The sequence below is a fragment of the Triturus cristatus genome, chromosome 5_1 (assembly GCF_964204655.1).
Source record: "Triturus cristatus chromosome 5_1, aTriCri1.1, whole genome shotgun sequence".
Taxonomy (NCBI): Eukaryota; Metazoa; Chordata; class Amphibia; order Caudata; family Salamandridae; genus Triturus; species Triturus cristatus.
In genome coordinates, this window is record NC_140587.1 from 237,199,849 (window position 1) to 238,353,281 (window position 1,153,433).

A 1,153,433-nucleotide genomic window follows, 5' to 3' on the forward strand; every position below is an offset into this window, starting at 1 on the left:
GAATGTTTTAACGATCTCCGATAGTGAGCAGGTAAGATCTGGGAGTTAATTAAACACATTTTGGAACAGGGGGCAAATGACGGGAGACTTGAGCAACAAAGGCTGATGTGTGAGGAGGACAGCGAGAGATCTCTTGTGTGGGTGTGAAAGGAAAGGCAAAATATGGAGACGCGCCTGAGGCAGCAGGGTGTCCCTCAGAGCATGAGGTGAGTCCAGTGATAAATGTGGGGGGCAGGAATAAGAGGGAGTGCCGGATATTTGAGGTGCATGTCCAGCAGTGAGGAATACGTCCACAACTCGGGACCCCATGTTCACAATAGGGGATCATGACAAGAATGAGGGAACATGACCACTGACATGTACAGAACTGGAGAACATGCCCAGAAGCATATAGCTAGTCCAATTACCCACGAAAGGGAACATTGAACAATGCAGAATCAGAAAAGCAAGTCTGGAACTGGGGACTGTGTCCACAAACCCCCGGCTGGCAGAGAACATGTCCAGAGCTGGAGAGAATGCAAAGAAAAATCTGGTGAGGGTTTCCACTGTGTCTGGTTGGAAACTGAGGTACAGCGCCAAATCAGAAGTGCAAGACCGGATGTGGAGTCTTTAGCTGTTCTGGTGGAGGGCCACTTTTGTATTGGACAGCTCAGAAAGCACAACCCTTGTGCTTCTTATTGGGCTTCCCCGCCCGGTAGTGAGGTTGTAAAACTCTGCTTCTCGAGGCCTTGGTAAGTGCAATGACAATATACTTCTTTCTTCCTTGTTCTGTCAGCCCACACTTCTGTCAGTATCAGTACGTAATCACCTTTTACAGTCTTGCTCCATATAATGCACAACTTTATCTTGTGGGGCAGCCTGGTACCTTTATGTATGGCTTGACCCTTAGGTTGCCGACCATCAACGTGTAAATTCTATGCAATGTTTCCATTGTCTTTATGTGCTTCACAGTGGCTAGAGTTGCACTTTGACTTCACATGCATAAAGTTTCAACTATGTTCTTTGACAGCGACAGATGTGGCATGCAGGAGCAGTTTGCTTGGACCACGGCAAACTCTCTGGGAGAGCATGGTCATTCTTCAGGTTACTTATCCCTATCTCTTTGCCATTTGTAGCGTCTTTCCCTTTGGGTTGCACTCTAATAAACACACCACACACAGAGCTTATTATTACACTTCTTTATTCTGCTGCATGTAACTGCAAACTCAATATTCCAAAACAAGCTTTCATGGTATTGCACTCTGAAACCTACATCACTGTTCTATGAAGTTTTTTAGCAGCCTATAGAGTTCCATGCTAAAATTTCATAAGACAATACAGGATGTGCAAAATTCATGTAACTCGCTCTAACATAATTACATGGAATTTCAGTAAAATGTTGTGGAATGCAAATCTGTAATTTAAAGATATATTTCAGTGCAGAATTCAACCTCGTGTCATTTTTAGGCTAAAGAAACAGTTAAAAAAACAATACCACCATGAAAAACAGGCGCTCACTTTCTATAGTTCCTTTGCATTTGCTGTAAATTTGAATCTCGAATGGAGCATTTGTGGTACATTTTTACAGAGAATGGCGTATAAATACAAGAAGTGTGTTGTGTAACATGCGTAGCATGAAATTTCTGTTTTAATGTGAATAATGCCATCATAATTTAAAATTCGGCCTGGCCTAGTTGTGACTTACGTCATTGTAGTGCTAAATGCATTGTTGTAGATGCGTTGTAGTGCTCCCTCGTTTTAGTGGACACATTGTAATAATATATTACCATACCAAATTCCCAAGCACTTATTGGTGTATGTAAGAAATTGAGTTACTGATTGAAGGGGTTGAAAGCCTATTCCAGCAGGTCCTTATCAAGGTAAAGTCCCAAACAAACCCCAACTTAGTGTGTGCTCAATTCTCTGGTTTAACTTAGAGGCAATGTGAAAAATTTCTAAGCGACATCAAAACCATTAAAAAGTGGAAACACAACATAGGAAAATTCCACACCAGATTAGAAAAAAAGAGTAAGTTTCAATAAAAAAATCAAGATCAAAGATGCGGTGTGCAATCTAGGTGATGCAAGATTTATCGCACGGCGTCAGACCCAAGAAACTGCGAAGCAAGGTTCTGCATTGTCATTGAGGAGGCTGTTGACAAGAGGGATTGCGATGCGGATCCTGCGTTGAGGTTGAGTCGCTCACTGCCTGACTCCAAAGAATCTGTGGCGCTTGCGACGCCAAGTCCTGCATCGTTGGTGAGGCTTTCATCGACGAGGGGCTTTTGATGCGAGGGCTGTGTCCAGGATGTGTCGCAAAGTGGTTGTTCTGATGAGGCTGCAGACTGTGAGGGCGATACAAAGTCCTTGCTACAGGAAAGTCCTTGCAGCAGAGGGGATGTGTCGGTTCTGCTTGGGATGCGCCACGCAGCAGAAGAGATGCACCAGTTCTGCTGAATCCACAGATGTGCTGGTAGAGCAGCACTTCCAAGGGTCCAGGACTGGGGTTGCACCACTTGGCAGGGTAGAACTCACTGTTGCAGAGTCCCATGCTGGTTACAAGAGACCAGTCCTTGGAGTCACTCTGATCATCCTGGGTACAGGTTGCAGGTCCAGTCCTTCCTACCCTGGCAAGAGGGCAGAAAGCCAACACAGATGTGCAGCAGTTCTTCAGATCAGCCGTCCAGCAGAGTGGCAGCCCTTTCAGCAGCATAGCAGTCATTCTTCCTGGCAAAGGCTTCCACATGTCCAGAATTGTACTGAAAAATTGGTGTCTGAGGTCCAATATTTATCATCCTCAACACCTTTATTGCGGTCGATAGACCATAAAAGTGTGAAGTAAGCAACAATATAATAAAAACATTCTCAGATACATGGACTTAAGACAACAAAGTCCATGATTACAGCTGCAAATTATCACTATTACCCGCTCCCTGAGAAATGGACAAAATTCATAGCAGCATATACAAAGGGACCATATCGTAAAAAGCATATACAACAATTAGGGTGAAAAAGGTGCTGATGGATTTCATAAACTATAGTGTTAAAAAAAAAGACTCAATAAAACCACATATATAAGGTTTTTTCAGCTATACCCTATACAGATATATTTTTAAATGCAACCTGCGCACACACCACATAGATAGTAAAAAACGTGACACCGCAAATACAAAAGGGGATAAAGTGTTATACTTCAGTAGCTTAATTACCTTTACACAGCGTCCGGTTCCCAAATTTCTACAGAACTGCGTTAACCAGCAGGGCCTAGATTTTCTATAACCAGGGAAAAAGAAGAAAACATATATTTATAGCTGGTGCATTCTTTGGCATGGGAGAAACTTCTAGAAGTGCTCAGGTTTCATGCCTCCACTGCCCTGGCTCCAGACACTATAAGGGGTATGCAGTTGTTTGTGTGTAGGGATGGCCCATCTAGACACACCTAAGCTCTCTATTGTGTGTGACTTTTTAGGAGGAATACACAAAGACAAACTACACCTTGTCATGTGACCCAGAGGAAGGGTGCAGGTACATAACGGCTAGGCAGACAAATTACAACTTTCTAAAAGTGACATTTTCAAAATTGTAATTCAAAATCCGACTATGCCATAAAAGAGGATTTTTCTGCTCCCATTTGGAAGATAACCTTTTTAAATGTTATCAGGTAACTCCAATGTCATCCTACTGGAAAGGTAGGCCTTGCAATAGGGACAAGCAAATTGAGGTTTTTTACTATTAGGGTATATAAAACTTAAAAGTACACGTCCTACCTGCCCTGTGGGCTGTTTGGGACCTACCCTAGCTGGGACTTTTTTGCATTAAAATGTAAGATTTGGTCCAGGCAAAAGATGTACTTTGCCAGGTAGAAATGGCCATTTAAAACTGCATATACATGCTGAAATGACAGGCCTGAGACATGTTTAAAGGGCTACTTAAGTGTGTGGCACAATAAGTGATGTGTGGTGGTGAAGTGCTCAGAGTCCTAAGGCCAACAAAAACCAGATAAGAAAGATTTGGAGGAGTAAGGCGAAAGGTTCAGGTGAAGACCACCCTAAAGCTGGCAGGTTAGTGGTTATTGCATAGTGTGGTGAACTGACATTATGTAATCCATATATTTAGGAGGATGAAGCCATATTGTAATTAGGTATGTCGCTCTTTCAAACTGTTTACATTTTAAATAAACCATTGTCCTTCATATTGATAATAGTTGAGGAAATGTATCTCGCTCTTGATACACCAAGGCCCTGTTATTTATCTTGTGAAATAAACAGCACTTATGCAAATATTTAAGGCAATTGCATGCAGATTGCAGTGCTAAAAGTACCAAAAACCTAATGGGAAGGTAAACACTGTAAACTTTTCCTCTCTTAAATTTTGACAGGCTTGACCTGATGAAATTTGACAAAGGGTGAGGTATTTAGCACACCCAGCAACTTCCGGATGTGTTGAATAAAACCCAGACTCTGATTTCAGAAACCTGCACAGACAGAGCCTAACATTGCCAAGGCTTATACCGGTTACAGTGGCATTACTTTATTCAAGTAGGTAACTATGATCTTTACTTTTAGGTTTTATCAATCATTTCGCTATCTTCTTTATAAAAACAAATTAAGAAATATGTGAATGTAAAATGTATTGCATCATCGCGGCTGGTTGTGTTTTATGTACAGTGAGAACACGTGGTTCACAGGTGGGACTCAGAGTTGGCATCCAAATGCTTATTCATGGTCTAGATCATCCTTGAATTTTAAATGAGATAAGCTTTAACAGGTGAATGCCTTTATATTTTGCAAAACAGGGGGGCTGGGGATACTGTGCCTTGTGAAGGGAAGGTGGCTATGGTCAGTGCCTGGAGCCGTATCTCTGAGACTAGGTCTTAGGTATCCGTGCAAGCTTCTTGGACCTCTCACTGAGGCATCTTTGAGCTAGTCAACCAGTAGAGCACAAGACTTCTCTCTAGTCTGGCACCACCCTTACCTTCAAAAGGAAAGGTGCCTCAGCCAGAAGTCTGGAGCCTTGGCCTAGGAGAAAGTGCCCCACACATCTATGTGTAGGATAGGATAGGATATGTGTTTATAAAGCGTTCGAATGCCGAGGCGTCTTGGCGCTAATGTAAGTGGAAGTGGTGCAGCCTACGTTACAAAGACTATGTTGAGGCAAACAGGCAGGTCTTTAGTTCTTTCCTAAAGGATTGTCTGTTAGACTGGAATCGCATGGCTGTTGGCATTTTATTCCACAGCTTTGCTGCACAATTAGAAAAGGTTCTTCCACCCCATCTCACTCTCCTAATCCTATCAATGTGGAGAAGACCCAAAGTGCTGGATCTTAGGGAACGGGCTGGGGTATAGAGCCTGAACATTATTTTGATATCTTTAGCTCCCCCACCATGAAATGCTTTGTGGACCAGGAATTGCACCTTGAATTCCACCCATTGCTGAATGGGAAGCCAGTGGAGTGCTCTGATTCCAGCAGAGGTTGGTTGGCCTCTAGGTATATTTAGTAGCAACCTCGCGGTGGCATTCTGCAATGACTGCAGCCTACTCATCTGGGTTTTGTTAATCCCCAGCAGCAGACCATTACAGTAATCAAGCTTAGATAGTAGGAGAGCCACCACTACTGTCTTTTGTAATTCCTGCCCAATGAAACGAAAGATCTTTTTCGGGATTTTTATTAAGAAGAAGTAGGAGGAGGTAAGACTATTTACCTGAGCTGAGAAATTTAACTGGCAATCAAAAATAACTCCAAGGTTTCTAACCTTAGGGACAAGGCTAGGGTATTCTCCTGCTCTCACTGGCCACCAGGAGTCGTTCCACAGGGGTCGCCCCTGACCAAACTCAATGACCTCCGTCTTGTCAGTATTGATTTTTAGGAAGCTATGGTTCATCCAGGTCATAATCTCAACAAGGCACACATGAAACCTGATAACTGTATTTTCAGGCTGTTTGGCTATCGGGATTATAAACAGGGAATCATCTGCGTATGACACCAGGGCAAAACGATGCTTCCTGATAAGTCTGGCCAGGGGCATAACATTGATGTTAAACATTGTTGGTGACAACGCTGATCCTTGTGGAACCCCACAGGGCAGATGGAAACTATCTGACTGCATGCCCTCCCAATGCAGGCTCTGCTCCCTCCCCTCCAAAAATGATGATAGGAGGGACAAAGCTGAGCCCTCGATCCCTACCTCCTGCAGCCGCAGCACTAACACCGTGTGGTTCACGGTGTCGAAAGCCGCTGACAGGTCTAATAGTACTTTGCCCCCTCCATCCACTATTCCTCGAATCTCCTCAGCTGATACAATCAAGGCAGATTCTGTAGAATGGTATGATCGAAAACCATGCTGAGTCGAGTACAACAGATTGTTGGTGTCCAGGTACTCAGTTAGTACCTTATTCATCGACTTCTCCAAGATTTTAGCTGCTATAGGCAGACCAGCTATCGGGCGGTAGTTCTTGGGCTCCGTGGGATCTAAGGTGGTCTTTTTCAAGATAGGCTTAATCGTGACATTCTTCCAGCAAACTGGGTAGCTACCTGACTCCAGCACTTGATTTATTAGCGGAGTCAGTTCATCTCCGATTCTACTAGTGGCCAGATGCATATTCGTGGCAGGGCAAGGATCTTTGGGTGAGCCCAATTTTATGGAAAGGAGGAGTTTGCAAACCTCCTCTTTCGTGATTACTGGGACACTTGCTAGCCTAGCATCTATTATATCTATATATTATGTGTGCTTCAAAGAGCCTCTCACTGGGGTTTCTTTAAGGTGGTAGGCATGGAGAAGTAAAAGATTCCTCCCTGGTGTAGTGCTGTTATTCCTTCTGTAGGGAAAGATTGATCTGGCCGCAGCTTTGAGATCTGGCCATGAAGAACAAGGCCCAGTAATCTGTATGGGCTTCACAGACCTCTCACATGGGCTTTTTAAGCTAGCTCACTCAGAGACACATGAAACTCCTCCCCAATTTGGGACCACTCTGCCCCTGTTTGGAAAGGTGACTGGCTAGGGTATGGAGCTGTTAGTCCAGGGGACCAGACCTCAGGTGTCTGCAAATGCTTCATGGACCAATTAGCATTCTCCTCCTCAGTCATGCACCACCTTGCTTTGTGTAGTGAAGATCACTTTGGGTAGTACTTTGCACCCTCGACATGAACATCAGCGCCCCAGTTGTCCATGCATTATTTATTGACCTCTCATTGAGGCTTCTTTGAGCTTGCTAGCCTGCAGCAGCATAAGACTCTATCCTGGTCTGGCACTAATATGCTATGGCCAAGGGGGACAATCCCAATACATTTTATGCCTGGTCGAGACCAATGCTCCTTGGTTAAAGTTCCTCGGGTTTCAGGCACCGTCTTGTTATTATTCAGGAAGAATGTACCAACACTTTCTTGTAGTCTAATTATATTTTTTGACAGAGAGAGACATTCAAGCAAAAATATTCAAGACTGATTTGCATATGGCTGAGTCCAAACTGAGGTGGCATGGTGTGCAAAATAACGATGGACTAGTATGACTGAGATTAATACAAGCATTCCTTCCATCACTTATTTCTATACTTTAATGGTAGCTTTGGACACTAACTATTAATGCCTGACTTCTAGTCCCAGGGCCTATGCTTCATGTGTAATGCAGCTTTGACTGGGTACCTGGTCAGAGCCTCCCACCCTGCACACTGCAGCCTTCATCGGGTCTGCAAAACCCTATCCTGGTCACTTTTGACTGGAAGGGCTGCAAATTGAGCCCAGGCCCAGTGGCCCATACCTCAGGCCTGACAGACTTCACACTGTCAGTGCTATCAAACCCTCCTTCAGCACCGTTCGCAATGTTAAAATGCCACGATGTGCATTTCCATGCACATGTTGGCAGGTACCCTAGCTCTTTGCACCCGCCATGCCTGTGAAACGGTTCCCCCTGCCATCCTAATGTGGTGGGGGGAAATGGGAGCCAGATGGCAGAGGGACCGCCAGCCCGGCGGTGACGGTCCCTCCGCCATCGTAATGGGCCCCTAAGTTCCTGTCTTATGGTTGAAATCCAAAAGAGATTGCTAAGTCTCAAATAAAAGTAATGTAAAATAACTGGGACTCAGATTTATTCAAATTTAGATATGCAGAGGTTTTATAAAGAGCATTGTCAAAAAATATACCACCTATTCCAATTAAGAGAAGCAGTGTATCTGCTATACAGACACATTCTGACAAGTAGCCCAAATCTGAACAACAATCCTCTCTTTTTCCACCTAACGAGGCATTCTCCGAGGAGAATTTCTGATTCGAAGTGACACATTTTCCAGATATAGGTAGTGATATTTTTGCTGCTTCAGAAAGCGATTTAAATGACTTAGCTGCATTATAGACAATGTTGTGTGAAATAGCTAAACGTTTTATAAACATAACGTTATAATCCAATAAATCATAAGAGAATGCTTAAATGTGACACTCAGAATGCAGTTGACATTATTACGAGCCTCACTAACTTTCTGTAAGTTGACAATATTATTAGAAACACAAACTAACTAAACATTGGGAAAAATAAATGCAAGGAGATAGCTTTTTTGGGAAGATGACCATCTAGTATTTTATCTTCCAGCGGGGATGACTCGGGAAGGATGGTCCCTTTCGGCAGAAGGGATCTTAATGCATGACAAGCTTGTGTATAACAAAAGTGCTCTGTGTCTGCTTAGTCAAATTGCTATTGCAATGTGGTAAAGGATTTCACCTCGCTCTTATCCCAGAGATCTTTGATGTGCGAGATCCCGATAAGTTCCCATTTGTCGAACCCCTTCAATTTCCATAGGTTACCCAGCTTCTCAGAGTCCCACTGTGCAGTCTCTAGCGTCAGCCGACTTTCCCAGCCGAGGAGTTTAGTTGCGGCATGCCATATGAGGACTGAGTGTTTGATGGGGCCAGTCAATATATAACGCTCAGGTTTGGAATAAAGAGCTCTCTGATAGTTCCCCCCGGGAAGAAGCTACCTAGCCATGGCATAGCCAGGATCGTCAGGCCGACCGTAGGTGCTGTGATTGATGGCTACTAAATGTGCCGCCCAATAATATTTTTTCATATCCGGGAGGCTGATGCCCCCGTCGTACCAGTTTAATGTAAGCTTGTTTAGGGCGATACGTGGTTTTCCGTCCCACAGCAAGTCCCTCTGGAGGCCCTCGATTTCTTTAAAGTAAGCCATCGGGACAGAGTCTAAGGATTTCTGTAGGAAAGGGGCAAGGACATCATTTTGAAAAGGGCCGCCTTGCCCAGTAATGAGAGAGGAAGAGACTTCCAGCTGTTTATATCTCGTCTGAGTTTGATCAGTGGTGGGAGAAGATTGCGGGTATATCGGAGTGATGAGTCTAAGGAAAGAAAAATGCCTAAGTACTTGAAGCCCACTGTGCTGAATTGTATAGGGCAGCCCAGCGGCGGGATAGGTGGGTCTCCCTGCGAGGACGTACAACAGGGACTTGACCCAATTAACGGAGAAGCCGGAATATTTACCAAAACTTGCTAAAATATCTAAGACCACCAGCAAGGACTTCCTGGGGGAGGCAAGATAAAGTAGGCTGTCATCTGCATAAAGTGAGATGCGGTACTCCCACTCCGGGGACCAGCGTAATTGCTGTCTAACTGGGTCTCTACGCACCCATGCTGCCAGTGGCTCCAAAGCTAGGGCAAACAGGAGAGGCAAAAGCGGACACCCCTGACGGGTCCCGCTGGTGAGTGTGAATGTGACCGATGTTTTGGTATTCACCACCATCTGCACCACGGGTTCGATGTACATGAGCTGTAGTTCGGGCCAAATCCCATCTTTGCCAACACTGCCCAGAGATAAGGCCATAGGATAGTATCGAATACCATGGCTGCGTCCAGGTATACTAACATGGCTGGCTCTTGGATCATGTTTGCCCTACTAAACACCCCATGGACTCTGTGCAAATTTAAAGCTGTATTATGGTGTGGCATAAAGTCAGGTTGATCAGAGTGGACCAGGCATCCTATTATCTTGATCAGTCGATTGGCCAAGAGCTTGGCCAGAATCTTGGGTTCTGCGTTCAAGAGATATATCGGTCTGTACAAAGCACAATCAATTTTGGGTTTCCCATCCTTGTGAATGGTAACTATAGTAGCGATCCTCTGATCTCTAAGCAGTGTTCCCCTTTCCCTAGATTCCTCAAACATGGATTTCAAATATTGTGCTAATTTATCAGGTCTAAGTTTATATAATTCAATGGGAATACCATTGGGACCAGTGGCTTTTCCTGAGTTTAAAGTTCGGATTGCCAGCGCTAGTTCATCAGTCGATAAGGCGCTCATCAGAAAAGTAAGGTTGTCTGCTGAGAGCTTGGGGAGTCTAATATCTTTTAGTAGTTCATGGGAGTCATCTACTGTGTAAGGTGCTACAGCAGTGTAAACGGCACTGAAATGGTTGGCGAACTTGTACGCGATATCTTGTGGGTCCGTGAGAGAAGTATCTCCCTCATCCCTAAGTTCAGGGACCAGTCTGCTCACCCATTCTTTCTTATCTAGCCATGCTATTAATTTCCCAGCTTTATCACCTAGGTCGTATATCCTACCCAGTTTGTCTCTTCGCAGGGTCTTAGCCTTATCAGTCACTAATGCCCTATATTCGTGTTGCCGTAGACTCAGGAAGTGGTCTCAGTCTCAATGTCCAAGATCTCTTTTTGCTTTTCTTTCTTTGTTACGGAAATTAAGGACAAAGCTTGACTGCGGATCACTGTCTAAAAAGCTTCCCATAATGTCTGGGAAGAAGTCACAGTCCCTTCATTGTCTATAAAGTAGTTGTCTCTGGCTTTGATGAGCTCTTTACAAATCTTAGTATCCTGAAGGTACCATGGATTAATAGGGGCAAGTCTCCCCACCCTCGTTTGGTTGAGGAATAAGAGAATCCATACCGGAGGATGGTCAGAAATACCTCTAGCTAAGTGTTTGATTTCATGAATATGAGGAGCTTGGGATGCTGGAACCAGGAAGTAGTCGATACGGGAGACAAGGTGTAATGTATCTTATCCAGGTGATAAGTCCTCCACCCATCCACCAATCCCATGGTCTCAAGACAATCTGGTAACCAGCGAGGAGATGACCCCCACCTCCCGAGCGAGATGTTGGTCCAGCATGCCTGAGACTACTGAATTAAAGTCACCCCCAAGGACCAACAGCCCGTCTGGTATAGAAAGTAGAATAGTACCAAGATCTTTAAATGTGGTGTTTTGCAGGCCTGGTGGTATGTAGACTGACATAAGTGTGATGGACCGCCCCTCCCATGTGCCCATTACTCCTATATATCTACCCCGATCATCCACCCATGTGGCGCTCACAGCAAGGGGGAAAGAAGTTTTCATCATGATACCAACTGCCCTTGAGGTGGATGTGAACCCTGCATGCGCTATCATGGTATACCCATATCTGTGCATTGCCTTACATGTATTGCCGACCAGATGGGTTTCTTGAAGCATGACAATATCTGGGGCCTGCCTCTTAATAAACTGGAGGACCATGCTGCATTTGATCTTATCCCCAAACTCATTTACATTCCAGGTCAATATTTTAACACGTTTGTCCCACTGTGTAGCCATGGAGCACTAAATAGGCCATTGCGTCCTCTGCGAGTGATAACAGACGTATTGCAGATGTTAAAAACTACAACAATAAACAAACAAAAAAAAACAGCCCAACAACCCCCCACCCTGCTGCCCTGCACTCTGGGCGTAGAACTGCCCATTTTAAATTTTGCAGAGTGCCTGTCGCCCTAGTGAAAAACTAAAAGTAGAAAAAAGGTAGGGGTGCAGGACACTGTTCTTCTGCCCCCTCTCCAGGCTGAAACTTCGCATCCCAAAGGAAAGTCACACCCCAAAGTCTTGGGAATCAACTAGGGGTGGGCGGAATTTGCGCAATCGCGTTACGCAAATCTCCGCGAAACGGTAAAAAATCTCCGCGAACACGCAGAAATTCCGCGAACACGCGGAATTGCTTGTTCGCGATACTTTTTTCCTGTTCGCGATCGCTGTTTGCGTGCTCGGGGTGAAATATCTCGCGAACACGCATATTGAGAACGCGAACAAGCAAAAAATTTCGCGGAGTCGCGGAACGCAGATTTTTGGGCCATTTCGCGTTCTCCGCGGAACGCGAAATTACCCAAATTCCGCAAATTCCGCGAACGGAACGGAATTTACCGCTCAGGCCTAGAATCAACAGACAGGGAGAAAACTCCCCCCGGCCCTCGGCCACACGGCAGCCCATTACCTGTCTCACTGCAACTTTGGGCCCAGTGTACACAAATTGGTCTCAATCTTAGTCCCAACTACCTCATCCAGAAGGCTGGGATGTCGCTTCATCCCCGCGACTGCGATCCTGTGGGCCCGAACCACCCGGCTCTCAATCCAGTCAGCAGCCACCTCCGGGTGTGCAAAGAACCAGGTTCTCCCCTCCGCTTCAACCCGAAGACGTGCCGGAAACAGCAAGGCATACTTCAGGCCTCTCTCCCTGAGTTTCCTCTTCACCACTAGGAATGTTCTTCTCTGTTTTTGCACCCTCTGTGTGAAGTCTGGGAAGAAGGTGATGTCCGCGTTCTCATAACGGAGAGGAGCCCCTGTCCTGGCGTTTTGGAGAATCACATCTATGTCCCGGAAGTTCAGCACCCTCGCCAGCATCGGGCGCGGGGGGCCCCCGGATTTGGACGCCCCCCCGGGACCCTGTGAGCCCTTTTGATGACAAAGAATTTGCTGAGGCCTTTGGGTTGTAGGTGCTTTAGGATAAGGTCTTCAACAAAGAGGTCAGGGATCTGTCCCTGAGCTTGCTCCGGCAAGCCCAAATTGCGTATACTGTTGCGCCTAAGGCCCCCTTAAGCTTTAGCTCGGTGAATTTACGGAAGGCTTGTATGTCCTGGATCTCCCCTTGGAGCTGTACGATGTCTCCTACAAGGCTGGTCATGGTGATTTCCACCTGCTTGACTTTTTCATTAAGTTTGGTAAGGTCCGCTCAAATCAGATTCACATTGATCGCGATAGTGTCCATTTTGTGTTCCAGGGAGGTCTTAACACTGGTGATAGCGTCCATGACATCTTTTAACGACAACTCCTGGTCTTCTCTTCCCTGGTCACCCAGGGAAGTACCTCTGGATTGGCGACCCTGCAGCATGTCCTTGGGTAGAGCGTAGCGATCCAGTTTGTTGGACTGCACTGATTTGGACCCTTTTGACCCTGTGGATTTGTTTCTGTCCATTATAACCTCGCCCTATCCTGTGGGTCCTCTCAATGCGACACAATCCCTCTTTGGTCTCTACGGGGCAGCTTTGGAAGGGAAGGAGCGTTCCCTCCTCCGGTCGTCAGGAGGCAGATGGATAATAGGGCACGTGACTAGAAGAAAACACGGGGGTAGGTGCGACTGTATGTCCCACCAGCATCCAACCTCTTATGTTGTGGACAATGCTGGGGTCGTGCTCGATCACTTACTGCACTATTACAAAGTGCGCACTCCACTGCTTGGGCAGTGTTCATGGCTTTCAGCCCCAGGGATAACGTAGGCAGGCCGATTTGCAAATCCCAACCTGCAGAAAGATGAACGCGCCGTCTTAAGGACGTGTGGGCCCCAGTGCTTACTGCCCAGCCATCGTAACCCGGATTGGTGGGGGAGGGGCAGCCTTTATTTCTCTCGCCCTTGTGCTCTAAACGGAGTGAGTATGTCCCAGTAGGAGGGAGGGCCCCCAGCGCAGCTCTACTTCCAACAGCTGGGCCCCCCGCACCTTACCGCAATCTCGGGTATGTGTCGCAAGCCGGCGCTTCGCCGCCACCGATCAAAGGCATCTGATCCCTTCGCCTTGTTCGCGGCCACCGTCGGATCTCCGGGTGTCAGCAAGTGCTCTTCCTCTGTTCCGGCTGTAGTGCGGTGATCTCGCTCGGTTCGCCTTCCCCGGGATGGGTGTTCCCAGCGCCACAATCAATGCCCAGAACTCCTGCGTGGAGTGGGTGGCGTCACGCTGTCTCGGCCGCGGCTAAGGTGACACTACAGTCCCCGGCTTGAGCGCTGCAACAGGCCTCCGCCGCACGGACCCTGTAACTTTGGGCACAAGCGGCCATCGGGTGCAGGAGTTGCTGGATTCACTTCCATTGGATCTTTGGTGTGTGTCTCCACTCCGGGGAGGCGGATTAGAGTAGCGGATAGACGTGGGGGATACAGGGTTTACGGAGCTGCTGTGTTAGGCGGCCATCTCGATCCATTGCTGGGCCACGCCATCACTTTTTTGATGTTTCAGAGGCTCACAGTGCAAACCTATATCTGGGAGGCCATGCAAATTCACATTGACGTAGAGTAATGCAAGGTAGTGCGTTGCACTGATTTGCCTTAATCCATACCTATGAGGCTATTCATAGCCATGCAGGATGGCTTTGCGTCACTTCATAGATATGACTTAGAGGCCTGCACCACCTGACTGTCATTAAAAGTGAGGGTCCAGCAGCACAGGCCTCTTGTAACTGCAGCCCCATTTTCTTTGCTTGGTATTGCGGGACTTGTAGTTCTGGTGACTAATGTTGTACATTCGACTACAAATGCCAGTTTACAGAGGTGATCATAAACTGGTGCTACACTTTACACATGGAAAAGAGAAACATGATAGAGCTGGAAAGTGTGACTTACATTTATGTGTTGCTTAATTGTACATGACCCACATACCTGCCCTTTGCCCTACACACGGGGCAGTGGAGTGCAAGTACTTAGCTAGCTGCACTGTACAATATGACCTTTTTGCCCACATTGTTGCTTGTAGCAACTTACCCTGTAGGTCTTGTGGTTTCTCATGGGCTGCACTGTCTTGTCCTGGAATTCCTGCCATCACCTCCTGTGTGATGACAGCTGCCACCAGCTCCGCCAAGGCATCCAGCTCCTCCTGTTGCCCCAGGCTTCCTCCTACGGTCTGGATTGCTGCCTTCAGGTTCTTGGCCAGTTTCTCCTTCATCCTATGCTTTATGTCGTACCAGATATTTTTCAAGTCAGTCCCTGTCCTCTTTACATGTCCCACGCTGTTGACCTTGACCAATATGAACTGCGAAATGTCCTCTTTCTTTCCAGATGGTAATTTAAGGTGACAAATAGCTGATGTTAGTGGTATGTCACCTCAGTGATCAGGATCTCGTTCTTTTCCATGAAGTTGCACTTTCTCTTCCTCTTCCCCTGTTAGTTTGTCTGGACATCATAGCTGGTTCTGGGGTTGTTGGGGTTGTTGTCCTGACTGCTGCTCTCTTCTCCCCGCTCCATGGCTGCCTTCTGTTAAGTATGCCATTAAAAAAAAATGTGCATACATTTTCAAACTATTTTCAAGTTTTACTCACTGAAATGTGACGCTAAGGTGGTTTGGGTCTCGTTTTGTGACGTACATATGCCTTACAACACTTTTCTGGCCAAAACACCAGTTTTCACTGCACCATCATGCCCGCATCAACATCTTTTTTTCACGTAGCCTGGCCCTTACGCCATGTGCGCCATACAGTAAATATTGCGCATAGATGGTGTTTTAAAATGATGTAGCGATTGGTAACTCATTTTGATGCATCGCTGATGCAAAGCAATGATGCGTCACTTCTTCTTCAAAATTTCCAAGAAATTATGCAGGTTAGGGTGAGGTCTGCCAATTGATTTGTTGAAGGAATTGTGTTGCTCTTCCATGGCATCAATCAATTATTCAAGGAATTTGTAAAGCGCAGAAAATCATCCGTGAAGTTCTCAAGGCACTGGAGTTGCTGCTTACTTCATGATGAACTGTTCATTCAAACAACCAGGTCTTGAGTCCTTTCCTGAATTGCTGTAGAAATGGGGTGGTCCTGAGGTGCGAGGGGAGGTTGCTCCAAGCATTGACTTCTAGGTTTGAGAAGCAGCATCCTCCGCTGTTTCTTTGACAGATCTGAGTGTCTAAGCTGGCATTGTTTTTTGGCTTTGCACCTCTCTCTAAGAAGATTGAGTAAAAGTTCCTCCAGTCAGTGGGAAGCCTCGTCTTCCTCCTGTGACCCGACCTGCTTAGATGACCAATCCATGTGTCCTCAGTGTAATTTAGCAGTTGTGCCAATTCATCCTAGTTTTGGATAAACTAGTCTGATTCTGTAATTAATCTTAAGAATTAATCCACACAATCAGGAGGAACAAAGCACAAAGCTATTAGCTTTTTTTAACTCATATCACAGTTTACTGTTTGACATGTGATCCTCAACTAAGGATGTTTTTTGAATTTGTCACCAATATGCCTGGGAAAAGTGAAAAAACATCCTTGAGTTTGGATGCCAGGGAAAATGTTGATAATAGTATTAATCATTGTTAATTCAAAGACAACTATAATTTTCCTAGGAATTTTATTTATAGTTTGTAATTTTATCACTGTTAAAACTTCATTGTATGTTGAGAATTGCTTGTCAGAGAGTAAGCTGTAAACTAATGGGATAGTTGTGTCATTTATGTTAACACTAATAGTGTAATCTGAGTGAATGGAGTTGACTTAAAACTCCTATCAATCATCCAAATGTCACTATTCTCAAGGGTTACTAGGTTATAGGTTCTGCTAAATATTAGTAGTTTTTTTAGGGGGACTTCATTGTCATGCAAAAGAAACAGTTCATGAGTGCAAGAAACTATTATTTTGGGGGGGGGGGGGGGGGTGTTAATCTGAGAATAGGTATAGGGAAATACTCGTACTTGCCTGTTTTTGCCTCTATGCTATTCTCCTCAAATTGGGTATTGTAGGCATACTACTAGCTACATGCGTGGGAATGCTTTGCAATACCTTCCTCAAAACTGAGCCACACAGCTCATTGGAGGTGGATGCAATCATTTTAATGTTTTGAACATTCTCCATTACAGAGGCAGAGTGGTTATGCTCTGTGGTCCTTTCCACAGTATCGCCCAGAGTAACTGTTCTGCCTTTGCAATGGTATGAAAAATGCTTCACACACCTCTAATGACTCCTGGGAACCATTAATCTCTCTTTACAATAAAGGTAGCCACCATACTTGAGCAGCCTATTGAATGTTCCCGCTGTACATAGTTTCTTGCGGCCATTTATAGGGTGATCTGCATAAAACCAAGAGAAAATATATATTTTTTCAAATGTTATGATGAAAACATGTGTTTAACTTTGTTAGGTTAAAATGCAGCTACAAAGGGAAATATGTTTTACATGATTAGTTAAGACACTGTTATTTTGGAAAATAAAACCTTTTTATTTCTACTAAAATTGTGAGAAAATTAAATTTTGTACTTTGTTGCCTGTGAAAACAAAGTTTAGAGATTCCGATATGCAATGCTTTTTAATGTTTTTTTACCTGAAAATGATTTTATTCTATCGTAATCTTATTTCTGCCAGTCAGATTAATTCTCCTTTGGGTTTTTCTGAAGATAGATTGTTGGTTTAGTAGTTTTGTTGTGTGGTCTGTAAAATATTTTGAAAGAAAAGAACTCTTGTGATTGGAATAGTTTGAAACTGTGGTGTATTTTACTGTGAGTAATATACCTGCTAAGGCCAAATGGTTTTGTATTGCTATTTAAAACAGTGTATTGTCTGTAAAACACATTTTAATTGTCACTGAAAAAACATATTTTAGTTTTATTCTGTGCTGCAAGAAGAAAGGAAATTGTTAGATTTGGTTATGCTTAATTGCTTTAAAGAATATTAACCTGAAAAAATGTTTGTCTTTGTATGCACTGGGTGTGTTGCTTGGTTAATTTTCAGATCAAATCATAGATTTTCCGTTGTTTTAGAGAAATTATAAGGTCTGTAAAATAGATAAAAATAAAAGTAATTTGTCCTATATCTTGACTAATTTCTTCACAGAGTCTCTCTCCAGTACCTGCCTTGAGATAAGTACCCGGCAGAGTTAGATTAATAATTTTGCCCCTTGTCACTGTCCAGTACCTTCCTTGATATAAGTACTTGGCAGAGTTAGAATAGTAATTTCGCCCTCTGTCCAGCACCTTCCCTGAGGTAAGTACCTTGCAGAGTTAGACTAGGAATATTGCCTCCCAGCCACTGTTTAGCACCTTTCCTGGGTGAGGACTCAGCGGAGTTGGAATAGCAATTTTGCCCCAGTCACTGTCCAGCAACTTCCCTGAGGTAAGTACCCTGTGGAGACAGAATAGCAATTTTGCCTTCTGTCACTGTACAGCACCTTCCATGAGGTACGTAAGTACCCGGTGGAGTTAGAATAGTAACTCTGTCCCTTATCAATGTCCGGCACCTTTCCTGAGGTAAGTACTCAGCAGACTTAGAATAATAATTTTACCCCCCAGTTACAAACCAGCACCTCTGCGATTTAAATTATGTGACATAATCCGTGATAAACAATGTTAACTTTAAACAAACAAAACATATAAAACATTTTATTTAAACAAAAGAACAAAATAAAAGTAGGTACAGGTATGGCGTGTCATCCCTCGACAATTTGGGAATCACAGCCTGCAAGACAAAAAGAAAGATAAGATGGTGTGTCATGCGTCCAGCAAAGGAGAGAGAGAGAGAGAGAGAAAGAGAGAAAGAGTGAGAGAGAGGAAGAGAGAGAGAAAGAAATAAAGAGTGAGAGAGAGAGGAAGACAGAGAAAGAGAGAAAGAGTGAGAGAGGGAATGAGAGAACGAGTGAGATACAAGGAAGAGAGAAAGAGAGAAACAGTGTTAGAGAGAGAGAAAGAGTGAGAGAGAGGAAGAGAGAGAAAGAAAGAATGGGAGAGAGAGGAAGAGACAGTGAAAGAGAGAAAGAGTGTGAGTGACAGAAAGAAAGAGATGGAGAGGGAGAGTGAGTGCTGACACCGTGGAGAAAATCTCCCCTGCGCACTCGGGCGTCTGTCTGGCCTGCACACTCGGGCTGTTGCACACCATCGACTCCTGCTGCCCAGAGGTGTCTGCCTGCGTCTGCGCACCCAGGCTGCTGTACCCCATCCACTCCCACTGCCCAGAGGTGTCTGCCCGCTGCTGTGCACCCAGGCTGCTGCACCCCATCCAATCTCAGTGCCTGGAGGTGGCTGCCCGTTCCTGCGCATCCAGGCTGCTGCACCCCATCCACTCCCAGTGCCCGGAGGTGTCTGTCTGCTCTTGTGCACCCAGGCTGCTGCACACTATCCACACCCACCGCCCAGAGGTGACTGCCCACTGCTGTGGAAACAAGCCTCTCTGCTCACCTTCCGTCACCGGCGTGTGTGTAAGAGGGTGCACCATGTGCCGAAGCAACCTTCTCAGGTGCTGCGTACACACGGTAAACAGAGCTAACAATTCAGAATGTGTGTTGATTGTCAGGATGGCCACGCATCATCGCAGGCTGCACACGCATTTAGCTCTGGTGGCACTGAGTGGCGGGAGTTCCTTGTTGGGGGGACGTCAATCCGTGAATCACAGCCTCTTAGACAAAAAGCAAGATAAGATTGTGCGGCATGCGTCCATCAACGGAGAGAGAGAGAGAGAGAGACACAAAGAGTGAGAAAGAGGAAGAGAGAGAAAAACGGCATGGAGTCATCTAGACTGTGAATTGTATATTTATTTCACGAAGCACGCTATGGTCCTGTATATATTCGTGTATCAACGGAGGGCCTATGCTATTGGCCCGGTATGAACTAATCCTCTTTCTCCTGTCATGTATGGCAACCAATGACATTCAAGGTGGCAAAATAAAAACACCCACACATGAGTGCTGTTTAATCATGAGCAAGCAGGAAGAAGGCCGATTGCCGAAACGCGTCCTTGCGACTTGATATTAAATGTACATTTTACAGACCCCGTGAGTGCAGTGTTTCTTCAGAAATATATATAAGTATATATATATATATATATATATATATATATATATATTATCTACTGGCGGTCGCCAGTAGATAGTTATAGTTAGGACCCTGTTTCCATAGGAAATCCGCAACATTCTATTTGGAATAACTTTGGCGCCGGTCGACGAATCCTCGCGAAATTTTCAAAACTAATTGGGCGCTACGCTCCGCTCCTACCCTGAAAGTCTCGGGGCGATTCGTCAAGCAGGGGCTGAGAAAAAAGGGGGGTCCCAAAACGCGTTTTCCCCATGCATTTTTCCATAGGACCTTTAGACACAGCTACAGCCCGAACGGCTGAACAGAGTTACTTGAAATTTGGCAGAGAGGTAGTCGACAGGTCAAGGAAGTGCCTTTTGTAGGTCTGGTGTAAATCTGTTCAGTAGTTCCTGAGAAAATAGCATTTAAATCAATATATATATCTGTGGCAGCTTACGGTGCGCTTACCGTGCGCTTACGGTAAGCTTACCGTACGCGTACGGTGCCGTGCGCGAGCGCGATTCTGATTGGCTGTTAGATCTTAGTAAACATTCGAATCGGTCGAAACCAGGAAATGGCGGCCGCCATTTTCTCTCTCGCACTCTGAGGGGGGGAGGAAAAACAAAGTTGGATATCATGAAAAGGGGCAGGCTAGACAGCTCCTAACCACCTCGCCTTGGTTAGGGTGTACCAAAAGAGCCCCCAATGGCAAAAATTCTTTTTTTTTTTTTAAAAACGCCGATTGTGCTTACCGTAAAAAAAATGTAAAAAAAAAAAATATCCACAATTTCCCCCCCCCCCGTGTGCAAAAGGTGCCCGTAGTGCACCTATTGTGCATGGCATATTTTGGATAATGAACATTTAATAGATAACCTTTCACAACGAAGCGCATAATATGTCCTCCGTGTGCGGACGGTGCGCGATGCGCATCGTGCGTACATGGCCCATCCAGTGTAACGTGGGCACGCGGTGCGCTACGCGCACCGCGTGCCCACCGTGCGTGCACGGCACTAACTGCGTAAAGTGGGCGCGTGGTGCGCAAAGCGCACCGCGTGCTCACTGTGCGCGCACGGTGCGTGAAGCGCACCGTGCGCGCACGGAACGAACTGCGTGAAGTGGGCGCGCACGCCACGAACGGCGTAAAGTAACTTAGCATTTAAAAAAACGTACAAATTCACTGAAAAAACCATAGGTTTCACACACGTTAGAGTTAGCGGACATTTCACTCATCAAAAACCAATGAAATTCCCCCGTTATAGTTAGTGCAGGCAACTATAACTCACGCGACCGCAATCCTCTGCTGATGCTAATACTGTATTTAGACACTTATTTGCCCATGTCTTCTTCCATTAAATTTTAGCTATACATATATTGCAAATATTTTTTTTTCATAAAGACACATATGTCATCAGCAGAGGATTGCGGTCGCGTGAGTTATAGTTGCCTGCACTAACTATAACGGGGGAATTTCATTGGTTTTTTATGAGTGAAATGTCCGCTAACTATAACGTGTGTGAAACCTATGGTTTTTTCAGTGAATATATATATATATATATATATAGATATAGATATATATATATATATATATAAAAAATGCACGCGTGCACTCCTTCCAAATAAACAGGGATTTTCAGATTGATCGATTTAAATTTCTTTAGAGTGCATTATAGCCCCAAAATTGTAACCCTACGTGTTTCGGCGAAAAATCGCCTTGCTCACGGGTAACTTTACAGAGAATGAAACAACGTATAAAACACAAACATCGAGATTACAGACAACGTCATGGGACTAAACATAAAGAGTGGACAAATGTCTTAAAGAAACGTCGGCCATCTTAGAGTGGTTTAAACAGTATAGCTCATGTGGATGCGCTTAGAGCTGTAGAGTATTTCCTGGGTGAAAGAAACATTGAATTATACAATCACAATGTTATGCTTTTGAACATGATCCGTAAATGTTTATGCAATAACATGTTTCAATTCAACAATGAGGTTTTTCAGCAGCTAAGGGGTGTGGCCAGGGGGGCATGCTTTTCGCCCAGCTGGTGGGAGAAGCATGTCCTCATGGCCCGCCATGCTGAACAATGGTCAACCAATATTATATCATGGTGGCATTACATTGGCGATGTTTTTGTAATTTGGAGAGGCACTGAAAAAGAGGCGTTAAGTTTTGTTAATAGCATTAACGAAAATGATCTTAATTTAGAGTTCACTGCAGAAGTCAGTGCTACTAGTGTAAACTTCTTGGATATAACTGTGAAATTGGAACAAGGGATTTTGGAGACATGTTTGTTTCGTAAAACCACCTCTGGTAATACGGGGTTGCATGCAGAGAGTTTCCACCTGCAACACACTATTAACAGTATACCATATGGGGAGTTCCTTCGTATCCACAGAGCCTGCAGCACTAAAGCTGCACGTGATAAATACCAGATAGAAGCTAAGACTAGATTATTGGCGCGAGAATACGAGGAAGGGAAATTAAATACAGCAATGAGAAAGGCTAATCTTAAAGACAGAAATGATTTACTTGTACCCAATAAGAACAATCAAGAAACCCTAGTTCCTAACATCATTCAAGGAAATGAGAAAACAGAGAATGAAATAAGATTGATCACAACCTATAGCAGACAGGCCAAAAAGATCAAAAATATTATCCCTAAGGAGTGGCCTATTATACTAACTGATCCCACTCTCAAAGCAGTGCTGCCTACCAACCCTACCATTACATACAGAAGAGCATTCTCAATGAGGGATGAATTGGTTACAAGCAGTCCTGAAATTTCACCTAGTGGCAATTGGCTCAACCCTTCAAAAGGTTTCTTTAAATGCTCTTCATGTAGAGCGTGCAAGTTTGGAGTTAATACTAATCAATATACCACACCTTTCAGTGATGTACCTAGATCTCTGAAAGGACACTATACCTGTCGAACTGACCATGTGGTATACGTACTACAATGTACATGCAATTTAAAGTATGTAGGGAGCACCAAGCTGCAAGCGTTTACTCGTATTTTACAACATTTAAGAGCAATAGTAAACTCTGATCCAACTTACCCGGTGGCAAGACATTTTAAAGCCTTTCACAACAATAATCTTAATTGCTTGAAATATTTTATCATTGACTCAGTACCCAAAATAAAAAGAGGGGGTAACCGGGAAAAACTTTGGAGACAGTTGGAATCAGAGGGCCCGATTCACAGAACAAACTTAAGACTAAATCCTAAACTTAGTACCATTCTGGTATTCACAGAATGCACCTAGTACTTCTGGTATTCACAGAATGAACTTACTACTTTTGCTATTCACAGAATGAACTTAGTACTTTTGCTATTCACAGAATGGATTTACGACTCCTAAACTTACGTCCGCACTCGGGCCGGAAATTCCGGGCCGGAGGCGGAGCTTCCGGGCCGGAGGCGGGGCTTCCGGGCCGGAGGCGGGGCTTCCGGGCCGGAGGCGGGGCTTCCGGGCCGGAGGCGGAGCTTCCGGGCCGGAGGCGGAGCTTTCGGCCCGGAGGTGGAGATTTCAGCCATAGCTAAATCGGCCGGAATCCCCACCTCCTGGCCGGAAGCTCCGCCTCTGGCCCGGAAGCCCCGCCTCCGGCCCGGAAGCCCCGCCTCCGGCCCGGAAGCTCCGCCTCCGGGTCGGAAGCTCCGCCTCCGGGCCGGAATTTCCGGCCCGAGTGCGGACGTAAGTTTAGGAGTCGTAAATCCATTCTGTGAATAGCAAAAGTACTAAGTTCATTCTGTGAATAGCAAAAGTAGTAAGTTCATTCTGTGAATACCAGAAGTACTAAGTGCATTCTGTGAATACCAGAATGGTACTAAGTTTAGGATTTAGTCTTAAGTTTGTTCTGTGAATCGGGCCCCAAATACATAGGGCCCGATTCACAGAACAAACTTAAGACAAAATCCTAAACTTAGTACCATTTAGGTATTCACAGAATGCACTTACTACTTCTGGTATTCACAGAATGAACTTACTACTTTTGCGATTCACAGAATAAACTTACTACTTTTGCTATTCACAGAATGGATTTAAGACTACTAACTTTACGTCCGCACTCGGGCTGGAAATTCCGGCCCGGAGGCGGAGCTTCCGGCCCGGAGGCGGGGCTTCCGGGCCAGAGGCGGGGCTTCCGGGCCGGAGGTGGAGATTTTAAATCTCCGCCACTGGCCGGAATCCCCACCTCCGGGCCGGAAGCTTCGCCTCCGGCCCGGAAGCCCCACCTCCGGGCCGGAAGCTCCGCCTCCGGGCCGGAAGCTCCGCCTCCGGGCCGGAATTTCCGGCCCGAGTGCGGACGTAAAGTTAGTAGTCTTAAATCCATTCTGTGAATAGCAAAAGTAGTAAATTTATTCTGTGAATCGCAAAAGTAGTAAGTTCATTCTGTGAATACCAGAAGTAGTAAGTGCATTCTGTGAATGGATTTTGTCTTAAGTTTGTTCTGTGAATCGGGCCCCTAGTTGAGCTAGATACACGCATCCCAGGAGGTTTGAACAATGGAGAGGACTTACACCATTTCTTATGACCATGCTTATATTGAATATATATAAGTTATGTAATACAGGTCAGAGTTCCATTAGTAGTTGTCGGCTTATCAACATGGTTTTAGCAATTTTAAAATGTCTTCACATTTTATTTATATTTGCTTACATGTTGTGATAATATCTGGCAACTGCATTTTTTCTTATTGAGACTCTTTAATATAAATTTGTATTACGAGTCTCCAATGTACAGTTTACCACATATATACCCACGAAGAGGCAACAATACATTTTAGACCAGCCGTACTCTAGCTGTCCATAGTTGGATTCTGCAGTTGAGAATCAAATATATCTTCGATAATTTTATGTCTTAATATATTTTATCCAGTGTAATTCCTAATAGAGACACAGCGTTGCACTGTTTATTCATGTTGTTATTTAGGTTCTTTTAAAATTATGATTTTTATATGATGTTTTAAGTGCAATAATCAGCCTATTTGCATATTTGCACATTGTAATGCGTGATTTGCACACTTTGCTGTATTTGTACAGGTATCAGTTTCTTGCGTTGTTTGCACGATATATGCATCATTTGCACTAACCCAAAAGGGAATGTTCCCAAACGATGGGCAATTAGTGACACAATATGCACGTGAATGTTTATAGCGTAGGCATGGTATATCAATTGATCAAGGGCATCTATAAGCATTATATGCGCAATAATTATGATTTCAGTATTTGTACAACAGATAACAAGTTGCCTAATGCTTAAACTATCAAAATTAACTTCTTTTTTGTATGTACCTAGATAATCTGTATGTATCTCAGATCACATTCAGACTGTATAAAGTTTAACAGTTTTTGAATGGATAGCTTGAACGAGTATGTCTTCTATGTCTATAGGAATTTTGTTACGCAATTTGGGAGCCTGCACCTTTGAATTCTCACGTTTGGTAAAGTGTAGTCATGTGATCAAGACCGCCTGGACGGTCGAAACGCGTCTGGACTAACCGAATAATGTTTGTATAAATAAATTGAGCACCATTTCCACCAGCAAAACGTGTCCGTGTCTTTGGTGGTACCGGCTGGTACTGCAGAAGTTGGATTGGAAATATATATATATATATACAAAATTGCACGTGTGCACTCCTTCCAAATAAACAGGGATTTTCAGATTGATCGATTTAAATTTATTTAGAGTGCATTATAGCCAAAAAATAGTAACCCTACGCGTTTCGGCGAAAAATCGCCTTGCTCACGGGTAGCTTTACAGAGAATGAAACAACGTATAAAACACAAACATCGAGATTACATACAACGTCATGGGACTAAACATAAAGAGTAGACAAATGTCTTAAAGAAACTTCGGCCATCTTAGAGTTCTCGGTACTCCCGCTGAGGGCTGCTTGGCGCCCAGAGACCGAGGCCAACAGCTTGGAGGGCCGCGGGGGGACTGACGGTTGCCGTGCTGCCCGCCATTTTGCCTGTCACCCGATCGCCTGTTGCCGCCGCAAAACGGGAGACCTCGCGGCAGTGAGGGTGGAGCTGGAGTCGCCTGGTGTGCCGGGAAGGCCGGGAAGGACCGGACCTGCAGCGGACCTTGGGCTGCGGGGGCCGTGGACCCCGGGGACGTCGGAGCCGGGGCGGCGGCCGCCATTTTCCCGCTGGCAGAGGCCCTGGAGAGCGGAGGAGAATGGGAGCCGGAGCCAGCTGTCTGAGGCGCTACGCACTGGTAGAGGACGGCGACAGTGGTGACTGTGTGGCGGTGGTGGAGGTGCCGAGGGGAGATCCGGGCGGCGGCTCCCATGCAGCGCTCCTCGGCTGGATCTTGAGTACCTGGTGCCGGGGGCGGAGAGGCTGGCCGCCATCTTGAGGGCTGGAAGCGCCTTGTGGAGAGGACAGCGCTGGGGGAGACCTCAGGCGAGTGCCGGCGGATGTGGTGAGGGGCCCCAAGACTGGTTGGTGGTGGCCTCTGGGCCGTGCCCTTGGGCCCTGGATTGGCGGGGTGTCTGGCCCGGAGGATCCCTGCGGGTGCCCTTTACCGCGGAGACTGGCCTGTCCCTCTGTGCCCTACTGCTACCCTCGCTTGTGGAGACTGTTGAGGGCTCTGGGCCCCGGAACGCGCTCGCGTGCTTCTGCCCCACCTGTCCAGCCCCTGGAGATTGATCAGCACTGGGCGAGAGCCCTTGGAGAGCCGGGGGAAGCACCAGACGACGACGTTGCCCACTGCGGAGGGAGTTCCTCTGGAGGTATTTGCAGACTCCCTGAATGCTGACGGGGCCGGACCTGACCCGACCCGGGGGCCCTACGGGTGGACGCGGGACTCGGGGGGCTCCTCTGCCGGGCCTGCGGCCTGTGGCGCCTGCGTGGACCTTGGGGTGCTGGGCGCGCCCTGCTGCAGCCACTTGGAGGTGGGTCTGCCCTCTGGGGGGGCCTGATCCCGCACAGGGGGAACAACCCAGCAGCGTTCCCGACATGACCCGCACGAAAGCAGCGAAGGGGCCCCCGGCAGACTCTAAAGATACCTCAGTTATGGACCTGTGGGGCAAGTCGGGCGCCATGCCGTCGGAAGCGGGCGCATCCGCTGAACGGGTCACCCAGTCCTTTATGGCACTGTTTATGCAGGAGCTCAAGACGGAGATTGGGTCGCTTCGTACTGAGGTGCAGGCCTGCGTTAAGGACCTTTGGAGAGATGTGGGGGAATTGGGCGGTAGAGTGGACGACATGGAGAAGACCCTGGATGCTCGCACAGAGGATCAGGAACACCTGTGGCAGCGGTTGGCGACCCTGGAGGAACAACACGTCGAGCTCCAGATCAAGCAGGAGGACTTGGAAAATAGGGGGCGCTGGAACAACATCCGCATTAGGGGTGTTCCATCTGGGGCGGAAGGCACAGATATCATGACATTTGTGGCGGAGTTGCTCCATGACATCCGCGGAGACGACGATGCCTCGCCGCCGGCTCTAGATCGAGCGCAGAGGGTCTCGGGACCAGCGGGACGGCCTGGTCTTCTCCCCGACATCCTGACGCGGGTCCACTTCTTTGTTGAGAAGGAAGCGATTCTCAAAGCTGCCAGAGATAAACCCACAATTCAATACAAAGGCATGTCCATTCAGCTGTTTCAGGACCTGGCTTCTACGACTCTCAGACGCCGCAGAGACTTCAGGCCCATCACCGACAAGTTGCGGAAGCTTAATATTCGCTACCAGTGGGGGCATCCCTTCGCCATCATGTTCCAATGGGAATCCAAGTGCCGGGTGCTGCGCTCCTATCGGGAGGCGGCCCAATTGCTCCAAATTCCGGACTCTCTGCCGGTTAGCCCCGTGCGGCGACCTGCTGCTCACAGAACTCCGCTGAAGCCACAGTGGTCCACCGTGCGACGATCTCGCCGCCCTTCTTCCCCGGATGGCAGCAGGGCGTCCCGGGACAAGCAGGATATCATCCAGCACATCAAGTCCCTGGAGGGGGGCCCGTCGCTGTCAAGCTCACAAGCATCTCCCCTCAAGTGAGGCCCCATAGGGGGGCCACCCCTTGTTGGAGTCGGTCTTCGGTGTTGAGCAGACCTTCTGTCGGATCGGACTATGGCCCATCAGGAGGACTCTGCTTGCCTGCTCCTGGCGACGTGGCTGGCTGCGAGCCTTTGCCTGTTGCTGGAACTTCATCTTTCCCGAGGAGGCGGCGGCCCGGAGCGGGCCTTTGTGATTTGGTCTCCTGGTCTGGCGATGACGAACCCCCACGCCTATCCATGGGAGAGTGACATCTCCGGGACTGCTTGTTCCGTAGTGCCTGGCTACTCCCTGGACTGGAATAGGACAAGTTGGCCATGTTGGCCGTCTCTGTGTTTACATGGTTTGTTTAGTTTCCTTTGGCCCTTTTCCTCCCCCCTCCTTCCCTTCCCCTTGGTGTCCCTTTGGCGGGGGGGTCAGGCTAGCGCCTGGATGATAGGAGACCGTGCTGCTTCCCCTGTGGCTTTGGAGCTATGACGTCGGATCCTTGCTGGAAAATTCTCTCCCATAACGTGAAGGCGCTTAACTCTCCCAACAAGCGCCGCCAAATATGGCGGTACCTACTGCTCCAGAACCCTGACATAATTCTTCTCCAGGAGACCCACCTCCTTAGGGCAGATGTCACCCGCATGGCTCACCCCCGCTTCCCTCGGCAGTTCTGGGCCTCGGCTACCACCAAGACGGCGGGGGTAGCTATCCTCTGCAGGGCGGGGATAACCCCGGGTGCTGCCAAAGTGGTTAGGGATGGCGAGGGACGTTTCTTGCAGGTTGAGGTCAGGAGGGGACATCGCGCACTTACCTTATGCAACCTCTATGCTCCCAATCAGGGTCAAGATGCTTTTTTGCGCAGGCTGATCAGGGAACACCTTGAGCCGGTGAACACGGACCTCGTAGTGGGCGGTGATTTTAACTTGGTGTGGGACGCGGAGCTCGATCGCTGTGGGGGGGCTTTTCACGGGGTGGGGGCCATGTCTGCGGCGGTCAAAGACGCCCTTGGGGCTTTAAACCTGGTTGATGTCTGGCGATACCACTCACTGGGCCGGCGTGATTACACGTACTATTCACATGCACATCGCTCCTACTCTCGTATAGATATGTTGCTGGTCTCTCATGCCCTGCTTGGGGATGTGGCTGCGGCGGCGCACTCTACCATCTCCATATCCGATCATGCCCATGTGGAACTGTGTCTACGTGAGCGCCGCACTGGTCCTCCGCGCTCCTGTAGGTGGCGGTTTCCGGACCACGTCCTTCGGGACCCGGTTAACAAGGAGGAAATACAGGCGGCCGTTCTGGCATATTTCGAGGCGAACGATCTCCCGGGGACCCCCCTTCCCCTCCTGTGGGACGCGTTCAAGGCTACCATAAGGGGTACTCTCACTGCCATCGCTGCTGCAAGGGCGCAGGAGGCGCTGCTCTATGAGACCAAGCTTATGCGGGAGGTCCAGACGCTGGAAAAAATGGACCAAGAGCGGCCGCTGGCGGCGCATAAAAGATGCCTGGTGATTCTCCGCGGCCAGCTCCGGGCACATCGGACGAACAAGGCGGAGCGGGCCCTGCTGGCACTTAAGCAGCGATACTACGCCGGGGGAGATAAGGTGGGCACGGTTTTGGCACGCCGCCTGCGTACGCGGGCAGCGAAGGCCCATGTTGCGAAGCTGCAGAGGGCGGACAGGTCGTGGGCTGTCACGGAATTGGATAAGTTGCAGGAGTTTCAGGACTTCTACGCGACCTTGTATACCGCTGACCCACCGAGGGTGGATTTGATCTCATCTACCATGGGCGCCTGTGTTTGGGATCCGTTGAGCGCGAGTCAGTCTGAGCTTCTGGAAGCCCCCATCACCTCGGCGGAAATGCCTGCCGCTTTGAGTGATCTTCCGCTGGGAAAGGCACCGGGCCCGGCTGGGCTGCCGGTGTCCTTTTATCGCGCCTTTTGGCCGCAACTACAGCCGTATCTTCTCCGGCTCTTTAATTCATTTGACGAGCGGACGGGGCCCTCGCTGGATATGGCGATGGCCGAAATAGCCCTCATACCAAAGCCCGGGAAGAACCATACCCTTTGCTCCTCCTATCGGCCCATTGCCCTGCTAAATACGGATCTTAAACTGTACACTAAGCTTTTGGCCAAGAGGATTAGTGCTCACATGCCCAACCTCATTGAACCAGACCAGGTGGGGTTTATCCAGCACCGTCAAGGGGCAGATAATGTGCGTCGAGTGGCGCACATAGTAGGGAAAGCTAAACATTGGGGGATACCTGCCTGATTACTCTCGCTCGACGCCGAAAAAGCGTTCGACCGAGTGGACTGGTCGTTCCTGCGGGCGGTCTTACAGAAGGTGGACCTGGGCCCGAGGATGGTGGCGCGCATCATGGCCCCCTATATTTTGCCGGTGGCTAGAGTGCGCGTGAATGGCCAGCTCACGCAGGCCTTCCCCATTTGCAGGGGCACACGGCAGGGCTGCCCCCTGTCGCCCCTGCTGTTCGCGCTGATAGTAGAACCTCTTGCAACCATGGTACGACGGTCTCCCGACGTCCGGGGTATATCGCTTCGGGGGGTGGAACATAAGATCGCTCTCTTCGCAGATGACCTTCTCCTTACTTTATCTGACCCGTCGCGCTCGCTACCAGCATTACATCGGCTACTCCAAGACTTTGAGCGCACTTCCGGGCTTAAAATCAATCATACGAAATCTTGGGCCCTCAATATCTCGATCCCGGCCGAGGAGCTTCGATCGCTCCAAGCGACTGTCCCGTACCAATGGGCGACTGAGTCCGTGCGCTATCTGGGCCTCAATTTGACCCCAGATTTGGCCACTTGGACGCAGGCTAATTGGCAGGACTATAAGCTTTCGGTCCAGCAGGACCTGCGCGGGTGGAAGGCCCTACCGCTTTCCTGGCTCGGGCGACTTAATACGGTAAAAATGTCGATTTTGCTGAAGATCCTCTACCTCTTCCAGACGTTGCCGACACCGATTCCCGGAGCATCAGATACAGGGACTGCAACGCGACTTGGTGGCCTTTATATGGGGCGGAAAGAAGCCGCACCTCTCTAATAAGCTCTTGATGCTCCCCCGTGATAGGGGTGGCCTTGCCTGCCCAAACCTCCTCGAGTATTACTGGGCGTCGCACCTCCGATATGTCCTGGAATGGGGGGCATGGGAGAGCGAAAAGGTGTGGTTCCACATGGATCGGGCAGTCACTTGCCATCCATTGTGGGACCATGCCTGGCTACCCCGGGAGGCGCGCCATCGTAGCGCTTATATGGCCGTACCCACCAAGACGGTCCTGGAGATCTGGGATAGGGTGTCGGTTCGCCGGGGGCTTACCACCTTCCCGTCCCCCCACACCCCGATTGCACGTAACCCGCAGTTCCCCCCGGCGTGCCGTCCGCCCTACTTTGCGAATTGGACGGAAACCGGATGTCGAACGATTGGCAATCTCTTCGCGGGCGGTGGTCTTAAATCCTTTGCCCAATGCCAGCTAGAATTTGGGCTGAAGGACAGCGACAAGTTCCAGTATATCCAGCTTCGGCACTGGATTCAGGGCTTCTCCTTGACTCGGGCGGCCACGCGACCCTTCACCCCGTTCGAACAGCTAGCCCGTATGTTTGGGGCGTATAAGAGACTGATTTCCCGCATCTACGGGGTGTTACAGCAGTCGCAGTGCCCGGACCCTCACCCATACCAACTGCGTTGGCAGACTGTTCCCGGCTCAGGTGTTACCCCCCCTCAGTGGGCCAGGCTCTGGAGGGATATTCCGAAAATCTTACGTAGCATTCCCCAGCAGGAGTCGGCCTACAAGGTGATGACTCAATGGTATTACACCGCTGCCCGGCTTCAGAAAATGTTCCCCACGACATCCCCCCTATGTTGGCGCTGCACGCAGGCACTGGGTGACTTTATCCATATTTGGTGGACATGCCCCCTCCTGGCTATCTTTTGGAAGGAGGTTCTAAGCCATATCAAACGGGTTCTGGCATACCCCTTGCCTGCGGACCCGTTGGTGGTGGTACTGGGCCTCAGACCAGCGAACACGCGAGCCATGACGGGTCGTGATCGGCACCTGAGCCTCCACATGCTAAGTGCTGCCAAACAGACGGTGGCACTCTATTGGAAAAAGGCGGAGACGCCCTCCATAAACGTATGGTTCACTCGCCTGTGGCATGTGGTGGCGATGGAGCTGCTCACGGCACGTCTTCAGTTCCACGACACTCACTTCGAGAAACTCTGGAAGCCTTTGGTGGACCACCTAGGGCGCTTGGAACATGCTCGATTGCAACCACCACGACTTCGGGCCCTGCGGCTCTTCGATGATGCACTGTGTCCTGCGGATCCAGGGGGCTTTTGGGGGTCGCTGAATGATAGGTGATTTGGGTTAGCCTCTGCCACCCTTTGGGCGGGGGGAGACTCCTGCCTCTGAAATACTGGGCCCTCCCGGCCTCCATGGGCTGGTGATAGTGTCGATGACATTCCTTCCCCCTCGTCGACCCCCCTCGCTCTACCCCAGTCCCTTTCTCTCCGTTCCCTTTCCCACCCCCCTCCCCCCCTTTTTTCTTTTCTCTTTTACGTTATTTATTTCCTTTTCTATCATTATTGTTATTATTATTCCAGTTGGTCTCCTATTTAGGGACTGTTCTGGAGGGTTCGCACGCGGCGATATAGAGGTATGTCTGGGGCGCCTTGCTGCGCGTCCTTCCTTTGCCATGATCAGTCTAGCGATGATGGGGCTAGTCTTTACTTTAGATGTTCTTGCTGGGTGATTGGGGAGGCATGAGTTGCGGGGTGGGGTGTCTCCCCGGGGGCGGTCCACGGGGGTGGGGGCCTCCCGGGGGGGGTGTGCTGCCTGGCCCGGTTGTGCGCTGCTGGGCCTAGGAGGACAGGGCACTAGGCGTAGTTACAGTGGCAGTACACCAAAGTCGGGACATTCAGCTGCCCTCCCAGAACTTTACATCCTACTAGAAAGGGGGCCTGCATGGGGCGTGGCTGGGGCCTTTTGCATCTGCTGCTGCTCCCTGACGCACCGGCAAGTGCTAGTGCTTGTTCTTCTGCTGTAAAGGTATTGGTAGACATAGAGCTACCTGGGCTTGGGAGAGTGTCCGTGGTTGAGATTGCATGTACCTCTACACTTGGGATATGGCATGCCCCTCTGATTTCCTTGGCCCTCGCCCTATGGTGTTCGTGTCTAATGGCTGCCGGCCTATATGGTTGTAGGCAAAACAGCTGTGTACTGTGCCAAGTGCGACCCTTCTAAAATTTAATAAAAAGTTGTTTATAAAAAAAAACAATTGACTCACATTATATGTACATATTGAAAGACATATAAAACAAAATAACACCAGAATCACATCGGAGACTACATTGAAGCAAATTGATCATTGCATAAGTTATCAAAATTCTATTATATACATTGAAATAGGAAATAACAAGACAATCTAATAAAAAGGCATGGAGAGTAAGTATAAAGAAACAGAAACTGTCAGGTATATAAAGATCAATAAAATGCAGGGGAATTGAGTTTATTCTCCCAAAAGCCAGGACAGTTCTTCTTCAGAGTTTAAGCCCCCAGGAATCTTTGTGTCAAGTTCCAGGATATACCTGGATCTAGCTGGTGTAGTTTGCGAATTCTGTCACTCCCCCTGGTAGAAGGCAAGACCCTATCAATCACAAAGAATCACAACAAATTTCGATTACTTTTATGAAGTTCCTCAAAATGTCTTTCCACGGGAGATAATTTGTCTTTATTCTGGATAGCTCTCATGTGTTTCAAAATATGTTTTTTAGCCTCAAACATGGTACTGCCCACGTATTTTTTAGGACATGGGCACATCAGAACATAAACACAGTAATGAGAATGGCATGTAAGATGTTTCTCGATAGACCGATCTGTATCCATGACTGGATAATACACACTTTTGACATTGGAACTGGTATAACAAGCTATGCATGACATGCAGGTGAAGAAGCCTTGAATGCCCATATTAAAGCTCTTCATGTATGGCACCTCATTGCTACATAGTCTATCCCTTAATGAATTCGCCTTTCTGTAGGTGATGTTCGGAAAGTTGCCCACTACATCATCCAAAGTAGATTCTGTTCTAAGGACTTTCCAGTGTCTATTGAGACATTTCTTAACCTCCCAAGAGCTGGAATTAAAGGTGGTAATGAATCTAATGACCTGGTCGACTTTCTCCACTGTCTTCTCTTTAGGTCCTAGCAACTCATTTTGTGTGAAATTCACTGCTTTAGAATGTGCTTCTTTGATCGCATTTAGTTTATAACCTCTCTCCAAAAACCTTTTGGTCATACACTCACATTCTAGATTGAAATCTGAATCCGTACTACAAATTCTCCGCACCCAGAGAAATTCCCCAAAAGGTATACTGCGAATCAGTGTTTTAGGATGGCTGCTTTCTGCATGTAGCTGAGTATTGCCAGCCGTTGTTTTGCGATAAAGTTTAGAAACTAGTTTGTTCTCCACTACTTCTATTTCTAGATCTAAAAACTGAATCCTTTGATCACTTATAGTTCCCTCAAATTTCAAATTCTTGTCATTCATATTCAAAATAGAGATGAAAGTATTGGCCTGTTCATAAGGCCTGTCCCAAATGATAAACAGGTCATCAATATACCTCAGCCAGAGTTTCACATGGCTGCGGTATTGGTCTTGCAACCTGGACACCTGCTGCTCCCAGCAACCCATAAAAAGGTTAGCATAACTAGGAGCAAAACAGGTGCCCATAGCTGTGCCTTGTTTCTGTCTATAAAAGATCTCGTTGAAGATAAAAAAAATATTCTCAAGACGGAACATAATCATCTGTAGGACCATTTTGTTAAGCTGAAAAATCTAAATAGAACAGGAACTAAGATAATGTACTCAAAATGAAGTCTAAAGCTAATCTGGATATTATCTGTGATTATTTTTTTTAAATGTCATTAATATATGTTTTAGGAATTCAGCTGTTTATAGCTAAGTCTGTTTAATCTAACCGCTGTACCTTATTGTGAGGGTAAATGACAGTGTGTAAAGAGCAATGTCTCTTTGGTCTCCTCCTTTCACTCATCCGAGTGGTCACAGGCAAACTCAGTTTACCACTGAGCACAAAATGATGGATGGCTGAATTCATATGTTTTTTTGGTGCTATTCGATAATTCAAAATAAAATATGATTCTGAATGTGTTTTTAAATGTGGATTACAATCTAACTGAATCTATATTTATTTGTTTGCTGAAAATCATGTTTATTTCATCTTCCTCACATTTAGTGGCAGCCGTCTTGCAAGGGATGAAGATACACAGAGTTAAAATAAAGGAAGGACTACTGTGCACATGTTAAACACATGAAGGTGTTTAATAAGGTATTAGTTGTATTTTTATGGGATTTTTTAAATAATTATTCTATGTAGGATCTGTGTTAAAAAATGTTGCCTTGTTTTTCATACTGTACTGAAATTTAATTGAAATATTTTTGTATTAATGCAAAACTATTTTTTTTTAAATATTTCAATAACGCGCTATGAAGGTATGGTGGTATTGACATGCGTGGTTTATGGAATGTATGGAAGCAGAATGGGTGGTTGGTGATAAATGGAACAAACTATTAAAAAAGCAAACAAGCATATTAGGAATTTAATGCAATGGGACTCATGATTGGCCAGGAAGCACATCACTGCTGGTTCACTATTAAAGTCACAGTTATCAAAAGAGAGTGGTGAGCTTCCCATTAAGAACCGGTCAAGATTGGGCACATATCATCCACATAGTTACAGAGAAGTGTTTCACTATGTGAACATTAGGTTGTATTTCTTTCTCAATACAGTAAGGAATGATGCTTGGATGTACTTCTCACTTAAGCCATATTTTACTGTAATATCTTTCTGTTGTTTTACAACCCATTCATATATCACTTCATGAGGTACAAATTGTCATGCACAGATCTTCACGGTAAGTGTTGAAGAACTTTATATGTCCACAGATTAGTCTTTTTATCTCCAGAAGCAACACCAGACTCCATCTTTTCACTGCACAGTCTCACATTATTCCAGAAACAATCTGCAGTGGGGGAGACAAACTAGAGGCCAAAAAAACCTTACTACCATCCACTTCAGTCACGAAAGTTGGTAGCAGATAATGAGAGTTAGCAGGAACATGAGGAAATTGAAGAGTTCCAGATAAGTCAAGCAAGCAAGCAACTAGGCAGAAAACACAACTGTGACACAAGCTGGGCCAAGCCTGGGTTCAGGAGTCGTATGTTCACACTCTATCAGATACAATTGTATGATTCTAAATGGTTGATTGTTAACACGCAGGGGCTGAGAACTACATTTCCCGAAATACAATGTGGCAACCATGACGCTAATGTTACACACCCAGAAATGCAGCTTTGTTTTGTTTGGCAGCATCTGGAGAGCACGTGCATGAGTATATGTACAGCTGGAGGGTGAACACCTTTGACGAAGTAAGTTAGGAGTCTCCATGGGGACATTAAATGAAAGTGAATATGAACCGCTATCATAACCAGACTTTTTTATTTAATATATTGTGATAATGAGGCTTTCTACTATGAGCTCATCCAAGGGGCCCGTCTAAGTGTAGAGCAGGGTTAAAAGGTGTGAATAAATGCAGTATGTATTTAACACATTTTTTGTTTATTGAATTCTTTTTATTAACTATTTATCAGTTGCAGACTAAAGTATCACAACAGCAGGCGTTGTAGTAGTAATCATAGTGCATTGCAATTCAGTGCTTTCATTTAACTTAACCAACATCAGACAGAAGGAATATCGTACATGTTGATAGTAACTTTCATATATTACTATATGACCACAGGACAGGTGTTCCCCCAGCTCACTCCCATCCCTTTCCTGGCCCCTGGAACCTTCAGAGACCCGATATTCAACCCGGCAATCCCACACCTTTGCCCAATTCCAAGGGCAGCCTATACCCTCATAGATCACTTTCTCTGCAGCTCCGCCCCAATCCAAGTCAAATTTCCATTGCCCCACCCTTGGAGGGAGGCTCGTCCCCCCAAGCCCTTGTTATATTCCTCCCAGCTACCATAGTCACAACCATCAGCCACAACTTTTGGTATCTCAGCCATTGCTCCTCACCCGTTACACATAGTATATGCCACCTGGCCTCCAATGGTATTGCCTTGCCCATCACTTCAGACATCATTTGTGTCACTCTCTCCCAATATTTCTGTATGTCAGAACATCCCCAGAGGATATGGAAGAAAGTACCTATTTCCTGACAGCCCCTGGAGCAATGACTCGAAGGACAGTGTCCCAGCCTGTGCATGAGTGCTCTGGAAGAGTAGGACCTAGGAAGGATACAGAGTTGCACCAGATGGAATCGAGCCTGAATCACCATCTCCCTTGGACTTTGAATCACCTTCGCCCAATCATCATTCTCTATATTAGGGATGTGGCCTTGTCTGTCATTAACAGTAGGTTTTCCAGGGGAGGATAGTCTGGCAGCTGCTCCCCTTCTTGGATATGCATGTGCAGCCCATGACCCAGCTGTATGTTTTGGTAACGTTCTTAGTCGACCGACTGATACTCATTCTGCAGGTCTTCAAATGAAATTATTGCCAGTCCTCTCCATACATCTCCCAAGTGTCTTTGCCCAATATCCCCTACTTGCCAAACCACTGAAGGCTCCCCACTTCATGTAGCAAATCGCTATCCCACAATGGGGTCCATTCTGTAAGCCTATTCTCCCACCCAATGTATTTAGTAGCCCCTTGTCACGCTCATACTACCACTCGGGTACGCGGAGGCAGCCTCTTCTCTGTTCCTTTCTGATATAATGCTGCAGGGTATCCCCTCCTCCCCATCACTAGGTGGTCTACTCTGTACGCTGGTTCATCTCTGTTTGCAAACACATATTCATTGATCGCTACCATCTGGGAGGCCCAATAATACTTTCTAATGTCCGGTACTACCAGACCCCCTCATAGATACTCCTCTGGAGCTTGCCCAGGCTATTTTGGAGCCACCCCCATCCCACAGAAGCCCGCATAGTTCACTATCCACATCCGGAAGAACCCGTCGTGTATCTTGTAGGGGGTATTCTGTAGGACATACAGCATACGTGGTAACATCATCATTTTGAAGGGTACCGCTCTTCCCATTAAAGAGATCAGCAACCTTCTCCAATTCATCACATCTCTTTTCAGACGTTCCAATTGAGGCATCAAGTTATCCACTAGGGATTTTGATGCTGTTCATGAAATAGTGATACCCAAGTATCTAAACTTGTCTCTCATTTTAAGTGGGATACCTCTAGTTGGCTGGAACAGGGCTTCGCCAGTAAGACCAAAAAGGAGAAACTTGTTCCAATTTATTTGATACCCAGAGTAGCTGCCAAATATTTGGAATATGTAGAGCAGCCTGCCTATTGTGAAGTGGGGCCGTTGGCATATACAAGACATTGTCTGCATATAAGGATATGATTTCCTTCCAGCTGCCATCTCCCACTATTCCAGTCACCAAAGGATCTCCTCTATTCCAGACAGCTAAGGGTCTGAGAGATAACGTGAACAGCATAGGAGAAAATGGGTCTAGCCAGGGGATCCATGCAGGAGAGCTTCACCCAAGCACCATATCGCGGGCCAAATTCAAACCTATCCAACACAGCAAATAAATAATACCATTCGATACTATTGAACGCCATTCTTGCATTCAACAATAGTAGCACTGCCTTCTCCTCCCCTCTAGACCTGGTCAGGTTCATTACTCCATAGAGACACCCTAGATTCAGTCTAGTACTCCTTTGGGGCATAAATCCTGATTGGTCTGGGTGTACCAGAGATGTAATAACACAGCGGAGCCTGTTTGCAAGGGCTTTATCCAGCACTTTGGCCTCTTTGTTTAACAAGGAAATAGGGTGGTAAGAACTGCACTCTTTGGGTGTTTACCCACCTTGAGAACCACTACTTTGGTGGCTAGACTTTGATCTTCCAGAAGGCGGCCCACCTTTCTCGCCTCTCTGAACATATGGAGCATGTGCTGTACAACTACATCACTCATGCCTTTATAGAGCCCAGCTGGTAGGCCGTTGGGACCTTCTGCCTTACCAGCCTGCAAGTCCCTTTTTGCCCCCATAATCTCTGCTACCAAAAAAGTCCTGTTCCAAATCCTCTATGTCCTTGCTTGTCAATATAGGGGGTCGAACATCTTTAAGTAGGTCCCGGCAATCTCCCTCTACTCTACTAGGACTGGAGATATAGAGCACCTCATAGTAGTCGGAAAAATCCATCGCCATCTCCTCCCCCATTGTGTGTACACATCCCTCGGAGTCCCATTTGTCAACCACCCAGCTCCGGTCCCTATCTCTCCTCTCCAGGCAGGCTATCAATGTATTGGCTTTATTTCCCAGATCATAGAGCCACCTCTGTGACGCTAATGCCTGAGTCCTGGCTGTATTTTCCACCAGTTTCCTGCTGCTTGAGACTGACGTTGAGTTGAATCAGAGGATCAGATTCCTACTCCGCCAATACCTATGCTTCGAGACTAGCCACCTCTCCCTCCAGGGCTTAGTATTTACGACACTGTTCCTTCCTGTGAACACCCAAGTACTGCATGAACATGACCTAGTATCACTGTTTTAAATGCTTCCCACAGGACAATGCCGAGTCAACTAACCCCTTGTTATCTTGGAAGTACTGCTCTGTCATTTCTCTAATCTGGTCCACAAACCTTCTGTCTTTAAATACCCAAGGATTTATCTGGGTGGCATTGTGCTGTTCTTCAGTGGGCCCTGAAGCAGCACTTCCACTGGTGAATGATCCAAGATACCTTGTGCTTTATGAGTCATGTTCTGAAACAGCTGCATGCTCTCAGTATGTGTATTGCCACGCTGTACAATTTTGTAGGTGACACAGGTCTGTCAACCCCATTGCCACCACAAAGGCCTTTAATCGCCCCCCCGTACCCTATCCAAATCTGACTCCCTGTTCCTTTCTGGTTCCATGTTCGCATTCATGTCTCCCTCCAGTCAGTAGGAGGATAACTAGGGGCAGTTCCACCAGTAGGGTGCCCAATGCTGGCAACATGTCTGTATGTAGTGTTGGCGGCACATATGTTGAGCACATATTTAGGACCACACCCTCTCACTTCCCCGACAGTGCCACATACCTTCCAATAGGATCATGACAGATCCTATACATAACCAGTGGGAGAGAAGTACTGACCAGTATCCCCACTACCCTTGAACCCGCTGTGAATCCTACATGCTCAATGAGCGTATATCTGTACCCATCTAGCGCTTTGTACCTATTGCCCTTTAGGTGCGTTTCCTTGAGCAATACTATATCAGGGGCATGCCTGCGAAGGTACGGCAAAACCATTGTCCTCTTAATCCCCTGGGACCCTACGTGGTGCAGTTTATGCATGTTAGTGGAATCTGTTTGGGATGCCATATCAATCTAGTTAGCCCCCGGACTGGGTTGAGCACTGATACTTGTTGGACATAGTGAAACGCCACCACCCCAGCTCTTCCCACCACCCACTTTGGTCTCTTCAAATGATCTGCAACTAAAACGGTTCCACAAACATGGGAGCAACAATAAAGTGTAGTCAAGATCGTTATCTACATATGTACAATGCTAAGTTAGCACAACCGCGTTAGATGTTATAAAGCCATCTTGCCGCTTTTGCTGCTTTTGCACACGACACTGTAGTCACATGTTATTAAATTGAGAAAGGCTTACTCGACTTTGCTTCACATGAGAACTGTCTGTTGTTAACATCCCAAACAGTGAGCAGCGGCCTTGGTCTGTACACAGTGTAAAGAAACAGTCTGGGTCGCTAGACGGTGCATGTTGTTGAGTTCAGGTTGATCGGCCCACTAGTTTAGCCATAACACGCACGCAGCTGCAAATACCTGATAGTCGAGTGCTTTTAATATTGCAGTGTTACATGTTTTCATTACATTCGGAAGAAGAGCGTTCCTAAGAGCAGAGCATAGCTGATCCTGTGATGTGAACTTTCTGAGCTGATCTTTACGGTATGGGGTTCCCCATTCGAGCCTAGAGACCTTTTATTAGTCTAATAATACTATTAGTGTGTTAGAGAAAGCAAGGTGGCTTAGATCCACTGTCATTTTAGTATGATTGCTCCTTTCATTTTGTATGGTATTGTAACTATGCTGATGGTTTTGATTTTAATCGTTTGCCTGCTTATGTTAGCCAAACTGCTGCATCTTAGGACACGAGGTTTATAAAATAAACTCTTTAAACTTTTACCGTGTCTCTGTTTATTCTGTTGTGGACTGGTGCGAGAATAATTACGAAAAGGTATTTCTGATTCCCACCATTCCTGAGAAATATAGTAAGTCGCTTGTTCTGGGTTGTCTATACATTGGGACCGCCGAGCTAAACCTCGGATAACGAATGGGACACTGATGCTGGCCGGATAAGGGGTTCTGGGTTCTGAGGTGAGTTTTTGGTACACCACAATTCACTGAGGGCCTGGGTTCCTGCGAATAGTTCTGCGCATAAGCAGAATCCCTGCAACATGGCGCACCTAACGTTTGGTCTATTGATTTGAGACGCCTTAGTAGTGCTTGTATTAGTCCACAATACCCTCACTCTGGTTTCCGGATAACGGGAGTGACGGTTTAACCTACCTGTGTTTTGACTATATAGGTTCTTTCAAGCTTGATCATTAAAAAGGTTATTTAATCTGAACCCTTATGCTACTAATAGACTGTAGATTTACTGTTTGTGTCCTAATGGCGGTCGATATTCCGGCTCATAGCTGTGCACCCCTGAAACGTCATTTGCACAGTATGGGGTGCCGGACGATGGTATGGCTGTAATTTTTGTGGTAAGTGCCGATGCATTGATTCCATTTGAGTTGTTCTACTCTTGGGTTACTTTGCCGGCGGTGAGTGAAGACGATGATACCTTCCACACCTATACTGCCACGCAGCTACCAGCCAACTATACGCCATATAGGACACAGGAAATTCCTATTTCTGCCTGGCCACATAGCATTTGGTTTAATAGCGCCCTTCCCCATGCGGTTATACCGGCGAGAATGGGCCCTTTGTCGATTGCAGGGGCCACATGGCCGGTACTGGCCGGATATACACCTCATTCCCGCTATCTACAGGTGACGGTGGCTGAGCTGCGTGTACTGCACACTGCCCTTATTACAGTACATAGGGCTTTGTTGCAGTACGTGTCACGCAACGTGCAGGTAGGGGCCATTGCTGTTGCGGGACAACTGACGGACCACCACGCGGTGGTTATTAGTCCTGTTATGGTTAATTCGGTTGTGGGCAAGCACCCCCAAAATAGGGATGATTTCCCTTATTGGCTTGCTGAGAAATTTGACCAATTGGAAGCGGTTTATCCGCATACGACTCCTGTGGAGAAACACAGGATCCTTACCATTACTTTGCCAAAAGACTTGGTCTCAGATATGGCCGATTGTGAAAACTGGGGCAAGGTCTTTGCTGCGACATACTCGAAGTGCTTTGGCACTCCGTCTTTGTCGGTACTACCCTCCGTTATTAAACGTGTTCAGGAGAATCACGGTGCGGAGGCTGCCGTGGAATTGGGAGTGCGGCTTGTCGGTGTGTTCGATGTGGTTGCTACCATGATACTGGGCAACCTCAAAGGAGATGCTATGCAATTCCAAGTGCTTAATAAATTAGACGCGGTGAACGAAGACGACAAGCCGAGGGAATTCGCGAAAATTATCGCGAACGCCTATAAACAAGTTGGTCGTAGCGCTTTAGGTGTTAAACCAACTGTGAAGAATCCTGATTTAATACAGCAGACAAAGGCAAACTCGTCTGGTAAGAACGAACGCCCTAATTTTCCAAAACAAAGTTGGTGGGCAAAAATACAGGAGAAACAGCAAGAGAAACAGGGGTCTCGTCCTGCCTCTCCAGTACAGTCAGGTAGTGAACGCATTTATGATCTGCGTGATCGCGCTACTATTAAGTCACCTGATCGATTTCAGGTTTCTGAACAACGTTCTCCTCGTTCTTCACAGGAAACATCGGCTTCACAGTCCGGTGGCGGAGGCGCTGGAAAAAGTCGGGGTGCCCCGCAAGCACGTGAGCAGTCCCGACAGACTGACGGAAAAGGCAAGCAAGAGGACTCTGCACGTCAACGACCCCCGTTTCAGAAGAAGAAAGTTGCTGCACTGACAGCGAGGTATGCCTCAGATGGTACGGACGCAGCTTCAGAACCTGACATGGGCGCTAACGCTGCTAGACAGCGCGGCGGAAGTTACAGTAGTGCGACAAGCACTGCGTCCATATCTGGTGGCGACAGTAACTGATATATTTGTGAATATTGAAACTGCTGACACTCGGGTGTCTCCCCCTGATAGACTGTATAATATAGTCATTCAAATTGAAGGTGACATACAACGTACAATTCAAGGGGTTTTTTGGGATGATCTGACCACTACATATGATATTCTGTTGGCAGAGGCAGATTGGCCCCCGGCTTTCGTTTTAGATGCTCCTAGAGGGGAGGAGATAATCCTCCCGTCCTTTGCGCACACAGTGATTAAGGTCCTAGCTAAAAAGTATGCAGAGGAATGGGCTCAGGTGCAAGCGCCTGCGTTATATCGAAATCAGGTTGGCTGGGATAAAATGTCTCCCGGCCATGAGATTCCGTTATGGACTACCCCCCAACCTCAACCCCAATACCCCATGCGTCGCGAAGCTAGACCTCACGTCGCGTCAATCCTTGAACAACTGGAATATCAAGGAGTAATCGAAACATGTGTGTCACCTATGAATAATCCCTTGTTCACTGTGACGAAGCCTGACGGGTCGTACCGCTTAGTTTTGGATTACCGGCACCTAAACTCTCATTGCCGGACCTGTGCAGTGCAGAACACCCACAGTTCGACTCTCGTCGATAGTCTCGTGAGAAAAAGGTTTAAAACCACATTTGACATTTCCAATGGCTTTTATAGCCATAACCTGTCCTCTCTTAGTAGTGAGTGGACGGCGTTCACCTCTGGTGGCAAACAAAAACAATTCAAAAGATTGCCAATGGGCTATAAGAACAGCCCGGGAGTCTTTGCTGCTCGCGTGGTCTCCCTCTTGGAGGGTATACTATAGACCCGGATGCGTACTCGTATGTGGATGACATTTATCTCACAGATGACGAGTTGGACCCGCATCTCCGTCGCGTTGATCGCATTATTGTTTTGTTTGCAGACTTCGGTTACAAATTCAACTTTGCGAAGTCACACATTGCGGAATATACAGTGTTGGTCTTGGGGTACAAACTCAACAATGAAGGTCGAGGATTGGCTCCGCACTTTCTAGAGAAGTGCGCATGCCTCCGTGCTCCTACTTCACTGAAGAAATTTACAATCTCTGCTGGGTTTTTTGAATTTCGGTCGAACTTACATCCCGGATTATGCCCAGCGTATCAAGCCGCTTTACGCCTTGGTACAACCTACTTTTTCCAAATCTTGTTGGCTGCCAGAGCATTCAGCTATATTGCAGTTATTGCAAGCTGATCTTCTTGCTTCTAAATACTTACTGACGCGTGATAACCACACTAACCTGGTCATAAGAATAGTGCCCGGCGCAGTTGGTTTCACATACTTAACGTTCAATGAGGGCGACACCGTCCCCATTGCTTACAAATCTCACTTGTACACTTCGGCTGAACTGCGTTTTTCCGCTGTCGAGAAAGTTCTGACGGCGGTGCAGATGGCGATTCTGAAAGAACGAGCGCTGTCGCATGGAAAACGCATGTTGGTGGTAACACCCTATCCTGCCCTTGAGAAGGTGACAAAAGCAAGTGTACCCAAATCTAAAGCTTTGCATCCAAGGTGGATATAATGGGCCACTTCCTTGACTTCGCCGTACGTCACTTTTATCTTTGACGTGGCACTTCAGACTCAGGAGTTTTTGTAGTATGAATTCGTTCATCCGGCTCCTCTGTCCTTGCGCCCGCTCAAGGATTACCATTGTGTCATATGCACTGACGGTTCTGCGCAACCCGCAACTGGATCAAAGCACGCCTATTCAGCGGCTTTCGCAATTGTAGTCGGTACTTTCGTAAATGGTGACTTCCAGTCCGATGTCGTGCATACGCAGTCATTGGGTGATTGTACCGCACAGTTGGCGGAGCTTCGTGCTCTGGTGCTTGCACTGGAGTTTGCTGATCCCCGAGTCACTACCCTTATAGTGAGTGACTCCTTTTATTGTGTTCAATCTTACAACGACAATCTACATTTTTGGTCTCAGAATGATTACCATGATTCCAAAGGTAGCACGATTAAGCATAAACTGCTTTGGGTTCGAGTGGCAGATCTTAAAGAACGTCCGCCTCTCGTGAATGTAATTCACACTCTTGGTCACCAACGAGTTGGTGTCCATGCTGTCGGCAACAGCCTAGCTGACGAGGCAGCAAAAACAGCAGTGGCGACATACTTAGTAGCAGCAGTTACAAGATCCAAAAGTAAGATCGATGTTGACATCTTGACAGCTATTGCTGCTACAGAGCAGGGATTGAAGCCACCGAGAGTTTTCCCTGCTCGTTACCATTATCGCTTAAGTCCTGATAAAGTCCCATTAGTGAGGATTAATGACGTTGGTGACAGATTGATTCCCAACGCGGACTGCAGACCTTCTTTGATATTAGCGGCTCACGAGGGCATGGCGTCCGCGCATGCCGGCGTTGCAGCTACTGTATCTCTGTTACAACAACGTTACTGGTGGTGCGGTTTGTATACACAAGCCAGAGCTTATGTTCTTAATTGTGACATTTGCCAGCAGATTAAACCTTCGACTGCGGCACGCCCACCACAAACTCAGTTGTACATATCTAATAAACCATTGGGTTGTGTTTATTTAGATCACTGCGGTCCTTTTACCTCTGATACTGCGTACAAATACATCTTAGTTGCAGTTGATTCGTGCACACGTTTTCTGTGGGTGTGGCCACAAAGGAGTGCTGATTCTCGCACTGTCATAAAAGATTTGCGTGTCTTTGTTGGGAGTGTTGCATGTGGAACCTTTCATTCTGATCAGGGCCCGGCCTTTGCCTCTAAGGCGTACAAAGAGGCCATGAGAAATTTGGGGGTCCAAGTCAAATTTTCGTCTCCATACCGGCCTGAGGGTAATAGTGTAGTGGAGCGAATGAACCGTGACTTAAAGCAATCTTTGACAGCCAGAGTTTTGGGAACTGGCCGGAACTGGCTAGCCCACTTGTATGACGTACAACGTGCACTTAATAATCTCCCTAGAAGGTCTCTGGGTGGTCGGACCCCATACATGATGCTCTTTGGTATACGAATGTTTGTTCCAGACCTTGATGGTCTAGACATGGCGGCATCAGCCGCACCCTTTGACGTAGATGAACACTGTGCTGTATTGCAGAATCTTCAAGAAGCCAGAAACAGTCTAGCGAAGGAACACGTACCCTCCTCATCTGATGCTGAACTTCAGATTACGGTAGTCGGCTGGCTACCTCGAGTTGGTGATCTGGTCCGTGAGAAGGTGGAGAACAAGAAGGAGTTCGGCCACTCTTATCGTGCACCGGTTCCAGTGCTTGGAGTACAGGGTACTAGAACAGTCATTTTACCTCCACTTCCTGGTCGAAAGGATAACAGGTACATATCGATTGACAATGTCAAACTACAGCGAGTGGCCGATTCTTCTTAGTATGACTCCGGCGGTTTCCTGCCCTTCGATGCTGAGAAATTCTATTGTGGCCCGAGCTTCTGACATAGTGCCTGATGTTGCCATCGAGATGCATGCCGTTACTGGTCCCTTGTTGCCACAAACACCTAGTAGTGTGCTTAAAGAAGTTGAGTATGCTTATCCTGCGGATGTTACCTTGCCTGTTTTACAATCCACCACAGTTGCCCTCTCACAAGACTCTTTTGATTCTCGTTCAATGACTTCCATGGCCCTGTCCAAGGTTTCAATTTTTGTGGCTTGGTTCAAAAGACATTTTTTAATACTCCCTTGGACTTACATTTGGCTGGTGCTCATATGTGTTTTTTTGTTTATGTCCATTGGCTTTGTGGTAGTGTTTTTTAGACTTATCAATGGACACTACCTGTAAGAAAGATCAACGATTCGGATAATTAATGGAACTTTGGCCCCTCACTCCTCATCACACATTATGAAGAGGGGCCAGACTTTTGTGAACATTACTGCCTGGCCTGTACGTGATGGGATCGCTTGGGATGCCGTAGAATTTCAAATTCATGGTCCCACTGAAGTAATTGATGTGCCAAATGTATTTAATGTTTTTATGGGTGATGTCGTTAAGCAGAACATTCACTCAGATGATTGGGATGTTCAAGCCATAGAAGCACTGTTTTCTGATTTTAAATATTATGCTGCATTTGATGCTGAGGATTTGTATTTCGATATGTTCTAATTATGATGAGCAATTTTGTTATCAACATTATGGCACGCATTTCCTACACAAAGCAAATACGTTTAGAAATTTTGTAAATTATACACAATGGGAACACTGCCCCGCACCTAGGATGGGCAGCTCTGCCACGTTAGTGGAAAAGTTCACTTATTTTTCTGATTTTAGTGTGTCTAACCCGGCCTTCTTTTATTTTAAGGTTGCGCCTGAGTCTGCTTCTAAAGTTAGACTGACACACACCAAATTGTTGTATTCCAAGTCCTTTATAGACGAGTTGACAATTGGCGGGTATGATCTGTGGAAAGCTACAGTCGATCTTAAATCGGTTTGGGGCTCCAAACGATGGCAAGTACAGGGTACAGAAGCTTTGCATCGTGCCTGTCTTATCCCGAATCACATGTTATTTTTAAATTCATCCATTTTTCAGACAACCTGTTTTGGATTGGCTACTTCTAAAAAATTTAATTCTCCCTGCGTTCCGGGTCTGGGTGCTTATCCCAATTGGGGTAATCATACGGATCTATCACTTGCTATGTTGCAGACACAGGTTTCCAACACGTCCTTCAATATTTCTGAATTGAATCCGGAAGGGTGGTTGGTGTGGCAAACGAGTTCAGACTGCTGTCAACATCGGTTTCTGGATCTCAAGCAGGGGTATACACAGGTTCGTGTAGACCCCCGTTTTGAATCTTCTCACACTGTAACTACCTACTCAGTAGGGAAGTTATGCCAGTCTTGGCTGCAGCATTCCACTTTAGCGTCTGTTAAACTTCATTTAGCACGCTTAAATGACAAAATAGATTTGAATGATTTTGTTAAGGGTCCTGCTGTTGGCAGGCCCAAACGATGGGTGTATGCTGTTTATAACGAAGTTTGGAAGTTATCACAAACTGAGGCTGCATCAAGATTACGTGCTATTGATCAAGCCAATATGGAAAAGGTGTTGGCTGTAATATATAATACTATTAACAGCCTCTCTTCTAAAATTTATACCTTAGATAATATTGTATCGTCTGTGGTAGACATTGTGCAGGATGATTTGTCTGTATTGTATCATGGTCAAAATCAGTTGCATTCTATTATGCAGTTTGCATGGACGTTGCAAACTTTGAAGGCAGGGAAAGTCCCTTGGGATTACATGAATACTTTATCTTTGTTCCTTCCTTTTAATTTAACTGCAAAACAGCAATTCATGTCCATGAAAGATGCTACATATTCATTACTACACATTGAAAAGTTAGAACCTTTGCCTTTCTCTGTTGCTGAATTGAAGTCTGCTGTGTGGCTTGTACATGGGTTGATCACGTTACCGTTTTCCCTGTTTAAGTTTAGGTCGTGCATGAAACATTATGCTCTAGGCAGATATGAACAACTCGGTACTGCCTTCCTGCATGAAGTTTGGTCACTCCCATTCACATATAGATGTGTGAGAGACGGCAAGGAGGTTTACTTGAAAGGTGAAGAGTGCACTTCCACTCCGGATCATTCTGTTGTGTGTAGGCACATTCAATTGCATGGTGCATGTAATGTGCACGCCCCTAATTTAGCTTGCGTCCTGAAAGGGATTCCTGTGCCAGTTATAACTCCATCTTTTACGCTGCTTGCTAATGGTAGTTATTTGCTGTTAAATAATGAAGCTTGCTGTGGGATGTTAGTGGGAATTCCCTACATAGTGACCGTATCACAGCGAGTAGTTTGCTGTAATAACGTCCTTTTCCCACCCCTCATGGCCGGCTCGATATATCCATCTGGCCTTCCATTCCAACCTTGAAAGCAGAGTTCAACAAGATGAGCAGAATAAGGGCTCTATTGTCTCAAAAAGAAGTCGCGTTGACTTCGTCCCGGGAAACATTTGTCCTTCACGTAGCAAACACCCGCACTGAGGTGCAAGCGTTTTTGAATACTGATCTCCCACTTCATTTTGGGACCCTGATTCAGACTATCTTTATTTCCTCGTCAACAAGTGGCATGGCTCATTTTTTTAAACTTGTGGGCTCCGGTCTCGTGACCTCCTTTCAAACTATTTTTGTTGTGATCCCGGCCTTTTTTCATTCTATTTTTTCCTGCGTTTTCGGAGGTCTCCCTTTACTTCTCGCCCTCATAGCTGGAATACTGTTGTTGATCTGCGCCCTGCGCTATGGATGCACAACTTGCGTCGCACGACAACTTGTCCCGGCTGCTCCATCTTCATAACCGGATGCTTGAATACTATGGCACTTTACCACTGGCAACTTTAAGCATAGCCTATGGGTTGTCCTTCCGGTTTCCCTATTTTACTTGTGTACAGCCCGTCTTTCATTGCCTAGATTGTCCGTTCCAATGGGCTCTGGATTTGTGTCTGTCAAACTCGGTGTCTCCTGCCCCGGATTATGATCGGCTAATGAGCCCCTTAGTGGCTCATGAGTTGGACTGTTCTGGAGTCGGGATTATGGCCTGTGGAGCAGCACATGGAGTCCTTGGGAATTGGGACATCGGAACGGCTGCGATTGACTTCTTAGCAAGAAGTTATCTTGAAGAACACGCCAGTTGTCCTCGTCTGGTGCTGGAGGCTCCGGTGGTTGAGGAGCATGTATGTTCCTTCCCCGTCCTGAACTGGATGGCAGATAATTTTGCGCAAGGTTCCAGTGATTTCCTCTTGGAAGCTGTTGCAACTTATTGTGCCTATACATTGATGGATTGACTTTTGTACTTTCTTTTCGTCCTACGTCCGTCAATGATGTTTTTTTTATCCTCTACATGTTTTTTTTACTCCGTTTTAACTTTTTTCTTTGTTTTTTTCTTCGAACTTTTTCACTTCCCTTATATGGACTTATAGTTCATGCCCTTGGTTCCGTTCTATCAGACTTGAACTCTGCGTTCTTGCAAGTGCGCCCCTACAGGTTAGTGGTCCGATCAAGGGGGGGTGTAGTGAAGATCGTTATCTACATATGTACAATGCTAAGTTAGCACAACCGCGTTAGATGTTAGGAAGCCATCTTGCCGCTTTTGCTGCTTTTGCACACGACACTGTAGTCACATGTTATTAAATTGAGAAATGCTTACTCGACTTTGCTTCACATGAGAACTGTCTGTTGTTAACATCCCAAACAGTGAGCAGCGACCTTGGTCTGCACACAGTGTAAAGAAACAGTCTGGGTCGCTAGACGGTGCATGTTGTTGAGTTCAGGTTGATCGGCCCACTAGTTTAGCCATAAGACGCACACAGCTGCAAATACCTGAAAGTCGAGTGCTTTTAATATTGCAGTGTTACATGTTTTCATTACATTCAGAAGAAGAGCGTTCCTAGGAGCAGAGCATAGCTGATCCTGTGATGTGAACTCTCTGAGCTGATCTTTATGGTATGGGGTTCCCCATTCAAGCCTAGAGACCTTTTATTAGTCTAATAATATTATTAGTGTGTTAGAGAAAGGAAGGTGGCTTAGATCCACTGTCATTTTAGTATGATTGCTCCTTTCATTTTGTATGGTATTGTAACTATGCTGATGGTTTTGATTTTAATCGTTTGCCTGCTTATGTTAGCCAAACTGCTGCATCTTAGGACACGAGGTTTATAAAATAAACTCTTTAAACTTTTACCGTGTCTCTGTTTATTCTGTTGTGGACTGATACGAGAATAATTACGAAAAGGTATTTCTGATTCCCACCATTCCTGAGAAATATACTAAGCCGCTTGTTCTGGGTTGTCTATACATTGGGACCGCCGAGCTAAACCTCGGATAACGAATGGGACACTGATGCTGGCCGGATAAGGGGTTCTGGGTTCTGAGGTGAGTTTTTGGTACACCACAATTCACTGAGGGCCTGGGTTCCTGCGCATAGTTCTGCGCATAAGCAGAATCCCTGCAACAAAAGCCTCCAAATGTGTAACTTCCCCCAGCCTGCTACCTTGCTAAGTGGGTTCAAAATCACCCACCTCCCCAACTTGCAGAGCGTCTGTCGCCCCTTGAAAATTAGTAACTGGAATGGGGTAGGCAAGTGCCAATTAGAGTGTTAATACATCACCGCTTACCTCCCTGCCCCCCAACATTCTGGTTATAGTACAATTCCTGCTAGAAACAGATTGCATCTAGACCAGATGACCCCCACACAAACCGGACTCCCACCCGCACACTCCCAACATTAGCTCAAAAAGGATATAGCCAGAGTATTGGCAGTCCATTTGCATGAGAGCAAGCAACCATGCTCTCCACCAGTGTTAGATGAATAGGGGGGACACAACAGCAGCACTCAGCCTACCCCTTCTGCCCTCCGCATTCCATGTTTCGGCAGCCCCTTCTCCCATCTCCTCTTGCCGATCATTCAGATGTCCCTGTCTCCGTTCTTGCTGGAACATGCGGCTCACTGTGCACCAGCCCTCAAGCCACTCACAGGCCTCTTCTGGATCGTTGAAGTGCCAGGTTTTCCCCTCAGCCATAACTTAAAGCTGTGCCAGAAAAAGCATCATGTATATAATTTCCTTGCTACGGAGCTCATGCTCTACTGCTTTGAAGGTCAGTCGCTGACGTTTGACCTGCAGTGTAAAGTCGGGAACATATCGCTGTATTTTCATAGTGGAAATCTCCATGGGATTGTGCTGCCTGTAATATGGCATCCCTACCTCGATAGTTTAAAATCCTCGCTATGATTGTTCTGTATTGCGCCCCCGGTTTTGGCTTGGTGAGTGGAGCTCTCTGTGTGCGCTTTGGCCGGAGATGGTTAAGTATTAAATCTTCCAGAAAGTGGGCCATATTTGGACCCTCAGCCCCCTCAGGGACCCTCACCACTCTAATATTATTCCTACGCGCTCGTCCCTCCTAGTGCTCCAACCTGACTGCCATGGCCTCCTCCTGCTTCATGAGGCACTGCACATGGTCCTCAAGGTGCTTTGAGGAGGACTGCCATTGAGCGACGTTGGCCTCGGCTGCAGAGATTTTGTCTAATATTTTATGGAACTTTTCCTGAAGCAGATTCACGTCCAGTGTCACAGCATCTAATTTGGGCTCAATGGTCCCTTTCAGGTCTGTGATTCCCACCATTATAGCACTGAATTATGGCTCAGCTGCTTCTTCTCGCTCCACCTGCTGTCCCGAGACCCACACACTCTGCCTTGGAATGGAGTATTTGTCCACCGTATTGGTCTGTGCCCCTGTCTGCCCCTTAGGTCTTATCCGACTGCCTTGGTAGCCCAGAGGGAAATTCTGCAGTGGGTATGCACTGTGCCACAATGATCTCTCTCCCTGTGCACTGAAGCTCCCTCCACTACAGATACTAGTGCCTTTCCACAGTCTCGCACGCCACTCCACCCACAGAGCAGGCCTCACAATAGGGGGGGGGACAATTCAAAGTCAACGGAAGAGGCTGCTGCCCCTGTACTAGTCCTACCTCTGGAATCCCGTTGTTGGTCAAGGCAAAGTGATCTCAGCATAGTGTAGCCAGCTCTCCACTGGGAACGAGCAGGGCATTCAATTCTACACAGCTCCAGACTTTGACCATGTATCCTGGCAGAGCACTGCCCCGAAGATAGGTGTGAGGGGGTAAGGACCAGCCCCACACCTCCACCCCCAAGGCTGCACCAGGTATGCAGGCCCTCCAGCCAGGCCTTTCCTCTGTACCGTCTCTACGCAGGGAGGTTCCTGGTTCCTCGCCTAGTGTTTCTCTGTGCCTCCCTGAGTGCAGGTCTCAGACAATCAGCTGCCTCTCTAGGCACCGATGTCCGCATCCAATCTAAGAGGCAGGTCAAGGCCCGACCTCCTGGAGCGTCCTTGCAGCTCTTTGGCCTCTGTGGTCAGATACTCCTGCCACCATGCAGGGCCACATCCTCTCCACCACACGCACCCAGGGGCCGGACACCCAGATGCTGGACATTCTGCTCTGTCTTCCTGTCGGAGCTCCTATATCAGGCCCGGTCAGCCCCAGGCCAAAATCTCCTGTACCTGTTCTCGGGGACATCTCACCCCGTTCATAGACATGCCTGCTGCAGGAAGCTGTCCAGGATCCCGGGGGGGTCCTAGCCACTGCCAATCACCCAGAGAGCCCAGCACCAAGTGACCTCTTTTTCCTCAGGTTCCAGGTGAGGAGGGGAGGGAGACGCTCACCTCCTGTCTGTTGACACAACCTTACCGACCCTCCGACCTGGCCTCTATATCAGGGGGAAGCCCGTGGCCTCAGGTCCAACCTCCAGCCCAGCTCACAAACACAGGTGTGCACAACAGCAAAGTCATATCAGCTATTCTGGGCACCATCACTGCTTGCTGTTGCCACTCCTGTGCTACCCTCATCGATTCGTACCAGCAGGATCGGATAGTTATTCTGATTGGTGGGGTTATTTAACGTGCACGTTTGCTAATGTATCTGCCATGTTGTCGGCTCCTAAGCCACACCCCCTATTTAACACATTTTTTAATCACATCCACACTTGTTTGTAGTGGTTTGTGTGTTTTCTTCATGTGTGATGAGTGCAGTAGCACATCTAAAACAGGTCACATGTAACAAAAGGAACTTCCTTTTTGTGATTTGTATGTTTCGTCATGTCTCACCTGATGTCTGTACTTTAATTTTGAGCAGTGTCTGTTTGTATGCTACAGAACCTTCAAACAATTACAAGAGCAGGGGAACAATTTCCATCTGACTTTCCAAATTGGGTTATATGGAGTACTGCTGACTCTGAGAGAATGTGTTAAGCCAATGAAGTAGGATTCCTGTGATCTCTATCCTGATGAAAGCAAGGAAGCTATGTAGGGTCCTACGCAAGGCTGAAACATTTTGACGAAGCAGATGCAGGGGTAATTGACTTACCTATGCATCACAAGGTATCTGATTGTAGACCCTCCCAACAGTAAAGGCGATACCTTCAGAAGAGTCTAAGATTTGTAACTCTTGTATAGGATCTAAAACTCTAATACCCATAACCACTTCTCCCTGGCAGGACAGGGAGCAACTCACCACTAGATATTACTGTGGCGAGTTTTGCCAGCCAATGATGAAGCCTGACACCCAGCGTGGTGACTAACTTCCACCCTTACAATGTTGTAATAATCCTTGGTCCTTATTTATAGGGCGCCAGAGAAGACATTGTGTTCCCCTACATCTGAATGAGGTTTCCTTAGGTGGATACCCTCTGTAGTCTTAATGCACTAGTCCCGCCTGTTTTTTTGTAGATCTAGATAGTTGTTTGGAAGAACGCAGGTGAGAACCACCTATATTTCCTCTCTTTCCCTGGATACCAGAAACTGGGATCTCATGTTTTGGAAATTTTCACATTGATCACTGTTTGAAGTTGAGTTTCAGGAACCTTTTCTGTAATTGTCTGTGCACAGAATCTGCATCAAGTGATGTTCCAAGTTGATGTACAATTGGAACTGCGCCATGCCTGAATTGTCCCATGAGGACTTTTTCACTAGAATTAGCACATATTTCTTCTTACATATTGATCCCTAGAAACATCTGCATCTGTTGCCGTAGCATTGAGATTCTGCTGATCGGTATCTGAAATTCGGGCATCAGTGTCTCCCATGGAGCTGGATGTTAGGCCACGTATTTTGCCCCATTTGCCTCTGGAGCACTCTCCTGTGACTTCTTATTCTATCTGCTTCTTTATTAAGCACAGTTGCTGCAGTTTCTCTTGATCCTGGTATCTTTCCCATGGTATTGTCTGCCTTTTTCTGCACTATAACCTTACTTTTCAGTACCTTCTTTGCTATGTCTTCTTTCTTTGTTGAAACATACCACATTGAGAACTTAATGTCTCACTTGTGTTAATTTCATGGGGCGGTTTACAGGTATCACATAATACTTGTTTTGGCAGTGTGGAGGCAGTACTTAACTATGCAATCAATAATATGGCTATGTGAAGGTGCACACATGGATTACATGTTAGAACTATATTTCTTGAGCGCACGGCTACCCAGAACGGGTGTCCCGGCGCTTTGGCAGAGAGTCCTGAACACAACCAAGAAAAACCCAGCGGCAGAAACACTGTAGGCCCACTGGTTAGGCGGAGAAGAGGAGCGTCTTGAGCTCCTTTCTAAAGGCCAGAAGATTGTTAGCCTTGCGGAGTGACAGAGGGAGCTCATTCCACAAACTGGCCGCCATAAACTGGAAAGACCGGCCTCCCATCCGCACGCGTTTGATCACTGGTACCTCCACTTTAGCCAGGTCAGCAGATCTCAAACTCCTCCGGGGAACGTAGAGAGCAATCCGCTTCCTGAGGTAAGCTGGGCCAATGCAGTGGAGGGCTTTAAACGCCAACGTGAGGACCTTGAAACTAATTCTGCTAGGGATAGACAACCAATGCAGCCTACCGCGCAGTAGAGAGGCACTGGCTCTCCGTGGAAGGCCAAAGATGGCTCTGGCCGCCGAGTTTTGGACAACTTGCAATCTGGATACCAGATATTTAGGCAGACCAGAGAAAAGTGCGTTAGCGTAGTCTAAACGCGAGCCCACAAGTGCTTGCACGATGTTCTTGCGATATTGAAGGGAAAGCAGTGGGAGAAATTTCCTCACCATCTTCAAGATACCGAAACATTTCCCCGCCAGGCCCGTGATGTGGGGACGAAAAGAAAGACTGTCGTCAAATACCACACCCAGATTTTTTACTTGGGCAGATGGTTTCTCAGGGGGGAACATGTCGGAAGGCCACCACGATTTCCAGCCAGGGTCCTCAGCGCAGCCAAAAAAGAGCAACTCGGACTTATCCGAGTTACATTTCAGGTTCTGGTGCTGAAACCATGCAAAAACAGCACTCAGGCAGTCTCTGATTCTGTCGCCATTAAAAACCTCTCCCTTCCTGCAGGTAAACAGGAGCTGGGTGTCATCAGCGTATGAGATGACCCGGGCTCCAAATGCCTCAGCGACCTTCGCCAAAGGGGCCACATAAATGTTAAATATGGTGGGGCTCAGGATGGATCCTTGAGGCACCCCCACCTCTAGCGAAGGCATTTCCGCGGAGAACGGAGGAGCCCAGATCACCTGCCGACGGTCGGTTAAGAAGGATTGAAACCAGTCCAACACCGTCCCCCGCAGACCTACCTCCCTGAGTCTTAGGAGGAGGCTGGCGTGAGGGACGGTGTCGAATGCCGCCGACAGGTCCAGCAAGACCAACATAGCCTTTCCCCCAAGATCAAGCGTTTCCCTGATGGCGTCGGTCACCTCCACAAGAGCTGTCTCCGTACTGTAATTGGCACGGAAACCAGATTGGGAGTCATGCAGCAGTTTGTTATTCTCTATAAAGGTGGTAAGAGTATGCTGAACATGTTTCTCCGCCACCTTCGCCAGAGCAGGGAGGAGGGAGATTGGTCTATAGTTGGCCCACTGTAAAGGGTCGAGCAGAGGTTTCTTAATGAGCGGGAGAATAAGAGCATGCTTCCATTCTTTAGGGACCACTCCAGAACTCAGAGACATGTTGAGCAAGGGGTTCAGCAAGTTGTTCATGCCTTCTGGGCAGCATGTGTTTGTCTTGTTTCTGTGCCATTACAGTCTAACTGCTTAGAGTATAAGGGAGAGTGGGGTGGCTGTCTAATAGCGTGGAGTGTCTTCTAAATATTGGATTTGATCTCTCCTTCAAAGTGAATGGTTGTTCTGGCATCTTTAGGAGGTGTTGCTTCCAGCATTGGTATCTATAGTAAGTGTCTTATGTGCATTCTGCAGGGGGATACTCATTCAGGCTATAGTCTATCTTATTGGACATACAGCCTTCTTGATCCTAACTAAGCCTGGGCAAAGCACTATGCTACGCTCGCGTAGTTTGCGAAGTTTGCGCTACTTCGCACTAATCGAAATGCACGTAGCACAGTGCAAACATGCATAGCATAGCGTAGTGCAGCGGTCATTCTTTGCTTGCTCGCAGTCCTCAACGTCAAGTTGGTGACCACGAGCAAGCAAAATGACATCCCGGCAAGACTTTTTCCTCGTTCGCGATCAGCAACATCAAGTTGCCGATTGCGAGCGTGGAAAATAAACCTCCCGGCAAGCTTCTCAACACGGGGAGGTCAGGTTTCTCATTGCGAGTGGTCGCGTATGCTCGTGACCGTTTGCGATGAGAAACTACCTGTCCGCGTTGAGAAAGCTGCCGCTCGATTAGAAATCTACTCGAGCGGCAGAAAACGCCCAGGGTTCCTAACCCATAGTGCCCTGTTGTTCTGCAGTTGAACGCTTGTGATGATTATTTAGACTAATATCTTTGTATCCTGTTTTCTTCTAGGGTATTGGAAGTATTTCCAATGGTATTCTGTCAGAATATTGAAGAAACAATGTGACATAATAATATCCTGATGTCAAAAGTATCACTGAATTGAATATCACAGGATTAGTCATCATCCTCGAGGTGTTCTTTGACCGTGAGTCTGCCCCAATTGGCCCCCATCCACCCCAGATTAAAGAGGATCAGAACGGAAGGCTGACACTCATTATTCTGAAGGCGTTCTCAGACTGAGAGTCTGCCCTACATGGCTCCCATCAACCCCAGATTAATGGCAGGGAACACTACGGAAGGCTGACACTCATGTCCCCTGTTAGTACTGGGGGTCCCTAGTTGGCTGAGGCAGGTGCCTTAGTCCAAATAGGGACCCTTGTTTCTAGTCAGGGAAAGGAGGAACACCCTCTTTGATGACCCCTGCTCACCCCCTGATAGCTTGGCACGAGCAGCCAGGCTTATCTTCAAGGCAATGTGTAAAGCATTTGCAACCACGATCCCAGTGACACAGTGATAACACCTCAAATGGGCACCACACTGATGTATGAAAATAGCGGTATTTTTATCATGAAGAAAAATACGGTAAGACCACACGATAAAAATCCAACATATGCGTATTCGTAAGGTTTCACTTTGCCGGTTATTAGGCCAACAAACACTTGTAGGTTCTTGCCGTATTAATGAGCAGTCCTAATGCAATGTTGTGCAGTTCGTATTGTCAGACTAATACAGATCGTGATATAAGAATAATTCAATCCTCAATGCATGTAATCAGTCAGTTTGAAATGCAAGAATAATGCAATCCTCAGTGCACTTAATCAGGCACTTCGTAATGCAAGAATAATGCAATCCTCAATGCACGTAATCAGGCAGTTCGTCATGCAAGTATAAAGCACTCCTTAATGCAAGTATTAAGGCAGTTCATAATGCAAGAATAATGCAATCCTCAATGCACGTAATCAGGCAGTTTGTAATGCAGGAATAATACAATCCTTAATGCAAGTAATAAGGCAGTTCGTAATGCAGGAATAATACTAGGCCAATCAACGTGATTGCGCAGGCACCACTAGGCCCCAACCACAGACATCTGTCCTGAACTTCCGAGGGCTGCCCCGGTACTGCCGGGCAGGTCCGAGCCGCTCGAGGACTCAGCGCATCTAACGCGATGCAGCAGGCGAGAAACGGGAGCACTCCTGTACTCCTCCTGCACACCTCCTCAGACCACACATGCTTGCGGCTCCTGACCGGAGTCCAAGCCTTACCTGGGGGATGCGCTGCCTCGCTCTCTCTCTCTCCCTGCCTGTCGGACGTTCTGCTGGGTGCTTCCGTTGATGACTCAGCTCCGATGCAATGCGATGCTGCAGCCCGACAGGTTACGGCACTGCCTTCTCCATTGCTGATTATCTTGGGCAGATTCCTCTCACGAACAACGATCACGATTACCTCACAACTTGCTTATATTTACGAAATCCTTCAGCACACTGCGGCAAGGGCCAGTGGCGGCGATCTTGATCTGCAGCCTCCGTTACGATGACGGTTCAGGCCACAAACAGCTACACAGCAGTGTGGACGATGATTAACGCTGGGTGGGGCACTGCAGTCATGGGGCGATTTCCAACCAGCACCACGGACCCCACGGCAGATGAAGGCTGCACACTCGCACACACAAAGCGTCGCTGGGACTGAGATGGGTTTTAGGTCACACAGTCCTGGGCAAGGCTTATGAAGGTCTCTGGCTGCAAAAAGCACATGCACACAGCGCCGCTGAGACACACTTGGAAACTTTGATGTTCCTAAGTTTCCACAACAGTGAGCCAGCTCTCCTCGGGCCCTTGGGGACAAGTTACTTTGGGACACAGCACACAGCAAAGTCCTTCAAGCAGGGGGGCACAGCACACAGCAAAGTCCCTTAGCCTCTCCTTAGTTAAATCAGCAGACTGCAGGCCAGCCCCAGAACACACAGCAAGGGTCAGTCCTTCTCTTCAGTCTCTTCATCTATTCTTCCTTGGCAGAGGTTCCTCTTGACCACGAAGTTGTTTCAATCCTTTTCATTCTTGATCAGTCCAACGTTCAGGGGTTTCAGCTCTTATAGTTATACCCCTCAATGTCTTTGAAGTCTTTGTGTTCAGGGGGCACTGACCCCTGTCTAAATCAGTTCTGGTAGTCTCACTGCCAGTGGCACCTTTTTCCTTTCATAGTGGGGGTCTGGTTCCTCATTCCCTCAGCAGGAGGTGGAATCGATATTTTATGGCAGCAGCCCAGGCCTTTTCACCTCCACGGGCTACTCCTCCCCCCTACACTCCAGATGCAGGTCAGCCTGTTGCTTTCTCACCTACCCTCCCCTGGGTCAAGACATTTCCCAGATCCTACCACATTCAAATCTAGACAGTCAATCCACACCCATGCAGAGACACAGAAAATTGTTAGAACAAAAAAAAACAGCCACTTCTAAAAGCGTGGTTTCTAAAGACACAATTCAAAAAACACCTTCAGAAAAAGATGTGTTATAAAATGTGAGTTCAAGCATACTAAACTTCACCTCTCCATCTTTAGCCTATGGGAAGATAGGCTGAAAACATATTACACGGCCTTCCCCATTCTGTCCTATGGGCAAGATGGCCTTGCAACAGTGAAAAATGAAATGGAGAGTATTTTACTGTCAGGACATGGTACACACCTCAGAACATGTCCTACCTTTCACATACACGGCACCCTGCCCAGGGTGGTACCTTGGGCCCACTATAGGGGTGTCTGATGTGCATAAAATGGGAAGGTAAGGCTTGGCAAATGGGTGCACTTACCCGGATAACATGGCAGTTAGCAACTGCATGCAGGCATTGCAGTGGGAGGCCTAGATTCTCTTTTGAGGGCTACTTCAGTGGGTGGCACAATTAGTGCTGCAGGCCCACGAGTAGCATTTGTATTACTAGCCCTGGCACACAAAGTGCACTTTACTAGGGACTTTACTAGTAAAACAAATATACCCATCATGGAATCACTAATCCATACTACTTTATACAGGGAGCACTTGCACTTTGACACTGATCAGCAGTGGCAAAGTGCCCAAAGCATCTACGTTGGCAACACCATTTCAGTAAAAAGGTCTAGGGGGAAGGCAAAAGGTTTAGGGAACTTTAGCCAAAAAGGGCCAAGGCCAACATCCCCACTCTACTTCCAGCATTGGTCTGCCAAAATATCAAAATTATTCAGGGGCACATATACATCAAAAAAGCTCCTGCTTAAATGAAGACGGGACAACATCATTGCCTCGCCCAGCTATAATCACGCACTAGTTTGAGGTTTCCCCCTTGTGTTTCAGCTGAAGATGAGAACCCAGTATCTGGTAAGGGTCGAAACGCCATTGACACAAACAAAGACCAACTTTATTTCTGTATGATTTAACACTGGGATTTTACCTACTGTGTTTAATATAGATGTAATGCATTTGACTGTCTTATAAAGCAATAACCAGTACACCATTTATGTTTACTCATATTGTAACTTTTTTTCTTGATGGTTTTGGTTCTTTTCACTTGGGGTTCTTGCAAAACATACCTTCACCACTCACTTAACTGTTTAATTTTGGATGCATGATTTATTACTTATTAATTAACTAATTCTTTTTCTGGAAAAATTATACTGTTCTTGATGAGATTGAACCTTTTGAGGATTTCCTGTATTATAAAATTGCATTTTAGAAAATGAAATCCATGTGAACATTTGTCTCAAGTTATACACTTGATGCCTTTGGGTTTTGCTCTTGTTAATTGGATTATTTTCACCCCAGCTATTTGGTTCCTGGGTCACATGACGGTGTAGTTGGCAGTTGGACCTTGTTTATGGCTCCCAGACAGCCACACAATAGAGGGATTAGGTGTAGGTGCAAGGGGCAGTATCCTTGACCTGAGGCCTCCAAAGACAGTGCTGGAAGAGGTAAGAGGTCAAAGAATTCAAATGCTGTAAGGAAATTCATTGAAGAGTTCCAGCATGCGGGGTACTTCATTGAATTGACTCTGCAAACATAATTCAAAGATACTCCACATGCAGCAATCTGAGAAGATTAATTTAGCATCTGGCTTGAAGATTGTCCCAGCTGAAGACACAGGTGAAGAGCAGAGCACAAGCAGAGAAATACAGATGAAGAGCAGAGCCCAAGAAGAGGGCATCTCTCATCAACAGGGAGGGAAGCTAAAGACCTGGCCATACCCTGCGTGTGGCTTTTGTGGACTGCAAGATCTTCAAATCCTGCAGCAGGAATTTTAGGATGCTGATATCCTGTGGTAGATCCTGATAACCCACTGCAGTCTTCAACTCAGATGGAGCATACTATTTTCTTTTTGGGTACCCACTACCCACCTCGGGACAGTATTGGCTGGGTAACATACATGTGTGAGCCACAATACAGGGTGGCATGACTCCTGCCGCTTCAGGGCAGAAAACATCCAGACAAAATATTGAAAACAAATAATCGTCATCACAAAATATCCTATCTAAAATATTGTGATATAGAAATATCGTCTGCAAGAATATCATTGTCAATAATATTGATTTTAAGGTAAGGAAAATTGATTTTGCAAGTCTCAAAATCATTAAATTGTTTGCAAAAATATAGTTGTTTATAATATAATTTTTTTATTATTATAAACAAAGGATTTAGGCCCAGATCTCTGTACTGGGGTGAATGTATGACATTGTTCTGCATTTTGTCCATCAACAGTTCTTTTTGCACTTGTCACCCCGAGTGGGACGGGTATGCTCAGACGTGAGTCCCGTGCTCTCCAAGCCGCTGGATTCAAGCTACCCTGGCTGAGGAGGGGTGAAACCCGAAACCGGCCCTAGGATGCTTGTTTCCAGTCCAGGGAGGACCTGCCCTGGCAGTTCGGGCTTGACTGTTCCCATAGTGCATAGGGTCAAGACTGATTTGCATATGGCTGAGTCCAAACTGGAAAGGCATGCTGAGCAAAAAAACTATGGATTTAGGCCCAGATCTCTGTACAGGGGTGAATGTATGACATTGCTCTACATTCTGTCCATCAACAGTTCTTTTTGCATTTGTCACCCCGAGTGCGACGGGAATGCTCAGACCTGAGTCTCCTGCTCTCCATGCCACTGGAATCAAGCTATCCTGGCTGAAGAGGGGTGAAACCCCGAAACCGGTCCTAGGATACTTGTTTCCAGTCCAGGGAGGACCTGGCCTGGCAGTTCGGGCTGGACTGTTCCCATAGTGCATAGGGTCAAGACTGATTTGCATATGGCAGAGTCCAAACTGGAATGGCATGGTGAGCAAATAAACGATGGATTTAGGCCCAGATTTCTGTACTGGGGTGAATGTATGACATTGTTCTGCATTCTGTCCATCAACAGTTAATTTTGCATTTGTCACCCCGAGTTGGGCGGGTATGCTCAGACGTGAGTCCCGTGCTCTCCATGCCACTGGAATCAAGCTATCCTGGCTGAAGAGGGGTGAAACCCCAAAACCGGTCCTAGGATGCCTGTTTCCAGTCCAGGGAGGATCTGGCCTGGCAGTTCGGGCTGGACTGTTCCCATAGGGCACAGGGTCAAGACTGATTTGGATATGGCTGAGTCCAAACTGGAATGGTATGGTGAGCAAAAAAGGGATTGATTTAGGCCCAGATCTCTGTACTGGGGTGAATGTATGACATTGTTCTGCATTCTGTCCCTCAACAGTTCTTTTTGCATCCTGCCGCTTCAGGGCAGAAAACATCCAGACAAAATATTTAAAATAAAAATATTGTGATATATAAATATCGTCTTCAAGAATATCATTTTCAATAATATTGATTTTTTGGTAAATAATATTGATTTTGCAAGTCTCAAAATCATTAATATTGTTTGCAAAAATATAGTTGTTTATAATCTCATTTTTTTATTATTATAAACAATGGATTTAGGCCCAGATCTCTGTACTGGGGTGAATGTATGACATTGTTCTGCATTTTGTCCATCAACAGTTCTTTTTGCATTTGTCACCCCGAGAGGGACGGGTATGCTCAGAAGTGAGTCCCGTGCTCTCCAAGCCGCTGGATTCAAGCTACCCTGGCTGAGGAGGGGTGAAACCCGAAACCGGCCCTAGGATGCTTGTTTCCAGTCCAGGGAGGACCTGCCCTGGCAGTTCGGGCTTGACTGTTCCCATAGTGCATAGGGTCAAGACTGATTTGCATACGGCTGAGTCCAAACTGGAAAGGCATGGTGAGCAAAAAAACTATGGATTTAGGCCCAGATCTCTGTACAGGGGTGAATGTATGACATTGCTCTACATTCTGTCCATCAACAGTTCTTTTTCCATTTGTCACCCCGAGTGCGACGGGAATGCTCAGACCTGAGTCTCCTGCTCTCCATGCCACTGGAATCAAGCTATCCTGGCTGAAGAGGGGTGAAACCCCGAAACCGGTCCTAGGATACTTGTTTCCAGTCCAGGGAGGACCTGGCCTGGCAGTTCGGGCTGGACTGTTCCCATAGTGCATAGGGTCAAGACTGATTTGCATATGGCAGAGTCCAAACTGGAATGGCATGGTGAGCAAATAAACGATGGATTTAGGCCCAGATTTCTGTACTGGGGTGAATGTATGACATTGTTCTGCATTCTGTCCATCAACAGTTCATTTTGCATTTGTCACCCCGAGTTGGACGGGTATGCTCAGACGTGAGTCCCGTGCTCTCCATGCCACTGGAATCAAGCTATCCTGGCTGAAGAGGGGTGAAACCCCAAAACCGGTCCTAGGATGCCTGTTTCCAGTCCAGGGAGGATCTGGCCTGGCAGTTCGGGCTGGACTGTTCCCATAGGGCACAGGGTCAAGACTGATTTGGATATGGCTGAGTCCAAACTGGAATGGTATGGTGAGCAAAAAAGGGATTGATTTAGGCCCAGATCTCTGTACTGGGGTGAATGTATGACATTGTTCTGCATTCTGTCCCTCAACAGTTCTTTTTGCATCCTGCCGCTTCAGGGCAGAAAACATCCAGACAAAATATTTAAAATAAAAATATTGTGATATATAAATATCGTCTTCAAGAATATCATTTTCAATAATATTGATTTTTTGGTAAATAAAATTGATTTTGCAAGTCTCAAAATCATTAATATTGTTTGCAAAAATATAGTTGTTTATAATCTCATTTTTTTATTATTATAAACAATGGATTTAGGCCCAGATCTCTGTACTGGGGTGAATGTATGACATTGTTCTGCATTTTGTCCATCAACAGTTCTTTTTGCATTTGTCACCCCGAGAGGGACGGGTATGCTCAGACGTGAGTCCCGTGCTCTCCAAGCCACTGGATTCAAGCTACCCTGGCTGAGGAGGGGTGAAACCCGAAACCGGCCCTAGGATGCTTGTTTCCAGTCCAGGGAGGACCTGCCCTGGCAGTTCGGGCTTGACTGTTCCCATAGTGCATAGGGTCAAGACTGATTTGCATATGGCTGAGTCCACACTGGAATGGCATGGCGAGCAAAAAACCGATGGATTTAGACCCAGATCTCTGTACTGGGGTGAATGTATGACATTGTTCTGCATTCTGCCCATCAACAGTTCTTTTTGCATTTGTCACCCCGAGTGGGCCGGGTATGCTCAGACGTGAGTCCCGTGCTCTCCAAGCCACTGGAATCAAGCTACCCTGGCTGAGGAGGGGTGAAACCCCGAAACCGGTCCTAGGATGCTTGTTTCCAGTCCAGGGAGGACCTGGCTTGACTGTTCCCATAGTGCATAGGGTCAAGACTGATTTGCATATGGCTGAGTCCAAACTGGAATGGCATGGTGAGCAAAAAAACTATGGATTTAGGCCCAGATCTCTGTACAGGGGTGAATGTATGACATTGCTCTGCATTCTGTCCATCAACAGTTCTTTTTGCATTTGTCACCCCGAGTGCGACGGGAATGCTCAGACCTGAGTCTCCTGCTCTCCATGCCACTGGAATCAAGCTATCCTGGCTGAAGAGGGGTGAAACCCCAAAACCGGTCCTAGGATGCCTGTTTCCAGTCCAGGGAGGATCTGGCCTGGCAGTTCGGGCTGGACTGTTCCCATAGGGCACAGGGTCAAGGCTGATTTGGATATGGCTGAGTCCAAACTGGAATGGTATGGTGAGCAAAAAAGCGATTGATTTAGGCCCAGATCTCTGTACTGGGGTGAATGTATGACATTGTTCTGCATTCTGTCCATCAACAGTTCTTTTTGCATCCAGCCGCTTCAGGGCAGAAAACATCCAGACAAAATATTGAAAATAATAATATTGTGATATATAAATATCGTCTTCAAGAATATCATTTTCAATAATATTGATTTTTTGGTAAATAAAATTGATTTTGCAAGTCTCAAAATCATTTTTTTTTTTTTTTTTTGTCCTCATCTGCCACTCAAGTTCCAATATGCACACTTGCAGGTTTAGACGCATTGTGCTGCCTCAGTTACTAAAAACTGGTTGGGGCAGTAAGGTAATGGAGAAACTAACCCCACAGCACCAACGTTGCACCCAGCGATGATCGCTAAATAGTTGCCGGACAGGCAGTGGCTAAAATCCAGCCAAGGTACTAAACTTAGCACCACCAAACAGGTAACCCCGAAAATGGGGTTAATAGCTTAATCATTGGACCTGGGGGAAAAAAAAAAAAAAAAAAAAACCCAGATACTCAATGAACCCAATTCAGGAGATACCAGAAAGATCTTGTATCTAGATTACCAGATCTAGCCAGGTCCAACTTAGAGATCAGCAGGATGGAAGCATACCAGTCATTAATAGAGGGAGATAAGGAATCCTTCCACTTCCTACATATCTCCCTCCTTGCTAACAGGACAGCATAAAAAATAAGCTTTTTAGCCGAGTAGGGGAACCCTTGATAACAACCAAAAATTACTGATGTTAAATCCAGGGTAATGTTAATTCCAACCGAAAGAGAAAGAGTTTTACTAATGTCTTCCCAGAATAGGGACAAATGCGGGCACTCAAAAAACATGTGGATGTCAGAAGCAGCCACCAAACCACATTTTGCACAAGCCACACTACTCCCCTCAGAAAATTTAGAGAGACGAAGGGGTGAGTAGTAAGCACGATGAATAGTAAAAAGATGGTTCCTGCGTAACCATGCAGGTTTGACAATATCCCACATCATCATACAAGAGGAATTCCAAAGATGTTGTAAATCGGAATTGGTGACATGGAGAGACCAAAGTTCCTCTGGTAATGAAAATGTTCCATCAGATTCCTCCAAAATTAAATTGTACCACAGTGAAATTTCCTTCTTGGCAGGCGGCTTATCTACCAAAAGCGTTATGAGGTGACTATATGCACCCAAGGGAAATTTAACACCGCGTGGAGCTTGAACAGAGTATGCACAAGACCAGCTTGATATTTGGAAATACTTAAGCCTGGAGAAGTTTGGACCAATTTTAACACTAAGATATTCCCAGGGTAACAACTCCCCGTCAACGAATAGGTTGCCCCAATCCTTCAAGCCAGCCTCTCTCATAGGTTTCGCTAATGCATCCCCTAACCAAGCTGGGCTATCAGGAAGTTCCCACAACGGTGACCTGCTTCCATAGTACCCAACTTTAATAGATTTAGACATCTGTGCCCATATTTTAGCCATACCCGTTAAGATTTTCAATTTAATTTTTTGGGAAAAACTTAGGGTTACCAAATTTAAAAAGAAACCCTGACTGGCTTACCCCTTCTACATCCAATAGCATTGAATAAAGGGACCCTACTCCATACCCTACTGGGCTTTTTAAGAAGATCCTAGCATGTGATAGCTGGAAAGCCCAGGCGTACGCCTGGAGATCTGGAGCAGCAAGCCCTCCTTTTTCCCTACGCCTCCTGATGTTTTTTTCCAGGAAATTCTTGGAAGATGTTTATTCCAGATAAAGGTACTAATTTCAGACTACAATTTTCTAATGGAAGCGGGATCAAAATATAAAGGTATCGTATTAAACAAAAAAGAAACTTTCGGTAAGATGGAAATTTTAACAAGGCTGACCCTACCCAGTAGGGAGAGTGGGAGGGGTGCCCAGGTCTGAAGCAACTTACAGCATTCCTTTGCAACTTTTGCAAAATTAACAATAGTAATCTGGTCAAGGTCAGTTACTATATCCAAACCTAAATATCTCATCCGACTTTCCGGTCTAATTTCGGAGTTAAGGATATGGCTGAGTCCAAACTGGAATGGCATGTTGAGCAAAAAAACGATGGATTTAGGCCCAGATTTCTGTACTGGGGTGAATGTATGACATTGTTCTGCATTCTGTCCATCAACAGTTCATTTTGCATTTGTCACCCCGAGTTGGACGGGTATGCTCAGACGTGAGTCCCGTGCTCTCCATGCCACTGGAATCAAGCTATCCTGGCTGAAGAGGGGTGAAACCCCAAAACCGGTCCTAGGATGCCTGTTTCCAGTCCAGGGAGGATCTGGCCTGGCAGTTCGGGCTGGACTGTTCCCATAGGGCACAGGGTCAAGACTGATTTGGATATGGCTGAGTCCAAACTGGAACGGTATGGTGAGCAAAAAAGCGATTGATTTAGGCCCAGATCTCTGTACTGGGGTGAATGTATGACATTGTTCTGCATTCTGTCCATCAACAGTTCTTTTTGCATCCCGCCGCTTCAGGGCAGAAAACATCCAGACAAAATATTGAAAATAAAAATATTGTGGTATATAAATATCGTCTTCTAGAATATCATTTTCAATAATATTGATTTTTTGGTAAATAAAATTGATTTTGCAAGTCTCAAAATCATTAATATTGTTTGCAAAAATAAAGTTGTTTATAATCTCATTTTTCAAATTATATATTTTAGTTTGTATTTTAAATGTATAGGTTATAAATGCTTTGTATCGTTATTGTTTATGTTTTTTATTTTAGTTAAATGTTTTGTAGTTATTACATTTATTTTAATGTATTTTTGTGATTTTAAGTACCAGATTTATAGGGGTACAAGGTGGGAAGAAAATTAATTATAATAATTATTATTAATTATTAATTATTTTTTAATTCATATTAAGTATTTAATTGATAACTAATAATGTTGATTGTATAATTCTTATTTTAATGTTAACTTTTAGGTGCAGGTTGTGGGTTTTGTAGAGGTATATGGTATAAACTAAATTAAAAAATAAATTAACTATAATTAATTATTAATTCATTTGTAATTAATATTAATGTAATTGATAATTAAATATGCTGATTGTGTAATTCATGTTTTTAAATGTTCCGATTTTGGTGTGATTTGTGGGTTTTGTGGGGGTATAGGATGGAAAGTAACTTAATTTGAATGAATTATTTATTTTTTTAATTAATATTAATAATTAAATATGCTGGTTGTTTAATTAACATTTTAAATGTTAGATTTTAGGTGTGGGTTGTAAATTTTGAAAGGGTATTGGGATTGCACTGACTGGAGTGGGAATAGTAAATTTTACCCCTCCGCTATCCAAATCTTTCCCAAATGTTGCATAGACTGGAGTGGGAATGTTTTATTTTACCCCTCCACAATCCAACACTTTCCCTTATGTTGCATGCACTGGAGTGGGAATAATACTTTTTACCTCCACAATCCAACACTTTCACTACTGTTGCACTCAGTGTACTGGGAATAGCAAATTTTACTCTTCCGCAATCCAAGATTTTCCCTACTGTTGCATAGACTGGAGTGGGAATTATAAATGCTACCCCTTCACAATCCATCACTTTCCCTACTGTTACACTGACTTGAGTGGGAAAGTAACATTTTACCCCTCCGCAATCCAACACTTCCTCTACTGATGCATACACTGGAGTGGGAATAATACATTCTACGTCTCCGCAATCCAACACTTTCACACTGTTGCACTTATTGCAGTGGAAATAGTAAATTTTACCCCTCCAGATTCCAACACTTTCCCTACTGTTACATGGATTGGAGTGAGAATAATATATTTTGCCCCTCGCAATTCAACTCTTTCCCTTTTGTTGCACTGCATGCAGTGGAAATAGTTAAATTTACCCCTCATGAGTCCAACAATTTCTCTACTCTTTCACTGACTGAAGTGGAGATAGAAAATGTTATTCCTCCGCAATCAAACATTTACCATACAGTTGCACTGCGTGGAGTGGGAGTAGTAAATTCTACCCCTCCTAAAGTCCAAACTTTTTCCTACCTATAAATTGGAGTGGGAATAGTATATGTATTATTTCTAGAATTTTATAGTTTTGTTTACCTTATTTAAAATTAAATTATGTTTTTGTGTATGTAAAAATATACTATTTATAATTACAATTATTTTTAATATTTAATATGTTAAGTAAATTGATTTTTTATGTTGTTTACTTTTTTATTTTATTACGTTATTGTTTATATAGATATATATGTTTATTTAGTAAATGATTACTTTTAAAACTATTTTTAAATTAAAATATGATTTAAAATATTATTTTTCTAATATTTAAATGATATATATATATATATTTATATATATATATATATTAGTACATATGTGTTTTTTTGAATAAGTAAAATAGCTATATTTATTTCTAAATTAATGAAATATATTTAATTTGTATATTATTAGACTTACTTTTTACAAATATTAATGACAACGATATTTTTAATTCGATATGTTTGTCATTTAAATTACAAAGATAGAATGGCGATATTTTGGAAATGAAGTGGCAATGTCCTGAGCATGGGATGGAAAGGCTTTGGCCAGGACTATAGGTGGATCGGAAAGGTAGGTCCACTTGACACATACTCATGACAGCACTGAGGCACATTTGATGTTTTAAAGTTGTGATTAGTCTTCCGCAATAAACAATATTGAAGGCATCACACAATTTGAATGGAACTAGTATGTGATGCGCTTCGTCAATTACCTTTTAATTTTACTATTTAGGTACTCAAGTCTGACTTTAATCCAATTGATAATTGTTTGGCAGATCGTCTTTAGCAATATTTGTGTTTAGTTGCTTTGCTACTATTCATGAAATGGCTTTCTCCAGTCAAGGGAGATTTAACACTGGCTGGTAGTTGATTGATTTAAAAGCTCAAGGCTTTGTTTTTGAGTAAGGCGTGATCTGACAGGTTTTTAGTGCATTTGAATAAATATTGAGGGAGGCATTGATGAGACTACGACATACCTTCTAGGAAAATATGTTGGTTATCTTTCTTGTGATGAGACTAGTAAATAATTTGTGGGGATCAGTTTTTTCATCATTTGTTCAAATACGCTTGTAAATATGGGTGAGAATGAGTCTCAGGTATCAAAGTGTGTTGAGAGAGTATTGTAAAATCTAAAATATTTTATTGTTTCGTGAATTTTCTCAATTTAGTCTATGAGAAAGTTCTCATATATGTCTGTGGATTGAGAGAGCTGACATTTGCTAAGAGACATGGACAGAGTTTTATTATTCCTGAGGAGAGCATGAATAGCATTCCCAGAAGTGTAAGAATGTTTTGTAATCTTTTCAGAATTTTTTCAGCTTGGATAGTGTGTTGGTGGTATATTGTTATCCTTTATTTATTTAATGGTCTTTCTAAGTGAAGGTCTGTCTTCTATAGGAGAGATGGAGACCCAAGGTTGGTTGGGCTTCAAACAGGTTTTCCTGAGTTGACTTTAGGCTGTTTGGTAGACAGACTTAGTTATATTTTTATTTTAGTCTTGTACTACATTTGTAACATCTATGGTGCGAATATTCTGTTTGAACAGTTTGGCAATTGGATTTAGGATTAAAGTTGGCATTTTTTAAGTGCTCTTGCTTGTTGTGCTGTGAGGTATAAGGAAGTGAGGCTATTAGAGCAGGTATATTTGTAAAGGACTCAAAGAGTGACTGGCCGAGTCATCTCTCATGGGCATCAAGCAAGAAACCTTTATAAGTTAGCAAAGATTGGATCCAGACTTTTGCTTTAGTGTGTGCTTGAAGAGATGATGTCCTCTATGCTTTATTACTCCCTCTTGATATAATTCTTCCTCATTTCCCCTACCCTTCTAACTTTCTTAAATGGTTAAATGCATTCATCTGCTATTTTTTCTGTTCCGTCACACTGTTTCCCCCTTATGCATCCTGTCTTTCGCGCTCCATATTATAATTGTTTGAATTTTTCGTAATTTATGTCTTCTACTGTGGTGCCGATTCCGATCCGGGTCGGAAAGCACTCCGACCGAGCCGGATCCGGAGTGTTTTCCGACCGAGCCGGAGCCCTGCAGTCCAACCGAGCGAGTACGATGCAGCCGTATGCTGCCGGACTCGGTTCGATCGGACTCCCATAGAATTCAATGGGAGCCGGTCGTACGACGCGTACATGGGCACCCATTGACTGAATGGGTACATCTCGCACAAGGGCACCACCTACAGTGGGTACGCGTCGGTGCCATTTGCACTGTACATGCCTGTGTTGGGGGGACCCTTGGGTCTCTCCCTGTGTCCGAGTCGTAGGGCTGCGGGTGACAGGGGGTCCGACACGGACCCCCAAAGGCAACCACCCGGACGTTTTGCGAGCCGGACACTCCGGCTTGCACCGGCTGTCCGACGCGTGCATCGTACTGGCTCGGTCGTGAATCGCATCCATTGCATGCCACGGTTAGCTTACGACCGAGACGTATGGAGCGGTTCGGACCTGGAAACGACTCGGTCGGTGAATTACACGTAGCTCGCATCGTGCTTGCTCGCTCGTACAGCTGTACGAGTCGGGCGGAAAACACGTGTACGGCTCACAGTTTTTCCAGCTGGATCGCGGTCGGTGCCCTTCCGACCTGGATAGGAATCGGCCCCTGTGGTTCTCTTATTTCGAAACAACATTTTGCTTTAAACACATTCCTTCACTAAATTGTTACCCTCATATTTTTGTGTAACGCATGCTGACATACATTTTTTGGGCCTGGTTCACACTTAATAAAAACTGAAATTAATATATACATACTGTATTATATCGTAAAGTGATATTTGTAAAGCCTTTAAAAACAGATGTGTCTCTGAAGTGTGTCCCAAATGCTTGCTGTTTATGGTCGGGAGACTGTGTTTTTAGTGTGAGCCTAGTGGTAAGCAATGGATGTTATGTTTGAAATCTGTTTTGAAAGAAACTCCACAGTCTTCAGATTGGATGAAAGAAGGATTTTTTGCAGGTGCAAATTGAACATGGTCATCCCAAGTCAGACATAATTCAACGTACTGGACCTGGAATATCCCCACTCAGATGGAGTACACAATGTAAATAAACATTTCAACTCCCTCTAAACAGGACAGGTAGAACAAGGGCCAGCCTGGTAGTGTATTCATATTGCTGAGGACATAGTTCAACTCTAAGACATATCAAGGGTATTGACATCATGGATACCTTTGTATTGACTCTTTGTAAGATTAGTCATTTAGGAGTGGATCTAACATTTGGACCCCTGATACAGATACATAAGAAAGATGTAGAAAGACTTGAATTCTGAAAGGAAAAAACATCCATGGCACAACATTCAGAAGGGATTCAGTATCGTGTAATGGCTTTGGACACATAAAGGTAGGCATCTATATCATTGTATGCTAATTGTTTGCGAATTAAACCTATCCCTTCATTCTGGATTTTTTTGTTTTACTCTGCACATATAAACAAGCATTGGCAAAGCCAATTGGCCTGGTGCTAGCATATAGCCTTTTAACAATTCTTGTTTTGTTTTGACATGATTTTTGTAAAACTATATTGTTAAAGAAGCTGCCTCATCAGTCTAAAAAAAATACATTGTCTAAAGGCAAAAATGTTTTTGGGTCTAAAAAAAGCAGACATTTTCAGGGAATGTTTTGACACTTAAGGGAGCTACTTTCTGTGTAGATGTGTCTCCTAGTGACAAGGCAGCATACCATACGTTATAGTGTAGTCCGCCAGTGGCTGAAGTGGGCTGACACATTACCCTTTGATGCATGCTGGAGTGGGTGGAAGAAAACAGTGGATGACACAACCAGAGACTAATAGATGACTTCTGGCTGAAAACAAAAATGAGTAAATATGTTATATACATAATCTTAGTAAATTCGAAAGACATTGGGTAACACAGACCTATAAAAAGGCAGTTGGTCTGGCACTGTTTGCTAACCTCTTGCCCTTGAGAAAGAAGGGAAGCAAGAAAGAAAACAAGATATCAAGAGAGAAAAAAAGAAGGTAAAAGAGAAAGAAGGTAAGAATGAATGAAAGAATGAAGGAAAGAAAGAGATAAGGAATAACACAGAAGAATGAAAAAAGAAGGAAAGAGAGAAGGCAGAAGAGAAATAGAAAGAAAGTAGGAACTGAGGAGAGAAAGAAGGAAAGAAGGAAGGGAAAAAGGAAGGAAGGAAATAAAAGAAAGGAAATACACGGTAGCCAACATTGATAGAGATGTGATCTGATGTGAAATAGCAGTAGCTGGGTAAATAAGGCCACTTGAAATGGAATTTAAAACAGCACTATCAGGAGATGGGATCTGATAAAGCTGGAATGTGCCCTTTGCTCATTTTAAAGGCATCCTGTGATGGCTGTAGGCTTCAAACACAAAGACAACACTAAAGTAACGATAAAGTAAAAACAAAACCTCTGGCTCTGTAAGGAACTACCTTGTGTGTGGGTGTAATCATTGTGAAAGAGAAAAATGCAGCTAATCAAAGTGAAGTTAACCAGTGGTATAAATAGACCGACCCACTGCCTCATGCTGTATGCTGTAAAGAGAGGAAGCAAAATGAGAAGGACACAACAACAGACCAATGGCTGAAGCGAGGTGGCTGAAAGCCCTTTTAAGTATATTATCTGTATCATTATTAACCCTGGGCGTGACACTACGCTTCGCCCACGTAGTGTACGTAGCGCTGCCTGCTTCGCAGTTTTCGAAGTAGGCGAAGCAGGCAGCACTACGCACACGCCAGGGCGAAGCGTAGCTGCCTGCCACCCACCACCCACCTCCCGCCCGCCCTCCTTTTAAAACATACCCTAATTGTAAATTAAATAAAAGTAAAGACACTTACCTGAAGCGCGGCATCTCCGGGGCTCCCTCTTCCTGGTTTCCAACTTCTTCTGACAAATGCGCATGCGCAGACGCCCGTGCATGCGCATTTCTCGCAAGAAATGCGCATGCGCAGGCGTCCGCGCATGCGCATTTCTCGCAAGAAGTTGGAAACCAGGAAGAGGGAGCCCCGGAGACGCCGCGCTTCAGGTAAGTGTCTTTACTTTTATTTAGTATAAATTCAGGGTATGTTTTAAAAGGAGGGGAGGCGGGAGGCGGGTAGCGCGTAGTGGGGCTACGCGGAGCATGTAGTGTGCGTAGATTTGGGCACACTACGCGCTGCTTCACGTAGCCCCACTACGCCCACTACGCCCACCCTTAATAATTATAATAATATCAAAAGGTCTTATCTAGCACTAGACGTAAAAATGGCTTAAAACTTTACCTTTTATTTATCAACTAATTTCATAACTGGGTAAAATTATTCACTCAGCATATATTGCAAGCAACACATGGTAAATACACTAAGCTAGATCCCGTAGAACGTGCCAGAATTAGGTAAAATCCTATTGCAGTAGGTAATTATTGCAAAATGAGCAAAATGCATTTCATGAGAAAAATGTGTGATTTTTCCGTTAATCAGTACCTTCCAACTTGTAATCAGGATTATAATGCACATGGTGGGGTCTGATTGTCCCATCCACATTCCCAACAGAATTAGGCAAGATATTATTTTAAGCCATTTGTTCTTCACTTTCTCAATCCACGATGTTCCTAAACGTTTTTCTGCAAAAGTTAGGTGCCATCCCTATCCAAATGTACTACGCAAATGGTCGGGTAATATTTAATCAGACAAGGACAAAATGTTATCTTGAATTTTGAAAAGTACCACACTTAGAGGTATGTACAAAGAAACATTACTAAGCTGAAAGTTATGAGCTTGCAGACAAATTAGCATATTTATGACACCGTGATCTGCAATAAAACAAGTTTTGAGTTTGTGAAATGCAATCATTTGTTGTAAAGTTTAATCATAAACTAATGTGGAGTTCCCAACTGGGTTAAAAAAGGATTGGTTTACGATTAATGGAAACGGTTTATTGCATTTTTTAATAGCACTGGTAGAAAAAATGTAATCACACACAAATTGTCTATGAAGATAGCATTAAAGCATGGTGTGCTATGTCATATTTATTTGTAATGCACAATTACACTGAAGCTTCTTAGTGCTCAACTGAGCCATGCAGCATAGTATAAGACAGTCCAGATGTCCAGACCAGACACATAATAAAATTACTGAGTTAACACAAACAATCTCGATGACTTACAAATGCTCAATAAGAAAGATTCACACAGACAGTGAGCATGAGTCAGTTCCAGTCCCTTGCTGCTACAACTGAGACAGACCGAGCAAGTGATGTGTTTTTTTGGGGGGAATGAAAGGATGATGTAGTGTCCCTATTGAAGGTGCCAGTCGGAAGAATGGCGCTCAATATTAGAATCAAAGAAGTCTGAAGCAGGCTGATAATTAGTTCTTTGTGTAATGATTATGGCCTTGAAGACCTTTTTATGGTGCACATGGAACCAATGTAGTGACTTCAAAGGATAGGACTAATATGGATGCATCATGACATCCCGGTCAATAACCAGGTTGCTAATTCTGGACAGTTTGATAAGCAATTTAACTGGCACCCTTAGTTAGACCGAGTTAACATTGTACAACCTTGCCTCAACCAAAACATTCACTGCTAGTGTAGGTAGGTTAGGGTTTTATAAAAAGGAATGAAAAGCCTCTGGATTAAAAATGGGGCCAATGTGGAGGTGGATCAAGATCATTTGCGTAGGAAATGTGCAAAGTTAGACAGTCTATCTCAATACCATTCCTGTGGCTTTAAACAATAAGCATAGCTGTTTTAAAGCTTGTGCAACAATTGTGCAATTATGATACTGGTTATGGAATGATACAACACTTACTCTGTCATATGTCTTTTTTTGTAAATATAATGGGGGGGAAACCTAAAAAAATGTATTACCTGAGTAATGAAAGATGATATAAAAAAGTCATTGGAGCCTCATTTCACACATGTATTTCATATATATAATCGGCCTACATTTCGGATGGCATTGCAGAAAATAATATAATAAAGTGCGGAAATACATTTTTTCGTGTTCAAATATCTGATTACAATCAGCAATACATTAATACCAAAAATTGATGCATACAAGTAAAAAACTTAAAAGGAGTAACATGGCAAAAAGTACCTGAATTAGGATGATGATGAAAGAAATGTATCATACAACAATGACCATGTACATATCATGACAGAGAGCAGGTGTTTCAAAATCATCAAACAGTAAATATCATCCCGAGGAAGAGGGTCAGATGAAAGCAGATATAGCGCAGTAAAATCGTGTATGGTAAAATGTGTATCACATGATAAATGGAGTATATCAGCAAGGGGGATGACTTGAGAAGGGAAAGAGAAAGAGGAGGAAATGATATTAGTGGGGAGGAGTGTGCAATGGGACATCTGCCACACATATGATGATAAAATCAAGAGAGGGACCCAAAAGGATGTTGAGCTATAAAAACCCTGAGCAGACACATCCATATAATTATCCAAAGAATGCCATACATTGCTAGTGATTGGAGGCGTATATTGTTTTCCTTCAATAAGAGTATGGGCTCCTCGAAGATATGTCACCCAAGCTCACCAAGGGGCATATTTACAACGAGGCGATAAAAAATTATCGCCGCTTTAGCGGCCGTTTTCGGCCGAGAAGCGGCTATAATTTTATCGCTATATTAGCAAGGTCACGCTAACGCGTGAAACCTTGCTTTAGCGGGGATATTTCTAACGCCCAGCTTTGCATCTCTAATGAGATGCAAAGTGGGCGTTCCTGACCTGACATGATAGGAGAAATGTCACTAAGCGACATTTCTCCTATCATCAAGCCCCACGCTATGAAGCATAGCGTCAGGAAAAGTAGCGATAACACCTGTTATCGCTACTTTCCTAACACCTGCTTCAGGACTGACGTAGCCATGATATCCTATGGAAGGAGTATATCATGGCTACGTTTGTGAGTCCCTATCAACAAGCTAACGTGAGATTATCGCTGGGTTTCCAGCGATAATCTCACGTTAGCCAGTTAGCGTGAGGATTTTTATCGCTATTGAGATAAGCGTTGCTAATAGCACGCTATCTCAGCGATAAAAATCCACGCTAGCCGGCGATAATTATCCTAGCGCTAAGTGTGCTTTGCGATAATTATCGCTGGTTGTTGTTGATATGCCCCCAAGTATGGTATGATAGGAGATGAAAGGATTTCCATTTTGTGAGTATAATCTTCACTGCGATGGATAAGAGCAAATGTAATAGCTCCACCTCTATATTATCAAGAGGTAAAGGGGCCGCTGCAGCCCATGGACCCAGCATAATCATAGAAAAGTAGAGAGTGATAGGTGTACTAAAGATTATAGACACACGTTTCTGTACAGGGCCCCAAAAGGAGTCTAATAATGTGCATTTAAAGAACATATGTTGATGGGTGCCCGGTTCTGAATTGCAATTCCAACATAGATCAGTATCTCGTAATTTCAGTTTGTGTAAACAAGCAGTAGTTCAATGTTTTGTTACGCAGGGATTGTTTCCCAAACAACGGCAAGGTATCATGGGAAATGGGCTTAAAAATATCCTCTTCAAAATGTTGAGACCATTTAACACAAGTAATTGTGGATTGTGAAGACTGTGGAGCATATAAAAAATGCATACATTTTTAAATCGATATGGCCCGAACGTGGCCACATAGCAAGACGTGAGACAATAACCAAATCTGTAGAAAGGGCTACCTGAGAAAGCTTGACTTTTATTTTTAAAAAGTATAAAAATCCATGTTAATAAGATTATGTTTTTCAGCTAGAAAAGAAAAGGGAATATAGTCATGATTAGTATCACAAAGGTCCCTCACTAATCTGATTCCCTTAGCGGCCCACTGAGAAGCCGTATGATGTTCAATATCAGTAGCAAGTTTAGGATTAAGTCATAAAGATGTCCATCTTGGTTTATGAATGGGTCTTGATGGTCTTCTATCGAGGTATTTTAAAGCACTTACCTTATCTGACATAATACGTTTAGTGTGTGCTATTGTACATATCAAGCTTGTGAGAAGGGAGAGAGTGCTAAAAGGAGAGCACAAGTCTCTTTCTGTATGTAGCCATGGAGGTATATAATGAGATTCTGGTAAGAACCGAATTGCACATTTGGCCACTAGGAAGGATATTTGGTATACATTCCAATTCGGAAGGTTACAACCACCAAGTGTAGAACGTTTCCTATGATATTTATAGGAAATTCTAGCTCTCTTATCGCTCCATAAAAACCTTGATTGAGTATATCAGTTTCATGAAAGAAAGATGATGAGTTTTAAAGGAACCATAGAAGACAGGAAAATAATAATTGGAGTTATCATCATTTTAGGAGTTTGTAACCTACCCTACCAAGAAATATAGTGAGGTGACCAAGAAGACAAGAGATCTCCAACTTTATTTATTGCATGGGATTCGTTATAGAGCACAGTAAATGTAAGGTCCCTACAAAACCAGATCCCCAAATATTTAATGCATGTGGATTGCCATTTAAAGCATGAATCTCCTAAGTGTGAGGGAAGAGACAATGGATTCAGGGGGAACACTTCTGTTTTCTCTTTATTAAGTGTATAGCCATAGACAACAGAAAAGTCACGAATAATGTTAAAATTAAAGGAATCGCTGATTCAATGTCTTCTGAAAAAAGAAGGACATCGTCTGCGTAAGGTGCCATTTTAAGGGTTTTACAAACTGGTCTGGAACCCTTTGAACTCAGGATTCAGATAAAGCAAGCAGAGAAGTGGATCAATGGATAGAAGAAAGAGTGGAGGTGAAAGTTGGTATCCTTGTCGTGTTCCTTGTTAAAGGTCAAAATAAGAGGATGCTGTACCATTAATTCTGATATTAGCCTTAGGTTGCTCATGAAGGCCCATGACCGTATTGATAAAAGTATTGACAAGGTTGTGTGACTCTAAAACCAAATGTAAAAAAGGCCAAGATACCTTATTGAATGCCTTTTCGGCATCAAGGGCGATTGGCGCATATAGTATTGAAGAAAGTTTTGCTTTCTCTAGAATGTGACAGAACATATGGATACTGTCCCTAGCAAGCCTACCCTTAACAAAACATGTTTGTGAGCCATGAACAAGGTTGGGAAAGTGACTTTCTAGTCTATGTGCTAAAATCTTCACAAACATTTTTGCTTCCATATTCAATAAAGAGATGGGACATATGTTTTTGGGATCAGAATGGGCTTTACCTTCCTTTGGTATAACTACTATAGTTGCCGGACAAAACCTAATGATCAAAAATCTTCATAAAATACTTAATGGTCGTGGAAGTAAATGTTTTATAAAAAAGCAATGGAATAACCTTATGGACCAGGAGCTTTACCAGAACCAGTAGCCTTAATAGCCTGAATAATCTCTTCAACTTCAATTGGTTTGTCTAAGGTGGCTTTGTCGTCTTCCGATATATTAGAAATAGAAAGAGAATTAAGCAATTGTTGGAAAATTTGCTTAGAACAATATGTTTGTGGGGTATATATTTTCCATAAAATCTCTAAAGACGTCAAGAATTTCTTGAGTATAAAACTTTTTTAAACCATTTTTATCAGTAATGTAGGTAAATTGTGCAGTACTAGCATTACGGTATTTGAGAGTAAACGCTAGCAGTTTACCGGCCCTATTTCAATTGTTTAATATCCTGCAGAAGAGATTTGTTGCTAGTATGTCTGTAGAGTTCCTCCTTTTATTTAATTTAATCACCTAAAGATTGGAGTGTTCTTCTGATATCGCCATTTGTTTTGGCCATTTTTTAATAATGTGACCTCTTATATTTCATTTAAATGAATCCCATAGTATTATCGGGGAATCCAAAGATAATTTGTTTTCTTTTAAGAAACAAGTGATCTCATTATTAATTTCCTTAACCTCAGCATCGTCCTCTAAAACATTCTGTGTTCAGACTCTAATTAAGGGGCCCTTTTGTATCTGTAAGGCTAAGAATAGATAACTAAACTGCTGCATGATCAGATACAACTATTGGGTGAATTGTGACATTCGTTATATTTTTTGAACGGAAGCATCAACAAGAAGGTATTTGATACGAGGAGCAGAGGAAATGAAGCAGATGTGCTATTAATAAAGTGCTGAGGGAGGAGAGGAATAAAAAATAGGGAAAAATCAAGAGGGTTCAAACGCTCTCCAGATATATCCAGAGTAACATCCAAGCCGTTTCCCACCAGGGGATGTCTGTAAAAGACATATTGCATGGGGAAAAAGCGTGGATGAGCAACAGCACCGGCTGCCATCATTGGAACAGACTACTCAGTCAGTGAGGATCAGTAGAAATGGCAGAGCAAAAATTGCCATCGTAAATGTATATCCCACGGTTTATGAGATCACCACATTCAAATATCAAGAGTGTAACATCAAGCAATCGTTAAATGGTTAAATATGATGTAAGTAACACTTCCACAAGTAAACTAGGCATAACATTTATAACATATACATCTCAGCTAATATGTATCCCTGTACATCTGCATACAATCATATAAATTTCAGTGCTATACTTATAGCATCTTTGTAAATGGCAATATAGTATACGTAATATATGACTGTGTGTATCAAATTCAGAAAATACATCTCACAATGACATAGCATTTAATTAGAGCAATAGAAAGAAGGATTTATGTTAGATACTTTTTGAAAAAGAGCCGATACTGACCGCAGCACTGGAAGCAGAGAATAGAAGAGATATATAGCAGTAAGGGGTCTCTGAATAAGTGACAGAGCTATTCATTGTTAATCATTAGATAATTAATATTTATATAAAGACTAACTTCCATTAAAAAATATATGAGAAGAGATCAAGGGTAGAATACTTACTTATAAAGGCACATGAATAGGAAATATTGAATGAAGTACCTTCACAAGTTAAACAATTAGGGTAATAATTTCTACAATGTGCCAACAGTAGTCATATTGAGATAATAACATAATGGCCAACTCAAGCCAACTGAATATAAGTACCTTAAGAAAGATCAAACCAGATGAACCCCCATCTCCTGCCATCATACATTACACTCTTAAAGAAGTATGTCCTTAAAATAACCTAAACATCATATGTGTATTACATAACACTGTATAAGATGTCAAAAACTGGCCTGTGCAGAATACAAAATAGATCAGAGTATTAATGGCAAGCAAACTCATAATAGAAGTTGTATAAAATACAGTAAGAACAACCTAGAGTAAGTAGAACACGTTAAATGAAATCTTGTCATTAGTAGTATATACAAAAATATAACAAAATGCTATTGAGCGACAACAGCATATGTGTATCATGGAAGCATAAGGAACAGGCCAGGTCCATATAAATGATTAGGAGCTTGAAGTAGCAGGTAAAGAATCCGAGTGCATCTGAGATTCAGAGTTATTATCCAACAAAGTTGAGAGGTCTGCAGGCTCATAAAAGATCTGTGGGTGAACTTTGAAGGTTATCCAAAATCTTGAGGGGCCAGAGAAAGAATATGGGATGTCCATATTAGTAAGCATTTTATGTAGAATAAGGAAGCCTTTTCGATGCATTACAGTATCTCCCATTGAATCGTCTTAATCTTCCTCATTTGTGCTAGGATTTTATCTATTTGTTGGTGTAGCAATGGTTTGAAAGTCAACGATCTTGGCAAGGACATATTTTTGATTTAAAACTTAAAAGTTGGAACACTGTGAGCTCGTTCTATTTCAAAGTCTTTTTTGAAGGAAAGCTGCAGAACATTTGGAATCCAAGTAATCAATAAGTGAATCATTGAAGGAGCAGCGTTCTCAACCCCCTCCGGTAATCCAACAGCATGTAGATTACTTCTTAGATTATGATCTTCCTGTTCTGTCAAATCTCACCTTAAAGATGAGATGAAGCATTCCAGATTTTGGATGTTTTGCTTGCTTATTCGTATAATCTTCAACATTGCTTATTCTTGTCTCAGCATTAGATACAAATTGTGAAAGTTCAATAAAGTCATTATGAATCCCTGCCACCTTCACCTGAAGCAAATCTGTATTAGTTTTGGTGCTTGAGCTATGTGATGTACATTATTGAGCTTAAGTAATATACCCTCTAGAGCTGGAGCATAGACAGGGCTGCCATTAACCAGTGATTCCAGTATAGGTGGAGAGTGTTTGGAGCATTTCAGATTCTCTTTGGAATCTCTGTCTTTAATGTCACCACACGTACCTTCCGCCATTTGGTACTCTCGCGTGGGCGAAAGTAATGTATGTTGTTGTGAGAAACAAAGATATTCTCTCTGTTGATTCAAATATATCAAAGAATGATATTTAGGAATAGAATTTTCCAAATTACTCACACACTGTAATGACAACAGTCAGGCAACCTTAATATTTTACAGAACAGCAGGCAAGGCAATATGAATACGCCACTGAACCACTAAAATCAGAATAAGCATTCTGGCTTCTATATAGAGAGATTCTCTTTCAATACACTGCAAGTCACTAGCTGAGGTATTAGGCACAAATTAGCAGGATGAGTAAACAAAGTTTATTAAGTAGTGTTTGACCACCAGATTATAGAAAGCAATACAATGCAGGAATGAATCATGAGGAGAGATGTACCAGTGCCGCCATTTTAAATGAAAAACCAACTGAATCCTCACTGTTTATTAGAAGAGGTTTATCGCCAAACTTCAGAATAAACAGTAACTGCTGGATAATATGATGTACATGTTAAGCTCTGAAATTGTATCCCACTTACAATCTAGAGCCTGTCAGCAGGAACTGCATATTACAATGAGGTTCCTCTCAGCGGCCACCATTTGCAAACCTCTATTGATGAAAAACTCAAGCACTCCTTGCACTTGTACCTTCCAAGACCTGGGGTCTTATAAAAAATTGCTTTGCACAGTACCTCTAACCCTGTAGGAAATCCAATCCGCAGGCCTACACACTACACTTGATCTTCTGTGGAGATCTTAGTAACCGGCACAGGCTTCTCTTGCTGTGACGTAGCTGCAACGGCGGCTGACATTTCACGGCACTGCTGTGGTAAAATCGTAGTGTATATATTGGATTTCCATAGAACATTCGTTCGTACTTCGCCATCCAAAGGCGATAAAAAATCACCTGACAAACATTCCAACGTGAGTTTATGCACCGGAGATGCCGCAGAGCTCAAGAAAAGGCAGCCATCTTCGCTGTGCATCAAGCCACACCCCGTGGAAATGAATTTTTTAAACTGTAAGAAAGGACATCATTTTTGTGGATGCCCCCCCCCCCCCATTACTTTCTGGATTTGCTGACTTTGTGCTCTGTGCAACTGCCACACAGTGCTATGGTATTGTGCTTCCCCTTAAAACGCGTCTTGTCACTCTAGCTGCCTTCTTTATCTTTGTGTGGAAATTAAATGTTAGATGTGGGCTGTAGTGTGTACTTACACACTGACATAAGAGACAATAATATATAGCTTTAGTGAGCACCATTATGGCTGCAGTTTTAAAGCAGTGCAGTGAAAAATGGCAGGGACACGTGCAAGTGTTTTACATATTAGTTAGATCCCCAATAAGGTTTTGCCTAGTAAGCCCACAATGCTATGTATTTAATATAATAATATTGAGCATACTATTATTCGTATAATCTTCAACATTGCTTATTCTTGTCTCAGCATTAGATACAAATTGTGAAAGTTCAATAAAGTCATTATGAATCCCTGCCACCTTCACCTGAAGCAAATCTGTATTAGTTTTGGTGCTTGAGCTATGTGATGTACATTATTGAGCTTAAGTAATATACCCTCTAGAGCTGGAGCATAGACAGGGCTGCCATTAACCAGTGATTCCAGTATAGGTGGAGAGTGTTTGGAGCATTTCAGATTCTCTTTGGAATCTCTGTCTTTAATGTCACCACACGTACCTTCCGCCATTTGGTACTCTCGCGTGGGCAAAAGTAATGTATGTTGTTGTGAGAAACAAAGATATTCTCTCTGTTGATTCAAATATATCAAAGAATGATATTTAGGAATAGAAATTTCCAAATTACTCACACACTGTAATGATCACAGTCAGGCAACCTTAATATATTACAGAACAGCAGGCAAGGCAATATGAATACGCCACTGAACCACTAAAATCAGAATAAGCATTCTGGCTTCTATATAGAGAGATTCTCTTTCAATACACTGCAAGTCACTAGCTGAGGTATTAGGCACATATTAGCAGGATGAGTAAACAAAGTTTATTAAGTAGTGTTTGACCACCAGATTATATTATTATTATTATAGCGATTTATAAAGCGCCTGGTGACCCAAGGGCATCCCCGCGCTATAAAAGTTATAATCCAGTTGAGGGGGAGGAAGGAGGAGGGAGGATTAATTAGGGAATAGGTGTGTTTTCAATTTTTTACGAAATGCCAAATAGTGCGGTTCGAGTCTGAGGGAGCGTGGTAGGGCGTTCCATCCAATGGCTGCTTGGACAGAGAAGCGTCGTCCTCCTGTACGTGCCTTTTTGAATCTGGGAACGCTGGCCAAGTGCTCATTCTCAGATCGTAAGGATCTGGGTGCTTTGTAGGGCGTGGTCATGCTGCTGAGGATCGCGGGACCAGATCCGTTGATCAGCTTATGTGACTTGCACATGGCTTTGAACTGCACCCTTTGGCGCACAGGGAGCCAGTGCAGGGCCTTGAGTGCAGGTCTGGCAGACGCTCTAGAGGGAAGGTTGGTTATCAGACGTGCTGCAGCGTTCCGTGTCCGCTGCAGTTTCGTCAGGGTGGCTTCAGGGGCTCCCAGGTAGACTATATTGCTGTAGTCCAAGCGGGACAATACTAGTCCCTGGATGAGTAGTTTCCTGGAAGCAGAAGGCAGTAGGGGGAGAATCTTGCGGGTCGTGCGCATGAGCCCGAAACAGGTACCTGAGGTTTTGGTTGCTTGCGTCTTCAAGGTGAGTTCTGGTTCGAGCCATACGCCGAGGGTCTTGACTTCACGCTTCGGGAGGGGGGTTTCTCCAAACACGTCGGGCCAGATTGCTGGGGGGATGGTCGTCCATTGTTTCCCCAGGAGCATCACTTCCGTCTTTGACCCATTTAATTTTAATGATGAGTCACTCATCCAGCTGTAGATTTCTGTAAGACAGTTGGTCAGATTCTCTGGGTGGTCGATAAGTTGTGATAAGGAGACAACCAGTTGAGTGTCATCAGCGTAATTTATTATTTTGATGTTAAATGGTGTTACCACGTCCTCAAGGGGGGCCATATATGCATTAAAAAGCGTCGGGCTCAGGGAGGAGCCCTGAGGGACCCCGCTTGTGAGGGGGAGGGTGGACGAATGGTGATTGTCGTCCCAAACCTGGAACGTGCGTCCAGTGAGGAAGGATTCAATCCAGCCAAGGGCCGTCCCGGAGAGCCCTGCTGTCGCGAGTCGATGAAGAAGGACACGGTGGTTAACCGTGTCGAAGGCTGCGCTGAGATCCAGGAGGATCACTGCCACTGACCCTCCTGAATCCAGGATGCGCCTTGCTTCCTCGATAACGGCAAGAAGGGCGGTGTCTGTGCCATGGCCCGGGCGGAATCCAGTCTGGGAATGTCGTAATGCGTTATTGGTCTCAAGGAACTGAGATAGTTGTTCGTTGACCAATTTCTCGGCTACCTTACTGATTCCGGGAAGTAGTGATATTGGCCGATAGTTTGACATATCCGCTGGGTCGAGCTGGGTTTTTTTTAAAAGTGCCTTCACCACCGCACTTTTCCAGCTGTCGGGAACAGATCCCTGAGCCAGCGAGCTGTTAATGAGCTCTGTGACCGTGGGAACGATGACAGGGGCCACGGTTTTCAGGAATCTGATGGGTGCCGGGTCCAGAGGGGATCCGCTTTTCATTTTAGTCAAGGTTCGTTCAACCTCTGTGCAGGTTACTGGCCGGAATGTGGTAAGTGTGGGGTGGTGAGGGTTGCTTTTGCTCGGGCCGGGGGATGCGCGGCTGGCCAGGTGGCTGGGAGGGCCGGGCGGGGGAAGGGAAACCAGGATGCGGGAGATTTTGTCATTGAAGTATGAGGCAAGTTCATTACTTCGGTCGACCCGGGGGGTGGTGGAGAGGGGGGTGTTGGGTACTTTCAGCAGCTCCTTTACTATTAAGAAGGATTCCCTAGCGGAGTTGGAGGATTCTTTAATCCGTGCGTCATAGTGGGAAGCTTTAGCGAGCTTAATGGCCTTTTTATAAAGTCTGATGGTGTTATGGTATGCATCCTTGCTGGCGTGCTGCCAGTCTTTCCTCCAAAGCCGTTCGGCTTTTTTGCAATTTTTGCGAAGTAGCTGGAGGTCCGAGGTGTACCATGGGGCAGAACCGGGTTGACCGTTTTTATCCTCCCTAGTTCTCAGTGGGAGTACTGTGTTCAGGGTGGTGGTGATCCACTCTCTAAATTTTATGTCGGAGATAGTCGGGTCTTCTGCGCATGCAGGGATAGTTGTTTTAAGGATCCTTGCCCATTCTTCTGTGGGGAGTCTGGACCAGGTCCTGTCCCTGATGTAGGTAGGTGGTTTTCGTGGTTTCCTGAGTAATCCTGGAAGTTGGAAGGGGACCAGGAAGTGATCTGTCCAAGGGAGGGGGAGGGCCACCTTCACTTGTACCAAAGGGGAGCTGGTAAACACTGGGTCCAGGAGGTGACCCTTAATGTGGGTCGCTCCGGAGTTAAGGAGGCGAATGTCGAGTGCCGCCAGATCGGAAATCAGGTCAGTGGCTACCAGATCTGCAGGGTCATCGAGATGGATGTTTAGGTCACCTACTATCATGAAGTTTGATAGGGAGTGGGCCTGATTTGTTACAGTGTCCAGGAGGGAGCTAGCGAAAGGGCCCGGTGGGCCGGGGGGGCGGTACACAAGGACTCCTGTAAGTGAGTTGGTCGGGTCGAGTTTGATGGTAAACTGAAAGCTTTCAGAGTCGGGGATCTGCGCGTCGCTGGTTATACAGTAGAGATAGTCCCGATGAATAATGGCGACCCCACCGCCTCTACCTAGGGGTCGGGGTAGGGACTGGATGAGGAAGCCTGGTGGGGTGGCTAGTGCCATATCTGATTGCGAATGTATGGAAAGCCAAGTTTCCGTGAGGAAGAGGATGTCTATCTCTAAGTCCTCTATCAGATGGTTGATTTGCGTTGCATGTTTGGGGAGCGAGCGACAGTTTAGTAAGGCGAGTTTGAGGGAGGCAGGTATGCGGGGTTTTATGGGAAGTTTGAGGTGGACTGGTTTGCATATGGGGCAGCGAATGAATGGTCCATCTAAATCGTGGGTAAATTCACAGGAGGGGGCTGGGGGTCTAAGGCTAAGTAGCTCTCGCCGTGAGTAGCTTACCTTAGGGTCGGTAGTTTTCTGCAGGGGTTCTGGCCCTATGCCTGGTCGTGCGCGGACGGGCGCAGACGGGCTTGCCTTAGGCGCGCCTTCGGCGCGCAAACGGCGCTCCCGCTGCGCTCGTCCGCTGCGCTGGTGTGGCCGGCACATTTGTACTGGTTGTGAGTGGGCGTGGCCTCACGGTGGGCGTGGTTACCGCCTTGGGCGTTTCCCTGTCTCAGCGCTGGTCGCTGTATCAGGGAGGGTCGAGGAGGGCTGTGTCAGCGCGTGAAGTGAGCGCTTCTAACAGGTGAGCTCCCAGGTATTAAAATCACACACAGGTGCACAGATTTACAGTTTTTAAAATCACACACAGGTGCACAGATTTGCAGTTTTTAAAAGCAGAATGATGGTCCCAGTCCTCCGGCTTCCGCCTCAGAGGATACAAACAAAGTACTAAGCAGCTTGAACTCAGCGCTTATATACTGGTTGTGAGTGGGCGTGGCCTCGCGGTGGGCGTGGTTACCGCCTTGGGCGTTTCCCTGTCTCAGCGCTGGTCGCTGTATCAGGGAGGGTCGAGGAGGGCTGTGTCAGCGCGTGAAGTGAGCGCTTCTAACAGGTGAGCTCCCAGGTATTAAAATCACACACAGGTGCACAGATTTACAGTTTTTAAAATCACACACAGGTGCACAGATTTGCAGTTTTTAAAAGCAGAATGATGGTCCCAGTCCTCCGGCTTCCGCCTCAGAGGATACAAACAGAGGATATAGAAAGCAATACAATGCAGGAATGAATCATGAGGAGAGATGTACCAGTGCCGCCATTTTAAATGAAAAACCAACTGAATCCTCACTGTTTATTAGAAGAGGTTTATCGCCAAACTTCAGAATAAACAGTAACTGCTGGATAATATGATGTACATGTTAAGCTCTGAAATTGTATCCCACTTACAATCTAGAGCCTGTCAGCAGGAACTGCATATTACAATGAGGTTCCTCTCAGCGGCCACCATTTGCAAACCTTCATTGATGAAAAACTCAAGCACTCCTTGCACTTGTACCTTCCAAGACCTGGGGTCTTATAAAAAATTGCTTTGCACAGTACCTCTAACCCTGTAGGAAATCCAATCCGCAGGCCTACACACTACACTTGATCTTCTGTGGAGATCTTAGTAACCGGCACAGGCTTCTCTTGCTGTGACGTAGCTGCAACGGCGGCTGACATTTCACGGCACTGCTGTGGTAAAATCGTAGTGTATATATTGGACTTCCATAGAACATTCGTTCGTACTTCGCCATCCAAAGGCGATAAAAAATCACCTGACAAACATTCCAACGTGAGTTTATGCACCGGAGATGCCGCAGAGCTCAAGAAAAGGCAGCCATCTTCGCTGTGCATCAAGCCACACCCCGTGGAAATGAATTTTTTAAACTGTAAGAAAGGACATCATTTTTGTGGATGCCCCCCCCCCCCCATTACTTTCTGGATTTGCTGACTTTGTGCTCTGTGCAACTGCCACACAGTGCTATGGTATTGTGCTTCCCCTTAAAACGAGTCTTGTCACTCTAGCTGCCTTCTTTATCTTTGTGTGGAAATTAAATGTTAGATGTGGGCTGTAGTGTGTACTTACACACTGACATAAGAGACAATAATATATAGCTTTAGTGAGCACCATTATGGCTGCAGTTTTAAAGCAGTGCAGTGAAAAATGGCAGGGACACGTGCAAGTGTTTTACATATTAGTTAGATCCCCAATAAGGTTTTGCCTAGTAAGCCCACAATGCTATGTATTTAATATAATAATATTGAGCATACTATTATTCGTATAATCTTCAACATTGCTTATTCTTGTCTCAGCATTAGATACAAATTGTGAAAGTTCAATAAAGTCATTATGAATCCCTGCCACCTTCACCTGAAGCAAATCTGTATTAGTTTTGGTGCTTGAGCTATGTGATGTACATTATTGAGCTTAAGTAATATACCCTCTAGAGCTGGAGCATAGACAGGGCTGCCATTAACCAGTGATTCCAGTATGGGTGGAGAGTGTTTGGAGCATTTCAGATTCTCTTTGGAATCTCTGTCTTTAATGTCACCACACGTACCTTCCGCCATTTGGTACTCTCGCGTGGGCGAAAGTAATGTATGTTGTTGTGAGAAACAAAGATATTCTCTCTGTTGATTCAAATATATCAAAGAATGATATTTAGGAATAGAATTTTCCAAATTACTCACACACTGTAATGACCACAGTCAGGCAACCTTAATATATTACAGAACAGCAGGCAAGGCAATATGAATACGCCACTGAACCACTAAAATCAGAATAAGCATTCTGGCTTCTATATAGAGAGATTCTCTTTCAATACACTGCAAGTCACTAGCTGAGGTATTAGGCACATATTAGCAGGATGAGTAAACAAAGTTTATTAAGTAGTGTTTGACCACCAGATTATAGAAAGCAATACAATGCAGGAATGAATCATGAGGAGAGATGTACCAGTGCCGCCATTTTAAATGAAAAACCAACTGAATCCTCACTGTTTATTAGAAGAGGTTTATCGCCAAACTTCAGAATAAACAGTAACTGCTGGATAATATGATGTACATGTTAAGCTCTGAAATTGTATCCCACTTACAATCTAGAGCCTGTCAGCAGGAACTGCATATTACAATGAGGTTCCTCTCAGCGGCCACCATTTGCAAACCTCCATTGATGAAAAACTCAAGCACTCCTTGCACTTGTACCTTTCAAGACCTGGGGTCTTATAAAAAATTGCTTTGCACAGTACCTCTAACCCTGTAGGAAATCCAATCCGCAGGCCTACACACTACACTTGATCTTCTGTGGAGATCTTAGTAACCGGCACAGGCTTCTCTTGCTGTGACGTAGCTGCAACGGCGGCTGCCATTTCACGGCACTGCTGTGGCAAAATCGTAGTGTATATATTGGACATCCATAGAACATTCGTTCGTACTTCGCCGTCCAAAGGCGATAAAAAATCACCTGACAAACATTCCAACTTGAGTTTATGCACCGGAGATGCCGCAGAGCTCAAGAAAAGGCAGCCATCTTCGCTGTGCATCAAGCCACACCCCGTGGAAATGAATTTTTTAAACTGTAAGAAATGACATCATTTTTGTGGATGCCCCCCCCCAGCCCCCCCCCATTACTTTCTGGATTTGCTGACTTTGTGCTCTGTGCAACTGCCACACAGTGCTATAGTATTGTGTTTGCTCTTAAAACGCGTCTTGTCACTGTAGCTGCCTTCTTCATCTTTGTGTGGAAATCAAATGTTAGATGTGGGCTGTAGTGTGTACTTACACACTGACATAAGAGACAAAAATATATAGCTTTAGTGAGCACCATTATGGCTGCAGTTTTAAAGCAGTGCAGTGAAAAATGGCAGGGACACATGCAAGTGTTTTACATATTAGTTAGATCACCAATAAGGTTTTGCCTAGTAAGCCCACAATGCTATGTACTTAATATATTAATATTGAGCATGCTACACATTAAGAATATAATACCCTTATGGTGAACAATTGACCAAAAGCTTTCTTTACTGTGTTGGAAAAGCCGCATTTTCCATGGAACAGGCATTGCAATGAAAAGAATCCTTATTAATATCTGAACCTTAGAAAATGATGTAGAAATGATTAAAAAAAAAGTGAAAGTAAATTTTTAGTTATCATTAGTGGAAAAAGGTACCTTAAGAAAATGAACTTTGTGTGCCTGAGAGAAAACTGGAATAGAACAGTTTGCCACTCAATTCCACTACAGAGAACTATTGTATGTGTTAATAATCTTGCTCCTTGAAAACAATACATTCGCCTCTGGGTCCAGGAAGGTAGGATGTTGTTAACCATTATTTACTTACCATTAAATAGCCATCTTGAAGGGAGTTAGAAGTAGTTGGTAGAGCAGAGATCAGCCTTAAAATATCTTCTTTTGATTTGGAAAACGTCCACTGTTTATTCTCAGAGCCATGCCGGACATTCTTGTTCCAACATGAGCAAATGGAAAAACACTCCTGACCTTGATAGAGGGCAAGGCACATCATCTTAATAGGGGACTGGCTAAGGTAATAACCAAAGCTCCTCTCGAAATATTCTTTTTTATAGGGTTCATGGGTATATTTACACTAAACAAAGACAGGAATTGCTGCCAAGGGAGGTGTGACATTTGTGAGAAAATAGCTAACACTGGGTGGAGAAATTCTCCGGTCAGAGGCTAGTGTACAGGATAAGATTGGCACCTTTCCATCATCACCTTCTTAGAACTCTCCTGGTCTTTGGAAGAAAACATCTTGAAAAATGAAGATTCTGTCTGACTTCAAAAAAAAAGAAGAACCAAGGATCACATGGTTGGCTTTTTACTTGCCTGCTCCATGGACATAAACAGCGGAATCACTACTGACTACAGAAGAAGCAGCTTGATAACTGAGGACTTTCCCCAGTAGGGGCCCTAGCTGAAGAAGGACCTGGTGCTCAGATCCTATCCTGAGGACCTGGGGGCTCCAGGAGTGACCAGGAGGAACTTACCCACTAGTAGGTGAAAACTGGCATTTGGTAATTGTTCCACCTCCCCAGGGCGGTACAAGGTGCTCAAGCTTCTCCAGGGAAAGAGCATCTCAGCAGGAAAGTATACAAGGTCAAGCTCAAGTTTATTGCCGGGCTGAAACTGATGTAGCTGGGAAAGGTATCCTGGTGTGTGGAACCCTTGCCCAGCTACAGATTCCAGTCTTGCCTGAGTGGTGAATTATGAGAACCTAAAAACTGATGGTCCAAAAGTAGAGCCTTGACCCCATAAAAAGTGGCAAATCTATCCCAGTATTAAAGCAACTTGGTGGCTATAAACTACTGCTTTGTCCTGCTTTGAACGCTTGGTACCAAAACCAACAGCTTCAGTGTAATGTCAATGATGACATATCTAACTTCAAGGGACCTCCACTAGCTTCAAGATTGAACCTTACCCTGTTGAAAGACTCTGAGCTCCAAAAAGTAGACTACGTCCCAAGGTAGAGTCTTTAACCAGAGCAACCCGTTTGGAACAGCCGACCTCCATTCCATCATAGTAGGACTGAAATCTTGCCTAGGTCGTGTTCAACAAAGAAATGACACTTTACATTGGTGCTTTACTTTTTACTAGGTATTTTTGCCTCAAAGTATAAAAATCATATCGCTGGTTCCCCATATCTATTTTTGATCATTCTGATCATGTTTTGCTCATTAAATTGGTTTGTTAATTTTATTGTGTTGTTTTCTTGACTTAACAGTTGTCGGACTGCTCAATTTTATCAAGCATTTCTCTGGAAATGTGTCTGTTCTTGTGCCATACCTACCAGAGGTGGTGCATAGACTTTCTATGAACTTTGGTTTAGTCTGAGCAGATAGAATACATTAAAGAGATAGTGGTCGCAACCTCCTAAATTAAAATCTCTATTCAGAGTTAAGTAATTAGATTTGTCATTGTTTTACATAGGGGTTTTATATGCTACATTCCTTCGAAGTGGCATTGATGTTAATATACCATATGAAAATAAAGCTTTTCATGTATGAGTTCAAGATTTGAATCATACTATGTCTTAGCTAAACAAATACTGAGGGTAGATGTCTTATAGTAAGATAATGTTTCAAGTCCTTTGAAGATAAGAAATGGGAAGTTGGACTTCATGTATATGCTCCTGATATCACGTCAATTTGATACACATTGTTCAGATATTTTAAGCACTGCTCATAGTATGTGGAAAATGTAACAGTCAGTTGTTGGTATTACATGTAAATGGGCACATTTTTTAAAAACCTGATGGTAATAAGAGTGGGTGAATTCCTTTTTTTCATCCATGGTAATCGGAAGCGAAACTGCAGGCACTTCCACTGTTTATGATGGTTTAGAATATGACTGCCACAGAATAATAAAAGGTGACATGCAGACAGAATGCCATGCATTACAAACATTCTTTGTTTTGCACAGGGAGGAATGCATACAAGGGCAACTCGTGTGCTGGCCAGTACTGTCAGGAGCCTGGTAATTGCATTAAGTTAATAATATGGGCCAGCCCCTAACCGTGCTCTTCAAAGCAACTTTCCCAGCAGGAGAACTCTTATGTGGCACCCACCTGCTAGGACCCTACATTCAGGTGCTGCACACACGCGTTCCTGCTGGGAAGCTACTTTGAAGAGGAAAATCAATTGCCCAGCCTCTTGCAGTGCTCTAAAAGTAACTATGTATTTGCTTTGGCCTTTTTTCCTACACAATGAGCAGAGGATTAGTCCCAATTCGGATCTGTCGTTGTAAGAAAAAAGGGGGGGGAGTTTTGAGTATTTCAAAATTATTTTTTAAAAATCGTCTGCCCCTGGATGCTAACTCTATAGTCTTGCTAAAATTTCGATTACTGTTTGATAAATTAAGGTCTGAACTATAAATATCATAGGCACTAGGAAACAGTTTTACGCCGAATAATATAGTATTATAGTAGTAAACACGCCATGGCAGGATAATATACTTATTGGTAATATCAGGTTTGCTTTGTTGTTCTGTGTCAGTGACTAAAATCAATTTGTAGAAGGTGTTTCTTATTCTATTTTATTAGCACATGAGTTTTAAAACTTGCTATCGAATGTAAAATATGTTTATGAGTTGTAAATGTTAACTTTTTATGCCTCTCCTGATTGGAATGGCATCACTTAAATTGAACCGAGAGAAGAGTATATAACTTTCCTATTGTTTTCAAAATTATATGCTTTGGACTCAAAGTGTGACTAATATAATTGGATAATATATTTTTTCCTCCGCATTGATATTTATTTTACAGACAACTTTCACCCTCTAAATTATGGCTTTAACTAGACCCCAATTGTTTAGAAAAAAAGTCAGTTATCTGCCAACTCTCTAAACTGCACTTTCTCTTTCCTGCAAGACCAGAATATGACTTTCCAAATGAATGTACCCGCAAAATGTAAATAGTATTTTTTTTTAATACTGGGTCCAAGTCCTTTGAGCTAAACGTTTTTGCATCGCAGCCTTTTTTTTCATTTCCTTTTTACCGTGCCACCTTTGGCGGATAGGCCACGTTTTATTTTATATCTTTTTGGATGTGCAGTTTTGGAAGAATCTTTTGGTGATGGTGAGATACAGGAAATTCGAGTTTGGGTAAAGATGTGGCATTTCAACAAGTCTTACATCTGTGTGATTCCCTTTGAAAACCCTCTAAAACTAAAACAAGGACGAAGGTATCCTTAGTGATGTAGGGCTTGATTTTGAGTTTGGCGGTGCCGGGTCCACCCCGCCGCCGCACCCCCAAACCTGTGGTCAGGACACCCGCCAGATTAGGAGTGTTTCTTGTGTGTGGCGGAATTCTTTTTTTTTACGGTCCCACGTCGGTGCCCTGAAAATGGGCACCACAGTGGTAACACCAAAGACAATTGCTGCACGGCATTGACTGAAAAGTCCATGCCATGCAGAAACTGGTATGCATACACCTAGAGGGCACCCCATGGCACAGATGCGCAAGGACGCGCTTTAGGGTCCCCTTTGTTTCCTCTCTGCCATGGTTTTCATGGAGGAGGAAGCACCATGAAAGCTGTGATGGAGAGCAAATTTGCAATATGCTTGGCAGTACCACGGCGGTCCCTCAAAGCACATTGCTGCCTCTACACCACCGCTCCACCACCAGGGAATGGCGGTTCCTTGGTAGCTGCGGCTGGAAAATGTGTAGCTTCAATTCACAAAATCTAAAGTATAGTTTGCAAAATAATACACTCAGTGACACAAATTACTTGACGTGACCAAGTCGGGCGCAAATAGAAAATTCTAAAACAATCACTGGTAGAGTTCACAATTCAATCATTCAGATAGCAAACAGTAAAACTATTTCTGTTGCTAAATTGAAATCAACTGGCCATACTCACATAAATTCATTGATAGATTGGGGATAATTTTGTTAAATCCTATTGGTGATTGTCATTACAAAGTGGATTTCTCTTCCAGATATTTATTAGATCAAATTATTTGATTTGATTTTATTTGGAAGGGTGTGGTTTGGTGAGTAAGGTCCGATGTGTACCTGCTGAAAAGGTCTTTCTCTTGTGCGATATAGAGTTGTATTGTTTATTGATAAGGGCAGATGAACGTACATTTCAGTAAACTATTTCCAAATAACGACTGCATCTGAATCACTATTTGGAAATTGCTATTTGAAATGTAACAAAGGTTATATTTTCCTTTTTGAGAATCTGTATCATTCGCTATATAGGGATTTCGTATTAGAGAATCGCAATAATGAGAATCGGTATTATTAAATTGCAAATAGGAAAAGTTTAGTTTTGGTTGCAGAATGATGACCTCACAATATGAAGGTCTATAAATGCATCCCCTTCCCAGTGCTATGTAATACAGAGGAAGGAAGTGATTAACAGGAGAGAGTTTGTGGAGGCAGAAAATAAATTTGGACTGCAAATAAGGAGCACCATGGCATGGAAGATGATGTTCTCTTAAGGGAGATGGAGTTCCTTTATTTAGACTTGTATGTTGCATAATGAGAAACTGTATAGGAAGAGGTCCTTCAATTTGTCCGATTACCAGAAAGGGAAAATATGGAATGACATCCAGGACAAGGTCAATTCCATTGGTGTGGCGCAGCATACCATCCCAAAAATACAGAAAATATGGTACAGCATTAGAACATAAACCAAAGCAAAGGTCACCACTCGCTTGACAGAGGCACGATGGAGGACCATTTCAGCAGCTACCGCCAATGCTCATGGAAACTCTCATTGAGGAAACAATTCAGCCAGGTAGTGTTGTGGGTGTTTCCATCGTTGAGATTTCAAATCCACCATCTACAGGTAAATATGACCTCATAAATTGAGTATGTCATTTCCGTAGATTTGCATGCATATTTATTTACTGATTTAATCTTACTGCTAAATAGGAAATCGAGTTTTGGATTTTTTTCTAAATTCACTAATGCATATGGGAGTTGTAGTTCAAAGGAAAAATCAATCTTATTATGAGTAGAAACATGTACATTGTTTTGGCTTTAGAACATGTCAAAATCAAATTAGGAAGAAAAGAGAGAAGTAAAAGTAACAGACCTTTATTATTAATATACTAAAAAAGTATATTAATGTACATCTACATATTTTCAAAGATATTTCACAAATGAGAGAGCATGGTAGTGAGCAAGATGTCACAATATAAGCTCCTTGTGGTATTGAGGAATCCACAGAATTATCTACCACATAGACACACAAAGTACTTTCGAGAAGAAGAGCTACAGTTTTACCTCCCCCAGATTGTGAAGTGGTTACAGCTGAACGCTCCACAGACAGGGAACTAAGCCCAACATCTTTTAGAGGCAGACAGATGTTTCACAGAGTGTTGCAGTGTCACCGTAATGCCAGTGCTTCTGTACTATTGGTGTACTTCATATGGATGTGACTTCTCAGTAGTTTGGGAGGTTAGAGGCCTCTATGCTTTATGTGCAGCACCTACAAGCAAGAAATAGAAAAAGAGTAAAGAAACAAGTGATGGGTTAGAACTATACATTTTCTGCAATTTGTTGATTCCCAAGAAAGGTTTAGGAAAATATTTGAGGATGGGCAAATTATGATGAATCACAGCTTTGCTAAGCTTAGACTCAGTGCAGTGGACAAACTCATTACAACAATGCAACAACACCATGGAACTATAAAGACTTAGGCATCATAAACGTATGTTGTACTATGATGTATTGAGCAGCCACTACCTCGCTATGCAGGCCCACTTTAAATATAAAAACCCATGTGGGTCATTGCTGTACAGATGTGGAACATAGATTAGTGCAGATAACTCCAGTGTTTAAAAATATGCAAACTGGTAATATATCTGTTCTGACATATTTAGGGGTAGGTGAAAGTGAATAGACATTAAGCCTAGGTAGTCTACCAGTACCTGATGTGGCCAATCCTAGGCAACATGCCGGCATACATCTAGTACAGATTTTTTTTTCCACAGATTTTTTATTGGTTTTCAACACAAAGATCAAGACATCGCACCGATGGGGGTTACAGACCTCCTCTTTATCCTGCATCCACACATCAGATCCCACTGCCAACAAACCAACACATAATTAATCCCAACATTCCCCCCTAAAGCCGTTGCGCCGGCACCATCGGTACCATCGGATTGTGTTTTGTGATTTGAAGTTCTGATGTGAACTGACTATACCAATCAACCAAGTTCTCCCATGCTCGTACCACATTAAGGTAACCGCAACCATGTTTTGCTTTGCGGAACAACACACCACTCTCAAAGCCCTGCCATTTGGCAAACTCTCTATGCCAGTTATTGACCCTGAGTCCTCTTGCAACCTTCTAGGCCTGTGTGATTTCTAGTTTTGCAAGGACCAGGGCCAAGTCAATGAATCTGTTTGTAAGTTTAAACTTGACCGGGTGAGGGTACCAACCGAGTAACCATGGGCCCAAAAAACATGGAAGGTTACGCTGGGTAACATCTTTAACACAGATGAAGACCACCTCCCAGAATACCGCTAGGGAAGGATAGGCCCAAATCATATGATACATTTCAGCTTTCACTTCTCTACACTAGGGCATGTGGCCCCAGCGGTTCGGTAGAACCTGTTCATCATGCCAGGTGCTAGATATGCTCTATGAAGGAAGTAGAAGTTATTCACCTTAAAGCGGGCATCCCTAGACACCTTTGGGACACTTTTTCCAGAATGTTCGCCCAGCCTGCTTTAGGAACCGTGGCCCCCAAATTCTCTTCCCATTTCTCGCTGAGTCTGGTCAGAGGTGCAATCAATCTACCTGGAGAGCCCAATAAACACATGGGAGCACTTTATGGTGCCTGAGGATGTGCAAGTCAGATGACAGCCTTGATGTGTGAAGGGTTCTTCCTTACCAGCCCGTTAGTGATTCTTAATCACTGCCACCACAGCTGTGTGGAGCAAGAAGTGATCCCCTGGGAGTTCAAATTCCAGCTGTAGGTTCTCAAATGGGATCAACACCGCCTCTCAAAACAAATCACCCACCCAGGCAACTTCAGAGGCCGTCCACACAATTAACCCTCGCCAGTTACCCCTGTGGGGCAGCATTCCCTTCTACTGTAACATTATATCAGGAGAATATGTGAGCCGCGTGCAAGTTTTCTGGAAGCCACACAGCTAGCACTGCCTCATAACTCAGAGCTCATCAGGACCCTCCAGGGGCTGCCGATATAGGTTCAAAAACACTGAGGGAGCATTAGAACAAATATTCCTACCTCCCTATCTGGCATCCAGAGACTATCTACCCAGAGGGTGAATGACTGCATCTGCCCCGCTAAATAGTAAGCTTCAAAATCCAGAGTTGTGAGACCATCTTCCACAACTGAATGCTGTAGTTTAGTCATTGCCACTCTACAAAGGCCCAATCCCTATATGAAAGCAATCATGAGCATCTCAAGCTCCCAAAAGATACTACAATGCACCAGTAGTGGCAACACTGTGAAAAAATAGAGCAGTACGGGAAGTTCCACCATTTTGGCAATGATGATACCGCCAGCTACTGAAATCGACGTTGACTTCCAAAAGTCCACATTAAACTCAAGGGCCGTGACAGTCACATCTGCATTACCATCCAGATGCTCAAGTGTTTCATAGTATATTTTAACCCCCACATATCTCAAGCAGGTGCATTTCCAAAGCAAGCCTCTTAGGGCCGGGGTCAGTGTCTGTCCGGACTTCTGGAATCAATACCAAAGTTTTGATCACTACTGTGCAAAGCAACTACATCCCAGCGGGGTACCCTACCCCACCTCATACTCCTATAATATCACACTTCCAGTTTTAATTTGGGCAGTGGGGCTGGAGTACAGAAGCCTCATCCAGTTTAAAAATCTGCTGCCCAACCCCATCTTCTCTAGCACTCAATGCTTAATTTGTAAAAAAAAAAAAAAAAAAAGAAGTGTCAGGGCTTTCATTCGGAGGCCACTGCAGCTTGCCCTACAAATTGCCCCTGCTATCCTGCCAATGATAGTAACAAAACAACTACTACCCATCACACTCCTGCAAGTATGTTAATTTGGGCTCTTCCAGGCTCCCAAAGCAAAAAGAATGGCTTGGATGGCAGGTAATAGTAATTTTTATCATATTTTAAATAAATAATGACTGCTGTTGGGGTCATCTCTAAATTAGCCAGACAGTGCTACCTTATGGCAGACTGTCACAAGTCCCGGTTTTGACAATTAACTGCCAGTGTCAAGCACCAAAAACCACCATCTCAAATTAAGCACTGCTAACACTGTATAAAGAATCCTCTACTCCAGACTATCAAAGGCCTTCTAAATGTCAACCGCCATAACCATCGCCTTCCACTTTTCATATGTATCAAAACATCATCAATGCCAAAAGCCTGTGGATACTGATCGCCGTATTTGGGTCCGGTATGAATCCAGCCTGATCTGTGTGTACTAGCTGAGTCATGCATGGCAATAATGGGGAAACAAGAAATAACTCTGAATCTTATATTTAACGTGAAGCATTGATGAAGGCTTATAAACTCTCATATCTTGGGGAGGTCAGCCAGGTTTCAATAATGAAATCACAAGGGCCTCACTTGTAGAGGTTGGTAGGTGACAAAGGTTGAATGCTGCTCTATGAACCTCCAAAAGGTTTGGCCACAAGGACATCGACATACGTGGCATAAAATTCAATTGGGGGCCCATCAGTTCCTAGCACCTTCACCCGGAGCCATATTCCTCACCTCAGCCTTGATCTCTATCAACATAATGGGTAAGTCTCAGCAGGGTGAGTGGTTCCATAAAAGTGTCAATCTCGTGCCCCGACTGACCCGGTCGCTCGTATAGAGAGATGTGTAGTAATCCCCAAAACTTGGCTTATGTCATCCTGCCAGTAGAGCCTCTCCCGCTGGGCTGTCTCAAGCTCCACAATCAAGAAGCCTCTCATGGTAGCATTAGCCAGCCACGCTAGCAGGCGTCCTGACTTGTCCCACTCAGCATATGTCCAAACCATTTCCTTCCGGTACATAAAACAGCTGAGCTTCTCTTCATGACCTACCAGAGTTTCCCTGGCATCTAGTAGAACTTGCGGCAAAGCTGGGTTCCCTGACCTGCTTCTCTCCACATCTTGCACTACCTCTTCCTGTGCCTCAGCATCCCGTAAAAACGTTTGCCGCACTCCCATAGCCTCACCCCTTGTTTACTACCTTCAAAGCATCTGACTCAAACTACGACATGGACACCGTGGCCTCATTAGCCTCAAAGTACTGCCTCTCCAATCGAAATCAAGAACACTGGGTCATCCAGTGCCTCAACCTCAAATGCAATGCAGGATGCCAGAGCGTGCCATCTCCCAGTTCAAACTCAGCAAAACTGGATTGTGATCTAAAAGTGTTCTGGCCAAGTATTCAATATCCTGCACTGTTGCATGCACCCCAAGAGAACAAAAAAATGTTTTGGGGCGGACATGCAACTTATGTATATTTGAAAAGAATGAGTAGTCCCTAGTTAACGGGTATGTGTACCACTATAAATAAATCAACCCCACTCGATCTGCCAGCCTGCAAACATTCGAGGTAGACGAGTAACTGGGGAGTCCGACATGGGTGGTTTCGACATATCTAGCATGGTGTCCACCACACTAATAATGTTGCTCTCAAGAATGAAAGAGTGCCCTAGGTAGGGTGCTAGAACCCGGAGCAGCTCAGCCAGGAAACTCACCTGGTCCACACTCAGGGCAAATGCACTGATCACATCAGGTCCCACCCAGCCAATCTCCTCATAACTACTACATACCTCCCTACCAGATCCACTAGTTTCCCCAGTCTTCTGAAAGGGAACACCAGGGAGTATTAGCTATGGCGAAGATGCAGTCACTGACATTTTAAGAACACCGTCACTCTTAGGAGTAGACGGGAACACAGCAACCGTGTCACAGTCGGAAGATTGGACGAATTTGGTCTCCTTAAAGAAAGAATGGCTTAGAATAACTATGCATGGAGCATTAATAACTGAGTACCTCAGGGCCAACATCGCCCCTAATGGTCTCATCGTCAACATAGTCCCCAGATTATTTTTGGAGGATCCCCCTTTTAAGAAGGATTGGTCCTCAGTGTCGTGGAAGTGTACCCGAGACCTCTTAGTGTTGATAATCAGTAGCGCTAAGAGACTTGCTGATGCTCTGCTAATACGGATCCAAGCTGCTGAGGCAACCATGAAATCCGCAGTACATAGTAACATCTTCAAACCAAAGTTGGCAGAGATTAATGCAGAAATAGCAGAGAATAGAGAGTACCTTCTAAAACAAAAGATTGCTAAATTACAAAAAGATATCTCGAGGTTCGACAAGGAAAAGATTTTCCCCTACCTAAAACCCGATTTCACACCATCTAGAAATAGTTACTCAAGTGATGAGGAGTCAAGTAACAATAGTAGGAGAGGATCCAATAATAGCGACTCGAGTTCTGGGAGTTGGGACACCCCAAACCAGAGAAGAAAGAATAACCGGACATTTCAAAATCGAGGGGGAGCAATGTTCCCCGGACCGCCACAACCTCAGTTTTGGCAATATCCAATGTTCCCACCATGCCCCCCTCAATTCTACCCAGGGGTTAATCCCCAACCTTTTTTAGGCAGAGGCTGGGGCAGAGGAAGAGGGCGAAAGCGAGGAGTGCAGCATGTACAGTGGCAGGACCAACCTCAACCCCCGATGGAGACCCGGAGCCAACGCAGGGGCAAAAGGACTTAGTTATTAATCTATCAGACAGACCACTGAATAGTGTCGAGCTACGAGTGATTCGCAAGGGACTGGGCTTCGTACCCACCCCCAGGGTTGACGAATTCAAAGAAGCATGCAAACTTCACAGTTTCTTTAGAAAGATTCGCCTGAAGGCCTTCTTTCAAAACGAATCCCCTATAGACTCAGGTGACACTGGCCTACATAGACCATCCACTTTCACCCCCAGTGCGGGCATGGTCCCCCCGGAAGTATTGACTTTCGAAAAAGCCATTCTCAAAGACCTAGCAGTGGGGCGCAGAAAGTCGACCTTTCATAACCTCTCTAAACTGGAAATGGATGCAGCCAGGGCTCTGGCTGACGACCAATCGATCACGATTAAACAGGCAGACAAGGGGGGTGCCACTGTAATTCAGTCTACCTCTGACTATGAAACAGAATGTCGACGTCAACTATGTGATCGCAAGTACTATACGCCGATCACATTAGACCCGACGACAAGATTGAAGAATGCCATCACCAGTCTGACCCTTGAAGCCGAGACTAATGGATGGATCACTAAAAAAGAGGCAGACTACCTCAATGTTTGTGATCCTGTGACACCATACTTTTATACGTTGCCTAAGGTTCATAAAGGAACCTCACCGATCCCGGGCAGACCTATTGTGTCCGGGATAGGTTCTATTCTGGAACCTTTGTCCAGATTCGTAGACCATTTCCTACAACCACTGGTCCAAAAAATACCGTCATACATCAAGGACACCAGTGATATCCTCAGGATTATTGAAGGGTTTGAAACCAACGGGGAGATTAGCCTCCTGGTTACTTTAGATGTGGAGGCCTTATACACAAACATCCCACAACAGGCAACCCTCACAGTGATTGAAGCGGCCCTCCGGAAGGAGGTATGGTCATCACCCACTCCTGTATCATTCATCATGGACCTTGCCTCCCTGGCATTGACTGAGAACTTCTTTGAATTCCAGAACAAGCTATTCCACCAATGCCAGGGAACTTCAATGGGGAGTACCTTTGCCCCTAGTTTGGCCTGCTTATACATGGCCGCTTTCGAAGAGGAGGTCATCTGGAGCTCCACCAATCCCTTTGGTAATAACCTGAGTATGTGGAGACGCTTTATAGATGATGTCCTCATCTTTTGGAATGGGTCACGCATACAATGTGATGAATTCTGCCAGTGGATCAATTTACAGAACCCCTATTTAAAATTCACGAACCACATTTCTATGACTAACATAGCTTTTCTGGATCTTGACATCAGATTGGCGTCTGGGGGTTTAACTACCAGCCTTTACAAGAAACCTACTGATAGGAATAGCCTCTTACTATACAGTAGCCACCATCCCAAGGCATTGAGGGACAACTTACCGTTTGGTCAGTTTCTCCGTCTGAGGAGAAACTGTAGCTCAGTAGTGGATTACAAAAAAGAGGCTGATATCCTAGCGACGAATCTAACTGACAGAGGGTATCCGACCAACACAGTTCAGAGAGCAATGAAACGAGCTAGGAACAACCCCAGAGAGGTACTTCTAGAGACCAGGACTAGGGAACGAACTGATATCCTGACCTGTGTTACCGCGTTTACTCCAGCATCCAATGAAATGAAAAAAGTGATAAAAAAACACTGGGGTATCTTGTCTTCTGGGGAACTATCCTTACCCCAACCCAGATTTGCATTTAAGAGGACCCAGAATCTCAAAGACATTTTGATCCATACAAGGCCTGCCAGAAAAGAAACACAGAACCCCCAGGGCACACTATGGGGGCTTCCACCAGTTGTTGGACATTTCCCTTGCGGCAATTGTACGTCCTGCAAACAGACAATTGCCACTAAGGAGGTTACCTTGTCTGATACTTTCACTTGGACACTTACACGCCACACAAATTGCAACTCGACTAACTGCATTTACCTATTGAAATGTCCCTGTGCACTGATCTACATAGGGATGACAACACGAACTATTAAGACACGCATCACCGAGCATAAGAGCAATATCAGATGCATGAAGGAGACTACAAAACTGTACACCCACTTTAAGAATTTACACCACACACCAGACTCGCTTAGATGGGTTGTTTTGGAGTCACACCCAAGAATTACATCACAGGCACTGTTCAAACTTGAACAAAGATGGGTACATCGACTCACAGCTGATAAGAGAGGATTGAATGACGATATACCATGGGGTGCACTGATGCACTGATAAATCTACACTGCATCCACAGTAGTATAACTGAGCCTACATTTCTTGGGTCTCTACGCATGTGTAATGATGTGATCCAGTTATGTATTGATAGCTATCTCCGAATATTAATAACTGGACTTCCCTGGTGCGTGAATATTGTGCCAGTGATTCCAGAGATACGCTGTTTTCCAGCTCTCACGTCACATTCCTTTATGCGATGCGTACAACCGATATTGCTCGCTCTGTTGTTTGTACCTACACACTAGGCACTAACTAACACAGGGCCTTACACATGCTCATGATAATGACTAGACTCCAACTGGGTAGTTCTGAAGACTAAAAGTTACCGTTACTACCTTTACCCCACCTGATGCTGATTCAGTACCCCGTTACAAGATGGCGCCTATAGTCACATAGAACAGGTTGTGTTAACCCACACACTAGGAACCAACCAATACAGGGTTGTACACTTTCTCCTTTTTAAAAGAGTGACTAGACTCCAACTGGGTCTCTTTAATTACTTATAAGATACCGATACTATCTTTACTCTAACTGGTACGGATTCAGTACCCCGTTCTAAGATGGCGCCCATAGCCACATAGAACTTGGGCGTTCCTGCACACACGAATCACATGACACTGAACGCCCATCAATTAACACGCCCTCACCTGTCTCAACCGGTTCATAAATGGAGCGCTGGATAGTGAACATCATTTTCCGGTTTCGGCGGAGCGGGGTAGGTTCTACGACCACCTTGGGCATCAAAAACGTGAGTAAACTGCTCGGACCACGTAGCAACTGTTGGACGGACTGTGGTCCCTGGACGCGGGGGTGGACAGGTGATCGCTGCTTTTGGGTTGAGCTGACTCTGACGCCGTTATGGGTTGCCTACTCTCGTGGGCGGCGCATTGGGCTTTAGGGGTGGGTTTCTCCCCGAACGGTGTTCCCTGTTGCCTGAGGTCTCTAGCACCATAGTCTACATGTCCTTTAACGCACCTAGCGCACAGCAGGTGTACTTTGTCAATATACTCTTCGAGTTGAGTTGTGTTCCAATGTATATTACAGGAGGCTACCACGCCATCCCAAGAGGCTCGCCACGCACCGACTGGAGCGGTACTAGTTTAATTTTTAGGTGAGCGCATTGACATCATCACTGCTATTCAGGTTCCCCTGAATTAAGTTCTTTCACAAAGGTTCTTTTAAGACTACCTTGACACGGTGTCATACACTGCATCCACCAATGCATGATCACTATATTCGAGCGTATCTGCTTCCTGTTTAGTGCATGCACACGAGGAGTTTTCAGCTCCATGTTATCATGTACATAGATGATAAAGTGATTTTAATGTTTTGTGTTGGCCTTTTATGCTTGTTTTTCCCTCTCTTTTAGGCCACTCCTTTGCGAAAATGTTAGATTCTTCCACACTTTCATAGGGCAGATTTGACTAGGTACATACACATAAATGTGAGACCCTGTCATCCACCCTCACAATTGTAGATAGTTTGCACCACACTGGTCCTGATGAATTGCCGCTGGATCCTCCTGACCATTAGGCGAGAAACATGTTGACCATCTGAGTTGAGCGATGTGAGTCCTTGACCCAATGTGTCCAGACTACCGCCACTCACACTGTTTTTAAATAGGGTGGTTTACTGACCCAATAAACTCGTTTTTCAGACTAATCAACCCTTTTTTATATACACTCACCAACATCTACACCTTCCTGGCCCTCACTTGCACTCATCTTTCGGCAAGGAACAAAAGATCTCCGACAAAGAGCCCCTTCTAAGGGTGCCCATTGGGGATTGCAGCGCCGACCCGACGAGGAGCAAAACCCAGATGATGAAGCATGACACCTAGCTTGCTGGGTGTGTGAGGGTTTTAGTTCCACCCTTGTGGTTTTTTTTTTTTTTTTTTTCTCCTTACCACATGTACTTCTCATGTTAGATTTCACTTTATCTCCTTCCTGGGGTAGAGTGTGTACCTCACAGAATCACCCCTGACCAGGAGGAACAGCATACTCTGTCTTTTTTAAGTCAACACCAGGGAGTACCCATATGAGAACCCTGTGCAAATGCCAAGAATGTGATATAGTAAGAGTGGTCACTCCAGCTACCATGGAGTGCTATCCCTTTGGCATCAGTTAGATGGGTTTCCCACAGGAGGGCAATATAAACCCCTCATCCCTTAACATAGGAAAACATCTTGTAATGTTTAGCCATATTGTTAGGCCCCCAGACATTCCAGGACATAAACTTATACTTCAGTGTGACAGCCATAGAAACTCAAACAGTAGAGCATACAATATCCAGAGAGTGGGATCTGCCTCACCCCAAACCACACCCACCCAGGACCACGACAATGGTGAAGCAAAGCAAAGGGCTTGGCTCAAATTGTAATACAACCCTGTTGAGACACAAGTCTGATGTAGGTTAAATAACATTTATTTGATAAGTTAGAAGCATTAAGGCCCACACGCAGGTGGGAAGCCAGTAACTGGTAAGATATGTCTCTCAGAGTGGAATGTCTGAACATTCCATTATATCATATTTATAGAGGGGTGAGAGAGAGGATACGTCATAGAAGGGAAGAAGAGTGATAGGTTAGAGGAGAGTGAGATAGGGAAAAAGGGGACGAGTGAGAAAGGTAGGTAGACACATCTAGCACAACATCTCCCTTATCCTCAACAGAAAACAATGAATTTAATATAACACAAAATCATCAAAGTGTTTGGGTTGATTGACTATTCTTCTACTAAGGGAATTAAGGTCACAATGAGAAGTACAATGCAAAACATCCTCACTTAGGGAAATGGTATCAGGTTCATTACTAGATATAGAACTTCCAGAGTGTCTCAGATTTCTGGTTTGAACATCATGTTCACTAGTGTCATTATCATTCACTAAACTTTCTGGAACAGAAAAAGAAAGTGAAGCAGATGAAACTATTTTCCTAATATTGTCAAAGTAATCCTTAGCAGAACTGTGTGATGCATCAAAATCAACACTGTTCCAGGATTCAAAATCATTAACGAAATCAGATCCTCTTTCTTAAGTAGAATCTCTTCTTGTCCTGGCTTCAGACCTACAACATCACCCTTTTCACCAAGGAAAACTGAACCTTTGGACACATTTTCAGTTCTGTACGGTTTGGTGAAAGTAGATTCACCTTTCTGTACTTTTATAGGTTTTTTAATTATCACAAAATCTCCCTTCTTGAAATTGTTATACTTAGTTTTGTTGGTCACATCATGATATGCTTGACCATTTGAAGATGGACTGTACAACTGAGTTTTTTCCTGTTTAATTCCTAACAATTTTAAATAGTTACACATTTTTAATGATACCAATTGTGTTCCATTATCAGACACTAAAATTTTGGGTTGGCCCTCAATTGCAAACATTTTGTTTAGGCATTCAATTACAATGTCAGTTGTTATCGTAGGAACAAATTCATAGTGAATCCACTTGGAGTAATAATCAGATAACACTACAAGAAACTTACAGTTTTCTTCCAAACATTTAAATGGTCCTGAAAAATCAAAAGCAACTTTTGACCATGGCCCTGTGGGTATCTCAACAAATTGCATTTCATTTTTACCCACTTTCCAATGCTTATCTGCTCTTAAACACTCTTCAAAAAAATCTACATGGTTGTTAACATCAGAATTAATTCCAGGCCACCAATAGTATTCTTTGAGAATGCTCTTAGTAGCTGTTGATCCTGGATGACCCTTGTGAGCGATGCAAATAAGTATTTTCCTAAGTTTTTGTGGTGGAATAAATAAATCATGTCTCATAAGTAAACCATTTTCAATAGTTATTTCATCAGAGACTTGCTGATAATTTTTCAAATCACCATCAAGATTACGTAAAGGAGGCCATTTGGTAGTAACAAATTCCATCACTTTTTGTAATTTACAGTCATTTTTAAGATTTTCAACTCATTCAGTTTCAGTGATGGCACCTGAACTTATAATTGTAGCATCAATGGGAGCAACTACGCACTCAACCTCCTCTGTAATTTCCTCTTCATTGTTGGCGATAGGCATTCTAGATAGAAAGTCTGCTCTGGAATTTAATTTCCCAGGGATGTATTTTACCTTGAAATTATATTTCTGTAGTTTAGCAATCAATCTGACAAGTCTCGAAGATGCTTTCTTATTGCCTCTCCCATAGCCATCCATCATAAATGTCAGCGGCTTATGGTCAGTTCTGATCTCAAATTCCTTACTCCACAAATAAGTTTTGAGTTTTTCCACGGCCCACACGCATGCTAGGGTCTTCCTTTCAATAGTGCTATATGCTAGTTCAGCTTGTTTGAGGCGTCTAGAAATGAAGCCAATGGTATATTCCTCATTCCTGTCTTTTTGACTGAATACTGCTCCAATGCCTACAGCACTTGCATTAACTGTAATGATGTTTTTCTTGTCAGGGTTGTAAGGAAATAAGGTTGGAGCACTTAATATACACTCTTTTATCAGTTCAAAAGCACAACTCTGATCCTTTTCCCATACACATTTTTCTCCTTTACGCAAAAGTTTTCTTAAAGGTTCAACATTTTCAGCATACCTCTCAATGAATCTCGAATAATATTCACAAAGAAGCATAAAAGATTTTAAGCTCTCTTTATCAACTGGGCATGGTGCTTCTCTAATAGCTTGAACCAAATCATTTTTGGGTCTAATTCCTTCCGCCGTTAGTTGGTGACCTAGATAATCAATTTTATCCTGTGCAAATTTACATTTAGTTTTTGTAACTGTCATCCCTTTCTCTTTTAGTATATTAAGCACATTACACAAAATGTTGTTATGTTCATACACAGTGAGAGCATGCACCAAAATGTCATCCTGGAACTTTTCAACACCTTTTATATCTTTAAAAATGATGTCAATCATTTTCTGAAAGACACTTGCGGCTGAGGTGAGTCCGAAAGGTAATCTCACAAATCTGTATGCTCAAAATGGAGTCACAAACGTTGTGAGGTCCTTTGACTCTTCTGCTAGCTTGATTAGATGGTATGCCGACCTAAGGTCAATCGAAGAGAATATTTTAGAACCGGTTGTGGATGCCAAAATCTCTTGAATTGTAGGTAAGGGATAGCAATCCACAACGATATTCTTATTGAGAGACCTCAAGTCGGCACACAATCTGATCTCACCATTTTGTTTTTAGTAACGACTATAGCCGAAACCAACTCAGATGAATTTGTTTCTTCTATTACTCCATCTTTGCACAGTTTGTTAAGTAGTACCTTGAGTTCTTTTCTAACGGACAAAGGAACTGGTCTAACTTTGTGCAAAATGGGAACAGAACCTACTTTTAATTTGATTTTGTGCTCAAATCCATTGACACAACCAATGTGGTCTTCAAAAACTTCTTTGTTCATTTCTAGTACAGCTTCTAGTGTAAGTGGATTTTCTTTAATACTTATACTGTTAGAATAATTGTCATCTAAGACAATAGGTTCATCAGCACCTGGTTTGAGTATTACACCAAGTTTGGCTAAGTCCTTCCAGCCTACTATATTTCGTCATTTCTTTGCTACATACATTTTTGTATGTACCTCTCTACCTTTGAAAGTGAATCTTAAAAAAACCCAACCATTTCAATTTCAAATTCGCCAAAGGCTTTGGGATAGACATCGGTCTCTTTTAAATCACAATTTTCCCAAAGATTATCAAAAGTTTTATCTGAAATTATTGTGATTGGTGACCAGGAGTCAGCCATTATTTGTAACTCTATATCACCCATCAGCACACTACCTAAAGGCGCTCTAATTCTATCCTCAGGTGCGTCAATAGATAGAACAATGTTGGAACACATTTCCTCATTAAATTCTTCAAGTGCATTAACTTTTACATTGCTTTTGGAGTTACTTTTAAGATTTTTACATGAGGAGGTAAAATGTTCAACTTTTTTACACTTTGCACATCTTTTCCCAAGACCTGGACATCCTTGGTAATCGGCTAAATGGTCTTTTGATCCACATCTACAACAACTGTAAATTTTACCTTCCTTGTTTCTGCTTCCTGTGTTCTTGAACTCATATTTTTGATCATATCTTTTCTTTTCCTGCAAAGCAAAAACAGTAGTGCAATTTGTATTTTCTCTTGACAGCTCAATGCTTGAAATCAAAGAACATTCGATTTCTTTGGCAATGTCAATAACCTCCTGCAAGGTTGGATTCCTGCAAGCTAGTAATCGTTCCTGGATTTTTTTAGTGTAGCAATGGAAAACGAACTGGTCTCTAATATATGTGTCCACCATTTCATTGAACTCACATTTAGTAACAAGAACTCTCAACGCTGCTATATACTCTTCCACAGTCTCTCCTTCCAATTGTTTACGCATGGCAAATTTATGTCTTCCCACCATAATATTTGGTTCTTCAGAAAATTGTTTCTCCATGCGTTTAACAGCTTCTTGGTATTCATTCATAGGAATGAATTAGCCTAGAGGATGCTCAAATTCTGGTAGACTGTCAAATATTTCTTGGCCAGCATTGCCTAATAACCCAAACATTAAAGCTTTCTTCCTTTCTGCGCTATAGTCTTTCCCATCAATGGCTATTAAATAATTTTCAAAAGCTCTGTGCCAATTTCCCTAGCGCATGGGTGGTTTTCCTGCTTCATTTAAAAAGAATGCCAGTACACAAATGGTATTACTTTGTGCCATTATAGATTTGCTTTCCCCTCCTTCACCTTTTATTTTAATGTCACTCATTAATATTTCAGTAGAAACGCTAAGAAATATTTATTTTAAAAGTTACTTTTCATTTGATAAACTTAACCTTTCCTTACCGATGGTAAAGCGCTCCGTATATGACGATCTTTTCTTCACAGAATATCCATCAAAGATGGCTGCACATAGAGCGTGAAGCGTGCTGCGTGAGCACGGTGCCTGGCAAGTTGCAATATATCACAACCGTCAACGCGCGTAGCGTTATGTCACCTTCACAGCTGAGCGCGTGTGTAGAAAACAGATGCTCACGCGCTCGACAGTTAAACAGAATTCCAACGGCGATTACTAAACTGCAACTGACACGTCGTAATTCAAGGTAAAAACATTGCGCTGAATGTAAAACACTTACGTGCAGCAGTTATTTACCTTTTGAAGAAGTTGTCAGAGTTTCAGTTAATACCGTTGATAACTTGCTTTCCGTCGTAACTTGCCTTTAAGTAGTATGTAAGGAGGATTTTCTTATCAATAGCATTGGGCCTCAAGTTTCCCTCGTTGCAAATTTGTTGAGACACAAGTCTGATGTAGTTTAAATAATACATTTATTTTATAAGTTATAAGCATTAAGGCCCACACGCAGGTGGGAAGCAAGTAACTGGTAAGATGCATCTCTCAGAGTGGAATGTCTGAACATTCCATTACATCATATTTATAGAGGGGTGAGAGAGAGGATACGTCATAGAAGGGAAGAAGAGTGATAGGTTAGAGGAGAGTGAGATAGGGAAAAAGGGGTAGAGTGAGAAAGAGAAAGGTAGGTTGACACATCTAGCACAACAAACCCTCACTCCCCAACCCCAGGACAAGAAGGCAACATCCCCCTATTCAAAATAGCAGTGACACACCAACCAAACATGTAAGCAAAACACATGAAACACCTTTGAGGTCATACATCATCAAAGTTATCTCCTGGTTTCGCACCACACTATCCAGTCAAACCTAGATAAACCACTCGTAGGGCCGAAGGGGTCTGACTCATACTCAAGATGTTAAACCTCATCTCACATAACATACCCCTATTCAGCATCATTCATGTGTTCATGATGTACTTGAGATTTTGAGGGCAAATCCTTGCTACCACTCCATCCTCCCTGTTTTGATGGTTTCTGGGACGCCCCACACCTGATGGCATGTGGGGATTTTCAGAGAGCGGATAGTGATCAATCTATTCCCACACCTGTTGCAGCAAGGTACACAACTGCACACTGCTCTCAGTCACCCACTCGCAGTCTGGCAGGAAAAAAACAGTGCAACCTAAACTCTCATCTAACGGAGATGCTTCTTAACTCCGAGAACGTGAGTGGGTGCATGAGTGTCTGAGTGGATATGTGAGTAAATATTTGAGTCTGTGACTGTGATCACCTAGGATGTGTATATTGATATAGATATTTTTGGTTTTATGTTTTCACCAATATTCGCAATGTCATCACGATAGTCACAACTACTCTGCGATGGTACACTGGGGGAGCACACTGGCAGTCAAGTTGTTGTCGCAGATATCGTTCATGATTAAAAAAACATACATTTTGGACTCATAATTTGTGTAACCCGCGCTCCCATTTCTCAAACATGGGGTCAAAATACCTCCACCTGACCCCTTATGTTACCTTTCAGAGACATTTTCAGCCCCGGGAACTGTTCCCCATCGATAAAATGGTGGCCACAACTTTGTGTTCAGGTTGCGTCCAATCATAGCATTCCTGTTGGCGTATGCATTTGTGCTTCATTGCGAAATCGTCACAAAATATCAGTGACGAGAGATATCACTATAATTTTCATTTGAATTTTCTCAAGAACTATTGTATGCATTTGCACCAAATAACAAAATGCACAATCAGCATAACAATATCTACCTTTTTTTCAAATTTGGTGTCATTTTGTCCAGCGGTTTGGGCTGTAGGTTTGATAGCACGTTCCTATGGGAATTAAAATTGGAAAAATCAGTTTTTTGAACCCTGTTTTTCTCTGCCCCTAATTAACAGATCACCCTAACCTTCCCATGCACAACAGAACTTATTTTGACACTGTTGTTGGAACGCCACGAAAGAGGTAGGCAAGTCAAAAAACGATTTTCCTATGGAAACTAGGGGGCACCTTCCTGCACAAAAACAACCAATTGAGGTGATTTCCTCTTCCAAAGCATGCTGTCGAATGCAGCACGCAGTGAAAGAGGAAAAAAAGGGGAGAAGTGAAAACATTTCTCCTTGTTGCACCTCGCTGCGCCACCCCTAGGGTGGTGTATCATTTTGATGCATTTCCAGATTTACGATTTCTCCTAAATCTGTAAATGCATCAGTGGACATGGGTGTTGCGTGGGAACACCCACAGCAACACCCATTTCATGCCCCTAAGACACAAAGTGTTGCGTGAAAAGGGGCAATATTTACAAGCACAGGTACAGCCACACAGGGTGGCTTTATGTGTGCTTGTAAATATCACGCAGCAGGTGGCGACGACGCACCGGCAGTGCAAGTCCTAACTCAAACTACCTACTGGCAACCGCCAGTAGGTTAATATATAAATATATATTTTTAATACAAGGAGCTGCGACATACCTACATTTTCGTTGTTAAGGCATGTGCGGTAAAGGTATATTCTCTGTAAAAGTCTGCGTTGTTTAGGCATACATGGTAAAGACGCATGCATTGTAGAACCTGCATGGTAAAGACATGGGTGGTTCAGGTCGCGTTGTAAAGGCTGTGTAGGTTTAAAACTTGGCCCCTGAAGCCCAACAGTTGATCATGGATTCAACAAATGCTCTTAGGGCAAAATAAAGTTGATGCAGAAAGATGGTTCTTTATGCAGAAATTTCGAATATCGCCCAGCCTGCTTGTTTACCTCTCATTATATCTGTAATTGTCTTCTAGCATATTACTCTATATGTTTGGGAAGTGGCTCCCCTGAGGTGTATGCACTGCAAAAATTGCTAACGCCACACATAGCCCAATACAGTACACTATAAACCAGAGATTATCAAAAGTTCCAGCCACTGACAAGCAGCGCTCACAATGCAACAGGATGCCCAAAATAGCAATGTCCAGCAGCGAACTGAAATACAGTGTATCGGTGCCTGCAGCATTAAAAGCAATAAGAGGTTTATGTGGAGCTTTCTTTCTGAACGCTTTGCACTTTAGAAGCATTGTACGGGGCATGTATTTTTATTCTGAACATTCTCGGATGTTTAATGAACAGCTATTAGGATTTAGAGGAAACACTTTGAAGTGCCACAGTGTTTCCATGAAGGAGTCATGAAATGTCTAAGCGTCGACTTTAAAAGTATTATTTTTCTCTTTGACGCATGCCTTTACAGCTTCTATTCTCTTGCATTTCGAGAAGATGTTTGGAGGTCAAAAAAACAACACTTCAAAACAAAATAAAAAACATTTAAAACTTCGTTGCCCTCTTCTTCAGTCCAACAGTTCCACCATGTGCAGAGTCTTATCTGCAGATGGTTCTGATGGATAGAGACCAAGTTAGAAAGTCAACTTCAAAATCAGCAACGTGAAAAAAGAAGGTCCTAGTAAAATAGCAGGCTCCATCTTCTTCAGCCTGGATGTTTATAGTGTAGTTCTGTACATCTCTTGCTGTACAGTCAAAGCAAGGATAACTTGAATTACCTGTCAGGGTGTGGACTCTGGGTGCCAGAAATGGTTATTTGATTATTCTTGTGCGAAGCCTCACAAGTCTTCAACTATTCGTAAAGCTCACCGGCTGTATCCGTGTGAGATGAACATTGGTTGAGGTACAGCCTTTTCGGATTCAATTCTGACTTGAAAACGGGAAATAGAGGCCTAAATGACAAAACATACCTCCCGTTGTTGTTCTATTTTTGAAAAATAGAACAGTGTTTATTTGGGCCAAGGTTTGCCACTATGGACCCAAGGCTCTGCACAGTTATCTTTTAGCTAGTGCTGCTGCATTTTCTAGATATATAAACATATCTGGCCCGGATATTTAGCTAGGAAAAATCCCATTATCAATGGGGTTCACTGCAGCCTCAATCTGTTCCCGGCCCCGTGCGACTCTCAGCCAAGGCACGGGGTCTACAGAACGCTTCCCCTGCAAGGCAACATTCCCCCTAATCCCGCCAACCCTCCCTAAACCTCTGCTCACAAGCCTTCGCACACATTTACCACCTCATTCTGAGGTGATCATTTTGTAACAGCAATAATGCTTTGTAGGAATTCTGCCCATTAACCGAAATTACAGCTTCTGAAATCTCTGCACACAATAATGTATTACTCCTAATCTAGGTATATATCGTGAACGCAGATTTCGGGTGGAGATATAGGCAGGGCTTTAAGTGGGATTAAAAAACTGAGGGGTCTCTCAAAGGGGCGTGACCAGTATAATTAAGGGTGTGCCTTCAAAGCACCCAAGTTAAAAATCGTTGCCTAGCTTAGTGTGCCTCACGACTAGTATTTTGCTACTTCTTTAATTAAATCCAGATATATATATATACATATATATATATATATATATATATATGTATATATATATATATACATATATATATATATATATATATATATATATATATATATATATATATATATATATATAAAATACAACAAGTAACATTACACTTATAACAAGCCAGTACTATTGGCTTTGACAATGGGTGTTAGTTGCATAGGATAGATAAGCAGCAACCATGGATTCATAATAAAGCATTTTGAAAAGGCTTCAGTTCTGAAATGGTGGGACTGTGAAAGAACTACAAGTCTCTTTGAAGTTACATCTAAGGCAGTGAAGGGTGGTAAGATTTATTTTCCACTGAGGGTGAGGGCAAAAATGGAGAGTCCGATAGGGATCCGTCTCAGCTCCTGCTTTTCAGAACTGCTGGTGCTGGCAAGACCCAGCCCACTTACCTGTTTATAGGAACACCACCATACATACATGCATACATACATATATACATACATACAGCTAGAATTTGACAAAGATGTTTCTGCAGATTTATGCAACTGGAGTGCAGATGAGGTACAGAGACCACAGGATCACAACTGTATATTTAAATATATTATAACACAACAGCAAAACACAACATTGCAACAACATGACACAAAAACAAAGCAATGCATCTACAAACCCATAATACAACATCAAGTGCACAACCCAGCAATGCAATACACTGCACCCACACCACATCAAAAATAAAATAACATCATAATATCCCATAACAAAACAACACAATAGCACAATAGTCTATTTCTGTGATAGGTTATGATAGGTGTTTGTTTTTTGTTTTTTATTGTTATGCTGTTGTTTGTATTGTAATTGTGTTGTGTTGTGGTTGTGCCTTTGTGGGGACATGTTATTTAGTGTATTGTTGTGTTCATAGCCTTTAAAGGGTTGCTGTAAATGCATGATTTTTTTTTTCGTGATGAATTGTATTTGTTGTGTTTCTCTGCTCTGCTGTGTAGATATTCTTTAGTTATTGGGTTGTAGTGTGTGTTGTTCCATTGTACTGCTTTTGTGCTGCATTGTTGTGCTGGGTGTTTGCTTTGAGTCCTTGTGATATTTTTAATATGTTGCTATTTGTTTGCTGTTGTGTTGATTTAGTTCACTCTTTTATTTGATTGCATTGTGTTGTGATGATGGTGTGATGTTTATTGTGTTGCAGCATTGATTTTGTGTTACATTCATACACTGCAGTTGGTTGTGTTGTTTTTGCATTGTGCTGTGGTTATTCTGTTGTTCGTCTGTGTTGTGGTTAGTTTGTTGTATGATGTTGTGCCCTCTGATTTTGCATTATTATTTTGGTTTATTGTGGTATTTAGTTGTGCTATATGATGTAGTCCCCATACTGATTTTAACAAATTGTGATGGTTTACTAGCAACATTCAAAAACAACCATTTACCATTGTTAAAGGTGGAAAATCATACCACTGCTCCAGCTCTTCCTCTAATTAAAACACCAATTAGCCACAAATCATTGCACTGACCATTCCCTAAGAGTTGCTACACTCACTTTATGTAATCTGGCCAGTTATGTTCAGAGCTCAGTAGACATGTTCAACATAAGTTAAGAAGTTAGTTGAAACTGTTCACCTTGTCATGCTGTGCAGCGCAGCGAGTCACCTTGCTGCACTACACAGCGTGACAGGGAAAGGGCACAAATGTGCTTAATTTAAGTCAATATGGCACATTCCTGCCTTTTCCCCCTCTGCATGCACCCTTTTGGCAACATAGAACTAATGCAGGCACCCTTGCACCATGGTGGAGGAAAAAGTATCAACCTCACCCACTTGTCAGGTCTAATTGCAGTTCCTCAAATATCTTTAATTAGCCACTTTCAGATTAAATTGTATTCTCATTACCTGAGCTGGTCTAACCTTAAGTATATTACATTTAATACGATGATACTTAAAACATAGAGATCCACAGTGAATGTACAAGAAACACTCAATGTTAGCATCAGGCTAGTCAGAACGTGTAGACCACGGATATCACTCTTTAAGGAGTCTTCACCTCTAATCTCGAGAGACTGAGATTCTATATCTACTCTAATACTTTAATTCGGTCCTAAATGTGTTATAAATGCTAACAACACACTTTTCTGTGACGAACTGCCGAATTGTATGGGGCAATATACATGTGTGGATCAGATGTTTACAGCATCATCAAAGCCTTGTTTACATATTCTGTTAAGCAGCTGCGAATGGAGACCTATAGCATGTAAAACAAATCCTAGTACCCACATGATAACCAATTTATCATGTGTTGTTCTGCACTAGAAGTTTGTCCTAACTGTGAAAACAAATCATCAATCAAGTAGTTTCCATACTCACTGAGATCATTAATGACTCCTTCCTAGAAGCACTTTGTAGGAGAGTAGGGTCTGCTATCCTATGGTCACCCCAAATTTTTGCTTTTTGCTTCACTGTTTTTTGACATATTGAGGCTGTGGGCCTGCTAATCAGACCCCAAGCCTGCTGTTCTCTCTAACTAAATTGATACTATGCACTATAGGTGCATAACCAATTGGAATTGGATCACCCTGTGAGCCCCTGTACCAGTGTACACTAGGTACCCAGGGCATTGGTGTATCTAAGGCCTACCAGGGGCTGAAGCATGTATTGTGCCACCCCTGGCCTGGCCTAACAATTTGACACAACTGGCTGATCACTCACCTGGGGTAAGTTGGTGTAATCACCTCTTACTTAGGTGTAGTATACCTATACCTAACCTTAAATGGGACACATATTAACCTATAAGTCACTCCTATGGCAGGCCTTAATAATCCTGAAGGCAGAGTGCTTGGTTTCATGTGAGATGGTGCTCTGGCATGAGCTGAGCCTGTCTGCAGTGATCGGAACCACTTCCTTTTACTGTATCTAGATATCGCCATACCATATACTCTTAAGTGCATTATGAACCTCGCGGTTAATTGCTATCTTTGGTTTGGCTTTATCAAAACATGTCGAGTAAGGTGTCATACGACTTGGAATACTAACCCCTCACCAATTCTGGTGACGGGGTTAGCATTCCACCCTTCTAGAGGGACACGACATTTACAGTACCTAAAATCAGACATAGCCTCAGCTCCACAAAATGGATGCTGCCACCACAGACACAAGTCTGCCCTCCTGCTGCTGGGAGTCCTTCCAGCTTGGGAGACGTGGACAAAGGGTTTCCTGCCAGGGGAGGTGCGTGCACCACCCCAGACAGGATTTTGTGTATTGGTCAGGTAGGGCTTGAATAGAATCAGACATGCCTGAGGCTCACAAGGAGCCTCGGTGCATATGCCAGTTCAAACCGGTCCTGGGGCACACCAGCCCCGGACCTGGGGCGAGCTGGACAAAGGATTGGGGGTGTAACCACCCCCCTTCCTGGTCCCACCCATAGGGAGGGACCTAGGAGGTAGTCCGGCCCCTAGAATCCGCTGAAAGGTAGGAGCTGTGTCCTAAGACTTCAGACATCCTGAAATCAACTTAACTACAAGAAGAAGACGAGAACTTCGATGCTCTGCTGCACAGAGGACAGAAGGAAATCTCCCCTATGGTCAGGGAGTGACCATCTTGCTAACGCAAGCACCAACCAGCTATTCGACGTCTGCTTTGCCGCCGCCTCCCGCCGGAGCCCGAGCCCAGAGCCCAACAAGACCTGGACCTCCAGACCACTCACAGCCCGATCCACAGTCCCTGCAAAGAAGGAACCCGTGGAGGCACCGAGGCACGTGGAGCCAGCCATCTTGAAAGACCGACGACAAGCTGCAAGCGCAACAACAGAGGCTCCCTCCAAGTTGTGCTTTGGGTCCTGAGAAGCCCAATATACGAGCAGCATCTGCACCAAAGGGGAGCCCTCCAGCATCTCCACGATCTGCGTGGGGCCCCTCTGCATTTTGCATCTCGACGCGCCTGTCCGGTCCCTGGCCCGTTGGCTAGTGGCCATTTTGGCGACCTAACTTGAAATCAAATGATGCTGGTCTGGTTGCCCCAGACTGGCCCCAGCTGCTCTCCAAAGGAGCAGCCCCTCTGACCTTGCTGGTCAGAACAATCAGCTTTCCTCTCTTTCCACGACTCCTGCCTTTGCCAAGGCTTGTTTGCTTCTTTCGAGTTGCCAACACCGCCGACAGCGAGAGCCTGCGTGGAGCAGCTCGTTACTTGACTCCTGAACGTTGTCGACCTTCAGGGACCACATGGCTGCGGAGACAAGCTACCCCTCATCACCTGTTTGCACCCGACATCGCCTGGTACCTACCTGGTGCCACGCCGGTCACTGGCTAGTGACTGTGAACACTGTCCCCTCTGCTTTAAGGTCTTCTACAACTCCGATCCACCCTTGGATCCAACGCAGCTCTTCTGGACCGACCGCCTGCAGCATCTTTGTCATCAGGCTCCATTGAATCGATAGAAGAAACCCGACACACTTCGAGACCTATGCACCCGCTTCCTGTGGGTGAGGAAACGCTGGCACCCCGGTGCCCAAGTGTAGAGAAACATCTCTAGTGTCTGTGTTTTGAATCTTAAGTTCGTAGTCCATCCAGAAGACCCTTTCTGCAGTAACTTTTAAACTTTTACGCACCCATTGAAAACCTATGGGAGCCCGCGTGTAACTTTACTCACTGCACACGCGACCCGTGGACCTCCTGGTCACTAACTAAAGTTAGCTCATTGTAGGCCCAGCGATTTTAGAGGCCCTAGGCCTTTTCCCTTTCCTGTTCGTGGTACTTATACCACTATTTTAGTATATGGTTTGAGTGGCCACCAGGGCCCATCCATATAAAGTGCAACTTCTGTATATTATAACGTTGTCTTGTTTAACGATTTGTGCTCCTGTGCTCATAAAGAGTCTAGGGGTTACTTTGAGAAATAAATACATATATATTTTGAATATATATCTGTGTGGTGTCCTTTCATTGGTATAACGGGGGGTTACATATGGTAAAACAGCCTGCTTAACACGCTTTAACGAGTTTAGCCTCAAAGACTGCTTAGCCTACGCTACCACTAGGGCAGCTAGTCCGAAAAGGTTGACTTACAACCACACCATAAGGGTTGCTTGGCATGGTACAAGGTGGTCACTTTAACTAGTGAACATCATATACCAGGCCAACTTCTCACATTGGTGAGCAGCGGTTGGATTTGAGCTTGCTGTGTTTTACCATTGTAATCTCTTGGTTACCAATTGAAAGATCACATAGGTACCTTTAAGTACATATAAAACAAGATAGATATACTTAAGTTCTACTGAACTTAGTTGTTGTAGAGCAAAGGGAGTAGCACACCCTGACTACAACTACTAGATAGGTTTAGTAGGAAAACCCAAGTGTAGGTAGATTGCAACACATCCACCCACACTTAAGAGCAATGGCTGGGGCAGAGGGGTCCAATGTACCCATCTCTGTCGAGAGTGACCCCCAGAGAGCACCAACCATCTTTGCTACCCTAAATCAAAATGAGCTCAGGCAGTTGGCAAATATCAGGGGCCTTAAACAGCCCAGGAACCCTACCTCTGCTGAACTCAGAGAACTCTTACAAGCTGATGAGGATCAGAGAGCTCTCAACAAAGCCTCCCAGTTAGGCCCCTTAGGGACTGGAACAGGAGGCCCCCCTTCTGAAAATGCTACTGAGGTACCCCTTTCCAAAAGTCACCCCTTAGATGAGAACCATACTACAGAGGATGAAAGTGATAAGGGTACTGATACAGATGGCAGTGAGGATGAAGGGAGAATTAGCCCAGTGCCAAGTGTTATACGTGGCCCAGCTAACCTAAGGCTACTGGGGACTGACAATGGGGTCACCCCATTGGATCTCCCTAGTGGACTTAACCAGGGGCTTGGGAGGCAGAGGAATCACTCAGGTGTCTCTAATGCTTCTCATGCCTCTAGAGGCTCTCAAGGTCACTCCAGAAGGAGGATGACCACCCCTCAGAGGAGGGAACATGAGGCCAGAATGAAGGAAGCTCAGCTGAGGATCAGGAGACAGGAGCTAGAAGTAGCCCTGATGGAAGAGAAACTGAACAAGGCTAGGCAACCTAAAGAGAGTGGGTCTATACCCACTGGTGGCAGCATTGTCCCCAAGGACAAAGATAGGGTCTTTGACAATAGGAACCTGTCCAAGGTTGTGCCCCCCTACAAAAGTGGGGATGACATCCACAAATGGATGACTGCTCTTGAGAGAGCCTGCAGGTTCCTGAAGACCAGTGGGCAGCAATCTTATGGCTCTCCTTTGAAGGAAGAGGCAGAGATAGACTCCTCACTGTTAGAGAGGAGGATGTCAGAAACTACAGAGCCCTGAAGAGTGTCCTAGTTGATGGGTTAGGCTTAACCACTGAACAGTACAGGTTAATGTTCAGAGACACCCAGAAGACACAGACTCAGGACTGGTCTGAATACATTGAATGTGCCACTAAGGCTTTGGAGGGTTGGTTGCTGGGAAGTAAGGTATCTGATTATACAGGATTGTACAATTTGATGATGAGAGAACAGATTTTAAATAACTGTCAAAACCAGCAACTGCATCAACACTTGGTTGACTCAGATCTGACCTCTCCCCAAGAATTGGGAAAGAAGGCAGACAAATGGGTCAGAACCAGGGTTAAGCAAAAGAACCAGAACCAGGGACAAGGGGGTGATCAGAAGAAAACAGTCCAAAAGGGTGGAGATCAGAAATCTAAAGACCAGAAGTCTTCAACAGGGCGCCAAACTAGTACTAACGAGGGTGGGTCCCAGCCTAAAGGGAAGAAGAAAGAAGGTCCAAAGAAACCCTGGTGCAAATCTTGCAAGAATACAACTCACTGGACTAGTGATTGTAAGAAGGGTGGAGCCCCCAACACTGTTGCCCCTAAGGCACCTGCTCCCAGTACTACTGTTAGCAGTGTTGGTCCCCAACAAAGGGTGTAGTGGGAATCACTATGGGAACTGAAGGAGATTCTGACTTAGACAGAACCCTGACACAGGCAGTCTTGATCTGTGATGGGGACATGGATTTGTCCCTGACTGTGAGCCCCAGTAACCTGGGCAAGTACAGACAGACTCCTTTAATAAATGAAAAAGTGGCTCAAGCCTACAGGGACACATGTGCCAGTGTCCCTATGGTGACACCAGGCTTTGTAGACCCTGGACAGTACATACCAGGTGAGAATTACCTGGTGACCAATGCCAGCAATGCCACTACTTCACATAGTGTGGCAGTTGTTAACTTCTCATGGGGAGGAGTAACTGGCCTCAAAAGGGTTGTGGTTAGTGCAGACCTCCCAGTAGAATGTTTGTTGGGCAATGACCTAGAGAGTTCTCTATGGTCAGAAGTGGAGTACAGGACACATGCAGAGATGTTAGGTATATCACCACATGTCCTTGCTGTGACCAGGTCACAGGCCAAAAAGTGCCTTACTGAACCACAGGTCTTGGATCCTGGAACAATGGACCAAGCACCTACCAAGAAGAAGAACAGGAGGGGTAAGGCTGTGCCTTCCCCCCTGCCTCCAAGTGATGATCAGCCTTCCCAGGAAGATGATCTAGAGGACCCTGAAGGAACTGTTCCTGAAGAGCTTGAACCTGATCAGGTTGAGTTTCTGGGGACAGGGGGACCTTCCAGGGCTGACTTGGGGCAGGCTCAGTTATCCTGTCCATCTCTTGAACCCCTCAGACAGCTGGCTGCTGCTGAGGCTGCTGGGAATGCTCAAGGTACCCATAAAGTGTATTGGGATGAAGGGCTCCTTTATTCAGAGGCTAGAGACCCAAAACCTGGTGCAACCAGGAGGTTGGTTATACCTCTGCAATTTAGGGGCTTCCTTCTTACCTTGGCCCATGATATTCCTCTAGCAGGACACTTAGGCCAGAACAAGAGTTGGGACAGGCTTGTCCCTCACTTTCACTGGCCTCACATGAATGAAGATACCAAGGAGTTTTGTCGCTCCTGTGTAACCTGCCAAGCCAGTGGCAAATCAGGTGGCACAACAAAGGCCCCCCTAATACCACTACCTGTGGTGGGGGTCCCCTTTGAAAGAGTGGGAATATATATAGTGGGTCCCATGGATCCTCCCACTGCATCTGGGCACAGATTTATACTGGTGGTAGTGGATCATGCCACCAGGTATCCAGAGGCAATTCCCCTTAGGACCACTACAGCTCCTGTTGTGGCCAGGGCCCTGCTGGGAGTATTCTCCAGAGTGGGGTTTCCTAAGGAGGTGGTTTCTGACAGAGGTACCAACTTCATGTTAGGATACCTGACAGCTATGTGGAAGGAATGTGGTGTCAACTACAAGTTCACCACCCCTTATCACCCACAATGCAATGGGCTTGTTGAGAGATTCAACAAGACCCTATAGGGTATGATCAAAGGATTACCTGAAAAGCTCAGGCGAAGATGGGACATCCTTCTACCCTGCCTTCTGTTTGCTTACAGAGAGGTCCCACAAAAAGGAGTTGGCTACAGCCCCTTTAAATTGTTGTTTGGGCACCCTGTAAGAGGCCCACTGTGTTTGGTGAAGGAAGGATGGGAGTTACCTCTCAAAAAGCCTAAACAAGACATAGTGGACTATGTACTTGGTCTCCACTCCAGGATGGCTGAGTATATGGAGAAGGCATCCAAAAACCTTGAGGCAAGCCAGGCCTTACAGAAAGCTTGGCATGACCAAAAGGCTGTCTTGGTTGAGTTTCAGCCAGGACAGAAGGTATGGGTGTTGGAGCCAGTGGCCCCAGCAGCACTCCAAGACAAATGGTCTGGACCCCATAGAATCCTGGAAAAGAGGGGAGAGGTTACCTACTTGGTGGACCTAGGAACTCCCAGGAGTCCCCACAGGGTACTCCATGTTAACAGGTTAAAAGCATATGTTGACAGGGCAGACATGGGCTTGCTCATGGCTACAGATGAGGGACAGGAGGAAGAGAGTGACCCTCACCCAGACCTGTTGTCTCAGAACCCTGAGGATGGTTCAGTTGAAGGAGTGACCCTTGGAGGCAACCTCACTGAGCATCAGCAGATTGAATGTAGACAGGTTCTACAATCATTTCAACATATGTTCTCCTTGATACCTAGTCAAACTGACTGGTGCACCCATGTGGTGGACACTGGTGACAGTCTGCCTGTGAAGAACAAACTTTACAGACAACCTGACCACGTCAGGGACTGTATAAAGGCTGAGGTACACAAAATGCTGGAACTGGGTGTCATTGAACCCTCAGAGAGCCCCTGGGCTAGCCCAGTGGTTCTGGTCCCCAAACATCACACCAAAGATGGCAAGAGAGAGATGAGGTTCTGTGTGGATTACAGAGGACTCAATGCTGTCACTAGGACAGATGCAAATCCTATTCCAAGGGCAGATGAGCTCATAGATAAACTGGCTTCTGCTAAGTTTTTGAGCACATTTGATTTGACAGCTGGCTATTGGCAAATCAGGTTAGCTGAGGAGTCCAAGGCCAAAACAGCATTCTCAACCCCAGGTGATCATTATCAATTTTTGGTGATGCCCTTTGGTCTGAAGAATGCACCTGTCACCTTCCAAAGGTTGGTGAATCAAGTCCTTACTGGGTTGGATGACTTTTGTGCAGCATATCTTGATGACATTGCTGTCTTTAGCTCCACCTGGGAGGATCACCTGATCCACCTGAAGAAGGTACTTGAGGCTCTGCAAAAGGCAGGCCTCACTATCAAGGCTACTAAGTGCCAGATAGGGCAGAGTAAGGTTGTGTATTTGGGCCACCGTGTAGGTGGAGGCCAAGTTCAACCACTGGAGAGTAAGATACAATCCATCAAGGACTGGTCCCCTCCAACCACCCATACTCAAGTTCGAGCTTTCTTGGGCTTGACTGGGTACTACAGGAAGTTTGTTAAGAACTATGGGTCCATTGTGACTCCTATTAATGATCTGACATCCAAGAAGATGCCCAAAAAGGTTCAGGGGACAGTAAGCTGTCAAAAGGCATTTGATGACCTGAAGAAGGCCATGTGTTCTTCACCTATCCTGAAAAGTCCTGACTACTCCAAAGAGTTTATTGTCCAAACAGATGCTTCTGAGTTGGGTGTGGGAGCTGTGCTGTCACAACTTAATATAGATGGTCAAGACCAACCCATTGCTTTTATTAGCAGAAGGTTGACCCCCAGAGAAAAGAATTGGTCAGCTATTGAGAGGGAGGCCTTTGCTGTGGAGTGGGCCCAGAAGAAGCTGAGGCCATACTTGTTTGGCACTCACTTCAAGATTCAGACCGACCATAAGCCCCTCTTGTGGCTAAATCAGATGAAGGGTGAAAACCCCAAATTGCTTAGGTGGTCCATTTCCCTACAGGGGATGGACTTTACAGTGGAGCACCGGCCAGGTACAGACCATGGGAATGCAGATGGTCTCTCCAGGTACTTCCACTTAGGACATGAAGACGAGACTGGTCAAGGCTAGTTTAATGTCCCTGCGTTTGGGGGGGTTGTGTAGGAGAGTAGGGTCTGCTATCCTATGGTCACCCCAAATTTTTGCTTTTTGCTTCACTGGTTTTTGACATATTGAGGCTGTGGGCCTGCTAATCAGACCCCCAGCCTGCTCTTCTCTCTAACTAAATTGACACTATGCACTATAGGTGCATAACCAATTGGAATTGGATCACCCTGTGAGCCCCTGTACCAGTGTACACTAGGTACCCAGGGCATTGGTGTATCTAAGGCCTACCAGGGGCTGAAGCATGTATTGTGCCACCCCTGGCCTGGCCTAACAATTTGACACAACTGGCTGATCACTCAGCTGGGGTAAGTTGGTGTAATCACCTTTTACTTAGGTGTAGTATACCTATACCTAACCTTGAATGGGACATATATTAACCTATAAGTCACTCCTATGGCAGACCTTAACAATCCTGAAGGCAGAGTGCTTGGTTTCATGTGAGATGGTGCTCTGGCATGAGCTGAGCCTGTCTGCAGTGATCGGAACCACTTCCTTTTACTGTTTACAGATATCGCCATACCATGTACTCTTAAGTGCATTATGAACCTCGCGGTTAAATGCTATCTTTGGTTTGGCTTTATCAAAACATGTCGAGTAAGGTGTCATACGAATTGGAATACTAACCCCTCGCCAATTCTGGCGACGGGGTTAGCATTCCACCCTTCTAGAGGTACACGACATGTACAGTACCTAAAATCAGACATAGCCTCAGCTCCACAAAATGGATGCTGCCACCACAGACACAAGTCTGCCCTCCTGCTGGTGGGAGTCCTTCCAGCTTGGGAGACGTGTACAAAGGGTTTCCTGCCAGGGGAGGTGCGTGCACCACCCCAGACAGGATTTTGTGTATTGGTCAGGTAGGGCTTGAATAGAATCAGACATGCCTGAGGCTCACAAGGAGCCTCGGTGCATAGGCCAGTTCAAACCGGTCCTGGGGCACACCAGCCCCGGACCTGGGGCGAGCTGGACAAAGGATTGGGGGTGTAACCACCCCCCTTCCTGGTCCCACCCATAGGGAGGGACCTAGCAGGTAGTCCGGCCCCTAGAATCCGCTTAAAGGTAGGAACTGTGTCCTAAGACTTCAGACATCCTGAAATCAACTTAACTACAAGAAGAAGACGGGAACTTCGACGCTCTGCTGCACAGAGGAGAGAAGGAAATCTCCCCTATGGTCAGGGAGTGACCATCTTGCTAACGCAAGCACCAACCAGCTATTCGACATCTGCTTTGCTGCCGCCTCCCGCCAGAGCCCGAGCCCAGAGCCCAACAAGACCTGGACCTCCAGACCTCTCACAGCCCGATCCACAGTCCCTGCAAAGAAGGAACCCGTGGAGGCACCGAGACACGTGGAGCAAGCCATCTTGAAAGACCGATGACAAGCTGCAAGCGCGACAACAGAGGCTCCCTCCAAGTTGTGCTTTGGGTCCTGAGAAGCCCAACATACGAGCAGTATCTGCACCAAAGGTGAGCCCTCCAGCATCTCCACGATCTGAGTGGAGCCCCTCTGCATTTTGCATCTTGACGCGCCTGTCCGGTACCTGGCCCATTGGCTAGTGGCCATTTTAGCGACCTAACTTGAAATCAACGATGCTGGTCTGGTTGCCCCAGACTCGCCCCAGGCGCTCTCCAAAGAAGCGGCCCCTCTGACCTTGCTGGTCAGAACAATCAGCTTGCCTCTCTTTCCACGACTCCTGCCTTTGCCAAGGCTTGTTTGCTTCTTTCGAGTCGCCGACACGGCCGACAGTGAGAACCTGCGTGGGACAGCTTGTGACTTGACTCCTGGACATCGTCGACCTTCAGGGACCACGTGGCTGCGGAGACAAGCTACCCCTCACCACCTGTTTGCACCCGACATCGCCTGGTACCTACCTGGTGCCACGCCGGTCACTGGCTAGTGACTATGAACACTGTCCCCTCTGCTTTCAGGTCTTCTACAACTCCGATCCACCCTTGGATCCAACACAGCTCTTCTGGACCGACCGCCTGCAGCATCTTTGTCATCAGGCTCCATTGAATCGATAGAAGAAACCCGACGCACTTCGAGACCTATGCACCCGCTTCCTGTGGGTGAGGTAACGCTGGCACCCCGGTGCCCAAGTGTAGAGAAACATCTCTAGTGTCTGTGTTTTGAATCTTAAGTTCGTAGTGATGAATACAGGCCCCAGCTAGGACCGCAAAATACAAGGGTTCGCCCTCCTGTAACGAAAGCTAGAAGGAAGTTGGCACGGAAACTGCAAATACAAAGACAGAGTTTATTAACCCTTAAGGGTGGTCCTACAACCTACACAACACTCTTCAGTATTGCATAGAGTAGCACAAAGAACTTGCGTACGTGGTCCCCTTTTATACACAACAGAGGGGCTCATAAGTGGGTGGATACAAAGTAGAGCAAAATTAATTACCATTTATGGACATTTTCGTTACAGGATCAATATATGGGCGGAGTTAACAATTTCCTGAGCCCGCGAAAACATGGTCAAACAAGGACTAACTGATAACAGATGTGGTCAAGTCTGGGCATGCGCCAGACGGACAGAGGAGCTATTTATAGACTGTTACTAGGCAGATTTACAAGAGCAACTAGCGAAAAGGTAGGACTCTTCTCGTGCAAAGCACGTGGAGACATGACAATACAAAATGGAGTCCGGACATTAGTCAACATAAGACAAGAAACACGTTTTGACGAAAGAGAATTCATGTCTTCAGTGAATGCTTAATCATATCGCTGTTTTAGTTTCAACAGACGACCCTTTCAGCATTTACTGAAGACATTCGGCTTATTAGGATAATCATCATATATGTCAATTGTCATCATCTCTTCCACCTCCTTGTTTAAGTGTTTCTGATAGGTAACATTGGCAATAGCTTTCTTATCAGGAATACAAAATGACAAACACAAAGAACAGAGTAAAGGACCACACTGAACACAGATGCAGCAGGAAAACAAAACTGCTACAATAATACAGAGACCAGTTAAAACTTTCCATCCCCATGTAGTGATCAATGCCCAAAACCATCCAGAAAAGGTCCAAGTGCCATTTTCTGTATGAATCTCAGCTGCGATTTTATGCAATTTATTAATAGCGTTATAGACTGATGGCGTGTGGTCAGGAATAAAACACAACGACTACTTCCGATAATCCTACATGCTCCATCTCTGTCTGCTAACATAACATCTAATACCATACGATTCTGTAACGCAACAATTCTAGTGATTTGTAATTCTTCCGTAAGATTCCCAAGAGCAGCAGCAGCTTGATTTGTTACAGCCTCTACAACTCTTGTTAATCGTCGAACCTTCCTACTATTTAGAGCAGCTCCAACAAAGAAAAACAATCCTAAATTAAAATCAACATACTGCTGTAAGCTAGTGTCAGTTTGGTCAACATCCTCAGTAGATAGAGTACGTTTATACCTATTTACAGTTACATTGTTCAATAACTTCAAATCTTTATGATAGGATGCAGGCGCTAGGAATACAGGGGGTAATAAGAACGCTACATAACATACTCCGGACCAGCCGGCTGGTAAGCGATAATAACCTTTATTCCCACATACGAAGTACGTATTATGGGAAGCTGAGAAAGTACTATTATGTAATCCATCTATATTCAAAACAATAATACAGTCACTAACACAAACAGGAATATAACCCACACTCTGGACACACAGGTCCGCTTGAGCTTGTGCCACTTGAATTACAAATTTTTCATTTCCGATAATGTCTCTAGTGTTTGTGAAGATGTAGGGGATTGATTCATTATCTGGTCGATATTCTTCCCACTCCCATATTGTCCCATTCGCTTGTGGATAGCCTTCTTTATCTTGATGACATTCCCTATTAAGTCTAAAAAGTAGTCGTCCCACTGTAGGTGTCCGTGTGGCAAAAAGCAAAGTGTACCATGCTCTACAAGAGCCATTATGAGAGAAACGAAGAGGTATAAACGGCGTTCCTCCTTTCTTCTGATGAGCTGGCATCATACCACATATCCAACAGTTCGTAGCAATTGTAGCAACATGGGTATGATGCAACATCTGGATAAAAGTATTATTCAAATAAGACTGACGATGCTTCAATTCTTGATACGGAAGGGTGTAAAAGTAGTGCTCCTCAGGCACTGGAGTAGTCAAAACAAGCAACTCACGGGCAGGAGTCACATCCTCGACAAACCACGTGGTTATACCAACAATAGCTACAATGATAATAAAACTTGTCACACAAAGAATCTTCTTCTTCTCCATTTTGTAGTAAAAGTCAATATCTTCCTGAAACTAAAAGGTTGTCAGAACTCTTCCCCTTAGGCAGCCGTTGATTTCTTCACCAGCGGGCCAAGACGGGTGTCACTACACTAATGCAGGGCTGATCCCCCCCCCTTGCCTCATTGGCTCTCCGTTTCACTAACCTAAGGGCCGTTCTGACAATGTGTCCTGATACAGAAAGAAATCACTTCCTCGGTCTGAGATGATATCTTCTTCCTCCAGGAATCGCTTGGTCCGGAAAGAGCTCCTCAGTGTCGTTCGGTTCCACAGCACGGCCTTTCTCTGCAGTCAGAATTTCTCGATGGTCGGTCAATACAGCAGGCTCCACTAATACAGGTGGCACTTTACGACAGTGCAAGGAGTGGATCCAGTTCTTCTGATTGGAGACTCGCACAGCTGTCCTCGTTGCGAGCAAGACTTGCTCAGGACCAACCCATCTCGGCTCCAGACTGTTCGTCCTTTCAAACACCTTGATCATAAAATGTTCTCCAGGCCGGAGATTATGTCCTTCGCCTGTGGACCGATCAGGGAGCGCTTCTCGAACCTGTTGATGAATAGAAACCAAATTATCCGTTAACTGTGCCAGATAATCATTCATCATTACACAAGGTACATCATACACTGACTTCGGTTTCGGTGGACCCCAAATATTCATTGGGCGTCCGAACACGATCTCATATGGCGTGAGACCGGTCCGAGAATGCGGTATCGATCTAATTGACAATAATGCCAGCGGTAAAGCGTCTGGCCAAGTCAAAGAAGTCGAAGCTTGGATCTTAGCGATCTTAAGCTTCAAAGTACCGTTATATTTCTCAACCAATCCCGCAGACTGAGGGTGAAACACTGCATGAAATTTCTGAGTAATTCCCAGTCCTTTCAGGACATACTTGATAACGTCTGCTATAAAATGGGGTCCGTTATCACTCCACAACAATCTACAAACACCATATCGAGGGAAGAACTCCTTCAATAGCATCTTGGCTGTAGTCATTGCAGTATTGTCTTTCGTAGGGTAAGCCACAACCCATTTACTGAAGGCACAAACCACTACTAGAACATACTTCAGATTGTTACAGCGCTCAAGCTGAATGTAATCCATCTGCAAAACCTCAAAGGGTGCAGTAGGTGTTGCAAATCCTCCTGCTGGAGTTTGTGTACCCTTTCCTGGGTTATACTTCAGGCAAATCATGCAAGTCTGCACTACCCTCTTTGCCGTACTAGCGATCTCCGGATGCTCCCAAACTCGTGTGAGTAATTTTACAATTGCGGAAGCTCCGACATGCGCTAGTCCATGTGCCATCTGAACCATAGGTTGTACGAAAGCTGTGGGTAACTTCCATTTATCCATCTGCTTATTTCTCCAACACCCTTCATCATCTAATTCTCCATCATTGGACCATTGCTCCCGTTCCTTATCGGAAGCGGTCCTCTGTAACTCCAGCACTTCTCTCCTAGCATCGTGCCATCTTTCTGCCTGTGACTTCACAACATACATTGCAGTAGAGTCAGGCTGCATCGCAGTCTCTCGTGCCACCCGGTCTGCCAAAGCATTCCCTTCTCCAATTTTATCAACCACCTTTTTATGGGCACTACATTTAACTATAGCAATCTTCTTTGGATATGTTAATACAGTCAAAAGGTTGTGAACTAACTCTCCATACATTATCTGTGCTCCATGTGACGTTAGAAACCCTCTCTCCTTCCAGAGTAGGCCAAAGTCGTGCGCTACTCCGAAGGCATAGCGGCTATCTGTATAGACATTCACACACAATCCTGCACTGAACTCACATGCTCGTGTTAATGCTATCAGTTCCGCTGCTTGAGCTGATTTCTGCGGTATGCGTGCTGTCTCCACTATTGTTTGTAATGTGGTAATTGCATACGCTGCTGAAGTCGTACCATCTGGTAGCTTCAGGCATGATCCGTCCACCCATAGTTCTCCATCTACATCTGTAAAGGGCGTATCCTGGAGATCAATACGACCCTTTGTCTGTTCCTCAGTCACAAGAATACAGTCATGTGCTTTTCGTGCTTCAGACTGAGTTTCCGGGAACGGCAACAATGTGGCTGGATTTAACGTTGCACACCTCTTTAACGTAATATGAGGAGCCAAAAGCGTCAATTCATATCCCGTTAAACGAGCACTGGTCAAATGCTGCGTCTTTGTCTGATTAAGCAAGGCATCAACAGCATGGGGAACTAATACCAACAGCTTATGAGATAACACAATTCCCTCACTTTGGCGTATTGACACAGCTGTCGCCGCAACCAAGCGAAAACAACCCGGCAAGGCTCGGGCAACAGGATCAAGTACGGCCGAAAAATATGCACAAGGGCGCTGCTTGTCGCCGTGCATCTGCACTAAAACTGATAATGCACATCCATCTCTCTCATGTACATACAATGTAAAAGGCTTCGTATAATCAGGGGTACCTAACACTGGTGCTGAACAAAGGGCTTGCCGCAATTGCTGAAAGGCAATTTCACAACTATTTGAGCAGGGAAGAGGAACTGGGGTATCTTTTGTCAAGGAAGGTACTGGCGTGTCCAAAATTGCCTGAATACGATCTGGTGTGAGTGCACGCCCCTCCTTAGACAAAAGGTGACTCAAGTAAGTCACCTTTGGTCTACAAAATTGCAATTTCTTCTTCGACACTTTGTGATTGTGAGATGCCAAAAAGGAAAGCAAGGATAACGTGCACTTCTCACACAGCTCAGGAGTGTCGGCTGCCAACAAGATGTCGTCGACATATTGTATAAGGGCTACACCATCAGGCAGAGCAAAGGAATCCAATTGTCTTTTCAATGCTTGACTGTAAATACTAGAACTCTCTGTATAACCCTGAGGGACTCTACAAAATCTGTAGGACCGATTATTCAAAGTGAAGCCGAAAAGGTACCGGCTATCAAGATGAATAGGAATTGAAAAGAAAGCATTTTTCAAATCGATAACCGAAAATGTGGTCGCCGTTGGTGGGACCAGAGTAAGCAACGTCGTGATATCAGAAACCACTGGATTCTGAGGTATCACTATCTTATTCACCTCCCTTAAGTCAATAATAAAACGATAAACCCTAGTATCGGTATCTTTCTTCAAAATGGGTAAAATAGGACTGTTGCAGACATTGTAGGGAACTTCCTCCACTACTCCCACCTTGATCAAATCCTGCACAATCTGTATGAGTGCCTCCTCCCCCTCCTGGGAAATACGATATTGAGGGAGGCGTGGTAACACAGCACCCTCCTGGACACTAATGTGGACAGGCGGAATCACCATCTGTCCCACATCAGTATCCGAAGTGGCCCACAAAGTACGAGGGAGAGAAGCTAATACAGTATCCTCTGCAACCACACACATCCGTTCTGTCACAGGGTGGTTATCGTTTAAGATCACACGTACTCCAGTAGGGGAGCAGCGGATCGTAGCTCTAAAGTGCTTAAGCATATCAAGACCCATAATGTTGTCAGGCGTGTTCGGGGCAAGCAAAAACGGACAGGGTGCAGAAAGGTGGTCAACAAGAAATGCAAGGGGCTGGGATAGAGGGCTTCGAGAGTGTGTACCATCAAACCCTACCGATGTAACCATTAAGCCAGATGGGGGAGCCCTCGGAACCAATTGTTTAGACAGCGCACTGCGAGTAGCTCCTGTATCAACTAGGAACCAATCAGTAGAACCCAGAACATTTGCTGTAACATAAGGACCCCTCTGATCAACTGGCACTTCAACTGATTCCAACCCCCACCCAACGCAATCCTATGCATGCTGCGAATCGTGGTACCCAGGGCGATCATTCCCAGACATTTGATACTGATGTTGCCGATCACACACATTAGGTCTATCTTGTTGCTGCACGTTAGGCTCAAATCGAGCACGATCATTGGAATTCCCTCTGAAATTCGAAAAGCCCCCTCTACCTCTCGGCGGTCCCTGACCACGTCCCTGACGAGGTGCATATAATACCGGACAATCCCTGGCCCAATGACCCAACTGTTTGCAATACGCACATTGATTTCTATTAACATCCGTCCGACCCGAAGGGGGACCATAAAATCCTCCTCTACCTCTCTCAACACCCCGACGAGGCGGACCATACACTTGTGCTAACATCACCTTAGTTTTCAAATCTTTCGATTTCTTCTCCTCATGCCCCTTCGCTTCTTGTTCCTGACGCTTATAATACTGATGTAATCAGGAAGGGGGGACACGAGAGCTGGTTGTTTAAAGAGGTCCTGTTCTAATGCTCCCAGGGGTCTACGTAGGAAAAGACAGGTGAGAGCAGTTCCTCTAAATGGCCAATTTGGAAAAGATAGTAATGATTAATCTGATCTGAGAAGGGAAAGTTCAATTTCAGATCTTGTTGCCCTCACACACCTGTTAGGGTGTCATGCTTCATCATTGGGCGTGCTCCTCGTCGGACCGGCGCTGCAATGTCCGACGGGCCTGGTGGCATCTTTATCGGAGATCTTTTGATCTGAGAACGCCGTTTTGTGTGAAGACCATGTAAATGATTGTGGAGGGTAATAGCTCCTAAGAATGTGGGGATTCGAAAGGATTAAAATAGGCCCTGGCCCCTCAGTAGTTTTAATAAGGTTAGGTAGGGCTGGGACTAGGTAAAACCAGGGAGGCTACTCAGGTGATTCTAGGTATCAGGGTAGCCTATAGTTGACAGGGGTCAACATGTTTCGTGTCACAGATGCTCAAGTTCGAGCGACACTTCTTCAGGACCGTGGGACCAATAATAAGTACATATACCTCAGTTTCTTATAACGGGGTATTGGAGGTCAACCACATGTAAAGCTGAACCTAAGTATGGTACAGAATAAATGGCTCCGCCTAAACAGAGGGAGACAAAAAATATAGAGGACAAGCATAAGCCACCTATTCGTAGCTTAGTCAAAAGTTAAGGGTCCAAACGTCATATTGAGGTGTCAATTATCTCCTTCAAAGGACCATGATTTCTACTCTAAATAACGAACTCGTTAGAGAGAGGACAATAAAAGAAATTATAACTAGTACATATAAAACACAACTAAATAATCTCAAACAGTGATAAACGACTCAATTCTCCTTAAAATTATCAATAGATTTTCACAAGCAAATTTCAGAATATCGGTCTTACCTCAGAGTGAGGGGTTCAGAGCTTCATAGGTAAAGGAGTAGCAACCAGACCACTGGAACGGTCCCACTGTGGCAAAGATATAAGCATCGCAAAATAACATGCTGTACAACATGTGAATGAAATACTCTATCTCTTTTAAGAGCGTGAGATGTGTTGCTCAGGGTGGTCAATATGCTACTTGGTGCCGATCGGCTCTCTCCTCACAATGGGAATAATGTGAAGTGCTGTGGGCTAAGTAGTCTAGTACACTGTGGTAATGGTTGGTGTCCAGAAATGATGGTGATAAGCATGGAAATCCATGGCTGTGGAATAACACAATATGACAAGGTCCGCCGCGGTGGGATGTAATGGCACACACTCGTACAAGTTAAAAAATATATAATCTAGATCGTGACAAAATCCGATCTCTATCAATTTACCCTGACACGATACGCGAGGTTGATAGGAGGTGTGTTTTATATTGTGGTGAGCCTCCGTCTATTAGTGCATAATAATTTACTAATTCGTGAATACCAGTGGTTGCCCAGCTCCTTAAGGGTAGCGTGTTACGGCCAAACAAGTGTGGGCAGAACAGACCCATAAGTCGAGTGCGTGGTGCTCGTATCCACCCATGGCTAGAGTTCCGGTAGGGACTCAGTGGCGAACATATTGCATACAGTGAGCGTAGTCGAACACTTACCCAAACGCTGGCGGGGGGCAGGCCAAAACAGGACGTGTCTGCTCCTCACCTGAATATTACCGGTGTCGGATTCACTTCCTGTATTTAACCTAAGGTCGATTGCGTGGTCTCGCGAGACTACGGAGGGCGCCATTTTGTCCCAGGAGAGATGCCTGACCTTGGATATCGAACCCTATTACGAGCTGGTTGGTGTGGTACAAGGAAGATACATACGTTGGAAAACAACGTTATATCTTGGTAGACTGTTATGTCAGGAAAGAAACTATCGATTTACACGGATCTGGATATTGAAACTGGCATATTGTAAACCTAATAAGGATAAAGGTTACTGGACGTTATTAGTAACTATATAGTCATCAGTAAACCTGCGTAGAACCCAGATGGTGCTATCCCTTACAGAGGTTGCAGGGTGTATAATCAGGAAATGTTACATAACTGTCCAGGGCGGAAATGTAAATTAGTGTAAAACATAATTTATGTGTAACCAACACAAGGTATGGTTTGGTGATGACAACCAAGGGGTATGAACATGTTTATATATATGTTAGTTCTATGTACATATAGAGACAGGGGTAGTTTGATACCATTAGAGGCCTTGTACCACCGTCTTGTTAGTGGAGGTGTGGTACTGACAGAGCCCTGTATAGTAGGTGTATTATCACATTAGTTCTGTCCATGGAATTTCGTCGTTAAGACCCCTTTCTTGTGTGGATAAGCGAAAAATCCATCTCTGTTCAGTTTCAAAAAGTTTTTCCTGAGACCATGAGGGGTTACTTTCAATCACGGTCCAGTGTAAACCATTGTGTCCATGCGGGTGAGTGAGGTAGTGTGTACTCAGTTTAGTCGTGGATCTTCCACACCGTATGTTGCTGCGGTGTTCCATAATTCTTGTCTTTACTGGCCATGTTGTCATGCCGACGTATCTTAATTTGCAGGGGCAAGTAATTAAATAGACGCAATTATTGGTGTTGCAGTTAGTATGATTTTTCTGAGTCCAGACTTTGCCTGCTTCAAGAGTAAGTTCTTTTGTTGTCTTGGTAAGATCACACACTCCGCATTGTCCGCAGGGATAATGTCCACGTACGGGATCCATATCCCACAGGGTCCTTTGTTTAGTTTGTTTTCCAATCTTAGGACGAGTATGTACTATGATGTCACGTAGGTTGCTAGTGCGTTTGTTCGCAAATCTTGGAGGGGTTAAAGCCACTTTTCCCGTAGTCAGGATCTTCCAGTTCTTTTTTATGATCTTCTGGATCGTATTAGATTCTGGTGTGAACGTTGTCACGCATATCAGTGACTCATCGGTGAGTTTAATTTTAGGTTCCAGCAGAGATTCTCGGTTGTTGTTGAGTGCTCGTTTGTTTGATCTTTTTACAATAGATGTGGGGTAGTCGCGAGTCTTTAGTTGGTGACTGAGAATAGCTGCTTCCTTTTTGTAATCGCTGGTTTTTTCGCAGTTTCTGCGGAGACGAAGGAACTGTCCAAAGGGAAGGTTATCCCTTAAGGCTTTTGGATGATAGCTTCCATATAATAATAAGCTATTCCGATCTGTTGGTTTTTTAAAAGTCTTGGTTGATAACCCACCATCTTGTAAGGTTATGGTCAGGTCTAGGAAGTGGATCTCTGTGGATGAAACAGAACGAGTGAACTTTAAGTATGGGTCCAGAGAGTTGACCCATGTAAAGAATCTGTCACACGTCTCACTATCACCTTTCCATAGGATCAGGATGTCGTCTATGTAGCGTCTCCACAATACAATGTTGTCACAAAAGATGTTATCTGTCATGTGAAGATGTTCGAAATTAGCTACATAGAGACAGGCCAGGCTTGGAGCAAAGGTGCTGCCCATACAAGTACCTTGGGTTTGGTGGAAGAACTGGTCTTTGAATTGGAAGTAGTTCTCACACATAGCTATTGTTGCGCACTCCATAATGAACGACACTGGTGTAGTAGAGGTCCAATCTTCTTTAAGAAGAAGGTCTTCAATCACTCTAAGGGTTTCAGTTTGAGGGATATTAGTATAGAGTGCCTCCACGTCCAATGTCATTAGGAGATCCACTTGATTGTTAGTATTGAACTCGGAAATGAGATTCAAAACATCCCTGGTGTCCTGTAGGTACGATGGTATACGTTTCACCAGTGGACGAAGAAAATGATCACAAAATTTGCTGAGGGGTTCTAATACTGAGCCGATCCCTGATACTATAGGGCGTCCAGGGGGTGGGTTCTGACCTTTGTGAATCTTGGGAAGCGTGTAGAACGCTGGTATGCGTGGTTGTGAGTTCACAAGGAAGGCGGCCTCGTTTTTAGAAATCCAGCCCTGAGTTTCTGCAGATTCCACGATAGATTTTATCCTCGTCATCAGCTTCCCTGTTGGGTCCGCCGTTATTCTCTTGTAGTATTTCTCTTGTGAGAGTTGGCGTAGGCACTCATTGTCGTAATCTGTAGTGTTCATTAAGACAATGGCACCACCCTTGTCTGCTGGTTTTATTGTAATGGTGGGGTCTTCATTGAGGGTCTTCATGGCCTCTCTCTCGGCTTTAGGAAAGTTGTCGTAGTGTGACCTTGTGGGAATGTTATTCATTTCTTTCAAAACTGCTTGTTCAAAGGTTAACACTTCAGGAGGGACCATCCCATCATGTGGTGTAAATGTTGATGGTGGACGCAGGCCTGAATCCATGGATTCCTGGGGGTTCTTGTCTTGAAAGAAGGCCCTTAGGCGTATCTTTCTAAAGAAGTTGTGGAGTTCTTTGTGTTGGAGAAAGTGGTCCACACGTGGAGTGGGTACAAATCCTAGCCCCCTATTTAGAACTTTTATTTCAGTGGGTGTTAGGTTTTTGTCTGATAAGTTGACCACTAGGTTTTGTTGTTCTTCCTGCTCCTCAACTCCATTCGTTCTTGTTGTTGGGGAATGGGTTGGTCCTGCCATTGGACTTGTTTCGATTGACCGTCTCGTCTTCTGCCTCTTCCCCTGCCCCGGCCTCTTCCTAAAAAAGGCTGTTGGTTCTGGTTGAAGTGGTACATGGGTGCAGGCATGTGGTACATAGGATTCCATGGTGGTTGTTGACCATAGAAGGGATTCATTGGGTATCCATACATGGGTGGTGGTGGTTGTCCCCAATTCTTCTTCTTCCAACCAACAGCCTTTTTTAGGAAGAGGCCGGGGCAGGGGAAGAGGCAGAAGACGAGACGGTCAATCGAAACAAGTCCAATGGCAGGACCAACCCATTCCCCAACAACAAGAACGAATGGAGTTGAGGAGCAGGAAGAACAACAAAACCTAGTGGTCAACTTATCAGACAAAAACCTAACACCCACTGAAATAAAAGTTCTAAATAGGGGGCTAGGATTTGTACCCACTCCACGTGTGGACCACTTTCTCCAACACAAAGAACTCCACAACTTCTTTAGAAAGATACGCCTAAGGGCCTTCTTTCAAGACAAGAACCCCCAGGAATCCATGGATTCAGGCCTGCGTCCACCATCAACATTTACACCACATGATGGGATGGTCCCTCCTGAGGTGTTAACCTTTGAACAAGCAGTTTTGAAAGAAATGAATAACATTCCCACAAGGTCACACTACGACAACTTTCCTAAAGCCGAGAGAGAGGCCATGAAGACCCTCAATGAAGACCCCACCATTACAAAAAAACCAGCAGACAAGGGTGGTGCCATTGTCTTAATGAACACTACAGATTACGACCATGAGTGCCTACGCCAACTCTCACAAGAGAAATACTACAAGAGAATAACGGCGGACCCAACAGGGAAGCTGATGACGAGGATAAAATCTATCGTGGAATCTGCAGAAACTCAGGGCTGGATTTCTAAAAACGAGGCCGCCTTCCTTGTGAACTCACAACCACGCATATCAGCGTTCTACACGCTTCCCAAGATTCACAAAGGTCAGAACCCACCCCCTGGACGCCCTATAGTATCAGGGATCGGCTCAGTATTAGAACCCCTCAGCAAATTTTGTGATCATTTTCTTCGTCCACTGGTGAAACGTATACCATCGTACCTACAGGACACCAGGGATGTTTTGAATCTCATATCCGAGTTCAATACTAACAATCAAGTGGATCTCCTAATGACATTGGACGTGGAGGCACTCTATACTAATATCCCTCAAACTGAAACCCTTAGAGTGATTGAAGACCTTCTTCTTAAAGAAGATTGGACCTCTACTACACCAGTGTCGTTCATTATGGAGTGCGCAACAATAGCTATGTGTGAGAACTACTTCCAATTCAAAGACCAGTTCTTCCACCAAACCCAAGGTACTTGTATGGGCAGCACCTTTGCTCCAAGCCTGGCCTGTCTCTATGTAGCTAATTTCGAACATCTTCACATGACAGATAACATCTTTTGTGACAACATTGTATTGTGGAGACGCTACATAGACGACATCCTGATCCTATGGAAAGGTGATAGTGAGACGTGTGACAGATTCTTTACATGGGTCAACTCTCTGGACCCATACTTAAAGTTCACTCGTTCTGTTTCATCCACAGAGATCCACTTCCTAGACCTGACCATAACCTTACAAGATGGTGGGTTATCAACCAAGACTTTTAAAAAACCAACAGATCGGAATAGCTTATTATTATATGGAAGCTATCATCCAAAAGCCTTAAGGGATAACCTTCCCTTTGGACAGTTCCTTCGTCTCCGCAGAAACTGCGAAAAAACCAGCGATTACAAAAAGGAAGCAGCTATTCTCAGTCACCAACTAAAGACTCGCGACTACCCCACATCTATTGTAAAAAGATCAAACAAACGAGCACTCAACAACAACCGAGAATCTCTGCTGGAACCTAAAATTAAACTCACCGATGAGTCACTGATATGCGTGACAACGTTCACACCAGAATCTAATACGATCCAGAAGATCATAAAAAAGAACTGGAAGATCCTGACTACGGGAAAAGTGGCTTTAACCCCTCCAAGATTTGCGAACAAACGCACTAGCAACCTACGTGACATCATAGTACATACTCGTCCTAAGATTGGAAAACAAACTAAACAAAGGACCCTGTGGGATATGGATCCCGTACGTGGACATTATCCCTGCGGACAATGCGGAGTGTGTGATCTTACCAAGACAACAAAAGAACTTACTCTTGAAGCAGGCAAAGTCTGGACTCAGAAAAATCATACTAACTGCAACACCAATAATTGCGTCTATTTAATTACTTGCCCCTGCAAATTAAGATACGTCGGCATGACAACACGCCCAGTAAAGACAAGAATTATGGAACACCGCAGCAACATACGGTGTGGAAGATCCACGACTAAACTGAGTACACACTACCTCACTCACCCGCATGGACACAATGATTTACACTGGACCGTGATTGAAAGTAACCCCTCATGGTCTCAGGAAAAACTTTTTGAAACTGAACAGAGATGGATTTTTCGCTTATCCACACAAGAAAGGGGTCTTAACGACGAAATTCCATGGACAGAACTAATGTGATAATACACCTACTATACAGGGCTCTGTCAGTACCACACCTCCACTAACAAGACGGTGGTACAAGGCCTCTAATGGTATCAAACTACCCCTGTCTCTATATGTACATAGAACTAACATATATATAAACATGTTCATACCCCTTGGTTGTCATCACCAAACCATACCTTGTGTTGGTTACACATAAATTATGTTTTACACTAATTTACATTTCCGCCCTGGACAGTTATGTAACATTTCCTGATTATACACCCTGCAACCTCTGTAAGGGATAGCACCATCTGGGTTCTACGCAGGTTTACTGATGACTATATAGTTACTAATAACGTCCAGTAACCTTTATCCTTATTAGGTTTACAATATGCCAGTTTCAATATCCAGATCCGTGTAAATCGATAGTTTCTTTCCTGACATAACAGTCTACCAAGATATAACGTTGTTTTCCAACGTATGTATCTTCCTTGTACCACACCAACCAGCTCGTAATAGGGTTCGATAGCCAAGGTCAGGCATCTCTCCTGGGACAAAATGGCGCCCTCCGTAGTCTCGCGAGACCACGCAATCGACCTTAGGTTAAATACAGGAAGTGAATCCGACACCGGTAATATTCAGGTGAGGAGCAGACACGTCCTGTTTTGGCCTGCCCCCCGCCAGCGTTTGGGTAAGTGTTCGACTACGCTCACTGTATGCAATATGTTCGCCACTGAGTCCCTACCGGAACTCTAGCCATGGGTGGATACGAGCACCACGCACTCGACTTATGGGTCTGTTCTGCCCACACTTGTTTGGCCGTAACACGCTACCCTTAAGGAGCTGGGCAACCACTGGTATTCACGAATTAGTAAATTATTATGCACTAATAGACGGAGGCTCACCACAATATAAAACACACCTCCTATCAACCTCGCGTATCGTGTCAGAGTAAATTGATAGAGATCGGATTTTGTCACGATCTAGATTATATATTTTTTAACTTGTACGAGTGTGTGCCATTACATCCCACCGCGGCGGACCTTGTCATATTGTGTTATTCCACAGCCATGGATTTCCATGCTTATCACCATCATTTCTGGACACCAACCATTACCACAGTGTACTAGACTACTTAGCCCACAGCACTTCACATTATTCCCATTGTGAGGAGAGAGCCGATCGGCACCAAGTAGCATATTGACCACCCTGAGCAACACATCTCACGCTCTTAAAAGAGATAGAGTATTTCATTCACATGTTGTACAGCATGTTATTTTGCGATGCTTATATCTTTGCCACAGTGGGACCGTTCCAGTGGTCCGGTTGCTACTCCTTTACCTATGAAGCTCTGAACCCCTCACTCTGAGGTAAGACCGATATTCTGAAATTTGCTTGTGAAAATCTATTGATAATTTTAAGGAGAATTGAGTCGTTTATCACTGTTTGAGATTATTTAGTTGTGTTTTATATGTACTAGTTATAATTTCTTTTATTGTCCTCTCTCTAACGAGTTCGTTATTTAGAGTAGAAATCATGGTCCTTTGAAGGAGATAATTGACACCTCAATATGACGTTTGGACCCTTAACTTTTGACTAAGCTACGAATAGGTGGCTTATGCTTACCCTCTATATTTTTTGTCTCCCTCTGTTTAGGCGGAGCCATTTATTCTGTACCATACTTAGGTTCAGCTTTACATGTGGTTGACCTCCAATACCCCGTTATAAGAAACTGAGGTATATGTACTTATTATTGGTCCCACGGTCCTGAAGAAGTGTCGCTCGAACTTGAGCATCTGTGACACGAAACATGTTGACCCCTGTCAACTATAGGCTACCCTGATACCTAGAATCACCTGAGTAGCCTCCCTGGTTTTACCTAGTCCCAGCCCTACCTAACCTTATTAAAACTACTGAGGGGCCAGGGCCTATTTTAATCCTTTCGAATCCCCACATTCTTAGGAGCTATTACCCTCCACAATCATTTACATGGTCTTCACACAAAACGGCGTTCTCAGATCAAAAGATCTCCGATAAAGATGCCACCAGGCCCGTCGGACATTGCAGCGCCGGTCCGACGAGGAGCACGCCCAATGATGAAGCATGACACCCTAACAGGTGTGTGAGGGCAACAAGATCTGAAATTGAACTTTCCCTTCTCAGATCAGATTAATCATTACTATCTTTTCCAAATTGGCCATTTAGAGGAACTGCTCTTACCTGTCTTTTCCCTCGCTCATAATACTGAGCCATAGTCAGGAGGGATGCCGGAGACGAGGTGGACCAAGAACTTTCACTCGCTTTTAAACGAGCTGCTATTCCCGGTAATAAATTCGCCACATATTTATCAACAAAAAGATGTCGACCCGTATCATCCGTAAGTGACTGACCACTGAAATCATGAAATGTTTCCTCAAAACGCGTAAAGAAGTCTGAAACTGATTCATCAGCCTTCTGTTTACACGAGGCTAACATATTCCAGTCAATCTTTTTAGGGGGAATAATCATTTTCAACTTAGTCAAGATAGCAGCAGGAAGATCTAAAATAAGCTGGGGTGGTTTTTGCTCGGGCTTTCTCTCCCTATCCTCATCCTCAATCTCAGACCATTTGGCATTAAAAACGGCTTGATCATCCACCTTCCGCACAGATCGCCACATATCTGGTGGTAAAATGAGCCCAAAGAACAAATCTATATCTGCTAAAGTCATAGTACAAGAATTCAAGGCCCCTTCGACCTCTTCATAAAAGGCCGCTGGATTCTTGCGGGGGTCAGGCAATGCATTCTTCAATGCCATAACATCAGTCCTATGCCAGGGAGTATAAACCCAATTATACACAAAATATCTCGTAGCATCGGGGGAAGACATGTCTGAACTAGTACCCGCTCCTTTAGGAGGAACATACAAAGGTGCCGCCTCTCGCATCGGTTTAGCATGCACTAGTTCACTCTTATCTGAATGGGAGGTAAACGACTGTTTCCCGCCGACATGTGGATTCAATTGCTCCTCCTCCCCTGTCTTTTGGCGCGCTCTCTCTTTAAGTTCAAACATCGCGTCCCGCAATGCAAACAGCCGTCGGACCGCATCGGGTACCTTAGAGGGAGAAAAGACACCGTTACGTAATGCTTTAGAATCTAATACTATATCATCAGGCTCAAAAACATCAGAATATTTCCGAAAGGCAGTAACCACCTCATCAGAAAAAGTTTCAACAAAATCTAACTTTTCCCTATTCTGCCAACTGTCCAAAGATGCCAATAATTCAGTAAGAGATAGCTTGCCCTTAAGCGCACGAAAAGAAATTTTCCGAAGCTCACCCATTCGATCAGTTGATAACATGGACCGCGTGTCTACCTTATCCGAAACCGATCCAGAATCCTGTGACCCCGGGGCAGACGCGCCAACATAAGGGGGCGGAGAGCGATCTAATAAATGAAAATCATCTTCAAGATTAGTAAGGACAGGATAAAGTGGCTGACGGACAGCATATTGACCCGATACTTGCAACCTACGCTCTTTCTCTTGTCTCTCCGCCAGTTCTCTTTCCTCCCGACGCTTCGCTTCCTGCGCTCTCACATGATCATTTTTCCGTTGCTCTTTATCAATCAGCGCTTTCTCACGTTTCTCCCGCTCACGCACTTCCTTCACCCATAACCGTACACATTCAAACATGTCTTGCCGAGCACGCCGTTTACACATACACTGTTCCACATACTCAATCTTACGCATATCAAACGATCCATACAAAGGCCATCGTAACTCAGGATCCTTTTTGGTGTATTTCCTCCACACTGTGCTGTACATTATAGAGGAAAGACCATGTTTCACATACATATCCCTATTAGGAGTCCCTTCTGGGGGGGCTGGAGCAGATTCCTCAAGATTTATCCGGTTTCCAAAGCAGCAGCACCACTTACGGAGTGCGCTAAAAGCAGGCATGCTCAAAAATAATGCAAAATATTCAGTATTATCAAAAATGGCACTTAAAGTTCAAACAACTCCGGAGAAATATCTCCACATTACCTGCCTATATGTGTTGCAATGCATATATTCCCACAGTAATCAATACAAAATATGACCGGTCATCACAAATCAAACTCAAATAGCCAACCCAGGCTTCAAAAACTCGGAGCAAGTACCGTACAACGGTTCTCACCAATCAAGAGCGTCCAGATTCCAACTGCCAAGTTCCAAAATTCGCCCAAACGGCTATCACACGGCAAACCGACAGAAGAGGTCTCAGTCGAGGACCGGCGCCACCCAGATGGTCAGCTCGGAAGGGAAGGAAGAAACCTTGGGATGCCAGGACTAAAAGACGCCGCTGGCAGTGATCACATCCCCGGCCAAATTCCTCACCTTCGTCACGACCAGTCCTTCGAGCATCCGAGTCGCCGATGAGCCCCACGTGACGGGCGCCAATTGATGAATACAGGCCCCAGCTAGGACTGCAAAATACAAGGGTTCGCCCTCCTGTAACGAAAGCTAGAAGGAAGTTGGCACGGAAACTGCAAATACAAAGACAGAGTTTATTAACCCTTAAGGGTGGTCCTACAACCTACACAACACTCTTCAGTATTGCATACAGTAGCACAAAGAACTTGCGTACGTGGTCCCCTTTTATACACAACAGAGGGGCTCATAAGTGGGTGGATACAAGATAGAGCAAAATTCATTACCATTTATGGACATTTTCGATACAGGATCAATATATGGGCGGAGTTAACCATTTCCTGAGCCCGCGAAAACATGGTCAAACAAGGACTAACTGATAACAGATGTGGTCAAGTCTGGGCATGCGCCAGACGGACAGAGGAGCTATTTATAGACTGTTACTAGGCAGATTTACAAGAGCAACTAGCGAAATGGTAGGACTCTTCTCGTGCAAAGCACGTGGAGACATGACAATACAAAATGGAGTCCGGACATTTGTCAACATAAGACAAGAAACACGTTTTGACTAAAGAGAAGTCATGTCTTCAGTGAATGCTTAATCATATCGCTGTTTTAGTTTCAACAGTAGTCCATCCAGAAGACCCTTTCTGCAGTAACTTTTAAACTTTTACGCACCCATTGAAAACCTATGGGAGCCCGCGTGTAACTTTACTCACTGCACACGCGACCCGTGGACCTCCTGGTCACTAATTAAAGTTAGCTCCTTGTAGGCCCAGCGATTCTAGAGGCCCTAGGCCTTTTCCCTTTCCTGTTCGTGGTACTTATACCACTATTTTAGTATATGGTTTGAGTGGCCAACAGGGCCCATCCATATAAAGTGCAACTTCTGTATATTATAACGTTGTCTTGTTTAACGATTTGTGCTCCTGTGCTCATAAAGAGTCTAGGGGATACTTTGAGAAATAAATACATATATATTTTGAATATATATCTGTGTGGTGTCCTTTCATTAGTATAAAGGAGGGTTACATATGGTAAAACAGCCTACTTAACACGCTTTAACGAGTTTAGCCTCAAAGACTGCTTAGCCTACGCTACCACTAGGGCAGCTAGTCCGAAAAGGTTGACTTATAACCACACCATAAGGGTTGCTTGGCATGGTACAAGGTGGTCACTTTAACTAGTGAACATCAAATACCAGGCCAACTTCTCACACACTTCCTACAGGCAGCCCTACTCACACCCTAATATCACCTTTATCAAACAGGCACTTACTTTCACTCTACAATCATGGCCAGAGTCACACCATTCACTGCAAAATGTACGGAGACATTAGTCACGAAGCGTTTAGAAACTAATCCCGAAACAATATAATTTCAATGTTTTTACAGGCAAGAATTAATCAGGTTCATGGAAAGCAGATAGCCTTGATAGAAAGAGTAAAAAACTACTGGTTGTGGTGGATGAAGTTCAAGCTATATTTTTTATTTTGAACACTCTAACACAGTAAATCACTACAGCCCATATCACAGGAATTGCACTAGTGCCAATTGTGCAATACTGCCAGACGATTTTACTGTAAAACCTTGCACTTGGTTTAAATTAGGATTTGCCCTGGATGGCTGCTACAAGTGTTCTTTTTCCATATGGTTGTTGGTGAAAATGTAGGAGCAGGTCTACTAACGCTTCATATAATGCAGCGCAGCAACTAGAGTTGCTGGGCTGCGTTGCATGAAAGGGAGCGATCAGAACATTGCAATATTTTCATTAATGATCTGATGCACTTTAAGCTGCCTTGCACCATTGATAAGCAAAGGGTTTATTTGTTACCTCAAGCAAAGGTTTGTACTGGAAGGGGATCTTTGCAGTACAAAAACTATGCTTAACTTCTTTCCCCACGTTGTATCTGTGCTGCCTAGAGCAGCAGCGTACATGAAAAGATGGAAAGGTTTTGAGAAAAGAAAACTTTACTATAGGAGGCTTTATCTTTTGTGAAAATTCCTGAATACCTTCTTTAGTAGATTGGGCCTTGCATCAAAACCAATGGCTGGTTTCCCCTTGATGCAAAGCAGCTCCAATTAGAACATAGCGCTTCTGGGTGGTACTTTAAGAAACTTTCCAACCCAAGTCAGCATTTGTATTGAAAAGTAAATCCCAACGCACCATTTTTGCAATGCAAACCTGCCAAATGTGTTGACAGAATTTACCCCATAGTTTCTGCCTGAGCCATTGGGGCAATTGGATGTGTAAAATTCCAATGATTTATACAAAATTGCCAAAGACTGGGGCAAAATGTCTTTAATTAACGACATTTACCCCTGATACTACTCGTGTTACCCAGGGATAGGTGTCATCCCATGGTATGGAATGGTTCTTGACAAAAAATGTGATCTCGTAATTGATTATGGTCTTTTTATTGATTGTCAATCTTTGCTGTCTTGTGGCATTCAACATGATTAGAGTCTTTTATGATTATGTTTCATACAACCTCAGATCATGGGAATTTAAGGTCATGGCATGACATGTGGTTTAAATAGAATGAACCTAGTTGCAATGTAATTGAGTGTTACACACAGTTTACTGTACATGGTGCAGAAGGTAATGGGAAGAGAAGCATGCATACAGCATTAATGGGGGAAGGGGCATTACAATGGACCATGGAAGAGTGTTGTAATGAAGCTCACAGGAAGGGCTGGGAATCAAAGGGAATGACAGTGCTGTCAGTGGAGTAAGGGTATAATGTGAATGGCATTGAGTCAGAACCCTTCAGGGATTGCTCAAAATGCAGGAGGTTAGAAGAGGATTAAAGACATGGGATTTCCTTCACATGGCACAAGGCTTCCTACAATTCCCAATGTAGTCCACACAGTTGCCGGAGGTCCCTCAGCCTTTTGGCCTCATGAAAGACACCTGTATGTATTGCAGCAGTCTGGGCACCTTCAGTTAGAACTGACCCAGAGAAGTTCCAAGAGAAGCCTTTCCTCCTTAGTCCCTTACAAGCCCATCTTCTATGGTCCCCATTTTGAATGTGGAGACCAGTACCACAGGCATTGCAAATCTCAGATAGAGTCACATCCAAGTGGGGTCCATCAGCCCTGGTCTTCTACAAGTTTCAGTGCTTCGTTCTGTTCTTTACTTGTTTAGGGGTTTAAAAGTAGGCATTTCGGTTCAGTACAAGGATGAAACATCAACAGTCAATCCTAGGCTCATCCCTCTTCACAGTATTTTGGAACTTTTCGAGATGACAGAATCAACTCTTGGTGAGCCAGAGCTCCACTAGAGAATGTAGCTCTGCAACAGCAACTTAGCCATTATGCTCCAAACTCCAAATGTGGGCCCCTCCTGAGGGTGGTCCGAGAGGTCTAACTTCCTCCCTCTTGTTCTCTGGAGAAGGGTCGAGGTTTGGCAGTCAGTGTGAATCAATTAATCAATGTAGGTTTCTCTTTCTCTCTCTCTCTTAATCTCTGAGGAGAAAGTTTTAATCTCTACCAGATAGGCCTCTTGTCTGGGGGGCTTTGAGCCACTTGCTGAAGGAGAACAAATACAACCAATCATCATACCTCCACTTGGGACAATTTTAAACTATAGACACGTTGCTCTATTGGCTATGTTGAGGTTCAGAGAGGACCTATTCTGGCTTTTCTGGCTGGGGAGCAGGGTCAAGACTGATGTGCATGTGGCTGGGTCCAACCGGGAATGGTATGTCAAGGAAAAAAGCAATTGATTCAACCCTGATCTGTGAATGGGGGTGAATGTTTGATTTGTTCAGCATTCCGTCCACCATCTGTTCTTTTTGGGCCGGCTCACTAGTAGCATTTAGATTACAGCCCCTGAGTATATAGTATACCACTTTACAAGGTGCTTACAAGTAAAATGAATATGTCAGTTGTGTATACACCAATGTTACCATGTTAAGGGGAGAAGCACATGCACTTTAGCTCTGGTCAGCAGTGGTAAAGTGCTCGGAGTCCTAAGGCCAACAAAAAGATACAGCAAAAAGTGGAGGTAAGCAGGCAAAACATTTGGGGGAAGCCACCCTAAGAATGACAGGTTTAACAACGTATTTGCCCAGGGATTTAAATTACGAGTTGCGTGATCATTATCACACCTTCTGAGTTTCCCCTCATAAATTATGGCAGGTCAAACCTGTCACAATTTATCAGGGAAAAAGATCTGTATAAAAGTAAAGCATACCAATGATTCGTGTGATTACTAAATTTAAAGTGCACAAGTTGTAATAAGCAATAATTAAACCACCTTTTAAATTATGATCCCATAAAATGTGCATTAATAATCTCCTTCACAGCAGGACCCTCATAATGAGTGCCTAGGAGGCCCATGATGAAGAAAATAGGAGACTGATGCATTTGTATGAAATGCATACAAGAGATATCGCTCATTAACTACAGATAAACCATTATTTCACATGTCTGAAAGATCAGACCTGGCTCTCTGTAAAAAAAATACCTAACAGCACTTTATTATGCTTGAGGCTATTTAAAGGGGTGCACTATGAGCTTTTGAAAACAACAATTTGCAACGATAATAGGTCTTAGCCCAAAATGCCTGAGGTCTTGGCTTTGGTATAAGAACCTCTGTGAGGTTCCATGTGTTTGTTTAATAGGGAGTGTTCTGTGTTGGTCAGTTGTTCCTGGCCAACAAGGGAGGGACCACTCATGACTGGAGCTATAATAATGGTTATATTGAAGACAACAGATGCATGTCCCCAGAACTTATTTAACAAATTTTGGCAACAAGCTGGCTAGCGAAAGAGCTAGAGTGTTAGGCAGTGGTCGAGAGAAGAGTCTAGGTGTGCCCTTGAAGCTGAGCCATCGGAGAGTTTGGCACAGCTTGGAGGCGTTGTGCAGAGAAACATCCTTGAATGAAACACTGCAAGTATGGTATGGAAGTGTTTTGGGGAGCAAAACGATATTTGGTAGATCGAGCGCAAGAGTGTGTGTGAGTGAATGAAGCAGACGGCCCCAACGTTTGAAGAGGCTCTAACGGTGTTACCAAGGGACGTTTGTGTGTAGGCATATTTAAGTTCACACAGTGACCATCTTGAGTTGGGCTAAATCGTTTAGGCAGCAGCGTACATTGGGCCGCACACTTGCCAGATACATATTGAGATGGAGTACTGTGATGCGCACACCATTATAAGACATCAGCAATCAGCTTTGAAACATAAATATCTCAACTAGTGTTTGTGAGCCTAACATTTGATTTGAACACTAAGAAAAAGTTTTCAGTGATTCGCACACCTCATAAAACACAGCATATCGTGATGCACATACAAAACAGAGCGGGGGCAGCCATACTAGGTTTCATGGTGATACACATATGTACATTCATTGAGAGATAAAGGCCCAGCATAATTTGTATGCACATGAGTTGAGAGACTTTTTCAGGCTCATCCAGGAGTGGTGATGGGCACACCACCTACTATATAGTGTATTGTGCAGTGTATCGAGTATTATGAAAAATACTTAAGGCTTTATTAACCTTCGTTACAGGCAGCATTTTATAGAGTGTATTATATCAGTGTTTTTGCGTGTGCAAAGTTGTTTTTTGCTTTGATAACCTTTGTCTTTAGAAAGCCTGCTGCAGAATGAATATTGCACTTATGGATACAACTTATCTATCAGTCATCACTCCACCTTCCTTTTAATTACAAACTAGTGCACCACCTATTATGTGCGAAGACTGGATTTTAATGTTTGAAAATTATTTTGAAGCCTTGTATGGGTAAGATTTAGAATTTTGCATGGAAGAAACCATTATATTGAGTGTTTTTGGTAAAGAAGGACAAAGGATGTTTAGGTATTTGCCACAAGCAGTAGAGTCAAATGGTCAGCCTTTTCAAGATATGTTCAAAGAGGCTAGATGTTGGTTAGAAATAAGAATTGCTAGATATGAGAATCTAGCAATGGTGAGATACACATTTTAAACTTAACACCAAAGTACAGAAGAGACAATTGATGAATTTGTAGCCAGGTTAAGCGCATTGTCAACTAAGTGCCAATTTGGAGGTATGACAGAGGAACTCATCCGAGATCACTTAATTGTGCATTGCAAAAGAAAGACAATTCAAGAAAGATTATTAGCAGCTAAAAGCCCAAACTGAAGGGTGCAATTGACAATGCAAAAGTTGTTGAAAAATCAGACATATGTATGAAAGAAATGGAAAAAAGATCAGGGACATAAGGTCCCTGATGTGGGTGTTGTCACTAAAACTGAAGTAGAAGGGGAAATATTCCCACTGACAATTTAAAATCATTATAGTTTTTAAATCTAGTAGGTGCAACACATGTGGAAGTATGGGCCATATGTCGGACTTGAAATCTTGCTTTGCTGTTAACACAGAATGTAGGAAGTGTGGTCTTGTAGGTCGATTCACTAGGCTGTGTAAATATGGGCCGCAAAACAAAGTGGCTGTAATATCGAAAGAGTCATCTTCAGCCACAGAAGTGGGAGATAGAATTTTAAGTGTGGGCTGTGAACAAAAAGTGACTGACGAAAACAAAAGGAGAAATAGACCCTTGACCATTTTCAAAGTAAATGGACTTCAGATACAACTTATGGTAGGTACTGGATCTGTGTACATTATAATCCCTAAAGAAATGTTTGAATAGGAGTGGGGAGGAACTAATTCAAAATCCAAAGAAACATCTCCAGGAGGGTATCAAGGGGAGACTATTTACATATCGGGTAATATGGAGGCTCACATTTCATTTGAGAAAAGAAAAGAAACATACAGGAACATGTATATGTAGCAAAACATAGAACCTCAATTTTGGGGAGGATACAGTATGATCTACATATCATCATTAACCCCAGGACCCCATCTCATATAATGGTTGTGGAAGATAAATATATTCAGGAAATATTGGATGAAGTGAAGGACAACTTAGAACAACTTAAAGCATATGTGCATAAATCATATTCAGGAAAAGTGCAGTGCCAGTTCAAGACAAGGGTCTGGAGGGTACCTATAAGTGTTCGAGAGGAGGTTAAAAAACATTTACAGAATATATTAAATGAAGAGGAATTAGGGCAGTAGAAGTGTCAAGCTGGAGATCCCTTCTTGTTATAACATAGAAAGCTGATGGAAAGTTAAGATTATGTGCCGGTATCAGGTCATTGAATCAAAACATTGTTGCAGATCCAATTCCAATGCCCACCATTGGTGAACTAGTGCTGTTGCTTAAAAGTGGGAAGGATTTTTCCAAGTTAGATTTCGAAAGTGCTTACTACCAAATTAAACTCCATGATAGTCCAAATCACTAACAACTTTCATCACCTCAAAGAGAATATTCCAGTTTATTGCATGCTGTTTCCACTGTCTTCAGTGGTGTGCATTTTTTAGAGGATGATAAGCAAATGTTTAAAGGCTTACAAAATATACCATACTTTCAAGACAACATTCTAATCTTTGGGGAAACGATTGAACAATACAATGTTACACTGCAGGAAGCCCTACATAGAATTGCTAAAGTGAATATTTGAGAAATACTATCCCAGGGGAAGGAGTGAAACCAAAGAGGGACTTGTTAAAAGTAATAGATAAATAACTTTTAAGATTGTTTATGCGATTAATGGAATATGTTTCCAAATTCATGAAAACTTTGTAGGGTCAAACTTTGTGTGGAGTTTGGAACAGGAAAAATCTTTTTGTGCAATAAAAAAAGAAATCTGTTATGCAGGAATTTTACCACCTTTTCATATTTATCTTAAGTCTATTGTTACTGTTGATGCAAGTGCCACTGGATTGGGGGCTATTCTGTCTCAAAAACATGAGTATATAGAATGGCATTTGCATCAAGACAAAACAACTATTCAGTTATCTAAAGGCAAGCGTTAACTGCAGCTTGAGGTGTGGAATATTATCGAACTTACTTATGGGGAACTCAATTCACCTTGCAGATAGACCATAAGCCATTTGTGAAAGTATTACTACCGGGTGGTGCAGGCAAAGAGTCAGCGAGGTTGGCTAGAGTAGTAGCCAGCCAGACTTCAGGAGTATCGTTACCAGATGGAGTACATCCAAGTTTGGAGAAACACACAGGCATATTGTCTATCCAGATTGGCGGGAAATAGATGGTCCAGCTGTATCAGCCAGTAAGAGTGAAGGTGCTGTGACTTTTGTCAATGATGCGGTTGAGGGAGGTGAAGGTGTGTTTATGGTGGGGTGGAGTGCGGTGAAATGGATGCTGATAGTACCCTAAAATATGTTATAAAATGGTAGTTGCTGGCAACTGAAGAGAAATATGTGTGTCTGTATCTGTGCTGCCATACGTTAATGTATTAGATGAGCTGAACATATGTGGTGATAAGTTGTTTATGAGGGGTGACAGATGTGTGCTGCTCGTAGGTTTGAGAATGAAACTCATGGCATTAGCCCACAAGGGGCATTTAGAACAGAGTTTGACTCAACTTAAATTCAAGGTTCAGTTCTGGTGGCTGGGGTTAGATGAGCAAGTAGTCTCATGAATTGAGAAGTGTGCAAGGAAGAGGAAAAAAGACTGCATCATCGCCTTTTTTTCGTTTATACGGTTGCCATTTGGATCATTTAATTAAAGTTTGATAAAGACAGGTTTTTTTTACCACGGAAAATGTTTATCGAAGAAAAATAATCAAATATTTTTCTGGCAGATGTTTGCTAAAATAGAAAGAAATCGAAAAGAACGCGGCATGACAAGAATTGAATACAGACCATGGAAAAAATGGAAAACGGGCAAGAAGGCATGGCTATGATATGTTTGAGAAAAAATCATTGCAGCAACTACATTGCTTATTGATGGCATGCCATTTTATACCCCAGGAACCAATCAACGCATCACAGAATGCGGGGGAGCCCAGAAGGGAGCAGGCAGACAAGCACAGGGGCAGTCAATGACTGGGTGCTAATGACTCTGGACCATCGCCATAATCACAAGGCATCTTAAAAAGGCATCACTAACTAATCAAAGGCAAATAAGTCCGCAACCAATACAAAGTCACCACACTCTCTCAAAACTAACAGACTATGGGCCTGACTTAGATATCGGCAGATGGGTTACTCCGTCACAACTGTGACAGATATCCTGTCCGCCCAAATATAGATCCCATTGTATCCTATGAGATTTTTATTTGGGCAGACGAGATATCCGTCACCATTGTGATGGAGTAGGCCGTCCGCCAAGATCTAAATCAGGCCATATATTTCCACTTACGTCATTGGTTGCTAACACCTGATTGGTTTAGTCAGCCTTGGCAATAATGAGATGAAAGACACTCATTAAAGGGCCCATTTTCTACATAATGCTTGATTCATTATTTCCCAACAGTTTTACAAAATTATCAATTATCAAATTCTGAAAGAAAGAGCAAAATAAATAAACTAACATGCAGAGCAAACTAATAGGTATCATTAAAATGACTGCTGTATAAGCACATGGGAAACACTTTGTTTGCAAGTATGTTCCACTTTCCTACATGTAAAAGGCTTCTAGAGCAGTCAATGTGGAAAGGTACAATATCAATATAGCTATTCAATTGAGAGAAGAGAGCCGTACAATTATAGGGGAGGAACATCATTCTGCACATCAGTGCACCCTGTTGGCACCCATTGGCATCATACAATCATTCAGAGTAGATGGCAAATTGGATTCTTTTTCTCCTGATTACTATTATTACTATCATCATCAGTTTTAATGTTGTTGTTGCTGTCTCCCTTGTTACGATACTGAGGTATAAATTACATTGTATTTCATGTTACATGAACAAGGATGGAGCAGAACACTTTTCAAAATACAAGCAATTCCAAACATATGAGGACGCTTCAGAACCAAAGGCTGTTTTATCTCAGTATTTTAGGGTTAAATTTACCTGGAGGGATTTCGGCATTTCACAAGAGTTCTGGATTTTTCTTTTTCTGCACACGGTTTGATAACACCGCAGCCTTTTAAAGTGGGACGTATTTCATATGTTCTGAAAACACTTCATGAAAGACTATGCTCCAGGGCATACGAGGGTTAGGATCCTGCAGCCTTGACATTTTCTCTGGTATTGCTACATCAATGCCTTAAATGTTGACACCATGTCATATGAATTGCATTTGTAGCGTGTTGTAGCTTTTCTAGTTGGCAAGATTTCTTTTTAACTCTAAGGCGCCAGTCTTTCTCTTTTCTTGTTAAACTAAATGATTATGAGGAAAGTTGGACTGAGGAGGAAAGATATTATATAAGAATATAGGGGCATATTTACAAGCAGGTGATAAAAAATTATCGACGCTTTTGCGGCCGTTTTCGGCCGAAAAGCGACAATCATTTTATCGCCTAATTAGCAGGGCCACGCTAACGCGTGAAACCTTGCTTTAGCGTCAGGATTTCTAACGCCCAGCTTTGCATCTCTAATGAGATGCAAAGTAGGCGTTCCTGACCTAACATGACAGTAGAAATGTGGCTGAGCGACATTTCTCCTATCATCAAGCCCCACGCTATGAAGCATAGTGTCAGGAAAAGTAACGATAACCCCTGTTATCGCTACTTTCCTTATGCCTGACTTAGCCATGATATCCTATGGAAGGTGGAAATCATGGCTAAGTTTGTGGGGCCCTATCAACAAGCTTACGCCACATTGCGTGTGATTATCGCTGGGTTTCCAGCGATAATCTCACGTTAGGCAGTTAGCGGGAGGATTTTTATCGCTTTTGAGATAAGCGTTGCTAATAGCACGCTATCTCAGCGATAAAAATCCACGTTACCCGGCGATAATTATCCTCACACTAAGAGCGCTGAGCGATAATTATCGCCGGGTGTTGCCGATATGCACCTAAATCTAATCAGATTAAATAAACTGGTGTGCGGAGCTAATTTACTACCAAGTGCAAATTAGAACCATTTGACATATAACAATGCTATGCTGTTTGACTTCATTTATCTATGTGATGGACAGTGACTTTTTATGACTTCAAACATCTCTGCAACTATGTCGTCAATGTAGAGAACATTTAGACTGTGATGTGTTTTTATTGCTAAAGAATACTGAACCTCTGTGAAAAGAAATATAGCAAAGTGGCAAAATGGCATATTTTTACAGTACACAGGATGGGGCAAAATAGCATCTCATGGGTAGTTTTGCAATCCATCCCAGGTCTCAACAACGTCCCTAACATGTGCCGCTGATATATTTGGTATGATTGAAAACCCAAAGAGTACCATTAGAACATTGACATTAATGCATTTCTTTAATAATGTAACCTAAAAGCATCAGAACTTTTTTTAAAGGACATCCGTCCTTATCCGAAAGGCAGGCTACTGTGTTAAAAGCTTTGTTTTAAAAGGTGTGTCTTTGAGTTCTTGAAGAATGACATGAGGAATGGGGCAATTGTTTGCTCTTCAGGTAAACTGCTCTACTGTATCTGGGCATATCTAGAGAATTCTTTGTTGGAAGCTTTTCTGTTTTATGTGGTGATTTCCAGGATTATGCTGGTTTTGCTTGTTGTTGTGTGAAAGGGTGTTTCCTAGGCAAGTAGACTGGTTGCTGTGGGTGCACAGCATATTAGGAGATACAGAGTATCTTGAAACGTAGGGGCTTTTTTACAAATCCCTTGCGGAGCCAGGGCAGCACTTTTTTGATGTTCTGGCGCCGCAGAGCCATATCTACGAAGCCACTCTGCATGGCTTTTCATGGCCTCGTGGAAATGGTGTAAAGCAACGCAGAGTAAGTCGCTGCTTTGCCTCACACTGGATCTGGGAGATGTTCCATAGGCATTGTGGTGGTTGTTTCCACTCAACGTCCATGGTATTTGACACATTCCCAGATTCACCACATAGCGTAAACCTTGATTACGTCAAAACTGTGCGCCTCCCTAGGGGTGGGGAAACGAGGAGAACTGACTTTATTTCTCCTCTTTTACTCTTTCTATATGTGTGAATGCACCCAAACTCATAGATACAGCACATTCCTGCCCATTTCTTATGACGCAGCAAAGTGACGTGCAATACTGCCCTGCATCAAATTGTTGTAAATTAGGCCCCTAGTCTGGCTTCCAGCTGTAGCTACTTTAAATTCCACAAAAATGGATGATGTGCTTACATTTCTTAGCTCCAACCACTAGCTTAGTAGCATGAAGGACTGTGAATATCCATAAGGACCATTATTGTAGTTATATTTCTTGGCTCCTATTACATGCTTAGCGGCTTGAAGGACTGTGCATGCCCACAAGCATGAGTAAAATGAGGCTACATTTCTTAGTTCCTACTATTTGCTTAGACACATGAAGGACTGTGTAAGGCTGCATGGGTGAGATGTGTTTACTTTTCTTGCCTCCTGATACTTGCTTAGTGGCATAAAGTAATGTGCGATTTCAAGCAACACACACAGAGGCATTCTGAGTTCACAGAAAGGACCACACACTGAGCATTGCAAACACACACATCGCAGAATTACACAGGAAAAATAATTTTGCATTCAGTGCTATTTCATATTTGTAATAATGCTCCCTTGCTTCCCAAATGGACACAAGGATACATTTTCAGCCTAAGGTAGGGAAATGTATTGATATTTTGCTATATGTTATTTTAACTTTTTACGGACTACTGTGCTAGTACCTATAAAGTACAGTGGTAGTAAATGAGAAACAAATATATATTAAAAAATGAAAATACAGTGTAGTACAATATATTTGTAAAATAATGTAGTAGAATGTATTTTAAATTTTTTAACAAATGTTTTTGTTTTTTCAAGTAGCATGGTACTTTTTATGTATTACTGGGAAACTCTGTACACTTTCCTGTAGAGAATCAAACAAGCTAAAAAATGATGATACACTGCAGTAAACTATCTTTGTGAAATATAATGCAGTACAGTGCATTTTTTCATATTTTGTTATGCACCACAGTACTTCTTAGGTAATACAGCAGTACTCTGTAACTTTTCTCAAAAATATATAGAAAAATATAATTATGTTTCCCTACATAATACCATTTTAATAAAGTGGTATTAAGTAGGGAAAAATACAAAGCTTACTACATTCCTAGATATAAGTTCTTAACCCAGAAAACAGTCAAAGTGTGCTTAAAATATTTATATTCTGTAAAGTCCAACATTAGCCTATGAAATAATGCCTTGTCATTGCCATGTACTGCAGTAGTTTGTGGAATTTTGTGAAACTACAGCGGTATACTGCAGCCGGAGATATCACTATGTTTTATTGCCTAGTAAGTCCGAAACGGTTGAACGTATTTTCAGAAATCCCCCAAAAAGAATCCTTTCCACACCATAATCTATTTTTCTGCCAAATTTCATGAAAATACATTCAGCCATTTTGGCATAAAGTCTGTATAAAATGGTAAAAAAAAAAGGACATTGAGAATGCATTGGGGGAAATCGTGCTTTGGGACTCCCCTTTCTTCCATGCACCCCCCTGAAAATATCACCACAAACCTGTCCTCAATGTAGAAAAAGCAATAGGTCTGCAAAGGGTTTTGTAGAGTTATCTAGCAGGTACAAGGATATTAGCAAGCAAAACTCCTAGGAATTGTTATCTCTGTAAATCTAAACATCTGATAGATACATCTAGCCGCAGATTCCTTACCTTTGAACTTCTAGGTGTCAGGCTGGATTCTTAGCAGTACCCCCGCGCCCCGGTAAGTGGCATCTGTTAACTTCACGTGACGTTTTCAGCGCCGTGTTCGCCGGCATTGCAACATCTGCGTCGTCAATATAACCAATGTGGGGTGCTAACGTCAGTTATTTTCTTTTCGTGCCAGCTAGTGCAGATCTGTTGAAGAGAGCTTACCTCTTGTCATTATTTGACAGACTTTTAAAAAACTTTTTGTTGACTCCTTTTGGTGTGCTAGGGATGTCTCGTAAGAAGACCTTGGGGTTCAAGCTGTGCGTCGACTGTCACCGCACCATATCGGTTATGGAACTCCACTTAGGGTGCCCCAGGTGTCTGAAGTGTGACCACGACACAAAGTCGTGCTCCGATTGCCAGGCCATGGCGCCAAAGGCTTTTGAGGGAGTGGTCCCTAAGGCTGATCATGGTGTCTGGCAGAACGGAGGTCACCTTGCCAATTCAAGTCCAGGTCTCAGTTGAGAGTACCGCTCTGGTGAATTGAAGTACTCACCGTGAAAGTTAGGTAAGAGGCACCGCAAACAATTGTGCTTCGACTTTGCCCCGCCGATCATGTGACAAGGTGCCGCTCTGCTTAGTGGGTACCTGGGTTGGCTCCCTCTCTTTCCTGGGCTGGGGACGACCCCCACCCAACTTAAAGAGTTTTATGACGCCATGTGCGCATACTTGGGCTGCCTGACCCTGCCGGTGCACCTTCGGGCCCTGCAGACTCAGATGATGGAGGAGTCTGTGTGGGTTCCAGCCCCTTTGGCTCCGGCACCACGGCCTCTGACTGAACCCATTCCCAGGTTTGGACCTGTGCCGGTCGCCCTTCCACAGCGACCTTCCCCGGTGCTGCGTCCACCACCGCTGTTCTGGGTATCGCCGTCACCATCCGGTGGCACCTCCCCAATCCTCATTCCACATGACATGGACAAGTCGGGCGTCCTTCGACATGGAGACCAGTGCCAACAGAGACGTACATCTCCATGCGATTCACCCTGCCTTATTCTGAAGGTTTAGGAATGAATGAGGAGGATTGAGGGGGGAGCAGGATCATTTAGAAATCCTGCAACCACAAGACATGGACTAGTATGAGGAACTGGGTGATGCCAGTGGTCTGGACACCTCCCCAGATTCTGGCATGCTATCTGCACCTAACTATGGAGGAGGGGGCTTCATTTGCCATGGTGCTGCATAGTTCTTGGACCTGCATCTCCCTGTGGTGGCAGTCAAGACTAGCATCTTGACAGAGGTTCTGCAGTCTGGTGTCTACAGCTTGGAACTCTTGCTGACTTTCAATAAGGCCTTCATGGACATTTTTCTGCACACCTGGTCCAAGCCCAGCACAGGGGCTCCTGTAAATAGAATGATTGCACACCCTGCACCGGACCACACGGCGTTCCTCACTGCCCTCCCCACCCCACAAATCTTGGTGGTTCAAGCTTCCACTTCGTGTGGCATGTTCCCTTCCGCAGCTCTGGACAGGGAATCTAAGAGAATGGAAATCTTTGTAAAGAAAAACATTTCTTTCACCGGTCCAGCTTTGCGGACGGTGAGCAATGCATGCCTTTTGCGCTGTTACTCCCATTCAATATGGGACACAGTTGCACCTGTGCTTTCCAGGGTCTTGGAGGAGGACCGGTTCCTACTCTCTCAAACTATGTCAGATGGGAGAGGTGCAGCAAAGTTCACCATTCGATGTGGCATGGGCAAAGTGATTTCCACGACGGTGGCCGTACTTCGCTACACCTGGCTGATAACCCCTGATTTCTCAAGGGATGCCCAAGCTAACCTAATGGACATGCCCTTTGATGCCCTCCGTCACATCAGCGACAAAGCAGATGATGCTCTTGAGCATTTCAAGGACTCGCAGGCTATGGCCAAGTCCTTGGGCCTCGGTGCAACATCACGGCCAGTACATTCTTTTCTCTCCTTTAGTGGCTATGGAAGGGGCTACCAACAGCACCAACCGTATTCCGGCCAGTGGAACCCACAAGTTCAGCAACTTTTGAGGGGCTGTGGATGCAGTTCACCTCGACCCAGGAGGCCAGAAGTCAAGCCAAATCATGATGATCTCCTTCATTGCAAAACCTTCCTAGTCCGATCCCCCAGGATCATTCATGACCATGACCAGTTGGTGGTAGAATATGCCATCATCTCCACCACTGGCAAAACATCACCTTGGGCAGATCGGGGTAATCTCACTGACCTGGTTCAGGTATCACTGTGCACTGAGAAAGACCAGCAGTGGTGGCTGACAAACCGCTATTGGGTCAGAGGCAGACGCCTCTCCTTTCTCCACCCTGATTTCACAGTAGTAACAGATACATCTCTTCTGGGAAGAAGCGGCCAAATGGGGGAGGTGGAGATCAAATGACTCTAGTCTCTGGCGGAATCCAAGTTCCACATCAACCTCTTGGAGCTTCATGTGATCCAATTGACACTGAAGGCCTTTTTACTATCCATCAGCTGAAGGGTGGTTCAGGTGTTCATGGACAACACAACCGCCTTGTGGTACTGCAACAACCAGAGTGGAGTGGGGTCGTGGACCCTCTGTCAAGAGGCCCTGTTCCTCTGGACTTGCCTGGAACAACAGGGTATTTCCCTGGAGGTTCTACATCTGTCCGGTTCTCTGAAGGCTTTAGCAGAAGAACTCAGACGAAGGTGCCTTGCGAATCACGGGTGGTGTCTCCATCCGGAGGTGGCGCAAGGTCTCTTTTAGCAGCGGGGAGAGCCTTCGTTAGATTTGTTCGCCTCCAACAAGAATACGCGATGTCAGTAGTTTGGTACATTGGAGTTTTCAAGGTGGCTCTCGCATAGCGACGCTTTCCATCACGAGTGGAGCATAGGCCTCCTGTAGCCTTTCTGCCCATACCAAGCCCACCCAGAGTACTCAAGAAGATCAGGAGCGACCGGGCTCAAGTCATTCTTGTGGCTCTTGATAGGGCATGGAGAGTTTGGTATTCCGAGCTTCTTCCTTTGAACATTGATGCTCTGGTCAGGCTGCCCCTGCGGGAGAATCTCCTGTCGCAGCAGCAGAGTCCTTCACCTGAACCTGTCCACTCTTCGCTTCCTTGCGTGAAGATTGAGCGGTGGCAGTTGACATATTTTGACCTTTTTCCCAAAGTCTGCAAAGTTATTCTGGCAGCCAGGCATCACTTCAGGAATTTGGTCTACACATGCTGATGGAAGAAATTTTGTAAATATTGTACAGAACTGTCCATTGGTCCCTTATCTGCTTCTATAGCAGATTTTCTCCTTTTTATCCTTTCCTTGGCCAGCACTTTGAAGGGCTACAATTGCGCCGTCTTGGCTTTTCTACAGTTGCCAGACCCACCTTCACTTTTTAAGCGTCTCTTGTGCAGAGGTTTTTAAAGGGGTTAACCCACTTGTCTCCCCCTTCTACCTTCCTTATGCCACAATGGGACCTTAACATGGTCCTTACTTTCTTGATGTATGCACCGTTTGAGCTACTGCATAACTGTCCTCTATAGATGCTCAATATCAAAACAGACTTTTTGGTCACAATTTCCTCTGCTAGAAGGGTGGGCGAACTATAGGCACTGTCATCACAGCCTCCTTACCTGACAGTTTTCCTGGATGACGTGGCACTGAGAACTAGAGCATTTTTTTTGCCCAAGGTGGTAACTCCCTTCCATCTGGGGTAGTCCGTTACTCTGCCCATATTCGATGCACCTCCTCACCCTTCCACAGAAGGGGAACATCTCTATCATCTGGATCCAAAATGAAATTTGTTGTTCTATCTTGATTGCATAACTTGGATGACCAACTCTTTATAGGGTACGTGGGAGCAAAGAAGGGGCGTACTATCCAAAAGAGGTCCATTTGACTATGGGTTATCCTCTGCATCAAAATAAGCTATGTGGAACTCTGCAAAGTGCAAAAAAACTCTGCGCGCTACATGGAGCTCCTCAAGTGTTTGTCCGCACTTTGCAATCATTGCGAACTGCACAATGCACAGTGCAAGCAGGCGCTTCTTCCTTTCTGCTGCTAGTGTAGATTTGTTACTCGAGCTGCAGCTTTCTCAACACGAACAAACGGTTTCTCAGTGCAAGCGGTCCCCAGCATAAGCGACCACTTGTGATGAGAAATCTGATCTACCGCTTTGAGAAATCTCGCCGGGAGTTTGATTTTCCATGCTCACGCTCGTCAACTTGATGTTGATGATAGTGAACGAGGAAAAATCTCGCTGGGAGGTGGATTTTCCACGCTGTGCTTGCCAACTTGATGTTGACAAGTGCGAACGAGGAACAATACTCGGAGTGCGGAAAACCGTTCAAACTCATGAGCAGAGAGGAGTTCACCGCCCATACTTAATCAAAATATGTTATACCTTGGCAAAGAAGCAGCCTCCCAGAGGACTTTGAACCCACTCCACAAAGGCAAAAGAGCTACCACTGCTCTTGAGTGTGATATACCTGCTTCTAATATCTGGCAAGCGGCCACGTGGGTGTCTCTGAACACGTTCGCCAGACACTGTTGCCTGGGGTTCACAGGGAGGGCCTATTTGGCTGCTCTGTTTTACAGGACTTGCTGGTTAAAGCTTTTCCACAGTCCCACCTCTGGGGTAGGTATTGTTTGGGTATCTGTTCAAAGGTAAGTAATCTGCAGCTTGATGTCTCCATCAGATGGACAAGTTACTTACCTTCGGTAACGCTTATCTGCTAGACACATGATCTAGCCATAGATTTCTTACTGACCTACCCATCCTGCCTGCACTGCGGACTAGCTTTTTAGTGTCAGGTCTGCTTTACTCAAGCCCCTACTACATTTTTTTCACACCATTATTAGTCATTTCATGGCTCCGTGCTTCTGGATTGTAAAGTTGTGAAAAGTACTGACGTCAGTGTGCCGGAGTAACAGTTATATTAACGATGCAGACGTCATGAGTGATGTAATATGTGGGGTAATTAGCACTGCAGGGAGTGTGTGAATTATAGTTAACTTAGAGACTGAGTTACAGGCAATCAAGATAATTATAACTGGTGAATTTCAGTGTTTTTTTTGTTGTTTTTACAGTTACCTAGTCACTGAAATTCTCACCTAACTACAACATCAACTTAACCTTTGGTTTTTTCAGTGAATTTCTAGGTTTTTTTTTTACATAAAGTAATATTTTATTCCCATTATTAAAGCCTAGCCCCTTCTGTGCATGGCCCTTGGCCATAGGCAGCAGCATGTAGGTTACAGGACTTGGCCTGAGGCCAGCCCCTGCACCCAACCTTACCACAGGCAGCCAATCCCCCACCCTACTCAGCCTTCTGCACCAGAAAAATGTACAAATTTAGCTTAATGACTTAATCAAGGAGAGAGCATCTTTATATATATATAGCAGATCTCTCTCCAAAAATCACCAACATTTGTAATCAAATATATATTTCAAATATTTTCACAATGTTATGTTTGGCCCAGAAAACGCTATCACAAAAACAACCACAAGTGGGCCTTGTGCTCCAGTATAGAGCTCCAGCTAGCAGTGTTTTAAAAAACATATGGGAAGTTCTCCTGGGGACCTGACCCAGGAGACTTGCAGTAGGGGTCACAGATCTATCAGTGGTTGATTGTTAATTTGAACCTAACTACCCATGAAATGTATAATATAGGGTCAATGAGGCACATAACACGCCTTGTTTAACCAAAGGGAACTGTCTGTGTGATGGAAATATTCATGAGTTTGTTCAAGCGCGACTACTCACCCGTAAGGGTCTCAAGGCGCTAGGGGTCATGGGGAGCAGGTTCCATTCCATCAAGGAGGGGGTCTGTCGAAGAGCCAGGTTTTGAGGTTTTTTGTGAAGAAGGGGAGAGATGTCTGTCTGAGGTGGAGCGGAAGGGCGTTCCAGGCTGTGGCTGCGAGGAAGGAGAATGAGCAGCCTTCCGATCTGGTCTTTCTGGTGCTAGGGACCACGGCGTAGGAGAGCTAGGCTGATCATAGGGGCCTTTGGGGTGCGTGAAATTTGAGTCGGCTGTTCAGGTATGCTTCATGTTGTTCTGAGATATTTTGAAATTACTTTCAGGCCTCTAATGTCATACTCATTTATGTAATGTGTACAAAAGAAGCTTGGTTGAAGTCATCATATGTGAGGTCATACGCTATCCATGGTGAGGTTGAAAGTTATAGTTAGCTCTGCTACATATAAGTGGTGAATTTCTGTGTTTTTTTTAGTTCAAAACATTATGGTCCCATATACGATGTTGGATGGAAAGCCTCCGACCAGCTGATGGAGGCTTACCACCCAATCATAGATTTCAGTCCAACCGCCGTATTAGGATGACAGTGGTCAGACTGAAACCTGCAGGGAGACTCTGATGTGCATCCAACGGGATCAAGGAGCCCGTCTGAGGGTCGGAAGCCACCATAATCCCAAATAATGGTGGAGCCAGGCTCAGCTCTGCATCGGGATTATGATGGCACTTTCCGACAACCTTTTCATGTTGGCCTTACCGACATGGAATGGCTGTCGAAAAGTATCTTTGGAGGCCCTTAGCAGAGCCCCATCCCCCCTGACCCTCTGCTATTGGGACTGAAGGCCACCTATGGTGCCCCCCTAATCATCCGTGTACTGTGTGACAGCCACCACTTGGTGCAGGGTTGTTTGAAAACATCCATTTCCCAATAGCAGCTTGTGCTGTGGGCCTTTTCTGCCCTCCACATCAGCTGCCATTGGCAACGGTGTCCGCCTGACATCGTAATTAGGCCCTATGTTGGCACTAACATTTTATCTAACTATAATGTCACTTTAACCTTTGGTTTCAGTGATGCATTTCTACATTTTTAGAAAAACCAAAATAAATCAAATCTTGCTATCGCTCCTAACATTATTGTCACTTTAACCTTTGGATTTTCATATAATATAATGGAAATTAAGATCTGATCACTATTCCCAACTATAAAATCACTTTAAACATTGTTTTCTTTCAGTGAATTTCTCGGTTTTCCTAAACATAAAATCATAGGGGTTGCTGCAGCCAACACCTCGCAAGAAAGCAAGCCCATGCTACACAGAGCTTTTAGGCGTGTGCAGCATGCGATTGACTACAGGGCCTGTCATGCGCTCAGGTCCTAGAAACGACCCTCCTTTGGCAGCCGACACAAGCCATGTACAGCCTCCGGCTGTGAGGCGTGGATTTTGGCCACAGGGCCTGGACACAGTCTAACCCCCGCAGTCAAGTGGGCCCGCTCCCCAAGCCTAAATGGGCCCCAAGGACCCCATTTCCTGGTGCAAATTTTAAGGGAAGGGGGCATGTGGACCCCCATCCTGAGCATTAATAGGCTGGAAACCTCATCCCCCAGAGCCGAAAGCAATAGGAAATTAGAGGGGGCCATGACACTCCCCACCCCGAATATTATTAGGTCACACTGACCCTAACCCACATGTCTGAGTTGCTTAATTAAGGGGATGTGGTGTTCAGCCCCCCTCCTAAGCCTTCTTGTTTTCCTGCCTCCACTGCTGTGGGCAGTGATGCTACTCTGGCCTAGGGATTGGCTCTCTGGGACACAGTACTTAAGCCGGCTCTGGGGGATAGGGTCCCCAGGGCTTTTTAAGGCTCAGGGAGTGGATCACAATGCCCCCTCCCTTTAAAGCTACATTATGGCCTCCATAGATGGGGTACCCTGGCCCTTTTAAGGCTCGGGAAGGGGTCAGAGTACCCCCCCCCATTTTATGATTTCGACCTTGGGAAAATGGGTCCCTGGAGGGGGGCTCTACTCCATTATCTTATTATTTGCTGTGATCCACCGGGAGTCTTGCGGGATTGTGGTTAAAAACTGCCATTTAGAAAGACAATTGTGGCCCTGGAGGGTCCTTCTAGGTCCCGCCACTGGACCTAGGGCGGCAGGCTATCTCTACCCTGCCCCCTTTTATTATATTTGTTTTGAAACTTCAGGACACTTAGTCCCCGGGTCCTGTAAGGGTTGCAAGCAACATTTTTCTCATGTTGCTGGCAGCCAATCAGAGCCTTTCTCCCACAGGAGATAATTGGTCCAAGGGGAAAACAAATCTCCCTGGACCAATTAGAAGGATCTATTTTCTAAAACTGGGTTCAAAGGAGTCTCGCAAGAGCCCTTTGAACGCAACCATCCAGATATACAAATAGCATCCTGCCAAATTTGGTGTAATTCCTTTCTGTAGTCTATTGTAATTGAATGGGGATTTTTTTTTAGGCCCCTGCTTGACGGGTCACCCCAAAACCTTTCATGCTCAAACTAAGCAAAAGAGAGAACGTTTTAGGAAACTGCCATGGAGATTCATCAAGCAGTGCCAAAGTTTTCAGCAAAACATAAAAAGACATTTCCTATGGGCATGCTGACCTAACTATAACTACCCAGCGACCGCCACTGGGTAATAAACTCCATAGTGTTTATAGAGCGCATTCTACCCATAAATATATTTGTATACAGCTGGACTCACCAAAGAACAAAAATTCCACTACAGCGTTTCAGCTTCCGCCTTCCTTAGGTGAAATGATCGTTGTTTGCTCAGTGGTTAGACAGCTTTGTGTCACAACTAACACTGGTGCCCCTGCCATGTACAGTCTTGTTGTCAATTATGTCACTTCAGATGTGTCTGTGATATTATTAAAGATGTCACAGAACCTGTCATGAGTGATGTAATATATGAAGTAATTAGCAGTGCATGGTGAGGATGCAAGGTATAGCTACTTTAGGGCACAGGTTTTAGTTTCTTCATATAACTATAAATGGTGAATGTCAGTTTAAAGTTGTATGATTTAACTGACATTTTGAACTAATTATAATGTAACTTTAACCTTTGTATTTTCAGTGAATGTTATTAATGTAAAGTAAGATAATATTGCAATTCTAACTATAATGTGAATCTATCCCCTGAGTTTTTTTGAGGAATTTCAATGGGTTTTAAAATAAATGTAAAATAAGATGTCTATCACCATTCAGAGCAAGGCTTTGGGTACCTTAAACCTGCTGCACATTGCCTTCGGCCATGCAAGGTGAAGGGTTGGACACAAGGCCTGGATCTGGTTCTTGCCCGAGACCCTATCTCACTGTGCACTGCAGTTTCCTGCCCGCAAGAGCTTAGAAAGGGAGAACCTCAACTCCCTGCCCATGCTCTTGTTGGCTGGGAACACCAGTTTGATCCCACCCAACAGAAGCATAGAACAGCTGGTCCTGGTAGATGGGAGTAAACAAATATCGCCGGCTCCCGCTGCAACAGGGCTTCATGCAGACAGGATAGATTGCAGGGGCAGCGGCAACTCACAGACTCATCCCACGGCTCTGAGGCCTCACTGTGGGTGTTCTGGGTGGGGCCAGGTAACCCACCCTGGGAGATGTGGTTATGGCTCAGGGAAGGGGGCTGCATGATAAGTAATAAGTACTAATAAGTAATGATAAGAAATAGGACCCAGGGGATGGGGTCATCAGGGCGTCAATATGGCACTGGGAGAGGAGCTCCTTGGTCCCCTCCATTTAATGTCATGTGGCCCATGGGGATGGGGTCTCTGGGGCCTCCTTGTGGCCTGGGCACATGACTCCTGGCCCTGAACAATAATAAAAAGAACACCTCCCAGGCGTGGCCCTCCCATGGGGGGGGGTTGTTGGAATAAAGGTGAAAATGGCTTACCCATTTTTATCATGGGTCCGTGGATCTGCAGTTCCTTCAAAAGGCGCAATGTGGGCAGGGTATCCCTACCCTGCCCAACTTAATGTTTTTTCAAAAATTCTTTATAGGATAGGGCACTGAGACCCTGGGTCCTTTAATGGCTGTCGCCACATCTTTGTTGATGTGGTGGCAGGCATTCAGACAATCTTCTGATCTGTTCGCTCCACAGACATTCCACTGCCCTATTTAAATAGAACCTTAATTTTTCAAAAACGACTTAACGGATTTACACCAAATCACAAAAAAAGCACACTTTCAGGATCAAGTTTTAGCTTTCTGACAACATTTTGGTAATTTTGTTTACCCTTATTTGCGGTATCACTCTTCAATTTTCCTAATGAAACTTGCATGGGGAAAACGTGTTTTGAGAGCCTCTCTCCCTTTCCTTTGTCATGGCCCCCAGTTGGTGGATAAGACCAAAATGCCCCAGGACGAAGATGATGCAGATAAAGTTTCATAAGGATTTGTAAAACTATAATTACCCAGAACACAGCATGGCAAACAGGGTCAGTTCACTTCAGCCACTGACTTACTTAACTTTGAGTGATGGCATTATGTTTGTGTACCATGTATACATTTTAAGAAATTGGGTTGTTGGTTGACTGGTGTGGAAGATCTGGTCAAGCAGCAACCGCAGTCCTCATCAGGGTAAAGCACAAGCAACCCCAAACTAACCTGTGCTCACCCCCTCGTTAACTTGGCACAGCGCAGTCGTTTAAGTCAGAGGCAATGTGTAAAGTATTTGTGCAACACTTCAAACAAAAAAAACTGTAAAAAACACCAAAAAAGGAGCCCACAACAGCTGTAGAAAAATTTGGTAAATATTTAGTAAATAAAACAAGACCAAAATGACCAAGATCCAAGTCGTTTTTAGTGGAAATAGTGGCAAAAAGCAAAAAATGCCAGTTGGGGACATCTGGTCACACTGCACTGGGAGAAAGTCACAGGTTCGGGCCAACCATGTTGGATTGTGGGCTGGCTACAGGGACCCACTCAGTCCCGCTGAGCAGAGTGCCTTAAATCCTGGTTGCAGGGCGTTGTGTAGATCAGCTTAGAAGATGCACTTTGCAGCCGTAGTGAGGCATTGGTTCCGAGATGCGTCGAGGCTGTGGTGCATGGTCCTGTTGTCTTGTCGTCGAGGATCCCTTCAACAGGGTTCGTGATGCAAAGTCCAGTGTTGGGGACGTATCATGAAGCTGGTGATGCATTGGTTTCAAAGAAGTTGCAAGTCTGCAATGCCTAGTGCAGCGTCATTGTCAAGGCTGCTGTGGATGAGAGATGCGAGGACCTGGAATGTATATGTGTGATGCTGTTGGGCCAATGCGTCGATTAAGAGGATTGTGAGGGCAACGTGGACCTTTGCAATTTGTCCAATCCATAGAGCAGCAGTGATGCATCAGTTGTCCTTGGGGATACGCTGTTCATATGAGAAGATGCAGTGGGTCTGCTCGGGGAGGAACAGCTCAGCAGAGAGGAAACAGAAGAACACTGCAAACACACCTCAAAAGGAGCCCAAAAGAGATTTAAAAAGGGTCATTTGTAATACATAAAACAAGACCAAAATTACCAAGATCCAAATAGTAAAACAGGTATATTGATTTTTTAAAGATTTTAATGAAAATAGCTTGAAAAAGAAAAAAATATCTATTGGGGATATCTGGTCGCTCTGGACCAGGACAAAGTCACAATGAGTTTAGGTCGACCCCAATGGAGAGCGGGCCGACTACAGGAACCAACTTAGATATGGTGAACAGAGTACATTAAATCCTGGTTGTGAAGCATTGCATTGATCTGCAAAGAAAATGCGCTACAAAGCTGGAGCGATGCATTGTTTCCAACAAACAGCGAGTCTGTGGGGTGGGGTCCTGTTGCATTGTCATCTAGAATCCTGTTGGTGTGGCTTGCGATGTGAAGTCCAATTTTGGGGATGGAACTTGCAGCTGGCTATGCATCAGTTTCAAGAAGCTGCGAGGTTACGATGCGGAACCCGGCATCCTCTTCAAGGCTGCCATATATAAGAGATGTGAGGACCTGGGCTGTAGAGGTGCCGTGCCATTGGGTTGATGCGTTGGGTCCGAGTACTGCTGGGGTGACACGGGCCTTTGTGATGGGTCTAATCCATGCAGCAGCTGCGATGCGTCGGTTCTGCTTAAGTATGCACCACTCATCTAATGAGATGCGTCAGTTCTGCTTGGGGATGCACTGCTCAGCAGAGAAGATGCGTTGGTTCCACTGGCAAGCATCCTAGGACCACTACCAAGGGTCCAGGACTAGGATGGCACAACTTGGCAGGGTAGACTCACAGATGGCAGAGTCAAGGTTCAGGTGCAAGGTTGTTGGAAGCTTGTTATGTCCCTGAGGCTTCATAGCAGGAGGCCAGCCCTTGGAGTAACTCTGAGTTCTGGGTTCGAGAGATTAAGATCCAGTCCTTGTCAACCAGGCAAGAGGGCAGCAGGCAGTAGGTCAGCACAGAAAATCAGAAGTTCAGCAGAGTGCATTACAGCAGAGTGCCAGTCCTTCAGCAGCACAGCAGTCCTTCTTCCTGGCAGAGTAAACACAGGTCCAAAAGTGTGCTGAAGTGGTGGTGTCTAAGGTCTTTATTTTATACACAGTTGTGCCTTTGAAGTGGGGCAAAGCTTCTAGAGGTATGCCTTTGAAGTAGGGTTGGGAGGTGAACTCCACTCCATTGGTGGAACTTTTGCCACTTAGCGCTCCACTTTGAGCGCAGAGTTCAGGCAAAGGGGGTTCTCTGCCTCCAACGTAATGTAGCGGAGTTTACCATCGCCAGTCCACCGCTATTTTCTGTTTTGAAACTTCTGCTTACAGTTACAACATGTTGCCATAAGTGCTACCTATCTTATCAGAGTGAGGCTCGGGAGCTGCAAATCTGTTGTTAGAAACCTGGGGTGGGGGAACCCTTTGTGATGCATTGCCAACAGGTTATTCCTTCAAATCCGACCCCAGTTGAAACAGATAAAGGAAGATGTTGGGTGTGACCTTTCTTTTGGAGCAACAGGGTGGTGCAGGCCTGAAGCAGGGAGCTGGAGAAGAAGAGGGTAGCGGTGCTCTAGAGAGAGAGAGAGAGAGAGAGAGGGCTAGGCCGGGCAGAGAAAAAGCAGGGCAGAGAGCGAGGGCTTGACCATGGTGGGTGTAGCCACCAGTATCGAGGCGGTAAAGCTCAATATCCAAGTGCTGCAGCAGCAAGCCAATGAGATAGTGGAGCAGGCCGAACAACTTTAGCCTGAGACAGAGGAGGATTGACGGGCCCATGAGCAAGTGAGAAGTGAACCAGGGTATTGAACATGGTACTGTGAAGGAAGCGGGCAAGTTGCAGGGCAGTTGTCAACGTGCTACCAGGTAAAAGTCGGTGGTTATGGGAAGTGCAACATGAGAGAGAACAAGGAGTGTGAACTGATTGGGAGCGACAACCTAGGTGGCAGCGTATGCTTCATCTACAGTCAATGTTATCCAATGTATTTTCCCCCATTAACCAATCACTAGAGTGAAAACTCACCCACTTGTGCACAACTGAATTCAGTGGTCCAATCTTTGTAGAAGGTGGTGAGAGGTATGCTGACCTGTCCTTGACACTTTAGTCTCCTGATCAGAGGGCCTCTTGCATGTGTTGGCAAGGTGGGGCGTTCCTACTTCTATTAACATGTGTGGATGCCTTTCACTGGGGTGTGAAAGCCCCATAAAACTGCAGCAGTAACAAAGGTGTTCGAAATCGCCCCAGAAAAGATGTGTTTTTCATCTAAATCTATTTGAAGCTAAGAAAGGAGGGTGGAGCGGAACTCCATGGAATTCCGCTGAGTTTTTATGCAACTCTGTGGAATTCTGCATAGTTCAACTCCGTGATTACGGCCCTCCCCTACTTTGAAGAGCAAAGATGTCCTGCCTTTCTACTGACTAACTACAGGGGGTATGCATCCCTTTGTGTGGAGATAGGACACAGCCTATTTAAGTGTAAGTGAGGCTGTGTCCATCTTCTCCCTCACCATCGTTCCAATGTCGGCCCATTTAGTTTCACCTAAGCTCCAATTGTGTGTGGCTGTTTAGGAACAAAGAAAGCCCAACTGTCAACTACACCCAGCCAGGAGAATAGAGGTGGGTTGCAGGCACCAAATTTCTAAGGCAAGAAATGCCTGCTTTCTAAAAGAGGCATTTTCAGAATTTTAATTTAAAATCCGACTTCGCCATGTTAAATTAGGGTTCCATTAGACACCAAACATGAAATAGTCATCTATTTATAAAAATGTAATAAGGCAACTCCAATGTTATCCTATGAGAGAGATAGGCCTTGCAGAAGGGAAAAAATAATTTTAGAGTGTTTCATCACCAGGACATGCAAACCTTAAAAGTACATGTCCAACATGTTAAGTACACTGCCCCCTGCCCTTGGGGCTCTTCAGGGCCTACTGTAGGGGTGATGTATTGGTATGAAAATGGAAGGTTTGGGCCTGGCAAAAGATTTATTTAGCCAGGTCGAAATGGCAATTTAAACTGCACACACAGGCCCTGCAATGGCAGACCTGAGAGATTTTTAAAGGGCTGCTTAAGTGGGCGGCACAAGCATTGGCCCTAAGTGAGATGGGTATGCCCAGACGTGGGTCTCTGGCTCGCTGTGCCACTGGATACAAGGTAGCCAGACTGATGAGGGGCGTTACGCTGAAACCGGTCCCAGGATGCTTGTTCCGGTCCAGGGAGGACCCAGCTTGGCATTTCGGGCTGAACTGTTCCCATGAGGAACAGGGTCAAGACTGATTTGGATATGATTGGGTCCAAAGTGGGGGGGCATTGTGAGCAAAAGAATTATGAATTTACCCCAGATCTCTTGACTGGGTGTGAATATTTGGTTCATTCACTATTCTGCCCATCACTTGTTGCTGCAGCACTTTTCATCCTAAGTGGGATGGGTATGCCCAGACGTGGGTCCCTTGCTCGCTGTGCCACTGGATTCAAGGTAGCCAGACTGATGAGGGGCGTTACGCTGAAACCGGTCCCAGGATGCTTGTTCCGGTCCAGGGAGGATCCAGCTTGGCATTTCGGGCTGAACTGTTCCCATGAGGAACAGGGTCATGACTGATTTGGATATGATTGGGTCCAAAGTGGGGGGGCATTGTGAGCAAAAGAATTATGAATTTACTAACCCTGGGCGTAGTTCGCGTAGTCATTGCACTACGCGACCTTCGCGAAGCTTCGCGAGCTTGCGTAGTTGCTTGTGGCAGCCTGTTCGCGATGGCTTTTTCTTGTTCGCGAGCGCGGTAAGCATGTTCGGGGAACTGTTTGCATGCTCGGGGGATATATCTCGCGATCTTACCCATGCGGTCGCCAATGGGCGTGGCCATCTTGTTTTTCTATAGTCCCGCCCGCTCGCGATGCCTTATTTCCTGTTCCGGGTCGCGGATAGCGTGTTCGCGATGTGCATTGACGTGTTCGGGAGCGCATTTTACTTGTTCGCGAGAAATATCGCGCGAACTTACCCACGCGGTCGCGAATGGGCGCGGCCATCTTGTTTTTCACTCTATGCCATGTTTCTGGGCCTACTTTTGTATCCTCCCTTTATCACAGCAATCCTTTGTCTTTAAAGCCTTTTTCCTGACTTTTTTTAGTTATTATCTATCTCTCTGTTTGCCTCAGTTTATATTTTGCATTTTATTTCTACTTTTACTGTGTTTTTGTTACTTTTATAAAGTTCTTTCTATCTTCTTCCCCCTAACTTTTTTTCCCCTTCGGACTTTTCTTTTCCGCCTCCCACCCACCCCAGAACCATGGCCAAGGGCACACCAAGTCCCAAGGGCAAGGGACCTGCAGGCGCAGAGAAGCGCCGCCTGCCTTGCGGCAGAATGCGTCCTGCAGGGGTGCAGGCCCGGCAACTGTTTGGGGAGGAGGAGGTGGCGGCTCTTGTTTTTTTCATCCAGCGCCTCCTCCCCTTGACCTTGGCAGCAGGCGGCAGGCCCGGCTCCGGGTACCCAGGAGCGGCACCGTCGGTGGGCGAAGGTGCGCCGGGCCGTGTTCCGGTGCACTGGGATCCGGCGCACCCACAACCAGCTAGCTCACCGGTGGTCCGACATCCTGGACCGGGAGCAGGACCTGTTGGACCTGATAGGTGTCGAGGTCTTCGGGCTTGGTGAGTAACTGATTGTGTATATTAAATTAGATGAACAACAAGATTACTGCTGCGTGCCAAGCGTTGCTGGTATTACGTTCCAAAAAGCAAAATGTTCTTTGATTTAAGGACCCAGGTGCACGGTGGTACTCTTACTTGTTTGCAACGTAGTTTGCGCTAGCTTGTGCTGATGCTGATTATGTAAGAGTTTACTTTACAGAACTGAAGTTAGGTAATGCGATTTGCTAGAGAGACTCTAGTCCTTCCATTGTCCTACTGTGAAATAGTGGTGGATGGATATTGGATACTAGGTTTAGTTTGTTAGTAGTAGTTACTAATTGTTTTATGCGGTCTGCGTGACGCATCCTCTGTCACTGAGTGCTGCTTACCCCAGTCCTCCGTCGAACCTTTTGTACTTTGTTTAGTGAGTGGTAGGCTTAGCATGGTCAGTCAGTAGCAGAACTAGATCAGCATTATGCAACCAACCCACAATTTGTTGTATGTATGCACTAATGTATGCAACTATGCATGTGTCCTCCATCTCATCATCTATGCATTTGATGGCTGAAAAAAATTGAAGTGCAGACTTAGTGAACAATTGGCCCGTCTGGAATAGGTGGTGTAGGTCAGGTGGTACTTACTAGGCTTTGTTAGTATTTGGAATCAGAATGATCAAGGAACACTGGAGTGTTCATAAATAAGTAGACGATCCGTAAATGCACTAGGAAGCAGCCAGTAGTCGATCCATCTGATTAGATAGGTCAATTTTATTGCACTTGTTGTTTCCTAAAATGTTCTTTGACTTATTGTTTTTCCAAATGATTTATTATTTTTCTCACAGCACTCCTTAATGTTGGTCTCTTTCTTTATTATATTTTACATGATCATCAGCACCACCCAGGGGCAAGAAGACGGGGTCGGAGTCGGCGGGGGAACCCCAGGACCTCTCCTCTACTGAGGCTCCTGCAGCTGGCCCCAGTAAGTCCTCCATTGGTTAGATTGACATTTATATTTCCCTAAATGTTATGTTACTGCATCTTTTTTTTCCCAAACTCTAAATTATGGTTCCACTTTCTGAATCTTACTTCTTTGACCTTGACTATCTGTTTACTAATTCTGTTTATCCCTGCCTCGAAGTTGCTTCTAACTCCCTCTGCTATGACTCTCTGTGCTACTAATACTACTACTACTATTACTATTATTACTCTGTGTGTAGCGAAGCTTGCACAGTTGCCCACTCTTTAATAGAATGTTTTCTTTGCAACAATAAAACTCTGATTGACCAATAGCTCTAGCCACTGGGTCCTGTCCTTTGGGTTGTCCTCTTCAAGTCTTCTCAATGTTGAGGCTTTGACAATTACCACAAACAAAATGCCCAACCAGATATTTGACTAGTATTTTTGATCGGATAGTACATGATACTACTATTGTCTAGGATTCTGCAGAGCCACATACAGAACTATGCACAACAAAATAGGATGGTGCTGATGGGAGGTTGGATCTTACTGATCACACCTCAGTCCGAAGAACCCAGGATCCCCTAACAGACTAGCTATAGTATCTCACATTAGGGTCCCACTCCCGACCCCCCCACGAAGACGATACACAATGTTGATGATGACGGAGACAGAGACAATCCAGAACATAATAACAAACACCATTTTTCTCACACACTTGTGTAAGTCCACTCCACCACACCAAATACCACAGAGTCTATGTGTAAGTTCAAAAGGTTTATTTGAAACAAGTATCAAACTCTGTACATCGTTAATATGAAATTTAATTTACGACAGCCATAGTCAATAAGCCAGCAAAAAGCCTAACATTAAAACAGTAAACATTTACAAGTGCATGATTGACAACAAGAACAAGAGCCAAGATCTTTATAATTCTGGAAGATCCCTCACCGTAGAACATAGAAATACTGGTTACATCATCTTGCATCCACTATGCTCTGTAAATCTCTGGTTTGTAGAAGGGAATCTTCCGCCTATGATATATGAGAAAAACGCTGCGAGTTAGCCGTTAGATAGTATACTGGTGAATGATGCTAGCATGTTGCAGTCATGCCAAAAAGTGTAACATGTATGTGTGATGGCTAAGCAATATAAACTAAACAAAGTCAATATGTTGTTTTTTTTTCGACCTCTTCACTTGTACGCAACAGTCAAGCGGCCTTAAAGGCATCTACTGCACATGTCAATACGCTGGCAGGTATAATATGCACCAAAAGAGTAGTAGTCGACATGATGAATCTAAAAGGGTTACTCATGGCTCAGGCTAACTTTCAAAAGAGTAGAGTAGGACTAGATGACCCTAGGAAGTGGAACCATATCCTACTAGTGTCTGTCTACTGACTGTACTTACTGTCTAGTGCTGATGTATGTTGCATCGCATTAACTTTTTGTTCAATGTTCCAAGTGAACACTTAAAATAGGGGGAGGTTTACAGGCATCTAAAAAAATGTTGATGCTTTTTTCTAGGCACACTACCATCCACCAGTGCCGTCGGGGCCAGCGATGCGGCCATTCCGGAGGGGGCAGGCGAACTGGCGGCACCTGCAGGAGACACAGGGCCCAGGGGGGATCCAGCAGCAGTGGCCGGCGGCGGTAAGTTATATTCATTACTTCTTGACATTACAGCTAGATGGAACTGTGTTCACTATTTCACTGTACTGTGCGACATTATACAACGGTTGAAGAAGACACCCTTTACGTAGCATTACCAGCGTGAGTAGAGTAACCAATGGCCTCTTCTATTTGACTCCAAAATCAGCTGTGAATGTTTTATGGAGAAGACAAACTCAGATCAGATGACCTTCATGGATGTGTTGAACATAGAGGGAAAGCACTAAGGGTGGAAGGACGGGCGAGATAAACAATATGACTGACCGGCAGAGAAGGATATGTTGTTGGAAGCATGTATAGGAGTCTGATAGTAATAAGATCAGATGCATGGGTTGTTGAAGGATGGGTGGAAGGTGAAAGAATGCCTGCCTGGGTGGGCGACACAGTATGGGTGGATAGTACTAGATAGCAAGAGTCAGCGGTGTTTTTGGTTCAAACTCAAAGCCAAGGCAAGGAAGGAAGGAGCAGAAGCATGGGTGTTTGTTGGTGAAACCAACTAAGGTTTGTTAAGAGATATATACAAAAGGATAGACGTTTACTTTAATGGATGTATGCCTGGATGTACTATCACCAAGAGACAGTATAGGTGGAAAGTGTCACTGGAGGTTCTTACTTTGAAGAAAATGTAACAGAAACTGCGCGACAGTAGCAAAGCCTAGAGGAATCAAGGTAGTATTATGAGCATACAGTACACTTGCAGTAGTTTGCAAGCACGTCATATATTATCAAGCGGAAACCCCTTCCTCCCACTCTGGGGACCACTCCCTACCTTTTATTATTAATGTATTTTCGATTGGGGCAGCCAGCCTGCAAAGGGTGGCCTATCTGTTGTTTAATGTTTATGTATATTGGTTACACAAGCAATGAAAGCAAAGTACCCTCTGCAGTAGCGGTTGGTGGTGGGATTGTTGGCGGGCGGCGACATGGGGAGGGGACGGGTGGGTGGCACTGGCGAGTAAACTGTGTATTACTGTTACGGCCAAATACAGGTAATCAACATAAAAATAAATAAAACTATTTTCAAGGTGCGCACTGCACCGCCGAATGCGATGCAGTGTGTGCTACTGTGTGCAGCAATGTTTTTTTTTTTATGTATTCTTTAATTACCTGTGAATGTCCTTAATCCATCGTTTACTATCCCCACCCTGCACCTTCCCACGTCACCGACCGGCAGCACTCCCACCACCGACCGCTACCGACCTGATGTCGTATATCGTATTAGCACTAGCAGCATCTATAATATGAATATAAGCAATGATCGTTGGATCCGATAAATAAATAATCAGCCTTTTTGTAGTACCCATGGCAGGGTGTAAGTGAAATTGTGCATGCCATTTGCCCTCATGTAACAGAGTATGACCAGTGCCAACGGCCGTAAGGCGTAAGACAAAAAGATGAGCTTCCCCACCTGCAGACAGTAGTAGTAAATAAAAGTAACGTGAGTCTGCATCATCATGTGGCTCATATCTGTTTCTCTTGGGTGCAAGCTTAGCTGATGGACCTGGCATGCCGCCTACAACAAGGTTATGTAATTGGGCTAAACTACAGATAAGAACAGCACGACTGGTGTACCGCAGTACATACATAGTACGATTATATTTATAAGTAATGTCTGAAACGGTCACAAATGTTAGAGTCCAAGGAAGTAGGATTAGAGATACTTACCCCAGCACCAAATCCCAAATGTTATGAACTGTGCTTGCTAGTGATACTGTGACACTATGTGTTGAATGATTTTAGTGTTCCTGTTTTGCTAAGAGTATTGGCTCCAACATGTTCTTTTTCTTTTGATATAGATGATACTCCTTCCAATAAACCATCAAGGAAGGAGTTGGCCGCTAGGGCCCGGCGCCGGAAACTGGAGGCCATCTGCGAGCATTATCGCCGGCTGGTGGCTCAGGAGGAGGAGGAGGAGGAGGAGGCGGCTGAAGCTGCAGCCTCCTCCAATGCCCCGGGCCCCAGTCAGGCCCGGCCTCCACTTTCACGGCGCCGTGGTCCGGCATTCGCCCGCCGCCGCGCCTCGATTTCCAGCACTGCTGCCCCCCACCCTGAAAGCAACTTTAGGGCATTTCGCCGCCAGCTGCTCCGCCGGATGGCCCGCTGGGAGGAGAACATGGAGGAGCGGGTCAAGATCCTGGTGGACAAACACCTTAAGGCCCGCCGACAATAGAGGACCTCGTCGTTTGCCCCTTTTTTAATTCCTTTTGTTGGTGGGTGGGTTTGTGGGCGTTGGGGATTTCAACGGACATTGGGACTTTAGACTTTCGTTTCGTTGGGGTTAGGGAGGGGGGTGGGTTAGGTCAGAGCGGGATAGTTTATTTTTGTTAGGGGATATTAAAAATATACTTACTATTTATTTATATGATGTTAATGTTTTTTGTGGTGGGTTACAGTTTTCCGAATTCAATGTAAGTTACATGGTTGTTTACTTTGTTTCCGTGCTGCTGCATGCCCACAGCCAGTGTTTGATTTAAAAGATCTGCCGATTTTGTAACACACAAACCGATAGATGCAGTACCCCTCACTGAGTTATTTTTAATTGTCATAGTACTGTCAGTCTCTCCTCCTAGTCCATACCTCCCACCAAACTTATCTTACCTGTGATTGATGATGAAGTTCGGCACACTGATGGCTGCATGGTTGGTTTCCCAAATTGACGAAGTAGATGCCATTATAGTGGTGGTAGTAGTAGACACTGGCAATAGTGTTTGAAAAAAGAAAGAGAAAGTCACTTGACTGAGACTCAGGGAGGAGGAGTGGAACAGAACACAAAGTAAACTACAGCATGGGTGGTCAAGCAGAAGAAGATCCTTGCCCTGCCTTAGTTGAAATTCAATTAGTGTTGCTTTCACCACATCTGCCCCAGCAAGCGTGTGATCAATTGGTGTACATAGTCATCACATCACACCTCAATATAAATCACACAGCCCGGGGGAAGAGGGTTAGGGATTGATGATTGGATGGGAAGTGGGGTTTTGGGAAAGGTTTGAGAAAGAAAAACAGACAATATGCATGGACACAACAAAAGTAAAACACAATCTTGTAAGACGACCATGATCCATTATCAAAGAAATCAAAGTATGAAGTGAGAGAAAGCAAATGCATGCATGCTGAGGAGGATAACTTGATGGTTAATGAGATAATGAGTTGTACTATAACTACTATGACCCAATGAGACAGTACAGTCAGGGACGAAATTGAAATTTGCCTTGCCTGTCTGACGCCCTCAGAGCTCAGACCGAACCCAATTACATGCTCTACCGGGCTTACTTTCATTTTTCAAGCTAGCTAAGGAAACTAAAAAAAATTTGGATCAATTAACAAACAAACCACAACACACAGTCGTAATGATTAAAGAGAAAAAAGCAAGCAAATAAATGTAAAGACGAATGATGATACTAAAGTTACTGTATTATCCTGGTCCAAATGAGGAGTTGCATCATTCTCGTCATTCTTCTTGGTCCTCCCTTCCATGGACACTCCGCACATCAATCTTGGGTATCACTGCCTGCCTGATGCGTATTGGTAAGGTACGTGTGAGTCGTTTCTCCCACTGTAGCACACGGTAAAGGGCCGGCCGGCCTGTAAGTGTAGATGGAAAAACAAACGGGGTATTGAAAAATTACAGCCTTTACAACAATAAACTCAATTACAGTGGAGTGCAAGACAACACTCTGGAGAGAACACTTTCAGACTGAGGCAGCTTGGATAGGCTACATAGTGTGTCTACTCTACAGCAAGCATTAAGGTACAACAACAACGGGACAGGATTCAGGAGCCAGCACAGCCACAGAACAGGAGAACCGCGGCACAGGCCAGGCACCCTACCCCTTACTTACATTTTGACCGAGCCAGAGAAATGTCAAATGCACTGCAGCAACCTAGAATTTTCCCAATGAAGTGACTAAATCAATGCGCCACTGTCCGTCATACCACTACACTCTACTCCAGTCCACACCACTACACGGACATCTAGCCTAGGTCTGCTGTGGTTCTTGTTCAAACTTTTTACCTTTTATGTCAGCCCATGAAACGCCGTTATTCCATAAATTTTCTCCAATCCAACTGACTGTGTGCAAAGATAGTATGCTCAGCATCCTCAATGATGGTGACCGTGTGGTACGTATTCTCCAACACCAACTCAGTCTGTAGTGACTGATTAAGTTTATAATATATTCCATATTACCTTATTGCAACGGATATTGGCCGGCACCTGCAGTGGTAGGAGTACAATGTGGTCATTATTAAACAACAAGGAAACATTAACTGTCACCACACCTGAGTCACTTGTACTTTGTCGATAAACTAGTATAGTTCTACTTCATGGCATGCACAATTCTTCGTAGTCAGCCAGCATCCAATGCAATGCATGCCACCATCATTCACAATAATCACTCATTACCTGTCTTGGTGTTCTCTTTGGCTGTCTGATCTGATGCCTGCCTAGCCTTCTGCCAGCCAGTGATGAGTTTCTTTCGGATTGGAAACAAAATGGAATATAGGTGGAGTCACGTTTCACTTCTTACGGAGGGACTGTTAGAGGCAACATGTATTGTACTATTCTCCATCTCCATCCAATGTCTGACTTGCTTGAAATGTACTTAGGGAGAGTAAGGAACATGGAGCAGGACCCTGAGGAGTGGAGTGGACAGTTATGCACAGACGTGCAACTCCAATAGGGAAATAAAAAAAGGAGACTGTTGATGGCTTTGTTGTGAATGTAGATTTTGAACCAGAAAAACAGATACACACAGTCACACACAAATAAAGGAAGGGAGAACAATTTGAAAGCCTAGTTGTCAGGGAAGAGGAGCTCGTCCTCAAACTCTGGTGGTTCGGACAGCAGTACGTCTAACAATCCACTACTTATGTCATCAAAGTCACTCTCCTCTTCCTCCTGTGATTCACGTATTTTGTACTCCGGTGGTATAAAGTGTTGATTCACATTTTGATCATGGTTAACCTCTCAACACTTTTGGGCGAGAGACTGGTCCTTTTGACAGTAACAATGGCACCAGCAGCACTGAAAACACGCTCTGAAGAGACACTTGCAACAGGGCAAGCCACATACTTTATCGCCAGCCTGCTGAGCACTGGCCGTTGGCTTCTTTTCCCATACCAATACACCAATGGGCTTTGCTCCATGTAGACCTCTGTTGTGTCATCTAGATAGGCCTGAACCATCCGCTCAATGTTCAGGGGTGCTCCAATTTCCTGGGCCTCTTTTGCCTTTGCATCAGTCATTGATGTGCAATACCCTTTCCGTAGAAACCAATCACCTGCCGTTTTTGTAAATGTGCCTGATGATCCTGTTGGTGCTGTTGATGTTATTGCTGCTGGCAGTGTTGACTGCTGGGAGGCAAACGCACTGCTCTTGGCTTCTGAATTAGAACTTCGTTCTGGGTGCCCTGCAGTACTTTTTCTGCCCTGGAGGGGCGGGCCTTTAATGAAGATCCTTTCGTTTTCAAACTCAGTGGCTTCCTCAGCTATCAAAGTTTTGTACTGGGCAACATTCACTTCTGAAAAAGGAATGACTTCATTACTGCGCAGCAATCATTTGTAACGTGGATCCAAAATTGAGGCTGTAATGTAATGTGGATCTGACAGAATGTTATTTTGAATCCTTGTATTGTGAGATAAGCGATCGGATAAGGTGTCTGCCAAAGAATGTGCTTCTACTTTGTCATCCACATCTGCGTACATTTCTGCCACCTCCTTCAGCTGTTGCTCTAGCATGTACAACAATGGGATAGCTTGGCCCATAGTACAGTCCTCCCGGCTCACTTCACGGGTGAAGACCTCAAAAGGAAGTAGCATCTCTGTCAGGCTTTTGACAAGGTCCCATTGGGTCATCTCAACTCTCATGCCTTTCACTGTAGGATCCCCTGACCTTTTCATGACATAAGCATTAAGTGGTATGTACTGCTCAAACAGACGCTCAAGCATGTAATACGTTGAGTTCCAACGTGTTGGCACCTCTTGGATGAGTGCTTTGACTGGCATTTTATGCTCACGTTGAATCACCCTCAGCTCCTTCCGGGCTTTAAAAGAATGGTTGAAATGTGTGCATATTCTTCTGCAGGTGGTCAGTAAGCTGCTGACTTTGCTTTCATTTTTCAGAAAGTCTTGCACAACAATGTTAATGCAGTGTGCCAAACATGGCACCCTGAAATACCCACCATCTTTCATGGCCCGAACTACATTACTGCCATTGTCCGTGGCAACAAAACCAATGGTAAGACCTCTTGGTCGCAGCCACTCAAACACCTTGCTGTTAAACTCATCCAAAATGTTAGCAGCAGTATGAGATTTCTCCATTGCAAACATGGCTACAGTTGCATGTTTGCGAGTGTCTTTAAAAATCTCAGTGGTGTCAACAACGCCGTCAGATATCTTATCTTTAACACCCGAAAAAGAGACCCAGTGTGCAGTGATGCACATGTAATCAGTGGCTTGGCAACTGGTCCACATGTCTGTTGTCAGGTGTATACTCTGAACAGCACTCTGTTTTAAGGCTTTTCCAAGCAATTCCAGCACGTCGTGATGTAGTGCTGGAACAGCAACTCTTGCAAAATAGTAGCGGCTGGGAACTTTCCATTTTGGGCAGATGGTGGTCACAAACTCAAGAAAACCCACCCCTTCAACAAAAGAAAAAGGGAGAAGGTCCAGTGCTAACATTTTTGCCAGCTTAGCATTGTACAAACGTGCTATTGGGTGATTGCGTTCGTACTGCCCCTCCGGCCTACTAAACATGCTAAGAATGGTAGGCTGCATGGTATTCCTTCCTGTGGTCGACGTCGCACTTTTTGGCCCAGCAGTACTCCTTGGTGTCTCAGGCTGGCTCTTACTCTTGTGCCAATGAGATGTGGCTGAGGATGTGGGCGTTACCACTGCAGTGCTGGGGACAGGGCTACTTTGTGTACCACTAGCACAGAGAATGTCTCCCTCTTCTTCCTGTTCCACCGTGAGCGGACTTTCTACTCGTTTATGCCCAACAGCAATGGTTCCAGTTTTGATGAGCCTAAGGTGCTCCTCCCACTGGATTGCGTGGTGTTTTTTCAGATGGGTCATTTGGCCTCCGGTACCATAGTTTGTACCAAGCTTTCCACGGCTAACAGAGGAATGACAAACGGAGCATACAGCAATGTTCTCCTCCTTTGGGCTAACCGTAAAGTAGTCCCACACTGGGGAGCTTAACTTTTGTCTCCTGCTGGAGGTGCCACTCCCACTTCCAATGCCGGATGAACTGGAGGGTGTGTGTTGAATTTGACACTGTGCAGGACCACTACCTACTTCTGCTGAGGTGGTGCTTGTTGTGCTGGATGTAGGACGCTGCCGGCCCTTTGCTAATGTAAATATGGAAGCTGGAGGTCGTGTTGGTGTTACCTGTGTTGGAGGTATGCGTGCTACATCCCTCGCATCCATTTTGGATAATGTAAAAATGTTGCTCTCCATCTCCTCAGGCCCGGGAGTGATGTTTGTGATGACTGGCTCATCATCATCATCATCATCAACCTGCTCTTCTACATCAACATCCATAAGTGTAAGGCTTTCTGGAACATTCCTTTTGCCATGCCTGCTCTTGTGATGTGTTTCCCTCTCAGACTCAGTTTGTGGCTTCCAAGTGACATCTAGATCATCAGAAGGGGGGCTTGGTGAAGAACTTGATGTACTAACCCTCCTTTTCCTTGCTGGGGATTTAAAAGCCAATGCAACTTCTAAAGGAGTGGCTTCCTCTTCTTCCTCTGCATGAGGCTCAATTTCCTGAACTGCCCCTACTTCAGGAGGAACAGCTACTATTGCGGGCGGTAGCTGCGGCTGTTGACCACTTATCTGCTGTGTTGATGATGTTACCTCCTGCGTTGATTGTGTACTACTTTGAGATAGCGATAAGTTTAGTTCAGGCTCAGCATCACTGCTTTCTACCATAAGGCTGGCTACCTCTTCCACACTCATCTGCTTGGGCATGGGTTGGTGGGTTGGGCCCACTGATGTGGAGGTGCTGCCCCCAGCTTGCCCCCCCGACACCGCTGCTGCAGGCCTCATTTTTGGTGAACCAAAAAAGGTTTTGGGAGGCACACCAGACTTAAGTGACACTTCCTTCTTCTTCTGTTCCTTCTTCTCCATGGCAACTTTCTTGGTACCGGAGGACCTGCTACCTGCTTTCTTTGGGGGCATCTTCAACAGATGTCAAAACAGCACTCAGTTGCACAAGTTGCAGAGATGCCTGGTCAGGTCACTGACACGTCACGTTGTGTACACTACAGCAGCAGGACGTCGGTCTGGCACCACAACAGTGGATGATGATGACACACCTCTGTCTTTTGTGCACCTAAAAGCAAAAAAGCCAGAAGAACATCAGTCAAAAGATCCATAATATAATATATAACTTATTAGTGTCTCGTGGGTGGTCATCACAATTATTAAATTTCATGAAGTCAGTGAACAACATCAACAGTATAGCCAGCCATTAAGAGACTGACAAGGCCAGGGATCCTGTTGTATTTGTACTGTGTAGTGTACACTTAGGAAGAAGAATAGCAAGGAAAAAAAAAACGCCGTGATGATTGCTGAGTTGTACCCCTGGGCCTACTGTACGACTAGGCCACAAGTTTGGACGCCTATGGCAAAGGCCCAATGCATGCCTTCCTAAAATAGCCGCCACACACATGCCCAGCCCACCCACCACAATAACACACAAAAAGTGATTGGAAAGGACAGGAAGAGGAAGTTGTAGTGTCTGTGGAACTTAATCCCTCTCATAAAAATGTTTTCCAGACAAATAACAGCTTCTCCCTGCTCCAAACCTACAGCTCAATGACAGCCTGAGGAGTTTTTTGTGCAGAAATGCACAAAAAAGCGTTTTCGAGAAGGGTCTATGTTCCTCGCGAGATATTGTTTGCTAGATTGCAAAAGCTGCGTGTTCGGGATCGCGAACTGTACAAAAAGGCTTTCTCGCGTGCGCGAACACGCATATTGCGAGCGCAAAAATGACGAAAACTGTAAGTCCGCGTTGTCGCGCTGTGCAGAGTTACCGAAAGTTCGCGAGCTGAATCCCTTGCCTTACATGCAGGCCAAAATAGCCCAATTTGTTTAGAACACACCCAAAAAATGCTATTGCACCCCAAACACACCTTTTGCAATAAAATCCAAAGCCATCCATGGAGTAAAGGAAAATCACCAGACAACACCAACTGTACATGTAAAATCACGCACCACAGCTTGGAGGCTGACTACCTCTGGGCCTAGTGGAAGACTACTAGGCCACAAGCTTGGAACCGGATGGCAAAAGCAAGCACACTGCTTGGATGGCTTCACAAAATGGCCGCCACACACCCACAACAACCACAAGAAATGGGAGACAGTCAATGGACGCCTATGGCAAAGGCACAATGCATGCCTTCCTAAAATGGCCGTTCGCGAGCTGAATCCCTTGCCTTACATGCAGGCCAAAATAGCCCAATTTGTTTAGCACACACCCAAAAAATGCTATTGCACCCCAAACACACCTTTTGCAATAAAATCCAAAGCCATCCATGGAGTAAAGGAAAATCACCAGACAACACCAACTGTACATGTAAAATCACGCACCACAGGTTGGAGGCTGACTACCTCTGGGCCTAGTGGAAGACTACTAGGCCACAAGCTTGGAACCGGATGGCAAAAGCAAGCACACTGCTTGGATGGCTCCACAAAATGGCCGCCACACACCCACAAAAACCACAAGAAATGGGAGACAGTCAATGGACGCCTATGGCAAAGGCACAATGCATGCCTTCCTAAAATGGCCGCCACACACATGCTCAGCCCCCCCACCACAATAACACACAAAAAGTGATTGGAAAGGACACGAAGAGGAAGTTGTAGTGTCTGTGGAACTTAATCCCTCTCATAAAAATGTTTTCCAGACAAATAACAGCTTCTCCCTGCTCCAAACCTACAGCTCAATGACAGCCTGAGGAGTTTTTTGTGCAGAAATGCACAAAAAAGCGTTTTCGAGAAGGGTCTATGTTGCTCGCGAGATATTGTTTGCCAGATTGCAAAAGCTGCGTGTTCGGGATCGCGAACTGTACAAAAAGGCTTTCTCGCGTGCGCGAACACGCATATTGCGAGCGCAAAAATGACGAAAACTGTAAGTCCGCGTTGTCGCGCTGTGCAGAGTTACCAAAAGTTCGCGAGCTGAATCCCTTGCCTTACATGCAGGCCAAAATAGCCCAATTTGTTTAGCACACACCCAAAAAATGCTATTGCACCCCAAACACACCTTTTGCAATAAAATCCAAAGCCATCCATGGAGTAAAGGAAAATCACCAGACAACACCAACTGTGTTAAATGGTAGCGGCAGTTTCAGTCGATAATCTTTCAAGTATTTGCCCGGCGGTAATCGCCTCTCATACCACTCGATAATTTACCAATGAAAGAGGCAGGCGCCGGAGACTGGAAGGCAGGAAACAAAGTTTTATTCCGTCGGAGCAGAACACATCAGATCAGACAGCAAGGTATCGTCACGAGGTGCTCTAACCGCATCTCTGAGACCTGGTCTCTTATACACCGGTTTATTGCTATATTACACATAGTACATTCTTGAGATTCTCTTGATGCATGAAAGAACATCCCCTGAAGCCCCGGCTCAGATCCGATCCCACACATAGTTACAGTAGAGGTTCCCACCCTACCCGCAGTGGGAGATGGCTATCGCGCAGCAGGGAATTCCGCTAATTCCCGGGGGTGTGTGCAACCAGCCGGGTCTCAGGGGGTAGGGGCTTTGATCTACTGTAATCCCTTTGATGCGGGGTGTTTCCCTTACAGTAGGGGCAATAAACTGCATCCGCAGGGCTAGGTGATGGCCTGGGACCAGTTCGGACAATGGGGCGCAGAGGAAGGGGGTTATCAAAGGAGAGGCATGACCATGTATGGGATGTCGGTCGGATGTGGTTCCGTAGCAGGGTCGCGCAGAAGGAGAGGGTTTATGGCCCGTGTATGAGAGAGCGGGGGTGGCCGGCACGCGGGGGGATGTTCGCAGCGCCAGGGGGAAGCACTGGTGATCGAGAATGAGCGGGGAGAGAGTGGGGTGCCTAAAATGGCAGCCGTGCATTCGCTGTGCGTGGCGCTGGGGAGAGGCAAGATGGCGCAGATAATGTTCAGTTTGCACGCTAAATTTCCACAGTCCTCCCTTTTAACATATCTCGCCAGCTTGCCTGGCCGTCATTTATCTTCGTTAACCTTCAGCTATAATATCGTTAATGTCTTTCGTACATTCCTTAAAGATACAGAGTTTTTAGGGCATGCAAGAGTAATCTGACACATTTGCTTATAGTTACTTACAGATGATAAAGTAGGCGAGGAGGTAGTACATACAGAGTTACAGTATAGTCGTGTACATGGCTGGTGTTGTATGGATGTTACTATACAAAGTTACATTTTCTTAACTTCTCAGTTTACAGTCGGAAGTGATTGATGCAACACCATGAAAACTTGATAAGAAGATAGTTAGTATAAAAAGGTGGTTGGGAGAGGATTTTCGACTTTGACATGGGTTCTTCTTTCCAGTGTCCTTTTTATAAAGAGCTATCACTGGTAAGCTCTCATTGTTGTTCTTCTTTCGTTGGCACTGTTGAGCACCGGCGGTGGAGCTAAGGTCCAGCTCAAATCCAATTTCTCACATTGCAGGGTGTGATCATTCATTGTTCTCCGATCACAGCCCTGTTCCTTAACACAGTTCACCATAGGTACTTTGAGACAGGGTACCTGCCTTTTGTTCTTCTGTGGGTAGGTCAGATTCATAATCCATATAAAAGATGGTGAGAGAGAGAAGGGTGTGACGTGCTTCGGGACGCCGAGGGAAGAGGGGGTGGAGTGGGATCAGATCAAAAATGTGGACCAAGGGGAGCAGAATCTTCCAGCACTGGGTCCATCAATCGGGCCCGACGGGTTGAGACTTCAGGCACGCTGGTCGGTGAGCAGGGGGCCTCGATGTAGCCCCTCGCGCTTATCATCCTGAAAATGGTGTCTCGTCCCATGCCCTTTTTGCTTCGTAGCCTCCCCCTTGGTCGATGTCATAGATGTTCCAAGGTCTGCAGCCAGGCTGTGCGCCACGTCCGACCCCTCCCTTCCGATGGCAGCACGTTATCTTTAAATGGGTACAAGAAACAAAAGTCTTAGAGAGTTGGCAGGGAAGACATTTACATACTTCATCCTCTCTCCCAACCACCGAGTAGTTGCGGACATGTTTTTATCGGCTGCTGCATGATTGGTGTCTTTTAACTCTGATGTTAGTGTGTGCGTTACTAATCTATTAATTATTGTTGTGGTGCAAGTTTCTGTGGGTGTCCCTGTCCATCGTCTGGTCCCCTAGGTGCCGATTCCTGTGCCCGATACTGGTTGCAGGAAGCCTGACATCTGCCAACCTTCTAGTCTATAAAAAAGAAATTCGAACCGGCTTCTCCGGCAGAGGCTCGTTCGTCCCAACACAAGTTTTGTTACTACATATTTCTTTCCGAGGACTGCTAAGTTTATAAAAAGAAAGTGCGAGGTGCTACTATCACGGGTTCACGAGTATCCATTTCGGGGAGGAACATAAGCTAAGCATTATTTTTGCTGGCGACAATAGATAACCCTTTATCAGTTTAGGCGATGTTTTATTAGTGAATAAGGTCATCAGCTGTGTCGTTCGAAATACTCTGAGGCGGCTAGTATAGGGCTGGGGTTATCTTGGGAGAACGGGGTGCTTTTAGACATTCTATTTCGGGGTAAATGGGCGGGGGTAATTCTGGGCGGTGGAGATGATGTTGTTAAAGCTCTGAAAAAACGGAAACCACTGACATATAGTCCCCGTGATGAGGGCCAAATTGGGAGACATCAGTCGTCTTACCTGTCCCTTCTTTTCTCAGCCAATTGAGCTCAATATTTGTAGAAAGGAGAGGTAGTAACGTGGCAAAGTACGGTCGTTTTGTTTCAGTCAATTTGTTCGAACACCAACGTGCTCCAGGCCAATTATACACTTACCGAGGAGGTATGTGTCGTTAATTTATTCAAACAGAAAAGAGGGTAAGAAGGCTTTTTAGTGAGGGAGGGAGTGAGAGGGAGAGAGAGAGAGAGAGAGAGAGAGAGAGAGAGAGAGAGAGAGAGAGAGAGAGAGAGAGAGAGAGAGAGAGAGAGAGAGAGAGAGAGAGAGAGAGAGAGAGAGAGAGAGAGAGAGAGATAGGTGTGCGTCAAGTAGGCTATTTGGCATACATACGATACAAAACGAGAGAGACATGGGTAAGATAATAGGCCACTTGGTGCACACACAACGTGGAGTAGCATGGATCTGTTCCATGTAAGAAAACACGAGCGGGGAAAAGACATAAATTCAGTGATCACGTACACACAAATGCCGGATAGGGTGTGACAGTACATGCATGCAAGACGGAGACTCAGGGCTACGTTGAGTATGGGGACCTCTCCTTTCCTGTCCTCTTTTTCTATGCTGCGTACTTTCAGTATTTTGTAGTTCATTTTAGGGGGTGTCGGACCCTGTATTCTCCTCCCTTTGATCGATGGTGAGCATTTCAATCATACAGTGACGCTCTCTCTCCAAGTGACCTAAGCATGAGATGCACACACATTCATACCGTGTAATTATAGCACACACGCACAATCATGCCATACAGTTTCTTATGTTCTCAATGGTGGTCTGCACTTCACGCACTATCTCACAATGTTTGTCTAAATTTTCCCTGATATTGAACTCGGTACGGTCCATGTCCACTTCATTCTTCAGTCGGAGCTTCGTTGTGACCTATAGAGGGGAAAAAAGAGGGGAGGGGATGTGCAGTATTCAAAGTACCCCAGCGCGCGCAGACACGAAAAAGTTCTACTTACCACGTACCAAGCTAGTCGCAGGAATGGGTGATACCACAGGCCTATTATTCTCTTTGTCCGAGACAAAGATGCTCTAATTTATTTCATTTCCTAAATTCGGGTTCCCTTGTCATATATGCATTTCTCAATCGGTCGTGTATTAGGGTGCAAGATACCATACCTTGCGTTCGGCATATACCCTGAGCTATGGTTGACCATTGTTTAACAACTCTTGGAAAAAGATAGGTGTGATGGGTACAAATTCTGTTAATCAAAAAGATTCAGGCAAATGGGGACTGCATTATCTGTTTTCTATTGCTTGGGGGTAACAATCATTTATTCAAATGAAGAAATCTCTATCAACCTATGTGATTAGTCATGGCACTGATTCCGTAATTTTTTCAAGAGACCCTTTATTTAAAACAATGTCAGCATACAAGATACGGGCCTACAACCGTTCAGGCCGGCCACGTGGTGGGGAGGCGTCGAGTGTCATGAGCAACGCTACTACGGCATAAAATCGGTTCCCTTCCCGCCCCTCCCCGACCATCATGTGTGGAAGCATCGCATATATATATATATATCTTTTTAACACAAATGTCACTTGACTGGGACGCCACAAGGGTGTGTAGGCCTCTCCTACATCGGCGCCATCTTGGGGCGAGGTCGGGCCAGAGTACAGTCTAAGTCTTTCCATGAATTAGCTGTTGGACCAGAATCCCTTTCAGTAGTTCGAGAACTTTCGTTAGCGTCAATTTTGCGTCAGCATGGCGTCACTGCGACCCCGTAGAAATGCCATGGTTCGTTCTTGGGGCGGGGCAGGAGGCGGGTTCTTCCGCCGACGCTTCGAACCAGTCTTTCTCACTGCACCAAGCGGAGGCAAGGTGGCTGCCGTCCGGGGCAAAGAGCAATGGCGGCGGTTTGTCTTTACCGGAAGTCCGCGGGAGTCGAGTGTCAAATGACTCCAGCCGATTCTGCAAGGCTGAGGGGAGCATCTTGTCAAGGGTGGGGCCCATGCCCAAGCAGACAAGCTTTCGAGTCCAGAATTGTGTCACGGTGGGCTTTAGGCCTGGATCCGGAGGAGTCGACCGCCGGAGTTCAAGGGCAGCAGTAGCAGCAGCTCTTCGGTACAGTCACCGGAGAGGAGCCAGCAGCAGTAACAGCGGCAGTTCGGATGGTACTGGCACCGGGGTGATTCCAGTAGCAGTGACGCCAGCAGTTTGGATGGTATCACCACCGGGGTGGGTCCCCGATTACTTGGCTGCGGGGGCCCACTCCTCGCGTCGGGTGCTAGCGGCAGTCCTGGTGAACCCGGTGCTTGGGTGGTTGCCTGGCGGCCGCGTGCAGGGGCGCCGGCTCAGCCGAACGGCGAATGAAGTGGCAGGGCGCAACTCAGCTGGCTGACGTGTGAAAGATGCGGTTGGGGTGCCCTCATCTGCTGGCGAGCCTCCACCTGGGGAGGCGGGGGAGGCCCGTCCGCGTCGCTTCCCCCCGCCAGGGCATCAGCCCTTATTGAAGAAAGAAGAGAGAAAGCGGGAAGATCCGCACAGCGTGCCAGGGTGAAATTCAGTAGGCCGATGAAAAAGATGGCTGGGGCGTCCTCATCTGCTGGTGAACCTCCACCTGGGGAGGTGGGGGAGGCCCGTCTGCGTCGCCTCCCCCCGCCAGGGCATCAGCCCTTATTGAAGAAAGAAGAGAGAAAGCGGGAAGGCCCGCACAGCGTGGCGGGCTCCGCCTTGGGGTTGCCAGAACTTCGGCGCTTCGTATAGCCTCCGGCCTATTCGCACAGTCGTCCGCCACTGATGTCAATGGATTTTTGCATGGCTTTTATAGCCCAAAGCCGACTAAAAGAACCACCCAAAACAGGCCAATGTTGCAATTTCGAGGAAGGAGAGGCGAGGACGGTGTCACGTGGACGTTAAGGCTTTGGGATGGAGGTTGCAGCAGACTGTCATGTAAATAGTTGTTTTAAAACGTGTTTTAACCTGGTTACCCTGTTGGTGTGTTCGTTATATCTTATAAGTTATTAAAATGTTATAACTATACTACTTCGTTGGAGTGTTTGTACCTATTTGCAATTTGATGACGGGCACAAGGAGGTTACTGTGCAATCGGAAAAATAACATAGACCAATTTCGCGCGATCTAGCCCTAGTTTGGTGACGTCGGTGGTGGGTGTCAGCAGGCTTCCGTTTGTGCGGGATTTTGTCATGCTTATTGGGCGGGGTGGGCAGTAGGGCAGACATGTTTAGGTAGCGAGAGTAATGGAGTCGGGCTACCTCGTGGCCGTCTCGACCGTGAGCTTGACTCCTTCCCTTGGTTTCATATGTCCCACAAAGGGCTAACTCCTAGCGTTACTTTAGTTTTTATAAGGTCAAAAAGGATCCTACCAGTGCCTTTACTATCTTGTCGATTCCTGTTCGTTCATCCTTCGCTAGCCGATTCATTCTGGTGGACTCTTTCTTTCTCATCTCTGGGTTGTCTAACGTTATAGCCGACGTTGTGTTCAGCACAGGAGGCTCGGCCGGCGCGGAGGCCGTGAGGACCGAGGCCCCTGTACTGCTTTCGCTCGTGTTCGGGGGTTGTGGGTGTTGCACTACTGACTGGGAGGGTGCATATGGAGGGGGCATGTAAATGATCGGGGGACCTAACAGTAATTCATCATTCGTTCGCTGCTTGGAGGACAACTCAGGGTAGAGCAAAGAAGGGGTCCTAACAGCGTACTGGCCTGAGGTTTCGGGCTCCTGTCTTAGTTTAGTTTCCCTTCTCTCCTTTATGTCTTCTTCTAACCTTCTAGCGGCAAGGTGAGCTGCCTTTCGTAATTCATTTCTGCTTTTACTTCTTCCCTCTTTTTCCGTTGCGTTGCTTCTTTGCGCCACATGCCGATACTGTCAAGCATAGTAGGCGTCGTCTTATTGCTACGCAGAGCTACTTCTAGCGCTTCTATCTTATGGTCGTCGAAGGATCCCATCAGTGGCCACTGACTCTCGGGGTCCTTCTTTGTATATTTATGCCATAGCTTGGTATAAGCTACGGCGACTAGTCCATATTTAGTGAACATGTCCTTATTAGGGGTGCCCTCCAGTGGAGCCGGATGGTTCACCTCTAATAAGCGGTCCGGGCAGAACCAACTACCAATCAGTGGGGGGAAGATAGGCATGACGGGTTTCAACGGGGACAAAAGTCAGCACTACCTATCTTTTCACTGCTTGCAAAGACTAGACAGAATATCTCTATTCTTCGTTATTTGTAAGCAGAGAATACCTCCAAAGAACCAATATCGAACAACTAGTGTTCGGACAATCAATCAATCAATCAATCAATGGGAGATAAAGATAGGCATGACGGGTTTCAACGGGGACAAAAGTCAGCATTACCTACCCTTCACTATTTGCAAAGACTAGACAGAATATTTCTATTCTACGTTATTTGCAAACAGAGAATATCTCAAAGAGCACTATTCTTCAAAACAATCAATGTTCGGACAATCAATCAGTGGGGAGATAAAGATAGGCACGACGGGTTTCAACGGGGACAAAAGTCTGCGTTACCTACCCTTCACTATCTGCAAAGGGAGAGAGAGAGAGTATTTCTACTCCTCCCCGTTTGTAGACAGCGAATATCTCAAAGAGAACAATCAATGAGCACAATCAATGGGCAATACTAGTATTCAAAAAGTTTCGGAGAATCAATCAATTATTTCGCAATTTGTCGTGTGTCACGACCTTACCCGGACCGCGTGGACAGTTTCTCGTCTTCCGCCTCCAGCGCCCGATCGTCCTCTACTCTCCGTATTTGCCGCGGCACTCCTGATGGTTCCCAGTCAGGACCGTAGATCACTCGAGAGAGGTCTGCTCGGAACCAGTGAAGTTCGGATGATCGGCTGCCAGACGAGGGTCTATTGGGCAGGAGCTCTCCCGATCGTTGCAGTCGTTCACTCTGTCGTCGGGACCTCTCCCACTGGATCCACGTGTCACTGATGGGCCCCACGTTTGGGACGCCAATTGTTAAATGGTAGCGGCAGTTTCAGTCGATAATCTTTCAAGTATTTGCCCGGCGGTAATCGCCTCTCATACCACTCGATAATTTACCAATGAAAGAGGCAGGCGCCGGAGACTGGAAGGCAGGAAACAAAGTTTTATTCCGTCGGAGCAGAACACATCAGATCAGACAGCAAGGTATGGTCACGAGGTGCTCTAACCGCATCTCTGAGACCTGGTCTCTTATACACCGGTTTATTGCTTTATTACACATAGTACATTCTTGAGATTCTCTTGATGCATGAAAGAACATCCCCTGAAGCCCCGGCTCAGATCCGATCCCACACATAGTTACAGTAGAGGTTCCCACCCTACCCGCAGTGGGAGATGGCTATCGCGCAGCAGGGAATTCCGCTAATTCCCGGGGGTGTGTGCAACCGGCCGGGTCTCAGGGGGTAGGGGCTTTGATCTACTGTAATCCCTTTGATGCGGGGTGTTTCCCTTACAGTAGGGGCAATAAACTGCATCCGCAGGGCTAGGTGATGGCCTGGGACCAGTTCGGACAATGGGGCGCAGAGGAAGGGGGTTATCAAAGGAGAGGCATGACCATGTATGGGATGTCGGTCGGATGTGGTTCCGTAGCAGGGTCGCGCAGAAGGAGAGGGTTTATGGCCCGTGTATGAGAGAGCGGGGGTGGCCGGCGTGCGGGGGGATGTTCGCAGCGCCAGGGGGAAGCGCTGGTGATCGAGAATGAGCGGGGAGAGAGTGGGGTGCCTAAAATGGCGGCCGTGCATTCGCTGTGCGTGGCGCTGGGGAGAGGCAAGATGGCGCAGATAATGTTCAGTTTGCACGCTAAATTTCCACAACTGTACATGTAAAATCACGCACCACAGCTTGGAGGCTGACTACCTCTGGGCCTAGTGGAAGACTACTAGGCCACAAGCTTGGAACCGGATGGCAAAAGCAAGCACACTGCTTGGATGGCTTCACAAAATGGCCGCCACACACCCACAACAACCACGAAATGGGAGACAGTCAATGGACGCCTATGGCAAAGGCACAATGCATGCCTTCCTAAAATGGCCGTTCGCGAGCTGAATCCCTTGCCTTACATGCAGGCCAAAATAGCCCAATTTGTTTAGCACACACCCAAAAAATGCTATTGCACCCCAAACACACCTTTTGCAACAAAATCCAAAGCCAACCATGGAGTAAAGGAAAATCACCAGACAACACCACTGTACATTTAAATCACGCACCACAGGTTGGAGGCTGACTACCTCTGGGCCTAGTGGAAGACTACTAGGCCACAAGCTTGGAACCGGATGGCAAAAGCAAGAACACTGCTTGGATGGCTTCACAAAATGGCCGCCACACACCCACAACAACCCCAAGAAATGGGAGACAGTCAATGGACGCCTATGGCAAAGGCACAATGCATGCCTTCCTAAAATGGCCGCCACACACATGCTCAGCCCCCCCACCACAATAACACACAAAAAGTGATTGGAAAGGACAGGAAGAGGAAGTTGTAGTGTCTGTGGAACTTAATCCCTCTCATAAAAATGTTTTCCAGACAAATAACAGCTTCTCCCTGCTCCAAACCTACAGCTCAATGACAGCCTGGGGAGTTTTTTGTGCAGAAATGCACAAAAAAGCGTTTTCGAGAAGGGTCTATGTTGCTCGCGAGATATTGTTTGCCAGATTGCAAAAGCTGCGTGTTCGGGATCGCGAACTGTACAAAAAGGCTTTCTCGCGTGCGCGAACACGCATATTGCGAGCGCAAAAATGACGAAAACTGTAAGTCCGCGTTGTCGCGCTGTGCAGAGTTACCGAAAGTTCGCGAGCTGAATCCCTTGCCTTACATGCAGGCCAAAATAGCCCAATTTGTTTAGAACACACCCAAAAAATGCTATTGCACCCCAAACACACCTTTTGCAATAAAATCCAAAGCCATCCATGGAGTAAAGGAAAATCACCAGACAACACCAACTGTACATTTAAAATCACGCACCACAGCTTGGAGGCTGACTACCTCTGGGCCTAGTGGAAGACTACTAGGCCACAAGCACACACATCCAACAAAGGTAAATCACACACACACACCAACAGTGAAATACACCACAGCCACGTTTAGCATTTCAATCCTATGCCATCCATGCCCTACATGATGTAGAAATTCTACAGACACCACAAAACATGGACCCATGGGTACCCTACTGGCTGAAATTGCAGAGAAAAACAACTAGGCCCATATTGAAAGTAGTACAGGCCACCCACCACAACAATAATTTTTAAAAACAATAAAAATCCCAGAAAAATGTAGGTACAAACAAGCCCCAATGAAACAAACACACCAATTCTCCAACTTACTTGTCATAAATTAAATCTCAAATCAAAAATTCCTCAAATAAATCCAAAAAAATGGTATGATGCAGCAGACAGACACAAAAAGTGATCCTTCCAGCTCCAAATCCAAATGAAAGTGAACAACACATGCACAAAGCACGTGGGAGGAGCCTGCTGGACAGGAACAGGAAGTTGTAGTGTCAGGGGCACTTCCTTCCTCTTGAAAAAAAAGTGTTAAAAAAATTAAAGGACTCTTTCTTACACAAAGACTACAGCAAGATCACAATCTGAGGAGTTTTCTGAGCAAAATGATCATTTTAGAGAAGGTTTTATGAAGCTCGCGAGATATTCTTTGCCAGATTGCAGTTTTTCCATGTTCGGGATCGCGATCTTACCAAAACAGCCGCCGGAAGTCAGCTCGCGCGCACCAATGACGTGTTCGGGGTTGCACACTCTCGCGGGCTTGGGCAGCCATAGTACAAATCTCGTGGCGCTCGCAAACAGACAGAAAAGCAAGTTGGCGATCGCAGAATCAAGGTAAGACGTTACCGCGCGCGCGAGAATGAATATTGAGCCCGCGAGGAAGCAAATTTACTACGCTACGCGCTAGATTGCGTAGCAATCTGCAACTTCGCGCTCTACGCGAAGCGCGAAGTTACCAAAACTTCGCAAGCTCCGCGAACGGAGCGTAGTTTAACGCCCAGGCTTAGAATTTACCCCAGATCTCTTAACTGGGTGTGAATATTTGGTTCATTCACTATTCTGCCCATCACTTGTTGCTGCAGCACTTTTCATCCTAAGTGGGATGGGTATGCCCAGACGTGGGTCCCTTGCTCACTGTACCAGTGGATTCAAGCTAGCCTAGCTGATGAGGGGTGTTACCCCGAAATCGGTCCCAGGATGCTTGTTTCCTGTCCAGGGAGGACCTGGCCTGGCAGTTTGGGCTGGACTGTTGCCATGAAGAACAGGGTCAAGACTGATTTGCATATGGCTGGGTCCAAACTTGGGTGGGAGGAGAGAGCAAAAGAATTATGGATTTAACCAAGATTATTTGACTTGGAGATGAATGTTTGATTCATTTAGCATTCCGTCCATAATTTGTTGCTGCAACACTTTTCACCCAGTAAAAGCATTTCATTTTCAGCCCTAGAGCACATGTAGTGCATGTGTTCACATGTATGGGCACACATGGGAAACTATCTCTTCATGTTTTTTTGTGATAACGTTTTACAAAAACCATTTACAATTGTTTATAAATTATAGTAAGCAATAGCAAAGCCAAACTTCAATGCCGAAGATGAAATATACTTTTTTTTCTCGAAATGTTTAGACTGCACATAAGTCATAGAAGTATTATACATCACAAGCAAGAATTAAAAGTTCAAACTATTGCACACCTACTCATTTGCTAATTTCAACTGCAAATTGCAGGATTTTTGTGTTCCAGATAGCAACAGAGCTGAATTAACTTCTCCCTGCGGTGTTTCTCAACATCATCCAGTCATGATTAACACCTTTAGTAATTTATCAAGCATTTCCCATTGAGGCAGGTATATTTAGAACTCACATGAAAGAGTATTAGAAGGATTTCTTCACTGACACCTTCCTCTTTAAAGTTAGTGTATACCAAATCTTCAATTATAAAAAGAAAACAGCAGTCTCTATTTACCATGACAGGTGTCCTGAAATATCTTTTAGATGCGTGGGTCAGTAAATGCTGGAAGATACCTGTATTTTCCATGTAAGAAAAGACAAGATGCTGTGAGGGTGAGGAATTATATCCCAGTCGAAACTCACGGAGCACGGTCTCTTCCCCCTAAAAAAAGATTTTATAGCTATCTTCTTCTTATGACACCTCAGTGCATCAGACATATGTGGTAATCTCAGGGCTCCTGTATATATCAGATGAGTATTCCCCCATAAATCCACTGCTGCAGCCTTACCTTCTCGGCTCCACTTCCCCCATCATTAGTGCCTAATTTGAGCCAGCGCTTATAGCACCAATTAAGGACACACTCATTTAGAAGGAAAATGGTTTCCCGCCCACAAATCACAGGATGTCGAGCCACGCCGAGACTCGAACCCAGTTGTCACAACAGAGATTAGACACTAACCTCAAAGCCGGGTAAAGCATGAGCGATGATGGGCATAAGTAACCCTTTCCCCTTTGTGTGGCACACCTGTGAGTAACAATATAATTTACCTCTACAGATAATACCACAGAGGGGGTGTGGTAAATTTAAATTACCTAGACTTAATTTATGCGGTAAAATTCAATAAGAATAACTCAGTAAAAATAAGAGGCAGAATCCGTGGTATTTGAGGTTATAAAAGGGAATTTATTCCTTACAAAGGAATTATGGTTCGAACCAGGCAATCGGGTTCCATCACCACGAAGGTTCAGGAAGGGATCGGCAATACATTATTGACAGGTTATTATATATATAGTAAATGCATTACAGTAAAGACAGATGCAGGAGGCGTAACAGCTGATAGGAAAGATAAGAATACACATACGTAATAAAAAAGGCGTTACAATAGGCGTGCATAAAGGCGTATACTAGAAACGTCATTATGATGATGACACAAGTGGGTGGATCCATAAGAGAATCCTGCAATGTCAGCGAAAATACATGGCAGAGATGCGCGCGCAGCCGCATGACGTGTGATTGACGTGTAACTAGAGGGTGAAGGGGACTTGACATTTAGCCCTACATGAGGAGACAGAAGTCTGGGATGTCAGAACAACCTAATCCCAAATCGTATCTAATATCTTGTGTTTAAGGAACTGTATTATCTGGAAGGAAAGGTCTCTCGGACAGAGTCTATTCTATACTGACTGCTAGTGCGTGTACAAGCGTCTAAATGTCTACATGAGATGCGAGGGGGCATGGGCCTACCATGGTAACGAAAGCTATGAATTACTTGCTCGGAGACAGTAAGGCCAGGCCCTTTACTCTGTAGCTGGAAGGATGTTTACCTAAACTACTAGACAGGAATGCATTTCTCGAGGAGCGGAGCAGATAACTTGAAGGCTGAATACAGTCTTGGCAGGCAACAGGCCGGGCCAGGCACCGTTAGCCGCGCAGGAAGTAAGACAAAGGTCATGGATACAGATGCAGGTCCAGGCTGGAGCATTCAGAGGCAGAAGCAGGAAAGGCTCGATGGCAGAATTCAGGGCCTACCTTGCCAGAGCTGGAAAACGTGAAAAGTATACCATATAAAGACGGTGGCAAGGCATATTTAGGAACGGAATATTCGACCCATTCATGGCGGATCTGAAAGAGGTCATGTTAACGTTGGACACAATTGTATTTGCGTCTTCATAGCTTGAAGTGGAGGGAACATACATGTACTTGTAGCACGTACATGGAGCCGTTGGGGTCTAAGATAGGGGACACAATCGACCATAAAAATTCATATTTCCTCATTCCCTCCTTGTCCCCTACTGACCCTTCATAAAATATCGATCCTCAGGAATCCATCAATCTGTTCATGTAACATCATTTGCTCTTCTTTCTTCTTCCGGGATTTTGAATGAGAACTTGAACGTGGAATACATGATGTGGCACACAGGCCGCAAATCGCTGGTCCACATTGTAGACACAGGCAACAACTGAATACTATGAGAAGGCCAATACCTAGGAAGGATAGGACTTTCCATCCCCAGGCTGACAACACGCTCCAGAACCAACCGGACCATGTCCAGGTGCCTGGATTCTGGTGTATCTGGCTTACAATCTTATGAAGACGAGTTATGGCTTTATATACTGATGGCGCGTTTTCTGGAATGAAAACACAGCAACTCGATCCGATGACCCTACAGGCTCCGCCCCTATCGGCTAGGATGACGTCAAGGACAAGACGATTTTGAAGAACAACAATCCGCATCGCAGACTGCTCCTCTGTTAAGTTGCCTAGGGCGGAAGTAGTTTCATTCACTACTGCTTCAAGGGTTCTGGTTAATCTACGTATCAGTTTACTATTAGTGACAACACCTATGTAGGGAAAGAAACCTTTATTGAAGTCTGTATATTGTTCCCATGCTGTTTCAGTGTAGTCAACAATCGGGATATCTCTCTGGGGTATATTGTGTACTAAATGGGTATTTCTATGATAATCAGGAGGGGCTAGGAAAACAGGTGGCAGAAGGAATGCAATGTAACAGGTACCATCCCAATCTAGAGGTAAACGTATATATGCGGTATGACCACATATGAAGTAGGAATGACGGGAAGCTCTAAATGTAGACTTGCCTTGATCACTGAATTCGATCACAGTAATACATTTACTATGACCCAGGTGTACTGAACCATTCTTTCTTACACATAATTCACCTTTAACTGGAAATACTGACATAGCGGGCAAGACTGGTGCAGCTTCGGATTCAACATTCAGAATCATGAGGTTAAGTGTAAAATTACCTAATCCATATACTTCATTTTCTAGGTCAGTTCCTGTTCTTTTGGGAAGTCCCTCCTTGTTAGGGTAACAGGCTTTAAGCAAAACTAAGTTCAGGTTTCCCCATACCCAGTTGCTGTGGTAAACTACAGTGTTTGAATCTAAAGAATTAATCAAACTAAACCATGCTCCACAGGAACCATTATGTGTGAATGGATACGGAAAGAGAGGCAGAACTCCCTTGTATTTCTGATAGGGAGGGAGTCGGCCACATATCCAACAATTTGTAGCATTGCTGGTCTGATGGGAGTGATGTAACATACTAATGAATGTGTTGTTGCGCAGCGCAAATCTGTAGGACAACTCATGTGGAGGTAATTCACTAAAAGAATGTTCGGCAGTAACATTGTAAGCAGAATAAGCACGCTTGAAAATAGGATAGTACATGTGCAACAGTATACTTGCAGCAATAATCAAAAGACTTAGAAAAAACATAATCAACAGTGTCACTATACAGTGACTATGAAGTGATTTACAATATGCACGTTTCTTGAGCTGTTTCTGTCTATTTCTCTCTCTAATTCGGTCTAGAGGATACATGTCAGAGACTAATTCAACCGATTCACCTTGGAGAGGACTTAAACAATCGAATTGTCTGACTTGCTAGACCTTAGTTTCAGTTTATAGTTTTGTGATTCGGTTTTCTCAACCAGGGGGAGTTTTGAGTCAGTCTGTGGGGGAAGGCAGGGCTGAGAGTTCAAATCAGAAGGTAGTCCATGAAATTTCTTGATATGGCTCGAGTGTAGCCAACCCTTGCGACCCTCAATCTTCACTGCTGTCCTCGTGGTCAGAAGTACCAGTTTCGGTGTTTGCCAGCGAGGCTCCAGCGGGCTCCTCCTGTCGAAATTTCTTATGAAGACAAAGTCTCCAGGAACCACTTCATGGGGCTTCAACTCGGTGTTGTCGGGAAAGGCTGCAGCTACCTGTGAACGGCAAGATTGTAGTGCAGACATCAAGGAAGCAAGGAAATCTGTCAGCATATTACAATCAACATCAGTGATTTTATGAGGTATAGGCGTCCCCCACATATTTGGTGGCCTACCGAAGACCACCTCATACGGGGATAGCCCTGTGCGAGAATGTGCTACCATTCTCATGTAAAAGAGTGCAACTGGTAAGGCTACTATCCAGTCGACGCCTTTCTCTCTACAGATTTTTGAAAGTCGAATTTTCAGAGTTTGGTTATGACGCTCCACGAGACCTGCTGCCTCGGGATGTCGGACACAGTGGAATTTCCATTGATAGCCTAACAAGAGTGAAATGTGTTTCATTAGCTCGGATGAGAACGGCTGGCCGTTATCTGAGTACACGATACGGGGCAAACCATACCGTGGGAAGAATTCACAAACTAACTGTTTGGCAGTAGTCGGGGCAGTGTAATCTGAGACGGGATATGCCTCTGTCCAACGGGAAAGAGCACATACAACTACGAGGACATATTTGAATCCTCGACAACGTTCCATCTGGATATAATCCATCTGGAGGACTTCAAAAGGGTGATCGGGAGGTTGAAATCCACCTTGCTCTACAGGTACACCTTTACCTGGGTTGAACTGACAACAAATCATACAAGTACGGACTTTCTGTTTGGCTGCAGCTCGTAAGTGTTTGTTGAACCAAATGTTTTGAATACTATCTAGCATAGCTTTTTCTCCCAGGTGCGCTGGACTATGTATTGTGTTAATGATAACTTGAACCATGGAGTCGGGGAGAAACCATATAGATTTTCCCTTCGTCATCCATCCCTGATCTGTTTGGATCCCTCCTAATTCAGTCCATTTCTTTATTTCCTCTGGTGTAGCATGTGTCTGTATGTCAATTACATCAAGGGCGGGATCCTTAACTGTCATGCAGTGTGTCGATGTCGGAACTATTGTCTTTGTCACGTCCGTTGCGTGATTCCGATTCTGAGCTGTCTGTTTAGCTGTTCGGTCTGCTAGATCCTTACCCTGGGAAATAATTAGGCCTGGGCAAAAATTTCGTTCCGTTCGCGGAAATTGCGATAATTTGACATTTTTGCGTTCCGCGGAGAGCGCGAAAATGTCAAAAATTCCGGTTTCCGCAGCTTGGCGATAATTTGTTTCTTGCTCGCGCTGTAAAATGATACATTCTCGCGCGCGCGCGATCGCCTTACCTGAATCCCTGCGTTCGCCGACAAGTTTTCTTGATCCGGTCGCGTTCTCCATGAGATGTTGTATTGTTTTTAGCCATTTGCGCTGTCTCGCGACAGTTCGCGCCCGCAGTGACGTCATGCGTCGCGCGATCACGTCTTTCTTCTCGCGATCATGCACCGCGAGAACAACTCAAAACAAGATGGCCGCGCCCGCAAGCAACCACATGGGTAAGTTGGCGACCCGCAACCATGCAGAAAATCTCGCGAACATGCCGGAAAAAAACTTCCGCATCTTTGCGATATTTCTGCTTGTTTGTGATAATTTTAAACATTCTCGCGATAATTTGCGAAGGTTAATTCCGCAAATTCCGCCCACCCCTAGAAATAATATCGGTGACTTTTGTATGGGCTTTACACTTCATGATAGATATCGCAGTAGGTAGATGTATTGCATCTAACAGAGCTTGAATGAGGGGACCGTGTTGGATGTTGGCACCATGAGAAGTTAAATAACCTCTCTCTCGCCAAAGGACTCCGAAGTCATGGACAACTCCGAATGCATAACGTGAATCTGTGTATATGTTGACTCTTTTATTTCTGGCTTGAATACAGGCTTGTGTCAGAGCAATGAGCTCTGCTGCTTGAGCTGACAAAGTGTTAATACAATTCGTTTCAATGACTTCAGTGTCTGTTGTGACTGCATAAGCGGCCACTAACTCTCCTGTACTTGTTCTCATACATGAACCATCTACATAAAATGTCAGGTCTGGATCTGATAATGGAATGTCTGTCAAGTCTTGTCTGGGTTTCGTCGTAATAGTAATGACTTCAATACAATCATGTGCCAATGGGTCTGTTCCACTTAATGGCAAAAGTGTGGCAGGATTTAATGTACTACAACGTCTGATTTCTATGTGTGGCTGGAACAATGTTAGTTCATAACCCGTCAGTCGTGCTATAGTCAAGTGTTGTGTTTGTGTCCGGTTCAAGAGAACCTCTACTGCGTGTGGTACTTGTACTGTCAATTGATGTCCTAATACTATGGAATCGCTTTGTCTGATCGCTAAAGCTGTCGCTGCGACTGATTTCAGGCACGCAGGAAGAGCCTGAGCTACGGGATCTAATGTGCTAGAAAAGTAAGCACATGGTTTGTGTGATCCTGCTTGTTCCTGAGTGAGTACTGACAAGGCAGTACCTTCACGTTCTGTAACAAAAAGTGTAAAAGGCTTACTGTAACATGGTGTCGCTAAAACAGGTGCTTGGCATAAGGCTTTCTTTAAGTCTTCAAAAGCTGGTGTATGTTCTGGAGTCCAAGGGAGGACAGTCGATGTCGCTGCCTCCTGGGTTGTCAACTGAATGAGTGGTTTTGCTAGAAATGCATATTGGGGAATCCACTGCCTACAGTACGAAGTGAGGCCTATGAAGGCCCGTACCTCCTTTTGTGTCCTGGGTGGTGGCATGTTTACAATTAACTGGATGCGGTCAGGTGTGAGCTGTCTCCCCCCCTTGGACAGCAAGTGCCCAAGGTACACAACTTGCTGAACACAGAATTGCAGCTTCGAAGGGGACACTTTGTGCCCCTTGTCGGCCAGAAAATGTAAAACCGTCAGTGATGCTTTTTCACATTCGGGTTCGCTTCGGGCGGTGATCAGCAGATCATCGACATACTGAAGCAGAGCAGTGTTAACAGGCATGTGGATACTGTCAAGTTGTCTTTTCAGTGCTTGGCTGTAGATGCTGGGGCTTTCTGTGAATCCTTGAGGTGCGCGTGCAAATTTGAAGCTTCGTCCATTTAAACAAAATCCGAACAAATATTGGCTTTCCGAATCTATTGGGACGCTAAAGAAGGCGTTCTTGAGGTCAATTACAGTAAAGAACGTTGCTTCTGAATCAATAGCTGTCAATAGTGAAGAGATATCCGGAACCACGGGATATTGTGGTACAATGCATTTATTCAATTCGCGCAGATCAATAATTAATCGATAAACTGGGGGTGCATTTGGATCAGTTCGTTTAAGAATTGGAATAATAGGAGAATTACATACATTGGAGTCAGTTTCCACAACCACTCCTTGTGCAATGAGTTCGTCAATGATTTGTAGTAAAGCCACTACAGCATCTGGAGGTAACTTGTATTGTCGCATTCGTGGTAATACCACTCCTGCTTTGAGTGTGACTCGATATGGTGTAATGTGCATACAACCTACATCAGTGGGGCCTTGTGCCCATAAATGTGCAGGTAGATTCTGTAACCGGTGATCCATGTCTCTTGACACGTAGTGACCTTTAAAGTCACGTAAAAATAGTCGTACTCCGTCCGGAGAACAACATATTATAGCTCCTAGAGCTTTCAATGTCTTTATACCTAACAAGTTTTCTGGACATGATTTAGTAAGCAATAAATCTGTAGTCCGTGTCAATGGACCAACTGTAAGAGGCAGAGGTTGCGATACTTCATTAACAATAGGTTGTCCTGAAAATCCAAGGGAAACATTTTGTGAGCCTGAGAGGGGTGCCCCTGGAACCTCGTCGTGACTTATAGTTGTTCTGCTTGCCCCTGTATCGAGTAAAAACTTTCTGGGCCTCATTTATGAAAAGTGACGCATCACTGCGTGAAAACAGTGATGCGCCACTTTTCACTGCGCCCTCCCTGCGACTCCAGTGATGCGTCATATTTACAATATGACGCATCATGTCGCAAGGAGTCACAGATACGTCAGTATTTCTGACGTATCTGTAGGCGCAAAAGTGACGCATCCCTGGAGTGTGTCACAAAAGTGACGCAACTCCAGCAATGTGTCCTTTCACATGGGGCAAGCCCCATGTGAAAGGGCCTGCGTCAGTCTTACGCCTGCTGTGAGGCAGGCGCAAGAAATTGACGCATTTGCACACTAGAAGTGGCGCAGTGAAATCTCGTAGATTTCACTGCGTCACTTCTACGACCCTTTTTTGCGTCAAAACGCCCCCCTTGCATATATTATACCTGGCGCAGGTATAATGTGGCGCAGGGGTTTACAAAGTGACGCATCTCCCTAGATGCGTCACTTTGTAAATATGGCGCAACATGGCGCATGTTTTATGGCACTGGTGCGTCACAAAAAGTGACGCACCGGCGGCGCAAAAGTGACGCAGGGGCTCATAAATGAGCCCCTCTGTCTTTCCCTAATACTTGACTCTGTACATAAGGACCCTCTTGATCTACGGGAACCTCAATAAGGGGTAAGCCAACTTCCTTCTCTAGGCTATTTCATGTGTATCGCTGATAATCTGGATAGTCATTTTGTGCATACTGGTACAGCTGTTGTGTCGAGTTTTGTGTTGCGGCAATAGGCTGTGACTGTGGTACCGCTACGGTCTGTTGTGCAGCTTGCATAGGCTGTACATTCTGAGGTGCTTGTTGTTGGATCTGATCCTGTCTAGGCGGACGGGGTCTCTCCTTGGTTTTACCCGTAGAGATATTATGTTTCAGAACTGCACAATCGTTTATATAATGACCTGGCTGTTTACAATAGTTGCATGTCCCTTTTACATGAACTGCTGAATTACTGGACTGTGTCGCACCCTTTTTATGACCGTCAGCTGGAACTGACTGGGCGACGAGCATTTTCATTTTCGTGTCTTTCATACGTCTTTGTTCGTGTTCTTGTTCTTCTCTAATTCTATTCTGGTGATACTGTAACATTTGTAACATTTGTGACGGAGTGTTAGCTTGCCAAGTGCTCTCAACTTTCAATACTCTGTTTTTAACCTGGGGCAGGGAATTCTCGACTAGTTTTGTTACAAAAAGATGTGGATATGACTCGCTATTTGCTTTCAGGCAGCTATTAATACCAAAACATTTTTCAAATCGGGAATAGAAATCACTAGTGTCTTCATCGGGTTTCTGTTTACAGGCTGAGATTGCACCCCAGTCTTCCTTTTTCGTAGTTAATAAACGTGGCAATACTTGTACTAATAATCCTGGTAATGCTTTAATTTTGTCCCCAAGCCCTCGGCCTGCTGTTCGGGCTTTTTCTTCGTTTTCTAATGCGGTCCAATCAATCTTTTGGTCTCCCACCTCCCATTCCTTTTCTTTGAGTTTCTCGTAAATACCGGCAGGCAATAATACTTTTAATATTTTCATAATGTCAGGATAGGTATAATCACCCATGAGTAACATGTCCTTTAGTTCACGGTGAAAACCTGCTGGATCTTTGTCATGGCTGGGCACTAATTTTTTCATTTCCAATAGTTCTATTTTAGTTATGGGCGTGTACACAAACACGCGCGAAAAAGAATCATCCACATTTTTAACTGGGTGCACTTCGCGTAAGGGATTCTGTCTGTCTATATAATACATTTTTCTTTCCGTGGAGGGAGCTGAATCATGCTCTGGACATAGGAAGGCACTGTATCGATGCCGATGTTCTAGAATTTCTTTAATTAGATCGGTACCCATACCTCTCCATTTATTCGTGAGTAATTCTATCAGTATATCAGGTAGGGGACCTGGATCGGAGTGTTCGTTTTTATACAATATAAGGAGGTGTTGTATCATGTTTATACCAGCTAAACGCTGTTCGTCTGGTGTGAGATTCAGAAACGTGTGTGCTAGCGCATCATCACTGTATTTTTCAGAACTGTCAGCCCATTGTACTGCTGACCTGGCTAATTCTTGTTCATCCATAGAATTGAGCACATGGTACCCCCTTCGTTCTCGAAGTAATTTATCAGTAGCCTGGAATAAGTGTTCAGGGGTCCTTGGATTTGACATAGCTGTTTGAAAAATTCTGTTACATTCTGGACGTATCGGACGCATTGTATTATTAAAGGATCTTCCTTTTCCTACATAAGCTATCGTTTCTCTAGCTGGTAATTCTAATTGTCCTGTGGTCATTTCTGACTGTTCCTCCTCCTCTCCCTCTGATTCAGTTTTATCTGCCTCTAATCTTCTTTCATGTATTCGTTCTACTTCTTTTCTGATCTTTCGGTGCATAACTTCTATACTCTTCTGTTTATCATGTTTTCCGTCTGCTATATTCTGACCCCATCTGGTAAGTACTTGCATTTCCTCCGGATCTACCTCAGGCCTATCTCTGTTTCTGATCAAGCAGTTTATGAAGAAGCGTAACAATAATTTTTGCATGTCCACTTTCTGGTATTCCATGGCCTCGCCAATACTTTCAGGACCTTCCCCTGTTTGGATAAAGTGATATATTTTGTCTAGATGACCAATCATTCCTGGTAGCGTCATTAGATAGGTCGAAACTCGTCGTAAACGTACTGATGATAGCAACATTCTGTCGTGTTTACCGGGCACTGGATCATATCTACAATCTGTAAGAGGCTCATTAAATATATTGTGATTAGCTGTTTGGGGTGTACGTTGGTGTGCTAAATCCCTATAAGTCAACCTAAGTGCTGGCGGTGGCGTGGAAAAACCTCCTGTCGCACCTCCTGTCGCACCTCCTGAGGTGCCAAGTCCAAAAGGATTTGTTGGATGTAGGGTAGAGAGTGTAGATGTAGGAAGGACTGTGGAAACAGGTGGAACGTTTAGAACGTGAGGAGGAGTTTGTTGCTGCGGAGGTGGGGGCAGATGATCTTGGGGTTGAGCGTCGTCAACAGGTGGTGCGCGTGGCTGTGCACCATTAGCATATTCGGGGGCGGCATCATCTAAATAGGAAGAAAGGAAAATGTCCTTTGCGGTCTTGGGATGTACTTTAATCGGGAGTAATGGAGGTGGCAGATCTTTTGGTACCTCCCGGGTGGCCTTAGGCAAACCCTCGGCCAGAAGAGGATACATACCATTCATAAGAGTGTTTCGTTGTCTGTCTACTTGTTCTGTTTTTACTCGGATTCCTTCGTCAATTAATATGTTTTCTCGGGCTTTTTCTGAATCCTCCCTACTTTTCTCTTCTTTTCTGAGCGCTTTCTCTGCGCGTCTATGCGATTCTTTACGCCATAATTCAATGGCATCTTTCTGTGACTGTCTGGCTTTCTTTTTCCATAATACTTCTTCTACTCTCATGATGCAATCTGCATCCCATGTCCCAGCAGCGGGCCATCTCTGACTCTCTGCTAAATCCTTGGTGTAGTCCACCCATAAATCTAAATATAATACGGCATCTAGGCCATGTTTATGGTACATAAAGTACCCTGGAGTGTCCCTAGGTGGAATGGGAACAGCTTCTTCGAGTATCCCTTTTCTAGTTTTTATCTGTCTTAATTTCGAGAATAACGGCATCTTTGAGCCTTGCTACTTAATTCTTACTTGAATTTTTAACACTTGGACTTGAACACAATTAATACAATAAACACAGTAATGAAAATCGAACAATCACTCATACCACGACATTTAAAACATATCAAAACATTTTAGAACGAACAATAATAATTAGAATAAAACTAGTTACTGACATAATACTAGATATACTGGATGTACTGCTAAACAGTACAGATACACTGCTGAAACAGTGCAGACCGGATCTGTGTACCCAAACCCGTCTTGACCGGCACAAACTAATGTGCACGTCTAAATGCGTCCCCAGCAACGGTACTCACCGGGAAGCACGGAACGGAAGGCCTCGGAAACTGGACTGAACTGGATCGGACTCGACTCGACTCGACTCGTGACATAGATACTTCGGAACTTCGGAATCTGGTGGGCCTCTGTATACCTCGGATCTTGCTCTCTCAGCTAGGCTCTGGTCGGGATTCTCCGCACTCCTCACCGCCTCGTCTGGGTGTTGATCGCAGCCTCAGTCGCCCCCGTTGGCCTGAGGGAGATACAGGAAATCCTGCGGGTACGCGTAGTTGTCCGTCCGGCTGTGGCAGGAGACCGGGTCTGCAACGCACCTCCGGCGCGTGGGGTGTGAGAGGTGTCCCTGTTCGGGCGCCAATTATGTGGTAAATTTAAATTACCTAGACTTAATTTATGCGGTAAAATTCAATAAGAATAACTCAGTAAAAATAAGAGGCAGAATCCGTGGTATTTGAGGTTATAAAAGGGAATTTATTCCTTACAAAGGAATTATGGTTCGAACCAGGCAATCGGGTTCCGTCACCACGAAGGTTCAGGAAGGGATCGGCAATACATTATTGACAGGTTATTATATATATAGTAAATGCATTACAGTAAAGACAGATGCAGGAGGCGTAACAGCTGATAGGAAAGATAAGAATACACATACGTAATAAAAAAGGCGTTACAATAGGCGTGCATAAAGGCGTATACTAGAAACGTCATTATGATGATGACACAAGTGGGTGGATCCATAAGAGAATCCTGCAATGTCAGCGAAAATACATGGCAGAGATGCACGCGCAGCCGCATGACGTGTGATTGACGTGTAACTAGAGGGTGAAGGGGACTTGACATTTAGCCCTACATGAGGAGACAGAAGTCTGGGATGTCAGAACAACCTAATCCCAAATCGTATCTAATATCTTGTGTTTAAGGAACTGTATTATCTGGAAGGAAAGGTCTCTCGGACAGAGTCTATTCTATACTGACTGCTAGTGCGTGTACAAGCGTCTAAATGTCTACATGAGATGGGAGGGGGCATGGGCCTACCATGGTAACGAAAGCTATGAATTACTTGCTCGGAGACAGTAAGGCCAGGCCCTTTACTCTGTAGCTGGAAGGATGTTTACCTAAACTACTAGACAGGAATGCATTTCTCGAGGAGCGGAGCAGATAACTTGAAGGCTGAATACAGTCTTGGCAGGCAACAGGCCGGGCCAGGCACCGTTAGCCGCGCAGGAAGTAAGACAAAGGTCATGGATACAGATGCAGGTCCAGGCTGGAGCATTCAGAGGCAGAAGCAGGAAAGGCTCGATGGCAGAATTCAGGGCCTACCTTGCCAGAGCTGGAAAACGTGAAAAGTATACCATATAAAGACGGTGGCAAGGCATATTTAGGAACGGAATATTCGACCCATTCATGGCGGATCTGAAAGAGGTCATGTTAACGTTGGACACAATTGTATTTGCGTCTTCATAGCTTGAAGTGGAGGGAACATACATGTACTTGTAGCACGTACATGGAGCCGTTGGGGTCTAAGATAGGGGACACAATCGACCATAAAATTTCATATTTCCTCAGGGGGAAAGGGAAAAAAGGGATAAACAAAACAAAAAGGTGAGGCAGAAGACACCCGGGAGTTGGAACATTCACTCCCCCAATCGTCCTTCGTTCCTGCAGAAAAGACACACACAATTTGCTATTAGTGCGGACCCTTTCCCTCTCTTAACAGCATAATACAATGAATTACGAAGGAGTACACTTACTCTGTATATCTGCCACAAGCATTCGTGATTCATCAGGCATTGAAAAGAACAGTAAATAAATAAGGAACACTGCTAGTGGGTAAGGTACTTATCTCCACCTCAGGAATGTTCGTGGCCCTGGAAGTAGTAGTTCTTCTCGAGAGGAGTAACCATGAATGCGTGTTTGTCAGTACGTATATATGGCACGTGCTCCTGCACGTGGGCGCCAAGAAACCAGAATCCAAAAGGCGTGAGTCAAGGTTCTAAGATCCGAGCCTTTCAGCAGCTCCTAAGGGAGTAAGGGCAAACAATAATAGCGCTCCTGCGCGTATGTGTAGCCAACCGCCAAAATAGCAGTGTCCTTCAATGTTTGAGCCTCTCACCGGCTCTCCGATGTGGGGAAAAGAAGTAAGTAGCGCTCCTATGCGCCGGTATGGCCCAAGTAGCGGCCCAGATGGCCGTTGAAGTAAGAGCCTCACAAAGGCTCTTCCGCGGAAACAGGCAATGTAGTTGCGCTGCATGCGCGCCGCTTTACGGCGCCGTGAGAACGGGCGGGTGCCCGGGGCCCTCTCTCCGCCGACACGCCCCCTATGCAATTGTGGCGTATGGCGGGCTAGGGATTTCAGCGCGAGCTGCTGAACCGTCTGAAGTCTGGATCGCGGGCGCGTTGCAATGCGTCTCTTACCGCGAGTATCGGGCTCTTCTTTCCCGGGACAACCACGGATTACAAGCTCTCAGGACAGCGGAGGGTTTGCAGCGTATCGTCTTGCTGGTTCACTGGTCGGAGTCATCAGGTGACGAGCCCCGTATTCTGGGAGGGAGGTGATTAGATAGGGAGGCATAGAAAGCGAGGTAGGACAAACACAGGCTACGTGGCAGGCATTCATCCCTCATGCACTCTGCATTACAGCCTCGCCGTGACACCAGTTCCCCAGCTCTGAAATCGGCAGCTCTAGCCATTAGGCCAAGTCCTCTCCTGAATAATAATTGCTCTAGTCAGGAGGCAGTTTGCACCTGAGCATTTCTCCTGTTAACGCTGCCTCCTAAGGAATGCCCTGGCACTTTTTATTTTACAAATTAAACATTGCCCATCCTGCGGCTTACCCCTCCAATCCGTGCAAATTCTGCACAACCAAATGCATGCCTACCCCATATACCTCAACCTTCCTAACTGCTGTGGCCCTCCCTTCCACCTTTAACCTCTCCTGCAAAATTGAATGCAATGAACTCCAGCTTTAGAGTTCTGCATTCTGCAGCTTTGCAGCTAGGTTTGGAAGTTCACATAGTTATAATGATATACCGTTGTATACTTTAAAATAGGTTTCAATTTCAGGTTGACATTTTAATCCTGAGGACAAATCACTTTTAGCTAAAGGTTTATCTAAAATGTTAAGCCAATCCTCCTCACTTTGCAGCACTCCTTGATCATGGCACCATATGTATCTTCATCAGACAACCAAAGCCGATGGGTTAAAATGCTTCAATCAATTTAAACTGTTAGTTTTTACTCTGGATCCATTCTATTCCAACATTTTCTGACTCTCTTCATTTGTAAAATACATCAGCCATATGTAAATCAGACTTTGTTCCATCCCAAAAGAGACTATCCATCCTGAACTGCAGGCCAAATGACCCCTGTACAGGAATAAAATACACTCCAGTGTGAAATCAGAATGGGGATTTACCCCAAACTACCTGCCCTTAGAGGAGCAACAAGCATATTAGACATCAAGGAAAGGATTTCAAGAAATGACTGGGGTGTACTGTGACATGGAATCAGGCTAGCTCTCCGCTCTGTTGTCTAAAGTAGTATGTCTACCCTGTGGAGTCCACAGCCCAAACACTGCAACCATCTCCATGGCAAGTGAGAGGAAATATGTATTCCTTAGGGCAAAGTTTCGACATATGGACTGGAAGATATGGGGTTGAGCCCCTTTCTGCCTCATCCAGAGGAGGGAAGCAACAGAAAGACTATCTGGTGCCAAGGGTAGTACCCAACGCCAAACCTCACCAGCGTCTCACAACATTCTTTAAAAAAGAAAGTAATCTCTAGTTTCTAGTGGGCTTTCTGTTAGCTGGGGCAGAAAGATTGGGGAGAGGATGTAGCCTAATGGTTAGGACGGTCGATCTCAAATCAAGGGAACCAAGTTCGAGTCTGGGCAATGACTCTCAACTCCTTTAATCTAATGTGCTTAACAAAAATGAATGTGTCCTTGTGTAAGCAACTGGTGCTCATGTAAAGAGCTCTGATACCCAATACCATTGGGTCAAGTTTCTTGCTATATAAGACTCTGGAAAAAGATTAGAGTTGAGCTCTCTAGTTTGTATCCCTTGCTGGTGTCTGAGGGTAGAGGCTGTACCTTTTTTTGTTTTTGACTTATTTGCCTGTTGTTCTAGTGTGAGAAAGAGGATTATTATTTGAAGTGGATGATAGTCCTTTTCAAGTAATAATGTCACCATTCCTCACTTGGTCCAGTTAGGACTCAATAATTTAAACCTGAGTTCAACCCTTGGTAGCTCTAGCACAGAGCAGGCAGGTTTATTTTAAGAGAAATCTGTAAAGCATTTATCAGTACCTAAACAGTTAAAAAGTAGAGAACACATGACTATAAAAACCCCACTCCAATAGAGAAAATGTTAATGAACCAATAGACACCAAAGTGGCAAAATATCTGATGTAGGGAGCTACAGATATGATTTTTCAAAGTTTTAGGTGTTTCGAGCTCCAAAAAGCACAAAGCAGCAACCACAGGCATCTGGTTATGCTAGACTTGGTCAAAGTCAAAAGTTAAAGTTTACAGCAATGGAGTGCAGGGCAGATGTAGGGACCAGGATTAACGCGGGGAAAAATGTACCATTAGACTTAGTGAAGAGTTTTGAGTTCAGCAGATGGGTAATATCCCCTTTGCTGTAATAAAAGTACATTATTTCCATTGGCACCTGTGATGCTGGGGATGGGACATCTGTTGCATTTGTGTAAAAAATGTGCCACACACTGCGTCATATTTGAAAAGTGATGCATCTAGGCAGATGCATCACTTTGTAAACCGTGCACTACATTAAAGCTACGGCGAAGTGCCGACAGAGAGAGTGGGCCCCCTTCCCTGACCTGTTACCAGGTAGAGGTGTGGCCACTTATCCAATATCCTTGGATAGCTCCAGTAATACCCATCAACAAAACATAGGATTACTGGTTGTGTATCTTTTTTATCTTTACTTTTCACTTTGTACTAGAAGCAGCTTTAATCTCTTTCTGGTCCTGAAGAAACCCTAGATACTCATTTAGATCACTCAGGCTGAAACATGTCGACCGTTCCTGTTATGTAGCAGTTTAAATCCATACTGCTTATTGCACTGCTTTTTAATCCTATCAGTATGAGCAAGTGAATAAAGAGTTTAGTTTTTTGCCCTCACTAGGTAGTTTTAATCTCACTACATCAACTCACTTATCTATTTCTGTTGCACTGCGCACTCACCACACCTGAGACTCACATATGGGATTTTAGCATCCTCAATTGGGCTTTACTGTCCATAAAAACATCCCAGAGCCTCTGCCTCACAGTGAGAGAGCCGTAGCCCTCAGTTGGACTAGGTTTTCCAACTGGGAGGAGAAATCCATATGACGAAGCATGCCACCTATGGTGGGTGAGGGTATTTGTCCTAAAAGGGATCTTCCCCTTTTGGGAATTCTGTGAGACACTAATCCTTCATTTTCTTAGACTGATTACATGCTAATATAGACCGAGGAGTTCTTGTGTTATAATTGTATTGTATAAGGGGATATTCTCCTCGCAGGTCTTTGAAATATCTCCCTTGGACCCTCTCCTCCCGTTCCTTGTGATATTAAGTTCATCCACTTGCCAGGCCCAAATGTTCCCATTTCTTACATGTAAGGCACCCCTCAGGTAGGCCCAAGGTACCCCCATTGGCAGGGCATGTGGAAGGTAGGACATGTGCTGGTGTATTTTACATGTCCTGACACTGTACATTTCGTTTTTTTCACTGTTGAAAGGTTGTCTGTTCCATAGGTTAACATGGAGGCTGCCTTGTAACATCTTACAAGTGTAACTTTCCATTGGGACAAGATTGAGAAATGGAGTTTAGGCTCTCTGAACTTAGAATTTAATAACACACTTTTTAGTGAAGATAGTTTTTAAATTGTGTGTGTTGGAGGCAGGCCCACCGGGTAGTCGGGGAGACTATTCCGGCACCTTCCTACCGCAAAGTTATAGCCGAGCGCCGCTGAGAAGCCTCCTCGGGGAGGTCTTTCTCCTATGATAGTACTAGGCCCAGTAACACCACCACACAGGACTCAATAGTAGTTGCGAGATTAGATTCTTTATCGGCAGTAATACGTGCAATATTTACAGAGGGATCGAGGGATCCTGTCAGAGTCTCAGTGTTCGTTCAAGAGGATAGGGTAGCGGGACAGTCTTAGTGCCAGCCAGGCACGGGAGGGCTCTGCGCCAGACCTTGGATGCTGGCCTCAGAGCGGCTCGGACGTGGAGAGCCGCGACGTCGTCTGCAGGGCTCGGGTGGTAGTTCCGCTTAGGTCGAGCCGCGACACGGTCAGCAGGGCTCTGGTGGTAGGTCCGCTTCGGTTGAGCCGTGACAAGGTCAGCTGGGCTCAGGTGGTAAGGTTCAACAAGGTCGGGCCACGACAGCGTCAGCAGGGCCCCAAAGGTTCGTGAAGGTCTTTAAGCACGGTGGAGCCGCGACGTCGTCGGCAGGGCTCAAGTGGTGGTTCCGGGTGAGTCTTCTTCCGTAGGGTCAGCCGCGATCCGATCAGCAGGACTCTCGACTCCAGGATACAACTACTGCCCTGTTGTCGGGTCGCCCCAGATATAGGACGAGAGCCCTTTGATGTTCGGACCCGTGCGCCCGGAGGGGGCAGAGAGGACGGGTAGGGGGCGGCCAGATGCCCAGCAGGAGAGGCGCCAGGCCCCAGAGAGCTGTGGGGTGATCACACCCAGGTGTGGAGAGACGGTAGGGGGTCCCATCGATACTGCCCTCCGCCGAGAGTGGGAAGGGCTCACGTGGTATCCCCCGAGCCAGGGGTTGGCGTCTCGATGTCGGGCCTCGCTGGGACCAAGGCCGGGTAGAGCTGGGTCATACAGGTGGTCACGTGGAGTGACGTGCAATCCAAGATGGAGGAGCCCCGATGTGCATGGGACCTCGTGCGGCTTAGCGTGGGGAAACAGGACCAAGCAACGAGGCCGGCTCCCACAGTGTGTTTGAAAATGCCACTTTTGGAAAGTTGGTATTTTCTTGCTTTAACAATTGATGTGCCTCTTCCTGTCTGTGTATTCACCGTCTAGTTTCGTAATGACAGGAGCTGGGGATGTGCATTTACTGTATAGAGTCCAAGGGAGGTTGAGGTGTGTCCAGCCTTTTCTGGGTGACTCATAGCCAGACTGAAAAGACCTTTCTGCATTTAGAGTGGTTGGAGGAGTTTTTGCTAGCACCTGAATATGCTGTGTCTCATCTGCACTATGCTATCTCCACCCCCTGTTGTCAATCTTGACCAAGAAGGACAGAATTTTTTTTTGCTCATGCCCTGGGACAAATGGAGGAAACTTTTTAACTCATACTTAATTGCCCTAGGGGGGTGAAAGATTCCCAGAAGCTGAATGAATGAAGCAACTCTAATGAGGGTTAAACTGCAGCTTTATTTTTATAGCAGGAACCAGCGCTCCATGTCACCGTCCATCTGCTCCAGGCTGCAGTATAACTATAAGTCTGGAACTGCACAGAATCACAGAATGTTGACAACAGATTACACAATTAAATTCCAAATTCCTTAGACATAAACAACAGACACTAGCCTACAACACACCTCCCTTTCTTTACCAGCAAACAAACAAGACCCACAACTACAATACAAAGGAGCAGGACAACTACGAAAATAGGGAAAAAACACTATACAACAGGAGCGACACACACACACACTAAAAACATACAGAAACCCTACCCTCAAGCATAGCTGAGGCAAGAGTGCAATCATTCACATATATCGGTAAACCCACTTTTCTACCACGCCAACAGTTTCTCTCCACAATACAATTGGGGGCATATTTACAAGGGCATAGCACCACTAGAGCATCACTTTTACTGATGCTCCAGTGGCGATATCCCATATTTACAAACCTAAGGTAGATTATGAATGCACAAAGTTTTTATTTACCACTTGACATTCTCAACATCGACTCACAAACAACTCAACATTAATATCCATCGCTGGCTACCAATAAGAGAGCCTCAATCTTTTCTTTGAAACTGTGACCCCCATGTAGTTTGCAGTACGCACTGAGCTTGTCAAACTGCACAAAACCTTTCAGCCGCCTCTTTGCTGCAGCGCACACTACACTCGCTGATCACTAGATGAAAACACTGAGCTTGTGCTTTAATGTTTTATAATGCACACAGCTCTTTACCCCCACCATGCGCTGACAACAGATTACACAAATATATTCCAAAGCCCTTAGACATAAAAACAGACATTCGCCTACAAAAACAATCTTAGCATCGAGGGTAGGAATATATACAAGAGTTTTAATGAGATCACGTTGGGGCATGAGGAAGCTGGAGATGTCTTTAAGATGTCACTTTGGATGTTGGAACAATATTTTGGCCTGCGTATTATGTCGTCATTGAAATGCATACGTTTTTTTTTCTGAAAAAAACGGAGAAGATAGGCTACTACATGGCCTCATTGAAGAGTTAGGTACGCACTTGCGATTTTTGTGAGTTATCAGATTCACTCATAACGTTCAACTGGTGCACTGTACCAATAATTTACAGTACAAGAAAAACTTTTGGCTAAAAATCCCACCTTGACGGAGGCAATGGAGATTGGGGGGGGGATGGAGAATGGAGAATACCTCGGGCTGGGTAAAAGAGATGCAGAGCAGACTGTCCACCATGGTGGAAAGAGTAACAAGCAATAGTGCTGAGAAAAAGTTATATGAGGACAGTAAACAACTCGCTCAGAAACCTTTGTGGGTCAACGGGTCGGTCCAGGAAAAAGATGCAAACTTTTAGTGCTTAAAGTGTGGTAGCTATAACCATCTCTCTAACAGCCCTAATTTTTTTGTGTGCAATACAGTCTGTTGAAACTGCAGATAAAGGGGGCATTATGCCCCTTATGCAAAAAAACAAGGTACAGTGGGTGTTTGAAGCACAAGAAACTGATCAAAAAGTAATTTTCCAACTGTCTGTTCCCACACAAAGCATTAATGTTGTGGATGAGACCACTGCACATACGTTCAGCCGTGGGACCCGGGATATAACATGGATAGGTGGCTCCTCCCGGCGGGGACCTTTAGTAGGGCCCTTTATTCTAGGCCCTGGCGCTATCCTCTCACAGGCCCCACTAATCATTCAGTACACGTTTTGCATGCTGCCACCAATCGCTTAGGCTGGAGACGGAAGATGACGTTCGCACCACCGCTATGGGATTCCGAGCAACTGGGTGACCTATGGAAGAGTAAGGGATTTGACAAATGGGATCTCATAGGTAGTGCATGCATAGGGGATCTGTGGGATAAATCTGACATTAAGTCTTTTGCATTGTTACAGCAGCAATATAGCCTGGCCGAATCTGAGCGCTTCCGATACACACAGGTTCGACACGCGCTTCGCACACATTTACTGCTCGGGACCACACTGTCGGAATCCTCCCCACTGGAAGATAGGGTACTGGATGGCCATCTCCCTGACAGCACCATCTCTCTGATATATAAAAAACTGGTAAATAACGTCCCAGATGCCCCTCCTGGCTCTTCGAGAGAAGTGGACCAGGGATGGCATAGAAATGAATGATGAGGAATGGCAGGAGGCAGTCTCCTCTCCCAGGGTTGTAGCAATATCAGCTTGTCTCCATCTCGTCCAATTAAAACTCCTTCACCGTGTCTATGTAGCAGGGCCCCAACTGGTACGAATGGGAAGGGTGGAAGAGGGAGCCTGTAGGCGCGGCTGTGGCCAGCTGGGGACCTTTTTTCACATACTTTGGGAATGTACGCAGATCCAACCCTACTGGCGTGATATTCATGACATTATCAATACTGTTCTGTCAGCGCAGCTCCGAGTGGAGGCCCGTATGTGTCTCCTGAACATTTGGGATCCAAATGACTTGAATGTCTGCTTGACGCAGTGGGTGACTTTGGGGCTAATGTTTGCCAAGAGGAATATTGCCCAGCGGTGGGGGGCATCGGCTCCGCCCACGGCACAGGAATGGGAGAAAGACATGGATTGGGCAATGTTTAGAGAAAAGACTGTATATGTGGCACGTGGATGTCCCCAAAAATGGTCTTGTGTGTGTGTGAGGCTTGTGGAACTCCTATCGAGCAGTTATTTGTCAGCCCCCTTTGACCCCTGCATGTGAAGATCCCCCAACGCCCTAGACCTTCCACCATGCATGATTGTATTTTGTGTATTGCCTTCTGCATCGCTGATGCCCATTGATCTGCTCCTCCTGTATCGTCATGCAACTGCTGATGTTTGTTTTTGTTTATAAAAATAAAAAATATATTTAAAAAAAAAAAATGTTGTGGATGGGGATGTTGTTGGAGGGCAGATTAGGATGCCAGAAGTGTCTGTTACTGCACGAAGTATTAATATTGTAGATGGAGAAGTCGATGGGGAGAAGTTAGAATGCCGAAAAGTGAGATGACCATTGGTGGGAAGGAGTTGATTGTACTTGCAGTTTCAGGGTTTCCATTTACCCATATTGGTGATAGGAATTGGGAAAGAGTCTACAGGAAAGAATATATGAAATTGTTCCTGTGGATATTAACCCAGAAGGTTATGGGTGGGGGGAATCATCGGATGTGACTTAATCGGATATGCGGTCTGGAACATCAACTTTAAGGGGAGAGAGACACTTGGCAAAGGTTACGCGGCGAAGCGTGGAGTCAACCTATTAGGATGGCGATATCAAAGAGACCTTGGTTTCATTCTCAATCCTAACTCAAAAGAACAGGTCATTTTGTTTGCCATCGAGGGTGAGTGTTCAAATGTCATTTGAGGCTTTCATGATGTTTTCAGAGATGAATTAGAACTGCTGAAGGACTTTCAACACAAAATTATCTTTAAACAAAATGCGAAACCTGTTGTCCATAAAATGAGGAGGGTACCTAACCTAAACCTAATCCTGAAACCTGAAAGAGAACGATAAACTATTGTGTCTGGGGGTGATTGAGGAGATTGAATCCTCAGAGTAGTTGACTCTGATTTTTCTGACCCCTAAGGACAATGGTAGCAAGATCAGAATATGTGTGGATTTGAGGGACCTTAATCAAAACATTTGGGTGGATCGCCAGCCTCTGCCTAATATAGCTGAAGCCTTAGCTCTATTCAATGGTGTGTGTGTGTGTTTAGCATGATGGATTTGGCTGCCACGTACCATCAAGTGCAGTTGAATGAGGACTCTAGAGCCTTGACATCCTTTGTGACAGCCACTAGTAGAATTTACATTTCGGACACTACCTTTTGGGCAACTCCCAGCCGCAGTATGTTATCTGCTACTTATGGAAATGGAAATAAGGAGATTGATGTTCTTCCAGGATTACATCTTGGTATATGGGAAGGGCACACACAGTCATGACCAAGGTTTAAGGCAGGTGTTAGTCTCACCCTCAAGAGGGAGGATTGTACGTTTGGGTTTGCTTCTGTATCTTACTCAGGGCATACGAGTTCTGAGAATGTGATAAGCCCCAAGTTAGAACTGGTCAAATCAATTCTGGAGTCACCCAACCCTGCCAATAAGGACCAAGTTAAATCGTTCATGGGCCTCGCAGCATATTGTGCAAATTTTATTCCCAATTTTGCCAGTGTGATCAGATTGCTGTGCAGGATGGAGTTCATCAGTAGATTATGTGGGTCAAGTAGACAGCCACAAATAATGTCTGAATGGGGATGGAGGCTGAGAGTGATGAACTGAGAAACAGGTTATGCATTTTGTGGTGGCAGGTTAGTCTGAATTAAGGGGGATCCATAAAGAAGTCAAACGTTTCTGTGGAGTCAAAGACGAGTTATGCATCCAGGATGGAGTAATATATAGTGCAGAATGTATGGTCCCACCTGAGACTGATCGAGGCTGGGCTGGGCCACCCCCCTTTTATCTCCCTCTTGTGAACCTAATGTATGTATATTAGTCCCCCAGAGCATTGTTGAACTTGTTAAACTTGGGATAGACTTGGGTTTTATTTTTTTAGAGTATAACCCCAGATACAAAACTTTTTATAGATTTGTGGGGAGACTGTTTGCCCTATTTTATTGATTAACATCAGCTGGTCCCGTCGGGGTTTGAGGAGGCCTTAATATCTAATAATTATGGGAAAAAGTTCCCCCCACACACAAGGCCGACTACTAGGCAGAAAGCCCCAATTCGAACCCCTATTGCTCAACCCATTGTCCAACCAACTGCCATCGACAGAATGCTGCAGCAGGCTATTGGAGCAGTCTCCAGTGAAATAGAACACCTCTCTATAACACCAATGATCCCAAGTATGTCACAATCTACGGATCCAGAGGCTTTCCATTCACCCCAACCAATAGTTGTTCCTACCATTCTAGACTTGTCGTCTACACAAGAAACCATAGCTGCAGGTAACACTAGTAAGACTGGTACGGGTGGGGGGTGCAAAAAGAAAAGGAGGGAAATATGTGAAACACATTACTGGGGTGGCGACAAACCAACAGCTGTAGAGAAAGGGGTGAGACAGGGATGTGTCTTAGCCCCGACCCTGTTCTCCCTCTTTTTAAATGGTCTAATTGAAACCTTATTGGCAGTGAAAGATATAGACTCACCGAGGTTAGCGAACCGCAAAATACCAGCTTTAATGTTTGCAGACGATATGCTGCTACTGTCTAAGACTCCTATGGGTCTGCAGGGGGTACTGGAGGAGTTCTGCACATTTTGCAGGAATAGGAAACTGGAGATAAATCTCCAGAAAACAAAGTATATGGTTTTCCACGCTAACACTAGCAATTGCCCACACCCTCAAATGGATGGCAGGCCCCTTGAAAGGGTGTCGTTTTTTGACTACTTGGGGCTCACTCTTAATGATATAATGGATTGGGGAATCCGAGTAAAAAAAAGCTAATTTAAAACTGACACAGTCTATAGGGGGCATTTTAAAAGTGTATAAAAATAGCACTCAAAAAGTGGTAGGCCTACCGTAGAAATATATAAAATTCAGGCAAGGGGAGCGTCATTATATGGAGCAGAGCTTTGGGGCCACTGCCCATCTAACACCTTATCTATTATAGAGAACACTTTCCTTAGGCAGCTCTTGGGTCTTCCCAAAAGCTCACCTCTTACACCACTAAGGATGGACCTTGGCGTTGGCCCAATTGCTGATATAATTGCCTCCCGACCACTTTTGTTCTGGCGCCGTCTATGGAGTACGCCTGAGCTAGCAAATTATAGGGAGGAACTGAAGGATGTTATGACCATTTTGGGAGCAGGGAATATACCATGGCTGTCCCATATTAGGAATACTTGCCAAGCATTGGGGAGGGCAAACATATGGTTAACACCCAAAGAGACTTGCCCCTCTATTCCTAAAAAGTTCTTGTTCCTCGCCTATAAAGAACATAAATTTGCCCAATTATCGTAGAGCATCAACTCATCAAGTCTGACTTCCAGGTTTCTGGAAGTCAAACGGCAATACAAATTAGAGTTGGCTCTGGATAATATTCAACCCTTTCTCGCAAAGAAATTATTTATACAATTTAGACACGGGGTGCTTCCACTCCGTGCACTTACTAACAAATGGAAAGGAGCTACAAAATTAGACTGTCCTGGGTGTACTGAGACCGAAGAAACAGAATTCCATGTTCTTCTCTGCTGTCCTGCCTACAGAAGGTCAAGGTCTAAGTGGGTGCTCCAGCTCTGCAGAAATGTGGGGATCAGAGACCACACTGAGGCCTTTAGGTTACTAAAATACGAGATACACCCTTTATTTGTCTTTGCTACCTCCAGATTTCTATTTGCGATGTGGAATATATGTAGAGGCATTATAAAGAAAAAAGAGCTCGGAAATTACCCAACTGTGCCCATTTGCTAATTACCTTGCTAATTTAAATTTGCACATCTCCCTGCCATCAAAACTGTCTTGAAATCTCCCCCTCAGCTACTTTATTATTTTTATTTTCTTTTTAATCCTATTTGTACTAGTTGTTTTTAAATGTTTTTTAATCTTTTAAATTGTGTTAATAGATCTCCTGATCACGATTGATACCGAAGGCTGTAATTTACAGGGTGACAAGTAGTAGTGGCGCCCGTAAACATTTTATGAAATTGTGGTACATCATTTCTTGCCGGTTTTGAATGATATTCTGTATTATTATTAATTTCATAAATTGCTGTGTTTTATAATTTTTGTAATCTATGAACGATTGTTATATTTAATTGTGCTTTTATGGCTGTACAGCCGAAATAAAGTTTTTTTTACTTGACTTGGTATAACCTATCAGATTTCTTCTCACGAAGGGGGCTAGTTTTGCCTGGACAGAAGATTGGGACAAGGCGTTTTGTATAGTCAAGGGAAGTATAGACAAAATGCCTGCCTTGGGACATTCTGACACCTCCAAGGGGACTTATCTCTCAACTGATGCAAGAATGAGGGGTTTGGGTGCTGTGTTGTTTGTGGTGAAGAAGAGGTTTTAGCCTTTGCCTCACGCTCACTAGGGGGTGCTGAGGAAAGGTATTCAGTCATAGAAAGGGAGGCTTTGGCCTGTGTGTGGGTGATGCAATGTTGAAAATCTTTCCTTTGGGGCTTGTCCTAAGAAATGACCACAAACCCTTGACTCAATTGTTGGGATGCAGAAATATTGATAACACCTCACAGGGATCAAGAGGTGGCTGGTGAGTCTAATTCAGTACAATTACCGGGTGGAGAATTTGTCGGGAGCTCAGATTGTACCGGAATTGTTTGTCCAGGTCACAGATGGAAAGAGCTGCTGTGCAGGATAGAGTTCATCAGTAGATAATGTGGGTCAAGGAGACAGCCACAAATAATGTCTGAATGGGGATGGAGGCTGAGAGTGATGAACTGAGAAACAGGTTATGCATTTTGTGGTGGCAGGTTAGCCTGAATTAAGGGGGAGCCATAAAGAAGTCAAACGTTTCTGTGGAGTCAAAGACGAGTTATGCATCCAGGATGGAGTAATATATAGTGCCGAATGTATGGTCCCACTGGTGGGTTTGAGGAGTAAAATTGTCAATCTGGCACCTGAGGGACATCTTGGCAGGACCCTGACCAAGTCCAGAGTCAGAGGGCGTTACTAGTGGCCTGATGTGGGCAGGCATGTTGAAGGGGTGGCTACAGATTGCGTACAGTGTGGGGAGAGAGATAAAGCTAGATCTGCCAGGATGGTTCCCCTGTCTCCAGTTGAGGTTCTGTCTGAGTCCTGAAATAAGTTAGGGTTGGACATTGTATGGCTGTTTGTACCACTACCCGCATCAGAGAGGTTTGTTTTGGTTCTAGTGGAGTATACCTTGAATTGGGTGGACCCATGCCCCTTTTAAGGAACCTCCCCTCTTCTCATACAAAAGGGGCAACAACCTTTCTGATAGGTTAGTCCACGCCATAACGTGGCCAGACAAAGAAAAGAAAAAACAATCTGTTACCTCCTTGTGGGGCTTACCCCCCATTATTGGCCATTACAAATGTCAGTCCTGTTCAGTATGTGACCTTACCCTTAACACGAAGGAATTTGTCACACATCATCATACATACCAACTCAAACAATTCTCTAACTGCCGTACATTTAACGTGATTTACGCTATTCGTTGCCCCTGCAACTTACTGGATATTGCCTAAACGACCCAACTGATTAAACACTGCATTTCCCAAAATAAAAGTTGCATACGATGGAATATCGAGACAGCACCACTAGTCTCACATTACAAAGAAAAAAAACATTCAGAAACCGACTTAGTATGGCAAGTCATTGACCGCCCGGTACTCCCCAACCCGGGGGGAAATTTGCAACTACTTCTGAATAAATGTGAGTGCCGTTGGATTGCAAGTTGCGATTCTGTTACCAATGGGCTTAACTCGCTTGATGAATGGAACACGACTATTGTTGCTCCTTAAATTGCCTTGAACCCTTTTCTTATTGCGTTGCTTTCACTGATATTGTTTCATATTGTTCCTTTTTTGATATGTGAATCTCTATGCTGCTAGCAATTATGTATTTATAATGAGTCTTACCCATCCCACCTCCCTCCTACTTTTCCCTTCCCCTTGCTTCTTTTCCTTCCCCCTCTTCCCTTTTCCCACCCCCTACAACCTCCCCCAAATCCCGCCCGTTTGGCTTACACCTTTTTTGATCAAGCAGAGTACTTGTGCAATGTTTACACCTGTTTATCAAACCATGTTATAATTTATTCATGTGACCCTCTTCCATACTCAATAATGATAATTGTGCATATAATTTTGCTAATTTATTCCACCCATAGGTGTACGATGGTTTGATTCCTTGCAATTTGTTTGTTTTATCTTATATGTATATATATATATATATGTACATCAACTTGTAACTTCAATCACTTATTATAATCGGGCTGCAGCTTGTTTCCGATTTTTGAGATTCAATGTCACTCCTCGTTTCGGTGTTCTTTCTCCTTTGCAGACATTTTACTTGTTGCACTTTTTCTCCTCTCCATCCCCCTGGGGCACTGAACGTGGTCACCTTCGGCCTATTCTAGGCCTTCGCGTACAAGTGACCCCCCGCCCTGCTTTACTTCTTCCTGATTCCCACTGCCGGCTCACAGCACTCGTGGCTGACAGAGAGGGTGCTTCACTCGCCCGACTTTAACTACATGATAACAGTTTCCATGCCGCTTGCCGATTGATTCACCGATTCCCAAGATACAATCGCTAAGCATATCCAGGTATGATTTCACCCACCCCCCTTGCCGATATCTGTTATCCATGATCACTCACCCCAGCACTTCCCTGACCTCTCTGCCCCTCCTCGTTTCTTTCAGGTGCCTCTCACGGACGGGGTACTCCATTTCCTACTCCCCAAAACACGATCTTTCCTCAACAGAACTGCACAATTAAGGTATTTCTATTCTCTCCACCTTTTCCCCTTAAGTGCACGTCCTGGCGAGCCCCGACTGGCTTATCCCGGCCCTCTAATGGGCCATGCATTGATTTTTCTTTCTCCTTCCTGTACAGCATTATAGCATAATCAGTAACCATTGTCCGGATGATGACCTAGAATTGAACAGGTCGAAACGACGTCGATTACCCAGCGCAAACCGTGGCGTTGACTTGGTCAACCAACTCAGTCCTAATCAAAATACCTACCCTGTATATATTTTTCTGTACTGTTGACCACTTGATTATTTCTGCACTTTGTTATTCGCTGTTCACGCTGTTATTTCACCCCTGTGTCACTGCGTCATTCACCGTCACTAGCACGTTCACTGTGTTATGGTTACATTCTGTTAAATCGTACTGTAGTGCTGATACAACTACTTACAAATAATAATCTATATTCTACCGTACTTTCTTGTGGTCTTCCTTCTCTTCCCCCATGGAGTGATTTATACTCACTTTGTAATTGTCCCCCTAATGATCACCGGTTGAGACATTGTTCTCACACAACAAATAAGGCAGAGGCATCTTCAAGGAATCCACCAGTCTCACCATCACCAATGACGACCCAATGCTCTCATAGAGCACCTCACCTTCCTACTACAACCGGACGCAAAGACCATGATAAGAAGCACTCTTGCCTACAGACCCCTCAATGATCCCAAAGACGCCAGCTCCATCACCCTCCTGGAGAATCTGAACAACATTGGCCTCACCCAACTGATCACTGAACCCATGCACAAAGCCGGACACACACTTGACCCCATTTTCACCTTCAGCTGCAGCATCAGATTCAGCAACACCACAGAACTCACCTGGACTGACCACACCATCGTACACTTCACCATCACCACAAACAAGTATGTTTGCACCCCAGAACACAACACTCTAGACCCTCTCAGGGATCTTGATGGCAGGTCTTCAACTATTATTCTCTCACTCATCCATGTCACAAAAAATAGTACAAGAGACACGAAAAAGCTTACAATATTTTTTAAAACTATGGTGCTTCAGCATGGAGCAACTGCACCACAACTAGAAAGCATATGCAGGTCAACAATGTACACCATACACATTAAAAAGCTCTGTCATTTTGAATGACAGATCTGCCTAAGCCTACCCTCACTACAGGAGCACAGTGATATATTAGTGATCTCTGGGTTTAGTGGGGAATCCCATACCTGGCATGCAGAGGTAGCTTTTCTACATCACAGCTGATGCAGCTCTATCCACATGTGATCAGAATGTCCCCTCTCTTTACTCGAAACGACATGTCCCAGTTAATATGATAAGAATTGTCTGTTCAAAAACAGCAGCTGGATTTCACTATTATGTCTAGTTGTTAGTGTCCAACCACAGAGAATAACAGGGCACAATGTTCATTGACCTTGTATGAAATGTTCCAATTGAATCAAAAAAGAAGAGCTAAATAACAATACACGCGCAGCCTATTTGTAGTGTAGCCTATTTTGTGGCACAAAAACACGTGTGATCTTTTGTAACTTGTGCACAGTGAAAGTGGCCTACAACAGTGGGACCTGTAGGAAACTTATCACACACTAAGATTGCTTTAACACTGGGATGACTTTGCCACCTTTTCCTACTTTAAGGAGTGTGTTTCTTTTGTACTTAAAAGAAATTATGGAACTTGAAATTGTCCGGCCGGATGAGGTGGAGAGGTGTTGCTAGGCAGGGAACACAAGGCTAACGTCCTTCACTGTGCTGTGTTTTCTTGAGGCAAAAATCTCTGAGGGGACAAAACAATAAATTTTGACTGCCATGGTTGCATCCTATTCATGTAGCTGAAACAGCTGATCCCAGTCCACCAGAGGTTGTTAATCTCACTGTCCACAGGGCAGTTAACACTGGACTTACTGGTTGGTCACAGGTCAGATGCTCTTCCTGCCGTTATGTCCATGCAACATCACAAAACAAGCTTGACGGACCCTTGAAAAGACCTTCTAGTTTTTTAGTGTAAGGGAGGGAGATGCAGCTCCTGTCCTCTTCCAGTTAACTAGTAGTATGAGGCAACCCAGTATTCCTGGGAACTTGGGTGTGTAATCAGAAACAATCAACAGTGGTTACCTTGGGAGAAGCGTTAAGCCTAAGTGTCCTAAGCAGAAAAAAGCATGTGCTTCCAAGTTTGAACAGTTTATCAATGTTGTCATAAAAATAGTATACAGACAGAATCCAAACAACAGATGCTCAAGAAAATGGTGCAGTTTAAGTGATGAGTGACAGCAGTGAATATAAAGTTTGCATAAGCTTTTCACAAAAGCAATACATAGACAACATTGTTGACTGGATAGAGTTTGAATATACAATAAATGACTCATGTTTAGAGTTCAGTCTGTTTACTATCGTACATAACAGTCACCACAATAGTATATCGACAATTCAACCCCTATCCTTACCTGAAAAATAGTCTTCTTCAGGACAATAGAGGAAGCAAATTACATGGACTGGACAAAAAGTGGAAGAAACCAAGGAGAGTATTTACCCAGGTGTAAGTGCATAAAAAACACGTTTAGTAAAAGAGACGTTATTTTTGGATGTGTCTCTCTCCACACTGCATGGGTTACAGTGGAAAACCTCTTTCTTTGTAGACAGCAAAAAACTCTGTAATGTACGGACATTAAATGGGTATACAGTTTGAAAGGGCAAGTGTGCATAAGTCATGCATGACTCAAAGTTATTGTGGGAACAATGCCCTAATTCTCAGTAAGAAAATATGAGAAGAAAGCGAGCATGACTTGTGCACACCTGGCCATTCAAACTGTAGGAAAATGTAATGAACATAGAGTAGAAACCAAAATCGAGTCATGGAAGTGGACAGCAGTGCACACTCCCTGCTGTCAGAGGAAAAAGGGCAACTCTGAGCAGTGAACGAGGCTCGATTGCTATTGCAGTAAAAGCCTCATGAGACTTTAGTGGCTGGATTTCCAGCCACTACAATCAGGTCCAATGGCAAAGTGGAGCAGTAACCTACCCAGGGACAGCACTCTGCCGCACTCATACACATGCTCTTAAATTACATATATGCTTTCAAAGACAGAATAGAGCACAAACAATATGCACAAATATTACATTTACTTAATAGGCTAGATGATTATCGATTAGTCTAATGCTAAAACATATCTGCATGGTAAGTGCTGGAAATGATCATCTTTGACATTTCTGCACTACAATTATACTGATATTTCCTGATGAGAAGGTCTTTTGGGCTTGTAGGTCGAAATATAATGTTTTATGAACCATGGCGATACATTTAAATTGCAGTATCTCCATGATTGCCAACATGTGTAAAAAAAGCTGGCGCTATCAGTTGGCAAGAATGCAAACACATAATTTAGCTACATTTCTGGAGTTTCATAGCGGACATACACAGGGGCGTAGCTTCCGAGGAGGGTTGAGGTGGGGGTTACACCCCCTATTAAATGTATTATGTATAATTGGGAACAGGTGCTTTCAGTCGGGTATGGTGAGGTGTCTGTGAGATTTCACCTAGGATTTAACTTACACACACAGACTAAAATACACACGCACTCTCTCCTCTCTGTTGTGAAGTTCTTATAAAATGTCAGTTATTTTACAAAATAGTTTGTTTTAAGTATCACTAACAATCTACACTGCTCTCCCTTTCCACTTCCCCATAAGCACCCCCTTATGTCCTGCTTCCCAGATAATGTACGTTAGCAATAAAGGCTTGTACACATTGAGGAATACCAAGGTATTTACCCTCTATCACTGAATATATGTGTGATTCCATCTCCAAATTGAAGTTAAGAAATGGAAAATTTCAGTACAAACTCACTACAAGGATTGTTGACAGTCTAACTGAAATCAGTTAGGGGGGCACATATTTTTCCGCATCAGATATGGGACATGAGGAGGAAGAGAAATATGCAAAAAATGTCACAAAGGGAGTAAAGCGGGCATCTGCAAGAGTGAGATGAAGGGGCAGAGAGTGTCTGGCAGTGAATTAGAGCGGTCTGAGCTAGATTCAGGACTATGCAGCTTTTGTAAGTGGCGCACTAACATTTAATAACTCTGGCCACGGGTATCTGAGTAGTGCTTTGAGTCCTGGCTGGAACTCATTATTTTACAAATTAAGCACTGTTTCTCGGGTAGCTTTTAGGTTATCTCCAACTGCATGGGACATTTTGATGCTAGTATTTCACAGCATTAGGGTCACCTTATGCTAAATTATCCTGGGCACTTTTGAGGACAGTAAAACGTTACCATATGCCTTGGAATTGTTTTATTATTTTTAACGGGGCCCTCCAGTGTAGAGAACAAAAACCCTTGCTTTACACAGCTCTGCATCTTTAACACTCACAAAACTAGACGTTCCATGATGTTCATTTCTGTGATCATTGCAAAAAGAACAATTGATGGATGTAATGCTGAGCAATGTCAAACACTTACCCCCAGTCAGAGATCTGGCACTAAATTCACCGTTTTGTGCTCATCACGCCATTCCAGTTTGAACCCAAATGTATGCAAATCAGTCTTGACCCTGCACTCCATGGGAACAGCCCAGCCCAAACTGCCAGAGTAGGTCCTTTGTGGACCAAAAACAAGCGTCCTAGGACCGGTTTCAGGGTATCACCCCCTCATAAGACAGAATAGCTTGAATCCAGTGGCATACTAGCAGAGGACCCAGGTCTGGGCATACCCGTCCCACTTGGGGTGACAAAAGCAAAACCAACAATTAATGGACGGAATGCTGAACAATGTCAAACTCTCACTCCCATTCAGAGATCCGGGTATAAATCAATTGTTTTTTTTGCTCACTAAGCCATTCGAGTTTGGACCCAGTCATTTGCAAATCAGTCTTGACCCCGCTCTCAATGGGAATTGTCCATCCCGAACTGCCAGGCTAAGTCCTTCAAGGACCGGAAACAAGCATCATAGGACCAGTTTTGATGTACCACTCCTTACGAGCCATGATAGCTTGAATCCAGTGGCATGGCAAGCAAGTGACCCATGTCTTGGCAAACCCATCCTGACAAATGCAAAATGTATAATTGATGGACGGAGAGCTGAACAATGTCAAACACTCACCACCCGGTCAACGATCTGGGCCTAAATCCATTATCTTTTGCTCACCACACCATTCAAATTTGGACCCAGCCATTTGCAAATCAGTCTTGACCCTGCTTTCCTTGGGAACATCCTGAACTGACAGGCCAGATCCTACCTGGACCAGAAACAGGCATCGTGGGACCAGTTTCGGGGTATCACCCCATGCAGCTAGGCTAGCTTGAATCCGGTCACATAGAGAGCACTGGATCCATGTCTGAACATACCCTTTCCACTTAGAGGAACAAATGTCAAAAGAACAGATGATGGACAGAATGCTGAATGAATCAAACATTCACCCCCAGGCACAGATCTGGGTAAAATCCATAGTTTTTTTTGCCAGCCATAGCATTTCAGTTTTGACCCAGTCATATGCAAATAGGTCTTGACCTCGCTCCCCATGGGAACAGTCCAACCCGAACTGCCAGACTAAGTCCTCCCTGGACCGGAAGCCAGCATCCTAAGACCTGTTTCGGGGTACCACCCCACATCATTTCTATGATCATACCTTCTTAGTTCTTAAGGGCTATTGTGACATGATTCACAGTATGACTCCTTTATTATCAAATGTAGTATTTGCTCTCTTCTAGACACATTTTTACAAATCATTGGCGTTTCCAACAAAAGCGATAGAACATCTGGTTAAGTCAGAATCAATAGTTAGTAATATGGGGCGCTCAATATGTCTTCACTGTTATGTATAGTCAATAGATTATGATTGTGATGGGTACACGTATCGAACGTGCAGTTTGTTTGTTATTTTCAGGTCATAGAAAAATACCAAAATGCATTTTCTCAAGCATAGGAAAGACCATTGCAATAAATCTACAACATATTTGTAGGAAAATTCTAATATTCGCCTTAGCAGCCTGAGATGAGAGAAACAAAAAAATCTCAGTTCTCGCATGGTAATGGCAAACATTAATGTGTCATTTCTCTGTAAAATAAAAAACAATTTATAGTCAACCATGAATATTTAACAATAAACCAAGTCATGTCGTTCATATTAATATAAGCAAAATAAATCTGCCCTCGTGCCTAGCGCATAGCATGACAAAATAATGATGAATGAAAATGGACTGTATTTTAAAAAAAAATATGGAAACCACTTTCTGTAAGGGTTAAACATCGCTTTGTTGAAACAGAAACGCAATAACAAACGGAGCATGAATGGCATAACGCAGTCATACATATTCAGTATTTACAATTGTCATTTATTTACATAAATGCAGCAACACAGTTATTGGAAAGATGCCGATGAATATGATTTCAGTCATAATTTCAAGCACGCACATGCCCACTGGCTCGGCATTTTAATATACTGTTGGGTGGTCCCCTGGGATTGCCCGCTCCTCAGTAAGTAGCCTATAGAAAAAAAGAAAATGACGACTTTAAAGATGGTCATATGAGCTCATTAAAAAAGAAGTGAAGCCTTCTTGATTATCTGTGTATAAAGCAAGACAAATAGCGGATATTTATTTATCCAGTACACATTCACTTTCCGCCCATGTCTGCATTAATTTAAATTTTGTGCAAAGTGTGAGTTTACGAATCTGAATCTGAAAAAATAAATGCAAAATCAGTTGAAGTTACTCTTAAAGGAACCGTTGTTATACTTTGTGGATCGTATTTACCACTGAAACCCTATTAGTCTTAGAGATGATAGGACACTTTTGGTTCCTGACGGACAACGTAGAACAGTGGCATGGGTGATGGAATTTATTATGAAGAATGTTCATTTAAGGGTAATAAACTGAGGAATAAAGACACATAACACCTGGCTCTGTCTGTGGTGTGATCATTTGTATGTACCTGGGCTGGGGTAGGACACAACAGCTGGTGGTGCGATAGGGATTACGTAAACCCTGCGACCCGCAGAACCGAGAGTGCTCTCCTGGAGAGTTTGCAGTAGTTCAGCAAACTGCTCGAGTGTGCCACGTGTACCTCAGTCGAAGTGAAAATCGATGGTTGCTGCATGGGGAGTCAATGCACCACTCAAGCCAGTGTAAGGCTTGAGAAGAAGGCCTTACAGAAAGTCTGTTTGTCGTCGGCTAAAAATTTGCTGATAAAGTCAAGACAGGAGGTACTGCACCACACCATGACACAGAGCCGTCATTTATAGAGTACGGCAACCCTAAAGGCAGTGACAAACGGGTACAGAGAAGCACTAGCGACCGTGCTAGCCTAGTGCAAGGAGGTGCTAAAAGCAGAGACATTTCTGACATCAAGAAATGCTAAAGGCAGTGACAACCAGATAAGGAAAGCACAATAAGTTGCGGCAGTCAGGTGCAAGAGAACGCTGTGAGTTCAAGCAGGTCAAAAAAGAAAACATCAGAAGTGGTGATAATCAGATATGAAGAACGCCATCACGTTTACTAGAACCTCAGGAAAGAGAGTCATCCAACCTCAGCACCAGACGCCGCCACCCATGCAGAAGCATGGGGGTTGTGCTTATGGGGCTGGTGAATCATGTTTGAGCGACTGAAAGTCATTGGACAGCAGTCAGAATAGTGAATTTTTTAAATGGTCGCTGAAAAGAGCATAAAGTATGGTGCCGCCACCTTCTTGAAACCATTGCCTCCCTTCTGCCAAAAAGCAAAATATTGGCGACAGATAGACTGCCTGGATGAAAACATTCAATGATGTCATTGATGCACTGGAAGAAACAAATGAGAAAAAGGTCATTAATATCTAAAGAACTTAGAAGGTGAAGGAGTAAAAGACGTAACAGAGAAAATACCACAAGGTGATGAAGGGTCATACCATCAAATAAAAGAGGGTCCAGACACCAAGTTCAAACCAATGCTGAATGTCGACTGTGAAAGGTACATTTTCAGTCAGGAACGGCAGAGAGCTGGTGAAATGATGGATGAGTTTGTAGAAAGACTTAATTCACTCATGAAGCATTGCAAGTTCAATGACTTCAACGATGAAGAGGCTATGCGTCTCAGAGAAATAGATGGTTGCCTCTCCGATTCCTTCGGATGACAAATGCTAAAGGAGACACTCAGATTGGAGCGAGTACTCATGGCTGCCGGAGCAAGGGAGAGGGTTGACAGACTGGCATCTAACTTAGAGGCAGGCAAGGCCCAAGCTGAATCAGCACTGAGTGTGAAAAGTAAGTGGAAACAAAAGGCAAAAGGTCATGAAGTAATGTCTGCAAAGAAAAATAAGTTGCGTTTTCACCTTGTGGAGGACCTGTTGTCAATTATTCATGACTGAGATTAGAATGTATTTTTGCAACATGGGGTATTCCTTCAGATTTGAAATATGGCATACCATTCAATAGTCAAGAATGTAAAGATTTTCTCACATAAATTCCATTACCCGAGATTCTTTGAATTTTAAGCACCTCCTATGACCTTCAATAACTCCAGATGTCAGCAGTGAGACTTGTCCACCTGAGAATCCAGAGAGCCCAGTGACTGTACAATTTCTTCGTCACCACCACAGTCATGGTCTCTTCTGTGGTATCTCAACAGTGTCACGTGACCAGATCTGGGCGATTGCTTCGAGCACCAAAATAATGAAGAGTTGTCATGTATATATGTATTATTGGTACTTTTTAATTAACAAAGGGGGTATGTACTCTCTTGTGAGTTAGAGATGACGAGACCCTTTTGGTTCGTGATGGACTCAATAGAACAGTGATGAGCATGGGTGATGGAGGACAAAAGACAAGTAATATCAAGCTCTATGTGTGGTGTGATCTTTTGCAAGTACCCAGGCTGGGGTAGGATGCTACAATGATATCCACAGAATTAGGGAAAAGTTTTAGAAAGCAAAAGCAGGAGAATATGCGACTCGAAAAAATTAAACACAAAGAATCTTATCAAACACTCAGGGCCACATTTATGACACAGTTTGCGTCACTCTTGCACCACGCAACATGGTGAAAGAGCGACACAAACCCAGATTTTTGGCGCCATTCAAAGCCACACAACGTGGCTTTGCATTGCTTAATAAATCTGACTGGGGTAACTCAGATTAAATCGCTACTAGGTGGGCATAGCTGGGGTGTTCCCACGCAACACCCATGGTTTTTGACGCATTCCTAGATTTAGAAGACATTGTTCTCTTTGTTACTTCCTCTTTCTATGTGTGCTGCATTCTGTAGCACACTTAGAAAGAGGAAAATGCATCTGAGGATTGTTTTATGCAGGATGGTGTCCCTTCCTGCACAAAAAACAATCCTGCATGCACGCAGGTTCCCTTGCCCCACAGTGCAAAGGTGCTAGCGTTAGCGTTAGGCAGCCCATTGTGCAAAAGCACAGCGGAAAAAGTCAGGAATGTGCGGTATACCTTAGATACAGCACATTCCTGCCCTTTCCCAGTGTAGCAGTGCGGCGCAGTGCAGTAAGATGCCTTGCTGCGCTGCACTGAACTACTAGTTCATAAATATGCCCCTTAATCATGAAAGACCTCCATTGTGTTCACATGCTTATACCAGTGCATAACCTCTCAGGGGAAAACCCCAGGACTGACAAATTTAAGGACTTCTAAATAGTGCCCCAAATCATAGCACCACAAAAACAGCCTGGATGCTGTGAATACAATGTCCCCTTTAACTAATCACAGAAGTAATGGGCCAATTTAGTTCCTGTAGGAAATTGGTTTAATTGTTGAGGGAGGTGAAACCCAACTGAAGCAGTAACCACAATTCTTGTCAGGGTAAAGCACAAGCAAACCCTAAATTAGCCTGTGCTCAACCCTCTGGTAGCTTTGCGCAAGGCAGTCAAGCTTAACTTTGAGGCAATGTGTAAAGTATTTATGCAGCACTTGAAACAGTAATAAAGTGAAAAAACTGTTTAAAAACACAGAGTAAAGTGTAATATATTATTTGAGACCAAAATGACAAAACTACAATCACTAAACCTGGAGATCTGCAATTTTAAAGATTTACTAATTTTCTAAAAGTGATATTTTCAGAACTGGGATTTAAAAATCCAACTTTACCATCAAGGAGGGTTTTGAATTACAATTCTTTAGAGACTAAACTCAACTTTTTTTACCCGCTCTCAATTGAAAATTATTACTTATTAAATATAATGAGGTAAACCAATTTTATCCTTAGGGAGAGGTAGGCTTAACAGAAGTGGAAAAATAATTTAGGAGTTGAAAAACTGCATGTCAAACGTTTGGAATACACTGCACCCTGTCCTAGGGTCTGTTTAGGGCCTACCCTCGAGGTGACTTATCTGTACTAAAAAGGGCGATTATTTTTTTTAAGATTTATTTTGCCAGGTCGAATTGGCAGTTCAAAGCTGCACACCAAGGCTGCAGTGACAGGTCTGAGACATGTTTTAAAGGGCTACTTAAGTGGCTGGCACAGTGAGTCCTACAGACCCACTAGTAGCATTATATTTACTGTTCTTGGTTACATTTAGTACTACCTTACTAGAGTCTTGCAAGTAAATTAAATGTGCCAATTGAGTGAAAGGCATTTCCACCATGTTCAGAGGAGATGGCATGAGCATGTTAATACCGATCAGCTGAGCTAAAGTGTGCAGAGCCCTAAGGCCAACAAAAAGGAATTCAGCAAAACAGGAGGAGTAAGGCAAAAGGATTGAGAGGAAGACCACCCTAAGGCTGACAGGTCTAACAGTTCTCATACTCACCTGCTTGAACTAGGTCAGTTTCATGTAATTACCCAACTGGCTGTGCTATTATCTGTGGACACTGAAGCTTCTGATGGGCCTGCTTCACAGAAACCGTGATCTCTAGCACTTACCGATTATACCAGGCAGCACAAAGACAACAAACACAGCAAGTGCGCATTTCAAAGGTTTTCATAATCAAAGGTCAAAGAGAACAGGCAATCCAACAAAGTGAGTTTCAATACTTTTGCATTCTTTCTTGAGTAGTTCTGATATATCCTAACTTTTTATGGTTCATATGCTTCTCCTTTTGCACTTTAAGCAAACATCCTTTTTGTGAAAATTGAGTTTTTTATTGAGGGGGATGAAACCCTACTCAAGCAAAAGCCACAGTCTTTGCCTGGGTGAATGGCAAAAAGTAACTCAATTAACCTGTTTCTTAACCCTATGGTAGCTTGGCACAAACACAGTCAGGATTAACTCTGAGGCAACGTGTAAAGTATTTATGCAGCACTCAAGCAGAAATAAAGTGAAAACAGAACAGATGAAAAATGCTACACCAATTTAGTATAATGGAGTATTATTTAATGAATTATTTGACACCAAAACAACAAAAATCCCATCTGTAGAACCAGAGTTACGAATTTTTAAAAGATCAAAGTGCCATTTACACACATGTAGCCACGCAAGACGGGGGCAAAGTAAAAAGTCCTGGCATGCCGCGGTCAAGTGTGGTCTGGATACAAGAAGTTGCTTGGGCACTCTCTCAGCTTCCCTTCGGAGATACAAGAGGTTTTGAAGAAATATCTGAGTAGGAAAAGTTCAGCAAGGCAAGGCTGCCTGGCAGTGTCTGAGGAAGATGCATCATCGATGGGAAGCTTCTGGGTGAATCTGCTGTGAAGATTCCTACATTTGGACTTAGGGGACTATTTATGAGCTGGTTTGTGTTACTTCTGCACTACGCAATGTGGTATAAGAATGATGCAAACCTTAACCTCATCTGTGGGAATGGCGGCCGTGAGCCATCACGTGTCACGGTGGGTATGAGCGCACGATGGCTCCCGGCCGTCCGAATCCCCGCCCACTAATACAAATGCCCGCACGGCGCGGGAATTCCCAGCGCATGGAAGAGGTTAAGTCAGATTTATCAAGCCACGTAAGGCCACTATGTGTGGCCCTGAGTGGCTCAATAAATCTGCAGCAACGCAATAGAAATTGCTGCATTGCCTTAATCTGCCCTGGGAAAGCATTCCATAGGAGTTGCATAGGTGTTATTATGCAACTCCCATGGTTTTTTATGCATTTCTAGATTTAGCAGAACTGTTAAACCTGGGAATGTGCCAAAAAGATACGCCTTCCCGGGAGAGGCCTAACGAGGAGAAATGTGTTTATTTCTCCATGTTACTTCCTCTTTCTATGTGTGCTGCTTTCTGCAGCACACATAGAAAGAGGAATATGCCTCTTAGGGTTGTTTTTGTGCAGGACGGTGTCTCTAACTGCACAAAAACGATCCTGAATGCAATGCATGCACCATTGTATCATGGTGCAAGGGTGCCTGCATTGGCGCTAGGTTGCAAATGGGCACCAGTGCAGAGGAAAAGGCAGGAATGCACCATATTTGCCTGAAATACGGCTCAAACTTGCACTTTTACTGTCACGCAGTGCAGCAAGGTGACTTGCTGGGCTGCGCTACACTACGCTGCATGATGTTTTCATAAAAAGGCCCCTTGGTCTCTTTTTTTGAAGTCAAAATGCTCCAGCAGGATGAAGCTGAAGGTTGTAATCAATGAGGGCTCCAGGAGGCCAGATAGTCTTCCAATGAAGAGCCGATGAACAGGATTTGCTGTTGCAGTGAAGTATGTAGCTGGAGCAGCTGTGAAGTCATGCATACTGGCAGATCAGTGAGAAGGTAGGCCTCACTCTTATCTTAGCTCTCAGAGCACTTCTTTGCAGACAATTTTTTAAGTCCTGAGTTTTGAATTTTGCCTGCATGGGCACACTTTGCACCTCTTGTAATGGTCCTAGACTGGGGGGACACCACTTGAAGGTTGAAAACTTGTTGGAGCTTTTTGTCTCCCTGTAGTGTTGAACAGGAGGCCAGTAAACTAATCCTTTGAGTCGTTCTGGTGATCCTGTGTTCATGAAGAAACGCAGGTATCAAGCAGCAGGGTAGTCTTCTGAGGGCACAGGGCACGTTTCAGGCAGCTGGGCAGTCCTCCGAAGTACACAGCAGGCCACAGTCAGCAGAGCAGTCTTCTGAGAGTCTATTACAGGTCCGAAAGTGAACTGAAGTGAGGATCTGAGGGTCCTATTTTTAAACCCGGTGCAAGCTTTGAAATGGGAGAAACTCCTAGAGTTTCCGCCCTCAGATAGCCGTAGCATTTTCCGCCTCACTTCCCATGCTCCAAGGGATCTGGGGTGACAATAGGCTGGTGTCAGGTTCTTTGTGAGTGTGCTGGAGGCAGCCCTTTTGAAATGTAGGTGGGGCAGGGACCAGCTCTGCCCCTCCTATCCTGACAGGATGGGCCATCCTACAAGCAAGATGATGGCGTACTAAAACAGCCGCATTTCACTATTTCATTTCTTATTTATCAGTGTTTCATACAAGTATGCACAACAATTCATACACCTGCTGTCATTTAGTGCAACTGCAACGTAGAACAGAAATCTTGAATTTTTGAGATGGCGCAGTACAGAGCTTCTGTTCAAGAGTCAATAAGCATGAGGGCAAATGTTCCTTTATGGTTTCTCCTTTATTTTGACCAATCAAAGTCTCTGCATCAACGTACAACATCCAGCCAACACATTTCGTTCAATTTCACTTGAACTTCATCAGGGCTCTTATAATAATAAATTAATCTAAAGTCCAGTTTGGATCCCAAGAGGTTGTACTATAGCACGTGTAGCTTCAGTTTATTCTCCATGTTTTAGTATGTCACAAGCAGTGCTGGTATACTTCGAAGAAAACCGACCCCACGTTAGGGCCCCGGGTGTGATAGCCCGTCACAAATACCAAAAAATTGCAGCAACACGTCAAGTCTCCAGCCGGGTAGATTTTCTTTTGTTGTGCTCCCTTTTTTCCTGTCTGGTTTTGCTGGTGTTAGGACTATTTGAACTATTGTACTTCAAAACGGTCACATAGTACCTGTACCTGTACTGTACTGTGCACTTAACTAGCATAATTGCCTTATTTAATTATCCAGTAAGGCCGCTGTAGAATGAACAAAAAATGCACCAGAAGTATGGAAGTTAAAAGCAATATGTGGTCTGCAGTGTGTATTTACAATACTCACATGCGCAATAAAAATGTATGGCTTGAAGAAGTACTATTGGGCTATGGAGGGCGTCAGTTTAAAAACACTGACTCACAGCTGATTGGGTTGATAGTGGAGCTATCCCAAATAAAGGGCCTAGCAAGTTTGGATCGAACTTAGGGGCATATTAGCAAGGGCATCATCGCCGCTTTAGCAGCACTTTTTGCCGCTAAAGCGGCAATTTTTTTATCACCCTATCAGTAAGCTGTCGCTAACTGCAGTTAGCGACAGCTTTCAGGCGACAGCGACCGATTTGGGGCCCGCTTTGCATGTCAGTGATATTTATCGCTAATTACATGCAAAGTGGGCGTACCCAAACTGTTAGCGACTGAAAGCAGTCGCTAATACAGCTATCGCCTATTACCAACGCAGCCGAAGAGATAAAAAAAATAGGGCTAAGCGCGATTATCGCTGGTATTTAACACCTGCTCCAAACCTGACTTACCTGTATTCCTCAATGGGAGGTGGATCTTCAGGCTAAGTTCACCATGGCGTTAATGCGTGAATATCGCTGGATTTCCAGTGATATACAGGCATTTTGCCGCTATCGCTGAATATTTTAGCACAGTGGAGATAAACGTTGCTAATAGCATGTTTTCTCTGCTAAAATATCCAGCGATAGGCAGCGATAAAAATAAATGCGCTATGCGCGTTTTGCGATAAATATCGCATGTTCTTGCTAATATGCCCCTTAATTAGTAGTGTATCACTGAAAGAGCCAAAGACCTCCTGCCAAAACAGCTGAAGAGCGAGACATGTGGAACAGATATGCGGCCAATCGCCCTTGTGGTGGTCACATCTAAAACATGCTGCGCAGATGCAAGGGAACATTTTTTGTAGCTTCTCAGGGTGAAGTAATATAACCTTTTTGAATAAAAAGCCATTCTTTTGAAGTTCACCCCTCAAATGGCTTCATGGGCCATCTGATTGCAGTGAAGCCACGTTTGTGAGGGCTTGTACATTGAGCAGAAAAGCAGGGAGCACTGTTTTGCTTAGCTCCAGTTATAATAAATTCTCTGTGCCAAGAAGGCCTTTGTGAGATTAGTTAGGATTGTGAAGAAGGAATGTTCCAATCACTCACTATTGGATGGGATAAGGCTGGGACCTCAAAACCACCTTCTCAGGACATTTCTGGTACTGGTAAGACAATATCTGGAGAGCACACAAAGAACAAGGACAACTCCTCTTGTGACTGTTTTTGTGAAGGAAGGTGCCCCTGCACAAATATAATCATGCCAACAATGCAGACACCCTTGCACTATGGTGCATGAGTGCCTGCATTGGCGCAAGGCTGCCAAAATGGCACCAGCGCATTGGGAAAGGACAGAAATGCACCATATGTCATTAATACGGTGCACTCCTGCCCTTTCCTTTTGACGCTGGACAGTGCAAGAAAGTGACTTGCTGTGCTTCCCGGTGCCCAAAACTCATAAATGAGGACCATGGTGTCCAGAAGTTTGCCTAGGGACCTAAGACCTGCAATATTGATCAGGAGGAACTTTCCCAGCAGTTGAAAAACGTAGGATCTTGTCATTATTTCCAACATTGAAGGCACGACAAGGCACTGAAGCTAACTCAGTGTGATTACACCCCCAGCGGGCAAGAGTACATGTCTAAAAATTCTCTGAAATTGGGTTCAGCAGGAACCTCACGGTAAAGGTATCTGACTGCATGGCAAATTACCCAGCTAACGCAATCAGCCTTGTACTACTGGGGAATTTTGAAAAGCAAAAACGTGACTAAGTCTGAAGGTAAAGCCATGGACGTGTGCAAGTTGGCTAATTTATCCCAGTGTAGACACGACCTTGGAAGCTTGGCAATCTAGCTTTGTCTCGCCCGGAGCTTTTGGTGCCAAAACTAACAGATTCTACAGGAGCTGGACATTGTCATGCCAGTTTCAGCCTTGGCAGTTGGAGGATTTCAAGAACCAAAATGCACTCTAAGGGTTTGATTTAAATCTAGGCAGATGGGTTACTATGTCACAACGGTGACAGATATCCTGTCCACAGAAATGTAATATATGTTATATCCTATGGGATTTATATTTCGGCAGAAGGATGTCCATCACCGTTGTGAGGGAGTAACCCTTCCACCAAGATCTAAATCAGGCCATAAGTCCTGAGGTAAAACTTTCACTGGTGTGACCCCAACTTCAACACAGTCTGCATGTAATCACACCTAGGTACTGGTCAATCTCGAAATTATATTTTTCACTGGCACTTTTCTAAGTATATTTTTCTATAAAAAATAATTTCTCTTGCTCCCCTTAACAGATTTAGATTGTTTTTGTGTCTTTTTGCTAATTAAATGGTTGTTTGTTTGTGTACTTTGTTATACCTATGTAGAGATTAGGTAGAGAGTAAGTGGAAAGCAATCACAAGATATGGACAGAAAGTGAATGCAGTACCACCTGTACATTATCACTAAACATACTCTGATTGCACATCTATTCCAATGGGTGCAGCTTTACTGGAATGCATGTTATATGTGTTTGTTAAACTCTGGGTGGTGTTAAGCACATCTGTCAATTTGCTTTTTGCCATGCCCAGTCCCTGCGGTGCTTTTGTATTATAGGATTGAAACCAAGTACTTTTGTATTAATGTACTAAATAATATACTGAGAAAAAACAACACACCAAGACAGAGGCAAGATGGCGGCGGCTTGTTAGACCGCTGTGAGGCAGCTCCCAAGCCAGAGCTCTGAAAAGCAGAGTAGAGACGAAGAAACAAAGATGTCTTGCTCAAATTAAGTAATAATGGAAGTAAAAGGACTTACCCCATTCCTCGCTGCTTTTTAAATCCCAGATGGCGACCCTGGCGTGATGTCTGGGAACAGAGCGGAAGATCGACTCTTGATGTCTGCACCGGACCCGAGTGCACTACAACTATGCTTCTCATTTTGTACTTCTCTGATCGGAGTACTTGTGCTGCGATTTATTGCCCGTGTACAGACCGGTGGGGCAGCTACGCGAGTGAAGCAAGACGGACCCCTAGAGCTAGATCATCCGGCTCGGCTCTCGGACACAGCTCCGCCTTTACGGAGTGTCTCCTGTGTCCCCTGTGGCATGGCGCCGAAAAACGCCGCTACGATAGCCGCTGCTGCAGCCAAGACTAGAGCAGCGAAGCAGGCTCTTCGTGACAAGGAGTTGGTTGCAAAGCGAGGCGGCACACGTTTGGAGGGCAGCGGCGATTTTACCGATCTCGACGCGGGAGTTGGAAAATCAGCAAAGGGCTCAAGACAACAGTCGAATACGCCCGTAGCTGGTCCATCTGTAATTGAACTGCTCCGAAAGACTCCCGCTCCAGTGTCTGCTCCGGTCCAGACCCCGGTCTCCCCATCACAGAAACCAGCAGCTCTTCCATCAACCGCGGATATCCTGAGAGCTATTCCAGGGTCTACAGTGACACCTAGTGGGCAAAGTCAGAATGGCATAACCGAGGATATGGAAATAATGAACACTAGTACAAATGCTTCTATAACTATAGGAGAGGACAGCTCTGTGATATGCAAGGAGCCTACAGTTGCATTGGCAGGAATACTAGACTCTAAGGCTGGGGCAGACCCTAATGCTGGAATACAAGGTATGGAGAATCTTTCCTTATGTGATGCTCCTGTTTTTTCTACTGTCTCGTTAGCCTCTTCAACATTATTGATACAGACCACTTCAGCAGGCTTACTAGCGCCAGCACCAGTAACAGTACTTGAAGCTATACCAACGGTCCGTAAAACCCCAATGACTGTGGCTGTGCAGGAAGGGCAAACACTGCAATACCAGCCCATATGCAATGCTCTAGAGAGTGATCTGGGGACATCAGATCTTAGAGCCACTTCAAAAAATCTCGGGGATTTGCTGGAGGTTCCTGATGGCAAGGAGAAAACCGATGGAGACGAGATAACCCCCGATCCTACCGACACCGACAGGGATCCCTCAGACTTCTACTCAATATCAGAAGGGATAGAAGATGCAAGATGGTCAGATGACTCTGAACTTGATATTGAAACTAACACTGGCTCCGAGACGGAGAGTGACCATGAGGTGAGAACGGCAGAATCCAGGGAAAATAAAAGAGCTACCATACGGAAGAAAAGGGCCCAGGGGTTGAATTGGGATTACTCCCCCTCTATTGCATTGGGGTCTCAAGAACATGCCACCGTCTCCCGACCGACACAACGGTGCTCTCCACATCAACAGGATGCTACGCTCTCCACGGTGATGGATACAGTCCTCCTGGCTATCGCCTCCCATCGAGAAGAAACATCAAGGGATGGACGCAAAGCACAATTAGCTCTACATAAGGTTCAGGGTGTAGTGCGTAAATTGTCAAGATCAGTTAACACCTTCAACACCAGAGTGACAGAAATGGAAGACCGTATAGTCATTAATGAGGCAGAGGCTACAGCCACACAGGAACAAGTTGAACTACATGAAGCAGAACTAAGTGACGTCAGATGGAAGCTCGAGGACATGGAAAATCGCCTACGACGTAACAACTTACGCGTCCTTGGAATACCTGAAAATATTGAAGGTACTGATATCCGAGCCTTCATCATCCAACTCTTTAAAGATACACTTCCTGAGCTCTCTTCATGGAACTGGGAGCTTGAGGTGCAACGGGTGCATAGAATTCCAATCACCTTGAAACCCACTAGGAAGCAAGGAAATTATCCACGAGCAGTCCTTGTATTTTTTGGAAACTTTCTTCTCCGACAAGCTATTTCAGATTCAGGCCAGAAGCTCGACGGACTAGGGATTCCATTTCCTATTTTGTGAGACCGGATTTTTGCCACACTACGGTGGAAAGGAGGTGGCACCTGCGACAACTTATCAAACCCTTTATGGAGAAGAAAGCACAAGTCTACCTTAACAACCCAGCCAAATTGAAAGTTCTATACAATGGCCAGACCAAATTTTTCACTTCTGAAATAAAAGCCAAAGAATTTTTAGACAGTCTCTCTTAATGGCTTACTAGCGATAAAGCCAGTATAGATGACTCTTTAAGTGGTCATCGGTTGAGAAATAGAGAAAACAAAGAACTCGGATGCTGGACTTGATGAATAGTGAGAGGAGAATAGAGAGCGTATTGGACATTACTGAGATTTTATATAGATACATAGATACATTAGATCAATTCGTCTCTATATGCCTCTCTATATTTTCTTTATTATCTTTCTTTTTCTTCCTTTTTTTTCTATGTTTTTTATGTTTATCTTCAGTCTAAGTCTGGTTTGGGAGCGTCTCTCCATCACTAAAGACTCTTATAGAGTCTAATTGCCTCACATTACGGGTGGGGGAGGGTGGGGGGTGGGTCGCAGGGGTCTGGAGGGAGCGGGAGGGGGAGGGGGAGGGGGGGAGGGAAAAACGGGGGAAAAAATTGCAAAAATGAGCTTGATCTGTAGTATAAGAAACTTTAAAGGCTTTTTGGTTACTCTAATTTCTTTAAGCGATTGGAGTCCTATATTATTTATTTTGATTAATCAGAACTGGGAGAGGAATATCAATGTAAATATCGAATTTAAAGTTGGCTGGTGGTGGTGCAAATTATGTTACATAGATGGTACCGGTTCAATGGGGAATAGTTTTGAATGGGGAGAGTAAAATTGCGATGTTGGAACGTAGCGGGTCTCAATGATGGGAGAAAAAGGGCCCAACTTTTTCAATTGTTACGTCAGGATCCTGTCGACATCCTCTGTATTCAGGAGACCCACATAGCTGGATGTGATAAAAATTTATTAAAAATTCCTGGATTTAATTTGATAGCAGCAACATCTCAAACGTCTAAAATACGGGGAGTCGCTATCTTGGCAAGACCCGGTTTGGGGAGTCCTAGACGCCGACTTGTCGACAAACATGGCAGGTGGGTTGTGGTTCAACTAGAATCGGATATAACCATCTGTTCACTCTATGGCTCTAATTTGGATGACCCACAACTCTTTATCGAACTTGAATTAGAACTGGCTTCCTGGGCCGGCCCACTTATCCTGTGTGGGGATTTTAATATAAATATTGAAAAACTAGTAAACAATAGACTCCCACAGAATTATAGTGGCCGTAAACCCAAAGTCTACAGGGCAGTATCCCATCTGATGGATAGTCACGATTTAATGGATACTTGGGACATCTTGAAGCAGAATGATAACGGCTTTACCTATTATTCCTATCCCCACAACAAGTATGCTCGATTAGACTACATTATGACATCATTACATAAGACAGCACTAATAGACATAATTAAATCCCCCAAAACCATCTCTGACCACAACGCACTTACGTTAATTTTTGAATTGGATAGTTTTAATAGACCTAATATCCAATGGTCATTTGACCGAAAGCTTCTTACTAACCCAGACTATATTAATCATATTACATTATATGCTCAATCTTTTTTTGATTGTAATCAATATAGCGCACCCAGATTCAGTGTATGGGACTGTTTTAAGGCAGCAATTAGAGGAGAGACCATAGCGTTTGTAGCTAACCGTAAGAAAACTCAAGATAGTATTAATAAACAACTTAACGCGGAACTCATTAACCTGGAAATAGTACATGCTAAACAAATTCAGCAAGGAATATCAACCTCTGATACACTGCAAAAATTATTGATTTTAAAAACAGAAATTAATAGCTCGCTAACTCAAAAAGCAGCGGAAATATATCAAGCCAATAGAGATAGAATTTATGAAGCAGGGGAAAAAGTAGGGAGGCAATTAGCTCTTAAAACTAGACAAAAACAAACATACAATAAAATAAAGAATATCGAATATGAGGGTCAACAGTACACCTCCCCTCAAGATATTGTAGATGTGTTTCGAAAATATTACCAAAAACTATACCAAAATGATAATGAACATCTATCTACAAGAGACACGAAAATCTTTCTCAGTGAGTGGTTACCGGAACCAGAGCTATCTAGAATACTCGATCGAGTAGATAGAGAAGAACTGGAGAAAGAAATTACAATGGTAGAATTAGAGACTGCATTGTCGGACCTAGCTAATGGGAAGGCGGCTGGTCCTGACAAGATCCCCCTAGAGTTATATAAGGTGTTGGGCAAACAGATACTACCCTATTTATTAGACCTGTTTCTAGGGGTACAACATCACTCAGCTACACCAGAGTCTTGGAAACACACTAATATAGCGATATTGCCAAAAAAGGGGAAACCCCCCCAGCTTCCATCTTCATATAGACCTATTTCACTCATAAACTCTGACTCAAAGCTATACTCCAAGATACTTGCAAACCGACTGAGGGGGGTCATCGAACATCTCGTATCCCCATGGCAACATGGCTTTATCCCTGGGAGAGTAACGACTGATCATACCCGTAGAGCCATTGCCTTATTTGACATCATGGGCGCCACGGGGGGAGAGATGTCGATGGTCCTACTCAATGCCGAAAAGGCATTTGATCGAGTGTCTTGGCGGTTCTTGTGGGAAATTATGGAATTCAACAACTTTGGCCCAGGCTTTATCAAAGCCCTAAAAGCCCTGTATATCAGCCCTAGGGCTAAACTATCCATTGAAGGCTTTGAGTCAGAGTTTGTAGAGGTACAAAGAGGCACTAGGCAGGGCTGTCCTTGTTCCCCGATATTATTTGCCCTAGTAATTAATCCTTTAATTTTAAAGCTTCTTAACTCCCCCCAAATACAACCAGTTAAGGTGGGTTCATATTCTACTAAAATATTGGCATACGCCGACGATATTGCCGTGCTCACAACCAAACCGGCCGATGCAGTAGCAGAAATAGAACAAATAACCCAGGTTTTTGGATTCTACTCTGGCTATTCACTTAATAGAGACAAAACCATGGTTTTATGTACAAATAATATCATATATGACAGTCCCTATAAAGTCAAAAATGCAACCTATCTCGGTGTAAATATTTCTCCTGAGGTAAAAGAGATTAACCGGCTTAACCCCTTCTGTGCCCATGACGAGCTGGACTCGTCATGGCCCGCGGTTGCGCTGTGCCCATGACGAGTCCAGCTCATCATGAACCCCGCCCGCTAATGCAACGCCCGGCACAGGGCGGGGAAAGGGCGTGGCACACAAGGGGTTAATTATGATCCTTTGATCAAGGCAGTAAAAACAGATCTTAAGAGGGTAGATAACTTACATCTTTCAATAATAGGGAGAGCGAATTATATTAAAATGAGCATATTTCCTAGAATACTCTATCTATTCCGGGCTATTCCATTGATGGCCGACAGTAGCATTGTTAAAATCTTTGATTCCACAATATCTAAATTTATATGGAACTATGGCAAAATAAGGAGAGCATTACCATCACTAACACTCCCCCTACATAGAGGCGGCCTTGGTATCCCGAACTTGACATACTATCTCTGGGCGACACTACTCCAACAAATGGGCCTGCTCTTTAAAGTCAAACCTTCCAATCTACCCAACACAGACTCCTATATCCCTTCTATTTTTGAACTCGGACTAGGGGATAAATGTCGAGGGCTATTTTTGAAACAACTTGCAGCGTCATATTACAAAAATACCAAGTTTAAGGTGATTGGAGACGCATGGAAAATCTGGAAACTTGCCTCCAAACAACTAGGCATACCTAAAATAACAAGATACACCTCTCTTTGGCACAGTAAGATCATATCATCATTTTTGATAGATAATGTCTCTAGGAGATGGGAGAATTTAGGCATATATACACCTGGTCATTTTTTTGGACAGAATGTTACTCCATCTTTCGAGGGACTACAACAGAGATTTGATATTCCATCCACAGATTATCTAAAATATTTCCAAGTCTTTACCAATATCCGTAACTCTAAACTTAATATTAATTTAGATAGTTTTTATTTTTTCTCTATTATTGAGAAGCGAGCTACTAGGATAGGTACTTTATATGATATATTTTCTCAATCCTCTAATGACGATCTAGATCGTGTTGAGAGATCCTGGGCACAAAAACTCGGAAACCCAGATGTACATATCGACTATTCCCTAACTCTTTACACAACATTATTTTTAGCACCTAACCTTAAAGCACAATATTTTAAAACTATTTACAACCTGTATTTTACTCCGCCTAAACTCTTCACCTGGGGATTACGAGTAGATGATTGCTGCCCCAGATGTAGACAGGGACAGGCAAATTTAATTCACATGTTTGCCGAATGTCCGAAATTAGATAATTTACAAACATTGATTGGAGGATTTTGGGCTCAAGTATTCGGGCGGAATTTGAGATCCTCTGCTACCCTATTTCTTCTAGGTCACGACGAATCCTTAGGTTACAGTCTGGAGTAACAGAGGATTGTCTTTCTGGGCACTGCCGTCTTTCGTATTATTCTGGCGGCCTGTTGGAAAGATCCCACTGTACCCACCTTTCAGATGTGGCTTAGTCGATTTCTTGCCACATATAAGCAGGAGATAGCTATATATAGCACAAGAGGTAGGAAAGCTAGAGCCCGGGGTACCCAGATCTGGGCCCCAATCTCAAACTGGTACTCCAATGTAAGATCTCCCCCCTGATAAGAGAAGGGCCGACATGATATGATGAGGTAAACTGTGTAAATTTACACTTTATATCTTTTATTCATATCAGTTGTGCATATGTATTGGATTGTAATGATTCTGTTCCTTTTTTTTTATTATTTTTTTTGATATATTTCTTATTGTTCTTTCTTTCTTATGTATTTTTTTTTCCCTATTAACTTTCCTGATGTACTACTGTTTCATCAAGAATTCATTCTTTTTTAAAGAAATTGTTTGAGTGAATACTACAGATCATGCTCAATAAAAAAAAAAAAGAAAAAAAAGAAAAAACAACACACCAGATTTGAATGTCATATATGTCCATGATAAATGTAGAAAAGAGTAAAAGCTACATTGTAGCATAGAGAAATGGCATGACGTCTATTAAACTAATTAAGGAAAAGGGGAATTCATTGTAAAGGATATGGAATAAAGAGTATGAGGAGGAGAAGTGGACATAGGTGAGGTATATCATATATATAAATAAGCAGCATTATGCAATATATATCACATGAACCAAATTCCAAATATCTACCCCAACCATTAATTATGCACTTACTCACTCATTATTAAGTAATTTGTCTCTAGGCAAACTATCCAAGAAACCTTTTCTCAAAATGGCAGGACCCTGGCACCTGTGATCAGCGCATCTAGTCACCCAGGTGCCACATTGCTGCACCATGGAAATCAGGACCCACCCCCACTGAGAGTACTGGAGCTGGTGCCTCTCTCCCCTCTCCCAAACTGGGAACTGAGACAAATGTCTATGGAGATCCCTATTCAAAATGCTTCAAATAAATGACTGCCACTCTGTTAAATCTCCTGTCTGGAGGGAAACTTATTGGAGCTTAATTAATTACTGATGAAACGTTCAGGCTGCACAAAGTATGGTTTTATACAGCTGACTTTGTAGTATAGTACAAACCCCCAAATTGACATTAAATAGAAACTATGAATGAAACATTCATGATTTTCCTGACTGGAATTGTGAAAATCAGCATTTAATCAATAGAAAAATGCCACTTCTATATGTACAATTGCCTACTCATTGAATTGACATACTTCTTTTAAAACTTAGCATGACTCTCTTTATCCAAGGCACACGGAAGGGTGAGTTAACTAATGTATAAAATAAGGTTTTCATACATACTAGAACACTCTTTCCACTGAGTTTCACTACAGGGTTTTAAACTTTTAAGCTGCTGTCAAGTAGCCACAAAAATGGAAGGTGTAAATGTGTGCTACAGCCTGCTTATGACATTTTATTCCAATGCCAGTGGTGCCTTTTCTGTGCCAATCTACTGTGGACTTATTTAAAAGTTAAATAAGCTGATTGGGTTAATGCCTTTAGCACTGGATGACAGTTTCTCAGTACCTAGAGTTAAAAGGCTGGGGAAAAAGTCCAAAAATTGAGAACAACTTAGTGAGACCAAACAAAAAGGCACATTTGCTACAGTTCATTTTTGCTAGGTTCTCAATGTGTCCATTAGAGATGTAACAAGCTTGTGATTCGATTATTTCGCCACCTCCAAATCAGAAATGCATTAATTTTAGGCTTCTTTGTATGGCACCTATAGATATGTGAAACATTTAGGGGATATAAAATATAGAAATATATGGAAATAAAAAAGTGGATTTCTATCCCTTTTTTCTTACCTACATATACTCTTGTTGAAATAATGCATTGTGGATAATGCTCAGGAGTAGAGAGTTTTCCAGGTAGAGAATCAAAACAACTATGAAATATGGTGGTGCCGCATACTCTTTCACACTCTCCAAATGCGGCCATATTTATCATGGGCATATAGTCTTTGCCTCACACAAGGTCACCCAAGGGCAATGCGACCTTTAAGTGATACTAAGCCATGCAGAGGCACATTGCGTGGCTGTGCGTGTCAAAGGAAATCTGGAGAAACGCAAGGCAGTGCAAATCTCATTTTTCTCAAATTTCTGTGTGGGAGAGCTATGGGATCACACAAATTTCCCTCATTGTAATCAATCAATCAATCAATCCATTTGTAGAGCGCACTACTTACCCGTGAGGGTCTCAAGGCGCTGGGAGTGGCGGGGGCACTGCTACTGCTTGAACAGCCAGGTCTTGAGGAGTCTCCTGAAGGCCAGCAGGTCCTGGGTCTGTCGTAGGCAGCTGGAGAGGGTGTTCCAGGTTTTTGCGGCAAGGGGAGAGAACGATCTGCCACCGGCGGACGTTTGTTGGATGCGGGGGACAGTGGCGAGGGCGAGGTCAGCGGATTGAAGCTGGCGGTTCGAGGTGTAGAAGGTGAGTCATTCACTGAGGTACGCCAGTCCGGTGTTGTGGAGAGCCTTGTGAGCATACGTGAGGAGCTTGAAGGTGATCCTCTTGTTGATGGGGAGCCTGTACAGGTCTCTCAGGTGGGCTGTGATGTGGCTGTGGCGGGGGATGTCGAGGATGAGGCGTTCAGAGGCGTTCTGAATGCGGTGTTGTCGTTTCTGGAGTTTGGCTGAGGTTCCTGCGTAGAGGGTGTTTCCGTAGTCCAGTCTGCTGCTGACGAGGGCCTGGGTGACCGTCCTTCTGGTACTGGTAGGGATCCAACAGTAGATCTTGCGGCGCATGCGGAGGGTGTTGAAGCAGGAGGAGGAGACGGCGTTCACTTGTTGGGTCATTGACAATGTGGAGTCCAGGATGACTCCCAGTTTGCGTGCGTGGTTGGTGGGCGTCAGTGCAGCTCCCAGTGCAGCTGGCCACCATGAGTTGTCCCAAGCCGAGGGGGTGGACCCGATGATGAGGACCTCCGTCTTGTTCGAGTTCAGTTTCAGGCGGCTGTTCATCATCCATTCGGCAATGGCCTTCATTCCTTCATGGAGGTTGGATTTGGCGGTGGTGGGGGACTTGGTGAGGGAGAGGATCAGCTGGGTGTCATCAGCGTATGAGACGATGTTGAGGTTGTGCGATCTGGCGATGTTGAAAAGTGTCAGGCTGAGGGACGATCCTTGGGGTACGCCGCAGATGATATTGGTGTCTTTAGAGCAGAATGGGGGGAAGCGGACGCTCTGGATTCTGCTGGTGAGGAAGGAGGTGGTCCAGTCCAGTGCTTTGTCATGGATCCCTGCATTGTGGAGGTGTGAGCAGAGAGTGTGGTGACAGAGGGGAACAACCTTTACAACGCAACTTTTACAACGCACTACCTTTACAACGCATTTTTTACAACGCATAATCCATTACAACGCATGACATTACAACGCATGACACTACAACGCATTTTTAAAAACTACCTTTACAACGCATTCCATTACAACGCATACTACCATTACAACGCATACCATTACAACGCATAATATTACACTACACTATCCAACACTTACCCTACTGTTGCACCCCCTGGAGTTAGAATAGTAATTTTTACCCCTATACTATCCAACACTTACCCTACTGATGCACCCCCTGGAGTTAGAATAGTAATTTTTACCCCTATACTATCCAACACTTACCCTACTGTTGCACCCCCTGGAGTTAGAATAGTAATTTTTACCCCTATACTATCCAACACTTACCCTACTGTTGCACCCCCTGGAGTTAGAATAGTAATTTTTACCCCTATACTATCCAACACTTACCCTACTGTTGCACCCCCTGGAGTTAGAATAGTAATTTTTACCCCTATACTATCCAACACTTACCCTACTGTTGCACCCCCTAGAGTTAGAATAGTAATTTTTACCCCTATACTATCCAACACTTACCCTACTGTTGCACCCCCTGGAGTTAAAATAGTAATTTTTACCCCTATACTATCCAACACTTACCCTACTGTTGCACCCCCTGGAGTTAGAATAGTAATTTTTACCCCTACACTATCCAACACTTACCCTACTGTTGCACCCCCTGGAGTTAGAATAGTAATTTTTACCCCTACACTATCCAACACTTACCCTACTGTTGCACCCCCTGGAGTTAGAATAGTAATTTTTACCCCTACACTATCCAACACTTACCCCACTGTTGCACCCCCTGGAGTTAGAATAGTAATTTTTACCCCTATACTATCCAACACTTACCCTACTGTTGCACCCCCTGGAGTTAGAAAAGTAACTTTTACCCCTATACTATCTAATACTTACCTTAAATGTAATTTAATATTATGCGTTGTAATGGTATGCGTTGTAAAGGTAGTATGCGTTGTAATGGAAATGCGTTGTAAAGGTATTTTTTAAAAATGCGTTGTAGTGTCATGCGTTGTAATGTCATGCGTTGTAATGGATTATGCGTTGTAAAAAATGCGTTGTAAGTGCATGCGTTGTAAAAGTGTGCGTTGTAACGTCATACATCCGGTGACAGACAGTGTCGAAGGCGGACGAGTGGTCCAGGAGGAGGAGGGCCGCTGTTTCTCCGTTGTCGATCATGGCGCTGATGTCGTCGGTGGTGGCAATGAGGGCTGTTTCGGTGCTGTGGTTGCTTCGGGATCCGGATTGGGACCGGTCCAGGATGTTGTTCTGTTCAAGAAAGGAGATCAGTTGCCTGTTGACAATCTTCTCAATGACTTTCGCCGGGAACGGGAGGAGGGAGATGGGCCGGAAGTTCTTGAGGTCCTTAGAGTCTGCCTGCTTGAGTAGGGCATTGATCTTGGCGTGCTTCCAGCTCTCCGGGATGGTGGAGGTCTCGAAGGAGCTGTTGATAATCTTGCGGAGATGGGGTGCGATGGTGGAGCTAGCTTTGTTGAAGATATTGTGCGGGCAGGGGTCAGATGGTGAGCCTGAGTGGATGGTGTTCATGATTTTGATGGTGTCTTCATCGTTGATGTGAGTTCAGGAAAGCAGGGGGTCGATGTGGCTGGGGGACGGTGAGTCTGAGGAGTCTGTGTCTGTCGGGGGGCCTGGTTGCTGAAGCTGTCATGGATGTCTGCGTTCTTGCGGTGGAAGAAGGTGACTAGGGAGTCGCAGAGGTCTTGTGATGGCGGGTTGTCGTTGGAGTTGGAGCTGGGTTAGGAGAGCTCCTTCACGGTGTTGACGAGCTCTTTGCTGTTGTGTGTGTTGTTGTCAATGCCCTCTTTGAAGGAGGTCCTTTTGGCGGTTCGGATGAGTTGGTGGTGTCTGCGGATGGCGCTCTTGTAGGCTGTGTTGCTGTCCGGTGTCTGATCGTGGTGCCACTTCTTCTCGAGTTTGCGGCAGGCCTGCTTGGATGCCTGGAGGTCGGCGGTGAACCAGATGGCTTTTCTGTTGGTGCTTTTGTTCAAGGGTTTCTTGATCTGGGCAAGGGTGTTGGCACAGTCGTTGATCCATTGCCTGAGGTTGAGGGCGGCGGAGTCGGTCGGGTAGTTTCCTTCGGTGGGTTGCGGGCGAGGGAGGTTACTAGCTGGTCTTCGGTGACTTTGCTCCAGCTGTGGTGGAGAGCCCGTTGTGTGCGGTGGTGCATGGTAGGCTTCTTGAAAGTGAAGTGGACGCAGCGGTGGTCGGTCCAGTGGAGTTCGGTGGTGTGGTTGAAGGTGATGTGGTTGCTGACTGAGAAGATAGGGTCGAGCGTGTGTCCGGCGGAGTGGGCTCGAGTCGTGATGAGCTGTTTGAGCTCGAGGTTGGTGAGGTTGTCGAGCAGGGTGGTGGAGTTGCTGTCGTTGGTGTTCTCGAGGTGGAAGTTCAGGTCTCCGAGGAGGAAGTAGTCCATGGACGCAAGGGCGTGTGTGCTGACGAAGTCGGCAATGGAGTCGCTGAACTGCGGAACGGGGCCGGGTGGTCTGTAGATGAGGGTTCATCTGACAGTGGTGTTGGGGTCGGTGTGGATCTGAAAGTGCAGGTGTTCGGTGGTGATGAGCATTTTGTTGGTGCTGGTTGTGACTCTGAGGGTGTTCCTGTGGACAATGGCGATTCCTCCTCCTGCTCCGTTGGTGCGGTCCCTACGGGTGATGTTGTAGCCATCAGGGATGGCTATGGCGATGTCGGGTGCCGAGGAAGGGTTCATCCAGGTCTCTGTCAGGAAGGTGGCGTCTGGGGAGGTGGAGTCGAGTGAGTCCCAGAGTTCGATCTCGTGTTGAGAAGAATGCATCTGAGGTGGTTGTGTCCTTTCTCGGTGGGCGGTTTGACGGCTCGGAGGCTGATGAAGCTGCAGCTCCGGCAGAAGAAGGGTACTTGGGTGCACTTTGGGGCAGCCAGGAAGCAGGTGTGTGATCGTCCGGTGTTGAGTGCGAGGAGGGTGCTGGCATCGTAGCGGTGTCGGGTGTCGTGGTGTTTGCAGGTGCAGGGGGTCTGGCGCTGGGTACGGTCCAGATGCTGACGGGCGCAGACGGACTTACCTTAGCCGCCTTAAGAAGGGGGGTGGGAGGGAGGAGCAGCTGGGAGGCGGGAGTGATTGGGCAAGTGAGGGGGGCGGGGCTGCAGGGGACGCAGCGGCGGGAGTGGAGAGGGGCTGAAGGGAGAACGGACAGAGAACAAAGGGCAGGGGCAGTGGGAACCAGACTACAGTGCAATTACAAGCAAATACAATTACCACAACAATACAGACACAGTTGAAAAATACAATGCAGAAGTAAGAAATACAGGAGATCCAGTACAATTACAGAGCGAGAAAACAGATACTTACGGTGCCACTAGGCCACCAGGGATGAGGCGCAGGCGGGGGCCTACGGGTGGAAGAGGGCCTTGATCTTGCAGCAGGAGCGAGAATCAGGAGCGGGGACATGGGCACAGATAGGTGGAGCTGTACGGCGTGGGGAGCGACCTGCCTGGAGCAGGGTCAAGGGGCGCTCTCTTCACCGCGCAGAGGCTGCCATAAGAAGCGGGGGTGGGAGGGAGGAGCAGCTGGGAGGCGGGAGTGATTGGGCGAGCGAGGGGGTGGGGCAGCAGGGGACGCAGCGGCGGGAGAGGAGAGGGGCTCAAGGGAGAATGGACAGACAACGAAGGGCAGGGGCAGTGGAAAACAGACTACAGCGCAATTACAATTACCACAATAATACAGATACAGTTGAAAAATACAATGTAGAAGTAAGAAATAAAGGAGATCCAGTACAATTACAGAGCGAGCAAACAGATACTTACTGTGCCACTAGGCCACCAGGGATGAGGCGCAGGTGGGGGCCTGCGGGTGGAGGAAGGCCTCGATCTCGCAGCAGCAGCGAGAGCCAGGTGCAGGGATACGGGCACAGATAGGTGGAGCTGTGCGGTGTGGGGAGCGACCTGCCTGACTTGCATTGTAATGGAAGGCGTGGTAACAACACGTCCATTGTATTGCCCTCATTGTGGAGGCATGTGTTGTAAAGACATGCATGAATACATCATACATCTGTCATCACAGTGCTCAGCTTGGAAGCGTCTGAGTTTCCATGGCAACAACAGTGACCTCAGCACATCCTGTTGCTGTGCGTTCCTCCATTTTGAGTGAGGATATCTGCCCCATTCACATCATCAGAGGCATTATAGTAACCTGGGCAAGGTGGTGACATCAGCGTGCTCTAGAGTTCTATGTGTCACCGTCTTAGTTGAGGATGTCTTCCCCACTTATATCCTGGAATTAACATGCTGCAGAGAGCTGGAGCAAGGGAGCCTTATTTCATACGAAAACACCACGGTGACAGGCATGTTTTATTCCAGCTAGAGCAGTCAAGAAATTGCTTTGCCTGTTTGTGGAGAAGACCATCAGTGACTGGCATGCTGGGCAAGTGCTGAGTTGCTGATACAAGCACACCACTAGGTAACTGTGGTATTTCATCAGTGCTGCACATGCTCTACTAGTGTCAGGTTGCTGCTGCGTCAGTTGAATTAGACTGATGGTAGAGAATTATCTAATTTGTTTTCCTTACATGTATTCCATTCCTCAGCTCTCTCAGAAGATATGTTATAAGTTGATGTGTTGGTGGTACATTGGTGGGACGAAAATAAGTCTGCGTAACAGGCATTGTTACTTTACATGTTTTCTCTGCTTGGTGATTTTTTTTCAATTTTATGTCCAATTGCATTGAAACTTTTATTTCAGATATTGATCTTTGTTACCATAATCACGTTACATAGTCTTCCTGTACTGTAATTCTTATGTGGTGTGCATACACACCTAATATGGCATCTCAATCTATTCCTCCCCCTACGTATTTCTTGCAAGATCCAGGTCCTCCTAGCATGGGGTGGGAAGATTGGAAGGAGACATTTTCAACATATTTAGAGTGCATAGGGAAAGGCAGGAAAGTGCTGAAAACTTTGCTGAAGTCTATGGGCAGGAATGTAGATGCTGGTTCGGACAACAAGGAAGAAGATGACTATGAAGGTGCACTCATGGCACTGGAAGAGAACTATGGAAATAAAGTTAGTATTGTCATCGAGAGACACATATTTTTGTTGCATGCACAAGAAGCTGGAGAATCCATTGGGCAATATGTGGCCACACTAAGGAGACTAGCGGTTACATGTAAATTCAGAGATCTTATGGAGAAAGTTATAAGAGACTATCAGGCACATGCATCAAAAAGAGAGTTTGCGAGTCCTTATTTGCGAATTTTAAGGAATCGCAAATAAAGACTCGCAAAACACGATGCAACAAAAACATTGCGAGAATATTGCGAATCGGTAAAAATCGCTAAATAAATTGCGATTTCGGCATTTGCGAACTCGCTATTAGCGATTTCGCAATTAGCGAAATCGCTAATACCGAAGTCGCTTTTTGATGCATCCTGATGACATCACAACCAGGAAGTGAGCAGCACCAGCCTCATTTCCAGTGCACAGTGTCAGGGAGAGGAGGGAGCTGGCTCTGGGAGCAGAACAGGAGTGTGACAGAGACAGAAGAGAAACTTGTGATATCAAATGGAAGCCTCACAAACAGCAGAGGAGAGCCAAACAGGCAGGAAACGCAAAATTAAATTTGCAGAAAAAGAAATTGACACCCTCATTGAGGGAGTAGTCCACAGCCATGACAAGCTGTTTGGAAAGGCATCATTGAAAGTGGCAGAGCAGGAGAAAAGGAAAATCTGGCTCCGGATCCAAAACAGGGTCAATGCCATTGGGGTGACACACCGCACCATTGAAGAACTCAAAAAACGATGGTACGACTTGCACAGTCGGGCTAAGGTGCGCATAGCTGACCGCCTGAAGGAGGCAAAGAAGACAGGAGGGGGAACACCAACAGACACTGGGAACACTCCCATGGAGGACTTGATTGAATCCACCATCCAGCCAGAAGCTGTTGTTGGTGTGACCCAGCTGGACACGTCCGGAGCAGCAAACACATCTGAAGGTAAGATGAATGTATGTTTTCTTAGTGTTACAAAATGTAAAGGTAGAACTCGACCACAGTACAGCCCAAGTGCAGACCCTGAACATCCAGTACACAATGCATTCAGTAGGTGAGGGGCATTATGGGAGATGTAGTCAGGTCAAGCAGTTAAAATGTCAAATCTCAGAGTAACAACCCAAAAAAGCTTAATAGAGTATAAAATCATTTACAAAGGCAGAAATTTATTACTGTGCAATTAATATCACAGACATGAAATAATACAGTGTTGCACTGTTTCACCTCACAGATGCGCAACGTGTAGAAGATGTGGATAGCGATTCCCCAGACATGCAGGACACCAGCGCAGGTGAACAGATGGACACACCTGTGGTGCAAATAAATCCCTCACGTCCAACAAAGTCACGCAGGGCTACTGTTCCATCCCTAGTCACCATGGAGTGTGAAGATGATGAGGCTGATGCAACACCAGGTGGCAGCCATGGCCAGACAACTTCCATCACACAAACACAATCACAGGTCCCCAGAACTAATCACAGAGCCCGGCGTAGGAGAGGAAGAGCACTCAGGACACAGCAGGAGGAGCAACCAAGTGATGTCTGGGGTGGTCTTGAGGGACAGATGCTCCGTATGCAGCGCCTGCAGACAAAAAACACACGATTAGTACAATTGCAAGTTGGCAAGATGGCTAGCAACATAGCAGTACTGTCAGAAAGTGTGCAGCAACTGAGCAAGGTGATGCATGAGGGAAATGTATCCCAGAAGAGACAGCATCGTCAACTAATGCTGCAATTGAAAATGTTTGCTAAATCAAACAATAGATTGGCCACGACAACTGCACTGCTGGCACGTAGGTCTGTGACCATGCAAACTGAAATGTGCCATTGGAGCGGCGATGTGGCTAAAGCACTGGACCAGGTCACCAATGCAGTTGATTTGCTAAATGCTTCCACAATTGCGGCCAACAATTCGACGCCCGAAGAGGGTAGTGAGGGTGGCTCAAGCCTAAGTAGTGTGGCAGTTCCAGTCCGCACTGCAGGAAGACGCAACACACGCAGCAGTACCCCCGCCGCTTCCAACATAACGGATGACAATGCTGGGTCTGACAGGCGTCTGGGTGTTCGTGGGAAAAAGCGCTAGACTGGCATGTACAAGTGCATTCCACTATGGTGACGTAACCATTTATTTGGATTTGACTTTTCACAGACTGACAAGTGAATTGACATTTGCAAACCACTTATGTCCATTGCACTGGTCAGATTACAAGTGTGCTTGAACACTCATGGCAATTTTATTTAATTAAAGAATACTTTGATAGCAATAGTCAGTTTCTGTGTCATCATTACTCACCTCAGAAATAATTTTGTGTGATGTCAAATCTTCTCCTACGCCCTTCTGCTGCGCCTGCCCCTTGTGCTGCATGGTGTTGTGGCACTTGCTGGTTCCCATCCTCCGAATCGCTGTCAGACACCTCGATGTCCATTCCTCCCCTTGTCGCTATGTTGTGCAGCATGGCACATGCCGCTACTATCTTGCAGCATTGTTCAGGGTTGTACTTCAGTGCTCCACCGGTCTTATGTAGACATCTGAATCGGCTCTTCAACAGCCCAAATGTGCGCTCTATGATGTTCCTTGTCGAAATATGTGCTGCATTGTACCTCTGTTGATTGGCAGTTGTGGGATTGAGGTAAGGCGTCATTAGGTAATTACGCAAGGCGTATGCGCTGTCACCTACATGTAATGGAGCAAAGAGTCAGTGGCAGCTTCACATTGACATACGTACAATGACAGTGATAAACTATAACACATATTTACCAAGCAGATGTCCCTCTCCAAATTCTCCCCTGACAAGACGGGTGTGTATGCCACTTTGCCTGAAGATATAAGAGTCATGTGCACTCCCTGGAAATTGCGCAACAATGTCAGTGATAATGTTTTTGGCATTGCAAACGACCTGAATATTGAGGGAATGGTAACATTTCCTATTTCTATATATATATTCCTGTGTTGCAGGGGGACATATTGCAACGTGGGTGCAATCAATACAACCCAAAACATGTGGGAAACGAGCTATCTGGTAGAACTCCTGTTTGGTTTTTGCAAGGTCAAGCGCGGTGGTAGGGAACTTGATATGAGACCCGATCACGGCCATCATGGCATCAAGGAATGCTTTCAATATTCTTGAAAGTGCGCTTTGTGACACACCTCCCGCAACAGCAATGACCCCCTGAAAACTGCCTGACGCCAGAAGGTGTAGGCAACATAGGACCTGCACATGCGTTGGGATGGCATTGGTCCTACGTGTCTGTCGTTGCATTATGGGGTCCAATTCATTGATTAGGTCATGGATCATTGCTGCATTGAGCCTATACTTGTCGTATATCTCATCCTCTTGCTGGCCTAGCAAAGTTATGCGGACTCTGAAGATGCGCTCATTCATTCGCCTCCGTCTCTGTGCGGCAGCCTGCAGCCTCATCCTCCTCGCCATCAGGTAAATCCCTGCCATTGTGAACAGTGCTGGCTCATTCTGGGTGTGTTTAAATGGGTTTCAGTTGGTTTTCACCTGTCTGTGATTTGCACTCATGATTACCACCTGGTTGTGATCCTTCTTATTTAGCGATCGCTAATTTGCGATTTTCATGGAAATCGCTATTTGCGATTTGTCATGCATACATTTAGCGAATCGTTGTTTGCGATTCGCTAATTGGGACACGCTAATACCGATTCGCTATTTGATTCGCAGAATGTTTTGCGATTCCTTATATTTGCGAAAAAATGGATTTTCGCAAATATACAGTTGATGCATTTCAACACTGACTTTTGCGATCGCAAACGGCCTATTTTTGCGATTCGCACCGTTTGCGATCGCAAAAAGGTTTGATGCATGTGCCTGTATATGATGAATAGATTAAACAATCTGAAGATTCAAAAGAAATTGTTGGATGTGAAAGATCTCAACTCAAGACAAGTGAGGTGGCCAAACGCTTGTAGACCACTTCTAGTTATGTAAAAAAGTTGGAGGTTCTGGATACAGGCGCAATTCTGATTCTGAGAAAGTATGTGAAGAAGCAACAGGGAAGAAATTGACAGAAAAAGTGAATGACAAGATAGACCTTGGTAGAAAACAGGAAGGGGATAAGAATAGAGTGTATTATAGACATGGCAATGTAAGGCATATCGCTGAAGCTCGCAACTGCTCTGCTCTAAAAAACAGGTGTTTTAAATGGAAGATGTTTGGGCATTTCTCAAGAGTGTACAGGATGATGCATTTGGTGGGTTTCTAAAAGTCTGTAAATATAGTGAATTTGTTCCTGAACAAAATTAATCAGAGTGAGGAAACTGGCAATAGTGATGGTAACGAGGTAGAAGTATTAATGGTGAGTAAGGTTGATGATCAACCCAGTGCTATGAATGGGGAAGTATATCTCCCAACAAAATTTACCGAGAGAGAGGTGCAGATTTGGGCAGATTCATGTTCACCTTTCACCATTGTTGATAAATCTGTCTGGCAGAGTTTGAATCCTGTTTAATTGTGCTCCAGGATTGTAGAACCGGAAAGATATTGTAGGAACAAGATGCCAGTTTTAGGCTATTTTGTTTCTAGCTTAGAATTTCAGGATGGATTTGCAAAGGGGCAGGTTTATGTTGTCGAAAAAGGAAGGTCACTATTAGGTTGGAGGGAACCATGGGCCCGATTCACAAAAGTAATCTGAGACAAAATCCGAACTTTTCTGATTTCGGTATTCACAAAAGGCATTTAGGAGTAGTAAAGTTTGGATTCCTAACTTTTCTACTCCTAACTGCCTTTTGTAAATACCGAAAGTTGTGAAGTTAGGATTTTATCTCAGTTTAGGAGTAGTAAAGTTAGGAATCCTAACTTTACTACTCCTAAATGCCTTTTGTGAATACCAAAAGTCATAAAGTTAGGATTTTGTCTCTGATGACCTTTGTGAATCGGGCCAAATGTGCATAAGAAATGGTTCTTAATCCTAACCTTCTGCAACAAGTCTTGTTGATCCAGAATGAAGAAGAATGAGTTGACAAGTTTCTTAAACTGATTGCTTGTGAATTAGGCTGTTTGAAGACATTTTAACACAAAATCATTTTAAAAACAAATGCTACTCCTAAGGTGCAGAAAGTCTGGAATGTGCCTTTGGCTTGAGGGGTGCCTTGTAAGAGAAGTTGCAAAAACAATGCAAAGATGGTGTCATTGAGCCCATTGAAGCTTCAGAGTGGTTAAGTCCCATCGTTATCGCTCAGAAACCCAATGGCAGTATCCTTGTGTGAGTGGACTTGAGAGATTTAAACAAGTGCATATGGGTGGACCACCACCCACTACCCACATTAATGAAATGCTGGCAGATGTGTTGGGTGGTAAGTATTTTCCCACCTTGGATTTATCGAATGCCTACTATCAGGTGCCGTTGAATGCAAAATCGAGGCATTTGACATCCTTTTTCATGCCCGAGGGTGCTTATCAGTTCGTTAGCATGCCCTTTGGTCTGGCATCTACATCTGAAGTGTTTAAAAAGGACATGCAGGACATTTTGGTAACATGGAAAAGGTTTTGGTTTTTCAAGACAATATGTTAGTGTGGGGAAAGGATAGAACCCAGCATGATGATGTCCTTAAGCAGGTATTGTGTAGGTTGGAGAAGGGGGGTGTCACCATTAGTTTGCGGAAATGTAAATTCTGTAGATCAGAAGTGGAATACCTGGGTCACACGCAATGAGGTTAAGCCTAAACACAAGTTAGTGGAAGCCATAGAAAGGGCTCCACCTCCATAAGATAAAAAACAGCAGCTCAGAATGTTTCTTGGCCTTGCGCAGTACTATGCCATGTTTGTGCATCATTTAGCTGATAGGGTGCATGTTTCGAGAAGTTGATGAAAAAAGGAGTGGCATACCAATGTACAAAAGAATGGCAACAAGCGTATGATTCTGGGAAGGAAAGGCTACTCCACGCATTGCAAAGTGGTTGCACCACTTGCAGTATCTTTTCTCATTGAAAAGTTGCCGGGTGTGAGGAACATCAATGCAGATTGTTTGTCCAGATTACCTCTGGACAATGTGGAAGAAGATGAGGAATTGACAGTGGTTGCAATATTTGATGTATGTCAGACCAGTAGCGAGACCGAATGGAAGGAGGTCATTAGAGCTGATTCCTTTCCTGGTGAAAGTGATGAAAATGTTACCCCGGGCCTAAGGGTGGAGGTTGGTCGATGACTTAGCGCCCTTTAAGAATGTATGGGATGAATTGTCTATGTTGCATGGGATTGTAAGAAGGGGGTACAAATTGTTGGTGCCAAAGGCTCTATGTGGCAGTTTTTGTGTTTGATGCATGAGGGGAATGGAGGATTGTTAGCGATGGAAAAGAAAGTTAGGATGGATTTTTGGTGGCCTGGTATGAACAGGCATATTGAGAGCTTTGTTCAAAATGTTGCCTCTTGCATCTGCAGTGATAAATCTCGTTATCCAGTCAGGCATGGGTAAAAGGGTCCCATGGACATTTGTGGTCCCCTTGACAGTTTAATTACTAATGAGAGATTTGCCATAGTACGTATGGACTATTATTCCAAGTTGCTGTAACTGGTGTTTGTGGGTGAGGTGAAATCTGGGAACGTCCTTGCCTTTATGGAGGACATTGTCCACAGAGAACAATGTCCTGGATAAATTCCCACTGTCAATGGTCCTCAGTTTGTATAAGAAGAGTTTGGTTGTTTCCTGAAGAAATGGGGTATTAAACAGAGCAGGATATCAGTATATCATCCCAGGGCTAAAAGTTTTATTGAGAGCTTTAACTGTGTTTTGGGTGAAAGTGTACAATTGAAGTTGTCTGGTAACATCTGTTGGAGGAAACAAGTTTAGAAAATGTTGTGGAATTACAGACCCACACCTCATAATGCAACACGGGAGACACCTTTTCAATTTGTTGAAAGGTAGGATTCCCTGAACATTGGCTGTCCCAGCATGGATGACAAGGTGTGGTTGGAAGGAGATCAAAAGGGAGAAATTGTGTGCTAAAGTGGGACAGTACCAGTCATGCTATGAACAGAGACACAATGAGAAGGTTACCAGAGTTGACAGGAAGTTCGAGAAAGGTATGTTGGTGAGGGTGTGCACATGAAATTTGGTGAAGAAGGGGTATTCCAAGCTGTCGGAACCTAAGTAAGTGGTGAAGGTGCATAACAAATCATTGCGTCTGTCAGATGGCAAATGGTCGAATACCTGGAGGATAACCGGGTGTCGTGAGTTGGAAGAGCATGAATGGATGAACAGAGTCAGATCTAATAGGGGGAAATCAGGGACTAAGGCTCATGCGAAAGGGAGCCTAGCACGTGGAGCAAGACTAACCTGTACAAAGATGATATATGTATTAGGAATTTATTCGTTATTAGTATTTTTATGTTTAGAAGTAATTTGCTAAGGAAAGAACATATGGTGTATTTTGTTAATGATAATGGTATTGTACGTGTCTCCTGGAAACAGTGTCACTGTTCCAATGCAATCTGTGTGCTTCCACTTCTGTAATCCAGCTTGAAGGTTCTTAGAGGCAAGAGGTGACTGTTTGCTGATGATCCAGAGGGCTGACCAGGGGCCGTACCTAGGAGCTGAATAAAGACGATACACAACCTATTCCTATGTACTGTCTTCCCAAAACAGAGGTGGGGAGAAAACACATGACAAGAGTTTGTAAAAAAAGCTTACATTAATGCAACTTTCATATATTTTGTTTTGGACTAAAATACGTAAGTCTCAGTTTCCTGGGGACAGCAACAAAATATACCTAAATTTATAAAATGCTCGAAGATGAACCCTGTGAAGCAATTTGAATAAGTTGTCAAAAATGTGGGGATAAGAGGCAAATTGTTTAATAAACTTCTCAAGTTTTGGAAAGTTTCGTTTTCAGTTGTCCTTGGCAACAAGTAATGATATCCAGGACATTGGTTTCTATAGCAGCAGGTGTACCATCTATTTTTGATATCCTTCTTTTTATGCTGGTTGAGTAAATTAACCAGCACCACACGTGCTCCTTGTTCCATTATTATAATATCATTACAGCAAGCTTCTGTATTTTGTATGACAAGAAATCCGCCCCTGCAAAAATAAAACCTTCAAACAATCTCCAAAAAGATGCACACAACTTCAAGCAGCAAAAGACATGGAGTGAGGTCTCTAGACTCCCTTGGGCCTAAACACTGGAATGTATTAAATGTCATCAGTACAGAGAGTAAGGAAGGTTCTCAGAGTTCTAATAAAACGGTATCTGCAAAAGCCTTCAAGATCTGAGTCCAGAGGTAGCAAGTGTGGTGCTTGGGAAACGAAAGGGCAAGTCGCATTTAATAGCTGTATTCCTTGGCTACCTGTAAATGATGTCCATGCATACAACTAATTTTTATTTGGTAAGTGCCTGGTCCATACCTTATTCCTCTCCAAGAAGAGCATTTGGTGATGACTTAGGCAATGGCAATAGAAATATATTTGGATTGTGTTTTTCTATTTCTATCAGTAATTACATTACCGCATCTAGCTAAAGGATCTGCTTTTGCCCTCACAGTCAGAGGTTCAGATCCTGGTGGGCCCAGTTATCCTTTTATCCTTCTTACGTTAGTGAATGGCTACAAATGAGTTGAGTACCAATACACACTCGTTATTCAGCATCAAGATGCCCTTAAAGGTGACCAAGCGCTTTACAGAGACTTATGCTATGTGGTTGTTTTTTTAGGAAAAGTCCTTTTTTGGCTCAATACAGTATGATACTGGAGCCGTTTGATTAATACATTCTGCAATGTATATAGCTCTCTTGCCAATCTCAGAATATGTCCTGTATTTGTTCTGCCTTGCTGTCTGATGAAAATGCAAGATTTTTTACTTTTCTGTTAATGTTTTTTTCTGAGCTCTTTGTGATAGGTGAGACGTCAACCTGCTATATTTGGGCAATCTAATGAAGAACTATGGGATTGACTATATATAGGATATTATATAATTGAGGATATCACCATTAATACCCCTGGTATTTCAGTGAATTGATATCCATGCCTGAATAATGCATGTATACAAAAGAGGATGATGGGCAGAATGCTTGCAAAAGTCTCAACTCTGGCAATAGCTCAGAACTACATACAGGCCACCCCCCTCCCCCCCCCGCCACTCCAGGCAGAGATTATTCTCAGGTAAATGAGTCTTGGCTCTGCTCCAATAAGACAGATCGAGCCTCAACTGCCAGGCCACTTCTTCTCTGAATGGGAACATCAGTAGGCGTGACCGAAAAATGTGTTTTTGTCTAATTATGCAAAACAGTTTGGAAAATTAAAGTACATTTTGTGTAATTATGGAAAATGTAAATCCATTATTTAGCTTTTTATTTTATTTTGAAACAAAGACACATTTCGCATAAAAAAAACATGTTTTGTGTTAAAAACACAATTGCGGTTTTAACAGTATGCATTGCTCCAACTCTCCCGTACTGCTGATGGAGTTAGTCTTTTGACATTGTTTTAGAATCTTGGTGCAACTTTTATATTTTCAGCAGTGGGAGGGATGTTCCATAATGGGTGTCTTTGTGTGTCTTTGCCTGTAGTGCATCGCCATCATCAAGATGGACAGGACTGGGGATTGAATGGTGGTTTTGAAGTACATCAAAGGTATATCCTGGCCAAGGACAACCCACCCAGATCTGCTGCCAGGCATACAAGAATTTTTAGACCTCATTTACAATATTTTTACGTACAGCCTTCCTGTTGCACTGCTGTGTGTAAAAAGAAAAGGGCAGGAATGCACACCATCTACAAGATACAGAGCATTCCTCTTCTTTTACCCTGCGCTGGCACCACTGTTCCCTGTAATGTGCGCGCCCACGTGCCCGCGCATCTATGTCTCCTAGAGCTCGCAGTGTAATCTGCGAAGCGTGCACCCACAGCTGAGGACAGTTCGCGTTGCCGCTTTTAAAATGCGTGAGGCGCGAAAGGCGGAGGGAGACCACCCGAAGTTCATGAGCAAGTGGCTCCTGCTGCATTTCTTTTGTGTAAAAGGGCTCAGCTGTGGGGCAGATTGTATGCTTTTTGAAAGTAATCATGTTATTCCCAGCGCCCGTGTGAGCTGCAATTAACATGAGTACTTTCACAAAGGGACACAATCTGCCCCGCAGCTGTGCCCTATTCACAAATGAAAGGCAGCAAGTCTACAAGCATGACGTGTGCTTTTAGGTGTTTCTAAAAGCACACGTCCTGCCTGTGGACTTGCTGCATTTGTTTTGATAATATGAGGCATCATCATCGTGGTGATTCGCGGGCCGTTGGCGCAACAACTGGGCGGCCGGGCCACGGAGACGAGTCAGTAGTCTGGGAGAAGACTGCAGTGTCACACACTCACTGACTGGCATGGTCGGTACTCGTGCGATCAGTAAATACAGCACTGATTAGTGGCGTCAGGTGGTCAGAGGGGGGAGAGGGAAGGCAGCGTTGGAGGTGCAGAATGCTGATTACCTGCATCAGGGACAGCCATGTGATTGCTCTCTACAGTCCTTGCAGGCCCGCACTGAACCTGGATTTCGCTGGCAGCATAAATTATAGTTTTAATATTCACATATTAGTGACACTCTCGAGTGAGGAGGGCAACACTGATGCCTGTGACTCTCTAAGTTTGACCGGGATACAAACTTGAACTGCCGCCTGCTGCTGCAGCCCTAGCCTCTTTCCTTGCCCATTCGGGCTGATGACCTTCAGCCCCAAGCAGTCTCACACCTCGTGATAAAGCAATCCAGCAAAGTGCTGAGCCTGGAAGACACACTCCCAGACTATTGTGGACAGACAGCAATCCGGTAAATCAAGTACTCAGAGTCTAATGACTGCACTGTCCTTGCATACATTTCATTGGAAATAATTTGCATATTTGATAGCTATCCCAAAGCCGTATTGTGCGTAACTAACTATTCGCTGGATCAAGAAAACCAGCCAGTGCTTAAGTTAATTTGTAAAAAAAAAAAAAATGCCAGGGCTTTCGTCAGGAGGCCACTGCAGCTTGCACCACACATTGCCCCTACCATGCTCCCAATTATAGTAACAACACAACTACTAACCATCACAGTCCTTCCACAAGTGTGACAATTCGAACTATTACAGGCCCCCAAAGCTTAAAGAATGGCTTGGGCGGCAGGAAATAATAGTTTACAATAGTTGTTGTGGTAATCTCTAAATTAGCCAGACACTGCCACCTTGTGGCATACTGTCACAAGCGATGGTGTTGACAAGTAAGTGATGGTGCCAACACTGGACACCACCAGCTCAAATTAAGCACTGAACCCAGCACTAATAAGATGGCAAGCCATCTTTTTCAAGACTCCCCGCTTGGACACGTGGACAAGTGCCACACTGTCAGGGATCCAATATGGCTGCCTGCTTTCGAGGAGACCGCAAGGAATTTAGTGTGCCCAACAAACCCCTAAGGAGAGCTTTGGCAAAACCCACAACAAAGAAGCACAGATTGTCCTATAATCTTTGAGAATGTTACTGTTTCACTTGGATCCCTCCTCCTTGCATCTGGATCTACACCTTTGTTTGAAATATCATTAAGCTTTCATATGTGTTGTATAATATGTCACAATTGCTTTACTTTTCAGTGGACCCTACTACGGAGGGCGGCTGATGTACAGAAAAATAGGTATTTAACGCACATAAGGGCTGCCTACTATAAATCTACAGACCTTGCTTTCTCGCCAGATCTGGAAATGTTTGGGTCTCGGCTACCACACAGCTCAGTCTGTCTGGTTGTGAAAAGACCTATGGTAAACTTGCAGTGGTCTTAGACGCTGCCCACTGCTTCCCGTTGGTTGGCATTATTTTCACTATCAGCTTGCTCATTATTAATTTCCTTGTGTGGGTTTACCTTCCTTTCCTGTTTTCCCTCCCCCTGGAACATAGCAGCTTTACTTCCTTCAACCACTTACTTTTCGGGAACTGAATTTTTCTTTTTGTTCCAGCACTCCATGAGAGTGCATGTGTTTTCCAGCTGTCTCCCTTGTGTACTTTTCTTCCATATTCTTCTATGCTTCATGCTTCATGTTGCCCCCTCTTGTCCATGTGTTTCCTCCCCCTCTATGTGTTTCACGCATCTTCATGTGTTACTCCACCACTTTGCTTCTACACTTCTGTTCTTCTGCCACAAGTGATATCTTTCTCAGCCTCTTCCCATTGCTTCCCTCCACACTCATGCTCCCCCAGGCTCTCTCCTCCTCCCATTCCAACTTAAAAGCACTTTTGTGCTACTTCTAGTCTATTTCTTTTAAATCTACTATTCCATCTGAGATCTGTAAACTTAAAACATTTTGTAGGCATGCATGCGCAATGCAGCATACTCGTGCCTACAAAATAGCATGACTGCATAATAGTACCTTCCATTTTTTAGCTTTCCATTCTGATGCACAGCATCTTGATAATGCTGAATAGCATAGCTAAAAGGTTTTGGCAAAGAGGCTGTAAAAATAAGACATATTTGGATTTGCTATTGCTTGTTATTATTTTGCTACTTTTCCTGCAATGACGTTCCAGGCATTTACTACACATTCTGAGCTACTCCTCAACAAATCCTGGTCTATAGAAATGCTTACCCTTGTATATGATGGTCTCTTCAACTGTATTTATACCGTTGGGTATTTTACTGTCTACCTCATCTTACTCCTCGCCTCCACAAAATATGTATCAATTTTATGTCTGAACGAGTCCTCCAAAAATTGAAGAAAACGTGAAAAGCATTGCAGTGTGTTACATAGTAATAGGAAAGTGAAACCATTTTAGTTCACGTGGAGACTAGGGAGCAAGTCAGATTGTACGATGGAAGGAGAGAGTTAAGTGGGACAGAGTTTCTTCATAGTTGAGCTCATAGACTGAGGAGCTAGGAGGTCCTTATCAATGGCAGTTGAGGTGATCACTGAAGAGAAAAGACTTTAGTTCCATTCTGAACTTCGAGAGTGATGTGGTGAGCCTGAAATCCAGAAGGGTTTTCTTGGAGGTCCTGGTGCGTACACTGTCTCCAGTTTTCATTCTTGCATTTCTCGATCTGAAGTCTTCCAATGTCATGATTTTCAAGCAGGTGAAACAGTGAACCTGTTGCTACTGATTTGTAGGTTTCAAGCCTTAAAGTCGATGCAGTCTTTGATGGACAGCATTTGCAGATTCATCACTCTCGCTGTGATGTGATATATATTGAGCCCCGTGATGAGATGGGCGGTGGATGCAATGTCATGGAACGAATGCAGAGTGATGGAAGCTGGTGAGAAGAACATTGCCACCACCCAGATGAGAGAGGATCTGGGTTTGTGCATTGCCTCTTACTCAGATAGAGCTGTGACTGTGTTCCTTAATGTCTCTCAGGAATTGAATAATTTATCCAAACAACCACTGTTTCCTGTAAGGTGACCTTACACTGCCGCACACAGAGTAAAAAAATTAGAGGGAACATTGGTCGCTGCTCCCACATGTGCGGTCTGGTTCCTGGCGCACAAAGCCTTAGCTGCAGCGCACAGAGACCTTACACTGCCGTACACAGAGGAAAGAAATGAGAGGGAACATTGGCTGGCACACAGTGGGCTGTCATGCCCCAATGCAGGCAGCCTTGCACTGCGGTGCAAGGGTGTCTGCATTGCAGGGGCACCTTCCTACACAAAAACGATCACAAGGGGTGTTTTCCGCTTTCTATGTGAGGAAAAATGAGGAGAAATAAAGGTATCTTTCTTCATTGCTCCTCCCTTACACCTCCCTTCCCTGGGGAGGCAAAGGAATTTGACGCTTTCCCAAAATCTTGTAAATCTGGGAATGATTCATGTTCCATGGACGTTGTATGGGAAAACCTACAGCAACACCCATTGAATGCCCATTTCACGCAAATGGATACGTGAAAAGGCTGCACCTTCTCTGCAAGGTGTTTTTGTTCTGAAGAAACAAACTCTGGTTGGCCCTGAAGTGCAGGGAACTTTCTCTTAGTGCATTGAATCAATTGTGCATTTCCCACACCTGGTTAGGGGAAATGAGTGATTTCCAATTGGCTGGGTCCAACCTGGGGTGGCGAAGTGAGTTATAGAATGATGATGGATTCAACCCAGATCTGTGACTGGGAGTGAGTGTCGGAAAAGTTTCAGCACTCCGCCCATCATCTCCTTGTGTTTGCTTTGTTTGCCCTAACTTGGCAGGGTATGCCCATATGTGGGTCCCTTGCTCACTTTGCCACTGGATTTAAGCTAGCCTGGCTGATAAGGGGTGTTACCCCATAACTGGTCCCAGGATGCTTGTTTCCGGTCCAGGGAGGACCTGGCCTGTCAGTTTGGCTTGGACTGTTCCCATGAGGCACAGGGTCAAGACTGATTTGCATATGGCTGGGTCCAAACTGGGGTGACAACGTGAGCTAAAGAATGATGATGGATTCAGCCCAGATCTGTGACTGGGGGTGAGTGTCTGAAAAGTTCAGCACTCCGTCCATCATATCCTTGTGTTTGCTTTGTTTGCCCTAAGTGAGAAGGGTATGCCCAGACGTGGGTCCCTTGCTCACTTTGCCACTGGATTCAAGCTAGCCTGGCTGATGAGGGGTGTTACCCTGAAACCGGTCCCAGGATGCTTGTTTCCGGTCCAGGGATGACCTGGCCTGATAGTTCGGGCTGGACCGTTCTTCATGAGGCACAGGGTCAAGACTGATTTGCATATGGATGGGTCCAAACTGGGGTGAAGAAGTGAGCTAAAGAACAATGATGGTCTGAGTCCTAGAAATGTTTATGACTAAAATGTGAAGTGCATATTTTTAGTTACCATCATGGCAGGAAATAAAACAGATTTTATGAAATGTCTATCTATGTTAAGTGCATACACTGGTTAAAATAGTATGTGATGGTAATTTGAATGTAGGTGCATGCATTCATCATGATAATGGACACTTGCACCAACAAATATATTAATTTGGTGTGTTAATTTCAACTTGAGAAGTGATAAGAATAAACACATACGTAATACACCTTTAAAAATGATGTGACAATTGAAATTTGGTAAAATACAGGAATTGCACTTGGCAAGGGAAATGTTACATGGATAAGTATGCTAAAGGATTCAAGTATGGGACTGACATTGATTTTACAGGTATTGTTGTTTAGTGTTGCTACATTATGTTACATTTCACTTATCTATATGATGTGTAATTCATATACTTTTCATTTTAAAATGTACGTAATTTACTTAAACACACCTGTATGGTTACTTTTGGATTTTGTGATTGATGTCCTCCTTTGATTAAGAGTCCAATTTTTAGAAATACAGTGTAATCATACAGGTGTGTTTCTTTACATTTCTTAAATGTCAACATTGGTATGCTAATGCTCATGAGAGAGATTTAAAAAATGCACAAGTCAAGACCAAGTTTAAACAAACAAATCAAAAGGTAAAAGGTAAAAAAGGAGCTTACCTTCTGTTCTGGCCACAAATGGGTTGAGTTTCTCCTTCATCAAGCAGCAGAGTCAGAACTTGGAAGATCAGATCCATATTGGAAAAGGAAGTGTGAAAGTGATAAAAGATGAGTTTCTGCCTGATATCCCTTCAAATCTGCCAACTCAGGTGTGGAGGTTTTGCCGCCATAGTTGCATCCGTGGGAAGGCATATTGTGATTTGCCCGGCAGACAAAGTAGCTGTCCTCCCTCTTGCAGCTGCTTTTCCCTACAGCACCGTCAACACGGATGAGAAATTCTGATGGCGATGGTGGCACTTCAACTGTCTTTCATCCATGAACCAACCAGCATCTAAATAGAGCGGGCGACTGTCTAGTAGGCGGACAGGGAATCTGATGGAAAAGCGACGGTGTGACCATTATCTAAAGCAGGCCCTCAGTCTTGTGATGCCACAGAATTGCATTAATATTGTGTTTTTTGACTATTCACTCAGCTCCCTCTCAGTGTTAGCGCTGTGAAGCAGCCCTGATCCCCATCTGCTAACCCTATCAAAGACTTCTGCAGAGCCATTGAAGTTATATTCTTTAATATTCAATTTCCTTGCAAACAACGTCTACTTGTTGTTTTAATAATTTTCTCTTTTTCGCATGTTTTCACAAATATTACAAAACATCAATTGCAGGAATGGTGAAAGTAACCGTCTCTCGGATTTCAAGAGTTATAAGGTGCCAAACAGGCGACTGCAGCATTAAAAACCATCCTAAATAAATGAGAGTCCTGCAAAATGTATCTGAAGAGCTGCTGAACTGAGCAAGTTCTAGGTATATGAAAGTAAATCCTGAGTCAGGTAACTAACAGTGACACAAGCAGCAAGAGACGAGATCATATGTGGGTTCATGCAATAGCAGGTGAAATTGTGACACACACAAATTAAATCTCATGGGTAGCCGGTGACTATGCCTTGCTCATGGTTTCTTCAAAGCAGCACACATACATACTTTCTTTACTTGGATTTGACTCAATGTCAATGTACTTTGGACGGACTTCACCAAGGCCATGCTCTGCAGTAGAACCAGCCTAACACTATGTTCCCTCAGGCTTCCCAAGGCTATAACCTACCATCATCAAGTGATAGTGATGGTTGCATATCAGACTGGCAGAGTAGTTAATTAGATGCCCTTCTTGAGAATATGGTGACTTTACTCTACTGAACAGCTGCCTTTTGTTTGCTCAGACAGACACAGCAGCCACCATTGAACTGGTCCAGAATATTGTGCAGGAGGGTTGGGATAGGGGTAGAGTGATGATGTCGCACCCTATGATTGGGCAGAGGTGCCTACATTCCAGAACATTCCATCTCTGTACAATGGAGAACACTAGAGAAGACACCGAAGACAGTTAACCTGGAAGTGATGCTGGTCAAAGAATACCCAGATGGAAAGAGAAGCCACATGATACCACTTGGATGATGGACTAATGCACTTTGGAACAGTTGGGGAAATTGTCCAGCTGGGAGTCCCTTGATGGTTCACCTGGGGACTTCTGGGGACTGGCCAATGACTCTTCTGACAGGTGATCTTCAAGTTGCCATTAGGCTATGAGGCCTGGGGAGTGTGGCAAGGTGGGCTTGGGAAGGTGCTGTGAAAAACATCCCCAAGCAAGAGAGAGCATCAGGAGCCCAGGCAGAGGACCGCTCTGGTGAAGGGAGCCCTAAACATAAGTTTCACCAAGGGAGAACAGTTTAGAGCCTAGGAGGTGTGTAAAGATACTCATGGGGCTAAAGCAGGTCCCCAGGAGCAAACAAGACAAAAGATCATGAAAATCAGCTTTAAGAGCCAGAAAAACAGGCAACTGAATCTTGGTCACCTCGGAGGACTAAGCGGGACTGTCAAGCTTCCGAGATCCAGCACAACCGGCTTCATTTAAAACTTTAATGGGAAGGGGGTGATAGAGATCAGGGTACCTAAAATAAACCCACTACCACGGATAGAGTAATTTCACAGTTACACGCACATACATTCATCATACGCTAGGGCCCATTTCACTAACATACGCTCAAATACTCTACCAGCATAAGACCTGTGGGAAGAAAACCCTGCATCTATATCTAGGACGATAGGACCTAATTATAGTGGTTATCCTTAATCATACTCTATACAATCTATACAACAATAATCAAAATGTACTCAATAATTGACAAGAAAGAATATTCAACACCATGTTTAAAAGTTATATTGCTTTATCTAAAATTAGTCAAAGTAAATCAGAATAAATCATTTCTCATAGTTACCTATTCTAACTAAGTGTCAGAACGGGTCAGGACCAGTCTCTCGGTAAAGTCTGTCAAGACAGAGTCCTCAGCATCAATCCTCAGCAACGCGTGAAGGTGGCCAAAAGAGTGGGGAGAGCCCTCCCTAAACTAACAGTTTTTATAGTGAAAAATACAATAGAAACACACATAAAGTTAGCTGAATAAACTGTATCACTGAGCAGAACGAGAAGGAAGAAATGTAACATTGCTACATCTGGAAATCTCCGCTCAGGAAAAGTCACAAGACGTGAACTACGGAACAGGAACCAAGAAAATAAAACATGTAACACATTTAATCCGGTTTCTCCTCGGCCATCGAGCCACAGTTCAGAGTTTCCCTCTAAGGCTCCTTTGTCTTTCGAGATTGCCAAGGACACTTTCACTTTTCTTGGAGTACACCCAAAGCTGCTGCCGTCCTCATGGAAAATTTCATAGAAGGACCATGGTCAGTTGTCTTCGACCTTTTTCCAGCAGGGGTCTCTCTCGTCACGTCTTTCACATATTCACTCGAGGCCAGGCTCTCAAAATTAGCCATCATGGATTAGGCCTCCATAGGCCACAATAGACCATCTCAATTAAAAGAAATAAAAACAACGTTACTACAGCATAATGATTAAACAGTGTAAACCCCACTAATACCCTTATGTGTATGCATTTATCTAGCTTTGCGACATAAAAAGCATTAATTCAGACAGCGTTTTGTGCTCAAACTAAATAGCACACAGCAACGTTTAAACATGAAAACTTGCACGTTATTGTAAATACAAAACAGCACAAATAAGCTAACCCTCATGTAACTTTCTCTTGTGTTAGGCCAAACGGGTTGATTAGTAAAACACACTTGCACAAGACAAATAATTAATTGTTAATTATTAATAAATTAATAAAACGCATAGACATGCCAGAGCTTCAAAAGCCCCAGAATTTTCTAAAAGAAAACTCTGCTCCAGCAATCCCCCCTTTGGTGATTTTATCACCAAATAAACCCAAAAAAAAAATTAGTGAAAATTTAGTCCCATTTTAGGAAATCAGAAATGTCTCTTCCCTTTAGACAACATTAAACACCAGTCACTCTTTCATCATCTCTCTTTGTCTCTAAATAAACACTCTCCCTCAATTCTTCTAGTTCAATCTCTTCTGGTTCTCTTTTTGAAATTTTCGAATTCTTGTTTTTCTTTTCATTTTTCAATTTCTCTTTCCCTCTCCTGTTTTTACAACACACACACACCAATCTTAGTATCAGTAAAGCAACAATTATACAAGACAAAGGAAACAATATTCTACCTATAATAGTACTACCTATCTTTGCAATAAAATCCTTAACAGCTATCATTTTATTAGCTAGTTTAGTCCATAAACTCCCAGTCTCAAGTGGTACTAATTCTTCATGTAAATCAGTAATATTTTTGATATAGACCTTCAGGTCTTTACTTTCGTCAGGAATGTAAGTGCAACAATGTTGAACTTTCAAAATTCCACAGACTCCACCCTCCTTGGCCAAAAGAATATCAAGGGCAAGTCGATTTTGCATTGACATGCTTTTGATTTCTTTGATTCTTTTTCTTCAGCTCTCGAAGTTTGGCTTGATACTTCATTCACTTGTTCAGCTTTTGATGAATTTGCTCTTATTACTCTGTATCTCACCCTTTTCACTCGGTTGTTAGGCCAACGATCTCCTTTCACAACCTTTTTCAGCCTCAATTCTTTAACACTCTTCTCTCCAATCGAAGTTCTCTTTCTCAGAACTCGACCTTCTGTTTGTTCATCTTCATCATCTGTTTCAAGTGCCTCTTGTTTCCGTTTCCCAGTAGCTTTTCTTTTCTCCACAGATTTTTTCACCACTGTTTGAGACTTCCCTATTTCTGTCCCTCCTCGGGTCTCCGACACGCAATCTTCTTGCTGTCTACTTGTCCCTTCACCTAGCTCCTCATCAATGTTCCCTACACCTCCTCGGGGGTCTTCCGCAATCTGTCCCTCTCTATCTTCTTCTGACCCTGTTTCTTCAAGAATAATCTCAAGTGGTTCTTCAATCTCCTCCTCTTCTGATTCAGGAGTAATCTCTGTGTGATTTCTCTTTTCTTTTCTTTTACTTCCACTGCTACTTGAAACTTCAGGCTCTGTAACAGAACTCGATTTTCCCTCTGATACTCGCAGTGAATCTCTTGAAGCTCTCTCTGCTTCTTTTCTCACTGATTCCGTATCTTCAGGATCTTCACCATCACTGGAATCTGACTCTTCATAAAACTCTTCACCAGTTCCCTCTCTCGGGCTTGGAACTCTCAGAGTATGACTTGCATGTACCCAGTGCTTCACTCCAGCACACTTTACTGCAGTCGTTGTAGTCAGAATGACTTGTCTCGGCCTTCCCCACCTTGGAATCAAGCAATTTCTTCTTCTGTGCACCTTAATCCTCACCCAGTCACCTGGACTCAGATCATGGGCTTGCTTCTTCTCAAGTGTGGTAGCTTCTTCTCCAATCTGGTGAAACACAGAATGAACTGCGTCAGCCAGGCCTTTACAGTAATCCAAAATCATGTCATCAGTTATTGCCACCAATTTATTTACAGGCACGAATGCATGGCGCATTGCACGTCCCATAATTATTTCATGCGGGCTCAAACCTGTAGTTCTATCTGGAGTAGATCTCATTGTCATCAGGACTAGAGGTAACACATCTGGCCATTTCATGCCAGTGGCTAAACACATCTTTCCAATTCTATTCTTGATTGTGCCATTGATCTGCTCAACCACACCAGAAGCCTCTGGTCGGTATGCACAATGTAACTTCTGCTGTATTTTCAATGCTTCGCAAATCAAACCAATGAGTTCATTTTGAAAGTGTCTACCTCTGTCAGACTCAACTGTAACTGGAAACCCGTACCTAGGAATCAATTCCCTCAACAGTAATTTTGCCACTGTTAATCCATCATTTCTTCTAGTCGGGTAAGCTTCCACCCACCTTGAAAATAAACAGACTACCACTAGAACATACCTCAGTCTGTTCACTTGGGGCATTTCAATGAAATCAATCTGCATTCTTGTAAAAGGACCTCCTTCTCTGCCAATTGTCCCTAGACTCACTACTGTCTTTTTCCCTGTGTTGAATTGCTGACAAATCAAACACCTTTGACAGATGCTCTCCGCAATTGTCCTAAACTTTGCATTGTACCAGGTTTGTTTAAAGGACCTTACCATCGCGTCCCTCCCCAGATGTCCCTGACCATGATACATCCTTGCCATTGACGACAAAATTGAGTTTGGCAGTACTGGTCTGCCATCTCTGTAGACCCAAACATGGTCTGTTTCTCTTGGAGCACATCCTGCCTTAACCCAATCTTGTTTCTCTTCCTCTCCTGCCTCATCTTGTAACTGCTTTACTTCATCCCACGTTTCTAGGACATTAGTAAACATCACAGAAAGAAAAGACATTTCTTCCATCCTATCCCTGTTAATCGATTGGTTTGTTTTGGCGCAATACTGCGCCACATCGTTGGCATACCTGTTACCAACAGTGATAAAATCGTCCCCTGAACCATGTGCAGCACATTTTACAACCGCTAACTCTTTAGGCAGCTGTATCGCCTCAAGCAATTTTCCAATCAACTCAGCATTCTTTATCGGAGTTCCACCCGATGTCAAGAAACCTCTTTGTAGCCACAGTTGGCCAAAGTCATGCACCACTCCAAATCCATATTGACTATCAGTCAACACAGTTGTTCTCAAGTCTTTCCCAATCTCACAAGCTTTTGTCAATGCCACTAGTTCAGCAACTTGCGCAGATTTCACTCCTTTCAATGGTGATGCTTCCATAACCTCTGAAACTTTGCACACTGCATATGCTGCACATAGCACTCCATTATCGTTTCTCAGGCATGATCCATCCACAAACAACACATGGTCATTCTCAGGTAAGGGAAGATCCCTTATGTCCGGTCTCGGTTTTGTACAGTACTCAAGCACATCCAAACAATCATGATCATCTTCCATCTTTATACCCACATTTTCAATATCCGGCAAGAGTGTCGCTGGATTCACATTCACACATCTCTCAAGAGTCACATTTGATGCTCCCAAAATCACTTTTTCATACTTAGTCAGCCGACTATGTGACATATGCTGAGTTCTGCTTCTTGTCAAAAGGATTGCCACATTGTGAGGTACGAATACCCTTACAGGATACCCCATTATGATCCCCTCACTCTGTTCCAGGCTTCTGCATGTCGCAGCTACAGCTTTCAGACAACCTGGTAACCCCACGGCTACAGTGTCAAGTGTCGATGAGAAGTATGCAATAGGCCTTCTCAATTGCCCATGTTTCTGGATTAACACTGAAAGTGCACATCCATTGCTCTCACTGCAGTACAATTCAAATTCTTTTTCATAGTCAGGCATACCCAAAGCTGGGGCCTCACACATTTTAGTTTTGAGCTCTTCAAATGCTGCCAATTGTTCTGCATCCAGATCCAACGGATCTGTCATTTCACTTTTTGTCAATTTAATCAATGGCTTTGCTATCAGGGAAAAATTAATTATCCACTGATGACAATATCCCACCATACCCAGGAACATTCTCACTTCTCTCTGGGTTTTTGGAGCTTTCATTTGCAATATATGGAATTACCAGTCCTTTCTCACCTGCTCTCCGTTTATCAAACACAGGCATAACTGGACCTATTGTTACAGGCACCGTAACAGCTTCCAGATTCTTCGTTAACTCCCTAATTTTCTCAGTCAGTTCTGTTGTCGTCTTTGCTAATTTTCTAGCATTTTCCTCACTACCTCGATTCTCTCTCTCCCTGAAAGAACTACTACTTCTTGATTCAGGTGTCATTTTTTCTTTTTCAACTGTATCTCTTATCGGAGAAACAACTGGTGTACTCTCATCTGGTTCTGTTCTATATGGAGGTGGTCTCTTGTAAATCATGTCATTTAAGACCTCATCCTCATACTCTCCATATCTTCTCATATCTGACTCAGGAACCCTTTCTGTTGAAGGAGCAGAAACTTCAACTGTTCTCATTGGATATAATCCCTCTGTCATACTAGCATCTCGCCATCTTTTCATTCGATCATGATGTGTTTCACGATCATGTCTCCTCCCAAACATGTACCTGTAATACCCTCCAGACCTTTGCTTTTCTCGGTCATGAACTTCCTCTTCCCATTCCACTAAAGCCTCGAACTGCGTAGGTCTCGGCTTCGGGTCTAAGCATAACATCTTTTCCCGTAAATTTCTCAACACGGCCAAATTAAATGAACCATGTTCTGGAAATGCTAGAACACCATCTTCTTTAGTATACCTAACCCAATTCTGCAACCATATACAGGTATGTAATCCATATTTCGCAGCCATGAAGGATGCAGGTGTTTTCGCTGGAGGTAACAACTCACCCTCTCTCTTTTTAACCTCTTTATCCTTGCTAAACCACTTTTTAACTTTTCCAAAGAACGTTTTTTTCTTTTTCTCTTCTTGGTAATACATTTTAGCGCTTACTAAAACTCTCTACTCTTTCCGTATTATAAATATACAATACGAATTTCTCAACTAATAGCAGCGCGACTCACACTAACGCACCAATCCTGGAGCGTCTACGTCACTAAACAGCTCTTCCAATCCCTGCGCGACTCACACTAACGCACCAATCCCAGCGCGAACCTTATTCTGATTCACTATCCAATCAGTGCGCGGACTTTCTGACGTCAACAGTCGCTGCAGTCTCTGTCTTCTGTCTCTGTCACTCGTCTACCCCTCCTTCACAAAACTCTCAGTAGACTTTGTGTGTCAAAACTTCTACAGAATCTATTAGTTACAACATAAAAACATCCCCATTGTCTGCTTCGCTAACCACAGAATAGTAAAAGAGAGTCTATTTCTCAAGAATCAACAACTTTCATACATCGCATAACTGTTTCCTCTAGGACTTATCCAAAGAGTCTTACAGTCAATAAATGTATATGCATTCACGCACATTCACACGAGAAAAATATAGTACATGCACACAGAATCCTGCTTCCCGAGAACAGCACAACCTGTCTCTGTACAGAATTATAACTCAACAACTAAGCAGCTTACCTCTGCCCAGTTCCTCAAACAAGCTCAGAGAATACCTATTACTCCTCCCGCGATAAGCTTTAACGGAAATCCTTAACAGATCCCTGGGACTTAAGACCAGAGTTTCACAGATAACCTTCACTACGATACACACTCCTTATATACCAGAAATATATTCTAATAGTAACATACGACGATGTCACTGATTCCGAACCCAGACAATGTGAACGCGCAACTTCAATTGTCACACGTAATTCCTTACAATCCCGTCTTTCCCGAGAGCAGCATATACACCTTCCTCTGCCCTACTACGGAACTGCTTCCAGCTTCCAAGTTCCAGAAGCACTACATATAACTCAACATTACAACTCCAACATATAGTATTAGTACATATACCAACAACATCAAAATAAATCAATATTCAATAAGCTAATTTACAAGCAATCTTATCTTATCAGATCAAGACAACCATCTACAACCATCCTCTGCTACCAGAGAAATTGATAGAGATCAGGGTACCTAAAATAAACCCACTACCACGGATAGAGTAATTTCACAGTTACACGCACATACATTCATCATACGCTAGGGCCCATTTCACTAACATACGCTCAAATACTCTACCAGCATAAGACCTGTGGGAAGAAAACCCTGCATCTATATCTAGGACGATAGGACCTAATTATAGTGGTTATCCTTAATCATACTCTATACAATCTATACAACAATAATCAAAATGTACTCAATAATTGACAAGAAAGAATATTCAACACCATGTTTAAAAGTTATATTGCTTTATCTAAAATTAGTCAAAGTAAATCAGAATAAATCATTTCTCATAGTTACCTATTCTAACTAAGTGTCAGAACGGGTCAGGACCAGTCTCTCGGTAAAGTCTGTCAAGACAGAGTCCTCAGCATCAATCCTCAGCAACGCGTGAAGGTGGCCAAAAGAGTGGGGAGAGCCCTCCCTAAACTAACAGTTTTTATAGTGAAAAATACAATAGAAACACATATAAAGTTAGCTGAATAAACTGTATCACTGAGCAGAACGAGAAGGAAGAAATGTAACATTGCTACATCTGGAAATCTCCGCTCAGGAAAAGTCACAAGACGTGAACTACGGAACAGGAACCAAGAAAATAAAACATGTAACACATTTAATCCGGTTTCTCCTCGGCCATCGAGCCACAGTTCAGAGTTTCCCTCTAAGGCTCCTTTGTCTTTCGAGATTGCTAAGGACACTTTCACTTTTCTTGGAGTACACCCAAAGCTGCTGCCGTCCTCATGGAAAATTTCATAGAAGGACCATGGTCAGTTGTCTTCGACCTTTTTCCAGCAGGGGTCTCTCTCGTCACGTCTTTCACATATTCACTCGAGGCCAGGCTCTCAAAATTAGCCATCATGGATTAGGCCTCCATAGGCCACAATAGACCATCTCAATTAAAAGAAATAAAAACAACGTTACTACAGCATAATGATTAAACAGTGTAAACCCCACTAATACCCTTATGTGTATGCATTTATCTAGCTTTGCGACATAAAAAGCATTAATTCAGACAGCGTTTTGTGCTCAAAATAAATAGCACACAGCAACGTTTAAACATGAAAACTTGCACGTTATTGTAAATACAAAACAGCACAAATAAGCTAACCCTCATGTAACTTTCTCTTGTGTTAGGCCAAACGGGTTGATTAGTAAAACACACTTGCACAAGACAAATAATTAATTGTTAATTATTAATAAATTAATAAAACGCATAGACATGCCAGAGCTTCAAAAGCCCCAGAATTTTCTAAAAGAAAACTCTGCTCCAGCAGGGGCATGTGGGGTCTCCATTCCCACAGGCCCTGTGTCTGGCGGGGCAGGGCACAACGGCAACTTGCTTTCTTTCCGCAGCAGGCAAGGGCAAGAGAGGACTGAGTCGCTCTAATCTCCGGGTGGGAGCCAAAGGCAGACGGGAGCAGAGAAGAGTGTTGCTGGCTCCTGTGCCAGGTCAGCAAAGGCAAACGGGGAGCCAGCAGAGTGTGCAGGGGGTGTCCCCTACAGCTCTAAGGGAGATGTGCTCCCAGGTGCCTGAGTGGGCGAAGGCACAGACACCTGCTAATGAAAGCGAAATGCAGTGTGAGGTCACAATAGTGAAAAGAAGTGCAGTGCAAAACCTCTCATTCCACTTCATATCTGCGGCAAAGGAGCACTACAGAAAATGTGCTCATCGTTCCTTGTAGTGCAGCAAGAGGGGCAAGGGTACCACCGACATTGCTGTACTCTGTTTATGGGACTGCCAGAAGAGCAGAAATATCTACAAGGACTCTCAGATCGGTCCTAAAGCTGCAGACACAGCACTGTACATTTTTAAAATAAGACTCTGGAACACGTTATTTACTGGGATGCTTTCTTGATAATGGTAGTGATTTGCAATTCAAGATTTTTATCCTACAAAAAATACTATTAAATGTTTGTCCTGTATCATGTGTCTGTTTTTACAAATGTGGTGACAGACTTCCAAAGCCAGTAGGCAACCCTTATATCTGAAATAGGTGGGGGGATAAGTTCAGGGTTACTGTGGGTGCGAACTGTTCTGTTAGTGTCAACAAAGGTTTCTTCATGTACCTCATTGTACATATCTATAATATAAATGATAGTATTTAATATTCTTTGCGTAATAAAGTGCTAGTCATTTATACAAAATAAAGCATAGGTTGTGCAATACTTTATTGAGTGTTGTTGAACATGAGTGAGCTGGTGTTACAACCTCCCCTGAACAGGCCTGGGTTTGCTGTACTTCGCTACCCTGAGAGATTCAAGTGCTACAATGGAGTACTTGTTTCCCAGTAAAGCCGCAGAGTTATTGCTTGTGACGGATTCACATTCTATGCAACTAATAAACTAATTTCTTATGCTCTCAATCCTTAGCATAGCCTACATTAATTGTTACATTTGTGGGAAGTTGAAAATGTTTAAGTTCATAATGTGTTGTCATCACAATACTAAAACGTAATTATTTTAAATATTTACATAGTATGTACTGCAAGTGTAATTACTGTGTTTCTCAATCATGGTATCTTCTCACTGTAAAGTAATAGGGCCAGATGTACGACCATGACAATATGCGACTCACAAATTGCGATCGATTGCGAGTCGCAATTTGCGAGTCTCAAAATGCCATGTACAACAGTGTCTGAGACCCTATTTTCGATTCCCAATGGGGTCGCAAATTGAATGCCTCAACAATATTCATGAGGCACTCGCAATTTGCGACCCCATTAAGAATGACTGGCCCTCCCAGGGATGTTGGCCTGCTGGGCTCAGCAGACCTCCATGTCTGGGACTGCTTTGAAATAAAGCAGTTTAAAAAAAAAATAATGCAGCCTTTTTTCCTTAAATCAAAATGGTATGCATTCAAAAAAGAGAAAATGAAACGTTTTTGTTTCAATTTTTAAGGGCAGGTAGTGGTCCCTGGGGCCACTGCCTGGCCCTAAAGATATTTTCCCCTGTATTTGCAAAGGGAAAGGGGTCCAATGGGGAGTGCATTACCAGCCTCTTTAAGAGGGCGGTAAATTGCGAGTATTTTGCGACTGCAATTACAGTTGCAAAACATTCATACATGGGGTAGAGAATTGCTATTAGGAAGGGACGCCCTTGAAACGCCCCTTCTAATAGTGAGTCACAATTCCTATTTAGCGAGTTGCAAAAAAATTGCGACTCACTAAATAGGAATTGTACATGGCACTATTCGTTTATGCATGCGTGGGGGTCCGCGGGAAAGCTTTGGACTGGTTTAAAAACTATCTGAAGGATCGCTCCACTACTGTACATATAGATAACTTGCCCTTATGCAGCACACCAGTAAGCATTGGAGTTCCACAGGGGTCAATCCTGAGCCCTATGCTTTTTAATGTTTATGTAACACCACTGGGCAGGATAATAAGGTCTTATGGGTTTGAGGTTGTGTCATATGCTAATGAAACCCAGCCGCTGATCACATTTGGTCCTGACCCTACAGATAATGATCCGGTTTAAAAACTGTCCCACATTAACAACTGGATGGGCAATAACAAATTACAGCTTAACTGCAGCAAAACTGAGATCATTCTGTTCGAAGGGCCGAAGAGTACTGGTCTAGCAGCTGGTGGCCTCAGGCATTGGGCCCATGCCAATCCGCTAAACAAGCAGTCTGCAATCTTGGAATACCGATTGACAACAAGTTATCCATGAAAAATCATGTAAATCTTGTGCTGGGTACTTGTTACGGGATTTTGCGGAAGCTACGCAAAATCTTTAAATGGCTACCTATCAAAGCCAGGAAGCCTCTGGTCCAGGGCTTAATTGTAAACCGCATGGATTATGGGAATGCCTTACTAGCCTCCCTAAATGAAGACCTCTTTTCTAAACTGCAACTTCTGCAGAACACTGCGGCCAGACTGATCTTAAATCTACCTCCTAGATCTCCTTCAGTCCCAAGTCTGAGCTTCCTCCACTGGCTTCCAGTTAGGAAAAGAGGCCACTTTAAAATCCTGTGCCTAACTCATAAAAGTATCTATGGCACCGGGCCTGGTTATTTAGCGAATAAACTTAAAAGATATCAGCCAGAAAGAACACAAAGATCCAGTTCAAAATCTCTTCTCACCCCATTGCGTGTCCACACCGTACGTAATGGGGGTCGATCCTTTTCTTTTCTCGCCCCCCATCTCTGGAACAAGCTACCGTTTCATCTTCTTTCAATTGTGTATAACCAGTGTTTCAGCAAAAAACTGAAAACGTGGCTGTTTGACCAGAAATAACGCAAACTGGGTATGATCGCCTGTCTTTGGAATCCCCGCAAGCGCCAAGAGACCTACCAGTGATATGCGCGCTATATAAGACTCTCTGACTGGACTTGACTTGACCCCAGCAGGCCACCATCTCTGTGATGGCTGTTATTCCTAATGGGTCACATATTGGGACCTACCTTATTAATATTGATGAGGTAGGTCAATTTGCGACCCATTAGGAATCACTATTGAAAACCTTTAAGTTTTCTTACATTGCGAATTCCGATTTCCTAATTGCGATTCGCTAACAACATGTGGCCCTGAATGTTCTATTCATTTTCTACAGGTCCATCGTCACTATGAAAATTAGGGTGCGCAGAAATTAGGGAAAACTGCATGAAATTTCACAAAATTAATTTGTACTATACTTTAGTGAAAATGATGTTTGGGCATTGCTCCCATTCAAAAATTACACAAAATACTGGCAGGAAAAATGTTTTCCTGGAGACCTTTTTAGGTCTCGCCTGGCGAAAGCAGCGCATGCGCTGTTTTCGCCAGAGAGGACCTTTTGGAATCAATTATCCCCGTAGGCTCATGCACGCGCCTGCATGGACAAAGATGGCTGCTCTCGCCATCTGTCCAAAGCAGACAGCATGCGCGTGTCCCTACGGACTGTGGACAGTCCGACGCCATCTTGCGATGCTTTCGTTGTCATAGCAACGAAAAAGCGATCGCTTTCACTGCCACATGTTACATGTAAGCTGCACTTGGGCGCTCTCACCCAGTGCACTTTGAACCCGCCTCACCTCGTAGATCGCGTTTGGCAGCATTGTAGATTAATTCGACGTGGCTTTTCTCTGTTGCCTGGATTAGTTTTGCTTTTTCTTGCTCTGCTGATTTCCAGAACACATCGCATTCCTCCCCTCCCGATTCTGCAGGCCCAGAACCCTGCGTGTGTCTGCGCACCTGGGCATGTGTGCTGCCAGCGGCGGGGGTGGTGACAGCAGTGCCTCCGGGCTTCGGTGCCCACACGCGCTGCAGCCTGGTGGTTTCCTAGCGTCTAAGCAAGTGTTGCCAAAGTGTCTATGGACCATCTTTTGTTAGGTAAAATTTGCCGCCTAAAGCAAAGCAGTCTGTGCTTTCAGACACATGCTGTCGCATTTACAACTACTTTGCGCTGCAGGAAATGTCCTTGTTATCGGCGTCACCATCTATTCAGTGCTTGCTTTACCATTCTCTTTGAAGCAGGACAAAAACATTCCACCGAAGCGCTACTTGTGCCCTTCCCAGACAACCCTTTCATTCTCTCTCGCAAGAGTGCGTTCACACTTACTTTGCAGACAGAAGAATATCAGCATTCTAACTCTTGCTCACTCGCATAGTCACTGGCGCCATGTACTATCCTTTTGTTATTTGAAGTAAGGTGCATTTTTTTTTTACTACCTACGTATGTATTTAAATTCAACCAGCCACCAGCTTTGGAAAATGGCTGCAACATATTCCTGAGTGGTCTTGAAATTGTAATGTGAAGAGGGGGTGAGCTGACTGGAAAAAGTGGATGATCCGTGTATTAAGACGGTCAGAGAAAGCGAAATGTCGTTTTCAGTGTTTTTAGAGCAGTTGGGTATGCAAATGATGTTTATTGGCATTCATGGTTTGTAAATGTATGTCGTGGTTAGCTTGAAAGGGGGGCATCTTTGCATCTCTCTTGAACCTTTGTTGTGCACCCCAGATTTAGCGGCTTGCCAGAAAAGACGAGTTATGTTACAAATGCTAATAATAACCGCCAGCTGTCGAAGTAGCTACTGTGAAATCCATATTTGTAAAGCGCAAACTACTCACCCTTACGGGTTTCAAGGCACTGGGGGCTGTTGTGGAAATGAAGTGAGCTATTGCCCAGAGTCACATGGTGCTGAGCTGAGCTGCCGCTGGAGCCAGGGATCGAACCGTGAACCCTGTGCTCTGAAGTCAGCTGCCCTGGCCGCTGCACCACACCTCTCTACTGTGATGTATTCTATTGTATTTGCATTGATATAGTGCTTACTACCCCTGACGAGGCGGTGAGGCGCTTTTTTCGGTGAGTGGCACGCTACTCCAGAACCCATAAGGGATTGTTGTTGGGTTGGTACTGTGAAATATTAAAGTGATTTGAGTGGTGATTATGTTGGTCAGTTGTTTGGATTGAGAGGGATGGTGGAGGGATAGAAGAGGGAAAGGGTTTGCGTTTGTGTGGCGCTTGCTACCCCTGATAATGTGTTGAAGCGCTTTTTCAGTGAGTGGCGCTCTACTCGGGCACCCATAAGTGATTGATGGTGAGTTGGTATGGTGAAATATGGAGGTGGTTTGCGCGGTCGATATGATGGTCAGTTGTTTGGATTGGGAAGGAGAGTGGAGGGAAAAGGTTTGCAATTATATAGTGCTTGCTACCCCTGGTGAGGTGTTGTCAATATTTCCATACAGTGGAAGCGTACAATTGGCCCTTACCGGTAACTCTTAATGGGGGGGGCGAGCCTTTCATCCTTCCAAAGCCGTGCAGTGTGTGTTTGGTAAGCCTTGCATCCTTCGAGGTCGATAAAATGTGCAACTGAGTGGCCAATACACTAGTAATTTGAAATGTTTTAATGCCGTTATTACCCCGCCGGTTATTTAATGGGATGCTGTGAAGTCTTACTGAAAGGAAGCATGCCCCTGTTATGATGGCGGCAGTGCAGCACCAGCGCAATAAATTAAAATCAACTCCTGTCTCTCGAAGCCAACAAAAATCACACTTGGGGTCCCATAAGGCTCGATCCTCTCCCGGTCCCTCTTCAATCTCTTCATGGAGCCCCCCACAATCATCTTGAAAAAAGTTGGAGTGAATTACCACCTTTACGCGGATGACACCGAAATCTATTTCAAAATCAAGTCTCCCAGCGACATACAACACCTCAATGCCACTCTAACCAAGATCCAAACTTGGTTCAACGTTAACCACGTAAAGCTCAACCCAGATAAAACTAAACTAATCCTATTCTCTCCAAAAAGCAACCATTGTCCAATCCAAGAGTGGCTCAAGAATCTGGTTGCCCTAAACTGCCCCCTCGTCCTATCTGACTCAGTTAAGTCTCTAGGCATCATCCTTGACAACAACTTATCAATGGAAGCCACATCAAAAACTCTGCAAAAAGTACTCTTTTCTCTCTAAAACACCTCAAGAAATTGAAACCTTTTCCTACCCATGATGACCTCAATACAGTAGTCCAATCCCTAGTTCTCTCTAAAATCGACTGCGGGAACGCCATCCTAACAGGGACCCCAAAAGCTCACTTAGCCCCTCTAAGGTAAGAGCAGGTCAATCCAGAACACTGAGAAGCTCCAACTCACTCCTTCTTATTCCTCCGAAACTGAAAAAGAAAACCACACAATACCGATCGTTCTCTGGCAACACTCCCAGGATGTGGAACGCTCTCCCTAGAGTCCTCAGATGCAACCCCTCCTTCTCCTGTTTCAAAAGGGACCTGAAACTCCATCTCCTTAGCAAATACTTTCCTGACCAACGTCAACTAACCTAGACTTTAATATCCGAGCTGACCCCTCTCTCTCTTGACATTCAAGGATAGTTGGTGACTTGACTATGTTATCATCTTTTTCTTTTTATTGTTCTCTCCCCCTCCGATGCACTGTTTATTTATTTTTCATGCTGTATATTTTTTATCTCTGGTTTGCTTCCTTACTGCCAGCCTACTATGTAATGTAATTTCCTTCTGTTTTTTTTACAGAGTGTATTTAAAGCGCTCTGATACCTACGGGTCAAGCTAGCGCTATATAAAACTTTAAAAATAAATAAAATAAAAAGTGCAGCGCGTGTAGTCCCTTCTAGAACAGACCAGTCCCCAAGACGCTTTCTGCGGCTGGTAGGACTGCTTTTTGGCGTGTTGCATTGAGGGAAATGCCCGAGGCCTCCTGTTCAGGTTTACTTGGAGTCAGACACGCCCTAAGCTTGAGCAAAGCAGAGGTCGCCCAATGATAAGGAATGGGAGATTTTTCGCCTTTAGCTCTCCCTCGGAATACTAAAAACATCGACACAAGGGAGTTTTTAAATAAACATCTGATAGCCACTGCTTGTGACCTGTTGTACTAATACAGCTCGCGCTAGAGCGGCTACACTGAGCCCTCTCACCTTTATGCGCACAGCACGGACACAAAGTCATATAGTTTGCCAAGTGCGACCAGATCTGGGGCACTGTCACAAATCAGCATACACTATGGTTACAACCGGATGAAAGTAGCACAAACTTAACAGAAAACACACTGTCATGCGAACCCAGTGCATCATAAGGCCCAAACCTCTCTACTACTCACTCTCTACTACTCTCTACTACTCATTCTCTACTACTCTCTACTACACTCTACTCACTCTCTACTACTCTCTACTACTCACTCTCTACTACTCTCTACTACTCACTTTCTACTACTCTCCACTACTCTATACTCACTACTCACTCTCTACTACTCACTCTCTACTTCTCACTTTCTACTACTCTATCCTACTCACTACCACTCTCTACTACTCACTCTCTACTACTCAATCTCTACTACTCTGCTACTCACTCTCTCCTACTCACTCTCTATTATTCTCTACTCACTCTCTACTAGTCTTTACTACTCACTCTCTACTACTCACTCTCTATAACTCACTAGTACTCACACTCTACTACTCACTCTCTACTACCTACTCTCTACTACTCACTCTCTACCTACTCTCCACTCTCTACTACTCACTCTCTATTACTCTCTACTACTCACTCTCTACTTCTGACTCTCTGCTATGCTCTACTACTCACTCTCTAGTACTCATTCTCTACTACTCTCTACTAATCTACTACTCTCTACTCACTCTACTACTCTCTACTCTCTACTACTCACTCTCTACTACTCTCTACTACTCACTCTCTACTACTCACTCTACTACTCTCTACTACTCACACTCTACTACTCACTACTACTCACTCTCTACTGCTCACTATATACTACTCACTCTCTACTCTACCTCTCTATCTACCTCTCTACTACTCTCTACTCTCTACCTCTCATAAATACAAATGTATGCATGCATACATATACATATATGCATACATATGCATGTTATGTACATGAAAGTTTGAAAAACACTAATAAAAGCGAAGCTAAAAAGCCGCCTAATTACAAACAGAATTGCTTTAACTTAAACGAGGGCGAGACCTATTGCATTTTCAATGCTTGTTTTTCATGACGCAGTGTCCCCCGGACAAATATTATGCACATTTTGTACCCACAACATTTACAAACTGTTTGCTTAGTTTCTGAATTACAGGCCTAAAATATACAAATAATTGCACGTTCTAGTTAAAACAATTTCAAGAGTTACATTTGTAACTGGTCATAGAGAATGGAACAACACATGGTTATTCTACAGCTAAACCATCGCTAATCGGCTACCGATTTGTGTTTTAAAGCAAAATGCATCAATCTAAATCAGGGGAAAAATTCTGTTTTTCAGCTTACCTATTAGTGTGGGAGAGGGACAGTGGGATGTGTAATTGTGTAGGTAACAAGCTGTTCATGTGCTTCTATCTTCACAATGCTGAAGTACATTCTGAAAAGACGACAATAGACTCCCATTAAAATCCTTGCTGAATCACTAAACAACATTCACCCTTATGCATCAAGCCAAAATCCAGTCGGTAAAATACCGATTCCTTATTAGCTCCCGGTATTAAGTAAAAAATACCCAATCCCAATGCATCAACCCAAAAGCAGAAATCGGTATTTAAGGAATCCTTAAATAGCGATTCTTTAAATAGGGATTCCTTAAATACCGATTCCTTAAATAGCAATTGCATTTAAGGAATCCCAAAGTGAGATTCCTTAAATGCAATGCATCAAAGTTAAAAAATTAGCGATTTCGCTAATAAGGGGAGCAAATTACCATGAAGATGAACTGCATGGTAATTTGCAAAAACTTTGAAAAATGCACTTTTGTGCATTTTTCAAAGTGTCATGTTGCGCACACACATGCCCTTAGAGCATGTGTGTGTGCAACATATGTGCACATATCATTTTCAGGGGTGCAACAGGGTGTCCTTTTGACACCCTGGCACCCTTGAAAGTGCTCCAGCTATTAGCGATTCGGTAATACCGAATCGCTAATACAGAATGGCTTTACATTCATTCCTATGGGCCTCCAAGCCCATAGGAATGAATGGGTAGGTATTCCTTATTACCGATTCGGTATTACCGATTCGGTAATCAGGAATGTTAAGGAATCGCTATTTGAATAGCGATTCCTACATGCATAGCCTTTTGCTATTCCTTATTAGCGATTCCTTATTTTTCGCTAATAAGGAATCGCAAATGCTAATGTTGATGCATATGCCCCATTGTGCTTATTTTGCCAATAGAAACCAATGCAAGAGTGGGATATTTATCATATTGCCATAGAGAAAAGCACTTCAATAGAACGAAATGGGAGGTGGTTCAATGAGGTGTGCCCCCAACTCTGTACCCATTAACTGGTCTAAGTTAAATGCTGCACTGCAGGCCACTTCGCAAAAAATGTAACACACGCATGTGACAGCTGTAAGTAATTCATGAGGATACAATCAATACACGTGAGACGTTTGTGCGCAATGTAGATACCATGGGGCAGATTTACAAGCCCCTTGCGCCACTTTTGCGTCACTTTTAACATGGGAAAAGTGACGCGAAAGTGGCGCAAGGGGCTTGTAAATCTGCCCCCATATGCCTACATTATACATTTGGAATTTCTCAATGAGGTTGCACATTTTGTGTGACCAAGCAGGTGGTATCAGAATAGTTGCAAACATATTGCAATTGATATTTCAAAGCACAGCCACAGAGTATGAATTATCTGGATATATTCACATGGATTAACTTGCTTCACTTTCCCAGAATTGCATCGAAATGTAGATGACATAAATTGTGCCAAAAGCAATGTTAGTGCAACAACCCATGCAACGACCTAAGCAGGAGGTAGTGAAAGACAACACGAACACCACCGTGCCTCATCAGAGCACACATTTTCCATGTGCACATAGAAAAGGTTTAGCAACAGAGTAACCCAACACCATATGCCCAAAGCAGGACGTAAGGGTTCAAATACATGATATATGACCAATACACACAGTAGATTAAATGACCCCATGGAATAGTGTGCAGAGGATGGTGTGCCATACATACCTTTCCAGAATCCAAAAATAAGCATATAGCAGTGAGAGTCAACACTGCAGTGAATACCTGAGAAGGAACCAGACAGACTTCCGAGTGGAGGGTATGTTGTTTATGCCCCCATTATACAGCAGACGAGCGAAACTTCTTTTTGTTAAAATTAAAGGCTAATGCTGTTATGTTATTTCCTTGGATGACTTGCATTAGAATGTGAGGAGTCTGATGAGAAAGAGGGACAAAGGGGCGGAGCAGTGCAATTTAGGCTACAACCTTATACATCACAGTTATGCAATGATATGCTCGTATTTTACATTATATTCACATGGGGGATATTCTCAAGACTGTGTGATAACTACCGCAAAAGTAGCTTAACGCAACTCTTCACATTGCAATCTATCGCTTGAAAATACCACCGTGTCAACGTGGTATTCTCAACAAGGCGGCACCATGCAATAGACCCACCACAACGCATCAAATGAACACGTTAAAATCAACGTGATGCCGCAAAAATGTGAAACACGAACACGAAAAAAGTGGCGATGACACAAATCGCGATACAAAATCAGCGAAAACCAGCCAGAGGCCTGCAATCCCCAGCCGAAATGTGGGAAAAAGCACTATAAAATTAGGGAAAATAACACATACAAAAGCCAAACAACAGCAAAGCACAATGGAGTCAGCCTGAGCAAGTGCAGAGGACAACCAGAACCCCACAAACCCCCCGGAGGACCAGCTTGGGACCTCTGGGTCAGGGAAGGGCAAGGACAAGAAGAGTAGGAAGAAGTGGTTCAGTCCGCAGGAAAACAGGATCCTGAAAACGGAGGTGAAAGAACACAATCAACCACTGTTCGTCACCTCCACTGTGTCACTGGGAACTAAAAATGGAATATGACAGACCATCGTGGACAAGGTGAATGCAGTCGGAGTGCTGAAGAGGAAAATGGAAGAGATCAAGAGGCGATGGAATGATGTCAAGCGCAAAACCAAGCAGAAACTCGCAAACAACCGGAAGGCAGCAATGCAGACTGCCCAGTGCCACAGGAGGAGCTGGACGAGATGGAGGAAATGGTGTCCACAGTCATCAGTGGGGAGACGGTGGCAGATGTCGGGGCCCCGGACACTGCTCAACAGGACCGGACACAACAGGAACAGGGTGAGTAATGACCAGGGACTGGGGGGGACGGGGGAGATGGTCACAGTGCCACACATACACAAGTAAGCATAGCACATCTGTAGACAAACCATGCCCCAGACCCCCGACTCCCACCAAGAGACCAACGCACCCAAGTATGTGACATCTCAGCACTGTATAAGCTCAGAAGTCAGATGCCCACGGAAAGTAAGGGATAAGGGGCAGCCAAATCAGAGCTGCAGGGGTGACTCCCCAAAATGTGGCACCCACACATCACATGCAGAGCACATCATCATTGACAACTATGTGGCACAATCCGCAAAACGTCCACAACAGAACAGAGGACACAGATAGTGCCACTTGTGTGCAGAAACTGGCCAATCACATATGGCACCGCAGGGAAATGTGAGTTGACAATGTACAAGTACAAACACACATCCGTGATGTTGTCGAAATGTCCACTGTCCGCATCATATAGGCAGCTCCCCACAAGCAGTCACAATGTATACTGTCATTCAGTCCGAATGTAAACATGTACAATGCGTCGACATACGTGTGAACACAATGTTAAACTGCATCTCCCCTTCACGTTGCAGAGAGAAATTCAACACCTCCTGCAGAGCAGTCCCAACCTGTCTTCTCTGATGACGAAGAAGACCACCACACCTTCGACTCTGATGCCCTCCAACAGCTCGTGGACAGCCTTTGCAGCCCACTTCCAGGAGCATGGCAGCCCAGCTGCTACGAGGAGAACCCACCCGCTGCACAGAACACACAGCAGGCAGCACCCACCACCACGGCTGCCTCCCAGGACCCCCACAACAAACACATGGCCTTCCAAGGCCATGTGTTGGGGTGCCAGGAGAAGCTGGCTGAACAGGTGCAGGTGGGGTTCGACCGCATGGCAGACAAACTAGACGCCATACGTGGGTGTCCAAGTCCCATCAGGGACCACTCACAGTCCCTAACGGACACCGACAGTCCCGTTCATGCCCTCCAATGAACCATGGCTGACATCGCCAGAGTCCTGACTCTGACAAGAACGACTGTCTAGTCAGAGTGGCTCCAGCGAGCTCGCCCACGAGTTGGGACTCATGGGGAGGCTCATGGAGAACATGGAGTGGATGTGTGAGGAAAGAGCGGCTGCCACGGCTGCACACCAGCAAGAGGTAGCTCGGTTCCTCAATGCCGTAAAGACCCTCCTCATGGCATTGCTGCCACAAGGCCTGGCGCCTATGCATGCTGCCGCTACCACTCCATCCACATTTCCGGCCCCTGATGTGTCATTGCCACACAGTGAGGCGGACATTCCACCTGCGGCCCCTGAAGTGTCACTGCCGCACAGTGCTGGAGACAGAACACCACCACCCACATGTGAGGCACATGAAACAGCAGAGGACGAAAATGCAGACAAATCTGCCCTTGTGGTCAGAAGGAAGCGGTAGCATTCATCTCCGCTAGGTGGCCTGTTTCTGCTTGGTTCTGCCCTCTGCATCATTCCACAGTCCCCCGATGCACTCTGCGACGCTCACCTTGGACCTCGACATAGACTGCCCTATTCTGTTTTGTCACCAATGACACAGCTATCAGACTGTGGACTGAACTCCTCATCTACTGATGTACTTGTCATTCCCTGAAGGACGCTGGCTGGCCCTCCATGGGCTAACTGTAGTGCTCCAGCTACAACACTCCACAGAATGTGCATTAAACATTAATTTTCACACCGATGTGTCATGTCCATGATCTTGCAAGTGTGGAGGTATGTATGCATGTAAGATCAATGATTTCACCTTACGTCCATGTTGCTCATGTTGTGGGACTTGGGTCACAGGGTGACCCATTGCCAATTGCGTGCCGTGTGGCGCCGACACTAGAACGAAGACACATGCACTAGTCACTTCCTTGTCCAGCCATGGACAGAACCACGCCCAGAGTCCCGGGGTCATTGTTCACACCCTTATGCTGGACTGGCATATGCCAGGCCAGCCCACTCCGCTTACTCTCACAGGGGGGACGACAACGCTACATGTTCCAGGTCCTCTTCCCTATCGGGATCTGCTGCTCACAGGTCTAGTTGTCAGCATGCCACAGTCACTCCCTCACGGCTGGTTTACACCCACACCACACCCATCCAGAACAGGCGCCACAGGACATGTGACCCTGCCGATAAAAAGGGACTGGCGCATGGGCTGGACGCCGTTTCCACTCTGTAACTGGGTGTCTCCGTGTGGTTATCATTTCTGCCTGAGGGCCTATGGCCCGGGCACAGCACATTGCCCAGTGCTGGGGGTGACATGATGGCGTCCGCACCACGGGACTCAATAATAAAGGGTCCATGGCTTGCGGCGCACAGACTTGGTGGCACCGGATACACTGCGGCAGGCACAGGCACTGAGGTAGGGGCACCTTAAGAGCTGAGCGGGTGTGCAGCCTGCGATGATGCGTCGTCCAGGCAGTCCAGAATGGTGACATTAGTGTGAGCCCTGCTGGACCGCAGTGTCTGCCTGAGCCAGCGGGCAGTGCAAGCCTACCGCTACGCGTCGTCGCCTTGCAGTTCACAGAGTTAGTGGCACCTATAGGGCTGAGCGGGTGTGCAGCCTGCGATGAGGCCGGGTGCACTGATATGTTCTCTGCCGTAGTGAAATCAAGACCCAGAATCAAGTGTGAGCCATGGTGGCCCGTGGTGCGGGGCTGCGTGATGTGGAGGGTGCCATTGTCATGGGCCCCGGGCTTGAGGCTTCCACCGGCATGTGGATGGCCCTCTTGAAGACACGCCGGTGAAGAAAGGTGAGCAGGGAGGCCTGGTTGCGCAGGGTCGGGCAATCTCATCTGGGCGGTGGGAGGGGCTGGGGTGCAGCAGCCTGTGTGCGCGGGGGCGAGCAAGCGCTGATGGAGTGTGCTACTGTATGGACTCTGCCATTCATGTCTCTGGCAACTGTTTCAGATGAGGGACCTGGGGGACTGCAGTGTGTACCTGCATGTGGTTAGAGACACACCGGTGGCTGCAGGTGAGCAGTGAGGCCCGGGTCTGCAGTGTCAGCACTCTCTCTCCCACTCTTTCTCTTTCCCTCTCTTTCTCTCTCTCTCCCTCTCTTTCTTTCTCTTTCTCTCTCTTTCTCTCTCTTTCTCTCCCTCTATCTCTCTCTCTCTCCCTCTCTTTCTCTCTCCCTCTCTTTCACTCTCCTTCTCTCTCTCTTTCTCTCTCTCTCTCCCTCTCTTTCTCTCTCCCTCTATCTCTCTCTTTCTCCCTCTCTTTCTCTCTCCCCCTCTCTCTCTCCCTCTCTCTTTTGCTCTCTCTCTCTCTGTACTTTGATGGGTGTATGACACACCTTCTTATCTGTATTTCTGTCTTGCAGGTTGTGACTTACAGAATGCCCAGAGAAGACCCGCCTTGCCTCCTCAAGCTTGTTGTCTTTTGTTTAATCTGTAATAAAGTTTTCATTTGGATTATATGATTTGAATGTATGATTTCCATTTTTCTGGCCGCACCTGTATGTTAGGTGTTGTGATTGTGCGACTTTAAGCAATTTGTTTGGTTCATGGTTTCATGGCGTTGATGTGCATTCTATTTGTCCAAAGGGGGAGTGAGGGGGGTCCTAGGGGTGGTGACGGTGGGTGTTGTTGCCCTATTAGGTCTCCGTGCTGCATGTTCAGTTGCTCGGGGGCATCTGTTGTTCTTCATGTTTGGCTATGGGCTGTGCTCCCTTGGCTGCTGCCAGTTATTGTCTGACTTTACACCAGGTCAGAGCAGGTGTAAGTTTCCTGCTGCTAACGCGCCTTATCGCCTGTTTTGGGATCTTATCGCCGATCTGGCTGGTCGTTGAGAATGTTGTGGAGTGGTGTTGTCGCGGCTTTTTGCTCGGTAATGCCTACTCTGCATCTCATTAGCGATAGTTGCCGGGGTCATCCGTGGCGATGGATTTTGAGGATGCTATCACCGGAAAACTGGTGATATCAGCTGTTTGCACCGGCTTGGGAATGGGGCGATAGATTTATCGCGACTTTGGCTACACTAAAGTGCCGATAACTCGGCAATAGTTCCTTGAGAATATGACCCTAAGTAGCTTAACTTCATTAACATGTAAGAGCACTAAGAATCTGGACTCCTTCTTCCTGGCACCTTGGAATGGAAGGTTCAAGGTGCCTGAGGAAAAAAAGGAGTTTGAATCAACTACAATTTACAGTTACAGTGTAAGCCATTTAGTCACACAGTTAAGCTCATAATCAATTGATGGGATTAAGTGTGAATTTATTAATAAATTCAAAGCCAAGCTGATATAAATCAATCTCAGAAACATAGTATAAAAATACAGAATCATTAGATGATAGTGGAAATGACATAAAATTGATACTCAATAACAGAAAGTAAATAAGGTATTCGGTAGCTGCTATACAAAGGATGAGGAACAAGGTCTGGTGAGTAAGTTGAAAGTTTCGATCCTGTTGTCTATAAATTAGGTTGTCTAAGAAGATCTACAAAGCCCTATTCTAACTCGAAATTGGGAACACCCTATTTATTCAGTGAAGCAGAGAAAAGTGTCAGCATAGTTGAACTTCTGAAGTAGTTCTCAAAATAAAAGATATTGTATTGCATAAAGACATGCAACAGAAATGTTCCAAAGATGTCGGTACCTCAAAAGAGTCTAAAGGAGAATCTGAACAGAGCTAAAGAGCAATACCCAATTATACCCACCAAAAGAACCTTTGAGAATTCTAGGTCACATGTCCAATTAATTCCCATCTTCCGACAACTAACTTGGCAACTACACTCAAGATTTCTTTTCTTTGGTCTACACATTAGAACATCCTTGGATTACTCCCACCTCCTTATTTGGTTTGGTTAGTAGTCCTCCCTTCCTTGGTTAAATATTCTTATCCTTGCCAAAAGGTGCTCCTTTCAAGCCTCACTATCTTTTTCATACAACTCGCCTTTCTTTAAGCATGAGCTAGGGCAACTGGACCTGCAAAGGAGAGAAAAATCTTGCATCCGAAGCAAGGATTCACATTAAAAATTAAACATTGCAAAATCCAAAAGCTTAAGGACTTTGGTCAATTTTAGTACAGCAAGTATTTCAGTACACTTTTTAAATGCATGATTACATATACATATGCAGTTACAATATTGATGTAGAGCACTATTCAAATAGATACATTTTCAGTTATAAAATAAATGGAGAGTATCACTTTAAAGAAATACGTCACCATATAAGAAATACGTTATTCAAACTGCAAAAAATTTAGCTATAAATAAAAACTGCAACTTGTTGTTACTGTAAAGAAAATGTTAATATGCACTCATATAAATGTCGAGATTACACAAGCGATGCCGTTTCTGTAACTGTTCAAGTGCACTACATTACATTAATATTGTTACATCACATGAGTACAGAAAGCCATTCGTACACATTTCTGTGGCCTAATTAAACATGTAAGGGTGGAACCAAACTTATGCTGCACCACTTGTGTGACAAATGCAAAAACAACAGTTGATGGACAGAATGCAGAACAATGTCATACATTCACCCCAGTCCATCAACCGTTGTTTTTGCATTTGTCACCCCTAGTGGGAAGGGCATGCCCAGACGTGGGTCCCGTGCTCTCCATGCCACTGGAGTCAAGCTATCCTGGCAGAAGAGGGGTGAAGCCCCGAAACCGGTCCTAGGATGCTTGTTTCCAGTCCAGGGAGGACCTGGCTTGGCAGTTCCGGCTGGACTTTTCCCATGAGGCACAGGGTCAAGACTGATTTGCATATGGCTAGGTTCAAACTGGAACGGCATGGTGAGCAAAAAAACTAAGGATTTAGGCCCAGATCTCTGTACTGGGGTGAATGTATGACATTGTTCTGCATTCTGTCCATCAACTGTTCTTTTTGCATTTGCACCACTTGTGTGAAGCATTTAAATATAATAATGTACTAAACCCATTGTAGGAATTAAAGATTTATACACAAGTACACCAATGTTCAGGTAAATCATGTAATCATGCACTCTTTTGCTCACATTTTACTTTTATTCTTGAAGTTACACCTTTGTAATCATGTAATCAAATTCATGTTAATTGCTAACTTAACTTAGCCTGACTACAAGCCTCAATTGAAATACATATTGCCCTGTCTGCATATTTTTTCTTTCCTTGCAGGTGTATTATCATGATTCCTGTTAGTTATAGAAAGGTTTATTGTTGTATTAGTCTACAGATAGTGAGTCCTGGAGGGAAATACTAGGCAGTGTACGTGGAGAATCAATGGTCAAAGGAGGTCTTCTACTCATCATGTACCTGGACGTAGAGATGTTCAAGGTTGAGAACTAGAGTCCAAGTACCGATGCAATGGGAATCTGATGTTGCTGATGAACTCGAGTAACAATTTGGTTGGTTTCTGATAGTGTGAAAGGAGACAAGGACGCTTCTGAATCTTCTGTTACTTTTAAATTGGTGTTCACACAGTTGGAAGGCATGAGGTTCCCTTTAGACGTTTAGAGGTACAGACCTCTCTGCTTGCTGAATATTTGAAAGTGTGAAGCTTTATGCTAAACACTTATTTCCTCTTTCCAAGACTTCTACTTTATTCTGATCATGCTTACACCTTCTAAGCTCCCTAAATAGAGACACTTGGTAGATGATCCTAAATTTGACTTATGTTAAGAAGAGAGAAGGGAAGCTTCTTTATGGAACACCTGTTTCAACTTACTGAGATATGTCAGCTTATCTACTGTATTGCTGTACCCGTTGGTTTGCTTGATTGGTAATCTACAATAAAACCCTTTAACCATATTTGGTGAATCCTGGTCCTTATTGTGGAGTCATATTGGCTTCAAAATTTTGAAATTTATTGCTGATGTCTTCTTCCTTTCAATGCTTCACATCAACCAACAAGGGTAACTATGACCAACAGGGAAAAATCTTTTATGACCCTACGAAGAAATTGTGGTGTATAGGCCAGAGCTATTTTGGGGTAATGAGATGTTAATGACATTTGTGGAAATAAATTGGTAATGAGTAAAAAAGGTACAGCTTCATTTTTTACTCCATCTACCCCAACATCAATCAGCAGCGGAGCAGGAAGATGAGATTGACAAGCACCCAACGACTCACCTATAGTGGAAAGATACCTCAGAAGGGAAGGGTCCACCTGCTCTATACACCACCACTGCACCTCCTGCACCTCGCTGACAATGGCCTGCAAGCAGCCAGGCATATAGAAGTCACCCAAGAGAGGGAACTGGTGCATCCAAACTCGACCCACCAAACAAAGTACTCCCCTCACAGCTCAGAAACTCACTTCATGCAAAAACAGGATACCAAAAAATAATTAGTCACAAGGCGAAGTTATGGAACAAGAACAAGAAACAACTACACTGCTCTTAAGCCCCTCCCAGGCCCCCCACAACTCCTTCAACCCACTATTTACATCGTCAGCCCAATGGGATCACACCAAGATCCGTAGAGGTGTCAGGGGCCCATGAGATCCAGGAGGATGAGCTGGAAATCCTTTCCTATCTATGCACTCATTAATGGGGCAACATGGTAGCATATTATTAACCTGGCTCTTCCCTGGCCTTCTGGGTTAACAATTTATTTCTATCTCTTTTGCTTATGTCTTGGGTTTGGGCTGCGCTGGGACGCCCCGTCGCTGGGGCAGCCATGCGCAATATAAATCTGACTAATAACTATAATAATTAACTGGACCCCCCCAAAAGGGCCCGCACACAGATATCTTCCAACCAGTTCTGGTAAATGCATTTCAGTCCACTTTTTAAATGCATGATTACATATACATATGCAGTTACAATATAGATGTAGAGCACTATTCAAATAGATACACCTCAACCTGAAGCTGTCCCTGCCCAAAACGCGAAACAAAGGTGACAACTCAGGAAAAAAGGCTGCAGCAAAAGACCAGAAACAACTCAATTAACAGTATACCCACTTTTCTGCTCAAAACAACGGAACAGGGTGGGATCCCACTCAAGTGCAACCTCTCAAACATCAAGCAACGTAGTAGCCTCCAGTTAGGGTTCCAATCCAATCCTCATAGATCAAAGGGATGCCACTGTGCAGGGCACCTCAAACTCAGAAGCCAAAAGCTCCACAGCAGGCATCTAAGGAGGAGATCCATACCCCCCCCAGCCCCACCTGGGGCACAAGCCACTCCACTTAGAACTCTCAGAACCACAACTAACAATCACTAAACATGCAGGCCCCTCTTACACAGGGAGACCCTAGCCGAGACTGAGCAGTCACCAGAAACTATACAACTGATAGTGAGAGGAAAAGCACAGCCCTAACAGCAGGACTGATAGCTATAGGAGCTGGGACAAAAGGCTTACAGACACCAATGAACCCAGTCTGGCCTCCGAATTCTGCCAAACAACACAAGGGGACTAGTGCCCAGAGCAGCCAGCACAGAAGGTCCATCTGGTCAGCGGTCAATATTTTATTTATTTATTGTTATTTGAAAGGTTTTATATAGCGCTAGCTCCACCCGAGGGTATTAGAGCTCTTTACATCAGCAATGGTAATAAACAAGAAAACAAAAATAGCAATAGTCGAAACAAATTATACAAATGGTCATACAAAAATAAGAGGAATAGTTAAGATTACATATTGAGCAGAGTGCATATAAGATAAACCCGAAAACCAATTGAAAGAACCAGAGTGTAGTTATAAATAGTAATTGTACAGTATGCCAAGGAGGACTTAGTGGACATAGTAGAGAGAGGGAGGGTATGGTGAGGGGAAGGGGAGATGTGCAGTGTGTCAGGAGGGGGGTGAAAGAGTGTGAGGGGTAGGCGGGGTTGCCTAAAGAAGGGGGGGAGTATTCAGAGAGGGGATCAGGGATTTCATTACCCCAAAATTTAGAGAGAAGGTGAATTTTAGGGTTTCTTTTGAAGCTGTCATAGGAGGGGTTGCATCGAAGGTCTTTGGGGAGGGCATTCCAGATGGTTGGGGCCTTGCCAGAGAAGGAGCGGGATTTCGAGGCGTTTTTTTTTTAGAAGGGGGGGTTTGAGAAGAAGAGTGTTGGTGCTTCTCAGCGTTCGGGCACAGCAAGCTTTTTTGAGTTTAGTTGTGAGGTAGGTTGGAGTGTTCTGATAGAGGGCTTTGTGAGTGATACATGCAATTTTATAGGAGGATCTGCCTTCGATTTGGAGCCATTTGAGGGTCTTGATGGCAGGGGAGATGCGGTCAAAACGTTTACAATTAGTTGTTAGTCTAGCTGCGAGGTTGAGGACGGATTTGATGGGGGCAAGGTGGATTTTGGGAGTACCAGAGAGAAGGGCATATCCGTAGTCGATTTTGGATAGGACCAGAGATTGAATAAGTAGTTTGAAGTCTTCTGCTGGAATAAAAGGTTTGATTTTTTTTAGATGTCGGAGTGTGAAAAGTGCACTTTTTGCTGAGTTCTTTACATGGGAGTTGAGTATGAGTTTATTGGTGATGGTGATGCCGAGTGATTTGACTGATTCGGCGAGGGAAAGAGAGCAGTTTAGGGCATTAAGGTCAGCGATCCATGTTTGAATGGGGAGAAGGTTGTTTTTGGAACTCGACCCATACATATCATCTATCACCTGACATTGATGGCAAACCTAACTATGGTGATTGGACACTGAGTCCGCAATCACCAAAGACAGTACCCATGGGGACAAGATCACACAAGGGACAGACCTACCAAATAGTAACCAGACCAATGCACCATGCTCCTGAAACCTGAATTCAAGTCAAAGGGGAACTGCAATGCCCTGAATAGAGTTAAAATTTTGCAGTTAATATCAACCATTCCAACTGTAAGGGACATAAAAACAACCAACCTGCTTTCACCAGAATTTATTAGGAGAGATGCACACCATGGCCACATGGAGATCATCGTTGTTGGCAAACAAAGTTCTAGACGAACATGAAACATTCAAGTCATGGTCTACCGCAGTGCAGGATACCCTTTTCTACTGCTCACCACCATAAAGTATAACATCAGCAGCAACAGGAAAACCACAGTCTCAGTACAAAGGGGAGCACAGGGCCAATCATCTACAAGGGAGCAGGTAAACAGCGGCCGCTACAGCCAACCCCAGCCCCATCACAGCAATTGCCCAGGTACTGTGACACTCAGCAGATCACTAGAACTATTAACTGGCTTGTGGGCACCCAATGACAAAATACATAAAAGGTAACATGGATGGCCCAACCACACCAACTGCAGGGCTTCATATGCTTCCACACACCAGCAACCAAGAAATAACAACACGGCTACTTATCAGGCGGGCTGCTAACCTAACCTGCGTGTCAATAACAAGTACAACCACTATCAACGAAATCCCCTCCTCCTCAATAACTGTCAACTCAATCAAGACCTCTCTCATTTCTATGGGGAAGAAGGAGGCGGTGTTAATCTTTAACACCTACATAAACCCAAAACAAAAGACCCAAAACTCAAGGCACCTTGTGGACTGTCTCTTGAGATCTATTAAGAAACACAACATCCCGAGTCTCATCCTCTCAGGGGACCTAAACCTTCATCTCCTGAGATCGTCAACATACGAGGAGATATGGGCCCAGTTCTTGGCTTTGAACATTCCTGAACAAAACAAAAATCCGCAATGCAGAGAGAAAAACAGCCAGGCGCCTATTGTAAGACCTGGAGCACATTAACTTTGGGGCGCTAAATGGCAGATTTCCTGAAGACTCTGAACCCGCAGCCTCATACTACTCTAAAAATGCATGCTCAACTTTAGACTACACACTGATCTCTCTTCCATTCTTTCACTGCGCAGCCACATTTCATCACCCAGGGGGATAGTGACCATCTGCTGCAGGAGGTACCCTTTCTGGCAACGGCACCAACTTTTGAATCTCTATCAGGGGATGCTCAATCCAGCCACAACCTCAACCTTGAAATAATCAAAATAGTCCCTAGCAAACACAGAGGAGGTGCTTTAATTTGCAAAGGACTTATTACAGAACCAAAATGACAGCACACTCAATCCCAGAAGCAAATGGGAAACTTTCACTGCCAATCTATCAAGCGCTTTTTCAACTACAATCAATTAAAGGCCGCCTCACGATCAAACAGGATGGCTTCCCAGCATTCAGCAGAATCAACTAAAAGCAATGAAAAAACAAATAAACGAAATGCTGCGACTCCTGATGCTCAAATCCAGAGATCTGAATATCAGATCATCACTGCAACAACAGAGAAGCATGCTCAAAAGATAAAATGCGAGATCAAAAGGTCCAAGGAAGAGGAGCTTTAGGCAAAACTCTTGTGCAACCTCAAAGCTAAAAACAGCACACATTTCAGGGCCACGGTGAGCAAGATACAGTGCCCATCCCATCCACACATCACCAAAGAGACATGGTCGGACTTCCTGTCAACCCAATTCAATCAACATACTGGGAGAGAGATGGCAACTGCACAAACCATCAGGAAGTGGACATACCATCTCACATTGCAACAATCAAAAATGTCGAATTGCCAATAGCAAGAGAGAAGGAGCTCCGGGACCAAACGGGATCCTGCCAACTCTCTTTACGCAGGACTCAGACTTCTGGGCAGAGTCCTTAGATTTACTCTTCCCAGAAATCTGACAACTGGGACTACTATCCACCTCTTTGAAGGGCTTCATCATTGCTCCTATCTGCAAGAGTGGAAACAAATCTGTACCAAATAATTATCACTTTGTTGCCTTACTAAATAATGAATCAAATTACTTTGCTGGCACTCTACTAGAAAAACGTTAGGCTTGGGCAGCAGAGCAAGAAACCATGCCATTCAATCAAGCTGGCTACTCTACAGATGCTGGGACAACAACCAACATCCTAACTATGGTTGCTGAATATGGACATGGCAAAGTCGTCAAAGCAGACACTCCACCTCTGCTTTATAGACTTTAAGGCTGCATTCAATAACATAGACTGAGCAAGACTCTGGCGAAAGCCCACAAGTGCTGCTTGACATGCTAATATGTCTCCAGACAGACACCTGGGTGCAGGTAAAACTGGGCGTTGGCACTCATCTATCAAGGCGCATCTCTGCCACCAAAGGGCTCAAACAAGGATGCCTGCTTGCCCCAACATTGTTCAGTCTCTACATGGCGAACCTGACACAGACCCTTAACTCATGCAATGCACACGCTCCAAGGATCGATGGCAAGACTGTATCTAGCATCTTATATACCGATGACGTAGTCTTAGTCAGCCAAATGCAAGTGGGTATGCAGCGCCTTCTAAATACTCTGCATGGATATGCAACAGACAATTTTCTTCAAGTAAACTTCGAGAAAACCAAACCAATATCCATAAAAGGAGAAGGGAAAAGCCCCATGTCTGGCACCTGGGTAACACCCAAATTCAGAATACAACCAGTTACAATTATATAGGGGAAACTATTGATAATGAAGGCCAATTTGCTAGACAGCTTGAGATGATCAGAAGGAAAGGGATTGGTCCTAGTTATAACTTTAAGGCACTTTGGGCCAGATGTATCTTGATACATCCCAAAAGGCTTTTTCCCGTTTGCAAACGGGCCGATTCTGCGAATCGGCCTGTTTGCGAATGAGAAAAACGCTTGAGACATCTGGCCCTTTAAATCCAAGCTGACAGGCCCCACGCTCTCCCCTCTCCTCCAGGTTGCACAATCCAAAATTCTGCCCACTATCAAATATGGTGGTGAAGACCTAAGAGGAAAAGACTCCACAACCTTGGATAGCACTTTAATCAGGGCCTATAGAATCATGTTAAAAATCCTGGCATATGCCTCCGCGGCACAGATTCGGCTGGAGTTTGGCCTCACTAAACAAAAACTAGCAAGACAGGGGGCCTACATAACCTGTTGGCACAACATCAGGAATGCCTCCCGAAACAGCTTAAACCACCTACTCTGGCAAGGGCTCCGCGACAGAATGATATCACCTGAAAGAACATTCCTAAAGGATTCCTTCACAAACACTGGACTCACCCAGCTCTGGGAAGTTCCAACTATGGGGCAGATTCCGATCTCGGTCGGAAGGGCACCGAATCAGGTTCGGCCGGAAAAACTACGAGCCGTACGCGTGTTTTCCGGCCAACACGTACTGCTGTACGAGCGAGCAAGTACGATGCGAGCTACATGAAATTCACCGACCGAGTCGTTTCCGGGTCCGAACCGCTCCGTACTTCCCGGTCGGAAGCTAACCATGGTGTGCAATGGCTGCCAATTACAACCGAGCCAATACGATGCACATGTCAAACAGCCTGTGCTCCCGTAGTCGGACTTTGGGGGTCTGCGTCGGACCCCCTGACACCCGCAGCCCTATGACTCGGACACAGGGGGAGACCTATGGGTCTCCCCAACACAGGCATGTACGATGCCGATGCGTACCCACTGTAGGGGGCGCACTTGTTCGAGACGAACCCATACAGTCAATGGGAGCCCATGTACGCTTCGAACGACCGGCTCCCATTGACTTCTATGGGAGTCCGACCGAACCAAGTCCGACAGCATACGTGCGCATCGTACTCGCTCAGTCGGAAAACACTCCGGATTTGACTCGGTTGGAGTGCTTTCCGACCAGGATCGGAATCGGCCCCTATGCATGAAATTTTCTAAAAGGTAGTGCGTAAGGCAATAAGAAGCCTCCCCCTAGTAGAAGACAAAGCCACCTTCTCAGCAAGAACCCATGCTTGGATGACAATCAATGGCAACACATTGCTTAGTCCACAGCCATATTTCAGCCTGGGATATTCTATGTACGTCAAGGAGAAATTCCTGAAACATTGGCTGGGAAAACTCCCAGCTATCCCTCATCTTCCACCATGGCTGAGGGGACAAATACCATCACACTGCCACTGGCAATGGAAAAGAGGACATGGGACACCTGATCTGCACGGGTGAACAGTCAAAATATCGATTTTTAAATATTGAAGTACATTTATATCGAGTTAAAAATATCGTAGGGACAGAATATCAAAATCAAGAATATCGAAAACCAAAATATCAAATTTACGGTAAGAAATATTGATATTGCAAATATCGATAGTAAAATTATCGATGTTAATAATATCAATATTTATGTTAGTGTTATGTATTTTAGTATGTATTTTATATTTATGTGTTCTATATTTTTTGTTAAGTATTGTACTGTTTTTTAAAATCTATGTATAATTTTTTTTTTTATTTGTATTTTTTTTAAAGTACATTATGCGTTTTAGTACCGTAGCGGGTTGTGGGTTTATAGGGGAGTAGGGTGGGAAGTAATTTAATTATAGAAAATTAAAGAATAATTTTTAGGAATTATTAATTATTGTTAATTAAATATTGTGTTTTAGTTCTGTAGCGGGTTGTGGGTTTATTGGGGAATAGGGTGAGAAGTTATTTAATTTTAATTAAGCAGTTATTCATTTTTAATTATTGGTATTAATAATTAATTTATTGTTAATTAATTATTAATTGGTAATTTTTATTATCAATTGATAATTATATTATTTGTATTAATTCATGATTGGAGTGGATTGTGGGTTTATAGAGGAATAGGGTGAGAAGTAATTTAATTTAGTAATTATTAATTTTTAGTTATCGGTATCAATAATTAGTTTATTGTTAATTAATTATTAATTGATAAATAATTATTATTAATTGATAATTATAATATTTGTATTAATGTACTATTGGAGTTGGTTGTGTGTTTATAGGGGAATATGGTGAAAAGTAATTTATTTGTAATTAAGTAATTCATCAAATAAAATTGAGTATTGATAATTAGTGTTTTTGTTAATTCATTATTAATTCGTTATTAATTATTAAAATTACGTTATTGTTAATTAATTATTAATTGCAAATTAATTTGTATTAATTGAGTAATTGAAAATTACATTAATTGTGTGAAATTTTATGTGGAGTGTGTTGTGTGTTTATGGGGGGATAGTTATTACTTTTTAATTATTGGTATTAATAATTAATGTATTGTCAATTAATTATTAATGGGTAATTATGTATTATTTATTGATAATTATATTATTTGTATTAATTTATTATTGGAGTGGGTTGTCGGTTTATAGTGGAATAGGGTGGGAAGACATTATTTGTAAAAAATATTGGGTATTGATAATTCCTTTTTTTGTTAATTAATTATTTATTGGTATTGATAATTAAGTTGTTAATTATTTATTAATTACAAATTAAATTTTATTAATTGATTAATTGAGAAATAAATTAATTGTGTGAAATTTTATGTGGAGTGTATTGTGTGTTTATTGGGGAATAGGGTGGGAAGTATTTATTATTATTAAAGTAATTATTAATTTTGATATATTTATAGTTTTTATTTTATTTATTGTTATTTTTTTTATAAATCATTATTTAATTACAATATTAATTTGATTTATAAGTATGCTATATTTAACACCTACGCTTTCCAACGCTTTCCCTACTGCTGCACTCTCTGGAGCGGGAATAGTAATTTTTACTCCTAAGCTATCCAACGCTTTCTCTACTGTTGCACTCACTGCAGTGGGAATAGTCATTTTTACCCCAACGCTTTCCGTACTGTTGCACTCACTGAAGTGGGAATAGTAATTTTAACCCTACGCTACCCAACGCTTTCCCTACTGTTGCACTCTCTGGAGTGGGAATAGTACGTTTTACTCCTACGCTATCCAGTGCTTTCCCTACTGTTGAACTCTCTGGAGTGGGAATAGTTATTTTTACCCCTACGCTATTCAACGCTTTCCCTACTGTTGCACTATGTGGAGTAAGTATATATATTAATTTATAGGTATATGTTTAATTTATTTTAACATTATGGGGCCGATTCCGATCCAGGTCGGAAAGCACTTCGACCGAGTCGGATCCGGAGTGTTTTCCGACCGAGCCGGACCCCTACAGTCCGACCGAGCGAGTACGATGTGCACGTATGCTGTCGGACTCGGTTTGGTCGGACTCCCATAGAAGTCAATGGGTGCCACCCGCACCGTACATGCCTGTGTTGGGGAGACCCATAGGTCTCCCCCTGTGTCCGAGTCCTAGGGCTGCGGGTGTCAGGGGGTCCGACTCCGGGAGCACAGGCTGTCTGACACGTGCATCGTACTGGCTCGGTTGTAATTTGCATCCATTGTACGCCACGGTTAGCTTCCGACCAGGACGTACGGAGCGGTCCGGACCCGGAAACGACTCGGTCGGTGAATTTCATGTAGCTCGCATCGTACTTGCTCGCTCGTACAGCTGTACGAGTCGGCCGGAAAACACCCGTACGGCTCGTAGTTTTTCCGGCCGAACCCGATTCGGTGCCCTTCCGACCGAGATTGGAATCGGCCCCTGTATGTATTAGTTATTATTTTTAAATATTTTTTATATTTTTAACTATATTTCTTTTAATTATATGTATGATTTACTTAATTTTACATTAAAAAAACCAATATTTTTAACATCGATATTTTTGACAACGATATTTTAAACATCGATATTTTTGTACTTACCATTATGTATATTGGACTTCGATATTTTTGACTTCGATAGTTTTGGTCGATATTTTTGTACTTCGATTTTCTGTCCGTCGATATTCTGTCAGACATTCATCTGCACCTGCATCAGCATGAAGGAGGAGTGGTCTTATCTGCTTAAACAATAGTTCAACCAGCGTTGGATACGCATGCGGAGACAGGCTGTGTTAGCCTGTTTGCAATTAGACAACCCGCAGATAAACTGCAAGTTAGTAAAAATGTTTAGCCCTGTTAGAACTGTCAAGTGCAGGAATGGCTTCTGGAGTGCCTTGGGCCGCCCACACCTAACTTATAAAACACAACTGCTCTTCTGGCATGGAACGTAGGTCTATGTGAACTAAAAATCTCAAACCAAGACCAATGCTGCTGAGGTCTCTGGCCTTCAACAGCTTGCCATTTTTTGCTATAGTTACGTCATTGGATAGAAATCACCCCACGGTTTCCTTGGGGGTGCCCTCCTTTTAAAACTGCGACTCACTTGACTTATTTGCATGGCAAAGCTCACTATGAAAATACACCAGAATGGGATCCGCAAGTGGAAGACAGGTTGCAATAACTTGACTCAAACCAGAGGACCCACAGTCAAACCACAAACTATTCAAATGTTAGCACAGGTAGAAAACAATCTGTCAAGTGCAAGCACTGACACAGCCTCTGGGATGTCCCGGGCCGGCTACACCTAAACTCGCAAAAACAATTACTCTCCCGCCTTAATGGACTGAGGTAATTAACACTCCAACCAAAGACCGCTGCTGCTGAGGACTACCTCTGCCAACACCTTACTAGTTTTTATTTCTCTTTTAACTAACCCTGGGCGTAGTTCGTGAAGTAGCACTTCGCGAAGCTACGCAAAGTGCAGTTCGCACTACGCGAGCTACGCGTAGCACTTCGCGAACTGCGTCGTACCTTGTTCGCACTGTGCCAGATGTCGTTTTCAATGATTGCACAGTGCGGACAAGCAACCGGCACTGTACAATCATTGAAAATGGCATCTTGCACAGTGCGAGCTGTAGTTTTCTGCTGCTCAAGTAGATTTTTACTCGAGCGGCAGCTTTCTCAATGCGAACTGGTCGTTTCTCATCGCGAGCGGTCGCGAGCATACGCGACCACTCGCAATGAGAAACCTGACCTCCTCGCGTTGGGAATCTCGCCGGGAGGTTTATTTTCCATGCTCGCGATCGCCAACTTGATGTTGCTGATCGCGAACAAGGAAAAAGTCTCGCCGGGATGTCATTTTGCTTGCCCGCGTCGCCAACTTGACGTTGAGGACCGCGAGCAAGCAAAAATGACCGCAGCACAACGCAACACTACGTTACGCGTGTTCGCACTGTGCTACGTGCAGTTCGCGTAGTGCGAAGTAGCGCGAACTTCGCAAACTACGCGAGCGTAGCGTAGTGCTTTGCCCAGGCTTACTTTTAACACCACTTGACAGAAACCAATCTCTTCTCTCAGCGGTGCCACCCCTTAATAAGCTGCTATCCTCTTTGCTTATGTGCACAGCAAATTTCATACATCTATGAACACACATTGCAATAAACCATCAACTGAACTCTGCTGCTCCTGGGAACAGCTAAAATATTCTGCCTCAGGAAAAGCCAAAGAGGACAATGGTTTTTGATTACTTTGGCAATTCAGACTTATTTATTCGATTTTACTTGCAACACTCTAGTCTCTCACCTATCTTCTAAAAATTGAGCCGTATTTAGGGTCCTGCATTTTTTGTAATGGTTTTAGTTAACTATATACAATAAAGATTACTTACACAATATTAATGTATTTTTATGCAACACAGCTTTTGTTACTAAATGGTGTAATAACAGCTGTTACTATTGCCCCATTATATTGGTACTCCATTTACTAATCTAGGGAGCCTGCAAGGTCGGGTTGTTCTTGTAAGGATTCACATGCGTGACGCACAGATCACAACAGACATCAGCAGTGAGCATTTAACTCGCTGTAGCATCTTGACTATGTAAGATACAACTACAGCATTGTCGAGTCACAAAAATAGACAAATACCCTTTTCCAGCTGAACTTTTTAAACAAGGTGCATACATAATGCACGAATTATGCTTAAATATGCATTCCTCGGATGTTATAATTTACACTACTAGGTAAGTCTAGTTTATTTATACTTTGTCATTTATTAGTTTTGTGCAGACCCATGTGAAGCATTTCCTTGTCTTTCATTCTACCTACACATGGCATTTTTTCTGCTGCCAAAATCAAAGTGCTCCAGCAATTCATTTCATTGTTCACTTATAGAGTGACCTATGGAGCAGAGTAGAACATCCGGATAGATACATATACCTCATGGCAGCCGTCCTCCAAAATACTGTCAGCTCCAGGCGCCAAGTGCACTTTTTAAATCAAATATGAGAGTGCACGCAGCCTTTCGAGCCCGCACGCCCTCAGGGAAACACAAGTGCCTGCCTCAAGATGTGAGCACTGCTTCTGTATTGACAGATGAACAAAAATCAATTGAACAATTAAGGCACACTGAAGGAAGCCGTGCCCTGAAGCCTGCATTTATAGTTGTCACAACACACTGGTCAGCCCTGCATCATCCGGGCCACAGGCTCGAAATGCATCGCCAGCCGAGGGAGCATGGGATGGCCGATGTGTTAGCACTTACTGAAGCTATTGTTCAGTCATTCAACATTGCTTCCACTAATGGTTGTCGCTTCCTGTAAGTTAGTGGTCATTCTGAAGCATTTACGGATTTTTTTCCAGAGACACTGTAAAGTGTGGTACGAATCTAGGTTAAGAGGAATTCAATTTGCTCCAGAGATTTTCCCGTCACAAACCTTCTTAAAACTTCATTTACAATAGTGGCAATATATTTGAATCCTACATTTTGTTTTAATCGAAACGGAGATGAAGGGCGTGTTAAATAAATTGCTTATGAAAGTAACTAAAGAGCACAGACCCTATTTAGATAGTAATGTGGAAATAGGCACGGGCTTACATTCACACAGCTTAGGGCTGCCCATGCACGGGACTCAGTGGTCTGCTTTGGCGGCCACGAAAGGCAAACGAAAAGCAATGTAATGAGGTGCAGTTATGTGCATACAATCTGGAGGTGACTGCCTATGTGTGTCAGGAAGAAAGTGAAATGTGGTTTATAGCCATTTTCTGAACTATTGAATAGAGTTTGAAATGTAACGTGCATGTCTAGATCATTCAACATTTTCGTGTGGAAAGTTGGGGTCAGACAAAGTTTTTTCTTCTTTATTTTTCTTTCTGGGCCATCCTTTCCAGATGTATGGCATTTGCCTAAAACCACAATGTGGCATTTGTTGTGGTGATGGTTTTGTAGATAGTGCTACAGTTTCTGAATTTAGTGTGGGATGGAGATATAGTATTATTATGGTCAGATGATGTGACAGTATTTACTTTGCTTGATGTTCTGATTATTTACCAGTAATCTTCATTGCTCCTGATCCAAGTTTTTCCTGTCACAGTCTTTAATAAACGAGGAAATCGATCCTCCTAAAGTCAGGCACTGCTCAGCTCTGTCACAGATCTGTGAGAGAGCTTTCACTTTTTACATTCTTGCACTTCATTTTTTCTAAGTCAGTATTGACCCCTCCCAGCCCTAATAATTTCATCAGAGCCAGCACAGGTCTGGAATAATAATCTTTAGTTACTACTTCAATAGAAATGGGTAGAAGGGAGATGGGCTACTTGGATCAGGAGTAATGAAGATTACTAGTAAGTAATCAAATTGTTAACATCCAATTTCGCTTTCTTCATCACAGTCCTTACTGTGGGGCCGATTACGATCCGGGTCGGAAAGCACTCTGACCGAGTCGGATCCGGAGCGTTTTCCGACCGAGCCGGACCCCTACAGTCCGACCGAGCGAGTACGATGCGCACGTATGCTGTCGGACTCGGTTCGGTCGGACTCCCTTAGAAGTCAATGGGAGCCGGTCGTACGACGCGTACATGGGCTCCCATTGACTGAATGGGTACGTCTCGAACAAGTGCGCCCCCTACAGTGGGTATGAGTCGGTGCCATCCGCACCGTACATGCCTGTGTTGGGGAGACCCATAGGTCTTCCCCTGTGTCCGAGTCGTAGGGCTGCGGGTGTTAGGGGGTCTGACGGTTGACGGTCGGACCCTCGAAGTCCGACTCCGGGAGCCTTTGTGAGCCAGACACTCCGGCTCGCACAGGCTGTCCGACGCGTGCATCGTACTGGCTCGGTTGTAAATCGCATCCATTGCACACCACGGTTAGCTTCCGACCGAGACGTACGGAGCGGTTCGGACCCGTAAACGACTCTGTCGGTGAATTTCATGTAGCTTGCATCGTACTTGCTCGCTCGTACAGATGTAAACACGCGTACGGCTCATAGTTTTTCCGGCCGGATCGCGTTCGGTGCCCTTCCGACCCGGATCGGAATCGGCCTCTAAATGGGGATATACCAAGCTGCATCCTAGTCAATATTAAACAAAGAAGTTTCTTACGTATGGTAGGAAATGACATGGAGTGGGTGCAACTCATGTAATTTGCAGTAGTGTAATTATATGGAATTACATAGGGAGCGAAGTTCAGCATTTAGTGCTATTTTCTTGCAACCAAAATGGACCGAGGCTGCATCTTGGGCTAAGAAAAGAGAGCTAAATGCAACAAAACACAGCACCAGCCAGCAGCCGTACATGCTCTCTAGGTTTGTTGCTCCTGTGCTCCTGCAGTAGGATTGTGTGCCAATTTACTCATAGTTACATGAACAAGTGTTATTGTGTAATTTTCAGTACTTTTATGTCAAAAGAGTAACACAAAATTACCCAAATTACTCCAATTACTCCATTGTAATTAAAATTTCACCCAGGCTTAGAAACTACCACTTCTGTTTGATTGTCCCCATGTTTTGCTCTATCTATTTTCCTAGATTTAGAAAGTTGTTCACTGTATCCCTTTTAATTTAAATAGGAGCTAAGTTCATATGCTCCCCCTTTAAACATGGTTGAATTGACTTACCCACAATTGGCATATTTAACTTTCCTGTAAGGTCAAAGTATATGGTGCATCAAAAAGACCAATGGCATGGAAATGTGTGTCACTTGTGAAAAGTAGTACTTATTGTGCCATCCACATTTGTCACTTGTGGGAAGATGCACTTGTTGTGCCATCCACTACAGAGACAGCAAAACATGGCTTCAGAACTACTCTGTGTAGTATAACTGCAGCACCATAATTCTGCTATATAAAACGGTCAAAATAAGCATTTTTAACAGGTGGGAAACCCTGCATTTAAATATTAATAAGTCATCCCTTAATACACCTTGTTTTCCACAAAGTAGTATGCCTGACATTTAAAAGTATGAAATTAAATTAGGCATATTCTACCAGTGATGGTCCACTGACACAATATTGTGGTAAAAAAATATAATTGAGAAACATATTGTGCAAAAAATGATCATTTACAACAGTAATTGTGGTCCTATAACTATTAAGGTACATACAAAAATATAGAAAACAATATTGCTGACACTAATATGGTCCAAATATAGACAAAAAGTAGTTATTTTAAAGATAAATAGAGTTTGAAGTAGTAAATGTTAATAATTTTAATATATACATTTAAAATAATGTAAATTAAATATATTCAACTCATATTTTATACTATGCAGAAATCTATACTTATATAAGCAAGGAGATGTATATATGTGTGTGTACTTATATAAATAAATATATATAAATAGTATAACATAGTTAATAAAAATATTTATTTTGCACTGTTATTTCTTATATTTTAAATGTATTACTATTAAAATATGAATAGATATATAAAAATAATGAAAATATCTATTTCATAATATATATTCTTAGCAATACATTTAAATTATTAATCCATTTAATGCAGTGTAAAAAAAAGATTTTTATTAATTATGTCACTATATTACCTACAGTTAGGACCAAAGTTTACATAGGAAAAACGTTTTTTGTTTTGCCAATAACTTTGTCGCTGCTTGACGAATCTTCACAAAATTTTCAAAGAACTTCCCCTTTTTGGTTCAGTTGCTGTGTTGAAAGTTTTTGGGGGTGATCCGTCAAGTGGGGGGCAAGAAAAATGGGGGGGTCCCAAAACACGTTTTCTCCATGTTATGTCTATGGGAATGTCTCATTTTTTGAAGACGACTGCAGCCTGAACCACTGAACGGAATTACGCCAAATTTTGCAGAAAGCTAGATGTTGTTCCAGAAAGCGTGCTTTTCCTGATTGTGTGTAAATCCATTCAGAAATCTCAGAGATATTTAAGTTTGAAAAATATAGATATCTGGGAGTCCAGAATCCCACTGAAATCCTACGAAAATTCGATTAGCTGCCAACACTTTAACTAGGAAGTGTTGGGAGCCATCTTGGGACATGGTTGAACAGAGTACCACAAAAAGTGTAAAACAAAAAGAAAAGGGGGCATGGTAGAAACACCCTGACCACCTAGGCCTCATGGGGGAGGGGTCCCACAGGAAGCCTGCAGGGCCAAAAAGCCTTTTTTTTATGTCGTCGGGAGTAATGCTGGATCCGCGACTCCCACCAAAAATGACAAAGAATAACAAAGCGTTCATTTCGAATAAGCTCCCTAGTTGGCAAGGTCCCATGGGCATGTCCAAATTATGTAGGAGGGGGCCACACTGGCCCTCCTACAATCCCTAAATACCTGGGGAAGGCCACCTCCCTAGGGTATTTTTCATAATTGATGCGGTGGACTGGAACCTCTCCAGGGCAAATGTTTTAAAAATTCTGGGGGTCCATGCGCCCCCCGAAGTCCTGGGACATGACATAAATGCAGAGTGGTTCTGGCACCCCCCGCAGCCCCGGGGACCACCACCTTCCTGGGGCTGTCTCCTGTAACGGAGGAGGGCCATGCACCCCCCTCCTGGGGCCCTCAATGGCTCCGCTTCTAGTAAGCATGAGCAGAAAAAATTATCATGCTTACTAAAAGCATAACAATGTTGCTTTTGGATAGAGGAAGCTGCATGTTCAGCAGCTCCCTCTGTCTAAAAGCAATGCCGACAGGATATGGGAGCCAGCAGGGACCGCGGGAGGCATTCAGGCTCCCCCTGCAATCCCCAACCAAGTGTCTGGGTGCCCCAGGGGGGACCAGGGCACCCAGACAAGAGGTTGGGCACGTGGGATGGGGTCTCCAGGGCCGAAATTGGCCTGAGAGGTGGGCCATGTGCACCCCACCCTTTATTTATTATAATATATTTTCTTAAAATGAAGAAAGGCTGGGGCATGGGGTCCCCTGGGCATAATCGGGAAGGGGGGCTACGCAGCCCCCTTCCCTAAAAAAATAAACGAAAAAAACGCCTGGCAGCTTACTGGAGGCTCCACCGCCTTTCTCCAACACTCTGCAAACGCACCCCAGGTTGATAGATGAAGTCCATCTTTGCTGCTGAGGGGTGCTTGGAGGCCAAAGAGATCTCCTGTTACCTCTAGTAAGTCCCACACAGTGGGATTGCAGTCTGTGAAACTGACACCATTTGGAGAACTTTCCATAAGGTTTGGCATACAAGGCTTTTGGAGTAAGACACCTACTCTCTTGAAGATAAGATGCTCCTATAGAGCTAATCTCTCAATTCCCAAGTCATTAGTCTTAAATAACCTCATGCTTGATGCAACAGCTCTGGATATATGAGAGCATTGAAGATTTTCTGAATATGCATTGGCTGGGTCAATCAAGGTAAATGTAGCAGAGACACTGCCTTCAGTTAATGGCCATCCATTATCCACAAATTTATTTATATCGGAGAATGTCTGTTATTTGAAATAGCTGATTCATATCTTGACTAGCTGGATTCCAATTCCATAACAGATGGTAAATTCGAGCTTAGTCCAGTCCAAAGCACAATGCTTGTCGTTGCTCAAATGAGACTCTATGTTTAAAATGTGTTCGGCGATACTGTAGTTTTATTTAATTGCCTGCCATTAAGAACAATTTCCAGAGCGGCAAAGAAGGACCACGAATCAGCCAGTCATCCTGGGATGAACATATGTGGATACCTTTAATTGTAAAAAGCAGCTACTGAAGCTAAAGTTTCATTAAGACTCTTGGAACCGCTGATAGGCCACATGGAAGAATTATGAATTGATAGTGGTTTTGCCCCAGACCACAGCAAAGGTACTTTTGTGATGCAGGATTCATAGTTCTATGAAAGTATGAAGGACTAGGGTTGTGAGTCAATCCCCTGGGGCTACTATATGGATAAGTACATGTAGATGCAAAATCTTGAAAGGTTTTGAAACCAGGTTAAGATTGACTCCTTTTAAGTCCAGCATTGCAATTCATTAGCCTAAAGATTTTCTCTTTAGCAATATTATCAATTACATACCTATATATTTCTCTTCCTGAGGTAGTCTGAAAATTGATGTTTTCTGCAGTAATAACTCTATTCCCATTATCATTACTTACTTTTTGTCTCGGTTCTTCTGCAATGAAATTTGACAACATTTTGCATTTGGAGTAGGAGATCAGAATTCCGATTGATAAAACTTAAAGACAATCTGTAGAACTCATTGATCTTAAATGCGGGCCTCTCAATAATTGGCAAATTGAAATAATCGGCTTATAATTAGATTAGAAGGTAACTTAACATAGACAGTCTTTTGGTGGTTGAAGAGATACAAATGAGGCAGCATGTCAGGCGTTTACTGCAAGGGTGACCCCTCGACTATGGGTCTACCCACAACCTTATTGTTGCTAGACCCTCAGAAATAGAAAAATATTGGCCTATGTTGTCCCTTTTCAAACGTTAATAACTTTTTCTTTTCTGTTGATTGCTTGTTAATTCAAGTAGTTGTGACCTGAAAAGTTTGGGGCCTAAAAATGCCAGATGAGAAAATAAGAATTTTTTGAGCAACGTTCAGCTTTTTCAGTTTCAATCATGTGCGTCTTCTTCTTGCTGTAATGATCCCAGAAGTAGCTACTTTGCATAACCCAAGAAATGGGTTGTCAAAGAAAAACTACACTATTACTTCCATTTAATCCAAAAAGTCAGCGCAATCATCTTCACTTTGGAATTTATCTTAATAAGATTACAAATCTTTTAATGTTGCTTGTTACATATATGCAGCATATGGATAACCTCCTTCCACAAGGAAAAACCAAAACCCACAGTCCTCCTGCCACGTGACATCAAAAACTTCAATAAGTGGATCTCCAACTGTGTCAACACTCTGGCACCCAATAAACAAACCCACACAGCAAAAACTAGAACACAAGCCAGTTGGTACACGGAAAACCTCAGAATGACAGTGAAACACTGTATGCAACTGGAGCGGGAACAAACATGGGCAACCAGCAAAGGCGAAGTGGAAAAAGACACTTTCAAAGTTTTCCAAAGAAGGTACCACCCGCTAGTGTGAGAAACTAAGAGGAAGGCCCTAGTTCAACAATTAAACGCCATCTCCAAAGTAGCAATGATATCTTCACCATCATCAAGGACTTCACAACACCCAATGCTGCCAATGGCAATATCAGCACATGTCAAGATCTGTGTAAACACCTCTCAAATATCTTTTGCAGCAAGATCACATCCATATATAGCAACATCAACTGACAACCAGACCCTCTGACCCTCTCCAGATGTCACCACATGGGACACCATTAGCACAGAAGAAATCATGAAGACCATGCAAGCTGGATCCCCAGTGGGCCCCTGCCCACATCATGCCTTTTACAAAGGAGTGATCCCTATCAGCGAGGCCCTCACCCCCATCCTCAACACCACCATCAGCACAGGCAATTTTCTCAGAACCATGGAAGCATGCAGGTCTGAGCGCCCTCTTTCTTTAGGACCTGACCAAACTCCCTAACTGCTGACCAATATCCCTCCTTCCCTACCCAGCGAAGATCTTGGAAGAACCCATTAACAAGTTTCTCTCTGACCATCTCGTCAAACACCAGCTTCTCAACGCCACACAATCAAGATTTAGGCTAACCGCCACAGCGAGAAAACTGCTCTTATAGCAGCAGCGTATGACATCTGGATGATCCTCGGCAGAGGGAAACTGCATCCATCATCCCTCTAGATCTATCAGCAGCCTTTAACACCGTCTCCCATCTCATTCTAATCCAACAACTCTATGAAGCAGGCTTGAATAGATCTGCTCCTTCCTGACCAGAAGAAACCAAAACGTCAATATGCCCTCCTACTCCTCTGAAGCACGAGAACTAATCTGTGGAGTCCTGCAGGACTCATCGCTCAGCCCAAAGTTCTTCAACATATACATGACTCCTCTGGCTGACATCATAAGGGATCACAACATAAACATCTTAACATAAGCCAATGACATGTAACTGATACTGTCCCTTTCAGACAAAACACTCATGACCAGGGTAAGTTCACCACATGTATGATCGAAGTGGCCACATGGGTGAAATACAACTGCCTCAAATTGAACTTCGACAAGACTGAGGTGATGGTCTTCAGAAAAGACTCCTCACCATGGGACTCAACCTGGTGGCCTACAGACCATGGACCCTCCCCCATGCCTTACTCACAAGCAAGACACCTCAGAATCATCGCAGACAACAAACTGGATATGACCCCCTAAGTCAACACGGTGGCTTCTTCCTGCTTCAAACCCCTAAGGATGCTGAAGAGAATCTTGAAGTTGCTACCAGACAACACCAGGAAAATGATCACCAAGCCCTCATCACCAACAGACTAGAGTATGGGAACACCCAGTATGCAGAGAGATCTATCCTGTTCACAAGAAGACTGCAGACTGACCAAAACGCAGCAGTAGACTAGTTCTCAACCTCCCACGCCAAGCTCACATCACACCTTAGGGAACTCAACTGGCTACTGATACACAACGAGCCTGGACAATTCAAACTCCTCTCCCACACCCACAAAACACTCTATAACACAGAACACAGGCCCTGTCTATCCAAACAGCCTCATTCATTTCCACCAACTGCCCAGAGACCTCCGCTCTACTGGTCTCTCACTAACACACACCCCACGCATACACAAAGACGGGGTGGGGGCTGCCCCTTCTCATACCTGACTTCTAAAACCTGGAACAACCTCCCGCAACATACCAGAGTCGCCTCCTTTCATCTTTATTTTTGCAAGAGCTGAAGACCTTACTCTTCAAGTAAGGCCCCCAGGATTGACCTCACACACCGACTTCAAACAGCCTCCATACCCCAAAGGGGATTAGAGCGATACTGTATGCACATTATTTTACTGCATGAGTTCTTTTTGACGAAACGTCCACCTTTGTTTCCACTGGGTTAGATGGCAAACAGGCTTCAGTGGCTATAAGAGACAACATGCCTGGTGGAAATGAATTGGCTTTTACAGACTAGGGGAAGTCTGTCTCAAAGTCCTTCAAAGAATAGTGTTTGCTTTGGAATCTGGGGAACACCGTTTCTAATCTCTTTTCAATCCCTTTAACAGGATTTGATAGTTATATAATGATTTAAAGTATCTGGTGAACTTGATAGATGTGATTCTAAAGAATGATCTGGCTCAGCCCATTATTAATTTAGAGGAAACATTTTTTTTCTCTGAAATGGCTTATGACTCATCTCATCTAAAGTCCCAACACCAATTTCTATCTTTGTAGTTCTAGGTCAGTTTCTTCATCATTACCAGATTTCATTATTGTAATTGTATCTGCATCTATATAGCATTTACAACCTGTGACAAGGCGTTTAAGCACGTTCCACCTGGCAGTACACTGTTTCGAACCCACGGTTACTGATTAGTCATATGTTATAGAGTAATGTTATTATTGGGATTAGTCGTGTGCGCTCAAGAAAACTTCTCAGTGCATTCATTACAGTTTCTTTGTGGTAGATTAAATTATTAGGACTTTAGTGTGATCATTAGTTTTGGGGGTGTATGTGAATTCATGCAGATAGTTGGTTCGGTATATTGGTATATGCCACGCCCTATAAGATCTGGAATAGAATAGCAGGGTGCAGTACAAAAAGCATATGCAATAATGCTGTCCATCACAGCTTTCTCATGTGTGGGTGCAATTACCAAGGCGAATGCAGCATAGAAGCCTTCTGTAGAATTGATCAACGAGTCATAGGTTCTTACACACCCTAACAGCAGAGAGCACTTTAATTGAAAAAATAGACGTACCATTCTGAGGATAGCTTGAAGTTTTTACTTGTGCATCAGTATCAAGTCCCAGATCTCCGGTCTCCATCCAGGTTATTATAGTTTTTTTCTCCAAAATTGCAAGGTAATTGCTACTGTTCTGTCCACCAATTCTTGTAAGTTACATGGACACAGGAAGACTGTCCGTCCTACTTGTTAGGCAAGATCTAAAGTGCTTTCTATGTTTTCTTTAATGCATTCATTGTTAGTCTGGGTCTAAAATGGACTTTGGTTCCTTCAAAATATCCCTGTGCCTGCCTCAATGCTACAGCTATGCTTCCGGTCGAACGTACCTCACCGAGGAAATGGCAAAACCGCTCAGCATAGACTCCTTCGGCCTGCTTCTCCCAGACATCATAGCCCCGCTTGAGGGCCAAGCAACCAACGCGGGGCCACTGAGGACATCAGCGTGGAGCTACAATGGACCCTTCACCTAACACAGTGAGCACCAAATATCATCTGCGTTTTGTGCTTCACACTTCAGCTGACACATGCGTTACAAGGAACACTGTTTATGTGGAGTTAGATCAAGAACCATACGTGTGGCTGTTCTGACTAGTGTAGTCATGATGGATTCAACAAACACCAACATAGAAGAAGGACTCTTAAAAGTTAGGTGCAAGAAGGTGAAAGCATAAGGGCTCCCATAGCATGTGGACAAAGGAGAGTGATGTGTTTCCTTGGAGGGAGGGTTGCCTCATTCATTAATGACTCTGACAAGGAAGATGGGATCAAGAGGTATTGATGAGATATCAGCAGCATGGAAGGCAGATTTCAGCTGGAGTTCTCGAGGTTTCTGTTAGGCTGCAGGGGGTGGGGGTTGCTTCCCATGAGGTGAAGGATAGTAGAGGAAGCCTGGAGAGGTAATATAAAATTGTTTGTCTGTAAAGACAAATTGTTTTTTTAAAGTGGGTCTCTTGTTCACGTGCAGTTTGGCATTTCTTTTCAACACGTCCCTTAAAGGAAAGTTTGTAGTATAAGTGGAAGCCAAATCCCCTGATGCAGAGCATATCCGACATACAATTTGATGTTTCTCTGCAGGTTTCATTCCCATTGTGCTTGTCTTACAGGTTAATGTAGATCCCCATGTAAAAAAGCTATATTGAAATTGTTCACTGCCAAATGTTAGACTATTATCGGTCTTAATGGAAAAGACCTGGCTATTCGAGCAGTAGGAGGACCCTCCCCCCCCCAGCGCATTGAGACCCTCACGGGTGAGTAGAGCACTCTACAAATTTCCTGATTGATTGATTGATTATTATGCCACGAATGTTTCTACATCAGCTTTGAGCTCCTGACCAGGAAAACCTTTCTTTTATATTGTGATTGGAATTATTCATTTATCATTATTGCTTGTGCCTTACTGGCATAGATGTCATCATCATGGAAAGTGCTCCACACTTTCTAGACAGCTATTATATTGGTATGCACTTCAACCCAGGGACATCCTTTGGATGTAGCCTGCAATAACGACTTATAAACCCTGCAGTCTGTTTGATCCATTTAATTAAACCAATGTGACCTATGAACTTTGTAAGCTTTTATTTGTTGCTTTTTAATCTGCTTATATAACAGAAGGAGGCTTCAGAGCTCCAGAGCCATCCAGTAATGATGGGAGGAAAGAGACAGCTAGGGCAGCGGCATAGCTAGGGGGAGGGAGGGGCGGTCCGCCCCAGGCGGCACTTTTTTGGGGGCGGCGGCACAGTTCACACGTTACATGCAGTTATGTTAGTGCACTGTGGAAGCGCACCTGCTTGCAAATGCTGCAGTGCACGCCACGCACGCACCACCTAGTATTGTGGTGGTGGTGCGTTATGCAGCGTACCCAGTTTGTGGGTCGCAGGGCCGTCAATCTTGTAGCACGTGAATGCGCTACCAATGACGGCCCTGGGCATCTTTTTGGGCCAGCCCCCGCGCTGTGCTCCTATGACGCTCGCCACCACCACGTGCTTTGACTGAGTGGAGACAGTCTCGGCAAGGTAGTGCTGGGCAATTTGCAGAACCCCTACAGTAGGGACCCAGCCACCACCACGGTGGAGTCTATATGAAAGGTAAGATGTCACTGTGACTGTGAGAAATATACACGTCACAGGGCTGCCGATCACATGTGAACCTCACGCTAATCCCTCAGACCTCCCTGTTCCATGCTGCCATGTTCTGATCACTCTTACATGATTGCTCATAACCATCTTTTGTGTCAGGAGTGGGCAAAGTTGTTCAGCATTTTCCATGTTTCACTTATCACAGTTTGGAACACTCGGGGCCCGATTCACAGAACTACCTTAAGACAAAATCCTAAACTTACTACCATTTTGGTATTCACAGAATGCACTTACTGCTTTTGGTATTCACAGAATGCACTTACTACTTTTGGTATTCACAGAATGGATTTACGACAACTAACTTTACGTTCGCACTCGGGCGGAGCTTCCGGCCCAGAGGTGGAGATTTTGCCCATGGCTAAATCTCTGCCTCCGGCCCGCAAGCCCCGCCTCCGGGCCGGAAGCTCCGCCTCCGGGCCGGAAATTCCGGCCCGAGTGCGGACGTAAAGTTAATAGTCGTAAATCCATTCTGTGAATACCAAAAGTAGTAAGTGCATTCTGTGAATACCAAAAGTAGTAAGTTTAGGATTTTGTCTTAAGTTAATTCTGTGAATCGGGCCCTCAATGTTTAAGGTTGCCTTTGCCTTCACAAAGCTTTTGTGTATTTCAAGATAATTGTCGTCACTTACCAAGATAGTTTTTCCTCTAATCAAGCCCAGCTGCAATGGGAATGCTTTTAGACTTGTTCTCTAAAAGTTTATCTTCTTCGATACGTCATCATCGCACTCACTGTTCGCTCACAATTGTGAGTAAGTGTAAACCCTCTCAACTTTGCGAAGTTGCAGCTTTTTTCTTACAACTTTGTGAAGGTTCCAAGAAAGAGCGCTGCAGTCTGGGACACCTCTGAGCCTGCTCATGAGAGGATGCAGTGAGTGACAGGAGATCAGACAGGGCATGTGGGGAATGCTGAACTGTGCTGGGCACGTGCCCCAGAAGACTCACTACGAGGTGGATCACTATAGGTGTGCAGAGAGTGCACACGAAGTTGTGCAAAAGTCGGTAAATGTCCCTTGTGTGGAGATGGGTGCAGTTTCCACAACTTTGTCCGAGTTCAATGTAACTTCTGCAGCTGGGATTAGCGGGATGGCAGGCTGCAGGTCCTTTCTGCCACCCCCAGGGAGGAGAACTAGCTGCCACCCAGGGCAGGGCAGAACTGGCTGCCAGTGCAATGTTCCCTGCATGCTCGGGCATGTAAGCATGAAAAATAAAGGGTACTGCAAGAGTGGTGTAGGGGAGAGGTGAGTGTGCATCGAGAGAGAAAATGAACATAGGAAAGGGACGGTACGCCTACGTGAAGGATGCAGGTAGAACTGAAGTCTAGATGTTGCAGTCTTTGTACTTTGCAGAAAACACTGTTGTTTATGTACTCCTGATATGTTAAAGAAAACCTGAAAATATGTATTGAATAGTGTCTGGTGGTAAGACTCTTGTATATATGAGACCTGGGACTCGTGAGCTGCAATGGTTTGATAAAATGTTAACCAGTATTAAAATTTGCTAACATTTAATCTGTGAACCACTGACTAACGGGCACTGTGCCCTGGACGTAAATTGAGTAGAATGGCTTATGTCCTACAAGAGGTATTCTCTTGGGCAGCAGGTGTAAGTCATTCCTTGATTGCACGCAGACTAGCACATGGGTGTAAGGGTCCAGGACCCACTGTTAGGGGGCCTTGGGACTCTGTGCATAGTGTTCAGTTAAGTACTCCTTCTATAAGTTTGCTTAAGTGTCCTCTTTGAAATAAGACACTAACCACCACCAACAATACCACCGCCACTACTGGTGGTGGTGATATTTGTGGTGGTGGTATTGATGGTGGTGGTATTGATGGCGGTATTATTGGTGGTGGTATTGGGTCCCCAGAGCACATCACGTTTGTGCACGTCCACACTGCTTTAATGGGTGGATTATGTTTGGTCACTTAGTGTCAGCTGTAGATCCCCGAATTGTGTCATGTATGTGCATGTCTGCATTGTGCTGAGGGGGAGACCAGGTAATCGTTCACGCTCTCTGGTGGTTGTCACATGCGGTTTTTCTGAGTCCCCATATAGATCATGCAATCTATATGTTCTCCCTTGTACTGCCGGTGTACTCAACTGTGTAGCCTTGGACCGTGTCATGTATGTGCATGTAACTTGCATGATCGAGGCCATGTGTCTCTCGGAGCTCTTTCAAGTGCTCGCCAACCTTTTCCCCCAGCACCCCTTCCCCCCCACTTCCTGCCATGGGCGGCAATCTCAGGGATAGCCCCGGGCGCCAGAAGCTTTAGCTATGCCACTGAGCTAGGGTGATGGGAAAGGATCAGGCATGTTAGAGATTTTTGTAGGTTTGTTTGAACAATAATGTGGGCCTCATATAGCATAAGCACCTGTTTCCAAGTTTGATAAATATCCTACAGGGAGAAAAAAAACACAGCAGCTTAAGCTTTTTCCACCATCTAATTAATGCTGTAGCCTTGTTAGCTGCCTTGTGGTTAATAAAGAGGAACCACTTGCTCCAAAATAGATAAACAGAATTTATATCACACGCGGGGGCCATGGAAATAACTAGGCCCCTGGGAATAATGCATCCTGCTAGATGAATGCCAAATCAGCGTAATCAAGCAAGCAGTCTACTTTTAAGAGAAGGTGTCTGAAGCCAGCCGACAAGCCTTTCAACAGCGGACAAGCCTTTCAACATGCTGTCTACATAGAGGGGCAAGGTAACCGACAACACATGGCAAGCATCAGTAGGACGTGCCCAGCTGTCAGATGTGATTGCTGCCTCCAGGGTGCAGCAGATAATCCTTCAACCGTGCTTGACAAACATTCATCCCAGGTGACCATCTTGACTGCGTTTGTACCATCTTTGAATAGGGGAACTCTAACTTAGCATGGCCTCCTGTTCACTGGGGAGAATACATGGAACCACTCTGGGGAAATGCTTCAGGCCTATCACGCTGCCATCTCTGATGGTAACACCAGTCACCAGGGCATCAAAAAGGCTGTCCCGGAATGACTTGGTTATGATGAGGAACTTGCCATTTTGCAGTTTTTGGCAGTAAAGTTGCTCCTGAATAAAACTCAAACAATTATATTACTGTAAAGATGCAGAAAAATCATTGCAGTCCGCCACTAGCGGAAAAGATGACTAGAATATATAATAATTATGGAACAGTACTTTAGCGACCAAGAAACTAATAGTACAACACACTAACCTGACTTTATTCCCCTTTCCAAACCCTGTGTGCATGTGCATGCGCTGGCATGGACAGACTCTGTAGGATAGGGATACCCCAGCATGGACCTTGCTTCAATGTCTTGTCTTTCAAATATTTGTTGCCCTCTAAACCAGGTGATAAGGGAACAAACAGGAGGTGGCATTGGGAGATGGTCAAGGGGTCAGGGTATAATACCCAGAGGTGGGCTCAGTGTTGTGATTACCTCGAAAGGAGGCCAGATTCTCAAGCATTTGACCAAGACAAAACCATGAACCATAGACACATGTAATGGAGAAACTATTTCCAACTCCCATCCATAGGCAAATGGGGCGCACATGAATCAGGTATCATCTCAAGGGGCGATTGATAGTGGGGGCCTCCAAACTGTCACAAGTTCTTCCCCAAGCATGTTTGGGAAAGAGGACCCAAGTGTGTCCCATCACTTGTTTTCATGGGGACACAAAGTCTATCACCAGGGCACTCTCAATGGCAAAAGGCCAGGCATATTTAATGCGTAAAGGGATCTGCCCACACCGACCCAGTTCTAGGAGCAGGCATTCCTTCCAGTAAATGTGTTATGTGAAAGAGAAATCAAAGGAATGGCTCAGGAGGCACCCATCACCTATGATACACACATGTAATGATGTCAGCTTAATAGAGAAGAAAACCTCTTGTCAGAGCAGGAAAGAACAAAGATAGGTTAGTCCTATTTTTGGATCAGACGGTTTTAAGCCCAATTCTTTGGAGACTTCATTACTTTCTATTCTATGCCCTTTTAAGAGCCAGAAGTGATGATTGCACCGACCCATCCCTGCTTCCAGATGTAAAAGGGACTAATTTAATGAGACGCGCCTTAGAACCGACATACCTAACTTCTAGTACCAAAAGACATAACAAAGCAGTACTTCACTGGCTAACTGTCACTGAACTGGAGGGCACCAAGATACTGAAAAATGCAGCAATGTTAATTGCCTGCAATGCATGCTGATGTGCTGGAGAAAGCACATATCCAAACTTTCCAAATCTTAAGGACTACATTTCAAATAAGTGTGGAGTCTTTATAGGACCTCAGGAACCATCAGGAAGGTGACATCAGCACATCCTGGTCATCGTAGAATACACCAGCGACAGATTGAGGTGCTGCACTTATGAGGAATAACAGCAGCTCATCATCTGGATGCTGTTCTCCCTTTCTTTGCATGTGTGAGGTGAGCAGCAGAACTTATAGTTGACGAACGAAAACAATGATTGCCTAGGTTTCTTAAGGAAATATGTCACCTGCTTCAGATAAAACACATCTGGACAGCTGTTCACTGTCTGCAGATGAATGGATAAATGAAGAGGATCAACGAACCAAAAATGTTCCTGAGGAATCTATAATGAATGTTGGCTTACTTATGGGTAACATATCCAGAATATCCAGGATCTTAGTCTTTTTAAAAAACAATTGAAAACCTTCCAATTTCCAGAGTCTTGCTAAAGCCATGTCACATTGGCTCACCTTCAATTCACGCGCCAGGACACTCTTGAGTATCGGTGCGCGGTATAAGTTTATTATAACATAACATAACATCTCATGTTTCTTTCTCTGCTAGATCAAAGGTGGATTCAGCGATCAGGCAGAGAGATGGAGAGGGCCAAAAACACGTTTTCTGTTTTTCCCCCAAGACCGTCAGTACTTCCACTTTTTCATTGTATCTTTGATTTTTTTTCACAGACTGTCTTGCCTGGGCTCAGTCAGTGTTGCTGAAAGTAACATTCATTAGAGTGATGCACATGATGGCTGATAACAAACTTGGATGCAGGTTATCAATGAGATTGAATCCACCCAGCTTTCTATAGGGTACCTTCTCTTTGTTTACCAGATGTTCTGTTCTCATTCTCCATGATTTCACCAGTATGGGATAATGTAAATACCATAATGTGTGCTCCTCACCCTTGAAGCCAACTGCCCTGTGGCCAAATGGAAATGCCTTTTTGAAATAAGAATTGAATACTTGTCTGCACATCTACATTTTGTGCTTAATCAATGTTTTACAGACTAAGACTTCAGTACTGTGAGAACTCTGCACATATTGAAAGTATGTGGGCAGTGCCAATGAGGTAGAGTTGTAGTAGTGTGCATACTATGCAATACTGTGACAGGCATTTTTCCTGTCCCACTATCTCTTTCCTTCCTTCTCTCTGCAAGGTAATTTATGGTTGTCAATGAGTTTTGGGTTTATCGTGGTGTTTCTGCCCTTATTTTAGTCTGGTGTAGAGTGGATCTTGGCATGATGATACATTGATATTTTTGGGATGGAGTATTCCTGTTTTGATGTTCACGATAAGTGACCTCTCGTCAAATTCACTGGTTCATTATTGTCTGAGTCTTGGCTTTGGATAACTTAATAGTTCATAACTAAGAGATTGATTCAAAGTTTGGCGGGCAGCACGCCATTTGTCAGGATGGAAGAGAACATAACATCTGCCTCCTTGACGGACAACCACCTGTCCATCACAGTAGTGATCTCTGTGTCTCATTATCTAAATGTGGATATGCTAAAAATCTGACATGTATCCGGCCCTCCAGGACCAACTTTGGAAAACCCTTTGGTAGAGGAACCATCTTTCCTAAGAAGGCATTGTAAGCTTTGTGTGCAGCCACTGTATTTCAGACACCCACGCTCCAAAAGTTTTTGTTTTTTCAAAAGTTTATTTTGTAGAGGCAATAAACTAATGATCTCACACCTTGTGAATTTTACCCTCGGTTGAGGGAGTTAATTATTATTATTTTTTTTTACCAGTGCTGGTGGGCGGATAGAAAAAAAAAAGCATTTGCAATGCAATCGGTCTCACCTTTGGGACCTTATATGCATTTAGCTATGCAGCACATTAGACTGGGTGTTGAAACATCTACTTTTCTTTTATGTGAAGGGACAGTAAGCACCAAACTGCGTGACAAGCCAGGTATGGGAATACATGGAGAGAAATATTGCCCTTCAGCGGGAAATGGAATAGTCCAAAGCTCTATTTTTAATATAAAATCAGGGCTCAGGTGGTCAAATCACTGAAAATACAAGATTTGAAAAAAATATTATCTATAGGTGCTCGTGGAAGACAATTTCTATGGACTGGAATCTAGAGAATGCTAAAGTGATTCTGGTATTTTACTGACTTCTGCTGGTAATTTTCTATCAAGAAAGTTAAATAAAAACAGTTGCCAGAACATTTTTAAAAACAAAGTCCCTCAGCAGAAAGCAATTCTGGTATTTTACTGACCTCTACTGGTCCTTTTCTATTAAGACAGTTAAACAGAGGCAATAGAACAGAAAAACAAGTCCAGAAGCGGAAGCAGACGAATCCTAGAGCTGGTCTCCAGAGCCCACAAAGTACATACACATATAAGTATATACTAAAGTATATACAAGAGGTCTCGAATGCTCGACCATTAAACTCTGAATAGGGTGGGTGGTTCAATGTCGTTACTCCAACAGGCCTTACTCTGTAGGCCCGTCGGAGAAGATTTTCTGATGGCAGAGCCTGTGGGGGTATCACTGTCAGAAAGATGAAAGGGTCACCAACTCTAAATAGAGCGGGGGACCGAGGATTTGGTGGACAGCAGACGTTTGTGAGGGAGTACCGTGTCTGGCAAATCGGTTCCTTAATTATTTTAACTCAATTGTAAAATGTTGTTGCTCAGTGTTAATTTGTTTGATTTTTCTAAGATGGAACAATATTCTTTTGCACCATCACCCAATATTTTTGTCCATCATAGAGCCCCAAGTGTACACCATTACAAAACAGCGGTCAGTAGTTTTGTTAAAACAAATTGCACTGTACAGTTAGGTTTTTGTCACTACCGTTCATTGCACATTTGAAACAGGTTAAATTGGCCCCATGTTCTTAATTTATGTTATAGAATCTTTGTAAAACGCTATGTTCTACATTACAGTCATGTCAAAGCGCTACATGCCCGTGTACGTTGATTAACATAGATTAGTAAGTATTGCATGCAGAGTTTTCCAAATTACAGGTCTATGGTTTGGCAGCACCACCTCGCTTAAAATTTGAGGGCGGAGTAAAAAATAAAATGACAGAGAAATAAGTCACGCTCCTAAAGATTGTATAGCTGAAACGTATGGTTCTTCAACATAGTAAAGCGCTCTTTCACCGAATATGTAACAGAATAAATTACTAAATACAAAGGGGCAGATTTACAATAACTGGCGCATCCCTGCATATCAGCCGGGATGCGCCAGTTATTGTGCGTCACGGCTCCGCCACCATGGATGCGCCGCATTTACAATGCGGTACACCATGGGGCAAAAAACGGACAGATGCGTGACGCATCTGTGCCGTAAAGGCAGCGCATTGCTGGAGTTGCAGCTCCAGCAAGGCTCTGAGGTGCCCTATCTTCACAATGCTGCGTCAATCCTTACGCCTGCCTCAAGCAGGCGCAGGGTTTTGACGCAGCATGGCCTTAAAAGTGACTGAGTGAAATCTTTTAGATTTCACTCAGTCACTTTTAGGAGGCGTTCCTGCGCCGGAACGCCCCCCCCCTGCTCCAGAACGCCTACATGTGGCGCAGGGCTTTACAACGTGCCGCATCTGCCAGATGCGTCACGTTGTAAATACCCTGCAGCATGGCGCAGGATTTGCGCCGCCGCTGCGTCACAAAAGTGACGCAACGGCAGCGTAAATGAGGCGCAAGGGGCTCATAAATCTGCCCCAAAGAGTCTTGCTGTGCAATTTAAGTTTTAATGCATGCTCAGAAATATATTCAGGATCCCAAAATAAGGATTATGAAGTTATCGGGTAAAGAAGGTCTTTCATCCTACACCACAGCTATAAAGGGAGAATATTATTCTTACTTTGATGAAGGGTAGACAGCCTCAGGCTTTTTGAGCTCAGACCTAATAACCTATGCGAGGCATACGCGGAGTTCAGATTCACTCTGATACCAAATAAATCTTTTCTTTTAAAGAGAATGAACTGCACTTTTTACCCAGTCTATTACTGGAGGGCTTTTGATATTTTTATTCAGTAGATTTGACCTTAAAACTCTTCTGCGTTACGACTGTTCACAGAATGGGATCTAGAAAACGGATAATTAAGGAGTGTTTAACGACATGTGTTCCATAAAGTAGAGCTGGTTAAATGTAGCATGTACATTTTTCCATCAAATCCAGCAATTCTGTTAATGTTCAGAGATGCTTAATAAGCAGAGCCGCGTTAGACCGCAGCTTCCTTCACACAGTAAGCCCTGAATTGTGTGCTCAGCAGCGCTCGCGCGCTAAGAGGATCGGATTGGGTTCATTTCTCTGAAATACCTAGAAAATGCATTTTATCCTGTCAGTGGTCGACAGGCTGAAAGTGTACATATTGCCCTACAGTTGCCACATCTGTAATTCGGTCCTATTAAAAAAGGACATTTTATTTATACGTTTCACAAGCTCGACACTGAAACCTGAATGCACATGAATTATGTTGCTGAGCATTAATTCGTAAATATCGGCAAAACAGAGAATCCAACCATTTCTGACTGAGGGAAAGATAATCAGAAATCTGAGCGCTGAGGCCATGCATGAGGTGTGTTGGAAATGGTCATCTTTTGTGAGGTGTTCCCCATGATTTCTGCCTTGACTGCTTTTGTTGGCATGTAGCATTCTGTGAACCAGCGGTAAAGTGCCTGTGCTCCCCAATAAATAGGATGGAATTGGCATACGCCTGACAGGCCTATTTACCGTACCAATGAGTCCCTACTATGTGGTGCAAATGTGTACCCATGTCACAAGTGGAATGAGGCATCCATTGTGCCATCCTCTACAGTGAGAGTGTACACAGTAGTGCACACAGGAAGTGCTGTAAGCGTGGGAAGGGTTGCTCCTGGAAACATTTACTTTATTTGTGAGGTGGGGACCAAGAGTCTTCCCCTCCCCCAGGGCTGGTGGCAGATGAAAATGTGGCACTCTCAGTACCCCCACCAGAACACTTTCTGGATCTGTGGAAGAACAGAAGAGGACTGGGCCTAATGTTTGAGACCTGAGAAGACACTACAAGACTGGACCTGCTCCCCCTCTTGCACTGAGGATACAAGTTGGATTCCAAGGGTCATAAGGTTGACCTCCTGTTCAAGCTACATGGCCACAACATGCTACAAGAGACCTTTCCTGCAACTTCCCAGCTGACCAGATCCAAGTGGACCTGCTCTGGACCCTGCTGCTGACCTCTGCTGGATTGAGCCTTGACCCCCCAAGTGCTGTTCCCAAAATCCTGGACCCTTGGCTTGTCTTCTATACTTTTCATGAAGCCTGGGACTTAGAAACTGTTTGGTTCCAATGACCTTTGGCGGACTGAGGCTACCCTGCCTGCCAAAGAGTCAGGCTGCTCCTGCTCGAAGCTTTGCTATAGCAGCAAATCTATTTCAACAGACCTCCTGACAATGGCATCCAGCCCTGTAGAGCTATCTTTGGTTGCAGCCTGTAGCCTTGCCCAGCTGCAGAGTATGAGCACCAAAAGAGAGACTAAGTCTGAAGGTAGAAATCTTTACTGGGCGAAGGCATTAGAAGAATCCAGCTGGGGAGGAACCTTCCTTGGGTGCTAAATTCAGATTTCTTGCACTATGAGCTTTCCCACTAAAAGGCAACAGCTTTACTGAAACTTTGCCCAGCATCTTTCAACAGTATGGAGCCATCTTTAGACACAGACTACTGCTTTGCCGTGCTGAGGATTGTTTACTTTTGATTTAAAAGACAAACACTGAAGATACAAATTCCAACCAGGGTGGACCTGGTCTCTGTATCTGGCCTGATTTACATCATAGCTGACCTTCACTTGTGTCTAGTTGCCAATCCAGCTCAACCAGATGACTGTGGTTGGCACTTTACACCTTTTGGCACTATTTTCACATTTAAACGTTAAAAATGTTGTTTTGCTGTCAATATATTTATTAAAATGGGATGTATGACGTTACAACGCACACTTTTACAACGCATGCACTTACAACGCATTTTTTACAACGCATAATCCATTACAACGCATGACATTACAACGCATGACACTACAACGCATTTTTAAAAAATACCTTTACAACGCATTGCCATTACAACGCATACTACCTTTACACCGCATACCATTACAACGCATTATATTAAATTACATTTAAGGTAAGTATTAGATAGTATAGGGGTAAAAATTACTATTCTAACTCCAGGGGGTGCAACAGTAGGGTAAGTGTTGGATAGTATAGGGGTAAAAATTACTATTCTAACTCCAGGGGGTGCATCAGTAGGGTAAGTGTTGGATAGTATAGGGGTAAAAATTACTAATCTAACTCCAGGGGGTGCAACAGTAGGGTAAGTGTTGGATAGTGTAGGGGTAAAAATTACTATTCTAACTCCAGGGGGTGCAACAGTAGGGTAAGTGTTGGATAGTATAGGGGTAAAAATTACTATTCTAACTCCAGGGGGTGCATCAGTAGGGTAAGTGTTGGATAGTATAGGGGTACAAATTACTATTCTAAATCCAGGGGATGCATCAGTAGGGTAAGTGTTGGATAGTATAGGGGTAAAAATTACTATTCTAACTCCAGGGGGTGCATCAGTAGGGTAAGTGTTGGATAGTATAGGGGTAAAAATTACTATTCTAACTCCAGGGGGTGCATCAGTAGGGTAAGTGTTGGATAGTATAGGGGTAAAAATTACTATTCTAACTCCAGGGGGTGCATCAGTAGGGTAAGTGTTGGATAGTATAGGGGTAAAAATTACTATTCTAACTCCAGGGGGTGCATCAGTAGGGTAAGTGTTGGATAGTATAGGGGTAAAAATTACTATTCTAACTCCAGGGGGTGCATCAGTAGGGTAAGTGTTGGATAGTATAGGGGTAAAAATTACTATTCTAACTCCAGGGGGTGCATCAGTAGGGTAAGTGTTGGATAGTATAGGGGTAAAAATTACTATTCTAACTCCAGGGGGTGCATCAGTAGGGTAAGTGTTGGATAGTATAGGGGTAAAAATTACTATTCTAACTCCAGGGGGTGCATCAGTAGGGTAAGTGTTGGATAGTATAGGGGTAAAAATTACTATTCTAACTCCAGGGGGTGCAACAGTAGGGTAAGTGTTGGATAGTGTAGTGTAATATTATGCGTTGTAATGGTATGCGTTGTAATGGTAGTATGCGTTGTAATGGAATGCGTTGTAAAGGTAGTTTTTAAAAATGCGTTGTAATGGTATGCGTTGTAATGTCATGCGTTGTAATGGATTATGCGTTGTAAAAAATGCGTTGTAAAGGTAGTGCGTTGTAAAAGTTGCGTTGTAAAGGTTGTTCCCCATTAAAATGTACTCCAGGTTTTATGGTATTAATTTTTTTGCCATTTCCATCTGTATGTATCCATATTTATTTTTTGCTCATTTTATCTGTATTTATACATATATATTTTGGGCTTTGTTGAAAAATTAAGCTGAAATTAGTATATTTGCACTTATACTTGAATGTCTGCCAGGTTTCAGTGCTGTGAACACCCGCAGAAGATAAATCAGTGCACTTATATGAAAATATGCAAATTTCAGTATCAACCTTGTGCATATCTACTGCTATTAAAGCTTCTTTACTAAACTTCCTTTCTTTTTTAACCCCACCATCTATTAATCCACACATCTATTGGCCTTGCAGTCACGGCAGACAATATTTAGAATTACTCAAAAAGCAACACAATTTCCATTTTTCCCACTCTTAAATATAAACACAGCCAAGGAAATGAATGTTTTTCTGTCTTACGTGTTCCGCTTTTAAATGCTACACGCCCACTTTGTAATTTTCAGAGCCTGCTTAGGGATAACTTACTTAATATTTAAAAGTAGGATTCCTTTCTCTCAGTAAGAGTTCTTTTGAAGGGTGTGCATGGAGGTTTAGAAGTTGCAGCAGTCAGACTACACAATTAAGCCTGTAAACATAATTTCCTTGTCAGCCTAATGGATGGCTCTAAAGGAGCTGTAGTCAACAGGTGACATTTACCTTTGTATGCCATTGGTATATTTTCCTTCACCACATACTATTTGCAAAAAGGGACATTATGGACAAGAGCGGTATCTTCAAATAAATCTTCTAAAAATTATAGATTTTAATGGTGAATTTTAGTAATATTCCAATGCTTTCAAGACATGCCAAGCATTCACTCCCACTTGAGCAAATTGGTGCCAAAATTGTGAATTATTTAGGCAGGTGGAGCGTTACAAGCATTCCTCATATACAGACACATGGCCACAGATAGGGGATGATTCACAAAAGAATGTATGAGTACAGGAAGTAGTACTATAAGAGAATTCTCTCACATACTCTTACATTCATTTTGGAATCTACGATAATCTGATCGAAACATTGAACACCCTATTAGTAAAAGTACAAAAACTGCACATGTGAATATTCACATTTTATTTCTAGTTTAGATGTTTTGGGGCTAATTAACCAAGACACGTAAAAGTACATAAGAAATACTGCTGGAGTACATACTAAAAATGCCTTTCTGAATAGACCCCTTTGAGCAGTGGTACACAAAAATTCAATTTTACATTTTAATGGTAAGGTTTGTCCATAGCAAAATTCGGTTTTAGTAATATATTGTAGCATATCACCTTGTCTTTTTTGCTCCTAATGCATTCTCTCTTTTTTGCTGTATACCAATGCTTCAGTTGAGGCCACCAATTGTCCATACTTTATTCTGTTTGCTTTACTGGTGATCCTCACACAATTGAATCTAAAGATACCAAATTTTTTCAAATTCCTTTAAATTTACTAAGTGATTTAATATTTCCAATTTTACCTTTTTTATGTAGATATACTTCATTGCTCTACTGATTTCAATTAATTTGTCTAAACAGTTGCAGGCCATCTAAGTAGGCGTTGAGAACCCCAAGGGTCCATGGACCCCAGAATAAATACCATTGCCTTCCAGCTATGTAGCAAACACTTTCTGAGTACAACATTATCTCAATTACTTTAGTCAAAGCAACAGACTTGCAGCTCTGATTGAAAGGCATAGATTGGGATAGCATCAATTAAACAAGTACAGTAGGTCTGAAAAACGGAATATATTTTGGTGAATGGAAGATAGTATGAGTCTGGAGGCGAATTTGTGTATTTTGTGCTCCGGGGAGGAGAGCACTGGTTTGCTCGAGATGGGGCCAGAAAATGGATCCTCAACATGCTTTTTCCTGAAGAATTTTGCTATTGAGAAAGCTTCCTTGTTCAACAAGTATTATGAAATTCTGGAGCCAAGTATCTTCAAGTACAAAACACAATGGTGGGCGATTCCATAAAAAGACCTCAAATTACCGGGGTAGCAAGAAAGTGGATTTCGCAATACTAACCATATTCTTAGGCAGAAGGCAATATTGTGTTACAAAGCCACCGGAAAGAGCTTGAATGTAAATAGCAAGCATTCAGGTACATTTCAAGCTAAAAGGGCTCCGGGGAATGGGTAGAGATGATGGTCATTGAACTTGAGAAAGCACATTAATGGATCTGAATAAATTGACCCAAACGTATGTCAGCAAAACAATGTTTGACCCAGAATAATTTCAGAGTGAGTTAATCAATGTTGAGAACTATTTCAATGATTGTGAAATGAAGTGTGAAAACTCATCCATTTTAAGTACTCAATTTTTGGTAAATAACACCTAAAATCCAATTTAATATCATAATCAAACCATGGGTTAAACAATGGAAATACCTATCGGAAAACATGTATAATGTGGATCTTTACAGCTATTTTGGAGCTCAGGTGGCATTTACAAACCACTTGGTCTTATGATTCTGGTTTATCACTAGAAGTCATCACTAGCAATACTGGACCATAATACATAGTTACCCATAATATATTCTTTATATATTACACAGTGAGATTCACAACTGTACAATTATGGTTCGGTCCCACCTTTCATTTAAATAACATTTTTAGCTTGCCTGTAGCTTTGGTTTACATGGGTCAATCAGAACCAAATTTGGCACTGATAATTCAGTTATTTCCTGGCAGCCAAATTTCATGAAGTTCAGTCCATGGAACAGAATCGTAAGTGGGAGGGGGTGGGGGCTAAAAAGTAAGTGTGTTCCTATTTTCCTTACATGAGAATCCACTACAGCAAAAGATGCTGAATGGATATATGTCAAACTTGGCATGTTTGTAGAACTTCACTCAGAACATTTTCTTTTTGTGGTTTCGTGTAAATACCTTAAGTAGTTTTGAAGTAAGCATTTAGCAAGGAGTTGGTAGGCTAAAATTGCTGAATACTATTGTATATTTTGGCCTTTGAAAAGTCTAGATGTAAAAAAATATGATTACGATTAACCACATTTACATTTTTCAAGGATAATGATTCACTGATAAAAAAGATCATCATTTATTTCTTCATCTTCAAAATCCAAATGTTGTTCAAAATTGCAATGTAAATATTGTGGAAAAAATCTACAGCTAAGTGGAGACACTATGGTGCTTATTATGAGTGCCTGACTGGTAAGGTGCTTATATTGCTTAAATTTTGATACCACGGAGATCAGAATTAAAAATGTGGGATAATTATTGCCTGTTACAAGGTCTGCTCATTAAATGGAGCATTACATGTGGATTTTAGTGCATTGTGCACCAAAATCTGCATGTAACAGTATTTACCAGGCAAATTAGGTGGTGAAAAGTGTGAGTCATGAAGAAATGATTGTAAGGAATGAATTTTAAGAACAAATTTTGACATGCAGACTGTATTAGAATTGCACTTTAGAATGGGGAATCTGAGATCTTGGAAGGCAGGAAGTGACCGGAGCAGGCAGGCTGCAGTCAGAGCCACAAAGGAGGGATACAGGCCGGTGACCCCTCTAACCGCGGCCGGGCCCCCTACAGCCCCCTCCCTCGGACCCGGACAGCGCTGCAGCCCAACCCAGCGGCAAGGACTCCACTTTAACGGAACAAACAGCGTACCAGCCTCCCAGCGTACCAGCCTCCCAGCCTCCCAGCCTCCCAGCCTCCCAGCCCACCTCTCGCCGCACCCGCTCCGCGGGTGCCGCTTCGTCGGTGGGTGTCGGTAGAGGCACCATCCAGAGGACCAGAGGCGAGGAATCCAGCACAAAGACAGCAAGGCGGTAAGGGGCGCGAGGGACCAGCGGGGCTGCGAGCGTGCGGGGACTTCATTTCCCAGAAGTCCCTGCAAGACCACGGAAGAGCTTCCGGTCCGCTCTCCCTGCTGGGCCCGCCTCCCGCCCTTTACGCCTCCCACATAACAACACCCCTCTCCCGCAGCGCGGGTCGCAGCTTGGGCGAAGACAGGGCAAAGACAGGGCAAAGACAGGGCCGTTAGAGGACGGCCACGGCCCTGTCACCCTGAGCCCTACGACGATCCCCCTAGCCCCTCTTGAAGCCAAACGCACATTTTTGGGACTTAAGATGCGTCCCAAAACAAGAAGCGCTACTAAGAAAGTGGCTCTGGTCACACAAGTAACCGGCCCAATAGATCTCTTTATATCCAGGGTCAATGATACCATTGACAAAAGCATCATCTTACTGGAGAAAAGAGTCTCCTTGGACCTCATGCAGGCAAAACGATCATCGCTCGGTTCACTTGCAACTGCAAATTCCCCCGTTCACCCGGTAGCCAACAATTGCTCATTGCCACTACCAACAAATACCGCTCCAACGCTGACTGTTCCAAATTCTGTCGATTTGTCCGTAACCCAATCGGACTCTGATTTATCATACGTCGATCTCGATGCAACCCCAGACCTAGAAGCCTGCCAATCATCGGTCGAGAAATTAGACCAGAGTGACGCTAATAATCCTATACCACCTGACCCAGAAACGATCCGAGATACAACAAAAATAAGGGAAATCGTCTCCACCAATCTCATGGCAATGCCAACCAGCAAGGAAAAACCAAAGACAAAAGGAAAGAACCATAATTTGACTACACCAACCCCTAATACCTCGGCAGGTATACCCTGCTGGGTGGAAAATATGGTTATGGACTTAAAATCCGACCTTGAGGCAAAAATTACAGCGCAGATTAAACCACTCATTTCAAAATTGGACAGACTCACGTCATTAATCAACACCAAATGTAGTTGTAAATCAAGCAGGAATGGTTTCGCCCCAACGCAGGGCATACAGGAAATACCCCAAAAAAAACCATCCAACACTAAACAAGTAACCAGCACAATAAACAAGACTAACTTATCACTAACCAAAAAAGCGGCAGTACCTCATCCACTAGACAAAAAAGCGACCAATCTGGATGTCCCCAAAAACACCCTGGGCGCGGTAGATCTTTCGACCACTACCCAAACAGGCCCAGAAGCTCAAGCAAAATCAAAAACAAATAACAGGCAAACGAAAGGAAATCTCACCATCACAGCAGAGACCCCCTCCCAAGAAAATCCACCAGATCTGAAGACCAAGCAACCTCGGCCCAAAATAATCAACTTACCCCCGGAAGCTTCTCCCTTCGTGGTGGTGTTAACAGCAGTTCCCCCACTGAAGGAGGGCGTAAAAGAAACCTTCGCAGAGCTGAGGAATAAATGTGCCCAATGGCTCCACATCCACAGACCACTACCCGCCCACATCAGGGGCGACATCTTCTCTGCACGTAGAGGAGATTGGGTTGGTAGAAGCACGAAGACAATCACGGGGGATGTCATCAGTATCAAATTCAGGGAGATAGGGGCAGCAAACTACATTTGTAACTCGTCCAATAGAGGACCTGCCACACAAATAAACCCCTTTCCTCTCTCTTACTTCCTACCTCCATCCACAAGGCAAAATTTCTCCTCGTTCGCACACCCAATAAACCCCAACCTTATAAACCCCTCTGACCACAATATCTACCACCCCCAACACCACTCAGAGAGGTTTAGACCCCTGCATAACTTACAGTATCCAGCCTTTCAGTGGCATCCACCTGCTGCATTTCCCCAAACCACTCCTTTTGTTACCCCACCCCCGGTAAACCCACCTCCATGGTCACATCATAATACCCAACAATGGTGGCAACCTCAGCAATCTACGCACTATAACAACCACTTATGGCAACAGCCGCGGCAAGGATGGCTTCCCCCATTCAAATCACTAGGTCCAAATCGCCAAGATAGAGACATGAATGAATGGAGTGGACAGGACCATCGGTTAAAGAACAACGACCCTACCCGCTGGGACAGTTGGAACGGCCTCCACTTAACAAACAGATATAGTCCCCTGGACGGCGTCGATTGACCACCACAATTACAGGCATATTCCCAAAACCATACAGACCGCACGGAAACCATTGATCTCCCATCAGTCTCTCCAGACCGAGAGATTCCACCTGCCCCCGTGAAACTAAAAAGAACACAAAGCTCAGATGACAGCTCAGCAAACCTGAGCCTGATTTCATGGAACATTGCTGGTTTAAGGACAAAAATAGAGGATGGGACAATCCTGCATCATACGCTCAATCACCAAGCATTATGTATACAGGAGACATGGTCACTACAAGAATATCACCTGCAGGGGTTCAAGACGTACTCATCCCTCGCGCAGTCGGGACACCTAGGTAGACCAAAGGGAGGTCTGTGTATTTACCTAGCTAACACTATTCAAAATGTTAGAATAAAGGTTATTGAATTGACACCAAACCTGCAGATCCTAGGTCTTTATTTTCAGAAAAGAGAGACGATGATCATTATTAACTTTTATAATAATCTGGGGGAACTGGACTTAGAGAGAGTTTTGGCCAATCTCCACGGAACATTAACCACCCTTATAATGCAGCAAGGAGTAGGAGGCCCGGCATCAATAGTATGGGCAGGCGATTTTAATCTTCACGCCTGTACCCAACCAAGAAGTAAATGCCCAGGCATGGTAACAGAAGATGGCCTCTTACTCACACATTTTTCGCACACCAAAATGGGAAGGCAAATGAATGATCTCCTATCCGATCTGGATCTCCAGATAGTAAACACCTCGGAACATGGGGAAAACTCACTTGCACCTACCTACATAGGACGAGGTCATCAAACCACGGTAGACTTTATAATCATATCAGCCTCTCTGCAAACAAGAGTAAAGAACTTCGAAGTGCTACCGAATTCGCAGAGTGACCACGCAATACTAACTCTGAAAGTCTTATTAATTCATCAGAAATGCTCCCCAGCAATAATAGCAAATGCCCTGACCCAGGAAAACATCAACGTGGACAAACTAAATGGGTATACTATAAAGTGGGTGAGGATCAACCCTGAAGAACTCACTAAAGAATTAATAAGGTCAGTTCACCCACAAATTGAAACCTGTTTGGACCCAGATACTAACGACATGGAGCTTTTAACTAACTTCGCCAAAATCATGGATAAAATAAAATTGTTACTTACAAGAAAACAAAAAACTGACTCATCGCGGACCACAGGATGGTTCAATCAAGAGTGCACCAAGGCACATACAAGACTAAAATTAGCCTTAAATAAAAATGATAGGGACTTCAGTGCAATAGCCATTCTCAGGAGCGAATACCTAAAAATAAGGAAAAAGAGGAAAGAGGAACTGAAGCAAGCGCTGTGGCACGAACTCCATACTAGTGCTCAAGAAAAAAATTCAACAGCCTTCTGGAGAATCATCAGAACCCCTTTCCTGGCGGCCGAATCGGGCCCAAAAATCGAAGTCGCCATAGATGCTGCAACCTGGGTATCACACTTCACTAGCATCTTCCAAAAACCAACTTACGATCTAGAGCTAGAAGTAGGAGAAAAAATACTCCCACCTTACCCAATAGATATTAAATTCGAAATTTCTGAAATTCTTGCGGCATTGAACTCCACCAAAAAAGGCAAGGCTCCAGGGCCGGACGGCGTCCCAGCAGACTTTTTTAAATACCAGATAGACCTCTGGGCACCAATTTTAACAAGGGTTTGTAGCGCCACGGCAAAAGTAGGAATTTTAGAGTCCTGGACCAAATCTATAATGGTCCCGATTTTTAAAAAAGGTAATCGTATGGACCCCGCCTGCTATCGCCCAATCTCCCTGTTGGACTCACTGGGGAAAATAGCAGGAAGAGTGATACTAGAAAGATTACAGGACTGGGCGGAAGAAAAAGGTATCCTATCCGATCTCCAATTCGGATTCAGAAAAGGATTAGGCACGGTCGAGCAAGCCTTAAATCTATCAATAATTGTCGGAAAATATGTGCACGCAAAGAAGGCAAAACTTTATATGACTTACGTAGATCTGTCCGCGGCCTTTGACTGCGTCTCCCACACAAAATTGTGGTCCCTTCTAGCTCAGATCGGGGTAGACCAACCACTTTTGAACTTTTTAAGGGAACTCTACTCCAATCCATCCGCAAGAGTTCGCTTCGGGACAAAGGGAGAACTGACGGAGACTTTCACAGTAGAGCGGGGGGTCAGACAGGGATGCGTCCTGGCACCCTTTCTTTTCTCCCTCTACACCAACAACTTGGAGGTTGAGTTACTAAAGGGTGCCTGTGACCTCCCAAGGGCCAATCATCGCCCGATCCCCGCCCTGCTGTATGCGGATGACGCCGTCCTCCTTGCACAAACTCCCCGTGAACTCCAAAGGTCCCTAAACAGATATTCCCGGTATATGAAAACTCTTGACCTCCACATAAATGTGAAAAAAACTTTCGTAATGAAGGCTGGGGTCGGGAAAAAACAGCAAACATCCATCTACCTCGACAGCCAAAAAATTGCCTCAACAAACGATTATTGTTATCTGGGGGTCACGATAGACAATAAACTTTCCTGGAAACCAGCAATAGAAGCTAGAAAGCATTGTTTTAAAAGAGCTCTAGCAGCTCTGATGTCGTTTTCTCAAAAATTAGGAAAACGTCCACCCAGAGAACTGCTAACCATATATAGAGCCAAGTGCCAATCTACAGCCCTATATGGAGCAGGACTATGGGGATACACGGACGTTACTTCTCTGCAAACTGCAGAAAATAAGTTCTTCAGATTTATCCTGTCTGCCCCCAAAACATCTTCCGTTTACGCCTGCCACTTAGAATTAGGGGCATCATATATTGAAGATCTTGCCAAAATCCAACCTCTTCTACTCTGGCGACGAATTTGGGTGGCAGACACAAACGACGTCACAAAAACAATACTGGCGGATGCAATGTCTCTGCACTATGCTTTTAAAATCAAATGGCTGGCCTATATCCGGACCTTTCTTGGCGATCTCGGACTGGAAAAATATTATTGTAATCCCGAAAAACTCGGGGAAATCACAAACGACAATTTAAAGAAGCGAGCGTTGGACCATCTGACAAATATGAGACTTCAGGCAGAAGCTGGAAAACAGTCGGTGCAGCATGCTACGCTGGTCCAAGCTACTCTTTCAATGCAGCCGTATTTAAAACTTGACATTGGCACCTTTGAACGTTTTCTCCTGATAAGATTTAGATTGAACATATTTCATAAACTGGTGGCCTTTCCAACGCCAAATGTGTGGGATTTAAATCCATCCCCATGCCCATGTGATGGGACATCAAGTCAATCTTCTATTCACACAGTCCTATTTTGTAAATTTTATCAGGAACACCGTAAACTCTGGCTACTGACCCTTTTAAAATCCTGGGGTCTCAGACAATGCAGAGCAGCCATGTTAAGTTTGCAGCTTTTGGACACCGAAGCCACATGTTATCATGTCCTTAATTTTCTGAAATGTATTTATAGACATCGGAAAAACCTTTAAACAGTACCGTAATTTATTTTCTGCTTTTTTAACTTTTAAAACTAGATCTCCTTGAAAGACTTTTTAAATTGTAATTGTAATGCTTTTATGGATCGTAAACAATCCGAATAAAGTTTATATTCATTCATTCATTCACTTTAGAATGTGTTTAAACCGCTGCAGAAATGTTTTCACATAGAAAATAACATGTAGGAGAAATATTATTGCTTTAAACGTGTAAAAAAATCACTTCAGAATGCATTTCAGTTTTCATAAATAAATGTTTTCACGTAGAAAATAACATGTGGGGAAAATGTGATTGCTTCAAAATATATGAAAATAACCTGAAGACAATGTTTTGTCCTAGGCTATCATTCTTAATTGTGCTCCTTTATTTAGGCCCAAGACTTTTCTTTCGACGCTTGCCCATGGCTAAGTAGGCATTTATTCAGGACATTTCGCCTAGCACCAGCATCTTGCTAAAGAATGTGTTGATCACTTCAAGCTTATGTTTCCTTAGCTTCATCATACCATTATAGATCATCCATATAACAATGAACGTTGCTGTAAAATCATAATGAATAGACTGTTAGAATGAACAATAATTTAGATATACTTTATGTATGCTTAACTAGAACATTACTGATATATTTCTTTCATCGCATCTGACTAACCTTTGTGTTCACAGTAGACACTGAACACAGCATTTAGCTTTGGTAAGAAGGTTCTCATGAGAACTTTCCTCCATGTTTTTGGTAGTGGCAACAGTGTTTTACTGTGTACCGGCATAAATGTTGACTGTGAGATTCGGGTGAGGAAGCAACAGATGTTGACTACACCATCAGATGAGCGGTTTCCATTAGATGAGAGAAATACAAATACTACATTTTTTTCGCATTATTTTGTGGAGAAAGAGAGATCCTGCTTTCTGATCTCTGAGACTAACTTGGAGGAGACCCTTTCACGACTCTGCTACGGAAGAGTCACTCCATTGCATACTTACCCTCGTTACCAACAGCTCTTCTTAGGTCATCAACAAACTGATGTCAGGCCCTGTAGGTGCCACCTAAATACTAGATTAAGGGGCATTACAGGGGATTGAAAGGTAGTTCCAATTGGCTCCTGATCCTGGGGTGTCTACACCCTCTATTATGCCACCCTGCTGTGGGAGGGAAGCATAGCCTTAACCCTGATTAGATAAGTCCCACCGTCTTCAAGATGGTGGTCACTGAAAACTGTGCTTCACTATGCCTCCAGCCCCTGAAGGGGGGCGAAGAGGGGCACACCTCTTTTACTCACTTAGTTTTCCTGCCAAAAATGGGGGTTTGAACTATAGACGGCCATCTGCATCTATCAGAAGAGGTTGGAGTCGCAATACAAAGACGGTAAGGCCTTTAAAGCTTCCCTCTCAAAAACTGTGCTCATCCTGGGGAGACGGGGTGACACCTCTGCCCAGGATGGGCTTTGTTTTTGGACTCAGAGAGTAGGGGCTCTCATCCCAGGGGTCCAGAAACATGTCCGGCGGTGGCAGGCAGCCTAAAGTCAATCAGAAACCACACCAGGGTTGGTAGGCTTTCAGGGGGCACCTCTGAGGCGCCTCTGGGTACATGTTGCAGAATCCCACATTGGTACTAAACATTCCTTGGTTTAGTAAGAACACCATGGTGCTGGGGAACTTGAGCTGTCAAATTTCTAGCCTAACTCGAGTTGTCGAGTTTCCTGCCCATGTGGGTCCCTTGCTCATTGTGTATTCAAGCTAGCCTGGCTGATGAGGGGTGATACCTGAAGCCGGTCGCAGGATGCTTGTCTTCAGTCCAGCGAGGATCTTGCTTGGCAGTTCGGGCTGGACTATACCCATGGGAAGCAGGGTCTAGACTAATTTGCATATGGCTAGGTCCAAACTGTGGTGGCATGGTGAGCAATAGAACAATGAGTTTAACCCAGGGCTCTTGACTGGGGGTGAATGTATGAAAAGTTTCAGTACTCCTTATATCATCTTGTTGTGTTTGCTGAAGTCTGTGCATACCCATGGTTTTTGTTTAATGTATAAGAGGGACAATGTCTCTAGTGGATCAGTTATGAGGTCTTGTCATATGCATAGCATCTTATCTCACTGGGTTTAATTTTATAGTCCTGATTGCTGTGTGCAATTGAAAGTCATAAACATATTTCATTCTTTCCTTGTGGTGGATACGCATTGAAGCCAAACAGCAGGACATGCTTTTGGGATCATGTTTTATTAGTAATGTTTGTATTGACAGTTGAAAGCAAAGCGCATGGTGGAGTCTTCACATACAGTAGGAAAGGCATGGCATATGGCTAAAGGCAACTTCTACCATTATTTCATGTGATCCTTGCTATCCATGGATGACAGTTGTACATATCCTTTATTATTATTTTGTGTTGGGTTGCTTATGGCCTCTGGACTCTGGCCAGGCGTCCAATAGCGTGGACTGTAAATTATTGATGCTTTAGAGGTTAGGTGCACTGTGCATGGCCTAGAATTTCCTTTACTCTTCTCTTTCAGCGAGGCTACTTTCAGTGGTCTTATAAGGTATGGTTTTGGGCTTATATAGAGTGGTTTCATAGCAATGTTTACTTGGCACAGCAGAAGGCTGTGCTGATGATTGCTAGTTTTCTTGTAGTGTGTGAGGAGTATCTTTGGCCACTTCTCAGGAATTTCCTTTCCATCCTTTAGACCTGATCGTCTAGATTTGCTATTGATTTGAGTTCTAGTAGACCACCTTCAAGGTAGTCACATTTTTCTTATGTTTGATTTAAGATGAGACTATAATCTTGTATGTATCCCGGAGGGAGACGAATGGAATAATGTCTGTACAACATGGAATTTTGAGTATCTGGTAATGCTATTCAGCTTTTCCAGTGCACTGGTAGCATTCTAGCATTCTACAACTGACATCTTCCAGGACTTGTTAGACTCCTTCATCATCATTTATCTGGATGATATATTCATCATTTCTACCTACCTAAAAAAACATCAACAACATGTGAACAGTTTTCTTGATTGAATACATACCAAGAATTTTCCACACAGTCAAATGTAATCTGTTTGTGGTTGAAATATATGGTCTGATCATAGGCTAGACCCTCAGGCTTAAGGACAGTTGTTTCAAGGTTGTTGTGTGTAAACGGTGTGTAAGGTATGATTCCAAGCACAGAGTTACATAGACTCTGTCCCCTTTGCTTGCAGGTTCCTCTCATCTAGAATCCACCTTTGGTTTCCACCAGACACTTTCTCCTTCTGAAACAGAGGCACTTTCCTGACGTCCTCCATTGGGTTCGATGGTGGTTTCCAACACCACTTAACACGTATGCATCCGGCTTCCGTGGTGCAGGTAACGTGGGTACTAGGGTATCCACGGGTGCAATGGCTCTCCAGCCTTCTGTCTTCCATGGGGTTAATTCAACGTCCACTGGAAAGGTTTGTTAATCTTTAAAAATTAAACCGCAACTTGCACATAGAGTTGTAGGGAGCACGCAGTTGTGTTTCCACACTGCATACGCTCTCCATGAGGTCCCTATTTACTCACCTTGGGTGGTTCCTTGGATCTCCAGCACTTATACGTCTTCTCAACTCTGTCTTGACCAGAGCCATGGTTCTTATACCACTTTCTTAGTACATGGTTTGGTTCCCCCTGGGGTCCCCTGTGTATTTCCTGCTACTTACTGTGTTTCTTTGCTAAAGTATTGTGTGCATTGTGTTTATCTCTGTGTAGGAGATATTTGAATGTATTAGACTGCGTTATATAATAAATACACATATTTTCTTATAAATACTTGGTGTGGTTCTTTTCCCTTAATCTATACTATGAGATTGCATTCTGGTAAAACAAACTGCTTTACACTCTTTCTGGACTAAGCCTGAAGGCTGCTCTCCACAGCTACCAGTTAGAGAGCATTCTCAGGTTGTCTAAGACCTCTTAAATCACAATAAGGGTTGTATGGACTGGGGCAAGGTACCCACTTACATAAGTGGACATCATATACCAGGCCAGCTTCTTGCATTGGTGTGCAGCGGATGGGATTCAAGCTTGCATTGTTTTACCAAATAAATCTTTGTGTTGATTGATTGAAAAACCATCACAAATACTAGGCACACATAATTTAAGCTTAGGATAGTTAGTTCTACTGAACGTAGGGTTGGGAAAGTCAAAAGCCTAACTATCAGAACCCACCAAACAGACTCTAAAAAGAGGTTGTCAGAAAATGTGATCACACATCAGGCATTATGCAGGGTGAGGAATGGAGTAGCTAGAGTTAGATGCAACTCTTGGAGGAACCCTAAGATGGCTGCCAGAAGGACAGGAAAGGTCACAGGTTAGTGCTCTAGTATTTGGGAGGGCTTTGAAGTCTGAGTTAGAACTTTGACCGCTGAGGCATTAGAATCCTCGCACTTCACCTGAGGAACTTGAAGGTAACAGCTGTTTCTTCTTGATTTTCGATGCGCTAGCTAGATAAGGTAGCTATTGTCGAGTTTTTGGGTCGTCGCTTTTTTTAGAGTTGCGGCGTGATCCTGACTAGTACAGAGTGTGAGAAAGTGCCATCTTTCTTGCATGGTATGCACCCACTTTTTGCTCAATTGCTGATGTACTTTGACTGAGTGTGCCCTGGGCGCCTTCCAATCAGGCCTGTGTTCCTTCCCTAAAACTGCATGAAGCCTAAACCCAATTGGCATCTCTGGCCACATGTCAGTCCCTGGTAAATGGTACCCTAGGTACCGAGGGCCCTGTGACCAGAGAAGGCCCCTAAGGACTGCAGCACTTATTGTGCCACCCTTAGAGGCCCTGTACCCTGACACACATACACTGCCCTTGCAGGCTGAGTGTCTTGGTGCAGAACAAAACAGAGAGTCGACATGGCACACATCCCTGTGTGCCCTGTCCACAAACACACTGCCCTGGCATACCTCAGTCACCCCTCTAGCTGGGTGCACTATGCCAGTGGTGTGGGTACAGGGGCATGAGCCCTGTACCCCTACAGGATCCAGGTCCATTCCTGGGCATTGTAAGTGCAGTGCTGCCATTAAGAGTATATGGTGCTGGGAGGTCGTCATCACGAACTCCACAGCACCATGATGGCTACACTGAAGACTGAGAAGTTTGGTATCAAACTTCTCAGCACATTAAACCCACACTGAAGCCAGTGTGGGATTTAATGTAAGATGCACGACAGAGGGCAACTTAGAGTTGCCCCCTGAACCTAACCCACAATCCACGTCCTGTCTGAGAGGTTGCCTAGGCTGCCACCCAGCAGAAATGTTGCTGGACCCCTGGGTAGAGAGCCATCCGCTCTCCTGGGCCTGCAACAATGCATATCCTGGGCAAGGTGCTAGGTCTCCTCCCCCAGGATGGGCAGGGGAAGCTTCAAAGGCATGCCGCCTTTGTGAGCTTCTCCAGGCCACTTGCTGTACTCAGCAACTGCCCCCCCCCTGGTTCTAACCCCCACTCTAGTGGGTACACTGGTGGGAAAGCCCAAGTGAGGAAAGGGGATGTGCCAGCCTCTGCCAACCCCACCCCTCAGGTGGGGGAGGCGAGGTGAAGCACAAGCCCGGGCTCTCAGCATCTTGAGGATGGGGAGCCCTGCCAAATCAGGATTAGGCTCCTGCCCCCTCCCACTGGAGAGTGGCAGGATAGTGGGTGTACCCACCCCAGGGAAGGGACCCATTGGTCCCTGACCTCTACCTACCTGTAACGCCCCTAAATGTAGTATTTAGGGGCACCCTGAACCTTCCTTCCTCGGATCCCGAATCTGAAACAAGCAAGAAGAACAAGAAGAAAGAAGACCTACCATGCAGCTGCCAACAAGAGGATGACACCAACTGACTTGGCCCCAGCCCTACAGGCCTGTCAACCCTCGAACCTGCTCCTGCTAAAACCCGGCGTCTCCAGTGGTCAGCAACCTGGAAAACCCCGGGGGACCTGACTGCCTTGTGACTCTAAAAGACTGGGACTCCCACGAGGAGTGGTTCTGCTCAAAGCAAGTAACAAACCCCTGGTGCTAACCAGGAACCGTGACTCTTGCACACTCTGCACCCGCCAAGCCCGGCCTGTGCCTGAGTGGACAAAGACCCCGAGGATGTCCCCCCGGCGACTGTGAGCAAGAATCCAGCACCCAAGGACCCACCTCAACGCTCCTGACGACGCCTGCAGCCTCAGAACCAGGGACCTATCCAACCGCGACCAGCCGATGGTAAGATTTCCCGACGCAAAAAGACACCCCTGCACCCGGCGCCCTGCGGCCCCCTGTGTCCAGCTCCTGGGTGCCTACCTAACCTACAGCTTCCCAACTTACCTCTCGAAGTGGTGGTCGCACCTGAAGAATCTTCGTCCCGAGCTTGCAGCCTTTGTTCGTCTTGTAGCTTCTCCATTGAAATCCATTGAGCAACCGACAGCTCAAAAGCACCTTGCACCCAGCCGCCCGAGTGCCCCTGGGAGTGCAGCATCTATCATAATCTACTTCCCCACTTGCTCTGAGTAAGTGACCAGGAGCCCAGCTCCCACAGCCACGTGGCCTGCCGCTAGCAGCCACCAACCAAATGCCCCCTGCCTGCCATAGGCTAACATTGGGCCTAACTCTCTCTGCACCCGGCTGCCCCTGTGCCACTGAGGGTGTAACAACTGCACCTACCTGACCCTGGGAGACCACTGAGTCTATGCCCAAAACCTTAGCTCTGCCAGTCAAGTACTTACCTAAAAGCCGAAAACTCACTTTTTCTCCATAGGGTAACATTGACTGGTTTCACTTGGAAATTCTTCTAAAAGTGTTAAGTTTTGAAACTTTAAAATATTCACTAAAAATCAGCCGATCAACGAAAACGAAATTACTCACCTGTCATCAGGAGAGATCCCAGTGCTGGCTCTTGGTGCCCAGCACTGACCCTGAAAAGTAATTACAACCATACTTACCGATAACTTGATTTTCCTCCATAGGATAACATTGCCTGGTTTGTGCCAGAATTTCTTCCAAGTGTCGATTTTTGAAACTTACAAATATTCCTTAAAAATCGCCGGTGTAACAAAAACGATTTCTTTCAACTATTTACAGGAAATGCACCAGGGTTGAATCCAGGATCCAACCCTGAGTAAGAAAATCACACGTAAAGTAACTGAAATTGCATTTACTTAAAAACTCCCATTGACGTCAATGTTATAATTGTGTATGAATTGTGTTGCCTTTTGCAACAACTCTAACTATTGCATTCAAAAGTCTAATGCCTATTGAAAGTATTTAACTAAAGCATCTCATTCTGAGAAAGTATATTTTGATACCTACTTGTGGTTCTAAAATAAAACAACTATTTATTTTTATATACAAACCATTGGCCTAGAGTTCAGTTCTTGAGTGTGTGAGACCATTTGCTGACTGAGTGTGTACAACAAATGCTTTACACTGTCCTCTGATACTGCCTTACTGCTCGACCAAGCTACCACTTTAGAGAGTAAGGTTATCTAACTTTAGCCTCTGCCAAACCTCTGGGGACTGTGGACTCTTTGCACACAGAACCTTACCTTGGTGCAGTATATACAGAACCACTTTCTTACACAGAGGAGTACTGTATTCAATGGATTTATTATCTATTGAAAACCTTGTAAATATTTCCTCCAGTTTATCCACAATAGTGTGGGTCTTGTTAGAAGCCTATTTCTGTTTACATGAATGCATCTCAGTTTAATCCACATCTACTGATATGAGGAGAGAGTTCTGGTAACCTGGCAACACAATGTTAGTGTTATCGTGGTGCGCAAGTGTAATTGAATATTTATGAGGAAAACATTTGTGCACACGCTCCTAGCGTTTTTCACTTAGTTACAGCAAGGCGAATGAAGAGCAGGATTTCATTTGTGAATCTCTAACAGGTGCATGAGTATTCCAGAGACACCTTTCTAGGTAGTGCATTATACATGTACGCACTGGAGTGAAAGAGTCTATAGTGTTTTTGTGTTGTGCATGTCTAGTTTAGACCTGGGTATTTTGGAGCGTTTCCTTTATTCTCCGATGAGGAATTCACTCCCGAGTTGATTGTGTAATTTGGAATTTGAGGTGATTAACACAGTGTATGCCTATTAAACTTACCAGTGGTCATCTTATTAATTGAAGTGTTTGAACATTGTGTACTTGGCTATCATACCACATGTCTTAGGGTGATTAGTGCATAAATAAAACATACTTACCACAGCTCCACTACTGCTACCTGGTTCCTAGTGCATATTCACCTTGAAATACACCTGAAGAATAAATAAGGGAACATCCAGTTAAAGAAGAAGTTTAATTAAGCTATATTAAAGGCTTATAACGGAAAAGAGGCAAAAGCTATGAAATAATTGGGTAAGATATTATAGAGACAATAGTAGGAATTAATGATCGTATTAAATTAAACTTCAGTGATGTATTAGGGTGTTTTTCCCTTGCAGTTCAACACCCTCAGAAGAAATGCAATAACTATTGAGGAGAACCAGATGTAAGAGTAACTGTCTCTTCTTTGTCCCCTACCCTTTTCCACCCGTTGGTTTCTTCAGCCAAATTGCATTAAAAGGCATTCGGCTGGGAAAGTGATTTGGGGAGTTGGAAATTAGCATCATTCTGTTTCCGTGCAAGACATTTTGGCGTATCTGACAGAGTGAAGTGCCCACGTTGTTTTTTGCACGTGGGCAGAATGGTGGAGGGCTTTGGTTTTAAAAGGTTGGGAGAAGTATTAGAAGGAATACAAAAGTAAATAATAGTGGTCAGAGAGGAAACTAAAGAGTTAAGAAAAGATCTCCTAAACTCAAGAAGAGAAACCTCTGAATTAGCAATTAAGATTAATAGTTTAATCACAGAACCGAAACCTACATTTCCTACATCCTCAGAAGAATTATTTAGTGACACAACTACTTCACAGGCCAAGGTTACCACCCAAGTAATTGACTCGTTGTCACCAGTAATCCCTTTGGTGCCACCAGAAAGATTTGCTGGTGACACCCGAAAGGCACAGATATTTTGGACACAATGTACTTTACATTTTATGTGTAGGCCAGCAGTCTTCCCCGACGCACAATCACGAGTGGTGTTCATATTATCATACTTAAGTGAAGACTCAGCAGCACAATCATACCTTTGGTTTCGAGGAATGATCTGATGCTTTATGACCTAGATGAATTCAAGAAAGAGTTCCACAGGATTTTTGATAGTTGACGAGTTTCTCAAGCTACAGACAATGCATTGCTTGAACTCAGACAAGGGAATCAAGAATTAATAGCATACCTGGCCCAATTTAATGTACTGGTAGTGGAAACTAATTGGCCAGAGGACAAAAGAGCTGCAGTATTTTATCGGGGTCTAAGAGAGGAGTTGAAAGATGCTCTTGCTCAAGTACCTAATTGTCCAACTGAAATTTCAGCTCTTATTGATTTAGTGTTGGAAATTGATTTTCGACAAAATTGTGAAAAGGAGAGAAGAGAAGAGAATTTTGTCCTAGCGTTCCGTGATATGATCGTGCAAAATCTGAAGTTGCTAGAGCAGTAGACGGCCAACATGGAACCAAGCCTATACAGATAGGGACCATTAGAGGTCCACTCTCAAAGGAGGAGAAGGAGAAATGCAGATTGAATAAGCAGTGTCTATATTGAGGAGTGGGAGGACATTTTGTTTGAAATTGTCCTAAGAAGCCAAAGCAAGTGCCGAAGGAAAACTGGCAGCACCACCAGTAGGAGGAGTTGGACTGGTGGATGCAAGTTTAGATACAACTCCTAAGGATCATACCTTGGCGAATACCTTACAGTCCTCCTTTCCTCACTTGATCATGCACATGACATTGAGATTCAGAGAAACTTGCTTGAAAGAAATCACGGTGATGGTGGATTCAGGAGCCACAGGCAATTTTTGTGATCTATGGTTTGCAGAGAAGATTGGTATACAGGCCCTTTAAAAGGAGAAAAGTGAAGCAGTCAAGGCAGTGGATGGCACCAATTTATCTTTAGGACCCATTGTGAGTCACACTGAGCCGGTGAAGTTGGAGTCTACAGATGGTCATTGTGAGAAATTACAATTTAACTTGATTGATGCCCCGCAGTTTCAGTTAATATTGGGATTGCCATGGCTCACTGAGCATAATCCCACTATCAACTGGAGTTCCAGAACTACAACTATGGATTCTGACTTTTGCAAGGAGAATTGCTATCAGAACTCAAAGCAGGATCGAAGGTTAACCCCTGCCAGTCACCTTTGTAATAGCAGTGCGACAGTGTGTGTAATACACACAGTTGAGATGCCCAGAGAATATACAGAGTACAGTGATGTTTTCAGTGAGACAGAAGCAGAAAAACTTCCACCTCACAGAATGTATGATTGTAAAATAGAGTTGGAGCCAGGAGCCAATTTGCCTTGCAGCTGCATTTATGCTCTGACTGAGAAAGAGAACACTAATCTAAAGGACTACCTACAGAAATATTTATGAAATTGATTTATTCGGCCATCCCAATATCCAGTATCTCCACCACTTTTCTTTATCCATCAGAAAGATGGTGAAATGAGACCTGTATCGATTATAGAGCGATTAATCAAATCACAGCAAATAATCGATACACCTTTCCGTTAATATCAGTCCTTTTGGATCAAGTCAAAGGTTCAAGAATCTTTACCAAGTTGGATCTTTGAGTAGCCTATCATCTGGTACGAATCCAAGAAGGAGACGAGTGGAAGACAGCATTCATGATCAAATTCGGGCTCTTCGAATATGAAGTCATGCCCTAAGGTCTCTGCAATGCTCCGGCAGCCTTCCAACACATTATCAATGATGTCTTAAAGGATTATATTGACCAGTGTGCAATTGTGTACATGGATGACATCTTGATATATTCTGATAATGAGGAAGTAAACGAGAAACATGTAAAAGGAGTCCTACGAAAATTGAAAGAAAGCAGTCTCTTTGTGAAACTGGACAAATGCACCTTCGGAGTAACTTCAGCAGAATTTCTGGGCTTTGTCCTATCACCAGAAGGAATAACGATGGACAAATGTAAAGTAGATGCGGTAATTGAGTGGAAATCTCCGCAATCTGTTAAGGAAGTGCAAAGCTTTCTCGGTTTTGCGAATTTCTATAGGGAATCAATTCCAGAGTTCTCTAAGAAGCTGGTTCCAATTACGAAACTATTTAAGAAGGGAGTTCATTTTGCATGTACCAAAGAGGCAGAAGAAGCATTTGTGCTTCTGAAGGAGGCCTTTACGACTGCACCTGTGTTGTTACATCCTTGCCCATCAGAGCCATTTTATGTGAAGACCGATGCCTCCAACCTTGCATCGGGAGGAGTACTATCACAAAGACATAAGAGAACAGGCTAGCTTCATCTGGTTGCTTTTCATTCTTGGAAACTGACCCCAGCAGAGGTGAACTAAACCATAACAGAAAAAGAATTACTCGCCATCAAGGACTCCTTCAAGGAATGGAGGCACTATCTGCTGGGGGCGAAGCATACTGTTACAGTCTACATGGATCATCAAAATGTAACATTTTTAAAATCGGCAAGAACATTAGCACCTCGTCAACTTCGATGGTCTTTGTACTTTGCTGATTACGATTTTGTGATCACTTATCGCCCAGGAACAAAAAAAGGCGAGGCAGATGCTTTATCAAGAACTGGCACTGAAGATATCCCAGAAAAGTTGGAGGATCAAAGCATTATTGAAGAAGGAAGAGTTATTGGGGCGGTTCTTCAGAGTACCTTGGAAAACTCAATTCAGAAAGTCATTAGCGAGGGTGAAATGAAAGAATGGGCAGCCCAGATGTCCAACAGAGAAATCCGAGACAGTTTACCCTTTCAAGAGGGAGCCTTGTATCTACCCACGGTGGAACTGCAGAAGAAAGCTATGGAAGAATGTCACGATCATGTTTTGGCCAGACATAAGGGAATCCAAAAGAGAGTTGAATTATTCAAATGAAGATTTTGGTGGCCAAATATGAATAAAGTCATAAATCATTTTGTTGCTACTTGAGAAAATTGTGCCAGAGGCAAAATCTGAGAGGAGTGCTCCTAAAGGGTTGCTACAACCACGACCCAATCCACCCCATCCTTGGCATACGGTAGCACTAGATTTAATAGTCAATTTGCCTTTAAGCCAGGGTTACAACACTATAATGGTATGCGTGGATGCATTCACAAAAATGGCACACTTCGCTCCCTTAAAAAGATTACCCACAGCTAGGGAGTTAGCACAAACATTTAGTCAGAACATAGGGCCCGATTCACAGAATTAACTTAAGACAAAATCCTAAACTTACTACCATTTTGGTATTCACAGAAGGCACTTACTCATTTTGGTATTCACAGAAGGCACTTACTCATCAATGAGTAAATGCCTTCTGAGGCACTTACTCATTTTGGTATTCACAGAAGGCACTTACTCTTCAATGAGTAAGTGCCTTCTGAGGCACTTACTCATTTTGGTATTCACAGGAGGCACTTACACATTTTGATATTCACAGAAGGCACTTACTCATCAATGAGTAAGTGCATTCTGTGAATATCAAAATGAGTAAGTGCCTTCTGTGAATACCGAAATGGTGGTAAGTTTAGGATTTTGTCTTAAGTTAGTTCTGTGAGTGAGACCCATAGTGCGCATACATGGAATTCCAAAGGTTTGAGTTTCTGACCGAGGGTCACAGTTTTATCACACTTCTGGAAGGCATTCACCAAAAATGTAGATATTGAAACCAGATATACCACTAGTTACCCCCCAAAAACTGATGGCCAAACAGAAAGAGCGAACCAAGAGCTAAAACAATATTTGAGGTTAAATTTGTTAAATCAGGAAGGTTATTGGCCAGATTATATCTGGACAGCAGAGTTTGCACATAATAACGCGTAGAACTCTTCCACAGGATATTCCCCCTTTTTCTTAAATTCAGGCAGACATCCCAATCTATCGGTAAGTATGCAAGAAGCAGAAGTTCCAGCTGTTACTGACTTAGTTGAGCACTTAACTAACATTCACAAGTCACTGCGACTGAGAATTTAAAGAAGGCAAAAAAAGATTACAAATTCTATGCTGACAAAAAAAGACGTAAGGAACCAGTTTTTCAGGTAGGAGAAAAGGTGTGGTTGAGTTAAAAAAAAATTGAGGTTTAAAGGGAATAGGAAATTCCAACCAAGATTTATTGGGCCTTATGAAAATGAGAAAAAATTAAGTACTGTAACTTACAGGTTGAAACTACCTGAAACCTCAAGAATACAGCCATCCTTTCATGTTTCTTTATTAAAGAAGGGAACTGAAGGTTTGAGAAACAAGCTACCCCCGCAACCAATTCAGACTAAAGAGGGAAAAGAATTTGAGATTAAACAGATCTTAGATTTCAAGGAGAAGAAAGGACAGTTGTACTACTTGATTGATTGGAAGGGTTATGGTCCTGACAAGACGTCATGGGAGTTAGCTTCCAAAGTCCATGCACCACGATTGGTGAAATCCTTTTATAAGAGGTATCCAAATAGACCAGGTGTGGAAGAGCCACGCTTGTGGTAGGATACTGTCAGAACCCAGCCAACAGATTCTAAAAGAGATTGTCAGGAGTTACGCAGGATGAGGAATGGAGTAGCTGGACTTAGATGCAACACTTGGAGGAACCCTAAGATGGCCGCCAGAAGGACAGGAAATGTCACAGGTTAGCACTCTAGTGTTTGGCAGGGCTTTGAAGTCTGAGTTACAACTTTGACAGCTGAGGCATTAAAATCCTTGCACTTCACCTGAGGAACTTGGAGGTAACAGCCATTTTTTCTTGATTTTTGACGCGCTAGCTAGATAAGGTAGCTATCGCCGAGTTTTCGGGTCGTTGCGTGTTTTAGAGTTGTGGCGTTATCCTGACTAGTACAGAGGAGTACTGTTTTCAATGTATTTAATATCTATTGAAAACCTTGTAAAAGATTTCCTCCAGTTTATCCATAATAGAGTGGGTCTTGTTAGAAGTCCTTTTCTCTTTAAGCGAATGCGTCTCAGTTTAATCCATATCTACTGATATGAGGAGAGAGTTCTGGTAACCTGGCAACACGAAGTTAGTGTTATCGTGGTTTGCAGGTTTCACTGGATAATTGTGAGGAAAACACTTGTGCACATGCTCCTAGCGTTTTTCACTTAGTTACAGCAAGGAATTTATTCATGAATCTCTAACAGGCGCATGAGTATTCCAGAGACACCTTTCTCAGTAGTGCGTTAAACACGTATGCACTGGACTGAAATAGTGTGTATTCCAGACACTTAACTCGGTTGTGCATTATACATGTACGCACTGGAGTGAAAGAGTCTATAGTGTTTTTGTGTTGCGCATGTCTAGTTTAGACCTGGGTGTTTTGGAGCATTTCCTTTATTCTCCGATTAGGAATTCGCTCCCAAGTTGATTGTGAAGTTTGGAATTTGGGTTGATTAACACAGTGTATGCCTATTCAATTTACCAGTGGTCATCTTATTATTTGAAGGGGTTGAACTTTGTGTACTTGGCTATTGTACCACATGTCTTAGGGTGATTAGTGCATAAATAAACCATACTTACCACAGCTCCACTACTGCTAGCCGGTTCCTAGTGCATATTCATCCTGAAGTACACCTGAAGAATAAACAAGAGAACATCCAGTTAAAGAAGACGTTAAATTAAGCTATATAAAAGGCCTATAACGAATGAGAGGCAAAAGCTACAAAATAATTGGGTAAGATATTATAGAGAGAATAGTAAAAATTAATGATCATTATTAAATTAAACATCTGTGATGCATGAAGGTGTTTTTCCCTTGCAGTTCAACACCCTCAGAAGAAATACAATAACTATTGAGTAAAACCAGATGGAAGAGTAGCTGTCTCTTCTTTGTTCCCTACCCTTTTCCCCCCATTGGTTCCTTCAGCCAAATTGCATTAAAAGACATTTGGCTGGGAAAGTAATTTGGGGAGTTGGGAATTAGCATCATTCTGCTCCCGTGCAAGACATGTTGCCGTATCTGATACTAGCATACCCTTTCTCCAACCTCACAGAGTTTAGTTCCCACTAAGCTAGGTAGGTGCAACACCACACCACGATTAGTATGTCTTCCAAAGGAGATGCCAGTGGCTCTTTGACTACTGAATACAGTAAACTTTCATTCCAAGAACTGAAAGCACTGTGTGCCTCTAGAAAGTTGAAGACAGGGAATGGAGCAAAGACTCAATGCCTCCTAGAGGTGTTACTGTTAGATGACCTCAGAAAAGCTAGTGGGTCAGATGAACAGGAAATAGTATGTGGGGCAGGGAATGAAGACAGGACAGGAGGAATGCCCCTCTTTGAGCTAGAATCTAATCATGACAAGGTGGAGCCTGATGACTCCCACCTGGATAATTCAGACCTATCAGAGGAGAACACAGGTGGCCAAGAGGCTGCCCCCTTTGATACTCCTGGGACGGTGCAGAGTAGACCAAGGAGGTCTAGATCCTCCTTTGCGGAATCCAAATGCTCAGGACATTCAGTTGGGACCTCCATTTCTAGTAAGAGGGGGAACTCTTTGGATAGGGAGTACCAACTCCTTGAGCTTGAGAAAGCTCGGCTTGGGCTAAGGCAAGAGCAGTTGGCCCTTGACACAGAGCCCCTAGCAGTCCAAAGAACTAGGAAACATTTGGGACTAGAGTCCCATGGTGGCAGCAACAGTGTCTATAGAGTTGAGGATGATTCCTTTGAACATAGGAACCTGAACAAGATTGTCTCTCCCTACCATGTTGGGGATGACATCTACATATGGATACATGCTTTAGAGAGGGCCTGTAAAGTGCAGAGGGTCCCTCAAAAGCAGTGGGCATCTATCTTGTGGTGCTCTGTTGTTCACAAATGTAGAGATGTAGAGCTCCTCACTGCTAGAGAAGAGGATGCTGATAATTACACAGTTTTGAAAAGTGCTATTTTTGATGGGTTTGGCTTAACCACAGAACAATACAGGATTAGGTTCAGGGACACCCAGAAAGCAAAGACCCAGGACTGGGTAGACTTTGTGGATGGTGTAATTAAGCCTCTGGAAGGTTGGTTGCTTGGCAGGAAAGTGCATGACTACCAATGATTGTATAATTTGATTATGAAGGGGCAGATCCTTAATAATTGTCAGAACCAGCTTTTGCATCAGTACCTGGTGGACTCATATCTGACTTTTCCTCAAGAATGTGGAAGGAAGACAGATAAGTGGATCAGAACCAGGGTGAAGCAGAAAAAACTGAATAATAGTGGTGACCAGAAGAAGAAAGGATCTTCTAAAACTCAAGAAAAGGGTGGGGACAAGGGCAAATACAAGAAAGAGTCTTTTCAAGGGCCCCAAAAACCTGCATCTGGGTGCGGGGGGTCCAAATCATCCATGAAAGGCAAGAAGAAACCTTGGTGTTACTTTTGTAAGGTGAAAACCCATTGGACAAAGAATGCTGATTGTCCAAAAGCCTAGGAGAATACTCCTACTACCACTGCCCCTAAGGCAACTGCTGCCCCTAGCACAAGTGGTGGTATAGGAAACAAGGGAATAGTGGGGTTAAACTTGGGTCCTGAGGTAGGTTCTGACTTAGTCAGAACTCCAGCTCAAGCTGTTTTGATGGTGGCATAGATCTTGGCACCTTACTAGTCAGTCCCAGTAACCTGGGCAAGTACAGACAACAGCCTTTGATTGATGGAAAAGAGGCTCTGGCCTACAGGGACACAGGGGCCAGTGTCACTATGGTGACAGAGAAACATGTGTCTCCTGACAAATTCATAGTTAGACAAATGTACAAAGTGACCAATGCTAACAATGTCAGGACTGACCATTCCTTGGCAGTTGTTAATTTCAGCTGGAGAGGGGCAACTGGACCTAAAAAGGTTGTGGTACCTTCTGACCTACCTGTAGATTGCTTGTTGGGCAATGATTTGGAAACTTCAGCTGTATTGAGATAAAGTTCAGGACTCATGCAGAAATTTTGGGCATCTCTGCAAGTGTGTTTGCTGTAACCAGGTCACAAGCCAAACAGTTTCCACTGAACAGGCCCTGGATCCTGCAACAATGGACCTTCCAAGAGGGAGAGCAGAAATGATAAGGCTATGCCTTCCCCCGAAACTCAGAGTGGGGATCAGTCACTTGAGGGAGATGATCTAAGCCTTTGTGAAGGAACTGCCCCAGATGAACTTGAACCTGATCAGGTTGAGTTCTTGGTGGCAGGTGGTCCGTCCAGTGCAGATTTGAGTTTGGAGCAGCAGACCTGCCCCTCTCTTGAACACCTCGGGCAGCAAGCTGCTGGGAGTGTCAGTGGGTTCTATAGGATCTACTGGGATGAAGGACTTCTGTACTCAGGGTGTAGAGACCCCAAGCCTGGTGCCACCAAGAGGTGGTTATACCCCAGAGGTTAGAGGCTGCCTGCTCACCCTTGCACTTGACATTCCCCTGGCAGGACGCTTAGGGCAAACTAAGACTTGAGACATGCTTATACCTAACTTTCACTGGCCCCATATGTTTGAGGACACTAAGGAGTTTTGTCGCTCCAAGCCAGTGGCAAGTCAGGTGGCATCACAAAGCACCCCCCCAATTCCACTTCCAGTGGTTGGGGTTCCCTTTGAGAGGGTTGGGATTTATATTATTGGTCACATGAACCCTCCAACTGCATCTAGGCACAGTTATATTTTAGTGGTGGTAGACCATGCCACTAGATACCCAGAAGCGATTCCCCTTAGGTCCACTACAGCTGTGGTGGCAAGCAAACTCTTAGGATTTTTTTCCAGAATCGGCTTCCCTATGGAGGTCTTAACTGACAGAGGTACAAACCTCATGTCAAGTTATATAACTGCAATGTGGAAAGAGAGTGGAGTGAATTAGAAATTTACCACACCCCATCATCCTCAATGCAATGGGCTGATTGTAAGATTCAACAAAACCCTAAAGTGTATGATCATGGGCCTCCCAGAAAAGCTTAGGAGAAAATGGGATTTCGTTATACCCTGCCTTCTCTTTGCCTACAGAGATGTCCCTCAGAAGTGGGTTGGCTACAGCCCTTTGAACTTCTGTTTGGGCATCCAGTTAGGGGTCCCCTGTGTCTGATGAAGGAGGGATGGGAGTTACCTCTCAAGCCTCCAAAACAGGACATAGTGGACTATGTACTTGGTCCGTGTTTCCGCATGGCTAAGTATATGAAGAAGGCAAGTAAAAAACTGGAGGCTAGCCAAGATCTCTAAAAAGCTTGGCATGACCAAAAGGCTGTCTTGACTATTTATCAGCCAGGCCAGGAGGTGTGGGTGTTGGAACCTGTGGCCCCAGCAGCTCTCTAGGACAAATGGAGTGGACCCCACACCATACCTGAACAAAAGGGTGAGGTCACCTATTTGGTAGAACTTGGCACTCCCATAAGTAACCATAGGGTATTTCATGTGAACCTTTTGTTGACAGGGCTGAAATGGGCTTGCTAATGGCAACTGATGAGGGACTGGAGGAAGAGAGTGACCATTCCCTGGTCTCCTCTCACAAAACCCTGATGATGGATCAGTTGATGGAGTGGACTTGGCAGGCAGCCTCACTGATCAACGGCAGATTGATTGCAGGGAGGTCCTCAATCACTACAGGCAATTTCAATTCAATTTCATAAAGCTTTATTCGGAGCTTGACAAAAAGTCCATAAAAGCAGATCATACATAAAACATCATTAATATACATAGACTATTAACAATCATAAGTCATAAAAGCTACATCAATACAGTTTAAAACAGACAGTATAAAAATAACAGCACAATATCTATTTAAAAAATAATACTAGGCCTTGCCTTGATAGCTCTGAGAAGAAATGTAGCAGTAAAGAAGCAAACATCGGGTGGAGGATTAAATATCAGTTTCAAAGCATCTTTTACGGTTCTGACACCGAATTTCTTGAAGATAGGCTTTAAGAGATCAGTGCGATAGTTACCATATAGTGGGCAGAACAATAAAAAGTGCATAGTGCTTTGTGCTGTAGTGCCATCACAAGGGCAAGGACCACTAGGGTGTTTTTTGATAGTAGGAAACGCCACTAAGTGGTGAACAATCCCAAAGCGCAGTCTTGTAAGAACGAACCTGTGGGAGGGTCTAGTAACAAAGCTCAAATAAGGTTGATAACCCGACAGCTCACAACAGCTGTCATAGAGCATACAGGTGGATAAATTGCTACTGACCCTCAAACGTTGCTCGTACTTTAAAGACAACCAAACAGATTTCAATTCGCTTTTGGTCAGACTGTTGGCAGCATAACAGTCCTCAAATAAATTAAGACCATATATGTCCTTGAAACTGTTCAAAACATAATTTACCCAAGGGATCTTTAAATGATTATCAAGGGACAGACAGTCCTTGATGATGGCTCTATTCAAGGAGGTCTCCTCCTTTGCCCAAATGGCACGCCACAGCAATAGAGGTCTATGGGTGACGGAATCCGAAAGATAGTGAATTCCAAGTTCCCTATGCACCAGGTGCGTGGATACTGAGATAGGCAGGCAGAGTAGCCGCTTTAAAAACAGGTTTTCCTCTACTTGTAAATTTCCAGCCGAAACATGCCCCCAGACACCTGCCCCATAAAGGGCGGTTGAAAGACACCTCATCTGGTAGATTTTCAGCATATCCCCAATCCGTCTGTCCCCTATCTTAGAAGCAAACGTAAAAACCCCGTGAGCACATTTCGCCATTCTTGCTCTAACGTGGGGGATTTCGCTGGACCAACTACCTGTCTTGGAGAAGGAGATACCCAGATAGTTAAAAGTATCGACCGTCTGAACCCTATACCCCTCTATAAAGAAGGGATGGGGTTTTTTACGGCCCTGGCCACATTCCATGACAAATGTCTTTGATTTGTTGATAGCCAGCTTCCTTTCCCCAATAAACATGGAAAACGTGTCCATGAGCCGTTGAAGGCCGACAGGGGTCCTAGAGAGGAGAACAGCGTCGTCTGCATATAGTAAGACTTGGATATGGGCATCAAGTATAATTGGGGCATCGGCCCCCACAGTCCTTAAAGCAGAGTCAACCTCGTTAATAAAAAGTGTGAAAAGCAAAGGAGCCAATACACACCCCTGCCTGATACCACGCTTAACAGAAAACTTCGGAGTACACTCCCCACCTGGGCCAAATCGTACGCTAGAACTGAGATTAGCATAAAGCCTGGCCAGGAAATAGACGATACCCTCCGGTGCCCCCATTTCAAGTAGTGTCTCCCAAAGAATCTTATGGTTAACCATATCGAAGGCACTACTAAGGTCTGCAAAGCAGAGAAAGAGGGAACCTTTCTTGGCCATAGTGTATTTCCCAATAAGTAGTTCTAGGTTGAGACACTGTTCTACTGTGCCTCTACCCTTCCTAAATCCGTATTGGGAATTAGCCAGGATGTTATTTGTTTCTGCCCATTCTTCTAATCTAAGAAGAAGAACCCGGCTCATAATTTTCACGGAGGAATCTAAGAGGGATATAGGGCGGTAGTTCTTAGCATCCCCCTTCTCCCCCTTCTTGTAGATAGGGATGATAGTAGATTCCTTCCAAGTAAGCGGGGCACCGAGACTTACAGCAGCATTAAATACTTTGGTCAGTAGCGGGCCCCAGATCTCAGGTTCTTTTTTATAAACATCAACCGGCACACCATCCGGTCCCTGAGCCTTCCCTCCTTTGCTAGCGTTGATACATTTCTTAACCTCGGTAGGGGAAATATCAAGGGGAATTATTGGCCAGATCCCACCTCCAATTTCCATATGTTTATCAGAATCAAAAATCAAAGAAAAGTGAGAGACCCAACTTTCCTCACTGACATAATGTACTGCTTGATTTTTCCGGCCTTTTCTTGTGATTAACTAGTGTGACTTCAGTCTCTTTCCATCCAAGTCTAAGGGTTAGAGTAGTGTATAGAGCCTATTTATTAGGCCTGTGTTCTTCCCCATAGATCAGGGTTTGCACACATATCCTAGGGGATAGATTTGTTGGCTTTGTTTCATATTATTCTTCCACAGATGTTAGTTCTGTTTAATGAATGTATAATAGACTGAAGTCAAGGGTGAAATGTACTGCTCGATTTTCCCGGCCTTATTGTGTTGAAGGGTGATTAATGTGACTTCAGTCTCTTTCCATCCAAGTCTAAGGGTTAGAGTAGTGTATAGAGCCTATTTACTAGGCACTTCGACATGATCCTGTGTTCTTCCCCATAGATCAGGGTTTGCACACATATCCTAGGGGATAGATTTGTTAGTATTAGGGGTAATCTGTTCTGTAGTGAGGGTATTTCATGGAGCCGTGCTGAATTCAGGCCTGGTAGGCCTTAAACGGGAGAGACTCCATCTTTCCTCCTGCTCTGGCAGCTTGGGATGCTTCTAGGTCATAGGCAGTGTTTTAGTTAGGAGGTGTTATTCGCTTGGAGAGAACCGGTTCAGGCCGGCCCTTATCGAAGGATAGTTTTTTTCTTCATGCCGAAGACACTACATCAGGCCGGCCGGCTGGGAACGTGTCCTTGGCACGGGGAGGTACAAGAATTTGGTGGGCGGCAGGTTACGGGCTGGAATTTTCCATGAGAAAATGCACATCTATATTAGTGAAAGTCTGAGGCAGACACTGGCACTTGTTTCTTGTCCATGGGCGGCACCTGGCCGTTAGTAGTAAAGCTGCTACTCATTCCAGGGAAGACAGATGACAAACTTGGAGGTGGAGAAAAACCGAGAGATAGATATTCTAAAGAGAAGAGAGTAGCCGATGAGGAAGAGGTCCCAGTGACTCGGAGAGGGAGACGGGAGTAAACCCGTGCTTGCGGAGGTGTGACTTCCAGGCGAAGCCGAGGCGCAGACGAGAAGGGAACCTAGATGACCATTGAGTGCAGGCTACATACGACCAAGGTAATGTCAACCCCTTACTATTAGAGTGTACAACTTAATCTTTCACTTTTCTTTGCAGGTCATGTGATATGTATTATGTTCCGTGAGTGTGCATGTAATAACTAAATAAAGTATTCAGTTTGTAGTAAAGCAATATGTGCTACGTGTTCTTGTGTAAGAGGGTAACCTATTCTTCTAGTCAGCTGTGACTTAACATGGAATCCTGATCAGGTAGGTGGTAACTGAATAAGGGAGAAAGGAGCCCTTCGAACTGGGGAACAAGTTGTGCTCAACTAGCTGTCTTTGTGTGATCTGATATATAGTAACACTGATGTTGTGGTAATTATAGGATGAACTCGTGCTAAGGCTGCCGTCTGGGCAGGAAGTCCTGGGTCCGTTTGGGACCGCGAGGCTGTGACTGCCGTCTGGGCAGGAAGTCTGTGGCTGCCGTCTGGGCAGGAAGTCCTGGGTCCGTTTGGGACCGCGAGGCTGTGGCTGCCGTCTGGGCAGGAAGTCCTGGGTCCGTTTGGGACCGCGAGGCTGTGGCTGCTGTCTGGGCAGGAAGTCCTGGGTCCGTTTGGGACCGCGAGGCTGTGGCTGCCGTCTGGGCAGGAAGTCCTGGGTCCATTTGGGACCGCGAGGCTGTGACTGCCGTCTGGGCAGGAAGTCTGTGGCTGCCGTCTGGGCAGGAAGTCCTGGGTCCGTTTGGGACCGCGAGGCTGTGGCTGCCGTCTGGGCAGGAAGTCCTGGGTCCATTTGGGACCGCGAGGCTGTGACTGCCGTCTGGGCAGGAAGTCTGTGGCTGCCATCTGGGCAGGAAGTCCTGGGTCCATTTGGGACCGCGAGGCTGTGATTTGTAGGTCTTGGTATATATATATAGTAGGAATTCCCGGTCCTTAGGTGGTACATATATGTGGTTATTTAGGTGTGAACAGGCCCTAGGGAGGGGGTAACGTTCTGGTTTGGGTTAGGGAGGCTCTGCTGAGCGGGTTCTATCTGATCCGAAAACCCAAGCAGAACATTTGGCGTCACGAACCGTTTACGAAACCTGTGTGCGTTGTATTGTATCGTGTTTGCTGTCGGCGTGTGCGTGGTTTTGTTTGTATATTCTTTGTGATATATTTGTGTGTCTAGCTCTTCTTCTTCTTTCTTTTCTTTTTTTTCTTCTTTCTTTTTCACGATGTTTTCTAGAAAATCTACATATACTTTTAAGGTGCCCGTTGATATTCCCGGATGGGATTCAACGCCTTGTGAAGCCTTAGCCCGTGAGTGGGCGGAGAAATTGAAAGCAGACTCTTAGATATCAATTGATTTATTTGCATGGGGGTAGACCATATGATGTGCTGGCTCGTGAAGTGAGCTAATTGTGCTGAGTTAGAATTGGTATGTGTGTGTGTTTAAGCGTGTTTTGTGAAAAGTGCTTATAAATAGCTTGCTACGTGAGGCAGACAGGGCTGGATCCCTTTCAAGTGTTGGTTAAGGAATGCATATCTAATGTTTTCAGTTGCGAAGTGAATGTAAGATATCAGAGCTTACCTCTGAAACGTGGGACTCCCTTGAGATTCCAGACTCCGGAGTTGCAATGAAGGGTGTTAATCAGCAGGAGATTAATGACATTTTAGACAGAGACAGCGGTGTTATTTTAAATGTGTTGATTAATATGCATCAAACATGTGGGTATTTGCAAAAAGAACGTAGTGAGTTGAAAACAGAGCTAGTTGATGCCCAGTTTGAAAATATATCTTTGAAGACAGAATTAAATGTGTACCAGGCTGTGAAGCTGTTTCCTTTGACCAGCCAGAATGATTCAGATGTGATAAATGTTACAGAGAATGCAGTCAGTCTACGAGCTACTAGAACAGTTTTAATTAATTCTGCTGATGAAGTTTTTCACCTACAAAGGAATGTGCAGGAAGGTAAAAAGACAAACGGTGAGTTCATTCAAGAGCAATGTGCCCTTTTTAGTTACAGGAAAGTGCAGGGAAATAACAGGTCACTTTTAAATTCAGATGCTGGACAAATGCAGATGATTCTGTGCTTTCTGGCACCAAAAGATTGTGGACAGAACAACGTTACAGACAATGTGGTTTGCCCATGGGAGATTGCAATGGTTGTTGAGTGGCGTGTACAGACAGAAAAACAGTTTGCACAGGATTTGATAGAAAGTCCTGAAGTGGAGTTTGAAACACAAGATTTCCCAGTGAAGGTGCCCTATGTTACATAGGTAATTAATTTGAAATAGTACAGAATGCCTGATGGGCGTGAAGGGATAAGTGAGATCATGCAGGGCTTGACAGACTGAGGTGGTGACCCTAATTGTGTAGCCTGTGTGCAAATATACCTTCTTTGATTGATGCTGTCCCAGATATTGTTACAGAAGTAGCATGGGACTTGATATGTGACTTTTGATATTGCCAATGCTTTTTTTTTTCTTTTTGATATGTCAAGAGCAGTTTAGTTTTTTGTTTTCATGTGGTGATAGACTAATGACATTAAGAATTTGCTTGAATTAGTTAGATAGAATGGGGGAGCATTTTCAGATTAAAGAATGTGAAGTCTTACTGGAGGTAAGGAGTGGTTGAAGCTGTTTTTCCTCTCAGACATGCAGTGAGATCATCCAGCAACGCTGAGCAGAGCTTAGGCTTTCTGTGAAGTCCGAGAAGGAATTCCTACGGGAGGGGTCATCCCATCTCAGCTCCTCTCCTCAGTAGGCAGGGACAGCTTCATGGAGATAGATGCCTGGGAGGCTTGCAAAGGCGCTGCCCCCCCCCCCCATGAGGAGAGTCACAGATAGTCCACGAAAGTTGGCAGGAGTGCAGATCACTCCGACCTTGAAGGCGATAAGGTGCGAGCTACAGACAGCCGGAGAAGTCTCTGCTTGTTATGTTTGGCAAGGGGCCATTTAGTGTCCGCAGAGATTTGTGAAGGGGGGCAGCATCTGTGAGGGGTGCAGTGAGAGAAGTGAGAGAAGGAGACTGCCCCAGCCCTTCTTGCTGCGTATAGAAAAGGAGGGATTTTATCAAGACTTCAGAGGCTAAAGCGTTAGTAGTATTCTTACACAATTCCCCAGAGCTGGAGGAGACCTATGTAGACAGAAATTAAAATATTGTATTTTTAGAAATGCAAGACGGAAGAAGTGTACTTTTGAAAAATGTTTTTTGCAAGAAGAGTGATGCTTGTTTCTTTTTCAGATTCGCCCAGTTCTCCGCGTGTGAGTGGGACTCCCTTCTCCCGTGTGAGTGGGGCCCTCCCTCTCCCCCCCCTCCCCCTTCCCTTCCCTCCCCCCCCCCAAGCCTGGAGTGATCACCAGACGAGACGGTGGCGGCTGATGCCTGTGGCTATCCAGCCTGGATGGGGTCCTCCCTTGTCAAGGAGATACAGCTGCTGATATATACCAGAGAGCATGATGGACTGCTTCTTTCCTAGCAAAATGGGATCAGCAAAGTGTGGAACTGTTTCTTTCACGTGAGGCCAACTTTATATGCATGAAGGCTGTGTGCCTTTCACACAAGGTGACTGCTTGTGTGACGATGTAAACAAACGACAATAGAGGGAATTACAGGATGTGCCTTGCCAGAACTGTTTTATCAACGTGAAGTTCAGATGCGATGGAAGACGGCTGTGTGTTTTTTCACACTGAAGGACTGTTTTTTGTTTTTAGGGATGGAGACCAATAGAGACGCTTTGCAGCGATCAGAGTAGATATTTTCTAAAGTTAGTGAACAGTAATAACCTGTAGCTGTTGCTACAATATGAGTTTGGCGGTGGAGTTTCCAGTTTAACCATTAGAGGCATTAGGAGCATTCAAAAGCTTGATTCATTTATTTTGTGTATCCATTCGACATGTATCCAGATATCTATGAGCTATTTCTAGATGCACCTGAGTTATTGCTACTACATGTGTTTAGAGAATGCAGACTTTATTTGCTCTGAAGTGATTATCATATACCTTTGATGAGTTTTTCAGGTTTGCAGTGGAGCATTTCAATCATAGTTGCTTTTTTAGTCATGATTTGTTTTGAATTATGTATTTTTGTGTAGCCACTTCAACACATGAGTTGCTGTTTCAACATGGGCTTTTTAGTAGTTGTGACTTTTAATTTAGACATGTGGTTTTAAATGTAATACAGTTGCTATTTGCTAGATTTTGTTTTTGACATGTGTGAATGGTGATGATCAAGGGTCATGGGGTGCAATGTAGTGAATCAGCCACTTTTGTGGTCTGACACCCTATGGTGACCCTCAACCACCACCATTCTGTACTGACTTAAGTGTGTTCTGCCTTTTAGTGGAATAGTCTTTCCAAGAATAGAAGGTATGGTATGTTGAGGTGCAGTCTTGTGGGTGGTGGTGCACACATGTGCTCAATGTTGTATACTGAGGGATTTAGCGTATAATGTTATTTGGGTTAGGTGAATTATGATTTTGACCTATTGGCTTTGACATGGTCTAATGTGATTCTGCCTTTTGACTCTACCTTGCTTCAAACTTTTCTGTGTGCACAGTGGTGCTTGTAAGTTGTGTGGATGAGAATTATTGGTGTTCCTGCTTTGGCAGTCTATAATGCCAAATCTATTGGGAAAATGGCCTGCTGGATGGTGAAATCCATTAATAATATTTCTACAGTCCTGTCTGACATGCTATTGGACGCCCAGGGTGAACGTAGGGCCATTTTGCAAACTCGAGCGGCCATTGATTATCTTTTGCTTAAACATGGACACGATTGTTAGGTATTCTGATTATTATCGGCATCTTGATTTCTATCTGTTGCTTTATTCAGTGTATTCCTTTACTACTTCAATTCTGCACACTTGGTACTAGACATAGATCAGTTAGTTTTGTTTCATATTATTCTTCCACCGATGTTAGTTCTGTTCAATGAATGTATAATAGACTGAAGTCAAGGGTGAAATGTACTGCTTGATTTTTCCGGCCTTTTCTTGTGATTAACTAGTGTGACTTCAGTCTCTTTCCATCCAAGTCTAAGGGTTTAGAGTAGTGTATAGAGCCTATTTATTAGGCCTGTGTTCTTCCCCATAGATCAGGGTTTGCACACATATCCTAGGGGATAGATTTGTTGGCTTTGTTTCATATTATTCTTCCACAGATGTTAGTTCTGTTTAATGAATGTATAATAGACTGAAGTCAAGGGTGAAATGTACTGCTCGATTTTCCCGGCCTTATTGTGTTGAAGGGTGATTAATGTGACTTCAGTCTCTTTCCATCCAAGTCTAAGGGTTAGAGTAGTGTATAGAGCCTATTTACTAGGCACTTTGACATGATCCTGTGTTCTTCCCCATAGATCAGGGTTTGCACACATATCCTAGGGGATAGATTTGTTAGTATTAGGGGTAATCTGTTCTGTAGTGAGGGTATTTCATGGAGCCGTGCTGAATTCAGGCCTGGTAGGCCTTAAACGGGAGAGACTCCATCTTTCCTCCTGCTCTGGCAGCTTGGGATGCTTCTAGGTCATAGGCAGTGTTTTAGTTAGGAGGTGTTATTCGCTTGGAGAGAACCGGTTCAGGCCGGCCCTTATCGAAGGATAGTTTTTTTCTTCATGCCGAAGACACTACATCAGGCCGGCCGGCTGGGAACGTGTCCTTGGCACGGGGAGGTACAAGAATTTGGTGGGCGGCAGGTTACGGGCTGGAATTTTCCATGAGAAAATGCACATCTATATTAGTGAAAGTCTGAGGCAGACACTGGCACTTGTTTCTTGTCCATGGGCGGCACCTGGCCGTTAGTAGTAAAGCTGCTACTCATTCCAGGGAAGACAGATGACAAACTTGGAGGTGGAGAAAAACCGAGAGATAGATATTCTAAAGAGAAGAGAGTAGCCGATGAGGAAGAGGTCCCAGTGACTCGGAGAGGGAGACGGGAGTAAACCCGTGCTTGCGGAGGTGTGACTTCCAGGCGAAGCCGAGGCGCAGACGAGAAGGGAACCTAGATGACCATTGAGTGCAGGCTACATACGACCAAGGTGATGTCAACCCCTTACTATTAGAGTGTACAACTTAATCTTTCACTTTTCTTTGCAGGTCATGTGATATGTATTATGTTCCGTGAGTGTGCATGTAATAACTAAATAAAGTATTCAGTTTGTAGTAAAGCAATATGTGCTACGTGTTCTTGTGTAAGAGGGTAACCTATTCTTCTAGTCAGCTGTGACTTAACATGGAATCCTGATCAGGTAGGTGGTAACTGAATAAGGGAGAAAGGAGCCCTTCGAACTGGGGAACAAGTTGTGCTCAACTAGCTGTCTTTGTGTGATCTGATATATAGTAACACTGATGTTGTGGTAATTATAGGATGAACTCGTGCTAAGGCTGCCGTCTGGGCAGGAAGTCCTGGGTCCGTTTGGGACCGCAAAGCTGTGACTGCCGTCTGGGCAGGAAGTCTGTGGCTGCCGTCTGGGCAGGAAGTCCTGGGTCCGTTTGGGACCGCGAGGCTGTGGCTGCCGTCTGGGCAGGAAGTCCTGGGTCCGTTTGGGACCGCGAGGCTGTGGCTGCCGTCTGGGCAGGAAGTCCTGGGTCCGTTTGGGACCGCGAGGCTGTGGCTGCCGTCTGGGTAGGAAGTCCTGGGTCCATTTGGGACCGCGAGGCTGTGACTGCCGTCTGGGCAGGAGGTCTGTGGCTGCCGTCTGGGCAGGAAGTCCTGGGTCCGTTTGGGACCGCGAGGCTGTGGCTGCCGTCTGGGCAGGAAGTCCTGGGTCCATTTGGGACCGCGAGGCTGTGACTGCCGTCTGGGCAGGAAGTCTGTGGCTGCCGTCTGGGCAGGAAGTCCTGGGTCCATTTGGGACCGCGAGGCTGTGATTTGTAGGTCTTGGTATATATATATAGTAGGAATTCCCTGTCCTTAGGTGGTACATATATGTGGTTATTTAGGTGTGAACAGGCCCTAGGGAGGGGGTAACGTTCTGGTTTGGGTTAGAGAGGCTCTGCTGAGCAGGTTCTATCTGATCCGAAAACCCAAGCAGAACATTTGCCGACAAAACAGGTGTATCCTCGTTCCTTAGAAAAGGGCTATTGACGGTAGCCCAAAATAGGGAGGAATCAGAGGTTTCAGCGGCCTGGTCTAGCTTATCCCAGGCCTCACACTTCAATTCCGCCTTTCTTTTTGATACTGCTGCCCGATAAGTAACCCTAAGATGCCTAATAAGGTTTGGATCCCTCTGTTTAGCAGCCAGTGCTACTTTAAGGCTCTTAAGGGCAGCAGTACTTGCGTGATCAAACCACCCTTTTTGCTGATTTAAATTGCCCTTGTATAATAATTAATATCAACAAATTTATGCAGGATTATATCTGTTAGCTCATTGCTTGCTAGAATAGCATCAATTTCCTCTAAACAATTTGCAATAATTGAATTGGACAAAAGATCTGCCTTCTCCCCCTTCCACCTGATTCTGGTTCCGTTGAGTCTATGGGGTTCAATGTTCTCAACGGCACATGGTTTAGGGTCTGAGTAGGCCTTCCAGAGAACCATCTCCATGGTCAGACAATTGTGGTCGCTAATTAAGTTGTCCACTACCATAGGGACTGAACACCATGGGTTAAGGCTGGAGGAGGTACAAATGAAATCAATAACAGTGTTTGCGTTTCTGCCCTTAAAAGTGGGTAGAACTTCACCAAAAACGCCCCTCCCATTCCCCAAAATCTCCATATCATATGTCATCAAGATTTTGTTTAATGAGTCCCCGTATGGGTTATGTGGGAAATAGGCGGCACCATCTCCTCGACCATTTATGAAACCACAGACCCTATGGGCAGAGAATAAACAGGCAGAAATGTTGAAATCCCCCATCCAAATAAAGTCAAAAACAATATTATTATCTGTTACAATTTTAGCCAAAGCAGCCTCCAAGGCATAAGCTACCTGTTGCCTAGTATTATCGAAAACATTATTATAAAAGTTAATTAAAAGGATATTTCTATCCTGCTCCTTACAAAGCCATAGTATCTGGGAATGGGCCCCCACCAGAACATGTTTCTTGACAGTAAGTGGCACATCAACCGAAATCAATATCAGGAGGCCACCCTTGGCTCTTCCCGAGTTAGAAGCCACAGCAGGTAATTGATATGAAACAAAGCCATTATAATTGATGGGGTCCAGACTCCAGGTTTCCTGAAAACATAAAATTTTAAAAAGGTTGATAAAATCAAACCAGCCTAAGCATTCATCCTTGTGTGATAGGCCCGCGACATTCCAGCAGGCAATAGAACATAAGCCATAATTAACTGGGCGGACTGGGGCATTCAAAACAGACCTATCCCTTCCGGGACTAACTAGGCTATCGTGATCACAAGCCACAATAGGATCTAGATGGCTTACACCAGGATCAATAGTACTACTAGTTTGTAACTTAGGGTCCATATTAGAGCTCTTTTTACCCAAATTCAAGTCCTCGTTCCCTGCATCATCTATGGCGGGCTCCAGTCAATCATTAGAGTCAAGCCCACTTAAAGGTTGGAATCTATTAAACGTAGGGATAGCGGGGGCAGCGCACAGGTTCTGGGCTCTAGGCCTACACCAGTGGTGCTCATCAGCAGACTGAATAACAGGTTGAGTAGCATAGTCCCTATAGAAATACCCAAGGGGCCACAAAGAAATGCATTGATCACTCACAGGGAGAGATGCGGCTTTAATCAGAACTGTAGAGGTAAGTTGGGGGTTGCGGAAGTTAATGACTATACAGTCGCCTTCACAGGTCTTGCGTGATTTGCCAACCCAATTGGTTCTCCTGGTACTTAAAATATCCCTAGATAGGGCTACAGGGAAATCACACTGTCGGTGGAGCCAGTCCACAGTCTTATTCTTTAGTGACGAGTGAGATTCACCGTTTACAGGATTGCCACCTTGCCTCTTAACGGGTGGGACATTCATCAGGACAGCTACAAAAGGGGCACACGTGGGTGGCAGGTCCGGCTGAGGATTACTATGTCTGGGGATGTTAGCAGTGTGACCCGTAGAATCCCCTGAAACTGAGCTATAGGGTGGTTTAGTCGAGTCCAGCGGCTGAGAAGATGATTTGGGGACTACAGAAGACTTTCCAGTGTCATTTCCTGGTCTGCAATCGGAGCTACCTCTCCCACCCAACAATGAGACTGTGTTAGGGGGAATTAAGGAAATCTCATCAGGCACCACGATACTGGCAACAGTGTTCGCAGCAGGTCTAACCTTGGTGAGAGAGTCCAAGATGCCTCCCAATCTGATTACTTCGTCAGTGAGAGTAGTAAGTTTAGTCAATAAGGGTTTAAACAGAATATCAAACTTGGCATCTATAGCATTAATTATAAAATCCAACTGCTCTTTGTCAAGGATGACCTTAGCTCCCTCCATTGGCACAGATTGAGATGGTAACTTTTTCTGCGGAGCGGGATCGTTTTTCTTAACATGGCGATTCCCTCCTCGCTTAGGCTGGGTGGTTTTACTAGTGTTCCTGCAAGTGCGGGTTAGTCTTTGGCTTCTAGGTACCGGCTGACTAGGGGTTGTTGTATCTGTAATAATAACTTGACCTGATTCAGGGTCATTTGTGGGCTCAGGGATACCACCTTCCAAACTAGAGGTATCCGTTAAGGTTCCCTCATTTATGCATTCAGTGGGTAACAGAGATGTGTTAGGGTCCAGATCAGAAGGAATCTCTAGTGCCGGCGAGTTAGACAAGGGGGGCACCGAGCTTTGCGACCCCGGGCGGCCTAAAGATCTCCTTCGTTCTTGATTAATTTTATCGACCATCTTAACCAAGTAGTTGTCCATGGTTGAGGTCGGGACTACTGGCTTAGCCTTAGGCATAATAACTTCAGCCGGGACCTACACCCCACTACAAGTATTGCTAACACAGACAGGGAACAATGTACCTATCTATCTCCTTTGGAAAAGTACGTACAGCCCACAAGCACCCTGGTAGATTGATTAAACAACACACCGGTAGTCCGGCCAGGCCATCCCCTATCGATGAATATAATAACACAGAGTAAAATAACCCAATCTACTGCCCCCTCCTACCCCCTCCTGTCCCGGACTGTCTCAGACTGTCCGCCCTTTGACCGGGCTTCGTCCTGGGCGTCCCGCGGCGCGTCCCGCGCAGCAGCTCCCGATGAAATAAACGCAGAACGCGGACCAATGGGCGTGGAGGCGGTCCTCGGCTCAGGTGCGTGCAGTCAGGGAGGAATGCACAGGCTCTTGGGAGCCGTAGTCCGTTCCGCGGCCTCTCACCCTCTTGAGATCAAGGAAGATTCCACGATCAGCTTCTCCCGCAGTACCAGGGCACCGGGTGTCAAGCGCCCCCAACAGCGAAGCGGGACCCGCGCCAACGGGTTCCGCGAGTAGTTATAAAGGATTTGAGCTTGGGGCGGTCCTCGGCTCAGGTGCGTGCAGTCAGGGAGGAATGCACAGGCTCTTGGGAGCCGTAGTCCGTTCCGCGGCCTCTCACCCTCTTGAGATCAAGGAAGATTCCACGATCAGCTTCTCCCGCAGTACCAGGGTACCGGGTGTCAAGCGCCCCCAACAGCGAAGCGAGACCCGCGCCAGCGGGTTCCGCGAGCAGTTATAAAGGATTTGAGCTTGGGGCGGTCCTCGGCTCAGGTGCGTGCAGTCAAGGAGGAATGCACAGGCTCTTGGGAGCCGTAGTCCGTTCCGCGGCCTCTCACCCTCTTGAGATCAAGGAAGATTCCACGATCAGCTTCTCCCGCAGTACCAGGGCACCGGGTGTCAAGCGCCCCCAACAGCGAAGCGGGACCTCACTACAGGCATTTGTTCTCTCTGACTTCATGTCAAACTGTCTGGTGTACCCATGAAGTGGACACAGATGAGAGAGCTTCCTGTCAAGAATAAAATCTACAGGCAGCCTGACCATGTTAGGGATTACATCAGGACAGAGATCCAAAAGATGCTGGAGTTCGGAGTGATTGAGCCCTCAGAATGTCCCTGGGCTAGCCAAGTAGTCCTTGTACCTAAACCTCACACCAAGGGTGGAAAAAGAGAGATGAGGTTGTATATAGACTACAGGGGACTCAATGCAGTCACAAGGACTGATGCTCATCCAATTCGTAGTGCAGATGAGCTTATTGACACTTTGGCCTTAGTCAAGTTCTTACGTACATTTGACCTTACTGCTGGCTATTGGCAAACAAGACTAGCTGAAGATGCCAAACCAAAAACAGCATTTTCAACCCCTAGGGGGCATTATCAATTTATTGTAATGCCCTTTGGCTTGAAGAATGCACCTGCCACATTCCAAAGGTTGGTGAATAAAGTTCTCACAGGCCTGGAAGCCTATATTGCTTCATATCTAGATGACATAGCTGTCTTTAGCTCCACCAGGGAGGATCACATGGTCCACCTGAAGAATGTTTTGGAGGCTCTGTAGAAAGCAGGCCGCACTATCAAGGCTACTAAGTGCCAGACAGGGCAGAGTAAGGTTGTGTACATGGGCCACCTGGTAGGTGGAGGCCAAGTTCAATCATTAAAGAGCAAAATCCAGCCCATAATGGAATGGGTTGCTCCAACTACCCAGACTCAGGCCAAAGTTTTCTTGGGCCTGACTGGGTATTACAGTACAGAAGATTTGTCAAAGGAATGGGTCCATAGTGAGTCCCTTGAATGATCTTATATCTAAGAAATGTCAAAGAAAGTTCAGTGGACAGCTAGCTGTCAGAAGGCATTTGATGGCCTTAAGCAGGCAATGTGCACTGTTCCAATTCTGCAAAGTCCTGGCTACTCTAAAACATTCATTGTCCGAACAGATATATCTGCGTGGTGGGTAGGGGCTGTATTGCCACAACTTAATGCAGAGGGCCAGGAGCAACCAGTAGCTTTTATCAGCAGAAGTTTGACCTCCAGAGAGAAACTTTGGTCACCTATAGAGAGGGAGGACTTTGCTGTGGTCTGGGCTCTGATGAAGTTGAAGCCATACCTGTTTGGCACTCACTTCATTATTCATACAGACCATAAGCCCCTCTTCTGAACACATAAAGGGTAAAAACCCCAAACTTTTGAGGTGGTCCATTTCCATACAGGGGATGGACTATACTGTGGAACATAGACCTGAGAGTGATCATGCCAATGCAGATGGACTCTCCAGATATTTCCACTTAGAAAATGAAGACTCAACTGGGCAAAGTTAGTCTCATCTCCTTATGTTGGGAGGGTTGTGTGGGAAAGTAGGATCTGCTTTCATGGTTATCCCCAATTTGCGTCTGGTGCTAAGCTGTATTTGACTAAACTGACTGAGATCCTGCTAATCAGGACCCCAGTCTATCTGCTTTCTCCCTACATTGTTATATTCAGTACCTAGGTACATCTCTACATTGGATACTGGGATACCCTTCTAAGTCCCTAGTATATGTACCGATGTACTCAGGGCATAGGTACCCAAGAAGTCACCCCTGGGCTGAAGAATGTATTATGCCACTCATGAGAGACCCTTCCAAAATGGAACTACAGGCCTGCCATTGCAGTCTGTGTAAGTTGGTGCTTGCACCACCTACTAAAGAAATAGGTTTCCTCTGTCTAGCGTCACTAGATTCATCGTGGAATAAGATTCAGATCAGACGCCGCTTCTACTTCTACCATCTGGGCACTCTGGACTTCACTGGATTTTGTTTGTGCTTGACTTCATCTGCCTTCCAGTCTGCTGCATTATCTGTGCCTGTGCATCATACAGGAACCTTCCAAGGCCTGTGAAACATCAAAGACACTTGAAGGAATCTCCATTGGAATGAAGGAGTCACTCCCCTGCATTCGCGGGTACCGCAACTGAGTCGAACGGTCTGCTGGTCCTGAGCTCCTCCGGACTCCAAAGGCTCTGCAACACAGCTGGCAGTTTTCCACAGCTCCTGAGGCCTGCCCTGCCTTCTCACCAAGTTTGAGGCCAGTGTCCGTCATCGGGGTTGTAATAACCGAACCCCTGCGCGTCAACTTGCAGTTGCAAAGGTTTTTTGACTTCTTTCCAAGGAGTTCTTCAGGCTCCAAGTAGCCCCAACCTCTCGCGACTCCAGTGCCTTCGCCTGTGGGTCCACTTGAGGGTCACACTTGTTTCTTTTGGGATCCCCTGATTTCTCGGGGCCTGCCCTGACTCCCCTGCTTTTGGTGAGTCCCCTGGACCTTGCTGGTCCCAAAGTTGCTCCTTCTTCAATTCGTGTGTCGGTTGCATTTTCTAGGGCTTTTTGGGGCTCCCGCTGGACACCGACCCCTCAGCACTCAACACCCTTCATAGGACAGCTTGTGCACGGCTCCTGGCCCTCCTCAGTGTCGCCTGGTACTCACAGCTGCAGAGTCAAGGTCATTGTCATCCATCATGAAACACCCAACAACGGAGGGCATTCGTCTTCCAAGTCTCCTGGTCTCCAAGTCTCCTGAGTGACATAGACTCCGTCCCCTCTGCTTGCAGGTACCTCTCATTTAGAATCCACCTTTGGGACACTTTCTCCCTCTGCAACAGTGGCACTCTCCTGAAGTCCTCCATTGGGTTCGACTGAGTTTCCTGACACCACGTCACACGTATGCACCCGGCTTCCTTGGTGCAGGTAACATGGGTACTAGGGTATTGACAGGTGGGGTGCCTCTCCAACCCTTTGTCTTCCTCAGGGTTTCTTCAGGGCCCACGGGGAAGGGTCCTTAGTCTTTAAAAATCCAACTGCAACTTGCACATTGAGTTGTATGGAGCACGCAGTCGTGTTTCTACACTGCACACTCTCTCCGTGGGGTCCCTATCTACTCACCATGGGTGGTTCCTTGGATCACCAGCACTTCTATGTCCTGTTGACCCTGTCTTGACCAGAGTCGTTGTTCTTACACCACTTTCTTAGTACATGGTTTGGTGCCCCCCCCCTGGGTCCACTGTGGATTTTGTGCTATTTACTGTGGTCCGTTGCTAAAGTATTGAATGCATTGTGTTTATCTCCGTGTAGGAGATATTTGAATGTATTAGAGAGTATTATATAATAAATACATATTTTTATAAATACTTGGTGTGGTTCTTTTCACTTAATCTGTACTATAGGATTGCATTCTGGTAAAAACAAACTGCTTTACACTCCTTCTGGACCAAGCCTGAAGGCTGCTCTCCACAGCTTCAACTTAGAGAGCTTTCTAAGACTGTCTAAGACCTCTTAAATCACCATAGGGGTTGTCTGGACTGGTGCAAGGTGTCCACTTACATAAGGGGACATCATATACCAGGCCAGCTTCTCACAGTCATGCATACCCTAATGTTTGATTAGCAGAAAGTAACAAGCATAGTCGAAGGGCCTTATTATAGGTTTAGCAGTCCGACTGCCATAGAACCGTGTCTGCCCCCGCCAGGAGCCCATGACACTGACGGTCCAAAGACCGCCATATTACAATTTGACTACAGGGTCTTCGTTGTGGAGGCGGGGATCTTTCAGTGGTTATGAGTCTTTTTCACAAATATATTGATGTCAGTGTGTGCATTTTGACTGCATATGTGTCGGATGCACACATACACATGAGATATGTGGAAAGAATACCATATGCTCATTACCAGGTTTAGCCATATGTGGTTAGTCCTGGATATGGGTATATGGTTCGAAAAGGACTCACCTGAAAATGGCTGCAAGCAGGGTCGTAATCCTCGGTGTGAAGATCCTGCTGTGAAGGAAGGATCTGTAGAAAGGGATCCACATCAGAATCTGCATGGAAGAAAATGAAAGGGGTGCATACACGCTAGCTCGTGGATCCGGCAACTCGTAATACGCATGGTGGTGCAGCTCGCCTGTACCACCCTGTGGTGGTTGCCTTTCCCTGACCAGGAACCCAGTGGTCAGCAACCTGCTGGCAGTCTCAACAGTCCTAATGTGGTATTCGCAAAGGCGATACGCCCAATTCGTAATACAGCGGTCAACAGTACCGCCAAGCTCATAGTAATGCTCTAACCGTAGGTCACACTTTCAAGCTTAAGGACAGTGGTTTTGAAGTGATTTCCCAGTGATCTCTCCATATGAGGTTCTCCTGGTTAGAAGAATAAAAAATTATGTTAATGTGCTGAATGGGAGAGTAAGAGGTTACAAGAAGCTTACTATAAGCAAACACTTGCAAAGAAGAGAAGCAGAATAGAATTGTGCAGCAGGTGCATTGATTACCATTACTGAACTGAACTTACCAAAACATTTTTAATATCAGTTATATTTTTACATGTACTAAAATGAAGCAAAGTGCATAACAAAGGGATTGTAGCACATCTCCAGATATCTCCAGGTCTTACCATTACGTAATTTGAGAAACGACTTAATAGGAATATAAATGAGGCATTAACCACTCAAGGAGAACATGATCCCAGTTCATTGTGGTAGGCTGATGTTCCAAGTGAAGTAGTATGTGTTATGGAGGCCGCAGTGTTGGATTACGGGGCCCCACATCCTGCGGCCCAAGCGCGGTGATTCATGGCAATGAACACACAAAACACACATTGGTTGCTCCGTGTGGGCCGGAAGACCACGAGCAGTCCCTGCCCATTTATTATATCGTCTCTGGCCACGCCTGGCCAGAGGATGTACATGATGCATCTCTGAGACAAGTTGCTACCATAGGGAGTGGTTAGCCATCCATTACATCCCTTTCCAACCTAGTGATGTACTCAGCATACAAAGTCTCTGAGCCTCTGGCTCTGTGGTGGATTGGGTCTGAGCTGATACTGTTGTTGCAGTATAGGTCCTCTCGCCTCTCCAGAGCTCTAGCAATTTTTGGGGTGAACCTGGTACTGGCTTGGTTGGGAGTCCTGTCACTTGGCCCAGCTTCTTCCTCCTCTTGACTTCCGGGTCAGGGGTGATCTCCCACATTGTGTCCTCTTACCATTCTTCCAGTTCAGGCCAGTCACGGAGGTCCACTATCTGGAACCATGATATGCTCCTTGTGATCAGTTTGTGAGCAGTTTGTTGCCTTTGCAGGTGGTGATCATGGTTTCATTCACCCACGAGACAGTTCACACACCAAGCTCAACAGGTGTTCAGAATTTCCATCCCAGTCTGTGGTTCTTGAGTAGTGCCTTGTCCCCCAGCAAGATCACTCATGAGGTGGATCACTGCCTGATGCTTGCCCATACATTGGTCTGGGCGCACCAGGTTTGGGTGCCAATTGGGTCATACTTTGGTGGGGACCATTCAGGATGAAAGGGGATCTCCTGTCTCACCGATTACCAATGAGCGTTGGAGACCAAGGAGAGCATTGAGTTTTGCAGTGCGGCATCCCTGCGAACACTTTCAAGAATTTTTGAAGGCTTACTTCAGAATTGGTTGCTACGGTTACAGCGATTCCGAGGGTCTTGTTCAGTGTCTGCATGAGCCGCTCCACCTCACCATTTACTTGCAACCATTGGGGCAGGAATCAGCAATGGCGTATTCATAGGCGCTTCAGTAGGTCTTGAAACTTGTATCCCTGGAAAGGCAGTCTGTTGTCCGTCTTTATTTCTACCAGTGGGCCAAAAAGTTCAAATACCCTTTCTAGCTCTGGGGCCACATTGTTGAGCACTGTGGAATGAACAATCTCAACAAGAGGGTATTTTGAGTAACCGTCAACTTATAGTTATTCTCCCATCAGTTAAAATTCCTATGTTGAGGATCACTTAGGACCACGGCGTAGTACATGGTTCGTCCGTAATGACAGGTGCGGGTGCTTCTTGAGAGCTGGTTAGCTGGCATGAGGGCACTGTCTCACCATCTCGTTGATCATTTCTTCAAGGCCCGGGAACCAGACCTTCTCCCTCATGCGGGACTTCATTTTCGCTGTTCCTTGATGCCCGCCGTGGTCAAGTTCTGTCACCCGGTGTTGCAGTCTTTCTAGGATTACCAGGCACTGTCCTCTCAGCACCAGTCCATCTGTTGTGGCACTTAGATCATTGTGCCCTCACCACATGTTTATGAGCTTTTCCTTTTTTGCACCTTGCCAAGTTGCCACCTGTTTACATCGCTTAGAAAGTTGTGCCACAAGCTGCTTTGTAGAGCATTCATTACTTTATCCTACTACTGGTCTGTTACAGTGGTGTTTCTGATTTCTTGGAAGTAAAACCAAAGGGAATGATGGACAGAGTGTTGAACATTGCAAGCACTCACCCCCAGTCAACTGATCTGGGTTTAACCCATCATCAACTCTTTAGCTCACTCCGCCACCCCAGTTCACACATGGCCATGTACAAATCAGTCAGACCCTGTGCCTCATGGGAACAGTCCAGCCCGAACTGTCCCAAAGTCTCTGTATCCTGTGAACACCGGATTTGTTCAAACACAGACTCCAGTTCTGCAAGGATCGGCACCACTCAACACCCGACGCCCATGGCCCGAGTTAGAGTGGCCCAACACCAAGAGGAGGTCCCCCCGGTAATCCTGACCCGAGATCCAGCGGCCCCTGACCTGCTTCAAGCCTCCAGCCAAAGCCTGCCTCCTCAAACCGGAAGGTCCCCCCAATTGTGACCAGGAAAAGAAGATTCGACCCTAAAATGTACCCCTGGCCCGATGCCCCACGGCCTTGGGTGGCCCAACCGATGGTGCCTAACCAACCCCCACGATCCCAACTTACCTCTCTAAGTGGTGGTCGCACCCAGAAGACCTTCATCCCTGAGCCTGCAGTGCTTTTGCAAACCGGAGACTCCCTATTGAAAGCCACAGGGCTTCCGACGCCAAAACAGCAGTCTGCACCCGGCCGCCCCAGTGCCGCTGAGAGTGCATCTTTTGTGTTGGCTTAAACCCCCATTTGCCCTGAGCTTAAGTCCAGGAGCTTTGCTCCCACAACTCAGTGGCCTGCTCATCAGCAGCCACCAACTGAGACTCCCTACCCCCATTGGATAATATTGGGCCTCAGCACTCTGCACCCGGCCGCCCTAGTGCCGCTGAGGGTGTCACAAGAGTGCATCCTTGTCCCTGGGGGACCCCTGAGTCTAACCCCAGAACACCAACACCCACAACAAAGTACTTACCTTTAAACCGAAAACACTATTTTCCTCCATAGGATAACATTGACTGTTTTTCTGTGAAAAGTTTCTCAGTGTGGAGTTGGAAAACCTAAAGAAATTCTTTAAAATTGTACTAACCAACAAAAATGCTTTTACTTAACTGTTTACAGGAAATGTCCCAGTGTAGTATCCCGGTATACTACACAGTGTAAGAAAAGTAATCTGAAAGTAATGTACTGGTCATTATACTAAAAAGCCCATTCAAAGTACAAGTGCTGTATTTACAAAGCATTGCATTTCTCAGTGACAATACTGTAGGTCAAAACAAAGTGCATATACAATTACAATCCAAACTGTATTACAACTATATATTTACTGCAAAGTATTTACCACTTATCTGTGACAGGCTTGCTTGGTTCTAGGAAATAAAATAACTAAAAGAATATTGTTATACAAAAATAATTAGTCTGAAGTTCAGTCTTTGAGTGTGTGAAATTATATGCTGACTGACTGCGTACAACAAATGCTTAACACTGTCCCCTGATCAAGCCTTACTGCTCGACTACACTACCACAAATAGAGAGTGAGGTGCTATCTACCTTACCTCTGTCTACCTTTTGGGTTCCACTGGACTCTGTGCACACTATTCCTCACTTTGGTATAGTATATACAGAGCCAGCCTCCTACATTGGTGGATCAGTGGTGGGATATACTACTTTGAATTTGTTGGACTACTTGGTTACCACCTGATCACACAACAGAACTCTTAAATTGTTTTTCGAATTCTGATATTTTTAAATTGGCATTTTTGCAAAATTACTAAAAGTCTTGCTAGGGCCTTGGTTAAGTCTCTGTAGAATTTTAGAAAAATAAAAAGTCACTTTAGCTAGGGTTAGAAGGGTTAGATTTTTTTTTAACAATGTCTCAAAACAAGAACCCAGCTGTTAGAGAAAATAACCACAATGCCATAGCGGACCAGGCGGAGGAGCTTGATCTCACCCCTTACCTTCACTTGTCTTTCAAGGAGGTAAGGTCCCTATTTAAAATTAAAAACATAGCCATGGGGTCCCATCCCACCAAACAAAAGCTCAAGGAGCTGTTGACTGGGTATGCTAAGGACCATCCATCTGAAAATGGTGAAGACCAATCAGATGAGGAATAAGAGAAAGGGGATGGCCAGGTAGATCAACCGCCCCCCACTTTATAGGGAGAAAAGGGCCCAAGTGCCCCTGACTCCAAGGATCAACCACTCAGTACCTAGAAATCACACAGGTGGGTCAGGCACTACTGAGGACATTGAGGATAGCCTCAAAGAGGACAGCCTTTTAGCAAGGTTGACCAAAAGACTGGATCTAGAGACCAGGTTGCTGGCTCTAGAGAGAGAGAAAGAGCAGAGATGGGCCTAGCACCCATCAATGATGGCAGCATGTTACACAATAAGGATAGAGAGCAATCTTATGATCCTAAAATCCCCAAAGGGATTGTCACTAAATATGAAGAGAGTGATGATATCACAAAATGGGTCAGAGCCTTAAAGAGCGTTTGTGAAATGAGAAAAGTGAAGAAGTCACACTGGGGTGCACTCCTTTGTGAACTGTTCTCTGGTAACTGCAGACAAGCCCCTTGGGATATCAGTCTGACATATGCTCAGATGGCATCTATGTTGTCAATGTCTTCACCAACCAGTGGTGGCGGGTGGTGAGAGAAGAAGTCCGCTAGATTCCTAGAGCCTTGTCTGCAAATGACCTCCATGTGGAAGAGCTGCAATTGGATAGCCCGGCACTATATTCATGGTGGAGAGTGTGGGGCAGAATCACAGATGGGAGGGAAGAGTGGTTGGTAGCAGTGACTACTCTGAATGTTCTTCCACAGAGGTACAAGTGGATGTGTCCGCAGGCCCACTTGATGGCCAGTGCCTCTCTCTAGATTTAGGGTTAACGTACCTCCGTCACCGCCAGTACCTTGCTGGCAAAGACTAAGGGGGCCCACCTTCCGATCTCCACTTCTTGGGTGAGTATGGCCCCTAAGCCAACAGGGCTGGCATCAACCAGCAGTTCAGTATTCTTCTTTCGATTGAAACAGGCCATGGTGGTTTTGCTTAGTAGAATTGCCTTCACCATTTGGGAAGCACTTTCTTTGGCAGTCGTACATCTCAAGTGGACAACAGATTTGGTAAGTGCTCGTGAGGGTCTGGCAATGGTAGCCAGATTAGGCATAAACCTGCCACAGTAGGTGGCCATCCCCAGTAACTGCTGGACGTCTGAGACTGTTGTCAGGGCTGGGGCCTGCTGTATAGCTTGCGACTTTTAGGGGTCAACCTGCAACCAATCTTGATTGATGCGTATCCAAAGGACTTGATGGAGTTCTGGAAGAAGGAACATTTTTCTCAGTGCAGAGTGATGCATTGCTCCCACAGGTGTTTTAGAGTAGCTTGCAGATGTTTCTGGTGCTCCTCCACAGTTGCAGAATATATTAAGGTATAGCATTCATGACACTTTGAAGGCTAGACAGTATCTCCCTGATAGCATCTTGAAAAACTTTAGCCGCCAAAGAAATGTCAAAGTCCACTCTTTTGTAGCGGCACAACCCTAGGTGCATTGAGAACGTGGTGATATATCTGCTTTCTTCTGAGAGGAGCAACTGGTGATATCCTGCATTGAGGTCTAGTTTGGAGAACCATCTCAACCCGTTAAAGTCTGCTATAATGTTATTCATTGTAGGTGTTATGTGCCTCTCTCACTTGATGGCCTGGTTGGAGAGGCGCATGTAGAAGTATCTTACCAGACTGTTTCAGTTTCTCTGCGATAACCTTGGGTTACACCCACAATGTCGACCCAGACACCTTTTCGATGATGCCTTGGCTTTTGAGATTGTCTAGCTTTTTTTTCACCAGTGGTCATAGCTGAAACGGTACTCACCGGTATTGAAGAGCAACTAGTTTGACAGAGTTGTCAATGTGTATTGTGATCGGGGGCTTTCAGGCACCCTGGTCCTTTATAGAGTTCAGGTTATTCGCTTAGGAGCTCATTGACCTGGCAGGCTGTTACGTTTCTTGCAAAGGACACGAGGCCTAAATCCTCTGCTGTGTGGCTACCAATGACCTACTAATCAACCAAGTGGAACGCGGATGTGATTTTTTGATCTTCTGTCTTAACTTGGACTGTCATCTTCCCATTCAAGGGCAGCAGTGACTGGCTGCTGTAGGTAAAGATTTTGGTCACATAGAGAGGAAATCTTGGTCAGACGTGTCAGTATTGTTGGATACCTATCATTTTTACCGAGGTGCCGATGTTGATGAGGACCTTAACGTCATATCTGGCAATTTGGACAATGCACGTAGGTCGTGGCCGCCTATGCCATTTCAGGACATTGCTAAATGAAACAAAAAAGGCTTTCTCTTTGTCATCATCAGGTGATGAGTCTTCCAGTTGATGTTGGTGTTGTTGGATGACTTAGTGGTGCTCTGTAATTTGCATTCGTCCAGCATCACTTGCCGTATGGCCTTGATAGGGGTTCGCCTGCATCTTGTGCTTCTTTCTTTGGACCCTCCTCTACAAATGGTGGCAATATGGTTCAGTTTACCAAAGTTCAAGCATGTGTGGCCCTGTGCTGGGCTGTCTTTAAAGGGGTGTTGCATTTACAGTACCCACTGCAGTGTCCTGAGGGGTGGATTGAACCTTTGTTTGCTCATCGTCCCTTTGTGTAGATGGCATTTGCACACTCTTTCTTCACCACGTGGGTCTTTTCCGGCTGCTGCGTGATGGCAACATCCTTTTTGGCTGCTCGTGTTACAGAGAGATTGTGAGATCAAGCCATAATGAGGATGTCATCAATGCTGATGTTGGACTGTCTCAGGATGAGGCCTCTCTTGAATAATTTGTACTTTTTTAGGCAGGTCATCTGCAGCGCACATGCTGGCAAGTGCAAGTAGATGCACAAAAAATGTGTCTATGGACTCCCCTTCTAACTGTTGGGCTTGGGGAAGTTTAAAGAGTTCAAAGTCGGGGTTCACTTGTGGATTGAAGTGCACACTGAGCACACAGATGGCAGCAACGTAGTCATTGACTGCGTCTGTGTGCGGTAGCTGCTCAAATAGTTTGTAGATTTCGTTGCTTGCATTGTGAACCAGAAGGGAGCGTTTGATGACCCATCAGTCTCACATGTTGCAACAAAGTAGTTCTCCAGTCTTCAACCCCATGTCTTCCAGCGTGGGTATGCAGTGGCTGGATCAGCAAGCTCGCTAAGTGGTTGTAGTGCTGGGGGCCTTGCTGTGCTGCGGCATTGTCAGCCATGGTAAGCTGAGGTTGGCGTGCTCCGCTCTATCTCTGTGAAGGGCGTATGCAGCGGAGTGGCAGATTTTGATGGTGTGTGCGCTTTGTTTATTACTGTGGCTAGTAACTTGCCCTGGGGTTCCTTGCTGTTTTCTGTATCCCTCGTGTTTCAGTGTTTTTATTAATTTTATGCCTCTATTCCCCCTCTCTCTTCTCCCTTGTTTGTTTTTTTCCTATATTTTTCCTTCTTGCATGGTCTGGTACGATAATCCCAGTCTCCCATTTGGAGGCAGCAGTCTTGAGGGGTGGAAAATTGCTAGACGTGCAGAACAAGCTGTTCGGGCCTCACTGGGACGCTCACCATGCCTCCTCCATCATGGGCATCCCCATTGGGGCATGAGGCAAACCAAAGAGACTTGCGTAACTCAGGCACATTACGCACTGGAGGCAGACGGGGAGGAGAGCCATCGGTGTAGTAATGCAGGCGAGCAGTGGAGTGCTCAGATGCCATAAGCTGATGTGCCAGAAGTGGGTCAGTGCGGGCCAGTGGCAGCTGGCTGCAGTGCACATTGCGCTGTGAGGCGGTAGAAGCTTGCGAATGAGCACACCTCTCGGTATTGCAGGGTGTAAACGATGCGGTGCAGCAGGCATGGTGGACCCTCATTGCCAGTTTGGTGGGGGCCACAGTGTTGTATTATTGGGCCCTCGTGCTGTGGCCTAAGCGCAGCGATGCATGCCAATGAACACACACACACTGGTTGCTGAGTGTGGGACGGAAGACCACAAACTAACCCTGCCCAATCATTATATACCTTCTGGCCACGCCAGGCCAGAGAATGCACATGGTGCATTTCCGTGGCAAGTTGCTACCCTGCTCGAGGGGTTAAGCATCCATTACAGTATGGACTAGAGGAGCCGGTCCATTGACCATTGAACGATTATTTCTGTACAGAAAGTTTAGTAGAGGTATGTTCAATATTTTTCTTGCAATTTATTATATAGTTGTTTGAAATAATATTCATAGAAGGGTAATTCTTGTTTGAATTTAAAACATCTGGGATTCTCAAGCTGGGATATTTAGAACAAAGAGGCAAATGTGGTAAGACATGTTGGAGTTGGAAAACAACTGATGCTTCCCAGGCCACAAACTATGAGGTCAGTAAATGTACACTAAAGTGAAGCAGTACAATACTCTGTAGCAGGTGCAAGTACCACGTCATAATGGCATTTGGGACAATGGCAGAAACCAGCTGTATATTTAACATTTTGTTTGACAGAACTATGGGTCTTGTTTTTTATGTGACAATCTGTTTTTGCTCCTCAAAACTAAGCATTACGAACATGTAAATAGTTATCCAACTGCATGCATTTAAACATGTCACCTTTACAACTTGATGTCTTTGTACGTTAGTCTGATTGCCTTTCATGCTCTCTCCGAGTGCTCATTTTCCTAAAGATATCCACTTATCATTCATATCTGTACAATACTTCATAAAGCCTGTCACTATGGAACGTGCTTTTGTCTCTTTTTGTTTGCAGGATTTATCACACATATTAAATCTTGCTTCTGTACTTCTGTGCTGCCACTGACCAGGATCCCTTGTTTACACTTTCTGTTGGTTTACTCTTTACCTACTGCAGCTTGTTTTGTATTTCAAATGTAGGAAACCAAAACCAGACCTGACAAAAATATTAAACCCTTCATCACTTTGCTGGAAGCCATGAATAGAATGGAGCCATGGGAACCCTGCTGGGTCACGGAAGACTATCCTACTCTGAAAGCAACCCCTAGCCTGCAGACCATTGGGAACATGCTAGTCTAGTCCTGCAACTTGGAATTTAATTATTAACAAGTGAGGCTTTGGATGAATATGTTTTTTATCCTTTGCACTTGTACAGCTGGAAGCTTTGTTTTGAATCTTCCTGCAGTGCATATATGCTACACTGCATTGTTTACTCCTTACTCACACCTTGAAATATCTTCAATTTGAGATAAGACTTTAACCAGCTTCGACAGCCAAAGCTCAGAGTTCCCTCCAAGCCCTGTGTTTTACAGCTGTTACATAGGCTGTCTTGCATCCTATGGTTTATGCAGACAATGGCTTTCTGCATTATTTTCAAGCTGGTTCAGATTTCAGCGTCCGTGGAGTTAATATATTGTTATATTCTATACCATCACAGTTATGCGCCATCTTCCTGGAAGAAATCCCTAGGCTAGAAGTACATTGAATACTGTAGCTCAAATAATATTGCCAATTGAATGACCTGTGTTCAGCCAGCTTTGTACTCAAACCTAGATGCCCCTCGATTCAACAAAATAGTCAGTGGAGCCCTGGATTCTATAGGAAACACCCTGTAAATGGAACTATGAAGACTTTAAAGAACACCCATCTTTCTATGAAGATATGGCAGGGTCGTTCACTAATCACTGATTGTCCATAAAACATTCTGGACCTGATTTAGGTTTTGGAGGATGGGTTACCCCGTCACAAACCTGATGGATATCACGTCCACTGCATTACAAGTGCATTACATCCCATAGCACTTGTAATATGGAGGGCGGGATATCCGTTACATTTGTGATGGTGTATCCCATCCGCCAAACTCTACATCAGGCCCTCTGTGTCAACTTACACCTCTTACACTGCATATACTAAGCTTGGCTTTCGCAGATGTTACAATGACATTAGCAAGGAAGTATATAAAGACATTTAAACCAGAAGTGACCCATAAACACCCCAGACCCAGAATGCACCAGATAATTACTTTAATGAATCAAGCTGCATGCATGTAGGTATCTAGAGGATTGATCAATGCATAAGCTTCTGGGATTAAAATAGAGACTTTGGGTACAACTGTTGGGGCAAAAAGATGGATTTACTGGGGTATATCACAATCTGAAATGTATGACCTGTAGTATTTTACTCTAGCCCCATTGGATTGTGCCCACTGGGCAAGGTCCAATCAAGTGAATTGCTGGAATATACGTTGCCATTTTATTTTAGTTCCAAACAGATTGTGACTACTGGGGCACGATATATTAAGAAGGATTTCTGGAATCCATTTTGCAATTTGCAATTTTTTTATTTTTTTATTTATTTATTATTTATTAATTGTGTAACACTTTTTTGAATATCATGATGTTCCATTTAGGATATTGAATATTTGCAAGTGGATTAATTTTACATTGTTTAATATGCTAAGATAAAGACTACTGTGCAGTTAGTCATCCCTGTTTTACATTTCACTTTGTAGGTAAGCACTTTGAGGAAAAAATGACACCCACCCGTGATCAAGGCTTGCAGGGAGGAGACGAAACACAATGGATCTGAATCTCACACAAATCTGGCATGGTGTTATCCGTGACAAAGTAATGCATTTGCACTCAAAATGCGTACAGGTTTTTTTTTGCATATTTTTTGCATATTTCCAATGTGAGAAAGTCATCCTTTTTGCCCTGATGACCCCCATTATTGACTCATAGTGGTGGTATCTGACTGACTGTGCCATGGGCTCTGCTAACCAGGCCCAAGGCCAGAGATTAAAAGGTATATGGTAATTAGGTGTAATTACAATTGGTACTGACAACCTACTTTTAAGTCCTTAGTATTTGGTAGGGCATGTAGGTTTAGAGGGTTTGCAGATTTAATTCACTTAAGTGTGCACTGCTGTGTTGCCCCCTGTCATTTTAAAAGTCAGCCCTGCATTGCAAGCTGCTTCAAGTTGAAATTATCAGCAAATTCAACTTTGGATTCAAAGAGTCTTCCTAAGTATTAAACTACCTTAATTTCACATACAAGTCACCCCTGAGGTCTACCCTAGGTGCCCCCAGGGTAAGGTGCCATGTACAAATAACCAGGGACATTTATTACACATTTTTATATGCCCTGATGAGGAAATAAATGGCAATTTGGTTATTCGCCATCGTGGAATTTGAGCTCAATAGGCTAACACAGGAATATTTCAATAAAGAATAACTATTGACAGGAGTGAGCTAAAATATTATTTCAAGGACTTAAAAGAGTGCTAATGATAAATCTAACAACTTGCCACTGTTAAAGTGATCTATCATAACTAGTACAGAAAAGAAGTTATAGAACTTTCTTTTATGTGAGCCAAAATCCAGCTTTCTTTCAGCCTCTCCTGATTGGCCTGTCTTGACAGGCTGAGCTAAATTGCTTTGATTAAGTGATAAGTGGCCTGATAAGTTGCCTGCATAGATACAGAGGTTATCTGGTGGGGGGAAGATCTGCAGCTACAGAGAACAGGCCAGAAAGGGGGCTGGGTGAATAAACTGGTCTTTAGTAAGAGCAGGACAAAAAGGGGCAGATTTACAAGAAAATAACGCAGCGTGGTGCCGCAGGTCATTTTGCTGCGCTGCCCTGCTTTCGTTTCGAAGCACAGGGATGTGCCATATTTACAACAACATGTCCCATCTCTGTGCTTTCCCCTGCACTGGTGCACAAACTGCTGCCATGCGCAGGCACCCTTCCACCATGGTGCAAGGATGCCTGCGTTGTGGGGAGATTATTTTTTGTGCAGGAAGGGGCCCCATAGGGGCAGATTTACAAGCCCCTTGGGCTACCAGTTGTGGAGTCCCTCGGGGGCAGAGTTACAAGTCCCTTGTGCCATCGATGCATCATGTTGCATGACGCACCGGCGGCGCAACCTGCTGAGTGATATTTACAAGCACAGATAAAGCTACCATGCGTTGTAGAAACTGTATTCCCAACTTCCGAGAAGCAACTCAGAGACTCTGGAATCTTGGATTCTGTTTATGGACACTTTGAACCCCCAAAAGGAACTTCAGGAAGCACCTCCTGAAGTTTTGAGAACTTTTGCAAAAAAGCTGCTTAAGGTGACCGACTCATCGACGAGAGCCAAGTCACTGATGTCAAACCATGACTCAGCTACGATTTCAGTTTCAGCCTGCTAAAGGCTTCCGGTATTTCTCGACAACAAGAGAAAATGTGCTAGAAATGTTTCTAAGTATGATGGTAAAAGTTTCACTGAGGCCTCCAGCTTAGTGTATGTGACAAGGGCTCCATAGCGGTCGGCCTCAAACTTTGACTTTGTCCCGGTCATGAGCGACAAGATATCAGAATTTGGGGTTATTGGTTTTTAAGCACTAGAAAGTGGTTATTCTTTAAAAATTCATATCTCTGGTTCCATACATTGGCTGTTTGTCATTTTGGTACCATGTTAAAGATACAAATATTTCATATTTTTATAAATTGTTGTTCAATGTTTCTTGTGTGTTGTGTCTTACCTATTTAATGTGTTGGTGTTTTTAAATGCTTTATACACCTGTCTCCTAAGTTAAGCCTGCCTGCTCGTTGCCAACTACCAAGGGTTGAGCAAGGGAATCATTTCTTGAGACCTTGTTTGGACCTTATATTCCTGGAACCTTCTTTAATTTGTTCCAGACCGTCTTTAAACTCCTTCTGGAACTTTTTGTTAGGGGTGGCTGACCATTAGGACCTTCATGTGGATCAGTAGTAACTGAGACTTGGCTTCCCTTACTGTCAAGGTCTTCTATTGAGACTGTACTTCTATCCTTTTTGGCCCCAAAGCTTGTACGGATTTTTTAGTATTACCTAATTTCTCTGTTAATCTTCAAAAGCAGCAAACTGGGTGAACTGATAGTTGGTCATTATGGATGTGAACATGAACAGGGGCATCAGATTGTGCTTTTTGAGTCTTCAAACTGTCATTATCACTTCCCCAGATCAGGCTTAGATGGAGTTAAACAATTAGCTCAACTTTTGGTTGGGAGGCCAGTTTCTTTACTTCATCGATGAGAGATTCTACTATAGTTGGAAGCTCAAAAACGTTATCCAAAATATGTGAACTGGTACGCTTTATTAGTTGGTTGTTAATGTCCGATTGAGCTCTGACCACCAAATTAGCTAAATCAGGTAATTTGGAGTCTATTCCAGCAGCATACAAATCTAGGGTGTTTCATATCCCCACCTGAATATCTAAGTATCAGAGTGGAATTTTAGCACTGTTGTTATGGCATCCATTATACCTAGCAAATTCCACTATGCACCATCATGAGCTGGACTTTGGTTTTTGGACGATTCTGCATCCACAGAATTAGGTACACCATACTTATCCAAAATGGATAAGTGTTGCTAGTGGTAGATGTATACTTACCCCTACTAATAATCCTGGATAAACAGGTTGAGAAAGAATCAGAATCTAAAATCAGAAATCCGAAGTGCTTGGGCGTGGTCTTGCAACAGCGGTAGCGAGCAAGCAGGGAGGAGCAACAGGAGTGAGAAGCTGGGGGAAGATGCGGTGCAGCACTCATTTCAGTCCTGTCGGGAACACATAAGCAGAAGAAACACTAGACTAGTATACTGAACATCAGCCTCAGCATGTTATGTTATAAAGTCAATAGAAATAGGTATTACAACATGGTCTAAATCCATAACGAAATCCCCGAACTTCAAGCACAGTTCCATGTGGTTAGTTTTAACTGCTATTTGCACAAGCCTGCACAATCCTATTAAGGTTATACATCCCACTCTGTCACCTTTTCTACATAACATTTGATTGAATCAAAAAATGAGACACTTATTTACACAGAATTTTAACGCTTGATTTATCCATGTCTGCAATATCCTTGCTTGTATTAGCTATCTTAAATGGACTGAATTGTTTAAATCAAGCAAATCAACGTATTATTATTCCTAATTATTTTATAATTATAACTTTCATATTATAGCTTGAAAAGGTTTATTCAAAGAACGCTAACAACTAACTAATGTTAGTTGAAATTTTTTATTATGTTTTACCCTAAAAATGAAGTTTGCGCTCTCTGCAATAACTAGCCTCACAAGCCGTGTGCTCTAAAAAATGTATATTGTTTGGACTATTACCACATAAGGAATCAAGGACTGTTGATATTTTAATTAACTTCTTTCTATGAAATCTGTTGTACTACGTTTTATCATGCTAAAATTATTATGATTTTAATTAACTAAACAATCAACTTTATTACCGATTTCACTCTAGCGAAAAAACTCAATCACGCACTAACCCCCTTCTGGACCAAAATTATAAACAGCTCCCTGATGACTGGAGTGATACCTTGCTGTCTCAAACTTAGTCAAGTCACGCCACTACTGAAAAAAAAACAGAAGCAGATCCAAACAACCTAAATAGCTTCAGACCTGTTTCTAATCTGCCCTTCCTAGACAAAACTCTAGAAAAATGTGTTCTGTCATAACTTAAACGAAAACACAGTAAAGCAAAAATCACCTGGACTCTCAACTTCAGAAAAATAAGCAGCATGCAAACAGCTATTTTGAATATGGTATATGAGCTACACAAATCCCTGAACTCAGGTTAATGCTGACTACACAGACTCCAAGACCTATTGTCAGCGTTCAACACAGTTGATCACAATCTCCTCCTCGATTCCCTCCAATAAAGGAACCGTGTGGATGTGGTGTTCCTATACTGGTTCACATCCTTCCTACAAAACAGCTCTCAAGTAATAAAACTAAGCAATCAGACTTCTGATACAACTGCAATAAACTGGGGTGTCCCTCAAGGCTCTATCCTCTCGCCTTCTCTGTTCAATATCAACATGAAACCCCTTGTCGTCATCCTCAAACAAACAAACATCCCCTTCCATCTATACGCAGATGACATCCAGCTCTACATGGAAATCTCCTCACTAGACAATATACACTGGCTGAATGAAATCCTCAAAGAAGTCCAACACTTGCTGTCTCACAACCATCTAAAACTCAAACAAGATAAGACAAAAATTCTCCTCAACTCAAAGACAGATCAGTCCTCCCAGTTGCTAGAATGGTTAAACACCATGGACGCTCTCAACTGCAATCAAACCCCAGCTGACTCTAGGAATCACACTGGACCCCAAGCTGATCATAAAAGACCACATAAAGAATAGTGCAAAGGGTGCCCTCTACAACCTGAAGCCTCTGCACAAAATCAAAGCCTACCTACTGCTGAACTATCTCTAATCTGCCACACACGATCTGGTGCTCTCTAGGTTGTACTACAGGAACTCTACCCTCGCAGGCTTGGCCAAATCCTACCTTGCACTCTTTAGGACCACTCTCAATGCAGCAGCTAAATTGGTCACAAGAATCATCAAATACGACAATATCTCTCCTGCCCTAAAAGAACTGAATTGGCTCCCGATTGAAGTTTGCTGCAGTGTAAGAACTGCCAACCTCACTCACCTAGCTCTTCACACTGGGAAACCTACTTACCTTGCTGCAAAACTCAAAAAGGCAGGTCAGATTAGAAACCTAAGAAGCTCAAATACCCTACTCCTCATTTAACCCAAAGCCCACAAACAAAAAACACTGGCACGGTCTTTCTCAAGCAATGGCCCTAAAATCTCCAAACCGGCACATATCAGGATGAACCACTGCTTCCTGTGTTCAAGAGAAAGCTTATGAATCTCCTCCTCCTTCGGCCTCTCAACTAATGGATCATTAATCACCCACCATTACAATTTCTACTGCCCGCTCTCCCTACTATTCCTCCTTGTCATTTGTCCTCTCTCGTGCTCAACCACTGTACAGATTGGGCTCTTCTCAGCTGTCCTGATTATACTTGCTATTGTGTTATGAACATTCCCCAGGTCTTGACAGCACTATATAAAACTCTTAAATGAATAAAGTAGCAGGAGACTTCTCCCCACAGAACAAAGATGGAGTGTCATTGAGAGGAAGGCCCTTGCTGTTGTTGGGTCCCTGAAGAAGTTGAGACCATACCTTTTTGGCCCTCACTTCCATGTTCAAACTGAGCATAGGCCTCTCAAATGGCACATGCAGATGAGGGGGGGGGAAGAATCCAAAGCTGTTGAGGTGATCAATTTCTGTACAGGGAGGTATTTCACAGTGGAATACAGACTTGCCAATGCGGATGGACTTTCCAGGGTTTTCCACTTAGCTGGTGACGACTACTACGGGGTAGGTTAAGTACCCATCACCTTTCATTTGAGGGGGCTGTGTAAGAAATGCATCCTTATTGACCTGATCACCCCATTTTTTTACTGATTCTGATGGTAACTGACTTTGACTGTGTCATGTGTTAACCAGGTATATGGTAATTAGGTGACAATTGGTACTGACAACCTACCTGTAAGTCCCTAGTATATGGTAGGGCATGTAGGTTTAGAGGCTCAGCAGATTTAATGCACTCAAGTGTGCACTTCTGTGTTGCCTGCTGTAATTTTTAAAGTCAGCCCAGTTTTGCAAGCTACTTTTAAATTGAAATTATATGCAAATTCGACTTTGGATTTAAAGGTACTTCCTACGCATTATACTAACTTAATTTTGCATATGAGTCACTCCTAAGGTCTACCCTAGGTGCCCCTAGGGTAGGGTGCCATGCCAAAATAAGCAGGGACATTTTAAAAGATGTTTCTATGCCCTGGTGAGGGTAAAACTGCCAATATTGTTTTCCCCATCATATCATCATAGCATTTTAGCTTCATAACATAGAAATACTTTAATAAAGTATTGCTATTGAGAGGAGTGAGCTAAAATAATATTTCAAGGACTAAAAAGATTGGTAATGAATTGTGTGGGCGGAACTCGCGGAGTGTCGCTCCATGGAGTTCTGCAGAGTAACCAAAATACTCTGTGAAACTCCACGGCGTTCCGTGGCTAGGAGGAGTACCAGAATCATTGATTTGTTGTAAAAGACTAAGGGGCCAATTCACAGAACTAACTGAAGACAAAATCCTAAACTTTCTACTTTTGGTATTCACAGAACTTAGGATTTTGTCTTAAGTTTGTCTTAAGACAAACTTAAGACAGACTTAAGACAGACTTAACCCCTTCAGTGCCGCGCCCTTTCCCCGCCCTGTGCCGGCCCTTTCATTAGCGGGCGGGGTTAATGACGAGATAGTCTCGTCATGGGCACAGCGCAACCGCGCTCCATGACGAGACCATCTCGTCATGGGCACTGAAGGAGTTAAGATAAACTTAAGACAAACTTAAGACAGACTTAAGACAGACTTAAGGCAAACTTAAGACAAAATCCTAACTTAAGTCTGTTTTAAGTCTGTCTTAAGTCTGTCTTAAGTCTGTCTTAAGTTTGTCTTAAGTCTGTCTTAAGTTTGTCTTAAGAAAAACTTAAGACAAAATCCTAACTTCTGTGAATACCAAAAGTAGTAAGTTTAAGATTTTGTCTTAAGTTAGTTCTATGAATCGGGCCCTCAGGGCCAGATGTACGACCAGTTTTTGAGGTCGCAAAAGGGAGATCGGTCTGCTTGCAACCGCAAAAAAGGTCCTTGAATGTACAAACGCAATTTTGCAAGTCAGTGACTCGCAAAATGGCGTTTTGTGACTCTCGCTGTTAGGAAAGGGCGTCCCTTCCAAATAGGGAGTCTCTATGCAATGTACTATTGTTTTGCAACCGCATTCGGGGCTGGAATACACTCGCAGGTTAGCACCTACTTCAAGTAGGTAGTAAACCACTCACAAACGGGAAGGGGTCCCCAGGGGACCCCTCCCCCCCAAATGACATTCCCCAAATGACATTCCCCATTTTGTGGGTGACTACAAATATGTCCTCAATGGGTGCCTAGCTTTTTCATTTAGAGCAGTTTGACCTTCAAATGAGTCCATTAAGAAGAAACCTGGTGATGCAGCTCCTGCTACTGCGTGGCGACAGTGATTTGTGAGCATAATGCCTGGCTATGGGTTGCGTATTGTTAACTAAGAATCTTCTAATTATTCTTCAAATAGCTGGTGCCCTGCAAAGGCTGTAAATTCATTATTAGTAGCTGCTGAAGTATCACATTTCTCACTGGCCCTTAATATTTGCAGATCCTAGAGAGGTGCATTGGCAGCACATGCTACATCAACAAATATCCTCTCAGTAAACATTTGGTATAAGTGGGACATGGCGCAAAGTTTGAGAAAACACTACTACCAAGAATACTTTTCCAGGTACAGTTATAACATTTACTGTTTTGGCCATATTTTGGCTGCATAAAAAGCGGAGAACACCTGAAATAGTTGGTGGCATTGCAACAATAAGCACACTTCCCAACAGGTACAAGGAAGCCATACCACACCGTGCACCTGTGGCAGCCGATTATTAAATTACAGCAATTATTGCTTTCTTTGAACAGGGGTTGTTGCAAGCACTCACCGCCACACACTTCACAGCGGGCCCACCATATTGAGTCTACAAAATTGTATGTCGATTAACGAGCAGTAATTACATCAAATAAAAGGTATAATTAAACTTTATCCACTCACCCACTTCCAATGTTAAAGAAGAGCACCTTTACCTTTCTCATACAATTAAAATGTTATTTCTCTCCAGTCCTCCCCAGCAGTGTTACTCCGATTACTCCATTTTTCAGTAGAAGAGATTGCTCTGCTTCGGAACACGTGGTCCAACTGCAAGAGTCTATTTTCCTGGTATTGCAGGCTGTGTGTGTTCGTTGAGTTCATTCATACTGCTGTCTGGAACATCCGGTGGAGAAGGGTTGAATAGTGGACAGTCTCATTTGCAATTATCCAGCATGTCTTAGGAAGCTTAGTGAGAGGGTGAGTGAGCAGTGCATCTCTGCCGCATTGTCAGTTTCCCTATGATAGTAACTTTCAGGAGGTGCACTTGTTATGTCTGCTCTGTCAACCTGGGATCACATGGCTCGGACGTTCAACAGAATGCTCACCACTGCTCCATGTCCCTGCTGTCTCCGACTTTACACCCCCAACGTTGAGGACTTCTGAAGCTGGACAATGCCCACAATTTTGATCTCGATTCCACTGTTTACACTACTGGTGGGTGGTAAACTCCATGGACCAACAACTTGCAACTGTTGAATGTATCATAACTAGTACAGAAAATAAGTTATAGAACTTTCTTTTCATTGAGTCACAATCCATACTTTTAGGAGCTCTCCTGATTGGGCAGTCTTGACAGGCTGAGCCTAAATGCTTTGATGAGGTGATAATTGGCCTGCATAGAGACAGAGGTTAACTGGTGGGAGGAGATCTGCAACTGCAGAGAACAGGCCAAGAAAGGGGCTGGGTAAATAAACTGGTCTTCAAAGAGAACGAGGCAGTAAGGATGCAAGCCAGGCCTACTCCCTCTTCCTGTACCCTTCCCCCTGATGTGAACCCCAGGGGTGGAATTTGCAAGAAGTCTGGAAGGGGAGTGTTACGGGAAATGAGCCTTGCCAGTAGGTTGGCTTAGCCATATCCTTACCTCAAGGAGAAAGTTTCTCCATTTTCTATTTGAAAGTACAGTGCTTTTTCGGACAAGAATATGCCACACTTTGGAGGAAGCTGTCATACTTTTGGGTGTGCACCCTGTGCCCCATTGATCAGGGTGCCCCCTGCTTGTAACCCCAGAACACTGAATAAATATGGGAGAGCTGCATAGCCACTGCACTCTGAAGTACTGCACCTGATGCATAGCAAGAAAAAATAGCCCTAAAGACTTTACCATTCTTTAAAAAGAGAAGCAGTGGACTCCCTGAAAGCATTAAGTTAAAAGAGCCCCACCATCATCATCTCCAGCAAGACAAAACCCAGCTGGACTTTTAAGGATTTGGTCAGGTGCATTGTGGGAACTGTGTTCCCAATGTCCGAGGAGCAGCTCAGAGACTCTGGAACATTGGACTTTGAAACCCCCAAAATGTCAAGGAGCTTGGTACTCACAGTGCACCTCTAACCACACAGGAGCAGAATGTAACCTTTTCTCAACTCCCCACTCAGGCCTCCGCTCAAACCTCCCTTGAATGGAGGAGATCAAAGCAAACCCCGAAGGGGGTAAGGGGATAGGGATAGAGAACAGACTGCCTTGTTTAGCTGTTCTTGGGTTCACCGCTACTCCCTCATATTGCCATCCCTCTGGATTTGACATTGTTCTGAGTAAATTCACTGGCAAACTGCAATATTAATAACACAACCTATAATAATAAATAATCCTTGTCTTTCTTCCTAGTCCTTTCTTTTCTTACATTTCATGTAATACTTACTCTCTATAACTAAGGCCTTTAGCTTCTCTTCTTTAATGTGTTTTTCTCTTATGAATGTTATAAATTCAAGGTACGTTGTTCCTTTAGCTCTTTCCTTTTAATTACACCTTCTTATCCTTTTACTCAATTAAGCATTTTTATAAATTAGTATGGACAATTTACTCCTTTGAATGAGATTATTAACTATTGCATTTCTTTTCTCTTTTCAGTTTTGATTTCTTGCCTTTAAATTCGTAAGCTGCTCCCTTCCAAGAATCAGGTAATCTTCTGCTCTTTCCTTATTTCATTCTTCCTTAAGAAAGGTCTTGTATTTACCTCTTGTATTATATATTCACTGTCTTTTTGTAGACCGAATTCACTATCTAACTAAACCGCCGCACTCATAACAAAACTACCGTATTTTACTTTATATCGCATGCTCTCTAGAGAAACTACACTAACGCCCTGACTGACTAAAAACTTGGAAGCGCAGGAACCACACACTAGGTGAAGGGAACTTGGTGAAGTTTACAGCTTTGAATGCCTTCCGCGCACTTCACTGCTTCAATGGTCCTCGCTTCTTCTTTCAGCTGAGAGAAACTAGACTGGCAACCTCTGTTGCCTGAATCTGCTGATTCAGGGTCCTTCCATGAGCTTCAATGCTGACGGCTGGTTCTCACAATCTTTTGCCTTCGAATGAACGGCTTAAACCTAGCCATCATGACACCACGGCCCCATGTTGTGAGATTACTGCACTTGTCAGAGGATCCCTGACACAAAAAGAACTTTCGAAAGCACCTACCTCCTGAAATTTTGAGAACGATGAGAGAATGTCCTCCAGAATAGTTTCTAAGTGCGAAGGTAACATTTGGACCAAAGGGCTTACGCTTAGTGTATTCAACCAGGGCTCCATCGGGTTGGCCTCAAACTTTGACTTTGCCCTGGCCACGTGGGACCAGATTTCCCAATTTAGTGCTATTGGCATTTAAGCACTAGAAAACGATAATTCTTTAAAAATTCATATCTCCGGTTCACTACATTGGATATTTGTCATTTTGGTGTCATTTAAAAGATAACAATATTTACTATGTTTATAAAGTGGTGTTTGGTTTTTACTGTGTGTTATGTCTTACGTATTTATTGTATTGGTGTTTTTAAATGCTTTACACACCTGTCTCCTAAGTTAAGTCTGCCTGCTGGTTGCCAGCTACCAATGGTTGAGCAAGGAAATAATTTATTGAGACCTTATCTAGCCCTTATATTGTGATGGTGGCCTTATTGCTAGTGGCAAGTGCATCCTAACCCCTAGTAATAATCCACCTTCCAACACTCAAGAATATATATGCGTAAATATATGCTGAAATGCATACTAAACGGGCATGCACGGCTGCTTCAACCAAATTGTGCCAGTGCCTCTCTGCGGTAATTAAAGTAATACAATAAATATTTAACAAAAATTAACAAATATACATTTTTCTATAAATAGACATTTACAAACATAAAAAAAGTGAAAAAAAAACAAATACAGTAAACAACTAAAAAGGGGTATTTGACAAATAATAAAATCTCCCTTTTTTGTATATTAGGACATAACCTTTATGTTGGCCTTTACAATGCATGCAATTAACACACATGCCTATTTCACACAGTCTTTATCACGTAAATGTCTTTACCATGTATGCCTTTACAACCCATTTATGAGGTAAGTATATTTAATTTTTGCTTTTTAAAGTGCTTAAGTTATACTTTTTTCTTTTTTGGGGGGTACCACCTCAAAGCTACATGTTTTTATTTTTTTCCTTATCCCCCTTTTCCTATACCCACCTCATAACCCTAAAATGACCCTTATCTCCTTTTACCACTGATTACCCTTGACCCCTAAAATAACCTTTATCTCCGTTTACCACTGCCGACCACTAAGCCTTAAAATTACCCTTAACTCAATTTAACACTGCCCACACCTAAACCCTACATTTACCCTTACCTCCCTTTATCTCTACTCACCCCTAAATCCTATAACTACCCTAACCTCCTTTTACCACTACCCACCCTAAACCTTAAAATTACCCCGACCTCTCTTTACTTCTACCTACTACTAAAGCCTAAAATTACCCTTTACTCGCTTTACCACCAACCACTCTAAACCTGAAAATAAAAATTACCCACACCTCCCTTTGCCAGTAACTGCACCTAAACCCCTTTATTAACATAATAATGTTATTTAAAAAAATATGTATACTTCCCTGGATGTAAAAGGCATGCATGGTAAACATACAAATACTTAACTGTATGGTATTCACCTGTGTGGTAAAGTTACCCTCTGCCTGCATGGCCTGTCAGGAGGCTAATTTGGATTGACTCTCCAGCTACTCCCAGCCAGAGATCAGCTTTGAATGATGTGTGAAGAAGGTATGAAATTCCTCCTAGGAGCACTCATTAGTCTCACCTGAATGGGCAAAAATGACTCCTCTAAGCTGAATGGATTATGCAGGGCGTGGCTGTGTGTGACAGGCCTATCATAAGCACATGTAAAACAATGTTTGCTCTTCAAAGGGAGAAACCAGGCTTCTAGGGCAATTCTTGTGTATTGCCTGTCTGGTTGCTGAAGGGCCCTGTTTTTGTCCTACCAGACTCCTGTCTCTGGGTTTGCTGTGTGTACCATTCCTGCTACAAACTGGATTTTGGTGTCAATGGTGAGGGGAGACTAGGGACAGCCATGTCTGCTTCCCTAGCCAGCCCTTAGAGCCCAAGTTTATTTCGGCCGAAGACTTGCGCAATCTTGAAAATGCCTCAAACATAGCATTTTGGGCTTGTTTGCAGTAAATCAAACAGAAACTGCTGCAGGAATAGGTAGGTAAGCACCTGGGAACTTTTACTACACTGATTAGAAAAGAACTAGGAGTGTATTAGTGTGCTCTCGCCCACAGGCAAACAAACCATACAAAGTTGGACCTTTACCCACCCTTCCTCAAAACACTGCCAGACTTGTGAAAGAATGCAAGGCACACTGAATGTGCTGCACTTGGCATCTGTGACCAGAGGGAAGGGCGTGAGGGGGTTTGACCTCTTACAATACAATCCAAGGACAGAAATATCTTCCAGTTTCATAAGGGTGATCCCCTGGGAGGCTCCAGGAACACACAAAAACTGAAGAGTGTATTTGTGTAAAAATTCCCACGAAACTAGACCTGGACTGGATATTGCTTTAACCTCTGCCAGATACCCTGAGAGCCTCTAAATGCTTCTGCTGGGGTCCTGTTGACATTATGTAGGGCATCGATTAATCAATACTTGACTGTTTTAATTTCAATTTTGTTCATCCCAGCCTGTTTTTATCCTGATTGTCGGTCATTAATATCTGAAACCTGATGATTTTACATATTATACTTGTATGTTGTAATAACCTGTATGTATTTTACTGCTATGTTTGCATGTCTTGCATGTTTTTAAAAGACACACAATTGTTCACAGCCGAATGAAGAAAGAATTCTGATTCTGACATTAGAAGTGCACTTTTATATTTGTTTTGGCACCAAAAGAAATTTGAGAACTTTTTCAAACCTTTTGCTCCAGAGGTTCCAAGGGATTGACCATGAAAAGTATCAGACTGGCATTTCCACAGCAGTGGACTGAACTTCAGGTTTTTGCTGTGAAATAACAAATTCCCTTTTCAGATTGTGACTGAGAAACCTTTCTGAACTTCCCTACTTCCAGGCCCTGGTGGGGCCAATCTGCTTGTTGCACCCAATCCAGCTCTATTGTGTTTGGCCTCAAACAATGTGAAGGTCAAGGTCTGCCTTGACCATTGACTACCATTTGAGCTTTGCGCATTTTGGCGCTATTGTTTGACTTGATTCTTTAAAAATTAATATCTATGGTTCCCATTATTGGATTTTTGTTGTTCATGTTTCATTTGTTCATTAAACTTTAATGTCCTTTTATACATTTGAGTGACATTTTCATTACGTTGTTTTTGAATTTTTAACTGTTTAGACAATTCTAAATGCTTTAGATATTTTTCTTGAATCAAGCCTGTCTGGTCTGTGCCACAGATATCACGGAGTGAGCTCAGGTTTAAATTACTGAAACCTTTGACTTGACTTAAGAATATACTGGTGGGGATATCTGTGCAGAAAGTGCATCTGCCAGTGCAGTGGATCCACTTAATGCACCAATAATTGCCAAGCGAGTGCATTTCTGGCCCACTCTATAACTGTTTTGTTTCTCACAAACACCAAAAGCAGGTTTTTGTTTGGGAAAGTCTATGACTCTCATGTTCATAGTGGATAGGTAAAGGACACAATGGAAACATGCAGTACTGCTTCATTAGCATCTTCATTCATGTGTAATGCTAAAGTGTGACATCAAGGTGACAAAAACCATACAACCCCGGTGACTTTGCAAATAGCTGTCTGTATCCACTGCAGGTGTGAAACCTAGTTCGAGCACAATGAGAGGGTGTGTTCCCTCATTTCTATATGGGTGGACATGAAATGGAATACCAGACTTCTACATGGGCATGAAAGCTAAAACCATCGCATATGAGCAACTACTGAAAGTTGAGCAACAAAGTTCTACAAAAGGAAGTTGGATTTCCAAGGGAAAGTTGTGAGGGCTGCGTATACAGAAATCTCTAATTACTTGTTTGTGCACAGAGTAAGAATGGCACCTCACAACCACCTCAGCAGAAAATACCTAGACCTGAAAGAGCATCTGAAGGAAGAAAGAAGATCCTACCTGACTGCTGGAGAATAAAAACAACCCCAAGGAACACCTATATCCAAGGCCCCCATATCTTCATGTACCTGCTTTTCAAGTGTCATCTGGCCAGCTTCATGTTGCTGCTAAGGAGGCAAAAGGCAGAAAGTCCATGAATAACGTTCCCACCATCAAGACACTTTTTGGAATAAGTCGTTTTCACAACCTCTGTTGATCAGTTAAAAGTGCTGAGGTAACCATGGCAGGTTGCACTATCAGCAGTTAAGTATTCAGGTTGTTCCCACCCAGAGCTTTTTGCCATAAAGAAGATTGATTTGATACCTTACCCTCTGCATCATCCCTCAAAATTCCCCCTTACCCAGCCCCACTGCCCCACTGCTGTTACCTGCACGGACCGCGGCTGATGGTGAAAGTATCTGTCGTTGTGTAGCATTGTCCAGCTACAGCTTGTGACCTTGCCATAATGATGTTTTTCAATAATCAAGAAGTTACTATGTGAAAAGGTAAAACTTATGAAGATGGGGGTGCTGCGAAGTTACCCCTATGGCAAAGCAATCTAATTGTCTTCAAAATCTGATTGCATTCCATTCTAAGCACAAAATGGAAGGCTTCAGTGGGAGCTCATAGATAACATATCCGACTTTAGAGACTTCAGCATCTTGCTTGCAGCACTGGATGGTTTTAACAACCAGGAAAGTTACGAAATCCCAAGGTGAAAACTTTGACAGGTGTGATACAGTCATATCTGACCCCTGCTCATGATGATCAGTTAAATGTTGTAAAAAAAAGTCCTAGTTTAACAGGAACATGAACTGTGAATGGAGCTTCGAGTTTTCTTGTTTTCTTAAAAAGTTAGCAATCCAAGTCTCCAGGTCCCTTTTCTAATTGTTTATGTGTTGCTCATTCATTTTTCTTGATGTTTTTTATGTTATTTTGTTGTGTTCTTAACTTATTGTTAAATACTGATTGAAATTAATACACGTTTCTCTGGAGAACTGGCAGCTGAATGTTCCACTTCTACCAGTGATTAAACTGTTTTGGAATATAAACAGATTGTGTCTATTAACTTGGTAGGGGTAGCCCCTAGCGAATTAATAACTCAAATTAATAGCCTAATTTACAATATGACACATATAATATAATTTTAAAAGGAATTCCAGTAAAGGGTTTATGTTAATTTACATGGTGAGAATAGCTAGATAGTAGACCCATATTTAATGTGAGTATGCCCATTGCCATAGGTGTCAATGGTATGGCTTTCAAACTTCTCTGTACCTTCCTACATGGAAGAGAACAGTCTGTTAGTATAGGGGATTTTAGGTCAGAATCGCTTTCCTTGCCGTGTGGAGACCCGCAGGGCTCCTCGATAAGCCCCACCTTCTTCAACATTTATGTGGTCCCTCTCATGGGACTGATAAGATCATTCAGGTTTCTTACAATCTCGTATGCGGACGATACCCAAATTATCATCCCCATCACTAACAATATTTCAATAAATGCATGAGTGACATTGTGCAACAGATGGGAAACCATTGCCTGAAATTAAATGCAGCAAAGACCGAAGTTCCCCTATTTGGGAGGGATATTTCTTTCTGTAATCAATCCTGGTGGCCAGACGATCTGGGTCCAGTCCCCAGCCCAGTGTCTAAATCCAAGAATCTTGGAACAATATTTGATACTAAGCTGTAATTTAGGGATAACACCAACCACCTCACCTCCTCTTGTTTTTATACACTGAATCTTTTGCGAAAAATCATCTCCTTTCTACCTTTGGTAGTTCTTCCTTAGTCCGATCGAAATTGGACTACTGCAATGCACTCCTGGACTGTGCCCAGCAGTGTATTCTAAGCAGGCTCCAGAGGATACAAAACGCTGCTGTCAGGGGATTGACAAATATTTTAAAAAATGAGTCAGTGACTAAAGCCAGAGATGAGCTTCATTGTTTGCCTGTAAAAAAAAGAGTAGTTTTCAAAGCTTTGTGTATAGCTTATAAAGCGGTGCATTCCCATGGCCCCAAACACCTTAGGAAGAAACTCTCATGGTATACCACAATCAGGACTTTGTGGTCAAAGAATTATATGACTCTGTCAGCTGCTCGCATTAGTAAAGTCTCCTGTGGAGGGAGAAGTTTTTCTCTTTCCACATCTTACCTCTGGACTCAAATGGCAATCTTTCTTATTTTCTCTCTTTCACAAGCAGCGCCAAGACGCATTCGGGCATACGTCGTGCTTTACAAATTAAAAATCAAATCAAATCAAAGAGAGAACTACTTTCCTCAGGAGACACAAGAAAAAAAATCATTAGATAATGCAAATTGGCTCCACTTTGCTTTGCTTCTTGTGGTGGGTCGTCTCCTGTCCTTGGGGTGAGACCCCACTGGCTGCCTTTTGTGAACCAGCACCGGCAACTACCAAGGGCTACCGGCAAGGATCAAGTACACAGTTATGGTGGCGGCTGGGCTGAGTCCCCCCTCTTTCATTTGAAACTTTGCAGGGCTTTCTACTGGGTAAGTCCTTCATGATTCTATTGTGAGCCTCTTGTTCTGCATAATAGCCATTGGAAACTTTGTGCACAAATGCTTTTTGACTGTTGGTTATCTAATGTGTGATGCCTTGGTTGAGCAATGGAAAAGGAAAGCTACTGGGATCCAAGGACTCTTCCCCCAGATTTACCAGCAGCACCACTTTGGACTCCGGTTTGTTTAGGCAGTGTGTGCAATCTCAAAAGAGATTGAATTGGCGTAACGTAGACTATCCCTGGATTTGGGGGAGGGGCTTAGTACTCTGCCAGGTGTTCAATCTGCCCAATGTTCACATACTGCACTTCAAACTCAGACCTTTGTGGATGATATTTACAGATCCCCCAATGTATTTCCAGCGGTCCAGGAACGAACGCTTGAGAGCGCTTCACCTGAAGGTCTCAATAACATCACTAGTCCACCTCTGGCTAAAATAAAGTGCCAACCGATGGGTACTGGTACTACCAAATACCAAATTCACTCTCAAAGAAAACGTGACTCCTCTGGCCTTTCAGAGAATTTGGTTGCTACAAATTCGGATTGGGGCCATATATTTGGCAAACGTAAGGATATCATTACACAGTATGTTGCTCCAATAGGGGAAAAGTTGCATACTTTAGGGTCCACTGTGTCAGATCTATCCAAGACCATTGTGACTGTTAATGTGGCTATTAACTCTCTTCTCCCAGCAGGCTCTAGGCCCTTTGTCAAAACCAACATAATTAACAGGCTGGTTAAGTCTCACTGCCCAGCTTCTGTACCAACCACTAATCCCTCTCAACAGCCCCGCTAAGCACAGGAGGTGTATGCCTCAACATTTATATCGGGAGATAGGAGAGCAAACAGCAGCCAGGCTGATGACTTTGAAGGTGGATTAGCAGGGGTATCAACTTGTTAAAGGGTTGCCTATCTTAAACTTACCTCCTGACTGTAGTCCTTATGAGGCAATCCTGTCTGAGTTACAGCATATCTGTCCAAATGACAATGAATAAAGTGTGTCACTGGTTGTGTAACAATGCTCATTTTAACATCACTGCGTGAAATGACATCCTGTTTCTGAGGAGGATTGGATGGGTGGGCCTTGCAGCCAAAACCTTAAAAGGGGACTGCATAGTAATCAACAGTAGGTCACCTATCTGGGCAAGGCATCTGATCTACAGTACTGCTCTGCTGCCTTCGAGGGATATGGGAATTAACATTCTTCTGTTTGGTTTTTCTATAGGCATTTTCAATTTAAACTTTCACCACTGCATCAAATAGATTTCTCCCCCTAGCACACCTAAACCACATCAACTGACTTCAGGATTCCACTCCCCTACTGAATAGCTCCAAGGCTATCAGGTTAACTCATTGCTCACTCCCTACACTCTCCATTGAGACCATACCCAGTTATGGCCTAGGAGCAGCCCCAGGAGTTCTTAGCTGGAATGTCGCAGGAATAAGGGTTAAGATCCAGGACCCTGAATGGCACAATTCTGCCCCTCAGTATCATGTTGTAGGAATACTATCACAAGGAAGAGACACAAGGGAGAGCTTTAGCCTTCTCTGACTCCCCTAACAAACGTTTTGAACTCACTATACAGAGAAGAGCTACCCAAACTTTTTAGTAACAGGTAACCATGATAGTTGGAAAGACACAATGTTATCCCTTACTATCAGAACCTAGAGTGTTTGTGAAAAGGAAAAAGCATTATTCTTATAATACTGCCCTCACACACTTTGCAGTGTCATGCTTCATCATTGGGCCACGTCAAACGCCCCCGTGCAGACCAACACAGAGGGCGGAGCGCAATGTTTTTTAAGAGATGAAGAAAGTAGTGGTGAGGTCACAGAAAGATGAAAGGTGTTAACAAATACAAATAATGACAACAAACAAAGTAAGGAAAAATATTCCCTCAAGAAGGGACCAAAGGTGTGCAGACATATATACTAAAACTACCTAGGAGGAGACTGTATACAATTTTATTCCTGTCACCTCCTGGCAGAATTTAAAAGTAAACTGTTGGGATTCTATTGGGGAGGTAAAGACCCCTAAATCCCAGCTGATTGTACCAACATGTTTCTGCCAACTTAAACGCTCACAAGAGTCGTACTGGCATTCGTCAGGGTGTTGGTCCCTTAGGTTTATAGTCTAACCCCTATTTGAGGATTCGTTACCTTCAGACGACAGGCAGCCCTCACCTGGTGAGGGCGATCAGTCCCGTGGGTCCTTGGAGTAGTAAGTAATACGAGTAGATGGAAAGTGAGTGACTAGTGTTGGTGATAAATTACGAGAGAGTGGAAAAGTTGAACTGATGGCGGTGTTTGTTCCTTCCATCTCGTTTTGTAAATAGAGTGTGACTAAAGGACCACGGTCCCTCGCCGGTCCCGGGTTTGGAGACTTTCTAATAAACCCTTGTAAGTCCGGTTTTGCAACCTCTCACATATTTCTTGGTAGCCGCACGTACTTTGGGGTGATAAGTGGGCTACAGCATGGCATTTTCAGCACCACAGAGTTGTGTTCGAACTTTAGGCTTGGCGATAAGATGTTTGCTTTCCTCGCATGAGGGGGAATAATGGATACCGTTTCATTACGCACTGTGTCAGTTGTACCTTAGCGGTGGAGTGTGGTGTTTGCTCATAGGAGACACGATACTCGGTGGCATTTTAATTTAGGAGAAAGCTGTTACTTCTATGAAAGGTATATGATAGAAGTAGAACGACAATAAATTTGCTCTACTCTTTTTCAGAAATTGTTCACTCTTGGAAACTGTTCAGAGTACAGTACTAAAAACGACAAGCGGCTGCCTTTCGTCTGAAGGTAACGAATCCTCAAATAGGGGTTAGACTATAAACCTAAGGGACCAACACCCTGACGAATGCCAGTACGACTCTTGTGAGCGTTTAAGTTGGCAGAAACATGTTGGTATAAGCAGCTGGGATTTAGCGGTCTTTACCTCCCCAATAGAATCCCAACAGTTTACTTTTAAATTCTGCCAGGAGGTGACAGGAATAAAATTGTATACAGTCTCCCCCTAGGTAGTTTTAGTATATATGTCTGCACACCTTTAGTCCCTTCTTGAGGGAATATTTTTCCTTACTTTGTTTGTTGTCATTATTTGTATTTGTTAACACCTTTCATCTTTCTGTGACCTCACCACTACTTTCTTCATCTCTTAAAAAACATTGCGCTCCGCCCTCTGTGTTGGTCTGCACGGGGGCGTTTGACGCGTCCCAATGATGAAGCATGACACTGCAAAGTGTGTGAGGGCAGTATTATAGGAATAATGCTTTTTCCTTTTCACAAACACTCATGTTGTAGGAAACCTGGGCCCAAGAGTTAGTTGTCTAGGATGGCTTTGAAAGCTATATTGTTGCAGTCACCCCTTTCCCTGGCCACAGAGCACATGGCGGATTAGCCATCCTGGTCTGTATCTCTAAGCAACTGAGGATTATACAAGTCCCCCTTAGACATACTGGGATACAGATCTTATGGGTGGTTCTTTCTTGTGAGTTCCATTTTTTCCTGGTAATTTTTGATAATTCAGTTAGAGATCCTAGATGCCAGATTGAGGCCCTATTCCAAGGGATATCCATCCTTGAGTCTAGATCACTTGCATATTTCAAGTCTTTTAAGGTTATACTGGGTGGTGATTTTAATGCTAAATTGGGTGTAAATCAAACTGATATTAACCATTTTTGGTTAAAGACCCTCCCTTTAGTACATCTATTTCTGACCACAGTGGTCGGAAGTAACTTTATACCCTTGGGCACATGGGCCTATGCAATGTTAATCCTAAATTAAGCCAGTCTGCGCCCGTCCGCGACGGGCAGGGACCAGGTGCCACAGACCCTGTTCCTTTAGTGGTCTACTCCTCTGCTCAATTGCTTTCTCACTCAGTCAACCTACCACTTCCCCTTCCCCTGTTGCAGCGTCTTGACTCTCTTGGCATTTCCACACCCTGTCCTTTTTCCATGTCCCCTGCCTAGTCTACCTTCGCCCCTCCTTCTTTGGGGTCCCTTCCTGCCACTCATCCCCCTTCCTCTCCTTATGTTGCCTCTGCCTGTCTCCTCAATACCCGCTCGGCCGGAAAGCATCAACTGGAATTATTTAATCTCTTGAACACCGAGTCCCCTTATTTTTTGTTTCTTACTGAAACTTGGTTTTCGACCGATTCACTTCCTGACGTCCTGGCCATTCTCCCCGATTCCTATTACGCCCTCCGGGCGGATCGCTCTGATGGCAAGGTTGGTGGGGGTGTGGCCATGATTGTCTGCTCCAGCTTGCAGTTTCAGCTTCTTCCCCGTTACTCCATACCCAGCGTGGACTTTCTGGTGGCCCGCTCAGTTAACCTTTTAGCTCCCCTCACGGTTGTCCTTATGTACCGACCCCCTCAGAACATGCCCCTGTTCGTAGCCACCCTGCAGGAACTTCTTGCCACGCTCGTGGTAAATAACTCCTCGGTTCTCCTGTTGGGAGACTTTAATTTTTGGCCGGGCGATCCTAAGGAAGATATGTCTTCCAAAGATTTTTCGGCCACCCTTCAGTGTCTTATCTTCTCGGCCCATGTTACTGCCCCCTCCCACGACCAGGGTCATATAGTTGACCAAATTTGGTCATCACGCTGCATGGTTTTTTCTCCCAGCATCCTCCCTTGCACCTGGTCCGATCACTCTCTCATATCCTTCTCTATCAACCTTGGTGTCCCTGATAAACCTCCCTTACCTAAAAACATTGTTGCACGTAGTTAGAACCGGGCTGATTTGAATTCCCTTTCCCTCTCCCTTGCTTCTTCTATCCCTGACTTTTCTGAGCTTTCTCTTGATTCCCAAGCTGACGCGGTTAGCACCTGGTTGTCCTCTTCCTGCGATCGGGTTGCTCCCCTCAGGAAATTAAGGCCGTCCGTCCTCATGATGCTCATAAATGGTTCAATACCGAGCTTAAAGCTCTTAAATTGGACCTCAGACGCTCTGAGCGACACTGGAGACGCAATTACTGCCCTGTCCTCCGGGCCAAATACAAACTCCTCTTAAATGAATATAAGAGAGCCGTTCTCTCGGCCAAAACTAAGCACTTCTCTGAGAAAGTTGCTCTTTCTGCTAATAAATCCAAAGAGATTTTCTCTTTGGTTCATAACTTGGCGATCTCAGATCGCAGATCTCAGATCGCCAGTCCTAATTTCATCCCCTCTCAGGCCCTCTGCTCCTTACTTAATGATTACTTCATTGAGAAGATCGTTAAGATTAAATCCAACATTCCTTCTGTACCCCCTCCTTCCTTTTCTCCTGCTCTTCCTGCGCCCTCTTCTTTTCTTGACCTTTTCTCGCCTATCTCTTTGGACTAATTTCTTGCCCTGCTCACTAAAATTAAGTCCGGCTCTCCGGCCGACTGTGCCCCGGCACGTATTCTGAGAGCGTTATTCACTAATTGCCCTACTCCCCCCCTTTCTCTTCTCAATGCCTCCCTCTCCCTGGGCTCAGTTCCTTCATCCTTTAAATCCGCTATTGTTTTGCCCATCCTTAAAAAGCCTGGTTTAGATTCCTCCCTTCCTTCCAACTTCAGGCCTATCTCCCTCCTCCCTTACCTGGGCAAGATCCTGGAAAGTCACGTTACCTCCTGCCTTTCCACCTACATCGAGGAGAACCACCTTTTGGCTTCCCATCAAGCGGGCTTTCGCCCGGGCCACTCTACGGAGTCGGTGGTCCTCGCAGTTCTTGATGAGCTGAAATCGAAAGCCGATTCCACCCTTCCTCAAGCTTTGGTTCTCCTCGATCTGTCCTCTGCGTTTGACATGGTTGACCATTCCATTCTTCTCGACCGTGTCAGCGCAGCGGGCATCCGGGGCTCCGCTTTCTCCTGGCTCGCGTCCTTTCTTGAGGGACGTTCTCAAGCGGTTCATCTATCCGGTTTCTCTGCCCCCACCCGTTTGGTTTCCTGTGGGGTCCCTCAAGGTTCTTCTCTCTCCCCTCTTCTCTTCAATCTTTATATCTATCCTCTCATCACTTCTCTTCTCGATCTGGGGGTCTCTGTGTATAATTACGCAGATGACCTCCAGCTCGTCTTTGATCTTTCCTCCTCTTCTTTGTCCCTTTCAAAGTTTCGCTCCACTCTGGTCTTCATTTCTGAGTGGATGAGTTTAAATCATCTTAAACTCAACCCGGACAAGACTGAGCTGGTCTTGACGGGTGGTTCATCTAGCCCTTGGTCCTCTGCCTTCTGGCCCCCTACCTTTGGTCCCTCTCCTGCACCTGTCTCTTCTGTTAGGACCTTGGGTATTAGGGTTAGCCAGGACCTTTCGATGCACGCCCAAGTTAGCTCCGTCGTATCTTCTTGCTTTCTATCTCTTCGGCTTATCTGAAAAATTTCTCGCTTTTTTCTTTTGACGCCCTCAAAATCATCATCACGGCCCTGATCACTTCCCGTCTTGACTACGGGAACAGCCTGTATGTGGGCATACCAGCCTATGAAATACGTCGCCTACAAGCTATCCAGAACCAGGCTGCCCATCTCATCGTTCACCTCCCCAAAACTCATCATATCACCCCTGTACTCAAGTCCCTTCACTGGCTCCCTGTTCATCAGAGATCCCTCTTTAAATTGGGTTGTTTAGTCTTCCGGGCTCATGCCCGCTCTGCCCCGGCTTTTATCAGTTCTCTCATTTCCTCTCACCCACACTCTTTGCTCCTCCACTTTGGCCCTCCTCAATGTACCCCGATTCCGCAAGTCCAGAACGGGAGGTACCAGATTTTCTGTCCTGGCCCCCCGTTTCTGGAACAGCCTTCCCCTGTCTATGCGTTCTATCCCTATCTATTCCCATTTCCGTAAAGTGCTGAAAACCCTTCTGTTCTCTCAGGCGTACTCCTGCTAAATCCCTGGGCTTCTTCTGTGACTGATGGCAGGAGCTCTTAGCGCCAGGAAGCCGCTTGGCCACAGTGCGCTTTATTAAATACTTTTTTCATTCATTCATTCTTTCATCCTAACCAGGGGGTTAAGTTCAGCTGCTAAACAACCTACTTTTGTTGGCTGGAGCAAAGGGTCCACCATCGATTATGTGGTTTGTTTCAAGGTACCGTGTGGGTTTTGTAACTCCTGGGTGGTGCATGCAACTTGTTTTAGCAATCACAACCCCATAGAAATTAGTGTGGCAGCCAATGCTGGCAGTAACCCGGAGCGCCTCCCGTGCCTAATTGGTCTGTCAGCTAAGGATAATCTCTTTGTTTAAAACCCTAGCCAAGACCAACTTAGACATTATCATGGAGCCTTTGTTATTCCTTGACTCATCTCCTGCCTTGGTTCTGGTTGCTTTTTCCCCGACTTAATAATTCTACTAAAGCTATGATAAGGGAAATTGTGGGGCGCCATAGAGTTTTTCAGTCTAGCTGATTTGATAAAGCTTGAAGGGTGGCCAATAAACAGTTACGTGAGACCCTTAATGCCAAGCCTGGTAACTAGCATAATATCCTGGTGGCCAGAATGGCTTATAAAGAAGCCATCTGGGAGTGGAAAGCAAATCTTAACAAGGCTTTCTGGGAGCAGCTGTGGCCACCTGTGAAACAGGGGACTCCAGGGGCTTTTGGGCTATTGGTAAATGGAAAGCAGCCTAGTGTGGCTGCACCTGACAACATAGCCTCTTCTTGTTTTTATACACTGAAAATTTTGCGAAATATCATCTCCTTTCTACCTTTGGAGTTACAAATAAATGGTAGTTCTTCCTTAGTCCTATCAAAATTGGACTATCCTGCTCACTGGGTGTCCCACTTTTAAACGGTTTATGCACTTTATAAGGATGTTGTAGTGTGCTGGCCCCACATGTTCAGGTGAGGAAGTAGACGTAGCCGAGATAATTTTATGTAGTACATTAAGTCCATATGAAATAGTTACAGCAAGCTAGAACACGCCTAGAACAAGCCCCACCAGGAGCAGCCTCCTAGCTGCTCAGCCCATCTTCCCAACTGTCTCACACACACACACAGGCACCCAAGCATTCCACTCACACTAACATTCTACGCAGAACACTCACACTGGCTGAGCAGCTAGGTACAGGAAGAAAGGGAACATATTAACATGACCTGAGGATACTACACATGTGACTCTAGCTAGGGATGAGGAAAGTTCTTTGTACCCATTGGAGGTTAGGTTTGAACATGAGGAGGTATGTGCGGCAATTTTGACTAGTCCCTCCAACAAAGCCCATGGCCCTGATGAAATACCCATTGACCTTTACAAGGGAGAGTCCCCCTTCTGGGCCCCTATTCTAACTAATGCACTTAATACATCTGTGCAGGTTAGCATCTCCCCTCATGGACATCTGTAATCATACTGCCTGTGTTTTAAAAGGGGAAAAGACAAGATCCCACCTCTTATAGAGCTATTTCCTTATTAATTAAATTCAGTGTGAAAGTGGTGGGGCAGATTATTTTACAGCATGTGGAAAATTGGGCTCAAGCAAATAACATACTCTGTCCAGTACAGTATCGTTTTAGGGAAGGCAAAGGCACAATTGAGCAGTGTTTGAACCTAAACGTACAGATTGAGAAATATGTGGTTGCAAAGCAAGAGTACATTTATCTTGCATTTATGGACCTGAGTAGTGCCTTTGACTGGATAAACAAGTCAAAGCTATGGAACAATTTGGCGGTCTTAGGGCTACCTCTTCCACTGGTCAACTTTTTAAGAGCTTTGCACATGGACATGAATGCTTGTGTCAGATTTGGCATGGGGAGTTTAGGCAGATCTGTGGGTTTCCAACTATCCTTTTCTTGTTGTACATTAATAGCCTTAACACCTACCTGGTAGCCAATTGGAAAGATCTGCCCAAGGTAAAGATAGTTCTTGTGCTTTACCTGCTCTACCCTGATGATACAGTATTGATATCTTGAACGGCTAATCGTGCTTGTTGACCTTTTTGGTAGCTATATGGAAGAGCTGTAGCTGGACACAAACACTACTAAAACACATTATATGATTTATGGTAAGAAATCTTCCAAAACCAGACCCATCGCCTTTCGGGGAACAAGGTTTCCAGGGAGTCTGCATTTCCTTACCTAGGGGTCACATTTGACCAGCAGAACAATTGGCTGACCTGCCTATCTAACTGTTGTTCATGTTTTAGCCAAGCTTGTAGTGCTCTGTTTAGGTTTTCAACCTCGATAAGGATTAAACCCATTTTGCCCTTACTGCAAATATACAAAATGAAATGGCTCCCTGAACTGCTGTATGATGCTGCAATTTGGGGGTACCACGACTGTAAGGCCATCCATCAAAAAGAGAATTGTTTCTGCAGGAAACCTCTGTGTTTGGGTCTAAATAGTCCATCGCTATTTGTCCACAAAGAGTTGGGCCTCAATTATGTGGAGGACTGTAAGAAACTGGCCCATTGTTATTGTGTATCTCAGCATGGTGTAGCAAGCACACGGCATTCAACAGGGACGTGATTGAAGACTGCCTTGGGTGTGTGCATGGCCACCAGATATTGTGGTTAAACTACATCAAGTCTGCTGCTCAATCCCTAGGTTGTCCTGATTTATTTGATTGACCCCACCTCCTTAAAAAGGAGGATAGGAGATTAGTCCAGGAATGGTTTTTAAATCGGCTAAAAGAAAACAAGGAATCCAAGGCACTCGAGAAATCTACCACCAGACATCTCCTACTCTTGAAAACCATTGGCCCTGAGCCCTATCATTCTGTTGTTAGACACCCGTAGGAAACTTTTAACCAAATTCCGCCTGGGCTCAATAAATCCACTTATCTGTTTTCCTCCCGGCCAGTTTGACCCTAAACCAATTCTGATATGCCCTTGGGATGGCTGCTTCCTTCAGACTCTAGAACACCTGGTATTATTTTGTAGTTGTTATGTTTTTTTACATCAAAGTTACATCAAAGTTTTAGAATCAAGGGGTTTTTCAACAGTTTCGCCTGGCTTTTCTACATTTATTGAAAGCTATCCTAGTGGTAGCTATGGAGAGCAGCCTTCAGGCTAAGTCTTGAAGGAATGTAAAGCAGCTTGTTTTACCAGTCTATAATCTCTTGAATGATCAAATGAAAGGACAACCTTACCAGGTATATATTTAAAATATATGTATTTAAGATAAAACACACCCCTCTAGTCTCTTTATGAGACTGGAGTTCGAAGTACTTAATTTATAAGTTAGCAATCAACAGAAAAAGCACAAATACACGTTTAGGCCCTAGGGGCGTACAAACCATATATCAATAAAGTGGTATAAGAACCACGACTGAACTAGAGCCTGGAACAAAATCATGAACTTATAAACTGTTTTTTTGCCCTTAGATCATAGGATTGGCTATTGTTTTTAACTGTTTATTTAGAGTAGTAGCAGATATAATTTTTATGATTATGGTGATATTTGTATTTCATTCAATATGTGTGGTTTTACATGTTTTTATCTTTTTTGATTATGTTTCATAGTCGAATAAAGATTTTATTAATTCATTCATTCAAATGTGCATGATCTTTTGTATTATAGCCAACTAGTGGGAACTCTAAGGAATGTGAATACTCCAGGAAAATATTTTTGTTGACGTTTTCAAGAAATACCCCTCAAATGATTTGAGAATCCAATAAAAGTCATATATCTGCTCCACACATATAACTAATATTGCAAGGGAAATATCCGACTTTTTCTATCCTGCCCTTTGAGAAATGGGATCTTTGTCTCTGTCTTTGTGTTTATTTCCCAATGTCAATGTCTGTCCTTTTTTTAAAGCACATTGCGCATGTGATTCTGGTCCAATTCACAAATGTTGACTTTTCAGAAAAAATGTTTGCACAGCTTGACGTCTCCTTGGAAACAGGGAGCATGCAAAGAGAAATCTCTTCACTTTCTATTACATCCAAGGACAACCTGAAAAAACTGATTTCCTCCCACACGGAACTCAATTAGTCCCTTGGTCCACTGAGTATATCTACATATAACTAATACAAATTAACACAGGCGGGGTTCACTGCGTTTTGTAACTCGCACAAGGGCAAAATCGTCACAGATTGAATACTTTAATTTGACCTAACCTTCTGGTCACTACAATTTACATTAAAACTACAGCTGTGCAAAGTGATATAATAAATGCAGCCATGTGTAGGCCGCAAGAGCCTCGTCTTGGCTGCAAATCAAGATTTTCTTTAACTCTTAAGATGTCATGCTTACTGTAGTTCACAATATGTATCTATTCCATTATAAAATTCACGTTGTCTTCATTTAACAATAGATTATTTTTTACAATTAACATTTATTGCTTATTTTTCTTCTTAAAAGAGATCATATTGTACTTTTATGAAATCCCTGCAAATATTTTACCAGAAGAGCATAAACTAAATATTGTCAGACAAAACGATTGTGCTCTAAATCCCTTTAAGAACAAAATTCGCCCCACTGGAGGTCATAACTAAGTCTACATCCAATGGGGACAATATTTTTGTAAACGATATGCAGGACACTATGTTTATGTTAGATGACATTTTATTCAACAAAATTTTGTGACACACAACCATGGCTAAAAGAACGTAATGCACAGAATGAAAGTGCCATGGTTGATTGGCAATAGGGGGAAAACACGTTTGTTCGACAGTAATACACTTTTCTCCACACTAGCCTAATGGTATCTGCTCTATACTCTAGACATGTGTACTGTTATCAAATCTATGCTGCCGTGTTCTACACTAGAGTATTCACATCTACCCTCTTCTGCTCTGTTTTTCTCTATTCTTCACGCCTGTACTGTAATCCACTCTATCCTTCTCTCCTCTACTCTTCTTCACTGTACAAAACTGTTCTGTAATATAGTATCCTTGACTCTACGCTACTCTTCTCCACAGTAGTGTACTGAGAAACTTGCGTTACTATGTACTCTGCACTATTTTACAATACACGAGTGCACTTTAATTTACTAACTCAAGTCTTTTCAATTCCCCTTTACTCTTTTCTCCTCTAGTCCTTCGTAATATATTATAATATTTTCGACTCTACCTCAGTTTACTTTATTCCACTCTATACTACACTCCTGCTCTTTGCGCTGTCATGGTGCATTTTAATCTACTGATTTCTGTTTTACTCTTTTCTGCTGTCCACATTCGTACTTCAGTCTGTTCTGCGATTGCTGGTTGTTAAAGGCCCTCTATCATATTTTAGGCCTGATCCACGGGCAAGCGCCTAGAACGAGGGAGAGAGCCTTTAGCACCCGGAATAGCATGAGACAGAAGGGCTGTAAGGCTATTGGAACATCTCAACCACTTAGAGTAGAATGTTCCAAATAAAAGGGACAAATAATAAAGATAAACAGTGTAATGTTGGAGCAGAAGGTCTATATCAGCCATTATTGGTCCTGAGCCACTGCAATGTCTTCACAGGAGCTCTCAACATTCCAATGACTAATCTTGGCACTACCACAATCTGTGGTCTAAATTCTGAACAACTCTCTTCTGCTCTATTCTATTCAATTCCATTTATGCTCTTCTTTAATGAATACTATTCTAATCTATTCCTTACCACCAACGGGACTTCCACCTCATATTCAGAACGAACCTTGTTTGAAACTGTTTAACTAAGCTAAATAAGTTGCTTAGCATGAGCATTGTTAGACAGATATTGTGCAGCGGTAACAACCATTATCTTCTCCCAGTACCCCAGTACCTTTCAGCCGAGACTGGGACCGCGAGTCAATCTATGTGGCGAGTGCTGCAGTCTCCTCTTTGCCCTGTGGGTATATTCTGCAGCCCTGCCTAGCAGCCGCTGAGCAGAAAGCACGCCCTTTGGGTATTCCTGCTGTCCCCACTGTCTGCTGGGCACACCCATCAGTAAGGCCCAGCATGCACTACGGCACATTGCATGATCATTGGTCACATGCTGTTAACCATTCCACTGTACTGGACATGACCTTCAGCTGTGCCCAGAGGTCAACGGGTACATGCCTCGTGGTGTGATTTCCGTCCATGTGTAGTGACCAATACTTCTTCCCACTGCACCCTTTGCGCATGGACAGCAACATTTTTTAAATTCTTGATATCAGATACATTCTTTATAGAAAGTTCAATGACTAGATGCTTTAATATTTTATTTCCCTCTAAAGCAAAGTGTATGCAACTTGAAGAGATCAAATCAGATGAATTATTTTTTTTACTCAGAAAATTGAGCATAGATTCATCATATACGGGCATGTTCACATGCAAACAAAAAATACTAATATTTCCATGGCTGCATTCAGTGCTGGTATGTCTCAGTACAACATAGAGGGCGTGACGTCCACCTGCATATAGCACACACTAGAACCAGTGCAGAGACTGACACACTGAGCTAGCGTTAGGCTAAGCCTAAGGGTCAGAGAAAGCTCTGGGTCCAATTCACTGTTTATGCCTGGGGTTAGTGTTAAGGTCATACGGGGAGAACAATATTACGCCCTTAGTTCTGCTCCTATTTTTTAGAAGAAATAAGCACACCTTCGATCATAGACTGGATGTTGCCAGATAACCAGTGTTTAATTTGTAAAAGGATCATGGCAAGTGCCCGAAGCTCTGGTTTTAAACCCAAGGTCAGTGCTTTTAAATGTTGGCGCACCAAGGGGCATATCAGCAACAACCGGCGATAATTATCGCTAAGCGCACTTAGCGCTAGGATAATTATCGACGGCTAACGTGGATTTTTATCGCTGACATTGCGTGCTATTAGCAACGCTTATCTCAAAAGCGATAAAAATCCTAGCACTAACTGCCTAACCTGAGATTATCGCTGGAAACCCAGCGATAATCTCACAAAATGTGGCGTTAGCTTGTTGATAGGGCCTCACACACTTAGCCATGATATCCACCTTCCATAGGATATCATGGCTAAGTCAGTCCTGAAGCAAGAGTAAGGAAAGTAGCGATAACAGGGGTTATCGCTACTTTTCTTGCCGCTATGCTTCATAGCGTGGGGCTTGATAGGAGAAATGTCGCTTAGCGACATTTCTCCTGTCATGTCAGGTCAGGAACGCCCACTTTGCATCTCATTAGAGATGCAAAGCTGGGCGTTAGGAATTCGTGCGCTAATGCAAGGTTTCACGCGTTAGCGTGACCTTGCTAATTAGGCGATAAAATTATCGCCGCTTTTCAGCCGAAAACGGCAGCAAAAGCGGCGATAATTTTCTATCGCCGCATTGTAGCTATGCCCCCAAATACCTAGGTTGCGTAGTCTTGTATCAACCTCATGGCTCTTCCATCAGCTATCAGACACTCCCTGCCCCTTTATCTCACTCGGGCAGGTACCTGCTTTCTCCCTTTGTGAACTTTTTTCCGTCTTTCTCTTCGTACTTCTTTCCTGTGTGTGTTTGCCCCTCTGTTTCTCCTGGCCAATGTCTAATGAGGAAAAATAAATGCTGGTACGCAAAAATGGGTCTTCGACCTCCTTATCAATTCATGGAATCTTTAAATTGTGCCTGCAGCAGCCATTGCCTCACGTCAACATCACAGATACCAAGGGGCATATTATCAAGCAGGGCGGTAAAATTATCGCCGCTTTAGCGGCAGGAAACTGCCGCTAAAGCGGCGATAATGGGCTTGATAATATGCCACAGAAAATTCCCATAGAAGCCCATGTTGACACCTTAACATGGGCTTCTTTGGGAATCCTCTGCGTCATATTATCAAGCCCATTATCGCCGCTTTAGCTTTAGCGGCAGGTTTCTGCCGCTAAAGCGGCGATAATTTTAACGCCGTTTCTTGATAATATGCCCCCAAGAACATCAAAACAACAAAACACAGTAATCCATGAAGCGGCTATCCACGTTTAATGTCTGCTCGAAATTAGTCAAGAAGCTAGTATTGCTTTGAGCGCTATAGTCGCTGATCATCACTTAATGTTGTGTCGATAATCTGACTGGCATCCACCAACCGGGTAAAAAAAATTGCTTTCTAAATCCACATGTTAAATCCGCTATGTGTTTACCATGCTTGAGCCATCTTTGAAGATACGAGTACTGTCTGTTTGGTTCTTAAAACCATCTATGTATGTTGATTAACTACAGATGATAAATGGCAGAGAGGTACCATGAAATCTACAGTGAAGATATTAGGAATTACTAGCTAGCTCTTGTAGCGAGGTTGACTCTTAACACAAGACTTCCAAGATCGAAGGGGACAATAGTAGTGTGGGTGAATGACAGAAACCCCCCTAGACTGCAGATCCAGAAGATCTACAAGATGAACAGCATTGTAGACTATTGACAACTCTTCTTTCAAAATCTGATGCTGTGCAAAAACAAATCTGGAAAACTAAGGGGCATATTTACTAGAGATGTGGCAGAGCCAGTCTTCAGCCTCCTTGGCTTAACGCCACGCTCCGCCACTTCTGAAACGCAGAGCTGCACCACATTACAAACAATATGGGTCAGCCCTGCATTTCCGCCTGTGCTGGTGCTAAATGTAGCAGCCTAGCACCAACGCAGGGAACCTTGCACCATAGTACAAGGGTGTCTGCGTTGCAGGGAAGATTGTTTATGTGTAGGAAGGAGTCCCTTCCTGCACATACACAATCTTTAAATGGTGTTTTTGTCACTGCTATGTTTTTTTCAAAGATTATTTATGTGCAGGAACGGTCGCCTTCCTCCACATCAACAATCAATGGCCTTTTGCTGTTTCTATGTGTGCTGCATAATGCAGCACACATGGAAACAGCAAAAACGAGGAGAAATGAAGCATTTCACCTCTTTTTTGCCTGTTTAAGACCAGGTTTTCCCTGGTCTTAATTTTGGCGCTGCCTCCTATTTACGCTGCCCTTGTAAATAGGAGGCAGCATCAAAATCGATGGGTGTTGCGGTGGAACGCCCACCGCAACATCCATTACCCTCCCCTTTCATGCTAAGTACAGCATGAAAAGGTGCTTTATTTACAAGGCAAAAGAAACACAATTGATGGACGGAATGCAGAATAAATCAAAACATTCACCCCCAGTCAAGAGATCTGGCTTAAATCCATGATTCTTTTGCTCACCATGCCACCCCAGTTTAGACCTGGCTATATGCAAATCAGTCTTGACCCTGTGCCTCATGGGAACAGTCCAGCCCGAACTGCCAAGCCAGGTCCTTCCAGGACCAGAAACAAGCATCCTAGGACCGGTTTCGGGGTTTCACCCCTCTTCAGCCAGGATAGCTTGATTCCAGTGGCAGAGTGAGCCCAGGACTCACATCTGAGCATACCTGGCGCACTTAGGGCGAGGAAGCAAAAGAAACACAATTGATGGACGGAATGCAGAACAAATCAAAACATTCACTGCTGGTCAAGAGATCTGGGTTAAATCCATCATTCTTTTGCTCACCATGCCACCCCAGTTTAGACCTGGCTATATGAAAATGAGTCTTGACCCTGTGCCTCATGGGAACAGCCCAGCCCGAACTGCCAAGCCAGGTCCTTCCTGGACCGGAAACAAGCATCCTAGGACCGGTTTCGGGGTTTCACCCCTCTTCAGCCAGGATAGCTTGATTCCAGTGGCACAGTGAGCCCAGGACTCATGTCTGAACATACCTGGCACACTTAGGGCGAGAAAGCAAAAGAAACACAATTGATGGACGGAATGCAGAACAAATCAAAACATTCACCCCCAGTCAAGAGATCTGGGTTAAATCCATCATTCTTTTGCTCACCATGCCACCCCAGTTTGGGACGGGTATGCTCAGACATGAGTCCCGTGCTCTCCATGCCACTGGAATCAAGCTATCCTGGCTGATTGTTGCTAATTGTTTCTCTGCAAAGCCTGTGGAGATCTCTAAATATGGCAGGTGGTAGTCTGCCAGGATGGCAGTGTTGTGATCTCTGCCACATTGACAAAGGATGAACTGCTCACCAAACTCTAATTAAGGCCCAAAGACTTTGGAATCTACTCTCTTTTTTAAAATCATTCTTGTAGGTATCTGTTCTCAGACCTGCCTCACTGATTACTAGAAAATCAGCTGTTCAGTTCCACAAACTGCGCTCAGTTCCCAACTTGGTCATTCTGAAGTAAGTTTGTATTGTTTACAGCAGAATTTTTTCCTAACCTGCCAACAAGGTTGCTGTGCAATGCATTGAAATAGTGGACTCCTGGAAAGTCAATAAAGAATCCTTTTAGACAAATAGATCTATCCAAGTGCAACTATAATAGGGTAAGAAGATGTTTTCTCAATATGATGCTGATGTGAAGCACTGTAAAAGTCAGATATTGGGCAGTCCAGAGAAAGAAGAGCAAACTTGTTTATCATTGATTTTCAGTCTTAAACTGGGACTTCGAAGATGTTAGTTATCCGATTCCAACTAAACTTTTAGCCACTCCATAAACTAGGTCATCACCCCTTTTGTGGCTCTTTGCTTGTGGGGGCAGTCGGCACTCACCGACCGCTGCCTATCTGCCACTCTGTAACTTGACTCCATTTCAGGCTCAACAGTCGACTGCCCTGATCATTGAAGGGCCCAAGTTCTTTGCAGGAGCGTGGCTATTAAACAGTGGTGTCTAACTCAGCCAACAGCATTCTGGCTTTTGGTTTTGGTAGGGAATAGAATCCCACACCTTTGTGGTTCTGTTCACTGCAGGCCCTTCCCTCACAACCACTCTAGAAACATAAAAAGTGAAAACAAACCTGTTGCCTAGTTAAGCACACATCTTTATATACATATAATTAGAAGGTCATAATATTATATATCAATGTAACTGTTAGAAATGGGGGGTCTCTAGTTGGCAATGGCTGGCGCCAATGTTCAAATAGGGACCCTTCTTCCTAAGTCAGAACAAGTGGGCTACCCCCTTTGACAACCCCTGTTCAACCCTGTGGTAACGTAGCACAAGCAGTTAGGCCTATCTCAGAGGCAGTATGTGAAGCATTTATGACCATGCACAATAAGGCAGTAACGACACCACAAAAGGACACAACTCAAGTAGGTATAGAAAAATAATATCTTGATCTAAGGTTTAACTCAAGACTCTCAAAGCCTTTTAACAAGCTACAATGCACGTAAACCAGTAGGGACTCAAAAAGGCAATAACGTATTCACCAGACGTGACACTGACTGAGTTCAAGGCCGGGGCCTACGCGACCCGTTGCACACCAGATACCTGCCGTTGAAAGGGGACACAGCACGCAGCTTCTTGAAGAAGCAGAGACGGTGACAGGCGGACTCCCAGCGGCCACAAGTCTTGGCTGCAGGGGTCCGCAGCGTGCACCCACAAAGATTCAGGCATTTGGGGACAGGCAGGCTCTCAGCCGCAGCAGCACGCGGCTGTGGCAGCCAGGGTTGGTGGTGGCGACAACTCTCGTCTTGCAGCTCTGTGGTGGGCTCACAGCAGCAGCAGCTCTCTCTGAGCTGCGGCAGCCCACGAGACGATAGCGACAATCCTTGACAATGGTGAACAAGATGCGGGCACACAGCGGCGGCAGCTGTCCCTTAGCTGCGACGGCCCACAGGACAAATCACGATCAGGCAACATTGGCAAAGGTGCGGGCACACAGCAGCGGCAGCTCTCCCTTAGCTGTGACGGCCCACAGGACAAATCACGATGAGGCAATGTTGGTAAAGGTGCGGGCGCTCAGTGGCAGCAGCTCTCTCTTTGCTGCGGCGGCCCACAGGACAGATCCCAATGAGACAAAGTTGGCAAAAATGCGGGCACGCAGAAGCTCTCTCTTAGCTACGGCGGCCCACAGGACAAATCACGATGATGCAAAGTTGGAAAAGGTGCATGTACTCAGCGGAAGCAGCTCTCTCTTAGCTGCGGCGGCCCACAGGATGAATCTAGATGATGCAAAGTTGGCAAAGGTGCGGGCACTGAGCGGCAGCAGCTCTCTCTTAGCTGTGGCGGCCCACAGGACAAATCACAATGATCCAACGTTGACGAAGGTGCAGGCACTCAGGTGCAGGACCTCTCTCTTAGCTGCGGCGGCCCACAGGACGAGGGATGGTCTCGACCAGGCTGGCACAATGGTGGGCACCCAGTGGCTACAGCTCTCTCTTAGCTGCAGAGGCCCACACAGATTCAGCGAAGGTTCCAAAGGTTCAAAATCAGGCGAGCTCTCAGTGGCGGCAGCTCTCTCTTAGCTGCAGCGGCCCACAAAGATTCAGCAAAGGTTCCAGAGGTTCAAATTCAGGCGGGCTCTCAGCGGCGGCAGCTCTCTCTTAGCTGCAGCGGCCCACACAGATTCAGCGAAGTTTCCCAGTCGGCATTCCTCACAGTAGAACTAGAGGCTCCGGATCGCTCGACGGAGGCCTCACCTGCAAGCAGAATTCCTCGCACAGGAATTCCGACGGCTGCCGGGGTGAAGTCTAATGTCCCTGAGACTTCGTCAGGAGGCGCTCTCGATTCAGTCCCTCGGGTAGTTTCTTCAGCAAGCTTGGTGAAAGTTTCAAAAGTCCTTTCCTCTGTTCACTCGGACAGAGTTTCGTCTTGACATCCAGAAAGAACACACTTGGACAAGGTTACAGCGCGGCGTTTTATACCTAAAAAGTCTTTGTTCTCTAAAGCCACTATTCACTAAATCCAGTCAGAACCAGTTTGGTGGGGTTGGGGGGCACTTGGTTTACGAGGCGACATTCTGCCCTTTCAGAATGCGGGGGTCTACTATCAGACGCCCAGTGGGGAGGTGAAGCCATTATTCACCTTGGCAGGCACGGCTTTGCTCAGATCAAAGAGTCACCCCTTCCTATGCTCTGAATACCGATCTCTCTCTCCAGCCAGGTCTGACCCAGCTGGCCCTGCTGCTCCAAAACCAGATGGCCAATACACATACCAGCAAAGCCTACAGGAAAGCTCAGGCAAGAAAATACCTCGTTTCCAGACGAGCCATTTTCGAACATGGGATATATAAATGGTTCTTTCTAAAAAGTGTATCTCAATGTCCTGAGCATAAACATATCAAATTTGAAGTTCCTATCAGGTTCTGGGGGTTTGATAGCATTATAGAAGGTAATTGTCAACCTGCCCATTCTGGCCTATGAGAACGGTTAGCTTCACAATAGTAACAGTGAAATGGAGGGTAACTCGCTATTAGAACATGCCACACAGACCTAGACATTATGGTTATCCTATTTCATACAGTCATCTTTACACGGAGAGCATTCGCGCTGTGGCACTGATTAGCAGTGGCAGGGAGCCCAGAGCATCTAAATCCAGCCAACAGAAAAGATAGGAAGTGAAAAGAGGAAGAGAGACCCACGCCAATGATGCCAGGTCTAAAAGTAACCAACTGAATTAAGTGTAAGAGGCTGCTCAGTATTCACATTATACCACTAACTGTGATCAGTCAATAATCACCCTTGATACTGCATAGAAACAGTCCCACACGAAGCTCCTGTGAGAAAAAATACCTTTTTTTAGTCTCATCCCATTTATGTGTGTACGAAAGTGGGTTAATATCAGGATGGATGTGAGTCCATCTCAAGTAATAATCCCACAAATGTGTCAATAATTTAAAACTTGGTTAAACCCCTGGTAGCTATAGCACATAACAGGAAAGGGATACATAGGAAAAATGAGTAAAGTAATGCAGTACCAAAGGAGATGCAAAGTAAAATGCAAGAACATAAAAAGACCACAAAAAATTTCTAAAATCAAGAAAAAATTAATAATATAAATTACAAAGAACTAGTAAAATCCAATCAGAAGAACCAGAGATATGAATTTTTAAAGATGTTGAAGAGTATTAATAAACAGCATAGCATCTACTAGTGCAGTAGATCGAGACCTCAGCACAAGTTGAGAGTGGATAAGTTACATACGTTATATTAGAGTCTTCTTGACAAAAGGCCCAAGCCATTGTCTCTGCCCTGGAAGCAGTACTCCCACCTCACCAGGAACAGCACGGTCAGATAGGGTAGTTGTATGCAGGGTAATGCTAATTAGCCTCTGGAGCTTCAGACAGGAAAAGTATACATTTATAAAACGTGCTTTTCCTGTAGAGTTAATAAACTTTTAACTGCACTATTGAATTAGATTTTTACAAAAAAAATCCAAATATGTAAATAATGGTTAGATGGACTGTTTTACTTATTCTAAACCAAAGTTATATAAAAGCATTTTAATTGTACTGTAGTTTTTCTAATACGAACAGTTACGGCCAAATACACTGAAAAAAGCTTTGGGGTTAGTCACTGTGGGAACATGCCAGCCCTAAATTATTATATGTTCTACTATTAAATAGTAGGTAGCCGATCTCGGCAGATACAAGGCCTATGTAGGAGGTGACATACTTAATATTTAAAAGAAGTGTTCCTTCCTGATAAGGAAAGGGATATTTTCACAGGTCAGGCTAGTGCACGTGTAATTGATTGGGGTTACTGGCTGAGTGGAGTGAAACCCTTCTCAAACACCAACCACAAATATTGACAGGATGAAGTCACAGGCAAACCCCAAATGTACCTCTGCTCAACCCTCTGGTAGCTTGGCACAGAGCAGTCAGACTTAACTCAGAGACAATGTGTAAAGTATTTGTGCAACACTTCAAACAGTAACACAGTGAAAACACACCACAAGAGGATCCAAACCAGTTTAATCAATTAAAACAAGATCAAAATGACAAATGGCGGATATATGCAAATTTGAGTATTTCAGTAAAGAAAGCACCAAAAAGTACAAAGTGCCAAATGTGAATATCTGAACGCACTTGACCAGGACAAAAGTCATAAGTTCAGGCTGACCACGAAAGAGCATGGGAGAGCTACAGAGACCCAGCTAGGCCTGCTGAAAAAAGTACCTTATATCCTTGCAGAGTGTTGCAAGGATCCTAGTTAAAGATGTGTTGCTCTGCTGGAGCAGTGTTGCGATGTGAGGTCCAGCATCATCCTCGAGGATCCAGTTGATGAGGGCTTGCGATGTGAAGTTCGGCATTGAGAATGCGTCATGCAGTCAGGGTGATGTGTCATTGCCAAGGAGCTACAAGGCTCCTGCATCGTCATTTAGGCTGCCATCGACGGGGGATGCGAGGGCCTGCACTTAGGATGCGTTGCACAGTGGCAGTTTCAAAGAGCCAGTGGAGCCGATGTGGGGTCTTTCATCTGGTTCAATCCATGCAGCAGTGGCAATGCTTTTGGTTCTTCTCAGAGCAGTCACTTCTGCTGGGTCCACAAGGGCTGGCAAAAAACCTTAGGCCCACTTCCACGGGTCCAGGACTGGGGTGGCACGACTTGGAAGGGTAGTCTCACAGATGGTAGAGTCCAGGTGCAGGATTGTTGGAAGCCTGTTATGCCCCTTATGCTTCAAATCATATAGCCAGCCAGCAAGCCATTGGAGTCACTCCGGTGTTCTGGGTTCTAGAGATGTAGGTCCGGTCCTTCTTACCCAGGCAGGAGGCCAGCAGGCAGCAGGTCAGCACAGCAGGGCAGCAATCCATCAGAGCAGAAGTCCAGCAGAGTGGTAGTCCTTTCAGCAGCACAGGAGTCCTTCCTCCAGTCAGAGTATTCACAGGTCCAGAAGTGTACTGAAGAGTTATGGTCTGGGGTCCAATATTTATACAAGGGCCTTCCTTGGAAGTAGGAGATGTTTATAGATATTTACCTTTGAAGTCCACAGGTGTCCTGCCTCCCCTGCCCTGCCTCCACACTAACTGCATCCCTTTGTGTGGAGGTAGGACACAGCCTGTTTAGGTCTGAGTGGGACTGTGCCCACTCCTCCCCGCCATCCTGCCAGTGATGGTCCATCCAGGAGCACCTAAGCTCTCCATTGTGTGTGGCTGTCTAGGAGGAATTAACAAAGCTCAACTGTCAGCTACACCCAATCATGTGACCCAGAGACAGGCAACAGGCACTAAATGGCTAAGGCAGGAACATGCCATCTTTCTAAAAGAGGAGGTTATTATGCTGAACTGGGGCTTATGGTATTTTGACTGACATCGATCCACGACAGCACATGTAATTAGGATTTTTTGCATTCTTTACAGATGTGGCCCTGATGAAGGGACCTTGGTCCCAAAATGCATTGGGCCTAAATTGATCAAACTGAATGGTCTGGATTATTTGAGTTGCTCAAAAAGGAACAAAATGGGGAGTAGAGAGGTACCACTCAACATGAGAAGTGGAGGTGGATACATCCTCCCGAAGTTAAGTTTATAAACATAGTGATCCACCCACAGGTGTGTATGTACATCAGGTCCTCCCAGATAAGGTATGTAGCCCCACAGTGGTGGAAGATTCACACTAGTTGTTTAAATACCCCTCACACACCAAAAGGGCCCTTGGTGTCATGCTTCATCATAGGGGTCTTCCCGCCCCTCTACGGGACGGGGCGTGCTGCGACCTACGTTTGCGTGGGAGCACTGTTATTGTGAGACAACTATGTGTCATGTAGGGGTGTGAGAGAAAGGGTCGGGGGTGAATGGGGGAGTGAGTTAAAAGATACCTGGCTCTATGGTCTAAAAAATGTAATATACCTTTGAGCTGGTATCAATAAAAGGTGGGGAAGGAGGTGCGTATGCCTCAATGAACTATACCTGCTATATCTGCCGACATGTTTCGAAGCTCCCCAAGCTTCTTCTTCAGGACCTTAAGGATCCCTTCCTATACTCACAGTGATGTGTTGCATAGTCACAAATGTACGGTGTAAGAAAAGTTATATAAGCAGGGGAATTTGCTGCTTGAAATTATAAAGCCTCAATCGGTCTTTGTAGTCATTTAAACCTGTAAAAAAACAACAATGGGGAAAAGGAGAACGTATTTTACAAGCTATATAATGCATCCATTGTGAGCATTGGTGACCTGTAAAAAATGGTGATATAAGATTTCATTACCATTAGTTTTAGTGCAATGGAGTGTCCTGGTGTGAAGGAAAAGGACGATAACGAAAAGACAAAACACACACAAAACATAAAGCACACACTCTATTAAAAATGGACTTCAGTTGATGAGCCCATAGAATTTATAGGCATATAATATAGTGCTATGTTGGTGGTGGGACAAACAGAAAAACCTACTTGAAGTTTGTAGGGTTTTTTGCACCATGAGCCTTTGAACGGGTGGAGGGAGTGCCTGATAGGCTATCTCAGAAAGAACATATGTTTTTACCAGAGAGGTAGTTTGTGGAGATATCCTTGTAAACGTGAGGTTCCTGTCGGCTATGCTGTACTTACAACTCCTGGGACAGTGCCCTGCCTCGTGCAACCTCCCCGAACGGCTCCGCTGGATAACTGAGTCGTATTCAGGGTTGGGATTAAGTATGGTTACTAATTGGAGTTGCCGCCTCAATTACGGCAGCGCAAAAACCCAGCAGCACCTGTGTATGGCTGCCTGAGCATGAGGGGTTCGCATTGATTCTGGCTCTGTTGAACCGGAAGCGGAAGTAAGAAGGTGATCGTGTAAACGGGCAAAGATACAAACATTTATAAAAATAAAGAGTATTACTCAAGAGTGTGCCCGTATTGAATTTAGTGAGCCAGGGTTTAAAAACTGGTAGCTTGCTTGGAGTTTTTGTCTCTCTGATGTTCGCGTGGAACAATGGGGACAGCATCTGCACCCGGGTGCGTAAGTCGTAGCGGTTTTTTGCTGACTCTTCCTTGGATGAACCGGAAGTGCTAACTACAAACAGCCATGTTCTGGGAGATAATAACATTTACTAGATAAACATATTTAGGAAAGGATGCCACGTTGCTATAACCGTGCACCGTTTTTGCGAGTGAGGGTCTAAAAGCAAAAGGTGTTTGATTTTTGCTCGAACGTACCCCGGAAGTGGGGAAGGCGGAAGAGGTGAGGGTTCTGAGACTCGTCATTCTGATCGAATGTTTAGAGCTACCAAGGATGAAATGTAAAAGTATCCACAAATGTGGTAGTTATTTATAAAGAGCGCTAAACGTATAGCCATGACATGCGGGCCTGTTGGTTATAACCACCCTCTGGTATGGACAGTAATGCAATGGTTACTCATGACGTGGGCAAGAATCCTGACCTAGGGATAGGATGGTCCATTATTCTTGATGTAAAATGCCCAGTGCGGTGTGCAACATAGCCCCGCCTAAGTGATGTTAAAATAGATCCATGATTTGTTACTGTTTGTGAGAGGATTTTAGTGCCATAAAAAATATATTTAGTGGGACGTTTCAGTGGCTTGTATCCCTATGTCCCCAAAAAATTATTTTGTCACATTTCAGACTCATGAAGGGAACTGGTTCCACGGTATCTCATCGTTGAGTCCGAGGATGTGTGTTCCAAGACGGAAAACCCACCGTTGTTTCTTCTCAAAAAGGCCAGTCTCCCCTTCAAGTTGTTCAATCACAGTCCATTGTAAATTCTCCACCCTGTGTGTGGTGGTCAGATAGTGGGTTGACATCTTCGTTGTACTCCTCCCACATCGGATGTTACTCCAGGGTTCCCCTATGCGTACTTTAATGGGTCTGGTAGTCATGCCTATATATTCTAGGCCAGTGGTTCCCACACTTTTGAATCCTGAGGACCCCCATTGAGTCACCACTGGAAGCCAGGGACCCCCAATCAATTTGTAGTATTTAAATTTCAGACATCTAAACAGTAATTCGAAAAAGATAAACACACGTGTGCACACAAAACAAATACTCGACTTACTAAGGACTTTAGGGACATATTTACAAGCCCCAAAACAAGGAGAAATGGTTTCCCTCTCCTCATTTTTGCTTTTTCTATGTGTGCTGCCTTGTCAAGCACACATGAAAAAAACAAAACGCCTTGGATTGTTTATGTGCAGGAAGGTGACCCTTCCTGCACATAAACAATCTTTAAAAAAATGACACTTTGTAATTTCCATGTGTGCTGCATTAAAAAGCACATTTAGAAGTGGCAAAAGTGCCTTTCAAGATTTCAAGGGGGAGCTTCCTGTACATAAATAATCTTCGCCTGCATGGAGACACCCTTGTACTATGGTGCAAGGGTGCCGTTTTTCAAGTGGCAGAGAGTGTCGTTAAGCCAAGGAGGCTCACAACACGCTCTGCCACTTCTGTTGTAAGTATCCCCCTCAATATTTTATATTGAAAGAATTTGCAAAAAACTAAAAAGTTTGATGGGAAGGTTGGTGCTGCATCTCCGCGACTAACTTTTAAATAGTTGGTTTTATTTCACTCTACGAGGCTCTTGCTCCCAAAGCAGCCCTGGCAAATATTTTCAGACCAGTCCCCATACGGTGCACACCAAGTGCGGTGATGGAGCCTGACCACTACAAAGGGGACTTTGGGACACTTCCCCCCCCCTCCCCCCAAAAAAAGATTTTTGGAAACAATGGTGCAGTCTGCAACACATTTATCATTATATATTAAATTGTATTAGCTTTGAAAGAATAGTAAATGAAGACCTTCCTATGCACCAGGATACGACAATCTTTGTTGGGGTTCGTCAATGATTCCCTCATTATCACCCTCCAACAGTGTCTGTCATCTCTCCTTAGCCCCTCTGTCACATGCATTTAATTTGTTTTATAGTATCTCTATAGGATGTCAGAACACTTAACATCACACACATATAGAGACAATGAATCATTCGTTCAAATCAGTGTATAGAAAATATTACATAAGGCAAAGGGGACTAGAAGGTGTAGGATTCACATGCCATTCATACTGGTAGGCATTTTTAAAGAGTGCTTGGTCTGGAGAAGCACAAACTCAGGGTTCATATCAGAACACAGTGGTTAGAATTGATTTTAACAATAAAAATGTATTTCCACCCAAATAAACCTTTTTTAGCAGCATCAGGATAATGAAAGACTTATACCATGCAGTTTGAAAGCACCTCTTTGATGACAATTTATAGGTCACTGTGCTAGATTACGATTGTCACTTAGGAGCTGCACAGAAACAAAAGAATCTCTTTGACAAAAGCAGTAACCCACTGACCTATGCACATAAAATACAGTTTTTTTAATTGCATGGTACACGTTCTTTGCAGTAGGATAATAATCCCAAAGCTGCTACTGGACAAAACTCTCATCTCTCTCCAGCAGGTACATTAATCACTGGTGTTATCTTGACACTTTTATTGTTGCTCGAAAACTGCTAATTATACAAGGAACTTTGCAGTGCTTTTTAAACTGCTGCCTGCGGACCCCAAGGGAATGTGTCATGGACCCCTGGGGGTCCGAGGACCACAGTTTGGGAAACACTGTTCTAGGCCACATGGACATGTGTTCATGTACACTACATTCCTACTGTTGCAGTTAGTGAAACTTCTTTGGTCCCCCTCACAGCCATTCCTGAACTTGATGTGCCTGCTCCTTCTTGTTATTTGAGTTGCTGACATAAACTTTTGATGTTTATGCAGGCTTATTTGAAATGCATTAGTTTATGAAATTCAAAAAGAGTTGTTATTGTTACTTCGGACTAAAGAAAAATGCATTAAAATGAATGTGAAAAAAAGCAAATTTATGACTGATTTATTGAATTTGTATATCAAGCATAAGGTTGTGTACACCTTTGTTATAGAAGCTTGTTGGCTTCTAGCCCCATTCTCAACTTTCTAAAAGTGGAATTTTTAAAATGTAATTTAAAATCTGAATTCATCATAAGATAGGATTTTTCATTACAGTTCAAAGACAACAAACATGAACTGATTACCTACTCCCATTTGTAAATTACAGCTTAATAACTGTAAATAACGTAACTCCAATGTTATCCTATGGGAGAGGTAGGCCTTGCAGTAGTAAAAAAGGAATTTAAGGGTGCAGTAGCAGGTGTGAAATCACTTTACAGGTGCAGAGGCATTAGAGTAGAAATTACATTGAGGTGCAAAATCACCTCTAGTGCAAAGTCATTATCAGTAAAGTGTCATATTTGGTTGTGTGATGTAACCACGCCTGCATTTACCACGCATGTTGGTTCCACTCAGTCTCAACAACGCAAGTTTTAAAACACTAGTATGCCTTCAACACGCATGCCTTTATAACTAATTATGTGTTGTTAAGCCATGTATGGTAAACACATATCCGTAGTTAAGACTTGACAGGTAACTCTTAACACCCTGAACCCTGCCCCTGCCCTGAGTCCTAAAACTAACCCCTCCCTCCTGAAAACCAACCTCCTCCTCCCTGAGCCCTACAAACTTTCCTGCCTCTGGTCCTAAATCTACCCCACCCTCCCCTAATCCCTAAAAACTACCCGCCCTCACCTAATCTCTAAAAATTACCCAACCCCCCGAGCCCTAAAAACTACTTTACCCCATAAGCTGTAAAAAGTATTATGATCCCTGCCCCCATCCTGAGCCCTAAAACGGCCCCCTAAGCCCCCGCCCTGACACCTAAAACTCCCTCTCCCTCCTAAAATACAATCCCTCCCCCAGCCCTGAAAACAACCTAACCCCTGGCCCTGAAAACTACCCCGACCCCCCCAGCCCTGAAAACTACCCCCAGACCTGAAACCACCCCGAGCCCCCCAACCCCTGAAAACGGCCCACATCTCACATCCCTCAAAACTACACCAAACCCCCCAAGCCCTGAAAACTACCCTGACCCCCCCAAAATCATAGAAACTACCCCCAACCATACAAACTACCCCCTCAAAGCCTGTCCCCCATCCCACTTACCTCACTGCGCCGCATCCCCTCCCTATTCTTCCTGCTGCTTGGCTGCTTCCTGCTTCCACCAGCCAGCAGCTAGACCATGCACTGCCTTAACCACACATATGCGTGGTTAAGACATATGCATGGCTAAGGCAAGTGTGGTAGTGTTTGCGTAGTCAGAAGATGCGTGGCTGAGACCGCGGTGTTCCAACTTTTTCCTCATCATACTTAGGTCTACAAAACAAGACGAAGTCTACTACACAAAGAGAGAATACATTTTTTGCACTGGGATTTGACTTCGCTGGAAACTCAAAATTACCCAAAAGAAAAAGTACCCATGACAAAAGAAGCTAGTGGACATATCTGCAATCATGGGCAGGGAGTATTCTATACTTAATGCCACCTTTGTTTTAAATATTTTGAGACTAGACCTTTTCCATTATATCTGAGCACCTGGAGAGGATCCTCTTTTCAAATCACTGCAGCAAAATGTGTTGCAACAGAGTGATCCCCTTGGCTGGCACAAAATGTGAAAGAAACGCCAAACAAACAATTGCTAAAAGGGGTTTATCCAAACTAGTAAAGGACGCAAGGCAGTCAGTCTAGTCTCCCAGGGACAGACCAAAGAAGGATGGATGAGACAAAAGAACCATTCTAGCTAAAGGCGGCATATATGAGTTTTTCATAGGAAATCGAACAGCACCAATGTTTTGAGATTTACCTTTGTCTTACTACTACCCCTCAGATCACCTGGTGCATTGTTGAGTTTACCTAAGAATATGAATACTGCTTACAATATTTACCTGTTAATACTAGAAAGCGTAAACACAGCCGGGTCATTGTCTGCTGAATCCACTAAATCATTTGAGGCAGTTCTGTGAGTTTTGTCATTAAATGCCAACTGTTTACAAATTATTAGAACATTTTGAATTGGGAACACATTTACAGCTTGCGGCATTTTATGTTTATCATAGTGCGTAAACATGTGACTCATTGCTGGGTTTTCACGTCAGAATCACAATATCAACCGATGCTCAGAAAGCCTCCCAGTGTGTGACATGCAATTTGACATGCCACACACTGAGCTGGATTGGTACTATTGTGTGCTAGACTTTCCACCGCATCATTTAGACTGGGGATTTTATGACGCTCTTTGATATACCACTGCTTAGTTCTGCCAAGAGTGGGGGTTTGCATATTTTGCCTATGAACAATTCATTTTATTTCCTGTAACCTTTAAAGCGTTCCAGTTGCTAGTAATCTGCCCAATCACCATTTACACCAGGCAGTGCTCAGCGTGCGGCCGGGTTGATTGTCCTACCCACTGTGTGTTGCATGTCATTTTAACCTTTCCTTCGACGGATGACACACGTCACCCCAAGGCTGTCACAAGGGGGGAGGGTGGAGGGAAGATGACGCCTCAGGCCCTGCGCTTTCCAGTGCCCCGATCTTCTTCAGTAACTATTATCTATAGCTTTTAAAAAAACATGTAAGCATGCCAACTGTCTTCATTAATAACGAGGCAGCTTGCATTGTCAGACCACTTAATGAAGCCGAATGCCATCTTTTCCTCCTTGCCTTCAGTACAGATGAACTACTCTCAACAGGTTCTGCTTATTGCATCTGATGATAAAGAGAGAACCACCCAGGACCCTGTATTAGGGTTTGGCCCCAGGCCTTACTCTAACGTGTGACAGGCCTGTAGCACCCAGTGTGCAGTGAGTCACATTGGTGTCACAGCGGGCTGGGTGCTATACATTACCTCCTTGTAAGTTTTCCTCGCCACATGAAGAACGAAGTGAGCTTCAGCTCCACACCAGAACCCTCCAAAGCAAAACGTTAGCCTCCGATCCCCTCTCAACATGGCCGACCCAAGTCACCCATGACCTCTATAAGAGGCTGGCCGGCCCAACCCATCAGCCTGTTTTTTTGGTTCTTGGCTGCAGATTCTCCAGAGCGTGTTTCAGGTAAGTTGGGCAGAGGTCCTGCTCCAGCAGGTCCCAGGGCCCTGGAGTGGAGGCCCTGCTCGAGCGGGCGCACAGCCCCTTTGGTTTTAACGCTATGCTCTAGTGGGCTCGGGTGGTTGCGGGCTCCTGGGGTTTATTTTTCCCTCCCTTATAGCATTATGCCCTGCTATAGCGGGGAAACATCCATTGCCACACGGGCATTGCATCATGGGTAATGCACGGATGGTGCTCTAACCTTAGGAATAGTATGATTTACTATTCCAACACCTTCCCTACTGTACGTAGACTGGTGTTGGAATAGTAAATCATACTATTCCTAAGTCCAGTGCCCTCCAGTGCAAGTCGTTGTAAAAACTGCGATGTAACGTTCTGCGATCATTCTGATCACGTTGTAACATCACATATACCTATAGCGGGCTCTGTGGTTGGGGCTCTGCTGTCTAGCAGCCCGGCACGGGCGGGCTCTGACGGGGTATTTTCGGCCCCCAGGATGACTGCGGGCTTCCCTATGGGGTGTCGCATTCCGCTCCGGCCCACTCTAGCACAGGCAGGGCTCTGATGTGGTGTTTTCGGCCCCCAGGACGGCTGCGGGCTTCCCTATGGGGTTTCATGCATTCCACTCGAGCCCGCTCTAGCGGACCGGTTCTGGCTTTGCGGCAGCAGCTATCCTGCAATACAACGTTGTGCCCACGAGGGGAAGATATACTCGGTTGTGCCTTGTTTTGAAAAGCGCTCCCTTGTAACGAGCGGTTCACCAGTGGCTGCCTGCGCTTGGGTCGGGCATCTGTCATAGTGACCACACCGTCATCCGCTTCAGTCAACACGCATACACAGACGTCACCCAAAGATTACACTGACACTTTATTTGTGGGTGAAGAACTGCTGCAGGTTTCTTTCATACAATACAGTATGATAATAAAATTGGGTTATCTTACGGGCGATCCAGGGCAGGCAGCCCCTTGCTGCTCCGCCCGCCTGGTGAGCCAGCACACACGGTGGGTCGATGCCCGGCAGTGTGGCACATAATTATTTACAGATCATCCACTGGGTCACGTGATCTGTCTCCTACTCCCGCCCCTTCCGACAGGGGCGGAGCGTGTTGTGGCACACCCCCGGTTGGTCAGGCCCCCCAACCGCCCGAAGGACTAACGGGGTGCCGTCGCGGTCTTCCCAGAACCCCCTTCGGCTCCTGGACCTTGGCTCGGGCACCCTTACTGTGCCGGACAGGGGTACCCTTACTGTACCGCCTGTCGCAGAGGTACCCTTACTGTACCCGTCTGCATCCAGATCGCCCTGTAACTCCGCCTGCAACGCAAAAGAAAACATTAAAACATTCCAAATAACGCGCTGTGCCTGACACGTGGGGTAAGTGGAAAGGGTGGGAAATCGCGTGTCCAGGCTGGAGCGGCGCACAGGAAACAGAGGAGGAACTGGGCGAGCGGGCCTCCTAAGTAGGGGGGGCAAGCCGCGCCCCCCGCCCCCAATGGCCCGCCTCCAGCTCCAAACTATAGGGAGTCATACCTTGGTGGGCGTAGCCTCGCGCACGAGGCAGCAAAGGGGAAGGCTCCGACGGGCAGCCACTAACATGCTGCCCTGCTGATGTCCCACTGCTTGGGACGCGGGCAGCGGCATAGTGACCACACCGTCATCCGCTTCAGTCAACACGCATACACAGACGTCACCCAAAGATTACACTGACACTTTATTTGTGGGTGAAGAACTGCTGCAGGTTTATTTCATACAACACAGTATGATAATAAAATTGGGTTATCTTACGGGCGATCCAGGGCAGGCAGCCCCTTGCTGCTCCGCCCGCCTGGTGAGCCAGCACACACGGTGGGTCGATGCCCGGCAGTGTGGCACATAATTATTTACAGATCATCCACTGGGTCACGTGATCTGTCTCCTACTCCCGCCCCTTCCGACAGGGGCGGAGCGTGTTGTGGCACACCCCCGGTTGGTCAGGCCCCCCAACCGCCCGAAGGACTAACGGGGCACCGTCGCGGTCTTCCCAGAACCCCCTTCGGCTCCTGGACCTTGGCTCGGGCACCCTTACTGTGCCGGACAGGGGTACCCTTACTGTACCGCCTGTCGCAGAGGTACCCTTACTGTACCCGTCTGCATCCAGATCGCCCTGTAACTCCGCCACAGCTCTGGGGAGGCTACCGTCGCTGCCAGAGCCCCCCTCTCCTAACAAGTGTTACTGATGTCCCTTGCTAGCCAGTGCCTCTTGTACGTCAAGCAGGAACATGTCCATCCCTACCCTGGACAGGTGCACCCCGTCAGCCTCATAATACCCCTCAACCTTCTCCTGGATCAAAGCATGTCTGATGAAGCCCATGCCCCTGCGCTCCATGAATTTCTGCATGGACCTATTAAGCCTCCTACGGGACCGCTCTACCGCCGCCGGGGACCTAGCCCCTCTCCAAACCCTACGGGGGACGATTTCAGACCACCAGACCTCGCATGACCCCCCGGCTTGGCTAATGGCCTGTAAGTCAGTTTGCATCGACAGGAGCAGAGCCCTCCTCCCCCTGGCAACCAGGTCATTACCCCCTAAGTGCAAGATGATAACAGAGGACTGGACCCCTACAACTGCCAGGCGCTGCTCAATTGTGCCGCGAGCTTCACTCCATTTCATGCCCGGGGAACCCAACCACACAAGCTGTGTAGTAGCAAAGTTCTGCGACCAGTTCCTGTGTGCTGCCCAGCGTTCCATCCTCGTGATGTAGGAATGGCCTACCAACCAGACCTGGGGACCTGTCAATAAAGCGATGAAACGGCCTTTAGGTAATCGTATCTTTATTACACACACAAAACGATACGTTCATGATAATGGACCAAACAAACCTGGAGCGGGAACAAAGCTCCGGGCTGCACCACAGCATTACGGACGGACATACTTCTTGAAACAGTCCGATTCCCAGTGGCCTACCCCTTTTACTCCTTCCGGGCCCAGGCCGGCTGTGGCCGCAGAAGTAGCAGCACCAATCCTAAAGGAGTGCGAGGAGAACCTGCGCCCGCACCCCGCTAGGCCGGCTCTAGCCAGCGAAGCTTCCAGTAGACGCTCGAACTGAAATTTGGTAAGGGGGGATCCGTCCGCATGAACCAGAAAGGGACCAGGAGATACTGGACGCAGAGCCAGGTATTCCCTGACCAAGTGAACCGGGCAGTACCTGTTGTCCCCTAGGGTCTGTAACACCACCGTCTTCCCCTTCCCCACCTGGTCTGTTTTTGATCTGCGAATACGTAGCTCCAGTGCTGTGTTGAGGGTCACATCCGCAATCCCCAGCGCGCAATCAGACAGGTCTTCCTTAGATTTTGCCACTAGCTCGCTGACCCTGAAAGCGCCAAAGAATGCCAGGCAGAAGGCCGTAGAAAACAAGCTGGCTTCGAACGGTGAGAAAGTCACCAGGGGTAACACGTCTAGGAGGAGTTGGAGGTCTCTGAATTCAATGGGTGCCCTGGTGTCTGGTTGTCTAACCTCCTCCCTGGCCCAACCCTTCAGGGCCGCCCTGATCTTGGATGATCCCGCGGGGTCGCCCCTACCATCTAGCCTGGCATCGTGGCGCACCGCTGCCAAGTGACCGCTAATCCAGGAGTGCGATCTGCCATTCTCCTTGGCCCACACCACAAAGGCCTCCACTTGATCTTCCGCCCCTAAGGCTGAGGCACCCAGCGCCTCCCCTACAGCTCTGAAAGTCGCTAGCTGCGAGTCGTATTTCCGCCGCGTTGCTGGCGCCAGGGACCTCTCCCCCATCTTCCTCAGTCTCTCTCCCACTGAAGCAAGCGCCAGAGGTGGTCCGGGAATGGTGTCATCTCCGCCCTTGCCCGCGGCCAGGCCTCCCGGAACCGGAGCCACTGAAAGCGAGAAAGAGCGTCAGCTGCCACATTCCGTACACCCGCGATGTGCCGTGCCCTACACTCGACGTTGCTGCGCAGGCCCTCCCTGACTAACTCCCTCAGCAGGCTCAGGACTAGCGGGCACGAGGCAGTCAGGCCGTTGATGGCGTGCACCACCGCCATGTTGTCTGACCAGAAGACAACCTTCCTGTTGCTCAGGTGCTTACCCTGCCCCTAGGGTCACTCGTATATGTAACATGCAGAGCCAACATGTTGGCTTGCCTTACCGGACTGCACTGCATGTAGTCACTTAATGACCAGCACCCTGCTGAGAAACAAATCTGGAAGAGGAGGAGTGAACTCAGGCCTAGCGCCTTGGAGCTCACAACACAATAAAATTGGGTTGAAAGTTTTTTTTTGCCACCTTATGACACTTTGACAGCGTTTGCGGGACTCGAACCCTTGTCCTGTGAGAGCCTTAAGAACCGCAGGCACAAGACTTACCATTGAGCTATAGCTCCTATAACGTTTCGCGTCTTCAGCCTGAGATTCATGACAAATCACCCACTCCCCAGACGCCAGAACGGGTGATGTGGACATGGTGGCATGCGAAGCGCTCCGACACCATCCGTTCCTGCTCGCGCTATATATAGCTATACAATCAAACAGAATAACACTAAAACATATCTGTATAACATCCCCTCTCTGCAAATGCCAGGATGCGCTTTGCCGCTGCCCCCTCCCCCAGCTGTTCGCGCCGGGACACTCCATGCGCGAACTCCGGGATGGAGCGAACCACACCCGCACGACATCCAGGCCAGCGCGCCGCCCCACCGCAGCACCTGGCGAGACAGCAGTCCTGACATGCGCCGCAGCAACGTCATTCACGCTATATGGCCCCGGCAACATCCCCAGGAAACGACAGAGGACACCCTGCAGCGAGACGTTCGCGGCAGAAAAGCCCGGCCATGTGAAAGTCGCCCCCCCAGTTGGAACGCTGCCGGGCCGCAGGGAGGCCGCAAGGGGGGGGGGGGGATGGGCCACACTGCTAGAGGGGCCGGCCGCGGGGGGCCGCCCGGATCGTAGGACCGCATCATCACACCTAGACAAGGCCCAACACCCTACCTTCCCCCGCATTCCCGGCTCGGCAACCGCGGCGGCCCTACCGGACCACCCAAGAACACCACAGGGTGCTAGCGACTCGGTCCGCAGCCGTGGACATCTACACAGGACGCCGGCCAACGCGCTCCGATGCACGCGGGAAGACCCGCGCCATGCGGGAATCTCAGCAGCGCCGCAAACATGGAGCAGGCGCTACTGCTGAGCGGGACCATCCGGTGGTAACGGGGCGGGGAATCGCAAACGCATAGAATACCCCCCACACCTAAACCCCCCTCCTCCCGCGATTTAGGGCAGCGTTCGGCGGTTGAAGTGGGAGCTACACAGAAAAGCTGCAATCGGGAAAACGGTAGGCTCGGCCCGCCCCCGGTGATAACAGGTAAACCACTTACGTTCTTGCAAGCATCCTGTACCGATCCCTCAATGACTGCTGCTCACGCACTGCGCTTGATACAATATGTTGTAGTACACGCAGGCAAACGGCTGCTTTTAGCGCGACGCTAGGCAAGGTTGGGGAGGCATCAATAGGGGCCGGATGTAGCCCATCCTAAATGTATGGAATTGTGGACTGGAGAATGCGGGCATCGATCCTGCTACCTCACGCCCGCTAAGCGAGCTCTCTACCAGTTGAACTAATTCCGCTGCCTTAATTTGCTGCTTTTGGGGGGGGGGGGGGGGTGGGGGGGGACAGGAAAGCGATCCCGCCGCTGTCCCCTGAGTTGGCGCCATTTCCTTCCTTGACCCCCTTGGGCGGCTGCCCTTCCGGGAGCCGACGTGCAACCATTGTAAAAAACAAGCTTACTCAATATAAACGACAATGGAAGAAGGGAAGCTCCGCACCTAAACCGACAGCCATAAAGGAAGGCATTATCTCCGCTGACACCACAATGAAGCAGACACGTCCCGGACTAATAGTAAGACGGGGGCGATGTTCCTAGGCTCCAAATAACTCACAATGCGCGATGGCCACGCCGATCCCAACCCCAAAATGGTCGCGTGATCGATGGGGGCCAAACCCAGGCGCTTGAATCAGGCGCGCGCCGCAGCACGCGTTGCCCTTAAATAAACATACCCCCCAGGCCCTACCCTCCACTCAGCACAAAGGCCGGGCGTGGATGCACGTTTGCATGCGGGACGGGCCGGCACTTGGGTCTGTTCCTCGCCTGTCCTATCCCGACACAGACCCACGCCCAATGCCCCCCCCTCGTTCCAACAACACCCGCTTAGTCCGCTGAGGCGCGGGCCACGGCTTGCGCCCCCCATACCCATGGCCTCCCGGGCCACAGGGCCCTGTACACCTGGTCATGCCCAGGGTCAGGGCCGGGGTGGGAGAGGACAGCAAGACTCACCGGAGTACATGCTGGAGCGGCGCGCAGGAAACAGAGGAGGAACTGGGCGAGCGGGCCTCCTAAGTAGGGGGGGCAAGCCGTGCCCCCCGCCCCCAATGGCCCGCCTCCAGCTCCAAACTATAGGGAGTCATACCTTGGTGGGCGTAGCCTCGCGCGCGAGGCAGCAAAGGGGAAGGCTCCGACGGGCGGCCACTAACATGCTGCCCTGCTGATGTCCCACTGCTTGGGACTCGGGCAGCGGCACTCCAGCCAGCCGAATGCTTTGGCTCCCGCCTCGGCCTGCTGCTAATTTTGCCACTTCAAGTTACGAGACACTCGCGACCTTCCCGGTGGCTGCAGAAGGCATCTTGAGATTCCCGCTACCACCGCGACTTGGGGCGTTTCTGCCCGGCTTTGGCAGGCTCTGGAGTTTGGGATTTCCTCTTGTTGCAGTCCTGCGTGGGAGGGCTCTGCTGGGGGGCTTACCTTGCCCGGTTTCTGTTGTGGGCTGCTGCTTTTGCCTCAGAGGGTCCCGGTCCCGGAGGTTGCCGTGTACTCTCCCATTTCTCTGGCCGATGGCATGCGGCTTGTGGACTACGTAGGTCCTTGGTGTGGCAGTGTGTTATGGACCTGTCACCTTCATTCTTGTAGCCTCCGGTGTTTCCAGTTTGTTGGACTTGCACATACGCATGCGCACCACATGGTTTTCCCACAGCGTATCTGATTTCCTGGTTTACTGTTGTTAGAGGAGTGGGCAAGTGTTGTTGGGGGCTCTCTTTTCTGCTTTAATCTTTCAGCTCTTTTTGATACTGTCACGTTTTGGTCCAATGCTTTTCATTGGTTTTTGGGCCCTGGTGTCCCATTGCGGTAAATCTGGTGCCACGTACTCACCTTTGGTGGGTATTGTATGAGTCCTGGAGGAGTTTCAGACTCCTGTTACAGTGGTGTGTCGATGCTCACCTGCTATCTTTGGGGGTTTGGGGTTATTTTTCTCCACTTTGGGGGTGTTGATTTCCCCCTTTCTACCTACCTGTTTGCAGACCTGCTTCTTTACGCTGTGCGTGTATGTAAAGGAGCTGGGATGTAGCCTTATGGCTAGTGCCGTCGACCCGGAGGCTGGGGTTGCAGGTTCGTGTCTCAGCATCGGCGCTTGACTTCCCGTGTTTCTGATCTGATCTGACCACTATCGCTTTGTGTGTTTGTATTTGTTTTGTACATTGGTCTCTACGTTCTTCTGGTCTGGCACAATGTCTTTGGATTTATTGCCTGCTGTTCATTTCTGTGTCATTTTGTGGTGCGGATTGGTGCTTTTTTGGCAGCTTCCTCCAGGTTGGCTTAGTGGACTGCAGGGGCCTGTGTTCGACATCAGGGTCACAGGTTCGATCCCGGCAGGTCCACTCGGCCTTTCATCTTTCTGTGGTCAATGAAATGAGAGGCATTGAGTGGGTAACAGTCAAGGTCTGGTTTTCGGTGTCAAGGTTCCCTGTCAGGAGTATGCTTCCGCTTTACACATACACATGTTTTGGCTGTGCTCGCACTTTCACGTGCACTGCATTTCACAGCATTGGTCTTTTTCAGGTGTTTCTCTTTCTTTTTTCTGGGGTTCAGCAGTGTTCCGTTGGGTGGTACTGCGCACTTGATAATGTCCTATGTACTTTACCTTCTTCCCTTCCGGCCTGTGGGCCTGCTGTCCTGCCGTCCTGGGTGCTCCTGTTCCCGCCTGCTCTCCAATGGGGTGCAGGGTCTGGTGTGGTTGGTCCATGGTTGGGCAACCACCTGGGGTTTCCGGTAGCTGTTGGCTGCTACATGTCTGATGGGGACGGGCTGCTGTTGACATCTGTCGGTCCGTCTCTGGGCTTCTTCTGTGGTCTGCAAGTGGTCTTTTGCTTCTGCTTCTGCTCCTGGAGGGCTTGCCCTCTCCAGTCCGGGGCCGCGGCTTCTTATCTCGGCTGGCGACTGCTGCGCCTCTTTGTTCATGTCCGGCTTCTCCTCAGCTCCTGGCCTTTGGGGATCTGTTGGGGACTGTCTTTTGCCTCTCCTTGCATCCTGGATGGCCTGTGTAGCGGTTCTGTGGGACCTGCCTACTGCCGCGCCGCCCCGTTGTCGGTCTTGGCTGTCTGCCGGGTTCTTCTTGGGTGGGGCCTGTTCGAGTGGGGTCTTGGGGCCCTTCCAGTTACTGGCGGTCCTCCTTGGTTTTTCCTCTGACCCCTTGGCTTTCGGTTGGGTTCTTCCAATGGCTGTGTGTCAGATGTTCTTGTACCTTGTTGCCGGGTGGTGCTTTGCATTGCCCTTCTCTTGGGGGCTCGTCCCTTCTGGTGGGTCTTGAGTGCTACTGGGCCGTCCTGGGTTCTGGTTCGTACTCGTTTGTGCATTTCCCGATGAGTGTACTTTCTCTTGTCCCGCCCTCGGTTCCATTGTGCAGGTGGTTGTGCTCCACGGGTTCGGTCCGGTCTGGGTTGGTGATTCCCATTCTCTTCCTCTGCCGCTTGGTCGCTGGTCGGGCACGCTGCTCTATTTCTGCCCTGTCTGCAGGTGCAGTCTGCGGTCTGCTTTTTCTGGTGTCCTCTTCCCGGGTGTTTGCGGTCTTATCTGGCCTGTGGGACTAGGGCGCGTGCCTGGGTTCCCGGTCGGTGAGGGGTCGGTTTGTTCCCCTTCTGGCGTTTTTCTCATCTGGCATCTGTTGGCCGTTCTTTTGGCTTGCCTGGGGTTTGCCCCAGCCCTGCGGGGGCTTCTGGTTTCTGGTCTGGGCGTTTTTTCGCCTGCCTCTTGTTGCCAGTGGGGTTGCTAGATTTGCTCCCTTTGGTTTATTTGGCTCGTTTGTTTCTGTCCTTGACTAGGGTTCAGTGGTTGTCTCTCGGGACGGTTTCTCTCCCGGGGGTGTTCTGCCTGTTGTTCTCTTGGGCAGGTTTTTTTTCCTCCCGTGGCTTCAGTCTTCCTGAGGGCAGCCGGGTTCTTTGTTTACGGTGTCGGGTTGGGTCCCCGGTGGTGGCTATTGTGCTTTCTCGTCTGGGCTCCTGGCTCGGTGCTTTCCTCTGTTCCTTTTGTTAACGCGTGGCCTGGGCTTGTTCGGCCTGAACGGGGCATTTGGCCTGTTGGTGGTGCTCGCCTGGGTTCCTCTCCCTTGGTTTCCGCAGTTGTGGGTGTGGGTTGTCCGGGTGTACTGGGTTTTCCTGGTTCTTCCTTCCCCTATGCGGGGCTCCCCGCTTCCTGTGAGGATTTTGCGTCTTGTTCTTCTTTATCTCTCTGGGGTACTGGTGCCTGCTGACTCAGGGTGTCTCCCTGGTGGTGTTGGCATGGCTTTGGGCTTGTTTTGCCCTGCTCTTCTATCCTTATCCCCATTGGGGTGTTTCTACCTTGGCCTTGCCTTCCTGTACGCTCCTTTTCTTGTCGGCTCTCAGTGGTTCTGCGGGGTCGGGCCTGGTTAGCAGCCGACTGGGTGGCCGCTTGGGTGGCCGCTTGGGTGCCTTCTTCGGCGGCCCGTGTACTACGAGTGGGTCGTACAGGGACAGTTTGCTTGTCCCCTGCGCGGGGTGGTTGCACTCTTCGGGCGGTGTTCTCCATGCTTCCGATGCTATCGGCTTCCTTCTGCATGGTTGCCCAATGTTGGACCTTCGCTTTCCTTTCTGGTGGCTTAGCTTGGGCCCGGTCCCTTCTGTTGTTGGGCTCCTTGGTCGGCCTTGCGAGCTTTCCGCTGTTTGCGGAGGGGTGTTCTCTTGTGCCTTCCAGGGGTCTTCTGCTCCCTTCCAAGGGGTTCTTTGGACCGCTGGGGTCCGTGGCCTGACTGTTTTTTCACCGTGTTGGTGGTGTTTTGTTGGCCTTCGTTTCTGCTGGTTGGAGGAGGGCTGGGTTCTTTACTGCGCTCTCCTCCATTCTTGCGACTCCTGCTGGTCCGTCTTGGCTGTTTCTGGTTCCTCGGCTTCCTTGGGTTGTCCGCCAGTCCTGGTGGGCTGTCCATCCATCCAGTCTTTGGATTTGTGGTGGGTTCTATTCTCCCAGTGTTGGTGGTCCGTCATGCAGTGTTGCTGGGTTTGGATCAGACTGAGTCTTTTGGCTGCTGTGGCATCTGGTTGTCTCTATGAGTTGCCCTCTATTTTCCTTCGGTTCCGGAGTCTGGGGCTTCTGCTTCCCTCTCTCTTTGGGCTATCCATCGGGCAGTTTTGGTGTTTTGGGGCCAGCAGGCCTTTTGTTGCGTTGGCTCCGTGCGGTCTTGGTCCGTGCCTTCTCTGTCCTCCCTTGGTTGTTGGTTCGGGCGTTTTTCTGGCGCCCCTACGGGTCCCGGAGGTCCGGGATTTCGGCCCTCCCGGGGTCTCACTGTCCCGGGCTGGTTCTTCCTGCTCATGGTTGCCTCTCTCTTGGGTGGTTTTTTCCACTCGTCGGTGGTTCTTGGGTTTGCCATTCTTCTTTTTCATCCCCTTCCATTGTTTTTTTTGTGAGTTTACATGAATCCGCTTGGCTTTGGTATGTGCTTACTGCGTTCTTCATGTGGCGAGGAAGACTTACGAGGAGGTAGTGCCCCAGTTACTTACCGGTAATCTTCATTACTCCGAGTATAGTTTTCCTCGCCACATGAGTTCCCCTCCCTCCCTGTGTTGCTATCGGCTTCATGTTTATGCTTAGTAGTTCAGGCTGATGGGTTGGGCCGGCCCGCCTCTTATAGAGGTCATGAGTGACTTGGGTCGGCCATATTGGGAGGGGATGGGAGGCATGGGAGGCTAACGTTTTGCTTTGGAGGGTTCTGGTGTGGAGCTGAAGCTCACTTTGTTCTTCATGTGGCGAGGAAGACTATACTCGGGGTAATGAAGATTACCGGTAAGTAACCAGGGCATTACCTTAGACAGACCATGCCAAATGGTTATATTATGGTGTCAAATTGTTATATTAGTTTAACAGGTTTTAAAAACTTTGTACTATAGTATTGTTACCATACAGTTTATACCCATCTGCAAAGAATCAGGGTATAAATCGTTTACTCTCACATATTTAATATAGTTTAAACCTCTCCTTCCATACAATGCAAAACCATTTACCCTCACATCACAGTAGTATGGGCGAAGCTGTGATATTTTGTGCTTTAGCAGTATGCTGCAATATGCTGTTTCTTATAGCAGTTCATTTATTTACCTATTAATCTATTTATTTATGCATGTTTTGCTGAGTGCAGACCTGGCTTACTCAGACATTACTAACTAAAAGCAAATCACCAGGTTATTTGAAAAAAATAATTGAACAGCATAACTAGGATAGCATATGTAGGTATTTACCGTACGGTGACCAATGCATGAGGGGGATATCGAGCAATTTATAGGTGTCTCTAGCAGAGGAGAAAAGTACACATATAAAGAAAGGGCATACCAGAGATAATAATATGGTGCAGAAAAAACTGTTACAGCAGATTCATTCTCTCTCTCGTTTATTATTTTCTGTGGTCACTCCAGACTGTCGTGCGACTACTGCTGCTGGTTGTTGAACTCTGCACACTGGGGCACTGCTGACCAGTACCTAATGTAGGTAGTCCACCCCCTAAAATATGCCAGAATTAGTTAAGTCATAATTGGCATTGTTACCTTTCCAGTACGGCCACACAATATGTCACAGAAAATACACCAATAACATGGAAATGGGAATGTCAACAGTGGATTGACGTACATATAGTGTCATCCTGTTAGACCTGGGCCTTTCTGCAGGGTCACCCCCAAACGTATTTCCTTAACTCCAATATTTTTACTTAATCAGTGTTTGTTGGCCTAGGACTTTGTGTATTTTACCACTGCTAACCAGTGCTAAAGTGATGGTGCTCTCTCCTCTAAACATGGTACAATGGCTTTCACCCTAGTGCCATCTTTAATTTACTTGTAACTCCCTACTAAGGTGGTACTACATGCACGCAGGGCCTGTAAATTAAATGCTGCTAGTGGGTCTGCAGCACTGATTGCACCACCCACTTAAGTAACCCTTTAAAGACCTCTCTCAGACCTGCCACTGCAGAGTCCAAGTGCAGTTTTAAGCAGCAATTTTGACCTGGCAAAATAAACCTTTTGCCAGGCCCAAACCTTCCATTTTAATACATATCTGTCACCCTTAGTGTAGGCCCTAGACAGCCGAAAGGGCAGGGTGGAATATATTTAAAAAGTAGGACATGTGCTTTAAAGTTTTATACCTCCAAAGTCTGCCAGAACGTATGCCATCAAAGATGGTTAGCACCCTGCAGCCTTTGCTTACTTCGGTCAACCCAGCAGCGGCCGTGCAGGCATGCGCGGTGGGGCAGGGGGCCAGGTGAGGGGGGATTGTAAGAGACGACCACGAGGGTAAATTAATTATTTATTTAATTTTCCCTCGTGGTCGTCTCTTGAAATCCCCCCTTACCTGGCCCCCGCCCAACCGCTCTCACTTGCAGCGGCCACGGCTGGGTCAACCCCTTTTAGCAATTGCTTGTTTGGTGTTTCTTTCACGTTTTGTCAACCGAAGAGATCACTGTGTTACTACCCATTTTGCAGCAGTGATTTGAAAAGAGATTCCTCTCCAGGGGTGCGGATATAATAAAAAAGCCTGTTCTCAAAATATTTAAAACAAAGTTGGCATTAAGAATAAAATCCTCACTGCCCTTGATTTCAGATATGCCCACCAGCTTCTTTCATCAAGAGTGCTGTTTCCTTTGGGTCTCTTTTGAGTTTACAGCAAATTGAAATGTCAGTGCGAAAACAAGAGAAATATGATGGCCATGTTTTATTGTATGTTTAAGTAGTAGATATTGTCTTGTTTCGTAGACCAAAGCATGATACTTCACTGATAATGAATTTGCACCAGTGGTGATTTTGCACCTTAATGTGATTTTTACTCTCATGTCTTTGCACCTGTAAAAGTGATTGCACACTTGGTACTACACAAAGGATTTGTTTGTCACCAAAATGAGGTTTGCACAGTCCTGATAGTTTTGTATCAAGGGTGAATTGGCACTTAAATGTGATTTTAACATCTGAAAGGAATTTTCAGCTAAAGATGTTTTACACATAAAACATATTTGTGCTCTTGCAAGTTTTGCCATACTCCTTTTGCTGTTGTGCTAAAGGTGATTTTGACTCTAACAGTGTCTGTGCTCCTATGTGTAATTTATGATCTTAATAATGTTTTGCACTGTTGTTGATGTTGCACCAGCAGTGACCTTACACCTAAAGATGATTTTGTACCAAATGTGCTGTTGCTCCAACATGTGATTTTGCTCCTAAATGTAACCCCACAATCCTATATGGTAAATTAATGATTTCAGCTGACATCTCTCAGTAATCCCAAGCCCTTACTGTATGCCATTTCTTTCCAAATTATTGCTGAACTTGAAAGTAACAACATAAAAGACAGGTTCACGGGTGCTGTGCTGCTTTTTCAGGGAAGGAACTGTACTGGTCCTAAGTACCTGATGAGGGGAGATTTGTGAATCCCCAAAACGTTGGGAATCTATTTAGGTTGTACTTTTCTACACCTGCTACTCTACACTTACTCTTGCACATATTCCATCTACGACCTTGAAGTAATCTAATAGTAATCCCAAGGGCCACACTTACCAGTGGTCCGCAATATTAAGTCAATAATAAGCAGTTGGCAACGTAGAAGGTTCAAGCGTTTATTGGCCACAACAGAACTCTACATAGAGGAGCCTCATCGAACCTCACCCATCAGGTGCGCCGAGGAAGACTGCTGGCTCCTTAACAGAACCACACTTATATACATTACAGATTCAGCATACAAAGCATTGCAAGTGGAAAAGTACCAGTTAGTCCTAGAGCTCCTAAATGAGCTCATACCATCTGCCCGTATAAGATTTCTATCTCGTTCAAAGAAGGTCGGCCGGGTGACTCCCTTTCGTCTCGGGCACAGAGGAATTTAGCTTAGTACTCCCTACTGTAGATGTGACCTTGGGCCTCGGCCGTAAATACAATTCACCCTGTCTCTAGGCTGGTACGAACTAAATCATACAGAAGGGGGTAGAGAGAGACACGTGACCCGAAGCACGACCGTTCATGATTCAAGATGGCCACAGTATGATTTTTCAGCCCTTTCTATCATGCAGGACACGGAGACACGAGGAGTTACTTTATAAAGCAGTCCTCGATGCATATGGAGTAGAGATACAGTCTAAGATACATTATGCTAACTACACATATTTGACTCAAATCCCACAGAACGGCCCTTTTTAGCATAATGTAGCTATCCATGGAACTACTCTTCGAAAATCCCCTCGTCTATTTGCATTATGTCGTGTATCTCTTTCTGAACTAGTTGAGCGTTTACCTTACCCTGGTTTGCTTTAGTAGTAGGTAAGGCAAGGCGAACTTGGGTGGCACAATAGGAGCAACAAGCGGGCCCACATTGGATGCAAACACAACAAGTGAAAAGGAAACCTCCTATTCCTAGAAGGACCATAAAGATTTTCCAACCCCAGGTGGTAAGGAGATCCCAGAACCAGCCTGAAATAGACCAGGTTCCGGTCTCCGTGTGAATCTCGGATGCCAATCGATGTAACTGCTGTATGGCCAGATGGACTGAGGGGGCGGAGTCAGGTATATATACACAGCAGGAGCTGCCAATCACTCTACATGCTCCTCCGCGATCGGCTAGGATAACGACTAAAACAAGGCGGTTCTGAAGCGTCACAAGTCGGGTCGCTTGAAGCTCAACAATGATATTGGTCAGTATCCCAGCAGTGGTATTTACTACTCCCTCTACTACCCTGGACAATCTTCTAATTTCTTTACTGGTCAAAATGGATCCCCATATAGGCAGAACTCCCTTTATTATATCAACAAAATGTTGGGCAGGGGTATCAGTCTGATCAGTAGCATCTTCATTAGTTTTTACTGAGTCTAAGCTTCGTCGGTTCAGCGAGTGGAATCGGTGGTAATCAGAAGGTGCTATATAAACAGGCGGGTACAAGAAGGACAAGTAGCATTTACCTGACCATCCTCTGGGAAGCCAAGTGTAAGCATTTTCTCCACACACAAAATATAAATTCGGGGGAGTGAGTATAGGTGGGCTGCTAAAGGTTTGTAATCTATAGGTATAGTTACATCTACTATAACCAACAAATAAATGGCCAGTACCATCTATGCAAAAGGAGGACGTGCTATTCAACACGGGGACCGGGATGATTCTTTCATTCGACACATTTCGCTCCTGGAAATATCTAAAATACTCGGTAAAGTTGAAGGACACAAAATCCGATACCTCATCCCTTAACCAGGTGTCATTCTCATGATCCGTATACACATTCATACAAGCGGTAGGATCCAGGGTACCGTCCCTACCCTCGGCATTGGGAGTGAATCCCTGATGTCTTTCTATATAGGCTAGAATCAGATCATAATCTTTTTCTGAAAATCGGTGCCCATCAACTGCATAATGTTCATACATCATCGACAATAATCTAAACCATGCTTCACAACTGCCTAAATATGACAACGGCATTGAAATGAACAGATCATGTTTGTGCATTACTGAGGGGAGGAGCCCACATACCCAGCAGTTTGTGGTATTCGTTGAACTGTGGGTTTGATGCAACATTTCAATGAAAGCATTATTTACATAGGTCTGGCGGTGTCTTTCTTTATGCGGGGCAAAAGTCTGAAAATGGTGCTCCTCAGGGACGGGGGTAGTAGCTACCAGGGTATGCACAGGATAGCGGAACTCTAGATAAATGAACATTCCTAAGCATAACATTAATGAAACAACTAATATGACAATAAAAACGATCTTGGCACGCAAGCTCCAAGTGGAAAACATTGGCAAATGTGGATGCAAAGGGCGGTGTACTATGGGACGCTCCTCTTCAGGGACAAAACGAGCAAAAGGGTACATTCTCACTAAAAGTCCAAACCTAAGCTTAGGGGAACAGAAAATCTATAAGCAGTCCAACCTGCCGGAGGGTACTTCTTTCCTGTGTCCGTTATAGAGCCTCACAGGCAGACTCCTATTGTTCCATGTAATCACAAAAAAAGAAAAATGAATACAAAAACTTCTCACTTTGGAGTTGTACTTGGCGCAACTCTTGTAGAAAGGAAAACTCCACCTGGGCCCCCCTACTAATCAACCAATGTCTCTATCTTCTTTCTGAACAGAGCAATATCAAAAAGTTCCGAGCTCTCAACGGGTTCAGTCCAGTGTTTTTACTTATTCCCAGAGGCTACCCAGATCTCTCGCTTTCATTCTCTAGCCTGAGCCTGGGATCTTTGCTTTTGGTCCGGGCCGCAGGTTATAGCGAACATGACCCGTGTTTCAGGATTAATGAAAAGAACAGGCACAGTGGGGTCAGGTAAAGGATTGGGTGCGTGACTTCTCCTGTCACTCGTTGTAGCCCCGGATGCCTGATTACCTTTTACAGAGGTCGCCGAACTTACGACACCCTCCTCTCGCCCATCCATTTCTCCTCGGGCGTCCGGGGAAGGTGACTCTTCGGTTGATTTATCGCTTTCGTGTCTCAACACCTCGCTTTGGTCCCGTTGGTCATCCGGCAAGGGAAGGGGGACCTTCTTTAGGTGGGACACATGAATCCAATGCCGCTTCCCTTCGACCTTCACAGCCGTCCTCGTGGCCAGAAGTACCTGGAAAGGCTTGGTCCAGCGCGGGTCTAGACTCGATTTCCGTTGGTAGTTCCGAACCAGAACCCACTGTCCGGGACCCTCCGGCCGAGGCTGCAGCACTGCGGTTATCTGTTGATGAATGGAACGAAGATCTTTAGTTAGTGCGTGAAGGTAATCTGCCAACATAGGGTCCTCGATGTCTCTAAGGGATTTAGGTCGCGGCACGCCCCATACATTAGCGGGCCTACCAAATATCACCTCATATGGCGATATTCCACTACCGGAGTGAGGAGTGGTCCTTACAGATAGTAAAGCCAGAGGTAAGAGATCGGGCCACTTTAGACCCTTGGTGTCCTGCAGCTTGGCCAACTTTAATTTAAGGATTCCATTATATTTTTCCACCAGCCCTGCTGATTGGGGATGGCGGGCTGCATGAAACTTCTGCTGTATTGCCAGGCCCTTACAAACATGTTTAACTAGATCGGCATTGAAATGTTTCCCATTGTCACTCCAAATCACCCGGGGTACCCCATAGCGGGGAAAGAACTCCTTTACTAAGGCCTTCGCGGTGGCTAAGGCAGTATTTTCCTTGGTAGGGTATGCCTCCACCCACTTGCTAAACGTACAAACCACCACCAAAACGTACTTAAGATTGTTAACCCGTTCAAACTGAATGAAGTCCATTTGTAGCACCTCAAAAGGTAGGGTGGGTGGCGCGAAGCTGCCAGTCAAAACAGGGATGCTACCCCTTGGGTTATGCTGTAGACAAATCATGCAATTCTGAACTAGATGCCTCGCAGTCCTGTGGATGTTGGTATTATACCACACAGGATCCAGGATTGCGCAAATACCTTGAATTCCCACATGTGCAGGATCGTGTGCCATGGACACAACTGCAGTAACAAAGGCGTTCGGCAGCAGCCACCTACATCTTTCTGACAGATCAATCCAGCATCCATTGTCATCCAACTTCTCTATCTGCTCTTGCCAGTATTGTAGTTCTTCAGGGGTTGCTTCTGATTGCAAGTCTCTTACGCTGTCTATAGTGTTACTAAATGCCTCCGCCTCTATCATCCCGTTATGCGAACTTGTTACAAACATGGAAGTGGTATTGGATCGGGCAGTTTCTTTAGCGATTCTGTCCGCAAAGAAATTACCCTTACCCACATCATCAACTATTGCTTTGTGCGCACTGCACTTAACAACTGCTATGGCTTGGGGCAGGGTCAGGGCAGCTAACAATCTCAACACCAATTGACCATTCTGTATCTTTTGACCATGGGATATAAGGAAACCTCTCTCCGCCCACAATCTTCCAAAGCTATGTGCTACGCCGAAGGCGTACTGGCTATCGGTGTAGACATTTATCCTCAACCCTTCCCCCAATTCACAGGCCCTCAGTAGTGCGACTAACTCGGCAGCCTGGGCCGATCGATAAGGTACTTTGGCCGTCTCAACTATTGTTTGCAACGTGGTTATCGCATAAGCAGCAGTCGTAGTGCCATTGGGTGTTCGAAAACATGAGCCATCGACATACAATTCCCCTTGAGGGTCAGATAAGGGAATGTCTGTCAAATCTATCCGCCCCTTTGTTTCCCCTTCTGTCCGAAATATGCAATCATGTATATCTTGACTATGATCCTCCGGGGGAAGGGGTAGTAACGTAGCAGGGTTCAAAGTGACACAGCGTTTTATAGTGATGTGTGGTGCAAACAGGGTCAATTCGTACCCCGTCAGACGCGCACTAGTTAAGTGATGAGTCTGTGTCCTGTTCAACAATACGTCCACAGCGTGGGGCACCATCACTGTCAGGTCCGTATTCAGGACAAGCCCTTCCGATTGTCGGATCGCCACTGCAACCGCAGCCGTGGCTCTCAGACAACTGGGAAGTGCCCTGGCGACATTATCCAATACCGCCGAAAAGTATGCACAAGGTCTTTGCTTACCGCCAAATCCTTGTGTTAACACTGAAAGCGAGCAACCGTCCACCTCATGCACGTAGAGTACAAAAGGCTTCCGGTAATCAGGGGTGCCAAGCACAGGGGCAGAGCAAAGAGCAGATTTCAGAGCAACAAAAGCATTCTGACATTCAGCTGTCCAAGGTAAAGGTTCATGCACATCCTTAGTCGTTAGATGCAGGAAAGGTTTAGTCAATAGGGAATAGTTAGGCATCCATTGGCGACAATAAGAAGTTATGCCAAGCAAAGCGCGGACATCACATTGCGTGCAAGGAACAGGCATGTTAGATATGGTTAGAATACGATCAGGGGTTAGCCGTCGTCCCTCCTTCGACAGGAGATGACCGAGATAGGTCACCTCCGGTCGACAATATTGAAATTTAGACAATGAAACTTTATTACCGTGGTCTGCCAGGTGCTGTAACAACGCAGTCACCGCTAGTCGGCAACCATGCTCAGTATCAGAGGCCACGAGAAGATCATCCACATACTGCACTAAAACGTTACCGGGTGGCAAGGTTAATGTGTCCAACAACGTTTTAAGCGCTTGGCTATAAATACTAGGACTCTCTGTATAGCCCTGTGGGGCGCGACAAAATCTGAAGCTGCGACCTCCTAAGGAGAATCCGAAAAGATAACGGCTATCTGGATGTATGGGAATACTGAAAAAAGTGTTTTTCAAATCAATGACAGAGAAAAATCCAGCCATCGGGGTATCATGGTCAGGATAGTAGTGATGTCAGGCACTACAGGATATTGGGGTACGACAATCTTATTGATTTCTCGCAGGTCGATCACAAAACGATAAGTATCAGCATAATCAGGACTCTGATCTATCGGGGACCGTTTAAGAATAGGAAGAATAGGGCTGTTGCACGTGTTAGAAGCCGTCTCTTCCACCACCCCCATGCGGATCAAATCGTGGACAATGGACAGTAATGCCCGCTCCCCTGCGGGGACAATTGTATACTGCGGGACTCTGGGTAATCGAGCATTTTGTTTCAGAGTGATCGAAATGGGTGGTATGCTCAACAACCCTACATCAGTGTCTCCAGTAGCCCAGAGACTTTGTGAAATCTTGGCGAGCTCAGGGGGCAAAGGGTCCGTTTTAGAGAAACATTGTGCTGAGGAAGGTAAGGGTTTCCTAATCGTTAAGTAAACTCCATCGGGAGAGCAATAGATGCGGGCGTACAGCCTCTTCAGTATATCCATACCCAAAAGATTCTCACCACATTGTGAAGTCAGAAGGAAAGGTGAGTCAATTGAAATCGGCCCCAAGTTAAGAGAAAGAGGTTGGGAGATGGGGCTTACCACTGGAGTTCCGGAGAAACTGACAGACACATTATTCTGGCCAGACAGAGCAGCCCCAGGGACAAGGGCGTGTGAAACAGAACTATTCATAGCCCCTGTGTCAACCAGAAACTTACCTGATGCATCCATTAAACGAGCATGTGCATAAGGTCCGTTTTGGTCGATCGGAATTGTCACGCGTCCCCCACTCTGTCCTCGGCCTCCCTATGCCTCACTGTAGCCTGCCGAGTCATTACTTACACATCCGTCATTATAGTACTGTTTTCCTCGACCATGGTCGAAACAATTCTGGCTATCCTCACCTTGCCTAACTCCGTCCTGTCTCGTATATCCACCTCGACGACCACTGCCGCGGCCTCTTCCTCGACCCCTTGAAACCCCGTTCTACGCCTGCAGCAACGGACACTGAGCTCGCCAGTGCCCTTCCTGCTTACAGAAGGCACACTGATTTATTCCTAAATCAGTTTGTCCTCCACCCTGTCCGAGCCCCGCCCCTCGCGGGGCGAAATTCTGGTTCCCCTACCCCTACCACGTCCCCTCTCATCTTGCTGTAACAAAACCCTAGTTTTCAGGTCCTTCGACCTCTTTTCCGTCTTTTCCTTACTCTCGTTTTCCCGATGCTCATAATATTGAGCCATGCTTAGAATCGTCGAGGGGGTCGATGTAGTCCAGGTACTCTCCGCAGCCTGAAGTCGGGCTGATATCTCAGGCAACAGGTTAGTCACAAACCTGTTGACAAACAGACGTATGCCACCCTGCTTAGACAGATCTTGCCTACTAAAATCAATAAAAACTCCCTTGAACATTGTGAAGAAGTCAGACACGTTCTTGTCTTTCTTCTGCTTGCAAGCAGTCAATTTGTCCCAATCCACCTTCCTGGGGGGAATTAGGGAATGCATATAGGTTATTATTTTCTCTGGTAAAGCCAATATCTCACTTCTAGGTTTATCTCCTGGCTTACGATCCCTATCCCAGTCTCTCAATTGTTCCCATGTTCCTCCGAACTCAGCCACATGATCCTGGTCATGTACCTGCCACCATATGTCCACAGGTACCAATAGAGCAAAAAATAGCTCAATGTCAGCCAGTGTCATCACCGCCGAGGAGGCGGCTTCTGTCAGTTCTTTATAATATGCGGTAGGATTCTTCCTGGGGTCAGGCAACTGAGTTTTCAAAGAAAGTACCTCACTACGTTTCCAGGGGGTATATACCCATTGTTCCTGAAAACGGGCGGCTACTCTTGGGCGGGTGACCGCCCCTTGTGCGTCTACTATCTCGGTTACTTCGGGGTGATAAATAGGGTGCACCTCACGCATTGGGAACTGCTGTACCCCTATAGGGCTAGCTGCAGGCAGGCGCATTCTGTAACTGACCAAAGTGTTTACGTTCCCATATACCGCTTCTGGACTCAGCTGAGATCTATGGGCCTGAGTGTAAATATCATATAGGATGGCCGGAGCCCTGTCCTCTTTATAGGCTTGTTCCCACAATGAAATGAGGCATTGGGCCATATGGGCCAACGCGTGTTGCTGCATTACCGGTTCATAATCTCGCATGGTATTCCATATGTCGGTCAGGGTATAGATAGGTTACCGCATCCACTGGGATGCCTGGATTGCAATGGCCTCCTTCTCCCCGGTTCCTAAGGCTGACCGAGTGAACAACTACCTACCATCTAATGAACCGGTCGGATGTACTGGAGTTGAAACAGCTGCGAAAGGGGTTGCACTCGCGGAGGAAGAGGTCAGGGCGGAAGGGGAATACATGGCCCCCGGTGACAGCTGTGGAGCTTCAGCTGTCGAGGCCGACAGCAAATTGGGCCATAGGGCCATACTTTCCGAGACAGAGGAGGACAGCCGCGAATGATCAATGACCGGCGCAAGGGAGGGGGGCTGAGGCGCTGACGCGACTGAAATTGCTGGAGAGGCAACGGGCGCCGGCTCGGGGTCAACAGTCTGTGCTCCGGCCGATACGACAGCAGCTGTTACCTCCGGATACAACCATTGCGGGACATACGGGGGTGGTGGTCGCATGTCCAGCAGGTCTTCTATCTCATCTTCTGCATTGGGTCGGGCCACATAACTTTTGTCAACTTTTAATCTAAACTCCCGATTCATGCAATCGATTCCTTTCTCTACCCTTGCTCTGTCATAGGCTACAGCTTACTGAGTTACAGTCTGTCCTGCCTTGGCTCTCGCCAACTTCTCCCCCCTCATCCGTCTTTGCTTGGCCTCTTTCTGCCAGGTGTTTAAGGCATCAAACATAGATTGTCTATTGCGCCTGGAGAATAGTTGCTCCTGTAGGAAGGCAACTTTCTTTTCGTCAAAGGAACCAGTCTTCGGCCACTGCAACTCTTCATTACCTTTCGTGTACTTGTGCCACAGGGTATTGAACAATATGGGGGCAATTCCGTGCTTCACATACATGAAATGGCTGGGGCTGCCCTCCGGTGGGGCAGGCTGACTCTCGGCCAACCGAGAGTCGCTGGTCCGACAACAACAACCAAAACAATTCAATTTACTGAAACACGACATGTTGGTTGGTCAGACAAACACAAATACCATATAACAGACTTTACACCACAAATAACATGTATGTCGACATTACTCTCTGCAGGTCAACCTATCAAAATTTGATGCATCCAAACAAACAAATGGAGCCCGTCGACTCCCGTTCGTGGAGAATTATTCAAAAAGGGATCAACAGAATCACAACAGGCCGTACTGGCAGGAGACGGTCAGACAGGAGTAACCACGGACTGGACTACGGGCCATCCCATGACCTCCCTGGTTCACCACTGAGACTGTTCTGATGTAGTCCAAGCCGTACTTCAGATATGTCTCATGGCTACCCAGTTCTAGCCACAGGTTTTTCCGAGTGCAATCCGGCCGTGCATTACTCACAGGTAACAACTAGGCATCTGATCAGTATCTCCAAATATCACAAAAAGATCCGCGGAGTCTCCACAGTCAGTCCCTACCGGACCACCCTGCAAGACCTCCGTAACTCTCCTAGGGTACTCACGACCCCTCAAATCAAATACAGTTAACTGTTCCAGATGCACCGCTTAACAGCGCGTGCTTCAAACAAATGCACCGCTCACCAGCGCATGTATCAAACAAACAAATTACTCACCGGGTGCACCCAGGTACGAATGTTCGTTCTCCGCTGCCAACTTCTTACCACCAATACGGTCAGCTCATGGGTCAAGCCCGTAGGACCCCGGTGAAGGGTCACTAGCAGCAGAGGGTGCCCCGAGCGGGAGCGCGGAGCGGACGTAGACTCCCCTCCGCCCACCCGGCCAAGACGCCCCCGATCCCCTCACCCGTTTATGGGGAGGGAGAAGACCCTGTCACGGGGTCCCTTCGTGGTCGCCAACTGAAGTAATCTAATAGTAATCCCAAGGGCCACACTTACCAGTGGTCCGCAATATTAAGTCAATAATAAGCAGTTGGCAACGTAGAAGGTTCAAGCGTTTATTGGCCACAACAGAACTCTACATAGAGGAGCCTCATCGAACCTCACCCATCAGGTGCGCCGAGGAAGACTGCTGGCTCCTTGACAGAACCACACTTATATACATTACAGATTCAGCATACAAAGCATTGCAAGTGGAAAAGTACCAGTTAGTCCTAGAGCTCCTAAATGAGCTCATACCATCTGCCCGTATAAGGTCACTATCTCGTTCAAAGAAGGTCGGCCGGGTGACTCCCTTTCGTCTCGGGCACAGGTGAATTTAGCTTAGTACTCCCTACTGCAGATGTGACCTTGGGCCTCGGCCGTAAATACAATTCACCCTGTCTCTAGGCTGGTACGAGCTAAATCATACAGAAGGGGGTAGAGAGAGACACGTGACCCGAAGCACGACCGTTCATGATTCAAGATGGCCACAGTATGGTTTTTCAGCCCTTTCTATCATGCAGGACACGGAGACATGAGGAGTTACTTTATAAAGCAGTCCTCGATGCATATGGAGTAGAGATACAGTCTAAGATACATTAAGCTAACTACACATATTTGACTTGAATCCCACAACCTTACTTTAAATGTATTCCCTGGGCACATGACACAGCTTTAGATAGTTGCAGTCATTTTGGATGGTATCTAGTGCTGCAGTGCTAGCGCTTGCTTTTTCGGTCTGTTTGCCTTTGCTATGCTCACCTAAGAGGATAGTAAGACTATGAGCTCCCACTGTTTAAAGGGTTTCCTTAAAACATAATGTTTAGCTCTATCTTGATTCAGTGAATATTTGTTTAGATGGTTTGATCTTCTTCCATAACTAATCTTCATAAGTTCTTCCACCATGTATTTCTGACACATCTCCTGTTCCTAAATTGAAGCAGATTTGCTACATAATCATGGTCACCTTGTGTTAGCCTATGAGTGTTGTGGCTTTTTTATTACAGTCTGCTTTATGGCTTTTTTTTATTACAGTCTGCTTTAAAGCGTTTTTATTCCAATCTGCTTACAGTGGGAGCAGTGCAGGTTCTCAAGACATGGCTGACAGTCCAAGCTGCCAGTACATAGGGTTTAAGGATTGTAATGCAGATATGCATGAGCTTACATATGTTAAGCTGATACACACAAGCCCAGAGTCAGAGCAACTTTAGACTCCTTGTTAATAAACAACTAAATATTCATGAACAAGCTACTGTAATCAATATTAGAACATCTGAATGTGGAGCACTCCATTGAATGCAGTGGAGTGCTCCGGGCTTCTACGGGCCGGTAAAAGCCCGCAGAGCAACATTGCAATGTTGTATTTGTTCACAGATGCTGCTTTGAACAAAGGCCTCTCGGAGCCCGAGGAAACTTAAACCCCCTCGGACTCTGAGAGGCCTATGTTTTTAGTAATTAGAACATTCTGTACTCTTGGGGTGGGATGTTCTAATAACCTTAAAGCCATATACCGGCCATTAAACATTCACACATCTTTCTACAATCAGGTAGACAACAATCTATCCATCCACACTGACCTGTCCAACCACTTTTATCCACACATGTATTCATCTATTTATTCACAGATATTCATCCAACCCATCACAGATATCAACCCACACCTGCATGTTGATCGACTCATACTATATGTTCGGCATCAACCTTCATTGAAGCCAATGTCCATCGTTCCACACTCAATCATTCATTCATCTACTCACAACCAAACATTAGTTCATCCAACTCACTTGCTTCCATCGTTATGCAACCACACGCATTCATGCATCTATCCACCAGTGTATGCAACCACAGCCATCTAAACAACTATTAATTCATGTGCACACAGCCAGCATCAATCCATATATATATATATATATATATATATATATATATATATATTCCACCAAACTTTTCCAACAAAAGTAATCGACGCCGTGTCTGTGCGCAAAATCAAAGTTTTAATGCCAGCTGAAAATGCTAGACGCGTTTCGCCTGTCCTGCAGGCTTGTTCACTAGCAATCCAATAAAGTTACAGTGGCTTTTTTATCCGTGAATGTGATTAAGTCACATGTGAACTACACCAATAAAAATGGACAACAGACTTGTAGTTTTTTCATAGTGAGGCACAGGTTAACACTAATGGAGGTAAAATACCAAAATGCATGCTTGCTAATTCATTTCCTGATAAATTTCATTTTAAATTTCATTATGTCACAATACAAAATTACATTGCAACTATTTGCGTCAAAATCATCTTCGTAAAACATGTTAAACCTCATTGTCGACCAAAGTGGTCAATCATGGCCTGATCCGGTTGAAACCGAAAACAAATTGACCAATATTGTTTAAGTAAACCCATTAGTGCTGCCCAACTCTGAGAGCGAGAGAGAAAATGGCGGCCGCCGCTTCCTGGTTTCGACCGATTCTAATGTTTACTAAGATCTAAGAGCCAATCAAAATCGCGCTCGCGCACGCCACCGTACGCGTACGGTAAGCGCACCGTAAGCTGGCTCAGATATATATATTGATTTAAAGGCTATTTTCTCAGAATCTACTGAACAGATTTACACCAGACCTACAAAAGGCACTTCCTTGACCTGAGGACTACCTCTCTGCCAGATTTCAAGTAATTCTGTTCAGCCGTTCGGGCTGTAGCTGTGTCTAAAGGTCCTATGGAAAAATGCATGGGAAAAATGCGTTTTGGGACCCCCCTTTTATCTCAGCCCCCGCTTGACGAATCCCCCCGAGACTTTCAGGGTAGGAGCGGAGCGTAGCGCCCCACCTATTTTGGACAATTCGCTAGGATTCGTCGACCGGCGCCAAAGTTATTCAAAATAGAATGTTGCGGTTTTCCTATGGAAACGTGGTCCTAACTATAACTACCTACTGGCGACCGCCAGTAGGTAATATATACATATGTTGAGCCAACATCCTCATGTGTCTCCTTGTCCCCACATACATGTTGCCTGGCTGTTTGTATGTCTGCAAGTGTGTTGCCGTTGTGAAAATATTTTCATCTGGGTAAGAATGGTTTCTGTTTGTTCATCCAACAAAATACACTGAATACAACAAACAGTCATACTGCTAAGCCATGTCAGACCTACTGGTTTTGGCATTGTTTGTTTACTTAAGATTGTGTTGGAGTTTCCGCTACTGCTAACTCTTAAAACGAAATCTGGCCTCCTTGAAATCTCAGCCCAGGTGACTCTTTTTTCAAAATGGATGGCTGTTCGTACGTACTGGAGGGATAGATGCCAAGAATATACAGCATGATTAAGCAAAATATCATTGTCAAGTGCAGGCTGTGAGGAGCGGGGTCACACCGCCCACAATATATCTGATGGACAACAATATTTGCCCATTTTAAAACGTCCCCCTTCTGGCCTACTCTGATATCTAGCCACCTGTCCACATTAACGACACGTTGTTTAGCGCTGTAAACCCACTAATCAACCGGTTGTGTGTTGCTGCTCCACAGGGCAAACGCCCCAAAGTTAATTCACATGTCACAGATTAACAATAGTTGATAAACTGCTTTTCTTTCACTCAATGTTTTAAATATTACTATGTCCAAACGCACATTTGGTAGGTTTTTGGTGATCTTTAAATGCTTATAATACATGGGACCCTGCAATCCCTCTATACAAGCCAGTCTCTCTAATACAGGCGGCATGTGGCGTCCCTAGTCACCTGTAATAACGAAGTGAACCACTCGACTCTAACTACTTATTACACCGGAGTTTCTGATGCCACAATGCCTGCTGCCAGAGCCAGGCCAGCAGGAAACTAACATTATTAAAGGTGCCCTTTGAAACACAGAAATAAAACATTGCTTGATCTATTCTCTAGCTGAAGAATGATAAGCATAAAGGAAATATTTCTGGGAAAACATGTATTTTTCCATGCATTAGTTTATTATAGGAAAGATAGAATCTCTCTGCATGTTTCTACACTTTCCTGCTACAGTGTTTATAAATCCGACTGGAATTAAAATGATTCTAACATCTTTTTGCAGCAATTATCTAACAGATGTTTGGTAAGTTCAATTCAGCACTGAAGATTCTACTTTTTTTACTCATTACTGCAAACATTCTATATTTTTTGTATAAAAGTGCACTACATCAAGGTTTAAAGTGATTTATGGGAATGGCGATGGTGTGACCATGTAGTACAAGGATAAAGTTTCTGTTATCATACATTATCAGACCTGCCAACTCACACAATGCCACCGTGCATCAAATGATATTGGTTCCTTTCACACTGTCTCCCGGGTGAGGATCTGATATCTCACAGTGGTAGGCAATGTGTGTTGAAAATCCTTACATAGAGTGTTTCCAACTCACATTGTGTGGAGGCTGAGCATGACGAATTTCCATTGGGATTTGGCAACCCCTCCAGGACAAGAGCATCAGCCTTTGAAGCCTTGGTTTGTATTTTGATGGGGTTAGTGACCTGTGTAACACCCTGCCTCTCTCAATGACCACACCCCCTTAAAAGCACTTTCTTCTCAAGGGAGGTTATTAGTTCAAGGCTCCACCCTTCTCCAGGCCGGCCCCCTCTTTGTTACCTCCTCTCATACGGTAAAAAAAAAATTCTATGTTGGCAGGTCTGTATTATAAGAATATTGCAAATCAACTTGGAGTTCATAACCTTATAAAGGAAGTTTTAAGCATAGGACTAGCACAGTGCCATTCATGCCGAGATAGGAAGGGACAAAGTCTATATATATATATATATATATATCTATATCTAGCTATCTATCTTTCTCTCTCTCTCTCTCTCTCTCTCTCTCTCTCTCTCTCTCTCTCTCTCTCTCTCTCTCTATATATATATATATATATATATATATATTTATATATATAGTTACCTGAGCAAATTATATCTTACACCCCCACTCACACACCCACTCACACCCCCATACAACCTCTCACATCCCCATTCACAGACCCATACAGTTATACAGTTAATAAGGTAATATATGGATATGGATATATATTACCTGTATTAACCGTGTGGGTCTATTAATGGCTATGTGAGAGATTGTATAAGGGTGTGATTAAGTGCATGGTTGTTTCTGTGGATGATGTCATCAGTGATGTCATTTGAATGTCATGAGTGATGTCACTGACCATGTCATAAGTGATGTAATGTGTGAGGTCATAAGCAGTGCACAACAGGGGGGTAATTTATAATTAGCACAGGTAACTATAACTGCTGAACATCTATGGTTCTATGGTTTTGTACAAGTAAAATGTATTACCTGTATTAACTGTGTTGTGCTTGTGGTGCCTGTGGGTGGGCATTCAATAGTGTGGATATGTTGTGTGAGTGGCATGGAATATGTAACACAAAGGGACATAACACAGTGCCTACATATGTTTTTCATGCAAACATGACACATATGCATATTGGCAAATTTATAAGTTGTGTTTACCAGTCTACACACCACCATGGCCTCACTCTGTCAGGACTCTGCCACCAGAACACCACCAGCACAACTGGGACATCTAAATCGGGTCGGCGCAACCCCGCCAGCCTGACGGCAACAGAGTACTCTTAACCAGCAGAGAAGACCACCACCATGGCGGTCTCCTATCTATTGTTGCAACATTTAAATAAGGCGGGGGGAGTGTTGTGATCTCAATGTAGTACTTGAACCAGCGCCATGGTGGGATGGCGGTAGTTCCGTCAAGATCTAAATCAGGCCCTTAGTCTGTGACTTTCCATCAGTTGGGTTCCGAGTTGGCTACTTTGTTGTGTCTGATCCCTTTTAAGAGGGTTTCCCAGATTTGTGCATTAGTTGTAGATAGTAAGTTCCTATTTACTGAGGCATGTGATTGTTTGTTTCTATCAATGCACACAAAACCTGGTTCCGGACACCCCTCTAGGCGTTGCCATCGGCCTCTTCACTATTTCCTCATTGATCAGCTCTCTCGCACTATTGGGTTCTGCTGCGCCGCCTTCCAGTTGTGCTCCCCATCTACTCTTGCCACCGACGGTGCTTAATAAGGGCAAGGCTGACACCAAGCAACCCCGGCTCACTTTAGACCAGCGCCGGCAGATGTGCCAGGATGGTGCGCTCATGGACAGAGGCGACATAACAGTTCCTGCGGAGAGTTGCCGCCTCCCGGGAGGACGACCTCAAATCCATCATGCTGGAGGTTAAATCCGCCGTTTCTGGCATTGCTGCTCAACTGGAACAGTTGACTTCGCGCCTGGATGTTGTCATGTCGCGAGTGGACTCACACGACAAACCCCTGCTACATGTCGAATCGAGGGTCTCGGATGTAGAGGACATCACCACACAGGATCGCCAGAAACTCCTTCAAATGGACAAAATTCTGGACTTTATATGCACCAAAAATGAGGATTTGGAGGCGCGCTCCCGTAGGAGCAACCTGCACAGCACGGGGGGGTGCCTGAGTCCACCAAAATCAGTCGTATGGAAGATTTTGTGGAGAATCCAGTACGTTAACTTTTTGGCGAGGTGCTGTCACCGGTTTTTATTGTGGGGAGAGCTCACCAATCCCTCGGCCCCGGCCCAGGCCCCGGATTGCGAGCTCGCCCAATAATTGCTAAAATCCTCAGTTTCCGGGACCGGGACGCAATCCTCCGGGCTGCCAGGGACAAAGGCGAGATCCGTCATCAGGGAAACTCCTTGCCCTTTTACCCGGACTGCACCCTAGCAGTACAGGCTGGCCGCCGCAAATTCCTGTCAGCGAAGCGCATTCTTCAAAAACACGAGATCCCCTAGTTGTTGGCATATCCAACTAAGCTACGAGTCAGGCAGGGTTCCAAGACTTTCATCTTCCCAGATCCAAAGGCCGCCCTCGTCTTTGCCAAGAAGCTTGATCGCTCTCACCGCTCCACCCCTGCAAACTCTCAAGAAACCGCCTCTGGCGACCTGAGTGATAATGACTGACTCGATCTTCTGTAATGGTACTGCTGATATGCTTTCACTCCTAAGGTTTCCTGCCCTCCACCCTTCCCTTGATTAAACTCAATCCGCTTGGCTCCAGGTTGCTCTGCCCCCCCCATTATAACGCATCGGGGCTAACCACTATTGTATGTTTGTGAGACTTTAGCTATTTTGTTGTCTGCTACTACTGTTTGCTTGGCCACCCTGCTTTTTTGGAAAGGGTGTACGCCGAGCTTCGCCATGCCCCCACGGGATAATTTCCACTTCGGACACTGACTTTTCCCTTCCAAGTTGGGGTTCACTGGGGTGGTTGTGGATGTTTCCTCAACCTGTTTGGGGGGTTGGTGTGGGTGGGTGGTTCTTTGGGATTTGCTGCCTCCTTCCGAGGCGTGTTTGTTTTTGTCATTATGTATTGTTTTGCCCTTCAGTTTGCCTCCCAACATCAATCTGCACTTGCTCTGTTATGTCATCCGTATTGCACTGTGCAACACCCCAAGTTTTTGTTCCTGGGCACGACACTCATCAGCATCCCACCCCCTGGGTTTGATGCTTGCGGTTCCCCCTTGCAGCCCAGCTATCTGGTGCGGCAAGTTCTAGGTCGTCCTCTCCAATCCCCTTTGTTGTTGCACTCCTTTCTGTCTTCACAGTTGGATTGCACAACCATACGCTCCTGCACGAGGGCCCTGGCCAGATTCACCCCACTCCACATGATTACCCCCCACAATATAACGGTATGAGAGACACTATTTTCTGGACATGGAACTTCCGTGGTCTAAATGACCACCGCAAGGCTCGACTATTTCATGCGCATCTCCTCCAGCACAAGGTGGATATATGTCTGCTGCAGGACACCCACCTGCTCCCTGCCTCTACAGCTAGACTGCATTCCCAGCACTGGGGAGAATCACACTCCTCTTTCTATTCCAACTACTCTCGTGGGGTTTCCATCCTTATACATAGGGGACTCCCTTGGCAAACCTCCTGCACAATCACTGACCCCGCGGGGTGATACATTATCCTCTACGGCTCCCTCCAGGCCCAACCCCTGACGATAGCTGCAATCTACGGCCCTAATAATGACGACCGGGACTTTTTTGCTCAGGTTTGGCAACACATCTCCTCCTTTGACCCCGCTGTGCTCCTTTGGGGGGACTTTAATGTCACATTATCCACTGTCCTGGACCGCTCTGGCTCCCATGCTTCCCACCCACATGCTGCTACACTTTTAACATCCATCCTCGCTGAGAACTCCTTGTACGACATTTGGCGTCACATGCGCCCTGATGCTCGTGAGGGCACCTGCGTCTCTGGCACCCGTGGTTTTTGGTCCTGGCTAGATCTTTGGATCTCTTCTCCAGATATGCTCTCCTGGCTCACTTCCATTGATCATGAGTTGCGCACTCTTTCAGATCACGTGCCAGTTCAACTCTGTCTCCGTCTGCCTCAGTCCCCTCGGCACGCTTTCTCCTGGCGGGTTCCTTCCAAAATGCTGCGCGATTCTACATTGAGCTCAATGTGGGGTCTGTGGACTCTCCCTCCACTCTCTGGGAGGGATTCAAAGTTGTCATTCGCAGCAAATGTATTTCTCAACAGTCCTGGGTCTTGCGCTCCATCCACAATGCTCTAAACAAACTGGAATCTGAAATTAAATCATTGGACTCCTCTCATGCTCTTGACCCCAGCCCCGTCACACTCACCCGTCTTTGCGAGAAACACGCCAAATTCACCGAGGAGGCTAATAGAGAAATCTCGTTCCTCGGCAGAGAGGCCCGGGCATGCCTCTACGGTGAGGGGGATCGACCCAGTAAACCTTGGCCAACCTCCTCCATCCGCCCCGCACTGCATACTATATAACAGCGCTCCAGGACGTTGCCCCAGTTCGCACCACTTCCCCTGAAGAAATTAAGGTGCATTTCATGGATTTTTACATGCTACTTTACACTGCAGGATCGCCCCCCCTGTGTGAGGGCTTTGACCAGTACTTCGATACCCTTGCGCTCTTATGGCTTGAAAACTACCACAGAGAATTCCTAGACGAGCACTTCTCTAAAGAGGAAATACTGGCTGCCATCAATGGCATGCCTGGCGAGAAGGCCCCTGGTCTAGACGGTTTGCCCATTTCTTTTTACAAAACTTTTGCTCCTCTTTTGGTGCCACATCTGGCCGCCATGTACAATGAATCCTTCGAGAGCGGACAATTTCCAGCTTCGCTCCGAGAGGCTATGCTGACTCTTCTCCTAAAACCGTACAAACCCCCAAATTGCGTGATTCCTATTGCCCACTATCCCTCATTAATACTGATAACATTTTTGCCAAACTGCTTGCCTCACGTCTTCTCCCTCTCATGCCGCACATCGCTCGCCCATATCAGTCCAGCTTCATTCCAGGCTGCGCAACCTCCCACGATCTCTGGACCATCTTCTCCATTGTCCACCAAATCAACCCAGCGCTCCCTGCAGTGGCCGCCCTGCTGGACGCCGCCAAGGGCCTTCGATACTTTGGGGTGGCCCTTTCTATTCTCTCTCCTCCCGCATCTTGGCTTCAGTTCAGTTTTTATACACAAAATGTTACTCCTGGACACTCTACCTTCCGCCCACGTCCGGATCGATGGCCTGGTATCTGACCCCATCCCTATCGGACGTGGTACCCGCCAGGGGTGCCCGCTTTCGCCTATGTTATTCGCTATCGCGATGGAACCACTGGTGGCTAGACTCCGGCAACACCACACCCAGAGGGGCATTGGGTTTGCGGATTGCGCCCTCTTGGTATCCATGTATGTGGACGACATCACTTTATATGTTCGCCACCCCAAGGGAAAATCTTAGGTCTCCGGTGCGTGAGATTATACGGTTTGGTGGCTACTCAGACAGACAGGTCAACTGGAATAAGTAAATCCTCTTTCCTCTCACTAACGCCACCACTCCCGTCACCTCAGACTACCCTTTCATGTGGGCGTCGGGTCCCACTCACTATTTAGGAGTCTAGCTGAGCAGGGACGTGGACGAACTTTGGAGGGCCATCTTCGGGCACGCGGTGGACTGGCTTGAATCGAAGGTGCTGCTCTGGAGCCAGCTGCCCCTATCAATAGCTGGTCGAATAGCGTTTGCCAAGATGGTAGTCCTCCCCAAATTCCTATATTTATTCCTGAACATACCTGCTCCCCTCACCGCCTATTTTTTTCGCAGGGTCCGCTCATTGATCATCTCTCTTATCTGGGCTGGCAGGCAACCCAGGATCGCGTACGACATTCTCACTCTTCCGGTGATGTGCGGTGGCCTCTGCGCCTTTGACTTCAAACTCAACGCAATGTGGGCTCAGGCCTGTTTTTTGCACTTTTAGCTTCACCCCACTCCTTTCCAGCCGCATGTGGCGGTTGAGGCGGATCTTGCTGCCCCGTGGCCACTTACCACTGCCCTCTTTGCCCCGGCCAAACTCCCATGTACTGAAATATACACGGTCGAGACCTTACGATGGGCCTGGGAGGGACTTCGCGGCTTCTCAGGTGCCACTATGCTCTTGGCAAATTCAATGCTGATAGTTCGCCATCAGGCTTTTCCTCCTCTTCAACCCTCCGGTATGGTTAAACATGCCACCCGCCTGGGGCTGAATATGGTAGCGGATCTCTATCTGGGAAACACATTTTACTCTCTTGCTGATGACTCCGCCCCCATGGACACTTTGCTCTTTTATAAGCTACAGGGGATCTCCACTGATCGTGCCCGTGTGGCATGGGGCGTGGACCTTGGTATAGAGATCTCCCAAGCTGATTGGCTTTACTGTTGCAAACAGACTTTGCGACTGTCCCCTAACTATCGCCTGCGCCTTATTCATTTTAAATATTTGCATAGGCTCTACCGCACTCCCGTTCAGTTGCACAAGCTGGGACTTATCCCCAATGACAGATGCCTGCGCTATTCTGCTCCTGCAGTGGACTTCTCTCATCTTGCCTGGTTGTGCCCCAAGATCTCCGCTTACTGGCGCGAGGTCTGTTCTGCTATTTCAGAGATCACTTCCTCGCCGGTTCAACCCGACCCCCTGCTCTGCCTCCTCGGCTTTGTTAAATTCTGCACGGATGCTTGCCAGCGCCTAATCGCCATGCTGCTTGTCCTCGCACGGCCCAGGGTTTCCCCTTTGCTGGGGCAGCTGTGCGCTATATAAATTTGGTTAACATAACATAAGATAACATGTGTTGGGGTCGCAAACCTGCACCTAAATTCGCTCAATGGCTTGAAGTTGCATCGCGCTGCCAGACCCTATTGTCTGAATTCTGGGACCTTATGCCAGCTAGATCTCGCCCACTCGACATATGGGGGCCCCTTGTGCCATACCTCCTTGCTCGTTCCCGCAGCGTCTGGCTTCCTCTCCCACACTCCCCACCGGCACTCCGCCCGCAGCGGCTGCCGGTGTAGGATAGTAATCGGCCTCCCACCCCTGTCCCTTCTCCTTATCAGCAGGGCCTGCCCTTCCCCCCGAGACTTGTGCGCTTCATAGCAATGACTGTTTATTGTCCAAACATGCCTGTATAACATTTGCTATGCTGTGATTTTATGATGTTTTGAGCTATTGGTCCCCTTTGTGATTTTCAATTGTGCTCATTTGCATGGTGCTTTAATTCAGTGCAAGAATGTAATTTGTCTATGCAACTTTGTCAATAAAGGTTTTTGAAAAATTAAAAATAGGTGCCAGCTGCGCTAGGGCCCAAAATGTTGAGCTACCCAGATTGGAAAAAGAGTCAATTTTCAGTGAAAAAATTTGCTGCGTTCATGTTGCGTTTTGGGACATTTCCTGTTGCGGGCACTAGGTCTGTCCACACTAGAGAGGTGTCATTTTTATTGGAAAAGTTGTGGAAATGCCAGGTGGAAGGAAGTTTGTGGATCCCCACATGTTCCAGAACTATCCATCACTGAAATGTGAGGAAAATGTGTTTTTTAGTGAGAGTTTGGGATTTGCAAGGGATTCTGGGTAATAAAACCTCGGAGAACCATGCAAGCCAGCCCACCCTGGAAATCATTAGGTATCTAGTTTTCAAAAGCATACATGTTGGCCAATTTTTCCTAGGTGCCAGTTAGAGCTAGGGCCCAAAATATAGAGCTACCCATATTGGATAAAAGGGTATTTTTTCAGTGAAAAAATGTGCTGCGTCTATGTTGCGTTTTGAGCTGTTTCCTGTTGCGGCCACTAGGTATACTTACATAAGTGAGGTACCATTTTTATCAGGAGATGTGGGGTTACATCAGGTGGAGTGAAGTTTGTGGCAGCCCACAGATTCCAGAAATTTTCCTCACAGAAATGTGAGGAAATTTGTTGTTTTCGGCAGGTTTATGGTTTGCAAGGGATTTTGGGTAAGAAAACCTGGTAGGAGCCACACAAGTCACCCCACTCTATATACCCCCACTTATCTAGTTTTTCAAAAATGTACATGTTGGCTAGGTTTCTCTAGTTGCCGACTGAGCTAGTGTCCAAAATGTAGAGCAACAAACAGTGGAAAAAAGGATCAGTTATCGGTGGAAAAATGTGCAGCATCCATGTTCCGTTTTTTTCTGACTCTTTTGAAATGTTTCTTTATTTCAACAGTTATTTTCCTTGCGAAAACCTTCACACATATGACCCCTTGCTGAATTTTAAATTGTGCCTTCTTTTAAGAAATCTATAGCTTTTATGGATCACCCATGGGTTTTACACAGGTTTCCACCACAAACTAGAAGAAGGTTGAGAGCACAAACATTGGGGAAAATAGGTGACTTCTTAGAAAAATGCCAAAACTGTGGTATAAAATTAAGTAATCTGATTCAACTCTGCATGTTCCTGAAAGCTGGGAAGTTGGTGACTTTGGGGCCGATTCACAGAATTTATCTGAGACAAAATCCTAAACTTACTACTTTTGGTATTCACAGAAGGCATTTAGTAGTAGTAAAGTTAGTATTTTGTCTTAATTTAGTAATTTGTCTCAAGTTATTATTCTGTCCTAAGTTAGGATTTTGTCTTAAATTAGTATTGTGTCTTAAATTAGGATTTTGTCTTAAGTTAGGATTTTGTCTTAAGACCAAAATTTAAGACAAAATCCTATCTTAAAACAAGATCCTAACTTAAGACAAAATACAAATTTAAGACAAAATACTAACTTAAGACAAAATACTAATTTAAGACAAAATACTAACTTTACTACTACTAAATGCTTTCTATGAATACCAAAAGCAGTAAGTTTAGGATTTTGTCTCAGATTAGTTCAGTGACTCGGCCCCTTTATTACTGTAAACTTTTCATGGATGCCATTCTTAGGAGAAAAAAAACCAGACAATTTTATATGATGCATTTTTTCCCTACTTTTAAAACTAAAAGTTTTGCCATATTTTGCCCATTTTCTCAATCCCTTCCAGGGAAATCCACAAACCTTGGGTACCTTTAGAATTCCCATGCTCTTGGTAGAACAGGATGCAACTTTGGCTTGGATACCTTATCTGAAAAGTTGTGGAGCCCTAAGGGTAAACTACCTCAAATAGCAGAAAAAGGCTCAGAAATGGATGAGGCCCAGCTGTTAAGGGGTTAACTAGATGTTAAAGTACTCATACCTATGAGATACAGTTTTAGTGTGCCTAAAGCCTGCCTATTCCTGCTCTTCCTGGTTGTTCCTTAGCAGTGAAGATCTTAACAATTAACTAGCAAGTAAAGTGCCTGTGCCTTCCTAGTGCCACTGTGCCGAATGTCCACCTTATGCAATACTTCCCAGTTGTTCCTTAACTACTATAGCTCCAGTGATTTTCTAGCTATTGAATTACATGTACTAAAGAAAAAGAAAATCTTGCAACATTAGCAATGAAAAGTGCTGTAGCGTCAGGCGTGAAAGCGCAACCTTTCCGGGATCAAACCATGATGTGCTAGTGTGTCGCGCGGGACACACCGCACACATTTCATGCCAATAGTTCCTTGGCAGTATCATCCTGTTCTTTATTCTGCACCTTTTTTCTACCCTCTGGAGGAATTTTACCTCTGCACAGTACAGTCGAGGATCATTTGGATTAAAACAAGCTACCACCGCCTCTGTCCATGTCCTTTTTCCTCTTTTGTAGAATTTCCTGTGTAAAAGTACTCAGCAGTATTCCAGGGTAGCTTTGCACAGGCACAGTGCTTGAATAATGCCTTCTGGCCATTGACCACATAGCTTGCAGTTTTCCTGGCCTTCAATTCGCCTCCTGGGGGGGGCTTGAGGAGCAGTACTCTGATACGAGAGGGACCCCAGCCTATATTTTAGGAACTTTTCCTTAGTCCAGTTGCTGCAAAGTTCTCTTAAGGGTGGCTTTAGCTCTCCCAATGAGACCAGGATTTGGTGTTGAATTTTGTTATTTGTTTGAATTCAGCCCTGCTGTGATAAGACCCATGAGATGAGAGGCCCAGATAGGTTAGGGCCAAATTGAAGTAGGCTCATGCTGGTGATCGTGCCCTTCCTTGAATTTCCAGTCAAAGATGATGACCTAAAGAGCTCTCTCTTGCTAGCTTAAAACTGTGACAGCAGTTCGCGAAAGCCACATGTCAGTGCCTGAGCACGCTTCGCAAGAGCAAACTCCAATCTGATCTGGTCAGGAGCCGTGTATGCTGGCAGATGCAAAATGGACCTATAAACTTTCAATATTGTGTTATCGGGAGTAGTGCTATCCTGGCCTCTCATGGTGTCACTCCCATAGGTCACGGAGGGGAGAACCTTATCTTGCGTGGCTTGTAGTAATGGGGTTAGCGTGGGCCCCTTCAGTCTTCTGTACAAGGACCCCAAGCCAACTGCCAGGGCATTGCCCTTCCTTTCGATTTCATCTATTTGGATTACTTAACCTTCCGTTTGCATTCAAGAGCACTCCACTATCCCTCTGGTCATTGGCAGACTCTATTTTGTCTCTGCCCAAACGCCAGGCGTGACTTCAATCCCTTTTTTTAATAGTTCAGGTTTTGGTCTTTTCCATAGTTATTGATGGTCCATTGTCTTAGAGTAGGTCAGAGTTGCATCTAAAAGCGGCTGTAGGCCCACCTTCGTCCTGCTAGCTGGCGGTTCACTGTTGGGATAGAGTAGGATGGGAAGTTGGACTGTTGACCTTTATACGAATCTGTGAGAGATCCAGGAGGAATACATTGAAAAGTGCTGGTGCCAGTACACACCCTTGCTTTAAGCCCTTTGTTGTAGCTATAGTCCAGGACAGATGAGAGCCGCCCCTCAGCTTGACATGGATCCACGTGTAATTATGGAGCATTTGTATTGCCCTTAATAGGCCTGCTGGGATGTTACATTTTGCCAGTGTTTTCCATAGTTTCTCCTGGTCGACCCTTGTCGAAGGGAGATTTATAGTCTATAAAGCATAAATGCACTGGTTGCAGGTTATCATGAAAGTCAATCACAGTGCCGTAGCCGGGGGGCATCCGCCCCGGGTGGCACTCTTTTTGGGGGCGGCCGGAGTCGTGCCTGTTGACTACCACCATTTCGGCCCTGAGAACATGCCGTCTGTTGGCTGCCACCCCCTGCCCCGGAACAAGTCATCTGTCACAACCCTCTCACCCCTGCTCTTACCTGCACCCAGGCGGCAAACCTTGAGGCCACACTGGTGGCAGTACATCCAGCTACACCACTGGCCAGTCAGCAAGCAGAGAGCCGTGAGCTGCTCCTTTCTCTTGTTAGGAACGGTTAAGCTTTATTCGTTCTATGGGGAACGCTAATGAGAGATATTGATGCATAATGCTAGCCTCCTGTCTTTAATAAATCCACATTCTTCCAACACTCTATTTGGAGAACTTACATTTTCTACCAACCATTGTGTATCAGACACTTCCAAAATCACAAGGTATGACTGACACCTGAAAGGCATCCTCGAGTCAGCATTTTCTAAATATAATTCCTTTATCTAGTTCTCGCGATGTTTCTATAGAGTTTTGCTACTCATGCCGACCTTATTTCTACCTCGTATTAATATCTATTTCATTCCCACTCCCGAGGTTTGAGAGTCATCGTCGTCTGTCAGAAGGACAAGGTTCAACCATTACACCGAAGGTGCATGTCATACAAGAAAAATATGCCCCATTTACATTCATGTCTTTCATAGCTATATAACAAAGCAGTGGAAGGGTCATTCAGCAATTTATGTCAATACTAGCAGCAGCAGCAGCGCCGTTCCTAGGTAACCAGGTGTCAGATGTGCAAGACGGAGCCGAGCACGACAAAATGAGAGCCATTGTGAGCTAGGAAGGCATGTTCGTCAAAATGGACTTTCCAAGGTGTCACCGTCTTTTCCTTTCACGCTGAAAGTCGTTGTCTTCATTAGATACCATTGATTTACTTTAATTGAAAACTAACTTTAAGCTAAATTTAACAGGGCAGCTATAAACACTGCCAATTGTCTTTTATCGGAATATCATATGTGCATGAATTAGAGGATGTCAGAATCGGAGAAAGCATCGTTTATTTACCACATGGTATTTACAATGTGAAAACGCTCAACCTAAGAACTAAGCTAGAATTATGCCCTCGTTACAGATGTTAAGGTAATCATCGCTCAGCCTTAAATGTCTGAGAAATGCATGTGAAATGCGCATTGAGAAAAGTGGCTGGAAAGAGGGACGCATATGTCGAAATCAGTGTGCAAATCCCAGTTTCCATGGAAATGCAACATTCTAAACACTAAAACTCAGAATGGAATAGGAATTTCGTCCCTAGAGGGATAAATCCCGAGTGGTTTTAGGGATACAGATATAATAAGTATTGAAGGGATGTAAATGAAAAATAAAAGAAGTAATCATTGATTTTATGAAAGTTGACTTGAAGGGCCTCATTTATGAGGAATTGGCGTAGGACAGCGCCACAAGCCTTCCTGCTGTGCTGAACTACACCAATGCGAAAGGGCAGGAATGCCCCATATTTATGAAATATGGTGCATTCTTGTCCCTTGCAGTGGCGCACAGTTTGATGCCTATCGCCAACGTAGGCCCCCTTGTACCATGGTGCATGAGTGCCTCCGTTGCAGGCAGGATTGTTTTGTGGCACCTTCCTGCACAAAACAATCCAGAGAGGCGTTTTCCTCTTTCCGTGTGCTGCAAATAGAAAGAGAAAAAAACAAGGAGAAATACAAATATTTCTCCTTGTTACGCCTGCTGTGGGAAAGCGTAAGGTTTTACTGCTGCCCCAGGTTTACGTGATTAAGTCAATCTGGGGCAGCATCAAAATCCATGGGTGCTGCGTGCGAAAAGCCACTGCAACGCCCATGGAACTCCTTCTTGAGAGGCAAGGCAGCTACTCAGGCTGCTTTGTCTTACTCCACATCTATGAGGCCATGCATAGCCATGCAGAGTGGCTTTGCGTCGCCTCATAGATATGATTGAGAGGCTAATGGTGCTGAGGCGTCAAAAAAAGAGATGCTGTGGTGGTGCAAGCCTCTCATAAACAAGCCCTGAAATACTTTAAGGGACTGACACCACTGTTGAGTGAGCATCATTCAACCAATCTCATCGAAGAACTGAATCAAACCAATCAATCTCCCATGCGGCAAATGTACACTGGCTGACCGTGGGGAGGTGTTAAACTGGGGCAAAGGGGAGAAATACCTTCATTTCCCCTTTTTTTGTTCTTTCTATGGGTGCTGCATGCGGCACAGATAGAAGGAGGAAAACCCCATCAATTATTGTTTTTGTGCAGGAAGGTGTCCCTTCCTGCTCAAAAACAATCATCCCTGCAACACAGGTAGCGTGCCTGTGTTGGCACTAGGAAGCCCGCGCTGGCGCTAGGCAGACAATTGTGTTTGGAAAGCTCAGGTATGCGTCGTATTGCTGTAAATACGATGCATGCAGGGCTGGACTGGCCGTAGCGGGCACTGGGCGTTTCCCTGGTGTGCCGCTAGGGTGGGGGCTGGTTTTGGGCCCCTGGGGGCCGTTTTTGTTACCGGTGGTCAGCATTATCAGCTCCCTGTAACAAAATCGTCCGAAACCGGCCCTCACAAACTGCTCGGCTGCACCCCCCCCCTCACCCCAGTGGGGGGGGCAAACGAGCAGTTTGCCAGAGCCGGTTTCGGTTCCCAGTCCGGCCCTGGATGCATGCGTGCACTTTCCTAATTGCGCAATGTGGCGCACCAAGATGGCTTGCAGTGCTGCTCTGAGTCATTTTCTAGTAAATATGCCCCTGAGATTCTAGGAAGTGTAGGCAAAAGGACTGTATATGTATTGCTGTTGGTGAAGCGGGGACTGGCATTATATTGGGGGACGGGACCAGCTTTTAAAGTACCGGATTGAACATCAGATTTTTCACAATGAAATGCCAGGTCTATATGTTATGTTATTGAATTTTGTATAGCGCGCAATTACCTGGGGGCGTCTTGGCGCTAATGTCATTCTACCCTTCTAACAATGATAGAACAAAGGACAGATATAAACAGAGCATATCCATTGAGGTGGATTGCTAAAAAGGTGGGTTTTCAGTTCTTCCCTAAATATGAGGAGATTGGATTGTTCTCTGAGATGAGGGGGGGGGGGAGTAGCATGCAACACAAATCTTCCAATGTCATCTAAGCCGCAGGATATTTTCGACCCACTAACTACATATTTATCCACCACAGACACTGAGGCTAATCTATGATGTGAAGTTCTGAATGTAGACAACTGCATCGGAAAACGCCATGACTGAACTTAATGATAAAACATTGCACTGGACAATACGATCATGTGAATGTCAAAACGATACAATAGTGAAATGATACAAAGAAATTGTGAGCCAGCCCCAATGTCAACACATTGCACATAAGAAATAAAGCGTGTTCTATATGTTGTATATCATACATTTTTTCAAATGATGCTGTCTCTGAATATGTTTTTATTCTATAAAAAATGAATAAACAGCTTGTCTCTGTCAATATGAAAGATGCAAGTATACTTTAAAAAATGCTTTGCAAATGCAGTTGCTTTCACAGACCATTAATCAGATGCCAACACCTGAAGTGTGGACGGTATCTGATTCACAAAGTGGAAACTTTCCCCCTGGGATAGCAATGCCTTCGAGAATCATCTTGTGGCCTCATGGGCAGTAGACAGTGGTCCCCTGGACCACTGGATGCTCTTCACAATGCCATCACTGACAGGAAAACCCTTGTTTTCAGAAGGGTAATCTTTTATTTTAGAGCATCGCCTGTGTTTTTAACGCAAACAGGCCGCATTTGAAGAAGCGAAAGATTTCCCTGTCAGAGATGAGAATTCAGGAATGGATGTCGGTAGTCCCTTGCATGTTTCTACTCCTGTATTCACAGGGAACATGAGGGGGTCGCAAAATGCCTACTGCCCAATAAAAACAATTCAGCAAGTGGTTTTGCAACCTCGTATGAATCCACATGTTGTGATGCACCTGATTAGTACATCAAAAAAAGAAAAAAACGATGAGGGGGATGCTTGAATTAATCCAAGCAACTGCAATTACTTGATCTGCATTCCAGTCCATCTTTTCTGTGCCTCTTACCTTTTTAGGTTTCGCCTATGCAGCGCGCATGAGCTGCCCTAGGAGGGCCTTTAGCCATCGGTGTTCACTTTTCAAGCACTACACTCGTGCTTGTGGCGGCATCCATCTTGCGGGAACGAGCAGCGGCGTGCCACAAGCACGAGTGAAGTGCTTGAAAAGTAAAGACTGCTCTCCCAAGCGCACCCACACGCACCACTCGTCGACTCACCTCCTGCTCCCCCTCTCTCTCACAAGACCAGTCACACCACAGTTTCTATGAACTCAGCCTGTGTCGGGCACCACAAATGGACTACTAACCCAGGACGGCTGGCCCCCGCCTCCCTACAGCTCTATGTGGCCAAGCTCTATTCCATCACAGCTTTTGCATCGTGGGTCATTGGTCATCTCTCCTAAAGACACCCCTCGTGTATATACGTAATATATTCGTAAAACATCGAGGCGCTGTACTTCTCAAATACACACTTCATGTGTCAATGTTCAAAAGGCTTCTAAGCGCTTCAATCCTCAGCAATTGACAATGTATCTACAGCGTGTTCAAAGGCTAGACTCCTCGGATATAAGCACACTGTATTCACAAATCTTCCAGCTACTATACTCTGCTCCTTATGTACACAGCGTGTATAAGCAAGGTTTCCAAGAACTATACTCTTCAAATATATCTATAATATATTAACAAGACTTTCAAGCGATATATTCCTTGGCTGCGCGTTTACTGTGTTGCCTTGCTTCTAGGCACTATTCTCGTCTGTATCCACATAATGTATTCACCAGTCAAAATATCCAAGACCTATACTCCAAAGGTGTGATTATTCTGTATTCATACGGTTTTGACGCGCTCAAGTCTAACTTTAATACTCCTAAACTGAGAAAAATCCTAACTTTAAGACTTTCGGTATTCACAGAAGGCATTTAGGAGTCCTAAAGTTAGGAGTCCTAACTTTACTACTCCTAAACTGAGAAAAATCCTAACTTTAAAACTTTCGGTATTCACAGAAGGCATTTAGGAGTCCTAAAGTTAGGAGTCCTAACTTTACTACTCCTAAACTGAGAAAAATTCTAACTTTAAGACTTTCGATATTCACAGAAGGCATTTAGGAGTCATAAAGTTAGACCTTACTACTCCTAAACTGAGAAAGATCCTCGCTTTAAGACTTTCGGTATTCACAGAAGGCATTTAGGAGTCCTAAAGTTAGGAATCCTAACTTTACTACTCCTAAACTGAGAAAAATCCTAACTTTAAGACTCGGGATTCACAGAAGGCATTTAGGAGTCTTAAAGTTAGGGGTCCTAACTTTACTGCTCTTAAACTGAGAAACATCCTAACTTTAAGACTTTCGGTATTCACAGAAGGCATTTAGGAGTCCTAAAGTTAGGAATACCGAAATGAGTAAGTGCCTGCTGTGAATACCAAAATGAGTAAGTGCCTTCTGTGAATACCAAAATGGTAGTAAGTTAGTTCTCTGAATCGGGCCCAGTGTTCACAAGACTCCTAAGCGCTATACTTCTCTGGTATGCACAAACCTTTTTATCAACATTTTTTCAAGTGTTGTATACTTTTAGGATTTAAACACATATGTTTCTAGGACCTTTAAACTAGGTTCTAGAGAATAATTATTCGCAAGGATTCTAAGCGCTACACTTCCCGGTATGTACAAAAATGTAATCAATATGTTTACAAGTGTTGTATACTTTTAGGATTTAAACACATATGTTTCTAGGACCTTTAAACTAGGTTCTAGAGAATAATTATTCGCAAGGATTCTAAGCGCTACACTTCCCGGTATGAACAAAAAATGTAATCAACATGTTTTAAAGTGTTGTATACTTTTAGGATTTAAACACATGTGTGTAGGACCTTTAAACTAGGTTCTAGAGAATAATTATTCGCAAGGCTTCTAAGCGCTATGTGACCCTTGCACAGACATATTACAATCATACCTTTCTAAATGCCACATGAACATGGAATAGATATAATGTATTTATAAGATTCAAAGGACTGCACATCTTGGGTACGGATGGAATTGTTTCATAAATGCTATTCAGAGACGGCAGAATGATTTTGAGTGTTAATCGCTCCCTCCTGTCTTCTGCTATGATCTCAAAGTCACAATTCGAACGTTAGCTTCGCAATGTCAACTGTTCACTCTTCCAATGTCACCTGATTGGACACTTTATGATTTGGTATTAGGAATAAACTTATTATGTACCTCCTAGGAGTTGCAAAACTGCAACACCGAGCTCTGTTAAGCGTAATGTATTCACCTGGCTTCTAATTGCTATAAAACTCGAGTCCAGATATTTATTTTTAAGGGTTCTGACCACCACACACCTTGAATTAAGCCACAATCTCTTAATAACTCTCTAGGCACTATACACAGCAGAAATAGACATTATGATCTCTATGTTCTGTATTTATATAGCACTCGTGTCTGGGGCAGATCTTATCTATTATTGATAATGGTTCTAAACGCTATACGCATTTGGTATTGGGACATCAAGTACAGATATTATATATTCATTAGATGTCTAGGCACTATTTACGTTAGGTTTAAAAATAATACGTTCATTAGGTCTTTTAATCCATATACGTTTCAAGTATATGTGATATATTGATAAGTAATCTAATTCATCTAAACTTTGTGAACTGGAAATACATTCATGAGGTTTCCAAGCGCAATACATTTTGGATATTCATAAGGGTAGTATGTGTTTTACAACTCGGATACGACTATAATCTATTCATAAGGTTTCAAAACCCTGTACCACAGAGGTACAGGCATTAAATATTCATAGTGCCTCTATGAACTATATACCTCATCTTAAGACACTATGTTTTGATGGGTGCTATAACTTCATACCCCTCACACAGAGACAATGTATTCACAAGAGTTCCAAGTTACTGAGTATTTTACTCATACGACTCCATTTCCTTTTATGCATAGATAGTTTTTCAAAGCCCTATACATTTCAGGCATCGCAAATTTATTCCTAAGGCTTCTAGGCGCTCTACAGTTTGGATATAGACACTGAATGATTCATTGCTCTTCTCTGACTTCATAGCACAACTCACTTCTTTAAGTCAATGTATGTTAAGTTACGTTGATGTATACATGTTACATCTAAGTATGATGTATATATGTATGTCGGAGCATTCACCAGTTACTTTGCGCTATGTACAAACTTCCCTCTTCATTCATTCAGCAAGGCTTCTCCAGCGTTGGGAGCTACCCGTGGGCATGTTGTATCTCAATTCTTTATTACATTTTTAAAAATAGGACAAATAATGACCAGTGGTCAAATACCATCGAAGGAACATAAAGCACTGATCATATATAAACGTATAAGCAGAACAATGACAGAAGAACAGAAGGAAAAATCTCAAAGTACCGCATGTACAAAAAATGATCAGTCGTCTCAACAATAAATAAATGTATGCACCAAAACAAAAGAGATTATGTAAATATTAAACTTTAAATAGCTATAAACCCATCAATAATAAGTGGATACTAAGAGATCGCCCCATCAGAATTCTAAACAAGCACTGACATAGCCAATAGGTCTTGCCTTTGGGACGTTATAAGTGTTTAGCCATGCAACACTTGACGTTGTTGCACCAAGGATATTGTGCTGGATAACTAAACACTTATAAGGTCCCAAAGGCGAGACCTATTGGCTATGCCAATGCTTATTGTTCTTCTAAGTGATTAGTACATCAGTCACAACACAAAGTGCTGGGTAGATCGCAAACACACAGTGCGCAATTTGCATCCATTATTTGTGACTCAGTATTGCCACTGCAGTTTTTGGACTGTGATTCCTCATGGATACTTTTGGTACGCTTGGACTATCACAGATGGTGCATCAACCTACTGATGAGGCAGGACATGCACTTGATGGCATATTTTCCTCTGTATCATGCCTGACAGTAAAAGATATCTACACTCTCACCTGGTGAGATCATTCTATAATCCTATTTGAGTATACGGTCCCAAAAGTACCAGTTGCAGGGGCTACTAAAATACATCAAAGTGCTTATAAAGCCTGGAACAAGATTGACAAGGATATGTTTCAATTCCAATTGGATCTGACTCTGCCTACTCTAAGTGCACATGCAGATTTGGCAGCCAATGAATACACAGATTGGCGAAATGGCGCTTTTAGGGTTGCGGTGGGGATCTGTAAAAAATCAGGCAACCAAAATATACTCTTGGCCCCTTGGTTTACAGAGGCCCTGTGACAAGAAAAACTAAAATGCTGCAGACTAGAAAGACGCTGGAGAACAAAATACGAGATACTAGACAAAATGTATTACAAGTCTGCATTGGCCAAATATAAGCCCTTGCTGATTATTGAGAAAGGGACCTTCTGCACCAGGCCGATTAGGAGAGCTACGAATTCAACCAAAGAACTCTTTGGGTGGTAGAGAAACTCACTTCCTTGCCTAAAAAAAAACATTCTGTGATGACATCGCTGGTGCTTTTAGGAATAAAGTTAATGACATCTATGACTCCTTTGAAGCTGGCTTCACAAACAAGCCAGCAAAGGAGTCTCCGAGCACTGAGCCCGTGAAGAATATCTTTCAGAATTTCTCCTTGGTATCTAGTGATCTAGTGGAAAAACAAATTAAGGAAAATAAATCCAGATCCCCTCTAGACACTTGCCTCCCCGCACTTTTGAGAGATATAGCGAAGGAGGTGAGTTCCATCCTAATTGAAATATTAAATAATATGTTCACCTCTGGTATTTTCTTAGCCCTATGGAAGGATGCAGCTATCCTTCCAATGATAAAAAAAATCGAATCTGGATGCATTAAACACAATCAACTAACGTCCTATTGCCAGGCTGCCACTTCCAGTGAAGATAGTGGAGAAAATTATGAATAATCAGCTAATGCAATTCATCCAAGAAAATGAACTTCTTGATTCCTCCCAATTCGGCTTTTGCCCAGGGCACATAGTACGGAGACTGCCTTGATCAAGGCCACTGAGGAGATTAGGACAGTGATGGATAATGGAGGTGCTGCTGCCCTGATCCTCCTTGATCTGTCGGCAGCGTTAGATACCGCTGACCATAACATATTTGTTGGACCAGTCCCTTTTTGCAGGATCATCCCAGAACTTTTTGGCTTCCTCCTGGTATTTTATTTGACCTGGTGTTGGTGGTTTTAGGACTCTGGGCACTTTATTACTGCTGTTCAGTGTTAAAGTGCATGTGCTCTCTTTGGTAAACTTGGTAAGATTAGATTGGTCTACACCTGTTTGGCGTATTTAATTTACCTATTAGTCACTTTTAAAGTGGAATCTCATATACCCGGGGCCAGTAAATTAAATGTTACTGGTGGGCTTGCAGCACTTCTTGCGCCACCCACCAAAGTAGCCTTTCAAACCTGTCTCAGGTCTCTGCCATTGTGACGTGTTATGTTATGTTATGTTATATCCATTTGTGGCGCGCTCGGATACTCGTGAGTGTCCCAGCGCGATACCCGAGGGGTGTAGGGAGAGACCATCATACAAAGAGATGTGTTTTAAGCTTCTTTTTAAACACCACAAGGTCTTGAGTGGAACGAAGATCGAATGGGAGGGCATTCCAGGCCACACTAGACTTAACCACAAGGGAACAGCCCCCCAACCTCTGGAGCTTGAAACGCGGAACATGGGCGAAGCGAAGGAACGAAGAGCGAAGGGCCCGCGAGGGGACATAGAAGGAAAAGCGCCTCTGAAGATAGAGGGGACCATAACCATGGAGGGCACGATGGGCCAAGACCAGAAGTTTAAACTTGACCCTAACCGCCATGGGCAGCCAATGGAGAGAGCGCAATTGGGGAGCAACACTCTTCCTTGTCGGAATGCCCAAAAGCAGTCTAGCCGCCATGTTCTGGACCACCCGCAGTTTTTTAAGCATTTAGCCAGGGACACCGGCATAGAGAGCATTGGCGTAATCCAAACGAGAGAGAATCAGGGCACAAGTAACAGTTTCTCTAGCAGCCTGCGGAAGGAGTGGAAAAAAAGTTCATAAGAGTTTTGAGAAGGCCAAATCAACAGCCAGCCGTTTTCTTGATGTGTCTACAAAAGGAGAGACTCTCATCGAACTATACTCCCAAGTTCATTGCATTTAAGCTGTGCATCCGCCAACCAATTGAAGATGGAAACTAGGCAATGTTGCGCCGCACGGACAGAGTCTGATGTTTTATCCCAGGTGAACAACAACTGGGTGTCATCCGCATAGGCCAACACCTTAGCCCCAAGATTCTCTGCCAGATATATCAGTGGCGTAACATAAATGTTAAAGAGGAGAGGGCTAAGGGAAGGTCTCTACGGGACTCCAGTGGTGACCGAATAGGGAGTGGAGGAAAATGGAGGAAGCCAAATCTGCTCAACCCGCTTCTCCAGAAAAGACCTAAGCTAGCCCCAGACAGCCCCTGACACACCAAGCTCTGCGAGACGGGCCAAAAGAAGAGCATGTGGGACCGTATCAAATGCCGCTGAGAGGTCCATCAGAATTAAAGCTGCCCTTCTTCCGGCATCGAGGCACTCCCGAATGGCCTCCACCACCTCGACCAAAACAGTCTCGGTGCTGTGGGCAGCTCGAAATCCTGATAGAGATGGATGCAGAAGTGCCTCAATCTCCACAAATTATGTTGCTTATTGACCACCTTCTCACAGACTTTGGCAATAGCTGGTAGAAGAGAGATGGGCCGATAGTTGCCTGGATTAAGGGGATCCAGAGAAGGCTTTTTGAGAAGAGGCAGAATCTTCGCCTGCTTCCATCCCTGAGGAACAACCGCTGACTGAAGAGACAGATTGATGATAGAGTTAACCTCTGAGTGTACACTCTCAGCCACCGCTGCCAGAAGCCTGGCCAATCAGGCATCGGCAGGAGAACCAGATTTTAATCCCCTGAGAATTTTAAGAGTTTCCAGGGGGGTTGACTGTTCTAAAGGCAGACAGCGAGCCGGTAGGGACCGCAGATTGTACAGCCAGCGGCCCTGCACGGCAGCTGTTACCAGAGGAAAATGAGGCCTGAATGGCCTTGATTTTATCTCTGAAGCAACCTGAAAGAGTGTTACACCAGTCAAGAGAGGATGGAGTAACGCTAGCTTGGGCCAATGGAGATGTAAAGCTCTGCACAATGGCAAAGATTTCTTTAGTGTTGTTCCTAGCCGAGTCAATGTGGGCTGCAAAAAAATGCCCTTTCGCCGCGACAATAGCGGCATAATACATTTTTTGCATTGCTCTAAGCTTTGTCTTTGCCATGGGGCAATAGCCACTCCTTCGCCAAGCCCACTCTAAGATTTTACAATCGTGTTTGGCCGCCTTGTACGTGGTACATAAAGTGGGTGCCATGCCTGTAACTCCCCTTTTACTACATGTCAGTCCCCCCTAAGGTAAGCCCTAGCTAGCCCTATGGGCAGGGTGCACTGTAGGTAAAGGGTAGGACATGTGCCGTAACTGTGTGGCATGTCCTGGTAGTCACAAGCAGCCATTTTGGTTTCTCATTACTGTGAGGCTGCCCTCTCATAGGAATTCATTGTGGATTCCCTGATATGTGGTTCAGTGGTAATTCCTAAATATGAGAGCAGAGTGTGATCAAGTTTGGTATGTTTGGAATAGTCGTGACAAATGCTGCGTAATGGTGTTCGCAGATTTATTATCAATATTTTAGAAATGCCACTTTTAGAAGTGGGCATTTCTGTGTGCTATGTTTCTTTGTGCCTGCCTGTTGTGTATTGCATGTCTGGCTCTGGATGACAGGGGCTGGGGAGGTGCAGTGCCTCCAGAGGGGCTGGGTGAGTCAGTCAGAGCAAGGCTGAATAGGCCTGATCTGCATTTGGAGTAGTGGGAGGAGTAGCACCTGGACCTGAATAGGACTTTGTCTGCCTTACACAATGCTGGCTCCGCCCCCCTGTGGTGTGTCTGGGGCCAGAGCCTACACTGACAATGGGGACTGTCGTGCACTTGTTAAGTGTCCCCCAGAACTGGTTTGGACTAGGTTCAGTGCCCTGTGCCAGGAATGAACAAAGACTTGCACTGGTATAAATATTGGGGCTGTGACCCCATGTAAAGTAATGTGTGCTTACTTGGAACCTGCGGCCGGCATGCTGCTGGGCTGCCAGGAGGAACCGCCACTGGAACTTTGCCTGGGGAGTTGCTTGTTGAATGGACTGCCCCCATGCCCAGGGACCATGTGTGCTGGTCTGCTGCCTGTGTTCTCAAACTGAGTGCCCCATTAGTCAAAAAGGAGCCTAGTGTCAGAGAAGCGCTGCCAGCTCCTTGTTCCAGGTCTCCCTGGTGGAGACAGGCTGAGCGCTTAATTTTTCGCTGCCCTGTAACGTGGGCAGCACAGCGCTCTCCGTCAGGACCGAGAAGCAGTTAGGGAGAGCTAAGGAAAGCGGAGTACTCTCTTTCCCATGTTGGTGCCTCTGTGCTGAGTGCTTCAGCCAGGGCTCTGCTGCGTGGCCCTGAGCTGCTACATGACGTGGAAGAAGGAAAGGAGCAAAGTCGAAGGAGACTTCGCTCCGTTTACTAGTGGCCCCCTCGAGGCTGGAAGTCACTTGGGGGATGCCTGTTTGTTGGCAGGGCTCCCGTGAGGAAGAAGGGAGCCCCGCATGCTGCTGGGCCTGTTTGTGGGCGGGGTCAGCAACACATTCAAATCGGACCCTATCGGGCTCCGTGTGCTACCAGTGAAGGAGAGTTGTTGGTGGGAAGTCCCAAGAGGGATCGAGAATCAGAGAAGGAAACCCCCCGCTCCTCACCTGGCCAGCGTGGGCCCCTCGCTGCATTTTAGGTCTGGGTGAGGATGTTGCTAGGGAAGATAGGAGCCTCCCCACCGCCTCAGGCTGCCTGCTGCAAAACGTGGAGAGCTTTGTGCCGGTGCCATACTAATGAGTGGCACCAGGGGCATGGGGCTCTCTTTCCGGCCTGCCACGTGGTGATAAAGAGCGCGGGCTGGCAGACCCATCGCAGTAGCTAGCGCGAGCACCCAGAGAGTGTGTGCCCACCCCGTCGTGTAGGTGGGAACCCGTTTGCCTGGTTAGTGCTCCTGGTGCGCCTCGGTGCTTCCTGCAAATTGCTAGACTGAGGATACTGATGCTAGTGGCAACACATGCAACTAATGGGCATTAGATTGATGGCGCAAATGGTAATGTTGGGCATCCTGTCATCAGTGAAGTGTTTACTGTAGTGCTGTAGAGGTGGATGTTGGCCTAATGTGTTCGCATGTTGCTAGATGATTTCCTCATCACAGGTTGGTGGATTTAAAATGTGTGCACTTTGCAAGTGTTTTACTGTGATGCATGGTTCCTGATGCTAAGGCATAATGTGCCACGCTGAGTATCCATGTGGGCAGTGATAATGATATGGTACACTGCTGCTGATGAGGTTTAGGCCTAAGGTGGCCCTGATGTGATTATGATGTATGCATAATATATTATCCCATGTAATGCTATGATGTGCATGGCTCATGATTGGTGCTAAGAGCACCTTTACCAGTAGGTACTGGTTTTTTCCACTAATTCTGTGATGTGATAGTTATGACAGTGGCCTGGTTGGCCCTGTAGTATATATAATCCCTGTAAAGTAATACATAGTGCCATGTGATTGTGTTGTAATATGTTTTATGAGTAATACAAAGGCAATTTTTCATATAACATTGTGTGGAGCTTTTTTTTTTGGTGTGCCTAGTGTGTCACTGCTATGTGTGTGTGTGTTGCACAAACGCTTTACACATTGCCTCTGGGGTAAGTCTGACTGCTCTGCCAAGCTACAAAGGGGGTGAGCAGGGGTTATCTTCGGCATGTAACTCACTTGCCCTGAGTGGTGATTTCTGCCTGGCTTAGGCTCATGCCCTAGCCAACCAGCAATCCCATTTCTAACAATATTGCTACTGCGTTTGGAAAAACTAGGGGTTAAGGGTTCGGCTCTGTCTTTACTATCGTCTTTTTTTAAGGAAAGAAAACAGACAGTGGCCCTGGGCCAGTTTAAATCGACCCCTTATGTGCTGCCTTGTGGGGTTCCATAGGGCTCGTTGCTTAGCCCATCCCTGTTTAACATCCATGAGTCGGAAGTGGCTCCCCTGATCCAAAATTTCAGTTTCAATTTAACATCGTATGCTGACGATACACAGATCGTGGTAGCTGCATTTAAAGATCAAGCACCTCCTGCACTGCAGTTTGAAAACTACATGATGGAAATTAGCAGTTGGATGGGCAAGCATTGTTTCAAACCTAATTCAGAGAAAACCAAAATAGTGATCTTTGGTAATCTTCAGCCAAGATGGGGCAGCCTCTGGTGGCCTGTCGAGATGGGAGATTCACCAAAACCAGTAGAAAAGGCAAAACATCTCGGGGATCTGATTGACAACAAACTCACTTTCTCTCAGCAAACAAATGCTACTGTTTTGGCCACTTTCTATTTGATTAGGACATTTCTTCTGTATATCCCCTTTGATTCCAGGAGGACGGTTGTAACTGAACTGGTATTATCAAAGTTAGATTATTGTAACGGTCTTTATCTTAATCTGCATAAGCAACATCAGAAAAAGCTGCAGATGGTGCAAAATAAGTCTCTAAAGAAATCTGGAAACTTCACTGGCTTCCTGTGGCATATCGTATCAAGTTTAAGACACTATGTTTAGCCTACAGGTCCTTGAATAACACGGGACCGGTGTTTTCGAAAAGCATCTTCTCCTGGTATCATCCTGGCAGACAGTTACACTCTACTGATGCCAGGTTTATGAGGGTTCCGTGGATTCGCACCTCTAGTTGGAAAGGCCGAAGCATTGGCTACGGCACGGCGAAAATATGGAATATGCTCCCTATGGACATCAGACCTGCGAACTCACTTACCTTATTTAGAAAAGGCCTTAAAACACAGCTATTTCAAAACTAGGTTTCCTGATATTCCTGGGCTTACGTTTAGTCTTAGCGCCAAGAAAACTCTGAGTATTCGTGCGCTTAATAACTTATATTAACATAACATAACATTCCAACCCAATTGCAAATTTCCAGCTGAGGAAAATCTGCAATCATATGGAATTTCGGCATTTATGCGGATAGATTTCCTCCATTGAATGCAGGCATTGTTTGGACCAAACTGTTATTGCAGCTCTAGAACTCTCCAATAAATAACCTTGCCTTCCCAGGCCAAAGTTCAAAACACAGGCCCAATTAAAGCGTCAGAAGGCAGCAAATCCTCTCCCGGGTTCAACAATATGCTCCTCTGAGAGACTTAGGGGCATTATTAAAAGAAACATTCTGGGGGGCTGCAGCATTCCCTGCAGCCCTCAGCATCTACTAGAACACTAGTGGTGACCCTGCCCTTCTTGGGTCACCACAAGGAGAGCAATAAGCAAATGTTGAATTGTCGCTTGTGTTTGTGAGGTGATCCTCTGCCTAGCAGTATCCATATTGAACGAGCAGCTTTCTGCCACATTCCGAATAGTTTTTGCAGTACTTCACCTCATTCTTTTCACTACTTTAGTGGTGTCTGATACCACCCAGAGCCTTCATTTTTAGGTCTCGCCTGACCCAGCGCATGCGCTGGTCTGGCGAGACGTATTGAGAGGGCTCCAAAAGTGCTACCAGGTCAGCCTAGAGCTACAGTGTATGTGCGCGGGCGCGCGCGCCATGCTTTACAGCGATTACTTTCACTTTCGCGGCCGCACGGCCGCTTTGATGTTTGATCGTGACCGCTTTGTATAGCCAATAGGTCTCACTTTTGGGACCTTATAAGTATTTAGTTATGCAACTGTTGCATGGCTAAACACTTATAAGGTCCCAAAGGCGAGACCTATTGGCTATGCCAATGCTTGTTAGTTTAGGCTTCTGGGGAGGCCCGAAGGACCCAGCGACCCCAACTGCGCATGCTGTGAGATCTGGCACATCTCTTCCTACTATTCTGACTGCTAGGTTTCTAGTGCAGGTGGGAGTAGGCTGTAGTTTGGCTCCTGCTGCAGGAACTGTGTTGTTGACATACCCATCCCCAGGCGTGGGCAAAAGAATGGGACCCCACACATGCCTCCTCCTCAAAAAGGGTTAATTAGAACATTGCACTGACACTCAGTCCCTGGCATACTCTATGGAGAGGGATTTGTAAAACTGTTGCGAAGTACTCCATGCGCTTTGAGTTTTGCCCAGTCCCTCAGCGGCCCCAGGCCATCTCTTGGGCCCCATAGCACCAAGCCTACTGTTGTTGGTCTAATTTTGCTCCTGATGGCCGACCCTAGCCACTAGGAGCATATTTATCAAGCCTCCTGGCCTTTAGATGGCACTTGTTTTCAGGGAGCTGGGCTTTCTGGGTCCCTGTGCCAGCCCTGACTTCTGCCTGGCTCCTGGTGCAGTTCTCCTGTCTGTAAGAACATCTTGTACAGACCTTAAACAACCAAAAAGCAACACATCTTACCTAACACACTTCCTAGGTCTTACAGCGTCCTGGGCACTTGATGAGCACCTGGGTGTCAGCAGAGTCAAGGGCCAGTCACCAGGTTCTAGGAGAATCATCTAGAGTCCCCCAGCAGGTTAATTTCACCAACTGTTTCTTAGGGCAAATAAGATGACCAGTGCCACTGGCCCTGGAGAGACCCATCTCGTCCTGGGGGGTCAGCTGGAATCAAAGTCCCAAAGACCACCCTTGCAGAGGCAACGAGTGGCTTCTCTTTCTAGCCGGGCATTCTTTCACGGTTGCTGTTCTCAGGTCCAGTGTCTTCTCATCGGTCTCTCTCTCTCTTGTGCAAAAGTTTTCAATGCAAACTTCCTACCTACCCCTTCTTTTCCAGAAACTGAGTCAAGCACTGCTAATGGTTCTAATCTGTGCAGAGGCCTTTGGTCCTCCTGTTGGAGAGTAGAGTAATTAATTTAACTCAATAAGGGGGATGGGGGGCAAAGGCCTGGAATCTGATTTTGAGCTGAGCCAGGGAAATATGGCAATTCCTAAAGTGCCATAAGGAGTGTATATATGATGTCAGGGACTGTCAATTTAAACTTGGATGCATGTTTTGTCCTAGATTGACACTTTATTGGACCCTGTATGCCTAAGTAGGGTGAATCTGTACTTTGGAGCAGATTTCACCTATCCTGTGTGATTCATTTAAGCACCACAGAGTTTCAGTACACACCACGGGCCTACACTATGAATTCCCACTCACATTATAAGGCCTACACCAGGTCAGCACCAAACCTTAAAGTGTGCCTTCTGAAACAGGCTTCCTGTGCACAGATATCAGGCTGCCCAAGAAAGATAGTTTCACATGTGCAGCCTTGCCACGGGTGCACACATGTGCTCACATGTTAGTTTGTAACCAGCTTAGAGCATATTACCCTGGCTGTGTAGCAGCAGTCTTATTTTAAAAGGTGGACTCTGGTGTACAGCACTGTCAGTTGATTTTCACAGAATTTACCTTCAGTGACTCTTAGGTAGCAAAATTCGATCACACTTAAAATCCAAAACCAAGTATCGAAAAGGGAGGTTAAATGGGTGGTACTAATTTCCCAAAATGTATATAGACATTTGATTTCCCTTGCTCTTAAAGTGCAAATTCTACTCAATCATTCATTCATTTCTGGCCTCTTTTACCATAGTTTATTTTATTTTGGGGTGAGCAGTTATTATTTTGCCACACAATCAGGCACGGATCAGGATTGTTTGCTAATCACATATTTGCAATCTTGTGCACATCTTTACAAGTCATTCATTTGGCAAAGGATTTCCACAAATGACCATGATGTGAGAAAAAATAATGTATGTGTTTGAAAATGTGAACCAACCAGTCTTCCTTGAAGAGCCTTCATGGCCCTCCAGCGCTAATATATAGTGTATCTCAGCCCCTTCCACATAACCTCAGGAGATTAAACTCAAAGGAAAACCCATAATGTTCCTGGATCGTTGCTTCTTGGATTACCTTCAGCCATTTTAGGAGGTCAAGAGAACTTACTCCAAATTAGGAAAGACTTCAAGCCTTTTTTTAAAGACACCTTCATCACAACTCCATGTTCTGGGGATAACTCCTATCAAAGGACTTACCTAGTTTATCTAAGCTCCTCCATTCCTTTGATTAACATGAGAATCATTACCACATAAAAATGCATCTTTCTATTCCCATTGCTGATCTGGTTTTAACATTAACTTGAAAGCAAAATACTGCCTGGGCGCAATCTGTCAAAAATGAGTGAGCTCTGTGCTGAAAACCTCACCAGAATCATGCACGAAGCGTGCGTGCAAACACCACTATATGAAGTGAACATACCCAGTGCTGAAAACTTTCCCCACCTTCAAATATAAAGTAAGCATGAAAACACCAGTGCATCCACCAAAAATCTGTGTCACTTATTATAGTGGTGTTTATACGCACACTTCGTGCATGATTCAAGTGAGTGTCTCGGCAAGGAGCATGTTCATTTTGAATATGGCATAAATGTAAGAGCACATTATTTAGTATATAATTACATGATGAATTTTATGTTTGTTTTGTTTATGTTGCAGAAACCATTTTGTTTAATTTTCACATATGCATGTGCTTGATTGGTACCATTCTAGCTATTGGAGGTTTTTGGTGAGGTCAGATTACACAATATTAGCTTCATGTCAAGCAATAGCAGGATGTTTAATTCGGGCTGGCTAGTGCTATGTGATTATTTTCAGCACAGTTACCCCTGAGGACGGGCACTTTGCCTGAAATGCATTGGGTTATATTATCTAGGTTGAGTTATGAGGAACAGTGAATAGCCATTTGTTTTGGATAAAGCCTGGATAGGCATCTTGTTGAACCTGTTGTTGAAACAATAAAGTACGGAAACACATGTATCAAAGTGGATTACCAATGGATTAAAAAATATGGAAGGAGCTGAACTAATTTGATTGTCAAGTCACACTTGCTGCCTGTGTGTCTTGGGGCTGGGAGACATGATGAGGCTCCAGCTTCTACACTAACGTATTCACAAGCACAGACATGAGTGGACTTCAAGGTGGTATGCCTAAATATTGCCTTTGAGCATCACAAAACTTTGTTTGAAAATTATCATTATTTGGTGTGCATTCTACCACTTTTGATGAACTTTCTAAAAGTGCAGTTTTCAAAATGGTAATTTAAAACCTGACTTCACCATAAGTTAGGATTTTTCCTTAGAATTCCAAAGACACCAAACATGAACTGGTTACCTGCTCCTATTTGAAAATCGCTGCTTAATAAATGCTATAAGGTAAATTCAATGTTATCCAATGGGAGAAGTAGGCCTTGCAGTAGTGAAAAATTGATTTAATTCTTTTTGACTACAAGGTCATGCAAAATTTAAAGTACATGCCCTACTTTTAAAATATATTCCACCGTGCCCTCTGGCTGTCCACAGCCTACCCTAGATGTGACTTAATGACTTAATGTGGGTTAAAAAGGAAAGTTTTGGCCTGGCAAAAGGGTTATTTTGCCAGTTTGAAATGGTAGTTAAAAACTGCACACAAAGACTGCAATGGCAGGTCTGAGACATCTTTGAAGGACCACATAAGTGGGTGACACAACTAGTGCTGCATGCCCACTAGTGGCATTTAATTTACAGGCCCTGGGCACAAGCAGTGCCACTTTACTAGGGACTTACAAGTAAATTGAATATGGCAATTGGGTATGAGCCAATTCCACCATGTTTTAAGGTGAGAGCACAAGCACTTTAACGCTGCTTAGCAGTGGTAAAGTTTGCAGTTCTAAAGCAATAAAAAATGAAGTCAGAAAAGCAGGAGGGTTGAAGGTAAAATGTTTGGGGGAACCCACACCAAGAATGCAACGGTCAATGATTTCAAAGACCACGAAAATGTTCAAAAGAACAAAAGCACCTTTTAAATAATGGTCACTGGCCTCCAGAAATCATTCAAGGTGGATGTAACTACTTAGTCTGTTCTTTGACAGGATCTGAAACCTGCTTCAAGGAGATGAAAAATATTATTAATTTTGATAAAAGTGTGCAATTGTGTAAATTCCACTTTTCTCAAACATTCCCAAGATACGGTCACAGGAATACTGGACAGAATGTTGTAGGGTCCTCTACTCAGGCTTTATACGAAGGGTTTGAACATAGCTGCCATCCATTCTGACTGGCCCATACCATGATTTAGGAAGTGATTAAACCGACTGACTATAATTGAAATGAGAAGCGGACCCAGGGCCTCATTTATGAGAAGTGTTGCATCGGTCCGTGAAAGCAGCGATGCAACACTTCTCAGTGTGCCCTCCTTGCGACACCATCGATGTGTCATATGTACTTTATGAAGCATCATGTTGCAAGGAATGATAGATACTTCAGTATTACTGACATATCTGTCGGCGCAAAAGTAGCGCATTGCTGGAGTTGTGTCGGAAGCATGACGCAACTCCAGCAATGTTCCTTTCACATGGGGCACGCCCCATGTGAAAGAGCCTGCGTCAGGGGTTGACGCATTGGTGTCCTAGAAGTGGCATAGTGAAATCTTATAGATTTAACTGCGCCACTCCTATGACCCTTTCTTGCGGGGTAACTCCCACCCTCCAAACATTATACCCGATGCAGGTATAATGTAGCGCAGGGATTTACAAAGAGACGCATTTGCCTAGAAGCGTCAGTTCATAAATATGGTGCAACATGGAGCATTATTTACGCTGCCAGTTAGTGAGCAGGTTAGTGAGTGTAAATATCTGGGTGTAACCTTTTCAGACGATTTGCGGTGGGACAAACAAATGGCTTCCCGTAGACTTGTTCTATCCACATTAGTGAATGGGGTGAAAAGATTTGAGTGAAAGTTTTTGAGCTACACCTTCGATCTCCTAAGTAAAGTTACACAGGATAAACTAATTTCCGCGTCCCTTTATGCACCAGAAGTGTTGGCTTGGGATAGACGGGTCTCATGGAACGGTTTAGAAAGTAATTCTCTGAAACAGCTCCTTGAACCTCCTAAAAAAGTTGTGATTCAAGCAGTAAGGTGGGAGTTGAGAACTGTAGCCTCGAGTGCCCTGGCGGGCGCCAGAGACTTGTGCTTTTGCTCAGGATAAATTGTCAGAGCAAATCTTACCACAAATAATGTTAATGTGCGCTGATAAAAAGAATCCTGTGGTAATGATGTTGAAGCATTTAGGGGACCCGCAAATGTGCACCAAAAGTGGGGTAGTGGCTTGAATCAAGCAGATAAAGAATATACTTAGGCAATGTGCCTTAGTAAAAAGCTGGGGAGAGTATTTGCACCATCTCAAAACCAAAAACTCAGCTATTCCCTATCTAAGTTCTCAGGAGAGCACAAATCTGTTCCCTTACCTGTATAATATTCTGGATAAATGCGTACGTAATGAAGTCCTGCGTTTGAGGGTGGGAATCAGCCCTGGGTGATGTATCATAGGTTACAAAAAAAAGGTTGCTAAGCGCAATGGTCAGTGCCCCTATAGGTGAATTAGGAAATAGTTAGTAAGCCAAATATTGATGGATTGTGTATTCTTCATTGTGGAAACAAAAAGGTTTCTCTGAAAGCATTTAACAAATATGGACTCCAAATGAGGGAAATGGGTCTGGATTTGATACGTGACCTTAGGTTCAGTGATGTAGCGATAGCCATTGGCCAGTATTTGTGTGAAATCTTAAATTCACCTGTGATATTACCCCTTTTTCGGATTTTAACTTAATGTTGGCCTGGGTGTTTTTTTACTTAGTAATGATTGCCCAATTAAAATGAGGGGATCTTCAAATATGAATATGTAAGAAGAAATTAAGTTTGTCCTAAACTGAAGCAAGATTAAGAATGAACATTGAAGTTGTGATAAGCTGCTATTACTTTGCACTTTATAAATGCTGATAGGCGTAATATGAATTGGTTAACATCAGCTACAAATGTATCATGTTTTATAAGAGCTGTAAAACATATGTGAGATTTTAGGCTGTGAACCATATTGAGTCACGGCATGGAGAAATGTTAATGGTTTATATGTTTGTAAGTGCACTAATTGTAATTGTATGGGTTTGCAAGATACAATAATGAATTGTTCTTTGAGGCTACTTAACAAAATATTGTATACTTATGAAATGTGTGCATATTTCTATAAGATTTTATCTCTTGGAAATAAAAGTATTTGACTATTGGATATGGAGGTTGAGGCAGAGAATTGTGTGTTTTTGTGAAGAGATGATAAAATAAAAGCAAACTTAGACCTATTTTCATGATCAACTCCTAAGATCTAATAGTTATCTGATAGGACTTCGTGCAGTGTGTCATCTGAATTCCTCTTATGCAAGTCCCAGGGGCTCATTACGATGGCGGTACGATCACCACCGTCAGGCCCGCGGTGTCAATCGTTCCGCCATCACAATGAGATTTATCCACCACCATATTAGGATGGGGGTGGGTATCGTGGCGGATGCAAAGTTCGTCCGCCGCTTTTCCACCAGTGGCAATCGTAACAATTGCCTGGCGGGCGGAGTGGGGCCACTAATATGGTGAGGGTGCCTAGCTGGCACTGTCGGCCATATTAAGATGTGGGAAATGAAAGGTCTTTTCATAGCGGTGATGCCGCCATGGAAAGGCTGGCAGAGATTGGGTCTATGGGCCTGTTGCGGGCTCCCCTTTTGTCTGGGGGAGGTGAGGTGTACTTGGGGTGTACCTATGGTACTCCCCTACATTTCACTGCACTGTGTGGTGCCTGCCATGTGGTGCAGTGAAATGCTAGACATGCGATTTTGACATCACGGCGGGTGCTGCTGTCAGCAGAACCGGCCGCAGTGTTAAATTGCAGAATGCAACCGCCATGGTGGCGGTTGCATCCTAATTCATGGTGCTGGACCACCGCATGTCTGGCGGACGGTCCAAACACCACAGGGATGGCGGCAGGCTCAGGTCCACCCGCCCTCCTAATGAGCCCCTCATTTCGGCAATAGTAGACAAGATTATGAGATTCACAGAGATCAGGAATCTGAAGGTGATGTTTCACCACTGATCTCACATTACACAGCCTTCAGATTGTATGTGAAAGATGACCTAGAAGATGACATGGAAGAATTAGGTGGCCAGTAGGATGAGAGGTGGTAAAAGGATTATTGTGGCATGAATTCTTTTTTATTTATTTTAGAGAACCTTTGTTAGCATCAGAAATAATATAATACGGGGAAAACGTGTAATTCATTGTCTCTATAGATAGGAGGCTGAAATACATCACCATCAGGATTCCTGAACTCTAGTAAAACTTGGTTGGTTTCAAAGCATCACAGGAAGTGAGGGGTTGAGCATGGTAAAATGCTGCTGTGTGAAGCTTAAAAAAAGGTTTGCACTGATTCAGCTTTTCACAAAAGTATCTTTTAAGCACTAATGGCAAAAAATTTAAACTAACCGCAAATCACTTTTGGACCACAAACAGGTCATCCACCTAATTTGATCAATCCTTTACAAATTTAGGGGCATATCAACAACAACGGGCGATAATTATCGCTAAGCGCACTTAGCGCTAGGATAATTATCGCCGGCTAGCGTTGATTTTTATCGCTGAGATAGCGTGCTATTAGCAACGCTTATCTCAATAGCGATAAAAATCCTCACGCTAAGTGGCTAACGTGAGATTATCGCTGGAAACCCAGCGATAATCTCACGTTAGCTTGTTGATAGGGACAGACAAACTTAGCCATGATATCCTCCTTCCATAGGATATCATGGCTAAGTCAGAAAAATACCAGACGTAAAAAAGCAGCGTTAACCGCGGTTAGCGCTGTTTTTTTTGTCTCTAAAAGGGTTAGCGATATTCTTGATAATAGGAGAAATGTCGCTTAGCGACATTTCTCCTATTATTTTAGTCTGGAACGCCCCCTTTGCATCTCATTAGAGATGCAAGGGGAAGCGTAGAGTAAAAGGGGGCTAACATGCGAATTTGCATGTTAGCACCCTGTTGTTGATAGGGTGCTAGTTTTATCTCTGCTTTTTTGGCTTTTAAAGCCAAAAAAGCAGAGATAAAGCCCTTGTTGATATACCCCTTAGAGGCTTATTTACGAGCCCTTTACACTGCTTGAGTCAATTTTAATACAGGAAACGTGACGTACCAGCGGCGCAAGGGGCTACTAAATAGGCCCCTCAGTTTCACAACATGTAGGCGTCTAAACATACAGGGGGACCACTGCTGTGAATGAAGAGTCACCGCTAACTCAGCACATTGAGGAGCAGAGCACGACGCAATGAGTGCTGAAGCCTACACCCAATATGGCCAGAGCAAAGAATGGGAAAGATCTGCAGGGCTCAGAGAACGAAGGGGCATATTATCAAGACAGGCGATAAAATTATCGCCGCTTTAGCGGCAGGAAACTGCCGCTAAAACAGCGATAATGTGCTTGATAATATGCTCTATGGAATTCCAATTGAAGCCCAAGTTAGATGTCCTTCACATCTAACATGGGCTTCAATTGGAATTCCATAGAGCATATTATCAAGCCCATTATCACCGTTTTAGCGGCAGTTTTCTGCCGCTAAAGCGGCGATAGTTTTATCGCCTGTCTTGATAATATGCCCCTTAGCACGCAACTGGCCCTCAGGAAAGATAGAAATGTTGAGGTTTTCAAAAAACATAAATTGTAAGAACTAATGTCATAAAAGAGAACTAAACGCAAATTACTTTTATGGCAAGCAGAGGGGCAACATATTGCCCATCAAATTGATTTTATTCTTTACCAGACTTTGGCACCATGGTCGTGATTGTATTGTGACTGCTGGCTAAACACATTGAGGCATATTTACAAACTGCATTGTGCCACCGGTGCGTCACTCTTAATATGGGAAAAAAGTCACATACTGGAGGCGCATGGGGCTTGTAAATAAGCCCCATTAGAAGCAAGAGCATGATACAAGTAAGGAAGCAAACACCCTATATGGCCAGCACAGGGAGAGCGCGAAGACCTTTTGTGGTGCGGGAAACGACCATGAGGACAGGTAGAAAGTTTGCATTTCGCCCTTTGCTCCCTTCTTCTTCATGGGCCATGCATGCTCATGCACGACCATTGGAGGCAGAACCCTATCACCCGCCGTGCTTGTTGATTTGTCAGTGTCTGGTGTGCATCTGGTCAGACGAGGCTAAGTGGAAATAGGGAGAATGAGAGCGCATTTGTGAATGCATCTGTGGCTGTGAATAAGGCTTGTACCTAGAAATATCTCCATAAGCCTGCCCCCTTAGGACCTCATTTATGAGGCCCCTTGCAGCACTTTTTTGATGTTCCGGTGGCGCAATGTGCCACGGCACATTTACAAGTTCACGTAAAGCCACTTTACTAGTCTTTTCAAGGCCTTATAAATATGTGCCCCTTTCCGTAGAACACTACGTGAAAGGGATGTTCTATGGGTGTTGCTGTGGGTGTTCCCACGCAACACCCATGGAATCTGAAGCATTCTCAGATTTACGAGTAATCGTAAACCTGGGAATGCATCAGAATCAAATGCAACCCTGGAGTGGCGTTAGTTAGGCCCCTCGTTTTTCCTTTTTCTATGTGTGCTGCAGAATGCAGCACACATAGATAGAGTAAATCAACTGAATTGATTGATTCTGTGCAGGAAGGTATTCCTTCCTGAACAAAATCAATCAGCCCGCAACGCATGCACCCTTGCGCCGTGGTGCAAGGGTGCCTGCGTTGGCGCATGGCAGCCCATTGTGTGACAGCGGAGGGAAAAAGGGCAAGAATGCGCCATATCTTAAAAACATATGGCGCATTTGTGCTCTTTTTGTGACGTAGACCTGGTCGAAACCCGATCCACATGACTCTCCTCTGCGATTTAGAGGTGTAGTGGTGGGAAGGAAGGATATCCAAATGATGACACTGACCACATTGGTAAATGATGGAAATCCTTTTGTTCGCTAAGGTCTTTGCTTTTTGCGTCTAGGGTCTTTGTAGTACTCTTTGTGTGATTTGGTAATTTGGTCTTATCTCCCCCATGTAGATCACCAGATTTATTTGTTGAAAAGGATGTAGAGCAGTGCAGCAGGATTCCTTACGTCGCTGCCCTGCGCTAAAAACCTCAGAAATGAGGCCCTTCATGTGCAAACCTTGGAGCCTTTTTCACAAGACCCTTTCGCCACCGGTACATCACTTTTTCCCCAAATTAAAAGTGATGCACCAATGACGCAACCAATGACGCAAGGGGTTTGTCAATAAGGTCCTTTGTGTGTGGTTCTTGTTCATGTATAATGAACAATTTACAAATTCATGAGTTGCCCGATCAATTTCAGATAGTTAATTCTGCTCACTGTTCACCTGCTTTTTCACTTTATGAGGTTGTTTCCAAATAAGAATGTGACAAAAACAACCACTGGTAATAAGTAATGCAACACGTTTTATGGAATGTTCCCAGTTACTCTCATGAAAGGTGCACTAATTGATGAAAATGTATTATGCGCATCTATACTATCAAAAAGTGAGGATACATGTGCAAGATGAGGTGAAGGACACAAAAAACAAAAATGTAACTCCAAACGGCGGATGTAAACTCGATCTTTGCACAGGCGCACATTCCTTCTGTACCACTGTTAAAGCTAGAACTGGCTTTTCATGTGCCCCAAGTTTTCCTGCTGTTGTATTTCTGCATGGCTTCAGTTTCTGAAACATGTCAGATGTGGGTGGGGGATGTAAAGTCTGTGTTGCACCGAGCACCAAAAAGGCTGCGCTCAAAATGGCTGTGAGCAGGCAGGCTTAACTTCAAAGACAGGTATGTAAAGAATTAAAAATCACCAATTTAGAAAATAATTAAGACACAACACACAATACAAATCCAACACCAATGTATAAAAATAGGAAATATTTGTATCTTTAAAATGGCACAAAAACAAGAAAAATCCAATGTATTGAACTAGAGATATGATTTTTTAAAGATTTAGCACTATATAGCACATAGAAACCAATTGGGACATATGGTTGTGCTAGACCGGGTCAAAGTCAAAGTTTCAGGCTGACCGTGATGGAGCCCTGCATGGCTACCCCTTGCGGTAGGTCTCAGTCAAAGTTTTCGCCTTCTGACTTTAGAAACCTTTCTAGAGATTTTCTTCTGAAGGTCCTATGAAGCTCTCAGCCAGTCATGATTCGGTGAGGGTTTGCCGGCTTGCCTTGCGATGAGCTCCCTATCAAATTTGTGGAAGTGTGACCTCCGGAGCTTTCCAGCGGGATGAACCAGGGATCCAGGCTGGCTCGTGGTGGAAGGTGGGCGACTTGGCTCTCGCTGTTGGTCCCGGTCACCTGTTCTACATTAAGACTTAAAAACTTTTACAGAGCATTTTCTTGGGGGGTCCCACAATGTTTTTCATCCGGCCGGATTTGGTGAGGGTTTGCCAGCTTGGGTTTCAGCTTACTCCCGGTCAAACTCTGGAAGTTTGACCTCTGGAGCTTTTCAGCAGGACAAACCTGGACAGCAGGGTCACCGGCTTGGCTGGCCATGTCGAGTTGGTCCATTTATGGAGATTTTTTCAAAGTTGCTCCAATTTTCTCCAAACTTCTGGAACTTCTTCCTGAGGTTCCCCAAAGGGTACCAAGTGTCCAAAAATTACTTTAAGGACCTGGAAGCTTCAAGATGGTCCTTGAAATTTTGGGACTTCAGTTCCCACAATTCACTTGGACAAAACCCTTACAAATCCACTGGTAGTACTCCAGGCTGAGGATTCTTGATGGTGATGTTCCAGATGAGCTCTGTTAACCTGTAGCTTGCAGGGAGTCCACTCTTTAGTCCTTTTGAAGCAAGTTAAGTCCACATGGCTGTAGTTCAGGTTGCGCAGCAGGTGCAATCTTCAGAGTACAGGGCATGGTAGGTGCCAATCAAACTCCTCAGCATGGACCGTTCTTCTCTCTTAAGTTTCAAGCAGCAAATCTGAGAGTCTCTGCCCATCTCAGATACTTATTTCAAGTTCTCTGGGTCACGCAGGGTGGCACTCCTGTACAATGAGGTGCAGGGAAAAACCCAGGGTATGACCACATCCTCCAAAATAGTGCTGCACTATTTTCTCCCAGAGAGCACAATTTCTCCAAAATTCATAATGGCTGATGGAGAGAAGAGCAAGCTAAACACAGCCCCAGAATGGTTAGTCTCCATAGTCTCTCCCCCCTGCCTCTGATCATTCCTTCATTAATCCCACCATCTGGCTGTGTTCAAAGAGGAGCGGTGTAAATTGAAACTGACTTCTTCTGCCTGCCTCCTGCTTCTATTGAAGAGTATGGTTTTTGACCCCCTCCCCATGTTCTGGCGTTCCTATGTAGCAGAATCCTGCCCTCCCAGAACAGCCAAGGGCTATTTATCATCTCATAAAAAGTAGTCTGGTTAATTCACTTAACTCTGACCAATCAGGACAGATCACTGGAAGGCTGAATGTTGTTTTCCAGACAGGAAATTCTTGTAGCTTCTTCTCTGTACACTTTAAGAGACTACAATATTGTTGGATCTATCAATGCCATTCTAGTACGTCTTTGAATGACATTTTTATGGTTTTCCTAGTGGGAATTATTAGTTAATAACTTCTTGCCATGTTAAACGATGTAACCATTACGAATTAATGGGGAAACCCAATAAACGTCAAAGGACCTGGGTATAGTGTATTAAGAACAACAAATGGTCCCAAACATTTTTCCCTGGACAGGCCAAAGAAGATGTGACTTTTCTAAATATAATATGACATTATATCAAATAGGAGGTTGCTCTGGGGAAAGAGTGCAAAGGAAAAGTGCTGTTTTAAGTTACCCTCTACGCGTCTACACCTCCCCCCATCCAGGGTCTGCACTACTGTGTATCTCCCCTCCCCAATACTTGATGATGCATTTCTGATCATACTAGAAAATGGATACTAAAGAATGAAGAAGTATAATTTTCTTGTAGACAGGACGTCACCCCACTGGTGTGTTTTTCCTAACATCTTTTCAGCCAGTGTTTATTGTAAATTGTGAAACTGTTTCTCTAAAATTGCCTTAATTTGAATTCTTTCCTTCCTATTCACTTCACTCATGAGCACTTTGCCTTTTCACTCTTTCCCTAGAGCAACCTCCTATTTTATATACTGTCATGTATGGTAATGTCTTTGCCACTTTCATTGTAAGAGATGATATCAAAAAGAAGTTCCCTCTTAAGAATACAGTGGTTGTTTTTTCTTTTACTCTGGTGCGTACTTAAGAGTATTTATTTCTCTCCTGTGTGAGTACCATGTGAAGACACTTTAAGTGACTGAGCAAATTAAATTAGAAAAGTCACATCTTCCTTGGCCAGTCTAGGGAAGAATGTTTGGGACCATTTGTTGTTCTTATTATGTTAACCTATGTTAACCTGTGTGGCAGGGGATTTGCATTAGAAAAATGACTTGGGCCATTTTTCCAACACCAGGGCTGATAAAACATATTTTATAATGGACCTGTCCAAATCTACAGGACCCCACCCCCTGGGACACCTAGGGGAGACTTTAGAGGTTCTAAATATGTAAAGCTATTGCAAATACTCAGAACACAGTGCTCCTAGCACAAAAGTCGATTTTGTGAAGCACTTTATCACAATGTGGGGAGTGAAATGTGCGATTTCACTGAACCCAGGGCATATAAAACACATTTTATAAGGGTTCTTCTTATAAATAATTGCACCCTGCCCCTGTGACACCTAGGGGAGACCCTGGGGGTGCCTAATATGCCCAAACATTGCAGTTTAGTAATTTATAAGTGCCCCAAACACCAAAGTCGAGTTTGGGCATAATTTGAATTTTAAAAGCCGCCCTGCAACACAGGGCTGCTTTTAAACTGACCTCAGGCTTCAGCAGTGCACACATGCAAGTGCAGAAAGGGCTGCTGGCCTCTAAACTGCCATGCCCTATTATATACTAGGGACTTAAAGGTAGTTCTAATCCCCCTGCCCTATTATGTACTAGGGCCTTATAGAGGAAGTCATGCCACTCATAGGGGTACCTTATCTCATAATGTACCCTATTGTATGTATGTGTTTTCACTGTATTCTAAGTGTCTCTTTCAGCATAGCACTGGCCCTGGGCCTGTTTATGCAGAGCCCAGGGACAGTCAGAGTCAGTTACCACCAGTCAGCAAAAATAATCGGGGTGGTGGTGCCCAGGGCACTGGATGTTTTGCAACATTTGGTGATAAGAGCATTCAACGACTGGCAGAAAAGAGAATCATGCTTTGATATTGTCGGGCTGGAATTATTTCTAGTCTCAGATATTCACCTTTTTTGACAGCTTTGCACTTGGTGACATGAGTGACCTAGTTATGATAGAATAAAGTCCTTGCTGTTCATGAGGGTCGCTATATAATATCACTAATAATACTTCTCTTGGCAGTAAGAATAATGATAATAACTTGCTTTGATGAAGCGCTTCATACTACACATGTTACTTATAAGTGCTGTGAATAAACCTGTTAATCTCGCACAGTATAATGATCTACGAATTATGATGTATACCTGTTATGAGGGAGGATCTGAGCCAGTCAACACTCCCCTTTGAGAAGATGCTTAGTCATCCAAAGGCATTTATGGCAAAGGTGAACGCCTTGGGCCTGATTCACAAAGGCATACTTACAATTTGTGAAAGTAAGTTTACTCATTTTCGGTATTCATAAACTACGACTTAATAGTAACTTTATACCTGTGAACACTCCGCAGTCTGGGAGGAGAACTCCACACATAAAGAGATAGGACAGGCCTAGCTTTTTATGTGAGGAGTTCACCGCCAAGACTGTAGAGTCTCTGCCGATGTAATCTTACTATTAATTCATAGTTTGTGAATACCAAAAAAGAGTAAACTTACACAAAAGGGTACTTTTACCTCTGTGAATCAGGACCCTTGAGTACAGAATGGGGGTTTGATTTCACAATGGAATCCGAGACAGGAGCTACTGTCCAGGAGACTTTTCTAAGGTGCACAGTTCCAAGTGTGCTAGTCTATTTCTATGAGCCACTCATCACAAGCTTCGGTTGGCGCATAATTACATTTCAAGTTTGACATGCAGGTAATCCAGATTGCAGGTAGTGCAGACTGCAGCCGTGATTTGTTTGTTAAAGTCACTGGTGGTAAGATGTGGATTTCGTTCCTCATGGATGATTCAAATATAAAAAATAAATAAATCTTTAGCCCGGACACAGAGGAGCAATAATGATGCGAAATTAGATTCATGTCAGGATCTCAGCATTAAACCTTCACTCTCAACCAAACAATACATTTTGGGCCTCATTTACAATATGTTGCCATAGGGCAGTGCTGCAAGCCTTTCTACTGCTCTCCCCTGTGGCAAAGGAAAAGGTCAGGAAATGCGCTGTATCTATCTGATACGGCACATTCCTGTCCTCTTTCCCTGCGCTGGTGCTCAATTGGCTGCCATGCACCAATGCAGGCACCCTATGGTGCAAGGGAGTCTGCATTGTAGGGGTGATATTTTTGGTGCAGGAAGGGACACCTTCCTGCACAAAAACAATCAATGTAGGCTATGTCCTCTTTCTATGTGTGGTGCATTCTGCAGCACACATAGAAAAGGGAAAGAAGGAGGAGAAATACTGGTATTTGTCCTCGTTGCTCCTCCCCTACACTACACCTGGTGAGGCGTGGGCTTTTGACGTATTCCCAGGTTTACAGCTTGTTGTAAAGCTGGGAATGTGTCAAATGCCATTGGTGTTATGTGGGAACACCCACCGTAATTCCCGTGGCGCCTCCTCATCGTAGTGTGAGATAACGCAGCGTCTTGTGCTGAGCTGCATCACTCTATATCTACAAGGCAATGAAAAGTCACACAGGGTGGCTTTACATGGCCTTGCAGATATCCCAAAAAGTGATATTCCTGTGGCACACATAGCTTATAAAAATGAGCCGCCAGCGTACATCTGATCTGACCACATCTGGGCTCAAAACACCAGATCAAAAAGGAAGGCATAGAGAGGGGGGACTGTGAAAAATGGTACGCTGTTTCTCAAACTTAGCTGTGAGCAGTGGTGCTGGAACAATTTTAAGAGTGTTGTGCTGTCATCAGTAGGTCGACTGAGTCATAGAGGATGCGAAAAATGCAAGTGTTACACAGAGCAGAGTAAATAAGCCACACCCATTCAGCAGAAGAATGGTGGGTGAATAGTGTGTGTCCAGTGGTGCATTTTGGAGAACAGTGCCCTAAATAAATGAATACAGCATGAGGTGTTTGGGTACCTACCTTTACGTAGAGAACCCTTTCCACTGAAATGGTCATTACAATTGAATCAGTCGTGCAGATTTACTGCTAATCCCATGTAGTGCAAAGCAGTAAAATGCCAAACGTGGATTTCTGTGCATTGGTTTGTCTGGCTCTTGTTAAAATCTTTGTTTCCATCACACTTCAGATTTACACAGAGAAAGGGACACATTTGAAGGTTTCTTGCTGCTGATATAGTTTGAAATATTTGTAAACGTCATTTACAAGTATTTTAATTTAGTTGTGAGTTAGAAAACATGTAACAACCTGCAACCTTTCCTTAAATATTTCCTGTACCCCAGCAAATCTGCCACTCAGTCATTATAAAATACCCTGCACTAAGGGAGAGGACAAATAACAATCTTCATTTTAATTAAGCAGCAGCTCATCAGAAGTCAGTGCTTGGTACTTGACCCATCTTTGAGCTCACAGCCAATATGCCAAAGTAATAACTAAACGTTAAGGCCTTTTTATTGCTCATTTCCTCTTCTCATCGGTTATCTTGGGGGTGCTGCAGCACCTCCCGCAGTCCCCCTTCCAGCAGCCCTAGCTGTGATGTATTCTGGGAGCAGTCATTTGTAGCTAGAGAAACCACAGTTGATGGGATGACTTTTAGTTATGTCGGCTGAGACTTGACCATTGTTTCATTGGAAAGAAGTGATTTGTCCTGCCCTCCTGAGGTTAGGAGTGGGGAGATAACTGCAGCTTGTGCCAGACATCAACGAGTGCTTCCTCTGGAAGAGCTCATAAGAGTGTGCCATTGCCAGTGAGGTCATGAGTGGCTAAGGGATCAAGTAATGGCTGGCCGTGAACTCTTCTGGGCGAAGGGTAACAGGCAGAAACTATCTGTTAAGTATATTAGGGGCATATTATCAAGGACGGCGCTAAAAATTATCGCCGGTTTAGCGGCAGAAAACTGCCACTAAAGCGGCGATAATGGGCTTGATAATATGCCGCAGAGAATTCCAATAGAAGTCCATGTTCTGGTGTGAACATGGGTTTCTATTGGAATTCTCCAGGGCATATTATCAAGCCCATTATCGCCGCTTTAGCAGCAGTTTTCTACCACTAAACCGGCAATAATTTTAATGTCGTCCTTGATAATATGCCCCTTGGTCAGCAAAGAAACAAAATGCTACATAGCCTACACATTGTGGTTAAAGCTGAAGGCCAGTTGGGATAAAGCTGGCGACGCATGGAGTATGTGCATGTATACAGACTATACCGACTGGGACAGAAGGGATTTGTGGTACTTGTTCTATCATAGCCGGCTTTAGGTTGGTGGGAGTGGTGCCATTGCACTGACACACACAAAAGGTGATAGGAGGAATTATTATAATTTTTATGTAGATTTGTACAATGCATGGATACCCAACCAAGGGTTTCTCAGTGCAATGCTACAGTTGAGGTATCCAGAAACACAACAGGGGCGGCTCCTAATGCCAGAGTTAGAACAACTAGCTTTTAAGCTTCTTGAGGAAGACTGAGAGTGAGCGACAGGCCCTCAGGTCGGGGGGGGGGGGGAGAATTCCTCAACTTTGGGCCTAAAAAGAAAAAAGGCTCTGCCTGCGTTCCTGCATCTCCTAACTCTAGGACTTACAACAAGATCCAGATTGCTGAAAAGCAAGGATCGTCTAGGTGTTTATGGTGACACCAGGGATCATAGACATGAGGACCCAGAGTTTGAAAGACATTTATACACACAGCATAGTTGTAGGAAGCTGGGTTTCTGTTGCTGTAACGCCACTACTTTTTGCCAGACTACTGATGCACTTTGACTCAATGTGCCCTGGGTCCCTGCCAATCAGGTTCCCAGGGCCTGTGTTCTTTCCCAAAAACGGTACCTTGTACCCCCAATTGGCACTCTCTGGCCACAGGTCAGCCCCTGTTAAATGGTACCCCAGGTACCCAGGGCGCTGTGGCACTTATTGTGCCACCCATAGAGGCCCTCTACCTTTACACTCACACACTGCCTTTGCAGGCTGCGTGTTTTGGAGCAGAACAAAGTGAAGAGTCAACATGGCACACATCCCTGTTTGCTATGCCTACAACCCACTGCCCTGGCATAGATCAGCCACCCATCTAGCTGGGTGCAATATACCAGTGGTGAGGGTACAGGTGCATGAGCCCTGTACCCCACAGTGTCTAAGTCCATTCTTAGACATTGTAAGTGCAGTCCTGCCATTAAGAGTATATGGTGCTGGGAGTTTGTCATTACGAACCCCACAGTACCATAATGGCTTTAGGGAAAAATGAGAAGTTTGGTATCAAGCTTCTCAGAACATTAAACCCATACTGATGCCAGTGTGTGACTTAATGAAAAATGCACTCAGAGGGCATCTTAGAGATACCCCCTGAAAAACGACCAGTCTCTGGTGGGTTTCCTGACTGGTACACACCAGCCTGCCACAACGAGACATGTTTCTGGACCCCTGGGGTGGGAGCTTTCACTCCCTGAGCCCAGAACCAAAGTCTTTCCTGGGCAGAGCTGTTCACACCTCCCCCAGGTCAGGAAGAGCCATCTGTCGCAGGGGAGCATAAAGGCCTTGCGGCTTTGTAATGCAACCCCCAGACTCTCCTGCTTTCAGAAGCAGGCCCCCTTCCTGTCTCTCCTCCTTTTCGGCGGGAAGACAGGCGGGAAAAATTAGCACTGCCCAGAAGGTGTGCCCACCTCGGCCAACCCCACCCCTCAGGGGGACGCGAGGTGAAGCCCACTCTTCGGTGCCCGCCAACTTGCAGATAACAGGCACTCTCAAATCAAGACTAGGGATTGTGCCCACTACCCCAAGTGGGGTGAGCACACAAAGTGTGTAGTCACCCGAAAGTCAGTAGCCCATTGGCTACTAACCTCGAGACCCCTAAAACGCCCCCTAAATACAGTATATATGGGGCAACCCTGAACCAAGAAGGCAGATTCCCACAACCTACGAAGAAGAAGGATAAAAGAAGATGCTCAGCAGCAGAGACTGCAGAGATCAACTGACTTGGCCCCAGCCCTACCGGCCCGTCTGCAGTTTCCAGAGATCCTGAGCCAAAAGTCACCCTGTCCTGCAGTCAGTGACCTCCAGAGCCCTGGGAGGACTGACTGCCTTCAACAAAGACCAGATCTCCTGCGTACAGCAGCTCTGTTAAAAAGCAACAGCCAAAAAGACTCTGAGCCTGCTGAGGACAAAGAAACAGGATGCCTGGAACCACCTCTTCACCCGACGCCTACGGCCTGAGTTCGAGTGGCCCACCGGTCCCAGCAACGTCCCCCAGTTCTCCAGAGTCTGAGTCCCCCATGGGTTGACCCATCCAGGTCTCCCTGATGTCTCCTGGAGCGTCTGCACGGAGACCCCCCAACTGCTAGTGGCCTGGTAAGGTGAAATCCGACCTCAAAAGACACCCCTGCATCCTGCGCACTGGAGAAAAGAACCTGAGGTGCACCTATGTCCCTGAGCCCTCCAACCTACCTGCCCAGCTGTTGGTTCCTCCCGAACGTCTTCGTGGACCGAGCCTGCAGCTAAAAACCAAAACCGAAAAATCCCCATTGAAAACAACAGGGCACCCGACGCCAAAACAGCACCCTGCACCCAGCCGCCCTTGCGCCACTGCGGGAGCACTTTGTGTGCTAAACGGATCCCCCTTTGCCCTGCGCCTAACACTAGGAGCTTGGCTCCCACAACCTTGTGGTCTGCTCGCCAGCAGCCACCAACCGGAGGCCCCCTATCCCCGATTGGATAACATTGAGCCTCAGCACTCTGCACCCTGCCGCCCAAGTGCCTCTGAGGGTGTAACAAAAGTGCATCCTTGACCCTGGGGGACCCTGACTCTACCCCCAGAATACCAACACACACAACCATATACTTTCTTTGAACTAATAACCCTATTTTCCTCCATGGGATAACATTGACTCTTTTTCTGTGAAAAGTTTCCAAGTGTGGAGTTGGAAAATCTATAAAAGTCTTTAAAACTGTAACCAAATAACGAAAATGCTTTTACTTGCCTGTTAACAGGAAATGTCCCAGTGCAGTATCCAGGTATACTGCACTGTGTAAGAAAAGTAATCTGTAAAGTAATCTACTTGACATTTGTTTTGAATGTGGCTTCTCACCAATAAGCCACACCCAATCCCTGCACTCCCACCTGGGAGGCAAATATACCAGTGCGCCTTTGAATAATATACACTTTGAGCATGTCTTACCACCCCTGGCACAGCAAGACTTCAACACAAAACAAACAGCACCTTTTGAAAAGGGGTTTTATTTAATAAAATGCAAAGACTATCACTTTTAGAATAAGGCTTGGGGTTTATTACATAATACTCTCTAAACAAAGGCTATCTCAGATACCAAATGCATACAATTCAAATATATGTAGCAAACTTATAATCTAAAGGCATGAATCAATAACTGAGCAAACTATAATGCTGATTAATAATCAAGCAATAACTGATAGAAGATAAGATACACTGAACGTCCTGCAAGAGATCAGAAAGATATACATATATATAGAGCAGAGGAGTACTCTGGATGTGCACCTCCCACACCACAAAGAAAACACCTCAAATGATCAAAGAACCACACAACTAAATATATCACCTGGTGCATACACTACCCACTTCTGACCGGGGGAATCACAGCCGGGGATCAGAGCTCAGCAAGCCAGGGTTCAATCCGAGATAGACACGTCTGCCCTCGCTCGGAATCCAAACTCCCAGTTTCTCAGCCTGCAACCCTCAGCTTTAAACACACTAAAAGATTTGTGAAAGACCTCCTCCCACCGCCAGAGGAGTTTTACCAGAACTGGCCAAGTTCCAAGCAAGCATCCTCATGGCAGTAAGGAGCTCTCAAGTCTCTTCCTCCATTCGCACTTCTTCCAGCCTCTGTCTTGACAAAGCTCTCACAAGGCCTTCCACAGTACACTAAACAAAAAAAATCCCTCAGGAAAAGAGCAAGACCTTGAACGTGAATAACAACTTGCAAGCACTGCTGTGCAAGCAGCAGCAAGGCAGAGTCAGACATGAGGCCCTGTCAAAGGCAATAGTCAGCACCTTTAATTCTCATCCACACAGCTTACAAGCACCACTGTGCACATAGAAAAGTTTGAAGCAAGGTAAAGTCAGAAAGCAGTATGACATGAGGCAATGTCAAAGAAAGACACAGGACGGAAGAGAAGCAAGTATATGCAGGACCATCCTACATTAAGGCTAGGGTAAAATAACACACTAAAGTCAGTTAAAATGGTGGTGGTCGGAGGTCATCATAGGGTGCCAGACTACAGGAGTGGCTCTTTCACTACAACATTATACTAAAAAGCCAATACAAAGTATATGTACAATCTTTCAAAGCATTGCATTACCAGTAGTTCTACTGTCATCAAATCAAAAGTGTATGTACAACTGCAATACAATCTGTTTACAAACTGTATAATTACTGCAAAGTACTGTGCCAGGCTTGCTTGGGTCTAGAAAATAAAATAACTAAAGGAATATTTTTATACAAAGCAATTGGTCCGAAGTTCAGTCTTTGAGCGTGTGATATCATTTGTGATTGAGTGAGTACAACAAATGCTTAACACTGTCCTCTGATAAAGCCTTACTGCTCGACCACACTACCACAAATAGAGAGTAAGGTGCTATCTACTTTTACCTCTGCCTACCTTTGGGGTTCCACTGTACTCTGTGCACACTATACAACACTTTGATATAGCATATACAGAGCCAGCTTCCTACAATAGTGCCTTGAATGTAATGTGACATTCAACTGGGAGCCTGTGAATTTCACAGAGCAAATCAGGTGGGGTGAATATAAATGGGGTAAATTGTGGAGCTCACAATTTTCGTGATAGTAGGATGACCCTATGTATATGTTCCGGTGCTCTAAAGGAAGGAGGACTCATCCTAACCCTTAAATGAGATCCTAAGGATCACTGCAATTATAAACATACAACCCTTGAGCACACACTATATGATATCACAAATTGCAACGACACTTAGTAAACAATTGTTATTCTTCGCTCTTGATCTTTATTTTCTTTCTTCACATGCCCAGCCAACACTTGTTTTGTGGTATAGGGATTCCCCCATGACTTCTTCAGGTCGGCCTGCTGCAAGACTTTGGTTTGAGTATTCTAAACACCTAAGGCATGCAAGGGTCGGGAGTTGAGCCTGACGTAACGGTAGTTAGGAGGGTTCGGAAAGTCGGAGTGTCAAGGTGCTGAAATGAGCTCATTGAGCAAGTCCTGCCAGGTTGACCCTGTTGGAAGTAATAGTCTGGTGTGGGGTAGAAAGTGTCCAGTTACTGGCAATTGCTTGGGGTGGCATCTCAACCCATCGTTCTTTTTCTCACCATGCCACCTCAGTTTGGACCCAGCAATATGCAAATCAGTCTTGACCCTGCTCCTTATGGGAATAGTCCAGCCATACTGCTAGGCCACATCTTCCCTGAACCGAAACACAAGCAACCTAGGACTGGTTTCGCCCAAGTTATGGGCTCATCAACTGGGTACAGATTGGATCCAGTGACACAGTGAGCATGGGGCCCACTTCTGAGCATACCCATGCCACTTTGGGTGGTACATAAAATACATAAAAGGGGATTGAAGGAAGTAGCCCTTAGCTGCCACTCGGGTTACTTACAACCACCTGCTATGCCTTCCCAAGAATGAAGAGTCGGTTAGACAGTAGAGAATACAAACAAGATTTTATTAGCAATATTCTGCAGAGGAGTCCAATCTGACCTGCCCCCAAGATGTCTGCCAAGGGACTGACCCTCCAACAGTCTGCAATGAGTAATCATTCCTCCAGAGAAGCCTCCAACCACGCCCGAGTGGAAAGTTACCAGCCTGGGCCGAAAAATAACAAAGGAGGCACAGAAGGATGGGCTACCACCTACCAGCTGGGTATATGCTATCTGTAATTCAAGGTTACCGCACTGAGTCTCCTAACGTGGGAGCAGAACTACACACTCGGGTAGGTATGCGAGGGCAGAATGGCCTATTCATTAGTGAGTCTGGAAACAGCCTTGAAAATGAGAGAAAATAATAACAAAATACAGTGTTCTGCTGAAGCAAGCAATACGAATAATGAGGCCAAGGTCAGACACAGCCTAATAGGGATTACAAAATACAAAATGGAGTCACACTTGCTAATTAAAGCTTGCACGTTGCAGGGATAACTCAGTGGGTTGCATAACGTGAATACAAATGGCGTCTATTTAGCTACACACACTGCTAACCTAATATAGCATGAAACGAGTGCATTGCAGGAATGGTATTATCTAAACCTAACAGACCCTCCTTTTAGCATGGGTGGCTAAATGCTTTATTAGGGCTATCCAGTAGGGTCCTTACAATTCTAAGGGGGAAGAAAGAAAATGCATTAGTCGCTCAAGTTACAGGGGAGAATAAGGCAGCACATGAGTATCAAAATCTACTTAGTATTCAAAAATGCCCTTGCCGATGAGCATCATGTCCTGGATATCCTGCATCATCATAGTAAATACCTTATTATCACGTCCTGACAATTTAGGGGTAGGGGTGAGCTTGCTCATACAATAGGTGCAACAGGCTGGAAGGCAATTGATACATAAACAGCATGTAAAGATGACACCTGCGATAGCTACTAGGAAAAGTAGTATCTTCCAAACCCATGATGTCAGCAGACCCCAGAACCACCCGGTGAGAGACCATGAACCATTATCCTGATGGATCTCTAAGGCAAGTCTGTGTAACTTCTGTGTTGCAGAGTATACATTAGGGGTGTTATCATGTATGTACACACAACAACTGCTGCCAATGACGCGGCAGACTACACCCCTATCAGCAAGAATGGTGTCTATAACCATCTGGTTTTGAAGAACAACGAGTCTCGTAGCCTGAAGCTCAACTATAAGATTTGTCAGTATACCTGCAGTAGTATTAATAACTCCCTTAACTACTCTGGCAAGGCGACGAATATTACGACTTTTGAACATGGGGCCCCAGAATGGCAGAATGTCCTTCATTATGTCAGTAAATTGCTGTAGGGAAGTATCTGTTTGATCTATATCTTCTGTATTGACAACTCTTTTGACAAATTCCTACGTTGTAGTCTATGATCTTTGTGAAAATTAGATGGTACAATGTAAACGGGGGCAAAAGAAAAGAGACATACCACCAACCAGAACGTCACCTGGGAAGCCATGTATAAGCCTGCTCCCCACAAATGAAGTGTACATTTGGAGGTGTAAGCAATGGTGGGCTACTAGTAGTGTTCAATCGGTATGTGTGGTTACAACTGCTCTGTCCTACTGGAATGTTTCCTGAGCCTTCCACACAGAAACTCACTGCTGTATTGATCACAGGTACGGGCATGGCTTTGTCTTCAGTGATATTTCATTCCTGGAAACATTTTAAGTATTCGGTAACATTAAATCCTTAGAGATCCAACATTTCATTTTGTAACCAAGTGACATTTTTATTATCTTCAAAAATATTCATACAAGCTTCTGGATGTAGGGTACCCTCCTTTCCATCTGCACCAGGTATATATCCTTGGTGTACCGCTATATACTCCACTACTGCTTCATAATCAGCATGTACCATATTCATAGTGTCAACATGATTGTGCCATAGAAAGCAACTGGAACCAGGACTCACAGCTACCCAAGTATGACAGGGGTAATGACACCAGCAAATCATTTTGGTGCATAACTGAGGGAAGTAACCCACACACCCAACAATTAGTGGTACTGTGTACCTGATGAAGCATCTGCAGGAAAGCGTTCTGGGCATAAGTCTGTCTATGTCTCTCTTTATGCAAGGCCAGTGTAACAAACAAATGTCAGGTGGGGCCGGGGTAGTGTCTTTCAAAGTGTGTACAGGATGCTGTTCTTCTAGATACCACACCACCCTGAATAGTGTTATTGTTACTATGAGAAGGACCACTACAACTACTACCCTACTCCAGTAGACCAACTAGACCACACAGGACCATTCTGCTGTAATGGTGGGGCCACCAGGGGCTGTTCCTCCTTCATTACTGTACTGCCAAATGGCTCCATAGAAAGAAACTTTAGGAATTGGAGCCACAAAAATACAACCGACCAGAGGGAGTGCTTCATAGCACCGTTGTTGATGAACAATAGGAGTCTACCAGTGAGGCTCTGAAGGACACTTTGTGACTTGTACCCAGTCACTGAGTGTCCTTCAGAGCTTCACTGGTAGACTCCTATTGTTCATCAACGACGGTGCTATGAAGCACTCCCACGGAGGGGGCTGCACGATTGCAGCCCTTGCTGGAAAACAAATCCTCTTCTTTCAGGATAGGGCACCCTCCCTTCTGGGCAAGTACCCTCAACGATCCTGTCCAATGTCCTGGGTAGTGCACCAGTGTAGCTCACTCTAATCTAAAGCAGGCACCTTAGATATAGCACCTATGTCCTAAGCTCAAATCCTTTTCTAACTCCTGAACTGTCCTACTGGCGCACTGTCCTTCCGTCGGAGCCGCAATACATGGCAACCCGAGGCACTTCTTCAGCAAGAAAAAGAGGAAGAAATTCAGTCTCAGCAGGGCATTGAGACTCAGGTGTCTGTGCACCAGAAGCGGGAGCATCCAGTGTGGCACTTATCTCTGGGGGTACCGCCTCAAGTACGGCCGCGTCGCTTTCTTTATCTGCCTGCTCCCACCTCAATCGGGTGACAGAGAAGGGAACGAACCAGGGCACTCGCTCCCCTTCCTGGTCAGCAATGCCATCAAGGACCCACCGGTCATATGGAAGTGGTAGAGGGAGCCTCTTAATGTGCGATCCAAGCACCCAGTGCTTCCGGCCTTCAAGCTTTACTGCGGTGCGGGTGGCGAGCAGGACCAAAGTGGCCCCTTCCACCTAGGCTCCAGGCAGCTTTTTCGCCAAAAATTCTTCACCAACACGAAGACCCCGGGCTGTAGCTGATGCCCGGGCCCCTCTGGTACTGGTTGCAGCGAGGCGTAAATCTGTTGGTGGATATAACGGAGATCTTTAGTTAGCTCATAGAGATAGTCCACAATAAGGGGCTACTCTGTCTCGAAGAAGCGCTTGGGTCTTGGGACGCCCCAGATGTTAGTGGGGCACCCAAAGACCACCTTGTACGGGGACAACCCTGTTCTAGAATGCACTGTCGCTCTGGTAGATAACAAAGCCAAAGGTAGAGCATCAGGCCATCGCAATCCTGTGCTTTCTTGAATCTTCGCTAACTTCAATTTGAGAGTATCATTGTACTTCTCAACCAAGCCTGCTGACTGGGGGTGGTTCTCTTCATGAAATTTCTGCCTAATATGCAAGCCTTTGCACACCAATTCAATGACTTTGGAATTGAAGTGACATCCGTTGTCACTCCAGATCACACGTGGCAATCCATAGTGCGGGAAGAACTCTTTTAAGAGTGCCTTCGCCATCGCCATAGCCATATTCTCCTTGGTGGGGTAAGCCTCAATTCATTTACAAAATGCACAAATCACTACTAGCACATACTTCGAATTGTTAACTCGTTCCATTTCGATTAAATCCAGCTGGAGAACCTTGAAAGGAAAGGAAGACGGTGCAAAGTTACCTGTGGCTGTAGGAGTACCTTTCCCAGGATTATGTTTCTGACAAATGATGTAGTGTTTCATTAGGTGTGTGGCTACCTTAGAGATATTATCGTTTTGCCATACTGGCTCCAGTAGCTTACATATTCCTTTGGCACTAATGTGTGCTGGGCCATGGGCCACCCCAAAGGTGTACTGGCTGTCAGTGAAGACATTGACAGTCAGTCCCTCATTCAACTCGCAAGCACTAAGGAGGGCAACCAACTCTGCAGCTTGGGCCGATTGGTATGGGATACGGGGTATCTCAACTACAGTGTGTAATGTTGTGATTGCATAAGCTGCAGTGGTAGTGCCATCTGGTACTTTGAAACAAGAGCTATCCACATATAGTTCCCCTTGGGGATCAGATAAGGGAACATCAGTCAGGTCTACCCGTCCCTTCGTTTCTTCCTCAGTCCGAAATAAACAATCATGGACATCATTGTCCTTTTCTTCCGAAGGGAACGGTAGTAACGTCGCTGGGTTCAGAGTAGCACATCGTTTGATGGTAATGTGCGGAGCAAACAAAGTTAATTTATATCCAGTCAGATGCGCACTAGTAAGGGGCTGCATCTTTGTCTCATTCAATAGCGTATCCACAGCATGAGGTACCATTACTGTGAGATCAGTATCAAGGACGAGCCCTGCAGATTGTCTGATAGAAACTGCCACCCCGCGGAGGCTCTCAGGCAACTCGGGAGAGCTCTGATGGAGTTATCAAGAATAGCAGAGAAATAAGCGCAGGGTCTCTGCTTACCACCGAAACCCTGTGTTGGAACAAAAAGTGTGCAACCATCCGCCTTATGTACGTAGAGCACAAAAGACTTCTGGTAATCAGGAGTACCAAGCACAGGAGCAGAGCAAAGTGCAACCTTTAATTGCTCAAAAGCTTGCTGGCATGCAGATGTCCGAGGTAATAGTTCATGCACATCTTTGGTGGTCAGGTAAAGGAGGGGTGTTTGTAGTAGGGAATAATTAAGGATCCAGTGACGACAATACGAGGTTATACCAATGAACGCGCGTACCTCATGTTGGGTCTTAGGAACAGGCATATTAGTAATAGCTGCTATGCATTCAGGTGTTAGTCTGCGACCATCCTTCGGCAGTAGGTGACCTAAATAGGTGACCTCCTGTCAACAATATTGACATTTTGAAAGGGTCACCTCATGTCCATGGTGTGCCAAATGCAACAGTAATTTAACTGTGGACTCTTTACAACTATCTTCAGTGTCCGAAGCCACAAGGAGGTCATCAACGTACTGCAACAGCACATTACCAGGGAGAAGTTCCAAAGAATCCAATTGAGCTTTCAAAGCTTGGCTATAGCTACTAGGACTCTCTGTATAGCCTTGTGGAGCACGGCAGAATCTAAAGCTCCTTCCGGCTATTGCAAATCCAAACTTATATCTGCTATCTGTATGGATTAGAATGCTGAAGAAAGCATTCTTCAGATGGATCACAGAAAAGCATTTTGCTGACGGAGGAATCATTGTCAAAATCATGGTAATGTCTGGAACTACAGGATACTGGGGAACCACTATTTTGTTCACCTCTCTAAGATCAATTACGAAGCGGTAAGCATCAGAAAAATCCAAGGGTGTCTTTTTAAGAATAGGAAGAAAGGGCTATCACACATTCACCGTTGTCTCCTCAACAATACCAGACTTAATCAAATCCTGTATTATGTGCAATAAGGCCTTTCTACTGCCTGGGATATCTTATACTGGTGAATACGTGGCAATACCGCATTGTCCTTAATCTGTATAGAGACCTAAGGGATCTTGAGTAACCCCACATCCGTGTCTCCTGTAGCACACAGTGTGCGTGGCACATCTTTAAACTCAGCGGGGAGGAGAGCATCCTTGCGAGGCATTGTTTGGCACGGGTCACTTGTGGTCCAATCATCATGTACACACCATCTAGAGAACAAAAAATTGTCACATGCAACCTTTTTAAAAAATCTAAACCCAACAAATTCTCCCCATGTGTCAAAAGAAATGGTGAATGAACCGTGAAGGGGCCAATAGTCAAAGCAAGAGGTTTGAAATGGGGCTAACAACCAGCACACCTGAGAAACCCACCAAAACATTGTTTTGGCCAGACAGAGCTGCCCCCGGGACCAGTGAATGGGAAACAGAGCTATTCATAGCCCCTGTTTCAACTAAGAATTTCTCAGTCGTACCTTGTAAATCCGCAGTGACATAGGGTCCGCGCTGATCTACAGGCACTGGAACTGGTCTTTTGCCTTGTCCCTGGCTATCCTAGCTGTGAGACATCCCCATCACTTTATCCATGTCATAGTCATCACAATAGTACTGTCTCCCTCGGGGGTCTTCAATATAGTTGCCGCTCTGTCTATTGGACGATGTATTTTCTGACTGCATCTCCCCCAGGCCTCCTCTTCCACATCCTCTAAAACCCTGACCTCTTGGGCCTCACCTTTCTGGAATAACTCCGGACACTCATTCCGCCAATGCCCCTCCAACTTGCAATATGCACATTGGTTGAGCCCAATGGGTGCACTCGAAGTACCACCCCTGTTTGTCCCGGACAGCTGCTGGGCCAAACCGCTTCCATTTCCCCTCACAACTTGCTGCATCAACACCCTCATTTTCAACTCTTTCGACTTTTTCTCCACTTTCTCCTTCTCTTCATTCTCTCTATGCTCATAGTACTGTGCCATACTTCGTATTACTGAGGAGGAGGAGGTGCTTCAAGTACTTTCTGAAACCTACAACATAGTCGCAATCTCAGGAAGCAGGTTGTTAATGAACCTGCTGACAAAGAAACGGACACCACCTTCCAATGAAAGGTCCTGACCACTAAAGTCAAGAAACACGCCTTCAAACCTAGTGAAGAAATCAGACATTTTCTCGTCCTTCTTCTGACGACATGCAGTCAACTTCTGCCAATCCACCCGTCTCCGTGGGATAAGGGAATGCATATATGTGATAATGCGACCCGGTAAGGCCAATGTCTCCACATTCTGCTTGATGCCGGGTTTGCGTTCCTTATCCCATGGCCCGATCTGATCCCATGTTCCTCCCAATTCCATTACATCATCCTGTGTATGCACTTGCCTCCATATATCCACTGGTACCAACAGGCCAAAGAACAACTCAATATCAGCTAACGTCATCACCGTGGAGGAGGCCGCCGTCTGTCAACTCTTTGTGGTACACAGTCTGGTTTTTCCGAGGGTCCGGCAACTGACCTTTAAGGGATATTACCTCACTCCTCTTCCAAGGAGTGTAGATCCACAGTTCCTGAAACCGTATTGGTGGAGTCGCGCAGTTCTGGTATTTCAGGATGGTAAATAGGATGGACCTTCCTCATGGGGCACTGGGTCACAATCGTCGGAACCTTTTGGAGCCTCGGTAACCCACCAATGTCGTTACATTACTAAAAACCTCATTGGGAGCCATACCTGTAGCATATACCCTGTCCCGTATTTCATAGATGATCTGCGGTGCAACACCCTGAAAACACTTCTCCCACAGAAGGGCTCATAATCTTTTATCACACTCCACACATCTTCCACATTACAGATCGCATTCCGGGCCCACTGAGCTGCTTGGTTCACCACCATTTGCTTTTCCTCATCACCCACAGCAGAACGCACCAACACTTTCTCCATGCAGTCTCGTGCTGCTGCCAAATTCCCTTCATATAGCCCACATGCAGTGGTCACACCATTCGGTCATGCTTGGTGTATCATACTTGAGGGAGAAAGAGCAGATGAGGAGACGGGTATCATCATGAAAGGAGACAGTGTTGTAGGAGTGAAAGGGGGTGGAGTGACAGACACAGAGTCAGTAAACAGAACAGGAGAGCCAACGGCTCCCGCCCCTGTTACTTGCGTGAGTAGAGCGGAAGCGGGCAGAACTGGGGCCGAAGCAGTTTAACTAGAGGCAGAAGTACCAAGGAGAGTGGCACCAGTGGCCGGTGTCTGAGATGTTTGAACCTCTGGGTATATTCGCTCAGGAGCATAATGTTGAGGAGGGCGAGAATCCAATAGCTCTTCAACGAAAGCATCACCTTCCTCTCTAGTAACATAGCCTTTATCAGTTCTGCAATTGAAACTTTCTCTCAGCACATTCTATGCCTTTCTCCATCTTTTCCCTTTCATAGGCCACTGCTTTCTGCGTTATTGTTTGTGTCTATCTCTTCCAGGCCTCATTCTCTGCTCTCATATGCCGTTGCTTTGCTTCCTTCTGTCATACTCTTAGAGAATCGGACATCGACTGCCTGCTCTTCTTAGCGAACAATTTGTCCTGCAAGAAATTCTATTTTTGCTTATCAAACGAGACAGTAAGTTTCCACTGTAACTCAGCATTGTCCCTCCTATATTTATTCCATAATGTGCTAAACATAAAGGGCCAATACCGTGCTTGACGTATACATCAAATTTTGGGGTACCCTCAAGGAGGTGCAGGCTGGCTCTCTTCCACTCTAGCCTCAGTAGAACAACAGTGACATCCAAAACATCCCAGTTTACTTAGACAAGGCATCTTAATATAAGACACATGCGTTGTGCCCACTGACAAGTACAACACCAACAATAATAATTTAAAAAAAGATAAGCAATAAATAAATTGTTCAAGAACCAAACCAAAACGGCCCGAAAACCGCTCCGTACAGTCCAGAGACTGTCCCAAGTTCAAGAAAACAGTCCGGAGACTGGGCTAAGTTCAAGAAGACACGCTCTAGCCCTTGACCTTTTCAAGCGTAGACCAAATTTCCAATTGTTCTGGCAGATTGTTCGCAAACAGTCCCAGACCTTTTCAAGTGTGGGCCAAATTTCCAGTTGGTCTGGAAGACTGTTCACAAACACTCTGTGTCTTTTAAAAGGGTCCGCAAACCCACCAAGTTCAAACCAAGACAGCCCCAAGACCATACCAAGACACAACCCGTCAGCTAATGTGTTCAAGCAAGGCAGTCTGATAGTACCATCTTATCTGGGTGTGGAGAAAACGCCTATGATGAAGCATGTCACTATTATGTGAGTGAGGCGTCTTCTTCAATATCTTTGATATTCCACCCGAAAAAGTGAACATCGTAGAATTTTTCTGGATAGTACCGTAGTCCTCGGGGGCCTACTGGTAGACAACAAATGCTTACAGTGAAAAAAAGTCTACTTGGGAGAACGCAACTGGATTGTTTTTTCTCTCACTCTCCTTGTGTGAAAAAAAGTCTAGAGGGGCCTCTATAGCCCTGAGAGTCTAACATATATGAGCCCTAATAAGGGCAAGGGACTACAGACAAAGTTTGTTCTAGTAAGTTCAGTCAACCATCAGCCAGGCTTAAAAAGCATCTCCTTCTTAGAAGATGGCGGAAGGCCTGGCATACGATGAAGATGAAATATCATCCATTTTAGCATTGCCCTCATTAATTTCGGATACCACACTCACATATGTCAGCCAAAACAACGGCGATTGGGACTCTTTGACCGAATTAAAGAGGACCCAATTAAAAACTTTACTACACGGCGGAATTATGACTGAATACCTCAGGGGCAACATAGCTCCCAATGGTCTAATTGTAGCCAATTCACCACGTATTTTTCTAAATAACCCTGAATTTAGACGTAGCTGGTCCTTGATCGCATGGAAATGCACCAGGGACTGGCTCGTTTTAATAATAAAAACAGCAAAGAGACTCTCTGATGCCCTACTAATTGAAATAAAAACATTGGAAAATGGATTAAAAACTCAAATTACAATTGGACAGTTTAAAAAGAAATTGGAAGAAAATAATAAAACAATAAACGAATATAAAGAATATCTCACCCAAGCCAAAATCACAAAATTTCAAAAAGATCTAAAAAGATTCAAATTCGAAAACACATTTCCGTACTCTAAGGAAGATTACAGCCCCACAGATAAAGATAAGTCGTATTTCTCAGACACAGATAGCACAGGCTCTGGAAATAATTCGAGTAACTCATCATCTGATGATCAAAATCCAAAATGGAACAACAGGAGAAGGGGGAATCGGTCTAGAAGAAACAGGGGAACTTACCAACAAATGGGCCCATACCAACAACAACCACCCTTTGGATGGAACCCATTTATGCAACCATCATTTCAACCCCCACAGTTTGGATACCAATGGCAGCCGTACCAACAACCTTTTTTAGGGAGAGGCCACACGCGAGGAGGAGGCAACCGGAGAGGGCCCCGAGTACAATGGGAAACCGACAGGGAATATCCAATGGCCCAAGAACCCAGACCCGGCACGAGCAAGAACACTCGGGAATATTAAACCTGAGTACCAGAGTGCTTTCAAAGACCCAAGAAGAAGTGCTGCACAGGGGCCTGGGGTTTGTCCCAACAACTAGATCAAACCTCTTCAATGTAAGAATCGAACTGGCTGAATTCTTCAGGAGATTACGTTTGTCTGTGTTTTTTGCAGAAACAGAAATACCTCAAGAAACCATTGATGATAAAAATACAGGCCTAAAAAAGAAATCAAAATTTGTTCCACCAAACCATACCATGCCAGCAGCCTTGTTGGCTTTTGAAAAAGCAGTTACGCTTGAAGTTGACCACCTGAAAGATGACGAAAATAGAGCGTTCAATAATTTTTCATCTATAGAACGAAGACCCTTGGCAGAATTTGACAACATGACCGATGTGATAATAAAACCGGCTGATAAAGGGGGCGCAACAGTGATTCTTCCTATTGAAATGTACAAAAAAGAGTGTCGGAAACTTCTTAATGACCCTCGAAACTACTCACGACTACAAAGAGATCCAACTGGGATTTTGAAACAAGACATACATGAGATGGTAAAAAAGGCAGCGGAAGAAGGATGGATAACTGCCGCAGAAGAGATTTTTCTGAAAAAAGTGGATCCAAAGATACCATACTTTTACATCCTTCCTAAAGTGCATAAGAACACAAACCCACCACCAGGAAGACCAATCGTATCGGGTATCGGCTCTGTATTGGAACCACTGTCCAAGTTCACAGACCATTTCTTAAGACCAATGGTCCAGAAAATGCCATCGTATTTGAAAGATAAACAGGATATCCTTCTGAAACTTCAACCCTTAAGCTTTGACCCATCAACAGATTATCTAATTACATTGGATGTGGAAGCACTGTATACCAGCATTCCACAAGAAGCTTCCCTTACAGTGATCGAAAAACTGTTAAAATCTGGAATATGGACGTCAATAACACCTATCAACTTTGTTGTGGAATGTGCAAGATGGGCTCTGACCAAAAATTACTTTGAATTCGAGGGCGAATACTTCCTACAAACCCATGGAACTTCAATGGGCATGACTTGCGCACCGAGCGTAGCATGCCTTTATGTCCATGATTTTGAGACAAAGTTCATCTATAAAGAGACAAACCCGTACCAAACCAACTTGGTGGTTTGGAAACGGTTTATAGATGACATCTTGATAATTTGGAAAGGAGAAGAAAGCCGAGCCAATGAATTCCTGACATGGTTGAACTCCAGGGATGAATTTCTCAAGTTCACCATGACTCTAGCAAAAGAATCAATAACATTCTTGGATCTAAAAATCTGGCCTACCAACGGGATACTAAAAACAGAAGTGTTCTACAAACCAACAGATGTGAACAATTTACTGAGGTATGACAGTTTCCATCCGAAGGCTCTAAAAGATAACCTACCGGTGGGACAATTCCTCAGATTAAGAAGAAATTGCACTGACAAAGAAACCTATGAAATTCATGCAAAGAAACTAACACAGAAATTGAAGAACAAATCATATCCAACAAGATTGATTAAACAAGCGTACAAAAGGGCAAAAAATAACACTCGCGAGGGATTACTAGAATCTCTAAAAAAAAACGAGAACAAAAGAATTGTGTGCGTCACCACATTTGGAACAGAATCTAATAAAATAAAAGGAATTGTCCTACGACATTGGAAAACATTAAACTCAGGAGGTTTAAGATTGGAAAAACCAATGTTTGCCTTTAAAAGAGGAAAATCAATAAAAGACTCTGTGGTCCATACCCGTCCCAAAAAGAAAAAAACGACAACAGGACAACAAAATACCCTATGGAATCTACCGGAGGTGATTGGACACTTTCCATGTGGCTCCTGCAATGTATGCAGTTTGACAAAAACTAGCAAAGAGATTGACGTGGGACTAAAAACTCCCTGGGAACAGCGAACCTTCAGTAACTGTAACAGCCAAAACGTGGTCTACATGATGATATGCACTTGTAATAAGATGTATATAGGAATGACCACCCGTAAAGTAAAAGTCAGAATAAATGAACACCGTAGTACATTCAGATGCGGAAAAACGATCACCAAAATGATGCGCCACTTTCAAACCAAGAACCATAATGAAAACGATTTTAGATGGACAGTGATTGAAAAACTACCAAATAGCTGCACTGAAAAACAATTGTTAAAACTAGAACAAAGGTGGATTTACCGCCTTTCTAGTACAATAAATGGTTTGAACGAGGAAATACCATGGACTTCACTTACATAATTCAATACAAAAATAAGGTGTATATGATATAACCTAGGACACTGCCTATAAGCACACAATAAAAAGAAACAATTAACACGAGGGCTTGTGCTACAATCTAAGACATATATCTATAATACTAGGTAATAATTATTAACTGTAAGGATTACTGCAACACATACACTGGGGTATTTACAGCAACCCTAAATAAAACTACTAGGAAAATAATGTATTGAATGAAATTTGTTATGCGAGAATGTAGCGCGTACTCGCAGTCTAAAAGTTCCAAATGACAACTGTAAAGATAAGGAAATGGTAACCCTACATAAAATACGCTCCATCATTTACCAAGGGAGTCATCTTACTAACAATAATGACGTATAATAAAGTTCGACGAAAAAAATAAACAAAAGAAAAAAGACCCGATACAAAAGAGGACTTCAATACCCAGAAGCCTCTAAAAAACGGAACCCATGCTTTCTCCTGGTAGCCCAGAATTCTCAAAAAAAACCATAGAGAGAACACTAAGTGAGATAGAAGAACACGCAGGAAGAAAAAATTGGCACTATTTAGGAAGCACACCACAACCGCCATGTACTCGACGGCAGGTGATGTTTCCAGTAGGTGGAGAAACGGTGGCGATTCCTTGATGAAGTAAGTCATGTCCCGTAATAGAGAGTATGTGTGTTGTATATAGTATAGTACGCAATTCCTCGTATTAGACCGCTGACATTTCTTTATGAAAATTTTACCACGCGGTGTTTGCAGTAGTATTTCTTCAAGTTAGGTCTTTAAAGAATAACCGAACAACTTAGCAGTTTACACTTAAGTAAGGCTCGGGGACTGCGACCAAATCCGTCCTTTGTATCCTGACGGCTCGGCCTTCACAACCAACAAACACCTATCTGGGAATTGCGCATAATGCAAATCAAGAGCAGGAAATTTAAATAAATAATTGGGCTCCATATTTGACGTTAGCCACATTAGTGCCCCGCTGCTCGTATAGGGGCCAATTGGTGAATCGTGTACCATCATGTTTAATTCGATTAGTACTACTATGAGAACGAGACACGGTGGATACCTATAGACTGATTGGGCTGCACGATACATTAAAAAACCACGTTGAGAAATTCCGTAATGTGTACACTGGTCAAAGGAATTTTTTCATTTAAACACAGACATAGGCAAGATTACTAACACTTGTTATGCCATGTAACAGGTTACAAATAGACTCTGAAAACGATGTAGCGGAGGTCATGTCCCACAATTTGTATAGGGACGAAAACGTTCCAAATACCGTATATAATCAATGCAGAGGTATGAACACAAGAAATGTATTTTGCATTAAAAAAAAACAATAGTGAGATTTTATGAAACAACCATTTTTTTTAACCAGTGTGTGACTACAGGACGCCACCTTGATACAAAAATCATGCGTGATGCTAAATAACATCCACCAGTAGGTGAGCTACATTAAGAAAACCCCAAAAGAAATAGAACTTGATATTTGATTGACCAGTACAGAAAATAACTTAGTGGGACAGTATGAGAGTCACGATAACATCTCACACAGTAAACTATTTTACTGCATTAGTAGAAACCAACACATAATAACACCCGTGTTTTTTGTATGACAAAATGGCACAGATTCACGTGGGAAACTTGTTGCACAATGAACCGTGTTTCACAAGAAGTTGTTTGGAATTAGTACACAGAGTGTGGTGGAAGAAGTATATATAGTGGCATCTTGTGTTGAGGCAAAAAATGTTTAGTAGCACCAAATAGCGAGCACATAGTCGGGTGGTGCACACACACCTAACACTATAGGAGTGAATTATAGTATGATCAAAGGCACTTTTAAAGTAAAGATGCATATAATTATGCACAATTGTGTATATCCCCTGTCTTGTCTCTATCTTTTACAAAATCTACTGGATTTCGAGTACAAGAGTTTTTAGGTGAGTGCATTAGGCCTCATGAGTGTTATGCATGGAATATATGCGTAGAGTTCAGGCAGGGACCCTAAACATAGGAACAGAACTTCAACGCCCTGACGAAGGCCCCAGACCCGAAAGGGCTATCAACGTGGGCCGAAACATGTTGGCACATACTTGAGGGTATATTTGAAAAAATTATATTCAAAAGAACCCCAACACTCGTTTTTTAATGATACCACGAGTACCCCAGAATAAAGGATTAACCGGGGAGAACTTGTAGGTATTTTTACTGTATTAACAAAATCTGGTTCCCTGCTTAACCAGCTATCATTTTATATAAGAACTCCCAAAAAAAACATCTTTGGTTGAGTCCGCCCAGATAGTACCATCTTATCTGAGTGTGGAGAAAACGCCTATGATGAAGCATGTCACTATTATGTGAGTGAGGCGTCTTCTTCAATATCTTTGATATTCCACCCGAAAAAGTGAACATCGCAGAATTTTTCTGGATTGTACCGTAGTCCTCGGGGGCCTACTGGTAGACAACAGATGCTTACAGTGAAAAAAAGTCTGAAAACTGCACCAAGACAGTCCGGAGACTGTATCAAGACACAGCCCGTAGGCTCGTGCCATTCAAAAATGGTGCAATTTTTTCAAGAATCAAATCCCTCACCTGGTGCACACGGGTCGAGTCAAGTTATTCTCCACTGCCGACTCTTCGGCCCAAACGGTCAACTCCAAGGTTTTGCCTTCTCAGGACCCCAGCCGGTGACCACTAGACGATGAGTAACCCGATCAGACGGGCGGGGCAGCTGCGAGAACCAAGCTTGATCGTGTGGGATACCCTGATCCACCCGACCGACCAGACGCAACCCCGACCCTGCAACCCGATTGCAGGTGAGTCGGGTCACCCTGCAGGGTCCCTGTTTGGCCACCAACTGAAGAAAGTGGCCCTTAGGGACCACTCGGGTTACTTACAACCACCTGCTATGCCTTCCCAAGAATGAAGAGTCAGTCAGACAGTAGATAATACAAACAAGCTTTTATTAGCAATACTCTGTAGAGGAGTCCAATCTGACCTGCACCCTAAGATGACTGCCGAAGGACTGACCCCCCAATAGTCTGCAAAGAGTAATCATTCCTACTGAGAAGCCTCCAACCACACCCAGAGTGGAAATGTACCGGCCTGGGCCGAACATGAACAAAGGAGGCACAGAAGGATGGGCTACCATCTGCCAGATGGGTACATGCTATCTGTAATTCAAAGTTACCGCGCTGAGTCTAACGCGGGAGCAGAACTACACACTCGGGTAGGTATGTGAGGGCAGAATGGCCAATTCATTAGTAAGTCGGGAAACAGCCTTCAGCAGAAGAGAAAATAATAACGAAATACAGTGTTCTGCTGAGGCAAGCAATACGAATAATGAGGCCTAGCTCAGACACAGCCTAAGCAGCCTAATAGGGATTACGAAATACAAAATGGAGTCACACTTGCTAACTAAAGCTTGCACGTTTCAGGGATAACTCATTGGGTTGCATAACGTGAATACAAATAGCGTCTATCTAGCCACACACTGCTAACCTAATATAGTATGAAACAAGTGCATTGCAGGAACGGGATTTTCAAACCTAACAGGATGGGAGGAATGCTTACAATTCGTCCAACCACTGGCAATTGGTCAGGGTAGCATCCCAGCTCATCATTCTTTAGCTCACCATGCCACCCCAGTTTGGACCCAGCCAAATCAGTCTTGACCCTGCTCCTTATGGGAACAAAGCGATACCAAAGGAGATGATGGACGGAGCGCTTGAGCAAATCAAACACTCACCCCCAGTCAACTGATCTGGGTTTAATTCATTATCATTCTTTAGCTCACTCCACCACCCCAGTTCAGACATGGCCATATGCAAATCAGTCTGACCCTGTGCCTCTTGGGAACAGTTCAGCCCGAACTGCCAAGCCATGTCTTCCCTGGACCGGAAACAAGCATCCTGGGACCGCTTTCGGGTTCATAACCCTCATCATGGGGGAAATTTCCAGACAACTAGATGTCCTCCTCTGTTACAAATCAATTCAACATAACCCCACGAGTGCATTACAAAACACTATCAACACGAGACTCACAGAGTGGAGGGAAGAAGGCTTACTGACTGAGGATGAGTACAGGTATCTACATGTGAACAATGCACGCTACCCGTGCATCTACATCCTACCGAAGGTGCCCAAGGGAGGCAAATTCCCACCAGGGAGACCCATTATCTCGGGGGTGGGGTCCCCAATAGAGCGACTGTCACAAATTGTAGACCTGTCACTACACAAACATGTCACCAACCTACCTGCTTACTTGAAGGACAGCAAAGAAATCCTAGTTAAACTAGGATTCCAATGGTCTGATGACCTCAGATTTGTTACCCTAGATGTGGTGGGACTTTACACTTGTATTTTCAAAAAGTTTGGGTCGTTGGAGGTCCGCCACTACCTAGACATGGAGGGGGCAGACCACTACACATACAACAACATGATTATGGACATGATCGAACTGATCCTCCTCAATAACTTTTTTAAGCACAATGAAAGGTGGTACCACCAACTACAGGGGACTACCATGGGCTCCAGGTTTGCTCCTTCGTACGCCGGGCTCTTCATGGGCTGGCACGAGAAGGAGCATACCTGGGCCAGATGTGCCTCCCCCTAGAACAAACACATTGTCTATTGGGGGAGGTACATAGACGACAATATTTGTCTATGGTCAGGCTCAGAAACAGTTCTGAACGAATACCTCACGTACCTCAACAACAACCCCTTCAATGTCCAGCTTACCATGCAGCACCACCATGAACATATTGAGTTCCTTGACATCCGTTTTTTTGTTAAGAATGAGGTAGTACTGTGGGGATTCCTTTAAGATGGAATGCTAAGGTGGTTGCTAGGATAGAATGTTGTTCTATGAAGTGGAAGCTAGAGAGAAGAAGCTGGTGGAGCAAGCTGGAGGTGTTTGTAACTTTCTACTGCTAATAAAGACTATCAACACTATTTCTGCGTTGGATGGATCTTTACATTGGCGACGAGCGAAGAGTTCTGCGCAGGGTGCAGACTGCATCTACCTCCACCCCTGGAAGATTTTGACATATCATTTCCTGGTATGCGTTTCATATTTTTTCTAAAGAACCCAGCGTTTAGACATTAATCCACTGGTATGAACATTGGCATTGGCTTTGTTCTCTTTTGAAACTGGAAGTGATGGAAAATTGAAAGGTACATTTTCTCTGCGTGGAAACTGGGAATACGTGTACCTTCAATCCACTTTCAATCTAATGTAATTCTGGCCTGGCCTGCTTTCTTGTCTGTTGTAAACTGTGGTGGTAGAAAATTGAAGGGTACATTTTCTCTGCGTGGAAACTAGGAATACGTGTACTTTCAATCTGTTGTGAACTGTTGCTTGGCTGAACTCCTGCGTGCGTGACCAACTTCAACTCGATCTCGATCCGCAATTACGGACAAAATCTCAAAGTGTCTGATCTCGATCTCAATTGGCAGATACATCGGCGAATTTCACACTCAACTTCACAATTTTTAAAGGCGCAAAGGAGGCTAAAACATTAATATCGTTTGGAACGCCTCATCTACATTTTTCAAGGCTCCAAACACCGGCGCTCGAGATCCATCATCCATCTGGGTTTCCATGCAACCGGTCTCCACGAGAACAGAGAATTGTGCCCAACTGCTCATAGAAACAACCAACAACGTGATCTGACGCACGTATTCTGTGCGTGGCGGCCATTTTAGGAAGTTGGGAAGATCTCATACAATTGTGCCCAACCTCCTTTCAAAATAATACGCGCACACAAAGGATTTAACGATCATTTCTACGGACATAAGAAGTATTTTCTTCGCGCTGCTTCTACAAAATTACCTTGACAGTAATTTGTTATTTTAATTCATTATTTTAATTAACATTCTTTTCTTTCTAGGTAAAATCTCAATTTACATTGTTTGCATCAATTGCATAATTTGCATTAATTCAATCTGTATATTGATTTGTATTGTCAATGGGTGATCAGGGCATAGCAGCTCCTCCCTCCTTTCTCCCTACTCCCGGTGATCCACCTATTCCTTGGAGAGAATGGAAGAAATTATTTTTAACCTACATTCTAGCGACAGGTGCTGACAAATACGGTCCTATACGTAGACAAGCCATTTTACTCCATCATTTGGGTGTTGAAGGGCGTCGTCTATATGAGGATCTTCCAGAAATTTCTCTGGGTGTAGGGGAGGGACATCCGATTAATGTTTATGACATGAGTATGCAAATGTTGGAAAAGAGATTTGTTTCTAAGATCAACACTGTGTTAGAAAGACATACATATTTTGTCGTATACAAAAGGTAGATGAAGACATTGCAACTTATGTTGCTGCGCTAAGAGGATTATCGTTAACTTGTCATTTTGAAGGATTAACAGATTCACTGATACGTGATCAGATCGTTAGGTGCACCAATAATAAGAGAGTGAGAGAAAAGTTACTTATTAAAGATCCCACGTTAGAGGACGCAGTTCAAATAGCAAAAGGGCTTGAACATACTGATTTGTGAATAAAAGAGATGGACAACTGTACCAATTCAATTGTGCCCAACAGTGCGCCAGAAAACTTAATATCAAAAATATCAAATTCCAAAGAATCAGAAAACCATGCGAGTGTCAATGAAACCAAATCCATAAAACCTATGGGAAAAGTGCAACTCAAGTCAGTTAATAAGCTCTCTGATGTTGCACAGTCTGGGAATATAATTCCGCCAAACAACACACGTGTCTTCAAGTGCTACCGTTGTGGTGCACCAGGACATATTGCTTCTAGCACCAGGTGTATGGCTAGAAATGCGATATGCAGAGCATGTGGAAAAAGAGGTCACCTTGCCAAAGTGTGTAATTTCAAAACCCAGTATGTACATGAAATTGATGACACTTGTGAAAACATTCAGGAGTTTATGTTGTGTATAGATGGTTTCTCCATTCCGGAAGAAGATGCCTCCAACAATATTTGTGGTATAGATATCATTACCGAAAGTACTGATAAATTAGAGAAGCCACACAGCACTATAAGCTTTGATATGAATGATGTGAAAATGTTAGTTGACTCAGGAAGTTTATACACTTTATTATCAAAAGACATGTACCTTAAAGTGTAGGGAAACATAAACGATCTAGAGTCCTGGAGTAAACCAGACATTAAAGCAGTGGGTTATGGAGGTAAAACCATTGACATTATAGGGTTGAAGTGGATGGTGATTGGGTTTGCTGGAAGGAAAGTCTATGGACGAGTTTACCTGACTAAACAAGGTTCTAATTTATTAGGTTTGCGCCACCAAAAAGATCTAGGGATAATTTTGAATCCAAATGCCATTGAACCTGTAAAATCCACAGAAGTTCATAATGTTGATAATTATGACACTAGCATTGCGGAGAAATTCCCTAATGTTTTTTCAGATAGGCTCAGAAGACTAAAAAATGTTGCTCATAAAATTATCCAAAAAAAAAATGCAGTCCCTGTAGTTCATAAGGTGAGGAATGTTCCCCATTTAATGAGAGCCCCTCTTAAAGATGAGGTCAACAAGCTATTACTACAGGGTATCCTTGAACCTATTGAGGCCTCAGAGTGGTTGGCGCCCATAGTCGTCGCGCCCAAGGATGGTGGTGCCAAGATTCGTTTGTGTGTTGACTTGCGCGACTTGAATAGGAACATTTGGGTGGACAGGCAACCACTACCCAATATATCTGAAATGTTAACCGCTATGGGTGGGGGAGTAATCTTTAGTGTGATTGATATGTCATCAGCCTATCATCAAATTGACCTTGATGAAGAATCAAGGCACCTTACCTCATTCGTTACAACACTTGGTGCGTTTCGTTATCGAAGTATGCCATTTGGTCTGGCATCCGCCTCTGCGGTATTCCAGAGAGTCATGGAGAGAATATTTGCCAATATGAAAAACGTCTTATGCTTCCAAGATGATGTGCTGATAGTAGGAAAAGATAGTGATCACCATGATGAGGTACTTCATGATGTCTTAAAACGTATGGAAAATCATGGTTTAACGATAAGAAGAGAAAAATGTCAACTAAAAAAAGGTTGTGTGATCTATCTAGCGCACGAGATATCCTTGGAAGGGATAAAACCTAAAAAGAGTATTGTTGCAGCTATTACTAATGCTCCTGTTCCCCTCAACAAGGACCAGCTCAAATCTTTCTTAGGGTTGGCAGAATATTGTTCTAAGTTTGTAAGCGGATTTACGGAAATTGTTGAACCATTAAGGTTGTTAATGAAGAATGGAGTCACATTCGAATGGAACGATATGTGTGAGAAAGCATTCAATTCTATAAAGCATGGTATCCTTCATGCGCCCACTTTGGGGCACTTTAATGTTAATGCTAGAACTTTCATCACCACTGATGCAAGTGCTGTGGGAATTGGGGCTGTTTTATCCCAAGTGTATGATGGGGTAGAAAGAATCATCGGATTTGCTTCTAGAAGTCTCCAAGGAGCGGAGGTATCATACTCTCTGATTGAAAAAGAAGCTCTAGCATGCTGTTGGGGCATCAAGCATTTTAAGTATTTTGTTTGGGGTTTGCCTTTCAAGGTACGTACTGATCATAAACCACTGGTGCATTTGTTTAAAGGAGGAAGAGGTCTGGAAGGAAATGTAACCCCCAGGATTTTTAGGTGGATACTGTCTGTGCTTGAGTACAATTTTGAAATGGAGTACATGAAGGGATTGAAAAATGTAGTCGCAGATTGTTTATCTAGAATGCCTGTGGATGTTGTTGAAGATGATCTGGGTGATAGTGTAGAGGTAATCAGATGTAGTGAGGAACAAGCTTTTGATAAGGAGGAATGGGATTCTGCCATGCTAAATGATGAAATACTGCAAGAAGTTATGAACTGTGTATCAAATGGATGGAAAGAAGTTAGCAGTCAAGATGCCCGTTTTAGAAGTTACAGCCAAGTTGAGAGTGAATTGAGTGTGTGTGAAGGTAAATTATGGAGAAGGAACAATTTGGTACCGCCGGCTAGTCTGAGGAGCAAAATAATGAGCATAGCTCATGAAGGGCACTTAGGGAGAAACATGATTAAGAGACGAGTTCGTCAATCTTTCTGGTGGCCGGGGATGGACAGAGACATAGAAGAGGTTGTTAAGGAGTGTCATGCATGTGCAAGAAGCGATAAAACAAAGATTGTAAGGCAACCTCCACTAGCTTGTGTGGAATTTCCAAACGCGTCCTTGGGAGAGATTGGCAATAGACTTCCTTAGTCCGATATTTAGACTTGGTTCACGTAATACATTTTTCATGGTTCTTGTAGATTATCATTCCAAATGGTTTGTTGTGGAATCTACCGACTGTGTTGATACAGAAAAAGTGATTGGGTTTATGGAAAGGACATTTATGAATGAGGGAATACCTAAAATTCTTGTATCCGATAATGGAGTTCAACTGATCTCTAGCAGAATGAAAAATGTTCTTTGCAAATTGGGTATTATCCACGAGAGGGTTGCTAAGTTCAGGCCGCAGGCCAATGGTTTGGTTGAAAGAATTAACCGCATGTTGATGGATAATATCCAACTCTCAATAACTAATGGATTGTCATGGTCTGAGGAACTTAAGAAACTAGTGTGGTCATATAGAGTAACGCCGCATTCAGTTACTGGAGTTTCTCCATTTGTTTCTCTCAAGGGACGTGACCCTGGTGTAAAGGAGGTTCCTGGATGGCTTAAAGACAAAGAATGTGTATGGGTCGACCGTGCTGCGGTTAGAAAGAGTGTAGTGGAACAACAAGAGAGTGCAGCGGATAGTTATAACTTGAAGAAAGGTGTGAAGGACACTGATATAAAAGTTGGTGATTGGGTTGTTGTAAGGAGAGGTGGTATTGTTATCAAAGGGGAAAGTAAATTCACCCAACCTGTACAAGTGAAAGCAGTTAAAAGGAATGTCCTTATTTTAACAGATGGATCAGCTTGGAGTTCTGGGAATATTTATAAATGTCGAACTCCTTGTGCAGTTGCATGACCTGTACAGTTCTGCTGCTATTTATTGTAATTATTTGAATGGGTATGTTTTGTTTATGATTGTTGGACTTTTTTCATAAAGTTGTGTTCTGCATATTAAATTGTATTCCATGTAGGGGGAAGGATGTGTGGGGATTCCTTTAAGATGGAATGCTAAGGTGGTTGCTAGGATAGAATGTTGTTCTATGAAGTGGGAGCTAGAGTGAAGAAGCTGGTGGAGCAAGCTGGAGGTGTTTGTAACTTGCTACTGCTAATAAAGACTATCAACACTATTTCTGCGTTGGATGGATCTTTACAAGTACACAGTACAATATGTATGAAATCAAACTCCTGCAACAGCATACTGCACGCGGGCAGTGCCCATGCCAAATCAGTCATTTCGAACATACCCTACGGCAAAATGGTCCAAGCACGATGCACATGCAGTGAGGAGGAGGGGTTCCAAGAGAACTTAATTGATATCAAGGAACGTTTCAAACAAAGGGGGTATGAGCACAAAACCCTGGACAGAGCAAAACAGAGGGCACTGAACCTCCCCAGAGCAGACACACTCACCACCAACTCAGCAGGCATAACAGGTAAACATCACACCAGCAAACATCACAAAGAGAGAGTAGCCTTTTTTACTAACTACACAGAACACAGTGACAAGATTTTCAGGGCTTTCAGAAAACACTGGCACCTACTGCTGTAAATCCCTTTACTACGTCCACTCATCAATGACAACCCCTCATTGATCTATAGAAGAGGACGCACACTGAGGAGTTCCCTATACCCGAGCTACATCACAAGAAACAAAGCAACCATTACCACGTAGTTGCCACAGACTGCTCGGGGCATCTACACTTGCACCAACTGCAATATCTGCAGTTTGGGCAACAACAAATGCAAGGAATTCAGTTACAACTCAGACTCCACCCACAAAATCAAGCACCACATCAATTGCAACACGCAGTTTGTCATCTACATCATCGAATGTCCATGTCACAAGATCTACGTGAGCAGCACTGTGCGCAGTCTAAAAACCAGAATCCAGGAACATCGCAGGGCCCTTATAAATGGCGATGATAGATACCCCATGACGGAGCATTATCGCACAACACAGACAGGTCCCCATTAAATTCAGTTTCTTTGGCATTGACCATATCCCCATGAATAACCGAGGTGGTGATAGGGAATTGACACTATGAAGGGCAGAGGCCAAATGGATTTGTAGACTACATGCAGTCAGAAAAGACTTCCTGAGGTAATAACTTTCTGAATACCCATCAGGCCTTTCTGGTAACGGTTTAGGGACCGTGTTCCTGGTCCTTCAGGGGCACCGCCTCACCGTAGTCACTGCCGATTTCTCTACACAACCTTTCACAAATACTTCAAGGTATTGAGCCAATACTTGGGACCCTTATCCCATACACCCTACTCCTCCCCATTATCAGAATTCACCACTTATTTTACATCCTTTCTACTTTTATTCTGCCGTGCGCGCACGCCGTATTACATGTATGACTTTCATGTCACGCAGTCTGCTCTCCACACCCACACATGAAATGAGCTTAGTTGGAGCACGCCTTTTATTTCACCATGCCCCACCTGCTTCCTGCTTTGTTTCCGCAACGTCGCATCCATGGCATGGAAGGACTCTTCCTATTTCCCCATGGCGTCTCATCCACCTTCACACTGTTGCGGGGATTCTGCTCATGCACAGAACTATGCACAGGAAACCAGGACCTCAGTGAATTGTGGTGTACCAAAAAACTCACCTCAGTACCCAGAACCCCTAACCGACTAGCATCAGTATCTCATTCATTCTCCATATCATTTCAAAGCTACCAATGATTAGACAACCCAGAACAAGTGACTTAGAATACTCTCAGGAATGGTGGGAATCAGAAACACCTTTTCGTTATTATTCTCATATCAGTCCACAACAAGAGTAATCAGAGACACGGAAAAGTTTAAAATGTTTATTTTTAACTACGTGCTCTAAGGTGCAGTACTTTGGCTAACATAAGCAGACAAATGATTAGAAACAAAACCATCAGCATTGTTACAATTCCATACAAAATGAAGGGAGAAATCATATATGATAATGATAGTGGAAACAGGTCCTATAATACCTTGTGAACCACCCTCCCCTGGCTAGTAAGCTAGTTTTATATACTAATAGAAGGTCTCTAGGTTTGAATGGGGATCCCCATACCTCCAAGATCAGCTTAGGTGAATCACATCACAGGATCAGCTCTGCTCTCTGTGTCTGGAAAGGTTTTCTCCAAGTGTCTGAATCATGCATGCAAATGCAATATTAAAGGCACCCGAGTTTCAGATATTTGCAGCTGTGTGCTTGTTGTGTCTAGAGCGTGGGCCGATCAACCTGAATTCAACAGCATACATTGTTATTTGACTTTGACGGTTTTTGCACACAGTGTTCAGACGAAGGTCGTGGTGCATGTCTAGGGATGTTAACAACAGACCTTTCTCATGTGAATAAAAAGCAAGCAAGCAGTTTTATTGTAATAACAGCTATCTATAGTGTCATGTGCAAAAGCAGCAAAGTGGCAAGATGGCGTTTAACTTCTAAAGCGCTTATGCTAACATAGCAATGGGTGCACATAAAACCCTGTCTTCAACAGAATAGGGAAGCAATGTAGGAACGCAGAGTTCAAGTTCGAGGGAGACAGAACCAAGTTCATATATTGCCAATCTGTATAATTGGTAGTGAAAGTTCATAAAAATTTGTTGGGAAAAAGTAAAAAACACCACTCAGGGGCGATACACAGCCCACATCGGAGTAAAAAATAAAAAATACACAAATTCAAGTTAGTACGTGCGGAAGATGGATAATAGCCAATCTAATCCATCAACGTGTAGGCACAGTATGTTGCAACAGCCTCCAAAAAGAAATCATTGTAATCTTCAGTAAATGAGTCAGCCATCCAGTCTAATAAAGTAAATGAAAAAACGTACATGTTCTTCGAAAACCGGAGCCTCTAGCACCATCAGAGGACAACTTGTGTGTTCTTCAAGATAACTTTGCGCCAGGAAGTCATGGGCTGCAGCATATATATCCCAATTTCCTAGGATTCCATGCGCAGCTCCACAGGCCATAATCCCAATACCAGAACAGTCCAACTCATAAACCACTAAGGGACTCATTAGTCGATCATAATCCGGGGCTGGAGATGCCGTGTTTGACAGGCACAAATCCAGAGCCCATTCAAATGGACAATCTAGGCAATGGAAAACAGGTTGCACACAAGTAAATTATGAGAACCGGAAGGATAATAAATAGGCTACGCTCAAAGTGGCCAGCGGTAGTATTCCATAGTATTCAAGCATCCGGTTGCGCAGTTGAAGCAGCCGGGGAAGGCTGTCTTGTGACACAGATCGTGCAGACATTGCGGAGCAAACAAATCAACAGCAGCACACCAGCAGTCAAGACAAGAATTAACGGAAGCCCGCCGAAGACGCTGGAAAAAATAGAATGAAAAAATGCCGGTATCACACCAAAAATTGTTTGGAACGAGGTCACAAGGCCGAAGCACACAATTTTGAAAAAATGTGCCAAGACAGTTGTTGATGAGGCGTTGAATATAGTGTGAATCAGAGCACCGAAAGGAAGGGGGAGATCAGTATTTAAAAGAGCATGCACCTCGGTGTGGGTGTTTGCTACGTGAAGTACAAATGTTTCATGAGAGGAAGTCAGGGCGACTTCTTTTTGAGACAATAGAGCCCTTATTCTGCTCATCTTGTTGAACTCTGCTTTCAAGGTTGGTGTGGAAGGCCAGATGGATACATCCAGTCTCCCATGTGGGGGTGGGAAAAGGACATTCTTACAACAGACTACTCGTTGGCAGACAGTTACAATGTATGGAATCCCTACAAGCATCCCGCAGCATGCCTCATTATTTAAAAACAAATAACTGCCATTAGCTAATGACGTGAAGGTGGGTGTAATTGCTGGCACAGGATTTCCCTTCAGAATGCATGCTAAATTTAGTGCGTGAACGTTGCATGAGCCATGCAATTGGATGTTCCTACAAACTACAGAGTGATCAGGTGTGGAAGTGCAAACCTCTCCTTTTAAATATACCTCTTTACCCTCTCTCATGCACCTGTATGTAAATGGGAGTGACCAAACTTCATGTAGGAAAGCGGTACCCAGTGGTTCATATCGGCCTAAGGCATAGTGTTTCATACATGAAGTGAACTTAAACAATGGAAAAGGAGTGATTAATCCATGGATAAGCCATACAGCTGAGTTCAATTCGGCCACAGAGAATGGCAAAGGTTCCAACTTTTCAATATGCAATAATGAATATATTGCATCCTTCATGGACATGAATTGTTGTTTATCAGTCTGATTAAACAGCAGGAATACTAATGATGTATTCTTGTAGTTCCAGTGAACTTTCCCAGCCTTCAATGTTTGTAAAGTCCATGCAAACTGCATTATAGAACACAATTGATTTTGACCATGGTATAAAACAGACATATCATCCTGTACAATATCCACAACAGATGAAACAACGTTATCTAATGTGTAAATTCTGGAAGAAAGGGTGTTAATGCTATTATCAATGACAGCCAACACTTTTTCCAAATTTGCTTGATCGATTGCTCTTAATCTAGAAGCAGCCTCAATTTGAGATAATTTCCAAACTTCATTTTAAACAGCATACACCCATCTTTTCGACCTGCCACCCACAGGGCCCTTAACAAAATCATTCAAATCTACATCGTCAGTTGATTTGGACAAATGATGTTTAACTGACGCTAAGGTGGAGTGTTGAAGCAAATTTTGACATAATTTTCCTACTGAATAGGTAGTAACCGAATGGGAAGAATCAAATCGGGGGTCCACCCTAACCTGTGTATAACCGGGCAGCAGACCCAGAAAACTATGTTGACAGGATTCTGAACTTTTCTGCCATAATATCCATCCTTGAGGATCAAGGGTGGAAATATTAAAGGATGTATTAGTAATTAAGGACTGCAATTCTTCAAGGGACATATCTGTGTGATTAACCCAAGTTGGATAAACAGCCAGATCAGGAATAGTAGGAGAATTCATCTTTTTAGAAGTAGCCAATCCAAAGCAGGTGGTCTGAAAAATAGTAGAATTCAAAAATAACATATGGTTCGGAATAAGGCACGCAGTATGCAAAGCCTCGGAGCCTTGCACCTGCCAGGTTTTAGAACCCCAAACAGATTTAAGATCAATGGTATCTTTCCACAGCTCATAGCCCCCTATAGCTAAGTCATCCATAAAGGACTTCGAATACAATAATTTAGTATGGGTCAGTCTAACTTTGGAAGCTGACTCCGCAGCCATTTTAAAATAAAAAGCTTCAGGTTTAGATGCACTGAAATCAGTAAAATATGTAAATGTTTTCACTAGTGTTTTGAAGCTGCCTTCAATGGGGGCTGGACAATGTTCCCATTGCGTATAATTAACGACATTTCTAAATGTATTCGCTTTATGGATAAAATGATTGCCATAGGGTTGGTAGCAAAATAAGTCTCCAGAATTTGCTGAGTCTAAATACAAATCTGCAGCATCAAAAGCAGCATAATATTTCAAATCAGAAAAAAGAGCCTCTACGGATTGGACATCCCAGTCATCAGAGCGTATGTTTTGTTTCACAACATCCCCCATAGAAACACAAAGCACATTGGGGACATTAATCACCTCTGTGCGGCCATGAATTTGAAATTTAACAGCATCCCATACAATCCCATCTAACACAGGCCAGGCTGTAATGTTAACAAAAGTCTGGTCCCTCTTCATGATGTGTGATGAGGAGTGGGGAGCCAAAGTTCCATCAATTAATCTAATTGCAGATCTTTCTTTAAGATAATGTCCATTCACTAGACGAAAAAAGACAACCACATATCCAATGGACATAAATAAAAAAATAGATATGAGCACCAGCCAAATGTAAGTCCAAGGGGAAATTAAAAAATGTCTTTTAAACCAAACAGCCAAAATTGAAATTTTCGATGGGGCATTCGATGTTGTAGAGTTTGTGTCAAATGAAAAATGTGACGGGTCAACAGCACTTGATTGCACACCAGGCAACAACACATCTGTGGGATAGATATACTCAGTATCTTCATGGGGACCACCAGCCGGTGGAGTCAATAAAGGATTAGTAACTGTATGCATCTTAATGGCAATGCCGGAGCCAAAACAGAATTTCTCAGCATTGCTGGATAAGAGACCGCTGGAGTCATACTAAGAAGAATCGGCCACTCGTTGTAGTTTGACATTGTCAATGGAGATGTACCTGTTATCCTTGCGACCAGGAAGTGGAGGTAAAATTACTGTTCTTGTACCCTGCACGCCAAGCACTGGAATTGGAGCACAATAAGAGGGGCCAAACTCCTTCTTGTTCTCCTCCTTCTTACGGACTAGGTCACCAACTCGAGGTAGCCAGTCAACTACCGGAATTTGAAGTGCAGCATCAGTTGTGGAGGGCAAGTGTTCCTTTGCAAGACTGTCGCGAGTCTCTCGTAGGTTCTGTAATACAGCAGAATGATCATCTACGTCAAAGGGTTTGGCCGACACCGCCATGTCTAGACCATCAAGGTCGGGGACAAACATTTTTATGCCAAAGAGCATTTCGTATGGGGTCCACCTACCCAGAGACCTTCTAGGGAGATTATTAAGTGCACGTTGAACGCTATAAAAATGGGCCAACCAGTTCCTGCCAGTACCTAAAACCCTAGCTGTCAGGGATTGCTTTAAGTCATGGTCCATTCGCTCCATAACACTATTACCTTCGGGCCGGTATGGAGATGAAAATTTGACTTGGAACCCCAAAGATCTCATGGCATCCTTGTATGCCTTAGAGGCGAACGCTGGACCCTGGTCTGAATGAAGGGTACCACATGCAAAAATTCCCACACAGACACACAAATCCCTGATGACAGTTCGAGCATCAGCACTCCGTTGTGGCCAGACCCATAGAAAACGTGTGCACAAATCCACTGCCACTAAGATGTACTTATACGCAGTATCAGAGGAGAAAGGTCCGCAGTTATCCAAATAAACACACCCAAGTGGTTTATTAGATATGTACAACTGTGTTTGAGGTGGACGCGCAGCAGTCGAAGGTTTAATCTGCTGGCAAATGTCACAATTGAGGACATAAGCACAAGTCTGTTTATACAATCCGCGCCACCAGTAACGTTATTGTAAGAGAGTAACAGTTGCAGAGATGCCGTCATGGGCAGAAGCCATACCTTCATGAGCGGCTTGTTATCAGGGAAAGACTGCAGTCCGCGTTGGGAATCAATCTGTCACCAACGTCGTTAATTCTCATGTAGGGAACTTTATCAGGACCTAAATGATAAGAGTATTTGGAAGAGAAACCTATAGGGTAATTATCGCCCTTCTCTGTAGCAGCAATAGCTGCCAAGATGTCTTCATCAATCTTACTTTTGGATCTTGTAACTGCTGCTACCAGATATGTTGCCACTGCCGTTTTCGCTGCTTCGTCAGCTAAACTGTTGCCAACAGCGTGGACACCTACGCGCTGGTGACCAACAGTATGAATTACATTCACGAGGGGCAGACGTTGTTTTAGTTCTGCGACTCCTACCCAAAGCATTTTATGTTTGATTGTGCTACCTTTGGAATCACGATATTCATTTTGAGACTTAAAGAATAAATTGTTGTTGAAAGATTGAACACAGTAAAAAGAGTCACTCACAATAAGAGTAATCACTTGAGAATTAGCAAACTCTAGTGCAAGCACCAGAGCACGTAGCTCTGCCAATTGAGCGGTACAATCACCCAATGTCTGCGTATGCAGGACATCAGACTTGAATTCTCCATTCACAAAAGTACCAGCCACTATTGCGCAGGCCGCTGAATATGCGTGCTTAGAATCTGTCGCCGGTTGCGCCGAACCATCAGTGTAAATGATACAATGGTAATCCTCAACCGGGCGCAAAGACAGAGGAGCTGGATGAATAAATTCATACTGCAAATACTCCTGAGTCTGCAATGAGGCATCAAAGATGAAAGTGACATCAGGAGACATCAAAGAAGTGGCCCATTGTATCCAATGTGGATGCAAAGCTTTTGAATTCGGTACACTGGCTTTCGTCACTGCCTCAAGGGCAGGATACGGTGTGACAACCAACATGCGTTTCCCCTGCAACAGCGCTCTCTCTTTTAGAATCGCCATCTGCACTGCTGTCAAAACTTTTTTGACAGTTGAAAAGCGCATTTTAGCCAAAGTGTACAAGTGTGACTTGTAAGCAATAGGGACTGTGTTTCCCTCATTAAACGTAAAGTACGTGAAACCCACTGCGCCAGGCACAATTCTGATCACGAGCTTTGTGTGGTTATCACGCGTCAATAAGTATTTAGAAGCAAGTAATCAGCCTGCAAAGATTGCAGGATAGCTGAATGTTCTGGCAGCCAGCTCGATTTGGAAAAAGTTGGAGTCCCCAAGGCATATAGCGGCTTGATACGCTGGGCATAATCAGGAATGTAAGTATGCCCGAAATTTAAAAAACCAGCAAAGATTGTAGTTTTTTCAGAGTTGTCGGAGCGCGTAAACACGAGCATTTCTCCAGGAAGTGAGGTGCTAAACCTCGACCTTCGTTGTTGAGTTCATGGCCCAAAAACAACAATGTATACTCTGCAATGTGTGATTTTGCAAAGTTAAATTTGTAACCGAAGTCGGCAAACATAACAATGATGCGGTTAACGCAACACAGATGTGGCCATAATTCGTTGTCTGTGAGTACGAGTACGCATCAGGATCAATTCTCTCCAACAAAGAGACTACACGAGCGGCAAAGACACCAGGACTGTTTTTATAGCCCATGGCTTATCTTCTAAACTGTTTCTGTTTGCCGCCAGAAGTAAAGGCTGTCCATTGACTACTAATAGATGACAGGTTATGGCTGTAAAAGCCATTATAGATGTCAAGTGTGGTCTTAAAACCTTTTTCTCACGAGACTATCAACGAGGGCAGAACTGTGGGTATTTTGTACCGCGCACGTCCGACAGTGAGAGTTCAAATGCCGGTAATCCAAAACTAGGCTGTACGACCCATCAGGTTTGGTTACAGTGAAAAGAGGATTATTCATGGGTGACACACATGTTTCAATTACACCTTGATATTCCAATTTTTGAAGGATTTCTGCGACGTGAGATCTAGCTTCTCGACACATGGGATATTGGGGTTGTGGCTATGGCATAGACCGTAATGGAATATCATGGCTTGGGATAATTTGTCCCACCCAACCTGAGTATGGTACAATGCTGAAGCAAGCACCTGTGCCCACTCTTCTGCAAAGTTCTGAGCTTGCTCCTTTGGCACAGTGTGCGCAAAAGATGGGAGGATTACCTCCTCCCCTCTAGGAGTGGCCAAAACAAAAGCTGGGGGCCAGTCTGCCTCTGCTAACAAGATGTCATATGTAGAGGTCAGATTTTCCCAAAAAATCCATTTTATGGTACATTGTATGTCACCTTCAATTAAAAGGACTATGTCATACAGTCTGTCAGGGGGAGCCACTCTAGTGTCAGCAGTTTCTACAGTAATAAATGTGTCAGTTGCTGTCGCCTTCAGAGATGGATGCAGTGCTTGCCGCACTATTGCAACCTCCGCTGCGCTGTCTAGCAGCGTTAGTGCCTATGTCAGGTTCCGAAGCTGTGTTCTCACTATCTGTGGCATACCTCGCTGTTAGGGGAACCGTTCTTTTGCGCTTTAAGGAAAATAGCGCCACGCAGCAGCCCTTACCTGGCTCCAGGGCTTGGGAGCAAAGACGCCGGCAGTTTCCTTCACTCGCCACCTCCCGCAGTTCCAAGGCTGTCGCGGTTGAGGACTACAGCCCCCAGCAGCCACTCTGAGTCCCGCCCACATCCGGCGGAAAGCGCGCCCGGAGGCGCTACTTCAGCCGAGGCTCCCCCCGCGTCGCGGGACGCGCGCGGGCGTTGCCGGGCTGAGCCCGGGCAGAGGGCGGGCCGTCTGTGGCCGTCCGGGGCCAGACGAGGCTGGGCTGGGCCACCCCCCTAAAGTAAGTGCCTCGGCAACGAGAATACGCTTTTCTTAAACCCCGTTACATTGGTTCAGATCTTTATATTTTGGCCTTCTGATTCCCGGCGACATCTAGGCACAGTCAAAGCTGAGAATCTACTCCGTTTCCACTACTAAAATGTCAGGCACAAAGAAAGACAAGGTGGTTACGGGGGCAGGCTCCATGAACAACTTCCTTGTCAAAATGGTGAATAAAATCAATGATGATAGAAGGGCTTCCTTGGGCAAAGTAGCTTCTCTAGACAATGACTTCCCGTCAGAAAGAGCAACTACGCCGGAGGCACCCCTAGAGAGCGAAAATAGCACTGATCGTGGGATAGGAGAACTAAACGCATGTAATCCGGCTAGCGTAGATAGCGTAGTAGTAGCATCGATCCACCAGGCCCCTGATATCAATACGCTTGATTCGATAATGCCTGATAAATTACCTTCTGACCCCGAGGAAGTGGTAGAGGCAACGGAAGGTAGTACAAGAGGGAGACCGGTTAGATCCTGTAGAAAGCAGCAAAGTAAGAGGGGGGGTAAGATGACTTATAGGAGAAGAGGGGACACTTACTTGCCTGATAATCACATCTCCCCTAAAGCCAAATCGAAGGAAGAGAGTAAAAAGGAATCTTGCATCACCCTGAGCCCTGAGCAGTTTGGTTTGTTGATCACAACCATAGAGGCCACTTTTGACCTTAAACTTAAGGATTCCTTTGACTGCCTTGCAGCCAAATTGGACACCGCGAATGCGGAGCTAATAAGACTAAGAGGTCTATTGGATCAACAGTTGGCAAATCTATCTAAGACAGACCCCCCACTCACTTCAACTAGCTCAGAGAGCATTGAGGCTGTAGGGAATGATGCTACAAAAGCCCCCAATTTACGTCCTCTGATCCCTCAGGTCAATTGCATGGCTAACAATCTTACTGTCCCCCCAGCCATCTGTGCCCCACCATTAGATTTGGATGTAGACCTGGCTAGGAGTCATCAGAGATCAGGTTTCTTATGTAACACGAATGCCACACAAAGAAGGAGCAATAATTTTATTAATCTGCCCCCGGATTGCGCCCCTTATGTTGTCGTGTTAGCCAATGTTCCGGTGCATACCCCAGGCTCTTCCGGGCCACAAGAGGAAGTGCATGATTCCCTTAAAAACAAAGTTGTGGCTTGGTTGAGTGCTAAATGTGGTTTCCCTTCTAAACTTGCTGGAGACATTATTACGACTAGGAGAGTAAATTGGATTGGTCCTTCAAGGAAAACTTGTAGAGGGGATTGTGTGGTCGTGAATTTTAAATATCCACAACATGTGGCCACAGTCCTCTTACGGGCAGCACCTTTGATGGAGGACAGCAATGGCGTTCAAGTGCGCCCGTTAGGGTATTTCTACAACCATGCCAATCTAGCCTCCCTGCCCAGACAAAGTCTAAGTTTATTTACCCCGGTGGGGCCCAGACCGGCTTCTCAAAGGTTGCTTCAAGGACGCGATAACCTCTTTACCGGTGGTCCCCCTATTACAACCCATAACAGATTCGATGCTCTCTCAGGTCTCGATCTTTGCGATTGACGGGGTGTCGGAGAGGGTACAGTGGTCGATGTCACAGTGGATTCAATACCAGCGGATCATGTACCTTCTTCTGTCGCGAATGATAACAGTTTACCAGAGACCATAATTGACAAAGGGAATTTGGTCAGACTGTTATCCTGGAACATTGCTGGTTTGCGGTCTAAGAAGGGAGACCCAAACTGGGAAAATTTTGTAAAGTGCCATGATATTATTGCCATTCAAGAGACTTGGGATATGGAGTGTGATTATTGGTTGGATGGCTTTACATCTTATTTTGTATCTGCTTTGCCTTCCCCTGCAGGCTGTAACAAAGGAGGTCTTTTGACGCTGGTTTCGGTGAACATCAAGGGCAAAATAACCCCGATAGACTGTGCCTCCCATAGTTTCCTCGTTTTGGAGATAATATTAGAGGATGGTTGTAAATTGCTTCTTGTTAACTGCTATAATGCACCGAACGGTCATCCAGAAACTGTGCACTTTACATGGTTATCAGATTTTTTAAGTCTTTATAGAGACAAACAATCCACTTCATGTCGATTCATTTTAATGGGCGATTTTAATGTTCATTTGTGCTCACATTGTGTCCTAGTAGGTGAAGATGGGACAGATAGCGTTTCCCTTCCTCACCTAGAACATACACAGAAGGGTTTGGCGCTCGAAAATGCATTACGGGAAAATGAGCTGTATGAACCAGAATTCTACGATAAAAGTATACGGGTTGACACTTATATAGGAAGGGCTAGTGACTCGATAATTGATTTTATCTTTGTTTCAAGAGGTTTTCTGAATTATGTGATTTCATATAATGCAATAGCTATGCCTATGAGTGATCATAATCCTGTGGGGTTGGAGATAGCGAATAGCTCCTTTTTATCAAAATCAGCTGTCATCCATCGGTCTATAGTGCCTGTAAAGGATAAGGATCAGGGGAGACAAATTAAATGGGAGATGGTTGTACCGGACAAATTTTTCATAACTCTATCCTCCTCAGTTTCTGAAGAGTTAAATGTGTGTGCCAACCCGTTAACTGAGAGTAAGGAGGTTATATCTTCCTTTGAAGGTATTTGCCGGTTTGTGTCCATCTGCCTCACAACTAAAGGTCAGGGGGGCAAACATAAACCGGTGAAAGGCTGGTTTGACAAAAATTGTAGCAAAGCACATAACCGCCTTAAGAAAGCCCTCAATACTCGCCCAAGGGACAAAGCGTTAGTGGCGCGACTAAGAAAGGACTTCACCTTGGCCACTAACTTACGTAAAAATGAATTAAAGAGTAAAGCCTGGGAAGATTTAATGGATAAAGCCACCCTAAAAAACAGCGCGGAGTTTTGGTCAATTATTAATACCCCTTTACTTTCAGGTGACCAAAACTCAGTGCTGGAACTAAATATATCAGAGGAGGATTGGCTTCGGCATTTTGAAATTATTTATGACAGTAATAGGGAGCTGGAACCTTTCATAATCCCTGCTATGGGGGTCCCCCTGGAGCCGGTGAGATTTGATATAATCGAGGTACTTAGAGCTATAGAGGAGACAGCAGGCCGCAAGGCCCCGGGCCCTGATGGAGTGCCAGCGGATATGTTCAGGGCAAATCCGTTGTTTTGGGCCAGTATTCTAACAAAAGTTTTTAATGCCTCTGCCGCAGTGGGATTCCCCCAGTCCTGGTCTTTAGCAACAATTGTGCCAATTTTTAAAAAAGGGCAGAGAGGAGACCCAAAATGTTATAGACCAATATCGTTGTTGGACTCCTCGGTAAAAATTCTAGGTAAGGTTGTACTAGCGAGAATATCTGCGTGGGCCAAGGGGAACAACATCCTGTCAGAGGCACAATTCGGTTTTAGGTCTGGGAGGAGCACTGAGGACCAATGCCTAAATCTCCACCTCATAATTTCTAAATATACCAAAGCAAAAGGGGGAAGTATATTCCTTGGCTTCATGGACTTGTCCACAGCTTTTGATCTTGTTAACAGATCTAAGCTGTGGGAAATGCTCCTGAAGATGGGCCTGGACAGTTCCTTGGTACACTTTCTGGCGGAGCTCCATAAAGACCTGAGGGCCCGCATCAGAATGACCACCGACGGAAAGTGTACCGAGTGTTTTAGATCAACTAGAGGGGTCCGTCAGGGATGTATCCTGGCGCCAATGTTGTTCACGCTTTACGTGAACTCTCTGGAGGACGACCTAACGGCTGCCACAAAGGATATCCCGAGCATGGGGGGTGCACCAATTCCGGTGCTCCTCTATGCCGATGATGCGGTGCTAATAGCCAGGACCCCAGTTGCCCTGCAAAAGTTACTCGACTCCTTCGGTAATTTTATGTCCAGTCTCGACCTGGTGATTAACAAAAACAAATCACACACCATGTCAGTAGGATATGGCAAACGTAAAGTAAAAACCTTTTTCTGCGACGGAGAGATGATCACAAGTGTGAAAGTGATTTTTGACCAAAGGGGAACTTGGACACTGCAGTTAACATCTAAAGCGAATGCGGTGAGAAGCTCATATGCCGCAATCCTGGGGTTTACTAAGAGATTGGGGGGGAAACCAATGGAGGCTATCCTGGCCGTCTACAAAGCCAAGACAGTCGCGATTGCTAGATACGGGGCAGCAGTCTGGGGTTATGTTAATTCTAAATGCATCCAGATAGAGGAAAACAAATTTCTTCGTTCTCTGTTGGGACTACCCCAGTCAACTGCCACTTACTCTGTACATCTTGAGCTGGGTTTGGGCTATATTTTAGATTTAATCAATCTAGCTCCACTTTTGATGTGGATTAAGCTCTGGCTTAACCCAAACCTCAGCCTTAACCATCTGATAATCAAAGATTGTCTTATACTAGATCACAGGAGGGATATTCAGTGGCTGTCTTATATTGAATCTATGGCCGCACTTTTGGGATGTCCCGAAATCTTTAACAGCCCAGAATCCCTGTGTAAAGCTGATTTGCTGTGGGTGAAGACCAATTTCACCAGAATACGTATGGCCGAACATGAAGTGGATAATTTATTTAAACCCTCTGTGAGGGCTCATGTATTGATAACCCCATCTCTTGAGTTGGCTCCTTATTTGCAAGTGGTCACTAATTCTTTTCATAGGTGGCTACTATCCAAATTCCGTTTTGATCAAATCTATATGGTGTTGCGGGACGAGAAAGATTGGTGCAAGCTCGAGGAATCGTCCCCATGCAAATGCGATGGCTTCTCTACCCAGGATAATGCCCATTTTATGTTCTTCTGTTCTTTTTACCATGAACCTCGTACCCGATATTTAAAATCAATTTTGAAGGAGCTGGGTTTTATGCAGTACAAGCCTGCGTTGTTATACTTACAGATGTTGCTTTCCCCTGTAATCATGTATTGCACTGCTAGTTTTTTGGCTGCATCTGTTAGATGTAAGAGAACAAGGTTAAGATTGGAATCACAGATGAGGACAGATACTTGAATCCATGTTTATTGTAGTGTTGAGTGCAAATTGTAATGAATTTTGTGTAAATAATGCCTTTTTAACTTGCTTTTTAAATCTATCTACTGTTTAATACTGTTTTAACCTGTTCTTAAATCATATGAATGTAAGATATTTGTTGTAGAATACTTTTATGATTTTAATTAATCGAATAAAGTGGACTTTGACTTGACTTGACCTCGCTGTTAGTGCAGCAACTTTCTTTTTCTGAAACAGAGGTCGTTGACGTGCAAATTTGTCCTGCATGCCTTTACCATCAGCCGGGCGGGGCTGCTCTCGTCCTTGAGGGGCACACCGACCTTTGCCACGTTCACCTCCACCGGACTGTGAGACCGATGTTTCCTGTGAAGAACGAGGTGAACATTGTTCAGGGACCTGAAATCTATCAGGAGACCTAATCCTAGTGCGATCGCGCAATTCATAAGTGCGTTCAGTAGCCACTTGTACCGGTGATGAGGGACGAGACCCCTGTTTCTGTTGCTGCTTTCCCTGTTTCTTAGTTTTCCAATTTTGTTTAGGAAAAGATGGAAGGTCGTCTTTAGTAGACTTAACCGTCTGAGTTTGTGGTTGTGCTGTTGTTTTAGCAAAAGGCTTAACACCCAAACTATTGCGGCCAATGATCTTATAAGCCTCCGCAATAATTTTAGGTAACTGCCGGGGTTTATCGACGTTGTCGACGAGGCGCAGGGCATTCAACACTTGAAAGTTAACTGCACCTCCCTTGACATTAGCAAGGATGAGAGCAGCAACTACGTCGAACACGCAGACAAGCCTCATTCCTAACTCGACCTCCACCTCCGGACCGTGCTCATCCTGAACACGCTTGATCACGGAGGGCAGTAGAGTCATTGACAGTGTGCCAAAGCATTTCGTGTAGACTGCTGCAAACACTTTACCCCAGTTCTCACAATCTGTCACCTCTGGGACTAAGTATTTCTGCAAACTAATGGTAAGGATCCTATGTTTTTCCACAGGAGTAGAATTTGGAAATACCGTTTCCAGCTAGTCAAATTTCTCAGCCAGCCAATAAGGCATATCGTCCTTACTTTGGGGGCGCTTGCCCATTACCGTATTAACCATGACAGGACTAATAGAGATCCTGGCCGGTCCAACTGGTTGCGCTGCAACCCCAGATGCCCCCACCTGGACATTGCGAGAGACGTATTGCACCAAAGCCCTATGCACCGCAATCAAGGCGGTATGGAGTTGACATGAGTCATCCAGCGGGGCTAGCAAATAACGTGGATGTGGTGTGAACCCGGCCAAGACTGGCAAAGTGGCCCCAGGAATTTGCAAGGGACCTAACCGAACCGGTGTAACCGTGTGGGGGAGGGCGCCATTGAACCAAATACGATGCTGCCAAGCAGAAATAGGAATTTCCTGCGTCCTATACGGCGTGTAATTAGCTGGAACTGCCGTAGGAGTGTATGCGTGAAACGTCTTATCGTCCGCATTCACCTCCGCAAAAGTAACCCAAGAGTAAAACAGCTCATAGGGGAACGATGCATCGGCACTCACTACAAAGATAATAGACATTCCATCGTCTGGCACCCCGGACTGCGTCAAATGACGCCGGAGAGGTGCGCGACTATGCGCTGCAATAGCAACGTCAGCCATAAGGACGTAGAGAAGAAAAACAATCTATATTAAACTGTAGCACAAAAAGGGGAAGTAATTCAAAAAGAAACCTTTTTAATTGTCAAGCTTGAATGAACCTATAAGTTAACTATACAGGTAGGTTTAAACTGTCTCTCCCGTTAACCGGAAACAAGAGTGAGGGTGTTGTGGACAAATATATGCACTACTAAGGCATCTCAATCAGACCAAAACATTGGTTGCGTCATGTTGCGGGGATTCTGCTCATGCACAGAACTATGCACAGGAAACCAGGACCTCAGTGAATTGTGGTGTACCAAAAAACTCACCTCAGTACCCAGAACCCCTAACCGACTAGCATCAGTATCTCATTCATTCTCCATATCATTTCGAAGCTACCAATGATTAGACAACCCAGAACAAGCGACTTAGAACACTCTCAGGAATGGTGGGAATCAGAAACACCTTTTCGTTATTATTCTCATATCAGTCCACAACAAGAGTAATCAGAGACACGGAAAAGTTTAAAATGTTTATTTTTAACTACGTGCTCTAAGGTGCAGTACTTTGGCTAACATAAGCAGACAAATGATTAGAAACAAAACCATCAGCATTGTTACAATTCCATACAAAATGAAGGGAGAAATCATATTATAAGGATAGTGGAAACAGGTCCTATAATACCTTGTGAACCACCCTCCCCTGGCTAGTAAGCTAGTTTTATATACTAATAGAAGGTCTCTAGGTTTGAATGGGGAACCCCATCCCTCAAAGATCAGCTTAGGTGAATCACATCACAGGATCAGCTCTGCTCTCTGTGTCTGGAAAGGTTTTCTCCAAATGTCTGAATCATGCATGCAAATGCAATATTAAAGGCACCCGAGTTTCAGATATTTGCAGCTGTGTGCTTTTTGTGTCTAGACTAGAGCGTGGGCCGATCAACCTGAATTCAACAGCATACATTGTTATTTGACCTTGACGGTTTCTGCACACAGTGTTCAGACTAAGGTCACGGTGCACGTCTAGGGATGTGAACAACAGACCGTTCTCATGTGAATAAAAAGCAAACAAGCACTTTTACTTGTAATAACAGCTACCTATAGTTCCGTGTGCAAAAGCAGCAAAGTGGCAAGATGGCGTTTAACTTCTAAAGCGCTTATGCTAACATAGCAATGTGTGCACATAAAACCCTGTCTTCACTACAACACCATGTCAATCCCTATGGTTCGACCATGTCCCCCCCGTTTTAAGATACCAGTCCTTTCATATTTTATAATGCCACACAGCATCAGACTTTCCCCCTTTCTCCAGCGCATCAGTACACATGCTTCTCTGCTTTTTACGCTTGTCAGACATGCCGCATTTTAACCCCGTTTATTGCTATGTGTGCTGGCGCTGCCATATCATTCGATCTTGCGCATTAGTACACATACTTCTCTGTTTTCTCAGCTTGTCAGACATGCCTCATCTCTACCCCATTTATGGCAACAAGTGCTGGCGCTGCCATACCACTCGATCTTGCAGGTTTATATTTTACACTCCAAACACTTTACTGCCAGCCAATACATCCAACTACATCTCACCGCGGTTTTCGAAATGTGCTGACACAGGTCAGACATGTCGGTGGAGTATCGTTATATCGCCAGCTCCATGAGCGACCGGAGGCCCTGAGCGTCTTAGGACAGGGAATTAGAGGTGGGATAAGGGGTGGGGTTAGGCTAGGTAATAAATGGGGGCTGGAGAGGAAGTTCTTCCTCTTCCTGTCCCCAGCGCCCCAGGGTGGGTTAGGAGTTCTGTTTTGGCCACCCGCCCACCCTACAATTTTGGTGGAAGGATCGGGTGTAGGTTATAATGCGTGCCAGTTTAGGATGGGTTGAGAGTGTGTGTGGCGGTACTTGGGAGGGGGAGGGGAGTCCATGACAGGCATACTCACCCTTCCGGGGAGGGGGATAAAGGTGCAAGATGGGAGTGCGTCATGCAGGAGTGCGATGGATGGAGATGATGGAGGAGGTTGGAAGAGAAGTGATGAAGCGAATGGGATAAGTGAGGAGGTTGCTGTGTGAGGCGGGAGTGAGTATTTGGAGTATGGGAGCAAATGGAAGGATGAGAGATATGTCGTTGGGGATTGTTGGGGGGTTTGATTGATGTTTTGTTATTGTTGTTCAACCCTGTCCTAATAAATGGCCTTTTACTCTAACTAATGGCGTGGAGTGGTTATTGCGCGATGCTCCTTTAACATACCTCTCGTACACACTAGATTTTGTTTCCCTTGGTTCACCCATTGCACGTGTCTTCTCACTCTTTGCTGTGCCACACACACGGGGTTCCCCCTTTCTCAGGACCACATGACTTTTAGATTCAGGTTTCTGATAACATGTCCTAAATCCCTTGTGTTTTTTTTCCCCTTCTCCACATTGTGCGCGTTTAGTCGTACTCAATCCCAGCATCCACGGGGGCCCAATGACAGTTTATATTCCGCCAAACTAGCACCCACAGCTCCCTCATCCCTTCCCACTCAACAACTCATGGCCGCGGTTTGCATATCTTCCCTGTCTGGCCTCACAAACTTTGGCTTCCCTTTATGACACACACTTCAGGCATAGCGTGCCAGACATATATATCTCATCTTCTCTACTCAGGGAAGACGCGTCCACACTTTTGGCTGTCTACCCTAGTAGGCAAGCACCTGAAACGGTTGTTCCCCACAGTCTGCACATTCACTACTTTATCACACGTGCCTGGCCCGATACTCAACGCACTAACATCCGAGTCATTTTCCATCCGCGTTCTTAGTCCTGTACTATTTGTCCCCTCCAGACCTGCGGACCTTGGCCCTTATCAAGGAGGCCACACTCGATCCACGATTATGAACAACCTGCGGTATTGACGCGTGGTTGTAACATTTCAAGACACGCCCAACGAAGCTAACCCGCACCACGTGCGCGACAGGACAGGGCTCTAGGAAGAACCTCTCTCCTCACTGTCCCACCGAACAACGATCGGTATGCACAGATTCCTCTCTTTCGCACCTTCCTTTAGTTATCCTCTCTCTTTTCTCTCCCTCCTCCCTCTTTTCTCTCCCTCCTCTTTTTATTCTGCAGTTTATGCCATGCACACACAAAGATAGAATGTAGTCCCCTCTGCTCTTGCTACCTCAGGATCACCTCGCAACTGCCCAGTTGTCGCACCACAAGACTCGTGTAGCCAGATTTCCACCACTCTAGGCCACAGGGGACTCAACCATACCGCAAGAGAGTGACTGTTTAGCCTTATTAAAAATGTTTTTTTACTCACATGCCTTTTTGTTATTATTCTTATTATTATTTTTGTTTTTGTTTTGCCAGGCTTCAACAGTTGTCCTTGATCACGCCCTGAACTGCCATTACTATGCGTCAATGCACTTGGATAGTTATGTTGCCACATGTCCAGGCCACAGGGAACATAGCTATATTAGAATAAAGGGGCTGTATAGCCTTACTATGTATGGCCACATGTCTATTTGTCCCTTCCCCCACGTGCATTTGTGTCCATTTATTTGCATACCTACCCGTTTTTATTGCCCCCCCCTTGTTTTACTTTTTTATTTTTTTACTTTTTTCCTTTCTGTTCCTCACATGCCCTTTTGCCTTCATGTCCTTTGCAGCATTTTGTATGTAATTGAAGGGCATATTATCAAGCACGGTGTGAAAATTATCGCCGCTTTAGCGGAAGAAAACTGCTGCTAAAGCAGCGATAATGGGCTTCATAATATGCCCTTGAGAATTCCAATAGAAGCCCAGGTTGACACCAGAACATGGGCTTCTATTGGAATTCCCAAGGGCATATTATCAAGCCCATTATCGTCGCTTTAGCTGCAGTTTTGTGCCGCTAAAGCGGCAATAATTTTAACGCCGTTTTTTGATAATATGTCCCTAAGTCTTTTAAGATGTTTTGGACATATATTATTTTATGTATTGTAACTTTCAGCCCTGAAGAAGTTCATTGTTAATGAACGCAAAGCGTTTGCTGGAACGTGTTTTTTTGTCGGATGGCTTTGAAAATAAAGAATTGATTTTTGATACAACTCTTCAAGTGAACATACTTATTGAACTGACCACCTGTGTAGTGCACCACTCCAAATTCTGGTGTACTTCATTCTAATGTTGTTAAAAGGTGAAAAGGGAATCCTTTAGGTAACAATGCATTTGTTTAGTATAGAAAACTTCAACTACTGTATTACATTTTATATCCTGAGTTTATGTGGCATGGTTACTAACATTTTGCACCAGACATCTGAGTGACAGAAACCTGGCCCAAAGTGTTTTTTTGAGATTTATTTACAGTGCAAATCCGGAATTGTGTTGTAAAGAAGCCCTAAAGTAAGGTGGAGTACATTATGCCCTACTTTGTGCTTCTTTATTTCCAGGGGACGTATCATGAGTAGTACATCGACATTCCCATGCAAACAACTATAGATTTTGATGTTGATCATAATCCATTTTCATTGGTAGAAAGGAATTTGCATCACAAAATTACAACTCCTCGAAGCAGGCATAAACTGTTCAGCACACATACAAATGCGAAAGTGTTAATTCTGATAAAATCATAGATATTTGTAGTGGTAGGGTACCCTTCCAGCACAAAAACAAAAGGTACCCTTCCAGTGCAAAACTAAATGATACTCTTACAGTACAAAGCCTATGCTTGACATCCCATACACACCCTTGCACTATGATGCAAGGGTGCGTGTGTTGGTGCAAGGCAGCCTATGGTAAGCATTACTAGGCAAAAGAGCAACAGCACCATATCTTAGTAGAGATGGCACTGTTGTGCTTTCTCCTTTTCACACAACACAGCTCTGTGTTGCATGCGCTGCTTTGCATGAAAACTTAGTAAATTTGCCTTTTTGTTTCTCCAGATGAAGCACTCTTACCATATAATGCCTAGTGTGGGTGACATGTGACTCCTAAACCCTGTGGTGCTCAATATTTTATGCAACATTTATTTTGCATTGATTTACACATCCATTCATTGTTTCTGCATAATGTGAGTGTGTGATGTAAACCGCTCTGACACCCTACTCTAGTATAAGTATTGCTCTAAAAGAAATTGGGGGAGTGGCCAAGATGGCGGATGGTTGAGACGCATCTTCCTGTCTCTCTGTCTGAGATTCCGGGCCCACACGCCTAAAAGCTTCCACAGCCAGAATAGACAGTCCAAATTGAGTGGCAGCAGCCCTGGCATCTTGCCGGGCTCTTCTTAGGCGTATTTCGGGGGACGATTGCCCAGAGACGCATAGCTGGCTGCGCTGCACCGGGACCTGGCAGAGCGGCTGGCCTAAGAACCCAGATCACCGATCTCTAGTTGCCTGCTCTCTGGATGAGGGGGAGACTATATCGGATCTTTGTGAGCTGCTTGCTGAGGTGTGGAGCGGCTCAGAGAGGGCCGCGGTGAGAGGTGGAGTAGACCCAGCTTCTTGGGGTGCTCTCAGGGGGCATTCTAAGCTAGAAATTGAGTGTAAAGGTTGTCCCACCAGGGACACATCTGCTCACTGGGCCCCCCTTATGTGGAGAGCGGGGACAACCTGTGGTCGGCCCACCTAAGGCGAGGCCTACATCGCAGACACTGCAGCAGCTGGCACCAGTTCTGGAGGATGTGAGGCGTGCCACTCTGCGCCTGCTGGCTAGGAAGGCTCTTCAGATCAAAGATGCTATGTGGCCTCTGTTGCTGAATGGACACAAGGTACTCAGATAAGTGCCTCCCTACATCAACACCATATAGCACGACTTGAGGCCATCTTCTCCCACCCTGCTGGTGCTCTGGGCACAACCCCATCATTGCGAGCTGCAACGCTTGCCCGTAGCTGGGGCGAAGTGGGTTTGGGGATTCAGAACTGGCAGTGTCAAGACTCCTATGGGTTACCTGGCCCCACAACAGTGACATCCACCATTGGGCATTAGGGTTTGGCACTGATATAAGGGACATCTGGCCTGGGTCCCACATACCTACTCTTCAGTGAACTGTGAATGCGAAGTTTGATACCAGCCCCACAACTTGTGTTAGTGGGATTCCCATCATTACTACTTACGGAACCCAGTGGTCTTCCTAGTATAGCAGGCTCCATATCTCTACAGTGGCTTACTTCTGGGGTTGCCTTTTTCCAGTCTCCCAACTGTCCTTGAGGCACCCATCTCAGGCACACAGCGAACCTCTCACCAATATCACTGTAAGACCACAAGTGCCTGCAATGCCATGGCCACAGGAAAGGGAAATAAAGACCATTCTGTAAAGGATATGCTACTCAAAACTCCCAGCTCTCATACGGAAGGTTCCTCGCCACCTCTGGGAACAGTGGAAATGGCTGAATGTGATAGATCTGAAGATCCGCTTAATCGCTCCTTCATCAAAACCCTCATTATATCTTTACAAGACCATGAAAAAAGAGCTTTCAAGTGACCTTAAGGAGGACCGTTGGGAGATAGAAGTCCTCGGTGACAAGATGTCCATGCTGGTAGATCATGAGTCGAGCCAGGAGGAAGGGATCGAGCAACTCCAACAAGAGAACCTTCACCTCGGTGACCAGCACCTGGACTTAAAGTCTCAGGTGAGGACTTGGAAAATCGGTAACACCATAACAATACCCGCATTAGGGTCATCCGATCCGGCGCAGAAGGCTTAGATATCACATCCTTTGTGACTGACCTCTTTCGCACGATTCTAGAGGCACCTCCGGGATTTGAAATTAAACTGGATCGCACCCACTGAGTGGGCCCCATGAGACATAATCCGGCTCCCCCTGATGATATCTCAACATGCGTCCATGAATTTGGATGGAAAGAACACATCCTTAAAATGGCCAGAGACAAATACCTGATACAGGTACAAGGATAAAAGCTGACCCTTTACCAGGACCTGGCGGTATCTACCCTCCAAAAGAGCAGAGCTTTTTACCCAGTCACTTCTCATCTCTGGTCCACTGGTGTGTCCTACTCCTGGGAACACCCTTTTCGATTGATCTTCCTATTCAATGGGAAAGTCCATCAACTCTGAGCCCTTTCTCTTCCTATTCTTCCGATAGGTCACTGAGTTCTGGACATGGACAATAGTTGCAATGTTTCTGTACTTGTTTGCCTGCTTGTCAGTGGTTTGTTCATCTCCTTTTAACTCCCGGGAACCCTCTATTTTATATGTCTTTCACAGGCAATTCACCTTGGCGGGGACCTCCCCTTGACACCCTTGGCAGTTTACAAGTCCACTGCCCAGGGCTCTTCACATAGACACCTTGATTGCTCTTTCTCACCCGGATCCGGATGACAATGGATCATAAGATTCTCACCCTTAATGTGAAGGTTATGAATAATCCAATCAAGAGATATGCCATTTTCTCATATTTGGAACAATCGAGGGCTCATCTATGTCTCATAAAGAAAGCACACCTCCTCATGGGTGATGAGGCGTTTGCCAAACAATACTTTTCATCCCTGTCTACTAAAACTGCTGTGGTGGCTGTTCTCATCTCTAACACCTTTCATGGTAAGATTGGTCCTAAACAGGTTGAAATTAAAGGGAGGATACTGACTTATTTGGTTACAGTTAGTCCTCAATGCCTGACCTTGGGTACGGTTTATGTCGCTGATAACGGACAAGAACCTTTTATCCATCAGATGGTGACGGAGATGAACAGTTCTCCTGACCATTGCATTTTGATTGGGGGAGATCTTAATCTGGCCTTCGACAATGAGCTAGACCACTCAGCTCAATGCCATGGACAATCTGGGGCCCTCCCCTGAGACTGGTGCTATGGCTATAAGATATAGTTCTGCCAGACATCTGGCAGAACCCTTCACCTCCACACTAGAGACTATACTTTTTATTCCCACAAGCACAAGATATATGTCTGAATAGATTACTTTTTAAGTTCATCTGGGATCACCTCCATGACCAATGCGTCTGAGATAGAACCTTGCTCGTTGTCAGACCCGGCCATGGTGACTCTCACTCTGGCCAATCCTCTGGCTAGTTTGCCCCCCAAAACGTGGCACCTGTTCAAAACTCTTTTGCATCGCTCTGAAGTTGTAAAGCAAATTACCAAAATGTTAGATGATTTCCTAGCTTTAATAACATCCCTGACGTCTCTATCACTACTCTTTGGCAAACCCTAAAGCCAGTTGTCAGGGTTGCATTCATCACGATCTCCACAGCAGACAATAAAATCCGTAAAGACAAACAGAATCATCTTTCCTGTCAGGTCCTTGAACTGGAACAAATCCACAAATGAATTAGAGTTCCCTGGTTTTGGCAGCAGCTTGAAGATGCACGCTTGCAGTTGGCGGGCATTGAACTGGACAGGGCGGAGTATGTCACACTGCACTTGCGACAAATGTATTATGTTGGGGACGACAGAGGTGTACGACTTCTGACCAATAGACTGTGAGTACAGCGTCAGGCGATGGGGGTTCAGATGGAGATGAACTCGTCTGGTGCAGAGTGCAAAGGCGACCCCCATATAGTTGAGGCATTTAGAAACTTTTATAAAGACCTCTACACAGCTGAACAGCTGCCCTTGGAGCCTCCATCCCAGTATCTCCAGGGAACTTCCACTTTCAAATGAACACAGAATCAGGCTGCTGACTGAGACTACCCTATCGGCATTGAGGAGGTCGTCTTCATCATTGCTCATCAGAAACTAATTAAATTCACAGGTCCAGATGTTTTCCCCGCACTTTTTTACAAAACATTCTGCCTAACTATAGCCCCCATCCTCACTAGATTGTTTAATGCAATAGGAGACCTTTCAACAGTTCCCCCTTCAATGTTATTGGCCTCCATTGTTGTTCTTCTAAAACCAGATAAAGATAAACTACACGGTGTGTCAAACAGACCAAAATCCCTTCTAATTATTAATATATTTTTTTCCGGAGTTTTATATAGCGTGAACTTGACCAGAAGGAATCGGGTATCAGAGTGCTTTACACGAGCACCAGTTGTGTTACACATTCATTTTTTGTTAGGCATGGGGAGATTAAGTGATTTGCCCAGAATCACAGGATGTTGCTCGTCCTTGCAGAGACTCCAGCCTGCTTCCCCATATTTGAGGTCGACTGCCCTAGCCATTAGGCCAACTCCTCTCCCCTTAAACTTTTCATGGGGATTCTTGCCGCTTGCTTGAGTCCACTATTACCAGGTCTTATAGATCCTGACAAAGCGGGTTTTATGCCGACCCACCAATGCAGCGACAACCTGAAAAGGCTGCTCCATCGTATTGATGAAGCACCACATTCAGACACGAAACACATGTTATTGGCGATAGATGCTGAAAGCATTCAATAGAGTCCAGTGGCTATACTTTGCAGCCACTCTCCAACACTTTGGCTTTGGTGACCTCTTCTGTAAATGGATTCTTAGCAGCTACACACAGCCAGCAGTGGTGGTCCGGGTGAATGGGCATTCCTCAACTTCATTCTCGATTTGCAGAAGCAGGAAATGGGAGTGCCCACTCTCGCCCCTATAATTCTCGCTGAATATGGAGTCTATGGCTCAAAGACTTTGGGATAACCCCCTCATAACCAGTATTCTCTTCCAGGGAGAGAGGCATGTCATTAGCCTCAATACAGGTGACGTTATAGCCACCGTAGAGGAACCCTTGGTCTCCTAGGTGGACTTTCCAACTGAGCTCGAGGCATGTGCCTAGGCAGCGGGCTTTAATGTGAATGTACATACATTTCAAGCCCTTAAGCTATCGCTTTGGACCTCTACTCAGGACGCTTTGCAACGTTATTATCTGGTACCATGGGCATTAGCGTTGATCCCCTATTTGGGGCTCCAGCTCACTACCAAGACCCAGAAGACGTTGCTCCTTAATTATAACAATTTACTTCATCAGATCTGATCGGACTTCGCTGGAGGCCGTATAATCTCTTGTGGCTAGGCCGTATTGCAGCTCTGGAAATTACCATACTGTTGCAGATATTATTTCTCTTTCAGGTGCTCTTGGTGGAGAGACCCCCCCCCGAGGGCTTCATACTCTCCAACAAGAGATCAACCGCTTTATGTGGGTGGAATAATGGCCCGAATAAGCACAGATCTAAGTTACAGATCCCCTAGGGAGGGAGGTCTGGGCATACCGAATATGCATTGCTATTACCAGGCAACACAGTTTAGGGCCCTTCTGGAATGGTCATGCAAAAAATCCGAAAAGCATTGGCTTTTCATGGACAAAGCAGTGGCGGGCAATCTCTGTGGAGGATTCCCTCCCTTCATAAATCTACGCCCCCCAAAAGTTTGCATCTATCTCCTATCACTTGATCCTCACAGTGGCTGTGGAACACAGTGGCTGTTCGTAGTGGGCTCACTTCCTTCCCCTCACATTTAACACCTATCGTGGGTAATCCTGACATTGCTCCAGGAAGGCTGCAGGTCCATTAGCCATCTATTTGATTAGGGAGGACCTTTTTCCTTCAAGGAACTCCTATCTGATCATGTCATGCCTGAAACTAAACGCTTTGGTTATGGTCAAGTTCTGCACTGTCTAATGCACCCTTCCATATGCCCTAATGCACAATGGTACCTCACCCCTTTTGAAATGTGACTGCCTTCTAACACATCAAGCATCCATCTTATTACAGAGCTCCACGGATTTCTATGTCCTGCCGACCCCCAACTCAAGTCTGTTGGTCAGACACACAAATTTAAAATAGGTTGTACATCAACACAGCGGGAATGGGGGGATATTTACTATCGTGCAAGACATACAGCCCGCAATGTCGCTGCCACAGTGACCAAAATAGTTACCTACTGGTATCTTACACCTTCCCGGGTACACAAAGGGAACCCAGCTCACAGGCCAGAGTGTTGGCGCGACTGTGGCTCCTTCGGCACATTATCTCATTTGTTGTGGAATTGCCCTAGACCCACACCTTATTGGACACAGGTGCTTAATGACATTGAAACTCATTTTAACACTCAATTACCTTGATTTCCTGCCTATATTATTCTGGGATTACCAAATGCACTTACCTTCCCACTCAAGAATTGCAGAGGCAGGCAGATTGGTCTTGCACTGGGTGCATCTTTGCAAAATATATTGTCACATTGGGGTATGGGGAATGTTCCCACTTACCAGGGAAGATTACACTGACTATGGTATGTTCTTGGCATGGAATCTTTGTCCCTTTCCTTATTGAACCAGGAGACATATTTCCCTGACCTCTGGCATCCAGTCTTGTCGATCCTGACTTTGGAGTTTTGTGACCTCAACTGATCCAAATGAGTACGCCTCATATGCCTTACAGAGTCCTCTCATAGCTCTACCTGAAGGGAATTTAGATACCTTCTGTACATCCCTATGAGATTGGTTTTTCTCTTGTTTAAAGTGTGTGGGCGGGGGTTGGGATTGTTTGAGAGTTTACAAGATATCATAGCTTCTGGGCCACTGGCCATGGGCTGCCTTGTTCTTGTGAAAAATTATTAAAGAGATTTAAACCATAAAATAAATTAAATAAATGTGGAATTGGGGCTTAGGCGAAAGGAGGGATGCCTTGACTGTTTGTTGGAGGGAATCAATGGGGAAGGTTGGCACTAGATTTTCGCCATGGGTGCCACCAACGCCAAATCCGGTCCGCCTGGTGTTTTATCTTTATTAACTGGTAGTGACTGCACTTGACTATATTAGCCATAAATGCCAAGCTGTTCATTGCTCATTTAAAAAGCATTTGTATTAGTCAAGGGCGGCTCCTCAGCTATGGTGGAAGAGCGTCGCCCCACTGCTTTTAAGCAGTGAGAAACAATGACAATAACTTACAGCTATTGTCTTTTTATGTTTCCTGTCCCGCTGCTTTGCGGCAGGCAGGCGGGTGGGTGGGGCTGCTCTGCTCTCTGAGCAGGGCAGGGAAGGAGTGGTTTGCCAAATCCAAAGTGTACGATGACTGTTTGGTTGACCCTCTCGGGTCAGGCCAACCAGTCTTGCGCACCTCCCTGTTCTCCATGCAGGCTGCATTACAGCCTGCATGGAGAACATTCCCGCCCCTCCAGCCCCTAGGTGAGTCCGGTGACATCACAACACTGCAATTGCAGCATTGTGATTGGCTTCGGGGAGGGAGTCTGGCTGCCTGCTTCCTGTTCCTGTCAGAGGCAGAAGAGCAGGAGCGGAGAAGACATGAGACCCGGCCTTGAGCTAACTTTAAAAAAAAAATGGATTAATTCTGATACCCCCGTGTGTCACCTGCGCCCCCCTATCACCTGAACACAGGAGATGAGAATGATTTCTACGCTGCGGTGGCAGCCCTGAACCGGCATTTTGACCCCCAAATCAACCCAGATTTTGAGCAGTTTAAGTTGAGACAGGCCACACAGTCTAAAACTGAGTCAGTCGATGGCCTCAGCTGCCACATGGCGGAGGACCTGGGCTTGGTCTTCTTTGCCAATCAAGTCCATGACTCCCACACCGATGCCATCCTGTGGGAGTTTCCACAGTTATTTGAACGTTTGGGGAAACTCAAGGGGAAGCAGTTCAAGCTTCATATTGACTTCTTGATCAAACCGACCATGTTGAGGTACAGAAGGGTGCCTTTCCACCTAAGGCCACAGCTGGAGGAGTTAAAGAAACTCGAGGATCTTGGCATCATTGAACGAGTCAGAGGCCCGACCACATGTGTGTCGCCCCTACTCATCGCCCCAAAGCCCAAGCAGTCTGGGACCATCCGGCTGTGCATCGACATGCACTTTGCCTACCAGGCTGTGAAGCAACAACGACATCTGACACCAACTATGGATGACATCGCGGCTGATCTCAACGGGGCAAAGTGGTTCTCCAGGCTCGACCTAAATGCTGGCTACCATCAACTGGAACTCGCCCAGGAGAGTAGATATATAACCATATTCTCCAGCACATGGGTCAAAGGAGGTACAAGTGGCTATGTTTCGGGGTTTCGTCCACAGCAGAGGTCTTCCAAATCCAGGAGACACTGTCCGGTTTACAAGGAGTCATAAACCTCAGTGACGATATCATTGTGTTCTCGAACACTCTGTAGGAACATCATGCACACCTGCGGGACGCACTTCAATGACTGGCAGCCAGTGGTCTCACACTCGACAAGGCGAAGTGCTCCTTTTATCAGGAATCCGTAGATTTCTTCCTATACATCTTCTGCCGAGAAGGACTCCAGGTAGTCCCGAAGAAGGCCAGTGCCATTCTGGCAACTCAAGTACCCACAACTCCGACTGAAGTCAGCAGCTTCCTGGGAATGGCCACGTACTGCGGTCATTTCATTTCAAACCTGGATTCCCTGTCAGAGCCACTGCGAGCTCTCACACACAATGGTGCACTCTGGAAGTGGACACTGAAAGCCAATGCGGCCTTCCACGCCATCAAGCAGGCGCTGATGGACAAGACAGTGATGGCATACTTTCACCCAAAGAGGCTCACTGAACTAGTGGTCAGGCGAGCCCGGTTGGCCTGGGAGCAGTCCTTCTCCCAGAAAGCGAAGAAAAGGAGTGACAAATGTGCATGCGCATGCGCAGGCGGCCGTGCATGCGCATTTGTGAGGAAGTCGTCGGCGAGAGAAGGAAGAGGGAGCCCCGGGACGCCGCAGCTCCGGTAAATTATTTAATTTACTTAAACATTGTTTTTTAAAAGTTTAACATTATACTTAATGTATTTTAAAAGCGGGCGGGAGGGAGGCGGGTGGCGGGCAAATCGTTCCGCCGTGGGTGTGCATAGCTTGCATGCCCTACGCCTACTTCGCGGATCACGAAGTAGGCAAAGCTACGCACACTCCGCGGCCGGAGCGTAGCACTGCGCCCAGGGTTAGATGAGGTACGCCTAAATTTGAGAGGGAGGCACTTTCCATCAAATGGGCATGTCAGCACTTTCATCTACAACTGTTCAGGCATGATTACCAGGTGGTGACCGACCACAAACCTTTGATTCCCCTGTTCTCTGGATCATTCAGGTTGGCCCCTCCCAGGATAGATAGGTGGGGTGTTCAGCTCCAAGCATACCGCTTTGAGGTTGTGTTCCACCCAGCAGCCGGAAATCCTGCTGACTACCTCTTGAGACATCCAATCACGACCGACGTGCGGCAACAGAAGGCTGAAGAAGAGTGCAAAAACAGTTCATACAGATGGTGTCCCAAGAGGCATGCCTCAAGGCGTTGACACTGGAGGAGATTGCAGCCACCATGACCCTGGATGACAACCTGTTGAAAGTCAAAGATGCACTGCTGTCGAGAGGGTGGCAACACTTCCTAGGCAGAGCACGCTCCCTAAACACCGAGGACCACCAGGGAAGGCAGCAGCTATGAAGAGTTCACAGTGAACTGAGTGAAGGGATGCATGGAGTCATTTTGCACGGCCATGCTACCGTCACATCATACTGGGCAAGCTATAGGGTTAGGTCATAGATCTCACACTCATTGGACATCAAGGGATGGTCCAGTCCAAAGCACACCCCCATTGCAAAGTGTGGTTTCCAGGGATGGATGCTCTAGTGGAAGAAGTGATTCGGAACTGCAACTCTTGCACAATCACCGGAAGTGACCCCACTCAAGCCCCGGTCATCACGGAGGAGCCCGGCATTGAGTCATGGTCCAAAGTGAGTACTGACTTCGGGAGCTTCCCTGATGGCCGCTGCACTGGCGTCCTGATGGATTCGCACTCAAAGTTCCCTGTCGGCGGGGTGGTGTCTTCCACGGCAAACCATCTTAGACAAGTCCAAGCCATCTTAGACAAGACATTTGCACTACTCTGCCTCCCCGACGAGAACAAATCCGACAATGGGCCCCGTTCCAGGGAAGGAGGTTGCAAGACTACATAGTGAGAAAGGCCGTCCAACACATGAAGATCACTCCCCAGTGTCCGCAGGTGAACTGGGAGGTCGAACGTTTTACGCAAACCCTAAACCGGGCGCTGAGAATTGGAGTGGAGAAGGTGGAAGATGCAGAGAGCTCTCTCCATAAGTTCCTGAACGCATATTGCCAAACGCCACACAGCACCACCCGCTGCACACCATCCGATTTGCTTTTCCAGCATGCCCCTTGGGACGGCATTCCGACAGACCCAGCTGGCGACCCTGCCAAACTAGATTGTGAGGCCACTCAGGCACGGAGAGAATTTACCAACAGGAAGGCAGGCTTTGTGCGAGGTACTCACCCGCACTTGTTGAGAGTAGGCGACTATGTGATTGTGATAGACAGATGCCCTGCATGGAAATTCCAGACACCTTATGAGCCTGATGTATGCAAAGTCATCACCGTCCAAGGAACCATGATCCAAAATGTGTTGTGGTTCAAGAAGGTGACCCTAGCCTAGGCCCAGTCAGGAGCAGACTGAAGATCCAGAAAAGGAAGTCGAACCATTTGTAGACCCTACACCATTCCCAGCTGCAGCCGAAGAAGACCGTGGCCTCACCGGTACTGGTGAGGTCACCCCAGGTGTCAATCCTACGAGTCTGGACACATTTGTGTGTATCGTGCCGCCACCACAAGAACCGAGTGAGTGATAGACACTAAAGGAAAGGAGGGATGTAGAAAGAAATAAACGGGTGGAAGACCGCACGTGGTCTTTGCCCACACTAGCAGCCAACTGTGCGTTTGTTGGTTCTTTGGGGCTGTGGGTAGGCCTTGTTACTTAGGGGCTGTCAAGATATTACAGCCTTGATTGGCCTTTTCTAAATTCTGCGCCAGTCAGATCGGTTGTGATTCTTGCACTCAATGCAACCGAAGGCAAAGGCCCATAGCTGAAATCCATGGTGGCATGTGAAAGTTGCGCCTGTGGTGTCGTGGGCCATAGGCCCACATGCGGTAGGACTGACCACACAGACATGGTGTACTTGGGTACTGGTACTGGCCAAGGGCACATGCGCCCGGCCCCTTTTATTAACAGGGTCACCTGACCGGTGACGCCTGTGATTGGTGGGTGTGCAGTGTGGGGTGCAAAAGAGATGGAACACTAGAACTTGTCCAGCAGGACACTACATTCCTCCCAAACTTTAATTCTTTTTTTTGTCCTCATCTCACCAATAAGCTACTGGAGATCTTAAATAGCCCTCGTTTTCTAACTGAGCGCCCTTTAGCTTACTGCACTTGCTTAGGTCTGCCCGACCGGCCCCTTTTTATAGGGGCTTGGTGTAATCATAGGACCAAAAAGTTAGATCAACAGAAATTATATTAATCTCAGGTCTCGGCCCCAGCTCGTAAGAGGCTGCCAGATATTCATAGGTCTATCTCCAGTCCCATCCTGGTCTAAGCGGGCCATAACAAATGAGGATTTCAGCCATTCTTCTGTTTTTGGGGATGGGAGTCATTCCACTTTATACAGATTTCTCTTCGGGCGTGCAACAACAAGTATAACAACAACCCACTATGTGTCAGCGATAGATCCGAAGTAGCTAGGCCATTGTTACCAAAGAACACTAATGATATATTGACCTCGATGTTTACTTAAAAATACCACACAGAGAATCTCCCACCCCCTTCCAGAAAGTTGTTAATTCGAGACACTCATAGAAAACGTGGTTATCATTGGCGTTAGCTGTCAAACACCTAAGGCATTTAGGTGTAGGCAGTGGGGTGCACTTAGCGATTCTGGCAGGCGTATAGTAAAGGCGGTTGGTGACAAAGAAGTGATTTTTCTTTAAGCTTGCTAGTTTGATGAATTTATGAAGTAGCTTTAGTGATGGTTCCAAAAAATCTGATATGGTGGATTCGAAGGGGGATTGTTTCCAGACCAATGATTGTGATGGAATTTCTATGTCTTCTATGTCTAGGAACTTCTTGTACCAAATGGAGATTTCTTTCTTCATTGGCTGGACTGATTGGAAAAGAATCTCTGTGTCCCAGTCTCCTCTTATGCCCCCTTTTTCTGCATCAAACCAAGATTTCAGTTGTAAATACTTAAACTTAGAAAAACCAGAACCTATCTTGGCTCTTAATAACTCCCACGGATGGATTCCATTTGCGTCCCCCAAGTCAGACCAGATAGATATGCCTGATCTCTTAATGGGTCCAGCCAAACAATCTTGAAGACAGAGTGGTGTCCCAGAGGAGTCCCATATAGGGGCAAAATCTGAATAATAGCTAATTTCCCATCTAGATCTCACTTTATACCAGGTTTCCAGGGCGGCCTTCAGAACCCCTCCCAAACTTTAATGAAATAGAAATAAACAAAAGTCTAACCTATGAAGAAAGCAAACAACAATACACAGCACAAATGAGTCTCTTCAGGCCTTCTGCTGGGCAGTGCTAGAGTTGTGGACCACACGGTCAGGAAGTTTTGGTCTGCCTCGGCGATGAAGTTCAGACCGGCCTGGTGTTGAGGTGTTGGAGTCTATTTACAAAGTTCTAATATCGGTGCATCTGGAGCGGTGGTGGAGTCTACTTCGGAGATCTTGCCGGCGCTCAGGTTCCTGTGGATGACAAGCTAACAGCTATTGAGGATGATCTTGGAGGATGAGGCCTTCACTTGGAGGTGAAGTACTTTATGATCTTTGCAGTTCCTGACAGCCGAGCAACTTCAGACTAGCCTCTCTTGCCTGGACTCCTCTCTCACTGGAGTTTCCTGGGGGGCCTTCCTGGGGGCAGCCATGGGACCGTGTGGACTGTGCGGGTGTCATGTAGGCCGTGTGAAGACATCGCTAAGGAACTGCCAACAGGACCACAGCCAAGTCGCTCATGTAGTCGCAGAGGGTGGTGTCTCAGTCTCGATGTTCTCACCATCAGGACTCAGGTTCTCTGCCTTCCTCAGATGGTCTTTGGGTGATCAGTCTTCCTCTGAGACCTCCGTGCCTCCTGGTGCCTGTCGTGGAGCTGCTGCCGACACATCTCTCCTATCCGGATTCCCCTCTCACAGGAATTCCATTGAGGCCCTTGCCCCTGGATTGCCACAAGACCGCGTGGGCTGTGCGAGCCATTCGTAGGCAGCGCTGAGGGGTCGCTGCAGAACCCCCAATAGGGCCATGGCCAAGGCTTGTGTAACCCCAAGGGTGGATGGTCCAATGGTTGGGCATGCTCTTCTTTGGCAGGTTTCCGGTTTATGGGGCACACAGAGGGTTCCTGGGTGGCTAGCGTCCCACAGCACCAGAACTGCCTCGTTGAACTCCAGCTGTCTCAAGTGGTTGGATCCACTCTGGTGGTACAATGCTCCTTTGATGTTCTTGGTGATGAAGCACCTGGGTGATGAACATGTTAATATTTGTTTCAGTTGGGCAACAGGCAGTGATCTTTTGCTAGAGGTGATCTTGTGGATTGAGGACTGGAGGGACTTTGTGGGCACTTGCAGTTGTCTTCCAGCAGGTGCACCTGCTAGGCATGGTGCTATTGATGCTAAGCAGTCAGTGACAGGTAATTAGATGGTCGAACTGCGAATCGTGGAGCCTAGAAGCAGGTCACGCTTGTTAGCGGCTTGCGCTGGTTAGTGGTTTACTGTTGGTCCTCTGGCGAAGCGGTCTCCAGTGACGTCTCTGCACCCCGGTGGCTGGCTTGTGCTGATGAACACCTTCTCCAGTGCCTGCACGAGTCCTCCGTCCTGTCGCTCTTCTCCTTTCCTTCTTGTGTGCCTGTGGTGGTTGTTTGCCCTGTGGCGTCATGCCACTCTCCTTTCCTTCTTCGCGGAGTGGCGTCCTGCCACGCTCTTCTCCTTCTTCCGACCAGGTTCCTCACTTGGATGTGGTGTTCTGCCACATGTCTCATGTTTGCGCCACATGGACATCTCACTGGTCATGTCCGGTTCTTGGGACGATTTTTCTTTTTTTTTTGTTTGCAGACCTGTCACAGTTCAGTACTATTGGTAGGACTTGCTTCTTCCTCTGAGGACCTTTCATGGGCATCATCCCCTCCTCAGGGATTTCCACGATGGTCCTCTTCTCTTCACTTGATGGAGTCGTGCATGTGCCTCGAGGCTGCCCCGTCGTGCGTTTGATCCTGCCTCCATATGGGCATGCTTCACAGGGTTGGTCTCTTCGTGTGACGCGCTCCTTGCTTTTGGTGCAATGTGGCATCCGGCCACGTGCTGTCTGTCGTTGTAGCACATGTTGTGGTGGCTGCTTGCCACGTGGAGTGTGCGACTTTCCTCTTGCCTGTCTTGGGCCTCTGGCGACTCTGTGCTGTCTCCGGCCCACTGCGGGCTTTGCTGGCATGGTGGAGATGAAGAGTATCTCCCTTCTGTCTTCAGCAGTGCTTCTCTGTGGATATGTCTCTCTCTTCTGGGCGCTTGTCCGTATTGTCAGCTATTGGGTGCCTGGGTCTGCGCACCTAAGATTGCACGCACTTGGTCCTTCGCAGCGGCCCCTTCTGGTGCTCGCCGTGCTTGCTCCTCTTTCCTGCACTGGTGGCAGTCCACCACCAGGGGCGTGTGGCAGAGTTTCTTCACTTGTGGTGGCACCAGACAGCTACTGGGGTTTTCACGCCATGTGCACGGTCTTCACATACTTCCTTTGGGCCTTACTGCCTTCTTGGGCTTTGCTGTTTGGAAATTGGCTGTCTTAGGGTCCATTACTTTGGCTGCCATCTCTTGCCTAGGCAGCTTTGAACTTCCTGTAGGGTCCTTGATGGGGGTTTGCAGCATGGCTGCACTTCGTTTCCTGGGGGTTCTCTACCTGTGGGGGGATCACAGTTTCTCCCATGCAAAAGGATGGGCAGCCCACAGGAGGTGGGTAGTGCTTTCTTGGCAGTCTCTTACTGGGGTGGCCTAGGAGCAGCACAGTACAGAAGGGGGCACAGTGTCAGTAGACCCAGGTTTGTGTGCAGTGCTGCTGCAGTAAGCATTGAAGGATGTGCAGCAGGGCATTTCTCTTCTTTGCCGATTGTGCCACTGCAGGCAGTGTTTATAGAGCAGCAGGGTGCTAAGTTACAGTCTTGGTTTCTTTTGTCTGAGGGGCAATGGCGTTGGACTCTGCCACTCACTTCCAGGTACTTCCACACTAGTTGAGGATCGGATTCCTGCTGGGGTTTGCCTTCTTCCATGGGGCTCAAGGTGCAGTCAGCACCTATCTTGACTGTTCTTCACAGCCTCAGTTCTCATTGAGGCAAGGGGTGGGGGTGTGGAGATGCCCTGATTTGCTGCTGAGTTCATGGGGAGTAGTGCAATACTGGAGGCGTGGTTTCGGGCACTGCTGGCCTTCTTTAGGTCACGCTCCTATACTGCCCACCTACTGGTGATCTTGCTGCAGTCCCCTGGGTCTAATGCGGTGGGGCCCATGGACCACAAGGCAGCGCCTCAGTCTTTAACGCGGCCACAACAGCCTTTGCTAGAGCTGTGGACCCCACGACCATTGTGGGCATGCCGGTGCTCCTGAAGAGGCCTCAGGAGGCACACTACTGCTCACGCTGTGGCAGACCTCCTTAGCTGTGGTGCCAGGCTGATCCACGCTCCTCTATCTGGCAGGCATTTGGGGTCAGTGCAGTCTGGAAACCGATTAAGTAGCAGTAGCCGCTTCACGCCAGCCAGGCAGGTCACTGGTGCAGTTCAGGCATGCGAGCGCTAGGTGGCACTGCACTCGGATCTTCTCTCCCCAGACCGCAGCAGTCTGGTGCTGGGCTTCGCTTGATGTCAGGGCTTTGTTAGTGACACCTCTTCACTGGTGCAGCTGGTGGTGAGCAGGGCAGCTTCTCCGCAACCGGTGTGAGGGGTGAGGACCCGCTCACTGCATTGCTGGTGCCTCGCTGTCACTTTGTCCTCAGGCACTCATAAGGTAGGGGCTCCTGTCTCGAGCTCGGGGGACTGCAAGCATTCGCAGGCAGCGGGGCTTACTAAGGCTCTTCTTTCCTGCACTCTTCTGGGCTACCGTAGGGTGAGCCCGCTCTTCACACCCGCGCAAATGCTGCAGGAGCCAGACCAGTGAGCATGGTCTGTCGGCGTGTTGCCGGGGCACGGCGCTTCGTCAGTCGGTTGACGCCTCAGGCTGCAAAGGGTAAGAGGGAGTGAGGCGGGGTAGTTCAGCGGGTTGTACAGCGTCTCCCTATTGCCGCCCGTTGTGGGTCACAGGGCCTCTTGATTAGGGTTGTGACCGTCTGGGCGCAGCTGCGGGCACATTGCAGGCATAGCAGAGGGAATGTGCTCTCACCGGAATCCGGTAGTTGCTGCACCATAGGTTGATGCCTCTTGGGGAGTGCCTTTCCCATCCTGTTTCTACTGGAGCCCGTGGAGTAGGAGATGGGCAGTCTCCGTTCATACTTCTTTGAAGATAGAGGGCTGCATCGCTGTGCCGAGCCCAATCCTCTCCATGAGGGATGATGGAATGCCTTGCACCGGGGGTGGACCTGCCTCGTCGCCATTGTGGTGTTGTGGGCCTTAGGCCCACATGAGGTATAACTAACGACACAGACACGGTGTACTTGGGTACTGGAACTGGCCAAGGGCATGTGCGCCCGGCCCTTTTTATTAACAGGGTCACCTGACCTGTGGTGCCTGTGATGGATGGGTGTGCAGTGTGGGGTGCGACAGAGATGAAACACTAGAACGTGTCCAGCAGGACACTACAGCGTCCCAGACTGGACCCGTTCACACGCGCGCTTACCAATGAGAAGTGCCATGAACCATGAGCTAATGGCTGCACGTCATGACTCCATCTCACTGAGTACTGCAAAAGAGTGTAACGTTTAGACAGACAGCCCAACCACTTCCGAGTAACTCACTCCAAGGAAGGGAAAAATAGCCGCTCTGTGTTTACAAGGCAGCCTGACCTTTTTTTCCTCGCCTGTGTCATTTTCAACCATGCCAGCTGCTTGCATGTCTTTCAGCTCTCATCCACTCCCAGCCAGAGATGTGCTTACTTCTAAATCCGCGGATTATTAATAAATAAAAAACATCCCGGGCAGTCAGATAGTGATGTTTTTCTGTTATCCTTCGGATTAGCGCTTACATTTGGAGCCCAAACCACAGCGATCAGCTGTTTCTCATCCGGGTACATCACTGGGTGGAAATCCAGGCAGCAGATGGGACATGATCAGCCAGCAGTTCCCAAATCCCAGGCGAGATTACTTCCGGTAGCAGCGATGGCATTTGAACATTAGTAGAGATTGAGAAAATGAGGGTGAGGTGATTTCAGGGACTTGCGAGGGATCAACAAACCAGTTACATGTAAAATCGCCACGTTTCCTGGGATCCCCGTCAACTCTTCATCACTAGAAATCTAATGCACGCAGCACATTACTTTTAGTAAAGTTAAAAGCGGAAAATATTGGAGAACGAATATTTGGGTAATTAACACAAGCACAAAATCTTTATCAAACATATGCTTTGTGTAATGAAAATAAAAAATAATAATAATATATATGTATATAGTGAAATTATTAATTCGATTGAAGCATTCCCGTAAATCAAATCACCTTATTAGTTAAAACATTTTGTTTAATTAAGCACGTTCTGCAACATAATCAGAAAATCTAGGTGGTACATTTTTCTAATGTTGGATAGTCAAGAAGATCCTTTTTACTTGGACCTGAAAATAATGTTTTGAGCAATAGGAGATTTTCACAGCTGGTAGTTCACCAGCAAGGGAAATATTCATTAGTTTTTCTTGATGAATCTAAACTGTGATCCTATTGAGCCTTAAAAGACCGCATTAGGAGTGAAACAATGCAGGCTTCAGCTGTGCATAATAAGGATGCCTATTGTGATAGTATCTTGGAAATGCCATAACCACACAAGAGGAGCTCGATTTTAACGACTAGCTCAATAAACAATAGGTGGATAAAGCTGTTTTAGCTTCTTGCTCTGTTGGCTATAACTAGATTGTTTCTTTTCATTAGAAGGAAGCTATTTTCACAAACGCACCCGAGCAAACCAAAACAATAGGCGATTAAATCACACATTTTATTGTCAGTGTGTGTATGAATCACACTGTTGGGGCACTGGAGGTTATGCAGCCATCATGTTATCCAATAGGAGTGCACGTTTAAAATAAGAAAAAAATGTAAAAGTGTTATCCATGCTGTTAACCAGGACGTAGGTATCGATTCACCGGTAACTATACACAGGTAAAGGGTGGAGGTTGGTCCAGCTGAAAGTTTTTACATTCGAACTTCGAACCCTTTCTGGTAATCAAAAATGAGAAGAGTCTATTCACAAAGGCATTTTGGAGAATATATGACATTACAACGCAAACAATTACAACGCATGCTTTTACAACGCAGTTTTTACATCGCAACTACCATTACATCGCATGATTTTACAACGCATGCCTTTACAACGGCTTTTTTAAAACTACCATTAAAACACATTCCATTACAATGCATACCATTACAACGCATACCATTACAACACATAATACTTTTAGGGCAACAGTAGGGTAAGTGTTGGATAGTGTAGGGGAGAAAAATTACTATTTCCACTCCAGTGACTGCAACATTAGGGTAAGTGTTGGATAGTGTAGGGGTAAAAATTACTATTCCCATCTACCCTAAAACCCATACCTACCCTAAAACTAAAAAATCTCTATTACTTAGCATATAAAGCGTTGTAATGGCATGCGTTGTAGTGACATGTTGTAATGGCATGCGTTTTAATGGCATGAGATGTAAAGGCAGTTGCATTGTAACAGCTGCGTTGTAAAAGCACTGCGATGTAATGACTGCGTTGTAATGGATGTTTCCCATTTTGGTGTACTCAAAGTAGTAGTCCTGTAGAACTTTTTTCCGTACTATCACATGTTTCTGAGAATTTACCCCAACACATCTAAAGCAGGAATACAATGGGAATATTCATATGCATGCAGTAGAAATAGACATAACGTGTTCCTCTTTCCACTTCTACTAATAGGGAGTTGAATGTTGCCGGGTCAACCCACAAAAAGAACACTCCTGTAGTACAACTTCCAGTGCTCAAAAATACATTTGTGAATCAGGCCTAGAAACTATATCCAAAAAGGCCTCCATATGATTTAATACATTGCTAGGGCAGCTTAATTTCATCTGAGGACCTTCCAAGCATTACAGCCACAGAAGGGGTGGCCATCACCTCACAGATGGGTAAGCAGGCTTTGCTGGTAGGACTTGGACCGCTTTACATACGTGGGCCTGCTAGAGACTGACCCAGCTAGCCCTGAAGAAAAATGCAGTAGCAAATGTGCAAGACAGAGCTGGAGATAATTGTCTCTACTCCTTCAGCAGGCAATCGTGAATTTATCAGTGCAGCAGCACTCTGGGGTTCTTCTTTCTGCTTCTGCTCCAGCTGTATTATCTAAATCAATGGGCAAGAACAGTATTATGAATGCTAAACGGTCTTTTGGTGATGAGACACGGTATATCCCAATCCAAATCCCAGACTTTCCTGTTACAGTTATTTTTAGTGGTGCGGGACATTTTCTTTCTTGCGAACATACCTTTATGGCAAAATACTTTCCAAGATTTATATGTCCTCTAAAAGGCAGATGGTGCTCTTCTGACCAGGTGTGGATCCCTCTCCTGTCTTCCATCTCTATCCATGCCCCTCAAATTCTACCCATGCCAATTGCGGGTCATTGCTAAAGAGGAACTGGAAGGACTCTCTAAATGAAATCATGCATGGTGTTTGGAGGCATAACAATAATGCCTTGAGAACCGCAAGCAGGGCTCCGTATTCCAGATGATCATCAAAACTTCCCTCCACCTATTGGAGAGTGATTAGTGTCATCCCAAAGAATGTAAAAGTCTAACACTTGTGTCAGCAATTTGGGCAAAGATGAAGGGCAGGCCCTTTTTCTGTTGCCTTCAGTGGCATGACGCTCACAGAACCTGTTGGACTTGGCCCTTTTTGCAGGGTCATCCCTAAACTTTTTGCCTTCCTCCTAGCCTTTTTTATAACATGGTGTTGGTGGTTTTAGGACTCTGGGCACTTTAACACTGGTTAACAGTGCAAAGTGCGTGTGCTCTCTGCCCTCCATAGGCTAACATTGCCCCCCCCCCTTATGGGATAACTCCTAAGTAAAACAAAATAAGTATGTCATGTTTGGTATGTGTGGAATGGAAATAATAAATGCTGCGCAATGGTGTGTGCAGAGTTATTTTCACTATTTTAGGAATGCCACTTTTAGAAGTTGGCATTTCTGTGTGCTGTGCTCCTGCCTGCCTGCATGTCTGGGTTTTAGAAGTGACCGGTGCTTGAGAGGTGTGGGTGGCTCCAGGGAGGGCAGGGTGAGTCGGTGTCAGGCTGAATAGGAGATCGGCAATTGGAGTAGTGGACGGAGAAGTCCCCTGTCCCTGAATAGGTCTGTGCCTGCCCTATACAATGCTGGCTCCACCAGCCTGTGGTGTGTCTGATTACCAAGCCCCAGCTCACAAAGGAGGGAAGCCTGGAAAACAAAGTTCTCTACACTCCCCCAAGACCAGTTGGGACTGGTTTACCCAAAGACCCTTCCAGAAGCTTCTGCCCCTTTCTAGTAGCAGGGCAGAAGGGTGTATAAATACAGGGGCTGCGACCCCATGGCTGTGTTGTGCTTGTGCTTACTTTGAGGGGACACTCTGCCAGGAGGAACCGCCGCGGGACCCAACTGCTGGATCCTGAGGGTCCCTGCGTGCTGGCATGCCTGGTTGCGCTCTGCTGGGGTCTCCCCAGCGCCAAGAACTCTTGATCTCTGCTGGTCCAAGGAAAACTCTGCTGGAGCAGGGGCTGCTGTACTTCAGGATCTCCATCCTTGCCTTGTTTAAATGTCCCCCGGGATTGATATGTTGCTGGGAAAGAGCTGCCCTGAGCTCTGCTGACCTCTGCCCAACCTTGACTGCATTCCTGGACGCTAGAGCCTCATGAGCGCTATTTTTAATTCCCCCAAGAAGAAAAGAGCATGGATCCTGCAGCGTGGGGCTGCCGACATGCTGTAAGGGAATCCCGGCGTGTGGGATTCCCCCCTATGTCTTCCTGGAAGAGCGGGTGCCCACCCCGAAATTGTGCCGCATTTGAGTTCCTGAAGAAGCGGGAGCCCACCCAGCTTTATACTACAAATTAAGAGGGAGCCTACCCCTCGTTGCCGCAAATGCGGCCCCCGGGGGAAGGAAGGTCAGCAGACTAGTCTTCCCCCGGGGTGTTCGCGCAAGGGAGGGACAGGACAGTGAAGGGTGGGATAAGGGGTGGGGTTTTAGGAAGGGATAAAGTGGGCAGGGGAGGAAGTCCTTCCTCTTCCTTCTCCAGCGCCCCAGGGGGAAAGTTAGCTTTGTTTTTGGTAGCTTTGAGTTGGTGGATCGGGGGAAGGGTGGCCCAGTCTGTCGGCTGGGGCGGCCTAGCGACGCGGAGGCGGTCGAAGGTGGCGGCGTTATCAGAGCGGCCCAGGCTGTCGGCCGTTCGACTTTGCAGGCGCGAAGGCGGTCGATGTCAGATATGGAGGTAGGGCCGGGGGCACAATCAGATGACGCTGCAGTGCGTGCGGCGCTGCAGCTCCTCGGCTGCGCGGGGAGATCGGATCTCTTGCGGCTGGGGGTGTTGGAGCAGGCGTGGGCCGGAATGACCTGGACGCCGCGCTCGGCTTCTGCGGGGGTGGCAGCGGCGGTGGCGGCTTGCATTGAAGAGCCGCCACCGAAACGGCCCGCGGTGCAATCGCAGGGGGGCCAAGAGTGCAGGCATGTCAGGGAAGCGCGGGGGACGGCGCCTGAGCCTCCCAGCACTGGGGGAAGGGGGCAGCAGCGAGGTGGTGGGGGGAAGGGGTGGGGGGGGCATTTTGAGAGGTGAGACACCCTGGGGACGAGCGGAGTGGGATCTCGGCCGGTCAAGGAGGGGGAGGGGGCACCGGGGCGGGGCGCAGGCCTGGTGGAATACAGTGAGGATAGTGACCAGGGGGGGGGAGTGACGAGCAGGTGGGGGAGGATTTTACCCTTTACCTTTCCGGCAGTGATTCAGTGGAGGAGTTAGGGTGGAGGGATCAGCCCACGGATCGCCTGGGGGGGCGAGGGAGGGGTGGGGAGCGGGGGGGCAAAGGAAAAGGTCCGGCGAAGGCGGTGGGGGCGTCGGGGGGTGGGCAGGTGGCCCCGGGCCCCTCAGGGGGTGTGGGGCATGGCCGCAGGGACAATGAGGAAGGCAAAGTGAGGGTCAGGTGGGAGGATAGGTGGGAGGGGATGTCTCTGGAGGAGCGCATTCGGGAGCAGCGGAGGTTGATCGAGGAGACAGAGCGTAAGTGGCGGGAGATGTGTGCGGCCAGGGACTGTCCGTCGGGGGGGGGGGTGGTTCCAGATGAGTCGTGGCCGGTGGTCGGCGCGGCGGCACGCGGGAAGAGTGGAGGACAGGTGAAGGGGCGAGGGCAGTGAGTGTGGGTTGAGGAGTTAGGGACTGACTTGACGTCTCAGAGACCTGGTGGCGCTGGGGCCCCCCTCGGACTATGCCGGTCCCGGGGGGGGATCCAAGTCAGTGACGATTGCTGGTAGAGGCCAGGGTGGGCCGGCGGGGCGCAAGACGGCCTCCAAACGCCGGGGCGAAGCAGGAGGGGGGTCCGCGGCGGCCTGCCCTCCATCGCGGGAGCGGGCATTGTCGGCGCCGGAATATGAGTTTGTGCAGGGTGCGGAAGGCAAAGGTGTGAAACGAGTGGTTCGTGAGGTGCAGAAGGTGCGCTGTGAGAATGCATCTGAAGAGGAGCTGGATTATGAGTCTGATAGTGAGGAGTTGGAGGATGGTGAACTGCGAGAAGTGCCTGAGGTTATGGGGAAGGCGGCAACCTGAAAGTTTGGTGTCTTGCAGGCGCCAAAGGCCAGTTGTAGCGGGACACAAGTGGAGAAGAAGAAAGCCCCAGTGTCTGGCGGTCGGGTGCAGGAGGCGCCAGGCAACATTGCAGGTGAGGGCGCTTGGTGGGGGGCGTGGGAGGTGGGTCAGAAGAAGACATGTAGGTCAGTGGGGGTGGGTGACGGATCGGTGCGGGAGGCGGGAGCGACAACGAAGAAGGCGGACTTGGGGGGAAGAAAAGCGGCTCGTGGCAGCCGGCGTTCAGACGGACAAGGTGGGGGAGACAGACGGGAGGGATGAAGGGGGTGAGAAGCACAAAAAGAAGCTGCCATACATGGACCTGGCGATGCCTTTGGGGTCGCACTTATCGGAAAAGACGAGGGCGAGGATTTGGAAGCATGAATATGTAGATGTTTTCAAGTTGTTGCACAGGGAGATACAGGCTAGGGAGGGTTCGAAGGAAGAGGAGTGGGAATTGACGAGACGGCCGAGGGTGCCAGTGAATATGGAGAATTGGACGTCGGCTTTTTTGATTTACGCGAGCATTTATTGCGAAAAGCACCAGGACAGGGCTATCGCAGTATTGAAATATATGGATATTATCCGCAAGGCGCAAATGCACTTCGGAGGTTTTGCTTGGCTCAGCTATGATGAGGAATTAAGGGCCCGGATCAGTGTCAATCCTGATAAGCCCTGGGGAGAAGTAGACCAGGAGTTGTGGGTTCAGTGGATGTCTTCGACGCAATCGTCCGCATCCACGCATACGGCTAGTGGGCTTCCGGTGACGTATCAGCCTTTTCAGTCACGTCCCGCCCAAACTGGGGCGGGGGGAGGACAAAGTGGCGTCGGGGGTGTGGGAGGACAGGCTTCCACTGCAGGCGCAGCTGGACAGTCAACCAAGAGCAGGGGAGCCATCACAGGGGCCTGTTGGAACTTTAATAAGGGCTTCTGCACCCGCCATCCGTGTAAGTTCAAACACGAGTGTTCTAAGTGTGGAGGGCGGCACCCGGTCACACAATGCTTTACACTGGCCACCCCCTCCGAGCAGTGGTGGATTACCAAGGGTAGGGGACAGGCTGGGCCAAAGGGCTCCTACGTCGGTTAGGGTGGAGACCATGGGTCCATGGCTCTCCCGATATCCTGACAGGGAGGCGGCGCTGAAACTTTTCTGGGGGTTCACGGAGGGGTTTTGGGTGGGGTATCAGGGTCCGCGGGAGCGCAGATGGGCGGAGAATTTGAGGTCAGCGAAGGATTTGCCCAGGGTGGTGGAGGCCAAATTGCGGAAGGAAGTGATGGAGGGGAGGATTGCCGGCCCGTTTGACACGTGGCCGATGCCCGAGCTCATCATATCCCCTTTGGGGGTGGTACCGAAGAAGGAGCAGGGGGAGTTTCACCTGATTCACCATTTGTCATGGCCGGAGGGATCGTCGGTGAATGATTTCATCACGGTCGAGGATTCCAGGGTGTAGTATGCGTCGGTGGATGATGCGATTGCGTTGGTGAGGGCTTGTGGCAAGGGGGCGGAATTGGCTAAGTGTGACATCCAGTCTGCGTTTCGCCTCCTGCCCATTCACCCGGCGGATTTTCCATTGCTGGGGATGCAGTTCCGGGGAGCAATCTTTGTGGATAAGGTCTTGCCCATGAGCTGTGCGGTATCCTGTGCTTTGTTCGAAACATTCAGTTCCTTCCTGCAGTGGGCCTTCACAGACAGATCGGGGCACCGGCTGGTGTCCCACTATTTGGATGACTTCTTGTTTGCAGGGCACGGGCAGTCAGGTGAGTGTGGGGCAGCGTTGCAGCATTTTCAGCGACTGGCGGGCGAATTTGGGGTTCCCTTGGTGCCGGAAAAGACAGCAGGGCCTAGCTGTTGTCTGTCGTTTTTGGGGATTGAGTTGGACTCCGTTGTGTGGGCGGCGCGCTTGCCTCAGCGGAAGGCGGAGGAGATGCAGGAATTTTTGTTGCTGGGGGTGGCGCAACGGAAGATTGACTTGAGGTCGGTGCAACGGTTGTTGGGTTTGCTGAACTTCGCGTGTTGCGTGGTGAGGGCTGGCAGGACCTTTTGCAGGCAGTTGGGTATGGCCATGTCGGGGGCGGTGCTTCCCCATCACAGAGTGCGGATTTCCATGGGCTTTCGGGCGGATTTGCGGATCTGGAACGTTTTCCTGAGTGAATTCAACGGGGTGTCTTTGGAGTTTGTGGATGACAACATGGTGTGGCAGGTGCAAATCTTTTCGGATGCGTGCGGAGCGCAAGGTTTTGGCATCTTCTGGGACGGGAGGTGGTGTGCGGAGCAGTGGCCGGCTCACTGGTTGACGCAGGGCAGGAGCATTGCATTTTTGGAGTTCTTTCCGCTGGTGGTCGCACTGCAGGTGTGGGGGTCGGAATTTCGGAACAGATCGGTGTTGTTTCATGTGGACAACAGGACGGTGGTGGACCTGGTGAACAATCAGAGGGCAAGGGATCTGCAGGTGCTGCGCTTGCTGCGAAGTTTCATGCTGCTGTGTTTGCGTTTCAATGTGCTGTTTCGCGCGAAGCATGTGCCGGGCGCTAGCAATGACATTGCGGATGCATTGTCTCGTTCGCAGTGGCAGCGTTTCAGGAGGTTGGCGCCCGGAGCAGAGGTTTTCAAGACCAAGGTGCCAGAGGGTATCTGGAGCTGGGGGGAGTGAGAGTTGTGGTGCTGGTTGAGAAGTCTGTTGCGGATTCTACAAGGCGGGCGTATCGTTTGGCTTGGGCTGAGTTGGGGGCTTTTTTGGGATGGTCGAAGGGTGCGGGGCGCATGAGACAGGAGGACTGTGAGGAAGGGGTGATGAGGTACGTTTTGGACTGTATGGACAGGGGTTTGTCGCAAGTTACGATCGCGGGGAAGTTATCGGGCATCTCCTTCTATGGCATGGTGTATTTGGGGTTTGATCCAGCGAGGAGTGAGTTGCTGAGCAGGATGTTGAAGGGTTGGGGGAGGGTGCGGGGGGAGTTGGGGGGCAGTTTTACGGGAAGCTATCATGTTTGATTTGCTGTCGGAAATATTGGTGGAATTGAGGTTCTGTTGTTATGACGTGGCCGAGTTGGCCTTGTTTCGCTTGTGCATGACGTAGATGTTCTTTGGGGCATTCCGGGTTTCTGAGTAGTTGGGGGCGAGAGGTGCTCCAGGTAGGGGGTTTGAGGATGTGAGAGTGGATGGGGCGCTACTGGGTATCTGGCTGGGGCGGTCCAAGACTGACCAGGAAGGACAGGGGAAATGGGTGTGGTTGTGTGAGTCGGGTGGGGCGGGAGTTTGTCCATTGCAAGAATGGAGGGTTTTTTGCAGGCAGGTGGGCAGGAGTGAAGGTGAGATTTTTTGTCATGCCTCAGGGAAGAGGGTCACGGCGTTTCAGCTGCTGGCGGTATTGCGGATGGCTGTGAGGCGCCTGGGTAGGGACCCGCCGGGGTATGGGACGCACTCTTTCCGCATTGGCGCGGCGACGGCGGCAGCTCGGCTGGGGTGGTCCTGGGACAGGATCAGGTGGATTGGTAGGTGGAGATCGCGCTGTTGTGAGCGGTATGTGCGGAAGTAGAGTGGCGAAGCGCGTAGGGGCGCGAGGGCTGCTGGAGCGGTGGGATTGCTGTTTCGTATTCTAATTTTCTTTTTCTCCGTAGGTTGCGTGGGGGGTCCGGGAGCCAAGATGGTTACCTGGATCGTCGGACATTCCTTTGTGCATTGGGCCTCCAAAATCCTCGGACAGGCAGGTGTATGGTCGTAGCCTGGGCCTGCGAAGCAGTCATCATGAAGTACTCTGGTGGGGCAAAAGTGGTATGTGCTGGGGTGAGCTCCTGCCCTGGCTGATGAAGAAAGTTTCACAGAGGGGCTGTCCGGACTTGCTCGTCCTCCATCTGGGGGAGAATGATATGGTGAAACAATCAGTGTTGTCGTTGCTTCACTTGATGCAAAGGGACTTGGAGGCTATGAAACGCAATCTGGCTGGCGCCTGCATTGTATGGACTGAGTTCATTCCCCGTCGGGTATGGAGGGGGGCATTGAAGCCCGCAGCGGTGGAAAGAGCAAGGAGGAAGTTGAATAGGGCCATGCGGGTATTTTGCGAAAACACTGGGATCAAAGTGATTGGGCACACTGGACTGCGGCTCGAGGAGCCCCTGCTTTTTAGGGATGATGGAGTGCACCTTTCGCACATGGGCAATGCTTACTACATGATGGAGTTGAGGGATGTCATCAGCGGGTTATGGAACGAGTCTATTTGGTGTCGGAGAGAGTGAGGGTGAAAGGTGCACTGGATTGGGGTGGGGCAGGTAACCGCCCTCCGGGGGTTCCCTGGCTGGCGGATTTGGGAGGGGGGGAGTCCATGACGGACATACTCACCCTTCCGGGGAGGGGGATACTGGTGAAAGGTGGGGGTGCGTCATACCAGAGTACGATGGATGGAGATGAGGGAGGAGGTTGGAAGAGAAGTGAGGAGGCGAATGGGATAAGTGAGGAGGTTGCTGTGTGAGGTGGGATGGAGTATTTGGAGTATGGGAGAGAATGGAAAGATGAGAGTGATGTCGTTGGGGATTGTTGGGGGTTTGTTTGATGTTTGGTTATGGTTGCTCAACCCTGTCCTAATAAACGGCCTTTTACGCTAATAACTGGCGTAGAGTGGTTATTGCGCGAGAGAAAATAAATTACCGTCGGCCCAGGACCAGAGTAAAGTACTGAGGGCCGGATTGCTGTGTGTCCTCCTTAAAATCAACGCCGCTACCCGAGCTGCCTGCCCGAGGCCGGGTTCGATGAGGAAAGGAGTCGCATTGAGACCAGAGTGAAGCCAGGGGGTTGTCTGGCAACTGGGACCCCGGCAACTACATTATCTAGACGCAGAGCGGGAGAAGGAAGTCCTGTCCCCGCCGAAGCCGGGCCGCAGGAGAAGGGCTCCGGTCTGAGGTTCACCAGGAGGGAATCAACACCGCAATAGCAGCCCCAGGTAAACGCTCCCAGCCACGCTGTGTCGGTGTGGGGCCGGGAGCGGGTAGAGAGCCAGTGGAGGGGGGCTGCGAGAGACTGGGCAGACACGCAGTTTTTCACTACTCGCAGCTGGGGCATCGGTGACCCAAAGCAATCCCGAGGTACTCGGTCAGTCATGTCTTCTTTCCATGAGCTGTCCCGCAGAAGTGCAGGCCACTCCAACATTGGGGGCACATTTTCACTAAGAGAGCCCCAAAGCGGGGCCCAGAGTCATTTTCCCTGTGGCCCACATTTGTGCAAGAGAGCCCCAGAGTGGGCCCCAGAAGTGCCAGTGCCTCTGTCTTCATACTCACCGCTGCGCCGCCGTAGCAGGCAGCTGCAACGTGGGTGCCATTCCAGTTTTGAGACCCCAGAGTGGGGCCCCAACTTGGCCAGTACTAGTTTACTTTTCTCAGCTGCGCCACAGATGTGGACAGCTGCAACCTTTTGGGGCAATTCCTCTTTGAGAGTCCCAGAGTGGGGCTCCAACTGCACATTGTTAGGGCCAGTGCTTGTTTGTACATCTGCACCACGAGAGCGTGGGCAGCTGCCACGACGGGGGCAATTATCTGCGGTGTTACTATGTTTGCCCTGCTGATTTCAGGTATGATGTATTAGTGATAATGCCTTTGTGCTGATTAGATGCCTAATGTACTTATAATGATTCATGCATAAGGTGGTTTATGCCTAATGAGATGCCCCGTGTTATGACTAATGTAATTATTGGGTTATGCCTAATGCAGTTATAGAGTATACATGGGGTACTGTGATTCACTAGTGCTATAATGGTTAGGCCTCATGATGGGTGAATAATGTATTTAGGCTGACGCTTGCCAAATGTGATTTATGCCCCATGATGGTGGCATAATGTATCTTTATGCCTAATGATGTTGCATTTATGCTTATGAGGATGCCTAACATCAGGTTATTAGGTTCATGCCTGAGCTGATGTGTTTATGTCTCATGCTAATGTGCCGATGCTAAGGTTATGATCTTGCCAGTAGGTACTGGTTGTTTTGCAATTATTGTTTTTTTTACATTCATTACATGTACTTTTGTGATGGTACTGGCAGCGACCCGATTGGTGCTGCCTTGTACATAATCCCATGTAAATTATGACCTGGTGCCTGTAGGCACAGTGTATATATCTGTGATTCTAATGTCTTTTACATAACACAAAGGCTATTTTTACATAACCTTGTGTGGAGTCTCTTTTGTAGTGTGCCTAGTGTGTCACTGCTGTGTGTGTGTGTTCCACAAATGCTTTACACATTGCCTCTGGGATAAGCCGGACTGCTCGTGCCAAGCTACCAAGGGGGTGACCATGGGTTATCCTCAGGGTGTAACTTCCTTGCCCTGACTAGAACGGGGGTTTCTGCCTGGCTTTTGCGCATGCCCTAGCCTACCGGGAATCACAGTGTCTAATCGAACCCCACTGTTTAAAATGGTATACCCAGTTAGCAGTGGCGGCCGGTGGTGGGGAGGGTGAGAAACGGCAGGGATGGGGGACATATTAATAATAATAATTTTAGAAACGTATCTGATGCTGGCAGCTGTCTCCCGCATTGCATCCTGGTGACCTCTTCCTGGTCCCAGCAGTCCCTGGGATAGACTCCCGTCCAATCCCCATGCTGTAGAGCAGCACAGGGATAGGCCTGACCTAGCAGGAAAGATGCTCCACTCAGGTAATGTAGTCTGTGGGGTTTCCCTATTCCAGCTGCTAAATGCAGCCTTAGCTGGAGAAACCTAAGTGCGCATGTGTGTTTTGGTCGTCATGAGATAGCCAGCAAAATAAATATGCGTACTTAGGACTTAGGGAGTTCACAATCACTCCTCCTCCCACCTCCCATCCCCTGTCCCTACATGCACAAGCTGGCTTAGAGCAGGCAAACAAAAAATAAAACAATGCTAGAGAATTGTTTTATTTTTCGTTTGCTGACTCTGCGCCAGGCAGTGAGGCCACACTCCTCCGCCATTGCAGAGGAGCCGCCACTGCCAGTTAGCTCATCACTTGGATTCTATGCGCTATCCAGGTTGGACAAGGATGGTTAATGTTTGTTTACTGTGGGCCTGATTCACAAAGGTAAACTTGCACTTTTGTGCACATGTACTATTGGTTGCTATTCAAAAAGGAATATTACGAGTAGTGTCTTTACGATTGTGGTTTCTCTGCACATAAAAAAAAATAGGACCGTCCTAGTCAGATCAGTTTGCAAAGGGCCTCTGTCCTTTTGTGCCTTTGATCTTTATCTCAAATGAAGTGTCAGCGGTTCCGGGGAGAGGAGGGGATGTTGATCCCTAAAAATTATGCATTCCTGAAAAAGAGCAGAGCACTAGATTGTACATTTTAGTCTGCTAGCAAGGGTTAAATATTGTGTACAATTTCAAAGTCAATATTACTAGGATTTCTCAATGACTGCGTGTAGGCAGCACAGACCTGTTGGAAGCAACCATCTTTTGTGTGGTGCACCTCCAGATTTTCACCCTGACTGTTTTTGCGGGATATAGAACTATGCACACTTTTACCCTGCTAACGAGAGCTAAAGTGCCTGGGCTCCCTCTATTAACATGTTGAGATTGGCATACCCTAATTGGCATATTTAACTTAAATACAACTCCCTATTATTTGGTACAAAAATGCTCCCAGAGTGTGTAGGTTAGATGTCACAAGTGGACTATAACACCCATTGTGCCTTCCACTACAGTGACAGTGTAACCCAACAGCAGGCTTACCATTTATGGATTGGTTATGCAGTTTTAAGCTGCAAATTCAACCTGTGAAATAAACCCTTTTGTAAACCATCCTTTTTAATATTAATAAGTCAACCCTAAGTAGGCGTTACTGAGTCATTGTATTTCAAATTAGGACTTGTAAAAAGTTAATGTTAAATATATGGCAAAAGTGAAAAAGTCCCCAAACTTTTTTCCCTTTAGCAAGACTGGCTGTTCAATAGGAAAGCATTGGGATGAAGTAGTACATTAAATAATGTTCTCTCCACATTTGGCGCAGTTTCACCCCAGGGCGACCCTCAGCATGCCTGCGATGCGGTACAGACCTCCGCTACATTTGTTCACATGACCTGGAGTTGCATGCGCCTACAAACATATTGGCATCAGGTAACTCAGATACTTCGTACCTGTGAGTGGAGGCCTTCATTAAACAGTGTCTGCTGTGTCTCCTTCTGAGGCCAAAAAAGGGGACTCGGATACGACACAATTTCGGAATACTGTGCCTGGTTCTGGCAGAATGTTGAATCGCAATACCCTGGATCCACTCTGCTCCCCCACTCTAGATAAATGGAGGGAGGACATACAATAGTGGGGCGTGGCTACAGAGTGTCGCCTAAGAGCAGTGAGAGTAGATGAGAATGCAGAGGAACACCTAATAGAGTGGGGGACACATGCTGGAGGGAATGTCACCAGTGACAGACCAGAATGAAAGGGAGGTCAACTCTACAGAAACCCAGAACCACACCCCCACCTGTACCTAACACAAGGAATGCGAATAGCCCTCTCACACAAACGTAAAGCACAGCACACCAGTCTCCCTGAAGACTGGGCCCTAAACGATTTATATACATCATATATGGGTCGGGCACCCCCAACAGTCGCTGCCAAGGTTTTTCTTGTTTAGTTGTTTCTCTTTTTCTCATTTAGCTTTACTTTTTTTTTCTTGTTAACAACTCTAAAGAGCATTGCTAAGCACATTGATCCACTGGGTAAGAGGTGGGGTTTGAACACCATCAATGGCCGTGATATGCTTAAAAACTGTACTATTGTTTGCAATATGTTGACAGATTTACGGATTAGCAAGTAATAATTTGCTCTTAATGGTCTTTCAACGACACACTGTAACATGTATATGACGGATATGCAATGTGATCCCAGTGCAATGGCATTGATAAAGACAAGTTAAAAAAAATAATAATGTTCTCTCCATCTTGGAAATACCTACAAATTTCATTCTTAGATTTTCTGATATATTTAATACAAGTCCTAGACACTGCTGACATTGGAAGTGTAATACATAGTTTGAAAAAGGTACTTTTAGCCAGTTACCTTTTAACTGCCCAGAGTGTCTGTAGGCCAATTTGCATGAGTTACATCTGTCACCTGCCAGCTGAATTGCCCCCCTTGAAGAGGTGTGAAAACTGCTTTATGGAACACTGAGGGAAAAAGGGAGGCTGACAAAGGTCCACGCTTGCCTCTTAAGTAACTATGCAACATGAAAATGGTGTGGTGTCCTTATATTGGGAGCCTCTGGAGGGAAATGCCAGAAGCCAAGGTGTATGAGTCAACAGTTTTTTTATGTAAAGAAACATTTTTGCGTCTGTCTCCTACTAACAATGGCAATTAAAAGAATTGGACCAGGTGGGTTCACTCACCTAATGAAACATGCTTCATCATAGGCCACCTTGTCCTACCATGGTAGGATAGTGCCACCAGGGAGGACTCAACGCTCTGGTTGGGCTATCTCAGGAAGTCCTTGAATATTCTTATATTTTTCTAGATAACAAGAGTCCAGTTGCTATCTAACAATTCCTCAGGGTATACCACAAAGTAACATTTTATTACTGTGGTACCCTCGGTATAGATAAAATAATTACCATAAGATAATGGTGGGGTATGAAGGCGGATATTATGATTCTTGCCTACCCCTGGTTTCAACCAACATGTATTTGCCCTTTCCTAAAAGCCTAACAGATGGGTTAGTAACTGAAGCCCCTATCCTATCGAAAAGTGAAGGCAAGAGGGGTGTTAGTAAAACCAGAGAGGACCTATTTTTCAGAGAGTAAACACCTGATTTAGATACCTTAGTTCCAGGAGACACGTATTGTAACAGTGTAGACAATATTAGGCATATTTCAGGTAGATATATCCTGATAAGCCTGGCCGCATTCCCTATGTGTGGTTGGGTAAAATCATTTTAGCAGCTTTTATAGAAACATAAAAACATAAAAATACACTTATTTTTTTACACATATAAACACAGTGGCACACGTGGGAAAAGAAGCCGGATCACACAGGTGACAAAGACACATGAAACAAGTAAAAACACATGCTTAAAAGGGGAAGTCTCTGTGCAACTTTACCTATACTCTGGTGGCTATTTGCCTCTTGATTTGTTGAGGGGGGGCACCTCTTGTAGTCACATACTTAAAGATTTCTTTTACACAAAAGGGTCAATAATACCAATTAATGTATTACTGCATCTCTTTACTTCATGCAGGAAGGATATAAATTTACCAAGTGCATAAGAGACTGCCATCTCTAAATGGTGGGTGTATGAAAAAGCACAGAAATACCATAACTTACTTCATCACGGAGCGGTGCCCTCTTGAATCCTACCCACTCCTTACCAACAGCCGGATGGTAGGATAGCGAGTGTGCTGCAACATCGCATATTTAACAAGCCAAATATACATCTGATCCTGTGATATAACAGCCTTCACCTGGCCGCTAATGAGATCAGGTAGGAAATGATACCTCAAGCCACAGCATCGTCATGCATTCTTCAAGTTGACCCGTTTCTCACTGAGCCAGGCGTGCCTCTAGTCCCACCCTCCGTAATCTCCAGGTTGTCAAATCAATAGCAGTAACCGCGTTGTAGACAGAGGGGGCTATAATGTGGGCGCTGTCCTATCAAGTACCCACAGATGTTGTCCATGGGTGCAGTTGCCTGCCTGTAAAGGCTGTATAGCAAAGCCACTTCGAGGAGACCCCAAAGCGCTAGGGGAGATGGGGAGGATGTAGTCTACTCCTCATGCTGTCTCCCGAAGTGTGCATGTGCGAAGCATCGGCTTGGGTGATCGGCAACCCCCAGTCGTGAGGCTGTCCTGAACGATTCCCATGTGTTTTATAGTGAGCTTTGCCAAATGAGCACCAAGAAAAAGGCACAAACCCACACATCTCAATCAGTTGTGTTTTATGTTTTCCTATACTTTGGAATTTTGTAAAAAATACATATACATGCATGGCTCAGTAACTAAATCCTGTTGGATTTTCTTTCACAATCTCTATGAAAGAACCTAATATTGCGACAATAAATTCTTATGCTTCCCTGGGATTGTATTTCTCATGTATGTGGTGCTCAATAATAAGACTTCCACTCCTTTCCTGATGGGTGTATTATGGGACAAGTGGTCAAAACTTCAACTTGGCTCTGATGAAAGATGTTATTTCAGTTTATAATATATTATGTCATGATGGCTCAATGGAGGATATTTTTAAAGGTCATTATTATGATGGGATCTGTCCCTATCTGTAGTCAGGAGGACGCTGCCTATTGTTCTGGACTCAATTTTACTGGCTTATAGAGGCCCAGCGAATATCATCATTCAGGCCATAAGTGTCAGTCTTCAACACCCATCGCTGTTCATATTTCAGACATGCCCTGCTCATATCTGTATGTTTATGTTCCAGTTTCTCTATATATACTTTTTAATATATTTACAGAAAAATGCTCCCAGAGCAAGACAGAGGCTTGCATGTGAGGGGAGGTATTTATGCTCCTCTGGTAGGAAGACCACCTAGGCTGTGCCCAGGAACTTGATTAACTTAAAGGAGGCCTACACTGTTACAGGCAAATGTTAGCAGACACCTGGGCAGAGCCATCCTTTGTTCACCCAGTTAGGCAGCAACCAATCCCAGTGGGAGAGTCGACTGACCCAGAACTGGTTTAGAGTGACCACAGGTGAGGAGTTGCTCATTTCCCAAGTGCTAGACTTGGCATCCTTGGCGTGATTGCCCCAGACTTTTTGCCACTACCTCCAGTATTTTCTATGCGGTGCTGGATTTCCTTTTTTTACTGTCTTCTAAGCTTTGGGCACCTTGCCACTGATAATCAGTGTCAAAGTTCAAGTGTTCCCTAGGGAAATTGTTATTATTATTGATTATCCATGTTTTGCATATTTGATTTACTGGTAAGCGCCTAGTAAAGTGCACTGAGTGGGACAGGGCCTGTAAATCAAATGCTACTAGCGAGCCTGCAGTACTGATTGTGCAACCCACATGAGCAGCCCTGTAAAGGTATCTCAGATCTACCACTACAGTGTATGCGTGCAGTTTTAAACTGCCATGTCGACCTGACAAGTGCGCCCACTTGCCAGGCCCTAACCTTCCCTTTTCTTACATGTACGATATCCCTCAGGTTGGTCCAAGGTACCCCCATGGGCAGGGTGCAGTGTGTGTGAAAGGTAGGACATGTATTGGTGTGTATGACATGCCCTGATAGTAAAATACTGTGTTTTTCACTATTGAAAGGTTATCTGTCCCATAGATTAACATTGGAGTTACTTTGTAACATCTTACAAGTATCACTTTCACATTGGGACAAGATGGAGAAATTGAGTTTAGGCTTGCTGAACTCAGAATTTAATAACACATCTTTTTAGGGAGATGGTTTTTAAATTGAGTGTTTGAAAATGCTACTTTTAGAAAGTATGCATTTTCTTGTTTAACCATTCTGTGTGACTCTGCTAGTTTGTGTATTGACTGTCTTGTTTTGGAGTGACAGGGACCGTAGATTTGGAATCACTATAAACAGCCACCAGAGGTGGGGGAGGGGGTTGAGGTGCAACCTGCTTTTCCTGGGTAACTCAGAGCTGAGCTGAATAGAGCTTGGCTGCATTTAAAGAGGTGGAAGGAGTTTCACTTACACCTGAATAGGCACTGTCTCCTGTACCTCCTTTGTGAGGGGTGGATTGGCCTGCAGTTGTTTCTTCTGTCTGGGGTGAAGGGAAAGGATTGACTGTTGTTTGCCTTTCTGAGGTATCCTGCTTGAGAAGAAATCCCCAAGGTCCAATGTTTCTGTGTACTTTGCTCTGCTCTGTGTGCTTTACTTTCACAGAGCTCTGTGTGCTTTGCTCTGCAAGCGCTCTGTGTGCTTTACTTTCACAGAGCTCCATGTGCTTTGCTCTGCAAGCACTCTGTGTGTTTTACTTTCACAGAGCTCCGTGTGCTTTGCTCTGCATTCGGTCTGTGTGCTTCACTTTCACAGAGCTCTCTGTGCTCTATTCTCCAAGTGCTCTTCCCCAGAGCTCCATGGGGGATATTATCAAGAAACTGCGTTAAAATTATCGCCGCTTTAGCGGCAGTTGCGGCGATAATGGGCTTGATAATATGCCCTTGAGAATTCCCATAGAAGCCCATGTTCTGGTGTCAACATGGGCTTCTATTGGAATTCTCTGCGGCATATTATCAAGCCCATTATCGCCTCTTTAGCGGCAGTTTTCTGCCACTAAAGCGGCGATAATTTTAACGCCGTGCTTGATTATATGCCCCCATTTGCTTTACTTTAGCAGAACGCCATAGGCTCTGTTCACATAAAAGCACGGTGTGTCTTCCCGTCTGAGAGTTCGGAGGGTTTCGATTGAGCTTGTTTGGGAGGAAGCAGTCTGCCTGGGGCACTGCCCCATGCACTGCCTTGGGTGCAAGTCCAGGGCCAAGACCCTTCTGCTGTGCAGGAAAGCCTGGAAAATCACAGTGTAGCCACTTCACAAATGCCGCTGGGGCACAAGGCATTGCCAGGCAACCTTCCAAAGCCAGGCAGAAAAGCAGCAGCTCGTCACAGTCCCGCTCAGCAGGATGCCATGTCAAGCCCCGAGAGCAGCGAGGATGCTCTCCGGCATCCAGGAGTCTCACCACCATGCTGCGGTGAAGGGAAACCTCTTGTGCCTCCAGCTCCGTGCAGCAGGGGTGCCAACTTCGAGAATCTGCTGTGCCTGGCTAGGGTACCGATTTAGTGCCCTTACCCCCTCCTCCTAGTCCCACTAAGCCCTCACCGTGGTGCCGCTGGAGCATGAGCAGCCGCTGTTGTGATCTAAGGAAGGGGGCACGATCAGCCACCGCACGGCTGGTGGTAGCACACAATTGCAGCCCGTGAACAAACAGAGATGCTCCTAACCTCAATCCAGGACCGTGTTGTTAAGGTCAGGCCAGTTGTGGCCAGCTGGTAACTCACCTCCACAGGCAGGATTATTGCAATGTCTAGCTTGAAGGGCCTTTGCAGATAACAAAGCAAGTATTAACTTATGTGATGTTATCTCATGCAATTTAGCCTATGCCCATACAAAGCATGTTCCACAGTGCACTGCATGTGATATTATGACTATTGGCTAGATGGGAAAGTGATTAGTGATTTATGTGATTGTGGTCTAATGTGTTCTATGTATAATACAAAGGGTATTTGTATATAACCTTGTGTGTAGTCTCTTTTGTGGTGTGCCTAGTGTGTGACTGGTGTGTGTGTGTGTGTGTTGCGCAAATGCTTTGCTCATTACATCTAGGATGAGCCTGACTACTCTGCCAAGCTACCAAGGGGATGAGAAGTGATATCTTGTGTGTGTAACACCCTTACACTAACTAGAGTAGTGGGTTATGTCTGGCTTATGTGCATAACCTAGCCAACCAGGAACCCCATTTCTAGCATTGGTTGTCAGAAGTGAAACTAGGACTTGCATTTGTGCAGTACCACAGTGACTCATTGTTGCACTACAAACTCTACACTTAGACCAGTGAGCAATTGCATACTACATTTTTGGTTCTAATTTTGACCTGACCCTTGAAGTATCCACGCACCATGTCTCTAAATGGGAAACCAGCAAGTGAGGTTGTAGAATTGGAGTTGATATTGGAATGTTGCTTTCATACATACCCCATGATGAGTGCCTCTAGGAAAGAGGATCTGCAGAAGGCCTTAAGTGCCTGGTGGGAGGGCAGAGAAGCTGAGGCGACTGGAGATGCAATTGTGGATCTGGATTTGCCAGAAGGGGGCTTTGGGTCCCAGGATTTGCCTGTAGGAAGAGCAGCCTCAGTGGCTGGCAGCAATACGTCTTCCAGAGGAGATGGAGGAGAGGCAAGGGGGCCAGAAATCATGAGTTTGGAGGTTATGAAGCTCCGTATGAGGCAAATGACAGAGGAGAGTGATAATGCTTGTGACTTAGGGGGAAAGAAGTTGCTTAAGGCACACAAATTGAGCATGAGAAAGTTGGACATCAGGACCAAGCAAGCAGAGTCCAGTTCCAATAGTGGCAGTGTGCAGCCAGGAAAAGGTCTGCATTCCTAAGATCTAGTAAATAATTTCCAGAAGTGAGAGCATATTTATTCTTGGTTTGCGTCTTATGAGGCAGAAACTCAGCATAAATGAGTTCCCAGAGAAACATTGGGGGGTGGGCCTGTGAAAACCCTTTGTGGCCAATGGGAGGAATACACTGACACCTTTGAAGGAGGCAGGTACTCTCACCAATCCCAATCTGAAGGAGGCTTTTTGCCCCAGGTATGGACTCGCACCTGAGCAGTACAGGGAAAAGGTTAGGTCTTTTAAAAAGCTTGAGTCTAACACCTAGGTGAAATGTGTGAATTTATTTTGAAGAGTATTAGTTGGATAAAGGGCAGCAAGGTTACTGACTATCAGGGGTTGTACAATGTCATTGGTTGAGAGCACTTGATTAGTCTTTGTGTTCCAGAGCTGTACCACCATCTGATGGATAGTAAGCTGACTGACCCCAGGAAGCATGATCAGGAGGTGGACCACTGAACGTGGGAAACCCAGCCAAGGGTGGTCAGGGTCCCCGGAAGAAGAGTGGGGGTGCAAAGGTAACCAAAACGAGTTCCCTAAAGGACCCCAAAATAGTTCCCGGGCTAAAGATTCCCAGCCCCCCAGTGGTACAAAGCAAGGGCCCTCTAGAGGGAAGCCAGACAACAGGGGTTCCCACAAGTGTTTTGCATGTGGTAAGGAGGATCACTTGAGGGGGTGCCCTAGGTGCCAAAAGCCAGCACTGGTGCACCGTCACAGGGGTTATTAAGTGTAGTGCTGGGGGAGGAGTTGATTTCTAGTCTGGGGGGAGACTGCTGTGATGACCCTTATCTCATTAGGAGATAAAGAGATGGTCCAGGAAACCTGTCTGCCAGATGGCACTAAGAAGTACCTGCAGTGGGTGACCATCAATGTGAGGAGGGTAGAATCTCTGAGAGACACCAGAGCCTGTGTGACATCTGTGAGGAGTTAGTGGGTGTCTGAGGTTCAGGTAATCCCCGATGTACTTCACCCTGTAGTTGCTGCAGACACCTTTGAGTGCCTGAGTAAGAGGGAGCAGGTTCCCTTTAAGTGGGGGCTTATCAGGGCCTTTAAAGGACATTGTGAGTCCTTCTATGCCTGTTGACTGTCTGCTTGGCAATGACATGGAGAGTTTTCCTTGGAAGGAGGTGGAACATCGGGCTCATTTGGAGATGTTGGGTCTCCCTGAGAGGGGGTGTTTGGCCACTTGGTCAATGGTAGCCAGTAAGAGTAATCAAGAGGACCTGGAGCCTTGACAGTGGCCCAGGAATCTGCCAATCGGAAGATGGGCAGGAGGCATGGGAAACCCACTCCAGAAGTTCCCATGCTCCAGAAGGAGGCAGACTTTGAGGAGGATGCCTTGTAACCTACAGGGGAGCAAGGGGCCGAACTGGGAAACTACCTGGCCTGACCCATTGACAGCAGGAAGAAACCCCTCCAGGGACGAGTCCTGCAAGGCGCAGATGAAGTGCCCTACTCTTGAGGGTTTGTGGCAGCAGGCTGCAGAGCAGGGAGCAGGTGATCAGTCTGGATCACATTGAAATTATTGGGAGAATGGTCTCCTTTATAGTGAGCTGAAGGTCGGTGAGCCTGGGTCAGCCCATGTGCTGGAGGTACCCCAGTGGTTTAGGACCTTCCTACTGGGTCTAGCTCATGATGTGCCTTTGGCACGACATTTAGGGTGCAACAAAACCTTTCACAGGCTTGTCACCCACTTCTTTTGCATCCAAATGTGCAGGTATACTGATACTCATTGTAGGACTTGTCAGGCATGCGGAAAGAGAGGCGGGAAGTTTAAGGCTCCCCTCAAACCCTTCCCCATAGTGAGCACCCCTTTCGAGAGGGTGGGCATTCATATTGTCGGGCCACTGGAACCCAAGACAGCCTTGCTTTTTGTGGACCATGCCACCCGGTACCCGGAAACTGTACCTCTCAGGACAATCACGGGCCCTGTGGCGAGCCGTGCATTGATGGGGATTGTTAGAAATGGGATTTATGGGTGGCTAAGGCCTGCACCAAAGCCAGGCAGAAACCACCAGTCTAGTCAGGGCAAGGGAGTTACACGCTAAAGGTAACCCCTGCTCACCCCTTTGGTAGCACGGCACGAGCAGTCAGGCTTATCCCAGAGGCAATGTGTAAAACGTTTGCGCAACACACACCCACAGCAGCAACAAACTAGACACACTACAAAAGGAACTCCACACAAGGTTATATAAAAAAATAGCCTTTGTAGTATCATAAACACATTAGAAACCTAATCACACATTTACACTGTGCCAACTGGCACTGGCAATATTAACAGGGGATTATATACAGGACCAGGCCAATCAGGCCACGGTCAGAACCATCAGATCCGGTAAGTAAATGCAAAACACAACCAGTAAATACTGGTACCATAATGACCTAAGCATTATCATATTAGCATAAGACACCCTCCTAAGCATAAACACATTATGCATTAGGCCATACCAGCATAAACACAGTATGCAATAACCTCATGAGCATAAACATCATTAGAGGCATAAACACATTATGAAGCACCCATATAAACCTAACCATATGATGCCACCTCTGCAAGCATTACCTTAGGGCCTTGCGCCCTACCAACACACAGGTATCCCCAATGACCCCCAGGCCAACTGGTCTTTCACTGGGGCTCAAAACGCCCTTTGTCCAGAATGTCAGGGCTCAGGCTGACAATGCAGCAACATCCAAAGTGCGCACTTGTGCTGGCCCAGATGGTGCAGCTGCTGCTAATTGCGGTGCAGCTGGGAAGAAAGCTGTATGTACTGGCCCTCTGGGTCCCCTACTGGGACATTTAACCGAACGTGTTCCACGGTGCAGCTGCCTGCGCTCTTGCAGGGCAGCTGGGATCAGTAGTGGAAACACAGGCACCACGGTGCCTCTCAAGACCCACTGAGACTCTTCCCAACAAATGAGCCCCCGTTGCAGCTGCCCACTGTCCGGCGTGGCAACTGTGCACCAATTAGCCCTGGCACCACTGTGCCGCCCTGGTCCCACCCAGGGACTCAAGAGCACAAGAAATGCATGCTCGGTGTAGTTGCCCGCGACTGCGGGCAGTGGGGAAGACAACCCAACTGGCACCAACTACACTGGGCTCCACTCACCAGGGCTTCTCTCACGATTCCTCGTCAACCGGGAGGAGCTCTGAGGTCCTGCACATGGAGCCCTCGATGCTCCAGACAGACTCCTCCCCGTAGTCACACTCAGCTGGGCTCTTCTTCTTGGCAATGCCGGTGCGCGGGCCTCTCCTCCCTTCTCTGGTCCCTTTTGTGAATGTTCCTCACTGCGGGGTGGGCTCCCGCTTACCGGCAGACTTTGTTCCGGATGGGCAGCGTTTTCTCTCTTCCCAGAGGGAAGAAGAAATAGAGCTCTCAAGACTCCGGCTCCTCTACGTAAGGCGGCCCCGGCCCCAGTCAGGCACAATGGTTGCCTGGCTTCCGCGTCGGGCCGACGACTCCTCTTCACAGTAGCAATGCGGGGTGGGCACCCGCTTCTTTTATAAATGCATAAAGCTGGGTAGGCTCCCACGCAGAACAAAGGCAATTGCGAGGTGGGCACCCGCTCCTCCAATTAAACACCAATGCAGGGTGGGTTCCCGCTCGATAGCACAAAATGCGGGGTGCGCACCCGCTCTTCTTGGCACAATGCAGGGTGGGCTCCCGCTTCAATAAGGAGGGCAGAGGGTAATCCCACACACCAGGATTCCCTCGCAGCCTTGCACTGCAACCGGGCCAGCTCCTCTCTCCTGGAAAATAAAATATAGCGCTTCAGAAGGCACTAAGCCCACTGTTCTTGAAGATGTCCTTAGTGGTCAAGGAGGCAAAGCTGGGCCCAGGCAGGCCAGCACACAGGGCCCTTCCGCAGGTAGCCCAGTAGCAACAACAGGCCCCCCCAAATTACAGGAACAACTCTTCTTCATGGGGTCACAGCCCCTATTTTTATAGTGCCCTTTCCTTTGTCTGCAGTACAGGGCTTTGGGGGAACCAGATGCAACTGGTTCAGGGGGGAATTGGAGCACTTTTTTACAATGCTCCTCTTCCCCTTTGTCAGGTGGGGTCTTGTCATCAGACACAGCACAGGGGGATGGAGCCAGCATTGTACAGGGTAGCCACAGGCCTATTCAGGGACCAAGGATTGCTCCTCCCACTAATCCAAATGCAGATGTCCCATTCAGCCTAGTGCTGACTAACCCTGCCCCTCCTGGAGCCACACACACCTCACCAGCCCCTGTCACTCAAAAGCCAGTTCACATCAGGCAGGCAGACACATAGCACACAGAAAAGGGGCATTTCTAAAATAGTTATAATAAATCTGCGCACACCATTGCATAGCATTTATTATCACTATTGCAAACATACCAAACTTGACCACGCTGCGCCTCTCATATCAGGAATTACCACTGAAACACTTATAAGGGGAATTCCCAATGCATTCCTATGGGAGGGCAGCCCCACAGTAGTGAGAAACCAAAATGGCTGTTTGTCACCACCAGGACATGTCACACACTTAAGGTACATGTCCTATCTTTTTGCCACAATACACTCTGCCCATAGGGCTAGCTAGGGCCTACCTTAGGGGTGACTGACATGCAGTAAAAGGGGGGTCACGGACATGGCACACACTTTAGGTGCCACGTCACAGCGGCAGTAACACTGCGCGCGCAGGCCCTGCAATGGCAGAAGCCTGGGATAGGTTTGCAAGGCTACTTTGGTGGGTGGCGCAATCAGCGCTGTAAGCCCACCAGTAGCATTTAGTTTACCAGCCCTGGGTATATGAGATATCCCTTTACAAGGGACTGACAGGTAAATTAAATAGGCCAAACAGGTGTAGACCAATCTTACCCTATGTAACACAGAGAGCACACGCACTTTACACTGACCAGCAGTGCTAAAGTGCCCAGAGTCCTAAACCACCAACACCATGTCAGAAAAAAGGCTAGGAGAAAGGCAAAAAGTTTAAGGATGACCCTGCAAAAAGGGCCAAGTCCAACAGGGATTTTTTCCAGTTTGGAGTTCCACAGAGAGGTGGTCTCTGACCGGGGTAAAAACTTCATATCTAGGTATATGACTTCTTTGTGGGAAGAGTGCAGTGTAATATACGAAGTGAGCTAAAGAACAATGTGAGTGTCTGAAAAATTTCAGCGCTCCACCCATCATCTCCTTGTGTTTGCTTTAATATACAAATGTACCACTCCCTACCACCCCCAAGGAAATGAGTTGGTTGAGAGATTCAACAAAACCATGAAAGGAATGATAAAGGTTCATAGAGAACCCATGAGACATAAGTGTGATGTCTTCTTACAACGCCTTTTGTTTGCCTACCGGGAGGTACCTCAGAAATCCTTAGGGTTCAGTCAGTTTGAATTGCTGTATGGGCACCCTGTGAGAGGCCATCTCAGTCTGGTGAAGGAGGGCTGGGAGAAAACTCCCAGTAAGTCTCCTCAAGATGTGTTCAGCTACAAGCTGGCCTTCAGGAATCAGACTCAGTGCTTCAGGAAGCTCGCTCAGGCGAACCTGGAAGCCAGCCAGGAGGAGATCAAACGATGATACTACCAGAATTCCACTTTGGTAACGTTTCAGCCTGGCCAAAAAGTGTGGGTGATGGCACCAATGGAGCCTTGTGTGCTCCAAGACAAGTGGATTGGGCCATTGGAGGTGGTGGAGCGCAAGTCACCTTCTTGGTGAACTTGCAGACTCCTATGAACCCCCTGAGGGTCCTGCACATGAACCGCCACAAACCTCACTTTGAGAGGTTTGGAGTGACTATGCTCCTGGCTACAGATGATGGAATGGAAGAGGAGAGTAAACCTCTTCCTGACCTCCTAACTTCCAAGGAACATGATGGGTCAGTGGATGGTGTGAACCTCTGTCCCATCGTGACCCCAGAGCAGCGGATGGACTTTCGCAGGTGCTGGGACAGTTCCCCTCCCTGACCCCAGGAATCACCAATTGGTGTGTCTATGACGTGGTCACTAGAGACAGTTTACCTGTAAACACAAGATTTACAGATTTGCTGACAAGGTCAGAGCTAGCATCAAGTAAGAAGTCCCAATATGTTGACATTAGGGGTGACAGAACCCTCTAGCAGCCCCTGAGCTAACCCAGTGGTTTTGGTTCCGAAAGGTGCTGCACCTGATGCCACTCCTGAACTACGGTTCTGTGTGGACTGATCTAACGCCTGGGTACTGGCAGTTTGCCTTAACTGATGGGGCAAAAGAGAGGTTTGTGTTCTGAACGCCAGAGAGGCACTACCAGTTACGTGTCATGCCCTTTTGGTTGAAGAACGTCCCTGCCACATTCCATAGACTGGTTAACCAGGTACTGTCTGGGATTTTGGAATTCAGAGATGCCTACCTGGATGACATTGCTGTATTCAGCCCCAGATGGGAGGAACACTTGCAACACCTCTGTGAAGTGTTGAAGGCTCTACAGAAGGCAGGCCTCACTATGAAGGCCAGTAAGTGCCAGATAGGGCAAGGGTCTGTGGTGTACTTATGGTACCTGCTAGGAAGCGGCCAGGTGGCATCCCTGATGTGCTGGAGCATGGTTTTCTGTTAAAACCCGAACATCAGCTTATATTTTTATATGTCATAATTAAAATTATTAATGATTAATAACTAGATATTAATTTTGTAAAGTTTCTGACTAATCAACCTTACTAATGAAAGAATTACACGTGGGAATGCATTTGTGTTTCTTTATTAATACGTGAACTAAGTTGGTGAGCAAATTAATTGAATATGTGTGGCTAAAGTGCTATTTGTTATGTGTTTGCGCTTTAAAATAACGTGCTATAATGCTTCTTTATGTCGCAGATGGCTAGATAAATACATACACATAAGGGTTTTAGTGGGAATTAACACTGTGTAATCATTACGATGTAGTAACGTTGTTTTGTGTCTCTTTTAATTAAGATTGTCCATTCTGGCCTAGTCAAAGATGGCCGACAATTACAGCCTGCATTTGAGTAGATGAAATACGAAGAGAGGCCTCGCTGAATGTGGTTGAAATCCTGACCTCGGCCTCTGTCTGTATTAAAAGTTTCCGTGAGGACAGCAGCTCCGGGCTTGACGCCAGTTGTCACCAGTTATCCTTGGGAGAGAATAAGAGTCACAATGAACTTTGATAAACTTGCGGTGGCTTCACTATGATCCCGAGGAAGAGCATTCATGATGTTACATTTTTTAGTTTGTGCTTCCTTCTTCCGTGTTTTTATTTTTGAGATTTTCGAAGAGCGGAGGTTTTTTCTAAATGTTGCAAGTCAACATCCTTTCCTGCTCGCTCTGCTCAACGGCTCAACGGACGTTTAGAGTTTGTTTGTAACTTTTAATGTGTAAGTTTTGTTATAAATATTGTTAGACTAGAGAGGGTCTAAGGCCACTTCTTCCTGAACCTATGCTCGAGAGGATCGACGCTGATTGAGAGGACGGCGACTCGGGAGACTTTACTTAGAGACCTGTCCTGACCTAATTACGACATTTAGCTAGAATAGGTAACTATGAGAATAATGATTTTGCTATTGATTGACTTTCATTTGAACTAATTTAGATAAAAATAACCTTTGTTTGAATCACAGTGTCGGGTGCTTATTTCTTTGTCAATTTATTGGGATCTCAGATGTGATCTTATTGTTTAAATCATGACTCGAGACATATCAATTAGGTTGCATTGACCTGAGTTTAGATGCAGATTGATTTAGGAGTTCTCTCGTATATTTAGTGTGGATAGAGTAATAGAATGAATGTTAGTGTGATGGGCCCAAGCGTATGATGAGTGTATGTGCGTATGACTGTGGAATTATTCTGTCCGTGGGAGTAGGGAGAATTTATAAGCTCCGATCTGCAGCAGTTTCCTGGTAGCAGTATGATGGTTTTGATTATTGTCTTGATCTGATAGATTGCTTGTACATAGGCTTTTGGATTTATTGATTTATGGATTGATGTTGATATATGTACTAATAGTATATGTTAAAGTCGTCGTATTGAGTTCTATGTAGTGTGTACAGCTTCTGGAATGTAGGGAGCTGGTGACGGTTCCGTAGTAGGGCAGAGGGAAGTGAGTGCTGCTCTCGGGAAAGACGGGATTGTTGGCCCTGTACGTATGCAGGGAAAAGCGTGTGACAATTGAAGTTGCGCGTCACATTGTCTGGGTTTGGAATCAGTGACATCGCCGTGTGTTACTATTAGGGACATATTTTCTGTATAAGAGGAGTGTGTATGGTAGCGAAGGTTATCTGTGAAACTCTGGTCTTAAGTCCCAGGGATCCGTAAGGTTTGCCGTTAAAGCTTATCGCTGGAGAAGTAATAGGTATTCTCTGAGCTTGATTGAAGGACTGGGCAGAGGTAAGCGCTGCTTGGTTAACGTGTGTTATAATTCTGTAGTGGGACAGACTGTTTGCTGTTCTTGGGAAAGGCAGGATTCTGTGTAAATGAGCTACATTTTCTGGTGTGAAAGTGTGTGAATGTATGAGCATTTAGTTAATTGTAAGTCTCTTTGGAGCATTCCTAGAGGAAACAGTTATTGGATGCATGTTAGAAGGGCAGAGTAGAGGGATGTGCTACTGTGTCAGCGAGAGTAATAATTCCGTGCTAGAGCAGAGGTAAGCGCTGTTCTAGAGAGAAGCGGGATTCTTGTGAAAAAGACCTTTCTTTACTATTCTATGGTTAGCGAAGCAGACAATGGAGATGTTTTTATGTTGTAACTAATAGATTTTGTAGAATCTGAAACAAAGTCTACTGAGAAGGCTTTGTAAAGGAGGGGTAGACGAGTGACAGGAGACAGAGTAGAAGCGACTGCAGCGACTACTGACGTCAGACAGACCGCGCTGTGATTGGGCAGTGAATTAGAACAGTGCTCGCGCTGTGATTGGTGCATTGGTGTGAGCCGCGCAGGGATTGGAAGGAGTACAAGGTGACGTAGACGCTCCAGGATTGGTGCGTTGGTGTGAGTCGCGCTGTTATTGGACAAAAGATCGTACAGTTGCGGAAAGGACTAGAGGGTTGTAGTAAACGCGAAAATGTATTACCAAACGGAGGAAAAGAAAAAGAAATCCTTGTTCGGTAAAATTAAAAAGTGGTTCGACAAGGATAAGGACATAATAACTACAGAAGGCGAACTGCTACCTCCGACAATAACTCCTGCATCCTTCATGGTTGCGAAATATGGGTATCATACCTGTATTTGGTTAGACAATTGGGCTAAGTACACTAAAGAGGATGGTGTTTTAGCGTTCCCGGAACATGGTTCATTTAATCTGGCCGTGTTGAGAAATTTACGGGAAAAGATGATGTGTCTAGAGCCTAGACCAAGGCCGACACAGTTTGAGGCATTGGTGGAATGGGAAGATGAGGTGCATGAGCGAGGAAAGCAGAGGAGTGGGGGTAATTATAGGTATATTTTTGGGAGGAAATATGATCGTGAAACTCATCATGATCGAATGAGGAGATGGCGAGATGCTAGTATGTCAGAGGGATTATATCCTATGAGAACTGTTGAGGAAGCAGAAGGGAGGAAAGGTGCAGAAAAGGTACCTGATGCAGAATTGAGGAGGTATGGGGCTAATGATTATGAGGATGAAGTCTTGGATGACATGATTTACAAGAGACCACCTCCATAGAGACCAGAACCAGAAGTGAGAACACCAGTTGCTCCTCCAATAAGAGATACTTTGCAGATCATTAAAACAGAAGTTGCGACACCTGATTTGAAAAGTGGTAGCTCTTTCACGGAAAGAGGGAGAGAGAGAGAGAGAGAGCGAGAGAGAGTGCAATCGGGGATGAGAAAACAAGAGAGTTAGCAAGAACAACATCTGAGTTGACAGAAAAGATCAGAGAATTAACGAAGAATCTAGAAGCTGTTACAGTGCCTGTTACTATAGGTCCAGTTATGCCTATTTTTGATAAGCAAAGAATGGGTGAAAATGGTTTGACAGTTCCATACGTAGGGAATGGTTTGGTTAATTCTTCGGGAGAGTCAGGAATGAGGATGGAAGAAAATCATTTAAGACAGCTGAGACATGACACCTGTGGTGGAGGGTCAGATGTACAGCCTAATTCAGGATTGAATACTGGTTATTTAGAAAGATCGATTTTAGAACCACAGAGGATGGCAGAACAAGTGAGTACAGTGAAAAAATCTACAGAAATAACGGCTGAGGATTTGAATGATTGGTTGAAAGTTCTTCAAAAGAAGTATAAAGATTCACAGGCAGTTGATGTAGCCAGGTTGCGCATAGAACTGGAGGAACTCATAGCGGGAACAATTCCTACAGAAATGTTGAAAAATCATCATGATGGAGAGTTGTTATTCATGTGCAAGAGTATTACATGGAGGGCTAAGAGTACACATGACAGGTTGAGAGGAATAGCGAGTGAAATGGGAGTTGATATGGATAAGGTGAAAGCTTTGCAGAAGCCTTACAGGGTGGATTTCTCTGACAAAGACATTGAGAATCTAAATGATGTTGGAAGAACAGGGCAAATTAAAGAAATTATTTCTTTATTGCGAAAATGGGGTGATGTGGAAAAATGGAAGGATAGGTGGTACAAGAAAAGGGAAGATTCAGTGGACAGGACTTACTCAGCATTTCCCATGAGAGAAAAGGAAAAAACAGTGGATGCTTATCCTATGAGAGAGATTCCTGGAGGAGGATATGTACATGTCCCATGGACTAGACAGGATATTTTGTCATTTACGAATGATTTCCCTCGACTGAGAGAAAAGCCCGTCGAGTGGTATAGGCAGGTAGACAGGTTTGTGAAATTGACAAAAGTGCTGTGGATTGACCTGAATAGTCTGTTTGACATAATTGTTCCAGCAGACTTGTGGGCAGAGTGTAAAATAGTTGTAGATTGGCCTGCTAAGGAGTACCCGAGAGATCAGAGAACAGGAGCTCCAGACCCGGAGGTTATGAAGAAGTACGAGCAGGTTATTGTGTTCCTGAAGAATAAGGTACCCCCTAAAGAAACAGACTGGGTTAAGATAGATCGGACACATCAGGAAGCAAAAGAATCAGTTCATGCTTTTTATGAAAGGCTGATACTGGCTTTTAAACAGTTTAGTGGAGATGAACACCTGGGTGATAAGGATTTGAGTCATTTTGTATACAGATTTGTATATGGCTTGAGACCTGAAATCAGTGAAAGGATTCGAGAGCACACAGTTGATTGGCAAAGTAAAAAGATTGATGAAATCTTGAGACATGCGAAATACTTCAGTGATGAAATTGAGGCAAAACAAAGAAAGCTGAAAGAGAAAGCAATGTGGGCACAGGTGAAAGTTGCTGAAAGACAAGAAGCACAGATGGTGGAACAAGCAAATAATCCAGGAAATAGGCCCAGATATGGTACAGGAAAAGGAAAGGGGAATTTAGAAGAGGCCAAAAAGAAGTTCCCATGTCACAACTGTGGACAATTGGGGCATTGGAGATCCGAGTGTACGAATCCACCATTAGTGAGTAATGAGAATAAATCATTGAATCAACAGGTGCAGAACGAGGGGTGTAATCATCAGCAGCAACAGCAGAAGGTTGTTAGACAGCAGAGTCAAGAGCCAAAACCGCCCTTGCCGCAGAATAGAGGGTCCCAGAAATATAACCAGGACTCAGGATTCTACAATGATGAGCAGGTAAACAAACCGAGGCGTACTAACCCAGTACAGCAGTACTGGCTAAAGAATGAGGGGAGTGAGTCTGAAGGGGACTACTGACGGTGCCGAAGAGAGGAGGAAGAGTGCATACTTGGTGCAACTCTAGAAATAGACCAGGCAGGGCCATTTGTAGATGGGAAAATAAATGGGGAAAGTGTTACTTTTTTGGTAGACACAGGAGCGACGAGATCAACTGTCAGGTCAGCAGATATAAGAAATGTTCCTCTCTCGGATGAAGCAATCCAAGTGGTTGGTGTAGCTAATACACAGATTAAGACTCGACTTACTGAACCAGTAAGGGTAAGAATAGGGAAATTTTCAGATATGCACAGATTTGTGGTCTGTGATAATAGTCCAGTGAATTTGTTAGGTAGGGACTTATTGTGTAAAATGAATTGCAAACTTTTCTGTACTCCGGATGGAATAGCTTTTGAGACACCAGATGAGGATGTCTTGTACAGGATGACTCTAGATAATAGAGAAAGTGAGATTGTTGGAACATATGCTGTATTTAATCCAGATGACTTGCCTCAAGAGTTGAGGAATACAGTAAAAGCAGCAGTTTGGGATTTTACTGGAGAAGATGTGGGATTGATGAATAATGTAGATCCAGTGAAGATTTCAGTGAAAGAGGGAATCACTTATCCTAATATCCCACAGTACAGATTGACACCAGAGATAATTGAAGGAATAACCCCTATAATTGACAAGATGATTCAACAGGGTGTTTTGAGAGAGTTACTGAGTAGCCCATGTAATTCACCGATAATGGGGCTGAAGAAACCTAATGGGAAGTTCAGGATTGTACAAGATTTGAGAAATATTAACAAAATTGTGGTAGCATGCTGTCCCATTGTGCCAAATCCGTCAGTGATTTTGTATCAGATTCCTCATGATGCTGAATGGTGCACGGTGATTGATTTGTGTCATGCTTTCTTTTCAATTCCATTGCATCATGACAGCCAGCCGATTTTTGCATTTCGGTTTGGACAGCGTATTTTGGCATGGTGCCGTATCCCACAGGGGTATACAGAGAGTCCTTCAATATTCAATCAGTTGTTAAAGAAGTCTTTGGAAAGTTTGATCATGCCTGAGAGTTCAGTACTAGTACAGTATATCGATGACCTACTTGTGGCATCGAAGACACGTGAAGCTTGTGAAGTAGATACCATAGCTTTACTGAATCATCTGGCAGATGGAGGGTTAAAGGTATCTCCAGCTAAATTGCAGTTTTGCAAGAAAGAAGTACATTATCTTGGACACAATATTGAAAAAGGTCTGAGAAAAGTGACCAATGACAGGATCAAAATTATCAGAGGAATGAGAGCCCCAATGACCCAGAGAGAAGTGAGGATGTTTCTGGGAATGGTGGGTTATTGTCGTCAGTGGATAAGTAATTTCTCCCTGATAGCAAAGCCATTGATTGAGTTGACCAAAAGTGAAGTGAAAGACCCATTGGAACTGAATGCAGAACAAATGGCAGCATTTGAAGAATTGAAGAGCAGAATGTGTGAAGCTCCTGCTTTGGGAATGCCAGACTATGAGAAGGAGTTTGAATTGTACTGTAGTGAGAGAAATGGATGTGCACTTTTAGTGTTAATCCAGAAACATGGACGACTGAGAAGGCCAATTGCGTATTTCTCATCAACACTTGACCCAGTAGCTGTGGGTTTGCCAGGTTGCCTGAAAGCAGTAGCTGCTACATGCAGAAGCTTGGAACAGAGTGAGGGTATAATAATGGGATATCCTGTAAGGGTGTTTGTACCTCATGATGTGGCAATTCTTTTGACAAGAAGCAGGACTCAATATATGTCACATAGTCGGCTGACTAAATATGAGAAAATCATTCTGGGAGCATCAAATGTGACTCTTGAGAGATGTGTGAATGTGAATCCAGCAACACTCTTGCCAGATGCTGAAAATGTGAGTGTGAGAGATGATGTTGATCATGATTGCTTGGATGTGCTTGATTATTGTACAAAACAGAGACCAGACATAAGAGATCTGCCACTACCTGAGAGTGATCATGTGTTGTTTGTGGATGGATCATGTCTGAGAACTGATGATGGTGTGCTGAGTGCAGCATATGCGGTGTGCAAGGTTTCAGAAGTTATGGAAGCTTCGTCTTTGAAAGGGGTAAGGTCTGCTCAAGTAGCTGAGTTGGTGGCATTGACAAAAGCTTGTAAGATTGGGAAAAATTTGAGAGTGACTGTGATGACAGATAGTCAGTATGGATTTGGAGTGGTTCATGATTTTGGCCAACTTTGGCTTCAGAGAGGTTTCTTGACGTCGAGTGGGACTCCTATAAAGAATGCTGAAGTGATTGGGAAGTTGCTTGAGGCGATACAGCTGCCTAAAGAACTAGCAGTTATAAAATGTGCTGCTCATGGACAAGGAGATGATTTTGTTACTCTTGGTAATCGTTTTGCAAATGACATAGCACAGTATTGTGCAAAGAACGATCATTTGATTAACAAGGGACGAGAAAGGGAAATGTCTTTTTGTTCTGTAATGTTTACTAATGTCCTGGAAACATGGGAAGAGGTGAAATAGTTGCAAGATGAAGCAGGAGATGAGGAAATGAGGGATTGGATCAAGGCAGGTTGTGCTCCAAGAGAGAAAGATCATGTTTGGATCTATAGAGATGGAAGACCAGTTATGCCTAACTCAATGTTGTCAACAATGGCAAGAATGTATCATGGCCAGGGACACCTGGGGAGGGACGCTATGATTAGGTCCTTTAAACAAACCTGGTATAATGCAAAGTTCAGGCTGATTGCAGAGAGCATCTGTCAGAGATGTTTGATTTGTCAGCAGTTCAATACTGGAAAGAAGACAGTGGTGAGCCTAGGAACAATAGGCAGAGAAGGAGGTCCTTTTACCAGAATGCAAATAGATTTCATTGAAATGCCTCAGGTCAATAGATTGAGGTATGTTCTAGTGGTAGTCTGTTTGTTCTCAAGATGGGTAGAAGCCTATCCGACTAGGAGAAATGATAGAATAACAGTGGCAAAGTTGCTGCTAAGAGAGTTGATTCCAAGGTACGGGTTCCCAGTGACAATTGAGTCAGACAGAGGGGGACACTTCTACAATGAGCTCATGGGTTTGATTGTGAAGCATTGAGCATACAGCAGAAGCTACATTGTGCATACAGGCCAGAGGCTTCTGGCGTTGTTGAACAGATGAATGACACAATCAAAAACAGAATTGGTAAGATGTGTTTAGCCACTGGAATGAAATGGCCTGATGTCTTGCCTCTAGTGCTAATGACTATTAGGTCTACTCCAGATAGAACTACAGGGTTGAGTCCACATGAAATATTGATGGGACGAGCAATGAGACATGCATTCGTGCCTGTCAACAAATTGATGACAATAACTGATGACATGATTTTGGATTACTGTAAAGGCCTGGCTGACGCAGTTCATTCTGTGTTTCACCAGGTTGGAGGAGACGCCACCACACTTGAAAAGAAGCAAGCCCATGATCTGAGTCCAGGGGACTGGGTGAGGATAAAGGTGCACAGAAGAAGAAATTGCTTGGTTCCAAGGTGGGGAAGGCCAAGACAAGTCATTCTGACTACAACGACTGCTGTAAAGTGTGCTGGTGTGAAGAACTGGGTTCATGCAAGTCATACTCAGTAGTGGAGTAGTAGAGGCTAAGTCAAAAGACACAGCCAAAGTAGTAAAATGGCTAACACAGAAAATAATCAAAGTAGATGTACCTTCTTGAAAAGATGGTGTAGAATGTGCTGCTGCTGTACAGGATTATTAATGTTACTATGGAGTGTACTTGCTTTATTAGTTACATTTAGAGTTACAATAGACACTTTTGGAATACATACTGAGAATATGACTAACATAGGGAAGAGTTCACAGAAAATAGTGCCAACTAGAATTAGTAATATTTACATACATAAAGATAGGTCAATTAATGATTTTTCTAGCAATGTTTTTTCAAAGTTGTTGTACGAATACGTAAAGACAATGGAAGTAAGGGATTGCTACGTTTGTATGCAATTGCCTGCATTCGTTTCAGAGGGAGTTACTTATCATCATCTTCCAGCTACGTATGGGATTTCATGTAGTGTGCTAAGTAGTGTTTTTTATTTACTAGGGAAAATAGATTATGAGATGTCTAATAAAGATAATATTTTTGGGCAATTGCTTATGAATAAGAAACTAAATCCTGCAAAAGATGTTAACATTTTTGGTGAGATTTTTATTGAGACAGAAGAATTAACATTAGATTACATTTTTAGAAACAATTTAACTTGTAATTTGAAGGAAGAAGAAAAAGCTTTCCTGGATATGGTAGAGAAAAGGAGAGTGAGCATGCATGAAAAGGCAGGAGAATATAAGATGTGTGAGACAGTGTGGGACATTGAGATGGGAAAGGAGTTGAAGAATGGGGCCAGTCCAACTTTGGCTTTAGATGCACCACAGAAGGGTAAACTATGCATTACCACAAGGAAATCCCAATATGATAATTATTTTGTTGGGACTAGTGAGTGTCATGATACATACTTTATTGCAACAGGATGGGGATTTAAAGGTGGAGAAGATCCAGTTTTCCCGGGAGTGTACTATATTTGTGGGAATAAGACTTATTACAGGTTGCCTGACCATTGGTATGGCACATGTTATGTTGGCCTGGTCTTTCCAAAGATTTTTCATATAGATAAGATAGAGGATGTAGAACAAATTAATTTACTAACACGCTTTAAGAGAGAAACTTGGTCAGAAATTGTAGGAGATATTTTTGGAGCTTTGATTCCAGCAGTGGGAATTTCATTAAATGCATATGGAATTCGGAAGCTGTCAACAGTGGTGGATCGCTTATCGACAAGCACCGCTGGAGGGTTTCTATTGGTGAATACGGAGATGGTTGCCTTACGCGCCATGTCTATGCAAAATCGACTTGCCCTTGACATTCTATTGGCCAGGGTGGAGTCTGTGGAATGCTGAAGGTTCAACATTGTTGCACTTACATTCCTGATGAAAGCAAAGATCTAAAGATCTATATAAAAAATATTACTAATTTGCATGAAGAATTAGTACCACTGGAAGCTGAAAGTATCTGGACTAAAATGGCTAATAAGATGATTGCTGTTAAGAACTTTATTGCTAAAATAGGTAGTACTATAATTGGTAAGATATTGTTTCCTTTGACATGTGTCATTGTTGCTTTATTGATACTAAGATTAGGGTGTTTGTGTTGTAAAAACAGGGGAGGGAAAAAGAAAATAATAAGAGAAAATTCTGAAAAGAAACAAAAGAGGTCAAAGAGAGACCTACAAGAAATTGAATTAGAAGAATTTAGAGAGAGTGTGTACCTAGAATCGAAAAGAGATGATGAAAGAGAGTCTGGTGTGTAATGTTATACATGTTATACAAAAAGACATTTGAATTTCTCCTAAGAAATGGGGACTACATTTTTTTTTTTTGGGTTGGTTTTTGTGGTGATAATATATCACCAAAGGGGGGATTGCTGGAGCAGGGTTTTCTGTTACAACCCGAACATCAGCTTATATTTTTATATGTCATAATTAAAATTATTAATGATTAATAACTAGATATTAATTTTGTAAAGTTTCTGACTAATCAACCTTACTAATGAAAGAATTATACGTGGGAATGCATTTGTGTTGCTTTATTAATACGTGAACTAAGTTGGTGAGCAAATTAATTGAATATGTGTGGCTAAAGTGCTATTTGTTATGTGTTTGCGCTTTAAAATAACGTGCTATAATGCTTCTTTATGTCGCAGATGGCTAGATAAATACATACACATAAGGGTTTTAGTGGGAATTAACACTGTGTAATCATTACGATGTAGTAACGTTGTTTTGTGTCTCTTTTAATTAAGATTGTCCATTCTGGCCTAGTCAAAGATAGCCGACAATTACAGCCTGCATTTGAGTAGATGAAATACGAAGAGAGGCCTCGCTGAATGTGGTTGAAATCCTGACCTCGGCCTCTGTCTGTATTAAAAGTTTCCGTGAGGACAGCAGCTCCGGGCTTGACGCCAGTTGTCACCAGTTATCCTTGGGAGAGAATAAGAGTCACAATGAACTTTGATAAACTTGCGGTGGCTTCACTATGATTCCGAGGAAGAGCATTCATGGATGTTAAATTTTTTAGTTTGTGCTTCCTTCTTCTGTGTTTTTATTTTTGAGATTTTCGAAGAGCGGAGGTTTTTTCTAAATGTTGCAAGTCAACATCCTTTCCTGCTCGCTCTGCTCAACGGCTCAAAGGACGTTTAGAGTTTGTTTGTAACTTTTAATGTGTAAGTTTTGTTATAAATTTTGTTAGACTAGAGACGGTCTAAGGCCACTTCTTCCTGAACCTATGCTCGAGAGGATCGACGCTGATTGAGAGGACGGCGACTCGGAGACTTTACTGAGAGACCTGTCCAGACCTAATTACGACATTTAGCTAGAATAGGTAACTATGAGAATAATGATTTTGCTATTGATTGACTTTCATTTGAACTAATTTAGATAAAAATAACCTTTGTTTGAATCACAGTGTCGGGTGGTTATTTCTTTGTCAATTTATTGGGATCTCAGATGTGATCTTATTGTTTAAATCATGACTCGAGACATATCAATTAGGTTGCATTGACCTCAGTTTAGATGCAGATTGATTTAGGAGTTCTCTCGTATATTCAGTGTGGATAGAGTAATAGAATGAATGTTAGTGTGATGGGCCCTAGCGTATGATGAGTGTATGTGCGTATGACTGTGGAATTACTCTGTCCGTGGGAGTAGGGAGAATTTATAAGCTCCGATCTGCAGCATAAGATCGACACCATTCTGGCTTGGGGGCCCCCCCAAAACCCATAGAGAGGTGAGAGCCTTCTTAGGTCTCACCAGCTACTACAGACGGTTCATCAAGGGATATAAAACCATTGTTGCCCCCTTGACAGAGCTGACTTCAAGGAGGCAGCCAAGGAAAGTGATCTGGACTGATGCCTGTCAGACCGCTTTTGATGCTCTGAAATCTGCCATGTGCACGACATCCGTGCTAAAGGCACCCAATTCCTCCAACGAGTATGTTGTGCAGACAGATGCTTCAGAGCATGGTGGTCACAGCCCCGCCCAGCAGGATGCCGTGTTGAGCCTCGAGAGCAGCGAGGACTCTCTTGCCACTACGCTGCGGTGAAGGGAAACCTCTTGTACCTCCCGCTCAGTGCAGCAGGGGCATCAACTCTGAGAATCAGCTGTTCCTGGCTAGGGTACAGGGTGAGTGCCCTTACCCCCTTGTCCTAGTCTCACCAAGCCCTCACTGTGGTGCTGCCACAGCGCGAGCAGCCACTGATGTGATCTAGGGAAGGGGGCACAATCAGCCACCACATGGTTGATGGTAGCGCACAATTGCAGCCCGGGAACAAACCGTGCTGCTCCTAACTTCAATCTAGGCCGCTATTGTTAAGTCCAGACCGGTTGTGTCTGGCTGGTAACTCACCTACACAAGCAGCATTATTGCAATGCCTAGCTTTAAGGGCCTATGCAGATAACAAAGCAAACATTAACTTACGGGATGTGATCTCATGCATTTTTGCCTATGCCCCTTACAAAGTATGTAATGCTCAGTAAGTATGTGCACTACATGTGATATGATGACTATTGGCAAGGTGATTAGTGATTTATGTGATTGTGGTCTAATGTGTTTTATGTGTAATACAAAGACTATTGTTATATAACCTTGCGCGAAGTCTCTTTTGAGGTGTGGCTAGTGTGTCACTGGTGTGTGAGTGTGGTGTGCAAACGCTTTACACATTGCCTCTGGGATAAGCCTGACTGCTCTGAAAGCAACCAAGGGGGTGAGCAAGGGTTATCTTGTGTCTGTAACACAATTACCCTGACCTGAGTGGTGGGTTCTGCCTGGCTTAGGTACAACCAACCAAATACTCCATTTCTAACACCAGGTCACATATTTGTGCGGAAGGCACACACATATTCTGCAGAGGAGAGAAAGGTTTCTGCTATCTTAGTTTTAGTTAGAGAGGGGCACTGGGGGATTGTTTGCAGTAGGGAATACAGGAAATGCTGCAAAAGTGGGTCGTGTTACTCCTGAGACCCAGAGGTGATAAAGGTAGGGGTGCGTGTATGCTGTAGCACACCCAAAATAAACATGCTGAAGTTCAGTAGTTGAATGATCAATAAAGATGCCTATACATTTTGGGGCAGATTTATGAAGCCCTTGCGCCTCATTTACGCCGCCGTTGCGTCACTTTTGTGACGCAGCAGCGGCGCAAATCCTGCGCCATGGTGCCGGGTATTTATAACGTGACGCATCTGGGAGATGCGTCACGTTGTAAAGCCCTGCGCCACATGTAGGCGTTCCTGGGCAGGTGGGGGCGTTCCGGCGCAGGAACGCCTCCTAAAAGTGGCTGAGTGAAATCTACAAGATTTCACTCAGTCACTTTTGAGCCCATGCTGCGTCAAAACCCTGCGCCTGCTTGAAGCAAGCGTAAGGATTGACGCAGCATTGTGCAGATAGGGCACCCCCGAGCCTTGCTGGAGCTGCGTCGCGCTTGCGACGCAACTCCAGCAATGCGCCACTTTTTCGGCACAGATGCGTGACGCATCTGTGCCGTTTTTGCCCCATGGTGCGCCGCATTATAAATGCGGCGCATCCATGATGGCGGAGCTGGGGCGCAAAATAACTGGCGCATCCCTGCTGATATGCAGGGATGCGTCAGTTATTATAAATATGCCCCTTTATTTTTATCTTGTCACATTTGCAATACATTCAAATGTCACACCATGGATCCTAAAACAATACTGCTTATTCTTCGGCCAAACTCCTGAGATGGCTGCAACGCATCCAGAATACTTCTGCACGTCTGATCCTCGACATACCCCGCCGCAGCCACATCACGCCCCACCTGAGAGACCTGCACTGGCTCCCCATCAACAAGAGGATGACCTTCAAGCTCCTCACCCATGCACACAAAGCACTCCACAACACCGGACCAGCATACCTCAACAGACGACTCAGCTTCTACACCCCCACCCGCCAGCTCCGCTCCACAGGCCTCGCCCTCGCCGCAGTCCACCGCATCAAAAGAATGACTGCCGGCGGGACATCTTTCTCCCACCTCACCGGCAAGACCTGGAACACCCTCCCCACCCACCTACAGCAAACTCAAGACCTACTGACCTTCAGAAGACTCCTCAAGACCTGGCTCTTCGGGCAGTAGCAGCACCCCCCACCCCCAGCGCCTTGAGACCCTCACGGGTAAGTAGTGCGCTTTACAAGTGATATGATTGATTGATTGATTGATATTCTTATAAAAAGTAGATTTGTGTTTACTTTTATGTCTCTGACTACAAAGTAAGAGGATTTTGGAAAGTGACCTGACAATCTCGCTGGGTTACTGGGAGTATGAAACTAAAGGCTATGGAATATCAGTGTTTTCTAACAATCAACAACATTTAAACAACTTAAAATGAACTATATAGTATTTCAAAACATATCAGCAGCTAGGAAATGATGCACATTTTTTGTAATTCTGAATTATGATGGAAATAATGATTTTAAGAGGATGAAAACAAATCAAGACACTTTATTTGAAGATGTGCAATGGTAAATATTTGCTGAGACCCAATTTAGGCACATTATCATTTGTGCGATGTAAGAAATTGGGTTACTGATTGAGGGGCGGTGAAACTCTACTCAAGCAGTAGCCACAATGCTTGTCAGGGTGAGGCACAAACAAAATCCAAATTAATCTGTGATCAGCCCTCTGGTAGCTTGGCACAGAGCAGTCAGGCTTAATTTACAGGCCCTGTGTAAAGTAATTCTGCAGCACTTCACAGATTAATTAAGTGAAAACACAACACAAGAAAACTCCCACTGCAATTTAGACAAATAGAGCAAATTTAGTAAATACATCAAGACCAAAATGACAAAAATGCAATCAGTAAATCTGGAGATCCAATCTGTAGAATGAGAGATATGTAGTTTAAAGATTTCAGTCAATATAGTGCCAAAAAGTACAAAGCACCTAGTGTGGACATCCGGTCGCGCTAGGTTGGGACAAAGCCACAAGTTCAGGTTGACTGTGATGGAGCATAGGCTGGCAACAGGGACCCAGCAAGGCCTGCTGTACAAGAGTAACTTAAATCCTGTTTTCGAAGAGCTGTGGCATCCCATGTCAAGGATAGATTCCACAGCTAAGGTAATGCGAGATCCTGGTCAGAGAAACATCCTGCAGCAGCGGTTCTGATGGGGCTGCGGGTTGTGATGCCAAGTACTTGTATCTGGAAAGTCAACACAGCAGAGATGATTTATCCATTCTTCTAAGGGGTTGCCCAGCACAGCAGAGAAGATACAGCAGTTCTACTGTATCAACAGATGGGCTGGCAGAGCACCATCAGGCCCACTTCCAAGGTTCCAGGACTGGAGTGGCACCACATGGCAGGGTAGGACTCACAGATGGCAGGGTATAAGTGCTCGGTTCAAGAGTGTTGGAGCCTTCTGTCTCTGAGGCTTTAAACAGGAGGCCAGCCAACTAGCCCTTAGAGTCACTCTGGGGCCCTGGGATCAACAGATGATGGTCCAGTCTTTCTTTCCTAGGCAAGATAGTAGCAGACAGCAGGCAGCAGGTAAGCAAAGCAGCAGCCCTGCAGAGCCTTAGTCCAGCAGAGTGGCGGTCCTTTCAACAACATCAGTCCTTTTCCCTCGCAGGGTCCACAGGTCCAGAAGTGCACTGAAGATATAGATCTGAGGGTCAAACTTTGAGACCTGCTGCCTACATTAAAATGTAGGAGGCTTCCAGTGGTTTCCACCCCCGAGGTGTCAGGCATCCCCTTCCTCCCTCTTCTAGCCCCTGTTTGTCTGGGGTCACAATACACCAGTGTCAAGCCCTTTGTGATAGCGCTTAGGCAGAGCATTTATGATGTGCAAGTGTGCAAGGTGACTGCTCCTCCCCCGCGTTAACTCAGAGTGACCCATCCTGCCAACACCTTTCTTCCCTTTGTCTCCCTGTCTGAGAGTAATACACAAAGACTAACTGCCAGCTACACTTAGTGATGTGGCCCAGGATCAGGCTGCAGGCAACAAATGGTTAGGATAGGAACATTCTGACTTTCTAAAAGTGGCATTTTCAGAATTGTGATTAAACAAATCTGACTTTAGCATTAAAGATGGCTTTGCATTACAATTCTTTAGACACCAAATTCCCACTGTCTACCTGCTTCTAATTGGTAGTTACAGCTTATTAGTTGTAATAAGGTAAACCCAATGTTATCGTATGGGAGAGGCAGGCCATGCAGTAATGAGAAATTATTTGAAAAGGTGTTTCGCTACCAGGACATGTAAACCTTAAATGTCCTACTTTTTAAATACACTGCAGCCTGCTGTCTGGGCTGGTCAGGGCCTACCTTAGGTGTGGCTTATATGCAGGGCAACTGGAATTATGCAATTGTGTAGTAGTGGCGGTTTTCTAATAATAATGAATCTACTGCATTTGCCACATAATCAATCATTTGCCTCATATTGTTCAGATATAACAAAAAAGTTTCTTGCTCAAATGACTTAAAACAAGTTATTAAAATCACAGTAACACATGTTACCGTGCAGTGAAAGGCCATTTCGAGAGGTTGATTGGTCACCTTTCTGTTGAATAATGCTATGTTTGGGTGTTAAACTGGTACTAATAAGGTGCAATGTATGCCAAGACAGTGTTAACAAGTGTAAAAATTATGAAAAAATGAAGTAATACTATCAGAAAATGTGCCGCATTACGCCAGATAATTTAGAGGACCCTGGCCCATCATTTGGCCCTCTCTTGCAGCATAATTCCAGTGGCCCTGCTTATATGTATTAAGAAGGAAGTTTTAGGCCTGGCATAAGGTTTATTCTGCCAGGTCAAAATGCCAGTTTGAAACTACATACACAGGCTGCAATGGCAGGCCTGAGACATGTTTAAAGGATTACTTAAGTGGGTAGCACAATCAGTGCTACAGGTCCACTAGTATAATTTAATTTACTGGCCCGGGTACACATAGTGCACTTTACTAGGGACTTACAAGTACATTATATTTGCCAATTTGGGGTAAGCCAGTTTACCATGTATTAAGGCAATAGCACAATCATGTTAGCATTGTTTAACAGTGGTAAAGTGTGGCAAGTCCTAAAAGCCAATTAAAACAGGTTAGCAAACCAGGAGGGTGAAAGCTAAAATTTAGAGGTGACCCTGCGGAACAGGGCTAAGTCCACCATGACCCCTCCCAGGCCAAAAATCAAGGTACACTAATCAATACCTTTATGGACTTCCCTGCTTAGGTGATAGAACATGGACGAAGGTCCTGTTATACAGGAGCATGTGACAGTTCTACGCCTGTCTGAACTCAATTGAAACCGTCGGTCTATATTCTCTTAGAGCCATTGGACTGACCCATGGGTACCCTTCTACTCACTTGTGTACCCCATCTGTAAAGCACCCAACCTTAACTTGCTCACAGATGCATCCCAGTAGGCAAACAGTACCATCACGGCCAACAAAGCGATGTGTCCCATTCCACCACTTAGATCAGACTTCTATTCCGAACCCCAACAAAATTCTGTCCATAAGAACAGCAATCAACTGAGCCCCCTGACAGCTGTCAGTATCCAGAGCCAAGCCCCAAGCCATCCAGGGGTCTCTGACATCTGCAGTTTCTCAGAGTCCAGGTAACAGCTCAGAGTATTAGGCACCCTACTTCCACCGTACTTCAAAACCAGTTCAGAGTTGGTAGCTGAGAAAGGCCACTCAGCTCAGGGTCTGTGCTCTGGTGCTGAACAAGTGCCTGGTGAGCCGGAACTTCTGGGGGTGGGGGGGACTGACCTCCCCTGGTATAGGTCTGCAGCCCCCTGTCTCTGTGCCAGCGCAGGGAGCACACCCAAATCAGAAGTGGCCTCAACAGGGTCAATCTTGGGGTGCGCTGGTCTCAGAGCTAGCAGCCCCATATTCACTAATCCTCTCACTGTGGACTGTTTCCACCTTCTGCCCTCCATCTGGGCCTCTGTACTCCTACTTTTGGAGTAGTACTCCCAGAAAACCGAACTTCTAGGGTACCATGGGCGACCTCCCCTCCCAGTTCTCCTGACAAGAGGGGAATTTTATTTTCTAGCTTGCAGTCTATGGGCATCTAGGGATTAACTATGGCCCTGCTCTAGGCCACCTCACCAGTCCAATTCAGGGATATCAGAGCCATGGAGTGGAAAAAGTTCTACCCTTGGGCCTGAGTCACCCTGCACACCTGACCAGAGTACTGCTATCAAGAAACAAGCCTTTCCACTACTGTGGTCTGGCTAGCCCAGTGTCCGTCAAAGCAGTGACAGGGATCCCATTCACTTTCAGTTAGTGGAAATGATGACTCCCACCCTGAGGGATCACATGTCTACTCTATGAATCTACCTCCACCGCTGAGTCCACCTCCTAACTAAAGGAGATTAGGGCATAATTAACGTCTTGCCCCTGGGGACTACTTACCCCGAAGGCCATATTGGCCACCCCTGTAGAGGTCAAAACAGTGGGTGGTTTCTTAGGACAGATAAAGTCTCCTTGCTTGTGTCCTAGCTGAGAACTATCAAAGCAGCATGGTTGGAAATGGGGTGCCCTTGTCACTGCCCAAAAGAACCCCTGTCTCATTTCTCAGAAGGGCCATGGGAACCCTTTCCTCCACCCATACTCTGTGACTTGTCTGTGTCACCTTTGATCTCCCTCTCACTCTGTTGGGGGGAAGATGAACCACACTTTTTCTAGTCACCCCCTGGTACCCTCGTATGGACCCTCATGCTGAGTCAGAGGTCAACCTCCTTAGCACGCCACCTGGGGTCAGTGAGCTTATTATAAATTCGGTGTTGGCAAAGATTTGCAAAACAAAGACTGAACATGTACTCTCTTGCAATGAGCATATACTGCCCTTGGTAATCCTTTACTTCACTGCCCTTCATCCAGCCGTCCAGTGCCGTGCAAAAAGCAATCAACATGATCCACCAAGGACTGATGGGCCACCTTCTGGCTCTTCCAAATCTTCTGCCTCACGCTAGACCTTCTGTTCACTAACTAGCAAAGATTTGCAAAACAAAGACTGAACATGTACTCTCTTGCAATGAGCATATACTGCCCTTGGTAATCCTTTACTTCACTGCCCTTCATCCAGCCGTCCAGTGCCGTGCAAAAAGCAATCAACATGATCCACCAAGGACTGATGGGCCACCTTCTGGCTCTTCCAAATCTTCTGCCTCACGCTAGACCTTCTGTTCACTAACATACCTGACATTGTTATGGAACCTCCAGAAGCACTGATATGGACCGACCACTACCTACTGAAATGTATTATCCCCACGGTCTCAATAGGGAAAAATAATCTGGAAAATGAAACTGTCCTACGCAGATCTTGGAGTAAGATTACTCCCCATCTTTTTCAAGAACACTTTGGCGCAAACCATAAAGTTGCAGAAATCGGCACTAATCTAAGGGCATTAAACTTGAATGAAGATATTCTGGCCACTCTAGATAAAATTGCCCCTTTCAAAAAGGCTAACCCTAAGGCTAAAACCGCCCCTTGGTTTACTGATCAATTAAAAATTACTAAAAACCTATGTAGAAGGGCTGAAAGATTATGGCGCAAAAACAGAAGCCTTGCAAATGAAGAAAGTTATAAAAAACTGCACCATCGGTATATGAACGAAATAAAACAGGAAAAAAAATCCTATTTGTTGAACCGAATAACTAGGGCAGAGAACTCTTCTAGAGAACTTTTTCACATTTTAAAAGATTTCACAACCTCCACAAACCAACCGACCATACCCGTGTCTCAAGATTGGGCGGATTCGCTGTCAAACTTTTTCGAAGAAAAAGTCATGACTATTCAAAAGTCCTTTCCCCCCACACCTAACGATAGTCACCTAACTGAACGACCCTGCTTCTTATCAAATCCATCGGGCCTTCTAGTCAAATTTGTCGAATGCGATCAAAAAACTGTTATTTCTGCTATGCAGAAAATAAAGTCCGGCTCCCCGGCTGACGTTATCCCTGCTAAATATTTCTCCTTAATAGCAACTACTGTCCTTGACAGTCTGATTGCACTTTTTAATCAATCTTTGGCTGACGCGGTGTCCCCGTCTGTTTGGAAGGTAGCTAGTGTCAGACCAATCTTAAAGAAACCAACAGCGGACCCCAAGGTACTTTTGAATTATCGTCCCATTTCACTGCTCCCATATTTTGGAAAAATACTGGAATCCATTATAAATCAGCAGTTGGTGGGCCATCTGGAAATGTATGAACTTCTGGACCCCTCTCAATCCGGTTTTCGGGCAGCACATAGTACAGAAACGGCATTGGTCGAGGTCACCGACAACATCAGACTGACACTTGACAAACACCAATCTGCTGTGCTTGTCCTGCTCGATCTTTCCGCGGCTTTCAACACCATCTCCCATAAGATTCTTGAGCAAAGATTGTGGGAGGTTGGTGTCAGGGGAAATGCTTTGAGGTGGTTCATCAGTTACCTATCCGAGCGCACCACTGCTGTCCAGTTGGGAAACTTTGTTTCCTGTGCGAAGCCTATGAAAATGGGAGTTCCTCAGGGTTCAATTTTAAGCCCGACTCTTTTTAACCTTTATATGACCCCTTTGGCTGAAGTAATTAGATCACATGGGTTTGATGTCATATCCTATGCGGACGACACACAGATTTTGGTCACTCTCGGCTCCGACCCAAGTGATACAAAAAACCATTTTAAGGACTGTCTCATTTGTGTTGACAATTGGATGAGATCAAACCATCTTCAGCTAAATGGGGCCAAATCAGAGATCGTGCTTTTTGGAAAAGCCAGTAACTATTGGTCACAGGACTGGTGGCCTTTTGAGCTCGGAATCTGTCCTGTTCCAAAGAAAACAGTCCGAAATCTAGGCTTTCAGATAGATGACTGCCTATCTATGCGCAACCATGTTAAGCATGTTATAGGGACCTGCTTTGTCGTCATGCGCAGTCTCAGAAAGGTTTTTAGATGGCTCCCCATGGAGGCGCGTAAACCCCTGACTCAAGGACTGATCACGAATAGAATATATTATGGCAATGCCCTATTGTTATCCATAAATGAAGACATCACGGACAAACTCCAGGTTCTACAGAATACTGCTGCGAGACTTGTCCTGGACCGTCCATACAGATCACCTTCGGCGGCCTGTTTGAATACCCTCCATTGGCTCCCGGTTAAAAAACAAATCCACTTCAAAGTATTGTGTCTTACACATAAGTCTATTTACGGAATTGGCCCAAAATACTGGCGAAAAAAGTTGCAATGGTATCAGCTGACTAGAAGGCTGCGTTCTAGTGATGCGGCATTACTAACTCCGCTAAGAATAAATACCGCTAGACAAGGAGGCCGTTCATTTTCCTTTCTTGCACCGACTCTTTGGAATAAACTACCTTTCCATCTACGTACCATAAAAGAACATGGTAGTTTTCGTAAACAGCTGAAAACATGGCTATATGTTATTTAGCCTGGTCTTTGCCCTCCTGAGCAGTCTACAGCGCCATGAGACTCTTCTGAGTGATATGTTGCGCTATATAAATTTTCTTTGATTTGATTTGATTTCAGGGGGAGTCCATAGATCTTGACAAGGATTTCCTTCATGGGGGATAACCTCATCCTGTCCCCCTTTGCCAGTAGGGCGTCCCTCCCCTCACTAGGGATATGCTTCTAACATCTAGCCCCCCCAATCGTCTGTAGGGATCCTATGCATCTGCAAAGCTACCCTATAAGCTATAAAAACCACTTGTCAATGTCATCCCCCACAACAAATTCAGGCATCAGACCTTTCAGAATGTGGACCCTCTTATCTCCAGAGGGCACTACAGATACACTACCAACAATATTGCTGGGTTCTGCCTGCCTGGCTTTGAGGACTAGCTCGCTGAGGCTCCTTTCAGACGCCAGTTGCTCTAAAACCAATATATCCTCCAAGGCCAGTTTTGTTTCCTCCATCCTGAATTTGGCTATCTCCAGCCTGAACTCCCTTTCTTCCTTCCTGTCCACCAGCTCCTCTGGGGACTGGCCTTGAGAAAACACACTGCTCTGTGCTCTGGCAGGGAGCTCCAACTCAAGAGGCAAGTCATTTCCCTAAGTTAACTGCTGCCTGTCAGGACTGGTATCCAGATCCTATCCTTGCCTTTTCACATCATCATCTCCTTCTGTTGCAGTAACCATTGACTAGTGGACTCCCACCCAGGCCTTTGGAACCTTCTGGAGCTCCTCTTTCCCGGTTTAGCTCTTGACTAGAAGTTCCCTCTCCTTTCATAACTCTTTGAGCTGGGTCACAGTGTAGGCCTCTATGGTGGCTAGCTCAAACGCCACACTTGCAGCTATTGTTTCAGACACAATTGTCAAGTATAAGGAGAGGGAATTTGGAAAAACCGAAAAGACCAATCTAGGAAAAATTAAAAAATTAAAAACTCGAAGTGGTCCCAGATCTTCATCTTGGATTTTCTGTGTAACACAAAATTACTGTTTGGCACTGTACACACATAAGCCCTAATCCTACTGCTGTCACCAATGTAAGAGACTAGTTTACTGATTGATGGGAGGTTAAAACCTACTCAAGCACGAACCACAATCCTTGTCAGGGTGAAGCACAAGCAACACCCAAATTAACCTGTGCTCATCCTCTGGTAGGTCAGCACCAAGCTGTCAGGCTTAACTTAGAGCCATTAAATAAAGTATTTGTGTAAAACTTTGAATAGAAATAAAGTGAAAACTCAACACAAGAAAATTCCTAGACTAATTTAGAAAAATACAACATATTTTAATAAATAAATCAAGACAAAAGTCCAATCAGTATAGCTATAACTATAAGTATTTTATTGCACTCGACCGGGACAAAGTAACAACTTCAGGCCAACTGCACTGGAGCATAGGTCGGCTACAGAAACTCAGCTAGGCGAGCAAGAGTTTTGGAGTCCTGCGTCAAAGATGCATTTCTCAGCAGAGGCGATGCAAGTGTGGCAAACAAAACTCTTTTCTTCTCCACTGTAATAAAAAGGCCAGTAGTAGGTGGTCTGCCAAAGTAACTCGTACTTACTAATATTTGTGCCGGTGCACATTTTCACAGCGCTATGTTGGCTATGAAAAGAGTGGAGATCATTCAAAGATCTACGAGGTTATTTATACATGTTGCAAGGGCTGGGGATTTGCTAAATATTTACAAAAAGGAACAATCCCTGATTAGGTAGCAAGGACATTGCTGATTCTTTCTCATACATTGAGAGACAATCGAACAAACGAGTATAAGCATTACAAGTAGACATTGCTTGTTCCTTCTCATACATGGACAGCCAATCCAGCAATCGGTTAAGAATGAATGAATGAATTAAAAAAGCTTTTATAGAGCGCGTAGCTACCCTAAGCATCCCAGCACTATCAGCGGCAGCAGACCGAGAAGACAGCATTACTAGGCAGTGATTTGGACAAGCCAGGTTTTACTGAGTTTGCGAAAAGGCATAGGGCCCGATTCACAGAACTAACTTAAGACAAAATCCTAAACTTACTACCAATTTGGTATTCACAGAAGGCACTTACTCATTTTGGCATTCACAGAAGGCATTTACTCATTTCGGTATTCACAGAAGTTAGGAGTCCTAACTTTAGGATTCCTAAATGCCTTCTGTGAATACCGAAAGTCTTAAAATTAGGATGTTTCTCAGTTTAGTAGTAGTATAGTTAGGACTTCTAACTTTAGGACTCCTAAATGCCTTCTGTGAATACCGAAAGTCTTAAAATTAGGAGTTTTCTCAATTTAGTAGTAGTAAAGTTAGGACTCCTAACTTTAGGACTCCTAAATGCCTTCTGTGAATACCGAAAGCCTTAAAATTAGGATTTTTCTCAGTTTAGTAGTAGTATAGTTAGGACTCCTAACTTTAGGACTCCTAAATGCCTTCTGTGAATACCGAAAGCCTGAAAATTAGGATTTTTCTCAATTTAGTATTAGTAAAGTTAGGACTCCTAAATGCCTTCTGTGAATACCGAAAGCCTTAAAATTAGGATTTTTCTCAGTTTAGTAGTAGTAAAGTTAGGAGTCCTAACTTTAGGACTCCTAAACTAAGAAAAATCCTAATTTTAAGACTTTCGGTATTCACAGAAGGCATTTAGGAGTCCTAAAGTTAGGACTCCTAACTTCTGTGAATACCGAAGTGAGTAAGTGTCTTCTGTGAATACCAAAATGAGTAAGTGCCTTCTGTGAATACGAAAATGGTAGTAAGTTTAGGATTTTGTCTTAAGTTAGTTCTGTGAATCGGGCCCATAAACTTTAAGGTTATAAACTTTACATGTGGACATAGATTAGCATTAGACAGGCAGAGAGCAGGTACGTCAACACACGGCGTGTAAACAACACAATCAAAACAAGACTGTTTGTGCTGACTTGAAACACAAATATAAAGGCACCAAAGTTCATGATTCAACATCTTGGGGAAATACAAAATGTAAGAACTGATGTTCAGAATAATACCCAAAAACACGTTTTTCACACAAGTATCTGGTTGGAGATGTGACGTGCAGTGGCGGTTCCAATTGGCTGCAGGTTGAGATGTGAAGTCTTTGCAATGGGAAAATCCACGCAGAAGAGGCAAAGGATCGGTTCTGCTCAGGATTGCGCAGCAGAGGAGATGTGCTGGTTCTTCTGGATCCACAAACGGGCTGGCAGAGTACCTTCAGGCTCACTTCCAAGGGTCCAGAATTTGGGTGACGAAACTTGGCAGGATAGTACTCACAGTTGGCAGAGTCCAGGTGCTGAGTTCAAGGTAGTTGTAGCTTTCTGTCCATGAGGCTCAAGTCAGGAGGCCAGACAACTAGCTTTCAGAGTGACCCTGGGGTCCTGGGTTCAAAACATGCAGGTCCAGTCCTTCTCACTCAGGCAAGAGGGCAGTGGGCCGCAAGTCAGCACAGCAGGGAAGCAGTCCTTCAGAGAAGCTGTCCAGCAGAGTGGCAGTCCTTTAAGCAGCACAGCACTTGCAACTTCTTGGCAGAGTCCACAGGTCCAGAAGTGACTGAAGTGTTGGGTCCAACATTTATTCCCCAGATTCTCTGCTCTTGTGCCTCACAAGACAGTCACTTAACTTGCATGTGTGACACTCAGCTGTCATGACTGCCAATCTCAAACACTAAAGGTACACATTGTTTGCTTTACAGACCTCAATTGTGCATCTGCTATAGTTCACACAAATCAGAAATTACCCTTGTGAGAAGTTGGCCTGGTATATGATGTCCAATAATGTAAGTGGGCACCTTGCACCAGTCCGGACAACCCTTATGGTGATTTAAGAGGTCTTAGACAACCTTAGAAAGCTCCCTAAGTGGTAGCTGTGGAGAGCAGCCATCAGGCTTAGTCCAGAAAGAGTGTAAAGCAGCGTTTCTTTACCAGAATGTAATCTTATAGTATAGATTAAGTGAAAAAGAACCACACAAAGTATTTATAAAATATGTATTTATTATCTAACACTCTCTAAACACATAGAAATATTTTCTACCTGAAGATATGCACAATGCACACAAAAGAAACACAGTAAATAGCACGTTATACACAGTGGGCCCCAGGGGGCGACCAAACCATATACTAAGAAAGTGATATAAGAATCAAGACATGGGTCAAGACAATGTTGAGAGGACGTAGAAGTGCTGGGGACCCAAGAACCATGCAAGGTGAGTGGATAGGAACCCTAAGGAGAGCGTGTGCAGTGTGGGAACATGACCATGTGCTTCTTACAACTCTATGGGTAAGTCGTGGTTGGATTTTTAAAGATTAAGGACCCTTCCCAGTGGACCCTGAAGAAACCCTGTGGAAGACAGAAGGTTGGAGAGCCACCCCACCTGTGGATACCCTAATACCCACGTTACCTACACCAGGGAAGCCGGGTGCATACAGGTGAAGTGGTGTCAGGAGTGACTGGGATACTTGGAAGACGAATGCCCTCCAATGTCAGGTGTTGCAGGATGGATGACGATGACCTTGATTCTGCAGCTGTGAGGACCAGGCGATGCTGAGGAGGACCGGGAGCTGTCCACAAGCTGTCTCACAAAGGATGTTGAGTGCTGAGGGGTCCAGCAGGAGCATGAACAAACCTTGGCAAGTGCAAACAATGCAGAATTCGAAGAAGGAGCAACGTCGGGACCAACAAGGTCCTGGGCACTCACCAAAAGCTGGGGAGTCAGGACAGGTCCAGAGCAATCAGGAGAGCCCAAAAGAAACATGTGGGCCCCTCAAATGGACCCACAGGCCAGAGGCACAGGAGTCGTGAGTGGACCTCAAGCAGCTCACCAAAAGATGAAGGCCACGGTGCACATGATGAAGTGTGGCAGAAGACTCTGGTCACTGGAGGTGCTCAAGGTGGGGGATACTTGGAACACAAAGATCTTCTTGGAAGAAAGACAACATACCTTTGCCACTGCAAGTTGACGCAGTGCACAGGGGTTCAGTTATTGCAATCTCCACGAGGGATACTGGCCTCAAACTTGGTGAGAGCACAGGGCAGGCCTCAGGAGCTGTGGAAAATCATCACCTGTGTTGCACAACCTTACGGAGTCCGGAGGAGCTCAGGATCAGCAGACCGGTCAACTAAGTTGCGGTGCCTGCAAATGCAGGGGAGTCACTCCTTCACTCCAAGGGAGATTCCTTCAGGTGTCTTTGATGCCCACAGACCTTGAAAAGTTCCTGTATGGTGCACAGGCACAGAAGATGCAGCACGCTGGAAGGAGACGGAGTCGAGCCCAAACGAAGTCCAGCGAAGTCCAGAATGCCCAGATGGTAGAATTAGAAGTGGTGTCTGATCTGAATCTTATCCCACGATGAATCTACGAACCTACACCCAGGTAAGCCCTTAAGTACCCTAGGGAAAGGGTTGGGATGATTCAGGGGACCCTGGACAGAGGGGAGGTTACTTCAATGTCCTTTGTCCAGTTTCATGCCAGAGTGGAAGTCACCAGTTCCCAGGACTGGTTTGAACTGGACTATGCATGGGGACACCAAATGTGCCCTTCATGCAGACTGAGTGGCGCTGGCAAGCGCACCCACCCTGACACCATACACTAAATCCTGTCTGGGAGGTGGTCACACCTCCCTGTGACAGATTGCCTATTGTTCTGCCTTCCCCTGCTCAAGCTTGGCTTAGCAGAAGGAATGCAAAATCGTGTCTCTGGTCGGCAGCAACCATTTTGTGCTGTCCGGGTCAAGAAGGCTGGTACCGGGAGCATTAGGAGCCTAACGGAGGGCTCTTCCAGTGCTTGCAATCATACCTCCCAAACAAACGGTGTGAGGGTATGATTTCAACATGTTTGATATCAAACATGATAGGATTCATTGCAGCCGTTTTCAAGATGGTGATCGCGTAATTACTCGGTGCCCCTCTAATAGTATATGGCTTCTTCACTGACAACCAGGGCGAATGGACTACATAGGCTGTAGGGGTGTCCTGCCAATCCAGGGGCACCCTCTCACTTGGAACTAACCCTAGGCGAAGTGCAAAAAAAACTCTGCCGGAGCTCTGTGAGAGGTGGAGTACGGTAGAAAAATGCTGTTCGCGGTGATTGCACAGTGCCAGATTCTTGTACGCACTGTGCAATCAATGCAAACAGCACCATGCACAGCGTAAGCTTACCTTTTCTGCTGCTCAAGTAGATTTTTACTGGAGCCGCAGCTTTCTCAGCGAGAACGGGCAGTTTCTCAATGCGAGCGGTCGCGAGCATACATGACCACTTGCAATGAGAAACCTGACCCCCCCACGTTGAGAAATCTCGCCGGGGGGTTTATTTTCCACGCTCGTGCTCGCAAACTTGATGCTGTGAACGCGAATGAGAAAAATATGACCGGGAGGTGGATTTTCCGTGATCGCGCTCGCCAAATTGTCGCTGGTGAACGCGAGCGAGGAAAAAAACTTTGCTCTGCGAATTGAAGATTTTCGGAACTCCGCGAGCTCCACGTGATGCGGACTGCGGGAAACGCTGCAATCTCCATGAGCAGAGCATAGTTCACCGCCCAGGGTTACTTAGAACCAAGCACCCTGCTTTCAGGATTGCAAAGGCCTGCTCTAGGGGTGACTTATAGGTTTTAAGTGCAGTAACCCTAGATATAGGAAACCTATATCTTTAGTAAGTTGTGCTAGTACCAGCTTACACAGGCTGTAATGGCAGAGCTGTAGTTCCATTTTGAATGGTCTCTCATGGGTGGCATAATACATGCTTCAGCCCATGGGAGACCTATGGGGTACCTATGCCCTGGGTACATGGGTGCCATATACTAGGGACTTATAAATGTGTCCCAGTATCCAATCTGGTGTGTACCTAAGTCCTGAACATCACCATTTAGGGAGAAAGCAGATAGTCTGGGTCCTGATTAGCAGGATCCCAGTCAGACTAGTCAAATACAGCTTAACACCAGGCAAAAAGTGGGGTTAACCATAGAAGCAGATCCTACTTTCCTAATCCCTCATTTGATCTCTGCATGTGCCATATTCACCAAACACTCAATTCCCACATCCCACATGCCTCAATCACCATGCACTCCTGACTAGTCTTACATAACATGCCCCAGACACCTACTGCTTAATTTGGAAATTAAAATGTGCTGGGGCCCAAACATGTGTTAGAAGCTCAAAGACACTGCTGCTAAATGTCAGGGATGCTGAATACCAAGGTTTCTTTAGTCTTGATTTTACATCATGCCTCATTCTTCCACCTACTTACATTCCTGACCCTTTATCTTACTTCTATTTCATTCCTGCTTTCTCCTTTTGTCACTATTTTTCCGTCTTATGCTTCCGCCTCCTTTCCCCCTCTGCCGCGTTTCTCTCTCTTGCTCTAGGTTAAAGTCTGGTGATTAAAAATAGGATCGGGTAACCAGGAAATTGTGCTACTGGGCCCCACTTGCATCCATCTGTACAAAGTAAGCACTTCTGCTACCTCATACACCCACTTGTGCATGGCCTGTGTCCTGACATGCCACATAGTTTAGTTGCCCTAGATGCTAAAATCATATACCTAACACTCACACTTTGGACCCTACACTATAGGCAGATGTTTTATAGGTCTCTAGCATCTCAGGCTCCCCATATATTGGCCCAATATACCTCCTTAAATACTTGCATTCTTTATACTTATGTCGTCAAACATGCATGACCTGTTCTTGCCATGCATCCCTCATGTGTCTCTGGTCTTTCACCCTTGAGCCTAATGTGTTCTGGACGTGGCGTACATCAACTGTTCCATAGACACTAGACTTACACTAGCCTTACATGTGTCACAAACCTAGATCACAAAAAGCATACCCATCTCAAGCAACTCATCAATCTGCTTTTTTGCTGCCCACAACACCACTTGCCTATATTAACTATCGCCACAGTGGCCAGTTGATGTACCCTTTGATAGTGGCCCTGCCCTCTCTGTGTGTATACCAAGACACCAGTCTTTAATTCTTATCGAAGGACTTGGGCCCATATTTGTAATTTTTTCACACAACACAGCAAGCAACCTCCAAAATCAATTGGTGGATTCGTGGAAACTCCCACGCTCCACCCATAGAACTTCTCCCTGGAGTAACGCAAGGCAGTGATTTGCACTCCCTTGCACAACTCTAGAATTATCAAGCCATGCAGGCAACGCAAGGTGGCCTTGCGTGGCTTGATAAATCTCACTTAGGTTTTGCATCACCATTGCTCCCCCTTTTGTGGCACAAGAACAAAGCAAAAAGCTTGATAAATATCCCCACTGGAATTTCTAATTTTGCAAATGAATACTACGCCCTCAAGTAGGCATGAAATCATTATTGAATATTTCAACCTGTTTAAACATGTCATGGAATGATCATGGTATTATCCCCCGGCCCCCATGCTATAGTTGTCATGGAGGCATTTTAGAGTGGTCCACCCCCATTCTGAGGTCTTGGAATTATCCTGGAGTAGTTTACCCCCATTTTTGACATGTCCTGGTGTATTCCAGGAGTACGTCATCCTCATTATCCAGGTCTAACTTTACTACTGCTAAACTGAGAAAAATCCTAACTTTAAGACTTTTGTTATTCACAGAAGGCATTTAGGAGTTCTAAAGTTAGGAGTCCTAACTTCACTACTCCTAAACTGAGAAAAAACCTAACTTTAAGACTTTCGGTATACACAGTAGGCATTTAGGAGTCCTAAAGTTAGGACTCCTAACTTCTGTGAATACCGAAATGAGTAAGTGCCTTCTGTGAATACCAAAATAAGTAAGCGCCTTCTGTGAATACCAAAATTGTAGTAAGTTCAGGATTTTGTCTTAAATTAGTTCTGTGAATCGGGCCCTGAATTTATTAAATACAACTTAAATATTGATATACTACCTTCTTTACACATATACACCTTCCATGTACTTATGTATCTAAATATGTATTGCCTTACTTCTACTGTATAAAACAAAACAATCACACTCTCCAATGCACTACCCTATATTTCACTCTATACCGCTCTCAATATATCCTCTAACTATACTCTCTGACTCATCCCAAACCTCGGTCTATTACTATGATTCTCAAAATAACCGTTTCTAGACTCTTCCCTTCTCTATCCCTCCTGTCATTGTCTCAAACCTGTTTTTACTATTCTGATCTCCCAATCAAGCCTTTCTAAACCCTTCCCTCAAGTATCTCTCCTAGACTCATCCGATACTTCATCATCTTTCTCCCTAATCTACTTCTAGAGATTCTTTCCCCCTCCATCTCTCCTTTACTCATCCCAAACCTCCTCCTGCTGCTATTATCTCCAAATAAACTCTTTCTAGCCTCTTCCTTCTTCTATCCCTCCGTTATCCTTTTCATTCCAACTAACAGGGTCACATGTCCACTGTTTAAATGAATTCATATTTTCCTATCCTAATTCACCACGAAATTTTTTGGGGTCCTGGAGTAGCATGCTACTCACCAAAAAGCGTTTCGACATCTCGTCAGGGATAGCAAGCACTATAAAAATGCAATTACAAGTATTTATTATGAAATGGGATGTAAGACGTGGATTTTTGTGGCCACGCCACCAAAATCGGAAAGTCTTGCTATTCACGAGACATTTTTCACAGTAAACATTGACGGGTTTTAATAGTAGTTGGTTGTTTTGCAGCGTATTTTTCCATATCTATACATCCATGCAATAGAATCAAGTATGTGTTTCGACTGTCGGCAAACACATGAAAATAGCAATTGGTTGCAGCATCAGCTATACTCACAGTGAATGATATTGGTACTGAAGTGATATGGCAAGTCACCAGTAATGTTAATGATCTCATTCCTTATATCATCTGTGTATATAAATATCATTCCCGTTGCGGATAAAAATACTAGCAATATCATTAGAGCTTGCTTGTAAGTGCTACATATAAAAGCAGACTGAACTTCCATTGTCAAAAAAACTATCTCGAAAACACCAATGCCACCATGATTCAGTCCTAATATTAAGTAACTGGTGCCCTCATTGACGACACCAGTGTTATCATCTTTGATTCCTCCTGTAACGTGCGCGGTCCTGTGCAGTGCGGTGAAAGAGTTAAAGTTGCCTGTAGCGCTTAAAATGAGGAATTTCAGTGGGGCCATACAGTTCCTTTAATAGAAGTCTCATGAGCGATATTATATGAGGTTTTTAATGAGGTTAACTAGTCTCTTAATGTAGGACCATAACCTTCCTCCATAAACGTTATCTGTGATTCGTTTGAGTCTTCTTTGGTATAGTTCCAAAACTCCCTGTAACTTGCTGCAACCTCTGTTTTCAGCATTTGACTGTATACATTAACACATAACCTTATTTTACGACACTTGACCACACCGTCCTGCAGCTATAGTTGTCCGATAAGCCAAATGGACCCACAACAATGTTTTTGTCCTTGGCCCGCATCCAGCTCCTTGTCCTCAGAGATAACTGGGTGCTGGGGGTAGGGCAATGTTGTTCACCCCTGTCGGAAAGTGCCCCTTTTTAGGTTTCGCCTGCACAGCGCTTGTGCTGTGCTTGTGAAATCTATTGTTAATATAAACCTAAAAGGGACTAACATCCCGCCCCATTGCTTTTCATTGGTTCCTGTGCTTGCAACTTACTTTTCTTCTGTGTCTATAGGCTGTAGCATACTATTTTCTGTCATTCCTTGTCTCTTTCTCTTATCAGTCTCCCGTCTCACCTTTGACATACCTCTCACCCAGCACTCACATACCTCTCACCAAGCACTCACATTCTTCTCACCCTCCACACACACTTCTCACCCTGAACTCAAGCTGCTCATATTGCACTTATACTATTGATGTACCACTCGCACACCTCTTACCTTGTACAAGGTAACATCGCTCACCCTGTACACTCACACAATTCTCATTCCTCACTCAGGAGCGGCCTGTGCAGGAAAGAGCGGTGAGGCGGGGTTGGGGTGAATTCTACATACGAAGGAAAATTAATAAATAAATAATTTTCCCGAATTGTAGTATGTTGAATTCCCCCCCTCCCTCCCCCCCCCCCCCCCACCTCGCCCACCACCGCCCTTATCTACACGGGCTGCTCGTGTCTGCAATGAACACACATCAATCACCATGCATTGAGGCATTTTCACCCTGCACTCAGACACTTATCAACCTTCATTCAAGCACCACTCACCCCGCACTCACTCAGTTCCCCCTGCACTCATACACTGTTCCCACACCTCTTAATTTATTAATCCCATAGGCGTAAAACTAATGCACTTGCCAATGCTTGTTTCTACCTCCTCTCGCTCTTTATGAGGCAATTCCTGTCCCTTCCATTGTGTACACGATCCCTGGACTCACTATTTAATATCCACCATCGTGGCATATGGACAGGACTGCACGTGTCCATTCTGTCTTACCCCACTCACGCTTTTTACAGCAATTTGCTGAGTAGTGCTCCATTCCCAGCCCCTCCCAATTCCTGTCCAAAGCACTCTAATATGAAAACGCAACTTCCGAACTCACTGGAAAGAAATCGTGTTGTTGCCCGAGGGCTATTGAGAGAGAAGACGATGTCGCCTTTTATATTGTGCGTGCTCTGCCTTTTTATTGTCTTTTTCCCTTATTATTCGTCTATCGGCTGCCACAGCATATTGCATGTAGTACCCAGTGTAAATGCCGACTTTATTACTGCAATATTTCCATGTGTTATTTATTCGTTTTTTTGTTTTTTTTGTTCTGTAATTATCTTTCATTTCCTACGCAGTCTCTCTTGTGTGGGAACCAATCTGCTGCTGACAGACAAGTCACCGACTCTCAAGCTGGCTGCGGGTTGCAATTAGCCGAGCTGTGGTAACAGCCTTCAACCCTCTAGGGCAGGAGAGAGCGCGCGCTGGGGGATAATATAGTTTTCCGAGGCACAAAGGCCAGCATTCTAGCCTGCAGGGCTTGGAATACTTAATGGCACCTTACGGAAAAGCAAAAGCTCGGTGCTGTTTTGTTTACCCGCTGAAATATTGCTGTCTGGCGTGCAGAATTTTAGGCGCGAAAAGCGCCAGTCAGCGTTCAGGAAATGCAGATATTGAATGGGGTCCTGAGCGTGCTGGGAACAAGCGCACGCACGCAGTTCGCCAGGATAGAACGAAACAAAGGCGAAATGATAATCTCCTTTTAGAAGAGGTTCGTTCCTCAAGGGCTCTCGTGAAGCTGATGGGCTGCTCTGAAACGAAACAGTTCGAGCCATATCCTGCCAAACACACCACACTGCGCAAGGCGCCGGCACTGATAGCTTGGCCGAGGAGACCTCTAATCCGAAAACAATGCGCGAATTGCAAAGAGGAGGTGATTCAGTGGAAATTATTCTTTGGCCCTGCTTGGTTGCACATTCATAGTCGAAGCCAAACAATTAATGAATAAAGGAAAGGAGAGAAGTTAATTATTACTGTAAAGGCACAAAGCAAAGAATAATGTTAAATTGTATGGGTATCAGGCAGAAGGTCATGAAAGCATGTTGGCACTTAACATTGAAGAATCAACACACCTTGCCCCATTTTAGGAAATCAGGTGCACAATCCTTGAATGGAAAATAAAAAAAAATGCTGAAATGCACCCGTTCTTCCCTGCCCAGGAAGACCAATCAGAATGCAGATGAATGCAGATGAGTGCTCAGAATGCAGATGAGCCTCACCTTCCTGTGTTTGTGGCTGTCTAAGAGGGAATGCGCGGGGGGACGTGGCTAGGCGCCCGAAGAGGATGGCGGCGCCGGAGTAGGAGCTCCGTCCGTATCGGAGTGTGCAGGCGGTTTGCGCTCCTTCCGAGGGCTTTTAATGGAGGACTTCATCGTGGGATGTTGCCAGGCATGCCCTGAGCGCTTCTCTGCCACCGAGGCGGCTTCGCTTTGAGTCTGGCTGCTCACTTGGTTCCCGGTCGCGGCACGGTTTCGGCCGCGGCCGCCATTTTGTTTTGTTCGCGTTCGAACTCTCCTCAGTAGCGCGTTTCATCGCGCAATGGCCCCCAGCTGATATGTTGACATTGTAATACTCCCAACACCTCCAGCGACATAGTTGTTATGCACCAGCTTCTACAGGTGACTTTTCATTTATTATAATGACTTTTTCTGTGACCCTAATGGACTTCCTTTGTTCTCCTCATATCAGGCAGCCATTTTAGGTCCCCAATCCATGTCTCCTGGCTATTATTACCTGTTTTGATTCCAGTTTGCACGTGTGCTCTCAGTATTCCTGCATTTTACAGACGTGTCGATGGCTGACTGTTCTGGCAAAGTCTGCAAGCGCAATTACATTAAAAATTCCAAGCTTTTTATGGAACTAGCCCATTTAGAAGCCTCTCAGTCTCTCCCTTTCAGTGAGATGTCGTCGAACATGGAATCCTCCTCACAATCTTCGGCGAAGACGACGCCGAAGAGACTAAAAAAAGATCCGCCTTCGCCTCCCAAGTCCTCCTCGGTCATTTCGATGGAGTTAATCCTTGAAGAGATACGGGCCTTGCGCCCTTTTATGGAAGAAACCAATGCTAAGTTGCAAGTCCTTACTGACAACTGGGCCTCAATGGACGAAAGAGTGTCATTGGTAGAGCGTGATGTCTCGTCTCTTCAGGACTCTGCGGCCAAGGTCACCCACATGCATACGCAGATTTTGTATCTCCAGAAGCAGGTGGAGGACTTGGAAAACCGTAATAGGCGCAACAATCTTCGCCTTTACGGCCTGGAGGAGGGCTGCGAGGGGAATGATCCTGTCAATTTTTTCAAGTCTTTTCTTCCCAAGATTTTACACTTACCCGAGGACACATCTCTAAATATCCAACGCGCCCACAGACTTGGACGAGCTATCTCCTCTTTAGCCTCATCAGCGAAGCCCAGAGGAGTAATAATGAATTTTTTGGAATACACAGATCTGCTGAAAGTCCTCTCAGCTGCCAGAGCTTCTCCTCGTCTTACATGGTCGGGCTCCACTTTGTTCTTTGCGCAGGATTATGCCAGAGCCACTGCGAATCGCCGTAAGGCCTTTTTGGACATGAGACCGGACCTCCGCTCCATTGGTGCCAGATACGGTCTCTTCCATCCTTGCTTATTCAAAGTCACCTACAACAATAAGACTACGACCTATGAGGAGCCTACGCGTCTTCGAAGTTTCCTGAATTCCTGTGGCCAAGCTGACATGGAGCTTTCTGGACCTTCCTCTTCTCTCCCAACGTGACTTATTTCCGAAGATGTATTATGATGCCCTGGTTCTTATGTTCGCTGGTTTTTCTCATTCAATGGATTTTATAATTTGCATGTTTCTCTTGTTGGGTTTCGCTCTTCATTGAAATGTTTGTTATTTATGTTGTGGTTTCTTATTACGTTCCACTCATTACCTGTCCCATGACCTTGTCACCTGTTGTCGTCTAACCTTGTTACTCTTCCTCCTTCACAGATCAATGTTCTGCGTTCCGCTTGTTCCTCCGGTTGGATGTCTCACTGACCCCGAGTGCCTGCCTTTTCCAGTTGGCCCTACCTCCCTCCCCCCGTCTTCACGTACGTCCTTGCTTGTCTTTGTTCCTGATTGTACCCTCCCTAAGCTACCCCTTGTAAGTATTCTCCATACTCCTTTTGACGAGTTGGTTCTTGTTCTGTTTCTTTTGACTATGTTTATTCCTTGTATGCCTTCAGATTTAATGGTGTCTGTACCTTTTTTGCGACCATTTTCTTCTTTTTTTTCTCTCTCATTCTTTCTTCTCATTGCTTATTGGCTCCCGTGGACATGCGTCTTTCTCTTTATGCATTCCATTCCCCTATCACTTCACTTCTCCTTTGACTTATACTTGCGTTCCTCTTCTCATGATCGTCTTCTCTCGTATTTTGCTTGTCTATCGCTTTTTCTGCGCATGCTTTTCTTCCTCTGTCACTGGACCCTATTCATCAACATTTATAGACCTTACTATCTCATTTTACTGACTTCAACAACACTCTGGCTTTCCTCTATTTCTCTGACATCTCTTAGTTTTCTCTTATTTTACTGTTTTTTGTCCATTCCATTTCCTCTCTATTCTCTTTTTTTTCTTTCTTTTTCCTTTGCTCCCGTTTCTCACGAGGCTCTTTCTCATTGTTTTAAATCTCCTTTGCATTATTTCTTTAATTATTTTTAATGTCAGTGCGTATTGTATCTTGGAACGTTAAAGGTCTTCATTCTCCTGTTAAGAGGCAAAAAAGTCTTTCTCATTTAGCCAAGTTGAATGTAGATATTGCCTTTTTGCAAGAAACCCATTTGTCAGATATCGACGCCGCTAAGCTCTAGAGGGGTTGGGTAGGTGATGTTTTCTCTGCTCCTGGGGATGGTAAAAGAAATGGTGTGGCTGTCTTAATTCGCAAATCTCTCTCTCATTCGCTCTTGACTTCCGAGTCAGACCCTGAGGGTAGATGGTTGTATGTCAAACTTTCCTTGAAAGGTATTCCCATTTCCCTTTTCAACATATATGCACCTACAGGTGGTGACCCCGTCTTTTGGCGCATAATGGCTTCCCGCATTTCTACTTATGTTGATGATAATTTTATTATGGCAGGAGATTGCAATTTACCCCTCGATCCCTTTGTAGATAGGCATTCCAAAGCATCCTATATCCCTAACAAGTCCCATAAATTGTTTGTGCAAGCAATATCCCAGCACAAACTCATTGATGCTTGGCGTTTATGCAATCCCACTACCAAGGAGTTCACCTTTTACTCCCTATCCCATCAATCACAGTCCCACATTGATTACATTTTTGTTTCCCATCATATCTCTCAGTCCCTTACTCATGCTGATATCGGCCCCATCTTGTTCTCGGATCACGCCCCTGTACTCATTAACATTGATGTGTTACCCAAGTCCACCGGGCCAAAGAGGTGGCGCTTTAATAATACCCTGTACTTGTAAACGTACAAGTGATCTTCTCCTCACGATTAAAAAATTGGAGCACTCTTTTTATACCTCCCATTCACAGGAAAGTTTGACTACTCTTATTGAAGCTAAGATGCAATTTAACAAACAGTCTACTGAAGATGCTTCGTTGTATTTGCTGAAATCTAGCTCAAAATTTTATGGGGGTAAGAATAAAGCGGGAAAGGTCTTAGCCAATTACTTAAAAGTCAGGCAACACAAATTGAACATTGAATCTGTTTATGATGTTAACTCTGTTTTAAGACGTTCAGATGTTGATATTTTAGAGCAATTTTCCCGTTTTTACTCCACACTTTACTCATCTGAAACTCACCCTTCTGCCCAATCCCTTGCTACCTTTTTCTCCAACATTCGGGCTCCCCCTAATTTCCCTGTTGACCTATCCATTCTTGAAACGCCTATCTCTAGTACCGAATTACACAATGCACTTCATTCACTTAAGATGGACAAAGCTCCAGGACCAGATGGATTCACAGTTGAATTTTATTTGCAATTTTCTCAATTACTATTACCCAGACTACCATCCCTTATTGAGTGGGGGGTCATACCTTTTTGGACACCAGGCAGCAGGCACATACCGCGAGGACCGCTAGACCACCAGGCTATCTACGGGACGCTACGGGACGCTGACGCTGTTTGTTCCCCTCGCCGCCACTCACCAACGCTGGCCGCAGTGGGGGGGAACTACAGCTCCCGGCAGTCTGTGCATCGCCCAGGACCTCCTTCCGGCCAGTTCCGCGCCCGGAGGCGCTACAAAACCAGAGGCTCCCTCGGAGGAGCGGGGGGTCATACTTTTTTGGACACCAGGCAGCAGGCACATACCGCGAGGACCGCTAGACCACCAGGCTATCTACGGGACGCTACGGGACGCTGACGCTGTTTGTTCCCCTCGCCGCCACTCACCAACGCTGGCCGCAGTGGGGGGAACTACAGCTCCCGGCAGTCTGTGCATCGCCCAGGACCTCCTTCCGGCCAGTTCCGCGCCCGGAGGCGCTACAAAACCAGAGGCTCCCTCCGTGTCGCGGGACGCGCGCGGGCGGCGCCGGGCTGAGCCCGGGCAGAGGGCGGGCCGTCTGTGGCCGTCCGGGGCCGGGGCCGGATGAGGCCGGGCTGGGCCTCCCCCTTGACAACGCAGGAAGTAAGTCGTAGCAGAGAGTGACTTTTGATTATTGACACTTGGCTAAACCGTGACTGTCGTAATACACTGATTTGTGTGGTCCTGTGACAAATGGCTGGAAAGCGTAAGCGTCTTACAGCTCCTTCCACAGTAGCCGGGACTGTGGACCAATTTATCACACGTGCCGTCTCGGTACTGGAACATGAGATAGCCATGACTGAAAGACGCCTTTCGTTAGATCCTCTGTCTGGTAGGCGCTCCTCATTGGGCCCGCTTGCTCTCGTTAAATCACCAAACATTCCCAGAGAGCTGCAGCGGGAGGAGGTATCACTACTTTCTACGTCTGATTCATCTCAGCACATGTCATCCTTATCTGGGAGGTTGACAAATCCCCCAATAAATATGGATGTAGTGCTAGAGGAGGAAGTTGCATCTCCAGGCGCTCCCACTGTCCCCCGCCCCCAGACTAGAGCAGGGGTTAGATCTAACGTATCCACCAGTGCAGCTACCCAGAAAAGGAAAAGGGGAGGGGTCAAGGATGGTGGTAGGCAGGCGAAAATATCCAAAGCATCTAAAAACATGGTACCCTCTGACACCCCAAGCACTAGTGCCCACCACTCTACGACTGAAACTAGTTTACTTGCCCCCCCCCCACCTGAATCTACCAACATAATCTCTCAGCTAGAACGCATAGTACGATCTTTAATCTCTCCACTATTGGAAAGGATTGAAAAGGTTGTAACTAAAGTTGACAAATTAGAACAATGTATTTTGGATAATTTTTGTTCGCTGAAGAATGTTGTTAAGCTGTGTACCAGGGATATACCTAAAACTAACTGCACTTATGGAGCGAATTCCACTCTTGTCATCCCACCCTTACCTGGCCTATCCTCTGCCCCTGTTCTCACTACCTCAGGTATTGGTTTACCCACGAATATTTCTATGTCACCCCTCAACACTCAACAACCACCACGGCGGGAGGGAGCGCCACAAAATAGTCAGTCCCTGAGGCAGGAGGGTTGGTCGAGCAATGCATCCTCGGGCACTAATATCGCGAACTCAGAAAGATTGAGCGCGACTGTCGATATCCCTCCCCCAGGCAATGTAATCAGGCCACCCCTGACTCAAATACATTTACCACAAGAATCTTTTCCTTATGTCGTGGTATTAACGGGTGTCCCCGAACTTCCTAATAACAAAAAGGAATCCTTTGAACAACTAAAAAATAAAGTAAGTCATTGGCTTAACATCCATAGACCAATTCCGAATGAACTGAATGGTCGGATTCTTTTTGTTAGAAGGGTCCATTGGATAGGCTCCCAACCTAAAAATACGCAGGGTGATTGCATCATTGTCAACTTCAAAGACCCACGCCTCCCTAGGTTTATTACTGAGCACACATCTTATGATTCTAGATCTAGCATAGAGGCCCACAATTTAACTTATTTCTACACTCGAGGTTTTTGTCAGTGACAATCGCATAGTTTGACATCCTCCTCACATCCTACGATATCGAGGGTAAACGCTAGTATACCCACAGATCCAGTGGTCATTCCTTTGGTCCGGACCGGATCACAAATAATACCCAGAGCTCTACCACCGCCTCCACCCGGCCTGTGTGAGAGGGCAAACTTACCTAGCCAATCTATTGTGCTCCACAATACACGGCCTGGTAACTATTCTGGTACTTTTTTGTCGTGGAACTTGGCTGGCATCAATACTAAATTTGACTCACCCGAATGGGTTAGTTTTGTCAATAACTATGATCTCTGCCTATTGCAGGAAACATGGTCCCTCGAGGCTCGGTTTTTGCCGGGTTACCTGAATTTTCATGTTCCAGCAACGAAAGGCCCGAAAGGCCGTCCTTCTGGTGGCCTAATTATTTGGGCTCGCCAGGATCTATTTTCACATGCTGTTGCGATCGATACTGGGTCCCCGGATATTCAATTAGTGAGACTAACTTCTGACCATAAGTGCTCTTTGGACATTTATAACATTTATCTTCTGGGCACTAAAGGGAAAAAGTCAAGGGAGTTGGACATTTTAACTACACTCATTGAATCTAACTCGTGCCAGAGGGACCTGATCGTAGCTGGGGATTTTAATGTTACCTTCGAACCCCTTTTAGATTCAGATTCGGAATGGGGCTCTGACCCCGACGAGGACGGACAATGGGGCATCCCAGTACTTTTGTTACCCCCCATCAAAAGGTGGTCTACGGCAGCAGTTCAGGCTAACGCATTTTGCCTTGGAAACGGTTTACGGGCACTGAACGGCAGAACAAAGGGAGACAAGATGGGAGCACCTACCTTTGATAATGGCCGCTCAGCCAGTAGAATTGATTACGTCCTTTGTTGTTTGAGGCTGTGGAGCCAGCCTATAGATATGGTGGTGGAGAAAAGACTAGAGAGCGATCACAACCCCATTTGTGTCTCCCATTGTTGGTGGGGTACACCCTGCTCATTGATCAAGGAAACAACTTTGGATCCCTCGGTGTGTGTCTCATTAAATGATATGCGGAGGCTAAAATGGACTCTGGTAAAGACCAATGCCTCAGCAATGGCCCATATTGACACTATCCTCTCTGCAACTAACGCGAATCTTGAAGAAATTTTGAAAACTCAAGATCAAAATGTACAAGTAACTAGAATACATGAGTCATTTTTTGAGGGCCTACGTGCTTTCTTCTTTAAACAATCAAGAAAGGGCATTATGCCACCGCCCAAGCGACCTAGGTGGTATGACAAACAATGTAAAAGTGCAAGAGGCTCCTTGGCCCAAGCCCTTTCTAGTGGGAGTTTACCTCTCATTCAATATGCTAGACACGCATATAGGAAAAGCATTACCCAAGCAAAACGGAAATGGGATGTTCTGTTTTGGCTCGACTTGAAGGATGCTTGCTATGCCCGGGACACCAGATTATTCTGGAACGTGCTAAAGTGGGGCAGAGGGGGCTTGCCTGATAACCCCGCAAACCATGTCACTCAAGAAGATTGGTTGAGGTACTTCAAACCCCAATATGCACGAGATCCTCATTATAGTAACTCGGGCCCAATTCCATATGTCTTTTACTTGTCGGGGCCCTTTGGCTCTAACGATGTTTTAGTCGCTTTGTCCTGTGTAGCTGTAGGGCGGGCCCCTGGCTTGGATGGCGTCCCATCTGACCTTTTTCTTAGTAACAAAGCTTCCTGGAGCAAGTACATCGCCCTAATCGCGAATGCCGTGGCTGTAGGTGCCCCAGTACCTAAATCCTGGGGGGGTGCTATTATAATTCCAATATACAAAAAGGGTGACAAATCCCTCCCAGGGAATTACAGGCCCATCAGCCTAATTGACACAATCCAAAAAGTCATTGGGAGGATGGTACTGAATGAGGTACTCATTTGGATAGAAGCTAATAAGATCCTTTCTAATCTCCAAGCGGGCTTCCGCAAATTTACCAGCACTGTGGACCAGGTGTTTCGCTTTAAACAATTACTTTGGAAGGTAGTTGAATTGGGCGAATGTAGTCTCTATGTCACCTTCGTGGATTTAAGAGCAGCCTTCGACCTTGTCCCTCGTGAGCATCTCTGGAGAGTCCTAGAAAAGCTCGGTCTACCCCCGGAGCTCTTGACTCTAATTAGGAGACTCCACGAGCCCAACTTTGCAAAAATACAATGGGGTGGCCCGGGGGAAACAACCCCCGAGTTTCCTGTCGAGCGAGGTGTGCGCCAGGGATGTGCCATGGCTCCCACACTTTTCTCTCTGTATATCAATGGAGTAGTTGATTACATGCTCCAAGCAAACACTGACGCCCCTAAATTGGCAGGAGCCCCTATACCAATACTAATGTTTGCCGACGACACCCTTATAGTGTCTAAAACACCGTGCGGCATGCAAAGGGCTCTGTCAATCTTCGAAAACTTTTGCAAAGATTATGGCTTGGAGGTTAATGTGTCAAAGACTAAGCTTATGACCTTCAATCCACATCCAAGCTACAGAGTTGGCAAGCTTTTAATGAACGGCCAAATTCTGGAGGAGGTAACAAACTTTCCTTACCTGGGCATTCAATTCTCCCATAATAATCGGTGGAACAGACATTTGTCCACTTTGAAATTTACCCAGATCACGGGTGCGCTGGTTAAAGAGCATAAAAAATCTCTTACCAAACCTGTCAAACCAGTGCTACAAGTATATGAGGCAAAGGCCCTAAACTCAGTCCTGTATGGGGCAGAGCTTTGGGGTTTTGACTCATTAACACCCCTAATAGCCGTAGAAAATAAATTTTTTCGTTACATTACCGGCTTACCACAAAGTACGCCAATGGTCCCATTGCGTTACGATTTAGGTAGAAAGGCCATCAATGATTTGGCCAGTCTCCGTCCGGTTTTATACTGGAGGAGACTATGGACTACACCGGAGCTCCAATCCTATGCATTGGGTATCATGGACATAATCCAGGTTGATAAGTTTCACAAGATTGCATGGTTAAGGAATCTTCGCGAATCTTTAAAAGCTCTGGGGTTGGAAGATCTATGGAACGATCCAGTTGGCGCCGTGTTTCCATCCAAAAAGCTACTGAAAACATTATATTGGGAACAGGTAAATCACAGGGTATGGGGTTCTTTTTCTGCCCCCACAATAACCAGCCGCTTCTTAGAGGCAAAGGTCTCACCTTTCCTAGAACCTTTTTGGGATTTGATCACTTCGCCAACTGACAGGAAACTCTATTTCCAACTCAGAGCAGGCTCCCTTCCACTTAGGGCTCTAACTTGCGGGTGGTTTGGTACAACTATATGCACCTGTCCTGCTTGTGGCGCCAAAGAAGAAACAATCGCTCACTTCTTGTTTGTTTGCCCGGTATATGCCATCCCAAGACGCCATTGGCTCTCTCCTTTATGTAAACTCCTGGGCACAAGGAGATCTGCCGTAGCCATTAGAATCTTACTTACAAGCACTTTACCATTCCACTCAATAGTTTTAGCCAAATACTTGGGGTGGGCATGGTCCCTCAGATTAAAAGCCCTTAGGTCCAGTGAAAAGGCACATAGGTAGGGGCTTAAATATGATCATTATTTGTGCATTAACTCTTTTTAGCATTATTTTAGCATTGATGTTTAATGCATATCATCTTGTCTACCTCAACGTTTAATATCCCTTTTACTTAAAACTTTTATCTATTTATTGGAAAGATTTTAGATTTTAAACCATTTAGTGATTTGCTTTATTTGTATTTGTCTTTTTGTTTGTGTCTTGTATGAATTATCTTAATTCGAATAAAGACTATGATGATGATGATTCTTTTATTCTTAATGGCACCTCCTCTGGCACTTTTTCAGACGCACATATATGTATTATACCCAAGGAAGGGAAAGACACTCAACATTGCAAGAATTATAGACCAATCTCCTTAGTTAACATCGATTACAAGATATATGCCAAATCCCTTGCCATAAGACTAGACCCCATTCTTCCAGAATTGTTGGGTCCGGAACAATCTGGATTTGTTAAAGGCCGTTTCATCACAGACAATACTAGACTCTTGTTCAATGTCCTGTCCAAATCCTCACGATTTCATGATTCTTTAGCGGCAATTGCTTTGGACGCAGAGATAGCGTTTGATAGAGTAGAGTGGACTTTCCTTTTTTCTGCCCTCAGATGGTTTGGGTTTGGTCCTAATTTTATTTCCTTTATTTCATTCTTATATTCCAGTCCCAGAGCAGCGGTCTGCGCCAATGGCCTGGTTTCTCCCTTCTTCAACTTAGATAGAGGAGTTTGTCAGGGATGCCCTCTTTCTCCCTTCCTTTTTAATCTAGCCTTAGAGCCCTTTCTCTCAAAACTCCGCCAAAATCCTAATTTACATGGTTTCCAAATCTCTCAAACTAATATCAAACTTGCTGCTTATGCTGACGACATCCTACTCTTTATGTCCAATCCCGCCATTTCCATTCCTGCATTTTTAACTGAAGTTCATGAATATTCCCAAATTTCTGGTTATAAGTTGAATAATGATAAATGTGAAATTTTACCCCTTTCCAAATTTACCTTTAAACATGATTTTGCTTCGTCCAATTTTACTTGGAGCCCCTCGCATATTAAATATCTTGGTTTACACATCACACCCTCCCTTTCCGAAACTGTCTCGCTATGCCTTAACAAGTGTTCCCAGAAATTATCTGACCTTACTTCTAGATGGCACCCGCTCTACCTCTCCTGGTGGGGCCGCCTTGACACGATTAAAATGATGTTATCCCCAATCGTACTTTACACTATCTCTAATATTCCAATTCCTATTCCAACTAAATTTTTTAGGAAAATCAACACTATTCTCTCTTCTTTCCTCTGGTCTGGCAAAAAAGCGCGAATGTCCCTGCTCAGGTTACGATCTCCCAAATCAGAGGGTGGGGTTAATTTCCCGGATTTTCCCACTTACCATAAAGCATTTCTTCTGCGACAAGCCTCCCTTTGGTTGCGAGATTCTGCTGAATCGTCTCCCCTTTGGCTTGTTATCGAAGGTCTCTCTTTATCCCCCTTCACTTTCGCTGAGTACCTCTCATTCTCCCGTAAACCCCAGCTTACTTCCACTCCCATTCACAAATTCACTACCAAACTTCTTCTTTCCAATTCCCCGAAACCACCTTCCTCTGTAGCTGAATTTCTTAACACCACCATTTGGTATAATAATAGCATCCTTATTAATCGCAAACCCTTTTATTGGAAATCTTGGAGACAAAAAGGTTTGATGTGGGTATCTCATCTCTTTTCTGACTCTGTTTTCTTACCCTTTTCTGCTCTCCGTCAAAATTTTAATCTCCCTCAATCTTTTGCTCATAAATACCTCATGCTTAAAGATGCAGTTATGTCCACCTATGCCCAACTTTCCAGCTCTCCCACCCAATCCGATCCTTCCAATCCTACTCTGCACCTCCATTCCTTACTGCGTACTCGCCCCACAGCCTCCTCAATCTACCAGTCATTTCATAAGACTCTCACACCCAGATCGAAATCCATGGTAGAGGTACAGTGGGAGTCTGATCTTGGCATCTCCTGGTCCACTTCTTTATGGGACAAATTGTGGATTAAAATTCGTAAATCATCCAGGGCTGCTTCCCTTACACAAACCCTTTTTTTAATCTTTAACAGGCTTCTTTTCTCACCCCAGATGTTAAACAAGAGGTTTCCTTCAACCCCTGACCTATGTTGGTCTTGCTTGGCACCCAAGGCTACTCTCTTTCACATGCTGTTTTCTTGCACTGTTGTGCACAACTTTTGGAAACAAGTTTGGGCTCAGATTAATACCATTTTTCATACTGCCTTTCCCTTTTCCTTTGTCAATATTTTTTTAGGGAGTCTCTCTTCCTGTTGGGCAGATCTTGATTTTAATGTGCAAATTGTTGACTTGCTGCTAGCTGTTGCATTCCAACAAATTACTGTTAATTGGAAAAACTTTTCTAACATTTCTTTCAGAGCATGGTGGTATAATGTTTGTCATAATCACAGGCTAGATACTGTCTTTGTTTATCCCCTTAGCATGGCTAAAAAACGACATGATCTTTGGCTTCCTGTGACTTTATATCTTGATATTTGTGCTAAGCGTTCATCTCATTTGCCTCCTTTTCAGCAAGAGGTCTCTAAACCTCCTTGATTGACCTTTTTGTTCCTTTGCATTTATTTATAATCCACTGTACTGCATATTATTATTAGCATTAATTTCTATTGTAACGCCTCAATTATTTGTTATCTCTTCATCTCATGCTTCTTTTCATAGACACGTCTTCTCTGCCTCTCATATTGTTGTTATGTTTTTAGGTTTTTCTTATGTACTGACACCTTTATTCTTTAATAAAAATCCTCAATCTACCAGTCATTTCATAAGACTCTCACACCCAGATCGAAATCCATGGTAGAGGTACAGTGGGAGTCTGATCTTGGCATCTCCTGGTCCACTTCTTTATGGGACAAATTGTGGATTAAAATTCGTAAATCATCCAGGGCTGCTTCCCTTACACAAACCCTTTTTTTATCTTTAACAGGCTTCTTTTCTCACCCCAGATGTTAAACAAGAGGTTTCCTTCAACCCCTGACCTATGTTGGTCTTGCTTGGCACCCAAGGCTACTCTCTTTCACATGCTTTTTTCTTGCACTGTTGTGCACAACTTTTGGAAACAAGTTTGGGCTCAGATTAATACCATTTTTCATACTGCCTTTCCCTTTTCCTTTGTCAATATTTTTTAGGGAGTCTCTCTCCCTGTTGGGCAGATCTTGATTTTAATGTGCAAATTGTTGACTTGCTGCTAGCTGTTGCATTCCAACAAATTACTGTTAATTGGAAAAACTTTTCTAACATTTCTTTCAGAGCATGGTGGTATAATGTTTTTCATAATCACAGGCTAGATACTGTCTTTGTTTATCCCCTTAGCATGGCTAAAAAACGACATGATCTTTGGCTTCCTGTGACTTTATACCTTGATATTTGTGCTAAGCGTTCATCTCATTTGCCTCCTTTTCAGCAAGAGGTCTCTAAACCTCCTTGATTGACCTTTTTGTTCCTTTGCATTTATTTATAATCCACTGTACTGCATATTATTATTAGCATTAATTTCTATTGTAAAGCCTCAATTATTTGTTATCTCTTCATCTCATGCTTCTTTTCATAGACACGTCTTCTCTGCCTCTCATATTGTTGTTATGTTTTTAGGTTTTTCTTATGTACTGACACCTTTATTCTTTAATAAAAATCTCTTTTGAACTTAAAGAGGGAATGCGCAAAGTGTAGTAGCTGTCACCCAACCCAGACACATATTGGAGACAGGCTGTAAGGTACAAAAGAGCAGGCAGTGGCCCATGCAGGTAAGAGCAGTGGGCCGGCAGGGGGGACGATGACAAGGGAAAATTATTCATCGTCTGTCAAAATACCCCCTCCCCCACCCGGCCCTACCGCTCTTAACTGCACAGGCCGCTGCTGAAAAAAGTTAAAAACAGTAATGTTAGATCTAACTTCACCATTAAAGAGGATTTATCAAGACCATTCCAAACATATAAAGCATGAAAAAGCTACTCCTCTCTTAAAAGTCTATTAAGGAATTCCCAATGTTAGACTATGAGAGGAGTAGCCTTCACAGTAGTGACAAATTAAAGAGGCTGTTTGTCACTACCAGGCCATGTAAAACATAAAAGTACATGGCCTACCTTTTACTTAGCCCCTTGTGTGCTTCGGACGGACCCCGGCCATTCGATGTCACGGTGGGCGTGTGCGGAGGACGGCTGGGGGCCATCCAAACTCCGCCCACTCAAAAAAAAGCAGCACAGCGCGAAAATTCGCGCAGCGCGGAAAGGGTTAAAGGGCACCCTATCCTTTGGGTTGTCAAGTGACTTCCTTAGCAGTGACATACATATATTTATAATGAAAGCGAAGTGTAAGGCTTGGCAAGTAGTTTTAAATACCAAGTCGAAGTGGCAAACACAGGCCCTGCACTAGCAGGCATGAGACAGGTTTGAAAGGCTACTTGTGTGGGTGACACAATCGGTGCTGCAGGCCCTTTAGTAGCATTTAGTTTACAGGCCCTGGGTATATGGTATACCACTTTACAAGGGAATTACAGGTAAATTAAATATACCCAACAGGTGTTAGTCAATCACAACATATTTTAGGGCGAGAGCACATGCACTTTAGCACTGGTTAGCAATGATAAAGAGCTCAGAGACCTAAAACCATCAAAAACAAACACAGAAAAATGGACGGAGGCAGGGAAAAAGTTGGGGGAATACCACCCTAAGGCCGTCATGTCTAACATGGCCTGAATCCATAACTCACACAACAGCCATGCAAATCCTAACTCACGCACAAAGTGCAATGTTCGCACCTTTAATAAAACAGATGTAATTACACGTATTGTAAATCATCTTAAAGATGAGTTACATATCACATTGCCCATACCACTGTGACAGGGAGGACTGTGAATGTAGTATCATTAATTGGTCCATTTCTGTTTGGTTGTTTAATTGCATTTTGCTTCCAGGCGTTTTCAATTATTGGTATAAATCATGCTCGAGTATAAGCATTGTGTTTGGTGTGTGAGTTATGGTTTCCATTCTTGATTTGTGAATTATGGATTCTGATCCTCACCATAATTTGAGTGCTTTTTGAGTTGTAATTCTGCACTCTGTGTAAAACTGCACTCTGTGTGTTTTTGTTGGTGAATTTCTGAGGGTGTTTTTTTTAAAACATATGTTATGGTGCTATAACAAAGACAACCAATAAATATGCTTTAAACCTTTTAGTGAATTTCTGTTTTTTGTCTGTTTATATCCATGTGGCCCTGTGTGCAGGTGTGAGTGTGATTTCGTTTTTTTAGCTCAAAAGGTGAATGTACTGTGTTTTTGTACAATATTGTGTTGATCTTAGTTTTTTGTATTGTTCATTAGCTTTTCTTTCATTCCCTACTGTTGCAAGACCATTCGCCATCTTCTTTTGACACGATTTATTCTAAGGTGGTATTTTCTAGTGGTTTGTAATGTCCTCTCATAATTATAATAGAATTTTACTCATCACATGTGTGTTTTTTTGTATGTGGTAAATATAATATGCAGAAAAATCACATGCAATAAATAGCTCACGTGGACCATGGACAGGTGGTATTTAGCACGTGATAAATATTGCTAGTGATCAGACACGAGCGTATTTACCCTAGCATGCAATAATTACCACTCCGCCTAACTCATAATCGAAGCCTATGTTTTGATATGACTATTGTAAGAATCCGGGTTCTCTGGTTGGCACAGGTAGGTACTTGTGACAAGCAGGGAACCTTTTCTCTTGTCAGGGTAAGGGGTTACACTCCTAAAATAACCCCTGCTCACCCTCTAGGTAGCTTGGCGCGAGCAGACAAGGCTTATCTCAGAGCGTTATTGGTTAAGCATTTGTGAACACATACAGTAACCAAGTGACAACAGTACAAATGGACACCACACAGGTTTTTATATTAAAAATAAGGATTCTTTATATAGAGTTACCACATGACCATGAAACGACAAAAATACACACTGTAACTTTAGATGGTAGAAGTTGGCTTAGTTCTCTTAAGTTCTTAAATGCGACACTTTAAGTCAATGTACATGAGATGCGACACGCAGGGCAACAAAAGTGTTGCAACGATGCTGATGCGATGAAGTTTTTGGTGCAAACAAATAAAGACGTGAAGATCTTCCAGATGCGTTACGCTTCCCCGATGTTGCGAGAAGACTCGACTCGATGCGTCAGCTACAGCGGCGTCACCTCTTTACACGATGCGACGACATCGGCCTTGGCAGCGCCAATCTTCTCTGATGTTTGCGAGACGCTTCCGCTCGATACGGAGCTGCAGCGGCGTCACTCCTTTACGCGATGCGACAACAGCAGCTCCGACGGCGGCACGTTCTCCGTGGATGCGAGGCGCTTTTCTTGATGCGGTGCAATGCGACCACTACGATGGCTGCGATGGCGACACGCTTCTTCCTCGATGCGAGACTCTTCTCTTGATGCGGTGCAATGCGTCAGCTACGATGGCTGCGATGGCGACACACTTCTTCGGCGTTGCGAGACACTTCCGGAATGATGCGAGACGCTTCCGCTCGATGCGATGCTGCAGCGTCGACACCCTTTGCGAGATGCGGCAACAGCAGTTCAGACGGCGGCATGCTTCTCCTTCTTGAGTCGCGCTTCCAGCTCCTTGCGACACACAGTCCCTCAGAAGGCCCAACTACAGCAGCAGGCACTTCCAAAAGACTCTGGGGAGCTGGGGGGTGAAGTCCACTGGTCCTGGGACTTCGTTCAGGGGGAAAGATCAGCACAAGCCCTTGGAGATCTTTTAAGCACAAGTTGAAATAAAGTCTTTATAGTCTTTCTCCTCTCTTTCCAGCAGCAAGGCAACCACTGCAGGCCAATCCCCCAGGTCAGCGACAGTACTCCTCCTTACAGCTTTCCCAGTTCCTTCTCCTCAGGCAGAGGTTCTTCTTGTCAAGGGATCTAATTTCTTGGGAGCAGGGTCCCAATACTTATACCCCTAATTCCTTTGTTCCTCTGGGGTAGAGGGGCCTTTGCCCAGTCCAAACCAGTTCCTGAGCACTTTGTTGACATGACTCTGACTTTCTATTCAGGGTGCAGGGCAGAGACATCAGCTGCTCCACAGGAGGTGGAGCCAGCATTGTGGTGGCAGAGCACAGCCCTATTCAGAGTCCAGGTGCACTCCTCCCACCCATTTGGATGTCAATCTCTCTATTCACCACCAGGCTACCTAGCCTTGCCCCTCTGGGTTTCCCCAGCCCTGTCACTCACACAAACCAGACAGGCAGATACACATCATAGCAGAGGCGGGCTGAAGTGGTTAGGCAAGCAAATACCAACTTTCTAAAAGTGGTATTTGCAAACACAGAATATTAAAATAAACTTTACTAAAAGATGTATTTTATTATTCTGAGTTCAGGCATACTAAACTCGATTTTCTACCATGTTCCCTGGGTCTGTTAGGATCATAGGATGTAACAATTCTAACAGCTCATTCTGGCCTATGGAGAACAGGTAGCCTTACAATAGTGAAAAACAAAAATGGCTGTAATTCACTATTAGGACATGCCACACACATAAGGGCTTGTCCTACCTTATGCTTACAATGCACCCTGGCCTTGGGCCTACCATAGGGGTGACTAATATGAAGTTAAGGAAAGGTTTAGGGACTGGGAAGTGGGTGCACTTACCCAGTCAGCATGACAGTACCAGACTGCACGCAGGTCTGCAATGGCAGACCTTAGACACATTTTACTAGGCCACTTCTGTGGGTGGCACAACCAGTGCTGCAAGCCCACCAGCAGCATTTGTATTTACAAGCCCTGGGCACTCCTGGTGCACTTTACTGGGGTCTGACAGTAAACCAAATAAGCCAATCATGGAATCCAACCAACATATACATTTTAAATAGGGAGCACTTGCACTGTGGCACTGGGTGGCAGTGGCACAGTGCTCTGAGCAGCTAACACCAGCAAAACACATGAGGCACAGCGACAAAAAGTGGAAGGGAGACTCACGCCAAGGTGCCAGGTCTAACACGTGTCCCCTCCAGCTGAAAAGTGGGGAGAACTACCCTACCCCAGGGAGTTCCTCATCACTAAGGCGGACAAATCTTGACAGACCGTCAGCATTGGCGTGATCTGTACCAGGGCGATGTTCCACTGTGAAAACCATACCCTGTAGGGAAATGGACCACCTCAACAGCTTTGGATTCTCACCCCTCATATGCATCAACCATCTGAGGGGCCTGTAGTCTGTCTGAACCCGGAAGTGAGACCCAAACAGGTAGGGTCTTAGCTTCTTTAGCGCCCAGACCACAGCAAATGCCTCACGCTTAATAGCACTCCATCTCTGTTCCCGTGGTAGTAACCTCCTGCTAATAAAGGCTACAGGTTGAGCTAGGCCCTCTTCATTAATCTGTGAAAGAACAGCCCCCACACCATGCTCTGAAGCGTCTGTCTGAACGATAAACTCTTTGGAGAAGTTGGGAGCCAAAAGCACAGGCGCCGTGCACATAGCAGCTTTCAGGGCCTCAAAAGATTTCTGACAGGTGTCAGTCCATATCACCTTCCTGGGCTGCTTCCTTGAAGTCAGCGCTGTCAAGGGGGCAACAATGTTGCCATACCCCTTGACAAAGCTCCTGTTGTACCCAGTGAGACCTAGGAAGGCTCTCACCTCTGTCTGGGTTTTGGGCGACTCCCAATTCAGGATGGTTTCTATCTTGGGTTGAAGGGGTGCCACCTGGCCACTCCCAACTTGGTGCCCCAAGTACACCACTGAACCCTGCCCGATCTGGCACTTACTCGCCTTGATCGTGAGGCCTGCCCTCCGCAGCACCATCAACACTTCCCAGAGGTGGCGCAGGTGTTCCTCCAACGTGGAGCTGAACACTGCAATGTCATCCAGGTAGGCTGCACTGAACGAATCCAGCCCAACCAACACCTGGTTGACCAACCTCTGGAAGGTGGCAGGGGCATTCTTCATACCAAAGGGCATAACCCAGAACTGGTAATGCCCATCAGGGGTGGAAAATGCTGACCTCTCTTTGGTCCCATCGGTCAAGGCGATCTGCCAATACCCAGACGTCAAATCAAACATGCTGAGGTAGTTGGCAGCCCCTAGCCGATCTATGAGCTCATCAGCTCTGGGGATGGGGTGTGCGTCAGTCCTGGTGACTGAATTGAGTCCTCTGTAGTCCTCACAAAACCGGAGTTCAGGTGTGGCTCCCGGCGCTGCAGCCTTTGGGACCAAGACCACTGGGCTGGCCCAAGGACTGCTTGAGGACTCAATTACCCCAAGGGCAAACATCTTGGAGACCTCCTCCTTGATGCAGGCCCTTACCCTGTCAGTCACCCTGTAGGCCTTGTGCCGCACAGGTGTACTATCCCCAGTGTCCACATCATGGAAACACCAATCAGTGACACCGAGAATCAGGGAAAACAGGTCAGAGAATTGTCCCAGTAACTGGCGACAATCGTTCTGTTGCTCAGGGGTTAGGGGGGAAGAGAGGATGACACCATCCACAGACCCATCTTGCTCCTTGGCTGACAGGAGGTCAGGAAGAGGCTCGGTCTCCTCCTCCATCCCAGCATCTGTCACTAAGAGCATGCCCACTTGGGACCTCTCCAAGTGGGGCTTGAGGCGGTTGACATGAAGGACCCTCAAGGGGTTCCTTGGAGACCGCAAGTTCACCAAATAGGTGACAGGGCTCTTGCACTCCACAACCTCAAAGGGACCGGTCCACTTATCCTGGAGCGCACAGGGCTCCACTGGGGCCAAGACCCATACCTTCTGTCCAGGCTGAAGCTCTACCAGAGTGGCATTCTGGTCGTACCACCGCTTCATCTCCTCCTGGCTGGCTTCCAGGTTTACCTCAGCAAGTTCCCTGAAACGCCTAGTCTGGTTCCTGAAGGCCAGCATGTAGCTATATACATTCTGGGGAGGTTTCCTGGGAGATTGCGCCCAGCCTTCCTTGACCAGACTTAGAGGTCCTCTCACTGGGTGTCCGTACAGAAGCTCAAAGGGACTGAACCCTAGAGACTTCTGTGGCACCTCTCTGTAAGCAAAGAGAAGGCATGGTAAGAGGACATCCCACTTACGCCTCATGGGTTCCTTAAGACCCATTGTCATGCCCTTTAGGGTTCGGTTGAATCTCTCAACCAACCCGTTTCCTTGGGGGTGGTACGGTGTGGTGAACTTGTAGGTTACACCACACTCTTGCCAAAGGGATTTCATATATTTAGATATGAAATTTGTACCCCGGTCAGACACCACCTCTAGAGGGAATCCCACTCGGGAGAAAATTCCCATCAGCGCACGTCCCACCAGGGGGCCGTCACTGTCCTCAGAGGGATGGCTTCTGGGTACCGGGTGGCATGGTCCACCAGGATGAACCTATTGCCCATCGCTGTCCTGGGGTCCAGTGGCCCTACAATGTCAATCCTCACTCGCTGGAATGGGGTACCGACCACAGGGAATGGCTGGAGTGGAGCCTTCTGCTTACTTCCACTCTTCCCACTTGCCTGGCAAGTCTGTCAGGTCCTGCAGTGAGTGTCTGAACTACTGCACATTTGGGGCCAAAAGAAGTGGGTGACAAGCCTTTCAAAGGCCTTGTCTTGCTCCAAATGTCCTGCTAATGGCACATCGTGAGCCAGCCCCAGTAGGAAGGCTCCGAAGCGCTGGTGTACCACCAGCACACGGGCTGTCCCAGGCTCAGCAACCTTAGGCTCAGAATACAGGAGGTCGTTCTCCCAGTAAATGAAACGTGTTCTAGACTGATCACCGTTGGCCTGGTCTGCAGCCTGCTGCCGCATACCTACGAGAGAAGGGCACTCTTTCTGCTCCCTGCAGTATTCCTCCCTAGAGGGTCCTCCTTCTTGCTGCCAATGGGTCAGCTCAGGCAGGTCCCCCAGTTCAGCTATCTGTTCCCATGTAGGTTCCAGGGCATCCCCCTCAAGGTCTGCTTCCTCCTGGACCGTGGGAACTTGAGGGGCCGGTTTCTCGCGCCCCCTGCCTCTTCTCCCTAAGGCCGGTTCCTGGGCCTCCCTCTCAGGCTCCAGGTCCTCTTGAGCACCTCTACTCGCTGTCATGGACCGAGTGGTGACACGCGCCCAATCTGGCATACCCAACATCTCCAGGTGAGCACTCCGCTCCACCTTAGTCCAAGGTGAGCTCTCCAGATCGTTCCCTAACAGACAGTCTACAGGCATGGCGGGCCTCACAGCTACCTGAAGAGTACCAGAGATCCCCCCCACTCAAAGGGAACCTGAGCCACCGGGCAGTGACTCTCGGTGTTGTCGGTGGCAACAACCGGATAGAATGCTCCTGGGACAACCTGCTCCTGAGACACCAGGTGGCGCTTGACAGCCGTCACACTGGCTCATGTGTCTCTGAGAGCTTCCACCCTATGGCCATTTATGGTCACCCACTGCCTGTATTTTTTAGTGTTCTCAGGCAGCTGGGTTTTGGGGACCACTTCACGGTCTACTAAAGAGACCAGGGACATTTCTACTAAACCCCACCCACCTTGGACACCCATCTCTCCACCCAGGGCTACACTAGCCGTCCGCCGGGGGGTTGCACCAGGGGGTGCTGGTTTACCAAACTGGCGACACTTGGGATCATTGGCAAAATGACCCAGCTCACCACATCTGTAACAGGTTGGTGCCCTCTTTGAACAGGGGTACCTGTCGGGGCCCCAGTCGGTTTCTGGGCTGGGGGAGGCTGAGAACCTTTCCCTTGGTTCCCTTGGGGATTACTTTGGGGCCTCCTCTGAAACTCCCTCTGTTTACCCTTGTCCCCCCCCGCTCTTCTGCTGGGGACCCTGCTCACCTTTGGCAGAGTCTCCCACGGGACCCTTGTGGACCCTGATACTGACCCAGCGGTCCGCCTCCTCAGCAAGCTTCCTAGGGTTAGTCAGCCTACTATCAATCAGGTGCTGGCATAGCTCAGGAAAACAATTACTGGACAAGTGCTCCCATGCCATTAAATCAAGAAGCCCTTGAAAATGATCAACCTTGCTACCCTCACCCAACCATCCAGTGCTCTGCAAAAAAAAGTCACATACTCCACATACGTACTATTGGGAATCTTAGTGCAACCCCTGAACCTCTGTCTATACATTTCAGGAGTTAACCCATACCTAGCCATTAAAGCATCCTTCATATGGGGGTAAGAGTTATACACATCTGAGGGCAAATCTAGCAGTGTGTCCTGCCCTTCACTCAAGAACCGCCCCCACAACCCCGCTCCCCAATCCTTCTCAGGGACCCGGTGGGAGGACATGGCTACTTCGTAGGCTTTGAACCACTGCCCTATGTCATCATTTAAAAAAAAATCCTTCACTACATCTTTGGGTATGTACACTCTGGACTATACCTGCACTGGGGGTGTGCTGCCACCAGAGGGAGTGCTTCCCAAGCCCTGGGCTTTCAACTCCAGCTCCCTCATTTTCATCTCATGCTCCATTTGGCTTTTTCTCTCTTCCATTTCCAGCCTTTTTTGTTCCATTGCCAGTTGTCCATTTAGTTTCGCCATCTCTATCTCATGAGCTCTGGTTTCCTTCCTGTTTGCCAACTCCTCTGGGGATAGACTTTTACCAGAAACACTGCTACCGGCAGGGGAAGGGGTTCTCCTTCCTCTTGGACCCACTGGCCCATCCAGCTGCTCATCTGCATTCTCATCATCAGTGGCATTTCTTGCTTCTACCCAGGCCCTCAGCGCCTTGTATAACTCTGGCTTGTTTTTACATCCAGTTGTGGAAACATTACTTTTCTTGCAGAAGAAGTTCAGCTGCTTGGCAGTGTAGCTATCCAATTTCTCTTCTTCCCATTCAAATTCAGTATTCACAGAGACTATGGATGCTGCTTTCTCCACCATGGTTAAGCTTGGCAGTGCTCAAAAATAGACAGTCCCAAAAAGAAATCTACAAACAAGTATTGGTTGCGTTTAAGGTCTGCACTCACTAAGTAGTGTTAACCAATTGCTGTACATGAGTCACAAATGCAAGTCCAGAATCCTCACCGCTGACCACCAATGTTAGAATCCGGGTTCTCTGGTTGGCACAGGTAGGTACTTGTGACAAGCAGGGAACATTTCCTCTAGTCAGGGTAAGTGGTTACACTCCTAAAATAACCCCTGCTCACCCTCTAGGTAGCTTGGCGCGAGCAGACAAGGCTTATCTCAGAGCGTTATAGGTTAAGCATTTGTGAACACATACAGTAACCAAGTGACAACACTACAAATGGACACCACACAGGTTTTTATATTAAAAATAAGGATTCTTTATATAGAGTTACCACGAGACCATTAAACGACAAAAATACACAATACTGTTACTTTAGATGGTAGAAGTTGGCTTAGTTCTCTTAAGTTCTTAAATGCGACACTTTAAGTCAATGTACCTTAGATGCGACACGCAGGGCAACGAAAGTGTTGCAACGATGCTGATGCGATGAAGTTTTTGGTGCAAAGAAATAAAGATGTGAAGATCTTCCAGATGCGTTACGCTCCTCCGATGTTGCGAGAAGACTCGACTCGATGCGTAAGCTACAGCGGCGTCACCCCTTTACGCGATGTGACGACAGCAGTCTTGGCAGCGGCACTCTTCTCCGACGTTTGCGAGACGCTTCCGCTCGATGCGGTGCTGCAGTGGCGCCACCCCTTTACGTGATGCGACGACAGCAGCTCCGACGGCGTTACGCTTCTCCATGGATGCGAGGCGCTTTACTTGATGCGGTGCAATGCAACAACGACGATGGCGACACGCTTCTTCCTCGATGCGAGACTCTTCTCTTGATGCGGTGCAATGCGTCAGCTACGATGGCTGCGATGGCGACACGCTTCTTCGGCGTTGTGAGACACTTCCGGAATGATGCGAGATGATTCCGCTCGATGCTATGCTGCGGCGGCGACACCTTTTGCGAGATGAGACGACAGCAGTTCCGACGGCGGCACGCTTCTCCTTCTTGAGTCACGCTTCCAGCTCCTTGCGACACGCAGTCCCTCAGAAGGCCCAACTACAGCAGCAGGCACTTCCAAAAGACTCTGGGGAGCTGGGGGGTGAAGTCCACTGGTCCTGGGACTTCGTTCAGGGGGCAAGATCAGCACAAGCCCATGGAGATCTTTTAAGCACAAGTTGAAATACAGTCTTTGTAGTCTTTCTCCTCTCCTTTCAGCAGCAAGGCAACCACTGCAGGCCAATCCCCCAGGTCAGGCACTGTACTCCTCCTTACAGCTTTCCCAGTTCCTTCTCCTCAGGCAGAGGTTCTTCTTGTCAAGCAGGATCTAATTTCTTGGGAGCAGGGTCCCAATACTTATACCCCTAATTCCTTTGTTCCTCTGGGGTAGAGGGGCCTTTGCCCAGTCCAAACCAGTTCCTGAGCACTTTGTTGACATGACTCTGACTTTCTATTCAGGGTGCAGGGCAGAGACATCAGCCGCTCCACAGGAGGTGGAGCCAGCATTGTGGTGGCAGAGCACAGCCCTATTCAGAGTCCAGGTGCACTCCTCCCACCCATCTGGATGTCAATCTCTCTATTCACCACCAGGCTACCTAGCCCTGCCCCTCTGGGTTTCCCCAGCCCTGTCACTCACACAAACCAGCCAGGCAGATACACATCATAGCAGAGGCGGGCTGAAATGGTTAGGCAAGCAAATACCAACTTTCTAAAAGTGGTATTTGCAAACACAGAATATTAAAATAAACTTTACTAAAAGATGTATTTTCTTATTCTGAGTTCAGGCATACTAAACTAAATTTTCTACCATGTTCCATGGGTCTGTTAGGATCATAGGATGTAACAATTCTAACAGCCCATTCTGGCCTATGGAGAACAGGTAGCCTTACAATAGGGAAAAACGAAATGGCTGTAATTCACTATTAGGACATGCCACACACATCAGGGCTTGTCTTACCTTATGCTTACAATGCACCCTGCCCCTGGGCCTACCATAGGGGTGACTAATATGAAGTTAAGGGAAGGTTTAGGGACTGGGAAGTGGGTGCACTTGCCCAGTCAGCATGACAGTACCAGACTGCACGCATGTTCTGCAGTGGCAGACCTTAGACACATTTTACTAGGCTGCTTCTGTGGGTGGCACAACCAGTGCTGCAAGCCCACCAGCAGCATTTGTATTTACAAGCCCTGGGCACTCCTGGTGCACTTTACTGGGGTCTGACAGTAAACCAAATAAGCCAATCATGGAATCCAACCAACATATACATTTTAAATAGGGAGCACTTGCACTGTGGCACTGGTTGGCAGTGGCACAGTGCTCTGAGCAGCTAACTCCAGCAAAACACATGAGGCACAGTGACAAAAAGTGGAAGGGAGACTCATGCCAAGGTGCCAGGTCTAACAACTATGACCCTCAATCTGGTATATTGGCATTACTGTTCTGGTCTAGACATTAGTATCACAACAAAGCAGTATTGCATGCATTTATTAAGTTCACTATCACCATTAACTATAGCATTAGCACGAGGGGCTTCTCATTTTACTATCATCACTTTAGACAACAATGTGATTGCATAATGGTCATATTGCCTTCCTCTTACAGCCTTGAAAAAAGATTACTGGCCTCTTTCTTGTACTGTTCTCCACCCTTTTTAGATTTATGTCTTTTTAATTCTACATATTTTCTCATGTTCAAATTGTCACTTGCTTTTTATCTTCAGTTACTGTGCATTTTTACCTTTTCCTTTGCATTTTGTCTCAAAATCCATTTGACATGATTGCAATTAATTGTCCTTCAATTTAATAGAATGTTAAAACTTAACACAGAACATACACAATTGCTATATAAAGGTGAAGTATATTGCCAGTGCCAAGGGATGTTTATTATGCCTGCAAACTACCTCATTCTGAGACGATTGATGTTGAGCTTTACCATCGCCTGGTAAATATCACATGCACACGCCATCAGTAGATAGTACATGCACTATTAAAGCATATCTTCATGAGGGTATGGGTAATCACAGCACAGGTTCTCAGAATCTGTCTGTGACAACATCTCTAAAACTGACTGCAACGTGATTCCTTAGCCCCTAGAAATAACATTATAATTTTGTAATCTGTGTTTTATTTTGAGGGCTGTTTAATCCACAGAAGCCCTCAGGACTGCATTGGTTTTGCTCTCAAGGGACACATTTATCCAACCTTGGGATAGGAATATCCAACATTGCTATTTCCACCACAAAGTTACAAGAGCATGCACCTTCTGAACAACCTGGTACAAAAGGGGGTGGTGATGGACGGAGCATCAGAACCAATCAAACACTCACACCCAGTCAACAGATCTGGGTTTGATCCATCACCTTTCTTTAGCCCACTCTGCCACCCCAGTTCAGACATGGCCATCTGCAAATCAGTCTGACCCTGTGCCTCAAGGGAGCAGTCCAGCCCGAACTGCCAAGCCATGCCTTCCGTGGACCGGAAACAAGTTTCCTAGGACCGGTTTCTGGCATTTCAGCCGTCTTCAGCCAGGCTTGCTTGAATTCAGTGGCAAAGTGAGCAAGGGACTCACGTCTGAGCATACCCTGCCAACTTATGGCGAACAAAGCGGTACAAAAGGGGGTGGTGATGGACGGAGCATCAGAACCAATCAAACACTCGCACCCAGTCAACAGATCTGGGTTTGATCCATCACCTTTCTTTAGCCCACTCTGCCACCCCAGTTCAGACATGGCCATATGCAAATCAGTCTGACCCTGTGCCTCATGGGAGCAGTCCAGCCCGAACTGCCAAGCCATGCCTTCCCTGGACCGGAAACAAGTTTCCTAGGACCGGTTTCTGGCATGCCTTTCCTGGACCGGAAACAAGTTTCCTAGGACCGGTTTCTGGCATTTCAGCCGTCTTCAGCCAGGCTTGCTTGAATCCAGTGGCAAAGTGAGCAAGGGACTCACGTCTGAGCATACCCTGCCAACTTATGGCGAACAAAGCGGTACAAAAGGGGGTGGTGATGGACGGAGCATCAGAACCAATCAAACACTCACACCCAGTCAACAGATCTGGGTTTGATCCATCACCTTTCTTTAGCCCACTCTGCCACCCCAGTTCAGACATGGCCATATGCAAATCAGTCTGACCCTGTGCCTCATGGGAGCAGTCCAGCCCGAACTGCCAAGCCATGCCTTCCGTGGACCGGAAACAAGTTTCCTAGGACCGGTTTCTGGCATTTCAGCCGTCTTCAGCCAGGCTTGCTTGAATCCAGTGGCAAAGTGAGCAAGGGACTCACGTCTGAGCATACCCTGCCAACTTATGGCGAACAAAGCGGTACAAAAGGGGGTGGTGATGGACGGAGCATCAGAACCAATCAAACACTCGCACCCAGTCAACAGATCTGGGTTTGATCCATCACCTTTCTTTAGCCCACTCTGCCACCCCAGTTCAGACATGGCCATATGCAAATCAGTCTGACCCTGTGCCTCATGGGAGCAGTCCAGCCCGAACTGCCAAGCCATGCCTTCCCTGGACCGGAAACAAGTTTCCTAGGACCGGTTTCTGGCATGCCTTTCCTGGACCGGAAACAAGTTTCCTAGGACCGGTTTCTGGCATTTCAGCCGTCTTCAGCCAGGCTTGCTTGAATCCAGTGGCAAAGTGAGCAAGGGACTCACGTCTGAGCATACCCTGCCAACTTATGGCGAACAAAGCGGTACAAAAGGGGGTGGTGATGGACGGAGCATCAGAACCAATCAAACACTCACACCCAGTCAACAGATCTGGGTTTGATCCATCACCTTTCTTTAGCCCACTCTGCCACCCCAGTTCAGACATGGCCATATGCAAATCAGTCTGACCCTGTGCCTCATGGGAGCAGTCCAGCCCGAACTGCCAAGCCATGCCTTCCCTGGACCGGATACAAGTTTCCTAGGACCGGTTACTGGCATTTCAGCCGTCTTCAGCCAGGCTTGCTTGAATCCAGTGGCAAAGTGAGCAAGGGACTCACGTCTGAGCATACCCTGCCAACTTATGGCGAACAAAGCGGTACAAAAGGGGGTGGTGATGGACGGAGCATCAGAACCAATCAAACACTCACACCCAGTCAACAGATCTGGGTTTGATCCATCACCTTTCTTTAGCCCACTCTGCCACCCCAGTTCAGACATGGCCATATGCAAATCAGTCTGACCCTGTGCCTCATGGGAGCAGTCCAGCCCGAACTGCCAAACCATGCCTTCCCTGGACCGGAAACAAGTTTCCTAGGACCGGTTACTGGCATTTCAGCCGTCTTCAGCCAGGCTTGCTTGAATCCAGTGGCAAAGTGAGCAAGGGACTCACGTCTGAGCATACCCTGCCAACTTATGGCGAACAAAGCGGTGCAAAAGTGGGTGGTGATGGACGGAGCATCAGAACCAATCAAACACTCACACCCAGTCAACAGATCTGGGTTTGATCCATCACCTTTCTTTAGCCCACTCTGCCACCCCAGTTCAGACATGGCCATATGCAAATCAGTCTGACCCTATGCCTCATGGGAGCAGTCCAGCCCGAACTGCCAAGCCATGCCTTCCCTGGACCGGAAACAAGTTTCCTAGCCCAAAACCGGTCCTAGAATGCTTGTTTCCAGTCCAGGGAGGACCTGGCTTGGCAGTTCGGGCTGGACTGTTCCCATGGGGCACAGGGTCAAGACTGATTTGCATATGGCTGGGTTCAAACTGGAATGGCATGGTGAGCAAAAAAACAATGGATTTAGGCCCAGATCTCTGTACTGGGGTGAATGTATGACATTGTTCTGCATTCTGTCCATCAATTGTTGTTTTTGCATTTGTCACCCCGAGTGGGAAGGGTATGCTCAGACGTGAGTCCCTTGCTCTCCATGCCACTGGAATCAAGCTATCCTGGCTGACGAGGGCTGAAAGCCCGAAACCGGTCCTAGGATGCTTGTTTCCAGTCCAGGGAGGACCTGGCTTGGCAGTTCGGGCTGGACTGTTCCCATGGGGCACAGGGTCAAGACTGATTTGCATATGGCTGGGTTCAATCTGGAATGGCAAGGTGAGCAAAAAAACGATGGATTTAGGCCCAGATCTCTGTACTGGGGTGAATGTATGACATTGTTCTGCATTCTGTCCATCAATTGTTGTTTTTGCATTTGTCACCCCGAGTGGGAAGGGTATGCTCAGACTTGAGTCCCTTGCTCTCCATGCCACTGGAATCAAGCTATCCTGGCTGACGAGGGCTGAAAGCCCGAAACCGGTCCTAGGATGCTTGTTTCCAGTCCAGGGAGGACCTGGCTTGGCAGTTCGGGCTGGACTGTTCCCATGGGGCACAGGGTCAAGACTGATTTGCATATGGCTGGGTTCAAACTGGAATGGCTTGGTGAGCAAAAAAACGGTGGATTTAGGCCCAGATCTCTGTACTGGGGTGAATGTATGACATTGTTCTGCATTCTGTCCATCAATTGTTGTTTTTGCATTTGTCACCCCGAGTGGGAAGAGTATGCTCAGACGTGAGTCCCTTGCTCTCCATGCCACTGGAATCAAGCTATCCTGGCTGACGAGGGCTGAAAGCCCGAAACCGGTTCTAGGATGCTTGTTTTTAGTCCAGGGAGGACCTGGCTTGGCAGTTCGGGCTGGACTGTTCCCATGGGGCACAGGGTCAAGACTGATTTGCATATGGCTGGGTTCAAACTGGAATGGCATGGTGAGCAAAAAAACGATGGATTTAGGCCCAGATCTCTGTACTGGGGTGAATGTATGACATTGTTCTGCATTCTGTCCATCAATTGTTGTTTTTGCATTTGTCACCCCGAGTGGGAAGGGTATGCTCAGACTTGAGTCCCTTGCTCTCCATGCCACTGGAATCAAGCTATCCTGGCTGACGAGGGCTGAAAGCCCGAAACCGGTCCTAGGATGCTTGTTTCCAGTCCAGGGAGGACCTGGCTTGGCAGTTCGGGCTGGACTGTTCCCATGGGGCACAGGGTCAAGACTGATTTGCATATGGCTGGGTTCAAACTGGAGTGGCATGGTGAGCAAAAAAACGATGGATTTAGGCCCAGATCTCTGTACTGGGGTGAATGTATGACATTGTTCTGCATTCTGTCCATCAATTGTTGTTTTTGCATTTGTCACCCCGAGTGGGAAGGGTATGCTCAGACGTGAGTCCCTTGCTCTCCATGCCACTGGAATCAAGCTATCCTGGCTGACGAGGGCTGAAAGCCCGAAACCGGTTCTAGGATGCTTGTTTCCAGTCCAGGGAGGACCTGGCTTGGCAGTTCGGGCTGGACTGTTCCCATGGGGCACAGGGTCAAGACTGATTTGCATATGGCTGGGTTCAAACTGGAATGGCATGGTGAGTAAAAAAACGATGGATTTAGGCCCAGATCTCTGTACTAGGGTGAATGTATGACATTGTTCTGCATTCTGTCCATCAATTGTTGTTTTTGCACCTTCTGAACAACCTACCTGCCTGTTAGACCTGTCATCCTTAGGGTGGTCCTCCCCAAAATGTTGCCAGCTTACCTCCCCTTTTGGCTCTATCGTTTTGTGGGCCTTAGGACTCTGAGTACTTCACCACTGCTAACCAGTGTTAAAGTGCATTAGTTTCTCCCCTAAATATGGTGGCATTAGTGTATACTTGATTAGCATATTTAGTTTACTTGTACGTCCCTTGTAAAGTGGAATACCATATACCTGGGGCCTGACGTCGAAATGCTATTAGTGGACCTGCAGCACTGATTGTGTCCCCCACACAAATAGCCTTTCAAATATGCCCTAGACCTGCAAATGCGGGACCTGTGTGTGCAGTTTACTGCCACTTCAATTCAGCATTTAAAACCCCCTGCTAAGCCTTAAACTCCCCTTTTATTACACATAGGTCACCCCTGAGGTAGGCCTTCAGTAGCCCTAAGGGTCAGGGGGACGCTGTGTAAGTAAAAGGTAGGGCATGAACATTTAAGTTTTACATTCACTGGTAGTGACAAAAGCTACATTTGTTTTCCCTCTATTTCTCCAGGTGAGGCGCAGGAGTGGTGCAATGAGGAGAAATATTTTTCTTTCTTCTTGTTTTTTCCTCATTCTATTCATGCTACATTCCAGGCATGCATAAAAAGAGGAAATGATAGCAGTGAGTGTTTTTTGTGGAGGAAGGTTTACCTTACTGCACAAAAACAATCATTCCCGCAACGCAGGCACCCTTGCAACATGATGTGAGGGTGTGTGCACTGGTACATGGCAGCCAATTGTGTGCCAGCACAGGTGAAAGCACACATATGCATCGTAGTGTTGTTAATACAACGCATCCCTGTGCTTTAAGAAGGACATACCTCGGCGCAGAAGAATGGCTTGCAGCGTTGCGCTGCATCATTTTTTTGTAAATGAGGCCCCTAGCATATTGTTATCCTGAACTGACATCTGTTTTGCCCATTCTCTCAATGTTACCAGGATCTGAGTTGATCTCATCAGTAGAAACTTATTTTTCCCCATACTGATCAATATATCAACGTCTTAGTTCATCCGATCCTTGAGTTCATTAGGCAGGAAATGTGCTTCCTCTTTGTACTTAATTAATCTAGTACTATAGGGATGTGTGTTTATTGGCCACAGTCCTGGTGCTAAACAAAGTCCATCCTGGGCACACTTCTATTACCTCCCTCTGTTTTTCCTGCTAGTATATCCATTGTAGCCTCACCTACCTTGTTATCCCACCTGCTTCCTCCTCCAATCAAGGAGGATTTCATGGTCAAAGATAGCAAAGGCTCAATAGACTCCCAAAGACAATTTGAGAGCATATTCTCTTTGTTCTATTTTTCTTAGATATCATCTTCTCCATAGCCGGTGGATCATCTGTTTTATGAAAAGGCTTATAACCTAATGTCTAGATTTGTTTTCTCTTCTTAAGCTCGCTGTATACCCAAACCTAGAATTCAAGTAACCAGCAAATGGTCATGTATTGTGTCCCTAGTCATGCCTATCTGCTTACTGAAAATAAGGATTTTGAAAAATCTATACAACAAACCGCATCTTTCTGTCCCCACCCCAATAAGTCTGTGGCAATAGTGATTTCAGTGTAAAACAAACCTAGACCCAGATTTACAATAAATTCAAGAAACACAACTGTTAGAAGGTGGTTCTGACCATCTGAGCAGCCCGGATTTTTCTCTTTTTGTTGAGCTTTTACTATGGGAGAGCCTCATAAGCTGGGACTCACCCACAGTGAACTCATGATGAAAGGGACTGTATGTGTATTTTACCGGTGTCCCCCTGGCGCAAGTAGGACCCTGCACGGCAGCCAGAGTAAGGGGCACTGGGCTGGTTACATGCAGACATGTGTGTACATGCAGGTGCACAAGTGTAAGGGCTGCGCAGGGGAGATTGCTAGTGTGCGCAGGCCAGGAGCAGCTACAAAGTGAATGGTGTGGCAGGACTTATGCAGAGCTGGGTGGTGACATGGAATAGGCTTTCTGCAATGGGAAGAAACAATTGAGGGAAAGTCAGTGTGCTTTACTGTTTTCACTCCATTACTCTCCTATGAGGATGGGGAGCACATGGGCTAGTTTCACTTACCTATGGCCTACAAATTCCAGACACGCACTAAAGTCTACTGTAACTCATGTGAGAAGAAGTATTCTGCAGAGTCCAAAGTCATATTTGTACTGCTTTTGGGTCATCCAGAAATGACATATTTCTCGGAATCAGATCTTAACTAGGGGCTGGCTGGGGCTGACCCTGCCAGGCTTAATTAATGACCTCCTCCCCAAGCTGTAGCATCAGAGGCCTAGCCCTGCACGACAAGCATTCCAAGGGCGATGGCTTCCATTCCACGAAGAGAAGATGGGTGGAGCTACAGGTTAATCCATCAGCAGCTGACACCTGGTGCCAGGCACCAACCTGCTATGGAGAGAAGGCAGCGAGGAGGGAAGGGGCTCTCAGAGACCATGTGGCATGAGTCCCCTGGACGACGCCATTTTGAACAAACCCAGAGGAAGGAGGGAGCTTACTCAAGGGAGGTGGTGTAGGCTAGTAATCGCCATTACAAGTACATGGAAATAACACTCAATAATTGATTGTCCTGTATGTACTTTGCTTTATAAAACTAAGAGTACATTTATTAAACACACACACTACTTAATACTATGCACCAATTTGCAAATACACATAAGCTGTTGGAATTACTTTGTGACATTGCATAACATCTCCACCCCTCCCTCCCGCAGGGGGGTGGGATCTAGTACCACCACTCCCATGTATGCACATCATCTAGCCCCCTAATGCAGTGGGTTGACATAACCTTGAGCGAGGGCCCTCCTAACTGGCACTATTCCAGTGGCAACCCACCCCATCATCTCAACAAGCATTAAAACTAGGTAATCCTGCCCTGGGGACACATAACCCTGACTAAGCATTTTATACTGACCATACAGTATGCACCTCTACATCTTAGTAGCTAACAGTCTGTGTTGTTCCTCCCCTAACGCAGTGGGCAGAGGGAGCAGGGGCATAGTAGTGATGTGTCGTTGTGTGATAGGGCAAAGAGAGACTTCCTGTCAACCCCCTCCCCATTCTTTGAAAGAGTTTGCACAGGAAGAGGAGCTCTCTCTGGGGTGTGGTCTGCAGAGGAAGACTGGTGTTGGAGCCTGGCGCCATCGGCAGTTGGAAGGAAGAACCCCTGACTCTCCCAGGATGCAGAATTGCACCAGGAAGGGAGTCCAGGATCAGTGAGCAGAAGCCTGGGCCTCTGCGCAAAGAGAAGAGAGGCCCAGGAGAAGAGCCAGGTGAGAGGCTGGCACAGGGAGCCAGTGAAGGCAGCTCCCTGCTGAGTTCCCCCTCCTTGAGACCAGGAGGGTGAAGGAAAGTGCTCCCAGTGGCAGGGGTGCACCGCCAGAAGCACGAAGAGGCCAAAATCGTGAAGATTGGTCCCCTGGGGGGTGAGATATGCCCCCCAGAAGGTAGGCGACCTTTGACCTTTGCCAGAACAGAAGGCGAAGTGTGTGGGGCACCGCCACCGGTCCAAGATGGGCCCCCGGGGTGGGTGAGGTTCCGGGGGCTGCCCCCACAAGAAATTAAGTCAGGGAGCGCCATCGCACTCCCCATGAAATTGCCCAAAACAGGGTGCCAGGAGACCACCCTGGCCCCGATGAGACTGGAGGGAGGGGAGCGCCGTCGCACCCCCCTCACGGGAAAAGAAGAAACTGGGGAGCGCCGTTGTGCTCCCCATGAAGACTCTTCAGCGGCCTGGGATACAAACTCCGGGTCCCCCACCACCGAAGCCAAGTCGGGGAGCGCCGTCGCACTTCCCGTGAAGATTACCTGGGTCCCGGGATACCACCTCAGGGCCCCTCCTTCCCCGAAGCTGAGTCGGGGAGCGTTGTTGCGCTCCCCAGCAGCCTGGGACCCCATCCCCGGGCCCGACGTGGTGGAGGAGCATGGGGGAGTGCCGCCACACTCTGCCACGTCTGTGGGAAAAGGGGGGGAGTGCCGCTGCACTCTCCTCAGATCTGGCCGACTAACGCGAGTGTCTGTGTCTGCCCGCCGGAGCGGGCAGACCAGAAGAGAAGCGCTGGCTCCCGCAGCTGCACACAATGGTGCCGGGGAGGGCTTTCTGGGCTGCACTCACCTCCATACGTGCTGGCAATGTGGGGTGCCCGGGTGGGACCGGGCCCCCGCAAAGAGGAGAGAGGTGGACAGAGCAGCCGGGTTGGGCTCCCTGTGCTGCAATAACTCACCTTGGGGTCGGGGTGGGACCGGACCCTCCAACAAAGCAAGACGCGGCTCTGCCCGAAGCAGGTGGAGAGTCGCTGCTCTAATATACACATGCCAGAGCACCTCACCCCATAATTCCTTCCAGACCCGGACCGGCCTGCAAGGAAAAAAGCTTGGTTCTCTGCTTGTGGTGGCCCCAAGAGGACGGGGTCACCGCTGACGACCTACAGTGGTGCAGGGGGAACGGCAGGAGTAACGCAGACTCCCCCAGCACGAAGAAGAAAGTTCCCCCCCAAGTCTCATGGGGACTTAAAAGAAACAACCCCTCAAGGGCTCAGCCAGCAATCCACTTTCTCCTGGGCTGGAACCTTTGTTCTACAGCCTGGGGTGGGGTGCTTTAAGGATTGCCTTAATGTGTGGAAGACTGTGCTGGAGATGTCTGGAGAAGGGCATCCCCTGGAGGTGAAGAGGTGCAACTCCATGAGAAGTGCATTTACCAATGTTATTTCTTTTTGAGGGACTGGAAGTCACATGTGTAATGTGAAGTACCTGTGTAAGGTGGAGTCATAAGCGATGTGGGGTTATGTTGCCAGACGTTACTGCTAGGGTGGCTAGCTGTAAGTGCTCAATCCTGTGATTTTACCTGTGATCCCTTTTAGAGGCAGTGATTGCAATGCATTACCACTGTTATCAGCTATGAAAAGTACCTAATTTAAAGTGATGCCCAAACATGTATTCTTGCTACTGCATTAGGGGAGAAACAACCCAGACTGTTAGCTACTAAGATGTAGAGGTGCATACTGTATGGTAAGTATAAAATGCTCAGTCAGGGTTATGCGTCCCCAGGGCAGGATTACCTATTTTTAATGCTTGTTGAGATGATGGGGTGGGTCACCACTGGGATAGTGCCAGTTAGTAGGGCCCTCGCTCTAGGTTATGTCAACCCACTGCATTAGGGGGCAAGATGAAGTGCATACAAGGGAGTGGTGGTACTAGACCCCACCCCCGCGGAAGGGGTGGAGATGTTATGCAATGTCATAAAGTAATTCCAACAGCTTATGTATATTTACAAATTGGTGCATATTATTAAAGTAGGGTGTGTGTTTAATAAATGTACTCTTAGTTTTATAAAGCAAAGTACAAGCTGGACAATGAATTATTGAGTGTTATTTCTGCGTACTTTTAATGGCGATTACTAGCCTACACCACCTCCCTTGAGTAAGCCTTAGACTGGTCTGCAACGCTACCCCCTGAGAGTCAAGCGCTACAATAGGGTGTTTGGTTCGCAGTGAAGGACACATGTGACATGTTATTTGTACAAGCCTCACAAATGCTGCCTCGTTTTCTAGAAAATGGTCATGTATTGTGCCGCTAGTCATGCTTATCTGCTTACTGAAAATAATGATTTTGAAAAAATCTATATACCAAACTGCATTTTCCTGTCCCTACCCCAATAAGTCTGAGGCAACAGTAATTTCAGTGTAAAACAAACCTAGACCCAGATTTACAATAAATTCAAGAAACACAGCACAACACCTGAAGTTTCTGTGCTGCATTGCATAAATGGGAGAGAGCAGAACAGCACCATATCTGTTAACATATAGTGCTGTTTTTCTCGATCTCTGCGCTGGCACACTTTAGGGTGCACTTTCATGCTAATGAACACACCTTTGCATCATAGGGCAAGGGTATGTGCATTCTTTAAGAAATAGTTTTTGTAATGGAAGGGATCCCTTATAGTTCAAAAAGTATGCTTTAATTTTTACAGCTCTGTACGTGTGTAGAGAATGCAGTACACATACAAAGTTTGAAAAGCTAGTTTTTCCACATTACACCTTCCTCAAGGATGCAAAGATTTTGGCAGGAATCCCTATCTACGAATGTTTATAGATATTGATTTGTGTCACAGAAAATGGGTGGTTGCTTGTGAACACCCATGTACCACCCATGGAATGCCCTCTTGATACAAACTAACGTAAAGTAGTGCATAGGGCAAACGTGTGTTATTTTGAGAAACTATCCAACCCAAATCCTGTTGTGCGTTGAATAGTAAATCCCAGCATAACACTCTGTGTCGGGTTTGCATCACACAAGTAGTGCAAATGTGGTGCATAGCATTAGTAAATCTTGGCCCAAATTGCAGTTGCCAATTCAAAGTTACAAAAACATCTATCACGGTCCCAAAGAACAGAGGGTGATTCAATGGCCTATCACTGAACCATTATTGGTTGTGGCTGGACCTGCTGGGACAAGTCTCTTCCTCTCATAAACACAGCGATATTGTGCGCCCTCACTCCCTGGATGTGTCTTGTCAACCTCCAATACAAAGTGGTAAAGTCAATTTTTGCTAACATATCTCAAAACCTGCACAAATGAAAGCAATTTGACTGGTTACTCAAAATTATCCTCAGGTGCCTCTCTATATCAGAAACATCACCAGAAATCTCTTCGACGAATGCCAAATACTTTAACATCAATGCTCACTCTGTCCAAGTACTGCAAATATATTGTGACCTCAATGGCAAACATGTTTGCCTCTTAATCAGTACGGCAGTATTTTGGTTTTGTCCTCTGTGCATGACCACCTTAAATGGTACATTCTCACTGGGAAATAAAACGATCTGTAGAATGAGAGAGACTAAAAGCAAGGGTGGAACACATTTAGTGTACAAAGAAAAACTGGTGTGCACATACATTCCTCAAATTTACTACTGTTCGTTTGAGTGCATAGATGTTTAATTATCCCAAGCAGCTTCTGCATTACTGTAGTGATCTAAAGATCATCCAGTCATGACACCCCATTCCAGGATAAAGTGTAGGAGCTGACCCAACTGCTACAAATATTATCACAAAAAAGAAAATACTTTTAGTAGAGGATTTACGTCTGTGAATAGACAGGCCCAATTGATTAAAAAAACAGCAAGGGAGATACTAGAAAATATGCAAAGTCAGAGCATACCAACTTGTAAACCTCCAGAACCTATAGCCACATACTCATCCATGTGTTCTTTCCCAGCATGGAAGTTGTAAACTCCTCAATGCACCCACATGTTTTTGTTGATGATTTAATAACCTTCCTTCTTCGTAAACTATCAGACCGACCTGAATTCAAGTCAAATGAGACACTTGAACAAAAAAAGCATCGACAAATATGATCTACCTGGACCAAAAGCCTGGCTAAATAAATCTTAATGTAATCATACAAACACATTGGATACAGTTGCTTCTGACATATGAATCAACCAAAATCAGAAATTACATTGAAAAACAAAAGGTAGAATACCGAAATTGGAAAACTGAAGTTTGAATATTTTTAGATACTGTTGGACTTGCCCCTTTCTGCAGGGTCATTATTAAACTTTATACCTTCACCCTCCTGTTTTCTGAACCCATTTTTGTTGGCTTTTAGGACTCCTCACTTTACCGCTGCTAACCAGCGCTAAAGTGCTTGTGCTCTCTTCTTAAAACACGGTAACATTGGCTTATACCCAATTGGCATATTTAATCTACTTTTAGATTCCTAGTAAAGTGACACTACATGTGTCCAAAGCCTGTATATTAAATTCTACTAGTGGGGCTGCAGAACTGATTGTTCCACCCACTTAAGTAGCCCTTTAAACATATCGTAGGCCTGCCATCTGCAGCCTGTGTGTTCAGCTTTAAAACTGTCATTTCAACTTGGCAAAGTAAACCATTTGCCTGTTAATCCATGCTTCCCAATACATAAAATGAACCCCTAGTGTAGGCCCTGGACAGCCCTGAGGGAAAAGTACAACCTATATAAAAATGAGGATATGTTTTTTTACATGTCCTGGTAGTGAAAACTCTTACATTCATTTTTCACTATTACAAGGCCTACCTCTCCCATAGGACAGCGTTGGAGGTACCTTATTGCATTCTATAAGTGTAATTTCCAAATGGCATTAGCTAACCAGTTCATGTTTGTTGTCTCTGGAATTGGAGTTTAAAATCCTAATCTATATGGAAGTCGGATTGTAAATTATAATTTTGAAAATACCACTTTTAGAAAGTTGACATTTTCCTGCCTTTGACGTTTAGTGCCTGTAGCTTGTACCTGCATCACATGACTGGGTGTAGCTGACAGTTGAGCTTTGTGTCTTCCTCCTAGACAGCCACGCACAATAGGGAGCTTAAATGTGACTGTATGGGCCATCACTGGCAGAATGGGGGGGTGGAGCTGGGCACAGTCCCACTTACACTTGAATAGGCTGTGTTCTGCCTCAACACAAAGGGCTTTAGTTATCCTGGAACTAGGGCAGGAAAGGTAGGATGGCTGGGCACTTCAAAGAGAAACCTTATAGAAGCTTCTCCCCCACTTCAAAGGCACATTTGGGTATAAATACTGGACCTCAGGTGCCAACTCTTCAGTACCCTTCAGGATCTGTGGATAGTTTGCCAGGAAGGAGGACTGCACTGCTGTTGCAAGGACTGCCACTCTGCTGGACTGCTGCTCTAAAGGAACAAGTACCCTGCTGTCCTGACCTCCTGCCTTCTGCCCTCTTGCTTGGGGAAGGATAACTGGACCTACAACTTCATCTTATCCCAGGATAGTTTGCTCCTTTGCATCATGGTACAATTTGCACTGCTCTCAGTGTTGACTGTAGTGTTAACACTACAGTCAACAGTAAGGGTGCTCCCTTTAGTGTTGACTGTAATGTTGACACTACAGTCAACACTGAGGGGAGTGCAAATTGTGTACTGTGTGTACCATGATGCAAAGGAGCTAACATTTCTGGAATATGATGTAGTGTCTTGCTACATCCTTTCCCCGCCCAAAAAGATATTCATAACCTCCTCTTCCATTTATCACACGTTCCTAATGTTCCCTTTTGCAAAAATTGCATTCTGGACCATTGATTATACTGCATCCGGCCCTAGCCAGAAGTAAGGCTTGAGCTGGAGAATACGGCGCGGGTGTGGAGATTCCAGCTCGACTGCGGACATAAAGATACAACTTGTAAATGATCTCTGTGAATACTAAAAGTCGTAAAGTTAGACTTTTGTCTCAGATTACCTTTGTGAATCAGCCCCACCATGTACAAGGCCTCTTTACGTACTATGTACAAATGTCGTTCTATCTTCATCCACGGGGTGACAGAGCTATCTACATATCCATAACATCGCTAATCTACAATGTATATCGTAAGGCTGCTTTCCATTATAAATAATGAGCATCCCGACAGATTAGCAGAGGAGGCACTTGATCTGACACAGAAGGTCCCTGCATGTTGAGACTTCACCACATAGCAGTCTGACATCCACGTGAGGGGTGTCCAGATTGTGACCAGGACAGGGTTCTACATTCTCTCCCAACAGGTAATGGGGTTGGATAGTCCCTTGGGGGATTCTTAACTTTACACCTACACACACACACTCAAGGCACACACAGAGTAGGGTTTGCATAGTAGGAGTATGCCAGATTACTACCTTGTTTTATATGCCTGCATATATACACTGTTTTAGGACCATGATAGAACTGTATCTACTATGTACTCTTTTAGTGCTTGTAATCACGTTCATCTGCTTCTGTCTACTATTTATTGCAGCACATGTATTCTAAACCGGAATAACACTGTTTTAATAAATATATTGAAAACGTCCCACTGTGTATTCTGTATATTTCACTGAGCACAAGTAAGCACAAGTGACTGAGCAAAAGGTTCTGATCCATTTACACCATCCGTGAATGGTCAGGGTTATCATGTTCTGTGGTTGCCAAAAACCATTCCCTCCCTGGTAAGGTTAGGGGGGTAATGGTGAAACTGCGAGCTAGCTGGTTTCTAGGCCAACATATCCTGTGGGGTACCCGTAATCAGTCTAGGCACCTCCCTCAAAGTTTATGTTGTCCAACAAACGCACAGGTCCTACGGATTAGTGGGAAGGAAAAATCTTTCTCAGATCAGTAGGTATACCCCATGTAGTGGCTGTAGGTTATGCAAGCTTGTAGGATAAAAGAAACTTCCTTAAATGTATTTAATAAATTACCTTTTTCTTTAATAATGACCAAACAAACTGAGGACACTGAAGAAAAAAAGTTTCAATTATATATTACAGAAAATTACAGACATGCAGTTACTCTGAAATTATTACATTATGGCCTTCTGGCAACATGTGGTGATGTTACCTTCATGGTTGAGGAACCAAACAACAGGAGACACCCCATATACCCAGTTGAATCTTGGGTGATGAGTGTATGTAACAAGTAACAATGTCTCAACAGGTAATATTAGGAAGACTGTTAATAAAAAATGAACATTTGTTTTAAAAAAGGAACGACATGGAGACTGAATAGGTTGTTTGAATAATGCAGGAGTGGTCTACATTTAGAGACAATGTTGGCCAAATGAAGAGTATCCGCACTATTTACATTGAAATATGAGTGCAACCCGAAGGCACTTGTGCACATATGTGCTTGTGAAAAGGTGAACGGCACAAGTGACAGGTGACACAGCGAAAGGTGGTGCAGAACAAACACTAGTAAAAACATTTACAAGAGATTTTTGGTTTGCAAATGTCATGTTACAGAAATTAAAGAAGGTTAGACAAATATGGATGAACCATGGAGATGTGCCAAAGATTGCGCTTGGTAGTCCACGACGTTTCAACCTGTTGTTAGTTCAGGTCATCTTCAGGACCAGGTTACAGTATAGTGCTGTACATGAGGGAGTAAGAGAGGAGAGGGTAAGGAAAGGAATGGACTAGCGACAAGGTCAATCTGAGAAAGAAGGGGAGGATAGGTACCTGATCAGAATGGGGGTCCGAGGTGGGAAGCTATCACGTGTTTCAGAAAAGGAGGGGCAAAGTCAAGAGCGAGGAGGCCGAGGGGGCACCATCAATCTTGGTGAACCGGAGCAATGCTGTGGGTAGAGGGAATGGGTATCAGGAGATTAGGTCAACGTGCATTAGGAGAAAAATGTATTAGTAGCCGGACCGGAGCCAGCAAGGTCCGTAACTAGTCAAAAAGTGTGGAGAGTGACTCACCATGAGATTGGAGGAGCGTGATGCCCAGTGGGGATAGTTGGCATCCAGAAAGAACTACTGGCATCAGGAGGAGACCGTCTGATATTAGTAGGTCTGTAAGGTAGACGGCCGGAGTGTTGTGGAGAACATCTGGGTGCGGTAAGGAGGACACTGAGAATGCTCGTCATCGAGATGCGAGCAGAATCCAAGTGGTAGGCGAGATAAAAGCAGGGTCAGGCACTCACCTAGGTAATGAATAGGTCAGGGGTCTTAGTCCGAAGGGATCCTGGATAGGAGGGTGTACCTTGTCGGTGTGAGTCTGAGTGGGTGAGGAAGTCCCCAGGGGTAATCAGGAAATAGTTTCCCATTGTCTGGTATTAAGTCATGACAGCGAACGTGTGCGTGGAGGGCAGGCCTGGATCAGGGTATAGGATTTAAGGGGCCAGTCCAAAGGGAAAAGAAACTGTGGTGTAAAAGAGGTTTCAATAAAGTTGGTTGAAATAACATGGTTGAAGAAAAGAGGTCCGGCAGTGAATGACCAAGTGAAAAAAAATGACACTTAATGTTTGCACATGTAATTAAACGGAAAGAAATGTTTAGATGAATCGAGGAACATGTTCAACAAAGCGTATAAATGAATTAGGTAAAACTTGAATGGTTATACGAGCAAGGTCGGACAAGGGAAGGTCCCAGTAAGGGAGAGTACCACAACATCAGTGTAGCTGATTTTAACACATTGTAGAAATGTAATTTGTGGTGAGAGTTGGCAAAAGAAGGAGAGGGAAGAAACTGTTTACTATAACACATGGAAAAACTTATTTAGATGAGTCAGGAAACAGGTAGCAAAGATATTAAAATGGAGAGTTGAAATAATGCATTCAAGACTTAGTTGTGCAGTTAGGCAGGGATGGAACAACTCACTAGATAGAGCAGAAGAAGAGATAGATTTAGATATCCAACAGTATGGGCCTGTGTAATGTAAACATTTTGAGAACGCATACAGGTAATCACAAGAGCCCATAATGAATACATAACAGGTATGGTTATAGGGTCTGGGGAGCTCGCATATCAGGGCAGGAGCCCCTTTTAGACATGGATAGTGTTGTGCCATTCATCCAGGGTGTTTAAGCCCATGGTGGATTGAATCGCATTCAGCCCTGTTCAGAAGTTGTTGTAGATTGCTGCCCCGTAGGGGCAGTGTAGGCTGGTCAATGACTTGCCAAGTGTTGTCAGTTTTACTGTGGTGCTTTTCTAGGTAATGTGTAACAAGAAGTGCATTCTCCATTTTGGAGTGGATACAGCTGTTATGTTGGATGATATGTTGTTTTATCATTTGTGTGGTTTGACCAATGTATAACAAGTTGCGAGGGCAACATATCGAATAGATAAAATTCGTAGAGCGACAATTTGTGAAGTTCTTTAATTCATATGAATGGTTGTTCACTTTGAACTCTTTGATGTTGATCATGAGGGGACAGGCCACACCATTCTTTCATTTATAGTGTTCAATGATTGGTTTGAAGGTCCCATGCTGATATAATGGAGTCTGTAGTATTGGGTTTCTTGAGCCATGTGATGGCGTGTACTAAATGGTTGGCCAAATTACTCCCTCTCTTGTAGGAGAACAATGGTGGTTGTTGGAATGGTGGACAGTCTGTAGAATATGCCAGTTTTCTTGATGATTTTGCTCACTTTGTTGCTGGAGGGGCAAAAGATTGAGACAAAAGGGATATGTTTGTTTTCTCGTCTTTCTTTGGGTGTGAGCAGAATGTCTCTATGGCAATACCATGCGCGTTTATGGGCCCACCAGATAAAGCGGCATAGGTAGCCACGTAAAATGAGTTTCTTGCTTTCAACACCCACATTTGTAGTACAGAATGCACATAGTTCCGTACTGATGAATAACATTGTGTGAAAGAAATAAAAAACAACACTAGACATCTCAAATTGAGTTTTCTGTGAGAATAGAGCACCTGGAAGCAGATATTTGACCACAATTTTACCGCTATGTTCACAGCGTCAATTTTGTTGTTTATCTCAATGGTATAAGAACAGCCCAGGGCTATTCTCAGCCAGTGTAACAGAGTTACTTCAAAATGTTGATATAGAGGCATTGTTCTATGTAGATGACATCTATTTAACGGATGATGAATTATTGGAACACTTGGCTAGAGTGAACCACATAATCCTTGGGCTCCTTCACCTGGGTTACAAATTTAATTTAAAAATAGCAAAAATTGCCTACCTCAATGTCCTGTTTCTAGGATATGAGTTGCGAAGTGAAGGCAAAAGCCTGGCCGCACATTTTTAAGAAAATGTGCACTGCTTCAACCTCCACCGACTCTGAAAAGATTACAATCCATTTTAGAATGTAACATTTTTGGCAGAATATACATTTTGGATTACGCAGAATGGTTAAAACTGTTCTACGATTTAATTAGAACTGATTTTTTGATCAACCATTGGACAAAAGAACATACAAACATTTTATGTTCCATACAAGCTGATATGATAGCTTCTAAACATTTGCACCCACGTGTAAACACAACTAATCCTGTGATCTGCGTAGTTGCTGCACCCACCGGGTACAGCTATATCACTTTCAATGAAGGTGATACTGTGCCCGTTGCATACAAATCGCCTTTGTACACAAACGCTGAAATGCATTTTGCACTAACTGAGAAATTTCTCACAGCAGTACAGACTGCTATAGTGAGAGAGAGGGCACTAGCTCAGGGTAAGCAAGTAATTGTTGTTACTCCAGTACCGACTATAGAGGACATTACTAAAGCAAGCGTTCCAAGTGCCAAAGCATTACATCCACGTTGGGTTCAATGGGCTAACACTCTCAGTGCAACAGATTTAGATTACAGAATCGATTCTACACTACAAATACAAGCATTCCTGCAGTACGAACAAGAATATCCTCTGCCAAATTAAACAATGCCTCTAGATTGGTATGAGTACATCATTTATACCACTGGATCTGCTCAGCCTGCCGTAGGGACACAACAACGATATTACATGGCATACACAATTGTAAAGGGTTGCATGCATGATGGAAAGTTCCTTCCTGAAAAAACACACACACAGTCCTTAAGGGACTGGACAGCATAGCTGGCGGAGCTCAAAGCCCTGATAATGGCACTACAAATTACGGATCACGAATTCCCCACACCAATAGTCTGTGATTCATACTACTGTGTCCAGTCCTATAATGAATATCCTCACCATTGGGGTGAGAATGGATTTCGAGATTCCAAGGGTTGCACAATTAAGCAAAAGCTGCTTTGGGAACAAGTGGCAAAGCTGAAAGAATGCTTGCTCATGCTCATGTTAATCACATAATGAGTCATCAGCGTGTTGGCGTTCATGTTGAAAAGAAATTCCATGGCAGATGAAGCTGCTAAGGCAACAGTCTGCACTGCTTCCATTGCTGCAATCACTCCTTCAAGTAAGAGAATGGACAGAGACATCATGGTGGCCGTCAATGCTGCTCACCACGATACCCACCTGCTGAAAGGCTCTCCACCTCAAGTAGTCCTACAAGTTAGATGCACAAAATATTCCACATGCTCAGATTCCCAGAGTGGGGGATAGAGTAATACCAACTACTGATCACAGATTGGGATTAATACTAGCAGCACATAAGGGTCTATTTTCAGCACACGCAGGGGTCACTGCTACAGTTTCATTACTGAACCATCACTATTGGTGGCCTGGTCTGACAAAACAGACCAAGGACTTTGTCCTCAAATGTGACATCTGCCAGCAGATGAAGGGCACAACAGTAGCAAATCCACCTCAGACACCTCTATTGATCACAGAAAAGCCTCTAGCAGTTGTTTATTTGGATCACTGCCGCCCCTTATGCTCAGAAGGGGCTTACAAGTACATCTTGGTGACAGTGGATTCAGGATGTATGACGTTACAACGCATACATTTACATCGCGGTACACTACATCGCGGTTTTGACAACGCAAGTCGTTACAACGACTTGCGCTAAATGGCACTCTAGGACAAGGAATAGGACTTAGGAGTAGTATAATTTACTATTCCAACTCCAGTCTTCGTACAGTAGGGAAGGTGTTGGATAGTAAATTATACTATTCCTTGTCCTAGAGCGACATCTAGCGCAGCAAGTCGTTGTAACGACTTGCGTTGTAAAAAACGCAATGTAATGGCATCGCGATGTAATCCCCGCGTTGTAAACGATGTTTCCCGTGGATTCATGCTCCAGAGTCCAGCGTGTTGGCCACAGCGCACGGCTGTCGCTCGAACTTTTATAAAGGATTTGCGAGTCTTTATCGGGACATATGCAATTGGCACACTACATTCTGACCAGGGCCAGGCATTTAGCTCTCAGGCTTGCAAGGAAGCCATGGGAGGTTTATGTGTGGCCTTGCGGTACTCCTCCCCCTACCATCATGAGGGAAATTTGGTAGTTGAGAGGAAAAACTGTGACTTAAAGCATTCCTTAACAGCAAGGGTATTAGGTTTGAGTGGTAGTTGGGTTAATCACCTATATGGGGTCCAGAGGGCACTCAATAACATGCCAAGAAAATCCCTAAAGAGTCGTACTGCTTGCAAACTCCTGTTCGGTGTGAGAATGTGGGTTCCAGACCTCAATAATGTCAGCACAGTGGTGGCGGAAACACCATTTGGCATTAATGAACGTTTGGCTGTTTTACAGGAACTCAATGAGTTCCGGCGTGCACAAAGCAACCTTCAAGTAAAACGCACCTCCACTGGAGAAGTGAAGGTTGTACCAGCAAGACCAGTCTTGGTCACGAAGTTTGGGGACCTAGTCAGAGAGAAACTTGTGTACAAGAAAGAATTTCAGACATCTTACAGAGCACGTCTACCTGTCCTGGCTGTCAAAGGTACTAGAACTGTACTTCTTACGCCACTTGCCGGTCGCAGAGACAAAATGTATGTGTCCATTGATCCGATCAAACCCACTGTGCGGCCAATTCTCAACAGTAGGTTGCGCAAGTTCCTGGGTAGCTACCGCACCCCTCTCGCTGCTGTTCAGGAAACTCAGATGGAAGCTTTAATAACTACAGAAGATTCCCCTCTGCAAAGAGAAGCTGTAGACAACAAAGAAGTGATAATTCTTCCTGTTGAAACAACTGCAACTGTACAAAAATTATTATTTTTTTGTCTATGTGAATATGTCACAGATCGAGTCACCTCCTAGTTCTACAAAACCTGCTGAGCTGCCAAAATTAGACCAGACGGCGCCCGACTACTTTGTGCATTATGATGACTTCTCATTGGATTCAAGTGAACCTGAGCTGCCACAGGCCCTCCCATTCGGTCTGCGAGTGTATACTCTCTATCTTTGGATAAATCTATGGATTACAATTGGATTACTTTCATGGTCCTCTAGATTGGTTTGGTAACTGTCTTTTTTACGACTCCTGAACAGACACTATTTCCCAGGATGCTCTGAAGTACAATTTGTGAACTTGGTTCGGAAACCACATGCATCATCTCACCAGGGGACCTGTCCCTGGAGAACATTACATCAGTTCCAGTTCCAGAAGGAATAGTATGGGATAGAGTATCGTATGATTTATCAGAAAAATAATAAGCACAGACTAATTCACAAACATAGATCTATTTACTAGAATCATTGTTTTTACGAAGACAGAATTACAAGAAATAATATTCTTAGACATATGCGATGGAATTTTGAATGATCCTTTATTCTTTTAATCTTCACAAAGTAGCCACTTTCCATCGCATATGTCTAAGAATATTATTTTTTGTAAATTCTGGCTTCTGATCATTTTCTGATAAATTGTTTATGTGAATTTTATTCACTATTGAGAAATTATGAAGTCTTTTTTCTCTTGATTTGTGCACCACACAAAATAGACTCCCACTGCAATAACAGGTGCGGTACTGTGTCCAAGACCTCTTTGTAAATTATTAGGGTATCGTATGATGTATATGGTCCTAATGAACTTTTACAAAATCCATATTTGTTTAAAATTTCTTTAAATTATTTCATCTGCTCTAGTACTTTCTCTGCTGATTGGGACATTGAAACTGTGCATAAATTGCTTGTAGATTTGGAGCAATCAGCTGCATTTTCAAATGATGAATTGTATGATGGTATGTCTAACTTTGGCGACATCTTCTGCTATCAACATTATGGTCACCATTTTCTGAACAAAGCTAGTGTCTCACACGCTGTATACAAATACACTCAATGGGAACATTGCCTAACACTGCTAAAAGGTAGTTCAAAATCATTTCCACAAACGTTTGCTTATTTTTCTGGTTTTGACACATCAGACCCTGGCTTGCACCTACACCAGGAAAGAAAAATATGCTAACACACACCAAGCTGATATACCCTGGTTTCTTTATTTGCCAACTGTCTGTACAGGGTTTCGACTTTTAGAAAGACAAAGTAGACACAAAATCTGTCTGGGGGACTAAAGATTGTCAGCTTCAGGGAACGGAGGCCTCATTTAGAACATGTCTCATACCACATCAAATGGTTTTCCTGAATAAAACAGTGCAACAATCTTCCTGTCTTGGAATAGCCAAAATGAAGGATTTGAACACGCCTCGTATTCACACGTTCTCAAGCTTTGAGAATTGGCAGCACTTAACAAACTTCAGTGAGGATATATTAGACACCATGATACGCGAAGGGTTCTTTTAATTCATCAGACCCCAATTGGAAGGAATGGTTGGTTTGGCCTGTGGACACAAATGGGTGTCAATCTAGATTTCTGGGCAGCATAGAAGGGTTTAGGACCGACAGGCCTGATCAGCGATATGTACAAACAGAACACTTGGGGTGGTGACATTATATAGTGTTGGGAAGTGTGCCTTGAGTGGCTTAAAACCTCAACACTCTTTCAGGTGAAGCAACACTTGTCCCTTCTTTCTGATGACATGGATCTCAGGGATTTTCTATTAGGGCCCCAGAACCCACATCAAAAGCACTTCTTGCATGGAATGTATGATGAGCTGTGGAAAATTTCTCAACAGGAAGCTGCTAAGAGATTGCACAAGATCGACATGGTTAATTTAGAAAAAAGGCCTTGGCTGTCGTTAACAACAGCATGACCACATTCTCATACAGAATTTATTCACTGGACAACATAGTGTCTTCTGTAATTGACATTATGTAAAAACACATGTATATTTTGCAGCATGGACAGTCAGAATTACGGTCCGTTGTAATATTGAGCTGGACGTTGCAAATAGTACATTCTGGACATGTGCCATGGCGTTAAATCAATAGTACAAGCCTGTTTTCTGCATATGATCTAACAGAGAGACAGATTGTAATGGCATGCAGAGATGCAAAGTATACCATGTTACACATTGAGAAATCAGTCCAATTACCTTTCACCGACCACAGACTGTATAATCCATGGTTATATCACCCTACCAGTTACGACTTTCCAATTGCAATATTGTCTCCAATACCTGCAGGTAGGCAGATAGGTAGTGCTAGGGGAAGGTTATGTGTATGAGTACTGGGAGTTACTATTCAGGTTTAGATGCAGGGATAGGGACACAGAAGTTTTACTTAGTGGTTCCGACTGTGAGGATGCTTTGAGCGCGTCCCTAGTTTGCAAGGACATCTCTCTTCATGGGGCATGCAATACTTCAGTGGCAAATTTGTCTTGTTATCTGAAGGTTTCCTGGCTGCTGTGATTCATCTGGTTTTCAAACTGCTCTTGAATGGGAGCTATTTGATGCTGAATGATCAAGGTTGCTGTGGAATTGAACTTGGCATCGCTTATCTGGTGATGGTTAATTCAATAAGTATTGTTTCCACCTGCCCGCACGGTTAGGGAGGCAATGCTATGGCCTTTGATAAATGTTTCCAACATATGCTTTGATTTTCTGAGCAAACTGAAAGCTATGCTTTTTCCAAAGGATATGGCCTTATCTTCAGCCAGAGAGATGTTTGATCTCCAGGTTGCAAGGTCCTCGTCTGAGATTCAGACACTACTCCACACTAACTTCCCGCTGTATTTTGGGTAGCTGGTTCACCGTATCTTTAATATTTCTGATACAAAGGGAATAGTGCACTTGTATCGGTTTTGGACAGTTTAACACCTTTCAGATGATTTTTGGAGTTATACCATCTTTCATACACTACGTGTTGGGAAGCTTTTTTGGAGGGCTCCCGCTTGTCCTGCTACTTGTGGCGGTAATCCTGATTTACATTTTTTTGCTCCATAATGGACGTTCCAGTTCAACCTGGATTGGAGACAGCACTGCTTGGGCTGCAATGCCATGTGCGCATGGTACACTGTTACGGCACACCTGGGCTTTGAAAAGTAAACAAGCACTGGTTCTTGTCCTTCAGGCCTGTTTGGCTTCACTGCGTACAACCTGTATTCCACTGCTTACTTTGCAGCCATGGATGCAATTTGGAACTATGTCTAGGATCACAATGTGTTGTGTTACTGGACATTGACGTACTGATGGACCCCATGAAGGCCCATGGGTATTGTTGTCCCCAGCATATTCCATTGCTGATGAATGCAATCTTCGAGCCACCCTGGGATGCTTTGGCTCTTAGTGAAACGGACACAAGCTCAACGATATGCTTGCGGGATGTAGTCCCTCCGTAAGCGGCTGCTGTGGGAACTGAATGGAATCAACTTTGTTCCATAAACCTACTTCGAGGTTCTCCTCTAGGACCATCGTCTGCAGTTGTGGGCAACAGCAATGTTGCGTCTACCACTCGGAACACATAAACAATTGCCTTTTTCCGTGTGGAAACAACTTGGCCTGTTTTTTAAACATAATGAATCAAAAAATTTTTTGCTTTTTCTAAGCACCATGGCTTTCTGAGTGCTTGGATTTTCAAATGGTATAATGACTTTGAGGCTTTTATATGAATATTTTAAAGGGAAGCTTGCTTTTAGATGATTTTAAGTGTAGTTTTTATCCTTTTTTAATTTTGTTTCATTATATCTTCATCTATGGGGCAACAGAGCTATCTACATATCCATAACATCTCTAATCTACAACGTACATCGCAAGGCTGCTTTGTGTTATAAATAATGAGCATCTGTGAGGGTGTCCAGTTTGTGACTAAGACGGGGTCCTTCATTCTCCCCCAGCAGGTAATGGGGATGGCTCATCCCTAGGTGAGATTCTTGGCTCTACACCCACATATAGTCTAGGTACACATAGAGTAGGATTTTTGTAGGAGGAGTACTCCTGATTACTGCCTTGTTTATATGCCTGCATATGTACACTGTTTAAGCACCATGGTAGAGCTGTACCTACTATTTCCTCTTTTGGCGGTCATAATCCCTTTCATCTGCCACTGTCTACTGATTATACTGATTATCGCAGCACATGTTTTCTATACTAGAATACCGTTGGTTCAATTAATATATTGAAAACATCCCACTGTGTATTCTGTATATTTCTCTGAGCACAAGTGAGCATGAGTGACGGAGAAAAAGGTTCTGAGCTGTTTCCAAAATCCCTGACTGGTCAGGGTTGTCATATCAGTGGTTGCCAGAAACCATTCTCTCCCTGGTAAGGTTAGGGGGCTTATGGTGACACTGTGAGGTACCTGGAATCAGACTAGGCACCTCTCCCAAAGTTTATGTTGTCCCACAAATGTGCAGGTCCTATGGATCAGTGGGAACTACACGACAACAGGGCCATCAAGACAGCAAAAAATATTCCTTGGCTAAACATGCTTGTGAGGCATCATATCAAACGAAGTGAATGTGTCATATCTTTAAAAAACATAGTGATTCTGGTGTTTTCAAAAAAGACCTGATGTAATCCAAAAATATTCAGAGGTTCTTCCAACACTCTTCAATTCAAAACTGCAAGTCTATCAATGAACCTTCACCTGATCCATAAATGAATTCATTTCTACCCCTAAAGCTGGTTTCATAAACTTCAATAGTTTCATTGTAAAGCAATTTCAGAAAGCTCTGTAAAATAAACCATCATCAAACTCATTAAAAAAACTTCAATGACGTATGCGTGCATCCATATCACTAACTGGTCAATCATAAGGCTTTTATCTGCCAAAATAGACACAGTCTAGAGTACTTTACTCAAACACCTCAAATCTTATCAAAAGAGATTTAAAATATTAAAACACAGAGAACAATCGTGGTGAGTATAGACGGTCAGACTCTTGCTTCAATCAATCAATCAGTCAATGAATCAGAGCATTTATAATGCACACTTCATTAACATTAGCCTTTTGGTGCAAGTCTTCATAGTTACTTTACAATAGCTATGCTTTTAGTGCCTTTTAAAGGAGATCTAAGTTGTGTGGGTGCTTAAGTGCATCTTATAGGGAGGTGCAAACAAGTGGTTTAGCATTAAGCATAACCGCATTCTTTATATTTTCAGCTTAACCCATGGAATATGCAGTAATCAATTGTCCTGGCTATGGAGATTCCGCGTAGACTCTTTTATTACGTCTCTGCTAGATAGATATACAGGGACAATGCTGTCAATACACTTAAACATCTAGTATCCAAGTCTAAAACTAAGTCGATTCTTTAAATGTACTAGCTGGTGTACCATGATCCTTCCTACCTATGTCTGCAACAAATTGGAGACGTTTTGAACTCTGTGCATTTGATTACTTTAAAAGGCTAAGAGCCCTGAAAAAGGCAGGTGCAATAGTCACCTTTGGTTAACTTCTACCTACACTACCAGGCTCTTATGGGCTGACAAGACCGATGGTCGAATGGGCCTAAGCTCCTTTAGTTCATTATAGCAATTGTCCATGAATGGTCCTACTTGAGTGCGAAAGGGCCTGTTAGAATCCTATATTACAAGTAGATGTTTTACTTTAGCTTTGGGGAAGTTTGTTTCTAAATATTTCTGGAAGGGAAAGAGACAGAAAACCTCATGTACACATGGTTCAAAAAGCAATTATTTCAGTTTTATTTATTGTTAAGGTGTTAGTAATTGGAAGTTACCTAGCCTTCCTAGGGGAATATTCTCAAGAATGTGTGATAATCATCGCAAAATTAGCTTAAAACAACTTTGCACATCACAGTCTTTCACGGGAAAATAACACCGTGTTAATGAGGTATTCTCAAGCCGACAGTACCATGCGATAGGCTCATGATAATGCGCCAAATGTCCGCGATAAAGTCAACGCGAAGCTGCAAAAATGCGAAACACGAACGCAAAAAAAGCTGCAATGAGGCCAATCGCGATACAAAAATCAGCGAAAACCAGCGACAGGCCTGCAATTCCCATGCGTCATGCTGGAAAATGCACTATAAATGCAACAACAAAAAAAAGGGAGAAAAAAAGAAACTGTGTAGCACCATCGATGCTCCCGGACCGAGTGCAGAGGCCATCGCGAACCCCACAAGCCCCACAGACCACCAGCAAGGAACCTCGTGGTCAGGGAAGGCCAAGGAGAAGAGAAAGAGTCAGACAGGGTGCAGTCTGCAGGAAAACCAGATTAGCGTCACGGAGGTGACAGAACACTACCATCCACTGAACATCAATATGACAAACGTGAATGCAGTCAGAGTGTCGAGGAGGTCTATGGAGGAGGACAAGAAGCACTGGCATGATGTGAAAAGCCAAACCAAGCACAAACCCGCTGCCAACAGGAAGGTAGCAATGGCGACAGGAGGTGGGAGTCCTGTGCCACAGGAGGAGCTGGAGGAAATGGAAGTCACAGTCATCAGGGTGGAGATGGCGTAAGGAGCTGGGAGTCCAGACACAGATTGATATGACCTGATACAACATCAAAAGGGTGAGTAACGACCAGGGACTGGGGGGATGGTTGGAGATGGGCACAATGGCACACATGCACAATGATGTGTAGCACACTGCACACCCACAATGACCCTGGATCATGTCCCTGATCCCCGTGGCACACTGCAGCACACACACATAGCAATAACAGCACATCCGACGACAATGTGGTACAAAGTGCAACACTGACACTGCAGAACAGAGTATAGAACTGGGTCTGCTCATGCGCAGAAACAGGCCAATCACATCTAACATAGCAGGAAACTGTGAGATAGAAATGTACGTGTACAACCTCACATCCTTCATGTAGTCCAAATGTCCACTGTCCCACATCAAATATTCAGCACCCCCCAAACAGTCACAATGTACACTGTGATACAGTCTGCATGTAAACGAGAACAATGCGCCAACATACATGGCAGCACAATGTCAACATGCATCTCCCCTTCACATTGCAGAAGGACACACAACACCACCAGCAGAACAGACCAGACTACTCATCAGTGATGCTGGAGAGGACCTCCACACCTCGACACCGATGCCCTACAACAGCCCATGGAAAGCTTAGGCAACCCACCCCCAGGAGCAGGGCAGCCAAGCTACATAGCGGATACCCCAGCCCCTGCACAGACCACACAGCAGGAAGCACCTGCCACCACAGCTGGCTCCCAACACTTCACCTCGGCACATATTGCATTCCAATGCCAGGTGTCAGAATGACAAAAGCAGGTGGCCGAACAGGTGCTGGTGGGGTCAGAGCTCATGGAAGCTGAACCAGATCACATACGTGGGTGTTCAAGTCCCATCAGGGACCACCTACACCCCACAAAGGAGACCCACACCTCGACAGAGACACATGCAAATACACATATCCTGCAATGAACCATGCCCAGAGCACCGGAATCATCATTCACACCCCCACGCTGGACCTCCATACAACGGCCCAGTCCAATCCTCTCACATATTGAGTGGGTGACGACAAAGCTACATGTCCAAGGTCTTACCCGCTGCCAGCGGTGACATGATTGCGTCTGCTGTACACAGCACAATGTAATGTTGTAGGCCCCGGGGCCCTCATGCATACATCATGAGCACACGGATACATGCAGACAGTCTACGGGCACTTTATTGGCAGGGTCACATTTACAGTGACACCTGTGCTGGATGTGTGTGGGATGAGTGTAAGCCAGCCCGCACGTAGTGGTTGGTGCTGGCAACAACTTGAATAGTGAACACTATTAAAACGGCAACAGAAAACACCAGCATTACAGAGACAACTGCAGAGCATCATGGTGGTAGCCGGAGCAAGTACAGAGGTCACCCAATATGCAAACAAGTGTCTGTGAGTTGCAGTGCACTGAGGTGGGGCACTAGAGCTGACCATGCTCATGTGAAGAAAAAGTCTGGGATTGTGTCCCTTCGGGATATTCCTGATGCAGCTGCAGTGGGGTGTGTTACACCTGCATCATCTTCCTCATCATTGTCCCAGGTCTCCCACACTGCCTGAGGTGACATTGCTGTGCGACCTCTCCACAGCACACAACTCATTCAGAAATGGTCCATGGGTTGTGGTGCACTGAGTCAGTGGCACCTGGAGTGCTGAGCAGGGTATTAGGCAGATGATGGCATCCACGACAGGTGTGAGCAACTCTGTTAGTCTGCCAGTACGGCTGTTTCGACTCTGGCAGTTGGCATTTGGAGGTGGTTCTGGCGGTGGTGGCGTGTGCCTCTTGTGGTGAGGCGACGTCCGGGCCGTTCATAACTCGATTTGAAATGTGAGCCCTGGTGGATCTCAGTTGAGGCCAGAGGCAGTGGACATTGCAGGGCCACAGACACATGGCATTGATGACCCCAAGGCCATCGTCTCAGAGGCCATCCAATATCTCACCGGAGAGGGTCCCTGACTTGAGCTGCACAGAGTTAGTGGCCCTGGATGCACTGCGGCCGGCACAGGCATACTGCCACAGGACGGTGACTTGCAGTGCACTGAGATAGGGGCCACGCAAGCTGAGCAGGTCCTCATCGATATCCAAGGTGAATGTGGCGGTGGGTTGCAGGGGACAGTGGAAGGTGTCCTCCAGGGCATGATGCAGAGGCCAGAAGCCATTCGGAAGTGGCAAATTGAGGAGTGGAATGCTACAGCCTCGTTTTTGCCCAAAAATCAGTATCACCGACATGATGATGAAGACAATCCCCAGTCCACCAAAGTTCAACCAGAAAGTGTCCATGGCTGTCAGGAAACAGACTTAGTGGCACCGGAGCTGAAGCGGAATGCAGTCTGCGATGAGGCCAGTACAATGACATAAAGGCTGCCATAAATAAATCAAGACTGAGTTCCCAATGTGTGACCTACTTGACCGCAGTGTAGGTCTGAGGCAGTGGTCAGCAGGGCCCCACAGCCATGTGTCGTTGGCTCGCGATGCACAGAGTTAGTGACACCAGAGCCGTTGTTGGCAGTGTTTGATCACCTCCGTAACGAGGATCCTTTTTTCCTCTGGACTGCACCACGTCTTCCTCTTACTCCTCTCGATGCGTTCAATGATATGAACTCTGCCATACACAAATCAAGACTCAGTTCCAACTGTGTGACCTATTCGACCGCAGTGTAGGCCGAAGGCAGTAGTCGGCAAGGGACCACAGACAGGTGTCTTTCGGATTCTAGGCACGGAGTTCTTGCTTGACAGTTCGGGCTGGACTGTTCCCATGAGGCATAGGGTCAGACTGATTTGCATATGGCCATGTCTGAACTGGGGCGGCATAGTGAGCTAAAGAATGATGATGGATTAAACCCAGATCAGTTGACTCGGGGTGAGTGCTTGCAATGTTCAACACTCCGTCCATCATCCCCTTTGGTTTAGGCTCGTAGTTGGTGGCACCACTTCGAAGGGAGTACAGTGACATAAAATCTACCATAAAGTGTGTACTCTGCCATTGCATGATCAAGACTCAGTTCCACATGTGTGACCTACTTAGCAGCTGTGTAGGCCGGTGGAGTATGTCAACGAGAAAGGAGTACTGCGGGTCTGTGTCACGGAGGCCGTAATGGTCTGAGGAGGCTGCTAAGCTCGCGGGCCTCGGGCTAGGGGAGTGCACCGGCATGTGGTGGCCCCTCATTGACACACGCCGGTGTCGGCACGTGAGCACTGAGGCCTGGATGTGCAGGTGTGGGCAAGACGGGTTTGGGGACAAGCGGGCCGGGGTGCAGAAGGCGCACAGGATCGCAGGCAACACCGCTCATGGTGACAGCATCGTCCTCGTAGCAGACTGGGAGGTGCCACCCTGGCAGAGACGTTGGGCATTCCAGAAGAGAACCGCTCCCAGAGCTATCTGCTTTTTATTTACACCCATACGCTGGCCTGGCGTACGCCGGGCCAGCCCACTCCGCACATGCTTAAAGGGGGGGACGTCACAAGCTACATTTCCAGGATCTTCCCCACTGGCTGGGGTGACATGGTTGCGTCCACTGTCCACTACACTCCATACACCAGCAGAGCAGTGCATGTGTACATGGATATGTCTGTGGTCTGCATACTGCAGTCTGTCCAGCACATCTCCGCCACACTTGGCATTGTTTACCTCATTCATGGGTCACTTGCCTCCTTCGCACATGCCTGGTTCCCACTTTTCCCCACATTCCGCTGTTGTGTGGCTGACGTGCCATGCCGTTGATGACTCATGTACATGGCTAGCCCAGGTTGCCACAGTAAGTTATGCTGTTGTGTCTGGTGGGTGGGCATGTTGTTTGGCATGCTGAATGAGAGTCTGTGACGTGTGCATTCCCAGAGTTGTGAGTTGCATGATTGTGGAGTTTGGGGGTCTGGTGTGTTCATTTGGTACTTGCCAATGAGCAGTGCATTTTCATGGGTGCCATCCTGTTAGCGCTGGTTGATGATGGACTGTCGGTAGAAGTAGGAATCATGGAAACTGTTGGTGGCAATTCCCAGGTGGTACACTGTTGCCTGCACATTGATGGAATGTGTGTGCTTTCTGTTGAGGTAATTGTGTGCACTGTCACCAGGGGGCACAAGTAGGACATGTGTGCAGTCAATTGCCTCCTTAAATGTGCAGGAAGCCAGCTGTGGTGTAGACGCCTTGCTTGGTCTCCAGCTGTCCTGCGCTGTGTGGGGGGAGTATAGGTACTGGGGTGCCGGGCTGATGATGAGGAACTTTGAAAGGGCTGGCTGTGAGACTCCTCCGACTCTGGCGGTTGTTGGTTGGAATGTCCCAGAGGCCAACAGGTGTAGCACAGCCAGCAGCTTTGTCTGTGGAGGGATGTTGGTTGTCCACTGTATTGGTATCGTCAGCCTGTGGGCAATGGTGATCAGGATGCGTAGGATGGTTGTCCTTTTGAGCCTGTAGTGGGCAATGACATTCTCTGGTGTTGGGTCTGTGAGGTTGGTGTGTTTTCTGAAGGTCCGCTGTCTTGGTCTGCGCTGCCTTTGTGGTGGTCCGGGGGGTGGAGGGTACTGGGGGGTGGCGGTCGTGGGTGTGGTGGCGGGGGGTGTTGTGGCCCTGGTGGGGCTCCGGGCTGCATTATCAGTGGCTCCATAGCATCTATTGATCTTCAGGTGTGGCTCTGGTCTGTGCTCCCTTGTCTGGTGCCGGTTGTCTTCTGACTTTGCACCAGGTAGGAGCAGGTGTTAAATTCCTGCAGCTGACCCGCCTTATCGCATGTTTTGGGATCTTATTGCCGATCTGGCTGGTCGTTGAGAGTGTTGCAAAGTGGTGTGTTCGCTGCTTTTTCCACGGGAACGCCTACTCTGCATATCATTAGCGTTAGTTGCCAGTGTCATCTGTGGCGATTTTGTTTGAGGCTGCTATCGCAGGTAAACTGGTGATAAGGGCTGTTAGCACCGGCTTGTGAATGGGACGATACATTTATTGCCAATTTGGCTGTGCTAAAGTGCCGATACCTCGGTGATTGATCCTTGAGAATATGCCCCCAAGTTTCTTAACACTCTCAAATGCTCTTAAGCCTGCTTCTGGAGATTCCTATATAAACATGTGTGTCATCTACACTGGATTGTAGCCCCACTTGAGAATTAGAAAAGAGGATGGCTAGACAGGACAATCCTGTTGAAATTCACTGATTGGTGAAATGCACTAAAAAAATAGGAGCCCAGGGAAACCTTTTAAGTTTAATCATAATAAAAACTTGAACCATTTGATGCTAGATTTGCCAGCATTAAATTTAAATTCACCAACTATAGTTATCCCTAGTAACTATACCTCGTACCCTAAAGTAACTATAACTCATCCCCACCATGCACAGTTTTGTCATCAATAATGTAATTTTAAATGATGCAGTGATGTTATCAATAATGTTTTTGAACCTGTAATGAGTGTTATAATATGTGGGATAATTAACTGTGCGTGGCTCTGGGATACCCTAGTGCTCAATAGAGGCACAGGGAGGGGGACACATGCCCTATTCCCTTAAATTAGCATTCAGCCCTAGGGATGGGGTCTTTGTGGCTGGGGAAGAGGAGCATCAATCATGCACCCTCCCCTCTCTGTGCCCTACCCCAGGGGTCAAAATAATAACATAAAAAAATGCCGGCTGGTGTTTTGTTTTTCCTCTAGGCTGCAATCCCACGGGAGTCCAGTGGAAGTTCTATGGGATCATAGCATTAAAAATATGCTTTTTAGCCAAGGACCCCCCACAAGGGCTGGGGGGGCAGGGTATTGCTACCCTGCCCTCTTTTACCTTTGTGTATAACATACTCAGTCCTGTAATGGCTGCTGCAACTTTGTCTTTCATGTTACAGCCAGCCAACAAGACTGCATGCTCCCTCAGGAGTGCATCCCCAAGTGAGCGAGAAAAAAAGTCAGAATGCTCTATTTTTAAGTTGGGTTACAGGGACTCTTGCAAGAGTCCCTCAATCCTAACCATCCAGATATGCAATTTTTTTTCATCCTTAATTTCTCAAAAACTTCTGAACGGATTTATGCTAAATCACTGAAAGCACGCTTTCTGGACCAAGATCTGGCTACCCTCTAAATTTGGTGTAATTCCGTTCAGCAGGTTGTGTGGTATCGCCTCCTAAAAAAGACTATAGAAATGTATGTGGATTTTTGCATTTTGCCCCCCTTTTTTCTTTGCTCCGACTTGATGGATTACTCCGAAACTTTCCATGAAGAAATTAGGCAAAAAGAGAACCTTTTTGGAATGTTTATTGAAGATTCATCAAACGGCGCCAAAGTCACTAAAAACTCAATAGAGGAATTTTCTATGGAAACACAGACCTAACTATAACTTCCTAGTGGCGATATATATATTTGCATAAATTTTAAAATATTTGCATAAAGTCACTAGTCTTAGATAGGAATAGCGACTAATAGGCAGGATCAGCAAAAAATATGAAGCTTATGCCTCTGTAGCGGAACATTATGCCAAACATTCTGACACATATTTGGTATAACTTCAGAATTAACTTTGTTATGGAATTTTGAATGTGATTGAGATTTATTAAATATTCTCCAAATGCCAGAAATGTGGTCGCTACATTACACATTTATTTGTTAACATAGATTATGACTGTTTTCTTGTTCTGCACTAATTCATTGAGCAATACAGTTTTTAGCAGGTCCAATAGAACTCTAAGTGGAATTCAAACTGGCAGTCTTGAGCCACAGTTTGTGTACAGTAGTGGTAAAAATGTTGGACAGGTTTTTAAAAAACAATATCCAAGTGGAGTTCTAGAGTTGCCAACACACTAGAAAACAAGATGTTAGTTTCCATGTCACATATTAGGCTACAACTACTACAGCCCAATAGCCCACTTCTGAGGACTTTGGTGGTTTTAACTAGTTATTGGCCCAAACTGCAAGCGAAGGCAGAAGGCCTTTAACAACCAATATAGCCCGAGGAAGAAGAGCTATAAGGCTATTAGAACATTTTACCCTCTGAGGATAAAATAATCTAAAATAAAGAGATAAACAGAAACACAAACACTGGAATGTGGTAGCAGGAGGCCTATACCAGTCGTTGTTATCTCTAAGACACACACCATTGTTTTCAATGGTGCTCTCAACTTTCAAGTGTTCTAATTTTTATGGTGTTATTTCATTACCATTACACATATTAGTTCATTATCTGGTTGGATTTAAGATTTCAGTTCAAAGAGAGTTAGATATGAATAGTAATATCAAAAATAAGGGTTTAAAATTGCAGCTTGTGGTCCATTTTTTTTTGTCTTTTTTTTTCTTACATACAGAAGTTATGGCAAATCATAGTTTACAGTTACCAACAAATTTTGACACAGCATAGCCCAAAGAGAAGAGACAAAGAATAAAGTGGGGAATATGAAGGAGGGGGCTATCTCAAAATATCAAGAAGAAGAAGAAAAAAAGAAAGTAAAAAAAAGAACAATTAGTGGGATTAGAGAAAGAAAAAGAAAAAGAAAAAGAAACGAAAAAGAAAACGAAAAAGGACATATGAAGGCAAGTTCATCCTATCCAATCCATAATCGGGGCCCAAATTTTCCGGCCAATTTCACGTCTTCTTCGTCCTTTTAATCTATATACAGCTGATTCCATATTATCTATAGCCAGCAATTGGGCCCTCCAGTTTATAAATGTAGGAGAGTCAGGGCTGATCCATTGGGAAGTAATACCCACTCTAAGAACAGACATAGCAATAAGCAAAAAGCCTTCTTTGGGTTTACTCCGCACTACCAAGTTTTGTGTCTGGTCGACCCCCAAGATCACTAAAGTGGGTGTTAACGTCAAGACTTTACCGGTAATCTGGACAAGAAAAGATTCAATATCCTGAATGTATTGGGCCAGTTTGCAGCAGGAAGAAAACATGTGAATCGTATCAGCAGCAAGGGTTCCACATCTGCTACACGAATTCCCACGGTTACTGGACCATTTCGAAATTTTCCCGGGAGTATAATATAAATCAAATGCTGACATGTAATGTTGGGCCCTCAGAATGCCAGTTATTAAAGTCTGGTTGGCCAACTCCAGAGAAATTGCCAAATCAGTGCCTTCTTGTCCAAATTTCTTATCCCACTTATCATTTTGAATAGTTAGATCATCAGGCAGGTCGGAGATAAGTGTTTGGTAAATTAACCCAATCCTAGATCATTTCTCTATGAACCCTACCAGAGGAATTGTCACAAACGTATCTGCTCCTAATGTTGCTTCAGCAAGTAGCTCCTAATTTGTAGGAACTTAAAAAAATGCTTAGTAGGGAGCCCATATTTGTCTTGGAGGTCAGAAAAAGAAGCAAATTGGCCCTCAGAAAAAAAATAGCACAGTACATTAATTCCTAGATTAACCCAGCTAAAGGTGATCGAATCCTGAAAGATTGAGGGCAATAGACCATACGACAGCAGAGGGGTATGCACATTGAAATTTGGTATGCCGGACCGCCGTCTAACTTTTTTCCAAACAGAATAAGCAGATTGGATAACTTTAAATTTAAGTTTTCTTAAAATAACTTGGTTCAACATTTCTAACTAAACAATTACGAGCATCCTCCCCAAGTAGAGTTTCAAAAATTGTAGGTCTGGCAAATTCAGGCACCGCTGCCTTTCCCCCAGATAATAATAGTCCCATTTGCTGTAATAGTGCGGCCCAATGGTATAGCATTAAAGAAGGTAATCCCCAACCGCCCCTTGATCTAGGAAGTATTAACCATTTAGATGCCCTTGTGGCTTTGTGGTAGCCCCCAAAAAATCTTGAACAAGCCCTTTCTGCGCTAGAGATGTAATGCACTGGGAATTCAATAAGGATGGTCCTAAATAGGTATAGAAATTTTGGTAGTTTGTGTTCCAAAGAAGGATGTTTTCTGGAACAACATGTTGTGTGCAGTTTATATGTCACTTTCAACAGAAATAGATGTGCACAGCTATTGCCTGTTATGTTTTCTATGCCTTACAAAATACTATGTGAACTCTGAGCCTTCTCTTTGAATGCTCTTTTGAACTAAATGATTATGATGTAAAGCCCTCCTGAATAGCATTGCGGTAATTGATGTGCCTACATTGGTCATTTGGGATCTCATTAACAATAGGTAAACAGTGCACTCCCTCCACACTTCAGAAAGTAGTGGTGGCTGTATATGTACAGAACATTCAGCTGAGGACAAAGAGTTTCTGCTGAAATAAAGGTAAACCAAAATTATCAACAGGTTTCCAGTAGCCTATTAAGAAGTCTGCGAGTTTATTTTTTAATTGCATTGTCTGTAAAATCTGAAAGAGGATCTATAATGTTCGAAACATTGGACACACATCATCCACATCACACATACTGGCTCTGATACAGAAAACAAGTTCATTTTCAAAAGTTTAACAAATGATAGTTTCACCTAATTGTTTATTGTTTTATTAATTCTATTTACCCTCTGAACAGTCAATACTTTTTCAATTCACCTGCGAAAGTGTCAAAACAGAAAAGTGAAAAACATCCTTCTGGTAGATTAAAACATCAAGTCAACTTATACTGAAATGAATAAACAAACAGAGATCTACTACTAAAGTGGAGGAGTGTGGTGTTAAGATAAGAAGGCTAAAGCAGCACTCCGTCCCTTTAGAAACGCAGGGCTGCACCGTGTGTGTGCTGCTTGTGTAGTACACAGAAAATGCAACTCGTCATTTTTTAAAATAATTGTTTATGTGCAGGAAGGGACACGTTCCTGCACATTAACAAGCATACATGGCATTTTGCTGTTTTTATGTGTGCCGCACAATGCAGCACACATAGAAACAGCAAAAACGAGCAGAAATAAAGCCTTTCTCTTCGTTTCATCTGTTTAAGACCAGGTTTTCCAATTAGACGTTCAGCAAGAATCAAACATGTTCTATAAAGGAGAGTTATGAATCCAATTGTCATTTTTGAAGTAGATATGTTTTGGTCTTGTGGTATATGATAAACAATTATTCAAATTTGAAAACTGTGACTAATGTTATAAAGATGTTATTGCAGCTCTGTCATTAACATCTTTTAATTCTGCTTGCCAGCCTTTGTGATTATCCTGATTATCATGGCCACCATATGTCTTTAATGTTGGTTAGTTAGATTACAATATTACTACAAAGGAAGTCAAAGTTAAAATGTTTGTGGAATGGGAACCTTTCTCACTAGAACAGTGGAATGATATGGACTCCAGAGAATGTCATGAAGATTGATGCCTACACCTTTAAGGAAATGGACGGAGGGCCATGGAGATGGGGAATGGAGAGTGTATAGAAGCCACCCCAGGTTATATTTTTCCATGTCCCTAATCTAAGCCCCACACACTGCACTTCCCTCCAAATTTGCATTTCATTTCTTATTTTAGGCCCATTGTGAAGCATTGAATGTTTTATTTTATTTCTTGAAAGTGTCATGTAGTTCATAAAAATACATAGGATCTACGTGTTTGTAGGTAACATAAACTAAGGGATTGGGGTCTAGACCGATTCCTGACACCCCCAAAGGATATGTCAGCCTATAGACCAGCTAACTTGCAATACCACCATAAGCCCCATAACCTTACTAAGGAGCAAATAGTTTCTGGCAACCATCAAACATGACAACAGTACAGTACTTTTTGCTTAGTCAATCGTGCTCACTTATTATCAGAGAGATACACAGAATAAACGTTCGGGAAGTTTTCAATAAGCATCTATTGAACCAGCGTCATTCTGGTATAAAACATGTTTGCTGCGACAATCATTAGACAGAAGAAAATGTAAAAGATAACAGGCAAAAATAGAGTAAGTAAAAGGTAGAATTCAACCATGATGATAAAACAGTGCATGGCAGTAATCAAGCGTACTCCTACGATGCAAACTCTACCTAAGTGTACCTAGCATGTATATAGGTGTAAAGCCAAGAATCCCCTAGGAAAGAGCCAACCCCATTACCTGATGTGAGAGAATGAAGGACCCCATCTTGGTCGCGAGTTGGACACCCTTCAAGGGATGTCAGACCGTTGCGTGTTAAAGCTTCAGCATGCAGGACCCCAGTGACTTGTGTCAGTGTGGAAGCATCTCCTCTCCTTATCTAGTGAAGGTATGGTTCTTTTATACCATAAAGATAGCCTCGGGGTTCCTACCCAATCGATATGTTGTGAGTACGATTATGTAAATGAGCCTAAATCAACACATGTGATTATGCAAAGTAGTTCTGTCGCACTAGGGTGAAGTTGACCATGACTTTTATGCAGAGTAGGTTGATCCTGTTATGTACGTCATGTCCAGGGAACTTTTCTGAGAATACTTATGCCTAATAAACTAGGCTAGTTTCAAGGAAACCAATCGACCTTCATTCAGCACATAACTGAGTAAAAGGTCAGTGCTAGAACTGTTATGCAGAGTAAGGTAGGACAAATGTAGGTGAAAGGTCATTTTGCTACTTAGGTCTAAGTTGGGGTACATAACATTCACTCCTCTTCCAAAGGTCGATAAGGTCAACTAATGCAAAATCAAGCCTACCAAAAAAATGCATAAAAACATTGTCATAAAATCCGTGTCTAAAAAGCAAAAAAGATGCTTTTAGAAATTCAAAAGCTCTGCAAATCCAATAATGAGCTAATATATGATCAGACCAACAGCACATCAAAAGCCATGGTGCTCAGTGAAGGCAGAAAATAATAAAACAAAACAATGTTTTTCATTCCAATTTGATCTTGTTTTGGAAAAATTGCCAAATTGTTCCCATCACACGGAGAGCAAAATGTTTATGTGTCCTGTGTGGGAGTTGCAAAATCACTGTAGCTCGCATTCACGGACGATGGTCCCTGTAACGCCTCTTGTATCAGATCAATGGAGCAAAGGTGATTTTCTTCAGTTCCCACAGCAGCCACTGAGGAAACACTCAATAGCAGTGAGCCTGTTGTAGAACCATTGTCCATTCCGACAGGAGCTGAAGCATCCTGTGGAGGCTCTAAGAATGCTGTTGTCAACATGGGAATACGCTGAGGACACTAATACACATGGGCATTTAAGGGGTCCAGCAGCATGTCTACGTCCGGTGGTGCAACCGATGGAAGGATCAGACATATGACCAACACTCATTCATATCCGCAGAATCGGCAGCGGAACACAGGCAAGATGCAGTCAACCCAAACTGGTCAGAATAATAGGAACTAATGCTCGCTTAGCTACCAAAGCCCAGGCGTGCCCAGATGGAGTACCATGCGTTCACGACAACATAGCACCAGCAGTGCATCTTCCATCTATCAATGGACTGGGCTGTTCATTGCGTAGCAGGAAAATTAAAACCAGGATGCCCACTACAAGTAGTAAGATGAGTGGAGACCCTCCAAAACCGCTTCCCAGTTACGGAGTGTATGAATGGTTGAATAACTCCAAAGATTGTCTGAAAGGTGCTCAATAGTCCAGAACCTATGCGTTTAAATAGGTACACGATCCCCCTTGTATCAGACATGTTAAATATACGATGAACCATTTCCCCAAAATGGAGCGGGAAGATTGTACGGACTAGCGCCTCTATCTCAGATGAAGACCATGCATCCTGGAGATCAAAAGTCTCTCGGGCTGAGGTCAAGTCCACATCCTTCTGCAAAAGCATGGCTTTCAGTCTGCTCAGAGAATCAAACTATATAATCGAAACATTCAATGACGGCCAGAGCGTTGCCTCCCTAACTGTGTGGGTCAGTGGAAACAATACATGCATACAACAAGTAACCCTGGAACTTACTGTGACCAGATATGCGATGCCTGGTACCACCCCACAGCAGAGTTGATCATTAGCATCAAATAGCTCCCATTCGAGAGCAGTTCAAAGGCCGGATGAATTAGGGCAGCTTGTGGCCCCTTCAAGTGACAGGACAAGTTAGCAACCAAAGCATTACAGGCTCCGTGAAGTGAAATGTCTTTGCAAACTAGAGACCCACTTAAGGCACTTTCACAGTTTGAACCACTGAGAAAAACTTCAGTGTCCCCATTCCTACATCAAAATCTGTATGATAATTCCCTGTACTTGTGTATGAATCATTCTCCTGGTGCTTCATATATGCCTTCCTGGTGATCCTGGAGACAGTATTGAAAATTGGAATGTTATGACTGGCAATGTAATGTAGCCGTGGATTAACTATTCTGTGGAAGGTGACTCAGCCACGGTGAAAGGTAATTGGTCCAATTTTTCAATGTGCAACATGATATATTTTACATCTCTTTTTGCCATTATTAATTATCTGTCTTTCCATTAGATTGTATACAGAGAACAGAGGTGTGCTATTGATGTAACACCAGGGAATGAGGCCTAAACGCAATGATTGAAGCGTTTTATAATATTAGAATGGATCGCAATTGTGATTGTCCATGTTGTAGAATAGACAAATCCTGTTCCATTACATCTATTGCAGAGGACACAATGTTGCCCAGTGGATAAATTCTAGATGATAGTGTGGTCATACGATTGTCAAGCACGGCCAAAGCCTTTTCTAGGTTAACCCTATCAATATCACGTAGTCTTTCAGCAGCCTCCTGTTAAGAGATTTTCCATAGCTCATTGTAAATAGCATACAAAAAGCGCTTCTGACGTGGCTTCTGGGGACCTAATAAAAAATCCCTGAGATACATTTCATCTGAGAGAAGAGATAAGTGTTGTTTCACTTGGGTCATTGTCGAGATCTTTCACTATTCTAGGCAGTGTTCTGATTGTATGCAGCACTGTTCAGGCCTATGGATACTAAACTCTTTGGTGGTACCTTTGAATCTTGGCTGACATCTATTTATGTTGATAGGCCAAACCAACCAACCCTTCCAAATGGGTTCTGATGAATTGTAAGAACCATCGTGTACCGTGGCATCTAATGTATCCTCATTGTGTTGTGTGTAATTTTGCCAGCTCTTAAAGTGTGTAAGCAAGGGAATATGAGGTGTGTTCAAGTCCTTGATATTGGCTAGTCCAAGACAGGAAGTCTGTTGCACTGTGTTGCTCGGAAGATCATCTGATGCCTTTTGAGGCATGCTCTAAATAAGGCCTCAGTTCCTTGAACTTGCCAATCTTTAGTCCCACAGACAAATTGTGTGTCTAAAGTGTCCCTCCAAAAGTCAAAACCCTGTAAAGACAGATGGGCAATAAAGGAAGCAGAGTATATCAATCAATCAATCAATCAGTCATGGCATTTGTAAAGCGCACTACATACCCCTGAGGGTCTCAAGGCGCTGGGGGGGAAGCTGCAACTGTTCGAAGAGCCAGGTCTTGAGAAGTTTTCTGAAGGTCAGAAGGTCTTCGGGTGTTCCATGTCTTGGCGGCGAGGTGGGAGAATGATCTGCCACCGGCGGTCACTCTTCGGATGCGGGGGATGGTGGCGAGGTCTGCGGAGCGGAGCTGGCGGGTGGGGGTGTAGAGGCTGAGTCGGCTGTTGAGGTACGTTGGTCTGGTGTTGTGGAGTTACTTGTGTGCGTGGGTGAGAAGTTTGAAAGTTATCCTCTTGTTGACAGGGAGCCAGTGTAGGTCTCTGCGTGGTCGGTGGGAGTTGGGGGTATTCCTAGTGCAGTCGGCCACCAGGGGTTGTCCCAGGCCAAGAGGTGGATCCGAGGATGAGGACCCCCATCTTGGTTCAGCTTCAGTCGGCTGATTCTCATCCAGGCGGCGACGGCCTTCATTCCTTCGTGGAGGTTGGTTTGGGCGGTGTGTGGGTCCTTTGTGAGGGAGAGGATCAGCTGGGTGTCGTCGGCGTAGGAGATGATGTTGAGGTTGTGCCGTCATGCCATGTGGGTGAGTGGTGCCATGTAGATGTTGAACAATATTGGGCTGAGGGATGAGCCTTGGGGTATGCCGCAGATGATCTCGGTGGCTTCGGAGCGGAACGGGGGGGGGCGGGCGCTCTGTGTTCTGCCGGAGAGGAAGGAGGAAGTCCAGTCCAGGGCTTTCTCTTGGATTCTGGTGTCGTAGAGGCGTGTTCGTAGTGTGCGGTGGCAGACCGTGTTGAAGGTGGCTGACAGGTCCAGGAGGATGAGGGCCGTCGTTTCTCCGTTGTCTAGCAGGGTCCTGATGTCATCGGTGGCGGCGATGAGGGCCATTTCGGTGCTGTAGTTGCTGCGGAACCCAGACTGGGACGGGTCCAGGATGCTGTTCTCCTCAAGGAAGCTGGTCAGCCTTTTCGATGATCTTCGCCGGGAGCAGGGAGATGGGTCAGAAGTTTTTGAGGTCCTTGGGGTCCGCCTTGGGCTTCTTGTGTAAGGCGTTGATCTCTGCGTGCTTCCAGCTCTCTGGGAGGGTTGCTGTCTCGAAGGAGATGTTGATGGTTTTCCGGAGATGGGGTGCGATGGTGCTGCTGGCTTTGTTGAAGATGGGGTGTGGGCAGGGGTCGTCCGGGGATTCGGAGTGGACGGTGTTCATGAGCTTGATGGTGTCGTTGTCATTGATGTTGGTCCAGGAGATTAGGAGGTTGGTGCGGGTGGTGGTTGTGGGAGTGGGGGTCTCAGTGGTTGCCGGGGAGGTGACGGTGTTGAAGCTGTCGTGGATGTCTGCGATCTTGCGATGGAAGAAGGTGGCCAGCGAGTCACACAGGTCTTGTGATGGTGGGATGTCGTTGGTGTTGGAGAGATCCTTCACGATGTTGAAGAGCTCTTTGCTGTTGTGTGCGTTGTTGTCTAGGCGGTCTTTGAAGGAGGTCCTTTTGGCGGATCTGATGAGGTGGTGGTGTCTGCGGGTGGTGTTCTTGTGGGCAGTGTAGGTTTCCGGTGTTCGTTCACAGATCCAGGTTTTTCGAGTTTTCGGCAGGTTCGCTTGGAGGCCTGGAGGTCTTCGGTGAACCAGCTGGCTTTCTTGCTAGAGTGGGTGTTGGAGGGGTTCTTGCGGGGGGCGAGAGTGTTGGTGCAGTCGTTGATCCACTGTTTGAGGTTGTGGGCGGCAGTGTCGTGACGGTCAGATCTGCGGGTGGGTTCCGGGCGAGGGAGTTGGAAAGCTAGTCTTCGGGGACTTTGCTCCAGCAGCGGCACGGCATCTGTTGGGTGCGGTGGTGCATGGTGGGTTTCTGGAAGGTGAAGTGGATGCAGCGGTGATCGGTCCAGTGGAGCTCGGTGGTGTGGTTGAAGGAGACGTGGGAGCTTGTGGAGAAGATGGGGTCAAGCATGTGGCTGGCAGAGTGGGTGGGTGTAGTGACGAGTTGTGTGAGTCTGAGGTTGGCGAGGTTGGCGATCAGGGTGGAGGAGTTGGTGTTGTTGTTGTTCTCGAGGTGGAAGTTCAGGTCCCCGAGGAGGATGTAGTCCGTGGAGGTGACGAGGTCGGTGATGGAGTCGCTGAACTGTGCTCGTGGTCCGGGGGGTCTGTAGATGAGGGTTCCTCTGAGGGTGGTGTTGGGATCTGTGTGGATCTGGAAGTGCAGGTGTTCAGCGGTGCTGAGGGTGTCGTCGGTGTTGGTTGAGACTTTGAGAGAGTTCCTGTGGACGATGGCGATTCCTCCTCCTACTCCATTGATGCGGTCCCTGCAGGTGATCTTATAGCCTTCCGGGATGGCTATGGTGATGTCGGGTGCCGAGGAGGGGTTCAGCCAGGTCTCTGTCAGGAAGGCGACGTCTGGGGTGTTCGAGTCCAGTAGGTCCCAGAGTTCCACGGCGTGTTTGCGTGTGGAGCGGGTGTTGAGAAGGATGCATCTTAGGTGGTTGGGTTCTTTGGTAGGTGGGTTGGCGGGCCGGATGCTGGTGAAGCTGCAGTTCCGGCAGGAGAAGGGTCCTTGGGTGCACTTCAGGGTGGCCAGGCAGCAGGTGCGTGATCGGCCGGCGTTGAGTGCGTGGAGGGTGCTGGAGTCGTAGCCGAGGCAGGCGTCGTGGCATTCGCGGGGGCAGTCAAGGGGCGGGGCCGCAGGGGATGCAGCGGCGGAAACGGGAGCGGTGTATGGCACGGGGGTAAGGGCACAAAATCACGGGGCACAGAAAAAAACAGGGCACAGATCGAGGGGGCACAGAAAAAAACGGGGCACAGATCGAGGGGGCACAGAAAAAATGGGGCACAGCTCGAGGGGGCACACAGAGAATGAGGCACAGATCGAGGGGGCACACATAGAGAACGAGGCACAGATCGAGGGGGCACACAGAAGAAAATGGGGCACAGATCGAGGGGGCACACAGAGAGAACGGGGCACAGATCAAGGGGGCACACAGAGAGAACGGGGCACAGATTGAGGGGGCACACAGCAAAAACAGGGCACAGATCGAGGGGGCACACAGAGAGAATGGGGAACAGATCGAGGGGGCACACAGCAAAACCGGGGCACAGCTCAGGGGGCACTGAACTTTCCTCAGCAGTGGCAGCTGGGGCAGGGACAGGACGCAGAGACGGTTCTGTGCGGAGGGGGAGCGACCTACCTAACAAGAACAAGGGTCGGTCCCCCAGCTTAGTGTTAGTGAGCATATTTTTCTTTGCAGGTTTATATGCAAGCCTATAGTAAAACGAGGTCGGGTCTGAAGTGTTAAACCCATAAAGATAGGCAAACATTTGTTCAAATGTATTTAAACTACCTTTTGGCAGTGATGGAGAAAGGTTTCGTAAAGAAGAAACTTGCTCGGATGCAATCCTCTCAAATAACGCGTAACACTTTAATCAACTTGTTTGTAAATACTAATATTACATTACACACAATATATCGTATCTAGGGGAAGCTCTCCTATGTGTATCACTAGCCAGTAACCCGAGTGTCTTAAAATGGCCGACAAAACACGGGAGTTTCACTACGCATGCGTCTACTACATCTACGTAGTATGATGTTTTCTATGCTTGGAGGGAATCTTTTGCAGCTGCACAATAGCGTTTAAAATGGGCGCTTAAAATTCTCATGTTAATGCACATGCTACTGCTTAAACTAAACCTTGCAAGTTCTACTAAATACTAATGCAAAAGATTTATATAATTAAATGGGGATAGAGTAGTGATAAGTGGTATACAGTGAATTCATTTATTTTCGTATTCTAACATGTTTTTCGCTGACTTTATTATTAGTTCGTATTTGGGCCTCGGAGGGGGACTGAAATCCCTACCCCACCTGATCAGTGCACACACGCACTAAACCCTGCCCGAACCTATGATGACACCATTGAAACCCAGCCAAGGTCAAGCTGGCAAGAAGCACATGGGAACTTAACCCATCGACCCGGACAAGAGCAACATATTGTAAAATTGTGTAAATTGTATTAAGCATAATGTGAAATGCGGGTGGGAATAAAGCTTTGGGAAAGTAAATTAAGGGGTGGAAACATAGAACAAAGAGCCTAAAGAAAAATATTGCATTTAAAATGGTGTGATGAACTCACCTCCTTGCCCTGTCCAATCAGAAGTAGGGAAATACACGATTTTGAAATATTTAGGGATGGTACACGAACACAGAATAGTATAATTGAGGTTGGTTAGTTAGTTAGATGTCTGAATCCGACCCGACACGTATGCTGCCACAGATGCTGTCCAAGACGCTGTCTCAGACCTTGCAGATGCCAGAGACCCTGCTCGAAAGACCGAAAAACTGATCGATAATCCAATGATCTAGAAGGGGAATTGCGGAAGGAAGATCGAGGAGAGTAGTGCCAGAGAGGGGTGCGACGCTGGCATTGCACTTAGAAGAGGTCACCTTCCCGGTCCTGAACCTGTCCTGATCCTCTGTCTTCCACCTGTCCTGGTGGACTTCATCTTGCCCATCTTCAAGGAGTTGGGTTCATCTATCCCCTTAGGCAAATAGAATTCTGTGAAATCTGTCTTTGTACCTGCTCTCTCTTTCTCTCCCTCTTCAGGTACTGTCATCACAAATTTAATGAGGCTTATTATTCAACTAAAATTTGATTTCTTTCCTGAATGAGACTCGATGTTAACATTGTATTTGATCTTTGACTCACAAAACTTGATTAGATAAAAATTTTAAAACTTTTTGAGTCTGTGATTATTGGATAAAACCTTAAATGTTAATTTTTGCCTATACTACTAGCAACTAGATCTATTGACCAGATGATTGGAATGGTAAGATTTGGGTAAAGATAACAAATTCTTGAAGGTAAAACAATATTGACTCCGGTGGTATTGCTAGCTTATTGTATGAATGGTTATGGTCCCAGGTGAGTATATGGTGTGTGTGTAAACCCGAGCTGGCAATCCGCTGGATCAGCGGTGTTGGGCAATGTTCCGATTGATAGTAAGCGAAAACATTACGTGGGACACTTACTTTGTGCAAAACATTATGGTGACCATAGTGTTGGTAACAAAACATGGTGTCAAAATTAGATGTACCATCATATAATCCTTCATTTAAAAAGCAGCAGATTGTTCTAAATCAGATAGCATAGTATGCACAGTTTCAATGTCTCAATCATCAGAGAGAGTATTACAGGTGATGATGTCACTAAGAAACCTTTTTATTAAATGTGATATTCTTAAAAGTTCAGTAGGACCATACACATAATAGGAAACCCTGTCCCATACTATTCTTTCAGGAACTGGAACTGCTGTAATGTTTACTTAGGACAGGCCCTTCTGTTCAATGTGTGATGATGCATGCGGTTTGAGAACCAAGTTCACATGTTGCACTGCAGAGCGTTTTGAGAGCTAATGTCCAGTCGGGACATGAATAAAACAGTCACTATACTGATCCAAAGGGTTAGGAACAGTAGACCAATTGCAATTCAGAGCTGCAACCAGGGAAAACAAAGTAAGTCTTTTTCAGCCAAAGCAAGAAATCACAAACTTGTTTGTGCGAAATAGGTAGTTGCTGTAGCTCGGGTTCACACTTTTCCCAGAGATGTTAAGTTTGTAGTGGAAATAGCAAATAAAACTTTCCAAAACTATTCTCTATTTGGTTAAGTAGGTTAGTTTTGAATTAAAACTATTAGTATTAGTATTTTACATAGCAATATTAGAAGGTTAACATATTTCACAAATTATTTACATCTATTTTTTCCCTAAAAAATAAAGCAGTTTATTTTAACAATGCTTTTCAACAATAATATTGGTATTAATCCATAGCAACTATTTATAAAGGTTGTACAAATTGAAGGAATATATATTTATATGCATATAGATTTTTTTTAAACAATTGTATTAGATTGCCATTCTTTATTTTTTATTAAGAAACATTATTGTACATTTTTTATTTATTATTCATTATTTTATATATCTATATCTATATCTATATCTATATCTATATCTATACCTATATCTATATATATATCCTGCTCCAAGGTTTACCCCTCCGGTAGGAAGCACTCTGACTCTGGTTGCTGCTTAACACTTTTATAGGTATGCACACAGTCCCGTACATCAATATTAATCACAGCGCTGCCTTATCATGCCTGACACGTTTCGGAGTATAGTTCAAACTCCTTCCTCAGAGGCTCCGGCAGCTCTATATATATATATATATACCTATATAAATATTCATATATTACCTACTGGCGTCGCCAGTAGGTAGTTATAGTTAGGACCGATTTTCCATAGGAAATCCGCAACATTCTATTCCCAATAAGTCTGGCGCCGGTTGACGAATCTTTACGACATTTTCCAAACTTTTGTCCGGCTCCGGTCCACTCCTATCCTGAAAGTTTCGTGGTGATTCGTCAAGCGGGGGCCGAGAAAGAAGGGGGGTCCCAAAACACGTTTTCCCCATGCAATTTCCCATAGGACCTGTTGACGCAGCTACAGCCCGAACTGCTGAACGGAATTACACCAAATTTGGCAAAGAGGTAGTCCTCAGTTCAGACTCGTGCCTTTTGCATAAATGGTGTATATCCGTTCAGTAGTTCTTGAGAAAATTAGAGTTAAAAAGATAGATATATCTATGGCCTCGGAGGATCCGCGCACCCTATGCGCACCCTGAGCAACTCTCTGCGAACCGAGCGCACACCCTCCCGATCACGTGCTGAATGCTAATTGGCTGTCAAGTGTCTGTCTACATTCAAAATCAGGAACTGTTGGCAGCCATTTTGTGCCTCGGTAGAAGCGAGGATGATTAAGTAAGGGAAATAAGTGTCTGAAAGATGTAAAGGGGGCAGGGTAGGAATACTCTGACCCTCTAGTGTTGCTTAGGGGGTCCCAGAAGGACCCCCGTCCCCCCTTTTTTTTTTTGTTAAACGGCAAAATGCGCACCGGGTGCGCGGATCCGGCCGGAAAAAAAAAGCTTCCGCGCTTCCTTAATAATTAGCCCCCGGGGGGGTGCCAAAATCCCGGGGCAAAATCTGTAAAATTTAATGGGGGGCCCAGGGGGCCCAGGGGGCCCCCCAGACCCGGGGACCACTACCCCCCGGGGCTAGAAAACAGAGAGGGTGGGGGGGCTGAACGCCCCCCCAAGCCCCGGGGACCACCACCCCCGGGGTTATATTGTTTGAGGGAGGGGGGCTACGTGGCCCCCCTCCTGGAGCCCTCGAGGGCCCTGGGGACTGCCACCCCCACAGGGCCAGCTCCTACAGTGTCCTGGGGTGCTCACCCCAGGACACTGTTGTTTGCTATGAGAGGGCAGGATTCTCCCGCCCTCCCATAGCAAACTTCATTTGGATTTTGAAAGAGAGACCAGGGAAACCTGCTCTCTCTTTCAAAATCCAAACGATATTGCTTTTCCACACGGGGAGCTGCATGTCAGCAGCTCCCCATGTGGAAAAGCAATGCCGGCTCCCGAAGGACGCGGGGAGCCGGCTGGGGCCGTGGGGGCGTTGGGGCTCACCCCAACGGTTGCCAACGTTTTTTAATAAACCCCATCTCCCGGGGATAATAAAAATTAGTGATAGGGGCTATTTTTTTTTATGGTAAAATTAGGAGTCGCGCATCCTAAGGCGTTGGGTGCACGATTTCTCTTGCGTACGGTGCGCGGATCCAAGGAAAAAAACCTGACATTTTTTGGAGATAAACATCAAGCTTAAGTGTTTCGTTCTTGAGTGGCTCGAAAAAGAGCCGTTGTGTTCATTGAGAGTTTTTGGTACTTATAAGTAAGTACCTATACAGAGTCTAAGGTTGTTGAGGAAGACTCTGTTTCCTTCATCAGTAAAGTGTACTCCATCTCTACTATACATCTCTTGCAGGAGAAAGCGCAGATTGTTATTGTAAATGGACCCCATTCTATAGTCTCGGAGAAAAGCAGAAATAGATTTATTTTATTCACATGTTTCCTAGCTTTCTCAATCTGTGGACAAAAATGATTGGACCAGTTCCATTTCTGCCTTTGGCATATGTTAGAATACACGAAGGCAGTTTTGGGAAAAAGTGAAATCAATTCTGCAAAGGTGTCCTTCATAAGCATTTCCAGACCTACCCCAGTCAAAGTGCCAAGGTCATTGCCACCACAGTGCACTATTATGAGGTCAGGGTGTTGGAGATACATAAAGGATTTTACCAATGGCATCAATTGGTGCCACTTTAACCCTCTCTGTCCAATCCATTTAATGTCTACATTTGGCAAACCTAGGTCTTTGTGAATGCCTTTGTTTTCTGCATTCCTTTGGCTCCAGAAAATATAGCTGCGTCCCACAATCCACACTCTAAGCATATTGAAGGGAGGTCTGGATGCACTCAGATGGTCTCTGTAAATGAAATGGCAGTTTGAAAAGTAAGATTTTTCTAAAATGGTGGCTAAGATGCAGTTTTGAAAAAAGACAAGAAATAATTGGTTGTTTGACAACCTTCTACACTGAAAAGTAGGGTACATGATTCTGTTTTTTAAACGCATGATTCTTATTGGTTAACAAAAACTGATTGAAAGGAACATTATATATGATAAGCTGATATGTTGAAAAGTCAAGCACACTTGCTGTTTTGATTAGCAACATTGTGTGCTGAACTTGTGACCTGTGCGCTCAGTTCAGTGTTCCATGACCTATTTCTATGGTAAAAGGCAGAAGGCAGATTGGGGGTAGGGTTCACATTTATGTCATTTGGAAAGGGTTGAAATGTTTAACCAATAGAAATGTGTGTTAGCTTTTGAATTAATGTGGGAAGGAATGTGATTTGATGTTTACATGTATATGTGTGGAAAATGAGAGAGAAACTTTGCCATTCTTTGGTTTTGCTGACAGGTGCACAGTGCAGAGATTCTGTATAAGAAAATCTACAAATCTACAAAACAACTTGAAAGGTGAGGTATTTAATTGTGAGGGGATGTATGTGATTTTAATCAAACTAATGTATTTCTCCTGCTAAAGTGCAGGGAGTACTTTTTTTTGTCTACAATCTTATTGACAGTGTGTGTGTGCATGTAGAAACCATTCTGTGATAAGCATTTGTGTTTTTCATGTGTTTGCAGACAGATAACTGTGCTGTTTTTAAATTTTGGTACAATTAGAAACCAGTCATTGTTTATGAATTTGCAAAATGAGTCATGTTTCTACACTAAGATGTAGTACTCTTAGATTAAGAAATGTTTTTTGGTATAGTGCAAGGGATAGTGTTGTTTGTCTAGAATCACACAGGGAGTCTGTGTGTATTTAGAAATCATTTTGAGAGAAACATTTTGGTACTAATGTGTAGTAGAACATTTTCTGTAATGTGTGCAGTCACCTTAGATCTTGTAGACTAGCAAATGTATTTTGTACAAGGGATAGTTGACTGTCTACAATCACACTGTGAGTCTGTGTGTATATGGGTAAGCATTGTGAGAGAAGCATTTGGTAACATCATGTATTTGCTTGCAGATAACTGTTTTAAAACCTGTCATGTTGTCAAGTTTTAAAAACATTAGAAGCCAGTCTTTGCTTATGCATTGATAAAATGAATCAGGCATTGACAGTAAAGTATAGCACTGAAATATGTAGATTGTGTGCAGTCCCCTTACCACTTCCAGAGTAGTGATGAGTTTTGGTAAAGTTCAAGGGATAGTGTTGCTTGTCTAGAATCACACTGTGAGTCTGTGTGCATTTGGCCAACCATTGTGAGAGAAGCATTTGGTAACATTGTGTATTTGTTGACAGATAACTGTTTTAAAACCTGTCATATTATCAAGTTTTAGTAGCATTAGAAGCCAGTCATTACTTATGCATTCATAAAATGAGTCAGGCTTTGACACTAAAGTGCAGTACTGAAATATGTAGATTGTGTGCAGTCCGCTTACCCCTTCCACAGTAGTGAATGAGTTTTAGTAAACTCCTAGGGATAATGTTGCTCGTCTAGAATCACACTGTGAGTCTGTGTGCATTTGGGTAACCATTGTGAGAGAAGCATTTGGTAACATCATGTATTTGCTGACATATAAATGTTTTAAAACTTGTCATGTTGTCAAGTTTTAGTAGCAATGGAAGCCAGTCTTTGCTAATGCATTTTTAAAATGAGTCAGGCTTTGACACTAAAGTGCAGTACTGAAATATGTAGATTGTGTGCAGTCCGCTTACCCCTTCCACAGTAGTGAATGAGTTTTGGTAAACGCCTAGGGATAGTGTTGCTTGTCTAGAATCACACTGTGAGTCTGTGTGCATTTGGGTAACCATTGTGAGAGAAGCATTCGGTAACATCATGTATTTGCTGACAGATAACTGTTTCAAAACCTGTCATGTTGTCAAGTTTTAGTAGCATTAGAAGCCAGTCTTTGCTTATGCATTGATAAAATGAGTAAGGCTTTGACACTAAAGTGCAGTACTGAAATATGTAGATTGTGTGCAGTACCCTTACCCCTTCCACAGTATTTATTTATTTATTTATTTTTGAAGCTTGTAAAGCGCACAGCTACCTCCGGCGGAGGTGTCCCGGCGCTAAGATTACATAATTGTCCCCATAAAGGGTAACCAGAGTCATATCCCACAGAGGGACAGAGAGAATGCGAGAGTCTGACAATGCCAGGCCCTAACGCTTAGTGAACAACCAGGTCTTGAGTTTGCGTCGAAAGGCTGGCTCAGATTCGCAAAACCTGAGATCAAGGGGGAGGCTGTTCCAGAGCTTGGCGGCAGTGACGGTGAAAGATCTGCCGCCACTCCGAGAAAGCTTGAATCTTGGTACCATCAGAAGACGAAGGTTGTTGGATCTTAGATGCCTAACTGAAACAGAGATTTTGAGACGCTTTCTCAGATAAAGCGGGCCAATTCCATGAATAGCCCGAAATGTCAGAGTCAGGATTTTGAAATCGATGCGACGTGAAATGGGAAGCCAGTGAAGCTCTTCTCGATAGGCTCTGACTGAAGTACGGGCAGGGATATTACCAATGAGCCGGGCTGCCACGTTTTGAACTATTTGCAGGCGGTCGATAAGGTATAGAGGGGCACCTGCATATAGACTGTTAGCATAGTCTAGATGGGTGGTGATAAGAGCCTGGACCACAGTTTTGCGTGAAGATTGAGGGAGGAAGGGGAAGATTTTCCTGATCATACGTAATTTGTAGTGAATGAGTTTTGGTAAACTCCTAGGGATAGTGTTGCTTGTCTAGAATCACACTGTGAGTCTGTGTGCATTTGGGAACCACTGTGAGAGAAGCATTTGGTAACATCATGTATTTGCTGACAGATAACTGTTTTAAAACCTGACATGTTGTCAAGTTTTAGTAGCATTAGAAGCCAGTCATTGCTTATGCATTCATAAAATGAGTCAGGCTTTGACACTAAAGCACAGTAGTGAAATATGTAGATTGTGTGCAAACCCCTTACCCCTTCCAGAGTAGTGAATGAGTTTTGCTAAAGTACAAGGGATAGTGTTGCTTGTCTAGAATCACACTGTGAGTCTGTGTGCATTTGGGTAACCATTGTGCGAGAAGCATTTGGGAACATTGTTTATTTGCTGACAGATAACTGTTTTAAAACCTGTCATGTTGTCAAGTTTTAGTAGCATTAGAAGCCAGTCTTTGCTTATGCATTGATAAAATGAGTCAGGCTTTGACACTAAAGTGCACTACTGAAATATGTAGATTGTGTGCAGTCCGCTTACCCCTTCCACAGTAGTGACTGAGTTTTGGTAAACTCCTAGGGATAGTGTAGCTTGTCTAGAATCACACTGTGAGTCTGTGTGCATTTGGGTAACCATTGTGAGAGAAGCATTTGGTAACATCGTGTATTTGCTGACAGATAACTGTTTCAAAACCTGTCATGTGTTCAACTTTTTAGTAGCATTATAAGCCAGTCTTTGCTTATGCATTGATAAAATGAGTCAGGCTTTGACACTAAAGTGCAGTACTGAAATATGTAGATTGTGTGCAGTACCCTTACCCCTTCCACAGTAGTGAATGAGTTTTGGTAAACTCCTAGGGATAATGTTGCTCGTCTAGAATCACACTGTGAGTCTGTGTGCATTTGGGTAACCATTGTGAGAGAATCATTTGGTAACATCGTGTATTTGCTGACAGATAACTGTTTTAAAACCTGTCATGTTGTCAAGTTTTAGTAGCATTAGAAGCCAGTCATTGCTTATGCATTCATAAAATGAGTCAGGCTTTGACACTAAAGTGCAGTACTGAAATATGTAGATTGTGCGCAGTCCCTTTACCCCTTCCAGAGTAGTGAATGAGTTTTGGTGAACTTCTAGGGATAGTGTTGCTTGTCTAGAATCAGACTGTGAGTCTGTGTGCATTTGGGAACCACTGTGAGAGAAGCATTTGGGTACTTCATATCTTTGCATACACGTAACTGCTTAAAAACCTTTCCTGTTCTCAAGTTTTGGTAGAATTAGAAGGCAGTCATTGCTTATGTATTCACCCAGGAACTGTCCTTGCAATACTGTAAACATTTAGTTAATATCCAAGTAATAACGGAGTGAGCCAGTCCTTAGCACATGCATTGATTCAAACGTCTGTCCAGTATGCATGCAGGCCTCTAGTCACCTACACACTTGTCTTTCACTTGTTCAATTAACTAGTCAGTATCTATAAAGTCCAGTAAACACTCTTTCAGTCCACTTGCACACCTCTACTGACTCATCTGGCACTATGTAGTAATCTATTCACTGCACCAAAACACAAAAACTTAAAAAGATTAACCCAGGCACTCTTCTTGCAGTAGTGTAATGATTCAGTCAGTACCCAAGTAATCATGCAGTGTCTGAGGTCTTAGCTCATGGACTGTTTAAACGTCTATCCAGTATGCATGCAGGATTCTAATCACCTACACACTTGTCTTTCACTTCTTTAATTAACTAGTCAGTATCTATATACTTCAATAAACACCCTGTCACTCATCCTGCACTCATCCAGTGACTGATCCAGTACCATGTACTAATCTATTCACTGCGCCAAAAACGAAAAACGTAAAAGTTTTACCCAGGCACTCTCCTAGCAGTAGTCTAATGATTCAGTCAGTTCCCAGGTACTCATGTAGTGAACCATGCATTACCAAATGGACTGCTTCAAATGTCTATGCAGTATGCATGCAGTCTTCTAACCTACTATACACTTGTCTTTAACAGCTTGAATTCCCCAGTCAGTATCCATGTACTTCCAGCAAACACCCTGTCACTCCTCTTAAACTCTTCCAGTGACTTATTCAGCACCATGTAGTAATGTAGTAATGCATTCACTGCGCCAAAACTGAAACACTTATAAATTCACCCAGGCACGCTTCTTGCAATAGTCTAATCATTCAGTCAGTACCTAAATACTAATGGAGTGAGGCAGGCCTTAGCACATGGATTGATTCAAACGTGTTTCCAATATGCATGGAGGTCTCTAAGTACCAACACAATTGTCTTTCAGACCTTCAATTTCCCAATCAGTATCTATAAAATCCAATAAACACTCTGTCACTTCAATTGCACACCTCCACTGACTCATTTGGCACCAAGTACTAATCTAGTCACTGCACCAAAACCCAAAAACTTAAAAAGATTCACCCAGTCACTGCTTGTAGTACTCTAATGATTCAGTCAGTACTCAGGTAGTTTTGCAGTGATCCAAGTGTTACTCTATGGACTGTTTCAAACGTCTATCCACTATGCATCTAGGTCTGTAGCCACCTACACACTTGTCTTTCACACCTTCAATATCCCAGACAGTATTCATACAGTTCCCGCAAACACCCTGTCACTCCCCTTATACTTCTCTAGTGACTTATTCAGCACCATGTACTAATGTATTTACTGCACCAAAATACAAATACTTATAAATTCATCCTGGCACTCTCCTTGCAATACTCAAAACATTTAGTCAGTATCCAAGTACTTTTGGACTGAGACAGGCCTTAACATATGGATGGATTTAAACACGTATCCACTATGCACGTAGGTCTCTAATCACCTACACACTTGTCTTTCACACCATCAATATCCCAGTCAGTATCCATACACTTCTAGAAAACAACCTGTCACTCACCCAGTGTCTCTCCTTATAGTACTGTAATCATTCAGTCAGAAAGCATGTAGTCTTTTAGTGAGGCAGGCTATAGGGCATAAACTACTTCAAAGTAGTATGCACTATGCATGTAGTGTTTTAACCATCATCACACTTGTGCTTCAGGGCTATAGTTTCTTAGTCAGTATTTATATAAAATATGTTTGTACAGTAATAGAATATTATATATTTGAAAGTTATTAATATACATTTATTTGTGATTATTTTTTACAGATACTGTTTTTCACCGTTAAAATAGAGAAATCATGCCAGAAAAAAAAAGAAAAGAACAGAGACAGGAAAATTACTTGAAGAAACATCAACCACAAGTATTGAATGAACAACATAATGTTGCTAAAAAGAAAAAATCTTCTGGTGAGATCACAAAGCAATTTATTAAAAATGTTTGTAGGACCAAACAGAATGTACAGAATGCTGAAACCTCTGAGAATGCTTCAACTAGAAAAAGAATTCAAAATAATAGGAAAAGCAAAAAAGCAAATGGACAGTCAAAAGAGACAAAGTTTGGTAAAAGAAGGCAAAATGAGGAAATACGCAAAAAAATATTTTACAAGAGAGTAGTACATAATTTGCTGAAAGATGTGAAGAAATATAAAGCTCTATTTTATAAAAAGAAGAAGCATATTGAAACCATTGTTGAAAAGGCTTTTGGAGTAAAAAGGAAACTATTCATTTTAGTATTAAACAGAATTCGATCACTAGATAAACCAATCCATTTAATGAAGGCCAAAAGTAGGAGGAAAAGAGTAATTAATAGGAAAAAAAATTGTGATGTTTTTTGGGGAGAATGGAAATACAGTTCCAGTTCAGAGCCTTTCTTTAATGAAGAGAGTTATTTACAGATCAATAAAGTATTGTATGCAGTTGACACCAGTGGTCGAGGTTATGAGGTTAGAGATGGATGTCCAATTGACAAAGAGAAAATGGTTGAAAGAAATGCAGAAGAAGTGATAGCTGATGAAGTTGTAGGGAGACGTCCTAAACACCCTGTGTACACTTGGGATTGCTATAGTATTTGTAGTGTACGACAAGAATCTATTGATAAATTATGTAGTTTTTTACGAGCACATAGTAAACAATGTGTTAAACAAAAGATTAAGGTGTTGCAAGGACTAGACCCCTGCAGAGTGAGAAACAATACTGGTTTGCAAGGTCATTCTCTGGCTTGTCTTTCTAGGAAAGTTTGTCAAAGTGTTTTTCACCAATTCAGGATGTTGGCAGTACATCATACTCAAATGCGGAAGTTGGTGAGAAGATTGTATTATGCAAAAAGTCCAGTACTAAAGTTAAATGAGTTGAACAGTGCTCTTTTGCGTGGGTCAGTATCAGATGTGAAGAAGGTTTGTGATGATATTGAGTTTTGTTACTTTGGTCCTCAGCAAGAGAGTGCAGAAACTGACACATTAGTAGAACAAAATGTTGAAGACAATGTAGAACCCGTGATTACAAAAAATTTTGAGGATGAAATCACAAAGTTTAAGGTAATTTCAGGTGAACGACCAAATGTTTCTTGTATTTGTTGTCGGCGAAGTCACTATAAAAATCAGACTAGGGGTGTTAATCTGTATTTAAAAAGTGAAATAGAAGATAATGATAAGTGGAAGGAATTTGCAACTTATTTGTTGGGAGAGGATTGTTTTGATTTGGGATCTAAGCAGCGTATTTGCAAATATTATAATAACAAATTAGATGAGAATAAAATGCCTGCTAGAGCTGTTCATAATAATCTAGAGTTGGTTGCTATTCCTCCAGAGCTGATAGATTTAAATATGTATGAGTCTATTCTCATTCAATGTGTTCACCCGTTTCAGGCTATTGTTCGTATGGAGCCTGAAACAGGTAAATTACCTCCATCAGAGTTACAAAGAAGATTGAAAGGAAGAGTTGTGTATTTACCGTTAGATTTAAAGAAAAATATTGAAACTATTGGTTTGAGTTTGAGTTTTAAATTATTTTTAAAGCGCACGTACACCTGGCGGTTTCATGGCGCTACAGTATACTGAGTCCTTGAGAGGCAAAACAGGGGGGGGACTTGAGAGAGTTTATTGGGGAAAGGCTTTAGAAAATAGATAGGTTTTCAAAGCCTTTCTAAAGAGGGAGTATTGAAGTACTGGGAATTTTAAGCCCAGCGGTGCAGGGGAACACACCCTATGACTTCGGGTTCCTCCTGTTTCAGACCTACAGAAACACAGAGTTTTCTGGGTGAAGTCAAAGATCAGTTTATTGGCTGCAGACCAATTACAGGTATCCGAGAAGTACAACAGCATGTTTGTTCTCAGGAGACTGCTAAAATTACAGAAACGGGCTTCTCCTTAAATACAAAATATCCTGCTTCAGGCATACATTCCTTGTTTTATGATATGGCCATATAAATGTATACATTACAAACGAAAAGGCAGAGTCATGATGACCATCCCACATTCCAGTTAAGCCAGCCCATGATTATTTACCCAGCAAGGCTCAGATCCCACATCAGATATCAACAGGCCCCAATAAACACGAGCATCTCCTGTTTGGAAAACAAGCCATAAAGCAGGAACAGTCAGGTGTGAAAGAGATTAGCTGGAGGCTCGTGTGGGATGAAAAGGCTTTATGGTGTGTCAAACCCTGATGCTAATCACAGGTGGCCGTAGGACGGGGAGCTCATGGGACCGGACTGACCTGGGGCAGCGGAGCCAAGCTGCCCAGGTCACAGAGAAGTCAAAGGAAGGCACATGTGCTCTAAAAGGCCCGTATTTGCTTCATGATATGTAGCCTATGTGAGGGCAACCATAAGATGGCCACCGCTCTAAGATGGAACCCACGAAGTCAATGTATAATAACGTATACACAGTGCATTCATAGTTAAAACGTTACACAAAGCACTTGTACATACCGCATTGACCATTCGCGGTTCGCTAATACCGGGATAGACAGGGGTAGGGCCCTGCCTCCTACGCCGTCCCAAATTCTAAAGTACCACAGACCCTCCTTTTGCCCTTACATAGGCAATAACTATGCTCACATTAATCCGAGTCTAGGTCAATATTCACGAAGTCATGGAGATGTTGCTGTAGCATCATCCTATTACTTAGCTCGTCCCTCGATACAGGTTTCCTTACACATAATGTAGCACAGAGGCCACATATTGCAGGAGCACACTGTATGCACAGACAGAACAGGAAAAGGATGGCTAAGATCATTCCAATGACCATCAGAATCTTCCAACCCCAGGCCGATATCAGTTCCAAGAACCACCCCACCAGTGACCAATCTCCTTTATCCACGTGTATGGATTCAGATATTCTATGCAGTTTGGAGATGGCTTGATAAACTGTTGGAGCGTTATCTGGTATGAAAATGCAACAACTGGATTGGATGACCTTACATACCCCACCGCGGTCTGCAAGTATGACGTCTAGAACCATGCGGTTCTGCATAGTCATGAGGCGATCCGCTTGGAGCTCAGCTGTTAAATTACCAAGGGCACCAGCTGTAACATTAACAGTGGATTCAACCACACGAGTCAGTTGTCTCAGGTTCCTACTATTGACCATAGGTCCCCAAAATGGCAGGAAACCCAAAAAGAAGTCTCCCGCTTCCTGACCGGCAGTATCCTCCTTACTAATCACGCCTCTCACAACTCTGGTCTTGTGATAGTCGGAGGCGGCAGTAAATGTTGGCGGTAGCAGGTTTGCAATATAACATGTGCCCGAGAAATCAGGGGGCAACCATGTATATGCTCGGTCATTGCAGACAAAATATGTACCCTTGGCAGCCAAAAACGCAGGGGAAAACTGTGATGGGAAAGTGTACGTTTCAGTACAGTCACTTCTCCCCAGTTGAGCTCTTGGATTCTGACCATTACCTTGTAAACAGAACCGACCTATGTGGGGTACGACCCAGATTGGGGATGAGATTTTTTGCTGTCTTTCACCCAGACTAATACTATACCCCGTTGCGTTCCACCCTACATAAGCTCTCAATTCATCCTTGGGTATAGATGAGTATGCATCGATATCTCGGCTCATATCGGCAACTCCTTTCATTAAGGCCTTATTATTTGTGCTAGGTCTGATGGAACGCGGTTGTCGCGGGGAGTAGGTATCTAGTGCAAAGAGAAACATGGTCTGAAATGCCCATGACGATCCATTGTAACTAAACGGCAGCACTAGATACGGAATACCCTTATTAATGGTATGTGGCATTAAACCACACACCCAGCAGTTGGTTGTATTCATAACTAGTTGGTGCTGAAAAAACGAGTTGTTTACAAACTCTGATCGTCTAGCTTGTTCGTGTTCAGGCAGTGGGTGAAAAGAGTGTGAGGAGACAGTAGAAGGAGGTATAGGCTGTACAGTGGGTGCAATGGGCTCTTGAGAGGAGAAGAATACAAATCCTACAGTAAACACTACCATACTACATAATATAAACAGACATAATAATACAAAACGTTTGCTCTTCATTGTTTTACACATTTTTGCTTTAAAGTTCATTTCCTCAGCGGGTCTCTCCATCTTAAAAAACTCCATCCTCTAATCGTGCCGCTCGCGGCGGGTGAGTATCTTCTGCTAAGGAGTACGCCTGTCAGTCCAGGGAACACCCTAGACCAACCAGAACCGTTGACCTAACGTCTTCGGCCTGTACCCCAAAGTCTTGGCACCGCGACCCTGCGGCTGAACCCGGATGGTGGTTCGAAAAACAAAAATCAAGAAAGTCCTTCAGATGGGAGAGCTATGGTATCAAAAACAAAAAGGTAAGGAAAAGAATATTTATTTGTCCATAGGCCTTGGTCTTAAGTTATAGCGGAAACGGCCAGGTACTGTCTGATCTTGAAACAAGAGTTCAGGCTCGGTGGTGTCCAATCGAATTGACGATGGCACAGCTTCTTGCAAAATATCGTCACTCTGTTGTGCTGAAGTTGTGCCTCTTACGCGTGCATCACTGAACGGCACAAAACGAGGTACAGTGTCGGTTTCAGAACCGGCGATACCCTCCTGGACCCACTGGTCATACGGTAGAGGCAAAGGTATCCTCATGATGTGGGCGCCGTGGATCCAATTCCTTTTCCCCTTTACTCGAACAGCTGATCTTGTAGACAGAAGTACAAGATGAGGGCCAATCCAACGCGGCTCATCGTTGCTTTTGCGCTGGAAATTCTTAATGAGCACCCATGTGCCAGGGTCGATAGGGTGTCCTGGAGCCTCAGAGGCCTGGGGGAGAGTATCATGCACCTGTTGGTGTAAAACAAGCAATTTAGCCATCAATTCATATAAATAATCAAGCAGTACTGGATGTTCGATTTCGCTGAATTTCGTCGGTCTTGGCACACCCCATACATTGGCCGGGCGGCCAAAAACAATCTCATATGGACTAAGTCCCACTCGTGAATGCACAGTCATTCTTGTGAACACGAGTGCTAGAGGCAGGGCGTCAGGCCATTTAAGACCTGTGCTCGCCTGGATTTTGGCCAGCTTGAGTTTTAGAGCGCCATTGTAGCGCTCTACTAATCCAGCTGATTGGGGGTGATTTGCAGCGTGGAACTCCTGCTTAATCCCTAATCCCTCACACACATTCTTCATCACTCGACCCACAAATTCACTCCCATTATCACTCCACACCATTCTTGGCATTCCAAACCTAGGGAAAAATTCCTTCACAAGGGCTTTGGCTGTCGATAGAGCAGTGTTGTCTTTTAGGGGATATGCCTCTATCCATTTTGAAAAAGCGCAGACAACCACCAATGCATATTTCAGGTTGTTGCACCTTTCCATGTGGATAAAATCTAGCTGCAAAACTTCAAATGGATATGATGGAGGCGCAAAATGACCAGCTGGAGTTGGGGTTCCCCTACCAGGGTTGTATTTCAAGCATACCATACAATTCTTGACCACATTCTCTGCACACTTGGGAATTCCAGCATTCTGCCATACTGGAGCCAACAATTTACAGATTCCTTTCATACTGATATGTGCCATTCCATGTGCCATAGTAACCACTGGAGGCACATACGCATCAGGTAACAACCATCGCCTATGTTCTGACAAATCAATCCAACAACCATTCTCATTCAAATTACCCGTACTTTCTCTCCACTTGCTCAACTCTTTCTCTGTGGCTTCAGCTTGAAGGGACTTTACACTCTCTATTGTGTTTTCACACATTCCAACATCACCAACCCAGCTTGCAGGGCCTGCAACATACATTCGAGTTTTCACATCTTTTGCTGTTTCTTTCGCGACTTCATCAGCAAACGCATTACCACGACCAACATCATCAGTGATTTTCTTGTGCGCACTGCATTTCATAATCGCAACTCGCAACGGTAGGGTCAGTGACTCAAGGAGATCATTCACCAACTTGCCATTCTGAATCTTAGCTCCATGTGAAGTCAGGAACCCACGTTCTTTCCACAATCGCCCAAAACTGTGCGCCACGCCAAAGGCGTACTGGCTATCCGTATATATGTTCACTTTCATTCCTTCAGACAACACGCATGCTCTCGTAAGGGCAATCAATTCTGCTGCTTGAGCCGAATTTTGTGGCACACGTGCAGTTTCAACAATCGTGTGCAAAGTCGTGATAGCATATGCAGCAGTCGTATCACCATTTGGAAGCTTGAAACACGAACCATCCACCCATAAGGTACCATCACACTCAGTCAGGGGAGTATCTTTAAGATCTACTCTCCCTTTCGTCTCTTCTTCTGTTCTGAACAGACAATCATGTTGCTCAATCTCATCTAGGTCTGCTGGAATTGGTAATAGTGTAGCTGGATTCAACGTGTTGCATCTCTTTATGTGTATATGATTTGCTAACAGTGTCAGCTCATATCCTGATAATCGCGCACTAGTTAAGTGCTGTGTCTTGGTCCTGTTTAACAGTGTGTCCACAGCATGTGGAACCATAACTATCAATGTATTATCCATCACTAGTCCAGCAGATTGTCGAATAGACATAGCTGCGGCGGCTGTAGCTCTCAGACAACTTGGCAATGCCCTCGCTACCGGGTCCAAGGTTGATGAGAAATATGCGCATGGACGCGGTCTGTCGCCAAAAGGCTGTGTTAACACTGATAATGCGCAACCGTTCTTTTCGTGAACATACAATATAAAAGGCTTGCTGTAGTCAGGGGTACCCAACACAGGAGCTGAACATAATGCATTACGCAATTCCCAAAAACTTTTCTGACACTCTTCAGACCATGGAATAGGATTCGGTGTGTCTTTGCATGTTAATGCTAACAAAGGTTTTGCCAGTAAGGAAAAATTGGGAATCCAATGCCTACAGTATGAAGTAATGCCCAAGAAAGCACGCACTTCTCTCTGTGTTCTTGGCACACTTAATTGTGCGATGGCCTGAATTCTCTCTGGGGTCAGTTTCCTTCCCTCCTTCGATAAGAGATGACCTAAGTAGGTCACTTCTTGTCGACAATATTGCAGCTTTGAGAGAGACACTTTGTGATGGAAGGCAGACAAATGACGCAACAATGACAATGTAGCTTCTTTGGAAATCTTTTCAGTATCCGCGGCGATTAGTAAATCGTCAACATACTGAATAAGGATAGCGCCACTGGGTAAAAACCAGTGCATCAAGCTGCGCTTTTAAAGCCTGACTGTATATTGATGGACTTTCACAGTAGCCCTGGGGAGCGCGTTTAAAGCGGAAGCTGCGACCTCCTAAAATGAAGCCAAAAATGTCTCTACTCTCCTCTGCAATTGGGATGCTAAAGAAAGCATTCTTTAAATCGATCACTGAGAACCATGCAGCGGATGCTGGAATCATGGTTAACAAGGCAGTTATATCAGGGACAACTGGAAACTGTGGCACAACAATCTTATTAACCTCTCTAAGATCAATCACAAATCTGTAAACAGGTGGCTGTGAAGGGTCCGTTCGTTTTAAGACAGGTAAAACAGGACTATTGCATACATTGCCTCTTGTCTCTTCAATTACACCCTTTTTAACCAAATCGCTGACAATTGCTAACAACGCTTTCTGACCCTCATTGGAGATCTTGTACTGGGGAATGCGTGGCAATCTGACATTGGCCTTTAAAGTTACCACATATGGCGGTATTTCCAGAAGACCCACATCATTAGGACCAGTAGCCCAAAGGCCATCTGGAAGGGATGACAATTCAGGTGGCATTGCATTTTTAGACAAATACATTGGGGAAATCACTTTCTTACCTAATGTAAGTTGTACTCCTGAGGGAGAACAATATAGCGTTGCATGCAATCTTTTTAACAAATCTAATCCTAACAGATTTTCACCACAACCTGTCGTTAGAATGAGGGGTGCTTTTAGCTCACAAGGTCCAACAGAAAGTGACATAGGACTAGAAATCGGGTTCCTAACTGGGGCGCCAGAAAAACCTACTGAAACATTCATTTCGCCAGACAAAGGCGCGCCAGGGAGTTTTGAATGCATGATTGAACTCTTTGCAGCACCAGTATCCAGCAGAAAGGGCTCCGTTACATTTGCTGTAGTTACTTTAACATAAGGTCCGCTCTGATCCACTGGCACTGAAACAACTCCCTCTCTCTGTCTATGGCTGTCCTAGTAATCATTATCTTCTACATTGTCGTCTTCTGCATAATAATCATTATTGTAGTACTGAGCTGTATTACCAGTTGCATTGGCTTGCTGATCAAAGCTATTTATGGTATTTTGAGGCGGAAGACGACGCGCGTTCTGCTGATTATACTGAAACTGTTGGGGCTGCTGATAGATACCTTGGGTTTGCTTATAATTATTCTGTCCTCCACGTGGCGGATAAGCCTGCTGCAAGAGGACCTTCGTTTTCAGTTCTTTTGTTTTCTTATCTGTTCTATCCTTCTCGTCTTTATCTCTATTTTCATAATACTGTGCAGTAGCCAGTATTTGCGCTGAAGAGGAAACAGCCCAAGAACTTTCTGAATCTTTTAATTTCTTACACAACTCGGGAAGTAGATTCTGCACAAATTTGTCCACAAATAACTGTTGGCCACCTTCAGTGCTCATGTCTTGACCACTGTGGTCGATAAACGTTTCTTCAAACCTTGTAAAGAAATCGGACACTGTCTCATCTTTCTTCTGCTTACATGCGGATAGTTTATCCCAATTTACGCGCATCGCAGGCATTATAGTTTTCATGTATGTAATAATTCTACCAGGGAGTTCTGCTACCAAAGGGTCAGGCTTTGCGCCACCAACTTGGCCAGCATCTGCAGCAATGATATTAGCCCATGTGTTACCCAATTCTTCAGCGTGATCTACATTACGAATGGATCCCCATAAAGGCTGTGGAACCACATTCCCAAACAGCATATCTATGTCAGCCAGATTCATTACACACGATTCTGCAGTTTGTGATAACTCCTTGTAATATCCGGTAGGGTTTTTACGGGGGTCAGGCAATGTCTGCTTAAGCGCTAACACTTCAGATCGTTACCAAGGGACATGCACCCAAACACGCTGAAAATGAGCTGGGACAGCTGGATTTGCATTTGGATCAGCAGGTCTCCACACTGGAGGAACCTCACGCATCGGATATTGGCGCGCTTTTACCTTCTTCCCCACAGGGAGTTCCTGTTCGAACAATGATTGCTGACAATCGCCATTTCTGAAGGACAGTAAAGTCGCAACTGCTTTATCTACGTTGGGACCCACAATTGTATCTGTCCTAAAGTCAAATCGCACTCGACACAATTCCTGGGGGTTTGGGTTTGAACCATTATCTTCCAATTCCTCACAGAGGAATTCACACATTTTGTCAAAGACATACCTCTGTGTTGGGGCATCCCATTGGTGAAAAACGTTAACAACTGATTCCACATCATAGAGTGAAGGGAAACCAATCCACCTACGCGCCAGATGATCTAACACCTCTTTCTCGTCGGGACCAGGCAGCTGACTGCGCAATTGCTTACGCTGTAAGCCAGGAGTCACCTCGATGACCCAAAGAGAGGCAACATTAAACTAGTAACTACATTAGCTAGTCGTTGTCGTGCAGAAGGAGAAGTTGAGGCGAAAACGGGGGGATAGACAGAGGGAAGAAAAACGGATTCAGATACAGGTACCTGGGTAGTGTAAGAAGGAGCGCCAGAGGAGGCCGCTGGCGTGCTAGGCAAAGTCGCAGGAAGCGCAGGGGTAATAGGTAGCATAACTGGCGACCCTTGAGAGGGCTGCACTGCAGGGATAGGAGCCAGCTGAAGAGGAGCTGGCGGCTGTGGGAAGGCTTGCGGCATATTTACTGGGGGCTGCACATTTACAAGCTGTGGAGGCGCTGTGGCATTTTGCGCATACGGGGGTGGCGAACTTAGCAAATGGGACATTAGTGAATCTTTCTCTTTCTCTTTTGTCTCATCTTGCACAAGGGGTGACAAAACAGGGTAACATTTATCGATCCCTAGTTTGCGCTGTCTGTGCAATTGCTCATTCATTTGTTCCTCCTCATTATCTTTAAATTGCACAGCTGCTTGCATCACTGACATACCTCTTTCTCTCTTATTCCTTTTCGCTAGCTTAATTTCCTTCTGTTTGGCTTCCTTTCGCCATAGGCGGAAAGAATCAAACATCGCCGGCCGGGCTTTCTTTTTAAACAATTTCACTTCCAAATTATCTAAGATATCTGTATCGAAACTACCATTTTGGGGCCATTTTAAAACACCGTCCTTTCTGGTGTATCGGATCCATACTTCATTATATGCAATGGGGCCCACGCCATGTTTTACATAAAGCTCATAAGTTGGAGTTCCAATTGGAGGAACCGGACATGAATCCTCTAACTGGAAATCCCTTCCACAACCCAAACAAAACAGTCTTCCAAATACACTAGCACCAGGCATCTTCGCTCACTAGTCTAGTTCCAAACTTCAAAGGATTATCGATTACGATAGTCTCGTGAATACACGAGTCCTCTGGCTTTGGCGTTTGCAAACTCCAAATCAAAATGATCCCGAAGGATACCAAATTCAAACTGGGAGACGCTCCACTTATACTTAACTGAATATCGATGCTCGATGGCGTCACCAGAAGACTCTCTCGATTGTTTCGCTCTACCAAAATCGTCACAGGTCCAAAACAGGGCGATTAATCAGGGCAGCAGTCCTTCGTAGCCTTCGGGACGTGGAGAACCTCGCAGAAAAGACTTTTGGACCACGTCGACATGCAGGGGTCGATGAAGTGGCGGCCTTCCTCCAGAATTTCCACACAAAGCTCCTCACGAACCTTTGGCTTGGACCGGTACCGCTGAAATCATCCCGAGTTGGGCGCCAACTGAAGTACTGGGAATTTTAAGCCCAGCGGTGCAGGGGAACACACCCTATGACTTCGGGTTCTTCCTGTTTCAGACCTACAGAAACACAGAGTCTTCTGGGTGAAGTCAAAGATCAGTTTATTGGCTGCAGACCAATTACAGGTATCCGAGAAGTACAACAGCGTGTATGTTCTCAGGAGACTGCTAAAATTACAGAAACGGGCTTCTCCTTAAATACAAAATATCCTGCTTCAGGCATACATTCCTTGTTTTATGATATGGCCATATAAATGTATACATTACAAACGAAAAGGCAGAGTCATGATGACCATCCCACATTCCAGTTAAGCCAGCCGATGATTATTTACCCAGCAAGGCTCAGATCCCACATCAGATATCAACAGGCCCCAATAAACAGGAGCATCTCCTGTTTGGAAAACAAGCCATAAAGCAGGAACAGTCAGGTGTGAAAGAGATTAGCTGGAGGCTCGTGTGGGATGAAAAGGCTTTATGGTGTGTCAAACCCTGATGCTAATCACAGGTGGCCGTAGGATGGGGAGCTCGTGGGACCGGACTGACCTGGGGCAGCGGAGCGAAGCTGCCCAGGTCACAGAGAAGTCAAAGGAAGGCACATGTGCTCTAAAAGGCCCGTATTTGCTTCATGATATGTAGCCTATGTGAGGGCAACCATAAGATGGCCACCGCTCTAAGATGGAACCCACGAAGTCAATGTATAATAACGTATACACAGTGCATTCATAGCTAAAATGTTACACAAAGCACTTGTACATACCGCATTGACCATTCGCGGTTCGCTAATACCGGGATTGACAGGGGTAGGGCCCTGCCTCCTACGCCGTCCCAAATTCTAAAGTACCACAGTATTGGGTGGAACATCTGAGGTGGGCTGGGAGGGAGTTCCAGAAGATGGGGGCAAGGGTAGAACATTTTGAGCCTCCCTATTTTTTTCGGCAAAAGCGGGGGATTATCAGCAGGTGTTGAGAAGAAGAGCGTAGTTCCCTGTCAGGGGCATAGAGTTTGATCTCCGAAGAGATAAAAGCAGGAGCGGAGCCTAGATGGGCCTGGAAGGCAAGGCAGCCCACCTTGAACTGGGAGCGTTCACGAATGGGGAGACAGTGCAAGGATTTTAAGAGGGGAGTGACGTGGTGGGATTTGGTGAGGTTGTAAACCAAGCGGGCGGCTTGGTTCTGAACCAGCTGTAGTCATCGTACATTGTAGGCGGGCATGCCGTGGTAAAGGGCATTGGCGTAGTCCAACCGAGAGACGACCATAGCTAGTACGATAAGTTTTAGGGCCGTAAAGGAGAAGAAGCGGGAGACCTTGCGGATAGTTCAAAGAGAAAGAAAGGAGGAGGAAACCACCGAACTCACATGGGAGTGCAAAGTGAGTTGGTCATTGAGATTAATAGCAAGGGTTTTAACAGAGGAAGAAGGGGAAGGAGGGGGCCCAAGGGAAGGGGGCCAAAAGAGGGGGGACCGGGGACTGGAGCAACCACCTGTCAAAACCAGCTCTGTTTTATCTGGGTTTAGTTTTAGGTGGTTGTGATTCATCCAGTCCCGGATAAAGAGCATTGTGGATTGGAAGTTAGATTTAGAGTCAGGGAATTGAGATAGAGAGAATATCAGCTGGAGGTCATCCGCATAGTTATATACGGAGACCTCCATTTGCTGAAGAGCAAAGATGAGGGGAGCTATGTACAGATTGAATAGTAATGGGGAAAGAGAGGAGCCTTGAGGGACCCCACATAACACCTTCCGTGGTTCGGCGGAGAAATCGCCCAGGTGCACTGCTTGGGTGTGATCACTTAGGAAGGAGGACAGCCAGACCAAGACCGAGCCACCGATCCCTGCCGCCCTGACACGGGAAAGTAAGATGGAATGGTCCACCGTGTCAATGGCGGCGGAAAGGTCGAGTAGGACCAAGGCCTGGGGAAGGTTAGTGTCCATTCCCTCTCTAAGGTTGTCAAGTACTGAAAGCACGACTGACTCGGTGGAGTGAGCTGGGCGAAAACCGGCCTGGCGGGGAGCTAAAACTCGGTTTTCTTCCATGTAGGTGGTGAGTGCTCTGGTGACATGTCGCTCCAGAACTTTCCCTAGGAAGGGGAGCAGAGAAATGGGGCGATAGTTGGCGGGGACAGAGAGGTCCGCGCCAGGTTTTTTGAGAATGGGGAGGATTATAGCAGTTTTGAGAGTAGGGGTAACAACGCCCTGAGACAGGGATCAGTTGAGAAAAGTAAGCGGGGGTAGCGGTCAGTTCATGAATATGTGACAAAGAATATGGGTGGGGCACGGGTCAAGTGGGGACCCAGATTTAACCAGAGGGAGGAGGGAGAGAAAGGATTCCTCTGTTAAAAGAGGGAATGAGTCGAGACAGGCCACTGTGGGGGGACAGGGCGGGTTGAGGAAAGAGGGAGAGGGGGGGGAATATTGGCTTTGATTGTAGCTATTTTTTCCAGGAAAAAAGAGTTTAAAGAGTCACATAGAGATTGTGACGGGGAGGGTTTGAGAGTGGTTCTGTCGGAGTAAGCGAGTTTATTGATAATAGAGAAGATTTCTCTGGGCTTATTCTCAGCGACTAGAATTTTAGAGGAGAAGTAGTCCTTTTTGGTGGACAGAATAGATTTTTTATATTGCAACAAGAGGGAGGTGTACTGAGCTTTAAGGATGGGACAGTACTGTCGTCTCCAGCCTCGTTCGGCGTGACGAACTGAAAGTTTTAGCACCTTCAGTTCATCATTGAACCAGAGGTTGGAATCGTTCGTCCGTCTAGAGGAGACTCGCCTGAGTGGGGCGATGGAGTTACAAGCTGATAGTAGCCAGGAGTTGATGGAGTTGGCTTGTTCTGAAGTGGACAGACCAGATAGGTCTGGGCTGGAGGAGGAGAGAGAGGTGGCTAGAGAGGCCACATCTACCCGACCCCAGGATCGTACCCAGATGTTTTTAGGGTGCGAGGGCTTGGTGAGTGGGCCTAGTTGAGAGGAAAAGGAAATCAGGGAGTGGTCAGACCAGGGGCAAGGGGAAATGGATAGAGACATAATGGGGCAGTTCAGGGACCAGATCTGGTCATGGGTGTGGCCTTGGGTGTGCGTAGGGGAGTGGACATGTGAGATGAAATTAAGGGAGCGTAAAGTTTCGGAGAATTCTTTGGAGGTGGAGCATTCGGCTGGGTCGGAGAGCCAAAAGTTGAAGTCACCTAGTACCAAGATGGAAGAGTTGTTAACTGCTAGGGTGGCCACAAGCTCTTGAAACCCAGCAAGAAAGGTTTGAGAAGGTTGGGGGGGGCGGTACATAAGTAAACAAGTAAGAGGTACGTTAAGGGAAAGTGAGCGAACGACTAAGAAATCAGATGTACCGATCGGGGGAAAGATGAGAGGCTGAAAAGGGAGATCCTTCCGAGCAATCAGGGCGACACCCCCGCCAGATTTGCCAGGTGGCCGGTCAGCTCGGAGAGCGTAGTAGGTAGTGGGGAGAGATGCTAATAGGATAGGGAGGGAGCTATCACGGAACCAGGTCTCCGTCAGAAATAAGAGGTCAGGTTTATGGAGATCAAGTAGGACAGAGAGTTCATGGCAATGCTTGACTGCAGAGCGCGTATTAAGGTAGCGAATGGAAAGAGGAGTATGTCTAGACCCGGTAGGAGAGTCGGGACAGGAAATGAGGGGGAGAGGAGGCGGGTGAGCCGGGGCAAGAAAAGCGGAAGAGGCGGTTGAGGCTGTCAGTCCCAGATGTGGTTGGTCACGGAGGCTTCAAAAGGCCAAGGGCCTTGAAGACCATATAGTTGGGCCGATGAATGTTGTAGTAGCCCGAGATAGCGGGGTGGCCTAGGCCCTGGGCGCGTTCGGTCGCGGATGGGCGCAGACGGGCTTGCCTATGGCGTGCCTTCGGCGCGCCCGCTGCGCTCGTCCGCTGTGCGTTCGATGAAGACACATGATTTATAGGGGGCGGGAAGATGGAAGGGGCGTGGCCTCGGCGCTCGCCAAAGTGGCGTGAGGGGGTGAAGATTGATCGGTAACCTCCCGCCGCAGCGTTAAGTCGGCTGCGCGGGGAACCGGAATCAGGTGGTAAGTGAGTTTAAAAACTAGAAAACACAGGTTCATACAAACAGTTTCAATGAATATTTTAAAAGTCTTCAGGTCGCGCTCCCGGCTTCCGCCTCAGGAGGTCTCAATAGCACTGGGCAGACGCTTGTAGTCAGCGTCTATTTATGTGCACTGGAAGGGGGCGTGGCCTCGGTGAAGGGGCGTGGCCTCGGCGCTCACCAAAGTGGCATGAGGGGGTGAAGATTGATCGGTAACCTCCCGCCGCAGCGTTAAGTCGGCTGCGCGGGGAACCGGAATCAGGTGGTAAGTGAGTTTAAAAACTAGAAAAAACAGGTTCAAACAAACAGTTTCAATGAATATTTTCAAAGTCTTCAGGTCGCGCTCCCGGCTTCCGCCTCAGGAGGTCTCAATAGCACTGGGCAGACGCTTGTAGTCAGCATCTATTTATGTGCGCTGGAAGGGGGCGTGGCCTCGGTGAAGGGGCGTGGCCTCAGGAGGTCTCAATAGCATTGGTGTAGACCATGCAGAAAATGAACCACTAGTCATTCCAGTTTATGGTGTTCCTACTAAGAATAAGAAAATCTGGCAAGAATTAGTGGATGTTAGAAAAGTCCAAAAGGCTTCATTGTATCTGATAAAAAATAATGAGTACTATAGAAATGTGTTTGTAGGTGAAGGAGAAATAGATTTAGCAGAAGATACTGAAACATTAAGTGGACATATTGAAAAAGTGGACATGTCCAGATGTGAAGAAATCTATTAACATTACAGTGTACATCCACTTCATTCCAAAGAGGTGTTGGGGAATACGATTGAGTTGCTCCAAATGAAAAAAGCAAGAGGAAGTCCCATGAGTATATGGGAAGAGAGCTTGGAAGCTCGTTGTTTCCCGCAGTGGTTTCCAACAGGAAAAGGTGGACGATATGATGAACGTCCTGTGCTGTTCCTGAATCTGAATATCGGACAACAAGATTATATGCAGAAGATCCAAGATTTCGGCAATGTATCCCTTACATGTTTCATCTTCTGTTTGAAAGTGACTTGTCTGGACTTTCATATGCAGTAAATCACATTTTAAACACTAGAATGTATCTGCAAAATGTAACTGCAAAGGATTTTATGGATAAAGTGCATCAGAGAGATGATCATTTAGAATCTCAGTTGATTAATCTGATGGCATGTCAGCGTGGGACTAATGAATAATGGTACTGTCGTCATGGAGAACTGAAATGTATGCTACGGAACTTGGGAACTCCTACATTGTTTGTTACACTAAGCTGTGCTGAGTATGCTTGGGATGATATACTTGAATTTCTTCGAGAGGCAAATTCCAATATAAAAAGATATTGAATACAAGACACATGGAGAATTGTGCTCTTTGGATCCTGTTAATGTATGTAGATATTTCAATCATAGATTTGAAGCTATGATGTCTTTCATCTGCAATAAAAAGAATCCTCCTCTTGGAGAAGTTGTGGATTTCTTTTGGAGAAAGGAGTATCAAGCAAGAGGTGCTCCTCATATACATATGCTGTTATGGATCAAGGACGCCCCCAAATTTGGAACAGACTCAGATGAAACTGTTTTGTCTTTCATTGAATATTATGCCACATGTGCCGTACCCAATAGCAAAGAAGATAAAAACTTGAAACAACATGTCTTATAATTCCAAAGCCATAGGTGTGGAAAATACTGTCGACGGAAGTACAAGTCAAAGGATAAGTTCTATACCAAATGTCGTTTTGTATTTCCACGTCCTGTATTATTCAAATGAAGAGTGAACAGTTTTATGTCAGCTATGTGACATACCATCACAAGAAAGTCTCCAAAAAATACCTACAACTTAAGAAGAAGCGAAGAATCAAAATACATAAATGACTACAATCCAGTGATTTTATCCATGTGGAACGCTAACATGGATATTCAGTATGTTGCGGACAATGACCATTCCATTGCTGTTGCTTGATATGTAACGTCCTACATTAGTAAATCAGAAAAGATGGAATTAAAGAAATGTGGGAAGAGATTTCTCACAAGAAGACTCTAAGTAAGAAATTATACAGTTTCAGTTCGAAGATGTTATCGCATCGTGAAATTGGAGCATATGAATGCTCAGATCGGTTATCATCTGCAAGTCTATATTCCAAAAGTAGAAGAATCATTTGGGTGAGTCTAGGTCTTGCAGCAATGCGAAATCGGGTACTGAAATCTATTCAAGAAATTGAATATTTAGCAGAAAAAGAACCTAAAAGTACAGATATTTTGAAAACGAATATGTTGGACACATATTACCCAAACAGAAGTCATCATCTTGAGAACGTGTCTCTATGAAGTGCTGCAAAACTACACTTTTAAACGGAATACTACAGAGAACATCAATGATGGAAAATATGCAGTGATTGGTTCCGAAGGATGTCTGGTGAAACAAAGGAAAGGAAATTTAATTAATCACAGGAAACTGAGTTGCGACACTGCTGACAAAAGGGAATTTTACTATTTAGCCCTTTTGCAAATGTTCAAACCGTGGCATTCAGAACTGGAATTACTTGGAGATTTTCAGAGCTATGAAGATTCATTTAATGCTTGTAAAGATAGCATTCAATGCAGTGCTTTTGCAAATTATGTGAAAATGTTGAATGATGAAATTGATCAAGAAGCTACAATTGCAGCTGAAATTGCTAGAGACAGTTCTCAAGACTGTCAAAGTTCTGCTGCACTGAGTCAAGATCCACTTGGATAAGCAATTGTTAAAACTGAAGCAGCGATTGCCATGAATGAGGTGGAAACTGTATCAAGCTCAAGAAGATGTAATACAGTTAGGAAACTTGGAAGAACAAATAAATGTTGAACAGAAACAAATATATCAACAAGTGAAAGAGCAGATTGACCATGGATTACTTTATGAAAAGAAAGGGTGCTCATGTACATCATTTCAATCTATCCGAATGTATGTGAGTGGTCAAGCTGGAACAGGAAAAGTTTCTTAATTAAAGTAATTACAAGTTATCTGCAGACAACAACTGAGTCGCATTTGTCTTTTGTTGTCACTGCTCCAACTGGGTTGGCAGCACATAATATTAAAGGAATTACTTTACATCGTTTACTAATGCTACCAGTAGAGCATGAGAACAAATTGGAATACCACAAGCTATCTGGAGAAGCTTGTTGTGAAGTTTCAAGAGTCCTGAAGAAAATGAAACTTCTCATTATTGATGAGGTAAGCATGGTCTCAAACTTGATGCTTGCCTTTGTGCATTTAAGAATGCAGCAAATTCTTAAAACAGAGTATGACGTGTTATTTGGAAGAAAACACGTCATAGTTTTTGGAGATCTACTACAACTGACTCAAAGGACAATCGGTATTTAAAACACTTGCACATGAAGATACCAGAAGGTCTCTTGGTAGCGTTGGTAATGTGGACATTTGGAATTATTTTGAATACAAAGAACTGACAACAAATATGGGACAGGAAAATGATGCTGAATATGGAAGTATTCTTCAAGATATAAGAATTGGAATTCTGACAGAACATGGCAAACAAGCTTTGGAGAGTCGATTACTTTGCAATTTGTTTCCAAATGAAAATGTAGTTCCTGAGAAAGTGTACATGAAAATTGCAGAAAATAAATCAGTGATCTGCTTAATGCCAACACTGCGCGAGTGTTCTATATTCAACAAAGTACTATTGAAACTGGAAAAAGAAGAAATTATAAAAATGGAAGCCATCGATAAAATAGAGCATGAAGGAATCACTATTATTTTGACGGGAAAGTTGAAAACAAAACTGGATTCTTTAGGAAAAAAAAATATCTAAAACAGCTGGTTTAGAAAAGACACTATATGCATGTGTAAACTGTCGGGTAATTTTAAGGCGTAATTTGGATGTAGAAAAAGGTTTAGTTAATGGAGCAAAGGGTAAAGTGGTGGGTTTTGTTTATTATCAGAAAGAAAGAAGGAAATGAATTTTTAAAAATTACATTTTTTGCATGTTAAAGATTCATATGTCCGTAGGAAACAATTTCCATTTTCTCTGGCATATGCAGTGACTATTCATAAATTTCAAGGATTAAGTGTAGACAGTGCATTGGTGAACATTGGATCTACCGTATTTAAAGAGGGTATGGCATATGTTGCTTTGTCGCGAGTCAGAACATTATCTGGTTTGTTTTTGATTGATTTTGATGAGACAAAGGTTACTGCAGATGCAAACTGTGTAAAAGAGTATAATAGGTTAAGAAGGGCGTATGCTCCCAATTTAGGTCACTATCCTGTATTTGAAAAGCGTGTGGTTGGTCGAAAAAGAAGGTTTGAGAATATCTGTACTGAAGGTGTAGAGAAGGGAAAAGAAAAAGATAATGTTGTGATTGCAAGTAAAAAGAAAAAGGACACTATTGAAGAGATTGTTGATTATCAGTTTGAAAATACTTCAGGTGTCAACTTTTATGCTAATGTAGTGGTCAATGTTGTTTTTTTATCTTGAACGTTTGCAAGAACAAATTATGCAGAATCGGCAAAAAAGATTTTATTCTCGGTTGCATTCTGTTTATGAAACATTTACAACAGATACAAGTAAAATGCAATCTGTTTCAGATGTTCGTAATCTTTTGGCTTTGTATTCTGGTTCTACACAATTTACACAAAATATCCAACAAGATGCTCAGGAATTTCTAATGTATATGCTTACCATTTTTGAAAATGAAGGTGTAGAAATAGAAAATATTTTTGGCCTTTCTTACAAATGGGAAAATCATTGTGAAAATTGCATGTATACATGTACCACTAATGTAGACACTGAAAGATTTCTGTATTTAACATTACCAGACTGTGAATCAGTGTCTTTCAATAAATTAGTTAAAGGTGCAAATCAAAACATGGAGTGTAGCCAATGTAAATCAGAAATGTTATCCACATTATTTTTAACAAAATATGGACAATACATAATTTTAATGATGCAATGTTGTACAGCTGATGGAAGGAAATTGGATACTTTAATAAAGCAATTTGTAGCAACACAACTATCAATATCAGGAAGGACTTTTGTAGCAATTGCAATAATTTTCCATGATGGTCCTTCCACAACATCTGGACATTACACTGCCTATCTAAAATGTGACAAAGGCTGGACACTTTGTAATGATTCCCAGTTGGTTTTCAAACAATGTTTCCTACCTAATATTTTTAAAGTCAAAGTTTTTGGAGGTTTAATTCACTCTCTGAGGAATTTATTATTATAATTTAATATGATTACCATTGGACAGTTTACATAAAAAGGAGTGCAAAAATACCATTTGGCCTCAAGGAAAGGTATATGTATTGAATTATGTATATGTTTGAATTATGGACTTTTTCGTGTTCATTGACTCTGTGAATATTTAAAAGCAACAACATTTTCAGTTTTTATAAGTTCAAGTTATAAAATTGTGTTAGCCATAAGCATTTCATATATGTGTGATTTTTATTTTTTGGTATTTTACTGAGAATAGCATGTTGGGTTTTTTTAAACAATCTTTTTGATTGTTTTTTTTTTGCCCACTGTTAAGTTATGAGTACGGTTGAAATCACTATTTCTAGTGAAATTCAATATATTCTGAGAACAGCAAAAAAGGCAAACAAATTACTTTGTTTAAATTATGCTGTGTTGTAAAAAAGGTATTATTACATGTTATAACTATTTTTTCTTTTCTTTCAAAGATCCTAATTCTAAAATAAGCAATTTACCCCAATTTACATAACAAAAAAACATCTGAAAAAAATGTGTACCATTTTTAATTTCTATTACTGTGAAGGTAAGTTTAACTAAGTATTAATATGCAGAATGGGCAGATCTGCAAAAATCTACAAAGTTTGAACACGTTTTTAAAAACACTCTGTTTATACCTATGTCGTTTTTAAATCTCTCTGTCATCGGATATCATGTGACCTCCAAAAAACCAGATTTGAGTGGTTCATAATATTTCCCATTGTACCTATTGAAGGGCCACAATCATTTCAATCATTCTTCTTTGAGCATCTTTGCAGACAAAACTCTGTGCTTACCTTCTATCATTCGCAAGCAATTTTCCAACCTGAAATATGTCACTTTTTGTAACATAGTTATTGCGCAAGACACTCTTTCAATTTACAAAGAGAGGAAAAGGCACTCTGTGTACTTTTTCTACTCCATGTAAATACAACCTCATCATACACACCACTTTGCGTTGAAAGGGTGTTCTATAAGTGTTGTTCTGCGTGATTGCACGGAATACTCATAGAAAAAGACACATCTCCAAATTTATCAGAAATCATAAATCTCGATATGCTGCACCATTCTCCAATTGGTGTAGGAAAGCACAACAAAGAGAATTGTTTTCATTTCTCCTCATTTTTTTATCTTCAATGCATGCTAAAATATTCAGTATACATTGAAGAAGAAAAATGTGTTTTCTGATTGATTTTGTGCAGGAAGGTGTGTCTTCCTACACAAAAACAAACACCATATGACACAGATATCCTTGCACCATGGTGCAAGGGTGCCTGTGTCACCACATGGCTGCAGTTTGAGCAGCCGTGCAGAGAGAAGCATAGATTTGCAACATATTTATGTACATATGTTGCATCACTGTGCTTCGGAAGTACTACAGCACACTGCAGTTAAAGAGGTTACTGTGTGATGCTGCAGCACTTCCTCATAGTTCTGCACTTATACATTCACCATACGCTACTAATGCATTCATTCAGTCAATTACATACTACACATACATTCATCCAAACTTTCACACACTAACAAACAAATATAGCTCTTTTTTTAAACCAGGAAAGTTAGTTCTTAGAAGAACTTTTTTTGTCTTCTTTTTTCTTTTACATTTTTTTGGGGGGGTTTTTGAACAATTTTTTAATTTTTTTGGTTTTTCTTGAATAAAAAGGAAAAAACAGAATTGGAGGAACAAAACAATGAACTTCAGGGCAAAAAAAAAAACTAGCAATGATTCTTCTCTTGCTTTCGACAGATAAGATCAATCAACTGCTCTCCATAGCATAATACAGCATTTCATTTTATGCAGAGCACTTTTAGGGTTTGAAACTCTGGACGGATGTCCAAATTTTGCACAGATGGATTCACCCTTGAAGTGCTTGGCTGCGATGGATCTGATGGAGCTGGAAGAACTCTCATTCTGCGGCATTCCTCTCGAGCAAGGTTCACCGGATGGAGGGGCCTCAGATGCTTCATCATACTTGCTGTTCTGCAGGAATATTTATTGTTGGGATCCCCACGGGAGAGCACTCGCTGGCAGATCTTGCAGGTTACTAAGGTGACATTGGTTTTGGTTTGTCCCTCAGGAAAAGTGAAAAATTTCCACACCACAGATGAATATCTTGGTGGGCGTGGTGGTTCTTCCAAAAAATCATCCTCAGATGAATGAGGAGATCCTGGAGATGCCTGCTGCCTTGAAGCCATTGTTTTCAAAAACAAAATTAGAGCTAAGTGTAAACTTAGTCCGAAAAAGGTTCTTCTCTGCAGAGAGATGCTCCTCCAAAGAAGGACAAAGAAGAATGATTGAAATGGGTGGGGTCTTTCAATAGTTAGAATAGGAAGTGTAATGAACCAATCAAATCTCTTTTTTTCAGGTCACCGTGCGAATAGGCAGCACGCACCGAGCGCGAATCCGCAAAATTGAATTTAAAAGGAATAATGGATTAGAAGTGAAAATATATTACTTTTATCTGTAGTTTAGAGTTTGTCTTCAATTAATATTCACATGAAATACATATATATATGTTTTTTGACATTTAAAATATTTCACGGGATTCGTGCACCCAAAAAATGGTGAAAAAACAATATAAAAAAAAACATAATTAAAGGAATTGACACACTGAAAGAGAAAAATTTAGAAATTCAATGAAAATTATTAAACATCATAGCTTTAGAGATAAGTTATAGATAGGAATTTGCATTTAAAAAACCTTTAAAATTCACTGAAAAAACCATAGGTTTCCTGTAGGGGTGGGTGGAATTTGCGAAATTCACTTTCGCAAATTATCGCGAAAATGTTAAAAATCTCCGCAAACACGCGGAAATATCGCGAAGGTGCAGAAGTTTTTTTCCCGCCCGTTTGCGGTATTTTCTATGTGGTCACGGCTCGCCAACTTACCCAGGCGGTTGCTCGCGGGCGCGGCCATCTTGTTTTCACTTGTCTTGCATGATCGCGAGAAGAAAGACGTGATCGCGCGACGAATGACGTTACTGCGGGCGCCAACTGTCGCGAGACAGCGCAAATGGCTACCAACAATCCAACATCTCATGGAGAACGCGACCGGATCGGGAAAACTTCTCGGCGAACGCGGGGATTCAGGTAAGGCGATCACGTGCACGCGAGAATGTATTATTTTACAGTGCGAGCAAGCAAAACATTTCCGGTAAAATGCGGATTGCGGAAATTTTGACATTTTCGCGCTCTCCGCGGAACGTGAAAATGTCAAATTATCGCAATTTCCGCGAGCGGAACGGATTTTTAGCCCAGGCCTAGTTTCATGCACGTTATAGTTAGGAATTGGCATTTAAAAAACCTTAGAAATTCACTGAAAAAAACATAGGTTCTGTGATGGACTGTATGGGTGGGTGAGTGTATATATGGTTGTGTTAGTGAGTGGATATATATTTCATTAGTACATGTGTAATTTACTACATATGTGAACGGCAGTATATATGTATGTTGGAGTACAGAAATAACTATAACTGAGAGTGTGTGATAGTGTGAGCGGCTGTACGGATGAGTGTATGCTTGTATCATTGATTGTATAAGACCATAAGAATTTGCTAGTATTTGTATGATTAATTGAGCTTGTGCGTGTATAATTGCATAGGTGAGTAAATGGCAGTGTGATTAATTACTTGCATGACTGAGTATATGTGTGAGTAACTCTATGGATGAGTAGCAGTGTGGGAGTGTCTATATAGGTGTATGAGTGCATATGATAGTCCTGTACTGAGTGACCATAATTATGAGTGACTGTACGGGTGAGTGAGTGGATGAGTGTTTAGACCTAAGAGTCAGTGATGGGGTATGTACTGATTGGTGTTGGATTGTCTATAGTTTTGAGAGTGGCAGTATGTAATTTAGAGTGGGTGTATCAAAGGTTATATTAGGGTGTGACAAGAAGCATCAAATGATCACATGAATGACATCATCAGGGATGTCATCAGTGATGTCATTTGAGATGTCATCAGTGATGTCATCAGTGATGTCACTGACCATGTCATGAGTGATGTAATATGTGACGTCATCAGCAGTGCAGTGTGGGGGCGCGAGTTATAGTTAGCTGAACTAACTATAACGGGGAAGTTCTAGGGTTTTGTACGAGAGAAATGTCCAGCTAACTATAACACCCCTGAAACCTATGGTTTTTTCCGTGAATATATATATATATATATATATCACAGGATTCGCCTCAATCAGCTGCTCAGCTGTTCCAATTCCTTACAGGAAAGACGAAGAGCGGACCCAAAGTTCTTAGTGCAAATTCAGTAAGTGTTTATTGAGTGCCCAGCATATCCGCCATAACGTGTTTCGGCCCCAACTCGGGCCTTGATCACATGAATATATATACATTTCTGTGTTATGCAGCACTTCTATCAGAATGCAAGGAATTTTACTTCGATATTTTATCAAGAATATTGTCAGTCTTCAATACTGTTGCACTGATATAGTAGATGTCATAAATATCATAAGATATTTTATTGCAGGTAAGAAGATTGTTTTTTTGTTTTTTTAATATTGCTGTAAATAATACACTTCAAACAGTAATACAGTGAAAACACAACACAAAAAAGGATGCCATTTTAGAAAAACAGAACTTAATGTAATAGGTAAAAAAAGACCAAAATTACAAAAATCCAATCAGTAGAATCGGAGTTATGAATTTTTAAAGACTGAAGTGTAAAATCACTGCATTGCTTTGCTCTGCATCAAAGCGGTGGTCCGTAGATGTTGTGTTGGGTGTTCCCACGCAACCCCCATGGATTTTGACTCATTCCCAGATTTACAAGGATTATAAACCTGGGAATGCATCAAAGCCTAAGCCTCCCCAGGGCTGCATTCTGCACTCTGCAGTGCACATAGAAGGAGGAAAACGCCTCCATTGATTGTTTTTGTGCAGGAAGATGTTCCATGGTGCAAGGGTGTCTGCATTGGCCCAAGGCATCCAAAACAGGGCCAGGGCAGTAGGAAGGGACAAGAATCCACCGCGTGTCATAAATATGTCTCATTCCTGCCCTTACCTTTTGAAGCAGGACAGTGCAGCAAAGTGACTTATTGCGCTGCCCTGCTTTAAAAACTTGTAAATGAGGCCCTTGGTTGCTAACTCAACTTTGAAACAAAAAAATAAACAATTTGTTAAAAGACATAAGGGCTCATTTACAACAAAATGACACAATGCAGTGCCGCAAGCCAGCTTGCTGCGCTGCGCTGCACCATAAGGAAAATGCAGGGATGCATCGTATTTATAGCAACACAACTCATCCCTGTCCTTTCCTTTGCACTGGGGTCGTTTAGGCAGCCTAGCCCCAATACAGACTCCCTAGTGCCATGGCGCAATGGTGCCTGCAGTGAAATCTGGTTGTTTTTGTGTAGGAAGGGACACTGTCATTCACAAAAGCAATTGTTGCGTCTGCCCTTGTGAGGCGTACGGTTTTAACGCATTTCCAGATTTACAACATGTTGTAAATCTGGAAATGTGTCAAATACCATGGGTGTTGAATGGGAACACCCACCACAATGCCCATGGCTAGCTTCCCTGATACAGTGTGAGGCAACACAGCGCCTTACGTGTTCTCATACCATATCTACAAGGCCATGAAAAGCAACACTGGTGGCTTCCTGTGGCCTCATATATAGGACCTGCACTGTGCACTTCCGGAGCATCTCAAAAGTGAATGTGCTGCAAGGGGCTTGTATATAGGCCCCTTACTGTGGCACAGCAAAACAATAAAGCAATCTTAGGGGCATATTTATTAGAGAGTTGGATCACGTCTGCATCACGCAAAGTGGTTCATGCGTGACACAAGCCTCTAAGTGAAATTTATGAAGCCAAGCAAAGCCATATTGCATGGATTTGAATGGCTTCAGAAATCTGAAGTAAGGCAATGCAGCTCAAGTTGCTGCATCGCCTATGATCCAGCGGGTTACCAGCCTCAGGTACTCAAACACCATTTACTCACCTGGGCCCATAATCACACATTCACATAGGCTATTAAATACCGCTGGGTGTCGATTTTTATAAATGCCTTTTTATGAGATTAGTTACCTGTCAAATGTTTAACTAATCTTTCACTGATCAAAAAGTTATTTCCTCTGGTCAATGGACCTATTAGTTGGAACTAGTTGATGGTGAAATTACATAGAAATATATTTCTTATTATTTTGAAATAACCACAGACTCAGGAAAAGTTTAAATGTTTTATCTAGTTAAATTCATGTGAGCCAAAATCCAAATATACAGTACGAACTCCATTTCTCCAAGGAGGAAAGTCAATTATTTCAATAGCCAGTCACCTATATTAGAACGAAGTTTTCAATGACAGTACTCAAGAAAGAGAGGATAAAGAGAGCAGTACAATGACATACTACACAGAAGTATATTTACCTAGAATGGTGTGGAAACCAACCCCTTGGCCAAGGAGTTGGAAGGGTCTCCTGGGAAAGAACAGGTGACAAAGACTTCAGAACAGGTTTCAGGACAGGATTCAGGACAGGATAGATGACCTTTTCTAGATTCAACGCCTGCGTCGCACCCCTCTCTGACTCTATCTTCCTCGATATTCTTCTAATTATTCGCCTTATTTCCCTCCTCGATTCTTCCACAATGTTCTTCTAATTAATTGGCTTAAGTTCTAAGTCTGCAAATCGATTCTTCTTCAGCAGCCTCAGTCTTCATAGTGCCTCGTCCCACTGTCCTATTATCAAAGTTGATCAGTTTTATCAACCTGGAGAAAATAAATTATGAATCACCGCCCCACCCACCTGTGATTTAAACTGTGACCTTCATTTTACAAATGGATCTGTGGAGCTTGTCACTGGACTAATATACACGCGCACATTTATACACGCACTTGCACGCACGCACGTGCACTTTAATTTGGAAGCAACTGCAGTTTATGGAAATCAGCTCAAGGCTAGGGAAAAGTATTTCAGTCTGCATTGCTCAACCTGCTCTGTGAGGTCATGCATGGAGCTGGAAGGCCCTGCAGACAGAAACCTACCCTCGGATCCATTTCTGCTAAGGAAAACGTCTGGAAGTTTCACATGTATAAAACGCTGGAATTATGAAATTGAATCGAAGAAGTAAATCTCCCGTGTGATGATGTTGCGGAGCCGGAGCAGTGCCGAACCAAGGCAAACGGATTCGTTCTCCATTTTCTAAATTGTACTTTTTCCCAAATGAGCCCTTAAGCATATTTTACAATCAGATAGAGTAAAAGAGATTCACTGGGCTTAAAAGGTCAATGGTATTAAGAAACGCACAATCTTTTTACATCAATGTCCTAATTGTTTTTATCGCTGGGTTTTCACTCAAATGTCAGACTCAATCTCGAATGGTCACAGCGGCTTAATATTCCTTCCTACGACATAATGACCCTTTTTATTTCACAGCAATATTAGACTCTTTAGGACATGATTAGCTCCATCTATTGTGCCACGGCAGGATGACTAGAGAGTTTTGGTGATGGGTTTCCATTAAGATCCAATAAAAGTGTAAGGCGCCCCATTGAATAAGAGATTAAATGGGCTCAAATCAACAACTGTGCAAATGTCAGGGCAGAAAACAAGTTTCAGAGCTGGTTTCGTTTTCCAGGACAACTTGATAGAGAAAATGTATTTGACTATTTTCATATGAATCTGTAATTTAAAAACCATGATCAAACCACGTTATATTTACTGTAATATGGGCAGCAAGTGGAACCCGAAAGCAAGACGTAAATCTCTTTTAAATTAAGAGGGTGGAAAGTTGCAAAGTGTTGTGTCTCCGAAACCTCGTGAATTTCTTGCAAAAAAGTACAAAAAATTACAAACAAACAAAAAGACATATGGCAAATAGAAAGTCGGGTTTCTACCTAGCAACTTTAACCTTCATAATTATTTTGTTTACGAGTAACATGGATGTTGAGTCACGTGTATACAAAAGGCTCACCATTTGCCAGGATAGTTGCAAAACACACTGACATACATAGGGGTATTTTCACAAGAACTGGCACATCGTTGTTTTTCCGCAGTGGCGCGCCCAAACAAATACGGCAGCGGTAGGACAGATTACAGTGCCATGTTTGGCGTCATATTTACAACACGCCGCTCCATGGTATTAGGAAGAAGCCGGCGTCGTAAAAATCGACGTCGTTGTGCGCACTGTGTTGCTGCAAAAGTGATGCTCAGCCAGTAAGCAACTCAAGCAACTGGTGAACACCCCCACCCACTACGCCGGCCACCCGCTCGACCCCATCTTCTCCGCCAGCAACCACGTCTCCTTCAGCCACTGCACCGGACTATACTGGACCGACCACAGCTGCATTCATTTCACCTTCAAGAAGACTACTTCCCAACACCACACGCAACAGATCCCCCACAGATACTGGAGCAAAGTCACCACAGACCAGCTAACCACATCGCTGAGCCAGAACCCACCAGTCGACACCACAGACACCAACAACGCAGCCCAGAACCTTGCACAGTGGATCACCAACAGCGCCGACGACCTCGCTCCTCTTAAGAACCCCCCAGGCAAGACCAGCAACAGGAAAACCACATGGTTCACCGACGCCCTCAAAGACTCAAAGAAATCCTGTCGAACCCTCGAAAAAGCCTGGCGCCGCAAACGGACAACAGAAAATATGACAGCCCTCAAGAACGCCACCCGCGAACACCACCAGCTGATCCGCACCACCAAAAGGACATCGTTCAAAGAGCGGCTGGACAACAACACCAATAACAGCAAATAACTCTTCAACATCGTTAAGGAGCTCTCCAACCCCAGCGCCAGCAACAACGTCATCGCACCGTCGCAAGACCTCTGCAACTCCCTCGCCACATTCTTCTACCGCAAGATCGCAGACATACACGACAGCTTCAGCACCCAGACCCCGCCTCCAACCACCGAACGAACAATCACACCCACCACCCTCAGCGCCTGGACCTCCGTCAGCACTGAAGACACCACCCACGTCATGAACTCTATCCACTCTGGCTCTCCCTCGGACCCATGCCCTCACCACATCTTCGACAAAGCCGAAGCCATCATCGCACCCCACCTCCGGAACATCATTAACAACTCCTTCGCGTCAGCCACCTTCCCAGAAAGCTGGAAGCACGCAGAGATCAACGCCCTTCTAAAGAAACCCACAGCCAACCCAAAAGACCTCAAGAACTTCCGCCCCATCTCTCTCCTTCCCTTCCCGGCTAAAGTCATCGAGAAGACCGTCAACAAACAACTGACTGCATTCCTCGAAGCAAACAATGCACTCGACCCATCCCAATCCGGATTTCGAGCCAACCACAGCACCGAGACTGCCCTCATCGCAGCCACCGACGACATCAGAACCCGGATGGACAACGGGGAAACAACCGCTCTCATCCTCCTAGACCTCTCGGCCACCTTCGACACCGTCTGCCACCGCACCCTAATAACCCACCTACACAACACTGGAATCCATGGAGAAGCCCTGGACTGGGTCACCTCGTTCCTCTCCAACAGAACCCAGAGAGACCGCCTCCCCCCTTCCGCTCCACAGCCACCAAGATCATCTGCGGCGTACCCCAAGGCTCCTCGCTCAGCCCAACCCTCTTCAATATCTACATGAGCCCCCTCGCCGCCATCGCACGCGAACACAACCTCAACATCATCTCCTACGCCGACGACACCCAGCTGATACTCTCCCTCACCAAAGACCCAGCCACCGCAAAAACCAACCTCCAGGAAGGAATGAAGGACGTCGCGGAATGGATGAAGCTCAGCCGTCTGAAACTGAACTCAGACAAAACGGAGGTCCTCATCCTCGGACAATCCCCATCCGCATGGGACAACTCCTGGTGGCCCACAGTGCTGGGCCCGCACCTACACCCACAGACCACGCACGCAACCTGGGATTCATCCTGGACTCCTCCCTCACGATGACCAAACAAGTCAACGCCATCTCCTCTTCATGTTTCAACACCCTGTGCATGCTCCGAAAGATCTTCCGGTGGATCCCCACCGAAACCAGAAAGACGGTTACCCAGGCCCTCGTCACCAGCCGACTGGACTACGGGAACGCCCTGTACGCAGGAACCACAGCCAAACTCCAGAGACGACTGCAGCGAATACAGAATGCCTCTGCACGTCTCATCCTCAACATCCCTCGCCACAGCCACATAACTCCCCACCTGAGAAACCTGCACTGGCTCCCCGTCAGCAAGAGGATCACGGTCAGGCTCCTCACCCACGCACACAAAGCGCTCCACGACATGGATCCCGAATACCTCAACAACCGCCTCTCGTTCTACACTCCCAGCCGCCAGCTCTGCTCCGCTCCGCCAGCCTCGCCCTCGCCATCGTCCCACGGATCCGCAAAACCACAACCGGAGGAAGATCGTTCTCCTACCTGGCTGCCAAGACATGGAACTCCCTCCCCGCACACCTTTGACTGACCCAGGACCATCTCACCTTCAGGAAGCACCTCAAGACCTGGCTATTCGAGCATTAAACGACACCCCCTCCCCCCTTCAGTGCCTTGAGACCCTCACGGGTGAGTAGCGCGCTCTATAAATGTATTGATTGATAAGCATCTAGAAAATAGACGCTATCTGTCCTAGCATCACTTTTGTGTTTCTAGCAGGAATTCTTTTTCAAAACTGCAGCGATGTGGAAATAAAAATGGTACACTGACATAACAGCAGCAATGGAGCAGCCATGAGGGAGAACAGCAAAGGACAACAACCCCAACAACACCAGAACCAGCCAGGATGACCAACCAGAATCTCAGAGGAAATGCAAGTTTAGTGAGGAGGAGAATGAGATCTTGATCATGGCGGTAACGGAGCCCCAATACAAGCTCTTTGCGAGCTCCAAAAAGTCATTGCAGAGGAAAAGGGCCATATGGCAGACCATTGTGGAGAAGGTGAATAGCGTTGAGTCAAGAGGACAGTGAGTGACTATAAAAAGGGTAGGACAAAGGAGAAACTGGCAACTATTCTCAAGGCCGCATTACAGACCGGAGGCGATGGGCCAGCTCCCCCGGCGGAGCTGGATTCTTTGGAAGAGCAGGTGTCCGCTGTCATCTCCGAGGAGTCGGTGGTAGGAGTTGCGGGACAGGAAGGTGCTGCCTATGACGAACTACACCAGCAAGAGGGTAAGTTGCAACAAGCGCAATATGGGTAACTAGGTTATGCCATGCAGTGCAGGCAGATAAGTCCCAGTGCTCTACGGCACTGTCTGCAGGCCAAAGATAGTATGCTGGCTCATCTATGGTTAAACATAACACAAACGGAAGCTCATGGCCATTTTGACAATATTTTGCTGTATGGCAGCACTGCAAGCCTTCTAGCTGTGCTGCCCTACGTCAGAAGAAAAAGGCAGGAATGCGCTGTATCTACAAGATGCAACGCAATCCTGTCCTTTCTGCCAGTGCCGGCACACAAACTGCAGATGACTGCCAAACTAGGCACCCTTGCACCATGCTGCAAGGGAACCTGCATTAGCACTAGCCAGCCAATTGGGCACCAGCACAGAGAAAAGCACAGGAATGGGTTATATCGTTGTAACCACAGCACATCCCTGAACTTTCCTAATGGCAAAGCTTGGCGCAGCAAGATGGTTTGCAGCACTGCTCTGCACTATCTGTTTAGGAAATATGCCCCTGTGTCTCACCTGGGCCCATGCACATTAACTTAGCCTGCAAAGCCTTAGCATGGAATGGGAGAGGAGAAACAATCCACCCGAGGGGGGAGATATGTGGGTAATGGGAAGTATCTACACATAGGGACATTTCAAGAGCCCTATCCATGGTAGTCTAGATGTAACATAATTGTACGCAGCTGTCCTGGCATGCAGGGTCAGAGCACAGACGTTTCAGCTGTCATGGTAGGGACCACCTGAACTCATTCCATCTACTAAATCTGACTGGGTGTGGGGCAGCCGCGGTCGGTAGTAGGAGTAACTGCAGGGCGGTGACGTGGGGAGGGGGAGGGGCAGGGTGGGGGGTAGTAAACTATGGATTACAGAGGTTCACAGGTAAGTTAACATAAATGAATAAAACGAATTTCGTTGCGTGCACAGCATCGCATTTGGGGATGCAGTGCACGCAACAAAATTCATTTTATTAATTTAATTTAATTTTAATTAGTGAATCTGGAGCAGTGTTTCACACGTTGTCCGCTATATAAAATTGAGAAATGTTCCCCCCAGTGTTCTTGTACTATTGTTCTCCCTTGTGTTCAGAAACACGCTCTGCCACTGACCAGCCCATCTTATTTGATGTTAGGGAGTAACTCACAAGATTCTTTTTTTTTTATGCTTGCGAATGAGCGGAGAGGAACTTTATTAGTTGGCAGTTCAATGAAGTGTCCGTTGGATCCAAGCCCGCTATAATTGCCAATCTGTAAGTCCTTATACCTCTAACGTTCATGACATGTTTTAATAAAGTGGCTCGTGCTTGTGATAATTTAGGACAGATGCAGACTAGGTGGACAAGGTCCTATTTGCTGCTCCCACATAGTCTACATTCTTAAGGCCCTTCGTGGACCCAAGTTGGCTGGTCCGCAATGGACGGCAGTTTACTTAGACGCAAGGCCATTAGTTGTAGCTTTCTGTAGGCCGAGAACTTGATGTTTAAATATGGTGCTGGGATGAGTGTCTTGTTGTTGGTCATTACCATCCAAGCGTGTTTTCTCGTACTAAAAGTGTTTTTATCAACTAGCAGCGAGTGAAGGTTTGCTGATTTATTTATAGAGTAGGGCAGATTGGTTTCCCAAAGTTCACCTTGCAGGTTTCTAGTAATGCCTTTTTTAGGTATTGATTGTATGGGAACTTTGCATCTTTCTCTAATTCGTCTCACATAGCCTTATTCAATTCAGAGTCTACAGTGTTTTGTTTCTGGCTGTACCATTCCTTGATGGTTGCATACATTCTCCCCAGCGTTTTTTTGGTTACCCCAAATTCTAGTCTAATCTGTGGTGGGGATGCTGCCTGATGAATTTGAAAGACTCTTTTGTAGATTGTAACTTGAGCTTTGTTTAGCAGATTGGCGTCTTTCCCGTATAGAGCTATCCTGCCATATGATAGTGTCGGTTGCACCGCTAGAAGAGGTTTAAACGATGGCCCCTTAAGGTTTTTTTAAGGACCTGAAGGCGAATGATAAGGTGTCCGTTCTCTGAGTCATGTAAGCGCTTTGCTCCCGGTGGTTGTGCCTGTTGTCGATGTAGAACCCCAGATACTTATAGTTAGATACTACTTCTAACTTTTTGACCTTTAATTGGAATTGCTGTTTAGCTGTCTGACGTCTACTAATAAGCATTGTTTTGCTTTTTGTAATGTTTATCTCTAGCTTGTTGTTAGCTATAAATTTCAGCATTCCAACAAGTAATCTTTGTAAGCCGATCTTGGTTAGGCTCATCAAGACAATATCGTCTGCATATGATAAATGGGTTAGTGGTAAGGTACCTAATTTAGGTGGATGGGATATGATCTTGTTGAGTTTTGCCGTGAGGTCTGCCATGAAAAGATTAAAAAGATGGGGGGCCATGACACAACCTTCTTTGAGCCCTTTGGAGTTTTTTTTTTTTCTTGATAGCCTTGCGCCATCTCCCAGTTTTACTCTCATCCATGTATTGGCGTATAAGAGCAATATTCCTCTAAGTATTTTATCAGGGATATTCCATGTGCGCAATGTTCCCCATAAAATGTGATGGTCCACGCTGTCAAAAGCCTCCTTTAGGTCGATAAAACAGAGGTGCAGTTGTTTTTTCCTTCGAATATATTTGTCAGCTATTAGCCAGTTTGGTTAAGTGGGATCCGTTTTGAGCTATTGGACCAGGTAATCAGGTCTTCCAATAGTTGTGAGGCATAGTACTTCGCATCCACGTCCAAAAGTGCTATCAACCTGTAATTTGTTGGAGACGTTCTGTCTCCTCCTTTGAAAATCGGAGTAATTACTGATCCTTGGCAACTTGACGGAGTTTGCCATTCTCTCTCCACTTCTTCAAACAGATTTTTCAGTCTTTTGCTCCAGAAATCTGTAGCGGATTTGAAGATTATTGGGGCTCCGTTTCCACAGCCCTTCAGGAGTGTTCTATTTACATCTTTGTTACTGAAGCCTGGATTTCCAGATGCAGGTTCTACACCACAGGCTTCTCTCCATTGTGATTCTTCTGTGTTTTGCAGTTTAGACCATTGGCAAGTTAGGGCACTGTTTGTAGTTTGTATGGGGCATATGTATCAACATCACTATTTGCGAATCTCAAATAGCGATTTTTAAAGAATCGCTATTTGAGAATTGCAAAACGGGATGTATTTAAAAAATTGCAAACTTTTTGCGATTTCTTAAAATTCCTTAATTGCGATTAGCAAATTGCGAAATCGCAATTAAGGAATACCTGCCCATTCATTTCTATGGGCCAGAAGACCCATAGGAATGAATGGGAAGTAATTCTCAAATAGCGAATCCCAATTTGCTAATCGCAATTTGAGAATAATTTCAAAGGTGCAAGGGTGTCATGATGACACCCTGATGCACCCCTGAAATGAGCATGTGTGTGCATATGGCGCACAAACATGCCCTAAGGGCATGTATGAGCACCACGTGGCACTTTGTAAAATTCTAAAAAGTGCTTTTTGAAAGGAAATCGCAAATTACCACCAACTGGAAGTAGGTGGTAATTTGTGATTTCTTAAGGATAATTCGCACAACTTGGGTGCTTTTTACATATCATTTATGAAATCGCAATTTGCGATTTCCTAAATGCTTACGCAAAATTAAGAAATCGCTAAATTAGCAATTCCTTAATTTTGCGATGGGATTTGGCTCATACATCCCGATTACCGATTTTTTAATCGCAAACGCTGTTATTTTGCGAATCGCAGCGTTTGCGATTAAAAAATCGTTTGATACATATGCCCCTATGACACTCCTGTCGTGTCTCAATTGTTCTTCTCGCTCCTCGAGTGATGCTTGCATCCTCTCCCTCCATTCTAGGTGATTCGATGGTTTGTTGTCTGTGAATCTCCTAGTTAATTGTGTGGCCCAATCAGTTTCTTGTACGCTTGAGGTAATTGAGTTCGCAGGATGCTTTAGCCCATTTATTATTTCCCAAAATGCACTTGAGTTGGTGTTTTTCGCCGTGAATAATAATTTGGCCCAAAAGTTGTCCTCACTTCTTCTTTTGTTTTCCCACAGTGTCTTTTTATACTTTTTCTTGAGATTCCTTATTTGGTCCCAGTCTAGGCGTGACGTCACTGTTCTTTTCAGTATCCTTGCATTTTTCCTTATTTCTTGCTTAAGTTTAACCAGTTCAGTTGAAATTGATTTAGAATTTTTTTGACTCCCCACCTTTTTTGGGTTTAAGGGACATAATTGTTGTTAACTTGTCGGTGAAACTTTCCCGGTCCCCTATCTGGTTATGTTCGCTTGTTTCTCTTTCCATTTTAATTCTCTGTACTTTTGCTTGAAGGTCTTCAATGTTGTCTGTTGACCATTTCAGTCGTTTCAAGTTGGTTGAGAGCGTGCTATCTACAATTATCATACTATTTTGATACTTAGGAGGCTTTAGATTGAAATAGGTATGCTGGTATGAGTGGTCACTTTTAGTCGTAAATTCAATTGAGAACTGATTGAGAAAAGGCAGTAGTGGAAGTGATACTGCTGTGTAGTCAAGCCTAGATAGCGAGGTCTCTCCGAAATGGGTATACATTGGAGGGTAGTCTTCTGGTGTTCTACCATTTAGGAACCTCAAACCAGGTATTCCAGGGTTGTTAACCAATTGCTGTCCTACTGGGTCAGGACACTTTTATTTAAGCTGGTATTGAAGTTGTACATTCCAGAACTTGTTGTCTGCTGCTAACTTCTCATCCTCTTCTGGAGTATAGAATAAATTTGAATTAAAGTCACCTGTTAAGATGATTTCCCAGAAGGGGTTGCTGTTTCTTATGTCATTTATTATGGTTATTAGCTTATTTATCTGAGCTTTCTTCTCTTCCGCAGATGGGTGTATGTAGATGTTGGCTTGTAGTACAAGTGCCGCTCTGCCGGGAAAAGACAATTTTATTAATTGCACGTTTGGACCATAAGGAGCTTTTTGCTCAGATCTGATGTTAATGTCAATCGCGACATAGACTGCTAACCCCCCTTTTGGGCGACCGTACCTGATGTCTTTTTCAGCTGGTGTGCTGAAGTGTGTATACCCGACAAGTGGCAGCTCCTCTAGTGCCCAAGTCTCCTGTAAGGCGATTATGTCACATGATGCCCAATTTTGAAGGGACCAGCCGTCTTCTAGCCATTTCCTGGCTCCAGCTATATTCCATGAGATAAGGTGAAAGGTGTGTTGGCAGTTGTTCGTTGTCTGTTTGTATAAGGGTCAATTGTCTTTCCCTTTATTCAGCGTGCCAGTTCCAGTGATCCAAGACGCGTTCAGTACTTGCTCGTTCCCAGGATTTGTCCACGCTACAGCTTACTGTTGGCGGGCTGTGCCCCCTTGTATTCCGAAGGACTGAATGAACCTGTTCCTTTGTCGCCGGGGTATACCCCACATTTCCCTTCTCCACTGGTGTTTCCCTTAGTGGGCCTGGGTACCGTGGTCTGACCGGTCTCGAGAGCCTTATGCCCCATGTGTTGAATTGTTGTTTAAAGGTCATAATTAGCTGAGTGATCTCCTCCGTTTTCCATGTCGTGAGAGTTTGCTCCGTGGTCTTATTGTGTCCTGCCTTGCAGAATTCCACCGAATGTAGGCGGGCTGAGTTTAGATGTTTTAGTCCTGGGATAGTTGCAATCAGTTTGAGTATGTTGCCCTTGTATAAGGTATCATGCAACCCCTGGGATTCGTACTCTGGTGTTAATAGTAGTTGTTATAGATGTTGTCCGTACGTCCCTGTGCTGCTGCTGTTACTGACTTCTTGGTCTGTTCCCGTCAGAGTAGATATTTGTATTCTGCGCTTTTCGCCATTAGGCTTATAGCTCATTTCGACGTCTTGTAATGTAATTGTTAGTGGTGGCCTACTGGCCAGGTTGTTCTCTTTCCCGGTTATGCCAAAGGAGTTACTTTGGGGTGCTAGGGGCATATGTATCAACACCTCCATTTGCGATTCTCAAATAGCGATTTTTGAGAATCGCTATTTGAGAATTGCAAAACGGGATGTATCTAAAAATTCGCACAAATTTTGCGAATTCTTAAAATTCCTTAATTGCGATTAGCAAATTGCGAAATCGCAATTAAGGAATACCTTCCCATTCACTCCTATGGGCCAGGAGGCCCATAGCAATGAATGGGAAGTCTTTCTCAATTTGCGAATCGCTACTTGCTAATCATAAATTGAGAATATTTTCAAAGGTGCAAGGGTGTCATGATGACACCCTGATGCACCCCTGAAATCAGCATGTGTGCGCATATGGCGCACATACATGCCCTAAGGGCATGTATGTGCACCACATCGCACTTTGAAAATTGCCAAAAAGTGCATTTTTCAAAGAAATCGCAAATTACCACCAACTTGAAGTTGGTGGTAATTTGCGATTTCTTAAGGAGAAATCGCACAACTTGGGTGCGTGTTACATAGCATTTACGGAATCGCAATTTGCGATTTCTTAAATGCTTACGCAAACTTAAGAAATCGCAAAATTAGCGATTCCTTAAGACTGCGCTGCTGAAATGCCTCATACATCTCATTTTGCGATTTTGTATTCGCAAACGCTGTTTTTTTGCGATTCGCAGCGTTTGCGAATACAAAATCGTTTGATACATATGCCCCTTAGTTCCTTTCCAAAGGTTGTTACCCTGAGTAGGTCGCGTGTGGCCATCCCAAAGTGCGGCTTCCCCCTTGTTATTTATGCTGACTCTAGGGCCTCCATGTGGTAGGACGGTCTTTGAGGCTGAGCTAGGAGGTGGGCTCTTGGCGTTCTTGTTTTGGGAGGTCTTGGTGTCCTTGCCTCGCGGGATTTTTCCCACATAGTCATTGAGGCTTTGTTTGATACTTGGAATTTCCTTGTGGTTTTTTCCTGTTTGTTCCGACTGGTTCCGGTCATTGTTCCCTGGTGCCTCGCTTTGTTTCTTGCTTTGTTGTGAGTTTAATGCTTCTTTTCCAAATAACGTACATTTTGTCCCTTCCTTCCGCTTCTCCTGTTTGGCGCAAGGTGTAAGCTCATGCAGCGTGTGTTTTTTGATTTGCCCTTCTCTTAGAGTCAGAAACAGCTTTATTCGATTTTAAAAAACAAAACCATAAAAGCACACATATATAACATTTCATTCATAATAGGTAAAACAATTAAACTTTTAAAAATAAAAACAGGTTTTTTCCATATAAAAAAGACCTAATTCATAGAGATCCTGAATCTTATAATAGTTTTAAGAAATGTTGACACCGAGGAAATAAGAAATTCATCATCTAACATTTGCAATCTGACCAAAGCCACTCTGCATTGTCTCAGGCCTAATTTTTTTAAAACAGGTCGAAGAATACTTTTCCTGGGTTCTGAGTAATATTTACAAAAAAGAATACAATGAAGGGAAGATTGGACAGAAACCAAATCGCAAGGGCAGGGAATTAATTCCTTTAGCCAACAATTCGGCTCAGGGAAGGTAACCAATCTAAAAAAGATATCTGCCCTGAAGCGAGACAATAGCATTCGGGAGTAACAACTAGGGACTAAATTCAAATATGGCTGAATTCCTTGATTTTGAATGAGTAGGTGGTTGGCCATGACAGTACTCTTGCATTTCTCTATCTGCCAGCGTTTTTCCGCTAAGAAATGCAGGCAAGTTTGCTTGAGCTTTTTTCTTGACAGACCCGCCATGCTATCTGGAGTGTCAAAGAATTCCTGATGGCCCATATCCACAAAGAAATTTTTTAAGTATTTGAGCCATGAGATTTTTGTCGCCCCATCAAGACCTAGGCAGTCCTTTATTATATCCCTATTTAGGCCTGTCTCAGTGCCAAACCAAACTTTATGCCACAATAAGATAGGCTCCAGTTTAATAAGATCCGAAATATATCGTACGCCCAGCTCTTGGTGACATACATAAGAGGAAGTAGACCCAGGCACAGCCAATAGGTAACGGAGGAAAGCATTCTGACAAGACTGAATGCTTGGGGTATTAACTATCCCCCAGATTCCTGCACCGTATAGCGCTATAGACACACATTTAGATTTATAAATGTCTATTAAGACAGGTACTGGGCGACCTCCTACCTTATTGGAAAAATGTTTGACAGCCCCTATTGCTCGTGAAAATGCTAATTTTCGTGTCTCGCCTGCAGCTGTCCAAGTGCCCTTCTTGTCAAAATTAATACCTAGATAAGAAAAAGTATTTACAGTCGCAATTTTTATGTTAGATAAAAAAGAATTACAATTAAGATTCTTCTTTTTAGTGCAGCACATGTTAAAGGTTTTACTTATATTAATCTTTAGACCCCTGTTACCCATATATTCTGAAAAATTATTAATCGATCTTTGAAGACCCATTTGGGTGCGGGCCATAATTACAGCATCATCTGCGTATAAAAGAATGGGGATGTAGGAATTGCCAATTTTAGGATAATCTTGCATGTCTTCCAGGAGATGAGATGCTACCGAATTGATATATAAATTAAACAAAAAAGGAGCTAAAATGCAGCCTTGTCTCACACCCTTTCCTATAGGGAATTTGGAAGTACAATCCCCCTTGTCCCCATAGCGAACCCTAGCACCTGCCTCTCGGTATAATTCTCTAATGAATATTAGAAGGTTTGGGTCCACTCCCATGTCCTGCATTGTTTGCCAGAGTTTATAGTGGTTAATACAGTCGAAGGCTGAACTTAAGTCCACAAATGTAAGGAATAAATTTTCATTTTTGGCCTCGACGTATTTAGCTACTAGGAGTGCTAGGTTCAATCCTTGCTCAGTTGTTCCCATACCTTCCCTAAAACCATATTGGAACTGAGAGAGAATACCTCTTTCATCGACCCATATTTGTAATTTGTTGAGTATAACTCTTCCAGCGATCTTCATGAGCGAATCAAGTAAGGAGATCGGTCTATAACATTTCGGTGTATTACGATCTCCTTTCTTGAAAATGGGCACCACGATGGCTTCCTGCCAAGTCAGTGGGAAGCCCACTTTGGTGAAGCTGTTAAAGACATTAGTTAAAATTGGGGCCCATAGCTTAGTATTAGCCTTAAAAATGTCCGCGGGAATTCCATCCGGGCCCGGAGCTTTTCCCGCTGGACTCTTGTCGATAGCAGTCAAGACTTCCTCCAAGGAGAATTCGACATTTATTGGGTAAGGTACTGTAGCCTGAAATCTAGGATTTAGCCCCGTTTCTACTACTGCCGCAGAGTCTTCTTGATAGAGCTCCCGAAAATAGGTCACCCATGACTCAGTGATAGCTACTTCAATAGAATCTGTTGTATTATCGTTGAAAAAAGGGGCATTCACCGCTTTCCAAAAAGCAGTACTATCTTTTAGAAGGCAAGCTTCCCGTAGGGTGTGCCAGGCTTCCTGTTTAATTAGTTTTTTCCTGTTTTTTACTGCCTGTTTATAAGCAGATCTGGCAGATCTAACTTCGACCATGACCCTAGGGTCTCGCTTTAACTGGGTCATTAGATGAGCATGAGTTTTGCTACATTCTCTATCGAACCATCCCTTCATCCCACTCACCCCAGGATTCCGAGGTTTCAGGAGTAACTTTCTAATTTCCTCAGAAATACTAAGGAAAGCATCATGAATTTTAAAGGGTTCCTCGTTCTCAGAGAGACAAATATTAATTTCCACTTCTTTAGAGCAAATTAATTTTCTAAAGAAGGCCACTGGTTCCACTTTGTCCCATATTAGGGTATAACCATTCTTCCTAGCAAGTTCCAGTCTAAAGTTATATAGATTCTGGACTGTTGTATCTGACTTGCTTTTTTCCCTCGCGATGGTAAAGGACATACTAAGGGGCAAATGATTACTCATTGCTAATTCACGTGTTTTAAACCAGCGAATATAACAACGAAATCGTTTGGAAATTAACATAAAGTCAATAACTGATTTGCAGCCCCTTCCTATGAATGTAGGGTTAAAAGGGGCTGGTGGAGAACAAAGTTCATTTACGAAACCCAAATCCAAAGAAAAAAGTATATCATTTAAGGAATTACCCAAAGGTGTGTGGGAGAAGTGTGCCGTAGGGACATCATCAACCTCTCCCAATCCGCAGATATTTTGGTTACTAGATGGGCATATAAAATGATTGAAATCGCCAGTCCAGATCACACAGGGGTCAGGGCCTTGTTTTTCATCTAAATTTTTAAGGGTCTCGTGTAGTTCTTTCAGAGTCGAGGCCCATGCTTCCTTCGGAATGTTATTATAGAAGTTTATCAAAATTATATTTTGTTTGCCCCCAAACGTTAAAGACAGTATATGATAGAAGACAAAAACTGGAAAAAAAGAAATTTTAGTTTCTTTTAAACAGTTTGATACATAGGTGCATAAGCCCCCTTTATTTCTCCCTCTTAATGTAAGGATTGCCGGCGTGTGAAAAGTACGGTAACCATTCATATGAATAGGGTCAACCGTCCAGCATTCCTGTAGGCAGATAATCGAATACTGTTTTAAAAACGAGATACAACTTGAATCCCCTAATCTAGCAGACAGCCCTGCAACGTTCCAAGACAGAAGTGTAAAATCAGAACCTATATCTCCCTCTAGCAATGATCTCACATTAATATTTCCCAGGAAACCCCACATTCAGAAATTCCTCTTTCAGGCAGTGTATGATAGTTAATTTCCTCCTCACCCTCAATGATAATAGGAATGTTTTCAAGTTTATCCTGTTGGGAAATTAGCAATTGAACAGGGCGTGAGTCGGGAGGCAAAATTAACACGTCCTCAATTGCAACCTCCCGTGTGAGTTCAGAAGCGGTAGGATTTAGGGGTAGTCAGTCGACCATATCCAGGCAGCTAAATCTATTAGTTGTTGAAAAGGCCTCCAGCCAACCCTGTTCGACTGGGGCCAGCCTGCCTCTTTGGAAATTAGTGTTTGTTTTACCTCTCCCTACCTGTTCCCACATGCTGTTATTTGCTTGGTGAGGGTAAAAATAGGCAAGGGGAAGTGGAATGATACTTGAGTAGGGCAGAAATGGTTGTGCCTGCTGGATGTATTTTGCAGCCTGTGTTTCCCTAAAATTAACGACAATACAATCCCCCGATATGTCTTTGTTCCTTCTGCCCACCCAACTGACTCTCCGGGCAAACAAGATTTTAGTGTGTGTGTGAGGAGGGAGTGGTCGGTTAGTATTGAGCCAATGCATTGTTTTATTCTTCAGCTCATAGTATGTTTCGATGGTGTTTTCTTTCAAACCAGGTACCCCTGTCAGTACGATAACGTACGGCGAGGATTCTGGCGGCAAGTCTAAACTATGCACCATCATAATTAGAAGCAGATCTATTTTCCGTTTCATTTATGTTTTGTACCATACCACTTTTAACCCCTTCGGTGCTCATGACGGAACAGTTCCGTCATGAGCCACGGTTGAGCTGTGCTCATGACGGAACCGTTCCGTCATGACCACGCCCGCGCAAGATTCCGTCAGCACAGCGGCGGAATTTGCGCAGCATGGAAGGGGTTAACTTTTGCGTTGACATCAGAGGATTTCTGCGGGGACATTACACTTGTGGGTAAATTTTTGGGACCACAGAGGTTTATGGTATTGTTGTTACAGGCAGTGTCCTCTCCTTTATCCCGGGATAATCCCATTTGCCGGTCTAAAGGGGACGTAACTTAGGGGACAAGAGTTTTCTCCTTGGAGTTACTCACTAAATTGCCAAGAGAGAGATGTTCACAGAGTTCTCTAGATGAATTTGTCTTCAACGATTGATTAAATTCAAAGTTAGATGAAGCAATCTGTTCAAGTTTCTTAAGGCGCTCCTCAATCAGATTAAGTCTCTCCAGGATCGGGCGAGTTGAAAGTGCTAAAACTTCCCCTATTTTTAAATAAAATCCATCATCAAGATGCCTGGTTAAATCTACAGTTACTTCAGTCGAGGGTTGATCGACGGCATCCGAAGAATAATTAGATGCAAGTTTGGTATTTTTAGATTTCGTCGATCTTAATTCATTTCCCTTTTTTCCTCGCGGGGCAGGTTTCTGTTTTGGTTTGGCTCCTAGAGTTAAGGCAGAAGAGGAAAGAATAACCTCAGAAACAGCGTGTATTTGTGCTCTTGTAGATACGCCTTCTGTTTGGCTATTCATAAGGTCAGCCGTAGTAATTGCAGGCCTAGTTGTACTTCTAGCTGCTTTACTGACCTTTCTTTCCATCATTAAGTCCATACAAGCGTCACTACTTTCATCCTCACTAACCATGAGGTCAGTTAGAATAGGATTTGTGGTATTTGCCTTAGGTGTAACAGACAAAGCAATTTTACCTAAAGATGAACGTTTGTTAGAAGTAGGGTCCAAAGAAAGACGACGCTCTGTAAGGTCAATTTCTCGTTCTAGGAGATTAGCAGCTCTTACAATAAAATTGTTCAAAGTACCTGCCATAGTAGTACCAACTACGGCACTTTTACCCCTAGGCATGTCTCCCACCAATGACGAGAAGGTTACTTTTATCCAGCTGTGCTACGGGAATACACAGGGGGTAGTCCAGTCCAGTCTCTACAGGCTCAAACGGGCCCGCCCTTGGCCCGGGCTTCGCCCCGGTCTACGCCCCGCTCGCGACCCGCTCGCGCTGGAAAAGGCGTACCTTATGTAGTCAGGGGAGGAGTAGGAGTCAGGAAGAGGTTCCCAGGTGCTGCCGATGATCTTGGCACTAGGCGCCCTGGTCCTCGCAGTCCTGGCAGTGATCCCAAATTAAGTTGCAAAGGATTAGTGTGTTTAACACCCAGCAGCTCCACCGCTTGCATCACAGGAGTCGGAAGAACAGCAGGAAAGAACCAAGCCTGCTGGCACTCAATCATCCAGTCTGTCACGCTATCGCTTTCGCTGGTTACTGTGTGGTTACTATGTGGTCTAATCGGCGGGAGTAGTTAGCGAGAGTAATTGGCAGGTGCCAGGGCTGCTAGCTGTTTTGGAAGCATTTTACTGCCCTTCGCGTCCTTCGGCGTCCTCCGCTCCCGCTCCCGCTCTGCTCAGTTGCTGCGATCTGAGGCCCGAGCAAAAACACGCACTGGATGCCCTTTTTTTTTTTATTTCTTGTTGCCTTTTCCCAGTAGTTTGCAGACACTTGTGGTGTTCACTTTTTTGATGATATCCTATATTGCCTTTAAATTGGCTTGGTTCCTCTTTGCTCTCTATGTGGATACTGCTCTGTAGGCTTGGTATTGTTTTTTTCTGAACTACAAGTTCTACGCTCTTCCTGGTCCTTGCTGCTTTTTAATTTCCATTTTGCACGGGCTCTGCTATGCTATGCGCATTAGGGTCTCTTTGTTCCTTGGGGACTTGTTCCTCCCTTCCTTATATAACTAGGAACCGCTTTTTTGCCGCCTCAGTTGCTATGTCCATTGAGCCCTCTTACGATCTTGTTGTGCTTAATGTGTAATCTGCGTTTCTAATTGTAATAAATATAGGTAACACTTTGGTTCCATGCTCTGTGTTGCCTGCTGATAGTTTGTTCCTTGCTTTCCTTTCACGTTGTTTTTGTCTTCTTGTTAGTTTGGTTGGATTAAGCAAAGCAGGCAAGTCGAACATGGGGCCTGCTTTTTCTGTTTGTCATTTTTTGTTTTTCCTTGTCCGCCTGTTTGAAGGAGGCTGGCTGTGTTTTGCTTTCAGCTTCTTTGGGCTTGGAGCGTGGCAGACTTGATTGTCTGAGTGCAATAATTTGTTCTAACAGAGTTGGAAGGAGGCTCAGCTTGTCTACAATTGGGCTGCAGGTGCAGGGACTTTGTTCTAGTGTGTATTTTTATTGTGCTGTTGTTATTAGTTTATTACGTTTGTCCAGTTTAGTGTCTATCCCTGCTATATGGAGGGCTATAATGTTCATTAGGTCTATATGAATGTCCAGTTTGTCTGATTGCCAATTAAGTGCCTTCGCAGATGATTGAAGTGTTTCTACTAAGGACACGAGAAGCTCTGGATGAGTTGTAACGGCACTAGGTGCATTCTCTTGCTGTTATGTTTGACTGGTGTCCAAGTGCTGTTCTGGGATTGACAAGCTATTACTGGTGTTCAGAGTTGATGTCATTACTGTTCCAATTTTATCCAGATTTATATCCTGATTTTCCCCCAGGATGGTCAACTCCCCTTCATTGTTCTTGGAGGGGTTGTTGGCCTCTGCTGTCTCAGTTTTGGTTAAGTCTTGTGGTGTCTCCTTATTTGATGTTGGGCTCGAAGTGGGGCTTAGGAACTTCAACCATGAATTTTCTAAGTCTTTCAAGTCATTAGCTTCAGCTACACTTGTCCTGTGTATCTGGGCTTCTGTTCTCAGTGTCAGTTTAGGAGCAGGTAGCTTTATAAGTGTACTGGGGGATGTGGGTTTTAGAGTAATACTTGAAACAGTTTTCGGGATCGTGTATGATACTGGTGTGCTAGACCTTACGCCTTGCTTCTTTCCTTCCTTACTCCAGTTGCTGTCTTTAACGGGAGGAGTTGTAGGTATTGCCTTCAGGTTTTTCAGGCCCTCTGCAGGTATCTCCAGTTGGTTTGCTGGTGATGTTATTTCCCCTCTGCCAACCCCTGCTGAGATAATTACTTTCATCAGGTTGTTCTCTCCCATTTTCTTGTATGGCTGTTTTTTATATTTATTTTTACGAGAGTCCTGATTTGGGACTTGGCCACTTGGGTCTATTTGCTCCAAAAAGGGAACTATTAGTCCCAAGGATGCCTGAGCAGTTGGAATGAAGTCTGATCCTTTGTTTTGGATCGCCCTTTGAGGAGTTAGAGAGGCAGGCAGACCTGGCAGGGCTCGTGGAGTCGAAAAAAGTGTGGTCCCAGGGTTTTTCAGAAAAAAGTCCTTGTTTACTTCTGTTTTGCCTCTCCCCTCCTGGTTCCTGAATAGGGTTGCGATTGGAGAGATTAGTGGGCTCTGTAAGGTTGTTGTTTTTCCTTTTTTTGTCTGGGTTGTATTTAGTTTTTTGTTTTTGTCCCCTTGGTTGGCACTAGAAATTTTCCTCGCCTTTTGGGTTTTTTAAGGTTGCTTTGGGGTCCGCCTGACTTTTCCCGATCTCATCCTTCGTGGGTGGCTGGCTGTGATTACAAGATTTTGGTTTTCAACTTCTGAATTGAGGCTTAACAGTATTTACTGTTGTACAGTGGTGCTTCTGCGCTCAGCAACCACCTGTTATAGTCTCAAATTAATCCCGACTTGGTTCTGGCTAAGTCCCAGCTTGTGCTGGGCAAACAGACCAACTGACTGTGAGGACCAGGGCAGAGTGCACGTGCAAGTTATACAATGACTTTTGTGACTTGTGCTCCGTTGTGCTCTCTCCTGTGCGTTGTCCTGAGTGGCTCTTGACCACGCTTCTTGCTGCACCTCGTTGTTGCCACAGAGGTTGCCCCCGTCTACTTGGTGCGATAATGCAACCCCACTGCTGCACTACTGCACTACTGTAGCACGTCCTCTGCCGTCGACCGTTGGCCTCTTCTCTGTCTCTGTAGGCACTGCTGGGGCTTAGGTGTACAGTGGTTATAGCCACGAGCCCCCTGTGGGGTGGTGTGTGGGGAGCCAGAGGCAAGACGAGTGAGGGCGCAAGGCACGCAAGCGGGTCACTGGCTACACTGGCTGTTTGGCTGCCTCGCCACCGCCCTGTGCAGCACAGACTCTCCCGCTGTGCCTACACCCGCTCCCGCACCCGCCCTCGCTCCAGCTCCGGCTACAGCCGCTGCACTCGCCACTCACCGCAAGCACGACGGCTCCGGCCAGATCAGGTGAAGCACTCCTGCTCCCGTTCAGGCCGCTAGGGGGGCGCTCGGGGCTCTGGCCAGATCAGGTGATTCAGCGGGACTCCAAGCACTCCAAGCACTCCTGCTCCCGCTCCCGTTCAGACTGCTCGGGGTCGATAGGGCTAGAGGAGCGCTAGAGTAGCTAGAGGAGCGCTGCAGAAAAGGGCTGCCTCGCTACCTCTGCTCGCTGCTGGTGCTCTGTGCTGGTGCTCCGAATCCTCTCCTACTCCTAACCTGTTCTTTTAGCAGCGGTGCAACTGTGAGCATAGTGGTGGTACCTATTCCTGTGAATACGGTGCATCCCTACCTTCACATAAACAATCAATAATGGCATTTTGCTCCTTCTCTGTGTGCTGCATTCTGCAGCACACATATTAGGAGCAAACACCTAGGAGAAATAAAAGTATTTCACCTCGTTGGCCCGCTCCAAAGCCTCCTTTTGAAAGGCGTTAGTTTTAGGTGAAGCCTCAAATTTATGATTACTTGTAAATCTGGGGCAGAGCCAAACAGCAATGGGTGTTGCTTGGGAACGCCTACAGCAAAACACATTGCACGCCCCTTTGATGCAGAAAATGGTGTCAAATTGGATATTTACAAAGTGGCGTAAACCCATGCAAAGCAGCTTAGCGCTGACATGTAGGCATTGAGCAGGTCACTGTACAAATGGAGCGTTGTAAGAAGTGATGTTCTGGTGGTGCAATGTCCTTGTCAATATGTCCCATGTGTGTCAAAACAAATTATGGTGTTAGGCCCCTGTGAGGTCCTGGTAGTGCAAGTACATTGTATGTACTTGTTCTGCATGTCGAACTACCACTCTGTCTGATTGGGGAGACTTTGCATTGCATGGAGGTGAGAAGGGACATGTGTACTGTAATGTAACCTCACAAAAGCCTGCACTGCTGTGTCTGACTGGGTCACACTTGTGTAGCAGCTGGTTAGAGATAACAGAAAACAGCCCATTGTGGTACTACATTCTACGTGTCATGTGGACCTGGGTGAAGATGTAGTATGTGCCAGAAGGGAATATGGCCAAAAGTTGTCTTACAGTGCCACATGTACAAGTTGGAGGATGTCATACAGGGAACTGTCAAGGGATATGTAGAACTACTTAGTTAGCACAAAGGACACAAGTCCAGGAAGGTCAGAGGCTAAGGTGGATGGGCCCTTAGAAGATTGGGTAGGTACTTGACAACATTCTCAGCGCTACTACCAAGTGGGGTGCTGCCTGACCCATTTCACTCTGTAACGCTGTGTCGTGTCAGTCTATTTGATATGGTCACGCATAATCTTGGTGTCAGTGGCACATGAGATTCAATGTATGTTCTAGTTCCCATCACTGTGTGGCAGTAAGTCTGCTACCAGGACCAAACTAAGAACAGTCAGAGGAGGCCTGTACACATACAAGTGCATGGGTCTGATTAAAATTAACCGTGGGCGGAGAACTCCGCTCCGCCCGCGGAGTGTGCAGAGTTTTGCCTATACCGCGTTCTGCGGAGAACGAAGAGTAGGCAAAACTCAGCACACTCCACAGCGGAGCGGAGTTGGCTCGCCGCCCGCCTCCAACCCCATTAATAATATAACTTAAAAGTACATTAAAGCAAATTAAAAAGACTTACCTTTTAACCACTGCATCCACGGGCTGCCCTTATCCTCTTCTTCGGCATTAGAAATACTGATAAGAAAACTGCGCATGTGCGCACGCCCGCGCATGCACATTTCTTTGTTGCCAACTCAGTGGCACTCCACGTAGCCCTGCTATGCGAACATCACCCAGGCTTAATTAAAATGATGTGTGACACCCTGTAGATAAGCAACTCTGGTCATGATGGAATGGGTTGAATGTTAGTGAATGTAATTTGACTAGTATGATAGGGCCCATCCCATCAGAGAGGGCACACAGTGGTAGTGAGAACAATGCTGAGATCCAGTCATATGAAAGGGAACTACAGTGCAATTTGCAATCCATACCCTTGCGTAACAGGTGTCCTACGCATCAATGAGGATCTGAATGTGAAATGTATTGCAGCTTGATTGTCAACTGAATTATCCATGTCAACATCTAACAGACATCATCAATAGCATTTCTCCATCTCATTGCAGTGGATGAACCCTCACCTCCGGACCGGCATGCTGTCCCAGACTTCAGCAATAATGGGATTGAAAACCTGTAAACCATCGACCAGGACACCCTCCAATAACTCCTGAACTCCATCAGGACACAATCTTTGGACACAGGGAGGGTTAACAGTACATGGGCTCCACAAACTCAGCCTACCAGCCAACAGGCACCACCACCCACCCTGAGCCCTGGACTCCAAGGAGCCACAGATTACTTTCTAACATACTATGGTAGAAGTCCAGCCGAAGTTGGTAGAGCAGGTATGGTTGGGGATGGAGACCATGGTGGTCACCCTAGAGGTAGTCTGTGGGTTTCTCAGTCCCAATAGGGACAACACTATGGCCACTAGAGGCACCTACTCTCCTCTCTGTTGCCTCCAGCAGTCCCTGACTGACAATCCTTATGCTATGAGGCGAAGGCATGAACAAATGCCCTGCCAAAGTGGCACCATGGAGGTGGCCAACCAGCTGGCGGCAATGAGAACCATATTGGATGTCCATTGACCGGAAGCAGGATTCCCACTTTGCTGCTATGGCTGCTTTCCAATGCGACGTTGCTGCTGTTTTGCAAAATCAGAAGATCCTCCTTCCTGCTGTGCTGCCTCATGTGTTGGCACAGATGAATGCTGCTGTAGGCACGGGATCCACATTGTTCACCCCTGATGTGTGTGTGTGACTCCCTCAGCTGCTGCACCTACAACATCTGTCTCACGGAAGACAATGCATGCATCAGAGGAGGAAGATGTGGACTGCACCTCTTTCTTCTGAAAAAGTGTCTGGTAGCATTCATGGTGCCACATACCCAGTTTCCCCTTTGCCATGTTCTTATGAACATGCCAGGGAATATCATCTGCCACTGTCCACATTTTGCTTTTACTCTGTTCACCTTAACTATTTGTTGGCAATGTGGCCTCTCCTCCCTAATGACGTTGTGGTCATCTTCCTCACTGAAGAACTCCTCTCCTCCACATTCCATGACATGTCACCCTCCTCGACTCTCTCTGCACATCCATTGGCTCAAAACATCTTTTCGATTTGTTGTCCTATGAACTGTACTTGTGAGCTGCACCATGATTTGCACATGTATATGAATGCACTTAATACTACCTGTGTGTTGTCTGTCTGTTGGAGTCTGGACCAAGTTGACCATTGTGCATTCTGTGAGGTAAAAACACAAACTACTTGCCAAAGGGCATGTGTTGTTTGCAGTCAGGAACAATGCTAGACAGTGAGAGTGAAACCTATTTGGTGAACCCTATGTCTGTGTTCACCAGCAAGTGGTTACTCACCGTTGCAAACCTGAAGTGCAACAGGTGTCATGCAGTCAATATTAATGCTGAATGAAGTCACACCACAGTTGCCGGGTCAACTCATGGATACAAGCAAGCAAACAAAATTGGGCTGACAAGTAAATGCTGTAACTGTGAGTGTGTATGGGGCAGCATCAGTGTGTAAGTCCAGAAGCCTTCAATTTGGGTTAATATTTTGATATCACCATCTCTCCAAAGAATGTTGCATGATGTACCCACACAGAGAAATCGTTTATGAATACGTGTTGCACTGTGTACTATTTCCTTCATGACTGCCACATGCACTCACCCATTTTGTGCTCCAGCACTGCCACCCTCAACTTTAAGTCCAACAGGTCCTTTTATATTCCAAGCTCAAATGATCTATCCCATCCTCTGGGCTGAGGTGCAGGGACAGGTGGTTGTAATGGTATGCTGGTGGAGGTGCTGGGTACAAGTGCCTTGGAGGTACCTTGGCCTGCCTGTCCATCTTTGCCTGTGCTTAACTTGTCCAATGTTGGTGGTCTCAGAGGAAAGACTTTCCACTTCCCAGAGCCTTCTCCTTCTCATGTCACTTCCTCATCACCCTGTGAGCCTAAGAGACTTATTGGAGGTGGAAGTAGCGTTCCTTTCTTAGGCTGTGCTTCCTCAACTGCTCTGGGTACATGTTGTCTGTTTAAGCAAAGAGAAAATGATGTCAGTCAAAGGGTGACTAGGAACAAGCACAAACATCATGAAACAATATTATTTTCACAACATCAAATGTAGCAGCTCCTACAGTTTAAATTCACCCTGCAGCTTACAGTGAGCACACACATCCCTATTTTCTATCATCTCAGATTGGCCAAATTGCAAAGGCATGGCAATTGTTGCAGAAAGTGATTGCAACACCTTCGTGCATCTAGATATGACCATGTTAGTGCATAGTATGTTTAGAAACAATGTACATAGTATGCTTAGGAACAATGCTGTTTTGTACACATGGTATGGTACACATGTCATCTTTACTGAACATTAGTGTGCGTTCTGCATCCTGCAAAGCCGTTTATGTGTATCTATAAACTAGTCAGGGGTATTGGGTGCTTTTCCTGCTATATAACTTTGATAAAGGCCCGCACGTTTTTGGGACCACTCTGAGGAGGGAGAAGTTCGATGTATACCTCTGTTTGTGTGTTGCAATAGAGCATGTCTCATGCCCATTCAATCAGCATAGAAAGTGGGCCGTGTCCCCAGTGTACTGCGACTCTACGTTTTGCAAGCAACAGCCCCATCTCTACCATACGGTGAATGCCTTTCTTGATCTGTTTCGAGTAGCCCAGTAATGCTAGGAGTGGGTCCGGTGCTATAGGAGTTTCTGCAATGCTACCTAGTTCCTGAAAAACCAAGTTCCAAAATTTAGCAATGCCGGGCACAGACAGGTTGTGTGCATAAAGTCCGCCGGGGAGGCTCTGCATCTGTCACACTTCGTCGAGTCCCGCAGACCATATCTGTGCAATCTGGCAGGAGTATAGTACACTCTATGCAGGAATTTAAAATGGACTAGCCTATGCCTACCGTTTACAGAGATACCCCATGTTGCCTCGCAACAGTAACTCCATTGGTCATCATCTATAACCATATCTAAGTCCACCTGCCACTCCAGGCGTGATGTAGTGTAAAAGTTTTTCCTATAGTCTTGGACTGTACCATAGATGCTAGATACCAGCCCACTGAGTGAGTCAGCTTTTATCAGCAATGAAAAAGGAGTAACCTCAGTGGGCTACGCCATGTCTTCTCCAAGGAGTTCTCGTAAAGCGTGTCGAACTCTATGGAAGTGGAAACAAACTAATGGTGTAACATTTTGTTTTTCAGCTCCTGTGTCATCCCAAGTGCGCACACACCCGTCATGAAACAAGTCTCCAATGTTCCTTATATTTATAGACTGTAATGCCTGAGATAGTTTCCTTTCCCTAACAATGGGCAGCCAGCCACACCATTCTAGCGGGGATCTCAGGTAATATAATATAGTCACTGCTGCCTTGCCTCTTTACCAAATCTTGCCACTCATGAATAGTAACACTGACCGAATCTAGTATACTAGTTCTACAATCCGCAGTGTGAAATAGCCTGTTCGGAAGTATGTCGGGAGATGCAGCTAGCTTCTCTATGTTTAAATGAGGGGGGTCAAGTTGGGGATGTAGCCAATGATAAACGTGGGAGCATTGCGCCACTCTATAATAAAGTTCAGGATCCGGGGTGCCCAATCTACCCAGGGAATAGGGGAGGGTGAGTACTGCCCATTGGACCTCTGGTTGTTTCCCTGCCCGTGCCAATTTTATCAGCATTGTCCTTATGATTTTAGAAAAGGACCGTTGGTATATTAAAAACAGGAACAAAAACAGGGGCAGTACCACCATTTTCATTAGCGATATACAGTCAATCAGAGACAGTGGAAGACGTATCCATCTTTCTAGCTCTTCCTCTAAAGCGTCAACTGCTCTACCATAGTTTTCTTTGATAATCGTTTCGGGGTCCGTGTGAATCCATATGCCCAAGTAACGCACCGTTTCATTTGACCAGGTCAGAGGAAAGTTCATTTCAAAGGGAACAGTAATATTGGTTAGTGGAAAAATTATTGATTTCGTCCAATATATCTTTAAGCCAGAAAATTCCCCAAACCGGACAACCTCTCTAAGTACAGGTGGCAGGTTGGTTTCAGGGTGTCTTATATATAAAAGCATGTCATCTGCATATGATGACATTATTAAGTTATAGTTAGGGAAATGAATTACCCGCCAACCATGGTATTCTCTAAGAGCACAGGCCAGGGGTTCTGCCACTATTGCATAAAGGAGAGGAGACAACGGGCAACCCTGCCTGGTACCTCTAGATATTGTGATAGGGGCAGTGACCATGTATCTATATCTTACCCTTGCCGAAGGAGAATTGTATAGGACTCTCACCAAATTAAGAAATAGTTCACCCACACCAATACGACTCAGTACCTGGTACATAAATGACCACTTCACAGAGTCAAAGGCTTTCTCTGCATCTAAAAAGACTGCAGCCGCCTTGACTTCTGAATTAGTATGTTGTACTGTGCCAAAAAAGGTCCAGAGATTTTGTGTCAGATTGCACCCTGGAACAAATTCTGCTTGCTACGTGCAAGCTAGCGTCAGCACGAGAGGGGGGAGATGGTTAGCAAGTACTTTAGCGTAAATTTTGGTATCGACAATCAATATCGATAATGGCCGAAATGAAGAACACTCATTTGGTGGCTTGCCCGGTTTCAAAATAATGACTATCAAAGCTTCCTTCATCGTGGGGAGCATTTCTCCAGACTCATGCTACTGTGCTCTTAATGCATGTGTTTTCAATGGGGAATATACTGGCGAGAGTACAGAGAAGACCAAACTCAACCTGATGCTAGCAGCTACTGACACATAGGACGAAGTGAGGCGATTGCAAATGGAAGTCATAGAGGAGGAACAAGTGGGTTGGATCAGAGCAGGTTATGAGAAAGGTAAAGATGACATTTGGGTGTGCGCTAATGGTAGGACATTATTACCGGATTGCTTATTACATCCAATGGCAGAGAGGCTTGGCTCAATCCAAGGTTTGAGTGATTGCGGAAGCTGTTTGTCATCGGTGTGTCACGTGTCAGCAAATGAATGTTGGGAAGAAGACTTTTGTTTCCTTGAGTCACATTGGCAGATCAGGCGGTCCTTTAATCAGATCCAAATGGATTTTGTTGAGATGTTGGTGTGCAATGGGTCGAGATACATTCAGGTTGTTGTGTGCATCTTTTCTCGATGGGTCTAAGCCTACCTGACTAGAAGGTGTGATTGCCTCATGGTAGCTAAGTTGTTGCTGAGGGAACTCATTCCTAGATTCTGATTTCCAACTACATTGGAGTCAGAATGAGGTACACATTTCCACAATGAAGTTATGAAGTTGCTGTGCACCGCATTGAATGTGGATCAAAGAATACATTGTAGCTACAGGCCAGAGGCATCAGAAATGGTGGAGCAAATCAACGATACTTTGAAGGTTGGCTAAAGTGTGTGCTTTTACATCATTGAAGTGGCCTCATGCTTTACTTTTAGTGCTTATGAGTCCGCACAGCATTCCTGAGAGGAGAACTGAGTTATCGCCTCATGAGATACTTGCGGGAAGAGCAATGCATTTGCCTGCCGTGCCTGTTACCGCGTTAGTAAACATCTCAGATGATTTGGTCTTTGACTACTGTAAAGGATTGGCTCATGTGGTTCGTTCTGTGTCTCATCAGGTTTGAGCAGCGAATGCACCAACCTCAAAGTATCACTGCCACAACATGAACCCATGAGATTGGGTCATCATCAGAAAGCATGTGAGTCTTTATTTTCGTTTGCGTGGGCCATATCAAGCGATATTGGTGACTACAACTGCTCTGAAGTGTGGCGAGGTGCCGAATTGGGTCCATGTCTCTCACACCCCACGAGTTCTAGGTCAGCCTGATGAAACAGCTCCTCTACCAGAAGAAACTCCAGCCATGAACGAGGCGTCACAGGAGGGGAAAAGAAAAGCAGTAGAGGTACCTGAAGAGGCTGTATATACACAAGTCAATCTGTGGGGGGTCAAGTTACACACAAGACCCAGGTATAGACGCTGAGGGAGACTGTAACGTTGCAAGTCACAGAGAGTCTGACTCAAATGAAGAGACTGGTATGATAAGTGGTCATGTGCAGTTGAGGAAGAAGGATGCTGCAGGTGAAACTTGGCCTATGAGTCAGAGAAGAAGGAACCTGAGACTTGTATCTGAAAAAGAACTAGCACTAATAAGTGAATCTTCAGAATCCGATCTAAGTGAGACTGAGCCAAACTCAGACAGTGCAAGAAGATCCAGGGGAGCTTGAGTGCCTTGTCAGAGATACTCCTCTTCCGTGTGGACTTATCGGGTTGCGAGGTCCGAGACTTTGGTGCTGATTGTCAAGATTCTGCTGAGAGTTCCTGGAATTAAAGCCAATGCACAAATCTCGTTGGCTGCTCCTTTTCCAGGCGTGGATCCCCCAATGTTTTCTTACCCAGAATCCCCTGAAAACCTCTAGGTCGACCCACACAAGTGAAGTACCATTTTTCTCGGAAGACTTTGGGGAACGTGGGGTGGGTGGAATTTTGTGGACCCACGCAGATGCCAGAAATTTCCACCACAGAAATGTAAGGAAAATGTGTTTTTTTGGACACATTTTTAGGTTTGCAAGCGATTCTGGGTAACAGAACCTGGTGAAAGCCAGTCAAGACACCCTATCCTGGATTCCCCTGGGTGTCTACTTTTAAAAAATGTATTGGTTTGCTAGGTTTCCCTAGGTGCCGGCAGAGCTAGGGTTCAAAATCTACAGCTAGGCACTTTGCAAAAAAAGGGTCAGTTTTCACTGTGAAAATGTGGTGTGTCCACATTGCATTTTGGGCCGTTTTCTGTTGCGGGCACTAGGCCTACCCACGCAAGTGAGGTACCATATTTCTCGGAAGACTTTGGAGAATGCGGGGTTCGTGGAATTTTGAGGATCCACGGAGATTCCAGAACTTTCCACCACAGAAATGTGAGGAAAATGTGTTGTTTTTTTACAAGGTTTTAGGTTTGCAAGGGATTGTGGGTAACAGAACCTGATGAGAGCCAGTCAAGTCACCCCATCCTGGATTGCCCTGGGTGTCTAGTTTTCAAAAATGGACAGGTTTGCTAGGTTTCCCTACATGCCAGCTGCGCTAGGGCCTAAAATCCACAGGTAGGCACATTGCTAAAAAAAAGTCGGAGCCTAGTGGGCTTTCTGCCGCCCTGGGGGGGAATCGTGGGAGGGGGGTTCATCCCGGTTCACACCCTAAAAACAATTGCGCAAAAAAAAATCCCTGGTGGTTAGTGGTCTTTCTGCCCCTCTGGGGGGCAGATTGGAGGCTGTAATGGTTGCAGGGGGGTGGGGACATTGGCATGCCCGTTTCCGGCAGCCCCCACTCTAAATAAAATTGCGCAAAAAAAATCCCTGGTGTCAAGTGGGCTTTCCGCCCCCGAAGGGGCAGATTAGGGGCCAATGCCCCATCTGCCCCCCAGGGCGGCAGAAAGGCTGTAATGGTGGTGGGTGGGTGGGGGCATTGGCATGCTCATTTTGGACAGCCCCCACCCTAAAATAAAAATTACAAAAACAAATCCCTGGTGTCTAGTGGGCTTTCTGCTCCCTCCTGGGGGGGGGGCAGATTAGGGGCCAATGCCCCATCTGCCCCCCCAGGGGGGGCAGAAAGAGTGTAATGATTGTGGGGTTGTGGGGGCATGGGCATACCTGTTTTGGGCAGCTCCCACCCTTATTTTTACTTGCTAAAAAAATCCCTGGTGTCTAGTGGGCTTTTTGCCCCCACAGGGGGGCAAAAAGACTAAATGGTGCCAAATTAAATTGTGGGGAGCAAAGGCGCTTGCCCAAGGGGCCGCTCCCCCCTCCCTGGTGTCTAGTGGGTGGATCCCTGCTTGGGGATCGCCCTCCTGTGTCAATCCCCAAGCAGGGATCCACTGGGGAGGGTTACCGTTGGAAAGGGGAGATTCTCCCCTTTACAACGATACCCCTCCCGTCTTTCTACGTGCTCAGGGGGCTGCGATAGCCCCCTGAGCACGTAGAAAGGAAAACTGAAATGAGCCTCTTGGCTCATTTCAGTTTTGGTTTCACTGAAATTACGTCAGCGCGACGTGCGCGCCAATCGTCATTTCAGGGAGACCAGTGGGGGGCCTCGGGAGCTGGGGCAGCTCTTCCCCAGCTCTGAGGCTCTTTTGGAATAAAGGGAATCCCTCTGGTGCCCTCCTGAGAGGGATTTCCAGGGCAATGTGTCATGACGAGCTGGACTCATCATGAGCACACGCCCACTGTGTGCCATGACGAGCCCAGCTCGTCATGAGCACTGAAAGGGTTAATAACATCACTGATAAACATCATGAAATACAGGACTGGGAAGCTGAAAGAGTTTGGGATAAGTTCAGAAAAGGATTTGGTGCAGTTGGAAAATAGATTGCAAACCTGGAAGTGTAATCTTTGGATACATCTTGAAACCGATACAGATTTTCATAATCTGTATCATTGTCTTGGTAGGGATGATAAGGGCATATAAGTGGCAAAGAGCAAGGCAAGTGGAAAAATCCTTAAGGGAAACAGAGAGAAGGATGGAAAGACTTCAGGACAGTCACTATGAGAATATGAAGCAAATCGAGGAGTTCAGACAGAGAAGAGTAGGTAGAACATCTGTTTAGATCAGTCTACTCTGCAGGGATGTTTTGAAGGTTTTATGATGACTCAATGTCATTTTAGGTGGCAACTGACGGAGCTTAAATCTCATTTCATTTCTAGGGGTGCATCATGATCACGAGTAGAGCGCAATTGCATATAGTTGTGCAATTATATTAACATGAAGTGTTAGCATTGTGAAATGACTTAGGTTATTGACAAGTAGTATGGAGACTTAACGTAGGAAATGGATGTAACTAGCAGAAAACGGTAACATGAAAAACTTGTGTTGTGAATTTAGCTCCACTTATATACTAAATGTGTTTAACATTGAAAATGTTATAATTTGGTAAATTTGCTTGTGAAAATGCTATAGAGTTATGCCAATTTGTAATGCTTAAGGCATTACATTCTTATGGTAGCTGAAATTGTAGGCCTGAAATGCAAGACCCTGAAAAACTCTTGCTTCAGAATTAATTGAATTAGCATTTGTGCACTGTAGAATCTGTTCTTTCTCACTTTTTGACTTGCAGGTGAAGAAGAGTTCTTTTAGACAGATTAATGTCTTTGTTTTAGCAGCTAGGCAAGGAGAGAAGAAGTTACAATCGATTGACTTGGGTCGATGAGGGAAGGACATTGGTTTTCACACGGGAGAAGGCCTGGGAGCCAAGGACAACATTTAGCAAGGGTTGCACATGAAGAACATTGTGGAAAACTACGTGCAGGACTGTACCCAGAGTTGTTGGCATAAGCGAGGTGCACTATGGGAATTCTACCTGTGGAAAACTGATTGTTAGAATTAGAGAAAGTGCCCACTTCTTTCTTGCCTTCAGAAGGAGAGCATCTCAGACCGAACTCTTTCTCTTGCGAAAGTGGCTTTATGCTACTTGACCCATTGATGGTTGAGAGACTTCTTAGGAAGACTGAAGACTCCACACACTGACACCTTTCCCTTTTCATTGAAAATGCTTATATAGGGATGTCATCTTAGTGCTTGAGTAGGGATAGTTTTGATGCATTTTACTCATCAACCCTTGATGCCGGGAAATTTGGACTCATGCTTCTTGATTTTCTGTATCCTATTTCTTGAATTAATAGTTTTGTTCATGCGTAGGTGTGGCTACATGCTAATTCCTCTGTAGTTCTCTACCCTCGTGTTGAGGGTGTCTCCATTTCCAGTTATGTTTGGCTTTTTAATAGATTAATTAACCTTATATAGTTATCCATGGATTATTATGCAGTAAGAAGAATTATTGACTATTTGACTGTATATTAACGATTTTCTCCCCTTCACACTTTCATGCTGTGAAAAAGAACCACTGGAGTATGTCTCTAGAAAAGATTTAGAACTAATGGGCCCGGGCCCTTTCACCTTCATGTACAAAAACTATTCTTTACAGAACGCACACATCCTTGTATTATGGTGCAAGGGTGCATGCGTCAGCGCATAGCAAACTAAAGTGTACCAGCGCAGTGAGAGAGGAAAGCACTGTTCTGTTCTCTCCCTGTCAATCTAAAGTTGCTGCACTGCGTTGAGTAAATGTTTCATAAATTTGGGCCTTAGAATTTAGGCAACAATTTAAAACGCTTTTGTAATCTTAAATTGAGCAGTGTGAATATTATCGAATAACAAAAAAAGAGGTGTTGCCACCAGCAACACGGAGAAAACATCGGCGTCCACTGTGCGGAAGTGCATAAGGGCTCCTGACTTGGAAGCTGACGCAGGCTTCAAAGACAATAAAGACAATGGAGATTTACTGTTGCATGCACAGTTCGTCAGTTCACTTGAATCAGTAGTGAAATCTCTTCTTGACCCTTTTTTAAGCATTCTTAATAGCACTGAAATGTCATTGAAAATTCTGATTTGCTCAAGTCTCTCCAGCCTAACTACTGGGTCTAACAATGCAACAGACTTTGACTCTTTGTCTCTGGTCTCTGCATTGCACTACTTTGCCCCCACAAGAGCTTATTTGGCCATTAACAATCATACCTTATCTAGCCCTTCTCAATCTCAAACACATGTAGCATCTGTTCCAGTTGGAGGCCAGTCAAATATTTCAAATGGGGTAAACGATGCTGGAGCCTTTAACCCTGCTGTCAATCGCCATGTTAAACTAAGGAAATGTCATGAAAAAATCCTTCACATTCCCCTGAAGTGACTCCGATGGTAATAGTTCTTAAGAATGTACCACCTTTGCCACCCAACAAGGAGGAAGACTTGCCGCAGTTAAAGAACAAAACTGTACACTGGCTAGCAAAAGCCACGGACTGGTCGAATAGCGAAGGCTTATTCCGGAATATAAATAATGTTGAAAGAGTTTCATGGGTGAGCACACAACCTAAAACGGATCTATGCGATTGAGTTGTTGTCAACTTTAAAAACAGGTAATTGGTTCACTCCCTCATGGATAGGCTTTTCTGGAGTAGTAACGCCAGTGCCCTATTGAGGTGGTACCCCTTGGAAATTTTTATAAACCAAATTTAGTCATAGAGCAGTGGTCACATCATACAACTTGCAATGCTGTGCATAATTTTGCTATTCCAACTTTTAATCATTTCTCCCCTCTTGCTATGTGGATTGACTGCATTACAGGGCGCAGGGAACTGCCTTGACTATTAACTGTGAATTAGACAAGACAAATGCCGAGGGTTGTACCGGCAGGTTTCTAAAACTAGTACTAAATTATCTTGCTCATGTAAGCAGCCCTGTCCTCCCTGATTCAGCAAGGATAGCATTGATGGAATCTGATAATATCCCACCAGCTGAGCAGGCCCAATTTTCGTAGTCTCCTAACATAGCCAAGAAATTCCAGGGTGACTGTGAGATAATTGCTCACACAATTAACGAGGGAGCACCTCTCAGTCATATTAACACAACTGTTCTTGGTAGCCTATTTTGGAATATTGCTGGCTTGTCAAACAAGCTGAAATCTAAACAATGGCTTGATTTTTATAAAAGATTATAGTATTATATGCCTCCAAGAAACCTGTATGATAGAGACAGCTTATATTAACGGTTATGCCGCCATACATACTCCGTCTAATGGAGCTCCAGGCGGCCATTCCAAGGGTGGCCTATTAACTTTGTTAGCGACAACACTATCAGACAGAGTAGGCAAGACCCAGCTCCATCCACCACATTTCCAAATTATTATTATTCTTTTTAGACAGAATTTGACGCTGGTCGTTGTTAATTTTTATCATAATAATTTTGTTCTAAACAATATTGTCATTGCCGAAGACTTAGAGAACTCATTAAGCAGACACATACAGGCGATAAATACAAATGTAATCGTTCTCTGGGGGAGTGATTTTAATTGTCCCTCATCAAAGCAGTCTGTATATTGCTTATTCAATGGGGCTAGGGATGGCGGTTGCCATTTTCATCATAACCCTTGTGGGAATATTTTTAATTTGCTGCTTTCAAAATTTTCTCTTTTTCTGATAGTAGATCTTATTCAACCATTAGGCCCAGACCTTGATTCTTTTACGGGCAAAGATCAAGGCACTCTAATTGATTTCATTGCTCTTTCTGAATATTTCAAACCTCAATCTCTGGCTTTTTCTATTCTCAAGGTCTGTTTCGGTGACTACTATCCATTGGCCATTTATTTAGAGACCCAAACTGGCAATTCCCCTGGGAGAATTAAACTATGTCCCATAATTTACAATAAAAATAAGGGACTATTGCGAAAGTGTTCTACCGTTGATCCAGATTCCGTCCTTCAATGGATTCTGACCACTAATATGAGGCAACTTTTAGAGTGCCTGAAAGATAGTTCAAATCCTCCATCTATGTTAAAGGCTTTTGCCATAATAATTGAGACTATTAATGCTGCTCTACGAAGTGACAACAGATTAAGACCCCAGAAGCAATGTAAATGGTTTAACAGTGACTGTTCATAATCTCATAACAAACTTGTGAACGCACAGAAAAAAAAACCCTGGAACAACTTAGTGGTAAAACATCTTCGAAATGAATATAAATGGGCTTTAGGGAGACGTAAACTAGATATAAGAAAAGAGGCCTGGGAACAACTGCATGTAGCATGTCAAAACAAAGATCCCAGACTCTTTTGGAAAACTGTCAAATCTGATTTCTTCCAGAGCTCCCACTATAGCAGTATTGATATCACAATTATGCCTGATGTGTGGGTACAGCATTTCTCCAGTCTATATAGTGCCAATGGTGAGTATTGTCCCAATTTGAATCATGGGACATCAGAGTTGGTTCAACCAATGCTTGACGAAGTCAAAGGGCATTACACCAAACAGTGAAGAATAAGGTACCTGGCCCTGACGGCGTCCCGGCTGATTTTTTTGGTCCAACCCTGCCCTATTGCTCCTTCTGCTTTTAAGTTGCATTACATCCCAGGGCCCTCCTAAATCATGGGGATCCGTGATAATAGTCCCCATTTTCCAAAAAATGGGGTTAGGTCGGACCCAGAATGTTATTGGCCCATCTCATTAATTGACTCTACTTGTAAATTGATGGGCAGGGTCACATTAGAACGGCTGGAGGCCTGGGTAATCGAAAGCGGGAAGATTTCGGATGTACAATATGGCTTCAGGAGGGGCCTGGGAACCATCAAACAATGTCTTAATCTGCACCTCATCCTAAGCAAGTATACAATGGCCAAGCCCGGATCTCTCTAGCTCAGGTTTATGGGTCTTACCACAGCTTTTGACTGGGTGCAGAGTGAGACTATGGGAATAAATGCTGGATCTGGACATTGAACCATCCATAGTCCATTTGTTACCCAAAATGTATCAAGATGTGACTGGGAGGGTCAGATATGGAGTGGGTGGGGAACTCTCTGCTCCCATGAAAATGAATCGTGGGGTTGGTCAAAGATGTGTCCTTCCCCGCTTTTTATTTTGTCTCTATTTTAATGATTTAGAAAGTTACATTAATCATGGGAATGTGGATGCCCCCAAGATAGGTACCAGAAATCTCCCAGCATTACTTTATGCTGATGACTGTGTCTTAATGTCTAGAAGCAGTGTGGGCCTGCAGAAGCATGGTTTAACAACTTCATGAACAAATTGGGTTTAAGGACTAATATAAGGACTAATATTAAGGACTAATATAGCTAAATGTTACACCATGATGGTGGGTAAACCCCCCACCATTTTAAAATCAAGTTTTATCAAAAATGAAAAGCTGTCCTATGTCCCTACTTTTTCAGACCTTGGTATCCCGCTCGAACAGTAAAGCACCTGGCACCATCTAGTTGAAACAAGGGTCAGTAGTTTTAATCAAAACCTGGAGGCGGTATTTAGATTCACAAAAAAGCTAGGCTCAAGACCGATTAACACAATAATTAACATCTATAAGGCTTGCTCGTGTTCTGTTATTTTGTACGGAGCTGGAGTGTGGGGCTCCTGTAATCCAGTGCATCTCCAAAGAGCTGAGAACACCTTTATGAGTCGTTTTTTGACAGTCTCCAATAGTCTTCCCGCCACCACATGCCATAGTGAACTTGGTTTGATTCCTTTGTCTTTTCGTATACAAATTGCACCATCTTTACTGTGGCACTCAATTTGGGTGAAGGAAGAGCCAGCCCTTAATCGTGCAATTATTTTAGACTGTTTTAAATTGGATCACATGGTGAAGATACCCTGGCTCAGCTACATAAAAAATAGTTAGAGTCACTGGGACTGGCAGATTGTTTTTATAATCCAGCTAATATTGCTAAAATTCCAAAAACTAAACTGAAAAAGGATTTCCTGACCTATCTAATGTCATCTAGCGAGAATTTAGAGATAGTAAAAAAGAGAGTCTCAGAACACTCGCTCCTAGTACGTTCTCCAGGTGTTGAGCCTTACCTCTCTTTTTGCTTCAGTCACACTAAATTGTTTTATCTCATTAGATTCAGGTTTGCATTTCGCACTTTTTGGTCTCTTATTCCCGCAAAGCCTATTGTGATGCTAAACTGGATCTGTGCCCAAGTCTACACAGAGCACGCTTCACTTTGTTTTCTTCCGTCAACTTTATATCAAGACTAGGCATGATTTTATAATTCCTCTTTTAAAGTTTTTAAACATTAGGAAGTGTCGTCCAGCTTTATATCATCTTCAGCTTCTAACTGATGAATTTACTTGTTTAATGATTTACATATACATCTCTGCAGCTGTTCGTCTGCGTGATGTTGTTGGGAAATGATCTTTTTTGTCTTGTTTTAATGATTCATCTCTGGATTCTATGGCCCACGGGACAGGAGTTTGTCACAAAGTTTATTATATACTGCTTCAAGTTTATGCTGCTGTTTTGTAGAAATATCAATTTATTGAATTACTTCTACTACATCCCAATTTTTAATTACTATTGCTTCGAAGCATATTACCCATTGTATCTATCATATTTTTAATTCACGTTTTAAATCTTTTTATGATGCATTCTTTTAATTTATGGCGGTAAGTCAGACGAATAAAGATATTTGACTGACTGGCTGACTGACTACTGAATAACATATTCACTACTGCTTTCAAATCAGCTCCAGCAAAGACAACCCTTTTGTTTTTTTCCAGCACTTAGGGGCATTTTTGCAAGAAAGTGGTGAAGTGTGTTGCTAAGCCCAGAAGTCTGATGACATGCTTCATCACTTTAGACATGCAGGGCTGCACAATATTTGCTAGAATATGGTGCAGCCCTGCATTTCCCCCTGCGCTAAATTTAGCTGCCTAGCACCAACCATAGTGCAAGGGTGCCTGTGTTGAGGGGAAGATTGTTTATGTGCAGGAAGGTCCCCCTTCCTGCACATAAACAATCTTTAAATGCCGTTCTGTAACTTCTATAATGCAGCACACATAAAAGTTGGAAAACAGCATTTTTTTTAAATGATTGTTTATGTACAGGAAGGGGGACCTTCTGGCACATAAACAATCATTGGCGTTTTGCTGTTTCTATGTGTGCTGCACAACGCAGCACCCAAGGAAAAATCAAAAACAAGGAGAAATGAAGCATTTGTCCTCGTTTCCCCTGTTTACAAGGCAGCGTTAAGCCACGTTAAGTGGCGTAATGCTGCCTTCCAAATAATGTGAAGCTCCTATCGCCACCACAATATCTGTAAACGTGACATTGTGGTGGCGATAGGGGCTTGTAAATATGCCCCTTAGTTTCTCAAAAAAATCAAAAAGTTCAAGAGTATGTATTTTTTCTCTCTAGTTTAATTCCATCACACACTTCCTATCCTTCTGTGCACGCTAGAGGGCCTTTCTTGCGATACCACATAGCCCAACAAGGAGAAAGCAACAAGGAAGCAAACAAAAGAATGAAAAGAAGTGAAATGCTCCGCTGCCTGACCATAATGCAGGAATTAATGAACCATAGTAGGCCTCTGGGCCCAAAGCACCAGGCCGAAATTCCCTGTTTGCACACTTTTACAGGTTGCATTGCAATGTTTTGATATGACACTGGGTCCTTCCAGCCTTGCAATAACTGTTGTGCATGTCCCAATTCGACCCCAGGGCATTTTATTCAATGTTCTGTGACCCACTTTCACCCATTGAGCTGTGGCTAGATGACCATTAAGACTTCTGCGTTCTCCCTTTCATGTATATTTTTAGAACAGCTTATTCTTTAGTCTGAGAAAAACCAGACAAAGAATACAGTCAGCGTAACAAGCACTCTATCTTTTCATGTATGTCATTAAAGAGCTTCTTTCTCAGACTGAGAAATCAGGCAGTAAGTATAACAATAAGAAAACTAAGACACTATTTTATCCCATGTTACTTGCTGTTACAAAATAAGAAACTTGCTAATTTGGTGAAAGACACACACATCTTTTCAAAAATATCAATTTGCAAGAATACTGTGTCAAAAATAAAAACGTCAAAAATATTGAGGAACAGAATATAGAAGGGAAGCAGAAATCTGATGTATATAATAATGTTTTGTAAAAATATATTTGTACATAGTATCATATACTTTAAAGCAGGTGTATTAAATATCGTTTTTTAATTAATGTAATGCATATTAGTTATTATATTTATTTCAGCTAATGGAATTGTATTATAATAATTGTTTTCTAAATTTATAGTACAGTTTGTATTTTATAATGTGTAATTAGAATGTGTCTGCATTTAATTAATAATAATTTCTAATTTAGTAGCTGGTTGTTGGGTTTGTAAGGAAATAGGGTGGGATTTTTTAATTTATTTAATAAAAGTTTTGTATGGCGCGAACATGCCCCAGGTGGGTATCAGAGCGCTTTACACAGTGTTGAGGAAGGCAAAGGAAAACAGCAAGGGGAGAAAAATCAGGGTAACAGTGGGACAATATACAACAGGGACAAGATGAAATTAAGGTGGACATAGGAGGCAAGTTGGGTGAGAATGACAAGTAGGGCAATATACATCAAGATCAAACCAGACAGAGTAACAGGCGACAATGGGTCGGAACAAATGAAATGTATACAGTAAGTCGAAGGTAAGAGGAGCACATCATCTAGTTCAACACATAGTAGAGCTTTAACTTCCCTTTTGAAGGCAAGTGTAGAGGGAATCAGTCTTGTTTCCACTGGAAGGGAGTTCCAGATTCGTGGGGCGATGCCAGAGAATGTACGATTGTAGGTTTTGAGCCTATTAAATTTCTTAGGCTTGAGCAGCAGTGTGCCGGGGCTCCTTGTGGACCTGGAGCCACCAGAAAGTTCCAGCTTGTTTGTCAGGTAGAGTGGGGTGTTAAAGTGTAGTGATCTATGGGTCATACAAGCGATCTTTAGTTGGATCCTTGCTTCAAAGGGAAGCCAATTGAGCGATTTCAGTTCCGGCGAAATATGGTTGGACTTCTTAGAACCCGTGATGAGTATAGTAGCAGCATTCAGAGACGCTCTGATGGGGGCTGAACTGAGTTCCGGCAGTCCGCAAAGAGTCGCACTGCCATATTCTAGTCTAGAGATGACAAGTGCTTGCACCACCACTTTAAAGTCATCATGGGGAAGGTAGGGTTTGAGTTTTCTTAGGATGCAAAGTTGGAAGTTTGCTCCTTTGGTCAATGATCTGATATGGTCTTGCATGTTAAGGTTTTTGTCTAGCACAACTCCCAGTGATTTAGGCGAGTCAATGAAGTGAGGTGTGCAGTTGAGGGCGGTGAGGTTACTGAGAAATTTCACCATAGTGGGGGTTTGCCTAGCGGGTGCAATGAGGAGGAATTCCGTCTTGAGGGCGTTTAATTTGAGATGGTTGGAGGTTAGCCAGTTGAGGGTTTTGAGCAGGGTACCGTTGAGAGATTTGATGTCTTCGGGGGAGGAGATTTTCATGTAGAGTTGGGTGTCGTCCGCATACATGTGATATTGGATGTTGGAGGCTTTAAGAATTACAGTCAAAGGTTCCAGGAAAAGGTTAAAGAGTGTGGGTGAGAGTTAGGATCCTTGGGGGACACCAAGTGTGCAGGAATTAGGGTTGGAGAGAGACTGGTTGGATTTAACTCTTTGTGTTCTCTTGTTGAGGAAAGAGGAAAACCATTTAAGGACCATGCCAGAGAGCCCCATCCTGCGTTCCAAGAGGTAGAGTAGATTGCCATTTTTGACAGTGTCAAAGGCAGTTGAGAGATTGAGCAGAATTAAAAGGCAGGCTTCATTTTGGTCAAGTAAAGTGAGAGTGTCGTCCACTATGTGAGTGATGGCCGTTTCGGTGCTGTGGCCAGTGCGGAAGCCCGATTGGAATAGGTCGAGAAGATGGAATTGCTCAATGTGCTTGTGTTTGGGTTATTATTTAAAACACTGATTCCTATTTAAAATTAATTTGTGATGATAATTAAATATTTAATTGATAATGATGTAAATTAGTGAATTGAATAAATATACATTTTAATTGAAATGCATTTATGATTTTTAGTTTGCAATTGTTTATAGCTAAACACTATTTTAAAATTTAGTAGTGGGTTGTAGTGTATGTGGGTGAACAGGATGAGAAGTTATTCAAATGATAAATTAGTGTTCATTATTTCAAAATTAGTTTTAATATTCATTAAATATATAATCTGTAATTATAACATTGATTCATTATTATTTTACTCATGTAAGTTATTTTTGCGATTTATAAAGTATAATTTTGTGAAATAAAAATTTAATTGGTAAATAACTACGTAAATTATGTATTTGATTATTAGTTATGCCAATTACTTGTATTTTAATTAGTTGTTAATTCATTGATAAGGATGAATTTTATATTTACTCTTTGGCTTACTTTTATTTGTATGTAGCTACCATTTTAATGTTATTATTGTTTTATTTATATTTTATTTTTAAGGGTTCTTTTTGTTGGTTTTATGGAACAATTTTCTTACTGTATTTTTTTGTTTTATATTTGTTAAATTATGTTTGTAGTACTAAATTAAAATGTTTTAATCACTTTTACTTTAATTTATTTAGACAACATATTTTTTATTTTATTTAAAATGCGTTTACATTTTTTATGTTGTTGAGTATGTGAATGCTCTTTTATAATGAATGGGAATTGGGATAGTGTATCTAACCCTTTCCGGAACAGTTTCCAGAACAATTTCCGGCTGACTTACGGCCATAAAAGAATGCATCATATAAACATATAAAACATGAATTAATAATATGATAGAAACAATGGGTAATATGCTTCGAAGCACTGGTAATTCATAATCGGGATGTAGTAGAAGTAATTCAATAAATTGAAATTTCTTCAAAATAGCAGCATAAACTAGAAGCAGTATATAATAAACTTCATGACCAACCCCTGTCCCGTGGGCTATAGAATCCAGAGATGAATCGTTAAAACAAGACAAAAAAGATCATTTCCCATAAATATCACACAGACGAACAGCTGCACAAATGTATCTGTAAATCATTAAGCAAGTAAATTCAGCATTTAGAAGCTGAAGATGATATAAAGCTGGACGACACTTCCTAATGTTTAAAAACTTAAAAAGAGGAACTGTAACTCGAACCTCCTGAGGCGAAAAGCCGGGAGTCGCGCTGCTAAAAGAAGCTTAATCTTAAAACTTGTGTATTACTCTGTTTTTTAAAACACCCTCCACCGACCCCCCAGCACTTACCCTGCACTCTTGAACAGCCGATCGGAACGCTGTTAGGGGCTGAAATTGTTATCCCGCCGCCATTACCTGCCTCGAGGAGCCACGGGACACGCCCACCCAGGTGGCCACGCCCACCCTCGCCAGGTATAACAGTGCACGCTGAACTCTAGCGCCTCACTGTAACTCAAACCTTCTGAGGCAAAAAGCCGGGAGTCGCGCTGCTAAAAGAAGCTTAATCTTAAAACTTGTGTATTACTCTGTTTTTTAAAACACCCTCCACCGACCCCCCAGCACTTACCCTGCACTCTTGAACAGCCGATCGGAACGCTGTTAGGGGCTGAAATTGTTATCCCGCCGCCATTACCTGCCTCGAGGAGCCACGGGACACAACCACCCAGGTGGCCACGCCCACCCTCGCCAGGTATAACAGTGCACGCTGAACTCTAGCGCCTCACTGTAACTCCAACCTCCTGAGGCAAAAAGCCGGGAGTCGCGCTGCTAAAAGAAGCTTAATCTTAAAACTTGTGTATTACTCTGTTTTTTAAAACACCCTCCACCGACCCCCCAGCACTTACCCTGCACTCTTGAACAGCCGTTCGGAACGCTGTTAGGGGCTGAAATTGTTATCCCGCCACCATTACCTGCCTCAAGGAGCCACGGGACACGCCCACCCAGGTGGCCACGCCCACCCTCGCCAGGTATAACAGTGCACGCTGAACTCTAGCGCCTCACTGTAACTCGAACCTCCTGAGGCGAAAAGCCGGGAGTCGCGCTGCTAAAAGAAGCTTAATCTTAAAACTTGTGTATTACTCTGTTTTTTAAGACACCCTCCACCGACCCCCCAGCACTTACCCTGCACTCCTGAACAGCCGATCGGAACGCTGTTAGGGGCTGAAATTGTTATCCCGCCGCCATTACCTGCCTCGAGGAGCCACGGGACACGCCCACCCAGGTGGCCACGCCCACCCTCGCCAGGTATAACAGTGCACGCTGTACTCTAGCGCCTCACTGTAACTCGAACCTCCTGAGGCGAAAAGCCGGGAGTCGCGCTGCTAAAAGAAGCTTAATCTTAAAACTTGTGTATTACTCTGTTTTTTAAAACACCCTCCACCGACCCCCCAGCACTTACCCTGCACTCTTGAACAGCCGATCGGAACGCTGTTAGGGGCTGAAATTGTTATCCCGCCGCCATTACCTGCCTCGAGGAGCCACGGGACACGCCCACCCAGGTGGCCACGCCCACCCTCGCCAGGTATAACAGTGCACGCTGAACTCTAGCCCCTCACTGTAACTCAAACCTCCTGAGGCGAAAAGCCGGGAGTCGCGCTGCTAAAAGAAGCTTAATCTTAAAACTTGTGTATTACTCTGTTTTTTAAAACACCCTCCACCGACCCCCCAGCACTTACCCTGCACTCTTGAACAGCCGATCGGAACGCTGTTAGGGGCTGAAATTGTTATCCCGCCGCCATTACCTGCCTCGAGGAGCCACGGGACACACCCACCCAGGTGGCCACGCCCACCCTCGCCAGGTATAACAGTGCACGCTGAACTCTAGCGCCTCACTGTAACTCCAACCTCCTGAGGCAAAAAGCCGGGAGTCGCGCTGCTAAAAGAAGCTTAATCTTAAAACTTGTGTATTACTCTGTTTTTTAAAACACCCTCCACCGACCCCCCAGCACTTACCCTGCACTCTTGAACAGCCGTTCGGAACGCTGTTAGGGGCTGAAATTGTTATCCCGCCACCATTACCTGCCTCAAGGAGCCACGGGACACGCCCACCCAGGTGGCCACGCCCACCCTCGCCAGGTATAACAGTGCACGCTGAACTCTAGCGCCTCACTGTAACTCGAACCTCCTGAGGCGAAAAGCCGGGAGTCGCGCTGCTAAAAGAAGCTTAATCTTAAAACTTGTGTATTACTCTGTTTTTTAAAACACCCTCCACCGACCCCCCAGCACTTACCCTGCACTCCTGAACAGCCAATCGGAACGCTGTTAGGGGCTGAAATTGTTATCCCGCCGCCATTACCTGCCTCGAGGAGCCACGGGACACGCCCACCCAGGTGGCCACGCCCACCCTCGCCAGGTATAACAGTGCACGCTGTACTCTAGCGCCTCACTGTAACTCGAACCTCCTGAGGCGAAAAGCCGGGAGTCGCGCTGCTAAAAGAAGCTTAATCTTAAAACTTGTGTATTACTCTGTTTTTTAAAACACCCTCCACCGACCCCCCAGCACTTACCCTGCACTCTTGAACAGCCGATCGGAACGCTGTTAGGGGCTGAAATTGTTATCCCGCCGCCATTACCTGCCTCGAGGAGCCACGGGACACGCCCACCCAGGTGGCCACGCCCACCCTCGCCAGGTATAACAGTGCACGCTGAACTCTAGCCCCTCACTGTAACTCGAACCTCCTGAGGCGAAAAGCCGGGAGTCGCGCTGCTAAAAGAAGCTTAATCTTAAAACTTGTGTATTACTCTGTTTTTTAAAACACCCTCCACCGACCCCCCAGCACTTACCCTGCACTCTTGAACAGCCGATCGGAACGCTGTTAGGGGCTGAAATTGTTATCCCGCCGCCATTACCTGCCTCGAGGAGCCACGGGACACACCCACTCAGGTGGCCACGCCCACCCTTCAACGCACACGACACCATCCATAAATCATGTGTTTGTACAGGAAGCGCAGCGGACGAGCGCAGCGGGCCCGACGATGGCGCGCCGAAGGCGCGCTTAAGGCAAGCTCGTCTGCGCTCGTCCGCGCTAGGCAGAGCGCAGAGCCAGACCCTACATCTATAACCACCGACCAAACGCGCAGTTACGCAAGGGACACATTACTCCATCTTAATAAAAAGATACACGACTCTTGCCTACACAGTGTACTCGGGGATCACCCCCTCAACCGATGCTCTCACTGCCCGTACAGATACACACTCACTGCACCTAAAAACCCCTCCCCCACCCCAATACGCATGGCCTTAATCAACTGCAGATCCCTTCCCAAGCACTCCATAGAAATCTACCAACTACTGGAAAACTACGGCCTTGAAGTTCTCTTCTTAACAGAAACGTGGTTAGGACCGGACTCTGATCCTGACATTATAAACTCTTTACCTCCTAACTTCCTTATCCACCACATGGACCGTCCCAAGGGAAAAGGTGGGGGTATTGCCATAATTTACAAAGACCTTTTCTCCTGTCGTCTTCAAGGCAGCCCACTCCTAGACTGTGAAAACGTCATGTTCTCTATTCAGGTCTCCCCTTGTCAATCTATATCAGGCTTTCTCATCTACCGCCCCCAGGACCCCTAGGTCAATTTTGCGAATCCCTTATGGAGCATACATACACACTGGCAGCGACTAACCCCACATGCCTGATTTTGGGTGATCTGAACATCCATTTTGATAATAAGGAAGCCAAACCAACCGCCGACCTGATAGCAGATCTCGAAACTCTACAACTAAAGTTACTAGGCATATCTTTCCACCCATACTAGGGGACATCTGTTAGATCCGGTATTTACCAACATCATCGATCTCACTGTCCTCGACCCCATTCCGGTACCCTGGACTGACCATTTCTTAGTCCCAATTAACTGGCAGCTAATCAGTACCCCGCATTCTACTGCCCCTTCTAGCAAACTTTCTCGTTCCTGGTCCAAATGAGATGTAGAAACCTGGAAACATCATCTTGAGAGCTCACCCCCGGAACTTGATACCAACCCTATTTGCGCTGATGCAGAATTCTCAGCTTGGATAAGCGATACTCTGGACAAAACTCTCCCGAAAAAAATCTCCAGTAACCCACGGAACAAAGCCACCTCCCCCTGGTTCACGAGTGAAATACGGCTTTTAAAAAAAGCCTGTAAGAGATCAGAAAGAGACTGGAGAAAAAACTTTGATCCCACAAAAAAAACTGAATACAAAATAACCCTCCTTACCTACAAAAAAGCATTCAAAGCCGCCCAAGTCAATTACTTTGAGGAGAAAATAAGATCATCTACCAACTCATCACGAGAAACGTTTCAAATAGCCAAGAAACTCCTCAAAGTACCGGAGCCCCCCCCTTTGGTAGAGCCTTCAACCACTCGCTGCAATGAACTTGCAGAATTTTTTAATTTAAAAATCACCAACATTACTAAATCCCTTCCCCCAACTTCTCTGGATGCCTACTCAGCCCTCCCTGACGCTGATCAACCCCCTCACTCACAAATAGCAACTACTGTTTTGCTGTCAGACATCACTCCTCTAACAACTGACACCACTCTTCTTATACTCAATTCCATCAAAAGTGGTAGCCCCATTGACCCTGCTCCACTTAACACCCTGAAACTAGTCGGACCCACTATTCTACCCTATCTGACTAAACTAATTAACAGCTCACTCACCCTTGGCATCGTCCCTCCTAGCTGGAAAAGAGCAATGGTTAAAGCACTGCTCAAAAAACCTCATCTTGACCCGCTGGAACTAGGCAACTATAGACCGATCTCCCTGCTCCCAGGCATCAGTAAAATAGCCGAGAAGCATGTCAACCTCAGCCTCTCCCATCATCTCGAAACTAATGGACTACTGGAACCCTCTCAAACGGGATTCAGGCCAGGCCAGAGCACAGAAACCGCAATATTGGCGGTAGTCGAAGAAGCAAGGAAAATCATGGATTCAGGAGGATCAGTGGCAGTGATCCTCCTGGACCTCAGTGCTGCCTTCGACACCGTCAACCACTCAATGCTGATCCAAAGGCTCAGTAACCTTGGTATCACAGGTACGGCCTTAGCCTGGCTAGAGTCCTTCCTCAAGAACAGATCCCTCCAGGTGGCCGATGGCACCTTTACATCCAGACCCACGGCCATCAGCTGCGGGGTCCCTCAAGGCTCATCTTTGAGCCCGACCCTTTTTAATGTCTATATGTCCCCCCTTGAGAAAGTCATCACTCCTTTTGGAATTAAGCTCTTGACCTACGCCGACGACACTCAGCTGGTAGTATCCTTAAGCCAGCAAGACCATTCCCTCCCCAACCTCCCGATTCCTGCAAGCAAAAACCCGATGCCTCTGGGTTTCAGCTGGCAGGGCAGTATTGTGTAACGTGCTAATTCTTCCAGCAAAAGTCGAAGTGGCGATGCAGGGGCTCTAGAAGGGGTGAACAACCAACAAAGCCCCATTAACAAGCGAATGGTCTTTTAAAGACCTGTGAAGTGCTCGGGGGCGGCTGTGTATAAGCTGTTTCAGCCCGGGCTGCCACAAACGTGGGGGTGGGGGGGGGGGAGATACGCACTTTGCTCCTCTGAAATGTTGGCATCCACTCGTGTTACTTTTCACAATGTATAATTTTGAGCCAATTCGTGCCTCTGTTTTCAGAGCCCGTACGCAGTGCATGGTGAATGAAGTCACACTGAGTGTGAACGATGCCTTTATCTGTTCAGTCGAATGCTTTAAGTAACCTGGAAACACTGGGCTACCAGACTTACCTCTTTCGAGCATTTTAAACATTACAGTAAATTCTTGGGATGTGTGCATGGGCGTAGGAAGTGTGGGGGACGCGGGGGATATATCCCCCCCAAATTTTGGAGTGGGGGGACACGGGGACAAGGGTGGGGGGGACAAAGGAATTTCCCCTCTCCCTTCTGTTATCGCAGAGCCATTAGTACACGAAAGCGCTACCTAATGGCCCTGCACTTGACCTGCCTGGAGTCAGAGGCCACCCGCCCTCTGCCTTTTGTTATGCTGCAGGAAGACTCAGCCGTTCTGGGAAGGGCAGAAAACGGAGGAAAAATAAACGCTGTCTCTTTTCCTTCATGGCAAGGACAGTGTCCACTACTCCTGATCTGCCTCTGGCGGCTGCCCTCCTCTCTTTATTCCTCCATCTCTTTCTGTCTCTGTCTCGCTCCTACTTACGTGCTGATTTCAAGAGGCAGCTCTTAAGGTACTCTCTCTTGCCTCTCCTTTTCTTTATTTGTTCCCCTTTGAAATTGATCCAAAAAAGGCTGAACACTTTGGCTGTAAATGTCCTCATTTTCTGACCGTTTTCTATTGAAAAGAAAAACCTCGGAATGGAGAGAAAAAAATAGTTAAATACCTAAATAAAGCAATACAGAGTGGGCAGCAGACAGGTCAGACTGTTATTTACACCCACACACATTAGTGCCACTTTACAGAGTTTGCCAGTGAAAGCGCTACTTTCTTTTTATCTTCTTTCTTTGAACAACAATGTTTTCCCAGGGTGGGTAAGTGCGCCATTCCTAAAGGGACTGCAATACCTGGTTGATGGGTAGAGTGGAAACGTTTAATATGATCGTTTTCAACTTTGTAATTATTTTAGCTTATAAAATGCGTCTCTGTGTTTGGGGATGTGGTCGTTTTTAAACCAAACTGCATACATTTTGAAAGGATATAAGCAATGGACATTGAAAGAGGTCCCTTCCTGGTCCTGTAGCCATGTCTTGAACTTTTCAGGCAAAATCACTTACTGATTTCTGAATAATGAGTTTAAAACCGTTAAGGTAACCATGTTTTTTTCTGATTACAGTTCACATGCTTTGCTTATTCTTGCATTCCCTATGAGTGTTTGCTTTTTCCAGGGTGTTATTAATTTTTTTTCAGGCAGCATTTTACTGTTGTCTAGTGCATAATTTGAATTTAGTCGCAGCATAATTGAGTTGTGCTGAAGGCAGTGCGAGTTTCTCTCAGTGGGTCAATGTAAATAAATGTGGAAAAATACTAGCTGTAGCGTCGCCTTTTACTTGTGGCAAAAATAAATATGGATAAATACAGAAAAAAAGCCCAAAAAATAAATATGGATAAATACAGACGGAAATGGCAAAAAAATAAATACCATAAAACCGGGAGCCCTACATATAATTGTATATAAATATGAATATTTTAATATGCTTACCCTTTTTTGACAATATTCTGTTCCACTGTATTTTTTACTCAATATTTTGGTAATTTACATTTAAAGATTTTAAGTATGTAAAGTCAATATTTTTTAAGACAATATTTTTGACACATTATTCTTGTCTCAGGATATTGTTGTTCTTGATATTTGATCATAGACTCTGCTATTTTTATGCAAAGGTAAATATTGCAACATTTTATAGACCGCAACATGAAATAGATGGTATTTCGATCAGAAAGGGAGATTCTATTATAGCTGCTGCTGTATCATTCAATTACATTTGAACATTATTGCCTACACATGGTGCCAACAGCTGTTAAACACCCTCCCCGTTGTAATGGGCGCGAGCCACAGGCGTGGGTGTGTAGAAATAGGAGTAATTAGCGAGGATACATAATGAGGGTGTTAATTAACAGCCGTTATTGCCCTGTATGTGAGGGCTAAAAAGCTATTAACACAATCTCCCCCAAGGCAAATACAGCCAACATAGGGAGTGCTGCAAGAGCACAGACAGCCTCTCACCTGAATGAGCTTTATGCTCCTGCGACACACCTTTAGCATTTTCTAATCACTTGCTTTTGGTGAAGAAAAGCACAGGCAGACAAAAAAAGAAATACATTTTGATACATATTTATTAAGAAATCACACAAGGCAGTGCAACAAGGGAAGCTGCTATTCTGTGTTGCATGATTGAGAGAGAGCTGAAATGTACCACATTTAAAATGATATGGTATAGGTCATCTCTCGCCTAGCACTGGCACACTTGTGGCTGCCTAGCACCAGTGCGGGCACCCTTGTGCTATGGCACAACGGTGCCTGTATTATTGGCAGGATTATTTTTGCACAGGAAAGGAAAAACATCCTGTGCAAAAACCATCCTTAGGGGCTTATTCCTTTTTCTCTGTGTACTGCAGAATACAGCACTCATGGAAAGAGGAGAGAATGAGGAAATATATATATGTCTCCTCATTATGTCTCTCTGTCGTAGGTGCACCATTTTGTTGCAATCTCAGGTTTACTGCCTTTAGAAAATCTTGTACTGAATCAAATTGCATATGTCATGACTTTAAGAAGCTCCGGGGGTTAAACTGACAAACGCGCATTGTTGCAAGCCTGGAGACGGCCGCGGATTGAAGGCGCGTTAAAGTCATGACTAATGCTATTGGCATGGAATCGCTTCTATCTCCTTGACGCCACCGGGGCCTATTTATTGGAAACTATGGTGGCGATTACGATCCGGTAAAAAAATTCCCCGTACGACTCGTATCCGGTCTTTTTACCGTACGAATCATACAAGTGCCGTACAAACTGCCAATTACGATTCGCATGGGAAAAAGTCCATACGAATCGCATTGGGAATAATTCCCCACACGTCCTCGGGTCGGAAAATGTGTCCGACACGGCCACGGACGATTTACCGTACAAATGTGAAAAGCGAAGTCCGACCGCGGAATTACGATCCATCCCGTGCGTCCGATGTTACAACCGTATGGTAAAAACACCGTCCGCACCGAACTCCCATAGCAACCATGGAGACATGGGCCCGCATACGCGCCGACCCCCCCCAGCCCCCGTACGTACATGTTGAACCCCCCCAGCCCCTGTACGTATGTGTCGAACCCCCGTGTATGTACACCCGTGTACGTTCGAGTCGTACCCCCACCCGTGTATGTACACCCGTGTACGTGTCGTACCCCCGTGTATGTACACCCGTGTACGTGTCGAACCCCCGTGTATGTACACCCGTGTACATTCGAGTCGTACCCCCACCCGTGTATATACGGTGCGTACCCCCAGCGCTACACGGGTGTACATACTTGGGGGTACGACACGTACACGGGTGTACATACACGGGGGGTTCGACACGTACACGGGTGTACATACACGGGTGGGGGTACGACTCAAACGTACACGGGTGTACATCCACGGGGGGTTCGACACGTACATACGGGGGCTGGGGGGGTCAGCGCGTACATACGGGGGCTGGGGGGGTCAGCGCATACATACGGGGGCTGGGGGGGGGGTACGGCGCGTACCGGGCCACCTACTCTGGTCGTTTCGTGCCGTACTTCGCTTTTCCGGCACTTTTTGGGTGCCGTGAAAATATCGCCGTCCGGACTGCTGTCGGTTCGAATCGTACTTCCTGGGTCGTGAAACGCTGCCTGAAAGCGTCCCGACGTCACGTCGCAGCATTCCCAGATCACATTCGTATGTATATTTTTGTCAGTCGGTGTTTTTTTACGATTCGTACGGAAATGGTGTTTCCGTGCGAATCGTAATTCCATGTTTGTAAAGTTTTACGACCGGGTACGAGTCGGATGGAGAAAACGCTCCGACCGACGGTTCGTACCCGGTTTTTCCAGGATCGTAATCGGCACCTAAGTATTAAGATTACGTTGGATACGCATATCCTCCCTGTTGGATTCACTATAGGAACCACGGACTTCAGTCCTCACCTTTAATTGACGGGTTGCCCAGCCCAGTCCTGATGAAGATCCGCCAGGCCGAGGAATTAATCGCCCTTTTGGCCACAAGTCGGATCGAAACGTCGACGCCCATTTAATCTAGCCTGGACCCCTAACCTTGTTTTCCACGTGCCATCCTAGAATTGATTTCTAGTCGGAACTGATTTAAAATTAAAAAACTTGTGTGATTATACTTGGGCCAGGTTACCCAAGGACGGTGATTTGTAACCGGTCCTCCCTTGTTTTTTCTTTGACATATCAAATTTCTTATATAATTCTGTTGAAATATTTCTACTCATCACTTCACTCTTGAGCACTCTGTTTTATTGCACGTCTCCCTCTGGAGCTACCCTCCCTTTTTTCAAATTGCTATTTGTATTGCTTACTGCCTGTTTTTCACCAAATTGCTTTAAATAAATATATGGTGATCCAGAATATGGTTGTTTTTTGCACCTTTTATGTTGAGTACTTTATTCAATAATATGTTAAATCATAATCTCTGATTGATTCAAAATTAAAATATAGTTGCAGGACCACTGTCTTTTGTACCAAACATTACCCAGGTCCTTGTTTACTTTGGGTTACCCCGTTCTTTGAAATGGTCACTTTTAGAAATTTTGCATTTTCTTGCCTTTGCCATTTGGTGCCTGCAGCCTGTCTCTGGGATACATGCCTGGGCAAAGCTGACAGTTGGTCATTGTGTATTCCTCCTAGGAAACCATACACAATAGGGAGCTTAGTTATGACTGGATGGGCCATCACTGGCAGGATGGGAAGGAGGTGCTGGGCCCAGCCCCTCTTACACTTGAATAGGCTGTGTCCTGTTTCACACATACGGCTGCATATCCCCTGAAGTTAGTCTGGAGCCAGGGCCCATAAGGCAGGGCACGTGTGCACTTCAAAGGCATGCCTCTGGAAGATTATACCCACTTCTAAGGCACAAGTAGGTGTAAACTTTAGACCTGACATCAACACTTCAGTTCACTTCTGGACCTGTGAATACTCTGCCAGAAAGAAGGACTGCTCTGTTGCTGAAAGAACTGCCACTCTGTTGGACAGGTACTTTGAAGGATCTGTTGCCCTTCTGTGCTGACCGTTTGCCCTCTTGCCTGGGTGGGAAGAGAACTGGACCTACAACTTCACCCTTGAACCCAGGACACCAGTGTGACTGCAAGGGCTAGTCTGCTGGCCTCCTGAGCCTCTGGGACATAAAAGGCTCTCCAACATCCAGCAACCAGCCCCTGGACCCAGCTAAAGAGAATTCCTGACCCCCAAGTGGTCCCCCCTAGATCCTGTACCCTTGGTGTGGGTCAGAGATTTGTATTCAAGCTTTTGGACTCTTTGTGAACGGGCCCGTTTGCACTAAGACCTCGTCTCGTGCATCAACCGCTATTGGGGGACCGCCATTGCGAAGCTCCAGGAATGCTAGCCCACAGTGGAGAAGTGTGGCTCACTGGTTAGAGGAGGCAGACCTGGAAGTAGAGGTCAGCCCGGGACCAGGGTTCAATTCCCAGCTCGGCTGGGTCTTGAGTCCATAAATGTCCATGGACTCGATAATTCTCGCTCCAGTGCATACTCGATTCATGGGTTCACACTCTGCGACTCTGGGCAATAGCTTGCTTAATCTCCACATGGGCCCCTCGCGGCGGGATGCCTGGCTTTCACCTTGCGAATGCCCTGCCGGGTTATCTCACAGGGGAATACCAGGACGGGTTCCCTAAGCAAGCGCTTAGAGACCGCTTGGTGATTTGCGCTATATAAATTCCTGCACATTTACATTTACATTTACAGCAAATGGCCTGCTCTTCTCACTACTCTTGCAGCCGCCCGCTATGCTATCCCTGCTCCTGGTGGCCTCCACTATTGCAAACAGGGCTCTTGGCATGTATTTGAGAAGGTACACTTCAGTGGGCCTGTAGGCATTAGCCCTTTTTGGCTAAAGTTCCCTAAACATCTTGCTTTCCCCCTAGACCTTTTTTCTGACATGGTGTTGCCAACTTAGATGCTTTGGACACATTGCTACTGCTAAACAGTGTCAAAGTGCAAGTGCTCCCTGTGTAAAGTTTAATGGTAATTGGTTGTCCATGATTGGTATGTTTGCCTTTCTTGTAAAGTCCCTAGTAAAGTGCACTATGTGTGCCAGGGCTGGTAATGCAAATGCTACTAGTAGGCCTGCAGCACTAATTGTGCCACCCACACAAGAAGCCTTAAAAAGGGAACTCAGGCCTGCCATTGCAGTGCCTGCGCACAGTTTGTTAAACTGCCATGTTGTTCTGTCAAGTGCACTCACTTGCCAGACCTAACCCTTCCCTTTCTATGCTCATCAGACACCCCTATGGTAGGTCCAGGGTACCCCCTGGGCAGGGTGCAGTGCATGTGAAAGGTAAGACATGTACTAAGGTGTGTGCCATGTCCTGACAGTGAAATAAACTCCATTTCTTTTTCCAATGTGGAAAGGTCATCTTGCCCATAGGATAGAATGGGAGGGCAGTGTAATATGTTTTCCAGCCTATTTTCCCAAAGGCTTAAGATGGGAAGGTAAAGTTTAGTATGCCTGAACTCACAATGTAATAACACATCTTTTTATGAAGGTGGTTTTTGCATAGTGTGTTTAGAAGCCACTCTTTTAGAAGTGGCTGAGTTTTTGTGCTCTAACATTTCTGTGTGTCTCTGCCTGGCTGTGGATTGACTGTCTGGATTTGAAAGCGATAGGATCTGGGGAATGTCTTGACCCAGCGGAAGGGGTGAGACAAGAACAGGCTGACCTGCATCTGGAGTGTAGGAGGAGGAGAAGCCCCTAGAGGTGAAGGGCCCGATTCACAGAACTAACTTAAGACAAAATCCTAAACTTACTACCATTTTGGTATTCACAGAAGGCACTTACTCATTTTGGTATTCATAGAAGGCACTTACTCATTTCGGTATTCACAGAAGTTAGGAGTCCTAACTTTAGGACTCCTAAATGCCTTCTGTGAATACCGAAAGTCTTAAAGTTAGAATTTTTCTCAGTTTAGGAGTAGTAAAGTTAGGACTCCTAACTTTAGGACTCCTAAATGCCTTCTGTGAATACCGAAAGTCCTAAAGTTAGGATTTTTCTCAGTTTAGGAGTAGTAAAATTAGGATTCCTAACTTTAGGACTCCTAAATGCCTTCTGTGAATACCGAAAGTCTTAAAGTTAGGATTTTTCTCAGTTTAGGAGTAGTAAAGTTAGGACTCCTAACTTTTCTACTCCTAAACTCAGAAAAATCCTCACTTTAAGACTTTCGGTATTCACAGAAGGCATTTAGGAGTCCTAAAGTTAGGAGTCCTAACTTCTGTGAATACCGAAATGAGTAAGTGCCTTCTGTGAATACCAATATTAGTAAGTGCCTTCTGTGAATACCAAAATGGTAGTAAGTTTAGGATTTTGCCTTAAGTTAGTTCTGTGAATCGGGCCCGAAGACGCCCGGGTTGCTGCTATAAAACAATTGTCCAATCTCCTGCTGAGTGATTGAGAATCCAGACCCCCATCAAAGAAAGAAGGTGTCACTGGCAGGGAGGCACCCAGAACTGGTTTGAACAGGGGTCAGTGCCCCCTGAACACAAAGACTTCAAAGTCATTGAGGGGTATGACTATGAGAGCTGAAGCCCCTGAACTTTGGAGAGTGGTTTGATCAAGTGTGAACAAGACTGGTGCTACTTTGTGGTCAAGAGGGCCTTTGCCAAGGAAGAAACAACTGAATAGACTGAAGTAGAGGACTGACCCTTGCTGTGTGTTCTGGGGCTAGCCTGCAGTTTGATATTTTAACCAAGGAAAGGCTAAAGGGTCTTTGCTGTGTGCTGTGTCCCCCTGCTTGAAAGGACTTTGCTGTGTGCTGTGTCCTGAAGTTACTGATCGCCAAGGGCCCAAGGTGAGCTGGCTCCCTGTTGCGGAAACACAGGAACACAAAAGTTTCCAGGAGCGTCTCATCGGCGCTGTGTGCGTGTGCTTGTTGCAGCCTCAGACCCTTGTAAGGTGTGCCCTGTGATTGTGGGCACCTGGACTCCAAGCAAGGATCAGCGAAGCGGTGTGCGTGTGCTTTGTGCAGGCTGAACCCCTTTGTGAGGATTGTCCAGTTATCGTGTGCACCGGAATCCAAGTGCGTCTCATCGACCCTGTGTGCATGTGTGTTGTGCACCGTGAGACCTTTGTGAGGATTTGCCTAGTTATCATGTACACCGAAATCCAAGTGAGTCTCATCGACGCTGTGTGCGTGTGCGTTGTGCACCGTGAGACCTTCGTGAGGATTTGCCTTGCTATCATGCACCCAGAGTTAAAGTGAGTCTCAGTGACCCTGTGCATGTGATCTTCGTGCAGCCTGAGACCTTCGTGTGGAGTGTCCGGTGATCGTGCACCCGAAGCTCAAGGAAGTCTCAGTGACGATGTGTGCCCTGTGGCAGCCTGAGATCTTCATAGCAGTAGCGGTCCGGACCGGTAGCCCCGGAGGTGCTGAGCCGCCGTCCCGAACCTGCCGTTGCCAAGTCCCGAAGATTGCATCGGAGGCCCCAACCGCTGGACGAGGAGAGGAGAGTGAGTTTGCGCCCCCCAGGTAAGGTGTGTCGACTCCTGGGGCGGGGCGTGGGCTCAGAGGGAGACGCTCTCGCCCTCTCTCTCACTTCAGCAGGGCAAGCCCCTGCTTTGGCTCGTATCGCTGCCCGTATTGCCAAGGGAGTGGTAGTACCGAGGCCGGAGAGCGGAGCTGCACTTTTTGTGTTATACCATACCCTTGTTGGGGGCAACTGTTGTCAGAGGCTAACTGCGAGTAAGCACGAGTGGCGGAGAGACCCCCTGAAGGCACCGGGAGTGTAGTACAGATTACTCCATTTCTGCATAACGGAGTACCTGATTGTTGTATTACACATTGCATCATTTCTGCATAACGAAATACCTGATTAATGTATTATGCGTTGCATCTTTCCTGCATAACAAACTACCTGATTAGTGTATGACACATGACATTGTTTCTGCATAACGAACTACCTGATTGTCGTATGACGCATTGTATTGTTTCTGCATAAAGAACTACCTGATTAGCGTATTATGCAGTGCATTATTCTTGCATAACGAACTATCTGATTAGTGTATTAAGCATTGACTTACATGTGTATAACGGAGTACCTGATTGTTGTATTACACATTGCATCATTTCTGCATAACATAGTACCTGATTGATGTAATACGCATTGCATCTTTCCTGCATAACGAACTACCTGATTAGTGTATGACGCATGGCATTGTTTCTGCATAACGAACTACCTGATTGTCGTATGACACATTGCATTGTATCTGCATGATGAACTACCTGATTAGCGTATTACGCAGTGCATTATTCTTGCATAACGAACTACCTGATTAGTGTATTACGCATTGCCGTACATCTGTATAACGACGTACCTGGTGGTTGCATTATGCATTGCATAATTTTTACATTGCAAAGTACCTGATTGTCGTGCTACGCATTGCATTATTTTTTACTTCGCAAAGTGACTGATTGTTGCGTACCCATTGTATTAATTTTACATTGCAAAAGTGACTGATTCTAGCATTACGATCTGCATAACATGGTGTTAAGATTACAGTAGAATGTTTAGAAGTGCTCATTAATATCGCCAGAACTTACATGGGCTGGCTGACCTAAGAACCGACCAAGAGAAATATTACAAATACACATATGTTGGATTTATATTGTGTGGTCTTATCGTATATCTTTTTATATAAAGTTTATACTCGTTTTTATGAAACTTGTGTGGAGTCTATTTGTGGTGTCATCATTGGGTTACTGTGAGCGTGGTTGCAAATACTTTACACTTTTGCCTTGAAGATAAGCCTGGCTGCTTGTGCCAAGCTACCAAGGGGGTGAGCGGGGCTATCTCAGAAGGTGACCTTCCTTTCCCTGACGTTCAAACGCGGGTCCCTATTTGGCCTAAGGTACCTACCTCAGCCAACCAGGGATCCCGGGTCTGTCATGGCCTAACCAGGTGAATGTAGCTGACCTGTTCTTCATTGCAATTGGCCTGAAAGTGTGACTTTGACCAGGTCCAGCGTGACTAGACAGCCATGGTTAGCGCTTAATACTTTTTGGTTCTATTTTACACTTAGATCTTTAAAAATTCATAACTACGGTTCTACTGTTTGGATTTTTGACAATTTGGTCTTGTTTTATAAATTAAATGTTGCTCTATTTTACAACATGGTGTGGGATACTTTTTGTGTAGTGTGTGTCACTTTATTACTGCACAAATCATATACACATTGTCTATAAGTTAAGCCTGACTGCTCTGTGCCAAGCTACAAGAGGGTTAAGCACAGGTTAATTTAGGGTTGGCTTGTGCCTCATCATGAAAAGGTCTGTGGTTGGTGCTTGACCAAGTCTCACACCTCAGTCAACCAACAACCCAATTTCTCAGCAAAATATTGAATTTGTTTCCAGGTCTCAAAGTAGAAATGGACTTGTCACGTTTTAAGAAGAAATATCGCCCCCTTCCCCATTTGGGAAGCATTGAAATTGTAGCCACTGCCGTGGAACTATTTGAAGCCGGTCGGTCCCGCTGGCACTCTGGAGCTTTGGAGATTCGTCACTGAAAGTTTTCTAAGTCACTACACAGAACGAGACATTGTCATTTTTTCAGAGGTGTGAACAGCCAGTTGGACACTTTTGCCTGGCAAATACCACTGAAACTCTGAAGCTTTGGAGAAAAAGTTCTCAAAAGTTTCCAAACTTTCATCTGGTGCCTCAACAAGCACAGTCGCATACATCTAAGCCACGCAGGACCTCAGAGGAAGATACTTATAGACTCCCTGGGTGTGAGCCAGAGGGCAACAGCAATGCAGTCCAGATGCAGTTGTCACTGGTCATCTGGGCACTTCAAGGAAAAATCATCTTGCAGATTGTTCCTTCTCTGTAACCATGCAGGCAGTCAGCCAACCTAACCTTGGAGTCCACTTCATTGTCCTGGGTAAAAGCGGGAGCAGGTGCAATTCTCCAGGGCTCCATTCAGGGCACAGACAGGTGATTCACTCCTCTCCTGGTCTTTTTCAGGTCCAGAAAGTGGTCTACGGTTGGTATTTGACATTGATGTGCCACCAGTAGGAGCAGAGGAGAAGCCCTCACCCTGAATGCCCATCATGAGGTCAGAGAAGTCATCCCTTGTCATTCTGGTTGACCTGCCAATCAAAGTGATCTATTGTGTGGCTCCTGGGGGGAATATCACACCAGGCCAGGTACTGACTTGGCAGCTGCTCGGGAGCTAATGCAATTAGCCTTTAAGAGCTTCAGGGTTACATTTCCTTAACATTTTATAAAACAATCTGACTTCAACATTAAATTAGATTTTTAATACCTAATAAAAATAGTGATTTAATTATTTTTCTACCTAGTCTTAAACCCATGATAGCAGTATTAGTAGATCAGTTCCCTATAGGACGGCCAGGTCTGCCACAGTAAAAATACCTTTTGTGGTCTTGTCACCATAAGGACCTGGTGACATTAAATGTCTACTTGCCCCACTTTCAAATACCATATCCTGACCTTGTGGACTGCATACATAGGGGTCACTTTTTAATATTTAAAAGGGAGGTCTTTGCCTGTCAAAAATGTTTATGCTGGTTGTCCTGCAAGTTTTTCACTGCAGCAGTCTGGCTACAATTGCATGCCTGACACCATGTTCGTGGATGGCACAATAGGTGCAGCAGTACACACGTGCTATTCACCTACAAGGCCCTGCATGCATTTTCTACACCACATACTTGAAACCTATAAGCAAAATAAAGGTGTCAATTAGGAGTACGCCAATTCAACAATGTTTACAGGGGGAGCACAGGCATTTTACTCCTGATTAGCAGGGGAACGTGCACAGAGTTCTAAAGCCAGCACGGCAGAAAGCTCAGAAAATAGGGGATGGGCAAAAAAATGTCAATGGTCATTTCCTACAGTATCCATGAAAGCTGACATTCGATTATTTTTTTCTGGCCATTTATGTTATGTTATGTTAAACAGTTTTATAGAGCGCAACAGCTGTCTCAGCTAAGAGGCGTCCCGGCGCTAAGCAACAGCAGAGCAGTACGCAAAAACGATCAAGGCCTATGAGGATGGAAACAGGAGAGTCTTAATTGCTTTCCTGAACTGGAGATAGTTAGTAAGCTCCCGAATGTGAAACGGCAGAGAGTTCCACAGCAGGGCCGCTCTATGCCAGAAGGATCGTCCGCCAGCGCTGGCTTTCCTTACCCGGGGGACCACTACTAAACATTGTCCCATAGAACGAAGTGGTCGTCTAGGGATATAAGGTGAAAGGAGATCGGACAAAATGTAAGGAGATGCCAGCTTCAGAATTTTAAAGGCAAAACAGAGTGCCTTGAACTCAATGCGCCTGGTCACCGGCAGCCAATGAAGGCGACGAATAGCACTGGTCACTGAGCAGGTTTTACGCAAGCCCAGGAGAGATCTAACGGCTGCATTCTGGACTCTCTGAAGCCTCTGTATTTCAGATTTATTTATTCCCAAATACAGTGAGCAGGCGTAATCGAGCCTTGACAAAATCAGGGCCTGAATAATGGTCTGCCTGGTTGTAGCATCAAAAAAGGACAGAACGGGTTTAAGCCCACGTAGTAGACCAAAATAAGTGACTGCCACCCTCTTCGTCTGGATCAAAAAGTTGAGTGAGCTGTCCATCCAAACCCCCAAGCTTCCATCAGTCTCTAACACTCTAGGCCTTCCCTCTTCACCCCTCCTACTCTTTTGATAATGATCTCTCCATCGCATAAAGCCATTGCCAATATTCACATACTCTACCCAATACCCCTTTAAAATTTTGACAGCCTTCTATGAACCATATAAATATATATAGAAGGAAGATCTTACGTTAACAGTATGCAGAGCTTCTAATTTGCCCTCCACCTGCTGCTCCTAAAGAAGATCACAATCTTAGGGCCTCATTTACAAACTTTTGATGCACAGCAGCGCAGTAGGCCTTCCTGCTGCTCTGCCGTGCGTCAAAAGAAAAGGACAGGATTGCTCCATATCTACAAGTTACTGCGCATTCCTGTCCTTATCACCTGTGCCGGCGCAAAAACAGCTGTGGTGCGCCAATGCAGATACCCTTGCATCTTGCTGCAAGGGTGCCTGCATCGCAGGGGTGATTGTTTTTGTGCAGGAAGGGACATCTCCTTGCACAAGTCAATCATTGATGGCATTTTTCTCTTTCTGTGCGTGCTGCACTCTCAGGGTTGAGCCAGTCAGGACTTTAACCTTCGGACTTAAAAACCTTTACAGAGCTTTTGCTTCAGGGGTCCCTTGCTGCTCTTCATCAGGCAGTGATCAGTGAGGGTTCGCCGGCTTGGCCTTGGATTTATCAATAGCATTCTCCTAAGTAATTGAATGATATTTTCTGTGGTTCCTTGGTGTAGTTATTAGTTAATAACTTATTGCAATGTTAACCTATGTGGCTGGGGTTCCACAATGAAGAAAATTAAATGTCCAACTTCTCCAGCGCCAGGGCTGAATATAACTACAGACCTAACCCTTGGGACATCTTGGGGAGACTTTAGGGGGTTTGAATATATAAAGATAATGCAGATACACACTCCACAGTGCTCCTAGAACAAAAGTAAATTTTGGGAAGCACTTTACTACATTGAGGGAAGTGAAATGTGCAACTTCACTATCCCCAAGGAATATAAAACCTCTTTTAAAAGGGTCCCCTTATAGGTACCTGACCCCCCACTCCTGGGACACCTATGAGAGACCCTGGGGGTACCTAATATGCCAATATATTGTGGCATATTAATTTTTAAGTGCAAAGTCAAATTTTGGCACAATTTACACAGGGCTGCTTTTAAAATGACCCCAAGCTCTCAGCAGCGCACACATGCAAGTGCAGAAAAGGCTGCTGGCCTCTAAACTGCAATGCCCTATTTTATATACTAGGGACTTAAAGGTAGTTTTAACCTCCCTGCCCTATTATATACTGGGGCCTTATAGAGGAGATCATGCCAACCATAGGGGTGCCCTTACCCATAGTGTACCCTAGTATATGTAGCAGTTTTCACTGTATCTTAAGTGTGTTTTCAGCATAGCACTGGCCCTGGGCCTAGTTAAGCAGAGTCCAGGGACAGTCAGAGTCTGTAACCACCATTACCAGTCAGCAAAACAATTGGGGGGTAGCCAGGGCACAAGGATGACTTTGCAACACCTCATCTATGCACGTTCCCTTCATGTGATGCACTTCACACAATTGATCTCATAACACCTTTAATGTGAGCCCTCTTAATTTGCCTCTCCTATTTAGTTATCTTTGTGCATCAAGTTAGACTTCTTTGCCCCAGAGTTGAGGAAGCCTTGAGCTCACTGTAAACACTGTAAGAAATGTGAAATGCTCATTGCTTGATTTGAGCCGGAGGTTTAGTAGCTCGACACCGGCATTTAACTGTCAACACCGGCACTTATGACAGTCTGCCACATGGCGTTGCTGTCTGTCTTATTAAGAAGTGCGCACAACAACAGTCATTTATTAATTCAATATACATGAAAAAGGACTAATACTTGACAGCCAAGGCATTCATGTAGTTTTGGGCGCCTGGAATAGGCTGATTTGTCACACTTGGTTGATGATGGTTAATAGTTGTGTTGGTACTGTCAAGAGAAACACTGGAAGGAGCACTGAAGGGTGCAAGCTGCAATGGCCTCCTAACAAGGGCCATGTACTTATGTTGATTTTTGCAAATTAAGCCCTGGGAGTACTATATCCACGGATTTAAAGTTAGATAACGAGATAAAGGCAGGGCACCCTTTAGCGCCAGCTAGAATCTGTGAGGAAGTGATGCTAGAGATACATGTGCAGTGCTCCACGAGGGCAAAAGGGGAACATCCATCGACGGCTGGCAGACCGCTGTTTGTAGCTATGTAAGTCTTTGCTTGCATGATGAAACATGTGTATGTTCTATGTGCATCCCCTGGTCTTCAACAAATGGTATACATGTATGACAGATAGAAAAGCTATAAATTGGTCAATTAAGCATAAACTTGCCCCTCATCATTCATATCTATAGCTGTTAATGAATAGAACCCTAGCTAACAAAAATACCTTTCTCACATGCATAAAAATAAGTGCGGGTGACAAAAATAAATGCTTTATTTTGCACATGCTGGTGTAGAGGCGAAAAACACTGGCAAGAACTGTTATAATATGCATTTCATTTTCTAGTCTAGAGACTTTTAGCTGATTATACTTATCATCGACAAACCTAGGCCCGTTAAAAAATAGAAACGTACCACACCAGTCAGAACTGAATGTGCTTTCCTAGAAATGTCATTTACAGCAGGTTGCTTTACGCTAGCAAATGATATGCTAGGAGAGACGAATGTGAAAAAAGTCATTTTAAGACTTTTAGAAACATACTTGACATCTGTATATTAAAAACGAGTATTTATTCTGACATATGATTTGCACTTCAAATTATAAACGTGTGACTCATGTGAACAGACTTATTTGTTCACATAAAGTGCATTTTGTATCCCTATTGTGGATGCCCTTCTAACACTGGGGCGACATACAATAGAAAGTCCATCTTTCTCTTTAAATGGCCAATGTTTTCAAAAATATATGCTTCAAGATCCAAATGCTATATCTTCAATTGTATTATAGGCCTAAATTTCAGTACCTTCCTGGGACTATTTTGCTTGGACATTTTAGTATACCTGTCGATTAACCATTTCTTTCCCAAAGACTTACATGTAGTAGAAGCCCTCATCCAAGCGAAGGAGGCAACGATTTTACAATGATTTTGCATCATTTTTGTGGCTGATGCAAATTATTTTTTGACATTCAACAAGCTTATGTGGCATTGCGTCATTTACAAAATACAAAAGTAAGGCATCGCAGCGCTATGCTGCCTTGCGTTACTTTGCTTTAGGTAGGCGTTTTATGGGTGGAACATGGGCATTTGAATATATTCACCCATATATTTGATGAAAACACAGGTTTACAAAAACTTTTAAACCTGGATTTGTGCCAAAATGGTGTGTCTACCCGACTAAGGTATTCACCCACAGCTCATAATAATATCAGAATCACGAAGAAGGTCCAGTCAAGTCTCAATAAATTACTCCTTGGTCTACCCTTGGTAGCTTGGCAATGAGCAGACAGGCTTAACTTAGGAGACAGGTATGTTTAAAGCATTTAATATCACCAAAACAGTAAATAAAATTCTGAGACATGCAGGAGAGGCCACCAATCCCACCCTCCACAATCTAACTCTAGCAAAATATACCCGGTGAAGGTACTTGAACTGGATAAGGCGCAGGCACACCGCTATTGCGGCCTCCTGTGGGGAAGCCAGTGCCTCTGTCCAGTCCTCCTTCTCCAGTGGGCCTTCATCACTCACACAGGCCTCTCTGAACTTTTGTAGTGTAGAGGAGCCTTGTATAACTAGGGATTGATAGATTTTGGATATCTTATCGTCCTGGAGATCTCCCATAAATACCTTTTGCCTCGATCGGGCTAAACTCAGCAAGTGACGCTAGTCCCTCCAAGCTAGGTGAGATGGCATGCTGGAACTGAAGATATCTATAAAATTGGGTCTTCGGCATTTGAAAGTCCCGCTGGAACTCCTGAAAGGACTTCAGGATCGGCTCCCGCATTACATCTCCCAGGGTAGAAATGCCAATACTGTCCCAGCCACAAAACCCAGACAGAGTAGCCAACTCTGGCAATCGCCCATTGTTCCAAAGGGGAGTCTCCCTCGTCAACCTATTCCACCACCCCATCCTCCGAAGAGCCTACTTCCAAACCTGAAATATGACCCTCGTAACTGACGGCAAGTAGTTGCGCAGTGGTGCCAAATACAATATATTATGCAAGGTAAAATCTCCCATACACCACCGCTCAACTGCATAAGCTGGGTCTGCCCTATCCCCATACCACCACTCATTTAACACAAGCAGGTGCGAGGTCATGTAGTATGATTGAATATCGGACGTCGCCAGCCACCCGCAGTACGTAGACCGGAAACACGCTCGTAATGCAACTCTGGCTACCCCACCTGCCCACAAAAACTGCCCAAAGGCCACATTAACCTGCCGGAACCATTTGGGAGGAATCGGATAAGAGTGATTTTGCAAGTGATATAGTAAACGGGAGAGCGAGACCATCGTAATAATGACCGATCTACTGTAAATGGACAAGGGCATATGGGACCAGGTCGTAAGATCCTCTCGCACACGTGCCCATACTGGAGCTAGATTTCTGTCCCAAGACACGACAGGCGAGTCGAACAAGAATACCCCAAGATATGTTACACCCCCCCGTGGCCACCTGAACTGTTGAGGGCCAGGATCCCAGGCCTGTAGCATCTCCCAGGATCCATAAAGTGGACTTTCGGGGGTTCATATATAATCCCGTCGATTCCCCGAAGATTTGCATAATGCAGAGCAGTCTTGGCCCTGTCCTATTGACATTGGTAAGAAAGAATAGCTCGTCGTCAGCGTACAACGCAATACAGTCCGAAAGCCTATGCGCCCACTCAAAGCCGGTCGCCTGCACATCCATTCACACCCAAGCAGCCAGGGTTCCATAGCCAATGCGAACAAGTATGGTGACAGGGTGCAGTCCTGCCTGGTGCCCCGCCCGATGTAAAATGTTGAGAAAATAGACCCAGCAATGCGCACTGAAGCGGTTAACTCAGTGTAAAGCAAGGTCAGGTGGGACAGGAATCGTGGGCCAATATTCAGGCGATGCAGAAGCGCAAATAGATATACCCAGCTAAGGGAATCGAATGCCCTATCCATGTCAGCCGGAAGCAGCACTGCTTGCTTACCCAACCCCTGAATAGCTGCAATAGAAACATGCGTGGCTACAATTGGGACGATGATACTGGTCTAAGATCCACACTTCTCACGACCATATCTCCCTGCCTCTTCATGAATTTGTATTTAGAGTGGTTGCAAGCATGACCGTAACACCGACCCACCTCTTCCCCTTTAAACTGGCGTTACAATGCATACGATATATTCACACCCAATGATCTAGGGGCACAGATCTCCCCCACTGCCCCTCATATGTAAAGTAACGTAGGAACCGCACAATGGTCTCACTGCCCGATAACACCGGCGACGTATAATCTCTGGTCTACCCTCCATGTGTATTCTCCCGACATTTGCTACCTCACCGTTCATCCCTACGTTGAGCTCGGCCCAATTACTTTGCGATCAGCCCTGCCCGCCCTCTCTTAGCACACCCATTCTATAATGGTGTCTATAGACTTCTCATTTCCCTTGACGCTATCGCGCACCTTGGATACTCTACGATATGCCAACCCACCATAGATTCCCGCATGACACCACCACTCATTTCAGCTACAACACTGATCTAGTGCACATGCGTTCTCAATGTACCCATTTCAAATATGAGAATGTGGCTTCTTCTTCACACCCCTTTAATTGTATTCCTTACAGACAACTTGGCCGATTCTGGCCAACCTTTTCCGGATTTCCAAATCCTACCTCGGAACTTTTTCCGTGATGCCCCCGCATCACCCGGGCAACTAGATACACGCTAAAACCACGCGCTACGCCCGTACGTTTAACCACGCCCCGTATCCCTAGTTTACATGGCACACTCACACCCTGGGACGTACCCCCGACCAGTCACGTCTCTCCTCCCTGCCCCGTCATGCCTGTGTCACTCTTTATTTGGGCATTTCCCTCTCCACTAGCCACACCATTGGACGCGCGCTTCGGCCATCTTCAAACCAGGCATTTTCCGGCATCTATTTGATCTACTCCCGGTTGTGACACCGGAAGCGGCACGCCGGGAGGCACTCTCCCGGCTTAATCCCACACCACCACTTCCAATTAACCACACAACCGCACTATAAGTCCCGGTCCCACTTCCTCACTTTAACATTCGGGAGGACCGGGAGCAGCAACCTAGGACGCATGAGGGATACTTTCCTGAGACAGTAAGGGTGTGACTGAGCTGAATGATCGGGATCCATAGATCCATTTTTGTGCGAATGTGGGTGATTTGCATATTTGGTTGGAGGTTTTCCTCCAATACGTTTTTTCATGCAGTTTGTGGTTTACATTTTCTCCTTCCAGAACGAACAGGAGTTCCTCCTCCCCTCCCCCCATGGGGCAAGTAGTTTTTGCGATTAGGGTAAGATTTATGAGAGCCTCCTTGCTCTTACTATTCCCTGCTTCTGTGTACACACATAGAATGTCACAAGTCACGTGAATAGTCACTCACCTATAGGAACCTACGCACGCGCTGTTTCTTGATGCTTTTATTTTAATTGTTCTCGTGACTCATACTTACTGTTTCAAAAATGTATAATATTTATCACTCTTTTTCTAGGCTTGACGTTTGGAAGCCAGTTTAGGAAGTGGAGCGTGGCCTTTGCCACACCCACACAGTGGTATTTTCTTGCCACCAGTTGGTAAGAACGGAGCCCCCCTGTTTACACTTAGGTCCTGATGAATGCCTTGGACCCAACTGGGCTGACACGGCAGAAACATGTTGACCACTCACGAGATGGTTAGGGGACACTAAAACACCCCACTCACCGTCCAATGTTTTTAGTATCATATAGTTATTAGTCACATTAAAATAGATTTCCTGGTAACTATAATGATCTTTAACCTCACACATTTTTTCACGGGCCCCCACTCAATAGCTTAGAAGTGCATCCCTGTCATCAGGTGTATGCCCGCCCTCTATCAAACGAAGGTTTTAGAGGGCGAGGACTGGCCGATGATGAAGCATTACACCAGGTGGTGTGTGAGACCAGTCCGTCACTTTTTGTGAGATGCCTTCATTCACAATGTTTTTGTAACTGTATTAGGGTCATTTTCACTAGGAGTGGCTTTTCTGTGGTAAACATTTAGTAGTGGAGGCTGCTAGCTCCTAGAACCCCACGCCTCCTGTTCCCTTCTCCACACACTGTGGAGTTCTCTTGTGATTATACTCTCAATATGTACCCTATATTCCTCGTTCTGTAGATTTCAAACTGAAATGTGCGATCTAAAGGGCTGTCGTGCCGGGTCCACCTGCAAAGTGAGGGCCACTGGCGAGTGATCTGACAAACCCCACGGGAGGATATCAGCCTCCACCACTCTGCTGGCCACCGCCCGAGGCACACATATATAATCTAGCCGGGAATAAGAATCATGTACTGCTGAGAGATACGTGTATCCCTGCTCATTCCCATGTAGCCGACGCCAAGGGTCTACCCAATCAAGCCCGTCACCAGAGAGTGTAGTTTAGTGGACTGATGAGCATGTGGGCGTCCCCCCGGCCTCCACCTATCTCTGGCAACTTCCATCACATCATTCCAGTCCCCCCCAACCACAGACAAGCCTTCCGGCATATCTGCCCACAAAGTAATGAGTCGCTCCACCAAGCCACAGGAGAGCGGTGGAGGAGCATATACGCATCCCAGCACCACCCGCTCCCCACAGACAGTGCCATGAAGAAACAGATATCTCGCCTGGGTGTCATCCCCCGTTTGAGCATGCCTGTAGGGAACCCTGCGGTGGATTAGGATTGCCACCCCCCAGGACCCACTTATGAACCCAGAGTGGAACACTTGGAGGTATTCATAGCGTTGTAGGCACAATGCCTTCGTCCTCATAAGATGCGTCTCTTGTAACATTCTTGAGCCTATTTAGCCTGCTGGAGTATAACTCCTCGTTTGATTGTGTCTGACGCCCCCTGACATTCCAGCTTACTATCCGAAGGGTACCAGGGTGAACCCGCTGTCAATCCGGTGGGGCCGCCATTGGAGGTCCTAGTGGGAATGACAGGTGCATAGATACTCATCTGGTGTGGATGTGGCGGCTTTGTACATGTATAAAATAATGCGATCAGAGAACAACAACAACCCAACTTCCCCCCCCAACCGTATACCTTAAAACTGCTGAAGTATCTGTCGCAGCTGGTGCGGCTTGTGGACCCCAACGGGAGTACCCGGCCCACCCTCACCAATGGATCCCCAAATTACCGCCCATTCTCAGCATGCACGCTCTCCATCAGGCAAAGTCTGGCAGAGGTACTGGCCTTCAGTTGTGCTTCTCCAGTCTAAAAGAAATGCGTCCAGGTCTCTTAGGACTGGGGTCCCCACTGTGTCTAAGAGGCCGAAGCGTGCTGCTAAGGGGCCGACCCGGCCCTGGAAGAGTCACTGCATGACTGAGATCGACGTCCGGACCTAGAGCGTCTATTCCTCCTGAGTCTCAGATTGGGCAGCCTCCGGGCCACCTCACTGGATGAGGAGTCTGGGTGGCGTGTGGGGACGAAGCTTCACTATCTCATCTGTCCATTGGAAGACCTCCTCCGGCAAGTGAAAGAAATGGGTTCGGGATTGATAGACCACCCGCAGTCTGGCTGGGTACAGCAGGGCATATGGAAGTTTGCGATCCCGAAGACGAGCCTTGGTTGCCAGAAATGATTGTCTCCGCTGTTGGACCAGCCTCGTTTAATCGGGAAATACCAGGATACGGGCATTATCATATAGCAATGGTTCCTTGGCCCTGGCCTGTTTCAGGATGATGTCCCGGTCATGGTAGTTTAGTAATTTAGCTATGACCGGCGTCGGCCGGGCCCCCGACGGCGGCTTCTGCATCAGGGCTCTATGAGCACGTTCCACCACAAAACATCGCGATAGGGACTCCGAGGGGAGCCAGCTCTCCAGCCACTGAGTGAGGAACCGCTCCTCGTCTCCCCCTTCGCAGCCCTCTGGAAAGCCAGCAGAGCGGAGGTTGTTACATCTGGCCCTTCTTTCAGCATCCTCCACTTATGTCGCCAGACCACGTTGGGCGGTCTCCAATGAAGCAACCTTTTTTTGCAGGGTGGTGACCACAACTTCCACTCCAGAAATCCTGGTCTCAACCTCGGTAATACGCAAATCTTGTCGAATCAGCATGACATCAGAGCCAACTGATCCGATTTTAGCATCCAGGGTGTCCCTGGATTGCGTGATGGCCGCCATAAGTGCGGCATTATCTGGCATGCCCCCATGTGCTCCTTCAGGCTAAGTCGCGGAGGCCCCAGTGAACCTGTCCAATGGGCTTTGTTTGGCAGCGCCCCCCGTTTTATCCTTTGTCATTGTTGTGGCCTCCGATCCTCCCAGCTCCCAGGACCACCTCACTTCAGTTCACAGTGCAATTCAGACAGGGTAATGCAGGCTCCCAAAATCAAGATAGTGAGGCGGCTCACTCCAGTATTTAAATCAGTCCACTCCGACTCCACCAGCCAAGGGTTTTCGGGCCGGACGGGGACCACCCGCCCACAAGCCGCACCAGGCTCTAACCCGGCTGCCTCTGCAGGCAAGCACATCCCCCTCAGTGGGTGCCCCACCCCACCGTCTCTTGCACGACCACTCCAGCAGACAAAAAGAGTCAGGCCCACGACTCACACAATGCTTTGGGCCTTCCGACTCCAGTCGCTGCGGCGCTCCACCAGTTTGTATTGTCAGTTCCCAGTATAGACGGCGGGCGATGTCCAAAGGGCCGAGTCCCAAAGTCCGGACCCTCCAGAACCCCGACCATGAAGGCCGTCACTCTATTATGCGAGGCATGGCGAACACAAGGGGTACAGAACACACCGCAGATCTTAAAGCCCACGAGGCTCCACCATGCAAGCCTGGGCCTCCCAAGCTCCCACCAAAGGCCACAGGGGCACGTACTTGCGGGCCATGCAACCCGACCTAGCCGCCAAACGCGGGGCCGCCAATTAATGGAACATGGCGAGGAGCCCAAATCCGGTCACCAGGCACCCACGGGCAATCGCACGCCGCTGCAGGGGCACCACTCCCTGCCAGTGCCTGTAATAGTATTTCCCGGGGTTCCCTGCACCTTCCGGTGCTGCTGCTCCCGCTGCCCCCTATCGGGAATCCGGGAGGGGGCCCCTATACACTGCATCACCCTTTCGGGTGCCCGCTACAGGTTTCCTCAGCTTGCCGCGGCAGCCCTGGTCCATAAATGCCCCCACGGGCCCGCTGTCCAATACCCTCCCCCGGTGGCGCACGCGACCCGATAAGGCCACCGATTGTGAGATCGCAACGCAAGGGGGAGAAGAGGAACAATAAGGTGGCCTACCGGGTGTTGGATATTAATCCCAAATGAGGCCGCAAGGCACTATGCTGGCCTGGGATCAGGGAGGCCCCACAAGCTCCAGAGCAAGGCTCTACCCCCCACGGCTCCTCCTGCGGCCTGATGCGACCACTGACAACAAGGCCACAGTTTGAGGTGGGAGGGGGCGATGGAGAAGGTCTGCTCACCGGGTACTGGGGGTCAGGTCCAGATGGCCACTGCTTTACCGAGTCCCCCTCGCAGCAAGGATTCCAACCAGGCACTCCACCGCTGTCCCCACACGCCACAGGAAGCCTCAGTCCCACTGCGCCAAATCCCCTTGGCTGCGGTATGCTTCAGTGATGCCCCGCCTCAGCACCACTGCGTGCAGGCCACAATCCGGGCCACCACTGCCCCAGCACACCAAACTGCAATCCAGGCACGATTCGGGGCTCAAAGGGCAGCCTTCACCCGCGCCATGCACAGGATGTGGTCAAATCTACTATTATGACAGGAAAACAGAATAAATAAAGGAAATTGCTAAGGCTGAGCGGAGCTCGCCTAGCACACGTCCACCATCATGGCTTGCTAGGCCACGTCCCCGCTTCTGGAGTTTTAAATTAAAACTATTTTGAAAGTTGCCAAACTTTCAGAGTTTCTTCTTGGTTGTTTGGTTTGAGGAGAGAAGTGTACCGCAGCACCAGCCCAGGTTTTCAAAGCCCTGGTTGGCCTATGGGGATCTGGAACTCATTCTACCACTATGCACCTGGGCAGTCCAGGAAAATCCAGTTGTTTCTGTTCAGCTGGAGTAGTCCTCTCTTTAGCTGCTGCAGAGGGCTTCTTTCAGCACTTTTCTACCTGGTGCTGCTCAGGGAGTCCACTTAAATCAGGCACAGTCCTTTATTTATGGAACCTTGAGAATTCAGCAAGTGCAGTCCTTCTTAGTTCAAGCCTTCTGTGGTGCACTCTAGGGTCTAGCAGGGCAGTTCTTCTTCTCCAGATATTCCAGGCAGTGATCTGAAGGGCTCCTGCAGATCACCCATATTTATTCTCCATTCTTGGTTGCCAAGAGGGAACACATACCAGCCAATAGGGGTAAGTTGCCACCCTCTGCTATGACCACTTCCCGTGAAGTGCAGCATATTTCTGACCCAGTATTCACTGTTTTCCAAAAATCAAAATGGAGAAATGTTCTCCATGGAGTGGGTGTCTGTGCACCCCAACTCCATGGTGTGGCTAACAATTCACTAAACTCCCCTTCAAGCCCCTCTCCTAATATCATTAGGGAGACTCCCATCTGCCTGGGAATCTAGGACGTGGAAGCATGTATGGTTCCTTTGACATATGTTCTCCTGCCTTTGAAGTTCAGCTTATCTTCCCAGCTCCCTTCCTCTCCCTGGGTTTTCCAGGAAGCTAATTTCCTCGAAGCAAATGGCAGTATTTTTTCAGCCCCAGCCTCTTCACACCTACTCAGGGAGAAGCTTGCCTCACCCTGTCAAAGGCTGGCCTATCAGAAGAGGCTGCCACAGGGCTATTTTAGGTAACTTTAGCATAGTAAGATCTAAAACTAATTTTCTGTAATAATTATAAAAAATCCAACCTTGGCAAGTTGTTTGATTTATTGTAACATGTAGCCATTCTTTTTCATACTTTGAATCATATTACTAGATAACTCCAATCAAAAGTTAGATTTTAATAAAGTTTAAGAAAGCCTTCCCATGTTAGCCTATTGGCTAACAGCACTGTAATGGGGAAAAAGACTTTGGCTGTATTTCCCTACCAGTGCATATAAAACATCTTTTATAACGCCCCCTTCCATTGGGGGACCTAAGGCAGAGCTTTGGGGTGACTCATAGATAATAAAAAAGTAGTTTTTGACTTTGGAAGTGCTTTTAATCTCAAAGTCAAATTTGGACATAGTTTTATTAAAACCAGCCTGCAAGGCAGGCCAGGCTTTAAAATGACACCAACATTTTGCGTAGAATGTGGAGTTGCCGAAAAACTCAGCACACCGCAACAGAGCAGAAATGTGCTTGTGTTGGTGCACCTGAAATGTGTTTTTCCATGTGCTGGAGCGATTTACTGAGTGCCCGCGATTGCCGATGAGATTTCCGAGCCGTTCACGAGCGCCACGAGATCTCCTAGGTGGCCACATGGTCCTACAAGAGTTTGCAGTCACAAACACATCATTCAAGCACGCTGTGGACTTCCGGCGGGGGTTTTGTGAAGAACGTGATCTAGAATGCACACAATCTACTGCAATTGCAATCTGGAGAAGGTTCGCTCCCCAAGCAGCAACAAAACCTTCTTGAAATGACGATTTGTTGTAAAGAATATATATTTTTTGTGCAAGGAGTACTTTTTCTTTTTCTACTTTTATGTTTAAGAGGAAGGATGCGCCCCAGAGCCTCCAACTTCCTGTTGCTGTCGAGCTGGCTCCTCCCAGTGCTTTTCCATCTCCTGGTCACTTCCATTGGGATTTGGAGCTGGAAGGATCACACTTTGTGTCTGCTGCATAATATATCATTGGATTTGAGGACTTTGAATTTGGAGATTTCACAAGTAAGTTGCAAAACTGGTGTTGTTTGTTTGATTGGAGCCATGCACCTAGATGTATTTGTTCTTATCATCAATTCTTTACATTACTTACTGTGGTGTTTGGCCTGTAGTTTCAGTAGGGACCTAGTTGTTTCTTGGTAAGTAATTTTTCTTCTTTTATGAAGGAAACATGTTGCACAGTTCACTACAATTTCTCCATGATTTGAAATCAATTTGCAATTTTTTTAAATTCACTATGTAGCCCAGTAGTCTGCCAATGGGACTTTCTTGGCCAGTAAGCCCAGAGCTACTCAGAGTCATGGGTGCACGAAACAACTGTTTTTGTGGTGTCTGTTGAATTAAAACATCATTTAGCACATGGATGGCATAGGATTGAAATACATAATGTGTTTTTCTTGCTGTATTTCATTTTTTTTCATGTGTGTTAATGCCTTTGTTGGATTTGTGTGGTTGTAGCTTACAATCCTTTTTAGCCCTGTGGATTTTTGTTTATGGCATTGCTGCATTAAAGATGTTTTGTTTAGCATGCCTTCTTTTCTGGCCAGTGTGTTTGTAATAGTAGGACTCAGCATTTGCCTTGGCTCCCTATGTGGCCAGTGGCCATTTTCTAAAGTCTGTGTCCATTTGCCTGCTTGTGTTCATTGTTTTTCAGGCCTCCTGTTTGTTTTTGTGACTATGTGGGTGGTGGCCATTTTGTGGAGGCAGTCAGTGGAATTTTTGCCATAGGTCAGCATGTCTTCACTTTGTTCCTCTTGGTTTATTGCTTCTTGTTGTGGCTGGCGGACATTTTGTGAAAGCAGCCAGTGTGCTTTTGCCACATGACTGCATTGTCTTCGCTTTGTAGGTGTATTACTTCTTGTGGTGGCCTGGCCATGTGGTTGGGAGCCATTTTGTGAAGCAGCCAGTGTGTTTTTGCCATAGGCCTGCATTGTCTTGCTTTGTAGGCTTATTGCTTCTTGTTGTGGCCTGGCCATGGGGCTGGTGGCCATTTTAAGAAGGGAGCCAGTGTGCTTCTGCCATAGGCCTGCATGCCTCCTTTGTGGTGGCCATGTCTTCTTGCTGGTTGTTGTTTTGCATGCAATATTTTCTTCTTTATTCAGCAAAAATGTAGCACAGTTCACCACATTTTCTCCATGTTTTTAATACATTTGCAATAATGATTTGTTTTGGTTAACTCTGTGGCCTAGTCTGCCAATGGGTTTTCCAGCCAATAGACCCAGAGCTAGTCATGGGTGCATGAAACAACTGCTTCTTTGGTGTCTCTTGAATTTAAACATGATTTTGGCCTTGGATGAAAATACAAAATATGTATTTTTTGTGGTATTTTACTTTCTTTTTTTCATGTGTGTTAAATTAAAGAAATTCCTTTTTTGGATGTGTGTGGCTGTAACTTGCAAACCTTTTTTAGCCCTGTGGATTTTTGTTTTTGGCATTGTTGCATGAAAGATGTGATGTTTAGCAAGCATGCCTCATTTGTCTGGCCAGTGTGTTTGCAAGTAGGCCAGCAATGCATTTGCCTTGGTTCTCCATGTGGCGGTGGCCATTTTGTAAAGTCTGTGTCCTCCTAAGGCCTGCTGGTGTTCATTGTGTTCGAGTCCTCCTGCTTGTTGTTGTTGTGACCATGTGGCTGGCGGCCATTTTCTGAAGGCAGTCAGTGTGCTTTTGCCATAGTCCTGCATGTCTTCCCTTTATTTCCTTTGGCTTATTGCTTCTTATTGTGGCCTGTCCATGTGGCTGGCACTCGAAGCCATTTTGTGCGTTCAGCCAGTATTGTTCTTTGCCATATGCTTGCATGGATGGTTGATTAATGATATAATAGCAGCTTAATAAATTAATAATTAGACGTTGGAGGGTAATTTTGATTTTTTACTTATTTATAATTCTTTATTTTTTATTTTATTTTATTTTTTTCATTTTAATGTTTTAATATTTCCAATTTGTTTACATTTTTCTTTTTTATAATTTAAATTTTAGTTTTTTATTTCAATTTTTTCAGTTTCAAAGTAACATGATTTGGCATCAATGAATCATTAACAGTAAGCCCATGTCTGCTATATGACAGGCACAACAGTATTCATTGTCTAGGAATTGTTCCATTCCAATGTCATTTGTCAGGTGCAGCTCCCTGAGTGCCTCATCCCACGTGATGCACAATGCCAAACTGTTACATTTGTATTTTTGTTGTTCTTCTTTCCTATCCTTCCCGAATGTACTGTACTGTACTGTACACCATTAAAGTCCTTGTTGTTGTCAAAGTCTCACAAATGGTTACACTGTATTATTAATTTTTTTGTAATTACTGAGGTAACATTAACAAGTGTGACCACACACTAACTTATATGTCTTATATTTGTTTGTACTAGTAATTATTGGACTACAACAATGCCACGTTTCACTGATGTTCTTCTTTCTTCTTTGATTTCAGGTACACAAGAGGAGGAGACAACATCACCCATTGTACTGCCAGACAGAAGGCCAGCGCCCTGCACACGACGTCACGTGATGTGTGACCACAGATATCTCTTCACCTTATGAATCTTAGACAAGTGCCGCTGCATGCTAACTGACAGCTTCAAGATGGCCGCAAAGAAAGTTACCAGTACTAAGAATGTCAAAGTTGCCAGTGAGAAGAAGAAGGCACTGCCACTTACCACCACCAGTATGTCGCCCAAGACCTTTTTTGAGAAACCAAAAATTGCGCCTGCAGCAGCGGTGTCTGGCGAGCAAGGTACGAAAAGCACCCCGGCATCAGCGGACCTACCCCACCAACCTAGGCCCAAGCCCAGGTCTGTCGCAGAGGCAGCCAGTCTAATCACGACAATGCCGACAAGCAGAGACATTGAAATTGACTTATCGTTATCGCAAAATAGTACCCAATCAATGCAGGATACTCAGTTAAGTGGGCAACAACAGCCACAACCACCACAAATAGTAGTAGTTCCTCCTGAAGTAGGGGCAGTACAGGAGATCAACCTTCCTGCTGAGGAAGAAGATCGATTGTCTTACAGATCCCCAGCAAGGAAAAGGAAGGTTAGTCCATCAACTTCTTCTCCAAGCCCCACTTCTGATGATCTCGACATCACTTGGATCCCACATAAGTCTGAGAGTGAGAGACGCCACGCCCACAAGAATAGGCGTGGGAAAAGGAAGGTTCCGGAAAGCCTTAGAGTTATGGAGGTAGATGTAGAAGAGGAGGATGATGACGAGCTAGTCATCATGGGCATTAGCCCCGCCCCAGTAGAGACCAACATTACCCCATCCCAAATTGATGTGAGGGATGTGGCACAGATACCACCAACACAGATACCACCCGCTCCACCTCCAGCTGCCACATTTACAAAGTCAGGGCAGCGACCTACATCCACCACAATCACAATCACCTCAGTAGAAGTAGGTACTGCAGAGAGTCAAACGTCATGCCCACCCACCAGTTTATCTGACAGTGCAAGTGGCACCTGCAGCATCAGAAAGTTGACCAGAAGGAGGTGAAAATTGCTATATGCTCCATTTGTGGAGTAGGTGTTGGTCGGGGTAAGCTTGGTACAAACTATTGCACCGGAGGCCAAACAACCCATCTGAGAAAACACCACTTGATCCAGTGGGAGGAGCACTTTAGCTGCTGGTCTGAAGATCCGATCACAGTGAAAGTTGAAAAATTGGGAGACATTTTCTCCGGTACACGAAGCAGCCCTCTCCCCAGCAGCAGTGCAGTGGTATCGCCCACATTATTAGCAGCAACATCTTAATGTCACAAGAGTCAGGTCAAGACAGCAAGGGGTCCAAGGCAAGAGAATACAGCAACCAAAAAATGTACATTGAGCCTAACAATATCTGGTCTCAAGAAGTCACATGCATCAGTGGCACCAGAAAAGAAAAATATCCAGGCTACTATTCTCAGCATGTTTAGGCCGGAGGAGCAGTACAAACGCAACCACCCAACAGCACATTTGTACAACACAAAGCTGCCTAAATGTTAGCGCTTGAACTCCTCCCTTTTTCTTTTGTGGAAGGGTTTCCTTGAATTTGTTGCAGCCATCTGCCTAAAAAGGAAGGTTCCCAGCTGGTCCTATTTTGCCAGAGTTGCTATTCCAGCACTACATCATGTTGTGCTGGAATTGCTTGGACAAGCTTTGCAGCAGAGTGCTGTTCACACTATCCACCTGACGACAGACATGTGGACCAGTTGTCAAGCCACTGATTACATGTGCATCACTGCACTGCACACTGTATCTCTTTTGTGGGGGTTAGAGAAAAGATATCTGCTGGTATTGACACTGCTGACAGTTTTAATTGTGCTGGAAGCATGCTACAGTAGTCAGGTTCGCCATGGAGAAAAATTATACTGCTGCAAACATTTTGGAAGACTTTAACACTAAGGTCTTTGAATGGCTGCGACCAAGAGGGCTTAACATTGGTGTTGTTGCCACGGACAATGGCAGTAATATAGTCAGGTTTGGACAGGTTCTGTTTGACATTTAGTAATATAGTTAAGGCCATGGCCAATGGTGGCTATTTCAGGGCCCTGTGTTTGGCGCATTATATTAGCTTCATTGTTCAAGACTTTCTGAAAAAAGAAGACAGAGTCAGCAACTAACTGACCACCTGCAGAAGAATCTGCATACATTTCAGCCATTATTTTCAAGCCCAGAAGCAGCTGAGGATCATTCAACATTAATAGAATGCCAGTTAAAGCACTCATCCATAAGGTGCCAACACATTGGAACTCAACTTGTTACATGCTTGAACATCTGAGCAGTACAAACCAATCAATAAATATGTCATGCAAAGAGGGGAAGCAACTGTGAAAGGCATGATCATTGAGCTGGACCAATGGGGCCTAGTTAAATGCCTGACAGAGATGCTTCTTCCTTTCGAGGTCTTCACACGTGCTACAGGAACAGTTAAAGGAGGTGTCTGCAATATACACAGGTGTGGAAGAAAAAAGAAGAAGCATATGAGTTGGTGGAGAGCTTAATCCTTTGCTTATCTGAAAATACAAAGGTACAAAGAAGCATTGTGTCATCCAATCATTACATTTTTGCCCCAATTCTTGGTCCACAGTACAAACCATTACTGGACACTTTCATTCTTTTTTCAGACAGGGATGTTGCCAGCTACAAAAATTAGATAGCTGTGCAAGCCAGTCAGCTAAAAAAATAATGGCCGAGGACTAGAGGCCCGCTCCTCCAGTGCACAACAAGTCCTGCATGGCAGCCTTCAAGTTCTACTTTAGAGCCTGAGGGCAGTACAGTTGGCTCACAGCAGCCAAAACTACCAACAACCACAAGAACAACATCAAAAACAACAAGAACAGGAGCATCTGCCCTAAAATCAGTGAAGGAATGGTTTCTACTGGCAGGGCTTAAATCCAATGCTGAGGCAAAGGCAAAAGAGGCCAAGCAAAGCGGAGCGCCCATGACCATTGAGCAGATGGTCCAGGCCTATCTGGATGACCCAACAGAGATCTACTTTGATCAAAACCCATTGCTGTATTGGTATGGGAAAAGGCGCCAATGGCCAGTGCTCAGCAGGCTGGGGAGAAAATATCTGGCTCGCCCCATAGCAAGTGTCTCTGCTGAGCGTGTTTTCAGTGCTGCTGGTGCCGTTCTGACACTGAGACGGACCAGTCTCCCGCCCCAAAATGTGAAGAGGTTATCCATGATCCAAATCAATCAGCACTTTATACCACCGGATTCAACCATACCTGAAGTACCACTGCAGGCAGATGATGACGGTGACACAAGCCATGGAAGTAGTGTGTTAGGTGACCTACTTCTGGGTAAACCATCAGAGTTTGAGGACAAGCTCTACTTCCCTGACAACTAGGCTTTCTAGTTACTTTCTTTCTTTCTTTGATGCCCCCAAAAAAACAAAAAAGATATGGCTAAGGAAAATTATTTACTTTATGATTTTTGTGTGTCTGGTTGACCAATCCATCCCCACCATCTTACACTTAGACACATTTTATCACCGGATTGGAGTTGCAACTCTGTGCAGTGAAGAAGTCCCGACTCGTCCTAAAGCCATGGCATGCATTGCACGCTGGGTGATTGTTGTTTGTTGTGATATCAACTTGTGAATGAAGATATGTCATCATCATCAATCATGTGTCTGTCAACTTGAGTTGAGACTTGAGAAGAAGAAGAGATGATTAATGTGGTGGCAGCAGGCAGTGTGAGACTGGGTGATTGTTTGTTACACTTAATGTTTTAGTGAGGATGATTGAGATTCACAATGTTGTGGTAGCCTACCGACAGATGATCAATCATTTCCCCCTGAAGGTTATTTTTTACCTTCCCCATTGAAAGATCGGAAAGCGAGATTCCTTCCCTGGGTCCACTCCACACTGTACACACTGCTTTTTTTAAATTGTTTTATGCTTACTTACACTCCTAAAGAATCAGAACTGACCAGTCACTTACTTAATGCAAAACTTGTAAACACAAATCTAGTCTGCTCTCGTCTACTCTACACACAAAAAGTGACCCAGTCAATCTTTCCCTTGTTGTTCAATAACAAAATTGTACTACTACAGGCTGATCCATTGCATTGAGTCAGGACTTACTCAGGACACTGTTGGTATGGAGTTAGACACCATACTCTGAGTCAGAGTCAGACTCAGGAGTATCAGCAATGATGGAATGACTCAGGGCTTGGCATGAGCGTGACTACTTCGAGAACTGCCACCAGAAGAAGATGGAAGTTTTCAAATTCACTGAAAACAACCGATTTGGATGATGATGACTTTGAAGTGGCCTAAAGGTAAACAACAACATCACTGGACATACACATGTCGGTGTAATGGCGGTGGGGTGAATGTGGTGTGACTGACTGATAGCAGTGCATTGATTTTTTTACTTAATTGGGAAAATGCTATGTTGCTGGGTGTGTCTGTGCTCAGTGTGTCTGGATCAAATTTGAAGCTAAGTGGAGGTTGGGTGGGGGGGCCTGTTGTTGAAGGTAACTGCCTGAAACAGACATTTAGCCATGCTGCCTCTGAAAGTCTTCTTGTTGCACTCCTGTATGCAGTGACCCAACTCGGACCACGTGGGTCACTCTCGACATTCCTCTAGCCTTCCAAGAAATGAAGAGTCGATGGCGCAATAGAGAATACAAGTAAACTAGTTTATTCGTAAAGTACACTGCTGTGGAGTACAATCTGACCAGCCTCCTATGATGGCTGACGACGGACTGACCCTAACAAGAGGAAACTTACATTATGTATGTTGCGGAGCCCACAAAGGCCCGCCTACTATGGAAAAACACTGGTAGCTGTCGTAATACAATGGGGGTCCAGAACATAAGTTTTGATTCCGCAGCCTGGCACAAGCCATCTACTGCCCAAGGTCGTCTGGCTTATCCTCCCCACTAGACAGGTGGGAGAAGGCCTCTATGTAACAGAAAAGGCATGCGTTAATGAGCAAGATTCAGCATTTGAGAAACAAAACTTACCAAGGACCATTTCTCATAAATGATCAAGTAACAGTTTTGACTATAATACAAAATGGCGTCTTCAAGAGCTAAAATGGTGGCACAGATGCCAACCTATCTTACGTAACATCTGCACTTATTAGTTACATATGCATATAGCAAGAATATTATGAAATAGCTACAATAAATGCTAACGTAATATCAGGTAAAATACGAGTAATATGGCAATAATACATTTAAATTCTTACAGACCCTCCTTTTAGCATTTATTAGCTAATACGGACACCTTTATTCTTGCTATCAGGTAAATGTCTTTTGAATTCTAAAGGTAGAGACAATATAGAAATACAGGCAATAACATGTCAAGTACGGATATATATATATATATATCCATAGCAAACGTATGGAAGAAAATAACAATAACCATTAGCAGTACAAGTAACATCAGGAACAAAACCTGCAAGAGAAGTTGTTGAACCAAAAGCACCCTCATCTATTTGCATAATAGTATCAAGCTCCTTTTGAAGCATTATATTTGCATTAGGTATCATGAACTGAAATCCTTTTGGGAGAGAGATAAGTAGCACAATATGAGCAACATAAGGGAAGGCACTGAATCAAAAAACAGCAACTAATATATCACCTTTTCTAGAATCCAACCCCAACCACCAAATAAAGACCAACTCAGGTTACTGCTCTCCATTCCTCGAATATTTTCTAAAATGTCTAAAATATGCTGCGTGATATTCCTTTCCCCATGCGTGATACCGACTACACACTGCTCTCCTATTATTGCGCATGCACCACCGCACTTAGATAAAATAAAATCAACTGCATAACTTGTTTGCTCATAGTTTATGCGCATACTTTCTAACAGGGTGGTGATGTCATGTATACCTGCCACTGTAGAATTAGACAGAATTTGCAGTTTACACCCAAAATACTCTCTAGCTTGTTCACCCCTGGCCATGGCGGTTCCACCAAATGTGATAATAGAGGAAAGTATATATCCAAAAGTGATACAGTTGCTGTAATTGTTAACTTCCAAATTGGTAACACCCTCACAAAATTCCTTGGTCAATGTTCTTTTTACCCATCTTATATTTGGTTTACTATACTTGCAAGGCACCCCAAGAGGTAACACCATTCCCAAAGCCACATCCTCTGTCCCGTTGTACATATTAGAATATGTACCATTCGATAAAAAATAAAAACCTGGGTGTGCATAAAGAGGGCCCGATAATCCAATGGAGCATATTTAATATTCATTCCCTTCAAACTAGGGTTATCCTTTTTTCCTAAACACAATATATTTTTGTACAGTATTGATCCAGAACAATTTAGATACAAATAAGTGTCAGTACTATTTATTATTGGCAGCACGCAGGATAAAAACCTGCTTCTTGAGTGACTGTCAGTTCTTGATAATGCCAACCTGTCAGAGTGACGTTTCGTTTATCAATATACAGACTATCACAATACATTTCAGGCATGCAACTTGGGTACCCTGTCCCTCTTGGCTTTCTAAAATACAAGCAGGGTCCAGGATATCCCATACCAAATTCACCCTTTACCTCTACAAAGGTGTGAGGATGAACATATGTATAATTCACCAATGATAATGGATAGGCAGCCCATAGACTTGTAACAGAATCAGTGGGATAACAAGCTGTGTTACCTCTGAAAAATTTCCTGTTTGTGTCAAAGAAAACATTACTTTGCATAGCTCTTTTACTATGATCTGAAAAGACAATGTGATATAAAACACATGATGGGGTATCACCAGAACACTCCAAAACCCAGAACATTCCCCCTCCCTCCCATAGGAACAGCACTATATAAACAGCACAGAACACCTTATTCCTGAGCAACCAATCAAAATTGATCTGCCCCGGTCGCAGGGCAACAAAAGGCTGTTTATTTTCTAAAATGGAATGACCAAACAGATACATTTTTACTATATATTTACAAATAGAATCACCAGAGAAAGAGATTACCAATTATGGAAAGGACACAAAAAAAGAAAAAAATTAAAATGTTGAAAAGATCAGGGTCCATCACAAGCCTCCCTGGCAGGCTTCTATTGTTCAATCCTCTGTGGTGCTAATGAGCACTTTACAGTGAGCGGTTGAACAGGCATTGCTACACTCCAAACACCCACATAACTTACAGGTTTTTTTGATGGAACTAATGCAATTCACCCTCTTCCACAGCTATTTTCTACACAATAATGAATGGTATCAACAGCTAACTGGCACATCTATGGGAAATTGCGCTGCTCCAGCGTATGCCAATATTTTCATGAATCAATTCGAGGAAGATCACATCTTAAGTTCATCTACTTGGATCAGCAATTTAAAACTATATCTCAGATTCATTGATGATATTTTCATCATATGGAAAGGTTCGGATCATGCTCTTAAGGATCACCTTGACAACCTCAACCAAATAGATCAACGATTACAGTTCACTTTCAACATCAATTCAGATATCATCAACTTCCTGGACGTTACCATTATCAAAACACCTACGGGATTTGAGACTGACCTATATAGAAAAAACACAGACAGGAACAATACCCTCCACTATCAAAGTTTTCACCCGCCACCACTCAAACAACATCTTCCATACTCCCAAATGCTTAGAGTAAAAAGAATCGTATCAAATCAAGAAAAATCGTTGGATCAACTGAACACTCTCACACAAAGATTCAAAATTCGTGGTTACCCTGATCAGGTACTACTAAAAGCGAAAGAAAGATCTGAATCCAAAAACCGGAATCAACTTCTCACTACACCACCCAAACCAATCAGCAATCAAGTTACGATAGTTTCCAAATATTCGACCATGAGTACAAGCTACAGACGAATAATCAAAAAGCATTGGCAATTGCTCAGATTAGAACAGGACTTCAACCACATTTTTGATGAGGAACCAATTTTCGCCTACACACGCAACAAGAATATAGGTGAACTTTTGAAACAACAACAACTACCTCTTACAACACTCCCATTCAAAGGAACTATCCCTTGTTTGAATTGTAACAACTGTAATAACATCATTAAAGGTGATTACATCACACACCCTATGAAAGGGCATAAAATCAAATTGAAAACAACGGCAACCTGTGATACATCTAATGTCATCTACATGCTTAAATGCCCCTGTGGCAAAATTTATGTTGGACAAACCGAAAGAAAAATGAAAATAAGACTCAACGAGCATAAATCCAACATTAGGACTAAACAACAAAAATCATCAGTTGCTCAACACTTTTTGGAAGTTGGCCACAACGTTAGCCAATTAAAATTTTGTGTCTTGGAAACAGTAACAAAGCAAGAAGGGAGAGACAATCGCAACTTCATGTTGCAAAGAGAAAATCATTGGATTTATTTTTTGAACTCGATGAAGCCGAACGGCTTGAATGATCGTACTGAATTTTCATGTTATTTGTAATTACTTACTTAAGTGCTCATTTGTCATACCAGCATTGCCATATGAATTGTGAATATGTTTAATCATTGATTTATTAACATTTGTAATCTGGTTATATATATCACCTGGCAACTATCGTACAATACATCTCTGATTCACACCGACTTATAACCAACTTTTGTTTATGATTGATCTGCTCTTAACTGTTCCCTTAAACAACACTCATCACCGCTGTCAGGTTCCTCCGTTCCGATGTCCCCGGGGCTGTGTTGATGCTCTAGGGGGGCCCACCTCTGGATGACCCCAAGTCCGGCGTGTGTGAGTACACGGACTTTTGGGGTGATCGAGCGGGGGAAGGAAAGGATGGGGACGGCAGGGAGGGAGATCTGAAAAGCAAAGAACACAAGACACCTATGAGACCCTGGTCTGAGTAAACTGAAACACTTGCGTTATCTTAACATCAGCGTTTAGCCAACCTAAATGCCCCCTCACCTGTAAAGTAAAAGCGTCATAGACATATATGGGAGAGCAAGAGGCAGTGACCAGTGGACTCAGGCAACTAGTACAAATACAAAAGGGAGAACAGAGGTATAAAGCATCGCCTTAGCGCCAGCACAGGGAACAGGACATTTCTGCAGAACCTTATGTTACATGTACCCACTTGCGTAACCTTTTTATGTTCTAAGCCACTGGAGGTATCACCACCCTGTCTGGACGCTCTCTCGTATGTCTGCATAGAAATAGAAAAGAAACAATGATGAGGACTGGCGGTGGGGGCTTGTCTGATCGCCCGACACACTATGCCAGCAATTCTCTAAGCACCACCGTACTCCCCTCATTCGTTACTGCACTCTTGAGGGCGTACGATTTGTGATTCACACAATACTAGGTTCCCACAGGCTGCATCTAGTACCCATAGGAATATAGTTCCTTCGGTTCTCCCACACTCCATGAACTGGCTTGTTCGTATGCGAGTATTCACGGTACTTGGACTTTGGTCAAAAGATTGTCACCGCTCCTCTGCATGAGACCAGCCGGTCTCTCCAACAGAGGGGCTATTCAAAAGCATAATGTTCCGGGCGCTTCTCCTCAACGAATGAGAGTACTTCGTCTCTCGGTTTAGCTCACTGCAGAGCCGAGAGAATATTTCGGTCACAGACACGCCTACCTCGGGGTTTGTGTATCTGGCGTTCCGCTTCCTCCTCTCTCGCTCGGGCTGGCTCCGTGTCTCGTCGCCGATCCTCCGCGCTTCCTGGTCGCTTCCGGATATATGAATTATCGGCTCCGACGGTCTCGACCTTTCCCCTCTTACGTCCTCGACGGGCGTGACGCGAGTCACGTGCTGCGTCTCTCGCAACGCCCGACGGGAGGTGTAGTCTGTTAGGGAAACGTACTCGGCCCTTAGAAAGTCCTGGCCGGCGGTGCGCTGTTCCGTGGGTCCTGACAGCACATCCCCCTTCCGAGGATCACCGACGGCCGGCAGGTTTGTTAGGGTGCAACCTATGGAAGTGAGCTACGAGTCGGGGCGCGTGGACTGCCTCCGCGGGTTCCCATGAATCGTCCTCTGGCCCATACCCTTTCCAGGAGACCAAGTACTGCACCCTACCCCGTACCAGTTTGGCATCTAAGATGGCCTTGACCTCATATTCCTGATCCTGTTGGACTAACACCGGAGCTGGCCTCCTGTTGGGTGGCGTTTTGGCAGGTTTCAGAAGGGAAACGTGAAAAACCGGATGGATGCGAATATGTGCAGGTAGTCGCACCTTCACCGCCACAGGGTTTACATGCTTCATGACCTGATATGGTCCGATGAATCTAGGGTTGAATACGCTATGCCTTTTAAACCGGATGTTTCTGGTTGCCAGCCATACCCAATCACCCTTGTTGTATACGGGACCTGGTCTCCGATGTTTGTCTGCTTGTCCTTTGTATTAGACCTTTGCTTTCAGCAAATTCGCTCTCACCTGTGCAAGGGTCTTTCGCATTAACACTAGCCTTTCGCGCAATTCGGGGCGTCGTGTTTCGGTGTTTGGCATGAGTAATGGGGTGAATCTGGGATGGAACCCATAGGTACTGAAGAACGGGGTGTGTTTGGTGGACGAGTGTGTGGCGCTATTGTAGGCGATTTCAGCAGACCACAACCACTCCACCCACGCCTCCGTGGCCTGGTTTACGTAGCACCTCAGGTATTGCTTCAAAGACTGGTTCAGCCTCTCGGTTTGGCCATCCGTCTGGGGATGGAAGCTTGTTGACAGGGAAGAGGTAACTTGGAGTTTGGAACACCATGTTCTCCAGAAGCCAGAGGTAAATTGGGCTCCCCTATCAGACACGATGACTAGCGGAAGTCCATGAAGGCGGACCACATGGGTAAGCAGGAGTACGGCCAACTGTCCCGCGGTGGGAGCCTGTCTACAGGCTATGAAGTGGCCCACTTTCGTGTAGTAGTCTATCACCACCATGATGGCTGTCATTCCTTGATCCCGGGGGAGTCCCACGATGAAATCCACGGATATTCGTTCCCAGGGTCGTTGTGGAGTGGGCATCGGTTGTAACAATCCTGGAGGGGCTCTATGATCCGATTTCATCTGAGCACAAGTGGAACATTCTTGTACCCATTTCCGGATGTCTGGACGAATGGAGGGCCACCAAAAGTGCCTTAACATTCTTTCCAAGGTCTTTTGTTGTCCGGTATGACCCGCACATGGAAGGGCGTGGCACCACCCAAACGCCGTGGTCCTTAACGTCTTGGAGGGGACGAGTACCTGTCGTCCTTTCATGGGGAGGCCTTGATGCATCCTCCACTCCGGGTGAAATCTTAGCCAGGTTCTCCACTCCACTGTTCTGATTCCGCGTCGAACGTTGTCTAAGAAGTCGTCTGTGGCCACGATCCCCACCACACGGCTGGGTTCTATTATCGTGGTTTCCGGACTCATCTCTTTGTGCGGAGGGGTCTCCTGTCTCGTGAGGGCGTCTGCTTTCCGGTTATTCACTCCTGGGCGAAAGGTCACGATAAAGTTGAATTCTGCGAAAAACAACGTCCATCGGAGTTGTCGCGGGGTCAGGTGTCGAGCTGCTCTTAAAAACTGGAGGTTGCGGTGATCGGTATATACTGTGATCTGATGCGACGCCCCCATTAGCCAATGCCTCCACTCCATAAAGGCGTCTTTGATCGCCAAAAGCTCCTTTTCAGCGATAGTATAATTTTGTTCCGCTGAGTTCAGTTTGCGGGACATGAAGGCTATGGGGTGGAGATAACCAGTTGTTTCGTGTCGCTGCGACAGCACCGCTCCCACGGCTATTTCTGAAGCATCTGCTTCGACAAAAAAGGGCAACTCAGGTTTCGCATGGACTAGAACCGGAGCAGACGTGAATGCTTCCTTTAGGCGATCGAATGCCTCTTGGGTTTCCGATGTCCAGATTAATGGAACCTTCACTCTGGTCAATCTGGTGAGGGGTGCGACGGTATCGGAGAAGTTCTGGATGAATCTCCGATAGAAGTTCGCAAACCCCAGTAGACTTTGAATGTCTTTCACCGTGTGGGGACGGGGCCATTCCACAACCGCCTTCACCTTCCTCTCAGCCATGATTTGACCCGAGGGGGTAAGCATCACCCCGAGGAACTCCACAGTGGTAACGTGAAACTCACATTTTGTGAGTTTACAGAACAACAGGTTTTGTTGTAACGCCTGCAACACCTGTCGCACATGGGAGATGTGTTCTTCTTCCGTAATGGAGTACACGAGAATGTCGTCGATATAAACGACTGCGAACACATCCAGGAATTCTCGCAACACCTCATTGAGAAAAAATTGAAAAGCGGCAGGCGCGTTACAGAGCCCAAAGGGCATTGTGAGAAGTTGGCCTGATATGTAGTGCTCACTATTCTAGTGATCACTGTGTATCATTCCAAACGACCCTTATTGATGATTGGTTGTAAGTCAACCTTTTAGACCAGCTATCCTAGTAGCGTGGATACGAGCAGTCTTAGGCTAAACTCTAGAGGGCGTGTTAAGCCAGCTGTTTACCATCACATGTACCCCTTGAACACCAAGTGAAAGGACACCACACAAGTTGTTATGAAAATAAAAGGATATTTATTTATAACAGGACTACCCTGGCTCTTTATGAGTCAGGGAGCTAAGCACACTACAAAACTCTTAGGAAAATACTTCAGTTGCACAATTTACACAAATGCCCGAGGGGCACGAGAAACCACCTACACTAACAGTGAAATGCGAATGGTTAGAGTCTGGAGGTACTGATCCCGGAGTGATCCGATCAGTGGGACTAAACGAAAAAGGAACTGGACACTTGTAGAGCGAACCTGCGATGGAGCACCGAGATGCTCGAGTTACCTAGCCCGGAGGCTGCGGCTGCGTGAAGTTCGTCAAGATGTCGGGAGTCCTCGTGTAGTCTCAGGAGCCTGAAAGAAGAAGTTGCTGGCAGGCGACCAGTGACGATGTTCAGAGCGATCCAAGCCTGGATCGGTGGTGAAGGAAAACCTGAAAGCAGAGGGGACTCAGTTCTCAACCGCTAGCCAGCGATCGTGTGGGTACCAGGAGGGTACCGGCGGAAGTCACCTCGACCAGGTGAGTGGGTGACGTCGGACTCGGCTGTTCCTCGGACCAGGAGGCGCGGCGGCGACCAGGATGGAGGGCGAGCTGTCCCACGAAGGTGTCTGCTGTCGATGATGCTGGGCCCAGGAAGGGGCAGCGGATCTTGGCAGTGGCCACCCAAGCGGGGGAGTCAAGATGGCGTCGGGAGTGGACCAGGAGGGTCCGGGGTACTCCTCTGTTGAAGGGGAGCAAGAGCCAGTCTGGAGCAACCAGACTAGTGATGAAACAAAACGTGGTGCGTCGTGAAGCGGGCCACAAGCCGGTCGGCAAGTGGTCGGACAACGCGGTGAACAGCAAGGAGCGGAAGGGCCCCCCACGCAGATCTCGTGGATGCTGGGGAGACAGACTTCGATGCTGGAGCTGCTCAGGGTTTAGGGTTTCTCAAACCCTAGGTGCACTCACTCGAGGGTCCCTCGGTGGGCGTGCTAGATAAGCGTCGTGCAGGTCCTGAAGATAGCCGGTCCCGCAGGTCTCGTCACACCTACGACTCTCAGCTGAGCTGATGAGGGAGGTAAAAGGTCAGAGATGGCAGGGAACTCGGGTCTCGTCGAGCTGGGCAGTCTTGATCCGTAGGAGAGACTTACAGCAAACCGCAAGCGCTTAGGTGGTGCCTGCTGGTGCAGGGTGGCTACTCCTTAGCCACAAGGGAGAGTCTTCAGAAATAGTCAAGAGTTCCTTTCGTGGAAAGTGGTTCGTGATTCGGAGGTATCCGATTATCTGATTATCCAATTTGGGAAGGGGACTCGCTCCTACCTTTATTCTAAGAAAAGGGGCTGGCCCGTGACTAGGTTCTACCTAGGGGTGGAGCCAGGAGGGGGGTGGTTACACCCCTATCCTTTGTCCGGCTTCGCGCCAGCTCAGGGGCCGGTGTGCCCCCAAAACTGGTTTGAGCCGGGCTATGCACAGTGAGCACCGGGGTGCCACTTGCAGTCACCTTCCTTTCAGCCCTGCCCACCTGGGATACACAAACCCTGTCTGGGACGGTGCTAACACCGCCCTCGACAGGAAACCCTTTGTCCAAGCTCCCTTTGCTGGAAGGTCCCCCAGCAGCGGGAGGTCAGACTTGTGTCTGGTGGCAGCATCCATTTTGTGATGCTGAGGCTTGAGTCAACTTTAACCGGGGTTCAAGGTTACTTCCATGTCGTGTCCCTCTAAAAGGGGGGGAATGCCAACCCCGTCACCCGGACTGGCGAGGGGTTCGTATTCCCATTCGTATGACACCTTACTCGACATGTGTAGGTGATGCGAGGCCAAAGTTAGCAAATAACCGCTAGGATTATAAGGCATTAAAAGTAGTTGGCCCGCGTCACCATGGAACGGCTATTAGGACTTGGTTCCACAAGCCGTCGACGGGCTCAGCTCGCGCCAGAGCACCGTCCCACATGATCCCCTGCACTCTGCCTTCAGGATTGATAAGGCCTGCCATAGGAGTGACTGATAGGAACCCATGTGTCCATGTTAGGGTTTAGGTGTAGGAATACTACACCTACAGCAACGGGTGATTATACCACGTGGCCCCAGCTGTCGTGCAGCCAGTTGTGTCAGATTTGGGCGGCCATTCCAGGGGTGGCATAATACATGCTTCAGCCCCTGGTAGGCCCTGGGTACACCGATGCCCTGGATACCTGTGGTATGCTGAGACAGGGACTGACAAGGCGGCCCAGTTCCAATTAGTGGATGCACCTAACGTACATGTGTGTTAATTTCGAGAGAGAACAGCTAGGCTGTGGGTCTGATTGGCAGGCCCACAGCCGGAGAAAGTCGTAAACCAATGAAGCAAAAGCAAAAAATCTGGGTGATCATAGGATTGCAGACCCTACTCTCCTACATGACCCCCCCCCAAACTTTGGGACAATAAGCTAACCTTGACCAGGTGAGTCTTCTTGCTCTAAGTGGAAATACCTGGAGAGCCCATCTGCATTGCCATGATCAGTGCCAGGTCTATGCTCCACTGTGAAGTCCATCCCCTGTAGGGAAATGGACCACCTAAGTAGTTTGGGGTTTTCACCCTTCATTTGATTTAGCCACAAGAGGGGCTTATGGTCGGTCTGAATCTTGAAGTGAGTGCCAAACAAGTATGGCCTCAACTTCTTCAGGGCCCAAACCACAGCAAAGGCCTCCCTCTCAATAGCTGACCAATTCTTCTCTCTGGGGGTCAGCCTCCTGCTAATAAAAGCTATGGGCTGGTCATGACCATCAAAATTCAGTTGCGATAGAACAGCTCCCACACCCAGCTCCGAAGCGTCTGTTTGGACAATGAATGGTTTGGAGTAGTCTGGACTCTTTAGGATAGGTGCTGTGCACATGGCCTGCTTTAGGTCATCGAATGCCTTCTGACAGCTCGCTGTCCACTGAACTTTTTTTGGCATCTTTTTACTTGTCAGGTCGTTTAGCGGGGTCACAATGGATCCATAATTTCTGACAAATTTCCGGTAATAACCAGTCAGGCCCAAGAAAGCTCGAACCTGAGTCTGGGTGGTTGGAGGAGCCCAGTCCTGGATGGCCTGTATTTTGCTCTCCAACGGTTGAACCTGGCCTCCACCTACAAGGTGGCCCAGGTATACAACCTGTGTCTGCCCTATCTGGCACTTGGTGGCCTTGATAGTGAGGCCTGCCTTCTGCAGGGCCTCTAACACTTTCCTCAGGTGGACCAGGTGATCCTCCCAGGTGGAGCTAAAGACAGCGATATCGTCCAGATACGCCGCACAGAAGTCGTCCAACCCAGTGAGAACTCGATTCACCAGCCTTTGGAAGGTGGCAGGTGCATTTTTCAACCCAAAGGGCATTACCACGAACTGATAGTGCCCACCCGGGGTAGAAAATGCTGTTTTGGGCTTGGCCTCCTCAGCTAACCTGATTTGCCAATACCCAGCTGTCAGGTCAAACGTACTTAAGTAGCTGGCCGAGGCCAACCGGTCGATAAGTTCGTCTGCTCTTGGTATCGGGTGGGCGTCAGTCTTAGTGACTGCATTGAGACCTCTGTAGTCCACGCAGAACCTCATCTCTTTCTTACCGCCCTGGGTGTGAGGTTTCGGCACGAGCACTACGGGACTAGCCCAAGGGCTGTCCGAGGGTTCAATGACTCCCAGCTCCAACATTTTCTGCACCTCTGTCTTGATGCAGTCTCTGACATGATCAGGTTGCCGATAGATTTTACTCTTGACGGGCAGACTGTCCCCAGTGTCGACCTCATGGGTACACCACTTGGTCTGACTGGGTGTCAGAGAGAACATATGTCGAAAGGATTGAAGAACCTGTTTACAATCCTCTTGTTGATGTCCAGAGAGGCTGCCACAAAAGACAACACCATCTACTGATCCATCGTCAGGGTTCTGAGAGAGCAGGTCTGGGAGAGGGTCACTCTCCTCCTCCTGTCCCTCATCTGTGGCCATGAGCAAGCCCATGCCCTCCCTGTCGACATATGCCTTGAGCCTGTTTACATGGAGCACCCTGTGGGGGCTCCGAGGAGTTCCCAGGTCTACCAAGTAGGTGACCTCTCCCTTTTGCTCAATGATCGTGTGGGGCCCAGACCATTTGTCTTTGAGTGCTGCTGGGGCCACTGGCTCCAGCACCCACACCTTCTGTCCAGGCTGGTACACAGTCAGGACAGCCTTTTGGTCGTGCCAAGCTTTCTGTAATTCTTGGCTCGCCTCCAGGTTTTTAGACGCCTTTTCCATGTACTCCGCCATCCGCGAGCGGAGACCGAGCACATAGTCCACAATGTTTGATGCCGGCTTTCTGAGAGGTCTCTCCCATCCTTCCTTTACCAAACAAAGGGGTCCCCTTACAGGATGTCCGAACAGAAGCTCGAAAGGGCTGTAGCCAACCCCCTTCTGCGGGACCTCTCTGTAGGCGAACAAGAGGTAGGGTATCAGGACATCCCATCTCCGCCGAAGCTTTTCAGGTAGTCCGTGAATCATCCCTTTTAGGGTCCGGTTGAATCTCTCAACCAGCCCATTGCATTGTGGGTGATAGGGTGTGGTGAACTTGTAGTTGACACCACATTCCTTCCACATAGCAGTCAGATATCCCGACATGAAGTTTGCACCTCTGTCTGAGACGACCTCCTTAGGGAAGCCCACTCTGGAGAACACTCCAAGTAGGGCCCGTGCCACCACAGGTGCTGTAGTGGTCCTAAGGGGAATAGCTTCAGGATACCTGGTGGCGTGGTCCACCACCACCAGTATGAACTTGTGCCCTGATGCTGTCTGGGGTTCCATCGGTCCGACAATGTCGATCCCCACTCGTTCAAAGGGTACCCCCACCACTGGCAGTGGTATGAGGGGGGCCTTTGTCGTGCCACCTGACTTACCACTGGCTTGGCAAGTGACACAGGAGCGGCAAAACTCCTTCGTATCTTCGGACATGTGGGGCCAGTGAAAGTGTGGAACAATTCTGTCCCAAGTCTTATTCTGGCCTAAGTGACCTGCAAGGGGAATCTCGTGGGCCAAGGTGAGAAGGAAACCTCTCAGAGACAAGGGGATGACCAACCTCCTGGTCGCACCAGGTTTGGGGTCTCTTGCCTCGGAGTACAGGAGTCCATCGTCCCAGTACACTTTGTGGGTACCTGTGGCGTTCCCTGCAGCCTCAGCAGCGGCCTGCTGTCTGAGGGGTTCAAGGGAGGGGCAGTCTAACTGTGCCTTCCCCAGGTCTTCCCTGGAGGGTCCCCCTGAGCCCAGAAACTCAACCTGACCAGGTTCAAGCTCTTGCGGCTCAGTTTCCCTCAGTTCTTTAAGGTCAGCCTCCTCGGAGACTTGATCCACGACCTGGGGCAAGGGGGAAGGCGAAGCCTTACCCTTACTGCTCCTTTTCTTGGAAGGTGCCTGGTCCGTTCTTCCAGGATCCAGCACCTGTTCAGTGGGGCATCTTTTGGCCTGTGACCTGGTCACAGCAAGGACATGTGCTGGCAAGCCTAACATCTCCATGTGAGTCCTCTGCTCCACCTCTGACCATTGTGACGTTTCCAAATCATTGCCCAACAGACATTCTACGGGGAGGTCTGAACTAACCACAACCTTTTTCGGGCCACTTACCCCTCCCCAGGAGAAATCAACAACTGCCATACTGTGATTGGTAGTGACGTTGCTGGCATTGGTCACTAGGTAACTGGTACCTAGCATGATCTGTCCAGGGTCCACGAAGTTAGGCGTCACCATGGTGACACTGGCACACGTGTCCCTGTAGGCCTGAGCCACTCTTCCATTTATCAAAGGTGTCTGTCTGTATTTGCCCAAAGTATTGGGACTGGCGTCAGGGGACATATCCATATCCCCTGTACAGACAAGGACGGCCTGAGTGAGCGTGCCGACTAAGTCGTCACTCCCCTCGGTTCCCAAGGTTAACCCAACTAATGCCTTGGGAGGCGCACTACCACTGCTGACTGTACTAGGGGGTGCAGGTGCCTTAGGGGCTGCAGTGGCAGGAGTTTGCCCTCCTTTCTTGGTGCACTCACTAAACCAGTGAGTCTTACTTTTACAGTATTGGCACCACCTTTTTGACTGGCCTTCTTGAGTCTTCTTCTTCTGCGAAGCCTGACCCCCACCCTCTTTGGTTTGTTGGGGACCTGTCGAAGACTTCTGGTCATTTTGTTCGTTCTTGTTACCCTTCTGGTCTGCTTTCTTCTGACCACCCTGGTTCTGATTCTGGTTCTGCTTGACCCTTGTTCTGACCCATCTGTCCGCCTTCTTTCCCAATTCTTGGGGAGAGGTCAGATCCGAGTCGACAAGGTGCTGATGCAACAATTGGTTCTGACAGTTGTTTAAAATCTGTTCTCGCATGATAAGATTGTACAATCCTGTGTAATCAGTAACCTTGCTACCCAGCAACCAGCCTTCCAAAGCCTTAGTGGCACAATCGACAAAGTCAGCCCAATCCTGAGACTGAATTTTCTGGGTGTCCCGGAACAGCACCCGGTACTGTTCCGTGGTTAAGCCGAACCCATCAATCAGTGTGTTCTTCAGGACCTGGTAGTTGTTAGCATCCTCAGCTCTTGTAGTGAGGAGCTTGTCCCTTCCTTTACCTTCAAAGGAAAGCCACAGTATAGCTGCCCACTGACTTGGGGGGACGCACTGGACAGTGCAGGCCCTCTCCAAGGCAGTTATCCACTTGTGGATGTCGTCCCCTTGTTTAAAGGGGGGCACGATTTTACTCAGGTGTCTAGTGTCTATACCCCTGTCTTTCTCTCTAAGGAGAATGCTGCCACCAGTGGGATCTAACCCACTTAATTTCTGTTCTCGGGCCAAGGCAAGTCTTTCTTTGGCGAGGGCAAGTTCTTCCCGCTCGATCCTCAGATTGACCTCCCGCATCTTCGCTTCATGCTCCCTCCTCTGAGGGGAAGTCATTCCTCTCTGAGAGGATGCCTGAGAGACATGTGTATGAACCGATCTGCCAGAGCCTCTGGAGAGAGACCTAGCTCGTCCGTTCCCAAGGTTAAGCCTGCTTGAGCGTGGGCCCGGGGCTCCCCCAGTTCCATTCTCATGCCTGCTTAAGTTGGTCCTTGTAAGCCTGCCGACTACCGCTGGACCTTTGTCTGCCTCGTCTCCCGATAACTCGTCCTCGTCCTCCTCCTCTGTGTGAGGGTCGAGGTCCGGGTCACCGAGGGTTCCCTCTAAGGGCGGCATGTTCCCATCTGCACTGGGGGGACCTGTGTTAGAGGACCTCCTAGCATCGTACGCCTCTAAGAGACCTATCAGTATTGCGATGGTAGGGTTAGAACCCTGGTTTAGCTTCCTGGAGGCACACAGTTGTCGCATCTCCTTGAAGCTAAGAGTTGCATATCGTGACACGACCTGTGGAGGGTCACTGACCACTAAGGGAGTCTGCGAAGACTCTCCGTGGATCGACATGCTTTTCTAGTGAGGTGTAAGTGTTGCACCTACCTACACTATGGGTTTACCTACTGATCCCTTGCTAGGAGTTGTAGTCAGGGTGTGCTAAGCCCTGTTACACTACAACAGCCGGTTCAGTAGAACTCGGAGTATTCTAAGTTAAGTTATATGTACCTGGGTACTTATGTGATCTTTCACTGCGATATTCTTAGGATACGTGTGTGGTAAAACAACAGCAAGCTCAAATCCCAACCGCTGCTCACCAATGTGAGAAGTTGGCCTGATATGTAGTGCTCACTATTCTAGTGATCACTGTGTATCATTCCAAACGACCCTTATTGATGATTGGTTGTAAGTCAACCTTTTAGACCAGCTATCCTAGTAGCGTGGATACGAGCAGTCTTAGGCTAAACTCTAGAGGGCGTGTTAAGCCAGCTGTTTACCATCACATGTACCCCTTGAACACCAAGTGAAAGGACACCACACAAGTTGTTATGAAAATAAAAGGATATTTATTTATAACAGGACTACCCTGGCTCTTTATGAGTCAGGGAGCTAAGCACACTACAAAACTCTTAGGAAAATACTTCAGTTGCACAATTTACACAAATGCCCGAGGGGCACGAGAAACCACCTACACTAACAGTGAAATGCGAATGGTTAGAGTCTGGAGGTACTGATCCCGGAGTGATCCGATCAGTGGGACTAAACGAAAAAGGAACTGGACACTTGTAGAGCGAACCTGCGATGGAGCACCGAGATGCTCGAGTTACCTAGCCCGGAGGCTGCGGCTGCGTGAAGTTCGTCAAGATGTCGGGAGTCCTCGTGTAGTCTCAGGAGCCTGAAAGAAGAAGTTGCTGGCAGGCGACCAGTGACGATGTTCAGAGCGATCCAAGCCTGGATCGGTGGTGAAGGAAAACCTGAAAGCAGAGGGGACTCAGTTCTCAACCGCTAGCCAGCGATCGTGTGGGTACCAGGAGGGTACCGGCGGAAGTCACCTCGACCAGGTGAGTGGGTGACGTCGGACTCGGCTGTTCCTCGGACCAGGAGGCGCGGCGGCGACCAGGATGGAGGGCGAGCTGTCCCACGAAGGTGTCTGCTGTCGATGATGCTGGGCCCAGGAAGGGGCAGCGGATCTTGGCAGTGGCCACCCAAGCGGGGGAGTCAAGATGGCGTCGGGAGTGGACCAGGAGGGTCCGGGGTACTCCTCTGTTGAAGGGGAGCAAGAGCCAGTCTGGAGCAACCAGACTAGTGATGAAACAAAACGTGGTGCGTCGTGAAGCGGGCCACAAGCCGGTCGGCAAGTGGTCGGACAACGCGGTGAACAGCAAGGAGCGGAAGGGCCCCCCACGCAGATCTCGTGGATGCTGGGGAGACAGACTTCGATGCTGGAGCTGCTCAGGGTTTAGGGTTTCTCAAACCCTAGGTGCACTCACTCGAGGGTCCCTCGGTGGGCGTGCTAGATAAGCGTCGTGCAGGTCCTGAAGATAGCCGGTCCCGCAGGTCTCGTCACACCTACGACTCTCAGCTGAGCTGATGAGGGAGGTAAAAGGTCAGAGATGGCAGGGAACTCGGGTCTCGTCGAGCTGGGCAGTCTTGATCCGTAGGAGAGACTTACAGCAAACCGCAAGCGCTTAGGTGGTGCCTGCTGGTGCAGGGTGGCTACTCCTTAGCCACAAGGGAGAGTCTTCAGAAATAGTCAAGAGTTCCTTTCGTGGAAAGTGGTTCGTGATTCGGAGGTATCCGATTATCTGATTATCCAATTTGGGAAGGGGACTCGCTCCTACCTTTATTCTAAGAAAAGGGGCTGGCCCGTGACTAGGATCTACCTAGGGGTGGAGCCAGGAGGGGGGTGGTTACACCCCTATCCTTTGTCCGGCTTCGCGCCAGCTCAGGGGCCGGTGTGCCCCCGAAACTGGTTTGAGCCGGGCTATGCACAGTGAGCACCGGGGTGCCACTTGCAGTCACCTTCCTTTCAGCCCTGCCCACCTGGGATACACAAACCCTGTCTGGGACGGTGCTAACACCGCCCTCGACAGGAAACCCTTTGTCCAAGCTCCCTTTGCTGGAAGGTCCCCCAGCAGCGGGAGGTCAGACTTGTGTCTGGTGGCAGCATCCATTTTGTGATGCTGAGGCTTGAGTCAACTTTAACCGGGGTTCAAGGTTACTTCCATGTCGTGTCCCTCTAAAAGGGGGGGAATGCCAACCCCGTCACCCGGACTGGCGAGGGGTTCGTATTCCCATTCGTATGACACCTTACTCGACATGTGTAGGTGATGCGAGGCCAAAGTTAGCAAATAACCGCTAGGATTATAAGGCATTAAAAGTAGTTGGCCCGCGTCACCATGGAACGGCTATTAGGACTTGGTTCCACAAGCCGTCGACGGGCTCAGCTCGCGCCAGAGCACCGTCCCACATGATCCCCTGCACTCTGCCTTCAGGATTGATAAGGCCTGCCATAGGAGTGACTGATAGGAACCCATGTGTCCATGTTAGGGTTTAGGTGTAGGAATACTACACCTACAGCAACGGGTGATTACACCACGTGGCCCCAGCTGTCGTGCAGCCAGTTGTGTCAGATTTGGGCGGCCATTCCAGGGGTGGCATAATACATGCTTCAGCCCCTGGTAGGCCCTGGGTACACCGATGCCCTGGATACCTGTGGTATGCTGAGACAGGGACTGACAAGGCGGCCCAGTTCCAATTAGTGGATGCACCTAACGTACATGTGTGTTAATTTCGAGAGAGAACAGCTAGGCTGTGGGTCTGATTGGAAGGCCCACAGCCGGAGAAAGTCGTAAACCAATGAAGCAAAAGCAAAAAATCTGGGTGATCATAGGATTGCAGACCCTACTCTCCTACAGGCATCACCAAATATTCAAAGAGTCCGTACCGCGTCTTGAATGCCGTCTTCCATTCATCCCCTTTGCGCATTCGTACGAGGTGATACGCTCCTCGTAGGTCCAGTTTTGTATAAATGTTCGCAGCTCTCACCTGCTCTAGGAGCACGGGAATCAACGGCAGGGGATAGCGATTTTTTACCGTGATAGCGTTTAATGCGCGAAAGTCAATGCAGCACCTCAATTCCCCGTTGGCTTTTGGAATAAAAAACAGTGGAGAGGCTGCAGGTGACCGTGAAGGACGAATAAACCCTAATCCCAGATACTTGTCTAAGTACGTGCGTAGGTGCTGATTTTCTGGTATGGTCAGAGCGTAGATCCTCCCACAGGGTATCACAGCTCCAGGGATCAAATCGATGCGACAATCGAATTCTCGATGTGGAGGGAGCTCTTCCGCCTTCTTATCGCTAAATACCTCCTTGAAGGAGAGGTACCAGTCTGGTAACGCCACTTCTTTTTCCGCAGCAGTAGCTACCCCATGCCAGGTGGCAAGCGCTGTCGCTGGTTGGACGTGATCCAAGTTGCAATGCGTCTGGCAATATGCCGACCGTAACTGTAATGTCTTAGTAGCCCAGTGAATGATGGGTTCATGTTTTTGCAACCACGGGAGTCCCAGTATGATTCCGTAGTGAGGGGCTTGGATGATATTAAACGAAGCCCATTCCCGATGGTACCCTTCATACGTAATTTCGTACTCCGGAGTGTGGTGTTGTATGGGGCCTGACTCCAGCTCCTTGCCATCCACGGCGTAAACCTTTTCTGGGGAGGTTTTGAGGAGAAGTTGTACTCCTAGTCGTGCTGCCTCCCTTTTGTCCATGAAACATCCAGTAGCACCGGAATCCACCATGGCTCGGACAGGGTGTTGCACCTGATTGATGTCTATGTGCAGCGTGATGAAAAAATTTTCTTTTTCCCGGAAGAGTGAATAATCCACCGAAGGGATGGTATTTGTACCTGAGAACTTCCCTTCTCTGGTTCTCAGGTGCGGCAGTTTTCCTCCCCCTTGTCAGTTGCTACCGTTGCCATCTGCCCGACACGATTCCGACCATATGCAGGTTTTACAGGGCATTCCCGTATGTAATGGCCTTTCTTGCCGCAATACAAACATAAACCTTGTTTGCGCCGATGTTCTCTTTCGCTCAGGGTTAAAGACGCCCTTACAGTTCCTATTTCCATAGGTTCCGGTTTGGCGAAGGTTTTCTCTGGGGGCCCTGTTCGCTCGCTCCATGGGTTTGTCCTCTCTTTTCGTGAATGCTCACCTTTACGTTCTCTCAACCGATGGTCCAACCTGAGGGTCAATTCGATGAGGGCAGCACACGTACTTGGTTGAGGCTCTATTTGGGCCAAGACGTCCTTCATTTCGTCGGTAAGGCCGTGGTAGAATACGACCGATTGTTTGGCTTCTGGCCAATCGGTTTCGGCTATCAATCGTCGGAAGTTGTTGAGGTAGCTTACCAAGTCCAACGATCCTTGTCGCAACTCCAGGAGATCCTTATCCGCAGAGAACGTTTCGGCCCTTCGATCAAAGGTTTTTTCGAATGCAGTTCTGAACATATCCCAATCATATAGTAGAGGGTCGTCATTTCTCACGATCGGGACTGCCCACTGGGCGGCTTCTCCCCCTAGATACGATATTAGAAACGCGACTCGGGCTTGGTTAGTCGCGAACATCTTGGGCTTGCAGGTGAAATGAAGCAATACCTGGGTCATAAAAACCTGGACCTTTTTTCTATCCCCGTGGAACCTCTCTGGGGGGGCCAAGGGGACCGAGACCGGGACTTCCACCACCACGGATGTAGGCGTGGAGGGACCACCCACACTAAACGGGTTACGCTGCATGGAATCTACGCGGGAATGCAAAGACGCGGTTTCTTGCCTTGAAGCCGCTAGCTCCGTCTGCATCAGGGCTAGGGCTGCCATGACGTCGTCTAAGGTAGTCATTGTAGCCGTCAACACAACCGGGAGGATAAGAGAATTCTTGGGCCGATAATTCTGTCAGGTTCCTCCGTTCCGATGTCCCCGGGGCTGTGTTGATGCTCTAGGGGGGCCCACCTCTGGATGACCCCAAGTCCGGCGTGTGTGAGTACACGGACTTTTGGGGTGATCGAGCGGGGGAAGGAAAGGATGGGGACGGCAGGGAGGGAGATCTGAAAAGCAAAGAACACAAGACACCTATGAGACCCTGGTCTGAGTAAACTGAAACACTTGCGTTATCTTAACATCAGCGTTTAGCCAACCTAAATGCCCCCTCACCTGTAAAGTAAAAGAAGGTACGTCATAGACATATATGGGAGAGCAAGAGGCAGTGACCAGTGGACTCAGGCAACTAGTACAAATACAAAAGGGAGAACAGAGGTATAAAGCATCGCCTTAGTGCCAGCACAGGGAACAGGACATTTCTGCAGAACCTTATGTTACATGTACCCACTTGCGTAACCTTTTTATGTTCTAAGCCACTGGAGGTATCACCACCCTGTCTGGACGCTCTCTCGTATGTCTGCATAGAAATAGAAAAGAAACAATGATGAGGACTGGCGGTGGGGGCTTGTCTGATCGCCCGACTCACTATGCCAGCAATTCTCTAAGCACCACCGTACTCCCCTCATTCGTTACTGCACTCTTGAGGGCGTACGATTTGTGATTCACACAATACTAGGTTCCCACAGGCTGCATCTAGTACCCATAGGAATATAGTTCCTTCGGTTCTCCCACACTCCACGAACTGGCTTGTTCGTATGCGAGTATTCACGGTACTTGGACTTTGGTCAAAAGATTGTCACCGCTCCTCTGCATGAGACCAGCCGGTCTCTCCAACAGAGGGGCTATTCAAAAGCATAATGTTCCGGGCGCTTCTCCTCAACGAATGAGAGTACTTCGTCTCTCGGTTTAGCTCACTGCAGAGCCGAGAGAATATTTCGGTCACAGACACGCCTACCTCGGGGTTTGTGTATCTGGCGTTCCGCTTCCTCCTCTCTCGCTCGGGCTGGCTCCGTGTCTCGTCGCCGATCCTCCGCGCTTCCTGGTCGCTTCCGGATATATGAATTATCGGCTCCGACGGTCTCGACCTTTCCCCTCTTACGTCCTCGACGGGCGTGACGCGAGTCACGTGCTGCGTCTCTCGCAACGCCCGACGGGAGGTGTAGTCTGTTAGGGAAACGTACTCGGCCCTTAGAAAGTCCTGGCCGGCGGTGCGCTGTTCCGTGGGTCCTGACAACCGCTTTGTGATTACCTCACGTTTCTTTTATAAATCCTCATTTCACGCAGTACACGTTAATAATGACAAATAGGGCAGTCTCGGCACACTAGTCCTTCTACCATTTTCACGTTCACAATCCTTTAGTCCTATGTTCATACACACTGCCACCTGACACGTGACACACTTTCAACGCCCCTTTCTCAACATTTAAACTCGTCCTAAAACGATTACAGACGCGAACAGCCACACACGGATCACACGGACGACACGATGAGGCGTTAAGCTCCCGGTAAGAACATCTTACACGTCCTTACTTGCACTTCCTACTCGCACGCTTCACGGTAGTTTCCTACCGATCGTAACCATTCCTTGGGTATCCTTTAGGGATATTTCTTCACTAAAAGCACTAGACATCTTATTTCGACTGAACTACACATACACGATGTCTCACTTTTTATAAACGAGTCACCCACATCCGTTTGACCTTTTTTCATTCCGACTAACCCGCTTCCTTTCACCTTTTTTTTTACCTTTTTTTTGTTTATTTAACCAACAACGTTTTATGTAAATATATGCTATGCTATCTATGGATCCCACATTCACCCATCCTCTTTACCATTCGTAGATCTCCCCTGATGAAGGCTCACGCCGAAATGCATTGGGAATACGTAACCTATGTCAGTGTTTATTGTGACGTGTTTGAAATGAACGCCACCAAAAACGACGAATAAAGTTTCTTTAAATTGATGAAAGTTTAACTCTACTCATTTGAACAACATTTGAAACCTCATTGAGAGGACTACATCTGTGCCCGAGGGACACACCCCATGTCTTGGGGAGTGCATTCTTTACACTTTACAGTGGAGCCACACTGTTGCAGCCCATCAGCGAATGTTCACTGTTCTCAGGATAGGGCACTCTCCCTCCTTGGGAAATACCCTCAGCTTATCCTGTCCTGCGTCACAGGCGGTACACCAATCTTCTGATCCCTAGTCTAATAGGAAAAAGCAGAAACAAGGGGCATTTTCACTAATCTTATCCACAAAGTCCATCCCTGCTACACTCGCTTCTCTTTTGGTGCACTATCCTTCCGTCGAGGACGCAAATTGTACCTTGCTACTTCAGGCACTGTCTCATCACGCAAAAGAATCTGACATTCAGGGGGTGTCGGAGACCAAGACTCAGGCTCCTGCAGATCAGATAAAGAAGAAGCCTGGGCAGCCATAATTTCTGGGGGAACTGTCGCTTTCAAAACTGCATCATTCTCCTCCTCCGTCTGTGCCCAAATCAGTTGGGCAACAGAACAAGCATTTGCAATGCAAATAGGTCTCGCATTTCTGAGTTACAGCTATTGACATTGTAAATGGCAATGTTTTTTACCTACACGTTTTATATTTGGAGTGAATGTATGTAGTGTGCAAAATCCCTTGGAAAGGTCCTGCACTTGGTAATAAATATAATAAAAAAGACGCAAAGTGTGAATTGTGTCAACAATTGCTTGGCACGTACCTCAGGGGTGAAGTGTCGCCACACATGCACAACGTGGTGCTTTACTAATGAGAAACTCATTAATAAAAGCTTACAGACTAACCAACGCGATCGGGATCAGAGCATGTGAATCCGAATCCCGGCTTCTCTTTCATTTATTAGACTATTTGACTCACTCTCCTGCATCTTGGTTATCCCCCAAACACTGGGAGGCAATGAAGTTTGCCAAGGGGGTGGGGGGCAGAGGGTGTTCGGGGGTACATGAAAATGTATTCATTGCCTAGTTGTCAAAGGTCATCCGGTGCTATTAGTTAAAAGTGTGCAGATTTCATTAAGCTATCAAGAGTACTTTACTCGCATCTATGAGAAAATCGACATTAACTAAACAAAATGCCAGAATGCGTGTCAGTTTTCACAGTGTTTTAGACAGTACTGGTTGCTTGGTTTCATTGCATACATTTTTGTATTTACTCTTTTACACAGCATCTAAAGTAGGTTACCTAATACCAAAGCCCTGAGTTTTTAAATGACCCATAGAAGGGAGTGTTTTACAGTTGAGCAAATATGTCCAAATGTAATTTTGGTAGTGCCATGGAATGATCAGCCAATGAGGTACTCGATGAGCAGGTATTTAACTACACGTTCAAAACGTACGGTATTGTGGCTGTTGTTTGTTTGTACACAACCACCTCTCTGAATGTGTTTATTAACACAGAGCTTCATCTACCAGACAGTGCTCACAAAGGGGCGACTAAAGCACAGAGCAAAATTTATTCATTTATCCTGAGTGTGAAGGCACCCAGAAGGCTTAGGTGCCCGCCCGGAGAAACTAGGGATCCCAGCGATTCTACAGACTCTGCTGTGCTCTTCTGCACCAGCAGGGCACAGCTCAGAATCTGCCGCTTCTGCTAAGAATAGGTGAGGGGGATGAGGTTGGGGCATGCAGGAGTTGCCGGCAGATTTCCAGGTTATTGAAAGTGATGATTCTGACGTGAGGCAACGAAGACTGACTTTGTCTGTTTGTCTGCACCAGTCTATTTCTCTACCATCTACCGGGCTCACTGTCATGTATCAATTCATCTCTCTTTGTTAGAGGTGCGCGAGCCAATATATTAATTAACAGGCAGAACGAGCCGGAGAAGAGCCAAGCGTATATGAACCAGTGGGCGAGCCGTGAAAATGAGTGGCATGTTAATCATACAGTAAACATGATGTAAATGTGCAATAATGTCTCTTCAGAATTCAAAAAAGTGCATTTCTTTAGCGCGTCAACTCAGTACACAAGATTATAGCCCTGAATTGAGAGGAAGTTATTAAAAGTGCTAGTTTTAAGCATGAGTTAAAACACTGCAGCTCCTTCCGCCTGACAACAATGCCATTTGTGAACTACGAGGCGTCAGTTGCCATGCATACCCCAAATGTTGCCTAGAGTCTTATTATATTCAGAGTAACATTAAAATCTAGTTAATTAAACATGAGAAGTTTTTGTACAGCACGCATCTTGAACTTGCATATTTCAAGGTGGCAATAATAAAGATGAAAACGGAAATGCCGGCAGGCAAGAAAACACGAATGGGAGTGGGGGCAGTGGGGGAGGGTGAGAAGTCACAGACTGAGGGAGGGGCCTGTGGGGTGGGGAGACAGGGAAGAAAATAGTGTTAGGAGTAAAGGGGTCAGATGAACACTGGTAAGGTGCTACGTCTTTGTCTTGTTCAAAGGTACATCCACAGCATGGGGTACCATTATTGTGAGATCATGATTAAGAACGAGCCCTGACGATTTTTGAATAGAGACCCCCTCAGCTGCCGCGGCTCTTAAACAACTCGGGAGGGCTCTGGCGACAGGGTCAAGTGTAGCAGAAAAGTAAGCACACAGCCTCTGCTTACCTCCAAAGGCTTGTGTTAACACCGAAAGCACAGGACCCAGCTGTTTCGTGTACATACAGCATGAAAGGCTTCTTATAATCAGGCGTACCAAGCACAGGTGCAGAGCAAAGCACAACTTTTAATTGCTCAAAAGCATGATGACATTCATGCATCCAGGGCAAGGGTTCATGCACATCTTTAGTTGTTAGGCGAAGCAAGGGCTGTATTAATAAAGAATAAGCGGGTATCCATTGTCGACAATACAAGGTGATGCCTGTGAAAGTATGCACATCCCTCTGAGTCACAGGCACAGGCATCTTAACAATGGCATCAACTCATTCAGGTGTCAGCCTCCGACCCTCCTTCGACAGCAGGTGAACTAAATAGGTGACGTACTGTTGACAATATTGGAATTTGGAAAGAGACACTTTATGCCCTTTGTTTGCCAAATACTTTAATAATTTAACCATAGCATCTAGACAACCCTCTTTGGTATCGGAGGCTATCAAAATGTCATCCACATACTGCAATAATACATTACCTGCAGGAAGAGAGAGAGAGTACAATTGACTTTTCAAAGCCTGGCTATAAATACTGGGACTTTCAGAATACCCCTGAGAAACTCGACAGAATTAGAAGCTCCTACCAGCTAGAGCAAATCCAAAAAGATACCTTCTGTCTGGATGAATAGGAATACTAAAGAGAGCGTTTTTCAAATCAATCACAGAAAAGAACTTGTCTGTGGACGGAATCATCGGCAAGAGAACAGTAATGTCTGGAACCACCAGGAACTGGGGGACTACTATTTTATTAATCTCCCGCAGATCAATCACAAAGCAATAAACATCAGGATGCGCATCAGAGGGATCCAAAGGTGCCTTCTTAAAAATAGGGAAAATGGGGCTATTGCATATATTTGCTACTGTCTCCTCAACCACCCTCGATTTGATCAGGTCCAGTATAATCTGCATCAAAGCCTGTTCCCCAGCCTGCGATATTTTGTACTGGGGAATACGAGGGAACACAATGTTATCCTTGACCTCTATAGAAACTGGTAGTATCTGCAACAACTCTACATCCGTATGCCATGTAACCCACAATAAGGACGGCACATCCTTAAATTCAACAGGAAGCTGCACATCCTGTGCCAAACACTGTTTTGCACTAACCACATTAGGTCCAAGTGTCATGTAAACACCATCCAGGGAACAATAAATGGTAGCATGTAGCTTCTTCAACAAATCCAATCCTAATACATTTTTCCCACAATTCGCCGTCATCAGAATGGGGAGTCCACAGTAAAAGGACCAACAGTCAAAGCAAGAGGTTTGGAAATGGAGCTTCCAACAGGTATGCCTGAAAAGCCTGCCGAAACATTATTACAACCAAACAGGGCTGACCCGGAGACCAGCGAACAAGAAACAGAGCTATTCATTGCACCTGTGTCCACAAAAAAAAATTCTGTGCCAAACCATGCAAATCTGCTGTGACATAAGGACCACGCTGATCTACAGGAATTTGGACTGGTCCCCTTCCCTGTCCCTGGCTGTCCTAACCATAGGACATCCCTGCAGCTTCATCCATATCATAATCATCATGATAGTACTGCCTTCCCCGGGGATCATCTAAATAGTTCTGATCAGAATGACCCCCCCCGAGGATGCACTAGCTTGTACCTCATGCTAACCAACCTCGAGACGCCACTCGAACCCTGCCCTCTGGGCCTGCAATTTTCTATAACAAATCTGGACACTAGCTTTGCCAATGTCAGTCCTTTTTGCAGTACGCACATTGATTCGGCCCTAAGGGTGCACCACTTTTACTGGCACCCCGTGACCTCTGAGCCGGACCAGTGCCTCATCCCCTTCTGGACCCTCTTGCAACCTGCTGCAGCAACACCCTTGTTTTCAAATCCTTACTCTTCTTTTCCACCTTCTTCCTTTTCCTCATTTTCTCAATGCTCATAGTACTGGGCCATGCTCAGTATCACCAAAGGGGAGGAGGTAGTCCAAGTGCTCTCCGAAGCTTGCAACCGAGCCGCAATCTCCGGAAGCAAATTCATGACAAACCTGTCAAGAAACAAATGAATACCACTCTCAACTGACAAATCCTGCCCACTAAAATCCAAGAACACCCCTTAAAACGAGTAAAAAAATCAGACACGCTCTCCTCTTTCTTTTGACGACATACCGTCAGCTTATCCCAATCTACTCGTCTGGGTGGTATAAGAGAATGCATATAAGTGATGATACGACTTGGCAAATCCAGAATCTCAGCCCTAGGTTTTTCACTGGGCTTTAGCTCCTTATCCCATGCCTTAATCTCATCCCATGTGCCACCCAATTTCAACCTCTGATCCTGCGTATGAACCTGCCTCCATATATCTACTGGCACCAACTACCCCAAAAACATCTCAAACTCTGCTTGGGTCATAACTGTTGAGGAGGCGGCCACGGTTAACTCTTTATAATACGCTGTAGGGTTTTTCCTAGGAACCGGTAACTGACTCTTAAGCTAGCACCTCACTTCTCTTCCACGGGGTATAGACCCATTGTTCCTGAAAATGAGCCGCTACCCTTTGTTGAACCACATCTCCTCTCTGGTTATGCTGCTCTGGGATCCCAGGATGAAAAATAGGATGCACCTCCCTTATCAGAAATTGGGACACAGTAGTCGGAGTAAGGTGATGTAATCTTTCTCGATAACCGAGAAGCGTCCCAACATTACTAACAACTTCTGCAGTGGCCATACCAGCAGAATATATACACGATCTTGAATGTCATAAATAATTTGAGGAGCTGTGCCTCCAAAACTCTGTTGCCACAAACCAATCAATGTAGCTGACATATGTTGAAGGGCATGCTGTTGTACAAACTGTCAAAATCTTTCAGCACACTCCATATATCCTCCACACTATAAATCGGATTCCGAGCCCATTCTGCTGGCTGATTTGCAACCATCCTTTTCTCCTCTTCACCCACATAAGATCAAATCAATATGTGCTCCAGTCGCTCCTGTGCTGCAGCCCAATTCCCTCCATCCGACCCTTGCACTGGTGTCCCAACACTACACAACACTGTGGATGAAATGTCTGGGGAAGACACAAGAGATACAGACGCAGGTGTCAGCAATGGCTGTGTGATAGGTGTAAGAGAAGGAGGCGAAACATGAGCAGAACAGCAAACACTGTGGGGCACCTGCAGTCACCATACTCGCAGGTTGCAAAACCTGAGGGGAGGAAGATAGGGCTAGAGCCAAAGCTGTTGAGTCTGCAAAAAGACCAGAGGAAGGCAGAGGAGCAACGGAGAACTGAGAAGATCGAACAGCAGGATATATTCTCTGCGGGGCATAGGGAGGTGGGGGAAGAGTTTCCAGCAGATCCTCCACAAAAGGATCCTCATCCTCTCGAACAACATAGGACCTATTACATTGAATTGAAACTTCCTATCTGCACACTCAATACACTTTTCCATTTTTTCTCTATCATAAGCTACAGCTTTCTGAACCAGTGTTTGCATTGCCTTCTCCCTAGACTCCTTCTTGGCTCGTATACATCTCTGCCTTGCTTCCTTCTGCCATACCTGCAAAGTATCAAACGTCGACTGCCTACTTCTTCTAGCGAATAATTTGTCCTGTAAATAATTCAATTTTTGCCCTTCAAAGGTACCATCCACTGGCCACTGTTTCTCAGTATTGTCCCTCATATACTTGTGCCATAATGTATGAAACATAATGGGGCCAATACCGTGCTTCACATACATCTCAAAACTCAGAGTGCCTTCAGGAAGCTCAGGTTGCTGTTGCTCCAGCCGATGCTCAGCAGAGTAACAGCGACACCCCAAGCACCACACTTTACTCCAACAAGGCATCCTAGCATCAAACACATTCACTACCTACTCAATCAACACACACACGCACAATAAAAACACACTCAAACAAAAGAGCTCTCAAAAGCAGTCCTCGGACTGCACCAAGATAAGCTCTAGCCCCAGGCCTTTTTAAGAATAAGCCAAATTCAACAAGTGGCCTGGCAGAACATTCAAAAATGCTCCGTATCACAAGGGCCCACAGACCCACCAAGTTAATCAAGACGGCGCTGCTCTTACCAAGAATCAAGATGAACTCACCTGGTGCACACAGGTCAAACAAGATTATTCTCTACTGCCGACTCTTCAGACCAAACATTCAGATCCAAGGGTTTCCCCTTTTCAGGACCCCAGCCGAGATGACCACTGGATGAGGAGCTACCCGATCAGACAGGTGGAGCAACCACGAGAACCAAGCTCTATCTTATGGGGATCCCCGATCCGCCAATCCGACCGGACGCAACCCCGACTCCACAGCCCGAATACGGGTGGGATGGGACACCTGGTGGAGTCCCTGTTTGGGCGCCAACTGAACGAAGTGACCAAACAAGGGCCACTCGGGTCCCTCTGGACTTCCTCTAGCCTTCCAAGAAATGAAGAGTCGATGATGCAGTAGAGAATACAAGTAAACTAGTTTAATCATAAAGTACACTGCAGTGGAGTCCAATCTGACCAGCCTCCTATGATGGCTGACGAGGGACTGACCCTAACAAGCGGAAACTTACATTATGTATGTTGAGGAGCCCACAAAGACACACCTACTATGGAAAAACACTGTTAGCTGTCGTAATACAATGGTTTCGATTCCGCAGCCTGGCACAAGCTATCTACTGCTCACGGTTGTTTGGCTTATCCTCCCCACTAGACAGGTGGGAGAAGGCCTCTATGTAACAGAAAAGGCATGCGTTAATGAGCAAGATTAAGCATTTGAGAAACGAAACTTACCAAGGACCATTTCTCGTAAATGATCAAGTAACAGTTTCGATTATAATACAAAATGGCATCTTCGAGAGCTAAAGTGGTGGCACAGATGCCAACCTAACTTACGTAACATCTGCACTTATCAGTTGCAAGAATATTATGAAATAGCTACATAAATGCTAACATAATATTAGGTAAAACACGAGTAATATGGAAATAATACATTTCAATACTAACAAGGGCGGGCATCTTCTTAAGTTCTGCTCTAAGTATAACTATAGCCCACACTGGCAATATATATATATATTAGATTGCCCACACATGCACAGACAGCAATAGTATTTGATATTCACATTTTTTTCAGAGAAACATAATCCATCATAATTGCCTGCATCATCATCCTTCCAGCACTAAAGGTTACGCTTGTCCACTCCACTTCATAGCTCGACTCGACTTCAATTTGTAACTTGTACTAGCCCACCATTTTGATTATTTTTTTATTTTACTTTTAGCATTGCTTATAATTTTTTCTCATTTGGCAGTCCTCTTGTATACTGCTCAGTCTAGTCTCTCTCAGGTGACTGTCTCATTTTTTTTTTTGCAAAGCTTGAATATCAAAGGGCATAAACTCAGTTTTAAGTTTAACTATTTAGTTCCCTGCGATGAATATTCCTAATCCTACAGTTTGAGTTTGTCTAGGAAGGAGGGGAACCTTGCTTCAGAATCTGGTGCTTCTAGTATTCGACTAGTCCGCTAGCATGCTCCTACTGTCTACTACTACTGCCACCATGGCACCTTGGGAAACCATCAGCATGCAGTAATCGCTTTGCCTTATCACAGGTAAGAGAGAAGAAGTGTGGGGGGATTCATTCCAGATGCAATAATCTATATACTATGAAAATTAATTCAAACACCCACACCTCTTCCGAGTCCATAGGGGTTAGTTGCAGACTGCATAGACTTGGAGGAGAGACTGACAGTAGTAGGACAAGTGAGGGTAACACATCTATCTCTTGGTGGGTGACACTATCAGCAGATATCAAAAAATTCCTGCGGCCCTCCAGCAAAGGAAACAGTGCAAAGTAAAAGAGTAACCTCCCCAAGAAGATTTACATCATATTTAAAACTATAAATGTATTCCCCTAACAAATAAACTAGAATGAAAGAAACCCACAACCCCTGACCCACCCCTCTCCCTAACCCCAACCAATGTCCAGTAAAGTAAGTCCAATTGTCCATAAAAATGTAAATGTCTATATAAAAAAGGAAAACCCAAGTTTTTCCCAACTCCCAAATTCCCATCATCTCCCCAACAAGTCTCACCCACCAAACAAAAGATAAAAAAATGAACAAGAGAGGTCTATCATCTAGCGGTGGGATAGTAGTCGGATCTTATTCTCAAGCTGGTCAAAATGCTCCTCCATCCTTGCCTCCAGGTGTGCCATCCAGGGGAGCATGTGGCGCTGAAAGGTTTTACATGAACATTGGGGAGCATCAGTAGCTGACTTGCTGCCGGCCGCTGCCAGGACCACAGCGCCATACCAACGGAGGAACTGGGAGGGCTGGGCTGGGGCCCGGGGCATTGGAGGCTGCGGTGCTGCCTCCTCCTCCTCCACCATAGCCACCAACTGCCGATGTTCTGCCCTGATGGCCTCCAGGTTCCATTTCCGGGTTTTAGCTTCTATCTCTAGCCTGATGGGTTGGGAAGGTGTAGCTATATCAAGAAAGAACAAGCATTGGTATAGCCAATAGGTCTCTCTTTTGGGACCTTATAAGTATGGGTTGAGAAAGGTTGGATTGAGGGTCTGAATTAACACCCTTCTCCCCCCCCCCCACATTTCTGAAGATTCTCATGTGATGGCTGACACCAGGAAACAATTAGCAGAATCACTTCTAGTACACCCAGCGTGAAGAAGGCATGCTTAGTTCCCAGAACTTCTAGTATGTTCATGCAATTGCATTTCTGACAATTTCCTGTGTGGAGGCTGAAAGAAAAAGGCAACGACGAGAGTGGATGCTATTAAGCCTAGATTCGCGGACACCTAAATGGTTCACAGTAATTCTAGAAGTCTGATGAAATTGCCCACCTCAGAAACCAACATTTTTTAGCCCCAATGTGGGACCTCCATTCTAGGATTTGAGACAGACTTCTGTCCCTAATGGCATGGAAGTTTTGGGCAACCACAAAATATTTTATCAACTTGGTCCAGCTGCTGCAGTAGATGGGTGGAGAGGGAATTTCCTAAATACCGAAAGTTACAGTTCTATTAAGGACACGGAGGCATGGATTAACTCTTCCACATTGTTTTATCCGATTAGAATGACTGATTCCCTGAGTTGGTTAGGGCTGTCTGCTAAAGTGTGTTACTTACTGATGATTTATATTTTCTTGGCTGTTAATATGACAGGTTATATCATGGCTGTTAATATGACTAGTTATATTGTGAGGTTTTAAAAAAATTTATCATTAATTGGTTCATCTAAAACGTTCAGGACATCTAATTTTCTGTTTTTTTCTATTGGAAGGTGGAACATTTGTACTCACTGCACAGAAATAGGATGGGAAGACTAAGAGTCTTTTTGGGGGACAGATAATGTGTTGACTGGTTTACTGTTATCATGTGGTGTCTAGCAAAAGAAGATTAAAAGCATAATCCTTGTAAATTTCCTCTACATTTGCAATGGCATTTTCGATTGCTGGGAAGATATATGAATGTGGGTGAAACAAATAGCAAAACAACTTGTATGGTACATGCTAAGCTATAGATTAGTGGAGCAAAGTACTAATACAAAAATGTCCCTTGAAAACGCATGATAAAGACCTTATGCATTATATATTTCTGTGTAAATGGCATCTCCCTGCAGCACATATATATATTTTTGATTGAATGCCCTATGTACTTAAACTGTTTGTGCACAGATACAACACAACTTTGCAGGCACCAAGGACTCCAGCATAAAGACAGAGCACAATGTAAACTAAAATCTGGTAGTAAAAACAAATTAGCTGTTGTTTAGTGTTTGCCAGTCATGCATGCACATACGAAAACCGTTTTCTTTTTTTAAGATCATACATCAGAGCAGTTTCTCAATTGTGCATTCATACTGTATGGGTGATGCACATTTCTGTAAGCTGATGTTTGCCACTGCCATAAAAGAGTAGGGTTTTCCTTACATGTGCTGAGAAGTTATGAGTTTGCGTTTGGTTCTGTACTGGTCGCTTCATGTGGTTGCCTTTTGAAGTGTAATTCATGTGTGCTCTGTCCTGAAAGCTTCACTGTCCAATGCACAACTTGATGCTTTGTCTGGAAATGTCCATCTACCCAAACCAGAGGTAGCAGACACCCACAAAGATGTCTGCAGTGCATCAGTTGATATGTTGGGATTTTGGTGAGCCTGTTCTTCTGCCTCATTTGAGAATCAGAAGACTTTTGGTAGAATCAGACAGTCCTCAGTACAGTGGTTTTGGAAAGGTGTTTGTTGAATTGGCGACATGTGCTCACTCCTTGTGTTCTGGTAAGGCACAACCTTTCCTTTTTGTGTGCACGGTGAAGGACACTTTGGAATCTGGCTATAATCGCGGGGGCAATGTTTGTGTACCTATTAGGCACAACTGACTAGATTCTCGAAGGAAAAAATTGGCGAAAACATTTAAGAAACTACGAAGTGAGTTAACATGTATGAGACATTTTGATGATGGCCTACACCGATAGAGAAGTGTTATTTTCTTGAGCGCTAAATAAACTATTTATAAGAGGGTGTGATATATTGGCACAACCAAATAAATAGGTTTTCACTTTGCTCTTAATTTTAGATAAATATATCACATTACCTATGGTGAAGGTAGTAATCACTGAAAGTTAATAGATTACTGTGAGAAAAAACAATACCACGTGAGAAAAACAAAAATAATGTATTCCTGTAAAACAGCATTTCGTTAATGGTGATTTGTGTAGTTCCTTTCAGAAGTTAACAGGGACCATGATTTTAACTGGTAACTGACCCTGTCCACTCTCATAGTCAAAATTTCCTTCCATGATGGATTCTCCCTAATTCCTGTCACCTGGTATGGCCTCTCGAAAACTCTGGATTCTCAGGACCGGCATGCCTCCTTTTTGTACAGTCTTCTGACACCTGCATAGGTTTATCTTAAAGTGTACCATCCTGTATTACAACATGAAGAGTTGGGCTCGTGGCGGATCAATCAATTAAGAAGAATACGGAAAACATCAGCTTCAGACAACTGGATAACAAACGTACGCTTATCGAAGCCTGGCCCTTATCGTCTAGCAGGCTGCAACCTTTGCATTCCCATTTGCCTGCTCTCCTTGCATGATCAGCTTCCAATCCTGGACAAGCTCACTACTAAGACACTTTCACAATTCGGAAGACCATTGCCTTCTAAGCCAGAAATCGAACCAACCTCAATACGACTGCCACAACCTACCTTATCTATCCCAATCATGTTGAAAAAAAAGGCTTCTTTGCAGACCATCGCACAGGCTTCTAATTATTAAAAACACTATAGATATCACACCATAGCAGTCATGTCTTGATCTACCAAGGTGGCTCTAACCCAACAACTATGTGATTTTCTAATCACTTGCAATAGAGACAAAAATCACTACATGCTAGAAGTGCCACCACTGATGGAGTTCATCCTGTGAACAACTTACTGCCATTCCAACGAAGAAGGATGTAATTTCACTAAAAGACAATCCCATCAAATACAATCTGCTGTGCTAAATAATCAAATTGAGACAATTTGCCCTCAAACAATATAAACAAAATATCAGTGATTCAGTTGATCAAGGACATGTCAAACAACAGCTTAAATGTAGATTGATCAATTTCCACCCCCTACCTGAAGCTAATCAGCGGCTATTTCATGCCCTCTCTGGCTTAGCAATCATTTTGTAAATGGTGGTAAACACACAACTCTCCATTTGGAGCACAACATCTCCTAAGCAACTTCCAGTTAGAGCTTATTAATTATGCAAGAGCTGCATGTATCTCCCAACCAGGAGCAGCTGCTCCAATTTGACCCTCTTTCTGTCTCTCAGCAACTTTGAAACAAAACCGCACTCCACTCGTGAACAGCTCTTTTCAACCTTCCCAATTAGTGGAACAATCCCAAACAATCTCAGCTCCTTTCTGGCGGATATAACCCACTAGGTCAAACTGGCTTCCCACTGGTATGCCTCTAGTCCTTTCTCTTGGAGAGATCCCCAGGGCTTGGTACAGAGTAAGACTCACCTCAGTGTATCTTTGATGACTTTGGCACCATGCGCAGCAGCCACAGTTTGAGCTTCAGCGTGTAGGATGGCGGTACTCTGATGCAATATTAGAGTAATGAACAAATCAACATCACTTCAAGAACAGCCCAACGAATATCAAAACTGGACGCTTAGAAGTGGCAACTGCCAAAATAAACCCCAAAAGTGAGTTAAACAGCAGCTGGTAACGGATAATTGCCATCACACTGCCTCACATTTAGCCCCCCCCCCCTCCCGACCCCAACAAGTCCCTGCCACAAATTCTGTGGCCTGAGGGCTCAGGTTGGATGCAAATTTGTCTCTTGCCACAACGACCAACCTCTTAACTTTTACAAACTCAAGACACCTGAATCATCATAGAACGTGAAAAAGCACAGATAAATCTGTTCCACACTGATGGCTGTCCAGCGGCTTTCAAACAATGAATGGGTTGCTTTCAAGACAGTTTGCCCAGTGTAATACACAATACACGAGTAGGAGTCCCACACCAGTACCAAACTAATGATGTCATATCAGCCAACCAGATACCAAAGGTTGGGTATACAGAACAAATTCTACATCCACCCAATGAGACTCAAACATTTCGAAGGCACATCTATACTTAATTTCGACCTGCATTACATCACCAGAAGAGAAATTCCTTAAATGAATAGAGAGCCACCAGATCAAACACTCCTATTGTCTGCACTCCTGCTCTATTACATCTTAATAATCTAAACATTTGCCCAACAAAAACCTGTTAGAAGGATCAGCTTTTCTTGCTAACTTTTAAAATCTCTGCCTTTCTTGAAGCCCTACTGAAATTGTCAGTTGACAGGATCAAAGCAACAGAACACGTTACAATAAATATCTTAAATATATTTATGTAAAAGAACTGAAGACATACAGAGGAGAAATGTGTGTTTGACCAAATATTTTAGAAAATCAATTTATTTAATCTGTCACTACAAATTGTTATGCTTAGAATAGTGATATATGTGGGGAGATCAGGACGCTTTCTCTGCTTAACCCAGTTACTTACTTTCAGCAATGAACTGTCAAACTTGCAACAGAATCACCATGCCCGTATTCCAAAATTAAGTGTACACTAAATGTAAACTATATGATTGCTCAAAGATACAACAATGAATAAAATCACCATTCCTCGCAACTTACGCCTGTTGAAATAATTTAGCAAAACACAAATGAAAGAGGAAGCTTTTGAAGGTTTACCATTCCATTTTTTTAATGAGAAAAAAAACATATTTACAAACTGTTCTAGAGTGAAAACTAGTCCAACTAGAAAAGATAGGCTTCAATGACTTATTACAAGAACATATAGTAAACCATGTAGGAAGGTGAGGAATGGCACACACTGTATATAAAAACCACTAACTTCAATGATCCTCCCAAATTCACCATTATAGAGCTCCAATCCATTATCAAAAAGATGTACCATAAGCATCAAACGCTAAAAGCTTTATCACAGAGAGACAGAGAGATAATAGGGGATTCAGGAAATAGGGAACCTTTTAAATAAGCATTGGCATAGCCAATAGGTCTCGCCTTTGGGACCTTATAAGTGTTTAACCATGCAACAGTTGCATAACTAAACACTTATAAGGTCCCAAAAGCGAGACCTATTGGCTATGCCAATGCTTGTTTTTAACTGCTGCAATCTATTGAAGCCTCACGGAGAACATCAAAGCGGCCATGCGGCCGCGAAAGTGAAAGTAATCGCGGTAAAGTGCGACGTGCCCGCGTACATGCACTGTAGGTCTAGGCAAGCCTGGTAGCACTTTTTGGAGCCCTCACAAAATGTCTCGCCAGACCAGCGCATGTGCTGGATCAGGCGAGACCTAACAAAGACAATTGTGTCCAACGTGACCATCATTTACTGATTGAGGATTAGAAAGTAAAAGAAAGCCTTCTCATCTTAACACAAATGCGTACAATTCCTTACTTGGGCATTCAATCTGCACAGCAGAGTAGTAGTACTAGTCCTAGTAGTAGTAAAGACCGATGGGTTCTCTGAGTCTTACTGTACCACCACTAGGCAGTCAACAAAATGTATAAGGGGAGAGGGAAAGCTGACTGAAAAACCAGAAGAAAGCAAGCTACAGACAGATTAAAACAGAGTCAGAGTCTCAGAGGCAGTTTGAGGTACTCAAGACACTAGAAATATAAATAACTAAGTTAGTAGGTAATGCAGGAATAACAAGAATTTAGAAACAGATAGATTGAAGAGGAGTTGGGAACAAATGCAATTATGAAACGGAACTAATAGTTCAACATAAGGAGTGGTAAAAGTAAAGGAAATACATATTAATATTACCAACAGGAGGACTTACTGGGGCCAGCAAAGCCATATGTTGAGGAGCATTCCTGGCCCTGGGAGACACCTCCAGCTCACGCAGCAGCCTTGGAAGACCTCATCTGCTTGTCCCTGGATGCTGATCATCATTTAAGACATAACTAAAGAGACAAAAAATGATTTGTGTTAAATAAATATTAAATACTTGCTCTAAAAAGATTTTTTGACAGGAAGCGGCAATTGCAATAACATTAAACTTTCCTAAATCAGATCAACTAGTAGAAGACTAGTATTGCAAACCGCCCTACCTTTATTATTCCACAGTTCCATTCCTATTCCTGAATCCTAAACCTACTTAGCCCGCCTATTACAAAGACTTTGGAATTAATTCTAAACAAATTATATTTGCTTCTAAATTCCGATCTCATTCGCAATCATCTCAGCCCCCTTTGACAGGCCAATTCATTAAGTCTGCATTTAGTCTTAAATGCATAGATGGATGCATGCATATTGCATACACCAAATTTGTCACTAAATAAACTACAAAAAAGGTTGTACTAAGGAGTCAAGGACTAAAGTGAGAGGACTTTGCAGCCCGGGCGGAAAAAGGCCATAATATGGTGCACCGCCATCCATATTAACATGCAGGCGGTGACTCTCCTTTCCATGGCGGCAACGCCGCCATGGAAAGGCTCGCGGTCTTTGCTGTTGGGGTCCTTAGCAGGCCCGCAGGGTTTTGGAGGGGTGGGGGGGAAATGGGGGTACCTATGGTACCCCCCTACATTGGCATGGACAAGGAGGCAGGCACCGCGCAGTGCCTGTCACCTTGTGCATGCCAATGCACAACGTGCATTCACAGCATTGTGGCGGGCGGTGCTGTGAGTGGTGCAGTGGCATCCTGCAGTGCGGTGGCATCCTGATGACCACAGTGGGACCGCCGCACCTCTGGCAGACGGTCCCGTTCACCGTTATGGTGGTGGGCGGACTTTGTCCGCCGACCATCGTAATAGGCCCCTAAGTGACTAATTGATTAACACTATCTCAGTGACAGGACAAAGGAAAGAAGTCTCTCTAGTCTGCATACCTTACATACATGCTCTTACATAATCAGCCCTAGAGAGTGCAAAGTTGCAAACAAGTACAATTAGGTAACGCCAAGCACCTGTCTAAAATAACGATCACATATTATAAGATTTTTAAATGTAACTTAGCTGCATGTGAGCAGCAACATTCTTGCTATTTGGGCAAAAAATTATATTCACAATAACATAAAACACACAATAATAATTATAATTAGCTACTCACCAAGCCCCGCGACCTCAACACCTAGCTGGTCCAGCAGGTCCTGCATTCGGTCCAGGATATTGGACCACCGGTGCGTCAGTTGGTTATGGGTGTGCTGGACCCCAGGACAGTGATACACTGCCCGGCGCCCCACCTCACTCACTGCTGCTGGCACTCCCGGATCCCATACCCAGACCCAGGCCTGCCGCCTGCTGCCAGGGTGGAGCAGAGGTGGCATTGCCCACAAAACAAAGCGCTGCCACCAACACCTCCAAAAACAAGGCCCGGGGATGCCCCCTTTCCCAAGGAAGGCAGCTCCTCTTTGCCTGGGTCGCATTCTCTCTGCCATCATGCTGGTGTGAGGGGGCAGAAAATAAACTGTAGAAAGTAAAAAATTAAGGGAGGAGAAGACGAAAGGAAGTAAAAAAAATTGGAAAGCAAGTAATATCGAAAAATAGTAAAAACGCACTGAAAAAACACACAAAAAGTAGAAAACAACACAAAATATGCATTGAAGAAGACACAGGGAAAGAGAATAAATTAAAAAGGATCAGAAAAAAAGTTTTGAGAAAGAAGGATTGAAAAAATTAATGCAGAATTGAAGTAGGCCCCAGCACCATAACAGAGAGAAGAAAACAAGATGGCCGCCCCCTGCACGACCACGAGATGCAGTTTGCTCGATATTTCCCCCCAAACACGCAATCTGCATTGCCGTACAGCAGAAATGTCATGCGTACAGGCGCAGCAAGCAATTCTGCCTGCTTGCTGAATTCCATAGCGCGGTGCAGTTTTTATACAGCTCTGCGTAGTTACGCGTACCGCGGTTCGCAGACTCCGCCCAGGCTTAGTAGGCTGTCCTGGCAGATTAGAATTACACCAATTACCATACACATTTTGAGGACTGGTTAGCAGAGCCCAGGGCATCTAAGGAGCCAGTAATCACCAGCATCAGTCGAAAATAAATGGGGGTGATCAGGGTAAAATTTATGACTTTCCTACAAGGAGTAACAAGGTGAAATATCATTATTTCTCCTTGTTGCTTCCTCTTTCTGTATGTGCTGCAATCTGCAGCACACATAAAAAGAGGAATGTGCTTCTAAGGATTGTTTTTGTGCAGAAAGGTGTCCCTACTGGCAGAAAAACAATCCTGCCCATAATGCAAGCACACTTGCACCATAATGCAGTAATGTCCGTATTGGTGCTGGGCAGCTCAAAAGCACGTCAGCACAAGGAAAGAGAGAAGACATGCTCAATATCTTTCTAAATTTGGAGCATTTTCTCCTCGCTCCCTTTCACACAATGGAGCGCAGTAAGTTCTCTTGCTGTGATGCATTGCGTGAAATCAAAGAATCGTAAATGTGGCCCTTAGAATTTTTGGGTAAGTTAATTAGCTTAAGTTACATAGGGCCATATGTAGGTAGCATCACATTTACCGACTCATAAATACCGAATTTTACCGATTCGGTATTTATGAATCGGTAAATGTGATGTAGGTAATAATTCGGTAAATTTTACCGAATCGGAAAAATTCAGTAATTATGAATCGGTATTTACGGATTCGGTAATGAGGCATACCTTCCCATTGATTCCTATGGGCCTGGAGGCCCATAGGAATCAATGGGAAGCCATTCACCATTACCGATTCGGTAAATACCGATTCGGTAATGGGGGGAGCATATTCAAGGGTGGCAGGGTGTCACATTGACACCCTGTTGCACCCCTGAATCTTGCATGTGTGCACATGTGGCACACATACAGGCCCTAAGGTCATGTATGTCTGCCACATGGCACTCTTAAATCTGCAAAATATTACTTTTTGCAAGGTATTCGTTATTTATCACCAACCTGTATTTGGTGGTAAATAACGAATTCTTAATACTAATTTTCACTCTTTAGAGTGCTCCCTACATATGATTTCAGGATTCGGTATTTACCGAATCGGAATTTTACCGATTCGGTAATTTACCGAATCCTGAAATTATGCCTCCTACATCTCAAATAGCTAAATACCGGTCGGTAACGGGATATTTACCGAATTTCGGCCGTTACCGACCGGTATTTAGCTACCTACATGAGACGCTAAATCTTCTAACATGAAGGTGTATAAATATTGCTTGCACTAGAATGCTTTGTTAGTATATTGGCTGAGCAGAAGGATCAGTGTTTTGGAGTCAAGTACAACCCATTGTTCAAGAGGTTAGGAGCTAATCATCCTTCAGTGGCCCGGGTCATGGTATTTTCTTGATGTTAATGGGAGACAATCAAGTGGCGGTTGATAAATTGATCTCTCTTTTAAAGCAATGTATGAAGGAATATCTATGATCGAATGCTTTGGACACCTGTGATCAAACATCTTAAGAGTCAATCATTTATCATTAACAGATCCATGTGTATGTGTTCGCAAGATACCTTCACTTTGCATAAAGGTTGTGCATGAGATACAAAACAAGTGGGACATCTCCCATTCCCATCAGCAAAGAAATTATGGGAGCCTGCCACTAGCTAGCGATTCACAGGTATAGCAGGTTTAAGTGTGTCAAAATTGTTGCACTTCAGATGTACTCAATATATTATTGTTGACTGATATCAAGATTCATAGAAAATAGACAGATGCTTTGCTCTTCTATTCAATGAATGGTAGGATGACTTTTTGTGTATATAGGTTCTCAGAATGCTTCATATATAACATTGCAAATCTCATTTAACTTGGGTGGATTATGGTAATTTTTTAAAAACTTTGTTGATAGATCGTGAACAACTCAGGTCATGACAAGCCTTGATTATAGCATAGATCTTTTCACATGCAGTTTTCTACCTGTGGCTGGGTGAAAATCTTTGCCTGGATTGTATTCATTCGTTTTAGGCACATATCTCTGAAAAGAGCTAGAATGTATACATGTCCACCCATTACACAGGGGGGAGGAGACTCTTATGAGAGATATTGCTATAGCAAGTTTTAATAGTACATTGTGACCAGATTACTGATCTATGTCAATAGGCAGAGATCTCCACAGCAGAGGAAGAAATCTCTGCCTCCGCTATAGAGAAATCAGTAAGGAAAAGTTTAGGGAACAAAAAGTCACCTGACCGCAATGCCACATGCCTTGCTAACACTAATACTGCAAATGCATAAACTCAGCCAATGCCACAGACTCTGCCCTCTTCACCTTGAACTAAATGACCATGCGCTCCCCTCCACCGGGCAACCTGACCTGCTATATGACCTCCCGGTTTCCATAAATCCCAATATCAAGCTAGGTTAGAATCTATACTCCTCTATTTTACTGTCACATTTCTATACAACACTGATGTCACAAAATTCCCTTTATTACATAGCAGCACGCCCCATAGAGCTTATAATGATTACCGTTGCCTTAATATATACTCCAACACTACTAGTAATTCTATCACACGTACCTCATCGCTAATGTGAATGTTTTTATTATGCTTGCTTAAAAAAAATTTACTCAACATATACTTATATAGTAATTCCATAGGTTTATATTGGACTGATACACATCAGATTTATTTTTCACTGCCCTGTGTTGCTTTCTGATCTGCTAACTGCCTCCATCTCTCACCATCTCCTCTTCTTCTCCTGCTGTGTGCCGACATGTAGTTTTCAGGAATATCATTTTCAATAAGTATAAGAAATTTAATTTCTCCATAAATGTTATACTTTTGTTGGGCCACCCCAGATTGTTGCCTTTCCATGCTTTCCTTATGGGAACCCATTTCTTTTAGGACTCTATGCACTTCTTCCCACTAATCAATGGTAAAGTGTTTGTGCTCTCTTCCTAACAAAGTGATAAAGTTGTCCTTCGACTACTTGGTAAATGTGATTTACTTGTAAGTCTCTGGTAAATGTACCACATGTACGCTGACCTGTAAATAAATGTTACTAGTGATCTTTAGCACCCATTGAGCTAACCACTAACGAAGCCCTCTAAAACATGTTTCAGGGCTGTCATTGCAGCCTGAAGTGCAGTTTTAAGCAGCAATTTGGACCTGGAAAAAAACCTTTTTGCAGGCCCAAACCTTCCTTTTAAATACTTATAAGTCACTCCTAAGGAAGAAGCTAAAGGCTCCTAGAGCAGTGTGCATGGTATTTTAAAAGTGGGACGTGTTTTTTTAAAGTTTGAATTGTCCTAGCCAGGACAAACTCATGAAGTCATTTTTTACTGCTGTAAGGCTGTCTCTCCCATAGCCCAACGCTAGATTGCCTTATTACACTTAATAAGTACTAACTTCAGTTTGGGACGACATAAAGTAATGCTGTTTATGCTCAAATTAATTGTAATTAAAAATCCTCTTTAAAGGTGTGCCAGATTTTAATTACTATTGAAAAATACCACTTTTAAAAAGTTGTCATTTTTCTGCCTAAACATCAAGCTGAGGCCATGATGACACAGCCTGCCAGAGAGTCCAACTCTGCACCTCTCCCCTGTTTAAACGTGGCCCAACATTATTACAAAATCAGATGTCTTCAATAAGTCTGCAAGGTCTAGAAACCACTGTGCCAGATTGGGTGGTCACCATTCGAGGCGGTGGTTAGCCAAAATATCGAGTTTTAAATTTCGACCTACAATAATATCGTGTTTTTAATATCGTAGGTACAGAATATCGAAGTCAAGAATATCGATGGACAGAATATCGATCCCAAGGTAAGTAATATCGAAGTAAATAATATCGAAGTAATTAATATCGATGTAAGTAATATCGTAAGTAAAAATTTCGATGTCAATAATATCGATATTTATTTAGTGTAATGTCATTTAATATGTATTTTATTTGTATGTTAAAGATTATTGTAATGTATTTTAATACATTTAAAAATAAATGTTTAGAGATTTATAATTATTTTACATTTAATTTAGCGTTTTAGTATCAGAGCGGGTTGTGGGTTTATAGGGGAATAGGGTGGGAAGTAATTTAATTATAATTAATGAATTAATATGTATTGTTTAATTGGTATTTATGATTAATTAATTGGTAATTAATTAATAATTGGTAATTAATTGATTAATTAATTGTTAATTAATTATTAATTGTACAATTATTTTATTAATTGGTTAATTATATACATTATAATTAGTTTATTATTAATATTTATTTATTGTTAATTAATTAATTGTTAATTAGTAATTAATTGGTGATTTAATTTTATTAAGTGATTAATTGATAATTAAATTAATTATGTGAATTTTAATGTGTAGTGGGTTGTGGGTTTATAGGGGAATAGGGTGGGAAGTAATGTAATTATAATTAATGAATTAATATGTATTGTTTCATTGGTATTTATGATTAATTAATTTGTAATCAATTAATAATTGGTAATTAATGTGATTAATAGATTAATTAATTTTTAATTAATTATTAATTGTAAAATTACTTTATTATTTTGTTAATTATATAAATTATAATTAGTTTATTAATAATATTTCTTTATTGTTATAGTTAATTAATTAATTGTTAATTAGTAATTAATTGGTGATTTAATTTTATTAAGTGATTAATTCATAATTAAATTAATTATGTGAATTTTTATGTGTAGTGTGTTGTGTGTTAAAGGGGGAATAGTGTGGGATGTAATTAAAATTTATTTATTTAAATATTTATTTTACATAATTGGTATTTAATAATATTTTTTTTTTTAAAACATTGTTAACATGCAATTTTTTTATAAGAAATTATTAAATTGGTTATAATGTTAATAGAATCACTATGCTATCTAGTGCTTTCCCAACTGTTTTACTATCTGGAGTGGGAATAGTAATTTTTACCCCTACGCTATCCAGCGCTTTCCCTACTGTTGCACTCTCTGGAGTTGGAATAGTAATTTTTACCCCTACGCTATCCAGCGCTTTCCCTACTGTTGCACTCTTTGGAGTTGGAATAGTAATTTTTACCCCTACGCTATCCAACCTTTTCTCTACTGTTGCACTGTCTGGAGTGGGAATAGTAATTTTTACCCTTACGCTATCCAACACTTTCCCTACTATTGCACTCTCTGGAGTGGGAATAGTAATTTTTACCCCTACGCTATCCAACGTTTTCCCTACTGTTGCACTCTCTGGAGTTGGAATAGTAATTTTTACCCTTACGCTATCCAACACTTTCCCTACTATTGCATTCTCTGGAGTGGGAATAGTAAATTTGACCCTTACGCTATCCAACACTTTCCCTACTATTGCACTCTCTGGAGTTGGAATAGTAATTTGTACCCCTACGCTATCCAATGTTTTCCCTACTGTTGCACTCTTTGGAGTTGGAATAGTTATTTTTACCCCTACGCTATCCAACGTTTTCTATACTGTTGCACTCTCTGGAGTGGGAATAGTAAATGTTACCCTTACGCTATCCAACACTTTCCCTACTATTGCACTCTCTGGAGTGGGAATAGTAAATTTTACGCTTACGCTATCCAACACTTTCCCTACTATTGCACTCTCTGGAGTTGGAATAGTAATTTTTACCCCTATGCTATCCAACGTTTTCCCTACTGTTGCACTCTTTGGAGTTGGAATAGTTATTTGTACCCCTACGCTATCCAACGTTTTCCCTACTGTTGCACTGTTTGGAGTGGGAATAGTAATTTTTACCCTTACGCTATCCAACACTTTCCCTACTATTGCACTCTCTGGAGTGGGAATAGTAATTTTTACCATTACGCTATCCAACATTTTCCCTACTATTGCACTCTCTGGAGTTGGAATAGTAATTTTTACCCCTACGCTATCCAACACTTTCCCTACTGTTGCACTCTTTGGAGTTGGAATAGTAATTTTTACTCCTACGCTATCCAATGTTTTCCCTACTGTTGCACTCTCGGGAGTTGGAATAGATATTTTTACCCCTACGCTATCCAACATTTTCCTTACTGTTGTTTTTGTTGAAGTTGGACTAGTAGTTTTATTGTGTCTGATATTAAATATGTTTTGTAATATTTTAGCTATTGTAATATATAATTAATAATAAAAATTATTCAAATTAAAATTATTGATTATTATTTGCTATATGTAATTATTTAATATTTATTAATGTTATTGTTTTATGTGTATAGATGTATTGGTAATTTAAAAAAATATTTAATAATTTATATGTTATAGAAATTATTATTAAAAGTAATTATTAAGTAAGTGTATATATTATATATTATATATATGTTTAATTAAAGTTTCATTTAATTATATATATTTATTATAAATTTTACATATTATACAATATATTTAATTATGTTTCTTTGATTTATAAGTATTATTTGGTTTATTTTACATATATTTTTAAACTAAAAAAAAACCGATATTTTTGAATTACGATATTTTTGACATCGATATTAAATTATCGATATTTTTGTACTTACCATGTTGTAGATAGGATGTCGATATTCTTGACCACGATATTTTTGTTGCGATATTTTTGTAGGTCGAATTTTTGTCTTTCGAAATTATGTCATACAATCATTGGAGGCATTAGCTTGGTACACCTATGTTCATGCAGGACTGGAGTTGGCTCATCAGGTCTCACAGCAAAGTTGAGAGGTCACAGGGTCTTCTTGACTGTGTTTGGTGGACTGGAAATGTAATGCATTTCGGGTTATGGACTTTCCTGGGTGAGACGCTGTGATCATGCTCCCTTTAACCACTGTGACTTGCCACGGTTAAGAGTTGAAAAGGGTGTCTGCTTTCTTCTGTTGCTTTTGCTTGGCTACCATCCAGTAACCTGATTTGAAAAGTGCCTCCTGCGTCCTCTGTCTGAAATCAGCATGAGCTTTAATTTTCATTTTCTTCTCTCGGTCCATGGCCCTGATGACATTAGAGCTCTCGTGTCACTCTGACGTCCACTGTGGCAACTTGATGTGCATGAATCGTCCAAACATGAGTGTGGCCAGATGTTCTCCCATTGTTGAGTGAGCAGTGATCTGGTATTTCCTCAGAACCTGACAAACAGCGTCTTCAACCAAAAGGCTCTCTTTGGTGGCTCTTTACACACTTCGTTTGAGTGTTTCTATAAACTATTCCCCAATTACATTGGCTTGAGGTTAGACCGGGTTTACGTATTTGTGTGGAATATCAAGGCATTTTAGAATGTTTTGACTTCTCCGGTGGTGAATGGTGGCCCATTGGCAGACTTTTAAATCATGAGAGATCCCCAAGTTGCAAAGATGTCATTCCGAACTTTGAGATCCTTGGCTGAACTAGTGGAGGAGACCATCTTAACCAGTGGGAACCTGTAGTATTAGTTGACATTCACTAAGAGGTATTTACCAGATTCTAGTGGGCCAGGAAATCGACCGCTACCCACTCCCAGACACCTTCTAGTATCATTGATATCTCCAATGGCAAAGGGAGAGCGACTAGCACTTGGCAAATGCGTAAGTTGCATTTTGAAGTTCCGTTTCCACCATGACATCTAGTCCAGGGAACCACAGTCTATCTTGGAGTGCCCTCTTGGTGGCAACTATCACTTGATGTCCTTAGTGGGCTAGGTCAACGGCTTGTTTGCAGAGTGTTTTAGGGATCACTATCCGTGACCCTCTCAGGATCAGTCTTTCACAAGTGACTTTCACTTGATCCCTAATGTAGAATGCCCTGTTTTCCTCTGAGTCATCACTGTACTCCTTGCTGTTCTTCCACTTTTTTGTTTGGTGTGGTGCATTATTATGGTGAGTGTGTGGTCACTTGTGGCTTTTGCTATTTTCAGAATGGAGAGAGCATTAGGTATGCTTGTACTGACTGTGAATAATAGGTATTTCTCAGCCATGGATGAGTGTCTCTTTAACCAATCTTGAGGTTGCCTAGAGAAGTAGTCAGTGGGATTGTGCTCCTTGCCAGGCTTGTGGGCGATGAGGTAGTCATATTCTTGGAAGCATAGTCCTCACTGTTCACTCCTAGGGGGCATCTTGGATATGGTATTCCCAAAGATGGTAAGGAGGGCCTGATGATCCGTGATGATGGTGAATTTCTTAACGTACAAGAAAATGTGGAAGTGTTCACATGCACATACCACTGCAAGACATCCTTCTCAGGTTGTCAATATGCCTTTTTAGTATCTGACAGGCTTCTGCTGGCATATGCAACTATGTGATGTTGGGCTTCCGGGGTTCTTGAGTTTTGAGCTCGAATAGCACCAAGACCTACTGAGCTCGCATTAACCGTCACTGCAGTCTGCAGCTTGGGGTTGAAATGAGCCATGATGGTGGCTTTGGGCAGAGCAGTCTTTATTTTTTAGAAACTCTGATCACTGGAAAACTACCCCTTGTCTCATGAGGTGTCAAGAGGAGGGCGCTGATAGTGGGATAGTGTTTGATGTATCTAGCGTAGTAGCTGGCCATGCTGAGTAAGGAGCATAAAATGAGGACGTAGCCTGGTAGGCTAGCAGACGTGAGTGCAGTGACCTTGTCAGGTGTCATGTCCTCTTCTGAGAAGAGGTATACAAAGAATTTTAACTTGGTCTTGTGGAATTCGCATTGGCTGGAGTCAAGGGTGAGACCAGCAGCACAGAGGAGAGGACAGACATGGTCTAGTGAACCATCATGTGCCTCACATGCGTCCCCAACTACGAGTATTCTGTTGTTGTTGAGTGCATTCTTCATGGGCTGTACGATTTTTTGGATGAATTCCTAAAGGTTTGAACTGCAGATGAAATGCTGAAATTCAGTCTCTTGCAGTGGAACAGGCCCACATGAGTGGCAAATATTATGATACATTGGCACAGTTCCTGAAACTCAATCTGGTTGTAGCCCTTGTTGCAATCCAGTTCGGAGAAGAGTTTGGGAGATGGGTGATATTGTGCACAATGTGCGGATCAGAATGGCGCTCTCGTTGTATTGCCTTATTTGGTTGGCACATATCTATGCATCTGTGGACAGGCCCTTGGATTTTACTTCATCGGAATGACTATGATCGGAAACGGATGGCTCAATGATGTCAAGGCTGAGGAGATTGTCAATTTCTCTTTCCACCACTTCTTGGAGATTTAGTGTGACTCTCTTGTGTCACTGTGCCATCGAGCAGACACTCTCGTCTATGTGAAGGTAGACAGTGGTATCTTTTCGTTTACAAAGACCAGTAAAGAGGATTGGGAAAAGGTGAGTAAGGTCAAGGTGGAAATGGACAAGGATGAGTTCCATTGCCGCTGCTGTGGCAAGACTAAGAAGGTAAGCACCTGATGTTTTGCTTTGTAGAACATGAATGGTAGCTGTGATGGAGTTTGTTCCATGTGACAAGGACCAGTTGGAGAAACCATGACTATGTAGGGGTATCAAAGTAGCCCAGATGTTGACTTTTACCTGCGAGTGTTTGAGTTGCAGAGCTTGGTCAAGTGCGGCAAATTGATCAAAGGACATATCATTGATCAAATGACATATCATTGATCGCCACCCCGCTATCAATGATGACAGGTATGGACTGTTCGATCAGGAGCAGGTGAATGACCGGGCAAGTGCTTGTGGCATTTTGAAGGTGAACTTGATGAGTGATTTTGGTGCCTGCATGTATTTATATGAGTCCATGGCTAGTGGCAGTATCTAGACATAGGACCCTGAGGACAGGTATTGGACAGTCTGGAACGTAGAAAGTAGTGTCACTACGTTGCTCATGGATTGTGAGGGCGGTTATGAACTTTACCAGGCAGCATATAGGTGTATGTTCTTCCCATACATGTTTCCTCCTTAGAGTGTCAACCAACTGTATACAGCCTTGGAGAGGGACGAGATCTTGCCTCCTGATGACATTGATGGAGGCGCCACTGTTTACAATGAGGTTCAGGAGTAAACCATTCAACGAGAGAGTGACAATAGGCCGCAAGGCCCCAGGTCTAAACGTTGACATCATCAGGAGGTATCCATCCTCCTCACTATCACTACTTGGTGATGTGGTGGACTGAGAGGATGGTGACATGGGCAGCTGGCTTCTCCATGTGGTAAGAAGAGTTCACAAGCGATTCCATGGTTTGTCCCTGAATTGGGAAGATTGCGACACTCGCTGCCCAGTTTGTCTCGGTATCTGCTGCGATCGGAATACTGATGCTTAGATCATGTGCGGCAGACAGATTTGAAATTATTTTCTTTACCACAGCCTTTGCAGACTTGTCCGAGAGCTAGGCTCTTTCCATCATGTGGGAATGCTAGTCCACACCTCTGGCAGAATTTATGGGCATCCGACTGCCGTGTCTTGGGTTTGTCTTTGCGTACTCATTGGCTGTTGCTTATGGCTAGTAAAAATGTCACAGTGCTTTCACTCGCTTCTGTGTTTGCCGCCTGTTTCTCAGCACATTCCTCTGCACGGGCTATGGTGAGCATCTTGGTTAGAGAGTCAGTTTCCTGAAGCATTCACCTCAAGAAAGCTTCTGATTGACAGCTGTCAATGATCCAAAGGCACATGGCCTCTTCATTGGAGAATTCAGAGAAGCAACAGTTTTTGATAATGGAGATCCAGGTGCTCAACAAAATTATCCATCAACACCCCTGTATTTTGTCAAGGTTTGCCAAACATGTACAGGTCATAGTCCATATTGGTGGCAGGATCAAACTTTTGGTGAGTTTGTCTTTGAGCTTGTGATAGGTGTTGGCTTCTTCTTTGGGATTTTTCTTTGACACTTTCTAGGGCCAACACAGGCGCCCCTGCATCATGGTGCAAGGGTGCCTGCGTTGAAGGCAGGAATGTTTTTGTACAGGCTGGGGCACCTTCCTACAGAAAAGTAATCCTCAGTGGCATTTTCCTCTTTCTAACCATGCTGCAGAATGCAGCAGACATAGAAGGAGGAAAACAATGAGGAGAAATAAGGATATTTCACCTCATTGCGACTCTGGTTGGAAGACGTACAATTGTTTCTCCCTTTCATGGGTCTTTCATGGGTCTACCGATGTTGGTAAATTAGGGAATGTGTCAGAATGCATGGGTTGGTGCATGGTACCACCCATGCTCCACCCGTGACATGCCTCCCTGCTGCAGAGTAATGCAAAGCAGTGATTTGCACTGCCTTGTGTTACTCTAGATTTATAAAGCCACGCAAGGTGACCTTGCATCACTTGTTAAATAACATTTATGTTTTGCATCTCTTTTGCTTACCCTTGTGAGACGCAAGCGTGACTCGAAACCTTGACAAATTTGGGCCTAAAATAACCCATACCACCGTTTACCACTACTAACCCCTACAATTAACTTTACCTTCCTTTACCACTACCCACTCCTACACATTAAAACTACCTTTAGCTCCCTATACCACTACCTGCCCTTAAACCCTACATGTATTCTTACCTCCCTTTACCACTACTTAACCCAAAGTCCTTAAATTACCCATACCTCCATTTACCACTCTCAACCTAAAAATGTACTTTATTTCCCTTTACCACTTCCCAAACCCTAAAAGTACCTTACCTCCCTTTAACACTATCCACCCTTAAACACTAACCTTTCCCTTACCTCCATGGACAACTACCCACCACCATACCCTAAAATTACCCTTACCTCCCTTTTCCAATGCTCTTCCCTAAACCCTAACACTACTGTTATCTCCCTTTATCACTGCTCACACCTGAACCAGAAAACTACCCTTACCTCACTTTAACAAATGGTCATCCCAAAACCAGCACAAAATACCCTCCACGCCATTTACCACTACCCACCACAAACACTAAAATCCCCTTTACCTCCCTTTACCACTGTTCATATCACAATTACCCTTCATTCACTACTGCTCTTCAGGACCCTGTTGGGGAATTAGCAGTGCTGTTGTTTCATGTTGAATCAATCTCTGAGCAGGGTGAGGACAGGGCTAATCAACCCACTGAAAAATGAAACCTAGTCAAGATTCGGGCTATCCAGCATCAACATGTATGGGGCCAATTCACACATTGTCAGTATAAGTGGATATCATTTTCATGTGCCTTCGTCATTTATTCTTTGAGTCATTTATTTAAGTATATAACGGTGGGAGAGCATAGTAAATGGAGTAATATGGATGATACAGTAAACCTGCTGCTCAAGTATGAGAAACAAAATGCAGATCAATACACTGCATATCATTTGGCACACACAGAATCAAAAATGCAGAACGGCAACACACCACCCTTCATGTCATGCCATCCTGTCAAGAAGATTATACAGCGCAATCATCAGACTGCTTTAGACATTGTTGCAGGGATTCTGCACAAACAGAGAACTATGTGTAGGATTATGGGACCTTAGTGCATAGGTACTGAGTCATCCTACCACTTTAGTACCCATGAGCCCAGGACCGACTAGTTATAGTGTCTCACTTGCCCTCCTACTCACTCACAGAGAAACAAGTGATTAGACACCCCAGAACACAACACCCCTGACTCTCTCCGGAATTGTGGTTGCAAGACACACCCTTCCGCTCACACTCTTGTCTTGTCCACAATAAGATCTGACCGAGACATGAACAAGTTTAAAATATTTATTTTAAATATTGTGCTCTAAGATTCAGTATACGTGCCATAAAAAGCAGGGAAGTGCATAAAACAAATACATTCTGCATCGTAAGTAGTCCTTAAATCATGAAAGGAACTGTCATTTTCACAAGACAGTGTAGCCTAATCTCCCTCCCCTTATATAGAAGCAGAATGATTATATATTAGAAGATCTCCGTGCGTTATCTGAGTACCTCAGTCTACAGATGGGAGATCTACATCATAGGTGCTGTCTTGCTCTTCTTCCTGAAAGGGTCCCTCTCCAAGAGTGTGCTACCTATTTTTGTATTCCAAAAAGACCAAAGCACATATTTCCAAAGAACAGCTCCATCTGTATGTTTTGTCTATGTGCTACTACCTGACCAGAACAGAATAACAAGGTACATTGTTGCTCGACCTTGCTCACAATGTTCAGACTAAATCCCAGGAACCTACAGAGTGTGAACACAGCGGTAGGTTCTCATGTGAAAATGGCAAAAGAGACATTTGCAAAATAACTCGTCTAGTAACGTGCACAAAGCAGCGGACAGTCTGCAGCGTGCTCATGCTAACTTAGAGAAGACGACAATGTCCCCATGGGCCATGTAACAACATTGGTAAATCTAGATAGAGACACTATTGCACAGAAATGCTCTGCTAGTGAGATCAATTCTCCCCCAGAACAACTCATTCCACTAAATAATAAATCCAGTAACCATCAGGAAATGTAGAGGATCTGAGGCATGTAAAAAGTAGAGGAGGTAGACGAGAAGGAGAGGCAGATAAGCAAGTAAAGGAGGAGATAAAGTGAGATGGGCTCATGGCGAGGGGTGGAATGGTAAAATATATCATTCAGCCTTTGTTACATTGCGCCATAATCTATTTGTGACTGGCCAAAGGACGAAGCTCCATGGTCCATTTAGCCATTAATGGAACTTCAGCCAGTTGGCTATATCTAAGGATACCAATTTTGACACTGATACTGCCGAGGCCATCCAATGCCATCAATGTAGGATAATCTCATATACATCTGACCTTCATGAAGGATGGACAGTTATGTTTGAAAGATGAAATCACAGTTGGTTGGAGAGAGTATGCCCCACCTCTGATGAAAAATGTACCAAATGGGGACACAATCATAGCATACCAAAGAAGAAAAAGTTGGGTCTTAAATCTCCGACATATCATTGGGGACCAGGTTGCTGTTACGTAACTTGGTGGCAGTCCATGTCAGTTGTTTAACACCTTATAATATATGCCTTAGAGACTAACCTCTCTCAACACTTTGTCATATGCATCTAGCAGCAAGGACCTTTCTTCTTCTGTATATTTAACCCACAATTGTGCTATTCAGTAAATCGTGAATAATGTTATGACTGTTTAGAGAATAGTCATGACATGAGTATATGATTTCCCGATATATTTTTCATAATTTTGTTTATTAATTTTTTTAACCATGAGACAGTACAACCAATCAAATAAGTGACAAGTCAGTGGTCCATACTAGTCAGACCAACATCTACCATCATAAATGAGAGAAGTGTCAACTTACAAACAACATGAAAAGAGAAACTATTACATAGGAGCATAATTTACATACTGATCAAGTAAAAAAAGAAAATCGCTAAAATGCTGCAATCTCAATAAGTACAATCAGAGTATTATTCATAGTTCATAGTCACAATCGTTGTTCTCATTAGAAATATCTAAGGGTGAACACATTTCCTGGTCTACCCTAAAGGGACTCACCAGCAATGTGTGGGTAGGCTTATTCCCCGAGGGAGTCCATGGAATGAGACTGTAGATAATCTTTAAGCTGCTGCCAAATGTCACGGGGGCGTGATGTGGGGAGTAAAAGTGTGGCATATGTGTCACACATAGTATCACAATATGTGAGATCATGAATCCATAACTTTACTCATGGTAATTGTGGTCTACCCCAGTGTAATGATACCTGCCATTTAGCTATCATCAAGGCCATTGCTGAAAACCTTCTAATGCTCTTCCTCAACGGCTTAACATATCCGGGAAGAGCCATCAACGGAGAGGGGGTTATGGGCTGTGCTACCATGAGGGACAGTTGTCATATGATTTCCTGATATGAGTGCATTATAGAATCAAGACACCACCGCTCTGTCATTTGTCCACCAAACCAGGGGGCAGGATTACTAAGGTTTTGTATCAGGGTTGCGTCATTTATGTAGCTCATCACCAATGCAATATCCTTTTAGCCACTTTGTGGGGTTTAGTAAATATGAAGTAACGCAAACAAATGCATGTTATATTTTAGTAATTCTTGTGGGTATGTGAGATCTCTGATTAGATGGCCCCTTTGGTAGTGGTAAGGAAGTCTAACAACAAGTTGAAGTTATGTGTGGACTTAAGAGATTTAAATAAGAACATTTTAGTGGATCAATTTCCCCTTAATGGGATGTTATCCATGACCGAGGGTGTAAAGTGATTCAGTGTCATTGACCTAACTGCTGCCTACCACTAGGTTCCATTATACCCAGAGATAAAAGGCTAACAGCATTATAATCACAGTTTGGTTGCTATCAATTTCTTAGTGTCCCATTAGGGCTTGCCTCAGCTGCAGAAATGCTCCAAAGATAAATGCATGAACTGTTTAAAAGAAATTAAGAAAATGGTATTCTTCCAAGATGCTATTTTAGTTATGGGTAAAATTAAGTCAGAACATGATAAAAGAACTTGTACAAGTATTAGACGTTTTAAATGAAAATTGTCTTTCTGCTAAACATAATAATTGTAAAATTGCTAAAGAAAAGGTTACATATCCAGGCCATGAAGTAAGTGGAAAAGACGTAGAAGCCAGGTCAGAATTGGTAGAAGCAATAAAGGATATACCTCCTCTTAAGAACAAGGATGAGATGAGGGCTTTTTTGGGCCTTTTTGAGCTTCATTCCAAATGTATTAATAACTTCGCTAGTAAAACATAGCCAATTCAGCAATTTCTAAACATGAAAAACAAATTTGAATGGTCTGATGAGGTCAAAAAATAATTCAGGTATTGAAAGAGGATGTTTGCAATGCACCATCCTGCAAGGTTTTAACACAACTCTCAGAAGTATTGTCACAATGGATGTGAGTGGGAAACGATTGGGAGTGGTACTAACACAAATTGACTCTGATGGGGAGGAAAATATATTTGCTTTTGCATCCTGTTCACTCTCACCCACAGAGGTGAAGCATTCAATCATTGAATGAGAGGCACATGCATGCATATGGGGTTGAACATTTTAAGCAACACATTTGGGGTACTCTGGTAACCTTACATAGAGATCGCAGAGCCCTTACTAAAGTTTTGACAACCAAAGGATTGCATAATGCATCCTCATGTTTGGCACACATGTAAACAAGGTTGTTAGGATTCAATTATGATGTTCAGTATGTGCCTGTGGTTAAAAATAGGATTGCAAATTTTCTTAGTCGTCTTCCATTATCACTAAGAGATGCAACAAAGAGTGAATTTGAGGAATGTCGTTTTGTGGATATTTGTGAAGATAAAATAAAAAATATCATTTTACAAGAGGAATGGATGAGTGTGTAGAGAAGGATCCTATTTTAAGCCAGATTTTGAAATGGGCTGCAGAAGGGTAGCAGGAAAAAAACATTTAAGCAAGAAACTACAAATTCTTTCAGAGTTAAGGCAAGACCTTTCCATCTTAGGGGCCAAGTATGATCTCGCTAGGAAGATCTCCAGACAGGATCCTGAGTGAGCAAATCCGATTCAGAGGCTATGTTTCTGAATTAACCTGCCCCCGTTCCGAATGACGAAGTACGATGCAAAGCTCTTGTCTGCGTCGACCGAATCGTTTCCAAACCCGATCATGTCAGTCCGACTCGTTAGCAGCCGAATTATGCCATGCAATGCAGCTGGCTTCCAAACGAATGAGTTCGATGCGGACAGCCGTATTGACTCGAACTCAGCGAGGTCAAACGGCTGTGGGAATCAGACTTTGGGGGGTGCTGTAGCTGACCCCCCTTCACCCGGGGCCCTCCGAATCAGTCCCCTGAGGGGTACCCATGCGTCCCCCTTTACCATGCATGCACAGTGTGGCAGGCACTATGGGGTGCCCGCCACAGGGTGTAAGCTTTTCCCCATCCACCCCTTTTTGCTATGGGAGCCTGTGTACGCGTTCAGTACACAGGCTCCCATATAGTTCGATGGGAGTCCAAGTGAACCAAGTCTATCACCATAAGGGTGCATCGGAATCAGTCACTCGGACTCGCGGAGCACAATTCGCTAGGAAAGCCCTCCGGATCCGAGTCGTATGGAGGGCTCTCCTAGCAAGACCATACTTGGCCCAGTAGATGGGAAAATCTTGAGCAATGGTAAATTGGTGTCTCCCTTAAGCCATGGAGAGAAACAACCAAGAATATCCCACAAGGAAAAAATTGGTAATGGGAAAGCCAACTCTAGAGTGGCACACTTTTGTTGGTGGCTGGGTATGGGTAAGACACTTGAGAGATGTTGAGTAATAATGTGGACAAAACCCAGACTACCATGAATTCTCCTTTTTGTCCAGTTGGTATGGACATCATGGGTCTGATAAATGAAAGCATAACACAGAGGTTTCTAGTTATTGTAATGGATTAGTTCTTGAAGTGGCAAAACGTTTCTAAGGCAGATTCTGAAGCAATTGTGAAATCTGCTTAAATCTTTTATTAGTGACAATGGACCCCAAATTGTGTCTGATTTATTTAAGTCGTGTGTTAGGAGGAATGTTTATCACTCATATAACTACATCTGTAGACCATCCTGCTGGAAATGGGGCCCTAGAGCGCCTTAACCAAGTGATTAAAACTTACCATACAGCTTGGTACTAATGCAAAATTGAATTAGAGAAAAGAGGGTATGGTCATGGTATGGAGTACAGGATAACTTCATGTGTAATGACAGGACATGGTGCTTTTGAAATCATAAGAAGCAGAACAAGGGTTACTAAAGACAACTTAAGCTGCATGCCTGAGTCTAGGAGAGTACATTGGTCCCCTGCAGAAGTTAGGAAAATAATCATTTGTGCTCAGGATGTGTACGAGGAGTATTATGATAATAACACAAGTGCAAGCAGCATACTGTGAAAATGGGCTATTTTGTGAGGGTAAGGAAATCTAGCTTAGTTAAGAAAGGAGAAAGTACATTTTCAATCCCTTTGCAGGTAGAAATGATATTGGCAAATACGCTTCTTACACGTAATGGTAAAGTATGGCATGTGAGCCAGGCTTCCTTATGTAGGGAATGTGTTGTTATTGAAAACACAAATGTTAAAACAAATTTTTATTGGCTATTGCAGAATAATACCAATGATGTAGGGAATGACCCTGGTAATGTCCAGGAAAGCGAGGATGTAACTTCCTATATACTACAATGATCGCCTTCCTCATTGCTGTCCGAAACGTGGATTAATCCTCTGCTCAATGAAATAGCTAATAGAATGTGTATGGAACAGAGGAGATGGTGCTAAATGTTTTGTTGCCTAAACAAACTGTGCAGACTCAAAGGGCCCGATTCACAGAACTAACTTAAGACAAAATCCTAAACTTACTACCATTTTCGTATTCACAGAAAGCACTTACTCATTTTGGTATTCCCAGAAGACACTTACTCATTTCGGTATTCACAGAAGTTAGGACTCCTAACTTTAGGACTCCTAAATGCCTTCTGTGAATACCGAAAGTCTTAAAATTAGGATTTTTTTCAGTTTAGGAGTCCTAAAGTTAGGACTCCTAACTTTACTACTACTAAACGGAGAAAAATCCTAATTTTAAGGCTTTCGGTATTCACAGAAGGCATTTAGGAGTCCTAAAGTTAGGAGTCCTAACTTTACTACTACTAAATTGAGAAAAATCCTAATTTTAAGACTTTCGGTATTCACAGAAAGCATTTAGGAGTCCTAAAGTTAGGAGTCCTAACTATACTACTACTAAACTGAGAAAAATCCTAATTTTAAGGCTTTCGGTATTCACAGAAGGCATTTAGGAGTCCTAAAGTTAGGAGTCCTATCTTTACTACTACTAAATAGAGAAAAATCAACATTTTAAGACTTTCGGTACTCACAGAAGGCATTTAGGAGTCCTAAAGGTAGGAGTCCTAACTATACTACTACTAAACTGAGAAAAATCCTAATTTTAAGGCTTTCGGTATTCACAGAAGGCATTTAGGAGTCCTAAAGTTAGGATACCGAAATGAGTAAGTGCCTTCTGTGAATACCAAAATGAGTAAGTGCCTTCTGTGAATACCAAAATGGTAGTAATTTTAGGATTTTGTCTTAAGTTAGTTCTGTGAATCGGGCCCAAAGATTATATACGTGAATAACGTTTGCTATGTTTTGAGATTATATCGCTCTCCACCAAGGGTACTGTATATTCTTTTATATATAAATGTGTTTTTTGTGTGTTATCTAGATAGTAGGTTCTTGTGTTTGATGCACACCAATATATATGTGATTTTTGTAATGAGGATTGTTAGCTTTCATTACATTTTTCCAGTAATGTAGGGGAGAGGGATGTGGGTATTGCTTGCTCATTATAGGATGCACCGCATGCATTGCATTGTGATGTCAATTTGATGTTGTAGATGTAATTAGGAAGCAGCGGAATTCCAATATAGGCATTTAGAAAAGGAGAGGTGTTGGAAGAAGAGCTAATCTTATGCTCTTGTGCCAGGTTCCTACAATAAAGGTTTTATACAATAATTGTGTAATTGTTTCGAAAGCTTACACAAGGCTTACACATAACAACGCAACACAAGGCATAGCGCTGCCTTGTGTTGCGTTGCATTGAGAAGGCATTCCATGAGCGGAGCATGGGCATGCCCATTCCCATGCATCCACCCATAGATTTCATTGCATGCCAGAATTACTAAAGCTAGTAAACCTTGGTATGCCTCAAAAAGCTACTCCTTCCCCAGTGAGGCATAACAAAGAGAAATATTTTATTTCTCCTTGTTACTTCTTCACATTCTGAAACACATCTCGAAAGAGGAGCATACTTCTAATGATTGTTTTTGTGCAGGTAGGTATGCCTTCCTGCACAAAAAGAATCCTGACCATAATGCAGGCACCCGTGCACCATCATGCAAGGGTGCCTGTATTGGCGCTAGGCAGCCTCAAGTACGCTAGCCCAGAGAGAGAGTTTAAGAGAGCCATATTTTAATCTATATGGTACTTTGCAGCTGTCTTCTATTCATGCAATGCAGCGCAGCAACTTGCCCTGCTGCACTGCATTGTTTGAATTTTAAGTAAATCTGCCCCCAGGTATATAGGCTCAGGATGTAATAAGGGACCTAAGCGGAACTTGTCTCTGACACAGTACTTCATCCAAACTCTTTGCATAAAACCCCAAGGATTTAAGTGAGTTCTAGTCAAGCAGGTCTTCCACCCTGCTATTACCATAAATGGACTAAATAGAACAATGTGACACGACACCACGAATCCGGAGGACCGTATTGTAGCAGAATGAGGCACCAACAAAGAGGTGCCAGCATATCCCCACTGTCCTGTGTGCTCCCAACTGCTCTTCACATGTAGGCTTGACCATTTGGGGTGCAGTACTATTGCTAATGGGATGTATGGCATACAGTCTAAGGCCTCTGAAAGTGGCTGCGCCAAGAAGCATGGTCCTCCTGCTTGACCACACAAACATCTTTATTCTATTGTTCATCATTAAAATAAATTGTTTAAGGATGGAAATGTGCCAAATACCCAGGAAATAATTAAACTTTGGTGCCACCACCATCTTGACACCTGGACCCCATAAAGATACTTGTAAGGAATACAATCCGGCAATGTTAATCCCATTTTTAGTTAGGAGAAGTAGCATGTTGTACTCATCCTTGTCCTCCTGTGTCCTAAAGAGAAGTACCCCGGGTATTTCTGTTTGATGTCAACCATCATAATCCTGGTCCATCAAACATTGCCCTGGGATGATGGACTGTGTCCCTCTTGTCCGACTTGATTTTTGATGCCTGAAATAAGGGAAAATATAAAATCAGGAGAGTATCTACAGTAATGCGTAAATAGGGTTATAATGGTTACCAAACTTATCATTCATGTATAGGGGCAATATAGAACAGCCCCCAATAGTGGTCATTTTTTGTATATTCACATTTCATGTAATAGCCCCTGCGAGTAGTTCTCAGACCAACAAGAGCAGGAGGGGCAGTCCTCGCTCATGGATCTAGAGAAGGAAAAGGAGTCAAGAAGGAAGCCTTGGCCTTCATTTGGGGCAGATGGATCCATGAACAACCACTTCCCCTTAGAAATTAAATCACTGTCTAAGTCCACCCTCTCCAGGGTACTGAAGAGTTATCCCCATTTCATCTGGTCAAACGCCTTTCCTGCTGCCAGGAAAACGGCAACGATCTCCGCAAATGTCACCTGGATTTGCCAAAGAATGCTGGAGAGGAGTTTCAAGAGGTCTTTAGATGAGGGATTAGGCGCAAAGCCCACTTGAGAGACATGAATTAGGTTAACGATGACCTTCCTCAAGAGGTTTGCTGGTATCTCTGCCAGGCTATTCATGATGGCGTTGATAAGAGAAATAAGCCTCCATCTGGATCAAAGCAGTGGGTCTTTACCAGGTTTGGGTATAGGAGCCCCCGTGCTTCCATCATTCTAAAAACCAGAATGGATTTTCCCATGTGGCCTTAAAACCTGGCTCTTCGTATGATGGAGCCACTCCCCCAGCACCTTGAGACCTTCATGGGTGCGTAGTTGCGCTTTACCGTCCCTGATTAATTGTATGAGCGAGTCCGCTCTTAGTTACATGTCCAGCACGGTCAGCATGGTATTTTGGAAAGCAATGTCTTGACATTCATTTGAAGTGCGGTAGATTAGTAACCAGATCTACACACGCACCACTCTCTTTTTTAATTTCCCACATCACAACTTCATTCATAAATACTTGTGATAAAGTGATGTAGAGAATTTTAACTCACTGCACCAGAGCACATACACGCCCTCTCTTTTTTTCATATCTGGACACTACTGACAAACCAGTTGGTCTTCCTCCAGGTGGAGGTCAGCATATTTACAAAGATAAAGACCCAATGATGCTGCTGTAACAGTACACTGAGGCAGAGAATCAAGATATACCGCCAATCCCCTGTGTACATATATTAAGGTTTTTATGTAGGTTCCCACACGAACAAAGACCCTGGTTATACAGGACAAGTGGTCCATTCTCCCCCCTCTCTGATTTTTATACATTTGAAGTGAACATATTCACAATACTTGTGTAAACATGCGCGAGAATACTTCACATTTCAAAGTACACACAGAAATGCTGTTTTTAACCTAGAAATATAGATGAGCTGTATTCCTTTTATTCAGGAATAGCATCTTCAGCCAGAACAAATATAACTTGCTTGATAGCAACTACAGATTGACTTACACATAGCAATTCTGCACTAGTTGCACATAATGTACAGTTACTATATATCATAATTCATCTTAAGTACTGCACCATGGAACCATCATGCTGGTTATACATCAACATTGCCCTCGCGTTACTATGTGCTTTATTGCAGAAATGCTTTATGCTCAGATAAATATAAAACACATATGGCCTAACTTTCACAATGCAACAATGAGAAGTAAAATAAGATCTGTATTTCATGTTTCTGATTAAACACTTAAAAGCACCTTACCCATTCATACCGTGGGTTTTTGTTGGAACATATTGCTAGTCTTTTGTGTTATTTTATATATTTAAGGCTCTTTAATGAGGCAGAGAGGTACACACAAAAATGCGGAACTATTAAAAGATCGTCTTTGCTAGCTTATAGAATGGAGGAGGATGGATGGTGACTGAGGCTGAGAAATACTTCATTAAAAAGGCTGAAGTTGGGAGGCTGACATACAGAAGAGAGGCGTGGGAAGGGCGGTGCTGCACATTTATGGCTTAGGAAACCTGTTTACGCCTCCCCTAACAATATAAAAAAGATCTTCAGGATAGCAGATCAAAATGGCCGTCGATGGCCGGCGATTCAAACACTGCACTGAAGAACAATTTTCCCAAGCATCAATCAGCCATTTCACGCAAGGGTGGCCAGCGATGAAGCCTGGGATAAGCCCGGAGATTGTCGCAACTGGCCAACAAGGTGTTCGCAGAGATTGAAGAATGATTGACAATTTAACTAGCTTCAGTCTATATGCCGGGCCTTGCAATAGCGGTCATTCAGCAGCGTCCATTTCCTGAAAGGTATGGAACTCCAAGATGACAAACTGCCAAACGAGTCCATGCGGGTGTGAGGAAAATCACCCTTCTGAAATATTATAATGTTTGCAAAAAGATGCATGTAAACAGGAATGCATTTCCTCGAGGTCTCGAAAAGTGACCCATACACACATACCTTTCTTCACTAGGTCAGTACTGCATGCGAGTGTTGTTTAATCAAACGATATTTAAATGGAAAGGTTAACTATTTCTAACAAATAACTGTCATTTTTTTCAGAGAGACGTATTAAAAAATGGGCTTACATTTGGGCTGGGATAGAAATCGCGTTCATTAATTTTCTTTTGGTGTATCCGTACAGTTAAAGCTTCCCTCGGTGAAATTCTTGAGGTTCATGAGCACAGTCATGAGTTAAGACAGAGGTTCGTGGACCTCTATGTAGAGGCTGCCTTATAAAAGGAGTAACACAACGTAGATGGGAAATACAGCATTGACCTCGATTTAAGAATGTGTGTTTTGAATGGGGAATCATTTGTCGAAATAACTTTTAACAAAAGCTTTCCACACTCACGAGAGGAGGGTTTGCCGCCACGTGCTGCCTGATTGTAACTCCCTGTTTTTCAGGGGCGTTTTTAATTGCTTCATCACGGGCCTGATGTACAAAAAGACTGGTTGCAAGCTATTTTTGCACACCGCCCTTCACTTTGCAATACTTCCAGTGTACTAAGGAGCATATTAACAAGGGCCACATAGGGGTAGAAATATTATCGCCGGCTATCGCTGAAAATTATCGCCATGATAACGCTATATTAACAATACATTGCGCGATGGTAATAATATTATAGCGGTGTATACCATGGAACATCGCTGGTTTTCCAGCGATGTTCCATGGAAAACAGCGATAACATTGCTGATACGACCCTCTGGTCGTATCAGCATAATACACCTACCATTATTAGTATGCCTTAGTCTGGAATTTAACAGACGTTAAATTCCAGTGTTAAGGCCGAGGTACGCAATTTTTTTTATCGCTGCACCTCCTTGTTAATATTGCGAAACTGACTTTGCAACATTTTCATGTGTTGTTTTCACCACCACGCCTTCTTTACATCTCATTAGCGATGCGAGGCTGTTAAAAAACGGGCTCTACATCAAAGAAACACGCGCTAGCGTGTCCTTGATAATATTGCGATATAATTATCGTCGCTTATCGCCCGAAAATGGACGCTAAAGTGGCGATAATTATATCGCCAGCCCTTGCTAATATGCCCCTAACTATTCCCATCGCAAAATACACATTCGGGGAGGCATTGCTACCCCCTTCCGCCCCCCCCCCCGTGAATGCCCGTGAATGCAGAGATAGGGGCCTACACGAAGAGCAGACCTCCACCAATGCATTCGCATCAACTTCAGGTTAATATTTATAAACAAACAAAAAATCCTACAAATGAAAGAGACTGTTTTTTAAGGTTGTTTGCAGGGAATTACATCGAGGGAAGCATGTAGTGGTCCCTTGGACCACTCTTTGCTACACCTGAGTCCACCCACACCATTCACAAGGTCAAAACTGTTCCCCGGCAATGACTACCTCTTTGCAAATGGGTTACCACTCCATGTCAGGCATCAGTAACCTGTCAATGGTTTGTGATCACAATTGTGGTGGCATAAACTGGTATATATTGTTATAATAAGCCATCAGGAGGTGGTGCCATTTTCATTACCCCTTCTCGTTGTGATTTGGACTGAGCTGCTAAAAAGTATCTTGCAAGACAAAAACATTACCCCTTGTACATTAGGACTTTTGCTTTCACAGTTGCAAAGCCTGTGGGTTTACAAATGACAGGCTTTGCATCCGCAAAAACAAATGAACGTTGACTTCTTCCTGCACAAAAACAATCCTCAGAGGCATATACCCCTTTCTACACTGCAAATACAACCATCTCAGTCACACACATATCAGAACCACATACACCAGCATTGGCATGAGCCACGACGTGATGCCCAGGTCATAGCTCTCAATGCAAAGGTAAGTATGAAACACCAATGCTCATATGACACATGCATATACAAAATAAATGTCTGCCAATTAAGAAGTGTTCTGCAATAAGGGAGCACACTCTAGCTTCTGAGATGTACATTACATGAAAGCATTTCCTAAAGATTACAGAGTAAGGAGAAAGGAAAAACACCCAGCTGAATGTCTAATGCACATGAAGGAAACTCACCGAATAAAATATAAATTGTTGTATGCCACACACCCATAAACTGTAAACAAAGGAAGCAATACAAAATTGTGTGGATTTACATATATGAAATTTGCAAAGTATGTGCATACTTTACAGCCTCGGGTAACACATTCCTCTGTGACTCGTGCAATACTGTCAATGACAAAATGTGTATGCAAATGTGTGTTTCATTTATGTATATTTCTGTGGCTCGAACATGGCACACAAGGTGAAAGTAAGCCTGAAAATTGATCAAAGAGGTGCAACATGTTTTCCAGCAAAATATAAATCATAGTAATACAATTGGTGACACTTTTTCTTTTTTCCAGTTTTTAATGTATTTTCATGCCAACTTTAAAGGCTCTGACTACCAGGAGCGGTGTTAATCCTCTAAGGCTTTAGTTGCCCCTCGACTAGATCTGGTCAACAAAAATGCAAACTGTGAAGCACATTGGGCTTTACAATGAAAACAAGACACATGAAAACAAGCCAAATCTTAATATGAAACCATGAAGATAAAGACAGAAGGCAAAAGAAATGTTAGAAGTAATTCAATTAGTCATGTAAATCAAATAATACCATGAAGCTCAGCATTAAATGCAAAAAAAAAATAGGCAGAACCAGGTATAGTTCAGCTCTAAAGAAATAAATCAAAATGGCAGCCGCGGCCCGTGGAGGGAGTGCTGTGGGGCGGCAAGGCAGGGCGGGGAGGGGCAGGGTGGGGGGTTCTAAAACCCGGAATATGGATAATTGCAGGTAAGTAAACAATTAAATAAATAAAACGAATTTCGTTGCGCGCCCTGCATCGCTAAATGCGATGCAGCGCGCGCTACGAAATTCGAAGCCTGCATTAGCTGTTAGCATAAGCACAGTTCCCTCAACATAATGTCTTAGTTTCAACTACATGTTAATTCTCTTTTTTTGTGTCAATGCTATTATATGTATAATTATAAAACCCCTCATATCAATTAAAGATTTAAGTTTGAATTAAAAACCACATTCACTTTCTCAACCATGTGCTATAAAAAGACCTTACCAGTGGGATCTCACTTTGATATTGCTGCTGGCTGGCTGCCACACATTGCAGAAGAGAAAGACTTGAGTCAGGGTTCGCCACACTCATGGTTAAAACACCAAGACCACAGCCCATGTGCCATGCAGTATTGAATGTAATCTCAGTCTCGGTGTTTCAGCAACAGCTTTTCCCTCAGTTTCTTCTAGACTTGTTGCTGCTGCATGCAACATCTCTTTAAATTTGCATGCACCTGAGGAGTCTTGTTTTTTTCTTTGCACAAAGTTGGTTCTATAGTCCTGTTTTTCCCTATTGGGAAGAGAGCCTCAGTATACATTTTCCTTACTTTCATTCCCATAGCTGCATGGCGGAGATCACTACCTGTAGCCATGGGGCGGTGCTGATACTCAGAAGTTGGCCACATGAGAGTATAGTGTTTTAAGATCGACTATTTTCACTCTTGGTCAGCAGTCCTCTCATCCCTCTTTTTCTTGACTCAGGTATCAATAGAATCTCTGACATGTGACATGGCACAAGTGAAGCCCCGTGTATATTGGATACATCTCTTGTCCATGCCGGAGCTAATCGAATATAGGGATTCTCTTGCGGAATTGGTGAATGTGAACAATGCTATGAAGGTCCCTTGGCTCAAATTCATATCAAGCTGGTTCAAGAGGCTCGGTCTGCAGAGACTATGGGATGACCCAGGAAATATTTGTAAAGCAGAGGCTGTTAGACTAAAATCCCGCTGCTGGGTTTATGTCTGCAAACCACATGTTGTGAGCAGGACAAGGGCACTTAGGAAACAGTTTCTTGAGTTCAAGACCAATCCATGCTTCAAATTCTTCTTGGATACTATTACACCACCCATAGCCAGGAGCCTGTGTGTGTGACTCTGTCTGGGTAATTTACCCATGAAATCACTTACAAGCAGATGGAAGAAAGCTCAGACTTCTGACCTGTGCCCAGTCTGTGATTTGTTTCTGAGACAGAGGAGCATATTCTGTTCTTTTGCTCAGTATATCTTGCCTTGCATTGCAAGTAAATGTAAATGTCCAGTATTTGTAATGCGCAAACAATTACTGGAAGGTGTCAATGCGCTGCGGGCCGTCGGGAAGATTAAGCAAGCTATTGCCCAGAGTCACATGGTGCTGGGCTGATCTGCCGCCCACGCCGGGGATCGAACCATGAGCCCCTGGGTTCTGGATTCAATCGCCCTGGCTGCTACGCCACACCTCTTCCAGGTGGATATCTCCAGTGTGCCATAACCTGAGAGGTAACCCACTATTCAGCTGCCCAGAGAATTTTGAAAACTGATACCTCAGGCCTAATTGTTTTTGCTGTCAGCCGCTTCTTGACAAGTGTACAGTACAAGCGTGCTAATTTTCTGTCATATTTGGTCCAGCGAACAGTGGGTTTTAATGTTAGCAAAGCCATCTCAGCACTGTTCAGGGCTGTGCTTGTGAAGTAAACTTGATACTCTACACTTTGTAAACTTAGAAATTTCTCATTTTCCATTGTCAGATTGTTAAATCTACTGCACTTACATGATTATGACTTGTATGCATGCCAAAGTAGTGACTGTTTCATTCGACCGTTGGAGAATATCCCCTGGTTGGTCTGCAAAACGTTCTTAGGCACAATTATTTATTACTAATCAAATGTTATTCATTTTTATCTTACATTGATATTGTGATTGATTTAAGCTGTGATTTTAATGTATTTTTATCAATGTATGCTATGATGGCTGTGATAACCGAATAAAGTACTTCTGAGGTGCTGAATTCCTTCCCGTCCAGTGGTAACTTAATGAGCTGTAGAAGGTAACTTTTTTTGTGCAAGTTGCTCACTCACGATTCATGTTTGTATTTCTTGAAGCTATTTTTCTGCTCTTAAATCTTAACCTTACCTCACGTCTTTCATTCTTCTTTTGCTGCCCATATGCTTTGGCCAGGCTCTAGGAAGCTTTTTTGGGATGTTCAGTTATTTTCTCTTCCAAGGAATATTGCTTTGAGGGGTAATTCCAGGTTACAATCCAAATTTAGAACCAGAAATTGTCACTGGGAGCTATCGATCATATTTGCAAATCCAGTTCACCTAGTCATTTCCTCGAAGACCTGCTCTTGACATGTTGTCAGTGAGTGATAAAATGGCAACATATTGTGGAGAGTGTGAATGGTGGTTACTGGTGAAGCACAAGGCGTACTCGTAAAGGTTTGAAACGTGCATACACCAAGACAGCTGGGTAAGTTTAATGGTCTCAGCGAACATCTGTGTGTGACATGCAGGGTATAATTCTAACCTGCAGGTCACAATTATGATATCTGGCTAAGATGGCCCAGCATTCCATATGTTTTAAGCTCAACTTGTTGAGACTATTACATTTATAAATTATTTTAGGCGTTTTGGCTGCTGATTGTGCTGACAAATAATTAGGTAAAGGTATTGAGGGCTATCTCTTATTCCAATACACCTAGGAGCCATCTTGGAAGCAAAGTCAACTTTGGCATTCAAGATTTCTAGTGCTGTACAATCTTGCTATTTCTACCTACACTGTCAGGAAGACAACTAAATTTAAGAGTTCTCCTCAATAAAACACGCTGTTATGGTCCTGCTGGTATACAAGAATCACTAAGTTAATGTTGTCTTTTTGGACCTTCCACAGGTACCCCAGCAGAACCTGAAGCATCTTCATAATGCAAGCATCCAGATCCTTTGTGGAATGAGGAGGCACAGCCGCATCCCAGCCATTGGTTATGCATTGAAACACTGTATATAGTGAAAAGCATTTTAAAGCACATTGTCCAGTGCACTGGATAGCCCAGTGGTGTAGCATTAGTGCAGAGGACCCTAATACAAGAAAAGAGCATTTCTCCCATATTCTTGTTGGTAATAAATGTCACTGGGTGATGGGCTTGCCTCTTTGAGACAAACCGTGGAGTCGGGCACTGCATGACCTGCAATTAACAGTTGGATTTGCTTAGTTTAGGAACAACTTGTCTTTGAGGTTGGTGCTTAAACCAGTTACTTTATATATAACTTCGTTCTGAGAATGCAATCTTCATACTTAAGTTAATTATGCCCTTATACAATGTTTTATTAACTTAGAGAACGAAGGGCCCGATTTAGAGTTTGGTGGGCAGGATAGTCCCTTGTAAGGACAAAGGAGTTTCCTGTCTGCCAAACTGTCACTCTGCCCATCCCATTTTGAGACTGTGGGCAGACTGCCAGGTTTACGGTGAAGGAATAAAATTCACTCCACCGACATAAATTGTTTCCAATGGCTCAAGGGAGTATGTAATTAGCGGTAAGCTATCTGTCCATTCGCTCTATTTAGAGTGGGCGGTCAAATGGGTTTTTTCACTGTCCGGCAATGCTTGGAATACACTGGCGGTGAAGGACAGTAAAAAAAAAAAAAACATGCCCCCCAAAAACACAATAGAAGGTTGGGGCCATTAGTTTTATTCCCCAAAAAGAAACTCCTGTTTTGGGAGTTTGTTTTGGGAAAATCAAAAACTTTTGAAAGTTTGGTGTAAGTGTCCAATACCAATGACTGATAGTTAAGCAATGGCACACACTAACCATGTATCAAAGAACAGTTCATGACCACTGCACATTCAGATGCTGCCAGAATATTTATTTTTTTACTTTATAGTTTGTTAAACCTTGTGAAGTATATTTACCAATTGATATTTTGTAAGATTTGTTTGCTGTATTCCTGCTGGTGTGTTTAAGCAACAGCTTTGTAAGCTATGCTTACCGTATTCCTGCTAGAATGACTGATCAAACAGACCGTAATAATGACTTTTTCCTAATCTTTAATGAAGACTTCCCCAGACTTTGAGATGGCGCTACAAACTAGAACGCATATTTGCACAAATATGTTAAGGAAGCCTCACATTTGCCAACTACGGTGTCCACAACACATATTTGCTGCCACTTATAGGAAACAGCAGGAATCCAGCAAGTACAACTTACAAGGCAGGCAAATGGCTATTTGGTGATGTACTCTCAACACCTTTCTTCTTCGAAGAACACCAGCCATTTGCAGGGTAATATCACATGCCATGGCCATAACAGTCAATCTGCACCTCAAATTATTTGAAGACCTGTTATTGATAGGTTTTGCAGACCAGTAGGATGAAGAACCAGAACCTTTTGGACCTGGCGGCGCAGGGTACGCCTTAATCTCTTGGGTTCTCCTGCTTAGCTACACAGAGACACGGGGACACTCTGTCGGCGTAAAAGATCGGATTTATTAGCTGCAGCTAGTACAGTTGTCCTAGAAGTACACACGGTATGTTCTCAGGAGACTGCCACTTCACTCCGTGGCGCACAATCTTATATAGTACATAGGTGACATATACATTAACTAAGAACACACCTAAAACATACATGAAAAACCAGTAGGAATTGCCCGAAGGAAAGTCAGAGCCAATAGAAAAAGTCGGAAAACAAAAGTATCGAGTAACTCGAAGAAGCCTCTCCTCCATCTGTGTTTGCCACCCCTCCCACAGGTTAAGGTATTAACCGGGTCTGTAACTGACTTGCAGGTGGCGAGATACGTTTGTGTGTTTTGGAGGACAGTTGTGAAACAAGAGAATACGAACAGAGGACAGCGAAGGCCAGACGATAAGATAAAGTCAGAAGAGAATAGTGTGAACCAACAGATAGTTGAGACAGGGATTAGGAAAACCAGACAGGGATTAGTGTACTAGGGTAGTCTCTAACACCAGCTTTGTAAACAGAGGCACAAGGCTATTTCGACACAATATTGCAGGAAAAGCAGAAAAGACTTTGATCGTCGTGCTGCCTGAGTGAGGGCAACACAAAATGGCGGCGGAGAACAAAATGGCGGGTCAATTCGATCACGATCGAAAATCGAATTTTCTCAGACCCTCCTTTTGCCAGAACTCAAGCAAGATATATAGACTCATGTTAATCTGAGTCAATATCGATGGCCATGAGGTCATCGAGTTGTTGCTGTACCATCATTTTGATATTTTCTATTCTTTGTGACTTGGGTTTGGAGATGCACACAGTAGCACAAAGGTCACAAATGGCGGGGCCACAGTGCATACAAAGGCAACAAGAGAAAATGATGGTCAAAACTACTCCAAGGAATGTCAATACCTTCCAACCCCATTTGGACAGTAGTCCCCAAAACCACTCCACTTCTTCCTGATGAATCGGCTCAGAGATTATATGTAACTTAGAGATAGCTTGGTATACTGTCGGAGCGTCATCAGGTATGAAAATACAGCAACTTGACCCGATCAATTTGCACACTCCACCACGGTCCGCAAGAACAAAGTCTAGGGCAACTCGGTTTTGTAAAGTCATAAAATGATCCGCCTGTAGTTCTGCCGTGATATTACTTAAGGCTCCTACAGTGATGTCTATGGTGGTTTCTACGACACAAACCAATTGCCTTATATTTCTGCTGTTGGCCATTGGACCCCAAAAAGGAAGAAAACCTTTGAGGAAATCTCCTCCCTCTTGTCCTGCTGTGTCTTTAGAATTAATAATCCCTCTGCCATATCTGTTTCGATGATGATTTGCAGAAGCGGTGTATGTAGGGGGAAGAAGGAAAGCTATATAGCAGGTACCAGAAAAACCAGTTGGCAACCATGTCTAAGCCCTATCGTGACAGATGAAATATGTACCCTGAGATGGTACTAGAGGCGGCGAGTTCTGAGAGGAGTAGACGTATGTATGGGAACAGCTATTTCTTTGTACGGTGTCAGCAGACTGATCATTTATTTGTAGACAGAAATTGCCCTGATGTGGTATAGTCCAAATCGGTGGAGATTTTCCTTGTTTAATTTTATCACTAAGGCTAGTGACATAATGGGTGACGTTCCAGTTAGTGTACGCTTTTCTTTAGTCAACGGAAATCTTACTATTTTCCATGATTTTAGCCATAGCTACCATTCCCTTTATCAATGAACTATGACTAAAATCCGGATCTCCAATATATGAACTAACGGATCGTCTGAATTTGCTTTGATAGGCGTTGGAGAAGATAACAAAATAAGCCCAAGCAGAACCCTCATAAGAGAACGGGAGAACTAAATACGGCATTCCTTTTTCTGTGGTATGTGGCATAAGTCCACACACCCAACAGTCAGTTGTATTGATCACTAATTGGTGTTGATGTAATAACTGGACAAATGAATTGTTGTAATATTCAGTTCTTCTAATGAATTCATGTTGAGGAAGGGTATGAAATAGATGTGGAGAGACACGAGAAGAAGACGAAGAGGTAGAAGGAGAGACAACTTTTTGCTGCAGAGCATAAATAATCCAACTTATACACGCCAAAAGGATACACAATAATATAATAATACATAAGGCTATACTAAAACGACTGTACATTAATCTACAGAATTCTTTTTTCATTGTATCCTTTCTTTCTCTTTTGCCTAATGTAGTTTCCATCTTTCTAAATGGATGCTCACGGCAATCTTCCTCAATCACTTAGTCACGATTGTCTGCCGTCCTATGACACTGCAAGTCCTGCAGGCCTATTGCCACTACTCAGGTCGCAACCAAGACTCCTACCGTGACCCTGCAACCGGGATAGAAAAAGTACATAGGAGAGAAAAATCTTAAGTGTTCTTTAGTCTAGGTCTTAGGTTATAGTGTTCTTTATCAGGTGCAGTTTGGTCTTGGAACAATGTTCGCGGATTTGTCGTATTCAAGCGACGATGTGGTGTTATCGCTTCCTGAAGAATGTCGTCGTCCTCTTTCTCAGACAATGTTCCACTCAGGCGTGCATCACTAAAAGGTACAAATCGTGGAACCTTTTCGCTCTCAGAGTCACTAATGCCCTTACGTACCCACTGATCAAAGGGTAGAGGCAAAGGCACTTTCTTACAATGCACGCCGTGAATCCAATTTTTCTTTCCTTTGACTTTCACTGCTGTTCTTGTCACTAGGAGAACCAACCGAGGTTCCTTCAACATGGGCTCCAAATTTTTCGTCCTTCGGAAATTCTTTATGCAAACCCAGTCACCTGGTTGTATGGAATGACCTGGATCTGTGGAAGCCTCTGGCAATACACTCTGAACCTGTTGATGGAGAACACGCAATTTAGTCGTAAGGTCGTGCAAGTAATCAATTAACATTGGATATGGCAAGTCTGAGTATTTCTTAGGGTGAGGGACTCCCCATATATTAGCTGGGCGCCCGAAAACCACTTTGTAAGGGCTAAGTCCCAAACGAGAGTGTACAGCAGTTATGGTGGATAGAAGAGCCAATGGTAAAGCATCGGGCCAATTAAGTCCTATACTAGCCTGTACTTTCGCTAGTTTTAGTTTTAAAGTTCCATTGTAGCATTCCACTAAACCCGCTGACTGTGGATGGTTTGCCGCATGGAACTTTTGCTTGATACCAAGACCCGCACAAACTTTTTGCATGACTTGGCCCACAAATTCGCTCCCATTGTCACTCCAGACAATGCGCGGCAAACCAAACCTGGGGAAAAATTATTTTAGTAGAACTTTAGCAGTAGATAAGGCTGTGTTATCTTTTAGTGGGTATGCTTCTATCCATCTAGAAAAGGCACATACTACCACCAGAACGTATTTGAGGTTGTTCCATCGTTCCATATGAATGTAATCGATTTGCAACACCTCAAATGGATATGTCGGAGGAGCAAAGTGACCTGCTGGAGTTGGGGTTCCCTTTCCCGGATTGTACATTAGACAAACAATACAATGTTTCACTACATTGTCTGCATACTTTGGGATTCTTTTGTTCTGCCACACTGGAGCCAGAAGCTTGCATATTCCCTTCGCACTTAAGTGGGCTGGACCATGCGCCATAGTAACTACTGGTAGTACATAAGCGTCTGGTAACAGCCAACGTTGGTATTCAGATAATTCCACCCAACATCCCATCTCATCTAGCATTCCTGTACTTTCTTTCCACTTACTCAATTCTTTCTCTGTAGCCTCTTCCTGAATCGACCTTACACTTTCTATTGTATTCTCATACATTCCTCTCTCTCTAACCCAATTCGCAGGACCCGCAACATACATTCGACTTGTAGCATCACTCGCTGTCTTTTTCGCTACTTCATCTGCAAATGCATTTCCTCGACCAACATCGTCAGAAATCTTTTTGTGCGCACTACACTTCACAATTGCTATTTGGGTAGGCAAAGCAAGTGACTCAAGAAGATCAGTCCCCAATTGACCATGTTGTATTTTAGTGCCTTGGGAAGTAAGGAATCCCCTCTCTTTCCAAAGACGCCCAAAATTGAACGCCACACCAAAAGCATACTGACTGTCAGTGTACACATTCACTCTTTTTCCTTTTGACAACACACATGCTCTCGTTAAAGCTATCAGTTCTGCTGCTTGAGCTGAATTGTGTCTAATGCGTGCTGTTTCCACAACTGTATGTAAAGTAGTAACAGCATGGGCTGAAACCGTATCTCCATTAGGAAGCTTGAAACAAGAACCATCCACCCATAGAATTCCATACGGATTTTCTAGCGGCGTATCTTTCAAGTCAATTCTTCCTTTTGTCTCTTCCTCTGTACGGAGGAAACAATCATGTTGTTCTTGAACACCTTTCTCTACTGGAAGAGGCAACAAAGTAGCTGGATTTAAGTATTACATCGTTTGATATGCACGTGACTAGCCAAAAGCGTCAGCTCATATCCAGACAAACGAGCACTCGTAAGATGTTGTGTTTTTGTTCGGTTTAAGCCAAAAATATCCCTACTTCCTTCAGCAATGGGAATACTAAAGAAGGCATTCTTTAGATCGATAACAGAAAACCAAGTCGCTGTGGAAGGTATCATTGTCAACAAAGCAGTGATATCTGGGACAACAGGAAATTGTGGTACAACAATTTTATTTACCTCCCGAAGATCAATTACGAAACGATAAACAGGAGGCTGAGAAGGATCAGTGCGTTTAAGAACAGGAAGAATAGGACTATTGCATATGTTACCTCTCGTTTCCTCAACCACACCCTTCTGAATCAAATCATGAATGATTTCCAAAAGCGCTTTTTCACCTTCAGTGGAAATTCTATACTGCGGAATACGTGGCAATTCAACATTCGGCTTGAGAGTGACAACATATGGTGGAATCTCAAGACAACCCACATCGTTTGGACCCGCGGCCCAAAGCGTTGCCGGAAGAGAAAGTAATTCAGGTGGAAACTGATCTTTGGACAAATGCATTGGAGAAGTCAGTTTTCAATAAGTCCAAGCCCAACAGATTCTCACCGCAACCATTCGTCAAAAGAAGCGGAGCTTCCAAATCATAAGGGCCAACTGAAATAGGCAAAGGGCAAGAAACTGGATTACGAACAGGGGCGCAGAAAACCCTACAGATACATTCGTTAAGCCAGACAAAGGTGCCCCAGGGAGTTTAGAATGAATGATAGAACTTCTCATCGCACCAGTATCTAGAAGAAATGGCTCTGAAACACCCATTGTAGTGACATTAACATAAGGTCCATTCTGATCTACTGGAATCGACACAACTCCCTTACTTTGTCCAAGGCTGTCCTAGTTAGCATGAAGACTTTCATTCTCGCCTTCAATATAATGGTCTTCATTGTAATACTGTGTAGACCTAACATTTTGCTGATCAAAATAGTTCACGGAATTAGGAGGAGGAAAGGAACGCTGTTCTTGAGTCAACACACCTCGACCTCTACCTCTGTTTGTTGACTGGAGGCCACCACGACCTCGTGGAGCAGATAATGCTCCACTGCGCTGCAATAAAACCGGACAACTACTCTTAAAATGACCTTCCTCTCTTCAATAGGCACATTGATTAGGTCCTAACAAAGGTCGCGGAATATATGGCTCAGGTTTTTGATACAACCTCTGAAACTGCGGAGGCTGTTGAAACTGAAGCTGAACATAACGAGGAGGATAAGCTTGTTGCAAGAGAACCTTCGTTTTCAATTCTTTCGCCTTTTTCTATAGCTTTTCTTTCTCTTCTTTATCTCTGTTCTCATAATATTGTGCAGTAGCCAATATCTGGGCAGAAGAAGAAACAGCCCATGAACTTTCAGAATCTTTCAATTTGTGTGACAACTCGGAAAGCAAATTAAATACAAATTTGTCCACAAATAATCGCTGTCCACCCTCCGTAGCCATATCTTGACCACTGTGATCAATAAATGTCTCCTCGAAACGAGTGAAGAAGTCAGAGACACTTTCATCTTTCTTCTGTTTGCATGCCGCTAATTTATCCCAGTTAACTCTCAAGGCAGGCATCATCGTTTTCATTAATGTAATAATCATACCAGGGAGTTCTGAAACCAAAGCATCAGGCTTAGCACCACCCACTTGAGCTGCATCCGCGGTAATTATAGCAGCCCAATCACCACCTAATGCTTGAACATGATTCTCTCTACGAATCTTAGCCCATAATGTTTGCGGAACTACATTTCCCATCAATATATCAATATCGGCTAGATTCATGTTGCAAGCATCAACCGTCTGTGATAATTCTTTATAATAACCTGCAGGATTCTTACGAGGATCCGGTAGAGTCTGCTTAAGTGCTAAAACTTCAGATCGTTTCCAAGGGACATGTACCCATATACGTTGGAAATGAGCAGGAATAGCTGGATTATTACCTTGAGCCGCAACTTCCTCCTTCCACACTGGAGGAACCTCTCTCATGGGATAATTTTTCAGTGTCAACCTAGCCGACGGATCGGAATCAAGGAAAGTCTGAGAGGACAACAAGGATCTAAAGGTAATAAGTGTCCTTGCAGCTTTCTCAACCTTAGAACACACAATAAGTCCTTTATCGAAGTCAGCCTGAACATCTAACAGACCCTGTGGAACCGAACTCGAATTCACATCCTCCCATTCTTTAATGAGAGTATCACACATTACATTGAAAACATATCTTTGCGTAGGCGCATTCCATTGTGAGAAGGTAGGCATAATATCGGGCACACTATACTGGGGACCCCTCTCGGTCCATTTACGTGCGAGAGAGTCCAACCTTTCTCATTCTTCAGAATCTGGGAACTGACTACGAGACTGTCTTCGAGCAAAAGCCGGAGACACATTTAACGCTTCAAAGAAAGGAGATAAAATACCAGTGACAGTGTCCGTGAGTCGCTTACGCACAGACGGAGAATTGGACATAAGAATAGGGGACAAGGTATTAAGCGAACTAATGGAAGGAGAACCGGTAATTGCAGGAGGAGCAGAAGGCAAAGGAGATCGAAGATCAGGAGATGAGGGCAAAGAAGTAGAAGTTAAAGGAAAAACTGGTAGAGGCGGAGATATTAAAAGGGGCAAAGGCGGAAGAGCCGGAACAGGCGGAAGAGCCGGAACAGGCGGCGGTACTGCTGGCGGCTGAACAGGCTGTAACAACAGGGGTGCATTGGCACCTTGTGCATAGGGCGGAGGCAATCTCAATAAATGAGACATTAGGGGATCTTCTTCTAAATCTTTCTTGTTATCGGAAGGGGAAACAGGCAACACCGGATAGCATTTATTTATCGCCATACGATGCTGTCTCTCTGAAACTTCCATCGCATTATTAATTTCGTCATTTTTGAATTGTTGGGCAGTCTGTATAATTGTCATACCCTGTGATTTCCTATCTCGTTTTGCTTGTTTAATTTCTCTCTGTTTGGCTTCCTTACGCCAAAGGCGGAAAGAGTCAAACATTGCCGGCCGGGCTTTTCTTTTGAATAAAACTGCTTCCAAATTATCTAGCACATCAGAATCGAAACTACCATTTTCTGGCCATTTTAAAACACCATCTTTCTTCGTGTATCGGGTCCATGCCTCGTTAAAGGCAATGGGGCCAATACCATGTTTAGAATAGAGCTCATATGTGGGAGTTCCAACCGAAGGAATCGGACAAGAGTCCTCAAGCCGGGAATCCCTATTACAACCATAGCAACAAAGTTTTCCAAACTTTGTCCGACCAGGCATCTCGTGATTTCACCGGACTGTTCACAAACTTCAAGGGGGTAAAACTCAGTTTACGCAGCACAAATGCACTTACCCCTCGGCTTCGGCTATTGCAACAGTCGAATCTAAGGACCAAAGAAACAAAGGAAACAAAGAACCAAAATTGTGGGCGCGACCCACCAAATACTTAACTAAGGACGTCTTCTTACGCCAACAGAGGCCCGTCTATAGTCTCGCCTTACCATACATCATCAAAGGAAGGGCCAAGGCAGGGCGGCAGTCAGGGCAGCAGTCGTCAGTAGCCGTCTGGAAGGAGTAACCACGCTGTAAAAAGACCTTCGGACCACTTTCGACATACAGGGGTCGCTTGACATGGCTCGCGATTCCTCCAGAATTTTCCTGCGGGGTTCCTCACGACCTTCAGGCAGAACCACTACCACTGAAGCTGCCCTACGTTGGGTGCCAGTTGAAGAACCAGAACCTTTTGGACCTGGCGGTGCAGGGTACGCCTTAATCTCCTGGGTTCTCCTGCTTAGCTACACAGAGACACGGGGACACTCTGTCGGCGTAAAAGATCGGATTTATTAGCTGCAGTTAGTCCAGTTGTCCTAGAAGTACACACGGTATGTTCTCAGGAGACTGCCACTTCACTCCGTGGCGCACAATCTTATATAGTACATAGGTGACATATACATTAACTAAGAACACACCTAAAACATACATGAAAAACCAGTAGTAATAGCCCGAAGGAAAGTCAGAGCCAATAGAAAAAGTCAGAAAACAAAAGTATCGAGTAACTCGAAGAAGCCTCTCCTCCATCTGTGTTTGCCACCCCTCCCACAGGTTAAGGTATTAACCAGGTCTGTAACTGACTTGCAGGTGGCGAGATACGTTCGTGTGTTTTGGAGGACAGTTGTGAAACAAGAGAATACGAACAGAGGACAGCGAAGGCCAGACGATAAGATAAAGTCAGAAGAGAATAGTGTGAACCAACAGATAGTTGAGACAGGGATTAGGAAAACCAGACAGGGATTAGTGTACTAGGCCAGTCTCTAACACCAGCTTTGTAAACAGAGGCACAAGGCTATTTCGACACAATATTGCAGGAAAAGCAGAAAAGACTTAGATCGTCGTGCTGCCTGAGTGAGGGCAACACAAAATGGCGGCGGAGCACAAAATGGCGGGTCAATTCGATCACGATCGAAAATCAAATTTTCTCAAGGACAGCTTATTCTACAGTGATGTTCTACCACATGATGTGATACATCAATTGGCATGGACTACCTTCTGGCCATGGGTCACAAGGTCATAAGAAAGTGCTTGTCTAATGGCTATTTCTTCTCTAAAGGAAAAGCTATATCTCAATATGTCCTATAATGCTATGTAGCCATAACATCCCTTCATCACTGTCTTCACTGAAACTCATCTTCACAAGTATTCTTCTCTATTCCCTTGGACCTTTGGAGGCAACCAAAACCGAGTGCTATTTGATGTTAGTATGCCCATACATCTCTAAAAGTAGCATTCTGGGATTTCTGTCAGCGATGGAGGCTTACTATAAGCAAGCCTTTTTTTCTTCACTATGGTGACCCAGTAGAAATCCAAAACGTTGTACAAATCCTAATGAACTATTTTTGTATGATAGTCATAGTCCTTTGTTTGATGTTAGAATATGTTCCTGGTGCAGTAGCTGCACAATGGAATTCTATCAATAGAGTATACTGCATGATGCGAATAACTATAAATTAGAGATCTATTCTCAAGATGGATTTGCACTTAGTAGAACCAGGAGAGGTCCCTAACAAGGGTATCTGGATGCTGAATGCTACCATCACTCTATTGTTTTGATAAACACGCTTTTCGAGTCCCTTGGCAAATCAGAACACTGTTTTCAATCTCTCAAGGACATTTTAAATTTGCTGAAAAAAGAATAAGCAGAGAGACTTAGAGAGTCGTTTATATTTTTATATCACTGTTGTCGTGTAGTTCCTAGGACCCCCCAAGACCTGCGTGTTTTGGATGACCTAAACTGAGTGCTTAGTGTGCAGTGAAGAACCAGAACCTTTTGGACCTGGCGGCGCAGGGTACGCCCTCCGTCTTCTGGGTTCACCTGCTTCGTTACACAGAGACACGGGACACTCTGTCGGTGTTAGAAGATTGGATTTATTTAGCTGCAGCTAGTACAGTTATCCTAGAAGTACACAAAGTAGGTTCTCAGGAGACTGCCACTTCACTCTGTGGCGCATCAGATTAAATATCATACAATACAGAATTATTAACAAAACACACGCCCCAAGCAAAGAAGAAAAGAGCCAATAGGGTAAGTGGAAAACAAAGCGGAACCAGTAAGAAGGGTTAGAAAACTGAAAGATCAGATGACTCGAAGAGACCTCTCCACCACCCCCGAATTTAATTTATTAACAGATTACAACTGACTTGCAGGTGGTGAGATACGTTTGTGTGTATTGGAGGACAGGCATGACACAAGAGAATGCTAGCAGGAGACAGTGAAGGCCAGTCGATAAGATATGATCGGGAAAGAATGGTGTGAGCCTACAGATAGTTGAAACAGGGATTAGAAAAGCCAGACACGGATTAGTGTACTCGGCTAGTCCAAACATCAGCTTCACAAACAAGGCCGAGGACGGATTTTGACACCAAGCAACGGGAAAAAGCAGAATAGATTTCGTTCGCTGTGCTGCCTGAGTGATGGCAACACAAAATGGCGGCGGGTTACAAAATGGCGGGTCGATTCGATCGTGATCGAAAATCGAAGTTCCTCAGACCCTCCTTTTGCCAGAACTCAGGCAAGATAGACTCACGTTAATCTGAGTCCACATCAATAGCCATGAGATCATCAAGCTGTTGTTGTAACATCAGCCTTATGTTTTCTGTTACTTGAGGTTTGGGTCTTGAAATGCACATGGTAGCACAAAGATCACAGATAGCGGGACCATAGTGCATACAAAGGCAACAGGAAAATACGATTGTCAAGATTATTCCAAGGAATGTCAATGCTTTCCAGCCCCATTTGGACAGTAGTCCCCAAAACCATTCCGTTAAGGACCACTCTCCTTCGTCCTGATGAATAGACTCGGAGATTATATGCAACTTGGAAATAGCTTGGTATACTGTCGGCGCGTCATTAGGAATGAAAATACAACAGCTTGACCCGATCAATTTACATACTCCACCACGATCGGCAAGAATAAAGTCTAAGGCAACTCGGTTTTGCAAGGTCATAAGACGATCCGCCTGTAGTTCCGCCGTGATATTACTCAAGGCTCCTACAGTGATGTCTATTGTAGTTTCTACAACACGGACCAGTTGCCTTATATTTCTGCTATTGGCCATTGGACCCCAGAAGGGAAGAAAACCTTTAAGGAAATCTCCTCCTTCTTGTCCCGTGGTGTCTTTTGAGTCAATAATTCCTCGACTGAGACGGGTTCGGTGATAATTGGCAGAAGCAGTGCAAATAGGAGGAAGAAGGAAAGCTATGTAGCAGGTACCAGAGAAACCCGTTGGCAACCAGGTATAAGCTCTATCATGACAAATGAAATAGGTGCCTTGAGACGGTACTAGAGGAGGTGAGTTTAGAGAGGAATAAATGTATGTGTAGGAACAGTTACTCTTTGGTGCAGTGTCAGAAGAGCGATCGTTTATTTTTAAACAGAAGTTACCTTGATGCGGTACAGTCCAGATTGGTGAGGATTTCTCCTTTCCCATTTTATTATTAAGACTCGACATGTATTGGGTGACGTTCCAATTGGTGTATGCTTTTCTTTCATCGATAGAAATCTTGCTATTCTCCATGATTTTAGCCATAACTACCATACCCTTAATCAAAGAACTATGACTAAAATCCGGATAATTGATTTGTGAAGCAAAAGACCGTCTGAATTTACTTTGATATGCATTTGCGAAAATAACAAAGAATGCCCAAGCAGAACCCTCGTAGGAGAAAGGAAGAACTAGAAATGGTATTCCTTTCTCAGTAGTATGCGGCATAAGACCACACACCCAACAATCAGTTGTGTTAACCACTAATTGATGCTGGTGTAATAGTTGGACAAAAGAATTGTTGTAATTCTCGGTTCTTCTGACAAGTTCATGTGAAGGAAAAGTATGAAAGACGTGTGGAGAGATAGTAGAAGAAGGCAAAGAGGAGGAAGGGGAGGTGTTTCTTGGCTGTAAAACATAAACTATCCAACCAATAATCGCCAAAGCAATACATAATGATATCAAAATACATAGAGTTACATTGTAACGACTGTACATTATTTTACAAGGTGCTTTCTTCATTTCATTTCTTCTCTCTTTATTACTTGGTGTAGTTTCTAGGGGTGGGCGGAATTTGCGTAATCGCGTTACGCAAATCTCCGCGAAACGGTAAAAAATCTCCGCGAACAAGCAGAAATTCTGCGAGCACGCGGAATGCTTGTTCGCGATGCTTTTTTCCTGTTCACAGTTGCTGTTTGCGTGTTCGGGGAGAAATATCTCGTGAACACGCATTTTGAGAACGCGAAAAAGAAAAAATTTCGCGAAGCCGCGGAAAGCAGAATTTTGGGCAATTTTGCGTTCTCCGCGGAACGCGAAATTACCGAAATTCCGCAAATTCCGCGAGCGGAACGGAATTTACCGCCCAGGCCTAGTAGTTTCCATCTTCACTAGTGGATGCTCACGGCAATCTTCCTCAATCACTGAAGTCACGATGCTCAACCATCCTATGACACTGAAAATCCTGCAGACCTATTGTCACTACTCAGGTCGTGACCTAGACTCCTACCGTGACCCTGCAACCTAAACAGAACACTACACAAGGGAGAAGAAGAAAGTTCAATTGTTCTTTTGTCTGGACCTCAGATGGTAGCACTCCTTCCCTAGAACACTCTGATCTTGAAACAATGTTCTTGGTTCAGTCGTATTAAGACGATGATGCAATGGGAGTGCTCCCTGTAAAATGTCGTCGTCCTCTTTTTCAGACAATGTCCCATTCAGGTGTGCATTGCTAAAGGGTAGAAATCATGAAACTGTTTCGCCTTCACAGTCACCAACCCCTCTACGAACCCACTGATCAAAAGGCAAGGGCAAAGGTACTTTCTTGCAATGCACACCGTGAATCCAATTTTTCTTTCCCTCAACTTTAACTGCTGTCCTCGTCGTTAGTAGGACCATTCGGGGCTCCCGCCATCTGGGCTCCAAATTCTTTTTCTTCTGAAAATTTCGGGTGCAGACCCAGTCACCTGGTCGGATGGAGTGACCTGGATCTGTGGAAGCCTCTGGCAAAGCACTCTGAACCTGTCGATGAAGGACATGCAATTTAGTTGTAAGGTCATGCAAATAGTCAATTAACATTGGGTAGGGCAAATCTGAGAACTTTTTAGAACGAGGTATTCCCCATACGTTGGCCGGACGGCCAAACACCACTTCGTAAGGGCTAAGTCCCAGACAAGAGTGTACTGCAGGTCTGGTGGATAGCAGAGCTAAAGGCAAAGCATCAGGCCAATTAAGTCCCGTACTTGCTTGAATCTTCGCTAATTTTAACTTCAACGTCCCATTGTAGCATTCTACTAAACCCGCTGATTGGGGATGATTTGCCGCAAGGAACTTTTGCTTGATTCCAAGACCTGCACAAACTTTCTGCATGACTTGGCCAACAAATTCGCTCCCATTGTCACTCCAGACAATGTGCGGCAATCCAAACCTGGGAAAGAACTCTTTTAGAAGGATTTTGGCTGTGGATAAAGCTGTGTTGTCTTTCAAAGGGTATGCTTCTATCCATCTTGAAAAGGCACATACTACCACCAGAACATATTTGAGGTTGTTGCATCGATCCATGTGAATGTAATCGATTTGCAACACTTCAAATGGGTATGTCGGAGGAGCAAAGTGACCTGCTGGAGTGGGGGTTCCCTTTCCTGGATTATACATCAGACAAACAATACAATGCTTTACTACGTTGTCTGCCTATTTCGGGATATTTTCATTCTGCCAAACTGGAGCTAGAAGTTTACAAATGCCTTTTGCACTAAGGCAGAGGTCTTCAAACTTTTGGGTGCCGAGACCCCCCTGTCAACATTTTCAGTCGTAAGGACCCCCTCCTGATAAACATTTCTAAACCTGTAGGCAGGACTTCTGGAATTACGAGGCAGGTGAGGACCAAATTACACGACAGGCTTGACTAAATTGTGTGGGAAGAAAATTTAAATAATGTTATGTGATGCAGCGTTATATTGTGATAGAATTGCTTCATTATTTTGAATTTTTTTGCACACAGTAACACTGAGGAAAGATTTCACCCCATCAGTACCAGTTTATAACCAAAATACAGCAATTAACATCAGAAAGATGTCTAGTCAACCTTTGTGATGAGCCTTCCACTCTGCAGGAATACGTGCTGCCACATTAGAAGCTCACCTGGCCCTGGCCGGGAGCAGCAGGGGTCCCTTAAAACCCTGGTGGTCTTGTGCAGAGTCAAGCAATTTACCCATGCCACTTTCCTCTCACCCCTCCCTTCCATCCCTCTCTCCTCTCCTCTCCCAATCCTGGATCCCTCTCTCACTTTGCAGGCCATTTTCTTTCACCCCTTCTTACAACTTCTAAACTCTCCCCATTCAACTTCTCACTTCATCCTTAATCACCTCTTGCCATTCTGCCTTTTCACTGCCCTCATCTCTAACAGTTTCTCGCATTTATCTCATGGCCTCTCTGGCCCTGTCACCTCCCATGCCCATCTGCACTTCTCATTCATCTCAAGTCTCTCCGTTCAAATTGTTGTATATTTGTATCTTACACCTCTCCAGTCCCCCATTCATCTTTCACATCTATTCTTTGTTTTTTCACACCTTCTTGAACCAATGTCCCTCTCCCCTGTTACCTCAGCACCAGTGCTTAATTTGAGCAGGTGGTTTCCGTTGCTCCGCACTGGCACCTAATTGTGCACACTGGCAATATGACCGACTGCCACATGCCACTTGATGCTCTGTCTGTGTAATTTAGAGATGAGCAGAACAGCTGTTTATTAATTTAATATACATTAAAAACGATAAACTCCTGACATCCATGCCATTCTTATAGCTTTGGGGGCTTGAAATAGTCACACTTGTACAGTGTTATGGTTGGTAGTTGCATAGGTATTGACATTGGCCGCACATGCAAGGCAGTGGGTGGGTGGTTAAAGTTGCAGTGGCCTACTGGTGAGGTCCCTGGCACATGGTTAATTACAAATTAATCACTGCTCAGCACCCACCCCAGTACTCCCTCTCTTCCCCTATCGCTGCTGTCCCTCACCAATGTCGCATCAAATTACTTTTTAGGTCACAGATTATCTCTGAGCTATCTTCTCTCACAGTTTGACTGTAGCCCTCAACTTTCCCTCACACTCACTTCTTGCGTGTCCGCACTTCCCTTCGGCACTTCACATTTCTCCTCATCCCTGACCTCTTCAATCAAATTCCCTCACTCCCTTGCTGTCTTTTCTCATCCTCATCTCTCCACAACGAGCACACGGGTTGGACCCGTATGCGCCTCTTGGCCTGTGCCACTCTGCTTAATGTTCCCTAATTCAGGAAGGCATGAATTGTCTGTCTTGCTGTTGGACCCGGCCTCGTGGCGTGGTCCCGGACCCTCCTACCAGACCAAACGAGGGGCAACCCCAACCCTTCGAGGTCCCCCTGGATTGAACCCCGCTACCCGTGCCAGCCTTCGCGACGCAGGCTGCCCCCGGCCTCGGTCCCCGCGAAGCCCCGACATCGAGGCGCCAAGACCCGACCAAGGGGGGGTCGAGTGGCCACTCCACAGATCCCGGAGGAGGAGAGTTTCGATGGGGCCTCCAGCCGCCCCCCGACGCCTGGTTCTGATCGCCCTCCGGCCTCCCTGGGCGCTGGCTCCGCCCCCCCGCTGGGTGTCTGGACTCTCTCATTCCGGCCCCTCCGACCCCCCCAGGCGCGAGGGTCCGGACATCAAAGGGCTCCAGACCTATATCTGGGGCAGCCCAAAACCAGGACAGTAGTTGTATCCTGGAGTCAAGAGCCCTGCTGATCGGATCGCGGCTGACCCTACGGAGGGAAAGACTCATTGCCTGGAACTTGGAAACTCGAGCCCTGCTGACTGCGTCGTGGCTTCCCCTTGCTGAGAAGAAGACCCTCACGGAACATCGGAGCCCTGCTGACATCGTCGCGGCCCGACCTCGCTGAACTAACCATCGGAGCCCTGCTGACCTCGTCGCGGCTCGACCTCGCTGAAGTAACCATCGGAGCCCTGCTGACCTCGTCACGGCTCGACCTCGTCGCGGCTCGACCTCGCTGAAGTAACCACCGGAGCCCTGCTGATCTCGTCGCGGCTCGACCTCACCGAAGCAACCCCTCGAGCCCTGCGGACGACGTCCCGGCTCCCGGAACCCCCCCCCAGCTCGAGGATTGAGAGCTGGGCGCAGGGTGTCCCCGTACCGGGCTGGTACTGAGACTGTCCTGCTACCCCGTCCCTAAAAGACCCTGAGACTCTTTTGGATCCCTCGATCCGCCTGTAAATATTGCCACGGAGACCTGCCTTTAAATACCGATAAAAACTTGTGAGAATTGATACCCTTGTTGTGTCCCTGTGTGGTGGTGGGATTGCTTGGCTGGTACGATCATAGGAGAAGGACCTCGCCCAGGAGGCTTCTCAGCGGCGCTCGGCTACTTTCCTATGGAACGGCGTCTCTCAGGGTGGTCAGTCCAACACCATCTGACTCCCCGGAGATCGCCCTTCTAACATTGGCGGCCAGCGGTGCGATCCGAGCCTGACGCAAATCGTACAGCGAGTAACTCACCCACTACCTACCCAGACACAGAGTAACCATGAGCAACCAAGAGACCACCCCAACCGCGGAGTTCCAACAAGAACGGTTGGAGGAATATACCCATAAGGAACTAAAACAGTTTTGTAAAGACAAAGGCATCACGACCACCGGATTAAACACAAAAGAGGACCTGCAAAAAGCCCTAAGGGCCTGGGTAGAGTCCGAAGCGGCTTCCCCCCAAACCGAAGAAAACCCGGTGCCAAACGTACACCGGCAACCAACCGCAGTGCCAGCAGATGGGAGAAGAACCAGCATGGAGACCGGTCTCTCCCCGGAAGAGATACGAGAACGGGAGAGGGTCCGGACCCACGAGTTAGAGCTTGCCCGACTCTGCCTGGACGGCGAACTCCTACTAGCCGAAAAGAAATTGGCCCTAGAGCAACTGCGGTTGCAAGAAGAAATAGAGGAGAAAAAGCGGCACCGAGAACTGGAAGAGAGGAGGCTAACCCTCGAGCATGAGCGGGGCCTTAAAGAACTTGAAATTAAGTCTAAAAATGGAGAGACGGCACCCCAGGAAACAGGGACACCCCTCCGCCGGCCGAGGCGAAAGTACATATCCCCAAGGATGTCGTCAAAGAGTACTACAAGAACGACGACATCCAACAATGGTTCAAGGCCTACGAGGTAGCCATGACCGCCCATCGGGTACCCCGAAAAGATTGGGGTGCCGGCCTATGGGGACGGTTCCTCAGTGAAGGCAGAAACACCCTGCTACAGCTCCCAGACGAGGTGATGACCTCTTATGACCATATGAAGGAGGCCCTGCTCACCCGCTATGGTCTCACCTCAGAGATGTACCGCCAGCGCTTCCGGGACAGCAAGAAGCTCCCCGGTACCACCTGGGTGGAATACGTAGACTTTTTTAGCAGAGCCCTGGAAGGGTGGATCAAGGGCAGCAAAGTCACCTCCTACGAACAGCTGTTCAACCTCATTGTATGGGAGCACCTCTCCAACAACTGCTTAATCGAGCTGAGACATCACCTCCTCGACAGCAAGCTGACCGAGCCGCGGAAGCTCGCCGCCGAAGCCGATCGATGGGTGAACACCTGGGTCCCTCGGAACTCGATGGGGGAGTACCAACGGAACACCCCGTGGCCCCCCCGCCAGCGCGGCGGAGGAGGAGGATCGAACAGGAACAGAGACTTTCCAGCAGGGCCGCCCCGGAGTCCTCCCCGGGGACCGCCCCCGAACCGCAAGTCCCCGTCCCTCGCCCGAAGAGGGGCCCCCCTCGCCCGACCAGGGCCTCGACCGACGGTGACGTGCTACAACTGCCAACAGCCAGGGCACTATGCCAGTGACCCGACCTGCCCCGTGAACCGACGAGCCGGGACCACCGGGCCACCCCCCCACCAGTTGGCGGCCACTGCCCTGTGGGAAGGGGGAGAAGAGGAAGAGAACTACGACGCCGGGCCAACCAAGTGGGAACCCGCCGCCATGTCCTTGGTATGCCTGGGCAGCCGGGAAATGGTGCCCCGGGCCCCCATCCCGAGCAACACCCAGAAGTACCAACAGTGGGTCACCATTAATGGACGCCGGGCCAAAGCCCTCCGCGACACCGGAGCCAGCGTGACAGCCGTCCGCTGCCACTTGGTGACCCCCGAACAAATCCTGCCTAATGTACTGTGCCCCGTCCGGTCGGCAGACAACACCGAGAGCTTGTGCCAGATGGCCCGGATTCCCTTTGAGTGGGGGGGAGTGTCGGGCATGCTGAAGGTGACCGTCCGCGACGACGCCCCCGTAGACTGCCTCCTTGGGAACGACCTGGAAAGTTCCCCCTGGGCCCACGTCGAGCGCCGTGAGCATCTGGGAATGCTGGGACTGCCCGAGTGGGTCTGCGCAACCACCCGGTCCACGACCGCCCGGGCCATCCGGCCGAGCATAGCTGCTTCCCCCGAAGAGCCGGAGTGGCCCGAACCACCACCACCCTCCGTCGAAGAAGAAGCCGACGCTGAGTCCGGGCCGCCCGAACTCACCCCGGACGAGGTCGCCGCGCTCGGCGACCTTCCCGAACTCGCCCTATAGCGCCAAGAAGGTGGCCCCACAAGGGAGCAGTTCCGCCAAGAACAGAAGACCTGCCCCTCCCTCGAAGGGACCCGACAGCAAGCAGCCGCCCAGGCCACCGGAGATCAAACGGGGACCCACTGGGTCTATTGGGACAATGACCTCCTCTACAGCGGGCAGAAAACCGCAGAACTGGGGGCCAGCCGAGTGCTGGTGGTCCCCCTCCGATTCCGAGACTTCCTCCTCAATCTGGCGCATGATGTGCCCCTCGCCGGGCACCTGGGGCAAGACAAAACCTACAGCCACCTGGTAACCCACTTCTACTGGCCCCGAATGCAGAGAGACGTGGACAATCATTGCCGAACCTGCCTGACCTGCCAAGCCAGCGGGAAGAGTGGGGGAAGGGTCAAAGCCCCTCTCCAGCCCTTTCCAATAGTAAACACCCCGTTCAAGCAAGTGGGGATCGACATTGTGGGGCCCCTGGACCCCCGAACCTCCTAAGGATATCGTTTCATACTCGTCCTGGTCGATCATGCCACCCGATACCCTGAGGCCATCCCTCTCCGAACAGTGACGGCCCCCCTGGTGGGCCGGGCCTTGATGGGAATCTTCTCCAGAGTGGGTTTCCCCCGGAAGGTCGTGAGCGACCGAGGCACGAACTTTATCTCAAAGTACATGCGGTCCCTGTGGCAACAATGCGGGGTCACCTACAAGTTCACCACCCCGTACCACCCCCAGGGGAACGGACTAGTCGAACGATTTAACCGGACGTTGAAAGGAATGATCAAGGGCCTGGAGGAGCCCCTGAGACGCAAATGGGACGTCCTGCTGCCCTGTCGCGGCTCGACCTCGCTGAAGTAACCACCGGAGCCCTGCTGATCTCGTCGCGGCTCGACCTCACCGAAGCAACCCCTCGAGCCCTGCGGACGACGTCCCGGCTCCCGGAACCCCCCCCAGCTCGAGGATTGAGAGCTGGGCGCAGGGTGTCCCCGTACCGGGCTGGTACTGAGACTGTCCCGCTACCCCGTCCCTAAAAGACCCTGAGACTCTTTTGGATCCCTCGATCCACCTGTAAATATTGCCGCGGAGACCTGCCTTTAAATACCGATAAAAACTTGTGAGAATTGATACCCTTTTTGTGTCCCTTTGTGGTGGTGGGATTGCTTGGCTGGTACGATCATAGGAGAAGGACCTCGCCCAGGAGGCTTCTCAGCGGCGCTCGGCTACTTTCCTACGGAACGGCGTCTCTCGGGGTGGTCAGTCCGACACCATCTGACTCCCCGGAGATCGCCCTTCTAACACTTGCTGTTTTGGTGCAGGCCACACAGTTATGGAACGTCCACCCTCCTTTGCTTCGCTCCACCGAGACTCTATTATCCTTTAGGAAGATATAAAAACCTGGCTCTATGCTCTGTAGGTCACCCCATTTGGCTGGTTCTCCTTCCCCTTCTGTATGTTTCTCATTTGCCTTCAGGCAGCAGATGGCTATTAGCCACAGGACACCTTTTGGTAATAGCAGCACACTACAAATGTAAATAATAATAGTAGTAGGCAGAAGCATGGGAGCGACTAGACCCAAACTTCGCGAGGGGGCCTACACTCCCAGGCAGGGCTGGCCATACACAGCGCAACAGTCTTTTTTGGTGCCCCATCCCCGTTTCCTCCTTCTCCATAAATTCCCTCACTACCACTCACCAACAAAGCACCTCATCTCTCTGTAGCACCCTTCTGACAAACATTTTTTTTTTTATAGTGCTACTCAGTTTACTCACAGTTCTGTGATCTGCATAGTACATGTTCTTTGTAGCAGGCACATTAACCATCTGCACTCTGTGGATGAGAAGTGTGCCCATGTGAGTGCACGGTGAGTGATGCGACAGTGTGAGAGTAGGGAAAGAGGAGTGACTGCAGGGTGAGTGAGGTGACCATGAATTTGGGTGCGGATGTAAGTACAGAGTGGGACGAATGAATGCATGGTTAATGATGGGCTTGTTTGAGCAAGTTGCAAATTGAGCAGTGAGGGTACAGGTGAATGAGGTGTCACATGAGTGCAGATGAGTGGTGTGACTGCAGGCTGAGGTACAGGGTGAACACAAGTGCATTGTGATTGCAGAATGATCACTGTGAGTGCAGCGTGAGAGGGTGAATGATGTGAGTGCATGGTGATCAGTGTGAGTGCATTGCGATCGCTGTGAGTGCAGGGTGAGCGTGAAAGTGAAGTGCGAGAATGAGAAGTGAGTTCTCTGAATGCAGGGTGCATTCCCAAACACTTGAAGTAACTCAGCATATTATTGACGGCAGCGTAGGGTTTAAGATATAAGTTAAACTATTGCTATTATGACATTAATCAGGGATCGAGGGTGGGGGAAATAAATAATATGCTGATCCTGCAACACACTTTCAGTCCTATGCTTAGGATTGCCTGCTCATTATTTTGATGTCCCAGACGGTACAAAAATAAGCAGTCACCTAAAGCTGTATATTTCAGCACTCTTCTGTGCGTACTTGGAACAGCAAATATAAATAGAAAGCACTTTTAATTGTGTTCTAGGGCTGCCTCAATGATCCATGACTGATTATTAAAGGGAACAAAGACAGAAAAGTCACATTATGAATGAATGCATATGATTTTATTTACAATCCCATTTAGTGTCAAGAGGAGGCCTTTGCAGGCTCTTTAAACATCAAATGGCTGGTATTTTTCTTCTTGCAACCCTACTTTATATTTATTTTCATGAGATGGATTCTCACACTACTGCAGTAACTGTAAAATACAAATGTAAGGAAAAGGCAGAGTTGGGGCCCAGGGGGTACAGGAAATAGAAAAAAAAACTAAGCCTCAGTAACCACTTTACAAAAGGTATGTAAATCTGCACACGGTCCTTAACGACCTGTGAAAAACTCAGGAGATAAGACTGCAGACAGCCCAGCGGAGCTCACAGCAGCTCGAGCTGTGACACACTGCGGGGGAGGAGGGGGGCTGAATCCCTTGTTGTTCCTGGGCAGAAGTGTGACCGGGAATGCGCGACCCCCTTTCCATCACTTCACGGCCCCCCTGGGGGTCGCGCCCCACACTTTGAAGACCCCTGCACTAAGGTGAGCTGGACCATGAGCCATAGTAACCACTGGGAGTACATAAGCATCCGGTAACAACCAACGTTGATGTTCGGATAATTCTACCCAACAACCCATCTCATCTAACATTCCCGCACTTTCTCTCCAATTGCTTATCTCTCTTTCTGTAGCCTCTTTCTGATTCGTTTTCACGCTTTCCACTGTATTCTCACACATTCCTCTCTCTCTGACCCAATTCGCAGGACCTGCCATATACATTCGACTCGTTGAATCTCTCGCTGTTTTCTTTGCTGTTTCATCAGCAAATGCATTTCCTCGTCCAACATCATCCGTAATCTTCTTGTGAGCACTACACTTCACTATCGCTATTTGGACAGGTAAAGCAAGTGACTCAAGGAGATCAGTCACTAACTGACCATGCTGTATCTTAGTGCCATGTGAAGTTAGGAAACCCCTCTCTCCAGAGACGCCCAAAATTGAACGCGACACCAAAGGCATACTGACTGTCAGTGTACACGTTCACTCTTTTCCCTTTTGATAATACACAAGCTCTCGTCAGTGCTATCAACTCTGCTGCTTGCGCTGAATTGTGTCTAACACGTGCAGTTTCCACAATCGTATGTAAGGTAGTTACAGCACTGGCTGAAACCGTATCTCCATTAGGCATCTTAAAACAAGAACCATCTACCCACAGAGTCCCATCTGGATTCTCTAACGGTGTGTCTCTCAAATCAATCCTTCCTTTTGTCTCTTCCTCAGTACGGAAGAAACAATCATGCTGATCCTCAACACTCTCCTCATTTGGAAGGGGCAATAAAGTGGCTGGATTCAGAGTATTGCATCGTTTGATGTGTACGTGACTAGCCAATAGCGTCAGCTCGTAACCAGTTAAACGTGCACTCGTGAGATGCTGTTTCTTCGTTCTGTTTAATAAGGTATCCACTGCATGTGGCACCATGACAATAAGAGTGTTATCTAACACTATCCCAGCGGACTGTCGGATAGAAATCGCTGCGGCCGCTGTGGCTTTGAGACAACTAGGCAATGCTTTAGCTACGGGATCTAACGTAGCCGAAAAATAAGCACATGGCCGCTGTCTATCTCCAAATTGCTGTGTCAAGACTGATAATGCACAACCTTCTTTCTCGTGAACATACAGCGTAAAAGGCTTAGTGTAATCTGGGGTACCCAGTACAGGAGCAGAACACAGAGCAGTGCGTAAATCAGTGAAACTCTTTTGGCCCTCTTCAGTCCAAGGAAGAGGCTGAGGCGTATCTTTTAAAGTGAGTGCCAACAAAGGTTTAGCAATCAAAGAGAAGTTAGGGATCCACTGTCTACAATAAGAAGTGATTACCAGAAAAGCACGTACTTCCCTTTGTGTGGATGGTACTGACATTCGAGCAATCGCCTGAATTCGCTCTGGTGTCAATCGTCGTCCCTCCTTTGATAGGAGATGACCCAAGTAGGTAACCTCTCGACAAACATACTGTAGTTTGGAAGGTGAAACCTTGTGTTTCAGCTTAAACAAGTGACGCAATAGTGCAACAGTGACATCCTTACAGATATCTTCTGAATCGGCAGCGACTAACAAGTCGTCCATGTATTGGATAAGAGCAGCACCAGACGGCAAGTGAAAAGTATCAAGATGACATTTCAAAGCTTGGCTGTAAATGGAGGGACTTTCACAGTACCCTTGGGGTGCGCGCTTAAATCGGAAGCTTCGGCCTCCAAGAGAAAAACCAAAAATATCCCTACTCTCTTCTGCAATTGGAATACTGAAGAAGGCATTCTTTAGATCAATAACAGAAAACCAAGTCGCTGTGGAAGGTATCATAGTCAACAAGGCAGTGATATCTGGAACAACAGGAAATTGTGGAATCACAATTTTGTTTACTTCTGGCAGATCAATCAGAAACCGGTACACAGGAGGCTGAGAAGGATCAGTACGTTTAATAACAGGAAGAATAGGACTATTGCATGTGTTGCCTCTCGTTTCTTCAACCACACCCTTCCGAATGAGATCATGAATGATTTCTAAAAGCGCCTTTTCACCTTCAGCAGAAATTCGATATTGTGGAATACGTGGTAATTCAACATTGGGCTTGAGAGTAACAACATAAGGCGGTATCTCAAGACAACCCACATCGTTCGGCCCCGTGGCCCAAAGTGCTGTCGGAAGAGAAAGCAACTCAGGAGGAAACTGATCTTTAGACAGATACATTGGGGAGATCAACTTCTGACCTAGAGTGAGATGTACGCCTGAAGGAGAACAATATATTGTAGCATGCATTCTATTCAATAGGTCTAGACCCAACAGATTCTCACCACAACCATTCGTTAACAGAAGTGAAGCTTCCAAGTCATAAGGACCAACGGAAATAGGCAAAGGACAAGAAACCGGATTGCGAACAGGGGCACCAAAGAATCCTACAGAAACATTCGTTAAGCCAGACAAAGGTGCCCCAGGGAATTTAGAATGAATAATAGAACTTCTCATTGCTCCAGTATCTAGAAGAAATGGCTCTGATACACCCATAGTAGTGATGTTGACATGAGGGCCATTTTGATCTACTGGGATTGGCACAACTCCTCTACTTTGTCCATGGCTGTCCTAGTTGGCATGAATACTCTCATTTTCGCCTTCAACATAATGGTCCTCATTATAATATTGAGTGGATCTCACATTCTGCTGATCAAAGTAGTTCATGGAATTAGGAGAAGGAAGGGCACGCTGTTCCTGAGTTAACATGCCTCGACCTCTACCTCTGTTTGCTGACTGGAGGCCAGCACGACCTCGTGGAGCAGATGACGCTCCATTGCGCTGCAATAAAACCGGACAACTATTCTTAAAATGACCTTCCTCTTTACAATAGGCTCATTGATTAGGACCTAACAAAGGTCGCGGAATGTATGGCTCAGGTTTCTGATACAATCTCTGAAACTGCGGTGGCTGTTGAGTCTGAGGCTGAACATAACGTGGCGGATAAGCTTGCTGCAAGAGAACCTTCGTTTTTAAATCTTTCGTCTTCTTCTCTTGCTTTTCTTTTTCTTCTTTGCCCCTATTCTCGTAATATTGTGCAGTAGCCAATATCTGGGCAGAAGAAGAAACAGCCCAAGAACTTTCTGAATCCTTTAATTTGTGTGACAGCTCGGGAAGCAAATTAAATACAAATTTGTCCACGAATAGTCGCTGTCCACCCTCGGTAGTCATGTCCTGACCACTATGATCAATAAATGTCTCCTCGAAACGAGTAAAGAAATCAGAGACACTTTCATCTTTCTTTTGCTTACATGCTGCTAGCTTATCCCAATTCACTCTCAATGCAGGCATCATAGTTTTCATTAACGTAATGATTCTACCAGGAAGCTCCGAGATCAAGGCGTCAGGCTTTGCACCACCCACTTGGTCTCTATCTGTATCAGCTATGACATCCCAAGTAGCACCCAGTTCCTCTGCATGATCCTCTCTACGAATCTTAGCCCATATTGTCTGTGGGACAACATTACCCATTAACATATCAATATCTGCAAGATTCATAATACAAGCATCGATTGTCTGCAATAATTCTTTATAATAACCTGCAGGGTTCTTACGAGGATCTGGTAGAGTCTGCTTAAGGGCCAAAACTTCAGATCTCTTCCATGGTACATGTACCCATATACGCTGAAAGTGAGCTGGAATAGCTGGATTAGCACCTGCTGCCGCAACCTCTTCCTTTCACACTGGCGGAACCTCTCTCATAGGGTAATTTTTCGATGTCAATTTAACCGACGGATCAGAATCAAGAAAAATCTGAGAGAACAATAAGGTTCGATAGGAGATGAGTGTCCTTACAGCTTCCTCAACTTTGGAACCTACAATAAGTCCTTTTTCAAAATCGGCTTGGACATCTAACAAATCTTGTGAGATCGAACTCGAACTCACATCTTCCCATTCTTTAATGAGAATATCGCACTTACATTAAAAACATACCGTTGCGTAGGTGCATTCCATTGCAAAAAGCTAGGCATAATATCAGACATACTATATTGTGGACCCTTCTTGATCCATCTTCGTGCCAGACAATCTAGCTTCTCTCGTTCCTCGAAATCTGGGAACTGACTACGAGATTGTCTTCGAGCAAAAGCCGGAGACGCATTAAGAGCTCCAAAGAAAGGAGATAAAATACTAGTGACAGAATCTGTGAGACGCTTACGCATAGACGGTGAATTAGACATCAGAACTGGAGACAGAATATTAGGAGAATTATCAAGAGGAGAACTAGAATTCACAGGAGGAGCAGAAGGCAAAGGAGAGCTAAGATCAGGAGATAAAGGCTGAGAAGCTGAAACTAATGGTAAAACCGGCAAGGGCGGTAGTACTGGAGGAGGCAAATGCTGAAGAGCCGGAACCGGCGGAGGTACTACCAGCAATTGAGCAGGCTGTAACGGCTGAGGCACATTAGCATTTTGCGCATAGGGCGGAGGCAACCTCAATAAACGGGACATTAGGGGATCTTCTTCTATATCTTTCTTGTTATCAGAAGGAGAAACAGGCAACACCGGATAGCATTTATCTATCGCCATACGATGTTGTCTTTCTGAAATTTCACTCGCATTGTCAATTTCATCATTCTTGAACTGTTGGGCAGCCTGTATAATTGTCATACCCTGTGCTTTCCTAGCTCGTTTTGCTTGTTTAATTTCTTTCTGTTTGGCTTCCTTACGCCAAAGGCGAAGAGAGTCAAACATTGACGGCCGGGCTTTTCTTTTGAACAAAACTGTTTCTAAATTATCTAACACATCAGGGTCAAAACTACCGTTTTCTGGCCATTTAAGAACACCATCCTTCTTCGTGTATCGAGTCCATGTATCGTTAAAGGCAATGGGGCCGATACCATGTTTCGAGTAGAGCTCATATGTGGGAGTCCCAACCGAAGGAATCGGACAAGAGTCCTCAAGTCGGGAGTCCCTATTACAACCAAGACAACAAATTCTTCCAAACTTAGTCAGACCAGGCATTTCACAATGTCTCTGGACTGTTCACAAACTTCAAGGGAGTAAAACTCAGTTTACGCAGCACAAATGCACTTACCCTCGGCTTTAGTCTTTGCAAGGACTAAATCTAAGTAACCTAAGGACATCAAACAAAGAACCAAAATTTGTGGGCGCGACCCACGAAAATACTTAACTTAACTAAGGACGTCTTCTTCCACCAACAGAGGCCCGTCTATCATTTCGCTTTACCATACATCACCAAAGGAATGGGCCAAAGCAGGGCAGCAGTCAGGGCAGCGGTCGCCAGTAGCTGTCAGGAAGGAGTAACCGCGCTGCAAAAGACCTTCGGACCACTTTCGACATACAGGGGTCGCTTAGTGTGGCTCGCGAACCCTCCGGAATTTTCTTGCGAGGTTCCTCACGACCTTCGAGCAGAACCGGTACCACTGAAGCCGCCCCACATTGGGCGCCAATTGAAGAACCAGAACCTTTTGCACCTGGCGGCGCAGGGTACACCCTCCGTCTTCTGGGTTCACCTGCTTCGTTACACAGAGACACGGGACACTCTGTCGGCGTTAGAAGATTGGATTTATTTAGCTGCAGCTAGTACAGTTATCCTAGAAGTACACAAAGTAGGTTCTCAGGAGACTGCCACTTCACTCTGTGGCGCATCAGATTAAATATCATACAATACAGAATTATTAACAAAACACACGCCCCAAGCAAAGAAGAAAAGAGCCAATAGGGTTAGTGGAAAACAAAGCGGAACCAGTAAGTAGGGTTCGAAAACAGAAAGATCAGATGACTCGAAGAGACCTCTCCTCCAACTGTGTTTGTCATCCCACCCCCGAACTTAATTTATTAACAGTTTACAACTGACTTGCAGGTGGTGAGATACGTTTGTGTGTATTGGAGGACAGGCATGACACAAGAGAATGCTAGCAGGAGACAGTAAAGGCCAGTCGATAAGATATGATCGGGAAAGAATGGTGTGAGCCTACAGATAGTTGAAACAGGGATTAGAAAAGCCAGACACGGATCAGTGTACTCGGCTAGTCCAAACATCAGCTTCACAAACAAGGCCGAGGATGGATTTCGACACCAAGCTACGGGAAAAAGCAGAATAGACTTTGTTCCCCGTGCTGCCTGAGTGATGGCAACACAAAATGGCGGCGGGTTACAAAATGGCGGGTCGATTCGATTGTGATCGAAAATCGAAGTTCCTCAGCAGACAGACTCTGGACACCCCCACAGGATGAGTCAGCCATTAGACCAGCTAGCTCTATGGTGCCACTACCACCCCACAGTATTCTACAGCGGTGTAGGTAGTTTCTGGCAACCACTAAACATGACAACCCTGATTCCTCAAGTATCGTGGAAAACAATACAGTATCTTTCGCTTAGTCACTCGTGCTTACTTTTTTCAGAATACACATAGAATGACAATTGGAACGGTTTCAATAATGATTTATTGGTCAGGTGTCAGTCTAGTGTGAAACATATTAGCTGCGACAATCAAAAGACAGAAGCAGACAAAAGTGATCGCTAGCACCAATATCATAAATAGTAAATATATTTCTACCATAGTGCTAATAAGATGAATATAAACAGATTGTATAAAACAATGACATTAGCGTACTCCTACGATGCGTAACCTACCTAAATGTAGCTAGCCTAGATATGTAGGTGAAGCATGTGTATGTAAATGTCAGGATTCATCCTAATTGAGCCAAGAAACCCCTGGGGAAGTACTAACTCCACACCTGATGGTTCTGAACGAAGGACCCCATCTCTGCGTAGAGGATGGCATCCCGCAAAGGATGTCAGGTCTCTGCCTGTCGAAGGATTAGCCTGCAGAGTCTCGGTCCAGCCAGGAAGGAATTCTCCTCTCTTTCTGTAAGGAGGAGTGAGGGTCTTTTATACTAAAGTGGTCACTCCAGGGTTTCTTCTAGAATCAATATGTTTTGAAAACATTTGCTAATCCTCTGCTACCATTGCTAATCCTTTTCTAAACAAACATGATCATGCACAGCTGGCTGTTGACCACGGAGGAAAAAAGTGGTGACCCTTATTCAGAATAAATCTGCTGTGCCTGAAAATGCTTATATACGTCAGTTACAGGGATTAAGATAGGGCACCAAGAACCTGATGTCAGAGAGACAGAAGTAAGCTGCTAGGTAAATTTCACCTGTGTTAGGACCGTTATGTCGTGTGGATGGGACAAAATGTATGTAATTGGTATGTACATGATGGGACGGTCCTAAGGGATATCAGATTTTAACCTTTGCAAAGCAGGGCATGGGACTGCTCAGCATCAATGTCCCACACTCTTCCCCTCCACATTCCCTTTTCCACAAATTTTCAGTGGCCATCACAGGAACTGTGGATGAATGTTTGGAGAGGTACATCAAATTTGAGTCCTCTTTTCTGGCTTGCAGTGACACTCCTCTCTATGGGCCCTGTTAGTTACTCTCGGATTGACTCTGTGTTTTTGTCATCATGCACAATGCGTACTTGAGTGAGGAGTGTTGCTCGTTAACTGTTGCTGGAGGAGAGCTGTGATAAATAACATTGACCACTTGTTCTTGCTTAGGCTTTGTTTCCAATTGTGCCCAAAGATTAGAAGTCTACACCAGTCTACACATTGAATGCAGAGGCTGTCCTGTTGGAAGAAAGTAAGTTTCAGCATGGAGTGAGAGTGCCCAAATCCACATAAAGATGTATGAATTGCCAAATTAACTCAAGGCACCTTAACCAAGGATGGGAGAGGAGAAAGCAGCCCAACAGAGTGCACCCAAGCGGGTGCACAAATCATCAGTCCCACACTTGATTTACTAACACTGGCACTGTAAAGAACCAAGGATCCAAGTCCTGATGAGCCCCTCTAGCAAATTTGAGTCCCCTACAGTGAGATCAAAATTGAATGGAATGGAGGAGTATAGATTTGTTTATGCACCCTAAAATTCCACAGGATTGGACAAAGGGAACAAACTGTAGTCAAAATAATTTACTATTCTGTAGCCTCAACAGAATGTACTGAAAAAGAGAACCCTTGTTTTCAGTGGAGAATTCAATGACTACAGTAAATTTGGACATTTGTTTTGGAAAACACTGCTAGTCACACAGTCTAAAATAATCAGTAAATGCTAGACTGTTTTAACAAAAGCACATGGTGGTGGGTTATGAAAGGGGTTATGAAAGACTGAAATGTTTGTCAATTTATAGAATTATTATTATACATGTTATGAGGCATTGTTAGGGACATTTGAAAAAGATGCTGCAGCAGATGGGATCAAGGCTTGATTTCGGGTCTTAGGTAGGGCTCGAATGTCACATCCATTTCCATACACTGATAAGCAGAGGGCAGTTGTTCTTTCATGTTGCTGCGCCATCCTTGTCAAGATAATCTTCCACTACGCATGTTGTCGCTGCAAATTATCAGATATCACAGACTATCAAAGTTCTACAAATTTTCAAAAGTTGCAATTCAAAACAGAGTTTTGGTGGGTGTAGGGAAATGCCTCTTTTTGCATGATCACCCACAAGTTTTTGACTGATGCTGCTGGTTTTTCGACTCTGAAGGTGCAGTAAGGCCTGCTAATAGACCTCAGTGCCCATGCTCTGACCTTTAAAAGGTATATGTCTAATTAGCTCACCCACAATCAGCAAAAGGTAACTTACTTTTAAGCCCCTAGTATTTAGTACTAGGCGTACCTAGGGCCTGTAAGTTAGAGAGTCTCCGGTGGAGTGCAGCACTTTTTAGCCACCACAAATGTGACAAAGCAACGTACAACCCTAAGCCCATCATTGCTTGGCTAAATCTCCGCCACCGGCCGGAATCCCCACCTCTGGGCCAGAAGCTCCGCCTCTGGGCCAGAAGCTCCACCTCCGGGCCGGAAGCTCCGTCTCCGGGCCGGAATTTCCGGCCCGAGTGCGGACGTAAAGTTAGTAGTCGTAAATCCATTCTGTGAATACCAAAAGTAGTAAGTGCATTCTGTTAATACCAAAAGTAGTAAGTGCATTCTGTGAATTCCAAAAGTAGTAAGTTTAGGATTTTGTCTTAAGTTAATTCTGTGAATCGGGCCCCATGTATTCTCATTTTTACTGTGGAAAAGCTAGTAGGCCCATTAGCAACTACAGAGTTACACAATGACAAATCAGCAGTGGTAACTTCTGAATGGGACTATTAAATATGATACTTCAAGGTATCAAAAGAAATGTTGCATTAAACCCGACTTGATGCATATGTTGAATTTAATGTAACGTTTGTGGGAGACATCCATTACAATGCGGTCTTTCCACCGCGATACATTTACAACATGGTCATTGCAACGATTTGCGCTGGATGGCGCTATACAATAAGGAATAGTATGATTTACTATTCCAACACCTTCCCTACTATTATGTAGGCTGGAGTTGGATATAATAAATCATACTATTCGTAAGTCCAGCACATCTATCGCAAGTCGTTGTAACGACTTGCGTTGTAATGACCGCGGTATACGCGTATCGCGGTGTAAAGACCACGTTGTAACATCATACATTCAACTTTTGTACGTGCGGAAACTCTAATAAATAGCCACCTTCTTTCCCAAAGTTTTCCGGTGACCACCTACAGTTGCTGGCCATGGAACAGACGTTTGCCCTCTTGGAAGGAGGTGTGAATGACTCCCAGGAAGGAACACAAAGGGCATGCTGTTGGGAGAAGTGTAAATATTCCCTAACAGGAAGGCCAAACAGGGTGTAAGCCCAAAAGCTGAGCTTCAAAATGGAAGCTGCCTTTGAAGGGCAAATGTGGACACACAGGAGGGCAGCTTTTTTGTTCTTCAAGAAAGGTTGACAACAAAAATAGAGAGGGGGAAGCCATTGTCAACCCGTTTTTACCATAGTTGTGTAGGCCCAAGGTAGCCTCACCTGGGTTGATCTAAGGAGTTCCACACACCAAGAAAAAGATTTAGCCATCTTTGGAGTGGGCAGAAAAGTGAATTCTGGGATAGTTAGATTACACTGTTCAAAGAAAGTTGTCACTAGGTGGGAAGGAACCTGATAGCCCATTAGCTAGTAGTCTCCACATCTCAAGGGTACTAACTGGGCATAAAAGGTGGCACCCATGGCACCTGGACCTCAGTCTTGTCTTTACAGAAGAGCGCACCAAAGAAAGACTGCCCTGCTCTTCCGTGGACCAGCAAAGAGAGGTTGCACCAAGACTGGACTGCACCTGCTGCTCCTTGGGCTAGCAGAGAGAAGACTGTACCTGTGGTGCCGTATTCGAGGAAAAGTCATCCCCGAGCCTCAGACAGAAGAGGTGATTCCAAAAGTCCAAAGACTGACTTTCTTTTACAGCTACAGGGCCACAATAGCTGAAGTAGCTTGTCGTGGTGAGTTGATAGCCAAGAATGCCTCACTGCCACTGACCGCCAAAGAGCAGCTTGGCAGTCTTTACCCTCAACAGTTGCACCCACGTCTGCTGGACCTGGTGGAGTTGATGGAGCAAGGATTCAAGAAAATAAAACTTGCTCGGAGAAATCACTCATTAACAGTACTAATTGTTAAAATAGTAAAGAAGACAAAATGAATATACACATGACATCTACATATGGAAGAGAGCTTTATGCACGCTTGAGTAACGAAAAATAAAATGCAATGTGACTAAAACCCTCTTTAAACTGGGAAACGAATTTGCGCATGTGAGAACCAGTATTACGTAGATAGTAATGTGACTAACCCGTTTTGAGAGGGAAATCTCTCACGCATGCGTAAGACTTACTAACATTAGGTCTTGAGGTACCTCATGCCTGGCATATGCTTGCCTGAATTCAATGAGAGCTATTGCTGCTAATGCTTTTGCTTAAAGAAAGAGATAATAACATGGGATAGAGTAGAAGTGGCTGGTGAACAGTGAAAATCACATATTTGAGAAATTAATATCTGTTTATGATTCCTTTATTAATAGTGTATGTTTGGGCCTGTTGTTACATGCAAGAGAAAAAGAGGACGGCGAAAATGGAGGCAAGCTAAGCATGTGAAATCATGATGTGACTCGCTGACCGTGTCGCTGACAGGCTGCCAAGAGTCAAGGAGGAAAGTCGTGTGAAACCTCTCCTCGACTGTGGAACTGCATTCAAAATGTTATTTAGTTTGCAACATTAGATATATGGGAAAGGAAATAACACAGAATAATGAATGAGCTAAAGGGGAAGGGTTTGTTAAACAAAAGAGTATTAAGAAATTAAATGTCAGCATGAGGTGAATGACAACTCCCCTGTCCCTGCCCAATCAGAGTTCGTATGTCATCAAGATTTGTAACTTTTGAGGGTGGGACATGCACAAAAAGACTATAACTAGAGTGACTTAAGATTAGAATAGGGGTGTGTTGAGCGAGAAGCAGAGGATTTATGACATCGATGCTGAGAGAGAGAGAGAGAGGCGAGAGCTGCTGATGATGAGGAAGGAGAGAACAGACTGGAAAGATTCATACCTGAATGACAACCTGATTAGATTGAAGATTCCAGAAGAATATTGAGGAGGGAGAGAGTGTAAGAGAGGGATCTGTCCTGGTGCGTCAGGTTTGTAGAGAAGTCTAGTAAGTATTGCCCTGTCCTAATCCTGTCCTTCTTAATCAGGGGACCTCCACCAGTTCTTTGGCCAAAGGGTTAGTTTTTCCTTTATCACCATTGGGTAACTATTATTCTGTCTCAAATGTGCATATTCTTTTGCAAATTGTATGATTTATTATGCCTTTTGTCTCTAAATCTATCCACTCTTAATGCATTGATTTGTTGAATGAGTCTGTGATTTTGAATGTAATTGCTAAATGAATTTTCTTTCCCATGAAAGTTGATGGAATTTGCACTGTGAATTTTACAAATGAGCGTTCATTTATGACTGAGATTTAGATAAAATTAATTGAATCTTAACCAGTCTGTGGTTATTTTACTAAGATCTGTAAGTTAGTTAGTTAATTGTTAATATCACAATCAACTACTCAACTAATAGTCCATCGACTGAAGGAAGAGTGTTGATCTGTGAAGATTAGTTAGACATTGAATACATCTCTCAAGAATAATTTTAAGTCTGCAGTGAGTTAACTAATCAAGATCAAAGTGAATTACAAAAATTGACCCCCAGCGAAACAGCCAGGAAACTTGAATGTGTTTATGGGCCCATTTAAAATGTTTCTTGACTGTGAAGTGTTCATCCCTGGCCTTTCGCTGGATCAGAGTCATCAGGGTGCAGTTTGGTCACCAAGTCAGAAGTTATCACCAGTTAAATGGAAGCTCTGGTTTCACTGTAATGGGAGACCAGTAGAGCAGCAGCAAATGTTTCTTGGCTAGACTCAAACCTGACCTCAAGGGACATTGACCTCTGTGGCTAAAGTCACCCCACTGTGACACTGACCCAAGGAGTAACCCCAGGAAGATCACCCTCACTGGATATGTATCATGTTGCTTGAACATGAAATACCTTGAAAAACAAGAGACAAAATGCATTTGGCAAAACAGGAACAGTTCATTTAATTAAACAATGCGACCAGGAGAATAGTTACAGGCATAGGGTCTGAGGACTGTCTCAACTTACAATTGATCTGAGATGAGTTTGTATGCAATTCAGTGAATGCCATAAAAAGTTCTGGCGATCCTTGTATGGTAAGGAATGTAAACCGCTCACTTTGGAGTCATAAATTAATATATTCAATGGAGAATCCAGATGGGCCTCAAACTTGCGTGGACACAAAGCGGCCAGTGCGTGATGTATCCAGATCTCCGGCATGGAGAACGCTTGATCACTGCATGTACTGTGTGTGCTGTGTCCTGATTGGCTATATGTTCCTAACCTATGTGGCATCTGACTTTATGGTGTTTTTGGGAGTGCTCATACCCCTCCGCCCATATGTGTTTAATAGGGCCAATCTCCTGGACTATTGCGGTGTTGCTGCGCCTATCTGTGGGATCTGTGGGGTTGATCTGGCATTTCCTGTACGCATGTTGCTCCTCCTGTGACATGTCAATCAGTGACCTCAGGCCTAGGTCTCAGAGACTATATATTTCTGAGTCTGGGTTGACGTGGAGTTCACAACAGGTGAATTCGCTAATAAAGATGCAATCTTGTTTATATACATAGATGTATCCTTCTTCATATTGACATCAACTTTTTCAATATTAACATTCCCCCCTCTAGCTGAATTTTCAACTACACTATCTAACCCACACTTTGTGACAATTACTTAAATAGGGACCTGTTGTTCTTTAAGCCTGTTTCCTTTACCTCTGAAAAACAAGGAATACAGTGTAAGTTTCTGCACAATTAGGGGTTGTCTCTTCCCTTCTACCCAATTGTATCCACCCACCTCGCTATCATAGATTTCCTGACATGGGATGGTCATGCTTTCATTCGACCTTCCCCCATTTGACTCATTCCCAGAAACTCCATGTCGGAGGTCCACTTGCTGCTAAAGAAGACTGCCCCAGATACGCTAAGGGCCTCCTTTGGACCAGAAATGGAAGCAGGGGCGGATGTGTTTGTGCATTGAGTTGGGAGTTTTGCTACCTCCATGAATCTCTTCTTTGGGAAGTCATGAGGCCAAACAGTAACCTCCCCTCTGATGCCATTTCTGTGCATCCTGTCCAGCTCAGTTTAGATATCGCTAGGCTCGGTGGAAAGGCATAGAGCCATTGAGTTTGTTTCGTATCGAGTCAGTTTCACTACCATCCTGTGGGGTTCTACCTTGTTGGGTTGCATTTTAGCCCTAATTCTGCATAGGTATAGGTGAAAAAGGCGTTTTGCTTTTTCAGGGGCTACCTCTTGGGATAAGTTATGTGTGTCTTTTACTACGGCATGCTGTATCAGTGAAAAGATGTAACACGTAACTGTGCAAGCACTGTGACAGTTTTTGAATGGACTCCATTTGGCCAGGCAGTTCTTTAGCAGTGCATAGGTGTGGCAGCACCCAAGTGCAATAATATATAACTTGTTAATGAACATTACAGGTCTTGGTATGGATCTAGGAAAGCTGTCTGTGGCACTCTGGTGATTGGGGTTTCCCTTTTAACAGTTCAAACAAAGATTTGCGGTATAAATCCGTAATCTTGATTCGTACACTTTGGATCCATCCAGGGGTGCTGCTGTGGCAGCTGAGAGGTGGTGCACTTGGAGACTTTGTTGTAGACCTGTTGGGTAAGAACTTGGTTCATTCTGTTAAATCAAAAACATTACATGTATACCGTAGTCAATGATTTTTTTGGGGGGGGAGTCCTATATTTCCCTTAGGGGTGGGTTCTCCACATTCCACTTGTTACAATTTTAGTGAGGCACCGGAACGTGGACCTGGTCGCTGCATCTTTTTGATTGTTAAAATTTAAAGGTGGCGTAGCGTTAATCAGACAAATTAATCTCTTTTATGAGCCGTTGACCCCCCACCTTCGTACCTAACTGGGTGCTTAGATTAGAAAAAAATCTTAATTGAGTGGTCTTGTGATATAGGGATGGATTGCATCCGTTTTTGGCTAGGGTTCTATGGGTGCCGACAGCTTTCCATGAGCATGTCTCTCCTGGTGTGTGGGCATGGAGGCACCGTCAGTCTGGGCTGCGACTTTTAACTTACAGGTGCGCAGGACTGTGCGAGGTGGGGATTGTCCCTGTACAAGTGTTGTCGGTGGTTGCACCGTGCCCCAAGCTCATATATGTGTATCTTTCAGTTCCCGGCATGCTGGGTGCTGGTTGGTTTTTGGGTGTGTCCTAGGTCTCGGGTGATCTGCTACCTCATTCATCATGAGGTGGAGGGGGTCGGAAATCTTTCCATTGCCCCATGTACCCCTAATTATGTGTCTTGTGGTGACCGAGGTCAGGGCCATGGTGCATCTGAGGCTTGATGCATTGGTCAATTGCTAGGCCCAATGAGGGGATGAGTGTGTTTCAGTATTCTACTCTCACCTAGAGCTGCGATGGAAACTGGGGATTTCCCCCTTTCCCTGGCACCCCCTCTCCCTCAGACCACGTCCTGCTTTCTTTCAGCACATTTGGACCTGCTGTTCCTGGCTTGTGGCTAGGGAATTCTTATGAGCGGGCATGCTTTTGTCTCTATTTTGGAGGGGTATGCCCTGGTGGACAGATTTTGGAAATTGGAAAGACTTGAGAGAAAAAAAAAGGAAACATTGCTGGGAACATAATATATTTATTTGGTATTTTATATAGAGCGAACATGACCCTGAGTGGGGTATCGGAGCGCATTACATTTGCATATCAATAAACAGTTTTGTTTCCAAGTCATCAGTACTTGTACAATGATTTTGCGAAACGCATTAAAGCTTAGACAATACCCCAAAGAGATTAATGTTCGATGAGAGGTAGCATGCATATGATCATGGTGGAACAATGATAATGGCGAGTCTTCTGCGATTACGGGAGATATTTACTCATGTAAAAGATTTGGCTTCATTTTTGAAAGCAGAGATTGACGAAATTCTTCTAATATAACGGGGGAGAGCGTTCCAAATTCTAGGCGCTGCACCAGAGAAAGCTCGGTCATAAGTTCTTTTCTTACGGAATAGGACCAGTTTCAGTAATAGATCTCCATGACTCCGGGAGACACGGCATCCTCCTGATAGTGTGATTGTCTGGGCTAGGTACACTGGTGTTTAGTAGTGTATCACTTTGTGGGTGATGCATGCCATTTTTAGTTGTATTCTCGCTTCGTAAGGCAGCCAGTTAAGCGCTTTCAGATGAGGGGTGATGTGGTCGAATTTACTGGAGCCGGTTATAAGTCTTGTGGCCGCATTGAGACAGGCTTTCAGTGGGGCTGTTGAAATCTTGGGGAGACCAGCTAGGGTTGTGCAACCGTACTCGATCCTTGATATTACTAGTGCTTGGACTGCTGTTTTAAGGTCTGACTTATTTAAGAGGGTTTCAATTTTCTGAGGTAGCTTAAGTGGAACTGGGCATTTTTTGCCATTGTGTTGATATGAGATAGCATATTCAGGTTTTTGTCTACTATGATTCTCAGGGATTTGTTAGAATCAACAATCCTCGGTGTACAGTTTAGTGCCGTGACCAGATTGGTCCACTCTAGGATGTTCGTGGCGCTTTTCTGTGGGGAAATCATCAGGATTTCAGTTTTATGGGGGTTCGGCTGCAAGTGATTACTGGTTAGCCAATGGATGGTACTCTTTAGTGCTTGGTTCATGATATCTATCTCTTCTGTCGATGTAATCTTGATGTACAGCTGTGTGTCATCTGCGTAAATGTGGAAGGAGATGTTTGCTCATTGTAAGGTTTCTGTGAGTGGTTCTACGTACAGATTGAATAGTGCCGGGGATAGTGTTGAGCCCTGAGGAACTCCGATCGCATTTCTGGAAGAAGCTGATAATGTTTGGTTGACTGTGACGATCTAAACCATTTTAGGACTGCACCCTCTAATCCCATCCTATTTTTTATGCGATCTAGTATTTTGGCATGGTTAACCCTGTTGAATGCCGAAGAGAGGTTGAGCAGGATTAGGAGACAGGTTTAATTGCGGTCGAGGGCAAGTAGAGCGTCATCCACCATGTGCAGAATCGCTGTTTCAGTACTGTGGTTAGGTCTAGATCCTGATTGGAAGTCATTCAACAGATTGAAGTCAGAGATATGTTGGCTCAGTTGTTGTTGTACGCATTTTTCCAGGACTTTGGCTAGCATAGGAATGTTTGTTACTGGTCTGAAATTGTTAGGGTCAGAGGGGTTCTCTGTTGTTTTTTTTAAGATTGGGGTGACTTGCCCTGTTTTTAGGCAGTCCGGTATTGAGCCTTGTGGCAGTGAAGCGTTGATGATCTTTGTCCATGAGGGGATGAGCCGTTGGTGTATTAAAGACCAACACTTTGCAGGTAAAGGATTGTTGTAGTGATTGTTTGGTTTAATGGTCAAGATGATCTTTGCAATATCTAGGTCCCTGAAAGTCTTGAATTCTGAGCATCCTGCATTATTTTTAGGCGTTTCCAGAACTGGTTGCAGTTGAACCTCATCTGGGGTGCTCTTAGTGATACAAGGGCCTTCAGCTGCTTTTTTGAGCTCCACCTCCATCGATTTGGCTTTGGCTGTGAAGAAGGAGAAGTCTTCACTTCTTAAATTTGAATTTGTACTAGTTGGTGCAGATTTGGCCATTTTATTGAATTGATCTTTTAGCAGATCGAATAGTTTCCTCGGTCTATTTTTTAAGTTGTCCAGTTCTTTTCTGAAGAAGTCTTTTTTTGAGATTAGAAAGCTTTCATTGTATGCTTTCCTGGCCAGTCTTAGTTGTATTAGATGGGGTGAGGAAGGGTGTTGTTGCCATTTCCGCTCTGAGAATCTGAGTGACCGTTTTTCTTCGTTGAGGTCACAGTTAAAGCAAGGGTTTTTTATCTTTGTCAGGGATCCTTTTGAATTTTAGCAGGGCTTTGTCCTCAATAATACTCACCATTTTATTATTGTAATACGCCGTGAGGTCACTGACGTCCACCTTATTATTAGGAGGTTACAATTCTATCTCACAGCGTGCTGTGACCTTCTCTAGTGTCACGCATCCATTTTCTGTTTTTTTTTGCTTGTGAAGAAGCTTTTGATTTTGTGAAGGGTATTTGGAAGGTAATAATGTGGTGATCGGACCAATCACATGGGTTGATTTAAAAAAAATTCTATAGCTTTTTCTTTAGCTATCATTTAGTCTAAGGTAGAGCCTTTAGAGTGGGTTGGTAGAAGACATTCTTGGACCAGCTATTGATCTTCAAGGAAGGCTTTGAGTAGATTGATCTGATTGTCAGAATGATCCTCTCAATGAAGATTGAAGTCTCCTAAGAAAATATCATTGGAATGAGGGGTAGAGTTTGCTGTGATCATTTCTATCAGCTGGTCTATGAACATAGTGTTTTTGCCTGGTGGGTGATAGAATGTATGAAGCTTGCAAATTTGATTATCGGAGTATCTTAAGGACATATGGAGATATTCACACGACTCTAGAGGGTCAGATTGAATTTTTGTGATAGCAATGTCAGATCTATGTATTGAGGTGATGACTCCTCCCTTTTTGATTGGCCTGTCTAGTCTCATAATGCAATAGGTAGGGGGAACTAATATATCTAGGCATGGGGAGGAAGAGTCAGAAAGCCATGATTCTGTAAGTATAGTTACGTCGATTTCCTGGCTTAATATGAGGTCGGCTATGTCTGCAGCATGTTTCTTTGCTGACCTACAGTTGAGTAGAATACACCTAATGTGTGTCTGTGGTTTGATCGTTGAAGAGTCTAGATTCTCGGGAATTATTATCACATTTTTTAGGTTGTTAAAATGTAGTGATCTATTGCTAGTCTTAGTGATTCTGTATGCGTTAGCTGGGACTGACTGAATCCTGTGTTCATCTAACTTAGCAGGAAGAATAGGGGCTGGTTCATAGGATCGTAAAAGGTCTTGTATCTCATTGTCTGTCAGATAACTAAGTTGATTACGGGGACGGAGTAGTCTGTTTGTCGCTACCATTGGGATAGATTTTAGTTTCCTCTGTGTTTCGTGGATGGATTTCGGTATGACCTCGCATTTGGATAGACATTTTCTGACATGCGTAGAAGGTTCTTCATGTCTCTGATAGCGAGTAGTATGGCTTTATAGGTCTTGATGGATTGCGAGCTGAGATTTTCGTGCTCCATATTAGGGTGAGGGGCACTGCGATTCTCAGACTCCGTTCTAGGTTGAGGAATGATTGGAAGTTGTACATAAGAATGTGAAGGGCCCAGGGCTAAGGCAAAGAACTTTTGCCAAAGTCTGCCGAGTGATGATGATGAACTGGGACTGCCCCAACAATACTAGGACACCTGGCAACACCGGCAAACCTCCCGACCTAAGGGCTTCAATTCTACATTTTGTAGATGCCTTGCTGCTCACTGGTTCTTGAGCGTATGCTTTTGAGCTTGTGGGGGCTTCACTACCCCAGCCGTACGGGAATCCTGGTTCCAGCCAGTGAAGAACAGTTTGTTTTAGAATTGTGAGGTGGGCCTCTATTGGGTGGAAATGTCTGGTTTTTCAAGGCACTGTTGGAGCAGCACGCAATGAAAGAAACTTTGATCCTAGGCTGAATGCCTGAGAATGGTGACCTTTCGACTCGGTAATTGGAATCCATCCCTATTGACTTTTTGGATGCGGGGACTTGGGTGTCTGCTTTTTAAGGACTTTATCCGGGAGCCGCCTCACCCCTCATCAGACTGCCCTCCCCCTGGGGTGTGGCCAGCCAACCCCGTCCTGGGGGATCAGCAGCAGAGTGTGGCCTATTCTCCCATAGGTGCCCTTGATGGCAAACTTAAGACAGAATATCTGGTCGACAGAGTTCATACAGCAGCCCTGAATCCCTATATACAAATAAAGTTTGGATTTCCAATGTTGTCTTATTGGTTATTTTTTGGGTTTGGTACTATTTTTGGGAATGTGAGTAAGGGGGGCTATTTATTGTGGGGGTTTATCTTACTGCACATTTTGATTCTGTGTTTGTGTGATGGCACTACCCCTCCCAGACAGTTACCCCTCCCTGCTGAGGTTGTAGCCCCGGTCCCTGTTGGGCTAAGTTTCCTGTCTGTGGTTGCTGCTGCCACGTGTTTGTCCAACTACCTTTTACCTGACGGCTGACGGACCTCCCTGTGTGTAAGTGTAAGATGCATTTGGGTTTTCCCGTCATTTGTTTTGTGGTTGAACGTTCGTAGGATTTTGTGGTTGCTTGCCCTGTCTTATTGATCTCCTCTCCTGGTATGCCTTTAACGGGCCACTGTCCACCAAGTGGCCCATTCTGTAGTAATAGTAGCATTCCCTAAGGTCTGGCTGCTGCCAGCCACACTGGCCTCTGCTGCCATAGCTAGGTTGAAACTCTCTGGGGTTTTGTAGTGGAGCTCCCTTTTAGACTGGAGACATTTACGTGCTCTGTCTTTTTCAGCTTGTGTTGGACCAGTTTAGCACTGTCTTTCTGGGTTTGCTCTTGTTTTTCTCTGTTCTTCTCTTGCTTCTTTTTGTGGTAATGTAATATATGGACTTGTATCTCCTTTCAGGGTTTAGTGTCTAACCCAGCCACGCTGTCCAATCCACTTTGTATCTCGGTTGGCAGCGCCATTTTGAGTATATTGAAAAAGAATGTGGCTTGTGGCCCATATCAATCCACGGCTGTCCTGTATCCTGTCCCCATCGCTCCCTCATTCTATCCTGTTCTTCCTTGGCTTCATAGTCTCTGCCATTAACCCTCCTACATCTGGGTCGTCAGGAAACATATCCTTGAGGGCTGTCCATATCCGGTGCCTGTATAGATTGAATGCTGCCCATCTTGCTCGGTGTTTGCCAATGTAATTGCTGGGATGCAAGCATGGGCGAACATGGAGTTAGTCTGTTCTCCGATAAGACTACTTAGCAGACTTTTATTATCGCCTTTCACTTTGTTTATTCCTGCAGTCTTTTTCTCAAAGCATGAGATCGATTTCCCTGCTCTATCCAGCAATGGTGGTAACTTTTTCCTTAACCCCTGTTTATCCTTATGAGCCCATGGGCACATAGTTGGTCCCTGATGTGCCCTTCTGTAGTAACGGGTATATTCTTACCTCAGTTAGCTCCACGGATTTCTCTCTGACATGGCATTCCCATCTTTTTAGGCATTCCTGCATGTAGATAAAAATCCACTTGGCATCTCCTCCCCCCATTCCGGATGCAATCTTCCGCCATAAACATGTCCTCTGGCTCGAAGGATCCTTTTTCCAGCCAAGGTCTATCGTACTGGTCTCTTTCCTCAGTCCAGCAGGCTAGCCCGTGGCAGAATGAGCACGCAAAGAGATCATCTTCCTCTGTTGCTACTATTGCCCTTGGAGTCAGTTTGTCCTACACATGCATTCGGGTGGAGCAGCGCACTTCCCTGTCGCTGCTCCCTTCGTACACGTGCACTGCTGCAGTCTTATTTTTCCTGCATCTTGGTTGGGTCGGTACCAAGTTGCCTTGGTCTCTTATTTCCCGTCAGCCCCTCTCCTTGGTTGGAGGATCACTGATGCTCGGATCCCCGCCAGAAGCATCTCATCTAATTCTACTTTCGACTTCTCCCTAATCAATGCCCTGCAACTACCCCCGCTTCCCTTAAGTAGGTGTTGCACTGCTCTCTTTTCTTGCAGTGTTTCCTGAGTGCGGGCCTTTTCTCTATCTGACCTTAGCTTGTGCTTTTCTTCCTTATCCCATCTTGTTTGCCTCCTTTGTTTTGAGCTATGCGCTGTTGTTTTGTCAGGTTTTGCTTTCAAGTTCGTTATCGGTTGTTTTCTCAGCTACCTAGGCAAATCCTGTAGCCTCATACTCACATCGTTACCCAGGGAACTGGGGGTCCCTTCCTCACCCCCACTTGTTGTATCACTGTCTAGGACCACCACACATCTCTCTGTCACTCGTGTATGTTCATCTGAATGAGAGGGTGTGCGTGTTCTCCATGCTGCTGGGGTTCTATGTGTTGGACGTGAGCAACGGGTTGGTCGAGTTTCTTTGGGCCTTTTCACCGGACTTGGGTTGGACTGGAATTGTTTGGACATGCTAGCCTATTACTTTCTCGTACTTTGGCCTAACCGTTCGTCATTCAGTGGGGTGTCTGCTGACTTCTGCCATTGGTGGACAGTCACAGCCCATTCAGGTAAGCATGGTGGGGTGGGGCAGGGTGGGTGGGAGTCAACATATGACGGGATAGTTAAGATAAAATAAATAAAAAAATAAATCCACTTAACTTGCGCTCGCGACATCGCCGACTCAGCAATGCGGTAAGCGCAAGATAAGTGGTTGTATTTATCTCAACCAAAACTGACAAAAGAAAAATTATGACTTTGTCAAAAATCTTTTAGCCTGCTCCTAGCGCACGATATCCTGTAACCAGAGGAAGTTCTGCGCAGTACACAGAACTAAGTGAGCCTTATAGTCTGCCAATATCAGCCCAGGGGCAAAAGTAATAGAAATAGTTTGCATAAAAAGGCAACCACAGGCCCCTCTTGACCACATACAAGTTACATCTAGTTTCCCAGGTACAAATATTTTTCCTTAAATGTCTTAATCACACCCTGTATCACACCCAGGGGCCAAGCAGGGGCGTAACACAGGCCCCCGCATTCCCCGCGGTGTGGGGGGCCCCCATGCTCCAGGGGGCCCCTTCAGCACAATGCTCGGGCCTGGGAGCTCCTGATTGAGCCCCGAGGGGGCCCCTCCACATACCTTGCAGGGGGGCCCCCTCAAGTTTTGTTACACCACTGGGGCCAAGCATACCATATCTGTCATGCCCAGCTGTCCAAGCGACCAACATCTCTCACTTCTTTCAGATACGAACAGTGTTAAGAAACCGGTGGCACTGAGAAACCCTTAGAATGAGGTGCCAACTTCACCCAATCAGGATAGCTTGAATCACATAAAATAGCATCCTGGGCGCCATAAAAAGCTATACAATAAATATTCACCTTTCCTAGAAACCTAATTATAAAAAAAAGTGACTTCCGCAGGATCGCCACCGAGGCTGCCTTGCGACTACTCAGCTAGGACATATAAAAAAGGTAATATGCCAGATTCTGTCAGTGGCAGGGCACTCAGGCTATCTTTTTACGCTTCTCCCTAGTTTGCCATACGACAAGTACTTTACTAAGGTCCTGATGTGGTCTCTTACCATCAGGGACGGCTTAAGCACTGGTGGTGCCCGGTGCAACAGTGTTTGTTGGCGCACCCCCAGTGACCTCCGCCGCCATGGATTCCCTCACCACCACAATTTAACTGTGCCCCTCAATTCTCCATAACCACTTTCTCTCAGATGCATTTAAATAGTTTTATAGTGCCAACATAAGCATTCTAGGGTGTCAGAGCACTTTACATCACGCACGCATTACACAGAGACAATCAATCATACATGTGTAAATCAGTGTATAGGAAATGTTACATAAGACATAGGACTACAAGGTGTAGGAGTCACATGTCATCCATACTGGTAGACAGCATAGTTTAAGAGTACTTTCTCTGGAGAAGCACAAACTCAGAATTGAAAACATAACACCATGGTTGGGGTTTGCTTTAATAATAAGAATTGATTGAACCTTTTTTACAACATTAGAATAATGGAAGACTGAGGGGAAAAATCATAACACTCTAATCTGTATCTTGCAGTTTGCATGCAGCTCTTTGATGACAGTTAATGGCTCACTGTTCTATATTAGGATTTTAACTTATAAATTGCAGGTAACAAAAGGATCTCTCTGACAAAAGCAGTAACCCACTGACTTATTTTCATTATATGCACTGTGATCTGCATGGTACACATTCTTTGCAGCAGGCATGTTAACCCACTGCCAGGGCTTTAAATGGATTAAAAAAACTAGGGGGTCTCGTAAAGGGGCATAGCCAATGTAATTAAGGGCATGGCTTAAAAACACATGGGCTAAAAAGCTGTGCTTAGCATAGTGTGCTGCCCAAATGGAATTGTGCTGCGTCTGTCTTTGCATCCAGATATTTAATACATGTAACATTACAGCAACAACAAGCCAGGACTATTGGTTTTGTCAATGGTTGTTAGTTGTGAAAGATAAACAAGCAACAACTATGGCTTCATTGTACAGAATATTGAAAATGCTTCCGTTTTGAAATGATGAGGTTGTGAAAGAACTATAACAAGTTTCTTTCAAGTTGTCTAAAATGCAGTGATGGGTGGTGCTGCTGCAGAGTTTTAAAACAATCACCCTGAGGGTGAGGGCAAAAATGGAGAGCCCGATAGGGAACCGTCTTAGCACCTGCTTTTTAGAACTGCCAGTGTTGAGCACCCACTTAAAGCCCTGCCCTCTGCGCTACCATAGGATGAGTCAAAACCTCCTCTAGACAAAACTCTGGTCTCTCTCCAGTAAGGACATTAATGACTGAAGTTATCTTGACATTTTTATTGCTGCTGAAAATAGCTGAAGACCAGGAATGGGCAGCAGGTGCTTTTAAAAACATAAAATACTTGCCAGTACAGTGTCTCCATCTTTAGTCAGCACCCAGTGAGGTGGCAACGGTCAGACCGCCATAGAGCCGGCCCTGCTTACCCTCTGAGGACTATTTCAGGATGGACCTCCGCCCGCGCATTCAGCAGATCTTCCAATCAATTTCAGTGTCTGCTCACCTTCCTTGATGCACAAATGGGAATCCATCTGGGTGGGGTCTCCTTCCTTTGGCAGCAGTCAGGTTCTAGGTACCAATTAGCTCTGAAGGTGGCTTGCCAGAACATCAACAGTTCATGTAATTAAACAATGCATCCATAAGAACAGTTACAGGTAGAGGGTCTGAGGACTGTCTCAACATACAATTGATCTGGGATGGGTTTATATGCAATTCACTGAATGCCATAAACAGTTCCAGTGATCCTTGTATGATAAGGAATGTGAACCGCTGCCTTTGAAGTCGCAAATTAATTTATTTGATGGGGAATACAGGTGGGCCTCTTCCTTGCAAGGACGCAAAGTGGCCAGCGCATGATATGTCCAGATGTCCTGCATGGAGAGCATGAAATCACTGCATGTACTGTGTTTGCTGTGTCCTGGTTGGCTATATGTTCCTAACTTACGTGGCATATGACTTTATGGTGTTTTTTTGGAGCACTCTTGCCCCTCCAGCCATGCGTGCTTTATTGGGGCTAATTTCCATGGACCATTGTGGTGTCACTAGGCCTATCTATGGGATTGCTCTGGGATTTCCTGTTTGTGCGTATGCCTGCCAACTATGTGTTGCCCCACCAGATACATGTCAATTTGTGACTTCAGGCCTAGGTCTCAGAGCCTGACTGACTACATATTTCTGAGTCAGGGTTGACGTGGAGTTCACAACCTGTAAATTCACGAGTAAAGCTGCGATCTCGTTTTTATACATAAATGTATTGTTCTTCATATTGACATCGACTTTTTCAATATTAACAATCATCAGCATTCTTCAGCATTTTCAGCATTTTCTGTATCCTGTATCCCTTGCCTCAGTCAGGACCACTCCATTATAATCTATGGAGGTTCGCCTATTGAGACTAGAACTGGACTGGAGGCTACCTTGACTGCGAGGTAACTGTTCAACCAAGTCTCTTTGGCCTCTGTGACTCGCTACTTTCCGGATTTAATCACCCAAAGTAAGTCAGGGTAGTAGATTACCCTTTATAAAGGTTTTCCAAAGTTTGCAAAGTTTGATCGCAAGTGTGGGCAATTACAACTTTTTATTGCGTTGAATGAAAAAGCATTGTTTTATTGTTCCTATACAAAACTCATGTGTCTGGAACCCTCCAGTGGAGTTTTCTTGTTGAGGTGTCATTTTAAAGTCAAAAATGTATCCTAATTTTGGTAATTATGTTTTGGCACTTCTTACGGCTTTTCACTTGTTCCTTTGATAAAGCCTGACCGCTCAGAGCAACAGCTACCCATGGTTGAGCTAAGGTTTTTAAAACGATTCTGACTGGACTCAGTACAGGGGGAGTTTATTACACAGTGAGGCTTCCCTACCGCAGCATATAATAAACCGCTTTCCTCAAAGTGGACTCCTGGGAAGTTCTGCCACAACATCAAAGTCTAAACACAGACCTGCACTTATGTTGCCATGTTGCAAACTTTCGCAAAGGTTTAAAGACATGGATGTTCAACCAATAATACCATTACTTTCTTCTCCACTCTTCAGGCTGGCGCTGGGAAACCCTTTTTGGGTAGCTGTGTGCCTTACAAAAATAATTTAACATAACATAACATTCCAGAATACCAACACAGCAGACAAGTGGCTTCACCGCCCTTCATTGTCTGGTCAATTCTTCCTCTAACTCACTCAGAGGTACCCTGATGACCCGGTAGTTCTGTTGTTATCAGATGTCAGCCAGAGGCCCTCCCAGCAGCCTGGGATCCGCAGTCCAGTTCGGGATCCCTGTCGGCTTCACACCTCCAACTGCCTAGAGTGTGCGGTCCACTGACTCTGGCGGCTGCGTCCCTGCGAAACAAAGCACATGCATGTTGTCAGATAGCGAGCTGTGCCGTTATCGTTTACAGATTGAAAAAGACACTACCCCGTTAACGCATGAGCAAGCTCATCATTTGCCAGGGGCCACCACGAGCACAGGGGCCCCATGCAGACCAGAATCTAACACTAGTTTTCCATTAAACATTTTTATTCCTGTGAGTGGTTGTGTGGGCACGGCCCAGTGCACTGCTTTGCCCGGCGGCCTATAATGCTGATAAGACGGTCCTGACCCGCAGCGAGCAAAACTTATTTTTTTTTGAAAGGCCAAGTAGTTACTATAGAATATTATTAACTATTCAATGAATCAATGAAATCGTATTTAAAGGCAAAAACCATAACAATGGTTGAAGATCTATTTTTCACTTTAACCATTGCTGGACAGACCCATTACTTTATCGCTTTCGCAAGAAACAATTGAAAGGAAGGCTATTATATTTTTTTACACATACTTACTCACACATGCTATTTAGTGAGAACATACCCTTAGCTCTGCCTCCTACGTAATGAAAATATAATTTCATCTACATCTCTTACGTGCAGCCCTGCATTGACTGAGTTGTCATATCAATCTGGCTAGTTCACAGAACTCGAATTTCTTTGAGAGTTATTGCCAATTGCATCCCATTAAAAATGAGGTGGTTGCAGAACCAACATTTGCCGTAGATTCTGTGCAGAAAAAAAGGGGGCAGTGATGTCGTTATGAAAGACATTAGAGCTCGGCACGTCCCATGTCACCAGAGTTCCCTATTATCTGATGTGAAAACAGTTTGTGGGCACGAAAATTACTCCCACATTCAGGAGACTGTGGAAGAGATTTATCCGTATCTGTAATCACCACTTGCACAGATTTGGAATGCAAACAAAAAAGTCAAAATCGATAAAACCGACTATGGCCCATTTCTGCAGAACAACGAAACACTAATTTGCTGCATAATTCAACAAGCATTGATCCAAGGATGCTGGAGCTCACAAGGTGGCAATTTTCCACAACTGGAAGAAAATGTAATAAGAGTGTGCTTTATATAGCGCTCCACACGACACATTTTCTCATTTCTAAATGCTCTAATATAAATGTTACTTTAGTGCAACTTATGGTACTCGGCAAAGAAGGTTCGATCTGCCTTGCCAGACCTCACCCTCATGACCTTCAGAACACCTCATTGGTCAGCCTTGAGTGGCCACTTAATGAGTTATCCTGCCGGCATTTACTAAGAAGAACAGAATGTATTATATGCAACAATTTAAAGAAAAAGCAACAGGTCAGATAGGATATTTTTTAATCTATAGCATTTTAAGTAGAGCCTTGCATTAGGCAAGAAAGATGGTGCATGGTACAATGTTTTGGTTACTTAGTGCTAATCACATTAGTCAAATTCTACTTCCTCATCCTAGTCCTTACAACATGAGGTATGGCCACATCCTGGAGGAGATATGTACCCCGCTGTCTCTCTTATAGAAGACAATGTTAAACTCCTCACCCTCCAAATGTCCCTATAATAGACCACCTCTCCCCCAAAGCCTCCTCAGCTGAGTACCAAAGCAGCCCAGCAGACGGCAATCACAGCAGGGAGGGTGAGAGATGTTTGAGGACTTGGACGAGGAGGTAGATTTGGATCAAGGGGAATACTACTGTCAGACTGCGACAAAAAATAGGCCGAGCCCCACAAACAAGTTGCCCCCATTAGCCAATCAGATTGCAAAGAAGTGGCCCACATTTTCAAATCGAGCCGGTTTTGAACTTGCAAAGACGCTGTACTGGTATTTTGCAGGGTATGCGAGACTGCTTGTATTTATATTTTCTGCAGGTAATGTTTATGGTAATATGGGGGAAATCAACAATAAAAACCAGCCTACCTGTCCAGAAAACAATGCCACAAATAACCAAACACCGTTCCACACACTTACTTGCCAGACTAGCCCTTCGGGCGCTGCCTGATTGCCCCGTAGGCCAGTCTGATCCTAGGGAACACTGGTAAGTAACAGAGGCATTACCACCTCATCACTTCCTCATCACAATCTTTCTGTCATGAGGATATACCAAAGGAGAAAAGATAGTAGCATTCATCCACCAAGGTACCCAGCCAGAAAGGACAAAGGGGCATATTTACAACAAAGTAGCGGAGCGCGGCGTTAGCCTCCTAGGCTTAAAGCTGTGCTTTGTCACTTCAGAAATGCAGGGCTGCACCATATTTACAACTAGATGGTGCAGCCCTGCGTTTCCCCCTGCGCTAGGGGACTACATTTAGCAGCCTAGTGCCAACGCAGGCACTGTTGAAGCATAGTGCAAGGGTATCTGCGTTGAGGGGAAGATTGTTTCTGTGCAGGAAGGTGTCCCTTCCTGCACATAAACAATCTTTAAGTGGTGTTTTGTAACTTTTGTGTGTTCTGCTTAATGCAGCACACATAGAACTTGCAAAGTGTCATTTTTTTTATTGTTTATGTGCAGGAAGGGACACTGTCCTGCATATAAACAATCAATGGCGTTTTAATTATTCACATAAAAACAGCAAAAACGCGAAGAAATAAAACAGTTCTCCTCTTTTCAACTGTTTAGTACAGGTTTTCCCTGGTCTTAATTTTGGTGCTGCCTCCTACATACGCCTCCCTTGTAAATAGGGGGCAGTGCCAAAATCAATCAATGTTGTAGTGGAGCGCCCACCGCAACACCCATTGCCCTCCCCTTTGAAGCTAAGTAGAGCGTGAAAGGGTGCCTTATTTACAAGGCAGCGTTAAGCCATGTTAAGTGGCTTAACACTGCCCTGTAAGTAAGCCAAAGCCACCATCGCCCACCACAACCTTACTAAAAGTGATGTTGTGGTGGCGATAGGGGCTTGCAAATATACCCCAACATTCCGAATCAGAGGCAGAAGCTCCAAGCCTAGAAGGACAATGAAGTATCAAATGTCAGTGATAAAGTAAGCCATCAAGCAAAAGAAAACCGAAAGGCAGAGAGCACAACCTGTGAGTGTAGAGCGTCAAAGGCCCAAATTTACGGAACACCTGTAAAAGTGACACAAATGAGTCAACAAGAGAGTCAAGGGTGCCAAGGCCAGCGATACGAGGAATATCCAGAATGGACCAAAAAACAAACACCCCTACAAAGACCTTCCAGTAAGCAGGTACTCCTGATTTCAAGCACAAACGAGTACCACACAAGCAAAAATGAGTACCCATGGAAGAGAATGTCACCACATCCCACTAAAATGGGGGATGCAGGAACAGTGATTTTAAACAAGATTGCCCGGATACAAATCAGATGTTTAACATTCTTAAAACAAACCCAAGCTCCCTTGCAGTTGCAGGGTAAAGGCCATAAATAGATTCTATGCCATACTGTATACAAGACACAAGAGCACATTGGTCTGAGAAAGGTATGAAGGACAAACCAAAGGAGAAGCCAGATGCAGGACCAACAGTCAACAACAAGGCAGCAGATCAGTTTCCAATACACGTAAAAGGAAAGACAGAGAATGAGTGCACAACACTCGCATAACTCCAAACCCAAACTAAGGTGGGGAAGGGCAAACGATCAAACAAAAAGGCAGAAACAAAAACATCCAGAAGTGAAATAAGAAGACAACTCCAAGCAGAACCACAAAGAGAAATTGGAGAGTAACCCAAAAGCATGAAACTAAACAATTATCAAGTGAAGATGTCACCATAAAGTCAATCAGTGCAACATGTTACACTCTGACACAAGCAGTCAGCACCTGAGCCACGCCATGTAACATCATAATCACTGGGAACAGCCCAATACTAAGCACCACCCAAAGAATAAAAGGGGCAGAAGGGCCACACTGGAAGGAGGAACTCTATATAAAGAAGGGGGCACTGCTTCCAAAAACAGTCTGGTGGCCAGGGGAAGAAGAAGGGTGGAGACGCAGCACGTGGATAGGATGCCCAACACAAACTAGCAAACCAGCAAATAAACAGGGTGTTTGGGTCAGGGTACCAATAACTCACAGACCAAAGAAAAGGGAGTGGACTGTCAGGGTGGAAGGATGGAATAGAGAGGCAAAGCCCCATTCCGCTCTAGATCAATGGGCAATGAACGCAGAGCAGGAAAGATCGTGCCTGACAGGGCACAGTGGACAGCCCCACAACAAACCCTGAACCCTATGAACAACTAAAATCGAGACGAGCAAGACAACTGAGCCCAGGAAAACTGACCCAGAGCACACACCCCACAAGGTCAAAATGCAACATGTTTACAGGGAGAATACAAACTGCTGCTCACTCTGTAGACTCTGTGGTCAAGGAGTATAAACGCAATCCTACATCCAAGAGCATCAGGGATGCTATGAAGAACATGGAGAATACCAGTACAAGTATGACATATGCATACAAGAAGCACAGCAAAGAAACAGAGGCACTGAGGCAAATTTGAGACAGACATACATATGACACGTCATAAGCCCAAAGTACAGCAGGAAGAATAAGTGGAAGTACAAAAACAACCCCACACCGAGGCAACAAAAAAGAGTAGCCTGCTTAGTAGTGAAGGAAGATCCAACTCCCTGCACTAAGCAAGCATATTACAGCCCCAAGCCAAGTGGGGAGCTAGTGGAGGGCAAACAAACATCAGAACCACACAATACAGCCCCAAATTAGCACAGTAGGGAGTCTGGGAAATATGCAGCCATATGACAGGGAGATAGGCACACATCCTACAAGTTCCAAGCCCAGTAGAGAGCACAATGGGAAGGCCAAATCCGCCTCCACACCACAGGACAAAGAGGGACACAATCACCAGTCCATCAATGTAGCAACATCAGTGCTGAATACTGTGCAGTAACACTCTCCCAGCTAGCCCACACAGACCACATGAGGGGGGGGGCAGCATTTTCTAACCCACACTTTCTAGGGGTGATGAAATTATAATCCAGTGGAGCACAGGATCGTCAGGCAGAAAAAATCCATCACCAACCCCAATTCCATTGGTATGCTGTGAAGAGCAGGCCGAGAACGATAAGAACACCACACATGGCCCAACAAGCTGAGCAGGGGCGTGGGGCACAGATTAACTAATAGGAAGAAACATGACAGGGAACATCCTACAGGTGCCAAGCTCAGCAGGGATCAAAGTAAGAATCCCAAGTCCAGCCAGCATAGCAGGAAGAATACATTTTGAGGGCACTCACAGTCCTCCAGCAAAGTGTATTCCAGTGCCACTCAGCAGAGAAGTACACCCCAGCTCCAAACCCAGCAGGGAGAACAAGTAGTGGGAAGGGTCACACCCAGCCCCACTAGCCTAGTTGGTGAGGTCCACTTTTAATGACAGAATCTGAAAGTAACACCAGGGTGCCAGTTAGAGGCTGGCTAAATACCAGAATTACATCATGCAACCCCTTTCAAACCCAGCTTGGAAGCAGAGGAACACCATAATTGAATAAAAAGTGAGTCGGAACACCAGGAAAAACACATCATGCGCCAAGCCCAGCAGGAAGCATAGTGGGAAACCCATGACTAGTTAGCACCCCAGGAAGAAACGGAATGGTACTAACCTGCCCTCCAGTGGTGGGGAGCCAGCGTCTTCCAGCAAACAATTATACCCTTCCCATGACCAGAAGGGTATGGGGCACAACCGGCCTACTTTAGAGGGCACGGACAGTCTTTTTTAGGGGGCACAGCCCGTATTTAAGTAAGAGACAACAAATGCAGATGAGAGTGATGGCCGCAGGGCAGTGGAGAAATCAGCACAACAAGAAGAGTGTACAGGTGGACACTTCTAATAATGTAGATATGCCAGGCACGATTCCCATCTACAATTTCTCTAACATGACAACTGTTGACACTTGAGACTAAGCTAGTGATTAAGAGCCTATCATTTGTGCCAATATCTGTGCAGGATCCTATTGACACAAAGAGAGTGTTACTTGGCATCCTACGTAAAGTACGTCTCCAAATTTACTTTGGAAATAAAGAAAGCCAGTTTAAATATAACTTGACAGGCCTTCACAACAGACCAACATTTTGTCCACCAACTGCAGATATGCTGCCACAACTTCTAGCCTTTGAAAATGTAATCTTGAAAGAGGTAGAAGCACTCAGTGATCAAAGATCTAACTTCAACAATAATATGCCAAAAAATGAAAGAACATGCTTGAGGCAGTTGTCCACAGATTCTACGATTGCGATGAAACCGGCCAACAAAGGTGGAGGGAAAGTACTTTTGGACACAGAGCAATGCGATGCAGAGGTAGCTAAACAGCTGCAAGATAGTAGATACTACAGAAAGATGTCTCCAATGAGTTCAATAACAAAAGATGCCCTTGAAGATGGTTGGATATGTGCTAAAGAATATGAGTTTCTTAATCAAAAAGATACTCTAATGCAAGTAATATAAATATTACCAAAAGTACACAAGAACTTGGGAAATCTTCCAGGTAGGCCGATTATATCGGCATGCAGGTCATTGTTAGAAACTCTGGTGCAAAACTTTGAAGTTTTTCGGAAGCCCTATGTAGTCAAAACAAGGGCATATATAAGAGACTCAATGGATTTTATCAACAGCGTTGAGGACAAACATTTTGACAGTGTGACTCAGACTCTTGTCACTTTTGACATTGAGTCATTGTATACAAATACTCCACAAGACGAAGCACTAGCCGTGCTGGCAACAGTACTTAATTCAAGGCCTCGACCCCATGAAGGACCAACCAAATTCTTACTAACTTTGGTTTGAAAAACAATTATTTAGCTTTAAAGAAGACCTATACTTGCAGATCAAGGATGTAAACATGAGTTGTGGCATAGTGCCAGAAGTGGCAAATCTTCTTATGTCCATTTTTGAGGACCGATGGATACACAATGAATTGAATCTGATGGAGCGTGATTATTGTGGTCCGTCGTTGACATTAATAGAAGTAAACGGGTCAGTTGTTGACCTAAGATCCCAGGAAAAAGCCTAAGGGCGGTCTTAGTGTGGCATACACTCAGCTTGTTTTGTCTGCTGTGGAAGTAGCACTGTGCATAGGCCTTGCCGGTGCTTGCATTAGGGTACTTGAAGCATGGAGATTCTTGAGTTTTCTTCAAAAGAGCGCTTTTGGAGAAATATTAAAAATGCTCATTTGCGTGAGGGTGAAATCGCGCTTGTCGATATTTTGCTGGAAGAAATTCTTGGATTGTGTGGTTCTATCATTTTCTTTTAGCTGAGCAGACAAAGTTGTATTATGTTGTTTGTTTTGCTAAAGAATTTGTAAAGGTGACGATGACTTTGTAAAGGGAGGGTCAGTCGCAGGAGATAAACTGACGTCACTAGGTGCCGTGCTGGTATTCGTTGGTTGGTGAGAAATCATCATCAGGTGCCGTGCTGGTATTGCTTGGTTGCTGTGGAGCCACCCTGGTATTGGACAGTGTGAACAGTTTTGATTGGTGGCAGAGAATCATAACACAGAAAAGGAATTGTTTTTCTTTGTAAATCTTTTTATTAAGCAAACTCGATATAAAGGCACAGTGCCACATAAGTCAATAATAGGGAGCACAATGAAATCAAGTTACATACAGGTATAGTAGGATAATGAATTGGAAATCACGGGGAGGGGGGATCATCACAATCAAAATTATGGGGAGGAGTACATATATTGCCATGGTATTCATTCCAGGGAGCCCAGATATTTGACCATTTTCGGGGGCAGCCCCGTGCTGCATAAACTGACTTTTCCCTCAACATACACCAATCGAGATCTTTCTTCCAATCCGTGACCGTGGGTGCATGCGTGGTCCCCCAGAGCTGAGCGATGTTTCTCTTGGCGAACATGCAGCCCAGTGTTACCCATTGTGTGGCATACGTGTTAAGGTCGGTGGGCTCCCAGATGTTGAGGAGGCACCTAGGGGCTTCGGGCTTAATTTGGACTTCCAGTGTTTCGCTCATTACTTTGTGTATCTTACGCCAATATTCCTGGATTGGTTCGCAGTGCCATAGCATGTGTATGAATGTGCCCATTTGGGTGCACCCCCTCCTGCAAGACCCATCTGCCGGACCACCCATATGCATCAATTGGGGACCTGTAATATAAATTCTGTGCAGAATCTTTAGTTGCACGAGACGGAGACGCGCCGGGATGGCGACAGTTTTGGGGGAAGAGACCGCTGCCTGCCAGTTTTCATCCTCTAAGTCGATACCATCTCCAGCCCATTTTTCTCGCAGTGACAGCAGGGGATCGTTCATGTTATTGATGAGTTTTCTGAAAGTCAGGGAGATAGCTCTTTCAGGTAAGTGGCCGTCTAGTAGCCTGTCCTCCAGTGGAGAAAATTCTGGTGGGGAGGAGTTATGGGGCAGAGCTGTTTGCAATGCTTGCCAAACTTGCAGGTAGCGAAAACGCTCCGAATCTGCCATAGCGTATTGATGTTAGAGGGTGTCAAAAGGCTTCACGTCATTTTTGTCCCAAAGGTCCCTAATGTAGGAAATACCAATAAGATCCCATTTGTCAAAGCCTTTGGAGTTACCCAGGTCCCCTAGCTTCTGTGAGTCCCACAAAGGTGTGGCGAGAGTCAATCTATTGTTCCAGCCGAGCGATTTGGTTGCCGAGTGCCAGATTTTAACCATGTGGTTGGTAGGGCCAGTAGGTGGGTATCTGATAGGTTTGGAGTATAGGGCCTGGGTATAGGTCCCGTTTGGAAGGAGCCATCTGTCCATATTGAACCCCGGGTCGTCGGGCCGACCATAGGTGCCGTGATTTATTGCTATAAGATAAGCTGCCCAGTAGTATTTTTTAATGTCGGGCAATCCGATTCCCCCATCGTACCAGCTGTGCGTAAGTTTTTGTAAAGCCAGAAAAGGAATTGTTGAAGATTTTTCTTGGAAAGATTTGACTTTTAGCTTAGAGAATAATGACGTTTTTAAATAGATACCAACTCTGTTTAGCAAGGATGAGCAGATATCAATTAGAGGAGGAGTTCCTGTGGCCCCAGAAGGAACCCCTGCTTCATTTATGTCATTAGAGAAGGGATATCACACGTGTACTTGGTAAGAGAACTGGATGAAATATACTGAGCAAGATGGTGGTTAAGCATTTCCAGATATTGGGACTTTTAATACTAGAATTTAAGAAAATGTAAGGAATCAAATGAATAGCTTGAGACCAAATCCTAGACCTATGCAGTATGAAGCTCTTGAAGAAAGGGAACATGAGGCATATAAAAGAGAAAGAAAAAAGCATTATGTTTAGGAATGATGTGGAACGATGTGCAGAGGCAAAGTGGGATGCACAGAAGAAATTGCAGAGAAAGGTTATAGCTGAGGGAGAGCTAATGTTTCCTGTCATGGTGGCTTAGACTGGTGAAGGAGAAAATACACAGAGAAGAAGAAGCATGTTGCGGAGTTGAAGTCTAAAAATACTGGTTTAATTACAGAAGGAGATGGAGTCATAGATGATGATTTCTTGAACGGATCACTATTGAACAGACCTCCACATTATCATGAGGAGCAGAACTAGGTGGCGTCAAGACCCCTTGGGTTACAACTGAGTGCCCCAATAATGCATGTAAATTCAGCACATGAAAAAACATCACCGTTATAGAATCAGACTTCAGTTAGAGAGGAGTTGTCGAAGGTAATGACATCAATTAATCCAGATGCTTTATCGGTCCCTGTAACTATAGGTCCTACTGTTCCTTTATATAATAATGAACAAGGAGTTTCGCAAATACATACTTTAACACTTCATAATAGAAAAAGGAGTGGAGATCACACAGATTTGGAAAGAATGAGTGTGAGGAATCAAAAAATGATATTCAGGAATGGGTCCAATAAGAATAATGGAGCAAATGCTATTAGGGGAAAAGAATTAGAGTCATTGATTGGTAATTCAAACAAAACAGTTGAAACACCAAAAAGGGGTTCACAAATAGATCCGAGAAGGATGTTGCAGATGGAGAGATGGATGGCATTGTCATCAGGAGGGACAAAAACAGGTGGAGTTAGTGAAGAAGTTAAAAAATCAGGAAAAGGTCCATCTTCAGGACCTTCTCCAGAAGAATTAGATAGTTAATGGTTATAATGGACTTATACCGCGCACAAATACTCAAGAGTGTCCTGGCGCACAAAATAACAGTGACCCGATGAAACAGAGCTTTAACACGACTACGGGAAGAGGAAAGTTTTCAATTGTTTTTAAAAAAAATCTGAGATCCTGAATATTCCGTAGTTCCTGGGGCAAGGGGTTCCATGCCATGGCTACTTTGACAGACAGAGACTGGCCCCCCCAACCGTGTTCTGCGAAAACGTGAGATCACCATCTGTCGATGGGTGGCTGAGCGCAACGCTCTATTCGGGACATAGAAAGCAAATCGCTTCCTAATATACATTGGTCCAAGATCTTTAAATTGCACTCTCTGAGCCACAGGCAGCCAATGCAATCGAGTAAACACTGTTTTATGCTAGATCTTCCAGAGATGTTGAACAGAAGTCTAGCAGCAGCATTCTGTATAGTGTGTAGTTTTTTGAGTAGGTATCCCGGAATCCCCACATACAGAGCATTGGCATAGTCAAGACAGAAGAGGATGAGAGCACGAATGACCATTTCCTTAGCCGACCTCGGCAGCAAAGGGAGGAACCTTTTTAAAGACTTGAGGGTGCCAAAACATACTCCAGTGAGTTTCTTAATTTGCTCCGTAAACCGCAAGTCCTCTTCAAACCAGACCCCCAAGTTTTTTACTGGAGCACCCTCAGAATTAGAACGAGGGAAGTCAGGATGCCATAAAGATTCTCTAAAGGCGGGCGGTAACCACCCATATAATAGGACCTCTGACTTGTCCTCGTTGCATTTCAGTTGGGTGTAAGCCAACCACCTAAACACAGCGGAGAGGCAAATCTAGGCAGTTTCTGTTGACAGGTCGGAGTCCTTCCAAGTAAATAAGAGCTGGGTGTCATCAGCATGTGCAATTATTTTTGCACCCATTTCCTCAGCTAGAAAGATCATAGGAGGCAAATAGATATTAAAAAGCAGAGGGCTCAAAGTAGAGCCCTGAGGGACACCAGTTGACATCTTCTTGGCAGTAGAGGAGAAAGGAGGAATCCAAACCTGCTGAGTACGCTCTTCCAAGAAGGATTTCATCCAGTCCCAGGCAGGACCAGCAATGTCAATATTTGAAAGGTGAGCAAGGAGTAATTGGTGGGGCACCGTATCGAAGGCAGCAGAGAGGTCAAGTAAAATCAGGGCCGCTCTGCCGCCCGCGTCCAGGCACTCCCTAATTGCCTCAGCCATTTCCACCAATGCAGTCTCAGTACTGTAAGTTGCCCTAAAATCAGACTGTGCCGGATGGAGAAGACCAGATGTTTCCACATAGGCCTCCAGCTGTCGAAAAACCACCTTCTCACAGACATTTGACAAAGCTGGTAGAAGAGAGATAGAGCGATAGCTAGCAAGCTTTGTCGGGTCTAAGGAAGGTCAATAGTGGTAGGAGCTTAGCCAGTTTTCAGCTCAAAGGAACAACAGCTGTCCGTAAGGATAGGTTAATAATCCTATTGACCTCGGGATAGAGCACCTCAGCGACCCCCGCGAGCACTCTGGCAGGACAAGGGTCAGACGGAGACCCCGACTTGAGGGATTTGAGGATGGCCAGAGTATCTGGTCCGGCTATGGCCACGAAGTTCGTAAATGAAGGGGTTGAAAATGTAGATGCTAAAGAAAACAGGAGTAGGGGGTCACTCAGTGACAGGGGACCCAACCCGAGACAGTCTTGAATATTCTGTATTTTTTCAACAAAAAAGGAAGACAGCTCCTCACACCATTCAAATGAGGCTGGGCGGACCGTTTGTTCAGCGACAGGTGACAGAAATTTCTTACAATAGAAAAAATCTCCTTGCTAGCTTAAGAAATCCGTTCAGCATAGAACCTGCTTTTAGCTGCCCCAATGGCTGCATAGTAGTGTCTCTGAGCTTTACGCAAGGCATTTTTGGCCTGGGGACAAAGGTCCCGATGTCAGCGCCGTTCCAATGTTTTACCGGCCAATTTGAGGTCTCTAAGAGTACCTGAATACCATGGTTTAGATGAAATTAGTCTCGGTCGCCTGGTGGAGGGGGGTTTTAACACGCACTGACTCCTTGGCTGATCCAGGAGGAAAAACTAGCTACCGCTCCTTCAAGATCGCAGGAGACCGGTGGGCAAGACGTTGAAAGAGCCTCAGAGAGGGCTGGAATGTCCATCTTCCGAATCGGATTATTATGGGCCGGGACTGGAAGGGACGAGAGTTTCCCTATAATCCAAGAAAACTGTACCAGATGGTGGTCTGACCAAATGACCTGCAGGGGGTCCGATAGAGACAAATTAAAGTTGGAACAAACCAGGTCAAATATATATCCCCCTTGATGTGAGGGGGATTTTATCCACTGGGTTAGTTGTGCCAGACCAAAAAGGTCCATTAGCTCCCTAGAACCAGAGGACTCAGGACAATCTAAATGAATGTTAAAATCGCCCAGAAGGAGAAAGTTAGGAAAGCGAAGGGCACGTGGAATAATAACATCATCCAGGGCTTTCAGGAATGCACCCGGGGGGCCAGAGGGCCGGTAAACCAAAGTACCGCCCAGTGTGTAGTGGGGCGATATAACAATGGAGAAGTTAAGCACCTCCCCCTCCACTAACCCCACTGAAGCCTCACTGGAGAAGACCCAAGTATCCCTGAACACCACTGCAATCCCACCCCCTTTCCCTGTTTTGCGGTCCAATCTTGCAATTTTATATCCTAAAGCGATAGCCTGCTCAATCACTGGGGCGCAAGATTCGTTGAGCCAGGTTTCAGTTATAAATAGCACATCTAAGTGTTCATCCGAGAGAAGTTCGTGGATGGTGAGGGCATGTTTAACCATAGAGTGTGTATTAAAAAGTGCAGCCCAAATTTTATTCTCTCTCTCAGTACGCTGGGCAGAGGCTAGCTCTTTGGTGCAAAAACAAAACTTGCAGGAAGGGCAAGTCCTAGAAAGAATCCGAAGGACTGCCCATTTATCCCCGCCAGTGCATCTGACATTATCCAGTGCCATCAGTTCGTTCCTACTAAAAGACCTCATACCTCCCTGCTCTTCTAACATGTGATGAGCAGCGCTGCTGGCGCTGATCGCTCCCGGGGCGTGGACTGGCGCAGACGGGCTTGCCTTTGGCATGCCTTTTGTGACCCGCCGGCGTGCCCACTGCGCGTCCGCTGCGCAGACGCTGCATCCGGGTAAATAGGAAATGTGGGTTAAAGGAGGAGCAACAGCTAAAACGCTAACCTTGCTGCGGGCCCACTCTGACAGACGGACACGGTGTTAGCGTGATAAAGTGAAAAGCAGGTAGCGTACTCTTTCTAAATCTAAAATCAGCATGTCAGTATAGTTCAGTAAAATTTGTTAAAACCGCAAACATAAGCCCTCCACACACTAGCAGCAAAATAGAAATCACAGTTGAATGGAGAAAAGAAATTGCTCCTGGTTGCAGTATGCAAAATAATTGTTCTTCCCGAGGTTTGAGCATAGATGTGAGCAAATTAAAAGTGGAAATAGAAGAAATGGTACTGAAAACAATTGGCCCAGAGAGGTTAGCTAATTATCGTGATGAAGAACTGCTTTTTATGTGTATGGATATTACCAGGAAAGCAAGAAATACTCATGAGAGATTTGCTGAGATTGCATAAAAGTATGGAGTTGACATAGAGAAGTCCAAAGCGTTACAAAACACATATCGATTGGATTTTACTGACAAGGATTTAGAAAGTTTGAATGTTTCAGGAAAGCATTTACAGATCAAAGAATTAATTAACACCTTAAAGCATTGGGCAGAAGTGGATTGATGGGAAGGCATATGGGCAAAAAGAAAAAAAGATACAATAGTAACTTTACCTTTTTATATCCTGTGAGGGAGACAGGAAATGGAGAAGCGAATGCAACAGTATATTCAATGACAGAGGTACCGGAAGGTTGGTTCTTTCTTGTTACTTGGTCCAAGCAGGATATATTATCTTTTACAAATGAATTCCTAGGTTGAGAGAGAAGCCAGTAGAGTGCTATAAACAAGTGGAGAGGTTTGTTAAGGTTTCTAAAGTATTGTGGAAGGATTTGGATGCATTGTTTGATATTGTAGTTCCAACTGATTTGTGGGTCGAATGTAAAATTGCTATAGATTGGCAAAAAGAAGAATATCTGAGAGATCGAATGACAGGAGCTCCATCAGAAGAAGTTCTGAAAATATATAATCAGGTTATTACCTATTTAAAAGGAAACATTTTACCAAAGGAAATAGATTGGGTGAAAACAGACAGGACTACTCAGGAGTCAGTTTGCGCATATTATGAAAGGCTTTGCAGGCATTTAAACAGTTTTGTGGTATTAGCATGTCTCTGAGAAAGATATGGGACATTTTGAAAATTGATTTGTATACAGTTCGCGGCCAGAAATAATTACCATGATTTAGCACCATTGATGTGTTGGCAAAGCAAGTCTATTGACGAAATTCTTTGTTATGCGAAATGTTGTGGAGATGAGATTGATTCGCGTCACAGTTAAAAGAGAGATTGATGTTGGGTCAGATAAAAGCAGAAAAAAAAGGAGGATTTATAAATATGAATATGAATTTTACAGGAGTTTATCAGGGAAATGGAAGGAGAAGGGTAGTGACAGATACTGTGCCAAATTTGATACCACAGGGGAATGGTTGAGGTGGTAATTTGAAGGAGATGAAGAAAAAGTTTCTGTATCATGGATGCAGTGAATTCGGGCATTGGAAATGCGAGTGTAGTAGTATTTAGTCAAATACAGGTGGTGTACAGATGATAGACACAGGAGTAGGTGGAATGAGAAAGATGCAAATGAACAATGAGATAATGAATTCTGCAGAATCAGAATCAGCAGATGTCAGTTGAAAGAGGGCAGGGTCCGATAGTGCCCCAAGCTCCTATACAAAATGTGAACAGTCAAGTGCAATGGTACAATACGTATATGGGTTTCCACACCAATGATCAATTGAATTCAAATATGCAGGTGTCTTCACAGTACTTGATGCAGTTGGATTAGAGTGATTCAGATACATCTCAATGACAGTGCCTGAGGGGGGTGCATCCTTGGAGGTAGACGAGAATGATCCCAATGTTGATGGCGAGGTTGATGGAAAGTCAATTATATTCCTCGTAGACACTGGTGCTACCCATCCCAGTGTGAGAACTGTGGAAATTCGCAACCTAACCCTCTCCGAGAAAGTTTCCAAGTTGTAGGAGTTTTGAACAAATTGATTAGAACTCCAGTGACCAAACCCAGGAACGTACAAAGTGGAAGCTTTGAAGATTTACACAAATAACTGGTGTGTGACACTAGTTCAATTAATTTGTTAGGTAGAGACTTACTGTGCAAAATGAATTGCTCCATTTATTTTACGCCAAATGGAATAGCATTTCATACGAAAGATGAGGATGTGGTGCTTAAAATGGCACGAAAAGAAATGGAAGCAAATAGTCTATATTACCTGTAATTGAGATGTTGATTGAACAAGGTATTCTGAAAGAGATTTTAGGGAGTCCATGCAATTTGCCTATCATGGGAGTTCGCAAACCTAACGAAAAATATAGAGCAGTTCAGAACCATAGGAAAATCAATCAGATTGTGATACCTTGTTGTCCGATAGTGCCAATCCCAGCGGTAATTCTGTACCAAATTCCATGTGAAGCAGAATGGTTTTCAGTGATTGATTTGTATCAAGCATTTTTCTCAATACCCTTGCATCAGGATAGCCAATAATTATTTGCGTTCCGGTTTAGAAACCGTGTCATGGCATCAAGTTCCACAAGGGTATACTGAAAGTAGGCCTGGGCTAAAATGTTGTTCTGTTCAGGGAAATTGCGATAATTTGACATTTTCGCGTTCCGCGGAAAGCGCGAAAATGTCAAAATTTCCGAATTCCGCAGTTTAGCGATAATTTGGTTCTTACCTGAATCCCTGCGTTCGCCGACAAGTTTTCTTGATCCCGTCGCGTTCTCCATGAGATGTTGTATTGTTTTTAGCCATTTGCGCTGTCTCGTGACAGTTCGCGCCCGCAGTGACGTCATGCGTCGGGCGATCACGTCTTTCTTCTCGCGATCATGCACCGTGAGACAACTGAAAACAAGATGGCCCCGCCCGCGAGCAACCGCATGGGTAAGTTGGCGAGCCGCAACCATGCAGAAAATCTCGCGAACATGCGGGAAAAAAACTTCTGCATACTCGCGATATTTCCGCGTGTTTGCGATAATTTTTAACATTTTCGCGATAATTTGCGAAAGTGGATTTCGCAAAATTCCGCCCACCCCTAACTGAAAGCCCCTCAATTTTCAATCAAATTTTGAAGAAAAGCCTGGAATCATTGATAATGCCTAATAACTCAGGGCCCGATTCACAAAAGTAATCTGAGACAAATCTTAACTTCACGACTTTCGGTATTCACAAAGGTCATTTAGGAGTAGTTAATCTAGGATTTTGTCTTACTTAAACTTAAGTTTTGTTCTTAAGTTTAACTTAGGTAAAACTTAAGTTTAACTGATTAAAAATCCTAACTTTCCTACTCCTAAATGCCCTTTGTGAATACTGAAAGTCGTAAAGTTAGGATTTTGTGTCAGTTAAACTTAAGTTTTGGTCTTAAGTTTAACTTAAGACCAAAACATAGGTTTAGCTGAGACAAAATCCTAACTTTACTACTCCTTAATGCCCTTTGTAAGTACTGAAAGTCTTAAAGTTAGGATTGTGTCTCAGATTACTTTGTGAATCGGGCCCTGAATATTGGTGCAATGTATTGAGGATTTGTTGGTTGCATCAGGAACGAAAGAGGCTTGCATCTCTGATAAGATTGCTCTACTGAACCATTTAGCAGTAGGTGGGCATAAAGTATCACCAGCGAAATTACAATTTTGTCAAAAGAAGGTCCTTTATTTGGGACATAACATTGAGAAAGGAATCAGGAAAGTGTCTCAAGATCTGATCAATGCAATTTTTCAAATGAATTTGTGAGAATGGTTGGATATTGCAGGCAGTGGATCCCGAATTTTTCACTGATAGCCAAGCCATTGTAAAGGTTGACATACACAGATGTGTCAGTTCCTGTTTATTTGGGTGAAGAATGCATGAATTAATCTTTTGAACTAAGAGATAGTTTGTGTCGCGCAGCAGCATTGGGAATGCCCGACTTCAACAAGAATTTTGCACTGTTTTCCAGTGATCGCGATAGTTGTGCACTTCTAGTTCTGATGAGATGCATGGAACAGCACACCATCCAGAGGCATATTTCTCAGCCACATTGGATCCTGTAGCTGCTGCCTTACCTGGTTGTCTGAAAATAGTTGTTGCTACATGTGCGAGTTTGGATCAGAGTGAATCGATTGTGATGGAACAGCCATTAAAAGTGTATGTGCAGCATACATTTGCAATTTTGTGAACTCGAACACAGCACCTTACAAGCAATCGCCTAAGAAAATATGAACAGATGATTTTGGGTGCGGAAAATGTGGCTGTGACAAGATGTACAACTTTGAACCCAGGTACTTTGTTGCCGCTTCCAAGCTGTGAAATAGTGGTGGACGAAGCGGATTATGATTGTCTTGATGTGACTGAGTTGTGTACAAAACCGAGGCCTGATATTCAGGATACTCCTTTGACTGAATCCAATCATGTGTTGTTTGTTGATGGATCATGTTTGAGAGACATTGAAGGTACCTTGCTGCGTATGCAATTTGTACAGAGATGGGTGTTATTGAAGCATCATGGTTGAAAGGAGTGAGTTCAGCACAAGTGGTGAAATTGATTGCATTAACTAGGGCATATTGTATTACAGTATAAATGTGAGTCACCATATTTACAGATTGACAATATTGTTTTGAGGTGGTGCACAATTTTGGGTAGTTGTGGTCTCAATGTTAGTTTATGACCTCTTCCTGTTCACCAATACGAAATAGAGAGTGTGTAAAAAACTATTGATGGCACTACAGCTTGCGGTGGTGAAGTGTTCAGCTCACAGATCTGGCCATGACTATGTCACTATTGGCAATAGATATGCTGACAAAATTCATCGCTATTGTCCTCGAAATTTGCATGAAATCAATGGGGGATCATTGGAAAAACAATCAGAAGAATCAGAATGCAGAGTAATGTTGAAATATGGGAAGAAATTAGAGAATTACTGGATTCAGTTAGCAAAGCAAAAAGAGAAGGGTGTATCAAGGCAGGATGTACACGCAGACCAGAAGATGAAGCGTGGTTTTACACAGATGGGAGACCAGTGTTGCCAGATAATCTGCTGTCACCGATGGCAATAGTTTTCATGGTCCAGCTCATGTAGGCAGAGATGCTATGATGAGACTTTTTTAACAAACATGGTAGAATAGCAAATTCAGAGCTATTGCAGAGAGTCTGTGCCAAATATGTATAACATGTGAGCAACATAATGCAGGGAGTAAAACAGTTGTTAATTCGGGACAAATTGAAGGAGCAGGTGCTCCATTTACCTGTATGCAGATGGACTTTATTGAGATGCCTCCTTGTAATGGATTAAGATATGTCCTTGTGATTGTGTGTTTGTTTTCACATTGGGTTGAAGCTTACCCTACGTGAAATAATGACGGTCTAAATTTTGCCGATCAGAGGGTTGATTCTGAGATTTTGATTTCCAGTCTCACTGGAATCAATTAGAGGAACACACTTCAATAATGAAGTGGTGTGACTGCTTTGTACAACTTTTCAAATTGAGCAAAAATTGCATTGTGATTATCAACCAGAAGCGTCAGGTGTGGTTGAACAAGTAAACAACACAATACAATCACTCTTAACAAAGGTTTGTGCATCCATGTCACTGAAATGGCCTTATGCATTACCATTGGTGTTGATGAGTTTGAGAAGTATCCAAGACAAAAGAACAGGACTGCCCCCACATGAAATTATTATGGGGAGGGCTATTAAAAAGCCTACTGTCCCAGAAAATGAGCTTGTGAACATATCTGATTATTTAGTGCTTGATTACTGTAAAGGATTGGCTGACGTAGTGCATTCTGTGTCTCACCAGGTGGGAGAAATCACTACTACTGTCTAACGAGAGCAATCACATGACTTGTGCCCAGGTGATTAGGTGCTTGTCAAGAAACATGTGAGGGAAACCTGTTTGGAACCTCGTTAGCATGGCCACACACGTGATTCTTGTGGCCACAACATCGGTTAAATGTGGTGGTCTACCAAATTGGGTGCATGCAGCACATACTCATCGAGTTCCATGTCCACTTGAAAGTACAGAGTCAGTTGAAGGTGAACAAAATCAACTTGAACGGACTGAGCCTCAAAAGTGGGAGTCAGCTACTGGGTCTCTTAATACTGTTGGAAATGAAAGAGAGTTAATCCCTGTAGAAGTTAAACAAAACTCTGAGACAAATGAAATAGACAGTTTACCAGATAAACAAGTGGCAAGAGGTGACCAATAGCCTAGAAAAACTGAGCAGTTGAAAGATACTTTGGCTAAAAGAATCCCAAACATTGTAGCCGAAGTCTCTGATCACATTGAACAAAGTGATACAGACGGAGAGTAAATTACAGTGCGAAGAACAAAAAAAGTATGAGTTCCAAGCAAAAGGTATGCAGCACCTGATCTGGCTGCTACAAGTGACTGGGGAAAGAATTCATTGCGTTTTTCTTCAAAGGCAACTCATTATATGAGCCACCCTAAAAGACCTGTGCACATGTAAAAGGGTGCTATGAGTGGTGGTTTAACAAATAAGGCCTGTAATTAGACAGATATACAAACTTTGCTAAGTTAGTAGTTTATTATTTTGATTTTAGTTAAAGTGAGAATTTATTTAAAAAAATTAACAGGAAATGGCTTACACCAAGATAAATCAATTAATGACTTTTATTTAAATGTTTTTAACAGACTCTTGTATGAGTACTTTGATACTATGCATGCAAGAGATTTTTATGTATGCATGCAAATACCTACATCTGTCTCTGAAGGGATGACTTATCATCACCTTCCTTTAACATATGGAATCTCTTGTAGTGTACTAGCAAGTTTATTCTATGGCAAGGAGCAGTTTCAATATTTCTATTCACATTTTGATTTCGTTTTTTCAGAAGTTCCTATTAGGGAAACATGAACATAGAAGCTAGTTCGAAAAATGCTGAAATAATGGGTGAATGCTACTATGCCAATTGACACTGTTCACACACATAGAAATAATTTAACATGCATTTTGCAAAGTGAAGAAATAGAGTTTATCAAAACAGTAGAAGATAAACAAGAAGAAATTAAAAGAAAAGCTGTAGAACAGAAAATTAGAATACATCCTTGGGCTCATAACGAGGGTGATTACAAAAAAGGTGAGACGTATGCTGCAATGATTCTGGACTGGCATCACAAGGGTAAGCTTTACATATTAAGACAAAAGACTGCATCTAACAATATATTCATTGTTTCCAGTGAGTGTGAATATACCTTCCTAATTACGGGGGGTTGGGGATTAAAAGGAGTATATATCATATGTGGTAAGAATGCTTATTATAAATTGCCTAAACATTGGTATGGTTGCTGTTTTATGGGTATTGTCTTTCCAATGATATACCATGGGGATGATCATTGTGGAACCAATGAAAAGAAACTAATACAGAGTAAAAAGGGGTATACGTTCTGCAGAAATTGTGGGTGATATATTTGTTGTGATAATACCTTCAGTAGGAGTATTTTTGAACTCAAATAAAATTAGAGAGTTGTCTACGGTGGTTGATTGTTTATCAACAGATACCGCTGGTGTGGTTCTAGTAATTTATACTAAAATGGTTGCTGTTAGATCAATGGTGTTGCAGAACCGGCTTTCCTGGATGTATTGTTGGCAGAAGAGAGCAGAGTCGGTTGCATGTTGAAAGTTCAACAATGTTGAACTTATATCCCTGACAAAAGCAGAGATTTTCAGGGATATATCAGTAATATTACTAACCTGAGCAGTGATTTAACTGAATTAAAAGCTGATGGTGCATGGGAGAAGCTTGGTAAGGGTTTCTCTTCAGCGGGAAATTGGCTTGCAGCACTGGGTAACAGTTGGGTGGGACAAATACTAACACCATTAATAGCTGTTGCTGGTGGGATAATAATTATTGTTACTAATATATTGAAGTTGTAAATGCAAAGTAGAAATAAAATGAAGTAGAGGTAGAAAAAGAAAAAGAAAAACGTCTGATATAGAATTAGAAATCAAAAAGGGTACTTATTAAGAAATGATGAAAAAAATAGAGGGTGTTAAACTGAAACAAATGAGAACAAGTGCTTTCTAAGATATTCAGATTGTAATCAGATTATTAAAGACCGTGTGATGGCTTGATTCGCCAACAGATGGGGGATTGATGGAGCGTGATTATTCAAGAATATTTTTCTCAATTCCTGATCATTGGGTGTGACACTAACACTTACTTAAGAAATAGGACTAACAAAGTGTCTCCTGAAATACTTGAAAGTTTAAAACTGCATCATAAAAGCATGCAGTACTGTCACAATGGTATGAGGTTAAAGTTATTCATTCCTGATAGTGAAACCTACTAATGTGCTTAGGCAAATAATATAAAAATGAATAATGTAGTTTGTGGTTCTTTAGAAAATATGATCATGAAAATGCTCAACTAAAATTAATCCTGCTTATATTTTCTCTGACATGCAAATCTAAGAGAAAGTGCTTGCTCATTTATTAATGAATCATAATTAGATTGAGCTCATAAGTATAATGAAAATGGTGCTCTTATATCATTTCTTAAGCATCTTTATTTCTCTAAAATGTTTTCAACATCAACGTTTTATTTCATTAGAAACCGATGATTTAGTGGTCTTCATTGTAGGCCTCACAATGTATTTTGTCCTTCATTTTTTCCTTTCAATTGACTAGAAAATGCTGCCCAGATTGTACTGCATTTACAAGTAATATCACGGAAGTTAGAATGAGGGAGATGTTCTCTGTAATTAGAAAACTTTATCGACCTTGTTGCAAGATCTGAGGAGAGCGTGAGGAGTGGACATGTTGAGTTACAAGAGCATTTTCTTATTTCCGAAGGGAAATGATATTGTACATTTTCTAAAAGATTTGGATTATTAAACAAGGGTATTATGTGTAGGTTCCAGACGATTTGAGTCAGAGAACGATCATACCATGACCACACCATATTTTTTGACCAATAGAAATCATGTAAACAGCGTAAAAGTTACTTTGTGAATAGGAAACTGTGGATGCTTGGAAGTATAAATGCCCCGTGGGAAAAGGTCGTGTGCAGCTATTTTCTTGCAAATCCTGAGCCTGACATGCTGTCAGTTAGAACTCTGATTTCCCTGAACTGAACTCTCCTCCTGATTTTTCCTCTGTACTTTACTGGCTGGTGATGTCAAGCAGACCAAACCCAGCTGAAGGGTTAAAGGCTTAAGATTTTGTACGCTGGGCTCTAGCATTCTACTGGGACTATTCTCGTGTTCATGGTCCTGATAAATCTCTGGTTTGTATGATTCTCAATTGCATACTGAATTTTGCATTACGTTTTCTCTCTCTCTCTCCCTCTCACCTTTCCGCCAGGTAGTTCATTTGTGATGTATTTGCTTCAAACTGCGATGTTTTGTGATTTTAAAAGTATACAAATGAATAACCATAACTAAATGATTCTAATGTGCTTTGTGTTTTGACCATTCAGATTTAAGTTTGATAAAGGTACCTTGATTGCTTTTCTATGAGTTTGTCCTTACCTATTGATGATTTCATTGATATTGTATGAATATTGTTGTTAGCCAAGCGCTTCTTCATTACAGTTCCTCATGAAGGTGTGGCTTTTCATCTCTTGTTATTGTAGTCCCTTTTAGCTCTTACAAAGATCTATCAGAGGACCTTGTGATCTGTGAAGGATGGTAGAGTTTCTCTGTGCCAAACTCTGTGTTATTGTGAATTGTGTAGTATGTTGGGAAAAGACCGAAATGTTACACTGCTTGCGCTGGATCAAATCCCTTTGTCTAGTCGATAGTTTTCTGGCATAGATACATCGATGATGTACTTATTATTTGGGAAGGAACATCAGAGTCTCTAAATTAGTTTTATGAGTAGTTAAATGAATGTGCAGAAGACTTTAGGTTTAATATGTCACAAAACAAGCAAGCGATGAACTTAGATGTCAAAGCAGTGGCTTTCAAAATCAACTGACTAGAAAACTTTGCTCCACTTCTCGAGAGGCCACCGTCGATCACTAAAAGAAAATTTGCCATACAGACAGTTTCACTGGATCAGGAGAAACTGCACACATAGAGTTGACTATTTTTCAAATGCAGACGTCCTTACTGACAAACTTATAGATACAGGTTACTCCAAGAAGCTTGTGATGAATTCAATGAAAAGAGCATTGTACACCCCTGTGAAACATTATTGACACCAAGACAGAGGGAAGATGGATGTCCCCGGACTGGTTTTCTTACGTTTAATCCCAAAGCAAACAGAGAAGAATATTATTCTTCGCAATTGGTGTCTGCTAGCAAAACATGACATGAAGAAACCCTTAGTGGCATTCAAAAGAGAAAAGAAAATGAAGGATTGGCTAGTACATGTGAAGAGGACTGATAAACTGCCCGCAGCATCACTACAAATGTTGGGTTTGCCTCCCGTTCATTGGTATTTCAGATGCCAACATTGCACAGCCTGTAAATTTACATCAAACGTCATTTTCTAATTGCATCACCAGAAACATCATATACTGTATTACCTGTCTGTGTAAAAAGACATATATTGGACAAACTTTCCAGCCTGTTCAACACTGCTCTAGAACCTGATATCGCATCCATGGGGCTCCAATGGTGCAGCAATATATTGAAATGAACCACACAGAAGATGACATTGTATGGTCGGTTTTATTTGTAGTCAAACAGGGACTGAGCAAAGAATGGATAGAGAGGATTCTAAATACACAAAAAGCAAAACTGATGATCAAAATTAGCAGCGACAGGGCTGAACGATGCAGACGAAATATGGGCTTTATTGCCATAAGTAAGTGCAAGCTGATGCTAGATCCCTTACTAGGAAAGACTTTGATATACATGGTTGAATACAAGATAAGGGGCTGAGTTTATTACGGTACAAGTACTGATATGTAATTGCATTGTACACTCGGACTACTGACAATTGTATTCTTTATCTTAAAACCTAGATATACGTTAGGTATAATGTGTCAAACAAAACGACTGTTTGATGAACATTGCAAATATGCTGAGACGAGGGAGACCAGGGTGTCTCTCCATCTCCTTCGTTCTCTTCCTAAATAATTGTACTGCTGAAATGTTCACATAACAATAGAAAATTGTACTTGTACCAGGATGCATATAAGAAGCATATGCTTTAGTTTTAAGTGTGTGAAATGGTGTTTTTCATATGAGTGTATCCTTTACAGATTTTACCTTGTTGATGCGGCATCTGTAATATGTGTATAACAAGTCAAATAACTTCCAGATTTACAAGCAATTGTAAACTTGGAAAGGCGTCAGAATGCTACACCACCTGAGGGGAGGCGTAGCAAGGTGCAACGAGAAGAAATGTCTTAATTTCTCCTTGTTTTTTTCCTCTTTCTTTGAAAGAGGAAATCACCTCAATTGATTGTTTTTGTGCAGGAAACAATCTTCCCACGATGCAGGCATCCTTGCACCATGGTTGTTGCTATTATGTTGCTTCCCTGTGCTTTGAAACTAACACAGCGCGACGCAGCTAAATGACTTGTGGCACGATGCTGGGTTAGTTTCTCGTAAATAGGGCCTGAATGTTTTTGATTAGTGTTAGACCAGCCATCTTCTTGGCGTGTTTTTCTTCTTTCTTTTCTGCTTCTGACCTCCTGTTTTTGACACTGTGCTGCATTTTATTTTTGGTTTTAGAACTTAGGGCACTTTGCCACTGCTGATCGGTGCTAAAGTGCAAGTACTCCCTGTGTAAATTGCAATTGTGATTGGTTATCCATGATTGGCATGTTTGATCTACTAGTAAGCCCCTAGTAGAGTTCACTGTGTGTGCTCAGGGCCTGTAATTCAAATGCTACTAGTTGGCCTGCACCACTGATTGTGCCACTCACAGGAATAGCCCTGTGACCATGTCTCCAACCTGCACCACAGTGTCTGTGTATGCAGTTTTAAACAGCCTTGTCGACTTGGCTTGTGCACCCACTTGCCAGGTCCAAACCTTCCCTTTTTTCACATGTAAGTCACCCCTAAGGCAAGTGCAAAGTAACCCCATGAGCATGGTGCAGTATATGTGAAAGATAGAACATGTACTGGTGTGTTTTACGTGTTCTGATAGTGATATACTATACAATTTAGTTTTTCACTATTGCAAGGACTATCTCTCCCACAGATTACAATTGGAGCTGCTGTGTAACACCTTCCAAGTGTAGCTTTCAATTGGAAAGAGATAGAGATTTGGAGTTTGGGTTCCCTGCGTTCAGAATTTGAAAATACATATTTTTCTTGCTTACCCTTCTGTATCTCTGTCTGCCTATGGTTAACATCTGATTAAGACTGAGATTTGGGCTGTTTGTGAATTTCACAATACATAGAAGGAGCTGAGGTGTGTCCTGTGTATCCTGATAGCCCATCACAAGGCTGATGGGTCTTACTGAGCTAAAGTGGTGGGAGGAGTTGTCACTGACACCTAAATTGGGCTGTGCCTGACCTCACACAAAACTGGCTCCACCCCCCCTTAGCGTGTCTGGAGCCAATTCAGGAAAAGGTAGGGTCTTGTGCACTACATAGACTATTCTTTGAAGTTTGGCAGAGACTGGCATAAGCACTGGAGCTGTGACACTATAACTTCAGAACACTTCTGGACCAAGGAGAGATTCTGCCAAGAAGAAGAGCTGGAGAAGCGGTAAGAGAGGAACTGTCACTCCTCTGCTTATTGTGGTGTTGTGCTGGTCCACTGCTTGCTGTTCTGTCTTGGGCAGTAAAAGGACTGGACTTTGGTTTTTGTATCCTACTTGCCAAGATTCTGCAGGGGCTTGTGTGTGCTTGACTCCTGTTAAGAAGTCTCAGGGCCATCAAAGACGTCACCTGCAACCCCTGAACTTCTCTGCTGTGAGTTCTGACCTGCAAAGTGGTGTCAATTCCAGTTCTGAGCCCTTGGAGGTAGGTTTGCTGCAAAGAATGCTGAAAATCTATCCATCACTCTTCAGCTCCTGTTTTTAGGACACATCCCTGCCGTGGGGCTAAAGAATTGAGGCAGCCCAAGTTTCAAGCCCTGTCACCAACATCAGTGGGACTTATTCAGACTTCAATGCAGGCCCTGCTGTGCGGCTGAGGAAATTGAAGCATCACCTGCAATGTTACTGGAAAATGGATGCAGTGCCTGTTTCACGGCCACCGCATTGATGCAGCGCATATGGATTTTTTATACCTTGCACATATGCGCCAGTTCTTCATCAACACAGCCCGGCGGTAAGGAACTGAGGCAGGGTGTCCAGAAATCAATGTACAACCTCCCCCACACCATAAGGAACCAACGCATCACCTCCTCTGACATTAGGGAACCAATGCATCATCTCCCCTGCGCTGCTGTAAGGAAATGACGCACCACCTTCTCTGGCAGTAGGGAACCAATACATCACCTACCCTGGAAGTAAGGAACCAACACATGGCTTTGTTTTCCAGTGCCTTAGCTCTCCTGCAACTATTTCCATCCTTGATTTTGATGCATCCCAGGTACTTTGTGCTAAAAGTGACGCATCCACAGTTTCCTTTGGACATAACTATTTTTAACCTTTTAAAAGGGATTCCTTTGATTGTGTATGTTGGGTTTTTGTAATTTCAGTCGTTTTACTTAAAGATCAGTTATTTTTTCTAAAATGGTGTGGTGTACATTTGTAGTGTTTTCACGGTGTTACTGTGTGTGTTTTTACAAATGCTTTACATATTGCCTTGGAGATAAGCCTGACTGCTTGTGCCAACCAACCAAAGAGGTGAGCAGGGGTTATCTTGGGTTTGTAATCCCCTTAGCCTGACCAGAATTAAGGGTCCCTACTTGGACAGGGTGCGAATCCTATTTCTGACAATTAGCATAATTGCCAAATGATTTGGGACACTGTGTCAAGTCCTCTGTGCAACAGGTTGCCCCATTTTAGAGCCCCGAAAAGACTCTTTGTATTTATTATGATATGAATGTAGGTGTATTTCTACATTCCAAGATGGCACCCATTGTGTGCATCTCGTATTTAAGTATCCAGAAGTCTAGCTAGTTGTTTAGCGTGAAGTTAAAATAAGAGCACCGACCTGCAGCTAAGTTTTGCCTCTTGACGCTAGTAGACGACAAGAGTGTTGGCGTTCAGGAAGGCAACCCTCCTTGTTCTCTGGTGGAGTTTGTACGCCAGTTTTTATCACTCTGACGGGAAGTCACTTGACACATTGGCGGTTATACTAATTTGAAGTGTGGTGGTTTATGCAGTTGGTTAGTAACCCCCTTTTTTTTTGTTTAAAAACATAACCTACATAGTTGTATGCTGCAGCTCAGTAAGCTTGCTGTCGCCATGTGCATGTTCACCGGTATGGGGTTTCCTAGGTACTAACATACATTATATTGATTTACCATAGAATAGTACAATTACAGGACCAATCTTGATGTACCCGATTGATTCATATGTATCAGTTACTTTATCCTGCTACAAGGCATATGAGAATAATTGAAAAAGCGAGAGGTATGTTAACGATTGCTCTTCACCAACGGGGGCTCCCCTATATGGGATGCTGCCTTTTTATAAAAGGTGCCCAATGACACATGCATAATTATACCCTATCAGTGGGCTCTGTATGATAACAGTACGGTACACAGAATACACAATACATGCGCGTCACCAGTTGATGTCCATCTTCTCCACTGGCACCAATTGACGGTGCAGTTGAATGCAGGGCACTGTATGAGGATTTCATATTGGAATCATGGAAACTTCCAAGGAATCTTGCAAATAATAATTTCTTTTCAGTTGCTTAAGGATCTTTTCAATTGTCTTAGCACAACGTGAGTGCATTTGGAGGCTGAGAGATGTGCACGGTTGTAGCACTAGGTGCAGCAGGCTGGGTTAAGGTTATTTAATGTAAAAAAAAACTCTTGCGTTGATGGGAAAATATGGTAATTTATGTATTTTGTTTATAGAATTATTTTGTCATCCTTTTATCTAGGGTCCTGATGAGGACTTGAATTCCTTGAAGACCGAAATGCACTGACAATTACCTTTGTGGGAGAAGAAAAATCCAGAGATGGAAAAGATTAATCATTCATCCTGAGATGGTGAACTAAATAAAAGGTCCAAAGGAAAAGACTGTGGTCCCCACTCATCATTATATGTCTTTGGCTTTATTTCAAACCAGTAAAGAGGGTGATTGGAACCAAAATTGTAGATGTGAATTTTGACGTAAAAAGTTTCTCTGGGAGAGGCCAAGAGTGACCGGAATTTTGTTCTGTTTGCTTGCTTTTTGTGGAATATATGGATTTATGTTTAGTGACGAGTTTGATAAAGGTTTGCTAATAAAGTGTATTAAAAAAAACACACACTAAAGAAAAATAATATAGCGCCAATGACTAGTTTTTGAAATATATGGTTCTTCGAGATTTCTTAGTTATATGTCGCCGTGATTCATTTGAATGGTTTCCATAAACATTGAGTGTGTTTGTGATGGGAAACGGTGTATAGAAGGTAATCCTGCACTCACTTTTTTTTTGTATTGTCCATGCCTAGAAGGAAGCACACAGAGGGAAAGGTCCACACATAGCACCTATATCCTGTGGGTGGAGGGAAGATCCACCTCCACCAAGATTTGATAGCAAAAATTCAGAAAAGCAGTCCCAAACGCAGGAATCACCAACACATATTTCCATGTACATCCGGCACCAACAGGGAGACATAGGTGCACACAATACCAGCATAAAAATAGACCAATCACACTGCAGGGAACAAGGAAGTTTACAAAATAAGTACAATATTTCACAGCATGTAAAAAAAGAGTGACCACAAGCTAAGCAGGAACTCCCAATCAAAGAAAGGAATCACAGGGTGACTGACTTCCAATGGAGACCGATTCATGGTAGGGGTGGTCCTCTGTAGGCACGCCTGGATTGGGAGGAATTTATTTTCTTTTATGTAGGCAGTGGACTGCCTATCTCCAAGGTGTGGATACATTTTATGATGTAACAACAGAGGCAAGGAAGTGCGGAGGTGGTAATGATTGCTGAAAGGAGAGTCGTGGTGGTTCATGCACCCGGAGGTCTTATAAGTCACAAATGTTCATGGAGCCACTGCTTCCAAAGGAAGACGACAGTGACTTGAAGAACAAAAGATTACCTTGAGCGATGGAAAGTGCAAGATAATACTTAGAGCAAGCAAACATAGTACCATACTCGCCATGTGGGTGGGATAATCTGTGAAGAAAAGAATATCTAAAGAGGAGGAGTTCTAGCCACCAAAGAGCACATTTTTCTTTTATTCAGATACTGTATTGAGCGCAGAATGAAGGAGAACCACACACATGAATTGATACTTGCAGGAGAGAGATAGAGTCTTCACAGAAAGGTCTAGTTGAGAGCCCTTTATCACACCTCCCATTGTTACGTGGTAGATTTGAAAAAAAGGTTTCAACATAATTATAAGGGAAGTAGAATATATCAGATAAAAAGCGCAAACACCGGTGTGCATATTTATTATCAACAAAGCAGTGAACAACAATATTTACCATCTGTTTATTTTCCACTTGGCAACACATGCTTTTTCTTTGGGTAATCATCTGTCAAGGATGATTCTGTGTTAGTAACAGGCAGAGTTCCAAAGTAGGGATTTGCGTAAAGTAACAGATATAACAGCAAGATGTTTTCTATATACACTAGGTTAACATGTCCCTTAAATGTAGTTTCAAATTATTTAACACAGGGAAACAAGATTTATTTGGTAGTATAGAGATGCTATGATGAGGCTTCAAACGTATGACTTCCAATTAAGATCACACTGCCTTCCTTTTTACTTTTTTGCAATTAAATTCATGTTAGCTTACCTTTTACAATCAACAACATGCCCAGATTCAAATAACAGTTCCTTGCTTAAACAGACCCTTCAGGATATTGCCTCATAGACCAGGAAAGTTTGTGGCACAATATGTACAATTTTGGGGCACACTAGTGTATTTCTAGCAGCAATTTTGCATTGCTTTATTTTGTTATCACTGTTTAAGATAGTAATATACTTTAAATTTACAATGAGTCACCTAGGTACAAGATATATACATGGTTCCCAGGTTTCTGATAATGAAACACACACACATACTTTATTATGTATTACCACACTTCTTGAAAAGGTAGTCATTCAGAACTAAAGTGCTTTACAATAGGAGATCCAACACAGTGAAAGTACTCTGTAATCGATCTGGAAGTGTGTGCTGCTCTTTGTTGCGCTCTGGAGTGGCTGCATAGGTTGGTGAGTAGCTACATGAGTGTCTATATAGGTTATTAGTTGTTTTTTTGAGTATCAGTATGAGTGTCTGAGTGTCTGTATAGTTCGGTGGGGGGTATTACGTAGTGCATAGGTGCATGAATGAGTGACTCACTGTTTGTATGTGTTGAAGACAGCATGTGTGCAGGACTGTATGGGTTGATGAGTGTGTGCATGGGTGTGTTAGTGAGTGAATAACTGTCTCAGTAGTGTCTTTATGAGTAACTACATATGTTTTAAACTAGTATATGTGACTATTAGTGTATATAAGTGAGTATATGTGAGAGTGAGAGATTGGAAGAGTTCCTGTATGAATAAGTATGTGTTTCTATTAGTGATTGTTTAAAAGACTAAGGGGCCTATGCATCAACAATGCCATTTGCGATTCCTTATTAGCGAAAAATAAGGAATCGCTAATAAGGAATAGCAAAAGGCTATGCATGTAGGAATCGCTATTCAAATAGCGATTCCTTAATGTTCCTTATTACCGAATCGGTAATACCGAATCGGTAATAAGGAATACCTACCCATTCATTCCTATGGGCTTGGAGGCCCATAGGAATGAATGTAAAGCCAGTCTGTATTAGCGATTCGGTATTACCGAATCGCTAATAGCGGGAGCACTTTCAAGGGTGCCAGGGTGTCAAAAGGACACCCTGTTGCACCCCTGAAAATGATATGTGCACATATGTTGCACACACACATGCTCTAAGGGCATGTGTGTGCGCAACATGAAACTTTGAAAAATGCACAAAAGTGCATTTTTCAAAGTTTTTGCAAATTACCATGCAGTTCATCTTCATGGTAATTTGCTCCCCCTATTAGCGAAATCGCTAATTTTTTAACTTTGATGCATTGCATTTAAGGAATCTCACTTTGGGATTCCTTAAATGCAATCGCTATTTAAGGAATCGGTATTTAAGGAATCCCTATTTAAAGAATCGCTATTTAAGGATTCCTTAAATAGCGATTTCTGCTTTTGGGTTGATGCATTGGGATTGGGTATTTTTTACTTATTACCGGGAGCTATTACCGAATCGGTATTTTACCGACTGGATTTTGGGTTGATGCATGAGGCTGATAGTATGTGTAAGTTTCTGTACAAGTAAGTATGGTGGTGTGTGTATAACTGTATATGCAAGTAAATGGATGTTTGTTCTTTATTAGCATGAGTGACTATGTGTGTGAGTAACTCTATGGATGAGTGGCATTGTGTAACAGGATGTATAGGTGTATGAGTACATATGATGAGTGAGTACATGTATGAGTGACTGTATAGGACTGTTGGTGAATGAGTGGATGTGTATGTGGATCTTAGAATTACTGATTAGGTTGTTTTAACTGACATTGGTATGTCTATTGTTTTGAACATTTTGGTTTCCGTTTTTGAATGTGTGTATCAAAGGTTATATTAGGGGGAGAGGAGGTCTGCCACTCTATCACAAGGATGATGCCATCAGTAATGTCATCAGTGATGTCATTTGAGATGTCATCAGTGATGTCATGAGTGATGTCACTGGCCATGTCATGAGTGATGTAATATGTGACGTCATCAGCAGTGCATTGCGGGCGCGCGAGTTATAGTTAGCTGAACTAACTATAACGGGGGAATTTCAATGGTTTTGTACGAGTGAAAAGTCCAGCTAACTATAACGCCCATGAAACCTATGGTTTCTTCAGTGAATTTCTAAGGTTTTTTAAATGCTAATTCCTAACTATAACGTGCCTGAAACCTATGGTTTTTCCAGTGAATTTCAAAGGTTTTTTAAATGCTAATTTCTAACTATGCCTACAGAGAAAGGACATGTGAAGAAAGAAGAAAAAACGCACAGAAAGAAAAAAAGAAATGCAGAAAGAAGCAACAGAAGTCCCCAAAGATGAAGAAAAGTGCAGGAAGAAGGATAACGTGCAGAAAGAACAAACAGAAGAGCAGAAAGAAGCCTTATTGCAAAATCATCCTGTACCCTCAACTTTTTCAGACGGATACTGGTGGTAACTGAGTCTGACTAACCAGTCCTAGAGCCAGTGCTATGTTAAAAGACACTCAGAATACAGTGAAAACACCTACATACACTAGGGAACAATAAGCGTTGGGGTCCCCCTGTGATTAGCATGACCTCCTCTGTAAGCGCCTAGTATATAATAGGGCAGGGGATTAAAACTACCTCTTAAAACTCGCCACAGGGCGTGTTTGCACACGTCACCTCAGGCCCTGTCCCCTCCCTTCCCCACTGTGTAAACACGCCCTGTGGGCGTTTTAAGTTGGGAGATTAAGTCCCCTTGAATCCTGAGGGTCCTTTGGAGCAAAATAGCCCACTAGGTATGTCCAGTAAGCGCCATTGCAGAGAGATGTAAAAAGGGGCACGGCTTGCACCACCTCTCTGCAACGCAGAGCACTGGCGCTTACTGGAAGCACCTGGTGGGCTAGTTGGCCCCCAGGGACCCTCAGGATTGAAAGGGAATTATTTCCCCAACTTAAAACGCGCCACAAGGCGTGTTTGCACACTTCACCTCAGGCCCCGTCCCCTCCCTTCACCACTGTGTAAACGCGCCCTGTGGCCGTTCTAAGTTGAGAGATTAAGTCCCCTTGAATCCTAAGGGTCCCTAGGGTCAAACTAGCCCACTAGGTACCTCCAGTAAGCGCCACAGAGCTGCGTTGCATAGAGGTGTAACAAGGGGCATGGCCTCAGAACACCTGTCTGCAACGCAGCTCTATGGCGCATACTGGAGATACCTGTTGGGCTAGTTGGCCCTCAGGGACCCTCAGTATTGAAGGGGAATTAATTCCCCAACTTACAACTGGCCATGGGGCCCGTTTGCAGAGTACTGCAAGGAGGGGGCGTGGCCTCCGGCACAATGCCGGTCTTTTATTTATTGTATTTTTTTAAGAAGGAAGGCTGTGTGGCCCCCCTTCTTTTTCTAATTTATTGGCCCTGGGGACCCCATCCCCCATGGCCTGCACCCTAATTTTTTCTGTTGAAAAAAATTAATTTGGAAGGGGGCCGCGTGGCCCCCCTCCCAAGGCCTTAATCAGCCCTGGGGACCCCAACCCCCGGGTCATGGCCTTTTTAAAAAAAAATATTTAGGAGAGGGGCTGCGTTGCCCCCCTCCTCAGGCCACTTATGGCTCCGGGGACCCCATCCCCCAGGGCCGGCCTTTGTTTTTTAATATTTAAAAAATATATATATTTATAGAAACACCTAGGACATGATGGACAAACCGTATGTACCTACCACCATGACGATTTGCGTGATATTCATTACAAGGCGACTATGCATACAATGAATCCACATGGAATGTATTTACACCGCTAGTGAAGCTCCGACGTGTCTGACGCCCTACCGTGCCTAATCCTGGCGCCCCTGCCGGTGGGTACTCTCAAAGTAGACACCCTTGTCGTTTATTTATACAAACATGGATAGCTATTGACGGGCACATTTAATACACATGCACACCAAGCCATTCAAAGGGGATTCGACAAAAATTCAATCAAACTATGCAAGAAACCCCCCCCACGGTTAAAAAAACACACATCCACCGCCGGATGTGTAATACTTTTTATTTTACTCTCTGGAAAGGAGACGAACCTCACTTGAGAGTCACAGCGTGCTCCTGGCTGAGCCCAATGCTGTGTTACACCCACCAGTGCCCGTCGAGTGCCACACACCTCTGTGTTGTATTCCACCAGCTAGTGCGTATGCTATGACACTCTCTAGCCCATGTGCACTGTGACACCACCCTGTGAATATGTCATGCCACACTTGCCTTCGCACGGGTTATAGTGCCCCATCTAACGTGCCTTCCTCGATGCCTATGTTATAATGCACAGTGCTATGCCATACATATTACAATCTGGGATCCATATCTTTGTCACAGTGCATATGAATCGTTACACTCCCCAGCACATATTTTATATTACAACTTTAGAGACTAGTTAGGTTAGACAACACTGCCCTGTGCATATTACACACCAAGGCGCATATCGCATAGCACGCGCTAGTGCCTATGCTATCTCGTGCTCTCCAATGAATCTGTCATTGCGCACAATGTATTGCATATTATATTTCACGCCCCGGTTCATCTTATATCACACTTTTTGGTGCATAGTTTATACCATATACTATATCTGGTTTTCATTTTCAATCGTGCTCGCAGGACTATGTTCTATATAACATTGCGTCCACCTACCCTTTTCACAGGCATTACATTTTGCGATGGGGTGGAGGGTCAGGGGGTGTTTCTGCCAAGTGAGCCCGGAGTCACAGTCACAAACGTCCTCTTCTTCCTGAATAAAAGTGAGATTATGCTGCATACTTGTTCATATTTTAAGTACTTCGCACAGACACACATTTTAAAAACAATAAAGTTCCTAATATCCACCTTCTCTGAACATTTAGCTTGCTGCCCCATCCACCTCCTCCCTATCCTCTGTTGTCTGAATCCATGGACTAGCCTCCTCCCTCCTGCCATGCATGGTCTGATGTGCTGCTTCTGCCCTCCATTTAGCATGATGTACCATCCACTACTCCTGCCCTCCATTAGCCGATTCTATGGCCCATCATTGACCTCCTGCTTAGCCTCTGTGCTTAGCTTGCTGCCCCTATTCTCCTTCCCCCTGCCCTCCGTTGTCTTTGTGCATACCCCTGCTCCATCCTTTTTACCCACCATGTTCCATAGACCTGCCACTCCTATCTACTCTGAGTGTTCTGTTGAGCTGCCACTCCCCTCCCACCTGCCTAGCATTGTCAGATGACTGTAACCTGTCCCTGTCACCTCCACCCTGCCTGTCCACATGCCATGCCCCTATCCCCTTCCTCCTGTCCTCCATGGTCCATTTTACTGCCACACCCTTCTGCGCTCCCTTGTCTGTTGTGCTGCAACTGCTCCTCCTGCCTGCCCCACGCGGTCTATTGTGAGGCCCCTTCCCCTGAACTCTTTTGTCTGTGCCCAGGTCCTGACCCTCCCTTCTATCCTCCATGTTCCTTTGTGCATATCCCTGCACCATCCTTCTTGCCCATCATAGCCATTGTGATGCCACTAACCCTCCCGCTTGCCATGCATGGTCTCTGTGCTGCCACGGCCCCTCCCACCTTCACTGTGTGGTCAGCTAGCTGCCCCTGACCCCCTCTCACCTTCCCTCCATGGTCTGTGTGTATGCCATCATAGTCTCACGGTTGCTCTCCATGGTGTGTCTTGCTTCTAGTGCCCATCCTGCCTGACCTCCATGGTCATCTTGCTGCTCCTGCCCTCCCCCTTGCCCCCAGCCCTCTGTTTCCATGTGCAGACCCCTATTCCCTCCCTCCTGGCTTGTCTGTTCCATTGTAATGCCCCTGATCCGTCCCTTTATGGTCTGTTATGCTGCAACTTTCTCTCCTGTCTGTCCATTATGGTCAGCTAGCTACCATTGCCTATTTCCCCTCTGTTCTCTGTTGTCCATGTGCAAGGTCCTGTCCCCTCCCTATTGCTTTCTATGGATTGTTGTGCTGCACTCCCGTCCCGCATGCCCTGTGTGGTGTATTATGCTGATGCAAACCCTGATGCCTGCCCTGCAGGGTCAGTTTGGTGCACCTCTCCATGTCCCTCCTGTCCTCTGTTATCCAAGTCCATGTCCCTACCCCAATTCCTCCAGCCTTCCATGATCCAATGTACCATACATGCGAACATTTTGAACTGGGTAAGACGGAGATTTTGAAAAAAACTGGGGTATTGATTTTCCCCTTTGAGTTATTTTGAAAAAGAGGAGATTGTAGACAGGAGACAGATCAAATAAAGCCCATTTGAGCTTAAAAACATTGGACATTTCCTGGCTGATTCGGGTCTGTTGGCATGTATGGTTGCACTACCACTGCCTCTTCCTTCTACCCACAATGGTCTAATATATTGCCACAGCCTTTCTTGCCAGTCCTGTATTTTTGGTTTGTTGCCCCTGCCCCCCTTTCCACTGCCCTCCATAGTCTGTTGTGCTGCCACGGCCTTTCCTGCCTGCCCAGTGTGGTCAAATTGTTGCCTCTGCACCCTCCTACCTGCCATCAATTTTCAGAGTCCGTGCCACTGGCCTCTGCCTCTCAACAGTATCCTAATGAACAACTAGATTGCTAACATTCTATATTTATTACAAAAGAGTGGAACGCCTGATGTCATCTTGATGTAATCAAAACTGTAATACCTAGAGCATTTCCGTTAGACATTACATATATGAGAGGGTCTTATTTGCATCAAAATTATGGTTAGTGCTCTAAAAAACTAAAATGAGGACATATTTTCTGAGTTTTCAAATAGCGACAAAGCACGTTTAAATTATTCGTTATCTTGATTAAATGTTGCACTTAGGGGAGAGGATGTGGTGTTACTTCCAGAGCTGCAGACTTTGCAACTGGGGAACCAGGTTGGAGTTTCTGCTTCAGCTCGACATTCTGTGATTCTGGTCAAATCACTTAATCTCCCCATGTCTACAACCAAAATGAATTTGTTCTTGAGTGATGTAACCAATGCTCATGTGAAGCACTCCAATACATGACAAGTCTGCACTATATTAAACTGCAAAAAAAAAAAAAAAGTGTTTTGCACACTTCTGTCATTGGGTTATACTTGGGCTATATCCGGGTGATATTTGGGATACATTTGGGCTCTTTTGTCTCTGGTGGGCATCTTGGGAGATTTATTTGTTATGAAGTTTCCTAATTTCCTCATTTACTGAAGTCTCCTCAGTAGGAAATGCTTTCAGTTTTTTACTTTGTTTCCATCAAGAAGGTATTCAGATATGTCACACATTTGCCATAAATTCTGAATGTTAGCACTCTAGTTGCTCATTAGATCACTGTAGTAAAGCTACTGCTCACCACGGAAGTCTGCTGCTGGTATTAAAAGTGCATGTTTCAGTCTGCATATCAGAATTTTTTAATGAAATAGAAGAGGATTTGAGAAGTCACTCAAAATGTGCCCTAATTTTTCTTTCTTCAGCACTAATCATAATTTCTATGGCAAAATGAACCCCCTCATTGTGTTCCTTTTTAAATTACATGTTTTAAGTGTTACCAGTTTATTTCAATCAAGATGGCTTCAGGTGTGCCATACTTTTGTCATAAGTAAGACAGTAAGCGCTCTAGTTGTTCTTAAGAACACTCTGGGACATTTTGTCATTGGGCTATACTTGGGCTACATCTGGGTGATATTTGGGCTACATTTGGGCTCTTCTGTCTCTAGTGGCCATCTTGGGATACTTATTTGTTATGAAGTTTCCTAATTTCCTAATTTACTGCAGTCTCCTCAGTAGGAAATACTTTCAGTTTTTTACTTTATTTCCATCAAGAAGGCATTCAGATGTGTCACACATTTGCCATAAATTCTGAATGTGAGCACTCTAGTTGCTCATTAGATCACTGTAGTAAAGCTATTGCTCACCAGGGAAGTCTGCTGCTGGTATTCAAAGTGCACGTTTCAGTCTGCATGTCAGCATTTTTTTATGAAATAGAAGAGGATTTGAGAAGTCAAAATGTGCCCTAATTTTTATTTCTGCAGCACTAATCATAATTTCTATGGCAAAATGAACCCCCTCATTTTGTTCCTTTGTAAATTAAATGTTTTAAGTGTTACCACTTTATTCCAATCAAGATGGCTTCAGGTGTGCCATACTTTTGTCATAAGTAAGACTGCTAGCGCTCTAGTTGTTCATTAGAACACTCTGGGACATTCTCTCATTTGGGCAATACTTGGGCTACATCTGGGTGATATTTGTGCTACATTTGGGCTCTTTTGTCTCTGGTGGCCATTTTGGGAGACTTAGTTGTTATGAAGTTTCCTAATTTCCTCATTTACTACATTCTCCTCTTTAGGAAATACTTTCAGTTTTTTAATTTGATTCCATCAAGAAGGCATTCAGATGTGTCACACATTTGCCATAAATTCAGAATGTTAGCACTTTAGTTGCTCATTAGATCACTGTAGTAAAGCTACTGCTCACCAGGGAAGTCTGCTGCTGGTATTGAAAGTGCTTGTTTCAGTCTACATGTCAGAATTTTTTAATGAAATAGAAGAGGATTTGAGAAGTCACTCAAAATGTGCCCTAATTTTTCTTTCTGCAGCACTAATCATACTTTCTATGGCAAAATGAACCACCTCATGTTGTTCCTTTTTAAATTAAATGTTTTAAGAGTTACCACTTTATTCCAATCAAGATGGCTTCCGGTGTGCAATACGTTTGTCATAAGTAAGACAGTAAACGCTCTAGTTGTTCTTAAGAACACTCTGGGACATTCTGTCATTGGGCTATACTTGGGCTACATCTGGGTGATATTTGGGCTACATTTGGGCTCTTTTGTCTCTGGTGGCCATCTTGGGAGATTTATTTGTTATGAAGTTTCCTAATTTCCTCATTTACTGCAGTCTCCTCAGTAGGAAATACTTTCAGTTTTTTACTTTGGTTCCATCAAGAAGGCATTCAGATGTGTCACATATTTGCCATAAATTCTGAATGTTAGCATCTAGTTGCTCATTAGATCACTGTAGTAAAGCTACTGCTCACCAGGGAAGTCTGCTGCTGGTATTCAAAGTGCATGCTTCAGTCTGCATGTCAGAATTTTTTTATGAAATAGAAAAAGATTTGAGAAGTGAAAATGTGCCCTAATTTTTCTTTCTGCAGCACTAATTATGATTTCTATGGCAAAATGAACCCCCTCATTTTGTTCCTTTGTGAATTAAATGTTTTAAGTGTTACCCCTTTATTCCAATCAAGATGGCTTCAGGTGTGCCATACTTTTGTCATAAGTAAGACTGTTAGCACTCTAGTTGTTCGTTAGAACACTCTGGGACATTCTGTCATTGGGCTATACTTGGGCTACATCTGGGTGATATTTATGCTACATTTGGGCTCTTTTGTCTCTGGTGGCCATTTTGGGAGACTTATTTGTTATGAAGTCTCCTAATTTCCTCATTTACTGCAGTCTCCTCGGTAGGAAATACTTTCAGTTTTTTACTTTGGTTCCATCAAGAAAGCATTCAGATGTGTCACACATTTGCCATAAATTCTAAATGTTAGCACTCTAGTTGCTCATTAGATCACTGTAGTAAAGCTACTGCTCACCACGGAAGTCTGCTGCTGGTATTCAAAGTGCATGTTTCAGTCTGCATGTCAGAATTTTTTTATTGAATAGAAGAGGATTTGAGAAGTCAAAATGTGCCCTAATTTTTCTTTCTGCAGCACTAATCATAATTTCCTGGCTTCAGGTGTGCAATACGTTTGTCAAAAGTAGGACTGTTAGCACTCTAGTTGTTCTTTAGAACACTCTGGGGAGCTGCAGTAGAACACACAGGAATCAACTGACAGTCTCTGCCCTTGTTGGATGTACGTTTTACTCAGAATGTCAGACTTCATTCTCACATGACTGAGAAAGAAAATGTGAATTTACAGAAAATATGCTCTCAGTTTAGCTTATAGATCACTTTCCAAACCTCTGTGGGAAAAGAATGAGAAAATAATTTTCTCTCAAACATGATTCATGATATCACAAGAGAAGGCTTTTTCACATGGTAAAATCACCTTAGAACACCCCACAATTCCTAAAATGAGTATGGTACCATCAACAAATGATTTATAATGTAACTAAAGTCTTAAAACCTTCTATTAACTGCAATGCTTTTTAATGAGGTGCTATCATGTATATTGGTCCCAAGATGAATGCCAACACTTCTTGGATGAAGTACTGACAACCAATCAATGTGTGGTTAGGCTCCACCCAGATATATCTATCATTTTAACTCTAATTTTCTCAGGAACTACTGAATGGATTTACACCATTTAAGGCAAAAGGCACGAGTCTGAACTGAGGACTACCTCTTTGCCAAATTTGGTGTAATTCCATTCAGCAGTTCGGGCTGTAGCTGCGTCAACAGGTCCTATGGGAAAATGCATGGGGAAAACGTGTTTTGGGACCCCCCTTTTTTCTCAGCCCCCGCTTGACGAATCACTGTGAAATTTTCAGGATAGGAGTGGGCCGGAGATGACCAAAAGATTGGTAAATTTTGCGAAGATTCGTCAATCGGCACCAATGTTATTCCAAATAGAATGTTGCGGATATCCTATGGAAACTAGGTACTAACTATAACTACCTACTGGCGACTGCCGGTAGGTAATATATATATATCTATATATATACATACGCACTGAAAAAACCATAGGTTTCAGGGACGTTATAGTTAGTTGGTCAATTCACTCATACAAAAACAGAGAAATTCGAACGTTATAGTTAGTAGAGCTAACTATAACTCGCGCCCCCGCAATGCACTGCTCATGATGTCCCTTATTACATCACTCATGACATGGTCAGTCACATTACTGATGACATTACTGATAACATCTCAAATCACATCACTGATGACATCACTGATAACATCATCCAGTGAATGTGTGGTTTTGTAAAGTTTAAACATTTTTTATATATGTTAATGCCAAGGTGTATTGAAGAATGAGTTGGTGTATAAGTGTCTGGGTGGAGGATTTAATAGGTGTGTGATTGACTGTAGTTAGTGATTAAATGTCTCTTACTGAATGCATGGGTTAGTGACTAAACTGTATGAATGTCTGTATCAGTCTCTCGGTTGTTGTATAACCTGCTGCATGGGTTGATGATTAAGTACATTAAAGTCTATATGGGTTACATATTGGTAGCATAAGTATTTGTATGGGTGGCTCAGTGTTTGTGTGTGTAGGTGGATGGACAGTGTGTGACTTTCTACCAACATGTGTGAGTGGATAATTCACTGGGTTTATGGGTTCAACACTGCATGTGGAAATAGCTGTTTTGGTGAGTGAGTGTGTGTATCAGTGTGTTGGTGAGTGAATGTATATCTCACTAGTATATGTGTGAGTAACTACATACGTGAAAGGCAGTATATGTGAATGTTGGAGTATATAAATGACACTATGTGATAGTGAGTAATTGTGAGAGTGGCTTTATAAATGAGTGTGTGCTTGTGTCAGTGATTGTATAAGAAAGTAAGTATATGTTAGTATCTGTATGAATAGGTTAGATAGTGAATGTATAACTGTATAGGTGAGTAAATGGCAATGTCATAGATTCTTTACATGACTTGTTAGGTGTGTCAATAACTCTATGGATGAGTGACGGTGTATGAGTGTTTGTATAGGTGTATGAGTACATATAATAGTGCTGTATTGATGAGTGACAGCATGTAGGAGTTACTGTATGGGTGAATGAATGAATGTGTTTGTATAACTAGGAAGTAGTCAGTGGGTATATAGTAAAATGCTATTGATTTGTCTATGGTTTAGAAAATGGTAGTCAGTATTTTAGAGTGGATGTATCAAAGGTTATATTAGGGTGTGAAGAGGTGCATCAGATTACCATGTGGATGATGTCATCAGTGATGTCATCAGTGATGTCATTTGAGATGTCATCAGTGATGTCATCAGTGATGTCACTGACCATGTCATGAGTGATGCAATATGTGAAGTCATCAGCAGTGCATTGCGGGGCAGCGAGTGATAGTTATCTCTACAAGTGAAATGACCAACTAACTATAACGTCCCTGAAACTTATGTTTTTTTCAGAGAACTTCAAAGGTTTTTTAAATGCTAATTTCTAACTATAACGTCCCTGAAACCTATGTTTTTTTCAGTGAATTTCAAAGGTTTTTTAAATGCTAATTTCTAACTATAACGTCCCTGAAACCTATGGTTTTTTCAGTGAATTTCAAAAGTTTTGTAAATGCTGATTTCTAACTATAACTTTTGTAACACCGATGGTTTTTTCATTGAATTTCAAAGGTTTTTTAAATGTTAATTTCTAATTGTAATGTTCATTAAACCTATAGTTTTTTCAGTGATTTAAATTGCAGAGTAGGCGATCCTGTACAAAAATAACACAGAAACACCAGTTTTCTCTCTCTCTTCATCTCACTCTTTCTTTTTCTCTCTCTCTCTTCCTCTCTCACACTCTTTCTGTCTCTCTCTCTCTCTCCTTTGATGTTTGTATGACGCACAATCGTATCTTGCTTTTTGTCTGAGATTCACAGATTGACGTCTCCCCCAACACGGAACTCCTGCCACTCAGTGCGACCAGAGCTGAACGCGTCTGCAGCCTGCGATGATGCGTGGCCATTCTGACAATCAACACCCGATCTGAATACACCTGAGAGGGTTGATACGGCACATGGTGCACCCTCTTACACACCCGCCGGTGGCAGAACGTGAGCAGAGAGGCTTGTTTCCACAGCAGTGGGCAGTCACCTCTGGGCGGTGGGAGTGGATAGTGTGCAACAGCCTGGGTGCACAAGAGCGGACAGACACCTCTGGGAACTGGGAGTTGATGGGGTGCAGCAGCCTGGATGTGCAGGAATGAGCAGTCACCTCCGGGCACTGAGAGTGAATAGGGTGCAGCGTCCCTGAAACCTATGGTTGTTTCAGAGAATTTCAAAGGTTTTTTAAATGCTAATTTCTAACTATAACGTCCCTGAAACCTATGTTTTTTTCAGTAAATTTCAAAGGTTTTTTAAATGCTAATTTCTAACTATAACGTCCCTGAAACCTATGGTTTTTTCAGTGAATTTCAAAGGTTTTTTAAATGTTAATTTCTAATTGTAATGTTCATTAAACCTATAGTTTTTTCAGTGATTTAAATTATCATTCCATTCTCAACCTGGTTAAAACAGCCGATATCGCCAGTTTTCCAGCAATAGCTCCCACCCAAAATAATTGCCACATATGAGAGCAACAACTAACGCAAATAATGTGCAGAGTAGGCGTTCCTGTACAAAAATAACACAAAAACACCACTTCCCGATATTTTCAATAAGCAGCCAAATCTGCGGTGCATTCCTAAAACAGGTGATAAGCTGCGTTAGCAGTAGGAATGTAACATCTGCCTTTTACTGGTGTAAAGTAGGATGACTACCTACACAGTGTGAAAGGGAGCCCAGCCCAGAATCACATCTGAAGACCAGCTCATTGTTTATACCCTCATATGACTTTGTTTCCAATCTTTTATCTATAATATATTCTTGTTTTGTAAAAAAAAAAATTATATGGAATCTGTTTGTATGAATATGTTTATTGCCAATCCCTTCCCCACCACCACGGGGGGTATGTAACTTAAAAACCAATTAAAAAAAAAAATAATGAAAAAAAAAGAGAAACAGGGTTTCAGGGCACTAAAAAACAGCTGAGCAGCAGTATTCCTGCACTGAAAGAGAAGCTCTTGCCATTGCTTGGGCCATTAGGCATTTCAAATTCTATCTGTGTGGGATAACTTTTGTTGTGAGGTCTGATCACCGTCCTCTAGTTCAGGTGTTCTCATGCATGGAAAGTGAGAGACTAACTTCTAGGTTGAAAAGATGGAGTGAAGGTTTAGAGGAATTTAATTTTCAAGTACAATATCTCCCAGGTTCTGCTAATAAAGCTGCAGACTGTCTGTCCGGGTTACCTATTGAGGACAATGAGGACTTTTGTGAAGCTTAAACTATGAGCATTTGCTGGGTCAAAGAACCTACTATCACAGAAAGTGAGTATGCTAAAGCTAAAACTAAAGATGTACTTATGTCTGTTGTTACTGATCTTATGGTTAAAGGGTGGCTTGAGTACAAGAATGTTGATGCTGAATTGGTACCTTTCTGGTCCATTAGAAATGAGTTAACATTACTGCAATGTGTGTTAATGTGTGGTGAAAGGTTAGTACCTGCTTGTAACTTGAGGTCCAAACTGGTCAATCTCACTCATGAGGGGAACTTGGTAAGAAGACTTACAAAGTCCCGGCTCCGGATCATCAGGTTGAAGAAGCGGTCAAAGACTGTTACCAATGTGCGATGAATGACAAGACTCGAGTTAGAAGTTCTGCTCCCCTGTCTCCGGTGGAGGTCCCACGTGAACCTTCGACCAAACTGGGTTTAGACTTGATGGGTCCATTTGAGTTGCTGGGGCCTTCTGAAAAATGTGTTATTCTTCTGGTGGACTACTCTTCAAAGTGGGTGTCTACTAGGTGTTTGAGTTCTGCCACTACTAAGGTGATTCTAGATTTTCATCCTCAAAGATGAATTTGCCTCTGAGGGCATTCCCAAATTTTTGATCACTGATAATGGTGTTCTATTTACTTCCCAAGATATGCAAGATTTTGTAAAAGACCTTGACATAATCCACCTTAGAACAGCTCTTTATGCGCCACAGGCCAATGGTCTTGCTGAACGTATGAATAGGGTGGTCAAAGTGTGTGTGTGCAGAGAGCTTTGGAATCAAAGATCTCTCTTAAGGAAGTTTTGTGTGACACTAGGTGGGCGATTCGCACTACTGTTAATTATGTCATGCAGTGTCTCCTTTCCAGATGTTACATGGAAAGCAAGCCCACTCTAAGTTAAATGCTGGGTGGTTGCCTTTGAAAGATGCCATTTCCTTGGATAAGGAGGAGGTGGATGCTAGGATTAAATCCTATCGTAGGAGATATAAGGAGAGATATGATTTTAAGAAATCTGCGAGGGAGAAATTGTGGAGTGTGGGTAATTGGGTGATGGTCAAGAAACCCAGGTAGCAAAAGAAGGGTGTCACTGAATTTATGTGCCCCTTTGTCATAATTTCTATCAAGAAGAATGTGGTGACAGTGAACATTGGTTGTAAGTGGAGTATGTCGCGACTTGTGAAGTTTAATGGTGACAGGTTACTGTATGCTTCTTGCTCAGATACCAGTTTGCAAGAAAAAACGAATTCTCTGTCTGGTACTCATGCTAGGACTTTCCCTTCGAGGTCTCGCTGTACTCCTAGACGGTTCTTGGATTATTAAATGTTCTAGTAATGTTTAGTATTACTTTCTTTTACTTGTGTTTTTCTTCCTTCTTTTACTCTTTACCTTATTTCTCTTGTTCTTACCCATGTTTCTTCTCTTTCAATTTTTATTAGCAAAGGGGATGTTTGTAATGACTTATATTGCCTTTCCCTGTTATGTTGTACACTTTCTCGTGCCACAGTTCTATTATATTGCACTGTAGCCCGTGTCACTGGTTCCAGGTTTCCATGGTAATGTTTCTCCTGGAGTCAGTTAGAAGCTGGGGGACTTACGAGCTGGCTGTGTCTGTTGGTGGTACCGATGTACTTGAATAAACTTCTGAAAACCTAAAGACCAGCACATGTCATAGAGCTGCTGTTCATGCACCTCCGACACCCAAGAAAGCCACAAAACCCATTGCCACCACCATCAGGACCTCCCCCCGGACCATCCTACCTACTACCACCAAGGCAGCGCACAACAGGACAGCAGACCTTCCAAAAACGGCATGGACCCTCAGCCACACAATAGCTGAATGTAGCAAGATGTGGCAACCAAACATGTGTGAAGAACGCAAGTCACCCACCAATAATAATGCACACAATACCAAGAGTGCAGGGTGACACATTGGCACTTGTGGCCCTGCTGGCGGCAGCACTACAACAGGAACACCCGCATCAATTGTTTCCTCATACAGCCCAGGACGGAACCACGCCCACAGCTCTAGAGTCATTGTTCACAGCATCACACAGGACTGGCATACACCACGCCAGTCCAATCCTTTTACACAGACAGGGACAAAAACGCTACATGACCCAGCTATTCATTGTAGTGATCTGCTGCTCACAGGTCTTGTTGTCAGTACACCACAGCCCCTCCCTGATGGCTGGTTTACATCCACACCACACCCATCAAGCACAGGTGTCACAGGACACGTAACCCTGCCAATAAAAATGACTGGACGCACGTGCTCCATGCCATTTCCATTTCAGACTTGGTGCACCAGATACACTGCAGCCGGTACAGGCAAACGGCCACGGGATGGTGAATTTCGGTCCACTGAGGTAGGGGCATTGTAAGTGCTGAGCAGGTGTGCAGCCTGCGATGGTGCCCCATCCCGGTGATCTGCACAACTCATATTTTGTGTGCCCTGCTGGACCGCAGTGCAGGTCTGAGCCATCGAACAGCGGAGGCCTACCACCACGTGAGTGACCTCACTGGTCACTGAGTTAGTGGCACCGCAAGTGCTGAGCAGGTGTGCAATCAGCGATGATGATGGGTGCACTGGTATGTCCTCTGCCATGGCAAAATCAAGACGCAGCACCAAATGTGAGACCTGTTGGCCTGCGGAGCGGGCTGTATGATGTGCAGGGTGCCCTTTCCGCGAAAAGGTGAGCAGTGAGACCTGGGTGCAAAGGGGCGGGCAGACACCTGTGGGTGGCGGGAGTGGATGGGGTGCAGCAGCCTGGGTGCACAGAGGCGGGACAGCGATTTAGGCATGCACAGTCGTATATACTCTGCCATTCCTCATTCTGTACTATGTTTCAGATGTGGGAGCTTGAGGGCTCCACAAGGACCCGGCACGTGGTTGGAGACACAGCGGTGGTGTAAAGGTGAGCTGTGAGGGTTTTGTCCACAGTGTGGGCACTCACTGTCCCTCCTCATCTCTTCCTTTCTCTCCCTCACACTCTTTTTCTCTCTTCCTCTCTCTCACACTGTTTCTCTCTTTATCTCTCTCTTCCTCCGTCTCACCCTTTCTCTCTCTCTTTCTCTCTCTCACTCTTCCTCTGTTTCTCTCTTCCTCTTTCTCATACTCTTTCTCTCTTTCTCTCTCTTCCTCTCTCTCACTGTTTCTCTCTCTCTTCATCTCTCTCACTCTCTTTCTCTCTGTCTTCCTCTCTTTCTTTCTTTCTTTTTCTCTCTCTCTTCCTCTCACTCTCACTGTTTCTCTGTCTTCCTCTCACTCTTTCTTTCTTTTTCTCTCTCTCTTCATCTCACTCTTTCTTTTTCTCTCTCTCTCTTCCTCTCTCACACTCTTTCTGTCTCTCTCTCTCTCCTTTGATGTTTGCATGACGCACAATCTTATCTTGCTTTTTGTCTGAGATTCACAGATTGACGTCTCCCCCAACACGGAACTCCTGCCACTCAGTGCGACCAGAGCTGAGCGCGTCTGCAGCCTGCGATGATGCGTGGCCATTCTGACAATCAACACCTGATCTGAATTGTGAGCTCTGCTTTACCGCATGTACACCTGAGAGGGTTGCTACGGCACATGGTGCACCCTCTTACACACACGCCGGTGGCAGAAGGTGAGCAGAGAGGCTTGTTTCCGCAGCAGTGGGCAGTCACCTCTGGGCGGTGGGAGTGGATAGTGTGCAACAGCCTGGGTGCACAAGAGCAGACAGACACCTCCGGGAACTGGGAGTTGATGGGGTGCAGCAGCCTGGATGTGCAGGAATGAGCAGTCACCTCCGGGCACTGAGAGTGGATAGGGTGCAGAAGCCTGGGTGCACAGCAGCGGGCAGACACCTCTGGGCAGTGGGACTGGATGGGGTACAGCAGCCTGGGTGCGGCCTGGGTGCACAGATGTGGGCAGACACCTCTGGGCGGCAGGAGTCGATGGTGTGCAACAGCCTAAGTGTGCAGGACAGACAGACAGTTTAGGACTCCTAACTTTAGGACTCCTAAATGCCTTCTGTGAATACCGAAAGCCTTAAAATTAGGATTTTTCTCAGTTTAGGAGTCCTAAGGTTAGGACTCCTAACTTTACAACTACTAAACTGAGAAAAATCCTAATTTTAAGGCTTTCGGTATTCACAGAAGGCATTTAGGAGTCCTAAATTTAGGACTACTAAATTGAGAAAAATCCTAATTTTAAGACTTTCGGTATTCACAGAAGGCATTTAGGAGTCCTAAAGTTAGGAGTCCTAACTATACTACTACTAAACTGAGAAAAATCCTAATTTTAAGGCTTTCCGTATTCACAGAAGGCATTTAGGAGTCCTAAACTTAGGACTACTAAATTGAGAAAAATCCTAATTTTAAGACTTTCGGTATTCACAGAAGGCATTTAGGAGTCCTAAAGTTAGGACTCCTAACTTCTGTGAATACCGAAGTGAGTAAGTGCCTTCTGTGAATACCAAAATGAGTAAGTGCCTTCTGTGAATACCAAAATGGTAGTAAGTTTAGGATTTTGTCTTAAGTTAGTTCTGTGAATCGGGCCCTATACATTTACCCAATGAGGTAGCACTTACTGATTAGCCAGTAGAAAGTACTCCAGTTGAGTAGAGGTATTGCACAAAACGGTGGCATCTTCTTGGGTAAATATGCAGTGCAGGATTCATTCTGGCACGATGCTCCTGTCACAAAAATGAAACCCCAACAGGAATTCAGTAATGCTTTAATTCAGCACAAAAAAATCTCAGCGATCACGCGAAATTTCACGTGATCGTGGAGACTTTTTGCCGTTTCGCGATATTTTGCGAAAGGCACTTTCGCAAATTCTGCCCACCCCTAGCTGTGATTCACAAATCATGCAGTTGTATGTACTCTGTCATTACTCTTTCTATACTATGTTTCAGATGACTAAACTTGAGGGCTGCATTATGTCCCGGCACCTGGTTGGAGACACACCGGTGGCAGAAAGGCGAGCTGTGAAGATTTTCTCCACAGTGTGAACATTCACTCTCCCTCTCCATCTCTTCATTTCTTTTACTCACACTCTCTCTCTTTTTCTCTATATCTTCCTTTCTCTCTCACACTGTCTCTCTTTCTCTGTCTCTTCCTCTCTCTCTCATACTTTCTTTCTCTCTCTTCCTCTCTCTCACACTGTTCCTCTCTTTCTCTCTTCCTTGTATCTCACTCTTTCTCCCTTTCTCTCTCTCACTCTTTCTCTCTTTCTCTATCTTCCTCTCTCTCTCACTCTTTCTTTCTTTCTCTCTCTCTCTCTTTCTCTCTCTCTCCTTTGCTCGACGCATGACGCACCATCTTATCTTTCTTTTTGTCTTGGAGGCTGTGATTCACAAATTGTCAAGGGATGACACGCCATACCCGTACCTACTTTTATTTTGTTAAAATAAAATGATTTATATGTGAATCCATACATGACTAAGATAATTATTTGTCCAACCTCACAAGCATCTTCCTAATAATAATTGTAGGACAATAGCCAATTTTAACATTCAAGATTCCCTAACGTGACTGTCACATTTGTTTGTGGGGGGTGAGGGTGAGAGGGGGATTGCGGACAAGGAGCAGCTGCTGGGGGGTGTCGGAGCAGTGTTGGGTGTCCGATCTGCATGATCGTTGCCTCCATTGCATTTGTTCCCAGAGACTTGCGAGCCGGCGGGCTGGCTCCCAGATGAAGAGCTGCGAGCCGACTGGCTGGAACAGCTGCGGGCCGACAGGTATAGGGAAAGGTGCAGGCCGTCTGCTTCCAAAGGGATAGCTTAGGAACAGTGATGTGGGGAGAGGGAGTGTGAAGGTAGTATCTCGCACAGACAGAGCTCCGGTATGTTTTCAGAGTTGCCTCGGACAGATGCGAGCTGATGGACTGAATCACAAAATGGCTTTTCAGTGCTCATATAGTGTGACTTATCAACAGTTCGCACCCAGGCTCGCAGAGAGACAGCTGTGGCCCGTGGGCTTGACTCGCAGAGGGAGAACTACGGGCCATCCGCTCCCAAGGGAACAGCAGCGTACTAGCTCACAGAGGTAGAGACACAGCAGCATACTAGCTCGCAAAGGTAGAGAGCTGCGAGCTGACAGACTGGCTTCTAAAGACATAGCTGCGAAGTGGTGATGTGGGGAGAGGGAGCATGAAACATGAATCTCGCACAGACGGTATATTTTCACTATTGCCTTGCAGAGGTAGAACGAAGGAGAGATACGAGCTGACAGACTGAATCACAAAATGGCTGCCAACACTTCCTAGTCTCAACAGTTTGCAGCCAATGAGCCACAAGCTCGTGCTCGTAACACCTCAACCAATCAGGTGCCAGAATTCTCAAATATCGATATCTGTACAATATGATATTTCTCAAAAACTACTGAACGGATTTACCCCATTTAAACAAAAGCGTGCTTTCTGGACAACGACCTTTCTCCCTGCCAAATGTGACGCGTCCGCTCTCAAAAAGGCACAGCAGCATACTAGCTTGCAAAGGTAGAGAGCTGCGAGCAGACGGACTGCCTTCTAAAGGTATAGCTGCGAGCTGGTGATGTGGGCAGATGGAGCGTGAAAGGGGTATCTCACACAGACAGAGCTCTGCTATACTAAGTGGCACGTCCGCTTGCAAAGAGGGACAGCAGCATACTAGCTCGCAAATGTAGAGAGCTGCACGCTGATGGACTGCCTTCTAAAGGCATAGCTGCGAGCTGGTGATGTGGGAAGAGGGAGCATGAAAGGGGTATCTCGCACAGACAGAGCTCCGCTAAATTAAATTGCCTTTGGGACCTTTGTTTTATATTTTTACTCAATGCGAGACACAAGATGGCTGCTAACACTTCCTGGTTTGAAGTGTTAGTAGCCAATCAGAGGACACTTCCTGGTTTGAAGTGTTAGCAGCCAATCAGAGGCAAGCTTGTGCTCGGGAGTTAGGCTCCGCCCAGATATTTATAGATTATTTTCCTTTAATATCCCAAAAACCACTGAACAGATTTACACCATTTCAACAAAAGTGTGCTTTCTGGACCAAAACATTTCTCCCTGACAAATTTGGCATAATTCAGTTCAGCAGTTTGACCTGTAGCTTTGTCTAAAGCTTCCTATGGAAAATGCATTGAGAAAACATGTTTTGGGACCCCCCTTTTTTCTCATCCCCCCCTTGACCAATCACCCCAAAACTTTCAAGATAGGAGCTGATCAAAAAAGAGAAACTTTTTGGAAAATTTCGTAAAGATTTGTCAAACAACACCAAAGATATAAGCACATAAATAAATGCTTTTTCTATGGAAACGTGGTCCTAACTATAACTAACTATTGCCGACCGCCAGTAGTTAATATACAAGTTTTTGTTTTGCTTATAACTTTGGCGTCATTTGATGAATCTTCATGAAACTTTCCGAACTAATTCTTTGTTCATATCAGCTCCTATGTTGAAAGTTTGGGGGTGATTCGTCAAGGGGGGGGCCGAGAAAAAAGGGGGTCCCAAAACATGTTTTCTCCATGTTAATTTCCATAAGAAATTTTAGACAAGGCTACAAGTCGAACGGGTGAACGGAATTACCCCAAATTTGGCAAGGAGAAGGTTCTTGGTCTAGAAAGCACGCTTTTGTTTATTTGGTGTAAATCCGTTCAGTAGTTTTGGAGAAATATCGAAATTTACAGATATCGATATTAGGGAATTTTGCCTTCTGATTGGCTGAGGCACTACGAGCATGAGCTTGCTGCTTATTGGCTGCAAGCGGTGTGAGCATTTGCTACTAGGAAGTGTTGGCAGCCATTTTGTGATTCAGTTGAAGTGCGTAAGGGGAAAAAAGGGCAAAAAGAGTAGGAAAGAGGGGAGCACTGTGTGGTCTGTGGGGTAGTTAGGGTGTGCCACACAGTGAGTGTGAAGCAATGTATTCACCCCTACTGGTGTGAAAAGGCTGTTTTGCCCAGAGTGAGATGGTGCTGAGGTGAGGTGCCGGTACACTCGGGGATGAAACTGTGAGCTAATTGCTGTAAACTGATGTGCTCTGGGCGCTGTAGGATGCTGGCCGCTGTAGTATAGCTGTGCAAGTGGTGTTAGTATGGTGTCAGGGTATAGCAGTGTGAGCTCTGTGGGGTGGTTAGGGTGTGCTATACAGGGAGTGTGAAGTGAAGTATTGACCCCTAGCGGTGTGAAAGTGCTGTTTTGACCAGAGTGAGATGGTGCTGAGGTGAGGTGCCGGTTTACTCGGGGAAGACAACCGTGAGCTGATTGCTGTAAACTGATGTGCTCTGGGTGCTGTAGCATTCTGGCCGCTGTAGCAAAGCTGTGCAAGTGGTGTTAGTATGGGTTTAGACTAGAGCGGGAGTGGGAAGCAATCTACTCACCCTACCAGTCTGAAGACTCTAATGGAGTGTTTTAGTAAGCAGGAATAAATAAATAATCGTGAAGAATATAATGTAGAATGTTGCAATGCCGCAGAAGACAAATAGTGAAATCAGGTATGTTTAAGAAAGTGGCTGTGTGGGATAAAGCGATGGAGTCTGCAAGTTATATAAAAAGTGTCTTTATGTAAGTGCCATAAATGGAACCACTGGTGCAAGAGCTAAGGCATCCAGATGAGGCAAACTCCAACCGCTTCTGCTGTATTCAAAGCTAAGCTTCTGCATCAGTCAATTCCACATTACATGTTACAGTTCCATGTGACATAAACAATACCTATTAGACATGAATGACTGTAAATTGTAGAATGAAAATAAAGGTAGCATACGATTACCACACTGTGCCAAGCAGTTCCTAAACAATGCTGTGTTTTTTGATCTTGATCGCCAGTTTGTGAGTGGAGGCTGAGGATGAGCTAATTTGTGTGAAAGGGCTTCATGGATAAGAGGTAGGCAGAGAGACGTGTTTACAAAGAATAGATATGGTTTCAAAATGGATGTCAGGTTTAGGCTAATTTAGCAAGTAAATAGCATATTTGCATAGGCCATACATCATCCATCCCTGGTTAGTGTGGAAAGGTAAGGGCCAATAATGAAAGTTCAAATGCCTAAGCATGATTAGAAAGTTATTATATGAAAATAGTTCAATTGAAATGTATTAAAAAATGTAATAGGAAAAAGTCAAAAAAGTTGGAAAAAATCAATCCAAGAATAAAGTGAATTTCTTACAAGTCTTGGAGATTGCAGTCTGGAAGTTCTTCATTGGCTTGAGATGCGTAATGTTCCAAGAGGCGATTGTTGCCATCATGTGAGAAAAGTGAAGCGATCAAATTCATATCCTCGAAGGGACAGTAATGTTCCTCGAATGTGGAGCGGCAATTTGAATTGGCAGGCAATCTGCACTGTTGTCAAAGGTCGCACGTTGCAGGAGATCTTTTGCGGCTGTGCAGAAATCCCATTCCACCAGAATACCTTTTTGCGTTGCATCCGCCATTGCTCCACTGCCCGAACAATCAAGTTCATGGTTTTCAAGATACTCCATTACCTGCTGGATATCGGGAGCGTTTGCGGGGATGTTGGCAAGGCATAGATCCATTCGCCAGTCGATTGGGCAAGTTTTGGAATAAAAAGATGGTTGCACGCAGATTGTATATGTGTAACAAAATGTCATGTTGTAGCTGGCTCCGATAATAGATAGAGGCAGGCAGCCGAAAAGTTGTTTCATTTTTTCACGGTATTGATGTAGCTTCTTGTAGAGGCGTATTCTGTCGGACATCCTTGTTACCACAGGGAGCGTAGCCATTTTTAACAAGCTAAAATAGTAGTAGGATGGCCGCAAACAGAGCGAAAATTATGGGCACTGTTGCTGTTATTCCAGAGATGATCGAATGAATGAAGTCTGGTATTAGACTAAAAACTGTTTGAAAGCCTATGAGAAGGCCGGAGGAGACAATTTTAAAAAAGTGTGCCAGACCTTAAATGTCAGATGTGTTGAAAATTGTGTAACAATTCACAAAGTGTAATGGGAGGTTCGTATTTAAAAGGGAGTGTATTTTACTTGAAGTTCGTGCTATCTGCAGTCGATAAATTACTTTTGGAGAAGTGAGGGACACTATTGATTGAAACAAAAGCGCTTTCAGTTTGCTCCGTTTAATAAAATTTGTTTTCAAAGTAGGTATTGAAGGCCAAGTTGAACTTTGGGAGTTACTTTGTGTGGGTGGGAATAGAGATTGTCAGAGGAATCTCTAGCCATGTACACAAACCAAACATGGCATGGCGCCTGTGCCACACAATGCAGAATGCGGGGAGAGATGGGAGCAAAGTATGTGCGAAGGTGGCAAGTTATTGTCGATTATAAAAGTATACAATGCAAAGTGTTGAGGGGATGTGCTGGACAGACTTGAGTATGCAGAGCACAGACATGAAAAAAATGTCAAAATACCTTGATGGTCTATTGAGTGAAGTTGGCAGTGGATGTAACCATGATAGTACAGTCAGTAGGGAAGATTACGAAAACATAGTGCGTACGTGTTCCCTCTCCCCCCAAATATTTAGCGTAGGGGGCTGGCTCGGTGTACGCAAGGCTAGCGTAGAGGTATGAATAAAAGGCACGTTTCTCTGAGTGTGGTTCTCTTCCGGAATGGTGAACATGTCTGTCAGGTTTGCGCAGCTTACACCGCCACGAGGCTGACGCCGTGAGTGAAGGTGGCTGCGGGAATATTGCACTCAGCCTGCTACTACCCAGAAACCTTCATGGCCGCTGTGAAGCACATATGCCCCACAGTTCACCTTTTGACACTGTTGTATGTGAAAGAGGGCCCACCAAGTGCTGATGGAAGCTTCTGGGCTGAGGTCTGCGTGCTGTTGAAGGCTCCTGAGATCAACGCTGGCTCCGCGACACAGGCAGACAGCGCCCAGCCTGAGGCCCAGCACCCTGGAGTGCTATGTATACTACTAACACAGTAGTCAAAGAGGTACCAACAGCGGAACAGTGTCTTGATCCCACAATGGAAGATGTTAGAACTGCATCTGAAAGTGCAGATGAAGGTACTCCTTTCGACCAGCTGTAATCAACTCTAGGTCCCAACAGTGGAACGGTGTCTTGATCCCACAATGGACGATGTTAGAACTAAATCTGAGAGTGGAGAGGAAGGTACTCCCTTCGACCAGGTGCAAGCAACTCTAGGTCCCAACAGTGGAACGGTGTCTTGATCCCAGAATGGACGATGTCCGATATTACCTGCTGCTTGTGTGTTTTCACAGAAGTCCCTCCGTTGAGGTGCATCAGACTCTGTGCTTCCGTAGCTAAGTGCTGCACATGATTATTGGGGTTGGGTGACTGCAGTCGGTGGAGTACACCACGGTACAGCAGGTCCGAACAGTGGAACGGGGTCTTGATCCCACAATGGACGATGTTAGAACTGTATCTGAGAGTGGAGATGAAGGTACTCCCTGTGACCAGGTGCAAGCAACTCTAGGTCCCAACAGAATAACGGTGTCTTGATCCACAATGGACGATGTTAAAACTGTATCTGAGAGTGGAGATGAAGGTAGTCGCTTCGACCAGGTGCAACCAACTCTAGGTCCCAACAGTGGAACGGTGTCTTGATCCCAACATGGACGATGTTCGATATTACTTGCTGCTTGGTATTGACAGAACTCCCTCCGTTGAGGTGCATCAGACTCTGTGCTTCCGTAGGTAACTGCTGCACATGATTATTGGGCTTGGTTGACTGCAGTCGGTGGAGTACACCGTGGTACAGTAGGTCAGAACAGTGAAACAGGGTCTTGATTCTGTGATTAAGGATGTCAGAAGTTAAAGTTTGTGATGATTTGTGTGTACCCCCTCCGATCAGGTGCAACCAACTGCGTGCTTCCGAATCCGACGGCACGTGGCTCTGAGGCGTTAATGACCACTGCCTCTGGCCTACACAGCGGTCAGCAGGGCTCACAATTCAAACTGAGTGGTGATTGTTTATTTACAAAATCCAGTAGGCAACTAACTACAACGTCTATTGAAATATACACAATAGACTTTTATTATACTTGCTTGAAGAAGTTTTTTAAGATGACTTATAGGTCTAGTACAATGACCAAATTCTTCTTGGTAGTGGTAAAGAACGCTGAATAACAGTGTACAGAGTGGACAGCAGAGATCGCAATTCGAATTGTTTTGATTTTTTTTATTGCAGAGTTTTGTGTAATTTATGTTGTATTTTGGGAAGAGGAAGTGAGAAAAAGTATTCATGGAAGACTGTGTTCACTACTGCCTTCAATTTACACTGCAGACAGCAGTGTTCACAATTCAGATCGAGTCACTATTGTAGATGACGCAGTCCTGTAGGCAAAAGACATTGCTCCAGTGCGCTCTGTCCGCACCACGCATCGGCATCATCACAGGGTCCACACACGGTTTTTGTTGCTTCGCGTACGGCAAACTGGGCAGCTCAAGTCAACGCCACGTGGCTGTGGGTCCTTGCTGACCGCTCTCTGGCCTACACTGCAGACAGCAGTGTTTACAATTCTGAACGAGTCGCTATTGCAGATGATGTAGTGTTGTAGGCAACAGACATTGCTCCAGTGCGCTCTGTCCGCACCACGCATACGCATCATCACAGGGTCCGCAAACATTTTTTGTTGCTTCAGTAACGGCAAACTGGGGAGCACAAGTCAATGCCACATGGCTGTGGGCCCTTGCTGACCGCTCTCTGGCCTACACTGCAGACAGCAGTGTTTACAATTCAGATGGAGTCGCTATTGCAGATGATGTAGTGTTGTAGGCAACAGACATTGCTCCTAGTACGGCCCACCCGCAGCACGCATCATTGCTGGCTGTGCACGTGCTCAATGCTTTTGATGTGGCTTTCTAAGTGCACTAGACCTGATGGACCCTTTATGATACAATCTTTTTATGTATTATTTCAGATCTACTGCCTGTATCTTAGTATACCACAATTTATGGTTGTTTTACAATAGAATCTTTTCTGCATTATTTCACATCTAGTGTTCCTACCTTACTGCAGCAAAAACTATTGACCCTTTTATTATTGAATCTCTGTGTGTGATCCAATGATTACTGTTGTAGTTGATGCTAGCAGCAACCATTCCCTGAGGGCTGGTTTACACTCACCCCACACGCATCCAGCACAGACTTCACTGGATATGTGACCCTGGTAATAAAAAGGAGTCGAGCGCACGTGCCCGTACTGACTTTCACTATCTATCTGTGTCCATGTCTTTATGTATGCATGATACTGCCCCTGGGCCATACCACATTACATTGTGCTGTGAACAGCGTATGCAACCATGTTACCTCTGGCAGTGGGGAAAAGTTCTGTTATGTAGCTTTTAGATGCATGGCTATCACAGGTGTAAGGCTACTTTACAGACCATGAATATTGATGAAGATGATGGTTGCATGTTGTGTGTAGTGTCAGATATGTGTACATAGCAAAATGTTTTCAAAAAAGCTCTGTAAGCAAAAGAGGAGTCTCTCATCAAACGCTGTATAGAGAATGGCTAAAATGGGTGGGGTCCTCCAACAGTTACAATGGGAAATGTTATGAACCAATCAAATGCTTTTCTTTAAGGTCACATGGCAATCGCGCAGCAAGCGCGTAAGGAGGCCACACCCAATGCGATTTTGAGAAAATATTACTATAATATAAGTTTATCACAGTTAGAAATATATAAATGTTTAAAATATTTTAGATTATCGCTTGTTCTCATATACATTTTAAACTTATTTAGATATAGTTTTGAGACGAAAACAACAATGAGGAAATGGCGTTCCTGGCGCGACACCATACGTCTATGAGGTAACGCAGGGCCTGGCAGCGTGCACTTGTCGCATACGCAACGCGCAGCGGGCGTGATCCCATACCTACATGGCGTAAGGTGCGGCTTGGTACTGCGTAACCGTCGCATACCAAAGTAGTAGCTGGCGTGACCACAAACGTATATGATGTTACGCGGGACGCGGTGCCACAAACCCGTCGGATACGAAATGTGCATCCTTTACGAGTTTAGCAATATGGCGGATCGGATTCACGTGCTGATGGAGCTTGGTACACTACCGGTACGGGACTTCAGTTTTCTGAAAAAAACAACAACAAAAAACCATATATATACTTTTTTTTTAAGATATAAAACATTACATATTTTTAAAATAAAAACAAAAAAGGATAATAGAGTTCCAAAATATTACAAAAAATATATAAAAAATATAGGTTTTATAAATATTAAAATATGCAATTACCATTTAAAAAACCTTTGAAATTCACTGAAAAAAACCATAGGTTTTACAGATGTTATAGTTAGGAATTAGCATTTAAAAAAGCTTAGAAATTCACTGAAAAAAACATAGGTTTCAGCTACGCTATATTTAGTTGGACATTTAACTCATATAAAACCAGATAAATTTGCCCGTTATTGTTAGTTGAGCTAACTATAACTTGCGCGCCCGCAATGCACTGGTGATGACGTCACATATTACATCACTCATGACATGGACAGTGATATCACTGATGACATCACTGATGACATCACTGATGACATAATCCACCTGATAATCTGATGCACATACTGATGGCCTAATATAAACTTTGATACATGCATTCTAAAATACAGACTACTATTTTTGAAACCATATACACAACAATGCCAGATACTACATACCACCCACTATTTCCTAGATCTACACTCACATCCACTCACTTATACATGCAGTTACTCATCAATACAGTACTATAGTATGCACTCATACACCTATACATACAGTCACAGTCCGCCACTCATCCATAGAGTTACTCACACACCTAGTCAGACATAATAAGCGGCTCCATGGGTTGGTGAATAGCTACATGAGTGTCTATATGGGTTATTGATTTGTTGTCTGAGTATCTGTATGGGTGTCAGAGTGTCTGTATGGGTGGGTGCGGGGTGTATGACTCTGTGCATATATGTATGAGTGGGTGATTCACAGGTTGCATGGATTAAAAAGTGCATCTGGGAAGGGATGTATGGGTGAGTTAGTGTGTGTATGGGTGTGTTGGTGAGTGAATGAATGTCTCACTGGAATATGTGTGAGTAACTACATATGTTTTAAGGCAGTATATGTGAGTGTTTGAGTATATAAATGACTATACGTGAGAGTAAGTTATTTGAAGAGTGGGTGTATAAAAGACTGTCTGCTTGTATCAGTGATTGTATAAGACAGTAAGTATGTGTTAGTATCTGCATAAATAAGTGATGTGGTGTGTGTATAAAAAACACAGTTGGTGTGTATAACTGTATACATGAGTAAATGCCTATGTGGTTGTTTCTTTGTATGACTGACTAGGTGTGTGAGTAACTCTATGGATGAGTGGTGGACTGTGACTGTATGTATAGGTGTATGAGTGCATATTACAGTACTGTATTGATGAGTAACTGCATGTATAAGTGAGTGGATGTGAGTGTAGACCTAGGAAATAGTGGGTGGTATGTAGTATCTGGCATTGTTGTGTGTATGGTTTCACAAATAGTAGTCTGTATTTTAGAGTGCGTGTATCAAAGTTTAAATTAGGCCATCAGTATGTGCATCAGATTATCAGGTGGATGATGTCATCAGTGATGTCATCAGTGATGTCTTTTGAGATGTCATGAGTGATGTCACTGACCATGTCATGAGTGATGTAATATGTGACGTTATCACCAGTACATTGCAGGCGCGTGATTTATGGTTAGCTCATCTAACTATAACAGGTGAATTTCTCTGGTTTTGTATGAGTCAAATGTCCAACTAACTATAACATCCCTGAAACCTATGTTTTTTTCAGTGAATTTATAAGGCTTTTTAAATGCTAATTCCTAACTATAACGTCTGTAAAACCTATGGTTTTTTCAGTTAATTTCAAAGGTTTTTTAAATGTTAATTTCATATTTTAATATTTATAAAACCTATATTTTTTCTATTTTGTTTTGTAATATTTTGCAACTCTATTATCCTTTTTTTTAATTTGGAAAATTATGTAAATTTTTATATCTTCCCAAAAAACTATGTATTTATATATATATTTTTTTTAGAAAACTAGACTCCCGTACCGGTAGTGTACCAAGCTCCATCACCACTCAAATCCTATCCGTGATATTGCGAATCTCGTTAAGGATGTGCATTTCTTATCCGATGGCTCCGTAGCACCGTGTCCCACCTATCATCATACGTATAAGGTTGCGCCAGCTCCTAGTTTGGTATGAGATGGCTGCGCGGTACCAATACGCGCGTTACATCCTCTACGTATAGGGTCGCGCCGGCTGCGCGTTACGTTTGCGACGAGTGCACGCTGCCAGGCCCTGTGTTACATCATAGACATATGGTATCGCACCGGGTACGCCATTCCCTCATTTATTTTTTTATGTCTCAAAACTATATCAAAATAAGTTTAAAGTGTATATGAGAGCAAGCGATAATCTAAAATATTTTCCACATTTATACATTTCGAACTGTAATAAACTTATATTATGGCAAATATATTTTCTCAAAATCGCGTCGGGTGCGGCCTCCTTGCTTGCTCGGTGTGTGCTTGCCATGTGAACTTAAAAATAAGCTTTTGATTGGTTCATAACATTTGAGAGACACCTCTTCTGTTTCCAGAGCTTTTTTGAAAACGTTTTTGCTTTGTACACATATCTTATAGTACACACAACATGCAACGATCATGTTGATCAATAATCATGCTCTGTACAGTAGCCTTCCACGTGTGATAGCCATGCATCTGAAACGTTAAATCAAAAGATAAATGTGTGTTACAAGATGCCCCTGGTGTGTGTGTGCACGCATTATTGTGCTGCCTTTCGGCCTGGGTATTGGTGGCTCGAAGGGGTATCATCAGCCACGGGCAGAGTGCACATCCTAGATCACATGTGACAAACAGTAAAGAGTAATGTGTAGATTTGTGTTGCAGTATGCTCTGTTGTCAGGCTTTACCAGTATAGTAGTGTGTCATATGTGAGACTTTCAGATTCACGTTTGACATGCATTGCTTGACTGTAATGAGCGTTATCACTGTGTATGATGTAGCCTCACTGCTGATCCTCCCTCCATCCGAGCACATTCACATGTGTGCGATTCAGATTGTACGATATCAAAACTGCAACAGGGACACACACATAAGTACACTTCATGCCCAGGCAGGAACTGAACAATGCCCAGGTCCCTGGAATAATTATTCACACCCCTACGCTGGCCTGCCGAACGCAAGCCCAGCCCACTTTGTGCATGTATAAATAGGATAACGATGACGCCACATGTCCCAGTTCTTCCACATTGCTTCAGGTGATATGGCAGCATCCACCTCGCATATCACAATTCGCAATTAAAAAAAGGGAACCATGAGGTATACATCATCCTGGCAATCAAAACTACATCTGAATTGTGAACCCTGCTGGTCGTCGTGTTTGGACACAAACCAATGACAGCAGGTGAGCAGTGGGGTCTGGGTGCACAGGGGCTGCAATTGTGCGTGGTGCGGTGGAAGACACAGGGTCCATCAGACAGGGTGCACAGATGCAAACAAGCAATGTTGCCGTGCGTAAAGATGTGATCTCTGACCTCATTCAGTCACATCTCTGTCTCATTTTAAGGACCTGCTGGACCGTACAGTAGGCCTGACCCAGCGGGCAGCGCTGCCCTACAGACATGTGGCATTGGCTTTGGGGCACAGTAGTGAGCTGGTTAATAAGTGTACATGCACACAGGCTTGCCCAACTGCATTGCACATGCACATTATCCTTCTAGCATGTGCTCTGTTCCTTTTGTATGTGAACGTTGGCATAATATATTATTATTTACCCTTGTGTATTCTTGTGCACTCCAACTCCTCTTTGAACCACGATTACCACTAACAGTTGGTAGATCGTACTTCAAGAAGGAAGGATGCACTCAACTGGTGTTCTCGCTTAAGCTTGAAATGAAGCTTCATTTACCTTAAGACGTTTCCACCATTATATTAGTTCTCCCTTTTCAGACACTGAGTTAGGTGCACGAAAAAGCATGCAGCAGGTGCTCAACCGGTGCTGATGCTCTGGCCTTTCTGATGCCTTCCATCGTGGTATCAAGACACTGTCCCCGACCAGAGACCTGCTATGCCACCATGAGAGTGGCACCCCCGAGTTGGAACTCGCACCGGCCCGTCGTTGAACACACCGGTTGTGGCAGGTGAGCAGTAAAGCCTTGGTGCGCAGAAGCTGCAATTGAGCACAGTGCGGGGGAAGGGGCAAAGGTGCAGCATCCTGGGTGCGCAGGTGCAGACAAGCGATGTTGCCGTAGATAATAATATAATCTCTGGCCTCATTCATATCTCTGTTTCATTTGAAAGACTTGCTGGACCGCACTGTTTCTCACGGACCCCAGCATCCCAGACACACGGGTGACGGGAGGTGAACAGTGAGGGCTGGGTGCAGTAGGCCGACGCTCTGTCTCCTCCTCCCTCCGTTCTTTTGACTCACCCTCCCCTTCTCCCTTCCACCCACTCGCTCTCTGTCCCATTCTCACTTTATTCCTTTCATTCTGACTACCTTTCTTTTTAGGTCTCGCTTACGCAGTGCGCATACACTGCATAGGAGACCTTTAGTCGTCGTGCAGCTCTTTTTATAAAGCACATACTCTTGCTTGTGGCGGCATACTGCTTGCGGGAGTATGCAGCCACGCACCACAAGCAGGAGTATGTGCTTTGAAAAAGAGCAGGATGCGCGATCACGCACCCGCTCATCGCCAGCACACTCACTCAAGCACCTCTGAGCACCTCACGTGCTTTTTCAAATTTTCTTTTAGCGTGCATGTGCATGCGCACACAACTCGCGGGCTTGTTATTTCATTGTATTTATTTTGATGTTTTTAGAGTGCCTATGTGGCACCTTACGAGAACTTCAGGGCATGTGCTGGTATTGCCTCTTTTCTGATGCCAGCTCATGAGCGCGGCTTAAGGCTGCCTCTGGTCTCATGCGGTGAGCCAATGATGGTGAGTTTTAGGGATAGGAACCTCATACCATGAGCAGGAGTCAGTGTCACAGGGCAGTGTGCCTTGGGTCAAAGGGCAAGGAGCCTTTAGTCTCGTGCAGAGGGTGCTTGCTTGAAACGTAGAGTGCACAGGGCTTTAAGTGGGCCGGGTCCCTCCTGGTCGTAGACCTTCCAGCAATTAAAAAGTATTTGCAATGCAATAGATGTCGCATTTACGCGAGTTTGAGCTATTGACAATGTAAATAACAATGCCAATTATTTTTGTTTTCTTTTTTAAAACATCAATAAAAGGCATTGTCATTTACAATGGCAATAGCTTAACCTCGTGTTAATGCGAGACCTATTGCATTGCAAATGCTTGTTCTCTTGGATATGGCACACATACTTATGTTTCTTTTTTCTCTTGCAGGTTTTGTACGCTGCTTCCAGAGGAGTCCCACCCACTTCTTTCATGTTTTACTGTTGTTCGAATAAAGTTAAGTTCTCATTTATTTGTGTTGTTTTAATAAAAGTTATTACCAATAAATAAGGGAGTGTATGGGTCTTCTTTTTCTGACAACACTTGTCTGTAGTTTATTGTGAAGATCGGCGGTTGATTGTAGGTTATGAGGGAAAACATTTTTAATTTTGCGGTGCACCTACCAAATATAAACTAACAGACTATTACATAAATGTAGCCTGGGTAATTCTACAAAGGCAAGGGTCTATGAGTGTATCCCTTTATAACACCATGAGTACTGCCCGTGTGATTTTAGAACCAATAAAGCACTGCCTAGGGCCACCGAGGCTTCAAGGACTGGTGAGGCCCACCCTGTCTATTTAAGTAATGCCCTGGAGGTTGCCTATCCCTGGTCTTCAGTTGGCCTCGAAGCCCCCCGAACAATTCGTAAACAATAGCCGTGGAGGTGTCGATCCCCTAGTCTGCGAAATGTCTCTGTGCCCTCCCCTCCTAATTTACATATGAGAGTAAGGTCCCCAGTGCTGCAGAGACCCCACAATATAATAATAGGATTGGCCCTGGAACATTACCCACCAGTGGGCTCATTCAAATGAACGGATGAGACCCCGCTTCATTTTTTTTTCTCCATTTTTACCATCCGGATCCGCTGTATTGAAGCGATATGAGGTTTTCCTCCTCTCGCTTCAACGAGGCAAACAAGAATTTACTATCGCGATGCTCCCGCCCTGTAATAGCAAACATAAATGTCCCACGGATGCACACCCGGGACATTGTATGACCTGCACCTGGGAGGTGGCGCTCAATAGGGCCATGATGCATTGGTTAATGTATAACTACAGTATTAGTATAAATGCATACTAACACTACTTGCACACGTGTAGTACAGCAACCCAGAGTGTAGTGAAGAGGTAGAGAAAGCCCAAAATCAAAAAATATAAATCCTACCAGAGGTAGGATCACATAGCTCAATCAGCCAATCACCCTGGGATGGGTCGAAACAGCTTCACCAAGAAAACGGGTCTTCAGCAGAACGCAAGCAAGCTCAAAATCTTGGTGAGTGCTCCCTTCTTTTTACCTTCTCCCGCTCGTCGCCAAATTTATGATATTTTGACTGCCCACCTCAGCACACACATGGTGCACAGCCTGCCCAGGGGGCCCAAAGCTAAAATACAGGGAGGGGCGACACATTATCATCACAATCCTTAAACACAACTGTAGGAGCCATGGGAACATGTTCAACCCTATCCAAGGTCCGGAACAAACCGATCCGGCACTGCGGCACTCCGTGAATAATCAGAAGAAACAAGAAACTTTACATTTTTCTGCGATTTTGTTTTCACATTACTTTCATGGTAACCAACAGTGTTAAAAGTCCGCAAAAACAGTAAAATCATAACAATTTTCTAGTATGGAACAGCAAGGCTCTGTAACACACGTCACTGTAACACACGTCTTCAGCTGGCTCCCAGACCCGAATGTAGGCATGCCAGAACCAAGGTCTGGAGAAAATTAGCCACTTTAAAAAAGTCCGGATACGAAGTAAGTTATGTGTGCATTTACGCATGTGTGTTTCAGTATGTCCACGGCTCAATCATTGAAGAGTAGTAGCTAGCTACTACTGGTATCGCTCTACTCACAGGGAATAAAGCGCTTCATCAGATCCCTTACGCATTTCAAAAGGTTCGTAACCTTAGTGGTACACAGACCTGGATGCACCTAGACAACTGCTGACTGACTGGAACAATCACACTGGCAACCTGCCATCACAACTGGACCTCTCGCAACCTAGGTCCTGATGCCCTGGGATCAGAGAAAACCAGGTTCTTCTCTTGTATCTTGTATCTCAATCTTTTGTGTTCCTTTCCTCTCACAAGCCAAAACTCTTAAGGTAAATAGCTCACACGATATTCAGCTCTCTCTAGAACTCAGGCTCTACAGATGAATGCATTATTTAGGAACAGAGAGTAGAAAGGCTTGCCTGTGCTTGCAGGTAAATGTATCAATGAGAGAATGGAAGCAGAGATGTCAGTTTATCCCTGCTGTTTCCTGAGCAGAATTACAAGAACACATCAACATAAGGGCAGGGTACAGACTGACATTTACCCAGAGACAGATGCAATAGCCCACATGTCTAACTGGCACTAACAGCACAGCCACCAATTGCTCAGATGAAGACTTATTCCACACTCAGCGCTTATAATACAAGTATCAATCATATGTCACAGATAGCAAAAGTACTACTTACGTGCCACAGGGACCACAGCTATCATCACATGTCAAAGGCAGCTGATTAGTACCATTCAGCTGATCAATCCCTTGCTCTTCTCCGCAGACACTGAAGTTTGGCTGGTGGGGCATCTGACTTCCCCATTGTAGACGCCAATGCATATGTGGCGGTGTGACCGTGGTGTCCCCAGCCGAGGCCTTCATGTCTGGCTGTCCTGACTGAATGGATCATGAGCACAGATCGCATATATAGGAGGGGGTAGGCCCCAACCAGTCCACAGGATGTTAGGCAGCATGCTGGGGGGCTGGCCGCAGATTCGGGGGGCTGAGTTCCACAGTTAAGCGCCCTGTTGGTCGTAATTGTGAGTGAAAGCAGGACTCGCCGTGAAGTGCGTTCTGATTTAACACCATCATCTGCCATGCAAAGCCTGGATGTTGCAAGGTAAGCCGCGCTTGCTGTACCTTCTGGAAAGTCTCCGCCTCATGTAGGCGCAGCAGGAAAAGGCAGAGGGTTCGCAACGATGAATGTCTCATGGGCCTTTGCTGTCAAAAAAGGTGTCTCTGAGGGCCAGCTATCCCTACAGGCGGTACCTCATTAGGGCCCTGTGATGTTCAGGAACCTCGGGCTGTGTCCTGATGGTTATGTGTTGGGAGTTCCCTCTCTGTCACCGGGCAGCACAAGCGATGAAGTGGAGCGGATGGGACACCGCCCAATTGGAGAGGAGGGGACCCCGCCCGGCTCCGGCGGCATGAGCAGGCCCGCATGATCAGCGCAGTCAATCACCTGGCAGCCTCGAAGATAGACAGGCCTGCTCACTCCATGACCACTGGTCGGAGCTAGCACATTCACGGTCTCCCCTCTGTTGATGCCTGTTTCTCAGGAGTCGCTCAGGTACAGGGGCCGGGTCAGATCAAAAGAGCAGTCGAGGTTCTGAAGGGAAGGCTGACAGGCTACAATCCGCTATGGCGCGATCAGTGTCATGCTGTGGGTGCTGCTATATTGAGCAGCAATACATATGAACAGTGGTCCCAGTGGATAGTTTCATGCACTTAGGAAATGAACAATATTTACCAAGGAAAAATGCAAAAAGACGTATTGCACTTAGTGGACAGTGTTATTTAATCACACTGGACTCCTAATCATTTATACATTTTGTTAACATAGTGTTAAAAACAGTGCCCCAGGAGGGGAGGGGGAGGGTGGGCGTGTTGTGATTAGGGTGAGGATGAGGTTGTGAATATACAAATGTGTGATTAATACAGTATATTAATTATACAACAAGGCGGCTTATAAATCAGCCAAATTATTCAAACAGTGTCCTAATTCCCTAAAAGCCATGTTCAAATATCAAAAACACAGTGATCCATCGCTGTTGTTAAAAACTGGCTATTGTATCAAGTGTCGACATTTCGACCCCTATAGGATTGTAGGCAAATGAGTCCCTTACGACGGGGTCTTCCTCAGGACAGTGGTGGTGAAAGAAGGGAATGGTTGAAACCTGGGACAAAGATGAGAGAACATTCAGAAATGTGTTCGCAGAAAGGGGAATATATTAAGGGTCACGGCTATGAGTCCGCTACCTTACCCTAGAAGAGGCCATCGTGGGCCTGGACGTAAGAAGGATGGGTGTGTAGGCTCCAGTAAGGCGAGCGAGAATCAAAACAGCCTGCAGAAAAAATGAGCAGTTTCAGTAAGGAATCTAGGGCCCAACATCATCAATTAATTGGACCAAGAAACACTACTTACACAAATGGTCTTAATCCCTGAAAGTCAGTGCAAAGGCCAGGTGTACAACTCAACAGTGGCCTTGAAATCACAAACGTTCCTTGGTTACATCATAGTGGGCAATGAAGCTCCTTAGTTTGGAAACTCTAAACCAAAAAACGGGGGGGAGAAGGTGTAATGAATAATAGTTCTACTGAGTGCCACAGGGGCATTTGGGAAAATAAAAACCAAAAATCGGAGCAAAATCAGATAGTCTAGGGTCCTGGCGTCTGTCCTAGTTCTTATGAAGAGATGACATGGCATATTAGAATGTATGTATGGGCGTGCCCATGGTGTAGAGTCGGGGCTACATACTAACAGGAAATGGAAAAGCCAACAGAGAATGGGCATGGAGGGTACTGTGCTTAAATGGTTTGCTTCCTTTCTCTCTGATAGATCCCAAATGATCAAAATAGCGAACAGTCTTTCATCTCCTTAGGCGGTAGGTCAAGGAGTTCCTCAAGGCTCTATTCTTGCACCCACATTGTTCAATCTCTATTTAGAACCACTGGGAAATCTCCTAAGTAAATCCGTGATCCACTATCATCTCTATGTGGACAACACTCAAATCTACCTTAAAGTGGCCTCCACTCACGATCTCTCCATCCTAAGCTCTACTCTCGACTCCATTCAAAACTGGATGTTAACTCATCAACTGATTCTGAATCCCTCCAAAACTGAATTTCTCCTCCTCACTTTCTCCTCCCCCGGTTCAATCATGGATGGATCAGATGAATCTACTTAACAATAAACCCATCATTGTCGACAGCGCAAAATCCCTTGGTGTCATACTCGACAAAAAACTCAATCTACTCTCCACATCAATTACATTGCAAAGTCTGCTAGATACCAACTGCGCCTTCTTTGGGGGATTTGTCGCTTCTTCCCGGAACAAGACCTTAAAACCCTGGTCCAATCGTTGGTTCTCTCCAGACTGGACTGCTATTCTCTTCTTACTGGCCTCCCCAAATCCCACCTGTACCCCCTTAAATCTGTTCTCCATTCAGCAGCTCATTTCATACATGGGGCCAAAAGAAGCGACCACATCACACATCCATTTTATCCACCCTCCGTTGGCTTCCCATCGAGGCAAGATCTATCTACAAGACTGCCTGTATCACCCACAGAGCCTTGCACTCCTCCTCTCCTCGCTACCTGGTGAATAAACTGAAACTCTCTGGAGGCTCTAGACCATCACGTAATGCAGAAAATGTATTGCTTGAATCTCCCACTTTCAAGAAGGAAAGATTGATGGCCCAATCCTTTTCAGGCAACACGGTGAGAATCTGGAACTCACTTCCGCCTCAGCTCCGGACCACCACCTCTTCCCAGGCCTTCAAAACTGACCACAAAGTTCTCCTCCTTCAAAGACACTTCCAAATTTAATTTCATGCCCTCTCTATTACCTGAAGGAAGTCCTACCATTATAGGAAATTCTGTTCTCCATGACTATAGAAGTGCCTTCCCAGTGTGTTCCTGTGATTTGAGTGTCTGCCATTTATTGCAGTATTATACTTCTACTTGTATTTTGTACTCTTTTGTATCATGCACACGTCACTTTTCCTCTTGTAATGTATCGTTTGCTACCTCTTGTATTTTGTTTGCTTTTGATACATGCACAATTGTCACCATTGCCTCATGTAACGTAACGTTTGCTTTTGTAACATGCTCACTTGTAATTTTCTAATCATGTATCATTGCTGTTCCTATTATGAAGCACTCTGACACCTTCGGGTAAAGTCCGCGCTATATAAAAACGCATAAAATAAAATAAATAAAGCTACTTGCCCTAGGGTTTAAAAGGAGGGGCTTGGGAATAAAGAATGACAACAAACTGGATTTAAAATCATCATCCCAAACAGTAAAAATGCATCAGCATCTAAACCTACGCACGGAACAATTACGTCTGCAGAGAATATGCTGTATTGCTAAGAAGGCTAGAATAATAGTGGTCATCCGGGTAAACAGGTTACACATAAACAATAGATGTCTATTCCCATTTCGCGGCATTGTAGGCACAGAGCGCTGGACTAAATTGCGAATGCACAGAAAGACGCGCTCTCATGCGTGGAGCTTATCAAGGGTTAGATGAAGAATACAGCTGCTCAGAGACCAGATATCAAAGTGGGAGCACTCGGTTTACACCGAAAAAACGAGTATCCTTTTCAACCAAAGCAAGCATGCCTGCTAGTGTGCTACCAGTCTAATGAGTAACCATCCCTACTCTCCTAGAAACCAAAGGAGAGGCGATCGTTTGCCCAGAAAGACTTGTGTCTTATTTAGAGTCGAGCGCGCTAATGTACTAGTAGTCTAATGAATACCCATCACTTATCTGATGTTCGAGACAAATCTACATAACAATAAAATCAATAGAATGAGTGAAGGCCCGTCCGGAAAATCTAATCTAACTAAACTGACAAAGGCTTACCACTTCTCTGTAGCGCATCTCCGTACAAAAGAGGAGTAATGGACAACGCCGCTTAAGTAAGCCGCCGGGAGCCGGAAAAAACGAGTATATGTGCCAACCAGCAGTTCTTCATTAGGTGCCAAGGAAGAAGGATTTAACCGACCATGCCCAACGTGACAGTTAACATGTGAAGAAATGTGAGACATTTATAATGCCTAGTGTGTGCAGTCCTGAGTGCGTGTCTCAGTAAAGTAAATACCTGAGCTATCGTATAGAATTAGTTAAAGAAACAACATAAAGGTGGTCCAAATTACCTAATGCGAATGGGATTAGATCGTCAAGCGAGGCTAGATCTATTCTAATGTCTCAGTCTCAGCACGTTCTCCGTGTCCGTGGGCTGCGGCTCCCAGGGGCCAAATTCCACGTCAGTGGTGGCATAAACAGTTAGGCAGGGGATCTGCTGTGCCTCATTTTACGTACACATTGGCGCGAACAACTCCAGCGCAAGGATCCTAACTATAGGAGCGTCACAGGCCTATGAGGTGGTGGCGTGCGTGTGGTGCACGCTGCAGTCAGCAGTTGCAAGCAGCAGGTGGCGGTGCGCATGCACTTTAAACAGGGCTGCGCGCCAGACACTGGTGGCCCGTTGCGGCAGCCTTTATAATTAATTTGGGGACACTGACACTACTGTAAAAGTAGTGTCAGTGTCCCCAAATACATTATAAAGGCTGCCTCAACGGGCCACCAGTGCCGCGCGGCCGCCGCCCCAAAAATAGTGCCGCCTGGGGCGGCCTGCCCCCACCGCCCCCCCTAGCTACGCCCCTGCTTACATTATAGTAGCATTACATACTAACATTCTACTATGACTTACATTGGAATACTACACAGAGCACATGAATTTACAGCACTGAGCTCATGGTTTCATGCACGAGTCTTGAGACCGATAGGGGTGAGTAGTTCACTTCCCACTCCCTGTATTGTATAAACGCAAACTAACGCTACTTCCACAGGTATGCAACAGCGCCCAGAGCACATCACTTTACAGCAATGAGCTCACGGTTTAATCCCCGAGTCTTCAGACCAGTAGGGGTGAGTAGTTTGCTTCCCACTCCCTGTATAGTATAAATGCATACTAACACTACTTACACAGTTATACTACAGTGCTCAGTATGCTACAGCACCCATAGCCCATCACTTTACAACAATCAGCTTGGTTTGATCCCCGAGTCTTCACACCGGTAGGCGTGAGTACTTCGCTTCCCACTTCCCCGGTATAGTATAAACTCACTCTGAGCAACACCGCACTTTCAGTCCGGTAGTAGTGACTACTTTGTTTTGCACTCCCCCACAGAGGTTACAGTGCTCCTATCCTCCTGTTTCCTACTCTTTTCACCCTTTTTCCCCCTTACTCATTTCAACGGAATCACAAAATGGCTGCCAACAGTTCCTAGTTGCAACCGCTCGCAGCCAATATGCAGCAAGCTCGTGCTCGTAACACCTCAGCCAACCAGATGGAAGAATTCCCAAATATCGATATCTGTAAATTTCGATATTTCTCCAAAACTACTGAACGGATTTACACCAAATAAACAAAAGCGGGTTTTCTAGACCAAGACCCTTCTCCCTGCCAAATTTGGGGTAATTCCGTTCACCCGTTCGACCTGTAGCCTTGTCTAAAGTTTCCTATGGAAATTAACATGGAGAAAACATGTTTTGGGACCCACTTTTTTCTCGGCCCCCCCCTTAATGAATCACCCCCAAACTTTCAACATAGGAGCTGATATGAACAAAGAATAAGTTTGAGAAATTTAATCAAGATTCATCAAACAACACCAAAGTTCTAAGCAAAACAAAAAAAGCTCTTCCTATGGAAACTTGGTCCTAACTATTACAACCTACTAGCGACCACCAGTAGGTAATATATATATATATATATATTACCTACTGGCAGTCGCCAGTAGGTAGTTATAGTTATAGTTAGACCTATTTTCCATAGGAAATCCGCAACATTCTATTTGAAATAACGTTGGCGCCGATTGACGAATCTGCGCGAAATTTTCCAAACTTTTGGCCAGCTCTGCTCTGCTCCTATCCTGAAAATTTCACGGTGATTCGTCAAGCAGGGGCTGAGAAAAAAGGGGGGTCCCAAAACGCATTTCCCCATGCATTTTCCTATAGGACCTGTTGACGGAGGTACAGCCCGAACTGCTGAACGGAATTACACCAAATTTGGCAAAGAGGTAGTCCTCAGTTCAGACTCGTGCCTTTTGCTTAAATGGTGTAAATCCGTTCCGTAGTTCCTGAGGTAATCAAAATCAAAATCACATATATATCTGGGCAGAGCCTAACCTCACATCTCATCGTGAGATCTGATTGGCTGTCAGCACTTCATCCAAGAAGGGTTGACAGCCATCTTGGGGCCAATATACATGATAGCACCTCATTAAAAAGCATTGCAGTTAATTGAAGGTTTTAAGACTTTAGTTATATTATAAATCATTTGTTGATGGTACCATACTCATTGTTGGAATTGTGGTGTGTTCTAAGGGGATTTTACCATGTGAAAAAGCCTTTTTCTGTGATATCATAAATCATGTTTGAGAGAAAACCATTTTCTCATGCTTTTTCCACAGAGGTTTGGATAGAGAGCATAATTTCTGTAAATTCACATTATCTTTCTCAGTCATGTGAGAATGAAGTCTGACATTCTCAGTAAAACATGTACATCCAACAAGGGCAGAGACTGTCAGTTGATTTTTTTGTGTTCTACTGCAGCTTCCCAGAGTGTTCTAAAGAACAACTAGAGCGCTAACAGTCCTACTTATGACAAACGTATTGCACACCTGAAGCCGTCTTGAATGGAATAAAGTGGTAACTCTTAAAATATTTAATTTAAAAAGGAACACAATGAGGGGGTTCATTTTGACATAGAAAGTATGATTAGTGCTGCAGAAAGAAAAATTAGGGCACATTTTGAGTGACTTCTCAAATCCTCTTCTATTTCATTTCAAAATTCTGGCATGCAGACTGAAACATGCACTTTCAATACCAGCAGCAGACTTCCCTGGTGAGCAGTAGCTTTACTACAGTGATCTAATAAGCAACTAGAGTGCTAACATTCTGAATTTATGGGAAATGTGTGACACATCAGAATGCCTTCTTGATGGAATCAAAGTAAAAAACTGAAAGTATTTCCTACTGAGGAGACTGTAGTAAACGAGGAAATTAGGAAACTTCATAACAAATAAGTCTCCCAAAATGGCCACCAGAGACAAAAGAGCCCAAATGTAGCCCAAATAACACCCAGATGTAGCCCAAGTATAGCCCAATGACAGAATGTCCCAGAGTGTTCTAACGAACAACTAGAGCGCTAACAGTCTTACTTATGACAAAAGTATGGAACATCTGAAGCCATCTTGATTGGAATAAAGTGGTAACACTTAAAACATTTCATTTACAAAGGAACAAAATGAGGGGGTTCATTTGGCCATAGAAATTTTGATTAGTGCTGCAGAAATAAAAATTAGGGCACATTTTGACTACTCAAATCCTCTTCCATTTCATACAAAAATTCTGACATGCAGACTGAAACATGCACTTTGAATACCAGCAGCAGACTTCCGTGGTGAGCAGTAGCTTTACTACAGTGACCTATTGAGCAACTAGAGTGCTAACATTTTGAATTTATGGCAAATGTGTGACATATCTGAATACCTTCTTGATGGAATCAAAGTAAAAATCTGAAAGCATTTCCTACCGAGGAGACTGCAGTAAATGAGGAAATGAGGAAACTTCATAACAAATAAATCTCCCAAGATGGCCACCAGAGACAAAAGAGCCCAAATGCAGCACAAATATCACCCAGATGTAGCCCACATGTAGCCCAATGACAGAAGTGTGCAAAACACTTATTTTTTGTGTATTTGCAGTTTTATATAGTGCAGACTTGTCAGGTATTGGAGTGCTTTACATGAGCATTGGTTACATCACACAAGATCAAATTCATTTTGGCTGTAGACATGGGGAGATTAAGTGATTTGACCAGAATCACAGAATGTTGAGCTTAAGCAGAAACTCCAACCTGGTTCCCCAGTTGCAAAGTCTGCAGCTCTGGAAGTAACGCCACATCCTCTCCCCTAGGTGCAACATTTAATCAAGTGGTCAACTGGATAAAAAAAATAAAGATTACAAATAATTTAAAAGTTCACTTTTTGAAAACTCAGAAAATTTGTCCTAATTTTAGTTTTTTAGAGCACTAACCATAATTTTGAAGCAAATAAGACCCTAGCATATATGTAATTTCTAAAGGAAATGCTCTATGTATTACAGTTTTGATTACATCAAGATGACGTCAGGCGTTCCACACTTCACTTTTGTAATAAATATAGAATGTTAGCAATCTAGTTGTTCATTGGGATACTGTTGAGAGGCAGAGGCCAGGGGCACGGACTCTGAAAATTGAAGGCAGGTAGGAGAGTGCAGAGGCAACAATTTGACCACACTGGGCAGGCAGGAAGGGCAGTGGCAGCACAACAGACTATGGAGGGCAGTGGAAAGGGGGGCAGGGGCAACAAACCAACAATACAGGACTGGCAAGAGAGGCTGTGGCAATATAATAGACCATTGTGGGCAGAAGGAAGAGGCAGTGGTAGTACAACCATACATGCCAACAGACCCGTTTCAGCCAGGAAACGTCCAATATTTTTAAGCTCAAATGGGCTTTATTTGATCTCTCTCCTGTCTACAATCTCCTCTTTTTCAATATAACTCAAAGGGGAAAATCAATACCCCAGTTTTTTTTCAAAATCTCCCTCTTACCAAGTTCAAAATGTTCGCAAGTATGGTACATTGGATCATGGTAGGCAGGAGGAATTGGGGTCGGGACATGGACTCGGATAACAGAGGACAGGAGGGACATGGAGAGGTACACCAAACTGACCCTACAGGGCAGGCAGCAGGGTTTGCAGCAGCACAATACACCACACAGGGCATGCGGGACAGGAGTGCAGCACACCTATCCATAGAAAGCAATAGGGAGGGGACAGGACCATGCACATGGACAACAGAGAACAGAGGGGAAAGAGGCAATGGTAGCTGGCTGACCATATTGGACAGACAGGAGAGAAAGCTGCAGCATAACAGACCATAAAGGGCAGGAGGGACAGATCAGGGGCATTACAATGGAACAGACAAGCCAGGAGGGAGGGAATAGGGGTCTGCACATGGAAACAGAGGGCTGGGGGCAGGGCAGGAACAGCAAGATGACCATGGAGGTCAGGCAGGATGGGCACTAGAAACAAGACACACCATGGAGAGCAACAATGAGATTTTGATGGCATACACACAGACCATGGAGGGAAGGTGGGAGGGGGTCAGGGGCAGCTAGCTGACCACACAGGGAACGTGGGAGGGGCCATGGCAGCACAGAAGGCCATGCATGGCAAGTGGGAGGGTTAGTGGCAGCACAATGGCTATGATGGGCAAGAAGGAGGGTGCAGGGGCATGCACAATGGACCATGGAGGATAGAAGGGAGGTTCAGGACCTGGGCACAGACAAGAAAGTTCAGTGGAAGGGGCCTCACAACAGACTGCGCGGGGCAGGCAGGAGGAGCAGTTACAGCACAACAGACCAGGGAGGGCAGAAGGGTGTGGCAGTAAAATGGACCATGGAGGACAGGAGGAAGGGGATAGGGGCATGGAATGTGGACAGGCAGGGTGGAGGTGGCAGGGACAGGTTGCAGTCATCTGACAATGCTTGGCAGGTGGGAGGGGAGTGGCAGCTCAACAGAACACTCAGAGTAGATAGGAGTGGCAGGTCCATGGAACATGGTGGGCAAAAAGGATGGAGCAGGGGCATGCACAAAGACATCGGAGGGCAGGGGGAAGGAGAATAGGGGCAGCAAGCTAAGCACAGAGGCTAAGCAGGAGGTCAATGATAGGCCATAGAATTGAGCAATGGAGGGCAAGAGGAGTGGACTGGTACATCATGCTAAATGGAGGGCAGTGGCAGCACATCAGACCATGCATGGCAGGAGGGAGGAGGATAGTCCATGGATTCAGACAACAGAGGATAGGGAGGAGGTGGATGGGGCAGTAAGCTAACTGTTCAGAGAAGGTGGGTATTAGGAACTTTATTGTTTTTAAAGTGTGTGTCTGTGAGAACTACTTAAAATATGAACAATTATGCAGCATAATCTCACTTTTATTCAGGAAGAAGAGGACGTTTGTGACTGTGACTCTGGGCTCACTTGGCAGAAACACCCCCTGACCCTCCACCCCCATCGCAAAATGTAATGCCCGTGAAAAGGGTAGGTGGACGCAGAGTTATATAGAACATAGTCCTGAGAGCACGATTGAAAATGAAAACTAGATATGGTATATGGTATAAACTATGCACCAAAAAGTGTGATATAAGATGAACCGGGGCATGAAATATAATATGCAATACATTGTGCGCAATGACAGATTAATTGGAGAGCGCGAGATAGCACAGGCACTAGCGCGTGCTATGCGTTATGCGCCTTGGAGTGTAATATGCACTGGGCAGTCTAACTAGTCTCTAAAGTTGTAATATAAAATATGTGCTGGGGAGTGTAACATTGCATATGCACTGTGACAAAGATATGGATCCCAGATTGTAATATGTATGGCATAGCGCTGTGCGTTATAACATAGGCATCGAGGAAGGCACGTTAGATGGGCAATATAACCCGTGCGAAGGCAAGTGTGGCATGACATATTCATGGAGTGGTGTTACAGTGCACATGGGCTAGAGAGTGTCATAGCATACGCACTAACTGGTGGAATACAACACAGAGGTGTGTGGCACTCGGCGGGAACTGGTGGGTGTAACACAGCATTGGGCTCAGCCAGGAGCACGCTGTGACTCTCAAGTGAGGTTTGTCTCCTTTCCAGAGAGTAAAATAGAAAGTATTACACATTTGGCGGTGGATGTGTGTTTTATCAACCGTTAGGGGGGTTTCTTGCATAGTTTGGTCGAATTTTTGTCGAATCCCCTTTGAATGGCTTGGTGTGCATGTGTATTAAATGTGCCCGTCAATAGCTACCCATGTTTGTATAAATAAACGACAAGGGTGTCTACTTGGAGAGTACCCACCGACGGGGGCGCCGGGATTAGGCACGGTAGGGTGTCAGACACGTTAGAGCTTCACTAGCGGTGTAATTACATTCCACGTGGATTCATTGGATGCATAGTCGCCTTTTAATGAATATCACTCAAATCGTCATGGTGATAGGTACATACGGTTTGTCCAGCATGTCCTAGGTGTTTCTATAAATATATATTTTTTTTAAATAATAAAAAACAAAGGCCGGCCCCGGGGGATGGGGTCCCCGGGGCCATAAGTGGCCTGAGGAGGGGGGCAACGCAGCCCCCCTCCTAAATAATGTTTTTTTTTAAAGGCCATGACCCAGGGGTTGGGGTCCCCAGGGCCGATTAAGGCCTTGGGAGGGCCAAATTAATTTTTTTCAACAAAAAAAATTAGGGTGCAGGCCCTTGGGGATGGGGTCCCCAGGGCCAATAACTTAGAAAAAGAAGGGGGTCACACAGCCCTCCTTCTTAAAAAAATAAAATAAATAAAAGACCGGCATCGCGCCGGAGGCCATGCCCCCTCCTTGCAGCACTCTGCAAACGCGCCCCCTGGCCAGTTGTAAGTTGGGGAATTAATTCCCCTTCAATACTGAGGGTCCCTGAGGGCCATCTAGCCCAACAGGTACCTCCAGTATGCGCCAGGGAGCTGCGTTGCAGTCAGGTGTTCTGAGGCCATGCCCCTTTTTACACCTCTATGCAATGCAGCTCTGTGGCGGTAATACTGGAGGTACCTAGTGGGTTAGTTTGACCCTAAGGACCCTTAGGATTCAAGGGGACTTAATCTCTCAACTTAGAACAGCCACAGGGCGCGTTTACACAGTGGTGAAGGGAGGGGACGGGGCCTGAGGTGACGTGTGCAAACACGCCCTGTGGTGCGTTTTAAGTTGGGGAAATAATTACCTTTCAATCCTGAGGGACCCTGGGGCCAACTAGCCCACCAGGTGCTTCCAGTAAGCGCCACTGCTCTGCATTGCAGAGAGGTGGTGCAGGCCGTGCGCCATTTTACTCCTCTCTGCAATTGTGCTTACTGGCCTTCCATAGTGGGCTATTTTGCCCCTAGGGACCATCAGGATTCAAGGGGACTAAATCTCCCAAATAAAAAAACGGCCACAGGGAGTGTTTACACAGTGGGGATGGGAGGGGACGGGGCCTGAGATGACGTGTGCAAACACGCCCTAGGACGCGTTTTAAGTTGGGGAAATAATTCCCCTTCAATCCTGAGGGCCCCTGGGGGCTAACTAGCCCACCAGGTGCTTCCAGTAAGCACCACTGAGCTGCGTTGCAGAGAGGTGGTCCAGGCCGTGCCACTTTTTACACCTCTCTGCAACGTAGCTCTGTGGCACTTACTGGAGGTACCTAGTGGGCTAGTTGGACCCTAGGGACCCTCAGGATTCAAATGAACTTAATCTCCCAACTAAAAACGGCCACAGGGCGCGTTTACACAGTGGTGAAGGGAGGGGACGGGGCCTGAGGTGACGTGTGCAAATGCCCTGTGGCGCGTTTTAAGTTGGGCAAATAATTCCCTTTCAATCCTGAGGGACCCTGGGGGCCAACTAGCCCACCAGGTGCTTCCAGTAAGCGCCACTGCTCTGCGTTGCAGAGAGGTGGTGCAGGCCGTGCCACTTTTTACACCTCTCTGCAATGGTGCTTACTGGACGTACCTAGTGGGCTATTTTGCCCCTAGGGACCCTCAGGATTCAAGGGGACTTAATCTCCCAACTTAAAAAACGGCCACAGGGCGCGTTTACACAGTGGGGAAGGGAGGGGACGGGGCCTGAGGTGACGTGTGCAAACATGCCCTATGGTGCATTTTAAGTTTTGGAAATAATTCCCCTTCAATCCTGAGGGCCCCTGGGGGCTAACTAGCCCACCAGGTGCTTCCAGTAAGCGCCACTGAGCTGCGTTGCAGGGAGGTGGTGCAGGCCGTGCCACTTTTTACACCTCTCTGCAATGGCGCTTACTGGACCTACCTAGTGGGCTATTTTGCCCCTAGGTACCCTCAGGATTCAAGGGGACTTAATCTCCCAACTTAAAACATCCACAGGGCGTGTTTACACAGTGGGGAAGGGAGGGGACGGGCCTGAGGTGAAGTGTGCAAACAAGCCCTGTGGCGCGTTTTAAGAGGTAGTTTTAATCCCCTGCCCTATTATATACTAGGGGCTTACAGAGGAGGTCATGCTAATCACAGGGGGACCACAACGCATAGTGTTCCCTAGTATATGTAGGCGTTTTCACTGTATTCTGAGTGTCTTTTAACATAGCACTGGCTCTAGGACTGGTTAGTCAGACTCAGTTACCACCAGTATCCGTCTCAAAAAGTTGAGGGTACAGGATGATTTTGCAACAAGGCTTCTTTCTGCTCTTCTGTTTGTTCTTTCTGCACGTTATCTTTCTTCCTGCACTTTTTCTTTGTCTTTGAGGACTTCTGTTGCTTCTTTCTGAATTTCTTTTTTTTCTTTCTGTGCGTTTTTTCCTCTTTCTTCACATGTCCTATCTCTGTAGGCATAGTTAAAAATTAGCATTTAAAAAACCTTTGAAATTCACTGAAAAAACCATAGGTTCCAGGCACGGTATAGTTAGGAATTAGCATTTAAAAAACCTTAGAAATTCACTGAAAAAACCATAGGTTTCAGGGGCGTTATAGTTAGCTGGACTTTTCACTCATACAAAGCCATTGACATTCCCCCGTTATAGTTAGTTCAGCTAACTATAACTCGCGCGCCCGCAATGCACTGCTGATGACATCACATATTACATCACTCATGACATGGTCAGTGACATCACTCATGACATCACTGATGACATCACTGATGACATCATCCTTGTGATAGAGTGGCAGACCTCCTCTCCCCCTAATATAACCTTTGATACACACATTCAAAAATAGAAACTAAAATGTTCAAAACAATAGACATACCAATGTCAGTTACAACAACCTATTCAGTAATTCTAAGATCCACATACACATACACTCATTCACCAACAGTCCTATACAGTCACTCATACATGTACTCACTCATCATATGTAAGCCTGGACAAAGCACTACGCTACGCTCGCGTAGTTTGCGAAGTTCGCGCTACTTCGCACTACGCGAATTGCACGTAGCACAGTGCGAACACGCCTAGCGTAGTGTTGCGTAGTGCTGCAGTCATTTTTTGCTTGCTCGCGGTCCTCAACGTCAAGTTGGCGACCGCGAGCAAGCAAAATGACATCCCGGCGAGACTTTTTCCTTGTTCGCGATCAGCAACATCAAGTTGGCGATCGCGAGCATGGAAAATAAACCTCCCACCGAGATTCCCAACGCGAGGAAGTCAGGTTTCTCATTGCGAGTGGTCGCGTATGCTCGCGACCGCTCGTGATGAGAAACTACCAGTTCGCGTTGAGAAAGCTGCCGCTCGAGTAAAAACCTACTCGAGCAGCAGAAAACTACAGCTCGCACTGTGCAAGATGCCATTTTCAATGATTGCACAGTGCCGGTTGCTTGTCCGCACTGTGCAATCATTGAAAACGACATCTGGCACAGTGCGAACAAGGTACTACGCAGTTCGCGAAGTGCTACGCGTAGCTCGCGTAGTGCGAAGTGCACTTTGCATAGCTTCGCGAAGTGCTACTTCGTGAACTACGCCCAGGGTTAATCATATGTCCTTATACACCTATACATCCTGTTACACAACGCCACTCATCCATAGAGTTATTCACACACATAGTCACTCATGCTAATAAAGAATCAAACATCCATTTACTTGCATACACAGTTATACACACACCACCACACTTACTTCTACAGAAACTTACACATACTTAGTCTTTTAAACAATCACTTATAGAAACACATACTTATTCATACAGGAACTCTTTCAATCTCTCACTCTCACATATACTCACTTATATACACCAATAGTTACATATACTAGTTTAAAACATATGTAGTTACTCATAAAGACACTATTGAGACAGTTATTCACTCACTAGCACACCCATGCACACACTCATCCACCCATACAGTCCTACACACATGCTGTCTTCAACACATACAAACAGTGAGTCACTCATTCATGCACATATGCACTACGTAATACCCCCCACCGAACCATACAGACACTCAGACACTCATACTGATACTCAAAAAACCAACTAATAACCTATATAGACAATCATGTAGCTACTCACCAACCCATGCAGCCACTTATACACAAAGTGAGAGACTGATACAGATATTTACATATTTAAACATTACTCACTAAGCCATGTATTCACTAAGATACACTTAATCAGTCAGTTATACAATCAATTTTTCAAAAACAAATCATCCATTTAGACACTTATATAACCATTTATTCTTCCATCGACCTTAAGATATACATATATAAAACATATGTAATTTTCAGAAAAACACACGTTCACTGGATGATGTCATCAGTGATGTCATCAGTGATGTCATTTGAGATGTCATCAGTGATGTCATGAGTGATGTCACTGACCATGTCATGAGTGATGTAATATGTGACATCATCAGCAGTGCATTGCGGGCGTGCGAGTTATAGTCAGCTGAACTAACTATAACGGGGGAATTTCAATGGTTTTGTACTAGTGAAAAGTCCAGCTAACTATAACACCCCTGAAACCTATGTTTTTTTAGTGAAAATATATATATAAGTATTTGTGACATTTCCCCCCGTAACCCACTTGGGGAGTACAGTTTAATGTTTCACTCATATCGAGCAGCAATCACTTTGATGAAAATACGGACTTCCATACCCAGAAACCATTGAATGAAACGAAGTCCCAGAGGGGCGGGGCTAATGGTGTATAGTCCACGCGGCTGCTGTGAATACTGTGAGAAACGCCAGTGATCAAGGGCAGGAAGTCCGAAATGCATAAGGCAGCGCTAGGGGAAAATGAGCAATGTGCCTGCAACCAGAAATAAAGCTATGGAGTTATTTACCATTGCGTGGCGTCTCTACAAGGGTAACCTTCTGTGTGTGGAATTAATTAGCGGCGCACCTCGTCGCGGGGATGCCCCACTGCTGGAATGAAGCAGTCCTCGGCACTCGGATTTCTGGGTGCATGTAAAGGGAGTGGTAAATCCGGCATTTCTGGTGAAAAATAGCAAGTATTTGTGACATTTCTACCCGTAACCCACTTGGAGAGTACAGTTTTTAATGTTTCACTCATATCGAGCAGCAATCACTTTGATGAAAATACGGACTTCCATACCCAGAAACCATTGAATGAAACGAAGTCCCAGAGGGGCGAGCTAATGGTGTATAGTCCACGCGGCTGCAGTGAATACGGTGAGAAACGCCAGTGATCAAGGGCAGGAAGCCCGAAATGCATATGGCAGCACCAGGGGAAAATGAGCAATGTGCCTGCAACCAGGAATAAAGTTATGGAGTTATTTACCATTGCGTGGCGTCTCTACAAGGGTAACCTTCTGTGTGTGGAATTAATTAGCGGCGCGCCTCGTCGCTGAGATGCCCCACTGCTGGAATGAAGCGAACCTCGGCACTCGGATTTGTAGGTGCATGTAAAGGGAGTGGTAAATCCGGCATTTCTGGTGAAAAATAGCAAGTATTTGTGACATTTCTCCCCGTAACCCACTTGGGGAGTACAGTTTTTAATGTTTCACTCATATCGAGCAGCAATCACTTTGATGAAAATACGGACTTTCATACCCAGAAACCATTGAATGAAACGAAGTCCCAGAGGAGCGGGGCTAATGGTGTATAGTCCACGCGGCTGCTGTGAATACTGTGAGAAACGCCAGTGATCAAGGGCAGTGTTAGAGTCGGGGATCTCTGGTTGGCGCAAGGTTGCCCTTGTGTCAAGCAGGAACCCTCTCCTCCACGTCAGGGCGCAGGATAACTGCTCGCAAATGACCCTTGCTCACCCTCTAGGTGCGTGGCGTGAGCAGCCAAGGCGATTCCTCAGGCGTTGTTGGTTAAGCACTGACAATCAGACACACAGTAAATACATCAATCCCCCCAGAAACGGACACCAGACTTGGATATATATAAAAATACGCTTCTTTATGTAAAAATAGGTATATATATCTCAGCAGACTTATCACAAGACCAATAACGTTTTCGCTAGGCCACCAGGTTGTAAAGCAGGCAAATGTTCTTTGTTCGTAGCTTCAAATGGATACTTTGTAGTCTCTTGCAAATGTTACTTGTGGTTCCAGTACTCACAGAGATCGGCTCCTGCGAACGGGGAAATAAGGCGTTGCGGGCCCCGAGCCCGATACTGGAACTTCTTTCGTGATGTGGAGAGTCGGCACAGGTCGGTGCGACTCTCAGCTTGGGAAGTGTTCTTGGGTCCTCAATCAGCAGGTGTGGGCACGTAGGCAGGCGCGGCCAGCGACCCTTTAGCACGGCGGTGCCGGAGGGTCTCCACAGCGGGAGCGGCGTGGCGTGAGATGTCCGGGGATAGCGAAGCGGGGTCGCAGGGCACGGTCAGTGCAGCTGGATGACCCGGCGTAGATCACAGTCGTCGGACGGCTTCCGGCGGGAGGGGTGATAGCGCGGTCAGCGCGCTCCAGTAGCAGGCGGTGACAGGGATGCAGGCGGCCTGGCCCGGGGACAGAGAGCGGCTCTGGACGGAGCGGGGCTCTCACGGGTTTGAGGCAAGCAAGCTTCTGAGTGTCACGGCCCTAGGAGGGGCGATGAGGGGCGCAGTCTCTTTCCAGCGGGATGCACACACGGCTCGAATTGGAGGACGAGCAAAAGCACAGAGAACCCACTGGTCCTGGGGTTCAGTTCAGGGGGCAAGCTCAGATCAAGCCCTTGGAGAATGTTCAAGCACAAAGCAGCAAAGTCTTGTCAGCAAGTCTCTTCCTCTCCTTTCTCAGCAAGGCAAGCAGCAGGCCAGCTCCTCCAGCGTCTTCTTCTCCTTCTAGTCGGGCAGAGGTTCTTTGTGGTAAAACAGGATTCTGATTTCTTAGGAGCCAGGCTCCTACTTTTATACCGTGATTCTTTTGTTCTTTAGCGCCAGGGGGCCTGGGCCTGGCTCAGTCCAGTTCTGGAGCACTTTGTTATGGTGACTCTGCTCTTTCCTTTCAGCAGCAGGGCAGAGACATCAGCCGCCCCACAGGGGGCGGCGCCGGCTTTGTGGTGGCAGAGCACAGGTCTATTCAAGAGTCAAGGTGTACTCCTCCCACCCATCCTGGTAGCCAACCTGTCTCTGGGGATTCCCCAACCCTGCTCCCTACTGTTGCTAGGCAGAACACACACACACAGCAGAGGCGGACTGAAATGGCCAGGTCAGTAAATACTAACTTTCTAAAAGTAGTATTTTCAAACCCAGGATATTAAAATAAACTTGACTACAAGAAGTATTTTATTATTCTGAGTTCAGGCATACTAAACTTGACATTCTACCATGCTCTCTGAGTCCACTGGGGTCACAGCGTTGGCGGGATCCCAGCAGCCCATTCTGGCCTATGGAGAGCAGGTAGCCTTCAATAGTGAAAAACGAAAATGGCGGTAATTCACTACTAAGACATGCCACACACATCAGGGCATGTCCTACCTTATGCCTACAATGCACCCTGCCCTTGGGCCTACCAGAGGGGTGGCTAATATGTAGGTAAGGGAAGGTTTAGGGACTGGCAAGTGGGGGCACTTGCGCAGTCAGCGCGACGGTCCCAGTCCGCGCACAGGGTCTGCGGTGGCAGACCCTAGACATATTTTACACGGCCGCTTTCTGTGGGTGGCGCAACCAGCGCTGCAAGCCCACCAGCAGCATTGGCATTCACAAGCCCTGGCACCCCTGGTGCACTCTACTGGGGACTGACAGTGAATCCAACAAACCAATCATGAACATCAATTACAGGTACACTTTACCTAGGGAGCACTTGCACTGCGGCACGGATTAGCCGTGGCGCAGTGCCCTGAGCGGACAACACCAGCAAAACAATCGAGGCACACCATCAAAAAGTGGAAGGGAAACTCACGCCAAGGTGCCAGGTCTAACACGTGTCCCCTCCAGCTGAAATGTGGGTAGAACTACCCTTGCCCAGGGGGTTCCTCGTCACTAAGGCGGAAATACCTGGACAGACCGTCAGCATTGGCGTGATCTGTACCAGGACGGTGTTCCACCGTAAAGTCCATACCCTGTAGGGAGATGGACCACCTCAACAGCTTCGGGTTCTCACCCCTCATTTGCATCAACCATTTGAGGGGCCTGTGGTCCGTCTGAACCCGGAAGTGAGACCCAAACAAGTAGGGTCTTAGCTTCTTCAGCGCCCAGACCACAGCAAATGCTTCTCGCTCAATTGCACTCCACCTACTTTCCCGTGGAAGTAACCTCCTACTGATGAAGGCTACGGGTTGGTCCCAGCCCTCCTCAGTCATCTGTGAGAGAACAGCCCCTACACCATGCTCTGAAGCGTCTGTCTGCACTAGGAATTCCTTGGAGAAGTCAGGGGCCAAGAGCAAAGGCGCCGTGCACATGGCAGTCTTCAGGGTGTCGAAAGCTTTCTGACAGGTGTCAGTCCAAATCATGTTCCTGGGCTGCTTCTTGGAAGTCAGCTCTGTCAAGGGGGCAACAATCGTTCCATAGCCCTTGACAAACCTCCTGTAGTACCCAGTGAGCCCCAGGAAGGCCCTCACTGCGGTCTGCGTCTTGGGGGTTCCCAAGCCAGGATGGTCTCAATTTTGGGTTGCAAGGGTGCCACCTTGCCACTCCCCACTTGGTGTCCCAAGTACACCACGGAACCCTGCCCGATCTGGCACTTGCTTGCCTTGATCGTGAGGCCTGCTCGGCGCAGAGCCATCAACACTTCCCAGAGGTGGCGCAGGTGTTCGGGCCAGGTGGCACTGAACACTGCGATGTCATCCAGGTAGGCGGCACTGAACGCATCCAGCCCAACCAGTACCTGGTTGACCAACCTCTGAAAGGTGGCAGGGGCATTCTTCATTCCAAATGGCATGACTCGGAACTGGAAGTGCCCATCTGGTGTAGAGAATGCTGACCTCTCTTTGGCCCCATCGGTCAAGGCGATCTGCCAGTACCCAGACGTTAAATCAAACGTGCTGAGGAACCGGGCAGCCCCCAGCCGATCAATGAGCTCATCAGCTCTGGGGATGGGGTGCGCGTCAGTCTTCGTTACTGAATTGAGTCCTCTGTAGTCCACACAGAACCGGAGTTCAGGTGTGGCTCCCGGCGCAGCAGCTTTGGGGACCAAGACCACGGGGCTGGACCAAGGACTGCTGGAGGACTCAACCACCCCTAGCGCAAGCATTTTGGAGACCTCCTCCTTAATGCAAGCTCTGACCCTGTCAGTTACCCTGTAAGCCTTGTGCTTCACAGGTAAGCTGTCTCCTGTGTCCACATCATGGACGCACCAATCTGTGACACCAGGAACCAGGGAGAACCTATCTGGAAACTGCCCCAGCAAGTGGCGGCAATCTTCCTGTTGTTCGGGCGTCAGGGTGGGTGAGAGGTTAACTCCATCCACTGACCCATCTTTCTCAGAGGCTACTAAGAGGTCAGGAAGAGGCTCGGTCTCCTCTTCCATTCCATCATCAGTGGCCAGCAGCATGCCCACTTCGGTCCTCTCTAAGTGGGGCTTAAGGCGGTTAACATGTAGGACCCTCAAAGGGTTCCTGGGAGACTGCATGTCCACCAAGTAGGTGATAGGACTTTTGCGCTCCACAACCTCAAATGGACCTGTCCACTTATCCTGAAGTGCACAAGGCTCCACTGGGGCCAAGACCCACACCTTTTGTCCAGGTTGAAGCTCTACCAGAGTGGCATTCCGGTCGTACCACCGCTTCATCTCCTCCTGGCTGGCTTCCAGATTTGCCTCAGCAAGTTGCCTGAAACGCCTAGTCTGGTTTCGGAAGGCCAGCATGTAACTATATACATTCTGGGGAGGTTTCCTGGGAGATTGCTCCCAGCCTTCCTTTACCAAACTCAGAGGTCCTCTTACCGGGTGACCATACAGAAGCTCAAAGGGGCTGAACCCTAGAGACTTCTGTGGCACCTCTCGGTAAGCGAAGAGCAGGCATGGCAAGAGGACGTCCCACTTACGCCTCATTGGACCGTCCAGGCCCATGATCATGCCTTTGAGGGTTCGGTTGAATCTCTCAACCAACCCATTTCCTTGGGGGTGGTAAGGAGTGGTGAACTTGTAAGTTACCCCACACTCCTTCCACAGGGATTTCATATACGTGGATATGAAATTGGTCCCCCTGTCGCTCACCACCTATAGAGGGAATCCCACTCGGGAGAAAATTCCCATCAGTGCCCGTCCCACCACGGGGGCCGTCACTGTCCTCAGAGGGATGGCTTCAGGGTACCGGGTGGCATGGTCCACCAAGACCAGGATGAACCTGTTGCCCAGGGCTGTCTTGGGGTCCAGAGGCCCCACAATATCAATACCCACTCGTTGGAATGGCGTACCGACCACAGGGAAAGGTTGCAGAGGAGCCTTGTGCTTCCCTCCGCTCTTACCACTTGCCTGGCAAGTCTGACAGGTTCGGCAGTAGGAATCTGAATTCTTGTGCATTTGGGGCCAGTAAAAGTGGGTGACAAGCCTGTCATAGGTCTTGTCCATCCCCAAATGTCCTGCTAACGGCACATCGTGAGCCAGCCCCAGTAGGAAGGTTCTGAACTTCTGGGGTACCACCAGCACACGGGCTGACCCAGGTTCAGCAGCCTTAGGCTCGGAATACAGGAGGTCACTCTCCCAGTACACGTAATGTGTTTTGGCCTGAACACCATTGGCCTGGTCTGCAGCCTGTTGCCGCATACCCACGAGAGAAGGGCATTCTTTCTGCTCCCTGCAGAATTCCTCCCTGGAGGGACCTCCTTCTTGCTGCCAATGGGTCAGCTCAGGCAAGTCTCCCAGTTCGGCAATCTGTTCCCCGGTAGGCTCCAGAGCATCCCCCTCAGGGTCTACTTCCTCCTGGGCCATGGGAACTTCGGGGGCCGGTTTCCCGCGCCTCCTGCGCCTTCTCCCTAAGGCCGGTTCCTGGACCTCTCCCTCAGGCTCCAGGACCCTCTCAACACCCCTACTGGCTGCCATGGACCGGGTGGTCACGCACGCCCAGTCGGGTAGACCCACCATCCTCAGATGCGTGGTCTTCTCCACCTTTTCCCAAGGGGAGCTCTCCAGGTCGTTCCCTAGCAGACAGTCTACAGGCATGTCAGTTCTCACAGCGACTTGTAGAGTACCAGAGACCTCCCCCCACTCAAAGGGAACTTGAGCCATTGGACAACGACTCTCTATGTTGTCAGCATTGACAACCCTACAGTAGGCATTGGGTACAATCTGCTCTTGAGACACCAGGTGTTGCCTCACCGAGGTCACGCTGGCTCCTGTATCTCTAAGAGCCTCAACCTTCTTTCCCTTGATGGTCACTACTTGCCCATATTTCTTAGTGTTAGAGGGCAAGTAAGTTTCGGGGACCATCTCACTGTCTCCTAGCGAGACTAGGGTCATCTGCCCGGGACCCCCACCCTCCTGGACTGCTACCTCCTCCCCAAAGTTAACACTAGCTACTTGCCGGGGTGGAGCACCAGTGGGTGCGGTCTTACCAAACAGGCGACACTTAGGATCAGAGGCAATGTGACCCGGGTCACCACACCTATAACAATTGAAGGGCCCCTTTGGAACAGGTCTACCTGTCGGGGCCCCGTTCTGCTGCGGGGGTGGGGGAGGCTGAGAACTCTTCTGCTGGTTCCCTTGGGAATTACTTTGGGGGCCTTTTTGGAACCCCTTCTGTTTACCCTTGTCCCCCCCACTCTTCTGCTGGGGACCCTGCCCACCTTTGGCGGAGTCTCCCACTTGACCCTTGTGGACCCTGGTGCTGAGCCAGCGGTCTGCCTCCTCAGCAAGCTTCCTCGGGTTGGACAGCTTGCTATCAATCAGGTGCTGGCGTAGCTCAGGAAAACATTGACTGGACAAGTGCTCCCATGCAATTAAATCAAGCAGCACTTGATAATCATTCACTTTGCTACCCTTCACCCAACCATCCAGCGCTCTGCAGAAAAAGGTCACATACTCCACATACGTACTCTCAGGGATCTTCTTCGTCTCCCTGAACCGCTGTCTATATAGCTCCGGAGTTAACCCATGCCTGTTCATTAAAGCTTCCTTCATATGGGGGTATGAGGCTTGGAGATCTAAGGGTAAATCTAACAGTGTGTCACGCCCTTCAGCAAGGAACCTTCCCCACAACCCCGCTCCCCAGTCTTTCTCAGGGACCCGGTGTGAAGACATGGCCACCTCGTAGGCTCTAAACCACTGCCCTATGTCATCCTTTCTAAAATACTCCTTTACTACATCTTTGGGGATGTACACCTTGGACTCTACCTGCACCGGTGGAGTGCTGCCACCAGAAGGAGCGGTGTCCAAACTTTTCGCCTTCAGCTCCATCTCCTTCAATCTTATATCATGATCCATTTGGCGTTGTTGTGCCTCCAGGGCCAACTTCTGCTTTTCCATTTCCATTTGTCCTGCCAACTTTGCCATCTCCATTGCATGCGCCCTGTCTGCTGCCCTGTCTGCCAGCTCCTCTGGCGACCGGACTCTGCTGGGCTCCTCAAGGTTGTCGGGTGGAACGATGTCCCCCGCATTCCGTGGGTCTCGTGACTCCTTCCAGGCTCTCAGTGCCTTGGCGTACTGGGTTCTCCTCTTGAATCCAGCATGGGGAACTCGGAATTTTACACTGTAGCCTTTCAATTGCTCCATTGAGTAGCCTTCCAGTCTCTCCCAATCCACCTCATCTATTCCAGAAATCACAGAGAGTGCTCTCCCAGCGGAGAGTGAGCTAGGCATGGTTGCAGTAATGGCAGATGTCTCAACAAAGTTCCAAAAATGAAAACCTGTGGCTGCGTTATTTGGTCTGCTCTCACTATCTGGTGATTAATAATTCACTGTACGTAAATTACAAGTGCAAATCCGAAATCCCAGCCGCTGCCACCAATGTTAGAGTCGGGGATCTCTGGTTGGCGCAAGGTTGCCCTTGTGTCAAGCAGGAACCCTCTCCTCCACGTCAGGGCGCAGGATAACCCCTCGCAAACGACCCTTGCTCACCCTCTAGGTGCGTGGCGTGAGCAGCCAAGGCGATTCCTCAGGCGTTGTTGGTTAAGCACTTACAATCAGACACACAGTAAATACATCGATCCCCCCAGAAACGGACACCAGACTTGGATATATATAAAAATACGCTTCTTTATGTAAAAATAGGTATATATATCTCAGCAGACTTATCACAAGACCAATAACGTTTTCGCTAGGCCACCAGGTTGTAAAGCAGGCAAATGTTCTTTGTTCGTAGCTTCAAATGGATACTTTGTAGTCTCTTGCAAATGTTACTTGTGGTTCCAGTACTCACAGAGATCGGCTCCTGCGAACGGGGAAATAAGGCGTTGCGGGCCCCGAGCCCGATACTGGAACTTCTTTCGTGATGTGGAGAGTCGGCACAGGTCGGTGCGACTCTCAGCTTGGGAAGTGTTCTTGGGTCCTCAATCAGCAGGTGTGGGCACGTAGGCAGGCGCGGCCAGCGACCCTTTAGCACGGCGGTGCCGGAGGGTCTCCACAGCGGGGGCGGCGCGGCCTGAGATGTCCGGGGATAGCGAAGCGGGGTCACAGGGCACGGTCAGTGCAGCTGGATGACCCGGCGTAGATCACAGTCGTCGGATGGCTTCCGGCGGGAGGGGTGATAGCGCGGTCAGCGCGCTCCAGTAGCAGGCGGTGACAGGGATGCAGGCGGCCTGGCCCGGGGACAGAGAGTGGCTCTGGACGGAGCAGGGCTCTCACGGGTTTGAGGCAAGCAAGCTTCTGAGTGTCACGGCCCTAGGAGGGGCGATGAGGGGCGCAGTCTCTTTCCAGCGGGATGCACACACGGCTCGAATTGGAGGACGAGCAAAAGCACAGAGAACCCACTGGTCCTGGGGTTCAGTTCAGGGGGCAAGCTCAGATCAAGCCCTTGGAGAATGTTCAAGCACAAAGCAGCAAAGTCTTGTCAGCAAGTCTCTTCCTCTCCTTTCTCAGCAAGGCAAGCAGCAGGCCAGCTCCTCCAGCGTCTTCTTCTCCTTCTAGTCGGGCAGAGGTTCTTTGTGGTAAAACAGGATTCTGATTTCTTAGGAGCCAGGCTCCTACTTTTATACCGTGATTCTTTTGTTCTTTAGCGCCAGGGGGCCTGGGCCTGGCTCAGTCCAGTTCTGGAGCACTTTGTTATGGTGACTCTGCTCTTTCCTTTCAGCAGCAGGGCAGAGACATCAGCCGCCCCACAGGGGGCGGCGCCGGCTTTGTGGTGGCAGAGCACAGGTCTATTCAAGAGTCAAGGTGTACTCCTCCCACCCATCCTGGTAGCCAACCTGTCTTTGGGGATTCCCCAACCCTGCTCCCTACTGTTGCTAGGCAGAACACACACACACAGCAGAGGCGGACTGAAATGGCCAGGTCAGTAAATACTAACTTTCTAAAAGTAGTATTTACAAACCCAGGATATTAAAATAAACTTGACTACAAGAAGTATTTTATTATTCTGAGTTCAGGCATACTAAACTTGACATTCTACCATGCTCTCTGAGTCCACTGGGGTCACAGCGTTGGCGGGATCCCAGCAGCCCATTCTGGCCTATGGAGAGCAGGTAGCCTTCAATAGTGAAAAACGAAAATGGCGGTAATTCACTACTAAGACATGCCACACACATCAGGGCATGTCCTACCTTATGCCTACAATGCACCCTGCCCTTGGGCCTACCAGAGGGGTGGCTAATATGTAGGTAAGGGAAGGTTTAGGGACTGGCAAGTGGGGGCACTTGCGCAGTCAGCGCGACAGTCCCAGACCGCGCACAGGGTCTGCGGTGGCAGACCCTAGACATATTTTACACGGCCGCTTTCTGTGGGTGGCGCAACCAGCGCTGCAAGCCCACCAGCAGCATTGGCATTCACAAGCCCTGGCACCCCTGGTGCACTCTACTGGGGACTGACAGTGAATCCAACAAACCAATCATGAACATCAATTACAGGTACACTTTACCTAGGGAGCACTTGCACTGCGGCACGGATTAGCCGTGGCGCAGTGCCCTGAGCGGACAACACCAGCAAAACAATCGAGGCACACCATCAAAAAGTGGAAGGGAAACTCACGCCAAGGTGCCAGGTCTAACAGGCAGGAAGCCCGAAATGCATATGGCAGCGCTAGGGGAAAATGAGCAATGTGCCGGCAACCAGGAATAAAGCTATGGAGTTATTTACCATTGCGTGGCGTCTCTACAAGGGTAACCTTCTGTGTGTGGAATTAATTAGCGGCGCGCCTCATCGCGGAGATGCCCCACTGCTGGAATGAAGCGGACCTCGGCACTCGGATTTCTGGGTGCATGTAAAGGGAGTGGTAAATCCGGCATTTCTGGTGAAAAATAGCAAGTATTTGTGACATTTCTCCCCGTAACCCACTTGGGGAGTACAGTTTTTAATGTTTCACTCATATCGAGCAGCAATCACTTTGATGAAAATACGGACTTCCAAACCCAGAAACCATTGAATGAAACGAAGTCCCAGAGGGGCGGGGCTAATGGTGTATAGTCCACGCGGCTGCTGTGAATACTGTGAGAAACGCCAGTCATCAAGGGCAGGAAGCCCGAAATGCATATGGCAGCGCTAGGGGAAAATGAGCAATGTGCCTGCAACCAGGAATAAAGCTATGGAGTTATTTACCATTGCGTGGCGTCCCTACAAGGGTAACCTTCTGTGTGTGGAATTAATTAGCGGCGCGCCTCGTCACGGAGATGCCCCACTGCTGGAATGAAGCGGACCTCGGCACTCGGATTTCTGGGTGCATGTAAAGGGAGTGGTAAATCCGGCATTTCTGGTGAAAAATAGCAAGTATTTGTGACATTTCTCCCCGTAACCCACTTGGGGAGTACAGTTTTTAATGTTTCACTCATATCGAGTAGCAATCACTTTGATGAAAATACGGACTTCCATACCCCGAAACCATTGAATGAAACGAAGTCCCAGAGGGGCGGGGCTAATGGTGTATCTTCCACGCGGCTGCTGTGAATACTGTGAGAAACGCCAGTGATCAAGGGCAGGAAGCCCGAAATGCATATGGCAGCGCTAGGGGAAAATGAGCAATGTGCCTGCAACCAAGACTAAAAGCTATGGAGTTATTCACCATTGCATGGCGTCGCTACAAGGGTAACCTTCTGTGTGTGGAATTAATTAGTGGCGCGCCTCGTCGCGGAGATGCCCCACTGCTGGAATGAAGCAGACCTCGGCACTCGGATTTCTGGGTGCATGTAAAGGGAGTGGTAAATCCGGCATTTCTGGTGAAAAATAGCAAGTATTTGTGACATTTCTCCCCGTAACCCACTTGGGGAGTACAGTTTTTAATGTTTCACTCATATCGAGCAGCAATCACTTTGATGAAAATACGGACTTCCATACCCAGAAACCATTGAATGAAACGAAGTCCCAGAGGGGCGGGCTAATGGTGTATAGTCCACGCGGCTGCTGTGAATACTGTGAGAAACGTTAGTCATCAAGGGCAGGAAGCCCGAAATGCATATGGCAGCGCTAGGGGAAAATGAGCAATGTGCCTGCAACCAGGAATAAAGCTATGGAGTTATTTACCATTGCGTGGCGTCTCTACAAGGGTAACCTTCTGTGTGTGGAATTAATTAGCGGCGCGCCTTGTCGCGGAGATGCCCCACTGCTGGAATGAAGCGGACCTCGGCACTCGGATTTCTGGGTGGATGTAAAGGGAGTGGTAAATCCGGCATTTCTGGTGAAAAATGGCAAGTATTTGTGACATTTCTCCCCGTAACCCACTTGGGGAGTACAGTTTTTAATGTTTCACTCATATCGAGCAGCAATCACGTTGATGAAAATACAGACTTCCATACCCAGAAACCATTGAATGAAACGAAGTCCCAGAGGGGCGGGGCTAATGGTGTATAGTCCACGCGGCTGCTGTGAATACTGTGAGAAACACCAGTGATCAAGGGCAGGAAGCCCGAAATGCATATGGCAGCGCTAGGGGAAAATGAGCAATGTGCCTGCAACCAGGAATAAAGCTATGGAGTTATTTACCATTGCGTGGCGTCTCTACAAGGGTAACCTTCTGTGTGTGGAATTAATTAGCGGCGCGCCTCGTCGCGGGGATGCCTCACTGCTGGAATGAAGCGGACCTCGGCACTCGGATTTCTGGGTGCATGTAAAGGGAGAGGTAAATCCGGCATTTCTGGTGAAAAATAGCAAGGATTTGTGACATTTCTCCCCGTAACCCACTTGGGGAGTACAGTTTTTAATGTTTCACTCATATCGAGCAGCAATCACTTTGATGAAAATACGGACTTCCATACCCAGAAACCATTGAATGAAACGAAGTCCCAGAGGGGCGGGGCTAATGGTGTATAGTCCACGCGGCTGCTGTGAATACTGTGAGAAACGCCAGTGATCAAGGGCAGGAAGCCCGAAATACATATGGCAGCGCTAGGGGAAAATGAGCAAAGTGCCTGCAACCAGGAATAAAGCTATGGAGTTATTTACCATTGCGTGGCGTCGCTACAAGGGTAACCTTCTGTGTGTGGAATTAATTAGCGGCGTGCCTCGTCGCGGAGATGCCCCACTGCTGGAATGAAGCGGACCTCGGCACTCGGATTTCTGGGTGCATGTAAAGGGAGTGGTAAATCCGGCATTTCTGGTGAAAAATAGCAAGTATTTGTAACATTTCTCCCCGTAACCCACTTGGGGAGTACAGTTTTTAATGTTTCACTCATATCGAGCAGCAATCACGTTGATGAAAATACGGACTTCCATACCCAGAAACCATTGAATGAAACGAAGTCCCAGAGGGGCGGGGCTAATGGTGTATAGTCCACGCGGCTGCTGTGAATACTGTGAGAAACACCAGTGATCAAGGGCAGGAAGCCCGAAATGCATATGGCAGCGCTAGGGGAAAATGAGCAATGTGCCTGCAACCAGGAATAAAGCTATGGAGTTATTTACAATTGCGTGGCGTCTCTACAAGGGTAACCTTCTGTGTGTGGAATTAATTAGCGGCGCCCCTCGTCACGGAGATGCCCCACTGCTGGAATGAAGCGGACCTCGGCACTCGGATTTCTGGGTGCATGTAAAGGGACTGGTAAATCCGGCATTTCTGGTGAAAAATAGCAAGTATTTGTGACATTTCTCCCCGTAACCCACTTGGGGAGTACAGTTTTGAATGTTTCACTCATATCGAGCAGCAATCACTTTGATGAAAATGAGGACTTCTATACCCAGAAACCATTGAATGAAACGAAGTCCCAGAGGGGCGGGGCTAATGGTGTATAGTCCACGCAGCTGCTGTGAATACTGTGAGAAACGCCAGTGATCAAGGGCAGGAAGCCCGAAATGCATATGGCAGCGCTAGGGGAAAATGAGCAATGTGCCTGCAACCAGGAATAAAGCTATGGAGTTATTTACCATTGCGCGGCGTCTCTACAAGGGTAACCTTCTGTGTGTGGAATTAATTAGCGGCGCGCCTTGTCGCGGAGATGCCCCACTGCTGGAATGAAGCGGACCTCGGCACTCGGATTTCTGGGTGCATGTAAAGGGAGTGGTAAATCCGGCATTTCTTGTGAAAAATAGCAAGTATTTGTGACATTTCTCCCCGTAACCCACTTGGGGAGTACAGTTTTTAATGTTTCACTCATATCGAGCAGCAATCACTTTGATGAAAATACGGACTTCCATACCCAGAAACCATTGAATGAAACGAAGTCCCAGAGGGGCGGGGCTAATGGTGTATAGTCCACGCGGCTGCTGTGAATACTGTGAGAAACGCCAGTCATCAAGGGCAGGAAGCCCGAAATGCATATGGCAGCGCTAGGGGAAAATGAGCAATGTGCCTGCAACCAGGAATAAAGCTATGGAGTTATTTACCATTGCGTGGCGTCTCTACAAGTATAACCTTCTGTGTGTGGAATTAATTAGCGGCGCGCCTCGTCGCGGAGATGCCCCACTGCTGGAATGAAGCGGACCTCGGCACTCGGATTTCTGGGTGCATGTAAAGGGAGTGGTAAATCCGGCATTTCTGGTGAAAAATGGCAAGTATTTGTGACATTTCTCCCCGTAACCCACTTGGGGAGTACAGTTTTTAATGTTTCACTCATATCGAGCAGCAATCACGTTGATGAAAATACGGACTTCCATACCCAGAAACCATTGAATGAAACGAAGTCCCAGAGGGGCGGGGCTAATGGTGTATAGTCCACGCGGCTGCTGTGAATACTGTGAGAAACACCAGTGATCAAGGGCAGGAAGCCCGAAATGCATATGGCAGCGCTAGGGGAAAATGAGCAATGTGCCTGCAACCAGGAATAAAGCTATGGAGTTATTTACCATTGCGTGGCGTCTCGACAAGGGTAACCTTCTGTGTGTGGAATTAATTAGCGGCGCGCCTCGTCGCGGGGATGCCCCACTGCTGGAATGAAGAGGACCTCGGCACTCGGATTTCTGGGTGCATGTAAAGGGAGAGGTAAATCCGGCATTTCTGGTGAAAAATAGCAAGTATTTGTGACATTTCTCCCCGTAACCCACTTGGGGAGTACAGTTTTTAATGTTTCACTCATATCGAGCAGCAATCACTTTGATGAAAATACGGACTTCCATACCCAGAAACCATTGAATGAAACGAAGTCCCAGAGGGGCGGGGCTAATGGTGTATAGTCCACGCGGCTGCTGTGAATACTGTGTGAAACGCCAGTGATCAAGGGCAGGAAGCCCGAAATGCATATGGCAGCGCTAGGGGAAAATGAGCAAAGTGCCTGCAACCAGGAATAAAGCTATGGAGTTATTTACCATTGCGTGGCGTCGCTACAAGGGTAACCTTCTGTGTGTGGAATTAATTAGCGGCGCGCCTCGTCGTGGAGATGCCCCACTGCTGGAATGAAGCGGACCTCGGCACTCGGATTTCTGGGTGCATGTAAAGGGACTGGTAAATCCGGCATTTCTGGTGAAAAATAGCAAGTATTTGTGACATTTCTCCCCGTAACCCACTTGGGGAGTACAGTTTTTAATGTTTCACTCATATCGAGCAGCAATCACTTTGATGAAAATACGGACTTCTATACCCAGAAACCATTGAATGAAACGAAGTCCCAGAGGGACGGGGCTAATGGTGTATAGTCCACGCAGCTGCTGTGAATACTGTGAGAAACGCCAGTGATCAAGGGCAGGAAGCCCGAAATGCATATGGCAGCGCTAGGGGAAAATGAGCAATGTGCCTGCAACCAGGAATAAAGCTATGGAGTTATTTACCATTGCGTGGCGTCTCTACAAGTGTAACCTTCTGTGTGTGGAATTAATTAGCGGCGCGCCTCGTCGCGGAGATGCCCCACTGCTGGAATGAAGCGGACCTCGGCACTCGGATTTCTGGGTGCATGTAAAGTGAGTGGTAAATCCGGCGTTTCTGGTGAAAAATTGCAAGTATTTGTGACATTTCTCCCCGTAACCCACTTGGGGAGTACAGTTTTTAATGTTTCACTCATATCGAGCAGCAATCACTTTGATGAAAATACGGACTTCCATACCCCGAAACCATTGAATGAAACGAAGTCCCAGAGGGGCGGGGCTAATGGTGTATATTCCACGCGGCTGCTGTGAATACTGTGAGAAACGCCAGTGATCAAGGGCAGGAAGCCCGAAATGCATATGGCAGCCCTAGGGGAAAATGAGCAATGTGCCTGCAACCAAGAATAAAGCTATGGAGTTATTTACCATTGCGTGGCGTCGCTACAAGGGTAACCTTCTGTGTGTGGAATTAATTAGCGGCGCGCCTCGTCGCGGAGATGCCCCACTGCTGGAATGAAGCAGACCTCGGCACTCAGATTTCTGGGTGCATGTAAAGGGAGTGGTAAATCCGGCATTTCTGGTGAAAAATAGCAAGTATTTGTGACATTTCTCCACGTAACCCACTTGGGGAGTACAGTTTTTAATGTTTCACTCATATCGAGCAGCAATCACTTTGATGAAAATACGGACTTCCATACCCAGAAACCATTGAATGAAACGAAGTCCCAGAGGGGCGGGCTAATGGTGTATAGTCCACGCGGCTGCTGTGAATACTGTGAGAAACGCCAGTCATCAAGGGCAGGAAGCCCGAAATGCATATGGCAGCACTAGGGGAAAATGAGCAATGTGCCTGCAACCAGGAATAAAGCTATGGAGTTATTTACCATTGCGTGGCGTCTCTACAAGGGGAACCTTCTGTGTGTAGAATTAATTAGCGGCGCGCCTCGTCGCGGAGATGCCCCACTGCTGGAATGAAGCGGTCCTCGGCACTCGGATTTCTGGGTGCATGTAAAGGGAGTGGTAAATCCGGCATTTCTGGTGAAAAATAGCAAGTATTTGTGACATTTCTCCCCGTAACCCACTTGGGGAGTACAGTTTTTAATGTTTCACTCATATCGAGCAGCAATCACTTTGATGAAAATACGGACTTCCATACCCAAAAACCATTGAATGAAACGAAGTCCCAGAGGGGCGGGGCTAATGGTGTATAGTCCACGCGGCTGCTGTGAATACTGTGAGAAACGCCAGTGATCAAGGGCAGGAAGCCCGAAATGCATATGGCAGCGCTAGGGGAAAATGAGCAAAGTGCCTGCAACCAGGAATAAAGCTATGGAGTTATTTACCATTGCGTGGCGTCGCTACAAGGGTAACCTTCTGTGTGTGGAATTAATTAGCGGCGCGCCTCGTCGCGGAGATGCCCCACTGCTGGAATGAAGCGGACCTCGGCACTCGGATTTCTGGGTGCATGTAAAGGGAGTGGTAAATCCGGCATTTCTGGTGAAAAATAGCAAGTATTTGTAACATTTCTCCCCGTAACCCACTTGGGGAGTACAGTTTTTTTAATGTTTCACTCATATCGAGCAGCAATCACGTTGATGAAAATACGGACTTCCATACCCAGAAACCATTGAATGAAACGAAGTCCCAGAGGGGCGGGGCTAATGGTGTATAGTCCACGCGGCTGCTGTGAATACTGTGAGAAACACCAGTGATCAAGGGCAGGAAGCCCGAAATGCATATGGCAGCGCTAGGGGAAAATGAGCAATGTGCCTGCAACCAGGAATAAAGCTATGGAGTTATTTACAATTGCGTGGCGTCTCTACAAGGGTAACCTTCTGTGTGTGGAATTAATTAGCGGCGCGCCTCGTCGCGGAGATGCCCCACTGCTGGAATGAAGCGGACCTCGGCACTCGGATTTCTGGGTGCATGTAAAGGGACTGGTAAATCCGGCATTTCTGGTGAAAAATAGCAAGTATTTGTGACATTTCTCCCCGTAACCCACTTGGGGAGTACAGTTTTTAATGTTTCACTCATATCGAGCAGCAATCACTTTGATGAAAATACGGACTTCTATACCCAGAAACCATTGAATGAAACGAAGTCCCAGAGGGGCGGGGCTAATGGTGTATAGTCCACGCAGCTGCTGTGAATACTGTGAGAAACGCCAGTGATCAAGGGCAGGAAGCCCGAAATGCATATGGCAGCGCTAGGGGAAAATGAGCAATGTGCCTGCAACCAGGAATAAAGCTATGGAGTTATTTACCATTGCGTGGCGTCTCTACAAGGGTAACCTTCTGTGTGTGGAATTAATTAGCGGCGCGCCTCGTCGCGGAGATGCCCCACTGCTGGAATGAAGCGGACCTCGGCACTCGGATTTCTGGGTGGATGTAAAGGGAGTGGTAAATCCGGCATTTCTGGTGAAAAATGGCAAGTATTTGTGACATTTCTCCCCGTAACCCACTTGGGGAGTACAGTTTTTAATGTTTCACTCATATCGAGCAGCAATCACGTTGATGAAAATACAGACTTCCATACCCAGAAACCATTGAATGAAACGAAGTCCCAGAGGGGCGGGGCTAATGGTGTATAGTCCACGCGGCTGCTGTGAATACTGTGAGAAACACCAGTGATCAAGGGCAGGAAGCCCGAAATGCATATGGCAGCGCTAGGGGAAAATGAGCAATGTGCCTGCAACCAGGAATAAAGCTATGGAGTTATTTACCATTGCGTGGCGTCTCTACAAGGGTAACCTTCTGTGTGTGGAATTAATTAGCGGCGCGCCTCGTCGCGGGGATGCCCCACTGCTGGAATGAAGCGGACCTCGGCACTCGGATTTCTGGGTGCATGTAAAGGGAGAGGTAAATCCGGCATTTCTGGTGAAAAATAGCAAGTATTTGTGACATTTCTCCCCGTAACCCACTTGGGGAGTACAGTTTTTAATGTTTCACTCATATCGAGCAGCAATCACTTTGATGAAAATACGGACTTCCATACCCAGAAACCATTGAATGAAACGAAGTCCCAGAGGGGCGGGGCTAATGGTGTATAGTCCACGCGGCTGCTGTGAATACTGTGAGAAACGCCAGTGATCAAGGGCAGGAAGCCCGAAATACATATGGCAGCGCTAGGGGAAAATGAGCAAAGTGCCTGCAACCAGGAATAAAGCTATGGAGTTATTTACCATTGCGTGGCGTCGCTACAAGGGTAACCTTCTGTGTGTGGAATTAATTAACGGCGCGCCTCGTCGCGGAGATGCCCCACTGCTGGAATGAAGCGGACCTCGGCACTCGGATTTCTGGGTGCATGTAAAGGGAGTGGTAAATCCGGCATTTCTGGTGAAAAATAGCAAGTATTTGTAACATTTCTCCCCGTAACCCACTTGGGGAGTACAGTTTTTAATGTTTCACTCATATCGAGCAGCAATCACGTTGATGAAAATACGGACTTCCATACCCAGAAACCATTGAATGAAACGAAGTCCCAGAGGGGCGGGGCTAATGGTGTATAGTCCACGCGGCTGCTGTGAATACTGTGAGAAACACCAGTGATCAAGGGCAGGAAGCCCGAAATGCATATGGCAGCGCTAGGGGAAAATGAGCAATGTGCCTGCAACCAGGAATAAAGCTATGGAGTTATTTACAATTGCGTGGCGTCTCTACAAGGGTAACCTTCTGTGTGTGGAATTAATTAGCGGCGCCCCTCGTCACGGAGATGCCCCACTGCTGGAATGAAGCGGACCTCGGCACTCGGATTTCTGGGTGCATGTAAAGGGACTGGTAAATCCGGCATTTCTGGTGAAAAATAGCAAGTATTTGTGACATTTCTCCCCGTAACCCACTTGGGGAGTACAGTTTTGAATGTTTCACTCATATCGAGCAGCAATCACTTTGATGAAAATGAGGACTTCTATACCCAGAAACCATTGAATGAAACGAAGTCCCAGAGGGGCGGGGCTAATGGTGTATAGTCCACGCAGCTGCTGTGAATACTGTGAGAAACGCCAGTGATCAAGGGCAGGAAGCCCGAAATGCATATGGCAGCGCTAGGGGAAAATGAGCAATGTGCCTGCAACCAGGAATAAAGCTATGGAGTTATTTACCATTGCGTGGCGTCTCTACAAGGGTAACCTTCTGTGTGTGGAATTAATTAGCGGCGCGCCTTGTCGCGGAGATGCCCCACTGCTGGAATGAAGCGGACCTCGGCACTCGGATTTCTGGGTGCATGTAAAGGGAGTGGTAAATCCGGCATTTCTTGTGAAAAATAGCAAGTATTTGTGACATTTCTCCCCGTAACCCACTTGGGGAGTACAGTTTTTAATGTTTCACTCATATCGAGCAGCAATCACTTTGATGAAAATACGGACTTCCATACCCAGAAACCATTGAATGAAACGAAGTCCCAGAGGGGCGGGGCTAATGGTGTATAGTCCACGCGGCTGCTGTGAATACTGTGAGAAACGCCAGTCATCAAGGGCAGGAAGCCCGAAATGCATATGGCAGCGCTAGGAGAAAATGAGCAATGTGCCTGCAACCAGGAATAAAGCTATGGAGTTATTTACCATTGCGTGGCGTCTCTACAAGTATAACCTTCTGTGTGTGGAATTAATTAGCGGCGCGCCTCGTCGCGGAGATGCCCCACTGCTGGAATGAAGCGGACCTCGGCACTCGGATTTCTGGGTGCATGTAAAGGGAGTGGTAAATCCGGCATTTCTGGTGAAAAATGGCAAGTATTTGTGACATTTCTCCCCGTAACCCACTTGGGGAGTACAGTTTTTAATGTTTCACTCATATCGAGCAGCAATCACGTTGATGAAAATACGGACTTCCATACCCAGAAACCATTGAATGAAACGAAGTCCCAGAGGGGCGGGGCTAATGGTGTATAGTCCACGCGGCTGCTGTGAATACTGTGAGAAACACCAGTGATCAAGGGCAGGAAGCCCGAAATGCATATGGCAGCGCTAGGGGAAAATGAGCAATGTGCCTGCAACCAGGAATAAAGCTATGGAGTTATTTACCATTGCGTGGCGTCTCGACAAGGGTAACCTTCTGTGTGTGGAATTAATTAGCGGCGCGCCTCGTCGCGGGGATGCCCCACTGCTGGAATGAAGAGGACCTCGGCACTCGGATTTCTGGGTGCATGTAAAGGGAGAGGTAAATCCGGCATTTCTGGTGAAAAATAGCAAGTATTTGTGACATTTCTCCCCGTAACCCACTTGGGGAGTACAGTTTTTAATGTTTCACTCATATCGAGCAGCAATCACTTTGATGAAAATACGGACTTCCATACCCAGAAACCATTGAATGAAACGAAGTCCCAGAGGGGCGGGGCTAATGGTGTATAGTCCACGCGGCTGCTGTGAATACTGTGTGAAACGCCAGTGATCAAGGGCAGGAAGCCCGAAATGCATATGGCAGCGCTAGGGGAAAATGAGCAAAGTGCCTGCAACCAGGAATAAAGCTATGGAGTTATTTACCATTGCGTGGCGTCGCTACAAGGGTAACCTTCTGTGTGTGGAATTAATTAGCGGCGCGCCTCGTCGTGGAGATGCCCCACTGCTGGAATGAAGCGGACCTCGGCACTCGGATTTCTGGGTGCATGTAAAGGGACTGGTAAATCCGGCATTTCTGGTGAAAAATAGCAAGTATTTGTGACATTTCTCCCCGTAACCCACTTGGGGAGTACAGTTTTTAATGTTTCACTCATATCGAGCAGCAATCACTTTGATGAAAATACGGACTTCTATACCCAGAAACCATTGAATGAAACGAAGTCCCAGAGGGACGGGGCTAATGGTGTATAGTCCACGCAGCTGCTGTGAATACTGTGAGAAACGCCAGTGATCAAGGGCAGGAAGCCCGAAATGCATATGGCAGCGCTAGGGGAAAATGAGCAATGTGCCTGCAACCAGGAATAAAGCTATGGAGTTATTTACCATTGCGTGGCGTCTCTACAAGGGTAACCTTCTGTGTGTGGAATTAATTAGCGGCGCGCCTTGTCGCGGAGATGCCCCACTGCTGGAATGAAGCGGACCTCGGCACTCGGATTTCTGGGTGGATGTAAAGGGAGTGGTAAATCCGGCATTTCTGGTGAAAAATGGCAAGTATTTGTGACATTTCTCCCCGTAACCCACTTGGGGAGTACAGTTTTTAATGTTTCACTCATATCGAGCAGCACTCACGTTGATGAAAATACAGACTTCCATACCCAGAAACGATTGAATGAAACGAAGTCCCAGAGGGGCGGTGCAAATGGTGTATAGTCCACGCGGCTGCTGTGAATACTGTGAGAAACACCAGTGATCAAGGGCAGGAAGCCCGAAATGCATATGGCAGCGCTAGGGGAAAATGAGCAATGTGCCTGCAACCAGGAATAAAGCTATGGAGTTATTTACCATTGCGTGGCGTCTCTACAAGGGTAACCTTCTGTGTGTGGAATTAATTAGCGGCGCGCCTCGTCGCGGGGATGCCCCACTGCTGGAATGAAGCGGAACTCGGCACTCGGATTTCTGGGTGCATGTAAAGGGAGAGGTAAATCCGGCATTTCTGGTGAAAACTAGCAAGTATTTGTGACATTTCTCCCCGTAACCCACTTGGGGAGTACAGTTTTTAATGTTTCACTCATATCGAGCAGCAATCACTTTGATGAAAATACGGACTTCCATACCCAGAAACCATTGAATGAAACGAAGTCCCAGAGGGGCGGGGCTAATGGTGTATAGTCCACGCGGCTGCTGTGAATACTGTGAGAAACGCCAGTGATCAAGGGCAGGAAGCCCGAAATGCATATGGCAGCGCTAGGGGAAAATGAGCAAAGTGCCTGCCACCAGGAATAAAGCTATGGAGTTATTTACCATTGCGTGGCGTCGCTACAAGGGTAACCTTCTGTGTGTGGAATTAATTAGCGGCGCGCCTCGTCGCGGAGATGCCCCACTGCTGGGATGAAGCGGACCTCGGCACTCGGATTTCTGGGTGCATGTAAAGGGAGTGGTAAATCCGGCATTTCTGGTGAAAAATAGCAAGTATTTGTAACATTTCTCCCCGTAACCCACTTGGGGAGTACAGTTTTTAATGTTTCACTCATATCGAGTAGCAATCACTTTGATGAAAATACGGACTTCCATACCCCGAAACCATTGAATGAAACGAAGTCCCAGAGGGGCGGGGCTAATGGTGTATATTCCACGCGGCTGCTGTGAATACTGTGAGAAACGCCAGTGATCAAGGGCAGGAAGCCCGAAATGCATATGGCAGCGCTAGGGGAAAATGAGCAATGTGCCTGCAACCAAGAATAAAGCTATGGAGTTATTTACCATTGCGTGGCGTCGCTACAAGGGTAACCTTCTGTGTGTGGAATTAATTAGTGGCGCGCCTCGTCGCGGAGATGCCCCACTGCTGGAATGAAGCAGACCTCGGCACTCGGATTTCTGGGTGCATGTAAAGGGAGTGGTAAATCCGGCATTTCTGGTGAAAAATAGCAAGTATTTGTGACATTTCTCCACGTAACCCACTTGGGGAGTACAGTTTTTAATGTTTCACTCATATCGAGCAGCAATCACTTTGATGAAAATACGGACTTCCATACCCAGAAACCATTGAATGAAACGAAGTCCCAGAGGGGCGGGCTAATGGTGTATAGTCCACGCGGCTGCTGTGAATACTGTGAGAAACGCCAGTCATCAAGGGCAGGAAGCCCGAAATGCATATGGCAGCACTAGGGGAAAATGAGCAATGTGCCTGCAACCAGGAATAAAGCTATGGAGTTATTTACCATTGCGTGGCGTCTCTACAAGGGGAACCTTCTGTGTGTAGAATTAATTAGCGGCGCGCCTCGTCGCGGAGATGCCCCACTGCTGGAATGAAGCGGTCCTCGGCACTCGGATTTCTGGGTGCATGTAAAGGGAGTGGTAAATCCGGCATTTCTGGTGAAAAATAGCAAGTATTTGTGACATTTCTCCCCGTAACCCACTTGGGGAGTACAGTTTTTAATGTTTCACTCATATCGAGCAGCAATCACTTTGATGAAAATACGGACTTCCATACCCAGAAACCATTGAATGAAACGAAGTCCCAGAGGGGCGGGGCTAATGGTGTATAGTCCACGCGGCTGCTGTGAATACTGTGAGAAACGCCAGTCATCAAGGGCAGGAAGCCCGAAATGCATATGGCAGCGCTAGGGGAAAATGAGCAATGTGCCTGCAACCAGGAATAAAGCTATGGAGTTATTTACCATTGCGTGGCGTCTCTACAAGGGGAACCTTCTGTGTGTAGAATTAATTAGCGGCGCGCCTCGTCGCGGAGATGCCCCACTGCTGGAATGAAGCGGTCCTCGGCACTCGGATTTCTGGGTGCATGTAAAGGGAGTGGTAAATCCGGCATTTCTGGTGAAAAATAGCAAGTATTTGTGACATTTCTCCCCGTAACCCACTTGGGGAGTACAGTTTTTAATGTGTCACTCATATTGAGCAGCAATCACTTTAATGAAAATACGAACTTCCATACCCAGAAACCATTGAATGAAACGAAGTCCCAGAGGGGCGGGGCTAATGGTGTATAGTCCACGCGGCTGCTGTGAATACTGTGAGAAACACCAGTGATCAAGGGCAGGAAGCCCGAAATGCATATGGCAGCGCTAGGGGAAAATAAGCAATGTGCCTGCAACCAGGAATAAAGCTATGGAGTTATTTACCATTGCGTGGCGTCTCTACAAGGGTCACCTTCTGTGTGTGGAACATATATATATGTATATGTATATATTCAGTGAAAAAAACATAGGTTTCAGGGACGTTTTTGTTAGAAATGAGCATTTAAAAAACCTTGGAAATTCACTGAAAAAAGCATAGGTTTCGGGGACGTTATACTTAGTTGGACATTTCATTTGTACAAAGCCATAGAAATTCCCCCGTTATAGTTAATTCAGCTGACTATAACTCACGCCCCCGCAATGCACTGCTGATGACGTCACATATTACATCATTCATGACATGGTCAGTGACATCACTGATGACATCTCAAATGACATCACTGATGATATCACTGATGACATCAATGATGAAATCATCCAGTGACTCTTTGTTTCTATAAAGTTTAAATGTTTTATATATATGCCAAGGTGTATTGAAGAATGAGTGGGTGTATAAGTGTCTGGATGGAGGATTTAGTAGGTGCATGACTGACTGAATAAGTGAGTGATTATATGTGTCTTACTGAATGCATGGGTTAGTGACTAAACTGTGTGAATGTCTGTATCAGTCTATCTGTTGTTGTGTAAGCTGCTGCATGGGTTGGTGAGTAGCCATATGGGTTATTGATTGGTTGCCTGAGTATTTGTATGGGTGCCTGAGTGTGTGTGTGGGTGGGTTGGAGGTGTTTGACTCTGTGCACAGATGTTTGAGTGGTTGTTTCACAGGGTGTATGAGTTCAAGAGTGCATGTGGTAACAGCTGAATGGGTAGATGACTGTGTATATGGGGGTATTGGTGAGTGAAAGGATGTCTCAGTGGTACATGTCCAAGTAACTACATATGTAAAAGGCAGTGTTTGAGAGATTTGAAGTATATAAATGACTATACATGAGAATCAGTGGTTGTGAGAGTGGCTGTATGGATGAGTGTGTACTTGTATCAGTGATTGTATACGCGAGTAAGTATGTGTTAGTATCTGTATGAATAAGTGATGTGGTGTGTGTATAACTGTATAGGTCAGTAAATGGAAGTGTGATTGATTTTTACATGACTGACTAGGTGTGTGGGTAACTCTGGATGAGTGGTGGTGTGTGAGTGCCTGTGTAGGTGGATGAGTGCTTATGATAGTGGTGTAGTGATGAGTGACTGCATGTATGAGTGATTGTGTAGGTGAATGAATGGATGTGTGTGTAGACCTAGTAATCAGTGAGTACGTATGTAGTAACTGGTTTTGGTGTGTTGATGGTTTCGAAAATGGTAGTCTGTATTTTACAGTGGGTGTATCAAAGGTTATATTAGAGTGTGAGGAGGTGCATCAGATTTTCACGTGGATGATGTCATCAGTGATGTCATCAGTGATGTCATCAGTGATGTCACTGACCATGTCATGAATGATGTAATATGTGATGTCATCAGCAGTGCATTGTGAGGGTGCGAGTTATAGTTAGCTGAACTAACTATAATGGGGGAATTTCTATGGTTTTGTATGAGTAAAATGTCCAACTAACTATAACGTCCCTGAAACCTATGGCTTTTTCAGTGAATTTCCAAGGTGTTTCAAATGCTAATTTCTAACTATAACGTGCCTGAAACCTATGGTTTTTTCAGTGAATGTCAATGGTTTTTTAAATGCTAATTTCTAACTATAACGTCCCTGAAACCTATGGTTTTTTCACTGAATTTCAATGGTTTTTTGAACGGAAATTTCTAATTATAATGTGCCTCAATCCTATGTTTTTTTCAGTGAATTTCTAACGATTTATAAATCCTAATTTCTAACTATAACATCCCAATGAAGTCCCCTGAATCCTGAAGGTCCCTGGAGGCCAAGTAGCCCACCAGGTACCTCCAGTAAGCGCCAAGGAGCTGCATTGCAGAGAGGTGTTCCTAGGCCACACCCTTTTTTACACCATGCTGCAAACATGGCTTCTGGTGCACTGCTGCTCGGACTATGAAGTCCACTTGTGTCCTGAGGTCCTCAGGACACAAGAGGACCTCTATACCCCACCAGCAGTGCACCAGAAGCCACATTTTAGAGACAGAGGGGGGCCACATGGCCCTCCTCCTGGTCAACTTCTGGCCCCAGGGACCCCATCCCCGGGGCTGGCCCTTTCCGTTGGGGACTGTGGGGGGAGCCCCAATGCCCCCACGGTCCTGGCCAGCTCCCCGCCTCCTGTTGGATCTGGCATTGCTTTTCCACAAGGAGAGCTGCTGACATGCAGCTCCCCTTGTGGAAAAACAATCCTGCTTGCTTCATTGAAGCGAGAGCAGGTTTCCCTGCTCTCGCTTCAATGAAGCGAAGCAGAGTTTGCTCCCGCCCTGTCATTGCAAACAACAGTGTCCTGGGGGTGGGCACCCCGTGACACTGCAGGAGCTGGTCCTGGGGGTGGTGGTCCCTAGGGCCATCAAGGGCTCCAGGAGGGGGGCCGTGCGGCCCCATCCCAATGTTTGCAAAGCCCCAGGAGGTGGTGGTCCCTGGGGCACAGGGGTCCATAACAGACCTCCGTAATTTAAATACAAAGTGCCCCGGGGAGGTGGTGGACCCAGGGCATGTGGGGGGCTTGAGCCCCCCTACACATCTTTTGAAATTTTAAACAGAGCTCCAGGGAGGTGGCAGTCCCTGGGGCAGTGTGGGGGGATTGGGACCCCCACACATTTTGTTTACAGCCCTGGAAGGTGGTGGTCCCTGGAGCTGCGGGGGGCCACAGTGCCCCCGCATACAAGCTGATAAGCCCTGGAGAGGTGGTGGACCCCGGGCCAGCGTGGGGGGGTTGTGCCCCCCCACACATTTTGTTTACAGCCCGGGGAATGTGGCAGTCCCTGGGGCTGTGGGGGCCCCCATGGGCCCCTGCTAATTAATTTGAGATTATTTAATTAATTTTCAACCTGGCCAACCCGGGTGCTCTTTTGAAACGAAGTGCGAGAGCCCGCACTTCATTTTTTTAAAAATAATTTCAGCGGGATTCGTGACCCCAATGTGATTTCTGCCAAAATTATAAAAAAATTTTTTTCTTTTGGCCGTGGGGTCCTTGTGGGACCCCCTGAGTCTACCATGCCTCCTTTTCTTGTTGATTCACGGTGTTTCACTGTTTGCTTGCTGAGTCACAAAATGGCTGCCAACACTTCCTGGTTTGGAGTGTTGGCAGCCAATCACAGTGAAGCTCGTGCTCGGGAGGGTTTGCAAACTTACCGCTGCCCCAAAACTTTTTCTCTTTCTAATCTCAGAAACTACTTAACGGATTTACACCATTTAAAAAAAAGGTCGCCTTCTGAACCAAGACCTACCTTTTTACAAAATTTTGTGTAATTACGTTCAGCAGTTCGGGCTGTAGCTTTGTCTAAAATTTCCTATGAAAAATAACATGGTGAAGAGGCATTTTGGGACTCCCTTTTTCACTGCCCCCACTTGACAAATCACCCCGAAACGTTCAAGACAGGAGCTGAATCGAGCACCCCACTATTTTTGAAAAATTTGCGAACATTCATCAAACGAGGCCAAAGTTATCGGGAAAACAAAAAAAGCTTTTCCTATGGAAACTAGGTCAAAACTATAACTACCTACTGGCGACTGCCAGTAGGTAATATATATATATTTATATTTCCCACTATGTCTTCCAGTGACGCGCTTTGTGATAGGGAAGCAGCGGCAGAAGCCCTATTCCAGAATCTGCCTAATATCAACAACAAATAGAGAGCAGCCGTCAATAACACTAACAATACTGATGTGAGGTCCTTACTCAGGACACTTGAGAAACTTTTGAAAAATGAACTTACAAAGTGGTGGAAAAAGAAGTCCCTAGAAAAATACAGTGATGCCAACTGTGTTTCTAGGGGCTTACGTGTTCTCATAGTACCTAAGTTCGAGAACTCTAATCCGGTCATGTGGCAAGAATGGGATGAAAATAATCTACAGGCCTCTATGAACATGATTCATATACAGATAAAATATGCTGAAATAGACCGTAATGCTATTTTGATTGAGATTGGTCATATCAATAGACTGTTGGATGCCACAGGTCAAACTGATCTAATAACCAAAGGGCGAGCAGACATCGACATTCATATTAAAAAGCATGAAGATACCATCAAGGCACGCAAGGTGTTCAAATTTGCTCATGATCAGAATGACTATGCGACAGGGAGGATCTTTACCTTTTCAAAGAAATTTGATAATTACAAACGGCAAGCACTGTCAAATAAAGCAATAGATCCTGTACAAAGTTTGACTGCCGGTAGCAATCCAGGCGGTGATGTTGATTCCGATAACACCTCTCTAACCTCTAATAGTGACTCAGAGGATGGTCGCCCTGGTACATCAGGGACCTCTGCAATTGCTTTAAGTAATTTTACCTCAGGGGAGGAGCTGAATTTTCTCTGGGAGAACCGGAGGTACACCTTGCGTTCCTGCATACCACAACCACAGCAAGGCAATCAACCAATCAACGTAGGAGGGAGAGGCGGATCAAGCACCACAAACACTACCAGCAGAGGGAACACAAGAAAGAACTGGAAACAATAAGATGTATGGATTATAAAACAGTAATCAACCTTTCCGAAACAACGCTATCCAAGGCAGAGATCCAGCTATTATCGCTAGGACTTACGTACTGTCCAGTTAATCAATTCTCTTTCAATCAAACCAGAATTGATGTCTTCAAATGTATTCGTAATGTTAAACTCATCAAGTATTTCCAACTTAATAAACCTTATACGGTTCCCTCTGGTTCAATATCAGGTGCTGCCAGCATCGATGGTACTCTCCAAGTGAAGGATATACCAAATCTACAGGTACTGCATGCATTATCCACCAACAGCTCTAATTAATCCACGCAACAAGCAATATCAGCAACGAGGATTATGACCAAAAAAGCAGCTAAAAGTCCCTTTGGTCCAGCATAGACATTTCTGCAACTAATGCCTAAAGGCAGTGGACATTTTAAGCGATAGAGTGGTTGAGGAACTTAAGCACCTTAATAGGACCACTGTGTTAAGTCACCATGTCAGGAACTACAAGAATGCCCAATACTATTCTCTTGTCAACAAACTGAAAAGGAATTGTCATTAACAAATCTGATAAGGGTGGGAATGTAGTTCTCTGGCCTCGAACTCAATATGTAACTGAAGCTAACCGTCATCTCTCTGATGTCCTGTGCTATAGAAATTCCTCTGAACAGGAAATACGGCAGGTCCAGGATAAAGTGTACAAAAGTCTCTCATAATGGAAAAGAATGGGTCTCCTTACGAAAGATGAATTTAATTTCTTGAACATAGAGCATGCCATTACTCCCATTTTATATTTCCTATCCAAGGTGCACAAGAAGACTGTTCCTATTCCTGGACACCCCATTATTTCAGCACAGAAAAGTCTGTTGGAGAATGTGTCAAAATATGTGGACTACTTCTTACAGCCTCATGTTATGTCCCTGTCATCTTACGTAAAGGACACTACCGACTTTTTGAGAAAAATTCATGAGGTGACATGGCAACCTAGTTATTTGCTTGTGCTTTTGGATATTAAATCCCTGTACACAGGCATTAACCACTCAGACGGTCTAGCTGCTACCTAGTACTTCTTGGACAACATAGATATCAGCATGAAGGAACACAACTGTATGCTGATTGAGATGATAGAATTGTGTCCTTGTAATAACTATTTTTCTTTCAATCAGGATATATACCAACAGCTCAGAGGGGTGGCAATGGGGGCATGTTTCTCTCCCAGCTATTCATGTCTCCATGTTGGCTGATGGGAGAGATGTGTCCTCATGATTCAGCACAAGGATTGTTATAGGCATGTGAAGCATTACTGGCGCTATATAGATGATATTTGTCTAATTTGGGATGGAACTAGAGAAACCGCACTTGATTTTGTCACTGCTATTAACTTGAAATTCACTGCCACAATTGACAATAAGAGCGTAGAATTTTTAGATGTTCTTGGGTATATCAATGAGGACAGAATCCACACAAAGCTCCACCGCAAACAAACTGCCGGTAATTCGATTTTACATGCAGAAAGTTTGCATCCCCGCCATCTGATCAAAAGCATACCCTATGGTGAATTCGTGCATATTCGCCGAATTTGCAGTTTAGACATGGGTTCACAAGTCTGTCATCAAGAGGCTCTGGGTCGGTTTCTTGCCCAAGGTTATAAGATGTCCCAGTTGACGTTGGCATTGAAAAAAGCTAACGAACTCCCTAGAGAATGATTGCTTGCACCTAAAGATTACCCTGTCTCTTCTCAGGTGATGCCTTCCGGGAACACTGATGCTGAGAAGCATAATGTTAGACATTATAACCACTTTCATCCAACAGGAACAGAAAATCTGGAAAATTATTTACTCCCAATGGCCGATAATACTCACTGACATGACACTAGGACCCATTTTACCCGTTCTGCCAGCCATAACATTCAGGAGGGCACTCTCCATGAGGGATGCCTTGGTCAAATCTAACCCTGAGATTAAACCTAAAGGCACCTGGCTCATTAAAAGGGGTTTCCACAAGTGGCATTCAGCGACAAGAAAATAGAAATTATGGAATATCTCACTTGTCGCACTGAATTGGCAATTTACATTCTATGGTGCATCTGCGGCCTTGAGTACATAGGGAGCACAAAGCTCCCTGTACGGATCTTACAGCATGTCAGGGCTATTGTAAATTCTGACTCAAGTTATCCAGTTTCCAGGCACTTCAAATTGGTTCACCAGAATAAACTTAAAAATCTAACATATTCTGTTTTGGGTGCCGTTCCCATCCCCGGACGGGGAGGCAACCGAGAAAAGAGTTTGAGACAACTGGAATCGCATTTCATTCTAGCCCTCGATACCAGAATGCCTAAAGGTAAGAACACAAGGGAAGACATGCACAATTTCTCGAGGTCATTCAGTTTTCTTGGATCTCAGTCTGTGGATATGATTATGAAATCTCAAGGTTCTGTTTCAGTATTTTGTTTCTGAGTTTCCTTTGCAGTATTGAACTCACTTGCAAATAATGATTATAGTTCTGCTCAATTTACAAAACATGGTTTTATAATGTTTCTGCGATGTTTTATAGTTTTTTATAGCACAGGCACTTTATTATGTTTCAGGCTTGAATAATATCTATTTGCTTCTTTTGAAATTGTAGGTTGCACAGCACTAATATTTGCACAGGGCTTGCGTGCTTTGCACATATGTATGACAATTTGATTGTACAGACTGGTTTTAATCATTGTACGAGCTGGATTGTTTAACAGTAATAACTATGTTTCAAGAGATGTTTCAAGAGATGTGTATATATATGTATTGTTTGTGTTTTTTATGCTGATTTTAACATTCTGAGACTGAAGATGAATTTTGCTTTACTGAGCATTCTAATCTAGATAGAGGATCCCTGTGTATTGACTATTTGGAGATCATGAATGCATTCACAACAATCATTTATGTACATCTAATTTAGGAGCATGTCTGTCAGTATACTAATATCACGTAGGTACTATTGCATATACCCTATAAGGACTGATGAATAATTGTGCACTTGCACTTTATTTATGACTCATTAAGTAGTGTACCATACTCTGTATAGCATATAACCACTTAATATTATATACTATATGTGCTATTTGGTATCCATGACCTATATGTCTCTAGTCAGTTAGCACTCTGTGAACTAATCAATTCAGTACTGTATATGGCTTTGCGTATTTGCACTATTGTGGTGTCTTTTCCATCTCAATAATCTAATCTACTGATGAGTATTTGTCATTTTTGGAAATAACCACAACCTGACAGCATATTTGCATGTCTTTTTCATGTTTGAAACATGGTTTTAGATTTTCTTAGTCAGACACTATTATGTTCAAGATTGTTTTACTGTAGTTTTAAATTCTATGACTAATACATTTGAATATGTCTATTGTACAAATTAGCACTTCTTATATATGACAAATTTGCACCATGATTATTTTCACTTGAATTTTAGAAGTATGTACGAATGGCCATTTGTACAATTTCTCAAAGTGTTTTTAAATCTTTTGGCTCAGTCCATTTAAAGATTGCAAGCTAGTTACCAGTCTTTTTTCTAGTTTCACTAACGTGGTGATGTGTTTCTAAAGCCATTGGTGCACATTTTTTGTTATTTCTGTATTTAATGAGTTTCCCGATCACGTGGTGCGTCATGTGATCAAGCTCGCGAGAGGTGATTGAAACGCGTCATGGAAAGCATTATGCCTGTTTATTTTGTGGATATTTGAATACAATAAAATCTTCACTGCATTTGCACATTATTTGAGCCTCTTTGGAAAAAAAAATTGGGAGCGCGCTGAAGTCCGTGCCTGGGTGTCCTGTATATATATAAATTTATATTGTGCACTCACAGCAACGCTTTTATCTTTGTGTTAAACTGAACTCCATTGAAGAAAGGTTAATACCTGAAACGCGTCTGGCGTATACTGATGAATGCAGTTCCTGGATGTTTCCTGCTGGCAGGCTGTCAACAAATTTAAGAGAGCTGTAATTTTACCTCTGTGTGGCGTCTCTTCATATGGGTTCCTGTTCGTTGGATATATATATATATATATATATATATATATATATATATATATATATATATATATATATATACAACCGCAATAACAGCCTTTCCCTTACTCACTTGTGATGGTGGTCCACGGTGAGGTGGCAATCCTCTACGTATAAACACAACGCTGTATCATTCCTTTCTTGAAAAAACAGCAACCGCAGACAACTTTCTGCTTCCCAGACAATCTTTTATTCGGAGCACAGACAACGACCAACTCTGAAGAACCAAGACTTTAGGGGCCTGCCGGCGCAGGGTACGCCTTAATCTCCTGAGTTCACCTGCTTTGTCGAACAGAGACACGGGACACTCTGTTAGGCATAGAAGATAAGGTTTATTAGCTGCAGCTAAGTACAGTTGTCCCAGAAGTACACTCGGTATGTACTCAGGAGACTGCCACTTTACTCCGTGGCGCACAATCTTTTATAACATACACATTCACAAAGAACACTCCCAATGCATACAGGGTCAACCAATGAGAAGAATGTGAAAACAAGATATTAAGTAACTCAAATAAGCCCCTCTCCCAACTGTGTTTGTCACCCTCCCCACAAGTTAATCAGTGGTAGTGTTTATAAGTCGACTTGCAGGTGGCAGGACACATTTGTATGGCCTAGAGGACAGTTGTGAAATGAGAGAATACGAGTAAGGAATAGCGAAGGCCAGAGGATAAGATAAAGTCAGGAAAGAATGGTGCGAACCAACAGATAGTTGAAACAGGGATCAGTCAGACCAGACGAGGATTAGTGGAGTCGGCCGGACCCTGACACCAGCTATAAACAGAGGCAGGAGGTTTTTTGACACGTTGCAGTAGGATGAGGAAAAAACAACTCTTCGTTCACCGTGCCGCCTGAGTGAGGGCAACACAAAATGGCAGAAAGACACAAAATGGTGGCTAAATACGAACAAGATCGGAAACTGAATTACCTCAGACCCTCCTTTTGCCATTACTCAGGCAAGACTCATTTTAATCTGAGTTGACATCAATGGCCATGAGGTCATCAAGCTGTTGCTGCAACATCATTTTAATGCTCTCCGTCTTCTGTGGCACAGGCCTTGGGACACACATAGTGGCACAAAGACCACAGATAGCGGGGCCACTCTGCATAACGAGAAAACAGGAGAAAATGATGGCCAAAATCACTCCAAGGAATGTTAATACCTTCCATCCCCATTTGGACAGTAATCCCCAAAACCATTCCAACAAAGACCAATCTCCTTCGTCCTGATGAATCGACTCGGAGATCACATGTAATTTGGAGATGGCTTGGTATACCGTAGGGGCGTCATCAGGTATATAAATGCAACAGCTAGATCCGATCAATTTACAAACTCCACCACGATCTGCAAGAATAACATCCAACGCAATCCGGTTCTGCAATGTCATGAGACGATCCGCCTGAAGTTCAGCTGTGAGATTGCTCAAGTCTCCCACAGTGACATCTATGGTAGTCTCAACAACACAAACCAATTGTCTCATGTGTCTACTGTTGGCCATTGGGCCCCAAAAAGGAAGAAATCCTTTAAGGAAATCACCTCCCTTTTGTCCTGCCGTGTCTTTAGAATCAATAATCCCTCTGCCATATCTTTTTCTGTGATGTCCCGAAGGAGCAGTATATGTAGGGGGGAGAAGAAAGGCTATATAGCATGTTCCTGAAAAATCCGTCGGTAGCCACAGGTAGGCTCTATCGTGGCAGACAAAATACGTGCCCTGGGATGGCACTAACGGTGGTGAATTCTGAGATGTTTGAATGTACGTATGGGAACAAACACTCTTTCCTTGTCCAGTGTCAGTAGTCTGGCCATTTATTTGTAAACAAAAGTTACCTCGATGAGGCACAGTCTAAATTGGTGGAGATTTTCCCTGTTTACTCCTATCTGTAAGGCTAGTGGCGTAACGAGTCACGTTCCAAGCGTCGTATGCCCGTTTCTCATCAACAGGAATCTTACCATTCTCCACAATTCTAGCCATAGCCACTATTCCTTTTATCAGAGAACTATGACTAAAATCTTGTCCATTACCATATGAACCAGCTGGACGTCTAAATCGGTTCTGATATGCATTTGAAAACATTACAAAATAGGCCCAAGCGGAACCTTCATAGGAAAATGGAAGGGCTAAATATGGCATCCCTTTTTCGGTGGTATGAGGCATAAGTCCACACACCCAACAGTCGGTTGTGTTGACTACCAATTGATGTTGGTGCAATAACTGGACAAATGAATTGTTAAAATATTCTGTTCTCCTGATTAGTTCATGTTGGGGAAGCGTATATAATTGGTGTGGGGAGATAGTAGAATGAAAAGGCAAAGAAATAGAAGTAGGAACAGATTTGTGCTGCATAACATGAACAATCCAACCTATACAGGCCAATACGATACCAGAAAACATAAGAACAGACAATGTTATGCCACATTGACTGTACATTAATTTACAATATTTCTTTTTCATCTCTTCCTTCTTATTACATCCATCCTCTAAAATCGTTGCTCACGGCAATCTTCCTTACTCACTTGGCTGTGATTATTAGCCATCCTATGACACTGCAAGTCCTGGGGGCCTAGCCACTATACAGGTGACGAACCAAGACTCCTACCGTGACCCTGCAACCTGGACAGATGATACATGTCACGAAAGAGATGAAAATTTCAGGTGTCCTTGACCAGTCTAGGCCTTAAATTATATTGAGTTCTGTTCAGCACAGTTTGGTCCTGAAATAGTGTCTGTGGATCTGTAGTGTTCAATCGAAGATGTGGCGGTACTGCTTCTTGTAAAACTTCGTCATCTTCTTTTTCAGACCGAGCTCCATCTAGGTGTGCACTACTGAAAGGTACAAACCGAGGGACCCTTTCGCCTTCATAATCACCTACACCCTTACGGACCCACTGGTCAAAAGGCAAGGGCAAGGGCACCTTTTTGCAGTGCATGCCATGGATCCAGTTCTTTTTCCCTTCGACCTTCACTGCTGTACGCGTGACTAGAAGAACCTGTCGAGGCGCCCTCCAACGAGGCTCTAAATTCCTTGCCCTTTGAAAAATTTTCACACAGTCCCAGTCTCCCAGTTGGATAGAATGACCTGGGTCTGTGGAGGCCTCTGGTAAAGCGTTTCGAAACCTGTTGGTGGAGAACACGTAATTTAGTGGTGAGGTCATGCAAATAATCAATCAGCCTTGGATACTGTATGTCAGAATACTTTTTAGGGCGAGGGACTCCCCAAACATTAGCCGGGCGCCCAAAAACAACCTCGTATGGGCTGAGTCCCAAACGAGAATGTATGGCTGTTCTAGTGGATAGGAGAGACAAAGGTAAGGCATCGGGCCAGGCATGTCCCGTGCTAGCCTGTACGTTTGCAAGCTTAAGTTTGAGAGTGCTGTTATAGCACTCTACCAAACCCGCTGATTGGGGATGGTTCGCCGCATGGAATTTTTGGATGATCCCAAGACCGCCACTCATCTTTCTCATAATTTGGCCCACAAATTCACTTCCATTGTCACTCCAGACAATGCACGGCAAACCAAACCTAGGGAAGAACTCTTTCAGAAGAACTTTGGCAGTGGACAAAGCAGTGTTGTCTTTCAGGGGGTAGGCCTCTATTCATCTGGAGAAGGCACACACCACCACCAAAACATATATGAGATTGTTGCATCGTTCCATGTGAATATAATCAATTTAAAAACACCTCAAAAGGATATGTTGGGGGAGCAAAATAACCTGCTGGAGTTGGGGTTCCCTTTCCTGGATTATGCATCAAGCAAACAATACAATGCTTCACTAATTTATCTGCACATTTTGGAATCCCTTCGTTCAGCCACACTGGAGCCAGAAGCTTAAATATTCCTTTCGCACTGATGTGGGCTGGACCATGTGCCATAGCAACTACAGGCAGTACATAGGCATCTGGTAACATCCAACGCTGATGTTCTGACAATTCTATCCAACATCCCATCGCGTCTAACATTCCTGTACTCTCTTTCCACTTACTCAACTCTTTCTCTGTAGCCTCTCCTTGAATCGATCTCACACTTTCTATTGTATCCTCACACATTCCTTTTTCCTTGACCCAATTTGAATGGCCCGCAACATACATGCGACTCATAGCATCTCTGGCTGTTTCTTTCGCTACCTCATCCGCAAAAACATTCCCGCGACCAACATCATCAGTAATCCTCTTATGTGCACTACACTTTATGATTGCTATCTGGGTAGGCAAAGCAAGTGACTCAAGAAGATCAGTTACCAAATGACCATGCTGTATTTTGATACCGTGGGAGGTAAAGAATCCTCTTTCCTTCCACAAACGACCAAAGCTATGTCCCACACCAAACGCATACTGGCTGTCAGTATACACATTCAGTCTCTTCCCCTTAGATAACACACATGCTCTGGTCAAAGCTATCAGTTCAGCCGCCTGAGCTGAATTATGTCTGTTGCGTGCTGTCTCCATGATTGTATGCAAGGTGGTACCAGCGTAAGCTGAAGTTGTTTCACCATTAGGGAGTTTAAAACAAGAGCCATCCACCCATAGGATCCCGTCCGGGTACATTAGTGGTGTATCTTTCAAATCAATCCTACCTTTTGTCTCCTCCTCAGTACGGAGAAAACAATCATGTTGTTCCTGAATACCTTTCTCTTCTGGAAGAGGTAACAAGGTGGCTCGATTTAAAGTGTTACATCGTTTGATGTGCACGTGATTAGCCAAGAGCGTCAGTTCATACCCAGACAAGCGAGCGCTTGTAAGATGCTGCGTTTTTGTCCTATTTAGCAAGGTATCCACTGCATGTGGTACCATGACAATAAGAGTGTTATCAAGCACCACTCCAGCAGATTGACGAATAGAAATTGCTGCTGCTGCTGTAGCTTTAAGACAACTAGGCAATGCCTTGGCTACTGGATCTAATGTAGCCGAAAAGTAGGCACATGGCTGCTGCTTGTCTCCAAATCGTTGTGTTAAGACTGACAACGTACAACCCTCTCTTTCATGGACATAGAGCGTGAAGGGCTTGCTGTAATCCGGAGTACCCAACACAGGAACAGAGCACAGGGCAGCACGTAAATCAGAAAAACTCTTCTGACATTCATCAGTCCAAGGAAGGGGTTGGGGTGTGTCTTTCAAAGTGAGTGCCAACAAAGGTTTAGCCAACAAAGAAAAATTTGGAATCCATTGTCTACAATAAGAGGTATTATGGTGAAGGACAGACAAGTGACGCAATAGTGCAATAGTCACGTTTTTGCAAATATCCTCTGAATCAGCAGCAATCAATAAATCATCCACATACTGAATAAGGGTAGCACCTGGCGGCAAAGGAAAAGCATCAAGCTGGCATTTCAGAGCTTGGCTATAGATGGAGGGACTCTCACAATAGCCTTGGGGTGCGTGCTTGAACTGGAAACTTCGGCCTCCTAAAGAGAAGCCAAAAATATCCCTACTCTCTTCAGCAATGGGGATGCTGAAGAAAGCATTTTTCAGATCGATAACAGCTGCCGAGGCAGGTATCATAGTTAACAGGGCAGTGATATCTGGAACAACAGGAAACTGCGGTACAACAATTTTATTAACCTCCCGGAGATCAATAACAAAGCGATAAACAGGAGGCTGAGAAGGATCAGTGCGTTTAAGAACCGGAAGAACAGGACTATTGCATACATTTCCCCTTGTCTCCTCGACCACACCCTTCTGAACCAAATCATAAATAATAGCAAAAAGTGCTCTTTCACCATCATTGGAAATTTTGTATTGAGGGATGCGTGGTAATTTAGCATTGTGCTTGAGGGTAACAACATAGGGTGGGATCTCAAGACAACCAACATCATTTGGACCCGTAGCCCAAAGTGTTGCACGGAGAGAGAGAGCAATTCAGGGGGAAATTGATCTTTAGACAAATACATTGGGGAAGTCAGTTTCTGCCCCAAAACGAGATGTACACCAGAAGGAGAACAATATATCGCTGCATGCAGTCTTTTCAATAAATCCAAACCCAACAGATTTTCGCCGCAACCAGTCGTTAAAAGAAGCGGAGCTTCCAAATCATAAGAACCAATTGAAATAGGCAGAGGACAAGAGACCGGGCTATGAACTGGGGCGCCAGAAAATCCTACGGATACGTTTGTTAAGCCAGACAAAGGTGCCCCAGGGAGTTTAGAGTGAATAATAGAACTTCTCATCGCACCAGTATCTAAAAGAAATGGTTCTGGAACACCCATTGTAGTGACATTAATATAAGGCCCATTCTGATCTACTGGAATCGATACAACTCCCTTACTTTGTCTATGGCTGTCCTAGTTAGCATGAAGACCGTCATTCTCACCTTCAACATAGTAATCATCATTGTAACACTGTGTAGAGTGAGTATTTTGTTGATCAAAGTAGTTCATAGAATGTGGAGGTGGAGGGGAACGCTGTGTTTGGGGCGACATACCTCGACCTCTACCCCTGGGCGCTAACTGGGAACCACCACGACCTCGTTGAGTAGATAGTCCTCCATTACGCTGTAATAAAACCGGGCAGCTATTCTTAAAATGACCTTCCTCCCTACAATAGGCGCATTGGTTGGGACCTAACAAAGGCCGCGGAATATAGGGCTCAGGCTTTTGAAACACCCTCTGGAACTGGGGAGGCTGTTGGAACTGGCGCGGAGCAGGGCGAGGAGGATAAGCTTGTTGCAGAAGAACCTTTGTTTTTAATTCTTTAGTCTTTTTCTCTTGCTTGTCTTTTTCCTCTTTGTCCCTGTTTTCGTAATATTGAGCAGTAGCCAAAATCTGAGCCGAAGAAGAAACAGCCCATGAACTTTCAGAGTCTTTTAACTTATGTGACAACTCGGGGAGCGAATTGAATACGAATTTATCTACAAATAATCGCTGTCCACCCTCCGTAGTCATATCCTGACCACTGTGATCAATAAATGTCTCCTCAAAACGAGTGAAGAAATCTGAGACACTCTCATCTTTCTTCTGTTTGCACGCAGCTAATTTATCCCAATTAACTCGTAAGGCGGGCATCATTGTTTTCATTAAAGTAATAATCCTACCAGGGAGTTCTGTGATCAAAACATCAGGCTTAGCACCACCCACTTGTGCTCTATCCGAGGCAGTTATAGCATCCCATGTACTACCCAGTTCTTGAACGTGATCCTCTCTACGAATCCGAGCCCATAACGCATGTGGGACTACATTTCCCATCAGCATGTCAATATCCGCTAAGTTCATAATACAGGCATCAACAGTTTGAGACAATTCTTTATAGTAACCAGCAGGGTTTTTACGGGGATGCGGTAAAGATTGTTTGAGGGCCAAAACATCAGATCTCTTCCAGGGCACATGTACCCATATACGCTGGAAGTGAGCGGGAATAGCTGGATTATTACCTGCTTGCGCAAACTCTTCCCTCCATATCGGAGGAACCTCTCTCATTGGGTAATGTTTCAATGTCTGCCGAACAGCAGGGTCAGAATCAAGAAAAGTTTGTGAATAAAATAACGACCTAAAAGTAACAAGTGTCCTTACGGCGTCCTCAACCTTAGAACCCACAATGAGTCATTTATCAAAATTAGCCTGAACATCCAACAAACCCTGGGGAAGTAAACCCAAATCCATATCCTCCAATTCTTTAGCGAGAGTGTCACACATAACATTAAATACATATCTCTGCGTGGGCGCCTCCCACTGATGAAAGGTGGTCATGATATCTTTCACACTTTACTGGGGACCCTTATCGATCCATTTGCGAGCGAGAGAGTCCAATACCACCCGTTCGTCGGAACCTGGAAGTTGACTACGAGACTGTCTTCGAGAGAAAGCCAGAGACATGTTCAGAGTCTCAAAGAAAGGGGACAAGAAACCAGATATTCGTTTGCGCACAGTAGGAGAATTAGACATAAGGACAGGGGACAAGGTATTAGGCGATACAGGAGAGGAACTGGCAGTTATAAGGGGAGCTGAAGGCAAAGAAGATTGAGGTTCAGGAGATGGAGACAAAGGAATCGGTTGCACGAGAGGTGGGGGTGGCAATACCGGAAGAGGCAATTGTGGAAGAACCGGGACAGGTGGGGGGACAACAGGCAACTGAACAGGTTGTAACAACGGGGGTGCATTAGCACCTTGTACATAGGGTGGAGGCAATCTCAATAGGTGAGACATCAAAGGGTCTTCCTCCAGATCCTTACTTTTATCAGAAGGGGAATTAGGCAACACCGGATAGCATCTATCTATTGCCATACGATGCTGTCTCTATGAGATTTCCGTTGCATTATCAATCTCATTATCTTTAAACTGCTGGGCAGCCTGTATAATCGTCATATTTTGTGCTTTCTTATCTCGTTTTGCCTGCTTAATTTCTTTCTGTTTGGCTTCCTTACGCCAGAGGCGAAAAGAGTCAAACATTGCCGGCCAGGCTTGTCTTTTGAACAATATCGCTTCCAAATTGTCTAATATGTCAGGCTCAAAACTACCATTTAGTGGCCACTGTAGAACGCCATCGTTCTTCGTGTATCGGATCCATGCCTTATTAAAGGCGATGGGGCCGACACCATGTTTTGAATAAAGCTCATAGGTGGGAGTTCCAACCGGAGGAATCGGACAAGAGTCCTCCAGCCGAGAATCCCTATTACAACCAAAGCAACAGAACTTCCTAAACTGATTCAGACCAGGCATCGTTATTTCACTGGACTGTTCACAAACATCAAGGGGTTAAATCAAATACTATAGCACAAAGGTACTCACCCCTTGGCTTCGGCTTTTGCAATAGCCGAATCAAAGACCCAAATCAAAACAAAAATAGTGGGAGCTACCCACCAATACTTAACTAATTGTCTTCTTATGCCAACAGAGGCCCGTCTAATGTCTCGCGATACCAAACATCATCAAAGGGACAAAAGTAGGGCGTCAGTCAGGGCAGCAGTCATCAGCAGCCGTCAGAAAGGAGAAACCGCGCTGCAAAAGACCTTCGGACCACTTCGACATACAGGGGTCGCTTGACGTGGTTCGCGATTCCTCCAGAATTTTCCTGCGGGGCTCCTCAGGATCCTCGGGCAAGAACTGCTACCTCTGAAGCCGGCCCACGTTCGGGCGCCAATTGAAGAACCAAGACTTTAGGGCCTGGCGGCGCAGGGTACGCCTTAATCTCCTAAGTTCACCTGCTTTGTCGAACAGAGACACGGGACACTCCATTAGGCGCAGAAGATAAGGTTTATTAGCTGCAGCTAAGTACAGTTGTCCCAAAAGTGCACTCGGTATGTTCTCAGGAGACTGCCACTTTACTCCGTGGCACACAATCTTTTATAACATACACATTCACAAAGAACACTCCCAATGCATACAGGGTCAACTAATGAGAAGAATTTGAAAACAAGATATTAAGGGCCATATGTAGGTAACATACTATTTACCGATTCATAAATAACGAATTTTACCGATTCGGTATTTATTAATCGGTAAATAGTATGTAGGTAAACAACCGGTAATTATTACCGATTCGGTAAATATCGGTATTTATGAATAGGTATATACCGAATCGGTAATAATGCATCCCTTCCCATTCATTCCTATGGGCCTGGAGGCCCATAGGAATGAATGGGAAGCCATCTACTATTACCGATTCGGTAAATACCAAATCGATAATAGGGGAAGCATGATCATGGGTGGCAGGGTGTCACATTGACACCCTGTTGCACCCCTGATTCGTGCATGTGTGCACATGTGGCGCACATACATGCCCTAAGGGCATGTATGTCTGCCACATGGCACTGTCAAAACAGCAAACAATAGATTTTTGAAAGGTATTCGATATTTATCACCAACCTGTATTTGGTGGTAAATACCGAATCCTGAATACAATGAAACACTCACTTGAGTGCTCCCTACATATGATTTAAGGATTCGGTAATTTACCGAATCTGTATTTTAAAGATTCGGTATTTTACCGATCCATTACCGATTCGGTAAATTACCGAATCCTTAAATCATGCCTCCTACATCTCAAATGCCTAAATACCGGTCGGTAACGGGATATTTACCGAATTTCGGCCGTTACCGACCGGTATTTAGCTACCTACATGAGGCCCTAAGTAACTCAAATAAGCCCCTCTCCCAACTGTGTTTGTCACCCTCCCCACAAGTTAATCAGTGGTAGTGTTTATAAGTCGACTTGCAGGTGGCAGGACACATTTCAATGGCCTAGAGGACAGTTGTGAAATGAGAGAATACGAGTAAGGAATAGCGAAGGCCAGAGGATAAGATAAAGTCAGGAAAGAATGGTGCGATCCAACAGATAGTTGAAACAGGGATCAGTCAGACCAGACGAGGATTAGTGGAGTCGGCCGGACCCTGACACCAGCTATAAACAGAGGCAGGAGGTTTTTTGACACGTTGCAGTAGGATGAGGAAAAACAACTCTTCGTTCACCGTGCCGCCCGAGTGAGGGCAACACAAAATGGCAGAAAGACACAAAATGGTGGCTAAATACGAACGAGGTCGGAAACTGAATAACCTCAACTCGACGCGTTTCGGGATAGATTCCCTTTCTCACGAGTATAGTGTTTTTTTGCCAAGAAGCGTTTAAATAATCATGTGACCATAACAAACAGTGAAAAGTAAAGACAGACTATGCGGTTCTCCGTTACTTCATGAAGCCGCTGTGTTCTATCAATACAGATTTACACAATGGAAAGTGTCCCTTAGTCTGCATACACATTCAATTGGTCAGACTTGTGAAAGGACTAGACATGATGATCTTACGCGCACTTAATAATTAATGTTCATCGCATTGCGTTTTTTTGCGCCTGAAACATTTTACCCACTACACATTCCGATGTAACATAATCTGGGTGAAAAGAAAATGTGTGCAGCAAACAGCTGTATGATATTTACACTTCAACCTTAATAATGCAATATTCATTTGACAATACTGGCCGTGTGGGCATTCTGTTGGAGTGCTAATCCTTATCAACGTGTGTGAATGAGCCTACAATGCACAAAATAATCAAAGCCCCAGTGGGCCCAAAGAGATACTCTAGTTCTTCTGCATTTCTTCTCAGTCGACCAACACCTTCATCTGAAATAGAAAAACAACAAATCATACACTGACCTATGGATACTACATCTTAGTAAACAATCCTGACAAAATACACAAAACCTTAAAAAAGTGGCACTAATTTTATTTAAAATATGGCAGTGGCTACTTACTCTCAAACTAACAAAGTAATGCAGATAAGCCCTGAAACAACAGAGAAAGATATATATACATGCACTTTACCCCAAATGCACTGTCAATTCTTCGTCACAGTTATGGCCTATTTTAGATAAAATGAGTGCAACTTTTTTAAGGTTTTGTGTATTTTGTAAGGATTTTTTACTAAGATGTAGTATCCATAGGTCAGTGTATGATTTGTTGTTTTTCTATTTCAGATGAAGGTGTTGGTCGACTGAGAAGAATTGCGGAAGAACTAGAGTATCTCTTTGGGCCCACTGGGGCTTTGAATATTTTGTGCATTGTAGGCTCATTCACACACGTTGATAAGGATTAGCACTCCAACAGAATGCCCACACGGGCAGAATTGTCAAATGCATATTGCATTATTAAGGTTGAAGTGTAAATATTATACAGGTGTTTGCTGCACACATTATCTTACATCGGAATGTGTAGTGGGTAAGATGTTTCAAGCGCAAAAAAATGCAATGCGATGAACATTAATTATTAAGTGCGCGTAAGATCATCATGTCTAGTCCTTTCACAAGTCTGACCAATTGAATGTGTATGCAGACTAAGGGACACTTTCCATTGTGTAAATCTTTATTGATAGAACACAGCGGCTTCGTGAAGTAACGGAGAACCGCATAGTCTGTCTTTACTTTTCACTGTTTGTTATGGTCACGTGATTATTTAACCCCTTCGCTGCGGCGGACATTCCGCCGCAGTGCGGGGGGGTGCGGGGGGCAGCGCGGTGGCGCTGTGCTCATGACGGAGCCGCTCCGTCATGAGCCACGGTTGGGCTGTGCTCATGACGGAACGGTTCCATCATGACTCCGCCCAGTTGCATTGTCCCCCCGCACAGGCGGGGAAACAGCGCCGCGTAGGCGGAGCGGCTGCCAACGGGCGTGTCATGACGGAACCGTTCCGTCATGAGCACACGGCAACCGTGGCTCATGACGGAGCGGCTCCGTCATGAGCGGGGAAGGGGTTAAACGCTTCTTGGCAAAAAAACACTGTACTCGTGAGAAAGGTAATCTATCCCGAAACGCGTCGAGTTGGTCGTTGTCTGTGCTCCGAATAAAAGATTGTCTGGGAAGCAGAAAGTTGTCCGCGGTTGCTGTTTTTTCAAGAAAGGAATGATACAGCGTTGTGTTTATATATATCTATATATTATCTACTGGCGGTCGCCAGTAGATAGTTATAGTTAGGACCGTGTTTCCATAGGAAATCTGAAAATTCTATTTTGAATAACTTTGGCGCCGGTTGACGAATCCTCGCGAAATTTTCAAAACTAATGGGGTGCTCCGCTCAGCTCCTACCCTGAAAGTCTCGGGGCGATTCGTCAAGCGGGGGCCGAGAAAAAAGGGGGGTCCCAAAACGCGTTTTCCCCATGCATTTTCCCATAGGTCCTTTAGTCGAAGGTACAGCCCGAACGGCTGAACAGAATTATTTGAAATTTGGCAGAGAGGTAGTCCTCAGGTCAGGGAAGTGCCTTTTGCAGGTCTGGTGTCAATCTGTTCAGTAGTTCCTGAGAAAATAGCATTTAAAAGCATATAAAGATCTATAAGCGCGTACCGTGCGCGCACCGTGAGAGCACCCTAACGTGCGCGAGCGTAATTCTGATTGGTGGTTACATGTTAGTCAACGTTCAAATGGGTCGAAATCAGGAAGTGTCGCCCGCCATTTTGTTTGTTTTCAGTGCGAGAGTGAAAAAGGAAGGTGGCGAACATGAAAAGGGGGCATGGTAGAGAGTTCCTGACCCTCTAGCCTTTGTCAGGGGGTCCCTGAAGGACCCCGAAGGCAGAAATTTTTTTTTAATTTTTTTTTTTTTTAAATCACGGGGGTGCGCGCACGGTGAAAAACCAAAAAAAAAAAAAATGAATACGTAGTTTATTGTAAAATAAATATATAAAAAAAATAATAATCCATACATAACTTAGCATTTAAAAAAACGTACAAATTAACAGAAAAAATCATAGGTTTCATACACGTTATAGTTAGGAAATAGCATTTAAAAAACCTTGCAAATTCACTTAAAAAACCATAGGTTTCACACATGTTATAGTTAGGTGGATATTTCACTCGTAAAAAACCAATGAAATTCCCCCGTTATAGTTAGTTCAGATAACTATAACTCGCGCGACCGCCACTCTATCACAAGGATGATGTCATCAGTGATGTCATGAGTGATGTCACTGACCATGTCATGAGTGATGTAATATGTGACGTCATCAGCAGTGGATTGCGGGCGCCCGAGTTATAGTTATCTGAATTAACTATAACGGGGGAATTTCATTGGTTTTTTACGAGTGAAATACCCACCTAACTATAACATGTGTGAAACCTATGGTTTTTTAAGTGAATTTGCAAGGTTTTTTAAATGCTAATTCCTAACTATAACGTGTATGAAACCTATGGTTTTTTCAGTGAATATAGATATATATACCAACAAATTGCCCTCAGCTGCAAGGACGCACTCGGCAGAGAGTCCACCATCCGGCTTACAATGACACAGCGCCTTCACATCTTGGTAAGATTTCTCACCTGACGCGTTTCGAGGCATTCCGCCTCTTAATCATAGGCTGCTTGACAAGTGAGGTACGGATCACTTTTCCTTTTATTCAAATTGAAGTATGAATGTCATTGGTTGTTCAACCCTCATTTTGCTGTGCTAAGTGCATGACAGAAGAATATTGCATGCTGGGACATGTAGTCTGAAAGGAAAGCAAGCACTCTTCCCTCGGTGGGTTCCGTTCTCATTTATGAATTTAAAAGCATTATTTACAGTCCTTAGTAGGATCCAAGATGTTTTGGTGCATTTTTTTCGTCTGGCTTGCTGCGCTGACACTGGTTGAACGTAGTTTTAAACCTCAGCCTCTTCATGTTTGGAAGACGGTGCAGTCCTTCACGGCGTGACCGCCGTGTGAATAGTTTAACCAACAAATTGCCCTCAGCTTTAAGGAGGCACTCGGCAGCGAGCCCACCAACCGGCTTACAATGACACAGCGCCTTCACATCTTGGTAGGATTTCTCGCCTGACGCGTTTCGAGGCATTCCGCCTCTTAATCATAGGCTGCTTGACAAATGAGGTACGAATCGCTTTTCCTTTTATCCAAATTGAAGCATGAATGTCATTGGTTGTTCAGCCCTCATTTGGCTGTGCTAAGTGCATGAAAGAAGAATATTGCATGCTGGGACATGTAATCTGAAAGGAAAGTAAGCACTCTTCCCTCGGTGGGTTCCGTTCTCATTTATGAATTTAAAAGCATTATTTACAGTCCTTAGTAGGATCCAATATGTTTTGGTGCATTTTTTTCGTCTGGCTTGCTGCGCTGACACTGGTTGAACATAGTTTCAAACCTCAGCCTCTTCATGTTTGTATGATGGTGCAGTCCTTCACCACCGTGTGAATAGATTAACCAACAAATTGCCCTCAGCTGCAAGGACGCACTCGGCAGCAAGCCCACCATCCGGCTTACAATGTCACAGCACCTTCACATCTTGGTAAGATTTCTCGCCTGACGCGTTTCGAGGCATTCTGCCTCTTAATCATAGGCTGCTTCACAAATGAGGTACGAATCGCTTTTCCTTTTATTCAAGTTCAGCCCTCATTTGGCTGTGCTAAGTGCATGATATACGAATATTGCATGCTGGGACATGTAAGGAAAGGAAAGCAAGCACTCTTCCCTCAGTGGGTTCCGTTCTCATTTATGAATTTAAAAGCATTATTTACAGTCCTTAGTTGGATCCAAGATGTTTTGAGGCATTCTTTTTGTCTGGCTTGCTGCGTTGACACTGGTTGAACATAGTTTCAAACCTCAGCCTCTTCATGTTTGTAAGATTGTAACTTGTGTATGGTGCTTAGGGGGTGTTATACAGGGAGTGCGATGGTAAATTCACGTGTATCAAATCAATTCGGTATTTTTAAAGTGCAAACTACTCACTCCTTCGGGTCTGATGGCACTGGGGGCGTAAGCTGAGCTGCTGACGGACTCGGGGTAAAACCAGTGAACTACTGACCCCTACTGGTCTGAAAGTGCTTTGTATGGAAATTAAGTGAGGTATTGCCTAGAGTGACATGCTACTAAATTGAGCTGCTGCTGGACTAGGGTATGAAACCGTGAGCCTGTGTTTGCTATGCTGTGAAGTCATGTGCTCTGTGGCCTGTACCACACTTGTCCAACTTGTATATGGTGCTTAGGTGGTGTTGTACAGGAGTGTGAAGGTAAATCAATACGGTATTTGTAAAGCGCAAACTACTCACCACTATGGGGGAGTAGAGGTGGTGATCAAACCGAGAGCTCTGTGCTGCAAAGTCAGATGGTCTGGCCGAAGCATCACAGCTGTGTGGAGAATACATTTAGGTGAGGGTCCAGGAGTTGCCGTTACCTGGCCTTAAAATAGCGGGCCTAAGTTGTCAGTTATAGGGTGGCTCTAAAAAGAGCCCTTGTGTTGATTAGTTGGAGCTACATATAAGTGCGGATGCACAGCTTCAAGTTATTCAGGAAAACTCGATTTCCGTGATCTGTGAAGTGTACTCCATCACTTCTGTAGATATCAGCCATATCAAAACGTATGTTGTTGTTGTAGATGGACCATATGTTGTGGTCTCTGAAGTATGCAGACAAAGCTTTGTTGAGTTTCTTGCGAGATTTTTCAATCTGAGGACAAAATTGTTTTGACCATTTCCACTTCTGTCTTTGGCATATATTGGAATATACAAAGACAGTTTGAGGGAAAAGTAAAATCAATTGCCCAAAGGTGTCCTTCATAAGCATTTCCAAACCTACCCCAGTCAATGTGCCTAGTTTGTTTCCAACACAGTGCTGAATCATGAGGTCAGGGTGTTGGAGATGCAAACAGGTATTAACCAAAGCAACAATTGGTGCCACTCCAATCCTCTCTGTGCACACCATTTAATGTCCTCATTTTGTAAACCAAGGGCTAAGTCAATATGTCTCTGTTCTGCATACCTCTTGCACCAGAAAATATAGCTATGTCCTATGATCCACACTAGCATTTTGAAGGTATGGCTGGAAGGTATGGAAAGATATCTGTAGCTCATGCAGTTCCTTGGTAGAATAAGAGATATGTTTAAGATGGGGAACTAAATTTATTGCCATACAAAACTAGACGTGATTGGGAGACGAAAAGCATTCTTTTTTAAAAGTAGGGTGCACATTCGTTTTGTGGAAAAGCATCTTTGTGATTGGTTAAGAAAAAGCAGTTTCAACGTGGAGTACATATCATAGGATAAATGTTGTCAACTCAACCACACCTGCTACTTGCATTTGGAAGGCACTGTTCGAACTTAAACCAATCGTGAACTTTTAACCTGCACGTGCCGTTAAATGTTCGAGAAAATGTTGCAAAAAAATATGGTTAAGTTTAAAAAGATTGATGAACTTTTAACCTACAAGTGTTGTAGATTGTTCTAGAAAGTGTGTTGATAGAATACGTTGCACTTCTGACTTCTATGTGTCGCTGAATATTTTAAAAAACTGTTTATATAGAATATTAAAAAGAAACCAAGAGAGAGAAGTTTTGAAACCTAAAAGAATCAAGGAACTATTCTAATTTGTTCTTTACATGTAGTTATGCATAGAGCAACAAAATTATAGACAGAACAGAACCAGGAAGCAGGGAGTGGGGGATGGGGGGAGATGGGCAGAATGGCAGACATGCACAATTAGGTATAGCACAAGTATAGACAAACCAATGGCCAAAATGAAACACACCAACAAGGAGCACAAGTGACACAACTCGCCAACATCACACCAGTGAACGAGCATAGAAGTGAAAACCACGCTGCAGTCATAGAGTATGTTTACAAAGGCGGGTCGTTGGTGTTGTGGGATGTCTACGACCGTGGTCATCATGGATGAGATACCCAGCACATGGCACATGGGTGAGTTCACTGTCTGTTATGTTGCAAACAGCTGCTCCTTCCTCCCACAAGCTCCCACACATTTGTATGGTGCGCTGTTGCATCTCGTGCACTGGTACGGCACACCATTGTAATGCCTATTTGCGCATGTGCTGCTGCATTCCAACTACACCATCACAGTGCCGTTTGGAGGTGGTGCATGCCACTTTACAACATCGATTGCTGCGGCCCTTGTGGCAGGCAACACCAGAACACAGAGACACACTTACCGCACTTCCTGTACAGGGAGATGTCCGAGATACCCCGTTCCCGTTGTCGGATAGGCATACACCTGCACTGACCTGTGTACTCCGGACCAGCACACGCCGGTTGTGCATGCAGGAGGATGCGTGTGTAGCTACATGTCCAGGCTCACTGCCAACGCTGAGGTGATAGCACACTGTGATTTTGCAGGGCTGGTGCCTATCATGCTAACACAATGACCAGAGGGACACACTTGCTCAGATGCGGTTTTGGGGGGCGTTGGCGGTCCCGGAGTTGTTCTGAAGAGTCTTGTGGCCCTCATGGGTATACCTGTATCATGCTCATTTATTCTGTGGCACCTGTGGGCGTTCTGGTGTGGCTCTTGGCTGTGTTCTCTTTTATGGTGCAGGTAGTCGTCCTGTTTAACAACATCAGAAAGCAGGTGTAAAATCCCTGGGACTAACGTCGCTTATCGCCGGAATTTGTTTCGCATTGCAGTTGGTGTGAAAGTTGTGATGTTATTTTTTGCATGTGCAGGACCATATATGAACTGGGCAGTGTATCTTGTCAAGATCCAGCACCTGACGCCCAATTCTCTATCAATATAAATACAATGAGGTTTTGTAAATGATTTTGTGTGTACACTGTGAGTGCAGCCACTACGTCAGTGCAATTCAATACAGGATTTTAGTATTTAGAATAAATCGCAAAGGTACACCTCGTGTCTTTTTGCACGGGAACGGCTAGTCTGCATTTCATTATCAGCACTTTAATGGAAGTATAGTTGAGATAAATCTAACACACTATTCAGAAGTTGGTGGAAACTGCAGACATCACCAGTATTCCCGCAATACGTCCTCCAAAATTTAAGACCATGGTGAACCTCATTAAATAACAGTAATAAGAACAAGAAAGAGTTACACACCAGTTAAGAAAACAACCAGAAACGTTATTAATTTTTTCTTCAAATCTTTATTTTTAACATATATCAACGATAAAGTAATAAACAAACTTCATAAAAAAAAATACAAAATAACAAGGTGGAACACTGCTGTGGGGACCATGGATGTGGATGACAGAGCCTGGAAAATAAAGCACAAAATAAGGATGTGTGTAATGCGCATATCAAAGGAGAGAGACATAGAGAAAAAGTGAAGGAAAAAAAAGCCAGAGAGAAAAAGAGAGGGAAGGAAAGAAAGGGAGTGAGAAAGGGAGAGAGAGAGTTAGAGAGATAGAAGGAAAAGAAGGAAGAGAGAGAGAGAGAGAGAGAAAGAGGGGGAGAGAGAGAGAGAGAGAGAAGGGGAGAGAGGGGGAGAGAGAGGGGGAGAGAAAGAGAAAGAGAGAGAGAGAGAGAGAGAGAGAGAGAGAGAGAGAGACACTGCTGCCCTTGCGTATCCATGAGCAAATAATTACCTGGTGCCACCAGAGTGTGCAGCAGTGGGCACTCCACGTGCCAGTCAAAACTCATCCCGGATATGTCTCTGAGTCCTGAGTAATCAATGGCGGAGACCACACCAGGTGCTTGGCAGATCGCACAGATGTCGCTGAGTCCTGAGTCATGAATGGCGGAGACCACACTATCTTCTCCACGGCCCGGCAGATCTCACACATGTCGCTGAGTCCTGAGTCATCAATGGCGGAGACCACATCAGCTTTTGGGGACGTTAAGCCTGTGGAAGTTAAGTTCGTGCCACTTGGTGGTAGGCCCCTGATGGCCATATGAGCTTCGGATGGCACTAACCCGGTGCATCAAAAGTCCGCACCAAGGGGGTGGTAGGCCCCTGAGGGCTATACAGATTAGGGTGCGAGTAACCTTCTGCGCAGGTTTTAAAAGACTCTTTATGGTTGAGACACGTGGAGCGCCCGGCATCTAGTCAGCACCGGCAAGAAAGGATGTGACGTTGTCGATCTATTATATTTGCGTGGTCACATGGCCTGTGATGCATGTGCCGGACGGGTGTGGTGTGTGGGTAAAGCTGCCCTCAGGGAGTGGGCGGGAGATGTAGAGAACTAGACCACTGACCTGCACAGGAACAGCAAGTATGCCTGCGACAGGTAGGTATGTGGGGCCATCTTTGGAACGTATTCTGAGTGGCGTGGCATGGTGTACGACGGAACAGGGCACGGATTGCTACACTGGCGTGGACGGCTCGTAGTACTGTGTCTGTGAGTGGAGTGGACGGGCCGCAGCTGTCCCTCTGCGAGCCTGGATGCAAACTGTTCATAACTCACACTACATAAGTATTGAAAAATCATTTTGTGATTCAATCCGTCATCTGGCATTTGTCCGAGGTATTTGTGAAAACATATCGGAGTTCTTTCTGTGATAGTTACCCCTTTGACGCTGCCTCTCCCCACATCAGCAGGTAACGCACCCTCTACCCACATTACCATCATACCCCCAACAACCTTCTTGGGCCCAGAAGTGTCCCTGTGCGGTTGGACAAAGAAGAGTCTTACACATGTATAGATTTACATATAAAAAAATTTATTTAAAGAAAAGAACAACAAATACGACTGAAGGGAGTCTGGTGCTGTGGTCACTGCCACGAAGTTGGGGTGACTGCCATTCAGGATTCAGGACACAGTTACACATGTGGGATTGGTTTGTGTTAAAGAAGGTTAGTGGGACTACGTGTCGCCGGCCTTGCATATGGAAATATGCCTCACAAATCGAAGGGAGTATGTTGTGTTGTTGCTGCCTCGGACTTGGGGTCACTGCCATTCATGACTCAGGGCACAGTTACACATGTGGGATCAGCTTCTTTTAAAGAGGGTTAGTGGCACCAGAACTATTGAGAGTGTATGAGCCTGTGATGATGCTTGGTGTGGACGGGCTGCACTGGGATCAATGTGTCTTGGCTATAGGACTGCGTCATGTGGAATCACGACTCTATCTGAATTGTGAGGCCTGCTGATCGTAGTGTAGGCCAGAGGTAGCGGTGAGCAAGGGCCCACAGCCACGTGCATACGTTGGTGGCCTCACCAGCCTGCATAGTGCAGTGTTAGTGGCACCACTTGTCGCTAGCCTTCAATATGAAAATACTCCTCACCAATCGAAGGAAGTGTGGTGGCCTGGTCGCTGCCATGAAGTTGTGGGTCACTGCATATGGAAATATGTCTAACTGATCAAAGAGTTTGCTGCTGTGGTGGCTGCCATGGACTTGGGGTCACTGCCATTCAGGACTCAGGACACAGTTACACATGTGGGATCGGCTTTTGTTGGACAGGTTTAGTTGGCACCACATGTCCAAAATTCAAATTGCGAGGTCTGCTGCCCGCGGTGTAGACTGCTGAGTGTTAGTTTGTACTTGAAAATGAATTTGGTGATTGTACTAAAGGTATAACTGATATAAAAAATGTTCAAGAAGAAAGTATACTAAAGGATATTATGTAGATTTGAGGCCTGTAATATTTACTTGCCTAGTGGACTCTGTAGTTAATGAATAAAGAAATAATTTCCATTGGGAACCCTAGTGAGTGTAGTGTAGGCGTATGATGAAAAGTTGAAATAAGTATAGAATACACTGACGAAGTTGCATTTAAAAATGGAATTGCGAGCTGTACTGCCTGCAGTGTAGACTGCTATTCCATTTTAGTTTTAATTTGAAGATTAATTTGGTCATTGTGGTAAAGCTATAACTGATATAAAAAAAAGTTCTTGAAGCAAGGATATTAAAAGGATAATATGTAGGGCCGTGATACTTATTTGCCTACTGGAGTCTGTAGTTGCATATGGAAATACCCCTCACTGATCAAAGGGAGTGTGGAGGTACTGAGTTGGGGTCACTGCCATTCAGGACTAAGGACACAGTTACACATGTGGGATCGGCTTGTGTTGAACAGAGTTATTGGCACCACATGTCACCACCGTTACATATGGAAATATGTCTAACTGATCAAAGAGAGTATGCTGCTGTGGTTGCTGGCATGGATTAGGGGTCACTGCCATTCAGGACACAGTTACACATGTGGGATAGGCTTGTGTTAAAGAGGGTTAGTGGGACTACGAGTCACTGGCCTTGCATATCGAAATATGCCTCGGTAATCGAAGGGAGTGTGGTGCTGTGGCCGCTGCCATGGACTTGGGGTGACTGCCATTCAGGACTCAGGACACAGTTACACATGTGGGACCGACTTGTGTTGAACATGGTTAGTGGTAGTACATCTACATTCCTAGTTTGAATTTTATAATGAGTACGTCGGCAATAAATGTAAACATAGTTGGGATTTTCACTAGAAACTACTTTAAATGTTGTTATTTCTTTTTCAAACTTCACAACAGCATTATCTTCCGTTTGTTGATCAACACCTAGACATATCCAACTGTTATTTTCTGTACAGTTCTCTTGACTAGCAAAGAAACGTAAGTCTATATCATCACAAATTTGTTTTATAACATTTATATTAAAACTCGGTTTTGTGCTGCAGGAAAACTGTTGACTTTGAATATAAACTTGCAGATGTCTATTGATCCGAACATTGGTAGGATCCAATTTCTCAATGTGAAAGTATCTTCAAACTGAAGCTGAAAGCATTTTTTACCTAAATATCTTCTCTGGTGAAATTTCTTCCCACATTTCTTTCAATTCTGTCTTCTCAGAGTTGGTAATATATGACGTGACATAGTGAGAAACAGCAATTGAGTTATGTGCATCATATTGTATGTTCATATTTGCATTTCACATCTTCAAAATCTCTGTATTGTATTCATTATTGTACTTCGATGCTACTGTTCTTTTTAAATTATAAGTATTTTTGGGTGATTTTCGAGTGATGGTATGTCTCATTGCTGACATAAAAATGTCCACTCTTCCTTTGGAAATGACTGGACGTGGAAAGGGAAAGCGACAGTTTGTTTAAAATGTATCTTTTGCATCATCTTTTCATCAGCAATACTTTCCACATTGATGACTTCAATATGCAAATACGCCACACTAATCGAAGGGAGTCTGGTGCTGTGGTCTCAGGCAAGAAGTTGGGGTCACTACCATTCAGGACTCAGGACACAGTTACACATGTGGGATCGGCTTTTGTTGGACAGGTTTAGTTGGCACCACGTGTCCAAAATTCAAATTGCGAGGTCTGTTGCCCGCGGTGTAGACTGCTGAGTGTTAGTTTGTGCTTGAAAAATTAATTTGGTGATTGTACTAAAGGTATAACTGATATAAAAAAATTTCAAGAAGAAAGGATACTAAAGGATATTATGTAGATTTGAGGCCTGTAATATTTACTTGCCTAGTGGACTCTGTAGTTAATGAATAAAGAAATATTTTCCATTGGGAGCCCTAGTGAGTGTAGTGTAGGCGTATGATGAAAAGTTGAAATAAGTATAGAATACACTGACGAAGTTGCATTTAAAAATGGAATTGCGAGCTGTACTGCCTGCAGTGTAGACTGCTATTCCATTTTAGTTTTAATTTGAAGATTAATTTGGTCATTGTGGTAAAGCTATAACTGATATAAAAAAAAGTTCTTGAAGCAAGGATATTAAAAGGATAATATGTAGGGCCGTGATACTTATTTGCCTACTGGAGTCTGTAGTTGCATATGGAAATACCCCTCACTGATCAAAGGGAGTGTGGAGGTACTGAGTTGGGGTCACTGCCATTCAGGACTCAGGACACAGTTACACATGTGGGATCGGCTTGTGTTGAACAGAGTTATTGGCACCACATGTCACCACCGTTACATATGTAAATATGTCTAACTGATCAAAGAGAGTATGCTGCTGTGGTTGCTGGCATGGATTAGGGGTCACTGCCATTCAGGACACAGTTACACATGTGGGATAGGCTTGTGTTAAAGAGGGTTAGTGGGACTACGTGTCGCTGGCCTTGCATATCGAAATATACCTCGGTCATCGAAGGGAGTGTGGTGCTGTGGTCGCTGCCATGGACTTGGGGTGACTGCCATTCAGGACTCAGGACACAGTTACACATGTGGGACCGACTTGTGTTGAACAGGGTTAGTGGTAGTACATCTACATTCCTAGTTTGAATTTTATAATGAGTACGTCGGCAATAAATATAAACATAGTTGGGATTTTCACTAGAAACTACTTTAAATGTTGTTATTTCTTTTTCAAACTTCACAACAGTATTATCTTCCGTTTGTTGATCAACACCTAGACATATCCAACTGTTGTTTTCTGTACAGTTCTCTTGACTAGCAAAGAAACGTAAGTCTATATCATCACAAATTTGTTTTATAACATTTATATTAAAACTCGGTTTTGTGCTGCAGGAAAACTGTTGACTTTGAATATAAACTTGCAGATGTCCATTGGTCCGAACATTGGTAGGATCCAACTTCTGAATGTGAAAGTATCTTCAAACTGAAGCTGTACATTTTTTTCCGACGTGTCTTGTCTGGTGAAATTTCTTCCCACATTTCTTTCAATTCTGTTTTCTCAGAGTTGCTAATATATGACGTGACATAGTGAGAAACAGCAATTGAGTTATGTGCATCATATTGTATGTTCATATTTGCATTTCACATCTTCAAAATCTCTGTATTGTAATCATTATTGTACTTCGATGCTACTGTTCTTTTTACATTATAAGTATTTTTGGGTGATTTTCGAGTGATGGTATGTCTCATTGCTGACATAAAAATGTCCACTTTTCCTTTGGAAATGACTGGACGTGGAAAGGGAAAGCGACAGTTTGTGTAAAATTTATCTTTTGCATTATCTTTTCATCAGCAATACTTTCCACATTGATGACTTCAATATGCAAATACGCCACACTAATCGAAGGGAGTCTGTGTGCTGTGGTATCGGGCAAGAAGTTGGGGTCACTACCATTCAGGACTCAGGACACAGTTCCACATGTGGGATCGGCTTGTGTTGAAGACGGTTAGTGGTACCATTTGTCACCAGTCGCCCACAGTGTAGGGTAGAGGTAGCGGTGAGCTAGGGTCCACAGCCACGTGCATACGTTGGTGACCCAAACAAACCTTGCGTAGTACAGGTTCAGTGGCACCACGTGTCGCTGGTCTTCCATGTGGAAATACCCCTCGGTGATCGAAGGCAGTCTGGTGCTGTGGTCGCTACCATTGAGGACTCAGGACACAGTTACACATGTGGGATCGGCTTGTGTTGAACAGGGTTAGTTGGCACCACGTGTCGCCGGTCTTCCACAGTGTAGGCCAGAGGCAGCGGTCAGCAAAGGCCCACAGGCAGGTGACGTTGACTTGAGCTGCACAGATTGGGAGCATTTGGTCTTCTTAACCCATTATAGTCTCTTACACAATTTGTGTCGCTACTAATGTTGAATTGTGAACCATGTAACTCCAGTGTAGGGTGGAAGCAGCGGTCAGGATGGGCGCACAACCACGTGGCATTGAGTTGAGCTGCACAGTTAGTGGCACCTGGAGTACTCAGCATGTGCGCACCCTGCGATGAGACGTGGTCCCGGCGGGCCTCACTGGGAGCGATGTGTTTTGTCTAATGAATTCTGCGTTGATAAGGCCACGTGGTGATGACTTATGGTGCTGTGAGCTAGTAGTACCTGAAGCACACAGCGTGTGCGCACCCTGCGATGATGCATGGTCTGGGTGGGCCGCACTGGGAGCAACGTGTCTTGCGAACTGGACTGCGATATCTGCAATCGCCCCTACATATGAATTGTGAGCCGTGCTGTCTGTAGTGTAGATCGAAGGCAGTAGTCGGTACAGACATAAGTCTGTGGTGCTGTGCTGCTGGGTTCGCAGGGGCTCTGTGCCGAGGAGGCCCGCGGTTAAGGCGGCTGTCACGTGCCAGGGTGAGGGCTGCCGTTCTGACAGACTCGTTGGTCTTCCCACAAGTGAACCACGCCTAGGGCCTGGTCTATTTATTCATACTCCTATGCAGGAGTGGTGTATGTTGGAGCAGCCCACTTCGCTTCCGTTTCCAGGGGTGGACAACACAGCTACATGACCGAGATCTTCCCCACTGCCTGAGGTAACATGGTTGCGTCCACTGTGCACTACACTACAAGTATCAATAGTATATCTCCACATGGAGAGGTTTGTGCTTTGCATAGTGAGGTCTGTGCAGCACATGTGCGTTACACTTGCCATTGTGTGCTTTATCAGTGATGGGTGACTTGCCTCCTTCATATATAGTTGGTTGCTCATCTCCCAACATTCAGCTATTGTGTGGCTGAGGGGCATGGCATTTTGGGAAGGTCCGTTGTTCTGTTTTGTGCTGCCTCGGTGGTAGTAGGAGGGGTGGTCTGGGGGGGAAGGTTCTGGTGGTGGTGGGGCTGGGTGTTATGGCGTTGGTGGGTGTCGGAGCTGCATGATCAGTAGCTGTATCATGTGTTGGTCTTTAGATGTGGCTGTGAGTTGGGTCGAACTAACGGAGTATATAGTCAACCTCCTTACACCCGTTAAAGGTTGATGTTAATTTGTTACTGCTAACTCGGCTTATCGCCTGCTTTTTGGATCACATTGCAAATTTGGCTGGTCATTGAAAATATGGGGAAGTGGTGTGTTCGTGTTTTTTTTTGCACGGGAACGCCTACTGTGCATTTCATTAGCGTTAGATGTGGCTCTTGTTTGTGGCGATTTTGTTGGTGTAAGGTATTGATGGAAGAGTGGTAAGATTTGCAGTTTTCACCAAGTTGAGAATGGGATGAAAATTAAAAAACACTGGAAAAAAGATAGGTTTAATGAACGTTATAAATAGAAATTAGCATTTAAAAAACCTTTGAAATTCCCTGAAAAAACCATAGGTTTCAGGCACGTTATATTTAGAAATTAGCATTTAAAAAACTTTAGAAATTCACTGAAAAAACCATATGTTTCAGGGATGTTATAGTTAGGAATTAGCATTTAAAGAAACCTTAGAAATTCACTGAAAAAAACATAGGTTTCAGGGATGTTATAGTTAGTTGGACATTTGACTCATAAAAAACCAGAGAAATTCGCCTGTTATAGGTACTTGAGCTAACTATAACTCGCGCCACCGCAATGCACTGCTGATGACGTCACATATTACATCACTCATGAAATGGTCAGTGACATCACTGATGACATCTCAAATGACATCACTGATGACATCATCCAGTGAATGTGTGTTTCTGTAAAGTTTAAATATGTTTTATAAATATATATATGCCAAGGTGTATTGAAGAATGAATGAATGTATAAGACTCAGGATGGATTAATAAGTAGGTGTGTGACTAACTGTATAAGTGACTAATTAATTGTGTCTTGCTTAATGCATGTGTTAGCGACTGATATAGACATTCACACAGTTTAGGTAGTTAGTTGGTGTGTAAGCAGATCCATGGTTTGGTTAGCAACTAAATGAGGATCTATATGAGCTATTCATTGCTTGTCTGAGTACTTTTAAAACAATGTAGCGCGGGCTCCCGTGCTTTGTTTCCTTTAGGCCCTCGAGTCGGCCAGGTCCCGGGGACCGCCACATCCCTGGAACTTATACTTTGAATGTGGGGGGGGGGCTACGCTGTGCCCTGCAGCCCTGGAGACCACCACCTTCATGGGGCTATGTATTTTAAATGCAGGGGGGCTATGTAGATAATTATGCATGGGGGCTCCTGCCCCCTCACACAGCCCCAGGGACAACCACCTCCCAGGGGCTACTTATCAAATGGGAGGGGGCTGCTCTGCCCTCCTCCTGGAGCCTTTAATGGCCCTGAGGACCACCAACCCTCAGCTTCAGCACTGTCCCGGGGTGGCCACCCCCGGGACATTGCAGTTTGCTATATGATGGCGGGAGCACTTTGCTCTTGCTTGTTCAAAGTGAGCACACTATGCTTTTTACCTCCAGGGAGCTGCATGTCAGCAGCTACCTGGAGGTAATAAGCCATGCCGGCTCCCGCAGGGGACGAGAGCCGGCAAAGAATGCTGGGGCCTTCAGTCTCCCCCTGCAGTCCTCAACCAGGAATGGTGTCCCTGGGGCTGAAAATGGCCTGGGTAGGGAGCCACTTGGCCCCCCTCCATTGAAAATCCCCCACAAATGGCATGTCCTGGGGGATAGGGTCCCAGGGAAGAAAACAGTCTGGGGAGGGGCACCGCACAGCACCCTTTCATAAAATATTATAAGAAAAAATAAATAGCCTAGCCCGGGGTATGGGGTCCCCAGGGCCAAAATGCACCTAGGGAAGTGGGCCATGAGGCCCCCCTCTTTTTTTAAATGAGTCAGGCCCTGGGGGCCCAAAAGGATCAAGGGAAGGGGGACCAAACAGCCTCCTTTACTAAAATACAAAAGAAACCCGAAGATGGCAACTTGCCAGAGGCCCTACCCCATTTCTCTACTACTCTCTAAGCACGCCTCCTGCACGCGCTTGGTTGGGGGATAAAGTCCCCTTCACTCCTGAGGGTCCTTAGGGGCCAACTAGCCCACCTGTTACCTCCTGTAAGCCCCACATAGTGGGATTGCTGAGAGGTGGACAGAGGCCACACCCCTTTTTACACCACTCGGCAAATGCACCTGTCAGCGCAATGCTTACTGGAGGTAACAGGTAGGCTAGTTGGCCCCTAAATGCCTGCATCAGGGAAGGGAACCTCATTCCCCAACCAAGAGCACACCAGGAGATGTGTTTGCAGACTGGTGGAGAAAGGGGCGTGGCCTGCTATCAGAACTCAGAAATGCTGCTGTGCTTCCTAGAGGTAACTGGAGGGTTAGTTGGCCCACAAGGTAGTCCTTGGGGCCAACTACCCCTCTTGTTACCTACAGTAAGTCCCACACGGTGGGATTGCTCAGAGGTCTTTGGAGGCCACGCCCCTTTCTCCACCACTATGCAAACATACCTCCTGGTGCACCACTGGTTGGGGGATGAAGTCTACTTTACACCAGAGGGACCTTGGGGCCCCAGAAACCCTCCGCTAGCTTCTGTAAGTTCTACGCAGCAGAATTTCTGAGAGCTGGTTGGAGGCCCAGCCCCTTTTAATGACCACTCTCCAAACGTGACTGCTAGTTAAAAAACCTTATAAATTCACCGAAAGAACCAAAGGTTACAGGGACGTTATAGTTAAGAATTAGCATTTAAAAACCTTAGAAATTGACTGAAAAAAACACAGGTTTGAGGGACGTTATAGTTAGGAATTAGCATTTAAAAGCCTTAAAAATTCACAGGAAAAAAACACAGGTTAATACAAAATCTGTGAAATTCAACTGTCATAATTAGATGGGCTAATTATAAGTTGCGACCCCGCAATGCATTGCTGATGATGTCACATATTACATCACTGATGACATATCAAATGACATCACTAATGATGACATCACTGATTACATCATCCACATAATCTCTGATGCACCTACTCACAATATAACCTTTCATTCACACACCAATAGCAGTAAGTATTTACCCACTCACTGCTTCATAGTTCTACACACATATCCACTCACTCACCGATACAGCCACTCATACACCCAGTCACTCACCAATACAGCAACTGATATTTCCACTCATATACCCATACAGACACTCAAACACTGCCACTCACCCGTAGAGTGACTCACACACCTAGTCAATCACACCGCCACTTACTCACCTATACAGTTATACAGACACCACCTCACTTATTCATACAGATACTAACACATCCTTATTGTCTTATACAATCATTGATACCAGCACTCACTCATCCATACATCCACTCTCACAATCACTCACTAACACATACAGTCACTTGTATACTCCAACACTCACATATACTGCCTTTCCTATATGCAGTTACTCTTCCATATACCACTGAGACATCCATTCACTTAACAACACAGCCATACGCACACTCACTCACAACCCCTCACAGATGCACTCATGAACCCATACACCCAGTGAATCACCCACTCACCCACCCATGAAAGGAGTCATACACACCCTCACCCACCCACACAGACACTCAGGCACCTGTACAGGTGCTCAGACAACCACTAAACCCTTATAGACACTCATGTTGCTACTAACCAACCAATGCAGCCACTTACATACCAACTGACAGACTGATACAGACATTCACACAGATTAGTCACTCATCCATACATTCACTGAGACACATATAATCACTCACGTATACAGTCAGTCACGCACCCACTCAATCATCAATCCAGACACTCATAAACCCATTCATTCTTCAATACACCTTGGCATATATAACATTCTTAAACTTTTTAGAAACACTCACAGTCACTAGATGATGTCATCAGTTATGTCATTTGAGATGTCATCAGTGATGCTACTGACCATGGTATGCGTGATGTAATATGTGACATTATCAGCAGTGCATTGCGGGGCGCGAGTTATAGTTAGCTCAGCTAACTGTAATGGCTAAATTTCACAGGTTTTGTACACGTGAAATGTCAGCCTATCTATAACGTTTCTGTTTTTTTCTGTGAATATATATATATAGGTATGGTTTAAGAACAACAGAAAACTTTTTAAGAATGAAACCCATGAGATTTGCGGAACATAACCGGATGCTTATGAAAGGATGGAACAAGGAACAGCAATGGGCACCTGCTTCGCCCCCAGCTATGCAAATTTACATCTTGGCTGGTGGGAGGAGCAGGGGGCCGAGTTTGGAACAGTGGACAGAAAAGATATTAATTTGGCTAAGATTCATTGAGGACGTCTTCGTACTGTGGCAGGGCACGGAGATGAAGCAGATCAATTTATTTGTGGTTTAAATTAATTGAATTTGAGCTTTGTGGGTCATAGGAGTAAAACGTCTATAGAGTTCTTGGATATAAAGGTGTGGGTGAAGGAGGACAAACTAGAAACTGCAGTTTTTAGCAAGCCAGCGTCAGGGAATAGAATCTTACACACCAGTAGTTCACATTCGACACCTCTTATAAGAAGTATTCCCTTTGGGGAACTCTATAAGGCAAATAGAGCATGTAGCACTTTAGAAGAGTATTACAAAGTAGAGATGAAATGTCATTTTATTCAAAGGGGATACCCACTCTCAATCTTGGAAACAGCCTCAGAAAAAGTGAATATGGTAAATAGAGAAAGTGTATTGTTTGAACCATCAAAGACCGCAGTGAGAAAGAAGAACAGGGGACAGAATTGTACCAACAGGTTTATAACAACATATAATATTGAACATAAGAAAATAAGACGTTTTGAAGAAGCACTGTCACTTTATCAGAGAGGACCCAGTGACAGACAAAGAAAAATCCAGAGATAACATATAGAAAATCCAAATCATTGAGGAATTACCTTGTTAAAAGTTATTGCCTGGGGGGTTGTGATGAGGTGCCGAGTGTCCGCGAGACAAACACAAGTCGGTCACCACTTTCTTCTCTCTCCCCACAGCCGCACGGGGACCAGACAAACAGCCGTTATTGGAAAGAAGAGGCAGAGACTAGCAAAGGGGACTGTTTCTTTAATTGGGCAGAATTCAACCAGCCAAGACCCGGCCCCTCGTCTGACGTAAGAGGTCCGGAACCAGAAATACCCCGGAAAGACCGTAAGGAGGGGTGTTCTACACCTGGAGGCGATGAGAGTGAAGAGGAGCGAGACAAGAAGGCGAGGACAGAGAGAGAGAGAGCGAATCGGGGAAGCGGAGGAGGAGACGAGGACGTGGAGGAAGACCTGACGGCAAAGCCAGGAGGCCAACGTTCCCGTGAATCCCCGTGCCACACTTCAAGGGAAGTGTGGCTTCAACAGGTACGGGGCCGAGTCAGAGCATGGGTGGGAGGGAAGGTTTCCAAACCTCCATGAACCACACGACCTAACTCCCCTATAGCTCGACACCAGTAGTCAGTTCTTTACCCCTACCTTGAGCACCTCACACCGTTTCACTGTCTGGGTCGTATAAGGAGAGCACCGTGTGATTCCTCACTCCCTTTCCCTACAACCTCAGCATATTGTCCCGGAACCTGATCCCTTCGTATCTTCTCTTTCCTTCCTGGGCCCCTCATCCAACTGAGACGCCACGGACCCCGAACATCCTGGAGAAGCCTCGGAACACCAGGGAGAGACGCAGCCGTACCAGCCCGGATTCACACCTGCCCGAAAGTCCCCTACCCTACTACCGGAGCCACAGGACTCCCAAGAGCGCTGTAAAAACAATAAAGACCCTTTTGAGTTTCACCAGAGTCCCCATGCATCATTCCGACCCGCTACAAGTGGTGGAGAATGCGGGCACCGAAATAGCCATCTGTACTCCGAAGATGGATGAGATACTGCACCATTTAGTGAAAGGACAGGAACAATTGGGCTGGATGGTTGAACAACAGCTCAACTCCGCCAAAGCTGATCGCGAAACCTTCACCCATACGGTGTCGGCGCAGCTGGAAGGGCTACAGAAGCTAGTGACTGACTCAACCGGGTCCTCTCTGCCACAGGAGCCCCGCCCGTCACCCACTCCTTCGGGGATCTCACTACAAAAGTATGCGCCAGGAGAAGACCCCAACGCCTTCCTATTGAACTTTGAGAGAGCCGCCCTGGCCTGTGGATGGCCCCTTGACAAATGGCCCTTCTTTCTGGCCCCCCTCCTGACCGGAGAGGCCCATCAAGTCGCTAACCCCACAGGCAACACCCCATACGCCTCGATTAAAACAATTATCCTTGATCATCTGGGGTTGGACTCAGAAGCCTATAGAGTACGGTTTCGCAAAGAAAGAGGGGCTATTGGCGAAAATCCTAAAACACTTTTCTTTCGCTTAAAAGTGGCGGCGGATAAATGGCTCACACCTACAAGTAGTACCAAAGAAGAAATCATGGATAAAATATACTTGGAGCAATATTTGGACGCTCTCCCGTATGGAACGCAACGATGGTTGCGCCAACATTCTCATCTGACGACCGCCCAAGCCGTCGTGATGGCAGTAACCTTCTCCCGCGCGCAGCCAAGACCGTACGCCGGGGAGTCATACAAACCTACGAAGCCTGTTCTTAGACCGGAACGGAAACCCCGAGCTCCCCCGGACGTGATAGTGCCTCGAGCTCCCCCCAGACTGGACATACCTTTCTTTAGGGGCCCGCAGTGTTTCGAATGTGGAACCTAGGGGCATATTGCTCGATTATGCCCCCAAAAGAAGGGATCCGAAGAACCCATGGAGGTGGGATACCTGCCAAAGACGGTCCTCTACTCGGCAGAACTAGGCTGAGTGTATCACGTAAGGGTTATAGTGAATGGGAGACCCGCCAAAGCCCTGCTAGACTCAGGGTGCAAACAATCAGTTATAAAGGGGGTTTTTGTACGTTCTACTCAGGTGGTTCCCAACAGGTGGGTGTATATCAAATGTGTCCATGGGGACGTGAGAACATATCCCCTAGCCCAAGTGCCCCTAGAAATAGAAGAGGGGAAGAGACAGGAGGTCCGGGTGAGGGTACTCGAAACGTTGCCAGAGGAGATCATCATAGGTACAGATAATCCCCATTTCCACAGTCTCTTTTCAGCGTCCATTGAGGGACCCCCGTCCCCCCTACACCAAGCTGTACCAACCCTACTCTCCCCTGATCCGTGGGTCAGTGACAGGAGTTTCAAATTCGCACAAACTAGTGATCCCTCGTTGTTCAATGCATGGGAACAAGCGCATGCGGCGCAAGATAGGGCTTCCCTAAGTTTTCCCCGGTTCATAATACAGGAGGGACTACTTTACAGACAGGGAAAGAAGGATGACCCCTTACAGTTACTGGTCCCCATATCCTTCAGGAAACAGATAATGTTTTACGCCCACACTCACTTATTAGCAGGTCACACAGGGAGCGAAAAAACCACCCACAACGTCCTGAGGTATTTTTACTGGCCAGGGGTGTACCAAGAGATAAAAAACCACTGCCTCTCTTGTGAAGTGTGCCAAAAGAAAAACACCCATCTTCCTCCTGCAGTTCCACTCCAGCCTCTGCCCATCATCGGTACCCCGTTTGAGAGAGTCGGGATGGATCTCATCGGTCCCCTCCCTAAAAGTAGGAAAGGCAACCTATATGCCCTTGTGGTAGTAGATTATGCCAATCGGTTTGATACATTATTCATTTGCTGAATTTATTCTATGTTTGCCGTCACTCTGTAATGTTGAAAAAAGTGAAGTTTTGTTCAATGTTAAATGTCTAGGATATGTGATTGTCACATTGAGAAAGTGTTCTTTCTGTTTCAAAGTAATTCAAATATATGCAAATTAAATATAACTCGCAGTCAATAAACAGGCTTGCTGAGAAAAAGTGATATTGTGATTTATGGTGTCAGAGGCACTTGTTGTTCTAAAAAGTATTACTCTAGATTCCGGCCTCTGAACACCTCATTGAATCCCCCCTTCACGTTATATACTCCCATTTAGAGTGGGCACCAGGCCTACGAGGGCTCAGGTAGAATCATTTACCTATAAGAATTTAAAACTCCCGTCACCTAGATACAAGTGATATAGTAGTGACCAATAATTTTAGAACACTTCCATGTGGTGACCTAATCCAGCCCATCACACAATCAAGCTCAACCACTTTAGCGGAACTTACATACACGAAAACTAGGCGCATACCAAGCACAGCTTAAAACCTGTACAGGTCCAATGACAGAACCAAAAACTCTGAGTATCAGAGAGGAAGACATTGAAGAACTCCTAAAACGTCCATCAACATTCAACTTAGGCAACAATTCCACAAATTTTGCCCAACAATCAGAATTAGAAAAAATAACAAGATTAAAGAAAAAACAAATCCGGACAGCACTACACGGCGAAGTGCTTCTAGAACATCTACAAGCTGGTACAATACCTTCCGGATTACAAGTTAAAAACATTCCTGTTATATTCACAGACCAACCTGAATATCTGGAAGGATTCAGCCATATTGGAACCAAATGTTCAAGAGATTGGATGTTTCATTCCATTAAAACTGCGGAACGTCTAAGCCAAAGGGAACTAGAACTAATTAAAGAATTAGAAGAAGCATTGCTCACCAACTCAGCAATAGAAAACGCACAATCACTATTGTCCAAATTGGAAAAAGAAAACACAACCTTCAAAAAAAACACCGAAGACGCCAAGAGAATAAAACTCCAGAAGGATATAACCAACTTTTCGGAGACTAGAGTTTACCCCTACTTGGAGAAGGAATATTACAAACAACCCCAAAATACCGCAGCCCTAAGAACATACGGAGGAAGAAGTAAGAGACGTTTCCTTACATTCTCCGACGCCTCATCATCCTCGGGAACATCAAGTGAGAGTGAGGGACCCTCTACATCCAGAAACAATCAACAAAGACCATTCTACCAGCCGGCTCCTTTTTTAGACAGAGGAAACAGCCGACCGAGAGGCAGGTCACGAGCCAACAGATGGTACAATCCCCAATCGAATCAATATCAAGGGGAGATTACAACTCGGAGGAACGTATACCATTGGTAACAAGAGAGTCAGATTGTATCGACAATCTATCCGATTATGACCTAAATACTGATGAAATCAAAGTCCTACAGAAAGGTCTATCATTTATCCCTACAGTGAAACCAGATCTTAACCAAACCAAGATGGAAATAATACAACTATGCTGAATAATGCGATTAAAAATCTTTTTCTATGAAAGCGAATCAACGGTATCTCGAAATTTCTCAGGCCTGAAAAATCCATCAACTTTTTTTCCAAGTACCAACAGCATGCCTATAGAACTCTCAACTTTTGAAAAAAACGTACTAAGAGATCTGGATGACCTTGAAAAAAAGAAAACATTCACTAAATGGAACCTTACAAAAGACGAGAAAAAGGCACTGGAACAACTAAAAGTAAATAAAAGCCTTATCATAAAGCCAGCCTATAAAGGGGGCGGAATTGTCATCTGGCCCAGGGAAAAATACGAGCTGGAAGTGGAGCGACAACTAGCAGACCCCAAATATTACCGGAAGACAAATGAAGACTGGAATAGAAAAATCAAAGATAAACTGCTACCTATCATACAAATTGGAAAGGAAGAAGGATGGTTAACTAAAAAGGAGGCTGATATTTTGATTAACAACAATCCACGGACACCATTAATGTATGTTCTCCCCAAGGTGCACAAGGATTCAAATAATCCACCAGGCCGACCTATAATTTCGGGAGTCAACTCGATTTTAGAGAGACCGGCAAAATATGTGGACAATTTTCTGAAACCTCTAGTCTGCAATATACCCAGCTACATTAAAGACACGATGCAAGCAATCACCATATTGGAGGATTTTCCGTTTGATGAGGAAAATGAACTTCTTGTAACTCTCGACATCGTAAGTCTGTACTCCAATATCCCCCAGGAAGAGGGTCTGGAAGCCTTGCAAATATTTTTAGACAAACGCATCAGGCCACACAATGTACCTACCATCCATTTAATACAGCTAGCAGAAATATGCTTGAAGTACAACTTCTTCACTTTTAACGACATGCAATTTCTACAGATCATGGGCACCGCGATGGGTTGTCCATTCGCCCCAGAGATGGCCATAATGTTTATGGCCCTCTACGAGGAGAAATGGATATATAACAACAACCCACATGATGGCCATATTAAAATATGGCGTTGATACATCGACGATGTGTTTCTCCTGTGGAGAGGCAATACACAACAGCTTGAAAATTTCATAATTTGGCTAAATAACAGGAACCCAAACATTCAATTCACTGCCAGTCACAGCAATTCAGAAATGAACTTCCTAGACCTTCTAATCAAACATGAAGAGGGCCACATTTACACAACATTGTACACCAAAACAACCGACAGGAATACGTTCCTGCATTTCTCCAGTTTTCACCAAAGAAATCTACGAGAGAATTTACCTTTCAGCCAGTTCTTAAGGATCAGGCGAAATTGCACAAAGAAAGAAGATTACTTCAAGAATGCAACAACACTAGTTGAGAAACTGGTAATGAGAAATTACCCCAAAAAATTACTTAAGAAAGCTCTGAAGCGAGCATGGTATACTCCACGTGACGCTCTTCTCACGCCTAGGACAGAGAAAAAAAGTACCCCGTTGGTATGCGTTACTACCTTTTCAGGACAAACAACAGAGATGCAAAAAATCATTTGCAGAAACTGGAATACAATAAAAAGCATACCAGTTTTCACACAGACTCCAATATTCGCTCTGAAGAAAAACACAAGTATCAGAGAGAAACTCGTACGAGCAAACACGACCATTAGACAACCTGAAATCAATCTAAGGTCCATGCTATCATTACCACCGATCAAAGGACATAGAAAATGTGGCACCTGTGCTTCATGTGACAGCACCATAGAAGGAACCAGATTCACGTATGGGGACAAATATATTAACCATGAAGATTTCACAAACTGCAATACCCATAACGTGATATACTGTATTGTCTGTCCATGCCCACTGGCTTACATTGGGAAAACTACACAACCCATCAAAAACCGCATTTCCCAACACCGGTCCAGGATTAAATGCAAAGTACTGACCGCCCCTATGGTTCCACACTGCATTGAAAAAAATCACGGCCCAAAAGACTTTAAATGGACCGTCTTACGTCACATACGAGGAAAAAACATTGATGCGACACTATCAAAAAGTGAAGCAAAAACTATAATGTTCCTAGGAACAATTTCCAATGGGATGAACGAGATGACGGAATTGACACATATTGTATAGAAGAAGAGTTCCAAGTGTTCCTTGTCTCTGAGAAGCGGAGTTGGAGGTTCATACAAGACCATTCATACCTTTCCCACCATGAAAAACAAAATATTCGAATATGAGAAACTTTATTGACAATCTTGACACTCACAGACCTGCAATACAGGTACAATAAGCTTTTTTTTAAAAAAACCCAGGCGCTATAATTATAGCGGTGACGCTACAGAGAAAAAACAAGGAGCCCTACAGTCGAAGCCATATACCCATAACACGAGGAGATAACCTGAAGCGATCAAGGAAAACATCCGAAGTAAATACATCTCGCCGCTGGCAAATCCAAAAGGAAGCAATCAAGGAAGCCGTCAGCTATCAACAAACCAAGCGTTGCCATAACAACGCAATCACTCTGAACGCGGTGACGTCGGAAATATAAATCCGCCCAATCAACACACCCTTCTGAAACAGGGAGCTTCCGTACAACAAAGGACGGAGACGAAGAAAACGCCATACAAGAGAAGAAGCAGCTCTGACCTCCGACGAATAAAAAAGGTATGCAAACAATACGCGGTGACGAGGACACATGGACCCCTGAGATCAAGCAATGCCGTAACGAATAATCTAGCTTTCAAACAGCGCCGTTAATTAACCACGCATGCATGTCCACCATATACACGACCATGCAGAACCTTAAGAGGAAGCCACAGTCCATCCACTTATACACCACGGGCAATAAAGTTCGTCTTGTAACAACCTTAATCTATGCACGAGTTGGTGTTCACCTAATTATATTTCTGAAAATGCACATGGGAGCACTAGTCACACAAAAAGACGTCTGCAGACAACTCCGCATTATAGCGCCATGCCATTTTTGCATCCACAGATCCTTACAGCCGCCAATACTGCGAAAGATTCACATGTCAGCCCAATGATTTACGGGCAAACGAGAAAGGTATGTCGAGTTCCCTTCACATAACCGCTAATGTTTACGTCTTGCTAAAAATGAAATATGAACCATGAGAAAGCCAACCACCTCATAGACATGTCCTCCCTTGCACCCCACAGGTGAAAGAAGGCGCCAGCATCCCTTACCCGACAGTATGTAAGTTCTACCTTTAATCAGGTTTTTAAGAAAAAGACCTAGTGATTTTTTAAAATAAAACACACTTTAAACTTTCTAATAAAATACACCTTTTTATGATAAGATATATCATTGATTTTTCCAGAAATAGATGTCCCTTTGGAACCACAATTAAGCCCTGATGAAGACCTTAGGAAGCCAATAAAGGTCCACTACACGAAAGGTCGAAACGCGTCAGCTAATAGAAAACGAGAATCCATTGGGGATAAAATTACACAATAACGCCCCCAGAAGAGCAGAAATAATACATCCAGTCAACGCTCTCCATGACAACTCTGGAAAATATATTTTTTCTTTAATCCCATCTAGGACATAACAATCATTTAATGTGGAGGCAACAACGAGTTAGAAAGCCCCCATGTTAAAAATAGGATATCTGAGTACTGGTTTGATACATTATTCATTTGCTGAATTTATTCTATGTTTGTCGTCACTCTGTAATGTTGAAAAAAGTGAAGTTTTGTTCAATGTTAAATGTCTAGGATATGTGATTGTCACATTGAGAAAGTGTTCTTTCTGTTTCAAAGTAATTCAAATATATGCAAATTAAATATAACTCGCAGTCCATAAACAGGCTTGCTGAGAAAAAGTGATATTGTGATTTATGGTGCCAGAGGCACTTGTTGTTCTAAAAAGTATTACTCGGTTCCCGGAAGCCTTTCCCCTCAAAACCCCGACCTCTAAAGCCATAGCCGAGAAAGTCATCGAACTGTTTTCAAGAGTGGGTTTCCCGAAAGAAGTCCTAACGGACCAAGGAACCCCGTTTATGTCCCGCCTGATGCATGAAGTGTGTAAGATCCTGAACGTGCAACAAATAAAAACATCTGTGTTTAACCCGCAAATGGATGGGCTCGTAGAGCGCTACAATGGGACACTAAAAACCACCCTTAAAAAAATGCTGTCGGTTAGCAGACAGGATTGGGATCTCCTGTTACCACTAGCCTTGTATGTGATAAGGGGACAAACCCAAAGCAGTCTCGGCTGTTCGGCGTTCGAGATGCTATGCGGACGACAGCCCCGATCTCTCCTTGAGATGACGAAGGAAGCCTGGGAGGGGGAAAAGAATGAGGAGAGAACGGTATTGGATTACAGTATGTCTCTCAAAAACACCCTCGGAAAATTGAGAGACCTCGCCCACACCAACCTCGAGAAGAGTCAAGGCAAACAAAAAGCGTACTACGACCGAGGAAAAAAATGGAGGAGGTTGGAGGTTGGCGATTGGGCTCTAGTTCTGCTCCCCTCACCCACGAAACGTTTTCAATCAGAATGGATGGGGCCCTATAAAGTCCTGGAATCCATAGGGAAAACCAGCTATCGGCTGCAGGTGTCCTCCAGAAAGAAACAAATATATCATATCAACCTTCTAAAAAAATGGCTCGGGCCCCCTCCAAAAGACGTTTGTTTGGCCCTCCCGAGTGGGACCTCCACAGCCTCTACCCTGGATCAGCTGGTCATCAATGATGACTTAAAAACCCAAGAAACCGAGGGACTACTGCACGTTTTGAAACCCTTCGCCCCTATCTTTTCCGATCTACCAGGACGGACCTCTCTGGCCGAACACCGGATAGAGACACGACCTGGAACCCCAGTGAAAGTACGGCCCTATAGAATTCCCGCTGCCAAGAGACCCGTCGTGCAGAAAGAAGTGGCAGAAATGCTGCGATTGGGTGTCATCCGACCTTCTAGAAGTGACTGGTCGTCTCCAATAGTTATGGTGCCCAAACCTGACGGCAGCACTCGTTTTTGTATGGACTTTCGCTCCCTTAATGCAGTGTCTACCTTTGATGCGTATCCCATATCCAGAGTGGATGAAGTCATTGAAAAACTAGGGGACGCTAAATACATCAGTACGCTGGACCTGACCAAGGGATATTGGCAGGTCCCACTAAGAGAGGAAGACAAAAAGAAAACAGCCTTTTCTACCCCAGACGGGCTCTATGAATTCAACGTGCTGCCGTTCGGATTGCATGGAACACCCGCGACCTTTCAACGCCTCATGAACGAGGTCTTTAGAAACCATCAGGACTACAGTTCCGCATACCTGGACGATATCATAATATTCAGCCCCTCCTGGGAGTCACATTTACAACACCTAGACTCCATATGCAGAGCCCTCCGCGCGGCCGGTTTGCATATCAATTCAAAAAAATCTTGCATTGGATTCCACAAAGTGAAGTACCTAGGATACGTCCTAGGACATGGGTTAATAGAACCCCAAATCGAAAAGATCAGAGCCATCTCAGAAACGCCATTCCCGACCTCCAAGAAAGAGATGAGAGCCTTCCTAGGGCTCATTGGATATTACCGCCGGTTTATTCCATCCTTCTCAGCCCTCGCAGCTCCCCTCACCAATACTTTGAAACAGACCTTTCACGCACACCTTCTACATACCCCTACCCAGGAGATGTGGGAGGCCTTCACCGCATTAAAAAAAGTCATTACCACCGCCCCAGTATTGTCTTCCCCCGACTTCACTAAACCATTTACTGTGCACACAGATGCCTCCGATTATGGGGTAGGGGCGGTTTTCTCGCAGATAGGGTCGGATGGACTGGACCACCCCATCCTATACATCAGCCGCAAATTGTTTCCCAGGGAGATGAGGTACCCGACCATAGAGAAAGAAGGCCTCGCCATGAAATGGGCAATTGACAAGCTTAGGTATTATTTGGAGGGTCACCCTTTCACGTTATATACCGATCACGCTCCGCTGCAGTGGATGAGCCGGAACACTTCTTTAAACCCTGAGATGGTTCCTGTCTCTGCAACCCTTCTCATTCACGGTCCGACACCGAAAAGGGTCTGAAAACGGGAGTGCGGATTTTCTCTCCGGCTTTCCTCTCCCCGATCGGGAGACTCCTGGGGAGGACGTGTGTGACGAGGTGCCGAGTGTCCGCGAGACAAACACAAGTCGGTCACCACTTTCTTTTCTCTCCCCACAGCCGCATGGGGACCAGACAAACAGCCGTTATTGGAAAGAAGAGGCAGAGACTAGCAAAGGGGACTGTTTCTTTAATTGGGCGGAATTCAACCAGCCAAGACCCGGCCCCTCGTCTGACGTAAGAGGTCCGGAACCAGAAATACCCCGGAAAGACCGTAAGGAGGGGTGTTCTACACCTGGAGGTGATGAGAGTGGAGAGGAGCGAGACGAGAAGGCGAGGACAGAAAGAGAGCGAGCGAATCGGGGAAGCGGAGGAGGAGACGAGGACGTGGAGGAAGACCCAACGGCAAAGCCAGGAGGCCAACGTTCCCGTGAATCCCCGTGCCACACTTCAAGGGAAGTGTGGCTTCAACAGGTATGGGGCCGAGTCAGAGCATGGGTGGGAGGGAAGGTTTCCAAACCTCCGTGAACCACACGACCTAACTCCCCTATAGCTCGACACCAGTAGTCAGTTCATTACCCCTACCTTGAGCACCTCACACCGTTTCACTGTCTGGGTCGTATAAGGAGAGCACCGTGTGATTCCTCACTCCCTTTCCCTACAACCTCAGCATATTGTCCCAGAACCTGATCCCTTCATATCTTCACTTTCCTTCCTGGGCCCCTCATCCACCTGAGACGCCACGGACCCCGAACATCCTGGAGAAGCCTTGGAACACCAGGGAGAGACGCAGCCGTACCAGCCCGGATTCACGCCTGCCCGAAAGTCCCCTACCCTACTACCGGAGCCACAGGACTCCCAAGAGCGCTGTAAAAACAATAAAGACCCTTTTGAGTTTCACCAGAGTCCCCGTGCATCATTCCGACCCGCTACAGGGGTACACCACAACAGCCTTGCCTCCCACAGAAGAAAGGCTTTAGAAAGTGTTTGAAATGCAAGGCATGTCAACACAGGGAGAACATTTAATCTTTTAGGACAGTTTCTAACCTGCAAAACACACTATGTGGTGTACATTTTAAAGTGTCCTTGCAACACATTATATGATGGTAGTATTACACTACCAGCACATAAGAGGATATTACAGAATAGGAGAGCCATAATCAATAAGGACGTTGCTACTACATGGCTAAGCACTTTGAGTAGGAGCATCAAAGTGATCCATCACTGATGAGATATAGTAGTATAGCAAAATCTCCTAGAAGAAGAAGGGGTGAAGACAAAGAAAGGAAGTTGAGAAAGTTAGAAACATACTTCATCCTGGAACTGGATAGCAAAGAACCTAATGGTTTTAACGTGGCTGAGGAATTGTTTACTTGCCCTTATGGAAGCCAGTATCTAGAGCTGTACTTTCATCAATAGAGCGAAGCTAGAATTCGAGTGGACAAGGTAAAAAAGCATTAGCACTTTTCAAGGGTAGCAATTTAGCTCACATAGGAAATAGATTTTAACTATTTATTTTTGTAACAATATCTTGCAAAAAGGGACATAAAACTAATCCATAATGGTACAATTGGAGAATAGGAGAATTAAACCTACTCCAATATACCATAATGATCTGGTATCAATATATGTTCCAGGCAATCATTACAGAGAGACTTTAATGGATAGATGAAATTTAAATAGTCAGGATTGTTTTGAAATTGCGAACTTTGTAACATTTATGGCACTTGTAAAGCACAAGCCCTTTAGAATGGACACCAAGAATACTTTTTGCACACATATAACAAGTACTGTAAGGTCCAATGAAAAAGAATAAGTAGGAAATGGCAGCTATGGAACGAAATGCACTTGCGCACTTTATAATCTCAAATTGAACATGTAGTTCATCAATAAGAACTGTCCAATCAATTATAAGTAAAGTAAAAAAGTTTGAATCTATGAGAAACTGTTCTCAGAACCATAAATACATAAATAGTACAAATGGAACTTTTCAAATTAATTTGATTGAAACAGTTTAATAATTGGTGATTCATTGTTTTTGGGATAGAAAAGAATGTGAGAATTGTGCAGAAATATATGCTCCAGGATGGCGCTACTATTTACCTTACTCAGTATGCTGGAAACAACTACACTAATTGTCCTCTTTCTATGTATATTTTTCAAGAAAGTGATTGTGTATTTATACAAAAAAGCAAACGGGGCTCGTCATTGTGAACAAGACTGCGGCTGGCAGCCGAAACGCATAGATGATTGTAACACTCATGAAGAAATAAAGCCCGAGTGAAAACCAATGGAGTGCTGGTTCAGTTTCTTTTTCCAACAAATGATGTGTCTTGTTTGTGTGTATATATATATATATTCACTGAACAAACCATAGGTTTTAGGGAAAGTTTCCCCATTATAGTTACTACAGCTGACTATAACTCGCGCCCCCGCAATGCACTGCTGATGACGTCATATATTATACCACTGATAACATAGTCAGTGACATCACTCATGACATCACTGATGACATCTAAAACGACATCACTGATGACATCACTGATGACATCATCCATGTGATAATTAGATGCAACTTCTCAAACCCTAATATAATGTTTGATACACCCACTCTAAATTACAGACTGCCATTCTCAAAAACATAGACACTCCATCACGAATAACTACATACCCACTCACTGATTCTTAGGTTTACACCCACATCCACTCACTCACCTGTACAGTCACTCATGCTTAAGGTCACTCTGGAGAGGACTATCATATGCACTCATACACCTATATAGACACACACACCACCACTCATCCATAGAGGTACTCACACACCTAGTCAGTCATGCAAATAATTAGTCACACTGCCATTAACTGACCTATACAGTTATACACACACCACCTCAATGACTCATACAAATACTAGCACATTCTTATGCTCTTATACAATCACTGATACAAGCACACACTCATCCATACAGCCACTCTCACAATCACACACTCTCACTTATAGCATTTATATACTCCAACACACATATATACTGCCTTTCACATATGTAGTTACTCACACATGTACCACTGAGATATACATTCACTCACCAACACACCTATACACACACTCACCCACCCATACAGTCCATCACAGATGCACTCTTGAAACCATGCACCCAGTGAATCACCCACTCACACATCTATGCACAGAGTCACACACACCCCACCCACACAAACACTCAGGCACCCATAGAGATACTCAGACAACCAATCAATAACTCATATAGACACTCATGTAGATATTCGCAAACCCATGCAGCCGCTTACACACCAGCAGACACACGGATACAGACATTCACACAGTTTAGTCACTAACCCATCCATTCAGTAGGATACGTTTAACCACTCACTTATAGAGCCATTCACACACCTACTAAATCATCCATTCAGACACTTATACACCCGATCATTCTTCAATACGCCAGTCCCTATATATATTAAACATATTTAAACTTTACAGAAACACACAGTCACAGGATGATATCATCAGTGATGTCATTTGAGATGTCATCAGTGATGTCACTGACCATGTCATGAGTGATATATTATGTGACATCATCAGCAGTGCATTGCGGGGGTGCGAGTTATAGTTAGCTGTACTAACTATAATGGGGGAATTTCTATGGTTTTGTACAAGTGAAATGTCCAACTAACTATAACTTTCCCTAAAACCTATGGTTTTTTCAGTGAATTTCTAAGGTTTTTTAAATGCTAATTTCTGACAATAACGTGCCTGAAACCTGTGGTTTTTTCAGTGAATTTCAAAGGTTTTTTAAATACTAGTTTCTAACTATGGCTACAGAGGTAGGACATGTGAAGAAAGAATAAAAAACACACAGAAAGAAGCTAAAGAAATGCAGAAAGAAGAAACAGAAGTCCACAAAGACGAAGAAAAGTGCAGGAAGAAGCAAGACATGTGCAGAAAGAACCAACAGAGGAGCAGAAAGAGGCCTTGTTGCAAAAACATCCTGTGCCCACAACTTTTTCAGACGGGTACTGGTGGTAACTGACTCTGACTAACCAGGCCTAGAGCCAGTGCTATGCTAAAAGACACTTAGAATACAGTGAAAACACCTACATACACTAGGGAACACTATGCATTGGGGTACCCCTGTGATTAGCATGACCTCCTCTATAAGGCCCAAGTACATAATAGGGCAGGGGGGATTAAAACTACCTCTTAAAATGTGCTACGGGGCGCGTTTGCACAGTGGTGAAGGGAGGGGGGCCTGAGGTGACATGTGTGCAAACAAGCCCTGTGGCTGTTTTAAGTTGGGAGATTACGTACCCTTGAATCCTGACGGTCCCTGGGGTCCAACTAGCTGGGTACCTCCAGTAAGTGCCACTGCGCTGAGTTGCAGAAAGGTGGCCCATGCCACGCCCCTTTTTACACCACTCTGCAACGCAGATCTGTGGCGCTTACTGGAGGTACGTGGTGGGCTAGTTGGACCCCAGGGACCTTCAGGATTAAACAAAATTAATTCCCCAACTTAAAACGTGCCACAGGGTGTGTTTGCACACATGTCACCTCAGGCCCCACCCCCTCCCTTCACCACTGTGCAAACGCGCCCCGTGGCACGATTTAAGTTGGGGGATAAAGTCCCCTTGAATTCTGAAGGTCCCTGGGGTCCAACTAGCCCACCAGGTACCTCCAGTAAGCGCCACAAAGCTGCGTTGCAGAGAGATGTAAAAAGGGGCGTGGCCTATGAACACCTCTCTGCAACGCAGCTCCCGGGTGCATACTGCAGATTCCTGGTGGGCTAGTTGGCCCCCAGGGACCCCCAGTATTCAAGGGGAATTAGTTCCCCATCTTACAATGCACCAGGGGGTGCGTTTACAGAGTGCTGCAGGGAGGAAGCAGAGCCTCCGGCTCGATGCCGGTCTTTTTTTTTATTTATTTTTTAGAAGGGGGGCAGTGTGGCCCCCCTTCCTTTCCTATTTTTGGGCGCTGGGGAACCCATCCCCCTGGGCCTGACCCCTATTTTGTTAATTTAAAAAAAACAGAAGGGGGCCGCATGGCCCCCCTCCTGAGGCCATTTTTGGCCCCGGAGACCCCATCCCCGGGGCATGGCCAGGATTTTTTTTTTTTATAATTGGAGGGGGCTGCGTGGCCCCCCTCCTCAGGCCATTTATGGCTCCGGGGACCCCATTCCCCGGGGCCTGCCTTTGCCTGTTTTTTTTTTTAAGTTTTTTTTATTATGGGGAGGGGGGGTCATGTGGCCCCCCCTCCTGGGGTACTCATGGCCACGGAGACCCCATGCCCCGGGGCCTGGCCTCTCGTTGGGGACCAAGGGGGGTCCCCAATCCCCCCACGGTCCCGCCAGCTCCCCGCATCCTGCGATAGCTGGCATTGCTTTTCCACAAGGGGAGCTGCTGACATGCAGCTCTCCGTATGGAAAAGCAAGTCTGCTTTGCTTCATTGAAGCGAGAGCAGGTTTCCCTGCTCTCGCTTCAATGAAGCAAAGCAGAGTTTGCAATGACATGGCGGGAGCTGGGAGGCTCCCGCACTGTCATTGCAAACAGCAGTGTACTGGGGTGGGCACCCCGGGACACTGCAGGAGCTGGCCCTGGGGGGTGGCGGTCCCCTGGACCCCTAACAATTGCACAGCCGGGGGTCAATTACGGACCCCCGAATTTAAATACTAGTGCCCCGGGGAGGTGGCGGTCCCCGGGGCTGCGGGGGGGCCATGAGCTCCCCACAAATATTAAATGAAAGCCGCGGGGGTGGTGGTCCCCGGGGCTACGGGGGTCTGTGTGCCCCCCGCAAATATTTATAGAAAGCCGCGGGGTGGCGGTCCCCGGGGCTGCAGGGGTCCCCCTGGGCCCCGCAAATATTTTGTGACATGCCCCCGGGACTTGGCCCACAAGGGGGCTAATTAATAATGAAGCATGGGAGCCCGCGCTTCGCTTTTTTTTTCTTTTCGCAGCCGGATAGGCGGATCCTCCGTGCATTTTTTGGCTCTGGGGGTCCTTGTGGGACCCCCTAAGCAGGCCTACGGGCCAGGGTGTTTCTACCCTGCCCCCTTTTCTTGTTTTGCACGTTTGTTTTACTGTTTTCTTCCTGGTGTGAAGTGTTGACAGCCAATTAGAATGCAGCTCGTGATCGGGAGGGTGCGCGGATCCACCACGGCCATAGCTATCCAAACTTTTTCTCAGCAACTGCTGAACGGATTTACACCATTTGAAAAAAAGGGCGCTTTCTGAACCAAGCACTACATTTTTGCCAAATTTGGTGTAATTCCGTTCAGTAGTTTTGGCTGTAACCGTTTTAAAATTTTCCTATGGGAAATTCATTTTTTGACCTCTATTTTTTGATTTTTTCCGCAACTACTGAACAGATTTACACCATTTAAAAAAGGATACTTTCTGAACCAAGCACTACCTTTTACCAAATTTGGTGTAATTCCGTTCAGCAGTTCGGGCTGTAGCCGTGTCTAAAGTTTCCTAAGGGAAATAACATGGAGAAAACAAGTTTTGGGACCCCCTTTTGTCTCGGCCCCGCTTGCCGAATCACCCCGAAACTTTAAAGATAGGAGCTGACCATAACGGGCCATAAGTTTTAAAAAGTTTGTACAGTAGGTAATATATACATATATATATATATATATATATACAAACACACACACATATATATGTACATATATATATATATCTACATAGCTTCTCAACGCTCTTCTCCTTTCTGACGCTGTTCATGCCAAAGAAAACAGAAAGACAGCCAGGGCGCAAATTACTTCAGAGTGTTACATTTCCTTCAAGGCGGCAAAAAAATAACACCCCGCTCGTTTTGAAGGCTTCACCTCTTGTTAAGGGGTCCCGTACCTGCTGAAGTAATTTGAGCCCTACCTGTCTTCCTGTTTCCTTTGGTGTGAACAGCGTCAAAAGGAAAAAGAGTGTGTAGAAGGTCTTAAGGGGCCGTCAACCCCTCTAAGGGTGCGCTTTCTGAAGCTGCAAGAGAAATGGCTTTGTTGGTATAGGATATATTTATGCAAGTTGAAACAGATGTTGGACATGGGGAGACCACAAAAGTATATTGTGGTGCAAACAGCCAGTACAGTTACATGCAAAATACTCGTCACAGAACAGTCATGAAGTAAAATTCAAAATTTAAAGGGAGAAGAAACTGAAAGTATACAGACATGCGCAAGAAAAACAATTCCACTTAAAACAAGTGGACCTAAGTACAAATATTGTCCCGTATCGGGGACCATCTAAACGAGAATTCCCATGAGACAGCAAAAAATGTAACATTGTAAGCACGGGTACAGTACCGGACACGTTTTCAATGAACTTAAATTCACAGATGTTCGTCCCCAAAGTATGTGGACAGAGCCTTCTGCCCCCATCAATTAAAACCAAGCTCAACCTGACTGCGCCTATTGCGCAGAAAGGGATGCACAAGTGCCCAGATGTGTCCTGTGTAAGACTGTGATACTATATACATTAGTCTCCTTAAAGCACATTCATAAAAATACCATGCATGCAGAAAGTCTTATATGTGAATGATCCCAGGAGTGACAAACGAAGAAAAGAGAAGGGGACCCGTGCAGGTGAGTGACGTGGAGTTGGGTCCCTTCCGTTCCTCCTGCAAAACAAACAAGAAGAGAAAATTGTAACTTAAAAACAATGCGATACATAATAAGTAAAGATTACACATTTCAGTTGCTAAAGATGGTATAACATCTAAGGATGACGGAGGGATGGGACAAGGGTCCAGGTATCCATTCACCCCTAAGTGGATTGCTAGTTCCTCATCCTGGTTGAGACCCCCAGGAATCTTGGTTTGGAAATCTATGATGTATTTTGACTCCTCTCTTTTTGAGTTTGAGAACTCTCACCTCCCCGTGATTTATTCGATGGCAAAATATGTGAGTTGTGATGCGTCAGAGAAGTGTGTGGATTTAAAATGTCAGGCTACAGGGTAGCAGGGATCATTGTTGGTGATAGCCCTCATGTGTTCCAAAATACTCTTTTTGGCCCTAAGTGTCGTGCTTCCTATGTACCACAGTTTGCAAGGGCATTCAATGATGTAAATCACAAATGTAGTGCTTCATGTCAGGAACTGGGAAATAGATGAGTTGGTTTTCCTCCTGCAGAGTTCTTTACGCATAAAACTGTTCTTGCACGCCTTACAGTGGCCACAAGGGAAAAATCCCTGTAAAATATGCGTGGTCCTGGCTGGTCGTTCAGTGATGTCACTGTGGGTCAACATGTCCCTGATGCTACGTCCCCTTCTGTACGTGATATTGGGTCTACTCTTGATGTTAGAAAACACTCCTTAGCACACGTGATAATTTCAAAATGACAATATATATAGTGCTTTTTCACAGATGCTCAGCAACAGAATACAAAAAGGATTTGTCTTCCTTCTTCTTTGTTGTTCACTTTATTTTATGCAAGTCTTCTCAGTTAATCTTAAAAGCCAACACGTGTTTCATCGCTACAGGGGGATGTTGTCCCGCGACTTTCTCAAGGCTGTGTTTATATAAAGAAATATAAAAGACCAGTATATGTATTGGGACAATATACAAACTTTTAGACAATGACATTCCTTAAACCTAAGGTAGTGGGATAGTCACCATATTGGTGTAGCTCATGCTTCAAAAGTGAAGAAAATTAATATCACCAAAAGCATAGAAACACAGAATGTACCTCTGTGGAAACAGTAGGACTATGAACCTAATAGCGATGGAGAGAGCAAAATTAGGTGCGTTTAAAATAATTTGTCTTGCTCCAGAGAATAAGAGAAATAAACCTGATGTTGTTAGCGATATCGTGTGAAGTGAATCATGAAGGGTGTTTGAGGGGTCTGGTAAAAGTGATCTTATGCGTGCATTGACTAGGTGAAACACTCGTGATGTGCATAAGTGCACTTAGCGTGTTAAATATATTGATGAATTTGTAACTACCTATATCTTGTGTGGATACTGTATCTGAAATCATAAGCACAATATATGTAAGGTCAATTATGCTGTTCACAGTCCACTCCATTTAAATTTTCGACATTATTATTAAGCTCTTGAAGAAACCTACTTAGTAAGCGGTGATAATTCCAAATCGCAAATGGTTTCAGGTGTGGTGACGTCTTAAATATCGGAAGTGTTTACCCGGTTCTTGTTCCTTCAGGTTTAAACCTCTTAGTGCTGTAAAATTATGAAAACTCTAATTAAATTATGTCAACCAGCGTCTTCTCTAAATTCTATCTAAATATAAGCTGGCAATAAACTAGCCAAAATGAATTTGAAAAAGGGGTTGAAATGGCAAACACGGGGTAAATGTGTAGCTCAATTCAGCTATAACGATATGAGTGATAAGCAAAAATCTTCCAAAATTGTAACTTTAACCCACGCGAGGTGTCCCATAAGTAACAGGTATGGTTTCCCAGACATTAAATGGATCTACATAGGGAGGCCACAGTCAGAATATTCTGCTTTAGGATTGACTGCAATATAATGAGGATCGGTATCTTGATCACAATTGTTGTCATTACTAAACCATAAGTGTCGAAAATAAAACTGCTCCGTTTGTGATTATAATATTGTGCCCCCTAGACACTTCAATTCGAAATGTCAGGCATCTGCCGTGGTGTGTGTATTAAAAAGGGTTAAATATATCTTTAACGAGTCACGAGTCGTAATCCCCGCTTTGCAAATACAAGTAGCTTACCTTATTCCACTAACGAGGAAGTCCTCCGTGACGCCAGCCTGTAGTTGCGATGCCGAATGCGCTTGTGCGATGGGTTCCCCACACTAGTTTTACAACGGGAAAAATTACCCGTGTATTCACGTTGTACGTGAATTCAGTTCTAACTCTCAAAAAGTAAGTAGAGAGGAAGGACTAAACATACTCTTTTAATTCGGCGGCATCTTATGATGTTAGGAAAATAACATGTACTAATGTTAAGTTGGACAAATTAAATGAATTCAGCAATATAATTATTATGCTTCCACTTAAAAGTTGTGATAAACAAAGACTAAAACAATATAGAAACCATGAATGGTCTGAAATCTATATTGTTGTATGATTGATGTAGCATAGTCTTAAGTAAATTCCACATCTTATTTTCCTCACATCATAAGATGGCCGCCGAATTAGAACAGTATGTTTAGTCCTTCCTCTCTACTTACTTCTTGAGAGTTAGAACTGAATTCACGTACAACGTGAATACACGGGTAATTTTTCCGGTTTTAAAACTAGTGTGGGGAACCCATCGCACGAGCGCACTCGGCATTTCAACTACAGGTTGGCGTCACGGAGGACTTCCTTGTTAGTGGAATAAGGTAAGCTACTTGTATTTGCAAAGCGGGGATTATGACTCGTGTCTCGTTAAAGATATATTTAACCCTTTTTAATGCACACACCACGGCAGATGCCTGACATTTCGAATTGAAGTGTCTAGGGGGCACAATATTGTAATCACAAACGGAGCAGTTTTATTTTTGACACTTATGGTTTAGTAATGACAACAATTGTGATCAAGATACCGATCCTCATTATATTGCAGTCGATCCTAAAGCAGAATATTCTGACTGTGGACTCCCTATGTAGATCCATTTAATGTCCGGGAAACCCTACCTGTTACTTATGGGACACCTCGCATGGGTTAAAGTTACAATTTTGGAAGATTTTTGCTTATCACTCATATCGTTATAGCCGAATTGAGATTCACATCTACCCCGTGTTTGCCTTTTCAACCCCTTTTTCAAATTAATTTTGGCTAGTTTATTGCCAGCTTATATTTTGATAGAATTTAGAGAAGACGCCGGTTGACATAATTTAATTAGAGTTTTCATAATTTTACAGCACTAAGAGGTTTAAACCTGAAGGAACAAGAACCGGATAAACACTTCCGATATTTAAGACGTCACCACACCTGAAACCATTTGCGGTTTGGAATTATCACCGCTTAATAAGTAGGTTTCTTCAAGAGCTTAATAATAATGTCGAAAATTTAAATGGAGTGGACTGTGAACAGCATAATTGACCTTACATATATTTTGCTTATGATTTCAGATACAGTATCCACACAAGATATAGGTAGTTACAAATTCATCAATATATTTATCACGCTAATTGCACTTATGCACATCACGAGTGTTTCACCTAGTCAATGCATGCATAAGATCACTTTTACCAGACCCCTCAAACACCCTTAATGACTCACTTCACACGATATCGCTAACAACATCAGGTTTATTTCTCTTATTCTCTGGTGAACTCAGGAGCAAGACAAATTATTTTAAACGCACCTAATTTTGCTTTCTCCATCGCTATTAGGTTCATAGACCTACTGTTTCCACAGAGGTACATTCTGTGTTTCTATGCTTTTGGTGATATTAATTTTCTTCACTTTTGAAGCATGAGCTACACCAATATGGTGACTATCCCACTACCTTAGGTTTAAGGAATGTCATTGTCTAAACGTTTGTATATTGTCCCAATACATATACTGGTCTTTTATATTTCTTTATATAAACACAGCCTTGAGAAAGTCGCGGGACAACATCCCCCTGTAGCGACGAAACACGTGTTGGCTGTTAAGAATAACTGAGAAGACTTGCATAAAATAAAGTGAACAACAAAGAAGAAGGAAGACAAACCCTTTTTGTATTCTGTTGCTGAGCATCTGTGGAAACGCACTATATATATTGTCATTTTGAAATTATCACGTGTGCTAAGGAGTGTTTTCTATTGGAGAGGGCAAAGGCCCCCGTTTTTGAGGAGTAGGGTGGTTCTTCTCACCTTATAGCACCGTCATTTACAGAGTCCCAAATATTAATGTGTGTGATTATTCTATGTGGCGCCTTAACCTAAAATAAATACCACTGCTGTGCTTAATTTGATCTACTCTTGATGTTACTGCCTATGATATTGTCACTTGTAAGTATGTTCCAGTTCTTGGCCAGGATCCTCTTGACGTCACCAGAATTCTTATTATACGTCAAGATGATTCTGGTACTGTCTTCTGTCAGGTCAGTCACAGTAGTGGGATTGTCAGAGAGGGTCTCTTGTCTCTCTATGGTAGCGGCTCTGTCACTAGCCTTCTTGAATACCCATTGTGGGTATCCTCTCTCCCTCAATCTGTCAATCATGATGCTAAGTTCACGCTGATATGCTTCCTCAGAGTTTCCATTACATTTTGCCCTCAGTAACTCCACTCTAGTGTATCAGGGTGGATTCTGAGGGCATGCAACAAACTGTTGTCTGCTGTAGTCTTGCGGAAGAGTTCAGTATGTATTTCGTTGTGTTTGATAGTTATCTTGACATCAAGGTATTCTGCTGTGATCCTGCTAATGTTGCTAGTGAGGTGTAAATTTTGGTCATTGGTTTTGAGTTTACCAAAGAAGTTGGTAGCTTCAGTCTCAGTGCCCCTCCATTTAATTAACAGGTCATCGATGTACCTGAGCCACAGAACAACCCGTTCAGCATCTGGAGACAGCTCTATGTTGTTGAAGACCTCTTCCTCCCATAAGCCCATAAAGAGGTTAGCAAAGCTGTGAGTAAAGCATGTTCATATTTTCATTAGAGGTGGGAGGGTCAACAACTTGCCAGGGACAGCGAGCCAGGAGTCATGCAAAAAATCATAATGTAAAAATAAGAGAACATTTCTTCAAAACTCAAAAAGTATATTACGTGTGGAAACCTTGTACCTTAATAGTCTGGATGAAATCACTGAACTCAGAGACATTTATTAAAAGTCATAGATTTTAAGCATGAACTTAGATCATTACTGCCCCACTCCCCCACCCTGATGAAAATGCCAGTAGTGAACCAAGAGCGAAGTCAGTTGGCATGTGAACCCTATATATAACTTGGATTTCTATTATACATGGAGCAAAATTATAGCCTATTAACACAAACAGAGGGGCTTTTTTGCAAGCCCCTTGTGCCGCAAGTAAGTCTGTTTTAAATACAGGGGCTTTTTTGCAAGCACCTTGCGCCGCCGGTAAGTCTGTTTTATTGATGCAATGGCAGTACAGTGTGTTGGCCCATATTTACTGGGCCACACCAAGCCACCCTGCAAGGCTCTTCATGGCCTTGTAAATATGGACCCTTTTTACACATTACGTTGTGTGAAATGGGGGTACTGTGGGTGTTGCTGTGGGTGTTCCCATGCAACACATGGATTCTGCAGCTGTTAGACCTGACATCCTTGGCGTGGTTTCCCCCTGTCTTTTTGCCTCTGCCTCCTGTATTTTTGCTGTGTGCTGAAATTCGTTTTTGCTGGTCTAGATGCTTTGGGCACTTTGCCACTGTTGATCAGTGCCAAAGTGCAAGTGCTCCCTCCATAAATTGTGTATATGGATTGGTGTGACTATGATTGGCTTGTTTGACTTACTACTAAGTCCCTAGTACAGACCACTGTGTGTGCCCAGGCCTGTAATTCAACTGCTGCCATTGGGCCTGTAGCACTGATTATGCCACCCACATAAGCGGCCCTTTAAAAGAGGGGTCAGACCTGCCTCTGCAGTATCAGGGCTCATTCTGTACTTCTGTGTCGACCTGGCAACTACACCAACTTGCCAGGCCCTAGCCTTCCTTTTTCTTACATGTGAGTCACCCATAAGGTAGGTCCAAGGTACCCCTGTGGGCAGGGTGCAGTGTATGTGAAAGGAAGGACATATTCTGATGTGTGTGACATATCCTGATAGTGAACTACAGTGTATTTCATGTTTCACTATTGAAAGGCTATCTGTCCCATAGGATAGAACAGGAGTTTACTTATAACATCTTATAAATATACCTTCTCATTGAGACAAGATTGTAAGATGGAGTTTAGTATGCCCGAACTCAGAATATAAAAATGCATCTTTTTGTAAAGATGATTTTTATTTTGTGTGTGTGAAAATACCACTTTTAGAAAGTTGGTATTTTCTTGCTTAGCCATCCTGAGTGCCTCGTCTGGTTTGTGGATTGACCCTCTGACTTTGGAGTGACGGGCTGAGGATGTGCATTCACTATAGACAGACACTGGTGGGGTTGAGCCATGTCCTGCCTTTCCTGGATGAGTCAGGGCTGGGCTGAATAGACCTCAGCTGCATTTAGAGTAGGGGAATGAGATTTCCTTGCACCTGAATGGGCCTGTTCTGCCTTACATAATGCTGTATCCACCTCCTGCTGGGAATCTGGACCAGAGAGGGCAGAATTGTTTTGACTGAGCACAGAGTCTCTCTGCCATGGGAGAACAAAGAGAAATGCTGTATGAATACTGGGGCCCAGACCCCTGAACTTTAGACTACTTCTGGACTCAAGAGGAACCTCTGCCAAGGAAAAGAGATGGGAAAGTTGAAAAAGTAGTACTGTCACTTTGCTGTGTGCTGTCTGGGGTTGGCCTGCAGTGGCTGTTTCTGCCAAGGAGAGGATAAAGACTCTGCTGTGTGCTGTGCATCCTGCTTGAAGAAGATCTCCAATGGCTTGAAGTAGAGATTGCCTCCTGTTCTGAAGTCTCAAGGACCCAAAGACTTTACAACCAGCTCCCCTGAATTTCCTTGGTGAAAGGAAATGACCTACCAAGAGGTGCCTGTTGCTGTGTTGGGCCTCTGGAGGTTGTTACTGCTATTGGGAGCTGGAAAACAGACGCAACTAAGAGAAGCGCATTGCATCCGCACCCGTTTCTGATGCATCGCCACTTTGCTGCTGAAGAAACCGACGCAGCACCTCCTCGCGGCTGGAGAATTTGCTGCATGCTAAATCCTGTGCACCGATCTCCAAAGTCCAATATCACCTGACTGATTCCGATGCAGGCCCTGCTGTGCGGCTGCAAGAACCAATGCATCGTTGGACCAAGACAGGAGAGACCAAGACAGCGCTGTTGCCGCTGAAGCAACGAAAACCAACGCATCCCCAATCCCCACACATTGCACCAGGGCACCATGTCTACAAGAACACTAGGGCTGCACTAAGAAACCGTACACTTCATCTCCCCTGCAGTAAAGAGCCGACACATCACCTTCCCTGGGCATAAGGAGCTGATGCATCACCTTCCCTGTGGCTGTTTTTGTTTATGATTATGACGCATCCAAGGTACTTTGGGGCAGATTTACGTTTCCTGGCGGATCCATGCAAATCAGCAGGGATGCGCCAGGAACCTTGCGACACGCATCTCAATCCTTGCGATGCAATGCGGCGCATCAAGGTGCAAGGAAATGCAGATGCATGTCGCATCTACAGCCTTAAGGTTGGCGCTGTGCTGGAGTTGTGTCGTGGGCACGAAGCAACTCCAGCACTGTGCAAACAATGCCTGTGTCTAACATGGTGCGTCAAGCCTTACGCCTGCTTCAAGCAGGCACACGATTTTGACGCAGGGGGGTCGGAAAAGTGACTGAGGGAAATCTTGTAGATTTCACTTAGCCACTTTTCCGAGGCGATCCTGCGCCAGAACGCCATCCCTGCGCCAAAACGCCCACATGAAACCTGATGCAGGTTTTTCGGGGGTAACCCTTGTCTGTCCTTTGTACATTCTAGCCTTGAAAATCACACAAAGTTGCAGTCCACGGTAGAGGCCAAAATGCTGCCCTGTGTCCTGTATTGAATTTTGAAAGGATGTTAAGCTCTGTGCTAAGCAGGATGCAGTCTGGCAGCACCTCTTCTTCCCACAAAGCATGCCCGGACTACCATGTCTGCTGGTAAATCACCCCGTATCAACACAACAATGCTGAGACAACACTCCACACAAATCGGGAGTGTCAGATTTATCAAGGTTAACATGCATTTTTTCATCAGATTAGGTCAACTTTAGCCCAGATTTAGAGGTAATCAGTAATGGACTATTTGCCAGATATGGCAGATTTTATATCCAAGCCTCTGATGGTCGAATTTACCTAATTGGAGTCACCTACATTTGGGTGTCTCTCTAGTAGAGGTATCTTCACCTCTACCATAGGGTCTGCCAGTGAACTATGGCTACACCTCAGGTAATGTGGGGTGGCAGCTGCCCAATCTGTGGTGAATGGTCCACCACCAACTCTGACGAAGTAACATCCATGAAAGACTGCTATGGAAGTGATGGCGAACCTGCACTAAAGGTTAGTGTACCATCTCCAACGCGGTGGAAAAGATTGTGGTGGGGAATATCGTAGACAGAGTTTTGACGGGTCACAATATCATGATCAGCATATTGAGGGACAAAATAGAGGTAGATGCATAGAGGGAGGTATGGAATTAACACATTTCTCCTCGTTACACCTCACCTCGGGAGCCATACAGATATGACTCTTCCCTAGGTTTACATCACTTTGTTAATCTGGTGCAGAGTCAACATCCATGGGTTTCGCGTCGGAAAACACACTGCGACGTCCATGGAACGCCTCCCTGGTGCAGAGCAAGGCGAAGCAGCGAATTTGCTCTCTGCCGCCTTACTCATGATGTATGAGGCCACTCAAAGCCACGCAGGGTGGCTTTGTGCGGCTTTATAAAACTTAATGAGAGCCCTGCGTCAGGCATGTGCCACTTCACATGGTGCAAAAGTGACGCAGGGCTCTCATGAGTAGTCTGTCAGGATCACTGCAGATCGGTGGGGTTTTACTGGGAGAGCTCACCTGAAGCAAACATGCAAACTCTCTGGGTGGAATGCCGGAGACAAACATGCCTATTTAGGCACACTAAGGCCCTGGTTTAGAGTTCGGCGGATAGATTACTCTGTCACAAACTGGGGGATATCCCGCCCGCCGTATTACATGATACATGGGATATAATGCCTTTATAATACCTTTGTATCTGTTTGTGACAGAGTAATTCGCGCGCCCAACCCTAAGTCTGTTTTCCAAGCGCTATTTTCCAAAAACTCATAATGTACCGTTATTCCCAGCCCCTAGAATTACCAGGACTCGCAGTAAGAGTAACTCGAGGAGGGTAAAAAATGCAAATTGTTATAGGTCACTCGTAATCACAGCCATAAGCTAGGACCGAACGAGGAAATGACACAGGAAAGCCAGAAAAGCAGGGACTATATATGCGCAGCCTTAAAAAATATAAATGACGCCACTAAGCATATATCAGTGCCTGAAGGATCAGTCGAAACGCTCTCTTGTAAGTCTATAACTGTAAGATACGGTCAGAGATCTCTGACGAAGAATGAGTCCTTTAAAAGAGAAATGGCAGAATGTAGAGCCTAAAACGGTTTTTGATAAGATGCTCACAGTGAACATACGTATCTCATTTTCACACAAAAATGGCTTCCGACAGTGCGTGGACAGGGGGCCCTTTAAGATGAAAGGCAGGAACATTGCCTTGATTCAACTTATCTGAGGTATTTTATATGCAGGTTTGGAGAGAGCAAACAGCCTCTCCAATGCAGGTCGGCAATCTATTTTATCAGATGAAGTTTGAAAATGGTTCTCTTTTTCATTCTGAGAATATGGGTCTTACTCTGAAATAGGATCACATTTTCACTGTCTTTTCCCACTAGATAAGCCGTTTAATTTAAGTGTCTGTTTTAACAAGCAAGAGACACTTTACCTTCCGCTCCTCGAGGCCTGGAATTCTGAATGGCAAATGAAGGAACGCCGGGACCAGCAATCTCACTTTGCGCGCAGGTCGGCTCCGGTTAGTGGTGCGGAATGTTAATAAAAGCATGGTTTGTGTAATAAAAAAAGATTAGGGGCACATATTACAGTTTGTCAATAAAGAAAAGCGTTTTTAAATCGGTATGTAGAATGCAAGTGCCGAAAGACTAGGTAAAATAACGTTTATTTTACTACAGGCGGCAGAACGGTCCATCGCTCACGAATGTCTTGACGAGGGAGGCTGCAGCTTTCATGTAAATCGTTCCTGTAACAAAAATGTACAACGTGCTGAGGTCAGAGGCGTAAAATAGCCTCCGCAGCGCCCTCGGTGCGTGGGATGGAGTGGGGGAACGAGCTCGAGGTTGGAGGGTGCGTGGAAGGGGGCTTAAGGGAGCGCAGCGCACTGTGCACAATTTGTGCCCCTGGCCTCAGAGCTCCTGACTTGGTCCGGAGCGTTTACGTTGCAGGGTGGCCCCCTCAAGTTTCGTTACCCCACTGACCGAGGCCAGCTATAATTTGGGACCATGCACATTCCAACTCCTCCACCAATCCCTGACGTGCCTGGCCTCCCCTCCCCCCACCCCCACTACACGAGGGGGCAGATCTATGTCGGAGATGCGCCACTTTTACGCCGCCGTTGCGTCACTTTTGTGACGCAGCGGCGGTGTAAACCCTGCGCCACGTTGCGCCATATTTACATCGTGACGCATCTATGGAGATGCGTCACGATGTAAAGCCCTGCGCCACGTAAAACCTGCGTCAGGTTTCACGTGGGCGTGTCGACATAGGGGGGGGCGTTCCGTCGCAGGAACGCCCCTGAAAAGTGACTCAGTCAAATCTATAAGATTTGACTGAGTTACTTTCCCAACGCTGATGCGCCAAAACCCTGCGCCTGCTTGAAGCAGGCGTAAGGCTTGACGCACCATGTTAGGGATAGGGTTGGTTGGAACAGTGCTGGAGTTGCGTCGCGCTTGCGACGCAACTGAAGCACTGCGCCAACCTTACGCCATTGGATGCGTCACGCATCTGTTTATTCCTGCGCCATGATGCGCCGCATTATAAATGCGGCGCATCATGTTTGGCGCAAGGGTAAACTTGCGTGACGCATCATTCCTGGCGCATCCTTGCTGATTTGCAGGGATGCGCCAGGCAACATAAATCTGCCCCATGAACTCTAAGCATTAGATATAAGCAGGTCAGACAAATGCTGGTAACATGCTGATAAACTGACTACAAACAGTTCTTAACATCAGAGGACCACATTATGAGTACACTTGATTCCCCCTCTGGTAATTCCCAATTCCCCCTCCTTTTTTCTTTCAGAGATTTTGCCTGCCTTGTATTTCTTAAGAGGGCTGGTAACTCTGCTTCCCCCCCCCCTTTGGAAACTCCCTGGGAGTCCGTTGTAATGTTGACTCCTACTGATGTGTATGTCTCCTCTCTCTCTCTCTGCACCCTCATCCACTCCTTAATGAAGGCAGGGCTGTGACTAAAAATAGCTCAAATAAGGCCATGCAAAACAATGAGATGTTGCTGACCTGGCCGTGAATAAACAGTAGCCAGGAGGAATGCACCATGGGCAGAATGGAGATGATTGGCACAGACTGCCTGCATGTCACTTCCCTTTCATTGCCTTTCTGCTCTTCCCCATTTCATTGGTTTATGCTTGTGTTGGTTCGACAGACTGGGTCCACTCTTCAAAGCCTGCAACCTTTATTCAGAATGCGAAGACAACTTTAATGTGGTGAACAAAACAGCAAAAATGTTTTTCGTCTAGCACTTTGTCAGCCATGGCAGGCCCAGTGTTAAGTGCCACTACTTCTAGAATTCAAGAGAAGGTAATATGGAACATAGTTGCTCAACAATACAGATGATCCTGGCTCAGGCTGGAAGTGGAATTGATATCCTTGGCCCTAAACGCTTCTAGGGGATGATGGCTAATGTCACCCAGGCTAGGCACACCTCTCTGAATGGAAACAGTAAAGGAGAGCATGCCTTCTCTTATGAGAATTTGTTGAGTAGGTTATTCATTCAGCTCTTCTCATTCCATCCCACTCCCTTCACCTGAAGTCTTCTGATTCCTCAGAGATGGAGGTGATACATTTCAAGGGAAATGTACATTATTTTGTGTTGTGGTTATGTTATAATGTATTTGTATAGCGCACAACTCCTCACACTGAAGCCAGAGCTGTCTGGGCTGAGCCAGGGACAGGGCTGGTGAAGAGCCAGCTCTTCAATTCTTCATGGCATTCAAGAAATGGGTCTGAGGCTCTGATGTGCAGGTGCAGGTCATTCCAGGCTATGGGAGTGAGGTAGGAGAAGGCATGACTGATGGATCTAGCTCTGCATATGTGTGTGTGGGGTGGTACAACAGGAGTCCAGCTGAGTGGAGGTTTCCTGATCGGTTTGGTGAAGTTTATGCTCTTGTTGTTATGGTACATGGGGCCAATATGGTGTAAAACTTTGGGGCGTAATATCAAGCACAAATTATCGCCGCTTTAGCGGCAGAAAACTGCCTCTAAAACAGCGATAATGGGCTTGATAATATGCCGCAGAGAATTCCAATAGAAGCCCATGTTGACACCAGAACATGGGCTTCTATGGGAATTCTCAAGGGCATATTATCAAGGCCATTATCGCCACCTTAGCTGCAGTTTTCTGCCGCTAAAGCGGCGATAATTTTAACGCCGTTTCTTGATAATATGCCCCTTTGTATGTGTGAATAATGAGTTGAAAGAGTTCTAGTTTGTGGATTGGGAGCCAGTGGAGGTCTTTCAGAGTCGAGGTGGTATGAGTACGGGGTGGGAGGTTGAGTGTCAGCATGAATGCTGAGTTTTTTATGGTCCGCAGTCTTCAGGTGAGCTGAGCATTGATTCCAGCATACAGTGCATTGCCATAGTACTGCTTGCTGGTGGCAAGTGTTTCGGTGATGGTTTTGCAAGTGTTGGTGGGGAACCATTTGACTGGCTTCCTGAGCATCCTAAGTGCCTGGAAGCAGGGGAAGGAGACTGTGTCATGGAGAGTTGCTTGTCAATTACTATTCCTAGGTTGTATGCATGGCTTTCCTTGTGGGGTGTTGGTCCATGATTGGCAGTTCACTAGGTGGATTCCAGAAGATTACTACTTCCTTTTTGTCTGTGTTGAGCTTGAGTCAGTTGGTTTTTCATTCATCTGGTGACATTGTTCCTGCATACAAAGAAATTGGACCAGACATTTGGCATCTTGTCAGAGAGGGGGTAGTATGATTTGTCTGTCATTAGCATAGGATATGATGTTGATCCTGTGCGTGTGGATAAAGCTGGCGTGTGGAGTCATGTAGGCATGGTTATCACTGTGCCATTCTTCGCAGCTACAGTGCAAACAACCTTTGCAAATTTCCCCCAGGATCTCAGACATGGATGCTTAGATGTCAGGCATGTCTCTTTAGCCTTGTGCCTTATTTGCTTCACTACGTGCTCACAAATACTACATCTTCATAATTGCTGCTGTGTGTATGGAACAGGCAAATAAAGGACAGAGCAATAGTCTCACAGGAATCTCAGCAAAGCTAGCTCAAAATCCATCCCTTGTCCCCCCACAATCATTTTCTCCCTGTTCAGGGTTCACAAAAGGTATTGTACTTCCATCCTAGACTGAGGTGAACAAAGTGCTATTTTTTGATGCTATATTCCCCCACACTCTACTTACTATTGGTGTTTTTTCCTGTAGAAGAGCAGCCTATTGTCAGGCTTGAGTTTGCATTGAATGCAATGACTGTCCAATATTTTTTGCAAACCTTGTAACTACTGTTGCCACTGATGTGGTAGATAATGCTTCCGTCTCTATGCATTTGGTGTTCTAATTAACAACTAAAATCAATTTGCCTTCCATATTATAAACTGCAAATGCCCACACTTGCTTTCTGCCAAAGCTGCTACAAGCTAAACTCTTCTGAGATGATGGAAGATGAGGTTCTCATTCACATGTCACTTGATCTATTGGTCTAGTTTCTGTTCCAATAGGCTTTCAATCCCAAGGAATTATATCATTTCACTATTGTGAGCTATGGTCTTCATTATTCCCCGACGACCACCCATGTGTGCTAGTTTGAGATTTACAGAGTTATGTGTTTAGACATAACCAATCTAGTACCTTAAACCCTCTGATTTACTTGACCACTGCTATCTCAGGCCTGGGTTGAATGTTGAAAAAATGTGCCAGTTCCCAAGGGTGCAGTGTTACTTTTCTAACATTATAGTCTTTCAGCATCTTATGGTGTACAGCCTAACCATAGCATGTTTACATGGAAGTCAGAAAGCTGCAGCACAAGTGCCTACAAAAAGTGAAATAAGATTTCACATTTCACGACTACTGGGATCTGTACACTGGCTACCGATTTGATCTCAGGACATAAGGCCCTTATAATTGTCCATAAAGCCCTACTATTAAGATCACCATCGTTTCTAGCCCAAAACAATCCTTCCATAGACCTTTGCGCTTCTTCTATGTCTTCTCGGTGCTTCTTCTACAGCTGCATCTAATTAGTGGAACTCTCTCCATTTGAATTTGTTGCCCTTTTCCCTGGTCACTGTTACGTTTTAAAGTTGTGTCCAAGCAGCATCTGCGTCAACAAACATACCAAAAAATAACATGACGCCATGTAATGAAATTTGTCGTAGGTACAGCCCTGGGCCAGTTTTTCAGTTGATGATCATCTTTGGCAGTTGTGGCATTTTAGGACCAATTGTACACAGTGATTTGGTCACGGCAGTTGGGGCCTCGATGGAAGATTCGGGATTCAGTATTGATGATGACTGTAGTGCTCCTTGGGGCAGCTCAAACATCAGACAGCAGTAGTGCCGGTCTTTCAGGCACCAGGCAGGGCCTCAGATGACACAGTCTTGCTCATCACTTGTATATTTAGGTGTAGTTCACAAGGAGAACCATGACAGTGGGCTTCTTCTGGGTGTTCCTCATGTCAGGAACATGCTGAGCTTCTTCTTCTGGACTGTCTCCCCACCTGCTTTGTCAGTCACTTGTCTTCCCTCTTTCAGCAGTCACGCTGACTTCTAGGTGTAAAGAAGACCTTCAGATCCACCATTCAGATGGGCAGAATTTAGGTGGTGAGGTAATGTCCCCTTACATCTAGGAGACTGGCTGTCATGCAGCTATCAGACCTGTTCACTCAGCATTTCTACAAGTACTCTGTGGAGCACTCTCCTCTTTGGTCAAGTAGAACTTGGAACTGCAACAAAGCCATGTGGTTTGGGCCGCACTTTATATACCCATTTTCCAGACAGGGCACGTGGTTCCAATGTCTAAGGGGGTCATTGTGTGGCGGATGGACTGCCATCACATATCGATTTACCCACCACCAAATTAGGATGGTGGTGGGTACCGCGGCGAACACAAAGTCTGCCCGCCGCTCCACCGCCAAAGGCAATCGCACCGATTGCCTGGCGGGCAGAGCAGGGCCACTAATATGGTGGCGGGGCCTAGCAGGCACCATCCACTACATTAGGATGTGGGTCCAAAAAGGCCTTTCCATGGCGGCGATGCCACCATGGAATGACTGGCGGGGATTGGGTTTGGAGGCCTGTTGCGGGCCCCCCTTAGGGGGGTAGTGTCGTTGCACTGGGGGGTACCCATGGTACCCCCCCTCATTTCCATGCACCAAGTGGCAGGCACAGCGTGGTGCCTGCTACGTAGGGCAGGGAAATGCTGTGCAAACAGTTTTGACATTACATGCGGTGCTGAAGCCAGCAGCACTGCCTGCAATGTCAAAAGCCCAGGATGCGCCTGTCAGTATGGAGGGCGCAACCTAATCGCACGGGTGGGACCGCCGCATGTCTGGCGGGCGGTCCCTAACACCGCTACAATGGCGGGTGGACTTGGCCCGCCCGCCATCGTAATCACCCCCTAAGTCTTTGAAATTATTTTGGATTAGTTCTCTTTCAAATTTCATTTTCTGGTTGTCCTACAGACAAAGGGCCAGATGTACAAAAAAGTCAGTTTGCGATTTCCTAATTGTGAATTTTTGCCATTTGCAATTAGGAAATTGCAAACAGCTAGGTACAACAGTGTCTCAGACACTGTTTGCGATTTCTAGTGGGTTGCACATGGACCTGCCTCATCTATATTCATAAGGCAAGTCGCGATTTGTGACCCGTTGGGAATGGCTACAGTCACAGTGATTGTGACCTGCTGGTGTCAGGAGACCACCATGTCTGTGAATGCTTTTTAAGTAAGGCAAGGTTAAAGGAAAACGGCTGTATTATAAAAATAAAATGTTCATTATTAAGAGTAGGCAATGGTCCGTGGGACAAGTGCCTGCTCTTAAAAATATTTTTCACCGACATTCACAAAGAGGAAGGGTCCTTTATGGACCCCTTCCTGTTTACGAGAAGGTTACCGCCTCCTCTACAGAGTTGGTAAATTAGGAATGCTTTGCGACCTCATTCCAGTGGTAAAACATTTATACATACCAGTATTATTTAGTATTAGGAAGGGATGCCCTGAACACACACCTTCCTAATACCACATCGCAAAAGCAAAATGTGATTTGGTAACAAATTACTGAGTCACATTTTGGCTTTTGTGCATGGCAAAATGCATTTTACCGGTTGCATTGACTGGTAAAATGCTATGTATATATGGCTCAAAGTCTTTCTGCAAAGTGAGCAGTAGGTAGAAAATGAAGCTTGTTCTAAGCAGAAGTATCCAAAACAAGGACATAATGAAGTGTGAAATTTCTACACCTGACTGTCGTCAGCCTTCCTGAAGTAATAATTAGGTACAGAGAAGAAGGCAGACACTGCCAAGAAGCTTCCTGATCTTTAATAATAGAACCTGCAGTGTTAACTCCCTCCCCTACTGTCCACCAAATGCAAGTATTAAAGAAGAACCAATCAGCAGAATTTTGATAACAAGATCCTCATTTAGGGACATATTTATAACTATGTGATGCAGCTCAATGCATCAAGCCACCCTGCTGCGCTGCGTGACAGGGAAAGGGCAGGAATTTAACATAATACAGTGCATTCCTGCCTTTTCCCAGTGCTGGTGGAGAATGTGATGTCCGGTGCCAGCACAGGCAACATTGCACCATGGCGCAAGGGGGCCTGTGTTCTAAGCAGGATTGTTTTGGTGCAGTAAGGGGCACCTTCCTGCACAAAAACAATCCCTTGAGGCATTTTTATCTTTCTATGTATGCTGTGGAAAAGCGAGGAAAAATGAACATATTTCTCCTAGTTATGAATGGTTGTGGAGAGGTGCACCACTTAATGATCTTATTCCAAATGATCTAAACGAACAGAAGTTCCTTTGTATTGAATACTTTTATTCAAATGTTATCATAAAGCAGGCTCCAGCCAACGCGTTTTGTTCAATGAAAATTGAACTTCATCAGGGCTCAAATAGCACACAACGGTGAGTAGTCCAGGGGTGGGGTGTTGGACATGGTGGATAAGAAACAAATATACTTTAGATTGCACTGTTAAGGCCTGGAGAGAGGACACTTACTGCACATGTCTGAGGTATTGATGCCGGGCCCACACATGGGAGCCCCATCATGTCACATCTCCAGTCATTAATCTAACTGATCCCGATTTTGGCTCCCACACATGGACCACGGGGTTAACAGTGCAATCTAAAGTATATTTGTTTCTTATCCACCATATCCAACACCCCACCACTGGACTACTCACCGTACATATACTATTCGAGCCCTGATGCAGTTCAATTCTCATTGAATGAAACGCCTAGGCTGGAGCCTGCTTTATGATAACATTTGACTAAAAGAATTCAATACAAAGGAACGTCTGTCCGTTTACATCATTTGGAATAATGTCATAAAGTGGTGCACCTCTCCACAACCCTCCATCTCTTGATCTGCTTTGCAGTTTGCACCCAACAACGGCAGGTGCAGGAGTCGTATGTGCACACATCCACAGACTCTTTGATTCATTTTTACGGAAGGAACTTAGCAGTGAGGTGCGGCATCTATAGCTTGCCGTTGGTCTGTCTTCTTGCATATTTCTCCTCATTACACTGAGGTGTAGCTGTTTTGAAACATCCTCTAGTCTACCTGTGTAGTGTAGTTCCAATAGTACCCTTTCATGCAAGACGTACGCTGTTTACAGATAACATATACCGTAGGTCTAGTGGCAGACAGACTCCGTACATCCCCGCCGCATAGGTTAGCCTATGTTTTGCATTAGCTAGCTCGCAGTGCCACTAGAATCTCCTGTTATCAGAGAGATTAGTTTTTGGCAACCTTAGAACACAATAACCTCAGACTCGTGGAAACAATATACTACTTTTCATCCAGTCACTCGTGCATGCTTGTTTTGCTCTCAGAGAGATTCAGAGAAGAAACAGTCAAGCGTGTTTATAATAAGAATTTATTGTAACATTGTTCTTCTCATGTAGAATAAGTGCGCTGTTATGACTGTAACACAGTAGCAGAGATATAGAACCAGCAGTACAATGAATAAAAAGAAATAGTATTGTTCATTTTGCAATAGTCATGAACCCATACATGAATATGAAATGCATTTATAAAATAAAGTGTGTACTCCTAGGATTCCTGACTAGATGTACCTAAGTGTACCTAGCATGTAAGTAGGTGCTACAGAGCCTAAGCCTATGAGCCTACGGGCTAAGAATCCCACTAGGATTTAGTCAAACCCCATACCTGAATAGTGAGAGTGTGGGACTTTGTCCTGGACTTAAGCTGGACACCACGCAAGGGATCATCAGACCACTGTCAGCTGGAGCGATGGCATGCCGGAGCTGCAGCGTCTCTGGTCAGTGTGTCGGCCTTGAAGTCTTGGTTCCCTCCTGCTTTCTGATAGCAAGAGGTGCTGTATTTATACAGTCTATGTATGCGTGTTACCCATCGTTCAGTATGAGGATGACATTGGGGATTAAACCTTGTGCGTCGATGAGAGAGTGTACTCATCAATTATTCACAGGTGCTAAAGATGACATCTTAGCAATATCGATTGGGAAAAACCCACCCTCGGCATGGAACTAGGTGAAAGGTTTTGTCCATAAAAGGCTGCAGTCCTTATAAGGCGTGATGTCCCTAAAAGGCATTCTGTCCTTATTTGGAGTTATGTCCTTATAAGGCTCAATCATATGAAATAACGGGAGCTGATGTAGGGAAAGTTTACGATGTTCCCTGGACCTAAAGTTGGGTACCGATATGAAATATTACACCCACTCCACCTTATGCTCAACAATAATAATACACATTCTGAGATACACATTTTCATAATAGTGTCAGTGTATAGAATTATCAAGCAGTGATTTAAAAATTTTCTAAAAACGTTTAAAAAATCATTTAAAAGCTGTTTAAAAAACGAGGAAAACTTTTCTTTGGTAAGGTTTGACATTGTCGTAAAGTTCCGCAAATCACAGTTCTAAATTAGTTCGATCACACAAGTTGAACTACTGCAAGCATACTTAGAAGGCCATGCTTTGAGATAGAAAGTTTTAATTTGAAAAAGTTCTTTTGAGAAAAAGGAACTGGAAGAAAAGTTCCATACTCATTACCACCACACGGTGAGCCAGATTTCGATTAAATGTCCTGGCTGAGACATAACATTATCACTGCCTGCTACACCAGGGGAGAAACACTGCAATAGCACTTCAAGTGTGCATAGATGTAACTCCTCGTTGGCAAAAGCTGGTGTGTAGGCTTCCGGTGCTGAATTCGATACCTTGGTGTCAATGCTGGAGCTGAAATTTAATTCAGTCCGGAAAGGCACCTGCGGTTTCTCAAGGAAGGCATGCGCCAAGATGGGAATGCGGTGAGGACAGAGTCATACATGGGACCACAAGGGTTCCAGCCTGGAATCTAAGTCCGCGTCTCCATCAGGGGTGTCAGACAGATGTCCAACTCGCATTCACCTCCGCAGATCAGGCATCGGAAGACAGGTATGATGCAGTCCTCAAAGACTGGTCTGAAGGATAAGAAGCAAGAAGCACTTAGTTCTCGTAGGTGAGTTGCACCGAGATGCTGTATCATGAGCTCTTGGTAATGTCTTTCCAGGAGAGCTTTCGCAATCTCACTGGCGGATGGTCTGTCCATTGCGCAGCAGGTAGACGATAATCAGGATTCCAGCTACAGCGAGCAGTATTAGAGGTAGATCCCCGAAAATGTTTCCAAACACGGATTTCAGAGTTTCTTGTTTACAGCTCAGGTCGCGATAGTATTCGTATAGAGCCCCCTGGATAGTCTTCTTATTAATGCTTGCCATATTGCCTGGGTCTGTAAAAATATGTGACAGATTTACAATGGTCAGGCTATCCGTGACAGCCGCCAACCATGGTATATCGCGACCCTTGCTGCAATTAAGGCAATCAACTATGAAGTGGCTGCCTAATTTTGCCATACTTTTATCCAGAAAATAACTGGACATGTCCTTATGTAATCCTCAATAAAAGGTAATTTTAACTCATGGTGACAGATAAAAGAAGAAGAACAAATCGGTGCCCCCAAAACTCTCCGACAGAATCTATTTTCTTCTACCTGGATGCTATTGCAGTTCGTGTGACCCCAAATTTATGCTCCATATGTTGCGGTGGGTACACACTGAGTTTTATAAATTTTCAATAGGGGTAACACTACCTCAGCTCTTCTTGGTTGGAGGAGGCACAAAATAGAGTTAGTAGCCTTTAAAAATGTACTCCTGCTATGTGCCAAATGGGCAGCCCAGGAGCCATGGTCTGAAAATACCAGCCCCAAATATGGAAAAGTGTGTGTACTTAACAGTTTTTCAGAACTAGAGTTGATTACATTAACAGAAATATTTTTGGTTTGGGGCCGCAACTCATTAAAAATGATTTTTTTAAATTTGTGCAAAGGTCCAATTTATTCATAAAATCTACAAAACCCCCAACTAAAATACGCAGTGTGTTGGGTGTGCAGCCCATTAGGACTGCATCATCAGCGTACAATAAGGCAGGTAACTTATTGCCATTGATCATCGGGACGTCCTTAGTCATTTTGCATAACTCGTTATTCAGCTCATTGATATATAGGATGAAAAGCAGAGGGGCCATATACGTATCCCTGCCTGACCCATCTGCCAATCACGATGTTACCTGATACTGCCCCATCCCTACTGATCCTCACCTTAGCCTCCAAGTCCCTAGGTAAATAAGCCAGAAAGTGTACAAAGGCCTCATCCATCCCATAATTTAAAAGACATAGCCAAAGACCTGATCTGTTTACAAAATCGAATGCCGAGGTAAGATCCTTAAAGGCCAAGTAAATTGGGGACTGTCGAGCTATCGTGTATTTACCAATAATCAAATTTAGATTAAGGCATTGCTCTACAGTTCCCAATTTACTTCTAAAACCTAACTGACATTTGACTAAAATACTTTCTTCCTCAGCCCAACTCCTAATTCTGTTAAATAATACCCGCCCAAGTATCTTGAGTGTGTTGTCGATCAAGGAGATCGGTATATACCAGCTAGGGCTGGACCTATCACCCTTTTTGAAAATCAGTACTATAATACTGGTTGACCAACTGCTGGGGATATGAGAATGTGTTAGGTTGTTAAAAACATTGAGTAAAAGCGGAGCCCAGAACTCTGGTTTATGCTTAATAGGATCTTTTTAGAGCCCATCCGGGCCAGGGGCCTTATTACCTAGGCTTTGGTCGATAGCATCCTCGACTTCAGTTATTGATATCTGGACTCATGTAGCAACATGGGAGTCTATATCGGCCTCATTCTGTGTGGGAGCAGTGTATACTTTTGAAAAATGTGCTACCCAGGCTCCGCTGGTTATGGTACAGCTTAGTGGGGTTAAATTCTGGCCCATGGTTCTCATATTTTTAACAGATGCCCAAAAACCATTTGTGTTATTTAAAGTCGCAGCGCTGGCCAGATTGTCCCATTGTTCTCTTAGGATCTACTCTTTCCTCTGCTTAACAACTTTATTGTATTGATTCCTCAGTGATCTAATGAGGCTTACATCCCTTGGTGTTGCTGACAAAGCAGCACGAAGCTCTCTGTTGGTCCGTGAGCAATCTTTATTAAACCACTTAGTATTGTGGTTATTAGTGGACGGGGATTTTGAGATCATTTGTTTAATACCTGCGCATAGATGGGCAAAGGCAGCTACTACCTCAGGATTGGGGTCCACGGACGACAAACAGGTATTGACAAATGTTCGATAAGATGTTACCATATTCAAGAACACATTACTATTGTCGATACCTTTCGAGATAATTCTTAAATTATCGGTTGAGGGTGGTAAGTTGTGTTCTCATGGTTCTACGGTAAAATTGGCTCAAGAGGTGGCCTTAAGCATAACCCAAATAGGGTTATGGTCCCCAAATACAGTTGGTATAACCTCCGCTCTGACTAAAATATCTTCCAGCGTAGTTGATATGAAGACATAATCAATTATTGAGGCACAACCTGGACCTCGGAACGTTGATATTGGGTGACTATCATTATGGTTTGTGGCTGCAATTTCCATCGCATTTAAGAACTCGTGATTTAGCAGATAGTCCACTAATTCAGTCCCCCTTTTACACAAGTTTACATAAGGTACATGGTCAGTGTCCAGTATATGTGCCCCAGAAATCTTAACATTAAAATCTCCGTCTGGCATTATCATGGCAGCTGGTGTTCCTTTCATGTGGCAAGACAGATTCACAACTGAACCATTACAGGCTCCGTGCAAAACGATATCTTGGAATATGAGGGAACCTCTTAAAGCGTTCTTGCAGTTGGTACCACTAAGAAACACTTCCCGATCCCCACTCCGGCATCAAAATCTATATGGTAAATCCCAGGATTCCTTAATGTATTCTTTACCCAATTATTCATATCTGCCTGCCAGCCTTTGCTCAAGGCAATAGTGAAACTGAAATGTAGTGACTGAGAGAGTGATTTGGCCGTGGATTAGCCACTCAGTTGATGGTAATTCAGCTTCTTTCAACGATAGTATGTCCAGTTTTTTAATTTGTATCATTGTATATTTAGCTCCCCTATGTGCCATTTCTATCTGTGTATCAGTTAGATTATATTGTGAAAACAGTGACATACTGTTTATAAAATGCCAAGGTACAAGGCCTGCAAGCAAAGATTGCAGCGTTCTGCTTAATAACAAAATAGAAAGTAACTGTGATTGGCCGTGTTGTAATATGGCTAAATCCTGTTCCAGTATGTCAATAGCAGAAGATACAATGTTGCCCAATAAATCCACTCTAGAGGCCAAAGTTGTTAACCCATTATCCACCACAGCAAAAGATTTTTCTAAGTTAATACGGTCCATTTCCCGTATTCTCTCTGCAGCTTCTTGTTGGGAAATCTTCCAGATTTCATCATAGGCAGCATAAATGCCTGCATATGTGAAACGTTTTTGACGTTGTTTCCTAGGTCCTAGTAAAAAGTCCCTAAGATCCATGTCTTGTGAGAGTAAAGATAAGTGTTGTTTCACTTTTGCAAGCGTTGAGGTTTCTGGCCATTGCAGGTACAACTTCCCAAAACTATAGGATGTCAGTACCCCTGGATGTTCTCTCTGTACATAACATGGTACTGGCCTATGCATATTGAGTCCCTCGGTGATGTGCAGGAACCGTTTATGACATGTGATTGTGTCCAAGGGCCAAACTGCCCACTCCTTCCAATTGGGGTCTGTTCTATTGTACTTTATTATGTCATTAACTGTTGCCCCTTCCTTTTTAGAAGCATTCTGCCACCCCTGTGATGGTGTACGAAACTGTAGAGTGTTCAGGTCCTTTATCTTGGCTAGGATGTCTGTTGCACAGTATCACTTAAAAAGATCATCTGCTGTGGAATGAGACATGCTCTAATTGGTGCCTCTGAACCCCAAATCGATTTTGTGTCAATTTCGTCTTGCCACAGGTCAAAACCCTGGTCAGACAATTGGACCAAAAAGGAAGCAGAGTAAATCTGTTTAGTGTTTGTCAACATACTTTTCAGTGCTGATGTTGGTGCAACCTTATAGTAAAATAAGGCTGGATCTGTGGTGGTAAACCCTGAAAAGTATGCTACTGCCCACTCCTGTGCATATGTATGTTTAAGGTGAACGGGAACGTAGTTGGAAAATGCAGGAAAAATCATAGTTTCTCTCCTGGGGCACTCCATAATGAATGCAGGCGGCCAATCTTGTTCTGCTAACAGGATATCATAACTAGATGATAAGTTCTTCCAAAAAAGAGCTTTTATTTTCCGGGGCTTGTCCCACTCCAGCTGGAGTGTTACTTCATATAACTTATGTGGGATGCTCACCCTGGTGTCTGGTGTTTCTACCGTGATGTAATCATTCAACTCTGCTGTCACCAGAAATTCCTTCAGATTCAGGCAAGCCATTGTTACTTCTGCCGCGCTGTCTATCATCGTCAGAGCCCATTCCCCGTTCAGAAGTTGTGTCCTCAGAATTCTGGGCATGTCTGATTTTCAGACCAGCAACTTTAATTTTCTTAAATTGAGGTTTTGGATATTGCTTATCTTCTTTTTTAGAAGTAAAGTCTTGGGCGTGCTGCTTGTCTCTGGACTGTGTGCGCTCCTCTCTGTGTTCTGACCGTCCTTCTCTTTCAGAGCCTTTCTTCGAGGCCTGAAAGGAATGAGAGGAACGTGTATCAGTGTCCTGATACCTGTCAGGTTTCATAATTGTATCCCTATTCCTGAGGTTGTACCTCTTTCCAGAGGGCTCCTGTGGAGGAGACCTACCTCGGTACTGAGATCTCTTTTCTTTAGACTTTTCTTTTTTATCCCACTTCTTTTTAGAATAAGTAGGTGTCTGTTTAAAAGTGTCCTTTTCAGGACTACCCTGTAGTTGAGGTTGTTGAAGCTTTTCCCCCCAAACTGTCCCTGTCTAATTCTCATACTCATTCCGTTCTAATTGAGAGAACTCCTTTAGGCGTTGGGGGATGGCCACTGATGCTGCTTCACCTTTAATGTTAGCTAGTATTATGGCTGATACCTGGTCGTAGTTATTTAATAAATTCATCCCTAAATTTAGGGCAGGTTCTGCTCCGTAGTCATTTTGTATTTGTCTTAAAACATCTGGTACTACTGCTAATGAAGGAATACCATGAGTTCTGGTATATATGGCAGAAAAGACTGTACCTCAAGAGATGCAATCCTCTAACTGTGGTTTAATCCCCATGGGCAAACAGATTGTTAACATTCTGTGTTTTTCAAATGGTGTTGTATTTGGGAATACTACTTCTAACTGGGTTATTTTCTGAGCTACCCAGAAAGGAATTTGTTCACGTTTTGTGGGCACTTTGCCCATTACCGCGTGTAATGTTTGTGGAGTCATTTTGGACCGGTGCTCCGTGTCGGAGCTGTAGTAGGTGTAATTACTGTAGGTTGGACCGCGAGTGTCCTCAAGACGAAGTGTGTCATGATTCTGTAGAGTTTTATCAACTCTTTGTGTTTAACAAGTAGTTCATCCTGAAGCATTGTGTCAATGTCTGAATGTGGTGTATAGGTCTCTAATATCAATCAATCAATCAATCACTGCATTTGTAAAGCACGCTACATACCCGAGAGGGTCTCAAGGCACTGGGGAGGGGGGGGTGCTACTGGTCGAAGAGCCAGGTCTTGAGGAGTCTTCTGAAGGCCAGCAGGTCCTGGGTCTGTCGTAGGATGGTGGGGAGAGTGTTCCAGGTCTTGGCGGCGAGGTAGGAGAAGGATCTGCCGCCGGCGGTGGTTTTTTGGATGCGGGGGAATGTGGCGAGGGCGAGGTTGGCTGAGCGGAGGCTTCGGGTGGGGGTGTGGAAGCTGAGTCGGTTGTTGAGGTAGGTGGGTCCGGTGTTGTGCAGTGCTTTGTGTGCATGGATCAGGAGCTTGAAGGTGATCCTTTTGTTGACGGGGAGCCAGTGTAGGCCTCTCAGGTGGAGTGTGATGTGGCTGCGGCGGGGGGCATCGAGGATGAGTCGGGCTGAGGCGTTCTGGATGCGTTGGAGTCGTCTCAGGAGCTTGTTTGTAGTTCCTGAGTAGAGGGCGTTCCCGTAGTCGAGTCTGTTGGTGATGAGGGCCTGGGTAATGGTTTTTCACGTGTCGAGGGGGATCCATTTGAAGATCCTGCGGAGCATATGGAGGGTGTTGAAGCAGGACGCGGAGACGGCGTTGACTTGCCTGGTCATGGAGAGAGTGGAGTCGAGGATGACCCCCAGGTTGCGCGCGTGGTCCGTGGGTTCCGGGGCTGTGCCTAGTGACGTGGGCCACCAAGAGTCGTCCCAGGCTGATGGGGTGGGTCCGAGAATGAGGACCTCCGTCTTGTCTGAGTTCAGCTTCAGTCTGCTGTCCTTTATCCAGTCGGCTACGGCCTTCATTCCTCTGTGGAGGTTAGCTTTGGCGGTGTGGGGATCTTCGGTGAGGGATATGATCAGCTGGGTGTCATCGGCGTAGGAGATGATGTTGAGTTTGTGTTGTCGTGCGACGTGGGCGAGGGGGGCCATGTAGATATTGAACAGCGTCGGGCTGAGGGAGGATCCCTGTGGGACGCCGCAGATGATCTCGGTGGTTTTGGAGCGGAAGGGTGGGAGGCGGTCGCTCTGGGTTCTGCCGGAGAGGAAGAATGTGGTCCAGGCCAGGGCATTCTCTTGGATAATGAGGAAAATAAAAATCTATGAGGCCTATGTGTCCCCATGTGCCCCCCCCAACGCTTATGTGCACATACATGTAACCTATGTATTTCCTCTCCATGGCCTTTCTATCATGATGCTTACGCTATAACGTGGCCTGCCATCATCCAGTCTCCCATGAGAGAAACGACAAATCTGTATTGAGGCCTACACGTTTTTCATCATGTTTTCCTGCATTTTCATGAAGCCCATGTTTATGGCTCAGCCAGAGCCGAAAAGAGGTTTCATGCCTCAGAACGCTCTGAAAGCTGCAGCTACGTATCCTTGGCCTTGCACACTTGGGCCTCAGCCAAAGGGGCCCCGACCGAGGTGCCGAGACAGTATTGAGCACGGTTATCTGCTTACTCCTACAGAGCCGCATTCTTGCCTGGTGAAGGAGGAATGAACGCGACCCATCTGCAAGGAGGGAGCCCAGCCTTACTGTCTCTCTTTGTGAGATTGCAAAGCTCACGTCAGTAAAAAGCCCATAGCCCCCATGTAAGGCCTCTGCAGTAAATGAAGTAAATGAAGAAATAGATGCCACATCGGCTCTTGGTGATGAGCAACCTATGTCACAAATCAGTCCCTGCTCCAGACATCGGATATCAGATAATACAAGATGTGCTGGTCGTCCTGACACTGAAGGCCTCACTCACTGAAGGCCTCACTTCCAGACTTGTCCGGTTGCATAGCAACCCTCCCCATGTCAGTTACACGTCATGCTTGAGTTGAGCACAAGTAAGGCAAAGTTCCAGTACAATTCCAGCAGATCACGCAACCCCCTCCAGGTATCCACCCACCTATGACAAATTACCTATTATCATCAAGTGGACGCCCACATGGACGCCCACCTTCATGCCTACTTACACGCCCACATGCTCTTATCTCATTCTCTCTTGCTCTTTTGCTTACGTACAATTGAGAGATGTATATATACTGTACTCTGTGAATAATGTTTTGAGAATATTGAGAATACTTTTGAGTCCCTTTCCAGATCCTTTTTGGTGATGGTAATATTCTCCCTTTGACTCGAGTTATTGGAATAAAGCCCTTTATGAACCTGATACCACAGACTCAGCCTCTTGCTTTATGCATGATCTTATTTATATTTTAAAATTCTGAGAGCGTAATATTTTATTTACCACATAATGGCGCCCGAACAGTTACATCTCTTTCCCCACACGCCGGAGATGAAGGTCCAGTTTTGCCCCCTTCCATAGCCGTGACGGACTTCAAGCGCGCACATCGCGGGTCTTCCCGCCAACTCCCTCAGGCCAACGAAGGGGACAGACTGCGACCAGGCATCCATACGAGGCGGTGAGGAACGCAGATTGTCCTACCCAGAGCCCACCTGCGAGAGAGCTGTGTCCGAGATATACAGAGGCCCACCAGATTCCGAAGTTCCGAAGTATCCAAGTCACGAGTCGAGTCGAGTCCAGTCCAGTTTGGTCTAGTCCAGTTCAGTTCCGAGGCCTTCCGTTCCGTGCTACCCGGTGAGTACCGTTGCTGGGGAGGCAGTTAGACGTGCACATTAGGTTGTGCCGGTCAAGACGGGTTTGGGTACACAAATCCGGTCTGCACTGTTTCAGCAGTGTATCTGTACTGTTTAGCAGTATATCTAGTATGTCTTGCATATAATTCAGTATTCTCTAGTGTTAGTATTATGTCAGTAACTAGTTTCCTATTAGTTATCATTGTTCGTTAAATGTTAAATGTTAAATGTTTTAATATGTTTTAAAAATTGTGGTATGAATGAGTGTTCATTATTGTGTTTATTGTAATTTATTGTGTTCAAAATCAAGTAGCAAAGTTTAAAGATGCCGTTCTTTTCAAAATTAAGACAGATCAAAACTAGAAAAGGGGTACTCGAGGAAGCTGTTCCCATTCCACCTAGGGACACTCCAGGGTACTTTATGTATCATAAGCATGGCCTAGATGCCGTATTATTTCTTGATTTATGGGTGGACTACACCAAGGATTTACCAGAAAGTCAGAGGTGGCCCGCAGCTGGGACCTGGGATGCAGATTGCATCATGGGAGTAGAAGAAGAATTATGGAAAAATTTCGTGGTAAATATTTCGTTACCGGTACTATTTTTATGCGGTAAAGTCTTAGTGAGAATAACTCAGTAAAAATAAGAGGCAGAATCCGTGGTATTAGAGGTTTTAAAAGGCTTTATTCCTATATAAAGGAATACAATTCGAATTGTGGGCCTTCTATTCCATCACCACGAAAGTTCAGGAAGGAAGGGGCATACATTATTGACAGGTAATCACTTTTATAAGAATTGCATTATAGTGTAACAGGCGCAGGAGGCGTAACAGCTGATAAGAGAGATAAAATATGCATACGTAACCAAAAAAGGCGTAAATATGGGTGTAGCTAAAATACGTCATTAAACATGATGTCACAAATGGGTGGATCCATAAGAGAATCCTGCAATGTCAGCAGAAATATTTGGCAGAGATGCGTGCGCAGCCGCATGACGTGTGATTGACGTGCAACTAGAGGGTGAAGGGGACTTGACATTTAGCTCTACATGTGGAGACAGAAGTCTGGGGGTTATGTCAACCTAATCCCAAATCATATCTAATATCCTATGTTTAAAGAACTGTGTTATCCAAAAGGAAAGGTCTCTAGGATAGAATCTATTCTATACTGACTGTTAGTGCGTGTACAAGCGTCTAAGTGTCTACATGAGATGCGAGGGGGTAGGAATATTCCATGGTAACAGGGCCATGAATTACTTGCACGAGGACAGTGAGGCCTGGCCCCTTGCACGGTAGCTGGAGGAATGTTTACCTAAACTGCTAGACAGGAATGCATCGGATGAGGAGCGAAGCAGATAATCTTGAAGGTGAAATACAGTTTTTGGCAGGCAACTGGCTGGATCGGGCACCGTTAGCCGCGCAGGGAGTAGGACAAAGTTCATGGATACAGATGCAGGCTCAGACTGGAGCTTTCAGAGGCAGAAGGCAGGAAAAGGCTTGATGACAGAATTCAGGGCCTACTCGCCTGAATCTGTAAAATGGGGAAAGTGAACCACATAAAGTCGGTGGCCTTTCATACTTAGGAATGGAATATCTGACCCATTCATGGTGGATCTGAAAGAGGACATGTTGACGGTGGACGCACATGTATTTGCGTCTTCAGAGCTGGAACTGGAGGGAACATACATGTACTTGTAGTTTTGTACATGGAGCCGTTGGGGTCTACGATAGGGGACATAACTGATCACAAAATTCATATTTCCTCATTCCCTCCTTGTCCCCTACGGACCCTCAGGAGATATCGATCTTCATCAATCCATCGATCTGTTCATATAGCATCATTTGTTCTTCTTTCTTCTTCCGGGATTTTGAATGAAAACTTGGAGGTGGAATACACGATGTGGCACACAGGCCACAAATCGCTGGCCCACATTGTAGACATAAGCAGCAACTGAATAGTATGAGAAAGCCAATACCTAGGAAGGATAGGATTCTCCATCCCCAGGCTGACAACACGCCCCAGAACCAACCGGACCAAGTCCAGGTGCCTGGACTCTGGTGTATCTGGCTTATAATCTTATGAAGGCGGGTTATGGCTTTATATACTGACGGCGAATTTTCTGGTATGAAAATGCAACAACTTGATCCGATGACCCTACAAGCTCCGCCCCTAACGGCCAGGATGAGGTCAAGAACAAGACGATTTTGAAGCACAACAATCCGCATAGCAGACTGCTCTTCTGTTAAATTGCCTAAGGCGGAAATAGTCTCATTCACTACTGCTTCAAGGGTTCTGGTTAATCTACGTATCAGCTTACTATTAGTGACTGTACCTATATAGGGGAAGAACCCTTTATTGAAATCTGTGTATTTTTCCCATGCTGTTTCAGTGTAATCGACAATTGGGAGATCTCTCTGTTGTCTATTGTGTACTAAGTGGGTATTTCTGTGATAGTCAGGAGGAGCTAGGAAAACAGGTGGCAGAAGGAATGCTATATAACAGGTACCATCCCAATCTAGAGGTAGACATATATATGCGGTCTGGCCACATATGAAGTAGGAATGATGAGAAGCTCTAAATGTAGACTTGCCTTGATCACTGAATTTTATTACAGTGGTGCATTTACTATGGCCCATGTGTATGGACCCATTCTTTCTTACACATAATTCCCCTTTTTCTGGGAATACTGACATGGCGGGCAAGATTGGTGTAGCTTCAGATTCAACGTTCAGGATCATGAGGTTAAGTGTAAAATTACCTAATCCATATACTTCATTTTCTAGATCAGTTCCTGTTCTTTTGGGAAGTCCCTCCTTGTTAGGGTAGCAGACTTTAAGCAAAACTAGGTTCAGGTTTCCCCATACCCAGTTGTCTGAATAAACTGCGGAATTTGAATCTAGGGAATTAATCAAACTAAACCATGCTCCACAGGAGCCATTGTGTGTGAACGGATATGGAAAGAGGGGCAAAACTCCCTTATAGTTTTGATAGGGAGGGAGTCGGCCACATATCCAACAATTGGTAGCATTGCTGGTCTGATGGGAATGATGTAACATACTAATGAATGTGTTGTTGCGCAGCGCAAATCTATAGGACAACTCATGCGGAGGAAATTCGCTAAAAGAATCTTCTGCAGTTATATTGTAACCATGTTTAAGAATAGGGTAATACATATGCAATAGTATGCTGAAAAAAATAATCAGAAGACTTAGAGAAAACAAAATTAATAATGTTACTGTGCAGTGACTACGAAGTGATTTACAATACGCATGTTTTTTCAGCTGCATTTGATAATTTCTTTCTCTATTCCGGTCTAGAGGATACATGTTAGGAACAAATTCAACCGATTCACCTTGGAGAGGACTTAAACAATCAAATTGTCTAACTTGCTAGACCTCAATTTTAGTTTATAAAGTTCTGGTTTTGATTTCTCAACCAAGGGGAGCTTTGAGTCTGTCTGTGAGGGAATACAGTGTGGAGTATTCACACTGGATGGTAGTCCATAAAATTTCTTGATATGACTCGAGTGCAACCACCCTTTGCGACCCTCAATCTTCACGGCTGTCCTTGTAGTGAGTAGAACCAACTTAGGCGACTTCCACCTAGGATCCAGTTGGGTCTTCCGGTCGAAATTCCTGACCAAAACCAGGTCACCAGGAACCACGTCATGGGGCTTCACCTCAGTATTATCGGGAAAAGCTGCGGCTACCTGTGAACGACAAGATTGTAGTGCAGACATCAAGGAAGCCAGGTAATCTGTCAGCATATTACAGTCAACATCAGTTATTTTGCGAGGTATAGGCGTCCCCCACATATTTGGTGGTCTACCGAAAATCACCTCGTACGGGGATAGCCCAGTTCGAGAATGTGCTACCATTCTCATGTAAAAGAGCGCAACTGGTAAGGCTACAATCCAGTCGACACCTTTTTCCCTACATATTTTGGACAATCTAATTTTCAGAGTTTGATTATGGCGTTCCACGAGACCTGCGGCCTCGGGATGCCGGACACAGTGGAATTTCCATTGGTAGCCTAACAAAAGGGAAACGTGTTTCATTAGTTCGGATGAGAACGGCTGGCCGTTATCTGAGTAGACAACACGTGGTAAACCGTACCGTGGGAAAAATTCTCGAACTAACTGTTTGGCAGTAGTCGGGGCGGTGTAATCTGAAACCGGGTAGGCTTCTGTCCAACGGGAAAGAGCACAGACAACTACGAGAACATATTTGAATCCTCGACATTGTTCCATCTGGATATAATCCATCTGGAGGACTTCAAAAGCATGATCGGGAGGTTGAAATCCACCCTGCTCTACGGGGATGCTTTTACCTGGATTAAACTGACAACATATCATACAGGTACGAACTTTTTGTTTAGCTGCTGCTCGCAAGTGTTTGTTGAACCAAATGTGTTGAATGCTGTCTAGCATAGCTTTTTCTCCTAGGTGCGCTGGACTATGTATTGTGTTAATGATGACTTGAACCATAGAGTCGGGAAGAAACCATATAGATTTTTCCTTCGTCATCCATCCTTGATCCGTTTGGATCCCTCCTAATTCAGTCCATTTCTTTATTTCTTCTGGTGTAGCATGTGTCTGTATGTCAATTACATCAAGGGCGGGATCCTTAACTGTCATGCAATGTGTTGGTGTCGGAACTATTGTCTTTGTTATGTCAGTTGTGTGAGTCTGATTCTGAGCAGTCTGTTTAGCTGTTCTATCAGCTAGGTCATTACCCTGAGAAATGATATCGGTAACTTTTGTATGGGCTTTGCATTTCATAATCGATATTGCAGTGGGTAGATGAATCGCGTCCAATAGGGTTTGAATGAGGGGTCCGTGCTGGATGTGGGCACCGTGAGAAGTTAAATAACCTCTCTCTCGCCACAGTACGCCGAAGTCATGGACGACTCCGAATGCATAACGTGAATCTGTGTATATGTTGACTTTCTTATTTTTGGCTTGAATACAGGCTTGTGTCAGAGCGATGAGCTCTGCTGCTTGGGCTGACAAAGTGTTAATACAATTTGTTTCAATGACTTCAGTGTCTGTTGTGACTGCGTAAGCGGCCACTAACTCTCCTGTACTTGTTCTCATACATGACCCATCTACATACAATGTCAAGTCTGGATCTGACAAAGGGATATCTGTCAAGTCTTGTCTGGGTTTCGTCGTGATAGTAATAATTTCGACACAATCATGTGCCAATGGATCTGTTCCGCCCACTGGTAACAGTGTGGCAGGATTTAACGTATTACAACGTCTGATTTCTATGTGTGGCTGAAATAATGTCAGTTCGTAACCGGTGAGTCTCGCTATAGTCAAGTGTTGTGTTTGTGTGCGGTTCAAGAGAACCCCTACTGCGTGTGGTACTTGTACTGTCAATTGATGTCCTAACACTATGGCATCGCTTTGTCTGATAGCTAAAGCTGTTGCTGCCACTAATTTCAGGCATGCAGGAAGAGCCTGAGCCACTGGATCTAATGTACTAGAGAAATAAGCACATGGTTTGTGTGATCCTGCTTGTTCCTGAGTGAGTACTGACAAGGCAGTACCTTCGCGTTCTGTAACAAAGAGTGTAAAAGGCCTACTGTAACATGGTGTTGCTAAAACAGGTGCTTGGCATAAAGCTTTCTTTAAGCTTTCAAAGGCGTGGGTATGTTCTTGAGTCCAAGGGAGGACAGTCGATGTGGCTGCCTCCTGTGTTGTTAACTGGATGAGTGGTTTTGCTAGAAATGCATATTGAGGGATCCACTGCCTACAGTATGAAGTGAGGCCTATAAAAGCCCGTACCTCTTTTTGTGTCTTGGGTGGTGGCATGTTAGCGATTAACTGGATGCGGTCGGGTGTAAGCTGCCTTCCCTCCTTGGACAGCGAGTGTCCAAGGTAAACAACTCGCTGGACACAGAATTGCAGCTTAGAAGGGGACACCTTGTGCCCCTTGTCGGCCAGAAATTTTAAAACCGTCAGTGACGCTTTTTCACATTCAGGTTCGCTTCGGGCGGTGATCAGCAGATCATCGACATATTGAAGCAAAGCAGTGTTAACTGGCATGTGGATACTGTCAATTTCTCGTTTCAGTGCTTGGCTATAGATGCTAGGGCTTTCTGTAAATCCTTGAGGTGCGCGTGTGAATTTAAAACTTCGTCCATTTAAATTGAATCCGAACAGATATTGACTTTCCGGATCTATTGGGACGCTAAAGAAAGCATTCTTGAGATCAATTACAGTGAAGAACGTTGCTTCTGAATCAATAGCTGTTAGTAATGACGAGATATCAGGGACCACAGGGTATTGTGGTACAATACATTTATTTAATTCGCGCAGATCAATAACTAATCGATATACTGGTGGTGCTTTTGGATCCGTTCTTTTAAGAATCGGAATTATCGGGGAATTACATACATTGGAGTCAGTTTCGACAACCACTCCTTGTGCAATGAGCTCGTCAATGATTTGCAGCAAAGCCACAACAGCATCGGGTGGTAATTTGTATTGTCGTATTCGTGGTAGTATTACTCCTGTTTTTAGTGTGACACGATATGGTGTAATATTCATGCAACCAACATCGGTGGGGCCTTGTGCCCATAAATGTATAGGTAAATTCTGCAGTCGGTGATCCATGTCTCTGGACACGTAGTGACCTTTAAAGTCACGTAAAAATAGTCGTACTCCTTCCGGAGAACAACATATTATAGCTCCTAGAGCTTTCAATGTTTTTATACCTAACAAGTTTTCTGGACATGATTTAGTAAGCAATAAATCTGTAGTACGTGTCAATGGACCAATCGTAAGTGGAAGAGGTTGTGTTACGTCATTTATTATAGGTTTTCCTGAAAATCCAAGGGAAATATTCTGTGAGCCTGAGAGGGGTGCCCCTGGAACTTCACTGCGTCTTATAGTTGTTCTGCTTGCCCCTGTATCAAGTAAAAACTTTCTGTCTTCCCCTAATAGTTCACTATGTACATAAGGTCCCTCTTGGTCTACAGGAACCTCAATAAGGGGTAAGCCAACTTCCCTCTCTAGGCTATCTCATGAGTATCGCTGATAATCGGGATAATCTGCTTGTGCATACTGGTACATCTGTTGCGTTGTCGCTTGTGTTGCAGCAATAGGCTGCGCTTGTGGTGGTGCTACGGTCTGTTGTGGAGCTCCTTGTTGCGGAGCTAGTTGTTGCGGAGCTAACCTAGGTTGTGCATGCTGAGGAATTTGTTGTTGATTCTGATCCTGTCTAGGTGGACGTGGTCTCTCCTGGGTTCTACCTGTAGCAATATTATGTTTCAGGACTGGACAATCGTGTATATAATGACCTTGTTGTTTACAATAGTTGCATGTCCCTTTCGTTGGACCTGCGGAATCACCCTTTTGATGACCATTAACTGGGACTGACTGAGCAACAAGCATTTTCATTTTTGTATCTTTCATACGTCTTTGTTCGTGTTCTTGTTCTTCTTTAATTCTATTGTGGTGATATTGTAACATCTGTAACATCTGTGATGGGGTATTACCTTGCCAGGTACTTTCGAATTTCAATACTCTATTCTTGACTTGCAGCAGGGAGTTTTCAACTAATTTTGTCACAAACAGATGTGGATATGACTCACTACTGGCTTTTATGCCACTATTTATACCAAAACATTTTTCAAATCGGGAATAGAAATCACTAGTGTCTTCATCTGGTTTTTGTTTACAGGCTGATATTGCACCCCAGTCTTCCTTTTTCGTAGTTAATAAACGTGGCAGTACCTGCACTAGTAGTCCTGCTAGGGCTGTAGTCTTTTCCCCAAGCCCTGATCCTGCAGCTCGGGCCCTTTCTTCGTTTTCTAATGCTGTCCAATCTATCTTTTGGTCTCCCACCTCCCATTCTTTTTCTTTAAGTTTCTCATAAACACCAGCTGGTAATAGGATTTTTAATATTTTCATAATGTCGGGTTAGGTATACTCGACCATGAGTAACATGTCTTTTATCTCGCGGTGGAAACCTGCTGGGTCCTTGTCATGGCTGGGCACTACTTTCTTCATTTCTAATAATTCTAGTTTAGTTATAGGCGTGTACACAAACACGCGTGTAAAGTTATTACCGTCACCTCTGATTGGGTGTACTTCGCGTAACGGGTTCTGTCTATCTATGTGATACATTTTTCTTCCTAGGATGGGAACTGGAACGTGTTCTGGGCATACGAAATTTAAATATTGGTTTCGGAATTCTAGAATTTCTTTAATCAAATCAGTACTTGACCCTCTCCATATGTTCGTGAGTAGTTCTGTCAATATGTCAGGCAAGGGTCCTGGATCGGAGTGTTGGCTTTTATATAATATAAGGAGGTGTTGAATCATGTATATACTAGCTAAACGCTGTTCGTAGGGGTCAAGATTCAGAAACGTGTGCGCAAGTACATCATCATTGTAGTCACTGGGACTGTCAGCCCATTGTACTGCTGACCTAGCTAATTCTTGTTCGTCCATGGAATCGAGCATATGGTACCCCCTTCGATCTCGGAGTAATTTATCAACGGCTTGGAATAGGTGTTCGGGGGATTTTGTATTTAACATAGGATTTGGAAAATGTCTATTATATTCTGGACGTATTGGACGTATCGGGTCGTTGAAGCCTCTAGTATTATTATGGGGTCTTCCTCTACCTACGTAAGCTATCGTTTCCACTTGTTCTGAATCTTGCTCCTCCTCTTCTTCTGATTCTACTCTGTCTGTTTCTCGTCTTTCTTTATGTATTCGTTCTATTTCTTTGCGGATCTTTCGACACATGGCGATTATACACGCCTGTCTATCATGTTTCTCTTCTGATATGTTCTGACCCCATTTGACAAGTCTTTGCATGGTATCGTGATCTGCCCCGGGCCTGTCTTGATTCCTAATTACACAATTTATGAAAAAACGTAGTAGTTGTCTTTGGACATCCACTTTCTGATATTCCATAGCTTCGTTAATACTTTCTGGACCTCGCCCTGTTTGGACAAAGCGATATATTTCGTCTAGGTGTTCACCCATTCCTGGTATCGTCATTAAATATAATGTAGCTCGTCTTATACGTAGTGATGATATGAGCAATTTATCCTGTCTACCTGGTACTGGGTCGTATCTACAATCCACAAGCTGTTCTTTAAACATGTCGGATGTCGCTAATTGGGGTGTACGTTGGAGTGCTAAATCTCTAAGGGTCTGTTTATTTCGCGGCGGGGTGGCAAACATGTCTGTCGTACCTCCGGTAGCACCGTCTGAGGTGCTAGGCACGAAAGGATTCGTTGGACGTAGGATAGAGATTGTGGATGCGGGAAAGACTGTAGAAACGGACGGACCGGTGGGAACTTGTGTAGGAGTTTGTAGTTGCGGGGATACAGACGGATGCTCTTGGTGTTGAACACCATCGGCAAGCGGTGTGTGCGGTATGGCATTAGCATACTCGGGAGCTACGTCATCTAAATAGGAGGAAAGGAAAACGTCCTTTGCTGTTTTGGGATGTGTTTTTATCGGGAGCAATGGAGGAGTTAAGTCTTTTGGTATTTCCGGGGAAGCCTTAGGTAACCCTTCGGCTAGAAGAGGATACATACCATTCATAAGAGCGTTTCTTTGTCTGTCCACTTGTTCTGAGTTTACTCGGGTACCTTCCTCAAGTAATAGATTTTCTCGGGTTTTATTTGAATTCTCTCTACCTTTCTCTTCCTCTCTGAGTGCTTTTTCTGTACGTCTGTATGATTCTTTACGCCATAATTCAATGGCATCTTTCTGTGACTGTCTGGCTTTCTTTTTCCATAATTCTTCTTCTACTCTCATGATGCAATCTGCATCCCAGGTCCCTGCTGCGGGCCATCTCTGACTCTCTGGTAATTCTTTGGTGTAGTCCACCCATAAATCAAGAAATAATACGGCATCTAGACCATGCTTATGATACATAAAGTATCCTGGAGTATCCCTAGGTGGAATGGGAACAGCTTCTTCGAGTACCCCTTTTCTGGTTTTGATCTGTCTTAGTTTCGAAAAGAGCGGCATTTTTTGGATCTTATTATTAGAACACACTTAATACAGTAAACACAATAATGAACAGTCATTCACACCACAATGTATAGAACGTATTTAAACATTTAACATTTAACAGTTTTTAACGAACAATGATAACTAATAGAAAACTAGTTACTGACATAATACTGATACTAGGTAGTACTTATTTATATGCAAGATATACTTATATACTGCTAAACAGTACAGATACACTGCTGAAACAGTGCAGACCGGATTTGTGTACCCAAACCCGTCTTGACCGGCACAGACTATGTGCACGTTAAATGCCTCCCCGGTAATGGTACTCACCGGGTAGCTCGGAACGGAAGGCCTCGGAACGGAATTGAAACTGGACCGGACTGGACTCGACTCGACTGGACTCGGAACTTCGGAACCTGGTGGGCCTCTGTATACCTCGGATCTTGCTCTCTCAGCTAGGCTCTGGTCGGGATACTTCGCACTTCTCACCGCCTCGTCTGGGTGTTGATCGCAGCCTCAGTTTCCCCCGCTTGGCCGGAGGGAGATACAGGAAATCCTGCAGGTACGCGTTTTTGTCCGTTCAGCTGTGGCAGGAGACCGGGCCTGCAACGCACCTCCGGCGCGTGAGATGAGAAAGTGTCCCTATTCGGGCGCCAATTTATGTGGTAAATATTTCGTTACCGGTACTATTTTTATGCGGTAAAGTCTTAGTGAGAATAACTCAGTAAAAATAAGAGGCAGAATCCGTGGTATTAGAGGTTTTAAAAGGCTTTATTCCTATATAAAGGAATACAATTCGAATTGTGGGCCTTCTATTCCATCACCACGAAAGTTCAGGAAGGAAGGGGCATACATTATTGACAGGTAATCACTTTTATAAGAATTGCATTATAGTGTAACAGGCGCAGGAGGCGTAACAGCTGATAAGAGAGATAAAATATGCATACGTAACCAAAAAAGGCGTAAATATGGGTGTAGCTAAAATACGTCATTAAACATGATGTCACAAATGGGTGGATCCATAAGAGAATCCTGCAATGTCAGCAGAAATATTTGGCAGAGATGCGTGCGCAGCCGCATGACGTGTGATTGACGTGCAACTAGAGGGTGAAGGGGACTTGACATTTAGCTCTACATGTGGAGACAGAAGTCTGGGGGTTATGTCAACCTAATCCCAAATCATATCTAATATCCTATGTTTAAAGAACTGTGTTATCCAAAAGGAAAGGTCTCTAGGATAGAATCTATTCTATACTGACTGTTAGTGCGTGTACAAGCGTCTAAGTGTCTACATGAGATGCGAGGGGGTAGGAATATTCCATGGTAACAGGGCCATGAATTACTTGCACGAGGACAGTGAGGCCTGGCCCCTTGCACGGTAGCTGGAGGAATGTTTACCTAAACTGCTAGACAGGAATGCATCGGATGAGGAGCGAAGCAGATAATCTTGAAGGTGAAATACAGTTTTTGGCAGGCAACTGGCTGGATCGGGCACCGTTAGCCGCGCAGGGAGTAGGACAAAGTTCATGGATACAGATGCAGGCTCAGACTGGAGCTTTCAGAGGCAGAAGGCAGGAAAAGGCTTGATGACAGAATTCAGGGCCTACTCGCCTGAATCTGTAAAATGGGGAAAGTGAACCACATAAAGTCGGTGGCCTTTCATACTTAGGAATGGAATATCTGACCCATTCATGGTGGATCTGAAAGAGGACATGTTGACGGTGGACGCACATGTATTTGCGTCTTCAGAGCTGGAACTGGAGGGAACATACATGTACTTGTAGTTTTGTACATGGAGCCGTTGGGGTCTACGATAGGGGACATAACTGATCACAAAATTCATATTTCCTCAAAATGTTAAATGTTAAATGTTTTAATATGTTTTAAAAATTGTGGTATGAATGAGTGTTCATTATTGTGTTTATTGTAATTTATTGTGTTCAAAATCAAGTAGCAAAGTTTAAAGATGCCGTTCTTTTCAAAATTAAGACAGATCAAAACTAGAAAAGGGGTACTCGAGGAAGCTGTTCCCATTCCACCTAGGGACACTCCAGGGTACTTTATGTATCATAAGCATGGCCTAGATGCCGTATTATTTCTTGATTTATGGGTGGACTACACCAAGGATTTACCAGAAAGTCAGAGGTGGCCCGCAGCTGGGACCTGGGATGCAGATTGCATCATGAGAGTAGAAGAAGAATTATGGAAAAAGAAAGCCAGACAGTCACAGAAAGATGCCATTGATTTATGGCGTAAAGAATGGCATAGACGCACAGAGAAAGCGCTCAGAAAAGAAGAGAAAAGTAGGGAGGATTCAGACAAAGCCCGAGAAAACGTATTAGTTGAGGAAGGTATCCGAGTAAAAGCAGAACAAGTAGACAGACAACGAAACACTCTTATGAAAGAGAAAATGTAGACCAGCTCGGAAGGATGCCATTGAGTTTTGGCGCAAGGAGTCACATAGGAGGACAGAGTAAGTGTTTCACGAAGCAGAGAGAAGTAGACTGGAGTCTGGAAAAGCCAAGGAAAAGATGTTACAGGAGGAAGTGGAGCAGGTAAAATGAGCGCAGGCTGACAGAGAAAGAAATACTGACGTTGCTGGTATTTATCCCGTCCTTTCAGAGGACCTAGCAAGAGTGGCCCCAGTAGAAGGTCCAGTTAGGGTGCCACCGCAAGTACCACGATACATATAATAATGATATAGTAGCCCAAAGGTTCTTGAGCCTCCCACCAAACGAACAGCGCATAGCTGGTGTTTTCATGGTCCAACATTTGATTACGTTGTTAAAAGGGACTTGAGAGGGGTGTAGCTAGGGTAATAGCAACACCTGTGATTTGATGACACCCCTAATGTACAAAGTGTTAACGAAAAAATAATTAGTGAAAAGTTTAGCTTGAAAAAAAAGAATTGTGGGTATTTCGAATTTGCAAATTGTTCAAGAATACAGGTTTGTGTTCTTGGTGGTCCAGTGAGCCAATGTGCTGGGTCAAGACGGTAAGATTATGACCCCCTGAGAGCAAATTGTATATAAAAATAATTTTTCAATTGGGCGAATTATTGCAGTTTTTATGGAATTGAGTAGTCTTTTTGTCTTTGACAGCTTCAGAGTGAGGAGAAGGTGGGGGCTGTGTAGAGCAGAATGTGATACAGAAATCGGAGACAGATTCTGACCTTGTAGCCAGTGTAGGTGGGGGCCGGTGAGAGGAGCAGAACAGAGGCACTGCTTAGAAAGCTTCTCTGACATCGCATCTGTGTAATGCCTGCAGCCGGAGAGCCTTGGGGGCCAGGAGTAGGAAAAACAAAAAAGTTGGCTGGCAGCCCAGGCTCAGGCCGCGCTGAGGGGCTATTTTTAGCTTCTCTGATAAGACAGGGCAGCTGAGAAATGTAAGTCGAGAAAGATTCCCTTGGTCTATTCTGTGCTAAACCAGTGCCCCGAGGAAATGTCTATGGAGAAGATTTGTTTTATTTTTTAGCAATTGTTATATTGCTTCTGGCCAGAAAGTAAAATGTTGCTCTTGCTTGGAATTTTAAGGGCTATATGCCTATATAAAAACGATTTTCAAATTCAGACATTTTTTAATTGTGGCCACAAGCTGCCACCAGTTGCATTGGATAAATGATCCAGTGGTTAAAAGTCTGTGAGGAGAGATGAGAGGTGCGTCTTCGTCTGGGACATTAGGGTACATTGTGTTGACGAAGATGCATAGCTCATTTTTATGAAAAAAAAACAAACAGGTTCGTGTGTTCTTCGTTTTTGATTATTCTTGCTGATTCTGTGTGTCAGACTTGACACGGTGATTTCAGATGGGGGTGTATAGGGCAGGTAAATCAGTTATTGATTATAAGCCTGACAAATTAAGCAGGCCAGAATGTTCGCCTCTGAGCTGTAGGTACAGAAATTGGGCGTCACTGCTCATTTATATATGTTAACGCAATTTGTCTATGCTTTCTGTGCTTGGTATACTGATGGCTTGGCATATGTATTTTATATATGTTTTGTTTTTGTGTTGTATTGACCAGTATGTTTGGCATTAATACAAGTTCTCCTGGGCGTTACAGAGATGGACGTGACGACGTATATCTTTGCGCTGCGCTTGGCTGGAACTTGTTCACAATTACTAAATTTCACAGACATGATATTACCTTTATCATGCTGTCAAAATAGCGGACAACACGTTATCAGTGTATGTCTAATTGGTATTGGTGATGAATAAAAGAAGAAAATAGTTATGCAAGACTTAAATATGTATCACATGACTGCCTTTCTCTTATAGACAGGCAGCCTCGGTCATATGTTTCCAGATTGGACATTAAGGAACCATTATGATCTGTGCACTCGCATCTTACCTCTTGAAAGGCCTGTTTTAGATAAGGACTGCCACCCCAGAGTGACAAATGAGGCTCGGTATTTAGGGTAATGAGAAAATATCTGACAGGATTTCCTTTTTAAAGTTTGCTTTAGTAAGCTCATTCTTGTAAGTGGTGGCCCCAAAAGTTGACTTGTTTTTAAATTAGGCTATTTATTGTATAGGTGGAAATTATTGCAAAATGACTGATTTCTTTAGCAGATAAATTATTAATTATTAATTATCAACATTAACAACTGTTCTTAAACTTGGTTTTCCGAATATTTAGGAAGTTTAGCATTCCTATTAGGGCCTCCTAGCATTAATATTGACTTCAGGTTGGTGTAGGTTCACATAATAGGGACATTTGCATATG

General features: G+C 44.9%; 1 long non-coding RNA gene across 1 annotated transcript; it reads left to right on the top strand.

The window, feature by feature from the left end:
* The first annotated feature begins 34,992 nt into the window (after positions 1-34,992).
* On the top strand, positions 34,993-773,672 carry LOC146830680 (uncharacterized). The gene is made up of 4 exons (XR_014961186.1): positions 34,993-35,080; positions 405,506-405,555; positions 644,849-645,002; positions 773,468-773,672. It is a non-coding gene; the product is annotated as an uncharacterized LOC146830680 (long non-coding RNA).
* Positions 773,673-1,153,433: the final 379,761 nt, after the last annotated feature.